Here is a 992,101-nt window from a genome sequence, read left to right as displayed (position 1 = left end):
GGCAGTCCTGGTGGGCCAAGCCTCGACCCAACCAGAGAGCTGGTCTACCATGACAAGTAAAAACCCGTGATGTCCGGACCGTGGGAGCTCGGCAAAATCAATCTGCCATGCCTGTCCAGGGTACGCTGCCCAGGGTCTACCTCCCATTGGCACAGGGGGTTTCCTTCGAGGGTTTACTTTCTGGCATGTGATGCACTTGGTAGCAATGCGCTGAGCTTCTACATATAGCCCTGGGGCTACTGCTTGGCGGATCACTAGATCACCCATGGCCAAACCTCCCATATGGGTTCTTGCATGGAGCTGTTGCAGCACCTCCTGAAGTAATGGCCTGGGTATCATGACTTTCCCTCCTGGTACTATCCACCACCCCTGGGAGTTCTTTTTTGCACAAGCTTTCTGTGCAAATTTATCTTCTTCAGGGGAATACTGTGGGACTAAATCCTGAACGTATGGCCATATGGCATGGGACATGGCCTGCTTGGATACCTCTTCTGCTTCTCCCCCAATAAATGCAGCTTCCTTTGCTGCTGCATCAGCCTTTGCATTTCCAAGCTTATGCTTTTTCTCAGCAGCCTTCCCATGGGCCCGCACATGAATGACTGCTACCTCTTTAGGCTGGTGGAGTGCCTCTAGTAGTTTGATAATCTGGGGGCCATTAGCAATCTTATTCCCAGAGGCAGTAATGAAACCCCTTTCTTTCCACAATAGTCCGTGCGCATGGACTGTAGAAAAAGCATAGCGAGAGTCAGTGTATATATTAACCCGTTGGTCTGTCCCCAGCTGTAATGCTCGGGTGAGCGCAGTGAGTTCCGCGGCCTGTGCCGACCATGAGCTCGGCAATGACTCCCTCCATACTACCTTATCCAAGGTTACCACTGCACATCCTGTTCGTCTTTTCCCATCGATGACAGAGCTGGAGCCGTCCACAAAGTATTCAACATCTGGGTCTTCAATTGGGTCCTCAGCAAGATCAGATCGCACCTGCGTGGTCTGATTCAGGACCTCAAGGCAGTCATGCGTCGGTTGCCCTGGCTCCGGCAGCAAGGTTGCAGGGTTTAAGGCTGTAGTATGTCTGAAAGTAAGTCCTGGATTAGAGAGCAAAAATATCTCATACCGTGATTGTCTGGAGGGGTTAAGAAATTTCCCTCCCTCAGTCCCTAGGATCTGGGGAACTCCATGAGGAGTGAGTATTTCCATATCTGCACCCATGACTATCTTCTGGGCCTCTTCAACAACCACTGCTGTGGCTGCCACAGCCCGAAGACAGGCTGGCCACCCGAGTGCAACTGGATCTAGAACCTTTGAATAATATCCCACGGGTCTCCAGGTCGGGCCCGATGGCTGTGTCAGCACCCCTGATGCAACCCCTCGATTCTCATGAACATACAGTCGATATGGCTTTTTACTGTTTGGGATGGCTAAGGCAGGGGGCTGGGTTAATGCTGCCTTCAGCAGATCAAAAGCATGCTGCATTTCTTCATTCCATTTCCATTTAGTGAGACTCTCCTTAGTCAGGGATTCGTACAGTGGTCTAGCCTTCCCACCGTAATCTGGTATCCATAGTCGACAGAACCCAGTTAGCCCTAGGAATGCCCGCAGCTCCTTGGGTGACTTAGGTGGGGTTAGACCTTGAATCGCCTGTATGCGATCTGCACTCAGGGCTCTGACTCCTTTTGAGAGCTTATATCCCAAAAATGTGACTTCAGGCTGACATATTTGGGCTTTCTCTCTAGAGACTTTATATCCTTTTTTCCCCAGAGTGTTTAGGAGTGACCTGGTGGCTTCCTCGCAGAGCTGCAAGTTTGGGCTTGCAACTAGCAGGTCATCCACATACTGGAGGAGAGTCACTGCGGGGTGTGATCCCTTCCACTCCTCCAAGTCCTTCTGAAGGGCAAGTCCGAAAATATGGGGGGCTGCTATAAATCCTTGTGGAAGAACTGTCCACATGAGTTGGGCTTTATGGAAAGTGTCTGGATCCTCCCATTCAAAAGCAAACAATTTTTGACTCTCTCGGTGAAGGGGAATAGAGAAGAAAGCATCTTTCAAATCTAGCACTGAAAATATTTTAGCTTCCCCCGGTACTTGTGTCAAAATCGTGTGAGGGTTCGGGACTACAGGATGATCTGAAAGGACCTTCTTATTTACAGCTCGTAGGTCTTGGACCAGTCTGTATGAGACCCCATCTGCCTTCGGCACTCCAAGGATGGGGGTGTTATAGGGTGAGGACCCTTCCACTAGCCATCCGTACCTCTTGTATTTCTCTATTAACGGCTTGAGTCCAGCTCTGGCCGCTCGGCTGAGTGGGTACTGCTTTACCCGAACGGGCCCCTCCCCATCCTTGAGTACGATCCTTACCGGGGAGACGAACTTAGCTCGCACAGGGGTTCCATCAGCCCATACCGAGGGGTCTACTCCAATCATGTGATCTTCTGGACTTACTGCAGGGCATCGGTCCTCCAGGAGAGCCATCTGATAGTTCGAGCTCTGCTTGACAGGTAGCTGGACCACCATCTGATCGTCTCTGAAAAAGATCTCAGCTTGCAATTTTGTGAGTAAGCCCCGCCCAAGGAGTGCAACCGGGCAACTTGGAGAATACACAAAGGAGTGCTCGAGCAAATGGTCCCCCACCTTGGTGAGGAGTGGTTTACAAACAGGGAGTCGGGTTTGCATTCCCTCAATCCCTTCCACAAGTACATGCTGTTCACTAGTTCCTGCACAGGGGGGTTTTTCTGGAATCATTGAAAATGTAGCCCCAGTATCCACCAAGGCTTCAAAGTTTTTGCCACCAACCCTAATGGTTACCATGGGATCTTCTCGGGCTCCAACCTGAAGGGTAGTGGTCTTAGATCCCTGTCCCCTTCATTCTGAATCCTCACCCTTGTCTTCTGCCCGCATGAGGTGACCTCTTGGTTCCCCCTCTCTCTTCTCCTTCAACTTCGGGCATTCCCTCTTCCAGTGTCCTTTCTCCTTGCAATAAGCACAAACATCTGCTTCCACTCTTTCTCCCTTCCTCTTCTGTATCCCAGCCTTTCCAGGGTTCCCTCCAGTTATAGCAGCTGCTAGTGCTGCCATCTGTCGCTGAGCCTTTTTATCCTCCTTGCGCTCCTGCACTTGCTCACGATTCCCATACACCTTATATGCAATTTCCACCAGCTCTGAAATCGGTTTCCCAGCACCTCCCTCAGTTTTCTGTAACTTCTTACGGATATCAGCAGCAGATTGACCAATAAACATAAGATTTACCATACGCTGGTTATCTGGGGCTTCTGGATCCAGATCCGAAAACCTGCGAAACGCCTCATACAGCCTCCCAAGGAAAGCTGAGGGATCCTCCTCTCTTCCTTGTCTCACCTCATACAATTTAGACAGATTGGTAACCTGAGGCACTGCCTTTTCCATTGCTTTCACTATAATTCCCAGATACCGTGCACTTAGCTCTCTGCCCTCTGCAGTATGATTATCCCATCTTGGCTCCTCTACAGGGCAGGTATCACGCAGAGTACGACTAGCAGCACCTTCTGACTCAACTCTAGCCACCGCAATACGTTCCGCTGTCCCCAACACTAATCTCCTCTCCTCCGGGGTTAGGAGGGTCTGGAGCATCATCTGGACATCAGCCCAAGTGGGTCGATGAGTCTGCCCAATAGATCGGAACAGGTCCCTCATCTTTTCAGGGTCTTCACGAAAAGAGGGGCTCTGATTCTTCCAGTTAAATAAATCTGAAGTGCTAAATGGGGTGTAGACAAAAGTTGCAGTGCCTCCTTCCCCAATAACCTCTCGCATCGGACAGTTCAACACCGGCTGTGACTCTACAGGCTTGCGCAAATAATAACCCTTATTTCCTGATTCAGATGAGGCACTTGGCTGAGGCTCACGCTCTAACTCATTAGGTATGCATTGGTACGTCGGTGGTGGTCTCTCTAAGGGAGGGGGCAGTGGTGCAGAAGGACTGGACCCCGAGGAGGCATCTGACTCATCTTCGCTACCCGACAGGGCAACCGGAGCGCAGGTCCGGTACTCAGCCAATTCAGAATCCCCCCCGTCATTAGACTCAGGAAGTACAGGCGCCCCCCCCCAAGTCTTTTTCTTAACAAGCATCACATGAGACTTTACTAAGTAATTCTTAATCCAAGGTGGCTGATTCTGAACCACCCACAACCAACAATCAATATAAGGAAACTGATTCCAATACCCATTCTGCATAACAATTTCATGGATAGCTATCACTTCTTTTAGCACAAAGGATCCTTTCGGGGTCCAGTGGACCCCAAATGTTGGCCACTCGAGTTGACAAAACTTAGTTAAATCACCTTTTTTCATTTTTATTCCATAATCGGCCGGCTTTGCAAATTTATTAAAATGACGTAATAAGACTTTTAGAGGGGTATCAATATTGTTTTCTACACGAGAGCTACTCGTACCCATTTGCCCACAAAAATGCGCCCAAGGCACACCAAATACCAAAAAGATCTCAACAACAGATGATTTACAATGAGAGCTGAGCCTAGAATTTCTCAGCAAACTTACACATCCTTTGTTTAGATCCGTACACCAGATTGGGCAAAGGGAATTCGTATACTCACTCAGATACCCCAGAGATCTCGATCCAAATTCCAAAGTGTGTCTGCCTCTCCAGAAACTCAGAATTTACATGGGATACTTCCTTTAACTTCCCGGATATTCGGACTTAAACCTCAAATTCCAGGGGCGAGTCCAAAGTCGGCTCGGTGCGCACAACCCCTGGTACCGGAGGCGCTCCGTCACTGAATTCCGGGGTAGTCCTCGAGAAGCCCCACGTTGGGCGCCAATTATTGATGTAAAAATCGCGGTTCGTTTCTCGGGAGGCGAAAAAAAACCTTCAGCTACAGACACACTCTATTAGCAACACAAAAGGTATATATTTGCAAATAGGGTCAGAGAGAGAGACAAAAGATCAAACACTCTGCTGCCCCCGAGGGAAACTGCCCAGCTGGCTTTATCCCCTCTCTCCTGACCACGTGTGCAGAAGGAGGAACTTTTACAACTCATTTCCGATTCATACAAACATGTATGTAAATACGTCAAATCATGCGTCGCATGTGTATTATAATTAACTACTTAAGTATGCGGGGCAGATAGGCTTAATATGTATTAGGTTATTGGGCATGGGCAGACAATATTTGAGGTTACAAGAGTCTGAATTTTCCTTGCTTCAAGGCTAGAACTGCAATCTACTCTTATCTGCATGAGAAAAGCTGAGGAGTATATGCTTTATTGTAACAAAGAGATAGTAACTTTGCAAAACAAAGAGGGAGTGATACCTTAATACAAAGAGCTCTTGGAGTTTTTCCTTCAGTTTCCAACCCCCCCCTTCCCTCTCTCATTAAGGAGACAAGGAGGGCTGGCAGCCGTGCTTATTCAGAGGAAAACACTATTGATGGGAGCTAACAGCTATTGATAATGCATTTTTAATAATATTTCTAACATTGTGGCGGAGGCAAGTTGGTCAGATCCAGGGCAGAACCACGATCTGCAACTTGCATGCTGCAGGCAGGGGTGCTCAGGCAGCAATGGAAGAGCAAGCAGGAGGGGACAACAGAGAAGGTGCTCTCATAGTTCCTGACAAATCAGGACAATCAACTAGTTACCTTAGGTGCTTGTACACTAATGCACGAAGCCTGAAAAACAAGCAGGAAGAGTTGGAAGTCCTTGCACAGTCACGGAGCTATGACATGATTGGAATAACTGAGACTTGGTGGGATAGCTCGCTCATGGATGGGTACAAATTGTTAAGGAAGGACAGGCAGGGGAGAAGAGGAGGAGGAGTTGCACTTTATGTAAAAGAACCATTTTCTTGCTCAGAGTTTCAGTATGAACCTAAGAATTGGCCTATTGAGAGTCTTTGGGTTAGGGTCAGAGGGGACAGCAACAAGGATTATGTCATGGTGGGGGTCTGCAATAGACCACCAGATCTGGAGGAGGTGGTGGCTAAGGTTTTCTTCAAACAGCTGACAGAAGTTTCCTGATTACAGGCCCCAGTTCACATGCAGGATTTCAATCACCCTGACATCTGCTGTGAGGGCAATACAGCAGTGCTCAGGCAATCCAGGAAGGTTTTGGAGAGTATTGGGGACAACTTCATGGTGCAAGTGCTGGAGCACCCAACTAGGGGTCATGCTCTTCTTGACCTGCTGCTCACAAACAAGGGAAGAATTGGTGGGGAATGTGGTACTGGATGGCAATTTGGACAGCAGTGACCACACAATGATTGAGTTCAGGATCCTGAGGAAAGGAAGGATGGAGAGCAGCAGAGTAAGGACCCTGAAGTTCAAAAAACCAGACTTCAAATCACTCTGGGAACTCATGGGCAGGACCCCTGGGAAGCCAGATTGAGGGGGAGAGGAGTCCAGGAGAGCTGCCTGTACTTCAAAGAAGTCTTTCTGAGAATGCAGAACAAACCATCCTCAAGTGCATGAAGACAAGCAAATATTGCAGAAAACCAGCTTAGCTTAGCAGGAAACTCTTCAGTAAACTCAATCACAAAAAGGAAACTTATAAGAAGTGTAAACTTGGACAATTAACTAAGAAAGAATATAAGAGAATTGCTCAGGCATGCACAGATGAAGTCAGGTAGGTCAAAGGAAATTTGGATTTGCAGCTGGCAAGGGATGTGAAGGGTAACAAGAAGGGTTTCTACAAGTATGTTGGTAACAAGGGGAGGATTAGGAAAACTGTGGGTCCCTTACTGAATGAGGAAGGCAACCTTGTGACAGAAAATAAAGAAAAGACTGAAGTGCTCAGTACCTCTTTTGCCTCCGTCTTCACAGGCAAGTTCTCCTCTCAGACTATTGCACCAGGCAGCACAGTGTGGGAAGGAGATGAGCAGCCCTCAGTGATGAAAGAACAGATTAGGGACTACTTAGAAAAGCTGGATGTGTACAAGTCCATGGGGGTGAATGGGATTCACCCAAGGGTTCTGAGGGAGTTGGCTGATGTGATTGCAGAGCCATTGGCCATCATCTTTGAAAACTCATAGTGATCAGGAGAGGTCCTGGATGATTGGAAAAGGGCAAACATAGTGCTCAAAAATTAAGAAAGGGAAAAGGGAGGACTGAGGGAACTACAGAGCAGTCAACCTCACCTCAGACCCTGGAAAAATCATGGAGGCAGATCCTCAAGGAATCCATTACTAAGCACTTAGAGAAGAAAAAGGTGATTAGGGACAGTCACCATGGATTCACTAGGGGCAACTCATGATGGACCAACCTGATTGCCTTCTATGATGAGGTGACTGGCTCTGTGGATGCAGGGAGACCAGTGGATGTGGTGTACCTTGATTTTAGCAAGGCTTCTGATACGGTCTCCCACAACATTCTTGGAGGCAAGCTAAGCAAGAATGGCCTGGATGAATGGATTGTAAAGTGGATAGAAAAACTGGCTAAAGCATTGCACTCAGAGATTAGTAATCAATGGCTCAATGTCTAGTTGGTGACCGGTATCAAGTGGAGTACTCCAGGGATCAGTCCTGGAGCCAGTTTTGTTCAATGTCTTCATCAACGTCCCCTGGAAGATGACTTAGAGTGCCCCCTCAGCAAGTTTGCAGATGACACCCAGCTGGGAGGAGTAGTAGATAGGCTGGAGTGTAGGGCTAGGATTCAGAATGACCTAGACAAATTGGAGGATTGGGCCAAAAGGAATCTCATGAGATTCAACAAGGACAAGTGCAAAGTCCTGCACTTAGGATGAAACAATAGCATACACCGCCAAAGCTTGGGGGCTGACTGGCTGGGTAGCAGCTCTGCAGAAAAGGACCTGGGGGTTACAGCTGACAATAAGCTGAATATAAGCCAGCAGTGTACCCTTGTTGCCAAGAAGGCTAACAGCATACTGGGCTGCACTGGTAGGTGTGTTGCCAGTAGGTCAAAGTGATTATTCCCCTCTATTCAGCACCGATGAGGCCACATCTGAAGTACTGTGTTCAGTTTTGGACCCCGCATTCCAGAAATGATATGGACAAATTGGAGGGAGTCCAGTGGAGAGCAACAAAAATGGTGAGGGGGCTGGGGGACATGACTTATGAGGAAAGATTGAGGGAACTGGGCTTATTTAGTCTAGAGAAGAGGAGACTGTGGGGACTTAATAGCAGCCTTCAACTACCTAAAGGGGGGTTCAAAAGAGGATGAGGCTAGACTGTTCTCAGTGATGGCAGATGACAGGAGCAACAGTCTCAAGTTGCAGCAAAGGAAGTTTAGGTTAGATATTAGGAAGAGTTTTCTTCCTAGGAGGGTAGTAAAACACTGGAACAGGTTGCACAGAGAGGTAGTGGAAGCTCTGTCCTTGGAGGTTTTCAAGACCCGGGTAAGCAAACTTTGGCTGGGATGATCTAGTTGGGGATGGTCCTGCTTTGAGCAAGGGGTTGGACTAGATGACCTCCTGAGATCTGTCACAATCCTAACTTTCAATGATTCTATGAACCAGTGTTAGAAGGGCTCCCTGCCAGGATGTGTAGGGAGCCTGAAGGTAGGTGAGTGGAAGGTGCACCAGTCACCAAAACAACCCATGCCTAAGAAGGGGGCTTCTCAGCACTGAGACACTGTTGTCCTGCCTGCCACCCAGTCTGATCTATGTAAGGTAGATTTCAATTTAATTGTAATTTTGGCCTGTATGGCATGGTGGCCACAATTTAAAGGCTCATGAACCATATATTCCCATCATGCTTATGCATCAGCCTACATCAATGATGTAATAATTTTTTCAGTGACCTTGGACCAGCACATGGCGGCATTGTGGAGGGTCCTTCAAAAGCTGCATGGTGTAGGTCTAACAGCCAACCCCATCAAATGCATGCTGGCCTAGCAGGAAACTCAGTACTTGGGGTTTCAGAGTGGGCAAAGCCAGATATGCATGCTGAAGGATAAGGTCAGGGCCCTGAGCTCCTATGAGCAGCCAAAGACAAAGAAGCAGGTCAATTTTTTTCTAGGACTCACCAATTATCATAGCAAGTTTATTCTGAAGACTTTTCTGAAATAATGGTCCTACTCATGGATCTGATTCAAAGCCACCAGCTGAACAAATTCAGTGGACTCCCACAATGCAAAGAGCATTCAAACAGGTCAAACTAGCATTATGTCAGAGCCCCATACTATACACAACCCAGACTTTAATTGACGGTTTGTTTGTTTTACAGACTGACACATCCAGAATGTGATTGGGGCAGTCTTAACTCAAGGGGAGGCACATGAAACACCACCAATAGCCACACTAGTCATAAGTTGCTCACACACAAGGACTGTTATTCCATTATCAGACGGGAATGTCTTATAACATCTAGTTATATGTTATGTGAGTAATGGGTGAGTAGTCCCATTGAAAACAAGAGGATTGAACAACTATTTGAGTAATTGCTTTCATGATTAATTGTTTGAAGGACTAGCACTCTTTAAAGAGTGAAGAAAGGAAGATACCAGCTCAAGTTCTAAACTTGTGCCATCATTGTTCAGGTCTTCTAGTGACTTTATAAAGGACTTCCAACAATGAGAAAGAAGCAACCCAGCCCAGAAGCATAACAAGCAGCCAATCTTGCAACCTTTCTAAAGTCAGTGGTAGGGGCCTCACTCACCCAATCCCCTAGTTACGCTCCTGAACCCAGTTGATGTTGCTTACGAAAAAAATAATCAAAATAATATACTTTAAAATTACTACAACAATTTTCCCCAATCCAACAACTCATACTAAACTAGTACTTATCTATCAAAAAGAAACAGTAAAGGGGAATTTTTATTTTTGGTTTTTGGTTCACTTCAAGCAGGAATATTCCATGATTTAATGCAGACATAGTTACATAGAGTTAAATTCTATGATAGAAAACCTCAAAAAAAGCAAGTGACTTTCAGTATTAAAGGATTTATTTATTTATTTGTATAACTTCCATTGCTTGCCAAATAAAAAATAAGATAAAATATATATTTGCATAAGTTAATATATTCATATTTTCAAATGCATTTATGATGAATAAATACATTTTGAAATGCATTTAATAGTGATATTTCATGTTACAAATGTGAAATATACCCATCTTTTTCTCAAAGCATACATTTTTCTCATTCTTTCTATTTAAATGGGTAAAACCTGTAAAGTGAACCAATACATCTTTATTTTTCTTACTGCAAAGAGAGTTTTTGGCTTCCAGAAAAAGCTCTTGAAAAAGATGAAAACTGAGAGATATCAAGGAAAAATAATTCAAGAGTGAATAATGTATGGTTGGAAGTATGGCAGCAGAGCATTTATATGATAAGTATGTCTACAACATGTCTCCAGTGCTTTCAAGGAGGAATGCTTCAAACCATGTCCTGCATATTTGTGCCAGACCCGGAGTTGCAGCAATTCAACCATTCTGTGGGTATCCTCAGCAGCCTTCCCTAAGAGCTGTGTGTAGACAATGTTTCCAGAGGCATGAGTTAGAGCCACGCTCCAGACTTGTGCCAAGGCCTCATCCAGTCAACTCAGCTATGCATGGGTACCTGGACACTGGAACTGGGAAATCAAAGGCAGCCAGATGTGATATTTGCCACGTCACTCTCTTATGTGCATTTGTCTGCAGAATCCTAAAGGCCTTAAATAACCTAGCACAATGGGTCAACTTGTCTTTGGATAACCTTTGACCATTTTGACTTCGGCTGAAGAAATTCTTTCCTAATGCTCAAGTGGCAACAGGCAAAAATTCTCTGGAAAGGAAAAAGAAATAGAAATCCAAATAAAATATACAATTAAATATTTTTAGATGTATAAGGTAACTGTGAAACGAATTCCTTTCATACATATAAACTTTCTATGGGTAAATTCACCCTAACTTTTACTTAACTTTTAATGCACTTTTACTTAGGTGTCTGAGCAAAACTAGGATTAATTTTGTATGCATAGCATGCAGCAGTGGAAATGTCTACTTCTTTAAACTATTTTATCAAAAGAAAAAAACCCCTACAACTAATGAAAGTAGTGAAGTTAATCACTCACAATTTAGTATACAACAAAATAAAAATTGCCAATACAACCTTAATTTGACCTCTTTGTATATATGGCCTATGGTACAGTCTTCAATTATATCATCAATTTCTTTCCTACAAGAGCTCTTCCTCCTTTAGTGCAGATGGACAGTGTTCACTGAACACAAAGCTTCAATACTTATTTTACTTATTTAATTCAACATATGACCTTCCCAATTCCTTACTTAAAAATATTCAACTGAAGACATAATTATTAATTTCATCCTGGTATCATAACAGTATCTTGAGCACTTCCAAATATTTATAACTTTATATTCACAACAACCCTCTAAAGTGCTGGTTCTATCCTCACTGTAGATATAGGGAACTGAGGCACACAGAAATTAAAGTTAAATATGTTTGTCAATTTTGGGTGTCTGATCTGAGATGGCTAAGGGTATGACAGTCAGGAGTCTATAGTGCGCTATTTTTATACGTGCAAAGAAGAACTTCCATTGACTTTAGATGCAACAGTAGATGCTTGGCACTTCTTTAAAGCAGACTCCAGAGTCTGTAGATGGGCACTCAGAAAAAAGAAAACTCACTGTAGCCACCCAAAGTTCAAATTGATTTGCCTAACTATCTACAGGAATTGCATGGCAGTGGCTGAAATAGAACCCATTTGGTTAGGGCAGCAGTCCATCAGTCTGTATCCCCACTGCTATCAATTTGTCCTCTTCTCCCACGGTTCCCAGCCATTGTCTCCTCCTTCTAATCTATCCCCTTTCATGCCTTAATGCTACGCATCCATTCTGCACTTTACTTAGGCTGCATTCATCTACAGTTTTAACTCCAGGGCTGCATCCCCATGAGCAGGGGCTTGCAGTTGCCACAGGGGAAAAAAGCAGTGGCACAAATTCACACACCTTAGCACCTAAGCTAGCCCCAGCAGCCTTACGTGAGCTCCTAGGGGCCTCCTAGGTCTCCAGTGGCAACAATCCAGGGGCACAGAACCTGGCCAGCAGCCAGGCTGGCCAGGCTCTGATTTTGGGAGGTGCATGATCCTGCCGTATGCACTGTCCTGCTCTTTTTCCACATACTTTTTTGATACTGAGGTTGCAGGTATCTGAATTTGGAGTCACAAGGCAAATATGCAGCACGGAGAACCAAATCATGTGCACAGGATGTGTTTTGAGGCACTGCAAAACACACGTGCATACTTGTGTGCACACAGACCAGCAGGGGAATCATTGGACTGGAACATGCTTAGTACAAACAACGTCTTTGGAGAATTTAGCTTCCAAACTCTCAAAAGTCATTACTGAGGAAGTGCAATCTGAATTTTTGGAAAGATTTATAACTTGGCCAAATGTGAGGATTTTTTTCTTGGGAACAGCAAAAACCCCAGTCCTGCCACCACAGCGACACCTGGGACAAATTATAAGTATCTGTCCCAAAGTATGGAAACACTGAAGCTTCTCAATTCAATAGTGATAAGAATTTTTTAACTTGTGGCAAAAAAGAAATAATGATAAATATATGATTATAGGGAGTATACAAACACACACACACAAAAAAATAAAATTATAGGGATAATTATATATAAAAATAGATGGGGAAAATATATAACAGAATGCCTGTTGCTTCCAAGAAAGAGATTAGGGGAAATACACAAACACACACATATATTTCCCCTTAATCTCTTTCTTGGAAGCAACAGAGGCATTTCTTATTTTTGAAATTTTCCAAATACTTTAAATTTTAAGTCAGACCACGATAATGGAAAGCTCCAGCCTAGACAGTTAAAGCAAATGTTGGGAAGTGTTGGGCCACCTGTACTGCTGATGGCAAAACCAATTCCAAAAATTCTGTAAATATTGCACCCTCAATTTCAAAAATAGGTTTATCAGCTTTTTAGGTCTAGTGCAATGCTGTCTCAAGGTGGACACCCATTAATGACAACACTAAAGAAATCAGTGGTTGCTTTTGAAACATTTGAGCAATCTACCATTGTGTGCCTGATGATGATCATGAGAAAGAAGCATTTTCTTACCTTGTTGCAATGTTTGAAACAGAGAACACATACATCCAAATTGTAGTGACTATAAACATTGCCAGCCAATAAATAAACCTGTATTTATAAACTGGTGGATGTCCACAAAGCTGATCTGCAGGGCTTAAAATGTGTGTGTGTGGTGAGGTATTCAGTGGGTGCAGCTACACAAGCCACCCACAGCACAGTCGTTACAGTACAGTCAGTTGCATAAATGTAAATGCATAAATGTAAATTTTATACTTACATAAATATATGCTGTCATGATCTTACAGCAGCATAATTGATTGTACTTAAAAGCACATGTAAAACACTGACTGGGGGCATACATTGTACCTGGTCAGCTCAGACAGCTGGGGGCCTGCTCAAATTGTTGTTGTCCTATGCACATGTGTAGATGCTGAACCCAGGAGCAGTTTACTCCAGCTCATACTGCTCCAGAGTTTATTGCTTCACATTAATTGCACTGGTAGATGCACCCAGTATCTGGATGTCATTGTTTCTGAGAAGGGTTTATGTCACAATGGTGGATGCATGTGAGCAATAACCAACCATACATACAGGTTAGTTGGGTAAGATGAAAAATGTGTGAAGTACAGGTATTATAAAGGCATAGAGCATGCATGGGGGGAAGTGAAGCAATATTGTGTTCTTTCTCCTACCTGAAACATATTTAAATTCTCAGATGCAGCATAGGTAAAGAATAATTCCATAAAATCGTTTGAGAAATTGTAAAGAGGAAGTTTAGACAGTGTGACAGGATTCTCATTGTGCAGAGATGGCAGATGGCTGGGGTTAATGGGGCTTAGCTCCCTCAAACTAATTTCGCAGCAGCCGGCAACAGCAGCAGCACCATGGTGCTGCCATCTTGCAGTGCCCGGCGCCACTCAGTGTGCAGCCAGACCTTGCCCTGCTTCTGCAGCACCATGCCCAGCGTTTCTGCCACGCGCTCCTCAGCCCCCTGCCAAATAATATGTTCTCCCACCGCCTATGATTGCGCTCTTGATCACTTTGCACTTCCCTTTATTTTAATCTACATAAGCATGCCGGCCATTTTTTTTTACCTAGAATATAAGCTCTATATTTATGGTTAAACCAGTTTCCTAGACAATAGTAACTTTCCATGAGGAAATTTTGTTCAACAAAATCAAGTTTAGTGGAACAAGGTCTTCACATTTGGGGTCAATAGACTCCGATTTGAGAAAATAAAAAGATAATGCCTTTGTATATCAATAATTTCTTCGCTCCTGCTACTTTTAGGCTGTCTTTAAGTCCTATAGATGTCACTCAGTTACACTACATGCATTTCTAATGTTTGCAGCTCCCCCCTCCCTCTCTAGGAAAGGGTATCAAAACTTCTCAGGCCCCAAGGGCGGGATGATTAGCACAGAGCTGGTCTACAGGCCAGACAACACTTGGAGACTGGCTCATGTGCTGAATCCAACATAAAGGGCAGAACACTCTCCAGGCTACCAAGGAGCCAGTGACCAGGGGCTGCAAACAGGTAAGTGGTTTGCAGGCAGTTGCTGGGGGGCAAGAGGAGGAAGGGAGAGAGAAGCCAGGCACCTGATCCTGCCCAGGGAGGGTAAGTGATCCAGCTGCCTGTGCCTTTGTTTTGCTGAGTGTTTGGTGGGCTGTGTGTGTTTGGGGTGTGTGCTCCTAGAAGCTGGGAGTGATTGCTAGTTGCTGAGTCATTGCTGCCTGGGCCTGACAGAAGCCCTAAAAAGGGGGCAGAGCCAGTCCAAGACCAGCAGGGTATAAAAGGAGAATCCCCAGGTGACCAGGAAGCCAGTGACCAGGGGCTGCTAACAGACTAAACAGTTTGAAGACAGTTTGCTGGCCAATTCCTAGGCCAGTTTGCCACACCCCAGCCTTTTTTGAGGGGCAAGCCCTTCAGCTAGGTGTAAGGAAGCAGGAAAAAAAGAAACTCTTTGGGGCCAAAGAGCAACAAACAGGCCAGCTTCTAGGCAAGTTTTCTAGGGCAGGTCTGCTTGGAAGAAGAGCAGTAACAGAGAGAAGGCAGATTAAAAGACCCAGGGAAATGGCTGGAGGACATCACAATGCCAGAGCTACTGCTTCTGCCTGCACCTGTGAGGTTTCTGTCCAAGCAGGACCTTTGAGGCTTCCACCCAGGTCCAGGTTTGGCACTGTGGGAACTGTAGCTTGCAGGTTTCTTCCAGTGATGGCCAGGTCAGAGGGTACCTCCTGGTGGTATCTCTCAGAGAACAAGCAAGAGAACTACAGGAGGAGGTGGCGAGGCCCACCATGAGGCATTCATCAATTCGATGCTGGAGGAGACCTCCCGGACTGTGGAGGAAGAAATGCCAGATGCAGCACTAGAGAAGAGAGAGGATATGGACATCCAAGAGGGTGGAATCTGGAAGCTTGTGACTTCTGGCAGCAAGCAGAGATCTTCACCTCCACCTGCAGTGGTTCATCTAGAGAACAGCTATGCAGCTCTACCAGCGGAGAGGGAGGAGCAGACTCCATTGGTGGAGGAAGGCAGGCCAGGCCTCACCAAGGTGGGAAGGATCAAGACGACCACCATCAAGAAGACGCGATTGGAGCTGGTGGTTGGAAACTCCCTTCTGCAGGGGATGGAAGGAGCCATCTGCCAACCTGACCTGTTGTCTCAGGAGATCTGCTGCTTGCCTGGACCCCAGACCCAAGATGTCATGGAGAGTCTATCGAGGCTCATCCAGCCCTCTGAATACTTCCCTATGATGCTCATCCATGTGGGCTCCAATGATACTGCCAAGGGAGACTCTGAGCATATCAAAAGGGCCTGCAGGGGCGAGAGGGTCTGGGGCTTAGGTTGTGTTTTCATTGATCCTTCCAGTCAAGGAAAAGGGCCCAGGCAGGAGCAGGTGCATCCTGCAAATCAACACCTGGCTGTGCAGGTGGTGTCACCAGCAGCTCTTTGGCTTCTTTGACCATGGGATGTTCTTCCAAGAAGAAGGATTGCTGGGAAGAGATGGGATCTACCTGATGAAGACAGGGAAGAGCATCTTTGCAGACAGGCAGGGGAGAAGAGGAGGAGGAATTGCACTTTATTTAAAAGAGGCATATGAAGTCTCAGAGCTCCAGTATGAAACTGGAAACAGGCCTGTTGAAAGTCTCTGGGTTAGGGTCAGAGGGGAGAGCAACAAGGATGATACCATGATGGGGGTCTGCAATAGACCACCAGACCAGGAGGAAGTGGTGGACGAGGCTTTATTCAAACAGCTACCGTAAGTTTCCTGACCACAGGCCTTGGTTCTCCCGGGGGACTTTAATCCCCTGACATCTGCTGGGAGGGCAATACAGCAGTGCTCAGGCAATCCAGGAAGGTTTTGGAGTATTGGGGACAACTTCCTAGTGCAAGTGCTGGAGTGGCCAACTAGGGTCCATGCTCTTCTTGACCTGCTGCACACAAGGGAAGAATTGGTGGGAAGGTAGTAGTGGATGGCAACTTGGGCAGTTGTGACTACGAGATGGCAAAGTTCAGGATCCTGAGCAGTGGTGTTCTGAGGGTCTCTGCTGCCACTTTCAAAGCAGCAGCAGTGAGCCACGGAGACACAGAACAGAGGCTGAATCCAGGTCGCAGCTGTGCCCACCCTCACCCATGCAAAGATCGGGGGCCACATGCTCTCCCCACCCTTGGCTGCCTGGTGCCATGCCTCTGTAGGAGCTGCTGGGCTCTGATTGTCCCACAACTCGGCTGGGCCAGGGCCCCTGCACAGTGAATGGGGCCCCAGCCGGGCCGGGTCACCAGACAATCCCCACAGTGCAGGAGGGAGTGGGCCAGCGGCAGGGGTGAATGATTCACCCTTCCCATACCCCACTCTCTCCTGCACTGTGGGGGTCTTGATCTGCCCGCCCCCCAAGCCCATGGAAATAAAAAAAAAACCAGATTAAAAGAAACTTACCTGCCTGCGGCTGGGCCAACTGCGATCCTGGCTGCGAGTGTGCAGGGTAGCTCAGTGTACCCACCCCTCTTCTCCTGCTCAGGACACTGCACTGCCTAAGGTAATGCCTGCTGCTGCCCTGTGTTTGGAGGGGCAGATCCCTGTTATCCCCGCCCCCATTCCACCACCTATAGATATTAAACACACAGACCCTCCCACACACACACACAAACAGCCATCCGCCCTCTCCCCCCACCCCCTGCAGACCAGTCTCACTCCTTCCTCTGCCCCCCCATTACACTTGTGTGCAGGGAGCTGCTGCTTGGCTGTCCTGAGCAGCCCTGTAGGTACAGAGAGCTGAGATGGCTGGGTTGGGCCCAGCGCGGAGCGCTGCCACCACGCCATGTCTCTGCGGGCAGATGCTAGTTCTAGGAAGGGTAGCTCAGCTGCGGGGGGAGGAGGGGGAACATGAATTTTGGGGGGCTGTAGGCCCCAAGGCCCTCCCAGTGCCATGGTCCACAAAGGCACAGCGTAGCACAGTGCTCCTGGCCTGGCCGGCGTTGCCCCAACCACCCCCCATGCCCCTCTTCCAGGTAGGGCGTGACTCTCCCAGCCTGGCTCAGCCCCCTTCCCCCAGATGCAGCGCTACCTGGCCCACAGGCACAGTGCAGCTCTTTAGGAGGACCACAGCCCTGTCCCCCTCCCCCAGCCCCATTGGTGGAGGAGGGGCCCTGCTTCCAGCTCCCAGGGAAGCAAATGTGAAAGCCACAGTTTTAAACTTGGCACCGAGAATGGGCACAGAGTTTGAATTGCAGTTTTCACTTCCCTGCTGGTGAGGATCCTGGGGGCCCGAAATTGGACAGGCCCCTGGGTATGTGTGTACAGTTTGCCTGTGCATTAATCCACCTGTGGCCCTGGCACCCAACAAGCTACTGATCCTGAGGAAAGGAATATTGGAGAGCAGCAGAGTAAGGACCCTGGACTTCAGAAAAGTAGACTTCAGCTCACTCAGGGAACTCACGGGTAGGATCCCCTGGGAAACCAGACTGTGGGGGAGGTGAGTCAGGGAGAGCTGGCTGTACCTTAAAGAAGCCTTACTGAGAGTGCAGGAACAAACCACCCCAGTGTGCAGGAATCTAGCAAGTATGGCAGAAGACCCACTTGGCTTAGCAGGGAAGTCTTTAGTAAACTCAATCACAAAAGGAAGCTTGTAAGAAGTGGAAACTTGGAAAAATAACTAGGGAAGAATATCAGAGCATTGCTCGGGCATGCAGGGATGAAGTCAAGAGGGCCAAAGCACAACTGGAGTTGCAGCTAGCAAGGGATGTGAAGGGTAACAAGAAGGGTTTCTATCAAAATAGCCATAGCAAGAGGAAGATCAGGGAAAGTGTGGGTCCCTTACTGAGTGGGGGAGGCAACCTTGTGACAGAGGATGCAGAAAAGACTGAAGTACTCAATGCCTGTTTTTGCCTCCATCTTTACAGGCAAGGTCAGCTCCCAGACTACTGCACCAGGTAGCACAGTTTGGGGAAGAGGTGAGCAGCCCTCAGTGGTGAAAGAACAGTTTAGGCACTACCTAGAAAAGCTAAACGTGTACAGTCCATGAGGCCAGATGGGATGTACACAAGGGTGATGAGGGAGTTGGCTGATGTGATTACAGAGCTAATGGCCATCATCTTTGAAAACTCATGGTGATCAAGGCTGGGGGCTGACTGCCTGGGCAGCAGCTCTGCAGAAAAGGACCTGGGGGTTACAGTGGGCAATAAGCTGAATATGAGCCAGCAGTGTGCCCTTGTTGCCAAGAAGGCTAACGGCATATGGGGCTGCATTGGTAGGTGTGTTGCCAGTAGGTCAAAGAGATTATTCCCCTCTGTTCAGCACTGATGAGGCCACATCTGGAGTACTGTGTTTAGTTTTGGGTCCCCCATTACAGAAAGGATGTGGATGAATTGGAGGGAGTCCAGCAGAGGGTAACAAAAATGGTGAGGGGGCTGCGGGGACATGACTTATGAGGAAAGACTGAGGGAGCTGGGCTTATTTAGTCTAAGAGAAGAGGAGACTGAGGGGACTTAAGCTTTCCACTACCTAAAGGGAGGTTCCAAAGAGGATGGAGCAAGACTGTTCTCAGTGGTGGCAGGTGACAGAACAAGCAAGCAACAGTCTCAAGCTGCAGGAAGGGAAGTTTAGGTTAGATATTAGGAAAATGTTTCTCACTAGGAGGGTAGTAAAACACTGGAACAGGTTATACAGAGAGGTGGTGAAAGCTCCATCCTGGGAGGTTTTCAAGACCCGGCTAGACAAAGCTTTGGCCGGAATGATCTGCTTTGAGCAGGGCTTTGGACTCCTGAGGTTACTTCCAACCCTAATTTTCTATGATTCTATAACATGTATGGGTGCAACATGCAGGGCCCACTTTAGATTAGCCCCCATGCCACAAGCAACACATACCCTGGACCAGCCCTGGCCATAGCCCCAGCCCCATATCCCAAGTACAACATGTGCCAGACCAGCCTCTTGCATCACATGCAGCACGCAGGCCCACTCCAAGACACATGGGCAACATAGCAGACCAGGTCACAGGACTTTGCAAGCTGCTGCTTTGGTACCCCTGCTATGGTGACTTGACACTCCAAGTATTCTTACAGGTGCCACAAGACATACTTTAGTATAGAGTTTCCTTAGGATTGTACTTAACCCTTTTCCCCAACTTTTCTTCTTGCACAGTATGTTTCTGTGTTCCTATTTATAACCTCCCAAATCAACTGTCCATCAAGACATGCAAAGAGACAATTTATTCTCGTCTCTGTTCATATGACACTACTTACCCTGGCATGACAGACAGGGCCATCCCTAGTGGGGGGAGAATCAGGGCGACTGCCCTGGGCCCCACACTTTGGGGGGCCCTGCGGAGCCAGGAGGTGTGGCCGTGGTGACTCTGCGCTGCCACCACCAGCTTCATGTCCGGGCGCTCGCTGCCCCCCACCCCACAGCCACCACCAATGGCAGCAGCATCTTTCTGACATCCAAGGTGTGTGGGGGCAGGGAGGGGACGGGGCCCTGCATAAGCTGATTTGCCCTGGGCCCTGCACCCTGCTTGGGTCAGTTCTGATGACAGAATACAATTTAGCCCAAATAATCAAACTTTCTCTGAGAAATATCACTAGTGGTTTTCAGCTTGGAGCTTTTACTGCATTATCCTTCGTATAGAATGGGTTGAAAGTCTAGCAAAGTATTTGTTAGCAACTGTGCAGGCCTCAGTTTGCAAAACTGTTTTCTGTTGTGCAATTTGGTGAGTCGATAATTCACCCAGAGCATCCTTAGCTGATCTCTGTCTTCTCATCCCAGTTTAAATTAAAAAGCGTATGTTGTACACATAGCATTAACAAATTCCATCCTCTTTATTTGAATTCAGTTCCAGCTATACCCTGATCACTTGTCCTCATTTTTATTTTTTGTGGAAAATTTAGGAAGTTCAACACGCTTCCTAATGTAATAAATCTGTTATATAAATATCATTCTGAAAGTAACAGGATTTGTCAGAAGGGATTTGTATTAATCCCTTGGCCCTCCTGATTCTCACCAGCAGTAAGCTATTCACTGGGCAATCCAAACTCTTGCTATCTAAGAGTTAATATCAGCATCTACAGGGAAGATGAGACAGTGGGGAGTACAGTAAACTTTTGTCAGAGCTGTGTCTTGTCAGAGTTGTCTGTGCATTTCACAAGTGATGATGAGAGTTCAAGTTACAAGAAGATGTCATGGAAACAGTCTCAATGAATATCTATCCTTTTCCATTCTGCGAAGTCATTAAAAAAACCTTAATTAATTCACTTTGGGCTACCTCTTTATCCAATTTGCTATTGTTATACATGCAAGTTTAAACCACTGTCAAAATGTGAAATATGCAAAGCAGCTAATAGATCATATTACAAGACACTACATTTCTGCCATTATATGCTATATTTTTCCAAGTCTTTTTCTGAAATACAAAGAAACATTTTTTAAAAATCCAGACAAACTTGATACATGCTTAGCAGAAAATGTCTATAGAAATATATTTCAATTTCAGAAGTAGTTTAATAATTATTCAGAAACTCTTAAAAATCTCAAAATAAAGTGTTATACAAAATTAATAAAAAATGCAATACCATTAAAATAAACATTCATGAATGTTATTTACATACAAATAACAGAGAAACATTTGCTAGTTGAAAAACAATGGCTTTTGTTTAGATGTAACAGAATAAATAAATCCAAGGACTCTTGCTCAATTAATTGTACTTTACCCAATATCCAAGGTCTCCTCTTGACCAGTTGGATTTTTCTGCAGCATCTTCCTTAAGTCATATGATTGGCAAGAAATACAAATCACTTTAAGCATTCCCAGATGTTGGGGTTGTGAGTTTTAGACAACAAAATTTCTAATTTCTGTGGAAAAATTAACATGTATCCACTATACAGGATCTTCATCACCTCAATCTTTCAATAGTAAGATTTGACAGATTTTAAATCCAGAAGAGACTGGGGTGATAAACTAATTTAGTTACTGTTCCTTGACAAAATAGAACTGGGTCTGAGGCTTTTTTTTTTGGATGCTAACTATACTTCTCCTTTTTTGGCTGCTTATCTTTGGACTTCATTCTGAAATGACACTTGTTTTAATGGGAATAGATCTGTGCTACCATTCAGCACCTTAATAAAGGCAGGTATTATTGCCCAAACTCTTACAGTGTGGCTTCCCCTCAAAAGTTGCCAGCTATTTCTCTCTTCCCCCTGCCTGCAAAGAAAGATCGTAGCTTCTACTTAAAATTACAGAGCAACATTTAATAACTCCTGAGGATCCATTTGTTTAATTTTTTTCTCCATATCAAAACAAATGAAACAAAAAATGGCATACAATTAATGTAATGTAAAATTAAGCATAAACTGCCTTTTCTGTTTTCTTCCTTTCAGAGCAAAAGTCACCCATGGATAGAGGACTTGCATGAAGCTAATTCATTGTTTGAGCCCTCAAAACAGAGCTTTAGGCTCTGTGTTGTACTTCTATAGACAATGAGCTAGAAGTCACACTCAATGTACACTTTACTGAATTGCATTTTGATTCTCTTCACTATAATATGCTAGGGGTGACACACTAATGGCCCACTGTTAACCTCCAATTACAGTTCCCGGGCAAATTACATTTTTTACTCCTGTGAAGTTCAAGCAATTGGTACGTCCTGTACCTCTCTGAGTCTCGAATCAACATGTAACTTGCTGGAATCATCTGACCCCAGCAGTCTTTTCTTTCCTGCCTATAAGCAGAGGGGCTGGACCTGATGAGGTCCCTTCCAGCCAGTAACTTCTATGAATCTATAAATCCTATGCTTCTCTCATAGATTGGGAGCACTGACAGATGTGCAGCTCCCCACTGTAACTCATGGTGCTCCACAATGTCCCCCCAACCCAGCAGATGTTTGCTGTTGGGTCCAGGGGGATGGGGGATTCAGCTGGAGTTTGGAGAGCTCTAGTTTGGAGCCCTAATCCCCCTCCCTCCCCCAGCTGTAGTGCTGTCTTCAGAATGGGGGTAGGGAGAGAGAGGGAAGAGAGCCTTGTCTGGGCTTTGCCCAACCCGCGCTGAAGGGTGGGGTGGACTGGAACCACCTCAGGGGGCTCCAATCCACCCACCCTACCCTCTAGTGCACACTGGGCAAACCCCATACAGAACTCCCTCCCCCCTTTTCCCTCCCATTCTGAAGACAGCACTGAGGCTGAGGCTGGGCTGCATCAACCCAGCCGTGCTCCCAGCACACACTGACACAAGTTAATGAAGGTGCTCTGGTTTGGAGTGCTCTGCTAATGAAGGTGCTCTGCTTTCCAATTGTCATGCAGTCGGGCACATTTAAAGTGCTCTGCAGCCATTAACTTCTGTAAGGGCATGGCTGTAGAGCACTTTCAAGGGGCCAGCTGTGCAACAAATGTAACTTCTGTCTGCCCCCTGGGATCTAGACTGCAGCATCCATGATGAACAGCTGTGTTTCCTCAGCAGGTAACATTGGATTTAAACCCTGAGAGGGACTTCATTTGGGGAGCTGTGGCAAGAAGGTAAATACAGCTACTCATCAATATTCACTTTTAAGAAACCAGTCATTTTTCTATAGGAATGTAGAAATTGGAGAACATTGTTAAAACAACAAAAAGGGGAAGGAACTTGGTCTGGGGACTATATGCATAAGCCTTGCTTGAACTTGGAATTGTCTTCTAAGTTTAGATGGGCCTTCACAATTTCTGATGCATTTGAAGTGTGCACAGCTGGTGACAAATTAGATAGATGCTATTAGTATGCAGTTAACCAGAATATAATTATGTTACATAGTAGACTGTGGGGCTGAAAGATGTTATGCCTTTATGCAGTTCATGCATTAAGCCAAAGGAGTTTGTTACAATGTAAACAACAGGGAAAAAGGGGGACTTGTATTGTGTTATGTGGCTATGTGAATTATTCACTTAACTAGTAGGCATATAAGCGGCACGGTTAAATGAAAATTCTGTCCTCTGGCTATTGCTGGTACATCCTTTGACTAACGTCTTATCTTGAAAGGAGTTCTGCATTCAGGCTTACTTGGGAGTGTTTCTCCCAGGACATGCAAGGGGGAGGTATAGGTGCACCTACAGTTCCCTCCATCCAATAAAGCATCAGAGCAGACCTACAGCTAGGCAAGACAGAAATAGGAAATCAGTTGGCATGTTTTAAGGGAACGGAAACTTTAAAATGAAGCTAAATGTCTAAGAAAAATGCGATGACTCCATAACCACCACCCCCAGCAACCCTCCCCCCATAATTTTCTAGGTTTTTAAATAAGGTTAGACAAAGTTCTTTTCGGAGGGGAGGGGAAGGAAGGGGGAATGTGAATGGCTAGGAAGGAGGAGCTCGTTAACATGCCCTGTGCTATGGCTCTGTGTCCTACAGCTCCAGACTTTTATAATTTAAAGCAGGACTGGAAGATCCCAGAAAAGTTTGGCAGAGAGGCTGCAAAACATTTTAAAACATTTACATCATTGTCTTATGTTTTAAAGGGAAATTACTCACAGTGCGATTCCCCTTCTCCTGCACTACAAATAAACTTTAGAGAGAGGGAGATTATCTGATAATAAAGCAAGAATGTCACCAATAATGACAGTGAAATAAAGAAAGTCTTAATTTAAACTCTAAGCGTAATATTCCTGCATTAATACCAAAACATAGTAATGTTTTTGGAATCTTCACAGGACTCAGAAAAGGAACTCTGAACTTGAAGTAGGGGCTCTGGAAAGACTGCAAGATATCTGCACTTTCATGAAGGCTGCATAACATAGTCTCCAAAAGGAATAATTATATACCTACAGAAGAAAGATGGACTCAAACAAAAGGAAACCTATGAAGATGCTGCTACTGTAGCAACCATACTTGAAAGCAGAGCCTCAAGCAAGAAGAGGATGTGAAGAATGTTGTCAAAAACATTTTTTTCTGTGTGATAGTCACTTCTTAACAAGTGAATATAAAAGAAACTGTATTGTTGATACTTTTATTTTAATGAAAGCAAGTTGTAGAAACCCCAGGGGAGAATGATGAATAAAACAAGTTCCCATAAGCCCTATCTATATTTGCAATGTGTTTCAACTATAGATCCACTATACCAGTTCACCTTCACTGGTGGAAGCAAAGATGGGAACCCTGTTCTGAGCAGGGTTATCACACTGAGGTGAAATTCTAGCTGCGCTGACATCAAACAAGAATTTATCTTTTGATTTGAATAGCAAGTCAGGGTTGTCCCCTTGGGGTGGAACTTTATTTCCATTTGTGTCCCTAAATAGCAGTTTTCCAGGCACATAAGTGGAATTTTTGGCATTTAGGCACAGATTGCAGTTCTGTCATCCCTGCAGCGCAGCCATGTAAGTGTGCACTTGTCGACTGAGCATGATTAGTTGGCTACTCACTGCTTGGTCTGAAAAAAATGCGTTGTACCATAACACAAATTGGTGCTTGAGATGAGGCTAGTTAATGTCTAACCCAGGGGTTTTCAATCTTTTTTGGTTGGGGTACTCCCAGCGGCTGGTCAAGAAGTGGGGAGTTCCCCGGCAGCCAGTTGACAAGTGGGGGCAGGCGGGTGGGGGTCCCCCTACATGGCGTGCGGCAGCAAAACTGAAAGTGCTGGCAGTGAAACCAGAAGTGCCCATGGCTTCTCTGTGCCGCTGCTGCGCACCTCCTGAGGCCTTTCAAAGCACCCCGGGGTACACATATCCCCAGTTGAAAACCCCTGGTCTAACCTAACTCACATGGTAGTTAGATCGCTGTGCTTCAGAAGGCAAAGAAATGCAGGTCCACATCCCCTATGGGTGACAGAAACCAAAAGCCTAGGTCTCCCAGTTTTTGAATGAGTGCCCTAACCACAGCCATTGTAGAGCACTGCCCTTTTCCTCCACTGGTATCTAACACCCGCCATGCATGAATGCTTGTCTGCCTATATTTTCATGACTTACACATCCACAGTGGGTGGATGTACGGTACCGTGTTCCCAGTCAGTGGGCGCATCTACATGAAATGTTTACTGCAAAGCTGACTAATTAGCTCTGCAGTAAACATCTCTGTTAGGGCACAGGAAATTAATAAACTCCGCAGCAGGGTAGGACTTGTACATGCAGAAGTATTTCTACCGTGCCCGCCTGCAGAGTGGTTTTGTGCACAGTAGTGCACCTGTAGTCACTGACCTGACTGGTTGGGGTATGACAGTGCTTCAGTGTAAGGGCTGACTGCCAGCTAGTCCCATGCTGAAGCACCTTAGTGATCCAGTCAGCCCCTCCGCAGCATATAAAGCCAGGGAAAGCAGTCCTGGGCTGGCAGGCTGACAGACAGGGCCCCCTGCCAGCCAGGGCTGCTCCGACCAGGCTCCATGTGCTGCTCATGAATAAACTCCAGAGCTGGCTGCTCCACAGTTAATAGCTCCTGGGTGTTAATTCAAATTGCATGTCCAGAAGGAAAAAAACTCCAGTGCTATAAGCCCCAGTTCATTCATACGCACTAATTACACATGTAGATATGTCCAGTGTATAGCAAACTACATCTGCTCACTCTATGTGTACATGCTCACACATTCAAAGTGCAGGTGTCAAAGAATCACAGTTTGTGCTCACATGCCAACACTGCTACTTATCCAGATAGAAAACTGTCAGTTAAGGGAACAAAGGGAAGCAGAATTCCACCTTACATTTTTTTAAAACAACAGGTCATCTCCACTAAAACTGCAGAGATACAGTGGAACAACTGTTATAAAATTTCTCCATTCAGAAGGAAACAGCTTCTCCCGACGTTCCAAAATTATAATTAATGAATTCCATGGACCCCAGTTCTACATCTACCTATTTCCTAGTAGAGCAATTCATTATGTATTTCTCAAACACCTCTGAACTCTCTGGCCCTGATCAGTTAACTTTGGCCATGTATAGACATTCACGTTCTCCTCATAGAATTGCTATTCTCTTAGGAGAATCCATAGAGGGTACAGAAGTTCAGGATTTTTCTCTCAGAACAAAATAGCTGCTCCAGGGAAAAATATAACCTGGGAAAAACCAGAGCTAAATCACTTCCAGGAAAGTTTCTTCTGGGAGAATAAACGTCTGTAAAACTTACCCTTCTGAGAGAAGCTGTGGCACAATTCTCTGGCATCCCAGGGAGCTTTGTGTCTCCCTCCTTGTACTCCCCCGACCCCAAAGACAGTGTGTTGCTTGGGCTTAACTCTACTACTGCAGCTGAGTAGGGAACAGAACAGGCTGGCTTTGGGCAGTATGGGTCAGCCGTTCAGACTGACCCTGTACACTGCTGCCATCTGTCACCAAGCAGACTGAGGGAGCCTGTAGAACATGCTGAGATGTGTGTGCAGGGTCCCCTTGGCTGCACTGCAAGCTGTTTTCTCTTCAAAGACTCAGCATTCAAATGTCTGTTCAAGAGTTTCCAGGTAAGTTTTTCTGCCAGGAAAATAAACCCAGGATAATTTTGCCAGGTCATTTGAACATGTGTACACAAATCTTTCACTTCAGCTCCAGGCCATGTAACTTTTCCCCAGGCTACAACCATGCTTCCTCCTTTCCTTATATTTTCCCTTTGTTTGCAGCTCCACATCTGATATTCCTGAAGCTCTGAAAACTCTTCATTCCTTGCTTCCTCTGTTGGGTCAACTTCAGGGGATCTTTGTCTCTCTTAGGTCTGCATAGCAGGGAAAGTGATGACAAGGCAGAATGTCATGAGCTATTGGACTTCTGCTTCTCTTTGTCCTCTTCCTCTCTACCCCAAATCCTTTTGACTGCCTCCTGCAGCAGCCCTGATTGACTGTCCTGCCTCCAGGAGTCATGGGATCAGGGAAGGCAGCCAGTTAGAGCTTTTGGCAGATTGGCAACTCAAATAATCCTGCAGGGAGTAAGAGTACATGCTTTTAACAAATGTACTCTGTATCTACTTGACTGTACTCGCTGGCACCACATAGAGGGTGTACACGGGTGCATGTGCACCCCCTGAGCATGGCGGGGCACTCCCTGCAAAAAGGTGCTGCCAACACTGCCAGTGGTGCCTGCAGTCAGTTGCTGCTCACCATCCTGCTCCCCTTGCCGCCAACACTGTCAGTGGTGTCTGCGGGCAGTCCACAATTGCCACTGGTCACCACTGCCAGTGGTGTCTGCGGGTGGTTGCTGACCACTGGTTGGTGCTCGCCACCCCTTCCCTCTGCAGCTGACGTGCGTGGTTGCCTGTGGTAGCTCCCCACTTGTCTCCACCCCACTTCCATCACCAACAGCGCTGCCACTGCCTGCAGGAGCTCACTGTGCCCCCCAGCCTCTGAGGGCACACGGCGTTCATGACTGCACTTGTAGTAGAACATGAAATTCTCTACAAGCTGCCCTGGATATCTGTCTAATGTCTTATACCACACACATAACACAATCTCAGCAGTCCAGAAATTTATAAACTGACTCAACAAGATTCCAATTCTCTTTGTGTTTCCCAAGCAAATGGGATTTTTGAGTATGTGGTGGCCATGGACTAACCAGCTTTAAGAAGCATCTTTTACATTTCATTTAGAAAGTAGTGAGGTTTGTGGACATTCTGATGATCTGAAACAGTTTGATAGAGACACTGAGCCAAACTGGCAGCTAATCTGATTTCCCCTTCCCTCCTCCTCCTCCTCCTCCCCATCCCCACACACATTAAAGGAAGCAAAGAGCTAAGCATTTCCTTTTGGAAAAGTTGGATAAGGACTCGTTATTCCCTACATACTTGCTGCCCTTCTTCTTCCTGGCCACTTGCCAAATCTCCTCCTGCCTACCCAACTGTACCTATGGCATTGGCAGCAGGGGAGAGGAAATATACTATTGCACTGTTTTTCTTGCCCTGCATGGGTGCCATGGGAAGCAGTGACAAGCCAGAAATGTCTATCAAGTTGTCTTCTCTTCAGTCATCAAAAGTATGTGTATGCAGGGGGAGGCAAAGGTCCAACAAAACAGACTTAAAGAGGAAAAGGCATAAGCAAAAGGGAAACGGATGAACTGGAAAAACCCCAGGGGAAGGCAATGAATTCCAAAGGGAGTTATCTTGAGAGAGCTGAAGGAGATGTGTTGAAGAGTGAGGAGAGAGGAAGAAATGAGTTCCAGAGGCAAGGGTATGTTGTGGTACCCAAAGTCAAGTTTCTAGTGAATGCTGTATACAAGTCTTGGATGAAGAGGGCATGACTGCTACATGAAAAGGTGATAAGGACAGGTGAGTGCATAGGGAGGCAGTGAGTGATCTACTGGCAGAATGTGAGGATTATAGCAGAAGTGGTGGAAGGTGGATAAAATTGGATTCATCTACATGTGCACTTAACTGAGGTGTTGACCAATTAGCTTGTGTTATATGTGTGCTGGTATTAGGGCACAATAAACTAATTAACACTTCCACAGGACAGTACTGTTGGGGACAGAACTATCTTATGGCAGAGAACTTTACTGCGCTGAAATGCATGTGTAGATGCTGACTGCGAGTGTATATTGCGCCTGCTCTGCCGGCCAGGTGGGGCCTGCTCTGCCCTGGCTCAAATTCTTGCTGTCTTAGGCACACATGTAGATGCTGTGCCCAGGAGCAGTTGACTTTGGCATGAATGGCTTCTGAGTTATTGCGCTGAATTAATTTCACATGTGGATGCTCCCACTGAAGAAGAGAATGTAGAAAACAGTGAAAAAAACTGGGGCAAGAACAAATGAGATGGAAAAAAATTAATTAATAAAGAGAAAGAGAAGATCTCATGACAGAGCATGAAGGAGAAGCCAAAGGGCCCAAAAAGAGACTGATGGAGAAAATACAACATGATTCTTGAGGTGAATAAAAGAATGACTGAAGAGGAGAGAAAATAAAAGGATGCAGAAACAAAGTGCTGAACTTTACAATAAGTGAAAACAAACTTTGTAACAAAAAAAATCTTCCAGATTGCACCTTGACTCCTTTCATCTTATGAACCTGTGTCTGTAGAACAGATACACAGCTTATTCTGGAAAATTTAAAAAGCAGCCTGGAGCATCAAAAGATCCTGCACTTGTACTTATGAGTCCAGTCCTTTATTTGTAGAGATCACATCACCCATTCACCTGCAGGTCAACTCTATTTTAAAATGAGTAAAGCAGGCATTCTTTAGACCTGACAGCAACAAAACCTGTAGTAGGAATAAGAACACAGGCCTGTACCTCCAATTACCCTAGCTGTTCTGCTTTCCAACCCTACACATTGCCCTCCAACTGGGCATCCCAAATGAATTGTCTACTGGGGCCTTATTCTTTAATCTGCCTCAAATTAGGTGTCACCCTGTGTACTACCTTTATCATTATATATTTCTAAGATAACACTGTTTATCAGTTCTAAAGAATTAGAATTAAACCTTGATCCAAAACAGGCAACGAACATTAGTTCTCCATGAATCTGATACAACTCCCTTTTGTGGACTCAAAACTATAATTGTCTTCAGTAACAGTGTTAAGTCTGTGAAAAAGGAAGGATTGGACCCCATACTGAATAATAAATTATGCATTAAGGCAAATCCTGTTTGGATATTTTTGTGTGGTTCTTTAAATTTTGTCTTTGGAGGCAAGAACTTGCCCAGCTGCCTAGACAACTGACTGAGAAATATGAATTAGTAAGGATAAAAAGGGTTTTTTTCCCCCAAGGAGCCCTGAATGAAAACAATGTAAATGGGGAAATTGCAGCACAAGAAATCATCCACAGACCAATTTGTGGTCTAAACTGACATGACAGATTCCTATCCCACTACCTCAATTAGCTTTTATAATACCTGTTGTTTAATACATTAACAGCCTATTCACCTTTGCCTTATCCAGAAGTGCCCCCTCCCTTTCCTCCCTGTTCCACAGTCTGTGTATTTAAATCACTGCTTTCCATTTAGAAGCTCTCCGTCTTGCAATCCCTTCATAGCATCTGGTAAAGTAAGCTGTTGCTTATTGCTTATGCTTCTCTGATTTAGTTAGTCTCTAAGATGCAACTGTACCCTGCCATCTGTCTGACTTCAGACTCACAGTTAACTATCTCTCTTTGTCTAAGGATATGATAGGATGTCACTGAGGGTACTAAGAACTCAAAATCATCCTTAAGTCTGGATTTCCCATGAGGCAGTAAAACATTCTTTCCAAATAGTCCTAAGCCAGAGATAAGTTGCCTGAACTTTTTCTGATTTGTACTATTTATTTGCTAGGCATGTGTTGCTGATTTGGAATACTTTCAGAACAAAGTCCACTTCAGTGGTGATTTCCTGATACATTATCATTTTTACTTGAAACTACTGATTAAAATAAACTTGAACTTTTTGTTTGCTAACATGTTGGCTTTGCAGAGCATTTAGTTATTATATTGTATCATTGCAGATGTAGACTCCAGGACAGTATTTTATGCTGACATTTTGATTACTAGATCATACTATTATAAAACCTCTTTCAGACAGGACAGATTTGTAAAACCTAATATTACATCATTTACAGAGCCTAACACCTATGTCTAATTGACTGATTATGTACTTGTGGGTCATTGATTTTTTGTGCAAGAAAGAAATTAGACCAAAACTTGTGTCTATTTCTTTATTCCAATTGATTATTCTTTTTTCCACATGAGAAATTTTAGTATATAAAGCAAAGCGTCAGTGACCCTGGAATCTGGTTATCATGAGCATTTAATTTTCAGTCAGAAATACAATTCTTGTTTCAGAGTTTGACAAAAGTACTTTTATCAAAAGCAACTACTCTACAAAAGGATGTTTCATTTCTTTTCATCCCATTTCAAACACTACATAGAAGATATGTTCTAAAATGTTTACTGTTTATATGAGAGGCCTAATTCATAGGTAACAACTTATTGAATATTTCCTATCTGGGAGCTGTTTGCAATAAATGGGCAATATCCAGCATCTTTTTCTTGTGCTGTTTAAGATAATGACTCAGTTATATATTTAGCAGTAGCAAAATGGGATAAGAGGAGTTGCAGGGAAGAAGAGACTGTGCCTTTAGTGTGTATTTCATCTACCCATTGTAATAACAGACGCCTTAGTAATTGAACAGATTTTTATAACTAGAGATCGAGGGAAGCATAGCTCTTTGTGACACAGAGGAGTTTTATACAGGGTGGTTGGATTATAACTGGGGGAAAAAGAGAAACAAGGGTATGGAAAGAGATCTCTTACATTTCTGCCACCATGGAAGAAAGAAGAATGGAGTTAGAATACTTTATTCTCATATATACAGTTCCTCTCGTACCAGATTCTCAAGAGGGACTTTCAAGACTTAAGCCTTACAACATTCCTGTGAAGCTTGTTAGGTTCATTTTACAAATAGATTGATATTTATTTTACAGATAAAGAAATTTCATTCCAGACTCTCCTATCTGATTTCTAAAGCCTGCAGTCTACTGAATCTGTTCCCAAAGGCTAGGGACAGACATTACACATAAACTCTTTTAAGGGATCAGAAACTGGTCTAAACCTGTAGCAGAACAGATGTTCAGTGCACATAAACCAGTTTGAGAATGGCTGAAACTGCTTTGAGATAAACCTGGTTGAATTTAGTATCAGACTTAACTCATTTGGATCAAACCAGTTTATGCAATGTCTGTCCCAGACCCCTTTCTGCTCCCCCCAACTCCAGTCAGAGCTCCAGGGACTGCGGGCTGCTTTGCCCTCCCCTCACCACTCCCTGCTAATTCCACCCTCCCCTCTGCCTTGCTGAGGAGGTGTCAATGTATTAGCTAGCAGACCACATGCTGGCTCTGGTCTGTGCTGAATCAACAGCCAGAATCAACAAATAGCTGGTAATGTCCCTCTGTTGTTTTCTTAATCGGTGATAAACATTGTTATCAAATCCCTGCTGGGCTAATCACAGCATGCTGCTGGAGCCTGGCCATGCCCCTTTCAGCTCCATGCTGTGGAAGGAAGGGAGGGCTGCTCTAGTGCCCCCCCCCATGGCTTCTAGCCTGAGCCACTCCAGGCATATGCCTGCATTTATGGGATGTCTGTCTGGTTACAAAACTGATTTAGCCCAGCCAAGTTAAACTAACCTGCAAAGACTGAATCAATTCAGACTCAGGCTTTTTGAATTTCTGACCCTGTTCTAAACAAAACTCCATCTTCTCCCTGATTTACCTGTCAACTGCCTATGACACCAACTGTGCTTTTCTTCTTGAAGTCAGTCCCTCCCTGGGACTTCCTAAGTGTGCTCTTCTGGTTTTCTTTCATCCTTTTACTTCCTCCTTTGGAGGATCCTTCTCACCTGCCATTTCCTGTGGGAGTGCTATAGGGCACAGACCTTGATCTCCTCCTATTTCTTATTTTTGGGAAATTCCATCTATGGACCAATTCAACCACTATCTCTAGGCTGGTGATGACTCTCAGATTTATTTTACTACTTGAAACCCATCTTCTTCCATCCCAGCTGAAATCCTTGCCTTTCTTCTTAGCATCTCATCAATGTTTGTGCCTTCAAACTCAAAAAGGTAACATCTTAATCTTCCCTACAAGTCCCTCTTGATACTTTCTTTCCTTAATCCCTGTGGGCCTCAGCACCATACTGCTTGTTACTCAGCCCTGTAAGTATTGCCATTATCAATCTGGACCTCTCTTGAGAGTCATCATGTCCAGGCTAGGTCTCAGTCGTACCAATTTTTTTTTCATATTTAACATTTAGCCTTCCTTAATCATCAACACAGTGCAAACTTTTCTCCAGGCTCTTACTTGAAATTTCAGTTACTGCAACATTCTCTTCTGTCACTGACAGATGCAGGCTCACTTTTCATATCTATTTGGAAAGATGATAGAAAAATGGACATGACACTTCTGTCCATGCATCACTTTGTTGGCTACCCTTTCTTTATCACATGAAATCTAAGCTAAGCATCTTCCCTGTTGAGCTTCTCTACAGGTTCACCTTTTCTATCACCTCTCCATTTTTGTTGACAGGTTGACTCTGATCAGTCTGTGATGCCATCCTATCTTGCTGTGCTTCACTAGGAAAGAATGTCCTGTAAACATCTGCAAAACTAGTGTATGATCCTCCTTCAAAGCCTGCTTCCTCCACCACCTTAAAATTCTTACAGAAGTCTGTAAGAACTTGTTACTGATTAGGCTCTTGTGCCAGCAACACTGACTATCATTTTGATCGGTAGTATTGTACTTATCTATCTAGCTATCTATCTGTCTAAGGTGAATTATTTTTCCCCCAAGCAGCATGTGGTTGGGGGTGGGGGGAGGGGGAAAGTGGTAAGTAGCCAGAGAAAGCACAGGGGAGACCATAGTGTTGTGGCAGGAACCTGCAACCTTCCCCCACCCCTTGTCCTCCAAGCCTGTCCCCACTTCCCTACCCCTTGCCTCCCTCACCCCTGCCCCCATTCCCCCAGCTGCCCCCTCCCTGCTTACCTTCTCTGTTCTGGTTCCAGTCCCTCTAGCCCCAACCCAGCCTAGCTGGGAGCTGTCTCTGCTTCTCCTTGGCTGGGCTGGGCTGCTGCTGACTCCACTGGAGCAGCAGAGCTGCAGCAGAAGGTAACAGGGGACAAGGAGTGACGGGGCAGGCTGTGGAAGTAGAGGGAAAGGATGGGAGAGAAAGCTGCAGGGGGGAATAGGGGGGAATAGGGGGGAAGGGGCAGGCACAGGAATGGAAATAAAGGGAGGGAGCACAGGCAGGCAGCAGGGGGCCCATGGAAGTGACCTACTAACTTGTCCACGTACCAATTTCTGAAGCAGCTTCAAAAATGCATGCATGGAGACAATTCTTACTTAATGAAAGCACAGTGGGGAGTCTAATACCAGCAGAGCCAAAGCCAAACATTTAAATGTGTCTCTTTAAATGTATAAGCCAGAAATGATGAAAAAAATGTAGGGCAGGGCCCATAAATAAGGGATAACAAAACAAAGATCAAGTATCATTTATAGTTAGAGAATTGTAGCTTCATACTGGGGGCATTTTAGAGTATAATAGTGTAGGAAGTAGCCAGATTTGATATGTACTAACCAGATTTCTCAGGAACCAGCAGGTAGAAATGATGTTTCCAAAGGAAGTTAAAAATAAAAAGGAAGGGCAAACTTACTTGTAATTTTTCAAACACAAATTAGTGCATGCTTTAAGGGAGAAGAGCAATCTGTGGATATGTCATAGGACTAAAATGAAAAAATAAAGGCAGAGAGCATGTAAAGCAATTATGTGACTATAATATGAGATCTTCTGAAATATAAATTGATCGGGGAGTAAAAAATGTTTTACTAAGGACATTGAATTGAAACAGCACTGCAACAAAAGAGATGATGTGTTGAATAATAAGTGAAGAACACAGAAGTGTTCCAAAAGAAATTACTATATCTGCCAGGTTAATTATAATGGAACAGAAAAGAGAACAGAAAGAATGGAGGTGAACAAATGAATTGAACTGTAGGCATCCAAATGAGATCTAAGAGACAAAACTAAGTTGCTCCACCAGGGGATGAAAAAATGAATGTGCACATGCAGAGTGACAGGGAATAACTGGCTGGGCAAGACAGCTCTGGGAGTTATAATGCATCACAAACTCAGCATGAGCCAGTTGTTGCAAGACAAGAAAATGCAATCAAAAGCGTTGTAGGCAATATACAGGTAGCACTGATTAGTCTTCTGCTGGAGTATTATGTCTGGTTCTGAGAACCATATTTTAAGAAAGATGTATAGCAGTGGTTTTTAACCTGTGGGCCCACCGACTATGTCTAAGGGGTCCCTGAAAGATAACCATGATCAATCAAAAGTATGTGAATATCCACCCTTACAATTCAAAGAGATCTGCACCTCCATTTGAAATTTTTTAGAGGTCCACAAATGAAAAAAGGTTGAAAATCACTGATGTAGAGAAACTGGAGAGAATGTAACAGTAAGCAAAAAAGATGATAAAGCAGTTGGGGTGCAATCATATGTGGAAAAGTTGAGTGAATGAAGTATGTACAGTCTGAAGAAAAAGGAGATTAATGAGGTAGTTTTCAAATACTTGAAATATTTGACAGCAGTTTGCAAATATTTGAAAGGTTGCCATAAAGAAGAAGGAAAACAACTGTTCTACCTTGTCTTGGAGAGCAGGACATGCTACATCTCTTTAAATATCTCATGAATGTTATATTCTAACATCTCTGTTCCCATGCTCTTGACCTCCACTGGTTCTTGCTAGAAGCCCAAACTGAGTTTTAAGTTTATGCCATTGTTTTCAAGGCCACATGCATCTTTTGTCTTGGTTTGCACTTCAGGCTTATCACCTCTCTCCTTCTTTCCAACTTACTGTCCTGACAGCAACAATCTTAATTCTCCTGATATCACTTCTGTGTTATTTTCCACATTCCTCAGTGTGCAAGGTTTTGAGAGCCAGGACTCATAAGTCCTCACCTTCCCTTATATTGTTATGTTTGAATGGACCTTGTGGAGCAGGTAAGCTAATAGAGGCTATGGTATTACTTTTGGGGACTGGAAAAGTTGAGAGATTTGCTTTGATGATGTGTATTTTATTGGCTGAGCTGGTTGGTTGATTGGTTCATTTTCTTTTGTCTTTAGTAGCTATGGGCTATATTTTAATCAGCGGTAGAGCTTGGAATAGATGTCATTTTTCTGTTAAATCAGCATTGCCAATTCTATAGTAAATCTCGCAATATTTGAAGTATTTGTTGCAACTGTGGATCTTAAGCCAGGTGACTACGTATTATTAAAATAAAGTAAGTTTCTAGACCTCACAAGTGCAAAGAAAAGTTGGAAAACCTGAACCCTGGGGCTTACATTCCAGAAGGCAAATAAAAAGAATGTATAAAGCATTATTTGAAAATTGCATGAATTTCTGGGGCCTGACTCAAGGTTCTTGAATGCGTTCTTTGGCAATCCTCAATCAGAAAAAAATAAACAAAATAGCATGACATGAAAACATTGTTTTCTGCACGTAGAAAAATCTGTCAGAAAGCACTACACGTTTCAGCTGTCAGCTCCATAATTATGAACTAACATAAAACCATTTCTGCATTCTAGTTGTGATTCAGTTAAGCAAATACTTAATTTTAAGAATGCATGCAAACATTCAGGGAGGTTACTAGGAAGTTAGATAGAGTTAAAAATGGCCACCCAATATAAAGTAAGTTGGGATGGGGAAGGTTAACAGGGGGAGCCTAAAGGGATTGGGGGGCAGGCAGGGTCCATGGGAGGGTCAAGGGGCAAGCAGGGTCTGTATAGTGATCAAGGGACTGGGGGAGAAGGCAGGGTCCGCAGGGAGGAATGGGGTGGGGTGGGCTCTTTCCCCCACCCCCAGAACCAGGTGCTACGAAGTCCCTTGGCTCCACCCCAGAAGAACAACTCCCCCATCTCACCCACCCCTCCCACCACCCTAACTTACTTGCTTGGCTTCCAGCACTGATGAATGCTGGAAAAAGCATAACTGGAAGTAGCTTGCAGGATGGGGGTTCTGGCAGGCTTGGGGGTAGGGGGAGCTAGCTACTCTGCGTGGGGTGAGGGGCTGTCTATCTGGGGTTGGAGGGCCCAGAGGGGGCTAAAAATAGCCTGGTGCCACAAAGTGGATAAGGAAGGAAACTGCAGCCCCAGGGCTGAGGCCAGTAGCTGGTCTTTCCCAGCCCTGGGGCTGTGGTAGGAACTCTACAGAGGTTCAGGACAGTTACATAGGTCTAAAAAATGGCCAATTTGATCTAATATGGGTATACCAGATTGGGTCAGCCATTTTTAGGCCAATCTAACTGTCCTATACTTCTGTATAGTTTGCACTTAGATGGGTCAAACTAATGTAGGGTCCACACCTAGCAAATTAAGTTGAATCAGGTGTCATTTTTAATGTGATCTAATCTTCCCCTAACCTCCCCTAACATCTGTACCTAGCCTAAGTAACTCCTATTGATTTAAATTGAAACTAAGCATGGGCTTACATGTTTTGCTGAACTGGAAAAGATTCAGAGAGCTGTGATGATTTGGACAGTCCCTGGTGGCTGCAGCAGGGAGCTGAAGCCAGACTCGGAGCTGGTAAGTAGGGGCGGGGGAGGGGGGGGCTGAAGGAAGACCCCTGCCGGGCCCCATGCCCTGCCTGCTCCCCCAGCTCCCCCTCATCCCTACCCATTCCCTCAGCCCCGCCATGGCTCTCTCACCTACCCCAGCTCCTGGGGCTTTAAAAAAAAGCCCCACTCACCAGGTGTTGCTGGGAAGGGGGGTGATACCTGCTTCCCCCACTGCCACATGCTGCGTGGGGGGCTCTGCATGAGCTCCCCCAACCCCTCAGCCCAACCCAAGGCTGCCCTGCCCACCATGGCTTTTTACAGGCCCTTTAAGAAGCAAAAAACCCCAAGAAAACCCCCAGGACTCACCACTCCAGCAGCAGCCTCGGGGCTTCAGGGGACTCATGGAAGAGCCCCCCACATGGCTCAGGGCAGTGGCAGGCAGCTGGGATCACCCCCCACCAGCAGGGACAGGTGAGTCTGGGGGTTTTATTTTTTCCTTAAAGGGCCGGAGACATGGGGGGGCAGCCATGGGGGAGCTGGGACAGTGGGGGGAGTCTGGGGGATCATGCAGAGCCCCCCAAACAGCATGGGGTAGTGGGGATTGCCTCCTGCCCAGCAGCACCTGCTGAGTCAGGGCTTTTTTCCCCCAAATTGCTGGGAGCTGTGGCAGGCGGGGCAGCCATTGCTGGGCTGGGAGAATGGGCAGGGGATGGGCCTGGGTGATTTGGAGTTTTGGAAATTCGGATATTCAGCAGTAGCCAAATCTCTGAATCAGATTTGGCTGAATCGATTCGGAACAGTGATTCGAATCACCAAATCAAATCACCGTCCGCCGAATTGGCTGAATCTGAATCCAAAGTGAATACTAGCTGCTTCAGACAGGCCTACTAGCAGGCCAGGTGCTGCTTTAGCTCAAGGTCAGGGAAGTGTTGGATCGGGCTGGGTGCTGCCTCCAAGCTGGGGCAGCACCTGGCTCACTAGTAGTCTGCCTGGATGCCCTGGGGAAGACTGCTATTGCAAAGGGAAGGACCAAGGGCCTCTGCAGCTCAGGGGCTACTCAGCCTGCCAGTAGCTCACCCTCCAGCCTCAGGAGAGGCAGGCAGACTCCACTGAAAAAAGCATTGGGCAGCTCACTACTTCTGCCTTCAGCAGACACCTACTAAAGGTAGAAGTAGTGAGGGACCCGATCCTTTTTTTCTTTGTTTTGGCAGAGCCTGCCTGCAACCAGGGGGTGAGCCACAGGCAGGCTGAGTGGCCGCTCAGCTGAGGGGAGTCCCAGTCCTTCCCTTCACAGCAACGGAGCCCCCCCAGGGCTGTCTTGGTAGGCTGCTAGTGAGCCGGGTGCTGCCCCAGTTCAGAGACAGCGCTTGGCTTGATCCAACTGCTCCCTGAGCCCACCTGCTGGAAGTCTGCTGGGCACTGCTTCCTGAGCAGGCTCAGGGAACAGTTGGATCGGGCCAGGTGCTGCCTCTGAGCCTGCCTGGGCAGCCCCAGGGGCACTGCCAGCACGGAGGGAAGGACTGCTCCACAGCTCAGGGGCCATTCGGCCGGCTGGTAGCTCACACCCCTGGGTCCACCAAAAAAAAAAAAAGAATCAGTCCCCTCATTGCTCCTGCCTGCAGAAGGTGCTTGATGAAGGCAGAAGTGGTGAGGGGCCTGTTGCTTTTGGGGTTAACATAGTTAGAATAAGTTCCAGTTCCTACGGCATCCTTTAATACAGGGGTTCCCAAATATGCAAGACATCTCTGGGGGAGGTATGTGGGAGAAATTGTGTAATGACAGATTTAATTTTCATGATAATAATAATTGGCATTTAAGGGATTAAAATACAAAATGTATGCTGGTAGGGGTTTGGGACCCTCTGCTGTAATAGGCTGGTAAGCACTTAAGAGTCTCATTCCAAGCTAAGTCCTTTAGTCAATTTAAGATGCATGCAATTTAAGTCCTCTAGAATAGATTAGCAGGCACAGAAACCTTGAAGAATGGGGACTTCAGGTCATCTCCCTCTTTCTCTCTCCATTAAGTCCCAATGCCAGGATAATTTTTCCAGCAGATTCTACCTTCATCATGCCCTGGGCTACTTTCTATCTTTGTTTCTTGGCCTAATTATTACCATTCCTTCCTGTGGAATGATCCCTCATTCTGGCATGCTTATCAGTCCCAATAATTATCCTTCTAGTTCAGAGGATGGTCCAATGTACCTCTCAGTAAACAACCTTTTGCTCACTCCTTACTCAGCTTCCGAGCTGTCTTCAGACTGCTTAGACCTTCCTTTCAATTTATGTTATAGGCTAAGTCAGCCTCCTGATTGCTTAGCCAGGAGATTTTATTTGGCACAGTGTCCTACTTTCCCCCATGCCTAATTAACTGTTTCCCTGCTGTGTGAGGTTTATCACAACTACTTAGTACTTGTAAAGCATCTGCCCTTAGGCAGTGAACTAAGATCTAAGGTATACCGACGCCTCAGTCTTGGCACCTGAGTGCCATCTTGAGTGATAAAATTAGATGGGAATCCTAACTTAGAAATTGAGCTTTGAAAATTGGACTCCTACAAATAATCTTCTCTTGAAAGTGGTCTGTAGACATTAAAAAAAATATTTTTGTTTCCTTCATAAATGTATTAAAAAGAACTGAAATATTGTCTTTTTTTCTTTATGTTTTGTATCTGGAAAATATCAGAATGTCAAGTCAGATTCTTCTTGGGTTCCTACTAATCTCAGAAGTCTTTTGGAATCTTTTTTATGCCTTCATTAAAATGATAAGATATAAAATTCTTAACGGTCTGCGACAGACTTTGCATAAACCGGTTTGAGCCAAATCAGTTAAGTCTGATGCTACACTCAACCAGGTTTATCTCAGACTGGTTTTGGCCATTTTGAAACTGGTTTAAGTGCATGGAATGTCTGTTCTGTTACAGGTTTAAACCAGTTTCTGATCACTTAAACTGGTTTATCTGGTTTGTCTGTCCCTAACCAATAAGATCCCTAACCAATAAGGTCAATTTCAAGAAGTTAAGCACCTAAATACTTTTGTGGAGCTGGGCTTTAAACACTTCTGCAAATATTATCTTTGACCTGAATTTCAAATGGAAACAAAGGATATTTTTGTTTTTATTAGAAAACCAGAAAAACTCTTTAAGGCATTTTTTTTTATAGATTAGAAACAACATTAAAAACATGCTTTATCTCTCTTCCTTTTTTCCCCTCAGTATTTTTGTTGTAGGCATCCTTTAGAGCCAAATGTTGTTATGGAAAATATGTTTCATTTCAAAAGACCAGTACAGCTAGATTCTACATTTTAAAGTTATGATAAATACATAGCAATAGTCATCCCTGTTCTGGTTTTATAGGCAGGTAACAGTCCAGGAGTCCATTAAATATTTTTTACGTGGCTCAACTGTTCTCCAGTAGGACTTGCTTAGTGGCGGTTGTAAAGATTTGTGTTATTTTCAGCACTATTTCAGACATGTACGAATCTCATACTTCAAAGGCTTGGTGTTATGTAGTAGTTATAACAAAGGTGAGACACTGGGATTTTGAGGTTCTGTTGCCACCTTTACAGTGAGTTATTTAGTGTGGCCTCTTGAGTTTCATTTTATCTCTGGACAAACTAATTATCAGAACAAAAATAAGTATATCCTTAACCAGAGTGCTGAGACAAAAATTAATGCTTGTGAAGTACTTGAGAGCTATGAAAAGTGCTCTTTATTTGTAGTAAGTATTTGCATAGCACCATCGTTTTACACCACACTTAACAATAGTGATGACTCTAGTTAAGTTTTGAGAATGCACCACTAAAATAAATGGCTTCATTGCACTAGCTATGCAGGGTAAAAAGTGTTGAAGACCTTGGGGGGATTTTTAAAATTAAACACTAATGTAAACCTAAAACTATTTTAACTAGAAAACCTAAAGTTGTCAAAACAATATTGCCACATTGCTTTGAGGCCAAACTATATGCAGACAGAAATAAATCCAGGTATTTCTTGAGTTGGCACTTGTGAAAGAAACTAAGAGCTAAATCCCCCAAGGCTAGAGACAGACATTCAAAAAGCCTGAGCCTGAATTAATTCAATCTTTGCAGGTTGGTCTAACCTGGCTAGGCTGAATCAGTTTGTAACTGGGCAGACATTCACTCTGGACGGAGGAAATTCAGGCACATGACTGCAGTGGCTCAGGCTAGAAGCCAGGGGTGGGGGATGGACACACACTAGAGTAGTCCTCCCTTCCCTTGCACAGTGCTGAGTGGTGGCTAGGGAGGTGTGGCTAGGCCCTGACAGGACATTCTGATTAGGGAGCTCTGCCTGCACCACCCCAGGCTTTTTTCCACTGGCTGCTCAAGGGGTGGGAGTGTTGCCAGCCCCCAGCCACCTGCTAGCACTCTGAAGCAAGGGAGGTGTGCAGTGTATGCATCTGTTGATGATACGGTGCTTTTCAATCTCCCACTCTGCTTCTGTATACTGTCTGCAGCAAACTGACAGGCAAGCAAGCCAGCAGGGAGTGATAACAGTGTTTATCACCCCATCAGCAAAACAGTAGCTTCTCTCCATTAGTTTAAAGTCTTCTTAAACAGCTTACCAGCTGACCTGTTGTTTAGCTCCAAAAAGCCCTAAGTAGTCACTGTACTGTCTGCCCCTCCCAGTGAAACTGGAGACACATACAGACATCTCTCAACATTAGCTAGCATACCACATGTGTAGGGTCCATAGGGCTGGGGTGTGTGTGTGGGAGATGGGAGGGAGAGATGGGAGGATCCCTGTTTGAGTAGCGAGCTGCAAGGGGGGGGGGGCAGGTAGGGCAGGGGGAAGCCAGGCAGACCTTTGTGTCCCTGTAGTCTCTACTGGAGCTCCAGCCAGGGAGCAGAGGGGAGGGCCCAACTTTGCTGTGGAGCAGAGAGTCCCGCCCAGCTGGGGAAACCTCCCCCTGGTACCATTTAAAGGGAGAAGATGTGTGGCAGGGCACTGTGGGTGCCTGCCACTTTAAGACCTAGGCCAAGCAGCTGGCAGGTGCCTGACTGCGGTGGCCATTTTAAAGCTCTGTACATTTATATAAACAGCTCAGGTCCCTGCTGGCTGGTTGGCAGGGCAGCAACATTCCCTAGCTGTCAGGCTCCATAACATCCTGGAGGTAAAGGAGAAGATGGTTAGGAGGCTCCTGGTCCTGAGCATGACCTAAAACTGAACCCTGCCAGGAGTGGGTGGTCTGGTGGGGCTCTCAGTGGCATGGGAGCCCCCAGGAAATGCCAGGCCAGTTATCACCCCAGTGAAAGGTGGGTAGGGGCGCCTTAACCCTAGCCCTCACCTTCAGGTGGGTTTAGGTAACACCAGAGGTAGTTGAGGACCAGGAATGGCTGAGGCCACCTGAGAGACCCTGAGGAGGGAGAGTGGGGCCAGGCACGCCTATGGCCACCTGAGCCCACTGGGGAGCGAAGCCCTGTGGCCCCAAGTGAATGGGGTGGTGTGGAGCCCCAAGTGAGGGGGAGAGAAATGAGGACCCCAGTGAGGGGATAGCCCCAAGTGAGAGGGCAGCGATGAGTAGCCCCGAGTGAAGGGAGTGGTGTGGAGCCCCACGTGGGGGGATAAGAATGTCCTGGTGAGGGGTGGTCCCAGAAAGGAGCAGAGCTGAAGAGCCCCAGTGTGGGGGGAAGGAAAACCAGAGGGCCGAGTTCCCAGCATGTTTATAGAGAGTGAGTTGCCCCCAGAAGGGGCCAGAGTAAGCTTAGGCCTGGTCAGGGAATTGGCTGGCCACTACCCCAGTGAGGGTCACAGGAGAGGCCCAAAAGATGGTATGTCTGCCATCCAAGGGATGGACTAGCTAAGCCTATGGCCTAAAGGGCCCGCTCCAAGAGGGAGCAAGGCAGAATAACTTGTCGATGGATGAAAGAGACCCTGTGAGAGAGGGTGGAATGTGTGATGCCCGAGTGAGAGGCGGGCGGTATGAGTGTGCATGAGACTGAGGCCTGACAGCGTGGCCTAAGCTTGCTCCGGCCGTAGGCCAGGAGCATATTGTCATCTGGATGCCATTTGGGAGACATGGACTGTGGTGTAGGGGAGGTATGGAGTGGTAGATATCGCCCCCTGGCATCAGGGCGGTAAATGGGCAGCCTTCTGCCTAATTACAATCAATTAATTAATAACAAGGCATGGAAGGTGAATCAGGTGGGGGGGCATACCCAAAGGCAAGTGGGGCAACTAGCACTGTGGCTAGTCGGGGAGTCCCACATTGCCAGAGCCTTGTTTAGCTTTCAGTTTTGAAATTTACATTTAAAATGCAATCCTCAGTGGTCTCACTTAGCTGTCACCTATACCTCAGCTGAATCTGTGGACATCTCAGTTTTCAGTGCTAGTATGTCTTTGGTGCCTGAAGTTCTGCTTCTTGACATGTCCAGAAGCTTTTCAGTTTTCCCAGTGCTGAGCAGCTCTGCACCTAGCTCATGCCAAAGACCCACTGGAATCTACAGCTAGGTATTCCTCTGCTTATGTTGCATGAGGGCTTCAGTCCAACAGGCATGCTTAAAACTAAATGAGGCTTCACAGAAAACAAACTGAGAGAATGTGGTATTGCCACATGCTCCAACCACTCATACAGGAAATAGTAGATACCGGTTCAATTCCCTCCTCAGAATGAGGGGATACAAACCAACCCTAGCACATACCCTAACCACCAGGATATATAGTACTTTGGGATGATGTTGGACTCAATACTTTCCTTTGAAGTCATTTCATTTTGTCTAAAAGACTTACAGCTTCATTATGCTAGCAAGTGCCTGGATCTCCAATCTAGTGGTAAGGTTACTCAGGTAGGCTTGAATCTTCCCAGGTAGAGCACAACAGTGAAGTCAGGTTTCCCACATCATATATGAGGGTTTTAACCACTAAACTATCATATGAAAAGTGGGGCCCCCTGGGGTATTTTAAAAGGAAGGTGTGACCCTTTCCTGGCTTTGGGAGAAAAAAAGAGGTGCCTGCCTTCAAGAGAGAGGTCCAACCTGGTGCACGCCGAGTGGAATGAGGTAAGGAATAAAACACCTAAGCTCCAGAAGGAGACTAGTTTTAAAGATACACTCTTGTCCTCAGTGTTTCCTGTTAGCTACTACACCAAACTCCCTAGCTGCTATGAATCAAGTAGTAAAGTATTTAACCAGAGGCACATTTAATAATTACAGCACCCTGCGTTGGGAGGGAGCCAAGCTGAGACCTCTGCAGCTGTGGTGGCAGTGAAAGCTCCTAGAACACAGGTCACTAGTGTAATGGTGCAGGTGCCCTACTGTTCTGCCATTCTTGCTCCCCCTCTCAATCGATACCTGGGGCTGCTCACTGATCCTTAGTTATGCTACTGCATTTAACTCCTTCAATGCACTGTATAAAGTAATTAAGTATCTAACTGAGCGTTGTGTATTCCTTTATGACAACCAGGTGCCTAAATATTGGATGTTATAATCCTCAGTAATGCTATTGGACTAGATGATCTCCTGAGGTCCCTTCCAACTTTAATTTTCTATTTCCAAGGCTTCTTGTGTATTTAATACTAGTAATGAACGAAAGACTTTGCCAGAGATTGTTGATGAAACCCAAACAAATCCTGAAACTGTGAATCCAGTCTTCTGACAAGGAAGTGGATAAATCCCTTGCAGGTATCCTCTACTATGGACAAGCATGCAGAATCCTGACAAACCATATTGGTAGTAGAAATTTAGAAAGCAATTACACCCCTATAGTCAAATAAACTGACTGGGCATGAAAGCTCTCTAGCCGAAAGGTACACAATCTGTCCTGTAGCCTAATGTCAAGAGTACTCTTTTCCATTAAGAAACATACACGTCTGTTTGCAAAGTTTGTAAGTACCTTCCTTGGAATATCAATTACTACTCGGATTGACTGAGCAGAAGCATTCCTGCTGGACTTGTGCAAATACATTTTCTACTTAATTCTGATTTCTAGATATGAACAAAAGCTGTAAACCTAAGGATATGAAGAAATACATGTTTTTGGTTGAAGTGATGATAAACAGAAGGAATAAGTAAAAACAGTTGAAGGTAATTGTGCTGTATTAAGGGGCTTAATTAATACAAACCTGAACTTGTTCATGCAGTGAAAAAATAGAAAGATAGAAGTTAAAAATAGAGGCACATTCAAACTAATTTGTTATTTTTCTTGTTTCTAAAGTTTTCTGGGTCTGATCCACATATTTTCATTGATTTGTGTTACCCTTATGTATTATCACACTGTAGAATTTAAGTTTCTATTTAAAAATGAATTTATGTTTCTAACAAATAAAAATCATGGCTATAAAGAAAACTGCAAAGACGAGAACCGGTAACTGATAGAGTATCTTTCAGAAACTACAGATAAAACAAACGATGCAAGAGATATAAATTTATCAGTACAGAAGACCCTCGCCATTCGCAGAGGATACAGTCTCGTGATCCCCAAGAATGGTGAAATCCACTAATAAGGCACTGCATTCATGAAGACCGTCTGCGGTTATGAACGCAGTGCTCCCTGGCAGCTGGGGGGGGCGGGGGCAGGGCTGCTCTGGCAATGGTGGGACCCCAGCGGCGGCAGTGAGAGCCCAGTGGCGGCAAGTATGGAGCTCCCAAGGAGCTCCTGTAAGTATATTTAAGATGCAGGTTTGGCATTCATGAATATTTGAAACCATAAATGCCATACCCATGAACAGTGAGGATTTCCTGTAAGTTATTAACTCTGAAACCTAAAGATGGCAACCTAAATATTGTTAAGAATTTAATTTCTGATCATTCTAGCAGAAACATACAGCTAATAAAAAAGGAGCTTAGTGACAAAATCAGATTGGCTGCACACACACAGTGCAGAAAAAAAATATCCTCTCCAAATTCACAGCATTCAATATTTCAGTACAGAATAAATGTTCAGAAAATTCTGTTAATTAGTTTGTGAGTTATATGCATTTTGAGATGGCTTTTTAAGATTATTTTTGTGAGTCTAATCTTTCTTCCAGATCCTCTACCAAAGAAACAATCTGAGAGTTAAAAATTGACTCATTCCAAAGTATTATTAATGTGCACTTTTTTATTTAGAAATATCAATCATAATGCATTTTGTCATATATTTTCTCATCTGAGTAATTTGTCAGAAAATAGTTTACATTAAATAGTGTCACATATTTTTGTACATAAATCAGTTTGGGCAGAATTATTTTTTTTCAGGAGAAGTCACCTATACTCATGTGAAAAGAGAAAATTTATGTCAGAAAAGCTCTCAAGCCAATTTTGTTATTCACTGCTTGTTTGGTTAGGTTATAAGCAAAGACCTTTTGCAAGAAATATCTTTTAGGCCTTAGTAACATCACAGAAGGGGATCTGGCCTCCTACAGCCAAAATGTACAGGAGAATGCCTTGTTTTAAAGATTCTTCTTCTGTTTTAAGGATTCTTCTGGCTTTCTTGCAAGCACTCACAAGACTCTTTAAACACTTACCTTCTTAATTCTAACACTATCCCCATTTTGCTCTCTGCCTCACCTTTAATGCTTTCTCTTTCTCACCAGTCTTCTACCTGTGAACTACATAAATAGACATTTGGTACATTTAAAATAGTGTTTGAAGACTTTTGCCAATCTAACAAGTAAAGAATGTCCATTGAAGCCTAACAGCCTCTTGACCGAGTGTGATTAAGGAAAAGGCAGTTTCTTAGCCAGTGGTACACAGGGGAGTGGTATGGTTAGCATCACATAGCTACCTTTGGGGACTTGTACATTTGATGGTTGTCATGATGTACATGTGACAAATGTCATTTGTGTGGCTTAATACATTTGTACATTTATAAAAAAAAAAAACACAACCAAAAAACTGGTTGTATAAACACTTCAGTGCCTATAGTTCACAAAAGAACTATAGGGAAGGCAGAGGCAAGGAGCAGTGGATGGGGAGGAAGGAAGAGCAAAGAGGCAGAAGATGCCTAGTTTGAGTTTAAGGAACAGGACAGCCAATGGGGAGGAACTGGTCGAGATGACCAGCACCAGATAAACTGAGAAGCCTGTTATATAATCATGTTGTTCAGACTGAACATTACATTCCAACAGATGATAGCTTCAGATAATACAAACCTCTAAGCCATCACTCAAAGTCTTCCAGGCTGCTAATGCTTCACACTACAGCTGGGGTTTTCAACGTTTTTTCACAAGTGGCAGCTTCTGGTGGCAGCAGCTAGATGTGGAGCAGGGGGTATGGCAGGCTTGCACATGGCAGCCACTACCACTGCCCACCAGCACCGCCACCATCCGTTGCCCTGTGCTGCTGTCCACCGCCGCTACGTGCCGTTTTTCTACAGCCGGTCACACATGCGGCTCCATGGGCTGCTGACAGGCCTTGTGCCTAGCCAGTCATGCACCACCTATCAGCAACCTGTGGAACCACAGATGCAACCAGCCATGGGAAAGCAGCATGCAGCAGCGGCATGGGGCAGTGGGTGGCAGCAGCAATGGCCACCATGTGCAACCCCCCCCCACCACATCCAGTTGGCTGGGTAGCACCTGTGCAGTCTGCAGGGGGGTGCCACTGCCTTTGTCCCCTGGCCCTGCTCCTGTGAGGTGGCAGCAGGGGGTGGGAGATGGCAGCCACCACGTGTGAACCCCTCCACCCTACATCTGTCCACAAAGAAGCAACTCCTCGCTGCTGGCTAAGGGCAGCGGTCCAGCAACCAATCAGAAGAAGGAGTTGGGGTGGAGGGTGGGGAGGTGCCGCAATGTGCCGGGTGGAGCCAGCAGTGCCCAGAACACCCCTCCCCCTCAGCCCTACAGACTGTGTCTGTAGTTCTATAGCTGATGAGGCTTGACATTGCTGCTTAACTGGGCATGGCTGGCAGGCTAGATCTAGTGATGAGGTTTCTTCTCCATGTGACTGTGGCTTTCTGGATGCAACATCCTTTGCTTGTTGCATTTTTTCAAATATCTCCATTCACGAAATCTTATGAAGTCAGCTTTCACACTTTGGCTTGATTTAAGCTGATAACAATATCATTTCCTTTCTACCCCCTCTGCATGTAAAGAGGTTCAGTTTTATCCTTTTACATGTTCCACAGTCCTGGCTCTCTTTATTCCTGGATCTCTCCGCAATTTCTGACCTCTGTTTTCTGAAATCAGCTGCCACCTCTCTTTTTGGACTGATTGTCCCCCAAAAAGAGAGGTGGGTTAAGGTTTACCAAAACTATTTTTAGGGTCTCATATAGCTTCTGAGCAGCATGTACAGCCTGATTGTTTTTAGTGCTAAAAGTAATTGTAAATATGTTTGGCATTAGCATGTTAGTCCTAAATACCATTTTAGTCATTAAACACATTACTGGACACATTACTTCGTTTGGCAGCAGGTATTGCAGTGTGCACTGTGAACTTCAGACAAAAAAAAATGTCAAGACATACCCAGTATGTCTACACATGCATTTATGCCAGCTTAAATTTACTTCACAGTAAATTATTGCTCAGTAAATGGGAATAGGCCGGCATCTACACATGTAGGCATTAAAGCTCATTAACATTGTGTGGACTGACTTTTGACTACAGTTATTCCCAAGTCAGTCCACAAACACACACAGTGTTACTGCACAGCAAGGCATCTACATGTGTGTTACTGCACAGTAACTAATTGGGCAGAAATTAGACACCTGCATGATGCAGGTGTCAAATTTACACTCAAGTCAGCATAAGTCACCATACTTACTGTGCAGTACAGGTGTGCATGTGCAGACACATGTCCATACTGTACAGTAATTTTAGTTATTGCACAGTACATGTAAACACACCCACTGAGAAGCAGTCAGGTATGAACAAGAGGTGGGATTTACATGGGCTGCCTAGGCTGTTAACGGGAAGGTATGCAGATTTCAATGTGCTGGACTATATGTGGAAGCTTGCAGTTAATTCTTGACACAATAGGCACTATTCTATGTAAAATTGTAGCATCCCTCCTGCTATGCACACTTAGACACTGAGGGTTACAAAAAATGTGTGTCAAACTGACTGCACTTGCTTTTTATTTTCCTGTGCCACTGCTTTTTAAGTCCTCTCTCTCTGCCTGAAATGCCAACTGGGACTGAAACAAGCAATGAAGCACAACAAAATTAAATAAGATAATCATTTAAGGGGAAAAAAACCCTAAGCCTAATACAGCTAGTGGCAGAGTCAATGATTAAAACACTCTGCTGGGACATGATTTCAACATCTACTCAAGGCAGAGGAGAGAACTGGACCAGGTTTATGATCTCTCAGGTGAGTGCTTTACCTGTTGAGCTATTGTGCCTACAGTCTTCCTCTGAATACGTCCATCACAACAAGCTCTACAGATGAGATACATATCTGTTTTGTGAATCATAATGAGAGCTATGCAGAAGCAAGGTGCCAAGCAGCTTAGTGATGCAAGGATTTTGGTGGATGTGTAGATGCACAACCACAGAAACATAACTGCTTACAGAAACTAGAAGGAATTTAAGTGAGGGCAGGGTAAGGAGGGGGCAGGAGGGTTGTAAAATTTGGACCAATGTATCAAAATGGGCATTTAGTTTGCCTTGTGAAACAAGGCCAATATGTTAAACGCCAAGAGCCCTTATGGGACCATATTAATAAGTGTCATATAAGTCTGGGAGCCTTTTTCAAAGTACAGGTAGTGGAAATACACATACTAGTTCAGAAAAACATTATATTTTATGGGTTTACCTTTCTGAAGCAGCATTTAGCTATGATAGTCTGAAGGCAGAGTAGAGATGTGTCTTATAGATTAACTGAATCACAGATGTGCAAGCTTTCATGAGCAAGAGCTCACTTTGTCAAATGCTCACAAAAGTTTGTGCATTTCTGAATCAGTCACTCTATATGGTGCATCTTTACCTTGTCTCCTGCCTTTTAGAAAGTACTAGTTGGTCTTTCTTCATATTCCAACTGTAATAACATCTCTTTTTTAATTAAATAGCTTTTAAAAAGTGGTATTATAATCAAAAAATGGATTTTCTAAGTAAAATTGAAAAAGAGAGTAGTGACTGTCACTTGTTCAGGATTCTTGTACTCTTATCAGAGGCCTGAGATTCTGTCACAGATGTGGCAATATGCTGTGCTGTGGTTCCAGGGATTATGCAGACAGAGGTGGTGCAAATTTTTACCCCATCTGTTTGTGCTATGTTTTCAGTTAGTGATTGATCCTTGTACTATTGTCTTATCTGCTTCTATCAACCCCATCACAGCAATAAATACTTAATCACTATCAATGAAGCCTGCTTGTTCAACCTCCAAACTTAAGAGTGTTTTCCACTGTCTGCCACTAGAAGCTATCACAAAAGTCCCCTTGAGGAAACCCTTCCTATATTTCTCCTCCAATTTTTGTTGCATGCCTCTCTCCATCATTATCATCATGGCATCTTTGGTACCAATATGAAAAGGGAAAAAGAAAAAGGGTTATTAAGCACTAAATGGCATCTCAGGAGTGAGCTGCTCTAGGATATGAAATAGCAAGAGCCATTCCTTTAACCTCACAGCATTCTCCTACCAACACAGCAATTGAGACCCAGGAAAATAACAGCACACATTTTTGAACTTGGGACATATAAGGGCTTATATCTACTGTAATTTTGTAGACCTGGACCTGGTGCCTGAAGCCATGTCAAAAAGCGAACTTGGTGTGCTAAGAAGCAGCCTCCTTAACATCTCATGCTACTCTTTGCAGGCTACCTCCTCAACTGAAAGCAGTTCAGCCAGGGTGGCAAGACACTGGATGAGCTATTTAGCACAGGGCTGGGATAATCTGCTCTGTTATTCTTCAGTGTCAATTAGTCCACTCCAAGTGTTGTGTGAACATGGCTTCATTGCTTCTGGTTCAGGAGGCAGCAAGCGCAGAGCAGCACACTGCATTTGCAGGCACTGCCACATGGCAAGGTAAATATGCCATGTAGACATACTCTGTGCCATTTGACAAAGGTCACTGCTGAAGTCAGGTCCTTTTCAGTTCACTGAGAATGTGATTTGCCATGGTCTATAATGACTGCTAAATTGTGATGAGCATTGTGTCATCTAATGTAATTCATAGAATAATAGGAGCTCAAGGACCAACTAGTCCAAACACCTAAACAAATTTGCTTTCCCTAAAATTGTTTTCAGCCATATTCCAACATTCTGTCGGGCTGAGCTTTGTCCTATGAATTTGAGCAATGGGTCAGAATCATATCAGTTGTGATATGTTGATTTACATATTCAAATATGTAAGCCTTAGGGAGCTCAAATCATGTCCAGAATAAGTGTGGTGATTGTGCCTTGTTAAGTATAGTCTTAAAGCTGAATTTTACACTTTAAAAAAGGCTTTTAGATTAATAGCCAAACCAAAGCCCTCTGCTTCTCTGTGGCATCATTGTAAGCATCCCCAGACTGACACAAAACACAGTGTAACTCTGTTTTTCTGGATGTGATCAACTTACATGGCTGAAAACCTCTATGCCAAGTCAAAACTCTGTTGAGACTGCCAACAACAGTGCAATTTGTGAAGACAGACTTAATAGCTGCTACATCTTTGCCTTCACAGTTGGAACAACAGTAGGAATACTAGGAAACCACTTACTTGGACATAGTTGTTCATAGCTGGTTTTAAACAACTGTGCTTCCTATTTATAAATAAAGATACAAGGCCTAGCTGCCTGTCTACACTACTATTTTATTAGCTTCTAATGGATTTTGCAATGAAAGACAAAGAAGGTACCAGGGGGTTAGATCCTATTTCACTTATTCACCCAAATGGCACTTATCCAGCCAGAAAAAATGCTATTTTTTGTACTTGTGCAGAGTTTGCAATTCTGTCCTTCTCACTGGTGAAATCAAATCACCCTTGGTGTTTACTCACATGCCTGCCAGAAACAAAGAGGATAAAGATGAGGGCAATCCTACTGTGTTTTTGCCCAATAGCCTAGCAATTAGGGCACTTATCCAGGAAGTGACAGACTAAGGTTCCAAGCCCCCCTTATTTTTAAATGCACCTCACATTTAACAGACATCAGCTAAAATAGATGGTGAAAGTTTCCGCCTCGCTAGGAGAAAGGGTCTAAGTTAGAACCCAAGCCCCACCCCTCCCTTTCACAGAAGCAGTGATTTCACTGAGCCACACACCTCTTCCCATTTTCTCCTAGCCCCACACATCTCTCAGCTGCCCAGAAGGCCCATCTCAAGGGGAGAACTAGAGAAGAGCTTAGAGGATGCATATCCTCTGGTTTGGCGGCTAGAATACTATGCTGGAATGAAGGGGGCCTGGAACTTGAGTACAGGCAGTCCTCGGACTTGCAACACAATTGGTTCCTGAAAACCGCGTCTAAATCAGAACCAATTTTCTCATAAGAAACAATGTTATAAATGGGGGATTGGTTCCTGAACCAAGGCCGATACCTTATTTTCACCAAAAATACCCCAGAATTTTGTACTTGATCAAGTATATTGTATGAGTATGAGTAATATAGCTATATTAATGTTATTATATTGTAAATAGAAATCATATTGATTTGGAAGAACTTCTTTGAGGTGACTTTGCTGGACTTGTTGAAAGGCTCTTGGTTGGACTTTTTGAAGGGTTCTTGGCTGGAGTCTTCTCAGGAGTCTTGGCTGCAGGTTTTTCTGGAGTCTTGTCTGCTCTCTTAAAGAAAGTGTCCAAGCAAGTTTGGACAGATGTCCTCCAGGGAGATGAGTGATGCAGCAAACTTGGTCGCTGGTGTGGCGTTGCATCGGATCAAGTGTTGTAAAGTAGAAACTGACATCATAAAGTTGAAACAAGGTGTCAATTTATAAACGTTGTAAGTGTGAAATGTTGTAACTCAAAACATTGCAAGTCAAGGGCTGCCTGTATTACACTTCGTCAAAGAGTGCCCTAACTATTGGGCTATTGAGTTAAAACATAGGAAGAGACCCAGCTAGTCAGTGGCTTTTAGCCAGCTATAATTTCCAGACTTACACGGGTACCCAAGTGAATATTCAGTTTGTGCCCAGAACAGGATCAAAAACTGTGCAAGTATCTCAAGTGGAACTTATATTCCTGGATAAGTGCCATTTGGGCATGTCAAAAGTGAAAAAGGAGCTAGCCCTAGAAGTTTCCCAAGCTATTTAAAAGATATTGTTTGCCTCCTTTACCATTTACTAATATATTCGGGTTAGTATCACTCCCTTGGCAGTGGAGCTTGTGATTTCACAAAATAGTAGATAACAAATGGAGGATATGAAACCTACAGCAAATTCTAAGCCAGACAATGTAATACATGCCTTTATATAGCTAGAGGCATCTCTCCAGGATGTAGAGAAAATTATTTTTGTTCCAGATTTTTTTAAGGATTTTTCTCTTCACACAAACAGCACAAATTAAGCCAAGTCTTTCAGACACTCATTTGCCTTGGATGGCACAACTGTCTCAAATACCGTGCGTATTGACTCTTATTAGTCAGTCTTTAAGAAGTGCTTCTCTGGCACTTTAGCTCAGGGGAACAATTTCATTTCTCATTTTTTAGGTTTCTTTCTCAATTCCCAAAGTTCATAAATAGATTTGTTCATTGTGAATGACAGTAGCAACTGAATGGGTCACTGCTCTTGCTATTATAGTGTGAGTGGAGACTGTCAACAGACAATTTCTGCTTTCCCCTGTGAGAATGGAATTTCTGGCCATGCTGGCTTACTTACCAGAATCTGTGTTCAGATGCTTGCTTAAGGAAAAACACACAGCATTTAGACAGCTCATTGTATATGTATATCCACAGAAAAAGTGCCATTTTATTTAAAAAAAAACTATTAAAAATTAAACATTTTAAAACAACCTTTTCAATGTAGTACTGGTGGTGATTTGCCTTTAGTGTAGCCAGAGGGCGGTTAATTGTATGGGAGGCAACCCTTAGAGCAGGAATGGGCAAAATACAGCCCACAGACCAAATCCAGCCCACCAAGCCATTCTATCTGGCCTGTGGGACCCCTAAAAAATGTAGAAAATATTTATCTGCTCCTGGCTGCCTGTCAAAGGCGACAGGAGCCAGGGGCAGTAGGACCCAGGAGGAGCTGGCAGTAGGAGACAGGATCCCAGCCCTGCCCACCTGCAGCCATTTCCCTGCTACCTGCCCCTACCCTGCTCCAGCACCATGTGGCTCCTGGATGCATGGCCAGACCAGGGAGCATGGGAACCCACCAGTCCATAGAGTGTGTGTGCCTGCACACATGGGACATAAAGTGAGTGTGTGTGTGTGTGTGTGTTTGTGTGTGTGTGTGTGTGTAGGCAGGGGCACTCTGTGTGTGTGTGTGTGTGTGTGTGTGTGTGTGAGTGGGGGTGTGTGCAGGCAGGGACAGAGTGTGTGCATGTGTGCAGGAAGGGGCAGAATATGTGTGTGTGAATTCATAGGGTGAGTCCCACATGCACACCCCACCATACACATGTACTCACACCCCCCATGCACACAAACCTACACACTTCAGCCACCCTCCCTTCACACACAGTCTCCCGCACAAACCCCCTACCCACCCACACCCCACATATCCACACATACCCACATGCTTCCACGCCCCTAAAAACCTATACCCCCCCACAATATGCAAGCTTAATATTTCATTTTAAGCTATTGTGCAATCACCTACACATACACTCTACAAAAGCATGCAAATCTGGGCAAAAATATTTTTTGAAATCAAATTAATAAATGTTTTAGATGTTCACTTTTTAGAATACAATTTTGTATTTTTCTGGTTTCAAGGTTGCAAAACCCTTTGCTGAAAGGACTCCATCTGGGGGCACAGGAGGGACTTCGAGTGGCAAAGGTCAGGGATTAGGGGGTGGGACTTATGGTCCCAAGATGGCAACCAGGGGGTGGGGCACTTGTCAAGGGGCAGGGCTACCCATGCAGCTCTCAACAGCTTGCCAAAACTTGGTAAGCAGACTTTCACTCAAAATAATTGCCCGCCCCTGCCTTAGAGGCAGTGGTTGCCATGTTTGCTGTTTGTCAAGATGAGGTATAAGATTTGCAGAAGCCATGGCTGTTATTGGGGCAGGTGGGGTGGGGGTGTGAGGTCACGATTCTGGGTTATAACAAAACTCAAACAACATGAATAAATCCTGGTTTGAATACGATCCTAGCAGTATTGTATCTACTACTCGGGAGACACCAGCATGAGATGGGTCTGTCCATCTAACAGTTTTTTAACAGCACTGTGATAGCTTACCATGACACCAGAATTTTCAACAGAGGATGTTCCTGTGTTTAAAGGATGAATGCTACAGAGTTAGGAAAGAGACTGCTGGTCAGGGAGCTTGTTTGTCAGACGCTGGATAGGGAGCTTGGAGTTGAGCCAGGGATAAACACTGGTGCAATAGGTCCTTGCTTCTCTCCCCACTCTTACCTCTCCATGAATGCTTAACAAGTTTGGCAGTAATTGAGAAGCATAGAGCATTCACTGGATCTAGGTTCCAACACCATATTATGTAGGACAGAGCTGCAGCAATGCAGACAGACTGGGAGCTAGTGCTCTCCTTCCACCAGAGAAAGACAAGGATTTTTGCTGCCCTAGGCAAAAAAATATTGCCAACCTCTCTTGTAGCATACCTAAGACCTGGCTAGGGTGGGCATCAGAGCCCTGGAGTGGTGGCTCAGCAGGGCCATAGCTACCTTGTTTGCTTCTTCATATGCTCAGACTCTCCAACTTATTTTTCTCAGGGCAGCAGGGGTGGTTATGATGGACTTTTGGAAAGTTTTACGCATTTCTGGTGAAAGCCCTTTTCTCTAGGGGGCCAAGGCTGTTGGGCCTCCACTTACTCAGCACCTCTGCCTGAGGCAGCCCCCAGTAAGCATGTACAAGGTATGTGCAGACCATTTTTGCTGTCCCTTTCAATTTGCTACACCCTCCTGTGCTGTCTGACTGGTTATGCTGGTCTTGCTCTTCTACCAATGCAGCCTCATAGCTTCTTGCTTGCTGTTACTAAGGAGATATTAAGCCACACAGCTCTTTTGATGAATCACATCCTTCATGAAGAAAGGGTCCTTCCTAGAAATACCATACTGTCATCTTCCCAAACTGATGAGCACCAAAAAAGTGTACTTCTGTCCTCTGACTCGTAGAAACAGTAATCAATTACGCAATTCCTTTAAATAATAAGGAACAGGAAGAGCTAATACCATCATCAGTGCATTTAGGCTGATTCAGAGACTTCATCCCCCTTTGTAGCTGGGCACAATTGTTAAGTCTTGTAATGGATATATTACTGTATCATGATGCAGTTATCTACTGGGATGCTCATCTTTTTTACCTTCAAATTTAGGTGGAGTATGCCAAACGTACAAATGAGAGTGAAGCATCACATGACTCTCCGTGGGAAACATGTTTTAACTGCCCTTGGAAAATTTCCATTTTAGTATTCAGAAAGAAGTGACATCGAAAATCAGCTTTTAGAAAAAAACCCAAACACAGAACGAGTACAGTATGGGCAACAACAGTACAAGTTTCTTCATGCCATTCTGCCAACATACCTGACCCCTAATTAGGGGTCTGAGTTCTTTAAAGTTTTGAAATTATCTCAGTCTCCAGGGATATGTCAGTCCACTGCTTTTCAATCAAAACTATTAAAAGCAGGGCCAATCATGAGGATTTTTATTTCTTGTTGCAGTGTGTACTTCTGTTTAGTGGAAGTTGGATTAAATAAAAAAAATGCATGATCCTAAAGGTTTTTTGTTTTGTTTTTTAAAATCAAGACATAGCTCAATGTTGAAAAAAATGATTTAAGTACTTAGTAAAATATAGGAACTTACTTATTATCGCCATAGCATTTGTTCTTAAAAGCTGTTTTAGCTGACAGATAATATTGTAGCCTTGAGAAAGAAAAAGGAAATAGCTTAGGGTTTATAGTTTAAAAATGATAATAGATTGATTACTTGTGCAAAGTTTCTCTTTATAGATGGCACTTAGAAACTACTTGCAATAACACTCTAATGTCTTTACCAGGGAGATTTTTCCTCCCTCCTGGAAATTACATCACTCATTTGAAAACAGAACCATGCTGACAAGAATTGAAAAAACAACCACCCCAAAACCAACCCGGCCCCCAACAGCCAGCAGCTTTTTCTCCTCCCCCAACCCTTGAAAACAGAAATACAGCTGTTCAGCAAAACAGTTCTTATCATTTACCCAAATGGAAACACTGATCTAATCACTTCAACCTAAGTATATTTTTGAGGGCTTGGATTGCAAAGAAAATTACTTTATGTTGCAATGCACTGAACCCTAATCTTAGTGTCTGTAGAGTCACATATACACAAAAGAGAGAGAAAAACAGCCACTGAAGTGGAAAAGCAGATCTGGTAGGTTGGGGCTAATTAAGAGTGCACAGACAACACTGAAAGTCACTCAACAAATTAAATGAAAACTGGATCTCCTGGTGTCAAAAGACCCCTCTGTGCTTAAAATTAGCAGTGCAGGGAATGCCTGCATGTACAGTGCATGCAGTATGCAGTGTGCAGCATCACAGACAGGTCTGCAGTGTCACAGATTGCACATGTGTGTTCCGATGGACATGCCCATTGATGTCAACACAACAAATGTCTCTCGCTGGTATTTCTAATGCCATACATGAATGCAATATCTGTCATCACATGGAGAACAATAATCACAAGGAATGGCCCAGTTAGGATATATAAATGTTCATTCTAACTGGATGGTGATCTAGTCATTATCATCCATGTTACCTGCAGGTTAGATTGCTGTAATTCATTCTTTTGAATGATGAAACAGAAGTTCGACTAGAACTACAGTTTAGCAGCTATCTTCTAAGCAAGTCTATCTTCTAAGCAAGGAAGCCCATCAGTGTACAGCATGTTGGTGTACACCATACTTCACCACTTTGTTCCCCTTTTTAACTTCAGATAACACTTCTAAGTTCTGTTTAGACTTCCAGTGTCTTTAAAAGGCTATCATACAGTTGCCTGAGAGACTCTCTCTATGACAACTGTGTGCTTGAAGAAAGTTATGGCTGACAAAGCACAGACTGAAATTTGGGAGACTGGGACACTGCATTTTTAGATGAAGCTGAATCAGAATGGAGCCAGCTGTAACCATTGTCAGGGTACAGTGCTAAATTTCCCTCTCTTGAAAACTTTTAATTCAGCAGTGAAGGCTGAGGAAAGATGAGCCATCAGTTCTGATAGAGGTGATGCTGCAGAAACGCCCCCTCTAAAATTCAGCAATTAGTCCTACAAGCAGTGTGAATTGTACGTAATTTAACTAGGATGCTTAAAATACCCAAATATTATATTATTAAAAAACATATATTATATATTTCACAAGGAGAGTGTGACAGGGTGGCTGAAGCACCCTGACACAGGAACACGACGAGGAATACAAAGAAAATAAACTTACCTGGAGATGCCGAAAAAACTGCACCAAGCTGAGGCAGGAAAGTTGCCATACCCCGGCTAACTAAGGGAACCAGCTGTGGCCGCGGCAGTTCAAAGGCTGCCGCAGCAAGCCCAACTGTGGGAACTTGAGCCTGGGACAGAGAGAACAGTGCAGCAGAATAAGAAAAAAGCCACACCGAAAACCTAAAAGAAAAACAGCTGAGTCAAGAAAACAGCAAATCAGATGCTGCCATGGGGGACACAGCCAGCATGAAAAGGAATTTAAAGGGATGCAAAGGGAACTTCTGGAGTCAGTCCAGAGAAGCGGAGAGTGAGGCAAAGACAGAGAAGACAGCAAGAGACAATGGGAGAAGGGACCAACCCCAAGGCTCGGAGGACAGCCCTGGTCACTTGACTTTCCTAGTGAGAGCCAGCAAAAAGATGGAGAAGACTGCTCTGTTGGTGAGTCCAGTCCCGAGGGGTTGAGAAAATCAATTTGGAATCCTAAAGGAGAAAAGAGACATGGACAAGATGATACCCCAAAGAGGGGTAAGTCTGTCCCAACACTAAAGGTAAGGGCAGGATTAGAACCAAGAGGTGGCTGTCTTGGGACCCGTGCAAGGAAGAACAGGGCAAGCAGCCAACTTAGAAGAGGACCCCTGACAAAGAGGGCATAAGATTAAGACCAGACCCTCAGTCCAGTAGGCAAGCAACAACAAGCCCAGAACATCTGGTGTAGTTAGAGCAAGGTATGGGGATGGCGGAGCCCAGTGAAGATAAGCTGACCTCCTGAGCCTTTAACCGATCCTTTTGTCTCCAAAAGTGTTTGGCACCTCTCTCTCTAACATCAAGGCATGGCAGATGAGTTTTCAAAGGACAGAATATTACTATACAGCAGAGAGACAACTTGGCTTCAGGCAGCACGCCACTGACCTCTTACAGAGAAAAAAATGTTTTAATAAAAAGCATTTTTCATATCTATTCACATTAAAGTATGAAATAATCACTTTCATTTTTAATATTTTTAAGAAGAGTAATATATACTAATTGAAAGGCCAAACAAAACAACATGACATTCAAGTGTCTTGCAGAAACTGTTTAATATAACCCCAATAGTTTATATTTTGTTAATATATAAAAACTAGCTATGAACTTTGGCTCTTGGTGTCTCTGGATTTCACTCAGAAAGGATAGAAATCTGTTCTTTTTGTGAGAATAAAGGAAGTATGCTCAAATATCATTCCTAAAGCTTCTGGATTTCATAAAATAATCCCTGATCCTTATGGCCTTATTTATAAAACATAAAAGGATCCTAAAATAAAAAGTCAGAGCCTGCAAAATATTACCTTGCGATAAAGCACAATCTTGCTTTGTTGGACAACTCTCAAAGTAATAAGGAAGCAAACAGATAAGAGTTTGAGAGGGGTGAACTTCAAAAAGTTTAAAAATTCAGTTCACTTCTGTCCTTGAATGTCTGAATGATTATTTAGGGCAGATTTCCTGCCCTGTACAAACTTCTACTTAAAACCTACCTTATTCTTTTTCTTTCACCAGGGCCTCCTCCTTTCTCTTTAGATCTTATGACCTTCTTCCTGCTTCTCAACAGGTCTCAAAAGATATACCTGAAGAATCAATACATTTTCCATGTCTCAAATTCTGTGAGATTTGAAGATAGCAGGCAGCTCATAAAGAATGCTAGATTACAAAGACCCTAAAATTGTTTTAGCAAAATTAGAAGGCAGGAAAAGGCAAATGTACAAAATCATTGGTATTGTTTGAATTTGAGTGAGAGCTTTTTTTAGCCAAACAGGTTCAGAGATCCCTATCTATATCTTTGGAAAGATTTAGGACTTGCTAAGTGGGGGTGTAGCACACAGTTCCTCAGGCTTTGGAAGTTGGGGATGAGGTGTGGCTGTAGTTGGTGGGAAACACTGAGGATTTGGGCTGGAAATAGGTACACAAAGGAGTAGGACTCACCCTCAGCTTACACTGCTGCTGTCCCCAGTTGACCTGGGGATGGGATAGGGGAGCAGAGCCAGCCAGGGTCTGTAGGGATTGGCTGTGTAAGGAGCTAGGCTTGGCTGGGGACAGTGGCAGCAGCATGCAGTTTTCTCCTTCCAGCCTCTGCTTCATGCCTGCTCAACCTCCCTGCCTTCCCTGCTGACTGGAAACAGGTGCTAGAAGGAGGAACCTGTACACCACTGCCACTGCCACTGCTCCTAGAGGAGCCCAACTCCCCACACAGCTGCTTCCTGTGTGGGGAAGGAATGGATTAGGAGCAGCTCTGGGGCTCCCCCTGTGCCTACATCACAGCAGCTGCGAAGTGTAGTTTCCTCTTTCCAGTGCCTGCTCCTTGCCAGAGGGAGGGATCCTCAGGGGAGGTGGAGGCAGGGAACCTAGATGCCATTAGCTGTGGAGTGTGGCTGTATGGGGTGCTGCAGCAGCAGAGTGAGGCAAGAAAGTCTCCCCCGTTCCTTAATCAGTTGGGGACAGTTGTGGCAGTGGCAGAAAGAGGGTGTGTAAACACTGTTGCAACCCTTTGCATCTGGCCCTGTCTGCATCAACTTAGAAGGCTCTTAAAACGCTAAAACTGGAGGGTGTCACAGGATGATGGCACAATATGGCCCCAAAGGGGAAAAGGGGAACCCCGGGACCCAAAATAAGGCGGGGGAGAGAAAGAAAGAAAAAAAGAAAACAATAAGTTCCTTACCCACAGCCGACGACACGGGAAAGCCGGAAGTGGTGGCAGGACCCACGCGGCTGATTAGCCGCGTCTTTTTCAGACTATGGCCAGCTGCAATCAATAATGATCGGAGCCAGTGCAGGGGCATAAAGAACACCCCGAGAGAAGAGGAGGGGGAGAAGAGCTGGAGACCAGCCAGGAGGGGAGATGATCCCGAGGCCTCACCCGGAGGCAAAGGAGAGGCTAACAGCCAGCCGTGAAGTTGGAACACATCCCCTGACAGAGGGAAGGATAACACCTGAGGAGAAGTGGCAGATGCCCGAGCGAGCAACAGCAGAGCCAGGCAAAAGGATCTGGGGACAGAACCTGGCACTTGGAGCCTCCCTGAAAAGAGGGGAACAAAGGAGGATCTGGCAGTCCAGGTGGGATCGGCACGGGTTTGGGGAGCATCCCAGAGTCCATCTCCAGCAGGGAACCTGAATACAAGCAGCAAGAGAGGCTGCAGAGTCCGGGATTCTGCCAGGCGGAATCACTTGGCAAGGGACTGAGTGAAGGGGGGAAAACCCGAGTGTCTGGGAGCATTCCCAAGTGCCCATTAGGGAACCGCTTCACCGAGTCATAGGGGAGCTGCAGAGAGCACTACAAAAGAAGAGAATTTTCTCCAGGACAAGGAGTCCAAATTTTGGTTTTAACCCAGGAGACTCACGGGTAGTATTTTCTTTTGTGTTAGAGGGTCGGGGAGGAACCTTAGAAGGATTCCTTAACCGGCTGGATTAAGAGTCAGGACAAGCCCCACGGGCTCGCCACCAGTTACATCTGGGCATCTCAAGCCAAGGGTCGTCCCCAGGAATCACCAGTAACTCGGCGTAGCTGGATATTAGGGCGAGGTGTAGGGGAGGGCAGAGCCTCGTAGAAGACTATCACCCCAAGAGTCCCAACACCGGATAAGCTAAAGTAGTTGGCCTCTCCACTGAAGGTTCCAGCAAAGTTGTGGCAGGCGAGATAGGGGCGGAGACTACCTTTAAGATCGAGCCGGAATAGACAATTCTAGGGACAAAGTGGCAAGCAAGCCCATACACCAGAGGCCAAGCAGCATGAGACCTAATGTTCGAGGCCTGCTGGTTGCAGGGGGATAGTCATGAAGTCAGTAATTCCTCATGGAGGCAGATGGAAAAGTATAATGAGCACAGTATTCAACACTGCATATGTAAAATAGCTGTGTCTTCTCCCGTGGTATAATACAGCAAGTTTGCAAGGCTGTACAAGTAAGATACAAAATAAGGAAAAGTTGTTTAACTTACCCAACAGAGAATTTGAAGACCCCAGAAGGGAGCTGTGACTGAAGTAACATTAACTGCACGCTGAATGCTGAGTGATGTTAGAAAGCAGGCACGAGAAGTCTATGACATGGAATGGGTAAGCAAAGGGGAAACAGCAATGTTTTCAGTCAGCTACATGCTGAATGTACAACCTCACCTTTGCTCTTTGAACCATTCAGCACAACTCCATTTTGGCAGATTAGAAATTTGTTCAAATTATAAGTAAAAGGAGATTCTTTAGCACTTCTAGCTCTGCATCCTCACCTTACAGTATGAAAACAAGCGTTATTCCTGCACATGCATCCACTAGCCCAACAAGAAGTACTAGAGATGTAGCTAAGGTGCAGTTGAGGTATCTGGGATGCTGTGTGAGCAGAACAGTGTCAGCTCAACTGTCAGAGCCAGGTCCAGCTTTAGCACCGACAGTTAGAGAAAACATCTTTTCTTACTTTTAAACTGAACAAACTTGATGTTGAAAGCCAGTAAGTAGGGAACTCCAGGATAAGTTTTTTACAGAGTACCTTTTCAGAGCAGAACTTTCAGTTCTTAACCTCAGGAGCTCAGGAGCTGGGACTCAGCCATACCCTCTATGTTTATATGGCAGTAAAAGGAGCAAGATTATCAGGCTTTAGTCAGCTAAAAATGTCTAGTCTGAAATGTTAGTCTTCTGTCAAAACCAACAATTGAATTCCCTTTAGGCTTCTAAACAATTTGATGACAACATAAAAATTAATTTTGAAAACACAGCTGCTTGCAATGATTCCCTGATCAGAATGAAAACTAGCGAAATAAATCTAGGAGAAAGAAATGGAACATCTGTTCAAGGAATTCAAATGTCCTCTTTTTCTTTGCTCCCCTTGCTAAGATCACTGGGTAATCTTAATTGATTAGTGGAACCAAAATCTGGAGGAGCACCAATTTTTTACCGTTACGGCCTGTCTTGTCTACCTTGCTTAGTCCTGCTGAATGACGTTTTTTCACAATCAGACATCACCCGGATTCCTTAAAAAAAGAATAGGAAAAAGTAATGCTTTGTAGAAATTCCACACCATTGACAGTAACTTGTGTATAGTGCTCTGTACACTTATCATGTGGACAGATATTTCTCTCTCTAACTAGCAATAAAAGCTATGCTTTGATGAATTAAGAAACCATTTATAACAAAGTAACCCTGGCTAAAATGCCCTTGAGAAGTGTTTTAAGTTGCTGAAGGGTAGCTGCCTTCCCCCCACTCTGCCCACCCAGCATGATGAGCAGCCACCAAGAGGGTGGAAGGTGGTTGGGAGCTGAACCTGGAGCCCCACACGCTGGGGCAGGAACCACCCAGCTGCAGGTTTCCACCAATCCAGCTGTGTGTGTGTGGTACCTGGCATATGTCCCCAAGGCTGATGCCCTTCCCCATGCTACCTGCTACCAGGAGCAGCACAGCAGGGGTAGGAGGAAGAAGAGGAGCTGCTGAAGGTTGGGGGAGCTGGGCAGCTGCAGTCACACTGGGAGCAGCCCCACCAGGAAGCTTTGTGTGCTGGCCAGTGGCCAAGGCCATCAGCAGGCACAAGAGCAGTGTGGGTTCAGCCCCACAGAGAGTACCACAGGGGCAGCCATGGGTCAGATGCGGTGGGGGGGGAACGAAACCTGCAGTACACAGGCAAAACAAGCTCTGCTGCATGCACCCCCTCCCCACATCCCTGTCCAGCTCCCCCTCCACGCATACCCTCCCCCACACACGATACACAGGAGTAAGACTTTATTTTGAGCTATTATGTAACTGCCTCTATATTACACTACTCAAAAACATAAATCAGGACAAAAATAATTTTTTAAAAGAAAATTAAAATATGTTATTACTAAATGTTTGAGTTTTAGTATATGATTTGTTTTTTATGTATAAGTTGTTAAAATTATATCTTCTGAAAGATTGCGTGTGTGCAGCCTTGTGTGATAGCTCACCAAAATTCACTAAGTGGTCTGCCAGCTAATATAATTGCCCACCCCTCTACTAGAGTAACAGTGCTTCTGTTGAGCCCCAGATAACTAGATGCTATGCTTTTTCATGAACAAATTCCTGGATCAATCCAACTCTATATAAAGCATTCTCCTGAATCCTGAAGACCTGAATATGAATCCAAAGCAGTCCAATATGAGTCAGACTCAGGCAACAGTGAAAAAAGCTATCACTTCTACAGACAGGATATTCTTGGCTCTTGTAACATCTTTGGTGTTTTGAAATATAATTTCTTCCCCAGATGCTGCAAAAGTCGAGATACATTGGTCCAACAGATTACAAAAAATAATAAAAATGTCATACTACAACAGTAATCACTCCTTTTTAAAAATAGCTTGGAGATTCTTAAAATCTTGCAATGTTTTATTTGCAATAATAATAAGGGCATACCAGCAAGTAAAACTTCCCCTTTCTCTTCCTTCTTCCACTGCCTCCAATGCACACGCACAGAATCACAAAAACGTAGAGCTGAGTAGTCCAGCCCCTACTCAGTTATCCTAGACAAATGTTTAGCTAACTCCTGCTTAAAATCTTCCAAGGATGGAGATCCCATGACCTCTCTAGGGAGCCTGTTTCAATGCTTAACCACATTCATAATAAGAAAGTTCTTCCTAATATGCAACCCAAATTTACCTGGCTGAAATGTGAACCCTTGCTTCTTGTCTTCTCCCCTGCAGTCACAGAGTGCAGTGTATCACCATGCTCCACATAGCCAGATACCTGAAGACTGCTATGAAATCCCTCCTCAGTCTTCTGTTCTCCAGACTAAATAATCCCACTTCTTTTATAAGCCTTTCCTTATAAATCGAGTTTCCTAGAATTCTTCTCATTTCCATTGCTCTTTGCTGGACTTTCTTTGGGTGCCCCGCTCTTCACTAATTTCTTACTCATTATGCCAGATGTAGAGAACTCACTCATGCTTTTCTTTTAAATAAAATAAAAATTCAGGAATGTTTATGGAAAAGACAACATATCCTAGCTGAGAGAGAGAGAGAGAGAGAGAGAAATCCAGTTTCAGATCTTTTCTATTTCCTGACCCTATAGGCTTTTTCCAATATTTTTTTAAGTAAATGAGCAAGACCCAGACTTTTCACAGATGAACATGAATCATCATTACTAATCCCATGCATTTCCAGTACATCAGGTTACCATGTAGCCAAGGTCTACTTTCACATTGCAGAAAGTGAGAGTAAGGGCAAGATCATTCCCTAGTTCCTCAAACAGTTCTGGAATACTGAACTGGTCCAACAAAAAAATTAAAATAATTATGAACATGTGGGTCAGACATGACCTGAGATCCAAGATCAGTGGCACTGCTGTTGGATGACTAATGCAATTAAATAAGGTTTTGGTTCCATAGTTCAGTAACAAATCAAATAATCCTAGATACTTTTGCCAAATGGATTGCTTAAACTTGGAAAACCCTCTTATTCACACATACTTAATCAGAATAAGATCTATTTAGGGAAAAAGGACATGATACTTTTGGGGGGATGTTTAGCCACTTGCGTTTAGAAAAGCAAAGGGAGAGAAATTCACATTCTCGCTCACAAACTGGTATTTTGCTTGCCACTGAGCACCTTTTATTTTATTAATTTTTTTTAAACAGACTACAGTTGAGTATATGTGATAGGATGCGTCTTACACAATATGAACTCGGGCCAGTAAGAACTGAAGTCTATGCGATACAGTTTCATAATTGCAAGATTGCCTCTCAGGATTTTGCTGACCTAGACTAACCCTTGGTCCTTATTAGACTGTAGTTGTCTCCAAAACAATTACTGGATATTTTTCATTTCATGTTATTTTTGCTTTTCTTTTCTACACTTTGTGCTTGATTCAACCCTGAATAATTAGATGCTATACTGATTTTTCAGTCTTTCTTTATAGTTTTGGACTAGAGGATGGTAGACTATGTTGTGTCTTTCAAGAGGCATAACCAGACCATGCAAAGAATGGGAAGACAAAGATGGTTTTATACCATGTTTGTGTGAACTTGTAACAGGTGCCTTCATCCTTTACTTAGAACATGTTGCCACCTCTCTCCTCAAGCACCTTGGGTGATTTCAAGAACTGCAGTATCATCATGGTGAAAGAGAGGCAGTTTCTGCAGCTACTTTGATTGTTCAAATGGATGAAGAATGTCAAAGGAGAACAGGAAAATAATATTCATAAAAGGGGATTAATTAAATGAGAGCTCATGTTAATGATACATGCTGGGGAACACAGCGCCCTGACTCATTAACTGGATGCTTGGCTCACTGCAGCATTACTCTGCATGCATACGCTTCCTTGTCTAATATAAGTTCTTCCATCCAACAGTTGCAAAGAGGAAGGCATTTATATAGTCTTCTAGCAGTATTTTGAAGGGATTAATAAAGTGACAGCAGTGCTCCTAGTGAGCATTAGAGAAAGAAATTAATTGCCTTTAAAAACATCTTTGGAAGAACAAAGATATTGTCTCGATGGCAATGTCCAGTTTCCTCGCATTACAATGAAATTCATCTGGCCTAGTGCATTATGATCCCCAAGGTTGTAGACATACATACATATAAATGCACATACACAAGGGCATACATAGCTTTCGTGAAGGAGAGATATTTTTTCATTACTCATTCTTTCAGCACTGGCCTCCTAGTTGGTACCATTAAGCTGAATAGCTTGTTACCTTACTGGTAGCAATTTGCATTTTAAGTATGTAAGCCTGTTGGTAATGTAAACCTGTTGGCAGTGGCTTCCAATAGTTCAATAACCCTTCAAAAGTAGCTAATAGGGAGCCAAACAAAAAAGAGACTTATATACATTCATAGGAAATAGAAGGGTCACCTACAGACATAGCTAAGATAGAGACAATAAATTCGAAGTGCCGAAAAACTGAGATATGACTGAACCTTAGACCTGTAACAGTAATCAGTCAGGGATGGAAAGCAAATGGTATGTATAAACATAGTGGGCCTTACACAGGTACAACTCTGTTCGTGTTCCACTGGGTGTATGAGTGGTGAATCTGACCTGGCTGTTTGATACATAACCTGTACACATGCAAGGGGACAGGATGTCAGGGAGAGAATGTACAAGTTTGAGGTAAAGAACACTAGTGAAGGAATAGGCTTTGCATTCCACTAAAAATGTTCCTGGATAAGTATTATAGGTCCTAAGTTTACCAACAGCTGTGATAATGGCTTGGTTAAACATTAGTTTCTTTTCTGACATGAGAAGATTGATGGAAGGAAGTTTCCCCCACGTATGATCTCAGTTCTGGGCTGCTCACTGGAGCACACAAAACATCATATGATATCCATATTTTGTCTGATGAAAGCAGCAGCATTTAAAGAAAAAAAAATTGCATGAGTTGGTGTGCCTGCTAATGCAAAGCTTATGAATGGAACATACACCAAAAAATTTTTAAGAAATGGCTTGCAAACCACTTCCTTCTCAGAGCAGATAACAACAGCTCCCCCCTACCTCTTGTAGCTTTGACATCTACAGGAATGGTGGCAAAGGAATTGTTCTCAGCACAATTCATTGCATAATAATATAATTTGACTTATGGTGAAAGAAAAAGTAATTCAAAAGAGTTTCTAGGGTTCCCTTCTTTATATATCAGCACTTCCAGCAGTATGAGTGGCAGTCATTATCCTTTCAGCAAAAAAGCAGAGTCAAGGCGATGACAACAATTTAGTTCCAATTAACTTGGCATGGCTTTACGAGCACTCACGGTGCTTGGGCCAGGTGCCAGATGACTGGAAGATAGCTAACGTGGTCCCCATCTTCAAAAAAGGGAAGAGAGAGGACCCGGGCAACTATAGGCCCATCAGTCTTACTTCTATCCTTGGGAAACTCTTTGAGAAGATCCTCAAGGAGCACATCTGTGATGGGCTGGCTTCAGGGATGATGCTCAAGGGCAACCAGCAGGGTTTCATTAGGGGCAGGTCATGTCAGACCAACCTGACTGCCTTTTATGATCAGGTCACAAAAGCATTGGATGTAGGTGTCACCGTGGAAGTAGTCTTTCTGGACTTCAGCAAGGCCTTTGACACCGTCTCCCACCCCATCCTCATTAAAAAACTAGGTGACTGTGGCACTGATGCCTACACGGTCAGATGGATTGCAGATTGGCTCAAGGGTTGTACTCAGAGGGAGGTGGTGGACGGGTCATATTCGACCTGGGGGCAAGTGGGCAGCGGAGTCCCCCAGGGCTCAGTCCTTGGGCCTGCGCTGTTCAATTTCTTCATCAGCGATTTAGATGACGGGGTGAAATGCAACCTGTTTAAATTCGCTGATGATACCAAAATTTGGGGTGAGGTGAGCACGCTACTAGGGAGGGAAAGATTGCAGCAAGATCTGGATAGGTTACAGGAGTGGGTTAACATAAACAGGATGCGTCTCAGTACTGACAAGTACAGGGTGCTGCACTTAGGCAGTAGAAACCAGCAGCACACTTATAAGATAAGAAACTCCCTTCTTGAGAGCATGGAGGCAGAAAGGGATCTTGGAGTCATTATTGACTCCAAGATGAACATGGGCCGACAATGCAAGGTCACGGTTGGCAGGGCTAACCGGACCTTGTCGTGCAACCACAGGTGCATCTCAAGTAGAGCCAGGGAGGTGATCCTCCCCCTCTATGCGATGCTGGTCAGGCCACAGCTGGAGTACTGCGTCCAGTTCTGTGTGCCCCATTTCAGGAGGGATGTGGACAACATTGAAGGGGTCCAGAGGAGGGCCACCCGCATGATCCGGGGACTACAGGGCAGACCCTACAATGAAAGACTGAGGGACCTAAACCTGTTCAGCCTTCACAAGAGAAGGCTGAGGGGGGACCTGGTGACTGTCTATAAACTCACTAGGGGGGACCAGAAGGGTTTGAGGGAGACACTGTTTCCCCTAGCGCCCCCTGGCATGACAGGGAACAATGGACACAGATTATTAGAGAGTAGGTTTAGATTAGACATCCACAAGAACTACTTCACAGTCAGGACGGCTAGGATCTGGAACCAGCTTCCTAGGGAAGTGGTGCTGGCTCCTACCCTGGGGGTCTTTAAGAAGAGGCTTGATGTCTACCTGGCTGGACTCATTTGAGTCCAGTTTTTCTCCCGCCCAGGCAGGGGGTCAGACTTGAAGATCTACAAGGTCCCTTCCGACCCGACTTCTATGATTCTGTGATTCTATGAACTTGTTGACTTGTGTGGGGGGAACAAAAATCCACATTTTGTGGGTCCCTACTGTAATACAGCACCAAGGTATTGTGCAAAATACTGTGAAGCCATAAGATAAGCCCCTACTTGACCCTAACATCACCAAACATGTTTTTAGCCTTTGAGGGCATGTCCACACATGCAAACACGTGCGCTTGCAGCAGCTCAAATAGAAGCAGTGCAAATCTGAGCCAGGGCTTTTTGCCTCAGTGCATGTGCTCAGACATGCACTTTGTTGTGGAGCAAATTGTGCCACTTGGGGCAAAATAACCCTGCCTGACTTGTTCCGGATCTGCAGCCAGGGGGAGCTAGAAGCTAGGGCCAGCACCTGTGCTGTCCTTAGCAGTATAAAAAGCTGCCCTGTCCTGGCTCTATCTGTACAAAAAGCTGCCCTGGCAAGCGGCTCAGGGCTACTTGCTCTCTGGAGCTTCTGGGGCTCGGCCACTTGGTACCTGGGGACTCTACCCATTGTGCCAGCTGGACTGCTGCAGCAGCATCCCAAATCCATTTTTAAAAATATCCCCAAATCCACATTTTTCTACAATTAACACAAAAGACCACTCTACACACACATACACATCTAGACACAGACAGAGAGAGCACTCACGCGTGCAATCATTTGGGCAACGCTTTATTGGTATATTTACAATGTTAAAGCAATGTAGATGTCTACCAGTGTCTCCATCATCATGATAAAATAAATTCTAAATACCTATGTGTTGATGTATACTTTTGGTTTTCTTCTCTTGTGATGGGGGGATGTGGTGTTTGCAGGAAGGTATGTATGTGTGTGTGTGTGGAGGGATGGTGGTTGGTGTATGGGTAGGTGTGGAGCGATTGCTGGGGGAACTGTGGGTGTGGGGGGACCTTGTGGGGGGCTGCTTAGGAGAGGTGGGTCCCTTGGACCCCACAGGGTGCAGCCCCCCCCACAGTACATGGAATGCCCCCCCTACAGGGCCCCAGCTCCCCACTGGAGGGCTACAGCCCCTATTCCCCACAGGGACCCAGACCCCCCCACCCAGGGTCCCAGCTCCCCCTGGAGGGCCCTAGCCCCGTCCCCCAGTGTCCCAGACACCCTTGGGAGCCCCAGCCCCGCCACCCAGGGCCCATAATGTACCTTTGGCAGCAGCAGCAGTGGGAGTGGGAGCACTCTGAGCCACGGCAGCAAGACCTGGCATGGCATGCGGGGACTGTGCGCTGGGCCCAGCCAGGTCCTGCTGGCCCTAGGGACCATCTGCTGCCCAGCCAGGCCAGGCCTTTGCTGGCAGGACCTGGTGCGGCACATGGGGACCGCATGCCGGGCACAGCCAGGTCCTGGGGTCTCTCTGCTGCCAGGCCAGGCCAGGCCCTTGGTGGCAGGACCTACCACCCTCGGGGCCCCTCTGCTGCCCAGCTGGGTTGGGCCCTTGGTGGCAGGGCACAGCGCAGTGCACAGGGACCATGTGCCAGGCCCAGCTGGGTCTTGCCATCCCTGGAATCCCTCTGCTGCCCAGCCAGGCTGGGCCCAAGCTGGCAGGACCTGGCACATGGTCCCCACATGCTGGATCTAGGTGGGCCCTGCCACCCTCGGGGCCCCTCTGCCGCCCGCCCAGGCCGGGCGCAGGGTGGCAGGACCTGATGTGGCTTGTCGGGACTGTGCACCATGCCCGCTGGGCCCTACTGGCCCTGGGGCTGCTCCTGCCACAGGAGCAGCCCTAGGGCTGGCAGGACCTGTCTGGGCACAGCATGTGGTCCCCACACACCACACCAGGTCCTGCCACCTTAGGCCTGGGGGGAGGGCCGGACAGGGATTGGGGGAGCTGGGGGAGCAGCCAGGGCTGGCAGGGGTCCCCTCCAAGGTCCCCTCCTCCAACCCCCCGACCCCTTACATACCATTACTGGAGCCCTGGTGCTGAACACGTGGCATAGCTGGCCACGTGTTTCAGCACCAGGGCAAGGGGCCAATCATGGAGATGCTCTGGCACCCAGAGCATGTCCCTGGAGGACCCAGCCTCTGGTTGCCTCAGGGCATGGTCCAGGACCACCCTTGGGGCCCCTCTGCCGCCCGGCTGGGCTGGGCTATGGGTGGCAGGGCACAGTGCGGACCCAGCACTCGGTCCCCACACGCACAGCCTGGACCATGCCCTGCCCCGCTTTTTTTGTTGTTTTTTTTTTATTTAAAGACGCCTGGATATCCAGGGGTCTAGTTTTCTCTCCGTGCTGCAAACTTGCAGTGCAGGGAACATTTTTTTGTTCCTGCGCATGCCTCTTGCCCTGCCTCAAAGGGGTTTAAGGCAGGGCAAGAGGTACTTGTGGCTTGTCTGGATGTGCCCTGAGAGGCTATTTGATGGAAATAAAAGTCTTTGTAGTAATATGCAAAATGTTCTCATTGGCTGTGTACAGATGTTTGTTCCCCATAATTCTCACTGACTGAAAAACAGCCCAGGAGCTGGAACATACGTGTGTTTGAGCCCCCTACCTGGAGGGCTTCACAGGCAGGCTCTCTGGCCAGGGGGCACTAGAGGGATGATCCCTGAGCAACCCATACCTCTAGGGGACCCTATTAAATGACTTCCTTCCCACTCCCCTGCCTGGAGAAGGGAGAGGTAGTCAACTGGCAGTTGGCATCAGCTGAAAAACATCAGCTGGCACAGAAAGCCAGGAAGGGTTACAGCCCAGGAAGAATGTCCTCCCACCCCAATCAACTTACTGGCTGGACTGGGGATGGGAGTGGGGGGCATTCTCCTTTGGTGGGAGCCCTCCTAATTCCTGCCACAGAATAGCCCCCACTCCTTGCACTCCTCCATGAGCCTTGCCCCCATGGCATAGCAACATGTCTTGCCCCACATAAACCAGTCATGATGGCCAGGCTCGAGGGCCTTGCACCCAGGACATAGCGGCCTGCCTCTCCAGGCTGACCCAGAGCAGTGGGGATGAGGTAAGGGTATTCTGCCACAGCAAGAACCCCTTCTGGGAAGGCTCCTGCTTCAGGAGAATACCTCTTCTTGTGCTGCCAATCAGCTGATTGGCAAGATAGGAAGGCAGCTAGTCTTTTCAGTGCAGGGTTCCCACAGGACTCCAACAGCTTGCTCCTGCCGCTAGAGAGGCTTGTAAGGATCGGGCTTTGCCACGAGTGTACACAACATGGGGGTTTACTTCACCCTAAACTGAAGCAGTGTTTTTAAAAAACCACCACTTCAGTCTAGGGAGAATTAAACCCCTGTCTCATCTACAAATGCCCTAAGAATAGAGCAGGGTCCCGTTAAGAATCAGACTTTTGTAGCCTAGAGATAAGCTGGATTTGGGCTCGGTGCTTCCCTCTGTGGCTGTGGTGCCCCCGAGACTGGCCGAGCTGAGTGCCTGTGGGCGGGTGCTGCCAGGTGGAAGGGGCGGTTGGGGGGGGTGCTACTGCCACAGCCCCCGACCCGCAGCCCAGGGACCGCTCTGCCCGCCAGCAGAATTAGAGTTGCTTTCTTCCAACACTGTACTGGGTGCGTCTATATGAGATGTTAGTGTCACAGTAGATTAATTGTACTGCACAAAAACCATGGCTGGCAAAAACCATGCTAATGCATTAATGCGCAGCAGACTTGATCTACTGTGCATTAGCATCACAGAAAAACAGTTTAGCTGTGCTACTACACAGTAGCACTGATTATGGCACATTAAGTTAGTACTTATAATTACAGGTGGATAATAAACATGTAGATGCACCCACGGTACATTTATTTTAGGAAAGAATATAGCATTATTTCTGGTATCTAGGATGTGCCCCATGAAAACTATCCAAACCAGAGTTTCATAGTTTCATAGTTTCATAGTAGCTAGAGTCGGAAGGGACCTAGGTAGATCATCTAGTCCGACCCCCTGCCTTAGCAGGAAAGAGCACCGAGGTCAGATGACCCCGGCAAGTGCTCATCTAACTTCCTTTTAAAAATCCCCAGGCTAGGAGCCTGCACCACTTCCCCTGGAAGCTGGTTCCAGGCCCTAGCCGCCCTGACTGTGAAGTAGCGCCTCCTAATATCTAATCTAAACTTACCCTCCGCCAGTTTGTGACCGTTATTCCTGGTCACTCCTGGCAGCGCACGGGGGAACAGGGACTCCCCCAATACCTGCTGATCCCCCCTGACCAGTTTGTAGCAGGCCACAAGGTCCCCCCTTAACCTTCTCTTGTGGAGGCTAAACAGGTTCAGGTCCCGTAGCCTCTCCTCATAAGGCCTGCCCTGCTGACCCCTGATCATACGAGTGGCCCTCCTCTGAACTCTTTCCATATTGTCCACGTCCCTCTTGAAGTGTGGCGCCCAGAACTGGATGCAGTACTCCAGCTGCGGCCTGACCAGTGCCGCATAGAGGGGGAGGATCACCTCCCTGGACCTGCTCGAGATGCATCTGTGGATGCATGACAGGGTACGGTTGGCCTTCTTGACTGCCTCCCCACACTGCCGGCCCATGTTCATCGTGGAGTCAATGACGACTCCAAGATCCTTTTCCGTCTCCGTGCTGGCAAGAGGGGAGTTCCCCAACCTGTAAGTGTGGTGCCGGTTCTTCCTCCCCATGTGCAACACCTTGCACTTATCAGTGTTAAACCCCATCCTATTCTCATCCGCCCACCGTTGCAACCTGTCAAGGTCAGCTTGTAGCCTATTGCACCCTTCTAGTGCACCCACATCCCCCCACATCTTAGTGTCATCAGCAAACTTGAACAGGGTGCTTTCTACCCCCTCATCCAAGTCACTGATGAAGATGTTGAACAGTGCGGGCCCGAGGACCGAGCCCTGCGGAACCCCACTGCCCACGTCCCTCCAGGTCGAGAAGAACCCATCCACTACCACCCTCTGGGTGTGGCCCTCCAACCAGTTGGCGACCCATTTGACCGTGTGGGCATCGACACCACAGTCTCCCAGCTTTTTGATGAGGACAGGGTGAGAGACAGTGTCGAAAGCCTTCCGGAAGTCCAAAAAGACTACATCCACAGCAACCCCTGCGTCTAATGATTTGGTGACCTGATCGTAAAAGGCCACCAGGTTGGTCTGACAAGACCTGCCACTGATGAACCCATGTTGGTTGCCCCTGAGCATGCATTCCCCCGCAAGGCCCTCCTGGATGTGTGCCAGGATAATTTTTTCAAAGAGCTTACCCGGGATTGAGGTCAGACTAACTGGCCTGTAATTTCCCGGGTCCTCTTTTTTTCCCTTTTTGAAGATAGGGACCACATTGGCCCTCTTCCAGTCCTCCGGCACCTCGCCAGAGCACCACGAGTGCTCATAGAGCCGCGCCAGGGGTCCCGCAATGACCTCGGCCAGTTCCTGTAGAACCCTAGGGTGAAGATCGTCCGGACCAGCGGACTTGAACACGTCCAGCCTCTCCAGAAGTACCCTAACTAACTCCTTGCTAACCCCTGGCCCAGGCGTGTCTCTCTCGGGGCCCAAGGGGGGCCCAGCAGGGAGGTGGCTGAACTGGTCCCTACTTAGGAAGACAGAGGCAAAGAAATCGTTAAATATGTTAGCTTTGTCATCTGGCGTGATGACTAAGTTGCCCATCGTGTCCTGCAGGGGCCCCACATTACCCGGGACCCTCTTTTTACCCCCTATGTATTTGAAGAAGGACTTCTTATTGTCCTTAATCCGGGAAGCTAGTCCTATCTCCAACTCTGCCTTGGCCCTCCTGACTGCCCCCCTACATCCTCGGGCGACTGTAACATAGTCCTTCTTGGTGATGACCCCATCTCTCCATTGGGTATATGCCTCCCTTTTAGCAAGGAGACATTCCCGGATGCTCTTAGTGAGCCATGGGGGTTTATGTGCCCTCCTGCTCCCCTTGACCCTTGTTGGGATTACCTCCCTTTGGGCATGGAGGATCGTCTCCTTAAGGAGCAACCACTCACCTTCGACATCTGATTCCCTTCCCCTCTGGGTCCTCAGCGCTTCCCCAACGATCCTCCTTAGCTTGTTGAAGTCAGCCCTCCTAAAGTCTAGGGCTGTTGCCTTGCTGCAGCCCTTTGCCACCTTACGCTGGATGGTGAATTCCAGCAAGCGATGATCACTGTCTCCCAGGTGGCCCATCACCCGCAGCCCCCTCACCAGGTCCAACAAGGCGTCTCCCCTGGTGGGACTGTGCACCTCCTGGGTTAGATGGAGGTCCTGCACTCTGGCTAAGAACCGACGTGAGCGATCAGACTTGGCTGACTGCTCCTCCCAGCAGATGTCTGGGAAGTTCAGGTCCCCCATGATGACCACATCCTTAGCCCTCACTGCCTCTGTGAGCTGACCTAAGAATTCCTGGTCGAGCTCTTCTCCCTGGTTGGGAGGTCTATAGTAGACTCCCACCGTTAAGTCTCTCTCCCCTGGACTGCCTTTTACTCTAACCCAGAGCACCTCAGAGTGCCCCCCCTCTACCCCCTTGCTAATTAACGAGGAAGTATATTCCTCCTTGATGTAGAGTGCTACTCCTCCACCTTTCCTTCCTATCCTGTCCTTCCTGTATAGCCTATAGCCCTTGACACTCACCACAGTTCTTTATATGCTCAGTAGAGACCTGTTAAAAATAGTCAGCTAAATAATCTGAATATTTTTTCAGAACTGAATCTGCACCAACTGCTAATATTATGGGCCACTCCCAAAGATCAACTGAGAATTTACCACCCAGGGGCTGATTATTAGGACTCTCCCTGAATTTGCTGCTTTTGGCTTCTGGGAGCTCTAAATATGGGAACTGAAACCAAGTCTCTCCTGTGCTCTTCATGCTCTCTCATTCAAGTCAACTCAATGAGGAGAAATTACCCTAAACAAAATGTTGAGGAGTACAGATAGATGAAGTAAATCAGAACAGCTACCCTAATGGTTGGCAATAAGGCCTTCTAGGCAAGAGGGCAGGACTGGCACTGAAACAGGCTTAATGGGCCTAGGCAGAAGTAATCAGGCAGGGGCAGAGAAGTCAATGATCACTAGAGCACACTGTCCTCTAGAACATGCAACAGACACAAGGCTCCCATGTTTCAATGTTCTTTAGCTATTGATCCATAAATGCGACACTTTTATCATCTGCATCTAGTCATCTGCATTGGTCCTGACAACTTACTATATCTATAAATTACTGCACTAGCTTGGTGATACAATATCTGGGGGGGTTTCAGTTTTCTCTTTTAAGAGCATAGGAAATTACATCCAAAAAAAGAATCAATGTTAAGTGTTACTAGGTTTCCAGGAAACAGGTCTATTCAGTCCACTTGTGGATGTTATGATACAGTTTGTAATAACATGACCATATTCTTTTCTACTGGATTTCATTCAGTGCACATAATGGATGGTGCTCAGTTAATGAGCAGCTGTTCAATATTTGTTTTCTCCTTTTTGCCCCTAGGCTTTATTTACTATAAACTATAAAAACCTTGCACTTCATGCAGCTGTATTAATTTCTACATAAACTTTTTATGGCACTTAACACTATATAGTATCTGAGTGTCTCCCAAATTTAAGATCTTTAACTTTACAATGCCCTGTGAAGCCTGGTGGTGATGGTGAAACACGGTATCAAACACTCATTTAGTCCAAACTTCTGATTAAGGCTGGATCACTTCAGCTTAAACAACTCCAGACAAATGCTTGTCTTACCTGAATTTTAAAATGTCAGAAATTCCTCAGTCTCTCTAGGTAATCTGTGTCAGCATTTAATCAACATCCATCACCTTGTTATAGATGGAAATCAAGTTGGTCAGATAAGGTTGCTTTTGGCAAATCCATGTTGATTGTCATCGGTCATCTTGTTATCCCCTAGGTCAGTGGTACTCAACCATTTTTGTTAGATTCAAGACACCATTTGGAAAATGCAAGCTCTTAACTTTCACTCATTTTTTTCACCACAGAAAAAATAGAGCAATTTTTCTGTTGCAAAGAGCTCAAAAAGACCACAACAGGTCAGAATGTTTTTGACACTATGGATTCCTACTTCTTTTGTTCTCTTTAAGGAACAACCTCAGTCCATACACGGTCCTAGTTTCAGTCTCCCCATAACCTCCCTGCCCTTTTTTGCCTTAGACTTGTCTTATTTAGCATTTTGATTACCAGTTCTGTGTTTGATAAAATCTACTTTTCTGAAGTCCAAAGCATTTTTCTCCTGTTCTTTCTTTCTTTCCACAGGATAATGAACTCTAGCATTTCCTGATCACCATCACCCAAGTTGCCTTCTACTTTCAGCTTCTCCTGAAATTCCTTAGTTTTAGTAAGAAACAAACTGAGATGAATTTGCATGTGTACTCTCTCTCTCTCCCCCTCCCCCTGTGTCTGTCTTGGTTTCTCACTGTCTTTATCAAAAAGTTACCTTTAACACAATCTAAAACTTGCTGGACTGTCCATTTATGGCTAACTTCCAAGCAAGTTAATAGTTAAAGATTCACTTAATCACAAGGTCTTGTCATTTGAATGCTTTGGTTAGTTTTTGTGATGCACCACCATTGTTTCCCCACCAATCATATCCTAGAAAAGGAGAAGACTTGCCCCCCTCCTCACCCAGGTGCCAGGTAGGGAAACTGGACCTGAGAGTAGACTCACCTCTCATGTTGCCCGATTGGTCCCGCCAGCCAGGGAGATAAAAGGTACAGTGCACCTGGCCCTTGAAAATAGTGATTGCTGAGGGATGAAGAAGAGGGGCCCTGAAGAGCTGGTGAGAGCTAACCAGCGGGGCCAGAACAGTTGCCCAAGAAGAGCCCTGAAACCGGTGGAGAGTCTGAGCTGGAGGCAAAGTTTGGCTCGGTGGCAGTGGCATGCATGGCGGATCCCCTGTTTGGATCAAACCCCCAAGCCACAGGCGGCAGTTCAGGCATCTGACACCCCAGAAGAAAAGCCAAGTCTTGGCATGCAGGTGGCGTGCAATGGGGATCAAATCCTAAGCTGCAGGTGGCGATTCAGGCATCTGACTCCCCCACCGCCCCCCCGCTCCCAGCAGGTAAGCCAAGAACTTGGGGGACCTGGAGCAGCGTGGGGTGGTCCTGGAGGCACAAAAGCCCTGAGTTCTTTCCGACTGCCCCTCTTTTCCTCCCTGCTGGCCTGAAGCCAGGCAGGTCGGTGTGCAGACAGCAGGCAGAGGATCTCAGAGGCACTAGAGCCTGGGGCTGCAGGCAGCAGCCCAGGTATTGATAGCTCAGTGGTATAGCTCTCACCTACCATGTGGGAGACCTGTTTGATTCCCAGCCAGGGAACCAGAGGGGTGAGTTGCCAATTCCCCACTGGGTAGAAGTGTTCTCCTTCCCTCCCCTCCCCCAGGGTGCCTGCACCTCAAATTTTGTGAATCTACGCCTTATATTTTGTGAAAGCTTGCTCCTCAAGCTTGTTGTTGATTTGCCTCTCCTAGATGTATATGTGCACCTTACCTTTACTTAATCCCCTCTTGTTCTCCTGCACCCATTGCCCCCCTTCCCCACACCTGTGTCATATCTCACCTGGTTCTTCTCCTATTAAACCCGTATATGGTTAAGTTCCGACTGGGCTCGGCTCTACTCTATAGGGGATAGGAGGGGAGCAGCTACCCCTCCCACAGTGTACTAGCACTCGCTAAATCCCTTCAGTTGGAGAGGGGGTACCTTGTGTGAGTACCAGCTAGGTTAAATTTTTTAAAAACAATTTCATTTATTGACAGATGAGCTTCAGAAGTTGTCACGTACATTGAATATCCAGCCTGATATGTTCTATTGTCTGATTTTTTCACACTTCAGCTTTTAAAGCAATTTATATGGTCAAAGCACAAATCCCAATGACTTCAGTTCAGCTCCAGGTCATCAGGTCAGGTACCTATAAAATGAGGAAACAGAAATAGCAACTACCCATGGGAAGTTTGCTTAAATCAGGGGTGTCAAAGATACGGCTTGTGGAGCTGTATCACCCAGCACATAGGGCTACTTGAGAGGCAGAGAATTCAGGGGTGGAGTGAGCAGGGACAGGGGTATCTGCTGCTGAATTCAGTGTAGGGAGCCCCGTTGGATATCTGTGTCACTGGTGGGGGGGTAAGTGATGGCTGGTTAATCCTTGTGGTTATCTGATAATGCCCACCCTGCTACCAGAGGCGGGGTGGTCCAGATCCAGCCCACAAAGATTCCTGTGGTCCAGATCCAGACTGTGAGGAGTCCCATGATCCAGTTTTGGACTGGGGGGAGGAGGGGAGTAGGAGAAGGGCAGAGAAGTTTAACACTCCTTATTTAAAGTGCCTGCTCTAATGCAACCTGTAATCCAATCCTTTAGGTAATTGCCTGAACTGCAAGACCATTCTTTTTCTACCTGTAGTTGTCTGCCTCATTCAGCATGCACTTTCAGATTTCTGCAACAAATTAAGAGAAGGCTTGCCTCTTTCATTACACAACCCTGCTTCCTCCCCAGAGCTGGTCATCCTCTGCACTGTGAGAGGCAGGTGTCCTATGGAAAACATGGGATCATGCCATTAGAAGTGTATTGTAGTAAAACAAAAGGGAGGCAAATTTAAAGTTACAGAAGCAACAACAATCTAGCAATTCCTAACTTTTGAGCAGTTGACTTTGCAAGCTAAGTGTTCTTTCCATTTTGAGGGATGTCTAATGATGTATATATTAATAGGTTTAAACGCCCAGGATCACTGTTTTTGTATAAACAGGGAAAAATGAGGAGGGGTAAGGCTTTGGGTGTTTAATTTTAATTTGCCTTTGACATAAATTCCATTCTTAGGAAGTCAGTCTCTGACTAATATATTATTTGATTGTCCAGAACATATTTTTATGACTGTCAGGAGACCACAGAGATCACACAAACATAGAACCCCATGGCTAAGAAATTTTCATACCTAAGTGACAGTGTTCCCGTAAGCTTAACTAATCATCCAGCTCTAAGTGCATATTATCACTTTGTTTTGCAGGCCAGAGTTCCTTTTAACTTGTAAAACTGATACATGTGTGGGCCGTCCCTTAGGAATGTATCAACCACTTCCTCTTATATAATAATAGTCCATGTCAGTACACACATACACAAAACGGAAAGAGGCAGTAGTAGTTTCAACAAGGCTGCACTTGGGTTTGCTAGATTTGGGTTGATTATGAAGAGGTACAGAGAGGTTGTAGAAAAAAACTGTACAGGCAACACAGTGTCCTAATAAAGTAATACTGATATCTATACATTGATGTTTTTTTCACTAATCTCCAGTAGATGGCAATCCTGTACTTGGCCAGTAAAACAGTTGATGTGAAGAAAACTGTCTTTATACGAGTCTATAGGGACTTTGGTTCTACACAGTAAGCACCGTTTAGGACTCAGAGGGCTTTCCAAATGGATCATTTTAATTATGTATTTTATTCTATTGTGCAAATATGCGGTTAGTCTGAAACAACTCCAGAACAGATAAGTATCGAGACAAGACTCATTTGCCTATGAGGCAGCATCTTTTGCATTTTAAAGATTTGTTTGTTTGAAAGGATGCTAATATTATTTATGACATTGCATTCTTAAATAAACTTATTTGACAATTCATTAAGTAAAATGGATTGAAATTACCATGTGTCTTTAATCAGTAATTTATTAGGCCTGAATCCTCATTGTCCTCTCAGTTACAAGGGGATGCAGCCAGCAAACTTGCATGTTCCTTATCCAGTGTTTTTCTTTCTGTGAAGTCTTTATTCTAGGTTGCAAGCATATGTTGGATCATAGCATATAATTTAACTATTACATTCAATATTAGTCAGTTTAAATATATTTTGTGAAAAACTTAAGATTTCAGATGAAAAGTGCTGTATAAATATAGCTATTGATGTTGTTTAGTGTATCTTTGACCATTTAGGCTGTTTATATTATACAACAGTTAGAAATGGTGGCAGACTGAAGAAAAATAGCACCATGTAATGTATTCCTCTTTACAACATTCAAACATTTTGCTTTTGCTGTTATTAAATGATCTATTCAGCCAATAAACAGGAGTGGCTAATTCTTACAGCATTATCCATTTAAGATCTTCAGGCTTTTGTGAAAATAACACAATCTTTTTATGTACTTTTTTCCAGATTGCAGTATATGTTAACTTATTTCCTAGGCTTTTGTTTTGAATGTAAATCAGCTGGGTTTTGTTCATTTGCTAGCACCTTAAGATTAAGACAGAAGCTATAGTGTGTATCGTAAAACTAGCACTCCAGCTGCTACTTACTGCAGTCAGAGGATACCGAGGCCTATTGCTGTTATGAGGGACATCATACTATGAACAGGCAGAAGGTAGGGCACAGTGGGACCTTAAGGAATAACCCGTTCACAGAGGCATGAACTTTCATAAGATGCAGTTTCATTCTTCAGATGTGAAGAATAGAGCGCTAGAAATAGAAAGAGTGGAGTAGGCTTTGAGGACTCAAGTTGGACAATTTTATATTACCTGTGGGAGATTTACATCTTGCAACAAACCCTGCTGGATGACTAGCTGCCACAGAGCTATCAGAGATATGAAAAGATTAATAAAATATTCCGCTCTTGGAGTTCATTAAAGGACCACAAGCTTGAGAACAGCAGAATTGCAGCCTGTAGGTCAGGTTATTCAAGAACTTGCTGTGAGGCTTTAATAAGCTCATCAGCTGTGGAAGTTAAGCCATAGAAGACACATTGAATATCAATGAACAAGAAGGACAAACTGCAAGCAAGACACTCAAAAAACAATCATAAAAGTTGGCAACTGAAAAACTAGGAGGCTATCAAGCTTACGCTCATGCCAAGCCTGATTTCTGGCCCAATTTCCAGTCGTACCGAGCATTCACAAACCTCACTGAAGTTAATGTAAACTGCAGGTGCTCAATGCCTTTGAAATATCAAGCCACTAATGCAAGAGCAGGTAAATTCTGGCCCATGAGCCAGATTGGGTTTGTAGCAGACTCCATTTCCCAGCAGCCCCTGCTCAGGTCACAGTGGCCAGTTTCCATGGAGACCCCAGCAGTGGCGGGGCCTGACAGCATAGGGCCAGGATTTGCATGGAGGCCGGTGCATGTGACTGGGTGGGGAGCGACAGCGTGGTCTGAAGCCAGGGCAGAACTGCGATCTGCTGCTTGCACACCCCAGGCAGGGGGATGTAGGTAGCAGATCACATCTCTGCCCCAGCTCTGCACCATGCTGTCACCACCACAAATGCCAACTGCAGCCCTGGAGCAGCTCCTCACCCAGCCATGCTCCCTGCCAGCCCTGCTTGGGTAGTCATAAAATGACTCACCAGTTACAAAGATGTGCCATTTAGTGTGGAAAGAAAAATAGTTAGCGGTGTTAGTCAGAGGTCAGGCTGAAGGCAGAGTAGATTTGCAACTTATAGACTAAATCAGAACTGTATAACTTAAGTTTTTGTAAGCATAGGGCTCACTTTATCATTTAATGTGGACCAGCTTTGTGGCTGGTGTGTATAGTGGCTCAGGCTAGTGAAGTTGCATGCTGACCTTTACTCAGGAGGATCAGAATATTAACATTTAATTTATATGAATACTTACAGAAGAACATTTCATTGGGCCTCACTGTATTCCTTCTGTATGACTTTACCAGAAAGAAGGAAAAAGCAAAAGTAGTTAATATACCAAAGTAGTCCCACAATTTTCTTCTCTGTACAGGCATACCTCGTTTTATTGTGCTTCGCTTTATTGCGCTTCGCAGATATTGCGTTTTTTTACAAATTGAAGGTTTGTGGCAACCCTGTGTCAAGCAAGTCTATCGGCGCCATTTTTCCATCGGCGCCATTTTTCCAACAGCATTTGCTCACTTCGTGTCTCTGTGTCACATTTTGGTAATTTCGCAATATTTCAAACTTTTTCATTATTATTATATTTTTATGGTGATCTGTGATCTTTTGAAAGAAGTTCTACTGTGGGTAAAATGCTATCAAACAGCATCACATGCTACAGAGAAAAGGAAGGAGGAGTCAATCGATGCAGCAAACTTCATTGTTATATTATTTTGAGAAATTGTTGCCACAGCCACCCCAACCTTCAGCAACAACCACCCTGATCAGTCAGCAGCTATCAACATCGAGGCAAGACCCTGCACCAGCAAAAAGATTACGACTCACTGAAGGCTCAGATGATGGTTAGCATTTTTTAGCAATAAAGTATTTTTTAATTAAGGTATGTACATTGTTTTTTTTAGACATAATGCTATTGCACACTTAATAGCCTATAGTATAGCGTAAACATAACTTTTATATGCACTGGGAAACCAAAAAATTCGTGTGACTCGCTTTATTGCGATATTCGCTTTATTGCAGTGGTCTGGAACCGAACCTGCAATATCTCCAAGGTATGCCTGTATTTGAAGAAGAAAAGTGTCAACTGTCACACTTCCACATAACTAAACCTCAAACCCAGCCTTCCAGGATATGTAATTAGGTTGGCCCATGGGGCAGTGGACAAGGAAACCCACTAAGGCAGCCAATGCTCCAGTGTAATGTCTTGCCTCCAGAGCCCAAGTTAAAAAAGGAAAAAAACCTTAAGCTAGGGTAGAGATGCATGTAATGAATCGAGAGATCTGTATGTCATTTAGCTAGATGACTGTTAGGCAGCCAAGTAAATTGGGGTTTATTTATACGTTTCAATACCTCAAAACCATTTTGGGGACTTTCAAAAACTTTCTGCTCCAAATCTAAGATGAAACCACACACATGTCTTTTGCTGTATAGCACCTATGATACAAAAAGCCTGGTGAAGTGAGGCAAATGGCACAAATAGGCCATGCTGTGCCAATCCCAAATGCCCACTTGGCTAAATGAGCTGGGAATATCACTCAGGCCAAAGTAAATGAAGCCTTAATGTGCCAAGAAATTGTGGCACATACAAACCAATGTTACAATCCACAGCTGAAAGAAGCCATTGCAAATCCTTATGAGATGTAACCTATGACTGTGGAACAAATCCAGGGCTTTCCATCCCTATCTAACCCCTCTCTAAGTAAAAAGCATATATGAGATATTTGACAGGACATAAACTTTATTACTTTCTATGGATAAAGGAAAGGTCTCATCAACAGGGGCTATTGGAATCACACTGATTTTTGTATCTATCTTGAATGAAATTGTACCCTGATACTAAAAATAACAAACTGCATTTCTCATTTGCTGCCACAGTCTTAAAGTCTCTGTGGACCTTTCCAACTAAGCACTTGACACTGTGAGACCAGAGAGGAGAATCATCCTCCAAACCATGAATTTTAAAGAGTGGGAAGAAATGAGTCAAAGAAGTTCACCTTAGTTTCATTCATCAACACCAATAGTTATCTAACTTCTCTCATTGCTGTAAAAGGAGAAACTCATCTTCTGTGGGATTTAGATAAACAAAAAGCAAATTTAAAACATGAATATGATACTGCTTGCCAGAGGAATCAGTTAATCTGGCTGCCCCAAATGACAAATAAAATAAAATAAAATATGATACCATGTAGCTGAGTTCTCAAGTGTGGGACAATCAGTGCTACTATTCCAGGGTCTGGAAAAAGACACATCAATAGCGTAGGCCTAGACACTGAAGTGCTTTGTGGAACAGCACCACCGTTTTGAGCTCATGGTGAATGGGCACCAGCACAGACTGATGTACTGTCTTTAACTTGGCTACATAGTAGCTGAGTTGTAACACAAAACAGCAGCTGCTGTGGATGATGAATAGGTCAACAGTAGCAGAAAAAAAGAAAGAAAGGGAAATAGAGGGAAGGTGTTTTGACCTGCCTGAGACAGGGATGGTTAGATGATCTAATGGCTTTTCAATGTCAAACATTCTCCATTCCATGCCTAGTAAACATACCCATAACTCCATTTTTTTCACTTGCAGTTTCTACAAAAAAGGCCAAGAACTCCTTGGAGACAGAGACTAAACTAACCTATTCCTTAGTCCTTTCTGATGATGCCTGTGACATGCTAGCATCATGACTGAGGAAAGATTGCCTTGAAACTGTTCATGCTATCCCAGAGCTTAATTCTCATGTGGCACTTTTTTTTTTTTTTTTACCAGCACAGACCTCATGAAAAGATAATAGCTTTCAGCCTTCCAGGAAGAGAGATGAAAATTTGCTAATTGGATACATCTTTGTCAGCGGTCTGAATCTTTTTAAGGCTGTCTAGCAGTGCCTTAGTAGACTATTAAAACAATCGGTTTAGTTGGTAGGTAGTTATGACATGAATTCTCTGTAGCCAAAGGACAGTAGACATGACAGAACTACTTTCTCTGCTCTGTCCACTTCAGGTCAGGATTGAGGCATATTGATAGGAATATTATTTAGGAAACTTGTTTTGCTGGCTTTCCTGTTATCTGTTTTCATGGTTAAATGGAAATCATTAGTGGTAATTTCAGATCAGGACACTTCACAAATGCGAATCAGCCAAATATGATGAAATCTGCACATTAGACTCCCACACACCCCCTTGACAGCTAGACTGGAACCTGCCTCATATTAAGGTCCAAACTTTCATTTTCCTGATCAGACCTTCAGGGATTGATAATAGATGGGGCCAGGTTAAGAGCCAGGTACAACCAAGGACCTAGGTGCCTAAAAAGACAGAACTGAGCTACATGGAAGTCCCAAATTGTGATTAACCCCAGCCCCTCCAAATAAAACCTGCCATTTAGCCATTAATTAACCCTGAAGGCACCTAAGTTCGCTAGCTAACTCTCTGTCCTAGCTTTCCCTAAGCACCTGAACTGGCCCAATCTGAGAAGCTTGGTGCCTATCCCCATCCTAAATATGCCATACTGGGAGTAGTAGTAAGTGCCTTAAAAATTGGAAGCCCATGGGCTCACTTAACCTTTAGAGAATGCATAGACAGAACAATTTCCTGAAATCCCTTACAGGATGATTTATTTCAGAAGAATTTATTACAGCTTCACTTCCACATCTATATATTTCCTGTTCAGTAGGGAGATGAGGAAGGGGGGCAAATCCCAAAACCCATCGTGAGTCACAACTCCTATAGACTTCAATGCCCCCAACACTAGCAGGATTTTTCAATACACCAGGAAACACAGCCAGACAAGATTTAAGCATAAATAATTTCTCCTATGAAGGTGTAGGAAAGCCTCCTCAAAAAACTCTGGTATGTGATCATAAAATTAAAGTCTGTGACACAGAAGAGCATAAACACAAAGGAGCAGAATTATGATCACAAGGATATTTGCTTTAACACTGGGTTGTCCACACTTAACTGTGCTATCGTAATGTTCATCTTATGGAGTTGCAACAGAATGTATAATGCTACGTTCAAACCACTTAAACCTTTGTAAGGCTTCGTGTATGATCCCCAGCATAGAGATGAAGTTTCCTTGTGTAGGAGAATTACCAGGAGAAATTTGAACAGCTGCTTTAATTTTTTTTGCCTTAAGGTTTTTTTCTTTCATCTGCCAAAGCTCTTGTCATATATTCAGGAATTGGGGGTAATTTTTTTCTGGTGGTTGCACACTGCTAAGCAAACAGCATTAGCAAAAAGCAATGCTCATAGGTTTTGTTTCAGTTGCTCTTCAAGTGATCACAGGCTGCAGCAGTCTTGCAAGCGAAGTGTCACACCTTCCAGCTGCAGGAATGACAGGCATGCTGGCTCTTTATGTTGTTCTGCATTTGTTTTGTTTTTATTTCTGTTTTGTTACTCCAGAGACGGGGCAGCTGAGGCAGTTTCCACCAGGGGGATATTCAAACTCTCCTCTCTAGTCAGCAGAGCAGCGACCTCTGGTGCATGTGCATGGCAGCAACCATTGGGTAACTGGTATAGGCTCTGAACTGAACTAGATAAACAGGGAGAAAGATAAAAGGATTGCATCTGACAAGTCAGTAAACACCACTGATCCTATGTGCTATCATTAGCAAGGCTGAATAGTTTTGACTAGAGGATTTGCTTAAGTGGAAATAGATGATGCAACTGTGTGGATCCAAGCCGTGTGCCTGCCTTAATTCACCTAACTTGAAATGCCAGCCAGCCAAGCTTTACTAACTCAGACATGGGCTGCCCTGAACGCATTTGGCTAGGTCCATGAAAGGACTATCTTTTAGCTGTCTTGCTACTTGGTGGAGTCCAGAGCTCTTTAGTGGGCACCAAGGGTCCTTGAATAATTTCTGGGAAATATTAATTGTATACAAATGGGATCCAAAAACACCAGTCTCCTGAAGAGGAAGCTGCCTGAGTCATAACAGATACTCAAGAGAGCCCCAGGCCCCATTCAAGAATCCAGTCATCTTATTTTGGGCTGCAGGGAGGTACCTACCTCTAAATGAGCCCACAGCCATAGTCAAGTGCCTATGCCAACGTAATGAATGGTTAAGTATGTTCTATTAAGGATTTGCCGGAGTTGGGGCTGGAACCCAAGTCTACCTTCTTCTAAAGTTAGTGCTTTATGAGGTTACAGCATCATGTCCAAGTACTCACTTGCCCTCTCACTCAATATTTAATTATTTTATATCAAATGGAACAGATTCAACAGAAGGCACTTTTGACAGGCACTTACTGAGAACTCCCTACAATACAGGAGCTAGACATGAATTTGGGAGAGGAGATTTGAAAGTTCAGATCCCCACAGACCAAAGAGGGCATTGAACCTGGCTCTTCCACGTGTTGGATGAAAGTTTAGAGCATCGAGCTGTTGGGCAAAAGTAAGGCACCACCTACCTTCTGTTGCGGCTGATTTAACAGATGTACTCAGAGAATCCCTACCAAGTTAGGCTTCTGTAGTTAGGCAAGGAAACACTGCCAGGACTTCGGTTTGAGCCAAGAGTCCACCATCAGGACTTAACAGTTCTAGGCATAATGTGAACTGATTAGACATTTTGGAGCCTAGGACACTTTACAGGTGGAAACTTAGGTGCAGAGAGAAACTGAGTAATATTTTAGGAAGTCTACACTTTGGGGTTAGAGTCATTCCTACATGAGCAGTAAGGTCCCACATGAGCACTAGCTGGACCTAGTCTGTTACCTTCCATTTATGCACTCCTTGATCAAGATATCAGTGACTGTTAATCTTGAATCATAATGTTTTTCAGGGAAGGGATTGTGGGCCCAGTAAAATGGGACCTGGGTTGGCCCGAGATCACTTTTATTCATCATAAAAAGTGGCTAATATGTGTTCGGGTTCTATAAAGCTAACAGGAATGGATAACAGAATAGAAAGACAAATGCTAATTTCATGCCATTGTGAAGTCCGTGTAGTTTTAATGGAAGCTTTAGTGAGTTGCGTGGTTTGAGTTCACACAAGAAATCATACTTTCAGGGAAGGCAGTGATAAAAGGCTTAAATGATACTCCAGAGTGACAGCTCTATTAACATGTACTGCATGACTGTTTCTGAGAAGGGTTTCTTAAACTGATAGAAATGAAATTTAGAATTACTTCAAATTGACCCAGATTGGACCCGACAATTGAACCTCCAAAAGGTTTTGTTCAAATTAACTTCTCCCTTAAAGAATATTTGGTTTTATTAGGAGGTTTGACCCCATTCTCATTTTATCCAATGGTTTCTATATATTGGAGTGTATTTTTCCTCTGTTTTCTTTCTTCCTTTTTTTTTGCTATTGGTGAAAAAAATGTGCTCATGACTTCTAACAGAAGAAAAATCATTACCAAGCTTTACATGAATGGAAAGGTCTTCCAAAGCTGTCAGATCCAGTCTGACCACTGACTCCTGTTGTACTCCAGGCAGCACAGGACTTCAGTCCCTTTTCTTTGGGACTGGGTTTTAATTACTCCAAGTGAAAACCAAAGCATTTTAGCATAAATCAGTTTCTCTCCCCTGATTTGCAAGGACCTACCTGATCCCTATGGGTAAAATTATCTCTGGAGTTGCTTGTCAACCACTTATATAAAGACCAGGGTGCTTGCAGGTACCTGACCACTCAGGTGGCCTCAAACCATAGAAGACATTGAATAGTTGAAGACCTCTAAATCAAACTCTCTGAAGGAGCTATCCTGCTCCACAAGAAGTTTGCCCATGTAGTTCCTATTATGAATCTGGTCCTTAGTCACCTAAAAAGTTGTCTAATTTTCAAGCATCATGAACATCTACAACACATACTGAAGCACGCAGCACCCATGAAAAATAGTCATATGAGGTACTCAACTATGAAAATCATGGCTGTATACTGTGGTGTAGCTGTCACAGTCCAACAAATATATGAAAAGGAAGGTTTGCTTGGTAACGTTTTTTATTGGCCCAGTTATATAGTTGGGAAAAATTAAGAGTTTTATGCCTGGCAGCTCATAATAATGACTCTTCTTCTTTTGAATGGTCTTGTGTGTAATTTGGTGAATCTATTTCAACTGCCCTTTACTAGATGCATAACTACTTCTGATAGCTTTTATTTGTTCACTAGGTATAGTGCCCTCTTCTTTTTCTTTAAATGACCATTTTCATTTACATTATTGCATTAAACTAGTTGTGTTCAACCTTCCAGGCCCACAGGCTGGGGGGGGCGGGGGGCAGCACTGGTCTGTGGGCTGGATCCCATGGGCAAGGTTGGTCTATCATGGGGTCAGTGTACTGGATCTGGCTGTGGCCCAAACCCATGCAATGACCTGACTCTGCATGTTGGATCCAGTCATGGCCCAACCCTATGTACTCACAACCCATCATCTGCCCCATGGGCCCAGAAATTTGGCAGCGGGGAAATGGTAACAGCATCAATTGCCACAGATTCCAGAGCCACAGCAATTAATGCTGCCATCGCTCCTCTGCTGCCAAATTTCTGGACCTATGGGGAGCCCTTTGGGCCAGATGATATGGTCCCATAGGCCAAATTCAACTTGCAGGCCAGAGGCTGAGCACTACTAAGTTAAAGAAAAGGAATTTACCTGGTATTCAGTTTAGGCTGTATCATCTATATTATTTGTATCATCAAACTATGAAACTATCTTCTGAGGGAGGGGAAGGGTATTTTGAACCTGAAACTTTGTCTAACCTCTCTCCTACCTAGACAGTTGGTCCAGTAAAATACATTAACCATCCAAGCCTGGCTTCTTTTGGGGAAAATAAATCATAGTAAGATTTTGCTTTACTCTTCTTTCAACTAGCAGCAACAGCTTTCTCCATTCTAGTCAACTTTTGAGATATAGCAGTTCAAAAAAAATAAAAGAGAGGAGACATATGAGACTGAGTAAATTTATTTACTTTTTGTCTATGAACAGTATGACATATAATTATAGACAAGTTTGATACACAGGAAAACCCTTTTGTCAACCATTTTGTTTGCTAAATGAAACAGCACAATAATCTTTACACATTCATAATTTGTTTTTTGTTGTTTTTTTTTCTTTACAATACACAGCTTTCTCGGGTTGAAGCAACTGCAAGGACATATTGAGTACTGGTATATTACAGCTACTTACATCATTTAAGAACAGCAAATGGAGAAAAATAAGTTATTTAAATATTGATTTCATATACAGAAAGTGCAACATTGTTAGTTGTTACAGAACTTGCTTGACAGTTTTGTTTACCCAGAGGATGTCAATTAAGGATAAAAGTATCTTGGACAAAAGTATTATTTATTCTAAAAATAATACAGTACAACTGCACAGCCATGACTTGGTGATTTGACTTCTATTGCTGCTCTTAGGGACGATGACCTGGCTGAATAACATAACACTTAATGCCTCTGATTATATGTCAGTGCTCCCATTTGCACCCAAAACCAGACTCATAAAAGAGCACAGCGTCTGGGACATTTAGAACTTTGTAGCTACTCCGATAGCGATCAAGGCATATTAATAGGAGGTTACAATAGTAATGTTGCTTGTTTATAAATTTGTGCTTGCTGCTTCCTTTACCGAATAGTCTTTCAAGTTAGAATTGTACACAGTGGATACATAACAGTCTTGAACAGAGCAGAGGAAGATTTTTATCAGCAGGCTTCTACTGTGCTTCCCGACAGCCAACAAACTAGCTTGTATTTTGAGTGCTCCACTTCAAGAAGAAATTATAAGGATTAGGTCACTGTTTCACTACACAATCCCTTACCTGTTCATTGAGGTCCCTGAAACCTCAATAGGAGAAGCTCACACTGAGAAATTTAAGGCCTTTATTAGATGAAAGTATATATTAAAATTTCAACTAAACAATGATCAAATAGCACAATCTGAAAACCAGATCAGAAAAGCAATATTAAAAACAACAACAACAAAAATCAAGCTATTCAAAGCCGGCTCAGATGGGTGTGATACAACTTCCCCATGCTATGCAATCATCCAAAAGGCATAGGCATTACAAAGATTATTTGGCACTTGGACAGGTTCAGAGATCTGAACTGTTTCTTTTTCTGTTGTAGCTATCTCCTTCTGATATTAGTCCGGTAACAAAAAGATATTAAAGTTGGGGATTTTTCTGCTGTTACTTTTCTTCCCCATAGTAAGTGGAAGTCTTCTTCCTTCCATATCAGACAACATTTCATATTCAAACTCTGCATTAAGCTGCCCGTTACACCTCACCCCTAACAAGTACACTCCAGTCTAACTTATTAGTGAGCTCTGTGGCATCCCTGGATATCTCAAGTTTCCTTCCAGATACTGCTTTCTATTGGCTTCCTTTCGAGTCTCAGAGAGGGATGACAGAACAGTCATCGTTGTAAAAAACTGAGGCCCATGATAATTTCTAAGGCTTCAGCCACCTGTGGAAAACATCCCATTACATCAAACATTGCCTGGTATTGCCACACTAAAGCTGACTTGTCATCCACTCTCTCAGAACAACACACTAACAACATTTTAAACAAAATCCAGAGGAGCTTTGGAGGCAGAACAATTTCAGGTTACTTTAGTAAACCAGTTATCTTGGATACATTGGTATGTTGTTCTGAGGAGAGAATTTAGTACTGAGATCACAGCAAAAATAGTCAGGGCTGGTGACATTGGAAGTTACGTAGGTAAAACTAACACCTAAGCATCACATTCAGAGTAAAAGTATTGACTTAGGTAAAATGCACAGCACCTCTGACTCAAAACAGGGTTGGCAATAATAAAGAATTGTACACTTAATGATCGTTTTCATTCACCTGTCTGAATGCATTTTGTCAAGGAGGGGAAGCTTCACTGGCCCCATTTCATGCGTGGGATAACTGAGGCACAGAGAGATGAAGTGACTGGCCCAAAGTCACATAGTAAGTTGGCAAAAGAGTTGGTAACACAAGCAAGTTCCTATGCCTGTGCTCGCTTCGCTATACTAGCTCCCTCACTTCACCTGCCAAAGTAAAGGCTGCTCTATCATGAAGAGCTGGCAATACTGTACGTTAAACGAACAGATGTAGAATATAGACACTAAGAACGATCTAGTTAAATACTATTCACGATGATCTGTATTTGGTATATAAAAATGTGTGTCCACATATAAAAATAAAATCTGTCAGTATCCACATATGGGAATGGAAGAGTTTACACTGTTTTAGGCAGAAAATAGAATCATCCTATTATGGACAAAAATGATTTGTCCAGCATTCCAGAACAATACTTTCTTCCAATTAGAAGAAATTTCAGCACTTAATAATGGGGGACATCAGTTTTTGTAAAACTACAAAGAAATGCATAAAAATATGAGAAGGAGGCTGTCCATGCAGTGAAATTACTTTCTATGGGACACAGCTTGTTTTTTCAGTGCATTTTTATTTCCCACGGGCAAACTTTCATTTAAAGTAAACAATGTTTGGGATTGATATGGTCAGGATACCAAGTCAAAGCTGCAGCGTAATGATTGACAATATAACACAGTACACAAAATATGATTAAAATGAAAAGCAGTTACATATATACAAGGCAAGATATCTTGAACATTTTAGTAACAACAACAAATGTAGACGGCAGCGAAAAAGTAGTTATCCCAACACCCAAAACCCAGCATAATCCTGCACTTGCAAAAGCACCTCTATAAGAAGACAGAAGATGTTACAATGAGACAATTTATGAAAGCAGCTTTAGCTGAAAATCACCCTAAGTGCTATGTAACAACAGCAGGATGAAGCAAGGTTTGGGAAACATGGACACAGGTAAGTGAGCACAAGGTAACTGCTTGCAAGCTTATTTTAAGGCAAATAAAAAAGCTGATTGCTAGAAAGCAGTTATAAAAATGATCTCCATTCTGTACAAAAAAAAGGAATTTTTTTTTTAGTTTGTCAGGTTAGTTGTGCAGGAGCAACAGAAATAGTCAAAATTTGTAAACTAATTCCAGTCCATTACTTTGGCCTAGCTGAAGGCTCTAAGCCTAGAGGAACCATACCAAGCAACAGAGAGGATGAGAAGGGTATGTATTTAAGCACTTGATTGCTAAAACAAACAAACAAATAAAACCCAACAAGATTTGCAAATCAGCTTCTACTGTGAGTTGCACTTCAACTTGTTCGTAACATTCAGAACTGACTCTAGGTACCTGGAGTCCAGCATTTTAGAAACCCCTCATTCATAGGGACCTCTCCACCGAATCAGGACTTAAAACTGGCACAGCTTCCAATAACTTGGGAAGAACCTGCCAGGGTACCCTTAGGCTTAGAGTCTCCCCCTGAGCCCCCACAGGGCCTGGGGCCAGCCCCCTGCACTTTAAGAACTGACAATATTCTGTTGCTGTGTCTTTTCTTTGGGGAGAGGGAGATATGAAGTACCACACCTCTGTTACCTGGTGCTTGTTTCGTTTCTCCTTTAGTTGCCAAAGGCAGAAATAGGAAAGTCTTAGATCTTCTGAAGAGAATATTTGCCTGTCCCTGGGATCTGTTTGCTTGATCCCTTTTGCTGTGTGGAGAAATTTGGGCAAAACTGGTGCAGTAAGAAGCAGCAGGGATCCCGACCAGACAGCACCACCTTCCAGAACATGTTAGATTGCCTCTGGATTGAGAGGTTTCAAGAGTCTTGCTGCTGCCAGGAGCTTGCTTATGTGCCTCTCCTGTGTGATGCCAGCTTCTTGAAGACAAGTTTGTGAGAGAGAAGGCACTTTGCTCAGTGTGTTGAAGCCCGCTTCAGTGAGTAGACTGGAATACATGGGTAGACCAATGGAAACCAGCCATTCAGATATAGAGGTGATATGTCCAGGGGATACAGGTTTTCGGCAGATTTCAGTAAGTCCTCCACTTGGAATCTGGACAAAGACAGAAAGCAACATGTAACCCTTTCTCACTTCCAGTTTGAACTTCCATTCCCCTCAAGCTGCAATACTTTGATAGAACAGGAAGGTTATAAATTGTTCTTCATGTTCACAGGAAATAGGACAAGAAGTAACAGGCTGAAATTATAATGACTGAGATTTAGGCTAGACATGACAAAAAGAACAACTTTCTAACTATAATGAACTAGTGGACTAGATTACCTAGGGAGGTTGTGTCACTAACAGTTTTCAAGAGCAGATTAGACACGTATCTGTCAGGAATGGTTTAGGTATAGCTGATCTTGTCTTGGAACATAACAGTGGGTTGGATGATCTTTTGATGTCCCTTCAAGCCCTATTTTCCGTGAGTCTATGAAAAGGGATATTTTGATAGCTATTTCTTTTGTACTATGTTAACCCAGGTTGGCCCATGAAGAGGCTGGATCCAGCCTGTGGCATCTTAGGAAATCAACAGCCTGGACCAGCTTGAGCAGCAGAGGAAGTATCCCCAGGGTCTTGCTGTCTGCCACATTCAGTGTAGTCTTGCTGCCACACCAGAAGCAGCATCTCCAGGGTTCAGTGCCTGCCTTTGTCTATCTGTTCCCAATGTGACATCTGCCAGTTGCCAAGAAGCTGCAGGGGTCTGGTCCATGGTACAGACTGGATAGCAAGCAGTGGCCTGCAGTGGCGAAAGGTTGCTTGTCCGTGTTAACCAGAGAGTAGTCTACCAGTCACCCATTTCCTTCTTTTTAATCAGTTCCCAAGGTACTGTTGTGATCTGCCCATCTGATCATAACTTGTATCCCTATAGTTGAAAGGATACAATTTAAACACTGGCACTGTTAGTAACTGTTGGTCTACACATCACTAAAAGGACTTCCCCAAATATCAGTAGAGGAATGTCACCATTTTAAGAAAATCTGACACTGACCTCAGGCTTTCAAAGTCCTATCCCATCATGCATGAGCACCAGCTTGAAGTCACTGCTAAGCTACAGGAAATCAACGCATACATTCCTCATTATTTCACAATGTCCAAATTTTGAGCAAAATCCAAACACAGCTTCCCTTCTAACTTCAGGTATCTACATGTCTAACTTATATCGGGAGATGCACAGACCAGCAAGAGTCCTCCATTTGCCATCAGTGTTTGGAGAACAACAAAATGTAACCAAAGGGACACTAGCTATTGCATGCTGATTCACAGTAATTGTTCTTTTCCACCATTGCCATGTTTGCTGTAATTAACTACACATATGTAGCCCATATGCCAGTTTTCCTTCATCTCAACATCTGCCTTTCAAAGAGGAATTTAACTGTGCTCTTGAGCGTAATTTGTCACTGCACAGAGCACTGGCTTCCCAATATGTTGACTTTTTAGTAGCAACATTTCTAGGCACATTTTTATTGCCACATGCTGTTGTCTTGCAACAGGCATGCTAAATGAAAGACTGTGGCAGGAGAAAAGCAGCTCATAAACTGCTAAACAGGGGGACAAAGAGGCTACAACATATTTTTCATAAGTATTTAAACTAGAAGTATCCTCTTTGTGAGTCTTTCCAGGTTGATGGGTATCTATCTCTAAATCTGCATTTGTCAGGTTCTTATACCAGCACTGTGGTAACAAGAGTATTCATTTTGTTCATTCATTTCTAACTCAGAGTAAATTCTCAAAAACAAAACCACAAAAGGATTTGAAATGGCTTTTGATAAGCCAAAACACTAGGCATGTAAAGGTAAGGAATAGGGCAGGAAAAGGTGGAGAGTAGGGGAACATCTCAGAAGAGGCAGCAGTGGACACTGAGATGCTTGCTAAAATCTTTCCTTTGCAGTAAAAGCTTACGAGAAATGGCTTTGAACTCACTTTAGTTCTTAGTAGATGGGTGTCTACAACCTAAACAAACACCATCCCATGGGCATCAACTGATAACTGGAGAAAGCACTATTCGTTTATCCTTTTTGTTATTAGTTGATACCAGCATGAGCAGTCTCATTAGCTGTACAAATTGAATAGGCAGAGAAACTCAATTCATCTCAGCCTGAAAATTAGTTCTCCTCCAGCACAATATCAGGGAGGGATGGATTGTATTGCCAGTGCAAATGCTGTGCGCTGTGTAAACACAGAAAGCACTTTAGTATCCAGGGTGACGAATCCATTACCTTTTGCCATCAGTTAGTTCATATTAAATGTGTGCTTATCAGCAACAAGCAGAGACACTCACAGCCATGCGGTGCTGTTTCCTCAGCTGCTTCACTCGGATTTGGTCCATGTTTGCAGCAACATCCTTCTCAGGCTGGTCTAGGTCTTCAGAGTATCTCTGCACCAAAGCTTCAGGGATTCCACAGCGGCCATGCTGGAAATTCCCATGCAGCCGTAAAGGAGAATGGAAGATGGAAAGAAAGGCAGATAGAAGCAGTACAGGTCAAAACACAGAACACGAAAAGGGTTGTGGAGAGCATTAGATTCTCCAGACAAGGTTCTTTGGGTAAATCTGGTATCTTTTATTAGACCAACTACAATTCTCCAGAGATTAAAAAAATGCAGTTTCATTTAGCTTTAGAAAGTTTCTATGCAGGGAGCGGGGAGTTGGGACAATTCTACAAGTAGCCTTCACCATTCAGCACGGTCAGCAAAGCTCCCACTGACTTCAGCAGGAGTTCAGTTAAAGTCTGTATCTGCCATTAATACTTCCAGCAAAATCTGCCTCTGGTCACTCAGGGCACCTATACACATGCAGTGAGGCTGCTCTGATGTGCAGCGCATTGAAGCAAACTCAATTAATAGGGTCTGCTGGAGTGTGGCAATTACCATGGCCCAGCAGACTCCAGTCTAATGTAGAGTGCCTGACATCTAAAAAACTTGAGAACCACTAGACTAACCCTAAAATTATCAAAATATCTAGTCAAATTTAAATGGGAAACTACATGTTTCCCTCTGAGGGTATTTAAAGCTCATTCAACAAGCTTTAGTGAAAGTGCCCCTGCTACCATTTTTCATCACGTCAGATATATGACATGCTCTGGATGCTTTCAGTGAGTGGCGCTCAGAGCATGCACTCCCAGAGCATGTGTGTATAAGTGCCCGCAGAGGGAAGCATGAATTTTCCCATTTAAACTTGACTAGATCTTTTGATCATTTTAGGGTTAGTCTAGCGGTTCTCAACTTTTTTAGACTCCAGGCACCCTGAGTTAGACTCAAGGAACCCCTCGGAAAATGCCAGCTCTTAGTTTTCACTCATTTTGGCTGCCTGAAAACGTTTAAAAAAAACAAAACCAAAAAAATGCCTTACTAGAAGAAGCAGCGTGTTATGTCAACCCAGCTCTGCAGTGTCTGTTTAGATTGGGTGCTTCAGCAGAGCTTTCCGGCTTTTTTATCTAAAGATGACTCAATTAGTTATTACATAAAAGTGCCCAAAAAGCCCCACTAAAGCACTCGATCTAAACAGACATTAGGTGAACTGGGTCCAAATAACATGATGCCTCTTCTGGGCATGTGCTGGGTTCAGTGTGGGAGCACGCAAACTTTGAAGTAAAGCACCATTTTGGGGAATTCTTAAAATGTCTGCAAGCAGCCTTTCTTACTACAGAAAAGTGAAAGAGCAATTCTTTGTGTTGCAAAGAGCTCAAAAAGACTGCAACAGGACAAAAGTTTTTGGACACGGTGGATTCCTATTTGAAATCTCTGGGCGCATCCAGACAAGTGCAGACGTTTGGTTCCCTGGGGACAAATAGCAGTGGCACACCTTGCGCCGTAGCTACTTGTCTGTGGAGAACACCTGTGCCACATGTGCTTTGGCGCACAGCAAGTTACCCCTGGGGCAGTAGGGGAGGCCCCAGCAGCCTTACCTAGAGTCTTGGGGGCCTCCCAGGGCTGCAGCCGTGGCAGTCCTGCAGCGCAGAGCCTGACTGGCAGCCACAACATGGCTCTGGGAGGTCCGGGTTCACTTTTCAGCAGTGGGCACTGCCTGAGTGTGCGCTGCTCTGGGGGTTTTTTTGTGTGGGTTTTTCAACTCCTGGATATCTAGGGATAAAAAAAACCACAGAAAAAATACCCGGATATCCAGGGGTCAAAAAAACCCATGGAAACCCCTGGAGCAGCGCACACATGGGCAGTGAGCCCCTGGAGTGCGGAGAACACTGGACTGTGCAGTATGTGGTGCTGCAGACATGTATGCAGTGCCACATGCCACACGGCTGGGCTCGTCTGGATGTGGCTTCTGGGCTGATCTTGTGAACCATGTTTGCACATCACGCAATGCTAACGTTGTGTGGCACCCTGCAGCACCCTTGAAAGGATCTCAAGGTACCTCAGGGTGCTGCAGCACCTCAGTTGGGAAATACTGAACAAGTCGGAAAAGTTTGGGGTTTCCTGGTTCTTTGTGCAATGTGAAAGGAAATCTAGGAATGCCCTGGTGATTGTATTCAAAATTATCAACCTAGCATTTCCTTTTAGTTCAGCTTCCTGCCTCCAACAGCGACCCAAAGAGGCAAGAGCATCCTAAGGATGCTCAGGAAGCCATCTCATCTTAATCTCCATTAACTGAAAGATTGTTTTTTGTTCTGCAGGGATCCCAGGCTCCCCCTACACTGACAGTAGGACACGATTAGGATCTGATCCCAGGCTCCCCCTACACTGACAATAGGGCACGATTGGGATCTGATCCCATAATCACACCTCTTGCCACATGTGTGGCAGGAGGCACCATTGCTGAGATCACAGATGAGATCTCATTGCACCTGTAACTGAGTGTCTGCCAGTGACGACTCTGTCAGCCCTCTTGTCAAATGCAGATGTGATTCCATTCCCTCTCCCATCCAGTTGCTGGAAAAAGAGACAGGCCTATCCTTGAAACTCCTCAGCTCAAGAAGAATGCAAAATTCAGGAAAAGCGAGGTACTAAATACCTGTTTGTTTTGAAAGGTTTTGCATGAAAGGCCTGATACACAAAGAGCAGACTAGCTGTAGGGTGCCTTTCTTAAAGTTTTATGAATAGAAAAATAGCCCAGTTACTGACAAATAAGGCAATAAGGGCAATAAAGGAAGAGCGAATTGTTGTAAATATCATAGTTAAACTGTTGAAGCAATGACCTCTCCATACCTTGTCTGAATATGGTTCCTCCGTGAGATCAATCTCTTCAGACTGCAACTTGTTGTCTATCAACATTTCCAGATCCATTCCTCTAGTGCAAGAGATTTTCCTTGCTGAAACAGGCCCTAGCTTTACCACATGCTGCTGAACACTAGCAGTCTCTGGAAGCTCAGATAGCCATGGTGGCAGTGGGCTTGGAGGAGTACCAGGGTCTGGCTCAGAAGATGGCCTACTGGCAGGTGCTCCACGACAATCAATGGGGATGGATGGTATGGTCTTTTTTACTGGCAAACTTGGTGCATCTGGACTTAGGGGCACGGACGAATGATATAATCCATTAGAAAGGCGTTCTCGGCTTTTTTTGGCAGGGACTGGTGGTGGCTGTGAAGGATTTTTTGGCTGCATTCTTGCCTCACTGGAGCCCTTTTGCTCAGCTCCTAGACCTTCCTTAAGAACTGGAGAGTAGTCAGCCCTTTCAAGCTCACGAATACCCTTACTATGAGTTTCCAGAGGTGTCCTTGTTACAGTGTGTGAAACTAAAGTAGGGTGAGCTTCACAGTTTTTAGGCAGGAACTGAGCAGTCTCTGTTACTGAGCAGACCAGTTCCTTAGCTTTACCCTTCTGAAAATCAGCAGCTCCTTTACTCTGCTTAGGTAGTAAGTTGCCTGCTATACTACAGCTCATGGGGTCCCGGGGTGGCAGGACAGAATCAGTTGTCTTTTTGGATGCATCTAGTGAATCCTGAGGAAAAGAGTTTACTTTCTTGCTAATGTCCTTAAGGTCAGTGCTGGATTCTCCTTGGAGGTCATCCAGGGAATGAGATCTTGGCCACATTTCAATATTTTGGGTGCCATCCAGAGTCTCACAGCTCCGGCAGACAGCAACTGGTAAACTTCTGCGATTCTTCTTCAGACCTGTAATACTTGAAGGTTTGACACTGCTCTTCAGAGCATGATGCATGCAGCTCAGTCGGGTTTCTTTCTCTCCTTGCTGAAGAGCTTCTATTGATTTAGTCAAAGGGAGTGTTGGATAATTTGCCAGTTGGTTTCTGTTGAAGCCCTTAAAGCTGTGCTCACTTGCTGATTGTGTGGGGAGAAGACAGGTCCTCCGAGTCTTGCCTAAACACAAATAAATTGCAATCCATTATTTTTTGTTGAAGAAATGTACAACAGAAGTACCTGTGGTTATCTACATCATGCTGAATGCCTCCAGAACACAAGGGTCCAGATACTCTCTGCTTTGCAACTTCATTACTGTTCCAAGGAGACTCAAATCTATTGGAAGGGTTTTGTTGTACTGAAATGGTTTAAACACAGGGATGATCTTGCCTGGAGCTGTAGACTAGACTAGATGACCTCTTTAGATCCATCCTAAACCTATTTTTGTAGGATTCTTTAAGATCTTCCAGCTTAATTAACAAAAATCACTTCACATTAATAAGCAGGGAGAGATATTGGAGAGAAATACTATTCTTTCATTGTATCTGAAAAGTCCAGCTGGCCATCTGTTAAATTTTGCTAACAGATTTGTCTCCCGTAGAGAAATAATTCATAGGAACAGGCAATTTTTGGCACTTTTATGGATCCTTTAGGACATAAGCAATCACATTTGTTTTCTTATGATGCTTAAATATTCACTCTTAGGGAAAAGGTGTTTATCCCTTAATATTGCATTTGAAAAATATACTAACATTGTAAAGCAAAATTATAACAAAACCTGCTACCAAGTTACTTTGTTTTAAATGAGGAATGCACTACTTGAAAATGAAAACTGTGAAACACTTTGAATGGTTTTGGAAAGACTGCATAATCCCTCTTCTTGAGTTACTTGTAAGAGCAGAAGAATTTTATCATAAAGGTATACAAATGTATACATCCAGATGTATTGTAGTTTACAAAAAGAAGAGGTGCTCCAAGTGGAACTTCAGGGCACAGCTAATCCTGGTGTGGCAGGGCACTAGGTGTGCTTTTCACTTTAAGGCCCTGGAGCTGGCAGCCTCCAGGTGCCTAATGAGGGCAGCTATTTTAGGCTCGGGGCTGCCTATATAAATGAGGCAGTTTGGCTGCTGGAGGAAAGCAACAATATTGCCTGGCCTGAAGGCTGCTGAGTTTCATCCGGAGGTAAGGGAAGAACTGTAGGGGATGGTAAGGAGGCTACTGGTCCTGGGTATGACCAGAAACTACACCTGCCGGGAGTGGGTGGCCTGGTGGGGCTCCCAGTGGTGCGGAAGCCCCCAGGAAATGCCAGGCCAGTGATCAGCCCAGTGAAAGGTGGGTACCTTTCACTGGGCTGATCACTGGCCTGGCATTTCCTGGGGGCTTCCGCACCACTGCGGGGTGCCTTAACCCCTAGCCCTCACCTTAAGGTGAGTTGCGGTACACCGGAGGTAGCTGTGGGGGTTTGAGACCCTGAGGAGGGGAGTTGGGGCCAGGCACGGCTACAGCTACCTGAGTCCACCTGTGGAGGGAAGCCCAGAAACCCTGAGTTGAGAGAGGGGCAGCATGTGGAGGCAGAGTTTCTCTATAACATATAATATAACATCTGAACCCCAGCTGAGAGGGGGCCAGTGCTGTGAAACCACAGCGAGAGGAGGCAGTGATCAGAAGCCCCAGAGAGAGGGTGATGTGGAGCCCTGTGAAGGGAGAGGGGGCTCAGCCAGAGAGCTGAGTCCTGACCCCAGTAAGTCCTCCAAGGTGGGGAGGCAGAGATTGGGTCGAATGTAACACCAGCAGTAGCACCACAACTGCTACCCGGGGGGGGACGGGGGGGAATGAGAGTCCCCTGTGAGACCCTGAGGCACTAGTCATGGTGTGAGGTACCCCAGCTCCCCATGTCCATAAAGGAGGACTCAGAGAGGGGGACCCCGGGAAAAGAGTATGGGTCATACAGCAAGGCCTGCCAGAGCTTCCCCTGACTGGCCCAGGCAGGGGCCAGGACCAGAAGGGTCAGAAGGCCAAGGAGGCCCACTGAGAGGGATGCCCAAGAGCCAGGAGCCTAGGGTCCCAACTGGCCTGGAGGTGGCCAGGGGCTAGTGTGAGCAGAAGGTCCTAGTGAGGAGACCACACCTGAAGGGGAACTGGTGGCGGGGAGATATGTGGCCCAGTATGATGGTGGCAGTGTCCACCTGAAGGGAGGAACTCAGGTGGGGGTCCTACAGCAGGATTCTGGGCCCCAATGTGGGGGACTGGCACATTTGAAAACATCATGATGTCATCAGCGAGGTTTGGGCTGCAGTGTGGGGGAGGAATGGAGCCACAGATAGCGCTCCCTAGCAGCGGGGCAATAAATGGGCAGCTGCCTGCCTAATTACATCTATTAATTAATTAAGACCAAGGCATGGCAGGTGAGGAGGCAGGTGGTTTGCCCAAGAACAGGTGGGTGGGCCATGCAGAGATCAGCCCCGGTAGGCCCCCTCTTACACCTAGCATTAGTCTCAAGGCAGTTTGTTATATAGTAATGGCAGGCCTCGGTAATGTTATGTTATAACAACCATTCAAAACAAGATCGCATGGACCCAGCTGAACCACAGGCTTTACACATCTTTTCATATTTTTATCAGCTCTACATTATTTTCAATATGGGTAAAGCCAATAAAATCTGTTTGATACAGAAGTTGTATAAAATGAACTGATCTTGATGTAGTATTCAGGGATGTGAAATACAAGGTCACATTCAAATACACTTAGGTTTTTTATTCATATGGTGAACTACCCTCAAAGCAAGAAATATCTCAGAGTGGCAGCACATACCATGTATTTCATTTTTTATGACACGGACACATTTTCTTTCAAGCTTAAACTGGATTTTCTAAGGTTAGAGTAGGTAGAAAAAGCAAGGTCTAGAAGTATTTTTAATGCAAAAAACTCAAGAAACAAAAATTATTTCAGCTAAATGGTAGCTAAAGTCAGTGGTATTAGCCAACTAATCACTGCCAAAAGGCCTGCAGCAGTCAGAGATCTGAGAATGTAGTTTCATTCAGATTTAAAGCAGAGTGTTTTGAAGTGATGGATGCTTCTTTTCAAAACAACTTGCCTTCTGAAGTTTATCTGGAAGACGCTAAGACTTGGCTTTTGAATAATGCACAGTGCTTGCTTTGGATTTGAATGTGAAAACACATCATGTGCCTGCTTCACTACAGGCCATAATGTCTCAAAACTCTAGATGTATAAAGAAAAAACTTGTTTCATCTAAAAGGGAGAACTATTTGTTTTATTTTTTTCTTTCCTGCAACTATCTCAAGCATCTTAAAAGTCATGGCATCAGAAAAGCCAGTAGAAAAGTGGAAACGGCTACATTTAAAGAGAAATGCAGGAAACATTACACCAAGGTTGTATTAATGTAACTTCACCTCATGCTAATACATGAGGGTGTCTTTTAGAAAATACACTAATTTCTTGGTGCCCTTACCTCCTCTGTAGCATGTTCTAGTTCCATTTGTAAGCTAGGAATGGAGAAATGAATGCATTTGCTGTTTATATATTTGTTTGTTTGTATATTTACAGCTCCTACTGTAATGGATGTTACCATTTAAGGCTTGATATGAAGTTTACACACCTAAAAACTTAAAATTCCTTTTAAGCCAGAGGTACTGTCTACTCTCTAAACTTTTTTAGAAGACCACACTGGTCCAAACACCTACATTCTGTCCTTCAAAGTAAAATGTGATGTGTTCAGAGCTATTGAACAATTTTAGCCATGAGGATGACACAAGGGCTATTTATTACTTTTGGCGCATGAGCAATTGGGAAGCATATACTTGGTGATCTAATGTACAAAAATGAGTTTGAGAATAGGGGAGGGGAAAGAAGAACAGGAGACAGAGAACATAAGCTTCAAGGATGTAACAGTACATCTTTAGTCAACTATGTCTATGATGCCATTGACAGTGCAGTGAGGCAGCCATGGGCAGCTATGCAGAATAACTTGCAGAAATTGGACTCAATGACTAGTGATAACTCCATCTGGAGAGAGAATTTAGTCCATGATAGGGGAAACCCAAACCTATTAATTAATAAGATATCAATCCATTTTGAAAGGTTCTAAAAGCTCGTGAGAATAGTCTACTTCTCAAAGAAGTCAGGCTCAGAGCCAGTGCTACAGTCTTGAACAGAAGGCAATGAGCCAGATCGTGGTCTCCATTACAATGATCCAAGACTGGAGTGACTTAAATGGAGCCATTACAGTCCTGCCTAATGTAACCAGTGTAAATCTAGCTTAATCATCTACAAATGAATTTTTTTAAGAGTTCAAACTACGTGGGGTAGACAATGGCTTTAAAATGCAATGTATTAACATATAAAAATGTATGCATATATTAAACATTAACAGGTAGCAGGAGGCTTGGTGCTCCTGCTGTTTTAAGAGAAGACAGACTGCAGATGGAGCAGTCAGCTGGTGCTTAAGATGGCAATCAGGAGCCATATGACCCAAAAGGGGCTGGCCTAACAGGATATAAGCCCAGAGCCTGAGCTGAGGTGATAATCTGATCCTGGCAGCTGAGATGTGAAAAACACCTGAACAGCAGGGTGGCAGCTAGGCTCCTGACAAACATCTAAGCTGGGGTAAGTAAACCAGTGGTTTGGGGAGTAAGACAAAGGGAGGAAAGGTGGTCTCAGCTGGCCTGGGAGTGGAGCCAGGGCTCAGAAGATAGGGGCCAAAACCAAAGAGCAGGACCTCAGCCAAATGGTGATGAGAACAAGGAGAGTCTGGGACTGCAAAGGGTGAGAGGCAGAGCCAAAAACTAGTAGCCCAGGAGGGCAAGCAGGTCCAGGGAGCCAGAAGGTCAAGGAGGGCCAAAAGCTGGGAAACTGCTGGGGCCAGGGAGGCCAGAGATCTCAGCTGGCCTAGGAGTGGGGTCAGGGTGTAGAAAGGAGGACTGAAGGCTGGGAGGACCGCCAGTGGAGACCAACAGGATTAGGGACCCACATACCAGAGAAGGGGAGAGCCAGAGGCACAATGCCTCAAGAAGGATGGGATTAGGGTGAGGGACCCAGGGCTTTATCCAGGAGTAGCTATGATGGGCAAAGTGCCCAAGTATAGGCAGAGAGAGACAGGTAGACATGCAAGGCATGGGCATGGTGTTAGAAGCCATGTACTAAGCCCTCAGGGCTCAGAAGATGGGGGCCAAGGTGCTGAGTAATGACACCTAACCGCAAGAGTGGATGAGATCTTGCTCAAGGATCCCAAAGGCAGCCTCCCTTTTCTAAGTATTTATTTCCATCATGGCATGACAGGCAAGCAGAAAGGGGAGAATGCTAAAGGGACTAAGGATATAATAGGAGCAGGGTGACTACCAGGGGGCATCAGGAGCCACCCTTGGGATCCTAGCCTGTTACATATTTTTTTTTTACTTATTTTTGGTATTAATTCATTCTTATGAATCCTGCATGTCATTAAACAGGCTGATGCTTTTCATAAATCTATCCACTGCAGTAACAGCTCTAAAAATATATTGTGCCTCTCTGAAAATTGAAGGAAAACAGGCAGTTCCTTTCTCCTACTATAAAGTCTGGAAACTTTATGTTTATTTTCATGTTAGGAGGCTAATCACTATTTCAAGTCCAGCTAAATGCTTACGTCATGTAAGCCAGTTTTCCCTTCTAGTATTGCCTTACTTCCTGTTTGGGACAGCAACATTCCATTTTTCCGTGTTATTTCTAGGAATTCAAATATAAAGAATGAATCTTATGACCCTGTATTGTCATCCCTCTCAGAATACAAAAATAGTCAGAAACTCATGTTTCTGAAGAACTTCATGGGACAACGTTTTTTTTTGGCTATAGCAGCAGATTTTTATCCACTCTAATCTTTATACTGTGAAGAAATCAGCCATACAGGGACACAAGAGAGTGAATTCAGGATGGCATGTCTGTTCTAACTCCAGATTTCCTTAACTTCATTTTGGCATTGTTTTCTGTGGTTACAATTCCTACTTTTTTACAGTGACAATGAAATAACAAAGACATGACTATAGGCATGATAGGGAGTCATGGTATTAATTTCTTTCATGAATGAAAATTTAAACTGGTATAAATAGAGAATATAAGGTGGGACAGCTGTATGCCTTGTGGTTTCTCCTTTTTTTTAGTTAGCATGAATGGTCTCTAGTGGTTAGAGTGCTATTCGGATACTTTGAGAGAGACATAAACCCACATATCCCATATCTCACATTTTTTTCCTGTGCAACCACCGGTAAGTCACTTAAACTGCTCATGCCAGAGTATCCCATTGGCAAAATGGAGTTCAACTTTTCTATTTCACAATGATACTGAAATACATTATATGTAGTCCTATTAGGTATCTCTGTATTTTTGTAATGAGGACCATATAAGTACCTAAGATAGGCAACTAATTCTATACCTGATAAAGGAGGTAGCAAACAGGATTTTGTACTCAAGTTGTAATAAGTTCTCTGAAAACTTGAAACTGATGTCAAATGAGTGATCTCATCCCACAAAAGTACATTGTTGTACTTGTCATTTAAAAAATGTTTAAACTAGCTCCCAGGAAGCCTGCTTCCAGAATTTGGTCCCTTTTTTGTGATCAGCCATTTGTTATTGTAGGGTTGTTTGAAATGTGTTTGTATGAACCCGCTGGTTATCCTTATTTTAAGGGAACAGAGCCAACAGACTGTATCTTGGAAACAAGACAGATACAAACAATTATGGTCCATGGACTTTGCAAAGAAGGTGGGACTCATTTCAGACCGACCAACCTTGACATAATTCCTTTACAAACTGAATGAGTCCAACAACAAACAAATATTCTTCCCATAATGGTTTTCAAAGGAAGTCTTCAATGCATTAGCATATAGAAATGGTGTGCAAACACAGCAAGCCAAAGCTGAACAGCAATATAAAGAATTAGTGAAAACCTGAATGGAAATATTAGTTTAAACATAAAAGTAAGCATTCCAAAAGCAGTCAGGCAATGACAATTGCTTTACAAAAATGTTATTATACTGTTAAAAAAACCTACAAAACCCTATACAAGCAGCAATTTAACTCTAATTGAAGATAAAAGGGAAAGAAGATTATCACCTGTGCTGTGTATCTAACTTTCATTATGCTCCTTAGCTAGAAACATATATAGAACAACATTAACTTGTCTCTTTCTTCAGCACAATATGCAGATCTCTGGAACAGTTGGAGCACAGTCATTAAATACTCCCTGTAAATTAACTAACTCAAAACATCAGACTGGTTTGTTCATGCAATAACAAACATGTACTGAAAGGGGCTACAGTTCAGGAGACCATTTTGATCCCTTTGTCTCCAAGGACTATGGAGGAGAGTGCACCATGAACTTAATGCACTTAGTTCAGAACAAATAGCTCCCTACAGGTATATCTTCAAGTAGTAGATTCACAATGAATGCACAGACTCTGGGGAAGGTGTTTTATCTTTACCCCTGGCTGGAAGAAAATTCAGTTGCCCACAGCTACCTCGAAGAGGGAACACTACTTTTGGTTTTTCATCCACATTGGCTATGGGGGTTGAAGCCACACAGAGGGCCACAGAACAAAAACTCAAATGATGCCACCAAAATAATGTGGCACCAAAATAATGAAAACAAAAGCCATTTTAAATTTTACAATATTACAACTCTGCTGGCAACTTTACACCTTTACTGAAATAAGCAATCCTCATTATACAATAATGTGACTCCTTCAAAACACAGAAAAGGAGCCATTACTACCTCCTGCCTTTCCAATCATACAATGTCTCTCACTTATCCAAGCCAACACACATATAGTAGGTAGTTTTGGCTTTCTGCTTTCGCTTGCTGGAGTTCATGCTAATGCTCAAACGTTGTGATAACAGGCTTCTTTGATAGCAAGAGGACGCAAAATGCATCTTAAGCAAACACACAAAACCACTGCTCAAAATGGAGAACAAGATTTTTTTGTTAAGGCTTAGTGAGAAGCCTTAATGAGAAGCACAGGGAACTTCCCACTGCCAACACTTCCCTTTCAATAGCTGTGTCTCAGTATGCCTGGTACCAGCCTGAGGAGGCAGTGGCTGCGCAAGACTACAGTGGGATAGGGAGCCTGAGGAAGATGGGGTCGAAAGGGCCTGCGGTCTTAAGATTCCAGTAGAAAGAAAATGATCTGGAGATTGCTGCTTTTATGAACTGGTAGATGATATTGAATACAATCTACCAATCATAACAAGAAGCAATGGGTCTGCTAAACTGGGTGAGGTGAAAGAGGGGAGATGGAAGCAGAGTGACCATGCAAAGCAGGAGTGAGAAAGACAAGCATGAAGTGGGTCCATCTTTTGACAAGGCACAGAGGCAAAAAAGGGTGCAGGATTGTGTGCACAAGGCAGCTGCGAGTGTCAGTGGCTGTCTTTGTTGTCATTACCGTTCTCAAGGTTCTCACTGCTTTCGTAGCAACCCGAATCCCGGGGGGAGCATCCACTTAGGCCCTGGCCTTCTATGAGAAGTTTTTCCTGAGATCCTGATTGGTCGCTGTTACCTGGAGGAGGTGAGAAAATAAAATGAAAGTGCCATTAAACAGGGCATATGGGGCAGTTCTTTGATGTTAATCTCCTGCTCCCAAAACAGCTATCCTTACACTGCTGCACTTACTACATCATGCTAGGCTTGCCAGGAGATAAAGTTATATGGAATATGGTCACAGTGGGAACAAGATACTATACAACAGCTTCATCTTAGTGCATGCAAACAGTAACCTGAATAGTGAAAGTGCAATAGAGACTTCTTAAGAGTAGAGTGACAAAGGCTTGAGAGGGGAGCTACAGCAAGAGTGGATCCAGCCAAAATACTAGTTATTTTCCCCAATGGCAGGGGAGAGCACTGGGATATTGGTAGTAAAAAATCCCCAGTGCGCAAAATATACTGAATCGGGCTTTGCTGTATTTAGTGCTTAGGGCTGGGTCAAATGTGGTGTTCTGTAGAGGAACTAAATTCAGGACTGTAAAAAATAGAACACCTGACTGCATGGGGCAGGGTTTTAGTTTACATTGCAATGACTTTCCTTCAACAAAGGCTAGGAATTGCTACTTTAATGCCTATTCTTAGAGCATGAAAAAGTAATTATGGAACAGAGTGTAGACCAGCTTCCCAGCTCCAGCTCTAGTTGTGTTCTCCCCACTGCTATCACCCTTTCACAGCAATGGATGCTATTCTCTGCAATCCCATTTCCAAATTCAAACTATAATTGAAGGTCACTAGAAAAATGACTACTGCTCAAAGCAAGTATCATGAATCTTGCAAACAATGAAGGAAAAGAGCACATTTGGCTTGCCCATTAGGTAACAAAAAGTATTCCAAAACAGAGGAAAAACTGAAAGATTCTCCTTTATTTTTCCTGGTGAAAGATATGGCTCCCCAGAAAATGTACATGTAAGGGAAAAGAGGTCAAAGGAAGGTGAAGAAATATTTTTCTGTTTGTGAAAATACAGACCATACAGCAAACGTAATTAGACCCACTCTCTGGGTTAGCAACACTTGTTTTCAGGATAAATTAATCCAAGTTATTTTTATGACTATAAATCTTGCTGCTCTGGTAACCCCTTAATAGCAGTGCTCAAGCTATCTTGCCCCATGGACTGGATCCCATGTGCAGGGCTGGTATGTGGGATAGCTTCATGGGTACAATCTGACTCCGCATGCTTCGATCTGGCTGTGTACCAGCACAATCTAATTCACAGGGCAAGTCATCTGGCTTGTGAGGCTTCCCATGGGGCTGGAAATTGGGCATCAGGGGAGAAGCAGTTAATTCTGCCACTGCTCCCACAGTGCCAGATTTCCAGACCCATGGGGAGACAGGAAGTCTTTAATAACTTGAAGTTTGCAGTCTGGTAGCTTGATTCATTGAAACAAAGTGGTTGCAGGTGCCTTGAAACACATGGACATATGGACTTTTGTGCTGCTTCAAACTGAGACTTTTAAAAGAATGGAAGACAGGGCAGAGATGTCACTAATAGACTAACTGAATCAGAGATGCATAAGCTCTCGTGAGCAAAAGCAATTCCTCAGATGCTAATAGGTTCACAGATGTTAGGGGCTGGAAGGGACCTTACAAGATCATCGGGTCCAGCCCCTCTGCACTTGGGTAGGAAAGACTGCTGGAGTCAGATGACCAAGCTGGATACCAAAATGCTTTTCATGAAAGCTTATGAGTCTCTGATTCAGTTAGTCTATAACAGGGGTGTCAAACTCATCTGGCTCGTGGTGAGTTTGCACCTGGAGGGTATATAAGTGGTGCAGCGGTGGTCTTAGGGCTGGACTGAACCCACAGACTCCCTCCTTCACCTGCCCTCCCCTTACATACCAGATCTAGCTCCCGTTCCAGCTGGTCTAGAACCCTTGCTGTATGTGGTGCAGATCCCAGAATGGGTGCTGCGCCATGTGTGGTGCAGTCTGAAGGGGGTGTGTGCATGTAGCTCTGATCCCAGACAGGCTGAAGGAAGCACCACACTACACAAGATGCCTGCTCCAGCCAGACTGCACCACATGTGGTATCTGCTTCTGCTTTTCCAAGACCTGCACTGTATGAGGCACTTGTAGTGCAGCTCGTATCCTGGCCTCTACCCATAGAGCTGATCTGGCCTGAACTGTGCCCCATGTAGGTCTGCTCAGACCCAGAAGCAGCACCAGGGGCTGGATGGCTGGGTTCCATGGGCCAGATCTGGTGTACAGGCCATGTGCTTGATGCTTCTGGTCTACAAAGTGCAATTCTAACCTGCCTTCTTCTTGCCTTCAGACCAACAAAGCTAACTACCTCTCTCTTCTTTTAAAAGAATGAAAATGTCATGTCACTCGGGGGCTGATGAGTGTCCTTGAATGTTATATATACAGTTCACAAGACAGCAGAGCATGTGTGAAAAGTCTGATACAATAAAAGACAAATGTTAATCTGTTAATCCAAACTTTAATCCAAATGTTAACTCCCTGAAAGCCTAGTTCTAGAATACCACAGAAATGCCTGGAAAAGATGGCTGCAGCTGAGTTTCTACACTAGATTTCTCTCCCAGAAGCAGTCTGGCCAGCAGAGAACTGGCAAAACCCCCAAATCTTACTGTCATATTCCTGTAAGAGTTCCACGGCTGTGAGGAGGACGGCTCTATGTTCAGGGTCTCGGATATTGAGCTCATCCAAGTCTTCCTCCTCTAGCAGCTTGAAGGTGTCCAGGTCTTCATAACCATTGAACAGAAAAGTGGGCATGTGCTCCTGTGGGAGGGAAACAGATGAGCTGCAGGGCAAGGCAAAAGCTCCACCAAAAGAGGAAAAAATAAAGTTCAGCCAATCCATGCTTCTCTAGGCAGTTTCTTCTTTAGTACTGCCTTCTAGGGGGGTTTTGTTTCCTACTAGGATTCTTATTTTGCTATTCTTGCAACTCCTGTTGCTGCTTTTGTTTTAACAGATTCCAGCCTCTTTTGGGTTTTACTAACAAAAGATAGAAAACAAGGGTATCAACAGGTTACTGATAAGCAAAATTTAGTTGCGATTTAGTTGGAAGTAGTATAATCCATATAGTACTTTCTTATTGAAGGAGAAGTCCATATTAAACTTTTATTAAAGCACACCGTCTACATGAACAACATGTTTATTCTCTTGAAACTTTAAATTTTGAGAGCCCACATTTTCATATCTGACTTAAACTTACTGAGTTAAGAGAAAATTCAAACATACACCCTCAAGTAATGCTTACACCTTGTTTTTGGAAGGCAAAATGAAGAGAAAAGGGAAATTTTCAAGGACTGAACAAATGTAACTGCTTTGTCCCACGAGAATTGCACATACTTGCAGGATTAATGGAGCAGATGCTTTCTTGCATGCTCCTAATGCAGCCACCACCAAATTTCATAGCTAGCACTGAAAACACTAGCAGCTGTAGCAGGAGGAAGCAACAACCCTTGGCTGTTCTTTTAATTGCCTAGCTGCTGGTCCTGGAAAATTCACTCCCCAGCAGCAGCAACAGCAGCAGCAGCAGCAGGGCCTGCCCTGGCAGCAGCTTGAGGATGTCCCTGTACTAAAGTGAAATGGAGGGAGAAAGGAAAAGCAACATTACATGTGCTGGACAGGAGGGTAGTGCAGTGAACACATGGAGTTCCCTAGCTGCTTGTTGCATCTCCAGAGCCAGGCTTAGGGGTGAATGAAGTGGGCAACTGTCCATGGCACCATGGTCAGGGGGGTGTCACACAAAAATGCACAGGAGTGCTCTATCCCCGCACCACCCCAGCCAATCAGCAACCCATTGCCTGCAGCCACTGGAGGTCCAGCCAGGGGTAGATCCACCCCTCCCACCCCGCTCTGGGCCCTAAGAGTGCAGCCTCCCACAGTACTGGGCCAGGAACAACTGGAAAAGCTTTTGCCTCCAGGGATCTGCAGCTCCACCTGCACTGTGGCCCAGGCATTTGGTCCACCCCAGAGCCATGCAACTCTGCCCAAAAGGGGACAAGGAAGCAGTGCAGGACACCAGAGCATGGCCCAAGCCAGTCAAGGCAATCTGTACCTGTCCCAGGAGGGTGTCTGGCACAGACCAGGAGCACTCTGAAGACCGGACAACCCTGTCTGGTATTCAGGTCCTCACTGGGCTCACTCTAAGCCTGCCTGAGCCTTGAGGCTTGCTGTAGGCATGTGCTGATTTAAGCGCAGCCCCTTGGCCCTGCTCCCTGCCCACTCTGAGCATGAAGCTCCCCCAGCCACTGCCTTGGCCCTCTTGGTAACCTGCTTCCGCCATCAGACTCCTCCCAGCCACACCAGATGCTGTAGCCCACAAAAGCAGCATGTGTCTTGTTCTTGACCTCTGGGAGCCCACATAAAGCAGCCTGTGTCCTCAAGAGCCATCTGTCAGGGTTGAAGACGCTCAGGCCAGACAAGGAGCTAGCCCCCATACCCTGGGTGCAGTAAAGTCCCCAGGTGGGGCTAGCCTAGGCTGAGCAGGTAGAGAGCTGTGTCAGGCTCCCACTGTGTCCCAAGATGCCCTTAGAATCAAGGCTGGCAGGGAATTAATGTTGCCTGCCCCCAGCTGCACTACTCTAGGCAGGGAGGAGCCAGGCAACTCGTGGGGCCCTGCCAGTACACAGCCCACTCTGTGCAGCCCAGCACACCCCAGTGCACGGGCCTGGCTCGTGATCTCCTGAGCTGAAGATCTCCCTCCCACCTGCACCTTTCCACAGAGCATGGGGATCGCAGCCTCTAAGCTCTGGGTCTGGCTGTGCACTGGGAAAGGGACAGCCTCAAGCCCTCTTAGGCAGCTGGCAGAGGGCAAGGGGGAAGGGAGCCAAGAGGGGGGTGGAATGCCAGGGAGAGGGTTGGGGGCACCAAAATACAAGTTTGCCCAGGGCATCATTTTCCCTAAGGCAAGCTCTGTGTGCTTCTTCACTCAAGGCACACATCCCCTTTTCCAGGAGATAATTTTCAGAAAAAAGGTGTGCGGTATGTGAGAAAATACGGTATTTGTTGTATGATGCAACTAGACACCTGATGCATTCTTCACAATGGCAAGGCACTGTCACAATTCTGTAATAACTTTCTGTTGGCAGTCTGGTAGCTTAATTCATTCACTGAAATAAAATGGTTGCACGTGCCTTGAAACAGATGGACATACGTACTTTTGTGCTGCTTTAAACTGAGACTTTTAAAAGAACAGAAGAGAGGGCTGCTTACAGACTAACTAAATCAGAGACACATAAGCTTTTGCAAGCATGCTTCATAAGATGTTTGTGAGAAGTAAGACAAGTGAGCTCTTTCTCACAAAAGCTTGTGTGTCTTTGATTCAGTTATCTATCCTGCCTTCTGCCTGACTTCAGACTAAAATGGCTAACTACCTCCCTCTTTCATTTTTTTAAAGAACCAAGTTAAACAAAACAATCCAATAAAAGGATAACATTTTGAAGCTGCCAACATCCATGTTAGGGTCCGTTACAAATATGAAGGAACAACGAGCTCTGAATTATTTTAAAAACAGCTAAAGGAAATTGTTAACATTCTGGTTAAATACTTACTGGTAAATAGATTAATAGCTGAACACAGGCAAGCCAACGTTATTCATATTATAGAGCAGGAGTGTCAAACTAAACTCATGGCCTGGGCTGGATCCAGCCTGGGGCAGGCACTGGCAGTGGTAGCTCTGGCACTGGGCATATCGTGGTGGAAATTCTGGCTTTGGCCACATGCCCCCATGCTGGAGCCAGAGCTGCGACTGCCGTCATCTGCCTTGTGCCACGGCACAGCTCCAGCTCTGGCATGGGGTACACAGCTCTGGCTCTAACCCAGAGCACATGCCAGTGGCAGTGGAAGCTCCTCCAGAATTCGTTGGAAGCAGGATCAGTGGAAGAAGAAGCATGCCCATGTCAGTGCAGATAGATGAAGTGGCCAGAAAGGAAACGGGGCTGTATCAGTCACCTCCTGCCACTAACCACTGTGTCCATCAGCACTCAAGGGCCCTGGATTCTGTGGTAGGACATCTCCCACTCCTGGGCCATGCCTCCCTGACTTTTGCTGGTCTGATGAGCTGGGTAGAGCAGCTCTGCAGGCCAAATATGGACTGTGGGCTGTGCTTGGCACCCCTGTTACAGAGCATATAAACATCATAACAACCAATAACACCTTTCTAAACCTTTAGTATGTTCTTAGATTTAGAATCCACTTTCCTAAAAGAGCTTGCTACGTAGATGTACAATGTCACATAGATGCACAACATGTCATCTCTTTAATAACCAAGCAGGAAGGATAAACTACCAGCAAAGCAGTTCATCTCCATCTTATTTGAGTTTGAGCATCCTGGAACATGGACTAGGAGCTTTCTTATTAAAGAAACAGTAACCTAATATATATACTATGGAATTTATTAGTGCATTATCTCATTGCCACACTGTGGAATTAATTATGATCCTTAAGTGTACATAACTGCACCCCACAGTAGTCTATTAGGCTGGTCTGTTATTATTATTATGCAAAAGAATAGCAGTAGTGAAAACTGAGGCCTGATTCTCCTCCCATTAAATGAATGGGGAAAATTCCTTTGGTTCAGGATTTGGTTTGGTGATGGATTCGTTTGGATTGACTGATTTCTATAGATCTAGGGCATAATATTGAGGCAGACCCTGCACTGATGGGACCACCTATAGGATGCATGTTGTAGGATATAGTCTTACGTAGCCTGAGCAAATGGTGGCCTGGAGCAATTGCCCCACCTTCCCGTCTACATCTGCACTCAAGATTTGGATTGCCCTTTGAAGTGTTGGAAGACTTTCTTGACCCAAGAGTGTGTACTCACTACCCACAAGATGAAAGATAGAGAGAATGGGAACTAACCTTTAAGTTGATCCGATCAAGGAGATCCTCAACAGATTTGGGCTGAGGTGGTCTCCCTTTTCGTCGTCTTCTTGTGGGCCTTTTTGGCTTCTCTTCCTCCTCATTTAATACATCCACATATATAAATTTGAAAGTGCCAACTTTGTTGTTCAACAGGCCCATCCAAGTGCCCATGGGAGGTTTGCTGATTATATCAATGATATCACCTTTCTGTAGGCCCAACAAACAAGGATGGGACAGTTAGACATATTTTCCTCTCAATTTTGTGGCAAAGTCTTCATTCTGACTGTTTTTCACTTATGAAGAATGTATCATCAAAACATGTCAGAAGGATTTGCAAACATCATCTCACCATCTCCTTTTGAGATGTGTATTTACAGGTGGGAAAAGAGGCAAAGAGTCCAAACTATTTGCCCGAATTGACCTAAGACCAGGTTCTAACCCTGGCTCTATGTCTGGAATAGATCCCAAAAGTACAGATGTTTGCAGGTTTTCACCAGTAGTTCTCCATTGTCTATGGATCATTGCTGGTCTGTAGAGAACTTGCTGACATTCCTTAGGCTGTGCTGATCTCCAGCTGTTATTCCAGCTTTATGAGACTATTAATGGCCAATGTAAATTAAAATAGATTTAAGTTGCTCTAACTAAGTGCATGTGGAGTAGAGCTCTGGCTCTTCAGGTGGGTTGACTTTGATACAGGGACTTCAGGACTGGGAACATGCAAAGGTGAATGTTATACTATTTTTGCACCTGCCCTCACCATACACTTGCCCTTGATGGACTAGAGCAGTGTTTTTTTTTCGTGGACCACTTGAAAATTGCTGAGGCTCTTGGTGGACCACCTAAACTTATTTTTGTTCTACAAATCAAAGCACACAACTCATATTTCAATATCAGTTGTCTTACAAGTACAGATATTCTTGATTGTTCTGCAACTTTTCTGTGGACCACCTGAATGGAGCTCATGGACCAGTGGAGGTCTGTGGACCACAGTTTGAGAACCTTTGGCCTAGAGTATATTTGGGCCCCCCAAACAGCTGACTCTAGTTGTCTTTAACAGGGATTAGCAACTCTTAGAATTTTTAAGATGCCATGGTGATGTGGGCCACATGAGAACACTGATAGATAGATTAGGTTAAATAAAAGAAACCTGTAAATCCAAATAAACTAAAGGGACTTATTCATGAAAAGTCATGATCTAGCTGGGTAATATGATATGATGTTAGGGGTTACAATAACTGAAATTACTTTCTAAAAGATGCTTTGAACAGATTCACCCTTTCCCACCTCCCAACAATTCTGAATAGTACTCCCATGCCCCTTCCTGAATCAGATGGGTTATTCTTCTTGCCTTTTGCATGGAATTATCTTTGAAAATTCATAAAATCATAGTAAAGCAGGGCAGGAAGAGACCTCTGGAGGTCATCTAGTCCAACCCCTGCTCAAGACAGGATCATCCCTGTCCATACCGTCCCACACTAGTCCATGTCTGACCCATTCCTAAAACTATACAAACAACCCAGCTGCACAGCTACAAGGCATGTTGCCCAGAGACACCAAAAACACCCTAATAGGCCACAAGCAAAGCAGCAGGCCATGATTGCTAATGTCCCACTGCTGAAAGGATTGTTAACATACACTCAAGAGAGCCAAAGAGGGCCATGGACTCTGCTGCAGAAGCCCATCTACCCACTCCAGCCTGTGCCAATCTGACCATGGGGTAAAATTCTTTCCTGACCCCAAATGTGGTGATTGAGCCAATCCTGAGTAAAAGGGCAAGACCCTCAGGAACACTGGCACACCCTAGTGTCATTTTTGATGATTTTTTTCCCAAATCTTTGCACAATGGAAATGAATGTACAGTGCATTATTGTCAGTTCTAGCTAGTAATTAAAACTCAACACCACCTCAGATTCCAACTCGCTCCTCTTCCTATTTCTTTCTCTGGTATTAATAATCTTTCTTAGGAAATATTATGCATTACATACCTATAGTTTATGGTATTTGTTATCACCTAAGCAATACCTAAGTGCATGTTGAGATTCCAGAACAAGAGAGGCAGGAGGGTCACTATGTGTACTTGCTAAGCTCAGTAAGCATGGTATGCTTCTGATATTGACTCTAGGTATGGACTGATGTTTGACTCAAGAAGGAAACTGGTACCTTGAGTTTCAGAGAGTCAGTATCATATGGGCTGGGTGTGAAATCTGTGTGAACTCTGGCACGTCCACAAAAAGGTCCCCTGTATGGAAGCTCTTCATCATCCCCATCTTCAGACTTGACGCTCTCTCTGTTGCTGGCCGAAGAATCTGTTGTACTCACAGTCTGACCACCTGTGTACATGGGGTGGAAGAGCAGTTTATAAAAAAGTACTATACTTGAGGGAAAAGCTTAATTGACAGCCAGAGCTGGGAAAAGCACCAGTTAGAGCCAGCCAGAGACCATGTCCCTTTTCTGCAAAAAATTTTGACAAAATGAAAACACACCAGAAAGGCACCAGAGACATGAAATTCAGGTACCTCATTGACCCAGGTACCCAATTCATCCTTTCTAGACTAGGGATCCTTGGCTGAACTGCATTTCTCAAGATGGACTCTGTGTCCTGTGACAGCGAGGGGAAGTGGCTGCATAATGGTGATTATCATATACCACTGGAGATGCATCTGACTGGGAAACTGAACTGTGACTCATAGAATAACAGGGCTGGAAGAGACCTTAAGAGGTTGTCTAGTCCAACCCTCTGCATGAATGCAGGATGTGTTATTCATATACAAACCCTGGAACATGCTTAATCAGCCTCTCCTTGAAAACCACCAGTGAAGGAGATACCACAATTACCTGGGGAATTTATTCTACTGCCTTACTATTTTTACTGCTTTTCAGAGAATCTGAGACTAAATCTGCTTTTCTGCAGTTTAAAGCCTTTGCTTTGTGCCCTCTGTAGCAAGGCAGAACAGTTGTTCCCCCCTCTTCTTTATGGCAATCTTCCTAATATTTGAAAACTACTATCATGCATGCCCTTTATCTTCCTTTCTCCCACTTCAATGTGTCTAACTCTCTCAACCTTTCACTGTATAACTTACATTCCAACACCTTTATCACCTTTACTTCTGCCTCTAAATTCTCTCCAATTTCCACCCATCCTTCTCAAAATTTGATGCTGAGAACTTCACACAATACTCCACCTGAGGCCTAACCTGCACTGAGCAGAATATTACATTCAATATTCCAATGAATGCAGCCCCACATTACATCTCCTTTTTCTACTGTAATCATATCACATTGCTGAATTATGTGGAGTCCACCACAACTCCTAGATCCTCCTCGGCATGGGTACAGTCAACCCAGTTATTTTCCACTCTGAATTGGTCACTTTGTTTTTCTTCCTAGGTGTAAAACTTTAATTGGACTTTGTTGGATTCCATTCTGTTGTCTAGGGCAGTGGTCTCCAAACATTTTCGATCGCGCAGCCCTATCAGTAAAAAATTTTTGAGCACGCGCTCCCAATATATGTGTATTTATTTATTTGACATACGGACTGAGTGAGGGCACTGGTGTCAATCCATATATTAAATATTAGTAAAGCTTAATTTCTTTCTTATTTTTTTAGATAAAAAATAAATATAAATAGACGTTCTAATATTTTTCTTCCCACACCCCAGTGGATCATCTTGCGCACCCCACTTTGGAGACCACTGGTTTAGGGCCCAGTTCTGCAAACCATCAAGATCCTTTTGAATTCTAATCCTATGCTCCAAAGTGTCTGCAAGCCCTCCCAGTTTTGTGTCATATGAGGGAATGTGGTGAGATTGTTTTTTAACGAAAAACCAATTTTCAGGTTGTAATTTGTTTACTCCAAAAACCTATTTCCATTAAAAATAATATGCATGGAAATGTTTCAACTAGACTTAAACATTTGTGCCTCCCATTAAGTGCTTCGGGATGCACAGGCCTTTTACTGTTAGCAAAATGCAACAGCTTCTAGTAAGACTGCCAAAAACTCCCACACAGGGATTATTACCACATCATCTCCAGCATTCTCTTGGCCTTTACTAGTTACTAGCTTCTGGTAGGTGAAATTCACTCTACTTGGAAGGCCAGCACTATATACAGGGCCTACTTACACCCTGTTTTTAAGTTAGAGACATTTGATGCAATCCTTTCTTGAAGGAAACCAAGGTCTCACAGGAGGAGGTTATCTATCTTTTGTCCCTCAGACAATGAAGAATGTTCTGGGGGAGAACCCAATGAAAAGATTTGATCATTCTCTGACATGCTTTGATCCCAAATGAACCAAGCAGTCATACCCTGGTTCTGGAAAAGCTACTGGTGAAACATTGTAGTTGTCATTGATATTATTTACTTTTGTTATAGTAGAGCCTGGGAGCCCAATTCATGGAAGCAGGATCCCCATTTTTCTAAACTCTATTTAAAACGCAGAACAAAAAAAGACGGTCCCTGCTTCAAAGAGCTTTGCAGCCGTTCTGAGAGAAAAGCTGCTGCTTATAAGTGCTTAATGATTTGCCCAGCAATACTTCTGCTTGTGACTCTTCTTGTTTGGCTATGCTCTATTTTATTTACTCTGGAAACCTCTATGCCCTGCAGCAACAAAACAAAATGATGCAATTACAATTGAACTTACTCATTGAGCTCTGACCACTTAAGGAGCTCCTTAAGCTTTCCACTGAACCACCAGCTTTCAGCTTGGGCTTATCCAGAGAATCAGTGTCTGGCTGTGGTGACAGTGGAGAACCTGGCAATACATCAGGGATGGAGTCCTGAAAGAGATTTGAACCATTTCAGATGGCAGATTCTCAAAGATGTTGCATACATCTGAGAGGTACTTATTTGAATTGGTACATATTCTACTGCATAGTATCAGGAAGGGAGAAAATTTTATATTTGTTATTTATGGGCTACATTATGATAGTCTCAGATGACATCATTGGTATCCCATCACGTAAGGGGCTATACAGACACAAAGCAGGAGACAGTCCTGTCTCACTGAACTTAAAGTCATAAGTAGAGAAGACAAAATAAACATAGCACACAGGAAACATTATTACTCCCAATTTACAGATGGGTATTGAGGACACAAGAGAGATTAAATAACTGTCCAGGATGTCTGGGACATAGCTGGGCACTGAACTTCCTGACTTCCAGTCTAGTGGCCTGGTATAAAACCTTCCTTCATTTATTTGTTTGTTTGCTCTCATAGACATACTAAGGCTTAGGCAACCATTTTACATACTTTTTAAAAAAAGAACTAGAAGTATCTTGTCTTATTCACCGGAAACACATTTGAAAAACCAGAAGGGAATATTTAATCTTTACACAAAGCTCCCAACTCAGAAACTGCAAAATAAAGATACTTAATTTTCACAGTGACCATGTTTACCAAACTGTTAACTGAATCAGGAATTTACATATGATTCATACAGATTAGTAGTACCATGTATAACGGACAGGATTGAAAATTAAGTTTCCTGCAACAAGGAACTAACTTTCTTTTTTGTTCTTATACCTAAAGAGAAAAACAAATAACTAGAAAATGAAACGTAGGCATAAAGAAAGTACAGAGAAAGCAAAAACATTTTACCATGTATAAAGTAAGAGAGAAAATTTAAGTTTTCATTCACTCAAGCAATATAGTGAATCTGAAAGTCTCTTTATCCAGGCTGGAGCTGTGACAGCCTTTCTGAAGAATGGCTAAAGCAATCTGGTAGCTATTTGCTGTCAGAGCAGGATTTGCTTGTTTTGAAACACAGGCTAGTGGTACAGAGGCACTTAGTTTGAGAAATGATGCCACAAAGATAGATAGTTCAGTATTCAGAACTGTCTGCACTAAGAAATTAAAACATAAAAACAACCAACCCCTTACTGATTTACAAGTCTAGTTAGCATTTTCCACAGATATGCGGTCACAAAACCATCTAAATGAAGCCTATTATTTTTATGCTGCAGAATCATCAGAAAATATCTTTCCAGCATGTGACTCCACAGGTCAAGGGGAACTCTGGAGCACAAGTCACGCACTGCTAATCTAATATACACACATTTTTTCCTCATTTTTCTTTATCTTTAGCATAGCCAAAGTGTCATTCTAAGGGTTTCTCGGCCTCAAATCATACATTTCAACTTCCATAATGCAGCAGGAAATGTTTTATTACTGCAGCTCAATATTATTTTTTTAATTGAAATGCTCATTTCTAAAATGAAAAAAAAAAAAACTCATTCATGAATAACATTGGCATCATGTATCTGTTGGAAGGGGACTCCCTCCATGCCCTTATATTGTGTATGATTGGGAAGAACATCATTTTGAATTCAATAAATGTAATATTTTTATTACTACTATCTTTTAACATTTCTACTGCGGTAGTCCCAAAAGGTTGGGCCATTTTGTGCTAAAGTAACACTATGTGATACGAGCTACCGGTCTGCACTCTATACAGGCACACAAAGAGTATGAGTTACTAGTCTTGTTTCTTCAGCTTAAGCTTTTATCTCTAGAGGTCTTCCACACAGTTCCCCTATACATTACTAAGTTGCCAACTGTCATACTAATGCATAAGATATCAGTCACTGCCATATAAGAAGTTGCAACCCAAAATACAAATGAGGTACTAGTAAGGCTGGGTCAAGATACAGAGAAGATCCATTCACAGGGATTGCCAAATAAGTGACTCTGCTTAGAGGTACTGTTTCTTCAGCTCCACTCTGAACCTCACACTGATTTTTTTTCTCTCTCTTTCTTGGTAAGTGTTGCGCCAAGTGTATGTGGACTGTTCTCAGGAACTTCAGAAAAAATGTAGTAACTTTGGGAAGCACCAGACTGAGTGACTCAAACAGGACAGAAAGCAACATGTTGTTTCCTTGCCCAAAGGACATAAGAAGAAAAGGAGGACAACAATTAAAAAACTCAGCTCTGCTCCTGTTTTGTACCAAGTTTTCAAAAAAGGATGCTACAAAACTGTTATAAAGGCATATTTGTTCCTTCTCTCCAAGTGTTTTCCTTTGTACCCTCAAGGCTAGGCTACTGCATTGTGCTCTACAGAAGGCTACCTTTGAAAATGATATGGAGGCTACTGCTGATGCATAATGCAGTGGCCTGCCTTCTGACGGGCTGCGTTACCAGAAGCATGTAACTCCATTTCTCCAGTGTTTGCATTGGCTCCCAGTAGTTTTCCAGGTGCAATTCAAGGTGTTGATTTTGACCTACGTGGCTCTAAATGGTCTGGGCCTTACATACCTAAGGGACCACCTTCTTCCTTGAGCTACAGGATGATCCCTAAGGTCAGTTAGAGAAATTTCTTGCAAGCGCAACCCGTTGAACTCCCTCCTTTTGAAGCCTGCCAGACTGTAAGCTTGGACATCTTTTGGAAATGCTGCCAAAACTTCCTGTTTGGGCAGGTATTTAGCAAACAAAGCTAGGCTGAGATGTTTAGTGGGTCTTTTTTACTTTGATATCCCAGATGTCCTTTTAAGTTGTCTTGTTATCTCACCCTCAGTCACCCTATGGCTTTGTTAGGATGGACAGCATATACACTGCATAAATAAAAACAAATAACTACATTTCTCTAGTCCTGCCAAAGATGTTTCATGGGCTGCTGATTATTAAATGAACACTAGAGGGAGATATTTGTTAGACTTTGGTTTCCCAGCAGCTTTGTAAACTATTACACATTTTAAGTGGAAACAGTGATTTTTTTTCTAGCTGTTCTGGATATTTTGACAATCCACCAAACCAAAGAATGCAAAGTCTGCCAAAAAGGACTTTCTTGAAAAAACATCAGATTTATTTTGGCCAGAGTAAATTCAAAAAGCACAGCTGTACAACTACATGTACTAATGAACTATAGAAAACTGTGGTGAAGAACGATAGTAGGATCTTCTACAACAGTGGTTCTCAACCTCAGGGTTGCAACCTATTTGGGGGCTGTAGCACTTCCAATTGGATTACAGGTCCCACAGACATTCAATTACCAAAGACGGGCTTGAACTGGAAGTAGAACAGTTGCTTGCCAGCCAAGAGTTTGATCATGAACCCAAAAATGAGGTCACAGTCCAAAACAGACTGGGAAGCTTTTCTATGGAAATAGCTATTCATGGCTACAGAGTGCATCAATTTGCTTAGGCTATGCTGGGAGGAGCGGGGGGACAGAAGTTAGATCTATAGAGGGGGCACATGCTGTGTATGTTGATTTTTGTAAGGAGGAAGGCAGGGTATATTCGCACCTTACAGACTAACCAAAGTAGATATATATCTACAAGCTTTTGTGATCTGAATCTCACTTCATCGGAAGCTATAAAAGAACATGTAGAAAGCAGATTATAAGAAGGAGAGAGAAGCTGAAATACAAAAGACAAAAGGGGGGAGAAAGGGAGGGGAAGAATTCAGTTTTATCAGGCGTTCAGGTTAGGAAGTAAACTGCAGTTTAATTTTAATTTAGTGCCAGGAGCCTGTGCTCTTTTTTCTGTAGAAATCCAAAGATATCATAATAATGATAAATAGAGAGAGGTACAAATACACATAGAATGAGTAAAACAATTAATCATATACCTTTACTGAATAGTTACTTACAAGGTACTTAGATCACACCTTTATGGTTAGATTTCTATATAAGACATTTTACATTCGGGTATTCTTTAAGAACATAGGAATTGCTATACCATGCTATACCCTGGGAAGAAATTTCTTCCTGACCACACCAGGCTTTCAGAGGATGCCTTGAAGCGTGAGGATCAATATTCCTTATAATTTTTTATCACCGTTAGTATAATTTGCTACAAATCTTGCCTACCTGCTCTGAGAGAGAACTGCTATATTTTTTTGACATCCTTTTCTTCATGGTTTCCTTTACAGACTTCACTTTTTTGCCAAGGGATATGCGGGAGGCAGAGGGCGATTTGATCACTTCTTTGTAAACAAAATCTCCTTCTTTGCCCTGCAAAATACAATATGAAGTTATGTCTATAATTTAAAAGAGCAAACTCTTTCCTGTCTTCTACTTCTCACTCCAGCCTTCATGGAAAGGTATCCAGGGGAGACCCTGAAAGACAGTATAGTGGTCAGTTCATTGCTGTAAGCTTCACCACGTAAACGTCCTCCACCCTAACCCTGATAATAAACAGAGAAAGATATGCTGGGGTAGTAGGCAGTATTTGGATACATTCTTCCCTTTGAATTTCTACTGAGCATTCAATCAGTTGGGGAAAGCTATTGCTGGATGTCAGATCCTTCTGATAAACCATACCACTGTAATCCTGTCTCCAAAGCCCTTTTTTCAACAGCAGGCACAGTAATCGCAGTCTGGGCCAACTAATTATCTGGCTAATTCTGTTCTGGCTGCCTGAATTTTATTTTCAGCTGGATGTGGTGCATTTAACTTCCCTCTCTAAACTGCTATGCAGTTTTAAAGTAAGTTGTTAAAGCAGCAGCTGCATCCACCCTACATATGAGGTGGCTGCACTGAAACAATAGACAAAATAAATCTTGCATAGACAATTTGTTTATAAACCAGATTATTTCTTTACATGGCTCTCAAAACTGTATTACAGAGGCATCAGTAGCAACTCCATTGCTAGGGCTGCCCTGAGACTTGCACTTGAAGCAGGACTAAAATTCATTTAATTCCATAATGATAAAATGTAATGTCTAATTAGATTCACTGACCCTTTGGAGCATAATTGAATTTATCTTAGAACTAAAAACACCACACATAGATAAAATACCAAACAAAGCTGGTCTAGAAAAAGCTACCTTTTTCTTCAAAACTGAGTCTATAAGGCCTACACTCCTTTGACCTTTATTTCCTTTTGTGAAAATTCTCTTTAAAATGTTGTGAAAGCTAATGGACAGTTAACAGCGCTACCTTTTTCCCTTATAGGGTAATTTATAAAGATAACCTCACTGCTGAATTTATTTCTTCTTTTGGCCAGTTTAAAAATCTTTTTTCTTTGCCTTCTGTGTCCTGAAAAAAACATTAAACTAATGCCATTAAGATTTTTCAGCAAATCCACTTGATCTGCATGCATTATTATGGTGTATTATGTCTCTCTCACTGTTGGTGGGAGAGGAAGCATAACATCCAGATTTCACAGTTTCCCAGAGCAAAGTACCATCTGTATGAAACATACAAAACCAGCTGAAAGATACACATAGTGTGTTTATAAATCAAGGGTAAAGAAGAAATAATTGCAGACATATTTGGCTAATCCTAAAGAATCTAATCCTTTTTATTTCACAAACATGGCTGTAACAAGTTGTTTTATGATTTAGACCTCATTAAAATTTTTAACAGACAAAGATCAAGGATGACTAAGGTTTTTCTGAAGAGAAATTACATCAGTAATTTCATACAGGACACTGAATCATTGTTTTTATACAACTGTTACTTCTTGGCTACAAACGTCGTAAGAAGAAGTTTGGGATCAAAGCAAGAAGCCTGACTGGACTAATTCTTGTAGTGGTTTTACTGTTCCTTATGGCTGGACCCTGATCCATGACTGAAGCTCCTAGACACTTTGATAATACAAATATTAAATAACACTAGCAGTTTTTATCTAAATTAAAATCAAAGCTCATCACAAGTGCTAACAAATGTAAGTTTTCTGCACCATTATGAGATGTAAGCAACTGTATCTGTTGTAGAGATGAAGCACACCTATCATGTGACTAGCTGGAAGTGACACTACGAGTGAACGGGAGGACTAGGAGCAGAGTACAGATCTGTCCCTTACTCCTATGCTTGAAGCCCTGATGCAGTAGCTAAACAAATGCATACATACATGGATATGGGTGGATATATTATTCATGGGACTGAGAAAGCTTCTGGTTAACGCAACTACAAAAATACTGTGCACTGTGGGCTTCTTGGCTCGTCAAACTGCTATTGTGGAGCTAAACTACTTTTAAAAGCAGCATAAATACCCACTATGCTTTATCTCTTCTACAAGAGGAGCTTTCTATTAGTTCAGGCCTGGCCCTTCCTGCCTCATACTCACCATATGGTCAGTATTGTTTCCAATATGCAGGGATCGATTTGTCAAGTCAAATCCTCCAAAGCTGCAGGTTCTCTGTGGAAAGGACAGGTTGGTATAGAAACAGTCTCAGGATAAACAATTAACTCACTCATGCATCTTCTCCCACTTGGAAAAACACTACTGAAAACACAAACATGTGCAAAAATGGAAACTTAAAAGGAAGGATGAGAAACCAAAAGTACACGCATTACTACCGTGGATCATGAGTAAAGAATCAGTTATCTTTGCACAGGCCTTTTGGGCCTCGGCCTGCTTCCTCTGAGTTGCCTAGTCTAGACTCTATTAAACAAAATTTTGGGCGTCAGAAAACTGCTCCTTTTTTACAGCTAGTGCTCCAATTTGCTAGCAACTTCACCCTTACATTCCAACAGCCCCTCAAAACCAGCCCAGAAAGATACTGGGAATCTGAGGGGAATCCAGTCCTCCTGACACAAGTTGTGAGTACCTTCTGGAGGTAGCTCAAACCCATTAACTTCTACCAGAATCAATGGAGAAACTAACCTACTGCAGACTCAAGCCCTTGGTAGGCTCTACCAACAAACCCTGCCTAGCAGTCAAAGAAGGATTATGCACCCCACCGGCATTATTCTTGGAAAGCACTGACTTCAGTTTAGACATCTCTCACCACCTCCTCAGTGGTACAAGGCAGCTTTGTTACTTCTGGGAGAGAAAGTAGGTTATATTTACAATGGCACAATCAACTCAAAGGGATGACTCACTCCCTCCTCCCCAGTCTTGGCCAAAATCGCTGGTGCATTTATCATAATCATCCTGTCTACAAATGGCAGCATTATGACACCACTACTCTCCCCACAAGACAAAGCAATGGACTGACCATGCAAACTAAGTCAAGTCACATTTCCACAGCAAGAATCAAAGGTCAGGTGGGTGCTCAGGTCTGGTGGGTGGGGCCTGCATCAGCTAGAAGCTAGAAGTTTGTGCTTTTAGATGCTCTTTGTTGACAGAAGCCTTATGAGACAATCCATGAAAACAAGCATGAGCTTGTACAGAGTTGGTACAGAGTACCAGTGTACACTCGGGACTAGTTAAAAGCCCTTATAATAAAGTAGCACTTACAATCACCAACATGACCCAGTGAGAGGCACAGAGACTGTACCGCCCAGAAACAAGAACCACATACTACCTGACCCAGTAAGCAATTAAGTTAATGGGTCTAATTAGAAAAAAACCTCAGCTTCATTTCTAATCAGCACATACAGTAATAATAGCTTTTTTCCCCCCTAAAATCATGCTTTGCTCCTTAATTTTTGCTCTATCTTGTGCGTATTCAGTGATTGTTTACATCTTTTTCTTCACTGTTCAGACTTCTACATGAAAGGAAGATGGTGGCAGTAGCCTATCCCATGGCTCTTTCAGAACCCAAAGGCAATGAATACTTTTCCTAGATCCCTGGAAACAGTGTTACTGAAAAACCTAAATACGCAATAAATGAGAGTTTTGTTTATTTTCAGGACCCTCACCCACTACAGAAAGATACCACAATGTGGAAGAGCTTCTTTGCAGATATTGCTAGCTGCATCTTGATGGCAGTGAGTAATGTATAACTTAAAAAACTAGTTGCTGAAAGCATCTTAAATCACTGTTTAGTCCAGAGTTTTTCCATCTGAAGGATATTGGGAATCCTAGACTTCTTCAGTGGAAGAATGACATAGCAGAACAACAAATATGGAGAACCCCTTAAAAAAAGGGTGGCAGACTGAGACATAAACCCAAAGGACCAAGCCTTTGCTCCTCTGGTCCCATGGCATTCAGTGTCAAGACCCAGCCCCACAGGACCACTAGCAAATGCTTTTTCCTTCAAGCCATACACTGCCTTCTGGTGAACTAGCAGAAAAGGAACAACAACAAAAATTTAAGGAAGAGGTTCCCAAACTTTTTCTTACTGCATACCTCACTGCAAATTTACCAGCTGCCTGCATATCCCTACCAGCATATGTTTTATATTTTAATCCAGCAGTTTCCAAACTCTGACAGATTGTGTACCACCAGTTTTAAATGATACAACCTTAAATATCACCAGCAAACTTTTGTCATATAAAGTAATTATAATAAATCTGTTAATGCATACCACTGACAGGCTGTCTACATACCACTGGTGGTACCCATACCACAGACTGGGAAACAGCTGTTAACCCCGTAAATGCCAAGTAGTATGATAATGAAAATTAAATCTGCTATTATGTAATTTCTCCTGTAAAAGTACCCCCTAGACATGTTTTGTGTAACCCCAGGAGTACACATTCCACAGTTTGGGAACTCCTGATCTAGGGTGCAAAGGAAATAAGGAGAATAGAAGACACATCAGGGAGACTCAGAGCAGAAGCCCAAACAAACTAAGACAACATTTTTTGCTCCTGAGGCACTCAGCTGCAAAAAGCAAAGGGGACTTCACCAGAAAAAAAGCTTAGAAACAGAAGATTGTCCCACTGGTAACAAAAATCAGCTCAGAACCTAAGTCATGAGAATGGCTTTCAAGCACTATGTATAAAAAGCAATGTCCCAGTCCTACTAGCACCAGTAAGATCTGTTTAAGAACAGCACATTTCACCATGTGTATGGGAACCTTCCATAATAAGGCCATTCAAACTAGTCCTACACTGCAATGGTAACCCAACACCAGCACATGAACAAAGGACAAGAATGACAAGACATGCTCTGAGCCAATGGTTTTTAAACAAGCCAGAAAATCTGATGTAGGAATCTTCCCTGAGAAAAAAACAGTCCTTTGGTTGCACAGTATTTGAGCAGTTGCATCACATTAAACATTGTGATTGTTCCAATATGAAAAAAAGACACATATCATTGTAAATCTGGAATAGTCAACTTGCACTTTCTGGTTTCTTTGATAACCTCTGATAAAGTGGACCAAATGAAAAAGTCTGTGGATGAAGAGAGGAATATTCAATGGAATGGCCATGCACTCAAAAAATATACCAGCATTTTGGGAGGAAAGAAAAACTGACATGATTTAAAATTTCCATGTGTGACCAGATCACTGAAACAAATGTAAATGATGAAAACAAACTGCAAGACAACACAGAGTGACCATTTCCACTGAATACAAAAGCATGGCAATTTCTCTGAGGTTGCAGCAAGTGTTATGTTGTTATTAAGAAGGAGAGAAAATGTGTGAAGAGAAAGAAAAGTTTCTTAGCATTCTTAAAAAATAGTTTCTTTAAAGCTAAGGTAAGCAGTCACTCCCTCCTTCCACAATTTTCCTCTTTTAAAGAACTCAGCAAAGTAGTTAATTGGTGACCTCTCCCTTTAAACTCAAAAGAGCTCTTTTTTTCCTTCTCTAACTGTATCTGTGTGAACAAGTTCAAGTCGGATAGTTCCCATAGAGCTTCCAGAGAGATTACCATAGGGAGACTACTCTCAAGTTGCTAAAATACTAAACAGCTGATCCAACAGAGGTAGTATCTGTATTTACCAGAATATACTTTGCATCAAAGGGTGTTTCTAATGAATGGCTTTGGTTCTTGTTTAGAAGGTAAGAGGAACCAGTGGATCTATCTTGCTTGTCTCCTGACACCCCTCAAAGATTCAATTCACAGGTGAATATCACCAATCAAAATGTCATTACAGAAAAGAATTTGAAAACAGTATTTCAGAGAATAACATTGAAAAAGTATCTGTTAGTTTACACAAAAGAACTAGTGGGATAAACAGGAGAAACTGTTACTTGTACCTGGCAGAAATAAAGTACTGCATCACTAAAGTGGGCATCAACCAGATGTAAGTATGGAATATCAATCCAGATCAACTCCTACTAATGACTAACAATTTGTCAGACACCAAGGACATGACTATGCAGTTCTTATACCAAAATAACTCATGCCTTAAAAATTTAATTTCATGAGAACTCTACCAAAATATTCTATAAAATCTAGAACTGGAGGGAATATGTTGCTTTAACGTACGAGCCTAGACGTTACCAGCCACCACTCCTTTCCTTCAGAACAAGAACATACAACTAGACTGTCAGGACAACGAGCTGGCTAAGGCTGAGACTATGGATGGTGCTGATAGAAAGTTTTTAGGGAATTTAAGACTGTCTACACTGAGTGAGAAGGGTTCACTCTGCTGAGATCCACCCATCTGTACATATTAACCTCAGAAATGAGGTGGTAAGGACATCTTTATGGGGATACCCAACACTGTATTCTAGACCCGGGCTTCTGGTGACCACAAGAAGTGACTTGGTGCATCCCCATGGTGTCCTGGGGATGCATGAAGCTTATTTCCTTGGCATCACAACCAAACATGTTTTTGTCTATACTGCTCATAGTTCACATATTCTAGGAGTTTTGCAGCCAAAAAGAGCAATGGCTGGTTTGGGGATTTGGAACACAGCTTAACTCACTTTACTTATTTCCTGTTGTACTTGGCTGACCAACCCTTCTCTTCTCCGTATCACTATGTTCCCTCCACGTCATGCTCAGGAAGTAGAAGCAGCAACCAGGCATGGTGCAGAAAGGACCCAGAGCACTATCAGGCTGAAAAGACAAGTTTGGATGGGGGGGAAGCAGCAGGCAGGGGTGGACTCCTGCCTCTCCGAGTGCTCTGCATGTAGGAGGTAAGCTACTGAGCTGAGTGAGCTGTGTTAGCAGCCGAGAAGAAAAACCAGGGGAGGGTAGGGAGAGCAGGAATGAGAGCAGTACAGAAAGCAGAAGGAAGCAGAGAGAAAGAAGCAGGGTACTAAGAGTTCTCCATGCCTCTAAAGGGTTTACTGGAGAGAATATGTTGCTTTAATGTATGAGCCTAGACGTTACCACAATCATCTGACCCCAGCATGCTTTCCTTGGCAGGGGGTCAGACTCGATGATCTGTTGAGGTCCCTTCTGACCCTAGCATCTCTGACTCTTGACAATATTTTCTTTAAAAGAATGCAGGACTAATTTTCAGGACAGTGGGGGAACACTGTTGTATTGCTTCTCTTTTCTCCTCCCCCAAAATTTCCATTTCTGAGTTTTAAGAAAAACTTTTTCTTGTCACATTTGCTATTTCTCATTGAGATGCTCCTGACAGATGGGAGCTCAAGGAGACTTTTACATTGGGGACTGAAATACCCTCCCCTCCTACCCCCTCCATGTCTCTCTCATGTTTAAAATCTTCTGCCGGTAAGTAAGAAGTGAAAGCATTGATCCAAAGGGCATAGACTAGGGTAGAAAGCAGCAATGTGGCTGACTGCAACCTCAAAGAAACTGGAAGGCCTCTGTCATGACAGCTCTTTGACTCACAGACTTTTGGTGGATTCTCAAGAGAACCCTTTTAGTACAGCGGTCCACTGTGGCAGCCCACTTCCTCTTGGCCTCCTCATCTTCTTCCAGCAGGCATCTCCTCAGGTCCTGTTTGTCAGCCTTGCTCAGGGTCCTATCAGTGACAGGGCGCACCAGCTGTGATAGGTTGAGGTGACTATATAGGCTTCTCTCCACCACATAGGTGATATTGAACTCGCTGACGGAAGTACGACCCCGTAGCCTTCTGTTTGGGAAGCCACAACCTCCTCCTCCTTTGGCTTTGTGCCGGAGCAGCTGGAGGTCACAAGTTGTGGGACATGCTCCTTTCCTAGCAGGACGCTGGCAAAGAAAAGCTCTGGAACAGGAATAGTTAGCATCCATTTTCTTCAGTCGGATCTGCTTCCTGACACTCTGAACCTCCTCCAAGGACACCAAGAGATGGTGCTTGTGCCTGTTGTCATAAAAGCAAACACTTTCAGTACTTACCCCATGGCTCAGGGAGCCAAGGCTCTTCTTCATTTCCCCATCTGTCAAGGAGCGACAAACTTTCTGGGTCTTTTCTTCTTCCGGGTAAGAGAAAAATGTCCCAAGTTTCTTGGGGGGCTTAATAAGGCCACGGCTGTCATTTTTGCTGAAGGTCTTCACCAGCTTCCGGTTAGCACCCCAGGTATCTAGACTGCTAGATGAAGGGGAAGTAGTGAGCGAGTCTGAATCATCCTCTGGCTGCTTCTCACAGGAGCCATCATAATAGAATTGCTTCTTGTGAACTCCAGAATAAAGTGCCGATCTGTCATCCAGTATAGGAGAGCTGTCGAGCGAGCGCTCTTCCACACCTAGAGGGGACAAAGGCAGCATAATGCATGTCATCTTTCACACTTATCTTCTAATTTACTCGTACATTAATGCCTCTTCCCCTGCAGCTTGACATAGGAACATTCATTTCCTTTAATTAAAACAACAATAGACATGCTTTTAAATTGAAAATAATCATTATAAGAATAAATTCTACCTGTCGGCTGTGATGCACAGGAGCCCCTACTGCATTTGCCGATAGAGTGTGTTGTAATCATTTCACCCTCCTCCTACTTGTTAAGCTAAAATTCTGGGATAACTTAATAAAAAATAGTGGTATGGACTATTTTCAAAAGGACCCAATTTAGGCCTTTTCAGCATTTAAAACACTGCTTTTCCTCCAAGTAGTGTCACTACTAAAACTCTTGAAAAGCTGAAACCAATATTCATTGCCTAGCACAAAATATTATCTCTCTAAATACCTACAAACATTGTTTATATATAAATAAGATACAATAATAGTGATAAAATACTTTAGCATTTACACAGTAGTTCTCATCCATCATTTTCACCATTCTCATGAAGCTACAGGAGGTATTTCCTCTATCTTAAAGATGTGGTAGATGAACAGAAATGTAATATTTCCTCAAAGTGCACAGCACATCAGTGGCAGGGCTGGGATCAGCACTTCAATCTCTAATATGCTCCCTGTTTGCCAGAACTTGTTGCCCCTATGCTGTCTTGTTCTTGCTTCTCCATCTACTATATTATTAGCAAGGGGCCAAAATATGCAATAGCCTAAGTGCAGGGGTGCTCAAACTTTTGGCTCCATGGGTCAGGACCAATCTGTGCTCCAGATCAGGCTCTGTGCACCAAAATTGGGCCCTGTGCCTAGCCCTGCACACCAGGATTGGGCCCCATGCAGCCCCAATTGTGGGTCCCCATGGGTCCAGAAATTGGGCAGCACGGCAACAGCAACTAGCTGTTAATATCCCGCTGCTACCTAACTTTCAGGTCATGGGAAGCTCCGTGGGCTGCATCTGGTCCAAAAGCCAGTGGTTGAACACCCATACCCTAGTGAATTCCTACAGATGTCTGTTCAGTTACAGATGGCAGATTTTGATAAATGTTTTTCTTTTTTTCTTTTCTTTTTTGAAAAGAAAACTGCAGCCCTGAAGCACAGAGTGTGGAGGAAGTCTCATCAAAAGTCATATTTACTTTCAAGATTAATAGAGTAGAACAGACTAGAGAAGAATAAAATAAAGTAGAACAGAATAGAGTAGAATAGAATAGAAAAGAAATGTTCCCCTGTTCACCCTTGCAAAGCACACTATAGGGGAGAAGTGCTCTCATACCAATTTGGTTGGTCCCTAGAGCTCAGATCCCATCGCTGCAATGGGAACACTAAAGACTACAACTGCATTCAGGAGTCTAAAAAAGCATAATACTCCACAACACATTTCAGATTTCCAGTACCCAGCACTACCACAAATACTAGTGTTAGTTCCTGCAAGGTATGCAGTTGAGGTCCAGGAGCAAATGGAAATGCTTGGGCTTCCTGGTGGAAACACTGAGTTCTATTTACATTGTGTTTACTTAAAAGCAGATGTAAGAAAAAAAGTAGGTCACAATGTGGGTGTAGCATCGCTTTTGTGTGCCTTTTATGATAGGACTGCATGTTTTTCAGCTGCTCTCCATCAGCTACATCGCAAGCAGTAAGAGAAAAGAGATGTTCTGAAACTGAAATATTACTTTACAGTAACGGCTTGAACAAGACATGGGACTGCTTTGGGGGTAAATGAAGGCAAGCAGAAACCTAAAGACCTTTTCCTATGTAAGGAACAGAGGAAACACTTTTCTAAGTTTTCCTTCCAAGCATCTTTTAAGCCAGATGTCAGATGCAGAGAAAAGGAAAATGTCAAAAAGGAGCATTCACACACTTTACAGGCCTCTCTGCTATACCGGTACACATGTACAAGAGAGAAAGAGAGATCCATCCTCTTCAAAAAACAGTTCCATCCATTCTTAGTGAGTGTGCAATCTCTTGCAAGCTGTAGCTTACACTGTCCTATACCCATCCCTAGTGCAACTTGATTAGCCTCCACAGTGTTCAGATAGGGTCTCACTTATTTTAATTACTATGTAGCTTCATCAGTAAACTATCCTATAAAATAATAAGGTATAAATCCTAAAATGATTGGAATAGCATAGGTTTAACCTGAAAATTCTGTGTTATCTTTAGTTCATTTTGTTGGCAAAAGACATTTGTTGTACACCAGTGGTAGGTAATCTTTTCCTGATGTGGGCTTGCATTAGAGGTAGGTGCATGAGCAGATGGTAGGACCTCCCGACAACTGGCACATGTCCCCACAGTGGCACAGGGAGAGCATCTTCAGCAGAAGCCCCCCACAATCAAATACCACCAAAGCTTCATGTCCACAGACCAGATTCAATGGCTCCATGGGCCAGAGGTCACCAATTCCTGTTGTAACAATACTAGTCAAAACCCCAGACTCTATTCTACCAACATATAGGCAGCTAAGGTGAGGAAGGGCAACAAACCCAGCACACTTCATTTTCTGGGATTTGTTGTTCTAATCCAGATTCTTAAGGACACTTTCACTGATCTGTTCTGTGGTTAAATTAATTTCTTTTCTAACGTAACAGAAAATAAAAGTTCTCACGGGAGCAACAAAATGTTGGCAAATTACACTAGTCTACAGAGCTAGCCATATGTTTTAAACAACTTGGAAAATATATAATGTGCTTCATATGCCTCAGCAAAGCCACCCCATACTGCAGAGCCATAATGACAATTATATAAATATAAATTCTTCAAAAATACTACTGAGAAAAGATAGCTGAGAACTAGTGGGTATCAATGATTTCACTGTGAAGAGAAAATTAAGATAAAATACCTGTAGATTCAGTCATCAACACACACACTAGTGACCACCCAAATTTAAACTGAATAGGATGAAAGAGTGCATGTTAGAAGCATAAGAAGCAGCATCTGGAATTGCACTGTGCTTTTCTTTAGAAAAACAGAAATGTGTTGGGAAAAATTGGCAAAATTATCTCCGACCTAGGCATGGAAAATTTCTCTGGGGAATTGTATTTCTTATTTTAAGTGAACATATGCTTCAACAAAGGTCATTAAATGTTAACTAATTTCTTAAATCTGATTTTGTTGTTACTGGACCAAATCTAAGAAGTTAGCCATCAAGAGATCTGTCATATAACTTAACATACTTATACTCTTTAAAAAAAATAGCAAATGTCTCACCTCATGAGCAAACATTATTCAATCAAATTTAAGGACTTGCTGACAAAGGTGTAAGCAGAGTAGCTCTGTGCCTGGGACAGCTGAGATGCATGGGACAGCATTGGCTGCCACGGTGCTGATGGCAGCAGCAGCTCTTTGTTGCTCTCATCAGACTACTGCTTCCTAAAAGAAGGACTGGTCTAACTGGTTAGGGCCAAAAGATCTTATTTCTATCCCCAGCTCTCACAACAGTATCTTTTTTGGTTTTGGTCTTGGACTAGTCACTTAACACTTTCCCTAGTGATCCCCCAGTGGTTCTCAACTGTTTTGACTTGAGGCACCCCTGGTTTGACTCAAGGCACTCCTACATAACCTTTGTGAATTGAGCAATACTCCATTTTAAAAAGTGATATATTTATGACAGTATTTGTCTCCTTGCAGAGGGGCTTGGCAATGGGGGTAGGGCAGCAGCCAGGCAGGTATAAACCTGAGCCTGCACTTGTCTCTTTACAGCTTGCAGACCCTTCAAAAGATCTCACGGCACCCTGACTGAGAATCACTGCCCCACACTGTAGGATGCTGCAGTGATCCTTGGACAGTGTTCATAAAGTGCTTTGCATTTTAAAATTTTATTCTGCCACAAAAGACTTGAGAAAGAAGGCAAAACTGTTTGAGGAAGCCACACACATTACAACCCTGAGTGAAGGAACAGCTTTTCAGCGCTTTTGGGTAGGGGCTATAGAATAAGGCAAATTTACTGTTTTATCAATCTTGTTTATTACAATAGTCCAAAGGACCAACCTTGAAAGACAGCCCATTATGCATTGTGCTGTACAAGTGCAAAGCAGCGAAGTGTCACTCTCCAGAACATTTTACAATCAAAATGGACAGGTAAGACAAATGTGGGGAGAGAAAAGTGGTGACAAAGAGAGAGCAAACAATATGACAATGGCAAACTTCATATGAATTCCAGGACTCTTGGGGAAGTGGGTTTAAATAGTAAGTCTACCTCCAGTTCCCTGGGAAAGAATCTTTTAGTGGCTCTGTGTACTTCAGCAAAAAGAGCCATGGGCCCAGAAGTCCTTGAGACACTTATAGGCGACTACAGCACCCATACAGAACTACAGTCCACAGTACCAGGAATATGGCTTTGCACTATAGCTGCTTGGACCCAGGCAAGTTTATCCAGAATGTGCAGACTGGAGTTGTGAGTTAAGCGTGCCTTCCCTGAAGAGTTAAGGATAAGCGACTTTGAGCTTTCTGCAGGCTTTCCCACTAGCAGCAGTATGGCCCACTGTGAAGCCACGTTGCAAACTCTTCCCCATGCATTCCCCACCAGGACTGCAGAAAGCACAGAAAAGGAGTTAACTACATGAAGCAGCAATTATCCCCCACACAAGAATCTCTGATAGAAATCCCGTAGCTTTGCTAAGGGATGATGCCATGTAGAGCAGCTGCTCCACCTCCACCAACCAGCGGCTCCCCTCTCAATTCCCCAGAGCCTCAACTGTGTAATGTTTGTACTGAGGCGTCTCCCAGGATTCAGAAGGAGGGAACAAAGCGCAGTGATTCTGTTCCCGTCTTTGTGATACGTTTGGGGCAGCAGAATGGGATTTCTTCTATCTTCATTTCTTCTACAATGTGCAACACAGGGGCTGAAAACACAAAGCCAAGTTCTAACCACCGGATAAGGGTCACTCCAGGCTCTTTCTGAGGATATTAGCAGACCTTCAGCTCCAGCAGTGACCACATCTGAGATGGCCACTTCCTTCACATTAGAGTCTTAATAGGGCTTGGATAATTCAGCCTTTAGGAAAAACAGCACCCAAATTCACAGAAATGCAGATCTGTGGTAACAAGCACAATACTTCTCATTATCCCTTACCCAGAGTTTCCCCCCCTTCCTCTCCTCCCCCTCTCTCTCACATTTTTCCACTCAATACAAAAAGTAAATTTACATACTCAGTTATAGTGTGAATAACTATATATACTTTGCTTTTACCTTCCATGCTGGGTTTTTTCATTTCTTCCACCCTAATTAGTTTCTTTCGGACTCTGCGAGTAGAATTTACCAGTTTGTGCAATCTCTTAAACTTCACCGACTCCTCTGTTTCATCATCCGATTGTTCTCTTGACTGGCAAAGAAACAAAGGGAATGTTAATAAAGTAATTGTTCCATGGCTTGCTTGTTGAAGTCAAGGTTACCCAGCTCAGCTGCTGCTCAGAGTCAAGGCAGCTCCTGTAACTGGGGTTATATTTTCATCCCGGGTCAGAGCTTAAATTATTGAGGGCTTTTAGAAAAGCATGACATACCATTTTGACTTCTAAATCTGTTCAACGTAAAGTCCTAGGCACCAAAATGCATTCCTGCCCTTGTCTTCCTTCCCATGCATTGTATAATAACTACTTCCACGTCCCCCTTCAGAACACTTCAGGCAGGGCTCTTTTCCCAGAGCTCTTCTTACCACACCAGTTATGCTTCTGTGGTTTGGGTCAGGCACTGGTCTGTCTGGCCTCTCAAAACGTGCTGTTTAAACCGGGTTATAAACAGCTTCTCCAAAATGAAACTCTATCATTGACTCTTTTTTCCAGTCCTTCCCAGAAAATCAAAAACAGCAGCACAAGGAAAGGGAAGGGAAGGAGGAGACCTCATCCTCTCCTCGTTCATTCGTTACACAATGCCACAGCTACAAAATACTCTTTTCCTCCTCCCCCCTCCCCACGCTCTTTCTGAAGGCTCTCAAGGCTAGGATTAAGATGGACACAGCATTCCTCTGACACTGACCAAGGGAAAACTCTGACCTTTTCAGATATACAGTACAGTCCATATTCCCCAACATCCCGTTTCATTTTGCATCTGATCCAGTATGTTCAGTTCCAGCTGTTTTCCCTCAAGTATCAAACATTACAGAGAAAAAAAAAAATTCCCTCTCTCTAGCAGCAGTGACACAACAAGCTGAAACAATCCATTCCTTGTGAACAAGATGAGTGCTTCAATTTTCGAGCCAGATCCAATGTTCAATATGCTACTTCCTCTGTTTTAATCTGTTTAGAATGTAAAAAAAAAAAGGGGGGGGGGAGAGGAGGAAAGACTCCAACTCGTACAGTACAGCACTGGCACTGTACACAGCGCATTCCAGAGAGCAGCGCTGACTCCAGCTGGAGTGCTGCACGGATTGTATACCTTACTTTGTCTGCATTCACAGCCCAGCCAATTCATCACGTTCTAAGGTCCTGCATAAAAATCTTAATGCAACTTCCTGTCAATGAACTTCACGGCATCTGAGCTCCCATGCCAGACAGCATCAATATTTGCTTCTCATATTTTAGATTTAAAGAAAACCAACTGACCTGCCTTCATTTAAACCAGAGCGTGTTTATAAAAGCTTACTGGCTTATGTATTAGAAAGAAGTAACAGAACATACGATGGGAAAGGATGTCAATGAGCAGCTATGTGTACACAAGTACATTTTCAAAGGCACAAAGGAGTTGCCTCAAAGGGATTCATTCTTTTTAAAACTCATGAGGAACGAGGCAGAGCTTTGACAAATCTACTTCATGGTGTCAAATTTTTCAGCTGGTGCAACAGATGACACTGCCTGCCAAAATTTATTGGGAAATATTTGTCATGTGTACCAAAAATGTAATTTTCCCAGGAGGTCCAGAGAAACCAGTGGAGCCATATGACCAGAGAATTTGCCCCACATTGTCTAATTTACTTATTTGCAATGAAATTCACACCACTGCCAAGCAAAAAGGAGGAGGGGGACCACAGGTCTGATCTTGCATGGCAATTCCAATGGTCCTAAAAACAAGGATTAAATTAGAACACAAGAATTATCATGGGTACAACTATGTCTGAATGATGACTGGTGCCTCCTGAGACCGAGGGGGCACCATGGCAGCGAGCAGGGATCGCCTGCAGCCACTGGCATCAGTGTTGTCAAGTGGCAACTGCCCACAGCCACCAGCATTGGTGGTGGGGGAGGGAGAGGGTGGTGAGCAGGGACCGCTGTACAGGGGAGGATGGGGGCTTGTGTGCAAGTGGCGACTGCCCACAGAAGCTGGTAGCAGCTTTGGCAGCAGCCAATCTCAGGGGGGGCATGTCCCCCCCCCACGCTTCCCCTACACATCACCTATTTCTGTACTAATTACCCCAAGCTGAAGTTTATTATTTTAACACAATAATGTAGCACAGCACCAAACTGGTTAAATCAGGATAAACTGTCCTATAAGATAAAACTTCAGGTCAAAAACTGGAGCTGGCAGGAGTTACTGAGGGTTGAACAAAACAAACATACCTTATCAAACATCTTTGGTTTGGAGGAAAAAAGGAGATTGGGGTTGAAGCAAGAGCAAAAGACAGGACCTTCTATTCTAAGAGGCACATCCTAGCATGTGACCACCACCAACCTTTCCATGAGTGATACATTTATTTTAGACAGACATTTAAATGCAATGAACTTTTAAAAAAAGTCATTGCCTTCATTATTATTTCAAATATTCATCAATTCTTTTCATATACTTTTGCTTTCATATACTTTTACTTAAAAAAAAAAAGTGATCTCAGAAAAACTCAGAGGCCCATTTACAACCATACTTTCTTGGGAAAAGATATGGAGGTCCAAAACAACAAACCTTACCAACGTCACTGTGTCAATTAAATAGCTGTCCTTTCATCATCTTAGGAAGCACAGATTTAATAGATAAGGATGACATTTCTCAAATGCCTGACAACTATATTAGTTATTGATGTTTCTAGTAATACTCAGAATGGTTGGCATGGCATAAATAGGTGTGATCCCTGGCACTGAGAGTTTACCCAATCAATTAAACAAGGGAGAAAAAAAACCCAAGTCCTCTATTGGACAGCATCTGCAGTCTCAGCATCATTCCATATTTCTTTCCTTCAAACCTAGGTTCTTTTATGGATAGTGAAGGAACACTTCCAAACCTTACTCAGCTGAAAGTTATCAGCTCATATAAACAACGGAAGCCACTGGATAATCCTTTGACTAAAAGTACAGCAAATTCTGAAATCAAGTAGAAGACCATGCAGCATGGAGATACCTACATACATATACACACACACACACACACACACACACACACACACACATTATATATATATGATATACTATATATAATACACACGCACGTGCATACACACGCACACACATCTATCCGCACGTTTATGTATCCATCTCCACGCTGCATGGTCTTCTGCTTGATTTCAGAGTTTGCTGCCACTTAGTCAAAGGATTATCCAGTGGCTTTGTATATCTATATCTATATATGTAGGGAAGAAAGATGGTAAAGAGAGCAGACAGGAGAACGATGGATTCCAGAATGTATGTCATTTATGCCACTAGTTAGGAAATGTCAATTTGCCGAAACAGAAACTACTAGTGAGGAGGAGTTGGTTGTGATGAATTTCCTATTAAAAAAATTGGAAAAAACCCAGAAAGTCAAAACATCACATTCTGGCATTTTAAAAACGGAAATTTCTAGTTTTGGTTCCAAGTGATTTTTTGTGGGTTTTAAAACCTAATATTAAAAAAAAAAAAGAAATTAAAATGGTGCATGTTGAAATTATCTAATCAAAACATTCTGAATAACTCCAAACCATTCTTTTTTGGAGGATTTTCAGTAAATAGACATTTCTGAGATTCAGACTTTTTGTGCCTATTTAGGTGGAAAAATATTTTTGAATTCTTAAAATGCCATCAATGTTCATATAGGCTGAAAAAACAGCCTCCTTCCAGCTCCAGTTGTAAGTTGTTTTGCAGAAGGTATCAATTGAGTTTGCTATTGAAGTCAAATATATCCTCTTAAGTCTTTCAGTGTAGTGTATGTAGCAATACAAAAGCACAGGTATAGCTTCTCTGGAGATGCAAGGAAGACCTTTTCAAAGGGTTGCCCTGAGTAGAATGACTGATAGGAAATGAAGCAAATCTGCATTAGGATAAATGGTTTCCTGCAGGGAAGGGTCCCACAGCAATCAGAAAGGAATGGCACTTTCTAGCATTCAGCATAGTAGGTGTCCCACTTAGGGGTCAGAGAGCACTTACAGTGTAGTGACTCCATAAATACTTTATTGCTACATGCATAAGGCTATCTTATTACACTACATTTCAGCATAGCTAACTCTCTCTGTATAGCAAATAGAGTCCAGTAATACGCAGAACACCCTGACTCTCAAGTAGCTGCATGAAGAGGCCTCTTTTAATATTCTTCAGGGAAAACAAATGGATTTACAGTACTGTAAATAGGAACAGCTTCATTTCCATCTTCTCTGATGCAAATTTTTTCCATCCGAAAGCCCATATGGCTCAACTTTTAATTATTTTGGCTAATGCTGTATGTAGTAATTCTGTGGTGAATGCTTAAGTGTTTCATTTCTAGTTTCCATGGCAACATTACATCAGATTGCAGACAGCTGGCTCCACAGTTTTAAACCATAACAAATTGACCAAGCCAATACACAAAATTATACTTGCTTTAAAGAGATAGCGCACCATTCAGCTGCCAGTGGAATATAGCAAAGCCTATGGGGCCTATTTGGCACAAAAGTTAGGGCGGAGCCTCCTTTCCCAGCTTCTTTTGGAACAAGTGCATCCTTGACACATCTGCAATGTTCTAATAGTGAAGAAATCAGGCCAGCTTGGAGAACTCTATTACACAGACGCACGAAGGACTATAGGGAAACGGGAACTAAATTAACAGCATCTGTAAATACTGAGGACTGCATACAAAGGACACATCGGAGGGTTGGAAAAAATACAAGCAGTCTCAACCTTGCTCAGCTCCTTCATCAATAACAAATGTGATCATGAAAGCATGGAAATGTTCTCAGAGCACTAACTGAGCCATCCCCCGCCTGTCCCCTGGTACCAGAAATATCCTCCTTTATTCCATACCTCACGCAACTCCCCACTCCAAAACACCACCCTCAAAACTCTCCCCCCCACAATCCCTCAACTAAAATCAGAACTGGAGGAAAAAAAGAGAAAGGAACCATGCAAACTCAAATCAAGGAACTAACAAGAGCTTATGGCACTCAAGCAGCCCTATAACTTACTATCCTGCACTCAGCTTGCCTCCCTTCCACTTCCTCTCCCTTCTCTTCCCAATTCCTTTATGCTTGTCCATTTAGAGCATAGGCTCTTCGCAGTAAAGAAATGTCCAACAATGCTATCTTCCCCATTTTAATCAACTCCTTAAAGTAAAGCGGGTATGGGAGGTATTTGGCATTTGTGGTAGGATGTAAAACAGAAGTAGCTAACATTTCACAGTGCTATGCTATACTTGGGATCATGTCAGAGCTTCAGCAGTGTTCTTTGTAAAACACAACGCGCAAACATGCAAATTTAAGTGTTTAAAAAAATAAATATTAAGACAGTGTCCACATCAAGTCAGTTTAATTGATTATTTTGCTTCAGCTCTGTACACAAACACATACACAATGTTTTATTCAAGCTGTATGAAGCCATTTGGAAAGCTGTCAAGCTTCTGAAATTAATTTCACGCCCCGGTAATAGTTTATTTCTGCACTGAACCAGGATACCTCTGAACATCTGATTGAGCCCCAAATTGCAATTGTGTTTGGACAGTCAGACAATTCTTGAGGAACAAAGTGGGGCAAATGCATAAGTTGATTAATGCACAGATTGCAACATTTCTTGTTTGCTTACACAGCTCTGAGCCCCACAGCATAGCAAAGAGATTTGCTGCTCCCTTTAGGAGATGTGGCTACACGTGTCCTTTTCTCCTTTTCCCTCTTTACTTCATCCATCAACACTTGGATGAATGGACTTTACATCTATCAAAACCCTCCAGCTATTCTACTTTAAAAAAACAAAAAAAAAATGCCTGGAAGACAGGAAAACAGAACCAAAATAATTCAAAATCCCAGAGAAAGGAAAAGAGGAGGCAAGAAAAGCTCATCATGCTGTACTTTGGCTAAGAATAGCCACAAAAGCCTTTTCTCTCTCTGTCTGAGATAGAAGTACATCCTCTGCACATCACACCACACACTCAATGACTTACCAGCTTCGGCATTTATAGGCCTAAAGCTCAGTTTCAAAAGATTCCCCAAGTGCTCAACTCCTGCTCCGTCAGCTTCGTAACTCTAAAATTCAGGTTTAGACACCTCTTCTTAACTATTATAGTTGATTCGTATCCTGTGCACACGATGCCTCTTCTCTGGAGTTACATTATCAGACACCAAACTAGCTCCAGTTCCACTACTTAATACGCAAGGAAGGAAAAAAGCACGATGCTGGACTCAATTAGCTGTTGTCTGCTCACTGATTGATTCTCCCAGTTACTTGCTAGCTGCATAACTTTCAAGAAAGGCATAAGTCATCAGCTCTAAGCAAATCTTCTATTCACCACAAGGAAAAAAGGGAGTGTTGTACATGGCAAACAATCCCTGTTTTCACTGACGGAGGCTTGCTGACCTCTTACTGGCCTCCAATTCCTTAATTACTGTCTACGGAATTTCAGTGAAAGAAAAAAAAATACAGAGAATCTGTGCAAAGCCAGGATGAGGACTGACCCTCAAACACTACCACTAGAGTGGAGGCGGTCTCTCTAGGAAATACAATTCAAAACCCTTTACCCAGCTTTTCATTTTAATATTTTTCAAAATCCTTTTAAGAATACAAATACACCCTTTTATAAAAAGCTAATTCTACTGCAAATTAAGCCTCATATAAATGTTGGGTTTTTTAAACATTGATTTTAAGCCTATGCATTTGTTGTTCTGCAGTACTGTTATTCATTGTGTCAAAATCATCATTTCTTAGGGATGCATATATCACTTCCTCACTAGCCACCACCTTACATTCCCTCTAAAATCCTATTAATTAAAAATTTCTGCTTGGCCTGGGCTACTGCTTTCCCTAGGCTCCTCTATGAGACACTCCGTTATAAACTTGTAAAGTGAGATCTTCCTCTAAAGTTTTGAACTCAAACCCCATGTCCAATTTCCACACTTCTTGGGATATGGAATCTGAGGTTCACTAAACTGGCTTTAATTTACAGTGAACTGCTCATCATCGAACAAGCTAAGCAGTTCCAGAAGCCAGGGACTACCAGGCTGTTGGGATAATTTAGCCAAATCCCATCCCCAATAGGAACTTTCCTGTGCCAATGGCTGTGTGGGGCAGGAAGAAAGTATGGAGGAATTACATTCACTCGGGGCTCTACCTTGCACAAAAATTTCCCCTCAGTGGCTAATTACAGTAGTTTAACACTATGTCAGCTACAACATAGCAGAAGGTCTAAAAATCTGGGGGGGGTTTCCTGGTGAATGGGGCTGTTTTTTTCATGGCCAATTTACTCACTTGAATACTTTTTTCAACTTCTCCATTGTACCAGAAAACAAGGGGGCAAAGCTGTACCTAAGCATGGCACTTTCCAGGATGGATTTGATTTAAATCAAATCGATTAAGTCATGATTTAAATCACTGGTCAGGAAACCTCAATTATCACTGTTTTCTACAAAAAGTGAACTCTTGTTGTTTGATATCCTCTATTCATTTAACTTATTGAAACTTTGCACTTGTAGAGAAACATAAGACTTGTTTCTGTACACAAACTTGACACAATAGGGCTGATGGGTGGGTAATCAGGTCTGTTGTCTCTCATCTCCATATACTGCTTTTAACAAGGAAGTTATCTCTGGAGACACAAATCCAGTTTGAGAACTGAAACTAAGTATCACAGAGATGCTTAATGGGATCTTCTAGACTGACCACTGAGTCCCATTGGGTAGAGTAGTTTTATTCAATCTTTACTACCCTATAGAGGAGCCTCTGGGAACCCCATAAGATTGGGTTCCTAATATAGTCCATGGCCTGTTATGACTTATTTATAAAACTTTTTGAAAAAGGCTACATGAATATATTGTCTCAAATAGCTTATAATTAGATGTTATAATCCCTATTCCATGATAATGTCTTTGAGCTTTAACAAATCTTATATTAAAACTATCTTTATATATGTTTATTTTTTAAAAGCATCTTGACAAAAAATACAATTAAATCAAAACAATCCTGACAAATAAAAAATATCAATTTTTTTAATTTAAAAAAATTGTTGATTTTTATCCACCCTGGCACTTTCCATTCCCTATAAATGATACGAACATTTTTTCATGTCTTTCTTCTGTTAGTTTTTACTCCTTCTCTCAATATTTGGCTTTTCATTGGAACCATAAAACTGTAAGGTAAAATGCCAATGAGACCTTGAGGATTTGGTAAACCACTACGTTTGCTATGGTTTCACTTGGACATGGGTCAGTTTTACTTGAAACACAGCAGAGACTTCTTTGAAATTTGTCCCATAGTCTTTAAAGGGTGCATGGACAACTTTAAGGGAGACCCAAGTTTTGGGCTACCAACTTGAGTGTTGCCTGGTTTCAGGTTTCATCTTCTCAAAGCTCTAATCACTGCAGGAGTTGTGTATGTAATAGTGGTTGCGTCTACAAGAGCCATTTACTGCAGATCTGCTTAATCCGCTCCACAGTAAATGACTTGGTGTCTATATATGCGGCCCTATTAGGCCACAGTAAATTAATAAACTCCACCACAGGTTAGTTCTTATAAATACTAGTACTATCCTGCAGTGGAGCTTTTTCATGTGCAGCAACGCACATGTAGATGCTGACGGGACTGGCTGGGGCAAGAGGGTGCTTCAGTGCGGGGGCTCCCTTCTGACTAGCTCTGCACTGGAGCACCCTTGTACCCCAGCCAGCCCCTCAACAGCACGTTGATCCAAGTCAGAGCAGCCCAGGCTGGCAGGCCCTGCCAGCTGAGGCTGCCTGCCAGCTGAGGCTGCTCTGACCCATTTCAAAATGCTGCGGTCCTGGGCGCACATTCAAATGCAGTGCCTGGGAGTAATATACTCCAGCACGATATGTGCCAGAGTTTATTGCTTCAAATTAATTTCACATGTAGATGCACCCAGTATAGAGTGTGTAGACATGAGAACATGGACAGTATAATGAGGTTAGAAGCAAATTGCCTCCAAAGCATTAAAGAACTGTAAGAGGTCAAAAATGCATCTACTACCTAAAAAAGTAACTGTGGCTAAATAAAACACATTGTACACAATATATCCCTGGTGTCATCCCTCTGAAGTAAACCAAAGAATGTGAATATATCAGAACTTCGATTCGACCAGTGCTGCTAATGAACAAATCCAAAGAGCCACGGCTAGTCTAGTAAAAGATATATTACACATTAGCTGGTGATAACATCGCCTACTGAAATTACTGGGAAATATTTGTCATATGGACCAAAACATTTAATTTTCCTGGGAGGTCTGTCTTAGTTTCAAGATGCTCACTATTTGCAGGTTTTCAGCTAAAATAATTTCACAGGACATGTCTCTAACTTCTACATATAGAAGCCAGACACACTTTCTTATGGGGAAGAATACTTCATTCTGTAATTAATCTAATTGGTTTTAATGGGATGACAACCACACTGATGTACCACTCAAATGGGACTTGAGCATCAAGCTCTACAGTGTGCAAGTTATTTCAAATCCGTTATAGTACAGTATCCTCTCAGTTTCCTTGCCCCATACTAATTCTGAAAACAGGGCTGCTAGCAAGGGTTTGTTCCATTTTGACAAAGCTGAGAGGGCCTGGGGACAACCCCTATTCTTTGAACTATACCAGGCTAAGAATGAATGGAGCGTAATATCATTGCCCATGGGAACTAAATTCCTGACGCATAATAAAAATCAAGGGTTAGAACAGTGAGCGATTAAATGTAGCTAAACTCATATCACAGAAAGTTTATAGTAACAGAGATCCCAGTAATGAGGGGTGGGGTAATTTAAATTCCATCACTGCAGTATTTTTCAAACAGTAAAACCAATAAAAGGCACCACCATAAGCTAAAAGGAAGGAAACACCAATCCCAGGGTGAGGCAAGTGGCAAACAACAGGAGTTCAATTAAAATTCCCTATTGTGCCACGGGAAAAGATTATCCAGCATGGGGCTGCCAAGTAGGGCAGTGAAACACACGGGTTTTGAGACTCTTGCTTTCTGAACTGAGCAAGGCTTTGTTCCAGAAGTAATGTGCTTGGTCTCTGAAGGGACCGGGGGGGGGGGGGCGGGCGGGAACCATATTATGATTACAGCAACTCCTGCTGGCTGATTCAAACAGGGAGAAAGGCATTTTCCATAGAAGAAACTGTTAACCATAATCTCCCAGATGAATATTAAGTAGGGGAAACAGACAGCTGCCAGATGGAGAAAGGTATAAATGAACAAAGTAATATGTTACCCATATAACCTCCAAACTAAATATTAATGAACTCCAGCTCCTCCACTCCCTCATCTCACGGCCTAATATCGTGTGGCAAATGCAGGTAACAAGGCCTTGTCTGCATGCGGACAGAACTGTGCTGGTTAGTATGCTCTTTAAATACAGTTGTTACTTCACATTTCTAATCTGTTTTCTTTGAGCTACGTGAGCAGAGATAATTTTTCTGAGTCTTATTACAACCTAACTGCTCACGGCAGAAGTAGGCAACCTTTTCCGGCTGCAGGCTGGAACAACCCACCTGCACTCAGAGGTGTGTGTGTGAACACAGATGCTACTGCCCCCTGCAGTCAGAGGCAGGAGTTAGGACACAGATGCTACTGCCACTTGTCTCCACCATGGCATGCAGAGAGCTCCCACAGCTGGTGCTCATCCCCACAGTAGGGTCACTGGGAGGATGCCTGCTGCCAAAGCTGCCTGCTGCTAACCCTGCTGAAGGGTTGGATCCATGGGCTGGATCCAATGGTTCCATTGGCTGGATCTAGCCTGTGGGCTGCTGACTGCTGACCTATGATATAGGGCCAAAACCAGCCCTTGCAGGTAGAAACTTCCAAGTCAACAGGAATTTTGGTGAGCCAAAGGGCTGAATTAGCTCGCACCCAATAATTCAACACAATATGGTTGTTCAGAAAACAAAACAAAACATTGCTTTAACCAGAGCCATCCCTAGGGTGTGCAGAGCCAGGGGGTTGGGATGGTGACCACCCACTGCAGAAGCCGGCGGCAGTGGCAGCAGCAGGGAGAGGGAGTGGTAAATGCCTACCTTTGGCAGCAGGAGCACAGCGGGGCCTGTTCAGCACTGTCTGCAGGGCCCCCCAAAGCACAGGGCCTGGGGTGGTTGCCCTGATTCAGCCCCCAACCCAGGGACGGCCCTGGCTTTAACTAATGACAAAGAAAACTGATGCAGAGTTCTGCTAGAAGCAATTACGTGTAAATGTACACCTAGGTGAAGCTGTTTCTGCGCACAGTATGGACAGGTCCTCCATGGTAATCCATAATGGCAATAAAACTAGTTTAGTTTTATTCTTAACTTTACCATCAAATGTTTTTCTTGAAAACTTTAAAAATGCTCTGAACAATTTCCCTGGATATGAAAAAAGAAAAGAAAAGAAAAAAGAAACCCAATGGGTTGTAAAGAGTTTCTGGAAACCAAGTACAAACACATTTTGGAATATCTGTTGTAATGTGTTATCATCTGTGCACAGCATCTCCAGCAAAACCAAGGAGGTGATTCTTCTGCTCTATTCAGCATTGGTGAGACTGCAGCTGGAGTACTTCGTCCAGTTCTGGGTGCCACACTTCAACAAGGACATGGACAAGCTTGGGAGAGTCCAAAGAAGAGCCACTCATATGATCACAGTCTTACGTGGCAAGCCACACGAGGAAAGGCTGAAGAATCTGGGACTCTTCAGCCTGAAGAAAAGAAGGCTCTGCCAGGACCTGGTACCAGCTTACCACTAGACTAGGAGAATACCTCAAGGGTTTGGTGAGCAACCATTCATCAGGGCACCTGAGGGGAAAACCAGGAGTAATGGCCAAACTCCTGGAAGACCAATTCAGGCTCAACATTAGGAAAAACTTCTTCACCATCAGGGTGTCCAGGCTGTGGAATAATCACCTACCCTGGAAATCTTTCAGAGGAGACTAGGCAGTCACCTGCTGGGGTCCCCTGACCCACAGTTATCTTTTCTGCTTGGTGCAGGGGGGCTGGACCCGATGATCTTCCAAGGTCCCTTCCAGCCTTAGAATGTATGAAGGAATCTATGAATCTACGGGGTTTACATTATGGTTTATGACGACTACCAAATAGCTCTCGTTTTCTTCACTTACGTTAAATGCTAATTCCAATATTCTTTAGTTCTTAATTTAATTCCCATTAGTTGAGCTAGCGATATTAAAATAATCTTAAAAGGGTTTCCCTAGTCACTGTAATGCAGATTCTTATATGATTAGCAATAAAATAATTTGCATAACTGGTTGAAGGTTTCAAAAATCCATCTATAATGAGACTAAAAATCAATAGAAGTTTTTTAAAATTGTACATTTGGAAAGCTTCAGCAGGCTAAACGACTACAGTTTTACAGAGCAGTATTGCATAATACAGTTACGCTTCTTGGATGTTCTGAGATAACTGGTTTTAAGGAAGTTTTTCTGTATTTTTTTCAAGCTCTTTGTACTTATGGGACAACATAAATGGCAGCTTTAGTTGCAAAAGTCAATTCAAATAGTAATCTTTGATCTGACCCAGCTTTGTACCAATAGCCTGATAAAGCTGGTTGTGGATACATGAATGATACCTTACTGATTTAATCATTAGAGCATCTTTATATAATAATGTAATTACACATAAGAAAAAGCTACACAGAAAAGGGCACACTTGTGGTCCACCCCATTCAGTACTCCCTCTCTAACAAGAGCCAGCACCAGATAAGTCAATACCAAAGGCAAAACCAATGCTTGATTTTTTTAAAATTTTAGTCGAATTAAACAATAAATTAAATTTTAAAAAGCACAAAATATTACAAAGAATGAAAACAACAAAATAGCTATTTTGCACTTATCCAAGTTATTTTCTGTGGGGACTTGATTTCTGGTCTCTCATTAAGATATGTGTCAACATGAGATGGAAAAGAGCAGAAGTGAAGCTGGAAGCTTTCCTACACAACATCCTTAAAGTAAATGATGATTCAAATTGCATAACTTGGGATTTACCCAGAATGGTTCTCATGCTTTACAAAGACGATTAAATGTGTGAATTAAGTTCTGGTGAACAATGCTGAGTTGATAGTCCTAGAGAATGAAGACTATCTTTTGCAAAAGGTAGGTACAGAGGCAGGGTTGGATCTTCATTTTTCTGCTAAGTTCTGCACCCCTAGGATTTCCTAGGATTTCCTGAGGGAATAAGAGGGTCATGTATTTTCCAGGCAAGCTTTCATTCCACTTGGGCCAAATAGGTTCCCGTAAGAACATGGTCAGGATAACTGATGATCTTTTCAAACTGAATCATATTATCCAATCTGAAGTCTGTGGTAGCAAGAGAGGTTTCTAGATGGCTGACAGTTACAAGGCCTATAGGCCAGTTAGTTTTACCTCGATCCTGGGTAAGCTTTTTGAGAGAATTATCCTGGTGCATGTCCGCAAGGGGCCATCAGGGGAGATTATGCTGAGGAGCAATGAACACGGGATCATTAGAGGCAGGTCCCATCAGACCAACCTGGTGGCCTTCTGTGACCAGGTCACAAAATCTTTGGATGCAGGGGAGCAGTGGACATAGTCTTCCTGGACTTTTAGAAAGCTTTCGACACTGTCTCTCACCCCGTTCTCATTAAAAAACTAGGGGACTGTGGCATCGACACCTACACAGACAAATGGGTCACCAACTGGCTGGAGGGACACACCCAGAGAGTCGTGGTGGATGGGTCTTATTTGACCTGGAGGGATGTGGGCAGTGGGGTCACCCAGGGCTCGGTCCTCAGGACTGCACTGTTCAACATCTTCATCAGCAATTTGGATGAGGGGGTAAAAAGCACCCTGTTCAAATTCACAGATGACACTAAGATGTGGGAAGAAGTGGGCACACTAGAAGGGAGGAATAGGCTGCAATGAGACCTGGACAGGTTACAGGGGTGGGCGGATGAGAACAGGATGGGTTTAAACACTGACAAGTGCAAGGTGATGCACTTGGGGGGGAAGAACCAGCACCATACCTATAGGCTGGGGAACTCCCTTCTCATCAGTGCAGAGGCAGAAAAGGATCTTGGAGTCATTATTGATGCCAAAATGAACATGGGCCCACATTGCCAGGACACGGTCAGGAAGCCCAACCGTACCTTGTCATGCATCCACAGATCTCAAGCAGGTCCAAGTTGGTGATCCTCCCCCTCTATGAGACACTGGTCAGACCACAGCTGGAGTACTGCTTCCAGTTCTGGGCACCGCACTTCAAGAGGGATGTGGAGAGGGTCCAGAGGAGGGCCACCCACATGATCGGGCATCAGCAGGGCAGGCCCTACACACAGAGTCTACGGGACCTGAACCTGTTCAGCCTCCACAAGAGAAGGCTGAGGGGGGATCTAGTGGCCTTTTACAAACTAGTCAGGGGGGCCAGCAGGGAAAGTCCCTGTTCCCCCCTGAGCACTACCAGGAGTAACAAGAAATAATGGTCACAAGCTGGCAGAGGGTAGATTCAGGCTAGACATCAAGGAGGCACTACTTCACTATCAGGGCGGCTAGGATCTGGAACCAACTTCCAAGCAGAGTGGTGCTGGCTCCTACCCTGGGGGTCTTTAAGAGGAAGCTAAATGAACAACTTGCTGGGGTTGTTTGTCCATGGCAGGGGGTCGGACTTGATGATCTGCTCAGGTCCCTTCTGACCCTACCAACTATGAAGCGATGAAACTTCCTGACCATGGATGAAACACACTGCAAAAAATATATAGCTCCGGCCAATAATAATTATGACTTAATTTAACTTATACCTAGGGAAAAGGTCAGAAGTTGGAGCTGCGACACTGCTAACCCTCAAGAATGCCATGGAGCTGAGGTCACCGTGCAAGGGGCCAGCAGAGACTCTTCTGACCCAATGCCACCCGCTCCAGCTGCCACAGCATCGTCTAGATTTAAGCCAGCTGTGTACTCAACCCTGCTTCAGGGCTGAGCCAGGCTCCAGTGCCATTGATGGGAGGGAGAAGGATGCAGTGCAGGTGGTGGAGTTCACTCCTCTGGGACTGAACCCCTGTTTCCCCCATGTTGAGCTGGGGAAGGCCAGGCCCAGCAGTGCAGAGAACCCTTCCAGGTCTGGGCTGTAGCAGCACCAGCGCAGTGTGAGATGCAGGGAGCCTGCTGTCCTGCCCAGGTCCTGTAGCTTCAGGGGGGTGGGCAGACCCACTGTGAGCTGAGAGTCTCACTGCTGTGGCAGAAAGGCTCTGGCTGACCCCTGTGGGGGGCCTGGCACCTCACTCTCTCTCATCCTCATGGTGGTGGGATCAGGATCTGGGAACATGAGGTCCACACCCCAGCCCCCTGCTTGTGGAAGTGAAGGGAAGCCATGGCTCCACAGCTGGGCAGCACTCTCTAGTGGCTTAGCTGTGCCCACCACCCCTGCCCACAGCTCATTCCCTGCCAGCAACCTGGGACTTATGTAGCCCTGGGAGCATAGTGAAGATGTAAGGGGCTGTGGCCATTCCTGCCAGAGGTCATGAACTATTGGTTAACTGTTTAACCAATATCATTGGAAGAGTTTAAACAGAGCAGTGTAGGGAGACTTGTCTTGCTACCATCACAGTTCTTTGGATTAGGAGGTTAGAGTCTCAAGTTATCCAATAAGCTGTTACCTTGAATACAGCATAACGATCACATCAGTTGGCATAAAAAGGAAAGTAATGTGATTGATTGTGAAACTCCCCTCTTTCCCCCTGGACTTTCCAACTCTGAAGAGAGGACAATCAAGCACTTATCTAAAATCTAGAAAGAGACTTCCTTGTAATCTGCACCTGCTTTACATCCCAGTGCTTGGCACGAGGCAATGAAAGCCTGTCTCAGTTTAATGCGAGCTTTGATTCCAGCAGAGAGGAAAAACAAACAAATATTAAAATAGATGTAAGTAAATGATTAGAAATGTTACACTCGAGATCCCCCCCCTCCTCTTCTGACTGAAAAGACAGCAAGCCTCCTTGGCTTTCGTTGCAAGTAAACAGCAATAAATAAACTCCCCACAGAACACACTGGACATATAGAAGTGAGACTGTAAACTAAACTGCATGAACCTGGCAGACAGCCAAGTAGCTACCGATTTGGCAAACCTTAAAAAAAAAAAAAAGGAAGAGATAGAACATATAATTAACAACATGGAAACAACTGACGGCAGCCTCCCTCCAGCCCCTGGAGAGATGACCCTTCTGTTCTTTGTTGATTTTCTTCAGGATATAACTCCACAGAGGTTTGAGTAAAAGCCTCCATTTGTTCTTAGACAATTTAAATGAGAAGTATTTTGGAAGAAGAGGACAAATTAAATCTTTAAAGCAAAATGAGTGTCAACACCTGCAGCTTATACAGGAGCGATACTCAAGCTGTGCAAGTATCAAGCTAATCATAGTCGTCTTCTTCAAAAAAACCCTCAGCTAATTTTGTTTTGGCACTCAAATATTGCTTCTAGACCTAGCCATCTAATTTTGTGCTTTGGAACAGAACAGACCTCAAACTCCAAAGTGCTTAAACTCCCAAAGGTCCCCTTTCCTCCTGTTCTTTCTCTCTAGACTCTCCCTATTGATCAGTATCTCTCCTTGGAAGTCTTCAAAAGGAGACTGGACAGACACCTTGATGGGATCATTTGATCTCAGCAGTATTCCTTCCCAGAGCAGGAGGATTGGACTTGATCTCTTGAGGTCCCTTCTAGCCCTTCATTTCTACGATTCTATGATTTTAACTTCCTGCAACCTTTTCCTGTCTCTATCTTAATCTCGAGATATGTTGTTGCCTTAGGCCCCCCCTCTACATGTTGCACTTAAGGCATGATTAACCAACAAATCACATCTTAACTTGTGACCCAGCTACATGGTCAACCAATGGATGGTGTGATGAAACAAGCAACAAGCCACAAAGTTATTCTACAAAAAATGTGTAACAACTTTGTAGCTTGCTCTAATCACACCATTAATTGAATGTGTAGTTAGGTGTTCCCCTGTAGCTGGGAGGCCCTTCAACTGAGGACTCAAAGCCACAGGGATGTACCACCTACTGCCAGCCCAGCAGTTGACAAGGCTTGCAGCGGCAGTAGTATCCCTGGTGCTGTCCTGCTGTAAGCCTTGTCAGCTGCAGGGCTGGCAGCAGGGAGAACGCTGCTCCCACTGTGAACCTTGTAAGGTTTGAGGCTTGCAGCAGGAGCAGCACTGGAAATGCTGCCACCTCCATGAGCCTCATCAACTGTGGGGCTCATAGTAGGGGTAGCATCACTGGCTGTGAGGCTCATAGTGGGAAGAATGCTGCCACCACTGCAAGCCTTGCCAGCTCTGGGGCTCGCAGAGGCAGCAGCATTCTTCCTGCTGTGAGCCCTACCATGGACAAGGCTCACAGCAGTCACAGCAGCTGACACTGCTGCCCGCAGTGTGTTGCCCTGCAGCTGACGAAGTTTGTAGCAGCAGCAGTGTTCCCAGCACTGACCCTACTGCAAGTCCCGCAGCTGACAGTGCTGGTCCGGCTGCAAGTCACTTAATGTATTAAGTGACATTTTGGTGCTGGAGAATCTTTAAGTGTGGTATAACGGCCTCACATGTACATGGCAGGAGGTGCAATTGTGGGATTGCACATTACATTTCCATCGTGCCTTATTTCTCGTGCAGGGGAAGCCCAGGACCATAATGATCCCAGGCTCCCCCTGCACCAGTTCTCATGGCTGCAAGGCCTTACGCTCATAGGAATTGTAGCACAGGCACTGCTAGGACTTCTGCCACAGCTGCAAGCCTCATCGACTGTGAGGCCTGGAGTGGGAGATTTCCATTTTAGGGTCATGTTGCCTCTGTGCCTCTGCTTGTGGGCTCTGTATAGTACAAGATGGTCACTCACGTGTGGGCCACAGAGAAGCCACTTCAGAACATCCCTACAAAGGCAACATTTTGTACACTGATGGAAAATGTAGGAGAGACTAGGAAGACAACACAAAAAACAGGCTTCTGTCTCTCACCTTTTGCTAAGCCTTTCCCACCATCAGATGATGACATGTAACATAGAGGGGAGGCAAGTTGCTTGATAACTTCCTACACTGACACTATGTATTCATGGAGTGCTGCTTTTCAGATCACAATGGCATTAGAAAGCAACAGGCTTCCCTGTACATAGGAAACACATATGCCTGGCTCAGAGAAATTCCCTTGTAATTCACTGGAAATTATTAGGATTTCTGTAGGTGAAGAGCACTCTGTGTGGATCCTGTCCACACACAGTGCTGGAAGACATTTTGGCTCCTGAGTTGGAGTGCCATGAGTTAGTGAACATCTGTTGGGTCATGGGGCACTCTGTTGGGTTGGGGTTGGGGGTGGGGAGGAGAAAATCGAGCTTGCCTGCAGGTGAGCATTGAACTGAGCAGCCACTCCTCTTCTAAGCCCCACCACCCACCTGCCCTGCTCCACGAGTGTCAGCAGAGAAGGAGGGAAGAGGGTGAAGCCAGTAGCAGTGAGCTGCCAGCTGGACTTTGCTTGGCCCGAGCAGGAAGTGCGGTGGAGATCAGAGCCACCTACCGTGTGTGTGTGTGTGTGTGTGTGTGTGTGTGTGTGTGTGTGTGTGTGTGTCCCCAAGCGTCCTTGGCTGGGGTACCGTGGGGAGCTGGGCCCACACAATGAGGGAGAATCTGATCCATCCCCCATCCTCCAGCTCAGGATAGGCAAAGCCTAGCTGGCAGAGCTCTGCTGCTGGCTTCCCTCCCTCTCCCTGCATCAGCCCAGCCCCAAACATGCAGTACATCCAGCCTAAGGATTACAAGTTTCCCAAGGCGCTCTAAAGCAGAGCATCTTCATCTGATACTACATTTTTCACATGATCAACCAGTTTAAAAGTGCTCTACAGACATGTACATGTGTCATGGCATGGCTGTAGACCACTTCAGGGGCCCGATTATACAAAAAACGTAACTTCTATCTGTGCCCAAAGAGTCTGCAAGTTGAAGCAACAGTAAGAATCGTGTTCTTTTTAATCTCTGGTCAAAGTGAAGATTTAAAAGGGACCCTGTTACCTTGAAAGTTGTCACTTTCACTAAACTCTTAAACTGCCTTATAAGAGCCCGAAATAGTTTCTCAATAGGTTGTCGTGTTTGCTCCTGAACTTACAGGTAGGGGGTACCTTGGGGACCCTGAACACTATGGCACCATCCATGATACCCTGGGGTTAGGTAAACAGTGCCTCCATCCCCAGGTTACAACTGTCACAGGAGCACCAAGGTGTCCTGTGCATTGGAAGCAAAAGGAACTGAGCTGCCAATCAATTGGGCAGCTCAGGTGCCGGTTGCCAGGGCAACCAGGTGGGTCAGGTGGCCAGAAGGGGGCAGGGGTGGGCCTTTATAAACAGCCCAGGCCGGAGCCTTACGAGCAGTTCCCTTCTGGCAGCCGTAGGAGCTTGAGCTCTGTGGCTGAGCTGAGTGGCCTGAATTGGTAGTGGCAGCATTGTGGTGCTGACTGGCTGTGATGATGCCGGGGAGGAGAGCACCTCGATGAGAGGTATGGTTGGAGGCCCTGGCGGGGGGGGTGCTCAGTGTTTATGTTATGAGCAGGAGGCTCTGTGTTTTATGTTGAAGCCAGATGGCTGGCGTCTTGGTTATAGTTATTCCGGAGGACCGGGTGAGGCTGTAGGGGAGTGAGGAGGCCTCACGGGAGCTCCCCAGCGCCTTGGGGGTTCCCAGTGCCCATTACGGGCACAGTGCCACAGCGGGCACAGCAAAAGAGTGCCAGAAGGGTGCTCGCTGAGTGAGGGTTGTAGCCCCAGCCGCGAGAGGCGCGGCACAGGCCCCAGAGTGGGGCGGCGGGCGCGAGAGGCGTGGCACAGGCCCCAGAGTGGGGCGGCGGGCGCGAGAGGCGCGGCACAGGCCCCAGAGTGGGGCGGGCTCTGATTGATAAAGACCCAGTAGGGTCGGGGAGGCCAGGTAAGGCTCCGGCCACCTGAGCCCAACCCGGTAGTTTTGGCAAAGACCCAAGAAAGGGTCAAGGGGGCCAGGCACGGCTACAGCCACCTGAGCCCCAAGAGCGAGAGGCACGGTATAGGCCCCAGAGGGGCGCCGGTAACGGGGCGGCGGCGACGAGCCAGGCCCAGGGGTGCCGGTAGGAGCCGGACAGGGGAGAGACAGGCCCGGGGCGCTGGTAACAGGCAGGTAGGTAGGAGCCTGGCCCAGGCGGGCGACGAGCCCAGGGTGCCAGGGAGAGAGCACCTGAGGGGCAGGGGACTGTACAACGTCCCACGGAACAGCTGCGAGGCTTGGGGCATGCTAAAGGGGAGGTCTGGAGGCACACATACCCCTTAAGGGAGGGGTGCACAGAGGCGCCCCATTTGGAGTAGGGGCAAGAACACACTTACCATTCACTAGGGGAACAAAGGCAGCCTCCCATTTAACCTATTAAACAGCAAAGTCGTGGCGGGCGAGATTCTGAGGGTGCTGAGTCCACCCTAACGTGACGGTAGGGGGCGCTAGGGAGTTCACGGCTACTCCTAGGCCCCACTCCCTCACAACAACCCAGATACTTTTTTGGCCTTATACTGGTTAAGGGCAGCTGTTTTCTGTGTACTAGTATTGGCTGTGCTCGTGTAGGGGTGTAAAGAGGTGCATACACATGAGCATCTTCAAAGCCATGCATGGGAGCAACATAGCGAAACGATCACTGCCAAGCACCAATGCCGGCTAGGTGCAAAGCTCTGACTGCAAAGCAAAGAGACAGAAAACAGGGAGAAAAATGATAGCCTTCTTTAATTTCGTTCCCCTTCACTAATTTCATGCTGCATATGTAGCAATAGTGCGTATCAAATGTTTGGATGGAAATGAGAACTTCAAGTTCATGATGTCCATTAAAAACTGCTTCGTAACACTTTGGCTATGACTAAAGCAAAAAGGGATTACAAAATCTTTAGAGCCACAGCCCAAAGAGTTTTAATGAAAACCAGGAATTCCAGTTTGAGTGACTCATATTAAAAATAATTTCCTGAGGTTTTATTCCTGTCATAAAAAGCTGGGAGAAAAGTGGGCTTTTATTTAAACAACAAGGTTCCTGTATTAGGAAATCCCCTTCCTTGATGGCATCCATGAAATGAGTTTGGTGGGTTTGGTTCAGTCCATCCACTTTAACTGCCATTTCATCAGGGTCCCAATCATAAACCTTATCAGCATGAACAGACATTGGATGCAAGTGGCCTGAACAGCCCAGAGCCTTATATCTGTCAAAAGGTGGCCAGCCTCTGGGCTATGTTGAAACAGCGGCCCATTAGTAAAGCAGTCACTGGTCTTGTCCATGCTTTCCCTGTAGACAGACTTGCCTGCAGATCTCAAACCAGACACTTTTAGCATGCTAGGCAACTTCTCTACCCAGACCTCTCTTTGAAGATATCAGGAGCAGGCTTTTGGGCCTGATCCCCACGGATAGGCACTTGGGGCAGTTTTCACTTTGGGGTTTCTCCACTTGGTTTAACTCACCTGAAGTCTCTTACACCCCTGCCTCTGATTACAACCCCTTCCTTTTGCCTCATTTTGTCCCAGGATCTTTTTAGCCCAGGAGCATGGTGGCCCAGCTCTTGTTTGGGGCTCTCCAACTTCTGAGCAGCTGGGAGCTGCAGGCCACATGGGCCCCTCGGGCAACACACAATGCAGAAGTCCCTCTTGTATTGCTACACACTGCATGAAGCCTCAAAGCCCCCCTAAGCAGTGTTGCCCCAATCCAGGGACAGGGCAGGAGCAGGGGTAGGAAGCAGAAGTTGGAAGAATAAGGGGGAGCTCAGAGACCCTAGCAGCAGCAACACCTGGAGCAATATGCAAGGCGGTGGGCATTTGTCATAGGCTGAGAGTCAGACAGCCCTACTCTAGGTGAAGCCCAATTAATGAGTCTCTTTTGTTTCTCACTTCAGGGTAAATAGATTGCCAGCAGAATCCATTTGAAATAAAATTATGAGAGGGGGGCAAAAATCTGGACAGCCACTTTGAAACTGGCTACAGGGGCCCCACAAATAATTTAGCAGGAAGATGGTTACTAGAAAAGCAGAGAGAAGCTACACCAGTCTGACCTCTGAATAGAGACATCCGGGGAAACCAAGTTTAAGGAAAAGGTGCTAGTTAATGAGGGAGTGGGGAGCAGGAGAGGGAAACACTGGCCCCAAACTCTATCCTCAAAGGTTTGCCCTTGAGTAGATTTGGCAAAGAGGAGTGGTGGGAGCAGCAACCCATACAACAGAAGTGTTTACATCTCTCCTCACAGCATCCCTGCCTTTCCCCTTCCACTCTTCAGGCAGACCATGTGGTGGGAACCTCTGGGGACTTTTTACAGTCCCCAGAGCAGGTAAGAATCCTCTTGTAGCAGCAGCAGTGTTCTCAGCACTGACCCTCAGTCAAGTCCCGCTCAGTTAAGTCCTGCCCCGCTCCTCCTTCCACACTCACAGCTGCCACTTGCCCTGCTGTCCTGGGGCAGCAGACACTTCACAACCACTCCTCCCTGCTCCTGCAGACGTCTCAGTTGCAGATACCATATCTGATAGTCACGCACCTCAGCAGGAAATAGCCCAGACTTTGTTACGAGAGCACTGTAATTGTAATTTGTTGGGTCATAAGCCTAAAAGGTGTGTTGTAGGAAGCTTATATTTTGAAACCTGTGGATAAGGGACCCAAAAGAGCCATTTAAACATATGGTCTTTCTTTCTTTGAGTACCACACTGTCCAGGGACAGGGAGGCAGCTAATCTAATTCATATTTACTATTATAAATGGTCACATCTGAGACTCTTTTGGGTGGCATAAAGCAAGGCTGACTGTTAATAACTCTTCTTTTGGAGCAGTGACTGAACAAAGTGGTGTAACTGGGTATAAAGAAGGAAAGGGAGGATGGAAATACACTTACAGCACACATACTCATTCTGCAAGCACAAAGGAGGGAAAGACAGCTGGATTAGAAAATGCCTTGGAAGAAAGGAAGGTCTACCAGCAAAACGGAGAAGTTTGTCCTCCAGCTAGATGTCAGGAGGAGCACCCGAAATTATCAGCCACTCTCAGTTCCCATTTACTTGAAGATGAGCAAATTCTATTTTCAAGAACGCTCAAAGGCTAATCTTTCCCTGCTACCAAATACTTTAAATCCCCAAGTAACATGACATAGCTTTTCTTTCTTCACTCAGCAATGAGAAGCTAACCTCCCACTGTGTTTAGTAAGAGATTCCATTTGTGGTAAAAAAATATAAATGGACTCGAGGGCCTATGATTTAATTATGCAGGCTACAAAGTGTCTGGGTCTGACAGCCAAATTTGTTTGGCTGTAAGATTTATCTATGAACTTTCAATTAGTAAAATGGAAGGGAATAAACAACTTAATAAAAATAAAAGATATTTGGAAGGAAAAATTAATTGACTCAGTCTCATGTGATACAAAGACTATCCAGCATCCATAAAAGCAAGGAAATGCATTAGAATCTGCAAAGCTCAGATGTAAAAAAAAACAAAAAAACCCCCAAAAAAACAGGGAAGAAAGCTCCTTGTTTATTGGTTTGGCATAAACTGCAAACTTTCTGGACTGATTGTTAGCAAATGGAGGGTTGGAACGGTTTGACTTGGGAGCAGCAGGCATTCAAGTCCTAGCCAGATCTTTAGTTAGTGGAAATGAGCAAGCTCTTCAGAACCTGCAGAGTCTTGCTGCTTTCTATCTGCTGAGGAGCTGGACTTGAGTCTGGCAAAGTGCTATGGTTGCTCCAAAATATTCAGAACATCTTTTCTATACATTTTTAGCAGTTGGGTATTTTATGTATTGAGTTATTCAGTAATGAAAAAAAAGGAGTATTGTATTCAAAGCTTGCTCAAAACAATGAACCCTGAGGATTTTCCATCACTGCTGCAGACTCCCTGAGGGCTAGGAAGTAGCAGCATTTGGGCTGCCATTGAGGAAAACATTTCAGTTAAAGATCAACAGAAACTCTGGCAGTATTAAATTGTCAGGAAGCTATATCCTAGAGAAAGGCACTTACATTGCAATTAGAAGACCCATCAAATGTTGGATAAGAACTGTCAGGCCAGTCTGCAGAATCTACAGTGCTTGATTGCCTGTGCTGGGCTTCATATTCCTTCAGCTGAAAAAAAAAAAAAAAAAAATGTTATCTGATATATGCTAAACTATGAGATCTCCATAAACCCACATATCAGCAGTCCATACAGCAAATATCTCCAGTTTCTGTTCACACAATCGAGAGCAAGAAAAAAAATTTCTGCAGTGCGTATCCTTCTATTTCCTCTTCTTGAGATTTAAAAACTTAGACTTAAAAATACTTCTGATGACAACACACAAAAATAACAAAAAGGAAACAATCTGAAAACACTTTGGTGAACTGAGACTCACACGTTGCAAATTATATATCCCCTTTTCAGAGGGATACTTTGCAAGAGAAATTGCAAAGAATACCTTGACTAAGAATATGTAGCGCAAAGAAAACAACCTTTAGATGGGAGGCTGAGGATCAGCTCTTTTATATTCAAAACCAAAGATTCTATTTTACATTTTTCAATTTTAATATATAGAAAGAAAATCAAGTCCTAGGGGGCCAAATTATCAAGGAGGACACAGAAGTGGATGACCAAAATTTTACTTCTGTTTACTGCACTGAGAATATATATATATTTAAACTGGGAAACTGCATTCTTCAATAAACATTTGTGTGATCAAGCAGGGGATTTGTAGATACAACAGAAATGCGTAACAATTTGGCAAGCCAGACCAAGGTCTAAAAAGGTAGATCTCTAACTGTTTTCAATTCCAAATTTAAAGCTTTGGATAAGGCCCAGATATCCATGAAAACACTGTCTTTAACTCTGATGGGATTAGGATCGAGTCTTATAGTTACTAAGGGTAACACATATCACTGAAATACATTTTGTTGGTGGTAATTTGTACCACTATAGGGAAACAGTACAACTACATGCATTTGAATTGTATAATGGAATTGTATTGTTAGCATAAAATTAAATAGTATTATTAAACATAATGGGTAAGATTTTAATTGCACAAAAGTTGAGAAACAGATTAAAGTTCCCACAGTAACCTTAAAACTAACCATGTGCTTTCATTATATGATTCAGTATAGCACTTTAGAGACTGAACTATCAGCAAAATACTTAATATAAAAACTGGAACTTTTGCTTTTATGACATTCTACTGTAAGAAACTGTATGTAGAGATACAGAATTTGAATGTCATTTTATCAGTAAATTCAGTGCTTTCCTATGATCTCAGCTTCTTATACTGTATATCGTGTGACCACTTGCATAAGACTGATGCAAAAAACCTTAAAACTGAACTTCTTGGCTCTTGCACAAGTAAAATTTCAGACTTATTGCTGCACTAACACACTATTATTCATTTAAATTACTTGGGGTTTCTTATCTTTTAAAAATTACACAGAAATACTCATGTCAGCCACTACGCTTTGTGAAGAAATGCAGCTGCCTGCACTTCTCCAAAAACTGCAAGTCTCCACAAGGAGTGAATAGATTTCCTTGAAATTTAAAGCAAAAACAGCATCTTACGGCTAAGAACAAGCAGGAAATACCAGCCTAACAGTGAATTGTTTTAGAACGTTTTAAACCGCTGAAAATTGAGGCTGGCAATCAAATTTCATCTCGGCCATAAACAGTATGAAAGCAGTAAAAAGGAAAAGCATTCTTGGAATAATAAACAGAAGCTGCAAAACCTGAAGTTAACCAAAACTCTGAAGGTGAGGAAATGTCACACAAATGGATTATTCTTTTATGAGCAACTGATCCTAGAAAGATATTAAAGCAGATAACTGCAGTGGTGGCCTAAATGGGCTTAATTTTACCTGGTGTTAATAAAGACAGGACTAACTCGGTATCTAGACAAGAGAACTAATTGGGAAAAGACAATGCAAAATTCTACACCAAAATATGTCGTACTGCTCTGTCACGGACAGAAAAAACTTTCTGAGTGATGCCAAGAATATAATTACTTCAGGATGCACTGACACATTTACTCATCTCCATTTCTATGTGATAAAACAATAAGCTATTATAATTGTATACAATGCTGAATAGGCTATATTATTATTCATACAAACCCACAATGTACACCTGCTTTTATACACAAATAAAAGACACTACATTGTTTCTCCAATCAAAGAGTGTGGATAGGTGTTCATTTCTAGTGTTGCAAATTCCTGGGAAATTTGCAGTGTCAGAAATCTTTCCAAGAGAGGGACTAAACAGGTGTTTCAGTCTGCAGCCACCTCGTGTCCCATGCTTCCTATGCCTTCTCTAGACTCGGATCACCACCAGTCTGGGTTAGGTATGAAAGGCAGCTGCTGCTTGAGCCCTCCCAGTCCTCAGGAGGAGTGGAACAAGAGAAATGCACCTTCCCTAAGGCAGCGTGACTCCAGTCCTGGGAACACACAAGGCAGCATAGTCCTGCTGTTTGACTCCTAGTCTACAGCAAGCATCAAACAGTGAGGAAGAGTATATGTATTCATTCTTGCATGAGAAACCCTTGAGCAGGAGAGACTTTCCTCATTGAAAGGGGAGACTTTTTCTTCCAGATATGACATGTTTCCTGTGGGAGAAACTGTGTCAATGCCTGTACACTCCCAGTTTCTATTGAGAGAGCAGCATTTCTCCAACTATGAATGTAATGCTTGTTCATACCTTAAGTTTGATACTACTCAATGAGTGGGTATAATGGAGGGTAAGACAAGAATGAGGACTCAATCATGTGATTTCTTTTACATTTTATAGCAAGGGGCTCATACCTTCTTCAGCTGTTACACAGGATTGTTTTGGAATGCCACAGCAAGACAGCCAAGTCTAAACGTAAACACGCAAACCTTTGAAGGTGTCAGACTGGTTCAGACAGTGATGCTCTTGCCTTGAACAGGGGATCTAGCTCATCTATTGAGGTCCCTTCCAGCCCCATTTTGTACCCATCATTTTATTTCATCTAATGTCCTAGTGCATTTTTTCTAAAGTCTGTGGACTTTGCTGCACTGCACATTCTTAGCATTACAACTGATGTTGCCAGGCCTAATACTCTTCCAAACCTGGCTAAGGCACCAATTCTCATTCAGGACTACATATTTGTCATGCTTGAAGGCATAAGAAATTTTGTACCCAAAGGAATACTTGTTTACTGGACAATGTAAAAGTGGGGTTTTGGTTGAAAATATAAAATCAGCCTTTACTACAGAGCCAGCACTGCCAGAACAAGAAGTCATTTGCATACTCCTATCACACTCAGAGATACCATGGACTACTGCTTTGCTCTTTGAGTAATAGTACAGTGATCTGAAAAGCCCCATTCCAGGTCAACGTACGATATACAGGCTACAGGACATACTCTTCAGAGTGAGGAGGTAATAAAAGATGGGTAACTATTTGCATTTCATACCCTAGCAAGGGCTTCCTCAATGGTGATCATCTTCTCTTTGACCATCATCATCAGCTGGATCCGTTCTTCATCACTCATCGTGATCTCACTGGCCACGTAACCAACATCCTCTCCTGGAGGACAAAAGGAAGAGATGAAAAGCATTAAAAAAAGGACACAGCACTGACAGGAAAGGGTATGGAAATGACACTCTCTCAATACTGCTTCAGCTCCAGAAGGTGGTTCCCGTGGGCCTATGTGCCACAGGTAGGTCTGGGAAGGGGAAAAAGGTTCTTGTCACAGCCTCTTGATGGTTACTGCATCAGGGCAAAGAGTCTAAATGCAGGTTCTCATTTTTTCTGCACAAGGGAAATATAACTATTTTCCCCAGCTATCAAAATTATGGCTTCCTGCCAACAACAGGCAACTGGATTTGGGCACTGAAAGCAAGAGGGCACAATACGTAGAAAGCAACTACAGCACATCCTTGGTCATCCAAATCCTTGATGATCCCAGGGCAACCTTACTTGAGTAACTCATAACTCCTGCTATTGTGTAACAAACTGCTCTCTTTTTAAGCTTTATTTAATACAGCACTGTATCTCTATTCTTAAGTTTCATATAGTGCTGTAACTTTCAACTGTTGGGATTATATATTGTTCTCCTTTAAGCTTTATTTAATACAGTACTGTATCGCTCTACTCTTAACAGTTTGATTCAGTATCTTGTAGCTCGTGGTACTGTATAACAAACCGATCTTTTAAGTTTACTGTATTTAGCATCTGTACCATTAAGTTTGGTACGGTTTTGCATTATGTTCTATATGTTGGCCTATATCACTCCTCATGAGATCCTGCTGTTTCATTTATCTGACAGTATTCAGCTCATCTGAATGGATTTTTGGCAGGTGCTTTCCAGAGGGGTCAGATAACTGTGCACAAACTGCACGATGTAAATTGCAACACAGTGGGCACATCTACACATATATTTACATCTCATTAAATTTACTGTTCAGTAAATGGAAATAGGCTGGCATCTACATTTGCAGGCATTAAGGTGCATTAATGCTGTGTGTGGACTGTGGACTGTGCAGTACGGACACGCGTCTACACGTGCATGCCTGTACTGCACAGTAACTATGGTGATTTACACCAACGCAGGTGTCAATTTGGTACCTGCATGATGCAGATATCAAATTTATGCCTGATTAGTTACTGAGCAGTAACGCATGTAACATTGTGTGGACTGACTTGGGACCTTTTATTGGTCTCCTGATTCGATTTGGATTCAGAGATTTGGCTGCTGAATTGGGCCAAATCTCCTCCAAACTGAATCAGCACCCGAAGCTTCGCACAGCCCTAATAGGTAGCTATGTGCAATGGTGGCAACAGTCTGAGCCTTTAATTGTGAACTGCAACATGAAGACTATACAGAACCACAGCCTAGCTTTAAAAAAAAAATCCTCACTCTCAAATGAGTTCTGACCCAGTAAAAAAGAATCAAATTGAATATATATGTCCATGTATATATGGAAAGGCATGTCTTTACCTATTCACCAGAGATTCACAATGGTTTTCAAAGCAACGTAGAGCAGTAGTTCTCAACCTTGTTTTTCTTCATGTGTGACCAAACTTTAAAATCAGAAATGGCCCAAGGGCTACAGAGAAAAAGAGCTTGGCATCTACACTCACCAGTTGTGTACACACAGGCTCTGGCCAGAGCCACTCTCTCTTCTCTTCTTTTCCCTACCACTGAACTCATTGCTCAAAACAGCTCAGTAGCAGTTGCTCAAAAAGAGCTCCAGCAGGAGCCATGCTGACATGTTGGTGAGGTTAGACAGGGACACTTTATTAGGTGACAGACCATTCACACCCGCTTTATGGTCTGCAGGTTGAACACCACTGGTGCAAAGAATCTGAACATGCATCATCCACTAATGGAGTTCCCTCATTTCCCATTGTCTTCAATGAGAATAGGTAGGTCTCCAGTATTGCAGTCTTAACAACTTATGAATCCTCATTCTGATACAATTTAAGTCACAAAGAATTAAATATGTCATCTGCTGCTTATCCAGTTGCTTAGATATATTTGCCATGCTACCAATATTCATTTTATTTTCATTTTGTTATACTTGTTTCTTAGATTTTACAGTTACGGAGACTCATTCACTGATAGGACACTGTCCCCTTAAAGGCTTTACCTTTTGAAGTCTGTCTCATTATTCCTTTCTGGTTCTTTCGGAAATTCTGCCAAAAATACTTATTTTTCTTCTTCCAGTCTGCTTTCCCTATATGGAACAGGACAAAAAGTACAGATAAGGAATGTTAACAAGAAAATTTAAATGTTTCCTTAAAAACTTCTTCAGCATACATTTACCAAGGAAAAAAAAATCCCCAAATTGGTTCTCTCTCTTATTTTCTCTTTAAGAAAATGAAATAACTATACTTAGCACTAACCAAAATAAACACACATGCTTTATAATGTGTTAATCACAGATGGCATGGCTGATTGAGATAAGCCAGTAAGAGGCATTTTTTGAATTATAAACATAGGAAGTTTTGCATGAATTTTGACATTTAATTGTTAACACCAAGCATTCCTATGCTTTTAGAGTGTTTTTTTTATTCCATTTTGATGAGCCACAATTATTTAGATTAAAATCCCAAGTCAGATGAGAACTATTAATTTCTTCATATTCTTTTTCCTAATCTGCATAAGAAATTCTATGAGTCCATCAACTATAACTATGTTCCCCACCATGAGTTCATTTGTTAGTTAACTCAGATGAAATTGGGGAGAAGGAAAGGAGAGAGGAAGGGTGACCCTAAACAGATCAAAAGCAAAAACAATGCCCTCACCCTCCAGAAGTCCCCCGGGGATTTTATTAAAATAGCTGAAGCTTATTATAGCAGGTAAAAGGCGTGAAAAGACACTGAAAATCATCTCTTTGACATATAAATATAGCCTCTCAAAATACCATAAACAGTTTAATAAAATAGGGAGAGAGCCTGGTAAGTGATGCCAAATGATTTGAAATATAGTAGTGAGTTATTCACCATGAGAGGTAGTTTTGAGGAAGCAATAGATAGAGAGCAACAATATTCTGCCATTCAGGCCTCTGCTGCACAAGTGGACAAAGCAGACACCTAGAGATGCATCACTTAATTTTAAAGGATGTAAAAGTCCCATCAATCCCACCCCCAACCCAGCTTTAGTGAGGCTGGGGATACTCATCCCTTCCAATACTTGTACCCTTGAAAAAACAAAACTTAACTATTTCATAAATTTCATAGACATTAGGGCTGGAAGGGACCTCGTAAGATCATCGGGTCCATCCCCCTTCCCAAGGGGGAGAAATTAAATATATTTTATCTGTGGATAAAACAGAAGTAGCAAATACAATGAAATATACTGACCTACAGAGCCATCTTCAGAACTTGATTTATGAATGGAGAGTCTAGAATGGAAAACAGAAAACAACTTACTGACTTTTCACATTGCATAAGAACTGTACAGTAAATTGGGGTTTCAAACAAATGCATCAGCAAATCTTTTTTCTTCCTTTTCTTGTCTTGTAAGCTCCAGACAGTAGATAAACCAGTCACAATAAACCAAGTTCCTCTCTGAAAGTTCTGAAAAAAACTTCTTATGACTGACCAGAGAACACGGACATTAAAAAGACTACATATTACCCCTTGCTTCCTACTTTGTCCGTCTAAAAAAGTAGCATTTGGTTTTAGAAACCATAACACAGACATGTATTTATTCAGTTATTTTGTTTAGCTGACAATAGAAAAATGTTTTGCACTTTTACAGCACCTTGTGTCCAGGGTGCAAAAAGAGGTTTGTAAATATTCATCAATCAAACCCTCGGGATCCTACTGTGAGAGAGACAGCAATTATTTCACTCTCTCCATAGAGAGGCAAACCAAGGCTTGGCCAAGGCTATGCAGAATGTCTGTGGAAAAGCAGAGCACATGAGCCTGTTCTTCTGATTCCCATCCACATGCTGTGATGCTTCCTTACTGCAAAGCTAACAGAACATGCTGTTATTAATAAAATAAAATAATAATATTTAAAAAAAAAAAATCAGCCATGTGTTAAATACCATATTTTCTCGCATATAAGAGGTCCCCAAATAGAACACACACCCTATTTTTGGAAGACCCCAAGAATGGGAAAAAAAGTCTTACTATAGAGTAAGGGTCCACAGGTTTGAAAAGTACCAGAGGTCTGGGGTCTCTGCAGCTGGGGACTGTGTGCCAGGGCCCAATCCACCATAGTGACTGTGGGACTGCAGGGCAGAGCCCAGTCCAACATGCTGGCACTGACACCATGTGGCAGGGCCGGATCTAGCGTGCTGAGTACTGGGGTTGTGTGCCAGCCCAGTCCTGAGATCTAAGTGGAGTCTGTGACCTCATACTGGCTCCAGAACCACGTGCCAGGTCAGACAGCTGGCCCAATTCAGCACACAGGGAGAGGGGCTCCCCATAGGACTGAAAATTTGGTGCTAGGGGAAGGGAAGGGAAAGAGCTGTGGCACATTAACTGCCTTGGTTCCTGGTGCCATTGCAATTAATGATGCCACCACTAGACCCCTCCTCCCACACTCCCAAATTCAGATCCGTTGGGAGCACTTTTTCTCACCTATCATGTGCACCCCAATTTTTCCCATCTGGTTTGGGGGGAAATGGTGTGGGTTATATGCAAGAAAATATGCTAAATCTTATTTGCTCAGTTTTTAAGCTCACTCATCTCCCCTGCAGTACAGGGCCTTACTCGTCATCGCTCATGGCTCACTGCACGAACTTGAGCAAGTCACCAGTTCCTATGTATTTGGGCTAATGGTAATCATGAAATTCTGTAACGTTCTCTGAAGTTCTCACAGAAAAATTTCTGTCTATCCAATATTTCTACTGGCTTCAGTCAACTTTAGCTCAGGGTCCAAATACGGGTCCTGATTACTATTATTGCTGTGTGCGTATTGCTCTATATTATGTGGTTGCACAAGGTTTATGTTGAACCTATATGAAATTAAAACAAGCACAGTTTAAACTACAACAGATTTCATAAAACAGATAAAACAGTCTTTAAATTTTGCACTGAACATGTAGCATAGGCTGATTATTTCATAAGAGTTTTTTTGTTTTCTTGCTAATATTCCCTAGGCTCTTCTGCATTTTCTTCAGCTCCCAGAAGAGGGCAATGAAGAATTTTTGATCCATTCAGAAAACCTTTAAAAGAAGAACTTTTTATTTTGGACCAGTTCACAGTGTAAAAGATGCAAGCAATTACTGGCCAACATTTTATAAGCATGAAAAACAAGCTCATCAATTTGCAAAGACATCATTAACCGGGAAATGAGACAGTGTGAAGTTTAGTTTTGATTTAGTAATTCATTCAGGCAAACAGAGGCTGGCACAGCAAAGCTGTGAAATGCCATCTCCTTTCTACTTCAGTCTGATCAGAAATTTAATACGGCACAAGCAGCAAATGAACTGATACAACCAAATTCCAGATTTGGACTGCACCAGGTGCAAGGAGGCATTTGCTAATCTCCTGGCTGATGAAGTTTACACTTGGAAAGGATGGCTTATAAGGAGAAAATTAATGACCTAGGTGGTTCACAGCCTTTGCTGCCAAACTCTTGGTTCTCATGAAGAAGCTGAGTAAGAAGCACGGGAGGAAAGTTCTCAGTTCTGACAGCTTTTGTGGTGAAGTCAGTGCCCAAACTCCTATAGACTTAAATAGGGCTAGGATTTCACCCTGCAGTTCTAAGATAATCAGAGCAGTAGCATTTCCTAAATGGGAGAAAGGAATGAATGACACCAGGTAAGAAGTACATGGACCTTTGTATGAAGATGTGAGGGAATGGGGCCTAGGAGCGGCTGTGTACTCCCTAGCGCCCCCTTCCGTCATGTAAGGTGGACTCAGCACCCTCGGATTCTCGCCCGCCACGACTTTGATGATAAATAGGTACAGATGGGAGGCTGCCTTTATCCCCCCGGTGAACAGTGTGGATGTCCCTGCCCCTACTCCGTATGGGGTACCTCTGTGCACCCCTTGCCTTAAGGGCTATGTGTGCCTCCAAACCTCCCCTTTAGCACGCCCCAAGCCTTGCAGTTGTTCCTGCACGTTTATTCTGTCCTTGTCCTCCGACCGGCCCCCGCTGGCACTCCTTGGGCTCGTCCCACCCTGGTGCCCCTCTCCGGCAACCCCGGGTTTGTCCACCCCCTGGCGCCCCTGGGGCTCACCACGCCCCGACGCCAGTCACCAAACTTCCCGAGGCTATCACGCTGCCTGGGCCGTCTTCCTAAACCCTTGCTAGTCACTCTACTGTCCGAATATTGGTGGATACCGGATTGGGCTCAGGCGGCCGGAGCCTTACCTGGCCTCTCCGACCCTACTGGGTAATGTCCGAATACTGGTGGATACTGGATTGGGCTCAGGCGGCCAGAGCCTTACCTGGCCTCTCCGACCCTACTGGGTAATGTCAGTTTCTGAGGTCCACTTAGGCTCAGGCGGCCAAAGCCTTACCTGGCCCTTTAGGCCCTTCGGGGTCCCCAATACTGAGGAACCCCTCAAGGGTCCTTTTTAGTCCCCATGTTACCGGGTTCCTAATAATCAGAACCTGCCCCACCCTGGGGCCTGTGCCGCACCTCTCGCGTCCGCTGCCCCACTCTGGGGCCTCTGCCGCGCCTCTCGCGCCCGCTGCCCCACTCTGGGGCCTCTGCCGCGCCTCTCGCGGCTGGGGCTACAACCCCCACTCAGCGAGCGCCTTTCTGGCACTCCTTGTGCTGTGCCCACTGTGCCCCTACTGGACACCGGGAACCCCCAAGCTGCTGGGGAGTCCCCGTGAGGCCTCCTCTCACCCCTACAGCCTCACCCAGTCCTCCAGGGTAACTACAACTGAAACCCGAGCCACCTGGCTACAACATAAACAATATAGAGCTTCTTTGCTCATAACGTAAACTCCAAGCCCCTCTAGGGCTTGCAACCCTACCTCCCTTTAGGGTGTCCTTGTCCCCAGCATCATCGCAGCCAGCCAGCACGGTAAGGCTGGAACCACCAACCCAGGCTGCTCAGCTCTGCCACAGAGCTCCTGCGGCCACCAGAAGGGAACTGCTATCTGGCTCAGGCCTGGGCAGTTTATAAAGGCCCGGCCCTGCCCCCTTCTGGTCACCTGACCAATCTGGTGGCTGCAGCAACCAGCACCTGAGCTGCCTCTGGTGATTGGCAGCTCCTTAACCCTCCATTAGTCACAGGACATCTCCTTGATCCTGTGACAGAAGACAATAATGTAACTTGGCTTTCGGCCCTCAAAAACTAAAGAATTAATTCTATTAACTTTATGCCCTCTTGCCCGGACTTTCCCTGAAAGCAAACGTGATTATTTTACCTATTTTAAGCTATTTTGGGTCTTATAAAGGGTGCCAAATTGAAAGCCCAGGAAAATGAAGCCTATTTATCATAGGAACACTACCTCACCAGTACACGTAGGCCTTGAACCTGTGCCTGAAAGCTTGTTCAACAACTCTCCCAATGATAAAATCAGTCCAATAGAAGATACCACCAAAAATTTCTTACTTTTTGAACTGGAGAGGCAGCTTCTTATAACAAGAGGCTTGTTCAGAGTTCAGTACCATTTTAGTCCTTTTCTTCTTGCCAGACTTGTCAACAGGGATGTAACAATATATTAGATGTGGTGGTAATGTCTGTGATGTGGAACTGGCCTCACATCCCTAAGAAATGGCCTCAGACCATCAACCCATTTATTTTTGCCTTCCACAGAGGAGCAGAAGCAACATTTGTAGGCTCCCGTGGTAGACATGGTGTTGGTGGAGGGGTTGTTCACAGGAAGCAGGCCACCAAATACTTTGTAACTCTGATTTACAAAGTAAATGAACTTTTTGCCACAGAATGCAAATTCCAATTGTCATTTCATGCATTCTCTAATTATGAAGTTTCACATTCCTGGCCTGACTTTGAAAATGCTAACAGCTGGTCTCAAAAGATAGAAAAGCTGACAAAAATCTAGCACGCAAGTTCTGATAAGACAAGGCACTTGCCTCCAAGGTCTTCCAGACAACTTTGATGTTTTAAAATCCATGGTGAAATCAGTCAAGTGTTTTACTTCTGAGATGTCTGGCAAAAGATTCCATGGTACCTCTGAGTTGCTTTATGTTCAATTTGCCCATTACCCTCCCTTACTGTGTGAAATCTGCAGCTCCTCTGTGAACGTGCACTGAAAGTGATTTGTGTTCTTCCATTCATAGACTGATAACTTGTACTGAAAGTTAATGATGCAGTGACACTTGGCAGAAATTTCAGCACTGCAGGTCTGAAAGGGAGCCAAATGCCATTACTCCACTGTAGAGGCTTTCATTTTTGTTGTAGTCTGATGTACAACTTCATTAGAAGGCTTCCACATGAAATGCACTCTGTCATAGCATAGAACTGAAGAAATCTAGGAATATAGGTTCAGAAGAGAAGGAAAAAAACCCATGATATATGGCCATGTATAGCACAGGAAGAGAAGTACTTTCCTATCCACTCAGCATAAGTAGGATGTGACTTTTAAAGTGTCCAAAACTTTATTACTGAACCTCACAGTTTCAATTACATGCCTAGGCTTGTGCTTGTAATTCTGAGACCTAGAAACAAGAACTAAAAACAAGAAGTAAAAACTGTGTCATGACAGATTTCTAAATATGAAGGTTACTTTAGGGATCCAAAGATCCTGTTTAGTATATGCCTGCTTTAGAAAGACAATGTGCTCCAATGCAGCTGCAAGCTTGGGTGCATTAGTTTTTATACAATATGATGGCAAAAACAGCTGTATCAAAGACTTCTGGGACTTAATTTTCCATGAATTTGCAGCAATTGGCAATGCCTGTGCTACATGACCTGTTTCTTACTCCCATAATTTCTTGCATGTCCAGGACACTCTGAGGCCAAAGATCACTACACATGTACTCAATACAGGCCAACAGAACAAAGCACACAGTTATAAAACAGGCTCTTAGCAAAAGCTGTATCAAACAAGTTAGACTAGACTAGCTTTCCCTATTAAGCATGTGATAATTCTGGTCTCAGCTAGGAAAGCACTGGGGCTCATCTTGCATATACAAGGTCTGATTTTATAAGACACAGAGTCCAATGTGCCCTGAGATACAAAAATAGCTCTGAGCTGATATATTACAGACTTGGAAAGGGAAACAAATGGCACCATGTGCTGCTTTTATGAATGTGCCTGTTGGCTTTAGAAAGCCTATCATTCTCAAAACAAAACATAAACACCAGAGCAGGGAATGAGGCCATTTCAATTGGCTTTTATTTTCCCGTTACGTATTATAAATGCAGATGTGCTTTAAAACATGGCCACATCTCAGTCGTAGGGTATAAAATCCACAGGTGTAAAGTGCAGTCCAAAAATGAAACCGCTACTGTTATGATCCTCAATAAACTGATACTGGCTCTCATTCCTTCTGAATGGCTAGTTACAACTTATTGGATGTGAATGGTGTGGAATGTCATTTTGATCCTACAAATATTATTTGCTTTTGGAGTGGTGAATAAACAAATACAAAAGCTTTTGCTGGCTCTTGGAAGGCCACTTGGTTATCTGTATACATTATATAAGGCCCAGTCACATAATTAGCGTGAAAACAGACAGACCTATAAATGTTACTGACTGAATACAAGATAATTTATCTACCAGGGGCTGGCAGAGTGGGGAAAATAGGCCTTTAGTATTCTTATCAAATTTGCATGAACCTGAAGGGGAACATGTCTGCAAGGTTCTGACCTTGCTGGCATCAGTGTGAGAAAGAGATGCAAGGCAAAGAGGTTCCATTCAATTATCTTCTCATTATGTTTCCATAGAGATGGCTCTTTAAGCAGGTCAAAACTTTCTCAGTGGAAACAAACACTGAACTGTTTCTTTTTTTTTCCACCACCGACAACGTGAAAGCGGCCGTGTTGGTTCCACTAGTGCAGTCCAAGCACGGCAACCCGCAAGGGATGCGCTATCAGCCTTTCATGTTCAGCAAGTGGCAAGAGCAAGCACAGAGGGATCCATGCAGAGGCCAGTAATCATCTGCTAAAATTCTTCTACAGCACAGAGCAGGGCCTTCTCCGATGAATGCACTATATTTACGAGGCACGCTGATCCTTATGTGCTGTGCTGACTGGCTGTCACAAGTTTGGCATTCTTTTGAAGAGTCCTTCATGCCTCCTAACACAAAATTACCAGGACCGAAATCTTCTTCCAGCTGCTCAAAAGCACACTGGTCTCTCTTGTCACGTGTCACAGGCAGTGTTTGGCTGGTCTTTCGCTCCTTTTGTGAGTGTTTTTGTGGGAGTTTCCTGCCCTACTTCTCCTAGAAAGGCTGTTTGCAGGCAGCATGAATAATTTGGATTCAACTGAATATGGGGCCTTATACACATTCACCAACTCTGTTTGTCTGTTTGCAGGCACAGCATATAAAGAAATTTATCTTAAATCCAGTGGAAATTTGGGAGATAAAGTTTCTGTTTGCTTTTCTTTTCTCTTTTTTTTGATGGTCCTTGCAATTTTTAACTTACTCGGGAGTGGCAATTTATTCTGTCCTTAATTAACTGCAGTCCTTGACATCCTTTTTCATCCACTACTCACTTTTCTGTTTTTTCCCTCTTCCTGCCTCATGTCCCCTATCAGTCCAGTTTTCCCGTTTCATCATGGATGAGCTCATAGTCATCTGCCACAGTTAATTTGGACACTGTGAAAAGCTGCCAGAATCAACTATGACAGAATCTAAGCCTCAGCAATAGTCATGTGCCCTTGAGCACTGATTTAAATAACCTTCTGTATTTGAAACCTGACCTGGTGTCTGGATGCTACAATGGCAAAGCATTAGGAGGTTCAGTGCTTAATATTATGGCCATTGACCTACAGGGGTCAGAGTTTAAGTCTTAAGTGTACATAAAGACAGCATTTTTAAAAAAGACTGCTACTTCAAGTAGGAAATCCTTTTGAACAAGAGAGCATTGAACTGTGAGTTTTCTCCCAGCATTGGGTTGTTTTGGAGGGTTAGAATCTAAAATAATTTTGACTTTATACGGTCGGGTGGCAGCTGGGTTTCAAACAACAAACCTTCATCTTTTCACAAAGGATTTAATCCACAGTTTGCCCCCAAAGGGAGAACAAAGTGTGCAGACATAACTATACAACAATCTCTTAAAATTCAACAGTCTACTGCAACAACAGCCTCAGCACTCGCAACTATGCAAGCTATATATTGTACTGTAGGTACAACATATCCCACTGGCCAGAGATCTCCCCTAGGATCTGAGATGGTGAGAAGTTCAGTTTAAGACAGGCATGGAGCACAACGAAGATTGTTATGCTTCTGAACAGCTGAAGCAGAGAGTTAGGCGCACAGCTGCTGAAGACACAGGGGCTCTTGCACATTGGAACGTAAAGCCCCTCAACAATGTCACAGCGTGCAGCACGCAGGGCACACGAATGCTCTGTGCATTCCAGGTCAGGTTGTTCTTTATCCAACTGCTCCCTCAGTCTGAACTGGGATTAAGGTCTAGAAGTTCAATGGGCAGAGAACACTTAAAATCTGTTGCCCTGTAACCAGACAGATACAGGCACAGGAATCATAACATTAGCATGCTACTGTATTTACTCAAATCCAAGATGAGGTTCTCTTTCACCCCCAATCAGTATGGAGGGGAAAAGCATCCTCCTGGATTCAAGTGCTGGTCTGAGGCAGGTAGCAGCTCAGTTTTGACTTTGGCTCAGGGATGGTTTATTTGGCAGGGGAGGGGGCTCATGGCTGGGGGAGTGTAGAGGAGACTGCAGGTCGTGGGGTTGAGCTTGTAGTCTATACCTGTTCCCCCACCCCCTGCCTTCCCTGCTCCCTTGCTGCTCCCCAATTACCTCCTACTCCAGCTCTGGTCCCTTCAGCTCCAACACGGCCCAGCCAGGAGCTGCTACCACTTTTCACCGGCTGGACTGGGCTGGGGCTGCCGCTGCTGCTGAAGAAGCAACAGAGCTCCAGCAGAAGGTAAGGTGGGGAGGTAGGCAGGGAGTGGGGGAAGCAGGCACTGGGGGGGGAAGGGTAGGAGGCAGGCTGCAGGGCAGGGGCAAAGGACAGCAGGGGATAGGAGAGACAGGCAAGCAGGGGCAGGCACAGACTTGGAAGGGCAAGCAGCAGGGGGGCTTGTGGTGAGCAGGGGGAAAAGGGGCAGCAGGTAAAGAGCTACTGCTTTCCCCATCACAGCAGTCTTGGGGGTGGCTGCAAATTTAAGATGACTTTCCACTAATTACATTCTATGCACAGAAAATCCCAACAAACTTATTATAATAAATTATTAGGGAGGGGTCATCTTAAATTTGAAGTTGTCTTGGATTTGGGCAAATACAATAGATCTTCATTTCCTTGGTTGGCAGAGGGTTTCAGAAGTACAGTTCAGGAACCACTGGTTGCCCCATTACATGATGTGATGATCCAAGGACTCACCGGGACAAACATGACAGCAATCCTTATGGGGTGCCAGATTCATCACAATTATAACCCCTACTTTTTTTTCCTTTCACATTACATATCATGCTGCCTGTGAGTGGTGCTCTTGAGCCTGTCATCTAGTTCCTACTCCTTCCTGGAGGCTCTCTAATACGATGCATCTCTTCTAAAAAAGCCAAAAGGCCAGTGCAGTGGACAGCGACAGCAAACACCTCTTCCCCCAGGGGGAAAACATAATTCCTCCATGAAACATCCCTGCTAATTCTGCTAATAACAGGATGAGAGACAGGATGCAGAAGCCTGAGTTTGAGGTGACTGGATTTGACCTGGATTTCCTATCAAATGTACAGCGTTCATCAGGCCATGATGCTGCCTTGACTCAAAAGAACGGGGAACTGGGACCTAGTTAGAAAGTTGGTTTCCGCTGTTTGAAACATTGTTTGCAATGATGTGAAATCCCCTTCTCAGTGTTGGCCCAAGTGAACATCCTTGGGGAGTTGCTATTTCAGAGTCATAATCACAGAGTGTATGCATTCTTGGTGCAGCACATTACGGGAACTAAGCAGCAACAGTAATCTCCAAGAATGTGTTTACTGGGCATCTCGGTTTCTATTGGTCATGCTTCTAGTCAAAACCAAAAGTCAACTGTATCTGCAGAACCAGATTTCCAGTTCTGGATACATTTATGCTCAAAAATGAAAAACACATCAGTGACTGATAAGGGCAAACACCACAATAAAGAAGGCAAACTCAAAGCTTCACAGTTTTACACTGACATTATATTTGGTCAGAAGGCTGTGGGTTAAAGGGGAAGAGGAAAACTTAACATAATAAAAAATCCCCTCTACTATTAACAGAGAAAAACCACAAACATACCATGAGTATTTCCACATTTTGAGTTAGCTTCAGAGTATTATATCTCTAGAAGAACTGCATAATGGATTCAATTTGTAGAAGCAACTTGTGTTTGAAAAAATTCAATTGATCACAAGCTTGCAAATTAGATTTAGAAACAACTGGAATTAGAACAAATGTGACTTTGTCTTTTATTATTTACTGAACACATTTCTGACCACTTTTACATCCTTCGCACTACTGTCTACACAAGCAATATAATTGTGTGTAAATCTCAGATGCCTGTCCACTCTTTATTTATTTTTGCCTACCATGAGGATTTTTCATGTTGTTAATATTAATATTTTTCCTGCAGTTTTTCCTCTGGGCCCAAGCCCTCTTTGTGATAGCCAATTTAGAGGAATGGGCATCTTCCATATTATGGCGTGGATATGTGTTTACAGATGCACATTTTAGCTCCCTTCTCTTTCTGAGCTATAATTGCATGGAGAGCAGCCGCCAAGCCTGATGTTGTTCCGCCCCCATTTTGCAGAGACTTCCACCTGAGGCAAGGAGGTAATTTGGAGGGGGGCAGGGGTGGTTGCCTTTTATAGAGATGCTGAGGAAGGTCGTTATACCAACTGTTACGGCTGATTATGTGGCAGACAGATATTTGTCCAACAGAAGTTGGATGAGACTACCAACCCATTTTACACAATTTTGAACAGATGGCGACAACGATGACCTGGGCAGAAATCTTAATATGGCTTCAGGTGAGACTGTACACAAACTGCATATTTGTACTACAAGCTGGTCTGTTTCCACAATGGAGCCAAAGACTGATATTTCTCTTTAAATTGGGTTCTGCAGGGTGGAAAAAAAATCAGGTTAAAATAAACACATCCCTCTCCAATCATCTCAGCATCTCACCTTGGCGAGATCCTGAGAGTCTGTCAAACTGAAGTGTCCAAGTATGTTATTTTATGACTTTAGACATTGGCAATATATGCCCCTGTCATTCTGAATAGCAGTTTTTCTGCTTATTGCTATTAACAGTAAGCTATTAGGACCTTATTACATCATTCTGAATGTTAGTTTCTATTCATACAAAGCCAGTCAGCATAATCAGAACTACTGTTACTTTCAGAAGCATCTTAGTTTCACAGTCTCGTAGATGTTAGGGGCTGGAAGGGACCTTACATATCATCAGGTCCAGCCCCTCTGCACATGGACAGGAAAGACTGCTGGGACCAAATGATCTCAGCAAGGTGGGCATCTCATTGATTCAAAGTACAGCAAAAGCTCTGTTATCTGGCACCCACGGGGAATGGGGAAGCGGGGGGTGCGGATAACTAAATATGCCAATTATCTGAGAAGCGCAAACAGGTGTCTTTGCCTGTTCGGGCCATTGCCCCTCCCGCTGTACCTGGTGTGCCACTTGGTGTCAGTGTCCTGGGGGACAGGGAAGGGGGCCTCCATGTAGGCTGCTTCACCACAGGCTGTGGTCCAAAGTCAGCCAAAGTGGGACTCGGCGAAACCGGAAGTGGGATTTCTGGTTTTGCTTTTGCCACGTCCATCAGCATGCCAGTTAATGGGGCATGCTGGTTAATAAAGTGCCCAATAACACAGCTTTTACGGTATCAGTCACTAAAACTTGCTCATCTTGAATTCATGGAATAATTTTGATTCATTTTAATGGCTGAAAATTGGATTTATCTTCTGGCAAATTTTACCTGGGCCTTGAAGAAATTGCCACAGTAGAATGTTTTTCAGTATAAAAGAATCTGAATATTTTGTCATCTGAGAGACTAAATGGCTCCAGTTGGAAGAAGGTTATTTTCCTTCCGAATTCTTTCTACTTCCACATAATCGTGCTACATGGAGGCAATGCCACTCGGAATGAAACTGGCACTGATAGATCAAATCAGTGACTTGGAAGAGGGGGCAAAAAGCACCCTGTTCAAATTTGCTGATGACACTAAGATGTGGGGGGGATGTGGGCACGCTAGAAGGACGGAACAGGCTACAATCAGACCTAGAAAGGTTACAGGGGTGGGTGGATGAGAATAGGATGGGATTCAACACTGACAAGTGCAAGGTGCTGCACCTGGGGAGGAAGAACTAGCACCATATCTACAGGCTAGGGAACTCCCTTCTCGTCAGTAGAGACAGAAAAGTATCTTGGAGTCATCATTGATGCCAAGATGAATATGGGCCGCCAGTGTGGGGATGCAGTCAGGAAGGCCAACCGTACCTTGTCATGCATCCACAGATGCATCTCCAGCAGGTCTAGGGAGGTGATCCTCCCCCTGTATGCAGCACTGGTCAGGCTACAGCTGGAGTACTGTGTCCAGTTCTGGGTGCTGCACTTCAGGAGGGATGTAGACAACATGGAGAGGGTCCAGAGGAGGGCCACTTGCATGATCGGGGGCAGCAGGGCAGGCCCTACGAGGACAGGCTATGGGACCTGAACCTGTTCAGCCTCCACAAGAGAAGGCTGAGGGGGGATCTAGTGGCCTGTTACAAGCTAGTTAGAGGGGACCAGCAGGAATTGGGGGAGTCCCTGTTCCCCCGAGCACTACCAGGAGTGACAAAAAATAACAGTCACAAGCTGGCAGAGGGTAGATTCAGATTAGACATCAGGAGGCGCTACTTCACGGTCAGGGCGGCTAGGATCTGGAACCAACTTCCAAGAGAAGTGGTGCTGGCTCCTACCCTGGGGGTCTTTAAGAGGAGGCTGGATGAACACCTTGCTGGGGTTGTTTGACCCCAGTACCTTTTCCTGCCATGGCAGGGGGTCAGGCTTGATGATCTGCTCAGCTCCCTTCCGACCCTACTAACTATGAAACTGAAACTGTCGCTGTAACAAGCATCTGCCTATATCGGGTCTGCTTTGACCATTTTCCACTGGTGTTTCCAATCTAGCATCAAAAGGTTATTGTCCGTTGCAATTTTCTATATCATGTCAAATAGATGAAATGTCTTTAGATGACACATGTTAACTGATTTGTGATCAGTTTCTTAACAAATAACTTTTTCTGATCCAGAATCGCATCTCTTTGGATGAAATCTGTTTTCTATTGTAATTCATACACATACGCTCAGCATGTACACTCTCATTCCTGAAATTCTGAAGACAAGGTTCTTTGGGTAAATGCAATATCTTTTATTACACCAACCCAATAGCTGGAAAGATTGTTCTTTGCAAGCTTTCGGGTTCAAAGACCCTTCTTCATGCACAGGGAGAGTTTTCTGAAAGAACTCATCTACACCATCCATCTAGACTGAGGACTGACATTATTCTGTCAGTAAAAGAAACAGGCACTCCAGGAACATAACTATCCAGAGTATCTATTCATATTTCTTAGTTCCTTTTTATTCTCAGGGTCTGCAGAACAGGACTCATGAGGAAAGGGGCTGTGGTCCAACTGCCCTGGGACTTGTAACACCTAGTTTCTATTCCCAGCTCTGCCACTGGCCTGCTGGGTCACCCTGGGCAAGTCACTTGATAGCTCTTTGCTCCCTTTATCATTTCTTAAAACATGGATGATGACATTTATATACTTTGTAATATGTTTTGAAATCCACAGGCAAAAAGTTCTATGTATGAACTAAGTACTATTAATAGTGTCTATCTTCTCAGCTTGTTCCTCGCTTTGCACTTAAGTTTTCAAACAAGTGCTATAATGATGATACGAAAAAACAGAGCTATATTGGAATGGAACTTTTTATATGCGAGAATAAGTTTTTTCACTGATTGACTACAGGGGATTGGGCATGCAGGATTTTGGCTGCTACCATTTTAAATCCTATGTCATCTAGCCCTGTTCTGAGAGCACGTGGAACAGAAACAGACATGGTGGCAGCTGTTTTTTCCCCTGTATATACTAGGGGCTCCTAATATCACTGGGATATTAACTATATTAACAAGAGCAGCAATTTGTTGAAAAAATATTCCTAATCGAAATAAGGTCCCAGGGTCCAATTTTTAAGTATGGGTCCCTTTAAGTTATTTAAAATCAGACATATTTGCTATTGAGGTCTGCATTTACTTTCTTAACTTGTCCAGCTGGCACAAGACTAAGAAGTGTAGGCACTGGAAATACTGGGCTAGATATTTTTGTGCACTGCTGCACGTTACCCCTAGCAGTAGAAATCCCAGATCCTGGGATAAAAGCAAGAAGCAAAGAAACAAGCATACACATTTCAGTAGGAAGTGACAGTAAACAGAAACCCTCTCAGTCTCCACACACAGAGAGGTTTTTATTAAGGACTACTAAAATTAACATTCCTTTTAACTTGTTTTTTTTTTAAAAATACTCCATTCTCTTGGCACCTTCTTCAAAAGCGCAACTGCAAAAGCATGAGTAAAAAGGAAGGAGAAACCAGTTTCAGCATGCAACTCCCCTCCCACCCTCATATTCTTTTTTTCTGGGCCAGTTTAAGTTTAGGATAGTTTTTCAAAAAGAGAGATGCAGTTCGTAAGGTGTGTGAAGTCAACTACATTCTGCACCATTGTCAAAGCACCTCTGTTTCTGTTGGACATACAGCTAGGGGACACACAGAGAGGAAAAAAGAAATATAAAAAGGTCAAAAAAGGGAGGGGTAGTAGGTGTCAAATTCTTTTCCTCAAGGGATTCATCTGGAACCATGCAAGATCAAATCCATTTAACATGAATTAGCTGCTTCATGCAAAAATTCCTGCACCGAACTCCACCCCGCCATGCCCAAACTTACTTCCTTTCAGTCTCTGGTGTTGACACAGCACTGCTGAGGCCAAGTGATTCCTATAAGAGAAGATACATTGCTGTGAGCACAGACACAACAGCAGGCTTTCCCCAACTGGTGCAGAATATCAAATTAAAAAAAAAAAAAAACCACAACCAAAACAAAAATAGATGATTAAAGTCACTGCGCTTACTTCAATCTGGGATCGCAGCTGGAGGGATGTGGGGCTGGCATCGGGTTTCTCCTAAAAGAGAACAGATGTCAGGTTAATGAAACATCCGAACGTGGCAGCATTCCCCACAAAACCAGCTAGGAAGGGGGAGAGGAAAGAAACAGGAGAGAGGAACAGATCATTGCCAAACTTCAAAACCTTTCAAAAGGGAACCATTAGGAACCACTCCCTGAAGAAACTTGGAGAGAGTCAAAGACAGGTAAATGACAAGATTAGCACAGAGCATAGCACAGTGGATGACCAAAAAAGAGGTAAGCTCAAATTTCAAGAAAAAGATCACAGGAATGGTCTTTGTGGAGTTATCAATATTTGTGACATTCTTACATGAGGACGGACAGCCTCATGAAACATTTTTCCATTTCAGATCTATGCCCCACTCATAAGAAAAATATGTTTCCTTCCTTCCTCTCATTCAGTCACTAGATGTCTGCGTGTCTCCAGATGGTCTGTGTTTTTGATCCCCGGTAAACAAGGGAGTCAAAGCTAGACCTCAAGTTGTACTGAGGTTTTCTTATGTCAATAAAGTAGTTTGCATTAATAAACACCTCCCATTTTAAGACAAACTGTGACTCTACATATTGTGAAAGTCCCCCTGTCTGCCCTCTGTGAACTGCACACAGGTTTAGGGATGGACCTCAAAGGGGTTATTGATTTAACCAGAGCCATAAAAAGAAATTAACAACAAATAATAGGCCGCAGACCAAACATTTGCAGGCTCACCTGTGGTTTGTACAGGTTTCAAAACATTGCAAAACATTAAAATGGCATGTCCTACGTGATATATAAAAATTGTGTTTTTAACTGAGTACTTTTCATCCAGTAAATCCGTAGTAAACAGATAGGCATTAGCAACATAATTTCACAGATGGGGAAGCCAGGCATTGTATTGAGTGGTTTGCCCACTGTCACAAAACGAGGAGCTGAGAACAGCCTCACAGAAGTCTGGATTCCCAGCCCATTACGCTAAGCTAATGCCTATGATCTCTATTAGCAATATGAGAATTTCTAAAAGAAAGCGTTTAAAAAAGTAACTGCTTACTAGAAATCCACTGTTTAAGTGAAGACCTTTTGATCTGTCATAACAACTTTTCTGAGTGCAGATCCTGGAATCCTAGATTTGGAAGCCCAGACTAACGCCGAAACAGCTTTTGTTTCTGCAAATCTCTAATGAAGGATGCTCTAAAACTTGCCTAGGCCACTTGTCCCACTGATCAACTGTTCAGAGAGTTAGTAAATTTTCTTTGGAGATTTAATTTCATAGAATCATAGAAGTTGGGTCGAAAGGGACCTTGTAGATCTTCAAGTCCGACCCCCCGCCTGGGTGGGAGAAAAGACTGGACTCAAATGAGTCCAGCCAGGTAGGCATCAAGCCTCTTCTTAAAGATCCCCAGGGTAGGAGCCAGCACCACTTCCCTAGGAAGTTGGTTCCAGCTCCTACCCACCCTAACTGTGATGCAGTTCTTGTGGATGTCTAATCTAAACCTACTCTCTAATAATTTGTGTCCATTGTTCCTTGTCATGCCAGGGGGTGCTAGGGGAAACAGTGTCTCCCCCATAACCTTTCTGGTCCCCCCTAGTGAGTTTATAGACAGTCACCAGGTCCCCCCTCAGCCTTCTCTTGTGAAGGCTGAACAGGTTCAGGTCCCGCAGTCTCTCATTGTAGGGTCTGCCCTGTTGTCCCTGGATCATGTGGGTGGCCCTCCTCTGGACCCTTTCAATGTTGTCCACATCCCTCCTGAAATGGGGCACACAGAACTGGACGCAGTACTCCAGCTGTGGCCTGACCAGCGTCGTATAGAGGGGGAGGATCGCCTTCCTGGCTGTACTTGAGATGCGCCTGTGGATGCACAACAAGGTCCGGTTAGCCCTGCCAACGTGACCTCGCACTGTCAGCCCATGTTCATCTTGGAGTCAATAATGACTCCAAGATCCCTTTCTGCCTCCGTGCTCTCAAGAAGGGAGTTTCCCATTCTATAAGTGTGCTGCTGGTTTCTACTGCCTAAGTGCAGCACCCGGCACTTACCAGTATTGAAATGCATCCTGTTTTTGTTAGCCCACCCCTGCAACCTATCTAGGTCTTGTTGCAGTCTTTCCCTCCCTACTAGCATCCTCACCTCACCCCAAATTTTGGTATCATCAGCAAATTTAAACAGGCTGCATTTCACGCCGTCGTCCAAATCACTGATGAAGAAATTGAACAGCGCAGGCCCAAGGACTGAGCCCTGAGGGACTCCGCTGCCCACTTCCCCCCAAGTCGAATATGACCCGTCCACCACCACCCTCTGAGTACGACCCTTGAGCCAATCTGCAATCCATCTGACTGTGTAGGCATCAATGCCACAGTCGCCTAGTTTTTTAATGAGGATGGGGTGGGAGACGGTGTCAAAGGCCTTGCTGAAGTCTAGAAAGACTACGTCGACAGCAACACCTGCATCCATTGCCTTTGTGACCTGATCATAAAAGGCAATCAGGTTGGTCTGACATGACCTGCCCCTAATGAAACCCTGCTGGTTGCCCTTGAGCATCATCCCTGAAGCCGGCCCATCACAGATGTGCTCCTTGAGGATCTTCTCAAAGAGTTTCCCAAGGATAGAGGTAAGACTGATGGCCTATAGTTGCCTGGGTCCTCTCTCTTCCCTTTTTTGAAGATGGGGACCACGTTAGCTATCTTCCAATCATCTGGCACCTGGCCTGAACACCACGAGCGCTTGTAAAGCTGTGCCAAGGGCCCTGCAATAACCCCAGCTAGCTCCCTCAACACCCAGGGGTGGAGAGCATCTGGACCCGCTGACTTGAACACGTCCAGCCCCTCCAGAAGCTCTCTAACCCGGTCCTCCCCAACCTGAGGTCTGGAGGCGAGTCCATCTGGCATCACAGCGAGGAAGTCCCAGTCCCTGCACAAGAAAACGGAGGTGAAGAATTGGTTAAAGAGTTCCGTTTTCTCCTCTGGTGCAACCACCAGATTGCCCAGCATACTTTGCAAGGGCCCCACATTACCCGGTGCCTTCTTCATCCTCCCTATGTATTTGAAAAAGGACTCTTTATTATCCTTGATCTTGGACGCTAGTCCTAGCTCTATGTCCACCTTAGTTTTCCTGACAGCCCTCCTACAGGCCCGAGCAGAGGAGGTATACTCCTCTTTGGAGATAGCACCCCCCTTCCACTGGGCCCTGAGTATCGTTTCCTTAAGGAACAACCACTCGTCCTGGACACTGAGTTCCCCTGCCCTCAAGGACCCCAGCGCCTCACCCACTAGTCTCCTCAACTTGTTGAAGTTGGCCCTCCTAAAGTCTAGGGCTACCGTCTTGCTGTAGGCCCTTGACACCCTGTGCTGGATGGTGAATTCCAGCAAGCGATGATCGCTATTGCCCAGGTGGTCAAGAACCTGGAGGCCCCTTACCAGGTCATTGCCTGTGGCCAGGACCAGGTCCAACAGGGCGTTTCCTCTAGTGGGACAGTGCACCTCCTGGATTAAGTGGAGGTCCTGTATCTCAGCTAGGAACCTCCTGGAACGGTCTGTCCTGGCTGACTGTCCAGATAATTAAAATCACCCATGACAACTACATCCCTTGCCTTAAGTGTCTCTGCAAGCTGGCCTGAAAATTCCCGGTCCGGCTCCTCCCCTTGATTGGGGGGGTCTGTAGTAGACCCCCACCATCAAATCGCTCTCCCCACGGTCCCCTTGAATCTTAACCCAGAGCACTTCAGCCTGCCCTTCCTCTGACCCCATCCTGCTGGCAGCGGATGTGTAGTGCTCCTTGACATAGAGCGCCACACCCCCACCCTTCCTTCCTTCTCTGTCCCACCTGTAAAGCCTATAGCCCCTAATGCTGACTGCCCAGTCATGGGACGAATCCCACGACGTTTCTGTTAGCCCTATGACATCTGAGGGCGAGTTCCTCCTGTTTATTCCCCATACTGTGAGCACTGGTATATAGGCATTTAAGGCCTTGCAAGACTGTGTGTGCCACCCCCCATTTAGGGAGACTGTCTGGACCCCTGTTTCTTGCCTTAGCACTTAATGTACTGTTGCCAACAATGGACTCAAATTTAAATTTGCCTTGCCACAGTCAAACCCTGCCTTCTATGGCAACAGAAAGTAGTTCGCTTGTTCCCTGTCTTATGGCAGCCCCCTTCACCTCCTTTTCTCCAAATGAAACATACCTTGCTCTCTCAACCTTCCTTGTATGGCTTGCACTTCACCCTCTTTATTACCACATTGCTCACCTCTAGATCCCATCCAGTTTTTCTCAATATCCTCCTTAAAATGTGGAGCCCAGAACTCAAAAGAATGATCCAACTAAAGCCTAACCAGTGCCAAAAAAAGCAGTACTATCACTGCCTATATCTTGCAACTAATACTGCTTTTTTGCAACTCCATCACATTGCTAAATCATGATGAATTTGTAATCCACCACAACCCCTTCTCAGTAGTGCCCACACAATTCTTTCTCAATGTGTATTTGTGCATTTGCTTTTTCTTTCCTGTGTATGTACGACATCTTACACTCACTTTTGTTGGAATTGTTGTCTACAGTTGTTGTCTACAATTTATTGAATTATTTTTATTCTAACCCTATCCTCCAAAATTTTGGCCCTCCTGGTAAAAGATGGAGATGTGTCAAACTAACTTGTTTGTTTCTGTTTTCATGTAAGATGCCTTTCAATTATTGCCACCAGATAGATGCATATTTTAAAAATCTCCCTTTGGCTGCATTTGGCAATCAACCTTTGCAATGCTGATATACTTGTATATTGTACAGATTTTACATATGATAACAAAAAATATTCAGGCTTTAAGAGATGAATTTGAGAAAATATAAGGCGAATTTCCCCAAAGTTACTAAAAACAAGAGTTCACAGGAAAATTCATATTTTTTCTCGACACATAAAAAAAGTCAAAGAAGCTTAAATGAAGTGAAGTCTTAAGCTGAGAATAACAGTGAACATTCTCCAACTAGACATTTCCAAATGTATCTAATCAAATCAGTAACAGTCCTTCCAATGATTTTAATGGGCAATTGATCAGACCCACTATGCCCAGCTGAAGATTTTAGACTAATAGTTTTAATGTACTGTTGTTAACAAAACACTTGGCTCTTGGGGGAGGTCCCTGAAGACTGGAAGAGAGCCAATGTTGTGCCAATCTTCAAGTAGGGGACGAGAGAGGACCCAGGCAACTATAATCACTAACTGCTATCCCAGGGAAAATCCTGGAAAAATTCATCAAGGAGTTTATGTGCGATACGCCTGCAGAAGGTAGGATTCTGAATGACAGCCAGCATGGTTTTATCACAGGCAGGTCTTATCTTACCAAACTCATCTCCTACTACAACCAGGTAATTTGCCACCTGGATAAGAGAGAAGAGGTAGACATTGTATATCTAGACTTCCAAAAGGCTTTTGATCCGGCACCCTGTGATATTCTCACAGGGAAATTGGACCCAGAGAGTTCTGATGAACAGATCTGCATTGTCCTGGCAAGAAGTGGCCAGTGGTGTCCCTTGGGGTCTGTGCTTGGTCCAGTGCTTTTCAACATCTTTATCAATGATTTGGATGTGGGGTGAAGCTCTCACTGGCCAAATTTGTGGATGACACCAAGTTACGCAGCAGCGTGCTCACGCTTGAAAATAGGCTGCAGATACTGGTGGACCTAGACAGGCTAGCAAGTTGGGCAGATCAGAACCAGATGAAGTTCAATGTTGAGAAGTGTCAAGTGCTCTATCTGGGGATGAACAATCCCCAACATACTTACAGGCTCTGTGGTGCCAAACTGACCAGCACCATGACTGAAAGGGACCTAGGGGTAATAACAGACCATAGTCTGAACTTGAGCCATCAGTGTGATGCTGTAACCAGCAGGGCAAACAATACTTTGGCATACATCAACCGATGCATCTCATGCAAAACCAAGGAAATGATTCTTCTTTACTCAGCATTAGTGAGACTGCAGCCATTCCTGGGCACTGCACTTCAACGAAGACATGGAAAAGCTTGAGAAAATCTAGAGAAGAGGCACCCATATGATCAGAGACTTGCAAGGCAAGCCATACAAGGAAAAGCTGAGGGATTTGGGTCTCTTCAGCCTAAAAAAGAGCAAGCTAAGAGGGGACTTGCTAGCAGCTTACTACTACATCAGGGGAATACATCAAAGGCTTGGTAAACAACTGTTCACCAGGGCACCCTTGGTGAAAACCGCGAGTAATCGCCACAAACTCCTGGAAGACCGTTTCACGCTTAACACTAGGAAAAGCTTCTTCACAGTCAGGGTGTCCAGACTGTGTAAAATAAGCTCTCTCTAGAGGTGATGCAAGCATCTACCCTGGAAATCTTCAAGAGGAGACTGGACGGTCAGCTCACTGGGGTCACCTGACCCCAGGTGTCTTTCCTACCTAGTGCAGGGGGCTAGACCAATGATCTTTCGAGGTCCCTTCTAACCCCTTACAATCTATGAATCTATCTATGAAATCATCAGGGTCTGAACAAGTCAATTAAACTACTGGTGTACGTACTAACACACATACAAGTTAGTACTAAATGGCAAAAAAAAGGTAAATAGGGTGTGACAGGAGTATCAATATCGGAGCCTTTCTGGGAGTGGCTCTGCCCTCCTATAATGGGCCAACCACCTGCTTACTCGCCTGCCATGCCTTGATCTTACTTGATTAGAAGATGGTTGTGATCAGCAGGAGGCTGCCCATTTTTCCTTGCCCCAGTGACAGGGGGCACTACCTGCGGCTCCTTTTCCTCTCCTACACAGATGGAGTTGACATGGTTTGACCTGGGCCTTGTTATGTTCTGGCTCTACCTGTGGCTCCAGTGAGGAGTCCCGGGGCTCCTCACTACCCCCTCTCTCGCTCTGGGGCTCCTTGCTGCTCCCTCTCTCTCTGGGGCTCCTTGCTGCCCCCTCTCTCCCTGGGGCTTCTCACTCGTGCGCCCTCCAGCAGTGACTGGGGGATGCTCTCACCACCAGAGTCCTCCCCTCTATCTGTCCGAGCTGAGTCCCTACTCCCATGGCTGCTGGAGAGGGACTGCCCTCCTGGCCTCCTACCTGGGCTTAAGAAGGGATAAGCCCTTCCCCTTCCTGTCAGCCGCTTTTACCAGTTGCCCCGGCAACCAGCACCTGTGCAACCCTAGTGACTGGCAGCTGAGCCTCCCCCTTTCTGCCACTAGGGGTCTCCCCAGAGCAGACTCCACTCTCAGGCACAGGGCACCTGAGTCCACTGCGACATAGGGATTTATTATTTACTCTCTCCCCCCCAGTACAAAATCTAGCGGACATAAAAGGAAACTAGTAGGCAGTAAAGTTTCAAACAAATGAAAGGAAGTTCTTTTTACCTAGTAGGTTAATAAAGTGTGGAACTCCCTGCCACCACCAGTTGTGGAAGCTGACAATTTAGCCAGATTCAAAAAGGGATTGGACAAATTCTTGGAGGAAGGGAGCATCAGCAGCTACTGAGCATGGGAGTTAAGATACAAGTTCTGAATTTCCTAGGACTTCCTAGAGCTTAAGTGCTGGATGCTGCAAATGGGAAAGGAACAGGGGGAAAAAACCCTGGTCATACCAGTTCACTATTCCTTTCAGCATTCACTGTCTGACACTGTGTAACACAGGATATCGGTCAAGATGGACCTATGATCCGACTCCATACATGGCAGTTCTTATGTTCTTACATTCTTATAGATTTGTTCATTAATAATGTTAGTGGGAGTCTCTTCATTACTTTAATAGGAGTTAAATTTGGTCCAGGATTCTCTGCAAATGTAACAAGGTCAGGAATGCAAAAATCAAAGACTTGGAATCAGGGAATCCTGATTCCTGGAATCCTGGAAAATCCTCTATGTCCTTATTCCCCATCACTGCTTCTTCATGACTCCCATTTTTCATGTACAGGAGTCTCTCTTCTATTAAACTGAAAGCTAAAAAGCTGTTCAGCTGACAATGCTACAGAAACACTACTGAAAACCCTCCTTGTGCACACCTTTCTCCTCCAGTCTTCTCTGGACCTGAAGGCCAAGGAGGGATGGAAGGAAGCAAGCCACCGAGCAGCAGTACACCTACTTAGAACACAGCTCATTCATGCCAAGTTCTTTTCTTCCAACTACCATCGCAGAGACAAAAACACAGGACATTTTACCAACCATGGCATCCTAAAGCAGCATGTGGCCAGAAAGTAGAACCCATTGTGTGGATATGGTACATTAGTTCCTCACTTCTCAGCAGGTGTTTCATTATTTACTTGCTTTCTGAAAAAAGCACCTGCTGAATACAGTGCTTATAAAGAGTATATTTTTTAAATCATCATTTACAATACCACATCCCAGTTCCTGACACTTGAAGGGAGATTCCTTCTGATTCAAGTTGACCGTAAAATGGTAAACTGCAATAGGCGGAAATGTTGTTTTATTTCCAATCTCCTAGGGAAATGGCCAGCTGCATCCTGTGCAAAGAAACTGGCAGTACATATTCTCCTTCTCTTCTCTTTTTTGCTTTGTCAGCTGACTTCCCTACCCAGCCTCTAAGGCTACACTTGTCCCTTGTAACATTTGAAAGCAAATAACTAGGATGGCTCTGTATCATCATAATCCAAGCACCCTCACATTTCTAATTAGAACAAAATGGTACCTTTGCTCCAGGCTGCTGAGAAGTAAAAGATTTTAGTGGCTATACCAGGCAGGGATAGTTTTTATTTATTTAGGCCATGGCCCTGTTATGGACCCTTGTATGTAGCTCCTGTTGCAGGATCATGGACTTACTTTGTAAAAACTAAAAAGTCCAAATTCTGTAAGGCTGGTTCTAGTTTTGATTAACCTCTAGTGCTGCAAATTACTTTACAAACATTGGTTTATGGAAAGTCACTTGTCCAAACTTCTTAAATTTGTACCAAATCTTTAAACATCCTATATAGCTCTGTTCAAGGAAATATGCTTTGAATAGTGGGTTCTACACTGACTTCCCTCCCTACTCTGGCCCCTTTACAACAGGTAAATGAAATGTGGCAGAGAAATGTAAAGAGTCCCAGTTCCAGAAGGGGAGGATTAATGCCATGTAGACATTTCAGAAGACACTCACAAGGCTGACCTCAGAGGATCTCTTCACAAACCCTGGTTTACTGCAAGTGCTGAGGTCAGAGTCGGATTCCACAATACTGCAGCAATTTTAGGGAGTAATGTGGCAGCCACTGTAGCAATTTAAATAAGGTCCAATTCTCAGAGCAGCCCAGGATAGGAAGGGCTGGCTTACACCCTTATCCCTTTCGTGCATAAGGTATGGCTAACCCCCTTAATTCCTTTGTAAATCTGGTGCATCATGGATGCTGACACACAGTTTTCAAAGCCAGAGGGGACCAATGTGATTATCTAGTCTGATATCCTGCCAGAAAATTTTACCCAGTGATTTCTGCACCAAGTGTGTACCTTCTGGTTGAACCAGAGCATGTCTTTTAGAAAGACTTTATTCTTCCTTTTTAAAAATTAGCACTCCTACAAGATGTAATCCCTCACCACTAAAGGCAAAGGAGGCTTTGGTTTTGACGTGGATGCTTGCAAAAGCAGCCCTCAAAAACACTGCCTGAAGTCAAGCTTGGGATGCAGGGAGGCTGTGCTGGTAGCTTAGCATACACTTCACTCCTGCCTTATATCACCTGTCCTTTCTGTACTCTGTTTTGAAAATGTCTTTCACTGCAATGCAAGAAGCAACAAATACTGAATTACACTGAAAAGGATTGTACCACACTGGGCATGGATTGTACCACACAGAATCCCTGTGTGCTAGTAACAGGAGTTCATTTGAAAGGCTTTTGTTATAGTTGAAACTGATTTGTAAATGTACCAACAGAAACTGGAAGCTCAAGCTTCAGGTTTCCAACTGTTCGTCTCAGGAAAAAGAGTCTTTTATCACACACACTGCACAACTGCCTAGGTAAGTTATGGGTTGGGGACTTTGAGTTCCCCACCCTAACTTCTTACTAAGTATCATGCCATTGCTGATGAGAGGACAGTAGACCTGATGGTACATGTAGCTGATCTGTTGTGGTATCTAAATCTCTAGCCCAAGCTCTAAGAACGTGAAGCAGGCAATGCTTATCTATTTACCTATCTTTCTTTTCCCAGTGGGCTCCAGTTCAATATAGAACATGCAGAGAAATTCTCTATTCCATGGGTGTCAAACTTGTTTGATTCTGCAGGTTGAACCTGGACCATACGGCATCTTGCAGACTGGATCCAAATGGCAGGACCCAGAAGCGACAGCGTTCACCCCTTCACCTGTGAGACTCACTGTTTCTACCTATCTTTAGAACGTAGAGAAGTTAATACCACTACTGCTCACTCCTCTTTTCTCCTGCCACTGATTTTAGTGACCCAAACCCTGATTTTGGTGGCAAGATTTGGTAGTGGGAGGGAGGCAGATGGAAGCGAGTGGTGTCAACTCCTTGGATTCTGGAGCAATGCTGAAGCAATGCTGCCGGGATTAACACTGCTGCTGGTAGGGGCCCTGGTAGCCGAGGCAATGAGCCCCCATGGGCCAGATGACTAGGGTGGCCATCACAGAGGACATTCCAGTTTTCTGCTACTCTGTCCTTTGTCAAGAGAAAAACAGGACATAAAGGCATCTGGTTTTGTATCAATAGAGGACAGAGGACAACTGGGCTGTCCTCTATGATGGCTACCCTACAGATGACCCATCTCTGTCAGATGAATCCAACCCACAGGACATAAGTTTGCATGCTCCTGTTCTGTCTGATTACGGACTTTATTATTTTAATAAGGAAGTATACACAGAAAGCAGCTATTCATAGAGCTGTGCCCATGAAGATCAATAATCTCTTGCGACAGTCCAGAGCCTCCTTCCCTTGCACAAGAGCACTCCTGAAATTGCACTCTTCTTTGCCAAAGAGGCATTCAGCTGGAAGGGCTCCTATAGTTAGACCTCTATATTGTCCTCAATCTGCTGCCAGAACACCGCAAAGCCAACCGCAGCATGTGAACAGCTATGCCCTTTTGGCAACTCCCTGCGACTCTCCTTAGCAGCTGTGCTGTCAAAGCGCATCCAGGGAAGCACCAGCTGTGGAAGGGACCATGGTAGTGGGCAGAAAGGCAGGAGTGTTTTAATTGTGCCTTTCACCGTGGGCTGGGTGGCAGCGGAAGCCTCACCCGACTCAAGAGAGATGGTGCAAATTTCCTGACAGAAAGGAGGGTTTTGTCCCTGCAGAGGAATTCAGGGTGTGGATGCACGCAAGGTTCTGCCAGCAGAACTGGAGTTCTACCAACAACATTTTATAGTGCAAATTAGGACTTAGGGGTTTTGGCCCTACGATTCAGACCATCAGCCTCCATAAAGTGCACACATTTTTATCACTATGTCCTCTAACCCTTAGTGACAGAAATAAGCTTGAGCCCCTTATGAGCCTTGGCTAACATACACCAGTAGAGATGTACTCTGTGGCAATTATAGGTCTTGCTGTAGATGAGACCCAAGAAGCTAAAGGTGACAAATATCCTAACCACAGCTAAGCAACATGAAACTGCTATTGTACAGAAAGAGACACAGGAAGCTACCGGGGACATAACCAGTATAAAGAGGGACTAAAGACACAGATGTACTTGGGTGATGCATAAATGATAATTCCACAGATGATCTCTCCAAGTCAGTGCCTAGGCCTAAAGCAGTTTCCACTATTCTACACCATTCTGTAGACGATCTAAAGCATTCGCTCTCTAATGCTCTTCATACTGCTTGATTTGAACATATGCTGACACTTCTAGCCTAGCTTCCAAATCATGTTCAAAAGACAACTGGTAAATCAGAACTCTTGACATCAACTATTCTGTTCAGATTCTTCTGCCTCAGGTTATGTTCCACCCTCTTCAGAGGCACCAGAGAAGGCTATAACAAACATTTCTCGCAGCGGCAGCATAGGTACCCAGGTGTTAAATAGGTAATGCCAACAAGTTGCTAACCATGGGTCACTGATCAAAATAAATAAATAAAAGAACTATCCCAGTGGTTAATGCACTCAGCAAAGTGTTTGTTTGAGGGAATTAACCAGTTCAGTGAGTTTCCAATGGCTCTGATAAGCAAAGGCTCCATTTTGAGTTTCAAATTGCATTCCCTAGCCCATCCTTTTAGCCATTACGGTAGCAGTAGAGACTTTCCGCCCCATTATTCTTGCATGTTACAGCCAGAGCTGACATGTAGTAAGTGATAACACTCTGCAGCAACAGTAAAATGCTGGAGTCTAGAAATGAGGCATGGAGGAGGACTGGTTAAAACCTGGAATCTTAAACATGCGAATACTTTTTCCAGCATGAAACAACAGCCCATTAGCTGGTACCTCCCTGGCACATGTATCAACACAGACACAGTTCAATGGCTGACCAAAAGTGCTTTCACAAGGAAGTGGAAATGAAACACACTGTTATAATACTCAAGTGTCTATTTATATATTAACAAAAATTCTCCCCTCTCGGTTTGGGGTAAACCCTCTCCAAATCTGAAATCTGTCAAACATAATGTTTCATATACAACAACAAAGCTGTATAACATTCTTTTCTATTTCCAAAACAAAACTATAGTAGTTTTTTCTGTTGCACATTGCTCCAAATATTTTATTTTGTTCAATGTAAGCACTGACATTTTTTGAACAGCAACACTGAAGAAAATGAATAATTATCGCAGCAACTGCTAGATCTTTAGAGCTCTATGATATTCCATTGTGTTTTATAAAGATTTAAAAAGATAAAGGTCCCTACACCTGCAAGCATTTAAGCTCATAAATGATAAGTGAGGACCTACTGGTATTTCTTTCTCTCTTTTTTTGTGTCACTCACACACATGGATGTGCATACGCACACAGAGAACATGAAGAAAAATATGTTCCTTTTACGGAAAGGAGAGATGAGGACCAAAATAAGAACATTATTTACAGTTACTTAAGTGAGAAAATCAAATAAATGATGGTCATTTTAAAAGAGAGATTAAAGGTAGGTAAAAAGGAAGGTTTTGTCTATACCTCAGAGGGTTTGCTGATATCACAGTTAAAGCTTCTTGTTGGGACACAGCAGCTCTACTGCTGGTAAGGTTTATACCAGGTGCTCAAATGAAATAGTCTTCAATCAGTAAAAGCATTTCTTGGTGACATAGCTGTACCTACCCTACAGCTTTTGTTGGCACAGCTATGTTAGTTTGGGGTGTGGTTTTTTCACATCCTAAAAACATATCGCTATCCAAGCAAGATTTTTTATGCATTCAAGAGGATGGAGACATCTTTGCTAAGGAAGGGTAATGATGGAAAACAAAGTGAAAGAAGCAGATTTTGAGTCTGACTGAAAAAAAAGACAGTCAGGTATTTATGACACTGGAAGAAGGACATGCCACTCAAGGCAGCGGGAAGCCAAATTTTAAAAGGGAAGAAAGAGAGAGGAGGAGAACACAGAGGGAGCAATACAGTGAGGTGGGTGAGGAGAGTAGGATGTGAGACATCTCGTGGGAAGAGCACTGGGCCAAATCTGAACAGTCGCAAAACTTCCTCATGTGCACAGATGAACTCTATCTGACTCAAGAAATCTATGGACCGATGAGAGGCAAAACGCTGCTCGACCTGGTACTGACAACAGGGAATGATCTAATTAGTGACCTAATGATTGAAGGGAAGCTGGGAAACAGTGACCATGAGCTGATCGCCTTCACTATTCACCATAAAGCTGGCAAGTTAGTCAGCAACTCAGAAGTCCTTGACTTCAGGAAAGCCGACTTTGACAAGCTCAGGAGACTTGTTGGCAAGGCCCTAAGGGACCATGACCTGAAGGGGAGGGGAGTTCAGGATGAGTGGTTGCTCCTCAAGGGATCAATCCTGAAAGCACAAGCAATGTCTATCCCATCTCGGAGGAAAGGCAGCAAAAGGGCGCAGCAGCCCCCTTGGCTCTGCAGGGAACTTGTGGCCCTCCTGCGTCTAAAAAGAAAGACCTATAAAGGATGGAAGGCTGGATCCACCTCAAAGCAGGAGTATTCTGCACTGGTCTGGACCTGTAGGGAGCGAATCAGGAAAGCCAAGGCTGTGACTGAACAACTGGCTACACAAATCAAAGACAATACAAAGTCCTTTTTTTGATAGGTGGGGAGCCAGTGGAAAAGCAAGGATAACACTGGACCCTTGCTAAACCATATGGGACAACTGACAACTGACACCCAGGAAAAAGCCAACTTGCTTAATGGGTATTTTGTGTCAGTTTTTCACCAGTCCCAAGGGACAGCCCTGCTCAATATGGGATGGGAGGGCCAGAGTGAGGGAGAATTGTTATCCTTCAATGTACAACATGTCAAGGACTCCCTTGAGAGGCTGGACACCTTCAAGTCAGCTGGCCCAGACAGTTTACACCCCAGGGTACTTAAGGAGTTGACAGGCATCATAGCTCAGCCACTGGCCTGGATCTTCAAGAACTTGTAGCGCTCTGGTGAAGTGCCTGAAGATTGGAAGAAAGCCACTGTGGTGCCTGTCTTCAAGAGAGGGAAGAAAGTAGATCCAGGGAACTACAGGCCTATCAGCCAGACCTCTATCCCAGGGAAGATCTTGGAAAAAATTATCAAAGAGACCATTCTTGACAAACTAGCTGATGGCAACATCCTGAGGGACAGCCAGCATAGGTTTGCTGCGGGTAGGTCTTGCCTGACCAATCTCATCTCCTTCTATGACCAGGTGACCTATCACCTCAACAAGGGAGAATAGACTGATGTCATATATCTTGATTTTTAAAAAGCCTTTTATCTGGTGTCCTGCGATCATCTCATGAAAAAAACTGGCCAACCATGGCCTCAGCTATTATCTCAGTCCAATGGCTGGGGAATTGGCTCCACGGTCAGACCCAGAGTGCGGTAGTCAACGGAAGTCAAACATCATGGTGCGCTGTGACCAGTGGGGTCCCCCAAGACTCTGTCCTTGGGCCCATACTCTTTAACATCTTCATTAATAATGTGGACACTGGTGTCAGAAGCGGACTGGCCAAGTTCGCCAATGACACCAAACTTCGGGCTAAAGTGTCCTCACCTAAGGACAGGATAGTGATTCAGGCCGACTTAGGCAGGCTCAGAAAATGGGCGGAAGAAAACCTGATGGTGTTCAACACCAAAAAATGCAAGGTACTCCACCCCAGAGGAAAAAAACCCCACAGCATGCTTATAAGGTTGACAATGCTACGCTTGCTAGCACCACGGCTGAAAAGGACTTGTGGGCCATGACTGACCACAAAATGAATATGAGCCACCAATGCGATGTCACATCTGGTAAAGTGAGCAAAACTCTGGCTTGCATCCATAGATACTTCTCAAGCAAATCCTAGGGTGTCATCCACCTGTTGTACTCGACCTCAGTGAAGCCGCAGCTGGAGTACTGCATCCAATGCTGGGCTCCACAATTTAAAAAGGATGTGGAGCAGCTTGAGAGAGTCCAGAGAAGAGCCACGGGCATGATCAGAGGGCAGGCGAACAGGCCTTATGAAAAGAGGCTGAGAGCCATGGGACTCTTCAGCTTGGAAAAGTGCAGGCTTGGGGGGGACCTGGTAGCTGCCTATAAGTATATAAGAGGTGTACGTCAGAATCTGGGGGAACGCCTGTTTACCAGAGCCCCCCAAGGGATGCCAAGGTCAAACGGTCACAAACTCCTGCAAGACCGTTTCAGGCTGGACATAAGGAAGAACTTCTTTACTGTCTGAGCCCCCAAGGCCTAGAACAGACTGCCTCCAGAGGTGGTGCAAACACCTACTCTGGACTCCTTTAAGAGACATTTGGATGTTTATCTTGTTGCGATCCTTTGATCCCAGCTGACTTCCTGCCCCTAGGGTGGGGGTTGGACTCGATAACCTTCCAAGGTCCCTTCCAACCCTAATGTTTATGAAATCGATGAGCAGAAAGGACATAAGGAGACCTAGAGAGTGAACAGATAAGACTGGTAGAGCCAGAGCTATGTGCAGAGCTATAAGAGTGAAAATGAACAGTCTAGGCTTTATTCTGAAATGGATGGAAGGGACTTGGGTGGAGGTGAGAGACATGGCAAGAAAACTAGGAAGGAAAGGTCTCTGTAGTTTGTATGGTATAGCTGCTGTAACTGCACTGAACACAAACAACTAGGCCAGGAAAGTGCACATTCTTCTGTACTACTCAGCTTATGAGACTCCAACTCAAACTGGAGAAATTATTTCAATTCTCTGTCCATTTCATAATCGGCCCCTCAGAAGAGATTGCCAAAGGTGGTCCAGATTAAAATTATGCAGGATGTGGACAATAGATGTCTAGGTATAGACAAAACCTTCCTTCTTACCTACCTTTAATCTCTCTTTAAAAACGACCATCCATTTTTTGATTTTCTCACTAAAGCAAATGTGAATAGATGCCTAGAAATAGGGCAGAGGTTGCCATGGCACTTCATACAAAGTGTGTCAGCCAACAGCTGGATAAAATATATCTTTATAAAGAGCTGGGAATGCAGTGCATCAGTGTAAACCTCCAACCCTTCTAATGGTTCATTTCACTTGCTGGGGCAAAAATTAAGAATCAAAAGCAAAAGAAGAAGAGAGTTACTGCCCCACTTCTAAATTTCTTAGTGGAAAATACCAAGCGTGTTATTGATGTTCGTTCATTCTACAAGTTAATTACATATACTTTTAAAAAATTATTCATTTGCACCTTTTTCTGTAAGTCTATAGTTTAGAACAAAACTTTCTTTGCTCTTTGAAATACGAAAACCACTAGACCAGCAGTTGGCAACCTTTTCAGACTGTGGGCCAAAATGACTCCATGTGGATCAGAAGCTGGGAGCGAGGAGGGGGATAGGACCCATCTGCTGCCACTCCTCCTCACCACAGCATGGGGAAGCTTCCCATCTTCCACTGCTTCTCCCCACTGTGAGATAGAAGAAGCGCTCACTGCTGAATGTTACCAAACTCCACATTTGTAGACTGGATCCAGTTGGCAGGCTGGAGATTGCCAACCACTGCACTAGACCAGGGGTTCTCAACCTCCAGCCGATGGGGCAAATGCAGCCTGCAGAGCAATATCATCTGGCCCACAGGGATCTCCATGGATCCAAAAATGTATCAATGGGGGAACAGTGGCCATCAATACAGCCACCCTCCCCCTGCCAATCCCCAAAACACATTCCCCATGTGGCTGGTAGTAGCAAAGCTTCCCTCCTACTTCTGGACTGGGGCTAGGCCATGTTCCCTTCCCTCCCAGGTTGGAGCCTGCAGGGCTGGGCCATGCTCTCTTGCCTCCCATTGGGGCTGCCACACTCCTCCCATGCAACTTGTTGCAGCCCAGCCATGTTTCCTTCCCTCCCATTGGAACTGATCACACCCCCTACCCTCCCCTGCAGGGCCAGGTTGGGGCATTCTCATGCCCACTTCCTTCCCAGGGCCTGGCCATGCCATGCCCTGTTGTCTCCCGTTGGGGCTGAACCACACCCCCTTCCCCTTGTGGTGCTGGGATGGGCCCTGACCATGACCCCTTTCCCTCCCAGGACCGAGGCATACCCCCTTTCCTCTCCATGGGGCTAGGTCAAGCTTTCTCCCATGGGGCTGTGTTGCAGCTGGACTGCTCCCTCCCCACACCCTTCACAGCCAGATGGTGCCCACCATGCCCTTGCTGGATTGGGAACACCGGCTGGATCTGGCCCATGGACAGACTGGGCACCGTCATTCTGGCCCACTGAGCAAAATGGTTGGGCACCACTGCACTAAATCATGTTATACACAAGTTATGTCCTCTAGCTACCATTTTCAGAACAAATCACTTTTATCTAACATGGGCACTGAATCTCCTATTCATCATTTTTCTAACTATACAACTTACAAAAAGTGATAAAAACCTTCTACTTCGATCAGTCTAGAAAGAGAGAAGCTCAGGCTAACTCCAATGCCAAATATTTGCTTCAAGCAGACTTCTAAATCTGTTATAAATCCTTCCAAACAGGGTAATGATGGAAACACTGGCAGACCCAGCTTCTCCATATGTTATATACTCCTATTGATGATGTGTTTTTGCTCTCACATGCCAATAACCATCTCTTCTTTGCATTAGGCTTCAGATGATGACCTACTCTGTAAATTACTAAAACCAAGTTTGCTAACTGAATGTAATCTGTAACACCCATTTAATATGCATGTTGAAATCCTGGGGATTTGTAAGCAGCCCATTTACTACTGCAACGATTATGCATTTCTCTAAGTAGCCTCCCTGTTGCACCACTGCTTACTCTGTTCTTTAGCAAATACCTTGGCAAACCACCTTGCTTCACGTGGTACAAAAAAGCAAACATCCAAGGTTTACTTGAAGGTAGCTGGAGCTCAAGACATACATAAAAGAAGTAGGTCATATTCTCTTTAAAGCTTCTGAACAACTAAGGTCCTGGATAAGTGAGTTCTGGAGTAGATGAAGTAGAAATGAGCAACATCCACTAAAAACTTAGTTTTCTTCCTATGGGTGTAAACAGGAATCAAGCCTGTAATTACAGCAAGAACAAAGCTTTGTGAACTGCTGTTCTAATGGTAACACCAGCTCCCACATTTATAAGTATGGGGAAATCTGTTACAGGTCATATTAACTACACCAGTGAAGAATGATATAATATGATATAAATATATTAATATTTTGAATGCAAATCAAATTTTGTGCCCATTATTTTAGTCTAAGTTCCTGAAAATAAGCTTCCTAAACTCAGGAAACTAAACCAAACTGAACCTTTCCATCACAATAGGTACTTTGTTGTAGTGGTAAAATTAAACGTTTTTCTGTATTTACTCTCTGGAGATTAGCATACCAGCGTAAGTCAAACGTGATAATAAATGCAAACCCCAATCCCACAATCCCGATATCAGGATTATCTTTATCTTTAAGAAAAAGTACAGAATTGTATTTGTGAGAAATCTGGACCCAAAGCTAGATGTATAAACACTTCATGCATCTTGGGCATCCTCCATTTTTAAAAAAAATGGAAATATTAGGTCATTCTGTATTTGCCTGCTCAAACCAGAGTTTAGGGCTTTTCATTTCTTCAGATGCAGTTGATGACCTCACTTTTATATAAGTGATATATCAGTTCCAACAAAACTCTTTGCAGACAGGTTTCTCAGGTCCAGCATAGATGTTTGGGTCAAAATAAGAGAGAGAGAGAATTTTTGGCCCTAGGGCCAGTCTCTTTCTCATGTCTAATGAGTGATGGATTATTTATGAAAATGAATTGGGTACAACAGGGGAGAGAGAAAAAGAATGGCTCAATAGCTGGGGGAGCTTGTCTTTTTGAAAAATTTCCAGCGGTCTAATTTGAAACCATGATCTGACACAGAACAAAAATAAATTTAAAACCTCAATTTTTTTCTTTTGTTTTGTGAAATTAAAGTCCTTGTTTCCATGTCAGAGGAACTTATAACATCACGAGCATGGGAAAACTTCTGCTTCTTGCTCTGTTTTATGAGCTTAAAACACCATCGGTTGTGACAAGCAAGCAAACAAACGAAGGCCAAGGGCCTACAGAGAAAGCCTGAACTCTACTCTTTGCTGGTAAAAGGCACAGCAGACCACATTGAAATTCATTTATTTGTAATTTTGCAGATTCAGTATGTACTTTCTCTTCAGCTGGAAGTACAGTTTAATTTTTTTTAAATCTACTTAAGTTTCTTGTTAGTGACTCCTGACTTCAGTCTTCCACGGAAATACACTATTTGGAAAGCTATGATATTATGAGGTATTTGTATATTTTATTATTCACTGATGTGCAGTATTAGATAAATATGTTGTTGGGCCCCTTTCCTATTTATATTGTTCTGGCAATGGAAAGAAGCCAGAGTGTAAATGAGAACCAGGACCAGCAGAGTTTTGAAAATTCTCATAATCATACAATCTTAAATCAGCAACCATGGAACTGGCTTAAAAAGAAAACGCTCTCTAACACTGCATATTATATTAAAACTAGGGAAAAAACCTCCATATTCCATATGAAAGGCAAACTAAGCAGGAAAGAAACATTTCCCAATTGTTTTTACTTGGTAAAGCAAACTTTCATTTTACTAACATCAAACATTTGAGCCGGGATTTAGCAATTTATAATAAGAATAACTGGAACTGTTTTAAATCAAGCTGGTTCTCTTTCCTCTACAGGCAAATGAAATCATATGTTTGAAACTGAAGATGGAGAATAGAGAATACCAATTCTTTTCCCAGAGTGTGACACTGAACTGGTTCATCTGTACCTGCAGGGATGGAAGAGGACGGGGGAGGGGAGAGTCTTTGCTGTTGGGATGCTAACTTCAAAGTCTTAAAAAAATAAGGGCAACTTCTCTAGCTGGAGTGCTGAAAACAAATTAACAAGATTAATGCAAGAGAGGATTAGTGCACAAATTGTTAGTCTGCATGCACTGCAGCAACCCTGCTAGGGAGAAGTCTCTTTGTTATTTACAAAGGGACTTTCAAATTAGCGCTTCTTTCTTTGCATTTTAATATGCAGCCTTCATTGATAAGAGATTTTGGGTCAAATCCTCAGTTAGTATCAACCAGTACAGCTCCACTATTAGCTGAGGAGCACATCAGTCCAGGGCACCTTAACTCTGATGCACAGTTTTGCTGCTTCTTGCTTTGGGGTTTTTTTGCCAATGGCTGGGGGCCTTGCTAGGCTGTTTTCCACAGGAGGAGGAATGAGTGCTATTTTCTTCATTTATATACACAGAATATACACAATGTCCTGTTTCCTGAACACAGTAGGAACAAACAGCAGACTTCCCCGCTCACACATTCAGGTCAGCCTTTCTTGCAAGTCCTGGACCCAGAAGATCTGGTTCTTGGGTTTCTTCCTGGGTCATGCTCACCATTCCTTTTCTTCCTCAGCCTGACAAAGGGTGTCTGTGCCTGAAAGCTTGCTAAGAAGAATTTTCCCAACAATTTGAGTTGGTCTAATAAAAGATATCGGATTCACCCAAAGAACATGGTCTGCCACTCCTCTGCCTTTCTTACTGCTTTCGGCCCTCTCATACATAGACCCATACACCTGCGACCATCCAGCACCCTAGCCCTTGTATTTGCAATTGATCTGCAACAAAATCCCTCTGCTCACATGGCTAACGTTCAGCTTCGGGTAATAACATCTACTGTTTCATTTATCACTATAAGAGGCATTTAATTTCATATGTAGCCTAACTCAAGGCGGGGGGTGGGGGGAGGCTCAACCTCTGGCCTGTAGTGCTGTATCATTTGACCTGTGGGGTTCCCCATGGGTTCAGAAATTTGGCAGCAGGAAAGTGGTGCCACTGCTCCCTTGCTGCCAAATTGCCAGACTTAAGGGAAGCCCTGGGCACTGCACACTGGATCCCGTGCCCAATCCCAGCACACAGGGCTGAGTGGGTGTGGTGCCATGCCCCACAACCCAGTCCCGGTGTGGGGAACTGGGAAGGGGTTGTGCTGGCTCCCTGGGACCTGTGCCAACACAACGGGTGCAGAAGGGGGTGATGGCATCCCCCCTGAAACATAATCCTGGTATAAGGAAGCAGGAGGGAGAGGTGGCAGCTCCCCAAAACCCATCTGGGGGCAAGAGGGGGTTGTGCCAGCCCCTAGGGACCCAATCCAAGTTGGGGGGAATGTAGGAGGTGACACTGTTGGTCCCCTGGGACCCAATCCTGGTGCACAAGGGGTGGGAAGGGTTGGTGTCAGCCCCCTGGGTCCAATCCTGGCACCTGGGGAAAGGGAAGGTGCAGTTCTGGGCCCCACAGCCCGATCTGGCCAGTAGAAAGGCTCCAGGCCACTCATCTGGTCCATGTGCCCAAGGTTGAGCACTACTAGCCTAAATGAAATTGTCTCAGTACATCCAGCAGCTTTAACTTGGTTTGTGATTTATGGTAGCCTTGAACACCTTCTGGTATAATAGCATACTAGCTTGGCAATAATTATATACCTTTTCAGGCCAGTAAATGGAGAACCCTGGTGTTGGAGAGGGGTGTGGAATGGAAAAGATGGAGTAGTAGATAGGTTGGAGGAAAGGACTAGGATTCAGAGTGACCTCAAACAACTGGAGGGTTGGACCAGAAGAAATCTCATGAAATTCAATAAGGACATGTGCAAAGATCTGCACTTAGAACGGATCAATCCCATGCACCGCTAGCCTGCTGGCTAAACAGCTGTTCTGTAGAAAAGGTCCTGGGGGTTAGAGTGGGCAATAAGCTGTGTATGAGCCAACAGCGTCCCCTTTAATGCAAAGACAGCTAACGGCATAATGGGCTGCATTAGTAGGAGCCTCGCCAGCAGCTCATGGGAAGTGATTATTCCCCTCTGCACCGCATGCCTTGGGGATCAAATGCTCAGACCTGCTCCTAACGCCTCAACTCTGATAATAAGTCAGTAGCAGCATACTAAATGGCTTTTCTATTCTCTAACCACCATGAAAAGTAGCAGCTACCACAAGGCAAGCACAGAGCCAACCATTTTCTACAGAGATTTTCACAGCTCTTTATTTGATATCTTTAAAAGTAATGATCTGCATATATTTTACCATAGCTCTCTCCAGCTATACCATAAGCAATAGTAACCTCCTGGATTTGCCTTCTGAATTCAAAAGCTAGTCAGAGAGGTTATGACCATGCATTCTTTAGCTACTTTTGTAACAAACACAGTAACCATCAGTAATAGTTCAAAATGCTGTGGTGTCAATTTTGAGCCATTCAGTGATGGATCATTAGTGATCCATCATTGTTCTTAGAAAGGTAGTGACATGACAATGCCATTTAGCATCTCCTAGATTATCAGCAAAGCTGCTGCTGACGAGATTAACAGAAGAGTTTCAGAACATGCAATTAACCGTTCTTACTGCTGGGCCTTCTTCCAGGCCAGCTGCAGTGCTTGGGCACGTTCCTTTGATGTTCAGCTCTTCCCCTGAAAATTCACAAAGAAGCTTCTGTGGTATATCTGGTGCATGAGGCAAAAGATCCTTTTTACCTGATACACCTGCCAAGCAAGGCAGCAGCAAGCTAATTAATATGGACTTCAGGGAGATTTCCAAAGGCTTAATAGGTAGCAAATAACAACACTGGGGATTCACAGCTATGCAGAGTCCAAATCTTCTCCCTTGCTCAAAGCACCAAGCAACAGGCATTGAGAAGGGACATTCTGTAGGAAGCTGGCTGGGAAGGAGGAATAATTACCAGAAGTTGTAGCATCCTCTATGGCGTGGTTTAGGCCTGTGCGATTTCTGCAGGCTGCCTCTTCTCCTTTCAAGCACAAGGGAATTATACAGATGCTACACTCTTTCGAAGCAGGTTTGAATAGAGAAATACAAGGTTTGAGTCTAAACTGAATTTTTTTTATACATAGTACAGTGTTTATTTCCTTACTGATTCTATTAGGATCTTTTAGAAACAACAAGGTACTTGCTGGGGAATGAATGGATGTCATCCTCCATTAAGAACACCTGAGAAATAACAAACTACATAACACTGGTGTACCAACTTTAATGGTCCTTGAACCTCATAAATAATTTAATTTAAAACCTAAGGAATCTGCAAAGAAGACAATCATTGCTGCGGCCCGAAAATAATCTGTGACTGCTTTTCACAACAGACTGGAGGATTATATTTATATGCGTATAGTATTTACCTATACAAGCAGTTTTTGTATGTTCTTAAAATACCTTTGCATCATTTGATTATTTTAGAGCATTTTACTCTGAAAAGCCAGACAGATAAGACAAGAAGTCTGCAAATACAAACCGTATTCGAAATCAGAAGGAGAAGGATGCAGTGGTTTGGACATGTAACAAGATGGACCAGCACCCTTACAAATACCATGTTGCAGAATGCTGTGGATGGCCAAAGAAGAAGAGGAAGACCTAGGATGAGCTGGACTACCAACATCGACAACTGGACGGGATTAAAACTGACTGATTGCACAAGGATTGCAAAAGACCAGGAAGAAGGGAAGAAAGTTATTGCTATAACAAAAAGTGCCCCAATGGCCAGCGTAGCCTTGGAACTGGCTTAACTTGACCTGACTTCCAAAAGTGCAGTTGCAATGTATTTTCTAGTTTCCATTTGCTTCATCAACCTGCCTTTCCATAATCATTAATGTAGTGTTTTGCTTTGAGGATGATGCACAAAAACAAAGCAAAATCCAAAAAATCAAAAACAAAGCAGAGACTCATATGCCCAGAATAAACCACATGTTTTAAATGGTCAGGAATTCTGTGTTACATCAAAGGCTCTCTATAGCTCAGGTTGCACAAGCTTAGTATTTGTCTGACTCACACTACTGTTTAGTCAGATCTGCTCAGGTGCTGGTGTTTAGAATTAATCAATAAAAAAAAATCTTATTTCTTAAAGGTACAATCTTCAACTATATATTCAGAGCAAGGGTAATGACATTATAGTGTTGTAATGGCCCACATGTCTCATGTAAAAAAATTACATAAATTCAATGCGCATAATTGGCAGTCGTACCCACAGAATGCACTTGGGATCAGAGCAATGACAACATTTTGTCAACTATCCTGCAAATGTGCCTTCACTTTTGGGTTGAGGGCCCACTTGTAGGCAAAGAAATACCTTATTTCCAGGCCCACCCTGGTCTCTCTGCTGAAATTTTGAACGAGGCTGCTGACACTGATCTTGGTGAGATTTTGTCTGTTTATAGTGGACCACTGCCTACTGGGAACCAGGCTGAAAGAACCAATTAGTCTCATGCAGCCCACCCAACAGCCACCAAATGCTAATGATTTACTCCTGATTTAAGCTAGGTTTAAATCACTGAAGTGAAAGGCTCTTTTCCTCCCATAACAAACACACCTGTCCCTCCACACTCAGGAGAATAGTTGCTTCGGGGTGAATTCAAGTGATTCTAAATTAGCACCAATGGAATTACCCTACAAGAAATACTGTATCAATAACAATGTCTAGGACTGATACAGAAGCAGCCTGACCCTTCACATATTGTGGCAGCATCCTAAACAAAAATGGATGGAACAAGTGAAGACATTAATATTAGAAGTATATACCTTTGCAAAAAATGGATATGCCTTTACAATTCTGAATAAATGTGAAGAAACAGAAACTTTGCTGTCTGTATCATACTGCACATATTTAAGCATCAGTATGAAGTCCATTTTACTGTATGACCTTGAAACTTGGAGACTTATTATGATCCTTCTCCCTAAACTCCAAATCTTCATAAATACCAATCTTAGACAAATCCTTAACGTTGGACAGCCAGAAAAAAGTCACAAGCAAAGCATTATGGAGAAGGATGAAATGCAAGCCAATGGAACTAGAAACAACAAATCAAAACCATGGCTGGGACACATGTGGTGGAAAGATACAAACATCACCACCAGGCAGGCATTCAACTGGATTTCTCAAAGTAAGAGGCACCAGGGCAGACAAAAGATGGAGATGTACAATGATTGAATTAAGAACCATCAAAATGGGTAGAAGAGAGTCTACTGCACAAGAGAGTTAAAGACAGAAGAGAGGGTAGTGAAGGCCTTACTTTCCAAGAGGAGAGAGATGTATGGCAAGTCAATCAGTTCTTCAGCAGCCAGCATCTACCTCATAAGAACAACAATTCAATATTATTATGAGAAATAATTTTCAATTCCAACCTAAAAGGAATGGCATTCAAAGCTTTAACAGTGAAAATACTCTGGAGTCAAATAGTTCCGGCACTAAGTTTGCAGCCAAACATTTTCAGTGTCTATTTTTTTTGTTGACAACATGTACTGAGGGAATATACCATAAACTGCACACTGTAGGAACTAAAGGAATAACTGTGGAAAGGAGGCTTGTTTGTCTTGTCCTTTATTTCCTCTCCAAATCAAGAAAGATTAAGTGTGCAAAACCCATAGAAGGAATTACAGTACTGAGCATTCTCTTGTTGCAAATGTCTTTTCTAAACGTCATGACTCAGTTTGCTGGTAGGCCCTCAAGTAAATGAATTTACCATGATGGGGGAAATCTAGATAAATAAAGTTTAAGGCTGTACAGACATCTACGACAGTTTTTATATACCAGGGTTTGCAACCAAGAACTGCTTGCACAGGGGAGTGTCCTCAATATGAATTCCTCTGTTCAACTGTATTCATATATGCACAGTAAATCTGGCTTCTGGAAAATGTGTCTGCTCTGATCATGACGACAGAGCTATAATACGTTTTGACTGAAGAAGCCTTCACTTTGCAAAGGAGGATCTTCTCAATACCTCATCTTTCATTTCTCTTTCAGTTAAAGTTCTTGATACGGTTGTGTCAGAGCAGCTGACAAACATCTTTGAGAAGACATTTGTTTCAGATCCAGGCACAGCATTCATTCTTCACAGTTTTGCTCCAAGGCTCTGTGTACAGACAATGTACAATTTCTCCTGGGAGACTTGCTGCTCTCCCAGGAGAAACCACAAGTGTACAGGTGTTCAGGCTTTTTGTCCCAGAGTACAAATGGCTGTTCTAGGAGAAAAATAACCTGGGAACAACCAAGGTTAAATCACTGCCTGGATAATTTCTCCTAGGAAACCAAATGTCTGTACATGCTCCACATTTTCATGATTGTAGAATTTGTCCCTACCATTACTATGAAACCAAGTATTTCATTAAAGAACAAGTAGTCCTTATGGTTATAGAGGAAGCCTTTCAAATGAACAAATGTAATCAACATGAAATTGCTTCTATTACAGTAGCTTAGAGAAGGATGCACTGGTCCTGTTAATTTCAACACGGTGCTGATCTTAATAATACAAAATTTAGTAGCAGCATTTCTCTAGTTCACTGATGATAATTTTCACAGAGGTTATGTGTTTATCCCATAAGGACAAATTTCTTCCCACAACTTTTCAAGCCCCAGAAGCCCCAATTATCTGACACCTCAGGGCACCTATACACATGCTGCTCCAATGTTCTGGAATCACAGCAGACTCAATTAATCAAGTCTGCTGGAGCACGGTAATTAGCGTCAAATAAGCTTTAGTTAAAGCACCCCCACAGCCATTTTTCAGCGTGGTGACACTGATACACATGACCCTCTGGGTATTTTAATTAGAGCGGTTCTAAGAGTGGCTCTAATTAAAGTGCCTACCTCACCCCCCTCCGCAAGCACATGTACCACCACTGCCCAAACTACCAACTTCCTTCTGATAATAGATATCTTCAGATCACAATCGTGCAGCACATGGAAAACTAAAGCCCAGGAGCCAGTACAGCAAATTTAACTGTAAATTACAAAATCCAGGGGATATGCTAGTGATCAGATTTACTTTAGTAAAATATGTTATCATGTTTAATTCAGTGAAATACTGCATTTGTAAATGTCTCCAAAGCTGCAAAACTATCTCCCATCTGGTACACAAGGTTTTCACAGACCCCAGGAGGTCTTGCTAAGCAATTTAGATCAAGCTTGTTCTTAAGTATGCAGGGTGTTATTTACAGCTAGAATGGAACCAAACAATTTTGACAACTATTCCATCAATTTTTAAACTGTTATGTGGCCCAGATTTTGATGACAATTTGGATAGCTCTTCCATCAATTCTTAAACTGCCATGCAGCCCAGGTGACCTGCTTTGAATATCTGCTATATCTTACTAGCCCACTAATAAGGGTTCAGTTCATATTTGGTTCAATTCCTATTTATTACAAAACAACTTTATTTTAATTTCTATCCTGTGAGGGGCCTAATACGGCACAGCATTTAACCATATGCTTAAATCCCAGTGAAGGAAATAATGCTTGCATATTTACAGTTAGGCATGTGCTCATGTGCTTTACTGAGCAAGGGCCTAAATCACCAAAGGTTTTGGGGTGATAAGAAGTACAGGACAATGAACAATGTACAATTGTTTCATCATTATTTTTATATAAATGAACCTACTTTGTTACAGGAAACCCCCCCTCAGAGATTTCATGGTTATGTAGTACTAGTCCCTACATGTGTAACTGAGCTGCTTGAGCATGGCCTGATCTTTTAAAACGTTTGGAAGGGATTAAGTGAATCATCATTCAAATCTAGTGACTGCACTTTCACCAGTATGTAAGAACATGTACAGACAGCAGAGTTGTTAAGAGGACACAGGGGTTGCAACCTTTTAGGGCTCAAAAGCAGCAGGAATGGCAGCAACGACTAGAAAACATGGGGGCGCAGTTTCATTACTCATCATTCCCTGTAGATCCATGGAAATTCGGAGAATGACAGAGCAATGTGGCTCGGTGTCAAAATTCCATGAGGATCTTGTGCCTGCTAAACTGAAAATCCACCTACAACAGCTTTTCTTAAAGTCAAAGGCCTGTAGGTCCCTGGCCCCTCCAAAAATGAACCCCAAGTACCAAAGAAATAGCAATGCTGCAACTGGCTCACTTCCTTCTGTAAAGTGATACCATTAGCCAAAAAATGGTTCAAAATAGATCAATTGTCTTTAATTACATTAGCAGTAGAGGTAAAACAACTTTCAAGGGTGACACAAATAACCATTTCTGTTATTTTTACCATGTCACTCAGCTTGGATAATGATAGTGGACTAGATCAATCATTTGCATTTAATTTCTATGTTGTCCAGTCCTATCACAATGCTCATTGCAATCTGACTTTAAGCAATACAAGGCAATGAACGCATCAAAGCAGAATTCCATGTTTAAACAACAGTAGGTTTTCTAAAACTGAAAAGAAACATCTCACCAATGGCAGGTAAAGCAGGATTCTGTATCCTTGCTCTTAACATTTAACAGTAATTAAAAATGTCTTTTCTGTTATCAGCTAGACTGGAGGGTTGTTAATAACAGCAATAGAATAGTGTAGGGGTTTAAATGAACAACGTTCACTTACTTACCATCCCTCAGATACTGCTGGATTGAGAAACATCTTCAACACAACATGATAGTGCATGTTTTATAACTATGTAGACAGATTCTTGCAATTCTTTTGGTGTTGGCCTCCCTGACAAAGCCTTGAAGTGCCTACACAGGGTTCAGAATGCTACCACTGCTGTTTGGGTACTAAAACATGTGAGATTATCTCAGTAGATCAACTCCCACTCTACAATCCCTTTGCTGGCAATGCAAGATACCAGCTATAAAACTGCTCTCCTAACATACCGTGGCCTTGCTTGTTTGTTAGTAATTGTATTTGCTTTCTTTGCACGTCCTTGGTTTCTCTAACACTGGCAAATGCTGGCCTTACCATCCCTTTCTATCATCTCAAGCCATCTAGTTAGAGTGCTGTAAGTCATTTTTCAAATCATTGAAAGAAGGAATGTCAAGTGGTGGGACTTTTAAAAGCATGAATTCTTTGTCTGAGCCAGTATTTTGGGAATCATTCTTACAGGAATTGTGTGCGCTTTAGTGTTTTGTTATACAAACTCAGGACTCTTGCACAACACTGCAAGTGATAATGGACCTTTAAAAAAAGGGTCTCTGGAATATTAGGGGCCTTGGTGCAAAATTTGTTTCAGAGTCTCTCTCACTGCATCTCTCTTTCCCCGCCTCCCCTGTACCCTGAGGTGTTTCTCTTGCTTTCAAAGTGTCTCACTTGATTCCATCTCCCTCAAGCAGGCAGCACAAAGAAACACAAGTGTAAAGCTGTGGACACCACCCACCTCTAGGATTTGAAATGTATATAGGTGAGACAGGAAATAATGTTCTTCTAAGGCCAGGGTGTCAAATTCATCTTTTGCCCTCGGCTAGATATGGACTGGGGGTTTCCTTGCAGGCCAGAGTCAGATGTGGTGGTGGCAGTAGCAGTGCCAGAGCTAGGGTAAGGGGCAGCAGAGGTGGCACAAGCAAACGTGGTCAGGTCAGTGATGGAGGCAATGAAGCAAGTGGCCATGGGCCAAATGAGAGCATATGGGCACAGCCCTTGCTGCCAGTGGCCATGCCCAATGGGGCCTCATAGCCCAGGATCCTACAGGCCCCACGCCAGATTCCCTGGTCTGCTAGTAGCCTGCAGGCTAGAAGGAATGGCTCCATGGTCTGACCCATGGCTGTAGTTTTGAAGGTCCTGTTCTTAGAGAAATACGAGGTAGATGCTCTTCTAGAAGGTTTCCTCTGTATTGAACCTGCCATTTCTTAGTGCCCGATTCATCCCAAAGGTAAACTTTTGCTTTTCAGAGATATTTCTTGCTATGTAAATTGTGCCAGCTTCTAAACAAACCTAAGGATTTTTTTCTATAGATGCAGAATGAGAGAAAACCCTCAGGAGGTCCTGTTCACTTACGGGATGACCATGCACATGTTATGGGCTAAGCATTCCTAGTACTTCCCATTCTGAATCTCAACCAGAAAGCAATACAGCTGCAAGATAAAGACTGTATGAACCATCTCAGTCATGAAAATAAAATTATCCCGATATGACACAAAGGTTCCAACCCATCATTTTGCTTTATACCTCTCCTCTCCTGGCTGCTGCAGCAGGAGCCCAGAGAAAATCACAGGAGCAAAGGAGAACACAAGGACTACTAGGAGGGTGGAACATGCTGGTTCCATGCCTCAGACTCTTTGGAGCTGATGAATAGGGGGGACACATTCAGCTGGACACTGCTCATTTGTTACATTTTAAAATATATTATTACATAGAAACTGTAATTTCAGATGGGAAATGCAACCTTTTCCCTGTCGAAACAGTTCTATACAACACTGCACAACTGAGATGTGTTATCTTTATCTAATGATGCCAAAAAACCCCACATGCTTTTTAATTATGTTAATGTGCTCTGGCAGTAGGATTCTGCTCATCTCTCTAGGAATTAGGAGCCTATAACAAATAGGAACTCAAGCGATCATAACCAAAAATAAGCAACGATGGTTTGCATCTGTTCTTCATGATGCATCAAAATGCTTGTGGCATGCCTAATGCTATATCCAATGTAAAAATGGAGAATTGCCTGTTGCAGTGACAACAAATACTTGTTTAAAAGAAAAAAAAAAATCACTAAAGGGTTCTCCCACTGAACCCATAAAAGACCTTGTGGGCTGGCTTTTAGACTGGGAACCTGGAAATAAAGACCCCACCAAGTTCCATCTCCAGCTCTGTTACTAAGCAGCTACATTTTCTTAAGCAAGTCACTAGAGCCCTCTGTATCTTGATTTATTTACTTGGATATAAAAGTTTGTGCCTCCTGGGTTTCAGAGGTATTGGCAGTTATTTTGCTCTAAAGAATTTTCATGATACCATGCCTTGTTTTAATCCCTTTCACTTCACTCCCTCTTCTTGGGTAGCACCCAATTTTAAGTCAGACCAATAAACAAGGCTAATTTCTCTGTACATGGTAAGCTTCTGCGTTAACTTCAGTCAACAACAGAAAACTTTTAAGAGCAACACTGAGATGGTCCCCCTCAAGAGAGTAAGCACAAAATCCCTCACTGGAGGGTTCTCAGGTAGCAAAGGCATGCAGATGTACAGAAGCATACAGATGTACAAAGGTATGCAGATGTGCAGAGAGGACCTTCCCTCCCAGCTACAGCAAGCCACAAACAGACTTTAGTTCTAGGAGTCAGTATTTGTTTGGCTCGTTCATAAGGCATGATACTCATATACTTGATTTATGAGTTGAAAGATAATTTGGCCCAATGAGTACAGTGGATACTAAACAAAAAATATTTTATACCCTGACAATTACTGTTGGTCTCCACTGGCTGATACCCCTAAGTAAACCCACATCAATTTTCTACATCTCTTGCATGGGAAAAAAATTCATTGATGCTTGTAAAACCTACTAAAAGTTCTTATGAATTAACTTATTTCAAGGTTTGGTATTAGTCTCCATGAAAGCCATGTCATGAATGTAAGGAATTTGTTTCTGACATCCACAACGGCGTTTGCCAAAATCTAGATGAATCCGCTGGTTACTAACCACAGCTCTGTACCTACCTGTAGCTTTAAAAGTGTGTGGGGGGGAAAATCTGTTCTTGCTCGCTCATAAAACAGAAGCATGAGTTCTAGCATGCTGTGCACTGCCGACAGATTTTAATGAGATTAATTTGTGGAGACATAATGCTAGGTAACTGTGGACTTCTAAGAGAATGGTGCGAGAGGCTGATGCAGACGGGAGCATTTGATTGTTTTCATGTTGACTATATTAAAAGAACAAAGTTAGCAAAGGCCACAGTAAACAGATGTAATTTAGTTTCCTCTCACGGAGCTGTTTATGTAGTCTAGCCAAGTCATATGTTTAGCATAACTCCATAGCTATAGTTAGCTCTCTAATTTTTGGAGTAGAAAAGTGCTTTGAAAATAAATATAAACATCCAAAACTCATAAGTGTGACATCCCCACTTAGTGCAAAACTTTGGAAGTGCAGTTCTACTCTCATGAATTGGAGCTTCAGGATTAAAACTATTCATCAAGCTGAAATTATGCTTCATAGCAATTATGCTTTGGTTTCACCTAGAGAAACATTGTTTCACCTCTGCCATCTGGGTACTTCTCAGGCCCTATTTTGGAGTACTAGCTGTAGCTCTAAGATTCAGATATTTGAGAGAATCAAGATTTTGTAATATTTGGGCCAACTGCTATAGCTGGGAGAGATATGAGGTGGAAGTGTTTAGAGGTCCACTTCACTCACTAGGCAAATATTCTTTTAGTTTATAAATCAGTCTTATGCCATAAAAGGCAAGCATAAATACTGTGTCCTGGACTTAAGGGCCCTGCCACACATTCAAATTAAAGCTGGATAGAAACCAGCTACAGAGTTGTTATTCATTTACAAGGTGGCGGGGCAATGATCCCTCATGGTCGAGGATGATCACTCCCACAAATCAAGTAAACAGTTGTAAATGAATCTACTGATGGCTAAGAAGGCTGATCCTAGAGCCCCAGATTTTCTGGCAACTGCCAAAGCTCCCTTTAACCATCGCCTGTGGCAAGTTGCCAGAGTCAAACCATGCATTTCCCAGTCTTGTTTCCTTTCCTTCCATTTCTAGTAAGATGTGCTTTCTCCCCCTAGGCATCACCATGTAGCCCTGTCCCAAGCTAGTTTTTCCCAATCCATGGTGTCAATGCCACGCTTCTTAAATGTTTGCCTTCAGTGCCCTTGAAGCATTTCCTCTGGCCCCTGTGTGTCCTTTGCCCTTGGCTGAGGTAGACCTGTGCACATAAAGCCCTGTCCACTGCAACTCATATTGAATAATCAATGCTTCCATACTGGTGGTGTTAGCATCAAAGAGGATGCTGACTTTGGGGAGACGATCCTCCCACTTCATGCTAAAGATTTTCTCGAGGTAGGGCTGGTGATGTCGTTCCAGATTTTTTAGGTGGGCCCTGGATATCACTCAAGCTTCACAGTGTTAGAAAAGAATTAGGATTACCATAGCCTTGCATAATAGGAGCTTTGTTCAAGTCCTGATGTCATGATCATGATGATTTGGCCTTTATTGACTTGACCAAAACCTTCGACTTGGTTAACTGTGAGGCTCTATGGAAGATCTTATGAAAGTTTGGCTGCCCAGGGAAATTTATCACCACCCTAAGATTCCTTCATGACCAGATGACTGCCTCCATCATATGTAATGGCTCAGCTACAGAGCCCTTAGCCATTCAAACTGGCATCAAGCAGGACTGCGTGACTGCACCAATCTTCTTTTCCTTCTTTCTTACAGTCATCAAGATGCTTATTCATGACTGCCTCCCATATGGCATCAGCAGTGAATACAGGATGGATGGGAACCTTTTCAATCTCTCCTGCCTCCATGCCAATACCAAAGTTACTTCAGCCTCTATTGTAGAACTTCAGTATGCCAACGATTGTGCTGTCATTGCACATACTGAAGAGGACCAACAAACAGCTCTTAACTGCTTCTCACAAGCATACCACTGCTTGGGATTGACCTTTAACATCAGAAAACAAAGATGCTTCACCAGCCTGTTCTGGGCCAGACCCCCTCCCTGGTAAAGATCCTCATTGACGGACAGGAGCTGGAGAACACTGAACACTTTGCATACCTCAGCAGCCATCTCTCAAAGAAGACCAACACTAATGAGGAGATCCAGTATAGGATCTGATAAGCCAGCATTTTTAGGTACTAACTTTGTCACTGGTTGGCTTCTTCTTTTTTTTTTTTTTTTTTTTGGGTATAGCTGGAGAGTCATTTCTATGGTGTGATAATTACTTTGCACTTGTGGCTGGTCTTACTTGGCATTTATGGCCAGTCTAAATTTATTGCACAATTAACCAGTTAATTGCGTAACGTATGTAACATGTAGCAAGGGCCTTTTTAGTTACCCTCTGCTAACTGGTCTTCCCTCTACAGGTGATAACTGCCCACTTCTCTTGCTAATATAACATAATGTCCAAGAACAACATGTCCAACATTTAATGTCCAACATAATGACATTAAAAGCAAGAGCAACTGTTCTATCCCTACTTAGCTTGCACTGTAACTCCTTCCTTTTAAAACCTAATGAAGCATGTTTGAAGACTAAAAACCTGTCTCTTACCTGTCCCAAATGTGCAAGTTGGTCCAACAAGCAACAATACTCCACCTCAAAAGTCTGGCTTCCAGAAATGTGTGAATCATCTCCCAGACTTCCTGCAAATAGGATCTTATACTACTCTTCCTAGCAAAAAAATCAATGGAAGTATCAAACTTAATTTCTCCTTTAACAGCCCCTATGTCTTGCGAAAACATTAACCAATTCTGCTGCTGAAACCATATTTGGGGGAGAAAGAACTGTCTATATTTAGTACCATGCCCCTAATTAAACCAAGATGTTTAAGTACTCCATAAATCCCATAATGTAATTGTTTCTTCATCCCAGTTCTCACAGTCTACACACATGTTTTCATATCACCAGAACTGCAATGTGGACAGCTGAGAGGAAGGTCCTCATCAACTAGTAACTGACATTCTGACCTTTGCTTTATAGACAAAATGTATTTAGGTCAGGAATAGGTACCATCCATGGGAAGGCTTGCATTATTCCAGAATTCTCTCTCTCTCATGAACATAAAAGTACCTTGGTATTTCTAGGGAATTTCAAAAAGAGCTAAAAAAAATAATAAAGGCTCTTCTTTCTCCTAAATAAACAAGCAATCTATTTGTTAACCTAGCATCTTTAAATATTGTGTCCTGACTTTTTTTTCTTTTAAACACAATCATGGTTTGAAAGATTTCATGCTCCTCACTTGCTTCATGCCGGTTGTGGTCATTCACAAAGCTCTGGGCAAATGCCTTGAGATTTGTACCAGCTGCCCAACATTGCTCCATCCAGATTTGGTGACTTCTGTTTACTTTCCTGTAATGTTGACCAAGTGAAAATCCAGAAATGGCGCACAGCCAAGCCTCAGGCACGTGCACGAGTTGGCTAGGGGAGAATACCTGGGCAGCAGCCACGGCAGCAGCCAGAACATAAGCAGGTCATAGGAGCCACCTTTAGTATCCAGCAATGCACTCAGAGCGGCACTGTTTTCTGCTAGTCATCAGGGTACAACCTATGCATAGATCTAGGATTTTGAAAAAGTCAGGGGATGAGGAAGGTATGGTGTGATGCCTTATCACATATAACAACACATTTTTCTCCAGTTATAAGCTTAAGTAATAAACTAGGAACCCAGGGTTACCTTATTCTCTTTAAAATTGAAGAAAAACAAATATAATTTAATTGGAGCATTATAATTGTTATATCACATATTATGTATAAACACACAACAAACTAGGCAAGCAATAATCAAACAATGTTATTTCATCAGTCCTGTAGTCATTACAATTAAATGTACACCCATTTTTCAGGTTTCTAAAACAAAATCTAGCCTTCTTGAGCATCTTGCCAATACATCCTATGCTTGCTTCACTGAAATTTATTTCTACATCAGAGTTAATGTTTCCACATGTGAGTTAATCTTTTTAGCTAGAGTTAAAATAGTTTGCAGGGCTGATATTTAAGAGACAATCTAGTATAAACATTAAAGGCATTATGACATGACAGTATGGCACCTTATAGACTAAATTGCTTAAAGAGATATGAGCTTTCTTAGGCTACAGCCTATTTTATCAGACGCTATGAGCATTTATATAAATATCCATAGCATCTGAAAAAGTAGGCTGTAGCCTATGAAAGTTCATGCCTTTCTGAACAAGTCAATCTAGAAGTCAAGTCATCCTCCTCTGCCTAACACAGCTAACTATCTCCCTCTAAAAGGAATATGCAATATAACTGCTCAATTTAAAAAACACACATCTCAGAATCTTGCCTTACTTCTGTCAACATTGGTATGAATACGTTCTTGACCTCTGTCACTAAATCAAATAAGAAAGGTGAAAGGAAACAATGTTGTCTAATGCCATTGTCAGTGAAGAAAGGCCTGAAAGTTAATGTTAATATTCATTACTTGTGCTGAGGCTAGGTTTCATACATGGATACGATTTAGAAAAATAAACATGCTGTTGTACTGACAATACTAGGGAAATGACTAAAAAAAATAGCTCAGTCCTTTTGGTCTAACATCTTTCATAAATGCGTGTGGGGGAAAACAACCTAGTATTATAACTTTACATAGTTGCAGAAGAAATTCCCACTAAATTCCTGATGTCTTCTAGCTGTATCCCACTAAGATTGTACTGAGAACAGGATCAGCAGAAAACAAGAAAGTGACTATGCAAACAAGCTTCAGTCTGTGGCAAATAAGGTTTTTGCTGCACTCTTTCTGTTGTTAGTATTCACCCACAAAAGCATGACATTCTATATCAGTTATTATTGGTTTACACGTAGCATCTAATATACAGCCACAAGAGCAAATGAAAAGAAATGAAAAATGAGCCATTAAACAATGCTCACTCTTAATTTCTTCATCCACAAGCATAGATTTCAACAACAGCACTTCTAGGTAACCCAAATCATACATCGCAACTTTGGCCGTGAACAAGTATTCATTTCTAATGGGAAATTTATTAGAATTTCTGCACCAGTTCTCTGCACCTTTCCTGGACCAACCCCGGTCATTCTTGCAAGAGAACTTCTCTTGCCAGGAAGATCTTCCAGGTATCAACCTCCTAGTTTCTACCAGGAGAGATGCAATTCTCCCAGTATAAGAAGCAGAGTGAAAACTATGAACATGAGGTACTGGGGTACCTTGGCTTCATGGTGAAGTCAAATCCAATATGTGGACAAGCAGAAGGTATGTATAATGAGACAACTGAGTTTGTCTTTTATTAAGCATTTGCATGTAGATCAATCTTAAATGATACACAATGTGTTTTTGTACTTGAACTACCAAGGTTTTAAATGTTTAAAAAGACTCAGTGAGCTCTCTTGCAAGAATGACTCCTTATGTAAGGATGAGTTGATAGGACTAGTAACATGACTTTTGTTACACATTTGTTACAGATGAGAAACTCATTTGAAAGCCCATGCACCAGACCTAAGGGTTGATAGTCAATTTATTTCTTGACTGTCATTTTTTATTAAAAGAGCTTTTTAACTGCATTCTGTCATTGCCAGTCCCCAGCACAGCAGTACCATCCACAAGAATTCCTTCACCCAAAATTCTATTTTCTGAAATAATGTTCAGAGAAATGCATTTCTGGATGGTTGAGAGACTGCATTATTTAAAATGTTCTTTCTGTGTCTCCTTTAGTGCTTCTGTTTGCTGATAAGCAAGAGATACCACTTCCCTCAGGTTAACAAGATGAGGTAAGATGTGACATATAGTTTCATAGTTAGTAGGGTCAGAAGGGACCTGAGCAGATCATCAAGTCTGACCCCCTGCCATGGCAGGAAAGAGTACTGGGGACAAACAACCCCAGCAAGGTGATTGTCAAGACTTGTCTTAAAGACCCCCAGGGTAGGAGCCAGCACCACTTCTCTTGGAAGTTGGTTCCAGATCCTAGCCACCCTGACAGTGAAGTACCGCCTCCTGATGTCTAATCTGAATTTACCTTCTGCCAGCTTGTGACCATTATTTCTAGTCACTCCTGGTAGTGCTTAGAGAAACAATATACTCCCCCAATGCCTGCTGGTCCCCTCTGACTAGTTTGTAACAGGCCACTAGATCCCCTCTCAGCCTTCTCTTGTGGAGGCTGAACAGGTTCAGGTCCTGTAGCCTCTCCTCGTAGGCCCTGCTCTGATCATGCGAGTGGCCCTCCTCTGGACCCTCTCCATGTTGTCTACATCTCTCTTGAAGTGCAGTTCCCAGAACTGGACATAGTACGCCAGCAGTGGCCTGACCAGTGTTGCATAGAGGGGGAGGATCACCTCCGTGGACCTGCTGGAGATGCATCTGTGGATGCATGACAAGGTGTGGTTGGCCTTCCTGACAACATCCCCACACTGCTGGCCCATATTCATCTTGGCATCAATGATGACTCCAAGATCCTTTTCTGCCTCTGCACTGACGAGAAGGGAGTTCCCCAACCTGTAGGTATGGTGCTGGTTCTTCCTCCCCAGGTGCAGCACCTTGCACTTGTCAGTGTTGAATGCCATCCTATTCTCGTCCACCCACCCCTGTAACCTGCCTAGGTCCAACTGTAGCCTATTCCTTCCTTCTAGCGTACCCACATCCCCCCACATCTTAGTGTCATCCGCAAATTTGAACAGGGTGCTTTTTACCCCCTCGTCCAAGTCACTGATGAAGATGTTGAACAGTGCGGGCCCGAGGACTGAGCCCTGCGGAACCCCACTGCCCACATCCCTCCAGGTCGAAAATGACCCGTCCACCACCACTCTCAGTTAGTGACCCATTTGACTGTGTAGGTGTTGACATCACAGTTCCCCAGTTTCTTAATGAGAATGGGGTGAGAGACAGTGTCAAAGGCCTTCCTGAAGTCCAGAAAGACTATGTCCACTACTACCCCTGCATCTAAGGATTTGGTGACCTGGTCGTAGAAGGCCACCAGGTTGGTCTGACATATCTCATGTCACTTCATTTAAGTGGTTTGTGCATGAGAGAGAATGTGTCAGGGAGCATGAATAATGTAAGCTTCTATGTGCTGTTGGGTCTGCATGTTTATGTTAAGAAGGCCATAAGCCAGCATCACACAAAGAATGGCCATGAGATACATATGGGATACATACATATCACTTATACATGGAATTGCATTGATTTAACATTGGAGTTTTAAGTCTTAGTCATTAGACTGGGCTTCTTCCCTTTAGAAAATGAAGCTGATAACTTTCAAGGTCCCTTGCATGATAACAGACTGACCATGGAGTAGAGAGAGACAAAGCAGACCCTGTCTTGAGTAAGATTAAAGCTAGATTTCTTAAGAAGAAAATTGCTAGGACTTAGGTACTTGCAAACTGCTGTGATCTCACAGATGATATAATATACTCTTACCTTGAAGTCTGCTGTCAGGTGAAAAAGGGCTACAGTAATGAAATGGAAAAGCGAAGTGGGTATGAAAATCTACAGATCATGAAAAAAATCTTCTATGGAAAAATGCTAACCATTTAAGAGAAGTTTGGTGTATGCATATGTAGACACACAAGAGTTTAAAAAAACCATAACTATCTCTAAAGCAGTCTTATATTAACAATAGGGCTTTCCAACAGCTGCCATTGGGAAAAGAGGAACATTACAAGAAATTCTCTAGCAAACATCAAGAAAGAATTTAGGGGTATATATAAGAAGAGCAAGGACAATCATAAACTACACTTCACTGTCAGCAATATGACATAAAATTTCAACAGACTGTCCTTAAAAAGAGCCATTAGTCTGAGATGAAGGGAACCACAGACAATTTGTCACAAGCCAAGATAGCTGGAGAGTTTATTGTAATCTTTTTTTTTAGCCATCTTTTTTGTACCGTGAATGAAAGAAAGAGAATAAATCAATATTTACTGGTAATAATTTTTGTCTCCTTGCCTTCAGAAGTAGTAGTAGTAGTAGTAGTAGTAGTAGTAGTAGTAGTAGAGTACAGGCTAGGTCTACAGTAACCAGACAACACAAACTACCAGTACGTCTGTACAATTTGGTGGATACATTTTTCTGGAGGTATGAAAGACCTGAAAGAAGATAGGAAGGTTGTTTCCTTCTAAACATATCCATATTTCCCTGGGGGGAGACAGACTTATAGCAAAAAGTTTATTTCCTGAGGGTTTACCAAGGATCCTAAATGTTAGGTATTTCATACTCTTTCCTTTTGATTTTGGACCCATAATTCAGATAGCCAACAGAAAAGGAAGATTTTTTTTTAAAGTATAAATTTAGTATGATAAGCACATAAAATACAAGGCAAATTATCTCTCTCAACTAAACCTTTTCCCCTTTTAAAAAAGCATATGAATAACAGTAAAATGAATCAAAATGGTACCATACTAACTGGCTTTTTACATGATTTCTGGCTGACTAATTACCCTTTAATTTTACAGTATTTTAAATTACTGGATGGTCTATGGGAATAAAATTAAATATTATCATGCAGCAAATGTTGCCATGTCCTTATAATCCATTTTCCCCTCAGTCTCCAGGAACACACTATTTTTTAAATCTCTCGCACCCAAGTTTTGCAGTACTTCTCCTCCTCCCTTCCCAGCACCCTCCAGGCAGCAAATGAATTAGTCTTGGTGACAGATAAATTCTCTTTTCTACAATTTGAATGGAAGGATTCTATGACAGGGTCCAGGCATTCATGACTGCTCCATACTCTCTCGCATTTCTCCTTTTGCTCTCATACCTCCAGGGGCGGAGGCCTTTCCTCTCAGCATTGCTCACCTCCCGTCATGCTTGAACACTCAAACAGCTGAAAAATTCTGGCAAAACTTCAACAGCAATCCACAAAAGAGAGATAAAAATGTGAGCAGGAAGCTCCAAAAAGCTCATCCACTTGGCAGCTAAAACAGTCATCTCCCCCTCTCTTTTTTTGTTACTGTTCTCTTGCAACAGAGTAGAGCTCAGGAATTACCCTGTTGAGCTTGGAGAAACCAAAGAATCTATAGGAATCATTCATCTTAACCAGCAAATCCATCATGTGCTGTGAAGCAAATATTCAATACAAGCTGGTTGTATGATATTGCTGTGTTCTTTGTCCTTTTATTAAGCAGTATCATCCCCACAAAGAAAAGTTCCCAGATCCCCATCATATTTTTCCAGTACTGAGGAACAGCTGCAGTGTTAATACAGAATTCAATGTTTCTTTGCTTTATTTATTTAAATGGATTTTAAACAATTCATACACAAACTTCATTAGCAAATTAGGATATTTTTTATAAACAAGCCACCCGTAGAGCCTTATATGTGAAGAAATGAATAGAGAATTAAATTTCCTAAGTACCACCTGCAAGTCAAAAGTCACAACCACTCGTAAACACCAAATGAAGCTCGGCTGCCTTTTCAGGCCAATGCTGGCATTTAAATCTTCCTGGCAGCAATGCAGAAGTTAAAGGAGGAAACACTCTGGCTAAGTACAGGGGATCAAAAAGTCTGAGGAGGAATCAGTTCAATCTTTGGAAGGTTTTTCTAAGCTGCATAGCTTGAACTGATAATAACAAACTAAACACTTGCATGGCCAAGACAAGCAAGAAGCCTGCATTGACTCAGGCCATGAGCCTGGGGACACTCACGGGCACCACTCCTCATGGCCAGCTGCCTAAGGTTTCTAAACCCAGCCCTGTGGCAGCCCAGGCCTTCTTGGATGCTGAAAACACACCACCCCTCCCCTGCTGTGAGCCACAGGGAGGGGAGAGGCAGCAGAAAATCTCTCCCCAGCCCCGTCCTCTCAGAGTGGGGTGGGAAGGAGGAATGCATCACCTGACTCAGACCCTCCAGCCCGGATTTGCTTGGCATGGGGAATGACCCCACTTTGGGACTTTTCACTCCTCTCCCCCCCCGCTGTTTGGCCTGTGAGAGGGGCTGGAGGGAAATGCATGTGCCCAGCCTGGCACCGGCTCCCCTAGCCACGGTCTGCCTGTTGAGGGGGAAAGACCTCACCAGGGCTTTATTGCTTCCCCACAGCCCAGGTCATGGGGCTCGGATCAGCTCAGGCATGGGCTCAGCCCTGCCCCTTTCCTGTAAGAGGTGGGGGCAGGGAGGGGAACACACTGGCCGAGCACCAGCTAGGGTCTGCTTGGCACAGGGTGGTGAGAGCCACCATCAGAGGGCTTTTTGTAACCCTGCATCCTGGCAAGCCATTTTACCCCCTCCCCCAGTTGATGCCAGCCTGGCAAACCAGGCTGCAGGGGAGCAAAAAGCCCCTGGTGGGGGCTTTCCCCCTGCATCAGGCAGACTCCAGCTGTCCCCTCCGCCCCCCACTTCCTCCTGCTCCCTGCTCCATCCCCCCTCTCACAAGCTGGGGAGGGGGTATGGCTGAGCTGATGCCATGCCAACCCCGCTGGGGCTTCCCTTCCCCTTGTCCTGTATAGACAGGGGGATTAGGACGGTCTCTGGGTCCATTCCTTTGCCCTCCCCCCATCCTGCTGGGCTGATAGCTACTGGCAGGGAGCAAAGGCTTTAGTGCCTTAGCTCTGTGATAGCTGGAGGAGGGGGCAGCCCTGCTCTGCTGGAGCAGACAGCACAGCCCAAGGCTGCAAAGCATTCTGGGATGCTGAGGGACTGTGAGTTAACTTGAATTGGGACAGGATCTGGGACAGAAGTTCCATAAACTGGTTTGACCTAAATCACTTAAGTCTGATAGTACATCCAATCAGGTTTATCTTAAACTAGTTCCAGCCATTTTGAAAGTGGTTTATGTACACTGAACTGAAGGCAGGGATGCTCCAGCCTAAGGCAGGGGATGGGACTAAATGATTTCTAGAGGTCCCTTCCAGCCCTACTTGTCTATGATTCTCTTAAATGACTCCAACTTCTAGTCCTACCCCTTCTTTCTTGTGGAGAGTAGCTATTCTATAATCAAATAGATATAAAGGGATAATTTTCCTGACATGTATGATATGTCTTCTCTACAAAGAAAAAGTTGCCAATATAAGCTTACTGGTTTTAAAATAGTAGTAACTTGTATTTTAAATCAGGCTAGCAGCTTGAGTTCAACCTCAGGCTCCCACGTAAGTTTGAATTCAAACTCCTAACCTGAGTTAAAATGCAAGTTACTTTGTCTTGAGTGCTGTCTTAATTCTAATGAGCTAATTTGGATTCAAAAACTTGTGTTAACACAACAACACTGCTGCTGTTTTGGGGTTTTTTTTGTAATATAGGAAGCCATTCTTTTTTTTTTTTAAATTTTGCTTGATAATTAGAGGTCTAGACAGATCACATGAAGCCAGCCGCCATGGTCAAGGGCTTATCTTGGCAGGCCCCCCCCCCATGCCTTTATTTGGCTGAGGGGCCCCAGTGGCTCTTCCCACCACCACTGATTGGTAGAGAGGGCTGTGTCACGAGGCTCCATCCTTTGCCACTGATTGGTGGAGAGGGGAGGGGCTGCATGAGAGGCAGCTCTCTCAGCTAATCAGTGGTAAGAGGCAGACATCTTGCCTGCTTGTGCCAGCAGCCCCTTTTGTGCCAGGTTGCATGGCCAGGAGGACTGCTGGCTCCCACTGAGCCACCAGCATTTTAGTAAGTTTTCTCCCCCCCACCACACATGGATTTCACAATTTCCAGGAAATCTGCACAACCGTGATTTGGGTAGGGCCCTATTGATAATAATATATACTCCAGCAGTCCCATCTCTCTTCTAACATGAATTAGAGAGGAGCTTCTAGCAGGATATAAAACAGAAAACAATCGCCTGCTTCTGTGGGGGGCAACCTTTTCGGCAGGTGTACAGCAAATTGGCTCTGCACCATCCCCTTACCCTGCCCAAGCCCAAGCTGCTGCTCTGCTTCCTGCTTATTACCTGATCTGCTGCTCTGCTTTCTGTTTGTTATCTACTGCTGTGCTGTCCGTCTCCTCCCTGGATTGTTGCATGCTACATGCAGAAGCTGCCCATGCCGCTTGTGACACACATACCACAGGGTGGCTACCCTTGTCCTACTTATTCAAAACAAATGCTGCGTTTCAAATCCACTAGAAGTTGTATCCAGCGATGCTGCTCACACACAAACAGAGGGTGAATTTGAGGGTTCCCACTTCCTCAATCAGTGTCCCTACCCAATAGACCACTGATTCTCAGTCAGGGTGTCATGAGATCATTTTAAGCGTCAGGAGTAAGCACCTGCTCATCCCACCTGGCCCTGTCAGTTCACAGGAGTTATGGCAGGGTGTGCCTGGGGTTTCAAAAAATTGAGAACCGTTGCCCTAGGCTATAGGACACTACTGCGATCCCTTCCATTGGAGCTGCTCCACTTGTATATAGGACTTAAAACAGTCATCAAAACAGATACAGGCAAAGACTGAAAAATGACTTGCTAGCCTGGGAGACGGGACACCTGGATTTTAAGCCTGCTTTGTGGAACACGTGATTATACTATGCGGGGCTGTGTCAACAAGAAAGACTAGGAGCATCCCGAAACCCTCAACAGTAGGTTACTTGGGGCACTTTCCTGAAAGGAAAAAGATGTGGGTTGAACTCTACTCAGGGATAGGATGGAACTGAACCTGCATCTCCAACTTCCTGACCAAGAGCTTTTCTCCCTGATCTCTTTGTAAAAGGGTAACAAATCCCGTGCTTTCAGCCTTTTTAATTTCTTTTGCTTTTCTTATAAGTGCCAGAAATGAAACATTTAGTCAATTAAATGATGTTTTTATCTCTATTTGTCCATTATGTTTTTGATTGCTGAGCTGAAAAAAAAATCAGTTATTTGTACAGCACCAGCCATCTTTTGGTGATAGATTCATAGAAAATTAGGGATGGAAGGGCCCTCAGGAGGTCATCTAGTGCAACCCCCTGTTCAGACCAGGACAAGTGCCAATTAGATCATCCCAGCCAAAGCTTTGTCTAGCCGGGTTTTAAAAACCTCCACGGATGGAGCTTTCACCACCTCCCTGGGTAACCTGTTCCAGTGTTTTACTACCCTCCTAGTGAGAAAATTCTTCCTAAACTTTGTTTGCTGCAACTTGAGACTGTTGCTCCTTGCTCTGTCTTCTGCCACCACTATTGCTATTAAATCCCTGCTCAGTCTTCTCTTCTCCAGCTAAATAAGCCCAGTTCCCTCAGCTTGACGTCACAAGCCATGGCCCCCAGCCCCCTCACCATTTCTGTTGCCCTCCACTGGACTGTCTCCAATTTGTCCATATCATTTCTGTAGTAGGGGGCCCAACAATGAACACAGTACCCAAATGTGGCCTCACCAGTGCTGAACAGAGGGGAATAATTACTTCCCTGGACACACTGGTGGTATGGCAACACATCGGTAGGTACTGGCAACACACCTACCAATGCAGACCCATATGCTGTTAGCCTTCTTGGCAACAAGGGCACCCTGCTGGCTTATATTTAGCTTATTGTCCACTGTAACTCCCAGGTCCTTTTCTGCACAGCTGCGGCTCAGCCAGTCAACAGAGCTAACAGGCCAGCAACCAAAAGCAATATGCTTACCCTGCTTCTTTGAAAAACATTTTTACAGTTATTTACTTAAAGCTATCCCAGTAAAAGCAAAGCTTGGCTGGATAATTTTGCCTTTATTCCACAATGAGGTAATGCAATTCTCTGGGTTGGCATTTCTGAAAGAATGCTATCACCTCTCTAAGGCAAAGAGTCATGTAGAGTAGAGTCATCAGTTATCAAATAATAGATGCATCTCATCTCTCATCTGTTTTACAGTATTCCAGTGTTATCTAACCTCTTTACCATAATCCAGACTTCAATACTCAGAAGGGAAAAAAAAAACCCTTTTTCTGCAACAGTTCAGGGATATTATTCCATTCTGTGACATGTTTAAATTAATTCTTCCTATCAACTACTTTCTCTTTTGGAGGGAGAAAGTCAGTACAATGTTGGACTTTACCTGGATACCAGTCTCTACTGACACACTTGCCTTGGACAAAATAATTCCTAATTCATTGCATTGTTTTCAGTCATACCAGTATGCAACTAAGTTGCTCTGAATTTGCAATGACTATTGCACTGTATTGCTGCAAAATGTGGCTTCACTAGGTAATTTGCACAGATGTGTCAGTGCCATCCATCATAGACAAGTCCTTCGTCCTCACTTATACCAACCTCAAAGGATACCACGTAAGTTAACGAATCTTCACAAAGTTGTTTTGATGTGGAAGCACACTATGCAAAGGTTAAATAAAATTATTTTGATGGTTTTCTTGTAGATTAACAACTCTATAGTCTGCCATAGTTTTGCTAATGATATTAAGCCATCTGCTTACCAAAGCTTACATCTTTGACTTAGTTGGTTCATTAGGTGCAAACAGACTGTCTTCTGCCTAAAGATATTAACCATACTAACAAAAAGCAATGTGGTTTTCTTATGTCTGAATTCTTTTTTTGCAACTCATTCACATAAGTCTGCAGGATCTCATTGCAGATTTAAGGGCCAATGCGAAGCAGGACCCAGACACTATGAATATGGGGGGCCTAAACAAATAGGGAGATGGACCAAGAGCTAGCTGACAGAAAGATTTCCACTCAAAACAAAAGTTCTTTCACTGATTGTCTTATCACCTTAGCTTTCTTATCACCTTTGTTTGTCTTGGACAACTTTCCTAATTTGATTATCTACTGTTTGACTTCTTGTTCCTTAGGTAATTCTTTGATTCAGATGCATACAGGCCTATATCAACTGGTTACAACTGCTGCCTCTTTGGGAAATTCAGTGACAAAACAGGAAAATGAGACACAAGTATTATTAACAAGTCTGTTAATGAGGGCCTCACATTTCAAACCTTATTGCTGCATGATTTACCATTAGAAACCATTTTATTTTAAATCAGTTTCTAATTCCTATTTTTACACCTTTCATACCCTGTATTACAGAAAGTTATTCATCTTTCCAAGAAAGTAAGTACTTCTTTACATATTAATTTTAGGTGGCTCCTGGAGGTCTTAACCCCTGGATTGTTCACACATTAAAAACCTAAAACTTGTTTCAAGCACACTTTAGGTGCCCTAAAAGTGTCACTCCAAGGTAGGTTTCTCTGATTCATGTTGCCCAGGTTGTATTCCATTAAGATGACCTGCCCAAGTTGCAGTCATCCAGCATCCCAGGGGCAGTGCTCCCTCCCTCCCTCCCTCACCCTCTTGTTCTGTGTGGATAAACTTTGCACTCCCTGAATTCCCTCTCCCCTCCCTGCCCCCCTCCAGGGGTGCCACTCTGTGCCAATAGCATGCACAGTACATGCAAGCAAGCCAGGTCACAGGGCACAGACAAGTCCTGGAGTGGGGTCTGGATGGGGAAAATGAAGTAGGGGGCTGGATTGCATCCCCATGAGCTGGGGCTTCCTTCCCAGGACAGGGGCAGTAGCTCCCCCAAAAGCACCTTCCCTTGACGACTCCCACCTTTTAGCCACCCTAGGAAGCACAACCAGCACCCCCACACCCAAATCCCATTTTAATAAAACATGAGACTTTTTTTAGTTTACTTAATCTTTATTCTTTTTAAAATTCTATTTTTAAAATTCACTTTATTTCTCCCATAATTTCAACACCCTTCCCCCACCCTCATTTCCTTTTTACCTCCCATTCCATTATTTACTCCCATCTCATTAACTCTCCACATCCTAGCTTCATCCCCTCCTTGTCCCCCCATCTCTCACATGCCCCCTACCTGAAGCAGAGACAGAAGCACGTCCTGGCTCACCAACCCTGTCCTGGCAACTCACAGCTGTAGGTCTCAGTCAGGCTCCTGCTCACAGCCCTGTAGTGACACGTCACAGTTGTACAAGTGGGGGACAGTCAGGAAAAGTTTTTAGCTTTAAAGGTGTGACTGCTTCAAACTCAAGCTAGCACTAACAGTGAACAATATTTGAGCTCAAAGTGCAATGTGCAACAAGGCCCTAACAAAATTCTGTCCTTCTGTACATTTTCACATAGGGTCTTGTTACACAGTAAATCCAGGAGCCACCCAAAATATCTGCACATTCAATACCTGAAACTGGTTTTACGCACTTCTTGTGTGGCTCGAAGTTAAGCCACTCCAGGGCAGGATTAGCTCTCATTTGTGTTACCCACCCTGTGTTGCATTAAGATATAGTCATTCTAGGACATTTCAGCCTCCAGGCCCCTGCTGGCCTAAACATGCAACTGCTCCAAATGTGAGCTAGCACTAGCATCCATCCATATTTGTGCAGCTCACAGTGTGAGGTGTAACAAGGCTCATATAGTTATATAGGACATAGTGCTGTTATTGCCCAACACTCAGTTTGCTTTAACACCCAGAGAAGATTCAGGATCAGGTAAATACTAACAACAGTAAGCTCACATTGCTTCGCTTCCTTTCATATGATACAGAAATCTATTAAAAAAGAGAAAAATTTACACGTGTTATCTTGAGGAAAACATATATTGAATGAATCCTTTGGGTATTGATCAATCTTTCCAAACTAGTTTCTATATCCCACCAAATCCAAAATCCATAGGCTACCTTTTGTGCCATAGAACATTTCCCTCTGCGCTTCAGGTGACAGTACTGAAAGAGAAAACTTATATAAAAGCTGAGAAAAGATAAAGCATGATGAGATCAAAGGAGTATAGCTGTGCAGCAACAGAACCTACATTATGGAGGAAGGGACAGACAGGAAAAAAGAAACCAATCTCTTTGAATTCACAGATGGAAGCCTGCCTTCCTCTGGGCATCTTTGGTGGGGGGAACATGTTTCTGCTCTGGAAAAACAGACTGAATAAAACACAACCAGATGTTCACAAATATTCATGATGTGTTTCTAATTCACTTTGGAACATGCTCTTGATTTATTCTTGATTAGGATGCATACGTTCCTCTAGTGACCCGCAAGGCTGACGTTGTTCTTATAGCTACAATTTTTGAATGCCTGAGTGATTCCTGAACATCTATTTCAAATAATGCCTTTATTATTCCTCAAGGATCACTGGCTTTGTTAATTTATTCAAAAGCCTTGAAAAAGCAGGAGTAAATGCGGTATTAGGCTGACATTTTGAATCTGTACTGTCATCAGTCAGCTTCAGCATATGCAGATGCATTGATTGAAGTGTGTGAGCAACAATTCCAAGGAGAGAAAATGGAATCTGCTTGGGGAGTTTAAACTTTAAAGAAAAAACACCATTATGCCAAAGAAGAGAAAAGTCTGGTGGTGAGGGACATTCCTCTGTTTGGTTTAGTGCCATTTTTCTGACAGGTCAGTTTATGATACTCCTACTCCAATTTAAAGACACCTTATGGTGTCAATAATTCCTATAGAGTCTGATGGGACCAATGAAGAAAAGTATCAGACCCATACAGTCCTGATATAGGGTTACCATGACTGCCAACCGTATACTACAACTACTAGTCATGATTGATACAAGACTACCAGGAAATATACATTTTAAATAAATACCGATGCGCTCCCTACTAGGTCTCTCCCCTCTGTGTATTGACTTCATAAATGTAACCTCTGTATCTAGCAAGTCATCAGGACTGACCCAGGGTTAGCTGCAGCTGGGGCCACCGACCCTCAAGTGGTAGCTGTTTGAAAAGCAAGGCTTGGTACATTGCAGAGCATTCAGAGATGCTGATGAATAACTCCACAGCATTCTGGAGCTACTCCCCCCACCTCTTCCTCTGTGGTCTGTCTGCTTGCATTGCGATCACTCTCAGATTAGTGTCAATCTGACTGGCATTTTGGAATTCTTCTAGTAATATGCAAATGAGAAATGAAGCCAGCTGCAAGTCACAAAAAGCTTGTTTGTTTTGGGGTTTGGATAGCCTTTCTAAAGATAACTTCTCAGTGGTCTGCTCTGCATTTGATTTTCATAAAGTAACTTTTCCCTCTATAATGAAATGTACCCAATATTTCACATTGTGTAACATGGATACTTCCTGTCTTTGTCATCATTATCTCATCACCTAAATCTAGAGGGGAGAGAGGGAAAAGAAACATACATTCACATGCACACGGAATTGAAGTTACCCAACCATTTTTTCCCTCTATAAAGTCCTCAGGCTCTGATGAGATTAAATCACACAGTTAATACAAATCTAGTTTGTCAGTTCCACCAGATATGCAGTGTTTCTAGGACCAAACAACAGCACAGTAAGAACAAATTCAACTGATCTTGGGTTCAAAGTAAAAGTCCAGTTGAATTTAAAAGACAAGAAAATCACTACAGATGGTGCTATAAGATAGAGAATAGCAGGGAAAATATGGGCTGCTCAGACAGTTACAGTACTAGGCGGGATTTTGTAATCTGCAATTGCTAACTAGTTTCTGCTAAATGTGTCTACTATTTTATACCACTGAATAAATATCACCCACTTACAAATAAATACACTAAGACTGAAAATGTAAGTCACTTAAGAGAAACTGCCCCTTTATCACTTTGTCAAAAAATGTAACTTCTAGAAAACCCAGACATGTTAAATCTAAGTTTCTTCTCCAACCCCCCCACCCTTCCCCACAAAAAAAAGCAGGCACGCCACAAAATGTATGTAAAAAATACAGTTCAGGTCATCTAACCACCATTACTCTGCAACTTAAGAGGGATGTAATGGTGCACCCATGCTGGGGTGATGACAAATTGGCTTTAGCAATGGTGCAGCTACAATGAATGCTGGTAGTAATAAAAAGAGCACCAGCTTAGAGAACATTTGACTGGTTTCTTGTTTTAGACCCTGGTGCAAGAGAGTACTTAAAGCAGATGCTTTACTGTGTTTGAGTGCTTAAAGTTAGGCTTGTGCCTAAATGCCTTGCTGACTTGGGGCCCAAGAGGAGACAGAAAGGCATTCAGTCTATAGTAGAATTTCTTTTATGGTTGCTGCTGACAACACTGCCTTAGAAAAGTTATTCTGAAATTACTAGTGTAGATAAACCCTAAGAAATTGCGAGTCCAAGGCTGCAGACAAATGACATCTACTTTCTATATATTACATATGCACATAAATCCACTTTATACACATCATATGCAAGCAAGCAAGCAAAAAAAAGAAAGAATCCTTGAATAGTGTTAGGGCAAAGCAATCCTCATAAGACCATATGCACTACACTACTTCTTCCTATGTGTGTCTAACTGGTAATGCTTGTAAACCCTTGAGATCTTATCCTTGTCTTCTGTAGGGACTTCATTTTCTGTTCTCTAGATTTCTTAAAAACAAACCTCACAACTATTTATATTTTGAGGACCCCCTTGCAGGCAACAAGTCAAAGCAATATTTGCCATCCAAATATTAAAGGCAAATTGGCAGAATAATGACACTAAGATGTACAGAGCAGAGGTATTCAGTTTTGTGGTAGAGAATAACTGAAACCTGTGGTAGACAGCAAAGTTAATAGATATTAAAAGCAAAGAATAACAGAAGGAGTGTGACGAGGGCCTTCTCTACCTTCTCGCCCCCATCTCTTGTCTCACTGCATATGAATAAATGCCAGATTCCCGGAGCATGAAAAAGACAGCAGAAGAAGGGGCTGTAAAAAGACTGGTCTCTGAGAGAAATGAGGGGAGTTCGGCACACCATTTCTTGCTCTGAGGATTTCTTATGTATTTTGCATTACAATCACTAGCCAAAATAAACAAAACAATCCTTGGAACGGGACCCAGAAACTAGGACCTTCTTCTGTCATGGGGGTGCCCACAAATCTTTACAGATGAATTCTTCTTCACAAATTGGAAAAAAATTAATAAAAGCAGTCATTAAAGAGTGTTATGTCTCTGTGTCTTGTTTATTGCTTGTTAATATCACCCATCTTTAAACTGTGTGATTTAAAAGTCAAATCATTTTTCTAACCCGCCAGTATCGCAACCACCCAATGCATCAATCTGAATCTCAAGCTGTGCTTTCTTTACCTTATACAAGCCATCAGTCAGAACAGAGATCCAGGAATCAGGATTCAGCTGATGATTGTCAGTGATGGATGAGACAACAGAATGCAGTTTGCTCTTTCGCAGTTATATCAGATCTGCAGTGCCCTGCTGACAGCACCGCTAACTTGTTTTTGTCAGTAAACTGAGCAGATATGGCTCCAAAGACACAGACACAAGCAGTAACAAGGTGTCATCCACAAAGAATCACTTTTCTGGCCATAACTGCATTTTAACAGATGTCCAGTTGAACATTACTGGAGACGCATCCATTATGAGCCTGAAAAAGCAACTCTCTATTCTGAATGCTGTTTTTTCAAGCCAAAAACACACATGGTGCACAGGAATAGGCCAACTGTTTGAAAATGTGGGCAACACCCCTGATGTTCACAAAACATTAATGCCATAAACCCCAGCATATTCTTCATTATAAAAACAAAGGCAAAAATCCAAATTAAAAAAAAATGTAAAAAAACCCCCTTGTAGTCAGGGAACAACTGAAAATCCTTGATGACTACTGTTTATGAGAGCACCATCTGCAGCTACCATTCTGTTGATGCCCTATATATTGCTCTCCAGAACAAATTTCATGAAGTATTTGCTGTTCAGGTCTGGAGCAGGCAATCCGGGCTAAAAGGGCTACAGTCCAGTGGGCAAGGTCGGGGAGCTGACTGCAGAGCAAATTATAAAACCCAGATATAAAAAATGTCTCCTACACTCATTCAAATTCTCACAATACAGGGCAGTTTCAGGACAGAGTTCATCCTCCATTCCAATGATTATTGTTCAAAGGACAATACCTTTCATTTAACCGAGTCAGCAGTATCTGCAACTGCATGGGAGACTGGTGCCACCTTAGTCAGAGGGGGCACATGCCCCCCCCAGCAACCAATCTGACCGACAGGGGAGGGGGGAGTCCCCCTAAGACCAATTGCAAAGTGGCCACAGTGCTCCCAGAAGTGTCCGTGGCTGTGGCCGCTTCCGAGAGCTCTGCAGCCACTTCCGGGAGCACCATGGTGCTCCCGCACCCCGGCCAGTGCTCCCCAACCAGCGCTCCCACCTGCCCCCCACCCATCACCTAAGCGGTGAGCGTGGCCTGTCAGGGGGTGCATGTGCACCCCATATACATTGCCACTGTGCCAGTCATGGCCATCTTCAGTTGTTTGGTTATACATCCACCTTCAGGCCACTCTAGTGTATTCCATGGTTTGTCTAGATGGCATCCCTAGAAGAATGTTCTTCAGCATGCCATGCCCATGCCAAGCCCAGAAGCGTGGTAGTGAAGCTCCTTCAGGCACACCCACTCTGGTTGCCTTCTACCAGGTAAAGCTCTTGAGTTTTGCAGGGAGTGCCACCAGGGAAGCTTTACCTCATCTCCAGCTTGTAGTGTTTGAATGGGAACGGGTGGATGGGGTCTGCATGAGAGAATCCCTCAGCAGAAATGTCAGGGAGTCAAAACTGCAATGGAAGGGACTGTCTCTTTACCCATGTTTAGGCAGTATCCAACACAAGGAAGTTCCCAACCTAGGACCTCTCTTGTAATGGATACCTCAGTTTGCCTCCGTGACAAAATTGTGAATAATTCCTTTTGCAGTACAGAATGGCAGGGCTAAATTTTCCTAAAAAACTGGCTCCACTCACCGATATGCAAATAATCTTTTTCTGAAAACATAATTAAAAAGAATTTCAGGAAAAACAAATTGGTCTCGACTTTTTTTCTGTTCCCCGAGTGGAAACTCCTGAGGCCACAAACAGGAATTCTTCAGTTTAAATCACCTTCTGTTTTTAAAACAGTGTTATAGATAATTACTATTTTGTCAAACTGACATATCCATCCCCTGCTCCTTGTGCATCTTCTAAGTCTGCATGCTTAACTGACACCAACAGAGTTTTTGCTTCTGTCAGCACTGCTGGAATAATAGCTCTAGAAGAGCGAGCTGGGATCTGTTCACCTTGTGCATTATCAATATAATGACTAGCAGTTATCCCAAAATTGGTATGATGATACTAGGAATGGGTGTAGCATAAAGAGAGAGAACACTTTAATTTGATTTTCAGTCATCAGGCCTTCCTCTCCTCTTCGTTAATAGGTATGGCAGTTAAAAAAACCCCCAAAAACAAACCAACAAATGATCTTTTAAACCTGTAAACAGAGGGGCCTTGATATGGAAGCCATTAAAAGAGAGACCCCCAAGAAGCCATTTTCACAAAACCACGTTTCTGACTGTAACTTCTCTTTGAAAAGAGCTAGAGGATCACTCAAGGTCTAACTTGCATTAGCTCACATCTCTTTAACCCACCACAAAGTTCTGCAACTTTGATGTGAGCTAATTAAGCTCACATGGCTTTCCCTAGGCCGCTCAGTTCTGGAATGAGGAGAGCCAAATTAGGCCCATCTGTCTAAGTGGAAGGGAGTTCTCTGCAGCCATAAAGCATGCTTCATTACCCAATACAGAAGCTGCCTTCCAAAATTTCTGAGTGCCAGGAAGGGGATTTCATTACTGCCAATACTTATCTGGCTTGGAGAAGAGCAATGGATCTCAGGATTACAATGAGCTACTACAGTGCTCCACTGACTTCAATGTTTATGTTGTGGAATGCTCCATGCAAAGTTCCCCCACTAGGGGTGCATGCAACAACCAGTATTTAGCATTCAAAACTACACCCTGAAAGCTCTCTCGTGTTTTTAATGGTTACCAAACTGTAACCCTGATAAATATATAAACCCGCACTGCATGAGGCAGGGCTCTTCGACTAAACTCTTTAGACAGAAAATGAGCTTGTGCCGTTCAGCTCATCAGGCACACTTACTGCAGCAGGTGGGGAAGGCGCTACTTAATACTAGAGTTACTTGCTACTGGGAATCAGAGAGCTGGGGTTGGAGAAGGGCAAGACAGGAGTATTCGAGTCCTCTGTGCTCGTCAAGAAAAACCTAGGAGGAAAAAAAGCCCTCTACGAAAGAAATGCGTTTCTGCTTCTCTGCATGTTACACTTCCAGGAAAGCAGGGCTAAGGAATGACCTTGCAGCAAGATTACCATGTTGAGAGTCGGGTGACTCGTGTCTGTTCTTGGCTATGTCACAAAACAGAATTGTGTATCATTAGGCGAGTCAACTGCCTTGTTTACATAGATTATGAGAGGATCAAAACATGCCACCCATCTCACTGATCCTTTACGGGACTGCGTTGTCTATAAAGTCTCCAGAGATCACTGGATAGCACATGCTAAAGATGTGTGAAGTATTAACGCCACCGTATGTATCCTTCTGGTTTTGATATGTACTGTATCGTTTCAGACCTTGTTACACAAGCTAAGGTAGTGACCAACTTTGCAACTTAAAATTTATTTACAAACTCTGTGGTCCTGCTAACAACTTTGGTTTATATCTGTCACATTATCACCCAAACAAAATCAAACACACCAGGGGACAAGATTCAGAAATACTCTTAAAATGAAATTTGAAGACCTGAACGTGGGTCTGTGTAGTACTAGGAAACTTCCTAAAAATCTGCAAGCTTAAAAAAATATCTTTAAAATCATTCAAATACCATAAGCAATAATAATTCATACTCTACCCCTCTTGAGTGCACTGATGATAACATGCATCCTACTTCTCTAGGGTGTTCAACAACTGTTTAAGAATGTTATAATAAAAAAGGCAGCAGCAATCAGCTAGAATGAAAGAATCTCACTTAGATTTTGTAATTAGTCTTTTGCTAAAGGGATTCAACTACCTGAAGAGGGGTTTGAAAGAGAATGGAGCTAGGCTGTTTTAAGTGGGGGCAAATGCCAGAACAAGGAGCAACGGTCTTAAGTTGCATAAAGGGAAATTAAAGTTAGATATTAGGAAGAATTTTCTCACTAGGAGGGTAGTTAAACACTGGAACAGGTTACCCAGAGAAGTGGTGGAAGCTCCATCCTTGGAGGTTTTCAAAACCTGGTTAGACAAGGCTCTGGCTAGGATGATCTAGTTGGGGCTGGTCCTGCTTTGTGCAGGGGGTTGGACTAGATGACCTCCTGAAGTCCCTTCCAAACCTAACTTTCTATAATTCTATGATTTCTTAAGTATTTAAAAAAAAAAAAATCACAATGCTTTTAGCAGGTTCCTGTCTCAGATTTAGCCCATGTGGAACTCCTGAACTGTTAAGATTCCACATGGCTTCATTAACGCATCATCTAAATCTTGTGGTCTGTACATGCGCAGCTTCCATTTGAGAGACCAGAATCAAAGCCTAAATATTCTTCAGGGGTCTAAACAGCAAAAGCTTGCAACTGCAAGTTGCAACTCTACCACTTACCATATCGAGATCTTGGGAAACCCTCCGTTTGCGCAGTTCTTCCATCCTCTCACATACATCAGCGAAACAGGTATTATAGTAATCTGCATACTGCTGTGCCAAGTCATCAATGTTTCCCAGTGAACCATCCTAGGGAGAAGTAAATAAGGAAACTGAAGTTTGCTCCAACTTAAAAATTTGGAATTGAAAAGAATCCTAACAACTCCAAAGGGAAGGATTTTTTAGACCTTCAGTGTAAAATAAACTGACATGGTGACTGCTCATGGCTATGGCTTGTTACTTTAGACTAAGGAGTTTTTTTTACTACACTGGTAGTGTTTGAACTCATGCATGCTGAAGTCAAGGCAACTAAGGATCTTGCATCCAGCATGCCTGACGCTCCCAGCAAAGATTTCCCCTTTTTTTTTTTAAATAAACAACACTTCCAGTTGGAGTCTCCTTGCAGGTCTTCCTCCTGCAACAGGGGCTGTTGTACGTCAATGCAAACATCTAAAATGACTTTTTCGCCCTACCTACAGGATGGCAATCAGGTGTCATTGTCAGACTTATAATTATTATTATTATGTATTTGGAAGTTAAATTCAACCCTGGTCCAATGGATAGCTGACTATAAAGTGATCAAAACAGAAGATAACTTAAAAATTTGGAAAGAGTGCTTGGGATAGAAGATTTTCATATTTGACTAATTTATCAATTCCAGATTACGTTTAATTTGTCTCTGTGTCATCCCTCATGTGTAGACTTGCTTGGAGGCACATGACTTTGCTTCTGAAGTCAAGTATGTAGCAAGAATGAACAAGATAATCTAAGGTGAAAATTGCATGGGATATTAAAGTATGAGGAGGTAAGGGAGAAAAGTATGGTGTTTACAGCAATAAAATCATATATTAAAGAAAGGAGCTCATTTACATGGGCATATTTTGAATGTTCTGTCATGTGCAGTACTTTTTTTTTGTTAACTGAAATAATTTTTATTTCCAATATAATATTTCTGTTTTTCCAATCTGGTGACACTAAGAGCAAACAGCAGGAACAGCTGGTGAAAGCAGTGGGTGTTCAGACAGTCTGAAGGTGAGGCCAAGTATGTACCCAGAGAGTGATGGTAGTGGTAGTGATTTACAGCAAGAAAACAAAATAAACTATCCACATTGTAGTCATTCTCCCCAGCACACATCCACATCCAGCTGGCTGTTCAAGGCACCCCACACTCATCCTATCACCAATTCTCAGCTATATCCAGTTGATCCAGGGGAGCACATTTCCCCCACTATGTAGACTAGTTTCTTTGACAATGGTAAACAACCACCCTGTAAGCATCACTCTTCATATGTGAGCAGAATGAGCAGCACTGAATATTATCCCAGCCTTGGGACTGTAATCATGCAAATTTCTGTCAGTCAATTCAACTGACATTGCATCAGACTACATATGTGAAAAGGGGACAAACAGAACCAAGCTACACACCCACATCCTTTAAAATGTTTGGATGTCTACTGTGAGAATCAATAAAGCTGGAAATATCAATCTAGTTTTAACTCACAAGAGATTTCAAACAGCAGTTCTGCTGCCTCATTCTCATGCAATTACATCAATGCCATCTCTCGGGTGAAGCAAAATCAAGACTAAATGCCTGAGACTGGAGCTTTTTGTCGACACAAAAACATCAAATTATTATGAAAATGATAATCACTGTTCTTCATAGTACAAAAACCACAACTGGAAAAATGGAAGATTGCAAAACATGGGAAAATTTCCCCACAGATGGGGGAAAGTAGAACATATAATATGGAACCTAATAGTGTATGAGAAGTAAATTTGTTAAGCATAGACAGCATTTTATTAATGACAATTCAGTTCAGAAAACCCTTGGCTCACCATTAATCTATAGCAGAAGGAAATTTAGGTTAGGAATTGTTTGCTGCTTGCAGACAGGAATATAAAGGTTTAATTCTACAGAAAGGAAAAATGACCGTTACCCTGATTTTACAAACAGGGAAGCTTGCTCGCAGAGTTGTCCAAAAGTTGAAGGTAAGGACCCTAATATACATTAGATCTCTCAAAGATTATCCACTGGACAAAGCTGCTGTCCCAATAATGTGATGTTATAATTGGTTGTTATTTGTTTATTAAAACTGATACAGAATTATAATAAGCTGTCTTAAAAGGATAGAGATGTGTGAACATTTATTAAAATATAGTTCTATATTTAACTAATATAATCCTATATTAAATTAAATATAGAAGTCATTTCACATTTGGGGTAAGGAAACATTATATCACATATGTAGAGGGGAAAAATATTCTTTTCCCCTCTACATATACTTAACATAAACTTACAAAGTAGTTTATCAGCTGAAATGGAGTGTTTTGTATTTGCCTAACAGAAACAATAAGTGTATCATTGCACAGAGTCCTAAAATTTCAACACAGATTTATGTCTTGTGCATATTATCTGTGCATGGGGGGGAGAAAGAGTGGGGCAGAATATTTTTCATGTTCTTAGTTGTCTGACTGTAAATCCTGCCCTTGTTATTTCATTGTAATTTTGCTGTCTCATTCCTGTTAAAAAGTCTTCATTGTGCTTTCCATATCTTAGCACTTAAAAAAGACTGTTTGGATAGATAGAAATGTCTATGCCTATTGTTTAGATAGAAATGTCTATGCTCTTCCTATTAAAATCTCTGCATTGCAAGTTAAGTACATATTTTTGACATAACAGTGTTTTAAATGTTAGAAGTGCCCAAAGCAATCACGAGCATTAAAAATAATGATGTCTAAAAGTTGCAATGCAGTCCTTTAATGAGCAAGAAAGTACAAAGGACCACATTCATTAATTTTATTTTATTATATGATGACTGAAACTTGAAAGGGCCTGTTTGGTCTTCTGTTTTTTTTTTCTTGACCATGATGGAGAAACAGTATCTTTTACTCAGATATTTCCAGATGGCCAAAGAAAACAGTCCAGTGGCAATCCAACTTATAAAGTAGCATACCTTGGCACTTGAAACACAGGGTGTACTTATTCCAGCACTTTTCAACATGCTACACTGATAACACCAGTCGCCTGAAAGGTTTGTAGCTTTCAAGTTACAATAAGCCTCCCCAAAATTTACACTTCTTCAAAATCTTCATGCTTAGCACATACCACAGAATGTCTTATGCATCATTTCTTGAAATGGCAGAGAGTAGCAGACTATGTCTCCAAAACTACCATCATTCCTCTAAATCTGCCAGAGTTCCAAGAGTAAGACTTTATGGCTAGATACAGACATTCAAAAAGGCCCAAGGCAAAAATCAATCCAAGTTAAGTGGTTTTCTGTAAGCAGCATAGGTTATACTAGTAGCAAACCCAACACACGTTTGCCCTTTGGTAGGGGAGAGGGCACAAATCCTAGACTGGGTTCTGCCATTTTAAAACCAGTCTGTGTGCGCCAAACTTCTGTTCTGTTGTGGGTATAGACTAGTTTTGTGCACCAAACTTCTGTTCTGGTTTCCAATCACTGATACTGGTAAAAGCGTAACATCTATACCTAGTCTATGTGATAAAGCCCCACACTGACTGACGTAAAAAACAGTATTTATGAAGGGTACTTAAAATGCCATACGTCTCATTCCTCTACTGTAAATACATTTCTCTAACCTCATGTTCCACACGCTTAAAAGTTTGACCAATAATTTTCAACAACATAAGTCAAGGGACACCAAATTTGTGCGGTGCATAAGCAACACTGGGATTAAGACGCACAGACTCATACCTACAGGAAAGTATGCTCGAGAGGATGCCAGCCATGGACATCCTTTTCCAAAGCGTTGGCCCTGATGTCTGACCAGCAGGCATGCTGCACAAGCATAACTCTGAAGTTTCTGCTTCCAGTTGTTCCACATGATTACTCACTCCAGAAAAAAAAGCTGCATAAGGAAACTTCAGCCTCCACCCACGCTTCAAGCTCAACACACCTGCTTGTGTAACCAGATATGCTTTTCAGCGTCACCACATCCCCAACTGATTCTACCTAAGTGATCCTACGCAAACAAAGGACTGCCTTTGTAGGTTTATCCATGAGGTGAGGTTGCCAGCTCCACCATGCAGGGGAGTAACTGGAAACTACACAAGATGCTGCAGGCAAACCCAGGATTTGTCTGTTTAGCTGTCACATGTGAACTGCTTTCTTCATGACAGAGCTGGTACTAGTTTCCAAGCGGTAAAGGGCAACCTGAAATCTGACAGTTAACCCTTCCATGGAAACAAATGGTTTTCACTTGCTTAAAAGCTCTGCTGTTCACTCCCAACTGTAATTCCTTGCCTTGCCCCACTGGTTTCTACCCATTTCTTTACAGGTTTGGAGGAATTAAAAGGAGGCAAGTTAGAAACAATAACGACAGATGAGCAAAAAAGAAAAATCTGCTGCTGTAAAACTGAACAGAATTGATAACTTGGTTTTGATATTCATTTTTCTAAATGACGGATAGCTCTAAACTACATGTAATAAGCAAACACAAAGTATATGTTATATAACAGAGACATGATTTCTTTAAAATATCAGAGTACTTACCCGAGCCTAAAATTGCCAAATGTACTCCAAATTTATTACTGTATTTTTTCACATGTAACACACACCCCTTTCCCCCCCAAATCACCTGCTGCAGATGGGGGTGCAAAATTTAAGTGCGGAAATATGGTAATAGCTGCTGCTGCTGAACAAGCCTTTGTTGAGGGCAAAAGAAAGTAATGTTGCATGTACTGCATAGGGGGTGGCATAGTAAGCACATGGGGGTCCTAGCAGCTTTGTCTTTTCCTCCAGCAGAGACATGCACTGCAGAAGCTGCTACTAACCCAAAACACTGACTATTTCAAAAGCAGAACAGAGCCCCAGGTGCTGGGGCAGAAGCTTCTGATGAGTCAGCTGGATCTGTCCACCCTGCTCATCTCAAGAAGAGAGGAAGGCCAAGTACTTTGTCTCAGCCAGCAGTACAGTATCCTGCAGCTAGTTAACAGAGCAGCCCCTCTGCATTAGAGGGGGAGCAAAACTGTTTTGCTCCCCCTCTAATGCACCTGCCTGTGTCTTCCCTGGGAATATATTGCACTTACCAGGATTTTTTAGGAAAGGGGTTTTTCTTCTTCATTTTGTCTTTCAAAAACAAACACCTCTTACTCAGGTGTGTACGGTACATGAGAAAATATGGAACCTAAACCTTCAGTATGAAAATAAAACTAGCTCCATTTCACACTAAATTACTACTAGGCAAATACTGTGTGACCATTACCATTCTAGCTATACATCTTTCTTGTAAAACGCCATGCAGGAAAATTACAATTGTTCATTATACATATTTCGCAACATACTGTTTTAGCTACCTTTTCTAAGGAAGTATGACCACATGGTTGACGTGAAGTGAGATAGCTGCTGAGCTGCAAACTTGGCAGTATGACTTTACTGAAGAGGTAATCAAAATTATCTGCACTCAAGTTAACCAGCTTTAAATGAGCATGGCTTGTTATTGCCTGCTGACACAGTGTGTTAACTCAAGGTTTTGCCCATATCTCTTGACAGACCAGAGAATTTCAGTTGCTATCAGAGCTGTAACAGAGCAGCTCTGTGCCCTGGACAGCAACAGCACATTGGGCAGTGGTGGCTGATGGCACCTGCAGCATGGTTAGCCAGCAGCTGTGTTAGCTGCTATTTTGGCATCCCTTTCCCCACGCCAGCTATGCTACTGATTACAATCAGCACTCTGTCCGAATGCAGGGTTTTTTTTAATCAGAGAATTGACTCATGTCAGGGGCAACACTCCTCTTAGTATTTAAGCTCACTTTGCAGTGAAGACAAGCTAGTAAGTAGAGGATATTAGAACATACAGAATATGTTCCTAAGGGAAGCACGATAGACTGCAAAGGCTTGGATAGGATTTGGGGGGGATTACATCACTGGAACAACTCCCAGGCTGTGTCCAGACAAGCATGGCTGTGCAATATGTGACACTGCAACCACATGGAGCAGCATGGAGGGGTTTTTGACCCCTGGATATCCAGGGGTCAAAAAAACCTGCGGGGAAAAAGCACACAGTGGCTGCATGCGCCAGCCAAAGCTGTTGCCTGGCCAGCTAGAACCATGTTCCACTGCCGGCCAGGCTACATATGGCAGGATCATCGCTGCTGCAGCCCCAGGAGGCCCCCAAGATCCCAAGTAAGGCTGCTGGGGCCAGTCCAGTGCTGGTCTCAGCCTCCTCTACCCCACCCAAGGGAACCTGCTGTGCGCCAAAGTGCACATGGCAGAGGTGTCCCCTGTGGACAACTAGTGGCAGCACAAGGTGCGCCATTGCTAGTTGTCTCTGAGGAGCCAAACATCCATGCATGTCTGGACAAGGCCCATGGGCTTACTAGACTTGAGGTTATTTGTCCTTTCACAAGACAAGCACACAATACTTTTGCAGCCATGAGGATAGAGCTCTGCTCTTGTAACATCCAGTTCAGCCATGATACCCTCCAAGTACAGGCAAATGCTTAAATTTCAGTTTCCAGGAAGTGAAAGAGGAAGGTGCTGATCAGATCATTATCTTTAAAGAGCAGGGAGTTTATTTTATGATTTTATGCGGGTGAGTATCTAGTGAGAGTTTGTCTGTTGCCAAAGACGAAACACAGCTGTACAAATCAAACCAAGCCAAAGACAGCAAACATTTCACACTCAACAGCACCCATTCATGTTACATATAATACAAATAGTGCCATCGTTCTGCAAAGGACTATGCATCTCTTTCATGCTCCTTCAAATTTTCTTTCAGTGGTTTAAGTTACCTCTTCTACATACCCAGATCTTTTAACTGCTATTAACAAACATGATGAAAGTGTTTCACTCCAAAAGCACTTTTACTAGGTACAGCATCCACTTTAGATATCATTAAACTACAGGCAGTTGATAACCAGAAGATAGTATTTTTTACCTCTTGTGTCTTGCCTGACTGTTCCTTAAATAAAGCCCACTATCTTCTCCAGCCAGTTCTTACCTACGTAATAGATTTCATAGACATTAGGGCTGGAAGGGACCTCGGGAGATCATCGAGTCCAGCCCCCTGCCCAAAGGGCAGGAAGTCAGCTGGGATCATAGGATCCCAGCAAGATAAGCATCCAATTTACTCTTGAAGGTGTTCAATGTAGGTGCTTGAACCACCTCCGCTGGCAGACTGTTCCAGACCTTGGGGGCTCCGACAGTAAAGAAATTCTTCCTTATGTCCAGCCTGAAACGGTCTTGCAGGAGTTTGTGACTGTTCGACCTCGTCATCCCTTGGGGTGCTCTGGTGAACAAACGTTCCCCCAGATCCTGGTGGTCACCCTTGATAAATTTATAGGTGGCCATCAGATCACCCCTGAGCCTGGGCTTTTCCAGGCTAAAGAGTCCCATGGCTCTCAGCCTGTCATCGTAAGATCTGTTTTCCTGACCTCTGATCATGCGTGTGGCTCTCCTCTGGACTCTCTCAAGCTTCTCCACATCCTTTTTGAATTGTGGAGCCCAAAACTGGACGCAGTACTCCAGCTGCGGCCTCACCAAGGCTGAGTACAAGGGGAGAATGACGTCCCGGGATTTGCTCGAGAAGCATCTATGGATGCAAGCCAGCGTTTTGGTCGCTTTACTAGCTGCAGCATCGCACTGCAGGCTCATGTTCATCTTGTGGTCAATGATGACCCCCAAGTCTCTTTCTTCTGTAGTGCTAACCAACGTAGCACTGCCGAGCCTATAAGGGTGCGGCAGGTTTTTCCTCCCAAGGTGGAGAACCTTGCATTTTTCGGTGTTAAACACCATCAGGTTCTCGTCTGCCCATTTGCTGAGCTTGTCCAGGTCAGCCTGGATCACCCACCTATCTTCTGGTGTGGATGCTCTGCCCCAAAGTTTGGTGTCATCGGCAAACTTGGCCAGTCCACTCCTAACTCCAATGTCCACATCGTTAATGAAGATGTTGAACAGTATGGGTCCCAGGACAGAGCCTTGAGGGACCCCACTGGTCACAGGGCACCACGATGAGTGACTGCCATCAATCACAACCCTCTGGGTCCGACCACGGAGCCAATTTCCCAGCCAGCGGATCGTGGTGGAGCCAAGGCCACAGCTGGCCAGTTTGGCCAAGAGGTGATCATGGGATACCAGATCAAAAGCTTTTTTGAAGTCAAGATATATGACATCAATCTCTTCTCCCTTGTCCAGGTGATAGGTCACCTGGTCATAGAAGGAAATGGGATTGGTCAAACAAGACCTACCCGCAACAAACCCATGCTGGCTATCCCTTAGGATGTTAGCCTGGGCCAGTCCCTCAAGGATGGCCTCTTTAATAAACTTTTCTAAGATCTTCCCCAGGATAGAAGTCAGGCTAATGGGCCTGTAGTTAGCCGGATCCACTCTCCTCCCCTTCTTGAAGATCGGCACCACATTGGCCTTCTTCCAGTCTTCGGGCACTACACCAGAGCGCCAGGAGTTTTCAAAGATCCGTGCCAGGGGCTGGGCTATGATGCTTGCCAGCTCCTTGAGTACCCTGGGGTGCAGATTGTCAGGGCCGGCTGACTTGAAGGTATCCAGCTTCTCAAGGTGTTCCTTCACCTTGATAATAATTATTATTGATTAATAATAACCAATGCTTTGCATTTCTATTGTCTTCCAGTTAAATACCTCAAAGCCCATCACAAATGTTAATACATCAAGTCTCAACACTCCAGCTCAGAGATAAATAATTTATCTTCGTCTAAGATACGAAGATATGGAGGAAATTGCTGAAGATAAGTTTTTTAAAAAACCTTAGTAACACTAAGGTTTATATACATATATAAAAATAAATTTTTTTTTTAAAGAACATATTTTTAAACAAGGATACTGTTTATATCTCATTATTATTTCCTGCAGCTGGACAGTGAAATTGCTCCAGACAGTTTGGCTTGGGATTAACATCGTATTTATATTCTGGCTTCCACATATCAGCGCAAGGCAAAGAGCGTATTGTTTACAACAATCCAGTGCAATGTTGAAAGGAAAAGGAAGAGAGAAAAGAAGGAGGAAAAGGAAAAAGGACCCTGAAAACATTTTTCCTGTTAAGTCACGTAACCTCTCATTTAAAAAATTATATACATTCCGTGACTCGCTTTTTCCTTTCACTACATATATATCTATCTATACATCTACATAAATATACATACATATGTACACACACACACATTTGAGTGAAAAGAGTGTTACAAAACATAGTTGCATACATACATACACACACACACATATATACATACACACATATAAATATTATATTTTATATATAGATTTTTACCACTTCCATAGTATTAGGAAGGTCTAAATAATTTCCAAAAATCCACTTTATTTTATGCACCAAACAACATGAATAAAATGTATTTACTATATATGGCAAATAGACTTTAGCTTATTAAAAATATATCTCTACAGTATTGTATTTGAGATATGTGATACTACTATCAAAATACTTAATGTGATCAGATGGAAAAGATACATTTTTAAAACTGCAATTTTTTTATATATTTTACATTAAGCAGACCGATGAAGTACACTTCCTTAAATCCTTCGGCCTAAATTACCGATAATCATTTGAAGAAGGAAAACAAAGCAAAAACCACGCTACCACTAAACTCCAAGATTTTTTCTGCCCCAAAGTTAATGGAGAAGAGACGCACCAGTGTTAAAAAGGAGTAGCGCACACTTTGCCATTATTGTTAAAGAATCGATCATGTTCAAACTATATACCACACATTTTTGCCAAGGAAAGAAGTTTGTAAGTGGTGTAACAACAGATATAATCCTACCTTGCCTAAAAGACTCAGCTCATTTTGCAGTGTTATAAAATGCATTTTGTAAAAAGTAACAAAATGTACTTCATAACATTATGCTCAAAGAGAGACTGTCACTGATTGTTTGAGAGCACATTTCACAGCCAAATGATGTTTCAAGAGAAAAAAAAAAAAGAGAATCCAGCAGTTTTGAGAGAAAATTTAAAAGAAATATTTAATTAATAAAATATTTATATGAAAATTGCAGTTTTTTAATCTTCTCATTCATTATTTGGCTGTCCAGAATGTACCAATATTTCCATCTTATACTGTGATTGTATCCTATTTCTGGATATATAATATATAGACAAAGTGATAAACTACTCTGGAAGTCCTAGAAAATTTATTCCAATAAGCATGTGAATCTAGCAGGGAATACCAAAGGGATCTAGTGGGATCCACAATAGTGGAGTGTCAATCAACAGGAGCTATAACAGTTTGACACTTATTTCAAAGCTAATGAGCGTCAGTCACCACACACTGGTTGCATTAACATGTTCGGAGCATCCTTCAAATTTTGGATATTTAAAAGAATAAAGAGCAATGTTTTGTCACATCCATCAGATGGCAGAAAAAATAAAAATTTAAACTTCATATAACTACAAGGAAAAAGTGGTCTGCTCCTAGTGGTGTAGCATGTAACTCATTTATAGAATTTGGGTTCAATCCTGCAAAGATACTCGAACAGGAAAATTTTTTAATTCGTTGGGCTCCTAGTACAATGTAACATCTACTTATATGGACTCCCGTGAGAAATCAGGGCCTTTTATATGTCTCTTGTATTGTTTCTGTTTATATTTCCCAATTCCAGTGGATCTCCTGTATATCAGGAAGGAGGTATGAGGTATACAATCCTGTTCATTAGCCTGTGGGTAAGGGTCATTCAAAAGTGAGCATAACAATTCAAACAGTGATAAATCTTAATAAAAAGTTTGAAGAGAGTGAAAGATGCATCTGGAGAGCCCAGGATGGGAATCAGACTTTGCACCGTGTAGCATTCGGACATTGTTGCCTTTACGTTTACTCTTGATGGGGCCACAAAATGTTCGAGCCAAAAGACAGAGAACAGAACAGGAACTGGGTGGAGAGGCACACCATTCCTTTGGTTCAATTAAAGACTAGAAAGGAAGGGGAGTTCCTCTTGTGAAATGCTTCACATTCATGCCCTGGCTACAGGCCTGCTCTGGACCTTTGTTGCTGAAGATGAGAAAAATCCACTTCAGTGCCTGAAACACAGAACTACTGTGTGCAAAAAGTCACTGTAAACATTAGCAGCTTATCCTTGGCACTCGGGTCTCAACAGAGACGCCTACCAAAAATGTATGGAACATGATCCTCCATCTCGCTAATACAACTGGTTTGCACACTGTAAAAAAGAGCATACATGAAGACTAGGACTCAGGCCATAGTAAATAGGTTTATTCCAGAGAAAAAAATATGGTGGAGCAGGAACTTCTGCAAGGCTAAAGCTGAAGGGAAGCATGTTTGTTTCTAACAGCGTGCAGCAGAAAAATTATTCAACAGCATTCATCCATACAAAAATACAGCAGATGAGATCCTTCCAGGGTCAGGGACAGATCAGCTTATCCAATGCATAATAAAAACTGATTTCAGGGATGTTCAGGGCTTCCCTGGGACAATTTTAAACTGCAACACCATCTTTTTTAGACATTTTTCTGATTGTGGATTCATAATTTTTTGAAACTTGTGCAAGCCTCTTCATGCTGCTATGCAAAAGCAAAATATTTTACTGCACAACAAAATATACCCGCAGATAAATACGGACTCTATAGCATTCAGAGAGACAATACACTGCAGCTTCCTATGCAATTGCTTTTTTTAAAGCAGATTTAAAACAGATGCAACTTCTTCCAAAACAAAGTAGTTAGTCTGTGCGTATGTCTGTATTTATACATTTGCTAAGATATATAACCACTACTTACTTGGCAGTTATTACATGTATCTGAAAAAAATTGCAGGCTGCATTACAGGGCCCCTCTACATGTGTAGATAAAGGCACAGTAGGATCTAATGCACAACCTACACAATCACACCTCATGCCACGTCACACATGCATGGCAGGAGATACAATTTGGGATTGTCCATTAGATCCCATCATGCCTTATTACTGGTGCAGAGAGAGCCTGATCCCAGACTCCCCCTGCACTGGTAAGAAGGAAGCTGCTGTGGCTGGGGGTTAGTTGAGGGGCTCCCAGCTGTGGGGATACCCCCCACAACTAGAAGACAATCTCCCAGCTGCAGGGGTACATGAAGCCCCTGGGACTGGCAGATCACAGTAGCTGTGATCGCCCAGTCTGGGGGATTGCATGAAACTCCCAGACCTGGGAGATCATGGCAGCCATGACCTTCCAGCCCTCGTGGTGCATGGAGCCCCCAAGGCTGGAAGACCACAGCAGATGCGATCTTCCAACTTCAGAGGCTCCAGTGGGAGAGACATGCTGCCACCACATAGCTTTTGCAGCTGCCATGACTGAGAGTTCCCTTAGTTGTTGGACTCCCAGCCCCAGCTGGGCACGATGCACCCTTGTGGCTGGGAACCCTGTCATCAGACGGGACACCCAGCCACAGGGGAGACCTTGCTACATGTGCAAATTAAAGCTGGGGAACAATCAGCTGTAAAGTTAGTACATATTTCTGAGGTGTAACTTTATAGCTGGTTGGAGCTTTATCGCATGAGAAGTATTTTGCACATGTAGCTGGTCGTAAAGTAACTGCACAATTAACCAGTTAATTGTGCAATACCTAGAAGATGTAGAGGGGGCGCTAGCTACAAGCTTTAACAAATCTCACGTGCACTCGGCCTAGGCATCGATATCCACCAGGACTATGACTGACTGATATTCCAAATTTCAGAGCGGGTTCAAAAGAGTTGCCATGAGGAGGGGAGGGAGGGAAGAAATCAAACTGCTAGAAAAATATTTCCTCTTTCCCTCAAGGCTCAGGGTGATCAATATACCATCCTACACCAGAGGTATCCTTACTATCTATAAAAAATATCAAATTTCAAAGTGTGCTATCTTATCAATCTGCAGCGTAAGTACTGTAAAAAGGACAAAAGCAGCATCTACCCCTTTGTCCTAAAATGGTCTGAGATACTGAACTTGGAAACCAAGATATTTTTATATTGATAATAGCTATTTTAGATGTTTAGGAGTTGTCATGGCTCCCCTTGACCCCTGTGTACAGTTGGATTCAGAGTAACAAGGAGCTATATTGATTTAATGGGAGCCTGTCCATTAATTTTACTGGCATTCGAATTGAGCCCTTAAGGCTTTAGAGAAAGGAGAGAGATAAAAAATAGCCCCAATAAAATGTTTTAGAGGTCTCTAAAATATTCCTAAAATAGTTTTCCTCTAACATGTACCATAAACAGAATGCATGGAAGAATGGTTTGGTATAAAGTTTTTAACATCCTTCATTTGAGGTGACTGACATAAATCATTTGTGGTTTTACCACTTGAATAACACAGCCATGATGATAAAAACTTTATATTGAATCAATTTACCTGGAACACTCTCTCTCCTCATATTTAATATAAAGATGCCTCATTAGATAGATATATTAAAAGCAATATTTCCCTTCAATGTTTTCCAAATATTTTTCCCCATCGAAAACTTTTTAGTTCTAATTCTTCATTGTATAACAGTTACACCTCTGCCAAGAACATAACGAGGCAACTTGAAGCACCTGGAAAATGTGGTTTGATTTTTTTTCTTTGTAGATTAAAAACATCTTGAAAGTACTCTGGGATCTTTTGCTCTGGCATGCATTGTTATAATGGAAAACTGATGTCCATCTAGGTCAAAACTAAGTCAACTGAAAAGCCCTACATAAACACGTGTATACTCTCAGCTTTAATTATCATAATTTTGGGATAATTCATTTTCTAACGAACTTAAAAAGTATATATTTATTACTATACCCAGATCTTTTATGTGCCCATTTATTTTAAAAATCAACACCATGTGCTAACATTTATTCATAAAAGTCAAATCATCACAAAGGTTATCTTCCACAAGCACCTCTGCCACTTCTTCCACCCTGTCTTCTATATGATGAACACCCTCGCTGAGTTAATCTGCAAGGCTATTACAATCTCCTCTTTCAAAACCCATTGAAAGACTCATGTCAGCTGTAATGCCTGCAAGAAATCAGCCTATCAGTAATGGCTAGGTTGTTCAGCAGCCAAGCATAGTTGATTATTAAGAAAGACAGGGCAAGAGAAAGAGAATCCAACCAGCAAAACTCAGTGATGCGGAGTCATCAAGTCCTGCAGTAGGTCCCTATATAACCATTCCCTGTTGCCTTCTTTGTGGATGCTCCTTTCCGTTTACTATATTTACTTACTGAGTCTTGCCTTTAGGTTAACCAAAAAATCTCTGGGGTATGAAGTGCATCTTTCCATGTGCTAGAACAGTGCCTGAAATAGAGGGTACCCTAACCTAAATGGGAGCTCTCAAATATACAGTTCCATGTATGGCTCGTCATGAAGGGAAACAGGTTTTGTGGCATAAGCTCAAGTCAACTTCTATTGAAACAGCTATGTAAGGAAATCTGAAGTAGACGATGGAATGAGAATCATCCAACAAGATAGGAAATATTTACAATGAAGTCAAAATATCAATTGACATGGTGATGGATTAAAAACAAACTTTTTCTTTGCATGAGTTTTATATCGATTATCCTGAATAGCTGAATGTGATATACTTAAGTGACATTCAAGTGCCCTACACGTATCTAGCTCTGAGGAATGATGGAGCAATTAAAATGATACTAATTGAATAAAATCAGAAGGAAGAAATATGAAAAATTAAAAAAGAAACTGAAAATTTAAAGGACAACAATAATGAGAGAGCCACTGAATCCCAAAGACATAGTTGACCTGGAAGTATCTACTATATAATACTTAATAGTATGTTGGAACTGAACCTAAAATTAGAAAATTTTCTTGATTACATCCAAGACTTATTACCAAAGGGCAGACCCTAAATCATGAGTTGCATTTAATATTCTGAATTGCAAGAGACATTTTCCTAGACCTGGACATCTTCATGAAATATAATAAAACAATAAAACTCAGTGAACTAAGTCCATGGACCAACTGCTGTTGGAATCCTGTTAAATATTCCTCCTGCTGTAGAAAATCTCACCTACATTTCCTATTTCATTAGAAAGAAGGCAGCAAATGGATGTAAATTAAGAATTTAATTACCAACACTGTATCCAAGAGATGCTAATCACATACACACACATGCTTTCTCTCTCTCTCTCTCTCAAGAATATGTTATTTTTATTTTTCCATGAGTTTTCAATTGACTAGCACATAACCTGGACTTCTAGGCTAATCCCAAGGCTGAAATGATTCAATCTTCACAGGTTACTCTATTCTGTGTAGATTGAACCAATATGCAAGTGAACAGACATTCACTTTTAATTCCAGAAATGCAGTCACAGGCCTGCAGTGGCTCAGGCTAGTAGCAGGAGGTGCTACAGCACACTTCCCTGCTTGGCTGGAGCAGAGACCTTGGACTAAGGCTAGCCCACCCATCCTGCAAGGGGGCAGGTTTGAGGGGGATGTGCAAAAGCATCCTGGGATGCGGAGAGGGGAGTGTGACTGTGAGTTAACTTGAACCTGGAGGGGATCTGGGACAGAAGTTCAATAAATCAATTTAACTTAATTCAGTTAAGTCTGATGCTACATCCATCCAGGTTTATCTTAAACTGGTTTCAGCCATTTTAAAATTTAAAAAATGGTTTATGTGCACTGAACTTCTAGGCTAGAGGCAGAAGTTACACTTAAACCAGTTCAAGCGATCATAAACTAGTTTAAGTCTGTAACAGGACAGAAGTTCAGTGAATTTAAACCACTTCCAAAATGGCCAAAACTGGTTCAAGATGAATCTGGCTGGCTGTAGTATCCGACTTAACTGATTTAAGTCAAATTGGTTTATGGAACCCCTCCTGGTTCAAGTTAACTCACAGTCATCCAGCATCCCAGGATGCTTTGCAGCCCTGGACTGTGCCGTCTGCTTCACCCCTCTGCTCCCTAGCTGGAGGCCTCTGGCCCAGCACCAGACCCCAGCCTCTGGGCTGGCTGAGGGAAAGGGGTGGGGAAAATCCTGCTCCAGGCCTTGGCTCTGCCTCCAGAGCTGGGAGTCAGGAGCTACATCCCGTTCTCAGCCTCCGGGCTGGATGGAGGTGGTGGGGGGAGGGGGAAGAGGTAGGGAGAAGCCCACACCAGGGCTTGGCTCTGGCCTCAGAGCTGGAAGTCAGGAGCCACACTGCTTACTCAGCCTCCCAGCTGGCTGGGAGGAAGGAGAAGCCTGCACCAGGGCTTGGCTCTGCCCCACCAAAGCCGACAGTGGGGCTGGAGTCCCCTAGACACGGCCCCTTCTCAGCCTCTAGACCAGCTGAGAGGGGGACATGATTCCCCGCTGTGGGGGGAGAAGCCAAGGCTGAGCTGCGGGCTTCTCCACCCCCCACTCCTCAGGTGGACTGGAGGCTAAGGGGCACTGCTCCCAGCTCTGGGGGGGACAACCAAGGTCCAGTGCAGGTTTCTGCCCTGCCCCACCCCCAGTCGGCTCAAAGGCTGAGTTCTTTGGGGGCAGAGCCAAGCCTCCCCTCCCACCACCCCTTCTCCACCCAGCCAAGGCTGATCGGGGGTGCAACTAGAGGACTCCAGCTCTACAGCAGCAGAACCTAGTCCCACTGCAGGCTTCCCCTCATCCAACCTGGAGGCTGAGGAGTGGGCGTGACTCCTGGCTTCTGGCTCTGGGGGTGGAGCGAAGCCCCAGTGAGGATTTCTTCCCCCACCCAGCTGGAGACAGAAAAGGAGGCATGTCTAGGGGACTCCAGCCCCGCTTCCAGCCGGGGGGGGGAGGGAGGGAGACAGGGGGGCAGAGTAAAGGCTCCAGTTCCAGCTTCCCTTTGCCCCTTCCCAGGCTGCTCCTAGCTGGGGATCCAATGCCAGGCAGGAAGGGTGGGTTTTTCCTCCTTCACCCCTTGCTCAGCCAGGAGGTGGCATGGCTTGGGGAAGCAGAGGACTGTGGCTCTCTGCAGTGGCCAGCAGGTTGGGATGCTTGCTCCAGCTATTAGTATAGGCCACTGCAGGGTCTGGCTGCCTTTTCTGTTTGAAAAGTGAACATCGGTTCAGTCGCTTATTGGTTCAATGTATGCAGTTAAAAAAGGAACAAAAAACTTTCAAAGATTGAAATAATTCAGCCTCAGGCTTTTTGACTGTCTGTACTTACACCTGTTATGTTACAGATTTGAACTGGTTTCTGATCACTTATACAAGCTTGGATGTAATGCCTGTCCCCAGCCCTAATGCATCAGTGTTCTTGATAGTACCAAGACAATCTACAGGCTGTTTATTCTGGTATGCAGGGATTCTGTCTGCTCTGTTTTTTTAAAAGGTGAAACACCTTATCATCATCATAAGCAGTAGTGAAACTACTAACTGAGTGTTATCTTGGTATTCAGATAATTCTTATTTACAGCATCTTGTGCTTTTGAAAGTTGAAGGCAATAAAACCTTTATAGCTCCCTATGCCATCATACATTTTATGGATCAAGCTTATAGTTCTGTAAATGAGAGAGAGATTCTGTACACAGAGATATTACATGTGTCTTATATACAAACACATATTTTATATCCAAAAGCATATGCATATACAAACAATGCTAAAGCAAAACTATTTTTGTACTAAGCTTGTGGTCCCCAATTTGTTATTTGAGCCCTAGGAAGCAATGTTGACTTTGAAGTCTAACAGCAGGTTCTTGTGATCCTAAATATCTAGTAGCATGTAATTTCTTTGGGGCAGGGACAGTCTTTTACTCTGTGTTTCTAATACAATGGGCTCCTCATCTATGACTAGGATGCATACAAACTGTAGTAGCACAAAACATAAATCACAGGCACAAATCTCCAGTCTGATCAGTGTGATGAGATCAGAACTATATAGAAAATAAACTATCCTTTCCCTCTCATCCTACTCTGTGACAAAACGCCTCTCTGAAGCAGCAAACGGTGAAGCTGTCCAGAACAAAGAAAACTATTCCATTTAAGTAGGCTTTCCCAAACTCCTCCCCCTCCAGAGACACTTCAGCTCCTGATTTCTAGGCACATTTATTACCCTACTCAGAAGCCAGGCAACCCCCCAGGAAGCTGCACAGCCTCAAGGCAGTTGTATATAACTGCTGACAGAAAGAGGAGCAACTTTCATTGGTAAAACTACACATCTTCCTTGTGTGTGTAGGCCTGTTCTGTAAGGGAAGCAGGGACTTTTATGCCTTTCCAGATCTCCGGTCTGCTGGAAGTGGCCAAGGCTACAACTGAATTCCTATTGTTGGAAAGATATCCTCCTCCCTCTGATTACAATCATTAGACAAAGGGTGATGAGATTAGCCTCTGGGATATATGGACTTTTGCCACATTCTTCTGGATAAGCTCCAGAACAACAAGGCAAAAGTCCAAGCCTCCCAAAGGATGCCATGGTCCCTTCAAAACTGTTCCACATTCCTCCATTCATTCATTCTCTCTAGGCTTATACTTGGATTGTGAGCTCTTTGGCACAGCGATGCTCTTTTTGTCCACTATTTTTATAGCACCCAACAAAAGGAGGTCCTGGTCCATAATGGAGAGGGACTTCTAGAAACTTCCATTAATACAAGTAATAAACAACTAGCACCCTGCTGTTATGATGCCATAGGACAAAGTGAGGACACAGCTCTTCAAGAGCATATCCTTTCTTTAGCATAGCATCTTCAGCCCCAGTTTCCATTAGAGGCACAGTCTCAAGTGGCTAAGTAAGAGCTACCTAGAGCAGCGTTTCTCAACCCGTGGGTCACAACCCAAAAGTGGGTCACAAGAATGTATGAAAGGGTCCCAAACAAATGTTAAAAATGGGATCAACAAATTTTAAAAAGGGGTTCTCCTATAAAGGAGAAAGATGTGGGAAACCATGGCTTTTCCCTTGCAGGCGAGGGGCTGCTTGGGGCTCCCTCTGCCCCACATACTGAGGGGCTGGGGCCTGGAGCTGGGGAACAGCAGGTCAGGAGTGAGGGGCACTGGGTTGGGACTGGCCACTGATATTTAGAAATGGGTCCTGGTACAAGAACTGTTGAGAACCACTGCTTTATAGAAATGTCTTTTTGGTCTAAACAGAAGTGATACCAGAGCATCTGTTACTGCCCCAAAGTCCTGTTTTACAAAGCATATCTAATAGCTTTCTGCACAGAAAGATGCAATTTGCAGTTTTGTGGATAGTTATGGAAATTTGTCGTCCTGGTTACAGTACCCTATGGTACAGTCTACTATGAACTCAGGAGACATTTCTGTTGATTTATGCACATAAATGCACACACGAAATTGCATGCATAACAGTTGGCTGTGGAAAATAAGGCGGCACATATTTAAATGGTTTCTTCTGAAGCTCTGCCACAGGTCCAACTGTTGCTGTTAAAAACTCGGTGCCTTGTAATCTGAAAGATACATCTAACACTTTGTGGACTCTGAGTTTAACCTCTCCTTCACTCCTACTGTTTCCTGATGCTCAGTGTTTTACCAGAAAAGGAAATAACTATAATTGAATGTGGCAGAAATCCACTTGTCCCCATGTAATCCTAGCAGCAGGAGAAATGTTTTCCTGCAACTCTTTTACCAAACCAAGACAGAATCCTTTTCCGTTCAGGAACTGAAGGGACGGACAAGAAGGTATATCAGAGCCCTGCTGGGCGCAGCCGCCTTTCTTCCACACGGGGTTCCTGAGGAAATCCATACCGCTACAGAAAGTGGGTGTCGCTGTCCAACAGATATAAACAAGTGCATTCTATTTTGTCCTTCAGCTCAGCAGGCTCGAGCTGGACCTTGGCTGAAACGATCTGGCACTGATGAAGCAAAACGGCAGTGTTTATATGTGCCGGAAGAGCTAAATGTGAAATGTTAAGCAAAGCGTAAAAAATAAAACCCAAAAAGACATAAGCCTGCAGGAATAATTTGTAGGCAGGGGGGATGCCTTAATGCCACCACCATTCTTTCTGAGCAACTCTCACTTAAGGATATTTGTAAAGAATGATTTCTAGCAGACCTTGTGGGATCTGCTCTTCTCCCTCCCCCTTGATGCTGTAATGGGGCAAGCTTTTTCAGAGTATGCAGGGTGAGGCAAGTGGTATTGTTTTCACTTCAATGTGGTCAAAGTGCTTTCTTTCAACAATTCTTAGGTACAAGGCAGACAAACAAAAGGTCAACTAGCTTGTATTCAGCGTTCAGGCAGCGAGCCAGTGGCAGAGATGGGAATCAAACTCACGAGTGATGATTCTCAGTTGAACCCAACTCATTATTTTTTGGATCTGGTGTCGCTCTGTTCCCATGCAAAAAATGGGAAGATATGCACATGTAGGGTCAGATACTCAAGCGTTAAGCACTTCTGGAGATCTAGTCTGTGCCTAAACGAGAGCTGCTTAATGTTGGTCTCTCCGGCAAACCTGGCACCCCTTCACTGTGGCACGTATTTCTGGGATGGTGACTTCTAAATTGCATATGCTAGTCTCAAAAACGCAGGGCCCACATTATTTTATAAAATTGAAAAACAGAACAAGAGTAGCTAGAGACAGGCACACTCAAAGTGATTTCAACACTGTAATAGTTATTATGACCCTATCTTAAGTATCAGGCAAAGTAGCTAAGTAAAAAGCTATTCAGGTACAAACTTCACAGCACCAGGCTAAGGATTTTTATTGTCTTAACTAAGTACCAGGAAAGCCTGTGTTTGAAGAACATTTTATTTAGGAGTAATAACGCACAGTTATCTGGGGGTTTCAGTTCATTTAATTGAGTACAAGTATACTCCAGTGGGTCTTAAAACTGCGGGAATCCATTTAAATATTATTTAGATGCATATCTTTTAAGTACCAGAGACTGTGCAGGGATTCGTGTTTATATCAATTAAGGATAGCAAGTTGGTAATAAAAGCTCTATTTCTTGTCAGTTTATAATCCTTTGCACTCTGGGATCTAGTACTTTTATTCACTTATTTCCCTTTATCTGCATAGAGTTGAAGATGTGGTTTTACATTCTTATATACCCAAATTGCTTCAGCATTGGCAAAATGCTTATTGATGATTAAACTAAATGGTCCCTTTCCCAAGTAAAAGAGAACCATCTCTGCTCACCAACAGAAGTAAATCCCACCTCATTTAGTCCTGAGTTACCTTAGAGCTGCTGTACCTAACAGAGGCTTCATGGTGGTTATTTTCTCATGAGGCAGTGCACAAAAGGTTGCAAATGTTTCCATCTAAAACAATGCACTATATCCCTGATCCAAGAAAGAACTCATGCTCTTGTCCCACTGACTTTTTCCAGTATATACTGGCTTTCAATGGGACATGGTTAAATGTTGCCCTAAATAAAAATGATTTCCTGAATCTGGCCTATGAGTGCAACTTTACAAAGAACCTAACAAACACACAACTAGGGTAGGATCAAGCATACAATTGATAATAAAATAGGGTGATGAAAAAGTCCAGAACCAATCAAAGACCCTGAAACATGACAGAAATGCTGGATTCTTTCACATGCATGCATTTGGATTTTGACTAACTGCAAATTAAGGCCATACTAATCTCAGTAACTTTTAGCCTCACTTCTTGGCCTTGGCATCCCAAGTAAACTTAGCCATATGTTGTGGAGCTTCTTACACAGGAGCAGGAAAACCAGTTTATGTTACTTTTTCCACAAATGATGCTTTAGAAAATAAATTAGTGGAGCAGTCCTTGACAGGCAGCTTAGCTCTTCTCCATCAAGCAGACCGTGATGTCATCTGTTGTTCTGTTAATCAAAGAATATCTTAACAGCAAAGGTAATCTACGAAACACTGGAATAGGAGAGGAGTGTTTCATTGCTTTTGCCCATAGGAATCTATTCCTACGTCTAAATGTCTAAAGCAGATGTCTAAAACAAAGGACTGTGCATTTTTCCAACCTGTAAGACAAGGGCACCATGTACACAAAGAAATCTTATGAGAAAGTAGTCAAAAGGGAACATTTTCCATTTATAAGGCTTCAGCTGACTTCTGCTAATGAGAATGCAGAGCTGTACAATCACATCCCTCTGCAAAGCTTCGAAGGCAAAGCCCTGAGTATAACATTTGGAATGAGGCACACGTGAAGGCAGAACCAGTATTTCAGATTATTCCAGCTGTCTGGCTAAACCTTGATGTTCTTCCACAACCTCAATGTACTTTAGCCAACTAACTTCACATCACAAACTGCCTAGGCAAATCCAGAGAGGGTGCAGTGTGGCTTTGTGGTCACACTCCCTCTGGCTGTAGGCCATATGCCCGGTTAGCTCAGAGCTCAACAGGCGCTCAGGCCAGAGTCCGTCCTTTCAAGCAGTGTTAGACTCTGTGGCAGAGTCTTGGGAGGTGGCAGGGGTGCTGAAGGACTGGGTGAGAGGGAGAGGAAGAGCAAAAGAGAAGCAGGCTCCAGAGCTGTTCGAAAGCAGGGACTACAGGCAGAGTCTGCGCTGGTGAGCTCATACAACTCTCAGCAATGGTGGGGCTGTGCTGACTGGCTGAGAAACTGAGAGCTTTCTAACATCCAGGATCATAATAAGGGGCTACAGCCACACTCATTTCACCTGTGTGGCACATGTGCAATAAATTCTCTTCATTGTGCACATGCAACATAGCCAAAGGGGTTGTCTCTGTCACTCCAATCATGGATCCACACATGCAAGCTGCCCACTCTAAGCATGTGCCAGTCATATGTTTGGAGGATTCTTGTTAGTTTTACTGTTTATAGCAGTTTCCAAACTATATATTTATCTTTAAAAGAAAAATAAAATAAGCATCCCTGCCTGCTATGTTAGGACTGCAGTGCTATTTCTGTTCTTCTTAACTTTGCTCCCAAGCCTAATAACATAAGAGGTCCCCTCTCTTACTCCGAATTATTTTCCTCCCATGTATTAATTGCCTGGACATGTCTATCAGCCGTCATCTCTGGTACTTTGCCAAATTCGGTTCTCGTGGTGGCCCTTCCTCTCCAAAATCTTTATTCAGGCCTGAATCATTTCCTGTCATGAACACAGCAATTCTGGTTTGTGATCTTCCTGAATTCCTGCTCCCTAATGTAGAGAGGCTACAACCCCTAGTTGGGTGCTCTTAGTGTTCTGGTCATGAAAGTCCTCAGTCCTCTAGATAATGATTCACTTTTTCCCTTCTGCATGTTACCTTATTCTTTTCCTGTATGAGAGGTATTTTTCTGACAGTAAGGCAAAAGGCTGTGGAATAATCATGAATCATTCAAAACTGAGAAAGATACTAGGAATCACAATGTAATGAACTACAACGGATATGCAGAATGAATTGAAGACCTAATGAATACTTTTCCATCTCAGATTTCTGTAGCCTTCAGTGTGTAAGTATCTACAGGCAGTCCTCGACTTACAAATGTTGTAAGTGTGAAACACTGTAACTTGAAACATTTGTAAATTGACACCCGGTTTCAACTTTCTGATGTCAATTTTGACTTTACAACACTTGATCCAATGTAATGCCAGACCAGCAAACAAGTTCACTGTGTCGCCCATCTCCTTGGAGAACATCTGTCCAAACTTCCGTGGACACTTTCTTTAAGAAAGCAGATAAGACTCCAGAAAAACCTGCAGCCAAGACTCCTGAGACTACTCCAGCCAAGAGCCCTTTAAAGAGTCTAGCAAAGTCACCTCAAAGAAGTCCTTCCAAATCAACATGATTGCTGGTTACAATATAAATACATTAACGTAGCTATATTAATCATCTATAATTTATTGAGTACAAAATTCTGAGTTATTTTTGGTGAAAATAAGGTATTGGGCCTTGGTTCAGGAACCAATGCCCGATTTATAACATTGTTCCCTTCGGGAAAATCAGTTCTGAGTTACGTTTTGACTTAGGACACAGTTTTCAGGAACCAATTGTGTTGTAAGTCTGAGGACTGCCTGCATAGTGTTTTGCAATGCTGCTAATGGAGGTCAGCACACAGAAATAAATGCTGTGTTCTCTATTAGTTTGATATCTTCCAAACAGGAGACATTACCACACCTTCAGCTCTCCTGTGAAACATGAATTTTAGTTTCTACCTAGGAGAACTTTTACAATTTCTGCTCTCTCCTATGCCTGATGAAGGGTGAGTGTGCCCAAAAGCTTGCATATACATACAATCATTTGTTTGCAAATATCTAGTTGGTCTAATAAAAGATATCACATCTTCCATAAGTTTTGATGCCTATTAGTTTGAGGATTACAAGTACTGAGTAAAATAGCAAAGATTTCTTGAAGAATGAGTACAAAATCCTAGCTGACTGAAAATACAACACTGAAATTTCCACATTTCCCATTTTCCTTAGCACTAGTAATTAAGGAAACAACCCTCCCCACCTCCAGCACCTATGAGTTGTTCACATGTGGATATTCAGAAACATCCTTTCATTTCTGTTTTGCAATAAGCATACCAATACACATGACAGAAACAGAGCTTCATTATTTGAGTTAGTATCTTGATTAGGTCTGACTTTAATGTTTTTCATTTAGTTCCCTGGATCCAGAGAGAAATCATGCCCAAGCTTGGGTTTGCAGAAGCGTACTCATATGAACACATACATTTTCTCAACAGGTAATAAAAATCAAGGGCTGGATCTGTGCTGAGAAAGGAAAATATGTGAGGCGAAGTGACATAGCTTGATCCCTCCCGACCCACCACAAATCAACATTCATTCCTATAAATGTATAAGGTGCCTTCATAAGGGCTATGATATAAGATGAGATATGACTTAGTCATCACAGACAGTTTAGAGAAAAAGGCAGTAATGAAAAAAAATGGGAGAGAGAGAAGCTAAGAAAACAAAAATAAAACAAAAAATACATGAAAATAACCTTTTCTGTAGAAAGAACTACATCTGTAAATCTCTACTGTTGAGGAAAAAATACATACCCATAATATATGAAAAAAATGGAGCACAGCATATTACAGAAAGAAAGAAAAAAAAAAGGAAAGGAAAAAAAAATCCATCTATTTGCATCCTTTGGTTTTGTTTTAGTGATACACAGCAGTGTAGATACAGACACGCACAAACAATCCTTGACTGGGCAATGTGAATAATTAAGAGTTCCTGGGAGTTGTTCTTTTCTTTCCTAGAAAGAATGTGACTGCTGAGAAGCTTCAGGGAAGAGTGGTATGCAGAAAAATGCAAAGACAATCCAAAGAATTTGCCATCTACAAGAATTCGGAGTTTGTCCATCTAACATGGGATCTTCACTTATTCAAACCTCTCTCTCAGTGAAAGAATTTAGAGGGAAGGGGAGAGGAAAGGGAATCTATTAATCTTGCTACTTAAAAAAAAAAAAAAAAAGTCAAATCGAACAATGAGGTCTACATGTGCAAGCCTCTTGCAGCATCAGGTTCTAAGTAACCTTTGCCATTGGAGTTAATAGCTTCCTATTGGACTAATCTATACAATTCCAAAGTGACTCCAATGAAAGCAGGATTAGGCACTTACAGCCACCATGGTGACAACTGAGAGGTCCCTTTAGGGATATAGGGCCTTATATTCAGTGCAAATAAAAGTGATCCAGGCAGTTTATGTAGCCCTACAAGAGGGCACCACCTTTTTGTGACAAGCAGGAGCGGACAAAGCTGATCCATAGAAGACTTATGCTCTTAGGGATGAACTCAAAATTCATGTAGCTCTTATACAATTATGTGCCTCTGCTTTTATTTAAGAGTTATTTAAGAGTATATGGGTACGCCTACGTCGCCATATGGCAACATTGCTTCCTTCTGCTTGTGGCGCATGGTTAGATTTCCTCGCCACGTCGCTGTAGTGGCATGCTAAAACAGGGAAATATACCACTACTGCAATGTAGCTGCCAATCACATGTAGATCCAGTAAGGCAATGTGTAGAAATGTCCTATGTGAAGCAGGTTATATATGAAGACTTATCTGCAACTCCACGTTGTGGACTCTTCATTTCCTGTTCCACTGCTTCCCAATTACTATGTTTCTCTATATTGCTGCTGTGCTAGCTGATCACTGGGCATGGGACAGCTTGCTTTGTCAAAGCCATCTTTAACTCATCAGTTTTACACTGTTGCTGGAGTGCAAAGATGCTTTGGATTTCTTGGTTCTGAATTACAATATCAGCTCTTCCTGTCATTCCTCTGATATAATGTTGTGTGATTGGAGTTAAGTAGTAAAAGTGGGAACCTTTGCCCCCTCTCTCCTGTATTGTTATCTACAATGACAGAGACTGGTCCTCTGAACAGTGGCCTTTTCGCCTGATGAATCAACACTACTAACTTATTTGCATCCATACAGAACCTAGCTTGACTGCAGTAGCAAATCTTGGAATCAAGCCATGGAGTTGCTCTTATCCTAACATAACACCATCAATTGCAGTCTCCCGCTGAGCTGTGTTGTCATTGATTTCTATGTTCATGTATAAGCATCTATTGTCCGGTATATCTAAATGTATGTATTATAAATATACAGTGTCCCTATCACATATTTTCCCCAAAATAACTTCTGCAACTAGATAAAAATATAGAACTTTTGATGTGTAAACATACAGACTCAATCATATTACTCTGAGTGTGCGAGATGCCACTTCCCAGCAGTAACAATGCAAGAATGAAAGCAACATGTCTTGTCCTAGCTTTGAAAAACAGATATTTCACTTCCACTTTTAGTTCCTAAGTATGAGTTTTAAATTACCAATGGATTAATACTCCCAGCTGAGTTTTTCTACCTGTGGAATTTGCTTCCATTTTTAATTCTTTGAGGTTGAAGAACTTGACCATAACATAAGATCTATCATTTATACTTTCAGATACACAAAGTTGAGAAGGAATCATGAAAAGCAAGACTGCCAACAAAAAATTAAATCCCTTTATTTTAGGGATATAAAGATCACAACATCCACAGCCGCAAAGGTCATTAAAAGAATATGTTATCCATGTAGTAGTGAAGGCATGTACTCTATGCCTATAGAATGCAATTCAAGCTGTGTCAAATATAACAAATAAAATAAAATATTAAAAATAAACAAGAAATAGGTCTAAAACCAAAAAGGGCAGACTGATGCATATCTACACTGAAGCTCCCTTACACAGTTTCAACAGTGTTATTTATGTCCACTGTAAGGTCATTTTGTAGTGCCAGAGGCTGCAATGTAAATGAGAATTATGTCCACCAAGCCAATATTTTATTTTGCTCTCATGGGGTGCATCTGGATTTACCAGCCTAAAAAGAGCTGAATTTGCCTTGGTGTCATGAGAACAAGTTTTGCTGGATGTTGGAATGTTAAGGACTACAAAGTTTAACTGCTTCATGTTTTTGATCATCATAGACAAAACTTGTGCAACATCACACAGTTAGAGAAATGCACTTAATGTTATGAAGAGATGACAAATGAGAAAAATCTTCTTGTTAAAGGCCTGTGGGGAAAATTCTCTGCTGGTGTAAATGAACTCAAGTCCACTGACTAATAGAGTGCAAATCTAACCTTTTATCTAGTGCTTTCCTCATCCTCTGTTTCTATGGTACCCGTTTTATTGAGCCAAGCATCTTCCATTGTAAGTGAGAGCATCAGGTATGTCCAGCCAATCAAGAAACTTGATTGACTTAATGTTTCTGCATACTCTGTAATGATAAAAATAAATAAGTGGCTGACTGGGAAGTCTGATGACAATCTACTGAGAGAGAGCTCCTGTGGCTACTGGTGCAGAACTCTTTAATGAATTACCTTTATTACATTGCATTGCTATTTTTCTGTTCTTTTGTTCCCTCTTTATGCACACCAAAGAATACACTATGGAGAGCTGCAGTGTGATACAAAGACTTAGTGCGTTTATCATATAATGTCATCTTAATGTGTAGCAGTGCTAAAGAGAAACTGAAGATGTTTTATATTTTCTATCATTAATCAAATGCATAAAGCAAGTATGCATAAAGCAAATGCCCCTTATTTTTCCTCCACTGTTTATCTTAAGCCCTGATCCAGAAAACCCACCTCCATAACCAGATCCTTATATTTACACAGTGTCCCAGTGAGGTCAAACAGCAAAAACTAATAATAACACAGCCAAACCTAAGGCAGATTGTTTTGATCCAGACTCCTAAATGGTAGGATCCAGTGCCTTGGTTCTTGGTCCATCTATGGTTTGTTAGCATGATGGTTATTCAAGAAATGGAGATCTAATTTAAAGTAAATTATAGTTTTACTAGTTATTATTTGTTTACAGTTTTTCTTTATCGTCAGAACAGCACATGAAACCAATTCTTCTGTCCTTTCCACCTTAAAAATATGCTTTCCAGGAGGCTGTTGTTTTTCTTTTCACATGGAAGTGCACTTCAAATTCAAATGTAACTTAAGCACCTTCTCCAGGCATGATCAAAATTTATTTATTATCAAAACAATTAGTATTTTCTTATACCATACCTCCATTTGCATTAAAATACTTGATTTTTCTGAACACAAATTCAGTCAAGAAAGACTTTTGCTGTTACCATAAATGAAACCAAGGAAAATAGTCTGCTCAAACCCTAAGAATATTAAACCAGACACAGTGAGTACACCTCTAGCTCCAACTTCACATGCTTCAGAAATGAAGCATATACTTTCCTTTTAGTTTTCCTAGAACAGCTGGCTTTTGATGATTTACATTTTTATTCAAAGCCGATTTATTAAGATGAGCCCTACCATAAACGTTTTCTACCACAGGATTATACTAGGGCCATGCAAAGCTTTGGATCATGATTCAGATTCGGATGATTTGGAGGCTGAATCTATGAATCTGAATCAAATTGCTGGAGGCTTTACACTTTCTGAATTGATTCAGAGCTTCTGAATCACTTCAGAAAAGATTCTATGGCCAGATCTCCGAGGAGGCTCAGAGTATAACAAGGAATCGATGAAATATCTATAACTTTGTTGCTTTTTTGTCTGATTTGGATGAAACTTGCAGGGGTAGTAGCCTCTGCTGAGAGACTGAAGCCTACCAAGTTTCAAGAAGATTGGTGCAGGGGTTCAGGGGGAATGGCACCCCAAATTCTTGAAAGCAAAACTCACATCACTTGTATGTGTTACACCACAGGGGGGTGAAAACTGGAGGGGTAGTAGCCCCTGGTGAGGCCACAAAGCCTGCCAAGTTTCAAGGAGATTGGTGCAGGGGTTGGGGGAGAACTTCCCCTCAAGCTGTGGACAAGCAAAACTCATGACATGGGTGATACTGCGTGTGTTAAGGTGCAGCAGGGTGAAAGCTGCAGGGGTTGTAGCCCCTGCTGCAGCCACAAAGCCTGCCAGCTGTCGAGGAGATAGATGCAGGGGTGGGGCCCTGCACCTCTGGCTGCTGACGGCAAAACTCATGACATGGGTGCTTGTGCAGCTGACTGTCTCTGTCTTGGGGCAGTTGGTTGTCTGTACTGATTATTTCCTCTCTTTAGTCTATATTTTTGTAGGTGTTAATTGCTGCTAATTAACTGGCTACATTAGCTAGCTACTGTGTATTGAGCTGGTCTCTGAGTGAATCATGATTGATTGGTAACTGGTAACACAGTAGCTTAGCAGCCAGGCCAGCAGTATTTCCCTCCCCCCTCCACCCCCCCCCCCCCCCCCGCCCTGCCCCAAGATAGTCAGTCAGTTGCACAAGCACCCATGTCATGAGTTTTGCCTGTCAGCAGCCAGAGGAGCAGGGCCCCAGGACCACCCTGCACTGATCTCCTCAACAGCTGGCAGGCTTCATGGCTGCAGCAGGGGCCACCATCCCTGTAGCTTTCACCCTACTGCACCTTAACACACACAGTGTTACCCATGTCACGAGTTTTGCTTGTCCACAGCTTGATGTGCAGCTCCCCTCAAACCCCTGCACTGATCTTCCTGAAACTTGGCAGGCTTTGTGGCCTCACCAGGGGCTACCACCCCTGCAGTTTTCACCCACCCTGTGGTGTAACATATACAAATGACGTGAGTTTTGATTTCATGGATTTGTGGTGCAGTTCCCCTGCACTGATCTTCTTCAAACTTGGTAGGCTTCAGTCTCTCAGCAGAGGCTACCACCCCTGGAAGTTTCATCCAAATCAGACAAAAAAACAACAAAGTTATAGATATTTCACTGATTCCCCGTTATACCCAATGGCCGGATCTCCGAGGCAGCTCCAAAGCTTTGGAGCCGCTTCAGCGGATCGAAGCAGAAACCTGACCTGGTCCAGAGCTGCAGAATGGATTGCTGGCATCCGAAGAGGACGGATCTGAAGCCAGATCGAATACCTGCCTACTCTCACAGGCCTAGATTATACTTCTGCCAATGTACCAAATATCTCAAGGTAACTGTAAATAAGATGGTACACCACCAAACTCTCACACACATCTCCAAAGGAGAATGCACCTTTATCACAAAAATCTTATTCTTAGACATATTAAAGACAAACAGAACAATTCCTTCTTTTCTTGTGTGTTCAGTCATGAAACCCTGAAGACTAGGAACCCAGATATCTATAAACAACACCTGCCTCCCATACCCCCACATCTACTGAAAGCAAAATGACAAAGGAAAAGGCTGGTCATTTACAGATTACTTCATACAATTGTAAGGAGGAAAAATATCTGCCTAATCTTACGTGAAAACAGCTATTATTAGAAACAAAGCCACAGGGTCAACACCTAATAATTATTACTAATCATGTATCATTTACTCTTATGCAAGTGTCATTTATATACACCAGCCCATGGGCAAAATTTCTCACTGGTCATTCACATATGACAACAGGATAGGTGGGGAGGAAGAGACATTTGCCTGCTGTATGAAGGGGAAAGGGTAACATGGGATGCAGCCAGCACTCTGGTCCCTGCCAAAGGAAGCACTAAAACCTATGCAATGCCTTGTATCCACTCAACCATGTGACTTTTGGAAAAGAAATAGCCAGGAGGAGCCAAGCCAGAGACTGGAGCCAGAACAGCAGCTGCAGAAGCAGCTTAAGTGGGACTGAAGAACACTGATATATTTTCCACACTTTCGCCTGGACTTTATCTGTCCAATGCTGACTGGCTGTTTACTCCTGGCTCTCTCTCCCCCTTCTCCATTTCTGCATCACTCCACACCTGCTTCTCAGATCCAGCCCACTTCTTCCTTCCTCTTTCCGTTAGCTGATCCCCTAACAAATCTACCTCCTAAAAGAAAATCTCGGAACCACAATGGAATTTGCTATCATTACACTGAAACATAGCTCTGGAAGGACTTCCAGGGTCATCTCGCTCAATTCCCTGCACAGATGCAGAAGTCACTGCTCCTAAACTAGTCTGGATAGTTGCATATAGTGTACAACCTCCAACACAAGGAGATGCCACAATTTCCCTGGACAGACTGTCCCATTGTCCTGCTGCTCTTACAGTCACAAAGATTTTCCTGATACTGGATCTAAATCGTTCTGTTCCTATGTTATGTTGTTTTCCCATAACCTTAGCTTATCTTATTTGTTTATAAGCTCTTCTGGGCAGGGACCCTCTTCCCACCCTACATTTGTACAGTTACTTGAACAATGATCATAGTAGTGCCTAAGAGCACATGTTATAAAAGAGAATTAATAATTATTTAACCATCAGAAAATATGACTTGCCCTGGACTCTCAAGCTAGTGTAGGGCATTCAAATAGAGGTGTCCAAAGCTGTGTTACTTAATGTTATCTTTTTACCTAAATCCATTTGGTGCAATAAAATAAAAATCCTTTATAAACTAGTTATTCTAAATGTGAAGAAGCCAATATTTGCAGGTATCCGAGGCTCTTTTAAATAGGATATAGACATAATTTAAATAAAAGCAAAATATGATAACTGATAAGTATACTATATTTCACAAATGTAAAGAAGCATCCTAAATGGGGGGAAAAAAGTGTCAGTTTATTTTTCCAGAGCACTCGGCATAATTCAGACTGAAATGAATGGGCTGGTTTTAAAATCCAGAGAAAAATGCATGAAATTAGACTATGGAGATAATTTTCCTAACAGAACCAACATTCACAGTCCTGGGTTAAAAACTGGAAAGTGGGAATTTGTAATGGAGACACTGTCCCACCTTAACTGAGTAGCTAGCTGCTCTGCAGAAAACAGCTCAGGCACACATAGCAAAATCCAGACACAGAATCCCTTATTTTTTTCTGCAATTCTAAAAGCCAGCAAAGGGCTTAATGTTCTTCTGAAGACAAATGAGAGACCCAGATCCTGCCACTTTTATCATACCCAAGACTAGTATCTCATGGATACTGTGATGCCTGATGGAGACATCTGCGTTATGTGACTTGACATGCAAGAAAAAGTCTAGGTCAAAGGTTATCTCTGTGAGCTGTCTTCTTCATAAAGGGATTAGTGCTGGTGGGTGTAACATTTTATAAGGCAGTGGAGAAAAGAGTGAATTGGTGGGGGCAAGGGGATGGCTAAGCAACAAGTCAGTTACTGAAAGAAAAAACATTCCGTTTCAAGAGTAATGTTTCTACATGACAGAAAAGCAACATATCCTACATGGAAATGTATAGGTCAAGCCTATTTTGTCCAGCCTTAGCTTTGTCACTGAGATTGGCTTAAAAAACCCACTCTGAAATAATAGTAGAAATAAAAACATTTTTAATCTGAAACCTCATAGTGCTGCACCAGGTAATTAGGTAGCAGTTTCACCTTGTTACAGATGGGAGAAACAGAAGAAGGATGGCAAGAGTCATTCAATTTCCAAAAGGATCCTTTACTTTTGGATTTGATCTTTTTTGGGTGTCACCGTCACAGTCTTTTCAGACATGCTAAATACCTGCCATTGCCCTTGTAGTCACTGGTTTTTGGCATCCAAAAATTGAGGCACCCCAGATTAGTAGAGTACTTTAGAAACAGGCATTGGAAAGTCACAATAAAAGTGGTGGCAGAGTCAGGAACACAATCCAAGGGATAGATATCTTAGGCTGGTGTGAATTAACACAGACCGACTGAGTGTTATGACAATTCACCAGCTGAAGATCTGAACGCCAGTGCCCTTGGCATGGAAGAAATAGATGCCCCTTGTCCACCATGCAGTAGTTCATAATTAGATCTAATGTGAGCTGAGGAGTTATTTGATGTGTTTCTCTTTTTTTTTTGCCTTTTTTTATTACTTTGATAAGAAATCAGGCCTAATTGTTGAAAACTGCACAGAGCGTTGTACTAAGTGATTAGATTATGCATGCAAATGGCAGAGCTCCAGACACAAATATAAGCAGACTTTATTCTCTTCAGTAGAGAGAAACTGTTCTTTTAGCTGGCAGCTGCCAATTGGACTGCACTGATTTTTCTTTTATCTGCTAAAATGCTCTTGATGGAATTTAAGTTTCTTTGCTCAATGCTTATCATTGATCCACCAGCCTTGAAACCAGGAACTTACTGGCACTTTGAAACAATCAACCTGAAACGTCATCTAGTTTCAATGTAACTCCTATAAGCACCTCTGTATCCTTTGGTAAGACCTTGTTTCTTCTGCAGAAAGAGTCTTCAGTGAGCCACATCCACTTCCCTGACTAAAATCCTTACTCCACCCAAGTAGTTTGCCACTGACTTCAATAGGGGAAGGATTTTATCCCATCTACCTGCAACAGCAACAGTACACTAACGAAAGAAACATACTTGTAATACAGAAGAGCCAGTAGGCCTGCTCTAAAAGTCTCCCTTAAAAAAGATCAAACCAATACACTTACTTTTGTAATATTTACTCTGACGTCTTATCAAAGGCCTTATACCAGCAGATACACTCAGATGCTCAGCTGGGTGACAAGTCAGTTACTGAATACAGTTTTCATTCAGTTTGCTCTTGCCACGTTAAATGTTTGATCCATATCTTGGAGCCATTTTATAAAATGGTGCTGCAGTCTAGGAGGATTTCTGTGATAAAGATATCACATTACTCACTGCAGTAATCCCACAATATACATCACATCATTTTTTTACTATGATTTGCCTAGGAACTATAATGAATTGATCCCCCTACCATCCCCCCAAATAATTTTTGCTAAAGATTAAGTACGAGGCTTTTAACTATAATTTTTATCTACACAGTTAAATGACTGTGAGGTACTTAATTCACAAGAGCTACTACACAGTATTTCATTATAGTAACTGTAATAAGGAAGAATTGCTTGTACTTCCACAAACCCCCAATACAGCTGGAAGCAGACTCTATATTTATCACCTATACAGAGAAAGTAATTATGTGCCCCAAAGCCTCAGAGGAGATGGTGCTTGTAGCCAAGGCTTGAAAAAATGTGCAAGCAGCTCTGTGCTTAGGAAAAACCTAAGTTTTTGCTAATTTTGCCTGTGAAGCAGACTCATACATGATTGAAATCCACTGAATCCATTCAATCCTTATTGAAATCCAGGCTGAAAATGAAATGTACTGGGCAATGTAGCAGACAGTTGCAGAATCCAGCTCTAAATAACTCAAAGGCTCCATCTTGTGCTGCCATGTCCCTCAAAGGGACATGTTCTGCCACTATTTCTTGGATAAAGGGGAACCTTCCTTCAGAGGAGTTCCAAGGAAGGCCCTGGGGAGTATAAGTAAAGTTGGCAGAACGGGTTTGCTTTCACCTTAGGTTTGCCATCTTCCCCCTCATCTAAAATAGATGCTAATGTTTCTCCTGGACTTACTTTCAAGTCTGCTCCAATTCTTTTTTGTAAGGAAGTCTGCTCCAATTATTTCTCCCTCAATATCTCCATCTTTCAATTCTATTCTTGTAACAGAACGCACCAGTCACTGGCTACTGGTCATGTACTCACCAACCTTCATACACAAAGAGCTTGAAAATCTGCCATGGCTACATCTGCTACACAAAAGATTAGGCACTCATTTCTAGAGGTAATGCACAGATGAGAAGTCAATCTACACCAACCTGCTGAAAAAATCATACTGTGTACATGAGCTCTCCAGGGCTAGGCCTTGCTCACAGTTCCTACTCTTCTACTGGCTTCCAAAAAGTAAACAGATCAGATAGGTTTAAAACTCTCCCAGCTTCTTTTGGCTACTGGAAAGGATGAGCCCTTTCTGTCTGTTCTGCTTCCTCCCTCCTGGCTGCCGCACAGATGTGCAAGACTGCCAGTCCAACATTTCCTCGGTCCCCAGTGTGCCATAAAGTCTTTGCTACTCTCTTTTCCAGTGAATTGTCCAGCCTCTACCTGCTGTAGCTCAAAGCTCTCCTCTAGCAGGACCAAGCACAACGCCAGGCAGTTTTCACTTGCTAAAACAAGGAGAAACAACACAGAAACTATTGCTGCTGAACCACATTATGTTCCGTTGCTGGGTTTTGCTCAGTTCACATTCAGGAGACTTGCTCTGCAACCGCACAAACTAGGAACTTACTGTATAAAGTAGAACCTTAACATCTGCAAGAGCATGCAGGGCCTTTTTCCAGGAAAACCGCTCTCTCACTGGGGCATGTTGGTTTTTGAGAACCAATGCATGAACATATTTTAATCCTGTTTGTTGTATTAAAGAATACCATAGGAAGAAAGTTTAATCAGGCATGGACTGCAACCTCTTGGTAACAAAATGTCTACTCCTGTAGCTTGGTCTGACACCTGGAGCTTTAGAGCTATTTTTATCAGAAAAAGAACAAAATGGTCCAGGAAGAAGCTAAAACGAGCAGCAAATACAAAACTCTACCCATAACTTGATGTTTACCCCAAATGATTACTGCCTGAGACAGAATTTTTCCCCTACTCAACTTCAGTTTGGTTTGGCCTCCTCAAACTTCCCCCACAATCCCTAAGGCATCCAATAATCCTTTGCTTTCACTAAATGCAGTATTGAAACATGCCAGAGAGAGCGAAAGAGACTGTTCATAAAGCACCAACTGTCTGCTCCCTACAAACTGGCAAAATTGACTCTGCTACCATTCTTGCATTAACGTCATTAATAGGGAAACAATGTAAGCAGTCAGGTGCTATTAAACTGGTTTGCCATATGGATGAGAATGTCTATGAGGACAGGAAATACAGGGCCAGATTTTTTTTTATTGGTACTTAAACTTTTAACAAGAGTCTGTTTTCTATTATTATTTCTAGAAAATTTAGACTAAGATCCTATTGGCTTTATCCCTATTAAATTCTATAGATTTCCAGGAATGATTTTATCCACTGAAGGTTGCTGGCTGAAAAATTAAAAAAAAAAATCCTTTGTGTGTTTTTTTATATATTTTTTTTTGGTAGCAAACTGCAGCACAGGGTGTAATTCACGTGGTTCCTCTATCAATAGAAATCTATAGGATAGAGGATGCAGATAATATTACTGCTTGATGTTTCCTGTGTAACAGTTGTTGTCTATGGTAATTATTACCTGGCATCTCATACAAATATTATTCTGATAACACAGCTAAGAATATTGAAAAAAGTTACAGAAAAGTTAAAGCCCTCCTTGCCCTACAACTGATACAGTAACAGTCATCAAAATAATTAAATATAAAGCAAGTACAGCTTATCCGTGGGTTTTTGATCTTCTGTAGATGTTGAATTATTAAGAACCTGGGGGAGGGAGGGTGGATAGGATCACCAAGGTAGAAAGAAATGTTTTACTTGCTGCATACTTGTAGCTGAACGTCTTATTTTAATAATTCATCAAGAAATGATGTTTCAAGTAAGCATCAAGGATGGGTGCAATCTGAGAAAGCGCAACTTTGTCTCAAGTTTTTGCAGTAGCGTGCTTGATGTGTTACTTATTCACTGGAGCTCCTGCTCCCTCGCTCCCACACACACACCACAAACCACACTAACAACACACACTCCCCAACTATGCCAAAGTCAAATCCAAAATTCATACGCCAAATTCCACACTGCAACTTTCAAATGCACACACAGCTAAACCAAGTTGATCACAGGGAGATCTGCATTTCTTACAGCTAATTTAAAAACTTCACTCGTCTTAACAAAGCTTAGAGTCATTTCAGCTCCAAACATGTTTGTGAGCAAAGTAAATCATTCGTCAATCAGCCTGATAAAGCATTATTTTTAGATGTACACACTTTTAAAATGCCTTATGGGCAATCTAAACAAACTGTCAGCCAAAGCAACCCATGTTCTTGAACTTAATATCTGTCCCAAATGCCAACTGATAAAAGCTCAGAGAGCTATATCAGAGTGAGCCATGCTGCTGAATTGCGAAGGGAAGGGGCATCCACATAATATGTTTCTCTCAACATGAAAATGTTTCAGGCACAGAAAAAAAACCAAACCAAAATCCCACCCACAAAGGTTCTTAAAGCAAACCTCAACGAAGACCTAGAAATCAGTGATGATTGCATAGTTTAACTTGACCGGCTAAACTTCATAGCAGGTGTTACAAAAATGAAGTGGAGCCATAAGGGTTTAATAGCTGCACACATGGTCCTGAAAATCCTGACTGACTTCCTTCCAGCAGCAAAAAAATGGTTATTCCTTTAAAAAAATATATTTGACCCCAAACCCCCTACCTTTCTAGAAGCCCCACACAAATTATGCTTAACTTGCAGAGTGGTTTGGTTTTGTTTTCAATCAACGAAACAACTCCTTTGAGTACACAGTCAAACAACTGGGTAGGGTACAAAAGGACCCAGAGTCTCATCATCTCCTCTGCAACCCTTCTCCCAGCAGGCCCCAGCAACTCACCAGTATACCCATTACATCCGTCCAGAGTTTGGAGAAAGCCTCAGACATGATGCTGTCCTCCTGGGGTTCTGGGCAGGCTGCTTGTTCCTCCTCCATGTCTGGATTCCCTGCCTCAGCAGAACTTAATACTGGCTCCCCAAAACAACAACCTTCTGTCAAGGGGTGATCCCTCCTCAATAACACACAGCTCACCAACAAGAAACACTTCCCCAGTCCTTCTGAACCGCTTCACCATGCCTTTCTCTTCTGATCACTGCTATCAGTCAAACCCCAGCTTCTCCAGAGGACACCCACAGAATGCTTCAAGGGGGAATGGAAACAAAACACAACTTTTCTCCAGGTCAGATGCCAGACCCTGCTCAGTCAAATGCAGCTTCCCCCTCGGGTCTCTCCTTTCTTGCCTTTTGATGGATCCAGGAGCTGCAGAGCTGACATTCCTTCAGAAACTTTTCTGGTAGAGCTGCAACAACAGGGTAGCAGAAGGCAAGCTGGAGCCACAGTTTCACCGTGGGGGCTCTTGTAAGCCTAGCAGCAAAGGATTCACTGTCATATCATTTATTCTAACAAAGAAAAAAGCATCGCCTGAAAAGCCAGTCCCTTAGAGAGGCAGCTTGTAAGGGCACCACTAGCAAAAGAGGTGCCTACGCTTTCTTTTCAACTTTTAGGTAACTCACTGGTACCCCTTTCTTCCAAATGAGCTCTCCCAGATTCACATGACTGCTCACTGTGTCTCTCTCGCTCAGCTAAAGAAAGCTTTTAGCAACAAAAGGTACTCTGATGTCAGGCTCTTTGCATGGAAATGAGCCACAGGCAGGAGAACAAATCGCCTGTTGAAAGAGCAGCCTCGCCGAAGACGTTGGCATGCACAAGTTTCCAGTCGCGAAAGCTATTCACTCAAAGCAGCCTCGGTCACAGGACCTTAAAGAAGTTAATCTTTAACGCAGCCTGCAGCCTCCCAAGGGATCCAGTGTGGCACAGTTCCCCATCTTTTCCAGGGAAGCCAGCCTACCTAGCCCCGCCTCTGCTAGGAAAGAAGTTTGCAAAAAACAAAAAAGTGCTGGGAACTTTGTTTAATTTGTGTGGCACTGATGATTTCTTTCTTTCCTTGGTGCTAATGATTTTTTTCACACGGTTTGGGAAGCAATCAGCATCTGACTAGGAAAGCTATGGGGAATATTGACTTTTATTTTCAAGTGTAAAACTTTTTTTTTTTTAATACCCCACTAAGCTGACACTACAAGGCAGGGGGTGTTTCTGCAGCAGGGCAAAATATTTCCTCCATTAAGATTTTTCATTTGCTGTTTGAGGCGCATCTTTTCTTTTGCAAAAAGGCAAATCTGTCCCTGATTAGTTTTTGTAAAACCAGCTCCCTCAGAGCAGGAATCTAGAAATATTTTGTTTCTTTTTTAATTTATTCCTCTCTCCCCCACACACATTGTGATGAGTTGCTGTAAGCACCAGTTACATCCAGCACAATGAACATTCCTTTTTGTGGGTAATGTCTGATTGTGTGAGTTTATTCAGTAACAAGATCAGGATAAATTAATCAGATTTCAAGGGTACATCTAACAAAACACTGCCCATGTGCTGGAGGGCTCCACTGGGATCAAAGTGAATGAGGGGGAGGGAATGGGGGACTTTTTCTAGGCCTACCAATCTCAGACCCCACTAACAAGCTTATACCAGCTGGCTATTTCTACTAAAATGATCAGCAATGAAACAGTTCAAATTTAAATTTCTGCAGTAGATGATTAGGCTTTAAAAATAATAAGCACCTTGTCAAAAGCTACTGCTGTAACCTATCATTTAATCTGAAGCACCTGTCCACATGGGGAAGAATGATAATGTATTTAGGAGATGTGCAGCTGTAACATTACAACCAGCTTTTGAGGTACAAATCTTCCATGCTGTGTCACTTCGCCTTGCACCCAAGCCGAATGTTGTCACTACAGACCTAAGCTGCTGCTTATGCTTTTCTGAAGCTACTGTCATAAAAATTTACCCCTATTGTCTGTTTTCACTGTGGCTTTTTGGAACCCTGTGGGCAGCTATGAAACTGACAAGAATTAGGTCAATTTCATGCTCCTGTGTAGGGGGGGCATTTAGAAGCAGGCTGACACAAATAGTTTGCTGGAGAGCAGGACTCAAAAATAGATATGGCAGGGGATAGATAAAGCAGCAAAAACAGGCCCTTGCCCAATAACAGAGTATGGACTTTCATATTTCCATAAAGCTAGGGGTCTTTTACAAAATCATGTAGCAGAGACTTCAAAACAGCTAAGCAGAGGCTGAGATCAGGGAAAGAATCCTGGCTGAAACCTCAGAAGTCCTTCAACAACACATTTGTGAGACATAAAGAAGCTGGCTTTTCTGGGCACCACCTCTGGATAATATCAGTACTTAGTTGATCTTTGCTGTTAAGTGTCTAAAAATCTTGCGGGAGCAAAGGAGATGAATGAGTACATGTGGGATGAGCAAGACAGACATAACAGAAGGGCAACATTTATAGGATAAGTAAAAAAAAGAGAGGGAGGAAAGAGAAAACATTGATGATGTGATGAAATGTAAAATTTGTACTGGCACTTTTGCGTGCAGTCCTCATAATTCAGTCATGACTTGTCCCATTCAAGCCCCAAATACATGGAGTTAAAATATTATTTGGTATTTTAACTTTTATGCAACGCTGTCGAGTATGGGATACATAAAGTAGGTCTATAGAGCATAGAAAGGTTACATTGACACTCCCTTGAGATGCCTTGCATAACTGGATTTCATTAGTCAGAGGTCATACAGCATGCCCAACCAAAATCCAAGTAGGAAAAACCTTCATAGTAGCATCATGTCAGTCCTATGCAATCAAAATGCTGATTCATACAAAATTAGTGTTGGAAGGGACCTCAGGCCCCAAAGTTTGAAAAATCATGATTCAAGCACCCACACTTCAGTCTCAGGATTTAAATACATTTGGGATTTTCTGCATTTGTCTTCTGATCAAGGATGCACTCAAGTCATATTCTCAGTCATGGGTGCTAAAATCTTAATTAAAAGGAAAAAAAGAGACACAAGAAAAGTTCATATTATGTACTCATTTGACTCCAAGACTAAGGGTTTTAACACCCCAAATATGATGTGGTTCATGATAAAAAGTTAAAGGTTAGTAACAACCGACTCAACACAGGCCTGCTAGATTCTTCTTTAAATTATGGTACGCATATTTAATCTCATGATGTCCTTACCTGAAGTAGGCACTTTTCAAGAGATGCCATAATAAAAATGATATATTGTCATTCCCCCTTCTTACACAGAACTCTCTCCCAATTATCCTTCAGTGGAAGACCCAGTGGAAATTTTCAAGGGGTAACAGAGACCTTTTCCATCAAGAGTATAGATATTCTAGGGCAACTGAAACCTAGTTCTGCTGCAGTGATGAAGCCTAGCTGCTTAAAGCATGGCTCATCCTAAGCCACAGTTTTTGGTGAATTTGTAACTAATTTGACTTGCAGAGTTGTGTTAATTAACCAGAAATAGAACACAACCAAAGCCTGTAATCTACACAATCCATCTGCCTCATGCACAATTAACCAATGGCTGCAAAACCCCAAGATTCAGTCATGTTATTATCTATGTCAGGGGTTGTCAACCAGGGGTGTGTCTACCCCCAGGGGTACTTTGGAGGATCTTAGGAAGTATGCATGGGCAGGTGGGGATGGGAGGGGGAGAGTGAGGGCAGTGGTACCCCTCTGCAGGCTGCGCAGGTGCTGCCCAGGTGGTCAGATGTGGCAGAGGGGGAAAGCTTGCACGCGGCAGCAGCTGCCACTTCCTACCACCTTGTGCTGCAGCTGCTCTATGTCCAGCCGCATGCCACACCCCCCCAGCTCTGTATCTGGGGGTACACTGCTCTGCATATGGTTGCCTGGGGGTACAATGGTCAAAAAAGATTGAAAACTCCCGATCTATGTGTTTGAGTGTGTGCATATGCAACGCCAACTAATTTCAATGGGAGTTGTCCCTCATACTCAGACTAGCCAGACAGGCTTGTCCAACTTCAGAAGCACTGACTGTTCATGATCCAATCAAAAAAAAGAATTACTCTTCCAATTCAGGCCTGACTGTAACTCGGGCTGGAGATTTGCTATTTATATAGTACTTTATTGTAAGGAACAGCTCATGTGACGGGATGTACGGTCATAAACACACACACACCCCTTGGTGCTCACAAACACCATATGCACAGAGCCTTGAGTCATGAGGCAGAAGGGTCAAAATCCTTTCAGCTTCAAGAGAGGGTCTGTAATCTGTCCATGGCCACACATCCTCATTTAGCATGACGAGAAGTACAATTAAACACTCTTAGCTTCACCACATACAAATCCTCTAAAAAATAAATAACTTATTTTTAATTATTCATCTTAAATGTTATTCACAAAATGTGAGATTGTAATTCTGGCTTTAGGATCCTTTAGCACTTTCTCTGTATCAACTGCTTCTGTCAATGGGCTTGATGATACTAATCTCTTGTACAAAGTACATTCTGCATCTGAGGGCAGGACTGAGTGAGTCATAGCCAAATGGACTGGATATCACATCATATCATAGCAATACAAGGCAGTACATTGGGACTCATTCTTCTCTTTTTACAATGATTTTAAAACTATTTGCTGCAGATTTACACAGATGCAAGAACCACCATACTAATACATTCCCACATCACAAAACAACATATTAAAACATACAGGGCTCTAAGTACTGCCAGCATTTGGAGCGTTACAACAAATCTTACCCATTTTATAAACTGGACCATTCAACAATACTGACCTAGTGTACTAAACCTAGACCACATAAACACTTGCACTGCTGTAGAGATCAGAAATCACTAATTATTTTAGAGGTTTAGCTGTCAGACCTCAGTATTATTGCTAGCCTCATGAAAACAGTGTTTCATATAATAACTAAAGCAATAACTTGTAATACAAATCAAATTGAGTTAGGAATGTATAATTCTATCAGTGAAAAGCAGTTATGGAAAATTAATTGTTTTCCTCTGATAAAAAAATCTGAAAGCTCCATGTGAAACCAGAGCCATCACTCTCTCACTTATCTGAATCTTGCTACATTAAAAAATAAAAAGGAGAGAAAGAAGCCTGCCCCTGAAAATTGCTCCATAAACCTTAACAGTTTGTATTAGTACAATACACCTACAGATTTGTAATACTGCCAAGGCTGGGTAGACCTCAATTGGGAGAGACAAAATATGGTGACTGTCACTTAGTATGATTCATCACAGAAGGAAAAGAAATCTAACCACAGCACACAGTAAATATTACTACCCTTCTGGAAGGATGCTTGCTGAGCCATAGTTGAAAGGAAAGGATCATATCCTCTGTCCCTGTACGTAGATGAGCTCAGCAGTAGTCTTTTGTATCCTGTCCATGCTTCCTCCCTCCCCCATTAGGGTAAGAAATTACACTTCACCATTTTAGTTCTACGGTAGGGTGTCTCCAAATGCCGTAGTGACTCAGAAATCTCCATATACTTTACTAGAGAGATACAAGATGATCTGATGCTCACCCTTTGGTCTCTCCATAGCATTAACTTCTGCCCTTTCCACCCAAATTCATGATCACACCTTTCCAGTCCCAAAGAATAATTAGCTTTGTCACACTGATTATGGGTTTGTCTAGATTTTTGTTACACAGCACTGCAGTAATTCAACTTGGTAAACAACAAACATTATTTTACTTTTCTGCAGCACCTTTTTCAAACATTTTGGGAACAGGAATTAACCCTCAGAGCTCCTTGTTCCTGCTTTGTGTGGATCAGTAAACCACCCCAACTGATTTTACAGAGAAGAGAGGGGCAAGAGTGAACTGCCTACAGTCACTCAACATGTGGGTAGCAAACCTTAGAACAGAGCCCCAGCAGCTCCTTTTCCAATCCTGGCCTCCAAGTACCAGGCTACAGTCCCCCTGGCTCTTATTCTGGTTGCTTAGTGGTGGCCTGGGTATCCCCAATAACCTTTCTTATTGTAATTCTTCTCTTCACTAGTGAAAAGGAATTTTGGTAATCTTATTCTGGTGTCATAAACTGCTATACAACTTGGCATAATTTGGCACAATCAGCTTTCCCTAGACTTTAGAGAAGTCCAGCACAGGAGCAAGGCTGCAATAGTAAGAAAGCTGGCAGATAAGAAGCTTTTGGGGAGATGTTTGAGGCAAATTTGCATAGTGATAAGTGACGACAAAACCAAATTTTAGCCTCCAGGTTTATTCTCTTCCACTACCAGCCCACAGATTTTTGGACTTCAGTGCTCCCGTCAGATATTTATTGAATTTCCTCTAAAGCCCTTCCCAAAAAACACAAAATCAAACCCCAGCCAGACAAAAAGATCCTTTCCAAGATGCAGATTTCACTCCACATTAAAACTTGTGTTAAATACATCTCATAAGTCACTTCTTTGAAAGTCAACCAACCAGTTTATTCCATCACAGGTCCATAATTGACACCCATTAGGAGACAAAAATTACTGAGCTACCTGTGGCAAAATATGACTGGTCAAAATGACAACTCACTCTTTTTTCATGGGGACACTTGTTAGAAAATATGTTTATTTTAAATGGGACAGAAGAAATGATCTCCCCTCAAAAAACCTCTCCCCCTACCTCTGTTACCTGTTAATAAAGGTTCACATCTCCCCTAAACGCTGTCCAAAGCAATTCAACACAGCTGAAACCCTGGAAAATAAAATGCAGTGAACTGCATTCAAACTGTTCACCTAAAACAAATGCAGTTACTCTGACCAAGCAGTGTGCAGAGGACCTGACTTCTAATTAAGAATGGATTTGAGGGAAGCCTGTAAACTGTGCTCCTACAAGACTCTTCTCCAACAGGAGAGAGGATACTGCAGAGTACCGTGGCTGTAGTACTCAAAGGTTGAGATTAACCACAGAACACAAATTTATATGTCACTATATGGTAAAAGCAGGTACTTGATCCATTTAACTAAGCACATACATGGGGGAGGGGACCAAATTCTACATCCACAAACCAGTGAATGTCCCAGTCTCAAACAAACTGAGGGCTTGATGGCTGACTGCAGACCACATGTCTGCCCCTAGCCAGTTTCTCCCACTTGCCACAATGGGAAATAAAAAAACCCAAACAAACCTAAAGTCCCATCCTCCCATCAGGGTCATTTCCCACCAGCGCAATTCTTTGTTAATCACCCTGGCTCCCCCCTCGTTCCACAAATCCAGGAAATAAGTCCAGACATACAAATTATCAAGCAAGGAGCCCACCCCACTGCCCCCTTCCCTTTAAACAAGGCTACATGCCTGGCCCACTTTTAAATAGCTTCCTTCCTATCCCTCTGGCTGTCAGGCCAGAACAGATGACAGGTTTGTTTCAGAGGTCAGTGGATCCTTAACTCAGCAAGCTCAGACTAGTAAGTCAAGTGAGAATTTATGGAAAAACAGTAGATAGCAACAGCTTTCCAGGAGAGTATGGTATATTATTATACTAACATCTGCGGATTGAAGGGACAGATTCTATTCTACCCATCAGGTGCATGAATTGACATAGTTACCCAAGTACAATTCTGCTCCAACCTCTGAAGTCTCTGAAAAGGTGGGTGGACCCTCATCTACCTTACTGGTTTTTTGTGACTCAGTCACAAGGGTCAGATGATGCGGTGTGACAAAAATAGGTGCCTAATAGGTGGAACAGAATTTGGCCCCACACAGGAGGGTGCGCGGGAGGGCCCAAGGCCCTGCCTGCAAGCCCCCTAGGGTAGACAGACTCAGGCCCAGCCCACCTACCAGCCACATGCCATGAATGGGCACTCACCACACCCCAAGGGTCCCCTCGGGGTCTGCGCCCCCCCCCCCGGCACCTCAGCGATGACCACCCAGGCGGAGCCCCTGGCTCTCGGCTGCAGTGGCTGCCTGTCCCTTTTTCAGGCTCTGGGGCACAGGAGCATGGCTACCTCCCCTTGTGGGGTCTGCTCCCTCTTGGGGTCTCTGGTGTGCCAGCTGCAGGAGCTCCAGGGCACAGTCCAGAGACTGCGTGCCATCAGGGACAGCAAGCAAGAGATTGACTCCTACTGCCAGGCCCTTCTTCCCCAGGAGCCGGAGGGTAGACCATGGTCTCCCTCCAGGACAAGGGAGGACTCTGGGACCTCCCACTCTGTCCAGTCAGGAGCATGGACCAAGGTGGTCAAGGGCCCTAAGGCCCACCGCACCAAGGCCCCTGCCCCGCCGGAGCTTAGCAACAGGTATGAACCTCTTGCAGCCCCAGCAGAGCCTGCTGAGTTGCCAGCTCCTGCAGGCAACACAGGCTCAACTGCAGCTACTGCCACCAAGACAAAATGTAAACTGTTTGTTGTGGGAGACTCCATCCTGAGGGGGTAACCTGCCACCCAACCCCTTAGCCTGGGAAGCCTGCTGCTTCCTGGGGGCCCGCATCTGAGATATCGTGGAGAAGATCCCTAAGATCCTCCAGCTCACAGACCACTATCCCATGCTCCTTATTCATGTAGGCACCAATGACATGGCTTGGAGCTCTCCCAGCTGGGTCATGAGGCGCTACAGGGATTTGGGAGTGGGGCTAAAGGGTCTGGGGGCACAGGTGGTGTTCTCGTCAATCCTCCCAGTCTCAGGGTATGGGCTGAGGAGGGAGAGGAGGATCCAGGTATTAAACCAAAGACTGTGGTGCTGGTGTCATTGGGAAGGCTTTGGCGTCCATGACCACAGCCCGCTCTTTGGTGAGAGAGGCAGCGAGCTGCTGGGAAGAGATGGCCTATACTTCTCTCCGCTGGGGAGGAGGCTCTTCTCAGCCAGACTCCACTGGGCTTTAAACTAAGCCCGCTGGGGGATAGGGGGACTACCATCACTGCTGGCCTGCTGAGCGACCCTTGCAAAGCCAGCAGGCCAAGGCACTTAAGGGATCCCAGCCCTGGTACAATCTGTGGGCAAGGCAAGAGCCCCCAAGGGGACGCTTGCCTGCCTGTACACAAATGCCAGGAGTTTGGGGAATAAGCAGGAGGAACTCTTCCTTTTGCTTAACACAAATTATTACAACATCACAGGGATAACAGAGACCTGGTGGGACTCCACCCATGACTGGACCATGGATATAGATGACTATACCCTGTACAGGAGGTATCGAGTGGACAAAAGGGGCAGGGGTGTAGCTCTCTATGTCAAGGAAAGATACGCGTCCCTGCAAGCTGATGTTAGTGACCGGGGTGAACGACTAGAGACCCTCTGGGTTAAAATCCGTGGGGAACATGGCACAGGGGACATAACAGTGGGAGTCTACTACAGACCTCCTACCCAAAGCCAGGAGTTCGCCTGGGAACTGGCTGAGGCCACATGCTCCAGGACCATGGTTGTCATGGGTGACTTCAACTACCCAGACATCTCGTGGAAGGATCACTCAGCAAAATCCGAGTGGTCACAAAGCTTCCTCTCGTGCATGGATGACCTCTACCTGACACAAGAAGTCTATGGGCCAACGACAGGTAAAGCGCTGCTTGACCTGGTACTGGCTACTGGGGATGACCTAAGTGGTGACCTAGTGATCGATGGGAAGCTGGGTGAGAGCCACCACAAGCTGATAACCTTCACCATCCACCGTAAGGCTGGCAAGTCAGTCAGCAACACTGAAGTCCTTGACTTCAGGAAAGCCAACTTTGACAAGTTCAGGAGGCTTGTCAGTGAGTCCCTAAGGGACCACGACCCCAGGGGGAGGGGAGTCCAGGAAGAGTGGTTGCTCCTCAAGGGAGCAATGCACAAGCTAAGTCTATTCCATCTCAGAGGAAAGGCAGCAAGAGGGCACAGCAGTCCCCCTGGCTCTCCAGGGATCTAATAGACTTCCTGAGGCTAAAAAGAAAGGCCTACAAAGAATGGAGGATGGGATTCACCTCCAAGAAGGAATATTCTGCACTGATCCGGTCCTGCAGGGAGCAAACCAGGAAAGCCAAGTCTGCAACTCAACTCCAACTAGCTTCAAGTATTAAGGACAATAAAAAATCCTTTTTCAGATATGTGGGGAGTCAGAGGAAAAGCAACGGCAACACTGGACCCCTGCTAAACCAGATGGGACAACTGACGCCCAGGAAAAATGCAACCTATTACATAGGTACTTTGTGTCGGTCTTTTATCAGTTCCATGGGACACCCATGCCCACTACGGGACAGGGAGGTCTGGGTGAGGGAGATCCCCTGCCCTTCATCAGTGCTGACCTCATGAAGGAACAGCTTGAGAGGCTGAATACCTTCAAGTCAGACGGCCCTGACAATCTATACCCCAGGGTACTCAAGGAGCTGGCGAGCATCATAGCCCAGCCTCTGGCACAGATCTTTGAGGATTCCTGGTGCTCTGGTGAAGGGCCCAAAGACTGGAAGGAGGCCAATGTGGTGCCTACCTTCAACAAATGGAGGAAAGTGGATCCGGCAAGGGAAGGTCTTAGAAAAGTTTATTAAAGAGGCCATCCTAAATGGACTAGCTGATGCCAACATCCTAAGGGATAGCTAGCACAGGTTTGTTGCGGGTAGGTCTTGCCTGACCCATCTCATTTCCTTCTATGACCAGGTGACCTATCACCTGGACGAGGGAGAAGAGATTGATGTCATATATCTTGACTTCAAAAAAACCCTTTGATCTGGTATCCCATGATCACCTCTTGGCCAAACTGGCCGGTTGTGGCCTTGGGTTCATCACGATCCGGTGACTGGGAAATCGGCTCTGTGGTAGGACCCAGAGGGTGGTAATTGACAGAAGTCAATCATCATGGTGCCCTGTCACCAGTGGGGTCCCCAGGGCTCTGTCCTTGGACCCATATTGTTCAACATCTTCATTAATGATGTGGACATTGGAGTCAGAAGCGGACTGGCCAAGTTCACCGATGACACCAAACTTTGGGGGAAAGCATCCACACATGAAGACAGGAGGGTGATCCAGGCTGACCTGGACAGGCTGGATGGACAAGAACCTGATGGTGTTTAACACCAAAAAATGCAAGGTTCTCCACCTTGGGAGGAAAAACCTGCAGTATCCTTATAGGCTCGGCAGTGCTACACTGGCTAGCACTATGGAAGAAAGAGACTTGGGGGTCATCATTGACCAGAAGATGAACATAAGCCTTCAGTGTGATGCTGCGGCTAGTAAAGCAACCAAAATGCTGGCTTGCATCTATAGATGCTTCTCAAGAAATCCTGGGATGTCATTCTCCCCTTGTACTCAGTCTTGGTGAGGCCGCAGCTGGAGTATTGTGTCCAATTTTGGGCCCCACAATTCAAAAAGGATGTGGAGAAGCTTGAGAGAGTCCATAGAAGAGCCACGCGCATTATCAGAGGTCAGAAAAACAGACCTTACGACAGCAGGCTGAGAGCTATGGGGCTCTTTAGCCTGGAAGAGCGCAGGCTCAGGGGTGATCTGATGGTCACCTATAAGTTTATCGGGGTGACCCCCAGTATCTGGGGGAACGTTTGTTCACCAGAGCACCCCAAGGGATTAGGAGGTTGAATGGTTATAAACTACTGCAAGACCATTTCAGGCTGGACATCAGGCTGATCTCGTACGGCGAGCTTTAAACTAGATTTGCCAGGAGAGGGGGCCACAGGAAGATGTGGAGACACCACCCGAGCAAGACTGGTGACAAATTCAAAGAGTGCCCAGGTAAAAAGGGTCCAGACAGTCTTCCAAATCGGGGGGTGGCACATGCAGGTAAGCAAGGCCTTCAATGCCTACATACCAATGCTCGTAGTATGGGGAACAAACAGGAGGAACTCGCCCTCATTCAAACCCAGACATAATAGGGCTTACAAAAACATGGTGGGATTCGTCCCACGACTGGGCAGTTAGCATTAGGGTCTATTGGCTTTACAGGTGGGATAGAGAAGGAAGGAAAGGTTGGGGTGTGGTGCTTTATGTCAAGGAGCACTACACATCCTCTGCCAACAGAATGGGCTCAGAGCAAGGGTAAGCTGAAGTGCTCTGGGTCAAGATACAAGGGGGCCGTGGGGAGAGGGATCTAACGGTGGGGGTCTACTACAGACCCCCCAACCAGGAATTTTCGGGCCAGCTTGCAGAGACCCTTAAGGCAAGGGATGTAGTTGTCATGGGTGATTTAAATTACCCGGACATCTGCTGGGAGGAACAGTCAGCCAGGTTGGACCATTCCAGGAGGTTCCTGGTTGAGACACAGAACCTCTACTTAATTCAGGAGGTGCACAGTCCCACCAGAGAAAATCTGGCCACAGGCAACAAACTGGTAAGGGGCCTCCAGGTTCTTGACCACCTGGGTGACAGCAATCATCGCTTGCTGGAATTCACCATCCAGCACAGGGTGTCAAGGGCCTGCAGCAAGGTGGTAGCCCTAGACTTCAAGAGGGCCAATTTCAATGAGTTGAGATTAGTGAGAGAAGTGCTGGAGTGCTTGAGGGCAGGGAAACTCAGTGCCCAAGATAAGTGGTCGTGCCTTAAGGAGACGATACTCAGGGCCCAAGGGGTGACCATCCCAACAAGAAGCAAGGGGGAAAAGAGTGCCCAAAAGCCCCCCCCCCCCGGCTCACCAAGGGCATCTGATTGCCAAAAAGGCGGTGTACACCCGGTGGAAGGGGAGTGCTATCTCCAAAGAGGAGTATACCTCCTCTGCTCGGGCCTGTAGGGGGGCTGTCAGGAAAGCTAAGGCAGACATAGAGCTAGGACTAGGGTCCAAGATCAAAGATAATGAAAAGTCCTTTTTCAAATATATAGGGAGGATGAAGGAGGCACCGGGTAATGTGGGGCCCTTGCAAAGTATGCTGGGCAATCTGGTGGTTGCGCCAGAGGAGAAAGCGGAACCCTTTAACCAATTCTTCACCTCCATTTTCTTGTGCAGGGACCGGGACTTCCCCACTGTGATGCAAGATGGACTCAAGGGAAACGCCTCCAGACCTCAGGCTTGGGAGGACCAGGTTTGAGAGCTTCTGGAGGGGCTGGCTGTGTTCAAATCAGCAGGTCCAGATGCTCTTCACCCCAGGATGTTGAGGGAGCTAGCAGGGTTATTGCAGCGCCCTTGGCATGGTTTTATGAGCACTTATGGCGCTCGGGAAAGGTGCCAGATGATTGGAAGATAGCCAACGTGGTCCTCAGCTTTAAAAAAGGGAGGACTCAGGCAACTATAGGCCCATCAGTCTTACCTCAGTTCTAGGGAAACTCTTTGAGAAGATCATCATGGAGCACATCTGTGATGGGCTGGCTTCAGAGATGATGCTCAAGGTCAACCAGCATGGTTTCATTAGGGGCAGATCATGTCAAACCAACCTGATTGCCTTTTATGATCAGGTCACAAAAGCATTGGATGCAGGTGTCACCGTGGACGTAGTCTTTCTGGACTTCAGCAAGGCCTTTGACACCGTCTCCCACCCCATCCTCATTAAAAAAAACTAGGTGACTGTGGCATTGATGCCTACACAGTCAGATGGATTGCAGATTGGCTCAAGGGTTGTACTCAGAGGGTGGTGGTGGACAGGTCATATACGACCTGGGGGGAAGTGGGTAGCAGAACCCCCAGGGCTTGGTCCTTGGGCCTGCGCTGTTCAATTTCTTTACCAGTGATTTGGACGACAAGGCAAAAAGCAACCTGTTTAAATTTGCTGATGATACCAAAATCTGGGGTGAGGTGAGCACACTAGTAGGGAAGGAAAGACTGCAGCAAGACCTGAATAGGTTACAGGGGCGGACTAACAAAAACAGGATGCGTTTCAATACTGACAAGTGCCGGGTGCTGCACTTGGGCAGTAGTAGCCAGCAGCACACCTATAAGATGGGAAACTCCCTTCTTGAGACCACAAAGATAGAAAGGGATCTTGGAGTCATTATTGACTCCAAGATGAACATGGGCCGACAATGCAAGGTCACGGTTGGCAGGGCTAACTGGACCTTGTCGTGCATCCACAGATTCAGCTCAAGTAGAGCCAAGGAGGTGATCCTCCCTCTCTATGCAACACTGGTCAGGCCACAGCTGGAGTACTGTGTCCAGTTCTGTGCGCCCCACTTCAGGAGGGATGCGGACAACATTGAGAGGGTCCAGAGGAGGACCACCTGCATGATCCGGGGACAACAGGGCAGACCCTACAATGAGAGACTGACTGCGGGACCTGAACCTATTCAGCCTTCACAAGAGAAGGCTGAGGGGGGACCTGGTGACCAACTATAAACTCAGTAGGGGGGACCAGAAGGGGTTGGGAGAGACCTTGTTTCCCCTAGCTCCCCCTGGCATAACAAGGAATAACGGCCACAAGTTGTTGGAGAGTAGGTTTAGATTAGACATCCACAAGAACTACTTCACAGTTAGGGTGGCTAGGATCTGGAACCAACTTCCAAGGGAAGTGATGCTGGCTCCTACCCTGGGGGTCTTTAAGAAGAGGCTTGATGCCTACCTGGCTGGAGTCATTTGAGCCCAGTTTTTCTCCTGCCCAGGCAGGGGGTCAGACTTGAAGATCTACAAGGTCCCTTCCGACCCAACTTCTATGATTCTGTGATAAGGAAGAATTTCATTACTGTCCGAGCCCCCAAGGTCTGGAATAGCCTGCCATCTGAGGTGGGTCAAGCACATACTTAACACTTTGAAGAAAAAATTGGATGCTTATCTTGCTGGGATCCTATGACCCCAGCTGACTTTCTGCCTTCAGGCGGGGGGCTGGACTTGATGATCTTCCGAGGTTCCTTCCAGCCCTAATCTCTATGAAATCTATGAAATCAAAGAAAAAAAAAAAAAAAGGAACCACAAATTTAAACTGATTAAACCATAGTGAGAGTATTAGAATAACAGATCTTTTCCTTCAACTTTCCAAGTTGTTTTCTGCTCTCAGGTCAGATTTTCAAGTTTGTTTTTAGAGCAATGAAGGCAGAAGTTATGTTTTATACAGTGCCTTGCCTCCTATATAGTTGTCCGTACCCATTTTGTAAAAGATGGTGGAAAGTTCTGCCAAATCAGAATTCTCTACTTACACTGCAGTAATATTTTAAACCCCATTTTACATTCATTGACAACACAAGGCAAACTAGTGGAGAAGCAGGCCCAGTATGTAAAGAGGTTTTGGGGGAAGGGTTATTTTTTAAACATACACACCATATCTAGTCAATGGATTACCAGATGCTTATCTCTATTTAAAGTTTCACATGGTAGCACCAGGAGTAACCAACCAATGTTTTTTTAACATACACTTGAAACACTGGCAAACAGTGCACTTTTTAAGCATAAATCTCATACGATTGCCCTAGACACGTATTTTTGTAACATATTTGAGGAAGAAAAGTGGAGAATGTAATTTAGAAGAGCAGCTGCTTCCAGTTAGGGCAATTCAGCTGGAAAGTACAGGTGCCTCTCAAAGAGTAATTAAAATGACGAGAAGCTTTCTATCATAAACTGTAGGGTCTGAGCACCAGCCAATCCCCTTTCAAAATTTAATAAAAAGATAAAACCTGAGAGCGAGTGAGCACAAGAGAGACAAGTGAAGACAGGCAGGAGCATCACTCAGAATGTGTCTCCAAGCTATTCTCTCAATTAATATTTTGGAAAGTTTGCTAACAAAAGGATTATTGTGATCTTGGTGATGTAACTGGAAGAATTTACTCTGCACAACCCATTCAACTGCATCAAGGATGTTATAGCCCTTGGGGGGCAGTGAGCTAGCTAGATATGCTAAGCTCAATTTTCTTAAGTTTTACAAGACAGTCCTTTTGCTTACGTGTTAGGTGTTATATACTCCTCTCTCTCTGTCCCTGAGAAAAATGATATCTCATTTGCAAAGACTGTTGTAATCAGGCAATTGAGTTTGATGATGGCCATATATGTTTCGGCACAGTTGTGTGTGCATTCTGCCGCAATCATATGCTTATTCAAAAGTAATTAGTTATTGTAATTTTTAAAGGTTATTACTACAAATGCTCTCAGCTTAGTCACAGATTCCTTCTGACTTAAGCAGGGAGATGCGACTTCTGAGGATAAATTACAGGAAATAAGTTCTGTAAGTATAGCTTGACTGAATGGGAAATAAGGGGTCTGAGAAGGATGTAGTGATCATCTACAAGTATGAAGGCCCAGAGAAAAGTACAGTGGTTTAGGATCGGTCAAGAGGGTAACTCAGAGCTTTGAGATGAGCAGGACAATAGTATATGTGCAAAAATGATGTTAGGTCTCTTTTAGTGGTTTCACAGCTTGTCCCTCACCTCAATGTGTGCATAGGTGAACTAACTTGTCTTTACAGTAAAGGATATGAAGACAGAAACCAATGACTTGGTTCAAATCATGATGTGAGCCACACCTAGAATCACATTTCACTGTTTGTCACCCCCAGCAACAAGTAGGAAAAAACTCTTGTATTTAAGGAGCTAAAATAGACCCTGTTCATGTGCAAAGAACACATGAGGGTGTGGTAAGAGGTAAATATTTTCTTGGTTCTCATTTAGATGACCTGCATTACTCATGAGCTTTAAATCATGTGAAAGAGCAAGCCAAACCTCACAGAGATAAAGTATGTATTGTGAGCTATTTGTATATGTCACGTGTACCTACAAACCAGGTGAAGCCTTCATTTAGTTATCTCAAACAGAGAACTCCCTACCATCCTTCTAGAAAGCATCCTTCTAATTTTGCAGTGTTTTTTTACTCCTAAACACCTGCCAGATAATGTTTTACTTAAAGACACAGACCTCTTCTGCCAGGAAACTAAATTTACTACTTCCTTGGGGAGTTGCTCAAAACAGCTTTCAATATATCAAAAGTGAGTTAGGCTGATGCTTTCATTGCCTAGACTTGCCCAGCTATTGCTCATGTTTGCCAGCAACTGGAAGGGAATGCAATCAAGGATGTCAAGACTTAATCAACAATTCTTCCCACTACATTCAGTGCCTTGATAACAACAAGGTCAATGTGTTTTAAGGTTTTGTCTGCAAATTATTTTACTATCAATTATTTTCACATAAAACTGTCCTGGGCTATAATGGAAACTTATTTTAAGAACTAGAGCTAAATTTTGTGTGGATGCATAAAAAAAAGTTAAAACAAACAGAACCTGAATATGATTTTTATCTTTCCATTCTTCTAATTTCTTAGGACCAGACTATAAACCCCTTGGCTAGGGACAGACATGCAAAAAGCCAGTACCTAAATTAATTCAATCTTTGCAGGTTAGTCTAACCTGCCTAGATTGAACCAACATGCAAGTGAATAGACATTCACTGTTAGCTCTGGAAATACAGGCACATGCCTGCAGTCACTCAGGCCAGAAGTGGGGGGGAGCTAGAGCATGCCTTTGACTGCAGGGAAGCTGTGCTAGGGAGCATGGCCAGGCCTGGGCAGTATCCTGGAGTGAACAGGCCAGGGAGAGGGTTTAATTCCCCCCTCCTTGTCCCACTGGCATGGACCCAAGCCAGGGTCTACCAGGCGCTCCCCCATTGCTGCGTCAGTGGTGGGGGTGGGGGCACAGCTAGATGTTGTACATTATGGCTCATGAGTCAGAGGGGGTGGGGGGGGTTATTCCCCCCTCCCTCCAGTGTCTGGTGGAGGGGGCAGGGAGGGGGCTTATCGTACCATTCACCCTGCACAGGGAGTGATCAGCAGTGGTGGTCAGGGCTGGCAGACCCTGCTGTGGTCCCCTGGGGCCAGAAGGGGGAATAACCCCCCTTGCTGCCTGCTCTGCCTCAGGGTGCCTCGCCAGCCAGAGTTTGGCTGCACCCCTGGCCCTGCCACTACAGCTCAGGTCTGTGCCAATGAGACAGGGAGAGGGGAATTAAACCTCCTCCCTGGCCAGTTCACTCCAGGCTACTATCAGGCTTGGCCACACCCCCCATTGCTGAAGCAGCCAGTGGAGAAATGCCTGACAGGTCCATGCTGGTGGGACAGGGGAGGTTGAGGGGAGGAATAAACTTCTTCCCTGCTGCCTTCCAGGGCCAGTGTCTGGCCAGGCCCCACTCCTGCCTGTCCCTGCTCCAGGACACTGGAGCAAAGAACACAGCCTGGCCCAGCCCTGAGAGCATGCTGGGATGCCGGGGGACATTGGTTTAACTTGAACCAGGAAGGGGTCTGGGATACAAGTTCCATAAACCAGTTTGGCCTCAATCACTTAAGTCTGATACTACATTCAACCAGGTTTACCTCAAATCAGTTTCAGCCATTTTGAAACTGGCTTATGTTTACTGAACTTATTTTTGGTTACTGGTTTAAACCAGTTTCTGAACACTTAACTGGTTTATGTGTAACTTCTGTCTCTAACCCTTATGTGCAGTTACTCAAATAAGTAGCATGCTCATAGATGTTAGTGGGACTGGACTATTCACTTTGCATAAAGTTAAATGCAAGTCTTTAAAGAATCAGGGCCAATAGATAAAAGGACAGAACCACAAAATGAGCTTAAATGCATGATGACTCTGAGCCCACTGAGAAAATGATAAATGCTTGAGACTGTACAGCTGATATAGTACTGTTATTTCGATAGGAACTTGGCAATATAAGGCAGAGTTTGCCACCATCTGGTCTGGATTTTGTATTGAGGGTATTTGTACAACATGTTTGTGCGAGTGTGGTAGGATGTAATTGATATGATTGTAGATGACAGTTGCCAGAGGGACAGCCTGCTGCATAAGGAAGCCAAGAATCTCATACTCAACATGCTGTATAAGGGGAGGATCTTAGAAACTACAGCTGCTCAGGGACAAAGGTTTGTAAGCTCAAATTTGCCCCAACTGAAGTGTAGGAAATGCTTGCTTAGGGGAATCTCAACCCTCTTTTGCTTGATAGATCCTCCTCAGAAAAAAACAAAATCATGGTATGGGACACTCATAAAAGCCAATGGGAAAACATGGACTTGGTATGATTTAAATGACAGAAGCACATTATATGGTTTTCTTGTTCAAAATCATCCCAACTAGAATGTGAATAGGAAGAGATAGCCATTAAAAGAAATTTACAAGAGACTAATGTACTGCATTTACTTTAAACCAAGATGACTTTAAGATGATCTCCCAATAATTAGATCCTATACATGAAATAATTATATATTTGCTAAAATTTTCCATGTATAGAATCTAATTATTGGAGGGTTGTCTTTAATTCATGTCTCCACCCCAAGGTTGCAGACAAGACAAGCAGAGGTAGGGGGCAGGAAGGGGAGTTAAGTGGCCTGCCACCTGCCTTATCCATTGTTTGCCCCACCCCAGTGCCCTCTCTGTCCTGGCATCTGCCTCCCCTGGCATGTGCCCCCCTCCCTCCTGCCCTCTCATGTCTGTACACCCTGTGTTTCCTGCACTCCCCCCCACTTACCCCCATGCCAACGGCTGATTCTATCCTCTCCACTGTCAGCTCCAGCACTAGCCCCGTTCTAGCCTGGCACATAGAGTATATGGTCACTTTGGACCTGGCCCCAGCCCAGCCACACAGGGGCTGTTGTGGTGGCAGCAGCTCTGGTCCTAGCTGTAGAGTTGGAGCTATGGCAGGCAGGGGCATGGGTGGGGCAGGGACAGGAGAGCAGCAACGGCACCTCCAAACCCAGGTTGGGGCTGGAGTCAGAGCTGGAGCCACAGCGACCACCAACTCCCCCTCCCCATGTCCTTGTATTAAAATCCTCATCTTGGATTACTCAACCCTCATCCTGGATTTGAGTACACTAGCATGTTGAAACTCCTGAAAGCAAATTTTCCCTTGTCTTTCACCTAAAATACACAAATATGCATATTTATTTATTGTTTAATTAGTTATATGACTTGTATGTCCATCTTCGCAGCAAATGTTTGAAATATCTCACAGTAAATGAACAGAAAAGCTTCTGCAAGTGACTGCAGGTTTGCAAAACTGATTGCCAGGTAACAAATAACCTCTGGGGTCTTTGCTGAGTGGGTGTGAAAATCAAATCTCAAGAAGACACCTCAAGCTGGGAACCTCAAAATTGAGTCCCACAAATTGCTTGGAAAATCTTAGATATGCTTACACAATATTTCATACATTCATTTATGTATGTATGCTTATACGCACACGGTGATGCAGTTACGTAGTCAGTCCTGTGTGAATATGTATGTGTATGCACATGTATAAACAAGCATGAATGCATAAAAGAATGCATGGAAGACAGGTGGCTAAGCAGTCCAAAAAATTATTAAAGTGGCACATTATGTTTTTGCATTACAAATTCATACAGGTTGCACAAGCCACTTAACAAGCCATTGGTCTGGCTTCTGATCCAGCAGCAAGCAAGTTAAAACCAGTACTGATGTAAAAAGAAGCAATCCAAGATTCCGTTGCCCACAGTTTCCGGAGTAGGATGCATGGAGAGTGCTACGTTAAAGCTCTGTCCATTAGATGCAATATGGAAATGACATCCCATCTGCTCTGCAAATGTCAAAATGTTCATGGCACCTGTTCAGGGGGAAAAAAAGCATGAGTTTTGCCACAGGTTTGGATAGTCCTATAAAACAAAGCACCACTTGTACTGTGCTTCCCACAGCAGCAACCCTTTGGAAAGTTTTGAAATATTTCTGCAGTGGTGTTTTGTGTCAGGGGGGAAAAATAGAAAACATTGAAATATTTTTCCACTGATCAGTGCCACATGAAAGGTCCTAGTCTATACCATGAAAGCAGAAGCAAGCTTTGCCACTGATTTAAAAACGTTCAGGATTATGCCCCAAATAATCAACATTTAAAAAAAAATACTTGTGTTAAAAGCAGATCTTCAAAGAGCACTGAGGCTGCCAATTTAAACTCACTCAAGTCCCCATTCCTTTGCCTCATACTCTCAGGGCTGAACCCAGCTTCTAGATATAGTGGTAAATCTACCATTGGCTCCTGTACTGGAATAGAACCCAGGTTTAAAAAAAAGAACAAGCAGATTTAGGAAGGCTCTGATTTTCCATCTAACCAGCATTCAGGTGAGGCTAGTATAATATATTAATTTATCCCTATTTTGTTTACAAAAACAAGGATCCATTTAACAAGCTAAAGCCATGTTCCTAGATCATACCCTATTTAGGTGCACAGCCTCAGGACTGAAAAAGGCTACACATTTATCTCACCGTAATATAATCAATCCTAATTAAATATGCAAAGTTGTCAAGACTATAATACTTGCAGCCCTGACACCAATTAGCTCTTCTCTGCTTCCAAGCTCCTAACAGTTTCAGAGCTATTCACTTAAACAGTTTATGCATTTGGCAGGCAAACAATAATTGCTATACAGTAATGGAAGCAATAAGCATAACATTGGGGCTGGCATTATGTTATGTAGTTAAGACTTATCTGTTACATAAATTTGCATTTATCTGGTATATGGATAAGTGAAATACACTTTACTATTTTGCTTGAGCTTTATTTAAAAGGTCATGTTCAGGCAATAGGTCTTATTTGTACAAAGAGAGGAAAGTAAAGTTGGGTCTAAATCTATTCTTAAACATGTCCAACCCTTTTGAAATAAACATTAAAAGTCTTTGTTCTTAAAACTGATCTGACTTCAAACCACTGTCCTATTACTGCTAATGATTACCTAGAGATGTGCATAAAGGGAAGCTCTCTTTACCTTGCAACTTACTCCTCCTGCCTGATATTTCGCTAATGCCAACACTCCCAGATATAATCCTTTCAATTATACCAAGCAGCGATGCCACACACAAATGAATGAAATTACATTGGTTCTTCAGAGATAAAAACTTTTTGAATAAAAAGAGTAGTTTTTACTTAAACAGGGTGTTCTTGGATATCTGAAAATGATTTTGATCAAATGCGGGAAAAAGTGTGGGGCGAATAACTAGTTGATATTAACTTTTCTTTCCTAACAGAAGTTTGCCAAAATTTATCTTTTTCTAAATGGTGTTCCATTGTCTGAACATTTTTGTCATTATTGTTTGTATTACAGCAAAATAGAGAGGTCCAATCCAAAGTCAAGGTTTCATTTCCTAAGCTCAGCATGACAATGGAAGAGAAGAACTTTCACTCCAAACAGACAAAAGACACAAAATTGGGAGAGGAAACAGATGCATAAGTGTGACGTGACTTACTCAAGGTTACACAGAAGTTCAGTGACAGAGCCAGGAGAGATTACAAATCTGAGTTTGAGCCCAGTGCAGCATCCATCAGACCATGCTTGTTCTTTGATGCCTGAATTATGAAGCACCAATCCATGCCATTTGTTATTTGCTTCAAGGTTCTAATGATCAAATATCTCTTATTTTCCCCTAAGAGATTCTAGTTTACAGCTTTGTTGCAAAAGTGACTTTTATCAAATTGCTCAGAATTAAAATAAACTTGTTTAAAACACTTCAGTAACAAGCAGAAAAATCATGCAGCTGTGAGCTGGCACCCGTTCTTGCAACTACAAGGGAAAAATTCTCTTCTTAGAGGCCAAACCATGTGATAAGATTGGAGTGTTTGCTGGAAAATGATACCTCAGCAATACAAAGCACAAGTGTGAAATGGAGAGTTTTACGGCATGTTTAACTGGAAAATTAGATACCTCAGAGGTTAAGTAAGGTCTCTCCTATAGAAAACTTCAGCTATTAAAACCAACATACCTGTAATTCAATTAATGTAATCTTTCTTTTGGTGTTTTTTAAAGCAGTATACACTGCAGCAAGCGATCTTCTTTAGAAAATTATTTTAATGTAATGTTGCATTAATAGTATTTCCCAAGGAAATCACCATCTGGCACAACTCTAAAGAAGTATGGCCCAGAATTCTCTTGCATTCATTGGGCAATAAATACATTTATCTGTATCTTACTGTAAGGCTCTTATTTCATTTCTTGCCTGATTCTACTCTAGTTTCTATTCTCTGTCAAGAACATTCAGCATGACTTACCCATTCCTATCAAAATCAGTGGAGTATTCTCAAACACAGTGTACTCACCCTCTCTTGACCTAATGAAATCTAAATTCCCAAACTCTACAAGTGAATCAGGTTGTGATAACTTATTTGATTACTGAAGAAGCAAAAGATACTATGACATTATCTATGGCTTGACTATGCCATGACTGCAGAAATCTGGTTTTTCTTCCACTGAAATACTGACATTAATTTTAGTAGGACCAGGATCATATGAGCAGTACCTAACAGCAGCAAGAATTATTTGTAATGCAATACTAATAGGAACCCACAATGTTATTTTCACAAATGCATTGCACTGGTTTACGTCAAATCAGTGTATTGAATTTCTGTCCTGGATCCCCTCCAGATTCACGTTAACTCATAGCCTGGTATGACCCAATAGTCAGTACACTGTGCAAAACAGAAGAGCAAAGTTTGAGAATGATGGAGAGGTGTATGCTCCCCTAACTCTACAGAACCGGCCTAGAATCTAGGGCCTAGATCCTCAAAGATATTTAAACCCCTAACATTCTTTGATGACATTATTGCTAGGGACACAAATTAAACGTAACCCAGTGTAAGTGATCAGAAACTGGTTGAAACCTGTAATACAACAGAAGTTCAGTGCACACAAATCACTTTCAAAATGGCCAAAACTGGTTTAAGATAAACCTGATAGATGCGGTATCAGTAGAGACTTAACAAATTCGTGGCAGGAGTGGGCTGTGTACCACCTCCCTTAACCTTGCAGGTTCTCCTGTGCTCCTCTCCCCCACTGCTTATTGGTTGATGGGCTCCGATGGCCCTGCTGCTTCCTGCTGACCAGCTGGGAGGCAAAAACACCACCATACTTTAAATGGTGGTTTTCGCCTCCCTGCTGATCAGGAGCAAGCAGCAGGGCCCCTCCATCAATTTGCAGGACAGGGGCTGCACAGGGGAACCTGGAAGATTAAAGGAGCTGCTATGCAGCCTACTCCCTCCGTGAATTTAGTAGGTCCCTAAGTATCAGACTTAACTGGTTTACATCAAATCAGCATATTGAATTTCTGTCCCGGATCCCCTCGAGATTCATGTTAACTCACAGTCCCCCAGCATCCCATGATGCTTTGCACCTCCCCTGCAAACACCCCCCCCCCTTTCACAGGGTGGGTAGACTAGCCTTGGCCTAAGCTGTCTGCTCCAGCTGAGCAGGGAGGCATGCTTTAGTGGCCCCTGGCTTCTGGTCTAGGCCACTGCAGGCATGTGGCTGCATTTCTGGAAACAAAGGTATGTCTGTTCACTTGCTTATCAGTTCATTCTATGCTAGACTAACCTGCAAAGATTGATTGTTTCAGCCTCAGGTTTTTTGACTGTCTGTACTTAGCCTATATGCCTAAATACCTCCAAGGATCTGAGTTTGTCTTTTCAATGAAATGCAACCATCTACAAGGAAACCAGCAATAGAATGAGGAAAGAGGTTTCAGGACTATTCTTAGGGGGGGAAAAGCTTTCTAGGAGCTCCTATACTCCATAGGTTTATATAGCCAGAATTTTCTTCAGACTGAGCAAAATATTACATCTTAATTACGCCCGATTTCCCTAATAACCTTTCCTTGCCCTCACTCTAAGTAACAATCTTGCAGGCTCTTCTTCACCCACTGCTTCTTGGATACTTCTGAGGGAGTAGCACCATTCTTTAAATGACTCCATAACTCCAGTCTCCCATTTGACAGACTGTGCTAAGTTCTGAGACCCACCGAGCTAAAACTCTCAATTACCCTTGATTCTCATAACAAACTCAGCTCCTCTCATTCATGGACCAAGTGTTGTGTCTTAGTGGCAGTGCCTAAACACTTATATGTTGTTACCTTCCATTTCTGACACCATTTGCTCACCAGTCACACTGGGATCTTTGAGCCCTTAGTTGAGCTCCAGGTGGTTTGGTGATTACTACATAACTACTTCAGGATGTGAAAGCAGCAAAACCAGTGCTGGCTACTACACTGTAAAAAACCCCCCAATATAAACAGCCGCTTAAGTTATTTTGCAGTACAGTGGGATTTAAACAAATTAACAAACAAACCAATCTCTAATACTAATTTTAGTCACATGGAATCAGCATGATTGGCTGCCAATGAAAGTGAACTTGTGAACTTCAAGGTGGAACATCTCTCAAGGCGGGCTTTTGTTTTTAAATATACAGCGTGTACCCAGAAACCAAATATATGAGGCAGAAATTTATTTCTGGAAATCAGAGATGAAAGAACTCTTTAGAAAGGGCTGGGTGGTACCAATTCCTTCTAGCACCTTGTGAAACTCCACACCAGGTTCACTTGCCAAAGTCACCAAAAAGATCCCTTTGTTGAATCCTTGACACATGGCACTGTCGTCTGACTGCCTAGCCTTCAGCTACTTTGTTTTCATAAGCTGGTTAAAGCAAGAGGAAGGTCACAAAAATAACCACTTTGTACACACTGCTTCCCCCTGCCCATTAAAGGAAGAAAAGAAAAAACACAGCCCAGCATCTGACCAGGAAGTTCTGCTCCCCGCTTCACAAACAAAGAGAATCATGTATTTAGGCTGCTAAGGAAATCAAATGCCTGTGAAGACACCTGGCCCCAACTCAGCACGTTGCTTAGTGGGTACATTAGACACACTGGGCTAAATCCAAAGATATGCTTTGGCACCTGCCCCCTGGAGTAGAATCCAGAACTCAGAGATAGGCACCCAAGCCCCTTCTGCTTGGGCAAAAAAAAAAAGTGTCTTGGAAGGCTAGCATGTAGGTTTTTTGGCTGAGAGGGAAGCCATCTACAGCAAGGCAGTCTATAGTGCTGGGCACAGGGGTACGTGTGAACACCCTACCCTCTCCAGAGCCCACATGCCTAACCACTGGCTACAAATAGGCACCTCCATTCACTTGGAATCCACATCCCTGAAAATACATCCAGCTGTTCTTTCAAAGAACTGGGCAGGGCTCCTTGTTTGCTCTTCAAATGTGGCTTGAAGAGGGGGGTAGTCATACAGCTGCTGCCCAGCATTTATCTAGTAGCTTATGGGCGCTGTTCCCTAAAGATGTAGACTTTAGGCTCCCTAGAGCCTGAGGAAGTTCAAACCCACATCCACCACTTTCTGAGACTGTTCCTTAACCACCAGATTAAGTTGGTTGTGACCCTCTCCCAACCAACTGAATCTGTACCAATTTCTAGGAAGGTATGCAAGGTTGACTGCTCCAGAAAGAAAGTATATAAAAAGGTGCCTGGCTCTATAGCCTAATGCCTAGGGCACTCATGTGAGAGGGAGGAAATCCTAGATTCTGAACCCTTCTCCTAGGATTCTCTCCACTTTTTATCCAAAGCTTAAATAGTCCTGGAAGAAGGAATCAGAACTGTCACTGAACAAGTTCCAAGAGAAAAACATGAAAATGTGTGCCCTAAAAGCTAAAAAAAAAAAAAAGGGTAAAAATAAGAGCATTGGATTCAGCTACTCCTGAGCACAGCATCTGTGTGTGCACCTGGGACTGCAGTATTTTGAGCTAGGGCAGAGCAGCCTTGAGCTGGCAGAGGGCTGGGGGGGTCAGCCCCAACCTCTGAGTGGAGGCATCAGGTGGCAGAGGAGCTGGTTGGGGCATCCTCTGCATTTTAGCACCCTCAGGCCTCAGCCAGCCCCTGTCACCACCTATGTATGCTTTTTCTGTGCATGTAGTTACTCCACCACAGGATAGTACTGTCTTTGACAGTACTATCTTACAGCAGAACTAGTTAATTTACTGTGCCCTAATACCAGTGCTCATGTAGACAGTGACACTTTACTGCAGAGCTAATTAGTCAACTCTGCAGTAAAGCACACATGTAGATGTACCCACTGGTATAATAAAATATATGAGTACTAAAACTGAAGGCTGGGAATAAAGACTCCAGCCCTTTTTTACATTTTATGAAGCAGCAAAATAGGCTACAAAGACTGGTTACTTTTTATCTTTATTGTTTTCCTTTAACATACATGGTCTGAACTGAAGCATGGCCCTCATTTCATGCCCATGATAAGGAAGGGAAGCCTTCATGGACTGTGTACACTGTACCTTTCTGTCGCATTAAAATCAAAGTGTAGAGCCACAGAAGAGTGTTCTCCTATTTTTTCCACATTTTATTTTCTCTATTTGAAAATTCTTCAACTACAGTGTCATAGGGCCATTCTTACGTTGATTAAAATTAAGAATTAAAGAAACAAATGCAAATTAACTGAGCACTGGACAGAGTCTGTGTACACATCCAGAGCAAGTACAAGGTATGTGCCCGTTCCCTCCATTTTAATTACAGCCAACTTAATAAAAAAAAATCATGGGACAGTTTTAACTTCTGAGTTATACTAACTGAAATCTGGCACAGAGCCACCACATCACAAAATACACCCAAGACAGGGCTGGGATAGTGCTAAGCAGTCAGAACACCCACTCTGCCAGACCAGAGATGGCTAGCACTGCCTCAAAGGTAGGTGGCACTGATTGGGGCCTAGCCAGGGTGATTTAGCTCATTCCTTAAGAAGGTTTAATTGGCAGGACTCCTACAGAGCCTTGGCTGCAAACTAAAGCTGCTTTCGTCCCAGTGGAGCTGCCAGCGTGGGAGGCAGCGCAGACGCCTGCCCTTATTGAAGGTAGAGTTCTTCTGAGGCCTTGTGACTCTCACTGGTGCAGTGCAAGATACAAGTATGCAATCTCTCAGTCAGCCAGAGCACACTGAATCACACATCTATTTACAAAATGGCCCAGAAGCATGCAACTAAAATGCAGGACTCAGTGCTGCCCAAACTTGGTGGACCAGTGGATCATGGTGAACCCTCAATCTCTCTTATGCATAATCCGCAGGTATCCTGGTTTTCTCCAATTTAAAAAAAAATCCCAATTTTCTGTTTAAAAAAGTAACCCCAAATCCACATTTTTCCATGATTTAACCGAAACACCCATTCACGACGAGTAGGGGGTACATGTGGGTGCATGGATACCACCTGAGACTGGTGGTGCATCCCGTGAGATGCGCTGCTGCTGCCAGTGGTACCTATGAGTAGTCGCCACTTGCCACCCCCCTTGCTGCCAACATTACTGGTGGCATCTGCAGGTGGTCTCCAATCGCCGGGTGGCACTCACCCCAGCACCCGGCTGCCATCACCACTGCAGCCGCCTGCAGGAGCTCCCCACTTGGCCCAGCCCTGCTGCCAATACTGCTGCAGCCATCTATGGAAACACCACTAATATACAGATCTACATACAGTGGTGTTTCATTTTAATCATGGAAAAACATGGATTTAGGGTTACTCTTTTTTTAACCAAAAATTGGAAGTTTTTTAAATCAGAGAAAATCAGGATCCCTGATAATCAGGCATCTTTATCAGCTGACTTAACTGAAGGAACAGGCCCAGTGAGATCCCCTGGCTATGCAGACCACCAGAGCTTGATGGACCAAAGCTTGGGAACTACTATCATTATGGATCAGTACATCTGAAAAGATTTTGATAGCACTTTTCGATTTTCACTCTTTGTGCAGCTTCCTTTTTTTGCATTATTCATCACTCAGTTGCTCATGATAAAATAGGCCAATCTCTTTTCTAATTTATTGCACTTCAAAATTCTCGGGTATTAGCACAAGGCTATGACATGTGGGATGTAAAGCATCGCAACCAATGGAGGCCTGTTTATTTGCCCACAACAACTTGCCTCTACTGGAATTTTTAAACAAGCCTAGTAAAAACAGTCCTATAATGGTGACTACTTAAACTTTAAACTTAATGCTACAAATCTGGAACTCAAGGGCAAATCTGGACCCTTGGTATTCTTCTAACACTGCCCCTGGTTTTCCAACAGGACTTAACCAAGTAGGTTGTGTGCTAAAGTGATAACTTTTAGGCAGTGATACAGAAAATTTAATGACAGTAACCTAAAGTAAACACCAATGAAGAAAAAGGTCTGGATCCAATCTACAAGCCTGGTTTTAAATGTTATATATACATTAAATTTATATGTAAATTATATATATATATATATATATAGATAGATAGATAGATATACAATTATATATATATATATATATATATATAGGTATATATGGAATGCGATGTATGGGGATGTTTGGATACATTGGGATGCAGGAATAACACTTTCTGTTTGACACCTAACTTTATGCCCAGGGAGTAAGGAGGGATCATTCTGCCTCATTATACTCTGGGCTTTTAAAGCTCAGCATGTTACTAACATCCATGCATCACTGGGAATGGGCCTTGTATGCCCTGAGCACTTTTTCTCACATCTCAACTGAATTCTCTTAGCTGAATTACTGTCACCCATTTGGCAGACAAAAGGCTCAAAGAGATCCTCTGACTCAAAGGCTTTATATTATAACAGAAAATCAACATGCTTGAGGTTTTATTTCTTGTGCCATCCCCACCAAGTACTAATATCTTAAATCACGGCACTCACCCTTCCTGAGTTTATTTCTTCCGCTGTGGATACTCTGAAAAAACAAAAACCTCAGAAATTAAATCTAGTCTAACTATACATGGGACAATATCCCAGCTGCTTATGCAGTTGCCTAAAAAAGACAGTACAAGATAGGCAGGTAAACAGGACTGGAAAGTTGTAGCAAGCCAAGAACACTGTGAACTTAGAGGGGTGCCCCTAACAGTATTTAAAGAAAAGTTGAAAAACCAAATCAACTACCCTGTCCCCACATCCTGCTTTTCCAGCTTTTTTCTTGTTGGTTTTTGGCTTAACACAGGTCACCATTATATTTATAAAAACTATTATTTTTCTTCCAAAAGAAAGTTATTTAAAATATTATTTTTCCCCCAAAAGGAAGTTATTTAAAGCAACATAACCCGACATTCAAATCTTACCTGTAATGATGTCCTATTTTTTTTTAATTCTCTCAATTCCCAATGGAACAAAAAAAAAGAGAGAGTAATGCGTAGCAAATTATCTGCAAACATTTTTACTAGGAATTACGTCTTACAAGTTTCAAGTTCAGAAATTGCCATTTAAAACCAACAGTTGTTTTCGCTCAAATGTGCTAAACAAATTCCTATTACCTTCAGCTGTAATTAACCCCATGGACCTTCATGCAATGCGTCAGTGCAATCCAAATTTAGTTACTTTCATGTTGTGAACAATAGAAAAAATAAGAGGATGGAGTGGTCTTTACGACTTACCATATGGCAGCAATGCAAGAGCAAGTTTCTCGAGTGAGGCCTCAAGTTAGTTAGTTACTCTATTCTCCAAATCATCTGTGCCACTGCATCAGCTTCAGGGATCAGCGCGACTTTGTGGGGAAAAAAAAATCACGTTGTCTCACCCCTGCTAAAGCGAGTCAGCTAGTTAAATGCAGTCCCACTCCTGAAAGAGAGGCTGTACATCCTAAAAATGCCATTTAGTCTCTTAATATAAAAAGGCCTGTAAAGGAATATAAAAAACTATTCAGCGTCCTTGCTGGCCATCCCAGCGTGAACTTTAAACAAAGGAAGAGGCTCCCAGCAGCAGTTGCCCAGCTTCTGGTCTTCCTTTCACAAACACATTTTTCCCTTTATGTTAGACATGTGTCATTTCCACTGCAGCTTACTAACTACCAAATTAACACTCAGCGCCAAAACGCCTCACACTGAATGGCAATACCCATAATGCAACGGTCAACTGACTTCCTACCACAATGCCCATCCCCCTGCCCCAATCATGCTACTACCCACCTCACAATAAAATCTCACGGGTTGAAGGCCTGGTCCAGTCCACTCCCCTTAGCAGCCTTCTTCCAGCTTCCTCAAACCTAGGCCACACACAGCTGATTAGGAGCACAGCTGATAAGCAAAACTTTACAGCTAACTTGCTACATCCTTGAAAGTCTTATCTGAAGCCTGCTCCTGGGCAAACTTTGTGACTTTACAGACGTGAATACTCCCACTGAATTTGCATGGATAAAATTGTGTGCGTGCACGCTGTTTGCAGAATCAAAGCCTACAAGAGATTTTAACCATTCCAGACAGTCCTAAAAATCTTAGCTTCTTAGTAATCCTTTTCAATTATTTTGCTTTGCCAGAGGAATAACTAATTACAAAAAAATATATATTAAAGAAGGGTCTTTTTTTGCTGGCTAAGCTATATCACTTCCCTTTGATTGAGGCAAGCATAGCTGCCTTAACATCTGGAGTTCTGTCATTATAGCTAAGTATTTTACAACCTGAATTTCATCTCCACCTCGCCCTTCAGGCCTTCATACTGTCAAGGATGCATGTGTAATAAAACTAGATGCTGCTATACAGCTCCAATAGGGCCCAAGCCTAGAGGGTCAAAGTGCAGGCATGGAAATACAGGACATAAATTCCTGGTCAGAGGAATTTGCAGGACAGAGAAAAAACCACAGGGAAGTATACCCAAGGCAGTAGCTATGGGAAAGGACAAGAGATGGTGAAGAAATGGGGGAGATTGGAGCTCAGGGGTAATGGGGAATAGCAACTGTCAGGCAATGCATGTGAAGAAAACAGGAAAATGCACAATTGCCAATTCTCCTAATTTTATTATTAGTCTCATATCACTTGGTATTTTTCTTAAAGCCCCAGTTCCTGGAGCCATGGTATTATATGAAGATAGCTTTTATTATCGAGGTCTGAGAAAACAGCTTGAACATGTGACCCCTCAAGGCTCAAACCCAGGAAAGTAAGTTAAAAGAATCAATGCTTTGATCACCAGAGAGGTTGACTTGCCATTTTTTAAGATATAGGTTTGCTTATGATGGAAATAAACCCCTGTAGCAGTGAAATGGGTGTAAGTAAAGCGCCTTCACACATACTTAATATGTGGCTTTTATATATACACTGAATTTTCAATCTGAAAAACCATATGGCAGAATACCAAAAGAATTAAATACATAATGTCTGAGTTACTGTGCATGTGTGTGTGAGAAGTTTTTGAATTTTGAAGTTGACAATACTGATTTTCTGGTTAAAAAACAAAAACAATAACAACCTCCCCCCAAACCTTACAACCTCTGTTAAACAGCTGTATTACCGAAAGGCTCAGGGTCAATAGTTGAATATTTTGAAAGGAATTAGCACACACAGAGAAATGTTTTAGACTGCTCCAGTGAAAATTGGTTTTGGTTCCACTACCCTACAACCCTTTGAAAATCTCATGCTGCATACGCACAGTATGTTTTCCATGGATTTGTTTTCACTCAGCTGTGAAGGGCACAGATAAAGAAGACTTCATCGCACATGCTGTCTTCGCTGTGCACTGACTAGTGTAATGCAGACAGGAAGGGTCAGGGGAGGAAGTTCTGCCACGGTAGCACAGAGCAGAGATCCTGTCCTTCAAGCAGCATGAAGAACTCCTAAAACCCATTAGAAATCAGTTCTTCCACCATGCAGTTCTCAAGGGAAGCACCTGCTTCATTCACTTCTTGCACTTCATCGTTGCAGCAGTTCTAGTGAATAGCACAATGAATAGCACAATGGTACAGTAAGCCCCGACTTGGGCTACCACATCTAGGTTCTTTCACACCTCTAGCTTCACCCTCCCACACACCAATCAATGCCACATCAAACATGTATCTGGGTGTCTCTTTTCCTGCAGCTGCCATTAACCTGTGGTTTGATCCATCAATGACTGGAGAGAGAGGTGATTAGCCATGTTAGTGTGAAGTCAGGCAGAAGGCAGGGCAAGGTGGTACCTTAGAGACTAACTCAGAGCCAATTAATCTATGAGGGTACTACATACATATGTTTGCGGGACCCAATCTATGATTACACAGCTTGCTTTGAGCTGCGTGATCATAGACCTGGTTGCACTGGTGCAGATGTTTGCCAGCACTGGAAGCCATGCCGGGAACCCAATCTAAGTAAGTTGAGATGGGGCAATGGGTAGGTGGGATGGGAGGGGAGCTGGCAGGTATGTGGGGGAGGGTGGTTAGCTAGTTGATGGGGGTTGGTGGAATTGCGGGGGGGGGAGAGCTGGTGGTGTTTGGGAGAGGCTTATTCATCTGGGGGCTAAAAGTAGCTTGGTTGGGGTGGGGTAGGAAAAATGCAACCCTGAGGCTTGGGCAAGCAGCTCTGAACATATACAGACTGCGCGCTTACCATGAACCTCCTCATTTGAGCTACATTAGATTGGGCCACCATTTTTCCTGCAATCTAACTTCCTAGAAAGTCTGTACAGACTGGCACTTAGATTGACCTAATCATAGTTAGGTTGATCTAAATGTAATGTCTCTACATACTTTAAGGTGCCACACTCCCCTACCATCTGCCTAACAACCACAGAGGTGATTGAAGCCCTCGCTGTGCTAAACACTAAAGAGATGGCAGAGCAACCATTTGGCATCCATCTCCCTCCTTTCATTTCCCCCCCGTCAGTAAGACTCTGTTCACTGCAGCTTAGAGCATTCCTCAAAATTTTTAAGTGACCAGATATGTTGATCAAAAGTTATCACATTGTAGATTGACAGTAAAGTCTTATAAGCATGCCCAGTTAAAAGTTTGTGGCTCTATGACACTTGCATATCCCCACCCTTCCACCCCAAAAAAACACACTCAAATGCAATGATGACTCAGACTGTGGATGATAGTCCAGTAAATTCTGTCTTTAATAGAAACAGTCAAATAAAATACCAAAAATGTAGTTGTTAAATATTTATTTTGTGGATAAGATTCTTTTTTCAGAGGTGGGCTGGGCTGGGTTTTTTTATTTGAATAATAATACAGTATATTCTAGGGACAATGGATTCATTGCTTGCCCATTGTTGTGATGTCCCAGTCTGGATGAAGCAAACCCAATGGGGTCATGAGGATTTCGAGCAAACTGTGTAATTATCTCCAGCATCCTAGCTACTAACATTCCCATCACACAAACTTTTGTGCTCCTGGTGCAAGAATTCCCTTCAGAATGGTCTAACCTCACTCAGTCAAGCAGTTGATATGGTTACAGCACTGAAAGCATGTGCACTACTTCAGGGCAGGAGAATTATGCATACCTGCATGTATAGCACTGCAATGTTATAATGCAGTAAGGCTGTCTCTACTTCATGTCCAGCTGCTGCTGGAATTAGTAGAGAAAGGCCATTTCCCAGAATTCAGTGCAACTTGCTTACACTACAGTGTCCACCTGTCCAACCAGAGAGGGTTAATAAGCAACAGAACACATCTTCCAACAGCAATAGTAAAACAAAAGCAAAAGGGCTATTATCCTGTAGATAATAAACTACTATTTTCATCTTCAACCTGTCATACTGGGACAGAACATTTAGAAAAACAACCAAATGGAAGTTTTGGTGTATGCAGTGAAAATATTGTGTGAGTTCTTCCTGTGGGGCGGACAGCAACAAGTCTCTAATACTATTCCTTGCAGAATGGCTTTCAGTCTAAATAATAGATACAGGTGATACAGATAGAACAGTGGTTTTCAACCTTTTTTATTTGCAGATCCCTACAAAATTCTGAATGGAGGAGCAGACCCCTTTCAATGGTAAGTGTGGGTATTCACATATTTTTGATTAATCGTAGTCAACTTTTGTGGGCCCCTGAGACATAGTCTGCGGATCCCACAGGGGGCTGCAGACCACAGGTTGAAAACCACTGTTATAGAGGAAAGTGTGTACGTTCATGGGCACAGGCATCAGCACATATAAATATTAATATGTATCTTGATTCAGGACACATTATCAGGAATGATGAAAAATTCTATTGTCTGTCAGTCTGGGATAATCACAAACTCAGTCTGGATTCTCTGTTGTACTTTTGCCCTGCACTTAAATTGACCTGCCTTGCAGACCTAGGTGAATTGACTGTACACGCCTGTCATACTTAAGGGTCAAACAATGCTAAAAATCCAACTGAGTTAAATGACCTGGTTACAAAATGGTTCCAATTTGCAGCACAAACAGGGCCTTAATAGTATTCCATAAGCAAGTGAAAGCCCCGGGCTGTGTAATTTGTATTATCCCTTGTTCTGCTTTCTGTTTCTTTTTAAATAAGGAACAATGGTAAGAGCTAGAACTCAAAATCCAAGTCATGCTGTCAGGAAGAACAATGGATCTATTCTATACAAAAATGCCTTTATTGTTGATTTGTTTACTTCAGTTGTCTCATAGCCATGCTGGTGTCAGAGCTCTGGGAACAAAGCAGTAGCTCTGGGTGTGCTCCTGGGTGCTGTCCATTCACTGGGTTCCTTTCTCTGTGCTGCTTATACTTTGGTACTGGTGAAACACCTATGTAGGGGACCAATGCTAAAGATAATGTCTGGGAGAAAAATCAGGGACATCCAGCGTTCACAATAAGTCCACTCTTTCTACGAAGGTCAAGTTTCCCTTTGTTACATAGGGACTTATGGGCAAAATGCCCATTAAGCAATGCATTAATGGGAATCAGGCATGTACAGTATGACTCTGTTCATCAATGAGGGTATAAACTTCTCAATGCTTCACCATTGGTAGCTCCAAAGGACTGTGCTCCATCTCATGTCATTGGCTCAGACAATGACTTAAATTCCAAAGCCTGGCCCATTGTTTTAACACCTCCAGGAGACCAATGGCTAACAGCATGTTTTCAATAGTCCCAAATAAAACAAATTACCCAACCAAAAATATTTTGTATTTTTATTGCTATAGCACCCATGAGCTGCTACAAACCTATTAAGTATAAGCAGAGGCAGAGTCCCTACCCCACAGGAAGCACAGACAGAATGAAAGAAAAATGAAAATAAAAGAGAGGCAGACAATGCAGGGTAGTGGTGGGCACAAACATTAATAATTGTACATTTGTTTTTTGTGGATCCCCTTTCCTTGCAAAAGTATTTTACATGCCTTTCCTAGTGCCCAGAGATAGCAAAATAAACCCCATGGACGTTTTCCAGGCAGAGATTTCCAAATTAATGTTTTGGGACCTGCTAGACAGTCATGTCCTAGCTAGCTCTTAAAATCCACAATGGAGAAAGGAGATTTCAAACTGCTCTCTGGAATAACTTAATCCTGCTAGGTTATTTTGATGGATTATACTTTACCAAGACTCATCAAAATAATTAAAATTTTGAATTTCTAAAAATACTGTCATAAGAAGCCCCCCTGACTTAAATAAAATATATGTGCATTTTTTCATACTGAATTCCCTTTTTTTTTGCCAAGGAAAAGTCTAACCTCCCATCCCCCAAACAAGCACAGATGAAATAACTGTACTAGTGCCATGTTTGTGAAACAATGTGTCACTAGATTTCTGATGCTCTCTGCCAGTGTAACACAGTGAATTTTCCTTGCCAAAACAAAGGCACTGAATCTTTTTTTGGTAAATACAATTTGGCAGAGCCAGCTTCACATGATGTTTTTCTAACAAAATGTTTTACAAAATTTCCGCTCATCTGAATTATTTTGAAGTGCCAGTGACATAACTAGTGTGAACATTTCATAAACTCATCTAGCATTCCTAGACTGTTTCTTGCCAGTTACTTTTACCGCAAATGCGGTCTGGTAAATAGCAGCTGCAGAGGAAGGAAAATGGTGCCAGGGTACACTGGGTAAACACTCTTTCTCAGTACCTCTCTATATGCTTGGCCAAGCAAGCTGAATATACTTCCATGGCCTTTTCAAAAGCTTTAATACAGAAAAGGGACTTCACTTCCATACTTGACACACATCTGAAGACGAGCAAAAGAAACTACATTTGAAATTTGTTGCAGATTTTGTGTATAGGTATCAGGGATTTGTAACTGCTGCTTTACCCAGTTCATACACGCTGCATGGATACATAATGATGCACATCATTGTGGCTTAAGAACACAGCCAGACTCTGCACGGTACATTGTTCTGTTGTTGTGCTATATGCATCCTGAGATTTTTTCAAGCACGCAGTGTGTGATTCCCACTGGAAAGCAATGAGTTGCTGGGGCCTGGGGGGGGGGGGGGGGGGGGGATAAATAATTCTCGATTCCTCCTGCTTCACTCTATCCTCTGTCTTGTTTTTGCAACCTGTACCTCTTTCCAAGTGTTGTGAATACAGACAAGTGCTGGGATTTCACAGAAAATAATATAAAAAGGCTGCTGCAATTTGCCAGGTTCAGAACCAGAGCAGTAATAGGCCCCTGAAGAGATGGCAGCCGCCACCAAGCACATGCTTCTCCTATATTTTTCCAGGAGCAGCCTCCCTCAGTAGAATGCCACTTTAGGGTTTGGACAACAAGCTTGTGGGACAGGTCCTGAGATGATCAGCGGTGGCAGCAGAACTTCAGAATGTCAAAAGCCACTTTTCATAGAAATCTGCACAGAGCTGCACCTTTGGGCTAAGTACAGTACCTGAGATTTCCATTCAGCACAGGAAAGCATGTGACAATCACTCTATGGAAGGCTGTATGGAATCACTGTATGGGAGGACAGTCACCCCCAAAACTCATTACACCATTCAGTATTACTCTAATTACTAATCAGATTGTTGTTGGGAAATCACACTTTGGCTATCCTGAAGGTGTGCAAGGAGGGTGCTTTCCCCAAGTCATAAGTGACAGAAACACAGGTATTAAGGTGTTTAAATCACCCCTCTCCTTTATGGTTTGAATATCATAAAAACATACTGGATGCTATTGCCTCCACTGGTTGAATGTAGCTTGCAATCCAATTATGTCATCTGGCTCTGATTTGGTCAGCTGCCGGGTTTCTGGGACTCTGCTTCTCTTTCAGTTCACCAGGGAGATGAGATCGAGGGTTTCATTATCACCATCCTTCTGGACTGTGTCCCGGTTGACATTGGCAGTGGTTTCATAAGCAGCGTCCACAAAATGCAATGACTCAGTACTAGGCTACTTTACAAATTTACTGACAAGCTCCAGTTAGAGTTGAGACCATGTGAGCTCTCCCAAAAATCCTGTTATTGTCCTTCATGCTCTTATCAGCCAGCTGGAGCCCCTTTCTTTAGTGCAATGCTGCTTTGGCTCTTACCTCCATCATTTGTTTGCCTGTTTGTGCAAGGCAGTGTCTACAGTTCCAAGGGACACTGTACAGTCCTCACACCAAATATTCACATAAGACCACACTGTTGCACTAGGCATGGACATCTGAGTTGTACAGCACCCAACTCTGCATCAGCATTTAAACAGCAAGTGAACAGGATGAATCCCATAGCAGAAGTAAACACAGGCCAGACAAGTAGGCAGCACAACAGTAATAGGGCTGGTGATGGGACTCAGCAGATATGCACTGGTTGTTCTACTATGGGGATGCACTCATAATTGCTCTGCTGGGAGTAAAAGCATTCTGCCTCAGTAAACTGCTATGCCAATATTTGTGAATGGCAAGTGGGACGATCTGGGTAATTACAAACCTGTCAGCCTGACACCAATCTGAGGCAAAATAATGGAATAGTTGACAGAAGGCTTGATTAAAGGAAGAAAACAAAGCAACAGACCTATCAACACAGCTTGAATGAAAAATAGGCTTTGGCAAACCAATCTGACAAGATTACAAGTCTGGTTAATCAAGGTAATAGTGTTGATTTAATAGACCAACCAACCATTCCTACTCTGCTGGAGTTTTCTCTGGTTTTAATACAACACCAGTCCCACTCATTTCCTGGTAAGCAAGCTCCTTGAATTATTTTTCTTCCCCTTCTGTACCATGAGCAAAAGGCTGGTTATCTCTTGCTCCTCCTCCGTCCCTTCAGCTGTTCTCTGTTCTGGGTCATGATTATAAATACAAAGAAAAAAGGAGCAGAGGTGGCATAATGGCAGGGAGGAGATAAACACTATTTTTTTCACCCAACAGCACAGCAGTCATATAATTTCCTCTTCTAATGCTGTCTTGACAGAAAGGAGAACGACACAAGTTTGGGAGCACAGTGAAACAGGAAGTTGGGGGCAGGCAGAGGGATAGGGGGATATAAAGAAGAGTAGAGGTCCATTGAGGAAATGAACAAGGCCCATTGTGGAAAGCAGTCCTCCATAAATTCCAAGGAAGAGACATGCCTGGGATGCCATCAAAAGAGGAAGAAAAGGAGAGGACTCTTATTCTGTCCTCAGCTGAATGACCCCCTAGCAAGTAAACTGCTCAGTACTCAGAGTGAGTAAGTTAAGCCCCTGGGAATCTAGGTGCAAAGAACCTGACGTTTAGACAGCTAAATCCCCCTCACTCTTTGCAGCAGTGACATCCTATACAGGTTTCTCTCACTTTATGCTGTACATGCATTCCTGGGAAATGGCACATAACTTGAATTTGCATAAAGGGAACCCAGTTTACAATGTAACAAATAGGGATCTGTTCCAGGACCTCAACTGTACTGACCCCCAGACCCATTTCTACCACTTTTACAAGACAATTTGGTACTCACCAACAGCAGACAGTACGCACAAGCACAGGGCACTATCATAATGGGAACGGCAACTACAGAAACACGTGTCACAGATAATGAGTGAGGAGCACAGATCCACACAGGAGACTACATTTTGGTGTGCATCACTCCTACAATGCACTGCATAAAGCAGCTGACTGCAGGCTTCTACCACACCAATCCCATAAGAGTGAATTTACCTCACATATAGAAAATTTTTGGTATAAAAAGGGTCATCGCATAAGAATGAATTTGCACATACAGAACCCGCATAAAGCAAGGGAAACCTGTATTAATTGCTATATAGCTTGAGAGTCATGATCTGGACACGTCAAAAGCCACGTACAGATGTTCATGTCTATTGGTGAACAAGCGGCCCAGGAGCTGGCGGGTACATGCATTCCAAACTCCTGGCTGGAGAGCTTCACAAGTGGACTCCAGACCCAAGGAACACTAAGGGCTTCTCCCTGGGCCATTCTGCCCTGAGGAGGACCTATTACTTGACAACTTGCCCCCTCCCGTGCCTGAGAAGGGGATAGGCTCTCATCCGGGAATGTCTCCTTGCTAAAAAGGAGGCTTATACCCAGTGGAAAGAAGGGGTCATCACCAGGGAGGACTATTCTGTAGTTGCTTGGGGATGTAGGGGGGCAGTTAGGAAAGCCAAGGCAGAGATGAAACTGGGACTAGCTTCCCAGATTAAGGACAATAAGAAGTCTTTTTTTAAATACGTAGGGGGTAAAAAGAAGGTCCCGGGTAATGTGGGGCCCTTGCAGGACGACATGGGTAACTTGGTCGTCACACCAGACAGCAAAGCTAACATGTTTAACGATTTCTTTGCCTCCGTCTTCCTAAGTAGGGACCAGAACAGCCACCTCCCTGCTGGGCCCCCCTCGGGCCCTGGGGGAGGCACACCTGGACCACGGGTTAGCGAGGATTTAGTTAGGGAGCTTCTGGAGGGGTTGGACGTATTCAAGTCAGCCGGCCTGGATGATCTCCACCCTAGAGTTCTAAAGGAACTGGCCGGGGTCATTGCAAGTCCCCTGGCACAACTTTATGAGCACTCATGGTGCTCTGGTGAGGTACCGGAGGACTGGAAGAGGGCCAACATGGTCCCCATCTTCAAAAAAGGCAGGAAGGAGGACCCAGGAAACTATAGGCCGGTTAGTCTCACCTTGATCCTAGGCAAGCTGTTCGAGAAAATTATGCTGGCACACATCCAGGAGGGGCCAGCAGGAGACTGCATGCTTAGGGGCAACCAACATGGGTTCATCAGTGGAAGGTCCTGTCAGACCAACCTGGTGGCCTTTTACGATCAGATCACCAGATCATTAGATGCAGGGGTACCAGTGGATATAGTCTTCCTGGACTTCCGGAAGGCTTTTGACACTGTCTCTCATCCTGTTCCCATTAAGAAACTGGGGGGGGCTGTGGTGTAGACACCCACACAGTCAAATGGGTCGCCAGCTGGCTGGAGGGCCGCACCCAGAGGGTGGTAGTGGATGGGTCCTTCTCAACCTGGAAGGACGTGGGCAGTGGGGTTCCGCAGGGCTCGGTCCTCGGGCCTGAACTGTTCAACATCTTCATCGGCGATTTGGATGAGGGGGTAAAAAGCACCCTGTTCAAATTTGCTGATGACACTAAGATGTGGGGGGATGTGGGTACATTGGAAGGATGCAACAGGCTACAATCAGACCTAGACAGGTTACAAGGGTGGGCGGACGAGAATAGGATGGGTTTCAACACAGACAAGTACAAGGTGATGCACCTCGGGAGGAACAACCGGCACCATACCTACAGGTTGGGGAACTCCCCTCTTATCAGCACGGAGGCGGAAAGGGATCTGGGGATCATCATTGACTCCAAGACGAACATGGGCCGGCAGTGTGGAGAGGCAGTCAGGAAGGCCAACCGCACCTTGGCATGTATCCACAGATGCATCTCAAGCAGGTCCAAGGAGGTGATCCTCCCCCTCTATGCAGCACTGGTCAGGCCACAGCTGGAGTACTGCATCCAGGTCTGGGCGCCGCACTTCAAGAGGGATGTCGACAGCATGGAGAGGGTCCAGAGGAGGGCCACTCGTATGATCAGGGAACAGGGCAGGCCCTACGAGGAGAGGCTGCGGGACCTGAACCTGTTCAGCCTCCAAAAGAGAAGGCTGAGGGGGGATCTAGTGGCCTGCTATAAACTAGTTAGGGGGGATCAGCAGGCATTGGGGGAGTCACTTTTTCCCCCAGCACCACCAGGAGTGACCAGGAATAACAGTCACAAGCTGGCAGAGGGTAGATTTAGGTTAGATATCAGGAGGCGCTACTTCACAGTCAGGGCGGCTAGGGTCTGGAACCAGCTTCCAAGAGAAGTGGTGCAGGCTCCTACCCTGGGGGTGTTTAAGAGGAGGTTAGATGAACATCTTGCTGGGGTCATTTGACCCCAGTATTCTTTCCTGCCATGGCAGGGGGTCGGACTAGATGATCTGCTCAGGTCCCTTCCGACCCTACAAACTATGAAACTATGAAACTGGCAATTGGTAACTGCTGAAAAGCAGCGGCTGCCACAGACAGCTAGGGAGGGTTTCCACCCAGGGGAAAATACCTGCACTCTCTCCAACTGATTGGCAGGATGGGGATGGACATTCTCCTGTGGTGGGAACCCTCCTGGCTCCTGCTATAAGAGGTTAGTACCTGCTCCTTGCACCCTGGGCTGACTCAGAGGAGTATAGCGAGAAGAGGGGGAATTCTGCCAAGATGGCAAGACTCAGAGAGCCTTGCTACCACGTCAGCCTGCCTTGTCGTGTACTGCTTCTGGCTGACCTGGAGCAGTGGGGATGAGGCAGAAGCCTTCTGACAGGGTGACCACATCTTCTGGGAGGTTTCTGCTGCAGGAGAATGTGCCCTCTGCCACCAGTCAGCTGAGATGATTGGTGGCAGAGGGAGCCATTTTCCCACTGGGAGAACCTGGTCCTGGAGAGTCCAGGTGACTGGTGGGAGTGGGGATTAATTTTTTAAGGCAGGGTCCCTACAGGGCTCCCTGGCAACTCACCTCTGGACAAGCTATCAGGAAGCCAGTGCTCCCTCTCACTCTGCCTTGGAGGAAGGGAGGGAGAACAGAGGATTGTGGGCTATCAGCTATTTTCCACACTTGAGAGGAATATGCAAGGATTCCAGTTAGATCATAAGGAGGAAAATCTTTCTCATAAGTATCTGATCTAACTTCTTGCACAAGAGCCCGTTCTGTTCCTCAAGAAATCTCTTGAGTACATGGCCAAAAATGACTTTGAGTATATTGTAGTGACCACCTTGCAATTCACTTGTCCGTAGATGGGGCCCTTGAATCTGAACTCCATTACAGATCACAGAGTAGGAAGGGGTGGTTCCTTCACAGATAAAGATATGCTAGTCTTACATATGTCCGTTTATGTTCTGTACTGTTCTGTTATGTCATGGACATGTATATGAGAAAGACCCTAAACATTCCTACTACTATTTCACAGGGCCCTGTAATGTCTAAATATGTTTAATGATGAGCAACAGTCCTTCACTAGTGCCTTCTAAGAACCTCACAGTGGTTTACAAAAAATCCCAAGAGTTAAAATATCAAAAAATCCTTATAGAGGAAAGACTTCTGCCTGCATATTCCAAAGTAATAAAGAACAATATTGATAAATATTGGGACGTCACAAAACTATGTGAAATAACATTGCTTCTATAATGCAAAACATTAGGCATTTATCTCACATTCTAGCTACATCACATATTTTAGATCTTGTCACTTACACAGCTGAGCCCACTAAAGACTATTTCTAGCACTTTCAGCTTGTCCAGTGGTCTATCAGCATTTATCACCTAAAAGTAAAAGTGCCAGCTGCATCAAACTAAAGAGAATACATAGGTCACAACAATTTAACAAAGGCAAGAAGGTGAGAGGGTAACAGTTCTGGGATGAAACTGCTACACTGCTAGATAAATAGGGATCCACATTCCTGGATGCACCCACATAACTCCTGTTTATGTGAATGGGAACCATACTCATGCACTGAAAGGAGAATAGCTCCCATAGATCAGCAGAATGGCTGCACTGAAGATAACACAAACCAGACTACAAGTGCAATGAATGTGAAAAGTATTTCACTGTCTGGGCTAGGTAATTTTTCACAGATGCTCCTTCTGGAGCAGGATGGACGTTGTCTCTTTCTTTTCCCTGACTTTTTTTCAACTTCAGCAAATTGCTTTCTGGCACTACAGAAGGATGGCACTACAGAAATATAGCTCACTCCTTCCTGCCAGTCTTCCAAGTGTTCAAACAGATATGTGTAACAACCCTCTGCCAGAAAAATCCTGCATAAATCCCATCTGATAGAATTCAGTCATATCACTTATTCTGGCTCCAGGAATGGAGCAGGTATATTGGATTAACTAACTTGTGTAATGTAGAGTTGTTTTAGTTCTGTACTTGTTTAGTTTTGTCAGTAATGAGGACTGCAAACAAATTAACATAAGGATTTACTGGCTGGAGACATTTGTCTTGGACTTAATCTGGTATCTCTAACTAGAAGGCCAGTTTGACTTGTTAAAATTCAGAGAATTTGTTAGAATTATAACATCAATACAGGAAGTGAAGTCCAGAAGCTTCCAGAGTGGATAAATAAAACAAACAACAGACTTCCTAACTTGTCTTCAACTGACTTGAAGAACTCCTGCATTTCATAGATTCATAGATTGTCAGGGGCTGAAAGGGATCTCACAGATCATCGGGTCCAGTCCCCCTGCACTAGGCAGGAAAAGACAACTGGGGTCAAGTGACCCTTGCAAGGTGACTGCTGAGTCTGCTTTTGAAGATTTCCAGGGTAGGTGACTGCACCACCACTGGAAGAACCTTATTCCACGGTCTGGACACCCTGACTGTGAAGGAGTTTTTCCTGCAATTGAGCCTGAAGCGGCCTTCCAGGAGTTTGTATCCATTGGTCCTGGTCTTCCCCAGGGGTGCCATGGTGAACATGCTGAGTCCTTGATGTACTTCCCCGAAGTTGTGGTAAGCCGCTACCAAACCCCCTCTCAGCCTTCTCTTCTGGAGGCTGAAAAGGCCCAAGTCCCTCAGCCTTTCCTCGTATGGCTTGTTTTGCAAGTCCTTGATCATATGGGTGGCTCTTCTCTAGACCCTCTCAAGTTTTTCCACGTCCTTATTGAAGTGCGGAGCCCTGAACTGGAAGGCCAGCTGTGGTCTCACTAGTGCAGATTACTTCCTTAGTTTTGCATGAAATGCAACAGTTAATGCACACTAGTGTGTTGTTTGCCCTGCTGGCCACAGCATTGCACTACCGGCTCACATTTATGTGATGGTCAATCACTACCCCTAGATCCCTTTTGGTTGCGGTACAAGTCAAATTGTTGTCACCGAGCCTGTAGGTATGTTGGGGACTGTTTGCCCTAAGACAGAGCACCTTACACTTCTAAGTGTTGAACTTCATTTGGTTCTGGTCTGCCCAGCTCTCCAGCATGCCTAAGTCCACCTGTATCAACAACCTATCTTCTGGCATGACCACGCTCCCCCATAATTTGGTGTCATCTGAAAACTTGCCCAGAGGGCATTTCACCCCCACATCCAAATCATTGATAAAGATGTTAAAAAGCACTGGTCCAGGCAAGGACTCCTAAGGGACACCACTGGCCACTTCTAACCAGGATGACACAGAACTGTTCATGAGAGCTCTCTGGGTCCTACCTTGTAGCCAGTTTTCCACCCAGTGAACTATTGAGCAGTTAAGCCCACAATCTTCCAATTTTTCCACAAGGATATCATGGAATACTAGATCAAAAGCCTTTTGCAAGTCTAGGTATATAATGTGGACCTTCTCTCCCATGTCCAGGTGGTGAGAGACCTGTTTGTAGGAGACGAGATTTGTAAGACAAGACCTACCCACGGCAAAGCCATGCTGGCTGTCATTCAGAATCTTTCCCTCAATGAGCGTATTGCACGTAGATTCTTTAATGAGTTTTTCCAAGATTTTCCCTGGGACGGATGTTTGGCTGACTGGCCCATAGTTGCCTAGCTCCTCCCTCTTCCCCTTCTTGAAGATGGGCACAATGTTGGCCTTCTTCCAATCCTCATGGATCTCCCCTGTGTGCCACGATTTCTGGAAGAGCTTTGCCAGGGGTTCCGCAATGACCTCAGCCAGCTCCTCCAGCACTCTTGGATTAAGTCCATCTGGTCCTGCTGACTTATAACTGTCTAGCTTTTCTAGTTGGTTTCGGACCAGCTCGGTATCCACAATGGGAAGGCTATCATTCCCACCATGCCCCCCTGTGATCCTTATCTTGCTTGTCTTTGCCCTTGGTCCGGTGAAATACTGAAGCAAAAAGGGCATTCAGGAGTTCAGTTTTTTCCTGAGTGTCCATTACCAGCTGTCCCAAGGTGTTAAGTGGGGGCCCCACACTTCCATTTATTTTAAAAAGGTGGAGGCATTTCTAATTTCAGTTTTAAAAGGTAGGCATTTCTAATTGCAATTAACATATAGGGTCATTTGATGTCTAAAGTTTATTATTGGGTTTTAATCCCTGTTCAGTTAGTGCATGGAAGAAAATGATTAACTAAACTGGATTCCAAATAGCTAAGGTTTTTTTTTCTTTCATTTTACTCCCTGAGTGCCACTGATGCACTCATTAAGAAAACAGATTTCACCCCATCAGTGTTACTGATTTTGGGTATGTGCAGATGTTCACTGCACCCAGTGTTTGATTGCACAGCTTGCTTTAAACTGCGTAACTATAGCTCAGGAGTGACATGTGCATGCACTTACTGGTCCTGGGAGCAATGCTGGGAACCTGGTGTAAGTAACATGAGGTTAAAAGGGCAGGGAGGATCAGGGTAGAGGGTAGCAGGTTTCTGGGGGGGCTTGGTGGTATTAGGGGGGCTGGCAGGTCTGTGGGGTAGGAAGAATAGTTGGTCTGCGGGAGGCGGGGAAGAGTGGGAGGGCTAAAAATAGCCTGGTTGGGGGTGGGGTGTAGGAAGAGCACAGACCTGGGACTGGGTCAAATGGCTGGGCTTTTCCAGACCTGGGGTTGCACTCTGAAAATCTGCAGAGGTTTGGTAGATAGGACTAACCTGTTTTTCATCTAAGTTAGTTCACTTCTTTAGGTGAACTAATTCAGATTGTGTCTATCATTTTTTGTCCAAGTTAATTCTTTGAATGACTACTCAGTTGGCACTTGGATCTACCTAACCCTAGTGAGGTTGATTAAAATATGCACATTACAAATCTAACCTTTTACTGCATGGCTTACAGTGGTCCATAGTTTTTTGTAAAAAAATATCTAGTAATATATTATTGAACAAGTCACCCTTTTGGAGTCATATACATCTAAGAGAAGTGAAGTTGGAGACACAAGTAACAAAGCATAGCAGAGAAATAATGTGCATTAAAATTGCTTTCTAGAATCTATGATATAGCCCATTCCTTGTGCACAGCACACTGCACTAAAACAGGCAGAATTAAGATTCTCAGAAGTCCTCACTCAAATGTTCAATGGGGCTATAATATAGACATTTGCTTTTACATTTGGTGTAGTGCAGTGCTTGACTGCACATACAAAAGCTGGATTTGTCCATATAACTCAGATATTTGTTTTTACTGACTGGGCTTGCAATCTAAAAACTTTCAAGCTCTTCTCAGAATCAAAAGGAATCACATTAAAACAGTTCTACCAGAAACTAAAGCCTCAGCAGGATTAAGCACAGTTCCATAAGCTCGATGGTAACACCATGTGGAAACAGACCACGTTACAACTGTCTTAGATTGAACACTGTTGTAAAATAGTCTTATGCCCCAAGGTAGCTGGTCCAGGGCACTGATATTTTTAATGGACTTAAAGAAAGAACAATTGCTGTTTTACAGTTAGACATGTTTTTCTCTTAAAAGAAACAGCATTTAATGCAACATTTCTAGGAAACAGTCTTGTCAGGCATGGTTAAATGATATTGCACAGTAACCATTATTCATTAAAAAGAAACATTAAAAAAAGCTTGATTAGCTATGATGATTCCCATTCCTATACTCCAGAGCAGTGGTTCTCAAACTTTTTAGACTCAAGGTACCCCTTGGAAAATGTTTTTTCTCCGTTTTCACTTGCTTTTTGGCTACACAAAAAGAACAGAGCAATTCTTATGTTGCAAAGAACTGCAGCAGGGCAGAATGTTTTAGCACTATGGATTCCTACTTGAAATCTCTGGGTTTATCTTGTGAATAATTTTTGTACACCTAACACTGTGTGGTACCTCAGGAAACCCTAGGAAAGGTTTGAAGACACCCCCAGGTGCTGTAGCACCCTACCTGAGAATCATTGCTCTAGAAAGACATCCCATGACTCTCCTTATTATGCTAAACAAGAGCCTATTTTCCCCCCAAATCCCAATAAGCTCAACTTTAAATAATTCTATTCTGATGTTATGCTGCACAAAGCTTTATCATTAACAAGTATCTATAGGCCTTGTTACACCTTATGCTGAAAGCCACACAAATGTTAATTGGCTTGGCCTTGTTTAGCTTAATGGAGCAGTCACACCTTAAAGCAAAAAACCACCTCTGACTGTCCTTCATCTGTACAGCTGTGACTCGCCACTAGAGGCTTAGTGAGCAGGGGCAGGAGAATCTCACTGCTCCCACTGGGCAGACTGCAGCTCCGGACTGCCTGGCAGCCATGGTGCCTTCTACTGCTGCTTAAACTGACTGCTCCTGCCAGGTAGAACAAGCCGGTCCGAGCAGTGGTGGGTAGCACTTGGACTGGCTTGCTCTGCCTGGCAGGAGCAAAGTCAATCTGAGCAGTGTTAGGAGGCACCATGGCTGCCACGCACTCCAGAGCTGCAGCACTTGCTCTGCCTGATGTACCTGGGGGCAAGGCACTGTCCCTGGTCCTGCTGCACCCCAGTGTCCCCACTCACCCTGACTCGGGACAGGTCACTGCATCCTGGGATGCTGGAGGACTTCAACTTGGGTGGAGTAGCTATGGAGAGTGGGCACACCTTAACAGAAGCAAAATCAAGGGGATTAGAGATAATCCTGCCTTGGAATGGCGTAACTTTAAGATGAATAATGGGTGCCTTAAGCCACTTAAAAGGTATTAATGTGCAGCTAATTCAGGAGTTAAGGGCTCAGAAACTGCCTAAGATTACCATGTAACAAGGTCCTATGTCTGTAGAGGTTAATTAAGAAATATTTGTACAACAGCCTTCACTTTTAAGTCTTTTCTCCTGCCAAGTACACTACCACTGGTTAAGAGAGATCCCACACAATCTGCCACAAGCTGGAAAGACAGTAACTGGTAAAGCAGTGGAGTGCTTTTTTTCTTCTACTGCAGCACAAACATCCCAAAGTACAATCAGCAGGGAGAAAAGATGATTGCTTGAGTTTCAGTGCAGTGGTGATTATGAAATATTTTAAATAGGGGAGGGGGAAAGGTAATTGTTTTAACCATTCAAGCCTTTTTCACACTTGGACTGAACCAACTGCTCTTACTGTCATACTGTTGGACATCTTTTAGCAAATTATCAGTCTTGAGAGAGGGAACCACTGACACCTTTGCAGATGGTACTGTTGATGTTATCAGACAAAAAAAAGGAGACACAAGACACAGGCAACCCACCCACCCAAACTTGCTGAAAGAAGGACTTGTCCGTGGACTTAATTACATCTACTATGAAATCCATAAAGCAGTAAAGGCTTTACCAGAACAAGTAAATAAATGGTGGTTCTTCTACCTCCACTGCGACTAACAGAAAACAGTTCAAGCCATTGCTGTGCACCACTGGGTCATTATTAAAACTCTAAATTTTTAGCCACGAAGCAAACACAAAAAATACAAAACAAGAAGAAGCCCATCACCTGTCAAGTGTCACCTGTTTTCTTATGTCATAATAAAATACCAGCTCAGGTCCCTATAAATCAGCATCACTCATAACCTAATCTTACCCTGGTATAACACCTTGCATCCCAAAAGAGCTCAAAACACTTTATCTACTGAAATTGATCTTAAATATGATAAAGAGCAATCACCTCACCCACCAATGAAATGCAGTCATCTCTGGGGTGGAATGTAACAGCTGTTCAACAGTACAGAGCTGCACCACACATCAGTTTCAGAAAGAATGTAAAAATTAATAGTGTCCAGCTAGGATTGCAGAGGGAATTTACTCTAGATAGGTAGAATGTAATGACCCTTGCAAGATTGTATTTAATACAGGTGGTCAGACCATAGTTTTACAGCTCTTCTGAAAGACAGCTCTTCCAGTGGCCTAACGTCCTCTACCAGCACAGTTACTTTGGTTCAGCAATGACTCAGGAGGATGAACAACACTGTCTGTAGCACAGAGCCCTCTGGAGTACTACCTCAGTACTGATTCAGAATTAACATTGCTATTTACTGAATGCCTTACTCCGTTACTGCATGTAACGCCCTTTGCTCATAACTGCATGGGGTCACCATCACTCTTCAAAGCACCCTGTTTATTTTCTGGAGGTGTCTAGGTCAAGAAATAAGTGACCTGGCTTTGCTCACATGCAATGTATTGTGTGGTTACGGTATAAACTCATCTAAGCTGCAGCACAAGGGATGATAACTACAGGCCAGGATGGAATGATAAACTCTGGATATCAAAATGCAGCGATGCAAACAGTTCCAAAAGTAAGGATTTTCAAAAAAATAATAATACAAAGGACTGCATATGTGCTTTAAGGTGTACAACACAACAAATGGACTGATGTTTTCCATAAAATTCTCAGTAACTGTGCTTAAATTAACCCATAATTTGTATGTAGGACTTTTATTTACAACCTTAAAAAAATTCTTTAAAAGGTCGTACCACCCTTGGACCAGCACAAAACAAAGGAATTAGGTTCTTTTCTTCTTGTTAACTTGCAGGTAGAGGTTTTAATTTTGTATTATACTCTAGGTAATTTTAGAAGTGTTTTTGTAGGACAGAGGATTCCTGCAACCTTCATTTCAACAAGACATTTTTAAAAACCCTCCCTAATTAATGATTTTACATGCTCTCAAATTTACATTTCTTTTAGATTTGACAGTCCTGAAAATGATGACATTATTTGGGAACCAGGTAACTTAGGTTTTTGGCATCCCAATATGTACAATTGAAAATAAACCTGATTTACTGCACTCAATGGCTGTATAGTACTGAAGTAATCTATTCTGTGCTGCTACTTCTTCTTAGTAATAACAACAACAACACATTAAAAATGTAGGTATGTAGCTAAGCAAATGTGGTTTCATAGCACATGAATTTTAAAACACTATAGCATGCAGTGGAGTGTACAGTTTATGTCTCCTTGATAACTTGACACTTGGATGCCTTCCACAGAGATCAAATTATAATTGAATAACTGGAAATAATTCTTGACAGCTGTAGTCAGCAGATTCTGAGTTAGTGTCTGTGTTTTGTAAAGCAACCTCTATAGCTGATTACTCAACAGTCACATGTTTCATTAAGATCCCACCCATTTCCCTTAGATGATGCCAATTTGAGTTCCAGAGAACAATTATAACCATATCAACACACAAAATTACAGCTCAACTACTCCCTGTCCCAGTGGAGACTTAATTGTGGCCCCAAATCTTCTCTGAAGTTCAAAATATAGCACAAAAAGAACCATGCTATAACCAGGGATGCTCTTATAACAGTACTTCCTGACATAATTTTAAATGTTGTTTAGATCAGTGGTATTCAACCTGTGGTCTGTGGACCACAGACTATGTCTAAGGGGTCTGCAAAAGATGACTATGATTAGTCAAAAGTATGTGAATACCTACACTTACAGGTCAAAGGGGTCCCACTTCTGTTCAAAATTTGAAAAGGGGTCTGTGTCTTCATTTGAAATGTTTTAGGGATCCACAGATAAAAAGGTTGAAAACCACTGGTCTAGATAGATCCAAAGTATATTTCTCAGCAACATTATAAAACCATGGGCCTGATTTTGCAAAGGGTTATGCACCTGGCCTTGGTCCAACAAAGCACCTAAACACATTCTTAAAGGTAAGCTTGTGAGTGGTTTCACCAAAATCAGTGCAACTATTAAATACTTAAAATTAAACCCATACTTAAATGCTAAACCCTGTACCTAGGAGGAACCCTAATATAATAAATTGTTCCATATACCACAGAGCAACTCTGTTTAAGAGAAAATTATGGTGCAGCCTCCATAAACTGCATGGCTTAGAACTGTGGCTTCACAATTAAATTCTGGATCTTCTGAAGCAAAGTGTGTGTGTGTGTGTGTGTGTGTGTGTGTGTGTGTGTGTGTGTGTGTGTGTGTGTGTGTGTGTGTGTGTGTGTGTGTGTGTGTGTGTGTGTGTAGACTAAAGGTAGCTGTCTAATACATAAGCACAAATTCTTTAAGCTTTGACATTTTTTCCACTAAAGTTTAATGACCTTGTCTCATTAGAAAAGAAATATTAATTAGTAACCTCTGAATAACCTTCAGATTAATTTACTAAACCCTAATTGCCTAGAGAATAACAAATGGCAATCCTAAATGGGAACTGGTGAATAGTGGACCTCTAGGATAAATGTATTAATATCTGTGGAAACTCTGAGGGTATATAAGTGTTCACAAATAGCAATCTTGTGAAGGGCAGAGAGGTAAATTCTAAACTGTTTATTTGCATATTTGTTCCTTTGTGATTTGGGAAGTCATAGTATAGGCATAACTCTAATGCTAGGTTTGGAATAACTTTATGACTCAGAGTGCAGAAGAATGTGTTAGAAAACTAAGGACCAGATTCTGAGTCTACCTAGTGGACATCTAAGTGAGCTTAGGTGCCTAAGTGAAATTCCATTGCACACTAAAAGTCTCAGAAAAATCCATCTACTTTTGTAAGACATCATCATCTTGTGATAAGACTGAATCACAAAGGAATGGCAAGGTTGAGGAGGACCCACCCACGTTGCTTATTAACTTTTGTTGCAGGGAGGAACAGGATTGTACTTAGGTGGTTAAGTTTACTTATGAGCCTAATAGGTGGAAAAGAATCTAGCCGTAACTGAGTTTTTGTGCTCATGAAATGGTGAGGAAGATTAATTTTTCTGTCTTGAAAATGTTCAGTTTATTTACATTAAAAAGAACTGCAATGCAAGTGATAGTCTACCCCATTCCTGTCCTGAACATAGCTCTATTACTTGACCCTCTGTTCTTATCTTCATAATTAGTTTGCCAACAATAGTGCCAATGCGGGAAATATGTCAATATCTGAGACCAGGAACTGGACTTCAAACCAAAGACAAATTTAGAGAAAGGGAAAAATATCTAGCAGAAGATTCCCATTTTTATTGATCTGAAATGGCTTGGACACACATTTCAGATGTGAAAGAATTATGCATTGATCCATTCCCTACTTGACTCAAAAATCATTATTATTATTTGCTCTGTCTAAACATTTGCTGATTTAATCAACAACTTTATGGATTATTCAATATTTAGCACATTCAAATAAATCCCTGTATCCAAAATAGTCTCAAAATGGCTGGGATTAAAGAGGCATTGTTCCATGGCACTCTTTGAAGTCATTTTTGGCATAGAGGAAAACCTTACATCATTTAAGCATTTTTGGTAGGTACTCAAGACAGAAAGGGTTCTTGGCTTCTCCAGAGAAAACATCAACTCCTGGTTAAGTTGCTGAATATATTGTCCCTTAAACTGAGGAAAGTTCATTGTCCCTTAAACTGAGGAAAGACGTAACTGGTCTTTACAGTGTTACAATAACTTGATTGATGGACTTAACACAGAATCCAAGTTGTAGGCCAACAGAACCACATAATATGAATTAAAATTAACATGACAGCTCTACAGTGCTGTTTCCCAAACTGCAGTGATATATAATAAATCAACCTTGCTTACTAGAATTCTGATAACCTACACATATTGGGCCAGATAGGAACTAAGATGAAAAGATGCAGGGCTTGGGCCTCAACTGGGAGTAAGAGGATTGATGAAGATCCAGCCCTTAGTTTGCATGGGATTTAAGAGGACATTTAGCCAAGCTCTTAATTTTACCTTGCCCACATTTCATAAATATTACCTGTTCTGTATACTCTCCAAAAACCTAGCTGGGGCAGGGCAAGGGGGAACCCATGCCTCCTTCCCACAAGAAATCTTCCATGGCAGGGCCAACCCTGGCCATAGGGAGCCAGGCAACTGTGGCCCCATACCTAGTTGAGTATTTGTGAGTGAAGAGGGTGACTAAGGTGAGTGGTATATGCACTTCCCTATCACACTTTGCTGTGGGAGACACAGCCCTATGCCCAGAAGCCTATGGGGCCAGGAGGTGGGGAGATAACATAGGAGCAAAGAGGGCAGCAGGAATGGTCCCATGAGGTCTGTGCCAGCTAAGGTGGTACACCAGAGTACAGCAAGCCCATCCCTCAGCTCTAGCAGCCAAACTGACACTACTAGAGGAGCTGGATCAGCTGCCACCCAAGTGCACAGACCAAGGGCAGGTAAAATTCTGTTGCCCATTCCCCTGCCTCTCCTCCTGTTCTCCTCCAATTGTCTGCATTATTCCTCTCCCTGGCACCCCTGCACCAGGTGCTGAAATATCTTGCTATGCCTCTGCTACATTATTCCAGCCTCACTTTCAAATAAACAGCTTGAGGTATAGGAAATGGAAGGTGCATCCTGTAGATCCTTGTCCCTCCAAGGAAAACCTTAATTGCTTATGACTCTATTAGGTCATGTGTGGAAATGTACTTAAACTTCCCATCTGACTCACTGCTAATGAATCTGCAATACTGATGTAATGCTTTTTAATGTGGATCTGTTTTCAATTCAAGACAGATGCAGGGCACTGCTACAGCCCCAGGGATTACTGACTTTATAACAATTCACTCTTAGGATGATAAGTAGGGATACAGTGACTGATTCATGAGGCCTACTTGGTATCCTGCCAAACTACTAATATACAATATCCATGAAAAAGGCATTATTAGGTTCATATACGCACCACATTCTAAGAGAAAAATCTTCTAATATATTACATGTCTCTCCTGAAGAAATGAAACATGCTTTTTAGCTTCCTATTTAGGTACCAGCCACGCGAGACATTTTAAACTTACTGGGTTACATGACTCAGCTACAGTAGTGTAGATGGAGGGCAACATTTTCAGAAGCAATTTAGACACTTTAAGAACCTAAGTCTCATGGAAAATCAACATAATTTAAGATGAATCCCTATGCTGCCTTTGAAAAATGAAACTTAGGTCCCTGAGTAATTGGAGTACTTTTTAAATTTTTACTGGGAGTCTGCAATTACTGTCTAGCTCGAATAAAAGAGAAGTCAGTTATTCCAAAAGTCTCAGCTAGAAATACCAAGAAGCTAGCACAATAGATACAGAAGCCCTATCATGAAGAACAGAAGAACTGCCATTTACTGGGTCAGACTATATAGGTCCATCTTGCCCAGTATCCTATGTTACATAGTGGCACAAAGCGGATGCTGGAAAGGAGAGTGAACAGGATATGACCAGGGTTTTTTTCCACTGTTTCCCTTTCGTTTGCAGCCTAAAGCATTTAGGCTAGGTACAGACAGTGAAAAAGGCCAAAGCTGAATCAATTCAGTCTTTGCAGGTTAGTCTAAACTGCACAGATTAAATTGAAACAGAAGTGAACAGACATTACCTTTGATTCAGGGAATGCAGCCACATGACTGCAGTGGCTCAGGCTAGAAGCCAGGGGGTGCTAGAACATGACTTCCTGGCTGTGTGTTCACTTCCTCTTCCAATAGCTGAGAGTGTGAACTATAAATCCTACAGGCACCTGGAAACAGGAAGAGGAAGTGATGCAGAGTCCTAGTGTAATATTGGACTGCAAATCCAAGAGACCTGGGGGGCAGCAGGAAGAGGAAGTACCCCCTGGAGACTGAGACACATCCCCAGTGGGCTTGCCCCCTCTCCCCCCAGCCCCTTGTCAGCCAGTCCTCACTGCTCCAATTACAATGTAGAGGAGTGAGGCTAGCCCTGTTCTCTGGAGCAGGCAGCACAGCCCAGCCCAGGGCTAGGAAGCATGCTGAAGAACAGTAGCTTAACTTGAACCAGAAAGGGGTCTGGGACAGAAGTTTCATAAACAGGTTTGACCCAAATCAGTTAAGTCTGATACTACATTCAACCAGGTTTATCTTAAACCAGTTTTGGCCATTTTGAAACTGGTTTACTTGCACTGAGCTTCTGTTGTGTTTAAACCAGTTTCTGATCAGTTAAACCAGTTTATGTGTAACTTCTGTCCCTAGCCTAAGGGTGCCAATACACATGACAATTTTTGCCATTTAAAGCTTTCTAAAGCTATCACTTAATCACATAGATGACTTCAGAATGTTTTTTTAAATGGTGGAAGTCATTTTAATTAAACCTCATTGTATGTGTTTTAAATGTAAGGGGAACGGGAGTAGTGCGTCGCAAGCCTACCTAGTTTTCCTTTATTGCATGTATATTTAACTGGGGCTTCCACATAACCTCAGGCTGCATTGTGCAGCTTCCTGCCTCCTACTCTACAGAACTGTAGCAAAGCAGGAAACTTGCACCAAGCTATGGAAAATCTATTAGGTTTTAAAGTGCTATACCTACATCTCTTTAAGTAAAACACAAAAGTTACAGCACATCAGAGCAGACCCAATTAAGTCTGTTGGAGCATGGTGATTGCTGTGCTCCGGCAGCCTCCTGAATCTCATGTATCAGCATTCCTGTGCTTAAAAATGGTGGCAAGGGTATCATTTTTAAGCACAGTGATGCTGATACACAAGACACGATAGTACTTTAATTAGAGCAGCTCTCAGAGCACAAGTAAAAGTGCTCCCTGGTACTAAATAAATACGCATTAGGCTGCCCTAATGTACAGTACTGAAAGTGTACATTAAATGATGCTTAATGTGGAGTAGCCTAGTTTACTGTGTATTAGCGTAATTGCACGTTTTAATTATGGTAAAATAGGCTATTGCATATTAAAGCGCATGTGTAGACAAGCCTACTGAAACTGATACCCCATTACTGACACCCTTTGAAATTGTTCTCATAAATATGTATTGTAGGAAAAGGACCTTTTTTTAGAAAAAAAAAGCTTATAAAGGATGGAAGAGGGGAAACGCCACTCAGGAGGAGTATTCAGCACTGGCCCTCACCTGTAGGGAGAGAACTAGGAAAACCAAGGCCGAAACTGAGCTCAAACTGGCCACACAAGTCAAGGACGTTAAAAAGTCCTTCTTCAGATATGTGGGAAGGCAGAAAAAAAGCAAGGGTAATATTGGACCCTTACTAAACCAAGTGGGAGAGCTGATAACTGTTACTCAGGAAACAGCCAATTTCCTTAATGACTATTTTATGCCGGTCTTTCATAAGCCCAAGGGACCCTGCCTGACAGGATGCAAGTTCACCAGGGGAAGGGTGAACATGCTTCCATCACTGGTGTTGATCTTGTGAGGGAACACCATGGGAGGCTGGACATCCACAAATCAGCTGGCCCAGATGGAATGCACCCAAGAGTGCTAAAGGAACTGGCTGGCATCATAGCACGACCAATGGCGAGGATATTCGAGAACATGTGGTGCTCAGGTGAGGTGCCTGATGATTGGAAGAGGGCCAATGTGGTATGCATCTTCAAGAAAGGGGGGAAGGAAGATCCAGGGAACTACAGGCCAATCAGTTTGACCTCAATTCCTGGAAAGATCTTGGAGAAAATCATCAAGGAAACCATTAACAATGGGTTAACAGAAGGTAGCATTCTGAGAGATAGCCAACACAGTTTTGTTGTGGGTGGGTCTTGTCTGACCAATCTCATATCTTTCTATGACCAGGTGACACATTACTTGGACAAAGGAGAAGAGGTGGATATCATATTTTTAGACTTCAAGAAAGTCTTTGACCTGGTGTCCCATAATGTCCTCATAAAAAAATTGGGGAATTGCATCCTGACAGTTTAACGGTCTGATGGCTAGGGAGCTGGCTCCATGGCTCCATGGACAGATCCAGGGAGTGATAGTTGATAGAACCAAAGTAACAAGGTGCATGGTGACCAAGGGCGTTCCCCCAGGCCTCCATTCTCGGACCTGTACTCTTCAGTGTGTTTTATAAATGACCTGGACTGTGGTGTCAGAAGCAGACTGGCTAAGTTTGCTGATGGCACTAAACTATGGGGAAGTGTGGTCACCCTAGAGGATAGCCTGGCAACCCAGGCCAACCTCGACAGGCTTACAAGGTATGTGAATCAAAACCTGATAGCATTCAACACTGAGAAATGCAAGGTGCTCCACCTTGGGAGGAAAAACCCACACCACACTTGTAGGCTCAGCAGCACTACACTCACAAGCACTACGACTGAAAGAGACCTGGGGGTCATGATTGATCACAACATGACCATGAGCCACCAGTGCAATGCCGCAGCTGGCAAAGCAAACAAAACTCTGGCTTGCATCTATCGATGCATCTCAAGCAAGATGCAAATAATCTTCCTCCCACTTTACTTGGCCTTGGTGAGACCACAACTGGAATACTATGTCCAGTTCTGGGCTCCGCAATTCAGATAGGATGTGGAGAAGCTTGATAGACTCCAGAGGAGAGCTACATACATGAGGCTAATGATTTATTAGAGGACAAGAGAGCAGGCTTTATGAGGACAGGCTGAGAGACATGGGACTCTTCAGCTTAGAAAAGCATAGGTTCAGGGGTGACTTGGTGGCAGCCTATAAGTACATGAGAGGTGTGCATCAGGAGCTGGGAGAGCGTTTGTTCACCAGGGAACCCCACGGGAAGAAAAGGTCCAACAGTCACAAGCTCTTGGAAGACCATTTTAGGCTGGCCATAAGGAAAACTTCTTTACTGTCTGAGTCCCCAGGGCTTGGAATAGATCCCCCCCAGAGGTGGTGCAAGCACCTGCTGTGGATACTTAAAAAAAATACTTGGATGCCTATTTTGCTGGGATTATTTGACCTGTACTGACTTCCTGCCCTTTGGGCAGGGGGCTGGACCTGATGATCTTGTGAGGTCCCTTCCAGCCCTAATGTCTATGAAATCTATGAAAATGGAAGGTTTTGTCAAAACCTCCATATTATTCAGATTTTGCATAAATCTTCTGTTATTATTTTTACTTTGGTAAACATATTTCAAAATTTAAAAAATAGAAAATTAAAATGGGCCTCTTTGTAGTCTCTGAATGTAAAGAACTTAGACATTTCAAAACATTGTGAAGAGTTTTTTACTATTTTTGACCAACAGTATTTCTGGATATAATTATACATACTTGTGTACAATCAATTTCTACATCATTAATATAACTACTATTGTTATATGGTGAAGGGGTTACCATGAAAACATGTTATGAACCACTGCACCAGAAATGATATCTTATGCACCATATAATTTTCTTTTGAGGAAAAGAAATATTTATAAACCTATAGATATACTAACATACTGCAAAACTTCTTTACATAAACTTCTGTACAATACCTCTTAAACCTTATCGACCTTAAATATATAAGGTCCGTGTATATCCATGTGTGTGTATGTATTGATGTATATGAATGTACATATGTATATACATACATACTTGTATGAGTACACACATACACACGAATGCATATGTATGAGTATGTATATATGTACATACATACATATATAAATACATACAAACAGATGCACACACTCATATACATGGACCTTATATATACACATACATACACAGACACATATATGGCCCTTGCCCGTGGGGATCATACTGAGGTCTGAATATCTAAATAGTAAATGCTTATTTCTATTAAAAACTTCTGTACAAAACTTCTTCAAGCTTTTGGGCCTTATATGTGTGTATACTACCCTACCCAAAGGCATAACAAAACAGCCAGACACAGCTGGGAGTGGGACGCATGGGGATAGTGACAGAATGAGGGAGGGGCAAATGGGGCAACCACTGAAGGCACTGACTTCCTAGGGGGAGAAGGCAAAAAAAAAAGCAGCTTCTGCTGGCAGCTGTAAGATCACAATTGCAATCTCAGTTGTAACCAGAATTCACTGCTGCCCCTGTGCTCCAGGTACCCAGCTGTGTCTGGAAGGGGAAGCTGTGACTTTTGCCTGCCATTGTGCTGCCAGTGCAATAGTGTGGCTGGGGTGCCAGCTATTATTTTTATACCTCTCCGCTCTAAATCAGTGCCCAGGTGACTGCACTGGTTGCCCCACCCTAGTTATGCTACTCCTACCATTGCTAAAGTGCACAGTAATGTAGACCTATTTTGATGGTACTCCCTGTAATGTACCTCAGAAATAAAAGCAGGACTGAATCCTCAGCGATAAAATAAGCTGTATTAGTGTAAGATCTTATATTATTGCTTTGCTTGTCATATTAATTTATGTTAATATTTGTTCCTCAAGGGCTGTACCTTGGCCTTGATAAACTTTCTGTCTCTAAACACAGGCACAGTCTACATCAGTGAAGGCCACACAGATAGAAATATTTCCAGCCCAGAAGCAACCATGTTTATACACTGCAGCACGAAAAATCCACACTTGAGCAAAGGAAGAGGAAGAAAGCATTAATTACTTTGCAGATAATTATATCAGTTATTCATTTGAGACTAAACAGTACAGCACAAGGCCACAACTGTATCTCAGTGCTCTCCTCTCTTTTCAGACATTAAACTACTGGATTTTGACTTCATTGCAATTTGCAGCTGGAAGCGAGGGACCACAAACTAGTCCATCAGGCTAACTTTGGCATAAAACAAAGACAGTAACATCTGCTGCCATCATGAACAGCTTGTTGGCCAAGATCAGTGACTGGGGAGCCAAGCAGCAGATCAGCCTTCTACCCTCCCCAGTAGGCACTGTTTAGTTCACTGGTGGGCCCCTTGTGAATTAACTTACTTAATAAAACTTGATATACTGAACACATGCTACTGCCTCTCATGAAGGCTGTACTGAACATCTAAGCCGTTATTTACTCAGATCAAGTTTCTCCAGAAAGTGAAGGTTTAGATGTCTGTCTCTGTCTCTCTTTCAAGATCACATTCTTTGGAACATGTCTGAGTTCTCTAGAGACTTCCAGTTGTCTTTCTGACTTTCTTCCACTGTTTGCTATTCCTTTAACTTTCAATTTTTAAAATCACAGATGTTCTGATTCCATGGCCCCAATCCTGATCTCTTTTATGAAAACAGAAAACTCCAAATGATTATTTAGAGGACCAGAATCTGGTTCTAAACTTGCATGCCATTTTACCAAAACAGCTTTCCAGACAGAGAAGATGAGTGATTTTGATTTATTCACAACTTAGAACTTAAACAATTTAAATAAATTCATAGACCTCAGTAGCTTCTAAACATGATCAGTATTGCCTTTTCTATATATGTATTTAAAAATAATACATTCAGTGAATCACAGAATTTGTTTTAGAAGGTTATGAGCTTTTCCATGGCTGACTCTGCCACTGACTCACTGTGCAGCCTTGGGAAAATAATTTCCCCTTTCTAATTTATGTCTCCTGTCTCTGCCATAGGAAAATAACTTCCATCTTCCACCTTCATACAGGCATTTTGAGGAGTCCATTAATTAATTCATGATTGTGTGGGGCTTTCGTTACATAAAGCCACCCAAAAATAAAAATTCTGGGCAGAGTATAGGTTTTATACTTTGTGCAGCTTATGAAGCATGAATATATATTTAAATATAGTTAACATTTAAATACTGATTTTTATGCATTAGAAAACTAAACAATATTATAAATTAATACTAGAGATACTAGTTATATTCATTCACTGGCACTGAAGATTATTTTTCCAGACTGTACCCAATACTTACCTTTCTATTATCACCTATATAAAGGAACACAGAAATTTGAGTACTTTGGGGTTTGTTTTTGTTGCACTTAGTATATGAGAGACCAATGCCGAATCCAAAATAAATTATTTCCTTAAAAATACTCTCTGAGGACATCAACTACAACATATAAAAAGGTTCTGTAGATGATAACACAAGATGGCAATTGGAAACCAATGCAATTCCTAATAGGGAACCATCCCCTGGGGAAAGAAGTATGCATTCTGAAAATATTCTCAGTTTCTTCTTTATGCTGATGTTATTAGCATGTACTAACATTTTATACATGAGATAGGGAGATAGCCACAAAACAGATTGTTCAGAATTATAGGACACATTAAGGGCTAATCCTGAAGACTTGCAGCATATGAATATATATTCCCCTGAGTAGTTCCATTGGCTTCAATGGGACTTCTCTTCATGACTTTCAGGATCAGGCCTGCAGTGTTTAAAGTTTCACAAGACAGCACAAATCTCTAGTGAAGACAATGGGCAGGGATGTGTGAGGTAAGTGCTGAACACTCAACTGTCATTGAGTCAAGAGAGTTAGGTGTACTCAACCTCTCAACCTGACTGATCTCAACAGCAGCAGTGTCATCTTGCTGAGTTTCAGGGTGGGATTTGAGACTGGGGAGAAGTCATCTTTCAGATGTTTCATTGTGCCAGCTGCCACTCAAAATTAAGTAAACTAGGTCACCATTCATGTTCCCCAACTTCTGCTTTTCTCTCTCTCCAGGCAGACATTGATTGGCATCGAACACAAACATGCATCTAACAATAACCTCAAAGTACATGCTGTCCATGTAAACTGTCAAGTATGAGTCTTCAGCCTTGGCAGAAATCCAAATACTAAAATACACATTTCTAAAACACAGACAGTTTTATTTTAATTAGATTTTTTTGCCATGACTGCTGTTTATCCACATTTTTCTTTGATGATGTATATTTGCAGTCCTACAGTCTTTGTACACACCAAACTCCCACAGATTTTAATGGTCATTGTGTGTCTATAGGGACTGCATGATTGACTGTTAGAGCTACAAATCTTCAAACACTTACAAACGTACTTAATGCTACTCCTGTGAGTAAAGTTAAGCACAAGCATGTTGACAAGTTCAAGACCTGCGCTTGTGTATCAACTGTAAACATTGAAACTCAATATTAACAAGACTTATTAAGGCTTGTCTACACTGAAAACTTAAGTGCAAATTTAAAGCAGAATAGCTATTTTGGAACAACTCAGTATGGTAACTGAATATGAATTCTTCCAGACTGAAGTAAAATGACTTGGTATAAGGCACTCTTTATTTTGTTGTGTTCACACAAGGATTCAATCATAAGTCCTTAACCAGGTATAGCTCTAACTCCCTGTGCAGATAAACTGTTAGAGGGCATTTAAGTATTGTGTGCCCTATTCACAAAACTCAAATAAAATGATCAAAGCATGACAGGCAATAGAACAAAAATAATAAGTGACCCAGTTTTGTCTCACAAGATATTAGAGGTCTAATTCACCTTCTTTTCAAGTCAATGGAAAAATGTCCACTGACTTCAGCTGGAATTGTTCAGATGGTAAAGACTACAAAGGTGTTCAATAACCAAATTCTGAACAAGCCTGGTGTCAGGCCAGAGAGGTCTAGCAGACTGAAGTCAACAACCCAAAATCCATCTTAAGGCTTTTCAGGTGTTTCCATCCTTTTCTCAGTTGGTTTTGTAAGAAGAGCATGACTTCTTCATGCATGCTATCATAGTTAAGCTAAAGTGAGCACTCAGATGAGCGTAAGAAAGCACTAGAATGAGTAGCATATACTTTAATAGCTGTGCAATTTTAAAGAAATCCGAGTCAGATATTTTTGTATTCAAGTTTCCGTTCAGAGCTGAGCAAACTTTTATGGCCAGGTTATTAACTCCTGAAAATAGAGGTTTATAATAGAAATGCTGACAGACGCTTCACTACAGCAGCGCTATCGGGCACTGCTATAGTCATCAGTTTTAATGAGAGCTGTTAATATCACCTCAATCAAAATGGTTGCCCTGGGCTGACTTCTCGGGCTGTGCACAGGTGCTCTCAGCCAAAAATGTAATGAAGGTTATTACATTATCAATGAGGCACAGATGTGCATTCTGTCTGGACTCAAGGTGGTGTTATTGCCAAGTGCATAACTCTTTCAGCAGGTCCCTGGTCTGTTTGTATCAATATGCTGTTCCGGCTCAATGAACCTGAGCACAGCCTTCTGCTTCCCCATGACACAGCCGGTTAGGATAGAAGCAAGTTTAAGAATGCAAGAAGGAAGGGCTCTGAATATGCATGTAAAACACAAAACAAAGCAGCCCAGAGTTGGTGCTTTTCAATTTTTCTTTTTAAGACTGAATTGATGCATTTAGATTTGGACTTGAAACGGCGAGGTTGCTTGTCCACAGATGTGCAAACATTTGGTTGACTGAAAATTCTCTCTTTCTCCCATTCTCATATTTTTCCCTCTTCATCTGTCTCCCTGACTTTTTTCACTTGAACTGGATGTTTTCCCATTAACTTCAACCCCCACCTCTTGCTCATTAATGATGACCTTTACCTCTCTTTTCCTCGCTATGCAAGTCACATACACAAATTATGTGATTTTTTTTTTAAACTTCCCTCCGGTGCTTCTATATGCATGTCATGTGCACATTTAATATGTATCCACAGCACTGAGATCTACTCAGATAGAATCAGATATGAGAAATGGGCTATACTTGAGCTGGAAATAACACCCAGACAGTCGGAAATTGATTTGCAATGAGTCACAAGGTCCAGAGTGGCCACCCTTTTTCCTCTTTTCTTCTAGATGTGATCATGGATTGGACAATGAAGTACTTCAGGAGCTGTGATGGAAATGAGAAATGGCATCTCATCAGAATGAAGGTTACATTCACGTTAGCAGAGGAGGACAACAGCTCACTGGTCTCACCTGGGAGAATGAGGTTACTCTGTTTTCCAGACCATACACATAGGGAGAGAGACTGACAAGCTGGGAAAGGAGCCTGGTTTCAACATTGACTCTAAATTCTAGTCCATCAAAGACAATCAGTGAATGAGCAGAGAGCTGAGCAGTGTGTATGTGTGTGTGTGTGTGTGCACGCATGAGAAAGAGAGAGAGAGTCCAAAAAAATCACCTTTACTTGGACATTCTGATTTTAATGCTTGATATGTTCTGATTGAAGAATGATGAATGTGCTGCCTCCCCTCCAGCTTTTCTATTCATCATTGTCTACTTAAATTCCTACTAACCATTGCAATGAAGATGCACAAATAAATAAAGTTTTTTCTAGTTTCATATGAAACTCTCCATAACTTTGGGAAGAAGGAAGGTTGAACCTCACCACCAGGCACATGATGAGCAGATGGCGCCTAGATACCAAAAGGACCGATCCAACAGGATAGATAGGATATTAGATAGGATAGACGAGTGTGATGGAGAAATTACTGGGTGAAATCCCATGGCTAGCTGTATATAGGATGATGGCAGTAGCTACTTTCGGTCTTAAAATCCATTCATTTACATCCAAGAACCACTCTGAAAGGGCTCCATGCTGGGATTTATGCAGCAGGGACTAAAGTATGGACTGTGATGCAGTGCTTTATAATCACTAGCTAGTTTGGGTGTGTAGGTTGGTGAGCAGGCAACCTGATCATCAGGATTGAGGTCCTGGCTACTGTACGTCCAAGAATTAGTGAAAAATGAGCTGAGATACCCCAATATCACCTCAAGAGAGATGGCCAGACAAACAAGCCTGCATACAGAGGGAAAAAAAACCAACTTAGTGAGTTTACTGGTGCAAACTGTAAAGGGGGAGGTGGAGTTTTAAACAGCAAAAGCTATTAGCTGTATTCATATATAAGATTCACCATCTAACAGCCAACATTTCATTTCAAATGACCAGTGCTGAAACAACAGGAACAACATGGAGGCTCTGACCTTTCCAGTTAAGGATGTGGAAAATACTAGGGAAGCACTGTTTTCTCAATCTCGGGACAAGATGAGTAGGAAAAAGTGGCTGCCCTGCTTTTAGACAGAAATGAGCTGAATGTTCTCTCTCTCCTTACCTTAATCCCTAGTAAACAAGTTTGACATTTGATGAGAAATCATACTCCTGTCTCACAGTTCTCCATGGTAAAGACAAAGCAATACTGTTTCAACTTATTTAGCTATTTAGCATATGTATCCTTGTTACTATCCCAATGAAAAGAAAACAGTCTGTTATCTTCTTGAATAATATAGTCCTGGTGCAGAAGACACTACCTCAGATTTCAATGGGCAATGTGTGTACATACACATACAGTGCTGTAAGCCCTGACTTTATTAATCAGGACACATGTGTACAAATGTACTGCTACCAATGGTTGCTTCAGGACATTTTGCTGTTCTTGGTTGATTTATGCATTTCAAGCAGGGCTTTCAAATGATAAATGAAAGATAGCTAAAACAACAGTAAGTGACCCAATTATGTCCTAGAGATGATTATGTACAACATTTTTTGAATCCAATTGCTGCAAACAAGGATGTTCAGCTATCATAGTCTAAGCAGTCTTGAGTTTGGGACTGAATGGTGTTGGCAGCTCATTTTTGCTTCTGGGGCTCTTCCAGTCTAACCACCTTTTCTATCCTCATCTTGAAAGATTGGCATAGATTCTTCCAAGACACTGTCACAAAAGATGACCAGGAATGTATGTTAGAGCACAGTCATCTGATCTTCCTCAGATTGATGCAGCCAGCAAATCTTCTGAATGAGATAGAAACCTTTTTTTTTTCTTCTCCTGGATTTTCAGATAGTGGAAAATATATCTAAAACAGGCACCTCATAACTTTATGTAGGCATGCAAAAAGCAAGCCTGATCTTTACAAACAATAAAAGAATAATTCAAACTGAAAGCTGATATGTTACCACAGAATGTAGCTGCAGCTTACTTAGTACCAATGACCATGGTACTGGTCAGAGGCAGATCCAAGGGGCATGCAGTGGTGCACTTGTACCCACTTTGACTCCTGATCCACCCAAAATGTAAAACCAACTGCTTGGCTATGGCAGCAGCATTTCTAGCAAGGCAGTACTGAGGGAATGAACTGATTTCATAGCTCATTATAATCTACCTGATCCCTTCTAAATACTTCATTTCACAGGGGAAAACAACCCTTTCTGCTTTTTAATGGTCTTGATGTTCCACTAATCAAGCTATCCTTTGTTCTGCAATTCTGGCCTCTGTTAGCTGCTCCTGGTAATAAATCTCCTATTTCACAGCCCTGTGGATTGTTTTTAACTCATTCCAATGAAGTTACATTTGTTTCTGCTTCAACCTTAAACTGTATAATACTGCCCTAGGCCCCTAGCATATTAAGAAAGCTTTTACTTTATTTTTAACTGGAGAAAAAATCTATTTGGTTTTATATATGATGATACACCTCACCATCTGCGCCCTCCTATTCAAAATTCTAGATCTGCCCATGATACTGAAATATTTCTTCCTTCTCCTTTTTCTTGAACACCAACATTCATGTAAGGAGACTACTGCCATGTATTACATAATGAATACTAGAAGAAATAAACAACACTGACATGTAATCACAAGGAGATATTTGCTTGGGGGGTGGTTCATTGAATTTACTAAAACTTTTGCATAGTTTTTTCTTTTTCTACTTTCACAGAGATGACTTCCTTTAACAGCTTCAAATAAAGGATGCAATCTGTATGCCAGTCAGACTGCATGAATAATTTTCTCTTATCTCAAACCAGACACAACTGTCCTTGGGTAGCTGACAAGAAGTTACAGGAACTGCTCCAATTCTCCCATTGGAGAAAAGCACTCATTTTACAAAGAGTTGTTAGCATTTCAATTGTACTGCAGTGCAACCCCTCATTCTCACTAGGGCATTGAAAAGAAGCAGTCCAAGTCATTAACACACTCACTTTGAGATGTATTGTCCGTAAGATCAATAGTTAAACATTTATCCATCTGTTAATATAAGACAAGGGATGCTGAGCTACTCAAGAGATATCCTGAAGCATTCAATACTGCCTCTATGGTAGACTTGGATTCTACTTATGAACCTGGCATCTTGTTTTAGCAAGGGCTAAAAAGACTGCATGAAGAAAAACTATATACAGGTGCATACAGGCATTCATTCAATTTCTCCCAGACAAAGCATACCTCCTCCAGGAGAAGGATCTTCCAGGTTGGCACCTGGAACATCTCCCTTACAAGAGAGTTTCTCTTGCAAGAATGAATGCCTATATGCTGCTTGATTCCTCCATGATTGGGAAGAATCAAGCAACAGCTTCCTTGGTGCCTTTCCCAGCCTGGGGAGCTCTCCAGTCTTGGGAATGGGGTGATGAAGAATGGAAGGAGGAATTTCCTGCCTGCTCCAATCCTCTCCTCGATCACACTGGGAGTAAAGAGGAGGGGAAGAGCAGCCACCCACAGCTCCCTGCCTGGTCCCCAGACTCAGGACTCCCCAGTGTCCCTGGTCTGGGGAATCATGTGAAATTGTTCCCTATCATTCTTCTTCCTGGTAGGAACACTCCTCCTGTGCCCCCATCAGACCCCATCCCCTGCCTGCTCCCCCAGCCTCCCCTGAGCACCCCCCATCCTCTCACCTGCTCTCCCAGTCCCATCAATGGCTGCCCTGCCTGGCCCCAGATTCCTGGCACTTTAAAAAAAAATGTCCCACACTCACCAACTGCAGCAGTAGCTCTTCAGGCCTCTAGGGGCTCATGGCAGAGCCCCCCCATGCAGCACAGGGCAGTGGAGCAGCAGAGATTGTGCCCCCCGCCCCACCTGGCAGGAGCCAGTGAGTGCAGGCCTTTTTTTTTCTTCTTTCTTTTAAAGAGCTGGGACACTGGGGCCAGATGGAGCAGCCATTGATGGGGCTGGGAGTGCGGGCAGGAGATCAGGCCTGTCTGATTCAGAGATTTGGCCAATTCGGCAGTGGCCAAATCTCTGAATCACCAAGTTGAATCACCGTCCCCAGAATCGGCCAAATCTGAATCCGAAGTGAATACTAGCACAGGCCTAGCGAGAACCTTGAACCAAGGATGTTCTTCAAGTCTTTGGAAAGTTCCTACCATGCTGCTGGCACTACTACAAATAAACTATGAATCATGCAGGGAATTTTAGAAACTGACTGACAATACAGGGAAAACTACAAAAGTAAGTCTATCCCAAATGCTGTCAAGCAAGCTGGGAAAAAAGGAAACAATATTTTTGCATGCTTTTAGTTGTAGAAACCGTGCATATTATTTGCAGTGGGAGGAAAATGCTGTTTAATTCATAATTATGAATTAGAAGGTGGAGAGCGTTCCTGTAAAATCTTTTATTTATCCACAAAAATCACATCATAGCTAACTGCACTGAATTTTTCCCCTTAACCTTCACTGTATTTGACTATCTTGTAAAGAAACAGAACCAAAGTCTGTTCTCATTTACTTTTTTGGTAAATCAAAACTAAAGTCACTTGCAGATAGTGGAAAAGTAATCCCTGGATTTACTGTTGATTCAAATAGGAAAGGAATTTCAATCAAAATGTACAGGGTTGAGGTGGTGTTTCCCAATGTGTGACCATTCAGTCTTCTGGCTCTTCTAGAAGACTCATGCAAAGCTGCCCATTACTGATAATAGTTTACTTTGTCCTGTGGACACATATTTTCTACATCTGTAACAAACTAACTTTACATTGGCTCCACAAAAATCATCACAGGGAGAACATTCAGTCATTGTGGACATTAAAGACTCCTTGGGCCCTACTGTTGTGTCAAAAGACTCTGGTTGGCACCCAGTGAGATATTTTCAAAGGCACTGATAAAGTTAGGCATTCTTGAAAGCCCAGTAGGGATGTACCTGTATCTTCAGGTACCTAAGACTCTTGGAAAATCTGGCTCTAATATTGCAGTGTAATTTACTGCTAGTAAATATTCTGAATCTCTGCTGATGAGTCTTTTGAATAGTCTAAGAAGTAATATAAATCAATGGCAAATTTGCCGCAAGTGCTTAACAAGAGTGTTAGGAATCTGCAACTTAATTACATGGCACAGTATGTGATAAGATCACTGCCTCAAAGCAAGCAAAGTACTGTATTACTTAGGGTGGTTCTTTAGGGACTGACTTTGGGATGAGAGATGTTAATGCTGTTTGTATTTCCAAAGAAGAGAAATTGCATCAGCCCTTTAGAATGAAAAGCCCAAGAGTTTTCAATATTTTCGCTTTTAAATATTATGCAGTTGTTTCTCTTGGGAAGGTTCCTGGAAGCCATGCAAGATGAATGTAGGATGATGGAATGAGGGTTTGATGAAATAGAATCTCTGGGCAAAATTTGCACATACAGACAATATTCCCAGGTCCCCATTTAACAACTTTGGAAGCCCTGCTAGCTGCTGAATTTAGCCCCTGCTCTTCCCCCATCATGATGGCAAAGTGGGAATATAGCTAATCCTTCTGTCAAGTGGAAGATCCTTTCAGCATCCAGCTCTTTCCAGAGGTTTGTGGAAGGAGGCCAGACTTGGCAAAAGCTCAGCATCCTCACATGCTCACTGACTACAAAAAAACCCACCCAATATTTGATTTGGAAGATGAGCAAAGTCTATTATTATTATCATTATCTTTATTATCATTGTCATCATCATCATTAGTATTTTCATTACCAAATTATATAGGCATACATATACACACATACAAATACATAATTTATATATGTATTTAGGGATATATTCCCCACACTGTCAAAAGCTCCATAACGTACATTCTCAAGTAGAGTAACATTTTATTTGAAATGGAGGCAGACTGGTTGAAAAGAGTAGGAAATTATTATACCTAGTGCAATCAGAATTCAAATGCTGTATTTTACTGTAGCAGAAAACCCACTTTCTGAACAGATAAAAGACAAACACATGCTGTGCAGGAATTATATGTAGCTATAGGCGATTTAGTGTCACCAGAAATTGTAGTAGAAAGAGGACATCTATTCCCATATGATTGATAATTAGAGTGTACCAAACAATTCTGTGATTCCTGTAAGCAACAGGGATAACTGCTACATAAATCTGACCTCAAAACTTGAAACTTGTGCTAGATGTTGGTTCTTCATGTCTAAAAACAGAAAATGTTACACCTTGCACAAAAAAGTACTGCATTAGCTGATGGAAGGAGTAACATTTCTTTTTCCTATATATGACTCATGTGTAGGTGGGTCATGTCACAGACGCATAGGACATGACATGTCTATACCATGTCAAACTTCGAAGCACCACCAGGAAAATATGCTACACCTAGTCACTCCAGCTTTGCATGTGTGACATGATGAAAAGGGGCACAGAGCTACCATTATGGAGTGGAGACCTAGATACCCTGATGAAAGAATCCCAGTACAAATCAGCAATTCACAATATTCAAACACTGACAATTCAATGCAGACTTTGTCTTATACAACAAAATATAATTTTAATCTGCACTAGACTCCTTCTAAATAAAATAAATAAATATATAGTACCAGGCAATGTGTATTAGAGATGTGATGCATTGCAGACAATACTTGGTTGTATATTTTGGTCAAGTCCCATCACCAATTCTTTTTGGAACTAAATTATAACTAGAGTTAGCATGGTTTGAACATAGCACTGATTCTTTTGACAGATATATGTATTCTTGGTTATATCTCCAAGTATTTCAAATGGAATCCTTCCCAAATTGCACTCATACAGAATGCCCTATTAGTAATACACAGAATTACATTGCTGCATCAGAAAAGTAGGACATCTCCAAAAGTCAAAATCTGGTACAATGAGATGGTGCAGCTGGCATCTATGGAGAGAGTTATGTTTAACAAGCTTAACTGGTTTGAAAAGTTTGGTGCAATTTGAAAAGAATTCTTGGAATACTTTGGTAGCTAGATTGTTGTTCACAGCATGCTTTTCTTTTCTGCTTCTATCCCTCCCTTTTCCCACCTACTTTTTTCCCCTTTCCTTGTTTATTGTTTGGACATAGCTTGGTTTTATATGCATATCTGATATATATGTTTTTCTTATTTTTGTACTGTATTTAAAAAAAATAACCGAAAAATAAAATAAATGGCAGTGGGTGTGATAGCCCAGTGCCCTGTCATGGATGCCCCTTAGATTGAGAGCCTGAGAATGATGCTAGGCATACTCTAGGATTGTGCTGAAAACAAATGCATGACATTTTTTTCAGGATACAGTGCGCGCACAGAGCAGGAGTGACTGGATGGCATGTTTTCATGGTAGTGCTCCACAGAATGGTTCAATGTGGCGCAGATATGCCCACACAAGAATGACTGTAACATTCAATACAAATATGAGGACCGTGGTTTTTTTAAAGCAAAAGGAAAGGATAACTGATGTTACTGGATGGTTTTGAATCAGCGATCCAGCCATAGAAACAGCTTTAAATGCTTTTTCTACATACCTTGAGATACCAGGCATGGCTCATGAATGCTGCAATGCTGGGGTGGATGGAGCATCCCACAGGAGTGGGCGCCCCACCCCCCATGTGCTCAGTGGCGAATCCAGAAATGGTCCTGGAAAGCACTTCCAGTCCATTTCCGAGTTCGCTACTGAGTGTGCTGGGTGCTGCCCCCCCCACACCCCCTTGGCTCAGCAATCGTTGGAGGAGCGCCCAGTCTGGGTGCCCCCCCAAACCCAGGAGGCACTAGTCGTTGAGCTGGGGGGAGGGGCATGAGGAGCCTCACCATGTGCTCCTCGGTGGATCCGGAACTGCTTCCAGTCCGCTTCCGGGTCTGCTGCTGAGCATACATGCATGGCTGCAGACATGACTACAGGATCAAGAATCAGATCCCAACTGAGCCCTGTTGCTGGTCCAGGAGTAGTTCAGGATCATGATCTCAGGCTCCCTCTGCATCAGCAAGCAGAAAGCCAGATCCCGCTGTGGCCATGGCTCAGAGCACCAGTCAGCTAGTCAGTGCTCCTAGCTGCAGGAGTGTACCAGGACAAAGGACTCTGATGTGCTCGGGTGGCTGGGAGTGCCAATTAGCAGAATGGCACTCACAGTCACAGAAGCACACCTGTTTCTTGAAGAGCTCTGGCATGCTACTGGGCCTGGGAGCCCCGATCAGCTACATGTTCAATTTAAGGTATGTTGGGAACCAGCCACAAAGTTATTACACAAAATACATAACAACTTTTGTGTAATAACTTTGTGGCTTATTCCCTGTTTCCTTGTATCATTAATTGCACGAATGTGTAGTTGGGTTACTACTTAAGATGTGATCAGCTGATTAATGGCATCTGAAATGTAACATCTGCCAGGCACCTAACAAAAATAATACACTGGTTAAATATCAGGCCCTACATAGCATTATAAAATGGCAAACATCATACATGATTACAGCCATAAGTAGTTGGAAGGACAAAAGCTGGAGATCCGAACTTTAGTCTGACATTCATTGGCTCATTTCCATCAGTACACAGATTTGAATTCTTAAATACCTTGCTGAATGAGAGTAAGTTTGCCAAAAGACAATAGGAAGTAACAGACAAGATAGGTTGTGACTTATCTCTGCAGTCTTCTAAAACCAAATGGTGAGATGGAGAATGCTCTGTCTCCTAACACCTTGCCAGAATACTGAGAATACCTCCCTTTGTCACAATTGACTTCACCTTCTTCAGTGCTCAAGCCAAGAAGAAATTACTGGGGCTCTCAAAAAAAGGCACTTGTTAGTCAATGAACAGTTCATCAGCATGATCTCTGCAATGACCTCAGACCCTGGGCCCAAAAGGAAGGACCCATAGGACAATTCAGCTCATTTTATCCCTATAGCTATAGGGTTGCTCCACTGGCAGGGTTATGAGCTAGGTAGAGTTTTAGGCTCAGAACGGCAACCAGAAATGAGGTTGCCACCAGAAACATTTGGTGGTGCAGAGCAGGAAGTCCAGAGCACCCACCTGAAGGGGTACAGAGCAGAAACCCCTAGGCCATGAACAACTTCTTATTTTTCTTACTCTTAATCAGTGCCTTGTGGCCCCATGGGCCAAGTGAATCATGCAGGGCCAGTCCATGGGCTGGACTGAGCCCCAGGTATCACGATTAATCCCCATGCTGCCTTACCAGGATTGGGCCCCAAACTGCCTACACCAGTCCCTGAACACCTGAATTGGGCCTCTTATGCCCTGATCAGTTCCCTGATGCTCTGCCCAGACCACCTTGCTGGGATTGGGCCATGCTGCCTCTGCTCAGCTTGGCATGCCAGCATTGGGCCCTGTGCTTCCTCCACCAGACCCTGCATGCCCAATAGCACACAGGACCAGTTTACCCAGCCCACAAGGCTCCCTAACAGGACAAGAAATTTGGCAGCATAGTAGTAGGGTTACCATATTTCCATTTCCAAAAAGAGGACACCTGTTGGGGAAGGGGGTATATGATTGTGGGGGGAGTTTCTAACTGTTACAGTAAACAACAAGTGTAATTGCCTCATAAATTAAATGTAAAACAAAAATAAAGCCACAGCCCCCACCCAGCTCTGCCAATATCCTTCCCTCCCAATCCACAGCCCTGTAACCCTGTTGGTGCCTTTCACTCTCAGCCCAGTCTCCTGCCCTTCCTGATCCTGCCAGGGCTCCTCACTCCCAACCTGCAGCCCCTATTCCTGCTGCTGCCCCTCAATCCTGACCCACAGCCCCCTGACCCTGTCGGTGCCCCTCACTCCCAACCCACAGCCCCCTGTTCTCCACCCCGCCAGGGTATGCTGATGCCCCTCACTCCCAACCTGCAGCCCCCATCCCTGCTGTTTCCCCTCGCTCCTGATCTGCAGCCTCCTGGCACTGCCAGTGCTCTACACTCCTGACCCACAGTCCCCCACCCCCTTTGGTGCCCCTCACTCCCAAGCCCTTCTGCTGCCCTTCACTCCTGACCTGCAGCCCCCTGCCCCCCCCAGTCCTGCCAGAAGGGGCCCCCAGCTGCCTCCATCCTGACCAGGCTAGGGCATGGTGGTTGGGGTGGCTCCAGCTCATGCACGTGGTGATGGAGTGAGTCCAGCCCTGGCATTGTCTGGAGGGAAGAGGAGGGAAGGCCTGTGGCACCCCCACCTCGGGCTGGAGGTCCCTCTCTATGCCACGTGGCCCGGTCAAGTTTCCCAGGTGCCCCGCCCTTGTGAGCACAGGCACTGACCCTGGTCCTGCTGGTATACTGCTTAGCTCCCTGCTGCCCCTGAAGGGCCCCCCCACCCCCTCCCCCTGCTGGAGGGGAAGGTGCCTCTCCCCCACACCCCTGCCCTGATGTGTGTGCGCATGTGTGTGTATACACGCATGCACACACATACCCTTGGACAGTCCCCAAGCGCTGGCCCTCCAACCCCTGGCTCCCATAGATTTACCTGCATCCAGCTTCTGCGCTGCTCCCACCACTCTGCCTGGCTGTATGCCAGCCACGTGCATGTAAGTGTGCACATGCACATGGAGAACCCTGCCTCCACTCACCCCAGGCAGCTCCTTCCAGACTGAAAGGCTGCCAGCCTGCAAGGAGAAACCTGTGCTTTCTTCTTTTAAAGAGGAAAATCTGTGTTTTTCCGCAGCAAAAAGAAAACCCAGATCCCTGGTAAACATGCACGGTGCTAGGGCAAGCCAGGAAATGCAGTTCTACTAGCAAAATCCTGGAAATTTGTTCATATTTCAAAATGAAATATTTACATTTCGGAGATCAGTTGATCCCAAAAGACGACATGTCCAGGAAAACCCAGATGTATGGTAACCCTATACAGAAGCAGAAATAGCTGCCATTTTTGCAACCCTGCTGCCAAATTTTCAGACCCACAGGGAACCCTGTCGACTAGATGACAAGAGTCTGAAAGCTAGATCTGACATGTGGGCTTGGCGTTGAGCATCCCTGATCTTAATAATAAATGTGCAGGTGATGTTGCTATGTTCATTCATAGATTGTTAGGGGCTGGAAGCAACCTTGCAAATCATTGGGTCCATCCCCACCACTCTAGGCAGGAAGACAACTGGGGTCAAGTGACCGTCTAGTCTCCTCTTGAAAACCTCCAGGGTAGGTGACTGCACCACCTGTGGAGGGAGTTTATTCCACAGTCTGGACACCCTGACTGTGAAGGAGTTTTTGCTGGTATTAAGCCTGAAGCGGCCTTCCAGGAGTTTATATCCATTGATCCTGGTCTTCCCCAGGGGTGCCCTAGTGAACAGTTGTTCACTGAGCTCCTGATGCACTCCTCTGATATAGCAGTTAACTGCTATCAAGTCCTCTCTTAGCCTTCTTTTCTTTAGGCTAAAGAGACCCAGGTCCCTCAGCCTTTCCTCATATGCCTTGCCTTCCACGTCCCTGATCGTATGGGTGGCTCTTTTCTGGACCCTCTCAAGTTTTTCCACGTCCTTATTGAAGTGCAGCACCCAGAACTGGTACTCCAACTGTGGTCTTACCAGTGCTGAGTACAGCAGGAGTATCACTTCCTTAGTTTTACATGAGATGCGTTGGTTGATGCATGCCAGCGTGTTGTTTGTCCTGCTGGCCACAGCACCGCACTAATTGCTCATGTTCATGTGATGCTTAATCATTACCCCTAGATCCCTTTCAGTTGTGGTGCAAGTCAGGCTGTCGTCTCCAAGCCTGTGTGTATGTTGAGGGTTATTTGCCAACAGATGGAGAACCTTTCACTTGGAAGTGTTACACTTCATCTGGTTCTGGTCTGCCCAGCTCTCCAGCCTGTCCAGGTCCGCTTGTATCTGCAACCTATCTTCAGGCATGGCCACACTCTTCCATAACTTGGTGTCATCCACAAACTTGGCCAGTGAACTTTTCACTCCCCCATCCAAATCATTGATAAAGATGTTGAAAAGCACCAGTCCAAGCACGGACCCCTGAGGGACACCACTGGCCACTTCGCGCCAGGACGACACAGTTCATGAGAACTCTCTGGGTCCTACTGTGTAGCCAGTTTCCCCCCCACTGAACTGTCGAGCAGCTGAGCCCACAATCTTCCAGTTTTTCCACAAGGATATTGTGGGACCCTCTCCAGTTTTCCCACAAGGATATTGTAGGATACTAAAACAAAAGCCTTTTGGAAGTCTAGGTATATAACGTCTACCTTGTCTCCAGTATCCAGGTGGTGAGAGCCTTGGTCATAAAAGGGGATGACATTGGTAAGACAAGACCTATCCACAATAAAGCCATGCTGGCAAACTAAGATAGGTTAATCACCTTTCTTAGTTTGTAAGCTGTTGTAGAGAACAATGGTATACGTATAATGTGTACACAGGCTTGTTTGGCTTGCACGTAAATGATAATATTCAGAGATTTTTTCATACTCTAATAAGCCTTTTTCTACTGATCTGGGCATACTGACAAAGCCTGCATCTAGTCCTGCCTCTATCTCTTCACTTAAGCAGGCAGAGATGCAAACCCAGTGTAACTGCATGCCTGAACTTGATCTGGGCTACGAAGCTGGTCAACAATGACTCGGATTACTATTTAACTTGTTTGAATGGGAACCGTCAAAGCCATTTTTGACTTAGCAGAAAGTAGGGAAAATGCTCACTGATTTAAATTCCTGCCTACCAGTTCTAGTCAGTATTCCTCACTGATTGTAATTGCTGGAAAATTGCATGTTTTTGCTTGTCCCTTTGGACAAGTGGGCTGAAATTAGTGGTTGCACAGCTCTGCAGATGACTCATTACAATATAAAACAGACGACTGTGGGGTTTTGGGGGGTTTTTTTGGACCTGTTATTATATGATGGAAATTGCTGAGTTGGTGCCTAGTCTGTCTGTATAAATCCAACAACAAATGCATATTTTTAAAATTACATGGTGCATAATCAATTTAACATGTGAGGGAGGAAGATACCCTTATTAGGGGAAATAATAATAATAAAACTCATCCTCTGGTATGTTATAGGTCACTAAGGACAGAGTCATGGGTCTTATGTTTACAATGACATATGTTTTTGGCTGGCCAGCTGCCCCTTTCAAAATCAGCCTGTGCTTCCACTGCTTGCATCCGGATGAACTGTAGCACTGAATATTTTCAGTGTAACAGGCAGAAAAGGGCTGTTACCTTAAAGGACTTTCTTCTCCCATTAGTCTAAGGGAAAAGCATGATTCCTATCACATAATACCAATGTGCAGATTGCCCCCTGTGGTTATGTACAGATCTGTGCTCATTTGTGCAAGTTGGGGAGAGCGGGAAATCACAGCCAGCTCTGCACCATCATCCTCAACTGCTGATGCCATGGAGTCCTTTCCATGTGTACCTAGAGAAGAAACAGTTAGGCTGGAGGAAAAATACATTGTCCACCTCCACTCCCTGGCAAATTCCCATAAAATACAATGCATCTCTAGGTACATTATGTGGAGGGGTATCTGAGGATAGGATAACTCAATGGAGGGGTTTTGAAAGTAGCCAGGGAGTATCCTGTAGATTATACAAAAGAACCAAGGAAGGGACCTATGGAGGGCAGCTGTAGTAGCATATTGGCCATGGAAAAATCTGTTAGATTTGGAGATGACCTTCACAAACCTTTTCTGTTGAGATGAAAGAAGAGAGGCAGATCCCTCACAGACTACTGTGGGTTGAGCTGTACAAGGTCAATCTTGTAGAGACTCTCTTGCAGGTTTACTGTCAGAGGGAATGATCTGAGCCAACAATAACCTGGCAGGTGTAAAGCACTTTTTCCAGCTATGGATCTCAAAGGTATATAAAGCTGAATAACAATTACTAACCCCATTTTATAGATAGGAAAGTTGTAGTTCACAGATAGGAAGGGTACTTCTGCAGATCTGCTTATGTGTTGATGGTACATGAACTGTACTTTGCCAAAAAAGAAATGAGTAAACTAAGTTGTTAATAAAACCATACACAAAAATAACAGGAGCAAGACCAGAGAAAGGAGGCTTTTTTGGGGTCACTGAATAAAGGGAAAGAAACTATTTGAAGCCTGGTGACTTTGAGAAAATGGAATCTTAGTTAACAAAAAAAAATTTTCCCTCCAAGAATGCAAATTAGAGGCAGAATGTACTAAATGGAAATAATAAAAAATTAAGACAGTGAAATGATTGCTCTGCAAAGGTTTTTGCAGAGCAAAAACAGTGCTGAGATCAATTTACAAATGGGGCACTAGCTGTTTCTCAAGTGTTTATTATTCATACATAAGGAAAAGATAGGGCCATATATGAGGCATCGTGGAGTTACCATCTCCTGGCTAAAACATGGACTAAAGGATCCTGAGAAGTCAATCCAGAAGGAGGTCTAAAATGATGTTGGTACACTGCCAGGAGTCTGCAGTCCCTCAAAGTAGAAACATGTTCAAAGTTTTTTGCTCATAAATGTTTGCAGAATAGGGGTCAACAACTTTACTGAAATACTGTATTCTATAGACTTTGGAGGAAAAAAGGGTAAGGTTTGGAGTCACTGACAGAAGGAAATGAAATGAGTGCCTAGGTTAAAAGCATTGTCACAGAAGACATAAGTATCTTTCTAACTTAGTTTAAAGTGTATTGGAAACTGAACTATCATTTTTTCCTGTACTTATGTTTACAATTGATTTCAACTGTAATAGGTGAAAATTCAAATACATGCAGACAGTCATTATCCTGTGGCTGGAAACAATAAGAGAAGGCATTAATGAAAAAAGCTATTGTAGACTCTTGTCTGCTATAAAATCCATTTCCCAATTGCTTCCATTTTATCACTTAAGCAAATAAAAGGTGATCCTTGGAATCAACTGCTCATCTCTGCCCCCAGCCCCCACCCCCCGGAGCTCTCTCCAGAAGGCATACATTACTTGCCTTAAAGAAGAGACAGAAAGGGGTTTCTGTCAAAAATGGAATTTACACAATGGGGACTCACTTGTAATCAGGGGTGTGTGTCTACATATAGGCATTTAATGAACATCAGCCCAATCTGAGGTGCATTAAGGGCGCGTGCCATCATATGTGCACCCCTAATGCATCTTAAAAATGGCAATTTTAGGCTAATTATGCCTAAATTTGAGGCCTGCAATAAACAAGTACCACATTTTGGCATGGTTAGTTAAAGATCGTTAAAGCATATGTAGACACATTAATGAGCATTAACTCAGGGCTTTCAGTGTTGAGCCTGCCCAGCCACTAGGGAGCTGGCCAGAGTCCCCAGGGTTCCTGGATGGCTGCCTCTCCTGCTCCAGGGCTGGGCTGCTCTCCGGCAGCCCCTAGCTGCAGGCTATAAAAGCCTCAAGCTATTTTGTGCCTTGGGGCACATACACTAGGAGCCTGGACAAGCCTGTTGCTGTGTACAGGAGCCCACCAGGCCCTGTGTGCCCCCCAAACAGGACCCAGGCAGCCTCTGCCTATCCTGTCCCCTAGCTGGAGCTGCTCCTTGGCCACAGGTGAGCGTTGCAAAGGGCTGCAGCTTGCTGCATCTCTTGCCCAGCCCTGAGAGTCCTCCCAGGGCTGCTGGCCCTACTCTCTATGGCAGCAGGGCCAGCACCTGCTCCCTGCTCCTGCTCACTCCCAGTTCTGTCTCTTTTCAGGCACTGTAGTGAAGCAGCTCTGCCTCATGGCTCACTGATTTCATATGGCTTATGTAGCTAGAAGGCTGTGCAGGAACTTGAAGATTTATCCCTAATAAGGTTTCTATAATTAATATAATACTAATGTGTAATAAAACTATTGTCTCCATATAAAAATTTTGCATTTGCACAGGACTTGCTCCTTGTTTTTTTCTTGCTCCACTTAGCACAACAGTTTTGAAAATCCAAACCCCTTTTCTGCATCATTTGTCATTATTAACAATAGTGATGTCACAATATACAAAGCAACCAACTTGATACTGGTGACAGGCATACTGGGAAAACTATGAAAAGACTGATAAGTCCTAAGAATCTGATGTTAACATATCTAACTTTTTTGATTGGTTTGATCATAAGTTTTTAATCAAGATTTCAGAAAGGTCGAATAAAGGCCAATACCTGTTGATTGGCATTTTCTGACTATATAACATTCCATAGAAATTCCTATGCATCTGTCATGTACCTGACAACCCAGTTGGAAGACAGACTTTCATTAAAACTGTTATTGAAATTACACTTGCCCAGAGCAACCCTTCAATTCCTAACCTCTCTGCAGGATATGACATGTATGTGCATTAGCTAGAAAGCAGCCAGTTCTTGCTCACCTGGGTGGGGAACGTTTTTCTCCAAGTTCAAAAAAACAGACTTAGGCAAACCACACCTGTTGCTCTACCTGCTTTTTGACTATTTTTATCTGAAGAGCATTGCACTAACCATAGGGATATGAAAGCATTAAGCATAATAAACATTAAGAACCATCTAAAACTGCAGGTTTTAACTTTCACGTGTTTCCATTTCAGGTAGACCTAGGGCTACAATAACATTTTAGTTTACATGGATGACAAAGCAGTTCACTATTCCCCATATAACCCCTGATGTTCTTTTCCATTCACCTGTCCAAAACCTTTAACTGTACGGGCTCAATATTCCAGATTTGGTCTCTCCAACAGATTAAAAACAAAGCTTGTGTAAGGGTTCCTCTGCCCTCAGGGGTTGGGAGGAATGACCTGTAGTAGAGTAAAGGCATCACCTAACATGGCGGGGGCTCAGGTAAGGCATTGGCTCTTGTGTATTTGAGGGTGGGTCTGTCTCATCCATCAGCACAGCATTTTAAGAGGAAGAGAATAAGCTCTGCTCAGTTCTTTGAAGGAAAGGGGCTTGGTTTGTGGATCACAAGCAGTCAAAGATGCCTCCCGAAAGCTCTGAATGAAGCACGGAAACACTAGGGAGAAGCAAGATTTAAGGCAAACATTGACTGTAGTATATAGCACAGCTACAGTGTTCTCAGGAACGCTGATTTAAAGTATGCCATGCCTACCACCACTCCTGTTTCCCATTCACCAATCCCAAAAATGAAGTGGCCTTGAGGGCATTGCCTGCTTCCTTCCTCCATACTTCTCTCAACCATGCAGAAAACAGAGATCTCAAGCATGGCAGTGGAATAACTCCAGGCCAGGCTTTCCTAAGTCATTTCCAGGTTTACTGTGTGTAAGAAAAGAAGAAAGAAGAAAAAGGCACATCTGAGGGCATATTCCTGGGAGGACCAGTATAGAGATAGTCAATATTTTGTATTAGTTGAGCATGTTGACAGGATGACTTAATCAGCTCCATGGTCAGCAGCCTATGCTAAAGCACCATGCGCCAAACACCATGTGATGTGATGTGATGTGATGTGATGTAGTAGTAAATACAATGAATTTAATTTTTGATTCTGGCCTCCTAATGGAACTAATTTGATATAAATACCAAATTCAGCCCATTAGGAAAGGTCTATTTAAACAGGCAGTGTTGGCATTACTCGTCTTCTCCTTCCTTATTTTTTCAGAACTGGAAGGGAGTTAGAAGCAGAACAGAACTGTCCTCTCCACTATCATTTTACATACAGTGGGCCATAAGTGTGGAGAGATATGCAGGCTACCAACACAAAGATTCACTTATACTAAGCTCCAAATATAATAGGGGAAGAAAGGAAACAGGGGTAGTCATTATCTTTTTTGCTTTGCTTGGTTGTAGTGGAAGAATACCTCAGGCTCTAACACAAAGCACATGCTTGCTAGGATACCTGGCTTTAGGCCCTGCTCTTGTAAAGACTCATGCAGGTGCTAAATTGCCATCTCTAAGATTACTCACGGCAAAATGAAATCCCTGCATAAGTCTTTCTGGAGTCACAGCCCTACTTTTACACTATTTACTATTAAATAGTGGCTTACACTAGTTAACAATAACCACAAAATGCTACATGAGCTATTACAAATTCTCCCCTCAGCTGTATCACAAATGCAAAACAATTGAATTATCCTAGATACTGATTTGTGGTAACCCTGAGAATGTTTACTAGCAAACATTCAGTGTAATGCAGAAATGAAAAATAACATACATTTTTAGTAATTGCTAAAAATTTAAAATACATTTCCCAACTGTATGACATTGTGCCATACATTCTCAACCGAGGAAAAAAAGGCAAAACATACTATACTTGTTTGAGTAGGCAAAACAATAGATTTGTCACGAGGGTAATCATCTATAAAAAAATCTACTATTATCAACTCCTTGAATATCTGAAAAGCGATTCATTTCTGCCTGGGCTAATAATGAACTTGTTTCTTCTATTCATCATCTTCAGTTACTTTCTCTCTTAAGAGTCATTTATCACTAACTACTGAACCCAAGAAATAAAAAATAGGCAACATTTCGTTTTGAAATAACGGCTTAGAAGACTATTAAATCAAGAGGAAAAAATGGATTTTTAAGATATATGTTGGAAATTCTCTGCAACAGCTGTAGGTTTTCCACAGGGGATCTGCACAAGCAATTTAGTTATGGTTTTGGTGAAAGTGAGTTCACTCTATGACAGCATCAAGTGGTGCACTGCAAATTGTTTTTTTTTCCCAGAGAAAACTCATAATAAAAAGAGTGAAATCACAGAGGCAATGAGACTAGTGACACCATAAAGAGCAATTCATATGGCATGAATTCTTCTGGGAATATGCTTAAGAACATCTTAAATCTACAGCCAACATTAACAAAAGATAAGTATCATGTATACGAGTATTGATGTGAGATGCTTTGGCCTTAGAAATTCTTATGCATATGCATAAGCTTAAACTTAAGTATGCTAAGGCCACTACTCAGGACCAGTGACTGCTCATTGTCACTTCATAACTTCAGAATGAGGAACTATGGGGTAAACATTCCCTGTGCTCCCAATTGTCCCTATCAACACAACTTGTAGAGGAGCTCCAGGATGACAGAAATCATTCCAGGGCCTATTCGTCTCCTTTAGATGCTGGCTACACATCAGGAAGTCCCTTTGCAAAGGAGGGAAGTGGTTCTCGCTGCCTTCCTATTGTTCCTCATTGCGCTCTAGAAGGAAGGTGAAAACAGATATTCCTATAGAAGAAAGGAAACAACAGTAATGGAGGAGGCAGCTATGAGGGGGATCTTCCCAATTTAAATAATGCTTTTTCTCCCTTCAGGTGCTGATGCAACTCTCTGGTGGGAAGGCTTTAAGCTCCCCCCCACCCAGGCTCCTCAGCTGTACACTAGCACCTTTCAGTTCAGGGTTTCTCTCTGATGAGTCCCCATTTTACCAGACCGGTCCAAACCCAGGTGAAGGCAAGCGTGGGAACTTTCCCTTTGCTTTTTTACCAGAGAATGGGAATAGAATGGAAAAATACTCCCAAGTTTTCTCTTTATCTTATCCTTTGGTTAGCATCTTGCTTGCTTAGCATTAAGCAGCAGCTTGATGAGCCAATGCCAGGTCACCAACTTTTCTCAGATTACTGCTTTAGCACCTGTAACAGGGATAGTTCAGGAAACATGCAAGAAGTAAGACTTCCTCAGGTTGGGCATTGGGCACTTGATGCCTGAATGCTTGTCCAAACACTCTCCCAAGTACACAGTTGACGCAGTAAAGGCAAGGGTGGGCAAAATATGGCCCATGGGCCAGATCCGGCCCACTAAATGATCTCATCTGGTTTGTAGCGGGTCCCTTGTCCCAGCCTGGGCCATGGCATGTAGCCAGTCCCACTGCTCCCTGGTGTGCAGGTGCTGCCTGGGGTGGCTCATGTTATCCCTGCACATGGCTCTTGAGCATGCTGACAGCTGTAGTCTGAGGGGCTGGGCAGTGGTGTGACATAGGGGCCTGGCTTCCCTGCAGCCACCACTTGGAGACAGGTGCCTCCCACCCCCCACGCCCTCCACCCACTGCTACCACCAGCACACCCAGCCCCACTGGCAGGGCACTCTGGGCCTATCTGACCCACACCCAGCAGTACTAAAATATATGCGCAGGTGGGGTCTTGCTGGCGACTGGCAGGGCGCACTGGACTGGGTGGATGGGATGGGGCCACAGGTGGATGGGGAGCAGCATCTAGGAGTGCAGTGGGTGGTTGGGGCCAAGGCTGAGACCATGGGGCAATGACAGCGTGGGGCTGGGGCCGAGGGCAGAGTCATGATCTGCTCCCAGCACATACCTGTGACAGGTAGCAGGTCCCTATGAAACTGCTGCCTGTTGCAACGTTTTGCAGGGAGTGGATCGCAGCTATGCCATAGGCCCCAGTCCCTAGCCCCACGCTGTCATCACCCTGCAGTCCCAGTCCCTGCCCGCCTGCTCCCGCCAGCTAAGATTACTTGGCATCTCCCTGGGCCACCGCCCCTGGCCTCCAGCCCTCAAGAGCTCAGAAAAACTCCTACAGTGGCCCTTCAGCCCAAATAATTGTCTTTTATGATAAAAGATATCATAAAAAAAAATTGTCTATTTTAGCACCTTCATATAGCTGGTTTGATGGCAATGCATATGTTTTTGCAAGGTTATTGCTTTGGTATCTGATCTCCAGTTTCTTCAGTCAATATCACTGGCAAATGCTTCACAATGGCTGAAGAGCTCTAGCTTGCCAGTCTTATTTCCAGGATCTGACCTCTGAGAGGCATTGCTCTGCACCTCTTGTTTGCTGGGAGTGATGTTCAGGTATGTGCTTGTATGACATTAGTGTTTCAGTATCTGTCTCATTGGGTGCAAAGTTATGTGCAGTGTCTTGCTCTAACTTGCTGGGCTGCAGCAAATGCATAAGCTTTGGGAGGTTACTCATTCAGTATTTCTAGTTTGTCAGGCTGATGTCAAGGCACAGACTTCTGTGAGTTGCCAGGCTAGACAGTTTTAGCATTCTGTGCTGCTAACTAAGAGACAGCCTGCTGTGCAAGTTACTGGCTTAATATCAGTATGTACTGGCCTCGGGGTGCTTTACTACTCCATCCAGGAAGAGCACAGACCATCTGCAGATGCCTCCTCAGCCTGTCGAAGGGTGTTTGTGCCCGAAAGCTTGCTAAGAAGAATTTTTCCAACTTTTTGAGCTGGTCTAATAAAAGATATTGGATTTACCCAAAGAATCTTGCCTACCTATGTCCTTAGACCAACACGGCTACAGCCTACGCCCCGGCTTAATATCACTAATTTGCTGGGTTCTAAATATGGATCTCTGTTTCATAGTTGGTAGGGTTGGAAGGAACCTGAGCAGATCATCAAGTCTGACAGACAGGAAAGAGTACTGGGGTCAGATGGTCATCTGACGGCTGGCAAGGTGTCTATCTAGCCTCCTCTTAAAGATCCCCAGGGTAGGAGCGAGCACCACTTCCCTTGGAAGTTGGTTCCAGATCCTAGCTGCCCTGACTGTGAAGTAGCGCCTCCTAATATCCAGCCTGAATCTGCTCCCTGCCAGCTTATGGCCGTTGTTCCTTGTCACTCTGGGTAGTGCTCAGGGGAACAGGGACTCCCATTGCCCGCTGGTCTCCCATGGCTAGTTTATAGACGACCACCAGATCCCCTCTCAGCCTTTTCTGGTGGAGGCTGAACAGATTCAGATCCCGTAGCCTCTCCTCGTAGGGCCTGCCCTGCTGCCCCCTGATCATGCGAGTGGCCCTCCTCTGGACCCTCTCGATGCTGTCCACACCCCTCCTGAAGTGTGGTGCCCAGAACTGGATGCAGTACTCCAGCTGGAGAACTTCTTTTACTAGTATCTCTTACTGAGTGGGCAGATGGAACCTAAGCACAGGTAGGAAGACAGCCAAGCAAGGGTTTAAGCCTACTTTTGAAGTCTGGAGGGGGGATTTTATTTGGTTGTTTAGATTCTTTTAAAATAACACCAAAACCAAACAAACAAAGCCTCCCCCCCCAAAAAAAACCACACTCCTCCCCCCCCCAACCCTCAGTCTTTACTGACAGCCCCTTAGGTATCCTGCCATAGTTAATTTCCTCTGTGTATGAAGTCCACTGGCTCATTGCTTTACCAAAAAAGGGAGTTTATAAGAGCAAATTCCCACCTCAGATCCCTACAAACTGAGAGCTGGACTGTGAGGGGGTGGAGGAGGTGAAAGGGAAACAGGAGCAGGAAGGGTCTTGATGTCTGACATTAATGGCTTCACATCAAGCCACCAGCTCAGATATCATTTTTGCTCACTGAGTAATTTACTGGCTTTTGATTGGTGAATGCAGTTCTGCACAAGAGCCAGGTTAGCCATCAGTGACAACCCAGAGGTAATCAGAGCTGTTCACAGAATTATGCTGAGATGGATAATGACATAGATCCTCTGCCTGATATGGCTGGCAGCTGGAAAGAACAAGGCAGGAAACAAGGGTCTGTGAGTTCCTCTCTTTTGGCTTGTGTGATCCTTTGTCACCTTGATGGAGTAGACTTGGCAGGCAAAAGCAGCTCAAAAACTTAGATTTATGTTACACAGAGCAATTTTTTTGTTGATGTCAGTTTTCTGCATTGATTTTTCTCCCATGCAGTTTCCAAGTTTAAACTGGGTAGAACTGCATTGATCAAACAAAGCTGATGTAATTGGTCTTTTCCGGTGAATCAGAGACAGGCGGAAAATGGTGCCTGTCACTACTATTTTTTTTTTTTTTTAAGAAATTCTCTTGGAGCAAATTCCCATCTGGGTTGGTATAAAGATATTTCCAGGAATCCCATTTACCTTCAAGGGGCACGGTGGAACTGATACTGAAGAGTGTCTCTACAAGTAACTCCCACTCTGGCTACCATGAGCTGACTAGCCACTCTCATAACTGGAAAGAACCAACTATATCCCATAGGTCTAATGCTGCTAACGGCTTTTTTGTTAGTAGCAGGGGCCAGGCTTTATAGTAGGTGAAACTTAATTATATTCTGATACCTACCTGTGCCTGGATTCAGCCCCTGCTGAAGTAATTTGCATCATAATTTACTGTGCAGAATAGTAACAACCAAACACTTATCTCTGGATGGCTATGGATTTGTTACTGTATTAATGGGAGCCATGTAAGCAGACAGTGTCCTTTCCCAAGAGGCACCCTAGTTGGGGGTTAGAAGGAGCATCTACATGTTCAAGTAATACGAAGCAATAAACTCTGGAGTTTATTGCTTTGGAGTTGATTGCTCCTGGGAGCGGTTTGAATGTGCACCCAGGACTGCAGCACACTGAGCTGTGTTGGAGCAGCGGCAGCTTGCAGGGGACCCTGGGGGTCAGACTGCCAGCCTGGGGCTGCTCCCCGCAGCTCAGTGTGCTGCAGAGGTGCTGGCTGGGGCACAAGGGTGCTTCAGTGTGGGGCTAGCTGGAAGGCAGCCCCTGCACTGAAGCACTCTTGTGCCCCAGCCAACCCCCCCCAGTGTCTACACATGCTGAGTAATAAAAAACTGCACAGCAAGATACTACTTGTATTTACAAGTACTATCCTGCTGCCAAGTTAATTAATTTGCTCCAGCCTAACTGCCCTGCATGTGTAGATGCAAGACATTTACTGCAGAGCCAGTTAATCAACTTTGCTGTAAATGTCTCTGTAGACATGCCCAGAATGTCTTGATTGCTTACTGCCATGTCAGGAATGATTCAAATTGGAACAGGGACATAGTAAGGCTAGCTAGGAAGAAAGGAGAATGGAAACCTCTCTTACGAGAGAACTAAATGAGTTTGGCTTGTTTAGCCTGGCAAAACAAAGGCTGAAAGGGGACACAGTTCTATCTTTAAGTACAGTGTTCTCCAAAGTGGGGAGCACGCACCCCAGGGGGTGCGCAAGATGATCCACTGGGGTGCGGGAAGAAAATATTAGAACTTCTATTTAGATGTATATTTATATAAATATACATATATTGGGGGTGCGTGCTCAAAATTTTTTTACTGATAGGGGTGCGAGATCAAAAAAGTTTGGAGATCACTGTTTAAGTACACAAGGGGAAGAAATACTAGGGAGGAAAAAATACCCTATCAGCTAAAGGACAATATTGGCCCCCAAACACTTATATATAAACTGATAAATTCAGGCTGGAAGAAATGTGTTAATCTGAACAGTGACATTCTACAACATACTTCCAGTAGGGCTTAGAGTGACAAAATGTTAATTACTTTTAAATATGGCTTGATCAGCTCATTGAAGTGATTATATTGCAGGCTACCTACAAAAGACTTGACCTGACGAACCAGGAAGTCTCTTTCAGTTCTGTGTTTCTTCTGCAATTGTGGACCTGACATGTGAAAAATTACCATTGACAGAGAAGTATATATAGCTATCCTTAAAAGACGTTAAAATGACAGAAAGGTAGTATACCTACACACTACATATGCAACCATCCAGTTTAATTTTAAAACATTCCAATGATAAGGTAATGTCTGAAACACATTCGCAGTAATGCCAAACAGTGTTGAAAAGGGGCCATCTCTTCCATAGTCACAGACATCTTTCAAAATGTTCCTGAGTAGGAAGAAATCCACTGGGTCTTATTTGCCAATGGAGCTTCATGAGAGACAAAGTGAGGAGTGCAGTAAACCTGCAATTCTTTTTGCTAATGAGCATAGTTAGATTATTGTGTGACAGGGAGTCTATGCACTGGGAATATCACCCCTAAACATTTCAGCCTCTCTGGAATTTGCTTCTGTGAGATAAGACCTAATGAATACAATGCTCCAATTGTCTAACCTATTGTGAAAGGGCAGGCGCATGAACAACTCAGTGTAAATACGAAAGAACAATGGCTCCAGAGACCTGCTGACAGGTGCAGAAATGACAGAGGTTGAAATGCCATTTCCAATCACAGCCCTGTAGTTAAAGGCCAGGTACGTAGACCAATTCTATAATATTGTGAAGTTGTTCTCTTGCTGCTGACAGGAGTGTGAGTGACATTGATGAATCACCTGTATTAAAACATGTGATTAAAAAAATGCAGCTATCCATAGGAATGGCCAACAGAGGACTGAGGAGAAACAAAAGGACCCCCTTTTGCTCCACACACAACTGACAGGAATTAGAAATTAGTGATACCAGTGGTTGGGAGATAAGAACATAATGTAACAGCATGTTTGATTGTGAGTTATAAAACTCTAAACTTTATGTATACCTTCAACATAGATGATGAAGTAAACTACATTTTAAACCTCCAACGCCTCATATTTCACTTCCCATTTATGCTGTTTCATATTTGGAGGATGAACCAAAACCTCCTTATTTTAAGAGTGTGGTGATTATGTCTTGTTTGATACTAAAAGTAGACTCTGTTTTTCATTCCTTTAGGAACACTAATGGGACTTCACCTTCCTGCAGTGGTCAGGCTGTGGATGGACAAAACAATTTTACCATTTTAAAGGGGGACTTGCTGCTTATGAACGTGCTTCAGTTGATCCAGGGTAACTGTTTCATCTGTCTGGCCCTATGCTTCTGTAAAACTAGAGATGCATACATTGCAACATAACAGCTGCTAAATTACTGCAGTTTATTGAAGAGAAGAGTGGGCAGTCGAGCAGATAGAATAAAACAGCTCAAACCCTGTCAGTCCCTATCAAACAACTGATACATTGTTTCATCTGTCCATGTCCTCAGGGTTTGTGGTGGAGGGATCAAGCAGAAAGCAGTCACCATAAGGAAGCTATCAAAGTTCATACATGTCTGTGCAGCTTCTGAAAGCTCCACTCCAGTAGCTGTGCTGGCAAGACACATAGCGCACCCTCAGCACCAGCCATTCACAGGACAGAGGTACCAAGCAGAAAGTGCAGGTATGTGTTCACATGCTCTGTCTTAGATACCAGGTAGTGGCAGAAGCCTCCTTTCACTCACAGAGTTTACATTACACTGCCAGGAGGATGAAGGGGAGCTGGGAGCGGAAAGTGTGCACACTCACTGAACTTGAGTTCTCCTGGCAAAACTAGAGTGTAGAACCAGACTGCAGGCTGCTTCATCATAGAAAATGAGGGTCAGAAGGGATCTCAGGAGGTCATTTATCCAACCCCCTGCTCAAAGCAGGACCATTCCCAACTAGATCATCCCAGCCAAGGCTTTGTCTAGCTGGGTCTTAAAAAACTCCAAGGATGGAGATTCCACATCCACCTCTCTGGGTAGCCTGTTCCAGTGTTTAATTACCCTCCTTGTGAGAAATATTTTCCTTATATCTAACCTAAACTTCCCTTGCTGCAACTTGAGACCATTGCTCCTTATTCTGCCATCTGCCACCACTGAGAACAGTCCAGCTCCATCCTCTTTGGAACCTCCTCAGAAGTCACATGCTCCATCCCCCTAAGCATTTCTGTTGCCCTCTGCTGGAGGCTCTCTAATTTGTCTACATCCTTCCTGTAGTGGTGGGGTCAAAACTGGACACGGTACTCCAGATGTGGCCTCACTATGCTGAATAGAGGGGAAGAATCATTTCCCTCCATCTGCTGGCAATGCTCCTATCATGGACACTCCGTATTTCAGCCAGTAATAAAGAACAGAGACTTACCCTCACCCAAACTTGAGACGAGCACCCTATATATTGAAAGAGAATGACTGACAGGATGTCAACTGGTAATTAGGATATTTGGAATACACCTGTGGACATCAGCTCTGTCATTCACCACCTACAGCTTAAGGAAATTCATTCTTGCCTCCTGCAGCAGCTGCTACTGTTTGGATTGTGAATAGTAATAAGCCATATGGTGCTGAACAGAAAAAAAAATTCAGTCTCACATGGACAAATATTATCATTGCAAAGCATAAACACATCAATATACATGTCTTTTTCTGAAGAAGTATACATCTTTCAACTGAACTTTAAGAAAATTTTCCTCTTCCAGATGAACAAATTGCCTATCAGGCTTGCAATGAAATATTCAGAAATTGAAAGAATTACTAGGGGCCAAATTAATGACTGACAGCCATGAACAGTACTGCTTTTGTCAGCTCTCAAGCCCCACTGTAGCAGGACAAAAAAACAGCGTAAAAATACAAAAGTAGTAAAAAGGCAGTAAACAGATGATAAAAGAAGGTTCTCTCTAATAGCAGTATGTGGACTCCCATTTAACAATCTCTGCCATAAAGCAACTTGGCTTACAGTCTCATTCACTGCCAAGATAGCAAGAGGAACTCCTGGAAATGGATCACACGTTTGTGTCTGTGCCTAAGTACACCAACAGGCCAATATCAACCAAAACGTAGGTAGCAACTGGGTTATGGGAAAAGGGCTTGCAATGAGAGGTCCTGAAGTCACACACCAGCAACTCTTCCAGAAAGCAATAGTGGCCATCACTTCCAGAAGTTCCTTAGCATTTACATTTAGCAGGATCAAGCCCAGAGAGTTATGGAGGAAGGGAACCGTTGTGTTTGCTTCATGAGTTCTCTGCGCAAAAAACCTTGCCTTTCCTCTTTAACTCTGGGGTACTGTGAGCTTCTCATCCTTGCAGTGCAATATTATTTTGACTTTGATCTATGAGTTCTGTAATACTTTACAGGACTCTATATTAACACCTATCAGCATTTTCATAATACTATCAGTAAGGCAGATCTTTTTTACTTTCCCACTTTAATTAAAAAGGGAGGGATGATCCTTTTCCATTGTTCATTATCCGTCTGAAGTCAACACTCATGAGTTATTTGATTTTTTTTTCAATGGGAGTTTTCTTGAACCATATCCCAGTACTGATGCCACAGTTAAAGAAAGAACAGACATCGACAGCAACTACCTGCCCATCCTACCATTGTCCAGCTTTTACTCCAGGGAACTCTTGGAGGAACAAAAATTGTTTTTATAAGAAGGAATCTCTCTTTTTTTTATACCGCTGATCCTGACTGGCAGCCCAACAGTTTTCCGAACTTACAAAAGTTTTATCAGTAGGATGTACTGGTAGCTGCTTTTGAAGTGAATGAAACACTTAAGCAAAAAAGAGTATAGGGCACTTTCTTGAGCCCAAAAGTTAGATCATTATCATCCAGTGAATAAAGATAGTGATGTTTTCATATGAATAAATGTTTCTTAGTGAATTATTGATTAGAGGCTACCATTAGTGGCATAAAAAAGCCGAGTTGGTACTTGGGGCAAACCTGGTGGGGAAGGAGGAGCTGGGGATGCAGTTGCGAGGAGGTAGTAGGAGAAAAGTGTGTGGCTTCTGAGGGTGGGGAGAGGGGCATAGGAGTCTTACCCATGCTGGGAACTCCTAAACAGTCCCTGGTTGAGGGCTGCTGCTGCTTCCACCACTGTACTCTCTCCTGACCTTGGTTGTTGCTCTTAAAGCAGCAGCAGCTGTGCTGGCGAAGACCTGGCACAATCACTGAGTGTGAGTTGGAGCTATGTAACAGACATAAAGTAGCAGGGGAGGGTCGCCAGACTGCTTAAACAGCCTGGTGTGACCTAAGTAATCAGGGAATTACATTTACATCTCAAAACCGAAGACTGGGATACCCGAGAAGAGACAGAATACTAAATCCATGGGAGTTGTGTGGGGCTGGGGCTACCCTTGCAGTCCATTACAGCCCACCAAAACTCATAAAGTGGTCCTCTAGCTGAGATAATTGTCCACCCCTGACTTACACACACACACACACACGTGCGCACGCACACGTACATGCACATGCACACACACCTTTTACTGGCTGAATTCCACAGAATACTTCCTAATGTGGTTTAAGCTATTTGACATTTAGATTCAGCCAGGTCAATCCATATAGAAGGCAAGAGTAGGAAAACTCAATGGGAAAATGTGCAGGAAGACATGCAAACACTGCAAATGCACTCTTCTTTCAGGTTTCCCCTTGTGCAGTACTTGCCTTAACTCTGTGTTAAACTCCTTTTGCCCCCACATATACATGAAAGGTTTACCCAGACCTCAAACCATGGATCTGGGGCTCATAAGCAGCCCAGAAACTTCACAACCACCACCCCAGCAAGCATTTGGAGAGGACAGAAAATGAGCAGAAACATAGCTTCCTCTTACCCCATGCCACACACACACTAGCTGCACTAGCAGGATTGCTACACGGTGGAAATTGATAGGCACCCTTTTCAAGGGCAGCAATAAGTTACTTCCTCCATTTCCCACTGTAAGATGAGTGCGCCCAGAGAGAGAGTGTGGGATTCAGAGTAAGGCCAGAACAAACCATTCAATCATTTAGTTTGAACTCCTGTGCAATACAGGCCACTGGAATTTAACCCACCAGTTTCCTCTATTTTGAGTCCAATAGTTTCAGTCTGACCACAGGACATTTTCCAGAAGGGCAGCCAAATTTTCATATGAAGACATTAAGAAATGGAGAATCCTCAACTTCTTTTGGCAATTTGTCCTAGTGGCTAATAACCCTTATTTTAACAAATTTAAGCTTCTGTCTGTAGCCTCTCCAATTTTTCAACAACCTTTCAAAAAATGTCGACATGAAAGCTGGACACCATATTCCACAACTGTCTGTATGTATTCCAGTATCCAATCATTTATGTGCTACTTCTTATTCAGGGCTGCAGCTAAATGCCAGCACCTCACTTTCAATATATATGAACCTAGATTAAATGTTTCAACATTCCTCCTCTAGTGTTCCTACCATTTAAAGAGCCAATTTAAATAGATTACAGCTCTTTGTTACATCTTTGGATTCCACCTGGCAGCAATCCCTATGCATGATATATGGTGCAACTTGCCAAAAGATCCCCGCCTAGGTCTCCATAGAAAGTTTCTACAGCAAGAACAGTGACATGTCTTCTTGTCCACATGACTGGGGACACAAATAAAGCAGCAGCAATTGAGGAATTGCTCGTAGGTACCTATAGGCATGGATGAGCTCAAACACTTTTATGAAAGGATGACTCTTGGAGAGCTGAAAATAAAGAAAGCCTGTAAATTATCTGGGCCTATCAAAAGGAATAAAACATTCACCTATGCATGCACCATTTGAAGTGAGGAGACTAGGGCATTTCCAAACAAGCAATTCTGAAGGCTTATATATATGTCTCTTAAAGGAGTTTTGTTACTTCCTGTCAACAGATTATTGTCTACATGTTGACCTGGTAAATGCCAAACAACGAATCATTGCTGAAAGTTATCTCAGTTGGAGATTGAGAGGCAGGCTTCTGCCATGCATTTACACAGTGGACAAATCAGTGCAATCTCTTTTCCCCAGAATTCCTCTACCTGTTTCTCTCCCTCTTCCACATAAATCATTTAAAGTTTGATGATATTAAGAAAATGATGGTATTAAATGTTTTAACTGGTTTAATGTTTAATTCTACAATAGCTTACCGGTTTAGAAAGTATCAGCCCTCAATAACACTGTCTTCAATTCATCTGCTTAAAAGATGCAGGACAAATAACACACACAAAAGCTACCTTGTTGGTCTCTGCCAGTATTTCTTTCTGCCTGTGGGAGACCAGCAGCTGATAGATGGTAGGCCTCTCTGCCAAGATTACAAGTGTCAGAATCAGTGTGACACATCCAGAAAGAATGCTGGTCAATCAAGCATCACATTTCACAAGGCCATCACATACCAACAACACAGTCACAAACTTAGGCTGGGCTTGGACCTAAAGAAGTATAAGCTCTGTTACTATTACAGTAATGTATGAACATCCATAAAACTGCTGTTTTCATATAAATATGCTTACTAATTCAAGTCAGCATGATTGGAGGGATACCAATTTCTTCATAGTAGTTTGGAAATTGAACTTGTAGTTGAACAAAACTTAAATCTCAGGAAATCTGGAAATTCTTAAATCAAGTTAAAATCAGTCCAATTTGCCCAATCACAGTTCTATAGCTGAGCTAGCCTGGGTGCTAGAAATGGCATAGCCACATTAGGCTGGCACTCTGCCTGGAGTAATAAAACTTGCTTCTCAGTTTTATTTCTCCAGGCAGGGCTAATAGCATGGACAGAGAACTGAGCTAACATGACTATCTTGCTTCCTGTTCTCAAAACTAGCTGGTTCAGAGCTCTGATACCTCTACACAGGACTGCACTGTGCTGTTTATACTTGCCTCATTGAAATAGGAACCACTTCTTTTTGTGTGGTAATGTGCTCATGTGCTACCCAGAACCATAGATTACCCCCTATAACTGGGTTTCTAAGAGCTAGTGATATGGGAATAATAATTTTACGTAAGTTTTACAACATCCTACACTACCTTTCAGGAAAGGGACATAAAATTACAGTATCACAGCATTTTTTGTACATTTGAGATGTGACCTGACCCTATTGGTTAACTTAGTAGGGTTGGGATGTCCTGAATTACTTTCTCAATACTAGCCAGAGTTCAAATTCCACACACACACTGAAAATCAGGTTTCTATTTCCAGCCTGATCAGTGGCCTGGAGCCCTACAACTGAGGGCGCAGACAGAGGTGACCATTTTTGTCTGATCTAACCACAGAAAGAAGTCTATAGATGTGACAAAACACAAGTTCACAGCTGCAAAAAGCTTTAAAAAAGGGCTGATCAGGTGAAAATTTAACCATCCATTGTATGAGGTATCAGATAAAGATGTTTCAAAATGTAGCATATTCAGTAACTTGCGTCTCCTGTCGCTGTTTTCAGAATGGGAGGGGGGAAAGGGAGTGGAGGGAGTGCAGTCTGGAGTTTTTTCAGCCCCACCGTCCAGGGTGGGGTGGGTGTTTAGGAGCTGTCTTGAGATGGGGGTGCTCCACTTCACCCACCCCACACTTCAGCACCAGCCTGGGAGCCCCAAGAATGACCTCCCTCCACTGCTTTTGCCCCTCCCATTCTGAAAATGAGCACTGGCCATTGCTATGGGAGCCTGGCTGCAGGCTCATAGCCTGCAGCTTGAATACCCTCCCCCTGGAACCAACAGTGAACTTCTGTTTGCTCTGGGGCAACGTTGTAACTCAGAACGCTTTGCAGAAATTGTTCTGAATTACAACTGGGAGCTGCACTTCTGTCTGCACCCTGTGGAACCTTACAGACTTACTTCAGAGTCTGCTATACCTAATGTATGCTGCGTTTAACAAAAATGGCACTATTATAATTCCTATTGACACCATGCTGACTTGTTCATCTCATGGCAACTATCTTGGTTCTCTGCTAGGTAATGACGGATAACCTATAACAAAGTGGATTCTGGAACACTGCAGAGGTGTAACTGGCCAGTCCCACACTCTGGGCAATGGCAGCACACACTGTAGGAGCAATGGCCTAAGGCTTGCTGCTGCAGGAAACATCACTTCTATTGTTTGGCACCAACATAAATTGAGCAGTCATTTAAACTGATTTCTGGAAGCAAAAAAAGGAGGTGACATCTCCCTCCCACAGCAGTGAATCTGCATCTGCTGCTCCTGCACTGTGCACTGCCACTGCTGGTCTGCCTTCCCTAGACCTACCCTCTCTTTTTCCTGAAAAGAAGGCGAAGCGTGGGGGTAGTGATAGGAAATGGAAGGGTGAAACAGCTCCTCAGCTCCATTCTACAACCCTCCACCCCCTTAAGCAGCATCTGGAGCCCATGTCCCACATTCATCTTTCCATCATTACAGTACTGGATCATAGTGAGATTTCTAGATTTCCTGAAGTGCAGGTGTTCTGTTTTCTTTCTGTGCCATTTCCTAATATTCATTTTTAAAAATAAAATTCCCCGCCTCTAAATTGCATGTTCTAAAAATGTACAGCTTCAACTACCTTTAAAAATGATCTTTATCTTAAAACGTCATTTCTTTCAAAGCAAATGATTACCAAGTTTATTCCATTCTTTTTGAGGCAGTATTTTAAAATAATAATTTCCTTTCAAGTGCAATTGTAGAAAAGATTGAAGAAACATTACATTGCTCCACATACTGACATTCTGTGAGCAGGAAATGATAGGTTTCTGAGGAGGACACAGAAGCTTGGCTTCTAAGGAGAGAAAACACCCCATGGGGTGAAAATTTTGACTACAGCTTCTCTGCAGCATTTAAGCCCAAGACTTGGTTCCACCGGTTCTCTTCTCTCCTAGCACAGCTTTTATAAAGCAAACTGTAAAGTTTACAAAATACCTAGAAATTGCTGACTTTTTAACATTGGTAGAAAAGCAACTAGGTCTACTTACTAGATTTCTGTAGTAATAACTAACAACTGTGTAAAACAAGGCCTTGCTTAGAAACAAGCTTGCACTGAAATAATAGCAAGTAGTTTACTGTGGTATTTCAGTGCAAGTAGGAGGATTTCTGAGCATGTGAGGAGCAAATGAGGAACTGTGATAATGGGTAGGTACATGGGTTCACCTATAAGAATTGTGCTACAGAATCAGGGCATGGTGGTACCACAGGTAGGCTGCTTCATTCATGAACCTACTGTTGTGAGATCGTGATCACCGTACAAATAATTTTGTACAAAATGAAAAATCTGATGTCGGAGGCTTGCTGAATACTTCTTGTTGGGCATTGATTTATAATCAACAACTCAGATTAACAAAATACCCCCATTTCTAACATGTAAGTTAGAGTCCAAAGCTGTTAATTTCTTTCTAATTAAAGAATATAATAAAAAAAAAATAATAAGAATAATAACAAAGCAAAATGTTTCTTCCGCTCATTTTGTGTTTGCATAGGCAGTTATATTTCAGTCTTCCTTTTGTCGTGAGGCTGCTCACAATCAAACTCAGCTCAAATGGCCAACAGGTATCATTAAAGAAAAGAACTCATCAGGCTATATTTAATAAAAATACCCTGCCATTTTATTCAAGGATATCAAGTAGTGATGGATTCTGAATCACAGCAGTCCTCTGAGGTACAGATAAAGTACATGTATATTACAGATAAGGAAGTTGAGGTTCAGTCAGCCATGATACCCTATTCCTTTAGTATGGGTAAAAAAGTACAGCAAAAGCTGGTCCAGTGTTATTTACCTAAGCTCACATAGTTGGTGGCAGATCTGAGACGAGAAGCCATATTTCTTGGTTGCAGGCCTCATGCTTTAACCTTCTGCCTCACTAAAACCACTGTCATTCTTAAACTACTGTGGAACCCTCCCCTTGTCAATATTTCATTTCATCGAGGCAAGTGAGCTGCTTCCAACGCTCTGGGGCGCTTACACAAGTGATCAGAAGGCACTTCTGATTGGGCTGTAACTTTTGCGCTTTACACAAAGCGCTTAAAGCTACAGCATGTTCAGACTTCACAGACGTTTGGTGATTGTGCTTGGACTTCCAGGCGTTGGCCAAGGCTAGGAGGCAGGGGGCACTGTCGCACACCTCCCAGCATAGTCTGCAAGCTCCCCAGGCTGCTGAAGAGTGCCAAGAAGGTGCTAGCTGCAGCCCCACTCCAGGGCTCCCAGCCCCGCCTCCTCCCTCTGGCCTGGGGGTGGAGCTGGCCTTGTGCTGGGGCAGGCAGAGGAGACAAGCTTTGCTTGCCCTGGGCTAGAGTGAAGCCCTGTGCAAAGGTGCATGGGATGCAAGCAGGATCGCCTGAAAGTTAGCCACCGCATTGAACCCCACTGGTTCGCTAAGGCACTCTGACCTAAAGCACCTTCATCTGACAGCTGATTTAATGAGGGTTAAATTTTCGCACAATCTGCCATTCTAAAAGCGCTCTGTAGCCATTAACACTTGTTATGTTACAGTGTATAGTGTTTTCAGTGGCCTCATTGCACGAAGAAGTAATTTTTGTAAGCACCCCTGAATTACCATCAGCAACCAGACAATGGACAAGTATGGCTTACATGCCCTGACCTGCAGGTATTGCATATTCATGTCTCTATTGATTAGTGCCTATAACTATTTCTGAACTTTATGGTCCATCTGTCACATACAAATTCTATACAATTAGATTTAAAAAATCTCCTTGGCTAAAGCAATAACACACTGACTGAGAAGCCATTTGTGTCTTAGTGGTGAAAAAAACACAAACAAATGGCAATTTTAGCTACTTCCAGTGTAGAAATAGCACTGTAGAAAGAATTTTAAGAGGTGGAATCATACTCCATCGTTTAACAAGCTTTCCTTCCATCCAAAAGAAAATTAGTTTTTTCCTCAAACACTGGAAATCAAATGAAAGCATTCAAATTTCTTAAAATTAAAGGTAACAAAACCAAAAAAGAATTTTGAAAATTCTAGCTTATTCTATTTAAAAAGCAGCCACATAGACAAAATACATCTGTTTCACTCACTGTGCATTCCATTTGCAGAGGAAGTCAATGTATTTAACAGTGCATCTGGTTATTGTCTCTCAACATCAAAAGAGAATTTACATTTGGTTTTCTCATGGAACAGCAGTAGCAAGAGTAGCTATTACTGACATTACTGAGTCCATTGTGCAGCCAATGCATTCTGGTTTTTTGTTTTAAGCTTGCAGTCTTAATGCCAACATCACTTTCAACAAATTTTCAAAAACTGTTGGCTAAAAAGTAAGGCAGAATAATCTTTCACCCACTGCTTTTGTACTCACCATTATGTTATCTCCAAACTCAGCTTCTTTTGCAAACTGCTCCATAGTGAACAGATATTTTAAATAGCCTTCCTCATTACCTTCCTAGTCAAAGGCATCATTCCAACCTCTTAAATCACTGAGCATAAAAAAGAAAATATTGTATTCGGAGCTGAGTACAGTCTCTTGTGTTCTTCTGCTTCAAGGAGACTGTAGCAAAGGAGTTGTTAGCAAGAGAGCTGGGTAGTGGTAGATTACTTATGATTCAAAAGTTAAGTATGTCCCAGTCAACTGAATGCTTGCACAATATATAATAATGGAACTCAAGAAATTATACGTGTTCTCTAACATTACCATTTATAAATCTTCAACTCAAGTTACCATGTATGACTCTGCCACACCTCAAAAAGTGGCGTGCCAAATACAACCTTCCAATGGGTGATGCATTCAGCCAAAAGAAAGCAAGTTTGAGCCAGAAGCTTGTCTTTATAAGTATCTGAAGTCTCTGAGGTGTATGAAATTATATAATATATAAAGAACATAAGTGTGGGCTTGTGTGTTATGCACAAAAATAAAAAAGTAATTTCAGTTCATTGTCTACATGTAAGAATCAATGACCTCTCTACCACACACTATCACAGTTGTGTCACAACAGAACAAAATAAGTTAGAAATCCATTTGTAAAACTCAGCGTGCCATATTGTCACTTATTACAATCTGTAATTATTAAAGCTGTGCTGTCTTTTTAAGAAAACTCAAGAAGAATTGCAAAGTATTTGAAGAACGTGGGCTATTGTGTTGTAAGTATGATTTAAAAGCAACATTTACCTCTTGACACATACGTGAAACTCCTGTTTGTGCCATGAAAGGACACTATATTCTGAAATGTTTACAGCAATTCACTGAAGCAGGATAAAATGGTAGAAAAATGTTGCAATCTAATGATCAGCTGTTAGCAAGGAGTCCCCAGTGCAATATTGGTAATTTGGTTCATGTGCCTCCATAACCTTTAAAGCTTTCTGTCAACTGACCTTACACTTAAAGCTAGGGAAGGTGCAAAAGCTTACAAGTCTGCAGACTAGAAATACCAGTCAAAGTCAATAAATACTCTTGCTGACTTTTCTCTGTATATTAAACCCTTCCTAGAGTAATCAGACAAGCCCTTTTGTTCTCACAAGCCTTCATTTCTAGTTGACATATTAGTCATTACATAGTATGCAAACTGTATCTCTTGTCATGTCAAGAGGACCTATATTTTGCATCACTTCATAATTTGGAAAATGGGAAATCAAATTTGTCCACTCAATCCAGAACTGGTTTTCTTTCAAGTTCAATTTTTACTGTTCTAGCATTTTGTTTGCTCTTGAGTGAAACTAACTTGGAAACATCAAGTTTCCTTGGCTCTGACACTCCTAAAATCTCGCTACCATTTCATCATTTGTGCTCCTATCTTTTCTGGCCAGAGGAAAATGCTTGGGCTAAGTGTCGCAAAGCACTTAGGTGCCCTGCTCCTTTGAAGAGTAGAAACTGTTAGGGAAAGAGCCTTAGCAGTGAGTGGGGAGCCCCAGCTGCTGGTTAGCAGGGCAACCAGAGCGAGCTTAGTGGCCCACACCTGCCGGCAGTCAGCTGACCAGAAGGGGCAAGGGTGGCCCACATTTAAACCTGCTGAGGCCAGGATGGCAGCTCCCTGCCAGCAGCCATGGGGGAAGGGGGAAGGAACTCTCCCAGAGCAAGCAAAAAGGGAGCAGCCTGACTGCAGGTATAGCCTCTGATACTGGTGAGGGACGGCACACCCCTGGTATGGCCTGAATGAGGTTATAGCTGGGCGGCTTGGATTTATGTGGTTTTGTTTGCTGTTTAAGACCCGTGGCTTGCATGAGGCTATTAGGGGATGGAGGAGGCCTCATAGGTGACCCACGGCAGTGTGGGGGCCCCAGTGCTAGAGAGGGTGCAGCATTTGTAGGGGCACCAACCCCGAGCGCCAGTGAGGCACAGAGTGAGACAGGGCTGCGGACAGCCCAGGGAGGACCAGGGGCCAAATTATAACAAGGCCCAGACCGAACAACATTAGTTCCATCTGCGAGGCTTGGGGCATGGTAAAGGGGTGGTTCGAGCCCCGCATGGCCCATAAGGCTAAGGTGCCCCAAAACTCCCATTGCAGAATGGGACCCACAAGGGGTCTAGGAGGCCATGAGGTCAGAGTACAGCAAAACCATGTCCAAGAAGACATAAAGGCAGCCTCCCTAATATATTTATGAACAAAGATGTGGCGGATGAGAATTGAGGGTGCCTTTTGGGCCAACTTGGCATGGGAAGGGGGCCTTGGGGAGATCACGGCCATCCTGCAAGACCCCGCCGTGACACTAAGCAACAGTGTGGAATGGAAAGATCCTCTCACAGAAGTGGACTAATTGCAGGGCATATCAGCTTTTCAAAATAAAGGCTTTAATGTGTCTATTTTGAAGAAACATACTTCATTGCTGCAGTTTCCCCAAAATTTTACAGCACCCTAGTAGGGTCCTAGCATCTCTAGTCACAGAGGGAAGTGCTCATTCAGCCATGATGAGGTAGCTCACTAGAGCAAGCATCTGGTATGCTCCTGGATCCCACTGCCCTGGAAGGGGTGGAGAACGTAGGCAAATGCTATTCCAAAGCATCCTGTATGGATTAGGAAGAAGTAGACCTATACCAGATTACTGACAAAACTGCTGATCAGTGCCTTCTGAAAGCCAGGTGAAAAGGCAGACTGAACCCTTGAGAGGAGACCATAGCATATTCCTTTGAAAAAATATTTAAAACAGTGATTCTCAACTTCCATTAGCCTCAAGGTACCCCTTGTACCTTGAGAATACAGATACTCCTTGGTAAATTCTTTGAAAAAATATTTAAAACAGTGATTCTCAACCTCCATTAGCCTCAAGGTACCCCTTGGTAAATTCTGGCTCTGAGTTCTTTGCAACAGAAGAAACTAAAAGACCATATCCAGTCAGAATGCTTTTGACACGATGGATTCTGATTTCAGATCTCTGATCTTATCTTATTACAACATGTACGTATTTGCAGTGCTGGTATTGAACCACACCCTATTATACCCTTAAAAGGATCTTATGGCACTTCAGGGTGTCACAGCACCCTGGTTGAGAAAAACCTGAAGCTGCCCTTTGCGTAGCAATTGTCCTCAGTGCGTGGCTGTGTTATTACACCTCTTGCTGAGAATTACTAGTCTAAAGGAAGGATTTTTCAAGGGAAAGGCGGGAGGGGCGGGGGGGAGGGAGTGAGAGGGGAAGGCAAAGAATACAGCATGGTGAAAGATAGCAATGAACCTACATTAGTGACAGCAAACAGTATGCTAGAAAAAGACATAACAGCACAAACGGAAGCCATGGTGGTCTTTTGTAATTTACTTTAATCACTTGGAATCAGAGACATCAACAGAATAGGGTGCCCATATGACTATTTTTTTTTTGCCAGGGCAGCCCTGTTTTCAATACCCATCCTGGGCACCTCGTCAGTTTTTTCAAATGAATACTTTTGTCCTGTTTTCAGTGGGGCATCCAGGACGGGTGTTAAAAACAGGACTTTCCTAGCAAAAATGGACATTCCCTTCCCCCTCCCCTTTCTCTACAACATGCTTAGCTGAGCCTGGAGCACAGAGACAGCTGAGTATGCCCGAGAATGGAGCATCCCATTTTGAAACCAGGGACAGGTGGTCACCCTACAACAGTATGTCACCACATCTCTGGGACTAGAGTTTGCAAATATCCTGGATGCCCTCTGCTGGCTCCCTGAGCCAAACATACAGCAGTTACATTACACATTACACCCTTTTTCAAGAATGGAAAAGTGAATTTGAATAACAATTAACACTAGTGATTAAAAGGGTATTCCCTCCTAGATTTCAACCTGAACGCTTAGATGGCTTTCTTTAGAAAAAAAGAAAAGAAAAGGTTTTATAATACCAGTCTCATCCTGTAAACAAAAAAAAGGACACCATTTAGCCAGAACAGTTGTGAAGATATTGAGGAATCCTCCAAATTTCTGTTCATCTAACTATGAGTTTCTATGAAGGAACATAGTAATCCACCATTTACTGTGAGCTACACATCCACATTTAGATCATCCTTAATTTACCTTCAGTCCTTGGGCCAAAAAGAGAAGGCTCAAAATTCCACATTTTCATGAGAGCTAGCAAGTCTTTGTTCTGAGATAGATACACAGCAGTGACAGCAATGACATATAGAAAAAAATAACAGTCTGACTTCAGAACTTTTGTGTGTGTCATACACAGCCTGATGTACCTAAGGCAGGGGTGGACAATTATTTTGGCTGGAGGGCCACTTAAAGAGTTTTGGTGAGCTGTCAAGGGACATACACATAAAACCTTTCAGAAGACATATAATTATATATATATATATATAATTTTAACAAAGTATAGATAAAGACAAATCATATCCTAAAAGTCAAATATCTACTATAACATATTCTAATAATGTTTGTCCTTATTTATGGTTTTTTGAGTAGTATGTATAAAGGTGATCGCATAATAGCTCAAAATAAAGCCTTATTTTTGTATATATGGGGGTGTGGTGGGTGTACGTGTGTGGAGTGGGTATGTGTGGTGGGGGCTAGGACCCAGAATCTCACCAGGGGTGGGAGGAGGGAAGGCCACTCTCCATGGGACTGAGCCCTGCCTGTACCTGCCAGCACAAGCCCAAGCCAGCATACACAACTCTTGGTGGGACTGCTCTCAGTGTGGCTGCAGCAGCCCAGATACTGCTTGGCTCCTCCCCCCTCCTCCTTTGCCCCTGCTGTGCCACTCCAGGAGGGGACAAAGCTGCAGCTGGGTGGCTTCTGCCCCAGTGCCCAGTACTCCAGCTCCCAGCTGCCTTCCACCCACTCGGCCACCCAGTACAATGAGCAGCGGCATCAGGAGCAGCCCTGCCACGAAGCTGTACACATTAGCTTGGGCTGTGCCCAGCGGGCACAGTTGGAAGTGTGGCATGGGCTGCCCCGGCTGGAGTGGGTGGGGCTTGGTCCCATGCAGAACATTATGGTGGCAGCCGTAGGCTGGATACAATCAACTGAAAGGTGCCTACCTGTGTGCCAGATCCTATCAGGCAGGCTGGATCAGGCCCTCAGGCCGTATTTTGCCCACCCCTGACCTAAGCTATCTGCCTTTTTATTTTAGCTGTGAAAAGAACAAACTTAGATGTGCCTTTAAGTACCTTATATTGATGTAACCATTTTGATATCCTGCTTTTAAAACATAACAGGATGCTGATCACAGAAATAAATAAATAGAAAGGATGTGGCTTAGCAAAAAATCTATAATTAGCACTTTTAAGGCTTACTTGATCAGTCTCCTCCTTATCAACCGTGCTCTTCCTGGTTTATATTCTGTGAATCCTACAACTTGGCAGCTGAACATAGCTCTCTTTGCATTTTGTAAACAGACATCTTTGTCTCTTTACAATGGTTTAGGGTAGACCAATTGTCTTTCCAGTTGCAGCCAGGATGTTTCCAGTTCTTTATCAGCTGTTTAGAAAGATGTATTTTTAATCCAAGAGGTTTGAAATGTGTCCTTTACCTCACCTCTCCTCTCAGATTTCTATTAGTGCCATTAGCTAGCTAAAAGAAAGATTCTTTTAACTTTACTGTATCTATATCCTTTAAATTGGGTTAGAGTACAAGGCAGTCGAGGGGAAAGGGACTTAACGGTGGGAGTCTACTACAGACCTCCCAACCAGGGAGAAGAGCTTGACCAGGAATTCTTGGGTCAGCTCACAGAGGTAGTGAAGGCTAGGGATGTGGTTGTCATGGGGGACCTGAATTTCCCGGACATCTGCTGGGAAGAGCAGTCAGCCAGGTCTGAACACTCCCGTAGGTTCTCGGCCAGAGTGCAGGACCTCCATCTAACCCAGGAGGTGCACAGCCCCACCAGGGGAGACGCCTTGTTGGACCTAGTGCTGGCCACGGGTGATGACCTGTTGAGGGGGCTGCGAGTGCTCGACTACCTGGGCGACAGCGATCATCGCCTGCTGGAATTCACCATCCAGCGCAAGGTGGCAAAGGCATGCAGTACGGCAGTGGCCCTAGATTTTAGGAGGGCAGACTTCAACGAGCTAAGGAGGATAGTTGGAGAAGCGCTGAGGTCCCGTGGGGGAGGGGAGCCAGGTGTCCAAGGAGAGTGGTCGCTCCTTAAGGAGACGATCCTCCAAGCCCAAAGGAAGGTAATCCCAATGAGGATCAAAGGGAGCAGGAGAGCACACAAGCCTCTGTGGCTCACCAAAAGAATCCGGGAATGTCTCCTTGCTAAAAAGGAGGCTTATACCCAATGGAAAGAAGGGGTCATCACCAGGGAGGACTATTCTGTAGTTGCTCAGACCTGGACCATGGGTTAGCGAGGATTTAGTTAGGGAGCTTCTGGAGGGGTTGGTCGTATTCAAGTCAGCCGGCCCGGATGATCTCCACCCTAGAGTTCTAAAGGAACTGGCCGAGGTCATTGCAAGTCCCCTGGCACAACTTCATGAGCACTTGTGGTGCTCTGGTGAGGTTCCGGAGGACTGGAAGAGGGCCAACGTGGTCCCCATCTTCAAAAAAGGCAGGAAGGAGGACCCGGGAAACTATAGGCCGGTTAGTCTCACCTCGATCCTAGGCAAGCTGTTCGAGAAAATTATGCTGACACATCCAGGAGGGGCCAACAGGAGACTGCATGCTTAGGGGCAACCAACATGGGTTCATCAGTGGAAGGTCCTGTCAGACCAACCTGGTGGCCTTTTACGATCAGATCACCAGATCATTAGACGCAGGGGTAGCAGTAGGCATCGTCTTCCTGGACTTCCGGAAGGCTTTTGACACTGTCTCTCACCCCGTTCTCATTAAGAAACTGGGGGGCTGTGGTGTAGACACCCACACAGTCAAATGGGTCGCCAACTGGCTGGAGGGCCGCACCCAGAGGGTGGTAGCGGATGGGTCCTTCTCAACCTGGAAGGACGTGGGCAGTGGGGTCCCGCAGGGCTCGGTCCTCGGGCCCGCACTGTTCAACATCTTCATCAGCGGTTTGGATGAGGGGGTAAAAAGCACCCTGTTCAAATTTGCTGATGACACTAAGATGTGGGGGGACGTGGGTACATTGGAAGGATGCAACAGGCTACAATCAGACCTCAACAGGTTACAAGGGTGGGCAGACGACAATAGGATGGGTTTCAACACAGACAAGTGCAAGGTGATGCACCTCGGGAGGAACAACCAGCACCATACCTACAGGTTGGGGAACTCCCCTCTTGTCAGCACGCAGGCGGAAAGGGATCTGGGGGTCATCATTGACTCCAAGATGAACATGGGCCGGCAGTGTGGAGAGGCAGTCAGGAAGGCCAACCGCACCTTGGCATGCATCCACAGATGCATCTCGAGCAGGTCCAAGGAGGTGATCCTCCCCCTCTATGCGGCACTGGTCAGGCCGCAGCTGGAGTACTGCGTCCAGTTCTGGGCGCCACACTTCAAGAGGGATGTGGACAGCATGGAGAGGGTCCAGAGGAGGGCCACTCGTATGATCAGGAGACAGCAGGGCAGGCCCCATGAGGACAGGCTGCGGTACCTGAACCTGTTCAGCCTCCAAAAGAGAAGGCTAAGGGGGGATCTTGTGGCCTGTTATAAACTAGTCAGGGGGGATCAGCAGGCATTGGGGGAGTCACTGTTTCCCCGAGCACTGCCAGGAGTGACCAGGAATAACGGTCACAAGCTGGCAGAGGGTAGGTTTAGGTTAGATATCAGAAGGCGCTACTTCACTGTCAGGGCGGCTAGGGTCTGGAACCAGCTTCCAAGAGAAGTGGTGCAGGCTCCTACCCTGGGGGTGTTTAAGAGGAGGTTAGATGAACATCTTGCTGGGGTCGTTTGACCCCAGTATTCTTTCCTGCCATGGCAGGGGGTCGGACTAGATGATCTGCTCAGGTCCCTTCCGACCCTACAAACTATGAAACTATGAAATTAAGCATAGATTTGCTGTCAGGGGAATTCTGACATCTCTGCTTATAAAACTAAATTTCCATGTAAAAATGCTTGTGCTTTGTTGAGACTAGTAATGCCAAGCCATGAGAAAAATGTTAGTAGAGACCTGGCCCAATGCATTAGAGTTAACCAGCTCTCCAGTCAACTGACTAATACAGACTCTTATATGGTAGGCAGCTGATGGCAACAGTAGGACTTACAAGCCTAGCATTTTGCATATTACTGGAGGTTGCAGACAGACAGAGAGTAAGTAAGGGAATAAAGTGGAGAGAAAGGCGTGCAAAAAAGACGCTACTCACAGGAAGTTTCTTTCTGTCACCCTCTGCCTTCTGTTTCTCTTACTACCCTGAGTTTTCTGGAGAGGCACCAGGATGTTCTATCAAGATCATAATAAACTTCTATTAAAGATCTGTCTCTGCTTCCTTTACAGGAGGCCAAATAACTCTGGGAACAGTATGGAGTTCAATTACATTTTTTTTGCAGTAAGCCAGAGAAAGGTGGAGAGTAAATCATCTTTATGCACCATTCCTGAAGTACTGTTATATTGATCCCCTCACAAAATGGGTTTGAACATTTTCACATGTCCATCATCTAACACAATGTTATTGCTCAGACCTAGCTCAAAAAAGCTGATTTTTACATAAATGCTTTTTGTAAAGGGCATAGCTACTTGCAAAAGACAGAGACCTTAAATAATTTTTCTCAAAACAGACTCCAGCATACATATTCTTTTGACTGGCAATGTATATTTCTTAAGAATGTATATTTCTGCACTGATTTTGGGTTCCTGTAATAATCACTGAAGTGCTTGTGTGTCATGACTCATTGTGAGGCAGTACCAAATTACAATTAAGTAACATGCAACTTCTGCTTTCTCAACTACAGAAACATAAAAGCTAATCCTTGCTAAGAGTTTTCTTAGGTTAACTATAACACATTGAAGATTTCCCTTTCTTTTACAGTTTTACAATTTATTCTACATGGATTCATAAAACTGAAGAACAAATTTCAGCTCTTTCTTGCCTTTCTTTTACACCATTATGAAGCTGTATATACAGAAATTATATTATTAATAATCAATATGGTAGCGTTTGGAGGCCACCATCATGTCAGAGCCCCACTATCCTGTACAAACATTTAATAAGTGGCAGTCCCAGTCCCAAGCAGCTCATGTACATTTTTTAATATCTTTATTGCTGGTGCACACAATGGGAAATATTTCATGTTTATTTTATAGAGGAAAGCTCTGAGCTTACAAAGAGATCCGTGCAGACTAATTTCCCTCAGAGAGGTCTAACCTGGGCATCAAAAGAAGCCTGATAAAATACTCATAAACAGAGAACACAGAGACACATAAGCCAAAAAGGCAATTAATCGTTTTGGCTTTCTAACAAGTATGATGGACTTGCCATGATGGGGGTGTGGCAGTGCCGAAAGGAGTTTATGCCTCTTTTTGCAGCTTTCACGCCATATCTATAAGAAAGATATTTTTGCTAACACTGTTTCTGCTCCAACAGTTTTAGGAAAATCAAGAGCACTAGAGCAGGCATCCATCTGCCTGCCACCGCTGATTTAACCACCATTTCATCTAACCATATTCAAATTAGGCCTAATCAACAGGGTATCTGAGATGCAGAAAACTGCTGCATTAGGACTCTTACTATTGCTAAGGACAGTAGAGCTGAATCAGTGATTAGCATGGATGACAGAGTCTCACAAATAATTTCTCTAGGGCAGGCAGGATCTGTGGAGAAGGTGGATGATACTTCCACCCAGTCTTGCTACTGGACTGGGAACTCCTGGCCCCACTGTAGTCAGTGAAAGTTTAACCATTGATTTCAATCTGCACATCCTCTGCTAAGATTGCTGATCTTACTGACTAAAGGAGACCCATAAAGGAGTTTATTTAGGGTAAGGTATGAGTGGTCAGGTTTGATTTTTTTTTTCAATGGCCTTCAGCTACTTGCAGGCTAAACAGCATAGCTTAGCTTACACAGAGTCTGATACTATCTGAATTAACAGCATCAGTAACCTGGCATATTCTTTCACATTATGCATGAACGAATGTTGTCAAGTCAAGCATTATCCCAGAAACATCAACAGGGCAGAATGCAGTCTCACTATGTGATGCAGATAAGAACGTGATACAAATGTTGATGTTACTTCATGCAGCTTTAAGACACTGTAAGAATGGCAACTTCCCCCCAAAAAGCCCAGATATAAAAATTGTATGAAATAGCTGCAACTGCTCTCATATTTTATGTGGTCACCGCTCCCATATGAATACAGAACACCAGGAAAAGGAATAGCACAACTGAAAGAGATTCATTCTAGTTCTGCAATAGCAATGTAATATACACGTACTTAAAAACATCCCCTCTTCACCTCTCTGGCATTCTGTGCCCGTAGTGCATCTTTAATCCGTTCTAAATAGGAATCTAGCCTTAACTTCATTAGGCTAACACAGGCGATATGGGCTGCAACTCAAAGCCTGTTGAAGTCCATGAACATGTATGGGCACCTATACACATACTCCATTGTGTTCTGATTATGCAATTAATCAAGTCTGCTGGAGTATTTTAATCAGAATGGTCAAGCGGCTGCAGGGTCTCGTGTATTCAGTGTTCCCGCATTTCAAAATGGTGACGGGGCACTTCAATTGAAGCTTATTGAATGAGCTTTACATCACCATTTTGAAATGCGGGAACACTGAATACATGAGACACTGTGGGCATTATAATTAGACCAGCCTCCAAGAGCCACTCTAAAATGTCTCCCCCGCCCACCCTGAAGCATGGGTAAAAATGCCCTAATGGGAATGGTTCTGAGATTGGAGGCCATAAAGTTTAAATAACACAGGGGCTACAAAGAGAGTGAGATACTAATCAGCACGAGTGAGGGTGGCACAAATCTGCCCCTTCAACCTGAGCAAGTCATCAGTTTTTTTAAGTAGTCTGAAATTACTGCACACTCACAATACACTGTAGAGCAAGAGCCCTTAAAAATTGTTTTGATTGTTTCTGGCAAGACTAAGTGATCCAACACACACCATTGTAAATCCATGCCATTATCTGTGATAACAATCACTTTCTGATATTTCAAAATACCCTTTGGGTCTGGAAATACTAACTGAGCTTTGATCAGAAAACCATACACTTCTGAACTCCAAATAAAATGTCTAACACTGGATTCAGTTTTACAATTCAGGATCACTGCATGAAATGGTAGCATTTTTGGCTGTGAAATCTGAAATGTGAGTGGAATTCTGCCTAGCAGATAGGTAACCAGCTGTTTAAAGCTGCATGAATAATTCTTACAATTCATTTTTTTTATTTTTTGAAGAGTTCAGGGGGTAAGGAAGTAATCAAACTATCTCAAGGCATGCCCTGAAAATGGAAGAAATATGGAGATTATATTAAATCATATTAAATCTGGACATACCTCAGCCATATCTCTTCTCATTCCTCCACAGTTATAATACTTAGGAGATCTGTCAGGGGCTAAGGCCAAACCCCTGTAGAAGTAGATTTATTAGTCCCTGATAAATATTTTCTAAAGCCACTGGAGACTGCCTAGTCTTTTTTGGCTTGTTTGGGATTCAGGAGCTCCGTACAGAGCCAGATTAATGCACTGGCAAACTAGGTACATGCCTAGGGCCCTAAGTGAAGGGGCCCAGTTGTGCTTATTTTACATATTTTAATTACTGAGTGAAAAAAAATAATATCAAAATTTCATCTTCAGCTGGGGTCCCACAAGTCTGTTTGCCTAGGACCCACTAAAGGGTTAATCCAGCCCTGGGTCCCTACTAAATTTGTGAACTTCAATAAGTCTGTTCAGGAGGTTGGAGGGCATAGTGAAGGTCAGGGAAGATTTTGGTGAGTGGAAGCAGGGAGCCAAATTTTCACTATCAGAGGCCCCTTATACAAACTAAGACGGTGGCAGAGGACTGTGTTGGTTGCAAACAGGGAATCATCATTTCTGCTGAATGCCTCCTTTAGAGGTTGGGAAGAAGAAGGAGGAGCAGACAGAGTCTAATTCTAGTTTTGTTCCAAAGATCCTGCCAATTACTCCCTTTCCCTTCCTAATGGCACTAGCCTCTGCTCTTCTGAGATTAGAGGGCTGACAGAAGTACTCCCACTTCTATCCACCTTGAACCTTCTGCACTATATGGGACCTGTTCTTGAGGCACTGCAAAGCTTTGTAGTAGGAAGACTGTTTGCAGAAATAATGACATTTCAGCATAAGGATCCCTTTATAAAAGATGGTGGATGCAGCCACTGGTTCATGGAAGACATTGCAGTTAGTAGATCACGAGACATTCTGTAGGATCAGACTTACATCTGTGGAATATGGGATTTTTCCCCATTAGGAGTTAACTTACCACAGAGTGTGCCTTCAGGTATGAATGTTCTATGTCCAGGTCATGAAATCAGACTGACAAGAAGAGTTAATGGCTGGATGGCAGTACACACTGTTCCCTAGCTGCAATGCATTCATTCTGAAGGGCACATTTCTGATGCTCTACAACCAAGTGGAAAATGGTACGGTAGTATCGCTGTAATGGCAGAATTTAGTAGTTAGGGTACTTTGCTTTAGAATTGCAACTTTTTCCCATAAATAATCTGAGGTCCTATTTGTGTGTGTGTGTGTGTGCATATAGATGCACACATACGTGTAACTCACATTCTTAGAAGACAATATATGCTTAAACCATTGATTGTCTATCACTTTAATTTGACATGACCTAAGTTTCCATTATGGGCAAAGCTATAATGTTTGCATATAGCGTACAGAATAATTCTGGCCTCTTCCCAATTCCACAGGCAATGAAAGACCTATTATATGTGAAGAACTCCTCATTGTATAATAAAGGAGGGAACAGAATTCCTGAATCACAGTTCAGAACTGTGATTGTATAGGCTTGTTCCACTCAAGTCCACATGGTTTTCTGGGCATTGGCTGGGTTCAGCTTGGTTACTGAAGTCCTTCTGAGAAAGGAGAGGAGAGGGGACTGAGATAAATCAGCTGAACCGGAGCACAGGAAAAGATAAAAATGATTATTCCTGAAAATTAACAGAACCAGTGAATACTCACATTACTTAAAAACAAGGCAAAACCCAAGAACACAGAACACTTTCATTTCCTTCATGCAAAGATGACCCACAGAAAGTAGCAGACCTCATCTGACTGTAAGTGAATATTCCAATGTTTCTATAAACTGCCTTGCCCATACTGTCAGCTTCTCATACAGCTCATGCCTTTCCTAGTAATTGATAGCAGGCTTCTACCAATTATCATAATTACTATTCCTGGGCTATGCCCTTTATTGATTTTAGAAGTTAAAGCAGTTTACAGGCAACATGAGAGGCACTATGACAGGAAGCATAAATAGGTTCATCTGCCCTTGTATGAAACTCTTGAATAAATTAGAGGCTTTTCTTTTTTTTTTTTAAACATTCCAGCAGAGATTTTAAAATACCATTCACTCAGGTTGTTATGGGAGAAAGTGTCTGCAAGAGCATTAACATGGCAATTGAGTACTATGGGAAAACATTTACAAACACAAGAGTGGTAGCAGGAGGGACTGATGTGATCTACCTGTCAAAATAAGCCGGAGTCATATAAATAATCAGCAAGATATTTATCAAATTCCTTGACAGTGCCATATGAAGGGTTAGCCAGGGTTTGCTAGTTTATAAGAAAAGTGGCTGAGGCTGGAGTTTAGCACAGTCCTGATCCAACTCACAGTGACAGGGTGGCTATAAAGAAGCAAATACCCAACATTCGTGGAGCAGGCAAGACAACATATTCAGCAATATGTTAGTCCATCTCCTCTGACACTACATTAAATATGTTATCTGACATCTTGAAAGAGGAATGAGGATAACTCTTGAAATAGTATTGTGAGGTTTATGATATCTGGCAAGGCTTTTCCCCACGAAAGTCTAGCTCCTAGAATCATATTATACAAGAAGTTTAGTTCTTATTATAAAATATTAATTTTTTAGCCTTTGTAATTGCTGGAAAATGTGATGATTGAAATGCTTGAATTCAAGGGGAAAAATACAACATTTAAAAAAAATCTTGTGATTTTTGAATGAGTGGGATTGGCGATAGTGAAATAATGGTCTTATAGGAGAATATGTATGTGGCATATGTACATCATCCATAAGCATTCTTGCGAACACTTGCAAGCATTCCCATTCTAAGGCTCAATGCAATGACCAAGAAAGAGATTTGTTTCAGCATTTAAACAGCAAATACTGTTTAAGGTCACTAGGCCAAGCACTGTGTGGTGACTGTACCCACTGATCAGTACTATCAACAGCAACAGACACATGCCAAACCTTGCCTCCCCTTATGTTCCATGCAACCACATTGATTTCAGCAGGCCAGTGTAGGTTCATAGCGGCTGATGGTGAAAAAATTCATTAGTAATAACTGTGTAATGTCAGAGTACTAGAAAGAGGCACAATATCAGTTGGAGTTAGGAAGGGTAATAATACCAGTCACGTTACAAGCTCTGACTAACTTGGATTAATAATATTGATATGAACGGGCTCGGCTAAAGTTTACAACATAACAAGCAGAATTATGGTTTTCAAGACAGGAAAAACTAATGTGGCACATCCCTCCATGCTGCATTAGATGAATTGTATGACTGCATGCAAAACAATTTGCCTTCATTTGGCATGATGGAATTGGCATTTTTTCCTTCATTATTTTTACGGACAGAAACCAGTTATTTCTCTGTTTTTGCAGAGATGTTCTACCTTCATAAGGCAAATCCAAATTGTGGTGCATTGCTTGGGATTCCTCATAATTTCTGATTAATTCTTTTTTTTATATTGGAAAGTACCCAAAGACCTCAATTGGAATGAGGGCCCATTTTACTGAACAAATGTATAGGAAGATTAGCAAGATTTTAATTTAATAAAACCTGCTACTTGGACAAATATTTTTTTTTTCTAAATAGTTAGCAGGCACAATTATGTTAAATCACCCAGAATTTTTAGACTTCAGAAAAAGGCAATTTCTTTCAAAACACCAAGGAAAAGTTTGTGGGTTTTTAAATCCTTATTATAGAAACAATACGAAGGACTGAGTGCATTAACATAATTTATACACAAATATCTAACCATACTTCAGAGTTTTATAATGATAAAGTGAAAATAAAGCAGACACAATTGATTTAGACTGACAACTTTTACGACCACATAGCTTTCATTAATGAGCTATTTTATTTAACTAATCACGTAGAATGAAAAGAGCATGCTCAGGAGACAAGAGAACAGGTGCTCAACATTGATTAGGAGGGATCATGTTTAATTCTTCTCTGTCCACTAGATGGCAGTAAATGTTTGATAAGTTTTTTTCAAATAAAAATAATCATAATAAATAAGAAGAAATAAAAATATGGAAAATGTACCTTTTGGCATGGAATTTTTAGTGGTAAAGGTTTGCTAATACTTTTTCCATATGTTTTTTCCAACCTACTTTCACACTTTTTTCCCAGGTTGTTTATATTTACTATCCTAAGAATGTAAAATTTAAGCTTTTTTGATCTATTAACTATTTTCATATATAACATATAGTTTAAATAGAAATTAATATGTAGCAACCTAATTGTTCTCAAAGAGAAGTAAGTTCTTCATCTGCAACAAAAGAAACACCTGGCTTTTTAAAATTTAGTTGATCAAGTTTTTAAAATATTCTCTTTTCAACATAGCTTTATTATTTTGACTTGAAGATTAACTTGAGCAGCTAAGATGACAGGTATGACATATTCTTTAAAAAGGGTGTAGCTCTAGTTTCTGATTAAAAAGGGGCATAAGTAGCAAGTGTAAAATGCAGATTAAAGGTAAGGTTAGATAACCTTGCAATTATACAAGTAAACCGTGCACACAAGGTAAACCACACAACAGATTTTTATATCAACATGTATGTGACTGCACATTCATTTCTCTCTCTCTCTCCCTCTCTCTCTCTCTCTCATTAAATAAAGTTTTTTGAGCTGAATTGTTTTCGGCCAGTGATGTGATTGCAAGATTACACCAAGAAAATAAAATCCCATCTAGCTTTCAATATTGCATTTGGGTCCTTTTTGGCTGTTCTTTATGACACAAAATTGAGGCTATATAAAGATTCTTGATTACCCTCATATATCCTACAGCTAACTCATGATCTGAAATGTTCTATTTCGACTGAAGTAAAAAAAGGTTGAATAACAGATTTATAAACATCTGTTTTTAACAACTGCATAACAGAATTCCTGTATCAGAGATGCACGGCTGAAACTGTAAAGAGATTGGCTTAAAACAACATAAGAGCAAGTTCATGAGCAAAGTAGCTATTCTGCAGCTGAGGAACACAATGCAAAAGCCATTTACCAAATAAGTAATTGCAGTCCAGACAGAGGCCAAGCATAGACAGCAATGTTTGAATGACTGGAAGATGATGATTGACCTAGCTTTAGCTCAGACACTGTGCAGACCATGGGAAACTAACATTATCAACTTATGTCATCAATTTTTTTAAACCTTGTTGTTGGCAAACAATGACAGTAATGGCAGAGCCTGTTCTGTAATGAACTGTGAAATCCTGTACACTGTAAAGCAAACCCTTTTAGGACATCTCAGTCTGATTAACGCTTGTCCTACTTCAGCAAACTCTTGAAAAAAAGGAACGAATGATCTGAGTCACACCACATGGTTTCTGGTTTAGAAAACCTTGTTCTGATTGAAAAAAATATGAATTAAAGAGGTTCATAACAATGCATTTTATTAGGATACTCCTTCAGCCAAAGGTAAAATAAAGGATATTTTGCTTTACAGAAGTGTAAAAGTTATATCTGGGTTGTAATATCAGAGAGGGGTAAAGTGGGAGCTGGACAGCCAGCACCTGTCTTCCAGGAAGCAGGATCTAGTGCGCATTACAATCTACTCTGAAAATATGTTATAATATATTTCAATGAACCAACATCCAATATGACCTGAGCGTTTCACACCTTTTTAAAGGATTTAACCTCAAATCCTTCCCGAGAGGTAAGAAGTGTTGGTTTCTCGGTCAGTACTATAACTGGGTTGAAGAGAGACATACCAGTTCCCGGTGCAGACTTTGAGGGGGCCATGGAATTGCTGTCACACCAGAAGCAGCCACATACCACCTGGCCATAGTAGCTGAGCTAGTGCAGCCCACAGCCACCCAGCTCTCAGAGGTGGGTGCCAGGGCAGGGCAGGAGCAAAGGAGGTCTCTGGGTCAGGTAAGACCATCGTTTCTCACCCTACTTCCCTTTCCCCTGATCTCTGGTGGGGCACCAAAATTCCACATTACACAGATGGAATATTGAGGCAAAAATACACCAAATGTCTTGTCCAAGGTCACACAGAGATGAAGCAAGTGGAATCCAAGTCTCCCAAGTTCAAGGACAGTGTCCTAACTACTGGTTCATCTTTTGGCATTCACCTTCCAGTATGAGGAAGAAGGCAGGAGGCCATTAAAAGGAAAATAATTAAAGCTGTCCTTGCTCCAAGGATGCATGGATTTATAGGCAGAAACGTATCCTATTTTAATACTGTAAGTGGGGGGAGGCATAAAAAACAACTTAGCTGTACCCTTAAAATCAGTGGCTGGTTTCAGAAAGTTTGGGAAGTTTTAGAAATGGATAAATTGTCCTTTTATGTCAGTGGTCTACAGGGGAGAAGACAAAAAGATGCTTACTTGGAGATCTGGTGGACTTTTTGGAATTTGCTAATAAAGAATCTTTTTCTTCATCCAAACCAGAAAGTTTGAAGAGATTTCTCTGAATACTGAAGTAAAAGTTCTATGAGGAATCACCTAATAATACGTTTAGAATACATTTAAAGATTAAAAGTAGAGATGAGAAGAAGATAATGAGATTTGTGTTGTTATTGTATAGAAATGAAAAAACGGGCTCGGCATCAGCAGAAATGGTGAGGAACTGTTGGAGACTTGGGGGAGGAGAAGAAAGGAAAGCAAGACTTCCGTGGCTATTGATTTGGGTTGCGGTAGCACTGTTGATAGAAGATTAATGTCTGTCCTGTATATTTTGGGGGATTGGATATGTTTTTGATTGTTAAATCTATGATACCATGGGTTGGATCCATTAATAAATAAAATTTAACTCCCCCCCCCTCGAGAACAACATGATAGGATGAGACTTTTTAAAGGCAAAGGGGGAAGATAGTACTTCCCTACATGATATTCATCAGTATAATTACATTGTACCACTACAGTCATGCTGACATGATACCCTGCATAGACACAACAATCCAACCCACATCCAGAGTGAAACAAACTGGAAAAAGGCATTCTTATTCTGGAAGGGAGGAAGTTACACTACAATAACCATAATGGTATAGCAATACTATTTTTTCCCCCTGTGGACAAATAATCCTAAAATAACTTACTACTTTCAGTTAGATTTGAGCCTTAGCTGTCCTTTGTGTCTTTGAAAGTTTCCTTGGTGAGTATCTATGATGGCATCAACTCTTGCAAGAGAAATGTATAATCCTCAATTTTTGACTTCATACTAGTTGAGAGTCCCTAAGGCTGTGTCTATTGGATCCCATACAGCGCTGAATGGATTGTCAGTGTTAAATAACACTGGTTAAATAATAACTTGCACCTATCTTGCTTATATTTCAATCTGTCTGTTGTTTTGTTATTTTTGCTGACTTTCAAGAGGCTTTATTTATTTACAAGAACTTTTCAGTTCAGTTTTAATATTGTTTAGAGTTCATTAACATTAAACTAAACAAATTGGAACAAAACTTGAGAGTGCAGACAAGCAACATAGACCCTAAGAAGCCTGAGGTTCTGACTTCTGTGATTCCAGTTTGGTGCTTGTGCAAAGCCAAGCACAATGGTAATACAGTATGGGCCAAGTGTGGCACTGTTGTATGCAGAGGTGTCAGGCTGCTGACCTTATGCCATTCCTACTTTTGCTATGCAAGCAAAAGATTGAATACTGCATCCATACACAGACCTTATGCATGACTATTCAGCATTCACCTTTAGGTGTCAGAGTCAGGCCAAATATATTTGAAACCTTGCTTTCACCTGTTCTTATGTCACTATGGTGACCTTAGCATTATCATAGAGACCATCAGCTTCTGGCAATTTCTACTACATTTTCCTCTTACTGGTGTTATGTTACAAAATGTTACTTTCCAAATATGCTGTGAAACTAAATGGGCCAAAGAGATCATTTGTTCTAATCCCATCGATTTTACAGTTGCCTAAGTACAGACAGTCAAAAAGCCCAAGGCTGAATTCAATCTTTGCAAGTTAGTCTAAGCTGCCTAGATTGAACCAATAAACAACTGAACAGACATTCACTTTTGATTCCAGAAATGCAGCCACATGCCTGCAGCATCTCAGGCCAGAAGTCAGGGGCACTAGAGCACACCTCCCTGCTCAGTCGGAGCAGACAGCTTGGGCCAAGGCTACCACGCCCACCCTGTGAGTGGGGGATTGTGGGGGAGATACAAAGCTTCCTTGGATGCTGGGGGTCTGTGAGTTAACTTGAATCTGGAGGGGATCTGGGACAGAAGTCCAATAAACTGATTTAACCTCAATTAGTTTTGTGTGATACTACATCCATCCAGGTTTATCTTAAACCAGTTTTGGCCATTTTCAAAGCAGTTTATGTATACTGAATTTCTGTTGTGTTACAGATTTGAACTGGTTTCCAATCACTTATACCAGTTTATGTGTAATGTCTGTCCCTACCCTTTGTGGTTAAGTTAACTTATGCATCAACAACCACTTGCAAATGGTTAATTCTACTTGGAGACATGGTATAAGCATCTAGATTTATATATAACACATTTAAATGTAAAAATATTTACTTGGAAACATACTAATGGTAGAGATGTAAAGTAGAGACTGGAGAAAGTTATATTATTCCAGCAAGTATTATAGATACAAATTTCGTTTCATGGAAAAAAAACAGTTCAGATTGACCATTTGAGTCAATAGATTGACAATCTAAAGACCAGAGTTTTCTAAACTTATTTCAGACTTACTGTGACAGTTTTTGTGATGCAAACACAACTGGCAAGATGTCTGAAAAATAATTAGGAGTTGCTGGCAGAAAGCTATAAAAAAAGCATTATGAGATGGCTTCCTATTACTGTGCCTTCATTTACAGGTGAAGAGAGAACCTGCCAGTGGTTACGGGCCCTTATGCCTAATGGAATAATAATAACAAAAACAGATTGGAAGCAAATCTGAATAGGACTGAACTGGAGAAACTGGCTGTTGTATCTGCACACAATGTGCTCCGTGCAAATAATGGATGTTTTTAAACGTAATCATCAAAAATTGCAGCTCTTTTTAAATTCTGGGCCAAATTGTGATCTCATTTACACTGAGGTAACACCGCTCATTTCATTCAGATTATACCAGTTCCAAAGAAATCTGACAACCTATTTTCGAGCAATATCTGCACCTGTAGGTAAGGTTAACCCCATGGTTGCTTTCATTTATACTGAAAGCCCCTCAGCTTAATTCCTGGCAGCAGTTTAGCCTGACCCTGAAAGATCTCTATCTACCTGCTTCTTGCATCAAAGCTGTCCACATTGCATTTCCTGTTTGTAGGTGAAGCCCTTCTAGGAATCTGTCTATAGACTCTTCTCTGTGTTTAGCTCTAATTACATACTGCAGAGATAGAGTGGTGCGCAGTGTCAGGGGCAGTAAGTTGCGAGACCTTCTATCCCTGTAGCTTAAGTGACTGTATAAATTATACTGCAGAAAAGGATGGTGTAGCATGACCGGGCCTGAGGCATAGCTGTGATGCCCCCTAACGGCTGCTCCTGGACTCATCCCATCTCCCTGGTTCTCCTTCCCCTGCCTGCCACACCGTGTTGTAATTAATTAAATTTGATGGAAGGGAGGCTGCCCTAAGATCATGGAATAAGCCCTTTCGCATACTTTTAACCAACAAGTCCCTTCTGAACTCTACAGGTTTCAAACTTGCCCCACAGGTGCTGGTGGGCCTATATGCTCTGTCAATAACTGTCTTAAAGGCTAATTACATGGCCTCTGACCTCCCCTACAGGGCATGCCATGCAGGTGTTACTCATCATCACTCAGGTGGGGTACTTTGTCCCCGGTCAATACCCAAGCAATACAGGTCTTTATCACCTTGTTGGGGCTTCAGCCTGCTCAGCCTTTGCCCCTTTTCTCTTGCTGGTCCCCTCAACCTAGACCCATAGTGCCAGACCTTGGTTCGGAGTTCCAGCTCCTGTCTTGCTACACTGGGCTCTGGTTTTGCTCTTCCCAGGCATTGGGAACCTGCCCTGGTACTCACCCCTCTTGGACTGTAATTTCACCCTTCTCAGGCTTTGGACCTTTGGCTCTGGCTCTCAGCCCTCTTGGGCTATGATTCTACTGGTCTAACTTAACCGTAAGCCCTCTGGCTACAACACAAATCTTCCCATCTGGGAAAACAAATCATACAAAGGAAAAACACATTACTGCTTTAAGAAGAAAATATCTTCCACCCACATGAGAGCTGGCCTCATTCTGGGTGCAGACTCTACCTTGGGATCTTGCTGCACCCTGCCAGTAGCTCTTCCCACAGCAGGTCAAACTGCCTTCCTGGCTCTGGGTTGATTGTAAGCCTCCTGCAGCTCTTCTGGTCAGGTGGCTCTCCAGCTACCTGCAGGGGTTTCTAATCAGAGCTTGGTGGATAGCTCCCGGAGTGCTGTTCTGGCTGCTTTGGCAGTGCCTTTGCAGTAGGGGTGTGCAAAATGGGCCATATTCAATTCAGATTCAGTCCGATTTGGGGACGGTGATTCGATTTGTTGATTCGGATCACTGTCCCTGATTCAATTTGGCCGAATCCAAATCTGAAGATGAGATACTGATTCAGAGACTCATTGATGCAGCCATAGACACAGCTTTAAATGTTTTTTCTACATACCTTGAGGTACCAGACACAACTCATGAACGCTGCAATGGTGGGGCAGATGGAGTGTCCGGCCTCCCTACATGCTTGGCAGCAAACCTGGAAGTGGATCAGAAGTGCACCTGCACCTCCTCCAGCCTGGCGATCGAGGAGATATCTACGGTCCGCGGGGGACCCAAGATGCCCCCCCCCCAGACCCAGTCGTTGAGCCAGGGGGGTGCAGGAGGGGCCCCCCAGTGCACTCCCTCATGGATCCAGAAGTGGACCGGAAGTGCTCCTGGTCCACTTCCAGGTTTGCTGCTGAGTGGTCTGGGGAGCCCATCTGTCCCAGCACTGCAGCATTCCCAAGCTGCCGGCTACCTTGAAGTATATAGAAAAAACATGTAAAGCTGTGTCTATATCCAAATCTCCAACTCTTTCTGAATCTCTCCAAATCAATTCAGAGGGTTCTGATTCAATTCAGAGAGATTAAAGGGTCTTCTGATTCAATTTGGATTCAGAGATTTGGGCACTGAATCAGGCCGAATCTCCACCAAATTGAATCAGGGACCAAAGCTTCGCACAGTCCTACTTTGCAGGGCTCTGCCCTACTTCCCTACTGTAAAGCAGGAAGCACTGCAATAGGCACTGATAGTCTCTGGCCCCATGGCTGCCTCTTCTCCGCAGATCAACAGGTGCAGTGTTTCCTTCCACACGAGGAGCATTCTGCTGCATGTTTTCCCTTAAAGTAACTGGGAGCCCCTAGTTCCCTGTTACAGATGGACTAAGAGACAGCTTCAGTCTCTGACAGGAATGTGTAGACACACTCTGAAACCTTACTGAAGTGAAAGCTTTCTTGCAGCAGGGGGATAAGGGTGATTGGAGTTTATTTTGGGTAGAAAGAAATGCAGTGCTGTAAGAATCAGCTTCTTCTGAGGGCAAGGCCTTTTTGGAAGTGAAAGATTCCTAATGATGGTCACACCAGAGGTTCATCTCATCTCTATAGTAAACTTGTTCCAAACTGGAACTTCTTGGCCTATTTTAGCACACTCATTCAGACTGAAATTTGGTCTTTTATAAAGCTGAGATATAGCTTGACCTGTTAACTGGTTTGAAGATTAATTATTTGAAGCTTGCGGGGTGGTGGGTGGCAGCAGCAGTCGCTGCGTGCAAGTTTCCTCTCCCCAAGCTTCCACCCCTGGTGTGAGGTGGTGTGTGGCGGCACTTTGTCTTGGCCTGCTCCATGTCATTACTGATGGGCAATTAGCTAGTATTTAAATAAAGTTGAAAGGAATGGTCCTTTGTGATTCCAGGCTGTCAGAGAGCACTGGACTACCCACCCAAAGCAAAGAGTTTCTTGAAAGAATCTTGCCTTTTTCATTTTCTTAATTATTTTGTAATGAATTTAGGCTTTAAACCTGGCATCAGAAGCTGATGGGGACCAAGTGGAGGTGTTCTCCACAGGACTGATATGCTCATAGTAGTCTTCAAAATGGAGAAGATGACAAGCTGGATTCTGTTCCAGCTGGAACATGTACATATCTTTACAATTAACTAGATGATGTAGTAAATTAGAATGCTCCAAACTAGAAGACACTAGTTCATGGATAACCATGTCTTCACCTGGAAGGAAAGAGTGAAGTTTACTAACAAGCTAGAGGTGAAAAGGGGCATTTTTAGATCTCAGCAATAACTACCATACTTATCCAAGCTTTAGAAGATTCAGAGAGAACCTTTGTGCTTTGATAAAGGTGCCTTGCATAAGACTTCAATGAAAGGTGAAGACATCTGTTCTAGTCGTTTATTTTTTTCTACTTTTTTTCAAGCAGTGTTACTCTTGTCTGGCTTATATTCAGTTTGTGCCAGCTGTTCTTCATCCAAGAACTGGTTTCTTATAGGCATTTGGACTGCAGCAGTAGAGTGTTGTATCAGTTGGGAATGAGATATACAGTTTAGTTCCATTGGCACCCTGCTGGCAGCTGACCCCATGTTATCTCACTATCTCTCTCAATAGATTCATGTATGCACTGAAGACCAGAAGAAGTAATTTGGGCCTGAATGTATGCTTTGTTTTTCACTTCAGAACTGGCATGCACAACTGAGACACTTTGTGCAATCTGACCCTGCACTTAGCTACTTGAACATGAACTTGTAAGCTTTGCTTGCAGTCAAAGTAGCTCAAAAATGTATAATTCCATTTACTGGGGCCCTTCACCATAAAAGATGAAACATACTTTCTTTCACATTTTATCACTTACGAATAGTGTCTATGATCTAAAACACAGGGGCTGAAATCCAGAATGTGCTGAAGCCAAATAAGAGTTTTACCATTATCTCCAGTGGGGCAACTTTTCACTCACTGAGGTCCACCTGTTCTGTGTACGCCTGTATAACCAGTAGCAGTCTATTGAAAGGGCATTGCATTCATATAGGACAGAGGTCAGCCACTTACAATTCATGGGCAGGATCCAGCCCACAGAGACATTTTATCCAGTTTGTGGAAGCGGGTGCGGAGAGCATGGGGAAGAGGGTGTTCTGTGGTGTTTCAACAGTGCGAGGCAGCATTTCACCAGGGGAGATTCACCCACGTGTCAGGGAGAAGCTGCAGGAGGACTGTGGGCAGCAACAGTGGTGGCAGCAGCAGCGTGGGTTCAGTGAAAGTGGCCTGTGCTTAGAGCTAAGCTCTGTTAAAGTAGCCTCCAGCTGGAAAACACTGCCAGCCACTGATACAAGAAACAAATTAAAATATGCTTACACTAGAAAGATTATTGTTGTTTTTCATTTTTTTTCCAATGGTTTTTTAATTTGACTTTTTCCATACTGTTTTATCATTATACTTACATGTTTTCAATGCCTTTTTAATCCATATATCAATTTAATGCTGGTGAAAAGGTTTCATATGCTGGACCTTCACTACCTATCCATTTACAATGCACATTTCCATTAGACCTACTGTCAGCCAATTCCTTTGGGGTGACACAAATATAAATTATAGGTATGACTTGATTGTAGGGGAGTGGATAGCTTTTATTTACAAAATACGCAATTGGGAGATTCTGTCTTGTTCCCTATATGCTGAGAACAGGCATGGAGATTATGCTCACAAAACTGAGAAATCAATAGCTCTAGCTATTGGAACAGACTGTTCAAACTCACTTTTCTATCCAGTTATACTAGCTAATCTTTAAACTCTTTCACCAGTTTTGCCAATCAACACTTGTCTTCCTTACAGATTTCCTTACATAACAGTAGTTTAGGAAATTTGCAGTATGGAAAAAAAATGAACTCAAACTACAGACTTCCAACCTATTCTGTTTGTCATTAAATTATCCTTAGACATTCCTAAAGATCCCAGTGGATATTCACTAAACCCTATGGGGTTCTATTCTCCTTCTCCATGCCACCGTATTCAAGATAATCTCCAACTCAGTGAAGAGAATTTCAGTAGCATATCTGGAAAGGTTTTCTACTTCATGTACTGTAAAGAGGGAATATTTTTTCACTGGTCAAGCAAAGCTTAAGCTTCAATTTTTTTTACATTAATTTTTCTCAGGGGAAATTTGAGGCCAAACAGTTAGAACTGGAGACTATTTTAGTTTTCCAAGTTCTTAAGAACACAGCTGTCACACTTCTTTCCCTAACTAACTTTTCTCCACACTGGAATTAACTTCTCCCTTTTTTTCAGATTCTCCCCTTGTTGCCATTTCTCTTATGATGTCATTTCTTAAGATGCAATTTCTCTTATGATTTCAAAGTTCCTCCACACACTGCCATTTCTTTTACTATATTTTTTGTATCTTTCAATAAGCATTTCAAAGCATTATGTCAACTCTGTTGTGGGTTTAATAGGCCTGAGAGCATATGCAGTAAGTAAAGTTACTGTCAGAATGTAAACAGTTCTAATGCATGGGTTATGAGTTAAGCTCAGTGGGCACATCCAGATAAGCATGGATGTTTAATTACCTATAATTTATATTTGAATCACCCCAAAGGAATTGGGTCAGTGAGTGCATCCAGATGAGCACGGACATTTAGCACCTTGTACCACTGCTACTTGGCCCTGAGGAACACCCATATCATACATGTTTTGGTGCACAGGAAGTTACCCCAGGAGTGGCACTATGCCTGGAGGCCTCCCAGGGCTGCAACCACAGGGATCCTGTTGGGCAGAGCCTGGCTAGCAGCTGCAACATGGCTCTGGGTGGCCCAGCTCCGCTGTTCAGCAGCTTGTGCTGCTACTGCCTTTTTTTTATTCCACAGGTGGGTTTTTTTACCTCTGAATACAGAATGGAGGGCAGGTCATGCCTCCAGCAGACCAAGCCAGGGAGTGGGCCAGGCAGACGTGGTGCAAGGGTGGCTGGCATGGGGCTGGACATGGAGCTGGGGTGGTGCAGGGCCAGATGTGGAGCAGAGGAGGGGGGATGGCACAGGGGTGCTCGCAGAGCAGCAGGCATGGACAGGGTGCCGGGGGGCATGGGGCCAGATGCAGGGCAGAGGGGGTGGCGTGGGGTCAGATGCGGAGCGGAGGTGGGGAGGGGGCGCAGACAGAAGCAGAGTGGGGGGGTGCAGCCGTACATGGAGTGGTGGCGGTGCGGGGTGGTAGCAGCGGTCGCCGTGTGCAAGTTTTCTCTCCCTAAGCTTCCTCCCCCGGTGTGAGGTGGTGTGTGGTGGCGCTTTGTCTTGGCCTGCTCCCCTGCTCCATGTCATTACTGATGGGTAATTAGCTAGTATTTAAATAAAGTTGAAAGGAATGGTCCCTTGTGATTCCAGGCTGCCAGAGAGCACTGGACTACCCACCCAAAGCAAAGAGTTTCTTGAAAGAATCTTGCCTTTTTCATTTTCTTAATTATTTTGTAATGAATTAATTCTTATCAATTTGGAGAACTTTTGTGATTGGCCATTAAACGCGTCATGCAAAGAAATATCATACTCTGGCTTCTTTGTAAAGAGTGTTTCCCCTGTGTAAACATTAAAAATTATTACCTATCATTCACCTATATATACAAGTTATAATTATTAAATCATAATGATTTATTAGAAGTCACACATGTGGTATAGTAATTTTGATGATAACATGTTCAGACACAGACACAAACAAACAATTCATCCTTATTTGTGATCTTCTGTATATATTACAACTTTAAAAAGAAAAAATTTCTGAAGAAAGAGGCACTAAATACAATGTTTCTATAAACCTGACGCACAGCCTGTCGAAGAGTGTATAGGTGGCTAACTAATGGATTTATGGAAAAGCAAAGAGAAAAATATATATACTGCTGACAGAAACAGCCTTTTTGTAAGCATTTACAAATCTAAATAGTTTCAAATGGCAGTAACTAATGCTACTCTACTGAAATTCAATTTAAAAAACTTGGAAGGTTATTTATATTCATGATTTACTGATGATTTATGGAAAACAATATTTTATTTCTATCTGAGAATACTTTAAAAGGATTATGGGGCTTTATGTTTTCTATTATGGCTGCTAATGTACTTATTCACTACCCGTTCAAACACTATTACAAATGATATTCCCATTTAGGAAGCCTATATGCATGCTACTAAGCTTGAACAGGAATTTGATACACTGCAGCAGTTTCCAATTGTTAGTTTATGAAAATATGATAATGTTTATTACCACTAAAAGAAAAATTTCCCTATACTAGGTATGATCCAATCATTATGAAGAGAGCAATGTCTTTTCTTCAATAGCTTTAGCAAGTAATAGTACAAACAAGTTGTTTATATTGTGCCATAAAGGTGTTAGGATGAGTATAAATACTCATAAGTCCCTGCCTCAAGAAGCTTACCATTATTATTCATTTTTAATATAAATTAAATGGCACACACAAATAGAAAACACAAAACAAAACAACACAGCCCCCCAGCAGATCAAGGTAGGCAAGGACTAGAAGAAGCAACCAGAAGATATATTTCTCACAGAAAAGAGATCAGATGCGTTTTATCCCTTATGTGCTGGTAATGAGCGATTACTTATGATTTTTTTTGTCAATACACATGTAACAGAATTTTTACCATTTATAGATGGATGTACAAGTTATATAGATACACTTCTATAAATATTATACATGTTATGGTACAGTTTATACTATAAAATATTTCAATTCAAGCTCCAGTACTTTTTCAGGGGCCTACTTCTATGCAGGATCTGGTCCTAAAGTAATTACCTCCATCAGTCCATGTACAGAAATACATACCACCAGTATATGACTAGCAATACCTAGCCAAAAACACTTCCATTTCAAACATCAAACACTGAATCCTCACAAACTGCTTGCAATACAGAAACAAAAACTAAAATCACAATTAAAACTGTTAGGTATTTTGGAACAATGAGTACATTTTCAGAATTTGCAATCTGTTTGTGGACATTGGGTGAGCAGATAAAGAGGCTACATTCATCAAGTAAATTATTCACTGAGCACTAATATTACAGCTGTGTTTTGCCTCTCAAGACTTTTGCCTTTATTCACCATTGTGTTGATTATGCATATGCAAAATATTTTCTCTGTCCTCTTTCTTTTGCCTTTGAACCCTACACTAATGCATAATGGTAAACATGGCATAGCACATGTGGAACTCATCTTAAAGGCAAATGGTCTTGGATCCTTGTAGAAACTTCAAAAAAATCTGCAAGTAGATGGAAACTGATATAAATCTTCTCAAACAGTATGAAAGCACAATATTTCACCACAAGGATGCTTTTATTTTAGAAAGCAGTTGTGGTATGTTGGTCGTGTTCAACACTGATTATTCTGAAGGCATTTCTGTCTCAGCGAACTGGCATTTCAATGTTAATTTGAGAGCCTTATGCAGGGTGACAGACGTTTGCATAAGGGTGACAGTAAGTTTAATCTCCTCTCCCCTTGACTTGCACTTATTTTCAAAGAAAGCATTTGTTTAGATCAGCCAGACTTGACTCAAAATAAAAGGCTTGGAATTATAATATTTCTGAGAAAGAAACATGTTTTGAACCTAAAGTCACTAAACAAAATTTAGTTGAAATAAGTAATATGTTATTTGCATACAGCACAGCCAGTGCCAGAAACCGTATTAAAATGTCACTGCTAATTAAACTGTAGCTGTGGTAGGATAATGGTTCTGAATATTAAGGAAAAGTTTTAAAAAAGCCCACCACTTCAAGTCATACCCTAAACATACACGTGTTGCCTGACAAATATTTGTTGAATATTTATCAGACTAAACTGCAGAGTAACAGTTATTTTCCTATTTGCTCTTACAAAAGGGCACAAAACCAAAAGCAGCTGTCAGATTAGGGGAACTGTTGTCCAGAAGCAATTATATCTCTATAGCCGACATCTCCACTCATGCACCTGCTTTTAAATAGAAGGGTGCAGTAGTTCCCCTTGCATGAGGAAAATAAAACAGGAGATAGAGAAACAATAATACTTCTGAAGGTCAGTCAGGGCAGCTTACTAGTGTGCATGTGTCTCCTACTCACTGATTGCCTCTGAATAGGAAATCAGTCCAAATCTATTGTTATGATCAGGGAAGGGGGAAAAAAAATCACATTAGTGTTGAATGTGTGGCATTTACTTCTTTTTGAAGGAAAATAATTATTCCATTTAACTGACTTCAGGACAAATACCTTTTCCCAGAGCTTATCAAGCTGAAGGATGACAGAGCTGGGGAACATGAGAGCGGGTTGCTTATCTTGATTCCAGTATGCTTCATAAGTATCCATTACTTTGTCATTTGTTCCTCCCCTTTCTTCTTGTAGCATCCTAGGCACAGATGCGCTCTTCAAATTCTACTTCTAAGTAATGAGAGTGCATAGGTACATGTCCATCTGCTTGCATAGTACCCTGACAGAGGTAGTCATTTTTAGTCTTCAGTCGGCGTGTGCCTGGAAAAATGAGTTTGGGTGCAGATTGAACCACCTAGAGTGTGAAACCTCTCGTTTTAATCTGGCTGAATAGCTTTCAAGGGAAATCTTTCCATAGGGCTCCACATTCGCAATAGTGTCACCATTTTAACAGAAGAGAGAACAGTTTATGCAGAGTTCAAAACATTTCAGTGAAACAGCTAATACTACTATTTCTCTGGGGTACTTCTAGCTACCACATCTAACCTGTCCAGGAGCAGAACTAGTTCCTGAAGTCCTAGAAAATATTCAGAATTTCATAATTCAATATTTCATGAAGTCTTAGAAAATATTCTTTAAAAATTATGGAATTTCTATTCTCTACTTATGTTCTTTGCATCATGCAATTTAATGCAAATTAACATGCTACAGTAATCAGACTAAATCATTTTCCATATTACAAGTGTACAGAAAAAAGCATAGTTAACTGGGTGGCACTGTATCCCGAGGCTAGGACAATGAACCAGGAATGAGATGATACTCACTCTATCACTGACCTGCTATGACCATGGACAATCCTTTTACCTCTCTGTACTTCATTTATCCCCTCTGTATAATAGGTAACAACTATTAATTTACGTCCCTTTGAAAAGTGCTTTAGGTGCTACTGAAGAAAAGATGATATCCAAAAAATGATTATCATCACTATTATAAGTTTATAATAATACTGATTCAGAGTACTAAATATTCTTTAGTTTACATATTGTATAAGAAAGGAAGAGAATTAAGAAGCGATGGGCATCTGAAATATATAGGGGCAATAAAAACAACGGTTAAATTCCAAAAGTCTTTTCTATCTTAGTGATTTTTAGACAGGAGATATTAATGAGATTCAATCACGGTATTTAGACTCAAGTAGACATTATCTTTATATTTCCTATTGGAAAGAGATAATATTTTGTGGCAGTTTCACCATGTTTTTTTGCAACATGAACCACTTGGACAGCTATATGCTTTCTTCTGGCAGTGTTAAAAGAATGTATTTAGCACCAGAAATGTCAAGTCTGTCCATGGCCTAAGTCTGTTTTGAAAAATATACCCGTTATCAATCTATAGTTAGAGCTATAACATGGAAGCTTAACAACAAAGATTATGGTCACTCTAATAAATTGCAAGTGTATGTACTGGCTTTCTTTAAACCTTAACCCACAGCACCAGTAATTTTAATAATGGCTCTCTCTCATAATGCATTTAAAAACTAACATGAGAGAGAAAGTTAGGCCATGTAAAGGCAACCTCTGAAGAGCTGAATAACTTACATAAGGATATTGTTGCAAATCCTTTTGCAAAAGGTATTTTGTTTGGTAGCAAAATAGTTTAAATAAATAAAAATGCACCTCAAACTAAAAAGAAAAAGTACAAGGAGCTTTTCAGCTTTTCATTATTTATTGAGCAAACTATAAAATTCTAATGTTTCTTTCTACAATGTCTCCTACTATCCCTGTCAGAAGAGGATCAATAACACTTATTCTGATGTTTATTCAATAATACTAATAAAAACTAACTATACTTGCAGAATTGCAAGGACACTTATTTAAAAATAGTTTCTGGTACAACCCAATGAAAGTTATGATACTAAAATCTTCATAGGGACAGGAAGAAACAGAAATATCAAAGAACACTTAGAAATATATTGATAGCAAAATGGTACTAAAAAAAAGCTAATGAATTTCCAAATATTTGCAATATAGAAATGCAACAACTGAGAGAAAATAATACTAATACCAATCAATCCACAATCGGATTGTCAAAATTGTGATTGCACCTTTCTAATGTTTGTTACATTCATAGAGCAGTTGGGCACTTCTCCAATGTCATGCTAATTGTCACCTGTGCAATAGCAATCTGACACTTCATTTTCAACCTACACAGTCTGGTGACAGCCAGCTCATCAAATATACTGCTAAAGAAAGGAAATATGGATGTATTCTTACAGATTTTTTTCAAGCCAAACATTGTAAAACTGTTTTTTCATTCAATTCAATGAACCTAGCATAGGTCATTCAAGGTACATACAGATCTTCAGGGGGGTTAAGGGGAGATTAGATTGCATTAAAAATGGCCACCCGATCTAACTTAGTTTGATTAAATGTCTAGCTAGGTGGATCAAAGTATGAACTGTACAGAGGTTCAGGAAGTTAAGATTGGTCTAAAAATGGATGATCTGATCTAAGTTCAGTACCTCTGAGGTAGTCTAACTTAGATTGGGCCCAGCAAGCCAATCTAACTGAATTCCCAGTGCAGCCCTGGGACTAAGGAAGCCAAGCCACCAGCCCCAACCCTGTGGCTGTGGTTTTCCTATCATGCCTCCACTCCCCCAAGAAGCAAGTTACTTTTAGCCCCCCACCCCCTGCCTGACCATCCCTTCAAGCCCTAATGCCTCTGAAATCCATGAAATGGATATCTGTCTCCCATTATGAGACATAACTTGAAGGAGAGTGAAAAACAAGATAGACTACAACTTAAATAGGAACCTAAAAGGGCAGGGCACATACACCAATTACTCATTAGTGAAACAAGGAGGATAACATCTTTACATTTTAATTTAGTCTACAATGCTTAATAGAGAGAGAGAGAGAGAAATGAAATTTGGTTTAACTGATAAAGGCAAGACTTCAAAGAATCTGACAAATTTAATAGATTAAATAAAAGTCCAAGTATTAAAAATGAAGTTTCCCAAATATGCAGACAACTAATAGTTGGTAGGGTAGGGTAGGAAGGGATCTGAGCAGATCATCTAGTCCGACTCCCTGCCACCGCAGAAAAGAGTACTGGGGTCAAATGACCTCAGCGAGGTGCTCATCCAACCTCCTCTTAAAGACCCCCATGTTGTCTACTTCCCTCCTGAAGTGTGGTGCCCAGAACTGGACGCAGTACTCCAACTGCGGCCTGACCAGTGCCAGATAGAGGGGGAGTATCACCTCCTTGGACCTGCTGGAGATGCAGCTGTGGATGCATGACAAGGTGCGGTTGGCCTTCCTGACCACGTCCCTACACTGTCGGTTCAGGTTCATTTTGGCATCAATAATGACTCCAGGATCCTCTTCTGCCTCTGCGCTGATGAGAAGGGAGTTCCCCAGCCTGTAGGTATGCTGCTGGTTTCTTGCTCCCCAGGTGTAGTACCTTGAACTTGTCAGTGTTCAAACCCATCCTGTTCTCATCTGCCCACCCCTGTAACCTGTCTAGGTCTGATTGCAGTCTATTCCTCCCTTCTAGTGTGTTTACTTCTCCCCACATCTTAGTGTCATCTGTGATTTTGAACAGGCTGCTTTTTATAGCCCTGTCCAAGTCACTGATGAAGATGTTGAACAGTGCGGGCCCGAGGACCGAGCCCTGCAGAACCCCGCTGCCCACATCCCTCCAAGTTGAAAATGACCTGTGCACCACCACTGTCAGGGTGCAACAACTAGTGACCCATTTGACTGTGTAGGTGTTGATGCCACAGTCCCCTAGTTTTTTTTAGTGAGAATGGGGTGAGAGACAGAGTCGAAGGCCTTCCTAAAGTCCAGAAAGAATACGTTCACTGCTATACTTGGGTCTAAGGATTTTGTGACATGGTCATAGAAGGCCACCAGTTTGGACTGACAGGACCTGCCTCTAATGAACCCATGTTGGTTGCCCCTAAGCATAAGCTCCCCTGCTGGCCCCTTGCAGACATGCACCACAAGAAGTCTTTTAAAAAGCTTACCAGGACCAAGGTAAGACTGACTGGCCTATAGTTTCCTGGGTCCTCCTTCCTCCCTTTTTTGAACATGGGAACCACTTTGGCCCTTTTCCAGTCCTCTGGCACCACGTCAGAGCACCATGAGTGCTTGTAAAGCCATGCCAGGGGTCCCGCAATGACCTCTGCTTATTCCCTCAGCACTCTGGGGTGGAGATTGTCAGGACCTGCTGATTTAAGTACATCCAGTCCCACCAGAATTTCCCTGACTAGGTCCTCACTGACCCTCAGCCTGGGTAAGCCTGCCCTGGGACCTATGAGGGTCCCAGTGTGGGGGGTGACCCAGTCCCTGCTCAGAAAAATGGAGGAAAAGAAATTGTTAAATAGGTTAGCTTTGCTGTCTGGTGCAATGACCAGATTTTCTAGAGTGTCCTGCAGAGGCCCCACATTACCTGGTACCTTCTTTTCACCCCCTATTCAGAAAAAGGACTTCTTGTTGTCCTTGATCTAAATTTGAAAGCCAAACTCCTTTGGCTTTCAAATTGCCATCCCACTCAGCAAACCCCTGCCCTTTTAGGTTCCTATTGGCTCAAATAGGCTTTATTTAGACACTCCAGATATGCTTCCTGGACATAATTAGTCTCATGTTTCTTCACCAAAGTGGGACTTCCTGGTCCAATTACCCAAGGTCTCAGGACCAGTAGTACTGACCCAGTGAGGGTACACCAGGGCCTGAACCACATGCTTACACTTGAGAAGCACAGATAGTTGGAGCATATGAGATTTGAAGGACCTATGATAGTTGAACCACATAATCTACAAGTTTTGTAACACAATCACTCTTTACTGAAGAGCAGAGGTGTAGCAGGGGAGCTCTGAACCTGAAGCAGCCACAATACATGGGGCGGCACTAGCTGCTGGGTTGTGGTCAGCTGCTGGGGCAATGCTAGTGGTGTGGTCAGCTGCCACTACTTCAATGGCTACTTTTATGACCCCCTTTCCCCCCAAAGGCAGGTGCAGAGTTGCTGCCTCAGTTGACCCCCCTCAGTTACACTACTGATATAGATAGCACAGGAAATATACAGATGTTGACAAACAAGCAAAATCCTTCTGCATAATTTCATGCTTTATCTTCCACACTACTCAGTCATTCTTTGGGATTTAGTCAGTCAGTAAAGGTTTGTTTTGCCCAAGATGGCAAGGGGACCTAGTGCCAAAGTGGGTCTGGGCATGTCCTGTCCACCTATTCCAGAGTTGGAAATTCACTCTGGGATCATCCCAGGACAAGCGTGAAGCAGCCTCATTGATGAACTACCAGCTCTGGAGCAGGTCATGGTACAGGTGTTTAGGATCCAACACATGACTTTTCCTTTAAATCATGCAATCCCAGTCTTTCTTTCTCCTACAGCAAGCTCTACTTTTCTACTTCTAGTTTTGCCTTCTTCTTTCCATTTTGGCCAATGAGAGAGTCTTTCTTTATAAACCCCAGTCTCCTTTGGCAAATGACTGCTCATCAGTTGATCCAAAGTCCTTTCCAGGTGATCCAGTCTCCAATTCCCAGACCATCTGGGCTGACTTTCTTTGTGACAGTAGCCAACTCTTTGTCCACAGATGCTTCCATACAAGTAAAAGACCATAAAGGTATAATATGTTGTTAGCCGTATGTCACCACCCCTTGGAAGTTTGGTCCAATGTGGGTTTTGTGTGTTTATAGGGCCTACAGCCCAACATAGACATACCTGAGCTAACTTTAAATTAGCTAGCTCAGAGGCTAGTAGTCACAGCAGCACAAGAGTTCAAAGCAGCCTACTTCCCAGGCAATTTTTGCCGCCTGTGCTGCCATGGCTAGACAGGTCCCAGGTCCATTTCCTAAGCTAGCTAATTTAAAGCTTTAAATTTGAATTCTGCCTATGATGCTTATCAGACTAACTGTACTATACTTTCTTGGTTAAAATGTTATAATAAATATCTGATTTTACTAGTATACAAAATAATAGTAAACAATAATCTTAACATTTGAAGCCTATCAACATGTTCTTATTTAACTTTAGTTTAAAGATGAGATGGTGAAGAATCTATGCTAAATGGGCAGATGAGAACCTGATGGTGTTTAACACCGAAAAATGCAAGGTTCTCCACCTTGGGAGGAAAAACCTGCAGCATCCTTATAGGCTCGGCAGTGCTACGTTGGATAGCACTACAGAAGAAAGAGACTTGGGGGTCATCATTGACCACAAGATGAACATGAGCCTCCAATGCAATGCTGTGGCTAGTAAAGCGACCAAAACGCTGGCTTGCATCCATAGATGCTTCTCGAGCAAATCCCGGGACGTCATTCTCCCTTTGTACTTGGCCTTGGTGAGGCCTCAGCTGGAGTACTGCGTCCAGTTTTGGGCTCCACAATTCAAAAAGGGTGTGGAGAAGCTTGAGAGAGTCCAGAGGAGAGCCATGCGCATGATCAGAGGTCAGGAAAACAGATCTTACGATGACAGGCTGAGAGCCATGGGACTCTTTAGCCTGGAAAAGCGTACGCTCAGGGGTGATCTGATGGCCACCTATAAGTTTATCAGGGGTGACCACCAGGATCTGGGGGAACGTCTGTTCACCAGAGCGCCCCAAGGGATGATGAGGTCGAACGGTCACAAACTCCTGCAAGACCGTTTTAGGCTGGACATAAGGAAGAATTTCTTTACTGTCCGAGCCCCCAAGGTCTGGAACAGTCTGCCAGCAGAGGTGGTTCAAGCACCTACATTTGAACACCTTCAAGAGTAAATTGGATGCTTATCTTGCTGGGATCCTATGACCCCAGCTGACTTCCTGCCCTTTGGGCAGGGGGCTGGACTCGATGATCTCCCAAGGTCCCTTCCAGCCCTAATGTCTATGAAATCTATGAAATCTATGAAATTTCCTCTGTTTCCATAAGCAGCAAAATGAATCAATGGTAGCAAAACCTAAGGATTTAAATGTCTTCTCCTTTTTTCTCTCTGGATTTCTCTCCTCCTGAATCTTTACATTGTTTTTGAATCTTTTGGCTGCAGCTCTATTATCTCTCGAAGTTACTTTAACACCTGCTTGATGTGCCAGCCACAATACCACCATCTGTTGCACAGCCTGTAAGGTCTATGAACCATAGTGCTTTTTGCATTGCTGAAAATATAATGAATACATCCCCACAATAACAGAACAGACACAGTAGACATGTTGGCCCTCTGCTGGTGGCCTGTTTTGTTTTTGCTTATGTACTGGGTTAGATGCAAAACCCAGCTTATTGAAGTTTTCTACCTGAGAGAATTCAGAACAAGCTTTGACACAGCATCCTTTGCAGAGCTGTGCCAGATTCATTTTTGGATCAGGGAGAATTATTATGCCAGTAGCCTTTAACAAACAGTTATTATTATAAGTAGCCTTTAACACACAAATGGTTCTTCTCTCTCCCACAGGTTTACCCTACCTTATATATTTAGAGAAAGAAATGTATCCCTCCCCAAACTTTGCTTTGTACTACTGAATTTCATCCTCATGCCCCTGCCTGAACTTACTCACAGAAGAACCATAGCTTTAGGCAGGAGGATGAGGCCTTCATATGCATGGCTCAAACCCCTAAAGTCTGGAACAGAGGGTCAATAGCCTGTGACAGCAGGGCACATTATACTACCTTCTATCCACATCCTAGTGGAGTGTGGGGCAACAAACTGTGGCAGAAGAGCACAGCTCACGTTTGGAGACTGCTCCAAACTTTGTTGAATCATCCTGCATCTCTTCTAATGTACATTTAATCATAAAAGAGCCCCAAAAGATTTAGAAAGGAAATCTAGGCATTTTGGATACTTAAATTTCTGCTGTAAATTTGGTCCCTGATTTGAATCCCAAAGTACTCCATTTAATCTGGATACAAATCGTTTATCTGAAACTCAGCTCTAGTTCTAGCACAGCAGGGATCCCTCCTCTGATGAAATGAACACAAAGGAGCAAAACTGTCAGAAATGATTCACGTTTTCAAGGAGTTTGGAGGCAAAATAATTGGATGAAAATAAACAACTACAGAGCAATTCCACCTGGAAAGCTGTCTTTTCTTTTGTATCATTCCTTTCTCATCTGAAGGTGCCAGATTTCTTATCTGAAGGTCCCAGAGGATATGATTTGGTGGAACAACTTTGGGGGTCTTCATGTTAGTAAGTATGGCTTTTTTCTGTTAGTTTCCTTAGAAAGCTAAGGGCCAGAGCCAAAAATTAGTTAATAAATTTGTAATTTAGGAAAACTGCTGAACTGTCCAGAGAATATGATTTGGTGGAACAACTTTGAGGGTTTTCATATGTTAACAAGCATGATTTTTTTTCTGTTAGTTTTCTTAGGAAACTAAGGGCCAGAGCCAAAAAATTAGTTAAATTCCTAACTACCTAAACTAGTGGGAGTTGAGGTGCATATGAATTAAACACCTAAATACCATTTTTGTATGTGTAGCTGCTTTTTAATTCTACTATGAGTTTGGTCCTTATGCTGTAGGAAGCTCCACACTGGTGAGTTATTTGATTGGGGACTTTTAAGTACTTTTCGTGCCTCGCTACTACATCTACATGATTTGTGATTAGTAAACAACAATCATTTTTAATGTTCTTTGCAAAATATTTTGGCTGCATTTCAAGCCTTTTATGTATTCGCATCGTGATCTTTTCTGTAATTAAGTTTAAGATAATTAACATTTTCCTTATAGTCTGTACTCAACATCTTTTTATCTTTGTTCCAGAACATTAAATTACAGTTAGCAATACCTTTATTGTGTCCTAGGAAATCACTGAATTACTGAAGGTCAAAGTCCTATTTTTCTTGTATGTAAATAATAAATGATCGTGCACACAGTAATGCAGTATTTAATACAAAATTTTCAACTGGCATTTGAATGGAAATTGGTTTTATATAGCTATTCAGTTCCTTTCATACCCAAGTAGTTCCTCAAGTACTTCACAAATATTGAAGGGGAAGTGACTCAGTGGATCAAAAGAACCGCTGCTGTATGGACAACTTTGTACATTTAAGAAGCAAGAAACTTCCAGAGGCAGGAAGAGAAGAATCCAGACTCATCCCAAAGAGATGATCCCATAAAGAAAACATTAAGTATGGTTTGGGGAAAATAATGATAGGTACTCCTGTTTGAAAATACTGGACTCAAGATTTTTTAACATGTTTTTAAGTAGCATTTTAGAGAAGGAAAAGGAGAAAGAAAGAAATGTAAGGGGTGGAGGGGGCACTGGAAGATTGTTGATTTCCTTGTTTTTTTCTCCCAAGAACTACCATGAATTGTCTTCATTGGGAAGAGGACAGACAAGGTGCAGGAAGGAGGGTTAACTTACAGACTGAGGAGGCCCTGTTTGAGTAGACCATCCCTGTCTGGCAAAGCAATGAAACACATGCCTGAATTCAAGGATGCACTTCATTCCCACTGAAATGAATAGGATTTAAACTTTTTGTTAAATAGGGCCAAGGAGCAATAACATTGCCTTAGTAAGTTTGCAGCTGAGAATGCACATACTGTCAAAACAGATTAAGTTTGCTTTAAAACAGGCATCACAAGAATTCTGTAATAATGTTACTAAGGATGTGCAAGCAAAATAGTTGTATAAACATCTGTCACCCACTCATAGTATTATACAGCACTGCTATCTGGAGAACCTGTTTTTTTATAGTTTGAAGTTTAAAAAATAAACTCACATCAAGCAGTTAACCTACAAATGAGTACAAAAAGCAACACAATACAAAAGAAACCCTAGAAAAGCATCTTTTTTCTAACTGGTTTTAGCTAGCACCAAAGGGCATTGGCATACAAACAAGCTTCATGAGAAAAGCTAGGGTATGAACTAACAGCAGGTCATCTACTCTAAGGTAACTGTCCATAATCATTCTCATACCCCAGGGAATACAATACAGTTTAACCCACTCTCAGTGAGGAGAAAACTGCCTTGCTTTCACAGCAGGGTAAGAGTGTACATATGCACAATTAACATGCAGTAGCTTACACACTGTGAATTCACATATGCCAGACAGCACTATTTACCAGTGATAAACTACTAGCCTATATATCTCACAACTCCCCTCAGCTAATACAGGGAAAGCTGAAAAATTCCTGACAGAGAGAAAGCTAGTTTCCTGATGTTGGGAGGGGCAGTGGGAATCAATGCTGCTGCCTCTCATTATGAAAGAGAATCTTAAGAAATTATTAAAATTCTTTTTAACATCCTTTCTGTCAGCTCATAGCTAGAATGCCACTAACACTTATATTATTAAAAATATACAAATAATTAAACAGATATGATCCACGGTAGCATCCCCTCTATTGGGCAGAATCTGCTGAAGAATGCCTTATGATTTTTTTTTCAGCTGGACAAAACAATGACTATTAAAATTACAGTTCCCATCAGTGAAACATTGAGCGCATCTACACATGCTGATTTAAGGTTCATTAGCCATTTTAAAGTCACATTAAGGGCACAGGCCTACACGTGCACACTCTTAATGTACCTTAAAAATTGAAATTTTAGGCAATTCACACCTAAATTTAATACTTGCAAATGCATGTACAGTTTATGCATGAACAGCTAAAGCACCTTAATGCACGTGTAGATGTGCTAAGGTACATTAATGTTGTGCATGTTGACATACGACTAACTTTAGTCCCAAGTCAGTCTGCATCCCGTGTTAATATGCTTTAGTGCATGCATGTGTAGACATGAGCCTAAATCACCTTAATGCGCATTAGACAAATATGCATTAAGTTTAGGCATGCGTAAAAGCACGTGTAGACAAGCCCACTCTGAGATAAGAAATACCTGAATAAACAAGAACATTTGTCTTAATATATGTCTAGCCACATACTGCTCTCCCAACTTCCATGAAGGTTATACACAGATATGGAATTCTGAAGACTCCAGAGAGCAAAACAAGACCTGCTGACTCTGAAGACAAGATAAATTGAGAAGGATGTACAAAGCACAGTCAACTGTCATTACCCTCCTCTATAAACCTTCCATGGTTAATGAATGAAATGTAGCCAGAGTACAGAACAGATCTGAAGAAACACTTGTTACAGAAGAAACCTGGGGCTAATTATTCCTTCCCGATATTTGCTGTTTTAACATGTATATTGTGTAATGTTAGTGGGCACATCTGCATTTACACTTTAATGTGCAGTAGCCTATTTTACTGCACATTGAAGTGGAGCATAAAAAGCTGTGCTATTACTAATGGGTGCAGTAAAATAGGCTACTGTGCATTAAGTGTCACTTAAAAAGCATGCACTTTTGCTACTGTGCATTAGTGCAGCCTAATGCAAATTAATTTAATGCCATAATTTGGAGACACTAAATTTAATGTGCATTAGGAAAAGCACATTAATGAACATGTAGACACACTCTATATGATGCTTTTGTATTCAGCTGGATGCAGCATTTAAGACTGCTGTAATTCATCAATGGATTAGTGATCACCTATTTCAAACCCTGTTTAATATATAGAAATATTTTGATGTTTTTTGCCATATGGTCTCTCCCTGACCCCAAAATTGTCATTAATATTCCACATTACTACCCAAAGGCCTCAATCAGGTTGACCCATTATATTCAGTGCAATAAAAAAATTATAGAAAATAAGCCTCAAAGATATTACAGTGCTAGTCATGATCCTGCAGACATACTGCCCAGAGTTTAACAAACATGAACCAAAAGCTAGACCCTTAATTCATACTTAGGCTCCTAAAAAATGTCATGATTTTCAAACCCATTGAACTCCCAGTAATTTCCATTTAGTGACAGTTCCACTGAAGTCTGTGAATGTCCAATACTTTAGAAAACCAGACCACCACTTATTATGAAGCTATCTTTGAAAGATTAGGATGGCTGATGTCCAGGAGAATTGATTTATCAGGGAAGAGGTTATCTAGGGATCAGGATCACATGCATGGGTCTGAGATTATGTGCTGAGGCTGGTCAGCAGGTCTCACAACAGAGAGGACTAGACAGTTATAGGTTTTTCTACTCTTAAGTCACTTTCACTGTCTTGGGATGAGTGGAGCTAGTGTAGGAGCCCAATAAGACAAAGAATTTTGCTTTCTTGAATACAGACAAACTCTGAAAGGAAGGGAGAGCTAGAAGGAAGGGAATTAGGTTCAAGCCATTGGTTGTTCACTAAACAAGCTGTACTCTCTTGGGTTTTTTTTCATTTAAGTTGTGAGAAAGGATGTTCAGAAGCTGTACCCCTAAGCCTAAGTTGGATGAGAGACCTGTCACATTCCATTTAAGAGTTAAACATTGTTCCAGAGGACCCACACCAATGTAGCTGTAGGACTGAACGCATTTAAGGCAGGAGTCAACAACCTACAGCTTGTAGGCCAGATCTGGTCTTTGAAGATACTGGATCAGAGCAGCAGCAACTCAAGGAATTGGCAGCATGCTAGTCTAGAGGAGGCAGCCCTGGGGTCTCACTGCCTGCCTTGCTCTGTTTATTCCCTCTGCTATAGCAGAGGCATAGGTGGTGAAAGGCTGGGGCTAATGGAGCTTAGCCCCCACAAACATGGGGCAGAAGTGGCAGCACAGAGGGCCACAGGGCAACCCAGGTGCGGGCTCCAGGCAGCTGCAGCAGGGGATGCATGCAGACATGCAGCCAGGATTGCAGCATGGCCAAGTGTGGAGCACTACCTACCACAGCAAGCAAGTTTGTGAAGGGAAAGGCATTTCGGGGGCGGGGGGGGGGGGGGCTACATACCGAGGCCCACACAGTGAGGGAGAAAGTGGAACAGGCAGGGGCAAGGGTGAATGGGGCCCTGGGGCAGGTTGTGGGATGGTCAGAGCCTGGGTGGCTCATCCAGGGGTGCAGAGGGGCTCCCATCACTGTGAAACCCTGGAGGAGGCATAGGGCACATGTCCCCTGGATTTGTGCACAGGGTGGAGGTGGGCTGCTGCTGAGGGCTGAGGCTCTGCGCCTCACTGCCTTTGTCCTGAGAGCCATATGGTGCCATGTGCCTGCCACCAGTGCCTGGGCAGGGGATGCTGCGCAGCCTGGCTGTGGCAGGCACATGGTATCCTGCAGCATCTGAGGCAGCAGCAGTGGGGTGCAGAGCCCCAGCTCACAGCGGCAGCCTGCCTCTGCCCTGTGCCCAAAACCAGGATCTGTGCAGTGGCAGGAGCCACTTGGGGCTCCGACTATCCCATGACCCGTCCTGGGGCACTATTCACCCCAGCCTCTGCCCCTGCCCCATTTCCTCCCTCACTGTGGGGGCCTCAATCTGCCCCCCCTTGCCCCTCTCCTCTTTACCTGCTGGATGAGAGGGTGTGTGTGTGTGTGTGTATTCAGCTCCCCCAAATAATATTTTCTCCCTCCATCTATGAGCAGAGGGCACATTGCTAGGGTCCTACCACCTGCCTTTTTACATCTATTTCTTTTGAAGCATCTACTGATCATTAGTGCAGAGATTTATGACCTGCAGAGGAGGTTGAGTCCACAACAAATACTCAGTGGTGGCAAAAGGTTGCAAACCCTTAGTCTCAGGAATAGCAGTCTGAGAGGTCAGGGACTAGGCAGCTGGACCACGGGTCCCAGGATCTGGTTCCCTGTGTGTGACCAGGGACCCCAAATCAGGTGTTTATGCAGTGCACAAACTCTATTCAGAATCCATGGTCTTAGTACACATCCCAATGACCCTAGTTCGACAAATATCTCCAGGGGGAGATCAACCAGATCTGCAATGTCTTCTGTGATATAAATTGTTTTCTAAGCAATTCCACTAAAAAAAAGTAATATGGCATATTTTTCAGCCACGTGAAGATTTAGTAGGCATTAGTGTATTTTTGCTTTTTTAATTTTGTTTTGTTAATAGAAACAGTCAGGGCAGTATCAGTGATCTAAGCCTTACAGCTGCCCAGCCCTCAGCAACTGCCTGTGTTCTAAAGACATCAGGAAAGAGCCGTCTCTTTCCAGTTGGACAGGGACTTCCTAGATTCCCTGCCTAGCGTGACTCCCCACTTTGTCGTAGATTCCCTGCCTATTGTGCTGGCTTCAGGAATTTGTCTATGTGCCACTTATGAAATGTAGTGGAGATCTTCCAAACACTAAAACCTCAAGCGCGGGTGTCACACGTTCCCCAAAGCAGGGGCAATAGAGGGACCGTGAAACTTGATAGCTCCCATTCAGGTAACAGCACCTTGGATGAGGGTATAGCTGAAGCCTAAGGAAACCAATTTAATTAAATTTGTTTGCAGTGATTGGTTTGTAGCAGTAAAATTTTCCCAGAAGCAGAATATAAATAGGTGTCAACACTGGATCTTAAGAACCACAGAAACTGAGATGTGCAGAGACTCAGCGACACAGGGAATCTGACCAGGCAGGAAAACAGTGACGGGATTTTTTTGTAGAAGAAAGGCTCAGTTTAATTGTGGACCACTGAAGGACGAAGAAAATAGTTTGGAAGAAACGCCACAAGCAGGAAGGGGGATCCCAGACTTCTCAGAGGTCTTGACTTAAACTTAAGATCCCTTGAAAGTGATGAGCAAGTAGAAGTGTGAAAAAATGCCTATACAGGTCTTTTTTATATAGGTGTAGATCTATGCATGTTTTGTGCTAGTGAATGTAAAAAGTGATTATTTTTATGTCTTTCTGGTACAAGTTCACAGGCCTGTGAAGAGGTGAACTGTAAACTCCCAATGGTTGGAGCTCTGGGAAAATGACTACCCTGCTCACGCTACTGGGGAATCTGGGGTCAGCACTAGTTGGGGAGGCCTAAGAAATGAAGATGGGAAGGCTGTGAGACTATTTTCAAAATGGGGTAATAAACAGAGGAATTTGTTCTCAAATGTTGAACGGTGTTAGTGTTAGCTTGAGTTTGGAGCAGTCACGTGTTCAGATGAGCAAAGGCTTTGAAGACTGAAAGGCAAGAATCCCCTTCCTCCCATCCCCTCCCCACCTCCAGGGCTTCCCTTGTTCCTCAGCATTCCCCCCTGCTCCCTCCATCTTTGGTGCTCTCCCCTGCCCTGCCATTTCTTCACAGCTTACCCATGCCCCCCATGTCTCCTGGCTTACTTAGGATCATAGAATCATAGAAAATGAGGGTCAGAAGAGACCTCAGGAGGTCATCTAGTCCAACCCCCTGCTCAAAGAAGGACCATCCCCAACTAGATCATCCAAGCCAAGGCTTTGTCTAGCCAGGTTTTAAAGACCTTCAAGGATGAAGCTTCCACCACCTCTCTGCATAACCTGTTCCTGTGTTTTACTACCCTCCAAGTGAGAAAGTTTTTCCTAATATCTAATCTCAACTTCCCTTGCTGCAACTTGAGACCATTGCCCTTGTTTTGCCATCTGCCACCATTGAGAACAGTCCAGCTCCATCCACTTTGCAACCCCCTTCAGGTAGTTAAAGGCTGCTGTTAAATCTCCTCTCAGTCTTCTTTCTCTGTGGCCTGTGGCTTCCAAACCCAGGGGGCAGCTGTGCCAGCTGGACAGGCAGGTTTCCCTTCCTTGGCTGCTCCTTTGGCACAGCCCCAGCAGCCACCAGTAAGGTGGGAGGTGCAAGGAGGCGGGGGGAGATCTGGGGTGCTAAGTGGGGATCTGGGGTGCTGGGGGATGGCAAACCCAACCCAGGGGGCAGAGGAGGCAGCAGGCTGACCCCCTCCTTTCCCTGGGGTTTCCTCCCCTGCTCCTCCCTGCCCCCAGTTTACTTGTGGCTGCTGGCACTGTCCCAGGGAAACAGGCAGTGAAGGGGAACTTGCCTTTATGGCCACTGCTGCTGCAACCACCACTGGGCTGAGCCCAGCCCAGAGAGCAGCAGTGATAGTGGCAGCAGCAGCAGCTGGGCAGACAGGTTACCCTTCCCTGTCTGCCCCCCAAAGATGGTTCTTGTAGCCACAAGTAAGCTAGGAGCTGTCGAGGCAGGGAGTGGTGAGCAGGGATCTTGGATGCTGGGGGCAGGGTATGGTGGGCCTGATCCAAGGGTGAGGGCAGGGGGGAGCAGTGGAACAATCTGCTGCTCCAGGCTGGTGGGGATAGTAGGCTTGACCTGGGCTGGCAGGAGCTGGTGGCCTGATGAGGGGGACCGGGGGGAGGCAGTGGGCTGGCAGTGTGTGGTGGGGTGTTATGCTAATATGTAGCCTTGAGTGGCAATGCATTAGTGTAACATGAGCTGTGTAACACAGATAACAGATAAACCTGCCCTGGAGTGGTATAATTTTAAGTAATCTAAAGGGTGCTTAAAACTAGTAAAATGTGTTAATGTGTGGACAATCCAGGGGCTGAGAGCTAAAGCTCTCTTTGTTTTTCATTCTTTGACATGTTACAGAATCTTTTTTTCTATCCAGCTTCATTTAAACATTTTTTTTCCTCTTGAGTAAATCCAATAAACATAGGAGCCATTTAGTTAAAAAACTCACAGGGTCAGACCCTTCAATTCCTGAAGGAACTCTTACAACCCTTATCATCATTTCTTCAACTCTGGTTTTCTAGATCATTGATTTTCTTCAGGGCAGTGTGAAACTGCTCCTCTGGTACTATTTGCATTATAATCCATTGTGTGAAGAGTATTTTCTAGGTTTGATAAAAACTATTCAATAATAGAATTTATCTCTGATAGTGCATTAGAAATTGTTCCTATTGTGGAAAGAACTGCATCAATTTTAATTCATTTTAACTCCCCTCTCCTACCCCATTTACACAAAGCCTAATGTTGAAATTCTCTAACATTTTCCAAATGGTTTGGAGAAAGAGAGATACTTTAGCTGCTACAGTCAACTGCAGTCAGGGAAATGTGGGAGTGAATATTGCATTTGAAAGATTTACACAAACATTTTCTGCCATTTCAATCTGTGTAGGTCCACATGGATGAGTACCAAATATAAAAACAAAAACCAAGGCTGTCAGAAAATGGTGCCAAACTAATATAGCACTGAAGGAGAAGAGGGGAAAGTCAGACTTTGATCTGTATTTATTAATATTAAGTTACACAATAGTATCCAGGAAACATGGGTTGCCACCTGTGCTGATATTTTTTACTCTGCAAACAAGAACACCTGTGCTAGGCCAAACAAGAAACTCAGAAATAGGGTCCTGTGTTCTGCCTCTGATGCAGCAAAATCAACAATAAGAAATAATGGTTACAAACAGTTGAGTCATGAGAGATTATCAACCGAGACAGACACAAGTGACTCCGAATCTGAGTGGGAAAGAGGAGAACTCAATTCACTGTTCTGACCAAGAAGGTTCAGAAACTCATAGCAGGCTGAGATGTGAGCCAAGATATAGTACAAGCAGAGTGAAAGGACTTGCAGCCCACTGCTAACCATGGTGCCACAGGTCTATGCACGGAGAGCACTTCAATGATTAACTGAACAGTGCTTCTTAGTTTAGTTAATAGAACAATTATAAGAATGTGAAGTTCTGAAGTATGTTAGTATCATGTGTTAATTGTTGTTACTGTTTCCCTGGGAAAATACAGGGAATTGAGCCTTTATTATGATCTGGCATTAACCAGTGGGGTTGGTTTCATGTCCCACAGAAGGTCATAACATGCAGTACTGATTAACTAGAATTCAAGCACTGAAAGAAGTAGACGTGTCAAGATTTCTCAGCCCTGCACAATTAATGAACACTACGACCAATAAAGAGAGCAACAGCAGATGCAATGAACGGCAGAGTTGTCTTTGCTTCATCATGCTATACCCGTGTCCTACCCATCTTCAGTTACCCCAAGCAGAGGTGCACTTGTTGCTGAGCCTGTGGGCTAGCTAAGCAGTGTGGGGCCTGCCTACGGGCTAGATCCAGCATGTGGATGTGATGTAGCATGTTGGCCTGGCCACATGTACTGGTGCGATCCGACACGTTGGACTTGGACGTGCACCAAACCGGCTGTGTACTGGCCTCACCCTGAATGCAGGGCCACGTTATCTGGTGCTCAGGGCTCCCCGCATAGGTCTAGAAATTTGGCAACAGGAGAGCTGCAATTAACGCTGCCACTGCTTTTCAAAAACCAAATTTTCAGATTTCTGGGAAGATCCACAGGCTGAATGGCATGGCCTCGTGGGCTGGAGGTTGAGCATGCTGTTTTAACTTGATATGAAAGCTTAACATTTTGAAATTCCTAATTCTGGATAATTTATAGACTTTCTCAATTCCCTCAAATTTACTAGAAGAGAAAGACAGTGCTTCATCTTCAATGAAGATACGTTATCTTCCCATCTGTGCAGCCATGTATAGATTTACTGTGAAGCATTAGGTTACTGAAATTACTGCCCGTTACTTTTCCCTATCTTTGGTATACCGCATTTAAATGAGAGAATGAGCTAACATCTGTATGTTCCACAAAGGAGAAGGCTGATAAATATTAATGAAATTTGCTCTTCGTGTATCTTATGAATTTTTATGTATTCTCTCATCTAGGGGCATCATCATGCAATTTTCACATAAATTATCACACAGCCCCTATTTCGAACTTGAATTCCCACCTCACACATATGCCCCCACTGAGGAAAAAGCAACAAAACATGTGCTTGGCTGAGGAGAACAGCCCTGACTACTCAGAGTGCTCTTGCCAACTCAGAAAAGGGATTTACTTTGGGAAGACATGCAAACTGAATTCTCTCTCCCAACTACTAACCTTTATCCCAGCAGTAGAGAGATTCCCCAGTATACTGTATTGCCTTTGCATACACACTAACTTCTTTCACCTGGCTAGGCAAATTGCCAACCTGAGGCTGTGCAATGGTTAAGCATCACTTAAGCTATATTTCATGGGCTTAAGTCAGATTTGAGTTATGAGTTGGTGAATTGGTTTTCTGCCCAGACATGGATTTCAAAAAACAAATGATTCTTCCCCTTGCCTCTCTCCTAAATGTTTCCCACTTCATATTAGAGAACTGAGAAATACCTCCATCTTTCCCAGACAATCCAGCTATAAAACTCATTGCTATTTAGGATACTAAGCAACTCAGTCTATTCTGAATATATTCTTTTTCACTGGGGAAGGTAAAGGCAGGATCTTGACTGCAAATTACTCATGGAAGGTCAGTGTAAAATGATAGATTTCCTCCTCAGTCCAGCAAAGATCCAATGCCGTGCCCAGGGCCATTTGGATTAAGGCAAATATTAGTAGTCAAACACCCATCAGAAAGCAGTTTCTTTGACCAACGTACAGATTGTAGTCCCAAAAGTCTTCTATTGCCTCTCTCAGTCCCTAGTAAGATGAATCCTTCCCTTAAATTCCCTGTTAGGTGACAAGCTGGTAGTTCTTAACCTTTTCCAGGCTTGTAGTATGTTACAATGTATTTGTCAAAGTCACAAAGGCTCCTGCCACACACACACACACCCCCTACTCTATTTTATACCAAAACATTAACTGTTTAAAAAAATCAATCAATCAATCAGTGCTAGGAATCTGGCACTCTTACAGACACAAAAGTATTTTTGATTAGATGTAAACCACATTAGCACCTCATAGCTTTCTGCCCCATTTCTGAGTGGACCACGTGTAGACAGTGCTATAACAAGGAAGTTTGGCGCCTGGGGCAAGCCCGCAGCAGCAGCCCACCCTCACCCCGTGCACAGATCTGAGCGACATACGGCCCCCTATGCTTGCTTGGGAATGCATGTGGTGGTGGCAGCTGCTCTCTACCCAACCTGGTGCCCCCCTAAATGAGTTGCTTGTGGCTCTATCCTGTGCCCCACCACAGCTGGGCAATGTCTTTTGGCACCATACTGCCTCAGCTGGGCAATGCCTGTTGGCGTCCCTTCCCCCCCAACCCCCCTTGCTAGGGCACTGGGTGCAGAAGCTTAGAACAAAGGTTGCAGGAGACTTTCAGTGGAACTTATGACTTCTCCAGTTGCAGAGACACTCATGTTTCTAGATGTAGAGGTCCTGGATTAGGTTCCCAAAGAGGACCCAGTGGTTAGGACCACTGATTGAGGAAGTAAATTTCAGTTCAATTCAGAATTTCAGTGAATTTTTAAGTTCTCAATAAAAACCATGAGAAAAAGCAATGTAATTTAATAAAGTGATGCAAATGTATTTGGATGGTTTGACACAGTCCTTGAAACTACTGTGTCAACCTTTAGGACTTTATGCATTAACAATATGCAGCTTATAAATAGCAATCCCAGGAAAATGTATATGCAACCTTTAACATTCATTTCACAGAACTGAATTTGCTCTTTCCACTGTTGCCCTGTTGTAGAGCTATCAAGATATCTGAATCCTCTTACCAGGGGATTAGGGATGTGATCCTGGGAGATCATGAACATTTCTATGATTCTGTGATTTTCTGCAATATTCTGTGTGTCCTTCACCTGCAGGAACACACACTGGATACTAAGTGTGTCACAGGATTAAGCCTTTAATGCATTGATGAACTAAACAGGTGTTCAGGGGAGAAGTCAAGTTTCTTGTTTATTTTCTTAGAGCTGCTTTGTATTTTTCCCTCTGAAACCTTGTTGCCTTTTGCTTAAAGAAATAAACACTTAATCTGAAATAATCACTTTAATGCTGATTCCTGAATCAATTGTAGATGCACTGCCCTGCACTGTGTCAGCAGAATTACAATCACAAGACTTGAAAAACAGCTCACATTACCACACGCCAACAAGCAGGATTATGTCAATAACATTAGGCCTTTATCTAATGAATCATTTCATTTTAGGTATATCAGGCCCTACTGGAAAAAGAGAGGTGCAGGGGAGGCAACATGGATTTTGTGGTAAGTGGATCTAAAACTACAATGGTGATGTGTAAATGTTATTTGTAAATAACATATTTGCTTGTAAATGCAACAGGTTTAATCCCCACGTTTTATGACCCCTAAATTGAAACAGTGGGCTTTTAAAAAAAAAGTTGGATTGGGCTGGGTGCTGTTTTTGAGGTGGGGCAGCATCCAACCCACTAGCAGCCCACCCAGGTGGCCACAGAGGGTGGCAAGGATCAGGGCCCCCGCAGCTCAGAGGTTGTGGGCAGGCTCCACCAGAAAAAGAAAGAAAAAAAAGGATCAGGCCCCTCACTGCTTTCAGCAGATGCCTGCTGAAGGCAGAACAAGCAAGGGGCCTGATCCTTTTTTTTTTTTTTTGGTGGAGTCTGCCTGACTCTCCTGCGGGCAGGGGGTAAACTGCTGGTGGGCCAAGCAGCCCCTGAGCTACAGGGGGCCCAGTCCTTCTGCCCATGGGAGCGGTGCCTTCTGGGACCACCTGGGTGGGCTGCTAGTAGACTGGGCTGCCCCAGGTCGCAGGCAGAGCCCAGCCTGACCGAACTGTTCTCTGAGCCTGCTAGGGCTCCCAGCACCCTGTGCACTGTCCCTGACACTTTCCTGATGCCTGAGACCACTTGGAAATGGGCTGGCTTGCCCCTGGGGCAGCACAGATGCACAGCTGGGTGTGCTGGAGGCCAGAGAAGGCAGTGGGGATGGTGCACAGGGCGCTGCATGCCCACCAAGCCCAAGCTCCCCAAGCCCGCTTGGGCTTCCAGTGCACTATCCCTGCCACCTTCCCCAGCTTCCAGAATACTCAGCTGCCCTCCTGCTGCCTCGCTGCAGTGCCCCAGGGACAGCCAGCCCATTCCCGGCCCGGCCCAGGTGGTGGAAAGGCAGTGGAGACAGTACAGCTCAGGGGCTACTCGTCCCACTGGCAGCTCATCCCCTGACTGAAAAAAAAAAAATAGAATCAAGTCCCTTACCACTTCTGCCTTCAACAGGTGCCTGCTGAAGACAGAAGTGGTGAGGGGCCTGATCCTTTTTTCCTGGGAAGCTTGCCCACCTTTCCTGCAGCCAGGGGGTGAGCTGACAGCTGCATCATTGCACTTTGCAACACGGCAAACTAAACTACATATAGATGTAGTTTCGTTTGCAACGATGCAAAGTCATTGAAACCCCCCCAAAAAGGTTCACATGTAATGTGTGACAATATTAAGGCACACAAATTACATTTTTGTCACTTGTGCACAATGATGACCGTCATATGTACAAGTGCCCAATGAGCCTAAAGAGAGACAGTCAAAGCTGAACATTTAAACTGGCAATAGCCATACTACAAAATTGTTATGCAATCATGGCCTTACAGCTGATTAAGTAATCACAATCTATGGCCAAATTCAATACTTGGCCTGTTGGATAATCACTTTCGTGACACAGAACTCAAATGCAAATGTTCAATTTGCTCAGGTTTCAAGCTCAGTTGTACTTTTTTGTAATCCTGAAATATTAGAAAATGAATACACCTAATTAAATGCCCTTTCTGCAGTAATTAATGGTAAATTAATAACTCATTAATTTGCATATTAAAAAATCACAACTTTGAAAATTGCATAGAAAGCCTGATAACATGTTGTATCTGCCAAGACATTTTATTCGTTCATTTTTCTTATGCAAGAAACATATTCCAGATAAAAAGGAAATACCTTGATCTGGCAGTGTCATGAACCTATAATACATTTCTCTACATCTCAAAGTCTCTTAATGAGGGGCAGCTATAATAAATATATAACAAACCAACTTTAGAAATTAGTTAATGCAATTCAAGCTTCTCTCTCAACTCAGGGGCTTTGGGATATCAATCATGTGCACTGATGTAAATGTTGAATCTTTAATATTTCACACCAAAAGGAATGCCTCAAGGTAACTTTTAGCACACTGTTGTAATCTTGGGTAATGAATTAAACATAATAATCCTTAATGCACAGTGTAAAGGTGGAAGTCATGGTGAATATTATATACCTATTCACCAAGCAATTTTGCCTGCTAAACCAGGTTCACAGCTTTGTTTTGAAGGCTCATAAAGCTTTTTCCTGTCTAATCTCTGTGGTGTAGCATCTGAAATTGGAAGGCACATACAGACAGACACAAAACCAAAGGAATATGCTTAGAGAACAGGTTGTACAACAAAGCATTTGGAGCAGATTAATTTTCTCAAAATTGAAAAACAAAAGAAAATACCCAAGTTACTTACCAGAGGAACACCTATAGCAACTCCCCAGTTTTAGAGCTTAATCACCATCATCTGTACTGTGCTTTCAAAGATAAACAATAAGCTACAAGAAACTATAATAGTGGTTTAAAAGGAGTTGTATTTATTATTTTAGCCAAGTAGTAACAGATACTTGTTATAGCTTCTCAGTCTCACAATCCAAAATATACACCCAAATACCACTCTTTCCAGATGAATTGTACTTGCTGGAGATGTTGCAGATACATTTTAAACAATGACAACATGTTATTTTAGGAAAGCAGAAAAGGTACAAATCACCTGTATTGCAACCCAGAATGTACATATTAGAACACAAAGAGACTGATAGTTTTCCAGGTCATCTGTAACAGAGAAGGGGATTATTTTTCCTCTGCCATTAACTTACATTCTGGGATGCCTCAAAATTGAAAAGTTACTGTTGAGGATTTATTGTCTTTTCCCTGTTTATTATGAATTCATGCTGCTGAAATGATCCTCTCAATAGTTTTAAGTTGCCATGGAAGCCAGAGAAGAGCAGTACTACCCCAATATGCTTCAGGGATCTGATAATGAAAGGTCATATTAGAATATTGCATTTCTTTCAGTGACTAGCAGTGATGAGAGTTAGGGCCTGGATGCACATTACCATGGTATTGGTTGCACTATATACATTGTTGTAGTGTGAAAAAAAACTGAAGTATCCACATGTTCACACTATTGGTTGTGCTGATCCATGACAAGAATGGTGGACTTGCAATAAAAATGTTGCTTTTTCCAACCGCAACTGTTTTTTGTATTGGGATTTTTCTGCAACAAATTTAAGATGCGTCAAGGTCTCTAACACCTAGCATCTCGGTGCTCCACTATTCCTCACCCTTCCAAGGTAAGGGAGAGGGAGGAGGGGTCGGGGTGTGTGTGTGTGTGGGGGGGAGCAACAGTTTGCTCCCTGATAGCCTACTCAGTTGGCATGCAGTCAGGGAGCCCTGAAGGCTGGTTGCATCAGCCCTTGCTGCTGATTGGGCACAGTGACCACTCAATCAGCCCTTGCTGCTCCAGGCAGTTTGCAGACACTTTCATTGCTGTAGCTGCAGTGGTGGTGGGGGTAAGACCACACAATCAGCCATTTCTGCTGTGGGTAGCAGGCAGCAGCAGCTGATCAGACAAGCTTGTCAGTGAGCCTGTCCCTCTCACTGACAAGCCACACTAGGGATTGGGGGAGATAAAGAACAGCCCCCTGGCTGGAGAGTAAACCTCTGTGGCAACTTTATCCTTGGTCCATATGAAATGCCATACTGGATGAGACCACAGGTCCATCTAGCTGACTGTCCTGTCAGTCAATGGTAGATTCATTCACAACAGAGCAATATTCTAGTATTATATGGCCTCAAAAACAAACAGGAAAAAAAAAAAATTTCATAACCCATCGCACCCCTAAGCTGGAAGTTCCTACTGAGCATTATGTAACTTTAGAGTTTTGTTACTGTTAAACTGGACAAAGCATTTCAGAGGTGAATTGGAGATATAGGAATTTTTCACATTTGAAAAATCCTAAAGTTGCTTTGCAACATTATTTTTAAGAAACAGGTTGGTCAAGAATTTTTCAACTGTTGTTGTACATTTCCATTGTTTAAATTAAAAGCACAACCACTTTAACATTTAGGAAACAACTGCTTCAATAAATGCCATGCTGCAAGAGGTTAAGAAGCATGTTGAGGAAGCCTTACTGAAGGTTACATGCTAGTAGCAGCAGAAGTGGCGGCACAGAACCTGGGCAAAGAAAGGCATCTTACAGTGCTTTCTGACTTTCACACGGCTTGACTTTAGTACTCACATGCCACAGTGATGGCCCATTTAAAAACAGCTATGTTAGATAGATTTCTGCTAGGAATGAAAAAACTCCCTTTATAGAATATATGGCCTGATTTTTTCCTCTTACCTTGTACATCAGAAGTATGTCCTGTAACATCAGCATAAAACCAGTATCAGAAAAGAATCAAACCCACAGCATCTAAACTGCTAAATGTTACAGTAAATTCTTAAATGCAATATAAAAGTAGAATAAGGTGTATTTTCACTACATTGTAATACGAGACTCAGAAGTAGTAAGAATGCCAAAGAAAAAAAAATGTACTCCAAAACTAAAGCTAATATTTTAACTTTTTAGCAAAAATGTGTATTTGACTATTACTTAAGGTAAATTATCTTTGAGATATAAATTTTATATTGAAGCCTAATTTCTGTCATTTTCAAATCTGTGGTTAGTCAGGCAAAAATTAATATTCCCATAGAGTGTCACTACGTTGTCTAATCCAGAATGACTACTAAGCTAGGAATTCCAGTAACTTAAATAATGGCAGCATTATAAAACCTATAATTTATATTCATTTGAACTTATGATACCCTTTTGATTAATTATTCTTGATATATTATACATCAATAATTAAATGTGTTCCAGCAATGCCAATGCTTATCAGAAAATTACCTAGTTAGGAACACATTACCCTTATCACTTACCTAATATTTATCTTTAATACCCAAATTTATTATCCAATTTCTTGCAAAGATTAGTAGTGAATTACATGTTTAAAACTTGGATAATACATCCGTATGAGTTCTCTAAAAGCTGATATCCAAGAGAAGACATACTGAATACTCTAGGTACCACCTTTGCTAGGTTTTAAAGGTTTATGAAGTCAATGGCTTATCAATAACCACCATTAAAAAAATGCATTAAATAATACTCAAGCAGCAAAAGTATTACTTACATTCCCTATAAGCACGTATTAATAGGTTGACAAAATTACTGTAGCTTTGAAACTTGAACATATGAAACTAAAGATAGGGAATGAATGTTTTTATCAGTTACAAATTAAATGTTTTTAGGCTTCTTTTTCCTTGGAGAATTGAGGACAAATCTCTATATTTATTTGAAGATGATTTTCTACTTATTTTGAGAAAGACTTAAAAAAAATCTAATTTCACAAGAGGATTCAGAAAAGGATTAGGCATTTGTATGAATAATATGAACATTTACAGTTACATTAGTCCGAACAGAAATCCTTCAAGGTATCCTGGGGTGTGGAAGGAACTTTATCTAAGAACTGATTATTCCATAATTGTCCGCTGTAGGGATTCTAGCACTTTTTTCTGAAGATTTGATACTAGCCACTGTTGGAGACAGGATACTGGACTAGATGTGTAATTGGTCTAATGAAATATGGAAATTCACTTTTTAAAAAGTGCTAAAGCCTTTCTTTGCTCGTGAAATTTTGCAAGACTTTCCCCATCTTGCTAACAGTGGCCCAGATCAAATGGTGTTAACACTGCTGGGAGTCTCTGTGTAAATGGCCTGCTGTCTGCTGCCATCATTTCAAGCACTGTATCATCTAACCCTGATCAGAGCAACTCTGCTCCACAGGGTGCTTAAAAAGCCAGCTGCAACTGGCAGCCTGTCTCTTCTGTTTATACCTAAAGCATATAAGGCTTGAGAATACTTTGGCCCTTAACTTGACCCCCCCCCAACAATTTTCATGTATTCAAGAGTGAGCAGGTATATGGGTATATGGAAAGATGTCATAATAGAAATTATGCACAAATAGTATACAACAATAACTTCAAATAGTGCTTGAAGTGAGAAGAGCAGAGACCATCAAGCCTTCCCTTAAGATATCAATCATGCATTATCATTTATATTTTAACTGGGTTTCAGCTGTCTGAGGCAGAACACTTGCAAGCCTTTTTTAAACAACAGATGCCTGAAGCAGACAAAGTATTTGTAGCACATTGCTTTTAGTTTTAAATACACAACTAACAGTTGTCTACTCAGAAGCAGTATTCTCCATAGTCCTCAGTTTATGCATCAAGGATTACAACAGGCCTTTTGGCTATAGCATCGCATTCTGGACTCAGCTGATTATCTGGCATAATTAAGACCTTTTCAGGATAACTGTTTCTTAATAAGAAACTTCTCCACCCTACTAGTATGACCCACATTGTTTGTTCTGAAAACTATACTTACATTTAATTGCAAACCTATTGGTTGCTTGCATCTGCTCGTAAATGGAGACACCACACACACACACACACACACACACACACACACACACACACACACGGGTTCACAAGATGTCTTATTAATGAGCTAAGCAACTTCAATTTTCATGTGGGGTATAACAGGAAAATCTTCTGATGGATACTGCCAGTACTACTTACATTAAAACTCATGAGTCAGGCTCCCAAAAGCCACCATATTGACCTAAAAAAGTAATACATGTTTGTTGATTTTTCTGTGCATTCTTTTGTCTGAGTCTTTAGGGTTCACATTTTCAAGCTCCTTTTAGCCAACCATAAGACGTAGGAACTTCTTTTAAAAACAAAAAGCTGTAATTCTCAAGTTGTTAGGAGCTGAGGTTTTATGGAATAAAAACCAAACCAAACAAAAAACAGCAAACACAGCTTGGAGCAACATACTCTGGTCCTCCCCAGTTGCTTTCTGGATTATTCTGGTTTACCCTAGCTGGTTCATGGTGCTATAACCTTCTCCAGATGGACTTTCAGGCATCTCCAGTGCCCTATTTATAAGTGAGTTAAGATGTCCATGGTTTTTATGCTCAGTCAGATAACTGGGGTTATCTTTAACTCTTCTGGGATTATCTTTTCTGTTCACAATTTTAAAAAATAGTCAAATGACCAAGATTATTCAGAGTCATCATAATAATGGAAAGGAATGATGCTGGGGAGGAAAAAATAATACAGAATAGAGAGAGGCATTTAGCTGTGTGTACAACAAAGCATCTTGGTACAACATATGGTGTTTCATTTGCTTGCTTTCTTCCCCTCTAAACAGTACTCATGGGTCATATATTTTAAAAGACCTCAGCTCATATTTAGTCTCTTAGATAAGGCTCTAATTTCCCAGCATGCTCAGTGACTTTCAACTCCCATTTTGACACCTTTGGCCAATTTTAAGGTGGGAGCAGGAGGGTAGTGGAACGGGGAAAGGATAAATTATTATCCAAAATCTTGAACTTCCTTCAAAATCTGGCCTTAAAACACATGAGCAGGAAAATGTGCAGAGAGAATACAAACAGGCTTCTATCACTGATCAAAATTTGTATCCAGATGAAACTGGCAAACTGAGGTTGACATGATGTCTTATTAAACCATCAAACTCCTCTGGAGAGGTATGCATGGCACAAAGAATGTATAACACCCTATGGGACTGAAATGCAATTATCTGAAATTAATGAGCAATATTTTGAACTTAGGAAATAAAATATTTAGTACCATACACTGACTATCGCATATTAGCATACTTGGATAACTTCAGTATAAAATGTTATATAGCATTCTGCTGGTATCAGCTCAAGAAGGCATTAAGATCTTTTCTCCTTATACTTTTATATACTTTGCAGCCCACAGTCTTAAGGTGCTCCAACTTTCTTCTTCTTGTAGAAAAGAAAGTCACCAACACTTTGATCTACCTGACATTTAATGCTCAGGATTTCCTACAGAAGTTTCTGTGTGAAGGAGGGGTTTCCTTTTTTTTTTTTTTTTTAACTTGTTTTCAGTTACACTGGAGCTGGCTGCTTCTCCTTTCAATTATAACGGAAACAAAGGCATAGGAACATGCAACTTTGTACAACTTGTTATTTGGCTAAAAGATAAGAAAAAGCCAGGAGCCAAATTCTAGCTGCTGACAGGCCTCAGTGCACCCACACATCCCTGGCCTTTCCTTTTAGTTTCTCTCTCTCCAGTTTTTCCTCTACCGAAATTATTTTGTATTTATTAACAAAAGGATTTTATAATGCTTTTCCTCTGCAGAGCAAAAGAATCATGTTCACTTCAACACTATTCCCTAGTTCCTATCTCTCTTTTTAATTAAGTGTCATTGACTGCCCTCCGGGTTATCATTAATTAAAAGAGGGGCTTTTTAATCCTTCAGGAATACCTAGAAAAGGAGCATTTCTCTTTATAAGCACAAATGTATTTTTTTAACTCTGTGATTAAATCCATGTATGAGATATCCTGTAGCTGCCTGTATGTAGATGTGAGACTTTCTTAGAGCAATACCTTCTCTTGATGTTTTATTAATACATCCTTCCTTCCCCCTCAGCCCAACAGTGTAGTGAAATTTCACTTGCTAGCTGGAAGCAAGGCTACAGCATACATACAAATAGCTACCAAAGGACAGCCCGAAAGAACAAGCATGTAAAAGTACTCGTGCTTCCAGTAAAATTTCTATCCCACGGTCTTCATCCAGACATGGGATAGAAACTTTACTGGAAGCACGAGTACTTTTACATCAAGGAAGCTTAAAACCGTTCAGAGATTAAAGCGGACTGGAAAGAGTTTTAGTTAATATATATTTTCAAATCATCAGACTGTTACTTATAAGATGTAATTGCTACTCTGACCACTAATGGATTTTTTCTCCCCAAGTCTAAGATAAAATGGATTAAATAAGAGACTTTAAAGGGACTAAAATGATTCGAAGACTGACCTAATGAAAAAGGATAAAATCTTCTACGCCCTTACAGAAAGCTATAAAGCCTCACAAAGTGAATGATTTTCAATTTATAAAATAGTGTTGGAATTGTAGCCCAGGCCTGCTGCAGACAGAGACAAAATCTTTCTACTATTTTTGCCACTCAGGTCACTATTAGAAACTGGTCCAAACTTTGTGTCATATGGAATTCACCGATTCTTGAATCAGAACATTTTGCAGTCGAATTTAAGGAAGATTTCACAATTGGCATTTATCAAAAATGTATTTAGGTCAAGTGAGGGATGTGTCCAGTAAATGTGTTCAATGTCTTTATGGGCAAAAGACACTGAATGCTCCTAGATCTTTTCTTAAATGAACATGGCAAAACAAGGTTGCCTTTTTGCCAGTTGTCTTACATTTCAACTTTGTATTAGGAGGGAACACAGATCATCAAGTAGCAATGTTATCAATAGAGCTGTAAACAAAATTTGCTGCAGCATAATTACTAAAGCTATAAATAGCACACAGGTTTTAGCAGCACCAATTATATTTAAGCAAATAAAAATTTTATTTCAAGCTGGTTAAATACTAAAAACCCATTTCAGCAGGAACTGAATGCACAAATTCCAGGTGGGGAAAATAACCCCCAAAGGTTACTTCATTTATGTTTTAAAATTTCCCACATGGCATTTTCATTCTTCCATTTTTATTTTAAACCATTAACTGATGAAAATGTGCAAACATAGTAAGGGACTAGGTCCTCCGGGGGCATAAACTGGTATTATTTCATTGGGATCAATGGAACCATTTCTGTTGGCTGAGGGTATTAAGGGTTAAGTTTTCAGCATTCTCTTTTTGTAAAAGCACACCAAAAGTATAGCTATACTGCCTTGAAGTTTTAATCCAGTCTGTTTCAGTTCAATTATTATTCAAGCACTGATAGCATTACCTTGGATGAAATGCAAAGCAAGTGAAAAACACATTCCACGTAACAAAGCTTGTGAGCTGAAAGAAAATGAAATCTGTCCTCAGCCTTTCAACTTCTCTAAAGTGATAGGCAATAACAGAGCTGCCAAATCAGAGTAAACCTGAAAAGAAACATTTTGTGGCCCATGATTGAAAGTGAACATAAAAGGATGTCAGGTAGATGGATGCTTTATTACTATTTTATATTTGAAACTAGCAAACAAGGCAGAGATGTGGCTGAAGAAGTGAAATTGCAAGTCTTCCATCTATTTCAAGAGACCTGGAAGGTGCAGCTAACCTTGTCTTCCGATCATGATCGCCCCCTCCTCCTTTACATGCACTGATCAGCTGTTTCACCTGATGGAGGCTTGTCAAGATCCACTCCGGAGATTTATATTCATATGCACACATTTTCTCCCTATTGTATTTTTATTGGTATGAGGCACCTTAGTAAATATAGCTGCACAGCAGGGGTGAGCTGATAACAGGTTCTTATCTTCAGAATGAAAGTCTTAGCCTTTTGCTTTGTTTCCAAAGTTCATATTATGAGAGATACGTCCTTCAGCATGTTCCAATTCACCACTAAGCCTTTTGCCAGCTTCCCTCAACTTTTAGTGTTTCTGCATCCCTTACACATGTGCCCCTATTAGGGTGCAGCAAATTAATTAACTCTGTTGTAGGATAGTACTGTCTGGGACAAGTATTATCCTATGACAGAGTTATTTAGTGCACCAAAACGCACATGTAGATGGTGACTGGTGCTGGCTGGGGCACAAAGGTGCTATGGTGCAGAGGCTGCCTGCCAGCTAGCCCCACAGTGGAGCACCACATGCCCCAGCCAGCCTCTCCACAGCACACTGAGCTGGGGTGGGGTGGCTCCGGGTTGGCAGGCTAACCCCACGTGACTCATGCCAGCCGCAGCTGCTTCGCCCTGGCTCAATGTGTTGCGGTCCTGGGCGCACATGTAAATGCTGTGCCTGGGACCAATAAACTCTGGTGTGAACCATGATGGAGTTTATTTTTATGTGGTAAATGCATGTGTAGATGCACCCTCTAGGACTGATTTGGCCTCCAATATCTAGAGGATTTTATGAAAAAAACCTGAGCTTTTAATGTTTTAAATAAAATTATGTATTTTTCCATGCAAAGTGACTATAACTAAAAGAAAGAAAAAAAACAACTCTATGAACCCTGCCTCCAGATCTTACCAAATGCAAAGGCAACAGGCATATTTCCAAAAGAACGAGCCAATTGAGTAACCTAAAAATTCTCATATGACGTAACAGCTTGTAATAAACTAGTCAAATGCACTGATAGTCTTCCACCTTGACTCCTTACTGCAGGATCACCAACAGTGGTGCCTCACCTTTTGACCTCATGGGCTGGATGAGTGGCAGCGGGGCTGGATCCAGTCCATGGTTCCCATTTGACACTTTGAGCTGGAGCCTGATCTGGAGCTCAGGGCCAATTTGGTATATGTCTTCAACTCCAGACTCTGGACTAGGTCCATGGCACTGAACACCCAATAGCACCTGCAGCCCCGACCCCATACACTGGATTGAGCTCCAGCCCTGTGTGCCATGGAGTGGTAGTCCTGGCCCCACACACCTAATTGTGCTTGTGGTCCTGGTGCTGTGCATAAGGCCACTTCATCTGACTCACAGAACTTGGAAATTGGCAGCAGTGGAGAAGTGGCAGCATTAATTAGCACAGCTCCCCCAGCACCAAATTTCTAGACCCATGGGGAGCCCCACAGGCTGGACAACACAGCTCCATGGGCTGGATCTGGCTGGTGGGCCACAGGTTAAGCACTACTGACCTAGAAAACTAGATCAGATCATTAGGTTCAGCAAGACACAAAACAAAAGGATCCATATTCACTCCTTTCAGACTCCTCTCAGTTTTTCAAAGTCCAGCTAAAACAGAATATATCTGTTTCTATGGAAAATTGTGTAACGTGTGGTTTGAAAGCAGTGCTTCAGAAACAGAATTCTAAATGTATTCACAAATGCTGCTATCTTTAGATCAAGTTGCTGACTATAACATATTGCAAAGCGATAGGTTCCTGAAATGCCATAGATCTATGTCTGGTCAGTGTCCTAGAATGAACTGAGATCATCATGCAAATTGTTTTCTACTGTAATGGCCTTTCAGATTTGCCAGTAACTTTCTGATTCAGATAAAAGCAGGCTCATCTTTAACTACAGATATCTGGTTTTGTTTCTCCCTTGCTCACTGATTACAGTCAGTATCAGTGAATGGTCTGTTCAGAGTGATAGAGCCTTGGGTTCTCAGTCTGGCCAGAGTTCTCTTCTCTAATTTGTGGCTATGCAGAACTGATTCCCTTTTAGACCAAGAAACCCTGAAAATCTAGACATGTAGATTTCCCAGACTAAGAGACTAGCATTTACTGTGTCTTTACCCTGTCCCTGAGCAAACTGAGTTTTTTGTACAATTTTCTGATATGAATTTGTATACATATCACAATATTATATATCGTATCTGATATGAATCACAATATTATTCGAAAAAGCGCAAAAGGCCATATTGCTCTTTGAAGCTGTACTTTGTCATTAGCTGGCTTTACTGGTGGTCCTGGTTTTTTAGTACCCAAAGGAGTTGTTTTTACTTTAGACACACTGCAGAGTTGAAATGAAGTAGGTAAATAAATACAAAGTCAGGATTTTCCCCAAAGGCAGGAGAGCAAGGAGAAAATTCCTGTATAAACAACTACAACAATCTACAAGGACAGAAGATGAAAGTATTTGCACAGACAGAAGATGAGTTCTTCCAATTGGATGTCTTTACGTTCCCTGTATTCTGATGGAATATCCATGAAGGTGCTTTTTTGCCGTAGTTTCTACTACCGCATTACTTTGTAAGCTAATTCTCATGCTGTGCGCATTTAAGAGATCCCATGAAGACTCTATAAAGCTGGGGGTGGGGGAGGAGGTGGGGGTGGGCTTCCACAAGGCTTAAACATATTGCAACCATAATAACCTTGTCAGAGATGGTGGAATTACAAACTGAGCATTTTGTCTTTTCTATTACAGGGACCAGCCATCTCCCAGGAAAAAACCATAACATAAAAACATAACCTAGCTTAGACTTTGCTCCATTTTCCCTTGGCTGCAGAGACATATAGCTACAACTGATTAGAAAATGAGAAAAATGATTTGTGAAACATTTTAAATATTTTTTTAGTTTTAGTTTAAAATATATCACCACTCTCACTTTCTATTCCACTTTTCCTATTAGTGGCGAAAAAAAAAGGAAGAAGAAGCAGGGAAAAAGTGAAAAGGGGGGAGAGCAAGAGAGAGAGAGGGAGAAAAGGAGGATGCATATAGACATACTAGGCGCTTAGGGGAAGTTAGATCGAGTTAAAAATGGCCACCCATTTAAGGTAAATTGGGATGGGGGGATTAGTGGAGGAGAGCTTAGGGGATCAGGGGGGAAAACAGGCCGGGGGGGGGGGGGATTGGGGGCAGGTGAGGTGCATGGGAGGATGAGGGACTGGCAGGGTCTGTGGGGGAGAGGTCAGGGGGCAGACAGGGCTCATGGAAGGGGCTCAGGGGGCAGTTGGGGTCTACAGAGGACATGGTGGGGTCCAGGAGGGTTTGGTGGGATTGGGAGATCCACAGGGTGGGTCTTGGAGGACACTCTCTCTGCCACCTCCGCCCCAAGGAAAAGGGGCTAATTTTAGCCTGACTCTCCCCCTACCCCCAGATGTAAAACCACCCTGGTGAGCCAACTACCCCCATCCTTCCCACCCCTCCCCCCACCCTGATATACTTCCTCAGCTGCAAGCATCAGCAAGTGCCTGTAAATCTGAGACTGGGAGTGGCTTGTGGCATGGGGGTATGCCAGGCTATGGGGGCGTTGTTGTCTGGGGGTAGGGGGAGGGGCCTGTGAGGGGTCAAAAATAGCCCATGTGTCAGGGAAGGGGTAGTAAAAGCTCAGCCCTGGGGCTGGGGCCAGAAGCTGTGCTTTCCCAGCCCCAGGGCTGCACTGAGAACTGTACAGAAGTTCAAGACAGATTGATCTAAAAATGGCTAACCTGATCTAAGTTAGACTGTCTCAGAGCTAGGGTTAACTTAGTTGGGTTAGCCATTTTTGGACCAATCTAACCATTCTGAACTTCTGTACAGTTCACATTTAAATCAGCCTATGTAGGGATCTAAGCGCACCTATGCACATGCTGGATGTCTGTTTTTATATGTGCTAATTAGTAGGGGTATGTGAAGCAGGCAATATTTAATTCGGATTCAGCCTGATTTGGGGGACAGCGATTCAATCTGCTGATTCACATCACTGTCCTGATTCAATCTGGCCAAATCTGAATCTGAAGATTCGATTCTGATTTGGAGAATCAGTGAGTTGGCCACAGACACAGTTTTATACATTTTTTCTACATACCTTGAAATACCAGGAGCAGCTAGTGAATGCTGAGATGGTGGGGGGGATGCAGAGTCCCAAGGGAGTCCCCCTGTGCACTTGGCGGCGGACTCAGAAGTGGCCCCCCCGCACCCTGCCAACTCATCAATTGGCCATGGGGGGAACCCCGGGTGCCTCCCCAGACCCAGTAGGCACCAGTTGCTGAGCTGGGGGGCAAGGGGATCCCCCCTGTGTTTCATCTGCCCTACCATCTCAGCATTCATGAGCTGCTCCTGGTACCTCGAGGTACATAGAAAAAACATAGAAAGCTGTGTCTATGGCCGAATCACTCCAAATCGAATCAGAGGCTTCCAATTCGATTCGGAGAGATTAGCGGGTCTTTTGATTCAATTCAGATTTGGAGATTCGGCCACTGGATCAGGTTGAATCGAATCAGCGACCAAAGCTTCACACAGCCCTACTAATTAGCATGCATCAGAGCGTGTTAATTAACATGCTCCAGCAGCCTCCACGTCAACCGAGCTTTAGTTCAAGCACCCCTACTGCCATTTTGTAGTGCAGGATGCTGAATACATGCGACACTGGGCATTTTAATTAGAGCGGCTTTTGGAATGTCCTCCCTTCCCCCACCCTGGACCACATGTATAGGTGCCTTAAGTGCATGGTCTGCACCTGGGCAAACTAGATTAGATCAGGTGGCCACTTTTACTGTGATCTAGTGATCTAACCTCCCTGAACATCTGTATTCACCCAAAGAGAGAAAAGCAGCAGCTGAGAAATTTTTTTTTTCAAAAACAAATTGGGAAGGGAGGGAAGAGTCACTGAAAAAAATTAAGAAAAATTAGTTTTCAATTAGAATATTAATTTTCAGAAAGGGACAAATACATTTCAACCAGATCTACATTAAGTCTGATTAATGGATGTCTTTTTCATTTATCTTAAAATATTTGGCTCAGGTAACCTTCCAGGAACAAAGGAAAAAAGCATGGCTGTAGGCTATTGCAGTCCTGTAAGGATAAGACACTTAAACCAGCAAGCAGTCAACTGTAGCAATGAGACTAGGTCTGGATTCCAAAGACTAAATTAATTGTTAGGTGTTTGGATATTAGGATAACACGTGATATAAATAGAAAGAATGCAGCTTAAATAGAACGTAAAATATACATCTTTGAGAGGTACCATAGAAAACTCTCTCTTTCTCCAAGCCAGCTCTCTTAAGTTATCCATCTGTTTTAGTTTTTATTTTAGCTAAATATACTGTGGTATATTTTAGTTGACTAAAATATACCACAGTTTTTGCATATAGCACACTCCTGTATATAACATGCAGCTTGATTTTGAAGCAGAGCCAGAAGGAAAAAAGAAGATCTTTAATTGAGGTAGTGACAACTAGGGAGCTGAGCCTGTTCTCACCCCTGTGCATTAGACGGGGCCTGTGGACCCAGGTCTAGGACCACATGCTGAGGCCAACCTCACATGCTGGCTCTGGAGCTATGCACTGAGTCCAGCCCAGCATGCTGAGTCCAAGATAACATACTGGGTCCAGTTCCACATAATGGGTCTGGGGCTGTGCTGACAGCTGTCCATAAATTTACAGGCAGTCCATAAAAAAAGACACTAAAAGTGCCTGTCCATGAAATCCAGAAAAAAAGAAGCCACCCATAACAATTCAGAAACAGTTCACTTGTTTGAACATCTGTGGTCTTATTATTGTTGAAATAAAACTGGAATGCAAGCACTGATGGACAGAGAGGGCAGGGTGTCTACGCAGGAGCACTGCTTGGAGTCCTGCCATGAACTGTTTGTCAGAACTTTCTGTCCCGCTAGAGCCTTGGTAGCTCTTTCTTCCCCCCTGCATTAAGGAGTGCTGCTCCTGGCCATTGCTTGCCTGCTCCGTGCTCACTGTGAAAGTATGAAGGGCTGAGCAGCCCCTGGCCAGGCAGAGCAGGGACAGAGTCATGGGGCTGGGTGAGAGGTAGGTGGGGCTTTGTGCTAAGACAGAGGGAGTGGTGCCAACAGAAGTGAGGCTGGAGACAGGCTGCAGGAGGCAGCATGGTGGGAGGTGTAGTTGGGAGTGTCATAGTGTTAGGGGACCCTTGGGGTGGGGGCAATATGATGCAAAACCACTGCCCCCATTGAGTAGTGTTGCCAATCCAAGATTTTTTTTTATGACAATAAAAACATGTGCCGGTAGAAAAGTTGGATTGCTGGTAAAAAGTTTAGTAAGTCTTGGGTTGGCAACCCTGCTCCAGAGGCACATGCTAGGCCCAACTCCACTCCAGGTCCACATGCTGGGTCTGGGACTGCATGCTGGTTCTGGCACGTCAGGTCTGACCTGGCATGTGGCTCCAGGGCCAGCACATGGCGTTGGACCTGGCATGTCAGATCCAGGGCTGTGTGCTGGGTCAGGCTTGGTACATCGAGTCCAGCCGTGGCCCAACCCTGCAAATCAGAATAATCCACAAGAGGGAGAGAGGGGAAAAGTGGCAATATTAATTGGCATGGCTCCCAGAGCTGCAGCAAATTAGTACTGCCATTGCTCTGCCCCTCCTCCACATCAAACTTCTAAAATCTGTGGGGATCCCTTTTCTTTGCATATAATGCACACCCCAAGTTTTTCCCAGTTGTTTTGAAAGAAAATATGGTAGCTAAAGATAGATGATCACTAGATTGAATATACAGTTGAACAGATAGGGTTTTAGGCATTAAAGCAGTGATTCTCAACCTGGCTGCCACACAATACAAGCACTGTTAGGTGTGCTAACATGATTCATAAGATAAACCCAGAGATTTCAAATAGGAATTCATAATGTTAAAACTATTCAGACCTGTTGTGGTCACTCTGAGTGCTCTGCAACAGAAGAATTGCTCTATTATTTTCTATAGTCAAAAAAGTGAAAACTAAGAACATCTTTCACAGGGTGCAACAAGGGATGTCGAGTCTAAAAAAGTTGAGAACCACTGTATTAAAGAAAAGGAAAAAAAAAAGGATGGAAAACCAAATGGCTAGCAATAGATTTACCATATTATATGGTGTACAGGTCAATGTGGTGTACAAGTTGACCCTATATTTCCAATCAAAAAAGTTAGGATTTTCATAGATCTGGTATATAATTCAACCCTGCCACTGCAGCTGGAACCTGTAAGCCAGAGCCACAGCTGGGCCAACAGCAGAGGAGCTCAGCATGGGGGACTATGTGTTGCTCCTGCCCAGCAAGCGCCACTTCCTGCTGCTACTCTGAGCTCTGGGGCTGTTGGCAGCGCGGTGGCTCCTGCACTGATGGGAAGTGGTTCTACCCTGCTGGCCAAGATCTACCCACGGGGCAGCCACTGGGCAAGCCAGACTCAACAGGTATGGGATTTAGGTGCCCAGCCTGGCTTTGGAGTGTTGGGCAGGGACACAGGCAGGAGCAGAGTTTGGCCCACTCAGTGCTGGGGAAGCCCACAGACACAAGCATGTCACTTCCCTGTTTGACAAGGCATGGGGTCCGGCTGAAGTACGGATACGGTGTATAAGTCAAGGTAGAAATTTAAGGATAAATATTCTGGCTTCAAACCTCCACTTATACACTGTGAAATATGGTACACCTTGCACATGAGATAATAATAACCTCCTTCTTAGGAAACTACCTTTTCTCACTCTGATCATACAAAAAGTGCCTTCAAACTCACCCTAATCCATTCCTCTCTCCAGCGAGTACACTCAAGACTTCGTTCTTTGCTAGGAATTCAGAAAATACCACCTGTTTGGTTAGACTGCACATCTGTACCAACACTTTACTGTTTCAGGGGAGCAAAAAATAATGGATATGTCTTCCTTAGATTACTCCCTGGCTCTAAACATTCAGTAAATTTTCTAGCCAAGCAATATATAATTTTTCTGTGGTTTACCATTTCATTGGCTAAATGCATTACTACCAGTTGCCTAACTTGTTATCTATTTTCAATATTTTTAATGGGGCTTTTCACCCCCACTGTAGTCCCAAATGTATCAAGTGACATGGCTTACATTCTGGGAGACATCCTAGAAAATGAGCTCCCTTTCAACTCTTCACATGAACAGCCTCAGCAACATCCTGCATCTACACATCTAGAAGTTTGCCAGTAATTAAAATTGGAATAAGATTTTATCAGTTAATGGAGATTTTGGGCACTAAATAACTCCGCACACTCAATAGCTACACAGGAAAATAAACTGCAGTATTTCATAGCTAGACACCATGAAAATGTTTAAAGGTCTTTCATATAACATGTTGCTAGTTGCCAGCTGTTTTTCTGATCTTTATGGCAAATCCTGCACTGAAAGATTGCTGCCTAGAAGGCAGGACCTGACAATAATTTGAATCTACTTGTCCTCTCTGTAGATCAGATGCCATTATTACCAGGAGAATCAGTAGTGCTGTCACACGCTCTTACCTGTCCCTCAAGGGAAATGATTTTCAAGAAACAATAGGGAAAATATATATTGTTAAACTATGGCACACACTCTGTGTTCACTAGGTTATGGCTGCTCCAGCCTAAATGTGCTTCACATAGAGTTTTCTGTTGGGCACGTGTGTATATGCATGCATGTATATATTCAGCCATGGATACACTAAAACCCTCACTTGTCACATAAACTCTGGAAGAGGACTACACCCTTGTACTTCACTGTGCTGTGCTGTGGTACAGCATCTTATATAATGGGACCCAGATTTCAGGTTGAGGCCTTTCAGGTAATATAATATATACAGTATATTATATTACCTATATATATATTATATATATATAATATAATATATAATATATATTATATATATTATATAAAATATATAATATATAATATATATTATATAAAATATATATTATATAATAATATATATTAATATAATATATATAATGTAATATATTCAGGTAATATAATATATACAGTAGTAAAAAAAAATCCTATGGCTCAAGGCACAGAACTAAGTTTGAACATGACTGTGTTAGTATCTTAGTAAAATCTCTGGTTTCTGAATAAGAATATTACAGAATTTTACCCATGTAAGAGAACGGCTTTTCCTCTGGAGCAGTGTAAGGATGAAAGCATTAAAGGATAACTACATTTTCAGAAAAAACTCCGAGCTAGGCCTGTCTATTTAGCATGAAACCTTTCTAGCTTGTAGAAAAGAAACAAAGGGCTCTAATTCACAAAGGACTCTAAGCTCAAACAAGCTTTAGATAAAGCGCTTGCACCACCATTTTGAAGTGCAGGAAAGCTGATACATGAGACCTGGGAGGATGCCGGAGTGTGGCAATTGCCATGCTCCAGCAGACTCAATGAATCAATTAACTGAGTCTGCTCCAATGTGCTGGAATTAATGTGCATTGGAGCAGCCCCCCTGCTCGTGTATAGACACCCCCCAAAAATGAAATATTTAAAAGTTATCCATAAGATGTCATTTCAAGCAATATGAACTGCACTCTGTGGTCACAGGAGCCCCTCCCACTCTTCTGTTCTTATGAGAGATTTCACTGTCCTGGCTTTAGAAGCTTCCTCAAGCATCTCCTTCAAAATAATACGCAGAATTTGCTATGCTGTAACCAGTACCATCCTAACCACCCAAAAGCACAAACTTACCCAGAAGGAGAAGTGAACCCTGATCCTGAGATGTGCTGGGTGCCTCTGCTATGACTATCTAGATAGGAAAACCTAGTTTCAGCTACTGGCAGTGATTCAGTAGAGAACTCAAGACTTTGAAAGTAACTTCTTATTGGATAGAAAAAACCCAAAGTTTCCTCACCTTTCAGGCAGGATGCAAAGGCCATTTATTTGCATAGGCCATTATGCAGTGACAGTGCTGAAGAAGCTTGAGGTCCTTACGAGTGGGGATGTCATTAATCTCTATGATTAGGTTCTGATCTGAACCCTTTAACCGACATTGAATTGATCATTGCTAGGTTATTTAATGAAAATACATTGTATTTTTATGCTTGAACTTAGAGATGAATGTCAAGCATACATTGTAAATAATTTTTATTTTTTTCCCCAAGGAAAGAAGGTGGAAAACAATCTGTAGCATCTTGGATTTAGGAAAGACGAAAAATAAAATGCAAATCAGTTCTGCTAAAACTAAATTATAAGGCCACAGAGCAGGGAAAGTAACCTCTTAAGAATGGGTCATTAGAGGCTGTTACGGTCCTTGTAAAAGATTAGCTACCCTTAGGCCTTCTCAAATGCCATATCTTCTAGAAATCATTTTCTTCTCCATTTTTTTTCAGTCAGCAAGACTGCAGCATAATAAATTTTGACATCATAACCTAAAATATAAAATCAAGCCAATTGTTATGCAAGCAGCGTTGCTCCACAAATGACTGTTAGGAGATGTAATTTCATCAAGTGTGGGAGAAAATGCACGCCACTTTCACTTTCTTCAGCCTATAGCTTTATCTGAAATAACATCTGTGAAGTAACATGTGATGCTCAGATCCTGTACAATGCATCTGACAGAAAAAGGGATTGTAATGAAGCTTACTGTTTAAAAGGAGGCAAGGCACAAAATCGGTTGCTATTTTGTACTGGAAGTGTCTTTAAAATTGGAAAAAAAGTGATTTTATTTCCAAAGAAAAAAGTGCTTAGCATTTTCTGTTAAGCTTTTCCAATTCTATCCTTTTCTCTCTGCTTACCCAATAACTCACCTACACACCTCTCATTTGGCAGTTACACCACAGCAAATGCAGTTCTTTAGATTAGCTGCTTTGCCCAATGCTTTGTCCATGCATTAAGCAAAATCCTATTTTCCACAATAGACAATCTCAGTGTAGCTCGAAACCAACTCTGAGTTACCTGAGTAAAGTGCAGGAGGAAATAAGGAGTTGGCTGAGTGTCTCTAGAAGGCGATTCTAATTCCTATAATGGGAGCATTTGTGAGCTTATAGGAGGTAAGGGAATTGTGCCTGCATTTTAGCTGGGCAACTCACAGTGAATCTCAAGCTGTATTTTGGTCATCCACCAAGTGAAACAGAATTCTGCCCCTTCTGTTTTAGTGCATCGGGGTTGAGTTTCTTGTCCATATCTGATGTTCTGCTTAGAACTTCAAAGCACTTCTCTTTTCTCTCTTACCACATCACCCTCTTTTCTTGTAAATATGCCAGATGGAGTGCCTTTTTTCATGCTTCACTTTTGCTCAATTCACCTCTTAGGACTGCTAGCTTCACCACAGCACCCCGGTTGAGAATTCATATTCTAGGGTGCTGACAAGTGACATTTTGTCAGGAGATCGGCTACTGTAAGCACTCTACAGCCGTGAACTTATGGAAGTGCATGAGTGCAGAGCACTTTAAAAAGGGCCTGTTTCTATAATCATTATATAAGAGTTCAGATGCAGGTGCTCCAAAGTGGAGTGCCTTCATTTAACATATTTCAGAGCATGCCAGGACCAGGACTGGGCTCATGCAGTCTAAATATAACATATGCTAGGTGTCCAATGTGACACGGCCCTCTCTTTCTACCGCTGGTGACAGCTCCCAAAACATTAGGTACTAACCCACTGAAGTAAACGCTGCTAGCTTGCTGAGGTCTGCAACATAGTCCCTGATTGTATACTGGGAGAATCACATAACAGCTACCCTCCCACTGCCAACCAAGTGAAAGCCTGTCATGTGTCAGAAGAGTGGAGTGGTTATCCCAAAAACCATGATTACTATTGGCTGTTATCACAGGGGTGATGGGAAGAGAGGTATTTAGCCATGTTAATCTGAAGTTAGGCAGAAGGCATGGTAGAGATGCACCTTAAATTCAGATGTTAGTTCAGGTGTGATGTAAGAAGGAATACATTAAGACAGGGGTCAGTGACTTACAGCCCACAAAGCCACTGGGTCTGGACTGGAGCCAGGGGCTTTGGAGGTGGAAGGCTTAGCCCACATTGCAGCTGGACATTTTGCTGGTGCTGTTGCTGGGGGACACAGAGATGTGGTGGTGGCATTGGCAGTGGCCAAGTCCCAGGACCAACCCACTTCGAAACCAAACCTGGGCCATTCTGACATGCTGGCAAAACCACTGCCAGTCGCTGCGTTAAGATATGGGGGCACTCTGATATTATGCTGACGTGGAGTATAAGTACCCTGAACATGGCGCAAAGAGAGAAACAGACCAGTTCATCAGTGGATTTTCTGAAGCTTGGTTAACCAATTTTAAACAACAGCATACATACAAAGGAAATATCCACCAACTTTGGCTGTGTTCTGATTTCTAACCTATTTCCCCTTAAATCAAGTACACCATTTTTTTAAAATATAAAACAAAAACCACACAAAAATATTTCCTCACTTCCCCATAGAAGTGGATTATCTTGAGACACCATATGAAAAATATCCTGTGTGCCAGTGATTAGTTCAGTGGGGGCCAACCTTTATGGCAGGCATGCCCTGCACCACTCCCATCCCCTTTCCCATCTAATCTGCTGCTTCTGTTTTCTGCTCCCTGCCCTATCTGCCACTGTGCTGCCTGTTTCCTCCCTAGTCCAATGTGTGCCACACACAGAGGCTGCTTGTGCCACTTGGGGCACATGTCCTACATATTTGCTACCCCAGTATCTTAACACTTGATAAAAGTGACTGGACACTTCTGACAAACAGAAAGTTCAGACTTTCCTTTAGTATACTCAGCATGTGGATCTTTTCCTGGAAAATCCTGAGATATTAGACCTTTAGGTGATGACAGTTTTAGGAGCACCATGCAGCTTAAAGTCTCATACCTATGGATTTTCAATGTATAAAGTGAATTCTCTCTCCTCGTTGGACCCTCAGCACTTGTATACCTGGCTTTACAGTAAATCATAGAATTATAGAAAATAAGGGTTGGAAGGGACCTTAGGAGGTCATCTAGTCTAACCCCCTGCTCAGTGCAGGACCATCCCCAACTAGATCATCTTAGCCAAAGCTTTGTCTAGCCAGGTTTTGAAAACCTCCACTGATAGAGCTTCCACCAACCTCTCTGCATAACCTGTTCCAGTGTTTTACTACCTTCCTAGTGAGAAAATTCTTCCTAATATCTAACCTAAACTTCCCTTGCTGCAACTTGAGACCGTTACTCCTTGTTCTGTTATCTGCTACCACTGAGAACAGTCCAGCTCCATCCCCTTTGGAACCGTCCTTCAGGTAGTTGAAGGCTGCTATTAAATCCCCCCTCAGTCTCCTCTTCTGCAGACTAAATAAGCCCAGATCCTTCAGCCTGTCCTCGTAAGTCTTGTGTCCCTGCCCCCTCACCATTTTTGCTGTCATCCGCTGGACTTTCTCTAATTTGTGAACATCCTTTCTGTAGGGGGGGCCCAAACCTGAACACAGTACTTCAGATGTGGCCTCACCAGTGTTGAATAGAGGGGAATAATCACAGATTTCTATCCACCTGACAGTCCATTCATTCAGCCCATACTTCCTTAGCTTGCCTGTGAGAATATTGTGGGAGACAGTATCAAAAGTCTTGCTAAAATCAAGGTACACCACATCTACTGGTCTCCCTGCATCCACAGAGCCAGTCACCTCATCATAGAAGGCAATCCGGCTGGTCAGGCATGATTTGCCCTGGGTGAATCCATGCTGACTGTTCCTAATCACATTTTTCCCCCTCCAAGTACTTAGAAATGGATTCCTTGAGGATCTACTCCAGGATTTTTCCAGGGACTGAGGTGAGGATGACTGGTCTGTAGCTCCCTGGATCTTCCCTTTTTACCTTTCTTAAATATGAGCACTATGTTTGCCCTTTTCCAGTCATCCAAGACCTCTCCTTATTGCCATGAGTTTTCAGAGATGATGGCCAGTCACTCTGCAATCATATCAGCCAACTCCCTCAGCACCTTAGGGTGCATCCCATCCAGCCCCATGGACTTGTATATGTCCAGCTGTTCTAAATGGTCCTTAATCTGTTCTTCTGCCACTGCTGGCTGCTCACCTCCTTCTCAACCTGTGCTGCTTGGTGCAGTAGTCTGGGAGCTGACCTTGCTGTGAAGACTGAGGTGAAATAGCCATTGAGCACTTAAGTAAAGCAGCTGAAGAAAAAACAAGTCCCTATTAAACTATTCTTCTAGAAATGTTGATTTAAAAAAATGTTTTAGTGATATTTCAGAATAGGAAGCTCTAGTTATTCACATGTACCCTAGAAATTAGAGATGGAAGAGACCTATTAAGTCATTTTGCCCTTCCTGCATCCATTGCCAGATTATTCCCTATTATACTATACCCTCAAGTTCTTTGTCCGGTGCAGTTTTAAAGGACTCAAGTGCTTGGACTTCTATCACTTCCCTTGGGAGACTTGTCTATTCCACAATCTAATAGATCTCACTGTCAGGAAATGGCCTAAATTTTCCTTTGCTCAATTTTATCCCATTACTCCTAGTTATAGTAGTTTCTTCCTGTTGTGCTCTAAAGCTTCCCTATAATGGCTTTCACTCCAGGACCAGTGTGGAAAACAGCCTTATATAGAAACGTCTCGCCTCCTTCTAGCCCCCACCATGCCTGGCAAACCATACTAAACTGGAAGAGGAGGCAGCAGTTGCAGCTCATAGGAAGTGGACTGCTGCCACTTGAGATCAGGCCACTGTACAAGGCTCAGCCATAATTATGGCACAATGGAGCAGGTAGGGAGTAATGAGGGATAAAAGCAGTGCCAGCAGCAGGGATGTTTCCTTTTAACTCAAGACAACCTTTGAGTTGCATGGTCAATTTTGTAAATAGTGCAATTTTGTAAATGGCCACTAATCATCTAAGTGTAACATCTCTTCTGTGCTGTGCTTTTGTCTTGCTCCCTCATTCGCCCCCTAGAAGGAACTGATGGTGACACTGTCACTTGTATGACCAACGGCTACTTCATTAGACGTCCGCTATACACTCAGAGGCTCTTGAGAGCTGCAATCCACATTCCAATACTGTTAACTTTTCAGCTTGGCCAAGGTTAAGATGTACAGTTAATGTAACTTCTCAGTTTATATGGCAGAGATGTATGGCTCATGTTAGTTAACGATCATACTTTGATTTAAAGGCATGAGCAGTTTGCTTTGGGCCCTTCTTGGTCTCTAACAGTAATAACAGCAATACTAAAGCAGAGACAATGACAGATGGTTATTTGCACATGGAAAGCTTCCCAAAATGGTAAAGGAAAGCTCAGAAACTTCACAAACTTAAGCAGGGAATGCTGAGCTACAACAGACCTACGCTTTTTATCATCAGATATGCTGGAGTTATGTCATTAAGGTGACACAGAAGTTACAGTATGAGCCTACACAAAATTTAACGGCCTGTCAGGGGACTTTTCCCCCAGAAGAATTGCAGGAGGTGAACTATGATGCAAGTGATTTTAGGTGCTGGGCTGAAAGTCAAGGAAGGCTCACAGACATCTCGATTCACTTTGGGATTCTTTGATTTAAGCCACCTTCAGTCACTTTTGTAGCAGATCTCTCTTTCATATTTTTTTAAATTCCTTTTCAGCTGCCTGCTGATGTACTGTTCACTTATTTTGGGGTTTTTGATTAATACTGACCATAGTCCAGTCTGGATTTTTCCAAAGTCTTCCCAGAAGTGCCTTTAGCAAATTCTCTGTCTGTTACAACCTAAAGACTGAGCGAGAAAAAGCAAACATACAGAAATTGGTGCTGAGCTGTCTGTAACATATTATTCCCTTTACAGAGACTCAAGTCTTTTATCAACAACTCAGGCTTTGCTATTTCATAGGAAAAAGCAGCCGCAGGGAGAAGAACTACTGAAAAATATTTCTACAAGTTATATTTCCGCCTTTAATAAACACTACTGAGGTAGTCAGGCAAGCGCACCCACAAAAACACACACAATGCACGTTCCCTCCAACTGTTCTATTTCTTAACCACTGGAAGGCACGCAACATCATTCAGTAGCAGGACAGGTGCCAAGTGATTAATTAGAAAAGACTGCTGAGTCTTTAGAGGAAAAAAAAGGTCTAACAAAAGCACTTAAAATGTGTAAAGAAATAAAACTGGGAATGGTCAAGGCCAACGTGCCTTTGCACTTCAAATGCTGTGAAGTCAGTGGAAAGAAATGCTCCCATACTGTTCCACACCCAAGTATTCTGTGTTATATTAGGAAACAATCTGAAGATAACTGCAATTTTTATTTCTGTTTCTGCTCTTTCTGGGTCCATTTGGAGGAAAACCTGGGGCCTGGATACTCGCCAGTTTTCAACACAAAAGTTAGTGTTCACATGGAAACGCTGACACAGAGCAGTTAAGGAGGGAAAAAAAAGGCTAAACATAAAATACTAAGGGCTAAGTAATTCAACATTAGTCTCTTCTTTCTTATACCATTCTAGGACAGTACATGTTGTAGGTGAGCATTCATAATTTCAAGATATGAAACACCATGTCCTAAAAAGGCTGACAGGTTGGCAGAAAACACTTAGTAATTCTACAGCTAAGGGGAAATCACACTGGCTAATCCTACCCTTTCCTTTGTCATTGGTCCTCTCCCTTGATTTCAATGGGTGCAAGATCAGGCTCAGTGATTTATAAGGTAGAATGACTGCTTATATATAAAGTATTGGCATGTTATGAACTTCAGGTCCTTAAGCTTATAACACAGATTTAATTGCCTGGGACATTAGGTTTCTCCACTTACTTCCATTCATTCATTGTCTCATGGTTTCAATATAGTGACCACATTATTTGTTATAGGCCATTCTCTGTTTCGCACACACATATATTATAAGGAACAAATATGATCCTTGCTATCAGTGTGTTTCTGACAGCTGAGAGCACATTAAATGCAACCCCCAAAGCACATGATGTGCACAAATGCACTTACTTGGATTTTCCTTGGTAATTAACACATGGAAATGTATTCTCCTTCCTTCTTTCATGCTCTAGCCCTGTTCCCCTAGTTAGAACTACAGAATATGGGGGAATCTGTAGTTGCACAGAGGCTATAATACACTCCAAGGTGAAGTGATTGCATTAGTGGCTAACCACCCCTCTGAGGATTTGATGACTTGATGTGTGAATTGTCTGTCATACCATTTACCTAGCCCTTGCAAATTGGCTGTCTCTTTTTGACAAGAAGGATTATGAATGCTGTCCAAACTGTTGTGAGAAACCAGATTCTTTCTTTACAAAACCTTTTTTTAATTTTGTGAGGGATTAAAATGCTGCAGTATTTATGATTAGTTCTGCTGAAAGATGCCATTTTGCAAGTGTTCAACTCTGTTTTTACTGGCCAGTCAAAAAGAAAGGAAAAAAGAAATCAAAATACCACTTTTCTTTTCAGCTTAACCATATTATGTAGTTTATCACCCAGTGGCTAGTATAATAAATGTTACAGAAAAGACTAATTTAGGATCTGAATTTATTTTAATTAGTCTCTATAATACTGCAGCAGATGTTAGTCTGTTTAAAGGCAAACCTGCACTTGCTAAGAATCTCAATGAGAAGGATCAAACATTTTATATTCTTAGACATGCCACTTTGGACTAGAACTGAAGAAAGGGTAGGAGAAAAAAACACTACTAAAGAAAGAGAAGGGGGTGATGGTGGGAGACATGGCGATTTGTTTTGTTATAGGCGTGTCCTGTTATCAGTCACAGTACTGTAAAGGTGAGGTTTCAGTACAGCATTAATAACTGACAGTTGTTGTTAACTACTGTGGAACACTAGATAACCTTACTGAGAATCTATACCCAGATCTTAGGCAGCAAAGTAATGAGTCCCAGTGGAATGAAAGCTCTGGCCTCCTTTGTTGTAGCTATTGATCTACTGATGTGATTTAGATAAGGGAGGAAGAGATAATGGCATTGATTATTCTATTTAGGAGCCAGACCGAGACTAAACTCAGGTACAATACATGATGAGGAAAAAAAAAAAACCACTCAATCATTCCTTGTCTTTTCTTTGCAGTTCAAGGCAACATGATGTGGTCACGGTAGCAGGGGCATACATCTTGATAAACATTCGGGCTTGGGTTTCAGCGACACTTTGATGTAAATAAACCCGTGACATTTCTGAATCTGCTTTATAATGAGTGGTATTGTTTCCATTCAACAAAGCACTGCAGGCATAGAGTATTTTTATGCCAGAGAGATTGGCATGAATCTGGGATGGAAATCTCACCCTGACAAATAAATATGCATAGCTAATTTCACTTTACATTTCCCTTTGCCATTGTAGATGCCAATGAACTTAAGTTAAGTAGTTTATAGGGCTGAATCTTAAATAGACTTAGAATGCATGCATCTGCCCACAGCAAGGTGTAATTACTGTGTCAGGATTTAACATCAGATCATGTAGAAAACAGGGGGTAAAACCCTAGACTTTAGCTCAGTGTGTTACAAAAAAGACTGTTAATTTTTAGAAATGGATATTAAGCAGATCCCATTGAACTTAGAAGCTCTAAAAAGACAGAACACCATTTGTATCACTGTCAAAGTGGTTCATATTAAACTGCCTCTGAATACTGTAATGGATTACAGCAACAGCAGTTCTAGCAAGGGAACTCTGAGAAGCAGGATGGACTGATGATGATATTCTGCTCCCTTGGGATACTGTCCCAGTGCTACAAAGCAGCATATAATTACAATGTCCCTTTTCCCATAAGCAGTCTTCTACTTCTAAGAGCTAAGCAGTCTCTTCAAGTGTAAGAAACTGTGAGTCTGCTGCTGTCCAAGGTGTAGGTTCAGCCTGAGTACAAAAGTAAAGGTATTATCATGCTAATGATACTCTTCTTGACTTCTGTGGTTGATCAATGTTTGTGTAAGAAGGAAAGAAAAATGCTCTGGTGGCTAACGCATAGGGCTGGGAGCCAGCCCCCCCTCCCTTCCCCCCCCCATTCAGTTACCTGACACAATGAACAGTTTCTGTGTGCAACTGTATTTCACTTCATCTGTGCATCTATGCAACTCAGCTTCTGATCATGATACAGAGGAAGCAATAATTCTTTGGAGAATTGGTGCACTTCATGAGCACCAAATAGAGTTGGTCTGAAATTCTGGTCAGATCAAACATGTTGGTCTGAAACAAAGCTTAATGGAACATGCCAGTCAGTTGAGCTCCAAATATTGTGGTTGAAATATCATAGCTCTAGCAAAGTTTTGCCAAATCCAAGACAGATTTCCAAGGGGAAATTCTGGCCCTGGGACAGTCTGTTGATTGGATGACCTCTGTCCAGCCAATCAGTGAAACTGAATTTCACTGTTCCTTTTAAGGCATGAGTGTCCACTTCCAGTCCAGTTTGGACAAAAAGCAAATTAAAAATGGAATCTCAAACTCACTGAGAGCCAAAAAGCCTACTTTTTGGCCAGCTCTCACATGAAATTTGTTGAGACTCTGAAATAGAACTGTAGGGTTAGAAGGGATGTCAAGGGTCATCCAGGCTTACCACCTACATGAATGCAGGATGGAAGGTGGTACAAAGGAGTAACAAATATCATTGTACAAAAAGGATAGGAAATTCTGCCATTACTGCATTATTATTTCTTCAGGATAAACTGCCTCTGGCTTTGGGGTGTTCACACCATTGCTGCATTGATCTGCAATTTCTACACATGGAGGAGCTGGCCAGCTCTTTGGAAAATTATTATAACTATGCATATGTGGATAGAAATCTTTAGAAGCTGGCAGAACCCCCCTCTCCACCTCAACCTCCCCTAGGATGACCCCCAGACCCACCTTGTTGCTGTAGCATACCATAGATAGATTACAACCCTAAACCCAGGTATCTCTACTACACGAACCACCAAATAATTTTACATTAATGAAAGAGAGATCAGAGTCACCCTCTATATATAGCCACTGAAAGAATGGTTAAACAATAGGTGCCTCAAACCACAAGGCAAGGGATTCAGTTTTGGGAGCCTGTAGGTGTTCTTGTTTCATGGGAAAAATCTTAACTTGCACACAATAAACTTTTAACTCAGGAGCCTAGGAAAGCATGGTGTTTCCCGTTTAATTAGAAAATGGATTGTGTTGTGTTGGAGAGAGAAATATAACTTGTTCACTTTGTACTGAGCTCTATTGACCTCTTTTTCTGGGTTATGATTTAAAATCAGAGGGGCATGGAAAACTCTAATGCCCGGGACTCAACCTCCAGCCCCTGTCTAGAGACCTACAGTGATGGAAATAGATGATTCAGAGCAAAAAAGCAAATTGACCTCTTGGAATTCATGAGAAAAGATGTATTTTGAAATTTCTTTGAAAAGCAGCAGGAGTAGCTGATGTCCACACAAAATCTTTGGGAAAGATCCTCATCTAGTATTGATTGCTATAGCTCCAGTTTGCACTCAGCGAAGGTCTGCAGAATTGGAACAGAAATCTCCATGGAGATGCATTCAAATGCTGTACCTGTGCTGCAAAACATTGTATTAGAATGTGCTTGAAATTTGGGGGCAGCTTGTATCTGGGTCTGATTCCAATATAACTTTATAGCTATAGACTGTTGATCCTTGGTTTCAAGTGGTTCCATACTTTGCAGCTCTGATCATCTTTAGGTTTTATACCTATCCTATCTCTGCCTGCCTGAATAACAGCAACTTGACATGGAAGTGTCACATTTATTTTCAGCTTTGCTTGTCTGCTGATAGATATTTCCAGCAGAGGTTCGTTTTTAAGTGATGGGTTTTAGCGCTTCTGGGGATTTTGGCTATGAATTTTGAAAGTCTTAAAATGAAGCTGAGAGCTGAGGCAGTTGATCAGTCTCTTCATGTCCAGATAGCTGCAGAGCAAAGCAAGACGCTAGACGAAACTGAAATCCTCACCACTGATAAATATCTTTAATTCCATTCAAATGTGTTCTTGCTCTGAGGCTATTTGTAATTGAGTGTTTCAATTCCATCATCAGTTGTTCATCTTTTTTCTTTTGCTGTTTGCCAGATCTTCCAAAATTACTATTTTTTTTCATTTCCTTAATAATTTATCTGAGCCTCTGTAATTATCACAGGGAAAAGAAAACAAAGTCCTTTAGTGTGATTGCTGTCTGTTTATAGACTGATTCTAGTGCTATGGCAATTGGCACAATGGTTCGATTGGTCAACAGACTCAGTCAATCAGCAGCATTGCTAGGAGTTGATTAGGACACCCCCAGTCCTCTACCATGCTCTCCATCAAGCATGCCAAGATTTTTATTTTTTTAACTGAAAAACTTAAACATTTCTTAGAGCTCTGCATTTAATTTATCCATAATTCCTTGATAATGATCTCAGCTATAATATTATTTCTAAAGACATTTTATAGCTTGCTGTTTCTTATTGTCCAGTATAAGAAACCTATTCCCTTTCTTCTCTCAGATTCAAGATGATATGATGACCATTATCCTTGCACTTCAGACAGCTACTTCTCATTTTGTTCCCCTATTTTTCGTGGAGAACATATTACTTCATCAGGTATTTCAGCTGCTGGACAGCTGGGTGGTAAATTCTTCCATTCAGTAAGATACCAATTTCCTTTCATGCCACCTTATTGGACGCCTCTGATAAGCTGGGGTATTACAGTGTTTCTTTGTGTACCATGTACTTCCTTAAATCTATTTTACTTAAATCTCATTCACAATTAAGTTCAGAAATTGGGAGATCAGCCTGCTTAGGATACCTCAGGGATTTTTTTTTTTTTTTACAAAATAGTTTCCAGTATTCTTAATAGCCACAGTAGGACAGTGAGTCCAAGGGTGATATGACAGCACTAGACAATACCATGGCATCTTCTGTGTTTTGCGGGACAATATATTGGCCTGATAGAATTTACTATTGTTCACATGCAGTTCAGCTACTTCAAATACTATAAGCCAAGAGCCGTTCCTTCTTTTCTCTCCCTGCTAAATCACACCATATCTATTTTGGATCCAAACTTCTTTAGAGAAGGAAATGTATTTTCATGTGTTTGCACATTACCTAGCACAATGGGATTGCAATCCTGATCAGGATCTTGGGGCAAGAACACATTGTAGCATCCAGTTCAAGTGTTCACTGCACCAATTAAACTGTAGATAATGTTCTCCCTAAATATTTGAACAGGTAAGTGTTTCTAACAAATTTCCTAGATCTCTTCATTACCAGACACTTACACTGACAGTTGTACTCCTTAAAATATCCCCCATCCTTCTTGAAAGCTGAATAGTTTAGTTTTCTTTGGCTTCTCAAATGTATGAAGTATGTTTGCAAAATACAAAAAAGTCAAACCAAAATAAAAAACCCAAGCCCAAAATTAACAGATATTGATTTTGCTTCTATTGCCTGGTACCTACTACTGCCAAGTACCCGGTTCTGTCCTTTTTTGAAGTATATTTCAACAGCTCTTTCATGCCACATACACAATGGAGTAAGTTGTGATATGTATTTTTCTTTCATTTTGGGTAAACTTGCAGAAGTATGGCTAAGCACAAATAAGCTGTCACAAAAATATTAGTCAAGACTAGCCATGACTGGGTATACATCAACTTCTATTATCTGCCTTTCCTTTGGCAGTTATACAAAGTGTTACTTATTCTCCCTCTTCGTGCTTTTAATGCCACTGAAATGATATGGAGAAATGGCAGTAAATTATTAATCAGGCCATGACTTTGGCCTGGTTACCAGGGACAAACTGGAAACAAGTTTGTTGCCACGTGAATGGGTGACAGGAGTTGCAAATGAGCTTCCTGTTCTGATATATCCGTATTTACTGTACTAATGCTCATTTTCAGTAGCATTGCTGGGTTACTGGGCACTAAATTTTCTACTCCTCATCCAGTCAACTGACCTACCTTTACCTACTGACAAGCTGTTACCTTGCACTGGTAAATGCCATTTAGTTTAATGACTTTTGTTTAATGTTCCACCTCTTTCCAGTTACTAGGCCTTCTGGATAAACTTGGTAAAGAAGTTTAGTGAATCAAAAAGTAATAGTATGCTTTCTGTTAAATGCCTTGAAGCTGATCTCAAGCCAAAGATTCCCTTTGACTTACACAAGATCTGGATGTGGCCCATATTCATTTGGGAAATGGCTCAGATTAAAATGCTATTAAGAGGAATAAAAAAAAATCTGTTTTGATTTATGGCCTATCTTCAGGGAAAAGACATTTATTTAGATTATAGTGAATCTGTTTTATTTAAACACCAGTGAAAATGAAAAGTATCCATTATGGGAAAAAAAACAAAAAATATTTGGGAATTTAACAGATTAAATTTAAGAAACCAAAAATTATGTTGAAAGCAGGCAGGGTGAGTAGGAAGGAAGAACAAGGTTTGTAAGAACAGAATATTGTTTAATATAAAGATTTTCTTTATACTTAGCAAAGCTCTTAACATTCAATTTTCAGGACAGGTTTGTGTTTCGTGCGGTATGTATTTGCATGAATGAATATAGGATGCAGATAACCAAGGAGCAGACGCCTGTGTCCCAGAGGGACCATATTTTTAGTTTATCATAAAACAACTATTGAATAATTGCAATGCTAACGTTTCTGCACATCTAAAGGCCATACAAATGACCAGCAACTCTACAGAGAATATTCCACATGGATTATGCATGCATGTGGGAAGGGGAGTTGCAGGGAAAGATCACAAGACACCATGTCTTAAGTTTAATAACCCATTTAATATTGCCTTTCAGTTCCATTTCATGCTCAGTAAAGCAAGAATAACTGAACCTTTCACTGGCATTGGCCTTAGATGAAAAGCTTTTGTTTTGAAAGCTTCAGTTACAAAGCCTTATCATTGTTGGCAATTAAGGTATACTACTAGGGTGCAAGCAGGATTTTCCAGTGATATATTCCATATTACAACAAAGCAATAATTCCTGTTCCTAAATAAGGATATTCATGTTATTTTCTTTTTCAAAACAGGTAAAAGGTGAAGCATGCACAACTTCACCCTTCCCCTATCACCTTCTTTCATCTTTCTTGTAATGACAAATAGTGGTTGCACATGAGCAAAGGGCAAAAGTGACACAGATGTGCTGAAGTAAGCAAAACCCAGTGTACTGTCCCATCAGAAAGGTTAACGGCAAAAAGAAGCAAGACATCTAAACTCATGACATGTTAAAATGCTGCTTTAAAAAAGGTTAATGGTTATAGCTCCCAGTGCTTGCTTAAAGAACAAACTGCATTGGGACTCAGCCAACCAAGTAGGAAGGATATAAAAGGAAAGAGCAATGACTTGAATCAAAGATTACAAATTCCACCCTTAACACAGCAGATAGCAAAGGTTTATAGCTTTGTTATGCATACAATACTACATACCATTATTTTATATTGCTTGTAAGGAAAATGATTTGATCAGTAGATTAGGGAAACTGTTCACATTTTTATTTCGGGCCCATTCTTGTGGCATAAACAAAATGAGAAGACACTAATTTGTAAAGGAATTTCATGGTGTCTGGATTAGTATTTGTAATATAAACTGTCTCTAGCCCTGCAACTCAGAAGAAAGGGTGGCAAGTAATTACCTGACAGTTACTGTTTTTGCTTTTTGCCTTGGCATTCCCTAACAGTGAGTACCTTCTTTCATTTTGAAAGAACCAATATGTTAACAGTAGTTAAAAATATGTAACATCATGCCAATATCTCATTAACTATCCATAGTATTTTTATTGTAACCATCATTAACAAGTTAACAAACAAGTTATAATGAAACATGCCACAGGAAGCTACTCAAGATCGTTTACCTTATAAAAACAGTGTCTAATTTCGGGTCAAGTCAAATTGTACTGAATACCTGTGGAATATACCAGAGTTGACTTAAAACAGAGGGGTAACCTATTGGAATTAGGTAGGGTGCTCTGTGTAAAGTACCTAATGCTCTTACACTTCTCATTCCATTTACTTCTTGCACAATTCAGGATTTGTGGCATCAGTCACGTCCACAGTACTAAAGATAAATGGTGAAAACTTTGGCAAGAAAAAAATGACCAATATCAACACAGAAAGATAAACATTGGCCCAGAATGCTGCGAGTTCCATAAGATTTATACTGGCTTTTGCATGAGGGCGAATGCTTCTCTGAGAGTGGAAAACAGCCAAGCACATCATTGCACAGAAGGCAGAGAGGATGGGGGTGGGCTATTACTTGGGGAACCGAAAGGACTAGATCACCCCACTCTGGGGGAAAAGGAAGCCAGGACACATGTTATCCTTAAAAAGGGCTTCATTATTTCTTTACATCCTCATAGGCCTATTTCATCATGAGTTCTCTTATCTCATCAGCAAGTCCAGAGACTTTTAGGGAGCTCTGCCCAAGCCTGCGCTCAACACCTTTTATTTCATGTGATTTTCACTTCTCTTTATCCCTTCTCTGGAAATAAAGCTTGCTCAAAATTTTCCCCCAACTATTTAAGTTGGTCTAATAAAAGATATCAGATACACCCAAAGAACATTGTCTATGTCCTTAGACCAACATGGCTACAACCTACACCCCTCAGCACTGCTAGCATTCCAAGGACTGCTGCTCTATTTTCTGATGCTCAGAGTAAGCTAATTCTGGCTACCTTTGGGATATATACACCAATCTTCTCCCATTCCCAGCAGTCTCTATGAGGATCGATGGTTAATTAGAGCCAGCTGATTACAGTTTTCCCCTGTGTGACAGCTTACTGTATTAGAAGGAGAATGTGTGGCAACCTTGCCAGTCCACTTGGATGACAAAGGATGGCCAAAGTTGCAAAACACAATCATCAGAAGATATTAATTTACTTTACAGTCTCATTTGAAAGGGAGGGTTGGGCTCGGAAATTAAGCTAACATTTCAAGAGAAATATAAATGCTTCTGAGGAAGGAAAAGGATGAGTAGTTAAATAACCTAGGTATTCTGCATCAACAAATTTTAAACTGTCAAGTTATTTTGATTTAAGATTTTTAGGTGTCCATTATACTTGATTTTGGAACAACAGTTGCTCAAAAATCATTATGTCAAATATGCCAATCAACTTAGCAATAAATAATTAACGGGAAAACATTCTGAAAAGGTACATATGGGACTTCATGTGTGAAAAGTTAAGTGCCTGAAAGTCTGTCCAAAACGGCATAACCAAGAAACTATAATGGTTACCTTTCCACTTCTGATTACTTTTGGTTTCCCTCCATTTCCCAACAAAGTCCTTAACTGTACAGCTAGTTATTTTTTGAACCAGTGCTATGCTTATTTGAAGACTGAAGACTGTATACTTTTGTGCAACCACATGTTAATTATCACTAGGTAATGAATTATTTGAATGGTGATTCTGTGTATAGATAAAGCCCCCAACTTTCAATATTACTCTGAATTTGTTGTATTCTATAAAGATGTTTATAATGCTCTTTTCTTTTGGCCTTTTTGAGTTTAGTTTTTGTTTTATTTTTGCTGCTGCCTGGGTCTCTCAAAGTTACCTTTGAGCTGTGTGTGAGTAACATGTTATTCTATGACATTGTGATTTGGTATAATGTATACACCAAGATCATGTGTGGAAAAAATAAAAACCTGATTGATATGTCTCTATAACAAGAGAAACCTCCTTTGTCTCTAATCGGTGCTTTGGAGAAGCAGTACTTAGAGAATTCCTATTTACTCAGAAGTAAAGCAATCTTCAGACTGATTTGTGGTGGTAAAAGGAAGATTATTAGAAGGGATTTCATTTACTGAGCTTATGGAGCCATTAATACTTTACACCCCCTCACAGTCATAGAGAAACTGTTTTGCAACCTCAACTATATCAGGTGTGACCAAGTGCCTACTATAATACCATGATTGTGCTTTGATAGATGGCTTAGAGACTTTTCAGAAATAAGGTGACCTTCCAATAGTCTATCCAAGTCTCTCTCCCCTCAAATTGCTGATAAAATCCCAAGCAAAAGATTTCCAACAGAACGACAATGTTCAAACTGTATCTATTTCCTTCTTCAATCACATCTGTATCTTCATCTTGCTAAATTTCTCTTTCAGTAATTATTTTGTCACAATGTTGCCCTTTAGCTTCTGTAAAGAGCTATTATTTCCATTCCAATGTGACTGTAAGGCTCCATGTCATTTTTCAGCGTTTTAAATAAAAAACCCTTACAGTGTATAACATGGCTACTTTTGAGGAAAACTTCTTATTTTGCTTCCTGAATTTAGCAGTTTACAAGTTTGGTATTATCTTATTTGCTGGAGATTTGGGTTTTGGACAAAACTGTCTAAATTTAGATTACAATCGCTAAACTTGCTTAACCAAAAAATAAAATAAAATAAAATAAAATAAAATAAAATAAAGCACATACATATACATATACCACGTGGTGGAGATGACATAGAAAAGAAATCAGAAGACAATCAGCTGAAAGAACACTCCTAAATCATGGCATAACTTGGAAAAATAGATGCCAATGTGAAATGCACTTATTTTCTTTGCTGTTCTGTCTGCAAAGTACGAACATTGAGAATAACCAAAACATTTGTAGGTGAACTGTTTGCTTTAATTAAACAGTTACCCTATTATAGATAGTTTCCCTATGAAATCAACCCAATATATTGCATGATGTGAGAGAGAACATTCTAACACACACCATAGGATTGCTGTCTTTTTTTCTTCCTCCTCCCCTCTCCCACAGCTTAATTTCTAAATGAAGCTCCTGTCTTTATTGAAGCGATCCTATGAGGAAAAGGTTTTGTGCCATCTAATTCTAGAATACGGCTTATATAGAAAATCAGTCCTTTTTCTTAGGGAACAGGTTAATGTCACTGATAGAAAACAGCGGACAAACCCTTTTGTGAACCAGTGAAACAGGTATTTGTTCTTGTTTCTGTGCTTCCTCGGAGACTTAAAAATTACATGACAGCTGGCACTGAAGATGCAAATATTCACAGTGTTTTTTTGTTAGTTATTTTTCAGCCTTTTTCATTTCAATATCACTCTGAAATAAAATAAGTTCTTGGGATCTTAAAGGGAAATGTTTGTATATTTATGCATAATCATATTGACTTTTGTGTTTGGACAGTATTAAAATGTATTAATACCCGAGATCTAATAATGTCTTAGATTTGTCTTGATCAATACCTCTTGTGCCAATAAATCTTGATATTGGTGACACAAATCAATATCTACTTTGGATTGTTTCAACACAACATGCTGATGTAAACGTGCAATGGCAATTTCTCTGATGACTCATCTTAGTATCCAATCTGGTTTGTTCAAAAAATCCAACTTCCTCCCATGACTTGTCAGGTAATACTTAACTAATATCCAGATTTTACATAGTGGGTCAAAAGGAGAGTAGGCCCACAAACAGCTTTTATTTAATCCTCCTTTTATTTAATAGGAAATATTCTTCCAGTTGATTGCAAACTATGCATAGGTTTGGTCAGAGGAAGGCAAATGTTTGTTCAGGTTTCCCTTGCCAACCAGAGTTTTGAGTATCCACACTTAATATTCTATATACCATTTTGGCTACCACAGTACACAGTTTTGAGTAACCATGGTTTTCTGTGGCTGTGCATCAGCCTGCCACCTGCCATTTTCCCCATAAGCCTTTTTTTGTCTTTCCAATCACGGTTTTGCCAACTGTGGGAACTTTCAGGAACCTAACCCCAGTGGTTGGCGAGGAAAACCTGTATCTGACCATTGTTGACTCCAATGTTACAAATAAATAAGCCCAATTTCTTTTCACAGTTCAAAATTACTCTTAAGCCTCCTTGTACTATAAAATACAGCTGTAATTGATCAAACCTTGCTTATTTAAAATCCTTTATCTTAAACAAAATATTTTTCCAATGCTTACTGCTTGTGTTTACATTTGGTAAAGATGCACCATACTTCCTAAATCCAGATGTACTCCTCCCTTTGAAATGAATATAAAGAAATGTACAACAAATTCCTTCTTTCAGCTACTTTGATTGATTGCTCCTCTCTTTCCCTCTGCCTTCTCTCTCTCTCCATAATTCTCTCCCCCGCCTTTTCTCCCCTTATCATCTGTCCTTGAAATCAAAACCTTCATTTACTGCTCTGACTTGTATATCCATGCATTACTTCCTTTAACCTGTTACATCCCAAAATCAGTGTTTTTGCCTTAATGTCGAATCTGAGCCCTCCCTGGCAGCATGAGCCCTTCCTAGGAAGCTCAACTATTGAAAAAAAAATAAAATTATACTAATTTCATTAAATATCACAAAGTATCAAAGTTGTCAAAACATTTAAAATATTCCAACACAGGTAATAATTTAATTCTATGCTTATTATTCTGTGCAATAATATACAGTGGAAGTTAATGCCTTGACAGATCATTCATGGAAAGCTGAAGTAATTACCATCATTCTAATATTCCTATTTAAATGCATGAAAACCTGATTAGCTGAAGGAAGCCCTACTTGCAGCAGGAATGGCATCTGCTTATTATTTATGCTAATGAAAAATACCGTTTACCCTAAAGGTTACAGGTGATGCATGTATTCAAGAAATGCAACTAACATAGAAAAAATATCCAAAGTGCCACTTTAACTTATAATTTGAATTTGGGGCCCTTTGTAGTTCTATATGAGAATGGGACACACACTTTTCTAGGGTAACTTCTCTAAAGTCAATTCCATTAACTTAATTACAGTACCAGAATGAACCATTTTATCCCAATCTGTAATGTTTTACTTCAATAAGTATTGGATCTTAATCTAGTAGAGATGTTTAATACACTCAGGACAAAGTGTGGTCCACTCTTTGCAAGGTAAAGAGGAGAGGCAGGCAGCCTCTCAATCATGGGCGTCAGTGCAAAGTTTCCCGAGCTTGGCAGTTAGCAGGTTCTGCAGAACTGTGATGCCTCCTCTATTCCTTTTCCCCTCACAGCTTAGCAAGAGAGAAGGGGATCCTTCACCCCAGCAACATGACCAGCAGCAAAACTATACCAAGAACCTGATGTGAAAGCTAAATAGACTGAGTTCCTTGAGTCTTTCATTATAAAGTTCAACATCCAATCCTTTCATCATACTCGTGTAGATGTAGACTTGTCTCAGTATATTCTTCTTACAAACCATGGAGAAGTAAAAAAAACTGCTACAGAACTTATGATTGGAAGAATGGTGAAGCTGTATTTTTCTAAAATTTGTCAAATAAAAAAAATTAAATTTGACAATATCTAAAACACAACATAAAGAAGACAATCCAAAAACCGAAGACAGCTCAAGATCCATACTTTCCCAAACCTTACAGGTGTCAAGGTTTGCAGTGTTAATATGGGACTGGTTTTTAATGCATACTACAAAAATATAGAAACATTATTAGGAATGGATCACTGGAGGTGCTACTTCACTGTCACGGCGGCTAGGAGCTGGAACCAACTTCCAAGTGAAGTGGTCCTGGCTCCTACCCTGGGGGGCTTTAAGACAAGGCTAGACAATCACCTTGCTGTGGTCGTTTGACACCAGTACTCTTTCCTGCCATGGCAGGGGGTCGGACTTGATGATCTGCTCAGGTCCCTTCCAACCCTACTAACTATGAAACTATGAAACTGCAAACAACTTAATAAAAAAGACTAAAAATAGTTTGCTGAATGCTGGAGGACAGAGCAAACGTATTTAGAGATGCAATTCTCTTAAACCAGTTCAAATACATGACCAAGAAAAGATCTAAAATATCCTACTCCCATCCCATTCCAGTTGTACATGATACATGAGTTCTTTGATGCAAAATAAGGTGTGGTTTCATTATTTTTTCCCTAAAGCAGTCAGGCATGAGTTCCTTAAAAGAAGCTGTTTTTCCCTTGGCAGCTTCCTACTTTAGAAAGGGGAAAAAAAATCTTTTAAATGCTGGATTCAATTTATGTACAGCTGTTTATAATGAAAAACAATGTATTTTATAGAACAGAGAGCAGCAAGCTGAGAACTAGAAACAGTGTTGGAGATACCATTACATTTTCTCCAATGGTCAACTGTTTGCTAAAATTGTAATGCCATATTTTTAAAATATCTCCTGCTCTTCCCAACGTAGGTTTCCTGAAATTGCAATATGAAGTTGGCCCAGCGTCCAACTTTTATGTAGCTTGTTAATCCCAGTTGTTGCTGCGCTAAGCTATATTCAATTAATCCGCCCATAGTGTTTATAAAACTCTATAATTTAGCTCTTTCTTTATAAATGATATTAAAAAACCCAATAAATATATCCAAAGAGAGAGAAAGAAGGAAGAAAAAAAATCATACTCATTCTGCAAGAAAGAATTCATTGTACAGCCAGAAGCAACAACTGATCATCTGGTTTGACCCCTTGTGCCAAAGGATTTTCTGAATTAACTCCTGTTTGAACTACAGCATCTCTTTTAGAAAAACATCCAATATTGATTTACACATTTATAGTGATGCACAAAACATCATCACCCTTAGTAAGATGCTCTGATGTACACGTTTTTTCCAAGTCCCAGTTTGCCAACTTCAGCCTCAGGCCTATGGATCTTGTTATACCTTTGTCTGCTAGCTTGAAGTGTCCTCTACCAACAACATTTTTCCTCGTATATTTCAAGTCATCCCTTAATTTCCTCTTCGTTAAGTTAAATCATTTGAGCTTGAATCTTTCACTGTAAGGTGAGTGATCCAGTCCTTTCATCAGTCTCATGACTATTCACTGACCCCGGTGCTCTTTCCTGCTAAGGCAGGGGGTCGGACTAGATGATCTACCTAGGTCCCTTCCGACTCTAGCTACTATGAAACTATGAAACTGAGCCTCTGCTTATTTCTCAACATCTTTTTTTTTGTGGACAACCTATTCCTACTGCAGTTGCACCACTGCCAAACACAGAGGTAACACAGCTTCCAAATTTCTGCTTATTATTCTTTCGTTTACATAGCCAAGAAATGTATCAGCCCTTTTGGCAGCAGCATTACAGCTCTAATTTAGCTGATCACTCACTATGGCCCCAAAATAGAGACATAGGCAGGCAACTCTGTGACCTATGCAGTTGGGCAACATGTGGGGTGGTGCTGGCTGCCACAGTGCTGATCACAGCAGCATGATCAGCCACTATGGTGGTCAAGGCAACTTTATTCTCCCCCATAGAGCAGCACCTGCTCTGGTCATGGCCCCTTAGTTATGCTACTGTGACTATGTCTACACTGGCTCTGTACCATTGTTTATGCTGCTGTAAAAAATAAGGCCTACCCATCTGCTACAACTACACACTTGAAACCCAATGAAGGTGTTCCAGGGAAGTCTCTCACTGTCCTCATGATGTCTGCCTCTTGACTATCTGTAGTGAGTTTATATCTGGCCATGTTAAAATGCATTGGGTTTGCTTGTGCTCCATCTTACTGAGTGAACCAGACTACTTTGCATCCATGCTTGGTCCTCTGTATCCTTCTGTCACCAGCAACGTTTTTCAAAGATGACTTTATATTTTCTCTAGTTGTTGATAAAAATGTTACTGGCACAAGGCCAAGACCTAATCCATCTGGGCCCCTAGAAACCATCCCACTTCTGAATGGTTTGGGAGTTTGTAAGTTGGCCAGTTTTTAATTCATGTAGTGTGGATCATGTTGATTTTTTATTATTTTAATTTCTTAATGAAACTGTTGTAAGCTACCAAGTCAAATATGATGCAGGAATCAAAATGTATTTTGTCAATACCTTCATAAACTAAACTTTCAATTTAATTAATAAATATAACTTTTCAAACTAATTTGATATACTTTCTATATAAGCACGTTGATTGGTTTTAAATAACTTTTCTTCAATAACGGATTTTATTACTTTTATTTAATAAAAGAATATTAATCGAGTCCTTTATTAGTCATTCTATTATTTTGCTTGGAATCAATATCAGGGTTAGAGACATGTAATTGCATAGGTTATCCCATTTATCCTTGTTAAAATACTGGCCCCACAGTATCTTTCTTCCAGTACTCTTGGATTAAATTAAAGCCTATTCTTTCAAAGTTGGTAGATTCAAGTTATTTGGACCTACCAATTCAAAGAAGTCTAGCTTTAGATACTGTTGAAATGAGACTGGAATTAATCATGTTCTGGCTTTTCCCCCCAAATATGGCACAGAAATTTTTATTGAAGACCTTTGCCTTTTCTGAATCTTTATTGGCAACAGTATCATTTTCATCTGCTAATAAACCAGCATCATTATTAAGGCCCTTTTTATTCATAATGTACTTTCAAAAAATCTCCTAATTGTCCTTGAAATTGTGCTAGTTATAGATTTTCCTTTCGGTCATATTGCTTCTCTTAGCAAATTTCTAGGTTTTTTTAGATTTTTATTTATATTAATTATCACTAACTTTGAATTTCTTCTGTGTTTTTGGTTTTGAAACCTATTTTTATTTTCCTCAACCATTTTCCCCTCATCCATTTGGCTTTCTTTCTTGATCGTGGCTTTTGGGATACCAATCATTATTATTCACATTTCGTGAGTTATGTGTGTGTGTTTAAATGTTTTTTTCCAGTTGGGCTCAATTATTTTCAGCTTTGGGAAACTGGCACCAATGGCTATGTTTATAGGACTTCTGTTGAGCTCCAGGGCACTTAAGAAGCATAGCCCTAGGCCTCCTGCTCCCTGCTCCATATACACTAACCCCCCCAAAAGATGAGGATATCTGTTGGTGTCCCCTGCCTCTCAAGCATTCTGGAAACAGAAATCAAAACAGTTTGGGTAGCAGAGGGTATGCAGGAGAGGGGAGGAAGGAGGGAGGTGACCCCAGGGTAGCTTTCCACCTCATGTCTAGGTTTTGCATCTGCAGAGTAGGAATAGGTGGGTGCCACTCTGCTTCTCAATGATGGTCTCAAGAACACTACAAATACAGACTATGTATACTATTCTAGTCATGTGTGTGTATGTGTGTCTGTGTAAATAAATGGTTTGAGCTTTATTCTGTCTGAATATAGCAAATGTGATCATGTCATGATCTGTGCTTCTTAATGATGGTCTCAAGAGCACTGCAGATACAGAATATGCATACTATTCTAGTGTGTGTGTGTGTGTGTGTGTGTGTACATATACATACACACACATATGGTCTAAGCTTTATTCTGTCTGAACACAGCAAATGTGATAATATCATGATCTGTAGCATTTGCTTAAATTTTCATTCAGTTCCTCTCTACTTGTTATGGTGATGTCTGGTAGAGAATTTCCCTGGTTTGGATACAATGGTTTGAGTTTGAGAATTACCTGTAATTTTTAGAAATAATATTTAATACTCTAGGACATAACAAGCCAATCACACTGCCTTCGAAGTGAAACTGTGACACTTACTGTGTGACAGCTCTAACAGGACTCAATATGCAGCATTGTAAAATATAAGCAGAATGGATTAATATTTTATTTCCTCATAGAGCAAAGAATTCATTCAGTAATGAGCATCTCTAGAATTGATTCCACTCACTGGGAAAGACCTTCACAGCTCACATGAGAGGCTCAATGTTCTTAAGTTATGAGAACTTATCTCACTTCTAAATCCCGTGTGTGCCCTTTAGGTAACCTCTGTATAATCCTTTCAGTCTGATGTTAGCAGGCGATAATCTTGTGGATTTAATACTGACATTATAAGTGGTAGGTCATGTCAATCATCATGCCCGTTGCACTGAAAATTGAAGAAAGCCTGTCACTTGCAAATCTAGGGCCGTGGTTCTTGGAGCTAATCCAATCTAATAAATATATTTTCATAAAACTTGTCCATCAACTTCTAAGGGAAGAGAGCCCATCAGCAGACATATTTTGCAAGGGGCAGGTTCATGAGGGGTTAATGAGAAGCTAGCATGGAGGTGAGGCAGAAGGATGTTGCTCTATGAACTGTAAAATCAGTCTTGAAAGAAACTTGGCAAAAGGTCTTAGGCCCTAGCTTAATTAAAGTTTAGCTTGTTGTGCAAATAAACGACACACAGTTGGGATTTGCTCTCTGCATAATTTATGCATCCTCTGATGGCTCTCAAAGCAGAACAGACTATAATTCTGAGACAATCCTGCCTGATTTCATTCAAGGATCATGTAATTGGAATAAAAAGAAAGAAAAAAAATCATAAAGCTATCCAAGTGATATGTCTGAAAAAGCTTAGCTCAAAGTATCTAAAGCCTTTGCACAGTTAACTACAATACATGCAAGAAATGACATTTTGTTTTATATTTTGTAGTGGAATATTCCAAGCATTGAAGGGTGCCCTCTAAGATATAAGGTAGTAATTTATGACATGCTTATTCAATTTAAGTAATAAATGTACTCAGCACAAGAATTGCTTACAGTGAAGTAAAAAGTCTAATATTGCAAGTACTGATTCTTAAATCATTATCACTGCAGGTGCACATAAAGCTACATATATACAACATACATAGGCATATGCATTTATACAACACATTACAACTGTATATCAATTGTATTCATACATCCTATGGCATCCTGGGATCCTATGACCCCAGCTGACTTCCTGCCCTTTGGGCAAGGGGCTGGACTCGATGATCTCCCGAGGTCCCTTCCAGCCCTGATGTCTATGAAAATCTATGAAATCTGTATCTCTCACCTTGTAGAGCTCATTTGTCATCTTAAGGCTGAAAACTTTTTGGGGCAAAGATGATGTTTCTGTGTGTTCCTGAGCCCAACTATCAGATTTGGAGTTTGATGTCCTTTGGCTTTTTACTCAGGAGGTGCATCTACATGAGACATTCACTGCAGAGCTGGCTAATTAGCTCTGCTATAAAGTGTCAGCCTCTATACATGCAGCGCTGTTAGGTCCAAGTAAACTAATTAACTCCACTGTAGGATAGTGCTGCCCAACACAAGAACTATCCTATGGCAGAGTTATTTACTCCTTTGCAATGCACATGTAGATGCTGACCAGGGTTGGCTGTGGCACGAGGGTGTGCCAGATAGCCCCACACTATAGCACCTTCATGCCATAGCCAGCCCATGTGCAGCACACTGAGCTGGGTCAGGGCAGCCCCAAGCTGGGCTGCCATGCCAGGCACATGTATAAACACTGCACCTAGGAGCAATTAACTCTGATGGGAACTGCACCAGAGTTTATTGCATTGAATTAATTTCATGTCTAGACACGCCCAGGTAATGAACAAAGACAAGAAGTTATGGGCTTAAACAGCATCCAGGGAAATTTAGGTTGAGCTTTACCACTATGAGGATGGTTAAGCACAGAGGCTATGAAATCTCCATCATAGGTAGGTTTTAAGCACAGGTTAGATAAACATTTGTCTGGGGTGGTTTAGACAGGGATGATCCTGCCTTGAGCACAGGGTTGGACTAGATGACTTCTGGAGGTTCCTTCCAGTCCTACTATTCTATGATTCTATGTCCTTCATAGCACTGAGCTTTGAAAACTGTCAACCCACAAAAATACTAGGGATAACACCAATGAAGGGACTTTGGCTGCATACAGGGGTTTTGTTTTTACTGAGAGAATTGCTGTTCTCCTAGGAGAAATTAGGAGCATACATGTGACCTAGATTCAGAGCAACCTAGACAAATTGGAGGACTGAGTCAAAAGAAATCTCACGAGGTTCAACAAGGACAAGTGAAAAGTCCTGCACTTAGGGTGGAAGAATCCCATGTGCTGCTTCAGGCTTGGGACCAACTGGCTAAGCAGCGGCTCTGCAGAAAAGGACCTGGATGTTACAGTGGACAATAAGCTCTATATGAGTCAAAAGTTAGCCAAGAAGGCTAACAGCATGCTGGGCTGCATTAGTAGAAGAGTTGCCAGCAGATGTAATAGAGGGGAAGTAATTCTTCCCCTCTATTCAGCACTGATGAGACCACATCTAGAGCAGAGAGTTCAGTTTTGGGTGCCCCACTAGAGGAAGGATGTGGACAAGTTTGAGAAAGTCCAGCAGAGGGCAACAGAAATGGTTATGGGGCTGGGGCACATGACTTCTGAGGAAAGGCCGAGGGAACTGGGCTTATTAAGTCTGCATAAGGGAAGACTGAGGAGGGATTTGATAGAAGCCTTCAACTACCTGAAGGGTGGGTCGAAACAGGACAGAGCTAGACTGTTCTTAGTGGTGACAGCTGACAGAACAAGGAGCAATGGTCTCAAGTTGCAACAAGGGAAGTTTAGGTTCAATATTAAGAAAAACTTTCTCACTGGGAGGGTGGTGAAGCACTGGAATGGGTTACCTAGAGAGGTGGTGGAATCTCCATCCTTGGAGGTATTAAGGCCCAACTTAACAAAGCCCTGGCTTGGATGATATAGCTGGGGATGATCCTGCTTTGATCAGGGGGTTGGGGAAATGACTTCCTGAGGTCTCTTCCAACCCTGATTTTCTATGATTCTATGGTAAGTGTTCAGTGAATTTCTCTTGGAGGAAAAATGCCCCTTCTAGGAGAAATCTTTCAGGTCTCAGCCTGAAGGATCTCCCTTGAGTGAGTTTCTCTGGCAAGAATGAATATGTGTATGCTCTGCTCCCAAGCTGGTCTGCTTCCTGCCTTTTCCTCAAATGGGGGACTGTCTGGTTTGGAGAAGAGACCAGGGGCTTTCCCCTGCTGTTTCTTGTCCTCTGGGACTGGTCAGGGTTAGAAACAGCAGCTGCTGCTCCCTGCCTCTCTCCCAAACCTGGCAATCCCTGGTTTGGGGAAGAGGTGGGAAGCTCTGCCAGCCCCCACTGGTTTCCCACTGCTGCCCCTGCCACCCAGCTACACAGCAAGGTCAGGAATTGAAAAGCCCCAGAAGCTGAGAACTGAGCTTGGCCCTCCCCAAGTCCAGGTCTGAGCCTCCTGGGCTTTATATGCCACACGTGCTGTTATACTGGGTGACACACAGAGCAATTTCAAGGCTAGGGAGCTGGGACCCCAGGTCAGAAAAGCTGTTCATGGCCCCGCTTCATCCATTTGGACTGCACACAAGGGGTTAAACTCTAGGGGTTGCCTACTGTCAAGTAATGGATTGAAGTGGCCCAGGAATCAGCCCTCTAGTGCTCCTTGCTGGAGAGCTCTTTAGCCAGGGGGCTATGAGGACCAGTCTTGACCACCAGACCAGAGGCAAGCAGCAGTGTAGCCCTCCATGAGACTGCTCTTTGTAGCTGAAGGTGGAGCAGTAGATAAGGAGACCTGTCTCCTGCTCCCCAGGAAAGGGCCTCCATTCATTGGCCCCTGATTGGTGAGGACTCCTGGATGGGGACTGGTCCCTCCCGACTATTTAAGGCCCATACAGGAACCAGGAAGTCATCTGAGTAACAAGGTTTTTGCAGTCTCCAGACTGCTTTACTGCTCCATGTATTCCTGCCTCCTTACCCCTGGCTTGATCTACTATTGCTAATTCAGTTCAGGCTCTGACTACCATCTTTGCCTCCTGCCTTCCTCTGTCTTACAATCAGCTTTCAGGTCTTGATCCAGGTTGCCTTCTGACCTCTACCGGTTGACCCAGCTCCATCTTAACTCCAACCTTCTGACTTCAACCCAGCTATTCCTCTAACCTCCAATCCCAGACTTGCACTAACCACTAGGCAGGCTCTTGATGCTTCAGTTTATGACAGACTGAAAGATAGGCGCTTTCTAGCTCTTGGCTATTTTTCTCCACAATTCTTACATCAGCAGATGCATGACAAATAGAACCAAGGAGGTGATACTTCCCCTCTATGCAGCATTGGTCAGACCGCAGTTGGAGTACTGCATCCAGTTCTGTGCACCGTGCTTTAAGAAGGATGTGGATAACCTTGAGAAGGTCCAGAGGAGGGCCACTCATATGGTTAAGGGTTTACAGGCCAAGCCCTCTGATGAGAGACTGAGGGACCTGGACTCTCAAGAGACGGCTGAGAGGTGATCTTGTGGCTGCATACAAATTTATTAGGTGGGTACAGCAAGGAACTGGAGATGCTCTATTCACCAGGGCGTCTCTTGGGGTCACAAGGACCAATGGTCACAACCTGATAGAGAGCATATTTAGGCTAGACATCAGGAAAAACTTCTTTATGGTGAGGATGACCAAATCTTGGAATGGGCTTCCAAGGGAGGTGGTGCTCTCCCCTACCTTGGGGGTCTTTAAGAGAAGGCTGGATAGGCATCTGACTGGGGTCATCTGACCCCTGCACTCTTTCCTGCCCAGGGCAGGGTGTCAGACTTGATGATCTGTTGAGGTCCCTTCCAACTCTAGCATCTATGAATCTATGAATAGAAATTAATGCCTGTGTGTGGCCTTTGTGTACTCAACTTGCCGGCAAGAAAGAACTATATTCAAGTGCCTGAGTTGTCAAAAACCCCCCCACAATATTATTAGAGAAGTGGCAGGTGGGGGGAAGGAAAGCTTATTTTTTTGCTTGTAAAATGCACAGATGTTTTAATGAAGGGAAAAAACCAAACGAGTCAAGTCTTCAATGTTATATATCAGTCATTTCTCAAACCAGAAGCGTACTTTAAACAATTGAAAGACCCTTCTCAAACTGGAATGGACAAATCAATATTCTTCTGCTCATAGAGGGCTAGATTTGTCATAAGCTCTTAGTAAGAAAAAAGAAATAGCTGCATTGGCCAAAGAGCTGACCAAGAACCAGAGAGTGACAGTAATCAGTGCTAGTCCTTTAGCTTCACTGGCCATCATGTTATAAAAATCCCCTCCCTCACCCTCTTTTGGTCAATGCTCAACATTCCCTACTTTCTTCTGGAATCCATAAAACTGGTCTTTCCCCAGCATTGTGACCTGTGTTATATGAAGCTCATGCTGGAAAGGTAAAAGGCAATCTATACTCTTTTCTCTTGTACGTAGGTGTGTGCACTGTGCCACAATATGACCCCAAATGAATGGGCATATTTTTGCCACGTTTCAGTGCTCCTACACTCTGGTACACAAGTAAAAAACAAACCTGGACCATCTACACCAATGTTTCTCAACCTTTTAAGTAGCAAGTACCCCCTACTTTTGAAAATTTTAATAAGTACCCCAACACTCAATTTTCCAGGGGATTTTATATTTACACACTAATGTGTGCCATATGTTGGAAGAAGGGCTGTGTATATAATGCCATGATATGACAGATGTCTGATCTGGTGTGGGTAGGGTTGCCACCTTTACATCAGAAGTGCACAACTCAAGTATGTACCTGGGCTAGAGATAATGTTGGCCAAAGCTAGGAGGGATGAACCCAAATTATTACCAGGGAATTTAAAGCACCGCACAGTGTGCAGCATGCCAAATTTTTTGCCATAATTTTGAGAAGAGGAAGTGGTGAGAGAGAGAGAGAGAGAGATAGAGAGAGACAAGGAGGCAGCAGCTGCCAGCCATGGAGCCCAGGCTGTTCTCAGCAGGTGGCTGGGAGGTCACATGCCCTGCTGCAAGCAGCCTGGGCTTGGTAGCTGGAAGCAGCTACCCAGAGCCTGGGCTGGCTGCAGCTGGGAGGCTGCAAAGACCTGCTCCAGGCTTCGGCATTGCACACCTCAGATCAGATGGTGGAGAGGGCCCTGAGGCAGCGCAGCTCAGAAAAGCCCAGTGCCACTGCTGGCCCCTGCCTGTAGCCAGCCTGGGCTCTGGGCAGATGCAGCAGGCAGCGGGCAGGCTGCAAACAGCTGCACTGGGCTCTACAGCACCAGCATCCACTCCATGCTAGTGGCAACTGCACACATACCTCAGAGCACAGAGAAGGGACAGGGCTTGAGGCAGGGCAACCCTCCCCCTCTCTCGGCTCTGAAGCGTGCATGCAGTCACCAGTGTGGAGTGGATGCCAGGGCTGTGGAGCCCAGTGCAGCTGTTTGCAGCCTGCCCGCTGCCTGCTGCAGCTGCCCATAGCTCAGGCTGGCTACAGGAGGGAGCTGGCAGAGGCACTGGGCTTTTCCCATTCAGCAGCAGTGCTGGGGGGCAGGTTGGGGAAGGCTACAGTGAGTTTTGGGGTGGCAGCAGCCCCCTCCCATCACAGCAGCTCACCCTGAGCACCAGGAAGAGCCCAGTGCTACCACCAGCCCCAGCCTGCAGTGGCAGCCTGCTGCCTCCTGAGTGCAGTGAACTGGGCCCTGGGTGCACCGGGTTGTGGGGCAATCCCCACAGTGAAGGAGAGAATGGGTCAGTGCCCTGCCCCTACCACACTCCCTCCTGCACTGTGTGGGTGCTGGTCTGCCCACTGCCTTCCCCAAGCCCAGGCAGGATAAAGAAAGAAACTTACCTGCCTGTGGCTGGGTCAGCGGGGAATGCATGGGTATCTGTGTGCCCATCCTCCCCCTCCTGCAGCAGTCTGTGGCCAGCTTGGGGGGGTGAGGAGGGGCAAGCAGCCGGACGCAAACCCAGCAGTGGCGGGGGGAGTGGTGGCGCTCCCTTGCTATGAGGGTTTTTGGTGCCTGCATAAGCCCTGCCTGTGTCTTCCATACCTCCAGGGGTATGCGTACCACAAGTTGAGAAACTACGATCTACACAGTACAGTGTGCTACTCTTTGAGTTGTTCAAATTACTTATGCCATGTAAGTTGTTAATCTGAGAGGGACACCATGACTGCATAATAACAATGACCAATATTTTATTGTAAGGCCCTATAAAGCCACTACAATACAAGACTGATTGATTTTTTAAAATAAGAACTATTTTCTTAACTTTCTGATGCTATAATGCATATTATGTGAAAATAAGTATAGAAGTAAAAACTGTATCAACTCAGATAAAGAACACAGCAGTAAAGCAACTTAACGTATAAAAGGAAGGCCATAAAAGGAAGATACCTTTGAGAAAAAATGAATTTTCTGTACTACATGCTGATCACAATCACATAATGAGTCACAACACAATTTTTGTAAATAGACTTTGTGCATTGGATTGTCCTAACAGGTCATGTTTTTATATGATTTCTGAATCCTTCTCTAGTAATGACAAAAACTTAATGTGTGGACCTTGAAATTACTACTCCATCATAAAACAAGGTGATTCCACTAGCCTAAAAATGAATTACTCTCAGAAAGTCATTCTGAAGGCATGAGTAGTGGCACTGGCTTTGATCCTACTCCTTATGTACTTTTTGCCCCCTTCTTTGTAAGTCGCTGCTCAGATGGAATTTGTTTGCATATAAATCGACTGAGGTTGCGGATATAAGCAATTTTCATAAAACACTGTCTGCATTTTTCACAAGTGACAAGGGGCCAGCTGGTAAATGGAAGTAATTCCAGTAGCGTATTAAGAGGGGAAAGTATTAGAAAATGTCCCACAATTGTTAAGAGCTCTCCACCAGTATCTCAGTGTTATGTTTTGGGGGATTTATTTTAATATTAGTATTTTTCAGAGGTCTGGTTATGGGTACTGCTCTCATATTTTGTTATGCATTCTGCTTTTGAAAATAGCATAACTTTCTATAGGCTAAATGCATGTAGTTAAAATTTATTTTAAATTGGTAATTTTTATCTCATTGGGACTCATAGTCTTCACATATTTTTTGCAGCTTTGTGGGGTTTTTTGGCTTTGACCATTCTTAAACCCAAAGAATGCTCAAAGTTCTAAACATGAACTTGTTCCAAAGCCGCTAGGAAAGACCAGTTACCTAGAGAAACTTCACTTGCATGTCAGACTGTCTCCACTAAGTCCAGTCACTTACAAGATTCATGCTTATCCTTGCCTGAAAATGGACAGAAATTACTTCTGACGTTTGTATCAGCAGGGGCCTTTTTCCATCTAGACTTTCATGGAAATAAACTGCTATGGAGGAGCATATTGGCTTTCTTAATTTTGTGATAACATTGCTAATACTCAGTGGGTGTATTTACATGTGCCCCTACAGCACCAAAAGGAAGTGTTAAATGATGGTGCAGTAATAGACTGTACTGTGCCATCCGTGCGGTGCACAGTTATTTTTAGCCACCACATACCATTGCCTTGTGCTATACCAAGGGAGCATGTCGCAATGGCAATGTAGCTGTGATGTCATGGTTTTTGCCTGCTAGTGCTACATTACCATAGTGCATTGCTACAGCAATGTAGCATCTTGTGTAGTTACATCCAGTGTATATTGAAAAAAGTAAATTTTGCTATTGTTACTTTAAGATGAATTTATGTTGATTACAACCCCACTTTGCTCCAGCCTTTCAATTCTCTTATGTTATGCAACCATTCCTACTAACACCTAACCTTAGATGTTAGTGATTTATGTTAGGGCTGTCCAACTGGCAAACAGGGCCCACAAAGGGTTAATCTGCTGCCCCGGGCTCTTGGTCTCAGTGCTGTTCCCCCATCATTCTCTTGCTACCCTGGAGTCTCCAGGCTCCCTCTCCCCTCTCTGGGTGGGGGGTAGGCAAGGAGCCCAATGGTGGGGTCCATAGGACCAAGGAAGTCTGTGGCCAGGAGGGTTTAAGAGGGGACTCAGGGACCCCACACAGCCTAGGTGCACCACAGCTACTCAGAAGTTGGACAGCTCTGATTCATACTATTGAAATTTGGCATTCCATATTTGTAGATCATTTATTCTAGCTGTACTACATTACCAGGCAGCTATTGCCAATATGAGTTTGTATGGCAGGAACAAGATATTTCAGAATGATAGAATTGTAAAGCCTCTTGAAACCAAAAGGATGATTCCCAACTTTCCAAAAAGGCATAAATGTTTAAGTGTGTGGAAGATACTGGATAGGTCCTTTACCCATCAAACCAGAACAGCTATTTTTTAGACTCATCCAAGACTTAAAATAGCAAACTACAGATTTCAAACCACTGTAGTTTTTTATTTTTTTTAATTTACTCCAGAAAAGACAGAACATTTGGTAATGTTTTAATGGATACTATAAGTACACAATCCAAACTACCCAACTCCTTAATCCTTAAGTATCAGTTTCTTTCAAATTCTACTGAGTTTGACAGCTTGTCCAGAATTGGTGCTATGCCAACAGCCTGGTAGAGAGGCACTTATGTCCCTTGCCGAAATCTTAATCACATTTTAAATTCATTGATCATTTATGATACATCCTCCCCATTACATCTCTTATGATAATGCAGCTTTAAAATCTCTCTAATCCTGCAGATACATAACCTTGTTTACCTTGCATACTGCTTTAATTTACAAGAAGCATCACTGAAATCAATACCCATGAAGTAACCTACAACTTAATCTGAGTGAGGGGGAAAGAAATCAGCTTGGTGCTTTCTCAAGTGAGTCTAATTTTGTTATTTCCTACTTGTAGCTATAGTTTCTCTGTCCTGTTTATTATTTATGTGTGCTCTCCCTGTGCATGCAGCTTATTTGAATTTAATGTTACCTGTAAGATTAATGAACATGTGTTAGGAACCAGGATGGGGGTGGTCAGGGAAGGCCACCTGATAGGCAGGCAAAGTCCACATGCTGGCTTCTCAGGAAGCCAGTAGTTCAAAGCAGGAGTCAGGGAAATCAGCAACTGGTGCTGGGGTGGCGGGAGGGAAAGGAGTGTGAATCAGGAGCTGGAGTCAAGGTTTACTGCCGGATCAGAGTATATGAAAAGTCAGAACTGGAATCAGGAGCCAGACCTAAGTCAGGGTGAGCCAAGAGTCAGGGCCAGAGATAGTTTTATAGTTGTTAGGGAGTGGAAGGGACCTTACAGATCATCTAGTCCAGCCACCCTGCATGTGGGCAGGAAAGACTGCTGGGATCAAATGCTCCCAACAAGATGGGCATCAAAACGTTTTTTGAAGATTGCCAGGGTGGATGACAATGCCTCTTCTGGGGGAAGCCTGTTCCAAACCCTCTGAGAAGTAAAGCAAGAAAGCACAGGAAGGTCAGGAGCAAGTACCTAAATATTTGCCCAAATAAAATATTCTTGGCTGGCCTTAGCTTTTAAGGGCTAGGGCCTCAGGGGATTGCTCCACTAGGACCAGCTGGGAGCAGGACACCTGTTTCTCTGCAGTCTCAGGAGATGACTTGCACTGATCATCTGGTTGGGACCTGTTGGGCCCCAGGCTTTGATCTGGCCTCAGTCTGCGCTCTATTCTGCTTTTTTTTTCAAATCATTTTTAATTATGTCCATGCAGGACACTAAGGTCGAGCACTGATTCTTTCAGTGCCCAAATGGATTTATCTTCCCAAGCTCAAGATATTGCTACTCATCATTCATTACATCTGGGGTATTCACATTCTGCCAATCTTCTATCCATGAAGAAGTATTCAGGTACATGTCAATTGGAAATACATTTTCAAGTCACATTTCATAACCCTGTATCAAATGATAATGTGCTAAGTCTTGATATTACAGCTGCTGCAGTATCTTTTTTCCCTGCCTCTAATTAGATCAAAAGAGTGATCAATTATGTCTGACAATTTACTTTCATAAGATGACATTCTTACTGTTCATGGCCCCATTCTCTTACTGGTGACTATACAGGCTTATTTCCCTTTAATTTATTACTAATATTTTACTATGGTCTAAATCTTACTGAAAGACAGTTACAAAGAATGAGCCAGAAATATCAACGAGGTATTTTGGAGTTTCCCCAAACCCCTGATTTTGTTGCCCAGAACTAAGATGTCATTATTACAGTGTACAAAAGCTACATTAAAAGAACGGTAAGACAGAAAAATGAAGCATGTTAGAGTTACAAAAATTTAACTTTGAGGCTGCCCGTACAACTTTTATTCTTCTCCTTGTACATTATGAAACAATCCTCCATTATGCAATTATATACTATTTCCCCACTACAGGATCACTGCCTCATTCACTGCACAATTTTAAAGACCTGCCTCCAAACAGTAAGAAACATTTTGCAGGATGGCAGAGCATTATATTTCCCCCCCTAACCTTGTTCTCAGAAACAACTGCATTTCTTTTGGTGAAACCTAAAAAAAAAAAAAGTAGTCAGCCTTAAGCAGAGAGCTAGCATGGAAAATTTTAATCCCCATCATTAATATCTGTCAGAGCCAAAAACAAAAATGTTAAGAAACATTAATGGTTTCACTGCCAGGTTTGCCTACAATTTATGTATCAGAAACAACCACAGGACATACCCTTAAGAAAACCCTTCTAAGATGAACAACTAGCTGTTTTCCAACACCCAACTCCTAGAAAGAGAGTAATTTAGGAGAAGGGCCTAATTTATTTACCTTTCATGTGCCAAAGTGGTCAATAGAAAGCCACCTAACTCCGGCTTTTGGCACTTAGGCACAATTTGGGACTATTTCCTGCTGTGAAGAAATAAGGTTGCCCTGGGCATGTACCTGCTGGTGAGGTCAGGTGGTAGAGGATGTTTTTAACACTATGAATTTCTATTTGAAATATCTGGGTTTACCTTATGAATCATGTTTCCAGTGGTGGCGTTAGGGTTGTTGGGGCCCTGGGCAACAGTCATTTGGGGCCTCTTAGAGACTTATTTTTGATGACTTATAAGTGAGTTGGACATTTTCGATTTCAATTGTACTTTGCCCTGTCCATAAAACTGAAATGAAAGTATTTTAATACAATATTGATAATACAAATATTCAGTGCAATTAATTTTTATTTTTATAAAGTGTGGGGCCCCAGGCAGTCGCCCGGTTTGCCCTCCTCTAAGGCTGCTACTGATGTTTCACATGTAACAATACTAATATTGTGCAGCACCTCAACAGTAGCCTTGAAATGATTTCAAGTGTTGAAGTAGATTTATCCAGGCCCTCTAACTTGACTATAAATTTATCCAGGCCTCTATCCGACTATAGATCAATCCAGGCCTCTAACTTAACTAAGGAAAAAGAGTGAAAAAAAATGGCCTTGCTTAGTATTTTAAAATGTTTTAAGATAAGAAAAACTCTTCTGCTTATTGTGACTCCATGCGCAGTTCTTTTGGAACAAATGTTCTTCCTTTCCTAAAAACAAAAAAGGTGATAACAGTTTTCAAAACAAAACGTGCTGCTGAGCAAGCAACTGTTATGATTTACCCTGACTTTCTTTTCAAGGATGCTTTGTTTAAACAATTTTAGGTATAAAAAGGTATGTTAACTTGTAGAGGGGAGGAGTTCTGCTAGATCTCCCTACGATCGTATGGTATAGTCGCCAATAAACTCAGACTGAGTCTGTGAATTCTAATACCAAACACAACGCGAAGTTTGATTTCTTCCACACAAGGCACCCAAAGGTGCCCCAGTACCTTAGTTTGGAATCACTGCCTTACAGACTACCTGTGAGGTTATTAGGGTTAACACCCTAATACCTGTCTTACAGACTATCTGTGATATCTCATCAGGGAAGAAACTTATTCTAATGCATTGAGTTCAAGATACTTAGAGGAAGTGCTATGGATATGTATTAATTTATATGGCTAGCTCCACAAACAATCCTGATTTGTGCCTCCTACAGTTCAATGTCCAAGCAACTGAATAGTTTAGAGCTGACACTGAGTTGGACCAATTTGCAGCTTGCATTATTAAATTTAAATTCTCTATATTCTACAGTTTTAATTAAAATCTAATATGCCTTGTGCTTATGATATATGAACATCTGCAATATTTAAAATATCTAGTTAACTTACAGCTTGCTTCTTAATAATCACTGTGATCCATCCCAGTCACATCAGTTCCTACCTTGCTCATGGTACTTTAAAGCTGTCTTTGAAATAACAAAAAAGCCATTTTCTAGTACTTGCTTCAAGGGCTCTACTAATAACATTTCTCACAGAGGACTCATCTTTTCTTAACCAAGATATTGTGAAGTTATTCTAAATCATTTAAAACTATATAACTACATTTTGCTGGAACTTTGCAGTCTACCTTTTTCATTTGATTTAATGACATATTTTAAAAAGTTACTTAAATCAGGGTTTTATTGAACCTTTGAGTAGAGCATGTTTCTAGTCCAGTCCAACCTGAAGAGCAGTGTTAACAAACTGCAGAACGGATCATAGTATCTTACAGGACCACTGGTGACTGTGGAGTGTAGATTAAGTTGCCAGCCTTTCATCTCTGGAGACCCAGTTTCAAACACATCTTCAGCCAGGACTGAAAATTAATTTGGTGGTCTCAAACTAGTCCCCGGTGAACATCTGTCCACATGGCAATTCACCAGGCACCTTGACATGATTGACAGTTACTGCCACAGGTTGGCAGCTACTGCCATGAAATAAGCTGGATGTGTACATTAGAAGTGAAAGATATTGGCAGAACAGTTCATGGGAACTTTTTCAATGTATGGTGCTTGCCTGGGATATTTTAGTTAAAAAATGGATAGTAGGCAAAATAAATCTTACTAAGAAGTGCAACACTTCATTTGTAAAAATGTCCTGTTAGCTTGTCATGAAAGATATGCATATATTATAATCACAGAGAGATTCACTTTGGAATTATGCCAGACTCTAGCTAGTGATAATGACTGCTCACTTTCATCAGCAAAAAATTTGACCCCGGTTTTTAAAATAGTAATGTTTTTAAAAAGCTGGAAGCCTGAAAACTAGCCATAGTTTTTTGCACTGATTAATTTAAGAAATGTTGCATCAAAACAGCAAGCAGGTCTCCAACTTTATTAGATTTTCTCTGCTAAAAGTAATCTTTTGGCAAACAGAAAATTACATTTTACAAAAACCCAGTAATTTATTTTAATTTTTACTACTGGGCACAGTAATAAGTTGCCTACAAGATATCAGACTATGCTCTAAAAAGATGAGATTGTTCAATCCCCAAAATAGGAACAGCATGGCCAAACCAGTCTGCTAAAGTGTCTCAACACAACCAGATAAAAACTCCTGTAGGTGTGAAAGGATCATTCAGTCTCTGTTTCTTTTTGATCTGGTTGCCATTGCCAAAAATCAGCAAAACCTGCAGGCACCTTAACCAGGAAGAGTCATCAGAACAATAAGACAGACCCTGTAAAAGACTATAGAGGCAAACATCACAATGGGTTGTATTAGCAGAGGTGTTTCTTGCAAATCAAGGGAATATATTCTTCCATTCTATGTGGTACTAGCAAGATCTCACCTGAAGTACTGTGTCTAGTTCTGGGTACCACACTGCAGAAAAGAAATGAGAAAGGTCAGAAGATTCAGAAAAGAGCAACAAGAGTGATTAGAGGTCTAGGAAATGTAATTTATACGAAGAGATTGGAAAAACTGGCCTTATTCAATCTGAAGAAAACAAAATTTGGCAGTGGAGTGGAGATGGACACAGCATTTGATAAATCTTCCAATACTTGGAGGGTAGTTATACAGAGGATGGTGATAAACTTCTCTGTGTCTCCAGGGGACAGAACAAGGAGCAACAGTCAAGCTGCTAGAATGGGAATTTAGGTTGGAGATTAGGAAGGTTTTCCAACTATGTGAGTGGTTAAGCACTGAAACAGATTACCTAGAGAGGCTGAGGAATCTTCATCCTTGGAAGTTTTAAAAAGCAGTTTAGATAAGCACTTATCTGGCATGGTTTAGACAGGGCTGATCCTGCCCTGACCAGCAGTATGGACTAGATGCACTTCTGAGGTCTCTTCCAGTCCTATTTTTCTCTGATTTTATATCAAGGTGAAAAGATGCACCACATATATCTATCTCCTATGCATTTACTATAATTATATTTATTATCACAAGTAGATTATTTTTTTCCTTCAAACAATTTAGTAGCAGAAAAATATTAAATGGCATTAGTGACGTGATTTCTTAGCTGAACATACTTTATTAACACCCTAATTTGCAAAGTAGTAAACAAAGATCATCAACTTGTCTCATAAACTTCACTATTCATAATAAAACATTCCAGGACCCAATCAAGTATTTGCTGTTTCTAGGAAGAGTAAATGAGCACATATAATATTTTTTTAGCTAGTTAATCTGCAAAAGTATGTGCAACAAAATAATTTGTCATCTCATGTAAAGCAAAAAGATTAGTTAGGGACCACAACACTTTCTTCACATCAGGACGCTGGGAAGGGACAGCCTCCACCTCTCTCTGCTGGGGAGACTCACTGACCTGCTCCACCAGGCTTTAAACTAAGCCTGCTGGGGGATGGGGGGACTACTGCCACTGCTGGCCCGCTGAGCAACCCTTGCAAAGCCAGCAGGCCAAGGCACTTAAGGGATCCCACCCCAGCCCCAGCCCTGGAACAAAATGTAGGCAAGGGCCCCCAAGGGGACACTTGTGTGCTTATACACAAATGCCAGGACCTTGGGGAATAATAAACAGCAGGAACTTGTTCTCCTGCTAAATGCAAAAAACTATGATGTCATAGGGATAACAGAGACCTGGTGGGACTTCACCCATGACTGGGCCACAGGTATAGATGGCTATACTCTGTACAGGAGGGATTGAGTGGACAAAAGGGGTGGGGGTGTAGCTCTCTATGTCAAGGAAAGCTACGTGCCCCTGCAAGCTGACACTGGCATCCACGGTGGACGACTTGAGACCCTCTGGGTTAAAATCTGTGGGAAACATGGCACAGGGGATACTATGGTTGGAGTCTGCTACAGACCCCCTACCAAGGGTCAAGACCTTGACCAGGAGTTCACCAGGGAATTGGCTGAGTCTGCACTTGCCCAGTGTATGGTTGTCATGGGAGACTTTAACTACCCAGACATCTCATGGGAGAAGCGCTCAGCCAAACCGGAGTGGTTGCAAAGCTTTCTCTTGTGCATGGATGACCTCTATCTGATGCAGGAAGTCTATGGGCTGACACGAAGTAAAGTGCTGCTCAACCTCATACTTGCAACCGGGGATGACCTAATCAGCAACCTAATGATTGAAGGGAAGCTGGGTGACAGTGACCATGAGCTGATCACCTTCACCATCTGCCATAAAGCTGGCAAGTCAGTAAGTAATACAGAAGTCCTTGACTTCAGGAAAGCTGACTTTGACAAGCTAAGGAGGCTTGTCAGAGAGGCCCTAAAAGGCCACAACCCAATGGAGGGGGCGGTTCAGGAAGCAACCTGGATGCACAAGCAAAGTCTATCCCATCTCGGAGGAAAGGCAGCAAAAGAGCACAGCAGCCCCCTTGGCTCTCCAGGGAACTGGTGGACCACCTGTGTCTTAAAAGGAAGACCTACAAAGGATGGAGGACTGGAACCGCCACCAAGGAGGAATACTTTGCTCTGGTCCGGACCTGCAGAAAGCAAACCAGGAAAGCCAAGGCTGCGATGGAACTCCAGTTAGCTACAAATATCAAGGAAAATAAAAAGTCCTTTTTTAGATATGTGGGGAGCTGGAGGAAAAGCAATGGCAACGTTGGACCGCTGCTAAACCAGATGGGGCAACGGACAACTGATGCCCAGGAAAAAGCGAACTGGCTAAATGGGTACTTTGCATCAGTTTTTCACCAGTCCCATGGGACAGCCCTGCCCACTGTGGGTCAGGGAGGCCCAGGTGAGGGAGATTCCTTGCCCTCCATCGAAGCTGACCTCGTGAAGGAACACCTTGACAGGCTAGATACCTTCAAATTAGCTGGCCCTGATGGGTTACACCCAAGGGTACTCAGGGAGCTGGCGAGCATCATAGCTTAGACCCCAGTATGGATCTTCGAGAGCTCTTGGAGCTGTGGTGAAGTGCCCGATGACTGGAAGAGGGCCAATGTCATGCCTATCTTCAAGAAAGGGAAAAAAGTAGATCCAGCAAACTACAGGCCCATCAGCCTGACCTCTATCCTGGGGAAAGTCTTGGAAAAGATTATTAAAGAGGCCATCCTTAACAGACTAGCTGAAGGCAATAACCAGCATGGGTTTGTTGTGGGTAGGTCTTGCTTGACCAATCTCATTTCCTTTTATGACCAGGTGACTTATCACCTGGACAAGGGGGAAGAGACCAACATTGTATATCTTGACTTTAAAAAAGCCTTTGATCTGGTATCCCATGATCACCTCTTGGCTAAACTGACTAACTGTGACCTTGACCTCACCATGATCTGCTGGCTGGGGAATTGGCTCCACAGTAGGACCCAGAAGGTGGTGGTCAATGGGAGCCAATCATCATGGTGTGCTGTGACCAGTGGGTCCCTCAAGGCTCTGTCCTAGGGCCTATACTATTTAACATCTTCATCAATGATGTGGACATTGGTGTCAGAACCGGACTGGCCAAGTTTGCCAACGACACCAAACTCTGGGGTAAATCATCCACACCTGAAGACAGGAGGGTGATCCAGACTGACCTGGACAGGCTCAGCAAATGGGCAGATGAGAACCTGATGGTATTCAACACTGAAAAATGCAAGGTTCTCCACTTGGGCAGGAAAAACCTGCAGCATGTTTATAGGCTCAGTAGTGATCTATGCTGGTTAGCACTACAGATGAAAGAGACTTGGGGGTCATGGTTGACCACGAGATGAACATAAGCCTTCAGTGTGAGCTGTGGCTAGTAAAGCGAGCAAAACACTGGCTTGCATCCATAGATGCTTCTCAGGCAAATCCCAGGATGTCATTCTCCCATTGTACTCGGCCTTGGTGAGGCTGCAGCTGGAGTACTGCATCCAGTTTTGGGCTCCACAATTCAAAAAGGATGTGGAGAAGCTTGAGGGGGTGCAGAGAAGAGCCACGTTCATGATCAGAGGCCAGGAAAACAGACCTTATGATGAGAGGCTGAGAGCCATGGGGCTCTTCAGTCTGGAAAAGCGCAGGCTCAGGGGTGATCTGGTGGACACCTATAAGTTTATCAGGGGTGCTCATCAGGATCTGATGAGTGCCCCAAGGGATGACAAGATCGAATGGTCACAAACTCCACCATGACCAATTCAGGCTGGACATAAGAAAGAACTTCTTTACTGTCTGAGCCCCCAAGGTTTGGAACAGATTGCCACCAGAGGCGGTTCAAGCATCTACTTTGAACACCTTCAAGACACATTTGGATGCTTATCTTGCTGGGATCCTATGACCCCAGCTGACTTCCTGCCCCTGGGGCAGCAGGCTGGACTCAGTGATCCTCCGGGGTCCCTTCCAGCCCAAATGTCTATGGAATCTATGTAGTCTATGGACAGCACATAGGGTGGTATGGACACTACCAGAAATGATCACCTGAAGTTTAAGGAAGTTTAAACCCTGAAATGGGACCCACACTTGACAGGCTTTATTCACAAAGAAAAAAACTGTAGTCACAGCTCTGTTCTTTCACCTCTTCTCAATACCACTTGAAGGCAAAAGGCATTTATAAACCATAATAAGGTACTATAAAGAATAAATTATTTCTTACCTCCCCAGTTACTGGAAAGATGCATATACTTTTCATATACTATTCAATTTCATAACTGTTATCTAGCCTGAAAACTAATGTGAAAGTTTCATACAGCTTATTGGGCTGAATATGTTTTCAGGAAATCACACGTACCTCCAAACCTGGGTTTTTTGAGACTTAGGTCTAGGATGGGATTTACTCTACTTAGCCAACCAAACTTGCATGATATTATTCCCCAAAATTTCACCCAGGCCCTGATTTATTGAAGCTCAAAGCCCCACTACCCACAGTGATTATTAATCCAAGAAAAGTAGCAAAGAACAGATTTCCAAATTTTGTGTGCTTGCAGGTAGATGCACCAGGCACAGCATTGGACCTATGGAAACAGAAATGATCCAAGAGTGTCTCCCTTAGTAATATTAAACACTGGTATGAACACATAGTGCGTGCACATATGTACACATCCCAACATATATATACTGGTCAACCCATCTACTTATGTCTACACAGATAGCATGAAAGAGGATACAAAATCATGGGTATTTTCTAGGATGGTCCCAATGCCTTTGGGATTTCCTTTCCTCATTTCAGAGTAGTTTGCATTTGTATAATTCAGAGGTGTCAAATTCATCCAGACCCATGTGCAAAATGAATGGAACAGAGCCAGTTGGCAGACTGGATGGGCCTACAGATTGGCCCTGTGCACTGGATCTTGTGAACGGGACCGGCAGGTATCCTGGACCAACTGCACACTGTGTGCAGTATGTGCCAAACTGGCCTGGCAAGTCACATGCAGTATGCAGGGCCAGTCTGTTCTGGACACTGCATGTGAAGGGCACTGTCGACTAGCCAAGCATACTGCATGCAGTGCACTCTGGGCCTGGCTGAACGTGATGCGTACAGCGCACTGGTCCAGTCAGAGACCTATAGGCATCAGCACAGGAAGACCTGAGCACAGGCATGGGCAAACCGGGTGGCCACTTGGGGCCTGGAATGAAAGGGGGGCCAAAAATGGGAATTTTTTTCCTGTTGGCCAATTACTATTATCATTATTTCTGGCAAAGGGGGGCCCAATACTAAAAGTTCATGTAGGGGTACCAGGAGTCTCGGTACAAAACTGAGATGCCCAGATGATAGGGCTCCACGGGCTGGATCTGGCCTGAGGTCTGTATCTTTGATACCTCTAATTTAATCCCTGGCTATGCTGAAACATCCATCTTTTCTCAAGGAGATAGGTAGAGTTGGGTACAGCACATTTGTAGGCAGGATCCTGGCAGAGATGTAAGTAGGTATTATATAGAAAGCATGGAACTATAAGTAGAGGCATACTTTTCTTGCAGGACAGGGTGCCTGAGCAGTTAAGACACTTCACTGCTGTTTAAGAAGTGTGAGTATGGGTCTGTTCCTGCATTCATGCCAAAGACTCCCCCAAATCACCCATCTGCAGCCAGGCCTGATGCTGGCCATACTGTTGTCTTTGCTATAGGAACTAGAACATCTTACCTATTGATTGGTAGGGTCAAGTGGACCTTTGAGCCTGACTCTTTTATGGTAGAACAGAAGATAATTCAAATAAAAGTAGAAGAGTAGTTTTCCTTTTATTTTGAAACCCATGGTTATGCAACCGAGTGTCCCATTTCTTCAATGGACTGTTTCTGACAAGTAGAAATTTCTATTTAGGGCTTTAAGCAGATTTCTGCTTGGTCCCACAAACAGCCAAGTTCCCAGTCCATGATGCAACCTTCTTTCAAATACAGCAGAGTAACAGTTGAACAGCTGCAAGGTTTTCTGCAGACAATTACTAGTGCTAAATGTGGCTCTGAGGGCTGATGTCACTTGTGTTAATTGCTCCTGCAATCAGTATTCTTTTATTTTTGTTTCCCCTTAGTAAATGGTAAGTTTTTATCCAAGAATCTATGAAGTGTTACTGTACAACTGTTGTTACTCTCTGACAAAAATAACTGTACAGGAATGTGAGATACAGCCTTTTCACTCTAGTTTTAAAAGTGATAGGTTTTGCAGCCCTGGTCCTTGAACTGAATGCAGAGGTGTGTTTTATATAAAAACAAAATTATGAGCACCGCAAGGTCAATACATAACTGGCTGGATCATTGTTCCATGAGCAGTCAACAATGGTTAGTCTCCCAATGGCTATTTGGGAGGCAGTATCAAGTGAGTCTGTCCTAGGTCCAGTATAGTTAAACATCCCCATTAATGATCTGGAGAATGGGACTGAGTGCGCAGAATCATAGAGTCATTGAATCATAGAGAAATAGACCTGGAAGGGACCTTTAGAAATAATCTAGTCTAAGTCACTGCCTGAGGCAGGATTATCCCTATCCAAACCATCCTACAGCAAATTTGCAGACACCCCAAATTTGCAACTCTAGAGGGTAAGGCCAGGATCCAGTACGATCTATTTAAACCAGAGAATCACCTGAAATAAAACACATGATATTCAAGAAGGACAAATGCAAAGTCCTGCACCTGGGGGAAAGAATTGAATGCACAAATATAGGCTGGGGAATGATTGGTTAGGCTGCAGTACTGCAGAGAAGGACCTTGGGGCTACAGTGGAACATAAGCTGAATATAAGCCAATAGTGCACTCTTGTTACCAAAAAAAGCCAGCAGCATACTGGGTCAAGGAAAGTGATTCTTCCATTCTATCTGGCCTCAGTGGAGTACTGTGTCCAGTTTTGGGCCCCACTCTTCAAGAAAAATGTGGACAGATTTAAGAGAATCCAGTGGAGGGTGACAAAAATGATTAGAGGCCTGGGAAGCATACTTATGAGGAAAGTGTGAAAGAACTAGAGATTTGATAGCAATCTAATTGCCCTGAAGGGCAATTACAGAAAAAACGGAGATGAGCTTTTCTCTGTGGCTGTAGGGGACAGAAATAGTAACAATGGCCCGAGGCCATTTTGGGGAAATTTAGGTAGGGATTAGGACTTTCTGACTATGAGAGTGGTCAAACATTGGAAAAAGCTACCTAGAGAAGTTGTGGCATTTCCATCCCTAAAAGCAGATTAGATGTGCACCTGACTTTGATGGCTTAATCAGGGTTGATCTTGTCTTGAGCAGGAGGCTGGACTAGGGCCACATAGAGATATTCAGTTGCTTGGGAAAGTCGCTGCTCTCCAGGAAAAACCATGAACATGCAGACATTTAGGATTCTTCTCCCAGAGTACAAATAATGTGGGGACAACCAGGGTTAAATCTCCCCCAGGAGAGTTCTGTATACATTTGCTTCTAACAGAAGCCACACCACAGTCCTCCACCATCTCAGGGTGCTTTGCTGCTGCTCTCTCCCAGGGAGACAGACCATCACAGACTGTCACTTGTGGACCCCTGATGCTGCAGCAGAGCAAGGAGCAGAACATGCTCCCTTCACAATCCCACATTGTGTTGCAGGGAGACCCAGGCTGACCCCAAGCCATCTGAGTCACTCAAGAAGGCTGCCATGTGGACTGCTGCAATTTTGTCCCTGGGCAGACTGAGGGAGTCTGTAGAGGATGCTGAGAGCACAGAGTCCCCTTTCAGTCTTGGACATTTTTGCTAGAAGACCAAAGTACTCAAAACAACCATCCTTGACCTTCAATATGCTGATGACTGCACCATTCTTTTGCATGCTGGTGATGAGCACACTGGATCTCTTTGGAGAAGTATGCCAAAATTTAGGCCTCTCTTTCAACATTAAGAATACTATAATGCTCTGTCAGCCTGCCCCAGGCCCTAAATGTGACCCTCGCCTCCTCAAATTACCATCAAGGGAAAAGATACCAATTACAATGCAGTTATCATCCCCATTCTTCTCTACAGATGTGAAATGTAGATGACCTTCTATTGCCACCTCAAGAACCTGGAGAGATATCACCAATGATACCTCCAGAAGGTCCTCAACATCAAATGAGAAGATTGCTAAATTAACATCAGCATCCTTGTTGAAGCCATCATTACCAGCATTGAGTTGATGATCCTCAAGCATCAACTTTGCTGAACTGGACATTGTGTGCAGATGCCTGACTTTTGACTCCCAAAACAAGTGCTTTACTCCAAGTTTAGCTGTGGCCTGAGCTCTCATGGTGGCCAGATAAAGTGTCTCAAGGACACACTGAAGGCATATCTGAAGCTCTGGATTCTTAAGTCACCTCAGGACCCAACAAAGAGTCACGGTGGAGATCATTCTTGAATCAAGGACCATCCTTGAATCAAAATTGCTGATGACTTTCCTATGAAAATTATTCTGTGTCATGGAAAATAATTATACAGGTAGAGTGTACCATTAAAGGAACACAAAATATTATCCTAGAGCATAAGGATGTGGAAGATGTTAAAGACTATACATAATAAAAAGTGTACAATGCATGATAGAATTAATGGTACTAGGACTAGTTTTTCTGAAGAAGTAGAGATTCAGATGTCAAAAGTTCTAGACCTGGCCTTGATCCTTAGGAATAAACTAATCTATGAACTCAACTATACATTTTTAGTTTGGAAGCACTGCCACTATACTGCTTTTTTTGGGGTGTTTTTCTGTGGGAGGAATTAGATGGAAAGCAGGTAATCAGAGAAAGGGCTGTTCAAGTAGTCAGAGATTTGAATTAATAGTGAGTCTTTCTCCAGTCCTTTCCCTTGAGGGTATGAAGCCTGAAGACAGAAAAAGTTGAGAGAATTAAGAGCTTAATATTTTTCCTGTTTGAACAGGCATTACTAACTTCATATTTGCATTTCTCGATTGTGCTTGGGATTATTTGAATCTGAACAACTGTGATACTGTCTGAAAACACTGCATCTTGTCTTGGTGTATATATTCCACTAAAATAAGGAACTTGACATCTGAAAAAGAAAGAATTACTTTTGTGTACACACACACAGACAAAATCATGACGCTTCAACCACTGTTTTATAAAGGTCTAATTTGCCACCCAGGGAACCAGGTTATTAAAATTTTCATAACGAGCTATTTGGTGAAATAGTAGGAGAAAGTTACACAAAGAGGGACGGGTCCTTATTTTACTTATTGCTAGCATACAGGAAACTGTTCATTTGTTTAATGAGAAAGCAACCCTGGCATTCCACTCTGGTTCAATTAACCAACACCACTTCGAGGCCTTGAGAGGTATGATTAAAGCAGTCTGAGACCTCTGATGCCTTAATAGCATGCAGCTAAGTGGGGCTGGGTGGGGGGAAAGGGTTGACGCCAAAATGGAGTACAGCCAAATCCAAGTGAAGAGACCAGAAAATTTCAAAATGTGCATCACTAATTTGGGGGCAGCTCAGTAACACAGTGTTCCCCCACCAAATACGACACATAGCTTTTCACCAGGATCACACTGCAGTGCATAGATAGCTTTGTGATTTTTTTTTATTTCTATATCATTTCAAAACAGTTTAAGTAACTCATCACACTATTAGTATTCTACTTCCACAGACATGCCCTCAATATTTCATTGAGTCTTGCTAGTTCTGGAAAGGGTTTCTATTAAATAATCATGGCTGTCTGGATTTCTCACAGGACCAATTACCAATAAACAAAAACCTTTTCTGTCAATGGATTTGGTAGTGGGGTTTTGATATCTGCTTGAAGCTATTTGTTTATGCAACAATGTATCCCCAGTCAATAGGGGTTGGAGGTGTTTTCCTTTCCACTTTAATAACATAAATTAACAATTTAAGATCAGGGGTTTTTTTTAAATGTAATGCATTTTAAGCAAGCTCAACATCATTTAAAAATTTCTTTCAAATATCCTGCAAGTGTACCACACTTTCTAGGAAATAAAACTTTATCTATTATCTGAAGTGAAAACTTGAGCTCTTTTATTATCATTTTCGAATCTCTTAAATATCTGTCAACCCTAAATATTCAAAAAGCCATAAGGCTAGCTTACAAATCATGAGGGTTTTAAAATAAATATGTTTGGGGTTTGCTTTATTTGTCTTCTGTTTTTCTGTGCTGGCTAACTTAAACGGGTCATGTTTTCAAGTAGGTCTTTGCATCCACTCAGAGATACCAATAGGAAGTCTCATTTAAATGAAAATTGTTTAAACATGTGAACTCTGGACCTGGGCTAGGAGACAAAATATCACATACTGAGAGACTTGCAACAAATTCCCATGAATTGACAATACTGTCTTTTCCAGTTTATATTTCATGATACTAAACATCCTGGTGCTCTCTTTTCTTCTTCTCTCACTTTTTTTTCCTCATAAAATCCACATTTTAAAATTCTTTGTTTCAGATATGCTTCTCTTTTTTCCTCATGTTGCTGTATTGAAAGAATTTTAAGATTTCAGGCTACCATTCAGGTACAGAACAGATCATTTTATAGATATTCTGATACATGCCCTGGAAAAAATTTCTGAATCTAAAATCTACAGTTCACTCATCAACTTGCTCCTTGTGCTTATCTTCATCTTTATGAAAATAAACTGAAGCACATATGCATGCTTGGTGTGAAACAAAATGAGTTCTGTTCTACTACTATCCTATCCTGTTTTCATAAGCAGTATTCACCATTGCCATCCATTTACTTGTTAGTCTCACTCCCATTTGGGAAAAAAATCTAGATTTTTTTTTAATCAAATGTTGACAGTCCTTGGTTAAGAGCACACTGGCATCGGTTTGTAAAACTAGTCACCAGTTTAAGAAGGACAACCACAGCTATTAACCGCCCCCTCCCACTTAACCTCTGGCTCTGGCCCCCCTCTTGCCTCGGACACAGAGCACTTGGTTGCTCTAGCCTGGCCCTGCAGAAGTAGTTGCCTCAAGTTAGAGTTAGTCTCAGCCTCTGCCTCTCCCACCACTTGCACTCAAATCCAAGATGGGGGTCTCCCACTCCCCACCACACCATGTTACACTGGGAAAAAAACTTTATCTTGGATTCAGATAAATACAGTATGTAGCAGTCAGTAGCAAATGATTTTGTCCCGTCATATAATACCGGATTGCCTTTACTTCAGTAAGGAAAATTAAACTCAAAGCAGTAATTAAAGCACTGTAATTACAATTCCGACAGGTTAACGTCCATAAATAAATAAGAACCCAATATTCAAATTTATTAGATGAATGTAAACATTAATTCATCTAAATTTTAACAGCATAATAAATCTATGGTTCTAGACTTCATCTTTTTTTCAAGAAGGCTACACCTTTCCCATTATAAGCCTCTGTTTTCACTTGGCTATAGCCTCACACAACTTTAACCCTTAGAGATGAACTTTTCCACGCATATCATCTTGCTCTGCCAGAACTTTTTTTTGGAAGAAGTCAGATAAAAACGAACAGCTGTTTCCAAAAACAAGGCTAGGAAAAGTGTGCTGCTTTGTTTAGGTAAAATTTCCTGACTACAGTTTCTCTGGAAAACTCTAGCAACACACCTCCTCTGTGAATTCCTCAAAGAATTCAGTTTGGGTACAGAATGGCTTCAGGTCAGGGATATGAGTTGGGTTTTTTGTCATCTTTGGAAAAAAAAACTCCAAATTGAGCAAAGCTAAAAAAAAGTCTTAAAAAAAATCTCCACGTTGCAGGTTTTGCAGGTTGAAAAGAGAGTGGATTCCAACAGGTTAGGAGAAGGTGTAGAGCAGAATACTAGAGCTAGCTTTAAATGAGATAGTTGGGGTGCCAGAAGCAGCCAAGAAGTAAGGTAAATCACTTTACATAAAATTCCCTGCTGCCAGGTTAGCCTGTTTCCAGTACCCAACCTAGCTTGCTTGTATATAACTCGGGGACCTACACCAGGCCAAATGCAGCCTGTAAGGAGTTAGTTTGTGGCCCTTGGGCTCTCCCCTAGCTGCTGCTCCCCTTCTGATCTGGCTGCATTAGAAGCAGCTGGCAGCTCTAGGCTTCCCTCTTGTCTGACTTCTGCTTCCTGCTCTGCCCTAGGGACAGGGCAGAACAGTGTGACATGGGCCATGGTTCTGGGGAAGATCAAGGCTTGGGGCACCAGCATGTTATGGTGCAGCACAAGAGCTCCCATCCAGGGAGCTTCAGGTAGAGCTGTGCTTGTGCATCTGGGGCAGCAGGTATGGGGAATGCCTATGCACCTGGTGCAGCAGGGGGGTAGGGAGCATGTGGGTGGCCTATGGCCCACACTGGGTGTGCACTGCCCCCCCCACTCCCAGGACAGGAGGCCCCACTGGTGCAGCCCATGAGGCATTTAGCCCCAGCCACTAAGAAGCTGGACATCTCTGGCCTACACTGTATTTCAGCCTGCAGACTAGACCTACCCTGAGATAGAATGAGGAGCCACAAGGAGTGACTGTGACAGACTAGGGAAGAAAAGGGGAGTAGAACGAAAGATGTGGGGAAAGGAGGGAGAAGGAAGAAATCTTTGGTGGAATAAGGGTGCAGAAAGAGAAAAGTGGGACTGCCTGGAAAGAGGGAATGGGACAAGAAGCTGGAGGGATATCTGAATACTGGACAAGAGCCCAAGGAGGATGACTGCAACTACAACCCAGCAGATGGGGTAAATGGGTCATGGCCGGTGATAAGTGAAGACTAACATGAGTGACAGACAGATGATAAGGAGACATAGGTGGGGAAATGGGATTGGCTGACCAAGGAGACCAGGACTGAGTTGGGGTAGGAGGTAAGGAATCAGGATACCATGGGACTGGGATGCAACTCTGGAGGGATAAGACGTCTCAGAGGAGAAGCCTGCAGATTGGAGTTGAGGGCTATGTGAATGGATCAGAATGAGGTGGTGAAGAAAAAGGACTGGGACAAAGAGACTGAAGTGGATAGGGCAGAAGTCACATTTAGGGAAGGATACTGGTAGGAAGGCCTATGTTCAGTAGAGAACACTCCCTTCCTAAGCTTGTAACAGAAACAAAGACCTAGTTTCATAGTTTCTAGGGTTGGAAGGGACCTGAGAAGATCATCTAGTCCGGCCCCCTGCCATGGTAGGAAAGAGTCCTGGGGTCAAATGACCCCAGCAAGGTGTTCATCTAGCCTCCTCTTAAACACCCCCAGGGTAGGAGCCTGCACCACTTCTCTTGGAAGTTGGTTCCAGATCCTAGCCACCCTGACCGTGAAGTAGTGCCTCCTGATATCCAGACTAAATCTACCCTCTGCCAGCTTGTGACCGTTATTCCTGGTCACTCCTGGTAGTGCTCAAGGGAACAGGGACTCCCCCAGTGCCTGCTGGTCCCCCCTGACTAGCTTAAAACAGGCCACTAGATCCCCCCTCAGCCTTCTCTTTTGGAGACTGAACAGGTTCAGGTCCCATAGCCTCTCCTCATATGGCCTGCCCTGCTGCCCCCGATCATGTGAGTGGCCCTCCTCTGGACCCTCTCCATGCTGTCGACATCCCTCTTGAAGTGCGGTGCCCAGAACTGGACGCAGTACTCCAGCTGTGGCCTGACCAGTGCCGCATAGAGGGGGAGTATCACTTCTTTGGACCTGCTCGAGATGCAGCTGTGGATGCATGACAAGGTACGGTTGGTCTTCCTGACAGCCTCCCCACACTGCCGGCCCATGTACATCTTGCAGTCAAGGATGGTATTTCACCTACTGTCATCTTACAAAAGATTATCCCATCCCCTTCAAGAGCAGTCTACACAGAGAATGACAATTTAATATTGCTATCAGTTTCCTTGTTAGCTTGAGTGGCAGAGGTCTACGCAGTGGATCTAAATGTTCCAACCATACTGTTATTTCCGTGGGTATAAAAATGATGCTACTTGATATTTTATGAGTGCGAACAGCATGGTGAATCTAAATGTGCCAAAAACAATCTCAAAAACATGAAGGCAGCAGAATGAGGTAGGATTCTGCTGACTTCCCATGTCACATTGGGCAAATCCCTTAATTCACAAATCCCCAGACATTCACAGGTGTTTACTAAGAGCATGTCTATCCCGGGCCTCATTTACAGAAGCAATTCAATGGGAGCTGTGATTTGAATAGATATAGTGCTACATCATCCCATGAACATTGAAAGTTAAATCCATGGGATCTTAGACTAAGCACCCAAATTTAATCTATAGCTTTGAACTTAATCAGCTGTTGATCCTTATTGTGACAAAGCCCTAAAGTATTTAATTTGTAAAACTGGGATAACAATACCTTCTCAATCAATGGGGGTCCTGTGTAAACACATTGTTAATATTCATGAAGAATCTGAGCTCTAAACTGTGATAAGCTCCATAGAAAAACCTAGAAAGAAGTGAATAATTCAGTCTTCCTGGCAAGGTTTCAATTGCATGCTGTAGAGAAAGCATGGGACCACATTAACTCAGGAAAGAAAACAAAATAAGTAGTCTTCTTCCATTCAATGCACTGGATGAGACTTGGATCCTGGGCAAAGATAAATATATATATTATCTTGCAATTCATGAATGAAATAATGAATTAACAAATTTGCATAAAGCAACTGCACAAAGGGGGGCAAACCAAGTTTACATAGAAAGCTTTTATTCTGGAATTTCCTAACCTCCATGTAAATTTAATAATCTTCTTTTAACATGGTTTTGTGTGTAATATGTAAATACCATATTTACACAACAATTTATAACACCCTATATATATGCTACTAGTAATATAACCACGGGTGGATAAGCAGGGCACAAGCTTCAGGTGCTGACTTAGAAGCGGGCACCAAACTGGTGGTCCCCTGAGGCCTGTGCTGTAACAGCAGCAGCAGTGGCTCTGCATTACCACCCCCCTCATCTGGCTCTTCATCACTTGGCACTTCCCATGTCCTCTAACAGGTTTTGCCTAGAATGCAAAACTTGCTAGTTCTACCTATGTTACAATATTATTTTATGTTTACATCCAGGAACATTTATCTTTTAGAGGCAAGATAAGTAGACACCATCCATTCTATGCAGTAGATGAAACTTGGATCTGGTGCAAAAATAAATATATATGTATACATAGGGAGGCAGTGAATGCCTCCCTACAGAGTGGATAGAGAACTGGTCTAAGACTGGAGGTCTGGGTTGTATACTCAGTTCTGCCGGTTATCTCGGGGAAAGTCATTGCATCTTCCCACAAATCTGGTCCCACTCCCACCTAGATAAAACTAGATTTAGAACTTTTCAGAGTAGGGACTTTCTCATCAGTGCCCGCAAACATGAATGTCCCAGCTTGATGGAGCTGGTAGGTGTTATGGTGATAAAAATAATCACCACCATTGTTTTATTTGTATTTCTTAATAGATGAAGGTCAGAGCTGTGGATGCGCTATATGCCAAAGCCCTAAGATAATATGAATATCAAATGAATGCCTTTTTATAATTACTATGGAAGAGAGGCTTTCTTATGTTTTCTGTTTTATTGATCACATCAAAGAACTTAGAGGAACAAGTTTTGCCTTAGGAAACCTGTGTCAAAAACATTTCACTTCAAATGAGGCAGCACAGACACAGCAGACAAGATAGAAGATTTAAGTAAAAATTAACACCATTTTTACTATGGAATTATGATTGGAAAAAAAAAAGCATTCTGTGAATCTCTGACTGAATGCTCCCCCACCCCATGGGTTCTGCCACTGCCAACAGGCATTGGATATTATAGATACTTTATGTTACAGTAGCCTGCTCAGTAGAAATTACCATTCCAGTAACTTCTACCAGTAGAAGTTACCCCCTCCCTCCATGCCTGAAACTGTAACCACAGTCAAGAGAAGCCAAGTTATTCAGAGTAACACACATACAATGCCAGAATTCTAACCTTGCACAAGATACTTTGTAGGCTGATCTATACTTCTTACTTCTGTAGAAGGAACGCTGCATCTATTAATATTGTCACACTGGGATGCTGGTGGCCAGGGCTGGGACCACTCAGGGATTGAGATGCTGACTAGGGTCAGCAGGGATGAGCAGAATCCAGGGACAAGCCAGGTCAGAAAGCCAGGAGGCCAATCCTTGAGCATGGCTTGGGAGTGAGCCAGGTTGAGAAGCAAAGAGGTCAAACAGAGAAGAGTTGGAAAGCAAGCCAGATCAAGCAGCCAGGAGATCCAGTGGAGAGTAAAGAGCAAGCTGAAGGAATTAGCAAAGCAATCATTGGTCAGTGTTGCCTAGACACTTTGTATTCCTGTACAGTAGTGAATTAGGGGGGTCAGCCACTCTGGTAACAGAGAACAAGCAGTGAGCTAGACCCTGCTGGAGGTTTCAGGCCATCCGTAGTCTTTCTGGGTGATCAGTCCTGAATGAGCGGCTGTGTTGGCCAGGCCAAGGCCCTAGGTTCAAAGTCACGGCCTAACCAACATACACTTACTGAACAACAGAAAAGCTTGGTCTTTCTCTACTAAAATAATAACTGTTAAGCAATACTAATTGTTAAAGGGTGCATATACTTGTTAATCCTACAATTACTTTTTCAGCTTGATCAATAAGGTGATACCCTGAACTTTGGTTGCAGTGTCTCAGTTCCATCACATTTGTTTAAAGGAGGAACCATGCTAAAGCAAAAAAAAAAAAATTGGTTTTGCTTTATTTTATATATATAATATATATATTTGCTTTATTATATTATTACAAACAAATAGCAGACAGAATCTGGGCTCAGCATATGTGCCAAGCGAAGACGTAGTATTGCGGTCTACTTTTGCCATGGAAAGCTAAAGATCACATAGTTTATGTGGTTTGTGACTTAAAACAGCAGCCTGGTGAGTGTCCAGCTATGGAGAAGCTTTAATAAAGCTCACTCACCTTCATACTTTTATGTTGCATTATAATGCCCCTGGGAGGAAGCAAGGACAACTCAGCACGAATAAGCACTCACCCCCAAGTTCCACACTAAATTCCAACAGGCTTACATCCTGTTTTCACTTAAGAATACTGACTATACTTACAATTCTTAACATTTTTTCCAGAAAGGAAAGGTATCATAATTTAATCAAACAAACAGGATGCAAGGATGCATGTCTTAATGGATCTTCCTGTATAATGAAGTGAATTTTGAAAGTAATGAGTCACGGATGTATTCCTTTCTAACTGCGTTTACAGATGTGGAATATTAGCTTTCAAAAGCATACAGAAAGGCTAGATATCTAAAGAGACAGTAATGCCAGATTCAGACCTGGTTATACCAGCATATATCCAGAGGCAACCCACTTGAATTCAGCAGTGGTTCTCTAGATTAACACATATATAACTAGGTTTCATTCTCATACCATGCAATACAGAGTAAATACATGCCTGCAGTTTAAATTTAGTTGTCTGCCAAAATAATTTGGACACTAATCAATGAATCAACTTAACTGCCTGAAGTCATTCTAGGCATAGCAGAAGCCCCAGAGATTGAGGATTATCTACAATTTAACATTCACTACTTAAGTTAACAACATCAATTTCGCCCCCCTTTACCCCCTCCCCCACACACACCATACATACAACCGATTTAAATCACAATGTTATGTGTGTTATGACCTTGGGAAACCAAAGTACTGTTTCTCTCATGAAACACATGATGAAGTGCCAAGGTGAACCTAATAGGAACTAAGAAATCTCTCCTCTGGGTATATGCGTGCAACGCATCTCCAGTTATTTTGTTAAGTGATCCAGTGATTTTACTTTCTTCTCCATTAGAAGAAAAGAAGGAAGTTCTTTGAATAATTTGGGGCACACAGAAGCAGATCACTAAATTTCAGCTGGCACAAATCCATAATTGTTTCAAAAGGACTTGTCCCTATGGAGTAATCATAAACGTCTAGACATACAGCTGTGACTTCTATTATAATGATGAAATCTACCAGGAACATACATAACCTTTCTACTTAGAAAATACTTGTTGACTGATAAAGGAAGTAAAGAATGAACCATCAGATCCTGATCATAAGCAATTGCTATTACAAAACCCAGTGTTAAGCTGTCTAATGTGTTAAATACTAATTCAGAGACCTACTTTTCCTCTTTAATGCTGCTTACTTCCTTAGAAAGGAAAAGCTTTAGCTTTCCAGCTCTGCTTTACGTAAGACATGTTATTTCTGTGGATTATTTCTAGTATTCTGTGTAAACAAATGAATGTTTCTACCCAGCCCTTTACAAAATGTTAAGCAATTTATTCCATGCATCACTGACATCCCTTTCAGTAGCAAGGTGAATGGACACCAGTCTGGGTGCAATTTCCTGCACTCTTGTTCTCCACTGCTCAAGAGCATCTCTGCCTAAAAAGCCAAAATTGCTAGTTATGCCTCTGTCCTTTATAATGCTGAAGGATGAGTTTTAAAGCCCACTATTGTCTGATTTAGCCTGAAAGTCATGAGTGATATTATCGCTCTTTATTAAAAAAAAAAAAGGCACACTACAGAAATGCCACAAACTACTGTGTCTTAAAATAGCCAGATTGTAGAATTTAGGAAATACTGCTGAACAATTTGGATTACATTTTCTCCTGGTTTTGGTTATTTTATGCCTGTCAGATAACACTAAATGGCCAAAACTTCCTTGCTGGAGGTGCTGCCAACTACCGAGTCATCTCCTTCATTAGCTTCCTCTGTTTACTGGCAAAGGACATGTCATATTGTCAGTGGGACCTGGTACAGTTACACTGACTATTCTCAAGTGGCTTCTGGAGGACCACACACATATATATACACTTACAATTAAAAATATTATAACATTATTATACTTATTAAACTATAACAAAAATAAACCCAGAGTCTCATTTTTCTATAAAAGTTTAGCCAAACTGGAATCAGGGAAAAAAATTCTGTTTTCTGTTATCCTCTTCCTCCCACCTCACAACCTCAATAATTGCACGGTGTTGAGCTTGAAGCATCTCTCACTGGTCGTGGCATCACTAGGTAAACTTATTCCAATATGGCCGTTCTCATGGCTCTCCACTGTAACTCCATATTGAAGCCCATAACCTCCAAGTTGAGGTGAGCAGGTTTTCCGATCTAGTATCTTAGTTGTACCCAAAAGTCCTGGTTCTGGTCTGTTTTTTTTTTCCCAACATAAAAACAAGCCTTTTGGGGGTGAATGGAGTTGCATCCATTTTAGTGATACTTGATTCAAACCTTAAGTTGCCTACAAAAAGACTGGCACTGCAGCCTCAAGAGAGAGACCCAAAATAGGCTCTTTTTTCTTGCTAAAAAGAAAAAAAAGTCAACTCTGCAACAAGACTAATTTGCTTAAATGCCCTGTATCTGGCCCACAGGGCTTCTCATGGGCTTCTGGGGAGGCCAGTGGGATTGTGGACCTGCGCATTAGATTAGGCATGCAGAGCAGCAACAGACTAGATCCCGGCACACAGGACCAGGCAGAGGGAGCATTGGGGCGCCAGAGCCCAATCAGCAAGCAAGTCCAGGCAAAGGTGGCACAGGGCCCCCAGGGCCAGACCCAGAGGGCATGGACATAACAGGGGCCCAGGGCCTGATTTTGGCTGGCAGCATCTGATCTGGCCCATGGAGTGGTCTCGCACCCCTCATCTTGCTGGCAGGGCAAAAGGTTTTGCAGTCATTGGTTTAACCCAATCTCTACTTTTTCAGGATTACAGAGAAACCTGTAATGTCAGGAATATATTATCACATCTGCTCAAGTGCTTGTATATTTTTCTACAGATCCTGATAACGGTCACTTTCACAGGCAGGATACTGGACTAGATGGATTGCAGGCCTGAGACAATGTTAATTCCTATATTTTCCTATGAACTCTGATGCATTAGAATGACTACTGTAAAGGAGTTAGTAGAGATGAATGGCTAACCAGGTATTTTGCTACCTTTCATATACATTTTAGACTCCTGTTTGAATCCATATACTTGCAAAATAAACACAACATAAAAAGGCTCAAAAATACTGGCTCCATAGAAAAAAGGCAACACGCTGTACAAGCAATGTATGTAAAGTTAAGTTATACAAGGTAGTAAAAAATAGCAAAGAAACAGCCCCAGTTAGACCTTTCAAAACACTTGTCATTAAAAGATGGTTTGTTGGAACTTCAGACAGGTTAAGTGTCTGCCCCATTTTGAGGGAAAGAATTACCTTTCTGGGGTTGCAATTACAACTGTACTTAGTTGTCACGGCAACCTGGTAACATATAGATGTTGTCAGATGAAGATGTCAAGGGACAGACAGCTTTTGAAATTGCCCCATGCCAAGTATCACCTCTCATGCACATGTTCAATTTAAAAAATAATAATCTATGAGTTAAAAAAAAGGAAAAAGGAAAATTAGCATTTAAAATGACATTTGAAGATCAGTAAGGCCATGGCACTAATGTCCCATATTATCTGGGTACATTAGGACTCTGATAAGCACCTGACATTTTTTACCTAGTGTGCAAAGCAAGATACAATGCATGGAGATAAAGGCAAAAATGTCAGCCCTAACTATGACATATCTCTTGCTTTTGTTATCACCTTATTTCTACGTTTTTCCTGTTTTAATTGTCCTGGTGCCTCGGGCTTTGATATTTTCAATCAGATGCCCCTGTTGACCTATCATCCAACACCTTTCAAGGGAGCAAAAGGCATAATACATCTTATAAGCTATTGATAACAAAAGCCAGTGCTGAGTGGGCCCTGCTGGTTTGAAGACTGCAAATACTCCAACTGTGATCCACTTGTAAAGGCCAAAGTAAAACTGATCAAACATCCAATATAAATATAACCTTCAACTCCACTTCAATATGGTAGATATAATGTGGTTGGCAAATTCCTTTCTCCCAGCACACAAAGATCTGGACTTTACTCTGTTTATTAACAGTTTTGTACCAGAAGTATAAAGTTCACAATTTCTTTGCGATTATGTGGGTATTCTTTTATTTCCCCCACAACCCATTAATATCCCCAAACTGTAAGGTGACAATTAAAGGCCAGTTTGTTTGTCCTACTAAAGTGCTGTTTGAAATCACGGCCCATACTGCCCAGGTACTTATTAGAGGGATACTGCCAATTTGAAATTTAATCTTTTTTTTTTTTTTTACTATGAAACAAGCACTCAAAAGGACTGGCTGAACCCTGACTTCTGCTAACGTGGAATAGTTTTAACAATCACCTTTTCTCTGTCTTTTCAAGTTTTCTGTCTTATAGGAAGAACCCCTATATACATCAAGGAAAGACACCACAGAAAGTTGTCAAATACCTGAAGTAAACAAATGGAAAGAAGAGAAAAATGTGTTTTCCTGCCATTTATAATCATTTCAGTTAAACAACAGCATGTCAGCTTAAATTGTTTCAGACAACTGAAAATTTCCTCTAAAACTAAAATGCTGATTATTATAGCGAGGAGCTGGCTTTTTGCCTCCAAACATTCACTTTATGTAATACTGAAAAATACCAGAGGAGTAAAATTGTACATGGGCTTAACTGTGTTTGCAAGATCAAATCTTGGAAATTTGGCTTCTCTTCATTACTTCAGTAAACATGTCAAGAAGGACTACAAACTACGCGTCCTTCTTTTGTTTAATTATATTTCTTCCCAAGCCTGGGCAAGCATTTGTGTGTGGGGCTGGGAGGGCAGGGGCAGCAGGGCTCCTGGGGGACATTTGTTCCATTTCCCGTTCAACACAACTGACATATTTCTTTAAATTAACATGCATGGAGGATTTTTAGCTCAACGAATCAAAAGCAAAAACCTGTCAACAGTTCTACGCTGCAAAGAAAACAAGATACCTGCTGGTTCAAACTGGCACATGCTGACAAAAAGTCATATAACTGTGTTTATTTTCTGAAACGGTATAAAAACCAGCCCCCCCTCTGTCTACTCTTTTTTAACCATTTGAAGTGACGTGTTCACATTTGAAGTGAAAGGTCTGACTTGTGAAGCATTGCCTTCTCTCTCTATTAGCAGTACACAGCCTGGGCAACAGCAGTTTCCCCAGACGACACTGTCAGTGCACCTTCGTTTCATTCTGTAGACATCACATCTAAGTGAACAGAAGGATGGTTCACCCTACAGGCCCGCTCAGGTTTTGGCTCTTTGTGCCAAGACTGCCAATGTAGGTGTCTATTGTGATAGGGATACCTGTCAGCTTAGAACGGGTCTGAGACAAGTAGCTCATTTTAAAAAAGCCTTGAATGCCTATCATCCTACAGCAGCTGGCCTGGAGTCCCAGCGGCAGGCTGCAGATGGTCAGCCATAGGGCTGGGGCCTTACACAGCATCACATTTCTCTGGCCGTTGAAATCTCATTCCCAGAACATAAAACCATTTGTGAGTTTGAATAATGTTTGTCAAAGCTCATTTGAGTTTCCAAGTAAAGATCAAGAGATGGTATGCCTCATCACTTATTTCTTTTGATTTATGGGGAAAACGGGCCTATCGATAGCCCCACATTTCTGAATGCCTTGTTGCTACCAACACATATTTTTGGATCTTCGATGGAGAAGAGTATTACCTAAAAAGCCTCTTCTTTTCCACCCAATCTGGTAATATAGCTGTATAAGGATCTAAATGAATGCACCTACAATCCTCAGGTGAACACAAGGGATATTACCCATATTTACAAGTTTATGTTGTGGTAAGCAGGAATTTTGCCAGCACAGTTTTAGCATTAGAAAGTGGTGTGAAAAATGGGAGTAGTGAAATAATTACCCATTTAATAATGGACATTATTTCAGTCCTAATATACTTCTTCATTTAAGGCATGGCCAGAGCTATGACCATTCTTAAATCAAAGGAGAAGACACCAAATACTGCAGTTTTGAATCTTCTTCTGACAGTCCGTGTTAGCAGCAGTACCAGCATCTGTGAAGTGCTGCAGAAGCTATCAGCCTGCTAAAACTTATTAAAGCTACACAGCTTCATGCTTTGTATTTTAATGACAGTGGGGGAGGGAAAGAGGGAGGGAAATTTTTCAAATTGCTGAACAGAAAATAAACTGACAAAACTCACAGACCAGCAAAGGAGATCAAAAAGATTTCAAATGACTCCCCTAGCATGGCAATCAGGACCAGGCCAGAAAAATGTGGCTCTTTATGTAAAAGGATAAAGTATCAAAGTTTGGCTTCAAACTCAGATTCATACTGAGGCTTCTGGGTTTCATTTATAGCTAGAGTTACCTGATGAAAGCCTGCCAATAAAAGCAAACAGCGTGTCAAATCTCAGTGGAAAAAATGTTTTAATAAATGTCAATTTGTCTTTCTTCATCAGAAGTTGCCAAAGCACTTTGCAAACTTTAAATAACCCTTTCTGTACCTTTGGGAAGTAGAAGAGTTCAAAAATCATGAAAGTTTGAGTCCATTATTCTGCAATCTAAATCCTTCCCTCCCCATTCACATTTCTAGCCCTTTCTCTTGCAAAGGCAGCTTGAAACAAAACTGCTATAAACTGATCGCTAGGTTTGAAAGGAACAAACAGGTCATCTCCACTTCTGCACAATATGTTAACCAATATTATAGATTCCTTCCCCTGGCCCTAAGTTGCATAAGATGGTCATGACTGATAAGACGCGTATGCTAACAAGCTTGAGTGGCTACAGTTAGAACAAATGAACAGCCTGCTATTACAATACAAAAGAAAAAGTCATTTCTGTTTTCCTAAATACATAAAAAAGGGAACTTGTGGGTTCAGCTTAAATTAAGGGACAACCAGAATACACGCATCTTGGGGTCACACTGAGCCAGGCAGCCACAGGAAACCGAAAGACTGTGCCTTGGCAACACTGCATAAAGCAAAAGAGGACACTGAAAGCTCTTCTTTTTTAAAAATAAGTTAGGATTTTAAGTCCTTCCTGATAAGCAGACTTGCTCCTCTCTCTTCAGCAAAAGAGTCCATTTCCTGGGAAACTGTTAGTCTTTAATTTGGGATTTTCCAGAAAAAAAGCAGGGCTATGCCACAGGGAATCAGAACTTAAAGGAACAGAGGAAACCACAATAGATATTAAAAAAACTGGAAAAACACTTACTAAAATGACTCTCTGCTGGAAGTAAAACTAGAACCAAGGAAAGGTTCAAAATATCTGTATTCTTAGAATTCAGATGGTGCTAATACTGAGACCCAAGATGTAGCTGCTGTCCATCATTGGTACTTCCAAGACTCTATCCGATGAGTGTTCCCATATAACTGAAGAAAAGTTATAGCACTTCTACTTGCAAAACCAAGAATGAGGAAGATGAGGACTGTTATTGATAACTTGAATATAAAATACAGATTCCCTGTCCATCATGCAATATTTATAAAACAATGACAGGGAACACATTCTGAAAATAGCACTTTGCAAGAGACAGCTCCCCCTTAGTCCAAGCAGTTGACCTCTCTCTCTCAAGGCCTCAATAGGCTATTGCCAGTAGGCAGAGAAACTGATACGATTTGGAAACAGCCCTTGGCGCAAGGGATACATGCAAAGCCCTGCATCCCAAACAAACTGGAGGAACCCTTGTTTATTAGCCTGGCTTTATTTATTAGGTTTATTAGCCAGTCCTGTGCCCCAAGAAGCTCCAGTCGCTGCTTCTCAAGGTCATGCTCTGCGACTGACTACAGGTTTTCTTGTGATATTTTTGTATTAACTGTTTTACTGTGATAGTTCTATATTAACAGAAGTGTCACTTGCAAATCAAGGGAAGTGATTCTTCCTCTCTATTCAGCAGCAGTGAGACCTCACTTGGAGTACTGTGTCCAGTTTTAGGATTCACACTTCAAGAAGGATGTGAACAGATTGTAGAGTCTAGCGCTTAGGAGGCAAGATTTAGGAGGGAAGTCTGAGAATTAGGCTTATTTACTCTGGAGAAGAGAAGACCAAACCAAGAGAGGGGTATTTGATACCAGTCTTCAAATACGTGAAGGGTGATTATAGAAAGATGTGCTTTTCTCTGTGGCAGTAGGGGACAGGACTAGGAGCTATGGCCTCAAGCTTCAGCAGGTAGGAGATTAGAAGCATCATTCCAACTCTAAGGGTGGTAAAGCATTGGAACAGGGTACCTAGAGAAGCTGTAGAACTCTCCATCCTTGGAAATTTCGAAGACCATGTTGGATAGGTACTTGACTTGGATGGTTTAAAGAGGGATGATTCTGCCTTGAGGATATGTGACATGCTTACACCTGCTCTTTTCTCAATTTCCTCACCTTCTTGTTTACAGGTACTTACACCCAGACTTGTAATCCATCAGTGCCCCAACACTTGCATCTGCAGAGCACTCATGGGAACACGTGTCCACATGGCTTAGCTCCTGATCTGTTTTGCAAGACACAACAGTTTCCTGAGAGGTGGCTTCTATTTTCTCCAGACATCTTTCTCTATAAAGGAGCACAGTTGCTTCTTCCACTTAGCCTGAATGAAGCAGTGGCTAGGCACACCAGTCAGCTTTAACAAGGTCTGTGATTACCCATTTATCAGAGGTGCCCTTGTTGATAGCCACTGACAGCTTCCAACATAATAATACCTTCTTTCTGGATCAGACTCTATCCCAGGCACATCAGCAATAATTTGAACATCTTAAAAACAGGCCCGTAACAAGGCACAGTAGAAACAGTTATAAAATTGCCAACAAAATGCCAGAACATCTTTTTAGAGAAAATCCTATCTTCAGGGACAAGTATTTAACTAAGTCCTCATTTCTAACAATCCTTAAAAGCCATTCAATTCAATTCTCCTGCATACAAAAAGTGGAATTAGCAGGTTTGTTTCCCCACTTCTGAAACATTTTTAATTTTAATTTCCCTATTAGCCTATCTCCCAATTATGAGCAAAAAATGGGTGAAATAACTGTCTATCTTACAACCATGGAGGAACTGCCTGACATTTGCTTTTTAGCAGGATAGGTATTCACTGAAAATGCCCCTGAGCATGCACCCGTTCCTTATCCAGGCAAGGGCACGAACGCCAATCCCTTCAGAGGGAAAGAGCTCTTCTTCGTCTCAACTGGTGAAAGAAGAAAACCCTCCCCACACAACCCTCTACATATCTATCATTACTAGTGCACTGGTTATGAATGCCTGGCCTGCTTATCCTTACATAACAAGGATTAAGGAGTGAGTGAAAATGCTGCTGAATATTTATCACCCTGCTCCACAAAGCTGATGTTAATGAGTTAGAGGAACATATGGCTTTGCTGATACTTAGATCACTTGGTAACATGGCATTTCTGTAACAGGCCACCTGTGTAATTCTATGACCCATAATGGACATCCTCATAATTTCTGCTTAGTTGCTGTAACTGTAAACACGACTACTATTCTCGCTGTCAGTCTTGGGCTGATTTGAATAGATGACCTTCATATATCTTTGTCATCTACCAGTTCTTGCTTATGTCAAAGCAATAAAAAGCAATCATTAAGTAGCTAGCAGACAAGTTAATAAGCACATTTTTTTTTCTGCTGCAACTGAGACCCTTGTGTAAAATATGCTGTATGCACAGCAAAGGGGGGTATTCACATGAAAAAATAGAGAAAAAGGAACTAGCTTCCTGACACTTTTCTACATTGTTTGTCTCTCTGGGACTTACAGCCACACTTTTACATGTAGAAAAACCTTTTTTACTTAAACAGTGTATATGACAATGCATTTCTTGGCAGTTCATCATGTGTAGGTGCTATGTGTACATGGACCTATAGTGTGACACAAGTGAGCTAAATCATTCTAACTTTGGCTCTGCCTGAAGCAGGAGTAAGGTTGGAGGAGTTTTACTGCACTTGTATTACTAAAGAATCATGCAGATGCAATGGTTGCATTGTAACAGCTTGTATCAGCATCTTTTGATAGTGATATAATTATTATGTTGGTATGTCCCCTCAGGGATTTTTAAAAATACATTACAACAAAATGGGCTTGATAAAAATGAAAAACACAGGTGAAAATAAGTATTAAGTCTGAGTGAGCACAAGTCCCAACCTGAACCTGCCTGGGGAGATGTTACAATTTTAAAATGAATGGATTTTAAGGTCAGAAGGGACTATTAGGTCATTTTGTCTGACCTTCTGTAAAACAGGCCATTAAATTTCACGCAGTCGTTCTTGTATAGAATCCAGTGTTTAACTAAATCCTATCTTCCAGAAAGAAAAAAGCTGGGAAAGGTCTTATTCGCTCACTGTAGGTTATATAACTTAAAAGTAGTCACTTACCAAGGTTAGTTAGCTTAAATATCAACTTACAGCACATTGCTGAAGAGCAGAAAGATGATTTTTAAGAGGCAAGGTCCTAGGGCCTCTGTATAAGATTTGGAGCTAGGAATTCTAGAGTACCAATTCCAGCTCTGATAATTACCTATTCATAGGTTTGAAGATGCCTCATTTTCCCCATCTGTGCTAGAGAGGTACTTGCTTGTCATAGTATGTAGAGCAGCCTTTTCGGGCTGCTGGTCGGAGTGACCCAGTTAGGGACACTAGGACTCAGGTCCCACCATTGCTTTCCCTGTTGCAAAATGGGAAGAGCACCCAGAGCCAGTGCTTCTCCTTGTGGCAGCAGGGATAAGCAAATGTTGCCAAAGCCACCTGAATGCTGCCAAAGCTTCATGTCCATGGCCCAGATCAAATGCCTCTGTAGGCCAGATGTGGCCATAGAGGCATTTCTCTGACCCTAGGTTGTCAACCCCTGAGGTAGAGGATTAATTTAAAACTTGTAAAATATTTTCAGGATGAAACCTGGAATCGAAGGCTTGGTATCTTCATGTTTAACTCTTTCCCTCCATCTTGATTTGAAACATGTTCTGCCAACTTTGGTTCTCAGCAAGCCAAACACACAGAATATACACTATTTTCTCTTTGAATAGGACTGGACTGATACGACAGGCATAGGTTATTTTGTTCTGAACACCCTGTAGGGCCTGAATACTAGCCCCGATCAGATGAGTAGGTCTAATTCTTAACTGATATCTGAACTTTTAATTTATAAGTGGAAGAAATGTTCCAGGATAGGACAAGTAGGAAGGGAGGAACACCAGCTTTCTTAAAGTCTAGAGTGAAGAATCAGCTGAGGGTAAGGGAAATCAAGACGGGGAGGGACTTGCATTTGAAGCCAGAACAGAAACGAAATGTATGAAGTAGGCTGGGGTTAGGGCCTAGCTGTTTCACATCAGGAAAGAAATGGCACAGGTGCCTGGATTTGTTTAAAGGAAGCACAGAAGAGGCAATGGAGAAGTAAATATTCTTTCAAAGTAGTACCCACAATATTAAATCTAAAATTTGTAGTGTGGCTTTAATAATACGTTTTGCTACCTTTCAGTCTCTCTTTCATTTTGTGTTGTTGCAGAAGGCAGAAGTATGTCTGTGTGATTTATAGAGATAGCTTGACCTGCAACATTACACATTTTCCATGCATGACACAGAGGTATTCACAAGAAGCAGAGGTACTTAGCAGGTGATCTTTCAATCCATTTATCAAAGCATCTGAAACACTCATTTGAAGCCAGGTGAACTAATAATAGTTACTGAGCAAAGTTCTCCAGAGAGTATTTTATTTAACTAACGGTATGCCTTCCTTTTCTCTTTCAGCCTCTTAAATATATGCCCCTATTAACTTTTTGGCTCTTATATAAACTGTGTATCCTGAATCATAATAAATTAGGTGTGGATGAAAGCTTGTGGGTAAAGGATAAATTGAGCATGAAAATCATGGGTTTTTACATCTTGTAATATACCTACTAAGAATTTTGAGACCTATAATTTTCATTGGTGTAACTCCAGGCTTAGGTTTTTTAAGCAGCATTTAATGCAAGCCATACATATTCTAGTTTACAGCACTGGTACCATTAGTGGATAATTTTAGATACAGATTTTCCATGTAGACACACTCTGCTGCCTTGTTTACAATGGTTTGTTTCATGAAATCCCCATCTGTTTCACCTCAGGGATGTGACATGTCTTATCTATTTAGTAACAGTGGGTGCATGAGCAAAGACCACCTGTGGGAATTTTAACTACCATACCACCTAACGTTGTTCTGAGCTGTACTTACTAAGACCTTTCTATATTCGTCTTTCTATTATTAGTGAATATATGGAGTGATGTTTGGGGCAGATTTACAGAAAAATCATATTATAATTAAAAGAGAGGATGTAAAGGAAAGTACAACAAGCCCATGACTTTCCTGTTTGAATCATCTCCTATCCAGCTGCCTTTATCTGCACCTGTTCTATTATAGCTTAGAGACGGGTTACATTGCACAGTGAGAAAAACACCTGAATATACTCTGCACTTTCCAGTGTTGCTATCATGAGTAGAGCTACACCACAAAATACCTGTTGGTCCATATTCTGGCAGATTACACATACCTATCAGTTTTGATTCTGTGCTCCCAAGCTCAGTAAAACTCCAATTGAGTTCAATGGAGGGCTTGGCCTGAACAAACCAGGATTAGCTTCATAAAGTACCCAAATCCCATTGTCCTCTCTGAGGATAAAATATATAACTACCTTTTCACTTGTGCACAATAAGGTTCATGGCCTCAACAAAAAGCTTCAGCAAGTTATCACAAAACAGCTGAATGAGTGCCACTTTGGGAAAATGTAGACTACCTGTTTTGCACCATATGAAACTATGAAGGCTTTAATGCTTGTCTGTGTGCTTCTGCTTTGAATGGACGCTGTTCAGAGGACTGGTGCTGAAGCAGATAATTTCACATGCATAAAGACACGTGAAATCCAATGTTTAAAGAAACAGCCCTTTTAAAAAAAGAATACCTTTTTCCCCAGGAAGCTGTATAAATAATTATGGTAAGTAAATCTGAAGCCCAATAAACAAACATAAGCCATGTCACAGATATAAACAAAACATTAAGCATAAGAATAAGCTTCCAGTATACCAAAAAGTTAAGTACAACAGAAGAAAGGATCTGCACTGTGCCTTTTTGTATTGCACCAAAATAAAATTTCAATAAAAGCACTATTTGTAAGATCAAAGCTGCTAAACATACCAAGTAAACACAATAAAATATATCCCTAGCTATGCACTGTAATAGTAGATCACCTTTTAATGGGCTGACTTTGGGACCTTGGCATATCAAGTAATGCTGTCATATTCTATCAGCACTTAATTAAGTACTGAATTAACACCTGTTAATCAAATACCATTTTGGTACCATAATTTAAACACATTTCTAATGTATACTCTCTGCCATGTGCACTGTAAATCAATGCCAATGCCAATGCCTATAAATTTAGTAGACTGCTAAATTCTTGCATGCTGCCCGAGCATAATGGAAGGTAGGAAGGGTCTCTAACCAACTACAGAATTACTCTGCTAACCACTGCAAATGATAAAGTCATAACAAATTCTTTAATCATGGAAGACAAGCTTATTCATCCTCATTGTTCTGTACTGAAGCACTGAAGAGAAGTATACTCATACTCATTACTGAATTCTTCCTTCCTACCACCAGTGGTAGCTCTACTTTCCTCTTTCACACCAACCTCTTCTTACCTTCTTAACCCTTCACCCTCAACAAAATTGAAACATGTTTGTAATCCAGCTGTGCTACATTACCCACCTTCTTCCCTGTGTTACCATGCTCATTTTTCTCTGCCACCATTTAAACCTTCTGATATGATAAGCCCTACCCATGTACACAGTCAGGAACTAGACAAAGATTCCAGTTTAGAAGAGTAGGCTCCAGTAGAGGAATCCAGGCAGAGGGACATTTGCTTAACTCCAGAGTTCCAGTTTAACCCTGTTTCCCTATAAGGTAAAACATCTCTTAAATGTTTCTAAAACACCTTGAAAGACAATTAGGTCCACAAGATCAGCCACCTTGAGGAAACAAATTCCCCAAGGATGGATATCAAAACCTTAGCAAGCAGACGGCTCTTTTTTAGTGTGCAAATATCAGTGCATTTCACAAATGCCTTTTCATTACATTATGGTCCCTATATTATGCATGGAGACAGATTCAATGGGGTAAAATAACTTGCTGAAGATGAAATGACAAATTAGTGGTAGGTCTGGGATCAAAACTTTACTCTGTATCCCAAATCATATGTTTGTTAAAAATACTATGAAACAAAGGGTGCAAACCTGTATGCAGATCTCTTCATACCAAGGATCCAAATCCACAGTTTTCATATGGGTCTCTTAATCCTGATCTTTTAATACATGGCAGGCAACAAGTTTCATCTGTAGTCCCTAGAAAGTCTACTACCTGCAGCCATAGCACTTTACAGCTCTTAATAAGATCCCCCTCAAACCTACCACTGGCATTTCACTGCTAGGAAAAAACCCAAATGGAATTAAATCAAGGTGGCCAGAAAACCTCAACTCTCTCAACTTCACTTGAATCTCAAATAACTCTAAAAGTCTGGGTTAGGTCTAAAATTCTTAGTAATACTGTACTGTTTATCTCATAACAATGCATTTTAGGTAAAGACCCAGAAAGAGAAGGATACAAATATACTGTCCAAACTTTGGGGAGGAGTGTCCACACTTGAGGATAGGCTTGGTTATTCAGGCTGTCCTGACAGACTTGCCAGGTGGGCGGATGAAAACCTGATGGCATTCAATATGGAGAAATGCAAGGTATTTCACCTAGGGAACAAACACCTGCATCACACTTACAGGCTTGGCAGTCCTACATTCACTAGCACCATGGCTGAAAGGGACTTGGGGGTCATGACTGACCACAAAATGAACATGAGCCACCAATGCGATGCCACAGCCATCAAAGCCAACAAAACTCTGGCTTGCATTAACTGATGCATCTCAAGCAAGACCCAGGATGTCGTCCTTCCATTGTACTTGGTCCTGATGAAGTCGCATCTGGATTACAGCCTCCAGTTCTGGGCTCCACAATTCAGAAAGGACATGGAGAAGCTTGAAAGTGTCCAGAGGTGAGCCACGCATATGATCAGAGGACTACAAAACAGGACTTATAAAGAGAGGCTGAGAGCCATGGGGCTCTTCAGCCTGGAAAATGCAGACTCAGGGGTGACTTTGTGGCAGTCTATAAGTACATAAGGGGTGTCCGTCGGGATCTGGGAGAACACCTGTTCACCAGAGCACCCCAGAGGATGACAAGGTCAAGCAGTCATAAACTCCTACAAGACCATTTTAGGCTGGACGTAAGGAAAAGTTTCTTTACTGTCCGAGCCCCACCCCAGCCTGGATAAGACTCCCCTAAGAGGTGGTGCAAGCACCTGCTCTGGCCACTTTCAAGGAATACTTGGATGTTTATCTTCCTAGGGTGATCTGATCCCAGCTGACTTTCTGCCCCTGGGCAAGGGGCTAGATCCAATAATCTTATAAGGTCCCCTCCAGCCCTAATGTCTATGAAATCTATGAAATCTCTCCAAATATGCTTGAGAATTATCTTTCAACAGAGAGATTTGATTCTGCTTCTGCTTTTATGTGGCTTGATTCTAAGTTACCATATTTGGTCTGCATGAAGGTTACGTGACTGTGGGTGCATCTACATGTGCAATTAGCCCACAGCAGTAAACTCTGGTGCAGTTCATGTCAGAGCTTACTGGTCCCAGGCACAGCATTTACATGTGTGCCTGGGACCACAGCATGTTGAGCCAGGACAGAGCAGCCTCAGCTGGCAGGGAGACCAGGGGCCAGCCTGCCAGCTTAGCGCTGCTCCCACCTGGCTCAACATGCTGCAGAGCAGTTGGCTGGGGCATTAGGGTGCTACGGTATGGGGCTAGCCAGCAGGCAGCCGCTGCATTGTAGCACCCTCGTGCCCCAGCTAGCCCCAGTTACCATCTACGCATACATTGTGGTAGAGTAAATAACTCTGCCATAGGATAGTACTTGTCATGGGCAGTACTATCCTACAGCAGAATTAATTAGTGTAGTGTACCCTATTTGTGGCGTACATGTATTCAGTGATTTTAATATGAAGCTAATTAGTCAACTTCACAGTAAAGTGCACATGTATGTAGATGTACTCTGTGATGATATAATTTAAGCTTCTGTCACACTGGCCCTGGATAATGTATAGGAACCTCTCCATTAATATCTTATCATCCTTAGTTTTATGTTTTAAACTCTACGAGTAGGATCTAAATCAGCCCCCAATTGCAGATACCTCTTAGCAGTCATGCCAAATGTTGGCTAAATCAACAGTGGTGATTTGGTGACACAGATGATTGTATGCTATAATGACTTAACTAAATGAAACATGTGAAAAGCAGCATCCAAGTACAAACTCAGTAACAGGAAAATATGTGGGAAAACAAACAGACAAAACCTGAAATGGATTCAAAGTGAAAAAGTTAATTTATTCTATCACTAATTCAGATGAAGTATAGAGAAAGACACCCTGATATATATATATATATATATTGTCTATAACTACCAAAGCGACCTCTGAAAAGAAAAAACATGTAGAGGGGAAAATGTCAAAAGCAGACTAACATGGCAGTAATACATAAATTAGACTCAAAAGTACAGCTGCAAGGTACACAGTAAAAGGGCAGTTGTCACAACCTAACATCAAAGTAAGAAAAGGAAACTAGAAACAATATGTTTAGAAATGCCACCACAATAATCTACATATCAAATGTACACAAGTCAAGCTACAGTACTAGGAAATAGAGCTGCATTCAATTACACAACTTGTTAGGACAACGTGCAGTGAACCAAGCTCCCTGTAACATTTAATTAGAAAACAAGTCTTAGGGATGAATATAAGCACACTGTCCTTACGTTTCAAGAACAGAATCTGCTTCTCTTTTATGCAGGATTTTCCTTTCCATTGTGCACAGGCCATGCAAAACTCAGGAAGCATTGCAGCCCTTGTGCTCTGGGATGTATAGAGATTGTCCTTCCTGTACACCCATTAGAGCACTTGCCCTGACAAGGGGAGAAGGCAGGGCTATTTTCAGCCTCCTGCAGGCAGAGCAGAACTAATAAAATAGGGTGAGTGTTGCATAGCTTTCTGTTTAGTCCTTTTGTGCCCTAGGTAATAAAATGAGTTCTTTAAATATCTGGCAGTGGTGCTAATTCTAAGGCTTGTTATAAGTATCACAATATATGTGATGTTCCTTTTAAAGCCCAGGCTCCCAGAACCATGGATATTCTGAAAATCTCAATTTTAATAGAAGAAAAAAAAATCTAGCCCTCATGATTAAGAAGAAACACTTGGAAAAATGAACTGCAACCAGAAAGCCAATTAAAAAAAACACATAGCTTAGTCTCATCAATTATTTAAATCTCAAGTTAATGATTTTCTGTTGGCTTGACATGCTTTTTGAACACTTGGTGTCAGCACTGTTGAGAATCATAGGAATGGGTTTTCAATGTCCAATGTAGAACAAGACTTCAATTAAACACAGTTTGGAATGCAGAAATCTTGAGGTCTCAGCTTGGTGGAGGGCTTAAGTCTTGCCCTCAGGCCTGCTGCAAGCCACTGAAAAAGGCCTGGTTGCTTTCTGCTAATTTACTCACAATAAGAGAAAGAAACATAATGATCTCATCATGCAATGTAATCAAACTTAGAGCCGCTCAAGGCCAAGAGAAGCAAAATGTAGCGAAGATGTGGTTAAATCCACTACTATTGTTAGCTATGAACTAAACTGCTCAATCACCAGAGAATTCGGTCAAGGGAAATCAAACATGCATTGAACCCTTCTTTTCCAGAAGAGAAGAGTCCTAGCAGCGATCTTGATTTATGTGTGTGAGGCTTCTTCAGCAGCAGATGTTGGGAAAGGCTGTGAACAGGGAGCATGCCCACTACAAGGCGTAGAGCCCAGCTTCAAGATTCTTGTGTAGTGCTGTGCCAGAGTTGTCTGGGAGTAAGGCAGTCCAGGGGACTAATAGCAGAGGATCTGCCCCCTCCTCCTCCAAGGAAAGTTTGTGTACGGGCCACAACTACTGTAGGAATCTCTGCAGAGCAACTCTATTACACTTGACAGCCTGAGGGGGATATTTTCATTGCCCTTCCAACAGAGGGTCTCTTCCTATGCTAGAACTGGAGGCTGTGAAGTGGGAGTCCACTGCTGAAAAAGCCAATTGGAGCAGAAGAGTATCATCCTTAAATAACTGGGGGGGGAGGAGGGGGAGGGTTTCTCTTGTCAGTAGATGACAGATGGAAAGCTGAAGAATTACATATTATTCTGTGACAGATGCACCAGGTCACAGTCTCATGTCACAGATAAACACATTAACATTAATAACTCAATCATTAGGGAGAGAGATGCACCGTTGTTGCTAGCCTGCCAGTGTCAACAGTTATTAAACATTTTTATTCACTGGCTACCCAGACACATCAAAGAAAGTGCCCTAAAACACAGCCTGTTTTTAAACATTCTTCTGCAGACCATTGCACCACTGAGCCAGGTCATTAAAACAAAAAAGGAAACTGACTATTAGGGAAGATAATTCATCATCAGTTTTCATTGCTCATATTTAATGCACAGAATGGCAAAGTGGAATGGATTTTTTGAAATTAAAATTTAATTGTAATATGTTTAAGAAGTTATAGATAATACATTGGCAATCAGTGAATTTCTCTTGAAATATATACACAGGAAATCTGGCAACAGCTGTTAAAGAACTCAAATTCTAATACTAAAGACTGCAGGCTCTTCATTGATGAGCTAATCTGTTGGACTATACAGTCACTGCACTGATAATATCCAATTAATTTTGATGCACTGAATACAAAGAGTACTATATAAACAAAATTCTATTCTATTTCATATGATCAGTCCCAAGAGATGAAACTACAGTCTTCAGAGATGTACAGATTGAAATGTTGTTAAAATGAATACTTAGGTTTAAAGGAAAAGTACCAACTTGATATGAAGCATAAAATTCACTAAACTTCTTTATGATTTTGTTTGATCCTCTACAAATATGTCTCTCTCTTTTCTTCTACTCAGTCACACATTATTAAATCTGGGAATATTTCAAGACAACTTTCTATAGTGTACTAATAACTTCTTTACATATTTACAATTATTTCTTACATTATACCACTGTATTATATTGTCACCATTTCTGACACATTTCATGATATATTCACAGTATGACTTCAGGCTTCACATTCAGAGCAGAGAAATATGCAAACCAATGATGTAAATTACACAGGTTTTAAGCATTACCTTTTGAAACTACAGGCTTTGTGATCTTTTACCTTAGAGTTCACAGCATTCTTTGTATTAGCAATCAATACTTCTACTCCTGCACACACTAGTCATTAGGAAAACAACACTTCAATCTATATTTTCTTATTTATATTTTGAACAAATCATGGTACTTTTTCTTTGAAAAGCATGTACTGTTTTCCTTGTGTAAAACTAACCTGAGTGACAATCATTAGATTTTTTTAGACTGTGCAGTTTTAATAGATATTAACTAAGTAAATAGCTAAAGGATAATAAAGCTTTCAAAATAGTGTTTGGGTGGGAGAAATATTAGTGCAGTATGTTTAATCCATTCTGCCTTTCTGTCCTAGTTAGTTTCTAAGGTGCCACCCTGACCTACCTTTTGCCTGAGAGTTCAAAATAATATGGTCCACTGCCTCTGTAATCATTTATGGGTAATACATTATATTTAAATTTTAAAAAATGTAAAATGTAAGTGACATGTACCAATTCTATTTTGGTTCACTGACAATAAATTCTAGCAATTGAGGGAAGGAACAGTGAAAGATGCCTTGAGGGAATACAGTAACATTGGAATACAAACTTAAGGGGAATATTTTCTCATGTCTCCCTTCCTTTTGCATAAAATAATTCAAGAGTATGGTAACTATTAGAACACAGATTTAATACAGCAACTATGACTGTTTGATCATTCTAATTGATTTACATAAGTGAGATTTTGCTTTTTAAAATATACCATTGACATGCGCTAATATTTTCCAGCCCAAATATAAAGATATCACAAAATAATCAAGCTGAGATTCGTCCATTCCTAATTGCAGTATCACACTGTATTCATATGTACTAAATTCATTTTAATCCCCTTCAAAAATAGTTTTCCCTAGAGATGACACAGAGCTGAAATGAAATACATTTTCTGGTATACTACTGCTGGCTTAAAAATTAAATTTGCCTTGGTACCACTAATTATCATATAGCTATATTTACCTTGTAGAAACAGAATAGAAACACACATGAGTAATCTTCAGATCTGAAACTGTAAGAAGTACGAATTGTTGGTGTAACTGACTAGGAACAAAAATTTAACGTGGGAATTGTCAATACAAAAACTACATTTTTTCAAAGGTGGAAAAATCTTGCTGAAGTGGCATCTTTTAAACCATTAAAAAGAATGGGAAAAGAAGTAAAGTAAATATAATTTAAAATCTGCTGGTGAAAGTTAGTACCAATGCCTTTTAGAAGCATTTAAGTAAGAAAAAAAATAGGTCCACTGCTATGTGCAAACAGATTATAGTGTAATTAATGAGGTAGAAAAGGCAGAACTAGTCAATACCTGTTTATATTCTGCATATGGAACGAAGCTGGAAGATATATCCATCTTATAAGATGACGCTGAAGTACTGCTTACTCTGGGTAATATAAATCCAAGAATCTTGAAGGAACTAACCAAGATAGTCTATGTCACTAATAATAATATTAAACAAGTGTTGAAAAACTGGGGAAATTTTAGAGGACTGGCAAACTACAAATGTGATACCAATATTTAAAAAGGGTAAAGTAGAAGACTAAGGGCCCTTACAGACTGGTTGCTTTCATGCTGATCCAATGTAAAACAACTGCATGTTTAATTTGCGATTCTATCAGCAAAGAATTAGAAGCTACAGATATGGCAGACAGCATGGCTTCATAGAAAATATGGCTTGTCAAAAAGAGACAATGTTTTTTGACAAGATTACTGTTGCTATAGTGCACCTAAGTTTCTTTAAAGCATTTCATTCAGTTTCACTTGACATTTTGATAAAAAAAACTGGCATTGAATAGAATTATAGTTCTATATTAGATGTAAGCTATATTACATGTTGTTACAGGGAGCCAGAGAACTTCTGTTACCTTAAGATGAAACAGCGGTAGGTTGAGCTGGCTCAGGGAGGCCTGGCAGCTAGTAAGTAGTCTGATGGCTAATGAACAGGCAGACTTGCAGCCATACAGCCACAGGCTGGCTCTGGGTGGGGGAAGTAACTCTCCCAGGAAATAGGGGCAGAGCAGTAAACTGTGCCAGGGTGGGCATCTAGGCAGCATAGAAGCAAAGGGCTGTAGGCAGCTGAGCTAAGCCCTAGCAGGAAACACAGACTCCTCATCAGGCCCAGAAGGGGAACACGTGTGTGGTCGCAGAGTCACCTGACCGGAAGGAGCAGTGCTTAGAAGGCACATAAAGTCCATGCTTAAGGCCAGACAGGCAGTCTGGTCCTGCGGGCAGCAGGAGGAATTGCTCCTGAGCAAGAGGGTTACAAGCAAGGGACTGACCAGCTGATGCTTAAGCTGCCCTGGGAACTTCAAATAAGGAGCTGATGGCTTGCAGGGAAATATGGCCTGGAATGGGGATAGTTTTAGTTGTACCCAGTGAGCTGATGTTTGTGTTTGGACCCAGTGTGGGGATAGTTTGATTTACAGCTGGGGGGCTTACAGCTTGTTGTATAATTCATGCCAGAGGACTGGGTGTAGATGTCGGCAGAGGACTGGAGGCCATGAAGGGTGCCTGAAGGCATAAAATGGGCACATGCAGCTTTGTGCTTTGCCAGAGCCTGGGCTCAGGAGGCAGACGGGTAGAAGCCTAAAGGGTTAAAGCCTGAGTCTGGAAAAGTGATTGATGTGGTCTGAAGCTGGGAAGGCCAGGGACCCTGTGCCTGAGAGGGGACAAAGACAGAGGCTGGAGCCAAGAAGCCAGGTCTAGCATAGCGGGCCAAGGTTAAGGGGGCCATCTAGAGAAAAGAGGTGGAGGTTGGGAAGGCCGAGTCCCCAGCAAGGGCAGAGAGGCCTAGGCAGGCCTGACCTGAGAGTGATTAACCATTAACATCAGTGAGGCATGGACATAGCTGAAGGGGTGGAAGGAGGCCATGAATAACACTTAAGGCAACAGATGAGCCACAAGGCCCCACTTGCCTGAGGGGCAGAGCTGAGACCAACAGCATCTGGGAGGGCCCTACTGGCCGTAAGGTAGACAAGGGTTTGATCTGTGACCTTATGGCAGCCTCTCTTTTTGTAATCTAATTATTCCATCCAAGGCATGGAGACAAGAGACAAGGAAGCATACCCAGGGAAGCAGAGCAGGGCAGAATCATGTGGCCACGGCAGATTCAAAATTGGTCTCTCGATAGAGCTCAGATTATAGTTCGTGGGAAATACTACTGGTATAGGGCCAGTTCGTTCTTGGTCTGTACTATTTGATAGTTCTATAATTGGGCAATGATGTACAATCTTGCTGGTGACAAATAACAAGAAGCTTAGATAACTATTGCATACTGATCTAAATCATTTGGTTAAATTGTTACAGTTCAATATGATGTGTGTTTTAATACATCTAAGAAAAAAAATTCAGACTATGGTTAAAGCCTGGAAACACTATTTTGGAATGCAGTGAAAAGATTTAGGTAGTCATTGTGCATAACCACCTCAACGTATGCACTGCAGTGGCTAGAAGGGCATGGGCAATGATCTTCGGATATATAAAATGGGGAAAACCTAAGAGAAGTAGGGAAGATGCCTTTGTATGTGGCTATGGTAAAATAACTACTAAAATACTGTTTCCAGTTCTAGTGTCCACATTTCAAGGTGACTGTGGAAAAAAAACAGAGCGAGTTCAAAGGAGAACTACAAAATGATCCAAGAGTTAGAAGACAATCCCCATGTTCTGAAGCTTAAGGATCTCAACCTATTCACTTTATCAAAAAGAAGATTGAGAGGAGAAGTAATAACTCTGTGCAATAATTACACATGAAAAAAATGTTTGACAGTGAGAAGCTTTTCCACCTTGCTAAAAAGGCACAAGAAGATACAGTGTTCAGAAACTGAAGCTAGAGAAATTCATGTCAAGACAGGAAAAGACATTCCAACAGTGATATTAATTAAATATAAGATTTAAGTGGTGGACTTACAATGACTTTAAGACTAAAAACAAGATTGGATATTTTTCTTCTATGCTGACCTCCTGTATATCTCAGGACATTAAAAATCATCCAGATTTCCTGAAATAAACCTGAAAACTTTCATTACAGAAGATAATCTCTCAGTTAGTCCTAAGTGAGTGAGAGTATGGGGCATATGAATTGAGAGTTGGTGTGGTATTGGCCATACCCCAAACAGGATCTCAAGTAGCACAAGTTAATGTTCTAAAATACCAACTCTTGGGTGCTTGTCTAGCATGTCCTGCTCAGAGGTTCAGGGATATACCAATAACCAAATGTAGGATTGGCAAGGATTTGGGGGTACTGGGGGGTAGAGGGGCAACTTTGTCTGCAGCAAAGGGTGTTCATATCTTAGGATCGTTACTGCATGTATCACCTAATCAGCTTGCTGCCACCGTGGTGCTCTGTGGTCTGTGTGAACTAGCTTGTATTTGCTTCGGATTCAGCCGATTTGGGAGACAGTGATTCGATTTGGTGATTTGAATCAGTGTCCCAAATTGATTTGGCTGAATCAGATTCAAAGATTCGGCTACCGCTGAATCAGCTGAATCTCCAAATCACACAGGCCCCATCCCCTGCCTGCTCTCAGTGGCTGCCCCACCCAGACCCAGCTCCCAGCTCTTTGAAAAAAAAAAAGCCTGCACTCACCAGCTGCTGCCAGGTGGGGGGGGGCGATCCCCACTACCCCCCACCATGTGGGGGGCTCTGTCATGAGCTCCCCAAATGCTCTCCAAACCCTCCCATGGCTGCCCTGCCTGCCCCAGTTCCTGGCCCTTTAAAAAAACCCAACAAAACTCCGGGCTGACCAACACCCTCCCAGTGGGGGCCAATCCCTGCTGCCCCCCACTGCCCTGTGCTGTGTGGGGGGCTCTGCCATGAGCTCCCAAAAGCCCCAAGGTCACTACAAAAGCTGATGAGTCCAAGGTGTTTTTTTGGGTTTTTTTTTAAAGGGCCGGGAGCTGGGGTGGGCAGGGGAGCCATGGAGGGGAGGCTGGAAGAGCGGGCAGGGGTTGGGGGGCTCATGGCAGAGCCCCCCACATGGCATGGGGCAGCAGGGATCACCCCCTCACCTGGCAGCACCTGGTAAGTGGAGCTTTTTTAAACAACCAGGAGCTGGAGTTGGGCTGGGCAGCCATGGAGGGTGGGGCTGGGAGAGCAGGCGGGGGTTAGGGGGCATTGGGGACAGTGCCTGGCAGGGGTCCCCCCATGGTCTCTTTCCCCCTCCCCCGCACCCTACTTACCGGCATGGAGTCCAGGTCCAGCTCCCTGCTGCTGCCAGCTGGGACTGCCTGAATCACCAAAGCTCTCTGAATCTTTTCCAAATTGATTCAGAGAGCTTTTAATTGGTTCCCTGATTCGATTTGGATTCAGAGATTCAGCCACCAAATAGGGCTGAATCTCCTCCGAATCAAATCAGCACCCAGAGCTTCGCACAGCCCTAGCGTTCTGGTCTCTTCCATTCTCCAGGCAAAATACTTATAGTAATTTTTTGAAGGCTCACATATATTTTCTGTAACTAAAGGTTTATTTCAGGAAATCCGGATGACACTTTTCTGAGATACATAGGAGATCAGCATAGAAATTGTAGTGCTCTCTTTTGGACTGAATTCCTATGAAATACGAAGAGACTGCAGTTAACACCCTTGGTTTTGATTCAGCACTGAGTTGTTATATTTTTGTGTCAACTGGAATCTGTGGAGTTACATTAGCACAAAACCAATGTGGTAGTGGATCAAGTACAACTAGGTCTGAAATGTGCAAGATCTGTAGACAGAAAATATATTTCTCTGTTAGCCTATTTACCTTTCTAACTTCTCCACTATGCTTGGAAATTTGAAATCCACCATGTAAGTGGTATCCCCATGACTCCAAGAATAGCCAGTCATTCCAGGGATTCTCTGCATGGTATGGCAAATTCCAGAGTTGTTGTTGAGACACTGTGAGTGCTAAAGCTGTATGGTATTCTAGTAAATACTTTGTTTTGGTAAACATATTGCATTTTTCTGTAACAGCCCTGCTCTTTTCAAGAGTATTCAGTAAAGGGAACACTATAGTCGCTGCAAATATCAATGTCAAACACCATCACAGCTGCCACATGATTTATATAAACATGTATCCATCACACTTAAACAAGATGTAATCCATGTGGTTGATAAATAAGTCACTCTACCCAAAAGCCTTGTTAATTTTTACAGCATGCTTACAAGGCAGCTTTTTAAATTTGCACCTGCATCCCTATTTTGAGAAATGCAAATAAATGGCTAACTGCTAGGAGAGGACTGAACCACGCACTGGTTCAGAATGAAGGGATAAAACATGCCAAGAGAGCTTCTTACTCCTAAGGCTTTACTCCCTCAACAATTATACTTTTCAGAGACTGAATGTGATTTAGCTTTCAGTGCTACACCCCTTCTGAGCAAATACTGCTAATAGAGCTAAACTTTGCTATCCATTTTATGTGTCAACATCTATTAGTACTGATAGCTAAAACAAACCCAAGATCTTTGAATCAGAAGAGGAAACAAAACTTTTTCAATATATTGCTTAATGGGCATGCATTTATACCTGCTTAAATTTACTGTGCAGTAAATTACTGTGCAGTAAGCAGGAATAGGCCGACATCTACATATGTAGGCATTACAGTGCATTAACGCTGTGTGTGGACTGACTTGGGACTAAAGTCAGTCCACACACATAGTGTTACTGTGCAGTAAGGTGTCTACATGTGCATTACTGTGCAGTAACTAATCAGGCGTAAATTTGATACCTGCATGATGTACGATTAAGTCAGCATAAGTTGCCATATTTACTGCACAGTACTGGTGTGCATGTGTAGTTACTGTGCAGTAAATAGGCACATGTAGAAGCACCCAGTGTGTATGTAATTCTGCAAAATGCTGCACTGTTTGTATATTTGACCTTCTCCAAATAAACTGGCTACAAGTAGGAAAAAAAGGCAAGACTTTGCTCACTTTAAAATGTGCAACATAAAATCAGGAAAAAAAAGTACGCTCATTTTTTTTCTTGCGCAATTGGCTTGAAAAGTTGCTAAAGATATTTATAAATTCTGCACAATGCAAATGAAGTAATCCCCATATTAAAAGGGGTTTTTTTTTGGGGGGGGGTATTTTTAAATTTAGACTCAATTTAATCTGGCCTTTGATTTTTTTCCTCTGATCCAAACACCCTCAAAAAAGAGAAACAGTCCTCTGTTTAAAGTAAAATTCACCCAGGTGCAACAGTCCACCATAAGGTATTGCCTATTTCTTTACTTGGTTCAGGGACATCTGCTGTGCTAACCTCTTGCATTAGGGTAAACTTCACTGTTTGCCAATAACATCTGTTTCCTTGTTTGTATTCTGCATAGGAAGTCCTTTTCAACAACCTTCCATAGCCAACCACTAATTAGCTTATCTGGCCTGCTGAGTAACTTATGGATATTAGAACCTAGAATTTGGTCTCCTTCAGATCTAATATTTCTATAAAGTGTAAAGAGTGGATTTATTTTTAAGTTACAATTTTTTCAACAGTCCTCAAACTATTTTAAAAGTGTCTTTTGCATAAAACTTTAGAAATATGGTCTTTCACTTCACAGTTCCCACTGACAGCATCAGTGTTATGTCTCATCCCAAACTATTGAAATTTAAATGAAAAAGAACCTTTAGAAATATTTTAACTTGTCAGACTAGTAAAGATCTATGGCAAGAAATGTGATAGAAGGGAAAGGAAATCATTTTCAAGAGATATCGAACTTTAAGTAAACTTCTGTGACCAGCAAAAAATGAGTTCACTGGGTTAGACCACACAGTTACGCCATAAATCCCTTCACAGGAATCTTTTCTGGACTGAAAATCTGGGATTCAATCAATTCAGTCAACAAACTGTCAGCAATATTTCAAATGAGATTTACACCAAATAGGACAGAAACCTACTGCATAAGATTTCTGCCTTGAAATCCAAAACATAGTAAAACGCTTACTCAAAGTAAAGCTATGAAAAATATTTTACTATCCTTTTTACATGAAACATGAGTATTTTTCAGTTCCACTGTTATGCAAATGTATATAAATCTTAGTCTCCTCTGTGAGAGGAATACGTATTACTTTACAATAAATTTTCAATTTTAGCTCTCAGCAAGGAAGGGTAGTATGAAACATACTCAAATCACTTAGATTTCTTTTAATAATTATCAAGTTTTATCACATGCAGAATTATACTGCTGTGTGTAAAAGTACTGACACATTTTCCAGATTATACGTAGATAGTACCAAGACTGTTAATTAGATGGTAATGTACTAAATGAAGACAAAGCTTTGAAACTAGAGTGTCATTCAGCAGCATTAAAACTGCTCCTATTTAAAGACAAAATAATAAAACTTTTTCAGATTAAGAGGTGTGTTCCTAAATGTGTTATTTTTTCCACACAAAATAATCTTTTCTTTTTTATCAATACCTAACTCACAAAAATCAGCTATCTAAATGCATCTGTTGAGTTTTTCGGTGGAAACTTGGTACAGAATTAGTGCACTACACCAGCTTTTCCCACAGACACCAGTCCTATGAAGCCTGAGCAAAGAAGAAAACAGAGAGACAATAAACTTCTACTACGAGCTGGAAAATAAAGAAGAATTTGAAATTCTTACACACGTACTTGACAGCTGTTACCCCACCTGCAATATATGCACAGTGTATTAATGAGGCAAAAGAATTATCCAAAACACATGCGGTAAGACAAAGATTTAGAAGCATGTTAATAAAAAATCTTTGTAAAGAAAACTCTCGACCTCCTGCCTCCCCACTCAATCCTGAGTAACTCTCTGCAACTGTAAATTTTGTACGGAAAGATGCAGCCCAATTTGCCCAACTCTTGACTCAGAAAGAAAGTGAAAAGAGGATAGGATAGAGAGATTCCATTATTCATTATATTTATTTTTGCTATTAATCTCGTCTTTATAGTAAACTATAAATGTGGACCTGTATGTGTTCTATTCATTTACTTTTTCTGGGCATGTCTACACACTTGCTTTAATGAGCATTAAAGCATTACAAAAAAAGGTTCTATTTAGTGAATGTGCATTAAAATAGGTTAATGTGCATTAAGCGTCACTTAAAAACTATGGGCACCTACATACAAGTGCCAACAGTGATGGAATTCCAGTGCATAAGAGGAGACTCAATTGAGTCTGCTGGAGCATGGCAATTGCAGCCTCCTGCATCTTGTATATCAGCATCTCCACGCTTAAAAATGATGGTGGGGGTGCTTGACCAAGCATCCCTGCTGCCATTTTCAAGCACAGGGGCAATAATATAGGAGACATAGTGGTGCTTAAATTAGAGTTGCTCCCAAAGCCTATCTAATTAAAGCACCCCCAACCCCTGGAGCAAGGGTAGAAGTACTCCATGGTTGCCTATACACGAGCCGGAAGGCTGCTTTGACATGTTGTAATTACAGCACATCAGTGCATCAATTTATTGAGTCTGCTGGAGCGTGGTAATTACTGCACTCCAGCCAGCCTCTGCATCTAGTATACTGGTTTCCCTGTGCTTCAATTGGTGGCAGGGCCATTTTAACTAAAACTCATTTGATGAGCTTTTGAAGGGCAGGGACATGGATACATGAGATGCTCCAGGGATTTTAATTAGAGTGGCCTTTAGAGCCACTCTAATTAAAGCACTCCCACCACTCCCACAGCACATGTAAAAATGCCCTGTGCTCTTTAGTTAATACACATTAAGTCAGGCTAATACATATTTTCCTAGTATCTAACAATGTAGGTACTAGATTTAATGAGCTTTAACTAAAGTACATTAATGCACATGTAGATGTGCCCTCTGGCTCCACGTGTAAGTATTTCCAATGTTATGCATGGTTATCATGACTTTTGTTTCATGATTTTTGAATTTTGTTTCATGATTAACAGCAGATGTTCTGTAGGTCAAAGAATTCCATTTTGAAGTAGCTTGACCTAGAATAGCTGTTCAAATCCATGAAAGTTAGGTAGCTAGACATCTTTTAGAACCTGTGCTTAGTACCAATCAGGGTTGCAACTGTTCATACGTTTACAGACAGTCCATAAAAAAGGCTAAAAATGTCTACCTGTAAAGTCCACAAAAAGAAGTGTCCATAAAAAACTAAGAGTGAGCTTGACTGAGGCCGAATGCAAGTCTTGATAGACAGAGCCGAACAGTGCTACCTTGAGTTTGAGCAGGAGCATGGCTCAGTGTTTTCAGGAGCTGTCAGAGCTTTGTAGGAGCCTCAGTAGCCATTGCTGCATCTGCTCACCTGCCTGTAAAAGGCTAAACATAGTAAAACCTGAGCACCTAATAATAATAACCCATCTAGAGATACCTGCTCACCTCTGCTCTACTTGTCCATCACAGACAAAAAGCTGCCTCAGGTATACCCAGTTTCATTTAAGCAAAGAGCAGCTTCATATTTCCCTTTTCATTTACACATTGCTTGAGTTTGATGAAAGAGAAAATACTAGACTTCATAAGGAGCTATAAGAACTACACTGAGATGGTCTCATTTTCCTGGGAACAGCACGAGAAATTGCAAGGTGCCTCTGTTGCTCAGCCTAATATTATTATGAAATCAAATTCTTTGTTTGCTCTATTGGAATGTTACTTAGTAATGTAAATTAAAGGCCACAAAACAGGGAAAAAAAGCTATAGAGAAAGCCTACAAAAAATATCTTTGCTTTTTGTTTTTCAATAAGGTTGAGCTGTAGGTACAGTGCTGTTTGAAAGTAAACAAGTTGACAGAGAAAAGGTCACATCACTAAAGAATAAACCTTATGAGACTATTCACTATCATTGAGATTCAGCCAAGAGCCCTGTACTGTGGGGATATGAGAGAACATAATTATTAGATAGAAGACCAAGCAGTCAAGGAGGGGAAGAGTGGGAGGCCATTTCTGATTCTGACTATTGCTAAAAAAAACCCCAGCAATGTATTCTTGCACAGCAGCCAAAACAAACTTAACATTTACTTCTGCCACACTTCAGTCAGCAGAGATTAGGCAGTGGTTTGAGAGACATTATTTCATGTTACCTTGGTTTAATGCGCAATAATTTTATTGTGGGCATTTATTCAGACTTCTGCCACACTTCAGAAAAACTGTTAAGCCAAAATGGTCAGAACAACATGGGGACAAAGATAAGAAAGCTTTCTAATTTTAAGACCAAAACAATTGTAGGGAAAAAATGTACTTCTTTTGACACAGACCTCCATTTTCCATTTTGGCTTCTATTCTGCCTAGGAAAGCACACAAACACCAACATACCTATGCCTGAAGAAGGGCGCCTGTGCTCAAAAGCTTGCAAAGAACATTTGTTCCAGTGATTTAATTAGTCAAATAAAAGATATCACATCTACTCAAAGAACCTTGTCTGCCTAAGTCCTTAGACCAACACAGCTACAACCAACAATTCTAGATACACTGTTATATCCCTTGGCAAATCAGCAGTGTTAAATCATTTCTTCACAGATGAGTCACAAGCCACAGATGATCACAGGTTAAAGCAGGCGTAGTCAATCTGTGGTATGTGTGTTACAACTGCCACCGGGAGCTTCTGTGTGTGGCATACAGCAGATCAGGGAACAGACAGGGAGCAGAGCAGCAGATCAGGCAGGAAAGCAGAAAGCAGAGCTGCAGATCAGATAAGGTTATTTGGGTAAATCCAATTTCATTTATTAAATCAAGTAAAATAGTTGGAAAAATACTTCTTTGCAAACTTTTGGGTACAAACACCCTTCTTCATGCTGAAGAAGTATCTGCAGTTGCTCTGTGTTCTTCCTGGATATAATAGCCAGAGGCCAGTATATGAGAAAGCCAGTCAGTGAAAATATATATTGAGGCACCAATGAGTGAGAAACAGGTGGGGGGGGAGGGGAATACAGGCCTGGTGATGGGCTGTAATGGTAAAAAGTGGAGAGGTCACCTGGGGTATTGGATCTTAGGGAGGTTCTAATGTACCATAGATGCAATGTCTATATTTAGTCCATGATTTTTTGTATTCAGTAGGTTGATAAAGTGAAGTTTGTAGGCTCATCTGAGAAAGGTGTTTTGTAAATTCTCTTTGAAGATTAGAACTGAGAGATGGGAGAGAGACTGGTTTTCTTGTGAGAAGCGTGCCCACACAATAATTGAGTATTCTTGTCTTTGATAGAGTTTCAGTATGCATTCATTCTGATACACAGTTGTTGTTTGGTTGCTCCTACGTATTTTCCATCAGGGTATTTGGTGCACTGGATAAGATATATTACATTTCTGGAGGTGCAGCTATAAGATCCAGGAATGCTGATGGTTCTGTTGTGGGGTGTAGTAATTGTGGGGGCAGTAGAGAGGTGTTGGCAGGTTTTACATTTCTTGCCATGGCATGGTCTGAGTCCATTTGGTGTACTTTGGGGCTGTAGGAAGTTTACTTCTGGTGATGAGGTTCAGTGCTTGTTTAAAGGTTAGGATGGGTAGTTCTGGGAAGATCTTGTTTAAAGGATCAGGCAGGGGAACTTTACCATGAGGGTGTGATGGGTGCTATGGTGTACTAATTTCCCCGTTTCTCCTGGAGCACACACCTTGCTGGCAATTCTGTTTTGCTGCAGATCAGGCAGGGGAAGGGGACTGAATTGGTACTTGGGGAGGGTGAAGGGCTAATTTGTGGCATGCTGCCAAAAGGACTGGCCCCTCTGGGCTAAAGTATCCTGAGGTAAGCTCCCCAAGCCATCGGAAATACACACTCTTCACTCTAGCAAATACATACATTCATGTTCTCACTGTCGTACTCTCCAGCCTGTGCTAAAGTACTCAAAATCAGGAAGCAACCCTCCCCTTTACCTCCCTTTGAAAAAACCCTACAGACAAACAAACAAAAAAGAAAAACAAATACCAGTGACAACTTGAACTTTATTGAAAAAGATTAAAACCAAAAACAGAAAACAAAGCTGGACATACCACAGAAAACACCAGCCAGGGAGGCACTTTTTTAATATAAATGTAACAAGGGTTTCCTAAGGGAAATGACTACTTTACTTGGCACAAACTCTGATTACAGGAACAAATAGCTTAATGAAGGAAATCTGATGCCCAATTTGCTTCCTGTTACTTCATGACTGAAAAGCCAAGTTATAACATAAGCACCAAAAATTTGTCAGGTGAGTTGCTGAATGCCTGAAACAACGCTAAAGTTTGGTTACAATTAATTTTCATGTTTGTTTATCCAGTATATAATGAGAAGCTTTTACATTTTCTTAGAGAAAGAAAGCATGGGAGCGTTGAGCCATTAAACATAATGTAAGTACATAGACATAAACATAGGAAGTTAATAACGTGCATCCTTCCTATTTTACTTAAGCTTAGAGGCCCCAGACAACCAGATCCAGCTGCTCGGAAAGCCAGAGGTTAATCCTCAATAGATTTCACTGCCTCACAGTGAAGAAGAGAGCAAATAATTCAGATGCATTTTAGAGATGGGTCATGACAATGGAATGGTACCCCCTCCCCCCCGCCCAAAGCAAGAAAAGGCAACAGAAATTGCTTAGTTAAAATATGCCCCTTGATTGGTCATTATGAATGAATAAAAAAAAGAGACTCATCTCATATTATCTATTTTATATATATACAGCACACTGAATGCCCAGTGCAGATTTACCAGTGTGCAAGGAGCATAAATCACCAAAACACAAACTATTATTAATGTAATCTCACACTATAGGTCAAGGGTGTCCAACTGGCAGCCTGAGGCCATTTATGACGCACGAGAAACTGAATGTAGCACTGAAAGAAAACAGGTATTCGCTTTTGAACTGAAAATATGTTCTTGGAGACATCCTGCTATATTAAAACTGGAGTATCTGAATCAGTGTCAACACTACAGGTGAAGTAGCAGGATGCAGGATGGAGACCTCCTCACCCTTACTCCATCTCTCCTCAAAAGCAGAGTCAATGTGGTCTGAGAGCACTCTGAGCAAACTGTAGACCTTTTTCTGCTGCAGCGTATAAGCAGCTCCCTTACTGACCATCTTACAGAGGAGGGAACTTACCAGGTCTAGTTATTGAGGGGTCTGCTTCCCTGCTGGTGGCCATAAAGAGAGCAAAACAGGAGCACAACTGGCTATGATGGAGCCCAAAGCATCATCTAGCAAAGTATGCACAACACTCCTGCCAACACATACATGCACCAGGTAGTTGAGAAGACAGAAAAAGGACAAGATACCAAGAATCAGGCATCACTTACATTTCCTTGGATATCTGATCCAGCTCAGGTAACAGCAAAGTATCAGCAGGAGTGCAAGGAAGGCATAGAATATGCTGACTCATGTTAGGTCTAGAGATCTTCTCCTGTGTTGAGGGAATCCCTTGAGAAGACGGTTCATTTGGTGATAGTTTCCATTTCTTTGGGCAAAATGGAGAAGAATGAGCCAAAGGATCAGTCCTAAAGTGCTGCCTGGAGCCATTTCACCTTTTAGAAAACATGGTTTTGCCATTAGGCAGTAGTGGATCCGGACACAGGGCAAAGGTATGCAGCCTTCTTTCCCCCCTCCACTTTGCATACCCAGCGAGCTCTGAGCTCACTGCCCAGTCAGCACAGGCCACTGCCAGAGCTCCATAAGAGCAGTGAGCTCTGAGCTCACCAGCTGATTGGGGTGGGATCTGACATGTGCCACTGCCTTTGCACGACTCTGGAATAAGCAGGTAAATGCTGATGCTATTCACCCATCTCCTCTTCCTCTCCTTTCTGCTAAATTCAGCAGCAAGGGAAGGGGATAAACAGTGGCAGTAGGACTCACCCTCCGGGCACCTACACTGAGAGCTCACATGCACCACTGCCAAAGAAAGGATACAATTGCATCATTGAGGCCTCTCAGTAACTGCCCCTACCCTTGAGCTAGCAAGGTGGTTGCTTATGTTGCTGTAAACTGAAGACAGTTCTGTGCCTTGAGTTGGTTACACGTAACAGTGAGGAATGACAAAGCTTAGAGGTCTGCATAACAGTGAAGAATGGAAAAGGATCACAAGCATGAGAAGGAAAGGACAAGTGTTACACTGAATGAAGATGACGTAAGTTTCTTTTAGTTCTAAATCTGCTTCTTATCAGCATGAGAATAGAAACAGACAGATGATTGGTGACTGAAGACTAACCAAAAGTAGTAAGTTAGGAGGGTGAAGAGTCGTCAAAGTGTGCTGGACTACAACAGGCCACAGACCCAAGAAATAAACATTTTAAAGAAAAGGCCAGGTCTCTGGCTCCGAGGAAGACATATTTTTAATACCACCTGGGGACACCCTTTCAGACTGGCTATTTTCCCAACCTGTCTACCTCCTGGGAAAGAGCAGCTAGTCAGAGATATTGAAGGAAGCAGGCAGAGCTTATTCTCACAAAATGAGCATGGAGAGTAGAAAGAGTCCAGCAGCTCACAGCAATCCTCACTTCCTCCGGCTCCACTTTCTCTTGTCAGTAATGGTGTGACTTCTCCTTGCCTCTTCTCTCTACTACTTTCTTCCTGCTACATGGGAATGGGGAGATGGGATCCTGCAGTAGAGGGGGAAAGGCCAGAGTCCCGTGTGTCCCTCATTGCCCCATTCTCCCTTACCTGGACCTTGTAGCTGATCTTGGCGCTGATTGCCATGGTCATGATGGCTCCCTGACCCCCTCCCCCCCAGCTGCCATGTCTGCCACAACAGGCCCAGCTAGCACTGAGTCAGAGACGGCCAAGGAGAGCTACCCAGCTGCTCACAGTCCCCACGCCCCAATGAGTAGCTTAAGCCTTTCTGCCTTGAGGCATGAATCAAAGGTGGACATGACTGCACCACTGCACCCTCTCCTACCCCTGGCTGCCAGAGCAGAGACAATGCTGGGAAGGTACAACAAACATGTGGTGGAATGGATGGAAAGCTGGGGGAGACGGGAGGATGTAGGAGGCAGGATAAACCTCCCCACTTTTTCAGACCACTTGGAGTACTTGAGGCGAAATGATCTATTACAGCTTCCGCAGTCATTATTTTGGGAATTTGAAGGGGGTGGACAGAGGTCATACAGACTTGAATCACAGTCCTGTCATTTGAATCACTGCTGTGCTTAATCACCAGAATTTCTCATCTTAAAAAAAAAAAAAGGTAGATAAGGCAGCTGGGTAATGATCCTACATCATTACTCACAATGATGAGTAATAAGAATTATGTGTAATTAGTTCTCTGTCAAAGGTATTGTAGATCATTCATAACAATTTGTTTGAAGACTGATATCATGGGGCTGGTGATGTTTCCTCTATCTGAGGTGTTTCGCTAATTGGTCATTTCCAGCAATTAGCTTAGAAACATTCTATCTTTCAATTAAACAAGTGTCACGTGAACTTTCCTCAAGACAACAGGATACCCTGCTTCCTGTTGGCTTTAAATGGTACGAAGTTAACCTTATTTATCCTATTTAAAATATTCCACACACACATTCAAACATGTTGTCAGTTCTTCTCCAGAAGAAATATGTCAGAGGCTAGAGAAGAGGAGACTGCAATCTACAGTCTTACATTAAATTTAATTTCCTGTTGTATTTGAGAAATTGTTTGGGGACTTTGGTATCAAGTGTCCAGATTTTCAATCACAAACAATGCCCTTCCTTTTATGCCTTTATTTCTAGATTTTAAATGAAACTGCTATCTTCGACAAAGCAAAATGTGTATACTGCTTGAGTGATATTTTCAAACCCCAGTGACCTTTACATTATTATGAATGCCCTTCTAACTAGAATATGGTTCCTAAAGCCAGTTCTAACTTAGCTAGGCATGAACCACACTGGCCAAATAAATTACCTCATTTTCTTCAATAAATTACCTCATTTTCTTACAACAATCCTTTAGAATATGATACATACCTTGTTTGGAAAGGCAGAATGAAAATATTTTTCCCCAGAATTATGGTTGTATACAGGAGGAACGGCAACTTATCTTCAGCTGACTTATTGCTTAAATAAATGGAAACCCTAGCTGCTGTTCAAGACTGGTCTCCATGGGTATATCTATGATTTTGAAAAGAGCTAAAGAGTCTCCATAGCTGTGAAACAGGAGGAGAAAGAGCAGCAAAACCAAAAAAGGACAGTTAGTTTGAGAAGTGGAACCAAGACCATTAAAAAGGAGAGATGATTGTTAACTCCTGTGAAGTGAAAAACAATGAGCTATCAAGCTAAGGAAGTATGGATTAGAAGAATGACTGTAAGGTAGACAGAAAACTAGCTGAATCATCAGGCTCAAAGAATAGCAGTCAACGGCTTGAAGTCTGGTTGGCAGGTGGTATGAAGTGGAGTGTCCCAGGGATCAGTCCTGGGTCCAGTTTTGTTCAAGATCCTCATCAGTGACCTGGAAGATGGGATGCAGTGCACCCTTACAGAACACTGACAGATGATACCAAGCTGGGAGGAGTAGTAGATGTGCTGGAGGATAGGGCTAAGATTCAGAGAGATCTCAAAAAATTGGAGGACTGGATCAAAAGAAATCTCATGAGGTTCAGTAAGGACAAGTGCAAAGCCCTGTGCTTAGGATGGAGCAGTCCCATGCACCAGTACAGGCTGGGGGCTGACTGGCTGGGCGGCAGCACTGCAGAAAAGGACCTGGGGATTATAGTGGACAATAAGATGCATACGAGCCAACGGTGTGGCCTTGTTGGGAAGAAGGCTAGTGACATACTGGGCTGCTTTTTAGTAGGAGTGTTGCCAGCACATTGAAGGAAATGATTATTCCCCTCTATTTGGCACTGGTGAGGTACATCTGTACTGTGTCTAATTTGCACCCCCTCCCCACCCCCACTACAGAAAGGAAAGCAACACAAATTGTTTGGGGGCTGGGGCACATGACTGAGAGGCTGAGGGAACTAGGCTTATTTCATCTGCAGAAGAGAAAACAGAGGGGATTTCAAAGGAGCCTTCAACTCCATGAAGGTGGGTTCCAAAGAGGATGGAGCGAGACTGTTCTCAGTGGTGGCAGGTGAGAGAACAAGGAGCAACAGTCTCAAGCTGCAGCAAGGGAAGTTTAGGTTAGATATTAGAAAAAACTCTCTCATGAGGAAGGCATTAAAGCATTGGAACAGGATACCCAGAAAGTCTGTGTAATCTCTATCCTTAGAGGTTTTTAAGACCCAGCTAGACAAAGTCTTGGCTGGGATGATCTAATTGGGGATGGTGTTGCTTTGAGCAGGCTGTTGGACTAGATGACCCCCTGACGTCCCTTCCAACCCAATTTTTTTATGATTCTATGATTAAGTCCATTGATTCTTTCTGTTGCACTAATAGTAATGCGACAGCTGCTGCACTGCGGAGCAGAAATCAAAGCAGTGTGCTTTACCCTAGGCAGAAAATCTGCTTTCCCACTTGGTACATTCACACCCCAATTTTGGGGCACTGATTTTTGGGGAAAACGTGCATGTTATGTGACAGAAAATATTATATGGTCTTCTACTATAAAAGCTTCAGTTTAAATAAGTTTAAGTCTAAAATCCAGTTTAAATAAGTCTAACTACTCTTTGAAGGCCAATACAGATCTAACCTGAGGATCACCATTTTTGCCTCTTTTGCAAAATGACTACCACAGCTACAACCATCATGGCAGGACCGTCACAGCTACAAAATAACTCCTATGCTATTTGAAATAGGAACTTGTTTCTCCTCTTTACTTACTGTAAATCAACAGCATCTCTATTGAAATAACTGGAGTTACACTAGTGAAGAGAGAGGCATAATAACTACATTTACTTTGTGGATGTGAGAACTCAGGAATAGATCAAACAGACACTAATATTGGAAGTATTTGTAGATTACTTTTATTAAAAGAAATACCCTTTTACATAAACCTTCCTTCAATTCATTGTGATACCATGAAGCTAGAACAAAAGAAATTGAAGCTTGACAGAAAATGTTTGTGATACTAGATTTAATTTTTGCTCATATTTTGCATGAAGCAAAATGAAACACTTATCAAGTGCTCTTCTTTTTGAAGCAGAAAATTAGAAAGGACCATATGGGTCATCAAGTCCAGTCCCCTGCTATCACAGGTAACTACATCATATTTATAACATTTTTCACCCATCATCACCTACAAAAATGGAAAAAAATTCTGTTTAGCTTTTCAAGATTAAGCTTTCAAGCTTAAACACTCTTTAGTTTTGCAGTAGTTTCTCCAGACATTTTTCAAAATTTTATCTTTCTGCTGATGGAAAAGCACACTTATATCAGAAAAAAAACCCCTACAAATTCAAATTGGGCATGTCTATACATGCAATTAATGTGACTGAATAAACTCCAGTGCAATCTGAGCTGAAGTAAACTAATACTGATGTCACTATCTACATGTGTTTAAGTGCAGTAATTTACTCTGCTATCAGATATTATTTGTGTCTGATGGGATTGTCTGGTGGTGCAGTTATTTAGTCTACACCAGCCTCATTGACACGCTCATATAAATGGTAATGCTTTTTTACACAACAAATTAATCTACACAGTAAAGCGCACATGTAGATGCGTCCATCAGGTATAAGAAAAGCCACACAAATTTCACCTCTTTAGGAACCTCATTCTGAGCCACTAGAATCAATAACTAAAAAAAAAGTATTTTGTATATTTGGAATATAAAATATATCCTGTATTGAGCATCCCAGCCTCTGGCTCCTTTACTATTCCTTCTGTCCAGGAAGAGCACACACCAACCGCAGATGCTTCCTCAGCCCGAGAAAGGGTTTTTAAACTTGAAAGCTTGCGAAGAACATTTTTTTCCAACTGTTTAGTTGGTCTAATAAAAGATGGCACATTTACCCAAAGAACCTTGTCTGCCTATGTCCTTAGACCAACATGGCTACAACCTACATGCACCCCTTAACACACACACTTGTCACGAGTTTTGCTTTGAATAGTTTGAGGTGCAGTTTCACAGAAACCGCTGCACTTATCTCCTTGAAACCTGGCAGGCCTCATGGGCTCAGAAGAGGCTACCATCTCTGTTATTTTCATCCAAATCAGCCAAAAATGACAAAGAAATAGGAATTTTAGTGATTCCCCATTATGGTCTACGGCCAAATCTCCGAATCAGTGTTGAAATTCCAAAACAGATTTGGCCAAATCAGGACACTGATCCGAAACACCAAATTGAATTACTGTCCCTCTGACATGGCTGAATCTGAATCCAAATCAGAACAGAGCTGTTTTGCACAGCCCTAGGTAACTTCTGTGGGCTGAACTGATTTTCTACACAAGTTAGAATGCCCCAAGGCTCATATGCTGTCTTCCTTACGTAGACTTCTCACATAGAATTCCACTAAAACAAATGGATTTGCACATGCTATTTTTAAGGTAGTTTAAGTGGGACTGAGGAAGAGATTTTATATTGTTTCCATTGCATCAGGGGAAGTATAGATCCTGTCTTTAAATATATCTCTTTCTCTTCTTTTTCCTTTTTAACAAACTCATAAAATTATTTTTATCACAGGTAAAACAAAAACACACAATGTCATCTATAGCTGTCTTGTTCCTTAACGTTACACATGGGGAACCCTTAAGCCTTGACTTTTAAGCTGCTGAAACTCCAACATCTCTATCAGCCTCGAGTCCAGGGCAGCTTATAATGCTGATTACTCTCAATCTGCATCTCCTGTTGCAGCTGAGCAAAGAAGAGTCAGACCAAATTAGGTTTTAGCATGTGCTCCAAATCTGAGTGAAGCCAACATTTCTAAATTATCTACAAAATAGAATTAGCATTCCTCCCGTAGGCTTTTTTAATAACTCAAGTATTCTTTATTATTCAGTTATTTTCTATAACTGTATCAGTCTTTACAGGGAAATTTAAGTTTACAGGTTGCTCATCCCAGATATTCTAGTCTGGATGAGTACCATCATCAGTGACGGACTCAAAAGACAGTTGGCTCCAAGTCCAAGTGACAAGGACATGGTGAATAGCTCAGACAGCAAGCACAGAAGATTTGGGATCCAGGAGTCACAAGGGACAGTAGGAACCATCCACATTAAAATCCCATGGCAACAAAACTCTTTTTTGTTGAACAGAAAGTTGTAAAACAAGGAGGCTTCCTAATTCCTGAATCCTTGTTTTAACTGCATGCTACTGCACAGCTGTGTTTTGGAGGTAAGGCCATTGGATTTGTCAACCATTCCATCCCAAATAGCAAGACAAAGAGCTGTAAAGAATACTCAAAAAGGATTGTGGAGACTGGATAAGAGCCAATGACTAACTCCTGTTATGGAGGAATAGGGTACCTATACAAATATAGCTCCTACATGCTGTAATTACAGATTAATTGAGTCTGCTGGAGTGTAGTAATTACAGTGCTCCAGAGGACTCCAGTGTCATGTGTATCAGTATCCTGGCACTGAAAAAATGGTGGTGGGGGTGCTATAACTAAAGCTTGTTCAACAAATCTTAGTTAAAGTGCCCCCAATGCCATTTTTCAGTGCAAGGACACTGATACATATGACGGTCTGGGCACTTAATTAGAGCGGCTTTCTAATTAAGTGGCTTGAGCCACTGCAGGCATGTGGCTGCATTTCCTGATTTAACAGAAAACATCTGTCCAGTTATTAATCAATTTAAGCTGCACAGCTTAGACTAACCTGCAAAGAGTCAATCAATTCAGGCTCAGGCTTTTTGAACGTCTGTCGCTAGCCCCCAACTGGTGCTAGGCTCCTGCTCTCCTTCCTCTCCTAATAACGTTGCTTTTACTCTGTCAGAGCTGCTGCTCCAGTTTCTACAGCCCATTCCATCTGCTGTCTTTAAGGGCCTTGCCCCGTGTCCTAAGCATGCATGTGTCATTTGAGAGTGAAAGCTGAAGAATGACATACTATTACTATGCCAGATCTATGAATTTAGTTGGTTTCTACCATTAAGCAAATTCCTGGATTAAGAGAAAATGGGCATTGCTAGATCTATGTGGAGGGAAACTGATTTAAATACCCCAAAGATGCACATTATGACAGAGTATAGGGATAAATAGGGAGCTAGTTAAAGTAAAATGATAAATCAAAATTATTTTTTAGTGGATTACAGGGAAATTTGGTAACTATTAAATAAAACATTGTACCACTGGGTAACATAACACGATTTGCATATTTTAATAGTTGTAGGGACTTGGGGAAATAGTACTGTAAACAACAGTTGAATGTGTGAGATAAGGGAAAATAGACTTTACCGTGCCCAATAGTCCATTAAATTATAATATTTTAGTAGAGATTTCTTTGTATTTAAATACATTCTAAAGTAAACATTAGAAAAATAATTGTTGATTTCACCTCAGCTATCAATCATAACAATATTATTCTACACGTATTCATAAGTACCCCTGTCCATCCATTTCCAAAAGAAAAAAGAAAACTTAGTTGTAAGCATACATCTGTAAGAATGAGGCAGAAATCCTCAAGGCTGATAGAGTAGACAACAATAGCAATTGTTACTAATCATCTTAAATGTTTTTTTAATATTTTCCTGGGAGGCAAGCAATGAGAAAAATAGATTTCTCACTGAATTAAAAAAACCACTCATTCAAATATGTTTTGGTGCTCTTACTTGCAAGATATAACATTTTATTCAGATTATTTTATTAATAGTTTCATAAATAATATAAACCGTTTTCTGTTTTAGTGGATTTTTTTATTAAATAAGTTTAACTTTGCTTCAGTTAATTCTTACTTTTGTGTAAGCAACACGCATAGCACAACATGGCTGCGTTCCATGGAATGATTAATTCTTTAAAATATCCTTTTATATCCCTAAGTAAATTAAAGCAGCAAAAGTAGGCATTCTGTTTCATGAAATAAATATCATGCTGCTTCTATAGCCTCAATTCTGACACACAATACACAATAAATTTACTTTCAATTTTATCTAAGACCATTGATGGAAATATGTAATAGCTTTATGATATTTTCAACACAATAACATGTTTTAAAGGTGGCTAACAAATGTAAACTTGCAAATGCATCATTTCAAGGTATTGTTATGGGGCTCTGATTAGTATAAATTAGCTGAAGTAAGTACTAAACTAAGTGTTCTCAGTATAATCGCAATCAAATCTAAGAGCTGTGATTTAACTAGACAACGTGTCATCTCTAACTTACCGTAAGCTGATTTTATACAAGGGACATTAAGCAAGCTAAGTAAAACAAGGCAATCTGAAATTGTATTGCACTGTAGTTCAATAATATTGCTGTCCATATTGGTTCTAGTCAGTGTAGCATGAAGCTACAAATCCTACTTTTGAGACACTGTACATCTTCCAAAACTATACTGGCCATTTCTTTATAAATTTACCCACAGCTCCCCAAATTAAGACTATAAAGAAGCAAGAGGCATATTTTTATTATTAAACCTTTTTAATTAAATTTACAGGACTAAAGACTACACAGATAAACATTTGACCTCAATCCCTCCGGATATGACTTCATGAATGAACATAACTAATGTGCTTTTTGCTTTATGGAATGTGATTCAGACTAATCCCACCAAAAATGTGGTCAGGTAAATGTGAGGTCATGGACTACAAAGAAAGATGCAAAGTAATACAAAACAAAAATGTGTCAAATCCAAAAAGAAATTCAATACTGGCCAAACAACAAAATGTTAAATAGGATCAGGTTAATTTAATCTTGTATATGGTTTATATATTAAATAGGCATGGAAGTTTACATCAATTTGGATACATAAGTATACACACCCACCCAACACATAAGCATTTATATATTTTCAAATTTTTAGAAATAGCTGAACAATTCTCTCAGTGTCCCGCTTCAGTAAAAGGTGTTTGGTGCTTTTGAGAAGTTAGCTTTTAACTAATTACTCATGCCAGCTTTTCATTGTGAAAAATAATAGGATACAGGGATGGTATCAGCATTCGGACAGGCAGAAAAGTATGCCTGTCTTTTTTTAAGGTAGAAGTTAGAGTCATCCTCCTCACCCAATAACATTGTAATTACAAAATAAAAAAGGTTTTACCCCAGGTTTTTTTAAAATAAAAAGAACTTATTTACCCTGTTAACCCTGCTTTGCCACCTGTTTCTGACCTTAGAAACTAACAGAATAGACTAACTATAAGTTTGCAACTCTACCCTGCCTTCTGCCTGACTTCAGACTAGTACAGCTAAGTACCTCTATCTGTAAGAGACGTAGATTAGTCTGTCAAAGTAGGTGCCATTCATTAGATTATTCCTTTTTCAAGGCATATTTTAAATTGTAGTAATTTTCTCCACTTTGTCAATAAGTTCAAGAAGGCGCCTTTATACATATAAGCAGAAAAGGCTTTAAAAAAGATGCAAGGATTATACTTAAAATTTTTACTCCCTAGCAGATTTGAAAAAGACAATATTTATAAATCAAACCTGGATTAAAAAATGAATAAAACTGAACAATCCAAATAAGTCAGCAATTCAGGATAATTTCTAAGAGAAAAGAAAACACGTTTGTCATAAAGGGCATCCTACATCTGCCTATTTCCCCATACATAAGCATACATAACATGCCTCAAAACACTGAAGTGGACAGACCTTCAGTTGGGCCCAAGAAACAGAAGTCTCTGGACATGATTCTCCTGACTCTTCCAGAAAATTTCACCAAAAATGGCAAAACATTAATTGAAATACATGTGAATAGAAGAGGCTTTTATTTAAAAAAATGCTTAGAATGCCTAGCACAAGTTTTAATCGTTGTCATTTTGCCATCATGAGTCCTCCTCCAGCAACAGAAGTGGCAGCTGCTACTTTCAGTATTTTGGCTTTATTAAATGTCTACAGCATTTGAATTAGCCAGTTGCTGAAAATGAAACAACGTAATAGATTTATTCTTTTAAAAATATATATTTAGTTTCTGAAATTAAATCTTAGTTGATCAGGATGAAATTAATCAGTGATCAAATTAAACAACCCCCCATACTTTTGAAGATTAGAAATGTTTACAACAAAATGTATTGATGATCAAAAATACCTGCAGGCAGAGTAAACAGAACTATTAGCAGTGCTCAAAATGCCACTCTGATGATAAAAAGCTGTCATTTAGACACTCATAGGAAAACAGAATTCTACCCTTCAATAACAATGTTCTTCACCTCAGTGCATTTTCTGAAGCATGCTTATTCAACCCATGGATACAATTTAAAAGATTAGAAAGATTAGACAATTTTAAAAAATATGGAATGGGCTTTTAGTGTTAATATAATACATTCAAATTAGATGATTCTTTTTTCAGATTGATGAAAGAGAACTCTTAAAAGGAAGCTGGGGGTGCCAATGTACATATATGGCTCATTACATAAACACATTCAATCCTGGAAATAACTGTTCTTTATCGAGCTCATGCTTTTCCATACCAATTAGTCTCCAAGGTACCGTCCTACCCTACCTTCTGCCTGACTTCAGACTAACATGACTAACCATCTCTGACAGACTGATTAGTTGTCTAACTATACAACCAATCCTGAGCCAAAGCAACAGTGATGGTAACTTTTTCAGATAAACTTAGTCAAACCTGGCACGAGAGATTCTTGCATTTGGACATTCCCTGCCTCTCAGCCCATTGATAGACAGTCATTAAAAGGTGCAACGGGACTTGCATAACAGGAGGCATGAATGGGGATCAGATCCCAATTGCACCCTAATGCTGGTATAAATTAGCATGTAAATATAAAAAATGATCCCAGGCTTCCCCTGTAGTGGCAAGTACCAAGCTGGGCGTGCCAGTCTTTGAAGTGCACCAAAATCTGAAAGGCCAGTTAGTGCAGGCCTCACATTTGATTTAAGGTAATGGGAACCAGCCACAAAGTTCTTACACATATTTTGTGTAAGAACTTTGTGGTTATTCCCTGTTTTATTGTGCCATTAATTGCATTAATGTGTGGCCATGTTACTATTTAATTGGTTCAGGGGCCTGAGAGATTTCAACATGGTTCTTTAAATCAGCAGGCAATGATTCCTTAGCACTGGGTTGGGTAAAAGAGACCTAGAAAACCTACAGAAATTTCAGATTTTGTCCTTTGGTGACCAATGTTTCAGTGATTTTATCATTAGATTTGTTCTTTCTGGGCTCTAGAAATAAAAGCGTAGTCTTAACTTTAGTGACCTGAGTGTCACTTAGATTTTATGACAAGGGACAGAAATTACACAAACTGGTACAAGTGATCAGAAGCTGATTCATATCTCTAACACAACAGAAGTTCAGTGCAAATATGTAGTATCAGACTTACTGACTTAGATGAAAGCAGTTTATTGAATTATGTCCCAGATCCCCTCCAGATTCAAGTTAACTCAGTCCCCCAGCATCCCAGGATGCTTTCCACCTTCCCTGCAATCTCCTGCTTTGCAGGGTGGGCAGGCCTTGGCCCAAGCTATCTGCTCCAGCCAAGCTGGGAGGCGTGATCTAGCTCTTCTGCCTTCTGGCCTGGGTCACTTTAGGCATGTAGCTACATTTCCAGAATTAAACGTGAATGTCTGTTCACTTGCTTATTGGTTCAATATGTGAAGCTTAGACTAGCATGCAGAGATTGAATCCATTCAGTCTCAGGCTTTTTGACTGCCTGCACTTAGTGAAAGAAATCTTAAGTCTTGTATACTCTATGGGCATTTCTACACCACAGACTTATGCACTGCAGCAACACTGCACTGCTCCATAGGGACCATCTCCCCTACTAGAAGCAATGCAGTTGCATGCAGATAGGCAACAGCATGGAATCACTGATATAATTTTTCCACATCCACTTCCATTTGAGTACAGTGTGTATGAGGGTGCTGGTGCTGGGCACAATAAGATTGCAATGCCTTACTTCTTTTCCCATAAGTGTAGTTATATCTGTGAAGCTAGACTGCTCCAAACCATTAGCATAGCCAGCCTCCACCCAAACACCATCCGGTAGTGTAAATGCCCCCTTCTGGAAAGCCTGAAGACACTGCATACGTCTTCTCAAACATCTTTACTATAAACAATTCTGGTTTTAATCCAACATATAAATAAACATTGGGTATAAAAGTCACAGTAAAACAAGGCTGCAAAATCAAGCAACCAAAAATTAGCGACTGCCAGAAATAATTCAATCTCATTACGGATATGTATTAGCAAAGTCTCACCAATAAGTTTATGCTACAAACTAAACTGACAAGAAAACACAGACACATAACAACCTGGAACAGCACACTGCCTGAATACTGCTGGTAGTCTAGTGCTTTCCATACAAGAGCAGATTCTTACTATTCTGCAACCCTCTGCTTCATTCACTGTTCATCTTAAGCAAAAATCTTGGAGAATCAGCTCACGAATCAACTCGGCCTAAATGGCTGTTTCTGCCTCATAACTTGAAGAAAAAATACTACACCTCAGGAACACCATGCACACTTCAGTGAGCATAAAACAAATTCCAAAATACATTTGTATTTTAAGTCAAGAACTCCTCACTAAGTGCTTCTTTTTCTCCCCTTTCTTACATCACATTTAATATATATGTATAGTAAGCCATGGTTATTAAGTAGACACAGCAAAAACAAATCGGAGCTTCTCATGAATAGAATGTTCTCCTAGAAAATAACATACAAGAATATTCATTGAATGTAAGAGTATGACATTTATATTAAATGTATATTATAATTGAATAGGTAAGATTTCGGGAGGATAAATACTCCATGACCTTGAAACATGGGCAAAATCCACAGCTAAGCAGCATCACTAATATGAAACCAAGCAGAACACAATATTAGCCAAAACCAAACCACAGGTCCTTACGTTGTAAATACAATTGATCCCAACAACTGTGCAGGGTTCCACATGCAGAGAACTACCTGTTAAGAGGTTTTCTCCGATATAATGAAAGAGCTTTATGGAGGGCCAATTTGCCTCTATGCTCAAATGACCTTAAAAGTGAAACGATGAGACGGTGCCCATGTGCAGAGTTCCAAGAAAATAACTCTAAGAAGTAATTGTAAATGTAATGTGAACAAGTACGCTCAGTCTTCAATATTAAGGGGGGAAAAGTTTCACAAGCAGCTTGTTTGGATTCCCCAGAAATGACTTATTTAAAAACTGTAGGTCCATATAATCACTCTATGAAAAGCACTTACCACAATGATCAAACACTCCCACTAGCACTGAAGAGAAAGCTTCCACTTACCTGGAAAAGAAAACAAAAGAATTAATGAATGTTGCTCTTCAGCAACTGACATTTCAACACACAGACATAATTGGATCTGGAGTTAGGAGGCAAACTGTGTTGTTGCTGCTGTTTTCTGTGTGTCCTATTTTAACTTCAGAAGTTCAGAAATATTTTGCAATGTGAGATTAGACAGCACAGCTTGCATGAGTTGTAATGCTAACATTGCAATGTGAAACTGCCCTCACAGTTGGATATGACCTCAATCTACAGTGGTTTAGAAGTTGCAAGTCTGGGCAGGAGAAGTAAAATTCGTGACGGGAGAGAGGAAAATACTATTTCAAAACCATATTTGGACTAATCTAGTCCCTTGAGAAGGCTGGCCTCTTTTCCCTTAAAACTAATCCAAGACTACTTACAAGCTAGTGCAAAGAGTAATTATCAAGGGCTAATTGTGTCTACTGTGGCTAGGTAGAGACATTCAAAAAGCCTGAGGTGGAATAAATCTAAGTTATATGGTTTTTGGTAAGCTGCGTAGTTTAGATCAGATTTCAGGATTTCCTCATTTCATTGCAAATTCAAATGGCATTCTGTTAGTGGTTATTCAGTTGTTCCTATAGCTAATCTATTGAAATAGTTTTATACGTAATAAATATAGGTCCATTAGAAAGTACAAGTGAAAGTTTAAAAAAATTACTGGACCATGAACAGAAGTCTCAGAATGTCACACATTCAGTCTATTGTGAAAATGCATTTCAGCTGCTTAAATCATTTCCTAGTGTTACGAGAGTAGAGTTTAGACCTAAAATACTACAAAACTATTCTATCACTTTGCTGGAGTGCAAGGACATAAGAAACCCAGGACCTCAAACCTTATTTACAATTGACATCATCTCTGAGGAACTGTATTGCTTTGTGTCTAACTTTACCATCACAGGAAATGTTTGAAGCATATATTAAGGAAAAATATGTCTGCATTTAAATAAGGATCTTTGAAAGCCTGTTGAACAGAAACAAAAAGATTCCATACAGAATATTAATAGTATACTATACAATAAACCTCCATTTAAACGTCCATTTCCCAGAAGCATTTTAAATAGTATGCATTCAGATCTGCCCTTCTGGCATATACTTTCTAAAGCGTATTGAATCATTAAAAAAAAAAGTAAAAAATATTCTCATTCTTTTGAGACATAAAAGATGTATACAGCCAGAAGCTACAATGATGCATCTCACGTGGTAAAGCACAAGACTTCCTTTCATTATAAAAGCTACAGAGACAAATGAATTAAAATGTCTTCCCACGCTCCCAGATGATTGGAGCTTCCACTAGGTAGTCTCTTAGAGGACTGGGGTTACTAGTACAGAACATCCACAGTAACTGCTCTTCCACAGGGAACTTTTAGGCATGACATTTACAGATCAATGCAGACGCATTGTAGATGTTTTGTACTCAGACCAAATGTTCGGCAGGTTTCAGCTGTTTTTCTTCCCCACTCGTTATCCCCAAACATGAGAAGAGTTTTGACAAGCTATATAAAGCCTTTTTGTTAGCTCTCAATATTTCTGAAGTCCAGTACCACCTCTTACTGAGCTGAGGAAAGCCAATTTATGCAGCTACTTGCCTTCAACCTTTCACTTAATATGTCCCCCCATAATTCATACTAAAGAACTAAAACTTTTTTTCTTCCTTGCTCCTATCTTTTTAACATTTGTGAAGCAGCTTGATTGTATCTACTATACAAAAGGCAACCTAAAATAGTCCCCAAACTGCTTATGCTCTAAGAGATTGGCAAGAAAAATTCAGACACAAGATGAACAAGGACTGGAAAGGAGGTCAGATATTGGTTTTGTTTCATTTGCTATAGAGATGCTTTACATTGAAAGTGTATTTTAATTTCTCATCAGCTCACTAACATATTTATAGTGTGGGCAAGAGCTGTTAAAATACAAATATAAATATATATCAAAGTTGACCAGGTTTCTGTATAATGAGAAAATGCTACAACTGTCCAAATGTTTAGGACTGAATTGCCCCTTGGTTGCATCACACTGTGAAGACAAGCTGTTTATTATTTGGGTATTAGCCACATAAATAACTGGAACATATACATAACTAATATAAAGGCAGGCCAAAGGGCCTGGTACAGATTCTTGGTATCATACATTCTTTTTTATCTCTACACTCATCCTACCTATGCAGAATGGATGGAAAAAGGAAATGTATGTCCACACCACTTCTACAGAGCTCTCAGCAAGCATCACTCTTGAACATGCCTCACCCATGCACACCTGTTCCCACTCACATCACCAAACCTGGGAATACTGGGAATGCCTCTGAGGACATCCCAGGAGGTTGATATCAAGCATGATGGAGGCATAGGTCTCAAGGGCAGCTGTAGGTGTATGCCTCCAGAATGGCTTCACTTGTGTATTTCATGCACATGAGCTTTTGGGTACATCAGACACAGAAGCTGCCCTCACCAAAAGCTCTGCTCAAGCAGCACAGTCATATAAAACATCATAAATTAAATACATAAACAAAAAAGATGTATGAGTTTTGAACTTATTGAAGTACTGATCTCGCCAAGAGTTCCCAGCCCACTTAACTATGCGTACTGACTGCTATGATGGTTAAGTCATCCTTCAATTAATACGAATTATTATTCAGCTTACAGCTCTACTTTTATTCATGGATAATTATTTGACCAGCTACACATCCCCCATGCAGCTCACCCTAAACGTTACATTTCCTAGGTCACCCAATATGCAATTCCTAAGGAAAGGGTGAATGCATGTGTTTTAATCTTAATTTTAAAAGATTTGCCTCCCTACTCCATTTTTCACATATCTACTGTCTGCACATTTTAATTACAATTAATTTAAATTCATTCCTCATTATGAAGCTAACAAAAATCTCCTTGACCCAGCCATACCATGATGCAGCAACACTCAGAGTTGGATACCTGCCAGACTTGCTTGCTTTATAAATCTGCCTGGACAATTCTTTTCTTTCGTAAAAACAAGAAGTGGAAGCTGGAGGTTTCTTTCAGCACAACAGCAGGGCTGACCGTAAATACTCATCTCTTGCTGTTAATGTTTCAGAAACCAGCACCTGCAAGTTTCCAACTCAAAAGAACAAAGAAACCTTTTTAATAAGGTTTAATAATCTTACCCTTAAGAAAGAAATGTCTCTGTTTCTTTTGCTGGACAAAAGTTTATGCTAGAGTTTATCTTAGGGGTATGGTAAAAACCTCTTTTTGGACCCACTATCCCTGGGGATTACTTTTATGCTAATGCAATTCAAGCCATCATTCTTTTCGCAGGTCTTTACCTGAAATAAAAATCTAGCCCCATAACATCATACAGCACCTAGAATGATGGAGCTTCAATCCTGACCAGGTTTGGAGGCTAATATAAAGCAAATTTAAGATGATCCAACAGCTAAAATTAAGCACTAACAACAATGTAGTCCAAATGAGTAATCTACTTGGAACCAGAGGAACTTAACCAAAAATAAAACCCTCCTCACATTTTCTGTTAAGATTAATTGAATAGTTGATAGGACTTTCTTCAGCTTGGTACGGGAGGACCAAATTTGATGACACTTACTCAGCTGAGGAACACTAGGAGAATTGAGGGAGGGCAACTGCAGCAGCAGCCTTGGGTGCTGCCTTTGGGGATGTGCATGCAAAAATAGCTGCTGCAGCCGGTGGCTAGTTGCTAGCAACAAAGCGGCCAGTGCTGCTGCATTTGCTGCAGCTGCCCAGGAGGCAGAACTGCCCTGTTCTGCTGAATACCATAATAACTTACTCCATAAATCTGTTTTGTTTGGACTAATATGGGCGAACCATACTAGTTAGCAGGGGTAAGAGTGAAACAATCTAGGCTACAGAGCTTTACTGATCAATCACAGATCATTGGGTGCCATGATTCCCTGCTTTGCCTGTGGCTGGTTAGGGTGTTAGGTCTATGTTGTGTCAGGATCGGTAGTCTTATTAGGGGTGGTATGGGATAGTTTGGATAGGGCTGATCCTGCCTCAGGCAGGGGGTTAGATTAGACGATCTCTGCAGGTCCCTTCCCATCCTAGTTCTCTATGACTCTGTGACAGAGCAAACAGGGTGACTAAAAACTGCCACCCTACTTGAAGCTAATTAAGCTCCTTGCAGAGTAAGGGATACCATGGGTGAGTTAGTTTATATTTTGTTCCCATGCTGGTCATTCAATAGATTGTGCTCAGTTTACAAATGGAGAGTGTGCAAAGGGTGTCCTTTCCATTTGTAGCAGTGTTTGCCCATGTTGCAATATCCAGGTTAGTAATTCTAGCTCAATTAATGAAGAACATTTGTCTATACTTTTCTTTATGAGGTACCAGTAGTTGCTGATATGTGTGGCTTGTGTTAAGGAGAAGAGCAGTGACCTGTAAAAGGCTGATAGTAATGTAATAATCTTTAAACGGTACAGAAAAAATTAATAATTTAATAGTAAAAATATTTTTAGATTCAGCATGTTACCACTGTTTTATGGTAGCATGAGCAATGGTTTTCTCACAAGGCAATACTGATTACAGCTTGTAGTATATGTCTTCATTTTATCCAGTAAACTCAATTCATTTTATACTTGCTCTCTGTGCCCCTTTTACCTACATGTAAACAAAAAGTAAGAACTCCTCGCTTGTACACCATTTGCCTGTCATATCTACATATATTGTAAACTCTTCAGACAAGTATTAGCTTTCACTGTGTTGTTTTGCTGATGACATATGAACTGAGGCAGTGGTATAAATAACAAAGAGGACGACAGGTCACTGATACAGACTCACCTGGACTGCTAGTAAACCATAAAAGCACGCAAATAGATTTCTATGCAAGGAAATGTAAAGACATATATCCCAATCAGGAATGTGAGTCACATTTTCAGGTTGGAGAATAGCTCTTGAAGGATAAAGACTTGAGGAGCGTAAACAAAAAGAAGGTAAAGGAACAATTATTACTCCTTCTTCAAGGTAGATAAAGGTGTAACAAGGTCAGATAGCTGGACAACTGGTGCTTAAGGAATCATCATCCCTTATCACAAAGAACAGATTGGCAGCAGTAATGCTCTTTTTCTACTACCGCTCAGGATATTTTTGTGACCAACTTAAACAAGGATTCATTTTACACCCATTATACTGGATAATATTATATAATGCCTCCACACTGACATCATGCCAAAAATGCTATTTGAAAAAAATTAGGTGCTCATTGCCCAGGTACTGATGAAGTGACCATGAACTTTACTAGCCCTAGCACAGGCACTGCTGTATCAAAAATTGAGGGATATTGGTTCAAAGTGAGATTTCAGCATGTGTATTTTTGCACCAAATTTCCAGACATCAGTCTCAAAAAGACAGATTTCCTAAGGTCCCAATTCAGCCCAGCACATAGGGACAAGCTTAATTTTTTCCTATGTTTCAGATCAGCTTATTTTCATGCTGAAATGCCTTAGCGAATAGAGGCCTTAGACAAAGAGCAGAGTACTGGGGTATGCTACAAAGGCTATTTTTCTAAGCGGAAAAAATTTCTTTTTTTCCATGTGAAAAAAAATTCAAATTTAAAATCAGCAGAAGTTGTCAATTTTTCTGGTATCTGCAAATACAGATGGTCTCAGTTCATAAAATATCTGAACTCAAACTGCAAGATGTGAATGAGACAAGATAAAGCTGTCCTAGTGTTGCTGTGTTCTCCAGCCTGTAACAAAGCCAAGCATGACAGCATCTTCACATGCTCTGTGAATAACAGGTTAATAAGGAGGGTCATTGAAAGAAAAGGGATATTTATTCTAATTTTATTTTTAATAAAACCTTTGAGAGCCAACAGTCAAACTTCATCCCCCCAAATCTAACTGAGTATTCCAGGGATCAGTATACAGGGTTGATGCTAATAAACAGCATACCAAAAAAAGAAAAAAGAAAACCCAAGCCATTAAACAGATGAAATACACTTCTTTTTTTTCCCAGCTAGGGCATTCAAGAATGTCCATAAGCCATCAGTTCACACTGTAGTCATCGTATTTTCTTCCCCCTCATTAGATCCAGTTTAAGGTCGTTTCTAAACAAACCCTGGTGGAAACCACAAAACGCCTTCAAGATGGAGACAGATGATGACCACAGTTGCTGCTCTATTAGTTTGTTTGCATGTTGTATGTTTTTCTGATTATAGTTACTCCACGATTTAACAGTGGGAGGCTAATGGAAATGTTATTCGCGGCAGTGACAGACTAAATCAGTTGGGGAAAGGAAAAGAAATGTGTTTACACTTGAAGATGTCACATAAAACAGCTGGAGGCTCCCAACCCCCTGACACCAGGACTGGCACACTCTTTCAAGAACTCGTCTACATTATTGCATGCTCCTTCGCACTTAGAAATCTATTAATTTACAATTAGTTGTATTGATTTTATAGCAGATTTGTAATTTCTATAATAATTTACAGACTGCTGAAGAAATTTACTATGCCCCTTAGAAAGATAAGCATTACTAAGAAATAGATTTTGGCACGAGTTATTGAACACATCATTGACTGTCTGGATTTTCTGCTTTAAATTCTACATTAATTACAGCAGAACTGATTGGTGGATTCTTTCTCCCCATGCCAAGAGAGTCTCCTTCCTACCCTCACCATGATCTTCCAGTATGAAATCTAATTAGGCCATAGAGATAATACCAGTTAAACTTCTCATGTGTTGTTAAGATAGGGGATTTAAAATAAATGCATGCCAGGCTATTAACATATAATTTATTTTCCAAAAATTCATACAGTCCAGAAGTGATACTGTATAGAATGCTTGTACCTAGGTATATGATAATATTATAAGTGCTCTGCATAGCCTAAGGCTTGTTAAAAAAATGGCCCACAAACACACTGGGCTTGTCTACACATACAATTCATGTGACTGAACATACTTCCGCTCATTTTGTACCACAGTAAACTAATCCCAACATCACCATCTATACATGCGTTTTAGTGTAGTCATATACTGTAGCATAGGATAGTACCTGTGTCCAACAGGACCATCCTATGCCAGAGTAAATTAATCTACTGAGCACTAATTGTGGTGTATGTGTAGACGGTGATGCTTTGCTGTTCATGAAATTAATCTAATGTGCAGTAAAGCATACATATAGACATGCCCACTGAGAGGTAAAACAGAAATAGAAGGCACACTGCATAATCCACTAGAACAGGATTTTTCAACCTTTTTTAGTTTAAGTACTGCCGGCAATCGAATGGTGAGTGGAGGGGGAGGAGGGGTAGCACACAGGTGAATGCCGGTGGGGAGTGGGGGGATAGTGCACGGCTGGACATGGAGCAGCAAGGCAGAAGTGCAACCACCTCCCAGGAACAGGCCCAGGATGCAGCAGGGAAGTTGACCAGGCTGGGGTGAGGTCAGTGCCATCTCTCTGCAGGGCAGGGAAGTTCACCAGGCTGGTGTGTGGAGGTGGCAGCCACTGCATGTGACCTTCCTCACCTCGCAGAGGGGCACTGCTGTCTTTGCCCCGCCCCAGCCCTGCTCCTGGGAGGTGGCAGTGCTCCATTCCTGCCCGCCCGTGTATACCGCCCAGGACCATTCCAAGTACCCCTAGGGATATGCGTACCCCTAGTTAACAACCCCTGCACTAGAATATTGCATCTCCTAGGCAAATCACATTTCCCTAATCTGTGCAATAGCAAAAGTATTTATTTGCTTACAGTGGCAGAGAATAGTTTAAATCTTGTATATTTTTAGCTTTCTCCTATGCTAAAAACATAGCCTTCACTTCAAATAGTGGGACACAGAGATCAAATATCTTGCCTTTTTCAGTCCTTCTGCCATGTTCCATCACAACTGGCTGTACATTTCAGTGCTGAAGGAGGTGAAGGGATTCTTGTCAGCATAAAATTTGTCATGATGTAAAAGCCTTAGACAAATGTAAGAATATTTTATGCAACATACAGTAAAGCAATAAGATAAATATACCGGTAGTATATAGGTGATAATAACTACAGGTGTTTAGTAAATGTGGCCTCTATTTCAGAAACATCTTTGGTTTAACATACATTTTAAAAAGGAAAAATATATTTCTTCCCAAGAATTTAGTACAAAATTATTTATTAAGTTATTCAATATTTTCTTGAATTGGCTGAATCAGGTGTTTGGGTATCTTGACTTTTAACTACTATGGCAATTGGCATTTTGTATATGCTAACAAGTGTTATAGGCTGACAAATACAGTACAAGACAGAGGGAACTGGTACACACACATACATTGGTATGAACATATTTTTCTATATAAGTTCATGGTCTTCTACAGTGCTCACTTAGCAAGGCAGTATTTCTTTTTACTACTAACATGTAAAAAAACCCAAACCTCTGCCTAAACCATTTCCTGATTACAGATTTATTATTGTTAGGAAACTCACCCAATATTATATAAAAGAAGCCTGGGCAGATCTGGGGAGGTGCTGTGGTGCGCTAACAACCCTCCCTGCTCCTTAGATTGCTGGGCCACCCAAAGTTTAAAGCCAACTGTCTGGCTTTGGCAGCAGCATTTCCAGTCCAGCAGTATTGAGGGGGTCAAATGACTTCACAGTTCATTATAATGCACCTGCTCCCTTCTAAACTCTTCATTCCACAGGTGTTAATGATCCTCTGCTTTTTTAATGGTTTTGATGTTCCACCAATCAAGCTATCCTTTGATCCGCAATTCTGCTATCTGTTAGCTGCCCCGGGTAATGAAGCTCTTACTTCATAGCCCCACAGATTGTTTTTAACTCATTCCAATGAAGTTATATTTGTTCCTACTTGTTTCTTAAACTGAATAATACAGCCCTAGGCCCCTAGCACATTAGGAAAGCCTCTAGTTTCTTTTTAACTGGAGAAATATAATCACTGCTTTATATATCATGATGCACCTCACCATCTGCACCTCCCTTTTCAAAATTCTAGATCCGAATGAAAAGCAGCCTAAGTAGGACTCTAATCCAGAACTTTGAAGTACTATTCTTATACCATAAATTTACAACACAGTCTCTCATACATCCTTGTACATCTTTTCTAGAAACAAGGTAGAGCAGGGCATGTGGGTAGGCAAAATACAGCCTGTGGGCCAGATCTGACCCACCAGCTGATTGGATCCAGCCCGCAGGCAGGCACCCATCAATTAACTGTATCTGGCCCTGCTGGCGGCTGCACCTGGGGCTGAGTCTTGCCTGCTCCCACTTGGGGCAGCATGTGCTGCTCTCCTAGCCTCCTCCACCAGAGGGCCCCAGCCCCAGCCAGTGGGCAAAGCTTCTGGGAGGGCTGCAGCTGCCACTGCTGCTCCTGCAGCCACCCAGGGGACTGCTGAGCTCCCTCAGCCTCCAGTGACTCCTCCTCCTGTCCCTGCTACAGCGCTCTGGGCATCAGTTAGGGATTGGAAGCTGTAGCACTGGGGTGGGCATTGGGTTGGGGGTGGGCTCTGTCTGCAGCTCACTCTGGTCCTGCTTGTGCATGGCTGGGCAGGGGAGCATGTGGATGGAGGGGGTTGTGAAGGAACTCAGGTGCTCACGATCCCCGTTGGGTAGGCATGAGGAAAGGTAGCAGCAGGTGGTAGCAGCAGCAGCATTAGCAGAAGCCAGTGCAAGCTCAGCTGCAGCCCTTCTGGGCAGATCTGGGACAGAGACGAAGAGAGCCTGCAGTGCCAGGCTTGGCTTCCCCCACATGTGCACACCTTATGCACCCACACCCTAACCACACACCCCACACCTGCACCCACATGCCCTCACATACCCCACCCCCTGCCTTACCCACACACACCCAACACTGTCCCATACATCCCACACCCCAACCACACATCCCACACCCCCCTGCACACATACACCACATGCATGTACACCCTCCATATCCACATGCACACATACACCACATGCATGTACACCCTCCATACACCCCCCACCATATCCACACATACACACATCCAACGGTGTCCTATACATCGTACAACTCAAACACACATCCCATATCCCCCATACACATCCATCCATACACATCCACACATACACCCCACAAATACATCCCTTTACATACATCCCCCCCACCATACCCATCCACACATCCCACACCTAAACCACACTGACACACACACCAACACATACATCCCAGACATGTCCATATATACACACCCACCCACACCCCCCATCCCCCCAACCATATACACCCCTGACCCACTCCCTCCATACCCTCCTACATACATACACTCCCCAATCCCCACTACACAATATATAAGCAACGCCCCCCTCTCTAAAGGAGTACTTCCTGGGCAAGGGGAAAGACTTCTAGTGGCAAAGGTCAGGGGTTAGGGGGCAGGATGATTAGGGTGTGGGCTATCTTTGCAGCCCTTGACACTTCACCAGAACTTATTAAGCAGCCCTCTAGCCGAATTTATTGCCACCCCAGAGATAGAGTGATTACTATTGGGTGAGGTACAGTAGTAAGGTTGGAAGAAAGCAACAACTATTGTTTGATGGCCATGCTGATCTTGCAAGCTAGGACAGCAAAACAAACAAAACAAGCATAACAACCATCACAAAGAGACTGCAAAAAGCAGAGTTCAAAAGAGAAATGTCTGGGAAAAACAAGATGCTTCACAGTAATAGTGGCAAGCTAGCACAGCTGATGACAGCTTAAATTGGGCAACAAATACTAATGTAATCTGATAACACAGCCAAGTTTTAACTTGGACTTTCTTTAAGAGCTGGGGTGGATGAGTGTACACATACAAATTCAGTAAATGCCTTTTGTCCATAGTATTCATGAAAATGATTATTTAAAAGATTTATTTAACAGTGCATACGCAGGGCCTGGTATCAAACCCATCATTCCAAATGCTGTCAATACTGGAGGTACTTGCTATACACCAGCTTTGTAAAATCACTACTATATTTCATGTCTGAAAATTTGTGAAGTGTAACAGTATTTGACTGTCTCATTTCTTAGCTGCATGCAGCCTGCTTTCCTCCATCATCACTGGTTGCCATACTCTCACCAATCAATAACAAATGAGCCCTCAATTTATAACGGGCATTTACTCTGATCAAAATTCATAGCTACTGCTAACTGCTGCAGTTCTGCAATCATCTGCAAGTGTACAACAGGCTGTGGTTTGATCAATGATTACTGTGCTATACTTTGTTACTGGTAAAGTTCCTCATTGCCAACTGCTATTGGAGGTCACAGTTCATTTGCATCAGGTTGTTCTGGGTGCAAAGACAATGGTAAGGAGAATGTCATCAGCCGTTATTATATGTTTGTTGAGAATTAAAGGGGACAGCATCAACGTAGCTAGATAAGAAACAAAGCAGTAATTTAAACGATCAGTGTACCATAATCTTGGAACTGAATAGCCTAGTTGGCATAGGATTGAAGTAGCCCTCCTAAATGGGAAACCACTTGTGGGAATTTTACAGGGAAAATAAGGATATTGAGAGTCTGTAGGGCCCACAAGACAGAAAGAAGTATTTTTTATGGAACCAGAAAAGGCAAAAGAAAAAGGGATGGAAAAATGCTGTGAGTCCAATGTGGGGCTCAGGGGCTGAAGAAGAGTCTGAATCAGAGGAGTGTGATCAATTTGCAGGATATATTGGAAAAAAAAATACAAGGTTATACGGTTTGAAAGGAAATGTATGCCTGGAGGCAAGTGAGAAAACTGGGGACAAATGGATGAGGTTTAAAGGGTTAGAGGGTACGTGTGAACAGGAGACAGAACAGCTGACATCAGGAACAAGCTGGAGGGGTGTTCAGTAAATAGCAGTTTTCACACACAGAGACACAAAGAGCCTATTTTCAAACACCACTCGCTAAATACATCTGACTGTGATGTTATCTGGGAAAGGCAGATAGGCAGGAGAGAAGTGACCAGTACTACAAATGCCTGCTCAGTTCCGTGTGGGCCCAGAAGCAACAATTTTGACCAGACGGAACAGACCAATTTATGGAACTAATGTTTGATGTGCACCTAAAGACTGGTAGGAGTTCCCTTAGAGTATTGCAGAGCAATATTGAACTCCACTGTAAATACTGCAAAGATCTTTAATCTGCTTCTAGAGATGTGACTAGCATAAAGATTGCCAGTTGAAAGGAAGGAAAAGCTGACTTTGACAGCCAAAAAGAAAACCTTAAGGTCATCAAGTTGCTGAGTACCCTGAAAAAATTAATCGCTTTCAGCAGCTATAACAAATATTCACTCTTTGCCAGACCCAGACCTGTCATGCTGCATAAAAATATGGGCCAGAATACTAACTCTCTCAGTTCTACTCCTGAGAAGCCTAAATATCACCTGTAAGCACTCTGCAATATTTCGAGGGGTGGGGTGGGGAGGAAGATGCTGTTTTGCTCTTCCATGCATCTAATTCCTATGGCATACTAATGGATATCAAAGCTATTTAAACATAGTTGTGCCCAGAATACAGCCTGCATGAAGTACAGCTGCATTTCCCTCTCCACAAGATGAAGTCAAAACTGCTCAAATGAAAATTTCAGTACTACTCCCCCCCTCCCAGACTATATCTTTTTCAAAGATTTCATAGAGAAGTAAGGCTGGAAGGGACCTCAGGTGATGATCTAGTCCAAACAGGGATCGTGGCTCAAACCTGAGACCTTGGTGTTATTAGCACTACAGTCTAACCAACTACGCTAAACTACCCTATCAAAGATCCAACTGTAAACAAACATTTACCAAGCAGATTATTATGCAAACAAGCAGCAGATTCTTTTGCCACTTTGACTTCTGCCATGTCCTCAGTAGCTGAACACTCCCAGCTCAACAAATGTTCCCTTAGTTTTGTCATGATTTCATAGAAGTAGGGTCAGAAGAGATCTTGTAGATCTTCTAGTCCGACCCCCTGCCCTGGGTAGGAGAGAAAACCGGGCTCAAATGACCCAAGCCAGGTAGACTTCAAACCTCCTCTTAAAGACCCCCAGGGTAGGAGCCAGCATCACTTCCCTTGGAAGTTGGTTCCAGATCCTAGCTGCCCTGGCAGTGAAGTAGTGCCTTCAGATGTCTTATCTAAACCTACTCTCTGTCAGCCTGTGACAATTGTTCCTTGTTACCCCGGGGGGTGCTCAGGGGAACAAGGTCTCTCCCAAAGCCTGCTGGTCCCCTCTAGTGAGTTTATAGACGGCCACCAGGTCCCCCCTCAGCCTTCTCTTGTGAAGGCTGAATAGGTTAAGGTCCCGAAGCCTCTCTTTGTAGGGTCTGCCTTGCTGTCCCTGGATCATGCGGGTGGCCCCGCTCTGGATCCTCTCAATGCTGTCCACATCCCTCCCTGAAGTGCAGGGCCCAGAACTGGACGCAGTCCTCCAGCTGCGGCCTGACCAGTGTCGCATAGAGGGGGAGGATTACCTCCTTGGCCCTACTTGTGATCCACCCGTGGATGCACGACAAAGTCCGGTTAGCCCTGCCAACCATGACCTCACATTGTTGGCCCATGTTCATCTTGGAGTCAATAACGACTCCAAAATCTCTTTCTGCCACCGTGCTCGGAGAAGGGAGTTTTCCAGCTTATAACTGTGCTGCTGGTTTCTACTGCCCAAGTGCAGCACCCTGCACTTGTCTGTATTGAAACCCATCCTATTTTCATTAGCCCACCCCTGTAATCTGTTGAGGTCCTGCTGTAATCTGTCCTTCCCTACTAGCATGCGCACCTCACCCCAAATCTTGGTGTTATCAGCGAATTTGAACAGGCTGCTTTTGACCCTGTCGTCCAAATCACCAATAAAGAAATTGAACAGTGCAGGCCCAAGGACCGAGCCATGCGGGACTCCACGGCCCGCTTCCCTCCAGGTCGAAAAAGACCCATCCACCACTACCCTCTGAATACAACCCCTCAGCCAATCTGTGTAGGCACCAGTGCCACAGTAGCCTAGTTTTTATACATTGTAGGGTCAAGATGGTACTTGTTAGGGAAAACAATATTCTGGATTTACAGTTATAAAAAAAAATAATAGAATGATTTTTATCTAGAAACGCCCCCCCCCAACCAAAAAAGACCCGCTCTACCAAACTTTCATTGTATTGTAATGCAAGAGGGATTTCTTTTATAACCTTTTGAGATAAAAAATAATAAAACTATATGAGTATTATATATTAAAATACAGCACACTTTAGGAAATAATAAAAAATCCTATTCTTAAACATTTTTACAGGTTTTTTTAAATAGGAAGTGAAGAGTATTCTATACAACTGAGAACATAGAGGGGATGTAAGTAGGGACAATGTGATCAATGTAATATAATGATTGGGTTAAAAAAAATTTTCTGTAAGTCTAGAATCAAGTTACTTGTTGAAAAATACACTTGCAAGAGTCCTGTACATTTCTTCCAGTTTCTTCCAATTTTCGCTCTTCTTTGTGGCATGCCTTTGAGTATTTGAAGACTACTGGTGTGTCCCCTCTTAAGCACCTTTTCTGCAAACTGAACTAGTTTCTTTAACCTTTTCTTGTATGACTTGCCTTCCAAGGCCTTTATCATTTTTGTCACCCACCTCTGGACTCTTTCCAACCTCTCCATGTGTTTTTAAAATGTGGATCCCCAAACTGCACACAATACTCTAGATGATGCCTAAGCAGTACTGAGTAGAGAGGCATTATCATTTCCTGTGTCTTGCACCTAATGCTTCACCGTTTGTGCAGCTGCATCGCACTGCAGATTCATATTGAGTCTGTGATCAACCAAGGCTCCCAGATCCTTTTCCATAGTGCTGCCACCCAGCCAGGTGTCACCCAAGCTGTATTTATATTTTTTATTATTCTTCCCAAAGTGTAGCACCTTGCACTTGACAGCATTAACTTAAATTGTTAGCTCCAGGCCAGCTTTCCAATCTGTTGAGATCTTTCTGAATTGGAATACCATCCTCGAATGTGCTCTCAATCCTTCAGAAATTTGCTCAAGGCTGTGACATACATGGAGAAAGACTAGGAGCAGCTAGAAGACAGCAAAACTGTCCTGAGAAACTTTAGTTTGATTAGTGAAACATCAAGACTATTAAAAGGAGAGATGATCATTAATACCTCTGAAGTGAAGGACAATGAGTTATTGACTCAGCTGCCTGAATAGTAATGCTATTGCTGCACTGTGAAACAGGAATCAAATTAATGTGCCTCTCTCCTGGGCAGAAAATTAGCTTCTCTTCTTAATGCATAACCCAATTTTGAGGGGAAAATGTGTGTTGTTTGCAAGAAAAAAGACTCCCAAAGAGAATGAAAAGGAGGTGAGAAGCTGATAAGTGCTCAGAAATCACCGCAACGCAGTTTCAAACAGCATCCTTGAAAAAGTCTTCATGCGTTGTTGTGTGTTTATCACTTTTTGTCTGTTTCTATACAGTTAGAGACGATTCAGTAGTTGCAAAGATAGGGGGTGGGAAAGACGAGCAGACAGGCAAAGAAATAGGATTGATTAAAGGAAAGGAAATGTGAAAAAGGTTGGGATCAGAACTGAAGTCAATATTGGTTTGGCAGAGGATAAGGTGCACAAAATTTACCCAGCAATATGAACCATGTTGATTGCATTGCTGGTGTCTGAATGTTCATTTTAGGGTAGCATCAGCATTTTATTTTGCTATACTTAGAGAGCGCCTACACACGTGGTGGACTGTACAGTTGTTACAGCATAGTGCGCAGTCCCATTGCCACACAGTTATTTTTAGTTACTGCTATGCAGTAGCATTGATGTCACAATTCATGCCCGGGGATGCTCCGTCACCATAGCAATGAGCTATGGCACAGTAGCTTGTTGCTATGGTGATATATAGTGTCTTGTATAGATACACCCTTAGAGCAACAGGTCTGTGAGGGTGTATCATTCTGGCTTTTAAGATTTTTTTCAATAAAAAAGATCAGTGCATCACTGCACAATACCGCCTGTAAATTAATATTGAATCACTTCTTTGCTTAAATCCTGATGTAATTTAGAAAGTAACAAAGGACAGCAATGTGTATTTTTAGAGCCTTTCAGACCCTTAATCCCCAGTACCTGCACATGAGACCATAAGCGTTTTTCCACTTTGCATGAAGCTTTGCTATTGATATACTGAAATATTCAGCAGTGGTTTACAATGTGAGTTAGACCTTAGCTGCAAATTAGTTCTCTAATTCTTCTGGGCAGCACTTGATCATCCCCACTATGTTTCCCTCAATATCTACTTTTTTTTAATCTACAATATTCACAATTGCTGCGTTTATAAATTACTCAACACATTTCTTCTAACATCCCTGCCAGCAAACTACTTTATCTGTTTCCAAGTTAATACACTAGGCTGAAAGCTGCAGTGGGTCTCAGTGAAAGTCTTGATCATCTACAGAAGATTGCTTTTAAGGAACCTACTTGCCTGAAAGTTTTTGGTGTAGGTTTTCTGCTACAATTGGGCAGAATTAGTTGAGGATAAATCCTAATTTGTCCATTTAAGAAGTTAGTCTTGTAGAGTGCAGTGTCCCCATGATTCTTAGCTTGTTAGTCAGCCGACATACATGACAAGGAGAATGCATAATCTTCTGCTGTTAGGTTTGTAGTGTTTATATATATTCTGAAAGAGGGAAGGAAGTGAGAGCAAGCTGTAAGGATTTAATTTACAGGATACTCTCCAGGTCTAGAAGTGTATTTTGCTCTTTATGTGTTTGTTTTCCTATAGTCAATGAAAAGTGTAATTGATTCCTAAGTATTAATTATAGTTATTCCACGTTTATAGCTCTGATGATATCAAGTGATGAGTTTCTTATGTAGGTGACCATGTTTTGACAGCAGCCAAACTGTCAAATGTACTAGCCAAACATGACAACCCCCCACTTAGCCTAATTCACTTGTGCCATTAGGCTCACTTTAATGTTTGTAAAGCACCCGCAAGAAACCCTAGCAAAGAACTAAAAGAAGGATTTTTCTTTATGAAACCACAAATCAACTTTTATATGTCTAACCTACTTAGAAATTGATTTTTTTAGCCACAGCTCTTAGGGCTCTTCACAGGGACAAGTAGCACAATCCATTTCACAGCTAGAGAAACTGAGACATAGACTGTGCAGTTTCTGTTTCTTTTGTACAATAAGGTGCTGTAAGCACATGACATCTGACTGACTTTCCAAAGCATTTTTCCATAAGGATATAAATACTAGAATTATTCTGCAAGTGGGTGATGCTTCTGAGTCTGTTCACTGTCCAACCTTCTAGAAGCATTAGCAAAAATTGCTAAGAATCTTTCAGCTGTGATCATTTCCTCAAAATATACCTTTCTGCAATGTCTAAGCTGTGAAAGAAAAAAAAAGATCAAAGCTTTAACTTCTCTGTTATTGCAGTCCTTTGTAATGGGTTAAAGCAATCTTTTGGTCCACAGGTCTGGAAAAAAATGTGATATGGGGGGGTTGGTTTTCATACTGAAGATATATTACTTTTCTAAATGCTGATTTAATTCTCATGTCATAAAGGGAATTCTCACAAGAACCCAATTCGGGATATTTTCATGCTACAGTTAAATCTTCAGTGTGCAAAATACTATGTCCCTATTTGCAGATGGGGAATTTAGGTCAAGGAGAAGGTAAATAACTTGCACAAGATTACACTGTCAGAAGCAGAGCTGAGAACTGAACTCTCCAGCTCCTAAATCCCCAGTGTCTAGATAAACCTCCAGAAAGCTAATGCTACACTGAAGCCCATCAGCAGAGGAGTCAGAATTAGTAACAGGACTGACAATAAACACAGATAAGTGGAATCTGCCAATATTTGCAAGAGAGCTAACCCCCAACAACCACTGATATTTTGCAACTGAAATGCATTTTTGCTACTGCTGACACACTGAACATGAAAACAAAAAATCAGTCTGCTTTGCATATTCTATGTATGCTTTTGCACCCTGGCTTTTTACACTATTATACATTGTAATTACACAATTCATGCAAATTATGCTAATAGGCATAATTACACTAATTATGTAAATATGTCATACTCCGCTGTATTAATTTTCTTGGGATTTTTACACAATCTACATTAAGACATGTTGAAGCAACAAGACAAAGTCACTATTGTATGTTCACAGCAATTACATGTTGAAAAAATTCTGTGTGCAACAGAAACAGCTCTACCCTCCTTAGCAGTACTGAAATTCTCCTCATAGGTTATTTACAGCCAAGAGCTTTAAAACAAACTGCCATATCATTATCGCATCTGAAACCCTATCATAGTCCATGCCTTCTGTGACATCTCACAAAGTTACTGTATAAAAATGGCTGTTAAGTTCTAGAGGAGTATGACTTTAGGTCAAGAATAGGAATTAGTGATAAATGAAATCTGAAGCAGCAAAGCTTCCAAAAAAGTGCTGTTCATAGTAAGAAAAACACAGGGATAAAAACTTGTGATTTTTAATCAGGATTATGTAAAATGTTCCTCAAAGCTCTTCACAGGGCACAGCAGTTCTAAGAATTAAACCTTTAATGTCTAGCTCTACAGGACCATTTTCCAATTGCCAGGTGCCCACTGTGGTCTGAAATAGCGGCTTAATTCTTAACTTGCTTTTAGAAGTTTCTCATTATTGTGCCTTTTAAAAAATAAATAGAAGGAAACACAATAGGAGGCTTTGTAGCAGGGAAAAAAATGCAACTGCCCAAACTTTTCACGTACATAAAAACCAAACAGGCACATTTTTACCAAGCCTCGTTGGGGTCCCTTTCTTCCCCTTAAATTCATTACAACGTTATGAGAATTTCAGCTTATGGAAAACCAAGGCTTGAATTCAAAAGCAACATTTATTAAAGCAGAATAAGTAATATTCTAGAGAGATGATATTAAAACTGATAAAACTGCCGAGTTCCACACTAGAAAACGTGTCTTCTACAAAATCCAGTGTAGCGGGAATTATGAGAAAGGAGTCAATCCTTAGCTCAGGTTCCAGCAGCTCTGCTCTACTGTGGTAATACAAAACAGCTACAAAGAAGCAGAAGAATATAGGCTACTTCAAGTTTTGCCAGGGTTCCTAGGGGCTTCAGGATATTGTGTTTAAAGTCACTTCCCACACCCACTCAACCCTCAGGTCCTAGGTTCTTTCCAAATAATATTTTTTACAGATCTTGTGGCACATACTTTCAAGGATGTAGCTTTTGTGATGCTGGAGTAGTGCCCAAATAGCAGACTACTTCAAAGTAGAGGGCAATAGCCATTTTCCTTTCTAAGTTAAACTGTAACACTTGAGAGCCTAAAGGTGTTTGTAGTGTCTTCCCCTGCACCCCTGCTGCCAGCCCCTGGCATCCTCTGCCCCTTTCCCACTCCACTTCCCATAGCCTCTGACCCTTCTCCTCCCCATCCCCTCCACCCTCGGAGAGTAAGGGGACTCTCTGCCTCTGCCCTCTCTGCTGTAGCAGTGGAGAGACATTTTAGACAACCCTCTGATAACTACAATCTATACATAGAAAATTATAACAAGTGTACATATTTTTCATAGATAGAATGTAATTATTGGGGAATTGTTGAAAATTCTGTCGTCTTGTGTTCAGCTAAATACTGTATACTTTCTCTCCTCCTAAGAATCCTGAACAATGAAAGAATAGAAGCAAAAGGTGGAGGGGGAAGGGGATGAAAAACATAACAGGTCCTTCCTTATTTGTCCTACATAATAATTTATCACTGTGACAAATCCTTTTTGGTTTTTTACTAACACATATATTGCTAGCCTGACTTTAGAGTATAGACAGTTTTTGCTTTACTCTGTCCTAGCAAGGATGATTTCCTGTTCTCCAAAGGGAATTTTCCATTCTTTCATTATTTTTTTTAAAATTTATTCTTTCCCAGAGATTTCAGTAGGCGTTAGATAGCTTCATACATTTTAAGATCTTAGAAACTAAACATTTGCTTTGCAACACATTTCACAAGAGACTACAAGGCTCTGGGTGAAAGGATGAAGGAGGCAGGGGCTCAAGTGGTATCCTCCTCAATCCTTCCAGTCAAAGGGAAAGACCTAGCAGGAGTGGGCACATCCTGCAAATCAATGCATGGCTGCACATATGGTGTCGCTAGCAGGGGTTTGGCTTCTTTCCCATGGGATGTTGTTCCAAGAAGAAGGTTTGCTAGAAAGAGATGGGAACCACTTGGTGAAGAGAGGGAAGAGCATCTTTGCAAATAGGCTTCCTAACCGAGCAAGAACAGCTTTGAACTAGGTTCACCAGGGGATGGAGACCAAAGCTTTGGGGTAAGTGGGTGAACTAGAGGATCTTCCACATACTGCATTGATGGTACTTCTCCAGCAACTTCAAATGTCTCCTGTACGTTGTAAGGTGGGGATCACATCACAATTACTTGATAAAGCATGAGGATTGATTCTAGATCTGATGTTGTGATCTTTGAACACCTGTTTCTTCAGGTGTCCAAAGGCTGCACCTGTACATTTGCGGTGATGTTGGATTTCTTCATCAATGTCAGTCTTCTGCAGGAAAAGGCTTCCGAGGTATGGAAAATACTAAAACATTCTCCATAGTTTCACCATGGATCTGGATTACTGGAGCTGGGTACTGCTCATCAAGAGCTTGTTAGTGGAGGAGCCTAGTCTTCCAAATGTTAAGCGTCAATCCCATTTTCTGGTATGGCTCGGTAAAGATTTTGATGATTGCCTTAAGGTCTGCTTCTGAGTAAGCACACACTACAAGATCATCAGTGTACTGGAGCTCAATGATTGTGGTCATGGTGGGCTTGCTTTTGGCTCAGAGTCATGTGAGGTTAAACAGGTTACCGTCCATTCAGTAGTTTAGCTGGACTCTGACTAGAAGCTTGTTGGTAGTCAGATGTAACATCCTGGCAAGGCATATTGAGAAGAGTGTTGGAGTGATGTTGCAGCCTTGCTTAACTCCTGTTTTAACCTCAAAGGGTTCTATGATAGATCCATTACTGAGAACCACCACTCACATACCATCATGGAGCAGGCAGAGAATGGTGACAAATTTCCATACTTCAGAAGGATCCTCCACAACACTTCTTCGCTGACAGTGTTGAAAGCTTTTGTGAGGTCAAAGAAGGCCATGTAGAAAGGCTTATGTTGTACTGGGGGGCAGACCTTACTTTGAAATAAGCAGGGGTAACTCTGATGAATAAGCAGTTGCAGACCAAGCAGTGGAGGCACCACCAGAATGTGGTGAGGACAGCAGATGGTAATGGTTTCCCTCCTGGAAACCCACATATATCCTTTGATAGTGTTGTGACATAGTGAGTACAGCTGCCACTATAATAAGCCTGCCCAGGCCCCCAGCCATGGGGCTACAAGTCCTCAATGGTGGAGCAAGCAGAAGATGTTAGTTTCAACAACTGCAAAGGTGGATGAAGGCTACAGCAGAACGAGATCCCCTTGAATGGGTATAAACTGTTCAGGAAAGACAGGCAGGGGAGAAGAGGAGGAGGAGTTGTACTTTATGTGAAAGAGCCATATTATTGCTCAGAGTTTCAGTATGAAACTGGAGATAGGCCTGTTGAAAATATCTGGGTTAGGGTCGAAGGGGAGAGCAACAAGGGTGATGTGGTGGGTGTCTGCTATAGATCACCAGACAAGAAAGATGAGGCTTTCTTCAAAAAGCTAATGTAAATTTCAAGATCACAGGTCCTGGTTCTCATGTGGGGACTTAAATTGCCCTGACATCTGCTGGGAGGGAAATACAGCAACGCACCAGCAACCCTGGAAGTTTTTGGAAAGCGATGGGGACAACTTCCTGGTGCAAGTGTTGGAGAGGCCAAATAGGGGCTGTGCTCTTCTTGTTGCTCACAAACGGAAGATTTGGTGGGGAATCACAGAAAATGAGGGCTGGAAGAGACCTCAGGAGGTGATGTGGTCCAACCCCCTGCTCACAGCAGGACCATCACCAGCTAGATCATCCCAGCCAAAGCTTTATCTAGCCAGGTCTTGAAAACCTCTCTGGGGTAACCTGTTCCAGTGTTTCACTGTCTTCCTAGTGAGAGGAGTATATTCTTCCTAATAGCTAACCTAAACTTCCTTTGCAGCAACTTGTGACCGCTGCTCCTTGTTCTGTCAATGTGTATGACAGAGCAGAATGTAGAAGTGGACAGCAACTTGGGCAGCAGAGACCATGAGATAATTGAGTTCAGGATTCTGAGGAATGAAAGAATGAGTACAAAGTTATCTTACACACAACTTAGATGATTAAAAACTCAAAGTTCCTCAGTCTGACATCTGTCCTGAGATATGTGTCCTAAGCTCTTGAGTCAGTGAATTTCACACACATATTTGGAAGCAGAATTTAGTTCTAAACATCTAATTCAGTTTTCGTTGTGTATGTCAGTTGTTTCTATTTTCCAGTTCACTAAGGCAGTGAACATAGGCTGGTTAATTTTACATTTACCTAGATGTTTTTTCATTATTCGCAGAGTTTCAGGTCAAAGATCATCCTGTTTGACCACAGACCATTAAATTTCAGCAACTACTATACTGAGTTCAATAATCTGTGTTGCTCAAAGCACTGTATATCCTTAGCTTAAGCATACCTACCAGAAAGGTATTCTATCTTGATCTGAAAATCCAAGAGAGAATAAATCCATCATTTCCCTTCATAGTTAATCAAACTTTGCATTAAAAATGTGTGCTTTATTTCCACTTGGAATGCATCTGACTTCAGCTTCCAGCCATTGGTTTTTATAATGATCTCCGTTAAACTGAAGAGCTCACTAGTACCCAGTATTTTTTCCTACTGAAAGTATTTGCACACTGCAATTAAATCACCTTTCAACATTTCTGATAAACTAATCATATTGAGCACTTTAAGACAGTCACTGTAAGAAATTTTAACAAATCTGTTGCAGCGTTCTCTTTACCCTCTCCATTTTTCCATTTTCTAAAATGTGGACAACCAGAAGGGCATGCATGTATACAGTACAGGGGTGTAGATTTCCAACTATTTAGTTGGTCTAATAGAAGATATTGGATTTACCCAAAAAACCTTGTCTGTATACAGTACTGGTTCTCATCAATGGTGGATACAAATTAAAGTTAACCACATGCCTTTCTTGACTCCTCCACTATTCACATAGACAAGGATCCTATTATTTCTTTTTGTCTACTGCATCATACTGGAAGGTCATATTAATATGCTTGTCTGATATCACAATATTTTTAAAGTTACTGCTGTTTAGAATACAGTCCCCATTCTGTAAGTATGGCCTGCACTCCTTGTTCCTGGAGTAGAGAAAGGTAAGAAGACAAGTTAGTGTAAAGTCAGACAGAAGGCAGCATTAGCAATATGTAGGGGGCACACACGAGTCTAATTTTTTTTGAAGAAATTACTAATTTAGTTGATTATAGCTACACACCAGCCCATAGCAAGTGAATGGAAAATTTGATACAGGATTAATTTAATAAAGGTTGCTTTGAGAGTAACATATTTACTTACACTACTAAAATATACTCTATTTACACTATGAGAGGTGCACCGATAGAGATTTTCATAGACATTAGGGCTGGAAGGGACCTCAGAAGATCATCGAGTCCAGCCCCCTGCTCCAGGGGCAAGAAGTCAGCTGGGGTCATAGGATCCCAGCAAGATAAAGATCCAAATTTCTCTTGAAGGTGTTCAAAGTAGGTTCTTGAACTACCTCCGATGGCAGGTTATTCCAGACCTTGGGGGCTCGGACAGTAAAGAAATTCTTCCTTACGTCCAGCCTGAAACAGTCTTGCAGGAGTTTATAACTGTTAGACCTTGTCATGCTTTGAGGTGCTCTGGTGAACAAACGTTCCCCCAGATCCTGGTGAACACCCCTGATAAACTTATAGGTGGCCATTGGATTGCCCCTGAGCCTGTGCTTTTCCAGGCTGAAGAGTCCCATAGCTCTCAGCCTCTCATCATTTTCCTGACCTCTGATCATGCGCGTGGCTCTCCTCTGGACTCTCTCAAGCTTCTCCACATCCTTTTTGAATTGTGGAGCCCAAAACTGAACACAGTACTCCAGCTGTGGCCTCACCAAGGCCGAGTGCAAGGGGAGAATGACCTCTTGGGATTTGCTTGAGAAGTATCTATGGATGCAAGCCAGTGTTTTGCTTGCTTTACTAGCCGCAGCATCACATTGAAGGCTCATGTTCATCTTGTGGTAAATCATGACCCCCAGGTCCCTTTCATCCATGGTGCTGAGCCTATAAGGATACTGCAGGTTTTTCTTCCCAAGGTGGAGAACCTTGCATTTTTAGGTGTTAAACACCATCAGGTTCTCGTCAACCCATTTTCTGAGCCTGTCAAGGTCAGCCTCCTGTCCTCAGGTGTGGATGCTTTATCCCAGAGTCTGGTATCGTCGGTGAACTTGGCCAGTTTGCTTCTGACTCCAGTGTCCACATCATTAATAAAGATGTTGAACAATATAGGTCCAAGGACAGAGCTTTGAGGGACCCCATTGGTCACAGGGCACCATGACCATTGACTTCTGTCCACTACCACCCTCTGGGTCCAACCACAGAGCCAATTTTCCCAATCATGGTGGACCCGAGGCCACAGTTGGCCAGTTTTGCCAAGAGGTAATCGCGGGATACCAGATTGAAGACTTTCTTGAAGTCAAGATATACAACATCAATCTCCTCTCCCTTGTCCAGGTGATGGGTCACCTGGTCGTAAAAAGAAATAAGATTGGTCAAGCAACAAACCCATGCTGGCTATCCCTCAGGATGTTGCCATCAGCCAGTCTGTTAAGAATGGCCTCTTTGATAATCTTTTCTAAGACCTTTCCCAGGACAGAGGTCAGGCTGATGGGCCTGTAGTTTGCCAGATCCACTTTCCTCCCTTTCTTGGAGATAGGCAGACCACATTGGCCTTCTTCCAGTCTTTGGGCCCTTCACCAGGAGTTCTCAAAAATCCATGCCTGGGGCTGGGCTATGATGACAGCCAGTTCCTTGAGTACCCTGGGGTACAGATTGTCAGGGCCATCTGACTTGAAGGTGTCCAGCCTCTCAAGGTGTTCCTTCACGAGGTCAGCTTTGATGGAGGGTAAGGAAACTCCCTCACCCAGATCTCCCTGTCCCACAGTGGGCAGGGGTGTCCTGTGGGACTGATGAAAAACTGACACAAAATACCCATTTAGAAGGTTGGCTTTTTCCTGGGTGTCGGTTGTCAGTTGTCCCATCTGGTTTAGCAGGGGTCCTGCTTTTCCTTCAGCTCCCCACATATCTAAAAAAGGACTTTTTATTATCCTTGATACTTGTAGCTAGTTGGAGTTCAGTCTCAGCCTTGGTTTTCCTGGTTTGCTCCCTGCAGCGTGGAATATTCCTCCTTGGAGGTGGATCCCATCCTCCATCCTTTGTAGGTGTTTCTTTTTAGCTGCAGGAGGTCCGCTGGTTCCCTGGAGAGCCAAGAGGGCTGCTGTGCCCTTTTGCTGCCTTTCCTCTGAGACGGAATAGCATTAGCTTGTGCATCAAGGATCGTTCCCTTGATGAGCAACTACTCTTCCTGAACTCCCCTCCCCTTTGGGTTGTGGCTCTTTAGGGCCGCTCTGACAAGCCTCCTGAGCTTGACTAAGTCAGCTTTCCTGGAGTCGAGGACTGACTAACTGACTTGCCAGCTTTACAGCAGATGGTGAAGGTGATCAGCTTGTGGTCGCTGTCACCCAGCTTCCCATCGATTGTTAGGTCACTGATTAGGTTTCCCCTGGTTGCCAGTGCCAAGTCAAGCAGCGCTTTACCTCTCATTGGCCCGTAGACTTCTTGTGTCAGATAGAGGTCATCCACACATGAGAGGAAGCTTTGCGACTGCTCAGAGTTAGCTGAGCGCTCTTCCCACAAGATGTCTCAGTAGTTGAAGATTTTTTGGGCCGATACTAATAGCTGATTTTTAAGGAGGCATATTGTCCAATACTGATCTGATTTCTGATATGTTCTGGTGGAAGGGGAGGGGGAAGGGAAGGGGCATAGGAGGGCAGATTAAGGTCCCTGTGGTGAGGGAGTGAGGGGGGGCTGGGGTTGGGGAAGGGGCTTGAATGCTGCACAGTCAGGGCGGGGCATGATACAGGGCCACGGCTCATCCAGGAGGCACAGGGCAGGGGGGCAGCTCTCACTGCTGCATGCACCATGAGAGGGCATGGCGGGGGCATGTGTCCCCAGATCTGCATGCAGGGTGAAGGCGGGGTGCCACTGCAGGCTGGAGCCAGGGCTGCTCCAGGCTTTTCCTGGTGGGGGCTGGGCTGCACTCAGGGCATGTAGCACTGGGCAGGGTCTACAGGGGTAGCACCAGCCCGCAGCAACAGCCCGCACCACCCTGTGCAGATCTGGGGGGTGCATGCCCCCCATGCCCTCCCAGGGTGCACACAGAAGCAGGAACTGCACCCCACTTGTTGTGCTCCCCAGATGAGCTGCGGCTCCACCTCACTCCCCACCCCATCCTGGCTGTGCAACACCTGCCACTGCCCCAGAGCCAGCCCCGCTCCCTCCCTCACCACAACGTGAGGGCCTTGATCTGCCTCCCCCATGACCCCCTCCTTCTCTCTTCCCTTCCACCACAACAGACTTACCAGCTGCCGAGTGCACAGGGGAGTCCCCCATGATTAGCTTGGCAATCGGCTGGAGGGGGATCCCAGGTGACCCCCCAGACCCAGGACACTAGTCAGCGAGCTGAGGGAGTGTGGGGGGCCCCGTGTGCTCCCCAGTGGACCAGTCCACTTCCAGGTCTGCTGCCAAGCACGCTGGGGAACCCCACACATTCCTGTGGGACACTCCATCCGCCCCACCCTCTCAGCATTCACTAGCCGCCTGGTACCTTGAGGAATGTAGAAAAAACATTTAAAGCTGCGTCTATGTTTGAATCATTTAATCTTTCCAAATCTCTCTGAATTGATTCAGAGGGTTCTGATTCAATTCAGAGAAATTAAAGGGTCTCCTGATTCGATTCAGAGTCAGAGATTCAGCCACAAAATCTCTGCCGAATCGAATTAGTGACCGAAGCTTCACACAGCCCTAATACATATTATATTGCATGGGACTGTCTTCTGTTAATATGTTGAATATAAATCAGGTCACGATAACTGGTCCCCAGGCAACCCTCAGCCACCAGTTCAGCAATTCAATTATTTTTTACTGTCATAATGCAGTCCAAAAAAAATCTTCTTTCTGAGTAACTGGGGCAATACACTGTTTGCATTTGCATCAGAATTATTTTCAGAAATTCTAATGATCCTTTACTGCTGTCTGCATGATGCCCCCTGGGAATATTGGTTCCCCATGGAAGCCCCCTGTAACAGGGAGCCAGAGGCTCCCAATTACTTAAAGCGAGGAACAGCAACAGGGATATCTCCAGGTGGGAAAGGCTACCCATTCTGGGTGGCAGGAGAACAAGCCAACAGGGATTTATAGCCTGTGAGTACCTGTGGCAGAGGTAACTGCTCTGCAATAATACTGTAGGGCAGATACTGCCCCAGCAATAGGGTGCGTACTGCAGTGCTAGCTATAAGGTGAGTTCTGAAGGGGCATCAGGGGCACTGCTACAGCTGCTAAATTAGCAGGCATAGGTTGCCTTGGAGGTCCACCAGCAAGCCCAATTAGAAACACCTGAGGGTGGCTTGGGATCCATTGGACAAGAAGGGACAGGGCTTGAGAGGTATATAAGCCCAGGGGTGAAGAAAGGCAGTCAGTCTGGCCCTACAGGTGGAAGGGGAAAGAGCTCCTGCAGAGGGGTGCCTGGCTGGTAGCTGAGATACCCTGGGAAGGTGCTGATGGCTTGCTGAGGAGTAGAACCTAGAGTAGGGGGAGTTTGTTGTACAGCTAGTAAGGGGACAAGATCAGAGCTCAATAGGGGCAAGTCCAGGGCAAGGACCCAAGGTTGTGAAGGATGAGATGAGGGCTGGAGCCTAGAAGCCAGGTCCAGCACAGTGAGCCTAAGTTAGAAGGCCTAGTGAGAGCAAAATGGGTGGAGGCTGGGCAGATCGAGGCCCCAACAAAGGAAGTGCCTGAGCAGTAATACCTGTGAGACATGGGTGTGGCTACAGAGGAGGTCAGAGGCCTGGCAGGAAAGAGAAAAGCGGGGTACTCCAAGGGTCAGAGCAACGCACTAGCTGCACAGCCAACAGAGGGAGTCACAGCCACTCCTGAGACTCAAACTGGCTACACCCCCTATATTACTGCAAATTTAATTTCTACATGTTATTTAAAAGGTATATGAGGAGTAACCTTATTCTGCTCTCTAGTTTGATATTGTGATCTGTAATATATTCTAACTAGTATATTCTTCTGAGATTCCTTATTTAGCACGTTCATCTGTATTGAAATCTACTGCATTATCAATAGCTCAAAAGAAATGATGATGCCTAAAGTAGAAGAGATGATGTCAAATGTAGTCCACTTTTCCACTGTGTCCCTCCAGCCCCATATCATAGTTTTCATGTCCAAGAACAATATTATTATACTTTGATTATGAAGAACCACAAGAAAATGCTCATATTAAAAAAGAAGTAAACAGGTTTTTTTTAAACTTACAACTAAAATTATTTCTATTCATATTAGGTTTCCGTGCTCCTTCCTTTCTTATTTTTTATAGCACACAGGTATAGGACCTAAAATTAGTTGTAGACATCTCTTCAAATATTTCTAATACATATTTCAATGATGTTATTATTGCCCTCTAAATAAATCTAAGTTCATATTTTCAGATGCTGCTTTAGTTTATTTGTTTCTTAACTGTCCACATGGATCAGCTAGGATATACTGTGACATTGTAATGGCCTTATATTCTACTTGATTTTCTAATGTGTCCAAGGTCAAATCAATCACAACCTTTTCTCCAGTTCCTCAGTCCTCTGTCTTCAGGTCATCACTTTTTCCTCCCTTTTTATTTTTTTATCAGTGATTGGCAGTCAAACCTGGGGAGCGTAACAAAATCATTCCTTTTTATTATTTACATTTGCACAGCCTTATAGCGTTGGCGTATTCATAGGTATAAGCTAGAAGCAGCAGAAGCCTTACACAATATTGTATCATGATCTACCCACTTTTTGCTTATTGCTAGGAATGTCTCTGTGCTTTTAGCAAACATGTACCAGAACTAGATTCTATTTTCATTCTTATTCTCATAGTTCACTCTGTGGAACCGGTATATGACTAGCCCTGGCAAGAATACATTTATAAGGAACTAAGCAACAAGAAGCCCTGAATATCTTTTAGCTGAAGGTCCTCCAGGAAAGTGAAAAAAACAGTTTTTAACTCGCTTCTGAGCACTTTAACCTGAGTACTTTCTTGGAAGAGAAAAAAATATCAGGTTTTCCTGTCCCATTTTCATATTATACCTGCTAAATGCTTCCCTACCTCTAAATGAAGATACATAAACTATAGAAGTACAATATCTAGAAAACAAGACTTTCTTAGTAGGTAGCTGTAGTTGGCACTAAACAGAATCAATTATAATCTCTGACACTGTCCTACTGTGTTGTTTGCTACAATTAAGTCTGCCAAAAAACAGTCTTTCCTAAAAGCACTTTTTAAACCCTGCAGCCATTCCCCCATCTATGGAATCTTCTCCCTAGAATAGGAATAAGGCACAAGTACAGGCTCTTCAGTTTAGATTCTCCTTCCCTTGACTCCTCTAGGCTCCCTTTTGATTTATTAGAATGCAACTACCAAAGTGAACCCTATGACACCGGCAGTGAATGAAAACATTAGACAACTAAAAATATAATCATATATAACAATATACATACATGCACACACACACACATTCACTCATAAGGATGTAGTCCCTATGTCTGAAGCTCACAATAAACATACAAGTAGATACGGTTCAAAGAGGAGCATGCAAGGGTAAGGTATCCCTTAAATATTTTCAAATCATCAGAAAAGACCCAAACAAATCTGTATCTTTTGAATCGCAGACCTATTATATACTGCAGTAGATCACTGTTCAAACAGTACTCAAATTTATGGAGACATATTTCTCTAGTTTCGAATAAAGAATATAAAATAAATTTTTATTTTATATAATATCATCAAGTCAAAAGCACAGATGCGAGTAAGAAGAGAAAATTCAACTACTATACTAGTGACGATTAACAAAGGTACTGCGGCAGCCTGGGGTGCTATGAGACCCTTTTGAGGATGTTGTGGGATGCCAGCACTTACGTGATTCATATTATAAGTGCAGCTATTTCTGACAGGAATTCACGGAGTTAAGACTATGCTGACCTGTTGTGGTCTTCCTGAGTTTTTTTGCAATAGAAGAATTGATCTATTATTTTTTCCATAGTCAACTAAAAAATGAAAGCTAAGAGATGGCATTTTCTGAGGGGTAGTTAGAGTCTAACAAGAAGTGTAGTTGTGTTTTGAGACCAAGAATGTTGAGAACCTCTGAGTTACACAAATGTATTTACCACAATTCAATATTCTTTTGGAGTTAGGCATTTTCACATGCCAGACTCCCTCCCTGCTCTCCCCCTCCACTTTCAGGAGCATCTTCGGGTTTACTGAGTACCACGAAAATCATATTTGTACTGTTTTGACTCAAATATTCTTGTTTATTGAAAAAAAATCCAACAAATTATCTGCATCTTTCTTCTACCACAGTTAGTTTAATAAGGTTTTTAAAGGTGGTTAATTCGCAGTTGTATCCATACTTATCCTGCAACAGCTGTGGAAAAATAAGGAACCACAGGTGCTAAAACATTAGTACTGTGAGACTTAATTCTTCCCAGAGGCAAGAGCATCAGGGGTGCAGGGACTACTCCAGTAGCACAGCCCTGAAGAATGACACAGGTAGGCCATCCAAACCTATTACTACATCATTTTTCTGTTTCTTTCTCCTCTTCTTACCTCAAGTATTCTCCATGTTTCATAGAATGGAACATAGCATGAGTGGAAGAGAAAGTTTCTCTTATTTTATAGCAATAATTTGGAGACACAGAACAAAGAGCTTCCTCTGCCTCAGTGGGAGACTCAGAGGCCATCACACCTGTCAACTGGAAAAGCGTAGGCTCAGGGGTGATCTGATGGCCACCTATAAGTTTATCAGGGGTGACCACCAGGATCTGGGGGAACGTTTGTTCACCAGAGCACCCCAAGGGATGACGAGGTCGAACGGTTATAAACTCCTGCAAGACCATTTCTGGCTGGACATAAGGAAGAATTTCTGTACTGTCCGAGCCCCCAAGGTCTGGAATAAGGCTGTGAAAAGGTGGTTCAAGCACCTACATTGAACACCTTCAAGAGCAAATTGGATGCTTATCTTGCTGGGATCCTACGACCCCAGATGACTTCCTGCCCTTTAGGCAGAGGGCTGGACTCGATGATCTTCTGAGGTCCCTTCCAGCCCTAATGTCTATGAAGTCTATATGAACTTGTCTGTACATGTTTCCATTTAAAGTCCCTAAACAGTGTTCTTTTCCTTAAAAATGGTTCCAAGTCCCAAAACATCTGTGATGATGGAGGGGTTTCATTTTGACCACACAGTCAAAATGTCTACAAGAGATGGAACAGCAGACGCCAAGTTATATGATTTGCCCCAGTAGCATCAATGAGATCAACAGTACCTGTGGTATCCAAGAAAGAAAGAAACCCCGCCTATAAAAGTTATACCCACAAGTGATAAAGAGATCAAGATAAGTCCCTGTTGCCCACTACTGAGATGTTACTGATTGCTCTGCAATTTTTTTTTTATCATCACAGGACACAAGTTTCACATAAAGGACAGTCAGTTTCCAGGATGCTCAAATATCAGCAGCAGTACAGAGGTTGGAGCTGAGTCATATTTACTCTCACAGGTGTACATTCCCTTATCTGTGGACACACCTGGGTAGTAAATTAAGAATATCTGAAGTATCTGCAGCTCACAAACCACTGCAGAATTAATTTGGGAGAAGACTGGAAAGACTTGATGCACAATATATACATCTGTATCCAGCCTCTAGTGGCAAAAAAACAGGAGTTTGAGGATCTTATCCTTCAGAACATTTAGGAATGAATTTCAAATGCATCCTTCCTTGCCTTGAGCATGTGTGGCCAACCTGTGGCACAGGTGATACAAGTGGCACAGTCGATACAAGTGGCACAGTCAGCCTCTGTGTGTGGCATGTGACAGATCAAGGAAGGGGCAGGCAGTACAATGGCAGATAGGGCAGAAAGCAGAGCAGCAGAGCAGACAAGAAGCACAGGGCAGTTGATAGAAAGCAGAACAACAAATTGGACAGGGGAAAGGGATCAGAGTGGCTCTCAAGGAGGGTGCAGGGCTAATTTGTGGAATGGCTGCCGAAAAGACTGGCTCCATTGCTATTAAGCATGAGTACAAAAGTGCTTTTGGCCCTTGTACTTTACACAGACTTCACATCAAGGAGACAGGCTCCGAAAGCACAGATCTTTGGATTCATACAGGAGAATGGAGAAACTCAGCATGCATATGTACTGCTCATGGTGGTGCTGCAGATGTTTCTAATGTCCTGGCACTGCTTTTTTCACCCCCTCCTCAGGAGCTGGAGCTGTTACACACTTGTGGGTAATAATACAAGAAGAACACTGAGTTTTCACATGCCAAGTTAAGAAAAAAAAAATCAATTTCAATGCCCCAAAAAGGAAACTACTGATGCAGAAGGCTAAACACTGAGATATCAGTGGGGCCAAAGTCTTGAGGGAGTCAAAAGTTATATTTAGAATAAGCTCTTGCCATTGAAATCATGGTCTGCAATGAGGCAGAATGCACACAAAAGAAATGAAAAAATACACAAGGAATAAGATTTTTATCTTGAATCTTTCATACAGGTTTATTTAGGATAAAGATGAAAAAGGAACATGCTTGCAATAAGATCACATATATACCTACCATAATGTGCATGCTGTTCAGAAGCAATTAAGCAATGGTAGTTAGATGCCTATAAAATTTGAAATATCTATTTAGGTACCCTAATACATCTTAAAGCACTTTAAAAAAGCCTAGCTTGATGTAGCCAACTAAGTTTAAAAAAATGAAAATTGTGTTCTTATTGGAGAGAGAATATTTTCTTTAGTCATTCCAGATGGGTTAATGAAAGGTAAACTTTAAGTGTTCAGGTGAAAACTGTCAAATAAAGATGTGTATCTCAATGTTATTCACGTTAACCGATATTCATTGGTCTGGAAAAAGGACCTTGAATCCAAAACCTATACAAAGAGAATATTTTGGAAGGTTTGGATCAGGATGTTTCTCCCTTTGTTACCCCAAATTCCTAACAATAGCAAAGAAACTTTCCATTTAATAATACCATGGTTTGCCTTTCCAAATGTTGGTTTTACCACAAAAGTATTACCTTTTATTTTCCACCTAAATTATGATACTGAAGATGACAAATCCCTTATAAATATATTCATATATTTTTACTATTTTTACTATTTAAGACAAACATTAAAAAGACAAAGAGATTCCTGTCTCTAACTATCAATACTCTCTGTGAAAATTAAAACTACAAGAATGATTTACAATGCTCCAATTTTAAATGATGTTCAGCCCACTGTGTCACTCACTTTACACACAACTTGTGTGGGGCCCCATCGTGGACTAATCAAATGCACTGAAGTACACTGCGATAGTCATCTTGTTTATTGGGGACTGGACAGGTCTGGGCCTGTTTTGCTGACCAAAGATTTTAAGAAGTCATTATTCTCTATCTCTATCACATATGGAAGTAACTGTTGTGCTGTTCAGTCTTGAGTAAAGGTGTTACATGCTGAGCAAATATTAGATGGTGGTAAAAATGGGATCACAGTGGAACAACTGAAAATGAATTCAGCATCATTTCCATGCGATTAATGTTAACCCCCCACCCCAATATATATACTGTTGCTGTCATGTTCCTGGCTACCAAATTCTAGCTCCAAAACTATTTGTTTTTATGAATGATGATGACTCGATCAAGTGAAATATGAGAGTTAAACTTTTTAGGGAAGCATCAGGGATGAGATGAGAAACAAGCAGTACACTCATGGATGGGGCAAAGAATTGTTGACTGCACCATAGAAACTATATGATCCTATACCTATTCTTTTGAGCTGACAAAGCAGATAAAGTGTTTGTGGAGCAAGGACTAAATCCATGTCTCACCTATTTGTAGCAAAAATACTTCTCATCTTCCTGATGTGTCTCTAATTTATAAGGTAATGTTGTATATACTGCTGTCCTGTATGGGATGGAATTCAGATCTGTGAAGGGATTAGCATCTTGCTCTTCAGCAGAGTGGAGAGAAGAAGGAATAAACCTTGGTAACTTCTGGCTAACTGTGGCATCTGTCCTCATGTGGTCACTGAATTATTATACATTTTTCTCAATCAAATTTTGGCAATATTTATTAATTTATGCAAAATCCATAGATATTCAATCCACTCTCCTCTTATTTGCAAAAGTGATATTCCATGATGTTTATCAGTGTAACAGACAGTAATTTTATTCAGCACATACCAAGTGGAGTTCAACATATTGAAGCCTTAAACACTGAGAAGACTGACACAATAAATGAGGCTACTTGTACCTACTAGACTGCCAGAAGTCATTTAATAGGGAGATAGGAGTAAGGATTCTTATTCTGTTTAGATAAGCCACTTTCATTTCCTCCTTCTTTTTTTTTTCCCATAATCTCACCATATGCACCTTCCTTGACTTCCTTTTTTTCCAAAATGTCCAATGAAATTTAATATAAATTGCTATATTATTGTAAAATCACCATTGAGAGTTTAGCAGTACAAAGGTCAGGAAATCAGAAGATGTACTTCCAACAGTAACAGTGTTCAACTTATCTTATCACATAATTCTGACATGTTTATCAGAAAAAATCTCAATACATTGTACTTATAACACATGTCAAGGAAAAGCTATAGTTAATTACGGGAACCTTAATTTTTAATTTATTGACCAGTGTGCATTTAAATTCTGAAACATCTCAATTTTTTTCCATTTAAAATTAGTAAAATACTTTAAGTAAAATATGTGTATTCACAGAACTAAGAAGGTTAAAAAGATTTAGGAAATAAATGTACATGTGCTGGGTTGAGAAAAGCATAATTTCATTCATGCTAGCACAAGTCATATTGCGCCAGTTAATGATTTTGGTTTTTCCGCTCCCTAAATAAGACATCTAATTCTACACCTGGGCTCATCTGGCCTCTGAAAGTCACTACAGGTCATCTCAAGTTGGACACTAGAAAACTAAGCCCCCCCAAGTTTGTCGCTTTTGAAAATACAGACGCAACACAGAATATTAACTGTCAAATCCTAGCAAAAATAAGAGTATTCATTTTACCTGTTTGAGAAGTAAGGAACCAAGGGAGCTACTATTGCTGGTGAAATGTATGAACTCTGTAAAACAACATAAATGTAACAGAGAAATTTAGGAGTTGCAACAGATTTATTACTAAGCCAAGGAAGACAGGCCCAGCCAAGGAAGCACAGTTCTAATACAATATTAGAAATGGCACATTAACTCCCAGGACCTAAGGGGGTTATATTATTGTTTTATTTAAGTAGCATTTATATTATAATATAATGACCCTTTTGTTAAAGTCCTATATAAATTAAGTGGAAATTAGGTGTATAAATGAGTGTTCAATAAACCTCCACAGGAAACCTTCATTCTTGTGTAGATTAAAACTCTGCAGAGAAGCAGAAGAACCCAGCCAAGTAAAAACATTTACGCTTTACTCTGAAAGCAATCTTTACTTCCACAGTAAAAAAACAGTGCCCTTTAAAACTTGACTAATGCTACAATTTTCTGGTAAAACATAGAAAAAAGACAGAAACTCAAGTGGGACTATTATAAGCAATTTGACTGACGCTTAACACATTTACCTGTCAGCAGCATCAAACAATACAGGTGCCAATTATTAATCTAGAAAATTTCAAGGGCTGGCCATTTTTTAATGTTTCAGAGAAAAGTTCTCATAGTTTTCATAAAAGGGCATAGTGTAAATCATATATATTATGAGGGAATATTATTAGTGCACTGTAATGTCTTTGTCATCATGTAGATATGGGAAAACACAGAGGTCCCAAACCTGTGGTTGGGGCTTCACGATTAACTAGCCACGTGTCACATTTCTCCTTCCTTGTTTACTCTCTCCAAAACCACGGATTCCCTAAAGATGGAAATTTGTCTTAAATGTGATGCAGATGAGCAACATTTTCCGAGTTTTGACCTATCATTAAAAATATTATCAATGTTTTGAATTTGAGCAACAGAAGGGATGAGTTTTTTGTGAAGCATTTTCCCACTTGGGTGACCAGCACAGCCCAGACTGCATAATGGCTGTTTAAGCAAGATAACAGCCCCCAGTCCTTTTGTCTAGGAAGCAGATGCAAGGAATATCAACCCGCATTTGAAATCTAAACCACGAATGCTTAAACAATGAAAAACAGGTGGTCTAATGTCTACTGTTATTTAAAATATTTGAACAGGGGAAAAGGTTGCTACCCAAACCTTATATGACTTAAAGATGGTATTTTCACTTTTACCATTGGGAGGCAATTAAGATGTCCCTAGTTCCGAACCATTTCTCCCCAGCACCTACAATATCTTTCACGTTTATGGTTATAACACCTGTCCAAATGTTTCAAAAATACTGCAGGATAAGCTGTCTTTACTTCCCAATTTTATTTATTTCAAAGTATGAATTATATAATTTTCACTGTCAACATGTGCTTGAGAGTGTTAAAAAATGAAGTCCTCATGTCACTATTAGATAAAAACCTCTAACTACAAACCAAACAGAAAACTGCTATTTACAACTTCATTTCTATTCTGCAACCAAGACCATGCTAATTGCATAGTAAATGTAAATGTGTTTTGCTTGTCACCTTTAAAAATCTATTTTCTCACTAAACAGTTTGTTAGCTACTGCCTCTGCTGCTAAGAAATAAATCCCATGAGGAATTGAAAATCTACGTTTTAGAACAGATTTTGGAAGGCTTCATTAGGAATGGGACTTTTACTGTGTGACACAAGTTCGTCTATCCATCAATCACTCCATTTCTAGCTTCAAAATGATCAGCAGGGACTAACCTGAGGTCACAAGACTGCTCAGTTATATAATTACTTCAGGGAAACTATTTCATGGACAGGACAAATTTTGAGAAAAACTCTGGAAAGAAGCAAATGAAAACTGACTGTTCTTTTAAGTTTTTGTCTGTAAAAGGCACATTAAAGACCCACCATTACCCAGTCAACAACAATCGCAAGAAACAGGTATGCCAAAATATACGATGCCACTAGATAATTATTTGGTTTTATATGCTACTTTGCATTCTTGAGGTATCAATAACACATCATATATTCAGTACTATCGATACAGGGATGGTATAGGAAAAATACTGTTTCTATGAATCACTTACCAATGGTCACACAGCTCTGGATGTTAGAAACTAATGCTTGGATACTCCCAAATTAGATTTACTCCCATGGTGCTTAGTCTCTATTTGTAGCTATTGTATAGTTGGGTTCAGTTTTCTCATTTTCATATCTGTATATATTATAGAATTCAATATAAATGTACTTTCATATTTCATAATGTAACTGGAAGATAATTGAGTTATTTAGCACATACCCAAGGCATTGTCTGTCTGTAATAAGGAAATCAATTGCTCTATAGAAAAGGCACCTGAGAAAATGGCTCTCCCACCAGAGGAATTCCAGTACCTCAAGGTAGATCAATCAGGGCTTGTGGTAGAGGGTTGTGCCTTTAAAGGGCTCGTGCCTTTTCCTCTTTGCTTATTGTAGACCAATATGGCTACAACCTGGGTGCCTTAAGGCAGTGCAGAAATTTATGAAGGATTCTGGAGACTTATGAGCAATTAGAATAATGCTGATGGGGGGAGGGCTTGGAGGCTTTTTAGAGTTCAGCTATGATAGAACGGCAGTCTTGTAGATCCCAGGCTTTGGGAGTTCAGTGGCCCCAGCAACCAGGACCAACAGAATCAGCAGGACACCTGAATTCGGGAAATACTTCGAGGACTCTGAAGAGAGCTAGGGTGCAGCCAGAAGAGAGGGTGAGAAGCTGTTCTTGTCTTTATTTCTGTCCTCCAAGCTATGGTCACTTCTGCTTGTATCATTCATTTTTCCTACATAATAGCAGAAATGTAATTTTGTCTCCTGACTGATTGCTTATGGAAAGAATGATCTCTGGGCAAGGGACAGTCCAGGTTAAGGGCACCTAAAATGTATTTCACAACCCAAAAGGGAGGCTATCTGGAGCTGGCAGAGATTCCCTTGCTGCAGCTGTGGGGTTTGGTTTAAGGGCAGTGAAGCTACAGTTTTCAGGGATCAGAAATTATTTCTGCAGAAACCTTGGTTTGTTCCTTGGGACAAGAGGCAGTGCAGCAGGGAGAAACTCCCAGTCCTGGGGTTCCCTGTGGATGGATTTGTCACAACTGTATTTAAAATATTTTAATTTACAAGATAAACTTTAGAACTGAAAAATGTACTTGACTATCTTTGATGCAATACAAGAACCAGTGCCAGGAAATATGTCTAGGTCCAAACTGATATGCAATGGTCTACTTGTTTTCAAAAAGTAATTTCCTTTTTCAGTCTCAAATTCATTTTACACTGTTGAAACCCAATTATCTGAGTCTTGCACAACAAAATGAAGGAGTCTGATGTTTATGTACATTATCTGGTTCTGGGGAGATAATGCTTCTTTTACTGTAATATAAATAACTAGCACAAAAATTCTCCTACTCTTTCACTAAAGTTACAACCCTCTGGAAGTTTGAGACGGTGACATTCCTAATAAAAATTAAATAACCAGCAAAGGAATTGTCCTGTTTGATTCCTGAGAAGCTTGTCTGAGAATACTCAATAGCGTGACTAGGTGCAGGCAAGTGGACCTCAGAGCCAGGCACAGATTTAAATCCATAGAGCCTGCACAGCAGGGAAAACAGGAACAAGCACCAGAATGCAGGGAGCCCAGTCAATAGCAGCAGTAGTGGTAATAAAAGACAGTGTCTTTTCAGTCCTTGTTTAAAGTCCCCCAACCTGTTCAGCATCCTCCCACTCACTCTTTAGTTCTCAGGGCAGCCCCCTTTTACGCACCCCCCCCACGCACCAAAATTCCCAGTTGTACCTCTGAGAATTGTGAACCGCCGCCAGCTGCCAGTTTCTGCACACAAGAGCAAAAGAAGAATCTCTGTCTGCATTGTATCAGTTGCAAGATGGCAGCATGGGTTAGAACAAATCATAGAAGAGAGCATTATATGATGGAGATAAATGGTGAATTGAATTCATTGGCACTAACCCACATAATAAACAGCTTTTTTGTGTGTGCACCTTTATTGTCTCACTTGCACTCTGCTCACTTTCTGCCTAAGCATTAACTTTTAAGCTGCACTGAACAGCTATTCAAAACAAATATCAGTCACAAGCATCTCCTCATTTCCCCCCAAAATATGGGACTTCTCTGTAAAAATGACAACTGAAAAATTGGTTTAGTATGGAGGCAATAAAAATATATCTATTGTATGCTCAAACTATCTACAGAGTTACTGAATAACAGCTACATTCACATTGGTTTTAGTTACACAGGTGCACTCTGTATGGTTACATCACACAATTGTACACGACTGACTGTGCCAACACAGAAGAATGTAACGATTTTTTGAGATTAACCACACAGACTTTTTCTCTTAAAGCTAGACTGTATTAATTTAGTACTTTTACAAAGCTTACGATACTCAAAATTATGATATGCATAACTTAGTTTTTGGGGGGAACTTTTACTCAACCACTTACCTCATGCGAAGCTTATTTTTTTAAGAGTTATTCCATCAAATCTATACTACCACGAAACAATGTATTAACATATTATGCAGAAGGTAAATTCAGGCAAAGAATATAAAGTTAAGAAATTGCTGCTAATTAAATACGATATGGAACCAAATTTTCCCATGTGTAAGTTACATTGGGGCTGAGAACCATATTAAATCAAACTAAGCACTTAGGAGCCTAAGTACCAATGGTTTTCCTCTTGAAAATTGGTCTTAGGCACCTAAGCCACCATTTGCCACCACTGGAACTTCAGTGCACTCCTTTTCCCTGAAAGGGGCAGATTAACTTGATCCTGATGTGTTAAACTGAGTTAAAATATGTTAACTGGCAGCTACAATCAGCAGGGAAAATATGCTGTAGGTAGGCTGGGTTAGTTATGAGCCTTAACCTATGTTCTAGTGACGTAGAAAGGCAGCGGAGCACTGGAGTATTGCAGTCAGACACTGGGCAATATGCATGCAATGCTAAAGGAGCTTGTCAGGATTTTTTGGCAGTCAGCCCTTCAACAAGCTGTGCTATGTTAATTACAGACAGGCAATTACAATTTTTCAGTAACTTAAAATACTGCCAAATTTAAATGTGGGGTTTTTGAGTCTGCAAACAACAACCCCCAAATTCAGGTCTCACTTCCAAATTTCAAAATCCTGGAACAAACCACAGTTACAAGAACTTTTCAGAAAGCAAGACTGCAAGAATTTTTAGGCTGCTTACTATAGCAAGTCGCCCAATATATATTTTAGAAACATATTCAACACTGTTGATTACCAACAAAAAGTTAATGGAAACTAGCCAGACTTAATTGTTATAGGTGATTCTCTTCAAACAAATTACTTCAACTCAGTTCTTGCTAACAACCTCATTTTCTTGTCCTAACGCAAGTTTTCAATCAATACTTGGAATCAATACCTGAAGACAAGACCATGAGTCACTTCCATTCATAGAAATATAAATATACTATCATTGGGTATTGGGATTTAATACTTAATGAAACTACTTTATTATGTTTATCAGCAGACAAGGTTCTTTGGGCGAATCTGATATCTATGTTATCTGTGTTATTATACATAGATATCTATGATATCTACCTGTCATTATGCACATAGCACATTTATTAACAGATACAATATTGGAATAGTTTTAAAAAAACATGTCTGAAGACATGTATGAACCCTGGACATAATGGGAATTTTTTTTCTAATAGCACAAAATAATATAACAGACATAAAATAGAAAGGGGGCTGTGACAGCCAGAACCAGAGGGATTAATAAGCAGTACACATGTGCTTCTTGGAGGCATTTGGTATTTTGCCTAACAGGTAATATTAGCTAATATAAAGCTTATAAATTTGTAATGTGCAAAGGTAACTTATCTGTCATAAGTTTAACCAGAATGATAAAACTAACTGTTTCTGTTAATCGTGGAACTGACTAGGCCCCAAAGGCGAAGCTGTAGCTGCAAGATTAGCTGACCTAATGGTTTTTGCCCAGGGTTCAGCCTTGACAATAAAAACTGGATCCAACCGCCTGGCACACCCAACATATTCCAGGAAAGCACATCCCAAGAAAGCATATTCAGAGAAACCTAAAAGGGTTGGATTTAGGCAGAGTGACGTCAATTTCAGACCTAAAGGTGCTGCATTGTAATTTGCTTATTGGATTAACCCAAGTCTGGGTAGTAACCTTTTATGAAAATTTTTAACACTTTTCAATCCCATAGGGTAACATCTATAAGGCAAGATTGTGAGTGGCTCTAAAGCCAACAGATTAGCATAAGACTAGGTATAAAAAGCACGTGTGTCACGTGACCAGCAGGAAAGAGGGAACAGACCGGTCATTGCTGTTCCAGCCCGGACTCTGGACTCCCAGTGTGAGTGAGGATCAGTTCCTGATCAAGGGACCTTCCCTGGTAATCCCTCCAACAGCATCAATTGGGGATGCCTGACTTTGCCGGAATCACTTGGTGCATACCTGGCATCAAGGGACTATCGATAAGTTGCCAACCCATGTCTGTCTATCTGTTGTTTTGAACAGCCCAGTGGCTCATACCCTCACAGTGCCCAGTTGGCTTGCAACAGAATTGATCCATCTATCTGTTGTTATTATCTGTTGTTATTATTTACTATTAGCTCTCTAATACTGCATTACCTGCTTATCGCATTTATCTTTTTGTTAACTGTTGTGTGTGTAAGCTATAATAAATTTGCCTTTGCTTCACTCCCAACTTTGCCTCCTCGATCTGAAACTGAACTGAACAGCCCAGTGGCTGATACCCTTGCAGCGCCCAGTTGGCCTGTGATAGAATTGATACACTCACACTGCCCAGCTGGTCTGTGATATGGGCATTGCTCATAAACACCATGGCCAGATTACTGGCCTTACAAAATCTGTTTTGTACTACTCCAATCTTTCTAAGCAAATAGTAATAGTAGGCACATGTTGATCCTTCTGGAACATGGTGTATGTGTGAGAGGTCACCCAGACCTTCAATATATACACCTAGGGAGGAGTATGGAGGAATGGAGGCTGCCCATTCCCCCCTTTAGATCATAGAAACAGAACCTAAAGGCCAGACTGCATCCAGATGTTTGCTGTCTCAATAGCTGTAGATAAGTGCATGTCAAGGAACTGAACCCAGCTGACTTTCAGGACAGATATAGATTCTATATATGTTGCCCAAATGGCCAGCTGAGGATTTCCTATGCAGCTCACAGCATAAGGGGCATACCAAAGACAAGACAGAAAAGTTGCTGCACTCTGGCAATACCCAGCTGCTGAATCTCAATTGCAGCTAAGCAGCAGCACTGGTCACCCTTAGGATTCAGAGAAGGCAGCGTGCAACCGTAGATGTATAATAGGCTGTATTTACCCAGTTCAATCCAACACCAAAAAATAGCCTGGGTTGGCCCAGAGATCTTGCTTACAATCTTTACTGGATGACATGAAAAATGGCAACTAAAACCCTGTATTTGAGATACATGCATGCAGTATTGTGACTCTGAAAAGCATGCCCAGTCTTAGAAACCATTTTTATATACAAGTCAGTTGTCTTCCGTCAGCAAACCCCACTGAAACAGTCCTATTTTTAATTGAGAAAATGAGATGTCTTGCTTCTTTTGCTTTGTTTCTTACATCTAGATCAGGAGTGGGCAATTATTTTGGCTGGAGGACTGCTTAATGCATTTTGGTGAGCTGTCGAGGGGTCAAGGATAGCTCCACCCCTTGACAGGTGCCCCATGGTTGCCACCTTGGGACTGGAAGTCACACCCCTAACCCCTGACCTTTGCAACCGGATGTCCCTCCCCTTGCCCTGGAAGTACTTTTTTTGGGAGGGGCAGATGCCATCTTGAAACCAGAAAATAAACAAATCATATACTAAAATTTTTAAACATCTACTATAACTTATTTTAATTTTATTTTTAAAAATATTTTATCCTGATTTATATGTGTTTTTGCATAGTCTATCTCAAGGCAATTGCACAGTAGCTCAAAATGCAGCTTTACTCTTGTACATGGTGTGTGGGGGTAAGGAGGTGTCTGTAGGGGTGTGGAAAGTGGGTATGGGTATGTGTGATGGCTGTGTGGGGGAGTGTGTGATGTGGGTATGGTGGGTGGGGTATGTAGGGAAAGATGGGTGTGAAGGGATGTGGGTGTTGGGTATGTGGTTGGGGTGGGAGGGTTTAGGTGCGTGTTGGGGGTATGGCAGGGGTGGAGTGGTCCTCGGAGTCCCTGGAGTGTGCAAATCCCTGGAGCTGCACATGAAGGCAATAAGTGGGACCAGCCCCATAACACGTAGTTCCCGCACTCCTGCCCGAGACCCTGGCTGCACATTGTGACAGCATGTGGGACCAGACCAATCCAGCCTCACAGCACACAGCTTCTGCACTCCTGCAGCATGTGGGGCCATCCCAGCTTGTTCCCACAGTGCATGGCTCTCTGCACTCTTGGCCCCATTTTCCCCAATGGGAGTCCCTGGCCCCAGCCCGGTGGGGTGCTTACCTGAATTTCCAGGCTTGCAGGCAGGGAGACTGGGAACAGCCATGGGGTGATGAAGCACAAGCTCTGCCAGGCAGACTTTGCCCGCCCCTGATCTAGATGCATTAAAAGTTAAGTTAACTCTTGAGCCCATTAAAATTTTACTTTCTAGTTCCCAGGTACTAAAACATTTTGTTTGCATTTCCAAGGAAGGCCTAAAATACACTGGAAAAACTTTACAAAATCAAAATTTTTGGAAGAATGTAACTGATAATGTCCCTTTGTCACATTTTTGTAACCCAAGCTGTAGCTTCTAAAATAACAAAAGCTACGTAATTCACATACCGTGGCTATAATAAGTATGTCAATATGGATATCCAAAAGGGGAGATTTGATGATGAATAGGTGGGATTTGACTGTGATTTAATCAGAATCTACAGCTAAAATACAAAACTAAGATACTAGTAGACAAATGTTATTTCTAGCTTAATATTTGGGTTGCAAAAGCCAAACATCTACTCACAGTAGACAAAGGCCATGTACAAGTATTATTTTGCTACAGGGAGAATCCCCACTTTCCTGGTAGAAACTAGAAGCATACAAGTTTTCATTCAATTTCTCCACAGGAGAACATGCCCTTTTTTGGAGAAAGTCTTCCAGGTGTCAACTTGCAAAATCTCCCTTATGAGAGAAACTCTCTCAGCAAGAATGAATGTTTCTATGGAACCCTTCCAGATCAACCCTCCCACCTGGGACTGGAGCAATAAGCCAAATCCCCCTGCCTGTTCCCCTCACCGGGATTCCCCATTCTGGGAGGTGAGTGTTGCAGCTTCTCCTTGTTCCCCAGCCCCAGACTAGGGGGGCTTTTCCCACTGCTCTATTTTTCTGCTCCCGTGACTAGGAGCAAAGAGGAAGAACAGGAGTTCCTTGACCTCTACCTACTCCCCAGTCCAAGAGTGGTCTGGAGAATTCTCTGAAGCTCCCCAGACTAGGGCTCCTGGGAAGGGGTTTTGCCCTGCTTCTACAGTCCCCTCCTGGACCAGTCTGGGAGCAGACTGGAGCAGCTACTGCTCCCCAAACCTTCTCTAGACCAGGATCACCCCAGTCTGGGGAAAGCCTGGAAAGCAGGGTGAGGCATCTAAACGTCTGCTCTGCTCCCTCTCCCAGAAAGATTTCTAGTGGTGGAAATTTTTGTTTGAGGCTTAAGACACAAAAGAAAGCAAATCTCTCAGATAAAGAAAAACAGGCTCTTTACTGGGTTCTTCAAGCACTGGCAGCAATTCCTGCAGAGACAGTTCTGCCATGGCCATCACAGCCAGCAGAGCTAGCTGCGGTGACTGCACCGGTGATGAGCACAGCAGGCAGTGGGAGGCAGGGGGATGGGCTCCAGTTAGGGCCAGGGTTCCTGCCACTGTTGCAAGAGGAGTGCCATCTCTGCAGGTGACGAGAAGCTGTCCCCCCTGGAAGTGGAGGGACCCAAGGTAGAGCCTCCTTTGCTCCCTGGCTGGAGAGATCACTTTTGAGGCAACTTTGTAGCTCTCCAGCCAGGCAGCTTGAATGCCTGAATGCTTCCATAGCACTATATTTTTGTAGTACTACAAAATGCTAAGGCACTACAGGTGTCCATGAGCAGACTAGAAAGGCCTATCCATGCCCAGAGTCTGTCATGGAAACTATGCCACTTGGCAGCTGAAGGAACACTAATTGAATGGCACTTAGAGAAGGGAATGCATGGGACTTAGGAAAACAGAGCCTTATCTGTGCCCTAAGAGAGGTCAAGAAGGAATGAGGTGTAGAAAGCAAGTTTCAAGGTAGTTCAACATGAAAAATAACCATCACCATGGGGGTGGAAAGGAGAGGGAAGAGGGGGGAAGGAGATACAGGCACTGAAAGAAATCAAACTCTGGAAGAGTGAATCTGTTAATTCTTTAAAATATCACAAAGAACTGTAGCTGGGGGGAGAGAGGCTGTTTTACTCAACAGCTGATGGGGTACTGATGCAATGCCCAACATAATACAGCCATTGCCCAGTACAGACCCTATCTTCATAGGCAAACTTTTATTTAGCATAATCACTTGTCCATCCTTCTTTATGGTCAGAATTTAGACACAAAGGCTCTTCTTTGCAGCTGACTTACTAAGCAACAGCAAACGATTGAAAGACTGAAGAAGTCTGTGCCAAATAAGAAACAAAACCAAAAAACCTTGGATCAAGCAACCAGCTGTCTGTAAAACGGGCTGTGCAGAGCAAACAAACTGAAGAGCATCATTCTCTGCAAAACAACATGCTTTTCAGTCCCAGCACAAAAGCTTCACTTTAATGCGTTGTAAAACTAGGCTCACAATAAATACAAGAAAAGGTCATTTTAGATTGAACACACCATTCTGATAATAGGAATTATCTGAGGCAATACATGGACATGTTCATCTTTTTCCCTGGAGACATTTCGAATCAATGATGGGGTGGAGAAATGTTTCCAAGGTCTAACATATAGTGGCTTGAGTCTGTGAATCAGAGTAATAGTACTACTATTAATTTTACTTTAGAAATAAGTAAATTGGTAATAAGCTGTACTAAGGTAAAAAAGGAAAAGCAAAAAGACCCTAAATTAAACTTCTTTCACTTTCTTTAAAGACAGTTTTTTTTTAAGTAATGTTAAAGTAGGTGAATCAGTGTAATTTTTGGTCACTTTTTTGACCAATCTATGTCAAAGCCTTGACTGATGAGAAGTCAAGCCAAAAGGTTTCCATTTTAAATCTGCTATAAACACTAGTTTTTCTGCCATGTCCTTAATCATATACATTATGTAATGCATTTTAACAGTGCTTTTTTCCCCTCCTCATGGATTTAGACTTTGTTTTAGCATTCCTAAAACAACAAAAGATAATATATTATACGATTACTCACATTCACCCAAAGAGGCCTGTAAGGCATAAAAGGAAATGATTTGAATCATGGAAAATGCAGCAAATTGTTAAATAATACCATATCATTCAGATAAAAATATTTTGATAACAGAAAGAGATACCTTTTAAAATGATTAGCTAGGAAAGCTGTAAAAGAAGCTCATGATTTTACCAGAGGAACTACTTCCTAATTGTATTTGATGTTACAGTCTGTAGCACCAGTTCACTATAAAGTTTGCTATATGAATTATAGCTCTTATTTGCAAGATGCCTAACCTACTTTGTGAGAGTAATTATTTAAAATCAGACTTTCTTATAATCTTGCTCAAAGATTTAAAATATTATTTGTCCATGTGTGTTTCATGCTGTAGTCATTTTGGGCAGCTCTTCCCCCAACTTACTTTTGATACAGTGGGCTTGGGGAAAGAAGCAATATATGTAGATAACAACACAACACAGACAACAAACATGAAGGAGTCTCAGTATTCAAGAAGCACTGTTAATCTGTAGTATATTGTTTTTATCCCATTTTTAATCTTGCCTTTATTTTTTGTATATCAGGGCCGTTATGATTTGAGAAGATACATCCCGTAGTCTTAGGGAGTACTTCAAAAATGACTTTACTTTTAAAATGCTTCTGTAAGAAAACCAACAGCATTTTAAAATAAAGCTTCTAAAATTTCAAACATTGCTGAGCAAATGCAATATATAGAGAATTTAAAAAAAACACAATACACAATAAGTGAGCCAGAACCCCTCATATTCATACACAGAAGGAAGTCAGACGACTAGACTTTTCCCACTCATGTTATGGTAAAAAATTTTACAGTCTCTCTTTTCTCTTTGACACTCAGAAGTAAATGAAATTAAAGTAAAGTTTTACTGGAGATTGAGAAAACAACATTAAGAGAGGGTGAATTAAGCACTTTTTGAAGATAGCCATAACTAAGAAACAGTATTGAAACTAATGCAACATTAGCACTTGATACCATCCACAATGTACAGCATCAGGACAAACAGAAAACAAAGGGAGGCCTTTTCATACCCCTCTGCCTGCTAAATGAGGTGGGTGGGTAGATGAGTTTGTGCATGTATGTGCACATATAAGGGAGAAGAAATCACAGTTCAGGTAGTAGTAACAGCTGCTAATTTCCTTTCTCTGCTTATTACAAGAATGGACAGCGTCACATTTCTGCTCACACAAGCATAGCATGCATAATGTGCAGTTCTCTTCCATATCTCTTTTTCTCCACATCCCCTCTTCATTAGGCTAATGATCTTTAAGAAATTACTGCCATCTTACTTAATGAAGAGGAGTTATTTACAGTACATGAAATATGATGATCATCACACATGTAGGAGGACCCAGCTTAGACTTAATATAGTACTTATTTCTTAAGTTGCATCTTAATTACAAAGCTTACACTCCCTGAAGGACCTTGGTTTTTCTTATAAGTGTAACAAAGCTTTTAATAAGGATGATTTATGCAGAGCAAGTACATCAATGCTTCCCTGAATACCATTTTTAACACTGGACTTTGCCTCAGCTTTTTGAAGCCTCAAAGAGAAGCAGTAGCCATCTTGGGAGCCATGAGCAACAGCATCTGCTTGCTTTATTCCAGCAAAAGAAAAATCAGCCTCTTGCCATAACACATGCACCCCAGTTTTAGAGGTTTTATTTTGGGTGGAAAGGTGCATGTGTACCTATGAAAATATAGACTACTGGAATTAAACAGCTGCTGAACAGCAGCAGTTCAGATATTACCTGGTCAGATACTTTTAATAACCACATACAGATTTTGTGCAATATACAAGCCCCAGGGTAGTTTGATCTGCTTTTGGTAGTTTGTACAGTCCTATTCACATGAAGCTATTCAGCTGAATCTTTTTCAGCTCATCCAGTATTTCAGTAAATAAACCTGGCTGGAATTCAAATAAGGAAGTAGTTTCCTTTGGTCCTTCTGGACATGGATCTGCTTCAATTACATTAGCCAATGGTATGAATGTAATTAACGCTGCCCCATAGGATACAAAAAGTCCTCATCAAGAGAATGTTCTGCTTTGCAGACCAGGACAAAACCTGGATTTATGAAGTGCTCTACCACCAGGAAAAGTTATATCAATCATTTCTTATTCCTATTGTAAGGAAGGATTTTCACTGAACAAGCTGTGACATCCAGTAGAAAGTTTGGTAACTATGCAGAGAAACATAATGAAAAAACATACTAAATGAGTCACCCCGAGATAGTATATAGCTTTTGAAAAAACACTAATTTTAGTGCATGTTTCAGTCTATTGTTTATCAGAAATTTTAAATTTAGCAGCTGTTATCACTTTTGCACTAGAAAAGTGTATTTGAGGTGTGTGGTATTTTATTTTTCCTTAGATCCAACTGATGTCTTCCACATATATGGGATGGATGTGTACTTACTTGCCCAGCAATTCAGAAAATTAGATGAATGCAAAATATTTTTAAAATATTTGAGAATTTACCATTATTTGTAATTCCAGTTACATAGAAGATAACCTACCTGAAAATACAAAGCAATATTTTGAAAACAATTACTTTTTCATACTCAAAATAAAATAATCAAATGTAAGTGTTTGCCCAGTGGCAAAAACCTGCTCTGAAAAATTACATTCACAGAAAACACAGGTTGGCTTGCTGACTTTAAAGTAACAATCCTGGGAAATTTGTCATGGATATAAGCAGGGGGCCACTCCCTAGAACAGTGGTTCCCAACCTTTTTTTGCTGTGACTCTAAATTGGTCACTAACAGGACCTCCCGACCCGGCACCACGGGGGCAGCTGGGAGTGGAGTGCGGCGGCAGCAGTGGCTTGGGGGCAGGAGCCGCCATTGCCCCCTTTGTGTGCAGCAGCCCTGCCCTGCCCAGCCGCCTGCCATTTCCGGGCTGCGTGCATGAGTGCGCGTGTGGGCCCTTCACGACCCTACTGAGGACCTCCCCACGATCCTGATTTGGGTGGCGCCCCAAGGTTGGAAACCAATGCCCTAGAAGTTGAGCAGTTTCCTTTACCTCATGAGGGCTGAACTTGACCCCCCACCATTACATTTAGATAAATAATATCCCCAGCTAAGAACACAGAGCCTCCCAAAAAGAAAAAGTGAAATGGAATAATGCATTAGAAGCTGATATAATGCTGTAACTCATTCTGAAGAGGGAGGAGGGGAGTGGCAGGGTTAGGGGACTGTAGCTGCAGACTCTTAGCCACTCCAAATTGCAGATGGATCCCCCAAACCCAGGGACCGTCTGTTGGGTCCAGGACATTGCTCTAACTCATGGTGCTTCCCACAAAGCACCATGAGGTATGATAGAGAGCTGCACTTCTGTCTGCACCCTCAGTGCATGTGTTAGGCTGCATTCTTTTACATTGCTAAGAAGAGATGTTTCAGGAAATGTAATTTGTGTCAGCCAGTTGTACCTTATGTACCGGGCAAGTACTCTGAGGCTAAGTATAGACAATCAGAAAGCTTGAGGCTGAATCGATTCAATCTTCACAAATTAGTCTAAGCTGCATAGATTGAACTGATAAGCATGTGAACAGACGTTCACTTTTGATACTGGAAATGCAGCCACATGCCTGTGGCCCAGGCAAGAAGCTGGGGTTGGCTGGAGCAGACAGCTTGGGCCAAGGCTAGCCCACCCACACTGCAAGTGGGGGCCTGGGAAGGAGGCGTAAAGCATCCTGGGATGCTGGGGGGACTATGAGTTAACTTGAATATGGAAGGGATCTGGGACAGAAATTTAAAAGCTAATTTAACCTAAATCAGTTAAGTTTGATACTACATCCATCCAGGTTTATCTCAAACCAGTTTTGGCCATTTTAAAAGCAGTTTATATGCACTAAATATAATATGCACATATATGCACTTAATATAGTATGCACTTGAAACTGGTCTATATGCACTTCTGTTGTATTATAGATTTGAACCAGTTTCTGATCACTTATACCAATTTATGTGTAATTTCTATCCCTAGCCTTAAAGTTAGCAAATTCAGAATGAGCCATTAACAACCAACATGTTTTTACAATGTCTTGGCCATTTCATTGTCTTTGCTTTTCTTTTGGCCATAGGGCATTGCTTTTGTAAACTGGATGCTTATATGGTTATTTTTCTGTAGCAAAATATATTCTCATTTTATCAGTTCAAAGAAGGAAAATGGAATGGAACTTGAAAGAAAGATAAGAGTTTGCAATTCTGCTTTGATGTTTCATAACATTTTATTTATAGAAACATTTTGAACATAGATTAACTTTCATTTGCTAACATCTATTGTTGTTCCACTTAGGTTAACATGGGCATTGCAATGCTTTGCTAAACAAATTGAAAGGCTGTCAAGGAAGCTCACTGCAGCTCCTGTTAAGCACCCCTGAAACTCTCACTAAGATGCTAGCTTGTCTTGGTATAACTTTCTGTAGCTCATGTAAGAAAATGCATCAGTGGACATCAAAACAACCTGACTCTGGATGATGGGTTCTGTGAAACAGCTCATTGCTTTCTCCTTGTGAAAAACATCTATGCAGAATGGCAGGATGACAGAAACCACTAAGCCATAAGACATTCTCTTTCTGCCGACAAGGAATAGACAATATGAAGCTTTAACACAGACCACCTATCTGCTTCAGCTGAACTAGATCAATAATTCTACTCCGTGTCTACAATACTTTCGATAACTATATATTTTGCTAAGATCCCATATTTCACTTTTTTGTGCCTATTGCATCTGTGTGTTTTATTTTGTTACACTTCTTTGTATGTACTTGAGTTTTGAATGCTCAGATGTACCTTCTGACAGACTGGTGCTCTCTTGTTTTGTTTGAGGGTCTCTCTCAATTAAAATACAATAATTTATAACTTTCTACAGATGGCAAATACACATATGAACAGCAGCAACTGGACCAAAGCCACATCCTTCTCTTCCAGTAAGGAATGGAATCAAGAAGCTCTGTTAAGTAAGAAAAGTCGTTTTCCTGGTTACTCCTACATTTGAAGAGGAGACAGAATATAAACAGGGCACTGTAAGAGAGTTGTTTTACCCTACTAGCTTCTTAAGGAGAGTTTGCCCCCTTGGGTAATACTTCAAAGCAAAGTCAAGTCTTTAAGAAAAGAAAAACAACAAAACAAAATCCCCCCTGTCCTCTTCTGTGCACTAAGTGAAAAACCTCTTTCTATTTGGTCCCAGTATAGCAAGTCTGGCTTCTTTCAGCAAACCATTCCCTTCATAACTTGCTTCCTTCTCTCCCTTGCTTTCTCTTCTAGGAACTTTTAAAGCTCTCAGTGGGACACTCCCTTATTACCTGAATACCCTACAGCTGGACTTCCTAAAAAGGGCTGACTATTTCTTCTTAAAGGGACATACCACACTGTTACAGGCAGTATCTACTTGATTTCTTCTCTTATTAGGAGATACCTACCAAACATCTTCCACTGTTACTACCCCTTTTACACTTTATTGTCAGCTATTTTCCCCAGTTTCCCCCTTAATATTACATAAGTGAACATTCAATGAATTAGGGCAGACCCAGCCCCTAACACACAGTACATCTATTGTGCAATTGCACAATAAATGGAGATATGCTGCAATATGTGCAAAGTATCTCACAATAGAAGTGTCCAATGAATTATAAAAATGGCCAAGAAGTGCAAAGTGTTGCTTGAAAAATGTAGTACACTTCTCGAGCCAATTTATATCAGGCTTGAATTTGAACACGTGGCAGGTCACACAGGGTGATCTTGTTTGGCTAGGTCTTTCAGCATCTCAGGGTAGACTGCTCTTTCTGCAAAATGATCCTCTATGACTCATATTTAACTCTGCTGCCCCAGGGTACAGTACCAGGAGATGTCATGACTCACTGCCCCACACGTGGCATGTCACACACAGGGTGACAGTCTTTGGCTAGGTCCCCCAGCATTTTCAGGTAAATTGTTCTCTCTCCCCCTACAAACTCTTCCTGCAAGGGGAACCTCTAAGACTGCTAGGATGCAATAGCAGGACATGCCATGACTCACTGGCCCTCCTTCCTTTCTTCAACCAGCCTAATGTCTGCTTCTTTAAAAAACCATTAGCACCTTTGTGAAAGCCAGAGTATAAACAAACAATCAACCAATATGCTGTACCTGTCTGACACAGAGGGACATGGGGGAGGGAATTTGTTCAGAAACCTGGGAGCAGGATAAGGATATACATAAGAGAACCTTAAAAGGTCCCTGGAGAGTTTGAGCCCTGTTGCTCCTACCCCTGCTCTTCCTTCCCATGGGTCTCTCTAGATCTGCACAAGGGTTGGGGAAACAGCTCCTTGACCCAAAGGGAGACCAGCTAACTTCTCATTCATTTCAGCATAGCTGAAAAGAAGGATTACTGTCCCTGCCAGCAACTCTCTAACTCCCCTTACTGGTGAGCACTGGCAGAGCCACTTCCCAAGATGCTATTTTCCCCACCTCTGGATAGCTTTCCCTTTGAACATGCAGCAAGTCAAATGGAATGAAAATTGCCATTGAGTGGTATCACCTATTGCTTGATGGACATAATGTATGCCATGGCCTTCAGATACTTTGTAGGGGAGTATTACAAGCCTAACTCTGAAAATTACCCCTCTTACCCTAACCATGTAGAGTGTATACAAGTTCACAGATGCCTTAGTTTTACCAATAAAATTATTTAGATCTAGTGAGATGTGTCCCAAACCACTATCATCTTGCCCAGACTCCATAAGCATAGACACCTAACCCAAGGTCATGAAATCAACTCTGGGACCTATACGTCAAGCATGATGATGGTGAGTGCTGCCAAAGGAATGTCCCTTTGTGGATTTGGTTCTAGATGTAGAAACCTAGTTCAGAGCTTGCGACCATGTCTGCATTGGCTGTTCTGCTCAAAGATTTATCCATTTTGAAGGTTCCCAAGGGAGGTATCATAGAGAAAGAAGCATTGGTAATTGATGTTATCCCTTAAAATCCAGATTCATTTCAACATAATTCAAAAGACAACAAAATGGTTGAGGAAATATATATTTTCCTCTTCTCCAAAATTTAAGTGGGCATATTCTTTATACAATAATATACCATCACTATCTGTTCTACACACTAATTAAGGCCCACTCCACACATGCCACAACCCTCCCCAGCCACCCTTCCCCCTACACACTCACAGCCCTCCACAAACCCTGTACCCACCCATACCCCATATCCACTCATGCACATGCTCCCTCACCCCACACCCACAACCCCTCACCTATCCACCCCACAACTCTCCCACACACATCCTCCCCCACACACCTATATCCATCCCCCATACCTCTCCCCACAATATACAACAGTAAGACTTCACTTTAATCTATTGTGCAATCACCTCTATGTACACATGTAAATTAGGACAAAAATATGTTTTGAAATCGAATGAATGTTGTAGATGTGCGATTTTTAGAATATAATTTGGTATTTTTCTGGTTGGCAAAAGCCGAGATGGCAAAACCCCTTGCTGAAAAGAGTACTTCTGGGAGTAAGGGAAAGGACTTTTGGTGGCAAAGGTCAGGGGGTGGGACTTCTGGTCCCAAGATGTTGACCAGAGGGTGGGGCACCTGTCAAAGGCAGGGCTACCCATGCAACCCTCAACAGTTTGCCAGAATTCGGTAAGCAGCCCTCCAGCTCAAATAATTGCCTGCCCCTGGACTAGATATATAGTGAATATTTAATAAGACCCTTTGATATATTCACCTTCCTTGAATTTTCTTTAAAAAATAATGTTCATCATCTATGTATTCATGAGGATCTTTCACCTCCATAATTCTACAAAACATTTTGGGAAGTCCTGTTAGCTACTTTTTTTTTTTTTTTTTTTTTTTTTTTTTTACTATTTTATGTTTTATGTAGGACAGCGTGCTTTCTCTCCTTCACAGCTGATCCTTACCCTTTCCAATCCTCTGGATTTGAACTCTATTTTTAGCCATTCTATGAATATCCAATTTAATGCATTTAAAGAGCCCACAGCAGATGTCTAAAACCTTGAAGGTAATTAATTAAGTCCCACTATTTCCAGACTACACAAAAACAATTTGTCATTGCATGTAAAATGGTATAATTGAGTGTTATAAATGTTTTCAGGCCAAGTCTTGCTATGAATTATTTAGTTCATCTGTCCTAATTAAAGACCTATTGGAGGATTAATGTCTCGTAACCTGACAAACTACTTTACTAAGTAACAAATTATCCATATAATGACCTCAAACTTAATTTATATAACCCAACTAGTGATTTGTATGGGTATACACAACACAGCGAAAGAGAGAGTTTTCCTTGTTTATATTCATGTTTAACACAAAAGATTTTCAATTTGTATTCAAGAAAATAAAATTGTTATGATCAAATATGAACCTGTAGGGTAAAATCCCTTCTATTAGTACTCATCGTCTTTGTCAGCACTTTATGTAAAAATAAGCTCATAAGGTCTGAACCTATGAAAATTGCAATGAGTTAAGCATAAGAGAATTCATTTATATTCTTATATAGAAGCAGAGCTGTACTCTTGGAAATGCAGCTCAATTTATATGGTAAATTATGCAACAAATGCTTTTATTGGTGATGAACTATGCATTATAAATTGTCAGTCATTATAGAGACAGGAAAAGAAATACACATACTTTCAAAATAAAATATTGGTAGGAGTCCAAAAATATGACTAGAGCTGAAATACAGTTCCACAGCAACTTTAGAACTGTCCTGCTATACGTGAAGAAGAAAGTTTGATAAAAGACATTTCTTTCACAAGCAGAAGCTTAAGAACTATTATTGTTAGAATACTAAATAAATAGTAAAGTAATGGAATACTGTAAAAGCAAATGCTAAAGCCTAACACTCTTACAGGGTGTTTCAACTTCAAATGTATTACAAATATCTGTGCATGTGGCAAGGAAAAAATAGCTTAGGAAGTTGTCCAGGTCCCAGACTGTCAATGTCTAAGCCTTACTAAGACAGGATATATTTGCACCTTATAAACTAAATCAGTGACACATAAGTATTCATCTGATAAAGTAACTCGCTGCTTATGAAAGTTTATGCATCCTTAATTTTGTTAGTCCATAAAGTGCAAGTAAGAAGAAAAGGTAAAAAAAAAGTCAGACTGATGATAATCAACTGCTTTAAGAATACTTAGATTAAAAACTTCTAAGTCTCCACAGTTCAGATCTTGCAAAAATGTTTATCCCCTTCAATGTTAATGTCCTCAAATGTTTAAAATGTATGACTAATTTCCAATTTAAATTTGTCAGCCTTAACAGCCAACCATGTGTTCTTGTTATGATTTTCTACCCCAGATTAAAGAGCGTTTTGGTACCTCCTATTTTCTGTCTAGGAAGTTACTAATTCAGTGTAATCAAGGCACCTCTCAACCTTTTGGGGGTTTTTTGTGAATATACTAACCAGATTGAACTGAGTTTCTCATGCAAAGGAATTTTGTCAGGCCCTTTTCTACTCCCTCTGCTCCTTCCTCAATATCCTTTTTAAGAACTGGACATCAAAACTGCATTCATTATTTAGTCTCGCCAATGGCCTAACTAATGTCACAAATAGAGATAAGATTACCTCGCCTATTTCTGCCTTTTGTTCTCCTTTTGGATCTTCTGTGATCTGGGGCTCCTTTTTTTTCCCTTTTGCACATTACTTCTTGGGGGGTTCATGTTCATTTGCTTGTTCAGTACCATGCCAAAATCCTTGTAAAAAAGTTGCTGCTTTTCAAAGTCTTGTAAAGCTTTAAAGTTCTTTGCTCCATAAGCATTTCCTAGGCACCTAACTTTCCATTTGGCTATACTAAAATGAATTTTGTATGAATAGGCCCATCTTACCATGTCATTCAGATTACTATTTCTGACAGTCCTTTGCTCCTCATTTATGCCATCAACACAGGTTATCAGTGATGCTTTTATATTTATTGCAAGAATAAATTTTATAAACAAGTTCCCTTTAAATCAGCCAAGCTTGTGACTTCAAGAATGAAATCATGTTTGGCTGATAGGACCTATGCTTGACAAAATCACGTTGGCTAGTATAAAAAAATTTAGTTCCATCCTGTAATTCTTTATTAATTGCATCTTTCATAACTTTTACATTACTTCGACTGAAATTAACGTAAGAGGAACCAATTCAAAGCAACTCAGGTCATCCCACTTGACCTCCAGCCATCCCGCTGATGTGATATTGAGGCTTTTTCAGTCCCCTGGAAATTTACCCATTTTCAAACTACCCTATTTTCCCAAATACAAGATTACTATGAATTTAAGATGACTCCCTAATAATTAGATTTTATACATGGAAAATGTATACATTTATTATAATTCCCCCTATATAGAACCTAATATTTGAAGGGCCATCTTAAATTCATTCCGCCATACCCCTCATCACTGCAGTGGGTCCAGCAGCAGCAGCAGGCTAGGCAGTGCAGAAGCAGGCAGCAGGAGAGTCAAGTGGTCTGACTCTTGCCTCCTGTCCTCCTCCCACCACTTGCCTCTCCATACTGCATGTATCGCTTGGCTCCTAGCTCCTCTTGCCACTTTCCTCCTGCCACCTGATCTCCATCAGCCTGCCTCCCTTGTCCCTCTTTCCAGCTGACTTTGCTACTTCTTCACTGAAAAACCATTTCTTAATGGGATCATTGATTTGGCACAAGTCAATACTAGGCTCTCCAGTGGGTTTATTGTAATTTCACTTTCCAGCAGACAAGGGAGTGGTCTATGTCACAGTATGTACTTTAAAAGGACAGTGTATGCGGGATGTCTTTCAAATGTGTATGTCTTGTCAGTGCCAAGTCCAGGTGACACCAGTGCTTGGACCTTATGTGTCTCCATGATGTTTTTCTTGTGATGTTACCAGCAAAGAAGGTGTTGGTCACTAATAAGCCTTGACTGGAACAGAGCTCAAGAATGACCATTGTTGTTCATATGTCCAATGCTATGCCTACCCAGAATCCCAGGCCAGATCTCCCCTGGATGGAAGGATGCAGCTTCCATCCTTTGGGTGCATGTTGAGCTGCATCCAGTGCCAGATGTTCCCTCCAGATCAGACAGGATTCTCCATTGTCCACCCAGCTTTCTATATTGATGTTGAATGACTTCATATAATTTTTGCCCATGTCATGGTACCACCATATAGGGTGACCCCACTTTCTAGAGTCATTTTGAATCTTGCTATACAAAGCCTTTCTCCCATTCTCCTTTCTCCCAGGGACAACAGAAAACTATTAGCAAAGCAAAGGTTTATTACTGGAAGATCAAGCTCTATCAAAAGGTTTGGTTTTGTTATAAGACATATCAAACAATCTTGAATTGTTATAAGGTATTCAAGAGACAAGGATGTTTGTGGGTGATATCTTTTATTGGACTAACTGAATGGTGGGGATAGATTTACACAAGCTTGTAGATGTAATGCATCAAACCTGAAGAAGAATGCATTGAATGCAAAATCTTATCTAAGTCTATCCCCACCTTGCAGTTGGCCTAATAAAAGATATCATCTACAAACATCCTTGCCTCCTGTACATTTCCTGAACCATCACAGCTACAGCACCCCTCCAACACATAAGGCATTCAACAAGTCATTTAACATAGAAAGTGTTCTTGGAGGAATTGTTCAAAAAATGAAAGGGCAATGCATGTCTTTGCCATTTGAAGGTAGTAGCTACCAAAAGAGGATCTTCAACCATCTTGAGAAGGAAAGCCATCATCATTCCATATTAAGTTCAGTGGCTAGAGAATTCAACAAAGGGTGCAAAGGACAAAAGAAACCCAGCTGATTAGCTGGGAGGATAGCATAGGATGTACTTGCAAGATGAAGAGGAATTCTGGCATCATTTTGCACATTTTCACTAGTTATGCTGAACATTAGAGCAAGTGACTGAACATCATTTGAAACTGTACAAAATATTTAAGACTCTGGGGATCTTAAATATAGGAGAGACCAAGAGCTAAATCCTTTCCCTTTATGTACCTACATGGCACACATGCAGCTACATAACTACAGCTTTGGGCATTTACGCACAGCTTGCAAATTAGCTCTGGGCATGCAAGCCTGCAGACACCCACTGAGCATACTCTGTAGGGCCATGATCCACTCAGACAGCTGCACAGTGAAATGGGATCATCCAGGTATGCATGTAAGGCTTTACAAATCCTGGTATTTTAGGCACAGGAAAAACCAGGACTATCAGATGTTAAGATGCTAGTGGAAAAGGAGGCCCTCTCACCTTTTTAGCCCAGTAGCCTAGTGGTAAGGGCACTTGCACACAAAGCTAGAGACCTAGAATCTAGTCCCCCTGCACCAAGAGGAGGTTTAAACCTCCAACTTCTGCTTCCCAGCAAAGTACTCTAGAACCACCGAGCTACAGATGGGCATCACATAGGCTCCTCCACTCTACATTAGGCTTTACTCTTGTAGAATTGTGAGGGTCAGTCAGAAAATTATGCCTCCTAATATTTTTGTTCTTGGGAAGGGAAAGTCTTCTTGTTGACCTTTTGCTTGTATAAAGGCCCTCAAAAAAACCAAAACACTGCAAGCAAAGAATGTACCCCAAGGTGCTGCTTCTACATGATAATGTTTGCCCACTTATCAGCTTGCACACCACAGAGGTTATCTCATCATTTGGATGGTCACGCTGCTCCATCATCCATTCATCCTAGACCTGGCATCCTACAATTACTACAGTTCTTGTGCCTTGAAAGATGGACCAAAAGGCAACATTTTCAAGATGACAGCAAAGTAATGGAAGCTGTATGACAGTAAATGTGCAACATCTTAAGTTGTAACCCAGTCACAGGTTAAAGAAATAATAGTGTCATAAAACAAGGAATAATCCATGAAGTTATTTCATAAAAGAAAGTCTAATAACTTTATGGCTGGTTCCTATGATGCCATTAATTGAACATGTGGCTAGGAATCCCATCAGCTGATCCAGGCTCCCAGCCCCAGGACCACACTGTAGACTCCATAGCTGGGAGCCCTGTCAGCGGTGGGCTTTGAGTTGCAGGAATACATGGTATGCCCTTACACGTGGGAGCCTGGATCAGCTGATGGGAGTCCAAGCTGCAGGAGCAAATGGTGTCCCCCCCATGGCTGGAAGCCTCATCAACTGAGGTGGCTCCCAGGTGCAGGAGGAGCTCAGGATCTGTTGCTCAATCCCAGTCATACTTCCTGCCATGCATATGTAGCATGGCAGAAAGAGTGATTGTGTGGACCGCGCATCAGGTCATATTCTGCCTTTACCTGCCAATCTGGCAGGGGCCAAGGACTTCAGCGTTGGGATGCATTTTCTTGTTTACTAGTGGAAAAAGAGCATTGAGAGAGGAGACTGATGAAAAAAAGCTGTATGTTAAGCAATTATATGTAAACTTTCAGTGCAAGTTTAGTATTTTTTTTCATAATACTCTCAGAAAAAAAAAAGAGATATTACTTTCTGACTGACCCTGGTATTAGTAATTTAGATGTGCAAGATCTTGAATATGTATGGATCAATGTGCTAACTTGCAAAGCCCAGTTAGATACACTGTTGATCTATTGCACACTACAGAATTAAGCCAAAGAACAGGATGAGTTCATGAATTACTTCATAAGCACCTGTCTGTAATATGTAAAGAAAAAATTGGTATTGTGGGGGGAGTTGAGGTATGGGCCCATATATGCTAGCTGTCTCATGCAGTAAAACATTATTAGAGTTTCTGAAAATTTATAGTTGATAATTTTCTAACAGGGAAAGGAAATCAACCCACACCAGATAACTCTCTATTTTGAACCTCATTATGACAGATAAAGAAGAACTAATCAATGGACTGGAAGTCAGTGGTTGCCTAGGGACCAGTGATCATGACCTAATTACATTCAAACTGTATGAAGAGAAGACAGTGTTAGCTAGTAATATATGTACTTAGGGCTTCAGAAGTGCTAATTTCCCAAAGCTGAGGAAAATTTTGAACAAAATTAAATGAGAGGAAAAGAATTAGACAAAAAATTTTAATTGCCAATTGGAGCTCTTGAAGAAGATTTTTTTAAATGGCAAAAAAAGCCACAATTCTATAAGCAAGAGAGAAAAAGTCTGCTTTTGACTTAAAGCCCATTCTGATTCAGTTGGAAAGTAAAGGCAGCAATTAGAAATAAAGCAAGATATGCTAGATAGGTGAATAAACCATTTCCACTTGTGTTGCAGGCTTAAAAATATTTCTGTCCAATAGCTGGGAAGAAGCAGGGTGGTGTGTGCTTGTAGCTTATAAAGTAATAACTTACATTTCTGTAGTGGCCAAGAAAGATCTTGAACAACAACTATGAAACTATGAAGTCATTTAAGGCCCATTACGTCACCAAATTTCCTACAGTGGCTGGAATTAACGTGCAATATGCCACCGAGACGTGCAAACACCGATACCATTAAAGCAGTGCAAAAGCAGCAGCTCAGGAAAGCGGGATCCACCCAAGGAAAGTGGTGAGCTCCCCTCCTCTCCTTCCAGATCTTTCCCCTGCAGGAGCCTGCCTGCCTGCCTGCCTGCCTGAGCTGTGCGGGGGCCTGGTGCTTCCCTCTGTGGCTGCAAGCCCCCTGGAACCTCCTGAGCTGGGTGCCTGCAGGCGGGTACCACTGGGGGAGGGGCATGCTGCTGCCATGGAGGGAAGCACCAGCCCCCATCCCGCAGCCCAGGGACCGCTCTGCCCGCTGGCAGTTCACACTCTCCTCCCTGCTGTGTTTTTTAAACCCACGGCTTCAGTTTAGGGTCCCTGTTTCATCTACACGTGCCTTTGGTTCTTACTTTCCATCTCTCCTTTTGTCATTCCTTTCCCTTGTGGCACCTGCTATAAGTATTTCCCAATTTAGTTACTCAAGATTACTTTATTTCAGAAATGCTGAATAGTATTGACATTTATATTTTTAGATCACGCATTATCTCCTGTATTACATCCATTGGCAGTGCTCTTTGCTTAATCATAAGTTTGCCTGGGAACCAATTTATTTTACAGATACATTATTTCCACCCACTTCCTGACAAGGAGAGATTAAACACAGAATCTGATCAATGATCCAAGGACTCAAACTACACACTCTTCAGACAGATCGTTCTCACCAAAATACCAGCCACAAAACCTACCAGGAGACTGCCACAGGTTACAATTCATCAAATCCCTTTACCACCAAGCACAGAATCAGCAGCAGTGCACTCTTGACATGTATCACTTATCACCCCTGTTTGACTATTTAGGATGCCTACAGTTGCTAATGGCAGTAGTAGGAGTTCCCAAACTTGTTCCATTCATTTCTATTAAGGTGGTTCAGTGATGTTCTTGGACAACTGCTCGTCTAACCCTAAGGCGTTGTTTGCTGGCATCCTACACAGGTCAATTTTATCTTCCCTGTTGTTCAACATGAATGGACCTAAGATTATGAAGTGCCTTACAAAAAGAAACAGACTGTGCATATTCAAAAGCCAAAGATATCCAACTTGTACTTCTTTCACATCAGTACCAGCTAGTCCAGGGGGGTGACTAAGCATTCTGAAATTGGCAAGAAGATGAAAAGGCAGCTTAAATCCAGAAGACAATACTGGTGCATTTGTGAGGGTGACTCCAGTGAGAGGACTGCACCTAGCATTTGTTACTCAGGCTTTTTTTCTTGGATATTAATTGTTATACCCAGAACTTCTCCTAGAATTTTAGACAGCACTGGTAATGTGACCAGAATGGCATAGCTTTTTCTTTGGACAAAACGTATCCAAAAAATATCTGACAGCAAAAAAGGACTGACAGAGCATGTTTACTTCTTTCAAAATGTGAGCTTTTCCCTGACAAACACATTTCCCCTTTTCGCTTTTGGACTAGGAGGGAAAAGGGAAGCTGGAAGTAAAACAAAGAAATCCGTTTGCTGAAGAACAAACATTTTTGTGAGAAGTTTTGAAAGACAAAATCCTCCAGCTGAAAGACAGTTGTAGCATTGTAAATAATCTTTTATCACCATAGGCATGCCCTGGTAGACTGCTGTACCTTGATTGCTCCTAAGACACAGCTGAGGACTGTGCAGAGGGCAAATTTCTGTTTGTTGAATGATGCACCACGAGGAAACCTGTATCTGAGAAATGCCCTGGTGAATCTATGAAGCCCTAAATGGTAAAGCCTGGCAGCCACCTGCCCCTACTGGTCCCCTCCCCCTGTTCTCCCAGAGGGAGTTGTCAGGCAATCACTGGGAGGGCTGGCAGGTGAATGGGCAGCCATAGGGCCTGGCAGGGGCGCACAGACTGGATCGGGCAATGCCGGCTGCAGGCAGGGAGGGGAACCCTTGCTCTGGGCTGATGGGGTGGGAGAGGCAATTTGGGAGACAGAATGGGGATCGGGGGATGATCCGGGTGGCAGTGGGACAATCAATCAAAGGGCATGATCTGAATGGCACGGAGGTGATCAGAAGTGATCCAAGTAGCAAGGGGGCCCTCACCCCTGTCCCCTTTGGCCTATACTGCAGCTAAAGATCTGGCAAGCCAGGCAGGCATGAAGCAGACTCAGACTTGGCAGCTCCTAGTCACACCACAGCTTGTCAGCCCTCTAGCAGCAGGTCAGAGCCGTTTCTGTTAGAGAGGGTATTAACTCTTAAAAGGGCAAATGCTTCACACCATGTGCTACCTTCAACAGTGACTATCATGTCTTGAATTAGCATATACCAACTGTAATGTGCAACTACCCCTTACTTGATGCCAGCCTGCTGCTGTTATGCTTTGCAGTTATGTTCAGATAAATGCTTCCTAGATATAAAAAGGGAGAGAGCAGCTGGTAGGATGCCCAGGCCTTGTCCTCTCTGTGGGCTACTAGACACTTGATTTGTTGCCTCCTGGGCACGCTGCAGTGCCTGTTAGTTGGGAATTCAGAGAATTTGGATGTAGGGGATGAAACCCATAATTGGGCAAGTAAGTGTTAATTTAGGGGACATTTTACATTACATTAATATACGACTCAGTATATTAGTCATATATATGGGTTTTATGACAGCATCTTTTAAACTGGATATTAGTAACTGGAATCACACTACATTGAACTCTGATAACAATGCATTTTTGACATGTTTTTCCAAGATCTATTTCTTTATATGTTAAAGAATGGGTCAAATAATTAAAAGGTACCAAGAGGGGAAAATGACAAGATAACCCATAGGATTTTCAGGTGGGAATTGCAAGGTCAATGCTGATTTAATTGAAATCGTGAGGAGCAGGGGAAGCTTTGCACAGAGATATACAACAGAAAGATGCTAAAAGGAGGCTTCTTCTCATAAAAATTTCAATTCAATCAATATGACAGCTACACATTTTGGATCAGAAATAGCAGGGAATCCTCAAGGACTTTTCTTACAACGGGCTCACGTAATCTTAAGGCTGCCTTTGATAGTTTGAGAGGGATCATTTTCTGACTTTGAAAATGTTGAAACATCTGCAAAAATCAATGTTGCTTGCTTTACTTTTAACTTCTCGTAATCTCAGTCAGTGACATTTGTAACTATTTTCATTGCCTCTGCACTAATCCCTTCCCTCACCAGCATGGATCCACCTTAAAATGCTACAAGTCCTCTAACTCCCTAACAATACTACTGGTAGAAAAAGGACAGTGTTTTAGGAAATACCATATTTTAGACTAAGAGAAGGACCCTGATTAATAATATTAACTAGACAAACATATATTATTCCTATATATCAACTGGCTACATTACTTTTTTATACTTTGCATTATATTCTTAGTGGAAATTCTGAACAATTTCTGCCCTTGAAAGGCTAAAATAGAATAGCACAAGAAAGCTATTGAGACATTTTACATTAATTAGAGATCCCATTACAGCTTTTTAGGTATTCTATGCATCACATTGCTTCAGACAGACATATATGTACACACGAGCTTGCATTAATTCCAGATTTTTGTCTCTCTCTATCCCATATTATTAGCCTAAATCAAAGAAGAACGCGTACTAGACTATTGCAATGCTATATAGAGGGATTTTTATTGAGAGCTGATTTATACATTTTGGAATGCTCTCTCAGCTATGCAGTTAAGATGAATATACAAATGGTGCATAAAGCATTTACATTTAAAGATTTATATCCTTAAAGATATAAAAAAAAGAAAAGGAGGAGCTTATAATAATGGGGCAACACAGAAACTGTTCTAAATTCATGCATAGTAACATTAAATATATTTTACTTATTTCCTGAAGCACTTTCGGATTACTTATTTAATTTTCTGTACATCTTCCTGGATATTTTGCAGTGATTTTTTTAATGGAAATGCATTCAAAATCAGGAACTCCTAACTGAATGATTTAGAACTAATAGACTATCAGGGGGTGTTTATAATAAAATGAACATTAAAAAAATTCTAAGCTTATTTATGCATTCTTATCCCATGTGTTGAATAAACTGGTGTGCAATTTAATTCCGTTTTATATATACACATATCTGGGGAAAAATCCTCAACGGATTTCCTGGGTAATTAGGAAATAAAACCTAAACAAATCATTTACTGACAAAATTAGAGTTGTCAACTGTTTTACATGTAAACAAAACCAACTGCTGCTCCCCAAATCGGGCTACCAGCCCAGAGAGGAGACAGAATAAGACCCACACCCACCTGTCTTCCCCTCTATTATATCAAAGCAATAAAAGGAAAATATTTTTTCAGTGCTTCTCAACTGCTTTCATGCTTCTCAAATATGAGATATCAAAGCTTTTTAAGAAAGAAGATCTCTCCTCCTTGAAGACACATCTGGAAAACGGTCAAAAATAACTTTTGTCCAGACTGTAGGGAACATGAGTTACTCAGCACATCATGCTGTTTGGTTAAAGTAGACTGATACCAAACAGTGGTTGTCAAATATTTTTGGCTCACATGCATATATCTACATGTGATTCTATCCCCCTTCCTCAATTCCTAAAAAAAACCTGTTAAAGCAAGAAGTGGGTGGGTCTTTCTCCTTGCTGCTTTTAACAACTCAGTCTTAAGGATCAGATAATGGTGTGTTACAGAAGTAAACAAATTTACAGATTTTCAAGGAAGACATGAAGGGTGGGGGGGGGGAAGGGAAAAACAGAATTTATTTAGATGCCTAAATCCACTTAAATTCCCAATAGGTGGAATTCAATCTGGCCACGTATGGCTTGAGACAAAAATTACACATAAATTGATATAAGCGATCGGAAACGGCTTTAAATCCGTAACACACCAGAAGTTCAGTGCACATAAACTGATTTCAAAATGGCGAGAACCAATTTTAGACAAACCTGGATGGATGTAGCATCAGATTTAACTGATTTAGGTGAAATTGGTATTGAACTTCTGTCCCAGATCACTCCCAGATTCAAGTTAACTCACAGTTCCCCACCATCCCAGAATGCTTTGCACCCCACTTTGCAACTGCCCACTTGCAGGGTGGGCAGGGTAGCCTTGGCCAAAGCTGTCTGCTCCAGCTGAGCAGAGAGGTGTGCTTTAGCACTCCTTGGCTTCTGGCCTGAGCCACTGCAGGCATGTGGCTGCATTTCCAGAATCAAAAGTGAATGTCTGTTCACTTGTTTATTGGTTCAGTCTTTGGAGTTTAGACTAACCTGCAAAGGTTGAATCGATTCAGCCTCAGGCTTTTTGACTGTCTGTACTTAGCCCCATCACTACAAACTCACTGTAAACTCTCCAACAACTTATGTCCCATTTCCTTTCTACTACCCCATTCATTACTTTTGCATATTCTCTAAAAGAGTGGTTCTCAGCTAGGGTACTGTAGCATGTAAGGGTCCTGAGAGATTCTATTAAGGGTGATTCTGATGTCATGTAATATTACCCTTATTAGGTGTGCAAATACACATGTGATTGAAAAGATAAGCCAAGAGATTTCAAAGAGAAATACAAGTAGCAAAAAGATTATGACTTGTCATCTGAGTTCTCTGAAACATAATAATTGTTCTATTATTTTTCTGAACTGGAAAACTGTGTAAAACGAGTTGTTGAAATGGGATGCAGCTAAATTCTGAAAATGTATGGAGGGGTATCTTAAGTCTAACGAGATTGGGAACCACTTCCCTAGAAGTTTGCTTCAACCCCTAAATTTGAGAAACACTGATGTCAAATAATAAAATACACATGTTTGAAATTTCCATCACTGATCATTTGCTTTCATCTGAAATTTTTACAGCATGATATTCAAATCAGGGTACTAGGACATGTTTACAGCGGAAGAAAAGACTAAATTTAATGGAGTCAAGATAATATAACTCTCATGTCATGAGGTAAAATGACAGGGGGAAGAAGTCAAGAGGAAACTAGATTTAGATATTGATTATTTTGATTTCCAAGTTCTTCAAGACTCTTCAGTGTATACATTATACTTAGGAGCCTACTTAATCTATGGTTTCATGGATTGTCTGTGAAATCTGCAAAAACTGTGAAATCAACATTAAAAAGTCTTAATGAAAATAAAATACCAGCTCCCCGGTGGGAGCCAGTGGTCCTAACTGCTAGGAGGGAAAGGCAGCAGTTGGTGGGACACAAAAAAGGGGAAAAGGCAAGATGGCGGCTGCCCCCTTGTCCCTCCTCCACAAGCCGGGGCCTTTCCAACAATCAGTGCCAAGGGGCAGGGCCACCTCAAGGGCAGCCAGCAGTCAAGATGGTGACTATGCCCTCATCCCTTCTTCACTCCAGGGTCTCTCCACCAATCAGTGATGAGGGGCAGGGCCTCCACAAAATGACTGCAGAATTAGAGTTGTAGGCTGCAGTCAACCTATACAAATTGATTAGTCCCCTCACGATTTAGGTAGACCCCTAATTGTACTTCATCTGCCATGGGCTCACAGTTCAATTTCAGAGGTGATTAGGTAGGCACATAACTCATACATCAGGGATGATGTTATGAGAGAGACCAACCTGGTGAAATTTGCATACTGTCTGCAGGGAAAGGTTTGGACCCATAAAATCTAGATTATTAGTAAAATAAATACACACATACATCTTCAGCATTAAATGCTGGACAATGTTCCAAAGTCACTACCTAGCAGCAGTTAGGTACATAAGGGCTGTCCAACTTCTAAGTGGTTGGGAGCCATACTAATGTAAACCATGGGCCCATGGCTGTACCACCTCCAACCACTGCACCATGCACACAGGAAGCTGCATGGTGGAGGGCCACAGCACCGGATCTGGGTAGCCCTCACAGGTTCTTCTAGTGCTATGAGCTGGGGTGGGAGCAGGAAGCAAAAGCTGAAGAGGTGAGGGGGAGCATAAGGGGAGCATCCAGATCCTGGCTGCAGTAGCAGCCGATGCAATAAGAGGACCTGCGGCTAAGTTGGAAACCAGGGACTGCACATTAACTCCTCACGAGCTACCAGCTGGGCAGCCCTGAAGTACATCATCAAAAATAAACATGAGGACAGACAGCTGAACTGTTTGAACAATGTGAAATCTAAATTCAGTATAGCACACAGGTCTTGAAACACTAAGGAACATTTTTGTCCGTATGGCAAGAGACATAATATCGCAAGACATAGGAGATAAAATAGCTAGAAGCTGAAATGCCACTTAAAAGGGAAATGTGCCTTTTAGTTTAATAGTATGCAGTAGTTCCTTACTTTCAGAGCCACATGTAAAATTATAATCATCAGTAGGTGACCTAAGTTTTGTTTTAACTTTCTATAGAACCTTTTAATGGCCCCAGAGGCTAGGCTTGAACTTTCACACAACCTGGACTCACTGTATCTCAAATGCTTTTTAAAAAGAAATTATCATGGAAAAAAATACAGTGCCAACAGAACAGACTATCATGGAAACCTTTTCCTTCCCTTAGCACAAAAATAAAAATTGCTATTTTGCTTCACAAAGGCTTGAAAAGATCAATTTTTGGAATAAATCAGGCAAATCCATGTCTACATTATCTATTGCCTGGGGTATAGACCCAATGATCTACTCAGCTTTTTTCAGTCTGAACTAGTTTGAACAGCCTAGATTGTGTCATGGGGCTGGCATGCAGCCATAGCATTTCTAGAGAAGCACTAGAAATGAATAGCCTATAAAAAGCAAATCTCTTCCCCTTTCCAATCCAGAAAGTTGGACCATGCATGTCCTTCTGCTGTCCTGGCCCTAGTCTATAAGCTAGGACTGAGGCTCTGCCTCTGCCCTGCTTACCATGTCATTCCAGGCAATTGTCTGACCTATGAGGCACATAGGTGGAAAGAGGTAAAGGGGAAAAAAGTTGTTTTGGGGTATACTGATCTATACATGCCTAGATCACGATCTACTTTCAAATACATGGATGGGAAGGCCTGGAGGAGGTCTTTACATCAAGATGTCCTGAGGAAAATCATATTTTCACATTATATAAATAGCTGTATATTAAATACAGAATTTTTAGAATCAATGAATACATTTGGAAGGAATATTTTTAATTTCTTTTGAAAATTTTCAGGGAAATGATTTTTTTTTAATCAGCCTTCCAAGAAAGCTTAATAGCAAGACCTTGATAGTTATTGAGGTCTGTTGTAAGAGTTTGTTTTCTTCCTAATAAATCAGGAGATACAAAACCAAGAATATTTTTTTCAATAAATTATTTTATAATGTATATCATAAGACTATGGACCTCTGTAACAACAAAAGCAGTATATCTTCAAGACAGAGAGGATTTAAAGGCATATGGTGTTTTCCAAGTTTTGAGAAAACATTAGACAAAGCAAAATATTAATAGACAAACAAAATAACTTTTTATCAGTATATATGTCAACTTACCTGCAAAATCATATTTTTCTTAAGTGAGGTAAGTTGGGAAGAAAAGATACCAGTGAAATTCTGGGTTCATTTAAGTCAATGTAGTTTGGCACTTGATACCTATTGACTTACATTAGTGTAAATCCTTACCTGACAAGTAATTCATATTGCTTTTGCTCATTATTTAAATAGGTTTTATGAAGTTACAATAAAATAAATGAATCCCAAACCTATCAATCACTGATATTCTAATTAGTTGCAATTTTACAAATTTAGCTCACTTTGCAAACAACAAAAAAGTTTACAATTTTCTGCAATTACCTATTCCAAAAATGTATCTCTTTTGGGGGTTAACATTGACATATTGTTATATAAATGTTCTGTATTTGAAAAATAACTTTAACACTTGTGAAGTGTCAATTAATTTCTAAGATCAATGTTTGCATCAAAAAATGTAACATCAATATTTCAATTTGATTGCCGCCAATTTGTGACTACTTGAGAAGCTAATTAAAATTGTAAATGTTTGTCAATAAAAAACATGTGTTGTTCTTATGCAGTCAAGATAAAGAAATGAAATGACAGACTCCTCAAAACAAAGTCAGTGTGCAAAGAATATTTAACACAGAACACATCCTCCACTTCCTCTTCAGAAATATCTGAAGTCTTTGTATAGTCATTAATATCATAAAAATGACTGATATTTGGTTTTCATTTTCCCACCCCCCAAATAATATTAAAAAGGGTGATTAAGCTAGAAGACCATCTTACCCAGTTTTAATGAGCCAACAAAAATAATATATACAGTCTTGAATGACTACACCCATGGTTCCCAAACTTTTTATAACTCAGGGTACCCCTCATTAGACTGAAGGCACCCCTTGGAAAATGCTAGCTCACTTTTCATTATTTAGGAAAAAAGCAGAGCAATTTATCTGGTGCAAAGCACTTGGAAAGATCATAACAGGTCAGAATAATGGATTCCTATTTGGAATCTCTGGGTTTATCTAGTGAATCCTGTTTGCACATCTAAAAGTGCTAATATTACATGGGCACTCCGTGGCACTTTTGAAAGCATTTCAAAGCACCCTGGTGGAGAATCACTGAACTAAACTAGGAATTCAGAAGAAACCTACTGACTGATTTTGATATAGACTTTTACAAAAGAAATCTAATTAGTTACCACTGTTCTAGACCTCAGCAGTATATCTTCAAGATGGAAAGGATTTAAAGCAGTGTTGGCCTTAGAAGAGGTAAGCAGCAGAGTTTAAGGACACATTCTCCTGACTGCTAACTTCACTTTGAACTGCTTAAGCTGTACAGAGTCAACTTGTGCTGACTGAAGATTCCAGCTAAAATATTTTCTTTTGTAAACCTGATGCCACCACCTCTTTCCTCTGTGTGCACCATCTTCTATGCACACCAACAGAATTGTGCCACTCAGTTTATGGGCTAAAAGGCTAAAGACAGGGCAGGTGGCACAGCCAGGTTCTGCATGCCTTAGTTGTTTTGCTCATGTACCAAACAGCATGAGTTAAAGCTACTCCCTTGAAATTTTTTTTTACATACACAGGCACCAAACTCAAAAGAATAAAAAGGCCATGACTGACTCAATGCAGTATTGAGCATTTGCAACTTACACATGAATTTTTTCAGTCCACCATTAGCCCAAATAGTCTTTTTCATTTATTGTGAAAGGTGAATTAACTAAAAGGAATAAATAAAGCACAGAACCCGCTCCCCCGCCCAAAGAACAAAACCCCTCAAAAACAAGTGGTACAAAAATGCTGATAGGTCATCCCCTTGATTTCACCCTTCTACTTCAACCCTTTCCTTTCCTCTGAAAATAATGTAAAGTCATGGGGAATATTCTATAAATGTCACTTCATAAAAACAGAATCCCTCCACAAGCTTAAATGGCAAGAACCCCAGGCAGCTGACAATTGATCTCTCCCAGAAACAACTCATCTAGCCACAGAGTCAGGATTACTGGCGCTAACTGTCATGAAGCTCTTTGCACTCCCAAAGTGCATCTCTGTTAGCTGAGGGTATTGGCCCAAGTTGACCTTCTGTATTCTGCTTGAGGCAAGCACATCAAACTCCCTTTCTGATGATCCAAAAAGTGAATCGCACTCAGCTAATGATTTGATGCCAGGCTTCAAGATTCATGACAGCTCCATCCAAAGAAATTATAGATCCCATATCTTCTGCCTGCAATTAATGAAATCCTTTCAGTCCAAAGACCCTTAGCTTTAATGCTAATTCCAAGGATATCGAAGTAATTGAGAGTCTGCATGAATAAATCTGTGTACCTTAAAATACTTAACCTTCAGAAACACCACCAATTTATAATCACCATGTCTTAAAACAGTAAAATCACTAATCAGAAGAAAACCCTAATATTTCCTCCTAAAAATTTTTTCCTAGTTTAAGTTAACAAAAGAAAAAAGAGTTGATTTCCTTAATTGCCCCAACGTTATATAAGAAATTCAAGCAGCAAATAATTATACATTGTCAAAAGTTATCCCCTGACCTCTAGAGAGAGGATTCCTGTTCAGCACCAATTCCACAGCCAGCATTTCCAATGCTTCTCCTGATTAAAAAGATCCAAACTAATTAACATGTACAAATCAACACAGCCAACATATGCTAAGACTTAAATACTCCTAATTTATAAAATGTTATTCATTAAAAATTAACATTTTTCTTGCTCTGGAGCAGTTAACAATTTTTTAAAAAGATAATGAATATTTATAAAGTTATACTTAAAACTTGCTTAGACTCTCTGATACCAACTTCTCACATTTAATTGTAGTCAACATGCCCGTAGCAACCAGACTATATTCTTTGGGCAAATGTTGCCCTTTACTGCACTGGTTCACACTTTGAACTAAGAAAAGTAGGATAAGTGCTTCCCTGCTCCTTCATGTAACAAAGGGTACAGGGTCTCCCTCTTAATGGCACCCAATTAATCTGGGATACAGGGTCAGTCCAACTTTTCTTTTCATAGAAGTCCAGGGGGGTTACAATCACAATGACAGAGGAACAGTTCAGCTTTCCAACTGCCTAGCATACTTGATAAAGTCTATGGCAATTGCTGGCCAGGAATTAAAATGGCTTCTGGCTGGAAAAACAGCAAGATATGCACTGCGCTGTACACTGTTCCATTCATTTTGGCCAACGAAATCTCTCTGAGAAATGGTAATGAACTGGTTAGCATCTCTGTTCTCTTTTATAGATTTATCCTTTCTCAGGTACATTTTTAAAAAGCTGCTGTTGTGCACATTTCAATTCATTCTTGTCGCTGTTAGGAATCGGTCTACTTACTTCCCAGTCCTGATAGCCTAGATGGGACTGGCTGGAGCAGCACTGCCAACTCAAGACCATTTTTTTCACTGATAATTTCCAAATTTTTACTGAAGAGCATTTTTTTTTTTACTGACATGTTTTCCATAATGTAAGTGTAACCTTTAAGTTAAGTCTTGGACAACAGGAGTTTCAAAGTTAGGGTTCAACACCAAGTGTAGTAAAACACTTGGTTTTCAATAAAAAGTTTGAAGAATACCAGTAAAAAAAAAATGTCTCGAGTTGGAAACACTGCTTGGCTACAGCAGTATTTTTGTCACCACCCCAGGACTTCATTGGGTACTTGTGCTGTGCCCCCAACCCATCCCCCTGCTTTATTTTTGCTAGCTCTGCCCCTCAGTCCCAGCAGGGACCCCCAACCAAGGACTACCATCCATCTACCTGAAGCAGTGTTACAGGCAGGGATACAGCAGCTTGTGGGAAGGGATAATAGGCTTGTGGCAGGAGTACTACTATTGGAGCCTCTCCGGGTGTGGCTCCGCCCTCCTGTAATGGGCCAACCACCTGCTTACTCACCTGCCACACCTTGATCTTATTCGATTAATAGATTGTTGTAATCAGCGGGAGACTGCCCATTTCTACGCACCCTGATGACAGGGGGCGCTACCTGCGGCTCCTTTTCTTCCCCTACACCACAGCCCAAGCCTTGAAGATGGTGCTGATGTAATCTGACCAGGGCCCTGTTATGTCTTGGCCCTCCCCCCTCACTCTCGGGGCTCCTTGCTGTCCCCCTCTCGCTCTCGGGGCTCCTCACCGCCCCCTTCACTCTAGGGCTGGGGCCAATGCACCCCAAAGATGCTGTGTCCTTTCAGGCACCAGGACCCCACGCTACCCTGGAGTCCCTATGAGGCCTCCTCCAACCCCTAATAGCCTCACCGGGTCCTCCGGTAAACAATAAACACAAAGCCCCTGGGCTATAACATAAAGCTAAACTGTCCAGTCAAACAACATTTGATCCCTACCAGGAAAATACTCCAGCCCATGGCAGCAACCAGTGGATACTCATGCAGTCACTCCTTGCCCTTCTCCCCATACTGGCTGAGCTCCCCACTCCTTGGCTGCCAGAGGGGAACTGCCACCCTGGCCTCCTGCCTGGATTTAAGAAGGGCTAAGCCCTGCACCTTCCCATCAGCAGGTTTTGCTGGTTGCCCCAGTAACCAGCACCTGTGCTGCCCTGGTGACTGGTAGCTGCACCTCCCCCTTCTCACCGCTAGGGGCCTTTCTTGAGCCATTCCTGTTTTCAGGCACAGGGCACCTAAGTGCTCTACGACAAGGCTACAAAGCCATGAGAAAATGGGAGGGTGGGGAGGAAATGCAGCATACTGCACTTACACTCAGATGCTGGGTGACACTGTTCTGCTCTGCCTGTCCTTCAATGTTTGCCTCTGACAAGGGATTTTTAGTTCAACTCCAGTCGCTTAGTATTTTTATGGATGGCTCATTTTTTTATGGAATTTACAGGCAGGTATTTTTCCATAAATTTACAAACAGTTGGCAACCCTAGGCTGCAGACTGCCCGAGTGTCCTCAGCTGGTTCTCACTGAAGTGCTTGGTGTGTGCACATGTTGCACACATTAGCTGCCCTTCAGTACTCTGTGGCTTTGCAGCAAGACAGGTTCTTCTCTGTTTAGCGGCAGTGCTCATGGCTTGTTCCATGATCCTTGGCTTCCTGCTTTCTCTACCTAACTCCTGCCTGAACCTTTGCCTAGCCTGCCTCCTCTGCCTTGTTCCTACCTGAATCTTAGCCTGCCTCCTCTGCTTTGCTCCTCTCTGTCTTCACAGCCTGGACCCCTGGGCTCCAGACACAGTTTGTCACCTTCAGCCCTGGACTTCTGGTTGTGACCATCGTAACACTATACCCCCAAACCACCAACTTTTGAGTTGCCTCTATGACATTTGGAGCCATTAGCAGCTTCTCCTATTGTTTTCCTTACCTCTGGATATTTAACTCCTATCAGCTTATACATACTGGGCTCTCAACATTTATTTTTTCTGGGTTTTTTTTAGGATGCTTCAGAGGTTTGGAAATGGCAGACAGGCTCCAAATACCTACTCAAATCCAAATGAGTAAGAATGGCAAAATATTACTACTACTATGAATGCCTATTCAGTGTTGTACAGGAAAGTGAAGCAGCTGTTCCAATCGCTAGTGAAGAGTAGGATAGTGTACAAATGCTATCTATCTCAATTTATACTGAGTAGCACTTAAGCATGTTCAAGCTTCTATACAACCCCATCAAAGCTCTGTAAAGACAACATAGTCAGGCATGGAAACTGGGGCAGCCATTTCCTGAGATGTAGTTACTCCCTACTGATACAGCTCCAGTTCAACAAAGCACTTAATCGCAGATCTAATCTGAACCATGTGCATCAGTCAGCAAGACTTAAGTATATGTTTAAAATACTTTCTTGAAAAACAATGACCATATATGCAGGTTCTGGTGTATTGAGACTGTGGTGAGTTTTCACCACAGTGAAAACAACAGTTTTCATTTGTTTCAATTTTGCATTTTTCACAAACACTGGAAATTATTTACATTTATTTAAAAGAATCTCCAGGCTTGCTCTATTTCCCATTAATCACTTCTTTGTTTTAATTAGCACAATTACTAAGACTAACAAAATAAAAAATAAACATTGCTTTCTTTTTATTTCAAATTTTAAAATGCAGCCCAATCACTTACAGAATATCACTATGCACTGTTGAGTAGAAGACTTATTTTGGAAATCACAGAATCATAGAATCAATGAGTCGGAAGGGACCTAGACAGATTGAGTCCAACCCCCTGGCATGGGCAGGAATGAATACTGGGGGTGGCAGGGGTCATAAGACCCCAGCCAGGTGCCTATCCAGTCTCCTCTTAAAGATTTCCAGGGAAGGTGAGAGCACCACCTCTCTGGGAAGCCTATTCCAGGCTCTGGCCACCCTTACCATGAAGTAGTTCTTTGTAATATCTAACCTAAACCTATCCTCCCTCAGCTTGTGACCATTGTTCCTGGTGACTCCAAGGGGGGCCCTGGTGAACAGACTTTCCCCGAGTCCCTGCTGCTGGTCTCTGATAAGGTTGTCGGCAGCCACAAGATCCCCCCTCAGTCTCCTCTTGCGGAGACTGAAGAGATTCAGGTCCCTCAGCCTTTTTTCATAGGGCTGGCCATGGAGGCCCTCAACCATATGAGTGGCCCTCCTCTGGACCCTCTCCAGGTTCTCCACATCCCTCTTGAAGTGTGGCACCCAGAACTGGACACAGTACTCCAGCTGCGGCCTGACCAGCACTGTGTAGAGGGGGGAGCAAGACCTCTCTGGACTGTAACTATTTTATATTATTTAGCATATATTTTATATTATTTTCCCTTTTCTGTATAACTGCCGCGCGGCACTCTCACATTTATGTAACCTTGAAGTCTTGACTGTTAATCAAAATGAACGCTTTGTACTTTTCTCCGCTGGCATTAAGCTACACATGCGCATTCTGTAAATTTAATTTCTTATCTAGAAGTGTCATTTCTGCAGAAATTAAACTTACATAGAAAATCTGCCTAGCAATTGTTATGTAAAAGAAAATTATCCTATCTCTGTATATTATAGTTAGTGTCATAGAGGCAGTTCAACGAACATCTATAAAAGAGGCAAAAAAGCAGGAAGCAGCAGAGACGACAACTGGAAAACTCTGTGGGCCCAATCACCCCACAGACCGGTTCTCAGCCTCCCTGTCTGGGCGTATCCCAGCGAAGACAAAGGCCTCAGAAATCCGACAACTGACAACGATTCACCGTGTTACAGTATTGCATTGTATTTCCCATTCATGAGCCGTTGACCAGTTCTGGGACTTAAGGAGCCGGCAGCCGCACCTAGCTTTGGACTAGCTCCACCGTTGGAACGCAAGGGCTGGCTCTGGAACCTCGTGAACCAACGGACACCCTATAGAATATCCCATTCATGAGCTGTTGACCAGTTCTGGGACTACGGAGCCGGCAGCTGCTGGCTCTGGAACCCCGTGAACCAACAGACCCCTTTAGTATCCTGCATACTGTAACTGAAGAAACATCGGAGACTCCACTTCTTGACTGCCTCTCATCGTAGCTTAGACAGCATACCTACGCTCGCTATACTTGTATTTACTGCAGTTTTGTTCCAACCGGCCTCCCCTCTTACTCGTAAGAGGGTGAGGCCAGGTGAGTGAATAAAATCTTTTTATTTTACTCTATATCTACTCTGTAATAACTTTTATTACTAATATTCCATCTCAATGAGCTGTTGACCAGTTCTGGGACTTAAGGAGCCAGCAGCCGCACCTAGCTTTGGACTAGCTCCACTGTTGGAACGCAAGGGCTGGCTCTGGAACCTCGTGAACCAATGGACACCCTATAGATTAAGAGACACTAACTACTTACTCTAAGTCGTCTACTTGTGCCAAGTCAGCGAACCTCGAGGGTGGCTAAAAAGCTACCTCAATTCCGCCCCACAAGCTGCGCGCTCGCACAACTCCACAAAGCCTGCGGCTCCCCTAAGCGGTGCCGGAACCGCTAGCCCAGCATTTCGCCACATGGACCTGTTAGTGATGGCACTGTTGATGCATGACAGGGTGCAGTTGGCTCTGCCTATTGCTTCATCGCACTGGCAACTCACATTCATCCTGGAGTCAATCATGACTCCAAGATCTCTCTCTGCCTCTGTGCTGCTGAGAGGGTCAGCCCCTAACCTATAACCATAATGCTGGTTCCCAATGGCTTTAGTCATCTGGGACTAAGAGCATGTGTGAGTGAATATCCTCAGCTTCTACCTAAAGAGTTGTATTTTTAATTGCATTTTCACAAACCTTTTCATGACAAATATAACAACTAACTTACACAAGAGAGATATGACGGAACATCTGATAATATTAGGATCGCTCCAGAAAATAGGTAACCACAAAGAGCTATTTGGTTTTGTTACTGCTTGAGTGATGGAAAAATGCATTTGGATATATAGTATCTCATGATAAATATCAAGGCAAAAGGTAAAAATAAATTTAGCAAAACAAATTTCTGCTCAAGCTAAGAACGCTAATGTGAAAGAAAAAAGGAGAGCAAATGAGAAAGGCGGAATGACAGGAATACCAGTGGTGTGGTATAGTCAAAATTCAGATTAATGGATTAATGGCAATGTTATGAAGGGACATTTTTGACACATTTGCTAAAGTTCAATTTCAAGTGCAAGTCTATACTGCCTTCTCGAAACAAACAAAAATGTTTTAAAATGTTTATAAATAATTTTTCTTACTGTATTTGGTGCCCAGTGTAAAGAAATCTTGTAGTCTTACCTCCACTTTGTGCCTTAACAGAGTGATTCAAAGGGGCAGATATGTGCAAAATTACTTTCTGTCCCTTTTCTTGGACTGCATGGTAAGTCAAAACATTCATTTCCCTGAAAGGATCTGCCAACTCAACTAATTTATGGGAAACTGGAACTTTTGGTGTTATCATACTGAGAACTTGAAATCTTATTAAGTTCCTCTTCAAAGAAGTGCTTTTCTCTTTCAAAGGAAGGCTTATAAAATGGCCATGGAAACAGAATCTGCTGATCACTGATGCAGCCATAATGCCCTTCTAGCTATAGTCTTTGCAGAAATGGTTTTGACAGTGAAGGAAACATAGTTATAAGCTTTGTTTGCCAGAAATATGGGTGCTATGTATAGGAATAGTTTTTAAGCTCCTGTCTCTGGGAACTAGTCTTTAAAAAAAATCATTACAGTTCTGGAAATGAAGCCAAAATTATTCCTTTCAAATCAGCTGAATTGATATCAACCTTCCTTCAAACACTAGCTTCATATCACATTATACAGGGCTTTAGTAAATCGTTATTGTTGCTGAACTACAACGAGGGGGGAATTACTGTAAGGGGGGAACAAAAAAATTGGCCTTACAGGAAGCTAATTTCAAAGGCAATTCAAATTTTCTTTTATTTCCTTTACTAATCAAATTTTGGATGTATTGGCAATATAAACACTTTGCTTATAAAGCCCTGATGGTAGGTATGATGAATGTAGACATATTAGTACCTTGCTTCAGGTCTACTAAGAGATATAGTGATTGCTACACTTATCTGTAGTTTCTAGTGGACTTCCATAGGTTTGACCTGTTAGAGGATATTGCTTCCCAATGGAACTGCAGAAGACATTAGGAGTACCTATACATGTGCTGGATGTCTGCTCTGATGTGTGCTAATTAGTATGTGATTTGGAGCAGATTCAGTTAATGAAGTCTGCTGCAGCATGCTGATTAGCATGTTCTAGCAGCCTCTGCATCACATGTATTTAGAGTCCCTGCACTACAAAATGGTGGCAACGGTGGTTTAACTAAAGCACATTGAACGAGCTTTAGTTAAAGCACCCCCCACCATTTTGAAGTGTGGGAAATTGAATACATGTGACGGTATGGGTGCTTTAATTGGAGTGGCCTCCCCCCACCGACCCTTCGGGAGCACATGTAAAAATGCCCTAGGAGATCTTCAAAAGGAGACTGGATGCACAAGTTGCTGGAGTTATATGACCCCAGTAGTCATTCCTTCCCAGAGCAGGGGGGCTGGACCCGATGATCTCACAAGGTTCCTTCCAGCCCTACATTTCTGTGAATCTACTCCTGGCAAATTTGGGGGGTTTTAATGTTTGTTTGTTTTGTTTGTTTCTTTTTCATTTCTATTTTTCCTTAGAACCAAATAAAATGAATAAACAAGAAAAGGAGGCAGCAGTATTTTTTTATTTACCTTTGGACAGAGGAGATGTGACAGACTTATGAGCATTAGGAAAAGATCCATTTTGGAAGGCCTCCTCTTTAAAGAATTAGGAAACTCTTATGTACTTTAAGGTGGCCAAGCTGTCATCTTTGATGGATAATGTGTCAGTTTAAAAGACTTGCCTCTGGGAAGGACAAGGTTTCTCTCTTTAGCCTCCAAAATTGTAAAGGGGAAGGGAAAGGAAATGAAACCTCTCAAGACTTAAAGATGCAGGTGCTTGATTTAACAAAATAGATCCACATATCAGGACCAAATACTAGCAGTCACTACCTGCTCTTGCTGCTGACCTGGTTGGTGAGGGAGGACAGGTGAGGAAGAATAAAGGGGCTCTGTGATAGGAATCCTGCCTCTCTGAGTAGAGATGGCCTGTGCATGTGCTACTCCAAGTGTAAAAGTGGCTATGACTTTAGGAGCTCAGCCTAAGGATGAATTTAGGTTGTTGAATTTATTTAATCTGATCCTGCCACAAACAAAGTACAAAGTTACCACAAATCACTTTGTCTCTATTGCCAAGTTTTGGGGGTCATTCTCTTTATCTGAGATATCAACTGGAGGCTTAAGACAGGGCTGCAGGGAGCTGACAAAGCACACAGAGCTGCCACTATCAGGGAGCTCATAAGGAGCAAGCAGTCTCACATGTTCATTTGAACTGTTCAAAAGGATGCTGCACAAGCAAATGGAGATCTGTACCTTCTGCTTTTCTACTCAATTCCATTCATTTCATTGTTCCACCATCCTCCTGACTCACCCTGTTAGTCTGTTTTGTTCTCCGGTCCAACACTTAGATGGTAAAGGGACTCCCTCTCTTTTTCTCATTTATCTGTAAGGCAGCTAGCACAAAGAACACCAATTGGAAACCCTAGGACTTTGCTTATAAATGTGAATAAGCAACAATTATTCAAAAAATAAATTAGGACCAGAGTAAACTTCAGAGACCCAGATAATAAAGGGAAAATTTGTTTAGTACTCCTCTTCTGATGTCTCAGAATATAAGTCTGTTTGTGCAGAATTAGGCAACCATAGAAGAGGAAGTTTTGTTTTTGTTTGTTTTTTACTGGTACTACCGTAGCAAGGGGGCAGTGGCTAGCAGGGTGACTGCCCTGGGCACCAAAGCAAAGGGGTGCCAACTGGCTCTACCCAGCTGGGGTGGGGAACAGGACAGAGCCAGGAGTGGTTCATTTGGTGGGGCGGGGGGGAAGCGGCTCCTGTGACTATGTGCATTCCCAGGCAAGCATGGAGGGGCGTGTGCCCCCTGGATCTGTGCACGGAGTGAGGGTGGGCTGCTGCTGCTGCAGGCTTTGCCCTGGGCGCTACTCAGAGCACTTACACTTTTAGGCATTCTCTCTCACCACTTACCAGGCTACAGAAAAAAGAGGTAAACTCTCAGAAACCTGAGTTCTTGGTAATAGCTTTCTTTTCTATTTAGTGTCCTTATAGGAAGCATCCTGAGAAAGGAGTCACTCTCCAAAATTTCAAGTGTGTTGCACCAAGCCTCCTCCCCATTACCATCTATGCAGTTACACATTTCAATAATCTGACAAATAATGGAAAATCTTTCCATTTTCGCTTATTACATTATTGATATCTCCCTTCACACTTTCCTTCTGCCATTGGTCACTTTCAGAGGCCAGCTGTTGAACACAATAAGGCTATTCTGATGATGTTGCTACTAACTGATAGGCAGTCCCCTTGTTCGCAATGCAACCTGGGCCCCTACCAGACACTATTTCAACACCTCCATGGTATTTTGAACACAATGAAAACACGGTGCTACGTGCACAGCTTTACATACAAAAGGCAGGCTGTCCAGAGGGAGAAAAAGTGGCATGCCAACTTGTGCTGCCACTACTGACTTTCCTCATCACTTTCCTCTTTGGGTATTATTGATGCATGGTCAATGTTGACATTACAGGCTCTGTGGTGCCAGCAAGTCAAGCCAAAATATCCCAACTCCAATCTCACCTTAAAGAACAACCATAGGCTTTGTTTGGTGGCAAAGGCTGTATATACCTGTGGCAAGGCACAACACTGTGTAGGCTCCCAAAGGCCAATACAACTTTCCATAATTTCTAATTCTCCTTTAATGCAGTGGTCAAAACATATTTACATTCCACCAGTATTTTGAATATCTTAAGCTGTTCTGTACCATGGGTTTATTCCACATCCTGATCTGGGTGTTCTTGTTCCAGCCTATCATCCAGCTACTGGACTATTCTATACCTTGTACAGCCCTCTGCCCCCAACCCCGCCCACCATTAGGAATATACATGTGGCCCACATGCCAAGTTCAGCTTAAGTGAGGAGTTCATCCATCTGCCATGTTCACTTTCAGGTGGACTGATCAGGCCTATTCTGGACAAAGCTTTCTATGAGCAGTACATATATGGATTAATGCTCCAGCGAGGCCTACATTAACCAGCTGGGGGAGATCTGCTGAGAAACATCCCCTACCTCCTACCCCACTAGGGAAGGTCTGTGTGTGGAGGGGGGGGCATGGAAAACCCACCCCACAGAAGAAGGCATGAGGGAAATCTTTGTCCCGTACAGAGAAAAGGGCCATGACCTAAAGTGGGGAGAACCCAACCCTTACCCAGTTCATGAAGGTATCTCCCCCATTTGTCTTGCTCTGATCCAACAAATAATTCCTTGCTCACCATGTTTGTGTCAGGAATTTCCCCCGCACCTGCTTCTTAGGGGAGGCATCCTCCCCTTCCCCACTGTCCAGGTAGGGAAAGAGAATCCTAAACATGTCATGTTTTATGGGGTGAGAGATTTCCTATGCATGCTTAGCTCTGTAGGGGAGATATTCCCTGTTCATCTGGCTTTCCATAGATGAATTGCCCGGTTTTCCCTTGCCCAGTATGGAGAGAAGGAATCCCCATTGCCTTGCTCCATGCCCAGAAGGATTTCCTCACTTTGACCAGTGTTTGGGAAAAGAGATACTGAGGGCTGAATTTGAGAGCCTAGGGCTGCATTCAGTCTCAGTTGTTTTTCCTGATAGCTGGCCAGTGAGGTGGAAAAGGTAGCATTGAACCTTGAGATGCTGGAGGAGCTAGCAAAGACCTATAATTCAGTGTGTGACATGCCACATATTCAAATTAAAGCTTGATAGAAGCCAGGTACAAATATTCTACACCTTTCAAACGATATTTCTGTGCCTATTTGTCAAATTTTGTGGCTGGTTGGCCATTTTTATGTTGCAGTAATTACTTTGCATGTATAACATGTCTCAATTTATTGTGCAATTAACCATTTAATTGCATAATAAATCTAACTTGTGGCAGGGGCCCTAGTTACACAAATTTACTGCATTTTCAGATGATGTTCCAGCAGTTAGACATATCCCCAGGAGTCTGACATATTAGGTTTATTGAACATACCAGTTCTTACTGAAGTTTTGGGGAAAAGATTTTATCTTGCCCAGGTGTATTATTATTTCCTATACATGAGAAAAGTCTCAACATGCATTCATTACTGAACACAAAAATGTCAATCAACTGCCCCTATTGACCAATATGGCATCTAGGTAGGACTGGAAAATAGGGATGGGATGTCAAGACATGCCCTGCAACCCAGCTACATCCTATTCAGTTATAGGTATGGTGTAGAAATCAGTACACCACTATAGCACTGAAAATTACACCCCTGGTATGGGTATGCTTTTGTCTATAGCTCCAATTTGTGCTTAGCAGATGGCATAAAACACCTTGGGCATGTGAGGTCACATTCTCCAATATCACTCTCCTGTAATAAGAAACACCTCTGGAAAGGTGCCTGTACATGTAATGGATTTATAATAAGCAGAATATATTTTAAAGAGTACTGATTGTCCAGCATGCTTATTAAGCCTCTGCCCATGTTTTGATCCATGCTTCATAGATTTCATAGACATTAGGGCTGGGAGGGACCCCGGAAGACCATCTAGTCCACCCCCTGCCCCAAGGGCAGGAAGTCAGCTGGGGTCATAGGATCCCAGCAAGATAAGCATCCAATTTACTCTTGAAGGTATTCAATGTAGGTGCTTGAACCACCTCTGATGGCAGGCTGTTTCCAGATCTTGGGGGCTAGGACAGTAAAAAAATTCTTCTTATGTCCAGCCTGAAATGGTCTTGCAGTAGTTTATAACCGTTTGACCTCATCATCCTTTGGGGCACTCTGGTGGTCACCCCTGATAAACTTATAGGTGGCCATCAGATCACCCCTGAGCTTTTCCAGGTTAAAGAGATTCATGGATCTCAGCCTGTTGTCATAAAGTCTGTTTTCCTGACCTCTGATAATGCACGTGGCTCTTCTCTGGACTCTCTCAAGCTTCTCCACATCCTTTTGAATTGTGGAGCCCAAAACTGGATGCAGTACTCCAGCTGTGGTCTCACCAAGGCCAAGTACAAGGGGAGAATGACATCCTGGGATTTCCTTGAGAAGCATCTATGGATGCCAGCCAGTGTTTTGCTTGTTTTACTAGCCGCAGCATTGCATTGCAGGATCATGTTCATCTTGGGGTCAATGATGATCCCCATGTCTCTTTCTTCCGTAGTGCTAGCCAGCGTAGCACTGCCGAGCCTATAAGGATGCTGCAGATTTTTTCCTCCCAAGGCGAAGACCCTTGCATTTTTCAATGTTGAACACCATCAAGTTCTTCTCCGTCCATTTGCTGAGCTTGTCCAGGTCAGCCTGGATCACCCTCCTGTCTTCAGGTATGGATGCTTTGCCCCAAAGTTTGGTGTCATCGGTGAACTTGGCCAGTCCGCTTCTGACTCCAATGTCCACCATCATTAATGTAGATGTTGAACAATATGGGTCCAAGGACCCTTGGGGGACCCCATTGGTCACAGGACACAATGATGATTGACTTCTGTCAATTACCACTTCAACGATTGACTTCTACCAATTACCTCTGGGTCCAACCATGGAGCCAATTTCCCAGCCAGCGGATCATGGTGGACCCAAGGCGACAATTGCCTAGTTTTACCAAGAGGTGATCATGGGATACCAGATCAAAGGCTTTTTTGAAGTCAAGATATATGACATCAATCTCTTCTCCCTTGTCCAGGTGATAGGTCACCTGGTCATAGAAGGAAATGAGATGGGTCCAGCAAGATCTACCCACAATAAAACCTATGCTGGCTATCCCTCAGGATGTTGGTGTCAGCCAGTCCATTAAGGATGCTCTCTTTGATAAACTTTTCTAAGATCTTCCCTGGGACAGAAGTCAGGCTGATGGGCCTGTAGTTTGCCGGATCCACTTTCCTCCCTTTCTCGAAGACAGGCACCACACTGGCCTTCTTCCAGTCTTTGGGCACTTCACCAGAGCACCAGGAATCCTCAAAGATATGTGCCAGAGGCTGAGCTATGATGCTCACCAGCTCCTTGAGTACCCTGGGATGTAGATTGTCAGGGCCGTCTGACTTGAAGGTATCCAGCCTCTCAAGGCATTCCTTTACGAGGCTAGCATTGATGGAGGGCAGGAGATCTCCCTCATCTGGACCTCCCTGTCCCATAGCGGGCATGGGCGTCCCATGGGACTGATGAAAGACTGACGCAAAGCACCCATTTAATAGGTTGGCTTTTTCCTGGGCGTCAGTTGTCAGTTGTCCCATCTGGTTCAGCAGGGGTCCAATATTGCCCTTGCTTTTCCTATGACTCCCCACATATCTGAAAAAGGACTTTTTATTGTCCTTGATGCTTGAAGCTAGTTGGAATTTAGTTGCAGCTTTGGCTTTCCTGGTCTGCTCCCTGCAGGAGCAGACCAATGCAGAATATTCCTCCTTGGAGGTGAATCCCATCCTCCATCCTTTGTAGGCCTTTCTTTTTAGCCTCAGAAGGTCTGCTAGGTCCCTGGAGAGCCAAGGGGGCTGCTGTGCCCTCTTGCTGCCTTTCCTTCGAGATGGAATTGAATTAGCTTGTGCACTGAGGATTGCTCCCTTGAGGAGCAACCACTCTTCCTGGACTCCCCTCCCCCTGGGGTTGTGGTCCCTTAGGGCCTCACTGACAAGCCTCCTGATCTTGTCAAAGTCGGCTTTCCTGAAGTCAAGGACATCAGCGTTGCTGACGGACTTGCCAGCTTTACAGTGGATGGTGAAGGTGATTAGCTCATGGGCACTGTCACCCAGCTTCCCATCGATCTCTAGGTCACCGATTAGGTCATCCCCAGTAGCCAGTACCAGGTCGAGCAGTGCTTTACCTCTCGGCCCGTAGACTTCTTGAGTCAGGTATAGGTCATCCATGCACGAGAGGAAGCTTTGCGACTGCTTAGATTTTGCTGAGCGATCCTCCCACGAGATGTCTGGGTAATTGAAGTCACCCATGATAACCATGGTCCTGGAGCATGCAGCCTCAGCCAGTTCCCAGGTGAACTCCTAGTCAAGTTCCCCACAGATTTTAACCCAGGGGGTCTCCAGTCATCCACCCTGGTCCCCAACATCAGCTTGCAAGGACGGGTAGCTTTCCTTAACATAGAGAGCTATACCCCCACCCCTTTTATCTACACGATCCCTCCTGTACAGGGTATAGCCATCTATACCTGTGGTCCAGTCATGGGTAGAGTCCCACCAAGTCTCCATTATCCCTATGATGTCATAATTATTTGCGTTAAGCAGGAGGACGAGTTCCTTCTGCTTATTCTCCAAGCTCCTGGCATTTGTGTACAGGCAGGCAAGTGTCCCCTTGGGGGCTCTTGCCTTGCCCACAGATTGCACGATGGCTGGGGCAGGGGTGGGATCCCTTAAGTGCATTGGCCTGCTGGCTTTGTAAGAGTTGCTCAGCAGGCCAGCAGTGGTGGTAGTCCCCGCATCCCCCAGCAGGCTTAGTTTAAAGCCCGGTGGAGCAGGTCAGCCAGTCTGGCTGAGAAGAGCCTCCTCTCCAGGGGAGAGAGGCGGAGGCCATCTCTTCCCAGCAGCTTGCTGCCTCTCTTGCCAAAAAGCAAGCTGTGCCGCTTTCATTCCTCCAAATCTGTTCACATATTTCATTTGTCCTCAATAGCCCTATTGTGTAAAGTAATGTTGAGGTGATGTTATTTCCGTGTAAGGATTCCTATTGTATAATGATTCCTTAATGTTTGTCCTTAAAATTTGCCCTTTCAGTTGATTTCTAATAATGCAGACTGCCCATATCTGATCTACAGAAATGTTTTACTTCTGAGAAGAAATGATGAAAGAAGGCACACTGAAAAGGAGGCTGACCATTCTACTGTCTCTCACCTCTGTTGTGCTCTTGCTTAACATATGTAATATTCCATAGCAAATTGAGTAAGGCTTTAACTTTTAATTCAATAGATTTTATCAGTCTGCATCATATTATTGCTTGAACAGAGTTATGTGACCAATAGTAATAAGCAATGAAATATTAAATATAGGAAGCAGAGACAAACATATTTTATAGCACTTGAACTAAAAAAAGAGGGGATGTGGACAAAGGGCAACCATTTTTCATGCACTGAGCTTCTGTAGTTGCTATAAAAGGTTTGGTCTACATCTGTAGTGACTTACGTAGTTATAGACCTTTCATACACTCATGCCTGCTTTGAACCATACAATCTACACTACTCATTTGGGCAATTAATCTTAAAGCAGTACAGATCAGCAAAAATCTTATGCCGACATTAAATCACAGTAAAACAAAATCAAGTTTAATAACTTCCATTAAGCACTTCAGGCTCTAATGTAACACAGTACTAATAGCACTAATACATGGCCTTTGGCATCACATTTAAATAAATCAAAACTCAAGTCCTTAATGTTCTTTTCAATAAGAAAAGGTGTTTAAAGGTTTCCTTTTTGTTTAAAGCCCTGAGGAAATCAACATGAAAGGAGGGAGCAGGTGAGAGAAGAGTTTTAGCACACACAACACATATGCATTTAAGCAGTAGATGAACGTAGAAAAAAATCATCAGTGTGTTTAGATGTAAATTGTCACTGATGTGACTGAATCACTGCAACAAAGTCAATTCTGAGACTGATGCTACTTCAAAATTAATCCACAAGAACTTGAATTTCTCCTCTGACAGTGGTATGATACTCCCTAAGAGTCAAAGTTTACAGAAATACTCTTCGTGGGCTTGATCTTGCAAGGTGTTAGACATACCAGTGAACAACTGAACAGCCTCAATTCCCCTGAGAGTGGGATTGAGTTCTGGTACTCCCCACGGCTTTAGCAAAGGTTGAAGAAACCTTGTAATTAAGAGGAGAGTTCAGCAATTGGCAGCATAAAACCATTTAATTTTCAATATTCAAAAAGAAACTAGCACGGGCAATATTTGCCACTGGGGAGATACCCATACTCAATATTTTAGTTCAGGGTCAAAATGCAAGTCAAAGGATTTTGCTACAAAGAGGGTGAATGGGAAGAAGAGGAAGTCTTTTTTGGTGCCAAAATCAAAAGTAAAATTCATTAGATGGGAAGTTTCCAAACAGCACAAACCAAATTTTTGACACTTAGCTTATACATATTCAGAACACAAAGAAACAGAACAGTATCACTGCCTGGTTTGAGAAAAGTTGCCTTATCTTACCTTCTAGAAATATTCTAGCTCAGCATTCCCCCAATGTTGATTCAACCCAAGGGATTTCCTATCTGATTAGAATGACCCATTTTCTTTACTAATTCCCCCTGGAAGCATACTAAATAAATTGCTGTCTAGTATGTGTCAAGGGTACCTACCATAAGATATAAACATTTGGCTAGAGTTATCACTACCGCACTTAATTTTACTGCAGATAAATAAAGAATCCCTAGGCATGCCTCTCATTTTACACGATAAAGAACAGGTTATTTTGACAGCAGCCAGCATAAGGGTTCCTGGGTAATTATTAGCATAAACCAATAGACAGTGGAAGTATTGATTATACCTTCACTGATAATTTTCTGGCACCATATCTCAACATTTGTGATATGTCCATTCCCTCATTTATTTGTATGGAGAAGCCTGAAAAGAAATGCAAAATCTCAAAAATTGAAAAAGAAAAAAAAAATCAGTTTACAACAGTGTTTCACTCCAACATCAGCTTTCTAAAAGGATCCCTGAACTAATGTGGTACCTCTTTCAATTAGCATGAGAATGACTTAAACAAAGGGACTTTTCAACAAAGCAAGAGAAATGTGATGGTCGGGGTGTCCCAGTTGCACTTTTCACCGGTGAAATGAATAAAAATTAAATGTAGTCCCACACTTTAACGGGTTCTGGTTGGATTGATGTGGCACAGTGAAGGAAGTATTTGCAAAGCAATATTACACATTTCTAAATAAGAAGGCCCTAGCCTAAGAGTGACATAGAACTATACATTCGAGCTTGAATACAATGAGCGTGGGGACATAGTGCAGAGACTGTGAGTCAAGTGAAAGGGAATGGATCAGAGTTTCATGCAAGGGAAAATGAGTCAGTTTATGAATGAAGCTGTGGATGAATTGCTGGCATTGTTAGCTGTAGGAGGGAAAAAGACAGATATCACGGACATAAACTTCCAGAAAGGAAAAGTTCTTTAAGTGAAAGGCTATTACTGGCATAACAAATGTATATAAAGTGGCCACAAATAAATTTAAACTAGAAATTAGGTTTCCAGCCATCAAAAGAGTGAGGTTATAGTTTACTGGTAAAAATAGGTTATGCAACAGTTACAAAAGGGAACTTGATAAATTTAACTGTTTCTAATACAGTCAGCTGCAATAGAAGGGAGTGGAACTTGGCAACCAAGGAAGTCCCTCCCAGTTCCATGCCCTAAGTTCAGATGAAGTGTGAACAGGACAAGGATTAATGAGTACTGCTTCCTTCCATCATGCCTTTAAGTTCTCTAATTTCTTATTTGGAAAGGGTTTGTGTTGTTTTCTTTCTAGCACCTCACTGAAGCCATACTAAGGCATTTGCCTGTGATGCTCCTGCAGCCACAACTCAGATTTTCATTTAAAAATGATATTATGAATATACAACTTGCATCTCCACCAACAATTTTGGGCACTAATCACCAGTATCCTTGTAGCAGGGACCTGGCTGAGCCCTGCACTTACCAGAGTGCTCTGCAGGCAGCATAATCCAAGTTGGCTCTGAAAGAACAGCGGTGAGCCCATAGGCTAACTACATGCTCCTCCACATCCCCACTCCCTAGGTGAGGTGAGCAGTCAGTGGGCAGCACGGTCTCTATGGGCCCATTCCTCAGGCCGGAGTGAGAGCCAGAAGCGGGGCTCCATACAGGCCCAGGGCCCAGCCTAGGAAGAGGGCAAGCAGCCAGTGCCATTTAGGATCTGGAAGTTGCGGGCGAAGGAGCTGAGCCCCTCTGAGGCTTGCAATACCTGGCAGTGGCCACAAGACACCTGGGGGCAGGCAGGGGTCTGGGTTGGCCCAGGCCAGCCCAGAACTTCCTACATAAGGCAGGATCAGCTGCGAAAGGGGGGAACACTGGCATAGGCACTAGCTCACACCGCTTCCCTCCACCAGAATCAAGGACCTGTGATTGAAGACAAGCTTAACACCAGGTCTCTCCACAGAACCCTGACCATCCCACAGCTGCCGGAGGTCAGGTACCTTTAAGCCAAAGGGCTTGGCCCGAGACAGGCCAGCCCACTCAGATTGGGCTCAAAACAGGGGCCAAACCCTGAAGAGCTCTGACTGCCTGAAGAAAGGTGGCTGTGTTATGCTGCTGGGCCAAGACACAGCCTGAAGCAGACAACGACACTATTATTTAAGTAATATTGGTTTATTCATTTTCTTTCACTGCCATTGACTGCAGACCGTTAACATGACCCCTGGGCTCCATCAACTTACGCTGACCCTAGGCCACTTGATTTTCTTCCTTCACAGACCTGTCTACCTAGCATATGAAGCCAGGCACCTAGGAAGACCAGGTACCTACTCCAATCATCCACAGAAGACTTTTGGACATTGTGACCTGCACAGGTCTCAGTGAACCCTATACAATCAGGTACCACCTCCTGATGTCCTTTATAGTTGCACCAAGTTGTACCAGGTGAGATACAAAAATAAGGGAATAAGATACCCATTGAGAGTGCAGCACCAGGGCCCCATTCTATGTGGCCGCTCAGCCTGGGTCCCGCTACAATCCTCTTTCATGCTTTTTACCCAGTGGAGTGGGTAGGGCTTATCCCAGTTCCTGCAGCTGCAAAAGCAACAGCAGTTTGCATACATGTATACATGGAACCAGTGGCCTAGATCCAGTCATCACTGCAGAACCCTAGTGCGCCTGTAGAGTTGCCAACCCATAATCTTATTGCAAGTCCGATATTACTGTATTTAAAACACATTATGAGCTTCTGGAATCAGTAGTTACCCAAGGAAAAAAAGAGGAATTCTCTGAGTTTCATGGTCAGAAAGAAAAGATTGAAAACATGAGTCCTAACAAGCTTCAAAAAACCCCCAATTGGCAATTTTTCAAATTACGTATATTTTAAAGAAATAATTTCCAAATCATCCTCATTGTCATCTCAGAGGGCTCAGGATTTTTTTCCCCCAACAGTTAGGACCAATAGTTCTGAATCTACATACAAAACTCACTGCAATCAGTGACATGTCATGTTCCACACTGTTAGGACCACCCTGCTTCAACTGTATGCACATTCACTTTGAGATTTATCATTTTCTTTGCAACCCTCTGGCTACAATAGTGTTACTTGTGGTGCATCCTGGGGTACAGACATTTTTACAGCTGTGCTATCCATGCATTTTATGAGCAGCATCTCTCTGGTAGGTGACAAGTGCTATGTTCCAGTACTATCATCCTAGGAGGATATACTTTATGACTGTTTCTAAAAAGAGAACTGAACCATAGCTAACTGAACCAACAGAATATCCTGCAGCTACTACTATGCACTTTGCTTAGTGGTAACAGGTTTGGGGAATTTTGTAGGTCTGTTTCCCATAAGAGGGCAAGTCAGCAACCTAGAGTAAGTGTGTTCACTTATTTTTAATTAAAAAAATGAATATGAGCTCTGATTCCTAAAAAAGGGAAACATTACACCTGAATCATAGTGCAAACATGCTTCTGCTGAACTACAGCTTTACTTCGGCACTGTTTTCTGATATTGAGCAGACTGATCAATCGAGCTTATTTTAGAGAGAGAAGTACACTCACTGTTATTTATCAAAGAATTTTCATATTTGTCACCACGCTGATCTCCATGGAGAACAACATGCTTCCAATGTCAGTCATCCCAGACTGAAAAAATCACCAAAGTGCAGATTCTCAGATCTGTGCTCAACACAAAACACAAGTCAAGCCCCCTTTTAAAATCAGATATAGTATTACCAGAGAAGTAGTTAGCTGTACTAGTTTTCAATCAGGCAGGAGGGTCTGATGAAGTAGGCAGTAGTGTAACGTGGGGTTTGCAAGTAGGGTACCCACCCCATGTACCTATTAGGGGAGAGGGACTAGAATGGAGGCTCTGCAGGAAGTCCCTGGTGCTGCAGCAGCAGTACCCTGCACTGTGGCTATAGCAGCAGCAGTCCAATGAGGCAACTCCACTCTGCTACAGCAGCAGCAACAACATCTGGGGCCAGGTAAACAGCTCCATGCCACCAGCACCTGAGAATATGAGCCCCTGGGGAGAGCAAAACTGATACCCCCTGACACCTCCTCCCCTTCAGGGTTTAGCTTTCCTCCCCTCCCAGGGGTTTGCCTAGGGCACAAAACCTTCTAGTTATGCCTGTGGGCTTTCACCTACAAAAGTCCATGCCTCTCTAAACCAGTTAGTCTCTAAGGACACCTATACACATGCCCAATGCCTGTTCCAATGAGTGCTAATTAGCATGCATTGGACCAGACTTGATTAATTGAGTGTGCTGCAGCATACTAATTAGCACACCCAACAGCCCAACAACCCAATGCATCATGTGTATTTAGCATCCCCATGCTTCAAAATGGTTGTGGGAGCGCTTTAACAAAAGCTCATTTGACAAGCTTTAGTTAAAGCACACCCACTGCCATTGTGAAGCATGCTGAATACATGAGACACTGTAGACATTTTAATTAGAGTTGTTCCTAGGAGCCGCTCTAATTAAAGTGCCTCTAGAGGAATCCTGGGGAAACTCGAGGCACTGACCCTTGGAAAGAATGATGTTCTGCTTATTCTACTACCTTCTGGTAGTGTTCTGGCAGCAATGCAATCCCTAAAAGATGAGAAACCTTAGCAGCATACATGTGGACACTTCTGTCCAGTGACAATTGTGAACTGATTCCCAATTAAAGGAATGGTTTGTGTATTATGTCTGTCCACACCTTAAGATATTCACCCTTCCACCTTCTGCCTGTGCCAACCACAGAAGCTGATCAAGTTCAACTAAAAACAGAATATTGATGCTCCATCTATATTTCAGTTATTCCTAAAAAGTTATTTTATACTTGCATGCCTTCTTGAAGTACTTTGGCAGGTGGTATGCCAAGTGCAAAAAATCTTGTCCAATTTTTCTCTCCCCCAAATTGAGATTAATCTATGCTGAAGAACTGGGTGGATGTTCTGCTGTAAAATGTACACCTTTTTCCATATTGTACTTCTTTTAAAAGCAGGAAAAAAAATACAAAATACGAGTTCTGTTATTGATTCTTTTGATTAATTTGTAAATCTGATGTTTTTATGGTAGTGGTTGTAAGTAATGCCTTCTAATGTATAGAAAAGAAAATATTAAAAAAAATAAAATGGTAGCCATAAAACAGAGCTGAGTGATGAAGCCTAAGAATGATAGTATATACAAATTATTCTAGGTGACAGTTCACTTCGGTATTCTGCTTTGGGGTTTTCTGAATTTTGGATCAAGAGTTTCTGCCCAATTACAATAAATACAAGTAGCTATCTTTTTGGATATGGAAAGACATCATTTTTGTAAAACTTGATTTTGAGTCACTTCACTTTAAAACTACTTTTGACAGTATAACCAATAGATGAGGGTCCCAAGAGTGAAAAGTCTGTCCAGAGAAGGACTGCAGAAACTTTAGCTCTCTAGAAGTAGCTGGATGGAGGGTAATGCAGTGGATGCAATACTTCCAGAGTAGCTCATTAGCACAATGACAGTGGAGAGGCCCCTGGAGAGGCTGTACTGCTTACACTTCTTGGCCTGAAATTCATCAATTACTTGTTAACCTGAGGACGTTAATAACCTTGTTGCTAATTTTTCCAGGCTAGGAAATATGCTTTACCCTGAGACTAGACTACAATTTAGAAGAAGATGTTAAGTGATAACTGCGTAGTGTAAACTAGGCCATCTACATTTCAATACATGCTTTGTCTATCACCACCTGTTAAGGAACGAACACCTTTCAAGGTCTAGGTAAGGTTTATAGCTCAGTTTTTACAAATGTGTTAGCTGGCTCAGGTTAACTGGCACTTAATTAACACCAGGCAAAAAAGTCTGCTGTGGATATATACTTTAATGTTTTATTCCTCTGGCAAAACCTCTACGAGAGCATCAGCAGAATAATCAATAACTGGGACAATATCCGCTTGCAGCTGCACTAGGGCATGCCCTGAGACAGTGGGGATGACTCAACCCTGGTACTCTCTTTTCCAAAAGTGCCTATAATTTACAAATCCCCTTCCTTAACATGAAACTTATCTGAACAAAAGTAAAAAGGACTGGTGTACTCATATATAAATTGCCCAAGAAAAAGCATGCTTTGTTTTTATTTAAAATATGTGGCATTATTTTCTTTAATTGGGTTCTAGCAGAAGGAGGGAAAACATTTTAATGACTAAACGGACCACTACTTTTTATTTTTAGTTTTGAAATAAAAACACCTATTTTAGATATTCTGATAATTAAAGTTTTAAAGTAAATTAAATTTAGCCTTGGCAGTATTAAAATCCTTGCCCCAATATTTCTGCCAAACTCACACAGCCTACCTTATGAGGTCCATTTCTGAAATACTTCAACAAAATAAAGGTTCTCTGTAAGAATGGGATACCTAACAGTAGGTAAAAATCAGCCCCCACATTTTCTGAATTCTTCTTTTGGAATTACAAAGATGATACTGGATGCATCTACATGAGGCACTTTACTGCGTCGTAGATTAAGCTGTGGTGCAGTAAAGTGTCATTATGTAATTGTGCGTAGCAGTTACTGCAAATTCAAATAGGCTAATGCGTGGTTTTCTACTACCTCTATATACAAGTAGTAAAGTTACTATGCATTAGCTAGTGCACAGTAGCATATGGGTACATAGCTGACCAGGAGCAAATTACTCCTGGTCAACCCAGGCAGCAGGAGGCAGGAGAACCATTCCCTCTCCCAGGTAGCTGCCTGCTTCCCATCCCCCACTCCAATCAGCCAATTGGACCTGGGGCTGGGACACTATCCCCTGCCCCAGAAACTGCCTGCTACTGAGTCCCAGCTCCAGTCTTGAAGCTGCTGGCCCCAGCTCTGAGCTCCAGACACTGACCCCTGTTACCTCTCCTGGGACAGGGATGCAAGGTGGGAAGCAGCTGCCCCAGAGGTGGGACAGCTCCTTCCATCCCCCATACAGCAGCCAGCCCAGGGCTGGGACCTGAGGTAGCTGAGCAGGGCAGGAGTAGCCCTGACCTGAACTGCTCTCATTGGGTGTGTCCAGACAAGCCTGCTTGTGCTTTCTGCTGCATCTAAAACCGGTTTGAGATGTGACAAGAGGCATGCTGGGAACAAAAAAACATTCCCCATGCTGCATATTTGCAGCACGGGCTCAACATTTCATACCTGGATATCTAGGTATCAAAAAAAAAAAAAACCTCAGAAAAAAAGCAGAGCAGGGCACGGTCCAGGACTGTACCTGGAGGCAACTGGAGGCTCGGGTCCTCCATAAAGAAGCTCTGGTAGCCAGTCAGGGTGTCTTTGTGCTTACCCCTTGCCTTGATGCTGTAGCACTCTGCCTCCATGTGTGGGGCAAAAAGCGATGCAGGCTGTAGTGATCTGGACCCAGGCTCCATTCAAAGTAAGTAGGGGGGCGCTGTGAGCATTCAGGGGACCATGGGGGGGAAGCTCAAGAGGCGAGGGTCCCCTGCCCACCCCCCCACAGAGCCCACATGCGCGCCCCACATGTTTCCAGCCCTCCCCATACGGCACACAGCTCACAGGCAGCAGAAGCAGTCACTGGTGTGCTCAGGACCTCCTGGAACAATCCCCCTGCACTGCGTGGGACAACACAGCACAGCTCAGTCCTGGCTTCTTGGCACCCAGCACTGCCTGTGTCATATTGCATAGGCCGCACCCAGCTCGGTATGGTGCCGTGCGGTCCCCTTAAGTGCTGTGGGGCCCTGGGTGACAGCCTGGAGCTGCCCAAAACTGCATGGTGCCATGCTGAGCTGGGCGGGGCCCACGCTATGTGGCAGAGGCAGTGCTGGGTGCCAGGCAGCTGGGGCTCAGCCGTGATGCCCTGTGCTGCACAGTGAAGCTGTGCCAGGAGGCCCTAAGTGCCCCAGTGCTTGCTGCTGCTGCTCATGAGCTGTGGGCCATGTCGGGGGGATCATGTGGGTCCTGTGGGGGGGCAGCTATGGGCCATGGGGGGGCACTCCATGTGCTATGTGGGGGGCTATGCCCTGTGGGGGAATAGGGAATACACCCCTCCTGAGAAGCCCTCCCCAAACAGTCTCCCCCACACACATACCCACACACCCTATGCCCCTCCACTTTCCTTCCAACCCCCTCCTACAAAGCCCACATCCCCCCATCATGTACCAATCATGCCCAGCTGCCAGACAGGATGAGACCTGCTGGCAGGAGTTGTGGCTGCAGGGGCAGCTGTCCCCATATCCTATTTAGTGTAGGGGTCAGGGGGAGCTCTAACTGTTCTATGATAAAAAACCAAAAGCAAACAGCAAAACATATAGATATTTAGAATTTATTTTATTATGATGATAAGAGACACTGGTAGGCTACCAAACTGCTTTGACATTGTAAATATATTAATAAAAAATTGCCCAACTGATCTCTCTCTCTCCCTCCCTCTCCATATATATCTAGAGGAAGAACATGGATTTTGGAGTGTTTTAGAGTGAATTTGGGATTTTTTAATCAAAGATTTTGCAGTTTTTAAATAGGGAACACCAGGATTCCTGCTATTGAGGCAAGTGGCAGGACCCAGACAGAGGAGCCTGCTTAGGGCTGGCACCCGGGACTCAGCTGGAGGTGGCTGACCTCCTGGCAACTTGGGGCTTTGACAGTTCAAGCACAGATGTGCTTCGACAGTTCAAAGCAGGCCACCACACTACGAACATCTTCCAAGCCATAGCTGCCCAGATGGTAGGGCACACATGGCAGTAGTGCTGAAAAAAGACCAACTCTGCTTCAGCCATACAGTCCCCATCTGGGTCTGGCATGCGTGCTACTTGCCAGGGCAGGCTCTAGCTCCTGTGGCTACAGATCTTGGAGGAGCTGGACAGGGTTATTTTGCCACAAGTGGCACAACTTGCCCCACACCAAAGTGCATGTCTGGGCATGTGGGCTGAGACAAAAGTCCCTGGCTCAGATTTGTGCTCCTCCTATTTGAGCTGCTGCAAGTGCACATGCCTGCATGTGTGGACGCACCCACCATCAGGGGCAAATTTGCTCCCAATTGGCACATGTGTAGATACGTTCCAAGGGAAAGCTTACTACACAGTATTTTACTGTGCAGTAAGCTTTCAGTGCATTAATTGCACATGTAGATGTGCCCACTATGACCTGAAACTCTTGGGCACAATTTGTCTCAGAGATGCTCTGTGAAATGACTTAGTTGTTGCAACCACAAAATAATACAACATTTTTATGTGATCTACTCCACTGCCAGCATCTTGTTTCTTTCTTTCTTTTTTTTTTTGGTACAGAATATCTCATTTATATTGACATGTTTTGGGATTTTTTTTCCTCTTCTTTTTGGAAGGCACACCCTCCCACCTCCCTTTATCTCATATAAGGTCAAAATATACAATGGAAACCATGGATCTTACTTGAAGGAAAGAATCTAGTCCAATTTTTAGTTAGATGTGCCAAACTGGCTAAATTCCCATCTTGTCAACCAGGGATGGATCTGGGGGTAGGGGGAGTGCTAAACTGGTGAACATGAACCCTGCTTTGATTCCTGTTTCACCCAAAGTTTAAAACCAACTTCCTGGCAGTGGTAGCAGCATTTCTAGTCAGATAGTACTGAGGGAGTCAATTGACTTCATGGCCCATTGCAATCTACCTGATTTCTTCTAAACTTTTCATTCCACTGGTGTTACAACCCTCTTTTCTATTTAATGGTCTTCATGTTCTACCAATCAAGCTATCCTTTGTTCTGAAATTTGACTCCCAGAAGCTCCTATTTCAAAGCTCTGCAGACTACATTTAGCTTTTCCCAATTAAGTTATATTTGTTTTCCTTCAATATAGCTCAAGCTCCCTAGCATATTAGTAAAGCTTCTAATTTATTTTTAACTGGAGAAAAATGTCTTGTTTCATATGTGATTATGCACCTCACCATCTGCATCCCCCTTTTCAAAATACTAGATCTGCCCATGGTATTACTCAACTTATTCACCTAAATCCATCAATTTCAGTGGATGAAATGAGGACTGACTTCACTTCTAGTATTTAATGCTGCTGAATGATATATAGTTAGCACAACTGAACTTTTTCATACAATATTTTTCTTGTTGTTTCTTTTTCTGAAAATACTTTAAAAATGTTCCCAATAGAAAGTAAATATTTAAAATGCCATTTATTATTAGACACCAACATGATATAGAAAACATTGTCATGAGGATAAACAGCTCCTGACCTACAGATCTTACAAACTGCCGTTAAGTAGGTTTCCTGAAATCCTGATCGTAGACACCACATACTAATGATCAACCTAAAAGTACTTCCTGAAAAGCATCACACTGATTATCTATTCTGTACTTTGCAAAATTAAATTAAATTAAATTATAGAAAATAAAATAATTATTTCTTAATACAGTGGTTATAGAGCATGCTGAAAAATGGGAATAGACTAAAATTAAAGAGACAAACTCAATTTTCACACTAGCAGTTGTTTCCATTCAATTCTGACATGATCAAAGTTTTCCAGCTGATTCTCACTTCCAACTACCCATTATATCCTGTAACCATTGATTAATCTCTATTAATAACTTCCCACAGTATAGTCTCTCACCATATACCATACCTTCTGTTACATCCTTACCACAGTCTAATTATATTTTATAAACAACTGTTGTGTCTTTGGTTATAGATCATGCTAACAATAAAGTCTAATGGCCCTCCCAAGCGAGACCCTAAATAGGGAACATCAATTTTAGTGTAAAATTTGCATTCGCTAAGTAGTAGGAAACTAGCACCGAAATATCTCATTTAGCAGTATGTTGGCATCATTTCCATTCCCACTACGGAGTTATTGTGAGATTTTCCCTTTGTCAAAAATGTAAATACACATTTTATTAAGATAACAGTCTGTGGTGAGGTAATAAGGGGGTGGGGGGAAGCTTAACCAGGTCATAAATGTTAAAATGTAAAAGGAGGAAAATGCCTGTTATTCATCTTCCATGCAGTATTCAGACATTCATGAAATTGAAAGTTAATGTACCAGGGACTTTCATTATCTGACCCATTCTATCCTATCTATTAGAATCCCATAGTACTGGAGACAGAGGACCAATATGTCACAAACACAAGATGGAAAAGGTCACAAAAACTAAGCATCAATAAGGCATTACTTCTCTATTAAATTCCACACTGCTCAGCAGAAAATACAGTTGCTGAAACCAGAATATTTTATTATGTAATTCAGCTAAACCAAGAGAAATATATGTTTACCAAGGCCAAGGGATAATGATTAGTTGTCGAGTTAAAATAATGGCTTCTTTCTCCAGTTCCTCTATTAAAGACATTTTGTTTGTTGAAAAGAAAAACATGTATACAGGCATTTCTTGTTTGTTTTCCAGAGCTATTCCTTACAAAATAAGTACATACTGTTCCTCTGACATCAGAGTTCTACTTTCATGCTCTTAATTTTTGTCAGTTTGTCGCAAGTCAAAATAAATGTAGTCTCTTGTCTCTGTTTAGTGGCATGTTATAATAAAAAACATCAGTTATGATAAAAAACATCAGGATATTTACAGTAAATCTCACTAGACTGCTAACCTACTTTTAATAATAAAAAGATAAAATATGATGCAATGGTGCTTTGATATTCAATCCTCATTTTCCTATTTTCTGTAACATCCCCAAATCCTTACTATGTATTATTTGTACCCGTTGTAATTTATCTTGCTCAGACAAAAAAAAAAAATCATAAAATGGCTAGGAAAATGATAAATAAAGCAATCAAGGGTATATTATGAAACATATTATGCAACTTTTAAAATGCCCTACACCTTTTCCACTGGCCACTATGGAGAATATGCATATATCTTCCAATACGAAAAATATATAAATATTCAAGACATTTTGTGCCTTGAATTCCTATCTAGTCTTCATTTCAAGAAGGCACTGTATGTAGGCCAAAACCTTGGTAGAGGCCTGGGACTCACTTGCCAGGACACTTGTGGTTAAACTGAATCACTCACCAAAATGCAAAAGTCAGGGCACCTAATAGGTTATTCATTGTGAGGATTGGGGGCTACGTTACTTGCTCCCTACTTAGTCCAAGAAAGCCAGAAATTGCAAAATCTCTGGCCAAAAATGATCTGTTTGACAGTTTTTATAGAGGGCCAAGGATAATGATGGAGCAAAATGGAAGGGATTTTTTTCAGTACCCCAGCTGGCTAAATTCCTATTGAAATGAACTCATTGAAATTCAGACTTGCTGAATTTTAATTACTGAGATTTTATTGCTTTGGAAAAGCATTTTTATTTAAAGCTAAAGTAGTAGTCTTCTTTTAATAAGTGACCCTAATAAGTGTCTAGCTTAATTCATCAAAATTACCATTACAATTATTTGAAAGGATGAAAACGGACAGAGTAGGGTAATTTGGGTGGTCCAGAGAGATACTAAGGCAAGGAACAAAATGAAATTATGGAAATAACACTTAGGTAAAATATCAGGAAAATATTTCAGGAAGTATAGCATGTTTTCCTGACAGAGACAGTAGAAACTCCATCACTTGGGATTTCTAAAACTAAAAGTTGAACAAAAGAGTACAAAGTTATACCACAGGGAACAATTCTGCATTACCAGGGTGATGGCCTGGATGACCTAATCTATACTTAAATGGTCTTTTCCATCCTCATTTAGCTGTTATGATTGATATTTCTGATTGGATTGTCATTGAAATCTGAAAAGGGGTTGAAGGCAGCCTTGAAAATTACCTTAGACAATTTAATGTACTAAACCTAGATACGATAGATATGATTGGGGATATTAATCGTCAGGTATATATAAAGCCTTTTTTCTTTTTTTTAAAAAGGGATCCTACTGTTTGGGGAGATGGAAAGGTATATTTGGCATGATTTTTACCCCATTTGGGTAAGTGCTTTGCAATGAATCATGATGCAATCTTTATTTATTCTATTATTGACTTTTCTTCTTCGCTCTGCCTGCAAGAATGAATCAATAGTTACACAAACAATGCTGGTAGTTAGTGGCTAACATCTGCTCCTGTTAGGAGGTCCCTCAGGCACAACATAGCACTTCTGCTAGGAATAAACTTAAACTTAAACACCATAAACAAATTCCCAGTACTTGACATGCCCTGCTATACCATTTCCCAGTCAATATGCTTTGTTTACAAATGCACCCGTGCTGTTGAATGAGGTTTGTTTTTTGGTCATGGATTGGATAAATGAGTCTTTTGCCAACCTTAAATGTCTATTGTTTTACCAGTACAGTAACATATAGCTCAAAGCTAAAAGACTTGAAACTAATACTGATTTTTGTTAAAGTCAACACCAGTGCTCAGGGATAAAAGATTCTGCCAACAGTGATTTGAAGAAAGAGTCTTCAATAGTTCCTTCAGCTATCCAGGGTCCCCGTGTGCTACTTAAAAACCTGGGGAAATATGTCCCTTCTATGATTACTTCTCATGTGTACAATTACTGCTAGCGAAGATATGCATGTTTGTACCCATCACATGTTCCAATACTAGAAAAAAATAAGTATCAAATTGGTTGAACTAACCTCTTTCCCTACCTTCAACAACCTGTCATGGCTAAGTCAGCACACTTGAATTCTTGAACTGTAAAGTACTGTAGCTTCACTGGGACATCAGTACAGGACACAAAAACAAATGATCTGTTTTACCTTTAATGCTTTTGTAGTCCAGTAAATAGTTAAAGGTTACACAAAAAGTCTCGTAAAAGAACCTTTCAGCATACAACATGTAAAAAGCCTCAAAGCAGTACAATATTAAAGTCTGAGCAGACAAATAAAAAAAAATGAAATACTGTCTGGCAAAATGGCTATTTATTTATTTAACATGTTTCCTTTTATTATTGTTCCCAGTGATTGCTATTACAGTTTTAATTAGATCTTCTTGCCAAAACTCATTATCCAAAACCTGGTACAGTAGAAAAAAAATAATACACTCAGCCCATTTATAAGTTGTTTTAATTATTTTGCTCTTAAAGAACAGGGACGCTATTTTCTAACTTCAATCTGACCTAAAACAAAGCGATAAGAATAATGGGGAAAAAATCCTTCAACATTATATAATCACTATTTAATGAAGTTCACATAATCTTCTATAGTAGATTCATTTAATAGGGCCATGTAATATGTCTAATAAAATATTCCCTCATTGGATACTATTTTCCCAAAAGAACAGTAACGCAATTGCCAGTCAGATACCATAGGCTAAAACCATGCATGAAAGTGATTGTGAACTGGTAAGGAGGTAGATGTATTCTTCTATAAAGCTATTCTGGTCTAGGTAGACTGCTACCAGATACCAGCAACTGCTTATGTGAACTCTACTTAGCAGCCTCAAACAATTTCAAGTGTTCAAAAGACAAAAGCCACCATTACACTTGGCTAAGAAAGTTGCTCAGCAAAGCAATAAAAGACTGATTTAGGATTGATTCAGGAAAGCACTCTTAAATTTTAAGCATGAGCCTAAGTTCCCTGCTTAAGTGCTCTCTGGAGTCAGGGTCCAAGGAATCCTCTTCCCTTTCCTCACCTGAACTTTGAGGTACATCTAAAATGACTAAATTTTGGGTACCAACACCTGCCTATGGGAGAGGGAAGGGATAGTCCTGGACACTGCATTTCTTAACAATGAGGGACCACCCAGGATGGACGTTGTCCACATTTGCAACAGAGCAGTCATTTCAGGGACGCTTTGGGACAACCCCAAAATTAAGGACTTGTCTGGAAAAAAATCAGATGGTGTGCTGCCTTAGGTATATCAAGCAAGGCTATATGAAACAGAACTGTCTATGCTGCTGCCAGCGCTACACCCATTCTAAAGATTAACATTTACTTCACTCTCCTGGAGTTATCTATTCAGCACCCTGCATCACCACAAATAAATTTCACAGTTGAGCTACTAGATCACTGAATTTTATGGTGAAACGCAGTTAGTCTGAAATCAGGTAAAATAAAAAAGGAAGATGGCAAAACTAATCCAATAGCAACATGTAACAGATTCCACACTCATGCAGCTCCAAGATGGTATGGTTTATCAGCAATAAGAGCAATGTTAGACTCTCTGTGTTCAGAGTCTTTCCATTACATATTTGAGAATGATTTATGTAAAAGAAAAGTAAAAAACACAGAGAAAATGAAGTGAAAGAACAGTGGCACAGAAGTTTCAAAATCAAATTATATTAATTTTTTCAATTCCTACACTTCCTTCTGTAGTGCTACCATCCTTCACTGTCAAATGTACTACTAATAACATTAAATAGTTAGCAAGGATACTTTTGTAATTCAGCATATGGAAAACATCTAAATTTCCATTTCTTTTTGTTTGTTCAAATAAAAAGACACTGCTCTATAGTCTAGCTCAATTTTTGAAGTGGCATTACTAAGGACAGTCTCAAATGCCTTTCAAGCTTCATAGAAAAAGTTTGTCTGGTCCTATAAGTAACTTTCCCATTTTGAAGCACATACAAATTCTTTGATAGCTTTTGGGGGAGGAACCAAAAACCAAAATTAGATGCACTTACAGACAGGGCTGTGCGAGGCTTTGGGTGCTGATTTGATTTGGAGGAGATTCGGCCCAATTCAGCGGCTGAATCTCCAAATGCAAATTGAATCAGAAGCCCAATACAAAGGTCTGAATAGATTCAGAAAAGATTTGGAGAGCTTCTGAGATTTGGGCAGTCCCTGCTCGCTGTCACAGGGAGCTGGACCCAGACTCCATGCTGGTACGTAGCGGATGGGGAAGGGAGAGCTGGAGGAGAGGGGAGGGGACCATAGGAGGGCCCTGCCAGGCCCCATCCCCTACATGCTCCCCCAGCCCCCCTAAGCACTCCTGAGGCCTGTCCAATTCAGAGATTTGGCTGATTTGGCAGTAGCTGAATCTCCAAATCAGATTCAGCTGAATTGATTCAGGACACTGATTCGAATCACCGAATCAAATCACTGTTCCCCGAATTGGCTGAATTTGAATCTGAAGTGAATACCAGCTGCTTCACACAGGCCTACCTGCAGACTCATTTGTACACAAACTGTGAAGCAGATGCACTTGCTGCATAATTGGGGATAATCATTAGAAATGGCAACACTAAAAAATTTGGGGTTACCTGCTACTTAGTGGTACAAACTAGTCCTTAGACCAGTGGTGTTAAAGATATGGGCCACAGAGCCCTCTCATCTGGCTCAAGGTGCTGCCCATGGGCCTCAGAGTTATCCACAGGCACCATGTAAGGCACTTATGATGCCTGTTTCAGCTACTCTATGACTGTGCTGCGCGTGGTGCCTGCTACAGTAGGCATCCCAGAGCAGCGGAGTGGCTATCATGTGCAGCACAATCCTGGAGTTTCAGGGGCTGCACTGCATGTGGTGGCCACTCTGGGGCTGAGCTGCACAGCCCCAGCGTAACAGAGCAGCTGCCATGTGTAGCACAGCTCAGTAGCAGCCAGAGCAGAATTGCACTGTATATAGCACCCACTTCAGCTGCTCCAGGAAATATGCTGGATCTGGCATGCAAGGCTGGCATGCAGATCTGATCAGGCCTGCAGACTAGGCCCACACTACAGGCTTGGATGAGTTTGATGCTCTTGCCCTGGATTAAAGGGGACTTTGGTGGGGACATGCATCAGTAGAAGGGTCGATTTACCTGGCTTGGATCATATGGGCTAGGGACAGACATTCATAGATTCGTAGACTGTAAGGGGCTGGAAGGGACCTTGCATGATCATCAGATCCAGCCCCCCTGCACCAGGCAAGAAAGACAACAGGGGTCAATTCATGATCCTACCTTTTGGGGTGCGCAATTCTTCTGCCTCTTTTCAGAAACTGATTAATAACCTGGTACAAGTGAACTGTGAACAGTTTGCAGTGGCCTACATCAATGACATCACCATCTTCAGTCAGGATTTTGAAACACCTGATTCATCTAACCACTGTGTTAGGTAAGATCAGGCAGGCTGGACTTGCAGTGAAAGCCAAGAAATGTCACTTGGCATTACCTTAAGTGGTGTATTTATGACACCATGTGGCTGGTGGCAAAAATGCTCCCATGTGGGATAAGATCAAGGCCATTATAAATTGGCCACATTCAAAAAGCCTGAACCTGAGTTGATTCAATCTTTGCAAGTTAATCTAACCTGGCTAGATTGAATCAGTTTGTAACTGCACAGATATCCCAACAATGCAGGCACATTCCTGTGGTGGCTCAGGCTAGAAGCTGGGAGGTGCTAGAGCAGCCCTCCCTTACCTTCCAAAGTGCTGAGCTGAGGGAAGGCATGGCCAGGCCACAGCAGAGCAGGGAGGGGTCCCCCTCCTTCTGATCAGACCAGCAGGGAATTGATAACTCAGTGTTTATCACCACATTAAGGAAACAGAGGGACATTATCAGCTACATGTTGATTCTGCCTTTGTCCCATCTGCCACAGCATTTACTGTAGCCAGCATGTGGTCTGCTAGCAAATGCTGAGAAGTGTCTATGTACAGCAGAGGAGACTGGGGAATCCCTGCTTAGCAGGGAGTGGGGAGGGCAGGGTAGAAACAGGAGGAAGCCAGGCAGATGCCTGCCAGCCAGCGAGCAGAGGAGAGGGGTCAGCTCTGATGTGGAGCAGAGAGCCCCACCCAGCCCAGAGAGTATGCCAGGATCCTGGGGGAGTCTGATATAACTTAAACCAGCAAGGGGTCTGGGGCAGACATTCCATAAACTGGTTTGACTCAAATTAGTCTGATACTACATTCAAGCAGGTTTATCTCAAACTAGTTTCAGCCATTTTCAAACTGGTTTATGTGAACTAAATGTCTGTTCTGCTACAGGTTTAAACCAGTTTCTGATCACTTAAACCAGTTTATGTGTAATGTCTGTCCCTAGCCTAGGAGAATTTTGGGAGCTGATTAAGAACTCTTCTGCAGACTAGCTGGCTTATGGTGAAACTACGTTTGTTAAATGAAGAGCATGCTCTTTGACTCAAAAACACATTTAAAAACCCATTCATGAAACAGCTTAGTGCACAAATTTTCAAATGCTGCTGGCTTTATTAAATCAAAACCAATTTGCTCCTGACTGGGGTTAAGGGCTACTAGCAGATTTCATATCACAGCTAATTTGACTCCAGTTCTGTTTTAAAATAAATAAATAAAACAACAATTTTTCTATGCTGGATAAAATCCTGCCACTCCCATTCAATAACAAGAATTAAATGGAAATGTTACTTCTACCAGAGAGCTGAGGCCAGTAAGCAAGGGGAAAAGACCAGAGAGACCAAGCAGACAAGCAAAGGTAGACCAAAAGGAAAGTAAAACAATGCAGCTGCAGCTAGGGCTTTGAGAAGGCTGACATGGGGGGAATGAAGAAGTAGCACTACATTTTCCACATACAAGGAGGAGAAGGCATGGATTATCATAGCCTCTGAACCTCTATTCCCCTCTTCCCCTCCTTCCCTGAGACAAAAAAGGGGCAATAACTGGAGGCGGAGCTGCTCTTTCCTAAAAAATATCAAGAAGCAAAAGTTTTAGAAAGACCTTATGGGCCTGGGAACCATCAAGCAAGGCACAGTGTCAAAAATAGCAGAGGAGACCAAAAAGAGAGTGGAAGTCTTCAGTAACTAATTTGATTTGGTTGGGGCATCAGCACTAAGGGCACTTTTACACGTGCTCTGATGCCTTCTGATTAAAATGAATAGTAGCAGACTTGCACCTTCTAGGCAGAACGCTCCAGCGTGCTGCAGCATCTTGAATATTCAGTGTCCCGTGTTTCAAAATGGCAGTGGGGGCACTTTAACTAAAGCTCATCGAACGAGCTTTAGTTAAAGCATTTCCACCACCATTTTGAAATGTGGGACAGTGAATACATGAGACACTGGGGCCATTCTAATTAGAGAGGCTCCTGAGAGCCACTCTTGTTAAAATGTACCCTAAGTGACCTACTTGGTTGGGCAGAATTGGATTATTTTGAATAGAGAATGGATTCATTCCAGAAAAATACAGAGTTGTCACTAAAAGTGAAGTGTTTGGGGAAGATGCAACATGAGTCTCTCTCATTATCCCAGTAACTTCAGTAAGAAGTTTGTTGGAATAGTTCCACACTCCAAAAGCAGCAATGTTTAAAGTATACTTACATTTAACCATTCAATGCCAGCCATCGCACATTTCCAATTTAAACAGTTAAGAAAATAAAGTTCACATCTTCCTGATTTCTGACATTGTACAATTGTTGCACAAATGTACACATGTACCAACATACACCAGTCAAATAATTGTTTCCATAACCACTCTATTTAGGTGAGAAAGTGCTTACTGAAAACTTGTACATGTAATTTCAGAGGCAGCACTAAGCCTTTCTGAAATAATGGCTCACCAAAAAAAATGGTCAAATTGCTTAGTTTTTCATGTGCACGATGACAGTGGATATAGTCAAGTGTTTGAATTTTTCAAATGTGAATTTTTTCAATGCATGGGTAAACAAACAGATCAAAGCTATCTTGAATGAAGTGGTCCAAACATCAACAGGGAATGAGTTTTTCTTCCTTCTTCATAGTCTTAAAACAAGATTAAAAATGTGAAACAATAGAACAATTTATCTATAGAATAGCTTTGATTATTATTTTCAAATAAACAGATTGATTCCACTCATCTCTTCACTACAGCTAATATCTGAACCCTAATCAAGTGAAATCAAATTTTCTGGCCTTCTTAGAAAGCAAACTGTAGAAGGAATGATAGACGCCAAACTAGATTGTAGCAGAGTATACTAAATTAGTTCATTAATTTGTTGTTCACTAAATTTTTCAGTTGCATCAAGTCATGTTTATCCAACCCAGCTCTAGTTTCTAAAACCTCTTTGTTCTAAAACAGGTTTAAATGTAAGAAATTTCCACGATATTAATTGCAGCTCTGGCAGGGTAGAGAAAAATAATAATAATAATAATAATAAAAACAGTTGTACCAGCTCATATACTTACCGTCACCTCAAGCCTTGTGTTTCTGAGCACTGACTCGGTTCAGTGAGACAAAAATCAATCTCTATTTTCACTCAAAGCTAATTTGTCACAAATGCATTCAGAAAATGCACTTACTTGTCCTAATTCTTTTAGCTTGTCTCATTTTCCCTTCAATTCCTTTCCCTGGCCAAGGAAGATGATCTGATTAAGTCTCCTGTTAAAAGTAGCACTGAGTTGGCTGAAGACTTCTTTTGTACCCTTGCCAACTAAAAATGATTGACATTAATAATAACCCATATTGTAGCTAGTCTCCACACTGATAGCAGTAGCAGTAGCTGATGCAGAGCCAACACCAATGTTTTGAAACATGCAGGGAAACAAAATGTGCCCACATACCTGGCAGCAATAAGAGCACACTCACTGATGGATGGGAATAAATATAAAGGCTGATAGCGCTGTAATAAAACAATAATGATAACCTAAAATTATTTATTGCAGAGAAAAAACACCAATGCCTGCACAAGCTAAGCTATAAATGGAAGTTGACATCAATGGCTGACTTGATGAGAAAAAACATGGACTATGTTAATTTGGGAGATGCCAACTCTTTACCCGCCATCTCCTCCCCAAGGTGGAAGCTATTTAAGAAGTGACAGTGATCTACAGAGGATAAAAAGAAACAATGGAAGGTCATACATAACCTTTTAGTCCAGTATTTTTGCTATAACCAATGGCCTTCCTTTAAATCATGAAAATCAAAAAATTGCGTCAGAAAAGTCCGAAGTTGTAAAACAATCAGAAACTTCTTCCCCAGGATCTGAGGTCTGTTTCTATCTGCTATATTTACAAAAGAAAGGCAGTAAGAGGAACTATCATACTTCCTTTCAAGAGAATGTGCTTAAATGATATTATTCAAAGAATGGCAGCCATTGAAAACTAGTGCATCACATGAAGAGGGCTGGAAGGCCTAAGAATAGGTACTACCATAAACTCAAAGTCTGATATGCAATAACAAGTGAGCACACTCTATTACCACTACCATCTAGCTAACATATACAGCCAGGCTAAACCTATACTGGCACACTTATGTGAGAGGCCTTGTGGCATGTTCTGGACATGGTCTGTGGTCTGAAATGCAGTGTTGCCATAGAAACACCTGTGCAATGAAGCAGGTATATTGTTGCAAAGGATTTTGGGGAAACCAATACAGGTTCCCATGGTAACATTTCTGAGGAACCAAATCAAAAATATTCCAGGGCCTTTCTGAGCAAGAGGTAAAAGAAGAAAATAATGCAATATTTTATTATGTGGAACTTACAATCTTATAGTGACAAAAAATGGCGGTAGGGTCATTAGAATTCAAAATCAAAATGTGAAGGGCAGCACCAGAAGATGTTATGACCATAACTAATATTTTGGTCAAATAGTTGTATAAGACCACAAAAATAGTGTATGCAGAGATCCAGAGATAAAGAAAAACAGCGCGTACGGTAACAACAGCATTTCAGCAAGTAGCATGAAGGTAAGATGGGAGTTTTAGGCCTCCAATTTTCTCCCAAATACTTGTAAACTTATACATACAACCAATGTAACAGCAGACTCTACAAGTGCATGGCATGTTATCTGCAATATTTGTGTTCTGTGTAAGAAAAGGAGATGGATCTTGCCAATGAGAATGATGGGCAGCGTGAGAAAATGGACATATGAAATGGATGCAGTGTGAAATGGACCCACGCTGCCTCCAGCTCTTGTCTCCTTGTTGATCTTTTAGCTCTTCACTTATGCTCTCACCTAGGGTAACTTCATGACAGCAAAGTCACTAACATGAGATGCCTCTATCCAGGATCCTAGACAGAAACTACAGTGGTAGGGAACTTTGATCCTTCAGTACCTCTCCTATGGGCTTGCCCACACCACACAAGCCACTACAGAGATGGGACTAAGACTGTAGAGATTTGCTTTTTAGGAGGCATGTCTGAAATTACCTGTAGAATGGAAATCCTGATAAAAGAACAAGGCTTATTAAAGTCACAGGAATCATCCTTAAAAAATGGATTCCCTAACAGCAGTAGATTTGCACTTAAACTGAATTAAATGAGGCATTTGCTTGGGTTAATTGCAGACAAACTAGACTAGTAAATAGCTTCCATCTCTTCAAAGTAATCCCTTTCCTGGTCAGAGTAATAGCTTTTCTGGTTGTCCCAATAGCAACATTTCTCTGCTCTCCCTGGATCTATCTATTAGCTCCAGTCTTCAGATTACTGAAGACTAACAGGCGCAATAGGAGCTGGGATCTCTACAAGGTATTCCACTGAGGAAGTAAAGAGCTTTAACATTGGTTAATGGCCATCTTTCAAACATTTAACAACCTAGCTCATATAAATAGCTTTCACAGTTCACTTGCCTGGCTTCACCTGGTGTCAGTCAGGCCTCTTACTGAATGCCCCTAAGCAGTCATGAAGTATGATTTATGGACAGAGGCCCAGACCTCTCTGTAAATGTAAGCAGCCTAAGTCGGAAGGAGCTGTGCTCAGAGCTGCTGTTAATGGGAACTGCACGTGGTCAGCCTCTATAAAATCTGGCCATTTTAGGACACTATTTTAAACTGGAACTTAAGGGGGAAAAGCATTTCATTTTACAAACATATAAAGAATGTGCTCTTAAGAATGGCAAAATGCAGAAGAGGAAAATACTAATTCTAGAGTGACTTTCTAACCCTAGACAAGCAATTTATTTAAATATCTAATTAATTACTGAAGAGACAGATCTAGTAATCTTTAGTTGGGTACACCTTACCATTCACTGAAACCTTAGCAAAGGGTTACTGTTATCAGTCAGCTTCTAACTTTAGGGAGAGTGCTACCAAGTGTTCCACTTTGGTACAAATTATATATTTTAGGACACCAAACAGCTGTACTGTAGTTGACAACAACAACAACAGTAACAACAACAATAACACAAATAAAAACAAAGACACGCAATAATTTAATGGAGAACTTGGTATCCTCAAATCCTCAACCCCTACCTATTTTAATGTATTTCATAGGCTCAAGCTACACATAATATACTGGACTTCTGCTTCTCAGAAATACCACGTAGTTCACCTCCCCCCAAACCTTCCACATACACACACACACACACGCTTCCCCTCAAACCCCAAAATCTCCTAAGCGCTTTGGTTCCTGGGAAGTTGAAATTCGTATCACCAAAACACTGAACAAATCTGAAGTGAAATAGTCTCACCCTCCCTGTTCTACTATGCAGGTTTTCTAGTGGGACCCTGAACCACTTTATTTAAAGTCAGCCATTCAATAGCTGCCTAATGAATTTCCCTAAGTATTTAACAAATCACTCTGTAAGTGTCCCTATTAAGTGGGAATGAACTCACAATGCCAACTGCTGAAGAACTGCTTTTTCTTACACTGAAGTGCTCCACAATCTATGGAAAAAATAGCATAATTTCACACATCTCAATGATGCAAAAACCACATGCATTTTAAAGCACTGGATACAGGACTACCCTGAGGACCACAGAGAGCCATCAAGAAAAACTGCTTGAATAGCCAAAAACCGGCCTGATTGAGCAAGCCTTTTAAGAAAGAGAGAGACCTTTTATGAGCACTTAGTAACTCTGACTGCATTTGTGTCAAAATTGCAGATAGAGACCCTTTACATCCAGGTACATCACAGAGTATTGTAGGCAAGCTCTTTCTTACCAGACCAGTGCCTGTAATTGCTGGAGATCTCATGAGATCATATTTGTCTTTTTTACAGTCACATCTCATAGGTAGCTCGTAGGCATTCTGTGATTGTCTTATACCTCTATTGTTTCCAAATAACGAACCCCCAATTTGTAGAGGAACTTGTTTTCAGTCCTTGTGCATTTTCATTAAATTTCACTCTATTTCTGCTATTCTAGGCCTGAACATCATCCAGTTCTTCCTGTGCAATACAGTATAGTTCATCCTTGGTTTTGACTACACCTCCCAATTTTGTATCAGTAGCAAATTTCACAAGGACTCTCCTTTATTATCTGCCGCAGTTACTAAATGAAATATTTAGTCAGTTCTTTCTCTTAAAGTATACCTTTTCACACAACCCACTGTTTCAGGCTCATAGGCTAGGGGCAGACATTACACATATACCAGTTTAAGTAATTAGAAACTGGTTTAAACCTGTAACAAAGCAGATGTTCAGTGCATATAAACCAGTTTGAAAATGGCTGAAACCAGTTTGAGATAAACCTGGTTGAATGTAGTATCAGGCTTAACTTATTTGGGTCAAACCAGTTTATGCAATGTCTGTCCCAGACCCCTTCCTGGTTTAAGTTAAACCAGACTTCCCCAGTATCCTAGCATGCTCTCTGGGATGGGATATCTGCTTTAGACAGCAGAGCTGGCCCCACCCCACTCCTCCCTGGCCAGAGCTCCGGCAGAGATTGCAGGTACAGCAGGGTCTGCTTGGCTTCCTCCTGCTCCACACCCCTTGCTGCTCAAGCAGGGATCCCTCCCTCCCATTTCCCACAGCACAAACCCCAGCCCCACAGATCCTAGGCATGTGGTGTGCCAGCTAATGCTGAGAGGTGTGTATGTGTGTATGCCTCCAACTTCACTGGGACAGGCGAACAGAGCAGTGCCCACTTAGGAGTTTTAGAGCCAATCAACAGGTCAGCTGGTAATTCCTTCCTTGGAACCAGCTGTTTAAGAAGAGCTTGAACTGATTGAGAGAAGCTGTTGTTTTGCTGATGGGGTGATAAACACTAGTATCAGCCCCCTGCTGGCTTGCTTGCATGTTAGTTTACTGAAGACAGTTTGAAGAAGCTGGGAGGGAGATTGAGAAACTCCACATCATCAACAGATGCAGGCACTGCACCCTCCCCACCTTGCCTCAGAGTGCTAGCCCAGGGCTGGGGGCTAGCAACACTCCCACCCTTGAGCAGCCAGCAGCAAAAAGTCTGGGATAGTGCTGGCAGACCTCCCTAATCAGATGTCCTGCACGAGCCTGGCCATACCCACCCCCTCAGCTCAGCACTGAAGGGAGGGCTTCTAACCTGAGCCACTGCAGGCATGTGCCTGAATTTCCTCAGTCCAAAGAGAACGTCTGTGCAGTTACAAACCAGTTTAGCCTAGCCAGGTTAGACTAACTTGCAAAAGTTGAATCAGTTCAGGCTCAGGCTTTTTGAATGTCTGTCCCTAGCCATAAGGAGCATGTATGAGGAAGGGGAAGGCTACAGTCGGGTGTGAGGACTCCTGCTTGAAGCCCCATTTTGATACAGAAATATTCTGCAAATATGAGTGCCTTGCTGATGTGGTTTTACAACTTAGCAGCAAAATGGTGCACTCTCCTCTTTCAAGGCTAACATTTTTGTGCAGGATCACAGCCATATAGGTTGGAGCTGAGATCAATGGAGTGAGTAACTAGATGGTTTCAACAAAGTCGCTCAGAGAAAAGCCATTGCCAAGCTAAGTAAAATTGTAGGTTAAGTTACAGAGCACCTAAAGGGCAACTTGAAGGAGAAAAGGTTAACTTCCACTCTGTTACACCGGGTCTTGTGGATTGCCATTGCATTTCTCTTCCAGGTGGGTAAATATAAGAGACAAAAACAAGGATCTCTGGCCTGCAGCTTCCTGTATAAGATCCTGTGGCTGAATTTATTTTTTTACATGAGTACTTAAAGGCTTTCTTGCCATTTTATTAGCACAAACTCAGCCCTTGCTACCATATTTCTACCTGTCACATCGCTGAATAGTAAAGGAGGCTGCACATTATTCTTCAGCCTAGCTATGTGCAAAATCCCTGTGGAAGTTATCCACCCTATTTCTCCTCAATTTACTTATGTGCTCTTTTCTTTTCTTCCCAAAGTTCTCAAGGGAGCACCAAAAGAGGAAAAGCAAAACAAATGATAAAAAGTGTTGTTGCTTGGAGATTGAGGGGAGCCCAAGAGGAAATTCTTGGCTAGCTACAGACAGTCAAAAAGCCTCAGGCTGAATCAATTCAGTCTTTTCAGGTTAGTCTAAGACGCACAGATTAAATTGAAACAGAAGTGAACAGACACTTACCTTTGATTCAGGAAATGTGGCCACATGCCTGCAGTGGCTCAGGCCAGAACCTGGGGGTGGCTAGAAAAAGGCTCTCTGGCTGTGCGTTCACTTCCTCTTCCTGCTCCACCCAAGGACTCTGGGATTTGCAGTCCAGAATTACAGCAGCAGGACTCTGTAGGGTTGTTCATCACTTCTCCCCCTTTCCTCACCACCCACCCTGTAGAGTGGGCTGCATCCCTAGCTGGACTTGTTCCCCCCACTCCTTTGTCAGCCAGCCCTTACTGTTTCAGCTAGGAAGCGGAGGGGCAAGACCAGCTCTGCTCTCTGGAGCAAACAGCCCAGCACAGTCCAGGGCTGGGAAGCATGCTGGGGGACTGTGATTTAACTTAAACCAGGAAGGGGTGTGAGACAGAAGTTTCATAAACCAGTTTGACCCAAATCAGTTAAGTCTGATGCTACATTCAATCAGGTTTATCTTAAACCAGTTTCAGCTATTTTGAAACTGGTTTATGTGCACTGGGCTTCTGTTCTGTTACAGGTTTAAACCAATTTCTGATCACTTAAACCAGTTTATGTGCAACTCCTGTCTCAGCCCTTCAAATACCTGAGGTACACCAGGAAGAAATTAATCCACTAAAGAGCTCCGCATGCTGGTATTTATCTATCCCAACAACAGACTACAATAATCATATGTTCTATTAGGCTACATAAAGTACAGGACTCTTAGGAAACCTAATTATTAGCTAATCCACCTGCTCTCTTATAAACAATACTTTCCATCAAAATACACCATGAAACAGGGTTGTCCAAATGGCAGCCTGTAAGCCTCACGTAGCCCCTGACTGGTTAGCATGCAGCACACCAGCTCCTGCCTAGCCACCACTCCCACCCCACACCTCTTCCATCCTCCTGAAGCTTCTACTTCCTGGGCATGTGGCAAGGGCAGGCTGAGGTACCCATGCTGGACTGCAGGTGTGGCCAGGAGGGACAGAGTTAGAGTGGAAAGAGGGAAAAGAACCAGAGGGCCTCTGCTACAGGTGGGGGTTTGAGGGAGAAGGATAATACCAAGCTGCCTACACAGAGTGTGGGGGTGAAGGGGAAACTGTACAGCAGAGGAAGTATCCGTACAGCAAGCAGCCCCTGAGACTGAAGCTGAACATCTCTATGCCAACTTATTTCCAGACAGGAAATCAAGGTGTTGGTTCTGACCATGTGGTAAGGGATATAGCTACCACACAAGAAGCTTCTTAAGTAAAACCACAGCAATTACAATCAGTGTGAATACCTACGATATCAGCAAGGCTACTTATTGTCAGATCCAAAGACTACCAAACTGAGCAAGAGGCTCTATGGCTGGGACCACCACTCCATACCTTGTGTCACCATGTTTGCCTGTGTAACCAGTTACCAAAACTTTATGTAAACTGGTAAAATGCAGCCTCTCAGATGCCCTATAAAACCACCTTGCTAAGTTATACAAGTCTTTCACCTGTACACAGCTGCTGGCAAAATGCCAGCATGGATGCTCTCCAGCAATACAGCAATGTCTAAAACTGTGAATGGATAAAAGTCCTGGTGGCAAAGCTTTTCGTGCAGATACTGCCCCTCTCATGAAGGGGTTAGGAGCAGGAGTATGGAGTATATTAATTTGGGAAGCTTAATGAATGGTTGGCCAATTTAGATTTTGTGAGTTGGACTCCATCTCAATAGATTAGCCAGACTTTGATTTTTAAATACAAGTTTTCCTCACTTTATGTGGGTTTTGTATGTGCGAATTTGCTTTTATGCAATGACCCTTTTTATACCAAAAATGCGTTGTATGTGAGGTAAATTCACTCTTACGAAATCAGTGTGGTAGAAGCCCGCAGTCAACTGCTTTGTGCGGTGCATCGTGGGAGTGACATGCACCAAAATATAGTCTCCTGTGTGGATCTGTGCTCCTCATTCATTATCTGTGCCACACGTTTCTGTAGTTGCCATCCTCATTATGATAGTGCCCTGTGCTTGTGTGTACTGTCTGCTGTTGGATGCTAACAACACACTAACAGCACTTTATACTTAATGACTTAAAATAAGTACTTACTCTGGGCAAGTGCATAGGCTTTCCTGTGTCCCCGGGGGGGGGTTTCCCCTCAAAAGGATTACATTGTAGTGACTAGTGTGCTGAGAATTGTTTCATTATTTAGATAGAGTTTAAGCCTACAGTCCTGGCACAGTGAATGTTAGGTTTAAACATTCTCTGCATGAGTAAGATTATACCAAAATGATGGTATCAAGTCCCTGTATTGGGATCTGATAGGTTAAGTAGCATCTCACAATACTATCACTATGAAAAACAGAACTTTAGTAAGGTCCTAGCCAGCTTTGCTTTAACACTATAAAATACATAGGCGAAGCAATAAAAAAAAAGAACAATATTTTATGCCCACTACAGGTCTTGTACAAGTTTCTGCAAGGTCAAAGCTGGAAAACTTTGTTTATATAGAAACACCATAAGAATTGAATTCAAAGGGTTCTACGTGCTTTTAGAATAAAGCCCAAGAGTACCATCTATAGCTCAGCAGCTCACAACACAGCACACATCATGACAGGAGTTCAAGAATGGCTTTTGCTCTCCTCTAGTCCTGCATTAACTGCAAAATATTCTGGCCCCCAAATTCTACCTGCGGTATAGCAACATAGCAAATACAGCCAGGACAGCAAACAAGGAACCAAGATGTAGTAGAAAAAATCTCAACCACAATCTGAAAACCTGAGGCAGGAATTAAAACTGTGTAATGTCTGCTGCACCAGAGGCTCTGTCTACACCACAGTGATCACGTGTCTGGCTATAACAGCCTTTGGAGTAAAAAACAGTGAGCACCAGCTACTAGTTTTTCCTTGAGTTTTTCCTCCAACAAGATTAAAGAAATGAAATGCTAAATGCTTTCAAACAAAACAATGTTTTAATTTTATATGATGAGAGCTCTGTTTTAGGAGAGAGCTGTTTTACATCAAACTCATTCACACTGATCCACTGCAGGCAAAGTACCTTAAACATGTCATTTTGCAAAATTGTCTTTTTTGTGTCTCTTATTTTAACAGCTACTTAAATGATATGACAAGTGCACAATCTGTTAAGTTCATTTAAAAAATTTTTTAGCACATCTAAGAAGAAAAAAAGTTAACGAGACACCCAAAGTTTCGGTAAGTAAAATTGACTTGAAATTCCTTTTTGTTTTTTTAAAGTAAATTAGCTAATTGACACCTATGCTTCATTTTATTTTAATAAAGCAGCACAATGTTAGCTAGCATTTTATGGACCTCTTACTTCAACTGAATGGTGTAATAAGTAATGTCATACAATCTTCTTCAGAATCTTTCAACGAGTAAGGATTAAACTAGACTTTGTTACAAGAGCACACAGGTCAGATGTCTGAAAAGCTGCACAAATATTATTCCCAAGAATGCAGACTATGTAACTCACTGTGATTACATTGGGTATGTAAAAACGCTACGTTTAGATCAACCTAACCAAGATTAGGTCAATCTAAATGCCTGGTCATACAGGTGTTTGTAAAGTTTAAAATCATCCAAAAAATAGTGAAACTAATCTAGGAGCTTTGGCACAAGTTACTTGAAAAACATCATAAAGGCATTTAAAACAGGAGCATTAAAGGGTGTTAAACCACCATAAGTGCCCTCCAAATGTTTTAAAGATAAATCACTCAGAAGAATGTTTACCTTGGAAATGTTTCACCCACGCCATTCCAAAGTATTGTTTGAATGGTCAGGGGAGGTAAAACACTTTACTTTCATTCCTCTAACATCCCAGGATGCACAGTTCCCAGCTGCTTTACCCCTCTGTACCCTAGAAAATCTTAGAGTCCCCTGTGGTTCAGTGGTAGAATCCTTCTTTATCACACAGGAGACCTAGGTTCAATTCCCAGACACTTATACAAATACAGCCATGGAGGTACCAAACGTCTGGACTCAGTCTGGTCTTTAGATTCTGTCTCAGTACCCTAAAGGGAGGATGGAAGGTCTGGGCAGCCTGCACTCCTCCAAAAAATTCATACTCAGGCACATGCATCAAATTCATATCCAGGCATATGCATCAAAGGTCTGGGTGGCCCTCATGCATACACTGTGCAGGTCCAGGAGGATTGTTGGTTACCACCCTACAAAACATTAGTGGTTCCTTCTGCCCTTCCCACTGAGAACAACTGCTCTGAGCTTAATTGCACAACAACTATGGAGCCTAGGAAACCTGCTTCCTCCAACCATATGGCCTGGCTGCAGGCAGTCTGAGCACACAGTCCTGGGGAATCTGGTTCTAGCCAGTGCTGAATGGCTACTTCCCTAGTGCTCTGTGCCCAGACTGAAACTTAATGCAGCTGCTGGGTGCTGAAAGTGTTTAACAGCTGTGAGACAGGACCCTGAAGCCAGGGAAACCATGCTCTCGCATGCCACGCAGGCCAGGACAGGTTTCTCTCCCCAGCCAGCACAACCCCTGCTGCCCCTAACCTCCCTCCAACCCAATCCAAATTCACTGAGAAACATTCCAGATTTTAGTCCTCTAATTTTTTTAATAATTTTCCCACTCTTTTCTCTTTATTTCCCCCTGATGGCTAGAAAATGATATGTAGAGGTCTGCTTTTGGGAACTGGTTTGTAGTTAAAGTAGATATTGCATTAGAATAATGGTCCAGGAGAAATGGCAAGAGTTAATTGGTTTCAAAAATCCTGTTTGTGACAAAGTTTCCTTCTAAGCCCACTATGTCTGAAGTCAGCAGGCCACAGGCTGGGAAATTGAAGGCATGTACCACACTGTTCCATAACATGAACAGTGTACCGAAAGAGAGATAAGAGACTCTGCAGCATTGGCACCAGGTCACAGTGCTCAACTGCAGAGCCCCTGGGATTTCCAGTTTTGGTGAACAGACCAAGTTAGGAGACCAGTAGATAACCAAATTAAGATTTGTGCATGTAACGGGCTTGTTGCAACAAAGGAATGTGCTGAAAGGACAGAACATGGACAGTATGATGACTACAGGGAAACCAATCAACAGTGCCTGGGAATGAAGAGATGAAGACTCATCAGAGGAGGAAAAAAGGAGGCATTTCAGAGCAGCAAAGGGTCCCAGAGAGGAGAACCTGAGACCACCATGGACAGAGTGCACACCACCAGCCAGTCTCACCCACCCCACTGGCGGGGGTGGGTCTTGGCCCTCAACCTCCAAGCTGCTGACATCTGACATGCAAGAGAGAACCTCAGGGTGAAGCCTGCATACTGGCCAGGTATACCATCCCTTTGTGACAGGATTGGTAGATATAGAATTGTTTGCCTTCCCTGCATTCTTCTTATCTGTTATCACTGTATATCAATAAAATTTGCCTATTATGGAGAAATCATGGTTGGTCGGAGGGTTTGGTCTGCCTGGAACATGGTATTTAGGTCATAAATCCAGTAGCCACACCCCCCCCCAACCTCACTGCAAACAGGTTTTAAAGATTTCTCCCTTCTCACCCTCTCTTCTGGCTGCAGTCCTGCTGTAGGTGGAGGGAGGGAAGCCCCCAGGCTGATTTCTTTACTTCTCAGCTACATGTAACCCTCCCATCTCCTTTCCTACCACAGGTGAGAAATAAGCCCTGGCTCCTGTCCACTCCCCTGCTCAACAGCCCTCTAGCAGCAATTCAGTCATGCAGGTCTGAAATGCCACAAAGCTTTCACCTGACACTGCTCTAAAAATACCATCATATTATGAGATCACAAGAGTCCACAGCTTTCTGACATTATACAACTAATCTGTCCCAAAGCCCTAAGTTAGGACTTTCAGGAGGTAAACTAACTTGATATCAATAAAGGGTTAACATAACCCACAAAGGGTTAACGCAATTTAGTGAATGCCTTCATGCATTCACAGCACAGCCCCAGGGTTGAGAAAGCCCAGCCACTTGCCCCAGTCTTGGGGCTATGCTATTCCTACCTCCCCTGGACCCTGACCAGGCTATTTTTAGCCATCTGATTATCCCCCTCTACCCACCCAAGCTAGGCAACCCCCTTCCCACAGTCCCACCAACCCTCCTCTGGATCTTCCAGTCCCCCCTGGACCATCCAGTCCTATCGCTGCCCCGTGGTCTGGCCCCTGTGACACTGCCAACTCCCTACTCTGAGTTATTTATCTCAGGTTGCCTATGCTGCTCCTGGCAGTGGTGAATGCCTGCATATGCTGATCCTGGTTTAGGTCATAGTGGCTTACAGCAAGTTGCCTGAACCTAACCTAGGTGTGGCAAACTCTTGCACATACACACAGATATTTGTTCTGCACAACATAGCTTCCTTCTGCTCCAAGGTAAAACAGGCTCTTAACAGTAGGACTTTCCTTACAGAGTTAATCAATTACGCATTTCAAATTTACAAAATTTCCACTCATTACCATTCCTTTTTTTGGCACAAAGGAGAAATATTTGCACTAGATAAATGTAATCATTAAAGCCAGGAAATGAAATCGAACCATGTGTGAAAGACCTATTTTTTTTAACAGGTTAAAAAGTCTATTCAGTGTGGATTAAAGTTAATTACATCAGGATACAGCACATATACAAAGGAATAAAGGTTACTTTCTTATTTGAGATGTCATAAAGGGAAATTACTGCTTTTCCCCAACATTAAATTATTTTTGTTGAACTGCATTAGTAATAGTAGCAAATCCAATTATTAAATGCCACAAAATTGTATAGTAGTACTACACAACCTCTACCGAGTCTGATTGCTAAGAGAGGGGTTTTAATTTAGTGTGGAACAAAGCAGGTAAAGTGTTTTACATAAATTTGGACAGGGAGCAGAATTTATGTTATTCATTTGACACTTAATTCCCTACCTACTCTGCCCACATCATTAAAGAAGTTTATGGCAACTTCTTAACAAGAGCTGCTTCAGAAGAAAGGAAAAAGGTGAGAAAGATACAGTGAACTGTAAACTATTTTAAATTAAAATATTATTATTAATACTACTACTACTACGCTAATTATGAAACGGTCAGAATTGAGCCACTTTCAAAAGAAACTACATTTATGAGCTATAAAGATTTCCAGACATGATGCCACCTCTGATTTCCATGTTCTCAAAAAAAGATGTCAAACATTAACAAAAGGGTAGGAAGCAGCATAATTTAAATGAAGGCCAAATTGCCTGTTGCAAATATAAACACTGTATATACACACACAAATAAGGATCTTTCTGTTCTCCTCCTGCCTGTCCCCCCTCCCTCCGAAAAAAACAAAAAACCAAAAAACAATGAAAACCGATTTTTCATTACCTAGGTGTCTATATATTACTGCATAATGCTGGTAAGAAAGGTCATTTATAATGTGCAGATGGACCAACAAAACTGTGGTAAAAAGCAGTAAGGCATCAACCACTCTTTATTAAAACATACTGTACCATCTACCAGTTAATTACATGTCTATTATCTACCTTGGGAAACTGGGACCCCACAGATTGTTGCTAGCAACAATCTCACCTAACAAGGTAAAGTATTCCACTTTCCAGATGACCTTCATTTTTCCTCAATCTACAACAGGATTACATAGTTTACCAAAAACATGAGGAGAGTTAGAAAAATACTAAATGCCAAATAGAAACTTCCGTTGTCCTCCAACCACCTACTTTCCTCCCTAACTAAAAAACCCAGTAGGCCTGGAAGCAGTGGGAACATAAGTGTGGACTTCTTTCTTTGGGTTTGGGGGGAGAAAAGAGGTAAACTTGGAGTGCAATTAATTTCCCTTTCCCTTCTGTTCAGGGGAGTAGGGGAAACTGGGCATCTAAAATGCCTGACTCTCAAGTCTACCCAACCTCCTCCTGGTGCCATTATGCCACTGGAGTAGTGTCAGATGGACTGCTTAACTCCCACTTACACAGACAAGTGGGAGGAAGGGAGAGATCTGCTGCTCTCTGCTGGCTGATAGCCATTTTCTACTTTGTGCAACCACACATTGTAGCTTCCTGTGCATCAGTTTCTAACTTTTCTCTTTCCAAAACACCAGACACAACTAGGATGTCTGCTAGTTGTCGTTACATTATGGCAAGAACTGTGAACATTAACTTTGACTTAGCTAGTAGCTAAGAAAAGCAGTGAAAATGCAGCTGCATGGACTTAAGTATGGTCTAGCAATCTGATTATATAATTAGGGTCCTCTGTGGGTTTGTATGCCCCATACCACAGCATCTTCTCTACCACCATTACTCATACAAGCTAAATAAATGCTAGCACTGTTATGCCTACCTACAAAACAGACCTCTAGGATGCAGTACAGACATACCCAAAGTTTTTCTGCGAAGTGCAGAGAACTGTGAGACTACCACAGCAAATGCAGGAAGCAGGTGGACACGCACCTAAAGGAAACAAGGGTGAGTGACTGTTCCACACAATATTGAGTTAGCCTTCAAATTGCTCCTGCAGTATCCTTCCAACTACTGGAGTTTGATTTCAAACGACAGTTTACTTTCACAAAGCCATTCCAATGGGGTACTCTATCTCCTATGCAGCTTCTGAAAAAGTTTAGTGCACCATTAGAATGGGCGATATTGAGAGAATCTGGGCTATGGAGATGATCTTGATGGGCTTTCTTTTTCTAGGGAGATCAGACACAGGCTTGGTTCAGGAGCTTGAGAGGCTCCAGCTACTGGGAGAGAGGGGAAGGGAGAAATCAAGAGGCCCCAATGGCCTATTAGTATACCTGTGCATTGAATTAGAACTGAAAGCAGAGAGATTTTCCCTGTAATGGATGCCAAGAAGCTACATCTTAAATAGCGATAGGCCTTTGTCAGTCATCTAAATTTTGCTCCTGGTCATGCCTTTAATGCATGGATGGCAGCAGCTGCCATGGCAATACTAAGCTTCCCTGCTATATTAGGGTGATCAGGGAGAATGAGAGAGATGAACTATCAGTCTGGCATATAGTCTTGTCAGCATATAACACAGCATTCCTTCAATGTTAAAAGTAGTTGTCAGCACCAGGTTCATTCAAATACAGCAGGTGGTTTGAGTTTTGGAGTGTATTCATGGGAAGAACCATTTGTCTTCCCATGTGTCTAGCAGTGGCTAGAGGAATGGCACATGCAGAAGAATGATTTAGGCATAGCAAATATGGTTAGTCTGATTATGAGGATAAGGAGAGATGTTAAGGCCTTGTTACACGTTATGCTGTAAGCTGCAGAATGTTAATAGGCTTAGTGGAGCTGTCACACCTTAAGGCGACAAACCATCTCTGACTGTTCTTCACCCACACAGCTGTGACTTGCCACTAAAGCATTGGTGAGCAGAGGCAGGACTAGGATCTAGAGGAAGGACTAGCTCGCTGGACAGAGTGAGTGTTGCAGCTGCTAGAGTGCCCAGAGTGCCCAGCCGCTGCAGTGCCTCCCACCACCACCTGGACTAATGCTTGCTCTGCCCAGAGGGAGCAGCAAGGCACTGCAGCCATTGGGTGGTCTGGGACTGCAGCTCTTGCTCTGCCTGGTGGAAGCAGCAAAGTACTCTAGGCGGCTGAAAGCACTGCCCAGGGCTGTGGTGAGCAGCGGGGAAGAGGTGCTGTGCCCACTCCCACTGTGCTCTTGTGTTCCCACTTGCTCTGACTCAGTAGAGGCCACTACATCCTGGGATACTGGAAGACTTCAATTTGGGCAGAACAGCTGTGTGGAGTGGCCATGACTCAGTAGAACAGAAGCAAGGTTATGTGGATTAGACATAATCCTGCCCTGGAGTGGCATAACTTTAAAATGAATAATAAGTGCTTTAAGCCACTTAAAGGTGTTAACATGCAGCCAATCCAGCCACCTAAAATTACTGTTCAACAAGGCCCTCAGTCAGTTCTTGTCCCCAGGGTTATCTTAGTCTGTGATACTTCTCTGCACGTCTGGTGACGAGCTGCCAGACAGGCAAAGATCAACTAGGCTCATAGGAAAGTAAATGGAGAAATCTGTGACCTTATTACCACAATAGGGGTTGTGGCAATTTCCTGACTGAGAAGGAATACATTTCCGTACAAGCGTTTAGAAAGGATGGAATACTTCCATCCGACTGACTTTTCCTGAAGGGATTAAGACAAGAGTCAAGTTAATTTCCAGCAGCCCTGCAGGATGGGGAGGGTTCTAAGCAAGCTGTTTCCTGTCATATTTTGTGGCAGCTTGAAGCTCAATGGGCAAGCTAAGAATGGATCTAATGCAATGACTCTATAATGCAGCAGGCTGACTGAGCACATTCTCCTAGCACAATTTCACATGATAGGAAGGGAGGTTGTCTTGCAGAGTGTTCAGCTCTCCCTTATCTCACCTCTCCTACCTACAAATTGCACGAGGGAAGTTGACTAGGATGTCAGCTTCTTGATGAGGTTCTGGGGCGAGCCTGAGAATATAAAAAGGATGCTGTTCTCATGACCAGTCTTGCATTTATACAGCCTTTGTTGCTCAGTTAAATTTCACACTGGAATTTAAATTCTGCCTGCTGGGTGGTTTGGGGAGAGGTTCCTTATTAAGCATTAGCTCAATAAGGAAGCAGCTTCCATATTTAGCCATAAAGTGGCATTTCTCTCATTGTTGCAGCACCTACATTCAATTACTCAGAAAACCTTTTTCAGTCCAAACAGTACTGTTCTTAGTACATTTCTCAGTTTGATGCTGTATTTATAATACTGTCACTTACAGTTCAAGTTATTATGTAAAGCATTCAAACATCTTGGGCAGTGAGAAACAAACAGGCACTAAAAAATTAGCTCCAGTAACCCTTGCTGCGTGGAAATTGAATGATAACACTCTCCGTAGGGGTCCAGAGATTTACAAGTAATCACGTCTGTGCCTACCAGCCATTCGGTTCCTGGACATCATGTAAATACCAAGCTCCCTGTAGTGCATCTAATAATTTGTCTATGCTCAGTTTTAGCTGATAATTGTTTCCTACCCCATAACAAATATAGAAGTATTTGAGTTTGTGCTTGGTACAGATCAGGTTTGAAGCTTGTACAAGTACAAGACTGAGTTTAGCAAAACACATAGCATGAATAAATAAAAGGATTACCTGGACATCTCTCCTTATTCAGTATCCTCACATGCAACAGTACATGGTACCAAAAAATAATGCTCACTAATACATTTGTTTGCCATTCAGTAATACTGGAGGCATAACACTAGGCTGTCCTCCTTACTAATTTTATCATAAGCATAGATTTGGCAGCAGGAAGTTTGAGAGGACTGGAGGCTTTATTTGAGAGATGACACCTACATTATGACATGTATCATAAATATACAGTGAACAAAGCGTGATTATAGAGGTGGGGTGTTTACCCTCTAATTGCCTCTATGACTAAGCACAGACAGTCAAAAAGCCCCAAGTTGCATTGATTTAATCTTTGCAGGTTTCTCTAAACTGAATAGATTGACCCAAAAAGCAAGTGAACAGACATTCACTTTTGAAACCGAAAAGGCATCCAGACCCCTGCAATGGACCATACCAGTAGCTTGTGGGGGGGGGCAACAGAGCATACTTCCTAGCCTGCTGGCCACCGCTGAAGGCAGCTGAATGCAGGCAAGCAGGGCTCATCTTTGATTGGCTGGCCAGCACCCCCCCCCCCCAATCCTTGTGGTACCCCCTAGGGGGGAAACAGTCCCCACTCCAGCTAGGGTCCCCCTGGCAGAGTCCCCCAAGCCCTGACCCCAGTTGCCAGACTTAATATTAGACTTTACACTTCAGGGTAGAGGAGGAACCTCTCCCCCTCAGTCCAGGACCAGACCCCCAGCCGGGTGCTGTCTGGTACAGAGGGTGGGGGGAAGCCCACAGCAGGACTGGACCAGAGCCTGAGGAGGAGGTGTGGCTGGGGGACTTTAGTCCTGGTTTCTGGGGAGAGGGGTGGAGCCAAGCCCCTGCTTCAGGCTTCCACCCCCACCCCAACCAACCCAGAGGCTTAGGAAGGGGCATGGCTGGGGGGGAGTCCACCCAGCTGCTGGGTTCCAGCTCCAGGGGTGAAGTCAAGGCCCCACTATGGGCTTCCCACCCCTCTCCCTCACCATGCTGGCAGCACCTGACTGAGGGTCCAATGCCAGGCCAGAGGGGTGGGTTTTTCGCTGCAACCACTCCTCAGCCAGCTGGAGGAGTGATAGTACTCTGGCTAGGGAGCAGAGGGGTAGGGCAGACCCTGCTCTGCTGGAGCAGCCAGCACAGCCCAGGGCTGCAAAGCATCCTGGGATGCTAGGGGACTGTGAGTTAAGTTGAATCAGGAGGGGATCTGAAACAGAAACCAGTTTTACCTAAATCAGGTAAATTTGATATTATATCCAACCAGGTTTATCTTAAACCACTTCTGTTCATTTTGAAAGCAGTTTGAGTGCACTGAACTTCTGTTCTGTTTATGGTTTCTACTGGTTTCTGATCATTTAAACTGGTTTATGTGTAACTTCTGCTCCTAGCCTATTTGGCTCTAACTTTAATTTTAACACAGTTGGGACTCCTTTCACTTTTCACATATGGGACTACTTGATAAAGTAACTCCACCAAGACTAATTCAGGGCTTGATTTTGATGCAAATTAAAATCAATAAATAAAATACTTTACCAATATTACTTCAGTCTCTGCATACTACTCCTAATTTCTTTTAACATTACTTTACTGAGATTCATCTTACTCTGGCTGAAATCTTAACTCCAGATGACTTCTTGATACTTTATTTCTTTTTATACTGGATGTCTTTTCTAGTCCATATACTCCAACACTCCTTCATACAGTCATTGCTACTCAACACATGGTCACACTAGGAGTTCCGGTTCAAGAAGTAACTGTTCTCACCATTATGAGAGAAATTGTTATACAAAAAGAAATAAACTCATCAGTATCTAGTGGTTCAATATCCATTTATAGCCAAAACACTTTTCCCCCCCCCCTTTTTAAAAGAAAAGTGCATTGAGGTTCATACTCTCTTTGTTGCTGACTCTCAGCTTCCAAGGAAGACACATGTAATGCCATGCCTCCATTTAGTAAGAGAACTTTTGTAAAAGCTTTTCTTTTGTTAAAGTATTCTCACATTTCACTGGTGGGGTAAACATAAAGCTTTTGTTGGAAACATTAAGGCATTTTTCCTTGCCAACTCCATTTCCCTTCTGCCTACTCAATACTAAACACAATCAGTTTCAGGGTAAGTTTTTTGAGAAAGTGGAAATAAAGTAAATCTGCATGTTGGTGGGGCATATATCACTTTTACTATGCAAATGATTGTTTTGAGAAGAATAAAAGGCTGTAAATATTTTGAAAAGTGGGCCCACAGTGCCTCTTAAGTATTTCAAACTGCACTGTGTGCTTCGTAATTATGTAATATATAGAATACCAGCTGGTTTGAATTGTGCTCAGGGGGTTTGGATGATATCGAAATGCTCTGCTCCCCCAGTGAGAGCCATAATCAAGCAAGTAATACCGTAAAGCCAGACCAAATTGACATTGAGTTGTTGGCTTTGACGCACTTTAAAACAGATGTTAATGCCATGCATTGTTGCGATTGTAAAGGATTTTTTAAAAACTAAAAGCATTATTTCTATGATAAAGGCATATTTCAGTATCTAGAGCTTCTGTCTCTGAAGTTCAGTGTTTGTTTTCTACTGCTATAGTAAAGAAGAGAATGGTTGCCATTCTGCTGTCATAAAGTGGTTTGAGGGGCTGTTGGGATGGGAACAAATATATATTTTGATGTATGTAGAGTGTTTACTAATTCAAGCATGGCCCTAGGAGGACATTTGTGAAGTGTCATAAGAGAGCTGGTTAAAAAGCAATGAAATCACTGTCAGCATTTGGAAAAACTTCAACCATCTTTTTTTAAAGAATTTTGTAGAGGATTTTCCAACAAGGGAACAATAAGTTGGGAATATTCCCAAGAACTCAGCTCCATGGCTTGCACAGTTTTACTAAAATAATATACTAAATAAATCACAGGAGGAGACTTAGTAAAATAGCAGCACTTTTGCACGAGGCAAAACGCTGGCTTTAACAGCAGATTCTTGTGTGATTTCACAGAGAACACTTTTTTCAGCTTGTAACTTAAACATTCATTATAGCCAGGCTGAAGCACATTTTAGGTTTTCTGACAGCTGAAAGTCCTCCCCCTTTTTGTGGTACAACTTCAAGGTACCACTTGGGTCAGGTCAAAAGCACTGTGAACAAAAGAGTGAGTCACACTTCCTACAACCACAATTACTAAAAATAGGCACAATGGCAGGTTGCTCTTGCCTCGGTCTCTCCTAGCAAGTAGCCCTTGCCATGCCTTAGGTGCTCTTGGAAGTAGCATTAGATTTGTCCTAGCAAAACAAAGGACTTGGCAGCATAGATGCATGGACTAAAGCTAATGCTTCAACTGTCAACCCTGCTGCCTCAACAGTCAATCTTTTGGCACAATTAAAAGCTACTAGGGCTTCACACAATGCCAAGAGTTTTATTAACAAAAGTATGTGCACCTCTATATCCTTCTCATAGAGTTAGCTCAAAAGCTGCCAAGTCTCAAGAATCTGAGGGGTAAAAATTGGTTGCCATGCAGAACACATGTTCACATGGCCAATCCATATTTTTTCCCCCACGGCCTTAGCAATCCTCTACTATGAGCCTCTGACAGCCATTCTGCCTGATCAGAGATGTGGGAAACAAAGAGGGCTAGGAGATTACTGGAGCTGTTAAAAACCAGCGGCTGCAAAGGAACTGGGCAGCAGATTGAAAATAAGATATATATACAGTCATATTCTAATTGTTCACTGTTTAACAATTCCAAAGGGTCCATTGCAAATAACATTTCCTGCTGTAGAGTCTAATGTGGGATGGTTTTGTAAGTGGATGCAGTAGTTGCACACCTAAAACCATGGTAATGCTCCCTTTATCCTCTTGAGTAAACACTGAAAAATGTTGAACATGTTATCAATAGCCTTCCTCTAGATACCTCTGTTAAACAGCAAGCAGACAACCCCTTAGGTAAAAGGAATAAAGAAGCAATTATGTTATCAATTATTCAACTGGATAACTACTTTAAAGAACAGAACACAGCTACATTAATAGTTAATAACATTTAGCATCTTAACAGCCCGTGATATCACTAGAGTATTCTTGAAAAGACAATATTACTGGCCTGTTGGGTAAATGATTTGTTGCAATACAACTGACTGAAGAAAATACAGGAATGAAATACCCTGGTATTCACAAAACTTCAAAGGTTATAAAGCCATGATTTATTAAGCATTTGAGATTAGATTGCCTTTCCTGCATGCTAAAAGAATGGACTCTTAAAAGAGAGGATTAGTAATATTGTATTTAAGTGGTTCAACATTTTTGCTTATTTCTTTTTTTAGGGTTTGTTAATCTCTTTTGGAGATAAGTGAACAAAACAACATTTTCGATCAATCTGGTTATTTTCCATTTACTAAATATGGATTCTGCCCTCCCCTCATCCCCCTCCAACCGGAGTTTGTAAATAGCTCAAATCAAAATGGAAATCTGCAAGCCATGTCTTTCTCTAAGAGCTATTTGATAAAAAGGTCTAAGAAGTCAAATTAGTTCTAACACATATAATACATATAAGCAGACAGTGCCACTCAAGGAGACTACTATACAGATGCTTCTGTGTATTTAGGGGTTTTTGGTGTCTAGAATATTGTTACTGGTTCAGTGGCTTTACAGGTTTGCTGTATTGGGGAAGGCAGAGGAAGCACAGAACGTTACTAGGATACTATTTAAACAACCACCAACATTTTCTTGAGCACCTAATTTTAGACTCCTAAATCCATATTTTGCAATAAACAAGTGGCCTGGTATTCAGGAGTAAAGAACAACCTACAGTCCTTTTGAAGTGCATGGAAGCTGCAGGTGATCACTCAAAATATTTGGAAATAAATCTAGTTCTATTTAGGTGCCTACAAATAAATTTAAGAACTTCACTTTAGGCATCAACTCTTAAAAATATCGACCAATGTGTATTAACAGAAGTCTCATGAGACAGACAAATTTAAGTGACCCCCCCACCCCTAGAAAAAACAAAACTTAATTCCCCAGAAGAATCCATTTGAACTTCATTAGAGTTAAAATATTAACATCAGAATAGGTAACAGTATCCCTTTAAGGCCCAAATCTGGCAGCTGACTCCATACAGCTGACCTGAGGCCTGTTGCGGAACCACTGCCCAAGTTTTGAAAGCTGTAGTTCTACTGATTGAATTCGTTCTTCTAAAACACAGATGCTTGAAGTGAGAGTTTTCCTCAGATTTCTTTCCTAGCACGATCATCTGCAACTGTGCTTCGCTGATTGCTTATGTTTCAAGGACTTGGCTTTGCAGGAAATTCATCATATCAGGCAAGGTATGTTTAAAAAACCACAGGGTCTGTGGCAATACGTCTGCAGATGAGCTATAGCAGCACCTATTGTACAGTTTTTGAGAAATTACCCAACTTCTGGCTGAAGTAAAAACAGTGATTTTTTTATTCACAACACAACCCAGCATCTGGTCCACATAAAGGAATCCTTTCCACTGAGTATACAGAAATTAAGAAAACCCCTTTTCAGATGGAACCAATATGATTAGATTACATCTCTAGGTAATAAAAGCTGATTTCAGAATATCATAATCTGGGTTGCTGCAACCCAAGACCTTTCAACAGTGCTGCCAAACAATGCAGAGATAAATTTCAAGTTATGTTCATTTACAGTAAAACTCAGATAAAGAAATAATGTTATAGCCATGATCATCATTATCCCACTTGAAACAATAAAAATCCCACAAGCTAAAGAGTGAAAACTAGGTCTTTACTATGGTAAACCTAAAGTCAAATTTAAACCCACCTCTCCAGGCTCTACTTCGGATGACCTATTCAGGGACTACTTTGGGATAGATCACAATTCAGCAAGCAATATTTTTCACCAGCACTTCATTTTAGGCCAGGTCTATAAACAGAAACTTTTGCTAGTAGAGAGCCATGTCAGTAAGGGTTGGGGAAGGACAGGGAAAAATAGGTAGCAATCAATATAAATGACAAGTTATGAAGTGCAGAAAGCTGGTAATGGATGCTAAAGGCATCAGGAAAAATCCATAGCTGGCAAAGGCTAAGCATAGTACTAGGAAGTTTTAAGTAAAGTAAAAGAAAATTTAGCACTGGTAAATGTGCATTAGTAGGCGGAGATAGTAAAACTCTTAATAATGAGCAGAAGCACAGACATGCTCAACATGTATTTCTCTTCTTTATTTGAAAAGAAACAGGATGAAATAATATCATATGGAGATGAAGAGGTGCTTTCCCACTCCATTAGGAACTAAGGAGGATATTAAACAGCAACAACTAGTAATACCTGTTTCTAAATCAGCAAGCCTGGGTAAAAACAAGCCCTTCGAGTTCTGAAGAGATAGCTGAGGATATAGGTAGCACACTGATGCCAATACAGGCATGACTTCACTGCCTAGTAAATGTAAGTATTTGGCACTTGGGTCTGAGTACTAAATTAGGATTTTTCACTGGAACAGTCTCTCTCACTATTATGTCCTCTCTAACCTGCATTTGTATGTGTGTGTGCGTGCACAAGAGAGACAGAGAATGTTTGGGGTGGGGGAAGAACAAGGCTTGCAGAGGTACTTGTCAGAGCAGAACTGTTAGAGAGGCGGAAGGCAAGGTCGCAGTGACCACATAGATTAGGGGTGTCAATCTCATCTGGTCCCATGGACTGGATGAAGGCACAGGGCCAGTCTGCAGGCCAGATCTGACCTATGCACCAGCCCCATGCACCAGATCAAGCAAACAGGACTACTTCAACATGAGCACCTCGTGAAGCATGCACACTAGACCAGCCCTGCACCCTACATCCAGCACATGCTGGCCCTTGTCCAGGGCCAGCATAGGACATGGATGGTATGCAGCACCTGGCTAGATTGGCCCAATGTGCTGGCTCTAGTGCACAGAGGCAATCTGTGTAGCCAATCCTGTCAGGCCCTGGAGTTAGCATGCAGGACCAGTCTGGCATGGGTGTTGCGTGCAGTGCAGGCCTAGACCAGCTCCCGCTGCCACAGGTAGTGCCTACAATGCTGGGGTCATCCTATGAGCCACATTCAACACATGTAACCAGGGCTAGGGCCAGCATGTGCTGAATGTGATGTGCAGGGTCAGTCCGAGATTTGTGCTATATATCTGGCACTCCTGATATAGGATAACTGAATGAGACATACAGAAGACTAAAGTTGGCTAGCTAGCTCTGCTCCTGTAGGAAAGGTACTGGGTAATAGTATTAGTACTTGTGTGATTTTTTTTCTTCATCCTTACTAAAAAGAGGACATGTTCCAGTTCATATGGAAACAGCTCCTTGCTTCCAATAATGTAAGATGACCTGGCTTAGAACAGGTTCATTCATATCAGAAGTTTTTCTCCATGAATGGCAGGGGGTGATTTGATTAAATAGGACTGTGAAGACACCCAGCAAGGGCAATTAAGTGCTCAAACAGATGGGAAAGGGATGTCATGCATTTTCCATCTCTTGACATCTTCAGAACAAGACTGGATGATTTGCTGAAAGGTACCTTTTGGTGATTGGGCTTAGGCTTCCTACTGAACTAATGGGGTAATATGCCACGGCCTTTAGAATACAAAAGGTTGCCTCTAGCCTTAAACTCTATGGATCCCTAGTGTAGCTGCAGGCCGACTAGAAAAATGTTTTTGCTAGAATAGCTTACACCTTCTTCCATAAGGGAAGCTAGTATCAGTTTTAACAGCAAAAGCATTGTTTTGCTAGCATAAACTCAATTGTTATACTACAGTAGAGGGGTTTTCCAGTACACTTATATTGGCAGATGCTTTGCAGGGTTGACTACACCTCCCAAAGCTCTGTTTTTATGACTGCAAAGATAACATTCAAAAGATAAAACAAGCATCTTGGGGGCTGTCATCCCTTTAAAGTGGAGCCTGCTCAAGTCTGAAAACAGCCTGAAGAGAGCTCTTAGGGTTTCCCGTAGGGGGTTTACTGTGGAGCCTCTTGACGATAGTTAAAATGTCAGCGCTGATTACTATTTAATTGCTGATAAGCATGAAAGGAGAAAGAGGGAAGAACCATATTTTGAACATCCTCCAATGAATTTCAGTGCCATCAGTGCAGAAAGCTGGGGAGATTGCCACAAACGCATCCCTCGAACTATCCAGCATTACCATTTCATGAATCCATTTCAGATTAGAAGAAAGAGCTGCTCTCTGATTCACCTCAGCTAAGCAGCCAGGTAAGGACTTTACACAGGTGAAATCAGGTCAAAACTAGTGATTTTGCAGCTGTTATTTCAAGTGTTATTCTGAGGGCAGAGAAAAGGCACTCTCCTTTGGGAACAGAGGAAATTCCATAAGCCAGGGGGGAGGGACAGGGATATTCTCATAACTGACCTGGGACAGTCCTTAGAAACATATACTGACCTTCCACTGCCATCACTGTAACAAGTCTGCAGCTGTCTCTTTATTTCACAGCAAGATGTGCAGATCTATTACGACCCCTACATTTTTATGAGGTTCCATTGCAGAAAAATGTATTTATACAACTCTCCTTAAATATGCACGAACAATTTAATATAAGAGATGCTTAATGGAGTACTACAAACATTTCTTCTCTCTGAATTTGGCCCACAGTTTGTAAAAAATGCTTACAGAGATGTTACAGAAATGAAAGGAATTCCTAGGATTTACACATTACAAAACCTCTCTTCAATGAGAACTAATGCATTTGCAAACATCTTAAAGAACAGACTTGTAGCTATCTATTTCAAATTAAACAATATATACACACACACAAAAGAAAAAAGCCTTCTACAGCCAGTTAATTGAAGAGCCTGCAAGTGACTAACTGCCTCTGACGTTTCACACTTCCTACTCAAAGGTATACAACACTATGTCAATGAAAAAAATATATAAATGCAGATGGATTGGTGATGAACAGACTGTGGCTATTGAGAAACTGAATGAGATTCCTGGGCTCCCATCCTTTTAAAGTGCCTCTTACACTTTAATCTATTATTCCATTTGCACACAGAGTGTCTTTTGAGAGGCTGGGGAGAACTGAGAGAAGTGAGTACAATATTCATTTACCTCAGATACCTGCCTATGATAACCCTTTTCCCCACCCCAGCTCAGGGATCATATTGCTCAAGGAGGAGGATTTTAAGAGGTTATGACAGATGATATTTTAGATGCTGGGCACATAATATCTGCTGAGCAACTAGCAGAGAAGTTTAATCCCTCAGCCAATCATTTTTATGTCTACCTGTCCTACAGATTCAACATTCTGGTTGTGCACTGTTGGGAACTAATGTCAGGAGTCTATCTTTCTTTCCTTCCTCAGCAATTTTGGTTGAAAAGGTCTTATTTATGCTCACCAGAATTACTTGACACCAAGTTATGAATGAGGCTAGTCAGAGTCCAGAGAGATCATTTTGGGGCAAGCAGAGGTACAAAAGTTGTGAAGCTTGAAATGACATAACACCTAATTCTGCAAAAATTAAGAATTGGGTAATTTTTATGAGCTCTAAAGAACAGAATGAACAGAAAAGGTTGATTCTAAATCAATGTCTAGATTTTCTTGAGACTTCAGAACTCAATAGCTTCAATTCTCCTCAAACACAGTATGAGAACTACAGTGGAAAATGAGAAGATACTGTACCAGTGCTGGATTATGACATGTTGAGGTCCTTAACTACGTCCAGTTTAAGGCCCCTTCTGATAAAAATAATCCACAAAATCCACAAAAATGGATTTTCATGAAATTTTAATATTAATTATGGTTATTTCTGCACAAATGTATTAAATCGTTGTGAATAATAACTGTGGAGCCATATATGTATATTTTTGTCATATTAGAACAAAAATGTCATTTTTTTCTTATTTAGCGGCCCTTCATATTGTGAGGTCTTAAACTGTATCTTAAGTAGCTTAAGCTTAAAACGAGCACTGTATTGTCCCCATTTTCAGCGTGGAGGTGAAAGCATTGTTTTCAATATCCAAAAGTTTGGCTGGCCTCAAGTGAGGAGAGAAAGGTAGTTCGCCATGTTGGTCTGAAGTCAGGCAGAAGATAAGGTAGAGATGGATCTTACAGAATAACAAAAACCAGAGAGTATAGTAACCCTGCTGCTTATGAAAACTGATGATAGACATATTTGATTTAGCTACTCTAAGGTGAACATTCACCCTGCCTTCTGCCTAAGGGAGGGAGAAGGATAGAGTTAGAGGGAAACATGAAGAGCGCAAGAGATTTTGAAAAGATGGTTTCAGAGAAGAGCTTGAAGGTGGGAGATGGGTGGTCCCTACCCAAGGGAAGGGAGCATTCATGGACATTGTCTTGGCAACAAAGAAAACCTCAGAGAGAAGGTTAGGAGGAGACAGGTAAAGGTAGGATGGTGGAGGTGCAAACTGGGGACATTTGCAACATAGAAGCAAAGATCAGGGGATGTAGAGAAGAGACGCAGGGTAGAGGACCTTGCAAGAAAGAGGAGGACATTTCTTAGGAGACAGGAATATTGGTTAGAGGCAAGGCTACATATCTGGGAATGGAGGACAGGATGATAGAAGTGACAACAGGGGACTTCCAAGGAATGGAGAAGGAGAAAGCCAGTTTAAGGAACAGGATGGGGGGATTAGGTTCCCAGCTGAATGAGGAAAGGACAGAGAATTAAAGTCAAAGGTAAAAGGAGGTGGCAAGAAAAGAAAGAAAGAAGAAAAAAACAGACTATTTGGAGTAGAAATTGAAGGAAACATGAGGAGATAAATTCCATCCCCAGGAATCTGTATTACTTTGGGCATCATGGAGACATGTTATAATTTAGGGATGGGATTTTCCTGCCGCAAAGTGGTAGACTGGACAGCTAATCTTCTCAGCTAATAAGAGCTCTGCAAAGTATTACAATCAGGTGAAGAGTCTGAATATAATGCAGAATATCAGACACTAAAACACAGATTCACGAAACTGGAGATGAGAGAAATGAGAGTTGGCAACAGGAAAGGTGACTATCTATATATGAGATAACATGTTATCATAAAGTCTAACATTTTTAAATATGTATCATATTGTATCGTATAGTAAACTTGACTAACCAGTCAAGATATGTAAAAGAAATCCTTACATGTTAACTAAAAATATGTTATTCAAAATACAAAGTTTTTCTGGTTTAGCTATTGTGGATACCATATCCTTTGATACATTTAACATTTCCACTTGCTCAGTGGTGTAGAACATGCATTTATATCTGTCTCTAGAAACGTATCTTAAATTGATTAAGTGATCATGGAGTTAGCAACTATATAGATTACAATTTAAACAGTAGGAGGGGCTTAAAAAACAATCCTAGGATGTTATGTGATAATCAGAGATGGCCACAGCAAAAAGCTTTTGCAATTAAACAGTGCCATTATCATTATTTTGAGTATTGCCAGTCATGAGGCAAGTTACAATGTTCACAACCCTACTGTACACATGACAAAGTCTGTTACTTATTCCTATCTAAATAATAAGAATGGACTTGACAAAATAAGGCAAGGAGAGATGATACTATTACTGCCCAGGCCACGTATTCTTCACACTGTCACATCAAGTTGTGTTCCGAAGAAAAAGGAGATTTGCAAATCAACTACTTAAACTCATGAAATTGTTTTGGAAACCAAGGGTATCTTTTTCATCTACTTAACAAAATAGTCATAAAATACATTTACCAATAACATTTTAGCAGAGATTTCAAAAGATTCCTGAAAACTTCCAAGCAACTGAGAATCTGGCTGGGGAGATGTGCCAGAGAAGTAATGGATCTGCTGGTATTCCTACCATCATGGTGCTGCTATATGCAGATCAAGGGATCCACAAATCATGACAGTCTCTTTTGGTATATTTTTTATACTTAGAACTCTTCCACTTTTTGCTTTGCTTTGCTGCTGTACCTTTGGCTGTTAAGGAATACTCCTCCTTTCTTTCACCTTCACCTTACTCTCTACTTCTGCTTCAGTCTCAGTGTTTAAGGTTCTCTTCTCACAGGCCAATTCTTATCAGCTGCATTGACATTTACAAAATCATCACATAGTAAAGGTGAAATACTGACCAGATTTTTGTAAGTATTGCTCTGTAGCTGCCTGACAAGGCTACGAGCAACAGAAGAGGCATTAAAGCAGTCTGCCAGCAGTCTGATGAAAACAAAAATACTTTTATCATATTAGCACATTATTACCAAATTACAAAAATATCTGGATATTGTCTTAAAATATTTTTTAAAATACAAATTTTGGGTCATTTTATCTATCTTAACACTATAGCGTTGGGCCTTCATATTTTCAAACTTTCTCACATAAATGCGAAGACAAAAATTTAGCTTTTCAGGAGACTGCTTGAGTGTCACAGTCAATTATGTGCTTCCGAGGACCTGCAGTTTTAAAAAATGCAGTGGATGTGGCAAAACATGCAATAAGATTGTGATGGATGACAGTTTGAGGACTGGTGCTATCTGGTGGAGGCAGGTAGCATAGACAGGTTCAAAAAAAGGACCAGATAAATTCATGGATGATAGATTTATTAATGGCTATTGAACAGAACGGTTGGGGATGTTTCCTTTAGCATCTCTAAACTGATAATGGTAGCCGCCATAGAGGATACTGAAGAGGGGATAAATCACTCTAGAGCTATTGGTAGGGTGCACTCCTATAGCATCCATTTCTGCCACTGTCAGAAACAGAAGACTGGGCTAGATGGATCATTGGTTTGGCCCAGTATGACACTTCTTATGTTTCTTATGAAGCTTACTTTTGAAAATGAAACATGCTTAAAAAATTAATGGCATAACTTTTCTCTTCCTTCACATCACGTTTTTTAAAATAGCCATAAATGAGTGAGCAACTGAATATTTTCTAAGTAATTTCTGTAACATTACTGAAAAATTAAGAAAAAAGTACTCAACACACAGTCATGATTATGGAGTGCAAGTGAAGCATTTGTAAGAGGTGCTATATACTCTATGGGTGTGTCTACACGTGATGCTACATCACCGTAGTGACACACTAGTGATGTAGCATCCACAAGTATCTACACATGACCGGCAGCTATTTTGCCGTAGTGGTGCACTCCCCCCATTATAGCACACTGTTATGGCGAAGTAGCTGTTAAAAATAACTGTGCACCGTGCATACAGCGCAGTAGGGGTAGTTACTGCACTGTGCTTTAGTACGTTCAAAAGGAAGTAGTAAAGCATGATGCAGTAACAGTGTCACCACAGGGCAACACGTAGATGTGCCCTGTTAGTGCTACAGTCTATCAAACAACTTTACGTGCTATTTTATTATACCTTGGAATTCTTAAATGCAAAAAGAAAAAAGTTCTCTCTCTAGTATTTACAGGTTATTTTACATCTCTCTAATTTTATAACTTTATCATTAAAACCCAGACACTAATTTGTATGCATTTCCTGCCAGTATGAATTTCCTTCATCACAAGTACATGCAACTGTAACACCACAAATCTTAAACAACATCCTCCTGAAGCTTTCTTGTTTAAATTTAATTGGACTTGAAGGATTCCTATTGTCTCCAGATTTCAGTATAATTAAGGCTGCATTTCATTATAATTGAAAATAGCTAAATCTTCAATAGAGAAGCTGCTCTGTTGTGAACTTTTATCATCCTAAAGATCTCAAACAAAAGATTGCAATGGATTTAACATGAGTTGTATACCTCTGGGGCAGACATCTGTCATTCAGTTAAATGTCTCTCAATAAAACCATCCAAGCAATTCACTTTTCATGTCTGACCAGCCACTGAAGCTATTCAAAGTTGTTTTTGAGAAACACGCGTTAAATTATTTGCAGTTCACATAAAACCCAGGTATTAGTCATAACCAACTACTAGCTACAAAGGCTGGCACAGGGCTGAGATACCTATAGTGCAAGAAACAATTGTTTTCACAATCCATCAGGAAAGGGGAACTGTGACTGGAGTATTATTGTAAATGCTCAAATGATCTCTAATATCTTGTAAATTGTCTGTATTTACACAATTTCATTTTGTCTGAACTGAAAAAAATGTTGTCTCTAATAAAGACACAATAAATGGCATGCAACTGAAACACCAACACATTTTCCTTCAATCTCATTTCAAGGAGGGATCTCTGTGCTTCACCAAGCAAAGAAAGATGTTTTTTCTCCTTGCATCAGACAGAAGCAAGTAGAAGCTTTCGTATATTTGTCTCATGACAACATTTCATCTTAATACAATCTGGTCGCAGCAGCTACTGCAGAAAATTGCTCGCAGTTTGCTGGCACCATGGGAGACCATCATTACTGACAAGATTGAGAAACCCATCAATGACAATTCAGGACTCAATCTAACTGTGGCATCAAAGTGCTATGCCTTTTTTGTTTTTTATTAGGGCTATTTTCTTGCATCTCTTTAATTCTTATTCATGTCCATTGGTTCTTGACTCACACTGAAATTCACTGCAATAAAGACTTCAGCTCAACTGAATTCAATTTCAGTAATCATCAAAAAGTCAGATTTATACAGTACTTTTTAGGAATCCTTACAACCACCACCTATTCAAATGAGGAGATGCATTTTGTATGCTTGCTTCTATAGTATTTCAGATGATCTCCTCCTGCACCAGGGAATCATGCAGATCAACCTGTTTTGTATCCTGTTAAGGAGACTTAAGTCATTTTTTCTATGGACATTAGGCAGAAAGATGTTAGGACAGGGGTTAGCCAATTTGCTCAACAAGCCCATGTGTCTGGTTGGAGCCTAAATATCAAATGATATCAAGTACTTATTCACAGAAAAATAAACTCATCTGTATTGTCTATGTTCACACCAGACTTAAGAAAGACTAACTGCTATATAAAAATCAACTGATACCATTTAGTACTAAGATGTGACCAGACTCAAACTTTGGGGACTGAAAAGCCCACAGTCATGGCCCAACCCCAGTTCAGGGACCTCATAAATTTAACATAAAGGAAAGAGACCAATTGTTTGCTTTTCTGTGACTTAGGGAACTTAAGGTAAGTCTTGGGTACTGTAAACAGCTATGGAGATACCCAGTAGTAGGGTTACCATACATCTGGTTTTGCCCGGACATGTCCTCTTTTTGGGTCTTCGCATCTCTGTCTGGGAAGTTTTTTTAAAGTATCAGCAAATGTCCAGGATTTCCTCTGCCTCTACTTTCCCAGTACTTCCTAGCTTGCCTTAGAAAGAAGCTGCTTGGGGATTGGGGGAGAGGCAGGGCCTGTGTATTAGAGGCAGGGCCATCATGTGGTTTGTGTGCAGGTAAGAATGTGTGGGTGTGTGTGTACACACATGCGCACACATGTGTGTGCCTGGCTGCCAGTGCTGGGGCTGCAGCAGGGCGGGGAGGCAGGGGAAGGTGATGGGAGGGCGGGGGGGTGGTTTTTGGGGGAAGCAGAAGTGAGGGGTAGGGGTTCCACCCAAGCAGAGTCATCATGGGCTGACATGTTACACTATGATCACAGCTATATAATCAGCGTCACTTCAATCAATGAGAAAAATTGGTTCCTTTCTGTGTTTCATCGCTGCATTACTTTGCAAAGAATAATTAGAGAGAGAGGGCAGATCCCAGTGTGAAGCCAATATTAGCAAACACACTGGCAGCACACCAAGGATAAATCAAACTTCTGTCATCCAGGAAAAGTAAGAGAGTACAAATAGGAAAAATAAAACCAAAAATACTTAAATGCTATGGTATGTAAACACTTTCTGAATCATCCGTTCATTCTGATCTAAAAAAAAGAAAGGAATAAAGTGGAGGATGGGGGGACGCAGGGACAAGCAACTAGATTTGCACTTGTCTGTGAGCAAAAAATAGATTTAAAAGTAACTTCCTAACGATAGTTAATCAATAGCGTCAGCTAAAGTATATTTAATATAGATGGCCACTTTTGGCTCATATTAATCTGCATGTCGTATCTACATTATATGTCTTTTGTATCATTAAATATGGGGAACACTCCAATGCTTTCCTAACAAACATTTGTAAAACCATTTTGGTAAAGTATGTGTGTTGAAGAGAGTTAACTTTATTATTTAAAGAACAAATCACTGCTTCAACTTGTATCTAGTGACATACCTCGGAATATATTTTCGAAGCCACCATTTTCCACATTAGGGTAGTCCTGAATGTGTATTTAGGATTACCCTAAAGGGATATTGTTACCAGACAGCAGGTCACATTTATGATGTAGGTAATAATAAACCTTTAACTTGATCTTTTAGAAATGGTGCTCCTGGGATCTGTCCCTTTTCTCAGCTTCTTTAGATCAAGCCTCCCCAAAGCTGTCTGAGGAAGTTGTAGAATTGCCTTCAAGAAAAGGCTGAAGAGACATCCCTCTGGGATGCTTTGGGAATAGAAAATCCTGTATTAGTGCAGAGGTTTGGACTAGATTTTCCTTGATGTCCTTTCAACTCTACACAAAGGTAATTGTACCAGACTACTGAACTCTGGTGTTATGAAAAACACAGCTCACAGACATTGTACTTTGATCAAAGTGTAGCAGTAATCAACAATCTGGACCTCAGTGTGGGTAGTTACAGAAAATGACTAGTTTTTAAATACTTTTGGAAATGGTTCTCTGGTGAGCAAGAAGCATCATCAGTTTGGGCTGTGTTGCAACATCAGTCGCTTTAGACAGCAAATGTACCAGTATTACACATGAAGGGAAAACACAACGACGCTACATTCTAGGGTAATGTCTGCTATGTTTATAAACTGACTGCACAGCTTGTGAAAAGTCCGTATGTAAAAATCTGTCAGTCTTTGCCCTAATACAGAAATTAGCATGCCCCTTCCTTAACAGCCTGTAATACACATATATGCACAAGGCACAGAAGTATGCTATAGCCAATTTTTCCTCGACATAGACATTTTTTCCTCGATTGAGGCCCCCATAAGGAGGGAGGGAGTTGGGCAGGGCTTGGGCTAATGCCCAGCTGTGTGGTACTTGGGGCTTGGGACCTAGACCCGCAATGCACATTTGCAGGGCCCAGGCGGGGAGCGGGATGGGGCCAAGGGCAGCTTTTCCAGTGGGGTGGGAGCAGTTCCCTGATGTTGCGTGCACTCCTGTGGGTGGGGACAGGGGCACATGACCCCCAGATTTGTGCACAGGGCAGGGACAGAGGGGCTGCCTACTGAAAGCTCAGACTCTCTGCCCTGCTGCCCTCCTCTGGGGCCTCTGCAGCCCAGCGGGCCATACCCAGTGGGGCAGGGCAGAGCCGAGCTGGGTTGGGAAGCTTCTTCCCACTGCGAGCTCTGCATGACCCTGGAGAAGTACCCCCCGCCTGCCCCGCAGCAGCAGGGGCAGCAGTGTGGGGTTGTGCCCCTTGGTGCTCTGGGACAAGTAGGGAATGCCTCACCAGGGTGGTGTGGAGCTCGCTTCCCTGCCCAACCCCACTCTGCCCTGCCGCACCAGGTCCCACTCTCTGGACCGCAGAGGCCCCAGGGGAGGGCAGCGAGGTGGGCTCTGCTCTGGCTGTGCTGCCCACGGGGCTGGGGGAGCTGGGGTCTGTGCACTGCTCTGCAACAGCCACCGCCTCCCGCTGGCAGCAGCCAGGGCTCAGGCCCCATAGCCCTGGCAACTGGAGAGGGGGAAGTGAAGGGCATCAGCAGGGCTGAGGGCTTGGGAGTGAAGGGCCTGGACCTGCATCCTAGTGAGCTAAGGGGGCAGGGAGAGCTCTGATTTTCCATGATAAAAAACCCCAAATCAAATACCAAAATGTATAGGTATTTAGAATTTATTTTATTACAGTGATTGTGGCACTGGTAGGCTTCCAAACTGCTTTAAAACTATAAACATATCGATAAAACATTGTGTTCAACTGATGCCAATATGTACATAGTGGTCTTTAATTTTAATCATGGATTCTGGGGTTTTAATCAGAGATTTTTTTATCAGGAAAAACTAGGATCCCTATTAATGACTTACCCTTCCACAGAGTAAAATATAAGTAGCTTTCTTTTGGGCAGGTGTTTTTGTTATAAACAGATCACCTCATTCCTTGCAGTTCAAAAGTAAAATGCCTAAAGCAATAAATGAACATCTACTGAAAACCACCCTAGCCATGCAAGGATGAATTAGCTAAAATGGAAGCCATAAATTACCACTGATTTATAGGGAAGTGATGACATCTGAGTTCATTCCGTGTTCAGGTGTAACAGGGGTCAGTAGCTTATGCTCATCAATTGCCTGTAGAATCAGAATCATAGGAATATCACCCCTTTCTGTCTGAAGCTAAATTTGGGGGAGGGGTTTGCAGGCCAGGTAAACATCATGAACAATCACGTTACAGCTATAAAACTAAGGGGCTTTCAACAGCATTCAATTTATTTCTAGTTGCTCAACCAGGAAAAATTGTCTGTCTTAAAGTCAAATGTAATTAAAATCAGCTTAAACATTCTGGCTCCACAATATGCTATGACAGTGACAAACAGGTATGTTTAAAATACCATGACTTAAGTCTAAGAAAAGAACGCAAAAGAATTCTGAAAAGTATGAAGCATACACCAACCTGAACATAATTCTTTCTTTAGAAGAGTGCTTTCTGTGAGATCTGGGTCTGTAAGTTATTTTAAAAAAATGTAATGTAGGTTCCTACATCACTTAGGCACATATCAAGATTTTATCTCAAATCTATACACTGTATATTCTAGCTAGGGTCCAGATTCTGTAAAACTACTTCCACATACAAGCAGTATATGTGATTTCAGTACAACTAGTGTGATACTGGATTGTTCATTTAAGTGACTTCGCTTTCTGAACATGGGAAATCTGAGGAAGGAATATGGCAGAACCACAAATTCTCTTCAGTAAAAGCAATTAAAATTGTATCACCAAATACAGGGAATTGTTTCAAGCACCTTGGGCTTGGTGTGATTCCTGGACATCACATAACACTAGCAATAAAAATATATTAAAATAGTCTGAGAATAAAAGCTAAAACTCTCTACACATATGGAAGACCACTTGAAGAGATTGTAGCAGCACTTCCAAGCAATAGTGGTCAGTGAGAAGGAAAACAATCAGAAGGCAGCCTTATTTTTCACAGTAGCAGATTCTGATGCAGTCAATGTATTTAATGATGTTCAGTTAAATCAGGCAGAGAAGGATAACTATGGAACTCTATGGCTAGAGACAGAAATTACATTTAAACCAATATAAGTGATCAGAAGCCAGTTCAAATCTGTAACATAACAGAAGATCAGTGCACATAAACCACTTTCAAAATTACCGGAACTGGATTAAGATAAACCTGAATGGATACAGTATCAAATTTAACTATTTAGGTTAAATTAATTTATTGAACTTCTGGCCCAGATCCTCTCCAGATTCAAGTTAACTCTCGGTCCCCCAGCATCCCAGGATGCTTTGCATCTCCCCCCCTTACCTCCCCGCATTGCAGGGTGGACAGGCTAGCCTCAGTCCAAGCTGTTTGCTCCAGCCAAGCAGGAAAGCATGCTACAGAGCCCCCCCCAGCTTCTGGCTCAAGTCACTGCAGGCACGCAGCTGCATTTGCAGAATCAAAAGTGAATGTCTATTCACTTGCTTATCAGTTCAATCTATGCAGTTTAGACTAACCTGTGAAGAGTAAATCGATTCAGCCTTGGGCTTTTTGACTTGTGTACTTGGCTATTTACAAAAATTTCAGAGGTACTGCACACCACAAAAAAAGAAAAGAAAAGAAAGCAACATATGACAATAAAATGCAGAAGTGATTTTAAAGAAGAGTTTGTGACTTATCTAAGGCTGAACAGACTATTTTGCAATTTAGGGGAGGAAACCAGGCTCCTAAAAGATTAACATGTGACCACAATCCTGAGTATAAAACTCAGAAAGAGTACTATTGAGGGAACCCAGCATTAATCCACAATAAGCCATTCGAATTTGCCAGGCAACACAAGTCCTTCAATGCCAACTGAATCTTATGGATGGCAGACAGAGACAGTGCTCTGACACTGTAGACACAACTGAGAAGTCAAAAATAGTACAAGAATGGAGACCAGAGGCTAAAAGACGTGGAGTTCAAAGTGAGAGTCAAGCAAGAATAGCATCTACAGCTGTGCACACTAAATAACTAGCACAAACCAGGGCAATGCTTAGCATAGAGGGACAAGTGCAAAAAAATGAAGTGGATTCCATCCTCTTATATAAATGCACATGCTGAGCTCATGGCAGAGTAAGATACTAACTTAGAGCAATTCTTCATAGGAGCAGTGGATGCCATTACAGAAGATGAATGGACAGCTTTAAAACAAATGGGTCATATCTTAATTTTATATTGGACCTTGGTGCATATGCTAGGGGTTCCAAAAAATGTTACTAGCATCAAAGAGGGGTTAATTAGCTGTGTTAGTCTGAAGTTATGCAGAAGGCAGCAATTTACCAATCTATAGTGAAAGCGAAAAGAAACGACTAAATCAGACCTACATAGCACAAATGTTCATGAGCCTGAGCTCACTTCATCAGATGCTGTGAAAGGACATGCACAGAGCAGTGTAGCAATAAAGAAAGTGATGTGAGAAGGAAGGAAGAAAGGGAAGGAAGAGGGAGCCAGTGCTGGGAGAGGCAAAAAAGCGATAAACCCACAGGGACAAAGGGCTCACAAAAGCCAATCCAGGTAATAGGTAAGAATCTGTACCCCCTGTTTATACCATACATAACACAATCCAGTCAGATTTCTTGTTCTGCAATTTTGTGTTCATTAAAAAGTGTTATTGTCTAAAAACAGCTATCCTGAGGTCATAAATGGAACATTAAACTGTTCTGCCACAGGCTGGGTGTCTTTCTGGACCTGATGTCAGATCAGTTCATTCATTCTTATATATAGGGGTCATCCTGTCTGTCCAGTGTACAGAGCAGAGAGTCACTGCAAGTAGATGATGACATATATGATGTTGGGAGAGATGCAGATGTACAAACCTTGAATATTATAATCCATGCTATTTGGTCTGGTGGTGATGTGGTCTATATTGATGAGGGGGCACAGCTGGCATCTGGGTCTGTTGCAAGGGCTGGTACCTCAATGGGAAAATGGGAGATAGGTAGCCTGTTGCTTGAGAGGCGTCATTTGAGGTTAGGGAGCTCTGTATGCTGGAACAGGTTTATCCCCCATGGCTACCTTGAGACAGTTATGCTTTTCCAGGTGAGGCTGGAGGTTATTAATGATGTGTCCAGGGTAGTCAAGCTGGAGGCTGTAGGTGACAGCCAAAGGGATGCTGTTGTCCTCATCTTGGGGTTGGTATTTTAGTAAGCTGGAGTGAGCTCTGAGATGCATACACCTGTGGCAGAACACTTTCACCTCACTGGATATTTGATCACTGACCTCAAAGTAGCTGTTCTTCAAGAGCAAAAATTAAAGCCAACTTGAACGTGAAATTGTACAACAAGAAATCATCCACAAACTGGATTGTGTTAGGTAAACAGGGAGTACAGATTCTTAACCCATTCTCTGGATTGGCTTTTCTGACCTCTATGGGTTTATCACTTTTTTGCATCTCCCAGCACTGTACCCTCTCCCTTCCCATCTTTTATATTCAAATCACTTTCTCTATTCATACACTGCTCTGAGCGTGCCCTTTCACAGCATATATAATTTTGGGTTTACAAAACCTTACTGAGGGCCTTGCTACACATTAATTTTAGGTGGCTCCTGGAGCTGTTAACCCCTGGACTGTCCACACATTAACACTGAAACTAGGTTTAATCACACTCTAGGCAGCTTAAAGAAAAGCTACTCCAGGGCAGGTTTTTCTCTGACCCATGTTACCCAGATAATGTTCCACTTATCTGAGGCCACCCCACAGATGAGCCACTGAAATTGCAGTCCTCCAGCATCCCAGGATACAGTGTCCCCTCTCCAACCCTCCTGTTTTGTGTGGAAAAACTTTCTGCTCCTTGAAATCTACTGACCCAGTTGGCAGTTCAAGTATTATGCCAACTTCCATTCCTGCTCCCAGGGTGTGACCCCATGCAAACAGCTTGCAAAGCACATTGGCTAGCCAGGTCACAGGGCACGGATGCAGCCAGGACCGAGGCTGAGGGTAGGAGGGGCAAGAATAAGGTATGGGTCTGAATCAGGTCCCCATGAGCTACGGCTTCCTTCCTTGGGCAGGGGCAGTAGCTGGCCTAAAAGTGCTCCCATCTCCTAGCCACCCTGGGATGCACGACCAGCACCTCCCTCACCCTGATCCGAAATCCCAGTTTATTAAAACATGCGTCCTTCTGTACTTCCTCTTTATTTCTTTTTAAGTTCTTTTCTTATTGTTTCTTTTTATTCTTCAGTGGCTGACTTCCTTCATTTCACCACCCTTCTTCCACCTCGATTTCCTCTGCACCTCCCGTTTCATTAACTGCCCCCATTCTATTGACTCTCTACCTCCCAGCTTCACCCTAAGAAATCTTTGCCGCTTGCATAAATTTACTAAATATTTTACTGGGGTAGATTCATCTTGATTTATCATATTGTTCACCCACATCCAGAGATCTCCTAGGGCAGAGGCAGACAATTATTTCGGGCAGAGGGCCGCTTACTGAGTTTTGGTAAGCCATTGAGGGCCACATGATAGGCAGCCAGGGGCAGACATATATTAATTTTCTAGGGAATAGGAAAGCTCTCAAGAGAGTACATAATAGAGTTGAAAGCGCCTAACTGTCCCACAGTTTACACATTCAGGAATGAGCCCCTTCCCTTGGCTGTATTTGGAACTGTACATTATACAATACATGATAAATTGTATATTACATAAATGCAACTAGTTAAATATTATTAGTACGGTTTGGCTGGGAAAAGATGTGATATTGCCAATTGTACCTTTAAGGGTATGTCTACAACAGTATTTCTCAGCAAGTGGGGTGCCATGAGATCCTTTCAAGAGTGCCGGGACTGCACAGTATTAGCACAATTAAGAATGCAAACACCTACACATGATTCACAAAATAAGCCCAGAGATTTTAAATAAGAATTCACAGTGCCAAAGATATTCTGACTTTTTGTAGTCTTTCTGAGTTCTTTGCAACAGAACAGCAGTTCTATTATTTTTCCGCAGTCAAAAATGAGTGAAAGCAAGAGCAGGCATTTTCCAAGGGATGCCTTGAGTCTAAAAAATTTGAGAGCAGCTGGTTTACAGCCTGGGCTAATTAGCCATGTTGAGATGGCTCCCTTAGAGTTAGCTCTGGTGTCTATATAATACTGCATTGTGATGTGTAGACATACATTAAGGCAGTGTTATTCGCAGATTTGGCCCCATGGGCCAGATGAATGATGTGGGGATGGTCTACAGGACAGTTCAAGCCCTGTGCCACATCTGCCCACTTGGGATTAGGCTCTGGGAGGCCTGCACTGCTCCTGCCTGCAGCGCTGTGCACTCAATCTAGCACGCCGGTCCATGGCTCCCAGGCCTTCTGACAGGATCCATGAGAAACCCCACGGGCTACGTTATATTGTGTTAGGGGCTGGATCTGGCCTGCTGTTAAGCACCCCTACCTTAAGAGGTTTGGTTTCCAAAACACAGAAAGGCTGAGTAAGGGCAGGGCAAATAATACATAGATACAAATAATACACAGAAAGAGCACAATTTTTTCACTGAGAAATGTGTCAAAACAAATTTTAAAAATCATATTTCTGTCAAGAAAACTACAAAAATGTAGGGGTTTTTTTGTAGAATTGCTAAAATCTTTGACTGGTCAAAAAATATGCAGTCCATTGACTGGGCAATTGACAATATTTGACCAATCAATTGACTGGTTTACCAACCCTATTCTGAATACAGAACACCTCTTCTTTAAGCAGCTTAGCCCCAGAGTGACTGCAGATCATCTGAACTACCTGGCATAGGAAAGAGCAACAGAACCAGTCCTTTTATTTAAACATACTTTTTACTTTATTTCTAGCTTAATACAGAAATGAAACACCTAGGCTGAGATTCACATAATATGCATTCCTAAATGCTAACTGACTAAAAGATCTTAGTCTGTTTTTACAAAATATCTGGGAGAACAAAGCGATGTTGCATTCTTTGCCAGTTTAGCCTTCATCAGGAAATGACCATATGCTGAATCAGAAAGTATTCTAAAAGCTTCTCCATAAAGCATTTCTAATACTGGATTACTTCCAGTCCACATTTTTTGTCCCCCTGTTGAATTACGGGGCATGGCTTTTTCAAACAAAGACCTTGGTGCCTGCCATTAATCCTTTAGGGTAAGCAAATCTGCAATCCTTTTAATCATCAGGATTGATACAACCACTCCTAGTAAAGCATCAGCAGCCATCTGCCAATTTCACAACTATCAGATCCATGACTAAATGGAAGTACAAGATAAACAGCATAGTACAGAATGCCATAGCTGAATTAAAAATTAGAGCCATCACAGGGGAAATGGATTACTACTTTATTATACTATAATCCATAGTATAGTTAAATCTGGACATACCATTCCTATTATGGTATCCTTCATTTCAAACTGCAGGTCTAAGCATAAACACACCTCTGTCTATTACGAGTATAGAATAAATACACAGTCACACACCTTTAAAATACAAAAATGCTGTACATTCCTACAGCCTGCCTTTTTCTTTCAAGTGTCAAACATACCATATCTTCTCAGCAAACTCATCTTTAAAAAGAGGCAAAAGCCTCTATGATTTTGTTAAATACAGAGACAGATATGAACAAACTGGATGCATTAGAGGCAAGTATTACAATGGATCAATCATGAAAACCTGACAAGGCTGACTTCTAATCTCAGGCGAAGTCCAAAGGGATACTTTTTCTCCCAACTCAAACCCCTTCCGTGATTTCTGGCATTCCTCTCCCCAGTTTTGTTGTTTCAAAGTCCTCCTTCAAAGTACAGTGTGGGAAAATAACTCATAGTCCAACATACTACACATGGTAGATGCTATCAGGAATGTTATCTTGAAATCTAAATGCAATGAGAAAATCAACATGAGTAACCAATAGTCATAACTCAGAAGAAGCAACAACCGCTCTATTCAAATGGAAAAAACACGGCGAGGGGAAACCGATTTTGAAGCACAGATCTAAAGCATCTGAAAATAATTCTCTGTAACTGTTCTTGAGCCTCTCTCAACCTAATTATAGATAAAAATGTACTTTGACTTTTCCTAGTATAAACTCAATGGCCAGTTTCTACAGAGTGCGATCCAGCTACTAAATAATAGCAACAAAAGTGTCTAAGGGTAACAATTAAAAGAAACAGTAAGTAGTTTAACATTGTAAGTTCCACTTTCAAAAGTAAGAGAGACACTTGGGCTCAATTCCATAAAGAGCTTGGATACTGCAGAGCTCTATTTTTAGCTACACAGAGTGGAAAATAGAACTTCATGTAATGCACAAAGCCTATCTATACACTGTGTGCACAAAGTCTGGTATCTCAGAATGGGATGCTACACAGCCATTACACTAAACAGGACGTCTTCTATAGCCAGTGGTTGGCAAATGTTGAGACTGTCTGAAATCAAACCCATCATTAGGACTTAGATGACTCATTGAGAACTGAGGGAAGCACCCCTACCTACTAGAAGCCCACCATCCCGAATACCCTCTAGGGGAACATGGCTACAATCATTCTTTCCAAGAACTGTATGAGTCTCTCTCTTCTAAAATATTGCTCTAGGAAAAGATGCCCAGTTTTTCTAATCTCCTGTGAGGTGAGACATAAGGTGTTTTGGCCCCTCAGGTTCTGGACTTATGGGTCTCCCATCTCCTGGACAAGTGTGTTAAATATATTTAATGTATTAGCTAGATAGGAGGAGTACACGTATTCTGTATTCTGTATTACGTAGCTAGCACATAAAATGTGACCAAGAACTCCTGCAGCAGACACAGTCAACTTTGCTTTTAAGGAATATTTCCTCAGTGTAATTGCTGTTTATTACATACATTCTGATAACAGTATGATAGCTGTGATATCAGGTATGCACCAGAGCTATGGACAGAAGTACACATATACATATATTAAGTGATCAGAAACCAGTTTATATCAGTAACGGAATAGAAGTTCAGTGCACTTAAACTTCTTTTAAAATGACCAATACCAGTTAAAGAGAAACATGGTTGGATGTAGTATCAGATTTAACTGATTTAGGTCAAACTGGTTTATGGAACTTCTGTCCCAGATCCCCTCCCGGTTCAAGTTAACTCACAGTGCCCCAGCATCCCAGGATGCTTTGCAGTGATGGGCAGTGCTGTCTGCTCCAATGAGCAGGGTCTGCCCTCTGCTCCTAGCTGGAGCATTTTATCACTCTGGGTGGCTGAGAAGGGGGTGGGAAACTCACCCCTCTGGCCCAGCACCAGACCTCCAGCTGAGTGCTGTGGTTGGAGTGGCAGAAGGAGATGAGGGAATCAGACCCCCAGCCAGGTGCTGGCAGCCTGGGGAAGGCAGGTGGAGTCTGCAGCAGGGGGCTTGACTCTGTCCCCCTGAGCCAGGAGCTGTGAGCCATGCCCCCTTCTCAGCCTCTGGGCTGGCTGGGAGGTGAGGAGAACCCTCCACTGGGGCTTGGCCCTGCCCCCAGAGCCTGGTGCCAGAAGCCATGCCCCCTTCTCGGCCTCTGGGCTGGGTAAGGGTAGGGGGTGGAGAAAAGTCTGCACCAGGGCTTGGCTTTATGCCAAGAGCTGGAAATTAGACCCATTCTCAGCCTTGGGGCTGACTGAGTAAACAGGAGATAGGGGGAAGGAGGGAGAAGAGAAGCCTGGCTCTGGCTTTGCCCACCAGAGCCAGGAACAGGGCTGGAGTCCTCTGCTACATCCCCTTCTCAGGCTCTTGGCTGGCTAAGGGCAGAGTGAGGGCAGAAACCCACAGCAGGGCTTGGCTCTGCCCCCCAGAGCTGGGAGCCATGCCCCCCTCTCAGCTGGCTCAGACACTGAGAAGGGGACATGGCAGGGGACTCCAGCCCTGCTCCCTGTTCTTGGGGGCAAAGCCAAGCCCCAGTACAGGCTTCTCCCTTTTCGCAGCCAAATGGGAGTCTGGGAGGGGGGAGGTATGGCTCCTGGTGAGGCTTCTCCTCTCCCTCCTTCTCTTTGCCCTCTTCACAGTCAGCAGGAGGCTGAGAAGTGGTTGCTCCTAGCCCTGCTCCTAGCTCTGGAGGCACAGAGCCAAGCCCTGCTGTGGGCTTTTCCCCCATCCAGCTTAGAGGCTGAGCCATAGACGTGACTCCTGGCTCCCAACTGTGGGGGCAGAGTCAAGCCCCTGCTGCAGGCTTCGCTTCCCCATTCCCCTCAGCCAGCCCCAAACTGAGGAGGGGGTATGACTCCTATGTCCCTGCACTGGGGGCAGAGCCAAGCCCTGCTGCAGACTTCCCTCCCCCACTGCCTTTCCTGGCTGGAGGTTGAGAAGGGGGCATGGCTAGGGGATTCCAGCCCTGCTCCTAGCTGGGGGGCAGGAGCAGAGTAAAGTCCCCAGTTTCAGCCTCCCCTCCCCCCGGGCTGTTACTGCCTGGGGATCCGGTGCTGGGCTGCAGAGGCGGGATTTTTCTCCCCACCCCTTGCTCAGACCGCAGAGGGGCTGAGGAAGGGGCATGGCTTGGGGAATCGGAGGGCTGTGGCTCTCTGGAAAAAAAGTCCTGGACTTCCCATTCTCATACTACCAGCTTACACAGTAGCAAAACAATACTGCAGGAGGATTAATTTAAACTAGTATTAGTATAGTTTGGTTAGGCCATGACAGAAAATTTCTTTTCTCCTTTATAAAGTGCCACTAATTCCTGAAGATCGTAATCATGCCACTATATATGGGGCTGGCCAGTAGATTTCAGAGTGGTTTTGTGATATCCCTCTTTAAGAGATGTATACAGAAGGAAAAAGTGTTTGGTTTTTTTAATTAAAAATCCTGAAATTTCCCTCCCTAAAAATCTAGTTCCTCTAAATTTCTGGGTCACTGTTTCCAGCACAGTCTTTTATTTTACATGAAAGAACCAATGGATAAAATACATAAAGGGTCCTGCCAGGAGCAATTGCAACCCAATTCTGCTCTCTCCTACAACGGTGCAGCCAGTAGGACACAGAGGCAAGCTCCCTCTTGCTTGCTCTGCTGTGGTTCTATGAGTCTTGCATCCTTTCTACCCTGTGGCCCAGCTTTAAGAGGAGCTGGGGGGTGGCGACTGGCTCTGACCCAGCCTGTTTTATAATCTTACATGGGGGAGGTAAAAGCATTGATTGTAAATTGTGTCCTGTAACCTATTACTCCCATTATGTAGCTAAGTGCTATAGTCAGAGGGCCTTCTAGCCTTCCCATCCTCACCATGTATTTTAATAACAGTGGCTGAGTGCTGAAGCAGGAGTATTGTCAACTGGTTTTAGGTACGTTCAGAGCCTGTCTACCAGGTCAGACACCTTGAGGGATATAGGCACATCGACTCTTACTGTGTGAATCCTACATGGCCTGAGGGATGCTGAGAAACTCAGCTCAGCTCAGCTCAGATGGCAACTCCTGTAGGCATGTTCAGCAGCTGAACTTCAGATGCCTAATGATTTCTTGTGAAAACTTGGTTGCTTAGGGGCCCTCAGACACCTACAGAGATTTGTACAGGTGATGTATCTATGAATAATTCTTTTGCATTTTAGCACCTGGGCCCCATTTTAGTCTCCAATTTCTTTTGTGAATTTGGACCTATGTTCCTTAAGGCCAGATCCACAAAGGTATTTAGGTTTCTCACTATTATTGATTTGAACCTTACATGATATCTATGCCTTTGTTCTACAGCTGTACAATAGGGCTAGTAGTACAGCAGAACCCTGATACGTTGCAGGGTTAGGCTTAAACTGATTTTACAGTGGAGGTAAGGAAGGTAACCCTGTAAAGTATCCTGGTTATACTGTGTAGCTGTAAATAAGCCAGGGTTGATATACTGCCACCACAAACAGCTGCATGAGACCACTGAGATACTCCAACTGCTTAGGGTGGATTTAATTTCAAGAGATGCCACTTCTCTGATCACTTGCACAGGACCACTGATGAGCCTCAGCTGAGCAGAGAAGCGGTGCCCTTTGAAGTAAAAGCTGCAGCCAGCATCTGCATGGCTTGTCATTAGTTCAGTCAGGTTGCATTGAAATACAAAACGTCCAGGTTTGGCTGTACTTCTTTCATCTAAAAGGTATTGTGAGATTAAATACATTAAAGATTATGAGACTTCAAGTACTATAGTATAGTGGCCACAGAAGTACTGCACTAAATAAGTGGACAAGGGTCGTAGTGGGAGATATCAAAGAACAAATGTGACATGAAAAAATATGAAACTGGCAGAAGACATAATTGCATAGGGAAGAGAGAAACTGGGGGAAAATTTGAGGGTATGCTGAGCAAGGTGTTATAAAAGCAGATTAGAAATATTTCTAGAAGTTCTAATGGTGTTGTCTCAATTTTTTTGTATATTTACTTGTCAAGAAATAAGGTTCATACAGGACGTAAAAATTAAAAACAAAACCTGGCTCCCAGTTATCTTCAAGTTTCAATAACTGACACCAACATTTACTCCACATAGCAGCCCCCTGCTTCCATGGATGTGCCTGGGGCCTTTGCCCAACCATGCACTAATTTAGTACATTTTGTACTTCCCCAAGGGGCTCAAAACTGCAGTTATTTTTCTACTAGAAGTCTGTAACTCTGACTAAATATGCCAGATGAAATGATCAGTGCAGTCTCTAGGAGGACCCAGAACAACCAGCATCTTTCAAAGGCTTTTGGAAGGAATCACAATAGTCAACAATTGTAAGTTCCAAAAAAAATCATTGTCCTAAAAGAAGTGAAACAGCTCATTTAAAAATCTGATAAAAGTTGGCAGTAAAAATAATAATAGCCACAACAAAGGCGTTTCCTATTCCACTAATATCCAAGATATACTCTGCTTTCCCAATGGATCATTAATTCCTAGGTAATGGTCTGTCTCTCAATGGTTATTCTTCAAGTAAAAAGAATAAATAGCATAAACCAAGCAAGTACTACACCATACCTAAATTAAGTCCAGTTCCATTTACAGTTTAGACATATGGGACACATTGAAAGTCAGTATTAATTACCTCAGACCTAATTGATTTTTTTCACTGTGCTGATGGAAGCTGCTATCAGATTGGTGTCCTCAAAATCAGGCACTTGTTAGAAATGAAAGCGTAGCCCTATGTGCTGACACATAGATATTCATTGCGTTTTAACCCATATAGGAGTACTGAGCAGATGGATTTTTTTTTATATCAACTTCAAATAAGCTGTGAACATAGTTACTATTACAGGGACCATATGTCACCCCGTGGTTGTTCTGTTTTACATTGCATTCATCTATGTATAGAATATAAACTCCTTGAGACAGAGATCTGTTCATTTTTTACACTCTCTAGCCCTCCTCCTAAAGCTGGACCACTCAACCTTGCATTCAATAATCAATGAATAAACAGCAATGATATAGTTTATGTCGTGTTTTCCAGCAGGAACCCAGGCCAGAACCCTTCCAGAGTAGCATCGATATGACCAAACTATAGCACCTTCTGGCTTGCTCTTCTCCTTCTGATCCTCTTGTGGCTTCCTAGTACACCAACTACCAAAAGAAGGCCCAATCTATGATGCAGTGGTTACAACACTTTCCTGGGAAGCAGAAGATGGAAATTCAAACCCTCTTTGGGCAAAGAGGGCCCTAGAATCAAGTGCTTGTACATATTATGGGTTGTTTACACACACATTATAAAACAATACAAATATTGCCATTTTGTTAGGTTAATTGTGTAACCAAGTACACGTGCTCTATTTTTTTTTCATGTTAGATTTTGATTTATCGTGTCAAGTTAGACCACCTCCAACATGTTTTAGTTTTACCATGGCCAACTCTTCTAGGAAGCTTTGTTGTCCTTCACCTTGGGCAAGTGCTATAACTTATTGGGCTAAAAAGTGGTTGTCCTAAAAACAGCTAACAGATAGCCCCCAGCTTCTAACTAGGCCCCCAGCCTCTAACTACTAACAGGTAGCCCCCAGTCTTTTGATTTTTCTGCAACTTAAGTTTCAGGACATATATAAGTATTACGACTATGAAACTATGATTCTTCTATCATTCTGCAGAGCCCAGTGATTGTCAGAAGGGAAGTGCAGGACAACGTAGCTATGCTGAACCTCAAACTGCACATACATGCCAAAAGCTGCAGTTACAAAGCTGTATGAGTGCCACTTCCAGGACTCCATCCAGCTGTGCAGAAGGGGGAAAGGGGAAGCCCAACACTAGTCCAGGGCCATGGGTTGGGTGGCCGGGGGGGCGGGGCGTAGGGAGGTGTGAGAGGGGCATACCTGGTCCAGAATCAGCCATACAGGGGGAAGGGTTGTGGCCCAGCTCCAACTTGGCCAGGCAGAAGGAAGAGGGTATGGATTGGCATCACAGAGAGGGGGAAGGGGCCACAACCCAGGCCCAATCTGACCACATGAAGGGAAGGGGACATGGCCTGGTTCCAATCTGGCCATGTGGGGAATGGTCATGACCCAGCTGCAGCTTGCCGTGCAGGGCTTGGAAATTTGGCAGCGGGGAAGGTGGCAGTATGAACTACCATTGCTCCCTCGCCGCCATATTTCCCAACCTATGGGGAGCCCTGCAGGCTGAAGTCCTAGTCTCCACGAGCTGCATTTGGCTCATGGGCTACCTTTGGCTAATAGGCTGAAGGCTGAGCACTCCTGGTCTAGCTCAGTCCCACTCTCTGAGCAGGCCTTCATCTGTTGTGAAGGAACCCAACTGTTGGATCCAATATGCTTGAAAGATCCCAGTCCCTCATTCACTGTTTCTAACCCTGGATCCTCTAGGCACATTCCCTAGTATGATATTTTTCTTTAGTGGGGCCTGGAAGTGCAGAAGCCTTTGACTCAAATCAATATCCCTTCATTTTCCAAATGCTCAGGTGCTTATAGTCATGTTAAGAGTGCTGCTGTAGCCATGATGGTCCAGACCTTATGCAAGAGACAAAGATTGCTTAGGGTGATAGCTTTTATTGGACTAACAGAGCAGTTGGAATAAAGTTCAACAAGCTTTTGAATGAAAGACATTTTCCGTCAAGTCTCATAAAGAAGAGACCTGACAAAGAATCTCTTGCATTCAAAAGCTTGTCTAACTTTATCCCAACTACATAGTTAGTCTGATAAAAGATATCATCCTAAGTAATCCTTACCAGGTGCTTATACATGTGTCCAACCTTGCTGGGGAAGCTCTAAACCAGCATAGCATAGACGTAAGGCATGTAACATAACTGCACCCTGGAGTTACAGATCTTTTCAAAATAACTAGCAGTCCAGAACAGATGTAGCAGTCCTTTTACTCTAGTTTTTTTCTCTGTGGCAACAGCCAGCCTAATGTTTATAAAAACACCCTATTTTTTCTCTACTTCCGATTGTGGAAATTCCAGGCTTTTGCTATTCCTCTTTCCTCTTTTCCGACTTGCACAGAAGCATTCAAAGTTAATGGACACGTAGGCCCAGAACCTATTTCCCCTATTAGGCAGCTAACTAGCTGCCTAAGTATGATTTTATTGCACCCTGCTCAAGTCTCTGAAACATTTTAACACAAAAGATGGATGGGTCTTCCTCCTTGGTGCATTTTCTGATGTAGTCTTCAGACTAAAATGCCAGCATATTACAAGAAGATACAAATTCACTGGTTTTCAGGGACACAAGAATGGCAGAACAGGATTGTACTTTAGGTGCTTAAGTCTACACATCAGTAGAAGAGGATCTGATCCTTACTATTTCATCCTTACTTTCAACAAGGATGGTCCTTGATTACCTCAGTCATAGTTTCTTGTAGGGGTATTCTACAAGGTGCCAAGCCCCTGTTACAAAGCAGGTGTTCCAATCCAGAAAGGAGGCGGCAACACCATATGAAGGGAACACTCCAAAAAAAAAAAAAAAAAAGGTTGCTTTACAAGGTTCATCAAGCAAAAAAAGCTTACAACTTGACACAATAATCCTGTTCTATATAGCATTCCAGCTGTAACAGCCTCTAATTGCTGCCTGTCTCTTGACATGTTATCATAGAATCAAAGGACTGGAAGGGACATGCCAAATCATGAAGTCTAGTCCCCTGCCATAGGCAGGAAGTTATTGGGCTCACACAAGCTCAACAAGGTGCTTGTCCAGACTCATCTTGAACGCCTCTAAGGATGGCGATTGCACCATCTCTGCTGGGAGCATGTTCCAGATTCTGGTGACCCTAAAATCCAGGGGCAGAATCTTACATTCTTATATTCTTACAGTCAAATACTTTTGCATTATTATTATTTTTTATTTTATTTTGTACACTAATTAATATGTATGGATGCCTCAAATTGTGCTCTATGGATTATGGGTACTCACAGAATCCTGTTCCTTCTCCTTGTTCCATTAATAAAAAGATCCTGTAAAAACAGCTGGCAGCAAGAAGAATCTACTCCCTGGCTGTCTTTCATAGGAGGCGCTATGCAGTAGCAAGTCAGTAGCCTGAGACAGGCTGTAGCCAAGGAAAGGCATCTGAATCCATTTAAAATTCTCTTCCAGTTACTTCTTCACCCTCTTGCCTTTATAATTACAAATAAACTTCTCAAATCAGTTCAGTATGCTCACCTCTTAGAAATTACACAAATCCACAACCAGCAAGGTAAAAGGAAGAACTTTTCAGAGTATTGTAAACTTCTTGTCAGATGTAGCTCTAATTTGAAAGCATATCCAAATGCTAAATGAGAATTAGCATGCATCTGCCACAACATAAACTTTAAATAACTTTTTAAAAAATTAAATGGAAAATTAGGTAGCTACACAAGGGATCATTTTCAATATACCTTGAGCTAAAAAATGCTTCATGTTATTGTGAACTGCAAATTTCCCAAGCAGAGAATTTCATCCAGCCTCTCCTTCATTTAAAATAAACATAAATTTGAGTTGCAAATGCTTATGAATGGGAACAAGCTTGCAGACTGCATTCCTATTTTGCTCTGCCACAGGTCAGACTTATCACTGCAGCAATTTGCAGTCTAGACTGGCAATGTAAATGCTATACCAGGACAAATTCTTCATACTAATTCACACATTTCCAAACCAAAGAAACCTCCTTCATAGTTAGAGTATGGATTTCAATGCCAAATTTTCTGTGTCTCTTTACATGCACAGAACAAGCAAATTTAAATGAGGAAACTTGACAGTTACTGTTTGTCCTCAGGCAAATGGCCCTAAGGATACATGGGTTGTAGAAGTGAAGCTCAAACAGTCTGTGCAAAGTAAATAACTGTAAAATGAAGGATAGAGCCAAACCACTAAGCATCTTAATAACAGAAGATAAAAATCCAACCTCCACGTGAAAAACAATCATTGGAAGACAGAGCTTACATAGTTGTACTGTTTGTGTATAACCATGTTCACATAAAGAAGAAGAAACTGATGATGTCTGTGCCCTTGACGTAACACAGTTCTGTACTCTCTGAAGGGCAGTTCAGAATGTATTTCTTAATAGTTAGAATATAGGAATATGCCATTAGCTGGGGACAAGAGAGGAGAAAGTGCCATTTTCAATAATTTATTTGGACTGGTTACTACACTACAAGGCATAATGACTTCTATAAATTATGGAAACTTTACCCATGTAGTAATGATTCGGTAATAAGTCCAAATGCATTCGGGCATGATATAACATCAAAACATTTTACTGAGTGTTAAATGTTATCATCTGGTCCAGAAATTATTACAGTAAATAACATCTGGTGCAAACAATTAACAACCTGCATTTCAGCTGTAAAATGACAAGTCATTTTCAAGCAGATTAGATGCAGCTTGTACAACACTTGTATATTACCCTAAACCAAAGACAGTTCTAGAGTCGGAGTGGAAGCTTTTTGACATTTAGCAAGTGGGTGTTAGGGGAAGAGAAGCCGCACAGGTCTGGTTTGGGTGCAAGTCAGTTTAACAGTCTTACTATGCATCACTCTCTGCTCCACAATTCATACCTTTAGCAACAAACGAAAGATAAATATCCTAATATAAGTCTCATCCACTCTGCTTCAACTCAAGCCCTGTGACCTAGTGCCATATCTTTCAGCTGGTCACTAGAAATCTGCACTCATTTGTCCTGCCATTCCAGCTAGATGGGATTGCCACTATTGCTGTCTTCTTTGATATTTTGCATTCCCTTCTTCTTGCTTCCTTTCCCTTTAAAATACAAAATGCTTTCTGTGCACCTTAGGCATGATCCAGCAAAGGACTAAATAGTATTCAAAGAGAAGAATTAGTCACACAATGTCAATTGCAAAAGCTTTGACAGCCAATGGATCTGACCAAATTAGTATCATCCTTTTAAGATTTTTTTTTTAAAGCATATGATAAAATCTTGGAATGCAACCCATAAATGCAAGCACATAAATTCAAGATCACTACACAGTCTTGCATACAAAGTAGCTGGATATCACATGGCCTTATAAAAATTATTATCCATATCTTATATGGATATATTTATACAAAAGAAGATACCATCAGGAGAAATATGCACTGCCTGGCAATTTAAATGAGTTACTGTACACACTATATAATTCATTAGTAAAAAAGAAAGTCAACTTTTATGTGAATTACCATGTCTCCTTAAGTTAGTGCAAAATCTTCTCCCTTTACCTGCTAGAAATCGTATTTGTATCAGCTTAACCTAAAGAGACATATTGTATAAATCTGCTAACTTTAATTTATAGACTTGATTTCAAAGCTGGCATTGTGAAATGAAAATTATTTTCTTGGTTACTCCTGTTTACGCAATTTGTATCTTGATCAGACTGATTGTTTGGGAGCACAGCATGGGAAGCCTCATAACAGGGAGTTAGAGGGTAGACTTTTCAATCAGAGATTGTGAGTATAGTTAGTGGTGCCATCAATAAACTAGTGGAACTCCTGCTAGGAAGGCAGTTTTGTTGGGGGGCAGGTAGCAAAGTAAGAGCTCCACATTTGTATTTAAAGGTGCCTTGCTAAAAACATTGTGTGATCCTGCTGAGCTGTTTTTAGTCATATAATTGCCCCAAAAAGCTTGGTATAAGGAAGAGCTGTAAGTAGTTCATTCTTTCATATGAAGGGAAAGATAATAGATACGTAGATTAAGAATGGACATAGTACAGGTTTTGTGTTAATGAAAGGCATATATTTATTGAGCCTTTAACCCTTTGACAGTTTCCCTATTGCTATATCTGTATTACTGTACATGTCAGGTTATACAGAATCAAAACTAGCTTTCATATACACCAATATAATCTCAAAGTAACACCAGGTGAGAGTTTATTGTTAGGAAGAACTATGATTATATACTTTAGGTACTGTAGTAGGACCCAGGAAACTTGCTGGTCTTCTACAGCAGCGTTTCTCAATCATCTAAGTAGCAGGTACCCCCTTAACTTCTGAAAATTTTAATAAGTACCTCAACACTCAATTTTCTAGTGGATTTTATATTTACAGACTAATGTGTGCCATATGTTGGAAGAAGGGCTGTGTATATAAGGCCGTGTCTGATCTGGTATGAGTAGGGTTGCCACCTTTTACACCAGGGGTGCACAACTTAAGTATGTACCTGGGCTAGAGGTGATGTTGGCCAAAGCTAGGAAGGCTGAACCCAGTGCCACACAAAGCACGGCACACCAAATTTTTTGCCATAGTTTTGAGAGGAAAAGAGGGGTGTGAGAGAGAGTGTTGGGGTACCCGTGTACCCCCTGCCTGTCTCTCGCATACTCCCAGGGGTACTCGTACCACAGGTTGAGAAACTATTTTTTATAGATTTCCAGTGCGATTTTAGGCAAGTGACTTATTTCTCTGCTTCCACTTCACATGGATAAAAAAAGAAGAGAACGTTCCCTAATTCCCAAGATTTGAAAATCCTTAGCACAGGGATTGCCTTTTTCTCAGTGTAAAGCATAGAATTTGCACAATACGGTCTCAATTTGAACTCATCACACAGGTAAGTGTTAGATTCATATATACCCCCAGAAGACAGGTAAGTTTTGTTTTTTAGTCATGGTTGTCCCAGAACCTTTGCAAACATGGCTTGGGTTTATTATAAGAATACCATAATAGACTGAACTATATTGACACAGACAAATAAAATGGTGCCCAAGGACATACTGGATCCAGAATGTAGTACTAAGTATCCAGCCCATGCCATGCAGCTGTGAAGTTGCTTTTCCTTCATTAGAACATAGTGCCATTATGATTTATGACTGCAAAAGAGCCTTTAAATTATGATTTGTTTGATTGTCTGTTTCTATTAAGACTATGATAATAACTTTCCCTTTTCCTAACAAATACACTACACAGAAGAGCATCCCACAGCCATGAACAGGACCTGACAGTGATTAATTTCTGTTGCTGAATTCTTTATTTCCAATAACTAATTTAAGATAGCCACCACTTTCTAATCATTTAAGGATATAAATTCTGCAGGGTATTTTTGCTTAGGTAATTGATAAAACATCTTCATATTAATGACTGTAAATTATGGCTCTGTTATATAAATCTGTCACCTCGCAAGCCCCATGTAGAACACAGTAGGATAGGCAAGTGCTGTGCACCAGTGCATAAAATTTACACTATTAAAAAGAAAGCCATCACTTCAAAGCCAGAAGTTGTCAGAATAAATATCAATAAAAATCACTTTTTGGATTGAATTTTATCAGGGTGATAAAGTCCTGGGGACAACATAGATATATATGAAATAAGGATACTAATTTTGAAACCTTGTACAGCATTAGTCTCCCAAAGGAAGCAGCAAAAGTATCACTGTTAAAAGTAGACTAGACAAAGATTAGACTTGCCCATAGGGAATTATCCTGCCCTGGGAGGGATAAGGATAAATAGAACTTTCCCTTCCTAATGCCTGTGCACCTTTCAACCTCTAGCCCTTCCTCAGGCAACCTCCCATTGCAGGTAAGAGGATAAGCCCCCAAGAAGGAACTGCAAGAATAAAGTGAGCAGACTAGACTCATATGGAGAACCACAAGGCCTCCTCCCAGCTCTTGTATGTTCTTAGTATAGAGTCAAGACCTAGACTACAGTATTATTGCCACCTGTTACAGTTTTACAAGTGAAAGGACATTAAAGAAATTTAAAGAAAGTGTCCTCGCATAGCTACATGACTTTAAATTCATCTCAACACCTCCCCACCCCTGGAGCATTTCACAGACTCTACCATACATTCCCCACATATTTACTTGACCGCATGATATATTATACAAATTTACTGAAAACTTTTAGTATTATAGTTCTATCCGAATGTAAAGTATGCTTGGAAAAGCTTCATACAGCAGTGTTAGGCAACTCTGCAACCCACAGATCAACAGTGCAAATCAATAACCAGTTTGCTTAGAAGAAGACTACACTACAGACTGTGTCATTTCACTAGTTTCCCCATTTGTAAGCCACTGGATTTTCCTAGAACTTTGACAGCAATTATAATATGTTCATGCTTTTTTCCAGTACATTCAGGACTAGAGTTTATTGAGTTTTATGTCACTAAAACCCAAAACAAATACACCAAAACTTAAAAACCCTAATGAAAATGTGTCTGGAGGAAAAGGTAGCCAAACAGAGACCCTCTACTGTGAAATAACTTCTGGGTACCTGGCAATACAGCAGTATTTGCTAAAGAAACTTTGGGCATCTAACCTAATGGGGAGAGGGGAAGCTGGTTATAAATATAGAGCTCTACAATTTCTTGTATATTTTATTGGAATACAAAGAGAAGGACATTAGAGCAAGGTGTATAACTGCAAGCATTTTATTTTTATAGATTGAAGGCAGCGTCATCATTTATTCGTACTATGCTCTCCTCAGTTATATTGCCACTATCCTTTATGTTACGACTGCCCTGAAACAGCAGCAGCTGTGGAGGATACAAGGAGGCTGACACGAACACTACATCATTTCAGATTTGGGTACTTGTGTTATTTTTATGATTAAAAGCTCTGGAGTCTTCCACCATACCTCAAATACCTCTGCTCATTGAAGGAGGATGGGAGGGGAGTCCAAGCACACCCCTCATTTATGTCTTGGGGTTCAGTTAGCCAGAAGCATTCTCCACAACTTTTGACCAACACAAGCACCGCAGCTCTCCTAGGCTACACTGCAACAGAAACAACTCATTGATCTGGTCATGTCCTCTCCTCCGGGCCTGCCACTGAACTGATTGAGCCCTACTAGGGGTGACAGAAAAAAGGCTGGGAGGGAGCAGCCTCTTCTAATGACCTCAGAGACATGCAAGTGCTTCTTTGACATCTCCCCGCTGGACTTTTATTGAATTAATGAAATTTAGCAACAGAAAAGAAAATTTCTTTTGACTCTGTGATTGTCTTAAGCAAGACAAATTACATTTAAAAGCATGTTATTCTCTTAACAATAACTTTGGTTGTATTCTATGCCCATCAGTCATCTTTCAGGGCCTAAAGTCTTCCTTAAACTGACAGAGCCATTGTGTTCCATTATGTTTGTACTGTAAGCAATTTACCAGGCATGGTGCACTGAAGGAAAAAGTAAATGATAGTAATTCTCAAATTGCTCAAGTCGAACATGCTCTTTCTTTAAGTATACCCTGTGTATTAGTGTAAGGAGAAGCCTGAATTCCACATAAATCTTGACATGCCTCAATCTGTGACTTTGTTTTTGTTATTCCTGAAGTATGCCGTGTTGAAGTTTTCCACAGGCATCATGGCTTGTGGGGGTCAATTTGTCTTACCTCAACAGGGATATTGTGTGGTTAAACTTTAGCCTTTGGGCTGCTGCAACCATAAATATCACCATATTTCTGTAAGCTGTAATATAATTAGGAACTATTAGAAAACTACCTTCCGTATACCATAATTTGCATGTGTTCAATAAGAATGCATGAACTGTCATTTTTCAAATACCATAATCATTGCTTGTGTCATTCAAGTAAAGCTGTGGCAAAACCCCCCTTACAAGCTGTCCTAGAAAGCAAATTCTGGAAAAGAGATCATTGCAACACTGCAAGCACTTGTAAAAGAATTAAAAAAAACAATGCGCTTGTTCTACATATCCCCTTCTGTGCTTAGGAGTTTTACAAAAGGAATGTACTGAGGGCATGTCACATAAGAGGCCTTCATGTTTATAACCCAAAGTCCAAAGTATCCTGCAAAGGATGAGAGCTGATGTTACAGCAACAAGAGAGATACATCTGCCAGTACTGGGTTGGTTTATAAAAAAACTGTATCCTCTGGACTGATACATGATAGTGGTTTTAAGAACTAGGGAAAGTTTTCATACATATACCTATCTTAAACCCATGATGCTTTCAGATGTTCGTTTCACTTTTTTTATTAACTTCTTTGCAAAATAGGTTGTTACCTTAACAGCCTCTTCTCCTCCATCCAAAACTGAAGTCATAAGGCTACATTTATGACACCACAGTCAATTCCATACAAAATACTAAACTGCAATAAATCACCAGGACTGGATGGCATTTATCCATGATTACCAAAGGACTTAAAATAGTGGGACTGCTAAAAAAGTGAAAAACACTAATAACAAAAATATACAGCTTTCAGGTCGGAAAGCAATTATAACACTGGAGATTAGCCAATCATGAATCCCCTTGTTAATAAAGATTAGCAGGTGATCCTGGGGATTATACTCAGTAGACAGAATGGCGAATCCTTTCTTATTAGTACCAGGCTTGGGTTGCAGGGTGGGGAGGGGGGGCATGGGTGGACGAGGAGGGAAATCAAGATAAGAAGGGACCTAGAGCTTAAAATTATAATTGGGATACTAGAAGACTAGGAAGAAATAAGAGAGGTTTAGAACATAGTAAAGAGTATATATAGACCATTTGGGCTTACACATTTTTTAAAAAGGCAAAACATTTAACCTAGAAAAAAATAATCGCATTTTCTTTATACTTTGCATAATTATTAGTGGAACTCACTATTACAAGATAGGTTTGAAGTAAATAACTCCAAAAAACATTTGGAAAACTTAGCATTTTTGAAGAGCAGCACTTATGTTTACCTCAATTAAGAAAGAATAGAAATGGATATCAGTCTTCATATCTTTTACAAGACAAACCTGTGGAACACTGGCAAAAATGTCATCTCCTTTTCCCTTCCGCACCTTCCAAACTGTACCCAGTCAGTTCAGTGCATGAGGGCTAGGAACAGAAGTTTCACATAAACTGGCTTAAGTAAGCAGAAAATGGTTTAAACCTGTAACAGAACATGCATGCAGTGCATGTAAACCAGTTCAAAAATGGCCAAAACCGGTCTGAGATAAACCTGGTTGAATGTAGTATCAGACTTAACTGATTAAGGTAAAACTGGTTTATGGAACTTCTGTCCCTTCCTGATTTAAATTAAACCAGAGTCCCCCAGCATCCCCTGCAGCCCTCCCGCAGAGCAGGGATGGACCTGCCCCTCTGCTCCCTAGCCAGAGCAGGGGCAGGGGTTTGCCCCCACCCCAAGGTGAAGGGGGCAGGGAAGAGGTTTATTCCCCCCTCCCTCTCCTGTCCCACCAATACAGACCCCAGCCAGGGTCTGCCAAGCTCAGCTGCAGCAGCCTGTGTCAGGCGCCTCCCCTTGCTGCAGGGGTAGGAGCACAACCAGGCGCTGACTGGCATGGCCCCCTCAGACACAGGAAGGAGGGAGGACTCTTATTCCGCCGCTCACCCAATACAAGGAGAGATTGGCAGAGGCAGTGGTCAGGGCTAGCAGACCCCAGCTGTGGTCCCCTGAGGGCACAGGGGGGAAATAAACCCTGCGCCCTTTGCTTCAGGCAGCCATGTCAGCCAGCATCTGGCCATGTCCCCACCCCTGCTGCTGTAGCAGTGAGGTGTTGCAGCAGGCAGACCCCAGCAAAGGTCCATGCCAGTGGGACAGGAGAGGGAAATTAAACCCCCTCTCTGGCCAGTTCACTCGTGGCTACTGCTGGGGCTAGCCAGGCCCCTGCCACTCCAGCGGTGATGGTGGGGAGAAGGGGTAAATGGCTGACCAGACTGCTCTGCCTCAGCCAGGCAGACCCTGGCTTGGGTCCTGGAGGGGAGATAAACCCCCTCCCTGGCCCCTTCGCCTTAGGGCCATGCCAGCCAGCACCTGGCCATACCCCTGCCCCTGCAGCAGCAAGGTGGGGGAGCCTGACACAGGTACCAGCGTCCCAGCCAGGCAGACCTCACCTGGGATCCATACCACCGGGACAGGGGCTGAAGGGGGGAATTAAACGCCCTCTCTGTTTGCTTCATGCTGCTGAGGGGGTGGAGCTATAAGGGCAGGGGTGGGAAATGCCTGGCACAGGGTGCTTCCCTGTTTCTCCTCCAGGCACACTAGGGTCTCTGCAGGTCAGATTCAGGTTTAAAATCACTCCCCCATCATACTTAGGCCTGGCTGGGTCGGGCCTGGCCATACTTCCCCAGCTCTAGCATGTCCCAGCTTCTGCCCCAAGCCTATGCAGGCACGTGCCTGCATTTCCTGAGTCAAAGCTAAATGTCTATTCATCTGCAAACTGGTTCAATCTATACAGGTTAGACTAACCTACAAAGATTGAATCAATTCAGGCTCTGACTTTTTGAATGCCTGTCCCTAGTCTAAGGGATAATTTCCCCTTTCCTTTAATGATCTAATTCTGGTAAGACATGCAGTACCAGACTAAATGAGCCTAGTTCTGTTTGTTCTACTTAAAAGTAAAACTGTGAAAAAACTACAACATATATGAAAATCAGACCACAAGCAAGCAGTCTTAAAGAAACAAAAGAATTAGATAAAACTAAATTCCTCTTACAGGAAACATTTTTTTGTTACTTCCCCACTATCAATCACGGCCTATTAGCGGAAGACAAGGCCTTCCAAAAGTCTAGAGGTATTTGAGTAAATGGAAAATGTATCCTTCTCAAATACAGATCTGTAAGGAGCACTGAAAACCATTTAACAGCTTTATAATATTTTAGAGCCAAAGCTTCACCTCTTCTTGTTTATGGTAATGCAGTAAGTATGATGATATTTGTTTTAGTTTGTCTCACTAGAAGTTTCCAATGGGGGCAGGAGAATCAGTGTCTCTGCTGTTATGGACTGTTGCATTTCTAATACTAGCTAGAAAACAGCAACATAATGGCTGGCCTGAGCCACCAAAACAAATGTGGCGTTTTCTCACCCAGGACTAAGGTAAATTTGAGGTTAAGTCTTAAATATACTGTACTCCCCTAGCATGAATCCATAATACCTCCCAGATTCATGCACAAGGGTTTTCTCTCTGACACATTCCACCACCTCCACACACCTTGTCCACACACATCTTGCTTTCATTTCTCTTCCTGACATCCTTTAAGTTAAGGTTGTCCAACTGGTGGCCCAGAAGCAGCCAGGAAACAGCCCACAGGCTGCTCACAGCCCTCAAGCCCTTAATATGTAGCCTGTAGGTCCCAGCAGCTGCCTCTCCTACTGGCCTCAGCCCCCAGCCACATCGAAGTTGGACAGTCTTGCTTTAAATTGTATATGCTAAATTTCATCCCTCAGCCTGCTTATTGTCAAACAAGGTTGCCCAAGAACAATGCAGTTGGACATAAGATGATTTAATATTAGAAGTTAACAACGTCCAATACCATTATTTATTAGCTAATGCCATTATTCATTAATAACTTATTAACTCCATAGTTTAACACAGGGCTGCCCAACTTCTAAGTAGCCAGAGACCACATACCCATATACACACTGAGGTGGCCCTGAGCTACACCAGGGGTGCACCACTCTGATACCCCTCCATCACATGGGCCCCCACACCACTGCACTGCAGGAGACCCACACAGAATGAGATTACTCCCCAAGTCTCCCAGCCATGGGCTGGCTTAGCCCTGAGGACCATGCTGCACTGCCCCTAGGGATGGGGCAGGAAGTGGAAGCTGGAGAAGAGAGGAGCCCGAAAACTCCAGTAGTAGCATCAGAAAAACATGGGGGGAGTAGGGCTGGACTGGGAGCCTAGGGGCAACAGGTTAGGCCCTCAGGGGCAATGTGCAGCCCACAGGCTGCCAGTGGGCAGCTCTAGTTCAAACAGACTTTGCTTTCTTGTAAGGAAAGAAAAAAATATCAAAAGGAAACTGTTTGTTTGTTTGTTTTAACCAGTGCTCTACACTTCCATGAATTTGTCATAATTTTAGGATTTAAAGGGAGAATTAAGCAGAAACTGAAAACTTTCATAGAACAAGACTTTTAGTAGCAGGTATACATCTCCTCATTGCATAAAATAGAGAAAACATATGCTTCTGTTGCTAAATGTCTAGCATACATGTAAAAATAAACACTTTCCAATGTAATAAATGGCCTTCAGATTTGTACAAGTATAAGCTTATTTATAGGCTAGAGTATCTGTTTCATTTTGTATCTCTCCTTTTTTTTTTTTAACAGGTGACTGTAAATTACTTTGTTTCACACATTTTCAGCCAACCCAAATATTTGACTAGGGAGAAAGTCCATATTACCAGCTTCAATGCTTTTGCAAATAAGTCTTTACATTCAAAAATAAGGAGCCAGAAGTGGAATCTTCTCTCATAATGAATTTATGTTCTTATCTCTGAATAATTTTTAAATCAAAAGAAACTACACACTGAATATAATATTGCACAGGAATAGCCTCACGAATATTTCCTTCCAAGTTACATGTCAGATGAAAATTATTATTGCATCAGGTGTCTAGAAATGATCTCAAGACTTTGATACAAAATTCAGATGATCTAGGGACTTCTCTGATATAGTTTCTATGGCAAATAAGCATTATCATTATAAAGGGATAGGTATTTATGAAAGCAATATGAATGGTTGGACAAAAAATAATCCCTGCCCAGATGATCACCTGTGATGAAATTCATGTGTATAATTGATCTATTATTGACTATATAACCACACTTCATCCTAAATATAACTATGCAACACAAGCTTTGTTATTTATTGTATGCAATCATCCATTTTAATAGGTCTCCTTAACATCAAAGTGACAGCAGTGCCCTGAAAACTTTCCAAATACAGAAAAGCAAACACATCAGAGTGGATGCTTATGTAAAAGTAGGGTCTTCAGGGAAAAGTAGGAAAAAAGATACCTCTAGATCTTCATATGCTAGCAAGGAAAATCAGATCTCCCTTTCTCAAGTTACTGGAGGAAAAGACTACTTAATGCTATGGCAATGGCAGTACTTTGAGATGTACTGTCCACACAGATTCCATCCTTGGTACACATGAATGAAAAGCAGTATCCATTGTGGTCGTGTCTGTACCTCTCACACTGTCCATGCTACCAGAGCTAAGAACACAGGCGATGCATAGTGGGGTACAGGGTGGGAGGTGGGGGCACGTGCTCCCTCTGAGATTGGCCGCCACCAGCTTCTGCGAGCAGTCTCTGCTTATCACCCTCCCCCCCTGCCCACTGCCAACACCGCTGCTCATGTGCGCAGGCAGTCCCTGCTTGCCACTCCCCGCCTCCACCAACACTGCCGTTGGCTTCTGTGGGCAGTTCCTGCTCACCGCCAATGCTGCTCCCTATAAATGGTGCCCCCCTGTCTCAGGAGGAACCAGTCTTTCATGGCTGAGGATATAAGGTGCAGAGAAGCCATGGCTCATCATTCAGTTTTTTTTACAAATTGGATTCCCAGAGTTAGGATGGAAGGCAAGTCACAGAAATTGTGTGGATAATACAGCTTGAAGAATCATGTAGATAAAATAACTGTTCTTTCTTCTTCAACTAATAATCTGCAGCAATCCCACTCTTGGTGACTAGCAAGGAACTTTCAGTCACATAAGTGGCAGGAGAGAAGCCTCACTTAAAATATGACTGTAATGGGAATCTACCAAAGCTGGCATAATATCTAGAAGCCAACACCAATTTGCAGTGAATCTGTGAACAGAACAGTAGAAAGCAACTCCACAAATCTAGGAAATGGGAACATCTGCAAGGGAAGCTCCTAAATGCATGCAAGTCCTGACTAATACATGCTGATATGGTCTAGAACAGTGTTCCCCAAACTTTTCCTCAGCATGACTCCATTTATCACCCCATTTCTTCAACATGGCCCCTCACTCCCAACTTGCAACCCCCTACCACCCCCTGCAGCTGTCCCTCACTTCTGACTCTCAGCTCCCTGGACCTGATAGTGCTCCGGACTCCCAATCCGCACCCCCCACACTTTCCCCAGGTGTCCCAAGGCCAGGGTCCACAGCTCCCTCCTTGCTACCCCAGCAGCATCTGAGCTCTGGCTACCGTCTGCAGGAAGCAGCAGCTGCTGAGCAGAGGATGGCTCCTGCCCCTCGGCCCCTTGTCCCTTCCCCTGCAAGTAGCACAGCCAAAGTAGAGTCCATGGGATGGAGGAGGATGTGGGCTGCCCGCTGAGAGCTTGGGGCTCTCTGCTCTGATGCCCCTCCCTGGGCTTCTGCAGCCCAACAGGCGAGACCTGGCACAGGAGAGAGTGCTGTAACCACATCCACTGATATTGTGACCCTATTTGGGGTTGCAACCCAATTTGGGAACCACTGGCCTAGAAGGTCACTGTTTGCTACATGTCCTAATGTAGCCTAAAACTCACTTAGATAATCTCTGAGATGTAGACTTTCCTCTGACTCTTTGTCAAAAGCTACACAGCTTGTGATACTTTATATGCAGCAATCTAAAAAAAAGGTGACTCTCTATAACACACCATTTCACTGGACTAGAGTGAGGCTTGTGGGAACAAAAGGTCTTTCCTGGCTTACTGAAGGTGGAAGCCGTGGGCTTCATGGACCTCACCAACATGAAGCTCTTTAGCTGTCCCTCCTGGTTCATGAAGGTCCTTCTGGAGAATGAGCATGACACTGACTATGACCCTTGAATGTGCCCAGCCGGTTCAACGTCCAGAGTACTTGCATAATAGAATCAAAGGTTGGGCAGTTCTGGAATGCAGCAGGCTTGATGTCTACCACAATACCAACAGGAGTGACGTATCCCGCTCATCCCCATTGAGTGAGGTAGAGTAGTAGACAGTGACAGGTTCTTTTCTTTGCCCTTTCTCCTCTTTTCCCCTCCCAAGAGGAAATAAATAAATAAAATATGAACTGAAACATTAACTAACTAAACATAAAGGCAAAGAGTACCCAAGAGTCCCACAGAAAGGTAAACCACTGACACTGGCAGTACAGGATTTTCTCATACGCGAGACAGTAAGAAGGAACTGCGATTCAGTATTTGCTACGTCTTCAGCAATGGCAACTGACAGAGAACACAAGGAGAGAAGACAGTAAAGACGGTCATTCAAAAAGAATCTGATCTTTCATGGACAGAACACATTTGTCCACCAAAAGCAGAATCTGCATGGACAAAGAAACAGCAATATAAGCACCAAATTGTCTAGATAATTAAAAAAAAAAATCAAAACCAACGGTCACAAGTTCTGAAAGCTGAATGTGATGCAATATTCCTTCACATGCTTTGAGAGTATTTTGAAAGACAGAGAGGAATAACAAACAGGCACTAAGGAAAAATAGAACTTTCCTTGCAACAACAAATAAAACTGAGAGAGAGCACAAAAAAATCAAACGCTTGATTAAGGAAAAACTGAGGGGAAAGTTAATTCGGAATTACTGAATGATCTCTATAGTGCTGACAAACTCACAAGAACCTATACAAGATCATGCTATATGTTCTGACTTAAACATGGACGTTATTATTAAGTACAAACCTGGCACTGTCAAGATTAAGAAAAAAAAATACTTGTCAAAATTTCTTAATTTTGGCTTTTCCTTGCCTTTTTCATATATCTTTCCTGGTTCCCTTTTGGATATACAATGTGTAAATGCCTCCCAATCCCATGTCCATTTATTGGGGCAAGCATGTTAGGAGGGAAGAAATTATTTGTATAATATGAACCAGTGCAACACCAAATTACACAGAATATCAGAGCTATATAGGATATCCCTAACCATAAGAAATGTGTTGCAATGGAGAAAATGATAATGTCCGTGGAAATGTCTGTTTCTTGTAAAAAAAATTCCACTTCTGATCGGAAGGGGAAAAAATGTTTAGAGCAAGAACTTATTTTTTCATGTTTGACCAGTTCTGAAATTATGTTACAGAGATAATTCTGTGCATTGCCTCACAGCAGGGAAGACTGCATCTCTAAAGACTGAAAATAGTGCTCTGCACTGAGGCTGTTCTCCTGGTGACCAACTGCTTGGAAACAGCAGTCACAAAGTGATAGGTGAATCTTCATCTCTCCTAGAGACATCTCCAGAATTATTATTTAGGTAAATCGAATAATGCTATGACCAAAAACACATAATTGCTTTTTTTGCGTTCCCATACAGCTACAGATTTTAGGGTTGTTGCTGTTTCCTAGGTAGGTTATGGGGACCAGGTAATGGAATAATCTTGCTAGACAGAGTAGCTGCTTTTTATTTTGAAAGCCTGTAATATCAACCTTCTCCCTATTCACTAGCCAAACAACACTCTTACAGAGGAAAATTCTGTTGTAAGAAATGTCAATACATCTCATTACAGCCACGATGCAATAGCATGGCTATGAAATTAATAAATTCACAACTTCAATAAACAGCACACAAATTACCTCTTGAAGGGAGCTGCATAATAATACCTGAAGCGTAAAGAGAGGAAATAGAGTTTAATTAAGTGCTGCCCAGCTAAATCGTACTGAGGTGGGAAGAATACAGAAGAGTTTAGGTTTGCAATGAAATGGAAAGACTGAATGGTTAGGTAAAAGGCTGTGTCTGAAAATGTACTGAAGCTAGAGTGGGTCACACATCAGCAGTTTTCTGATGAGCAAAAGCATTTAGTTTCACTCTCACCCACCTTCACATAAAGGCCCTTCCCTTTTCAGCACTGGCTGTCATTGAAATGAAGCCCCTTTCTTATATAGAAAGGGAAAAAACAATACCATAATGCAAAGGGAAAAAATGAGTATGACTGAGTGGAATCTTTCCTAATTCATGTTAAATGTGTGAAGAATACAAAGCAGTAGTGCAACGTGACTTCAGCAGCATAGGAGTGAAGCCCTGACAAGAAAAGACGACGCATAAAGCAGATGCATCCACTACACAGACAGAGCTGCCAGGACTTCGACTGGGGACTGTTATGTGGTGTTATTCAAGCTTTGAGAGTGACTGGGTGTTTCCAGTGAAATGAACTGATGTGTCTAACAAAGCTAGCACATACATGTTTAGCATTAGACATCAGAGTGAACATTCCAATGGGAGCTCAAATCTCATTATCCTATCATGAGCGCTATTATCTCATGCTGTCCGTCTGCAGACTAGGGACCAAAGATTTCAAAAGGGGCTTGTGTGTGTTAGACACTCTAATTGGGATTTCTGTGCCTCCCCTATTAAAGTGCAATTCAATAAAGTTCCACCTACATTTTCCAATAACTGTATTTCCAGAGTTTATGCCAAAGTGTTAGAATGCATAGATCTGCATTGAAATGTCTAGGCAAGAAAGAACTTAGGTATTGGAAATATAGCTACTAGAAAACATAGCTATAGCCCATGCACAGTGCATCTACAGTATTTTGAGATGTGCATGGTAGCATCTGAATCCCACTTCAGACTGTTTGGGAATCGATAACTCATCATCTCTGTGCCTAAATCCCCAGAGGGGCTCAATCCATTAGGCACATGTAGAGGAATAGGAAGGCAAAGCCACCTTTTGTCTAAGACCTAGTCGGTAGGTCATTTATTCAGGAAATGGGAGAAGTCCATTTGTCCATGAAAGAGAGAGAAGTCCAGAGACTTTCTACTGGCTTTCCCAGACATCCAGATGCATGATTGCTGGCTGCTGTAAATCCTGACCAAAGTGCATTTAGAGGCCTCCATTCCTGCTATAGACCCAACATGTATTCCCCCTACTTTCTGAATTCTACCTATGAGTGTACACACCTACATCTGAAGTGCACCAATGCAAAACATCATCATAACTAGGAGTCTAAATAAATCAGGGACCAGGTCTGAGAGCAAAGTATCCTTATTACATCTGGAAAGATTTATTGTATGCAAATAGGCTTTCAAATAAAGTAAAGTTTAAAATTCTGTAATAGCTGGGTTTACTGGGCAGACTGAAAGTGTGCTGATACAGGTTTTAATACACTGAACAGTATTTATCTACCAATGATCCTTGACTCGAGCCATTAAACCTTGCATTAATGTTCAGTCTTAAATAATTGAGCTCTCACAAGCAGACAATAGATTAACATTGTGTTTTAAATTTAGCAGCATTGTTTATTAATGTTACTCATCCTGGCAACATTTTCAGTGATAGGAGAAAGAGATCTTGGAGTCATTATTGACTCCAAGATGAACGTGGGCCAGCAATGTGAAGTCACAGTCGGTAGGGCTAACCGTACCTTGTTGTGAATCCACAGATGTATCTCAAGCAGGTCCAAGGAGGTGATCCTCCCCCTCTATGCGGCACTAGCCAAGCCGCAGTTGAAATACTGCATCCAGTTCTGGGCAGCACACTTCAGGAGGGATGTGGACAGCATTGAGAGGGTCCAGAGGAGGGCCATTAGCATGATCGGGGGCAGCAGGGCAGACCCTATGAAGAGAGGCTACGGGATCTTAACCTGTTCTGCCTTTACAAGAGAAGGCTGAGGGGGGACCTGGTGGCCATCTATAAACTCACTAGGGGGGACCAGCAGGGTGTGTTACCACCTGGGGTAACAAGGAATAATGGCCACAAGCTGTTAGAGAGTAGGTTTAGACTAGACATCCAAAGGCACTACTTCACAGTCAGGGTGGCTAGGATCTGGAACCAACTTCCAAGGAAAGTGGTGATGGCCCCTACCCTGGGGGTCTTTAAGAGGAGAATTGACGTCTACCTGGCTGGGGTCATTTGAGCCCGTTTTTCTCTGTTGCCCAGGGCAGGGGGTCGGACCTGATGATCTATGAATGATGTAATTCCCCAGGTTTTTATTAATGTTAGATAACAGAAGCAATAATCCCACTTCTTGTTTTGTCCTCACTCTAATCTCTAAATGGAAAGGTATTTGAGTACAGGATCAGACTGTGTGCTTAGGATGGTTACTATCTGAAGCTTTACTGTGGTTAACTGATGAAAATTATAAAATATGGTCACTTCCACACTTTAATGTATCATTTACAATACACACTTATTCCCAACAGTGTCAACAGCAGCTTTGTAGTGACTTCAGCAGGAGCAGTAACAGGGTTTTTTGGACAAGTCCAGGCAGGTGCTGCAACCTTCCCAATGATTTTGCTTTCAGTGTACTAATGCGGGGACACATATAGCATATAATGCATATATGCAAACAAAGCCCACAGAAATATAAACACATTTAGACTGAGTTCTGAAAATAAATTCGTATCTCCTGAGGATACGGTTGTTCAAAAACTAATCAAAAAGCTTCAAAAAGACAATCATTATATGCCTTGTGCATTCATAATGAGTCACTAATAACTAGAGGCAAAGTAGAGAGAACAAAAAGGTGTTCATCAGCATACAGTCTATGCTAATAATAGACAAGCTATCATCTACTAATTAACACACCAATAATTGAATATTGATCAGAGTTTGTCAACTTTAAAATAATTGAATCCATCTTTCTTCAAAACACCAAGGGACTGCTAAAGATTCTTCCTAAACAATGGGTTCTTATTTCAGGAATGCTTACCCAGCTTTTCTATTGTGTATTCATCTCTACACTGATAAATGTGTTTCAAATAATTTTCTACCTTTGATAGTGATCAATTTCTGTAGTGAAAAAGCTGTGGTTACCTTAGACACAAAAAAGCCGTATATGCTATTTTGGCATACTGATACTCAACATCAGTGGATTTGCAGGAACCAAATCTGACTTATTATAAACTTGCCCAGGGGGAGAGAATATGTAAACTGGATAGTGATCCAAGGTCTTAAACAGGCTAAACGTGTATCCAGCACTTGGAAAATACCAGGATAGCATAAGGGGTTGCAGCCTGGAAAAGTCTGTTCACAAGAAGCCTACTTGAAATGAGCAGTTTGAATACTGTCAGGTATCCAGGTTGTAGCCATATTGGTCCTCTAGAAAAAAGCAATTTTTCTAGAGGAAAAAGCAATTAAAGAATTTTTTTCTGCAAAAATCTATTTGGTTTAATAAAAGAAATCACCTCTACCACGAGCCCTGACTGCTCAATAAGAATACTGGATGCTGGTTGGGATGTAAACATGAGTGTACATATTTCTAGGGCACAGAGAGGTCATTAATCTTCTAATAATTTCTTATTGTATTGGGGAAGAAAATGAAGATGGAAAGAAAACCCAAAAGAGATGAGGAAAAGGAGACTGACTGGAATCCAATTAGGATTCTCTTGTGCCTATCTTTCCAGTCAACCACCTCTTTTTCCCTTATCCCTGCAGCCCATTGTCAGTCTTCAAGTAATTTTTCTTTTTACAACAAATTCTATTTGACAGCATTTTTGTTCAGCATGTGCCCCTCTGCCAGCCCTGTTCATCCTTTATACCTTGTTTTTCCCTTCTCCAAAATGAAACCTGGACAGGATGAAGAGGCCTCCCTGTATCATACAGGGCTTGGGAAAGTAGGGTGCCATATACACAGGGAAACCTTTCCCCTCAGACTTCCTCTTTAACACAGAAAGGACAGTTTACTCCCAGAGTCTCCTTTGTGCATGGATTTGTATGGAGAGGGGTATGTTCTGGCTCAAGAATTCCATTGTTTATAGAAACCATTGCAGCTTGTCTTTAAATTGGTGCCTAAAACGGCTCCTTCATCATGACCTTTCATGCCAAATTTCAGCATGCAGCAATTTTTTACAGCAAATTCTGTACCTCCTGCAAACCATGGCTCAAAATGGAAGCTATGACACAACATTAACTATGGCAATGCTAAGATAAGAGAGAAGAGAATACAATAATTGTTACAGTTTTCAAAGTTCCACCTGGAGGACTTGGTAGCTAAATGGATTACTCACTGACTTTTCACCTCTGGGACTCCAGCCCTGACTGGAGTGACTGAAAATCATTCTGATCAGTCAAGTGAAAAAAGACCAAAGTGAAATTATACTGGTGGTTTCAGCTCAGTTCCTTCAGTGCTGTAGTTCCAAATCACAAAACCACAGCACGTTGAGCATTAGTAGCAGGGGAGAGAGCGAGAGACTTGGAGGCTTAATGAGCATGAATCCAGCTGCCTTCCAGCCCACAAACACCTTAACATGAACTGTTATGTACCCACACAGACATGCACAGACCCCTGTGGATTACCATGCAAATTATTTAAAGCAATCCCTTGTGCTGAAATGTCAGCATTATACACCACAATAAAACTACAGATTACTGGACTAGTTTTGAACAGCTGAATATCTGAAGAGGAGGCCAAACCATAAGTTTAGTATTTTCAAAATGATACACAAACAAACCATTAATAATCTTCACACCTCCTTTGAGCTACATGAGTAAATCCCATGCCAGTTCACAAAAGAGGCTGAGGCACTGAGAGGTAAGTGCTTTATTCATATATTTTCAAGGCAATCAGATACCATTCTGATCTTCTGGTCTCACCTCCTACATTACACATGCCACAGGGTTTATGCAAACCTGCATAGTGACTAAGGAGAGATTAGAATCTAGGAATTCCTGATTTCTAGCCTCAAGATCAGTTCATTGTTAATTTACAAAACCAGACATGGAAAAATTGCCATAAGGCTAGATATGCTCTAGTGCAAATGAAACAACATTAACCTGTGCCTCTTTCTTTAAGCTGTAGCTCAACCAGCAGACAGACAAAAATCCTTTTTTTTCAAGTGATACAATTCAGGGTAAAAAAGAAAAAAGAGTGCCCATATATTAAATGTTTAAACAAAATACCCTATTACAGTACTGCTCAGAACCAGAAAACAGAGATGCCTCTAATATTTTTAACAATTCAGATTTTCCATATATTAAAAGATTTTAAAAGACTGAACCTGGATGGCCACATCTACAGAAATTATTCTTTTCTTATGAGAGCAAAAGGAAGGAAGAAAATGAATTGTGTACTTATATAGGTTGGAGTTACGATACCTGAAACAGAAGTCTAGTAAAAATCTTTCCTGAAAATAAACGTTTTTTATTAGAAAAGGTTTGGATGCATCGAACATATTGTCCTTCTCCCCATTAAATGAAAAATCAATTGGGGAAAAAAAAAAGGCCTGCGTCTCTCTCAAGGGATTGGGCATTGTTCCCAACTCAAAAGCTAGTTTCTTAGAGCATTTTTAATTCTTATATAAAGAGCTCTGTACATTCTTATAGACCAGTAACAGCAAATGAACTGCTGCTTTATTACTACCATACAAACCACTCATCTCCTTTGCTCCCCTTAATGAGATTAAAGAATATTAGCAAATGGGAAGCACTGTGCTGTTGTGGAAGCATGTGAGAAAATTTTAGAACCTGGCTGAAACATTCTGCACACATGGCGAGTTTTCAAATATTATTAGTTGGATATGATTACAATCACTAAACTCTTCTGTAGGGTCATGTAAGTTTTTAGATGCCCAGAAATTTCAGTTACAAAGTAAAACAGGCTACCTCTACTATGAATCTTCTTCTCAAATCAAATAAAGTTTTCCGGGGATGGGCTGGATCTAGACATGCTGGAATTTCAGTGCATCGGAGCAGACTCAAGCATGGCGATTACCACACTCCAGCAGCCTCCTGCATCTTGTGTATCAGCATCTCCATGCTTCAAAAAGGCGGCGGAGTGTTTTATCTAAAGCTCATTCAATGTCTTTAGATAAAGTGTCCCCATGGCCATTTTGAAGCATGGGGATGCTGATACATGAGAGGCTGCAACGCTTGAGTTGGTGCTGCTCTAATTAAATCATTCCTGCCCTGCTTCTGGAGCATGTGTATAAATGCCCCTTATCTTAACACACTTCTAGGGAGAACTTTGTCCACACATTGAACTAAGACTTTCACAGCTGGTATCACACGCTGAATAAGGTTACTATTTGAAAATGCCACAATATTTTTCCCTGACAGTTTGTGCTGAAGAAAGGTTGCCTAAAGAACAGAATAGACTCATCAGGCAGAGTTAAGGGTGAAATACAGGGGGGAAATAAATAAAAGCATCATCCTGACCATATTTGTTCAATGCCTTCAGAAGTCAATGAGAGAGGGGCATTCAAAACCTATGTAACTAAAGATGAAGTGGTTACAAATACATTTCAGACCCAACAAAGTTCTAGTGGACTTTTTTAATTGAGTTGCCTTGCCTTTTCCTAACAGTGGGAGTTTCTTATTGATTTCAATAGCACAAAAGGCTGCATGAATTTAAGCCGAAAGGTATGGCATGTTATATTACCAGTAGAACATGTCATGTTTGTGATTACAAATAAGAGTGTCTAAATACGAAATCAGTATATACTTCTCTCTTCAGGTCATTTTCTAGCCTGGTAACCACTAAAACATAATTTTCTCTTAAAAATATAGGTAAACTATGTACAAATAGAGCTCTTTTAATTTTGTTTTATCCATACCAAAATTGTACATGCCTGCATTATCATAAAAAATGTTGTACACATAAACATCCTTACAAAAATGCCTTACCACTTAAGAAAACAATTTTTCATTTCCTGTGAGACATCACCAAAAATTGAAAATGGCTTTTCCAAGACCATATTGGAGAACCAACACTTTTTTTTTACTATTTTCTCACACACGGTTCCCAACATGGATTTTTTTTTATTGATTTTGGAGTCGTCATGCACTTTGGTTCAAAGCTTCATGCTATACTCACAAATAAGATGTTGTTACATGCTTCTGTATGTGACTTTGCTTTACGTTGTACAAAAACTAATCCCTCAAGGTGCAAATTTGCATTATCGTGTTTTAGGAAATGAGGTACAAACTTTTATAAAAAGCTTTATTTTAAGCTTTCAAGTATCTCTTATGCAAAAGTAAAATAAATCTTAAAAGAAAATGAATGAACTGTAGAAATCTATAGAGTTTTCTGTTAAAATCTATACTTAAAAGTAATTTCAATAAAATCTTTTTTATGAAAGGTATTTCTAAATGTCTTTGCAAAATATTACTATCCTAGAACAGAGATAGAAAATACATGGTGCTAAAGGAGTCTCGTGACTTCCTAGCACCCTACCTCTGCACCTAATACTCCTGACACAGTTCACTGCCACTTCAAAAATTACAAACCTGGCAATCAACTGCCAGTGATAAGAGAAAGACTGGAGAAATGTCTGGAAGGAGAAGAGAGGTGGAACTGAGATCAGGATAGCTTCAGGCATCATATCTCTCTCTGCTTATTTCCACGAAAAGCAACCTTAAAAAGAGATAAAGTTATCTTCACTCCCATTAGCAAAAGGAGAGCATGTTTTCAGGGACCACTGCCAGTACTTTGCGTTTGTGAAGTAGTTGGAAGTGGGCCAATTTGCCCAGCCACATCAAAATAACATTCGCTGTCATTCCCTAAAATACATTTTACTGGGTGTACAAAGACATACAGTGACCTATTTTGCATGTGCATGAAGCTGAATGGGGAAGTAATTACTTTGTGAATTAATGACATTTAGATTTCCCAACAAAATCCACAAAGGACAAGGGTCACTTGCCCCAGGATTCAGGACAGCTTCCCAGAATTTGAGCTGGTTGACAGATCTAACAATAGTTCTTCCAAGATCTCAAACTGAGAAAAAGTCATAGAAGAGACATAAATCAACATTTAAAACTGTTAATGACTGGAAGCCACCTCACCTCTAAATGTAATATAAAAGGAGGAAGCAGAGCTTCAGAAGATGCGTGTTTACTGGGAGGAAGTCTGTCTGGAATAAGGGAAACATGCTACCAACTGTGGTACGTGATTAGTTCAGGGAACATAAATGTCTGGGACAGAAGTTCATAAACTGGTTTGACCTAAATTATTTAAGTCTAAGTCTGATGCTACATTCAACCAGGTTTATTTTCAACCAGTCTGATACTACATTCAACCAAGTTGATTCCAGCCTACATCCGACCTACAGACCAGTACCCCATGTTTGCCATCCATGTGAGAACAAATGACGTGGCCAGGGCAACCCTGACTGCATTATGAAGGATTTCAAGGTTCTGGGGGACAACCTTAAGGAGACGGGGGCACAGGTGGTATTCTCCTCTCTTCATCCAGTGAGTAGGCAGGGACAGCAACACAAGGCCTGCATTGGCAAAGTCAACCATCGCTTACGTGTTCCTAGATAATGACCCATGCTTTCAGGCAGGGGACTTGCTGGGGTGGGATGGGCTTCACCTCTCTCCTAAAGGCAAGCGTGTCTTCTCTTCCAGGTTGACTGATCTCGTACGGTGAGCTTTAAACTAGCCTCACTGGGGGAGGGAGCCACAGGAAGACGAGATGACACCACCCAAGCAAGACAGGTGACAAATGCAAGGAGTGCCCAGGTACGAAACAGGGGTCCAGACAGTCTCCCAAATCAGGGGGAGGCACACGCAGCTAGGCAAGGCCTTAAATTCCTATATACCAATGCTCGTAGTATGGAGAACAAACAGGAGGAACTCGCCCGCAGAATAGGCAGTTCAGACCCAGACATAATAGGGCTTACAGAAACGTGGTGGGATTCGTCCCGTGACTTGGCAGTTAGCATTAGGGGCTATAGGCTTTACAGGCGGGATAGAGAAGGAAGGAAAGGTGGGGGTGTGGCGCTCTATGTCAAAGAGCACTACACATCCTCTGCCAGCAGAATGGGCTCAGAGGAGGGGCAAGCTGAAGTGCTCTGTGCCAAGATACAAGGGGGCCGTAGGGAGACGAATCTAATGGTGGGGGTCTACTACAACCAAGGGGAGGAGCTGAACCAGGAATTCTCAGGCCAGCTTGCAGAGGCACTTAAGGCAAGGGATGTAGTTGTCATGGAAGATTTAAATTACCCGGACATCTGCTGGGAGGAACAGTCATTCAGGTCGGACCATTCCAGGACGTTCCTGGCCGAGATACAGGACCTCCACTTAATTCAGGAGGTGCACAGTCCCACCAGAGGAAACGCCCTGTTGGACCTGGTCCTGTCCACAGGCGACGACCTGGTAAGGGACCTCCAGGTTCTTGACCACCTGGGTGACAGCAATCATCGCTTGCTGGAATTCACCATCCAGCGCAGGGTGTCAAGGGCCTGCAGCAAGGCGTTAGCCCAAGACTTCAAAAGGGCCAACTTCCATGAGTTGAGATTAGTGGGAGAGGTGCTGGGGTCCTTGAGAGAAGGGGAAATTAGTGCCCAAGATGAGTGGTCTTTCTTTAAGGAGATGATACTCAGGGCACAAGGGGTGACCATACCAACAAGAAGCAAGGGGAGCAAGAGTCCCCGAAAGCCCCTCTGGCTCACCAAGGGTATGCAGGAATACCTGATTTCCATAAAGGCAGTGTACACCCAGTGGAAGTGTGGTACTATCTCCAAAGAGGAGTATACCTCCTCTGCTTGGGCCTGTAGGGGGGCTGTTAGGAAAGCTAAGGCGGACATAGAGCTAGGACTAGAGTCCAAGATCAAAGATAATAAAAAGTCCTTTTTGAAATATATAGGGAGGATGAAGAAAGCACCGGGAAATGTGGGGTCCCTGGCAAGATTCTCTGGGCAATGTGGTGGTTGCGCCAGAGGAGAAAGCAGATCTCTTTAACCAATTCTTCACCTCTGTTTTCTTGGGCAGGGACTGGAACTTCCACACCGTGATGCAAGACGGACTTGAGGGGAATGCCTCCAGACCTCAGGTTGGGGTGGACCAGGTTAGAGAGCTTCTGGACAGCAAAGTACGCTGGGCAATCTGGTGGTTGCGCCAGAGGAGAAAGCGGAACTCTTTAACCAATTCTTCACTTCTGTTTTCTTGTGCAGGGACCGAGACTTCCCCACTGTGATGCCAGACGGACTCGAGGGGAACGCCTCCAGACCTCAGGTTGGGGAGGACCGGGTTAGAGAGCTTCTGGAGGGGCTGGATGTGTTCAAGTCAGCGTGTCCAGATGCTCTCCACCCCACGGTGTTGAGGGAGCTAGCTGGGGTTATCGCAGGGCCCTTGGCGCGGCTTTACAAGCGCTCGTGGTGCTCGGGCCAGGTGCCAGATGACTGGAAGATATCTAACGTGGTCCCCATCTTCAAAAAAGGGAAGAGAGGGACCCGGGCAACTATAGGCCCATCAGTCTTACCTCTATCCTTGAGAAACTCTTTGAGAAGATCCTCAAGGAGCACATCTGTGATGGGCTGGCTTCAGGGATGATGCTCAAGGGCAACCAGCAGGGTTTCATTAGGGGCAGGTCATGTCAGACCAACCTGATTGCCTTTTATGATCAGGTCACAAAGGCAATAGATGCAGGTGTTGCCATGGACGTAGTCTTTCTAGACTTCAGCAAGGCCTTTGACACCATCTCCCACCCCATCCTCATTAAAAAACTAGGCGACTGTGGCATTGATGCCTACACAGTCAGATGGACTGCAGATTGGCTCAAGGGTCATACTCAGAGGGTGGTGGTGGATGGGTCATATTTGACCTGGGGGGAAGTGGGCAGCGGAGTCCCCCAGGGCTCGGTCCTTGTGCCTGCACTGTTCAATTTCTTCATCAACGATTTGGATGATGGGGTGAAATGCAACCTGTTTAAATTTGCTGATGATACCAAAATTTGGGGTGAGGCGAGCACGCTAGTAGGAAGGGAAAGATTGCAGCAAGATCTGGATAGGATACAGGGGGTGGGCTAACAAAAACAGGATGCGTTTCAATACTGACAAGTGCAGGGTGCTACACTTATAAGACAGGAAACTCCCTTCTTGAGAGCACAGAGGCAGAAAGGGATCTTGGAGTCATTATTGACTGCAAGATGAACATGGGCCAACAATGTGAGGTCACGGTTGTCAGGGCTAACCGGACCTTGTTGTGCATCCACAGGTGCATCTGAAGTAGGGCCAAGGAGGTGATTCTCCCCCTCTATGTGACACTGGTCAGGCCACAGCTGGAGTACTGTGTCCAGTTCTGTGCGCCCCATTTCAGGAGGGATGTGGACAACATTGAGAGGGTCCAGAGGAGGGCCACCCACATGATCTGGGGACTACAGGGCAGACCCTACAATGAGAGGCTGTGGGACCTGAACCTGTTCAGCCTTCACAAGAGAAGGTTGAGGGGGGACCTGGTGACCATCTATAAACTCACTAGGGGGGACCAGAAGGGTTTGGGAGAGACCTTGTTTCCCCTAGTGCCCCCTGGCATAACAAGGAATAACGATCACAAGTTGTTGGAGAGTAGGTTTAGATTAGACATCCATAAGAAGTACTTCACAGTTAGGGTGGCTAGGATCTGGAACCAACTTCCAAGGGAAGTGGTGCTGGCTCCTACCCCAGGGGTCTTTAAGAAGAGGCTTGATGCCTACCTGGCTGGAGTCATTTGAGCCCAGTTTTTCTCCTGCCCAGGCAGGGGGTCGGACTTGAAGATCTACAAGGTCCCTTCCGACCCTGATTCTATGATCAGCCATTTTGAAACTTGTTTATGTGCACTGAACTTCTATTCTGTTACAGGATTAAACCAGTTTCTGATCACTTAAACCGGTTTATATGTAACTTCTGTCCCTAGCCAAAGAGCATTTTATACCCATGTATACGGCTTAAATTGGAAAGATGTTTTGGGACAGTATGATAGTGAATGAGTGGAAAAGTGGAGAAGACAAAGTAAAACTGAGAAAGAGAAGAAGCTGAATGCTAGTAAAAGCTTAGTGAGTAGGGGTGTGCAAAGTGGGTCATATTCGATTCAGATTCAGCCTGATTTGGGGACAGTGATTTGATTCTCTGATTCGGATCACTGTCCCGATTCAATTCAGCCAATGCGAATCTGAAGATTCAACTCTGATTCAGAGAATCAGTGATTCGGCCAGAGACACAGCTTTATGTTTTTTGTACATACCTCAAGGTACCAGGTGTGGCTCATAAATACTGAGATGGTGGGGTGGATGAAGCATCCCACAGGAGTGGGGGGAGCTCCCCGTGTGCTTGGCAGACACCCCCCTTAACTTCCCTGGCTTGGCAATCAGCTGCTGGGGGTCCCTGGGTGCCCACCCAGACTCAAAAGGCACCAGTCACCGAGTGGCGGGTGGGATCCCCCATGTGCTCCACAGTGGACCTGGAAACACACCAGAAGTGCTTCTGGTCCACTTCTGTGTCTGCCGCTGAACGTGCTGGGTACCCCCCTGCACTCCTGTGGGGCACTCCATCCACCCTGCCGTCTCAGTTTTACAAGCTGCCTGGTACCTTGAGGTATGTAGAAAAAAACATTTAAAGCTGTGTCTATGTCTGAATCGTCGAATCTCTCCAAATCGAATCGGAGGCTTCCGATTCAATTTGGAGAGATTAATGGGTCTCCTGATTTGATTTGGATTCAGATATTTGGCTGCCGAATCTCTTCCAAATCGAATCAGCACCCAAAGCGTTGCACAGCTGTATTAGTCAGTAGGAACATCAATCTTTTTTTCTGTTTTGGTTATTTACATCTCATTTTAATCTAGGACAACACTACATCCTAATGCACGAGGCCAACTATACTAGTCACCACTGTACCAAAATGCTGCAAGATATACACAGGAGACACTCTGGTATGAATTCCAAAGTTTTGTATCTCTATACTTGGAATTTGTAAAGTTGCTGAAATACGGTGGTCAGCTCTGTGTCAAACAGTTCAAACAGAAGGTTGATATACTGGTTGATAAACTGGTGATGGTTCAGAATGATTAAAAATTAAAAAACAGGCCTGGTGCTGAGAGGTTCAAGAAGCTCAATCTGTTAGTGTAACAAAGAGAAGGTTAAGGTACAATTTGATCCCAGCCTGTATGTATGTACAATGTGAAGTAAAACTTTCATAATAAAGGTTTCTTCAATGTACTGTACTACAAAAAAAAAAAAAAAAAGGGAAAACAAGATGCCGTGCCTGGAAATTGAAGCTAGACTGAATTCACACTAAAAATAGGGTACAAATTTTTGAAAAAATGACCTTAGAGTATGGCTGATATTTTATCTCTTGACTTTTTTTTTTAACAGGATGGGGTATATTTATAATAAAAGATTTGCCCTACTTCACTGACTCCTAAACAGAGGTCTTGCAAGTCTGCAGTAAACCTTCTGCAGGTTGCACATATTTGGGTTAAAAAATGTTAAAACACAATATAATTTGGGTACTAATCTAATTGGTATCCTGGCACAAGGCACTGCCAAAACACACAAAAATATGCATTTTAGTAATGATTGTAATTCTGTGCTCCTACTGCAGTGCTAGCCCTCACTCCTGCCTTTCCCCCAGCCTTTGCTGGCTTGGCTAAAAGATCTCCAAGTGCAAGCACAGATGATATTCCCTAAATCTCTCACAAAAAATAATAACAAATATTCTCAGTAAAGGTGGATATATAAGCCTCATCACTCTGTAGTGCCTCTTTCACTGGATCTATGAGGCCCTCTTTCACAGAAAACAATAAACCAAATTTAATATGCCAGAAGTGGAGCATGTCCATAACAGCTATTCCCTATTAGAAAGGCCCTTGAGCACCCTTGAGTTCATTTATGCTGCTGATATTACCAAGGCTTTGTTTTGCTCTTACCAGAGATTGTTGCTATTTTAAGGGAAATTATATTTGAAATGAAAGCACCTGTAATCACTGACACCTCACAAACTGCCCTTTAGGCAGAAAAGCCACTGAACAATAGATGCATTGCCATACATTTACATATATCATAGGTGATTTCTATTCCGAGGAAATATTATTAGACATATTACTGTGGCCCTGAACATTCATTTAAAAATAAGTTCCAAAACTCCACCTATTAAATTAATGCTAACTAGGCCTTATATCCGAACCAAATCTCTCATACCGTTGTATTAACTGAAAAAAAAATAATTAAAATAACCCTGAGCAATTTACTTTGGGTGCATATAGAAATATGAAGAATTGCATAAGCAATTTTTTTTTCTCGATTTTAAATGAATTCTTTTTCACTGCAAAAGCTAAAAATGTGAACATGTGGACAAGCCAGACAATAGCAACAGCATCCTACATTTATCTGAGTAAAGAGCATAAATTTTCAGCACAGTGCTTATTTAGCTCTCTGATCCCATCAGCATTAATAATGGTGGATGTATATTCGACTACCCCAAACACCTCTCTAACAATTAAACATAGAATGTCCATTAAGAGACTAATCCTAATTTAAAATCCATATTACAAATTATTACTATAGGCATGAAGCCCATACAGTCTGCAAAACACTAGCCACACATTGGTTCTCCCAAAATGCTGGACAGCCTGATCTATTACATTTATTTTATCTAGAAAATCAAGTTAGTTTGGCTATCGGGTCACCTGGCACAATTTACCTTTGATAAACACAAATATATAAAATTTCCCTAGGACCAGAACAGTATGGGGCTAAAGCCTATGCTGAAGATCATGTTTTCAAGAATCTTTCAATACAGAACCATCCTCTGTACATGTTTTTATGTAAATAGTAAATATATGACCTGCTTAGCACTTCACAATACGTACCCTTGTGCTGCTGCATGCTGACAGGTAAGTCATTCTTTGACCTAGCAATCTGACACTGTATGTTTGAATTGCCATACAATTCAAATTATACTATATTAAAACATAAAGAGCCTTAATATAAAGCTGCTCTTTTTAGTCATGTTATTTTAAGCAAGTTTTAATAACAGCCAGAAGCACACAGGTATTTCGATTTAAAAATTCTTGCTTTAATTAAAGGTATTATTCTCCTTAAAGTCAAAAGGTATTAAAGGTCATGTCTGTCAACTCCTTCTATCCTATTACTGTCAAGACAGCATATCATTTTCCCTTTCTTTTAGTAGCTGAATACCTGGATTTATTGGAATTTATTTTTTAATAAAATATTCTGTTTCAGAATAAATTCCAGATCATTTAATGTTTCCAGAGGATCTCAAATCTGGCATCTCTCTAACAGAAGGACTGGAAGGGTAAGATACAGCCCCCATTACAAAAGAATAAAATGGTATAGACTAGTGGCGTCAAAGAGGTGGATACAACCTGTTGAGCTGTTCCATCCAGTCAGGAAGCTTATAGGCAGATTACTGGAACTGGAGGACAGATCTAGGGGCTGGGGTTCTGCCTGCTGTGGGATCTGGGCCCCCAGTACCCAGATGGAGATGGACATTGGCAGCTGGGGGTGTGAGCAAGGGGTATGCAAATACAGCCCATTCACCCTACAGCAACTAGACCCCACCATTTTTCCAGGGCCCCCCCCATTGCAGCTGGTCCTGAGCCACCACTGCAGCCCCTGCTGGCCCCACAGATCCAGCTCAGGAGGGGCCCTGAAGTCTAGATCCAGCCCATCCCCACAAAATATTGTGCAGCTAGATACCTTCACTGCATTATTTCCATACCCTCTTGAAAGCTCCAAAGGCATAACGGAAGGATAGGATGTAGTTGGCCTCTGAAGGACCAAATATAGGGATAAGATAAGGAAGAGCCATTCTACAAAGTAGTTTCCCCTCTCTCAATCTTCACTCAGCTATTCATTCATTTCCTAACATGCCTAAGTTTGTTACCAAAAACAATTTAAATTCAGCATTTACACTCTGACCCCTCAGAAAGAAGTATTTCACATAAATGTAGGAAGCCTAGAGACAGGCAACACAGCTGTCAAGGGGGTTCCATCCTGATTCTCCAAAAAGATTAATATTGCATCTGATAACCCCAAATATTTCTATAAGAAAATAACAATCTGAAAGAAACTCCAAAGTAAATCTTGGGATCTTCTCATCACATGCTTCTAACTGAAGCAGCAGCTTGACACAAAATATGCTGATACTCTCAAGCATACCTATACAATTCCATAAGCAGAGATAATTCCATGTTAGTCTGAAGTCAGGCAGAAGTCAAGGTAGACATGCACCGTATAGACTAAGTGAATCAGAGATGCATAAAACTTTGGTGAGCAAGAGCTCACTCCATCAATGCCTATGTAATAAAGTGAGATCTTGCTCACCAAAGCTTATGGCTCTCCAATTCAGCACAATTAAAGCAGCCCATTTTTTTCTTGGCAATTAAAGGAAAGTACGTCCACAAAGAAAAGTACCTTGACTTTCATTCTATTCCCTGTGAAACAGAAAGTTCAGGTCAGAGAAAAATCCTGTTTTTTCTGGATTGTATCCAGAATGAAGAAATTCCTAAAATAAAAAAATAAAAAACAAACTGGTAAGTGATAAACGTGCCCATTCTAGCCTCTGGACTGACCCCACATGTGACCTGATCCTATGTACTGGCCCAATCCCTCATACTGGGTTTGGCCACAGAATGACCCCAAGAGCTGACTCCATTGCAGATTTGTGATATAGCACACGGTGCTGTGTCATCCATCTTACAGGGCTCCCTGTGGGTCTGGAAATTTGGCAGGAGGGGTGGCAGCGATTAACACTGCCATCACACCCCAGCACTAAAGTTCCAGACCCCTAGGCAGTCCCAGGGGCTGGATGACATGGCACCACAGGCCAGATCTTGTCCATCGGCCAGAGGCTGAGCACCAACGATTTAAACTAGAGCCACCGAGGGAACACTGTTTTAAACAACAGGCTCCTTTGCCCAAAGATCGAACCAAAGACTTAGCACTCCCTCTGCTTAGTTGGGTGTTAATCTAAGTATTTGTCATTATCACAATGTCTCCTTTGTGGCTCACTGTATTTTAGCTACTGTTCTCAACCAGCTGAGGACGGTCACCCAAGAGGTGACCAAAATTTCATTGTAATGTGAGCTTTTCTCACAAATGACTTTTTGCCTTATTGCCCTCCTCTAGCATCACCAGAAAGCTTTTCACCACAAAATTACCTTTTACCATTTGTAGTTTCTTCTCATTATAATTAATAACCCAGGATATGTATTCAATAAGGCATTTCAGGCAACGCAATAATAGTTTATTAAACCCAGCATGTTTAAAGGCAAAGTGCCCCATGTGTTCAAATACTGTACAATGTACATTGGCAAATTTTGATTTAATTCATGGTTTAGTTTGACATGGATTTTCTACTTAGCAATGAATAATAATTATTAAGATGGAATATGAGGAGAGTCAGAATACGCACACACAGATACACACTTTTTGTATTTATATTTTAATTCCATGATTTAAAGAGAATTAAAAAAATCAAGTATACAAAACATAAATGGTAAAGAAATCTTGTTCAATTCCAAATTCAAGAACCAGTGAATTGCCTCAACTTTTACTCTGTTCTCTCGGTGATATATTGCATTCTGCTTTGGTGGCCCTATTCCAGAAGCAAAATTAGAATATCCTGTTGTGCTAATCTGATAGAAGCAGCAGCTGACACACAATATTTTGATACTCTTAAATAACAAAATTATCTAAACAGATAACTCAGAAAAGAACAGTTTGAAAAGGATATTACCTAAACTGTACACTGACTTGATATGATTTATTTAATATATATTTCTTAATATTTTGGAGTTGTTGAACATCACTAAATGTAATTGCAGAGAAAAATACAAGCATTTCCTCTAGGAAATTCATCAAATGCCTGCACAACTAAAAGGCCTGATTAATCATTTGTTTCTTTTTGGCAGGAACCCATGAGGAAGCCTCAGGCATACAGATAATCATCCAATGTCTTCAAATCAGTGGAATTAGACAAACAAACAAAACCCCATTAATGAAGTACTAATAAATATGTGGGGTACAATTTTCAAAAGTATCAAATGACTTCACTTCCTAATTTCCATTTTCAAAAGTGACTTATGCTAGTTTCCTAAAAATGTTTACATGCCTAAAACTAAACACCTAATGTACACATGTACGTTGTTCAAATGTGAAAATGAGACTTTGACGGTTTTGAAAATTTTACCATTAGTGTTTTAATCCATTGTTGAAGTGTATTGTACTCTATTTTTATCAGATCTTGAATGTAGAGAAATTGAAGAAATACAGATGCATTACTAAGGGGAAAAAATAGGATTTTGAGGATTTTGCTTAAAGAATATATTTATAAAATAAAAGTTGAAGTTGGTTAATGTTTGGGCTTTTTAAATAAAAAGTCCTTTCATAGCTACAAATGACAGTATCAAGGCTTATTTGGCAAACTTTTTAAGACTGCAACCAGTTTCCATTATAAAACCCTATTTTAACTTCCTTCCCTTGAAAATTTGGCTTTAAAAACTGAATTGAGATTATTGTGGAAGTAAAATGCTACTCATTCTGACTAAGGATGGGCAAATTGGGCTCTGAAGTACTTAAGGGAAGTGCTCATAAAGTCAGAACTGGGCCTCTAACACAGAAAGTATTTCAGGCTCCGAGTAACCTAAAACTCCAGTCTGGAGTACTCCCTTGATTTCTGTGGGATCACTATATTATACACGTGCTTAAGTCTCTTGCTGGACAAAGGCTGAACAGGATGGTAGAAGCAGTCACAGTTGCGCCTACTTTGACTCCTACTCCACTCAAAAGTTTAAAACCAATTGCCTAACAGCAGCAGTTTCAGTCCACACTCCCAATTTACTAAACTGCTCATAATTAGCCTGATTCCTGCTAACTGCTCTTCACTCCATGGGTGTTAACAACACTCTCTCTCCTTTTCAATGGTTTTGACGTTCCACTAATCAAGCCATTTTTTTCCTCAGCAAGTTTGCTGTCTGTTAGCTATTCATGCTCTCATTCCTCCTATCTCACAGCCTTTTTAACACTGTTATTAGCTCTTTTTGAAAGTCTAGATCTTCCCAGGCAGTCCAGTAGCAGCTACAGTTTCAGGTTCTGGTTGTGCAATTACAGCTGACAATTCAGCTGTAAAAGTGTTAACACTGTAGCTTTTGCCTGAGTTGGATAGGGAGGGTAAGCTGAACATTACCTTCTGTCTCTTCTCTATGTAGCCATAACGCCAAAAAAAAACAACAAAACTCTCTCTTTCTTCATTTTGTTTTCCCAAAAACAAGGTGCGAATTTTATTTGGGGGTGTGCAGTATGCAAGGAATATATTATACATGAATATGCATCCTGGTATGTGCACATGTATGTATTACTGTCACTGCCTACATAGCAAAGCTTAACTGATTTATTTCCTATCTTTCTATATAGATACTTCTTTTTGTGACTTTTTCCATTCCCTTGAAAGCCCATGTGGATTCTGGATAAAATATGAATGCTTATTTTGGGATACATTTTGTAATTATAAACATATTAAAGAAAATGTTTAGTTCTGTCAAAAAAATGCCAGAGCTTTGACAGGGGCAAGTGCCCTGAATACATGAAGATAGAGCACAGCACAATAGCTGAAAAGGCACTTCTGAAATCTATCTTTCCCAATAGGATAATATCGTATATTCCTCACTTTTGTCCCTAATCCACCTTACTCTAGCACTAAAACCAATTCTAACATGCATGTAAAGCATTACTAAAGAGCATATAATTAAACTTAAATCAATAGCTGGACAGCTGGGCTGTGCAGTGGCAAAACTCAAGCAATTCCACTGCCATACTCCCCTAAGGAATATCCCCTTTGTTGTGTGAGGTTTTAGCTTTTACTTTTTGTATTCTGACTGATTAAGTCAAAATGTGTCTTGGCATTTCTTGCTGCTTGTAATGCAAAGGGTTTGTAACATTCAGCAAGACATACTTGAGTTCCCCTAAATATTTCTCACAAGAACATGGCCTTAATATTTCTGAAAGATAAAGCAGATTTCAATGAGGTATTTTTAATGTTAATGTTTTAGTATGAAAAAGGCCAGCTATTTGGTCTTTTTAAATGAGAATTAAATGTCTGTTTATTTCATTTAATAAATCCATCAAGGGATCTCTTTGTGCTATTAATCCCTTGCAAAGGAGTGTCAAGACATGTATAGCATATAAACCTGGAGATATTCCCAGGAGATATTCTAATGCTGTCATTCACAGTAAGAAATGCATTCTAGTTCTAAAGGGACAGCTATATTCATTACAGGTGAAATTTGTTCCTCCCTTCACATAGAGGCAAGAAAGAAAACAGGCTGCCCAGAGGGAATTATGTGGAACTGGAAAAGACAAAATCCTGTTCTGAAACAGAGGTATAATTCTGTGGCCCTCCTTAATGTCACAACAGTCTATGGCAGTGATTCTGTACTAGGTTGATGCCAAATCCTTTGAAGGGTACTGTGAGGTATGAGAAGATAAGTGAAGTGTAAAGAGATAAGCAGATAACCCCAGCAGATAAACCAGGCTTGGGCTTGTCCTTCCCTGAATGATCCATACCCCAATTGCCCAGCTGCTGTGTAAGTAGATAAGCACTGTAACATATAAATTAGTTTTTGAAATTGTGTTCCACTTATTTCACAACAGTTATGGAAATGTGCCTGGGGTCCAGAAAGGTTGAAAGCCCCTGGTCTACAGTATGCTTCCGTTTCAACACTCCATATATGAGGGTTTCCAAGAAACCAATGGTACGTCAGAAGGGAGTATCGTGGGGATTCCTTGGGAAAGAGGCCTTATATAGGGCTCCCATTTATGGATAATTTCCACACACATTGTGTGTATACATCTGTGCAGATGAATAGGCACAACTCTTTTCTTTGCACATATACGTAGAATCTCTATGTCCAAACTTGTGTGCTTAATGTAAGGCGTGTGTAGAAAAGCAGCCTTACTTTCAGAGGTGCTGAGTCCTGACTTCAGCACGAGTTTCAGGTGAAAATCAGCACCTCTGAAAAGCAACCCAAATGTATTTTAGCTACTTAAATATCACCTTAGCTGCCGAACTTGGATATAAGAGCTGTGGATCTAAATTCCTAGGTGGATAATAGGGAGCTAGTGGCACAGCACTTCAGGTGTCTTGCTGTGGCTCTAGAGGCATGAGTTCAAGCCCCACACCAGACTCATGATAAAGGCTATTCTCAAGTGCAGCCAGCAGTAAACAGTGACTGGTTGTGCAGGGAGGGAGATTCATGGAGGTCATTGGAAAGGTGAGGCAGCGGGGTATGATAGGAGCTACCTCATTCCTTTGTATGCTGTTAGATATCAAACCTGGTGTGCCTTTATCATACTGGCCCTATAAACCCTCAGACTTGTGCAGATGTTGCTTTTTTAAAGAAATCCATATAATGTAATTAAGCATTGTCTGTATAAATCTGCATGCACAAGCTAGGCAACAAAATAACTAAACATTCTGCAAAGTCCAAAGAAAATTATTTCATTCAAAGGCAGAAGCACTGCGCTGTCCCAGATGTTCTGTCATGCCTGGGGGATTTCACTGGGATAGACTGGCATCTTTTTAAAACAGACTCACCCTTCTTTCACCCCATTCCCTCATTCTGCACAATCATTCTTCATAATATCCTTCTTGCTTCCACTTAAAGACTCATCAGTGCCTTAAGCCACACTTAAGAATAACAAAAATAAAAAAACTCCAGCAACTCAATGCTGGAGACTACTGCAATGCTGACCAGGATCCATTTAACTGATGTGCCCCCTCAGCAAACGGGGTGAAGTGATTCAATAAGGTCATCTTGATTCTACAGTCAGTCTTTCCCTGGAGAGGGACACAATAGTTTCAGCAGAAGCAGTACTTGCTTCTTTTCCTAACCCACTTCACCATGAGAAGGAAAGTTGAGCCACTTATTTCTTCAGTGTTACTGGAAGAACCCTGTCACTTCAATCACAGAGGGGAGGCACATGTTTTATTTCTCTTGCCCTCCACCTCCCTACACTCAGTATGAAAAGCCAGAGGGCTGGTGCTGAAGGCAGCTGAGTCTTTCAGTGCTTATTAATACCAAGTTGAAAGGGTGTTTTGTTATTTTTGTCAAACACAATGATTGCCTCCACTAACAACACTTTTTCACACTTTAGCCATAAGATTGCTTATGCACTGATTTAACTACAGGAAACTGAAAGCTCTTTTGGGATTACTACTGGAGCTGAACTAAGTTTGCTGCATGAATATTTATGTTGAAGGTTTAGCTGGCAGAAAAACTATGAATATCAATTACAAAATGGCAAACACCATTTTGATCATACATCCCACCCAGAAGTAGAATTTAGGTAAAATCTGCCTGAAGTGGAAATCTAAGGGATTTATTAGTCACCAGTTAAAGATGGTGGAGCAGACTGGGCATTCAATAATGGCTGGTGAAAATCCAAAATACATTAATTGTAGTGGAGCTACTCTGTAGTTATATTTGACATGAATGATAGCAGAATGTAACCTTTTATCCTGTTCTAAAGGGTATGTATAAACAGGTTGGTGGACTCTAACACTAGTCCATGAGTGGGCTTGGATGCCTGCAATCTTGCTGTCTGGCTTTGCTCCCTTGGGAGCCCATAAAGTCAGTGTTCATAATATAAATCAATAATTCTAGGTCCAAACAAACAAATAAATGAGTAAAGCAAACCTTTAGCCTTTTCCCAGGGGGCAGAAGAGAGCCCTTTAGCTCTGGGTTTCGGTCTGCTTCTGGACAGCAAACTATTCCTTCCCAGCTCAAGTTGCTTGTTTTCTCCCCATGGGCTTTTAACTGCCTAATAATCACCTTCAGCTAGGGTGACCACCTGTCCCTAATTGGGTGGGGCAGTCCCATAACGGGAACATCAAGGCTGCATGACTCCAGGACAGCCTTTGTCCCAGATCTGCAGTACTGTACAGGGATCTGGGTTTCCCCTTGCAGGTTGGCAGAGTTCCAGCCTGTAAGGGGCTGCCTGGAGCTACTGGGAGCAGGATGCAGGGGGCACCACATGCAGCCAGGGTGGTGCATGGGGCTGGGGCGTGGAGCAGGATGAAGCCACAGGCGGGGGCTGTGGGCTGCCCACCGCAGGCTCATGGCTCCCTGCCCTGCTGCCCTCCCCCAGGGAGCCCTGTGCCAGCTGCACTGCCATGGTAAGGCAAACCCTGCCTACCCAGCAATAGTGGGACGGCGGTGGCAGTGTGGAGTTGTGCCCCTGATACTGCTGGGCAGGCAGGGGGGACACAGCTAGCATGGGACTCCCAAGGGAAGGGTAGCAGGGCAGGGATCCCCAAACCTGCAGCAGGCAGCCCACATCTGTCCCTGCTCTGCTCAGCTCTGGCCACGGCAGGGAGTGGGAGGGGGGAAAGAGGAGGGCATGTGTGCCACCTTTCCATTTTGAAAGGCTGGTCAACCCTACAGTTGGGATCCTACCCCAGAGTTGTCAGCCCCCTTACAGGGCCAAAGCACCCTGTTATATATGTCCTCCCACAAAGAGTGGAGTCAAAGACTTACTCTTTCACATTCAGCATTCCCCCTACCCCACAAGAAAATGTTTGCATTGACATGTGCCACTCCAAAGTGATGATGGATGTCAGATGAATAGGGCTGCAATGCCAAGTACCATGTGGACCAGGAGTCGGCTTCCTCCATCATGCACTGCCATGTCTGGGGGAGGTGATTAGCATATAGGGGGCCCCAAGGAGATAGTCACATAAAAACTAACCAGTTTCACTATAATCACCAAGCCATAGCCTCCTCTCAGCTAAGTATCCAGTACTGCACAAACAGCAGAAGAGAATTAAACTATAGATTAGAAAGCTTCCTCCCATTTTGATCAGTCACTGACTGAATAGGCTACAATCTAATAATGGCTTGCCATTATATCATGGTTATGCAACATTCTACAATGCTCCCTTGGAAAAACAAAAGGCAAAAGAAAGTTGAAAGAAACAAATTTCAGTGAGTAAAAGCATTGCAGTTGCTTTGTGTATTGGACTATGTAAAGATTCCCTTTCCACTAGCTAAAAACAATTCTACACAAACACATTAACAAGCCACTTGCTTCTATCCTGATTTATCTTCCTCATCAGTTAGATAACTTTTATTTATGCCTTAAGGCTGAGCTGTGCTGGAGCTTGCTGTGGACTGTTCTCCCAATGAATTTATTAGCCAGAGAAGTAATTTAATCAGCAATTTCAATTTACCACCAGAAAATCACATTTACCATCATCGTTTCCAATAATATTGCTCTTAAAAGATGTGGTGTTTCACCATACCTCACTGTTAAATACTACCTTAACAAGTACCAACCTGGTAATGTGGAGCTTTGCCCTACAGAAAAATGTGCCATCTCCTCTAAGAATCCATTTCCTATTACCTTAGAGCCTGCCATGCATATCAGGGATATCACAAAAGCATCACAGTCGCCTGGTGTCAGCCCTCTTCCATCCTCTTCTGCCCTGTCCTCTGTCTCCCCCTCTCTGATCCAAAGAAAGGCATGCAAAACATTCACGATGAAAAGAAATTGCTTCACATGGAAATTAAACATTAAGCTGTAATTTTAGCTCACCACCATAGTTCCATTTTTCTTTTTGAGATGAGTTCAATGCTCCCATCCACTAAAATTGGCAGAACTGAGCCATTTGGTCCACTACATCTGTGGAATGAGGACTAAGGGAAAGCAAGCCTGCCCCCACCACTTTACGTATTATGTGTATTGTGGAATTAACTGGCTAATTGTGCAATTACTTTGAGACCAGCTACATGTGCAAAGTAACTATCACACCATAAAACCCTCCAATCAGCTATGAAATTAGACCTCAGCTGTTGCTATCTAGCTTGAATTTTCACATGTAGCAGGACACCTCCTGTAGCTGGGAGCCCCATCAGCCGGCAGGCTCCCAGCCACAGGAGTGCATCATGCCCAGCTGGGGCTGGGAGCCCCACAACTGAGCAGCTGCTGACTCTGGAACCTGACAGCACCTCACAGCTGCAGATGGGTCCCAGCAGCCACAGGCCTCTGGGCTGCATAAAACCCTAAGGACTGGGGGATCACAGCAACTGAGGTCTCCCAGCTGTGGGGGTGCATGGGGCAACCTCATGACTGGGAGCCCCCTCAGCTGAGAGGGCTCCCAGGCATAGGAACTTGCTTCTTGCAGGTGCGGGAGGAGCCTGGATCTGGCTCCCCCTGCGCCAGCAATAAGGTATGTTGGGATATCATGTGAGATCCCACAATTACGTCTCCAGTCATGCACATGTGGCATGGCATGAAATGTGATTGTGTGAATCATACATTAGATTCCACAGTGCCTTTTCCTGCATGTGTAGAGGGGCCCCAAGCCACATAAAGAGGCACAGCAGCTTGGAAACGTTTTTTCTCCCCCCCATACTTCCCTTTTCTTGAGCTCCCTTTTATAACTCCTGAGTGTTAACACACTACATAGCAATAGGAGGAGCATCCAAAGCAGAAGGCGAAATAGTCATGGGGCATCTACGTTACTCTATGTACTCCTTTTCCCACAGGCTCTCCAAGTAAACTGTGCTGCAGAGTCTATCATACCTGCATGTGTAGAGGGGCCCCAAGACACAGAAAGAAGCACAGCAGCTTGGAAACTTTTCTTCTCCCCCCATACCTCCCCTGTACTTAATAGACATGGCAGGTTGCTGCCCTACCAGTGGGAATGCAGCTTGAGAGCACTGTTGGCTGTATGCTACCTGTAACTACTACTACCCCTACTAACGATCATGCACATTTTTCACAAACCTGCTGTGTTTCCTATATTTCCCTCCTTTTTGCTTTTGCTTGCTCCCAGTGCATATTTTGGTGGCATTATAAAACAGTACATCTTACTACTGTTCCAAAATTGTAAACAAGAAATAAATTAGTTTATATGCTAAGTGTTCCTTAAAATGCTGGGCTTCTACAGTGTATGTGTGTGTGAGTGTGACTGAGTGGATGCAAGGTAGGTGGTGGCAGGAGGGAGAAGAGTACAGGTGGCACATGCTTAAAGCTGGCTCTGCAAATAGTAAATGGGAGTGTCCATTGCAGAAGGTCAAGCCCCTTCCCAGATGCATTAATCTATAAACAGTTCCCATGTTGGCCCATAAAATGGGAGGCTTGTGTTTATGCCCCTTCTTCAGCCCCCAAGTGCCAAAGGGAATCTTGGGATTAAACACTTAAACAAATCTCTAATTGTTCCTTGGACACTCGGTTTCTTTGTTGCCATTTTTCCACAAGATAGTAAAAAATAACTCATGACAGTAAAAATTATGGCAATTTTCATTAAACAGGGCTGGCCAATTGGCAGCCTGCGGGCCACATGCAGCACCTGGACTCCTACCTGGCCACTGCTCACCCTTGCTCCAGCTGTAGCAGCAGCCAGGATCTTGGGTCTCCCCCACATTCCCTCACCTTCTGCTGCCTGATCCAGCTCCCCAGGGAGCAGGGGCAGGGGTAGGGGCAGGGCATCACAGCCTGTGATGCTGAATGACCTAGCAGCCTGGAGCATCTACATGGCATGGGGACATGAGAGAGCCTGCAGGGAGCTGAAGGTGAGATGGGGCACTGTGTTGCACAGGGGCAGTGGGGCTTCCTACCCTGACATGCACAATGCAGCAGAATGGCATTCCTGTGTGTGTATGATGCAGCAGGGTGGGGAGAGGTGTCTGCCCATGTGCATTTACGGAGTGCAGCTTGGGAGGGCCCATGACTCCTGCTAGCGTAGCTCTGAAAGTGTGTAGTTCCCGCTAATATGGCCCATAGGTGTGGCCCCCAGGCACTTAGAAGCTGGACAGCCCTGTTATAACCCTCCCCCGACATTATTGTCTGTACACACTGACAATAATGTGTTATTTAGAAAACATTTTCTAAATGTTATTTAGAAAATTATACTTTCCTCTTCCTTTAGCCTTTATTAAATGGAGAGATGTACAACGCATTATTAGTTCCATGGACTTGGATATGTATACCAGGTTTTCAACTCACATGGCAAATACTGTACTGTTACTAAATAGTGTTTTATATTTACTGATCACCTTTGTATAAAGGCAAATGATAATATAGATTTTATTATGTTTTGCTGCAGGGAATAGCAATTAACAGTTCTCCCACTTACAAGTATTAGTACTATAAAACTATTTTCTGATATAGATGGCAGGCATCAAAACCTCACTGAGCAATACTCTCTAAAGAATAATGTTTTTCACACCTAAATATTTAATGTTTAAAGATCAGGACAATTAATTACGTGATTGAACCTGGTGAAAAATCATTTGCATAAGTAACAGAGTCTTTATTACTTTCACAATTTAGCTCTTTGCTTATATGATTATAATTAGCCAGAGTGCGAAAAAAAAGGAAGTTAAAAAAAAACAAAACAATCTTAAAGCACCATTAAACTGAAATACCTACACACCTGCTCTGGGCTGTGGGGGGAAGGGTGATGTCTTGTGTGTTTAGCATCCCACATTTCAAAATGGCAGTGGGGGCACTTTAACTAAAGCTTGTTTGATGAGCTCTAGTTTAAGCACCCCAGTGCAATTTTGAAAAGTGGGACAGTGAATACAGAAGATGCTGCAGCATGCTGGAGCATTCTAATTAGAATGATTCAGCAAACTTAATTAACTGAGTCTGCTTCATCCAGTTCCTTGCATCCAGACCAGGCCCCACACCTGTTGTGCCATGTGTAGTGCTGAGACCAGCCTGCATGCAGTGAGCAGCGCATGTCCTATGTCCTATACTGGCCTTATATGCTGTGTGCATAGGCAGTACCACACCTAGACTCCTGGCGGTCCCAGGCAAACTTCTAGTATTGGGTCCTTCTTTGCCAAAGATAATGGTAATAATAATAGGATAACAGAAACCCGCCCCCCACACACATTTTTGGGCCCCCTTTCTGTCCAGGCCCCGGGCGGCTGCCCAGTTTGCCCATACCTGTGTCTGGGTCTGTGCACAGGGCCAATGCCTGCTATGTGTGGCTCAGGAGCCCGAACTAACCACATGACCTGAACACAGCAGAGGGGTTCAGCATGGATCAGCTGCCAGACTGGCCCTATGTGGAAAGATAGCAGAAGGACTGGGAAGCCCTCTTGGCTTAACATGATCCTCTTGAAAAAGAATAAAGAGGAATACAAACAATGGAAGCTGGAGACAGGCCCCAAGAAGGACTATACAACAACGGCTTGCACTTGCAGGGAGCAGATTAGAAAGGCCAAGGCGGCAAATGAATTTAAACCAGCAACAAAAATCAAGGACAAGAAGTCGTCCTTCTTTACGTATGGAGGGAACAGGAGGGAAACAAATGGAAGCACAGGGCCACTGTTTAACAACTTGGGAGACCTGGTTACTGACACGCAGGAGAAAACTGAACTCCTGAATTTGCTTTGGTATTTCACTGGACTAAGGGCAAAATCATATTAGATAAGGTTCTGAAAGGGCATGGTGGAAATGACCACTTTACTACTGTTGATGTTGAGCTGGTGCTTGATCACTTAGAAAAATTAGACATGAACTTCATCCGAGAGTGATGAAGGAGCTGGCTGATGTAATTGTGGGACCTCTGGCAAGACTCTGCCAAAACTTGTGGCACTCAGGAGAGGTCCCTGAAGACTGGAAGAGGGCCAATGTTGTTCCCATCTTCAAGAAGGGGAGGAGAGAGGACCCAGGCAACTATAAGCCAGTTAGCCTAACTTCTATTCCAAGGAAAATCCTGGAAAAATTCATCAAGGAGTCTATGTGCAGTTCACTTCCAGAAATAGGATTCTGAATGACAACCAGCATAGTTTCATAGTTTCAAAGTTTGTAGGGTCAGAAGGGACCTGAGCAGATCATCAAGTCCAACCCCCTGCCATGGCAGGAAAGAGTACTGGGGTCAAACGACCCCAGCAAGGTGATTGTCTAGCCTTGTCTTAAAGACCCCCGGGGTAGGAGCCAGCACCACTTTGCTTGGAAGTTGGTTCCAGCTCCTAGCTGCCCTGACAGTGAAGTAGCGCCTCCTGATGTCTAATCTAAATTTACCCTCTGCGAGCTTGTGGCCCTTATTTCTAGTCACTCCTGGTAGTGCTCAGGGGAACAGGGACTCCCCCAATGCCTGCTGGTCCCCTCTGACTAGTTTATAACAGGCCACTAGATCCCCCCATAGCCTTCTCTTATGGAGGCTGAACAAGTTCAGGTCCCATAGCCTCTCCTCGTAGGGCCTGCCCTGCTGCCCCCTGATCATGTGAGTGGCCTCCTCTGGACCCTCTCCATGTTGTCCACATCCCTCTTGAAGTGCAGTGCCCAGAACTGGACGCAGGACTCCAGCTGTGGCCTGATCAGTATTGCACAGAGGAGGAGAATCATCTCCTTGGACCTGCTCGAGATGTATCTGTGGATGCATGACAAGGTGTGGTTGGCCTTCCTGACTGCATCCCCATACTGCCAGCCCATGTTCATCTTGGCATCAATGATGACTCCAAGATCCTTTTCTGCCTCTGCACTGATGAGAAGGGAGTTCCCCAGCCTGTAGGTATGGTGCTGGTTCTTCCTCCCCAGGTGCAGCACCTTGCACTTGTCTGTGTTGAATCCCATCCTGTTCTCATCCACCCACCCCTGTAACCTGTCTAGGTTTGATTGCAGCCTATTCCTCCCTTCTAGCATGCCCATGTCCCCCCACATCTTAGTGTCATCAGCAAATTTGAACAGAGTGCTTTTTACCCCCTTGTCCAAGTCACTCATGAAGATGTTATACAGTGCGGGCCCGAGGACCGAGCCCTGCGGAACCCCACTGCCCACATCCTTCCAGGCCGAAAATGACCCAGCTACCACCATTCCCTGGGTGCAGCCCTCCAGCCAGTTGGCGACCGATTTAACTGTGTAGGTGTCGACCTGCAGGTGGTTGCTGACCCCCGGTTGGCGCTTGCCACCTCCACCCCCCCAGGTGACAACAGTGCTGGAGGCATCTACGGAAGCTCCCCACTCACCGCCGCTATCAGTGCAGCTGTGTCCCTGCAGCCACCAAGGGCACGTGCCATTCATAGCTGAGAGGGGACTTGGTAGCAACGTACAGCTATATCAGGGGAATACATCAAGGGCTTGGTGAACAACTGTTCACAGGGCACCCTTGGGGAAAACCAGGAGTAATGGCCACAAACTCCTTAAAGACCATTTCAGGCTTAACACTAGGAAAAACTTCTTCACAGTTAGGGTGTCCAGATTCTGGAATAAACCCCTTCCAGAGGTGTTGCAATCACCTATCATGCAAATCTTCAAGAAGAGACTGGATGGTCACCTCGCTAGGTTCACCTGACCCCAGTTGTCTTTCCTGCCTAGTGCAGGGGAGCTGGACTGATGATCTTGTGAGGTCCCTTCCAGTCCCTTAAAACCTATGAATCTATGTGCTGGCTCTGCCACTAACTATGTCCAGCCCATATGCCACATGCAATACTGGACTGTGGTTGGCATGTGGGGTTTGTCTAGTGACCCACAGGCTGGATCGTACATCTCCACAGACCAGATTCAGCCTATAGGATTTAGAAGGCCATAGTTTTAATAACCCCTGCAATGAATTAGTCAATGTCAGGATACTGGGAGATCTTAGGCAGGTTTCATAGGGTGCATCAACACAAGATGTTTACTGCAAATTAACTAATTAACTGCACTGTTAATGTCTCAGTGTCTACATGTGCACCCCGAGTAGAATGCATGAAACTAATAAACTCCCCAGCAGGGTAGAACTTGATTTAAATCAAGTCCTACCTTTCTGCAGAGTATTTTCATGTGCACCAGCAAATGTGTAGACACTGAGCTGGCCGGCTAGAGCATGAGGGTGCTTCAGTACCAGGGCTGTTTGCCAGCTAGCCCTACACTGAAGCGCCCTCATGCACCGGCCAGCTCCTCTGCAAAACACTGGGCCCGGTCAGATAATCCCTAGATTAGCAGACTGACCCCCTCAGGTTCCCTGCCAGCCAGAGCTGCTGCAACCCAGCTCAATGTGCTGCAGCCCAGGCGTACGTGTAAACTGTGCACCCTGGAGCTTCCCAGGACCAATAAACTGAGGATCGATAAGCTCAGACAGCAATAAGCTTCACAATTTATTGCTTCATGTTAATGGCACATGTAGATGTGCCCATTGGGGTCTGTTTTTGTTAGGAAGCTGTTTAACATGTTTAAAAATGACCTGGATGCAGAAAGAGAGAGCTTTTTAGTGAGACATTCAAATAACACAAAATTGGGAAGGGTTTCAAACACATAGGATGATAGGATTAGAATTCAGAAGGTGTGAACTGGTCTACAGACAACAAAATGAAATTTAAAAAAGATAAATCCAAGATGCAAAACCTAGGAAAGAAAATCCACAACCACAAATACAAAATGGGAAATAACTGTCAGACAGTAACACTGCAAAGAACAATCTGGAGGTTACAGTTGATCACAGATGCACCATGAGTCACCCATATGATGCTGTCACAAAAAAAATCTCATGCAAAATTTGGTCTGCATTAGCAGGCATTGTAATGTATGCTGGGAGGCAACAGTTCCACTCTACTCAGTGCTGGTGAGGCCTGAAATGTTGTGTCCGGTCCTGGTAAAAAGAATGTAAAGGGTCCAAAGTTGAGAAACAAAAATAATAAACAGATTAGAAAGCAGTCACATCAGGAAAGAAAGAACTAGATATGACTGATCTGGAGAAAAGATGATTTATGTGGTACATGACAGCAGTTTACAAATGTCTGAAAGTCTGCCATTAAGGTGGAGAGCAATGGCTCCCACTTGCTACAGAGGGAAGGATATGAAACAATGGGTTTAAACTGCAGCAAAGCAATTTGTTTAAATATCAGAAACAAAACTTTCTTACTGTCAGAATATTACATTAATAGAACATATTGCACAGGGAAGTTATGCAATTCCCTTCATCAAAGGTTTTTAAGAGGAGGCTGGTAAAGTACTTTAGAAATAATTCATTCTGCCTCTCTCCACTGGGGTGGTCTAGATTAGGGTTGTCAATCAGAGGTACACATACCCCTGGGGGTACTTGGGAAGGCCCCATGGGGTACATGGTGGCAGCGCAGAGAAGTGGGGTACTTGGGAAGTGCCCGCACCATCACCTCTGCCGCTTCACATTTGGCCACCGGGTGACCCCCACTGCTCGGCAACCAGCCACTGGGGGACCCCTCTGCTCCATGTCTGGAAAGGGGTACCCATAAGGAGGTGTACCCACCAGAATGGACACTCTTCTTAAAAAGGGTTGAAAGCCCCTGGTCTAGATGACTCTTGAAATCCCTATTAGCTCCATGATTTTCTACCCATTACAGGATTCCCATGCTTTGTAGCTGGTATTCAACAGCTTTACAAAATCCATCTTTTTGACCCAGACTGTGCTAGATCTGATACTGGCCTAGATTCTCAGTTGAAAACCAATGCCCTTCTGGCAGGGTAAAGACAGAATTCCCTTGCAATATATCAATGCACTTTCAGTCTTCACCAACCTCCTAAGAAAAGGTCATATCCTGAGAGGCACTTGCAACATCACCATGTAGACTATTATAGAAAATAAACCTAATAAAGCCATCTGTATCTCATTAAGTATAATTGTGCTAATGATAATTCTGCTAATGTCAAATTTTGCTCTTAGTTACAGTCATAAAGCATCATAGCAGGCATCCTAGATGAAACTAAAGGCAACAGGGATGCAATGACGAAAGCAGAATCAGAATTCAGTCTTTAGATTCAGACACAGCACAGCTTTGTTAAACAGGGCAAACCAAAGCTTGGATTGTCAAAGGGCAGAAGCTGCACTCTTTAAGGTACCCTGACCCCCGGGATTACTTTAAACTCGTGATGAAAACTATGGCCAAGAATTCTGTTATTTTCAGCACAGTGAAACAGTAAAGTTAGTCTGTGCAGGGGGGACAATTTCTTTGGAGGCTGGTCCCAGACTGTGGTATGAACTACAGAAAGTAAGGACCATCAGGAACTACAGGAAGTAAGGACCATCACAGAATTTATAGATTCAGCCCATTTCTTCAACCCTGCTTTTTCTACTGCAAACCCACAGTAGTAGGTATATTTAAAAAAAATCCTCCATAGCAAAACCCTATCAAAACCAAAAGTCCACCATATGCCCAATTCACACCTCGGGGGATGATGAAATAGAGCAAGCCATGCATGACAGATGTCAATTACACCGTTTAACATACTTAGCGCTCAAATGGCACATTTTCTTGCAAACAGCATGTCCTGGAATAAAATATGAACCTTGCTTTTGAAAGGAAAAAAGACAACAATTTTTTCCCCTTGTAGTAAGTTACTAAGTGGCAGCAGCTAGGGAGCCAAGAGTTTTCATTATTCTGCTTCTTGTCAGTTGCATGCAGATTTTACTTCTGCTCCATAAGACGGAAACTGCTTGTACCGTATTTCCTACTTATAATGTGCACTGCTGTCTACAGAAGCTATTTGGTGGGGAAGGAGGAAGGTATGTGGGGTATGCCAGAAGATAAGGTACTTTGGTGTTAAGGGTACTATGCTATACAACAGAGAACAGAAAGTAAACAAAAAGAGACATCAGAAAAGTGGAAAACACTGGTTCAAAGATGGATGGCAAGTAGAACATTAAGCTGCTGATGGAAGAAGCACTACAGCAAAACCAAAGTTAATTATCAAGCAAATAACATAAAATCAAACAATGCATTGATATTGTTTCCAATAATTCGAACCATAAAATGTCAGGAGAATTGAGATACTATGTTCTCAGTTTGCAGAGCCAAGTCCTGAGAGAGACTCTGCCTCTCTGAGGTTTTGGCCCCCAGCAATGCTGTTGAATGAATACAGGATAACAGTGACAGCTTCTACACTAGGGTACTGGGAATTTCAACATAATTGACAACATGAAAGAGCTGCAACAGATTTCTACAAGCTCAGTAATAAAGCATTGTGCAGGCGCTCTCTTGGTATCTTGTGTGTTTAAATTGTTTACTCTTCTCTAAACAGAACAGGTTATGCATCTTTGGCCTTCAACTTCTCCCTTAAGTCATGCAAGTTGTTCTAACTCAGTTGAAGCTATCTTCAATCACAGAAGGTTTCATTTTTGCCCTCAGTTACACCTCCATTTCACTGAGTCTTTCATAACTTAAGACAGAATTTAGCTTATGCTCTTTTGCTTACACACAGGAGTTTTATGAGAATGTTTATAGAGTGCTAAGAATATTTAAATTACTGTGTCATGAATGGTTGAGTGATAACACACTCATGCCTGGCTTACTAGAGACTCCTAGTAACAAACTTTAATCATGTCACACAAACTATTCAAGGCAATTAAGCTTCCTTCTCTATTTACACATTAAAGCATTGATCTTTAATATAATCACACATGACTACATTTTCCTGAACTAAAGTTGGAACTACATATATTCTAAAATCGTATGTAAGATTCAAAATCATGCTAGAAATGCTCTGGATCCCCAAACGGGACCGTTACCCTAGCAAGGAGCAAATTCAGAATTCCAAGGTCAAACCCCACATAATGTCCCCTGAACCGTGTTCAGTACAAGCAGGAGACACTGATTTGGTATAAATTAATTGAGAGACTCATGCTGATCTAATTGTAAGTAGCATAAAAACGATTTAGGTAGAACTTTCCTCCTTCCCTATTGCACTTAAAATTACTTCCAGAGAGATGGATTGTATTTTTAGATCAGCAAGCCTAATTTTTTTCTCCTACAAGAAAGATATCATACAGGCCCTTTTGGGCTAGGGACAGACATTAAACATAAACCAATTTAAGTGATCAGAAACTCATTTAAACTTGTAACAGAACAGATGTTCAGTGCACATAAACCAATTTGAAAATGGCTGAAACCAGTCTGAGATAAACCTGGCTGAATGTAGTATCAGACTTAACTGATCTGGCTCAAACCAATTTATGCAATGTCTGTCCTAGACTCCTTCCTGCTTTATGCTAAATCAGACTCCCCCAGCATCCTGGCATGCTCTCTGGGCTGGAAGGGGCTCTCTGCTCCACAGCAGGGCTGGCCCCTCCCCTCTGCTCCCTGGCTGCAATTCTGGCAAGACATCAGGCTGCTCCCCCCTGCCCTCACCACCCCCTGCTAAGCAGGAATTCCCCCTCCCCCACCCCCACTTTGCAGCCAGGTGTCTGTGTATTAGCTAAAAAGATCACATGCTAGCTATGATCTGTGCTGAATCAACAGGTAGAACTAGAGGCAGAATCAACAGGTAGCTGGTAATGTCCCTCTGTTGTTTTCTTAATGGGGTGATAAGCACTGAGTTAGGGGTGATAAACACTTTTATAAATTCCCTGCTGGGATAATCAGAGCTACCTGCCAGGGCCTGGCCATGTCCCCCCCATCCAGCTCAGTGCTGGAAAAGGAAGGGAGGGATGCTCTAGTGCCCCCTGACTTCTACCTGAGCCACTGCAGGCATGTGCCTGCATTTCTGGAATTTCTGTTCAGTTACAACATTGATTTAGCCTAGCCAGGTTAGACTAACATGTAAAGATTGAATCAATTCAGGCTCAGGCTTTTTGAATGTCTGTCCCTAGCTTGGGTGGGGCTGACTAATATATTAGCAAAGATAAGATAGCATGGATTAAGCAAAATTCTCTATTTTAATGTGTAGCAAATGAATGTGGACAAGTAATAAGTAATTATTATTATTATAAACAACAACAACAAAGTTAAAAGTTAAATGATTAACTTTAAAGATAAAGGACATGGTATGTTTTTTGAACTAGGACTTGTGAAGAAATCCCCTCCCCCTCTCTGTGCCCCTCACTTGGGTCAGCCCAGGTGACACCTCTCTCTCCTTGCTTTCTTCTTGGTTCATGCTGGTCAGTCAGGTGACCTGGCCAGATAAAATTCCTGGAGGGGACAGAGCCAACTCTTCCTTGCAGCAGGCATTTTGAACACTACAAGCAAGCCCCCAGGCATCTTCCTGGTGATTTCTGCAAGTAGAAACCTGGAAACCTGCCAGAAATTAGGAATTATGTGTAGGCCAGTCGCATCTTAAAAGGTTCACCATATCCAATCTCTGTAAAGACTCATGTTGATTTTGTTTGCTCAAAGTGTATTCTGACTTCCTCATTCTGCCTCCACCCCCCATCCCTGATCAATAAAGGTGTCAGGTTACAACCTGTATTGTTGGGCACTGAGAGACAGAGGCCTTCCACTCTCTGCTTAGCTAGTGAAAGTTGTCTTTTTTCTTTCCCTCAGTTACCTGATGCTATTTTGGGATGCTTTGAGCTGAAAAAAGCACCCAGAAATATTCCTGTGGGCAAAGCACCCCCAAGGTTTGCAGGGTCTGTGTGCCTGGGGCTGCACAGAGCCCTGCCAATGACCAGTGCCTGGGTGGTGGCAGCATTACCCCAGGCTTGCAGGTGTTCTCCAGGAAGTGGAACAGCCAGCCATAGGCTCCCCAAGGGAGACTCCCAAAGCAAGGCCTGGCACAGTGAGGCGGGTGGCTCTGCATAGTAGCTCCCTCTGCTGTGCTGCCATAGGGATATTGGCTAATTACTCAGTAATGGTATTCTGGAGGGGAACGACACTCTACCATTTGGGCTGCTGAAGGGTGAGATTTGCAGACTAAGCCATAGAAGTTTTTACTCGTTGTATAAGAGTCATCATTTAGACAGTCCAGGTGTGCATCTCATGGTTCATGGTCCATATCAACCTCATTATTCTCAATAAGATCAGGATGCCTTTATATAAGTTTCATTTTCTATAATAGTCTAAATTGGTAATGCTGAAAAAGCTTTTCAGGCATATGACCTTTCCAAAGGTAACTGCAAATAATTTCTTGTTTACAAAGGCTAGTGTGTGCTATCCTCTTAGTGTTACCTATGTTATGTATACAATAAAGTTTTATAGAAGGTGTCATCTTTGGACTTCAGCTTTTTTCTGATGAAAAATCTCTTTATAGGATGCCACAAAAATGTCTTCAAACCAAAGAGAGAAGTGTTTCCTTATTAGTCATATTATTATGATTCAGTCGATGATAACAGTACATTTTACAAACATTAGTTAATTAGGCCTTTCAACGTGCTATTACTTCCATTCTACCAAGAGGTTAAATGACTTAGCTAGTGTCACAGAGGGAAATTAGTTCCACAGGCAGGAGTCCTGACTTCTAATTTCCTGTTTTAACTAGTGGCCAACATCCCTCCTCATTTAAAAAAAAAAGTCATAAAACTTTGCATGAGTAGTATATGGTAGGCATTTATGCAGAATATCAGTAATAACAAGCAATACAAATAAGATGTCTCAAAGTATTTAGAATCTATGAATCCATCACTATTTTGTTATAAACATCTTTAATAAAGCTGAAAAGGGGACTCATCAGAAAAAGGGATCACAGGTTAATTGTTATCACATTAAACTCCTAAAACGCAATCCCATTTAACACTCCATGACAGATGCCACAAAAGCAGACAGAAACTGTCACAAGTGAACAAAAGACTCTAATTTGCAGGGAAGTCAACTATATTCTACAGTAATAAAGTCAGTTCTTGTTGTTTCTTAATAATGAGCTGTCAGATGGCAGGATTATAGAGTTTGCTTTGACATCAAACTTCTTCATAGTGAAAGGCATGTAATAGACATGAAATTCATTCCCTTGACTTCCACTGGGATGTTTTGATTCCATTGCTTATAAACCAGAACCCAATTTTGTATGTAGTACAAGACAACTTTGAAACCTTTAAAAATAATTCTGTGGGGGCAAAAGGGTGGAGAAAAGCCACTTTGTAGACAAACAAAATCACATCACTCCTTCAGCATAACTAAATTATTATTTATCAAGACTAGATTTCCAACCCTGTCTGGTACCCTCTCTCTTTTTTTTCCCTTGCCCCAGGGCATAACACAGTGCTGTGCAGCATATTGCCTTATGAATCTTCTTCAAGTACCCAATTATCCTGGTGCACCAGACTTGTCATTACCATGACAGCTGAGTGCAGCATGCAGTACATACTGTCAGAGGTGAAAGATTGTACATGGGCATCCTGCATTTCCATTACAATGTGAAGAGTGAAAGGGGTAGGGGGGAGTCAGGCAAACAGACACAGGCACGTGCACATGCACACATGGAGAACTTTGTTAGAGATGCTGATTAAAAGCAGAATCTGAGGCAATTTCTTTTCAAGTGACATTGCAATCCTGACAGGTTCTGATGCTGTCACAGATTGTAACAGGATTCTTTCTCTGTAGTTTTTGTAAGTATAATCAAGGAGATGGTGTAGTACATTTCAAGTGATTTTAATAAAGATGAATTAAAGCAACACATCCACTTCATATTCCAGCAAGAATAAAATGAATCTTTGGTTATTTGCTTTTTCCTGTTAGGCTTACTTGCTTTTTCCTGATAATTTTTCTTAAAAAAAATAATAAACAATAAAAGTTTTATAAAATAAACCAAAAGCTACAGCTGATGTAATTGAGTTGTGGCTCAAGATATGAAATGATAAAATGAGGTGAAGAAGTGAGCTAGGTTTTTTGCCCTGCAGAAAAATGCTAGGAGCTGAAAGCAGTGATCTGACCCGGAGCATGTCCTGATAACTGCATTATGATTAATCAAAACTGGCATCTGCTTTAAAGAAAGCAGCTGGTTCTACCATCCTCTCTGAGCACATGATCCTAAAAGAGACAAGCATATCACTAATGTCAGGGTAAGCTGGGGGCATCCAGCCCATATAAAATATGTTCAGCATCTTACAGGACCAAGCTGATCAAGTTCTTAATGCTAACAGCCAGTACAGCTAAATAATCACAGTTCACATAAAGTTCATTGCAGATGTTGTAAATATACATCATGCTTAATGTTTATTAAGGGTAAACAACCTCCTTGATTTTGCATTATCACTGCTGGACCGCTATCAATTCTTTATGAGAACGCACATCTCAATACATGAAGAAAAAGATTCTCACGCCCTAGCTACCCAGCATCATTTAAGAAACAGGAAAAAAAAACCCTGCTTAACAATAGACAAGTTGAAACTTTCTCTTTCCTTCGTCAAAATAGATTTTACATTTTAAAACACTGAACAGTAAATGTATGAAAAAACAATGGCATAGGTGAGATTGGTAATGATCCTTTCAAAAAGAAAAAACTGGATGGAAATGGGTATTAGTGACAGAAATCATTTGTCATTCAGAATTACAAATTCCAGGCTCAAACCTATACCATCAACAGGGACAAATTGAAAACTTGTGCAGGGAATACTAACACATATCCTAATAAGTGTATCTTTGTTATCTGAGACAGAGGAAAAAAGCAATGCTACAAAGAGAAGGAAGGAAGAAAAGCAAGGAATCTCCTTCTCCTTTGTGAAGTAGTAATGGGCCTTCAAAATTAGAAACTTGCTACTCATAAAAGAAAAAGATCCTGAACAATATTTAGAAATAGTACCCTGGTAAAAAAACAAAAAACAAAAAAATCAGTGCAATCTTTTGGCCCAATAGCTGACAGGAGTGTGTCCGTCCATTTCCTCACTTAGATGACTGCTAGTGAAAATGGTTTTAAGGGAGGAATGAAAATTACAACAAAGTGCTCTATTTTGAAAGTTGTTAAGGTTTCTACTTAGGTTTCATCTGCTGTTATCTGGAGGGTCTGACTGCCTTGAAATTAAAAGACTGATATAAATATTTATATTAAGTTTTTACCAACTTTTTTTTTTTTTTTTTTTTTTTTTTTTAGCAAAGCTTTAATTTGGGACCCCAGTTACTTCCCCATTTTAAAAAGTCCAAATGCTTTATCCTGTCAGAGTAATACACCAAACATCCCATGAAGATTACCTTATTTCACAACGTATAGGTCAACCTTGGTTTAAAAATTAGGAAAGTTGGGATTTTCATAGGCAAGGTGCATAAGTCAGGGTCAGGCTCAGTCCTCAGCTGGTGCAGCCCCATCCCCTGCGAGCAGTGCTGCAAGGGCCAGCCGAGCACCAAGCCTGGCCCCGTCCAGTTAGTGGTGCTGCTGAGTGCCAAGTCCAGTCCCATCCTCTGCAAGCAACATCAGGCTAGGCACTCAGCAGTGCCATTTGCAGCACAGGGTCAGGCTCAGTGCTCGACTGGAGCAACCCCATCCCCTGTGAGTCCAGCGCTGCTGGCAGGGTATGGCGGCATGCCAGCCGAGCCCCAAGCCCCACCCTATCCCCTGCGAGAAGCACTGGGTTTGGCGGTCAGCGAGTGGCACTGCCTAGTCCACACCCACAGGGCACACAGCCCAGTGCCACTCACAGGGGAAGGTGGTATGGTGTATAACTTGAGTTTGCATTTTCAGAGGCCAAAATTGGGCTTCAAAACCCAACTTATACAGGGCTTTCTAATTAGAATGGTTTGGGGAGAGCTGCTCTTATTAAAAAACCACCTTGTGTCACATGTATTCAGCATCCCACATTTAAAAATGGTCACGTGGGTGCTTTAACTAAAGCTTGCTCTATCTTTAGCTTTAAAAGTATGCATTCTACATATGAGAACATTGAGGGGAAACATTATTTTCCCTTGCTGGTTTTTAAGCTGGTTCATCTCTAAAATCTAAGCAACCAAACAACGCATAGCTTACAAAAGAGCAAACAATGTGCAACTTTTACTTCATAGCTAGTCACATTTACGACACATAAAACATTTTTAAAAAGAATCTGGGCAGCAAAGAATATTAGACGCATTATAAAAAAAATAAGGCCTTGGAGCATTTCATTCTTTTACTCTTCAGTACCTTTGCTCCAGTTAACACCAGGACAAGTGACACCATTATATCACCTTTTAATGGTACACTCACACCAATTTCTACAAGCCAAGCTTCAGCCTGCTGTTTGAAACAGACCTTTCATAATGGAAAAGGGGGTAGGGAAGGAATCGCAGCAACTGAAAGGAAGAATGTATGGGAAGAAGGGAAAGAACAACAAAACCATAATAAAGCTTTGTATCCAGTAGGAAGCCAAACCAGCAGTCAATCGTCCAACCAAAAGAGATATATCCCTATTACTAGACATGAAACATTGAAGTGTTTTAAAGGAAGGACTTTCTAACTTCCATATATTTTACATTATTATTAAGTTTTTAAATAATACATGATGAGGACTTTTTAATACTACAATAATATAAATTATATGGAAGTTGATGGCTATCATGAGTGAGCTTTTTAAATGAAAAGCAGTAGAATTTCCATAGAAAAGAAAATTCAATCACTGAAAAGATTAAAACGATAATTTAAATTTGCTCTCCTTTGTAAATTCTACTGCTTTTCATTTAGAAAGCTCACTTACTTGATAGTGTTTTTAATAAAAATGAATATGCATACCCATATACACACACATACAGTTTAATGCCCATCTTAAAAGTAAAATCAAACCATCCTCTCTTGGAAACATAAGCTCTACCACAAAATGGAAACAAAAGACACTTCCGTGGTAAGAAACAAACATAAATGTTGCTTTCAGATTTATTACAGATTTTTTAAATTTTAATTTAGTGAATCAGTGAATTCTCTGTGTGCTTTTTTCTTTTTCCTTTCTTGTTTGTTGTTGTTGGTGCTGCTATAGCTTTACAAATAGAGCACTTGAGGACATGACAGCTTTTCTAACTAGGTGAATTTCCATCAAAATATTTGTAAAGGGTTGATGTGAAAGTTCAGCGAAACCTGACCGAGGTAGGGTCCTTCTCTCCCAATTCCCAAGGGCATTTTAAAGTTCAGTTAAATTTTACTGTTGTTTAATTCTACAAGAAGGCACTTGCGTTTCAGTATTTGCTTGTATCTAGTCTTTTACTCTTATGTTTCTTATAGTCCTCCTCTACCATACATAATACCACTGATACAAATGCACATTCTCTTCAGTTTGCAAGAACATGTCAGAGCAGTAATACTGCCCCAAACTCTGTGTACCTAAGGTATCTAAAAATATATTCCTGTTTAAAATGCATACAAGGGACAGTGTGGATGTGCTGTATTTGTATCTTGTTTATTTTTTTATTGCTGTTATTGTTATTAAAAGTAAAAAACCCAAACTAATACACTTTGCAGGTTGGCAAAAGATGACAAAAAAATCATAGCTATTACATTTCACTTCAGTTCAAATGATATCAAATACAAGAGAAACAGCCGTTAGAGGCTTTTAAGTTCCTATATTAGAACAAGTAATACCAGATCTTGAATTATGCTTCTACCAACTGTTGAAGTTGATTACATAATTTAAGAACATGACATTGGGCTGGCTTTAATCTCCTTTCCTTTTCATGATGTGTTCTACTTTATTTCAATTGCATGTCCCATCTGCCCCTGAGTCACTGAATTATGCTTAGGGGGAAGGGAAGAGTCTCTGTAGGTATGGAGGTACTTATGGATTCTGGTTGTTGTATGAAATTGCTGTTGCCACCAAATACCTTAGTATATGTTGTTAGCCTAAAATAAAGGCCTCTCGACATAATAAAGGCCCTTTGACATAAGCAGCTTGACTCTCAACAACGGGATTTGTTTATGTAAAATGCAGCTTTGCAAAGTCAGGGTGAATTAAAAATACCAAGAAACTGGTCAAGTATTGATACACAGATGTAACAATGTGGAATCCACAATTTCTTGCCAGGGTAGCATCTCTTCTTGCCTGCACCAGGAATAATGGAAGTTAAACTTTGATGATATTTCCTTTAAATGAGCACTCTTGGATAAAGAAACACACACTAGGTTCAGACTAGTTTTTCAAGTCTGAACCATAGAGGTGCAGTAACTAAGCAGCAGATAACCTATTTGTGGACTCTGTCACCTGAAAAAGCTGATCCTAGTAATTATAACTAGAGATGATAAGCAAAAGCATCTCTCTCACCAGCCATTTGAAAGAGAGACAAAAGAAGAAACCAAGAGTAGAAACAGAAGAATAAGTGTAAAAGACATCATGTGAGATGGAGAGTACTTCACAGAAGCCATGAGCTGCAGAAAGAAAACTCAAAAAGACTGCTCCAAATATTGCTCAAGTGTGTCCCATTTCTGTGAAAGAGTGACAGACAGATTATCTAATCACATATAGCATGCCAGAGAGGGCAAACAAAGAGACTAAAGCCTACATGGATCAAGAGAAATTCAAGTGCATAATGTGGTAGGGTTCAGTCACATATACCTGGGGATTATCCAGGTGGAGGATCTCTGGCAGGACTGTGACAGTATGTATGTCCATTACAGAACATCTATTCAGTGACTAAGGAATTGATTTGGGATTTTCAAAGAAGCCTAATGGAGTTAGGTGCCTACCATAATTGCCACTAACTTAACTGCCAGACTTAAGGAGTTTGGGTTCCTGTCATCCTCATGTTCCTTTGAAAATGCCAATCTCTGTTTTTTTATTATACAGACCTTATGCACCCCTTTTAAAACAAAGCAAATCCTTTGTGTTTACAAAAAAGAATTCAATGTGAAAATAAATAAAACTAGGTTCTTGCAAGAGAATTTCAATTTAGTTCCATCCCTTTGTGAAACAGATCCATAATGAAAAATGAAAACAACTTGGGAAAATATAAATGCTGATGTTTACATTGATAATTTGGATACCCTTCTGCAGTCAGATATTATAGCTATAGTGTGACTTTAAGTTACAGACAGCACTGAGGCATGCATATGCATGTGGACGTGTATATGCACGAAATCTGCATACAAAATCTGCATAGTAGCAGCAGCTCCAGGTGAAACTGTGACTGAGGAAGATAAAATGAGCCAGATCTTATTCCAGACTGTATATCCTTAAATCCCTGGATGTACTGTGCCTCTACATAGACTCTGATGCCTAAATATGATTCTGTTCCATTCTTTTCAAGTCCCTGAAAATCCATTAACGCATCTACCTCTGTAACATACCACCATATGACTGAACCACAAAAAAAAGTAGCAAGGAGAAGGAGGACCCGGGGCACTAATTGTATTAATAGTTTTTCAGGGACCTGTGCAGGGTGGGATAGAATACTTAGGTGCCTAAATCCATTTATGTGCCTAAGGGTAAAGTTACATGCTACACTTAGACCATAATAAATCTGTGAAATGTTAAGTGACATTTAAGTTAGAAGTGAGGAGTTACACATTAAGGATTAACACTGCTTCTTGACTGCACAGCTCTGAGTTACCACTAGAGGGCTAGCAAGCAGAGGAGTGGTTAAGAGACAGGTTATCCTGGCTCTGGGTGACAGGGGCTAGAAGCAATGCATTCTGGGATGTTGGAGGACTGCAAACTACATGTTTTATCTCTGTGGAGTAGACTGAAGTTATCCTAACATGAGCTAAGTAGCACTGCTAGTGATAGCACTCACCTGAAGGTGTTAACTTTGAGATGCTCAAGGGGGCACTTAGCACAAGTAATAAGCTTTAATGTGTGGCTGCTTGAGGTTTAAGAGACCTTAACATGGTCTAAGTGTAACATGTAACTTCACCCTTATAAGGGATGAAGCAGAATTGGGCCCATAGGCACGAAGGTATGCACAGAGCAGTGGCATCCGCTACTGCTCACTACAAGGTGCAGATGGAAACACAGGAAATAGCTCTCGTCTTACTCTTACCCAATCCTTCAAAAGTATTTCAAATACATTTTCAGATTTCTATACTTATCTTCATTTTCTTTTTGGAGAAGATTTATAAATGATGTTGTCAGACATCATTTATTAGGAAGGCAGCTTACCATGGAGAAGTGTGTCCAACTGTTAGTGTGAAACAAATAGCCAAATGACACTTGGCCCCAACCCGTGACTGAAAAGCAATTGGGCAATGCAAACTACATGTCACAATTTGTTTTGCCATTTGTTGGATATAATTCATCTAATAGAGAGAAACTGTCTTCCTGCTACCCCTCCCCCACTTCCCCTGCACTGACTTTTGGGGCTTTATTTTAAAAGGAAATAAAACTAAAATCCAAACTAGTTCCTCAGATAGTCCTAGCACACTTTTTAAATGCTAGAGAGATTTCTCTTGCTATCTTGCAAATGAGGTAGGAAAAAAAATCTTAAAAAGAAAGTCTTGCCTTGTCTTAGTTTGTGTCACTCATCTCAATAATACATTTGGTATAATGCATTCTGAATGTCACAGATCATCTATGCTTTTACTACATATTGGTTGGCAAAAGTCATGGTAGATATTTTCTCAACAGTTTTCCTCTTGAATGTCAGGCTGTAAGTTTTTAATTGTACACAGCAAACAGAAGGCCTCTGTTATAGTAGAGACTTTTACAAAGCAGTATGTAGAGAGAAATTAGCCTTAGAACAAATTCTGATGCACTGTATTTTTCTCTGTCTCAAATTAGGTCATTTCATAGACATTTCATAGACATTAGGGCTGGAAGGGACCTCGGGAGATCATCGAGTCCAGCCCCCTGCCCAAAGGGCAGGAAGTCAGCTGGGGTCATAGGATCGTAGCAAGATAAGCATCCAATTTACTCTTGAAGGTGTTCAATGTAGGTGCTTGAACTACCTCCGCTGGCAGACTGTTCCAGACCTTGGGGGCTCGGACAGTAAAGAAATTCTTCCTTATGTCCAGCCTGAAACGGTCTTGCAGGAGTGACCGTTCGACCTCGTCATCCCAGACGTTCCCCCAGATCCTGGTGTTCACCCCTGATAAACTTATAGGTGGCCATCAGATCACCCCTGAGCCTAAGCTTTTCCAGGCTAAAGAATCCCGTGGCTCTCAGCGTGTCATCGTAAGATCTGTTTTCCTGACCTCTGATCATGCGCGTAGCTCTCCTCTGGACTCTCTCAAGCTTCTCCACATCCTTTTTGAATTGTGGAGCCCAAAACTGGACACAGTACTCCAGCTGCGGCCTCACCAAGGCCAAGTACAAGGGGAGAATGACGTCCCGGGATTTGCTCGAGAAGCATCTATGGATGCACGCCAGCGTTTTCGTCGCTTTATTAGCCGCAGCATCGCATTGCAGGCTCATATTCATCTTGTGGTCAATGATGACCCCCAAGTCTCTTTCTTCTGTAGTGCTATCCAACGTAGCACTGCCGAGCCTATAAGGTCCTGCAGGTTTTTCCTCCCAAGGTGGAGAACCTTGCATTTATCGGTGTTAAACACCATCAGGTTCTCGTCTGCCCATTTGCTGAGCTTGTCCAGGTCAGCCTGGATCACCCGCCTATCTTCTGGCGTGGATGCTTTGCCCCAAAGTTTGGTGTCATCGGCGAACTTGGCCAGTCCACTCCTGACTTCAATGTCCACATCGTTAATGAAGATGTTGAACAGGATGGGTCCCACGACAGAGCCTTGAGGGACCCCACTGGTCACAGGGCACCACGATGAGTGACTGCCATCAATCACAACCTTCTGGGTCCGACCACGGAGCCAATTTCCCAGCCAGCGGATCGTGGTGGAGCCAAGGCCACAACTTGCCAGTTTGGCCAAGAGGTGATCACGGGATACCAGATCAAAAGCTTTTTTGAAGTCAAGATATATGACATCAACCTCTTCTCCCTTGTCCAGGTGATAGGTCACCTGGTCATAGAAGGAAATGAGATTGGTCAAACAAGACCTACCCACAACAAACCCGTGCTGGCTATCCCTTAGAATGTTAACCTGGGCCAGTCCCTCAAGGATGGCCTCCTTAATAAACTTTTCTAAGATCTTCCCCAGGATAGAAGTCAGGCTAATGGGCCTGTAGTTAGCCAGATCCACTCTCCTCCCTTTCTTGAAGATCGGCACCACATTGGCCTTCTTCCAGTCTTCGGGCACTACACCAGAGCGCCAGGAGTTTTCAAAGATCCGTGCCAGGGGCTGGGCTATGACGCTCGCCAGCTCCTTGAGTACCCTGGGGTGCAGATTGTCAGGGCCAGCTGACTTGAAGGTATCCAGCTTCTCGAGGTGTTCCTTCACGAGGTCAGCATTGATGGAGGGTAGGGGATCCCCCTCACCCAGATTTCCCTGTCCCATAGCAGGCATGGGCATCCCGTGTGACTGATGAAAGACTGACGCAAAGTACCTATTTAATAGGTTGGCTTTTTCCTGGGCGTCAGTTGTCAGTTGCCCCATCTGGTTTAGCAGGGGTCCAACATTGCCCTTGCTTTTCCTCCAGCTCCCCACATATCTGAAAAAGGACTTTTTGTTGTCCTTGATGCCTGAAGCTAGTTGGAGTTCAGTTGCAGCCTTGGCTTTCCTGGTTTGCTCCCTGCAGGACCGGACCAGCGCGGAGTAATCCTCCTTAGAGGTGAATCCCGTCCTCCATCCTTTGTAGGCTTTCCTTTTTAGCCACAGTAGGTCCGCTAGGTCTCTGGAGAGCCAGGGGGGCTGCTGTGCCCTCTTGCTGCCTTTCCTTCAAGATGGAATAGACTCAGCTTGTGCATTGAGGATCGCTCCCTTGAGAAGCAACCACTCTTCTTGAACTCCCCTCTCCCTGGGGTCATGGTCCCTGAGGGACTCACTGACAAGCCTCCTGACCTTGTCAAAGTCGGCTTTCCTAAAGTCAAGGACTTCAGTGTTGCTGACTGACTTGCCAGCTTTACGGCGGATGGTGAAGGTGATCAGCTCGTGGTCGCTGTCACCCAGCTTCCCATCAATCACTAGGTCGCCGATTAGGTCGTCCCCCGTAGCCAGTACCAGGTCAAGCAGCGCTTTGCCTCTCGTTGGCCCATAGACTTCTTGAGTCAGGTAGAGGTCATCCACGCACGAGAGAAAGCTTTGCGACCGCTCAGATTTAGCTGAGTGATCTTCCTACGAGATGTCCGGGTAACTGAAGTCACCCATGACAACCAAGGTCCTGGAGCAAGCGGCCTCAGTCAGTTCCCGGGCGAACTCCTGGTCAAGCTCGGGACTTTGAGTGGGAGGTCTGTAGTAGACTCCCACCGTTGTGTCCCCTCTGCCGAATTCCCCACGAATTTTTACCCAGAGGGTCTCTAGCTGTCCATGCCGGTCGCCAACATCAGCTTGCAGGGACATGTAGCTTTCCTTCACATAGAGAGCTACACCCCCGCCCCTTTTGCCAACACGATCGCTCTTGTATAGGGTATAGCCCTCTGTACCCGTGGTCCAGTCATGGGTGGAGTCCCACCAGGTCTCCGTTATCCCAATGACATCATATTTCTTTGCACTGAGCAGGAGGATGAGCTCATCCTGCTTGTTGCCCAGGCTCCTGGCATTAGTGTACAGGCAGGCAAGTGTGCCCTTGGGGGCTCTTGCCTTGCCCACAGATTGTGCCAGGGCTGGGGCAGGGGTGGGCTCCCTTAAGTGCCCCCTTAAGTGCCTTGGTCCGCTGGCTTTGCAAGGGCCGTTCAGCGGGCCAGCAGGGGCAGTAGTCCCCCCATCCCCCAGCGGGCTTAGTTTAAAGCCCGGTGGAGCAGGTCAGCCAGCCTGGCTGAGAAGAGCCTCCTCCCCAGGGGAGAGAGGTGGAGGCCATCTCTTCCCAGCAGCTCGCTGCCTCTCTCTCCAAAGAGTGGGCTGTGGTCATGGAAGCCAAAACCTTCCCGATAACACCAGCGCTGCAGTCTTTGGTTCACCGCGTGGATCCTCCTCTCCCTCCTCAGCCCATAGCCCGAGACTGGGAGGATCAACGAAAACAACACCTGAGCTCCCAGACCCCTAAGCCCCACTCCCAACTCCCTGTAGCGCCTCATGACCTGGCTGGGGGTGCTCCGAGCCATGTCATTGGTGCCCACATGAATAAGGAGCATGGGGTAGTGGTCTGTGGGCCGGAGGAGCTGCGGGATCCTCTCCACAATGTCTCGGATGCGGGCCCCCGGGAAGCAGCAGACTTCCTGGGCTAAGGGGTTGGGGCGGCAGATTGCCCCCTCAGTGCCCCGCAGGATGGAGTCTCCCACAACAAACACTTTACGCTCTGTCTTGGGGAGAGCGGGGCCAGTAGCTGCGGTCGAGCCTGGGTTGCCTGCGGGAGCTGGCAACTGCGTGGGATCTGCTGGGGCTGCAAGAGGTGCGAACCTGTTGCTAAGCTCCGGCGGGGCAGGGGCCTTGGTGCGGTGGGCCTTGAGGCCCTTGACCACCTTGGTCCATGCCCCTGACTGGGCAGAGCGGGAGGTCCCAGAGTCCTCCTTAGTCGCGGAGGGAGACGGAGCTCTCCCCTGTGGCTCCCGGGGGAGAAGGGCCTGGCAGTAGGAGTCTATGTCCTGCTCACAGTCCCTGATGGCACGCAGTCTCTGGACTGTGGCCTGGAGCTCCTCCAGCTGGCGCGCCAGAGACCCCAGTAGGGAGCAGACCCCGCAAGGGGAGGTGGCCATGCTCCCGGGCCCCAGAGCCTGAAAAAGGGACAGGCAGCCCCCGCAGCCAAGAGCCAGGGGCTCCGTCTGCGTGGAGCCCGGAACCATGGGCTCCGTCTGGGTGGCCGTCTCTGAGGTGCCCAGTGGAGGGGCCGTAGAGCCTGAGGGGACCCTCGGGGTGCGGCGCGTGCCCATCCGTGTCATGCCTCTGGTAGGCTGGCTACGGCTGGGGCTGACTATGGCTGGGGGGGGTCGCAGGCAGGGTCTCGTGCCCTCCCACACCCTCCCCCGTGCAAACTCTGCGCTAACTCGAGCGCCTGTTTACGCAGCCTGGTCGCGTGGCTCCCTGGGGGGCTGGGCCAAGTAGGGGCCTGGGCGGGGGCTTGACCCGGCCCGGCACCAGGCAGCAGGTCAGCTATCTTTGGGGGAAAATACTTCCCCCTTTCCACAGCCCTAGGAAATTCCAGATTCCCCAGGATCAAAATGGTTCTGCTGTACTAGGGGAATAAATGGATATTGGACAGCTCAAACTGGGGTCTAGGCCATTTCTATAAAGAGCTGCAGTGTTCTTCAAGTCTCCCTACTCATCCTGATGAAGCAAGTTTTGAGAGGCAGATCAAGGATGGGAATAGATAGCAGACCAGGAAGCTGGATTTGTTGCTACTTGGTTTCACCAGCTAATTTGCATCTCCCCATGTACTTCCTACAGCAAGGGCACCAAGGGGGTGAGAGGCATTGCTGCTCCATGGCATGGAGGCAGAAAGGTACCTTTTCTTTCAGCTCTTTCACTGTTAGGTGCCTCAGCTAATAAATGCTTTTGTCCTGTAACAGTATAAATACAATTTTTAATGATTAGAAAGCAAACAAGAGAGAACAGAGGAAAAGAAAATGAAATGGCAATGATTTGTCCATAAATTAAGGCAATTTTCAAGAGGACTTGCTTAGCTTGAATGTATCCCACAAGTAAGTATATTTACTCTGAATTCCTTTCCTCTGAAAATTCAAAGTAATTGCTGGTAATCTGAACATTAGGATCCTATGATGCAAAAGTAAGAATGGTTACATTGCCTGATTTGTTGTCAGTAATAGTAGCAATGTTTCCTGTGGTTTTTCTCTAATAAATATTTAACTGGTTTTGTCTAAGGATTTGATCCTTGGTTAAGGTATCTTCATAGTTGCAGTTGTTTTCACAATGGGTAGAAAGGGTTTCATTTGTGTGAAACTACAGGCCTACAGGCTACTCCACTCTAATTTTATCTAATCCAGAACATAACAGAAAACAATTCTGAAAAGTCACTTGCTCAGTGAAGGGTCCCTGCAGCAACTCTTAAATAATACACGCTACTGAACTTTATCATCTATATTTGTAACTTTATATTTGTAATCAGGAAAGGAACTGCTTAGTCTGGAGACACTCACTAAAAGCAGTGTGTGCTGTTTTGCAGGCATTGTGCTATTTAATTAATTTAGGTTCTGATTGATTTACTTGGTTCATTCCATGTTCATCCAAGGATAAATGTTCTCTATTTTAATTTTTTCAAAGTATGTATTTACCTTTGCACAGCTGATATGTTTAAATGGCTGCCATAAAGGAGGAGGGTAAAGACACAACCCATTACTACAGAGCACAGAACTATCAAAAATTTGCATAAAGTGTAGAGAAGCAATAAGTGCATCAAACTATGTTTGTACATTCAGCCACTTAAATTTTATTTGCAAGTGCCATAAAGTCACTACAGTGGAAAATAAAGCAAAAACATTCTTTCAGGATAATATCTTCATAATGAGAAGGCGGGTTCAGACTGGCAGGACACTGTGGATACACAAGTTGGGTGAATGTGACCAAGGCTGAGTGAACCCCATCTCCGCTTGAGTGGAACAAACTGTGCACAATAAGGAAAATGCCAGTGATATTTTCAAAGGCTGTTGGATTCCATACACTGAACTGAATAAAATCACCAGTATGGAGAGAGACAATCACACAGTGTATAATTCTGCCCAGCTACCAGATGCGTTATTTGTTTTTACTTGCTTATGGTATAAAGGAACTTTTGTTCTTCAGGAGAAAAGAAAACTGGCAACATTCCACCGAACTCTTTTACGTGCTTCACCTCAGGGGTCTACAACAACTTTGTTTTGTTGTTGTTGTCTTTTAAATCTGGGTGTACATATGCTTTATCAGCATATCCATATGCCTTTTCTTTCTGCCTCTGAATGAAGAATTTGGCGGAGGTTTTTTTTTCTTTTATTTAAAATGACAACAAGTTTTCACTAATATTTTTTTCTCCACAGGAATGGGAAAAACGAAGAAAATTCAAAACAACCCCAGTGTGTTTTTCAAGACCCTATGGATGGCTTATTTTTTGTCAGGCTCCTCAATATTGAGGGTCACATTTTGGCGCTTTGGGCACAGCAGTTGGGGAATCTGTGATAGAAGTCTTCTCTTCTAAGTTAATTGTCTCCTGGAAACCAGTAAAGAAACTGTTCAAAGAATGGAGCCAAGTTTTGGGATAGGGACTAAATGTCAGAAGCAGGATCTACAGTTTTGTGTCCCCACCTATCCTTCAGGGGCCTCTGAGGCCAATATAACTAAATCAGGGGGTTTTAACCTTTTTTTAAACAAGTGTACCCCTTCTGTCTCAGTTCTAGCTCATGTACCCCTTGATATTTTTTCTTGTTTTTGATGTTACCAATTATGTTCCTAGCCACCACTGCCCGCCCCAAGTGCAGCCCCGGCCCAACCCCTTGCCAGGAAGAGCCCAGCGCTGCCTCAGCCCCAGCCCACAGCGGCAGCCCACCCTCGCCCCACATGGAGATCTGGGGGCACGAGCCCCCCATGGCCTTGTGGGGTGCATGCAGCAGTGGGAGCGCCCCCCCGCCCCCCACTCTCTGGACAAGCCACTTGCAGCTCCATCCCATGCCCTGCCCCTGTGCAGCACCTGCCCCTGCCCCTGCCCCAGCCCCACTCCCTTGCTGTCAGGGCCTTGATCTGGCCCATCCCCCCACAACAGATTTATCAGCCAGACCCAGCTGCAGTCCAGGGTGCTGGCCTGTGCGCTGCACTCCGGCTGCACGCATGCACAGGGCATTTATCCGCCACATCATTGGCCACATCAGCCAAAAAAAGCCGATTGCTGATACTTGTACATTCATTCTGCATATTACTTTAAGTACCCCTAAGGGTACGCGTACCACCACTAAACTAAATAGGAATTAGAAATAAATAAATGAATAAGGGTCACATCTCTGAAGTTATCAAGATCCTGACTTATGTCTTTAAGAAGTCTGCCCAAATATGTTCTTTTTAGTTGCATGCTATTCATTTATCAGAATTGACAAATAATTGGAAACTTAGAATTTTTGGGAAAACTGTGTGGATGGTTAGGAGAACAGCCACTCTCTCTTGAAAGCACCAAGTTTTCATGGTATAATGTGCTTTTCTTCCTCACAGCTCTAAAGAACCTTCTTCAGTTATGCTTTATCTGCTATACCTTTCTGATTCCTAGGAATGCTATATTTATCCATCTTATCATCCTATGTCCATTGTATATGCAGTCTCCAGAAGACCCAGATAAAAAGATATCCTAACCAATACCTAACGATCAGAAAGTCTTAGCTTGGAGATAAGGGCACTGACAGAAGTGGCATTTGTCATGTGATTGGCCCCTTGAACGTGCACTACAGCCGTGCTGTGACAGAAGTGCACGGCTGCAGAGTGCTTTAAAAGTGCTCAGCACTCTCATGTAATGAGGGTTCAGATGAAGGCACTCCAAAGCGGAGTACAGAATCACAGAAGTTGAGGGGCTGGAAGGGACCTTGTGACTTTTGTGTGTCCTTGTGAATGACCAGGGCTGGGCTGATGCAGCCTAGCCCTGCCCCTGGTGGTATCTACAGGGAGGTAGGAAAGGGAAAAGGGAAGGGAAGGAGCTGCAGGTAGGGGTTTGCCAACCTCAGTTGGAGGTGGGTGGATTGGGTTCCAAAATGGTGGCTGATCCTCCCTTCTCCTGCCCCTGATTGAACAACTGTTGGGTTGGAAGGGTTGCTCTAACTCACGGGGTTTGCTGTGAAGCACCATGAGTGAGAGCGGGGTGCTGCACATCTGTCCATACCCTAAGTGTTACCACTCAGTGTTAATGGTAACAAAGAAATGAAATGATCAAAGTTTTTTTTTTGCAGAAATACAATAAAAATTGACCAGTGAGTGATGCTACAAGGGTGGCTGCACCCCCTCTCCCAGTTTCCTGCCCTCGCCAAGGTGGGCAGGTCAGGCTGCAGGAGCAACACTTTTGCATCCCTGAATCACTTAGGGATCCTATGCTGCCACACCGCTCTTGACACCTCTACCTTTCCTTCCCTGCTTAGCAGCATGTCTCCTCCCATCCCATTCTCTCCTTCTCCTGCTACTTCTGTTGTTCCTGGATGACCTGGGGGAGCTACAAAGCTGTTACTCCAGCCAGGCTGTGTAGGGAGCCAGCTTCACCTGGGGGAGCAGCAGTGGTGGCAGGCACTCTTCCTGTGCCTGCTTCTGAGCTGGCAGGGGAACACTGAGGGGGGTTGAAAGAGGGAGCGGGGGATGGGAAACCAGGCAGGCAGGGAGAACCCACCTGGCACTGTTGTCACTCTCAGTGGCACAGGCACGGTCCCCAAGCAGCCTGGTTGGAATGGGGCAGGAGCAGCCTTGGAACTCCCCCCACCCCCAAGTCAACCAGGGGCAGCAAGGACAGCAACTGCAGTAGGGAAGGATGCAGGAATGGGAGACATGCTGAGCATAGGAAGAAAGTGGGGGGGCAACTCTTACCTGCTTCTGAGACTTAAAAAATCCCTGCCTGCTGCTCCTACAGTCTGGTCCAAAAGTGTGTACTAACTCCCTTTGAAAGAGCCCACATACAGACTGCCACTCTTCTGGTTTGTCAGCATTATCAAATTGTTCTTATGCTCACTTATTTTAAGATTAATAACTTGAATGTAAAAATCTCTGTCCAGGTAAACATTTATACGAGAATACTCTGATGCAGTATGATAGGCAGTTATATACAGAGAGAAATGCACATAATTACACATAGTCATGTAAACACAAATATACGTCACTATGCACTCGTCCTACCCACATAGACATTTCCAAAACAAGGGGCAAGCGAGGCTTTCAGAAAAATTATTATGGAGAGGCAAAAGGCATGTCTTTGTAAAATGAATTGCTGCTGCACTTCTTTCCCTCCCAGCAAAGAGAACAGGCAGCAGTCGTAGCCCACTAGGCCCACTTCGTTTGTTTTCATTCAAAATTGAAATCAAAAAGAAAAAAATGGCTTCAAAACTGAGACTCAAATAGCATGAAAATCTGTATTTACAATTTTTTCTTTTTGGGAAGTGGGGCAGAATTAGAAATTATTAAGTGATAGGTGGGGGAATATGTTTATTACAAAACATTATTATGTAGCGAGAACAGTGTTTAAATAGCATGGCTGCTTCAGGCTATAGTCTCTACAAGGAGGGTAAAGTGATGCCCCCCACCCTGTTCATGATGGAGAAAGTCAATAGAGAAGTTCCTCTTTGCAATGGTAATTGTGAATAAAGGTTTCAACTGAGAGTTACAGGCTCCAAAATGTTTCACCAACTTTCTAGTGAGTTGGTTGTCAGTCACTCCAACAATTTCTCTGTTCTGCTAAAGCTGCTCAAAGGCTTAAAGAGAACGGTGCTGGGACCTGTTAAACACTCACACTTTGTGAGGGAACCATTGCTGGCATAGAGTTGATGCCCCCTATTGCATAAGGGGTGTGTTGCAGACAACAAAGGGCAAGAAAGACATTTGGCTGGAGCTCCAGCTAATTTCTGTTTTGTATAACTCACAGGAGTCTAACTGGCAGCTTCCCTGAGGCTGTGATTACTGGTAACAGCCCCACTAAGCTCCCAAATTGCTCCAGAATATGAGTTAAAGATGGATTTTAGCTGCCTTTGCTCCTGGGATAAACTGACTGAGAATTTGAGGCCATTACCATCAGAGGAAGGTATAAAGCTGATGAAATACCATTGCAATGGAAACTCTGAAAGAAAAGAACAAGCAGCCCAAGTGAGTTACTGACACTTTAAAATCTTCTATTAAACATGCTTCTGAGCAAGGAAACTGCCAATGTGGGCAAACACCTAGACAACCAAATTGCCCTTGCTGCCAAAATTCCCTGAAGGGGGGTAATCATCTGTATAAATACTGAGAGCTGCATTGTCGCTTTGCTGCAGTTGGTGGAAGCTTTGCCAATTACCTCCCACCTTATCAAAGCAAAAATGTAATTAAACAAATTTGTACCAGCTGTGAGTCAATACAGTTCCATGCCCAATAATTTTATATTATTTGTGGTCACTGCCAGTGACCTGGTTGGTATTCTGACAAGAGTAATGCCATGTTTCTCTCTTTCTACTCATTTGTATGTTACATTATAGAACAGCCAGCATTTAACTAGCCAGTTCTCAAGCATGGGGGTAGTAAAGTAGGCATACAGTGATATTTAGGGTTGAACTTGAAGTTATCCTCAACTGAACTAAGTCATATAAACCACTCTTCCCCTGTCTATATTGTGTCTTGCAGCCTGCACCAAAATAATTCCTAGTATACTTCTCATGTCTTCAGTATGTCACTGAAACATAGTGCAGGTTTCTTAGGCCAAATGAAGCAAAGCCCATTTAAGGTTTGGTCTCCAGATTCTATATCTATAGAAGGGCAGTAAGGAGGAGAGGTGGCATGCAGTAGGGCCAGAACACAGGAACAGAAGATTACCCCTAACAGACTTGCAACATGTCAGCTAGCTCAGCCCAGGGTGCAGCAGGAGACAAGCTGTGAGTTAAGTGGGGACAATGTCAACTTGACCCCTTCACTGGGCTGTGCTGTCTACTCTAGCAGCGAAGGGTTGAGGGGTGGGGAGACAGGGACACCCTGCCCCCCACCCCAGGCAAACCCCTGCTGGGGTCTGGGGCCAGGGAGGGGAGGTTAAACCCTGCTTCCTCTAGCTAAACCTCCCTTCCCCTGAGTACAGATCTGCCCTTCTCTGCTAAACATAATGAAAGGCACCTCAAAGCAGGAAGAAGAAGTGATGAACAACCCTGCAGAGTCCTGCAGCTGTGATTCTAGACTCCAAATCCCAGAGACCTTGGGGGGCAGCAGGAAGAAAAAGTGAATACACAACCTATGCTGGCTAGGTACCAGAGAGCCATGTTCTAGCATCGCCCCCCAGCTTCTGGCCTGAGTTACTGCAGACATGTGGCTGCATTTCCTGAATCAAAACTGAATATGTGTCTAGTTGTTTCTCAATTTAATCTCTGCAGTTTAGACTAACCTGCAAAGACTTAATTGATTCAGTCTCAGGCTTTTTTGACCATCTGTACTTAGCCCAACAATTCATCATAATTTCTAGGCACAGGGTAGACTGCCAACAGGACACAGCAGATCTGGACTCAAGGATTATCTAAAGCAGGGCTATACAGCTGGTGATCTGCAGGCTACACAGTCCCCAAAGGGTTAATTTTCAGTCCCTAAGCTCCTAGACCAGGTGCCACTCCCCCCTCATTGCCCTTGGGGCTGGAATCGTGTGGGGGGGGGTACCCGTGGATGCCTATGTGGTGCAATGAGGGAGAGGAACCCATACAGCCCAGGAGTACTTGTGCAATGCAGTATATGGCCCTTGCAACATACAGCCTGAGGTGTAAGGAGAGAAGCGGGGGGGAGTGTAGTCCTTATAGTCTGTGGCTGGGGAACCTGCAGCCCCTGGCCACTCAGAAGCTGTACGGCTTTGTTTTAAGGTCAACTCTATCAGTGTAGGCTGTAAGCCACTAGGGATATGCTAAATAAATTTCATGTAAAGCCAATGCCTTCTACCACTGCAAACAGGTGCAATATGAAATACAAAGCTATATGTCACTTCATATCTTTAAAGGAAAGTGCCATTATTTTAACTAAGAGGCTTCCCTGCTTTTTTCATTACTATAGCTTAAGGCTTATTCCTCTAAAGTAATGTGACCTTTTCTAATTCTTAAAACAACAACCCATATACGCCTGACAGCTTCAGAGAATTACGACATGTTTTGCTGAGAGAGCTATGACAAGAGAAACTCTAAAATAACAGGGGGAATTAAAATCAGGATTGAAGCACACCATATAGTAGTAGATCAGATTTCACTTTGTCCTGACATTCAACTGCACTTTGTTCAAACATGATAATATAAAAATAAAATTTAAAAATGCATTTCAGGAAGCTTAAAGCTAAGAAAAGGGAAAAGAAATTAATTATTACTAGCATTCAGATTCTCCGTGATAAATACAAAAATGGGTAGCTTGTTGCGCTGCTTCTTTATAGAGTAGTAGGACCTGGCTAACTGACTCTGAGCTAAGTTTATTCTGGGTTGGCAACCAGTTTACAGTATGCTCATGTGCCACTGACATGTAACTGTAAGTTTATGGTTCATTATTGAACCTTTTAAATGGAACATTTTAAATAAAATACACATCTATGACCTACAGTCATAATACCTGGGGCAGAGACATTATATATTACAAACTTAAGCTACCCTGAAAAACACCTGGTAAGACCTCCTAGTAAAATGCAAGAAAACCTTTGTTGAAATTTCACATGTACTTTTGGGATCAGCATTGGAAGAACTGTTCCTCTAATACCTGGGCAAGAGGTGATCCTGTTGGTACCTTTTAAATGACTGGAGGTTTAAAGCCAACAAATTGTGGTCATTAAATTCCATGAGTCTTTGGTCTCCAGAGTAAGATTTTTAACTTAGTTTCAAAACAGTATTTCTACCTAAGTTTCTCCAGTGGTTTTCCATACTTATCAGTATTCTTTCATTCCTTTCTTTTCACTACTGCATAGTGTGGCTTTGAGCTGTTGACAATCTGCAGATAGCATGGAAAATGACTCTTCAATATGTGGTGTAGGTTCCTAAGTTGGGTTAAAAGGCTTTACATAGTTAAATGACTTAATTAACTATAATTAATAAAGTACACAAATATCACTTCATACAGCCACAACCATGCACCTAGGCTAAGGACAGAAGTTGCACATAAACTGGTTTAAGTGATCAGAAACTGGTTTAAACCTGCAACAGAACAGACATTCAGTGCACATAAACCAGTTTCAAAATGGCTAAAACAGGTTTAAGATAAACCTGGTTGAATGTAGTATCAGACTTAACCGATTTGGGTCAAACTGGTTTACGAAACTTCTGTCCCAGACAGACCCCTTCCTGGTTTAAGTTAAATCAGGGCCTCCTAGCATCCCAGAATGTTTTTCAGCCCTAGGCTTGTCTGGGCTGTGCTGTCTTCTGCAGAGAGCAGAGCTGGCCCCACCACTCTGCTCCCTAGCCAAAGCAGGGGTGTGGCCAGATGCTGGCTGGCATGACTCCCTAAGGTGAAGGGGCAGGGAGGAGGTTTATTCCCCCTCCTTCCCCTCTCCCCCCAGGGGACTGCAACTGGAGTCTGTCTGCCTGGGGTGGAGCAGCCACTATTAGGATTCCCAGCCTGCTCCCCCTACCCCATTCCAGTGGCAGAGGCAGGGCTATGGTGAGACTTCAGCCAGCATGACTCTGCCATCCACTGGCCTCACCCAGGACTGAGGCTGAGGCTGGGGCTGGGGCTATGCAGCTGAGCGGGGCCAGCCTGGGCTGGTCTATGGGAGTAGGACCCTTCCCAGATGGCTGCAGCTTGGGCTAGGGCCACAGGAGCTGTGCGCCTGGATTGCTCCCAGCTCCCCACGCCTGGGTGTGTCATGGAGCCACAGCTGGCTGGAAAGGGTCCTGCCACCGTGGCCCGGGCTGGCCCCTCTACACCCACCCTCAGCAGCACCCACAGTCAACCCTACTCAGCCCTAGGCTAGGCAGGCAGATAGCAGGGTAAGCCTGGGATGGGCCACAAGTGCAGGGCCCTTCCCTGACAGATGCAGCTCTGTCACTGCCCAGCCCAACCCAGCGTGCATGAGTGGTGGCTGGCCAGGCAGCAGTGCGAAGGTGACACCGCTGCAGCTGCGCATGGGTACCTTGGTAGCCAGACTGGCTGTGCAAGACAAGTCCTTCATGCCCGTGGTTGCCCAAGCCAGCTTGGAGGCACCAGGAGGCCCAGATCCTGGAAGCCATCTGCCACAGGGGCTCATGTGCCTGCAACCATCACCGCTACTGCTGTGCCCCCTGCATGGTGCCAGGGACAAGCAAGTATGATGGGGGTGGTGGCTGCAGGCACACGAGCCCCAGTGGTGGGCAGGTGCTGCAACCCAGACCTGCCAGTGCCTCTGAGCTGGCCTGGGCAGCTGCAGGCACAAAAGACTCATCCCATGCAATCAGTTTAGTTGCCAAGGCATCCACCCACTGCACCGCTGCCTGGCCAGCCACCACCCATGCATGCCAGGCTGGGCTGTCAAGAAGCTACACACAGCTGGGAAGGACCCTGCCCCCATGGCTCAGCCTGGGGAGGCCCCACTAACTGCCCACGTCACCTGGGGATGAGCAGGATCAGCCGCAAGCACAGTGCCCTTCCCAGCCAGCTGCAGCTCCATCACAGGCCAGCCCAACCTGGGCGCAGGGAACAACAGCTCCCTAGGCCCCACCCTGAGCTGCAGCTAGCTGAGAAGGGCCCTGCCCCCATGGCCCAAGTCAGGCTGGCCCCTCCATGCCTGCCTTCAGCAGTACTCATGGTCCAGCCTGGCTCAACCCCGCAGCCCTGGCTGGCTGGCTTTGGCAATGCCCCCCACCACACAAGCGGCCAGTGGGGCAAAAAGCTGGGCAGACCCTGTCTCTGAGATGGGAGACAGACCCCGTCTCCGAGATGGGAGACAGGGGAGTTTAATCCCCTTCTGTGCCCCACCTTTACCTGAGGCTGCTGCCTGGCCCAGCTCTGGCCACACCCCCTGCCATGCAAGCAGCCAGCAGGGAGGATAGCCAGGAAGACCCTGGATGGAGTCCCTGTGCCAGTGGCACAGAGACAGGAGAGTTTAATCCCCCTCCCTGCCCACTTTCACCTGAGACACTCCCTGGGCCAATGTCTGGCCACACTCCTCCCTCCAGGACAAGCCTGACAATGGCTGTATCCCATAGGTTGAGGGAGATAATATTATTTGGGGGGGGTGCTGAGTAAAACAAACTTAAAAGATACTTCTACTGTGCTAATACATAGACTTCACCCAGCACATAAGTATATAGGGGGAAAGGACTGGGGGGGGAGATAGAGGCCCCCATGGTGAAGGAGAGTGTGGGGCAGAGGCAGGGGAGGGGGCCTTGGGGAGGGTCATAGGATGGTCAGAACCTCAGGCGGCTCATGCAGGGGCATGGGGGGTCATGTTCCCCTCAGAACTGTACGTGGGGTGGGGTGGCGTGCAGGCTGCCACTGCAGGCTGGGGCTCTATGCCCTGCTGCCATTGCCTGGGAGCTGCACACTGGCTGCACCACATCCCCTGCTCACCCGGCACCAGGAGGCACATGGAGTCATGCAGCTGTTGAGCCAATGGCAGCGGGCTACAGAGCTCCAGCCTGCAGCGGCAGCCTACCTCCACTCTGCCCCATGCATAAATCCTGGAGGCACATAGCCCCCCCATGCCTCCCCTGGGGTGTGTGCAGTGGCAAGAGCCCCCCCCGTGCTCCTGGATGAGCCGCCCAGGGCTCTGACCATCCCGAAATCTGCCCTGGGGCCCCATTCACCCCAGCCTCTACTCCACTTCCTCCTTCACTGTGGAGGCCTTGATCTTCCGCCCATGCCCCTTTCCTCCCCCATGCTCCTACCCCTTCACAGACTTACCTGCTGGGTGCTGCTCCACATACCACTGGGCCACATTCCTGGCTGCGTGTCTGTGTGTGTCCACAGACCAGCCTATGCTGCTTCCCCCTCTCCCCCTTCAAAAACACCCTGGCTGGAGTCCCTGCAGATCAGGGTGGGGGTTTAAATCCCTCCCCAATCATACTTAGTGGCCTGCCCAAATTCTATTTCTGCTTCTTTCTTAACATCTAAATCCACTGTTATTGCTCTTATGGAAAAAATCTCTTGTTGGGATCCTTATTAGTTCCCACCTTGATTACTTCAACATCCTGCTTTTTGACCTGTCAAACATCTACTTTGCCACTACTTTGTCCACACAAACAAAAAGTTCCTGCTGCCATACTCAAACAGTCTCCTGAGATACTCTGTGTTCCCAAGTGGAACTTATTCTTTGTTACATTGTTAGCTATGACTCCAAAAATCTTGGTTTCTACATTCTGCCTTCCAAAAACAAGGTGCAATATTTTATTTGGGGGCATAGTTTTTGGTACTGTATATAAGAGCATAGAGTACTTGCTTTTTCTTCTACCATGTTATGTTAATTCTAGTCATACCAATTCAAATGTACTAACCACATTCTCAGCTGGTACTGAGTATACTGAACAGGAGCAAGAACCTTTCCAAAGGACAGCATCCTGAATCCTATTGCTGTTTCTTCACTGATTTAACTTTCACAATTCCTGCACCTGACTGCTGCAAGGAAATGGAAAAAAAATCTTTACAAATGAAAATTTGGATATATATCTGTATTTTCAATCTTAAATGCTAATGCTCATATCTATGAGTTTCTACACACTGAAAATGTTTCATATCTACTTTCAATATTTTCTTTAGTCCTTATGTGTGGTTCCACTTTTTTTATGTTAAGTAGATTGAGCCAGCTCTGCAGTGAAGCTGTGACAGTCCAACATCTTCCAAAGGTACCAGTTATTAATATGAGTGACTCCAAGCTATGTCATATATATGCTGTATTTTAAACTGCCCTCCCCCTTGCTCAGCACAAACGTCAATAGTTAAATGCAAATGTAGAGATGCAGTCTTTTGAGAATTCCACCAAATGTCACTAGAAGCCCCTGCAGGCCTCTAGACTGTTCCATAACCTCTTATTATTTTCAGGCTGCAACAACAAAACCACCTTTTCCACTACTTTTTCTACTCTGTTATTTTTTTAAATATTTCAAATTTTCATTCACAGTGAAATTAGACTGTAACATTTCTAGCAGCAAACACAAAGTACAAATATGCTATACTCACGTAAATACTTCAGGAGTTTTAGAAAATTTCCAAAGTGAAAACTTCCAATTAAACCCATTAATATCTTTTTATTAAAAATAAAAACTAATTTTCACAACCCTGACACAAGTTATCATAGAGTTACACCAATATATTTGACTGACAGCACAAAGCACTTTAGAAATAACGGAGGGCCTGACAGTGATGAAAACGCAAACTTCTTTTGCGTGCAGCCACTTTCATTTTGTAAGACCTATGGGTACCTAAGACAAAGACATAAATTTTATAATTGTCTTTCAAGTAGACAGTTTTTAGATATGAAAAACATTATATATGTATATAACATATAATCTAGGCAGACAAAAAGACAGACAGACTACCGTAATGTAACAGTGTGTGGGCCCATACCTGCAAATGTATTCCCATTCTTTGTATGCCCTTAGCAATTTTAACAAAAGAAGAATTTTCTTTCTACCCTAGATAAAGGAATTGAAACTATCAAGTTCCTTTCAGAAACCAGAAATTAATTCTGACATCAGATACATAGGAGTTTACCCAACTCAAGGAGGTGGCTGGACAATTTCACAGGCTTATTGTAGTGAGCCTCTGATTGGCTGAGGGGCCCTGCCACTGATTGATGGAGAGGGCTGTCTGTCATGCAGCCATGCGACTCACCGCTGATGGGTTAAGAGAGCTGTCTGTCATGCAGCCCCACCCCTTGCCACTAATTAGTGGCGAGGGGCAAAGCAAGGGCTTTGCCACCTTGCTTGCTCACCTTTGTGCCAGCAGCCCCCCTTGTGCCAGGCTGTGCAACTAGGAGGCCTGCTGACTCCCATGGGGGGGGTGGGGAGGGGAGCATTTTATTTTTAGTAAGGTTTTTTATTTTTAGTAAATTTTTTTTTTTATGGGTTTGTTGTCTTTTTTTGGCCATAAATTTTGTAGAGATTGCCCGATTTCATGAGTTCCATGAAATCACGATTTAAATAGGTCCCTACCAATAAAATACACTTGCATTTAGACTTAACATAAGAAGGAATGTTTTAACAATGGTCAAGAATAAGTAAAGATTGGAAACTACTAAAAAAATACATATACAGAGCCAAAATCCAAAACATGCAGAATTTCTGGGCACTTTTACACCTGCTCTGACATGTTCTGACTAGAATGCATCAGAGCAGACTCGATCAATTACGTCTGCTGGGGTGTTCTAATCGGAACGTTCCAGTGTGCTGCAATGTCTCATGTATGCAGTGTCCCTCATTTCAAAATGGCAGCCTGGGAGCTTTAAATAAAGCTCATTGAACACGCTTTAGTTAAAGAGTCCTCACCGCCATTTTTAAATACAGGACGTTGAATATATGGCAGGCATTTATATTAGAGCAGCTCCCAAAAGCTGCTCTAATTAACCCCCTACCTCAGAGCACGGGTATAGGCACCCCAATTTCAAGATTAGTGGGAGTTTAATGGTAGGAAAGGACACAGACAGGGCTTGATGGTACAATTGTCCCAATCCCTTTCAGCACAATCATTAGTGTGTTTTAAATGGACTGACTGCTTGGTCACACATACTTGTAAGCCACCTGGGTCTGCTCACTGTTTCTATTTCCTGACTGTCTATGGCACTCCCAGGAGCAGATCTCTTATCTGAACCCTCCTTGGATCATGGCAGTTCCAGGGTCCAATAACCCCAAATCTTAGGACCAGTGCCTCAATTCTTCGGTAGCTGCTTTATACACATTCATCCTCAGTTTCATCTAGCTGTGGACTTAGGCTTTGAGTTTACCACCTCTGTGGACAGCATAGAAGGAAAGTAAGAACAAGGGTTTAGCAAAAGAGGCTGTACACAAGAGTCACTTTAATCTCTGAGTATTTGAGATTTACAGGTCTCTGTAAAATAAAATAAGCCTTGAAATCTTCCCTCTTTGGTTTTGTCAGCAAACTTCCTCCTGCTTTCTCTCTCTCCTTGCTTGTAACTATGACTAAGTGCCCAATGAGAGAAGCAATCCCTCCTAAGCACTCCTTTTGTCATGTGCCCAGGCTGAGACATGACAGATCCACCCACCATGCTATCACCCCTATATAGAAAAGCCATTGTTCCACGAGGCTGGGCCAGCAGATGAAATACAATCCAAGATGAAGGCTCCGAATCATTCTGTGATACCTTCTCAGTAATAGTCATGTAATGAGCTGTCAGACACTTTTCCTGGGCTGGATACTGTCTGGGAAACTTCATAACAGCCTTATCTTGGGTGAGATTAGACATGTGTTCAGCACATAATGCAAAAACAAAGGTGCTAATGAAAAATGGAAGTTACAGTTTGACACAGACATGCCTTACTTCATCATACTCAGAACCTGGCAAATTCAGGCCATAATTTATGGCCAGACAGTTACAGCATTGCTGTCCAACTGAATAAGAAATCTACTATGTCTGAATCTTAAATCTGTGTGAGCTACCTAGACCCTGGCACAGAAGTAACCTTGACTGCTTGCTGCCTAATTTCATTCCCAGAACAGGTAAGCAGGGGATAGGGATGGTTCTTCAGCCATTGGTATTGAGCTAGCGCTGATAAGGGAATCATCTGCTGTCTGGATAAAATCATACAAAAAGTAGGGCTGAAACGGACCTCAGGAGATCCTCTATTCCAGCCCCCTGCTCAAGGCAAAGTCATCCCTATCTAAGCCATTTTATAGAAGTGTTTGTCTAAACTATTTTTAAAGTTGTATGCACAACCCCTACCCCTACAATAGACTGGCAGTGTTTATTATTACCTGGGACCAATAGTAAACAAAACATTAAAATAGACTGTATTTCAGTTGTTTAATGTTTTTTAAGTCCTCTCCCCTCTCCTCCCCTGCTCCCATAGAGTCAAGATCACCATAAACACTTTAAAGCAGTTTCCTGGTACAAAATACTATGCCTACTAGAGTTGCATTCACTTTGGAAAAATCAAGACTGCCAGTGCCATGGATTTAATTTTTTATGCTTACCTGGGAAAAAGGTAACTTTGACTTTTTGATCTCTGGTTTCAAAACCAACAAAAATACAATGGGGCAACTTTGATAACAGATCATTCAATGATATTAACAATAAATGCTATGCGTCTCTTAGGTATCCAGGTAGCCATATTGGTTGAGAGGAAAAGGCAATCAGGACTCACAGTACAGATGATATCTTTTATTAGACAAGCAAGATTTTTGCAAAAAAAAATTTCAAAATTTTTTGCAAAAATCTTGTTGGTCTAATAAAAGAGATCATCTCTACTATGAGTCCTGACATGTCTTTTAAACATCCTTAAAGTACCACTTGTTCCAATAGTCTAATAAATCCTTCAGAAAGCTATTGTTAACATTTATTTTGATCACCTCTGCAGCTTCCCATTGCTAGAACATGAGAACTAATTAATTTGATGTATACCATGGAGGTGTTTGTTAACCTTCTGTTTATCTGACATGGCAACTGGAGGGAATAGGAGCAGCAGAACTGCAATTAACAAATTATATAAAGGTTGTGGTGGTGATAATTAGACACTACAAAGGCTGATTTAATACCACAACAATTTCCACTGGATATCATCTCTTCAAGCACCTGTTAAGGATTTTTTATGTTGGTCCATCAAATAAAAAGGTACTGCTCTATTTTCTTTTTGAAGCATTATAATGCACCTGAAAGGGGGTCTTATATAGAATAACAGGATTGTTAAAATTCCACTCTAAATCACTAATTGGCAAGCCTAGGAGTCAGCCTGCATTTCACTGGTTTGTTTTACCAGTGTGTAACTTGTCCCAATACAGCATTGTTAATGGTAAGGCAATCCAATATATTTGACTACTAAAAGAAGCACCACACTGTTCGGGCTTTCTTCTGCTTTATTTCTTGAAGGTGGCTAATGTAAATAAAATACATTTTAGGAGGAAAAAATGCTATCTAGTCCTTACTGGAGGACAGCAGGAGGCAGAGCTAGGAAAGACAGACAGATTTCTGTGGAAGAATACAATTGTCGGGCTTGTAGACCTAATGTGCCAAGCATGCAAGGTATGTCATGTCCCCAAATCACTGCACTTGTAGCTGGCATTTTAGAATGAATTAAGCGGGTGGATGGCTAAATGACAACAAGTACTGTATATCTTAAAAGCCCTGAAGGAAGAGAGTTCTTCAGATCCCCTACATGTCTTCCTTTTTTTTTTTTCTTTTAGGTAATACATTTTTCCAGGAAAAGGTCAGACCAGTGTGACAGAAAATCATTCTGATTTGAAGTCTGTTAGGAGTCATGAAAGGAACACATCCTGGTATGCTCGACCTGGCTGCTTGTGTGCAGAAGCCCACATTAAAAAACAAACACGAGGAAAAAAAACCCCCAGAAAATGAAAGCCAAATCTTTGCACGTAAATCACATCCACAATATAACCAAGAAGGAGAGTGAACTTACACTTACAGTAGCAATTTCTTCTCCAGATTGAAATTGTTATTTATTTGTAGGACATTGCCACAATTTATCTAAATCACACGTTTGGATGAGCATTAACATTCACCCAAAGTATCAAGGTAGTAGTCCCTTGCACATCCTCTGTACAGTGTACTTGCATTGCTGAACTGTATGGTAGAGATTGAACACCACTGCAGTGGTACTTCTCTCTCTCCCACCAAGCTGGGGAGGGAGTGGGAAGAGCCCTATAACTTTAGACATGCCAGCCAACATGCTGGTGAAGGGGAATGTAAGCAGTGCCAAGTTCAAGGCCAGAACAGGTTTTCTTCTCTAGCCCCCAGCCTGGTTCTGGGGCAACAGAACTACATGTTGTGTCTTACAGAGGGCTTATGGTAAGGTAACATGATGATCAAGTGCCCAGCCACTTATTTTACCATATGTCTTACTAAAGAAGAAAACCTAGTATGATTTGCAAGGAAGTGGAAAATGTGAACAAAAATGAACTGGTTACAAACCATTCAACCTTAGATTATATTACTCTGAACTGTTAATTAAACTCCTTTTTATAAGTCTCTCCTGAATCTGCCTGGGGCCATACCTTTAAATTGTCTGTTACTGGGAAATTGATGTGAACAGCATGCAGCCATGAGACTAGGCAAACGTGTCCCCATTCTTAGGATGTATTCTGTATAGCAGTTGACATGAGGACTTCATGAAGAATTGTTACCTCTGCTCTTGGCTGCATGAATGAAGAGCTAACCAATTAACCAGCTGTCAGGAAACACACAAAACACTAACATTAAGATAGAAAATGAGCTCTGCACACAGATCTGAGAAATGAATATAGAGTATGTGGGACACAGATGAAAACATGTGAACAAAGGGAAATAATCACAGAAAATACTTCAATGCATATTCAGCTTGCTCCACAAACACAGTAGCTCATATTTATCAATTGATTCATTGTAGCTACCCAAAGGGTGAATTTTGTGCCATGTGTTTAAAAGAATAACACACACAATATCATGACACATCTCAGAATATTTTCAAGTCTTGATATCAAGTGATCTATATGTAAAAGATTAACCGCTTGTAATACATGACAGAGGAAGAGAATCAATGAGATTGCTCAGGTGGAGACGTTCCATCAAGAAAAAGAGAGAGAAAGTAAGAACAACAGAGACTCCTTTACTTAATAGTATTAAAGTCCTGAAGTAGAAATTAAAGTCAGACATGAAATAACAGGTCTGAAGCTTTTTTGTTTCTCATTACTATGGCTGCCTTTTTACCAATAAAAATTAATCTGTCATGGGCATTGGCTTTAGCACTTTATAGCTGGTCTACAATGGGCCATGTCACATGTGACACTTAGCATGTTTTAAATAAACTTAAAACACAAACAAGCACACATTCAACCAGCAAGACACATGCTAAGTGCACTTGTATTACACCAGAGTTACAACTTTTCGCACAAGAAGTACCTCCAGATAATATTAAGTAACAGGTGTTCAAATATCACTGGACTGCTGCAAAGAAATAATCATAGAATCATAGAAAATGAGGGTTGGAAGGGACCTCAGGATGTCATCTAGTCCAACTCCTTGCTCAAAGACATGCTGTACCCACCTATCATCCCAGCCAAGGCTCCGTCTAGTTGGGTCTTAAAAACCCCCAGGATGGAGATTCCATCACCTCTCTGGATAACCTGTTCCAGTGTTTTACTGCCCTCTAAGTGAGAAGGTTTTTCCTAATATCTAACCTAAACTTCCCTTGCTGCAACTTGAGACTATTGCTCCTTGTTCTGTCATCTGCCACAACTGAAAACAGTTTAGTTTGACAATTATTTCAGCTGGAGAGCTGCTTAATGGGTTTTGGTGAGGTGTCAAGGGCCACAAAGATAGCTCTCACCCTTGATAGGTGCCCACCCCCTGATTGTCCCACCCCCTAACTCCTGACCTTTGTCACTGGAAGTCTTTCCCCTTGCCCAGGATGTGTGGGGTATATGTGTTGGTGTGATTAAGGTGTGGGGTGTGTGGGACTGTGTTGGGTGTGTGTGTGGGTATAGTGGGTGGGTGATATATCTTGACTTCAAAAAAGCTTTTGATCTGGTATCCCATGATAACCTCTTGGCCAAACTGCCCAGTTGTGGCCTTGGCTCCACCACGATCCGCTGGCTGGGAAATTGGCTCTGTGGTCGGACCCAGAGGGTTGTGATTGATGGCAGTCACTCATCATGGTGCCCTGGGACCAGTGGGGTCCCTCAAGGCTCTGTCCTGGGACCCATCCTGTTCAACATCTTCATTAACGATGTGGACATTGGAGTCAGGAGTGGACTGGCCAAGTTCGCCGATGACACCAAACTTTGGGGCAAAGCATCCACGCCAGAAGACAGGTGGGTGATCCAGGCTGACCTGGACAAGCTCAGCAAATGGGCAGACGAGAACCTGATGGTGTTTAACACCGATAAATGCAAGGTTCTCCACCTTGGGAGGAAAAACCTGCAGCACCCTTATAGGCTCGGCAGTGCTACGTTGGTTAGCACTACAGAAGAAAGAGACTTGGGAGTCATCATTGACCACAAGATGAACATGAGCCTGCAATGCGATGCTGCAGCTAGGAAAGCGACCAAAACGCTGGCGTGCATCCATAGATGCTTCTCGAGCAAATCCCGGGTCGTCATTCTCCCCTTGTACTTGGCCTTGGTGAGGCTGCAGCTGGAGTACTGCGTCCAGTTTTGGGCTCCACAATTCAAAAAGGATGTGGAGAAGCTTGAGAGAGTCCAGAGGAGAGCCATGCGCATGATCAGAGGTCAGGAAAACAGATCTTACGACGACAGGCTGAGAGCCACGGGACTCTTTAGCCTGGAAAAGCACAGGCTCAGGGGTGATCTGATGGCCGGCTATAAGTTTATCAGGGGGTGAACACCAGGATCTGGGGGAACGTCTGTTCACCAGAGCGCCCCAAGGGATGACGAGGTCGAACGGTCACAAACTCCTGCAAGACCGTTTTAGGCTGGACATAAGGAAGAATTTCTTTACTGTCCGAGCCCCTAAGGTCTGGAACAGTCTGCCAGCGGAGGTGGTTCAAGCACCTACATTGAACACCTTCAAGAGTAAATTGGATGCTTATCTTGCTGGGATCCTATGACCCCAGCTGACTTCCTGCCCTTTGGGCAGAGGGCTGGACTCGATGATCTCTCGAGGTCCCTTCCAGCCCTGATGTCTATGAAATCAATGCTGCCTGCCTGGCTCCCAGCACACTGCAAAGGGATGGAAAAAGAGCTGCCACTGGTGGGCAGCAACAGAAGCCCTTGTGGGGGGGGGCAGGGAGCCAAGCCTGGCACTCCTGGCTCTCTTGGTCTCTGTCCCATACCTGCCCAATAGGGCTGTGCAAAACAGCACCTTTTTGTTTCGACTTCCGTTTCACCATTTCAAAGGTACAGTGTTTCATTTCACTGTTTCGAAGCACTATTCCATTTCATTTCATCGAAAGTGTTTTCGCTGTTTTGATGCATTTTGATGTTTCACCCATAGGCTCTAATGGGGAATCAGAAAATACCTATAACTTTGTCATTGTCTTGCCTGATTCAGATGAAAATTGCAAGGATGGTAGGAGCTGGGGATTTAGGTGCAGGGGATTTTGTGAAACTGCACCTCAAACTGTTCAAAGCAAAACTAGTAACACTTGCCAGAAGCAGCAGCATGCTGTCATCCTGCACACAGATCTGGGGACCCGCTCCCCCTTGGAGGAGTCTAGCACAGCCCCACAGCCCTTCCAGGAGGTATGGGCCCCCAGACGCGTGTGTGGGGTGATATCCTCATGCTCCGCTGCCAGTGAGGGCAGAGCTTTAAAAAAAAAAAAAAGAAAGAAAAAAAAGTCCCACCTTCACCGGCTCTGGAAGCGGTGACTGGGGTCTCTGGGTGCGCTGGGCAGTAAGGCTCGCCCCCAGCCTGACACCCATACGGCAGCTGCACCATGGTGCAGGCTCGGCAAGGCACTGCGCACTGTCTGGAAACTGGGGTGGATCCACCTGTCAGCCGGAGCTCCTGGTTCAATTTGGAATGATCAGAGAGCAATCAGAGAGCTGGGGAATCAAAATGGCAGCTAGATGTCAATATCAGAGCAGTCCTTCCCACCTCTTCTCCCTCCCTCTTCTTAGTTTCTGTTTAGTTGCAAGCAAGCCCAGCTTTGAAACTTGAAATGTTTTGAAACTTTCTAAAAGTTTCAAGTACCCTCATTTCGAAACAGCTTCAAAATGAAACACCCATTGAAATTTCGCACAGCCCTACTGCCCAGAAAGACTGCAGCTGAGACCATGCTGGCTTCTGCTGCTGCTTCCACCCAACCTGCCTGTCCCCAGACCCACCCAGCAGGGCTTTGTGAACAGCTCCTTCACGCCCCACCTCCATCTATGCCCCCCCGTCCAGCCATGCACAAGCAGGACCAAAGTGAGCTGCAGGCAGAGGCCCACCCCCGCCCTGCTCCCCTCAATGCTGCAGCTTCCCCTCCCTACCTGCCGCCTAGAGCACTGCAGCAGGGACAGCAGTTGTTGTTGCTGGAGGTTTGGGGAGTCCAGCAGTTCCCTGGGTCACTGCAGCAGTGGCAGTGGCAACAACAGCCCTGCCCAGACTCTGTGCCCACTGGCTGGGGCTGTGGCCCTTTGGTGGGGGAGGCTGAGTGCAGCATGCACTGCCCCACATGGGAGTGGGCAGGACTTGGCCCTACATAGAGCACAGCAGGGGCAGCTGCTAGCGGGGCCAGATACAATTAGTTGGTAGGTACCCACCTGCATGCTGGATCCAATCAGCTAGCAGGCCGGATCTTGCCTGAAGGCTGTATTTTGCCCACCCCGGTCTAGCTCTATCCTCTTTGGAACCACCCTTCAGTTAGTTGAAGGCTGTTATTAAAATTAAATTCCCCCTCAGTGTTCTCTTCTCCAGACAAAATAAGCCCAGTTGCCACAGCCTCTCCTCAGAAGTCATGTGCCTTAGCCCCCTCACCATTTACACTGCCCTCTGCTGGACTCCCTCCAATTTCTCCACATCAGTTTTGTAGTGGGGGGCCTAAAACTGGGCACAGTACTCCAGATGTGGCCTCACCAATCCCAAAGAGAGGGGAATAATCACTTCCTCAATCTGCTGGCAACATTCCTGCTAATCCTAGTATGCCATTAGCCCTCTTGGCAACAAGGGCACATTGTTGGCTCATATTCAGCTTATTACATATCCACTGTTACCCCCAAGTCTTTTTCTGTAGAGCTGCTGCTTAGCCATTCAGTCCACAACCTATATCAGTCCATGGGATTGTTCCATCCTAAGTGCACGACTTTGCACTTATCCTTATTGAACCTCATGTGATTTCTTGTGGTCCAATCCTCCAATTTGTAGAGAGCTCTATAAATCCTAGGCCTACTCCCCAGGGTATCTATGACTCCCCGCAGCTTGGTGCCACCTGAAAACTTCTTGAGGGTACACTCCATCCCATCTTCCAGGTCACTGATAAAGATATCGAACAAGACAAACCCCTGAGGCACTCCACTTGATACTGGCTGCCAACTACACACTGAGCTACTGATTACTACTTTTTGATCCTGATTATCCAGCCAGCTTTCTGTCCACCAAACAGTCCAGTCATCCAACTGTACTTCCTTAGCTTGTGAGAAAATGTTGGGAAACGATATTAAAAGCCAGGGTATATGATGTCCACAGCCCTTCCCACATCCACAGAGCCAGCCATCTCATCATAGAAGGCAATCAGGTTGGTCAGGCATGACTTGCCTCTGGTGAATCCATGCTGACTGTTGCTAATCACCTTCTTGTCCTCCAAGTGCTTATAAATGGATTCTTTGAGGACCTGCTCCATGATTTTTCTAGAGACTGAGGTGAGGATGACCAATCTGTAGTTCCCTGCATCCCCTTTCTCCCTTCTCTTAAAGATGGTTCATATATTTGCCCTCATCTGGTTCTCTCCTGACTGCCATGAGTTTTTAAAGACAATATGAGTAATTTACGATCTTTACCTGGTTATTACATCAGGCAGGGACCCTTCTGCTGTACCAAGCCTCCAGGTGAGACAAGGAAAGCCACTTGTTATAAGATATTCCAACAATCACCATAAATTGGTTATAGATGCTTACATTTAGTACAAAACTGTACTAAATGTTTTTTATATCTTCGGTGTAGATGTCTCAGATTCTGTGTGGGTTACCCAGACCTGAACTCTGAGAACAAAGAGGTGCTCAACAATACTAACACAAGGATTGTGGACCTTTCACTTGTCAGATTTCCCAGGATCAAGATGAAAGCCAGGTGCTCACAGCCCTGGCAGGTTTGAGGGCTGGGACAACAATGAACTGAAAAAAAATGAAAAACTTTAGCGTAAACAATACCAAACTTTGAAAACACGCATTCAGTTCCACACAACATCTCCTAGCACCATTAGCTGACAAACTAATCATTTTTCTTCTGAATAAAATAAAAACAAAATGATGATTTTTTCAATTTTACCATACAGATTTTTCCCCTTTATTAATGACCTTTGTAAAAATTTGAAGCAAAAGTTATAAATGGTGAAAATTCATTGGGGTCACAAATCCAATTATCTGATGTAGATGGAAGTATTTATTATTCTAGTTACACAGAGCAGCATTATGATGTGTGCCTGTTGTAAGTTATTTCTAAAATCATCATATATTTATTATAGAAGCTCCCATTTAGTACAGAAAGGGCTGGCTTGAAATCTTAGGTTTAGATGTCTCAGGTTCTGAGTCTATAATGGGAGGCAAAAGAGCAGTAAGAACTTGCTTCATAATTCTGATTGGGTCACCCCGGACCCTGGCTCTGAGAACTTAGGAGGTGCTAAAAAATGCCAAGACAAAAAATAATTTGGCATTACATGCCTAAGCTCTTACCCCCTTTCCTTTACTCCTTTACTCTTTAGCAGAGTTGAAATGGGAGACAGTAATTTACTACTGTAATAGGTGATCAGTTAATTGCTAAGGCCCAGATCAAAGAGAAGAGAAGAAGGAAACTTCTTATGGGCTATATTCCTCTGCCACAATGTAGCCTAAGGAAAAAAAACCCACCACTTAGTTTGTAGTAGTAATTTAAATGCTAATGACCGACAAATTCCTTTGTATTCTCTCACCAGAAAGTGGTGTTATAATGACATTCAAGTGGGCTTTTGATAAATATTCATTTCCACGTCTTGTTTCAGGGTGATGACCTTTCTAAGTTTACAAACTTCCAGATGAGATGAGGTTGACCCATACCTATCTCTACTAACCTAAGACTTTAAGTAGTTTCAGAAAAAAAGTTGATAATCAGTGTTCTTTGCATTCTAAGCAAAAGGCTAGAACTCACACAATAAAAAGTAAAACACCAAGGTCCCTTGCAAGAAAGGATTCTTTTTAGGAAGGTCATTTACCAGTCAACAGCAGTGGCAACAACAAAGAAGAATCTCAACTGCTAAGGTTTCAGCTTACCTAGTAATTTTGAATTGGATGAATGGAACATTTTACTGCACAAAATCTACAATGCACAGCTGGAAACAAAAGAGTAAGTGCACAGCATTTAACTTCCAAATGGTTAAAAGCATATGGAGACATTAAATAGGATGTAAACATATCTTGTTGGTTTCTACAAGAGGGAATCTACAAAAACACCCTTTTTTCTAGAGAGGCAACCAAACTGGATTCTATCTCTTAAAGAACCTACAGAATAATAAAAAGCCTGGTGGAACGCTACTACTGAAGAATTAACAATAGAAATACAAACTCCTCCTGCTAGCTACCCAGAGGCTTTATAGAAGGCAAATGCTTTTGCTAGTGGCAATGCTGGTAAAGTAACTTTTAATAAGCAATCAGTTATAATTGTAACAAGTTACTGGCATGTTTTTGTACCCAGTTACAGTTCCAAATTACTTAAAAATGTAATCAAGTAGTAGTAGTTAATTACTTTTAGTTTTTCTTACACTATGTGTTGTGTAAAAATTTGAAGAAAACAACAGTGAGAGAACACATGGGTTCTCTCCCCTCAGGAAGACTACAAGATTAAAGAATATAGGAAGAGGTGTAGGACACTGCTGATAGCTGTAATTTACTTGAAAAGGCTATCACTGTTGTATCCCATACAACATGTTATTCTCAGATGACAGATTCCATATAAATGGAATGATTTCTCAACTTATATTTTATAACTGATACCTTTAGTGCATCTGAATAGAACATGGAAAATAAACATTTTTATAACTAAAAATCTGCTTTCAACTGAATGACAATATCTACAGGCTTTTGCAATGAATTTGCAACTCAGATCTTAGAATCACAGAAAATTAGGATTGGAAGGGACATCAGGAGGTCATCTAGTTCAACCCCCCCCGCTCAAAGCAGGACCATCCTCAGCTAGACCGCCCCAGCCGAGGCTCTGTCTAACCAGGTCTTAAAAACCTCTAAAGATGGAGATTCAGCAACCTCTCTGGGTAACCTGCTCCAGTGTTTCACTACCTTCCTAGTGAGAAAATTCTTCCTAATATCTAACTTAAACTTCCCTTGCTGCAACTTGAGCCCGTTGCAAAATGTCACTTTCTGTACAGGATTATAACAATCAGCTCCCCCTCCGTCCTGAACAGGAAACTGACATTATACTCTCATTTTATATTTTCCAATAGTCTGTAAGCATTTATTATTGTTGTGTACACCACATTCAGTACAATAAATATCTAATATCAAATAAAAAAGAATAACAGAGTGAAATAGAGGGGGGAAAAGCTGGTAGCATTTACCATAAGAACTACAAGGATAGAACATTTATCAGACTTCTGTGTAGAGCCGTTACACACACCTGACACACACCATCTTTCTAGGATTGTATAATACAAGCCTTGGAATCACAGAGAAATAGGGCTGGAACGGATCTCCAAAAGTCATCTTGTCCAACCCCCTGCCAGAAGCAGGATCATCCCTATCCAAACCATCCTATACAAAGTCGTTGTCTAAACTGTTAGAAAAAGGACTCAGTCAAACCTGACACAACCGGTGTATAAAATCCTAATCTGACGCAGGTAAAGCAGGGGGTCATGGTGCCTGAAATCTTCCTGCTACAAAGTTGGCTAAAACATGTTTGAGAGATCCAAGGAAGAGTGCCCAGTCGCATCATATTTTATCTAGTTGCCCCAAGCCAGTCCTTGAACCATACAGTTTACCTCATCTTAATTTCAGTGGCAGCTATACATACTTTGAGAGAAGAAACTAACTTTCAGTTATCTAGATTTGTTCCTGAATTTCACAAGTAACATTTTAAATACCTTGTGAGAATCATTTTAGTCTGCCTTTGTTTTTAACAGCCATTGTATCAGTATCATGCAGTCTGCATTCAAACTGTCACAAGCCCTGATATAGAAGATACTTTTTTCAAGCTCATCATTTGAAACTGCTGTAGACAGAGAGATCTAGTGAAATTGTTTTCTCTCTGTAAACATCCTCTTCAAGTCTGAAATATTATCGGTATTGGGAAAAAGTGTTATCACCTATGATGTTTTTAAAATTCAAATACTGCAGTCAGGGCACTGCAGAATTGTTAATATGCTGTATATATACTAGCATGCAAAAGTATATGCTCATCATAGACAGCAACTGTCAAACTAGTAATTGGCTACCATGTGTCACAAAGAAAATATTATAATGGATGATCTCATTCACATTTGCAACTGATCAATACTATATCATTTTTTGTTGTATAGGACAATCCTTCAGCTAAGCTGCTCCTATCATGACATAGTTGTGTGCCTGTGTGATAGCTTTTAGAGGTGTGCAAAATGGGCTGTATTCAATTTGGATTCAGCCCGATTTGGCCGAATCCAAATCTGAAGATTCAATGCTGATTTAAATAATCAGTGATTCAGCCACAGACATAGCTTTAAGTGTTTTTTCCACATACCTCAAGGTACCAGGCATGGCTCATGAATGCCATGGTGGTGGGGCACATGAAGCATCCCACAGGAGCACTGGGGGAGCCCCCCCCATGCTTGGCAATTGGCTGCGGGGGGACCCTTGGTGCCCCGCCCAGCCCCAGAAGGTACCAGTCACTGAGCTGGGGAATGGGGGAGGGTTCCCCGGCAGACCCGGAAGTGGACTGGAAGTGCTTCTGGTCCACTTCTGGGTCTGCCGCTGAGCATGCTGGGGACCCCCCTGCCCTCCTGTGGGATGCTCCATCTGCCCCAGCATCTCAGCATACAAGAGCTGCCTGGTACCTTGAGGTATGTAGAAAAAACATTTAAAGCTGTGTCTGTGTCTGATTCATTGAATCTCTCCAAATCAATTTTGGAGTGTTCTGATTCGATTTGGAGAGATTAAAGGGTCTTCTGATTCAGTTCGGATTCAGAGATTTGGCTGCTCAATCAGGTCGAATCTCTGCCAAATCGAATCAGCAACTGAAGCTTCGCACAGCCCTAATAGCTTTCCTATGCTTGAAACATATGGACTAGACAAGAAGGGGATACTTGTTACTTGAGGGGAGAGCGCTATATGGAAGTCTGAAGTACTCTCTTGATTAACACACAACTTTGTATTTTGCCTGAGAGCTTTCACACAGCAGAGTGACCTCAATATATTATTTTAACTGCATGATACATTAGTGTAACTGCAAAACTCTCTGAAATCCCAACTTCCTAATGTCTTTTAAAATGATTAAAACTGGAAGATCTTATAGAAAGTTTGACTCTGAGGCCTTCTGCCCTGGACCTTGACACAGTTAAATACAAATTAGTGTCACAGAAGGACTCTTAAGACCTTATGTAAAATAACATTCCTTTAAAACTTCTATTTCTTTGTATATTTTCAATACTTTTAAACACTAGTGAAACAAAAGTCCCCTTAAAATGAATAAAAGTATTTGATAGATTTCCCATGCATTCAAAGATAAAGGCAGAGCTAAAACCTACTTTCCAAATCAAACGGGTACAGAAAACCGTAAACCTTGTAAAAAGAGCCATAAAGAGGTCGTATTTTAAATCTGTCACATTTCACAAGGTCTTATTATATAAAAATTCATGTAATGAAATAAACCAACAGGCAAGATACTGGATGCAAGCGATACCCCCTTTACACTGCGGGAGTGGTAGCAACAAGACAGTGGGGGATTCCCATCAGTGATGGGACCTGACAAGGTTAGAAAGGAAGGGAACAGAGCAGAGACAGCAAGAGAGCCAGAACATACTGTGCTCCAGTGCTCAATTGCCAGGAAAGCAATCCACTGGGGCTCTACTCTAGCAAGCCTTGGCCGTTCTACATTATACTGGGGAAGCAGAGGAGTGGAGAAGTAGTTGATTTTACTAGTAAACATTAAAAATAGAAAATTAAATTGCTTTTGTAAAGTCAGTTGTGCTAAACTGTACCCCTTTCCCTCTCCCTGTCTTCATGTAAACAGATACAAGAACTAGCTGTCTTTCAGCATGAAAGCCACATGTCAAGAATCAAAAAGGCCTGATATCAAAAAATTCAAATAGTTTCTCAGATAATTTTGTCATGCTCACAGTTAGCCAGTTCAACCTGCTCTAAAGTGTAATAACAGACTCAACTCTTAAAATTGCCAGACTACCCATAATCTCCTTCTTTCTTTAAAAGAGCAATTAGTATGTGCAAAGGTTTTAGATATATTCACAAGGGAGTAGTTTTTCTCTCAGCTTCATAGACACAAATTCCCATTACACAAGTAACAGGAGTCGAACAGAGATGGAAAAGATAGTCTCTTTCTATGATATTCTGCCACCCAAGTCATTCTGAGATAGTCTGAATTATAAAAGTAACTCTGCGGTCAACTTAATTCCCTTTCAGGTGACAGCAATAATACATTTTTTCTGTAAGGAGAGGAATTGATGTTTTCAGAAAGTTGCGGAGGTGAGGATTTACTGAATGTTTAATGGTTAGCACTCACCAGAGCAACTTTCTTCTTTTACCTTCTACATAGGTTTTACTTTCATGCACCACAAAAAGTGTATATGCTTATATTACAAATAACACAAATCCAGCCCGAGGTTTTGCCTTTGTGTTCCAAGCCATTTTCCTGCTATCTGAAAACCCCTTGAGAGGATAACATACTTTCACTGGGATTACCTTAAGATTATCCTATGCAAAGATCAATTACAGTTCAAATTCTGGGATGAACTGAAATTTTGCTCTAATTTATACAAGCATTTGATTGGACAAACACCTGGCTGAAGTCATCTGACCCCAGCACTCTTTCCTGCCCAGGGCAGGGGGTCAGACTCGATGATCTAATAGGTCCCTTCCGACCCTAAATTCTATGAAATCTCTATGCTGGCCAACACATCATAGTCTGAAGCAGGGATCACTAGTACTAAAAGAAGTGAGCTCCATAGCTTGGGCTATGATAGACTCACATCTCTGGTGGATCACAAATTTATAAAAGGTAAGTAACTTTCTGTTACATTAAGACAGATTCTACGTGGATTGCTTCCCATCAGTGCCCTCCTACAAAGAAAAAAGGCCCAACTGTGTTCACGTTGCTCTTGTGTTATCTGCTCTTCATTTTGTTCTCCAATCATCCTAGTTCCATTATCTTTTTTATAACATAGTATTTCTGAGAGAGCTAAAGGGCAGAGTATGGGAAATATGAAAAATGAACAATCCTGAAGTGGCCTGCTCAATGTCATGAGGATGCTGAAAACAATAAGCTAGAAACTTCTCTGGATTTCTCAGGAAGCACAGTATAGAAGCCATAATATGTGGGGAACAAAGGGGAAAAGGAGGATTTTAAGCCACACTTTGTATCTTCTAGATCTTCATGTCCAACTAGCGGCCCATGCAGCCCACAGACTCTTACCCAACCACCACTCTTGTAGTGGCCAGGGTCTCCAGGCTACCCCTCACTTTTCTGACTTCTGACCTGCACCCGCTCCTGAGAGTGGAGTGACACAGTGGGAGGGGGCCAGACTTCGACTGCTGTGTGCTGTAAGAATACTGCTATCTAGGCTAGGAAGGGGGGTGGGGGGTGGGAAGAGGGGTGCTGCATGCGTGGTGGGGGGGAAAGCTGGGCTGTGCATACTGGGGGAGAGATCAGGAGGGAGGCACCCATGGCGAGCAGCCCACAGCTGCCCAGAAGTTGGGCAGCCCTCTTCTAGATGCTCCAGGCTACTTTGAAAGTCAGCACAACTCTCAGAATGAGGCAGAGTATCTTCAAGGGGATTCTCTAACTTCCACCTGTTCCCCGCAGCTATTAGTGGGTAGCCCAGAACAGCGAGAGGAGCCTTCCCTTTTCGTCCTAGACAATTCCCCAACACAACCCCTGTACTGCACCAGACAGCCATGTAACCTTTCTTCACTGGCTCTGTTTTAAGAGAGTCTTGTGGAGTGTTGCTGAGGTCTATTTTGGACTAACTGAATGTCCTTTTATGTCTCAGGAGGAAGGCCTGAACAGATACAGAACAACTTGATGATGGTTGGACTCAATGATCTACTGAGGTCCCTTCCGACCCTAAACATCTATGAAATCTATGAACTCCTAACATTTTTAAGTTTAAAATTGTTGTAGACCTATCTGCTTTGGCTGTATCCCTTTAAAAGACAGTTATAGCTATTGTTGTTTTCATAGAAAATGATATAATTGAGTTCCATGAACCATTTTCTGCACAGAACTTCAGAATGCTTGTCGTCTTGGAAGCAACTCATAAATATGCATTATCAGTTTATAAATATGTATTGTATTATAATGAAAAAACAATTGAATAGAAAACCCTATAATTGGAAGATCCTTTATATAAAAATAAAAAAATATTATATAATCCCACAGAGGTTTTTCTAAGATTATAAAATACTTTTCATAGTATTATACGAAACATATAATGCAACAAGGCAGTTGCAAAATATTTTATTCTCCTATAATGTGTGAAAAGCTCCTGTTCAGATTCATTGTGCTGGTCTCCCCTCTTTGCTCCAGGCTAGTCTTTTTCTGTCCAAACTAAAAACTTTGCCCATCTCCCTGACATCTGCTTGTGGATGCCTTGCCATTATCTTAAGTTCAACATGAGCTCTAACAGGGTTCTAAATTGTCCATCTCACTGTCTCCTTTCTCAGTCACCCTGGAATCTTACACCATAGCTCATAGCCTCAGAATTATCCTGGACTTTACCCCTAGATCCTCAGAACCACGTTTTCTCTGTATCTTGGTCTTTTTTTTCTGCATACCATCTCTAATAGGCTCTCTCCTATCCTCTTATCCTTGCTCTAATTACTTTACATCTTGATTACTGCAATGTCCTTCCTTTTGTGCTTGATCAAGACAATACAGAGATTATTTTCCTACCTTTTTGCTTTAACCAGCTTCACCTCTCTTTGCATCTTTCCTCTGACTTCCTCATCAAATATATTTGCCTTTACTTTCAAAGCTGTTTAAGCCCTGTTCTTTCCAATTATCATCATTCACTATTCCAACTGTTGATCAGCCTGCAATGCCAACTACCATCACTCACTTGTTAGATTTTCAAACAAACACATTTGTGCTTTTCTCTATGCACCTCATATTTGGGAAGAGCTCTCCACAAACTAACTCATTTGCTTCTTTCAAATTCCTCCTCAGAATTTACCATTGCCATGATACCTACAAAACATCGAGAATAGTTAGGTTGCTGCTGTACTGAAATCAACGGAGGTTACGTTAACCAGTACTGTCCCAGTGTTTCACTTTCCATCTGTAACTTACCTATTGTCTCTTCTTGTCTTGTATCATATCTAGTTTGTGAACTTTTTAGGTCACATTTTATTTGTGCTTGCATAACATCTGACATACCTGGACCTGGACTGTCACTGAAGATACTAAAGTTCTACACAACAACCATATACTACTAATATGTTGTTACTGTTGTTAGACTGCAAAATTTTTAGGGATGGAACATTTCTATATTGTATTTTTCTATAATGCTATAAATGCCTAAGATTAAAAGGTCATATCCCTAGGTGCAACCACAATACAAATATCAAACAATATTAGACAATCAACTCAGTTAAACATGCCAAGTCCTCATGTCCCTATCTATCCAAAACTGCAATAGACTTCCACTGCTGTATTATGCAATATGTGCAGGATATGGCCTTTTTGGGGCATAACAGATTTTAATATTCAATTCTGCTTTATCGGAATGGCTGCTAAAGTTCAGGGTTTTCATGCCAAACAGTTACTTAAAAGGCCTCATCCCAATCCCACATCTCCTATTTTCTGGATGTTAGTCTAAATCTGTTTAACAGAATTGATTACTCTAATGTTCCTATTCTTGAATGACCTGAGTCATGAATGATAAAAGCAGACTTTTTTTGTGTAAGGATCAATAAGGAAGAAAGATATAAATATGAAATTTAACATTATGCTAGTCCTTCCTATTAAACAGGCCTACTACCACATAAAGGGTAATGATATATCTCTGGAAGTTCACAAGCACTGAAGGGAAAATAGATTATCATTTGTTTTATTTTATTCACTACTTGGAAAATTGTATTCTCCTATTATAACACAATCCTGATTTCAGATAACATTTACATAATCCTTCAAGGTGATCAGTGCCTCACAGGATTGGGTCCCAATATACAGCTGTCAGAAAAGGCCTGAACACATCAGTTAGTTTATATTTTGCTGAATCTTTGATGTTTCATGAAAACACCAGGAGTCTGCATTTCAAAGCATACACTAGAGAGGAAGAGGAAGTCAGCAGCCAAAGGCTGGAATTATAAACACTGGCACAAGCATTTAACAATTGAAGTTACAACTGAAAATTGATTACAGCCCATCCATTCCCTTACTCAGGCTCCTGGTAGCAACTGTAGACTTTTGAGCCATCACAGCTGAGAGAAATAATGTATTTTCTCAAATATAAGATGACCCTGATAATAAGACAACCTCCTCAATAATCAGATTCTATATACGGAAAATGTATAAATTTATCATTTTCCAGGGAAGGAATCCAATTATTTGGATGGAAAACAAATCGGGGGGAGTGGGAGGGAGGTCAGGTAGTCCTCTTGCCCTCTACCCCACTCCCTTCTTCTCCCCTGCAGGTCCCTTCCCCACTCCTGTCAGGTCTTGCTTTCCCCAAGCACGTGGAAGTTAGGGGCAAAGTTGAAAGCACCGGCTTTGAAATAAACATAATTTACTATATAGACAAATTACTATAAGTACCCATAGATTTAGTTCATCCAGAATTAATACATTTTACCTTTTTTGAAACTGCCGCAAGTTTTAGCATAAGTACTCCACGAACACACTTTTAAGCAGCACTTTTGAACCTACTTATACATATTACAAACTACGCATTATGTTAGCTCAAAGCCAAAAGGGGCTGCCTCTAGCACATATAGTGTTGTGGTACCCCTGAGTCCCGTGCCAGCTCTCTGTGAGGGTGTGAAACACCCACCCATTTCTTTTAAGAGCCATGCAAAAAAAAGGGGGATTCCCATCAGTATATTTACCCCATATGGGCTACATGTTTTATAGTCACACTCAGTCTTGGCTACATTTAAATCAACTTCATAGTTGGTTTCCATTACTGAGCACATGCGGCTTTTGGCAGCAGCTTAAAGATAGACAATGTGTTTTTGGGAGGTTTCTTTGTATGCAAATGTAAAATGAATGGCTTTTCCACCTCAATCAGCATTGATGGGGAAATCTTGTCTTGAATTCAAATAAATACAGTATGTTAAAGACAGCCTTTTCCCAAATATCTACCTCTTGAGCTTTTAGCGACATGGGATAAGACGGACAGAAAGCTGAGAGCTGTAGGAGGTTGAGAGGGTTGAGAGGTCAAGAACAACATGAATAGGGCTTTGTTGAAACTAATATCACAAACTAGTGAATAGCCCATCAAGAATGACAGATGAATTTCAAAAAAACAAAAACAAACAGATAGATTTTACTTCTTACATTTATTAAATACATTAAATATTTATAAAACTTAAATAAAATAGGCTAAACATTTGAAGATACCAATTCCTTCCTGCACTTGCTGTCATCTAGCAGGCTGGAGGTGTACCCACCCATGCTGCTGCCTGGCCACTGCCTGCATGCCTCTTTGTGGGCAAGGGCAAGGGCAGGTGAGTTCCATGCCTCACAACAGCCACCCATGCCCTAGGGCCTCCTCCGTGCCATCCCCAAGCACCTCCTTCCCAGCTCAGGACACAGCCGTCGCTACTTGTCCACTGCTTTATGCCTCTGCCTGGCTCCCGCTTTTCCTCAGCTGCCCCCTCCCTTTACCTTCCCCTCCATGCCAGGCTCCTGGTGCCCTCCTAGGAGGAGCTCAGTAGAAACAGCCCTGGCCTCCGACTTTTTTCCCCAATTTTGGAAGTTGGGATCATCCTGACATGGTCGCTAAGATTGCTAAGGCTTATACACTGGTAACGCATCTTCATTTTTGCAAAATGAGAATTAAACAATGATAATATTAGGGCAGGGGTAGGCAACCCCTGGCACGGGTGCCAAACATGAAATACAAGGCATTTTGCTTGGCATGCACACCTTGGGGCATATGGCAGGGAAGGGGCCAGGCCTGTGCCACCACAAGGATCGGCCCCGTGAAGCTCCCCTGCCATCTGCCCCTGGCACCCCAATATCTTACAAATCGAGGTTGTGGATTTTTTGGCACTCTGCCCAAAAACTTTGCCACTTCCTGTGTTAGGCCATATGCATCAATCACTCTAAAAAAAAACTTCTTGTGGACAATGAAGGAGGTATCTACATTATTTCATATGGCATGACCCTGGACAGAACCAGGCCAGTTACTGCTTTCACCTGGGGCTTTGGGCACTACAGACAAAAGCTTCATGTCCCCGGGCAGGGCCAGGTATGCCTCCATGTGTCCCATGCGCTGTCAGCGTAGGGAACATTTTTTCTTCTTAGTGTACCTCTTGTGGTATCTCAAACTGCTTTGAGGTGCTGCAACAGGCACGTGGACGTTCATCTGGATGCACCCCTTGAGGCTATTCTAGCTGACCAAAGGGAGATGGACTATTTGGGTCCATTGGGTAAGAAGTAAGAAATGGAAAAATGACAAAGAGGAGTTGTCTGTAGGGCAGTGGCTCTTCACCTTTTTAGACGTGAAATAGACGCCCGTCCCTCCCCATAACTTATGTGAATTAAGCAGCATCCCATTTTTAAAAAAAAAGTATTTATTGTAGGGCTTATGTGCTTGAAGAGGAACTGGGAAGGAAAGTCAGGGGAGGAGTTGAAGCTGGAAGGGAAGAACCTACACTTATGTCCTCATGCTTATCTTGTTATCTTCTCCTTCCCTGTGGCACCCTTCAAAGTCATCTCAGGGTGCCATGGCACCCTCATTGAGAATCACTGCTTTAGGAAATTTGCCATAGCCTTGTTAAAGAAACAGAAAGTTAGCTAGGTAGTGAATTATCCCCACTGCCTTGTTACGAGAAGGGAACAGGCTATTTTTCACAGGGCAATGACTAAGACTGACATGCTCATAATGACGTAGGTGCTGAGCATAGAACTTCAGTGAAACTGCCTAAGTCCAATAGTGCAGTCCTCAAAATCCCCTTAATCTTATAAGTGCCTAGGTTAACATGCTTCAGCAGCCTCTGTGTCTCATCTACTCAGCGTCCTGACACTTCAAAATGGTGGCAGGGGCGCTTTAACTAAAGCCCATTTAAGAAGCTTTCAATGCCCCTGCTGCCATTTTGAAATGTGAGATGCTGAATACACATGATGCTGTGGGCACCTTATTTAGAGCAGCTCTCACTTTAATTAAAGCACCCCCACCTCCACCTCGGAGCATGGGTACAGACACCTCTCCCACATACCTACTATTTAATCTTCTGCTAAAGTGCAGTTTAAATTTTAAAAAGATGCTTTACAATTCAGTGATGTCTAGGTCCTGAATTAATTAAAAAGGAGAGATCAAATGGGAATATAAAAGAAACTTCTTAGTACTAATCTGCCTACAGATAAGGTTCACGAGAAATAATTACCAAATATCTGATTTTATCCCACTTTGTTTTCTTTCAGTAAGGGCTAGCAATATAGTGCCATTTCCAGACAACTCACTAATCCATATCTTTATTGAAACAAAGCATTTTATTACAAAATCTAAAGGATAATTTATTGAAAGTTTATGAGAAAGAAATGATTGCACTCTTTCTTGCTTCCCTCCCCCCCAAATACCATAAACCAACCACACTGTTCTCACAGAAGCACATCTCTGGTTGAATATAAAGATGGTAATTACAGCAGCATTTCAAGGCTGTAGTTAATCATATGTAAAACTTAAAAACTAGGGGACCACAACACTTTGAAACATCCCTCACGCATCTGTAATATTACGGAGCAAATCTAACAGTCTATTGTACATTAGGTCAGAATTTTCCACAACATGTGGTATTTAGATGATGAAGTCAATAACAGAGAAAAACAACAGACTGGGGAATAGGAAGAAAAAAGTCTCAGGAAGTCTGGCTATGAGCAATGAGGGTGTGCATCATTATAAGAATCTTATGATTGCAAACCCATTTAGACACACAGGCTTGCAATCACAGCCACAGATTTTACATCTCAAGTGCTTAATGAACCTCACACATAGGGAACTGGGGGAGAGGGAATAAACAGGTTTCAAAGTTTGTTTGACACACCATTCACATTATTAACTTGTACGTAGGGCAGAAATGATGGAAGCATCGCCCCCTGTTCTCAGAGGATGAGTCTACAAGTGCAATTAATGTGCATGAATAAACTCCAGAGTTTATTGCACCAGAGCTTATTGCTCCCGGGTGCACAGTTTCAACATTCGCCCAGAAGCAATTAACTCTGAAGCAATAGGCCCTGGAGTTTATTCATGTGCAGCGCATGAAGCCCAGGTGGAGCATCCCCAGCTACCAGGAGGCCTGGGGGGTCAGGCTGCCAGTCTGGGGCTCCTTCCCCCACACTCAATATGCTGCAAAGAGGCTCACTGGGGTACAAGGGTGCTTCAGTGCAAGGCCAGCCAGCAGGCAGCCCCTGCACTGATGCATTCTCATGTCCCAGCCAGCTGGGCCAGCATTTACACACGTGCTGCTGTGGAGTTTTTTTACTTACTTTACTTTTAGTTAGTTTAGTTTTAGTTAGTTACTTTGGCCTAATGCTGGCCCAGATTCAGTAGTGCCTTACACCTTGACACGTTAGAAGGCTACAACTGTCTCAATGACAAACAGCCAGGCTTTACGTTTAGTTCATGCAAACTGTTTGTTTCTACACTATGAATATTGTACTCATTGAGAGTAAGGACACCAGCACTCAACCAGCTTTCAAGTACCTGAAGCAGGGTTTGAAAGAGGACGGAGCAAGACTGTTTTCGGTGGTGGCACACAGCAGAACAAGGAAATGGTTTCAAGTTGCAGCAAGGGAAGTTTAGGTTAGATATTAGGAAAAGTTTCTTCACTAGGAGGGTATTAAAGCACTGGAAGAGGTTACCCAAAGAGGTGGTGGAATCACCAGCCTTGGAGGTTTTTAAGACCTGGGTAGGTAAAACCTTGGATGGGATGATAGAGTTAGTGCTGGTCCTGCTTTGAGTAGAGGGCTGAACTAGATGACATCCTGAGATCCCTTCCAACCCTAGTTTTTCGATTATTCAATTATTCTAATTAGGCCCTAATTTATTCCTTCCAGAATTGTCTGTGCCTGATCTTATTTATACCTGTCTTCTTGGCTGCAAGTTCTTTGGAGACTATCTTATCTTTGTGTCTTGTACAGCATCAAACAAATTGCCAGTCCCAAATAAATGAAAAAAGCAAAATGGAACAAAAATACCAAAGACTATTTATCATTTTTTAAGTATGAAATTGCAAGGAAAAAGTTTAAACAAAATAACAAATTAAGCTTTTGGCACTCAAAAAAGGAAAAGCTCTAGAATCTGACATTAGTATTGAAAACAGACTTGAAAAATGTACATCTACTTATTACTCAGGTGGAAAAGATGTTTCCTCTGCCAAGGAAAACTAAACATTCATTCAGAAGTTCTTCAGGATTTTTCCTATGATTATAACTAATGAAATACAGTGGGGAGTCACAGCATCAGAGCAGCCAATGAAAAACAGAATGATAAGACAGCAGGCAAGCCAGCTTAAAGATTTAAGTACGAAGAATAACATTACTTTGTTTTGACATATCTGGGTGGGAAAAATGTTAAAACTCAACTTTGTATTTTTTTTTTCCTCTTTGTAAAATGTTTGCACCTCCTCTACACAGAATGCTGTGCATATATACTATATATATTAAAAAGTGAAATAACAGTGATTGACAGAGAGAGGGATTAGGATCCCCAAGGTATATTAGCCTAAAGGCAGCCATGACAACCCGCTGCCAGTTGCCCATAGCCTACACAGTTACTCAAGCACACAATCCTCAAAATAGTCATATGTGGCTAAGGGCAATCCCTGCTGTGCAGAACTGAATTTCAAACCAGGCTCAGGAGAAGGGAAAACATCAACACAATCACACACCAGTCACTCACATCCCACATTCATTATCAGGTTTTTCAAAGGAATCCCCAAGGTGGCTGCATTTCACAGAATGAAGGGTTTTTTTTTAAATTGTAGTTATACTATGTTAATGCACACACAATAAAATTGGAGAAGTGGATTTTATAGCAAAAAAATCTATTTACCAACATTTTCTACATTTTATTTTGTAAGTGAAAAGTGATTCTAACATAGGAGGTAACTGGAACAATACTGCTAGCAGACAAATGGAATAAGTTATAACATGTCATCCAATATTTTTCCTCTTACCAGAATGCAATTTAGTTCCAAGAATCTTTTTTTTTTTTTCCAGTACAGTCTGTAAAATGATTTTCCCTTTGGTACATATTAGACTTTTTCAAGATCTTCTTGCATAAAATGGCAACTTGTCTTTCCATGTCCTCTGAAAATGCTATACATTACTGAGGCTAAATATAATTTAATGTGTTAGCAAGTCTCTGTAGGATGTGCTATGGTAACATGGTCTAATTTTCATTACTACAGCGGAACTGATCTGTGAAAAAAATTAAAGTTCTTGCATTAGAAGGATTAATAGAGTCTGGTGATGTATTATATATATAATTACAAAGATCTGTTTAAATTAAAAAAAGTGAACTTGCAGGGAGAGAAGTTTTGGGTGGTATGAGCACATATACCAGGGAAACTGAATTTTGTGACCTCCTGGATACCAAGTTGAAACTTTCCTTTATAGCAATTGCCCTACAAGGAAAGGAATGGCAAAAGAGAAGTAAGATTTCAAAAGGATTTATCTCCATTGCATTGATGGAGGATAATGTACTCTGTGAAAATATTTAGCAGCTACCCAGGTCAATATTCACTTGAAGTTGTGGGGGCTTGTAAGCGATACAACTATACATCCATACGTGAATGATATATTACATGAGGAGCCAGGTGTCCAAGGTTAATTTTGGTTTGGGGTTATTTACTGCAAAATACTATAGTCGGAATCTGTTAGCACAACTTTATTGCTCAAATTCTAATCCACATTCAGACTTTGTCTACAATGTTCTTTTTCTCTACCTTATGTGGAAGTATTTCAGAAATAAAAAAGGAAGGTAAACAGGCCATGAAATTAGTATTATTGACCACTGAAAATGAGCAATTGCCAGAACCCAGTTTTTAAGATTTCACTTCAGAGAACCTGGATAAATGTGTTAACTAGCACAGATGGGAAAGCATCTTTCCTCTGCTAAATGACCCATTAACTAACACATTTTACTTGTGCCAATCCAAAAGCAAAATTCAGCACCCCTCTCAACAGCATACCTGTTGTGGTGGAGATCACAACTAATACTGAAACCGAGTCCTTCTACTACTGAAACAAATGCACTGTAAGTCAGCCTTGAGGATTTTTCCACTGCAATAATTAAGGCCATTGTATAAATCACAATCCCACACACAGTTAAGTTTTAACCACACTATGAAAATATTTCATCCAGTGTACTTTCATGGGCAACAAACAAAGAAAATAATCTCTTGCTTTTAATGTTTTGTCAGCACAAATAACCTATAAAGACACTTCTGGATTTACAACATTTAGATTAGATGAACTGCTATTTTCATACAGCTTTCCTCTATTTTCAGTGTGTTATTTTGAGATCATCTGAGTTATTCTTACGTTTGTTGGAAAAGAAAGTTACAAATAATAAAATCAGGGATTTTATTTCTGTTTTGTACTTTATTTTATCAGCATGCGAAATGCAGCCACAGGAGTAGAAGTTAACCAAATCTGTTATAGTGAGAGAGCCAAATTTTTCTATATATTCAAGAGATAAAAATCAAGGTCAACTCCCTGGATATCATCTTCCCAGAATTACTTCACCTTTACACAGGCATAACTGGATGCAGAATTTGGCCCCTAGCACATGCCATATGTTTGAAACAGGGTCCTAACTAAATAATTTACACAATTTTACTTGGTTAAAATAAGCTTAATGTAGTCAAAGTATTTGACTGGCTTGTTCACCTTGATAGTTTATTCAAACAGTCACAAGATTAATTACCAAGTTTAAAAATTAATGCTGAAGGTTTCCTCAGCATCAGGGGTCCCTGTATAGTAAAATATATAGTAGGTAAGGGGCAAAGACCTTCTGTGGTAATCATGGATAGTATACCAGTGCAAATCAGAGCTATACAAACCTCAGGAATAAAGAGAAGCATTTGTAGCAGAGCATGCCAACAAGCCATCCAATTATAACTGTTGGCAGCCCATCAATAGCACAGGGCCTCATTCTGTCTGACCCTTGTGTGCTGGAATAGGACATAAAAAGCCTTTGTGCAGCCACAAGGGCCAGGCTGAATACTGGTCCCGACAGAGTGCATGGAGTGCCCCATGACAAATCATCCAGCCATATCCAGAAGACAGACTGAGGCCCTTCCCGTCCCTCCCTACAGTCACTGACCACCACAGATAATGCCCATAGCAAAGGTGCAGAGGTCATAGGGAAGGGTGAGCAGACGGAAGCTGCATCCTGACACACAACAACTCATAGTGCTCTCCTTGAGATGTTGTTTTTGCATACCAGTATGGGAGTGGGTGCTGCAGTGGTAGATCACAGCAAGAAGTGCAGTAACCTGCTTTCCATGTAGTATTTTTTCCAATACTGTACTTTTCACCCACACCAGGTGGATACTAGAAGTTTTCACTTGTAAAATAAAATGTAGAAAATGCTGTAGAAAAGTGACTCATGGACCATGCTCACCTAATCTACTGTAAGTGCCGGAAGTACATCTCCAGTGTTTCACAGAAATTATTGCATACGCTTCTTTTGTTTGTTTTTCAGGGTAAGGCTTCAGTTTTAAAGATTTGCATGACTGTTAAAAACCATTCAGCACAATACAAACAAAACCCAGGCTATTAAATGCAATTTGGTCACTGCCACCTTATTTCAAAAGGCTTTTTTCCCCTGGCTTCAATCATAGTCCTGCCATTATATTTTCAGATGTCACACATGGTTAGTCAACACAATGTTGTCAGGGCTATAATGGGCAAAATATTTTTTTTCCACAATGCCTTTTGCTTGCATGAAGCTCTGTGCCAGGGATCCGCTAAGTTATATCATTTCCTTCAGTGAAAGTAGTTTACTAGGAAATGAATCATGAGAAAGGCAAAGAAGATATCCAGTGTTCTGTATCTACCCTATTCCTTCCTGTATCTGTTTGTAGGGGGGGGAGTGGAAATTAAAGCAACGAAAGCACAAGAGGCTAACTTCATATCTGGTGTAATTCTGTTATGTCAATGACAGCATGAATGAATTTGGCATAGTATTTTAGCAATACCCAGTTATATATGAGCAGATAAAAATCCACAAAAGTAACTTGGTAATGTGCCGATATAACTTTTATCTCAAAACATGTTATCTCAGATCAACTCCTAAAATAGCAAGTTGCAGGTGCTTACTGCGACAGAAAAGTGCAGGTAAACAACAGTTACACTCGATATTAAAAGCTAACCTAATGCTTTTGTAACACAACGGAGTAATTGATATAACGAATTGCATTAAAGACTAACAGTGACAGCAGCATTGCAGTGCCACAGCTAAACAAAATGCAATCTCATCTACTACCTTCACTGGTGCGTGCATACATAGATTATAGCATCACAAGAACAACACTATAGTTATGGTTGAGAAAACATTTCTATTAGAAGACCCTATTTTAGGCACTTATAAACTTTCTGGAAAAAATATCCCTTTGGCCAGAAATTTCTCATGCTTGTTTTCTTCTCGAAAACTCTTGGGTTTTTTTTAATGGAGGAAAATTATTTAGTAGAAATGTATTTGGTTGTTTTTAACTTAGGTTAGCATGGAAAAAAATCCTGTGATTTGTCATCAACTTAATCTTAAACAGTGAAGGGACAACAGATTCCATGCCAAAATCTAATAAATGTTCCTTAGAATTATTTGCTTTTGACATGTCTAGTAAAACTAAAGCATGTTGTGGGATCAGAGTGACAGATTCATCCCAGGATCTGGACAGCTTCTTAGAAGACCCAAAATTAGAGGGGGAAGCTGGGGCTGATGTAGGAAAACATGAGACATTCGGTTAAAAGAAGATTCTGTCAGTGCACAGGAATTACAGCAAGCACATTATAGAGAAGAGTGCTGGTATTTTGTTTTTATATACATAAGGAGAGTGGCAATCATAAAGAGGAGGATTTCAGCACAATCGTATCCTTGCTACATTATTTTTCTGAGGTACTGAAGTAAAATTCCCCCCCCCCCGTAGAGACTTAAACAGCTTTAGTTAAAGGTGATGTCACAGCAATTGCATTTCAGATTCCTGTATCATTGAATTATGCTTCGTGAGTAATGGTCACTGGGGAATTACACCTCTCTTTTTTGTGACTGACAGTAGCTGTGGGTTTGCCACTCCTGTTGGAGAGTCATAAAATCAAAATGCATAGGATCTTGTCATCTCGCTATTAAAAACACATTTATATTCTTATTGTTCAATGTTGAAATTATAAGAAGAAAGTGAACTGAAAGAGAAAGCAATATACATCCATGTAGTGTTATTAAATTTAAAAGTTTTTAAATTTAAGTGGACAGGCCAGAGAATTAGAAAAGGTCGGGTACAATTTAAAAGATGTGGAAGTGTGGAATATTCAGGGGGAATAATAGCCATACAAGGGAAATCAGTGTTAGTGTTAACATGTTACCCTAAAACTGACATCAGAGGTAAAATTCGTTCCTAATATTCTAATGACAAACACCCTATTGGCCTCTTCTGTTGATTTTACTGACTGTGAAGCAAAACATAAATATTTTAGACTTATAGGCAGAATCCTATTTCATTTTACACAACTCAGTGATACTTACCAGCTGCAAAGCTGCTGCTTTTGGCACTTATGCAATTCTATTTCACCTGCATTGTGGATGGGCAAATATCCAAATGGCTACTAAGCCATGAAATGTTAGCTGAGGAAAATCTGATTGGTGTTGGATGGAGGAGGAGCCACCTACCCCTTACCCAGTGCAGGTTTGAACCTACGTTTCCTCTGCTTCCCAGCACAATGTACTAATGACTAGGCAACTTTGGCATTATCTATGTCCCCTCAGCAAAGCCACTGTACATTGAGTATCACTGTTATTGGACAAAAAACACTGGGGAAGTGTCTGCTATATATGGAACGAGGATCCAAGCTAGAACTCAGGGTCTTTCCTTCAAGAGCACAAGCTATCTCGCTAAACCACACACTCTCTATTTTACTTTCTCCTACCCTCCCATATCACTCTCTCTGGGTGTCTCAGGAGGACAGTTCAAAGGGGAGGCCTGGAAAGAAGAGACTAAACAACACCTACCATGTAGCTTGTTGGTTAGATCATCATGGAATTATAGAAAACTAGGGTTGGAAGAGACCTTAGGAGGCCATCTAGTCCAACCCCCAATCACAGTGTTGGGAAGCAGGACATGTGTATGTTCAAACTGCATCTGGGTGAGGGAGACCTAGAACTTGGGTCTCTTGATTGCTGGGCAAGTGCCTTAACCATGAGATTATTGGACTAAAAGGTACAGTCTTCCTAAATCTAACATCTGCTAGCCATGGGTTCTTGCCCAGCTACCATTCTGACATTCATGCTCACCCAGCTATACACATATGGACCCATACCCTGCCCAGCCAGAAACCCAGTCTAACAAACCAGTTCAGTAGCCATGTGAATGCTTGTGCAGCCACATGGCAGCTGTGTAATCCAGCAGGGGGCAGGGGAAAGAAAGGGGAGATTGGGCAGCAGCTCCAGGTACCAGCTTTGTGTGAGGGCACAAAAACAGCTGCTACAGCAATAGCAGCTGACTACATATCATTGGCACTGTGGAAGCTGATGCTGCCCTATACATCAAAGCTGCAAGTGTTGAGCCATTTGGTAACTGTCATTCGGAGTGTATGGGCATATAAAGTGAAACAGAATTCACCCCATATGTACAGCCATTTCTCACTCCTAACGTGGGCAGATGATGGACACTGGTAAACTCAGCAGTTGACGAACACTGGACTCAGAAGAACACTGTCATGGCTTAGCAGTGACCTTGACATGTTACTTTGCTTTTGTCTCAGTTTCCCCACATGTGAGAACAATGAGACTGGCTTCCTTTGTCAAGCGCTTTGAGATATGGTGATGAAGAGTGCTTGACAATACCATCAATCTATTAATGAAGAGTAATATCGGAGATGGTATTATTATTAGCATCAGGTTTCATGCTTGACATTTATTCTTTAACAGACAAATCTATCGCTGTGCAGACCCAATGCACCATTCAAGTCTCATTTAAATGCTTGGTATGGAGATGAACTGCATCTTCAATTAATCAACTTCATGGATTTGCATTACTCACAGTGTGTAGGATGTTCTGCCTCATGAATAGCTTAGGAACAAAACTGTGACTCCAGACTCACAATCTGTCACCTGGTTTCCCTAGTTCTTCAAGGCTGTAAGCTGTACTTGAATCTAGATTCTATATTCCTATTTGCAGCTATGCTGGCTGTTGCTGGGGATGGAACAAGGGGATGGAATCAAAGCTGTGCCCAGTCTACATCTCTGTCTTCCCCATCTCATCCACCTTGATAAAACGGGGATGTAGCTCACCATACAACCAGCTTCTCTTACTCTGCTACCAGTGATACATGCAGCTGCTTATCTGGGCAACTTGTATCTTTACGCCAAACCACAATTTGGCAAACTCACATTAATATAAGATATCAACAGTGACTTTAATAAGAACTTGGATGTGGAATAAATGCAGAACTCATCCTACAGTCCATCATTTTACATATACCAAATTAATTTGTGACCTGAACCCTAACTAGTTACTTAATCCAAGGACCCAAAGAGAGCAAATATAGGACAGTTTCATCAGAAAAAAAATGAAAGGCAACAAAACAGTTTAGAAAATTAAGAAATAGACACAGAATAAATTCAAGAATAACTATGCCTCCAGTTATCTTCCAGGTGCTGACATAAAGTGAAGAAAAATGTTCACCGAGGTGGTGAACTTCATGTGGCAAATTAAAGTATTACACATTGCCAGTTAAACAAAGCTACTGAAGTAGTTAAAAAATGCAGAACTTTTGCTCATTTTCTCTTTCCACTAGAGTAATGGGCTTGAGTTACAACCGCATTGTTCCAAAGTATAGCACTGTGTGTATTCAGGAACAGGTAACTAATGAGATGTACAGATGTGGAGAAAGACAGACAACCTTTTCTGAGGAAAGACGTAATGATTTTTAAAATGTTTCTACATATACACATCAAAGTAAGACCTTTACTTGAAAAGAAATCTTACTTTAAGGAACAGCAATAGAGTGATTCCAAAACAAACATCTGCAGCTAAAAAACAAATAAAAATAAATAATACAAGTTCTACTTGTTTTGCTCTCACACAGTATTTATGTGTGTGAAACAGATACGATAAAGAATCTGGAAGTTCTATTGAAAATACAATACTTTGTTTTCTCCACCTTAATAATCTACAGTATCGCCTTAATTCACTTGGTAGATATCTTGGCAGCAATACAACACATGAGATGCAACTGAAATTCTTTCCTTAGAGAGCAAATCAGTCTTTAAAGCTTAAGAAAAGAGAAATCCCAAAGCAGCTTACCATGTATTAAACTATTTGTTCTTTGATAGAAAATAGGAGCAAATTATTTTTCATCCTAAGGCCCTGAGCACCCCAGGCTATTAATGAAATTGTTTAGAGGCAAACATTTCATTAAAATATTTTCCTAAATATTATGTAACAATGAGTTTTTGCTACACTGTATGTCTGTAGCAATTTTATTTGAATGAAATAAAGTGTGTACATATGCACTCTGGTGTTTATGTTGCATACATCTTACATGCATTCTGAAATAGGTCCAAATTCCTTGCCTATTTTCTTTCTATGGTACTGTACACAGAACCATAAATTACCTATCAAATTTATTTAAGGTATTTGCCTCCAAATCCTAACATCATTCTTAATATTTTTAATATTTATGTGAAAATATTATACTTAGGATACTAAAATTATGTTACATAGAAAAGGTAATATACTAGGCAGATAGCTTATGCATACAGTAGACATAAAACCTCTAGTAAAATATATTATCTTCATTCTTTGGGATAAACAATCAGAGTGGTGATTTAGCCATATACTCATTAACTTTAATCATGGCCCTGCTGCTAAATCCCTCCACAGTGGACTGAAAATATATCTTTTAGTCTGCCAACACTTACATCTTGATTGCTGTGTGACCAGTTCCTGCAATCTGTGGACTCGATACTGAAGACTTATTCGTGCATACAGCTATAAGTATGCGGGTAGTCGCACTGACTTAAATAGGACTCACATGAAAAATAAGAATATTAAAAAATCCATAGCTGTAAATATCACAGATCATCATATACAGGGAACATTACAGGTAGTGCTGATGGTGAAAACCAGAATAATAGACCTCTGTTTTTGTAATATTGGTATTGTAGATGCTACACAATTCCAAGAGGACCCTCTTTCCTCTTGACCTCTTTTGTGGGGCAGAAGAAACTATATGATAAACTAAAACAAGAAACTGTGGCAGCAATGCTTGGCTCTTGTTCAAGGATCAAATTATTTTACCTTTTCTTTCTATTTCACCTAGACAGGGAGCAAGGAGGTGGTTATCATAAAAAAATAGTTAGTTCAAACAAACTATTGTTCCTTTTTACCTAAATGACCACCCAGCTTTTCTATAGTCGAAGCAGGCAACACCAGACTCCTCATTGTAGCTTCCTTAAGACTGCAAAAACTTGTCACTCTGCAATACATTTATCACCCTCAACCATCACTATTGCGTAAACTGAGAACAGAGTACAATGGGTCCAATGCATACAAAAGGACAGAGAACAAGAAATATTATGATACTGCAAGCAGTGAAAAAAAGTCCTGATTCAGTCCCTACATCATCATGATATTGGCTTTAGAATCATTATATTTGTATAGTAATGCCTCTGGGGGTCTTTTATTTTCCTTCTGCTTTCTGAGCCATCTATATTAATATTTTCAGGCTCCACCAAGGCTAGGAAATTCATTTTAAAAAATGGAAACAGATTGATGAGCTGGAAACAGATGATCACCTCACTCTAAGAACTAGGGTTTTTAAGAAAAATAAATATCTCCAGACTCACCATAAAGCTGAAGACCAATATATAGACACAGTTGGGTTTCTGTGAATAGGACACTACACTGGGATTTAGGACAAATAAGTTGTAATCATGGTTTTACCACTGGTTTGCTAAGAAATCTTTAATACACTACAGTGCTCTGTGCTTCAGTGTTCCCCATCTGAAAAATGAATAAGGATACTGATCTTCTTTATACAGTGTTACAGAAAAAGATGAAGAGTGAAGTGAAGATGAGGAATGAAGTGAAGATGAAGACTGGAATCACTAAACTATTTTCCTGAGATGAAGAGGCTAGATTTTACTGAGATGGTAGAATAAAGCATAAACAGAAGTAATATATGCATACACGCTAAGGCGGGGGGGGAGGATATGAATTTTGCTCGTTAACATAACACATTAGATGAACTGTTCCACATTCCATTTTATCTATCAGACCCAGCAGTTAAATTCTATTATGACTAACTGTGCCCAGAGCTTCTTAGTTATGAAAAATTTAGTTTACATCAGTCCCCTGGTCCCATTACCTGATCTAATGGGAACAGAGACTACCCCATAAACTGCAGAATTAGCTACTCACTAGCAGCTGTCATGTGCACCAATCTGCACCTACTTTTGACCCAAAGATGGGATTTCTGGTGAATTTTATTTCTATATGCTCCATCCACTTCACCCACAGTCTAAATAGAAACTTTATACAGCTAGATTTAATGTCACTTATACTATACAGCAATATCAATACTGTCTCCTTGTTATCACTGCTATGGGTAAAATTCATCACTATTCAGAATAGCTGCATAAGAGCCACCTACCTTTCAAGACCTACTTCTGCACCCTAGATTCTGCATGTTGCCACAGTAGGCAGCCATCTTATCCCTGTTCACAGGGGCGAAGCTCCCCTCACTTCCTATAGCTTATGTAGGAAGGCTTCCCTCATCCAAGTCCCCATTCTCAGTACAGTGCCCAAGAGACCCATGCCCAGGTAAGAGCATTCTTTCCCACTGCCTCCAGCCAACAAACTGGGGCCTCCAGCTCAAGCTGTGATGCTGCTCTGAAGGTTCTGCTTTCAAGCCGAACCAAGAGAACATAATGGGAAGTGTTACAGTTGCATACAACATAAATGTGTTACTGCTTTAAAAAATGCATTTAAAAACAATCTTCTGGTTTCACATGGAAGCACCAAACATTTAAAAAACACTCAAATTAAGGCTGCCTGTGGAAGTTTCATTTGGCTCTCTTATGCTTATGTATTAGGATACAGTTTGTAATTTCATGGTACTATGTCATTTTTGCCAAGGGAAAAATAGTATTACGTTGGGATTCAAAGGAAGTAGTTACATACCTTTTTAGCAATTGAAGGTGGTATTCTGCTTCCTTCTCCTGCGACCTTGACACCCTAAACACTAACACAACTTCAAACCACTGTTTCCTTACTGAAAACAATTACTTCTTTTTCCTAGAGACCCTTCTTGTCCACTCAAAGATCCAGCCTACAGCAAATAATCTTTACGGAGATAAAAGGCTGTTGTCTCACAGCCTCACTCGGGTGTTCTAAGCCAGTTGTGTCATACCCACTTACATCATACTCCTGTGACCTGCCTATATCCTGCCGGTTCCTGATTCAAACCAGGTCAGCAAATAGCAGCAGTGGAAAGGATGATATCAAAAGGAAATTCAGGAACCAGGGTGACCAGGGCCAGAGCAGGACTGAATTCTATTCCACAACCCACTGACCAGAAACCTGGCCCAACTTGGCGGGTTAGGGACAGACATTATACATAAACCAGTTTAAGTGATCAGAAGCTGATTTAAACCTGTAACAGAACGGATGTTCAGTGCACATAAGCCGGTTTGAAAATGGTTGAAACTAGTTTGAGATAAATCTCACTGAATGTAATATTAGACTTAACTGATTCAGGTCAAACCAGTTTATGCAATGTCTGTCCCAGACCCTTTTCTGGTTTAAGTTAAATCAGAATCCTTCAGCGTCCCAGATGCTTTGGTGGGTGGGGATCTGCTCTCTGGTATAGCCCAGAAGGGCTGGCCCCACCCCTCTGCACCTTGGATGCAGCTCTAGCAAGAGACTGCAGGTACAGGGTATCTGCCTGGCTTCCTCCTGCTCCCCCGCCCCCCCAACTCCTCACCACTTCCTGCTCAAGCAGGGATTCCCCCCTCCCCTCTGCCTTACACAGATACTTCTCAGCATTAGCGAGCATACCACATACTGGCTACATCTGTGCTGTGGGGGACAGGACAAAGGCAGACAGCACAATGGCTTAGGGCTCTTTGGAGCTAATCAACAGGCAGCTGGTTCCCTCTGTTCCTTCCTTAGAAAAGGTTGTTTAAGAAGAGCTTGAACTAATGAGAGATCATTTTGTTTTGCTGATGGGGTAATAAATGCTATGTAAATCCCTGCTAGCTCCTTCACTGACCAGTGAGGTGGGGCCTGGCTACACACCTCCTCCCCACCCAGCTCATCACTGTGGAAGAGAAGGAAGGGCTGCTCTAGTGCTCCCTGACTTCTAGCCTGAGCCACTGCAAGCATGTGCCTACATTTTTTCAGTCCAGAGGGGATGTCTGTACAGTTACAAACTTATTCATTTTTTTACTGGACAAGAATACTGTTTCCCAATAATACAAAAGAGGCAGCCCTTTTAGTTCTAGCAGGCAGCCTTAGAACATTTTTTTACCAATGAGATAAAATTTAATTTTTTCCTCTTCCAAAATCATCACTGAAATTAGCTATGAGTGAAGATTGTATCATATCTTAGTCCAGTTTCCCATTTTAGCCAGGTTTGCTGCAGCACAGTCCACAGTTTATTATAAAGCTGTTGTTAAAAGTATATATTCTACTTTTCTATAACTCAGAAACAGCTGAAAAGGCTTTCCTCAAACTATCCAGAAATAAATCATCTTTCAGGGTAACTTCTATTAAAAAATATATGCTAGAAAATGTATTGAGATACAGCCAAAGAAGGGTTAACAAACTGGTGTACAACTTCTGTGGGTTCAAATACCACGTGCAGTAATATATGCCATCGCTCAGATAAAAATATGTACAAACTTATACATGTGCAATTTCAAGAAATCTGTGTGGCACAGGGGACAAACACAGCCATTTTTTCTTCCGAACCCTAGCACAAATCCATCTTCACAAAAATGTGCAAGTAAAAAAAATATCATCCCAGCTGGAGAAGGTCAAATAGGATTAGATTTTTATGAGGATTGGAAAGAATATACAAGGGGAGATGTCAATGACTCCACTGCCAACCCTCAGTTTATCCCTAATTTGGTAATATCCTAGGCATTGGGTAATCCCTAAATTTGATTTCAATAATTGCACTGAATTAAAGTTCAAGTGCAGCAAGAATTTAGTCTTCAATAAATGATTGCTTTTATATTGTATACTCATATTCATGAGGATCCTCAGTCAAGAGTTTTGCCCATTTTTCTGAAGTAGAAAGCGTTACAGTGGCCCATATATCCAACCTATTTTGTTTTGTTTGATTTTATTTTACTTGATCTTGGGCAGTTGAGCAGGGTACATAATAGACTACCATCTTTGCAAAACTAACCTATTATATGCTATCCACTATGATACAGCAGATACTGTTGCTAAAAAAATGTAAGGCTGGCATTGGTACAAGTAATGTATTTATAAGCACTGCTCATGTGGTTACTCCAAACTATGTCATCAACAGTGTTTTTTTAAAACCAAAACAGCATAAGAATGTCTCACAAATTTTCACTACAGATTTTAATATGAAAAATCTAGGTTAGTACAATGTTAAGTTTAGAGTCAAGTAGGAAATACTTTTCCTGTTCTATGAACATTTTTAAGATTTCCAATTATTTTTCCAAAACCTGGATGAAAAAAGAAAAAATGAGATTTTGATTTTAAGCCAAGAATCCAAAAAAAAAAAAAAAAAAAAGTCGCATCAGTTCAATCGTGGTCTATGCATAATTTCAAAATATTTGATTTCAATTTTTCCTAAAGTTTCTCTTACTAAAAATTAAATGTTAAAATGAAAAGCATAACTTTCCCATTTAGAAAAAATAAAAAAGAGATATCAAACAAGTACAGAACCTTTTTTCAATTTTTGTTAAAATCTTTGAAAATAAGCCCGTCAACAATAGTTTATTTTTTTATGAACTGATGGTCTCTAACAGAAAAAACCCCCATTTAATTAAAAAAACCCTCACCTGTTTTTAAATAAGGCTGAGATTTTAAAAAACCTTATTGAAACCAATAAAATTCTGGTTCAGGCTCTTTATTAACATGGTCTTTTTGTCTGCATAAATTACAATAACAATTTTCATTACATTGCAAAAAGGGACAGCATTCAGCAAATATTGGTTTTCGGAATGTGTGTCAGCTATATATAGCTACATTTCATAAGTACATTTATATTAACTAACTCTAACTGTGTCCATAGAGATGTTACACTTTACTTATTCATATAAAGCCTCTCTGGACTCAGTTAGAAATTAATTAGAAAATAGTTACTGTATATGCACCTGGGAAATGTACCTACATATTTTTTGTAAAAAAAAATCTGTCAGAGGAAAAAAAAACAGAAGGAGGAAGAAAGAGAAGACTTGCACCTATCCCCTTAATATAATCATTGTATCTTACTCTTAGAATTCACTTTTTTTCAGACTGTAGTAGAAGACGATTAACTGAAAAACCAAAGTGCTTCTGTAATATAGTTTCTATGGCAGATCTGCACTACCCATTCAGCATGTAAATTCATATAGTAGTAACCTGGATCTGAAACTGAGCATAGAAGGTATTATGTTTCCCTGGATTTCCACATTTCATTCTCCAGATACAGTATAGTTTGTGCCAGGTTTTATTGCTAAGTCTTCAGACTTAGAAGATTTAAAACTGGTCATTATGTTTTAGAGCAAGTTATCTGAAACAGTAGAAACATGAATTGATTTAGAAGCTTGTTTCAAATACCAGTGTGGATCTTCTGTCACCACATCACATATATACATACTTAAGATATGCAAAACTGCTTTTAAACTATATTAAAATTTTAAAAAACAGCAGACCCAGGACTTTTTGCTATATTTGTAAACACATTCACACCTTCACTGTATTGCAGACTAACTGTACTACCACTAAAAACTGCTTTGATACATTAAGGCTTCAAATCACTTTGATAAGGTAGAGCTAATTATCATTCTATTGCTTTAATTTAGACTCCCATTAATTTAGCCTCCAACTATCTTGCCTGGATTCTTTTGTAGAGATGAGACATAAGGGAGGGCCATGTTGTTCCATTTGCTGATAGGTGGCTGGTTGGTTTTCTTAACGAATTCTGAGACAGCTTAGAAATGTGATTAAATGAAAGGCAGAGGAAAACATTCCTTTGTAAAAGAAGGGGATTCAAATACTGAAATGCATATAAAATATATGATTGTGTTATTGCTTTATTTTTAAAAAGCTTATATTTCTCTGTATGCTTCAAGAAGGTATTTCCTTTCTAATTGGCCACTGGTTCCAATTTTCAACTATGGTAAAATCAGGAGATTCTGGTGCAATATTTAGTCCTAGTCTACAAGAGCTACCCACAATCTCCTTTGGAGCACTGAGTAAGAGAGATGCAATAAGAGAAAAGGGAAAAGGAAAAGGAAACACTGACTTTCCCTAGTAAAACAGGTAAGACAGGAACTGAGTGGGGTGATGTGTGTGTGGGATCTCTATACCCTGGATAACAATCCTTTGACCCCTGTGCATTGAGATGCACAGTATCCAGTGCACTATGCAGAAGTTGTGTAGGCAGAAAACAGGAAAAGCAGAAGAAGGGGGTCTTCTGGAATCCCATTCCCCACTGCTGGAGTAAGGTAGCACTTATGCTAGTAACCTTGCAGACGTCAGTTAGCCTTTTTTATTAAGACAGGGTTTACAATCCAAAACACATGCCTAATCTTAATTCACTAAGGCGTGTCAAACATATGTAGGCTTTTTATCACTACATTTTAGCAACTTTTATCGCTAAACATAGATACACATCAATTTCAATTCACACTCACAGACCAATGGAAAAATATTCCCATTGGTAATAATAAAAAATTTATACAAAGGGGACATAAGAAAAAAATTCCAGGACGGGTGTAAGGAAATATGAGATGAGGAGCGAGGCATGTGCATTCGCGTGTATAGACACATACACACACACATACAGAATGGAGGAGGCCATGGCTGCACCACCCACACTGCTCTTCTGGCAATGGCTCAGGCAGACACTGGAGGAACTGGAGGCTGTGCTGGGAGAGGGGCTGGTTGGATGCTGGCTGCTGATGACAGAGCCTGGAGGAAGGAAGCTGCTGCAGGGTCCCACCACCAAGGGGCAGTGCTGTTGGCAGCCGGGAGCCCAGTGTTGCTGACCACTCACTCTGTTCAGGTCCCAGCTGGGGATTGGGCACCAAACTCCAAACCCAGCCTGGCCCCTGCATGCTTGGGGAAGGGCACCAAACTCCTGCTGAACCTGGCCATGCCCCTGCCCCCATGCTCCATTCCATGCAAGTGAAGGCTCCAACCTGGTATAAGTATGCTACCAAATGAACAGAGTGATTTCAAGCAGATACGCTTTATTGATTTATGGATATTTACTTTTTATATTTTGACATGTGATTTTACAAAGCTTCTTGACGGTATACTGTCATTACTAAATTGTATGTCCTCATACCCCTAAATGCATACAATCCTGAAAATTTTAATTGATAAAAATCAAAATCAATGCCTAAAAATAAAAATTGATTTTAGCCATCCAAATTTTTAAAAAATTGAATTCTACCAAGCCTAAACATACAGCCTGTAGCGCCATTTGACCCAGCACGTGGGGATCCCAGAGAGGACAAAATTTAGTGGTGGCGCAAAAGGGCATAGACTGCTTCTAAACAGCCCCATATGGAGCCCCAGTGGACATGAATGTCAACAGCAGGGTGGTGGCAGCAAGCAACACCCTCATTAACTCTGTACAACACAAACACGGATCTTACTATCCTCTACTCATTTCTACTTTTTAAATTTTAGATTGGTTTTAAATGCATTCTTAAATGTGAGCTCATAGAACTTGAACTTTAATGTTCAAAAAAGTTTCTCAGATTTTATGATATGAAAGCAGGAGAATATATATATTATAAATTCCAAAATTTTCCACCAGATTTCCAAGTAAGCATCTTCTTGCCTTCTACCCTGTAGAAAACTGACTTAATAGGACAACTTTTCCACTACTAAAGCTTCCCAAACATTTTTAGACCAATCTTTGATTTTAGAGGTGTCACTTTTCAGGTTTTTACAGTTGTAACTCTTGCAGCTGTTAGAGATGAATGATCAATTCCCTATAATGCTTAAACGTTGCAGAGTTCTCAGGAAGGTTCAGTAGAAATACTATGGGGTTAGCAGATAATTGGCATGCATTTATTTTTATCATCATGTCTCCAGCCTTCTTTCAAAACAGTTTAATGACAGGCCCTGATACAGTTGAACAGGGTCAGGCCCCAGACAGGTAACTCCCACATGGCTGGATTGAGCACTAGCCACGCTTGGCTGCACTGGATTTGGTTGGGCTGTTTCCACATGCCTGGATGGGGCCCCAGCTGGTCCATCACTGCACACCATATCAGGCCCAGAGACCAGATCCTACCTGAGCATGGACTTGGCACCACTCATGTAACAAGTGGGCTGAAAAGGTTGGGCACTACTGTCCTAGGCCAACCTCTGCCTGACATGATTCCAACCCTATTAGAGCCCAGACTACCCTCACCTCCTGTTGGCATTGTTCTGCTTTGAATTAAATAATTAAACATTAATTGGGACAGAGAGAAGACGTAAAAGTGAACCTGAATTTCTAACCTGGCAATTAGAGTGCTCACCTGGCCAAATTCTGCTTCAAAGGCTTTTAAAACATTTTACACCAATCAGCCACTGGTTAAAATTCATAAACAGGCTCTGGAGTAGGTCCAGAAACCAGATCTCCTCCTCTACCAAGTGAGTGACCAAACCGTAGCGAGGGGGACAGGCTTATTTTGCATACTTCTGACCCAATTTATTCTCTTATCTTCTGCATTCTTTTCTGCACTGTGACATAGCTTCAAGAAGAGAAGGGGATGTGCACCATCTCAGAGTAGCCAATAGTTTGTTAGCGAAGGCACTTTTCTGGGCAAACAGGTATGAACATGGATCTCTTACTTTTCTGGATGACTCTCCTAAAGAGGTGGGGCATGGGGCAACAACACCATCACTTGTTTTTCTACCCCAATTTTTAAATAAAAGCAACAGCCCCTGCTGTGGTTGTTTTATGGAATCCAATCTTTAGGCCCCTAAGAAGCTTTACAGTATAAGAATATAATTTTATATTGAATTTATATCTAACTACATAGCTTTAAGCAGTTAATTCTTTTGGTAGACCCATGCCTTACTACTAAGTACTACTGGAATGTACTTATTTAAAATGGACTCCCAAAATGAGATAAGTAAAAGCAGAGAGGCAGAAGGTAGCATATTCAGTTTAAAGTTCACACTAGATATAAAAACAAAAGACAAGATGCTGACAAATGTCTCAGGAGAATGGATTTCTGTGGTGTTTTCTATTACAGCATGCCCTAAAGAAGAATTCTGTTGTCATTATATAATTCACCACATCTGCATTATTTGAATGTCTCCCAAAAACAAATGCTTTCATCTGCCTATCACTGAGGTTAAGATGTATTAACATCCTCATTTTACAGATAGGACATATGGAAATCACCTGAGTGGTTTAAAGACACACACAGATGCCAGAACTAAAAACTGAATCAACCAGTAACGAAGGATAGGCCACCAGGGCATCAGCACAGGACACTCAGTAAAAGGGCACCAAAAGGAGGTTGGGGCAGGGGGAGGGAAAGGAGGTTGCTGGAATGGGAACAGGGTGGCTCAAAACTCTGACTGCAAGCAGCGGTCAGGCCTTTACCCCATTTTTTTTTTTATGGGAGACACTACTGCTGCAAGGGAAGGTGTCAGATGTTGCCAACAAGAGCCAGCCTCAAGCTCCTCTGCCTCCATTGCAGCCCCCCAGGTCCAAACCCTATCAGTTACGAGTCTCCCATCCAATGTGAAAATCCTGTCAGTTATGCCTCTGGAACCAGCATTTCATTTCCTGAGTCCCATGTAGTTTCCTAAACCTTTTAGTGAAATCACAGAAGTCACACTGTCTTCATTCCTGAAGGAGTCACAGAATGATTACAAACACAAGTAGATTAATAGACATTTAATAGAACAAGGGCAAGTTGCAACCTTGTGAAAAACAGCATGTTTTAGAAGAAACAGAACATGCTTGAACTTTAAGCTGACAGGTCTGTGACATTTGATCTCAGCCTATCCTACACATTTTACAGTACAACTAAATGTAACATGAGAAGCACAGACTGTTATTTGAAGATGTTATTTTGCAAGAATTTACTGGTGCTGTTTTGACTTGTCCAGATATGCTTCTTAGGATAGTGGTCTCAAGGTATTAGTAATTATATTAATTTCAGTCCTATCTAATTTTACGGCACTATAAAAGAAGCAGTAGTGCTATAGTTTTGCCATAATAAAATGCATCTCCAGGGCTTTTACAAAGAAGGTAATGTAACAAATGCCATTATTCTCCTCAGGGACAATTCCGTTACAGAAAAGCCCTTATCCCTGGAGCTGACATACCAAGCATACTACTGCTGCCTCAGCTCTTGTTTTGGGGGGCTTTTCCCCGTACCTGTCTGACAGTAAGATAAAGTAGGCAGTTTAAAATACTGAACATCAATTTCAGCTGAAATGTTGGTTCATGTAAATTACCTACCCCCGTATGGCATGTTTACTATCCAATCAAAATATTTCCTCAGACAAAAGCACTGCAATAAATATAAATGAAAGCAGGGGCAACTCCAACACAAGACACATAATAGGAGACTTGTGCTCAGCATAGAAACTATCTCATAAGAAATTTAGGTTTCTACTTTAAAGTGCACAATTTTCAGCATTAGATGGTATATTATCATTTTCTACAGTACTGTACAGATATTTCCAAGCAACTTCAGAAAAAAAATTGCAAGTGACCTCCTGAGGTCCCTCCCAACCCTAATTTTCTATGATTCTAAGTGATCTCTGTTACTGGACTCACTGAAAAAACTAACCTAGTCAATACATTTGAAAAACCACATACACTTCATCAGACCAAATATTTTACAAAGCTCTTTACTATAGGGAATACTGACTGCAGTATATATGATATCTTTTCAAGACAAGTAAGTCAAATTATTTCTGGGCTCCATCATCTAACCAAGCTAATTTAACAGTCCTTAAAGAGATTGGTGTTGAAGAGTCTGACTAGCATGTTTACAAAGTCTATTTCCTGGGATCTGTCAAAACATCCATTCTTAACAGCTGAGAGAGGGCATGGCTAAGCCAGTAATATATGGGGAAAATATGCCCCTGGAATTTCATTTGTATGTGCTACATCTCAGCACAGAAACTATAATGTTGGATCCCTTGCTAATTTCAGTAACTTCTTGTTTTGTCCTTTTATAAAACTTAGTTCTAACACGTCAGAGGTAACTGCTAAGTTATGTATCTCTTGCTGAATCTATTAAAGTATCTAAGCATTGATAATTTTGGAAGACTTCAACATTGTTTTCCCTCATTGCTTTCACACTGGGCTTGATTTTGTTTATTTTATTAAACAGAACCCGGTCCCGACGTCTTCACTTTGTCTTAGGTAAAATCACCTCTATCTTCAATTGGAAATTCTGGGTAAAGACAATGGGCTTTAGTGCCATTATGAGACCAGTCACCATGGTTATAAGCCTAAATTCCCCTCTATCTGGTATCTTAGAGTACATACCCATACTTTTCAGGCCTAGCAGTTTTAGCTGTCCAGAGTTACAATTCTGCAATTCTCCCACTCTTAGACCAGGCCTTGGACTGCAGAACACCATCTAGTAACCATCCTTACCCAGCAGGTCCAACCAGACCTGCAGCACTTCCATTTAGAAATGTATGGCCAGCAATATAGATTGATCCAACAAAGTTCTTAAAACTGAAGTATTGTTTGTTTTAAACACTGGAATAAAGCACTTAGTGCCAAAAAATTTTAAATATACATGTATGAGTCTTACCTAAAAAAAAATTACCATCCCATTTTCTTTAAAGCATTCCTTTTTAAATCCTCCACAGTTTGTTTGATTTCCAGTGCACTCAGGCCTTTTTCTCTTTACTCTGCCCTGCAACATCTCCTGAGTATTTGTGAAAAGCATCTCATCTTGAATTGTTTTTTATTCCTGCCTGTTGTTCCCAAACAAGGGCTCTAGACAAATGAATTAGTATTTTCTAACAGTAAATTCCTAGGTTACACAGGCTTACACAGGCACTAGCACAAATGCTATACTCATGTCCACATGCTTCAGTTGCTTAATATATGTTTGAACAACAGACATGGGAAAAAGTATGGTTTGGGGGACATCATGAGAATACATCATGTATTTTGAAACTTAAAAGACAAGAATTTGAAACAGCAATATCTGTGTCTTAAAAAAAGAAAAATATCATCAACCTTTATATAGCATGCTTAACCTAACTGCTGAACTCAGTATATCATAAAACATCATTCCACTATTAGCTATTTAAATTAAAATGAGTCTCCCAGGCTCTGGATCTGGCCCATAAGGAGTAGTGTTTGGTGCTCTTGGTATGACTGAATACAGTTAAAAACAAAATGATAGACTCACCCCACATTTCATTCAAACCTGTTGAACCCCAAGTCCTCAATGTGGCAGCAAACACATGCTTAAGAGCCTTTTTTGGAGCCATTTACAGCCTGATGCCAAGTGGTCAGACACAGCTAACCACCTTCCTGCCCCCTCCTAGGTTTTCCAGCTCATGAATGATCAGTTAGTGCACCCTGCAGGTGGCTCTGAACATCTCTTGGCCTACCATGAAAAATGGATAACTGTTTGATAAACATGCCTTGGTATTACCCACATGAGTATCAGCTAACCTACTGCTGAAGTAAAAGGTTTTTTGACCAACATATTCTGCGTTATATGAATGAAAAGCAGGTCTTTAGCTTCTCTATATTACATTTCCCCATCTCTAATATTTGCAAATAACTTCACTTTCATATTTCAAAGGAGTATTATGAGGATATGCCTTGAAGCTTGAGATGTACATTTGTATGGCAATACGGTCCATATAAATACCTGAGAGAGAAGAATAGCAAACTTTTTTAACTTTCTTGCCATTTATTAATTTGCTCCTTATAAAAATAAATCAATCAACATCTTCTAGTTTTCACATCAATGCCTGCTTTCATCCTCCCAACTTCCAGAATATTTTATGGTTTTACGCAGCTTAAATACAGCTCAAAAACTTTAGTATATTTATCCTCAAGCACCTTCTTTACCTTTGAGAGAAAATATTGCTATTACCCTACCTGGAGAGAAGGATGCATGTAAGCCCCCTATTAAATCCATGATACAGAAGATGAGGTCACTCTTGTGAACTCCCTCATTATAATTCACAAATTCCCTGTAACTGTTTAATTAAGCCAGGATGTCTGATAGTTAAAAACTTCTTCCAATGAACATGAGCAAAAGATCTTTTGCAACCTGTTAGAAGATGTGCCAAGACTACTTCCTTTCCTGCGTAACTGGGTCCCCACAGGAATAAAGCTTCTGGATCGAAGTCCAGTTCTTTAGCACTGCCAAATGCTGACAAGCCCTATTTTCCCTTTTGAAAACAGCTTTGTAATCACACCAGACTTTGATAGAATAACTATCTCCTGGACTTCAACTGAACCTCATTGTATTAAAATTAGGTTAAACAACATGACAGTTACCGCATATGGCATTACTTCATACGTTTATATTAAAAGTGTGTGGAAATTCTTTTGTGACTCACTGTCATAGTTAGCTTTTGTTCAGACATTTTTCCTGTAAGAGTCTTATGAAGTCTGAAGCATAATATCCAAACAACATTAGGCAGCTAATTCTACCCTAGTATCTAGATTTCAATCTGAAATAAACTACACTGGATTTAATAGAGAATTCTGAGTCTACACCATTGTAACTGAAAGGAGATTTCCACACTAAAGGCCTGATTCCCATCTGTAGTAAGGGCTCCTTTCTATCTAAATTAGTCTAATCTAAAAGTGTACCTAAATTACATATGTACCCAATTTACCACCCACTTACAATACAAACATCAATGTAAAGGGGACTTATGGCAAATTGGAATGAGCTTTCAGGTCTTGTTTAGACAAGAGAAAGGTGATTTGATATTGGCAATTCACATTTAACCTAGGCCACTGTGGAAAACATTTAAAAATGGATGTGTAAGTAGAAAGGAAGCAGAGCTGTCCATAAACTAGCACAACGAGTTTACAACACAACAAGGGGAAGATGAGGGCGGAGGAAACATCAGACTGCCAGACCAAACAGCACCCACAACTACAGCCCAGCCCAGCCCAACGAGCGAAGCGAATAAACAGGTAAGAGATAGGGACCAGGGTAACGCTGGGACTAGGGGGTCAGTACACACAACAACAGGAGGCCTCAAATGCCTCTACACAAACACTCACAGTATGGGCAACAAGCAGGAGGAACTCACCCTCCTGCTGGCTGACACCAGCCCGGACATAGTGGGGATTACGGAAACGTGGTGGGATGAAACACATGATTGGGCAGTGAATGTCAAGGGCTATAGGCTGTACAGGAGGGACAGGATAGGAAAGAGAGGTGGGGGCGTGGCACTCTATATTAAGGAGGAATACACATCCTCATCAATTAGCAAGGAGTCAGGGGAGGGGCACTCTGAAGTGCTTTGGGTTAGAGTACAAGGCAGTCGAGGGGAAAGAGACTTAATGGTGGGAGTCTACTACAGACCTCCCAACCAGGGAGAAGAGCTTGACCAGGAATTCTTCGGTCAGCTCACAGAGGTAGTGAAGGTTAAGGATGTGGTAGTCATGGGGGACCTGAACTTCCCGGACATCTGCTGGGAGGAACAGTCAGCCAGGTCTGACCGCTCACATAGGTTCTTGGCTGGAGTGCAGGACCTCCATCTAACCCAGGAGGTGCACAGCCCCACCAGGGGAGACACCTTGTTGGACCTAGTGCTGGCCACGGGTGATGACCTGCTGAGGGGGCTGCGGGTGCTCGACCACCTGGGCGACAGCGATCATCGCCTGCTGGAATTCACCATCCAGCGCAAGGTGGCAAAGGCATGCAGTAAGGCAGCGGCCCTAGATTTTAGGAGGGCAAACTTCAACGAGCTAAAGAGGATAGATGGAGAAGTGCTGAGGTCCTGGAGGGGAGGGGAGCCAGGTGTCCAAGGAGAGTGGTCGCTCCTTAAGGAGACGATCCTCCAAGCACAAAGGAAGGTAATCCCAACGAGGATCAAAGGGAGCAGGAGAGCACACAAGCCTCCACGGTTCACCAGAAGCATCCGGGAATGTCACCTTACTAAAAAGGAGGCTTACACCCAATGGAAAGAAGGGGTCGTCACCAGGGAGGACTATTCTGTAGTTGCTCGGGGATGTAGAGGGGCAGTTAGGAAGGCCAAGGCAGAGATGGAACTGGGACTAGCTTCCCAGATTAAGGAAAATAAGAAGTCCTTTTTTAAATACATAGGGGGTAAAAAGAAGGTCCTGGGTAATGTTGGGCCCTTGCAGGACGCGTTGGGAAACTTGGGTGTCACACCAGACGGCAAAGCTAACATGTTTAACGATTTCTTTGCCTCCATCTTCCTAAGTAGGGACCAGAACAGCCACCACCCTGCTGGGCCCCCCTCGGGCCCCGGGGGAGGCACACCTGGGCCACGGGTTAGCGAGGATTTAGTTAGGGAGCTTCTGGAGGGGTTGGACGTATTCAAGTCAGCCGGCCTGGATGATCTCCACCCTAGAGTTCTAAAGGAACTGGCCGGGGTCATTGCAAGTCCCCTGGCACGGCTTTATGAGCACTCGTGGTGCTCTGGTGAGGTACCGGAGGACTGGAAGAGGGCCAACATGGTTCCCATCTTCAAAAAAGGCAGGAAGGAGGACCTGGGAAACTATAGGCCGGTTAGTCTTACCTCGATCCTAGGCAAGCTGTTTGAGAAAATTATGCTGGCACACATCCAGGAGGGGCCAGCAGGGGACTGCATGCAACCAACACGGGTTCATCAGTGGCAGGTCCTGTCAGACCAACCTGGTGGCCTTTTACGATCAGATCACCAGATCGTTAGACACAGGGGTAGCAGTGGATAGTCTTCTTGGACTTCCGGAAGACTTTTGACACTGTCTCTCACCCCGTTCTCATTAAGAAACTGGGGGGCTGTGGTGTAGACACCCACACAGTCAAATGGGTCACCAGCTGGCTGGAGGGCCGCACCCAGAGGGTGGTAGTGGATGGGTCCTTCTCAACCTGGAAGGATGTGGGCAGTGGGGTTCCACAGAGGTCAGTCCTCGGGCCCGCACTGTTCAACATCTTCATCAGTGATTTGGATAAGGGGGTAAAAAGCACCCTGTTCAGATCTGGTGATGACACTAAGATGTGGGGGGACATGGGCACACTGGAAGGATGCAACAGGCTACAATCAGACCTAGACAGGTTACAAGGGTGGGCGGACGAGAATAGGATGGGATTCAACACAGACAAGTGCAAGGTAGTGCACCTCGGGAGGAACAACCGGCACCATACCTACAGGTTAGGGAACTCCCCTGTTGTCAGCACAGAGGCGGAAAAGGATCTGGGGGTCATCACTGACTCCAAGACAAACGTGGGCCAGCAGTGTGGAGAGGCAGTCAGGAAGGCCAACCGCACCTTGGCATGCATCCACAGCTGCATCTCGAGCAGGTCCAAGGAGGTGATCCTCCCCCTCTATGCGGCACTGGTCAGGCCGCAGCTGGAGTACTGCGTCCAGTTCTGGGCACCACACTTCAAGAGGGATGTCGACAGCATGGAGAGGGTCCAGAGGAGGGCCACTTGCATGATCAGGGGACAGCAGGGCAGGCCCTATGAGGAGAGGCTACAGGACCTGAACCTGTTCAGCCTCCAAAAGAGAAGGCTGAGGGGGATCTAGTGGCCTGCTATAAACTAGTCAGGGGGGATCAGCAGGCACTGGGGGAGTCACTGTTCCCCCGAGCACCGCCAGGAGTGACCAGGAATAACGGTCACAAGCTGGCAGAGGGTAGGTTTAGGTTAGATATCAGGAGGCGCTACTTCACGGTCAGGGCAGCTAGGGTCTGGGCACCAAGAGAAGTGGTGCAGGCTCCTACCCTGGGGGTCTTTAAGAGGAGGTTAGATGCACATCTTGCTGGGGTCATTTGACCCCAGTATTCTTTCCTGCCATGGCAGGGGGTCGGACTCGATAATCTGCTCAGGTCCCTTCTGACCCTAGAAACTATGAAACTTTGATTCTCACCAAAAAATGCCATGGACACATGCCATTTCAGTCAGCCAACTTCCTGGAAAGGCACAACCTTCAGATCTTCTGAGCTAATTTCATGACACGAAGCCCCTTAAAAAACATAACCCTTCTATCAGCTATTCTTGCGCAAATTAAGAAAAGCAGTTTACCAAGGGGGGGGGGGAAACCTATCCTTCAGATGCTATTTAACTAGATTGATAATATGCCTAGATACATTAGTACTGATACTGCACGGTAGTAGGAGACAAGACTCCTGGATTTTATTCATATTTCTGCCACTGATTCACTTCATGACCACTGATAATTAATTTCAAACTTCTCTGGCACTTTAGCTATCTACAGTACAAGAATGAGTAAGGGATGTGAAGCTTAATTAACAACTATATACACTTTAACATAGTCTTGATGAAAGACGCTACAAAGGTGCTAACTCTAGAATCATTAGAATTACTGAGATTTTCCATACACAGAAAGGGAAATATACTGTATGTCTCATGTTTAATTTCAGAAGCATTTATTGAATAATACTGTAATAGCTTCCAGAAAAGGGATGCAAACTGAAGACTCATCTTTATCAGGCTTATGCAACAGGAATTGAATATGATGTTCTCTAGGGAAATGGGCAGCACGTACATAACCTCTGTAGGGAGCTAGGTCTAATCCGCATCATGACTTATGCCAGGACTCAAAATGAAAAGCCGGAAGAGAGCCCCTCAATTCTCAGAACACCCTTTTCACCTGAGGGGGGAAAAAAAAGTCTTCCTGTTTCTTAGTTTGAATCCAGTCAGTATTAAATGCTTTGGCCAATAGCCTAATTCCATTTTCTATGGATATATTTCTTACTCTAAAAACCACAATGACCTCTTCAGAGCCATGCCAGTCAACTGTGACGTTTCATAAATGTAAAATGCACTGCATAGTTAAACAACTTATTAAAGAATGTAAGAAAAGTTAGGGAACTCAGTTCAAGGACCGTGAGGGGGAAACTTCAATTACATCACAATTCAGTAAAAATAAATCTGTCCAGAATTCATGCCAAAAAACTCTATGGAAAATGCAACACCCAGGCACATGCACAAAATTAACTTCCCTTAAGTTTTGATATTTTCAGATAATATAAGTTATAGAAGCATAAACATGTCATCCATACTCGATAGCAACTACATATAATTTCACAGTTTTTTTAAACCTGTCTGAAGAGAGATCTTTCTTCTACCATCTCTCTCTACTTTGCATTTATCCAGAATAATTTCCTACCTAATTGTGAATACTTTTAAAATTTACTATAATAATAATTGCCCTACTTAAAATTTAAGGCAGTTTTTATTATAAGCTCAACTTTCAGTGTTGTCTGGCTTTGTGTTAGGAAGAGCTCAATAGCATACATTTTCATATGTACAGAACATCCTCAGGTGTCCAAAACCTCAGTTATCCACACAGCAACTTTGCTTAACTAGACTGTAACTGCTACTACTGTGTAACAAACTGTTCTCTTTTCAAACACTTTGCTCTCAAGTTTGATTCAGTAATGTGTAGCTGCTGGAATTGTATAACCAACTGTTTTCTTTTAAGGCTAAGTACAGACATTTACAGAGTTTAAGGGATGGTTACATTGCATTAAAAATGGCCACAGGATCTAATTTAGATCGCCCCGGTGCAGACCTTATGCTTAAACCCGGTCTCCGTGACTGAAAATCAATCTAAGCCTGTAACTGTACAGACTTTCTGCACGCACAGAGCAGTCTAAACATGGCAGAACCCTGTCTAAGATAGACCTGGATTGATGTACATTCAAACTTATTTGATCTAGTTTAGACCAGTGCATCAAGCTTCTGTACAATTTCCTGCATAGCTGTGGCCCTTCATCCCTCCCCACCACAGACAAGCCAGTTTCACCCCGCACAAAGCCCCCATCCCGCAGGCCATTCCAGATGCCATCAATTTTATCAGTGTTCACCACTATTGGTAACCAAGGAAGTAAGTCCCGGTGGGGGGACATGGTAGAAGCAAAGGGGAGACTAAAAATAGCCTGTGAGCCTCCCTAATCCCGCCAGACCCTCCCGGACCCCAGAACCCACTCCCCTCCCAGATCCTGCCTGCCCCACTGATACCACTACAGATGCACCTACCCCGCCAATCCTCTTGCAGATGGCACCTGACCCTCATCACTCCCACAGATAACACCTGCCCCCTTGTACCCAAGTCTTGTACTCCTGGTAAATACATGATAGGTGAACAAATGCATGATAGAACATACATATGGAGGGAATTATTTTTTAAATTGGATCTAGATTGACACCTCTTTTTTTCATAGCTGGATGTGTCAACTCCCATGCCTTCTGTTGAGTGGTCACTACCAAAGCTGTGCCTTCAGAGCCTGTGGTATAGATGTCAGCAGAAGTGACGGTGGTGAGGGGCAGGGTATGGGAGAGCGTTCTGCCAGTGTAGCTACACAACCCTCCTCTAACAATAGAAGTTAGCTAACAGAAGCCACCAGCAGTGCTATGTCCAGACAAGGGTGGTTGCTGGCATGGTTATGTTGGCCAAGGGTCTGGTTTCTCTCATACTCTTCACTAACATAAGCTATGCCAACAAAACTTTTTGTTATACGCTATGGACCTATCTGGACCTTGGCAAAACACAGACAGGCTGCAAAAAGAGATTTGCACTTCTAGTTGCACTGCCAAGATCCAGTTTATGGTTGACCTGACTGCTCTTTAAGCCTTCTCTCTTTAGCATAATTGAGTGCTAATTCAGCTGAAAAAGGCAAAGTACCAAATTCTTGTCTTCATAAAATTATTTCTCTCTCACACACACTCATACACACACACACAACTTACATACACTCTGGCAGTGTTTTTTGCTAGAAAACTCTTCAGTGCATAATCATGCCAGGAATGGAGAAAAGCTGATCCTTGTGCCAATATTGCTTCATAGCCAACATGTAGGAAATATTTACATCCCTTAGTACTATTTAAGAAAATGCAAATTATCTTATATTATTGCCAAAGTGAGGGAAGTTGCAGTCAAAACAAACACTTGTATGATAAGCAGTGTTTGTTTACATGATGATTGCACGTCTCAAAAAACTATTTAGGCTATTTTGGCTTGTTTACATCTCCAAGTGTTTTACAAGATGCATTTATTTAGAATTCATAAAAGGAATCACCTGCTACAGTGAATAAGAAATAAGGTAGAAGAGTCCAATTTATCTCCGGCAGGAAACAAAACCTGAACTACAGGAATCTCATCCACTTTCCCACATATTCCCCCTTCATCCAAGCAGTAAGTATTATTTTAATCTTATGATTAATATAATTCTACTTTGCATTGCAACCCTTTCCTTAAACCGCCAACAAGAGCATACCATTCTCTAGCACTGGGATACCAAAGAGTTTTGCACTAAAAAGCACAGCAAGGAAAATGCTACCATGTAGAATTCTGCTGTCTGCATTTTTGTTTTATTGCTTAGATAATACTTTATAATATGCTCATAAAATATACGAAAATGTGGGATTCTTTTTTTTAAATGTTTGTACCAAATATTTAATCCCAAATACCCTCCGCTTTATTATATTTTAACATTAATCTGCAGCAGATACAGATTACATATTTAAGCAAAATTAGGTTTTCAGATTTCAGCTGCACTACTCTCCTTTTCTTGTATAAGAGAGGGACAGAAATAAATTCAAGGATTGAAAACAATCAGAAGCGGAGCCTGCTGAGAAGATTGAAGAGGAAATGTTTGTGCTTTATCTTGTATTCTGTACTTCTCAAACCTGACTGAGGGATGATGTGCCAGTCACACAGCTAAGATTTTAACTCCAGCTCTAACTGATATTAGGTAGCAGGAATATTGTGATGTCCCTTTCCCCAGATACACATATTAAAGTTCTAGACATATACAGATTATACTGTTAGCACATTTAAGGCCTATATAGTGAAACTGTTTTAAATGTTTATTTTCTCTGTAATTTTTTATCATTAAAGTCAAATCTCTGGAAATACTTTCACTGAGAAAACAACCTTACTTGTGAAACAGATTATCAATAATGTCAAGTTCTGTTCCTTAAAATTTTTGTCTAATCCCTGAAATATCACCTGTTTTTGCTCATCAAACAAAAAAATTAATGATTGAATAGAAACAACATTCATATATGCCTAATTATAAAGATGTGAATGATCCCACTATGTTAAAATCAAACATGGTTACCTTCCTTTTTCAGGGCCTGAAATATTGTCAGTATTCCTAACATCTGACTTCCATGTCATTTAGGTGATATACTGACAAATCACGAACAGGAAATTTGACTAGCTTATCCATCTCATCTGACTACAGGAATATAAAGCACTTTGTCTCAGTCCGAACTACACTGAAATTGTACTTAAAAAGAGCACCATTTTGCTGTGTTCAGCTTTTTATTTCATACTGGTTACCCAATAACATAACATATTGGATTAAACTATGAAGAGTGGGGAATAGCAGTTTATTTCCTAGTGTGATTTTGATATTTTTAATTTCAATTTGGACAAGGATTGAAATTTGCTCCAACACTGATGCTTCATGAGTGCCTCTTCAATCTATTCCATTGCCATTTGCCTAAGTGGAGTCTGCTGCAATCCAATCTTGACATGTACCCATCTCATTTATGCTTTTTTAATCATCAAGAATGACATGCCTGTCAAGCTCTTGATAAATTGTGTCACAGCACATATCATTCAATACACAAAAGTAGCATTCTCATATAGCACATTTGAGTATAAATAGCTTTATTTATGGAAACCTGAAATTAAAAAGCAAGAGAAACCAAGAGAAAAAGTGAGAGAAAATGAGAGAAAGGAACTAATGAAAGAAAACATACAGGAACATTTTGCATGGCCCTGGTGGAAAGCCAGCCTCCTCTTTCAATGTTGGTTCTTTCTGGCTACTGAACTAAAGGGGAATAGGAGCATTTAAGAGAAAGTGGCCTACTTTTTGCTAACATATGCAACGATGCAGTAATTCCACTGACTTCAATTTCTAGCCCCCTTCCGCCCCTCTTCTGACTACACAATAACTGCAATCATACATTTTACCAAATTCGTGTGGCTTTTCACTGGAATAATGCACTGAATATTTCTGATATACGAGCTATCCCCTCTGAAATTTCAAGTCTCTGCTCCAATATATGAAGCTACAAAATATGTAATACTGTTGTCCACATTTTTAAATAAATAATGTATTTTCCCCTAGCCATATACCCAGAAACTGGTAAGCCATTTCATTTAGGGTCTTCACTAAAAAATGTTGTGCAGCCTTAATAAACAGCACCCACCCCACCCTGGCCAGTCTAGGCTATCACCATGTAAACCATTAGAGAACGGTTTCAAGCTAAACAACAGAAATTTGCTCTTCCTCTCTATTTACCTCATGAAGATGAAAACATTGAAGCACCATTTAAAGCCCTTAGCTTATAAACTTATCCATATTGGCAGATCCTTGCACACATTTCAAGTCCCTTTGAAATTAATGGGACTTCACAGGGGTAGGAGGATCCATTTGTGCAGATCAGCTTTTAAGATAAAGACCTCAAAGTTAACATAAGTAAATATAGGCAATACCTTTGAAGACCTCAGGCCCTTTTATTAAAAAAAAGCTAAGTGTAAAAGCTTGTGTTAACTATACACCTTTATCACACAGAGGTAGATTGCTGTGCTAATCTCAAACCCAGCAGAAAAAGGGCAAGGTGACACCTGAAGGTGAAGTTACACGTTACATTCAGACCATATTAAATCTGTGGACTGTTAAGAAGTGTTAACGTTAAGATGTGCTCTGAGCAGTCACACATTAACAGTTACTATTTTTTGCCTGCACGGCGACTGGGAGCCAAGACCGTGGGCTCTATCACTGCTCCAGGTGGTGGGGCACTGGGAATGGTGCATCTTGGGATTCTGGAGGACTGAAGATAGCTCATTTTATCTTTGTGGAGCAAACTGAAGTCACCCTTAGAGAGACTAACCAGTTCAGAAAGGCATGAACTGTTGTAGGCAAGAACCTACAGCAGATGCTAGGAATGGGCTGGCAGAAAGAAAAAAAATCTATATAGAAGGGAAATGGGTGAGGATTCTTCTAAGAGAAGTAATATGCGAGTTGATTAAATCTGATTAAATCGATGAAAATAAACAAGCAGTCACTTGCTTTGTTCAGCTTGTTTCACGAGTTAAATCTGTAGCTTGATATATTACTGTTCTTGTCCAAAATTAAATTACAAATATATACCAAACAGACTATTGCTGCTGAAACCATAATTTGACTGATCTCATTACAAAGCATTAGCATTTATCTGCATCTTAATATTGATTCTGCATAACTTCTATAACACCCAGGGTAAGGCAAGATAGTACACAAAAACAATTAAAGAAAACACAGAATATTGTTTAATTCCATTTCCACATCATGTACCTTTCGATTTATAACCAAATCACAATTTTAAGATATATTTATATGACTTGAATTTACATTTTTGCTTTCCTTCAGAAATCCATGTTACCCCCCCAAAAAGTCCACTGCTTTTCTTTAGAACACAGAATTATACCAATGCTCAAATGTCACTGGACTTGAAGGTAGACATAGACATAATTTGCCTACTCTGCTAGCATTCTAAGGAACAAACTTACTGTGAAAGATCACCAGTAGTCAAAAGGTAGTTTTAATCTAGTTATTTCCTAAGTTCTATGGTCAGGTATAATATGAGGTTTAGTACATCTTCCTTCCTTCTCTATTATCTAAAAAAATAAATGACTGATACATGTGCAAGTCAGTTATCTTTGGATAAAGTATAGTACAACCTCAATAAGGACCTTGTTACACGTTGCACTTTGGACTCCTCAATTATTGATCAGGTCATCATATAGGAATTGCCCACCATTAGTGAAAGACTGCATGCTAAACATGAAAAAAATTCTGATGAAGTTTATTGGAACTGTGTGTTGAATCTTTCTCTCCTGTGTTTAATTTGAATACTCTTCATAGAGGACACTCCAGGCTTTCATTTTTAAAGTGTCCTAAGAGAGTTAGATATTGGAATTTCCCATCAATATCAACGGGCATTAAGTCCCCCAGTCCCCACAGAAAATCAAAGCCTTCTTAAAAGTCTACTGGGTATATTAGAGTATAATGGATGCTATACATAAAAAAATAATAATATTCCTGTGTTAAGTGCCAAATTCCTGAAGGTATTTAGGTGCCTAAATGCCTGATGATATTCTTGAAAATGGATGCCTAACCCCACAGCTTGTGGACAAGATTCAGCCCATGGAGCTGTGCCCTTGGGGCTCCCAAAGAATACAGAGATTTAGCAGCGGGGAAGCAGTAGAAGTGTTTGTTGCCAAATTTCCAGACTGCAGGGATACCACAGGCCAGATAACATGGCCCTCCATGTCACATCATGCTGGAGCATGGGCAGATCCAGTAGGCAGGAGGCAGGCAGCCTGAGGACAGATCTCATAGGTAGGCTGTGTGTGGCTGGATTGAGGCAACATGGAATTGGGCCCATAGACTGACACCACATGGGATCCAGCCCACTGACCTACCCTGAACTAGAAGGTTGGACACCACTGCTTTCCCTGAGCAGGCCTCACAAACTGAATTACGTTTTGAAAAGGAGTTTGTCTGGAACAGTTTTCTATCTTTCAACTAAAGCTCTTTTAAGGCTTAGCTCAACATGGCTATGGAAATCTAAGGACACTTTACATAAATATGATCAGTTAGCTTTTAAGGAGAAAAATTATGATGCTCAGATAAAAGAAGTCTCAGTATTTATAGAAAAAGCATAATGTTCAAACTACCTAGTCCATAAATGTCTTTCATTACTAAGTATGAGGTAAGCTTCCCCACCAGCTGGCTGTATACTATATCAAACAAGGGCTTTGATGGGATGACCCCATTTGAGTGAGACCTCTACATATCTGCTCTGAAAATCTGTTTAGCATAATGCAGCTCTCTGCTTTCAAAGAGGTGCGGTTATTCATGCATCACAAATACATTCCACTTGCCATTTTCTTAGTTGGTGTCACCCTCCCTGGTTGCTCTCAAGTAATGTAAGAATTTTACCAAGGACTACCAATTATTTTCCTAAGAGAAAAGAATCACAAATGCCTGAAGGAGTTTAGAAGGGAAAATAAAGATTGCCATGCTTTGAATCAATCTTTTTTTCAGATATGCTTTCAATCTACATTTATATAATGTTATCAAAGTTAGCCTAACTGGGAACTAGAAAAACCACACTGTGTGGCTTTGAGTACTGTAAAAGGTAGTAAGTATTTTTATTAGATGGAAAAATAATAAAGCACAGCTCTTCAAAACACTGTGTTGAAAGCTATAGAAGACATTGGTATCAAATTCTGGAGAAAAAGTTCTCCCTTATAAAGAATATTTCCCAAATATCTTCTTTCTAATAACAATATAGTAAGAAGAAGAGATATAAAAACAACAAAGTCTGCAATAAAATTATTACCATATTTACTTGAATATAAAATGAGGTTGTCCCCATCAAATCAGCATGGGGGGAATTGTACTATATAGTCATATGAAGCTGAACAGGGAGGAGAAGGCTGCTACAAGTCTGACTCTGGCCCTGAGCTGGGTACTGCTTTCCTTCCTATATAGAATCTAATTATTGGGAGGTCATCTTATGCTCAGAGTCACCTTATATTTGAGTAAATACAGTATTATACCTGTTTTACAACTATAATTAACAGCTGGCATATAAAGAGAAGTCCAGATCTTTTGTTTAAGAAAAGGGGATACCTTTAAAGGCATAATAGGTTATTAAGATGCCCCTCACTAGAAAAAAAAACACTAGAATTTTATCTGACTCTCATCTATGTCTTTAAAACCCCTGCCCTACACTCCTCCTTCACATAGTACTTTAGTTCTGAATCCTGAGGTAGCACAAAGGAGAAATCTGACAGCAAGGGCTCTCAAAAACTGTTATATTGGGTATCATGCTTCTTCTATCCTTCCATTCTCAGTTGCACAGGTGACTTGGCCTCTCCATCCCTTTAACAACTCCATGGGTTATTTAAATGGAAGAGCAATACTTGCACTGTCTTTTGACTATTGCATTTTAGCAGCCCAAAGCAAGGACTAGAGTCAAAGCCATGTGATTAGCCAGCTCTCTAAGGACCACAAACAAATACTGAACAGACAACCAATGGTCACTGGACCAAAGCTTGACAACCTCTACAATATAGTGTACAGCTGAGAATAAATTAGGGAAGAAACAGGAATAAGTTTCCCTGTCATTTGTCAAGTTTGCTCATTTCATAGGCCGGTTGATTATTGCAGTTCTATTTAGCAATATTTTCTCAAAATCCAACAACCTGAGAGTTGAAATAATAGCTGACAATTATGTAGAATGCTAAAGCTACCTAATGAGATTAAGGTAGTCAGGATAAGTAAACAAACAGTATGAGACAAGCTGTTCTCTGTGCCATGAGCCGATTCACTGTGATTCTAATGATTCTTCAGTCTAAGAAAACATTCAAGGGAGAAGGCTGAGGAGGTCTCTAGAAACATTTCCATTTGTTTCAAGGGCAATTAATGATTTCTAGCAAATAATTGGCATCAATTTAGTGTGCTGCACACAAGAATAACTTATTTTTATTAACAAATATATTATTAAAAGTACCAAGAGTTTTTATAAAAAACTGGAAGATGTGCCTATTAGGAAAAACAGAATGTGAGTGTATATATGAATGAAGTGAAAATGGTGGTTGTATTTCAGTGAATGGATAGATCAGATTTTGTTTTCTAAATAGTGAAGAAAAAACTATAGCAATGGCAATCCTTACAGTGTCTAAAGATGAAGAAGAAAAATTAAACTTCTGGCCTTGAAATGGATAAAACTGGGTCTTCTATTTTCTTCCTTTAATAGATGTTAGGATTTATTCTTTCAGTTGCTCAGCTTTCTTTTCCTACTCCACTTAGTCTTCTTTGCTCGATTACCCACAGTCACACGACTATTGATAACAGCTGTAATGTGACTATAGCTTTCTGCACCATAGGAAGCTGCCAGTACAAAGTACTTAGCAGCCATTTATGCCCAATCTATAACATAGGGCAGGGTTATTCCATAACATTTTTCGTAGTGTTCACTCAGGAGAAATTAAACTTGCTGGTCAAGGTAATCATAACATTTCCTGTAATAGCCACAATAACACTAATTTATAAAGATAAGGTGTATCTTGAGTATTAGCATGTTCATTTAGCCATGGTCTCTCACACTGCAAAGTAGTAACAGAAGTTTTCTGCACAAATTTTATGTAAGTAAGCCAAACCCAGTCTTTCTGTCACTTGAATAAAACTACCACATAACTACCTCTTCAAATGACACATACTCCTTGGCAAAATGAAAGTGCATGAGCACCTTGGTTCCTTCCCATAGTGCGTTCTTACGGCTTTTCATCCTGAGGACATAACCAGCCATGTCAGTCCAGCATGTATGTGCTTGGGCCACAGCAATATCAGCATCTGTGAGCCAACAAAAGTTCTGTTGCCCTCCTGGTCATCAACAACCTAGAAACAGCAACTGATTGGGATTAAATTCTAGAATTTAAAATAAGATCAGCAACCATTTCCTATTAGCTTATATTTCGCCTCTTTAAATTCCATTCTTACTTTTTAAACTACAAGGGATTTTTAGGAGGAGATGATGAGGGAAGAAACAGGTCTTTGCCACCACAGGAGCAAACAATAATGTGCTGATTAAACATGAGGCTACATTCTAGCATGTTGAAAAATAATTAGAACTGACTAGGTGAACTATCAATTTAACTCCAATAGGACAGAGAGAAAATGCTCACTGATATCATTACTTTTAGATAACTAATTCTTTCTAGACTTTAAATTAATTTGGAAGGTAAATTAAAACAATATTCTAAATGCCTGGGTGTGATATTTAATTCTGAAAATCCTCACCTTTCATAAGAGATTACAAATGAAAACCTGGTAATACAGACAACCAGGGCTTCTCCTACCGACATTCCATCATGAATCTACAAACAGCTCATGTCAAAGTAACTTATAAAACAGCTGTCTTTTAAAGACAGATATAATCGATGGCCAAATAGCAGATACTGTTATTAAATAAACTATATCAATCAAACCTAACCTAAGTCTGACAGGAAGTCTTTACCACACTTGACCAAGATGAGGCATGCTTCTATTTCCCACCATGACCTGGTGAGGGGACTGTGGGTGCTCAACCGCCTGGGTGATAGCAACCATCACCTACTGGAATTCACCATCCAGTGCAGGGTGTCAAAGGCCTGCAGCAAGGCATCAGAACTGGACTTCAGGAGGGCAGATTTCAATGAGGAAAGGCGACTAGTCAGGGAGGCACTGAGGTCCTGCAGGGGAGGGGATTTGGGAGTCCAAGAAGAGTGGTTGTTCCTTAAGGAGACGATCCTCCAAGCCCAAAGGGTGACAATCCCCACGCGGATCGAAGGGGACAAGCATGCTCAAAAGCCCGCATGGCTCACCAAAAGCATCCAGGAATGTCTCAAAGCCAAAAAGGAGGCGTACATCCAATGGAAGGGAGGGGCCATCACCAGGGAGGATTATATCTCCATTGCTTGAGATTGTAGGGGGGCTGTTAGGAAGACCAAGGTGGAGATGGAACTGGGACTAGTGACCTGGATCAAAGATAACAAGAACCCCTTTTTTAAATACACAGGGGTAAAAAGAAGGTACCAAGTAACGTGGGGCCTCTGTAGGACATGCCTGGAAATCTGGTGGTTGCACTAGACAAAGCTAACTAGACAACAAAGCTAACCTATTTAACAATTCCTTTGCTTCCATTTTTCTGAGCAGGAACAGGGACATCCCTCCCACTGGGATCCCGGACGGACCCAGGGGAGGCGCAGCCCATGCCCACGGTTAGTGAGGACCTAGTCAGAGAACTTCTGATGGGACTAGACATGTTCAAATCAGTAGGTCCCGACACTGTCTCTCACCCCATTCTCATTAAAAAATTAGGCGACTGTGGTGTCAATGTCTACATAGTCAGATGTGTCCCAAATTGACTGGAGGGCTGAACCCAGAGAGTGATGGTGGACAGGCAAAAAGACCCAATCCTGGGTAAGCTTTTTGAGAGAATTATCCTTCAACATGTCCATGAGGGGCCAGTGAGGGAGGTTGTGCTTAGGGGCAACTAACGGGTTCATTAGAGGCAGGTCCTGTCAAACCAACCTGGTGGCCTTCTATGACCAGGTCACAAAATCCTTAGATGCAGGGGTACCAGTGGATGTACTCTTTCTGGACTTTAGGAAAGCTTTCAACACTGTCTCTCATCCCATTCTCATTAAAAAACTAGGGGACTGTGGTGTCAACACTTACACAGTCAAATGGGTCACTAACTGGCTGGAGGACCGCACCCAGAGAGTGGTGGTGGACGGGTCATTTTCGACCTGGAGGTATGTGGGCAATGGGGTTCCACAGGGCTCGGCCCTCCGTCCTGCACTGTTCAACATCTTCATCAGCGTCTTGGACGAGGGGGTAAAAAGACAGGTTACAGGGGTGAGCAGATGAGAACAGGATGGCTTTCAACACCGACAAGTGCAAGGTGATGCACCTGGGGAGGAACAATCAGCAGCATACCTACAGATTGGGGAACTCCCTTCTCATCAGTGCAGAGGCAGAAAAGGATCTTGGAGTCATCACTGATGCCAAGATGAACATGGGCCGGCAGTGTGGGGATGCAGTCAGGAAGGCCAACCACACCTTGTCATGCATCCACAGATGCATCTCAAGCAGGTCCAAGGAGGTGATACTCCCCCTCTATGCAACACTGGTCAGGCTGCAGTTGGAGCACTGCATCCAGTTCTGGGTGCTGCACTTCAGGAGGGATATGGATAGCATCAAGAGGGTCCAGAGGAGGGCCACTTGCATGATCAGGGGGCAGCAGTGTAGGCCCTACAAGGACAGGCTATGGGACCCGAACCCGTTCAGCCTTCACAAGAGAAGGCTGAGGGGGGATCTGATGGCCGTCTATAAACTGGCCAAGGGGGACCAGCAGGCAATGGGAGAGTCCCTGTTCCCCCGAGCACTACCAGGAGCAACGAGGAGTAAATTGACTGCATTCAGGCTAGACATCAGGAGGCACTACTTTACAGTCATGGCAGCTAGGAGCTGGAACCAACTTCCAAGGCAAATGGTGCTTGCTCCTACCCTGGGGGTCTTTAAGAGGAGGCTAGATAATCACCTAGCCAGGGTCTTTTGACCCCAGCATTCTTTCCTGCCCATGGCAGGGGGTTGGACTTGATGATCTGCTTAGGTCCCTTCCAACCCTATCAACTATGAAACTGTGACACTATGAAATAAAATAAAGGAGGTAGTATTTTCTGCTTTCAGAGAGGTGCATTGCCTTCTCTCAATCACTGAAAAGGGCAAAGCTTTAACCTCTGGTTGAGAACAAGTTTATAGTTCAACACCTGCTGTCCTGCCTATGTTAACAACTTACTGACACAAGTAGCTCTTAGAAATTGGAATAATTTAAGTCATTACTTTTTTATGTTAGCACTTTGCAAGTATGTCTTTTAGGTAGGTGAAAAGGAGCACACTCAAATAACTCCTCTACAGATTTTATCATTCATTAGCTATTCACAAGCTTGTCAGGTGTTTGAAAGGAAAAGGTAACCCACAATAATGAAATAGATTTTTGCTCACAGGAAAGATACAACTCTTGTTCTTTAATAAATCTAGCCCTTTCTTACTGTAAGGTTAAACTAATGGAAGACACTTATCATGGTTTGAAAAAGCCAACAACTAATACTGCTGCTCAAGGGACAGTATCTCAGCAGACATCTGGAGAATCTACTGATTAATTAATAGATTCATTAATTAGACAGCTGTACTGTTAGAAGAGAATTTAATTGTTTCGATTAATAACCCTACTAATTAATCCTAAAGAAAATCACCATCAACCTTATAGTTGAGAAAATGCTGACTTCCTAAATGCCCATCTGTGTGATTAACATCATTCTAAGACACAATAGCTAACTACAGATTGACTTGCAGTACCATATGCGCCATGGGAACATTGTTACAGAACATTTCTAAAATAGGTCATGTTTCTAGTCTCCAGTGCATGTAAGCACACACTGCCCAAAACGTGCGTTATTAAAATTACAATTATTCAGCTATTCCTTAACTTTACCAAGGTAGCACTGATAAGGGATCTGAGAAAAAACAATCATCGAAATCAACATTCATGAAAATATATAGTCATGGAATGATCCATGATGCTCAGCAAAAGGAAACCTTTTATTTCCTATGAAAGCCTTTCGATTGGAGCCAAAATGTTCATGTACAACTTTATTTAATAGCCTTGATGGATCAAGCATGTAGTAAGATGCAATTGTGACAAAAATAAGTTACCTTATTTTACAGTGGCTTTTATTGAGGGGACATAATCCATTGACCCACTACTGGCATACAGATGACTGAAGGTCACCTAAACTAAGGACAGCCAGATCTTTTGGTGTAGTATAACTGCTCCTTAACATCAAACCTAAAACCTCATTACAAAATCTTCCTGACATTATAGAGGTGCCTGTGCTCATAGCTAAGGTTGCCTAATATCACCTAGCATCAGCCATTATAAGACCCTTTCTTAGGTGCTTTTAAGACCCAGGTCAGATTACAAGTCAAGGAGACAAAAGAGTAAGAGATAAACTGGGGTGGGGGTGGAGAGCCAGGAAGAAAAACAGGGACACGGACAAGTTGGAGTGAAACAAATACATGGGGTTAGAATGGTGGGGGAGTAGAAGGATCTATGCCACCACCATCACATTTCCTTCCTGGAATGGGACCTAAGATTCACAAGTCTCACTATTCCTCTGGCATCTTCAAATATCCTTGAAAGTCCTTAACAAATAGGGAAACCATATTACTTCTAAGGAAAAACTGGACATTGTTCCCCTCCCTGCACACCATGCAGCTCCACCAAGCAGCACCAGCAAGGGGGGGCCAGGCAGGGACTGCCTGTAGGGAAGTGGGGCGAGTGAAGCCAGGAAAGCAGGTGGCTGGGGCTCTTCTGGGCAAGAGATCAGGAGGAAGAGGAAGAGAAAGAGGGCACAACGTGCACATGCACACTTGCTGGTAGTGGGGACAGTGCTTAACTGAGTTCTGCACTCCAGCCGCCAGGCCTAGGCAGCACAGACCTGCCCAGAGCTGCAGTCCCAGGGCAGAGTCTGGAACCCAGAGCTGCACCCCTAAATAAATGGCAGATGGATGGGTGAGAAGGCGAGGAAAGACCCCCACTTCCCTCAGGGCAGCAGTCCAAGCTGCTCCACCCCCACCTGCCCCAGTGACCGCTCCCTAGTCCCAAACCTGCTGGCCTGCAGATATATGTTTGAGTTGCCTGCACTCCTTCCTTAGCTGATCCCTGCCCCAGGCAAGAGAAGCAGTGCCCAGCCCAGCCTACCCCCTCACCCCTGCTCAGGAGGAGACAGGACAGGCAGTGTGGGTGGGGTGGCACCTATTTTGTTTGAATTTTCACTAACCAGCTGGGACACCAGGACAGCCTACAAAATCCAGGAGTGTTCCAAACTGGGACATACAGTCACCCTACTCACAAAGTGTGAATCTCATCTCCTAGTAAGGCAGGTCCCTACAAAGAATGACAACCTGCTGTTTGCTAATATACATTCCAGAGCCGATTCCTGCTCTAAACCCAGTTTAGCAGTCCTTGGACCAAGGATCAGAACCCAGGGGTTGTCCTTCTTGTGTATGCCCTTATCTTTGGGCTACACAATCATGCTCACCTTGGTTGCTCTCTCACAAATCCCATGAATTTTGCACAGTGGGAGAGATTTAAGAGGAGGGGTGGAAATTGGCCCCAACTAGGCCACATGTCTAGCCTCATAGTTAAGCCAGTCCCCAAGAAGGGAGGAGATACAGGTATGAAGCCAGGTGTCTCATTTCTCAGGCAACTGCTGTTTCCACCAGGCCATTATTGAAAGCATATGGACTGGAAATAAGCATAGCTACTGCATTTTGTGCTGACCTCAAGCCTGTCACGGTATTTTAGGCATGTTCTGTAAACACAAGGGCCCTGAGGGCAGAGTTTTAGTTCATCTAATGGTTGACCAAAAAGCAGCTTGAGACTAGCGCTGAGTTACAAAGTAAAGTACAAAAGTGATTCTACTACCTCCCACACAAGTTATTCCATTACAGAATGGCAGAGATGTCCATCTTCAGAGGGCAGCCTTACCCACAGAGAGTCGGTAAAAGAACTGCTCCTACACTTTAGTCAGGTGATACAGTTAGTCTCAAACTGTGTTATGGTCATCCACAGGATGAAATAGGATTTTGTCCTTAGTTTATCAATCGCAAATGAGCTTAAACATAATATAGATACCAAGCTGCGCAGACTTGCCAAAACGGTGGCAGATCTGGCCCCACACAGAAGGATTTTAGGAATGCAGGGACATTTACTGTCAAGAACATACTTACCTATCAGTTGCCTAAAACGTTTAACAGGGATTTTGTGGATCACAGCCTTGAAATTGGACACTTAAATAGTATTGAAGTCCTCCCATAGGCACCTAAGGGCATGGCCACGCAAAGTTAGTACAAGGGAAGCTAAGGTGGGACCTTACAACACATTGCCTACTCCATGGATACTGTTCCTCTCATTAAACGGTATAGCAAGTAGTTTGTATCCCTGATGAAGTCCAGTAAATTACATAACATTTATCATACAGAAGGAGCATGCATATAGACGTATATTGTGGAGTAGCTAGCACACTACAAATGCACAACTTAATTTGCCTTGCAGTAACCTACTCCTGTAGTCAAATTCTGTAGGGAATTCATAAAAACATTCCTAAGACTCAGTGCTTTGCCCCCATTCCCAAACTCTTACTGCTAATAGCAAAGCAGTCAAAACCTCATTCACACCTTATATTAATTAGATTTTTAAGCTTTTATGGCCAACAACTGTCTCTATTTATATCTGTCAAAATTTAGTACAACTGGCCCCTAATTCTGAATGGGTGCTCAAAATGATACAGTATCAGAATTTATTATTTTTATCAACCAATGAAATCACATGAGGCATACTAGCTACTTAAAATAAAACTCCCATTTTTCTTACCTACTAATTCATTCATGACATACATGTTCACGACTGCCTATCAGCCAGGTGTTCCAAAAGCACACAAACATACACATACAATTGACATTTTTCTTAATGCTTTTGGAAAGGATGGCAGCTGCACTATACCCCCAGTTTGTTCTTTTATTTTATGATACGTACACAGGAAATATTAATATAAAAAAGACACTGTGGTTCATTTGTGCATATGTGTTACGATGGAACTTAAACAATGGAAAGGTTTGTCTTCAGAGAGAAGAGGCTTTAAACATGTTTTGATTCTGCTTCATTTACAAAGAGCAGTAAATGTTCCCCATCATGGCGGAAATAACAGTAAAATAGTGATTGGTGTGAAACAATATCTAACATGAAAGAACTAAATGGATACAAAATGCACTGAAATATGTTATGGTATAGGTTACTACCTTCAAATTGTCTGCAAATATTCCAGAATAAAATAAAAAACAAACCTACTGATCTAAATTAAAAAAAAATATGATACAAGTGTTATTTCAAGGATATATCCCACAAATTCCTATTATATGAAATAAGAGAAAGACAGATACCCACTTAGATCGTTGCAAGTGCAGTCAATAACTGTATTTTATCACTACTGTTGCCAAAACAAATACTCTCTACAGAAATGCGTTTGACAAGCATAAAAAGAATTAAAAGAAATGGAATGACTTATTGCCTCTTTAAATTCACAACTGAAGTGTATGAGGAAAGATAGATCAAGTGGGATGGACTAGTTAATAATAAATCATTGACACTACATTTTTATAACAACATTAACCCATAACTTATGCTGTTTGACTTTTCTTATATTCCCTTACCTTCTACATCTAACATGATCTCTTCTCGCCTATTTAAGAAAGTAACTTGTACTCTCAACCATTCTGTTACCTTTCATTGAAAACTAGCAATTTAAAAGCTACAAAATTGATCTTAAATATGAACGCCATATTAAAAAAACGAAATTAAATTTCCAATGATGGTAAAACTCATTTCAAATATGGAAGTTTATCTTGTAAAGTTACATAAAGCGAACAAGCGTGCAATGAAGTCAGTGGTTAGGTTTAGCTTAAAGGACCAGGATCAGGGCTGTTGATGTTAATCTTTACTCTCCTTTTACCAAATTTGATCTAGCATTACTGGTGACTTAAGAATGTGAAATATCTTTATTAACCTTTAATTCTTGATTTTTTATTCCATTCTCCCTGGCTCTCCGTGTTTAATGTAATTTTAAAACAATATACCATTCAAGATAAGTGATTATAAAAGTCGTGGAAACTTAAAGGGATTTTCAGACTGCATTTTCTTTAATCTTTTAATCTGATGTGTTTGTTAAAGTATGGGGGAAAAGCACAAACAGTAAGCAGGTTAATATGAAATGCAATAAATCTTCAGTAATTGGTCAGTATCAGCAGATGACAACTGGTCTGTCAGCCAAAAGCTTAAGGCAAAGCCAAGCACCCTAGAGGCAGCATCAAACAAGTTAATTACCGTAATAATGACATATTTAGGGAATGTTGCTAACCTTATAATGGGGATCTTTGGGAGGTCCATTATTCCAGTAGGTGTGAAGTCAATACAATATTAAATGTTATTTATAATTCATTCTATTCTTAAAGTGTTTGATTATACATAATATACACAATTGTACATAATACATACTATATACTGTATTATACCCAAGAACATAATTACAGTACCATTAAAAACAACAAGAATAACTATTGAATCTCAAAAAGAACTACATGTGTAAGAGTACAATACACATCTATGATGGAGAAGATTTTAGGAACAGTAGTTACATAAAACAAAAACAAAAATAAAACAAGACTGAAGAAAAAAGCTTGAGGGGGCATGATGATATTTTAAGAAATGAGGAGACTTAAATCTGAGAGGGAAGTCAGAAGAGAAATTTTCATGCCCACAGCAAAAGTTGCTGAACCAAAATACAAAAGTGTGATCTTTATTCACTTTCATGTTCAGATACCCGTCAGGGCAGTTTCGGAGAGTTTGCTGTTGAGTTTGGGGGTGGCTGTTTTTCAAATGTAGTCATTGACCAACCTCTCTGTGGTTTAAAAAAACCAAACTGTTGTCGAAGTAGAGTAAATCTAATGAGGAATTCTTTACGTGTGGCACACGTAAAGAATATCTGGTAAGTGTAACAGCATTGCCAATGTGAACAATTTTCTCAGAGGTCTTCTGATAAATGGGTTTTGATGATGTTTTGTTTTGTGCGTGTTGTTTCAAAATGTGACACGTATAATCTTAAATGTTAAAATGCAGAAGATAAACAAAAACCAGAGCAAGAAACTTGAAAACACTTGGCCATATACAGCCTGGGATGGAAGATTCCTTTTGGCTCAAATTACACAGCCCCATGATTCTGGCTGTGTTGAGCACTAAATTTGGCTCATAAGAAAAAGTAATTACACATTCAACATTTTCAACATCCCACATGCACTGTACACCATTTTCAACATCCCACATGCACTGTACAATCAGCTCCTTTAAACTACAGGTAAGGTAAACTAAAGAACTTTTCTACAACGCAGTGATTTCCTAAGTTCCATTTCTTTTCCAAGTATTTCAATGGAACAAAAATAATCATCTGTCTCTTAAATGATCCCCATTCTACAGAATAATTTGAGCAGGCCAGCTTATTTTAACAGCTGTTGCATAAAACTGAATGCCACCAACACTTTTACCTTCAAATTATAAAGGAAAGATATAACAATGTATCATAAAAAGTAACATTTATGGCATTTTATGTGTACACATATATATGTTTTGTGTGGCATACATCGGCTTTCAAGTGAAAATGTAACTTTGGTGCAGCATGACCAGATTCTTTCTTATAAAGCTTGCTCCTGCTCCCTGTTCTGCGCCTGATCAGCAGTTGGTATAGATGAGTGTTACTTAACTTAAACAGAACTATGTCATACAACCATAAGATTGTGAGGGACCCTTAAAGTCTAATTTAGTCTAACCCTCTATAGAGACAGAGGATTTGCTGTTCCTGAACTACCTGGCCATCTATGAGACTTAAACCAGGGATGTCAAAGTCACCTGGGGCCCCAACCAGGACCCAGGCCTCAGGTCTCCTTGCAGGCCAGGTCTAACCCAGGGCATAAGGGCTGTCACAATGGCCACTATGGTAGTGGCACAGGGTCTGTGCAGGGTCCAGCAGCAGTGGTGCAGGGTCCAAGGGTGACAGGAGCATAAGACCCAGTGCTGGCAAGCCAAGTTTGCCACTTGTGGTCATGCCCAGCAGGGCCCAGTGGGCCAAGTTGAGAAGCTGCATGTGTCAAATCCAGTCCATGAGCAATACGTTTGCCACCCCTGGGTTAAATCAAAAGTTAGCCTTTGAAGGACAAATTATATTCAAATAAGGGCCATAATTATCCAGTATTTAATTGCCTATGTTCCTAGTTAACAATCTTAGCTAAATTTATACTTTGGTTCTTGATAGTGATAATTGAAGGAAATAAAATAGCATTACAAGGCAGAAGTCTGCTTGCACTTATACTGATATAATTCTGGAGTAACAATTCAATGTAAATGAAGTTGCACTGTATTTATTTCAGTGTTACTGGGAACAGAGTTAAAGCTACTGCATTTAGCTACTACCTGCCACAATTTCAGCCTGGATATCTGCAAGTCAGCCAGCTGATTCAAGTAACAAGTAATGAGATTTATCATAGGTGGGGGAAGGAAGTGAGGGAGAAGAAAATAATTCTCCATATCAAGTGCTGCTGAAAAAGACAGCCAAAAAGGACCCCTGGGGAACATCTTTCTGAGAAACTTTCTAATGAGCCAAGTTTGTGTAGCTACTTAAGCAATGGCAGAACTTTTGTTACCATATACTAGTTGAACGATTTTGCCCATGCAACACATGCAACAGATACATGTGTCATCAGATCAGAAGTCATACTTACAGCTTTGTTTTCCATGACTCTTTCTTTAACCTTCTATTTCATTTTTTAACTTCTCTTTTTAACTTTTAACGTTTTAGAATGTATACCTAGATCAGGAATTATCGTTTCAGTAGTTTGTGTTTTTCTTTTATTTTTCCTCTGTTATTTTATCTTTTCCTTCTTTCCCATCAACATTCCTTCTCTCTCTTGAACTAAGAATATAACATTTATTCAATGCAACTCAATCTACAGAAGGGAAAACTGACTGACTCATGAAAATATTTCTGTACTAGAATCACACAACTATTAAACCATTTACTTCTGTAGGAATGTCTTAGCAACAAGTTTCTCATGAAAAGACTACAGTTAACAAAAGGAGAGAGTATAATGATATGCAAGAGTATGACCACTTTTTATTTTTGGAAGCAGAATACTTCTATGACTGCTAGGAGGAAAATAGTTAAATGAAAAACTCCAGGCTCCCAAATGGAGGGTCTACAAGAAACACTCTTCTTCCAGATTTCACACACAGTCCACCAGATCTCCACTACAATGGTATGCAATATTCGCTAGGGTACATATATTTGCATTTATAGACTGCAATCAGCTGTGAAGTATCATGTAACAGTTTTCTGTGAATTACAGAATGCAAAAATGAAGCATCTTAAAGACGCTTTCACATCAGTTGTTCCACTGATCTCAAGACTTCAAGCAAGATCCAAACGCATAAGAATGCATTTTCTGTTGAATTTGCATTGTCAATAAGATCCACTTATATAATTTTGAAGCCAGGATACTGCTATTCAGGTGCACTCACACTCATTTCTGTCACCTGTTACAAACTAAAGGGGGTCATATGTCACTAACACTAGGTGAGAGAGTTCTGCAGCTGGGTGTCCAAAGGATGCTGTCATAGTACTAGGCCAACTCCTAATTTACCATGCATCACAAATAAACAAATGCCAATCCATACAAATTCTTCAGAGATGCCTATGAAATGGAAAGGATCTTGTACTTTCTTCAGGAACTTTAAGAGTGCTTATATATTTCTGGTCAGAAATCTTAAAGGAGCAATTTTATGCACAGAGTAGGGTTAGTGTGCTAAGGGAGGGGACACTGTTCATGTATGGGTGATGAACAGTATCCCACCCAACATCCAGGCCTCAGCACTTCAGCTGCCCTAGCAGTTGCTGCACCCTCATGAAACAGGAACATAGTCATATATACAAGATTTTGCACGTGGATTTTGCAGCTGTATATCTGCAGACCTTGGTCTTAACCATGCCCTTCTATATCCATACCCACCTCCTTTTCCTTACCATTATCCTCCTCTGCAGAAGTGCTTCAATGCGCATTATGTGGGACAGAGAATATGATCTAAAGGTTATGTTTATTTTTACTAAGACAAACTATTTTCACAGAGAAATGTCTTACATAGGGTGTCACCACAGCACCATGTAGTGCTTTGTAAATACCCAAGGGTGCAGACAGAAGTGCAGCTCCCCACTGTAACTGAGAATGCTTTGCAGGAAGCGTTCTGAGTTACAAAGATCCCCTGGAAAAAACAAAAGTTCACTGTTGGTTTCAGGGCAGAGGGAAATCTAGCTGCTGGCTGTGACCATGCCCCCGGTTTCCATTAGCAATAGCCCCTCCTCCCTGTGAAGCTGCAAATTTTCAGAATGGGGCGGGAGGAAGGGAGCAGAGGGAACTCATTCTAGGGGTTCCAGCCAGTACTGGAGAATGGGGTGGGTGAAGTGGAGCTCCCCTACCTTGGGGTGGGGCATCTCCAATACACCTGACCCACCCTCCAGTGGGGGCTGAAAACCCCCCCAGGCTGAATTCCCTCTTCTCCCTTTCCCCTCTTCCATTCTGAAAACAGCGACAGGCTGGCAGGCAGAAGTCACAGAAGACATTCTTTTTTGAATTGTCTTCATCTGACCCCTCATGCAATAAGGGGTCAGATTTTCACCCAATCAGCCATTTATAAAGCTGTCTGCAGCCATGCACTTGTGTTTGGTCACAGCTATAAATCACTTTCTGTGGCCAGATTGTGCAAAAATTGTCATTTCTCTCTATGCCCTAGGATAAATTGGAATGATCTTCCCCAGGTACCAGAAGCAGTGGCACTCTACCCAGACTTATGAATAAGTATAGTATTATCCAGAGCAGAAACCCATGCTAACATGACTATGTTGTTTTTGGTATCTGAAGCAGCTTGCAACATTTAGACATTAGCTATTCTCCTTTCTTAGTCTTGAGGTTTCAGTACGTGTGTAATGCTTTTGTGATGAATACAAACTGTCTTTCATTGTAAGGAAATTACATCAAAGGAAAAAAGAAACTGACAGCAAACAACAACAAAAAAGGGCCACTTTATGTCTCAAAGAAAAAATGCAATTTTCTCCAATAGCACCTACATGCATAAAAACCAGTGCCCAACTACTGAGCAGTATGAAGTGAAGGGCCATTCTTTCCTCATTTTAATAGGGTTTTGGATTGTCATAGAGAAACTGCTACCAGTCACAGAAACTGCTGTAGCTCACATCTATCCTCCTCCCATGACAAGTTTGAAGCTAAGTACAGACAGTCAAAAAGCCCAAGGCTGAATCAATTCCTGCGTAAATTGAACTGATAAACAAGTGAACAGACATTCACTTTTAATTCCAAATATGTAGCCACAGCTAGAAGCCAGGGGCACTAGAGCATGCCTCCTTGCTTGGCCAAAGCAGACAGCTTGGGCCAAGGTTAGCCTGCCCACCCTGTGAGGGGGAGTTTTTAGGGGCAGTACAAAGCATCCTGGGGTGCTGGGGGGACTCTGAGTTAACTTGAGAGACTTTTGTTAGGATTGTAACTTCCCAACTACACAGATAGGACAACTAGACAATCTGTAGGCATGATAAAAGTAAAAACCAGGGTGGAAAAGGAAATCCATGGTGAAGGTATTTCTATCACAGACCAGCCTATCATATTACCTACAGTCAAAACACTCACAGACACGCCAGATGACTCTTAATACAATCACAGCTCCTGGGATATGAACCCCCTCTTTGACTCTCTATGCCTGAAGAAGAGTGCATGTGCTCAAAATTTGCAAAGAACTTTTTTCCAACTCCTCAGTTGGTCTGATAAAAGATACCACATATACCTAAAGAAGCTTGGCTGTCTTTGACTCTTGATATTCTTGGGATCTATAAGACTGTGGGATGGACTAGTTGGTGCTGTTCTTTCAAAATAAAAATATATTTTTTAAAAGAATATATTTGGTGTAAAATAATTTATTCTCTGTAATGTTAAAAACAGCTTGAGGTCTAAATAGCCTTGTGACTATTGTAGCCAATAAGTGTTTAATATTTGACACATGCTCTTTCTAACAGTAAGCTAGCATTTTCATTGAATGGGTTCAAGGTTCTGGCACAGCACATTTATTATATTATTATATGAACAGCAGCACTTATAGAAAAATACCTCAACGCTCCTTATTTTCTGTCTCAACAATACACAGCACAAGATTCATATTTTCTCTTGTCTCTGGGAATAACCAATATCTGTTTTTATTTATAAAGTGTGTAATTTTAATTTACATTGTGTTTCTAAAAATACTTAAGGATTACAGGTTGCTTGGTCTCCCTTCCAGCTGATTTGTGATATGGAAAATGGGCAGCTTGCCCAAAATCAAAGCTACGTGCCACTGTGTCAAGTGCCGCCAACAGCGACTGTGAAAGTGTGCTGGCTGCAATCATATGATCTCTATGTAAACACCCAAGGCATGTGCCCTCTCTCAACAGAGTTGGCTTGTAACCATGATTGACAGCTTGCTGCCTTTAATTAATGGCAACATGGTATGCCTCCTGACTCTACAAATATAGGCAGGTTCAGATCTGAGTGAGTGCACCCACTGCTTCTCTTACCCTCACCCTCTCCAACACCCTACACGCTCCATACAACAGCCAGTTCTGGGTAATTAAAAAGGCAAAGGCTGGTCTGGCAAATAGAAGATTTCATTTTATTTCTAAGAGGTGCTTTTCTTCACTTCCCTGCTAGTTTTACACAGTTCAGATAGACTGTTCCACAAAGAATCAAAGCAGCAGGGCTCAGCCAGGCTTTTCTCCCACTGGGTAGTTTCCAGTTTTCCCAGTTGGAAAGTGCGTGCATGCACGCTTGTGCCTCTATATTTGTATGCACATTTCTGTGCGTTTCTCTGTGTGTGCCTGAGTGTGTTCCTGTTTATATGTGTGCATGCACACATATGTTTGTGTGTGTATCTCTATGTGTGCACGTGTGTGTTTCTGTTTGTGTATGCATGTTTCTGTACATTTGTGGGTGTTTCTGTGCCTACGTGTGCACATACATTACTTTTTGTGAAGCCAGACAACCTTCCCCCACAGAGCCAGCACATATAACCGGATGCATACCTCATGACAGAAGTGTCATGGCTATACTTATGCTGACCCAGGCCTGCTGGAATCAACCATTCATATTGTGGGCACACAACATATTAGTATAATGTAGAAGATTTCAGTTTTAACCACTAAGGGTGTTTACACCAGTGATTGGAAGGCACTTCCAATCTCACCGTAACTTTTGCACTTTACACAAAGCACTTAAAGTTTGTGCACGATTGAATTTCACAGACATTCAGTATTCAATGGTGGGAGCTCGGAGCCTCCATTCACTAGGCAAGGCCAGGAGGTGCACAATTTTGGTGGCTACTTACCAGCTGTGCCTGGTGGTTTCTCCCCAACTAAAAGCATTCTCTCCCGCGAGAGATTTCCCCATGGGGGTGGGGGCTCTCTCTGGGTGGGGGGGTACCCACCAGGCAGAGTGAGCAGGCAGCCAGCTAAATCATCCTGTGGCGGATGGGGTAGTGGACAATTTTGCCAGTCCATGCATCTTGTGGGTGGGGGCCAGCCCAGCCCCACAAAGGCAGATGGGATGTAGGCAAAATCACCTGAAATTAACCCTTGCAGCCAACCTATACACAATTTCCGCACCTTCATATAATAGCTTATTTAACAAGAGTTAACTCTTTGGGCAATTGACCATTTAAAAGTGCTCTGCAGCTGGGCAAATTTGTTATGTTATAGCTATACAGCACTTTCAGGGGCCTTGTCCTGTGAAAAATGTAACTTCTGTAAATGCCTGACATTTTTTAGTCATATCATGGATATTAGAACTAAGGAAGCTTACATGATAAAACAAGAATAGGAATGAACCTGAGTAAGACAACCCCAAGCAGGACAGAGGCAACTGTAATTCTTCCTGGCTGAGAAGTAAATTAGTCTCTATTCATGGCCAACATAATTCAGCAACTGACACTGATGAATTGTGTGGCAGGAAATTCTATATTCTGTGCCCCATTCCACCTTTTCGTTGACATTTTTTCCACTTTCATCATCTCTTCATATTTCTCTCCCTTGGACTCACCCATCATCCTTCCTACCCCTCAGGCTGCAGAAGCCCACCTAGGTTTCACCCAGAATAGAACAACTATCTCCAAAGCCTCTGACAAAATCTACTTCTCCAGCAAGGTAAAGGTGTTGTCGCTGATGCTCAAATAAAGATGGAACTCATTGCTCTCTAGGTGGCTGCAGAACCAAACTATCATGTTTAAGTTTTAGTTAGCTAGGCTTTAAGACCACATACCTCTTGTAGAATTTTTCTCCTTCAATAGTTATCTAATGGTGCTATTGAATTGAACAACTATTCCCCCCAGAGCCGTGATGTGACATCTGTTGAAGCAGCTGTTCCATTTCCTATTCTATAGTACATCCATGAATGAAATACTTTTGTTGAAAAAGAGAAAGAAAAAAGAAAAGTGTACATGATTAATCAAAGTATATAGCATTTTTAAAAGGTTTAAAATTCATTTTCATTTTGTGTAACAGTCATGTGCTTAATAGAGATGCTGGTAAACCCAAATCCCAATATGCTCAGCAGATCTCTGTTTTCTAGCAGCTCCAAAAAATAAAAACTTAGTTGCACAGTACAACAGGATGAAAATATCCTCAGTGTTAGTTTATATGAGAACAATTCTGACAAACCAAGCAGTATCAAGGGTAATTGAACACTATTTATGTCATCCTATAAACTTGTTTTTTTTCTTCTCTTGTCCTTGTGCATTTTAGATATGCACAGATAAGAATTCAGAAGTCTTCCTAGACATACAGCTTTCTGTAGAGTTTCAACACCCGACACTAGACCAAATGAATTATTCTGTTTGTTGCATAATTTTAATTTAAAGGGGCATGTCTGATTTCTCCTATTATGTAAGATTTTAAAACAGGCATACCAATAAGAAAATATTTCTTTAGTGAAACTGTTTGAACAAGACTTCCTTTAGTTTTTCCAACAAGATATCTTTTCCCCATATCCTTTTTCAGTATAAGAATTGGAGGCAAGCTTAGCAACTACAGAAAATATATAATTTGTCAGTATTAAAAGTGAATGCAGTAATGCTGAATTCAAAGTTGGCAGGGGCCTGGGATGTGATCTACTTATCAACAAATCAAACAGAACACAAGAACAAAGATTATCATATCTCCACAATAACCCTTCATAATCTTCCTTCCTGGTCTAGACAGACCATATTATTTCCAGTGATGTAAGGTCTAAACTGAGACCACATTCCCATTTCATCAAAACACAACTCCTGCAGTAATGACTTGCATAAAGCACTGACATGGACCATAGCTGAACTGGTGACCTTGAGACCCAAAGCTCCATATCTCATCATAGCCAAATTACATTTCATCATGAGTACAAATCAAGTGAGCAAAGAGCAGCAGGATAATTCTCTGAAGTTAAAGAAACAAGCTAAGAACAGCATTTATTACTTTTTTAAAGCAACATTTCTTCTTTGAAATAACTTTTAAGCTTGGAGCCAAAAAACAGGAGCTAGTCAACATGGGAACTAGAGGGAGAGAGACTATCAAAGTACAGTACTTCAGAGATAATCTCAAGATATGGGCCAGCTTCTAGTCCACATATTGGGCATTTCTATTCCATCCCATTTAAGTAATTGAAAATCCATGGATACATTTACTTTTGTAGTAAACCATCATATGACCCTTAACAATGAGTCACAAAAACAAGGAGGAAGAGGACCTAACCACTTTTTACATTAAAGGTTTTTCAGAGGTTTGAGAAAAGTAGAATAGATTCCAACTTATGCACCTAATCTACTTTTACATCCAATAGGTGGAATAGAATCTGCCCATAAGCATATTATAGTATTGAAGGGAAGTGAGTTTACCAACATGTTAAATGTGATTTAACATTTTTGTTATTTGCTTCAATCACCATTTAGGCATTCCCACACTTTTGTCCCATAATTCTCTTTCTGCTTATACCACTGCTAACCCTTTCCTTTCCAAAAATGTTATTCTTTATGTTGTAATAGAGATAGAAGGTAGTATAGTTCAATGTCTTATAAGGTGGACAATTTTCCAGTAAGATGAAGAACACTACCTCTCTACAATTTGTGGTCTCTGCCCTCAAGGAATGCACAGCAGTATGGTTTGCTCAATAACTTCAGCTTTTAAAACAACCAAGAATGTTATTCCATGAAGCCAAAAACCTAACTCTTCTCCTACTCATACCAGAGTCAATTTTGACAAACTCAGCAGAACCAAGATAAGATCAGCAGCAGAAATGTACTGCTAAATGTAGAACATTGCCCTTCCCTTTTTCCCCTGAGAAATATACATATGTGTATTTCTGTTCCCAAATTAACCCAGGAAGCTAATTCTGAGGCATCATACTCTGAAAAAGGAACACTTTCCACTGAACACAGATTAGTTTTCTTTAAAATGACAAAGCTAAATAAAAAATAGGGAAGGCCAGTTTTGTTAAACTTTAATATAGACAAAACGAGACAAAACTGTCAACCCACCTGAACTGCACCTCAGTTTTACCATGTCTGCCCTTACGAAAATGAAGCAAGAGTTGGCAGCTGGTTTGTTCCCAAGTGACTGCTGACCTCAATCAAATCAAGGGATTACCACACTAATCAGTTAACACAGCTTTTCATCTCCTTAATTAACATTCTTTATCGTCTTCCAAGAAACAAACTTAATGTTGTATTTAAAAAAAGAAAGTCCAAAATGATCTATTTAACAACATAATGTGTAAACCATCATAATGCAACATGAACTGAAATGTAATACTAATTAGTTTGTAAGCCTCTCTATTCATTAGTGTCAACAAAAAACTTAAATGAACTTGGCAAATTTCAGAAATCTTAAACGAAGCCAAATGCAAAGCAACACAGTTTGACAGGTAGTAAACTAAGAGCTGAACATTTTATAGCTATTTCTTTAAATACTTTGATGAATAAAACACTATATAAACTGCTGTGTAAATAACTATTTCAAAATGCTCTGCATAATAAAGAGCTGTCAAAAGCACAGAGTCTCTCCTGAAATACCATCCATTTAATAGATCTATTAGTTTGATGGATTTGCCTTATGTAATAATTTATTTAATGCTAGTGTATAGGTCTCATGAGTCTCTCTATTCTGGGCTATTTGTAGAGGTTAAAACAATTTTGTATTCAATTACATTACATTCCATTTTAAATACAAATTTTAAATATATGTATGCAGGTTAGATTCCCCCTTTACTACAGCTTGACAACTCATCAAATTACTTTTCTTTGAAATAAAATAACCTTTTACATCAAAGTTGTGGCTCTGAATTTTTAGTACAGAGTACATTTCAGAAAAGCAGCAAAATACAGCTCTCAAAGAGTTAATGTGATTGTTCAACTATACTATTTTAGCTAGAAATATTTTTATGCGCAACTACAAAATGCAAGACTAAAGCACCTCAGACATTTGTACATACTTTTAGCTTTTTCAGAACAAAATAGCCATCCAAAACATTTGGTATCATGCTCCAAATAACTGCAAGCATCATGTCCAGTTGCACCTTGTTTCTGGGATGGTTTGAAATCCAGTGTTTTTTGGTTTCACTTCCTATATATTTAAAAGCAAGTAAATTCCACTGTATGTGAAAAAGTAAACACATGCACATGGAATTAGTTCTCAGCAGTATAATGGTAGGAAAAAGAATTGCTGAAATATTCCTGAATCTGTCTTCATACAAGGATTCTATCAGCTTTCTGAAGCATTTAGCTAAATGGGTATAACACAGCAGTTCTGTGCCCTGGACAACAGTGGTAGTTGAGCTGCTGGAGACTATGGTGGTCAAGTGCTGGAGAGGCAGCTACTCCCCATTGAGCTGCTGCCTCAATCAACCTCTCTCCTTTCTCCCAACCCTCCCCCCTTAGCTATGCTGTTGGTTATATAATTAATACCCTAATTATACAAACAAGTTTTGCCCCTAATGTAATCTGAAAAGAAAAATAAATCAATAAAACGTTTCATTGCTTTTTAAAAAAATAAAATATAACAACAGCTATGCATGTAAAGATGTATAATCTTTGAATGTTTTTGGTTTTATAGGTATTAAAGCTCAGACTGCTTTCTTTGACATATAATATATTCAAGAAATGCAAATCAACATATTGCCCCACCATTTTTTTAAATTTTGGAATATTAAATTATCATGTAATTTGAACATCTCTACCACTACTAACCATAACACAGAAAAGTGCCCTAAATGAGGGGCTATTTTCCACTTAGAAGGTATAAAACAGCCTAATCACAATAAATTCACATTACCGCTGATTTAAAATAGTCTTTACTGTATGGTGCTATTTTAGGTCCATCAGGGTATGATTTAGAGGCAAAACTTGAGTTTCAGCTAGCTAGTAAAGGATGTACTAAATATGGCTAATATGTCACAAACACAATTGCTACAGGTTATTTAACATAACATTAACCATCCAGTAGTAATGCTGTTCAGGATGGGCACAATGGGTACAAAGATTCAAATTTAGCATAATCAATCACACTGTAATTCACACATTCCAGATGCATCACCCAACTTAGTAAAAATTCATATGCAAAATCCACTGTGTTAAGCTTCAGACATCTCTAATTTAATTCTGGTCTCTGGGGTAAAGAGTATAAATTTTTATGATCTTTCATGGAGGGCTTTATTTCTTTTTTGAGGAAAGGATTATTTTCCATTTACTATATTTTTGAAACTGGAAGAGACTGAAGGTTTTATTTCTAGGATATTTTATTAAATAAGTCATGTCCATTAATTAAACTAGGCACAACAATAAACCCTGATATTCTTCAGCATAAAATTAAAGGTAAGGACTTTGCTCCTTTCTTTGGTATAAGTCTCTCTCTTGATATTTAATTCAAGTCCTTTGGGTTTGCAGAAATTATTTTGCTAATGTATTTCCTCTCCTCCCTGAGATTCCTTAGCTTTAACTCTCCATTTTTACACATCCTCAGCTCTTCTCCACTTGTCCTCTACTCTGTCCTTAAGCAAGATCACAGCAAGTAGCATAAAACTGATGCTTAGTCACACTTTCACTTCTCTTCATTTTCTTCCACAGGTCCAGTAGCTTTAAGATAATGAAAATAATTAGGATCTTCTAGCCAGTTTCAGCCTTCTAATCTGTTTCACTTTCTGTGGAGCTCTCTACTAAGGAAACATGTCTGCAAAATAAGTCTTTGCAGGATTGTCACATTCCTAAATTAAAATATAGGTTACAAAGAGGTATAGATGGGAGTCTAGAGTAGAAATTTTGGATAGGTTCAGCCCTGTGAAAATTTAAACTCTTTTTAAAATAAAATATTAGAAAGTGCATACAAACTGCAAGGTATTAAAAATAATGAAGACATCAGAATGAAGGCAAGCAATCTTGGTATGACTTTACAGTGTTGTTTCAGTTTTACTTTTTTCCTTCTACACAGCAGGGTGAATTAGGAATAGAATGCAGCACGTCATAATTAACACTTCCCAACTTCGTGATGTATCACAGGTATGCTAAGGAAACAATTTTATTACCAATTCCCCATTTTTAGGCTTTTACAATTGTCTGGGAAAAATACCATTTGTGTTGAAATCTTTCATATTACTCCTGGTTCAGAGATGATTTTTCTTTTGTTAGTTCAGTACAATTCATTGAGGTTGTTTCAAATGGTAAAACTGTGGGAAATCGGTGTTTTTCACATTTCACTTTTTCCAGATCCTTTCCCCACCCGGTACACACACACACACACACACACACACACATACACACAATTTTAAAAACAGACTTATTTTTAAAAGCTTGGCCTTCTAGTGACTTAGACCTCAGTCTTCTAAACTTGACTTTCATGTGACTTCTTACATGTATAAAATTAAGCATTAAAGAGAACAATGCCTGTAGCATTGTTATGCAAGAGAATTACAAGGGTTTGAATATTATGTACTGTGAATGATTTCTACTATTTTTCGTCTATCTGAAAACATTTTTGATTCACTTCAACATTTAAATAAATGTACATGGTGATTTTACTTCAACTCGCATATTTGAGTAACTACAAGAGCTAAAGCTTTTTCTCATCCCTCTTTTTCCTTAGAAAGAAATAGCAGAATTTCAACGCAAAAACCAATGTTAAAGCAAGCTAAAGCTTAGAACTACACAAACAAAAGTTATGGTCCCCATGTTAACCATAAATCAGTCGTATTGCACATATATATTAAGGAATAAATTTAACAGCATACAGAATAATGCACAAATACTGTGGGTCACACTGATTGCCTTGTCTAGACCAGGATTTAAAGGTTAGAGTCTGTTAGCTAATGCTTTAAGTCTCATATAAAGCACATAGCGTTTAGCATGCATTCAGTTTGTTGGGTCAAAGCCTAGGCGGTTTATCTTGACCAACCAACACATTTTAAAACCAGAGCTTGTTTTGAGAACATTAGGATTTTAATATGCTGGTCAACAGATGTTAAACACACACTGCTTTGTCTAACGAAGACAAGGCCTCCTAGGGTGCAACAGACTTAGCTGGAGCTGGAATGTAACTCCACATCAGCTCTGCTGAATCTGGCCCTCTGTGTTTACAATGCTGATCTCTAGTGGATGGTCCAGGGAATGCATAAGGGAAGTAATGCTGCTTCAGCTGAAGAAATGATCTTTATATCATGTCTATGGATTAAGTTTGGGGAGCTGAATGCCCAATACGCCAATCCCTACTGCCTCACATGTGTGATTCATATAGCAGTTGAGCCCACTGTTTGCAACACAGATTCTTTTCCTAAGATAGAGAGGGTAAAATTACTGCCACCACAGGACTGATTCCTCACTGTGCAGGAATTTAAGCTTTCAGCCATAGCATTGTGTGCATATAGCAAAAAGCAATGTCTATGTGTGAAACAATTGCAACTGTGCTGTCTAGACTGTACAAAGCGTCAGCTGCCCAGCGTATTACTCTGAGAGCAAGATTCCAATAGCCTTATTCCTGTCTATTACTAACATACACCACTGGAAGATACATGAAAGTCGCAAGTCCCTATGGAGTATGATGCCATTCAGGAAGAGTAATGGTACCTCTACAAGGATCCAAGAAAGGTAGAAATTGCATTTTTAATCATTCCAGTAAAACACGTGCATGCAAACCTGCCTCTGAAGTATATGCAAACTATTACTTTAAATAATAATGTGTTTACCTGAATCTACGATGAAAAGAATTTAAGATGACCCCCCAAAAATTAAATTCTATACATGCAAATGTATACATTTATTATTTTCCATATACAGAATCTAATTATTGAAGGTTTGTCTTAAATTCATCCCCCCTAAGGCTACAATGGGAAAAGCAGCAGCAGGGGGACAGGCAATGCGAAAGCTGGTGGGGTGAGGCAAGTTTGAACCCAGCATGTGTCCCTCTGACCCACAGCCCCCTGTACAATGCCTGTGCACTCTGGCACTGCCCCCTGGTACCTGGTACCCCTTATGCCTGCCCCCTGGTACCTGCTCTCTCCTGCGGTGCCCACACCTCCTTATGCTTGCCCTATCTTGCAGCCTCTGCCTCCCCATCAAACCCCCACAGCCTCTGCCCCTCCAACTACTTACTGTCAGTAATGGATCCAGCCTCACTTCAGCCCAGGGCACGGAGCACATGGTAGCTAGCCCCATCCAGCCCAGCACCAGTGGCTGCAGTGGTGGCATTGCTAGTCAGACACCTAAGCTGCTACCACTGCCACCAATAGCGTGTAGCTGGGGTGGGGCCGGAGCTACCATGTGCTCCATGCTGGAAAGCCATGACTCATGGTGTGGAAAGGGGAGGGGACAAATGCTACAGGGGGGCAAGCAGCAGAGCAGATAACTGCTATGGCTCTGACTGGCCCCAACCTAGGCTTGGGGCTGGAAACTGGAGATGCAGAAGCACCTGCCACTCCCCCCACCTTGTAAATGAATCCAAAACAAGAGGCTTTCTCCCCTTCCCCACCTCATGTTGAATCAGGCAAAAAAGCTCATCTTGGATTTGAGAAAATACAGAAGGGTTACCCTCTTTGTCCCATTTTTCTCAGAAGAAACTTACACCTAGAGAATGCTCTCATGTAACAACTTGTATCACCGCACAAGTCCTCAATTTATTTTTTAGGGCTTGGGCAAACTTCTGATATTAGAGGAGGATTTTACTAATTAAATCATTCATCTATGAACTGGTTACCAGAAATACTGAAAACTTTAATGCCAATGAAAGAAATACAGAGAACAATGAAATTTGTGACATTTGGACCTAGCAATGTACTATTTCATCCTGTACATACTTTAAAGAACATTTCATTTATGAAATAAATGGTGCCATTTTTACAAAAGCCATGATACAAAATACATCCATAAAAGATTTTTCCGGTCTTAAATTATGTTTAAAAGTTTGTTTCCTTCCTAATGTTCCAGTGGAATGGCTTTTGGCAGAACTAGCTGGAAAGTAAAAACCAGATCTAAATGAAGACTTTAACCCATTTGTTTCCAACATTAACAAATAAAGATAAAAATCTCCCAAAAGAAGCAAATTTATAGGGCACACTTTTTGGTTTGTTTTATCCACAAAGAAATTCAGCAGACCGAAAATAGAAACTGAAAGAGAGGCTCAATTTTCTTCCATTTCTCTGTGGTTTTCTCTCTCTCACTATGGCTCCTTTTATAACTTGTTCCCATTACCTCACATTCCTTCGAAAATTACTACTGGTCTGATCCTGCAGTGTTTTTTTCATGCCAGTGTCCACTGAGATTAGACAGTATATTATCCCAAGAGAACTACACATATTTACATCCAATTTTTTAACTTCAATACATCTATTTGTTTAGATGACCAAAGAGTAAGTCTGCTTTAGATTAAAGGGAAAGATCTGATTTCACTCCTGCTGCCCAGTGTGATATGATGCTTCAGAAAACAGGTACCAGAGAATAAAAAAAGTTACCAATAAAACAAATAAAAAACTATTAACCCAAGACATGTTTACAGGAAGGAAGGAAATAATAGCAAGATGATTTTAAGTGTTGAAGATGCACTTCCTTCTCCCCCTCCCTCACCCCCATCCCCAATGAGGTAAAATTGTACAAAAATTTTCTAACATTAATTTGATTGAATTTCGGTCATTTTTTATTACGATGATTTCAATTATTATTGTTAAATAGCTTTGGTGCCGCTTTAAGTACATAACTCCCTTCGGGCAGGGGAACAGGAATATATGACCCATCCACCAGAAAATTCAGCATACAGCAGGTTATGTATACCTAAAAAGTCACATTAAAAAAAAGTCTCCAAACTGTTCTTTCCAAAATGTTGAGGTTTATCTATCATTATAATAAAAATATTTGTATACAATTTACTACATGTAATCTCTTCAAAGCTCTTTACAACTGTGTGAATGTCAGAGTGTTATTATAGCATCAATTAGTTCTAATCATGAACCAGGGCTCCATTATTGCTTTGCTTTCTGTGTACCTGCAACAGCACTTTATATAATAAAATATTGTAAATAATAACATTCCAAACTTTGGATAGATGATCTAAACTAAGATGCAAAGTCAGAATTCTTCTTTGAAGGCAACTTCAACATTTAGGCCAGGAACAGATCTACACTTTTACCAGTATAAGTGTTTAGAAATCAGTCTATACATGTAACAGAACAGAAGTTCATCACACACAGACTGGTTTAAAAATGGCAGAACCTGGTCTAAGATAGAGCTGGATCAATGTGCACTCAAACTTAATTGATTTAGGTTAGACTGGTAAATCAAATTGCTGTACCAGAAACCCTACTGATTCATATTAGGTTACTATCTGCCAGCATCCCAGGCTCCTTTGCAACTCCCCACTAACCCCTTTTGCAAAAAGGCATGCTACCAGTTGGCCCACACTCAGTTGCTCTGGCCAAGTGCCCAGTGGGCCCCATCCCCAAGCTCTCTCAGAGCCGAGTCAGCACCCTTTCCACAGCTCCGCCTACTGCATCCGGCCAAATGTCAGTTGCAGGAATGCAGCCTGGGAGTGAAGAGAGGCATGTGTTTCTGCATGAGCCCCATCACAAAGCACCCCATGATGTACACAGACCTGACACTAAGCCCAAGAAAACCCCCATGAGTAGGCACAGCATCACAGAGCCCAACCAGGCTGCTTGGCCTGGCCAAGGATTCCCTGCTCCCACTGCCACATCAACTTTCAGCCTCAGGCATCTGTCAGCTGTAGGTAGACAGTACAGGGGAAGGAACCCCATGCCTGGCACCCCAGTCAGTCTCCATGGTGCTGTGCCTACTTGCAGGAGTTCTCCTAGGCTCAGGGTCAGGTCTGTGTGTACATCTTGGGGTGCTTTGTGACAAGGTTCATGAAGGGACACAGACACCTCCCTTTCCCCTCCCTCCCCACAGCTGACAGATGCCTGTGGCTAACAAATGAGGTGGCAGGGGAGGAAGGGCATGCTTGCTCATCTCCAGCCGCCAGTCAGGGTTGGCCTGGGTGCTCAGCTGTGCTCAGTAGTCTTTGGCAGCCTGGGGAGCCTGTAGGGCATGCTGGGAGTGCCTCCAACCTCCCTGCTGACTCCCCAACCTGCTGGCTTCGGCCAGCACAGGCAGCCTGCATGCCCCCCCACCAAAGGGCGAATATGTGTTCTGTTCACTACCAATCTAACCTATGCCACTTACAGAAAATGACATAACTTAGATCAACTCTTCCATGGGCTTTAAGGGCACAAGATAACACTGATAACCCCATTTGCAATGGAAAAATCACCTGTTAGAAATTGCATCCCTTCACCAGATGTGTAATCTCCTGTTCTGTAAATCCTACATAGGCAAACATATGACAATATTATTAAAACCTCAATAGACCCAAGAATAGAATTTTTATAAAAGAGATGGTACAGTAAAATAACCTGTGTAGTACACCTATCAATGTCATGGTTACAGCTTAGGTAATAATCTTGATGATCTGACTTGTAATTAAACACCACTATAAATCCTCTGCACTATATAGAGTTAAAATTAAGATGAATAAAATTATGTGTACATTAAAGATAGCAACATGTAAATAAAAAAATTCAGTCACAAGTAAATTGTCCTCTGGTGTTCTGCATTGCTTCTAATAATACAAAAATCTTCTAGCAGCCATATACAGTGACATAATCGACGCATTCCTTTCATGAGGTTGTCCCTAACCATCACTTTATAAACTCATAATCAGCATTAATCCTTTTAATTTCTGTTATTTTGGGCCGTGACTTTTCTGGAGTCTGCAGTTTCCATTTCATATCAATGGAGAATAGCTTCTTTCACCCTTAAGGTTATATTTTGTTCTTGTAATTTTATACACCTCTGCCTCCAATCCTTCATGGGCATCCTTTATAGCTTGTGACAAGTTCCAAATCATACCCCAACCCAAGATCTATTTATTTTATTAATAATGAAAATTATTTGTGACTTTTTAAAAGAACATTAACTACTTCTATTCAAATTAATCTTATGTTACAAAACAGTAAAGCATGAAAAATGCAAACACAAAATTTAGTATTATGAAAAGCATGTAAAATTCACATAGGGCTCTAGTACACGTGATGAGGTCATGATGACAAAAATTTCCCTTTGTGTGGCTTAATACCATCACACATTACATGTACGCAAGTTGTTGGGGGTTTAAATGAGTTTGCATTGTTGCAAACTAAACTATATCCTAATGTAGTTTAGTTTGCAACATGGCAACTTAGAACATTGCAGCCATTAGTCAGCTTGTCAGCCTTAGGAGAGGTAGGAAGGCATCATAGAAAAAAAGGTTGGGCTCCTTGCTACTTCTGCCTTCAGCAGGCTCCTGCAGCCAGCAGAATGCCTGGGGCTGCATGGGAATGGGTTGGCTTGCCCCTGGGGCAGTGCAGGGAGGTGGCAGGAGGGCAGGTGGATGTGCTGGAAGCCAGAGAAGACGATGGGGATGGTGCACAGGGTGCATGGCTGCCCGGGTGGGCTGCTAGCTTCCCCGACCCCACCTGGGCTTCCAGTGTTCCATCCCCACCCCCTTCTCTGGTCACCAGGACGCCCACTCTCCTTCCTGCCACCTCCCCATGCTGCCCCAGGGTCAAGCCAGCCTGTTCCCAAGTGACCCCAAGCATCCTGCCAGCTGCAGGAACCTGAAGGCAGAAGCAGTGAGGAGCCCAATCCTGTTTTTCTGTGGAGCTTGCTTACCTCTTCTGCAGCTGTGGGACAAAATGACAGATTGATAGCACAGATAACTGGCCCCCCCAGCCATGGGAGAGGCAGACAGGCTCTGCCAAAAAAAAAAAAAAGGATTGGGCCCTTTGCCGCTTCTGCCTTCAGCAGGGATCTGCCGCCCCCAGGACAATAACGGATATACAGTAACAGAAAAATAAAACCCACTGCTTCAATTAAAAACTCACTGCTTCAGTTTAGGGGGCATAGAATGCAACCCTAAGAACTAAAGCCCTGTCATATGTACAAGTGCCCAATGTTAAAATATTCTGGGGAAACACTGAGCACATATTTGAGAAAGTGTATATAAACTACGATGCCATATTTATTTGTGACACTATAATTAACAGTGGTGAATTCTGGAATGTTTGGAATGTTACATAATCACTTTATGTCAAATCAATTCTTTTTTGTTAATATTTTTTTGACCAATCATTAGGGACTTTTTTATTAATAAATACCATATCACATTATGAATGCCTGAAAAGGATTAAGAGGATTTCTTGAAACACAGATGCCCAGAGGATTTCATCTGCTATGTGGGAAGTCAGTGCTAGTTTTGGTCTTCTCAGGTTTATATTACATTCATTATCTTCAAGCACTGTTAGGTGTTGACAGTTTTAACTCCCTTCATTGGAACTAGAATCCCTGAAAAACTGAATGCAGGCAGGAGTTTACAATTTACTGCCCATCTGTCAAGGCTGAAAGTCAACCCTTAAGAAATGTCTGTCACAGTACATCTCCCCTGACACTTCTAGATGAGACAGAAGGTGAAAGGGGGATGGGGGCAGGGGATGAGCACAAACATAAAACACTGGCCACCCCCTATGATTTTTTAAGTAAATTAACTCTGATACCACATCTCTGCAAGAGTTTGCAAAAACTTCCTTCACACCCCTGAAGAAGATCTTAATAAGAAGGTTAACTTCAGCTTTACAAAGAACTCTGCCTTGCCTTTCTATACCGTGGCACATCCTAAAAAGAACAATTAGTAAGGAATTTTCAGAAACAAAGTAGCAATCCACAAGAAGTCACTGGTTTTAGCCAAGAGGTGAGTGAAATTGTACATCTCATGTTATATAAATGAAGCCAGATGATCATAGGATTATAGAAAAGTAGGGCTGAAGGGACTTACAAGGTCATCTAGTCCAGCCTCCTGATCATGGCTGGGTCATCCCTGTTTTGGAATGGAGAGTCCATGAGTTCTCCAGGTAGCCTATTCCAACATTTAATCACCCTCCTAGCTTGAAAGTGTTTCCTGATCTCCAGCCTTGAGAAAATTTCCTCTGGAAATTTAGGTCTTGTGATCCTTTCTTCTTATGCGCTTTTCTGACCTTAACAACTATAAACAATTCTCATTACTCTGACCACTAAAAATCACCCAAAACTTATTCTGAAGTTTTGTGCACTTTGGAATTTTATCTCAAGTGAACAAGCATTTGTTTTCAGAGCAAAACTATTCAACCTATACCCAGACACAAAGGAAATGCATTTCTCCTATCAAATGTTTTCATTATACAGTACTACATTTAGTATAACAGTCAAGGAGAATAAAAAGTCAAACTAAAATAATTGCCTGGTGTCAATATTTTAACTAATAGTTATTATTAACTGACCTGGTATTCTGCCTGTGTACGACACAGGTAATTTATTCATCCATATCTTTTAGAAAAATTCTATATTAAAGTATGCAACTATAAAGTAAATATGAAGTACAAATTAAAGAGAAAAAAACAAATGTCATCAATACAGAGTAAGCTTTCCCTGAGCTAGTCCATATAGAGCTTTTAGAGGCCTGGTAGAATCTGCCAATAAGTATTACTGTTTCTCACACCTGCCCACAGATAAGTGCACCAAATCTTTCCTCTCACAGGAGCCCTCATAAGTATGGCTGATCCATCCATTTCTAGCAAATAGAAAAGAATATACTTAGCCAAGCCCTGCTCCACCCAGCTTTACTGTTATAAGCAGTAGTTGACATCAATGAGATCAGCATAGCTACACATCTTATCAAATGTTTGTTGGAGTTGGGCCTAAGTTTCTTCAGGAAATATATTAATAACTTTGCTTTCAGAAGCTGGCAACACTCTGACAAGCATTTATATAAAATTTTATTGTATTTATTTTAAACATAAGTGATAAATTTCATTCATATAACAGAGTCACTCCACCTCCGTCATAATTATATTCATATACTCTGAATCATAAAGTTAAGATCTTTGCCATGTGGCTGGAGGAAGGAGAGATTTGTCTCTATTTGAGTTTGAAAATTACACTAACATTATAGATAATTGAGCATATTAATGATACTTCTAATATATAATAAAATATAACCTTGGAAATAATTATATTAACCTTGAAGATAATTAGGATATTTAATAACTGAAAAGAGCCATGCACATGAAAAGTGCTCTATGTGGTAATTTACCATTCTAACAAACAGCTAGTTTTTCTTTACAATTTTATTTTTAAAATCTTGTCCCTGTAAGTAGCATGACTCAGAGATGGGAGGGAGCTCAAGGGTCATCTAGTTCAACCCCCTGCATGAATACAGGATGCCATCTCAGGCAAGTTTTTATCCGACCACCGTGTGGGTTCTATCTGCTGGTTACGGGCAAATCACTTCACCCCTCTGGGGTCAGTTTCTCTATTTGTAAAATTATACTTCTTTCCTATGTGGCACACTTTGAGATCTACTGGTTGAACAGTGCTATACAAGAGCAAGAGGTTGTTATTACTGGGTTCACAGTTTGGTTCCCTGTCTCTGTACCTTCTCCATAAAATGGGATAAAACTTACTTACACACCATGTTAAGGAGAATTTTAGCAGCCTTTAGGGCATAACTTCCAAACTTATTATTGTTGTTATTAAAAAAAACAAAAACCCCTTGGTAATAATCAAATTCTGACCTCTGTAAAAAAGTTTTTAAAGAGTACAATTTATTTCTAGATCACCTACAATTCAGTTGAACAGGAAAATAAAGCTCTTTTTTCTTTCAGCCAAAGAAAATATTAATTTGGACTATTTGGGTATATCCTTCTACTTCAGAAGCATGGCTGTGCTGGCTTAAAAAGCCAAGAAACTAATTAACTCTGGCCTGGCCCTTTTCTCAAATCCCATGAAACCCACTGCTTGGAACATTAAATACTAACTTGAAACCATTGTTTCAGAGCACTAGAGTAGTTATAATACCAACAGTGTTTTTTAGAAATAAACGCCAAAAGCGCAGACAAGAATTCAAGCAGAGCCGTTTATAATTACATTGTACAGCATTACTATCTTTCTTTCTCTGGGGAGATATTGCTAAACCTCTGCCTACCTTAAAACATACATAAATGAGCATAATTAACATAAATGCTATTACGGTTACGTTTGTGTTACTCCATAACCAGAAACATTTTAAACAATATACAAAATCAAAGTAAACATAAAAAGAAGACAACTGGCATTGGTGATGAAAAAACAAGAACTTTCTGCTACATTAAAAGACTAACTTGGAAGGGCAAACACTACCCAGTTTATCAGGAAATTATTTAGTCTTGTGCAGAATAGGGCAGAAAAAATATTTCTTCTCATAGGTTTCATTAGGGCCCAAGCAAGATAAAAAATGTGCATCTTGGTAGAAGACAAGCCTCTGAAGATCCCAAATGCTGTCTATGCATCATAACAACCTCTCCTTGGGGACATCATGGCAACCTCTCCTTGCTTTCCCCAAAGCAAGGAAAAGTCCAAAAGAGAAATGCAGTGCTTTGAGGAGGCAGAGTGAGTTCAAGTGGGAGAGGGATTAACTGCTCATAAAACAGCTCTTTCAGGCAATGTGGTCTAGTAGATAAGACATTAGACTAAAAGACAGGATGCCTGGGTTCTATTCCCACTTCATCTACCCAGAAATCTTGGCCACTTCACCTCTGAGCCTTCCATTTTTCACTCTCACACTTTACCTGTGTTTCTACTTAGATTGTAAGCATATGGCCTGTCTCTTATAATGCACTTATAAGAACATAATAAGTGCCATACCGGGTCAGACCAATTGTCCATCTCAGCAATGTAAAAATGCATTCAGATGCCTGGGGCGACTGCCATGCACAGAGGCAACAGAGACTTTTGCTAATGCTGTCACAATCACACTTTTCCTTCTCTCCTCCCCCCCAAATCCCATCAGCATCCGAGGAGGTTGCTCCTGTTGCCCTGCCCTAGTTATACCACTAATCCATCTATGCCATATCCTGTCTCCAACAGTGGCAGGAATGGGTCCTTTAGAGGGAAAACATTGCTTGCACGTCTCTAGAGCAGGGGTGGGCAAAATGTGGCCTGTGGGCCAGATGCAGCCCGCCAGGCCATTCTATCCGGCCCATGGGGCCCCTAAAAATTTAGGAAATTAATATTTATCTGCCCCTGGCTGCTCGTCATGTGGCCCTCAATGGCTTGCCAAAATCAGTGATGAGCCCTCCGCCTGAAATAATTGCCCACCCCTGTTCTAGAGTGATCTACCCTCTCTTTATAACCCTCCCTAACATAAACCATGGTTGGTTTAGAGATGCCAGAGGAAACATCTCCAGCACTTCCTGTTCAACAGCTATTAACAGATCTATCATCCATGGATGTGTCTAGTTCCTTTTTTGAACCTGGCTATGCTATCTGCCTCTACAACCTCCTATGGCAAAAAAATCCGTAAGTTAAACTAAATGTTGCATAAAAAGTACACTTAAACCTATCTCCTACTAATTCCCATGAGTGCCCCCTAGTTCTAGTATCCTGGAATTTGATGAATAACAGTTTCCTATTCACTTTGTCCTTCATGATTTTTAGAGCGCTATCATTTTTCCCTTCAGCCTTCTTTCTAGACAAAAGAATCCTAGTCTTTTTAGGCTCTGTTGTTATAGTAACTGCTTCATAGCCCTGATCACTTTGGTTGCCCTTTCCTGTACTTTTTCCCTATTACATCCTTTTTGAGATGCGGAGACCAGAACTATTCAAGATTTGTACCATGGATTTGTATAATGCCATGATGAACTTTTTCTTTGCAGTTCCCTTTTTTGATGATGCCAACATTTAATTGTCATTTTTAATACCTCTGTACACTAAGCTGACAGTTTTAGAGAACCATCTACAAGGATGCCAAAAGGTTTCTTTGCTGAGTCATAATACCTACCTCAAAAATAAGGGCTGCTAGGTCACATTATACAAGTATTATCCTAGTCAACAAATGCCACTATTTCCTTCACAGGATCCTCAGGTTGTACTGCCCAATAGACAAAACAATAACTTTAAGAGGACAGCATATGCAATTGGATCAACCCATGATAAAGTGACCCCCGCCCTCCTTCTTGATACACCTCCATAACATTTATCCCTGACATCCTTTGAAAATTAAGCGTAAGACTGGAGATTTCCTATCTACAATAACATGTTTAACTGAAACAATTAGGCTTTAAAACTTAGCGCCTGTTGTTTCCACATGTATAATAATTAAAAAAGCCCATCAAATAGTGGGTTAACTCATAACTAGAATTAAGTACATGTTTCTCTCCAAGGCTTTTATAGCCAGGAGTGTAACAGCACTTATAGTACCAGCACCAGGCCAGGTCAGACAGGTAAGACTTTCCTTCCCCTCATCCAGGCCACTGCCCCTTTCTGCTCCATCTACATGGTGGTTAGCATGCCCTCCATGCCCCCCTTACCTCCCCACCACATAGCTTCCTGTGCCACTGTCCACAGCCTCCCCAATGCCTGCCCCAGGGTCTTCCTTTTATCCTCCTTCGTAGTTTTAATCCAAGGCAAGATGGGTTTATAAGGGCTGCTACAGCCAAGCAGAGAGTGGCTGGTCACAATCTGGGAACCCCAGATTTATGCAAAGTCCAGCATATACCTTATGCACAGTTAAAGGTATACTGAGTCCTACAGCATAACTGAGGACTTAAAAGCTAAGTACAGACATTCAAAAAGTATGAGGCAAAATCAATCCACAAATTCACAGAAGTTTAGGGCTCAAGTTTAGGGTCAAATAACCCCAGCAAGGTGTACGTCCAGTCTCCTTTTGAAGATCTCCAGGATAGTTACCTGTACACCCACACTGGGAGTCTATTCCAGAGTTTGATTTCTTTAAATTGCATAGACTGGATCAGGAGTGAAGGGAAATCACGTCTGACCTTTGGTGGAGAGGCAGGCAGTACCGGCTGAGGCCAGAAAGCAGAGGGTGCTCCCACATGCCTCCCAGCATGCTAGAGATAACCAAGGGTAGCTGAACTCAGCCGAGCGAGGGCTATTTCCGATTGCCTGCCAGCACACCCCCCCCCAACCCCTGCTGTCAGCTGCAGCGGGGGAGGAGCTAGCACAGAAACTCTCCCTTACCCCCAACCCACCAGTGGTCAGGTGTCAGCAGCCGCAGAGAAGGGAAGGGGGAAAAGCGAGGCCCCTGACACACATAGACCTGACTTCCCCAGCCAAAACAGCTCCCCCTACAACTGGCTGCCTGACAGCTGTAGCCAGGAACCATGGCTTAGAGCCATGAGGCTGTCTGCAATGCCAGGAACTGGGGGCAGTGGTGGGAACAGAGCGTGGACCCAGCCCGGCTCCCCCAGCAAGCTGGAGGGGGCTGCATGCTGGGGGGGCTCTGGTCCTTCTTTCTCCCTGCCCCCAATTCCTGGCATGATAGATGGCTGTGCAGCTCCAAGACGCAGTTCCTGGCCGGCTGCAGCTGTCAAGCAATTGTGTTGGATGGGGGAACGGAGCCCTCTACTGAGCACCAGCACGCCACCTGTGCTGGCTGGGGGGCAGTGTGGGGGTCTCCACCTCCCCCCAACTGATACCTAGCAGGGGGATAAGGGCTGTGCAAAGATGCCACACTGGCCAGGCAGCAGTGGAGAAGGGGAAAGCCACCACTGCACAGTCCCCCCTGCTATGTGCGCTGGGTGTGGGGGGAATACCCCTATCCTGGCCCAACTAACAGGATGCAGGTCTGGAGAGCAGAGGCTTTGTTACCTCAGCTCTGTGACAGCCCAGAGACAGAGCAGGCCTGGAGCTCAGAGCAGATGCAGGGAAGGAGGCCTAGCCATGGCTCACATTCAAGGGGTGGGGGTTAGTGGAAGAGCTGCAAAGGCTCCTGGGATGCCAGGGGACTGCAGCCTAACTTCAGTTAGGAACGGATACAGTATAGAATCAGGATAGACAACTCTAACCTAAACTGATTAAATTTGATACTACATCCATTCAGGTGTACCTTAGACCAGGTTCCACCATTTTTAAACCAGTCTACGTGTGCTGAACTTCTGTTCTGTTACAGATTTAGACTGGTTTCTGACCGCCTAAACCAGAAAAAGTGTAATATCTGCACCTGGCCAAAGGGATTTCTCAGTCTTGAACTAGAAATTTCATTTTGGTAGGCACAGCATTTCATATATTATTGCTCAAAGAGCACTTGGAGGTACTAAAATTTGGTTAAAAAATTATTTAACTGAAAACTTAATGGGTGTTTATAACTCTAATATTCTTGCCATCTCCCCAGCATCCCAGGATCTTCATCATTTTCTTTTTCTACTCAGTTAACTGATCTGTAGTACTGCTGATGCTTAACATCTATAATAAAATTTAAATTATCATTCATCAAAGTAATGAGACAGTAAAACAAACAGTGATGTCCATGTTTGACATTATCAGTTTTATTTAAACCCTTTATGCACTCTGAACTCTTCCCTTTTATACAAATATGGGTTTAAGTAGGTCTACAACTGAGAACCTTTTATTTTTTAGTACAGAATTTAAACGGAAGGCATTTATCATGGTTGTCCTTCCACCATCTGTAGAATATATTGCGTCTTGGATTCTTCATCAAGAGATGACTCGTTTCATATGTTAGCTCTTTACACTACTGTACATGCATTCTCCTAACTGGTACTTGACCATTAGGAAGGAAAGCTTCTGATTTCAGGGCATGGGGAGACTAATGATGGAAACCTCAGCAGGATGCTATATCTATTTGACACCAGTGAGAGATTACACTTCCTGTCTTACGTTACAGCATGAAAACACTGGCCGGGCAGTTTAGCAAAGCTCCAACTAGCCAAGAAAGAAAAAGCAAAACATAGCTGGGTACTGGAGACCAGGGCTGCAAGTAAAAGGATGATTATACAGAGCAGGAAGGAGGTACGAGTTATTTATTAATTTTTGTACATGTCTAATGTTTAAGTAGAAACGAACGAGCATGGAAGATAGACTGGACCTTTAAGAAATGATAAGGGAGTTGTTTTGCCTGCGATTAGGATGTACATGTAGATGTGTATAACGATAAATAGAAAATGTTAATTGGTCTTACTAGCCACAATCTCTGTTCTCCCTCTTTTCCTTGCTGTCTTAAAAGGTTATGTAGATGCAACAGTGGTTATCATCTCTAAGTGAGCCAGTCTACATAACCAGAGTAAAAGCTTAAAGGGCTAGACACACACACACACACACACACACACACACACACACACACACACACACACACACACACACACACACACACACACACACACACACACACACACACACACACACACACACACACACAGAGTCTGGGTATCCAGAGGTGTTTTGGGTGAAGTGAAACATTAGTGTCTCCACTGGTAACTTTCTGATTTCGAAGGGTTCTCTCTGAGTTCGGCAAAGGCATATTTAGCAGGATAGGGCAGGACTGGAATTTCTGTTTTAAAGGAAAACCCATGACTTAGATGAGGGATTGACAACCTGTGGCCCATGGGCCAGATCCAGGCCATGAGTAGACTGGATCTGGCCTGTGGCAGCTCAGGGAATTGTCAGCACACTCCAGCCACAACAACAGAGTGGTCTGTTGTTTATTTTTTGTGCTAGAGCAGAAGAGGAAACCCAGGGTCCTAGCATCTGCCTCCCATGAGATAATAATCTTTAAAAAAAAAATAATTCTAGGACAATCAAGACTTTTTGGATCAATAAAAAGGACATGTTTCCATTTTCCACTTTTATTCTGAAAGGTCAATTTAAAACAAAAATCTGAAAAAAAAATCTTGTCAAAAATACTGAAATGCAATTCTGCAATTTTATCCAGACCTTTTTCTTCAGAAACAAAATTTAATCAAAATGAACATATTTTTCTAAAAATTCTGATGTAAATAAGAAACACACCAAAACCATTTAACTGAAAAGTCTAACTATCCTTATTATTCTGTTAATACACCACAACAATTTTTCAGATCATTTACTCCTGGTATTGGTCTTCATTCAAGTTGAAGAGTATAACAAAGAGCTTAGGGCTCTCTGTTCCTTTAAAGGAAGAAGCCGCCTAGCCAGGGAGCCCTGCAGGCTAGGCAGGGCACCACAGGTGGAGGTCAACAGGGTAACAAGCTAATGGAGCAATTAGCAGGTACTGCTGGAGGTCTGCTGACCAGATGTAGGCAGGGCCCTTGGAGCTCATAAGCCCAAGGCCAAGGCTGGCTGGGGGATTCTCTCCCTGACAACAGCAGGGGATGGAGCTCCTGCTCAGGAGAACCACCCAGGGATGTTGGACTGACTGCTTCACTGCCTACAGGAACAGTGGAGCCCAGAATGCTGTAATCCTGAGCAAAGGCCTACACTCTTAAAGGGGCAGGGAGCAATTTCCAATGTTATTTATGTTATAGCCCAGGGGCTTATGTTTATGTTGTGTTTATAGGTTTGGGAGGAGGCTGTAAGGAGAGGTTAGGAAGCCTCATAAGTGCCCAGAGCAATGCAACTGGACAAGGGCCAGAGGGCCCAGCACCAGAGGGGTGCAGCCATATAGGGCCAGAGGGCCTGGTGCCAGAGGAGTACAGCCACACAGGGGCATGGGGCCCAGCAGATAGGGGACAGGGGCCTGGTGACAGAAGGGAAAAATGAGAGCTAGCGTCCTCAGAGTCATGTCCAACTCAGTGGGCCCAGGCTAGAAGGCCTAGCTATATTAAAGGAGTGGAGGCTGAGGAGGCCAAAGCCCCAGAGGGAGCAACATCCTTGTAACACCTGCAAGGCATGGGGTGTGGTCGAGGGGGGATTTGGAGCCACACAATTTGCCCTTAAGGTGTTGGGTGTCTGGTCAGGCACAGTTGACTATAGTGGCCCCGCCAAGGGCCTGGGCCTGCAGAGGCCTAGCCAGGGGCCTGGGGACCAGTGAGCATCACTAGGGTACTGGGTTCAGTGGAACCAGGGCCACGCAGAGGTCCATGGGCAGCCTCCCTATTTATTATTATTCCATCAAGGCATGGCAAGAAAGACAGGAAGGCGCCCTAAGGGGCAAAGCAGGGCATGATCATGGAACCACTAAGGGGCATCACGGACACCCCTAAGACCCTGATGTGTTAGAAAAAGTTACACAAAGTTACTAGACAAATAGTATCAAGAAAACAAAGAGAAGTTCAGGCCCCCAAAATAGATGTCGAATAGCCATCTATGAGCCAGCAAAATTTCTAGGCACGAAAAATATAAAACAATCCATGCTACTGAGCTAGAGAACAATCACCAGCCTCTTTGAAGCAGAAAAAAAAAATTAATTTGTACTAATATTATCTGCCTGTGAACAATTTGTTTATCCTTGATATTTGGTCTTCTTTCTTCACTCAGTTTTATATATGTATCTTCATTCATGGTATGTTCTTAGCAATTAATGATTTACTGCACCTGTTCCACAAACCAAAGGAATGAACTGATTGTAATAAATGCACTCCAGCTTCCAATGTTTTTCCTCCCTCTGTACAGCTGTTAGTCTACACCCATTTGCAAGCCTACACCATTTCTCCAACAGAAGTAATGCTGGTAAATTATCTCTCCAATCATTTACAAATGGCAAACTAATAATAAACGTACAATGCAGCCTTTAATAGTACATCTTCAGTGTGTCCTAGAACTGACCAACTGCAAGGCTGTTTTGACTAAAGCACTTGCTTACATGACTTTCAAAATTTGCAGAAATCTTTTTTCTTTATAGGCCAATGGTTGAAATACCACACCCATTACTATGCCTCGAAGACAAATTACATTTTTGTTCTTGGTCCAATCAAATACACCTCATATTAATAATGCAGGCATTTATTTTTTAGATACAATTGCAAGGCAATTCCAATTTCATACTTAAATTATGTAAGTATGTGCCAGCTGCTACCATTTCACACATGTAATTTTTATTGCTGGATTTTCTCTGTTTTAATACATTTTGAGAACTTGTTTTTAAGTGGGAAAAATAATAGTTCATTACAGCTACCTAGACCCCGATGATCATATGATTTTTCATATGTGTATTGTACACACATACACTTATATTAGAAGTATACAAATTAAGGTTTTGCTTATGTAATACACCTATAAGCAATAGTAACTTACAGCAATATTTTTTTAAATATACATATTACCAAAAAACTCTTTTGAATGCAACAGTGTATCCAGTAAGTTGACAGAAATAGCTGAGGTAAGGCAGCCTCATTCTTGCATGCAATTATCCTTCTATACACATGGTATCTTTTGGACCATTTCTGATGCATAAAAACATATGGAAAAACTGATGTTGGTTAGAGAATTAATTCTGGGGCAGAGAAATGGAATTTCTGAATAGACAGAAAACAGAAGAGGGGATAGACAGAACTCAAATCATTTCACTGTAACTTGACAGACAGTAATTAAGGAACCAGTCAAAATGCAAATAATATGTTGCTTCAATTTTATTATTGGCATTTGCAATTCTGTCTTGTGACATCTCCAGTTACAAAAAGTACTATATGTTACCATGTATGATTTATTATATGTTCTATGATTGATGCATATAGACCAGATAGAATTCCAATACATTCCTACTCCCTTTACACCTTTCACTACCTTGCAGAGTAACCAAAAAAAATAAATAATTTTAAAAGTGCTTGCACTGAAACAAGGAGAGATAAAATGGGCCATATTCAATCCTCAAGTAACGCCACTGAAGTTAATAGTTACATCAGAGATTAATTTTTAGAATTTAAATGGCCAGATTATCAAATGATGCAAAAAATGTAGATGGGCAGAATTTCAGAAAACATGTGAGCCCTTCTAAAAGATAGCTCCACTGCAAAACATGCTTTTAGTCCCTTGTAAAATCTATGGTGTTACTGAAAAATTATGGTGTTATGCAGGCTACAGATGGAGAGCAAAAAGCCAACCATGATGGCATAGCCTATGTGTAGAATTCCAATACATCCCTACTGCCTTACAGGGAACCATGCTGAAAGAAAGCAGAAATTAAATATTTTTCCCCCACAACATACCTTAGGACAGGCAGAACTGCTGCAGATAATGTAGTAAATTACATGCCCACCGAGGAACATAGCAGTGGTCCTTCTAGGATTGTGGCTCTCCGCATCATTCCATACTACCAGCTACAATTAGATTAGTCTAGATTTTTACTAGTAGGTGGGCCCCAATTCCACAAACACTTACATTGGAGAAGTTACTCACATGAGAAGACCAGATAAACCCAGGAGAGTTAAAAGACCTGCTCTATATGTACAAACACAACCCATCATGAGGAGCACATTCGAAACCAAATATTACTTTTTAAGAATAATAACAAAAATTCTAATACAGAAGATGTGAGAATCTGTCCATGTCTATACAGGTATGACCCAGACACTTCTAGTATTGCACTATCAGTTCACGGGCCTCCCAAAGTACTACTTAGCACTACCTTAATGAATAGGCTAATACATGAAAAAGCAAGGTGGTTTCCAAAAAACACTCATCATAAATGACCAATGTCATATAGACCAATGAAGGAGAAACTAACCAGCTTGTAGACAAAGGGAAGATAACATTTTTGTACACTGAAAACTCATCAGCATTCAGCAGATCAGAAGCATGTAGTGCATACTCAGACTACAGAACAGAAGCAGTAGTTCTACGCACACATTTGACATGGGTCTAGCTCAGGGGTTTTATGCAGGTTCTCTGCTAGCCTATCAAGTCTGCTCTACACCCTGTGTCACACGAACTTTGCTACTAATGTCATCTGAATTAGCAAGCTGAAAAGTAATTAAGATATGTCCACATGTACTGCAGTCCAACATGCTGATTATATATAGTTTGCATCTCATTTTATAGGCCATAGTTGTTTTACTTCATTTACCTTCATACAACTGATGATCATCATGGAAACATTACAATGTGATACAGTCATGGGTTTTGTGTTTTCATTCTCTCATTTGGTACTTGCATGCTATAAATATTTTTATGTTAAACAAAAAGGGGATAGTATTTATGCCTCTGAGCATCTCACTGTAATCATTAACTATGAAAATTCTATTAACTTCAAAAGCCAGAGTTACAGAACATTATTTTTACAACCAAGTTGAATAATACGCAGTTTACATTGTTTTACATTTGGATAACCATTCCTATATTCAAAAACATGTGTAATTTGTATGAAAGTGTCCACTAAGGATACAATTTGGACACAGCAAAAATGTAGGCAAAAATCAACACTCAGACAGAGTAAGTTTAGGCAGAAGAAATTGTACAAAAAAAGAATGCCTAGAAAGCTAAAATTTCATGAAAGTATAGGCAAAATAAAATTCTACTCTTTACTGAGTTCCAATAATTATTGGAGAGATAAAAGACTAACAATTATTAAAATCGAAGACTTGATTGTTGAATAACTGTAGATTTACAGCTAACTACTGATACTGTAAGGCTAATCTAGAAAGTATAAACAGGATAAATTATTATGATTAAATAAAACAAACAATGCTGAAAGGAAAATTTATTTGGCCTTCCCTTGTTTTATTGTCAGAAAAAATATTTCTACCTCTGTTTTCTTACATGAAGCTACAGTGGCAGGTGACAAACTAATTAAGGAAAGGATGTGTATGATCAACTGCCTTTGCCCTGCTACTAAATGCTGTCACCAACTAGTTTGTGACTCCAGTAGGTGTTGCTCCTGTATAAACCACTGGGAACTTCACAGGCTCACTTGTCTGTCCTGTACCACACATTACACAGATAGTCTGAGCAGAGAAACCCTGGCAACACTAGCAAGAAGTATTGAAACGTACAACACAAATCAAGTTAACAGAAACTCTATATACTAAATAAACTTCTGCATTTCCATAGCGTGCTTGCAAACATTTAAATGACCCATGGGAGTTTAGCAGTTTAGTCTGAGTTGTTGGGAACCCTACTAGTAGAGCACTGTACAAGCATTATAGGAACTGGCTGGGTACTCTGCAGATAGACAGCACCCAGCCAGGGAGTGTTGGACTATGCGTCCCAGCATGCTTTACAGGATTCTTGGTCTGTCTGGAAACAGCAGCTGAAGGCACAGGTTAGGGCTGATGGGTTGGCCACAGGGGACTGTGCCATCTGCTGCTGCACAACACCTGCACCCCCCACCCCAGGAACATGTCTACTGTCTTTTCTAGACCATAAATTTCCCCTCTAGCAGCATGCAGTGGATCCTCACTTCTCTGGCCCCAGCCAGCGGACCCAGTTCTAGCACAGGTGGACACCCAGCACAGAGAGGTGTTGGCAACTTCCACTGCTGCACACACCCTGGGAGGTATGGAGGGTGTGTGCCCCTCGGTTTATGTGGGGCAGGGCAGGCTGCAGCTGTGGGCTGAGGCAGGGACCAGGCCAGGCTCTTCTTTGCAGGGGGGAACTGGGCTGGGCTGTGCTGAGGGTGGGCAGCACTTGGAGTGGGAACTATGGCAAACTTTGTAGCACCCCCCCCCCCATACATCCACTCCCAGCACTGCCACTGTGCACTCCGAGTGCAGCTTGGCCCACCTCTCCCCCTCCAGGAAGAGCCCAGTGCCACACCAGACCCAGCCCACAACAAGTGGCAGCCCACCACACCCCACACAGACCTAGGGCACACGTCCCCATGCCTTCCAGGGTGCGTGTAGCAGCAGAAGCCGCACCCCCCCAAATGAGCCGCTCACAGCTCAGTTCTGCACCCCTCCAGCTGTGCAGCACCTGCCCCACCCCACTTCCTCCCCACCCCTGCTGCAGCTGCCAGAAGCTCACGACCAGGCTGCCTTACAGCCCTACTGCTGCCCCATTTTGTGGGGGCTAAGCCCTGTTAGTTTCACAGTTTATAGGGTCAGAAGGGATCTGAGGAGATCTTCAAGTCTGACCCCCTGCCTTGGCAGGAAAAAGTACTGGGGTCAAATGACCCCAGCAAGGTGATTGTCTAGCCTCCTCTTAAAGACCCCCAGGGTAGGAGGTAGCACCACTTTGCTTGGAAGTTGGTTCCAGATCCTAGCTGCCCTGACCATGAAGTAGCGCCTCCTGATGTCTAGTCTGAATTTACCCTCTGCCAGCTTGTGACCGCTATTTCTAGTCACTCCTGGTAGTAGCTCGGGGGAACAAGGTCTCCCCTAATGCCTGCTGGTCCCCTTTGACTAGTTTGTAACAGGCCACTAGATCCCCCCTCAGCCTTCTCTTGTGGAGGCTGAACAGGTTCAGGTCCCATAGCCTCTCCTTGTAGGGCCTGCCCTGCTGCCCCCTGATCATGCAAGTGGCCCTCCTCTGGACCCTCTCTTAGCACCCACCTTGCGCTGTCTATGGGGGTTGTTGCTGGTGCGCTAGAGTCCAGTGCTGCACCATGAGGATGTGAAGAGAGGGTGGACTTTTCTATACCTGAAGCTGATGGGGAGGGGTTTGTTCTATATTCAGCTGGAGCAGCGGAGTCCAGATGAGTCATAGACCATACCCGGATGGAGTGGGGGCTAGACAGAGCAATGAATGGGATGCTGGAGAACAGTGTAGATCCTTCTATCAGAGAGATAAGTGTACAAGCATTCATTTCTCCAGTAGGCGACTTCTATCTAAAAAAAATGGACTTAAAAACAGCAGGGCAGAGCAGAGTCCTGGACCATGCCATGAGGCAATTGGAGGCTGGGTACTCCACAGAGATGGTCTGGCTGCCAGAGCGTCTCCATGGTTGGGGCAGTGTGGGGGCCCCGATCCCTTTCCTGCCCAGTCCCTTCCCCCATCTACCCCCCAGATCCCCACCCTGCCCAGTCCCACCCCCTGCCTGCCCCCCAGAACCCCTCAATCCCTGCCCTGCCTGGCCCCATCCCCCCCACCCCAGCATCCTCACAGTAAAAAAAACAAAATACAACCCTCCCCTGGCACTTACGTTCAGCTGTCATCTGTGCCACTGGGGCCCTGCCTGCACAGCACAGGGCAGCAGGATGGCCCCGATGGCCCCAGCCTAGGCCCTCCTGCTCCCCAGGGGGGCTCAGCCAGGAGGCCCTAGAGCCCCCACAGCCCGTTTCTAGGGTAAGTAGAGGCTTTTTTGTGTTTTTGGGGGGGTGTTTCTTTTTTTTTCTTTTTTTTTTTTTTTTTTAAAGAGACAGTGCCTGGGGTGGTAGTAGCAGCCATGTGGGCCTGGGGGTACAAGTGGGGGATGGGGCCAAGTGGGGCAACCATTGGGGGGGCTGGGAGAGCAGGGGGTGGGGCTGGGTGGGGCAGCCATTGGAGGGCTGCAGCAGCTTGGCAGGGGATGGGGCCAGGTAGGGCAGCAATTGGGCTGGGGTGGGGCATGTGGGCCTTGCAGGGGGAGTGGTAGCCCCTGCGGGGGCCATTTGGCCCCTGTTGGGGGTGCTGTAACCCCTGTGTGGGGCCATATCTCCTGTTGGGGGGCCATAACTCCTGTTGGCAGGTCATAACCCTTGTTGGCAGGCAGCAAAATATATATTCATGTATTCATGAAACATGTATTTAGAGTTCACTGTAGTACTATGACAGAGACACTGGTAGGCTTCCACACTGCTTTAACACTGTAGATATATCAATAAAACATTGCCCAACTGGTCTTGGTCTCCATCTCTCTCTATATATATAGTGGTCTTTTGTTTTAATTGTGGAGGAACATGGATTTTGGGGTATTTTACACTGTGACTTTGGGATTTTTTTTAATCAGGGATTTTTCAGTTTTCCAATAGGGAACACCAGAATTCTTGCTAGGGAGGCCAGTGGCAGGACCCTACCTGCTCAGAGATGGCACATTGGACCCACCTGGCTGTGGCTGACCTCCTGGCCAAATGGGGCCAGCAGGACATGCTTTGACAGTTCAAAGCAGGCCACTACACCCAGAACATCTTCAGGGTGATAGCTACCCAGATTGCCAAGCAGGGACACACATGGCACTAGTGCCACACAGAGGCCAACTCTGCAGCCACAGCCCACTGGCAGCTGGCCCAGAGAGGCAGATACCTCTACTGGCTGTGCAGTCCCCATGCAGGTCTGGCAGGTGCGTAGCAGGTCACAGCCAGGCAGCAGCCCCCACTGCTGCAGTGGGTAAGGGTGCAGGGAACTCTCAGCTGCTTCAGCAGTCCAGCTGGCACAAGGGGTAGTGTCCCTAGGTACCAATTGGCCAGGACCCAGAAGCTCCTGAGAGCAAGTAGCCAGAGCTACTTGACAGGGCAGCTTTTTATACTGCTGGGGAAAGCACAGGTGCTGGTCTTGGGCTCTAAGTCCCCCTGGCTGCAGATCCAGGAGGAGCCAGGCAGGGTTATTTTGCCCCAAGTGGCACAATTTGCTCCACAATAAAGTGCATGTCCAAGCACATGCACTGAGCCAAAAGGCCGCAGCTCAAATTTGCACTGCTTCTATTTGAGCTGCTGCAAGTGCATGTAGCTGAATGTGTTGACATGTCCCTGGGGGTTACAATGGACCATAGTCTGAATACGAGCCAATAGTATTCTCTTGTTGCCAAACAAAAAAAAAAGGTCAACTGCATCCTGGGTTGTATTAAGAATGTCACTTGCAAATCAAAGGAAATGATTCTTCCACTCTATTCAGCACTGGCGAGGCCTCATCTGGAGTACTGTGTCCAGTTTTGAGCCCTACACTTCAAGAAGAAGGTGGACAATGTGGAAAGAGTCCAGCATAGAGCAATCAAAATGAATGAGGACTTCTGAGGAAAGACTAGCATTATTTAGCCTGGAGAAGAAAAGACTGAGAGAGGATTTGATAAGTCAAAATAAATGAAGGGTGATTATAGAGAGAATGGAGATGGGCTTTTCTCTGTGGCTGTAGGAGACAGGACTAACAGCAATAGCCTCAAGCTGCAGCAGAAGAAATTTAGGTTGGCGATTAGGAGGAACTTTCTGACTCTAAGGGTAGCCAAGCTACCTAGAGAAACTGGAATCTCCATCTCTGGAAGTTTTCAAGAGCAGGTAAAACAAGAACTTGTGGGGGGTCATTTAGTCAGGTAATGCTCCTGCCTTGAGTTTCTGAGGTCCCTTCCGACCCTACTTTCCCATGATCTGAACACGTCTGGCTACTTAACTGTAAATACAAATATTAATTCACCCTACACTGCTGGAGCTTCATGTATTATTCTGTGTTTGAGCCTTCCTATAGAATTAATAAATGTTCTATTTCTCAAAACCACTGAGCTCTCTTTAAGCTGAATATTCTCTTCTAGATTTTCTTCTGATAAGATAGAATGGTTCCAAAAGTAGCACCCTGCACACCAGACACATTTTCAAACTGATTTAGGGACAGAAGTACCAGTAAAAGTCAATGGGATTTGTGCTCCTAAATCACTTGGAAATTCTTGAAAATTCTGGCCTGTCTACTAATCCTGGGACAGCAAATAAGTAAAGAAGATTCAGAATATGAAAATATCCTAATTCACACTCAGATTCAGGCTATGGAAATACCAATAGAGAAATAAATGTCAAAGTTTTATATTTAGTAGTTATGAGGCTTTTAGGACTAAATCCAGAAAGAAGGAGATTTATTTGGGGGTTGGATAGAAAGGAAGATCGCATTATTTGGGTTAGGAGATAACAGGTATAAATGTGATTCAATCTGACACAAAAATGTTATCTTCAAAGTATTCTACACAGCAATAAGAAGACAATAGGTCTAAAACTGGGTCTAAGGATTGAATTTAATGTTCCTTTATGCTGTTCAGAGGCCATTTCACCAAGTGGTAGAGATTTGGGAGGGCTGGAAAGAAGTGTTATTTTCCTTCCTCTTCCTCCTTCGCCAAATTTTCAGGGCTAGAAATCATTATTCCAGCTCATTAACTTGAGTAGCATAGAAGCTGCAACTCAATGGCATCTAGAGTGAGAGGACCATATTCTAGCACAAAATCCAATTTTGTTGACTGTGGGTAAGTTGAGTGAATTTCACCTACAAATGGAGAGCTACAGATATGTAGTCTGTATTTATAAAGGAATGAGTTTCTTGATTGAGTCAATCTTTTCCATCAACCATCACTGTGTTTTGAGCACAGTGAATCAGCATTCCTTCTTTACTACAGCAGAAGAGGTTTTGAGGCCTCAATCCCCAGTGCCTTGCCTCTTATCATGTCACCCTTTGGCAAAATAAGAGTTAAAATGTTACAGTTATAATTAGCCAATGTTTGTACTCTGCTTAGTGTTGCTGTTAACTGACTGAACAAGAAACATATCTGTGAAGATGCAGGAATTTGTGAGCGTGCAAGATTTCTAAAAGTATTTCAGTAAAAATGTGACCATGTCTGGTGTGTTATTCTACTTTCTGTCTTCTCCGCTGTAGAAGCCGCATACAAAGAACTCCAAAAAAGGAAGCACCTAAGATTCAATAAATGTTCAATGTTCAATAAATGTTCACAGTAAGATAAGTCTTGTCCCATTGCGGCAGTTGTATATGTTATACCTATGGATTGTGAAAAAAATGAAATACAAGTAAAAAGAAAGTTTTGTACATGTTGTTTTGATGTTAATGGCTAAAATATAAATAACATGCCTCATATGAGAATCATGCAGAAACAAAGTTCCTGTCATTCAACAATTCAAGTCTCTCCCATTATAGTACTCTTTTGGTCAGCAAGTCCAATAAATAGCTAATCAGTTATTTTTACCCACCATGTTTTACTTCATGACTTGTTAAAGTTGCATATCATTAATTGTGAGTGGGTGTTCCTAAAACCAATTAATAAAAAGGAAAACTTCAACTCAGAGCTTCCCGCACGCGTTTTTCTCACTTGCTATGACTTCATGGGAGATCATTCAAAATACGACACATGGATAGCTCGTTGTTCTTAATTACAGTCAAAGTCCATTTTCTTATACTTTTATTTCTCTACGTACCTCTTTCTCTAGGTGCTCACTTACACTCTGAGAGCAAGACCCAGGCTGATGAATAGACAACACAAGCCTTCAAGGTACCATGCCCTTAACGGAAAAAGCCACAAAAACCCACCACATAGGACTAATCACTAATAAGTCTATTTGCAATGTGGGGTTTTCAGGTTTCTGCCCCTCACTCTCAGTGCCACGGAACACGTGAGGCTATTTACAATCTGGCCAGCTGGCCAGAAGCTCATTCGAAAAAAAAAAGTCTCTAAATAAAGTCAGTCTACCTGGTCCCAGGTGTAGATGAACTTATCTCTGATAGTAGTTCTCCTCAGCCACTTCTCATTACTTGCCTCCAGGAGGGACATCACTCCCCGGTTGCTCTTGTGCCTCCGCAAGAATCCAGCTCTGTTGCTCTCCTTTGTTGGGCCTTGGATCTCTCTATTCCCCTGAGCCTGCCTACCTGCCTAAGCTGCATGGGGGCCCAGTGCTTCCCTCCATAGTTGCAGTGTCCCCTGGGACTGTCTAAGCCGGATGCCCGTGGGAGGGTGCCGGGTGGGAGGGGCTGCTACTGCTGCTGCAAAGGAAAGCACCAGCCCGCCCCCCCATCCCTCCCCCAAAGCCCAGGGACTGCTTCTGGCAGCTTACCCTCCCCTCCCTGCCGCAAGAAGGGCAGATAAGTCAGTGGGGTGTGCACACAAGCCCGGGGTTTAACTGACCCTAAACTGAAGCAGTGGGTGTTTTTAAAAAAACACCACTTCAATTTAAGGCCCCCGTTTCATCTATACACACCCTGTGGCACCAGATTCAGCTTGTGGAACTACCTACAGCACAAGTCCCAAAGTGGAGCCAGTGTGTGCTGGCCCTGGCACACGGTGCTCTTCCAGATTGGCCCTGTGTGCTGGCTCTGGCACTGCCTGATCTGGTCCACAGACCAGCCCAGAGACCCTCATCCCAGCAGGGTCAGATGAGTTTAATACCCTTGCTTAAAATTAATTTACTGTGTATGGCTTGTTAATTTATTGTGTATGGCTTTTAAGTATATCTGATAAAGGCATATTAGCTCAACTGTTAAGAGCTAATTTAAGAGCTAGCCATATATATTTTTAGGAGGGAGCAAAAAAACTTAATTTATTCAACAAATTATGGAGTCAGTGGTGAATCTTAAGATTTGTAGCCAGTAGTAGATACATCAAGGGACAAGTGATATCTACTGTGTGAGTTGTTATAACACAACCACTGCATTTTAATCAAACAACAAAAAGAGAAACAAAGGGCTACATATGTATTTTTAGTGTACAACGTTATAATTAATATAGCATCTGTTTCAAATTTACTGTTATCATCTATTAAAGAATAAATAATTTTACAGCTTTCTAATGTGTAGCTCTTAAGCTTTAAATCACTGACCATAACTAATAAGCAGTGTAATAGCAAGAGTATCCTAACTGCAACCACAGATTGCAATTTTCTTGATTGTAAATCATCATCATTTTTAATGCCAAAGCAACAGCAAATCTCTGTAATTACTGGGTGCATTTGAATCACTTTTATGATTACTGCTCTAGACCCATTAAAAATCCAAAATGCTGAACTGCACAGGGTATAAAACTGGAATTATGATACACTACAAGCTATAATTGAAATTCATAAATTTCCTTACTAGTATTCAAAATTATTTTCTTGCCAAGAATTGCAGCCCTACAGAACTGACTTAAAAAACATTTACTTTATCTGGCAGAGTGGCTGTGGCAGCAGTAACAGCCCTTTGTTTTGGGATATAGAAAAGCCAACTCCAGGAACAGCCCTGGCACTACTGCTTGTTTACATAACGTTTGTGGCTTCTCAAATTACAATTTATAAAATCTGATATTAACGTTAAAAATATTAATAGTCCAGTAGCAATCACAGGTGACACGTTGGGGGTGCATGCAGGTGCATGTTCACCCCCTACAAAAAGGTGCCGCCAACACTGCTAGGTATCCAGTTTTATAGAAACTTTCTCCCTGTTTTCATAGGAATGTAAAATTCTCAGAAGAGATGTGGAAATCTTAATACCATTGGACAAGATGCTGGTCAGAACTCATCTGAAATATCATGTGCAATTCTGGTCTCCTATAATCATGATGATGACTTTAAATTGAAACAGGTCAGAGAAGGACCAGTGAAATGATCTAGGAAATGGAGAGAGCCCCTCTCACAAGGGGAGACTAAAAGAATTTGGCTTTCTCCGTCTCGCAAAACAAAAGCTAAAGGAGAAGCCTAAAAATACTCTGGGAAAGCCCTTCCAGCCCCTAACAACTATGAAACTATGAAAGCAGGGAGGGAGAAGGACAAAGGGGAGAAAATTGGCCATGAATACATTTAGGCTGGAAGGCAAGAGATTTCAAACTGTCATGAGTGAGGTACTGGAAATGTCTCCCAATAGGAACAGGGGGGGCAAAAGCCTTACCATCTTTTAGGGTGATGCTTATGTGAAGGATCATCTGGCATGATTGCTCTTGACCCAGCTGACCCAGAAGCTGCCTTTAATTCATATGTAATTTTCTGTTTTATCTCCTTTAAATTTATTTGTCATTTTACAGAAGCCTATTATTTATTCTACCAATGTTTTCATAGGCATACCTTACAACAGATACTGCTTGGTAAGTAAGCTGCAATTTGCAGGTTTATTCTGAAGGCCCCTGGAGACAGAATATGAACATAGTTATGTAAAAGCATGCTTTGCCTATTATTTTTAATATAAAATAGAAATTCCACATGAATGAGTATTACAGTATGGCTGTCTTACAGTCATGCTAGCAATGCTGCTGTTATGGGTATTTGGTGTTTTTATTCTAAGCCTGTTTCCAGTAGTTTATAACTCTCCTAAATTACTTTTAAGGTAGACATCTTTCATAATTTCTTTCAGCCTAGAACTTCTGGAAAGTTTGGAAACCATCGATCCATGCAGTTTTAAGTTTAGTGTGTTTAAAGGAAAAGACTGTCAGTGCTGTTTATTTCAGATGCTTATAAACATCATACTTTAGGCCCCTCTGAGCATGTGCTCCGCTAATTATGAATGGTTTCAAATATGCTGTGCATATGCCCTTATGTTAGGAAGGCATATTTGAATTAGAGATACTAAATATGTGAGACAAATGTCACAGATCACATACAAAAGGACATGGAGGACTTCTCCCCTCCCGTATCAAATGGTACAGGTTGCTAATCAAATCAGGAAGGATGCACCATAGTGTCAGGGAGGATGGAAGGATGGGGGAAGGCCAGGCTATACGCATGATGGGCAAGAGCTAGGTCCACATCATGTTTGGGGAGCTCACTTCTCTTTGGTTGAGTGATTGTGGAACAGCATGAACTGATTAGCTCTTCTACTCCCTCACTTCCCACTCTCAAAACTCTTCCTGGCTTTTTAAAAGCCTCTTACTTTCTAAAGCTTTCCTGTCTTCCCTTGCCTGGCAGGAAGAGTTTAGTGTGTTAAAAAAGTAAACGTATTAAATGGACTCTCAAGGACTTGAATGCATGAAACAGAGTAGGTACCTAAATCCACTTAGGCATCTAATAAGCTTGAATACAATGTGGCCCTTAGTGCTTGCAAAATTCTTTGGGAACTAGGCATAAAGGTGACTGTGGAAGTAAAAACTATTCTTATTTAGTGAGGTATTTTACTGTCTGCAGGCAGCTGTCCCATCTAGTTACGTATCCAGTGGGAAAGCAGAACAAAAAAAAAAATGTAAATATTATAAGGACATAGGAAAAAAAACAGATTTAAAAAGTGCATTACAACTATCCCCAATGACCCTCAGGTGGGTCACTATGTCTGTAGGGAGATTCAGTATGGACACATTTATTTTTACATGACATGCCTAGCAGGGGGAATTTTTTTCAAACAGTTTACACTCCTGAGTCTGACTAATATCAAATAAGGCTATGTCTGAAGGTTGAGAGATTTAATCATGGTTTGTCTGTGACCCAGGAGTATTCTTTTTTGTTTGTTTTCTTCAGCTCCAACTGTGCTACGAATCCTAGAACAGATGCTTTGCAGCCTATGACATTCAGTAGTACATTCACTGGACCAAATTCTTGTAAACAGTCAAAATGCTCGCTAGCCACAGCAGAAATGGTGTGTGCAAACAGCTCCAAGTCTCATGCTGTACTGCCTTGCTTCTGTTTCAGTGCAAGCTGCACATGCTGTTCCCTGTACTATCTAACAGGCCTGTGCGAATAGGAACTATTCGATTTGGATTTTGAATCAGCCAATTCGGAGGGCAGTGATTTGATTTACAGATTCGGATAGCTGACCCGAATCCATTTCGTGGAATTGGCTTCGGAAAATTTGGCGCTAATTAGGAGAGATTTGGACAGGTCAGGGAAAGGCAGGCACAGCCGGGCAGCTACTCTGGCTGTTCCTGTTTCTCCCTGGGCAAGGGGAGCCACAAGAGAAGCCCCCATGGCTGTCCTGCCTGATCCCATCCCCTGCCCGACCCTAGCCTAGTCCCAGCACTTCAAAAACAAATGAAAAAAAAAACCCAAACCCACACTCACCGGCTGCAGCCTCTGAATCAGGGCCGTTGGGAACTCATAGCAGAGCCCTCCCATGCAGCACAGGGCAGCAGAGATTGCACTCTCCCCCCCCCCCCGGCAACCGCATGGCAGCTGCCCCATGGCACAGGTGCAGCGCGGCTCTGCAGGGTGCTGTGCACTGTCTGGGAGCTGGAGCTGCTGGGGCTGAGCGGTGCCAGGCTCCAGCTGACTGCTGGAGCCGCCCCAGCTCCCAGACAGCATGTGACGTCCTGTCAAGCTGTGCTGCACCCATGCCATGGAGCAGATGCCATGCGGGTGCCAAGCAGGGGGGGAGCGATCCCCACTATCCCACGTAGTGCAGGGGACCTCTACCATGGGTGTCTAGGTGCCCCAACTGCAGCCAGTGAGTGTGGGGTTTTTGGTGGGGGATGTTTTTTTGCTTGATTTTTTTTTTTTTTTTTTTTTTTTTTAAGCGGTTCAGCAGGGCGCCACACGCTGTCTGGGAGCTGGGGCGGTTCTAGCAGTCAGCCAGAGCCTGGCACCACTCAGCCTCAGCAGTATGGTACAAAATAGTCACATCACATCTGAGGAAGTGGCCCATTGTGCATGGATCACATATATTACTCACATTCAGCGCTGATGTTCATAATGGTGTTATGAACAGTGTTTCATAATAGTGAAAATCAGCAATTACCAATAACATAAAGTCAGCTCAGTAGAGGCATGAAACTCATCACGGAGTTGAATAACTTGAATTTGTCAGGGTAAGAGTCCTGTTATGTTGGAAAGAACATATTCCTTCCTCCTATACAAAAATGTTTTGATTTCATGAATCTTCAGCATCATAGGTGGGATGTGCTGCTTTTTTACATTAAGAGGGTGGGTGGTTCTGGGGCATGGCAGTTTTTCAAGGCAGTGTTTCAAAATTCAACTAAGGTTTAAGATGAAGATGAATTAAATTTACTATTACCTCATAGCTACTTCATGACCCCAGTCCATTTGGACAGATATCCCTTTAGACCAAAATAATGAAATAATTAACACAAATCAGCATTTTGTTGGCTGCTGTAGCAAAGTAAAACCCATCTCCCAGCATTTAGTGTCATATAAATAAAATTATTTTCAAAATTTAGAAGAGGATCCCTGCTTGCCCAGAAGTTTAGATTTACTGTAAGTTTCACAGGTTTTTCCTGTTCTAGGTAATGGATGAATTGATATAGCAACACCAGTGAGTTATTTGTACAATTGAAAGGGAGGCTGCATAAAACTGCAGGAGTCCTTTTCTGAGAATGTCCTTCAGCTGCAAGCTGTCTAAACAACATCCAGATCTATGATTTAAATTGCATACCTAAGAAAAAGAAATGTGAAGCTCCTCCTCAGTTTTTTCTACCATTTAAAAACTACTGCAAGAATCTGGAAACAAAGGCCTGATTCGCATACTAGATTCACCTTATACTGTTCTGAGAATGTAAAAGAGATTCAGTAAACATAAACATTATCTGCACCCTTTTTAAGGCCTTTTCCCCCCACTTCTACATGATGTAAGATGGCCTCAGTGTATACAGAAATAAGACCACATGGTTTATTTGGTTTTGGTTTGCATCAACCCTGTCAGAAAAAAACTCTGAAGAAAAAAAGGATTTATTGGCATGAGGTCATTTAACTCCTATGATCATACTAAAAAAAAGGAAAATAAATGTTTTCATCCTGATGTCTGCCAGATTTCCCCATTTGGGATAGATAGGATGTATGAACAGGCCAGTGCTACTCATCTACAAATTCCACCACTGTTCTATGGAGACAAAAAGTCACCTGTTTTCCCCTTCTTGGGGTATATAATCTCCTAGCTTCAACCTTCCCCTCAACCTTGGCAAGTCTCTTGGTTTTTTAAAAATATATATATATATATATTTCAGTCTAAGTCTTCTCTCCAAGTTTGGCATCCCCTTATCTTCCTTTCCTCAGGACCTATGTATCCCACACCAACTCCTTCTAGCAAAGGAAAATTCACAATATTGTCCAAGAGAGACATTCCTACTGCCACAGCAGACACATATAGGCTTCTAACACTTGGGAGATAAGAAGGAAGGCTTGCTTTTTGGTAGTGAGCAACTAGGGCACAGCTACCAGATTTTCACCTTTAAAGTTTTGCTCTCAACTACTGTATATGCCCCATTTCTCATACGTAATTTATGCCCTCCCTGTGAGCTCTCTCCAGCAATCCTTACAAGCAAAAGTACAAAAGCTACTACAGCCACAGTGCATTGTATCAATTTTGTGAAGTGATCTCTTTCTAAAGAAAAAAGAAGGGCGGCAAGGCCCAGTTTAATCTTGCAATGCAGAGAAGTCATTGTTACCAGCAGAGAAGTCAGTGCTACCAGCAGAGACAGCTACATCTCCACAGTCAGCCGTATATCCTTTCTTCTAGCCCCCTGAAGAGAACTGATTTTTAATAAAAACTTTTCACAAGATTCAAGTCCTCTAACAGATATAAATTCAGGTAACCAAGAACTAACAACTCTCATACATCAAAATAATGCAAAGCCTCCTGCAATCAGGGCAGGGCAAAAGCATCCCTACACAGAGGTGCCACCTTCAGACAACAATGAGCAAATCTGTTAATCTATTTAATGCCTTAATAAAGGTAACTATTGCTGTGCAAGGGCTTGTCTATTCTCAGAATGGCAAAACTTATTTAGACTTCAGTGGCACAGGCTCAGACCTTTAAAAGCTTGAAAAGTGGTTCTCCTGCTTTTGAAAACCCTACCGCAGGAGGGAGGCAAGATTAACAGGCAGCACTTAGTTCTCAAACCCTAGAAGCTTTCTGTGGTGCATGTTCAGGTGTTTAAAACACAGTCTGGCCTAATAGCATTTCTGTCCATCATAGTCTAAGAGAATCACTGTTTAGCTAATTGAGAACAAGTTATTAAAAATGTCTACTTTGAAGTCAATTTTATGCTCTGTTTATGAAATATATTTAGAAGGGTTAAACAAACAAAAAAAAAAGAATTACTTCCCACAGCAACTATCAATACATATTTTTGTAGAAGAGTCTATTTCTATCTAAAGCCTGCCATAACCTCTAACAGCAGTAATTAATGAAGAACACAGATCTATCAGTGATTAAGCATATGGAAATCATCATATAAATGGAAATCTGGATAACAAAAGAAGCTTTTTAGGAGACGAGGATCTCTGGGGTACAGCTGTGGTTTGCACAGGGTTCCTTATTTCATCAATGTGGCCCAGTTTGTATAAGGCAGAACCAAAATTCTGGTGAATCACTGTTAACTCTCAGTTTAAATTTTAATGTTGAGGAATGAACAACAGCATTCCAAAACATCTTTTACTAACAATACAGCTTTAAAATCTGTTAACATAAAAATATAAATCTATTATAGTTACTCTTACAGACTACTGTATGCTATTTGCAAGTCATATAGTTATTAAAAACAGAACACTGGAGTTTCAGATAAAGTTTAATTACAATTCTTTGCAAGACATGACGGGCAACCTTTGGCCCATGGGCCAGATCCAGTCAGCTGTGGACTCCATTTCCCAGCCAGCCCTGACCTTATGGCTTGGGCTGGTCTCCATGGAGACCCCAGCTGCACCTGTACCGAAAGTTCAGGCTGTAGTTGCCATGGAGACCAGCCTGAGCCACGCTGGCAGCGCAGGGGGCTGCTCTGGAGCCACTGGGAACTCGGGATGGGAGCAGCTCACTCCAGAGCCAGGGCAGAGCTGCAATCTGTAGCCTGCATGCTCTGGGCAGGGGATCGCAGCTCAGCCCCAACTCCAGACCAGGCAGTCACTGCTGTAAGGAGCCGGGGCAGAGCCATGATCCCCTGTCTGCACACCCCTGTTCAGACCGTGCAGGCTACAGATCACAGCTCTGCCCTGGCTCCAAAGCAAGCTGCCCCATCCTAAGTTTCCAGCAGCTCCAGAGCAACCCCCTGTGCTGCTCTGCCACTGCACTGCCTGTGTAGCTCAGTCTGGTCTGCACAGCAACCCCAGGCTGAGCTTTCCTGTGCAGGTGCAGCTGGGGTCTCCATGGAGACTGGCCCAAGCCATGAAGGCACAGGCTGCTGGGAAATGGAGTCTGGCTGCTGGCCAGATGGACCATTTTGCCGACTCCTGCTGTAATAAGTTAAAAAGTTTAGATGATAGCGGTGCTCTTCCCTACTTCTTTCAGTGTAACCAGCAGACTAGCAAATGTTCTAATAAGCCAAGCTGCGTATCATAAAAGGTCAAGACAACTAATCAGGTTTATTCAGCATTTTACAAAATTTGCTTCTTTATGCAAACCTTTTGAAAGACATCCTTAAGATATTCTCTCTAACAATATGTTAACAGTATCAAATTATATAGTGAATATCTGAAGTTACAGTATAAACACAGAGATTGGTGTATTTGAATGCAAGGATTTCATAACAAATGAAACAATAAAAAGCACAAACAGTAATGGCATAGAAATTGCAACTCAGAGATAACGCAATTAAATTACTAGATATTGGTATTTATGCATGTACCAAGATTTAGATAACAGTTTCTGAGTTCATATTTTTTAAAAAACAGCACAATTTTATCTTTCCCTTCATTAGAGCAGCAGAAGTAACCTGCCTTTTTCATGAGAGACATGCATTTTAAAGATTTTTTTATAAAATACATTTAGGATTAATTTAACAGCCCTGGAGACTGAAAACTTGAGAGAAGAAAAATAGGAAGTCACACTGACAACATCCTCTCAGAAACCTGAATACCGCCTTAACCTTGATAGCAAAGACTGATTCCTAGGTGAGTTTATTTCCATTCCCTTCCCTAGCTTGTGAACTGCAGTTATCAATAGAAGTGCCCATGTTAGTGATGGACTTGGTAATGCAGATACACACGCACGGCATCAGCAGCATTAAAAGTGTGTTAGCTGATCCAGTTATAATCACAGTATAATCCAGACCTTAAAACACAAATACAATTTTCTTAAACTCAAGTTTTCCTGAGGTTGACTGAAATTTTCCTACACCAGGCTGACCCCATTTCCCCTGGTGTCCTCTGGCCAGGTGGACTGCAGCAGGTGGTGGAGCGGGGTGAGGGACAGGAAGAAGTTTTCCTTCAAGAGCTCCACAGTCCAGTCCCAGGTGGGGAGAGTGATGGGGTGGGCCTTGGAGGGACTTGCTTCCCCAGGCTTCATGCTGTCACTGCAGATAACCCCCAGTGACTCAGCTCCCAGAACAGAGCCACCACATGTCAGCATCATGGAGTGCTGGGAAGTATGCTTCCCTGGGCACCAGACTCAGCATTAGGCACTCCTTTCCCCATTCCCACCCCCAAAAATGTGGGATGCTGGGGAGGGAGGCCACACTCCACTCACCTCTGCACAAAATCATCTTGGCTAGGCAGGGAGCCACCCAGGTGTAGGGCAAAGGCTCAACCCTCTGAGAGGAGGGATGCCTATCTGGCCCCCAGCCAAGGGGCCCAGATTGCATCTGCTGGGGTCCTGGAGCAGGAATATGGAGTCATGTGGGCTGGGGTCCTACCCACTTTGGGTGGGTGGAGGTGCTGGCTGGGGGCTAGTACCACCTCCTGGACAGTGGAACTTGGGAGGGTGGACAGTTTCTCATAGACAGAGGGGCTGGGAGCAGTGCATCATGGGATTCTGGATGACTGCACATTGGTTGCTTTATCTCCATGAAGCAGACTAGGTAAAACAGCTCAAATGTAACTATCACGTCAAGTAGTGTAACTCTAAGACTCTAAGGCCGTGTGTAGACAAAACGAGGGGCATGTGCACATAACACTTTAAAGCAGGTTAAATGCTTTTGCACCACTTTAATGGTGTGAGTGTTTGCATGGCTCGGCAGCATATTGCATGGTAATTCCAGCTGCTATAGCACATTCCGCGGCGTAATGCACCTTAAATGACTTGGGGAACAGCAAACTAAAACTCCTCCAAGGCTCCAAGGAGTTTTAGTTTGCTGCCCTACAGCTGTGGGGCAGAGCACCAGGCCCCATGCACCTCAGGGGCTTTGCAGGAAGCCTGTGCAGGTAGGCTCTGCCCAAGGAAAAAAAAATAAAAGCTGTGACATTGATCTTTTTTTTCCCTCCACCACTAGAGCCTGCCTGCCTGTCTGCTTGAGCTGTGCAGGGGTCCAGTGCTTCCCTCTGTGGCTGTGGTGCCCCCTGGGATCACCCAGGCGAGGTACCTGCAGGCGGGTGCCGCTGGAGGGAGGGGGGCCACCACCGCCGGAGGAAAGCACCTGCCCCACACCGCAGGCCAAGGACCATTCTACCCACTGACAGCTCGCCTTTCCCTCCCCACTGCTGGAGAGGCAGGTAAATTCAGGTGTATGCATGACACAGGGGTTTAAAGGGCCCTAAATTGAAGCAGTGTTTTTAAAAACCCACCACTTCAATTTAGGGCCCGTTTCATCTACATATGCCCTAAGTGTGCATCCAGATGAGCACGGACATTCAGTATGTGGCACCGCAGACCTGTCTGTGGTGCTGCACACTGTACAGGCTTCACATGTAGGTGTTCCCTGTGCTACTAATTTGCAGCATGGGGAGGGGTGGGGCTGACACAGGGAGTTCCTGGTATAAAAAAAACCCCTGCCTTAAAAAATGTGGGGTTGCATGTGACAGCAGCATATGCCACTAGAAACCAGAGCCTGGCCAGTCAGGTCCATGCTGCCAGATTGAAATGGCTGCAGCCCCTGGAAGCCCTCAGGACCCCAGTTAAGGCTGCTGGGGCCAACCCAGGTGCTGACCCCAGCCTCCCCTACCCCACTTGGGGCAACATGCCGCACGTCAGAGTGTGCATGCGTGGACATTTGCCAGGACCCTGAGGACCCCATGTAAGGCTGCTGGGGCCAGCCCAGCTGCTCGCCCCAGCCTCCCCTACCCCACTTAGGAAAATGAAGAAGTTATTAAATCAGTTAGCTTTGTCGTCTCGTGTGACGACCAGATTTCCTAGCGTGTCTTGCAGGGGCCCCACATTACCCGGTACCTTCTTTTTGCTCCCTATGTATTTTAAAAAGGACTTCTTGTTGTCCTTGACCCAGTTCCATCTCTGCCTTGGCCTTCCTGAATGCTCCCCTGCATCCCTGAGCAACCGCAGTATAGTCCTTCCTGGTGATGGCCCTTCCCTTCCATTGGGTATACGCCTCCCTTTTAGCTAGGAGACATTCCTGGATGCTTTTGGTGAGCTATGGGGGCTTTTGCGCCCTCCTCCTCCCTTTGATCTGTGTTGGGATTACCTCCCTTTGGGCTTGGAGGATTGTCTCCTTAAAGAGCAACCACTCTTCTTGGATACCTGGCTCGCCTCCCCTCCAAGACCTCAGTGCTTCCCCGACTATTCTCCTTAGCTCACTGAAGTCCACCCTCCTGAAGTCTAGGGCTGATGCCTTGCTGGAGGCCTTTGCCACCTTGCACTGGATGGTGAATTCCAGCAGGCGATGATCACTGTCGCCCAGGTGGTCAAGCACCCACAGCCTCCTCACCAGGTCGTCACCTGTGGCCAGCACCAGGTCCAACAAGGTGTCTCCCCTGGTGGGGCTGTGCACCTCCTGGGTTAGATGAAGGTCCTGTCCTGCATTTAGGCAGGAACCTACGTGAGCAGTTAGACCTGGCTGACTGCTCTTCCCAGCAGATGTCTGGAAAGGTCTGGTCCCCTATGATGACCATGTCCTTTGACCTAACTACCTCCGTGAGCTGACTTAAGAATTTCTGGTCTAGCTCTTCCCCTTGGTTGGGTGGTCTGTAGTAGACCCCCACTGTTAAGCCTCTTTCCCCTTGACTGCCTTGTATTCCAGCCCAAAGCACTTCGGTGTGCCCCTCCTCTGACTCTGTTCTCCCTGGTGAGGATGTGTATTCCTCCTTAATGTAGAGCGCCACACCCCCGCCTGTCCTCCCCGTGCTGTCCCTCCTGTACAGTTTATAGCCCTTGATATTCACCATCCAGTCATGTGTTGGGTCCCACCACATTTCAGTGAGCCCCACTATGTCCAGGTTTGTGTCAGCTAGCAGGAGGGTAAGTTCCTCCTGATTGTTTCCCATACTATGAGCGTTTGTGTAGAGGCATTTGAGGCCTTCTGAGGATGTGGGCACTGGCCCCCTAATCTCAGCATTGCCCTGGCCCCTGTTGCTTACCTGGGTCTATGTTCCACTCGTTGGTCTAGTCTGGGCTGTACTTGTGGGTGCTGCTTGGTTTAGTGGTCCAAGGTTTCCTCCTCCCTCATCTTCCCCTTCCCCCGACGAGCCTAGTTTAAAGCCCACTGTACTAAACACATTTTAACATCCTTTAATGCATAGATGCTCATTTGAAGTGTCCTTAGAATCATTTCAATGTAACCTGTAACGCCACGCTCAGTTATCAGATTAGTTTCACCTCTAAAGCCTCTTGGCCTCATCAAACCCATTCCCAACCAGGATCTCGGGCTTCTTCCTGTCACCTGAACTTTAGTGTACTATTGGCTTATATTCAGCCTATTAGTATTCATAACATGATACATAGGAGCTTCACTTCTCTCACAATTGCAGCAATCATAAGGGACGTGCAACAAACAACTTTACACATACATTCATTTATTAATACCTTTGCTGACAGCCTCAGCAGAAACACCAGCAACTGAAAGGGCATGAAGAAAAAACTACATTTGAACACTTAGTACTTTACCTACAGGTCATATATATGCCTCTCTCAACTTATACCTTCTATTCATGTGTGCAGGTGGATGAAGTAGAAAAATTTGCACTACTGCTATTTATTCTATATCTATTTATGAGTAGATTACTTTGGTCTCTAAAAATCAGTAGGATGGCATCTTCCATTAGCACTAAAAGAGCAATAATCTAACATGAAAGGGAAAAATATATTTGTGTTATCACACATCATTATGTACAGCTGGGAAATATATCTAAATACACAAATAAATAAAATACATATTCATGTGATTGCATACTTGTACAAAATAAATAAAACAATATAGAGGAAAGAGTGTATGACTGCCTTAACAGGTACTGCTAATTTATAAAGTTTAGCTGTTTCACTCCAACCTTGTGGCATATTTCAAATTAATGAGAATATTCTCCTATCAGCAAATTAAAAGAGGGAAAAGCAACTTTAAAAGAAAATCTTGTTTTAATAAACTAGACATTAATCTATACATAACACTGACTTTGGGAGAAAGCCTGGTCCCTGACAATTCTCTAGAGCTCGCTAAGTCTCACAGTTGGATGAGAAAAATGACAAAAACCCTGATTTTATTTTAATATGCACAGGTAAGATGCAGTCACTGTAATATACTTTTTTATGTACTGCTACAAACATCAAGAGCCAACTTTTCAATGAGAAACCTGGACAACCAAAGTTACATGATTCAAAACAGCATTAACACAGGTATTGCATTCAATGAAAGTGAAAACCTACCAAACTTATTAGGACATAAAGTGCCACTGATACTTAGAGAGAAAACATGGGGCTCAACTCATTTCAGGTATAAAGAGTGAGGTCCCACTGATTTCTACAGAATTTCAACCTTTCATGTTAACAGTAAAAACTTAATCCATTTCTTTTTACTGTGCAGCACTTACAAGGCTATGTTTTAAAAATAAAAATCTGTTCCTAGGGAGTGATCAGAAGAGAACATAAGATATCTCTAAGAAGTTAAATCATTCCCTTTAATGCTGCTTCAGTTCCCTGGGTTTTGGGGAAAACAATTGTTTATGAGGATTTCACTGTCCTCTCTACAAGACGTGTTAGAGCTAGCTATCACCAGCTAAAAGGGAAAAAACAGAGGATGAGATGTAGGCAGTCTGTCTGTCTCTGTCTTGTCCTTCTGGTCTATGTAAAGGTCTTCCTTTATTGGAAAGATCCCACTCACTTTTTATAACTTCTTGTCACTGGCTGCTTGAAGCAGTTTTACTGTGTATATTTTTAGAACTGGAAAGAAAATATTTAACTGTATCCTTTTCAACTTCCTCCTGTTCCACGGTAATCCCTTAGGTATAGATCATTCTTTTCACTACTGTATAAATATATTGTACACAAACACACAAACTTCATTTGAAAATAGCATTTCTTCCTAGTTCCCCTTTGAGAGTCTCAAGAATTCTTTCTAAAAAAATAAAGACAAACTAGACAAGATCAAACTGTCTTTAATAGGCCATGTGCGGGCGTTCATTTTTAGCAGTGGAACAGTACTGTGTATTCAAGGAACACACAGTACTGCTCTTCATGCCTTCCCAAGATCGAGGTGATCCTGGTCTGGGGAAAGCCTGGGGAGCAGGAGCTGCTCCAATCCCCACAGTAGCTGAGCAGAGTAAGCAGCACCTTCCCACCTGCTCCTTAGACTGGAGGCTCCCGTCTGAGGAACAGGTGAGGAGCAAGGAACAGTTTCTCCTCTGCTTAGTTTCCAGTGGCCAGAAGCTTGGTGGAGAAGCAGCCCAGCAAACCCTGTCCCCCAGAAAATCAACTGCCCCAGAGAACTCCGGTTCAGGAAGTGGGTACGGAGCACTGGGAGGCTGCTTCTCTGCTTGGCTCCTGGCACCACCTGCAGGATATACTTGCTGCCCTCAGGTGGGCAGCAGGGGCACCAAGAAGAAGACAGAGGGAGATGGCAAAGCCTCCCCCCTGCAGTTCCACAAACAACAGTAGCTGCTGATCCCCTCCCTTAAGACTGGGAGGGGGGTATACAAGTGTTTACTCTTGGAAGAGTAAATTCTCTCACAATGGAGGTCTTTCACATTACCTAGAAGATTGTACCACTCCTAAATCTCTAGTGTCTCTTCTAAAAGAAGCTGATGAACTGTATTTGAAGGCCCCCAACAGAACTTCTCTAGAACATTTTGGGATCCTATGACCCCAGCTGACTTCCTGCCCTTTGGGCAGGGGGCTGGACTCGATGATCTCCCGAGGTCCCTTCCAGCCCTAATGTATATGAAATCTATGAAAAACATGTACTCTCATATTCTGTTCTGAAGCTATAGAAGAGTCCTTAGTGAATTACTTACTGCCTCTATTCCTGGAACTGGTTAACTGGCAGACTTATTTTTACCCTGTAGCATCTCCAAAGTGTCAGAGGTGAATTTCCATTCAATTTCAAGCAGTTTTTTTTTCCATTTGAATCTTTGATGACAAGTCTTTGAATTCCCATGTAAAAAATAGAACATTTCCATGAAAACTTCTTTTATGTTTCTACCAGTTCTGCTTAGTATAGTCTAATCAGGTGGTGTTGCAGCTGAGCACTCACTGTGATTTAGCACAGCTTTTCTCAATGACACTAAGCCTTCCTAAGGACTCTCAAGAATGCTTCCTCCCCTGAAAGAAGCTCTCCATTTTCTAGCAGCTAGTGAACAAGATGACAGGAATCCAATTTAAAATCCAACCAGAATAAACTTCAAAACAGAAATATTCACAGGCTTGGAGATTTATAGGTTGGGGGGGGGATTATTATGATCTTAATCTGACTTCCTCCAAAATATAGGCCATTGAATTTCATCCAGTCATTCCTCTACTGCAGTGTTTTTCAACCCATAGCACATGTACCCCTTGAGGTATGCAAGACACAGGCGGGGGGTATGCAGGTGCTGCATTTTGGTCTTTGCCTGCTCGGGCCACAAGTTCCAGCCGCCACCCCTTCCACCGTGTCCAGTGCTTTCACTCCCCAGCGCCATTGTGCCGGGGGAAAGGGAGGGAGGATGTGCAGGCTGCTTTGCCCCGGGCCATGGTGGACAAAGTGGGACTTGGCTCACAGCATTGAAACCAGAAGTGCCACAGTGGGACTTCTGGTTTCACTTTTGCAGAGAATCACTGCTCTACTGAGCCCATAATTTCTGTTCAAGCGAGATTTCCAGTCTTGATTTTAAAAATTTAAGGGACAGTTTCCTAGATAAATTTATCAAGTGCTTAGTTATACTCCCTGTTGAAAATACTCCTCTTATCTCTATTTCACATTCTCTAGTTTCAGCTTCCAGCTACGGGATTTTGCAATATCTTTATCTGCTGCACTAAACAGCCTGCTCCTATCAGAACTCTTCACTCTAGATTCATGTGGGGCATGACCAAATCACCTCTCAACCTTCTCTTAGAATGGTATTTTAGCAGGTTTTCTTCATAATCAAGACAAATTTTCAAAACAACTTCTTGTCCCTTCTGCTCTTTTCTGAACTATTTCCAGTATCACAACGTGCTTCTTGAAGTGTGGATAGCATAACTGGACATAGTATCCCAGTCACGGGCTCTATAAATCTAGATAGAGTGGTACTATCACCTTCTTTACTTCACATTGTGAATCAATATGAACAAAACCAAACCTATTTCTATTACTAAGGGGAAGTACTTGAAAGACTGTACAATTTAAACTGGCACACAGCTCCTGGATTCTATAAAATTTTCCACTGCTCATAGATTTTCAGATAGCAAGGCTCAGAGCACCTTCCCACTGTCAACAGCCAGCTATGAGACTGCAGCCAATACAATTCAATGAAAATTTTGCAGAAAGTTATTCATGTGTTTATAGTAAATACATACAAAAGTTGTATTCAGGAATCTGTACGACTGGTGAAAATGCACCTTGAGGCTGACAAAGAGGTGGTAAAGAGGTCTGATGCGCTAAAACCCTTTTTCTCTCTTTATTTTTTCCACTCCTGTTATTGTCATACCACTTTTCACCAATAACCCATCACAATAGTTGCAATTGGTTGGGATGTGCTTGTTATCCAATATGAGTTTGAACATGCCAGGCCACCAAACCCTTTTCCCAAAGAAATCAATGGCAAAACTCTTATTACAGACTTCAAAAGGATTGAGACCTAGAAGCACAACTTGATTGAGAGCTTCCCCCTCATCTTTGCAACTCTCACTTCATTAACAGCTTGTTACAGCTGAGGATCTAGTGTCCTTCAGAGCAAGTCACGTGATAGTTAAAATTTGTTTTGCCTTTCTTTAGTTAAACATAAAATAAACCTAAACTTCAGTAATTTTAACTATCATCTCTTCTGACCTGTACTTACAGAATACATTAACTATTTGGCCTTGAATGACTAACAGTCTTTACTATGCCTAATTCCCACCAAAGCAGATGACAATTGAGGTATAGCAGGTAGGACAGCAATGCAGAAGAGAATCATAATATAAGCCATTTAATGTTTGAAAGTCATATTATTAAAGAGACTATACTTAGCAGCACAACATTATTAAACTAGCCTCGCTGGGGGAGGGGGCCGCAGGAAGACAAGGAGACGCCATCCGAGTAAGACAGGTGACAAAGGCAAGGAGTGCTAAGGTAAGGAATGGGCATCCAGACAGTATCCCTAATTGGGGGGTGGCACACACAGTCTTGCAAGGCCTTAAATGCCTATATACCAATGCTCACAGTATGGGGAATAAACAGGAGAAACTCACCCTCAGAATAGCTAGTTCAAACACAGATATCATAGGGCTAACAGAAATGTGGTGGGATTCGTCCCACAACTGGACAGTCAGCATTAGGGGCTATAGGCTTTACAGGCGGGATACAAAAGGAAGGAAAGGTGGGGGTGTGGCACTCTATGTCAAGGAGCACTACACATCCTCTGCCAGCAGGATGGGGTCAGAGGAAGGGCAGGCTGAAGTGCTCTGGGTCAAGATTCAAGGGGGCCATGGGAAGAGCAATGTGACAGTGGGGGTCTACTACAGATCCCCCAACCAAGGGGAGAAGCTGGATCGGGAATTTTCGGGCCAGCTTGCAGAGGCACTTAAGGCAAGGGATGTAGTTGTCATAGGTGATTTTAATTACCCGGACATCTGCTGGGAGGAACAGTCAGCCAGAATGGACCGTTCCAGGAGGTTCCTGGCTGAGCTACAGGACCTCCACTTAATCCAGGAGGTGCACTGTCCCACCAGAGGAAACGCCCTGTTGGACCTGGTCCTGGCTACAGGCAATGACCTGGTAAGATTCCTCCAGTTCTTGACCACCTGGGCAATAGCGATCATCGCTTGCTGAAAATCACCATCCAGCGCAGGGTGTCAAGGGCCTGCAGCAAGACGGTAGCCCTAGACTTTAGGAGGGCCAACTTCAACAAGCTGAGGAGACTAGTGGGAGAGGCGCTGGGGTCCTTGAGGGCAGGGGAACTCAGTGTCCAGGACGAGTGGTCTTTCCTTAAGGAAACGATACTCAGGGCCCAAGGGGTGACCATCCCAACAAGAAGCAAGGGGGAAAAGAGTGCCCAAATGCCCCGCTGGCTCACCAAGGGCATCCAGGAATGCCTGATTGCCAAAAAGGCGATGTACACCCAATGGAAGGGGGGTGCCATCTCCAAAGAGGAGTATACCTCCTCTGCTCGGGCCTGTAGGGGGGCTGTCAGGAAAGCTAAGGCAGACATAGAGCTAGGACTATCCAAGATCAAGGATAATAAAAAGTCCTTTTTCAAACATATAGGGAGGATGAAAAAGGCACTGGGTAATGTGGGGCCCCTGCAAAGTATGCTGGGCAATCTAGTGGTTGTGCCAGAGGAGAAAGCGGAACTCTTTACTAATTTTTCACCTCCGTTTTCTTGTGCAGGAACTGGGACTGTGATGCCAGACGGACTCGAGGGGAATGCCTCCAGGCCTCAGGTTGGGGAGGACCGAGTTAGAGGCTTCTGGGGTGGCTGGTCATGTTCGAGTCAGCAGGTCCAGATGTTCTCCACCCCCGGGTGTTGAGGGAGCTAGCTGGGGTTATTGCAGGGCCCTTGGGACAGCTTTATGAGCGCTTGTGGTGTTCAGGCCAGGTGCCAGATGATTGGAAGATAGCTAACGTGGTCCCCATCTTCAAAAAAGGGAAGAGAGAGGACCCAGGCAACTATAGGTCCATCAGTCTTACCTCAATCCTAGGGAAACTCTTTGAGAAGATCCTCAAGGAGCACATCTGTGATGGGCTGGCGTCAAGGATGATGCTCAAGGGCAACCAGCAGGGTTTCATTAGGGGCAGGTCATGTCAGACCAACCTGATTGCCTTTTATGATCAGGTCACAAAGGCAATGGATGCAGGTGTCGTCGTGGACGTAGTCTTTCTGGACTTCAGCAAGGCCTTTGACACTGTCTCCCACCCCATCCTCATTAAAAAACTAGGCGACTGTGGCATTGATGCCTACACAGTGAGATGGATTGCAGATTGGCTCAAGGGTTGTACTCAGAGGGAGGTGGTGGACGGGTCATATTTGACCTGGGGGGAAGTGAGCAGCGGAGTCCCTCAGGGCTCAGTCCTTGGGCCTGCGCTGTTCAATTTCTTCATCAGCGACTTGGACGACGGGGTGAAAAGCAACCTGTTTAAATTCGCTGATGATACCAAAATTTGGGGTGAGGTGAGCACGCTAGTAGGGAGGGAAAGATTGCAGCAAGATCTGGATAGGTTACAGGAGTGGGTTAACATAAACAGGATGCGTTTCAATACTGACAAGTGCAGGGTGCTGCACTTAGGCAGTAGAAACCAGCAGCACACTTATAGAATGGGAAACTCCTTTCTTGAAAGCACGGAGGCAGAAAGATATCTTGGAGTCATAATTGACTCCAAGATGAACATGGGCTGACAATGCGAGGTCACGGTTGGCAGGGCTAACCGGACCTTGTCATGCATCCACAGGTGCATCTCAAGTAGAGCCAGGGAGGTGATCCTCCCCCTCTATGTGATGCTGGTCAGGCCACAGCTGGAGTACTGCGTCCAGTTCTGTGTGCCCCATTTCAGGAGGGATATGGACAACACTGAAAGGGTCCAGAGGAGGGCCACCTGCATGATCCGGGGACAACAGGGCAGACCCTACAATGAAAGACTGTGGGACCGAAAGCTGTTCAGCCTTCGCAAGAGAAGGCTGAGGGGGGACCCGGTGACTGTCTATAAACTCACTAGGAGGGACCAGAAAGGTTTGGGGGAGACACTGTTTCCCCTAGCGCCCCCTGGCATGACAAGAAATAATGGACACAAATTATTGGAGAGTAGGTTTAGATTAGACATGCGCAAGAACTACTTCACAGTTAGGGCGGCTAGGAGCTGGAACCAACTTCCAAGGGAAGTGGTGCTGGCCCCTACCCTGGGGATCTTTAAGAAGAGGCTTGATGCCTACCTGGCTGGACTCATTTGAGTCCAGTTTTTCTCCTGCTCAGGCGGGGGGTCGGACTTGAAGATCTACAAGGTCCCTTCCAACCCAACTTCTATGATTCTATGATATTCAGGTTAATTCAGCTTCCACACCAGCAGCTTAGCAGTACTGGGGAAGGTTTACACAGTGCACCACTTCCTGTTGTTGAGTGGCACTTCAAATAACATGGCAATGTTAACATGGTGCTGCTGCCAAACAATTTTTAATAAATGAAAATTCCTCGAGAGCATACAATCCTCCACATTTGTTAAGACAAGTATATCAATATGAGATGTTGCATGAGCCTAGACAAAGAGATTGACCTAGATAACTACGTCAAAAACAGACTGTGGGTCTAATTTAAACTGACAAAGTAAGAAATTTCAAAGTTAAATCTATCAACCTATTCTTAACTCACTCTATTCTCCTCATTGTTGCGGGGTTCTCAAAACAGGAAGTCATCTTATGTAAGAAATATTAGGGATTCAGTTCTAACCTGTGATAAATGACACTCCTATCTCCTCAAAAATCCCCTAATGTCATTTCAAGAAATACACTGATGTATGCAGATTGTAACTGTTTTCAGACTGTAACTGATCCTCTAAGTCCCTTTAGTGAACAGATGTATCAATAAGTATTGGTAGCCATATATCCAAATTGCTTTACTTTCCTTGACTAGCCTTGTTTGCCTTCCTAATGTTTATTTGAAAAGAAGGATGATTCTACTGCTGATGTACTACACTGGGTTTTACTGCCGCATCTGCCGCAGATTATCTGCAACCATGGATAAGACTTTCAGTTTCTCATTTGTAAGAGACAATTGCGTCAACAATATACTAAAAACGCTTCAGTACTAGGCTGAGGTGAACCATTTATGAATATAGGTAAACAGATTGTCAGTTTGCTTTGCTGAATATAAAATGATCTCTTCTTGGCTGTCTGGTATGTGAAACTAGTAATAATGCCAGTTAAAATTCGGATATGTTTTGAGTGGAGGAAAAAAATAGTTAGATTAAGAACCAGAAAAAAACAACTCATGATTATATGAAAATTGCCTTTCTTGCAATAAGGTCCTCATATTTGTTTTGACAGACACTCTGCCTGCTGGCAGATTGGGAGAAGCATGAAACCTATGAGGTTCTGGTAACATGGGAATGACCCACTACCAACTTAAGTCTCCAGATGGCAATTTCTATTCATTAACTTCTGGAGTGGGCTGAATCTGTAGACCTCATCACTCAGAGGAAAGAAAGTTTTCAGGTTATAAACTTCCCTATTCATCTTTCTGCCCATATCCACATATTGTTGTCAACAGGATCTTCATAGCAACTTGGTTCCCAAGCAGGAAATAGGGTCACCTTCAAACTTAAACATCCAAAATAAGGTAGATTTTTTTAATATCTCTTTATGGCATAAGGCTGGTAGAATGTGCTATCAAAAAGAAAGCCAATGGCTTGAGCTAAGGTTGGATAACCCACAAGCTGAATTTGTGAACATATAGGCTAGGGACAGAAATTACACATAAACCTATATAAGTGATCAGGAACCGGTTCAAATCTGTAACCCAACAGAATTTCAGCACACATAAACCACTTTCAAAATGGCTGAAACTGCTTTAAGATAAGCCTGGATGGATGCAATATCACACTTAACTGATTTAGGTTAAACTGATTTATTGAACTTCTATCCCAGATTCCCTCCAAATTCATATTAACTCATAGTCCCCCTGCATCCCAGGATGCTTTGCATTTCCCCCTCAAGCCCCACCCCCTGCAGGGTGGGTGGGCTAGCTTTGGCCCAAGCTGTCTGCTTCAGCTGAGCAGGGAGGCATACTCTAAAGCCCTCCAGCTTCTGGCCTGGGCCACTGCAAGCATGCAGCTGCATATCCAGAATCAGACATGAATGTCAGTTCACTTGCTTATCAGTTCAATCTACGCAGCTTCTCTAACCTGAGAAGATTGAACTGGTTCAGCTTTGGGCTTTCTGACTGTCTGTACTTAGCAATGTAGTAAGGACCACATGGCTCTATAACAGATGACAATACTGGAGAAATGATTATGCCTAAAGACTACCAGTGCTCCCAAGGATCAACTCTGATGTTTAGCCTTAAGAAGAATATTTACTGAATTTACTTAAGAAGTTAACATTGTGACAAATGTAAAACTATGCATCTACAATAAAAGCACAATTCTGAATCTCATTACAGAAAAGTCCCAATGTAAAACAAAACAAAACACATTCATCTGAATAGAGTAGCCACTCCTAAGAACTGCTGTCTCCAATGGATTAGAAACATAATTGCATGTTCTACTGGAGCTCAGGCTGGGTTGTGCTGTAAAAAGCAGAATGAGGTCCCACACCCAAGCTGTAGACAAGGGCTTGCAACCTACAGCCTGTGGGCTGGATCAGGCTGATGGAGCTGGAGAGTTTCGGCGGTGTTCTGGTGGTCAGAGGCTTTCTTCGTACCATAGCCAGGAGAAGCGCGGGTGATGGCAGCAGTGCCAGAAGTGGTCAGGTTCTAGAGTCAGTTTGCCTCGGATGTGAGCTGGATCATTCAGTCTGCTGCTAAAAAAAAAAGTCGCCAACCACCGCTGTAGGACTATACAAGTTTAAATAAGGATGATGCCTAAGGGAAGCATTTAATGTTGGGGTTTGGACAAAGCCTCCTCTTCTTAAATGTACTGAGAGAACTATAAAACTGACACTTGACCTTTCTATTACAATGCACATATGCATCCATGCTAAAGCCCCCTGGAGGAACTTGAAGCTCTGACACTGGCTCAACATGGTAGTTAAACTGTGAGCTTTGTACCAACCAGTACAGTAAATTATATTTGTCAGCTAATCCTCTAGAGTCTAGGATCACCATAAACATTTCATCCAGCCATTTTGTTTTAAATCTCTTAAGCAGTCCATCCAGCCATTTTTGTTTCAGTAGGATCCCCTGGTCCTAAAAGGGTTTGGTTTTGGAACAGCACATCTTTGTGAGATGGAAACATACAGAGCCATCAATACATTAGCGGGCCTGGAAGCCAAAGACTCTGCAGCCAGAAAGGCATAAAATGCTATTTGTTTATTCTTATTTTTGTACTGCCCTGGGGACCACTAGGAAGACACATGCTCAGCTTTGAGAAAGCTCCTTTGTCTCTAAAGGAATGCTTACAGGACAACTTATTTACTGTCTCCAATTGCAATGCCCACCAATAAGCAATGACTTACAATCAGCAATGTTTTTATGAAGGTAGGAATCACTCTGATAATTTGACTTCTGCCATGTAAGTCTTAAAAGTTCATCTCCTCTACTGTTGGCATGCAGATAAAGACAGAAAACTTAACATTTAGAACTGTCCCCAGAAAGTCTCTGTAACAGAACAGTCTGATTGACCCATTGTTGGGGCAGGGGAAAAAAACCCCAGAGGGAACTACAGAAAACCAAATGTTCTTCTCTTACTGATGAATGATAAGTCTGGCTCTGCCAGATTCAAGCAGTCCTATGTATCCATTGTAAAAACAGATCTGAAGAACTTACCATTAGAACAAAACAGAATTTCAGTTTGCAAAAATCCCTTTCAATTATTTGGACACATGACCTCACCCCTTTCCTTTGGGGAACAGGCAGAAGATTTATAGATACCTCAGTGGAGATATCCTGAAATTTGCACAGAACTTTGAATACACTGGCAAGATCATGAGCCAACAGTAGTCGATGACATAAATACCCATACCTCCATCCCTGAGCAAAGTAGCTTCAGGATTTGATGCTTACGCTAGGGAGAGAAGTTACACAGAAACCAGTTTAAGTGATCAGAAACCAGTTTAAACCTGTAACAACGGAAATTCACTGCACATAAACTGCTTTCAAAATGGCCGAAACTGATTTAAGATAAACCTTGTTGAATGTAGTATCAGACTTACTTTACTGAAGTCAAACCAGTTTACAGAACTGCTGTCCCAAACCCCTTCCTGGCAATTTAAGTTAACTCACAGTCCCCCAGCATCCCAGCATGATTTGCAGCCCTGGGCTGGGCTGGGCCGGGCTGGGCTGGGGGAGATGGGCTGGCCCTACCCCTCTCCACCCTAGCTGGAACACTATCACTGCTCTGGCTGGCTGAGAAGGGGGTGGGGATGGGATGAGCAGTGTGGGGGGGTAAGGTATGGCCAAACACCAGCCCCAGACTTGAGGTGAAGGGGCGAGAGGAAGCAGCCAAGCCAGTGCTGTTACAGGCAGAAGCACAGAGGCTGTAGGCAGGGGGAGAGATGCCCCTGGAGGGTTCCTGGCACTGCTACCCTCTATTACACAACAATAAAGAGAAGGTGGGGCATTCAGAAGTGGGTGCCAGACACCTGCCAAGTGGCTTCTCCTCCTGCTGGGACCAAGCCCAGGCCTGGTACAGGGCAGGTGTCCCCAGGGGAGGGAAAGTTGGTGGCACCTATCAGGAGACAACCCCCTCCCCCACCGCCGACTGTTCCCAAGTCACTTTCACCCAGCTCCAGGGAGCTGCAGCAACTGCTGGGGAGGTTGCTGGTGCTCACCCGCAGAGTTAACAGGCGCTGCAGCTACCTGATTGCAGTCTTCTCTTTCAGACCCCCCAGCAGTTGGGCCAGCCTCTGTGGCTTGGCATAGTCAAGCAGTGGCAGGGCTCAGCATGGCCAGGAGCAGCAGCAGCAACAGGTCCCCCAGGAGGGGCCAGCCTAAATCTGGCCATCTGGCAGCTCCACTACTGCTGTGGGGCTACCCCAGCCAAGCAGCATGCTCAAGTACAGCGCCTGGAACATGCAGGATCCAGGGGCAGCAGCCACGGCATTGCAAGCAGAGAAGCTGCGCCCAAGCACGATGCTCAGCAGTGGCAGCTCTGCAACAGCAGTGAAACTGCTGGGCAGCCAGGTGCGGGCTGGCTCAGGTGCCATGGGCTGGCTCCTTCCAGGATACCTACCACTGCTGCTGCTCCTGGCCATGCCAAGCCCTGCCACTGCTCACAGCAGCTGGCCCAGCTGCCAGGTGGCCTGAAAAAGGAGGCTGCGATCAGGCAGTTGCAGTCTGAGGGCAAGCACTGGCAACTTCCCGAGCGGAGGTTGCGGCTTCCCAGGGGTGGGTGAGAGTGACTCAGGCAGAACTGGTACTCCACCCTCATCCCATGAGCCACTGGGGACCTCAGCTGGTGGCTCTTCCATAGAGCCACTGCCACAGGCATGTATGTGATAAGCTTCACAGATACCCCTGTCTCTTGCCCCTTCTGTGGGCAGAGGAAGACCCTGGTGCACATGACCCTTGAGTGTGCCAGGCTGCAGCCCCACCACCTCCAGAACCTCCTCCTGAGGTTCTGGTTGAATTTCACCTCCCGCCTTTTTGTTTTTGGTCACCCCATCTGTGGCCCCACCAAACCCTGGGACCTCCTGGTCAACCTCTTACTGGCCCTGGCCAAGTGGGCCATGTACTTGACCAGGAAGGAGGCTCTGGCTGGGACTGTGCAGAGCTGCTTTCCTCTCACTTGTCCATGCACATTTCTGAGCTGAGTACCACCGGGCATCGTCCACTAGCTGCTTGGATGCCTTTGAGGACTGGCAGGTATGGCCTAGGGGGCTCAAGCATACTTATTTTCACCTTTTGACCGTCTGGCCCACATGATACTCCTGTCCTGGTTTTTTCATTAGTTGTCCCAAGAATTTAGTTGTTCCATTCGTCCATTAGCCCGCATAAAAAAGAGCTACTAGTTAGCTAGGTGGGCCTTGCCCATGGTAATCGGATGGACAAATAGACAGGCAGAGTTGGCAGCAGGGGCTGGGGAAGAGGGATCCCTGCTCATCTCCTGATAGGTGCCACTGCTTCCCCCATCCCCTGGGACACCCACCCTGCTCCAGGCACGGGTCCAGGCATGGCCCTGTTGGGACGAGAAGCTGCTCAGATGGTGCTCCTGGGTCTGGTGCCCGCTTCTGAATGCCCAGCGTTCAACCAGTCACAGAGATCAGGCAGTCACTGCCACTGCGCCAGGCAACCTCAAAAAGACTGCAAGGAGTCCCTGCCTCTTCCCTGCACGTCCAGGGTGTGGGTCAGACCCCTCTCGCTCCCTCCAGCCCCTTGGCATACATAGGTGGGGCCTGAGAAGGAAGGGCACCGACCCCTGCTTATGGCTGCGGGAAGCCCACAGGGAAGGAAAGGCAGAGAGCAGGGACTGTGCAGCACCAGGCCCTGCCTCACTTCATGGGGGGGGGGTGAGACCCTATGCTTCACACAGCCCCTCGTGCATGTCCCAGTGCAGAGGTGATTGTCCCAGCAGGGAAATAGGCCCTGGGCCTTTCCTCCACTTCTTTCTGCAGTAGAATAGGGGCCTGAAATGCTCCATTCTTGCAGAAGCCACGCAGGGCGTTCCTTTCCGGATAAGGTCACAGAATCCTAGAGGAGTGGGGCTGGGAGGGACCTTCAGGGGTCACATCTACCCAGCCCCTGCCTGAAGCAACAGCATCCCTGTCCAGACCATTCTGTACACACCCATGCTGTAAACTCCATGTAAGATGACTGGCAGCCCTGACAAAAGCTCTCCCGCCTCGGCTGCTCGAGGGGTCAGCAGAGCAGGGAAAAGCCAGGCAGATCCCACAGGCCAGGGTGGGGGTTTAAACCCCTCCCCAATCATACTCAGCCTGCCAGGGCCTGGACACACCTTCCCCACAGCTGCCAGCCTTGTGGCCAGTGCAGAAGAGAAGGGAGAGCTTGCTCTAGCGCCCCCTGGCTTCTGGCTTGAACCACTGCAGGCATGTGGCTGCATTTCTGGAATCAAAAGTGAATGTTTATTCACTTGTTTCTTGGTTCAATCTACGCAGATTAGACTAACCTGCAAAGACTGAATCAATTCAAGTTTGGACTTTTTGAATGAATGTCTGTACTTAACCCCATGTGCCTCCAACTTGCTTTCACATCTTCCACTCTAGCCTGCTGATGAGATTACAATTTTTTTTTCCCTATTTAACCTGGTAGATCCCAGTGATGAATTTTAGTAGGGATGATGCCTTAGTGCAAGGATGTCAAACACATAGCCCATGAGATAGATCCTGTCCCTGGAGGTGAGTCATCCAGCCTGCATGACTTCTCACTACAGTAGAACATGTAGGACAGGGAGTTCTCTCTGGGACCTCTATCCAAGCACAGCCAGTTCCCAGACATGGAGTTCTCAAGAACTCAAATCTGTTCCCTGCCAGGGAGTTAACACCACCAAGGGCAAAAACAGGGGGTACAGCAATAGTTATACCCCCCCTTTACTTGTGTGGCACATGTGCAAAGAGCTCATGCCAATCAGATGGTGAGCTCAGAGAGCTCACTGCACATGCACCATAAAGCCAAAGGGTATGTAGCTGCACCTTTCTCACCATGATCCTAAATCCACCCATGAACAACAACATTGCTGACCACCACCACCTACTTGAATCCACCACCATTGCTGACCACCACCACCCACTTTTCTCCCCACTGAATGCATTGTTTTTCATTGCCACTGGTGACAAAAAAGAAAGAAAGAAAGAAAAAAAAAAATCAGTGGCTGTCAGCAATGGGGGCACATGGTGTCAGCATTAACCCTCTGGCTACTGGCAGGGAATACAGCCCAACATGTGATTTGAGTGTGGCACCCTGCCTTACAGCATGAGTTTCTTCTATGGCTCCTGTCCCTCCTGCTTCACAGAGCCCAGTTCCTGTGCTACAGGCCTTCCATAGAACTGAAGTAAAGAAGGGAGTATGCCACAAAATAACTGCTTACATTCTTTAATGATGTTATCCTTGCTGCACGCAGGTCCTTGCCTGGGAAGCAGAGGGAATAATCAGTCTCAGTAAGATTTATGTTAAACCTCTCTGAAGGAGACTGGAGGTCTCATTATGCTGGTCAATGTATTAAGAAACAAATTCAAGTCCAGCATAATACCACATACTCAAAGGCTGCATTTTTTTACCCTAATGCTTTAATAGACAGGAGGCTTCTCCCCCTCCCCCATCCCAGTATGTTTATAAATTATGGTGAAGCCAGTACAAAAAAGTGTGAGAGGCGCTACATTTGACATACCATAACAGAAAGCGAGGGCGAACAAGAAGTCAAGGGGAATTTCAGTGTCTTCTTATATTAAGTACCTTTTCCCTTCATAAACATTACCTACAGCTTTGCTAGTTTACTGCCATGAAAAATATCGTTACTGTTTAATGCACTGCAATTTTTGTCAATGGGCAGTTTCCCCAAGACATATTTGAGAACTACTCAGAGCTGATGCAGTCATTCCAAAGCAGCCAGATCTTTAGGGGAAGGTTCATGTTTAATTCCCTCAAAGGTGAACATTGCCATTTCTACACTGCAGGATAATTGCATTTATTCCTATTACACACACACATGCGCACTGCAAATCTAAACTACGCCGCTTACAGAAAATCACGTAACTTCGATCAATTTCACCTTGGGTTGTTTGAATGTCTGTACCTAGCCCTAAATATCTGTTTCTGGCCCCAAATTTAAATTGACTCAATTTACTTCAAAGCAGAAAGGTTAGTATCTTCATGTAAAAAGACTTTATCTGTGTAAAACATTCATTAATCTATAATGTCAAAGAGTCTGTTATGTGCCACAGGGGCTTACTCTGAACTTAATTCTATGGCTGCACTATCAACGTAGATGTTAGATGTCTAAGGGAAATACCGTAGATATCTGAACAGATACTCATTTGACTCTGGTTTCTAACTTCCATACATCCACTTGTAATCCTAGTGTTATGATGTTAAAAGTAATGTTATTTTCATGTAATGTTAGTTTCATGTATTTTCCAAGAACGTTGATAAATCAGTATTCATGAACAATACTCCCAATGAAGAAAAGTTCTATGCCTATGTCACAGTATATAGTTTTATTAGAACTTTAATACATTTTGAAATCTACATAGGCATAATTTTACAGAGTCAAAATCATCTTAATTGGGGTTGAACTTTTTAATGTATGTGTGTTTTAGGAAATTTATTTTTATGTATTGGCAATTTTCTGCAAAAGAAAAATTGAATGAAGCTCCTCAAGGATAGGTCAGGTCATTTATTTCAATTAGAAGTAGTAATGAAATTCCACTAAACTATTAGATGTCACTTAATCTATATATAAGACAAATAGAATACTTAATTCTTCTCGACATGCTCCATGGTTCTATTGCTTCTTGTCTTTAAATTGACAAGAGTGGTGATTCCCCACTCCCATGCCACAAATAATGTTTTAGTAGCCATTAGAACTGGGGTTGTTCACAAACCTTTGGAGAATAGACTGTTCTAATACCAAGCCTCTTAAAACACAATAATGAAATAGTTTGCTTTGTGCCAAGCTTACCAGAAAACTAAGTGCTTACTTAATGAAGTAAAGGTCCTGCCTTCCCTATCTAATCTGATTTGGTTGTTGCTGCCCCCCTTCTACCCCCCAGACACTGATCCCTCTGTCATCCTGACAGTCCCCAAAATGAAAGTCATATCTGTTCATTTATTCCAGGGGGGTGTGGGAGACAATACTTTGTATTTATCCTTCACTTCAGAGACTGTCTTGGTACCTTGGGTATTGTGAAGTGACTAAGTTAGATAAGTAATGAGTTTCCTTTTCATTAATGTAAAAAGATTCCAAGGCTTTATTTCATTTTTGTTCCTTTTTTATAATCACATCCACCTCTTAGTATTACTCTTTTGAATCCACAGTGTTAGTACTATCTATACACACAACCCGTAATTCATTTTTCCCTGATAAATGAGGGAATTAAAAACTGCAGGATTCAAATTCTCCAAGGAAAAGATATTTCTCAGATTATTACGTTTTTTAATAAAACTAGCTGCATGTTTTCACGAAAAACCAAGAACACTACTCTGCAGCCACTCTACCTACAGAGCTCCCACAGATCTCGGTGGGGCTCTCGTGTATGCAGCAGCTGCAGGACGGAGTTGCAAACGTAAACTATAAATCCATCACCTCTTTAAGAAGCCCATGGATCGCTGTGACGTCAGCATGTGATCAATCAGATACAAGAGACTTGAAAGTAAAACAGAAGGCTTTTAACTTTCAGGTGTATTATTGGTAAGGGTCAACATTTTGCTTTATGTAGCTTTCTTATTTAGTTTAGCTTTGAAAAGTAAAGAATGAATTACAACACGTGGCCTTGCTCTAAGTCCCAAGTTAATGAACAAAACATCCATCAATAGCACTGCATGTCTGAAATCATTCTAGTCAGATGGTTTGAATTCAAAGTTCACCTCTCTTAAGTAAGTCGTTACCCTGGAATTAATACTTCTAATTGGGCGTTAATTTAGTTTGCTCAAAATCAAAAGGTCTATCATCCAGATGCTGTTTTATCTGTTTCTTTTGCAGATTTGTACTTCACCTGAAAAGGTAATGACAGCAGAAAAAGGTATCAAACCAGGGTCTTAGATTCCCTTATCTCTACATTGCCTGCTAAGATATTAAATCTGTGCCTTCCAGCAAGATCTACAGCTAAGGGATGTGAACTAGAGTTGGCAGTGGCCTTTCCAGTTCTCAGGGACATTTTAAAAATAGAACTCTATAAAACAGACAATGTGCTTTGATGTTTGAGATCTGTATAAAGAACTTCTCAACAGAAACTCTGGTACTGATTGAGAAGTGGGCAAAAATCCAAAACTGAAGAAACCCCTATATTGCACTTTTAATTAACAGGTGTCAAAGCACTTTATTTAAAAAGACTAAATATATTGCAGCCCCAGTTGCAACTCCTTTTCCAAAGGAGAAGTGACCCAGGTGACAAGACTCAGCCAGGATCGTACAGCAGATCAATGGCAGAGCTATTAACAGACACCAAATTGCCGTATGTCCAGGGATGTGTTTGTCCACCCAGGCTTATTCTCAGTGGCACATCTGTTGGTGAGTTCAGCAGCAAATGCAAAAAATAAGCAGGCCAAGGTTTATTTGATGACTTAACCAGCCAAATGCTTGCTCAGGTTAGAAGCTGACTCTTCTAGGTTCTTTTGAAATGCAAAGAAATGCATCTAGTACCCTCTACATAGAAGTAGCACAAATTTTGTGAAAGGTGCATCAAGAGATTTTTCTTCTGAAGTAGCAGACTTAACAAAAAATTACTGCTGTGATAATGGAGCCATTTTCCAACCTACAGAGCATGCAGCATTTCATTTTTTGATACCATGAACGGTATCTAATACCTAATGGCATGATCTTTTCCTACTCCATATTTCAAAGATAGACTGTGACACAGCAGTATGTCGAACAACACAACTCTGTAGTTGCTGCTAATATATGTCGATTTATGAAGAGAATTTGTAAGATGAACTTGTTTTCTATTACTGCACTGAACTGAATTAAAACATAAAAATGTCATCACCACAAAATAAACAAGTTGGTAAGGCAAGCTCCTTTATTCCTCAGCATATTGCATTTAAGTAGCCCTACTGCAAAACAATCACTGACTTTTTAAAAGCAAGCAGTCTGCCCCAGTTAGTACCCTGCCCTGTTCTCAGACCCTTTGGAAAATAAAAGAAATAACAGATGCAAATTGATGCTGTGATTTGGCAAACTAACACTATGAAAGTTTAACAGCAGAAGAATTAGAAGATTCATTTAATAAGAAAAAGGCCATCTGACTCTGAAGACGCAGCTTCTTGTCAGTGCCCTCAGCTGGTAAGTAACAAGCAAAACATAATCAGGCAGGTAGATACTGAAGGGGTTGGGGGGTGGGGAGGCTTTGATAACAGTTCAGAAAACAAGGAGTCAAGAAAAATATGAAAAGAGAAAATTCACTGTCAGCCTTTAAGACAGCCAATGAGTTTCAAGACAAGCTGGTATTTATCCCACATAATACAACAGTTCATACAGGCTTTGCCACAGAAGGTCCAGTCCACCCTCATCAAATCTGGTATGCTGTCCCTGGCATACTTGATGTCTCAGAAGAAGGTGAGGGGGAAAAATGTTTTTATGGAGATCCAACCAAGCATGCGATATGACACTGGGGGACTGAGGAGAGGCTGGACTTTTTAACTCCTGCAAATGATTTAAGTCCTGCCACCTAAAAGCTCACTAGCCTTATCATGTACAGCTTAACAGTTACTAAACTATCTTTTATACAGTACTTTAGAGTAGAAAGTTTGTTTGTTAGCTTTTTAAAGAGAAATTCCTCCTGCTTGGCTAGTTTAGATATCTCATATGTAAAGCATGACACACACCTGACAGGCTACGCTGCCCATAGCTAGAGCCTTTTACTTTCAGCTAAATCCTTTTTAAACTGACCAAGTCTAGACACATGACTACACATGCCCATATAGCACTCTGATATGATGGCATTATGGTATTTTCTACATCTTTCTAAATGCACCCAGACAAACCTCTTCTCCTTTTTAAAATAACTTTGGCTGCATATCTTTACTGAGCCATCCTTCAGTTGTCCTTGATGAAGCAGAAAAACTGTGATTCCACCTCCTCTCCCTATCACAAAATCCTGTAAAATCAGATTAAATCAGCCCATATGGGAAGCTGCAGACTAATTTTTGACAGTGTGTGTTAGCCTACACTTACCAAAACTGAATTTCATCTCTCACCCTCACATCTACTACTCTGGTTGAAGTTTCATTCGTTACAATCTAGTTTTGCCTAAGCTAGTTTAGCCTGATCATTGGATTTTATATAGTCCCCCTGCTGCCCACCTTATACTGAGCACCCACAGCTCTAATTGAAGTCCATGAGAATCACCAGTGCTTGGCCTTTTAGAAAAGTCAGGCCTCAAATCATTAAACAAAATATCAATGACCGGTAGTTATCCAAACATCCCCCGGGGCACCCACTTATTCTTAACTGGAAATCCGTGCCCACACACTACAACGCCACTCTCTTTTCACTGAACCAGTTTTTAGTCTATACTGAGACCTTTCTTGCTTAACTCTGCTGTTAATATGGTCTTCTTTTCTTGTTTCCGGAGAGAACGGATCAGAAGGTTTAAGCTAATCCAAGTCCAGTATATACCCCAGGCCACCTTCATTTCACGTTCCCATGCCAAGAAACCTGCCTGGGTCACAAGCACAGCTGTCTTACAAGCGTTTCACTGAACTTGAACGCCCCCTTCCAGCAGCCTGTACTCTTCTGTCCTTTTTTCAGCAGGCAGCATCTGCCTAAACTCCCAGGGTCTGGCTGCTGAATGATCATGCCACTTGCCACTGAGCAAAGGAACAGAGGCAACAATTCTTCTCCAGCCTCCTGACAGGTTGGGAAGGGCCCCGTTCCACTAAGACCAGTACAGTCAAACAGAAGCAGGGCTGGAAGGAACCTCCAGAGGTCACCTAGTCCAGTAGGTCTCAACCTTTTTGCACCAGGACCCATCTGTCAACATCAACGGTTAGTCCCGACGCAGCACCCCCGCCCCCAGCATGTCAGACTGGAGGGGCCCAAGCAGCCCTTCACAGGCCCAAACTCTGCCAGCCTGCAAGGGAAAAGCCCCAGCTTCCCACATTTTTTTTCCTTGAAAGGAGAATCCAATTCTGAAGTCTGTTGATCTCTTTGCAACCTTTCCCTATATTCTTGCAACCGGGGGTGGACAAACAGTGCTCTCTCACCCAACGCCCTGCCCCAGGCAGGACCCTCTCTACACAAGTCATCCCAATACACCCACCACCTCAACTCTGCCGGAGCTGCTTCGCCCCCAACCAGGGAGAGCTCTAAAGTCCCGGAGCCAAGAGGAAGAAAAAGTTACAGAGCTGGGGCGACAAGAGCCAGGCGCTGTCCCCAAGCCCACAGGCTGGCGGGCCTGGCGCAAGAGGGCCCCAGAGAAGCGGGGCTTGACTGGGGGGGGCTCCCCGCACCCAGCCCTTACCTTGTTGGAGTAGGGCGGCTTGCTGAGGTCGATGCCATCCCGGAGCAGCTTGTCCCTGACCATGATCTTGAGCTTGAGCTTGGGGTACGCGGCGCGGGGGCGGGCCTGAGCCTCGTAGTGCTCCACCAGGCGGCTGGTGTAGAGCTGGGCGGGCGGCGGCGGCGGCTCCAGGGTGAAGTACAGCCCCGCGGCGCTGGCGTCCTGCTCCCGCAGCCGGCGCACGGCGGCCCGGATGCGGCGCCGGTGCGGGGGCAGCGCCACGCCGATGGCGTCCAGGTCGGGCTCGCCGATCTGCTTGCACACCTCCAGGTCGTCGTAGCCGTTGTCCACGAAGGACTCGGCGTACTGGGGCAGCTGCAGCGCCCGCAGCCACTCGTACACCACGTTGCTGCACATGCTGCTCTGCTCCGCGCCGCGCCGCGTCCCGCCGCCCAACTTCCCGCGCCCGCCCCGCCCCGGGCCGACGGGGACAGGGACGGGGACGGGCCGGGGTCGCGGCTGGTCCCGCGCACGGACGGAGCGCGGGAGAGCGGCGGGAGCCTGGCACCGCTTCTCCTCCTCCTCCGGGGCCGGAGCTGCAGCCGCTCCGCTCCCTCCTCCGCCGCCGCCTCCTCCGCCGCCGCCTGCTGCCGCGGCTCGCCTGCGCCTCCCCGCCCCGGCCCGGCTGTGCGGCCGCTGCCCGGCCCAGCCCGCCTGTGTGTGTGTGAGCGTGTATGTGAGTGAGCGGGAGTGTGAGCGGGAGGCCGTGACTGTGTAAATGTGCGGGGGGGGGGGGTGAGAGAGAGTATGTGTGTAAGTGTGCGCGTGAGACGGTGTGTGTGCAAATGTCTGTGAGAGACTGTTCGTGTGAAACTTGGTGTGCGTGTGACCGTGAGTGTAAGTGAGACTGTGTGCGTGTGCGTGGGTCCCCCCCGCGCACAGCGCCCGGCCGGGGGACGAGGTCGCCCCCCGTCTCCGGGCTGTTTGCACGAGGGCTGCGCCCGGCCCGGCTCGCCTCGCTCTCGGCCTCCGGCTCCTTCGCAAGGGAGGGAGCGAGGGTGCGTGCCCGCCCCGCCCGGCCGCTCCGCGCGGGGGTGCCGCAGGTCCGCGGCCCCGCTCCCCGGCAGCCGCCAACTCTGGGCTCGCGGCGCCCTCTCCAGCCCCGCGCTGGCAGCGCAGCCGCCGCCGCCGAGCCGCTGCCCGCCGCCGGGCCCCGGGGAGAGCTGAGGCTGGAGTCATCGCTGCTGGGTCATCGCAGCCTCGTGCCGGTTCCTCACCAGACAAGAGCACCTGGCAGGGACCTCAGGGGACCACCTGGTCGCAAAGCAGGACTGTCCCCAACCAGGTCATCGCAGCCTCAGCTTTGCTGAGCTGCAACTTAAAAACGTCCGGGGATGGAGCTGCCACCACAGGCTGCCTGTTGCACTCCTTGATTACCCTCCTCCTGATCAAGTTTTTCCTAATATCCAACCTCAACCTCTCTTGCTGCAACTTGACACTATTGCTCCCATTGAAAACAGTCCAGCTCCATCCCCTTTTGAGCCCCTCTTCAGGTAGTTGAAGGCACCTATTAAATCCCACCCCAGTCCTCTATTCTCCAGACTAAATTAGTTTCATAGTCAGTAGGGGTGGAAAGAACCTGAGCAGATCATCAAGTCCAACTCCCTGCCCTGAGCAGGACTGAATGCTGGGGTCAAACAAGCCCGGCTAGGTGATCATCTAGCCTCCTTTTGAAGACCCCCAGGAAGTTGGTTCCAGCTCCTAGCCTCCTGGTGTCTAGCCTGAACCTGCTTTCAGTCAGCTTATGGCTGTTATTCCTTGCAACTCCCAGTAGTGCTCAGAGGAACAGGGACTCTCCCATTGCCTCCTGGCCCCCCTTGGCAAGTTTGTAGGTGGCCAACAGACCCCCTCTCAGCCTTCTCTTGTGGAGGCTGAACAGGTTCAGGTCGTGTAGCCTTTCCTTGTAGGGCCTGCCCTGACCATGTGAGTGGCCCTTCCCTGGACCCTCTCCATGCTGTCCACATCCCCCCTGAAGTGCAACACCCAGAACTGGATGCAGTACTCCAGCTGTGGCCTGACCAGTGTCACAGAAGGGGAGGATAACCTCCTTGCATCTGCTCATGAGGCATCTGTGGATGCATGACAAGGTGTGGTTAGCCTTCCTGACTAATAAGCTCCACCTTAGGAGGAAAGCCTGGTGGGGGTGCCTATTGAAGTCAAAACAAACTCAAACCTTAGTTAGGAATAACCCCTTTACAAGCACCCAGAGGCCCATATCCACCTTGGAACGAACTCATTTGAAATTTCCCAGGTACTAGGCTCAGTGCATAGCCTTGCTTTGTCATCATGACTTGCACGCAGCTAGCTAGCCCAAGGTTTCCCAGGCTTCTGACACCAGAAGCACCTTTTTTTCCTGGATTAAAATTGGTCACTTACATCTGAAAAGCATGGAACAAGGTTTGAATTATGGGGGAGCTCAGCTGGGCTGAGCCACCCATAAGAAATAAGAGCCCTCTAAGATTTGAAAATCATAACCAGGGGGCCTCCAATTTTATTAGGGCATTATAATGGGCAGCCCAGGTTTTTTTGCAGAACCCCCCCCAAGAGACAAATCGTAATTCAAACCCTGGCATGGAGGGAAAGCAAGGTGGGGTGGGACTGGGGCTATGTAGGGGGGTGAAATGCAATGCACATGCTGCCCAACCTTTTGGCCCCATCAGCCCATGAGCAGTGCTGTTGGTCCACAGGCCAAATACAGTCCATGGGCCCAAACCCAGCATGTGGAGCCCATGTGTCCAGGCCCCAATCCCACCATAAGGAACTTGGAAATCTGGCAGCAGGGCAGCACCACCATTCCCCGCATCCACATTTCTGTGCATTGGGACGAGCCCCATAGCCAAGATGACATGGCGCCTCAAGCCATATATTACACTGATAAGGTGTTTTTCATGGTACACTAGTGTGCCTCAGCACACCCATAGGGAATCACTAAGAGAGTCAAACACAATGAGCAGCCCACAGCCAGAGCTCCTGGCCAATCTGTTACCCCAGCATGCTCAACCTGTTACCTCTGTACTCTCTCCCAAAGCAGGCATCCAGGATCAGCTGCAGGCACTAAGGGAAATCTTCCTTATTTCATTTTTTTACCATTTGCAAAAAGAACTCTTCTGAGGTTAAGTGTAGCAGTCAGTCTCTCCCAGGGCTCCCCTTGTGTCTTCTCAGCACTTCCCCATCCGTTTCCAATAGTCTAACAACCAGTCAACCCATCCCAGCAGTATTCACAATATAATCACCAACAGGAAAAACTAAGGAGGAGAGACCTACTTCTATATTAATAAAGGGCTGATGAAACACTACTACCCTGACAAAATTAAAATGTCTATGCTGCAGCAAATACAGTATGCACTCTTCAAGGATGAGCTGGGTTACAGTTCCTTCTTTGGAAATTGTCATGGTTTCAATATTTCCAGTTAAGCAAACCCCAGGGTACTTCTCCCAAGCTCCCCTCTCTTGCTACTTTGCCCAGGATTTAAACACAGCTTGTGAAATGATGCTCAGCATGGTTTCTGCTTGGATGCACCTGGAGAAAAAAATCTGCTTAGTGCTAGATCAGCAACAGGCACTTTCCTTGGTGTCAAAAATTGACTAACTAGCATAAAAAATCCCAACACTTTAAGGGTTCATTTGGAATTTGCAAGTGTGAGGACTCTGGAATTGCATAAAGCATGCATTTAGCAATGATGATTATTTTTAAAGATATACTTTAAGAAATAAACAGAGAAATGGGAGTAATCATCAAAGAAAGAGCGGGTCCCTGTGCTGTACTATGCCATAATAGGAGGGGCTTTTTATTATTATTATTGGGGATAAGCAAGGGGCAGTAGGTGACCAGTTTCAGTTCCAGCGTGGAAAAGACTCAGCTTTAGTTTCTAAATCACAAGTCAGAACTTGGTTTAATAGAACTTATTTTTCAAGGAAACAAAGCCATTTTTCTTAGAAGTGCAACACGGTTTTCTACAATACCTTATTATAGAAGGTGATGAATTGATGACAGAGCACGTACATACCCAAGGCTCGGTTTGGTCTCCCAGCCTTTATAGTGGTCACTATGAAACTTTTTTCATATAGGAAGCATTACATCTCAACACATTTTGTAGAGGTCAACTGTACAAGTGACTGCAAAACCTGCTAACTGGATGCAACACAAAGCAGTAGATCACAGATTTATGTGCTGCAAAAAATCGCTGGAAGGGAGAGGGTAAGATGAAGATCACTAGCATTTCATTCCCTCCCACTCCCTCGCATTTCTTTCACAGCACTTCTTATTTCCTTCCTGCCTCCTTATCTTATTTTGCCCTTACCTTCTACAAGCAGGGGGAAGGGGAGCACACAGGACATTCTGAACCCTCCTCCCCAACCAGGGAAGGGGATGGCAGTAGCCAGATCTCTTTTCAGATCTGGCAAGGAAATGGAAAGGGCCAGAGATGTGGGAAAAGTGGCAAAGGAAATACTGCTTCCCAGCCACTTTTGAGCTTAGACAAGCACTGCAGGCTTGTTCAGGAGCAGGAAGAGCAGTAGCCATAGGCTAAGAGACCATGCTGTCCAATAGTTTATTTAGCCATTCAGATGGGCTGTCCTTCGTCACCAATGTGTTCACTGCTGTATTAATGGCCCCACTCTCCACACACCCTCACCAAAAAAAGTAAAAGCAAGGAACTGGAGAGCTGCTAAGAAGGAGGGGAAGTTTCTTAAAAGTGCAACAGGATTTTCAGCGATACCTGCTATAGAAAGGGATGAATTGATGACAGAGCAGATACATACCCAAGGCCTGATTTGGTCTCTTTTGGACCTTACAGTGGTTTGCTATGAGACTATTTAGTTTCCCACTGCTAGGAAGTAATATGCCACAGAGGTGGAAGAGGTAGAAAAAAGTGAGAGAGAAAGACCTCACACACATCCTACCCAGTCCATCGTTTCCTGTTCTCCCCTTACTCTGAGAGCCCTATTAGGTTAAAACAGTCATAAGAACAATAATCTTATAATTTAAATTAATTAACATATTGTGGTCCATAAACTTCAAGTTACCTAGGGATATAACAGATGCCAAAGAAGCAGGCAATCATGAGAGGTCCTGGAGAAAAGGGTATTAAAACAGGAGCGGGCGATTATTTGGGCTGGAGGGTCACTTAGCAAGGGTTTTGGTGAGCTGTTGCAGGCTGGGTCAGCATACCCTCCCCACTGCACCAGAGCAAGTCTGCACCCTCCACACCCACTTGCAACAGCTCACCAAACTCTTTAAGTGGTTGATTACTGGACCTGGGAGCAGATTGTGGCTCTGCCCTGGACCCCAGCCACACACCATCACTGCCCTGCAATCCCAGCCCTGACCCCAGGATCTCCATGGAGACTGGCCCAGGACCACCATAGATTCATAGATGCTAGGGTCGGAAGGGACCTCAATAGATCATCGAGTCCGACCCCCTGCATAAGCAGGAAAAAGTGCTGGGCCTACATTACCCCAGCTAGATACACATCTAGCCTTCGCTTGAAGACCCCCAGGGTAGGGGAGAGCACCACCTCCCTTGGGAGCCCGTTCCAGACCTTGGCCACTCGAACTGTGAAGAAGTTCCTCCTAATATCCAATCTAAATCTGCTCTCTTCTAGCTTGTGGCCATTATTTCTTGTAACCCCCGGGGGGGCCTTGGTGAATAAATACTCACCAATTCCCTTCTGTGCCCCCCTGACGAACTTATAGGCAGCCACCAGGTCGCCTCTCAACCTTCTCTTGCGGAGGCTGAAAAGGTCCAGTTTCTCTAGTCTCTCCTCGCAGGGCTTGGCCTGCAGGCCCTTAACCATATGAGTGGCCCTTCTCTGGACCCTCTCCAGATTATCCGCATCCTTCGTGAAGTGTGGCGCCCAGAATTGCACGCAGTACTCCAGCTGCGGTCTGACCAGCGCCCGATAGAGGGGAAGTATCACCTCCTTGGACCTATTTGTCATGCATCTGCTGATGCACGATAAAGTGCCATTGGCTTTTCTGATGGTTTCGTCACACTGCCGACTCATGTTCATCTTGGAGTCCACTAGGACTCCAAGATCCCTTTCCACTTCCGTGCCACCCAGCAGGTCATTTCCTAGGCTGTAGGTGTGCTGGACATTTTTCCTCCCTAGATGCAGCACTTTGCATTTCTCCTTGTTGAACTGCATTCTGTTGTTTTCTGCCCACTTGTCTAACCTGTCCAGGTCTGCTTGCAGCTGCTCCCTGCCCTCCGGCGTGTCCACTTCACCCCATAGCTTAGTGTCATCTGCAAATTTGGACAGAGTACATTTCACTCCCTCATCCAAGTCGCTGATGAAGACATTAAAGAGTATCGGTTCAAGGACCGAGCCCTGCAGGACCCCACTGCCCACACCCCTCCAGGTCAAAACCGACCCATCCACCACGACTCTCTGGGTGCGACCCTCCAGCCAATTCTCCACCCACCGGACTGTGCAGTCATCCAAGTCACAGCCCCTTAACTTGTTCACCAGTATGGGGTGGGATACCGTATCAAAGGCCTTCCTGAAGTCCAAGTATACGACATCCACCCCTCCTCCTGCATCGAGGCATTTTGTAACCTGGTCATAAAAAGAGACTAGATTGGTCAGGCACGATCTGCCTGCCACGAACCCATGCTGGTTTCCCCTCAGCATAACTTGCCCTGCCGGGCTCTCACAAATGTGAGCCTTGATAATTTTTTCAAAGACTTTGCCAAGGATGGAGGTGAGACTAATTGGCCTGTAGTTGCCCGGGTCCTCCTTCCTCCCCTTCTTGAAAATGGGAACCACATTGGCCCTTTTCCAGTCCTCCGGGACTTGACCCGTGCGCCACGAGCGTTCAAATATTCCCGCCAGTGGCTCTGCAATGATGTCGGCCAGTGCCTTCAGTACCCTCGGATGGAGCTCATCCGGGCCTGCCGACTTAAAGGCGTCCAGTTCTTCCAAGTGACCCTGCACCACCTCAGGGTCCACGCATGGAAGTCTGGTGCCTTGCTGCTGCCTCCCTACACTCCCAGTGAGAGACCTGTCATGCCTCTCGCTTAGGAACACTGAGGCGAAGAACTCGTTGAGGAGTTCAGCCTTGTCCCCTCTGTCCGTCACCAATTGTTTCTGCCCATTTAGCAGAGGTCCTGTTCCTCCCTGGGCCTTCCTTTTACTCCCTATATATCTAAAAAACAATTTCTTATTGTCTTTTACTTGGGTTGCCATCCTCAGCTCCATGGTAGCTTTGGCCTGTCTAACTGCCTCCCGACAAGCACGAGCAGAAGAGGTATATTCCTCTTTGGTGATCTCTCCCTGTTTCCACTTTTTATGTGCTCCCCTTTTGGCCCTTAGTCTGCCCTGGATTTCTCTGGTCAGCCAGGGAAGCCTCCTGGCCCCTTTCCCTCTTTTACCTCTCACGGGGATCGTCTCGCTTTGTGCTCGAAGGATAGTTTCCTTAAGGCACAGCCACCCTTCTTGGGCTCCCATCATTTCAAAACTACTACTCTGTAGTGCGTCCTTCACTAATCGCCTGAGTTCACTGAGATCAGCTTTCCTAAAGTCCAGCACGTTCACCCTACTAGTTACCTTACCCACTTGACGCCTTATGTTGAATTGTATTTTTAGGTGATCACTGTCCCCCAGATGGCTACCGATCTGTAGGTCCCCTACTATGTCATCCCCCGTTGCCAATACCAGATCCAGTAAGGCATTCCCCCTAGTGGGACCATGTACCTCCATGGGCCAGTCATGCTCAGCCAAGCAGATGGGATGGGGCTGGCGGCAAGCGGGGAGTGGTGTCCAGGAGCAGGATGGGTAGGCCCGGCTGGAACCAGGATCACCAGGAGGTGACGGTGGAGCTGGGGTCCAGGGCAGAACTGCGATACACTCCGTGTATGCTGTTGCCCGTGGAACTGGCACTCATCACAAGGACGTGTAGGCAGAGGATCATGGCTCTGCCCTGGGGCCCAGCCCCATGCTGTCACCACCCTGTGATCCCACACACCCATCCTAAGAGGCTTTGATTCTGCAAACACTTGAGCTGTCCCAGAGAGATTAATGGGACAATGCACAGAGCAAAATTAAACATGTGAATAAGTGTGCACAGGATCCGTGCATTAATATCATACTCAAGGCATGTTTAATACCTTTTTCACGTTAAGTAACTAAAATACCATACAGCAGCTACAGACAATGTTGACTGAGTGCTTTGCTGAAGCCTTGATCTTGCAAAGCACCTCAGTTGATCGGCAATATTTCAACTTTATTCCATACATTTTCATCAGAAAGTGATGATGGGAAAAAAAATTGGAAATAGTGCTGGAAATCAAGTAATCTTTCAAAAGATAAAACCATTCTCCAAATAGTAAATGCTTTTGCTGCTGCATGCTGCAGAGGCCAAATACCGGTTTACACTGTCAAATCAATAACTGAATTTTCACTTGCAAACAAATTGGTAACAAACTATAGCGATCAAATTTTCCACTGCAGGATACACATGGGTCTCAGAAAAGCAAGTGGATGTTGTTAATATACAGTGACAGGAGAACCAGGCCTCAAAAACAGAGGAAGTAGAAGGAAAATAAAATTAAAACTAAGTTCTGTGGTGAAGCATTATCGTTTCTGTGTTTTTCTGTAAGCTACATTTTTTTCTTCCTCTCCCCAGACCTGAGGCCATTCTTGGATTTGTGGCAGGCTTCACCATGTCAGACAGCATTGCTTATATAATAGACTACAATATGATTGACATTGTCAGAAAGAATTCATTGCAGCAATGACAAGTTGACTTAGGAAATGTAAAGGATATTTTAACCGAAGCATTTATTTATATAACCTTTTATCAGAAGACTACTGTCCATTTACACAGGGTATGAATAAATGGACATGGGTTCATCCCCATGGGGAAAGGACAGTCAATACTATATCAGTCCATTTGTTTCTGTTAAAGCACACTACTTAAGGTTTTTGGGGGGTTTTTTTAATCCGGGAGTTTGTTAAGATACCATTAGAAGCATATTCCTTGTTAACACATTTTTAAATATTTTTTTTGATGTGTAGATTTTTCTTTTAGTCTCAATTTCTGTGTTATGTTCTGAATGCAGTTACCCCTTATGCACATGAATGCACTATATACAACTTGCACTTCTATTTTTAAATCATAAGAATATTATATAACATTCATCTCAATATCCAATGTGCCATATTGCATGCCTGGGAATATCCTGTTCCACATTGTGGGAAATTTGTAACTAGTTTTTTATTGGTTTGCAATGGTGAAAAACACTGCTGAGATGTGAAAGGTTCAAATTATTCCTAACAGCAGCGTATATTTAAGAGTCATTAATATTAGACTGCTGTTTTGTCACTTAAGTCTACACCTATTTGCTACTGACACAGTAATATTAATGGTAAAATGAGAGGCCTCTAGGGTTGCTCTGGGTCCATTACTACTTATCGTTTGTGTTGTCATCTTGGAATATGCATTCATCTAATTAGTGACTGAAACAAAGCTGGATAGGAACAGAAATATCCAGAAGCCATCCACCAAAATGTAGCATGATCTCGATGAAATGGAGGAAAAACAAGTAAACAAAAAACAAATAAAATGATTTTTAGTAAGAATAAATGTGAACAAACAAGTGGTTTACATAAGGAAAATAATCAAATCCACATGGATAAAGCAGGCGTTTGTAACACAGAGGAAAGTTATGGAATTACTACTAGATAATATATTGAATACCAGTCAACAAAACAGTACCACTGTCATCTAGACAAATTCTATATTGGGACCCGCTTCTGAAAACTAGTTCAACAAGACATTGTTTCCAGCAGGTGGAAAAAGGAGGCACCTCATGACATCAAAAATATACTCTGTAATAAGTGTTTTCAGTATCAAGCCATCAGATTATATGAATAGGATTACTCTGTGTATAATCTTGCAAGGGACAAAACCAGATTAATTTGAAGTGAGTATACAAAATGGCAACAGTAATTGCAGAAACCTTGCAATTACAGTAAGTGGACCACGCACCCTTCTTCCTCAAAACCCAATTAGTTTATTTCACATATCTCACATAAAACCTTAATCCTAAAGAACGTGACCAGGAAACACCATCTCAAAAAGATAAAAGTTACTTGGGTAACTTTAAGACTGGACCATCCATGGACATAATATGCAGTTTCACATAAAGTTTTAAGTATTCTATCAAGTAATATTTAATGTTTAATATACATTAAACCTAATCAGTCACATCTACTGAGAAATATTCTGGCACATCTTATGAATCTGATGGCTCTAGTAGTGCAGCATTTTTATCAAAAAAGACTAAAGTTGTTCAGAAAACAAAAAATTAACAGCCATTAAAAAGGTATTCTTAGCATGCAAATACTAGATAATACTATTACTATAAATCTACTGCAGAGTAGGATTTTTAATAAAAGAATTAATAAACTTGAGATGTATTATTCCTTCCCATCATAAGGCTAACTCTTTAGCCAGTAGGCTACAAAGGCCCAGTTTGCAAGATATGAAGATTTAGTTAAATTAAGGCTGTAATACACTAATCCAAATGCAAGGAAAAGGACTCTGACAAGACTACTATAATAACAAACGGAATACAAGAGATATAAAATGCAAAATAAAGGTATTCTTTACCAAAGTATAACCATATAAAGCAATGGGCAAGTGCTAAATATGTGTAAAGCACAGCTGAAACATGAAAATATGCAGAAATATCACACTCGCCAAAAATAAAACAATATTCCTATACACCTTATTCACAAGTGCAGTAACTGTAATAATTTGCATTTAATGGGACTACTTGAGATGAAAGGACCTGATCTGGTTGATGAAGTTTGCCCTTCCTCTAATAAATATAACCCTCCACTGGATTCAAACCTGCATACATTTGCAACACAGAGCAGCAACTTTACTTAACTATGCCGCAGAACACAGCCTTCTTCCCTATATGAATTTACAGGTGTTAATTCACAGGTATGATGTTTCTGATATTATCTTCCAAAGGCAACAGAAACAGAATCATACAAGGAAGTGAATTAATAAAATACGAGTACAGCTATAAAGCAGAACCCATTTTCTTATTCATACCAAATACAGAATTTAGTCTAATAATTTAAAATTCTGATTTTTTTCCTCACAAAAGAAATGAAAAGAGCTGAGAGAGATTTTTTTCCCCCTGACATTGTAGCTATACAACTTTTCATAAGTAGGTCAACTACTGGCATTCTGTTTCAGACCTCCCCTTCAGTGACAGATTAAAGCCAGATGCTAGAATTCAAGCAACATGGGTCTACAACTAGGAAGGTGTCAGAAGTGCCGGATTTAGGGTGTTTATATTTTCCTGGTAAAAAAACTGTGGTGCATTTGTGACAACATTTTAAAGTTCAAAGTGTTCAAGTAAACCACATAAGAACACTTTTTTTTTTTTTTTACCATATGTATAGCTGATGGTGCCAGCTTCTGACTCAACCGCAATATATGCATATTTCTCACAGTGAGGGTTTTTTTCCTAGCTTGTGTTCTGAATGAGTTTATTATGAATTACAGAACAAATGGCATTAACATTCACTTTGATCTTAGAGAGCTTCTGACATACTACTGAAAGAATCAGTTTACTGAGTGGCTAACTTCTGCCAGGGTGAAGATTCAGAATGAGACTTCCCTGCCACATTATGGAAGCTGGGGTTTAGCCCCACAATTTTTAGGGCAAGCGGCAGAACCTAGCTAAAGAGAGACTACATCCAGTTTTACCAGGACAGACCCTTCTTCCAATTAAGGTCTTGGTGTCCTGGAAAGTATTTCTTTCAGGGTACCTCACCTGACATGTCTAGGTCAAAATATGTTCATTCTCTCTGTATATATTTAAAGAAAGAAAGTGTTCACTCTTATCAAGTAGGAAGAAGGTGTTCTAAAGTCAGTTCCTCTTGGGGAAAAACCTGAAAGCTGATTAAAGATTGTTGTTCAATAGGTTTGGCAGTAAGTGAGCTTGATGAAGTAGTACTTTTTGATGAAGAGACCTGTGTGAAGAAGCTTGTAGAGGAAAAGATAATTGAGTAGAAGGTTAAATGTATGAGTGAACACTATGCTTAACTATTTAACCACTACAATTCTGAAGATGATTTCTTGTGGAAATACTAACCCACAAGCTCTCTGAAGACTTGTTTAATTTTTATCTATCAGGTGCCTAGCAGAAACAGGACCCAGATCCTCATCTATGACTTGATGGCTACCCCAAAAGAAATAACAACAGCAGTGCTTATGCTAATGTAAAATTTGCATTCAATGTGGCAAACAATGTTTGACATAGAAAAGAAATTGGAAAGAACATATGCACTATTGACACTGGCAAAGTATTTTACAAGTTCAAAGGGCAGAATTCTGTTCTCAGTGAAGTCAGTAGAGTAACTCCCCCATTGCTTTCAACAGAATCAGGATTTCACAGTGCTTTTGGAGTTTTCTTACCCATTAATTTTATAATAGAAAGGAAGTGCTTTTCCATCAGCCCAGCTTCAGCTATTGCTCACTTTTCCTTCACCTCAACAGATGATGGCATATAGATCAAGGGCCATGTTTTCAGACATATTTAGCTACATACAGATAGATGGTTGCCTAGTTCTGTTTTTCAAAGTGTTTAAGTGCCTGATTTCATGAGGCTTGGGCATGTATCTTTAGGTAGCTGCAGTTACTGCCAGAGAATGCTTTCTTGTTCCCCCTGGATATCCTTTACTGTTATTATCCATCCCTCCCTACTTCACCGTCCCACCCCTCCTTCCCTCCCATATGCCTCTCCTGCAGTCCAGTAGGATTTGCCTCACTGACTGTCCCACCAACCACTTCTCTTTGGCTGCTTTTTCCCAGCCCTCTTGCTTCACTATTTGTTTACTGCTCATCCTTACTTACTATTCTGTGACATCTTCTGAACCTTACACCCTGGCATTTACCACTGATTTTCCATTTTCCTCCATCCCTGCTTGTTTCTGGATTTCCCATACACCAGCAAATTTAGTAATAAAGAGGTTGAGCACTACATGCCAACTTGCCCTCTTTTTCTTGACTTCTCTGCTATACGTTGTTTCCTGTCCATTATCAAAGAGACAGGAAAGGAGAGCAAGAGTTATGCAGAAGGTCAGAAGGTTGATATATCTTCTGTTTCTTTATTGCTTCTTTACTAAGTTTTGTTTGTTTGTTTGACATCTGTCACAAAATACGTACCTCTGCTGCAGGGCATGAATTGAGAATACTTTTCCAGAAAGGTATCAGATGGAACATCTCTCAGCCTGTCTGCACTGAAAGTCTGCTGATCAATGTGCTCCCTCTTGTTTCTTGGGCTGAGGCCTCTGCATCTGCAGGGCTGTTGGCTACAGGTGCAAAGAGATAATGAGGATAATCAGCAGCTGTTGTGAAAGGTCACAACATCACTGGAGCAGGTGGACCTGGTACCCTTTACACCAGCTGAAGCTTTAATTCCTGGCCTCGCACTTGGGGTCTTCCCTAAATACAATTTGAAAGCAACCTTCATGCCAGCTCTAAACAAAAGCATTTTAAAGTGCAGTGGGCTTATGTAAAAGCTCGTTTCCAAATAATCAACATTTTAGAGAAACAAATATTTCCCAATTTCCCAGAAGTACCCATTTCAACAAAGGAGTGAGAAATTAATCATCCTGTCAGAATAAATACTACAAGACGTTAATTTCATTTGCTCCCCTTTACCAGCTCTACAATAGTTGGTTGTCAGACATCCAACTAGATCTCCCAAAAGACAAGGTTGCATCTCAGCTCTTGTCTTTCATGAGATTTTTTTCCAGTTGGAACACATTCCAGAAGATTTTGGCATATCAGTCTTCAATCATATAGGACACAGGCCTTTTCCATCATTTGTTTAAACAAAATTAAAACAAAATATAATATATAATGATAGAGAAAATGGATAAAATGAAGCAATATACAATAGAAGACTAAAAGAAAAAAAGAAATAAAAAAATAAAACAGGAGACATCTATTTCTTTTTTTTTCCCCTTGTACTTTGTGCAAGTAATGCAAATACACCCAGGGAGTATAGGACAGTTTGTACATTGTTGGAGAGAAGCCAAATAGCCGTTTTTTCTCCATTACCCCAGTATTTAAAAGTTTCCACTAATAGAGATCCATTTTCCTCTTATTTCTTCAAAAAGTGATTAAGACCACAAATAGTGATTTAGGTCATCTATCTCATTCTTCCCACAAGAACAGATCCTGTCTATATATATATATGTCTATATATATATATATATATATATATATAGGGTCCGACACCACCTGCCTATAACAATCACAAATCTCACTCTCATGGGAAATACAAGACTACAAAAGGTATTACACAGAAAATATTTTAATATTATAAAATCCAGACACTTGCAAATTAAGTTCTTCAAAAGAATAGTATTGCATTCGCATTGTTAAATTATGTACAACAGTCTGATTAGAAATCAGAAATGCTATCTATAACTGTCTTCCCTCCTTCCAGTACTCACAAAGGATAGTGTCTCAAAAGTGTGGGTCATTCTCCCAGATGCATACTCAGGGCTTATTTGAGGAGAACATACCATATTTTATATTTCATGTAAGTTACACTTCAATGTCTTCCACTCCTTTCAACAAGCAAAGGTACGTTCTAATAGCTCACCTAAACATTTTTATGTTTGCATTACTTCTTTGTTTCTCCCCCTTATGTAGATAGTCACCATTTGTTTATAGGCTCCTCAGCTTTGGTGGAGCCTCATTTATCCTCCATTCGCCTCCATCTGAAAACTCAGAGTGACACATTCTAGCGCTTAGCTGTCACTGTAGTCTTCTATGATTCTACGACTGTGTGGTTATGTAGAGTCACTTGCAAGATCCAGACTCAGGTCTAAAATCCCAATCCATGCTTTTTTACTTAAATCCATATGATTAAATTAAACAGATGGTGATAAATCATTTCCATTTTAAGGCAGTTCAATATTAAGGCCATGTGTATTTTGTTCAAGCCCTACCTCACAGTTCATTCAGGATCCAAACAGAAGATCAAGACATCATCACCTCAGATGCTTTCAGGCTTTTCATCATCCCTGACCAATACTTGATCTTTGTGGGATTCAGAGTTTTTCTGCACAGGCCAATTTCAGTGATTTTTTTTTCAAGGTAAGTATATGTTGTTCAGTTGGTCTCATTAAAAACACCTCCCCCTCTCACACATCTTTTTTAAAAGTAATTTCAAACTACACCCTTATTTCCTGGATGTACTGAGACAAGATGACAGGGAATTTACGTGTGCCTCTGTGGCTCACTTTTTAATCACCCGGTGCAGCCAATATATCAGTAATTCTTTCACTCTGTAAACATACTTACTTTGGCCAGTTACAAACTTCACCCTGCCTAGGTTAACAGAAGTGCAGAACAACCACATGAGTAACAATACCGACACCCGTGCTAAAATGTTCACCCCTTGGTGCAAGGTTCTACCCCTTTGATTCATAAGCCCTCACCAAAGCACTACAGTGATTTTATTTTGAAAAAAAAGCAAAGCTTTGTAAATTTGCAATGGCAATTTCTCCCAGCCCTCCATACACTATATATAAACCTATTTGATACATGGGAGGACTCCCTTGGATGTGGTATTTTGTAAAGTTTAACATGTGGGTTTTTCTGGGATTGAGGCCCAAGTACTTTACAAACTTAGTGAGCAAGGTAAAGGATATAAATTATATTAAAAACAACAGAGGCTCCCAGAGTGGCCAATGAACCGATCTTTTAGGTTCTCATTCTGCCAGAATTGATGGGCACAGAAGTGACAATTTTCCCCTGATCTGGCCACAGAAAGTAGTTTATACCTGTGACCGAATACCAGTGCATGGCCTCAGACTGCTTCAAAGTGGCATCACCATCAGGTGAAAATCTGACCCCTTGTTGCATGAGGGGCTCAGATTAAGATGTTTCAAAAGAGAGCATCTTCTTTAACGTCCATCTGTACTGCCTGCCAGCCTGCTACTGTTTTCAGAATGGGAGGAGGGGAAAGGGAGCAGAGGAAATTCAGTTGTGGGGGGTTCAGACCCTGCTGAATGGTGGGGCAGGTGTATAAGAAACCCCAAGGTGAAAGGCCACAATTTACCCAGCTCTTCCTCTAGTGCCAGCTGGGGAACCCCTAGAACAAGCTCCTTCTCTTCCCTTTCCCACCTCCCATTCTGAAAACAGCTTGGTCTGGCAGGGAGCTTGCAGGGAGGAGGGGTTGTTACTGGGGGGAAACTGGCCGTAGGCTGGCAGCCAGCACCTAGATTCCCTTCCCTGCCCCACAACCAACAGTGAACTTCTGTTTGTTCTGGGGGATTGTTGCAACTCAGAACACTTCTTGCAAAGCTTTTTCTGTTACAGTGGGGAGCTGCACTTCTGTCTGCGCCTTGTATGCCTAACCACGATAAGCCTGTGGTTCTCAGCCTCACTGGACTTGGGCACCCCTTTATAACTTTTTTGAATTGAGTAGCATCCTGTTTCAAAAACTAATTTATAGATTACAATCCTTACTTCTTTGCAAAAGGGCTGGGCAGTGGGAGTGGGGGTGGGGGGAAGAGATCGCCCTTATCTGCTCATCTCCTCACACCTTGCTTATCTTGTGGTACCCTTCAAAGGATCCAGTGGCACCTGGCTGACAATGACTGTTACAAGAGAATGTACTTAGGTGCCTAACTGTTAAGATGTGCATAAATCTTTGCAGTAGTAAAGAATGTCAGTTCCTGCTTATATTAAAGTTGGATGCCAACCTTAAACTCTTCTTTATTTTGGTGTGCAGAAATGGATACTTTTTATAGATGTAACCTCTAGGAAAGAAAAGGCTTTTAAGGTCCCCCAGCACTAACAGTTGAATGCCATCCTCCTGTTAACTCTGCCTAAAGAACAAATAAAAAATACCTCTTTCTTCACTGCTAAGCAAAGACACTTAATGCTCCTTTTTCAAGATCACTTCAAGTGACCGATGCTCCATTGCTGCCTTGCATTTTCCACTAGGTGGCAATGCACTTAAAGCACCACAGCAGAGCAGAAAAGTGCCAGAGAGAGAAGCTAGATAAATCCTGTCTTTATTTGGAACAGCACTAAGCAGCATTACACCAGTCACCCTATTCAAGAGTCAATATTATATTTACAGTAATGGTTGGTGGCTGTCCCTTAAAAATAGGTTAACAGATAAAACAGGTTTGACTGCTTAAAAACTGCAGTTCATTGAACATCTCCCTGGGAGCCATGGCTTTTGGTTCTATATTCTTTTTTCATTTCCCCCCACCCATATCCAGTAATATCTTGACTTCCCCCCTGCCTCAAGGTAAGTGGTGTTCTAAAGCTAGAATAGTTTCCTGTCTTTTGACACGTCTCTGAAACCTTGCGGTATGGACTACAAGTCTATTTTAGTTTGCTGTAACTGTCCTTTAACTAATGATATTCTGAGAGTCAGGTTATTACTGAACAGAATGGTTTAAGATATATAGCTATATATAAATATATCTATATTTAAATTGTGTGGTTTAACTCAACTTTGGTACCTTTCACATTACTTGGGGAGTTGGGGGGGAAGGAGGACTTATTACACCTTGTGCTTCACTGTGGCTTCAGGTTTCTCAAACTGGTAAAAGGTACTGAAATGTGATAGGACTTTTTACAATCAATCCTAACAGATACAGACTCTAAGACCTCAGTTCATAGAAGACTGCAAGACTGATATTGTTCTTGTACTTTTCATTAAAAGCCCTATAAATACATCAGCTTTTTTTTTTTTTTTTTTTTTTAAATATTTAGCTATGCTAATGGCCAAAGCAATTTCTTGAGAACTGCAGCATCCTGGAATGAATTGATTTAAGCATTATAAATTGGATTCTGTTTTGCTTCCATTAATTTTCTTTCCTCTATCAGAACTTTATTTTTCCAGTTTTTAAAGGGGGCTTTAACCTACTAGCTATTTTATTCTCCTTGGTATGCTGCAGAACTTGGTTTTGCAAATTAACCCACCAAGTTGGATACTGTTAGCCAAACACCACAAGCATGCTTTAAGCAAATCTGCAGTTTTCAGCACAGGTCTCCTCTGAAAAAAATGTGACTTATGCAAATCAGTCTGCAGGAGGTGGATCCATTTAGGATTTTGCTGATTAACAGTTATTTAAATGCCTCTTGCATTTTATTGCAGCACATGAGAGGCAAAATTTGGAATGGAAATAAATTGCTTTAGTGTGTGGTACTACCCGATTCTTTTAGTGGGGAAAACATAGGGAAGCACCTTGCAAGTATTTTTATTCACTTTCACAAGAACTCACTCACTAACTTTAAAAAGATATTTGCTGCGACAACAATACTGATTTCAACATATTTTCATAAAATGCAAAGCTTTCTAAAGCACCTGGCCCTCTTTAACCATTCTCCATAGCTTAATGTATGCACAATTGCTTATGAACAGTTTCCAGGCTTTTCTCTGCAGCCACGAAGGCTTGAAACATACTAGTTTGATAGGGGTTTTTTTATTTAAAGGAAGAGGGGGGTGTTATATAATCACTAGTCTTCTAGAGCAGAGCTGGAGCTTCAGGCAAAATACAGGGAGAGTTAGGTCATGTGGTAGTTTTACAGCCACACATTGTTAAATCAAGCCATATCTACATGCAAGGCTTCTTGCACGTAGATAGTATCATCTCACCATAACAAATGAAGGAAATAACACACATTGGTGACCCAATATTTAAAGGTGTTCAGCACCCACATAAAACAAGATTTTCAGAATTGCTCAGTTCCCGATTATACACCAGAAGAAACGGCTAGACTTTCAAATGAGCTCAGCAGGGTAGGTGCTGTGCTCCTTTGAAATGTGACAATACACACCGCACTGGGAGCTGGGAGGGGAGGGTGCTTGGTGTCCTCTGCAACTTCTAGTCCAATGCTGCAAGTCTGCAGGGAGCTCAACACCGTGAAGCGGTTTTGCATGTGTGGTCCTTTGTAGATCTAGGTTTAATTTTTTTCCCCTCACACCACACACACTGGTAAGTACTACACGGAAGTGGAGAGGCCTTGTCACTCCCTCACACTTGAGTCCAGGAGCAGTGAAATGGAAATCCTGACTGCTATTAACCAGCCTTTTTTACATTCACATTAGGTTCTAACAGACGTTTCGTCTGTTTATTTGAGTTAACATTGTAAGATAGGGTGTAACCTGTAGTCTAACTAATTAAATGCTCTTTGATTTGACTGAAGTGTTTTCCTACAGTTTAGACAACAGAGCCTAATTAGTGCTGGATATTTAATGGAACTAAAGACCCATGAAAGCAAAAGGTGTTGAAACGGAAAGTCAGTGAGAAAGATGCATAGGACAAGCAAAAACAGAACCAGGAAAATAGTATAACCCTTTGCTGTGCTAGAAAGAAAAATCGCTCAGAATACTTTCCTGTTAATTATGAAAAAACTGATAAACCCATGTCACCCTCAACATCCAAGTGTCTAGGGTAATATAATGGTAAACAGTCTAAAATGTATTATGCTGGCAAGCAACAGATTAAAGTATTTCACACTGTCTCAGTGCATTTCATTATTTCCAGGCAACCTCCATGCCCCTGTATTTTTACAATGGAATAAAAACTCCACTCAAATTACATTGTGCATTATGATTCATAGAATCTCAGCAGGGAATAGAGTGTTTGCCGTAACAGCACCTTTCCCTGTCAGTAAATGCAGCCAATTTATGGTTTTCCTTGGCTGGGAAAACATACAACTATCCCCTAAAATGATTTTGAAGTCCATATAGTAGGTTGCTTTTCAAAAAGTCTTTTAAACAATTGGTTCTACATTTTAGCTTAAAGTGAGTTAAACTTTGATTCAATTTATGCATCATTTCTATGGAAGGGATTGAGTGGAGATGGCTAGGACTGGGAATCTGTTCCAGCTCTGCCACTCACTTAGTGCATCAATAGGAGTTATGAGTGTCCAATACTTCTGAAAAAAGCAATCTAAAAGCAAGGAAATCAGAATCAGTGACCAGTTCAGCTTCAGTACCCCCATGTGGAAAATGGATATAAAACTGACACCCCTTTTTTGTCAAGCAATGACAAATGTTAGGACCTTGCAAATTGGTTTGCCACTGAAGAGAAATCAGTGACATGGAGCCTAGACATTTACTTAGTAAAGCAGGGAAGGAGGAGAGATGAGTTTTTCCTCATATCCAAGCTAACCTTCCCTTGCTGCAACTTGAGGCCCTTGCTCCTTGTTCTGTCATCTTCCACCACCGAGAACAGTCTAGCAGCATGCACAGCACAGCACAGCACAGCAATCTGTTTTCCTGCCTTATCAATATGTGGAGTTCTTTACCCATCACGACTGAAGTGAGTCAAGTAGAGATCTGGAGGAAAGTAAGATAACAGTTTTGTAGATTTGGGGGGGAGGGGAATAATTCTCCAGGTAGAATGTGGTTAAATCATAAGAGACCTTAAATAATAGGACAAGAAACTTTTTATTTGATGCAATGGAAAAAGAGAAACTAGTGAAGACAGTCAAAGAAGAGGGCAAGATTAGAAAGACTCTTTCAGCAATAGCATGAATAGCTTTTTAGCATTACCAAAATACAAATAGTAGTAATTATGTAATAATTCAAGATCCTTTAGCTTTTAATCTTGATTTATATCATTACAAATAATGTAATTAAGTGCTAAGGAGCACTGAAGATCACACAATCAGTTTAGAACCAGGCTGTCCAACTTTTGATTGGCTGGAAGCTACAGCCTCCCATCACATGCTGCACCAGTCACATGACCCCTGGGCTGCATGGGCCCCCCTCTGCCATGCAGCAGATACCCTCTCACTGCGCCACACTAATGCACCTGCACGGTGCTGTACAACCCTTCTTCCCTTCACCATACCATGGATGTCCCAGTTCTCCCTGAGCCTCCCAGCTGCTGTGCCACCCTGCCCTGACCCACAGAGGCAGTGGCTGGCAGCAGAACCCAGAGACTCTGGCAGCAGCAGTAGCTGGAGGAGTGGGGAAATGGCACCTGGACCGGGAGGCCAAGGCTTCGTGCAGCCTACAGGCAGTCAGTGGGAGAGCCCTAATTTAGAAGGATTAGGGCTTTTTGGCCTCATTTACAAGCTTATGTGCTATTTTAGATAATGATGGAAAATAGTTCCCATGTATAATTTTCTCACTTCAAGTGGCAAACATTGGCAAGCTATATTTGCTAATTTAAAGAATGCCAACCTGGTGACCTAGTGACAACATTGTGCACTGCCAAATGTGGTAGGAAGGTATAAGTTAAGGTCTCAGTCTAGCAAAGTTTGTGTTAGACCCTGACTCCACGCCCAATGACTAGGAAGATAAAGGTCCAATTGCTTGTGGATCCTGGTACTCATTAGGCAGAGCAGACACGGAGCAATCACTGGCACACATTGCTCACAACAGCTTTATTCAGAATGGAGACAGCTTTGGACTAGCTCCCAAAAACAATAAATCAGGGAGTCACCCTGAACAATAATTCTTTCCAACATTTATACACCTTGGTTCATACATATTAACATTTATCCTGCCCTTGTCCCACCTTTGCTTCCACCCATTTCTCCTCCTATCTCAAGCTCCGCCTCTGTTTACTGTTTGCTTCCTTAGCATGGTATTGCCTATACATTTCATTCATTTACATGCCTCTCTGCTAAGAGCACATGCCTAAGTCTTTGACCCCTTCTCTCAGCCGCCTGTCGTTTCCCACTGGTTCTCTTGCTGACTTCCCCATCTCCAAGCCTGTATTTATGCTTTTGTCTCTGGACACTAGTTGGTGGGCTATCCCATTTTTAACACATCATGCACTTTGCACCCTAACCCCATGTTAAGAATCCACTTACTTAAGCATTAACTAAGTTAGTTGCTTTGAATATATCAGCTAGCCATGTAACCAGCAGCTTTTGCTGAGACACAGGAAAAAGCTTTCATTCAGCTGCACACTCTGCACCCCCAGATCCATATCTCTACCCCAACATCCAAAATCCATATCGTTACCCTAACACTCCCTCACAGAATTAGTATAGGCAGCAAAAGAGAAACCCAACTGACTCTCCAGAAGCTACCACTCTCCCCGCACAATACACCTCTTGGGCCTGGCAAGGTAGATGGTGCTTTTATGTCATTTGGAAAGAAGAATGACTTTTGCCTCTTGTTGATGACAAGTAAGAAGGAGTGTTTAGGGTACTTTTCAGCCGAAGGTGGAGCCAGGAACCGGGAGGATGGTAACATAGGGATATTCTCCCCTTTCCAAATTCTAGCCATCCTTACCATGAAGAAGTTTTCCTGATATTTAGCCTAAATCTGCTCTCTGTCAGTTTGTGACCATTGTTCCTTCTTACCCCAAGAAGTGCTGTGGTGAACAGAGCATCTCCAATCCCTTGCTGTGTTCCCCTAATGAATTTGTAGGCGGACACAGGATCAACTCACAGCCTTCTCTTGTGGAGCACTGAAGAGGTCCAGGTGCCTCAGTCTCTTCTCATAGGGCTTGTCCTGTAAGCCCCTAACCATACAAGCGGCCTTCCTCTGGACCCTCTCGAATCTATCAACATCCTTATTGAAGTAGGACTCCCAAAACTGGATGCAGTACTTCAACTGTGGTCTGACCAATGCTGCATAGAGGGGAAATATCACTTCCCTGGATCTATTGCTCACGCATCTGTCGATGCATGATAAAGTGCAGTTAGCTTTGCTGCTGCTTTCGTCACACTGACGATTCATGTTCATCTTGGAGTCCACTATGACTCTGAGATCCTTTTCCACTTCTGTGCTGCTGAGAGGGTCACTTCCCAGCCAGTAGGTGTGCTGGATATTTTTGCTCCCTAGGTGCAGCACTCTGTACTTGTCCTTGTTGTACCGCATCCTATCATGTACTGCCCACTTTTCTAACCTGTCCAGGTCTGCCTGCAGTCATTCCTTACCCTCTGAAGTGTGTACTTCACCCCACACAATTTAGTACCGTCCACAGACTTGGACAGAGTACGGCTCCCAAGCCAATTACCACCCACTGGACTCTGTAAACATCTGTCACAGCCTCTTAATTTATTTATGAGAATAGGATGAGAGATCATATTGAAGGCCTTGCTAAAATCCAAGAAAACGGCATCCACCCTGTGGACTCTTGTGTCTAAGCATTTTGTGACCCTGTCATAAAACGAAACCAGATTGATCAGGCATGATCTACCTGCTACAAATCCATGCTGGTTTCCCTGCTGCATTATTTTTGCCACTGGACTCCCACAAATACGATCCTTCATAAACTTTTCAAAGACCTTTCCAAGGATGGAGGTGAGACTGACTGGCCTATAATTACTGGATCCTCCTTTCTCCCCTTCTTGAAAATAGGGACCACATTGGCTCTTTTCCACTCCTCCGGGACCTCACCCGAGTGCCACGAGCGCTCAGACAGCCATGCTAGTGGTCCTGCTATGACACCGGCCAATTCCTTCAGTATCCTCAGATGCAGCTCATCTGGGCCTGCTGACTTGAACACATCCAGTCCATCCAAGTGACTCTGCACTAAGTCAGTGTCGACAGTTGGTGGGCTGGTGTCCATCTGATGCCCATCTAAGAAAGCATTAGGAGACTTATCTTGAGCCCTGTTCAGGAACAGTGAGGCAAAAAACTCATTGAATAGCTCAGCCTTGTCCCCCCTCTCTGTCACTAATTGCTTCTCCTTGTTCAGTATGGGTCCTATGCTGCACTGTGCCTTCCTTTTACTCCCTACATACCTAAAAAATACTTTTTGTTGTCTTTAATTTGTGTTGTCAGCCTCAGCTCTATAGTTGCTTTGGCCTTTCTAACTGCCTCCTTGCAAGTGTGGGCCAAGTAGGTATACTTTTTGGTATACTTAAGGGTCATGGTGTTATTGCAAAGCAAATGAGACCCGCATTGCATTTCTCAGTGGTTAGTACTGTCAAATACAGTGTGACAGCTGTTAATATCAGACTTGTTATTTGGGATTACCTGACACTGTCCTGAACTTACCATTACCCATTTCTCTCCAGGTATCCAGCTGATATCCCGTTGCTCGGTTGGGGGCTTCCATCCTGATTCAGTATCAGTGGTATTGGCTTGCCAGGTGATTTGTTGTTCCCACCGCACAGTGGCCAACTACACCAAGATGTTAGACTCCAGCTCCATGCGGCACCCAATGACTGTCCAATTGCTTATGGGCAAGGGTGAAAGTACTGTGGTCAGGATTCAAAATTGTTCCTTAGACATTACAATGCCAAGTGTTAGTCTCCTTGTTTAAAATGACAGATCAATTCAACCACAAGCGCTATACACTGAATGGAGAGGCAATCTACAGTCATACATGTTTAGACACATATAGACACTTTATACAGAAAATGGAGGAAGGTAGGTTCTGAAAAAGGGCGATTCAGAAGCCTGGAGGAATTTCTTTGAACTCCTGCCACTCTCAGGAACTCAGTTGCCCGACCCATTCTAGGCACTAGACACCTCTGTTCACATACGATTAATGTCTACACCAACTTCTTAGGGTAACCACCTAACTGGATGGTGGTCAAACTCACCTTTTGTCCTGGTGGTTAGAAGCAGGAGACTTGGATTTCCAGCCTTGCTCTGCCACATCTCCACTTCTCAGGAGCCCTAACCAGCAGGCTTCTAAATAATGTTAGGGGAGAATAGTTTCCCCCTTTATTGTTGAAGTTGGCCCATTGGGAAGCCAAGAATGCAAGAATCACTGGAATAGAAGGAGAATAAGCCAAGGGCATGTGCCTCTATGACTCGAGGAGGAAGGCCTTCCTCTAGAAAGTAACATCCTAAGCTTTAGTCTCTGCTACCAACGTTATACCAGTCACTGTTTCATGTAAAATCCGTAAGTATCACTGAGGACATGAGCCCAAATTCCCCCCTTTCATGAGCATCATAACCAGGGATTGGGGTTTTTCATTCCCTGTGGAAAAAATGGAAAAAACATGGATTTTCCCTTTTACCTGAGAAAAATGTGGATTTTCCACTTTAAACGGAGAAACATGTGGATTTTCCACTTTTGCAAAGAGCTCTCTGCAGGCTGGCAGAGTTCCAGCCTGCAGGAGCCTGGGGGGGACGGGAGGAGGGCTGTCAGGCAAAGGGCGACATGTCCACGTACATCAGGGTGGACAATTATTTTGGGCGGAGGGCTGCTTACCGAGTTTTGGGGAGCTGTCGAGGGCCACATGGGTAGCCCAGTCTCTTGACAGCTGACCTGCCCCTGTCCTCAACTCCTGACCTTTGCCACTGGAAGTCCCTCCCCTTGCCCTGGAAGTACTCCTTTTGGGAGGAAGGGTGCTGCAATCTTGAAACCAGAAACCCCCCCAATTGACATACAAAGACATAAAACATCTACTATAATTTATTTTAATTGAGTGTAAAAATACTTTTGTATTGATTTGTGTTTACAAAGTGCGTCTAGAGACGACTGCATAATAGGCCAAAATGTAGTCCTACTGTATGTGGTGTGGTTGCAGAGTGGGTGTGTGTATGATGGCTGGGTATGAAGGGGTGTGGGGTATGTGGTTGGGGTGGGGACTGTGGGATTATGGTGGGGGCTGACATCCTGCTGCTGTGTGCACTCCTGGTGGTGGGGGAAGCAGGCAGGGCATGTGCCTGCCAGACTTGTGTGTGGGGTAGGGATGGGAGCATGCTGTAGGCTTGGGCTCCCCACCCTGCTTCCCTCCCCCTGGGGCCTCTGCAGCCCAGTGAGTGGGACCCAGTGTGGCTGGGCAGAGTGGGGCCAGGTGGGGAAGCTCCTTGCAGGAGAAGCTCTGATTTCCATGATAAAAAACCCAAAATCATTTGTCAAAACCTGTAGGTATTTAGAATTTATTAGAATGATTGAGGCACTGGTAGGCTTCTAAATTGTTTTAAAATTGCAAATATATCAATAAAACATTGTGTTTAATTGATACTTATTAGAGGTACATTGATATATCAGTGACATATTGGATCGGTACCGATAAAAGGAAAATTAACATTATTGGCTATTGGCATTTTTGGCTGGTGTAACTGATAATGTACTAATAAATATGCTTTCTGCCCAGAGCCCCTGGATGCCAAGTGCATGCAAACAGCTTCAGCATGCACATGGCCTGGAGCACAGCTGGGCAGTATGGAGAGCAGCACCCTGCAGGTAAATCCGGAGGGGAAGGGTGTGTTGGGGGCAGATTGAGGTTCCCATGGTGAGGGAGGGAGGGAGAGGGTGGGGCAGGAGTTCTGTCCAGCCAAGGGCTGGGAGCAGGACAGAGCTATGGGCAGCTCATCCAGGGGGCATGGAGAGGGTGTGGGGGGGAACTCCCCATTGCTGTGTGTACCCCTGGGGAAGTCATGGGGGGGCATGTGCCCCCCTCCAGATTTGTGCATGGGGTGGAGGCAGGCTATACATATATACTGGTGTTGTATTTTAATCATGGATTTGGGGAGGTTGATCAGAGAATTTGTGATTTTTTTATCAGAGAAAATCAGGATCCTTGGTCATAACTATAAGGCTATAGTTAGAGTCCCTCTTGCTTGGGAAGTGAGAGTCACATCAGAATGCGAAGAGCCCAGAACCCAGGTCTTCCATTTCCTGGATTAGTGCTCTACCTACTGGGCTATTAAGCAAAGGATGCATACAGCTGCTGCTATTACCTTCGCTTCTTTATCCTTCTCCATGCAAGTTGGACACAGCATCTGTGAGTCTACTGATGAAGGCTCTCTGGCGAGTCTTAGGTAGTGTTTAGTGCTTCCTGGCAACAATCTGAATCACAAAAGAGATTAGGTAGGAGTTAATTGCCATGGGGTACGCAAATCGCTTCTGACCATGTTCACTAGGTGTTAGTATAGACACCTAGGAAATTCTGTAGTCCAGAATGAAGGTACATAATGAGTTTGGAAGCTGCTGATGCAGGGCCAATTTCAGTCACTTTGGAATTATGCATCTAAACACTGCCTAAATCCCCTGTGTTGCACCTTATGTTGTAAGATGCATCAATGTTAATTGGCTTAATGTTGTTTAACTTAGTGGAGCAGTTGCACCTTAAGGCAAAAAACCATCTCAGACTGTCCTTCACCTGAACATCTGTGACTTGCCACCAGAGGCTTGTTGAGTAGAGACAGGACTAGGAGCCTATCTAAAATGTTTCTTATGTGGCTCATGGCTGACTGGCAGCCCAGATGTGGATGGTGGACTCCAGAGGGAAAAAAAAATGTATCCAGCCCCTCAGAGCTCAGGTGGCACTTGGCCAGCCAGTAGCAGTGTGTGCGTGCCCTGGAGAAAGAAAGGATGGGGCATGAGCTCTGAGATGCCTAAACCTTTTTTTCTTTTGAGCTTGCCCCCTTCACACCACTGCTGGCAGGAATAGTGAGCCAGTCCAGGCAGCAGCAGGAGGCACCATGGCTGCCAGGTGCTCCAGGGCTATGGCACTTGCTCTGCCCAAGTGTTCAGGAGGTGAGGCACCATGCCTGGCCTTGCTGCACATTGGTGTCCCCACTCACCCTGATGGGGGTGGGGGGCACTGCATCCTAAGGTGCTGGAGGACTTCAGCTTGGGCAGAACAGCTGTAGGGAGTGGCCACAGCCTAATGGAACAGGAGCAAAAGTAAATGGATCAGAGATAATTCTGCCCTGGAGTGGCATAACTTTAAAGCGAAGAACAAGTACTTTAAGCTGAATAATGAGTACTTTAAAGGTGATAACATGCAGCTAATTCAGAGGTTAAGAGCTCCAGAAGCCACTTCAACTTACTGTGTAGCAAGGCCCAATTTATTTAAATTTTGGCTTCATAGGCAAAAGCTGGGAAAATCCCAACCCAGAGAATGACAAGTGTAAGATCCACACCCTGCTCCATGCATATGATTTAAAAGAAGCAGGACTGTATTAAGTCCACCTTTGATTGAAGGATCTCCAGGGCAAGCGTTCTTTAATATTTTCATAGTATGGACCAGCAGTTAACAGAGGAATTGTGTCAAGGACAACACCACTCCCAGACAAGATCTGTCAGACCAGTTACAACTGATATTGCAAAAGCAGCATTAGGGTATTGATTATATTCAGGGTGCTTCTTAATGCAACTTAGCAGCTTCCTTCTTTTCAGGTCCCAGCATTGTCTATACAGAAGGAAAATGTAAGCACTTCTTCTGGGACAAAGGAAATACCCGTCGCTGGAGTACATGGTCTTTCTATCATGTATTCTTTATTTCCTGAGGTGGACTAACAGCTTTTCAGAATGGATGACAACTCTTAATGAAACATCCTTCTTTGTTTTTGCTTCAGGGGATATACTGTAAGAGTATTTCATCTTTAGGAGATGACAAATTTTTGAAAAGTAAGAAACCTTATACCAGACCTGGTTTCTAACAAGTAGGCAACTGTCAGTCCTCTGGATCATGGTGTACATGTAAGAAGTCTAAGTCAGATGCCTGATGAATCCATGTGTGGCTGATAAGCCCAATTTGAGACCAACACAGCTCGTTATAAGTTTCACAGATTCATATGTTGTCTAAGTTAGAGTCCAAATTACAGCATGCTGCTTTCTTTTTTCTTACTTTGCTTCCATCCTCTGGATCAAAGCTGCATCATGTTGAGCTGCACCCAGTGCCAGATGTTCCCTCGAGATTGGATGGGATTCTGCATGCTCCTCCCAGGTTTTTACATTGATGTTGAATGACTTGAAATCATTTTTGCACACGTCGTGGTACTGCCATAGAGGGTGATCCCACTTTCTAGAGACATCTTGAATCTCACTATACAAAATATTCTTGGGGATACAACCTTCTCCCATTTTCCTGACATGGATGAATCATTGCAACCTCCTTGTAGCAATAAGTCAGCTGGCTAGCAGGCTACCTGCCTCAGGGGCCACAGCTGGTGCAGTCAATTAGCAAATGAGGGGAAGTTGACCGGCTGACCTGGAAATAAAATGGGACAGGAGAGGAAGCAAGAGAGGGGACCTGGAGGTTCATTGTAGGCTGTTTATATTTTCTGTTGCCCTCTGTGGTGCAGTTAACCCAGGGCTTGAAGCTTTTGTTGGTTTGTTTATATTTTGTACTGAGCTCTGTGGTACAGAAGAACCCAGGGCATTATTGCCTATGTTGTGAAGCCCAGAAAGGACTGTGACTGGGACCAGAGTACGGGAGATGGTTCAGGGACTGATTTGAACCTGGTGGTGCCAGGTTAGTCAGTGACCCACAACACTACTCTTTTTGATGGTGGTTTCTAAGTGTGTCAGTCCTGCATGCTCCAGTACCTCTATGTTTGGTATTCTGTCTTCATAGATTTCTAGAGTCGGAAGGGACCTGGTAGATCATCGGGTCCAACCCCCTGCTCCAGGCAGGAAAGAGCAGTGGGGTTAGGTAACCCCAGGCAGATGCCTGTCTAATCTCTTCTTGAAGACCTCCAGGGTAGGGGAAAGCACCACCTTCCTTGGAAACCCATTCCATATTTTGGCAACCCTCACCATAAAGAATTTCTTCCTTATGTCCAATCTAAATCTGTTCTCTTTTAGTTTGTGGCCATTATTCCTGGTAACCCCAAGGGGTGCCCTGGTGAACAGTGTCCCCTACTCCCTGATGGCCCCCCCAGTGAGTTTGTAGGCAGCCACAAGATCGCCTCTCAGCCTTCTCTTGTGGAGGCTGAAGAGATTCAGATCCTTCAATCTGTCTTCATAGGGTCTTACCTGCAGGCCCTCAACCATATGAGTAGCCCTTCTCTGAACCCTCTCAAGGTTATCCACATCCCTCTTGAAGTGCAGTGTCCAAAACCGGATGCAATACTCTATCTGCGGCCTCATCAGTGCTGCACAAGAGTGGAATTATTACTTCCCTAGACTTGCTTGTGATACTTCTGCTGATGCAAGAAAGAGTGCGGTTAGGCTTGCTTATTACCCCATCACACTGGCAATTCATGTTCATTTTTGCATCAACCAGGACTCCAAGATCTCTTTCCACTGTTGTGGTGCTCAGACTGGTACACCCCAGTCTATACATGTGTTGGAGATTCTCTCTCCCCAGGTGCAGCACCTTGCATTTATCCTTGTTAAATTGCATCCTATTCTGATCTGTCCACTTCACCAGTCCAAATCTGCCTGAATTCGCTCCCTGCCCTCCAGTGTGTTTACTGTGCCCCATAGTTTAGTGTCATCTGTGAATTTGGACAAAGTGCTTTCAACACCTCCATCCAAATCGCTGATGAAGATATTAAACAGAATTGGTCCAAAAACAGAGCCTTGGGGGACACCACTGCCCACATCCCTCCAGGGAAAAACCAACCCATCCACCACCACTCCCTGAGTGCGTCCCATAAGCCAGTTTTTCACCCACCTGACTTTGAAAACTTTATTTTCAGGATCTTACACAGATATCTCATGTAGAAGCTGTTCAGTCTCTTGATATGCCTAGCGTATGTAGTCCAGGTTTCTGAACCATAAAGCAGGATTGACAGCCCACAAGTCTTGTAGATTCACGTCTTCACCTTAGCTGATAGTAAGCTGTTATTCCATGCACATTTCTGGAATAGCCCAAAATTCTTACCTGCTTTTCTGATTCTGTTGGTCAGTTCAGTCTGAAGGTCAAGATTCCTGCTGATTGTAGAACCCAAGTAGCAAAAACTGTCAACACTAACATGAGACTTATCCTTCAGGGTGATGTTAGGTATTGTTTTTTTCATGATACAGGATGATTTGTCTTCTTGAGACTACCATCCGGAATTTCTTGCATGACTCAGAAAATCTACCCAAGAGATTTGCAGGAAAGATTCACTATGGGCAACCAAGGCCCCACAATCCGTAAAAGCAAACTTCTCAGATCTGGTTCTTTCCCTTTGGTTTTCACTGTTACCAGGTTAGCGGAGCGCCACCCGTTCCTCTGGTTCTTGTCTGCCACGACTTGGATCTTATGAAGGGAAGAAAGGAATTAATGAGACGTTAGTTGGCACCCACGGAATGACCAGTCCCAACCCGTTACATTGATCAAATGCACTTTATTATTTTTCTTATCTTTTCCCTTATAGGGGCCCGAGTTGGAGGCAGCAACCAGCTTGAGTTTCTCACCAGATCATGCTGGGACTCACAAAGAGACCTGCAGCTGCTGGAGCTTTCAGGTAAGTGTCGGCAGGTAGTTCCACGATGTTAATTGCCCAGTTAGTAGTTTAGGCATCGGACAGCTTTGACTCCGCACTGCCGGATCACTGGGGAATTCTCTGGCTTCCTTCCTCCACACAGTGTATTCAAAATGCAATCCCCACTTGGGTGCTCATAAGTCTTTAAAGAAAGATGAGGAGTCTCCCTGTCCAAGTTTTTATGCCACCACTAATTGCCTCATTAGCGGTGGGCACCCTCCACATTTCTCGCTCTACTTGGGGGCACGAACCTGGGGGGGATCCTGGGGTTACCTCACCTGAGGATCTGCTTTTAGTGTCCCCAGATACCCCAGTTCCACTGGGTTCCAGCCCAGGGATGCCCTCTCCCTCACCAGGAGACTGATTGGCAACGTTCATTTGCTGCAGCAGATCCACCGCCTAATGCCTCCGCCTTCCCTGTGCTCCTCAGGACTGCGGGGTTTGCCGGCAAGGGGGCATTCTTCAGCCGTTGCCTGCCGCTGTCTTCAGGGGTCCCCCACCTTCTGCCTCCACTCTGCCTACCTCCCCGGTACTGTGAAATTTACCGGATAACTGATTTTGCCGGATAACTGATTTTGCTTCTCTCGGGGATCCGCTGCTCAGAGTCTCAATTTTGCATGCACTGGATACCTCCCAGCTTTGCCACTTCCAGGGGCTGTCTGAGTCTCTGATCAGTCCCCTTCTCTTCTTCCACATTCCGTCATCCATCTGCTTCACCTGGTGCCCGAAGGCCTTTTCTTCGGGGCTTTTCCATTCTTTTATCCTTAAAGCTTGTCATTGGTTGTCTGTGTGGGGGTGGGGAGTCTTCCCCCAGCTGTTGGGGATTTTCCCTCAAGTAACAGGGTTCTAACAGGGACCCTGTTACATTCATGCTAAACATTGAGATATTGAACAAGTCTCCATCTAGTCTGGTTCAAAGATTAAATGTCATCATTGCTGCCCTTCAATGCATTAAGGGCAGGAATGAGAAGTAAGTGTAAAAAGCTGGAGGGCTAAAATGCACCCCTATTGTACTCTGTTGTTGATGTCGTCAAAGGCATTTGGTTCTTTGTTTTCATACACAGTTGCCTTCATACCTAGATGTAATGAGGATGCACTTGCCCGGCACATGAGTCTGGCCATGGAGTGTGTCCTCCCTGTGCTTAGTCCAGGAAGTGAAAGCTGCCTTGCCCATTGCTGCCCTTGCCTATCTAGAGGGTGGTCCTTGCCTGCATGAGGGTGGCCTCTGGCCCCCCCTCCCTTTATCCCTCAGCTTGGTGGAGATGCTGGTAGGGCCCATGCCTTGGTTGGTCCTGCAGCTCTCCCCACCTCACCATCTTGGCAGGCTGGAGGACATGCACCCAGTCCAATTTTCCACAGCTCACTGCAGCCAGCTGTACATGCTCATACACTGCACAATCCATCATACCACCTTTGTGTCCTGCCCAGACACAAAGTGGCGAGACACTCTTAGCAAGGGCGAGGTCAACAGAGCCTGGTGGCCAAGCCTGTATTTGACCTTAATCCTACATGCCACAGGGCATGTATCTGACACAGTTTCTACCAGTCCCTGACATGTGTCTATTCTGTGGGCAGAGGGAGAGCCTAGTGCACATGTTCCTGGAGTGTACCAGGTTGCAGCCCCTGCACCTTCTCCCCCAGAACCTCTTATTGAGGTTCTGGCTGCACCTTTCCCCTCACTTGTTTATTTTTGCACTCCCCATCTGTGGCCCCACCAAAGCTCGGGACCTCCTGGTCAACGTCCTCCTGGCTCTGGCCAAGTTGGGTATCTGCATTACCAGGAAGGAGGCTCTGGCCAGGAGAGTCCTTGGGGACTGTGGGGCTATTTTCCTGGGTTGTCTATGGTCCTGTCTCTGGGCAGAGCTCTCCTGATCAGTAGTCACCGGCTCTCTGACTGCATTTGAGAATCATTGGGTGCTGTCTGGGGTGCTCTGCTTTGTGTTCCCTGAGGGTGCACTAATTTTGACCCTCTGACCCACACGTTCTGTTTTGTCATTTTTAATCCCCTGTAATCAGTTGGATGCCTATGTTTCTCTTGCCGCCTATGGATAATGGCCCTCAGTAATCTAGTCTGCTAGTGCACGTGAACTAGGGTCCAAATAGGCCTAGATGTCACGAGCAAATTATGTTAATCAGTTTGGGGGAACAACCCACCTTCAAAACAATAAAAAGGCCCTATCCGTTGATTGTTCTGAAGGCCTTCATCAGATTGATGAAGGCTATGTACAATGGTATTAGTTTTTCCCTACACTTCTCTTGCAGATACTTGACCAAAAATATCACCAATGGTAGAGTGTCCTGAGCAAAACCTGCATTGACTGTCAGGATGGATTCCGCCCTCCCTAGATATTACAACCTAGAAAGCATGATGCGAGTAACAATTTTTATGACAATGTCCAACAGGAAGATACCTCTATATATGTCACAGTTGGCACATTTATAGATTTGATCAGGTGAGCAGATGTTGCCAGATGCCTTAGTCCGAGGAATCAATTTAATGGCTTTCTGCAAATCTAATGTAGGCTCGCTCATTGTCTAAATCTATCATAACGTAGAAATGTGGTTATCCTCTGAGCTCCTTCGAGCTCTGTGTCTGATTTCAGTCTCACTGGAGTATATAATTCCAATATTTCTTATAGTTGGTTAGTGTTGTCCTTTTGTTCTAAAACTATGGTAGAAAAGTTTCAGAGTGGTTTCTAGTATAGATGAAATGAAAATGATAGGATGGATTAATTCTGGAGTACCAAGTCAGGTTCAAGCTGCCATCTGCTATTCAAATGAAGTTTTATTGGACAGCAGGAACATTTGAAGAAATTAAATAGATGAAGCCCAGAAATGGATATTTACCACGAAACTTTGTCTTCTTTAATTTCGTAAAGGTCTTCAAGTCTGACACAAGAGTGCCTGAGGCTTACTATGTACTTAGATAGATAGAACTACCTGGTAAAAAATGTGGGCAGGGTTTGAAAGTTATCAGTCCCCTGTCTAGATTTATTGTGAAATCCTTAGTTTTTGAACCAAGTAATCATTTACATCATTTGCATCTTCAGTAGCAAGTTTTATTTCTCTTGCTACTCTAATGCAACATCATGGAAATTAAATCTTAAGTCATAGGAAAAAAAGAGGTTGTAGGCTGCTTAGCTTTGACTTCAACAGGCAGCCTGGGTAACACCAGCCACACTCAGAGCTTCATTTCAGAAGTTAGTTCCAGCTGCCTTAGAGCGCAGGAGGTGTCCTTTATGCCATTCTCCAAAATAAAGGGATTAGCAACTCCTTCAGGTGATCAAACATCAGACTTATTACTCCCTTGCTCTGTCTTTATGCTATGTATCAGAGCAAATGAAAGGTTTAATCCATCATCTTCAAAGCCCTCTATGCAACTGGCTCAAATTACCTAAGAGACAATCTCCTCTTGGTTGATCACAACTTCTGATTTCACCCATTTTCCTGGGGAACTATAGAAAGACTAGTCTTTAGAATGAAACTAATGGTTGTTGCTTTCCTGGCACGCAGGAATCTGGAGCTCAGTCCTGGAATGCCAGTGCTCTTTGACTCCTGGCCAGATTAAGGAGAAAGGTTAACATCTGTGTGTACACTTCATAATTTGGGGAGATGTTCAGGTGACAAAGTGATAAGCACTTTTATGAGCACCTTGATCAATAAATCATAAGGCCCAACCAAAAAAACTGTACATAAATCTCTGCTGAAGCTGCACTCAAGGTAATCTTACAACATAAATAACAAAAGCAATTTTACGGCTTAGTGGCTGAAAGGACATGGCTATAATGAACAATCATCACGGTGGACAAAAGCAGATTTTCCCTGAGGCAATTGGCTTAGCCCTGTGAGCAGAATTGTAGGGAGGTGAGGAATGGGAGAAGGGAAGGAGTTCTTTGTATTATTCAACATAAAGCCCTCCAGTTGATAGAGGATTGCTGCTGTTCTAAGTGAGCCTTGTTCACTTCTTTTAATGTCCTCATACCTGGAGTGGGAAATACTTGGTTGGCAGTGAGGTGGAAATCATGTTCTAAATCATGTGTTTAATTCAGCAAGTACTTATCTAGGTTAGTTTGATTACAGGGGAAAATATCGTCTTTCATCTTTCTGGAGCTGTAATGAGACTCTCTCATAGAATCATGGTGGTTTGTGGTTAGCAGGGAAAGCACATGGTGTGGGGAGTACCGGGGGAACCTGGGTGTAGCAAATCCAAGAGTACAGAAAGGGAGCTAGTGAGCAACAGGTTGGAAGGCAGATAGAGGAGTAGTAAAGGGTAGTGACTAGGGAGGGTAAGTGGGACGAAAGCTGATGATGAGTGATGACAGAAGAGCCTGGGGGGTAGGAAACCTAATGGTAACAAGTGTCATGGGGTTGGAGGACTGAGGTAGGAGTGAATAGAAAGAAGGCATGTGAAGTGTTAGGGTGGTCATGGGAATTAGGGTTAGGGAATTTATACAACTGAACCTCATGGGAATGTCTCCTCATGACATCTTTGCAGTCAGAATTACTCCTTTGCCTTAGTCCTTCAGCATACACACAAAGCCAAAACAAGCCAGCACCTGGCTTTTAATTTAACTGAAATAGAAATTTAAATGACAGAAAAGGAAAATGTACACCCCCCCCCCCCCGATTCTGTTCTCTCCCATCCATTATGGGTCTGCTTGTTTGGTTTTTTTGGGTGGTGGTTTGAGTCGCTTCCAATTTTATAAGAACAAATTCAACTTTCCCTTGTAGCTGTTAGTTTCCTGTTCTCCATGTCTGAAAGAATAACCATCACTGTGTTCTGTTCTCAGCCATCCCAAAGGATCTGCTTTAGAGTGATCCACAGTGACCTAAACAGGTCTAGGGCATAAAGAGGATTTATTCCCTCTATGCCACTGTTAGCAGCTGCCAACGTTCTGGAGGAGGAGATTAAGGAACTAAACAGATCTGGGTTGTAGATTGGCAGCCAGATGAATGTGTTACGCATCAAGTTTTACATGATGTCAGGTGGCTGCAACTTATATCAAAGGTTCTGAGCCTAACACAACTTAATATTTTAGCCACAAAGCCTGGGATGCACCTGCAGAGTAAAGAAGAAAAAAACACCTCCCTCTTCTCAGATACGGATAAGACTTTTTGTGTCAAAAAGACTATTTGTGCTAGATCCTCGGTATCCATGATTTATATTCAGAAACAGACTATTTGTCTGTGTCCTGCTAATTAAGGTATGCCAGCAATCAGAAGAATTTACACAAAACTATGAGAGAATGTCCCAGCCAAGAGTAGTACCAAATCACATTGATTCATTTTTGTTTTATACCAGTCCCCAGCATCTCCCAACCAAAACTGAGGTCTCACTGTGTGAGGGAGGACCTGTCTATGCACATTACAGGAAATAATCCCTATCTTTCAGATCTTACAGTCTAAATAGGTAAATAAGACAGGGGAAATGGAAGCAAAGAGGGATAAAGTTACTTACCCAATATCACACAGTAAAGCAGTGGCAAAGCTGGGACTCAAATCCAGGTCTCCTGTCAATTCAAAGACTGATTCACTTGTGATTAGTCCCTTCTCCATAGACCTTAATCCAGTATAAGCTTTGTTGCACATTAGTACCATGAGTCAGGGGAGGAAGGCATAAAAAAGTACAACTAATGCCTGGGTGGGACATTTCAACTAAAACAACTAGAATACAATTGAGTCGGATGAAGAAAATGTCAGAATACCATATACGGGCATGGCACTGGGGCTAGCTGGGGCATAAGGGTGCTAAAGTGTGGGACTAGCCAGCAGGCAGCCCCCACACTATAGCACCATTATGCCCCAGCCAGCCCTCGTCATGATCTACGCATGCATTGAGGTAGTGTAAATTACTCTGTCATAGGATAGCACTATCCTATAACAGAGTTAATTAATTTAATGCGCCCTAATAAGTGATGCTTTACTATGGTGATGCTTTACTGTGGAGCTAATTAGTCAAATCCACAGTAAAGCACATATGTAGATGCACTCATTCTTAACAATAAATGAGAAGTGCATATCCTTGCTACAAATTTTGTGGGTGGAATAATCCATCTTCATATTTTATCTAGAACTGCAGAAGAATTATTGTGTTGTTCATTCAAGGTGACAAAAATGGTTTGTGCATTATTTACGTGGACAAAGATACATTAGAAAAGGCTAAATATCTGCTCCTGTATGGTCGAGAAATTATCAGTACCAAAGTGGCTGACTAAGAATCTTGATAAAAATTCAAGATCTCTCTGGAAGCATCATTGGATCGAAAGGTCTCATTTTTAGAGCTCTGAGCTAGAAAAAATAAGCGATAACAATGCCCATTTAGGGAAGCCTGCATGAGCGATAAAGGGGTTACTGGTTTCAGTTGGCCAACGGATCTGGGACAAGCCAATTTGTACAATGTTATTCATCCCATGTTTTTAGCTGAAAAATTTAGTTTTGTTTCTGCACGCAGCTGGCTAATGGGGTCACGATAACACAGGAAAAATTACCGTCAGGAACAGGGTAAATTGTTTTCTCCCTGCTTTATTGTTACTATTACTATTTTGAGTTGTATATCTAACAAAGTTACCTAAATTGCCTGCGAGAAGCTCATTGCAACATGATGGATTCCTACAATTTGGCTGACAGAACAGATTGCTTTGTAGTTCTAACAAACTGCTGTGCTTCTCTTCCCCACTCTGTTCAACAGCCATTCTATATTAGTTTCTGATTAAAAGTTACAATTGCACTACTTCACCTTCACTGCAGGACTGGGATTGGAAGCTGAATTCTTCAGGCAGATTTGAGAGGATTTTCTTTCCAGGAGTGTAGTTATGTAGGTTTTATTGTTTATTACAAATTAAGCTATAGGGAACAGAGACCTCTCTCAAGCGGATGGCCATGCATTAATTAAGCGAAAGGATCGGAAGGAGATAAAAAATGGGATTGGGCCTTGCAGCACAACTTAAAGTACGTTTCTACTCTGAAATATGATCATGTAAAAATAACCTGTACTCGCCAACAGAACAGAGACCCGGGTCCAGAGACATACTTACTTCCAGTCACATAAATAGGTTTATACCATAAATAGGTAGTGTTTTTTACCTTTAGACACACAGTTACATATGGAACTCCTCAATGCTTTTTCCAAAAGTCTTTTTACAGTATTATTTTGTATTGAAAAGCTAAAACAAAGCTAGAAAGGCCCACTGCAATATAAGGTAAAGAAGTATTTTTTTTCAGATGACAATGATTGGATATGGATTAGGTTAAGGGCAAAGATTCTGACTTAAATTTGAATATACTGGCTTTACCAGAGATTTAACAGTCTTACCCTTGCTGTAAACAAACAAAAAAGCCAGAGCATCTATGCATTAAAGGGGGTTAAACCAGGGGCGGGCAATTATTTTGGGTGGAGGGCCACTTACTGAGTTTTGGCTAGCTATCAAGGGCCACATGACAGGCAGCCAGGGACAGATGTATACTAATTTTCTAAATTTTTAGGGGCCCCACGGGCCAGGTAGAATAGCCTGGCGGGCCACATCTGGCCTCCAGGCTGCATTTTGCCCACCCCTGGGTTAAATTCTGCTCAGTACCTGCTAAGGCCATATTCACGTGAGTGGGAACATGCGGTTTGTAGGGTGTCAAAGCCTTTGGAGGAGCTCAGTGTGGCATGTGGATTCATTTGCAACAGGGCAGCAAAATTAGAAACTGGAAGATCCTGGTATCTAAAACAACCACATGGAAAAAACCTTGTGTTTTACCAGAAGAGGAGCTGCGTCAGTTTGACCCAGTCCTGCAATGTCTGTATAGATCATGGGCAATCTGTAAAGCTGGAATTACCTATTAGGTAAAAGTGCCAAAAAGCCCTGCTGAAGTGCAATCTATACAGATGGTGGGAAGGCAGGTCAAACTGACATCATTCCTCTTCTGGGCATGTGCTGCACTTGGTGAAGGGGTGAAAGTCAAGTGCCTTTTTCCCCCCTGACATCTATCAGTGGTCTTAGTGTCTGACAGTTAGAATTCAAAACAAAAATAAAGTATGAAGGATAAGACAGTTAATTAACTATAAATTTATTTAGGAAGTTAACTGTCCAAGCAATATTCAAGATTTGTCTGAAATAAGAGACATAACAGAAATGAAATATTTTGGTAAGCAGTAGCACTCCACGGAATATTTGCCAACCCAGAAATATTTCCAAGAATATGTTTGGAAAATGAGGACTCAAAGGAACATACAACAGTTTGGGAATGTAGGATTCCCTTGCAAACCCTTGCAAAGCCAGCAGGCCAAGGCACTTAAGGGAGCTCACCTTTGCTCCAGCCCTGGTACAATCTGTGGGCAAGGCAAGACCCCCCCAAGGGGACCCTTGCCTGCCTGTACACAAATGCCAAGAGCTTGGGGAACAAGCAGGAGGATCTTGTCCTCCTGTTCAGTGCAAAGAATTATGATGTCATCGGGATAACAGAGACCTGGTGGGACTCCACCCATGACTGGACCATGGGTATAGAGGGCTATACCCTGTACAGGAGGGATCATGTAGAGAAAAGGGGTGGGGTGTAGCTCTCTATGTGAAGGAAAGCTACATGTCCCTGCAAGCTGATGTTGGTGACCAGGGTGGACAGCTAGAGACCCTCTGGGTTAAAATTCATGGGGAACACAACGGTAGGAGTCTACTACAGACCTCCCACCCAAAGTCCTGAGCTTGACCAGGAGTTCTCCCAGGAGCTGGCTGAGGCCACATGCTCCAGGACCTTGGTTGTCATGGGCAACTTCAATTACCCGGACATCTCGTGGGAGGATCACTCAGCAAAATCCGAGCAGTCGCAAAGCTTCCTCTCATGCGTGGATGGCCTCTACCTGACTCAAGAAGTCTATGGGCCAACGAGAGGCAAAGCGCTGCTTGACCTGGTACTGGCTACAGGGGACGACCTAATCGGTGACCTAGTGATTGATGGGAAGCTGGGTGACAGCGACCACGAGCTGATCACCTTCACCATCCGCCATAAAGCTGGCAAGTCAGTCAGCAACACTGAAGTCCTTGACTTTAGGAAAGCCGACTTTGACAAGGCCAGGAGGCTTGTCAGTGAGTCCCTCAGGGACCATGACCCCAGGGAGAGGGGAGTTCAAGAAGAGTGGTTGCTTCTCAAGGGAGTGATCCTCAATGCACAAGCTGAGTCTATTCCATCTCAAAGGAAAGGCAGCAAGAGAGCACAGCAGCCCCCCTGGCTCTCCAGGGACCTAGCAGACCTCCTAAGGCTAAAAAGAAAAGCCTACAAAGGATGGAGGGCAGGATTAATCTCCTAGGAGGATTATTCTGCACTGGTCCGGTCGTGCAGGGAGCAAACCAGGAAAGCCAAGGCTGCAACTGAACTCCAACTAGCTTCAAGCATTAAGGACAATAAAAAAAGTCCTTTTTCAGATATGTGGGGAGTTAGAGGAAAAGCAAGGGCAACATTGGACGCCTGCTGAACCCAGAGTGTTGTAATTGATGGCAGTCACTCATCATGGTGTCCTGGGACCAGTGGGGTCCCCCAAGGCTCTGTCCTTGGACCCATATTGTTCAACATCTTCATTAATGATGTGGACATTGGAGTCAGGAGTGGACTGGCCAAGTTCGCCTATGACACCAAACTTGGGGGCAAAGCATCCACACCAGAAGATAGGCGGGTGATCCAGGCTGACCTGGACAGGCTCAGCAAATGGGCGGACGAGAACCTGATGGTGTTTAACACTGAAAAATGCAAGGTTCTCCACCTGGGGAGGAAAAACCTGCAGCATCCTTATAGGCTCGGCAGTGCTACGCTGGCTAGCACTACGGAAGAAAGAGACTCGGGGGTCATCATTGACCACAAGAGGAATGCGAGCCTGCAATGTGATGCTGCGGCTACTAAAGCAACCAAAATGCTGGCTTGCATCCATAGATGCTTCTCAAGCAAATCCTGGGACGTCATTCTCCCCTTGTACTCGGCCTTGGTGAGGCCTCAGCTGGAGTACTGCGTCCAGTTTTGGGCTCCACAATTCAAAAAGGATGTGGAGAAGCTTGAGAGAGTCCAGAGAAGAGCCACGCGCATGATTAGAGGTCAGGAAAACAGACCTTACAATGACAGGCTGAGAGCCATGGGGCTCTTTAGCCTGGAAAAGTGCAGGCTCAGGGGCGATCTGATGGCCACCTACAAGTTTATCAGGGGTCTGGGGGAACGTCTGTTCACCAGAGCGCCCCAAGGGATGACGAGGTCGAACAGTCATAATCTACTGCAAGACCGTTTCAGGCTGGACATAAGGAAGAATTTCTTTACTGTCCGAGCCCCCGAGGTCTGGAACAGTCTGCCAGCGGAGGTGGTTCAAGCACCTACATTGAACACCTTCAAGAGTAAATTGGATGCTTATCTTGCTGGGATCCTAGGACCCCAGCTGACTTCCTGCCCTTTGGGCAGGGGGCTGGACTCGATGATCTTCCGAGGTCCCTTCCAGCCCTGATGTCTATGAAATCTATGATTAAACACCACCTCCATTGTCTGCTTGTATTTCCTTAAGGTTTTAAATCAGGTTTCACGTAACAGAAGCGAGAATGTGTCTTGTTAGAATAATTACATCTGAATGGAAATGAACTAAACATATATTGTTTCACTTATTTTATCAAATTAATTGTTTGATTTGTTTCTTATCTTCCAGCACCTAGTGGAATTGTGATGATTGTGTGAGTGGGGATAATAAGGATAAAATTAGCCTTTTTCAGTTGAATTAATCATATCTGTTTACTCTGCTTCCTGTCCAGGTTTTAGCTATTATTTATGTTCTCGCAAAAAGATTGCATCTTTTCTGCAAAACCACTGTCTTCAGCAAAACCACTGTCAGGAATAAATGCAGCTTTTCAAACTGAAATAATGCATTGTTTCTCATTTTAGTTGGATGTGCCACCCATACTTAAGTGTTTGCTTGGACAGGAAGTCATTATATTCAGATAATAGTTTTTCTATCCAAAGTTATACACTCATGGAAAAGATTGAGTGTTAAGCTCTGATAAAAATATTGCAATCTATGCACAGTGGATTTTTATTATTTAAGCCAATAGTAAGAAAAGAGGGGTTTTTGGGGTATTTTTAAAAAGTTTCTTGTAACACTTTTGAGAAGTCACAATTTAGTAGTCTGAACTCAGGACTAGAATCCAAAAAAAATAAATAAAAAAAAATCTAGCCCTGTTTCCAACGATTCATCCAAACCTTGTTTTTGGCTCTTCCAGCCAGGTCATCATCTACTCTTTACAACATAAACATTGTTTGGATTAGAGACGTATAAATACCCATGTATTAGTCAATACTTACCAAATGATTGGGTATTCACAGAAATCCAACAACTAGTAAAGAAACTCTGCTACCTGGGTTCTGAATTGTTATTCAGATTGGCCCCCTTCCTCATGTCTGTTCATTCAGAGAATCCCACACTTAAGGCATAGAGCACAAATAATAAGTTGCTTGGGAACTCTATAGAGGTTTCACCAAAGCTAGATCTTTCAGAAACGAATGTTAGAGGTGAAATATACCTACTTATACTCCCACCCTGTACAATTATACCATGTAGTTTTTCCAATAGCTTGATTCAATCAAATCTTAAATGATGGCACTGTCATTCCTTTTCTTGATAGAAAATTCCATAATTTGTAATTTATGATGATTAGAAGCAGTCAGCATGGATTCACCAAGGACAAGTCATGGCTGAATAACCTGATTGCCTTCTATGATGAGATGACTGGCTCTGTGGATGTGGGGAGACCACAGGACATAATATACCTTGACTTTAGCCAGGCTTTTGATATAGTCTCCCAAAGCATTCTTGCAAGCAAGCTGAGGAAATACGAGTTGGATGAATGGACTGTAAGGTGGATAGAAAGCTGGCTGGATTGTTGGGCTCAATGGGCAGTAATAAATTGCTCAGTGTCTAGCTGGCACCCAGTATCAAATGGAGTGTCTCAGGGGTCGGTCCTGGGGCCAGTTTTGTTCAATATCTTCATGAATGATGTGAAGATGGAATGGATATTGCACTCTCTGCAAGTTCATGGATGATAGCAAGCTGAGCAAAACCAGCCCCAGGACTGACCCCTGAGGCACTCCACTTGACACTGACTGCCAGCTAGGAGGGTGGGGAAGCCCTGGAACACTAGAGAGGTAGTGAAATCTCCATCCTTGCAAGTTTTTAAGACATGGCTAGACAAAGCCTTGGCTGGGATGATGTTGGCTGGTCCTGCTTTCAGCAGGGGGTTGGACTAGATGACCTCCTGAGGTCCCTTCCAACCCTCATTTTCTATGATTCTATGATTAGCAGAAGGAAAAAGACTGGGACTCTTCATGGGGTGATTCCTCTATTACATTCAGTCAGTTAGAGCAGGACTGTCCAACTAGTGGAATGTGGACCAGGGGCCTGGAGTGCCTATATGGTGTGGTGCTGTAGGGGAACCTGGGGCTGGGCAACCAGCGGTGGCAGTAGTGGGAGGAATGCCCACACATAGTGCAGTGTGTGTGGGGGGAAGGGGGATAGCATATATGGGTCAGCAAGCTACGGGAGCTGTGACTCCTGGCGTGTGTGGCTGGTGCAACCCATGGAGTGTGCATCTTCCAGCCACTCAGAAGTTGGACAACCTTGAATTAGAGAATAACATGGTAGATTTTAAACTGGGACATCAGTAACGTAAGTATTCATACTGCTCTTTAAAGTTCCTCACTAGTCTATACTGACTGACAACATAGCACTTTAGGGCTCTAGCTAAGAAATATTGATTTTTTAAATCAGTCAGAAAATAGTATTTATTCCTTTAATCATATAGTTTTTACCAAACTGGAAATTGTATTTGGTCGTGACTTAAACAAGAAGCCTGTTTTGACAGGCAGAACCAGTCATATAGCAGACAAAACTCATTAAGAGGAGACTGTTTGAAATAAACATTCATTGTGTTTTAGCTGAAGCATTGATCAAGAAAGCCAGTTCACATCATGAAAACCAGAACACAGATGCGTAAAACAGCAAAGATTAGGATAAAAGTTTCCGTTTGCTTACTCAGCATTTTGGGTTGAGCGCATGGACCACTTGAACAACAGAACTGAATAGGACAAAACCGTCTCATGAGATTTTTTTTTTAGTAGGCTGTGAACTAGTTGGTTTTATAGTGTGGGAGTTTGTTCCTGTGCACTGTATTTAATTTTTCAGTGAGTTAAAGGATAAGACTGCCTAGATTAGACAAAAAACACAAGCTGCAAATGGTTTCAAGCATACATAGTACATTTTATTGGGGATGGAGTGGAAAGAAGAGAACAGGCTTTCACTTCAACCACTCAGAAATCTCCCTAATGACCTATGATTAGACAAGTGTAGGTTTTTAATTTTGTTCAATAATTTAAAAACTGTAGTACCTGGGGAAATGTTCTAATCTACAAGCTAGGCATGCTAGTGAAAAGAGCAGTGTGATCTATAATACTTCATTTATCACTTTTCAGGCTATTCTATTGCTCTTCCTTTTCTAAATATCCAGGTGGTGTCCAAGAACTTGTAGACAGATCGCTTCAAGTGTGAAATCCACTACCAGGAACATGTCCAAAGAATGGAAGGTTCCTTTCCTTCTAAAGAAACCCAGCCAAACTTAACCTTTCTTAGACAATCCTCCTAGAAAAACTGTTTCTGAAAGATGTCGAAGGCATCAGCCTGAAACTTAGAAATTCAAAGCCAAGCAGAATTATGATTAGAACATCTCAGAAACAAAGAAACCATGTAAAATCATACAGGAGGAAGGGACCTCAATGGTCAACTACTCCAGCTCCTGCACGGATACACAATCTACACAAAAACAATATTAAAGCACCTGATTTTAAATGCATACAAATACAGTCTCTCATATGTAGAGACAAATTTAAACATGGAAGAAAAACCTATTTGACAATATGTACAATCACATCATGACTCTGTGGCCTTTATTAATACCTGCTGCTTCATTTGTAGTACGTTAAAAAGACATACCCCTGGAAAGAAAACCCTCCCAAGTCTGCCTGATTGTAATTGCTTCTTCATATAAAAAAAGGCTACAGCTGCAAAATGGAAAAATGTGGGCATATGCCCACCCTGTGACTGACACCAGTTGCATTATGGGCTTGATACACTGGCTGCTTATTAGGCCCGTGTGAAGTGGCTAGTACAGTAAAAGCTATCCAACCAACAAAATATGCCAGTTAATTGAGCGGCCCCAGCCACCGCTTCTCCTACCGTGTCTGGTGCATCCTGTTATGCCCCCAGGCCGTGGGGGCTTGGCAGTGCAGGCTGCTTTGCCCCGGGCCATGGGGGCTCACAGAAACCAGAAGTGCAGCGGTGGGCACTTCTGGTTTCACTTTATTTTACAAGCTGGCATGCTGGTTAGCAGAGCATGCCTGCTTGTAAGATGCCAGATAGCACAGCTTTTACTATATTCGCTTTGGATTTGGCCAATTCAGGGACAATGATTCAATTTGGTTATTTGAATCGCTGTCCCATATCGATTCGGCCGAATCTCTCCCCCGCCCACTCTCCCAGCTCCGACAATGGCTCCTTGCCTGGCCCAGCTCCTGGCACTTCGGAAAAAAAAGCTCCGACTCACCAGGTGCTGCTGGGTGGGGTGAGCGATCCCTGCTGTGCCCCACTGCCCCACACTGCATGGGGTGAGGGGGCTCTTCCATGAGCCCTCTGACCCCCAACTGTTCCCTCAGCCCCTCCCTGTGGCTGCCCCACCCACTCCAGCTCTGGCCCTTTTAGGAACCCCCGCCCCCCACAAACCCCAGACTTACCAGTTCCTGCCTGGAGGCGAGCAATCCCCACTGCCCTCAAAGCTTTGAGACTGTTGCAGGAGCTGGTGAGTCCCGGGGGTTTTTTTTCATTTTTTTTCCCTTAGAGGGCTGGAGCTGGGGCAGGCAGGGCAGCCATGGGGGGAACTGAGGGGGGTCAAGGGGCTCATGCAGAGGACCCCACACAGCATGGGGCAGTGGAGATCACCCCCCCCTGCCTAACAGCAGCACCTAGTGAGTGTGGGCTTTTTTAAAAATCACCAGGGTGGGAGTCGGGGGGGCTGGCAGGGGTCTCCCCATGGTCCCCTCCCCAACCCCTTACTTACCAGCATGAGTCTGGCTCCAGCTCCCTGCTGCAGCAGGCAGGGACTGCCCGAATCATCAAAGCTCTCCAAGTTTTTTGCCTACAGCCCCTGGGCCATGCTGGTGCCACCCCTCACTCTCAACTTACAGGCTCCTGGCACTTTTGGTGCCTCATTCCCAACCCACTGTCTCCTGCCCCTCTGGGACATGCAGGTGCCCCTCACTCCCAAGCCACAGCCCTGCTGATGCCCCTCACTCCTGACCCACAGCCACCTGCCCCCATCCCACCAAGGCCAGAGTGTGGCAGCTACAGAGCAAGTCCAAACCCACTACAGGCTAGAGAGAGGAGGAGGAGGAGGGAATGCCTGTGACACTCCTTGGCCTGGGCTGGGGCTCCCATGCCACACCAAATAACATAGTATCTTCCTGCCCACCCAAACAGCATCTTCCCTGTGAGCATCTCCCCTGCAAGCATTGGCACCAGCCCTGGTGTTATTGGCCAGGCCATGCAGCTCCCCACTGCCCCCAAAGGGCAGCCCCCGCTCCTCTTCCCCTGCTGGAGGGTGAGGTGTCTCCCCCACCTTCCCAGCCCTGCCGCAGCCTCAGCACCCAGCACCTTCCCCCACTCACACACCCATGCCACACACACAGGCAAACACCCACCCCTAGACAGTCCCCAAGTTGTGGCCCTCCTACCCCCTTCCCCCCATAGAGTCATCTGCATCCAGCTGCTGGGGCTGCTCCCATCACCTTGCCTGGCAGTATGACAACCATGTGCACATGTGGCAACCCCTGTCTCCCATCACCCTCCCCCCACACCTAAGTATGGGGGTGAGCAATAACTTCAGGTACAGGGCTGCTTACCCAGTTTTGGCAATCTGTCAAGTGCTGCATGGGTAGCCCTGCCCCTTGGTCACCATCTTGCAACTAATGTCCCAATGTTTCAGGGGCACAGGCTGGCAGGGGTCTGTGGAGCCAGGCTGGGCTGCACCAGCAGGGAGAGAGGGGAGCTGGCCTGGCTCCATAGAGCCCTTGCCAGCTGGGACCCTGTACTCCTGCTGTCCTGCTCTGGGCCACACCAGCGCTGGCCCTGGGACACTGGTGTGGGCCCCATGCTCCCACTCACTCCCAGTGCCTCCCCAACCCCGCAGCACAAGCAGCATGCAGCCCCGACCCCCAGATCCCTGGCAGGTAACAAGCTGGTGCTAAGTGTGGGGAAAAGTGGCCCGTTGCCCGCTGTGTGGCCCATGCTCCCTGCTGTAGCTGCTTGCAGCCCGTGCGGGGCTGTCCTCAGAAGGCACTGGTAGCCCCAGGCAAGGTGCGAGTGATGCAGTGCAGGGTGCTGGCCATGGGATAGGTAAGGGGCTGCTTGCCATACTGGGTAGTGCTTGCCACTGCCGCCTCTGGGCTGCCCAGTGCACAAGCTCCAGGTGAGCAGCAGCAGCAAACACTGCCTGGCACAGCAAGTGGGGTGGCCACAGCTGCTGCCATGGCAGCATAGCCCCAGTGGGCAAGCCCAGAGCCAGTGCAGGGCCCAGGCTGGCAGCAGGAGGGGGTGCTGAGCACGGGAAAAGTGGCCCCTTGCTAGCCACATGCTGCAGCTGCTTGCAGCCTGTGTCTGCTCAGGACAGCCTCACGTGAGCTGCAGCAGGGAGTGTGGGTCACAGGGCAGGGGAGGGGCCACTGTTCCCCAGTTTCAACTTTTTCCCTGTCCACTTTTCCCCCAGCTCCTTCCCTGCCTGGGGTCCCCCCCTTACCTGAGTTTCTGGCGTGTTGCAGCCATGTGGTCCCATGCCAGAAGCTCCTGCTGGGGCTTCCAGCTGGTGGGGCAGGGCCTGCAGGCCCTGCTGTTGCAGGAGCCTGCCAGGCTTCCCCTGGGTCCTACTGCCCCTGGTTCCTGTCATTTTTTACAGGAACCAAGGACAGATCAATATTAATTTTCTAAATTTTTTAGGGGCCCCACACGCCGGATAGAATGGCCTTGCAGGCCATTCCGGCCTGCAGGCTGTATTTTGCCCAACCCTGCCCAAGTAGCTCCTTGCAGGCTAGAAGGCTGCCAGCTTGGAAGAGGAAACCCACAGTTTCCTGTGGTTTTTCTCCTTTAAAGGGAAAAAAGGGAAATCAGCATTTTTCTCCTTCAGATGAGAAAAATCCACATTTTTTCCACAGCAAACACAAACGATCCCCGCTTCTGACTTATTAGCATGCATCAATGAAATGGTGAAACGTGTCAACCCGTACCCTGCACTAAGTTGTGGAAAAAACAACTGCTAAATTACGATGGTTTTCCTTCCATTTACAACGGAATAGTAGATATATGTACCTAGTTACAGTGGGTTGCTAAACTGGCACAGTTGTTTTGCTTGTTGGATCTCCAGTCAGGACCCCAGTTAAAAGCTTTTTATTTGACCCCAATTAAAGGTTTTTTACACAAAAAAGATGCCTCTTCAAAATCTTAGGTTGTTTAATTTACACCTTGTTTGCTAGGTTGAATATAGAAAGTAGGGTTTGATTTCTGTCAGTATTCTAAAAAAAAAAAAAGGCAGGAAATCAGCTGTTTCATAGTTGGTAGGGTCAAAAGGGACCTGAGCAGATCATCAAGCCCAACACCCTGCCATGGCAGGAAAGAATACTAAGTTCAAACGACCCTAGCAAAGTGATTGTCAAGCCTCCTCTTAAAGACCCCCAGGGTAGGAGCCAGCACCGCTTCGTTTGGAAGTTGGTTCCAGATCCTAGCCGCCCTGACTGTGAAGTAGCGCCTCCTGATGTCAAATCTGAATCTACTGTCTGCCAGTTTGTGACCGTTATTTCTAGTCACTCCTGGTAGTGCTCAGGGGAACAGGGACTCCCCCAATGCCTGCTGGTCCCCCCTGACTAGTTTGTAAGAGGTCACTAGGTCCCCCCTCAGCCTTCTCTTGTGGAGGCTGAACAGGTTCAGGTTCCGTAGCCTCTCCTCATAGGGCCTGCCCTGCTGCCCCGATCATGTGAGTGGCCCTCCTCTGGACCCTCTCCATGTTGTCCACATCCCTCTTGAAGTGCGGTGCCCAGAACTGGACGCAGGACTCCAGCCGTGGCCTGACCAGTGTCACATAAAGGGGGAGGATCACCTCCCTGGACCTGCTGGAGATGCATCTGTGGATGCATGACAAGATGCAGTTGGCTTTCCTGACTACATCCCCACACTGCTGGCCCATGTTCATCTTGGCATCAATGATGACTCCAAGATCCGTTTTTCCCTCTGCACTGACGAGAAGGGAGTTCCCCAGCCTGTAGGTATGGTGCTGGTTCTTCCTCCCCAGGTGCAGCACCTTGCACTTGTCAGTGTTGAATCCCATCCTATTCTCATCTGCCCACTCCTGTAACCTGTCTAGGTCCGATTGCAGCCTATTCCTTCCTTCTAGCGTGCCCACATCCCCCCACTTCTCAGTGTCATCAGCAAATTTGAACAGGGTGCTATTTACCCCCTTGTCTAAGTCACTGATGAAGATGTTGAACAGTGCGGGCCCAAGGACCAAGCCCTGCGGAACCCCACTGCCCACATCCCTCCAGGTCAAAAATGACCCATCCACCACCACTCTCTGGGTGCGCCCCTCTAGCCAGTTGGTGACCCATTTGACTGTGTGGGTGTTGACACAGTCCCCCCAGTTTCTTAATGAGAATCAGATGAGAGACAGTGTCGAAGGCCTTCCGAAAGTCCAGAAAGACTATGTCCACTGCTACCCCTGCATCTAAGGATTTGGTGACCTGGTTGTAGAAAGCCACCAGGTTGGTCTGACAGGACCTGCCTCTAATGAACCCATGTTGGTTGCCCCTAAGCATAATCTCCCCCGCTGGCCCCTTGTGGACATGTGGCAGAATAATTCTCTCAAAAAGCTTGCCCAGGATTGAGGTAAGACGAACTGGCCTATAGTTCCCTGGGTCCTCCTTCCTCCCTTTTTTGAAGATGGGAACCACATTGGCCCTCTTCCAGTCCTCTGGCATCACACAAGAGCACCACGAGTGCTTGTAAAGCCATGCCAGGGGTCCTGCAAAGACCTCAGCTAATTCTCTCATCACTCTGGGGTGGAGATTGTCCAGACCAGCTGATTTAAATGCATCCAGTCCCTCCAGAGGTTCCCCGATTAGATCCTCACTGACCCTTGGTCTAGGTGCGTCTCCCCTGGGGCCTGAGACGGGCCCAGTGGCGGGGCTGATCAGGTCCCTGCTCAGGAAAATGGAGGCAAAGAAGTCATTAAATAGGTTAGCTCTGTTGTCTAGTGTGATGACCAGATTTCATAGCATGTCTTGCAGGGGCCCCACATTACCCGGTACCTTCTTTTTGCTCCCTATGTATTTTAAAAAGGACTTGTGTCCTTGATCTGGGAAGCTAGTCCCAGTTCCATCTCTGCCTTGGCCTTCCTGAATGCCCCCCTCCATCCCTGAGCAACTGCAGTATAGTCCTTCCTGGTGATGGCCCCTCCCTTTCATTGGGTGTGAGCCTCCTTTTTAGCTAGGAGACATTCCCAGATGCTTCTGGTGAGCTATGAGGGCCTTTGCGCCCTCCTGCTCCCTTTCATCCATGTTTGGATTACCTCCCTTCAGGCTTGGAGGATCGTCTTCTTAAGGAGCAACCACTGTTCTTGGACACCTGGCTCCCTTCCCCTCCGGGACCTCAGCGCTTCCCCGAATGTTCTCCTTAGCTCATTGAAGTCCACCCTCCTGAAATCTAGGGCTGCTGCCTTGCTGGAGGCCTTTGCCACCTTGCACTAGATGGTAAAGTCCAGCAGGCGATGATCACTGTCGCCCAGGTGGTGAAGCACCTGCAGCCCCCTCACCAGGTCATCACCTGTGGCCAGCACCAGGTCCAACAAGGCGTCTCCCCTGGTGGGGCCGTCCACCTCCTGGGTTAGATGAAGGTCCTGCATTTAGGCAGGAACCTACGTGAGCAGTTAGACCTGGCAGTTAAACCTAGGTATGCTCTTCCCAGCAGATGTCTGGAAAGTTCAGGTCCCCCATGATGACCACGTCCTTTGACTTAACTACCTCTGTGATCTGACTTAAGAATTCCTGGTCTAGCTCTTCCCCTTCGTTGGGTGGTCTGCAGTAGACCCCCCCGTTAAGTCTCTTTCCCTGCGACTGCCTTGTATTCCAGCCTAGAGCACTTCAGTGTGCCCTTCCTCTGACTCTGTCCCACTGGGGGGATCTGGTGAGACTGGAGCCTGCTCCCCTAGGCTAGTCCCGGGGGCACTCCCTGGCTTGGGGGACAACCCCCTAGCCCTCACCTGTTTGCGCGCTCTGTTCGCGCGGCTCCCTACCGGCTCAGCTAAGAGGGACCCGGGGGGCTTCCCCTCCGGAGCCGGCTCAGCTGCGCCGGCCCCTCAGTCCCTCAGCCCCACTTACCTTAGGGGGATCAGCTGCTGCTGCCCCCTCAGCTGCTCTGCTCGCCGCCAGGGAAGAACCGGCACCACACTTACAGGTTGGGGAACTCCCCTCTTGCCAGCACGGAGACGGAAAAGGATCTTGGAGTCGTCATTGACTCCACGATGAACATGGGCCGGCAGTGTGGGGAGGCAGTCAAGAAGGCCAATCGTACCCTGTCGTGCATCCACAGATGCATCTCGAGCAGGTCCAGGGAGGTGATCCTCCCCCTCTATGCGGCACTGGTCAGGCCGCAGCTGGAGTACTGCGTCCAGTTCTGGGCGCCACACTTCAAGAGGGACGTGGACAATATGGAAAGAGTTCAGAGGAGGGCCACTCGTATGATCAGGGGTCAGCAGGGCAGGCCTTATGAGGAGAGGCTACGGGACCTGAACCTGTTTAGCCTCCACAAGAGAAGGTTAAGGGGGGACCTTGTGGCCTGCTACAAACTGGTCAGGGGGGATCAGCAGGTATTGGGGGAGTCCCTGTTCCCCCGTGCGCTGCCAGGAGTGACCAGGAATAACGGTCACAAACTGGCGGAGGGTAAGTTTAGATTAGATATTAGGAGGCGCTACTTCACAGTCAGGGCGGCTAGGGCCTGGAACCAGCTTCCAGGGGAAGTGGTGCAGGCTCCTAGCCTGGGGATTTTTAAAAGGAAGTTAGATGAGCACCTTGCCGGGGTCATCTGACCCCGGTGCTCTTTCCTGCTAAGGCAGGGGGTCGGACTAGATGATCTACCTAGGTCCCTTCCGACTCTAGCTACTATGAAACTATGAAACTATGTGTATTCCTCCTTAATGTAGAGCACCACACCCCCGCCTTTCCTTCCTGTCCTGTCCCTCCTGTACAACCTATAGCCCTTGATATTCACTATCCAGTCATGTGTTGGGTCCCACCACGTTTCAGTGAGCATCTTACCCTCTCTTTGCTCCTGGTAGGCAGTAGACCTCGCGTATTGAGGGGTCCTGGCGACAGATGGGGCCCTCAGTACCTCTCAGGATGGAGCCGCCTATGATGATCACTCAATGTTTTCTCCTCCAGGACTGCTTAGCTCCTTCAGCCTGTTCAGAGCGTGGAGAGTGTGGAGTTGCCTCCTCTCCTTCCTTCTCCAGTGTTGCCAGCGCCTTGTACGTGTTCTCCAGCCACACTGGAGGAACTGGTACTGCTGTGTTATGAGTAGCCCTGGTTCTGGAGGTGACCGTCTGCCACTCTGGAGTGGAGGGCACTTCCCGAGGTGCTTCTTCCTTGGGTGTGTGGCCCTGCAGGAAAGGAAATCGCAGTCAATTTCTTCCTCCACCTCCCTGATTCTCCTCAGCCTGCTAATCTCCTCCTGGAGCTCCCTCACCTGGGCCTCCAGGGCCCTAAGGCGGGCACCTGCAGGACAGGTGTGGGGGTCCCCAATCTCTGTCCCCCCCCAGGCCTTGCTGGGCAATTCCCACAGGCCAGGGGGTGGGGGAATGCCAGCTCCCCCATGGGCTCTGTCTGGGTGGAGGCCTCAGACAAGCCCTGGGTAGGCTGCAGCCCCCCGGGCAGTGGCTCTGGCAGCACTCCACATCAACATCATCATAGGAGTTGCTGCTTGTTTTTAGCTTAGTGCAGTGCCTTCACCCTGCCCTAGTAGGAGTCTCCCTCCTGGACCTTTCTGCTCTCCCACTGGCACGCTTTTACAGAGTGCGCCTGTAGTGCGCACTGTTCATGCAGTGCAGTTCCCTACCGGCTCAGCTGCGTCCGGTCCCTCTGCCCACTTACCTTAGGGGGATCAGCTGCTGCTGCCCCTGCTGCTGACTCCGCTGCTGCTGCATCCGCCTCCACTTCCACCTCAGGTCTGGTAAGGGGACACATGTCTGGATCCCTCCTCTCCCCACTGCTCCTGGCTCCCGTTAGCCATGCATTTTTCTTTGCACCTCTCATATACTTGCTGCAAAGCCACAGGGAACTGAAATCACCTAAAGCAAGGGACTGATCTAGCCCACCAGGTTACCAGGCCAAGGGATGTGGGGGCACATCTGGGAGAGAGCAGGGGCTGCTGCAGAATCCCAAGCCCAGGGGCCCCATTGAACATGGCTGTAGGTGACAGTTGGTTGTGCTTGTATAGCACAACACTGCCAAGTCCTGCCCTGCCACCAGCACTGATTGTGCTGCCTCCACTGTGGCATGTCACTGTTTGCCACACTGCTCCTACTACCAGCTCAACTAGCCCAGCCCTCCTGCCCCACCCCATTTGCTGTATGGTCCAGCTGCAGGTTGGGACATGATGAGTTTGACACTTCTGACCTAAACTTGTGCCTCTAATTGGAGGAGATGCTCTTCTATGCCTTCCTAGACTGTCCCCAGCTGTTTGCTGCCTTCAGTTTCCTCTGTTGCACACTGGACTTGGACTTCTCTAAGACTGTGTACTTCTTTTTTATCCTGTACCAAGCAACCAAGGAGAGCATCATAAGCCTGTCTAATTTCTTTGCTTGCCCAGGCCAAGATGGCAACTCTCGCAAAGCTGCAGAAAACATCTCACAGGAGCCAGGTCCAACAATGATCTCCAACTGTTCTGGAAAACAGACAGCTGGCCCTATGGGTAACCCCATAAAGGATCTTGCAGGGGAGGGGGGGGATTCAATCTCTGATAATATGGCATTTTTGTTGCCGATGAGTTTCATGTTTAGCTTGTGGGAGGGCTACACATTTTTGTACTTTTAACTTTTGATCTTTAATATATTTATGACAAAGTTTTAAAAGTTTCAAAATGTAGCAACCAACAACCCTAGTGCACCTCTAGGTATGACTTTTTTTTCACACATGTTCACTGTCTCAGAAATGAAGGGCTGTTTTCTAGATGCAACAGAAGTGTCAGTGAAAGGAAAGCGTACAGCAGTATTACACGGAAAGGCAGCAGACACTGTACCTCTGTGACTCTTAACACGATTCTTTAAAGCCAGGTTCACCTCAAGATGGATATTTCAGCATTTCATCAAGTAATTTCTTACGACCAACTCTCATCAACTTTTTCCAGTGACCACAGTCATTGAGTTTTGAATGCTCGACTGAACTGCTCCTGGGTCTTGTTACGAGCTTTGGTGTTTTTGGTCACAGATGTAACAAAGAAAGGAAATTTTACATATCCAATTGTGGATGGTCCATTCAATTGGGTTCCTGAACAGGAGACAATATCAGATACTACCATTTGTTTCTTGGACACTCTTGACTTGCACATTCATTTTTCAATAAACAATCGTCAAATAAAATACAGTAACAGAGTAGGGATCAGAACCTAGCAACTAGGCAAATGCCCTAACCACGAGGTAGGAAGTCATGCTCCTTTTACTCTGTCTTTAGCCCAGTGCAACCTGATGTATCTGTTTGGTTTTGTGTGGTGGCATGACTTCAACAAGTGTAGAGGAAAGGGTTGCTACACCCACAATGGTGGTTAGTGTAGTGTACTCTCTTAGGAAATGGGAGACATTGATTTAAACTTCTCCAGGCTAAGAGGGGAGCTTAAGCCAGGCCTTTCACTTCATGGGTTACAGCAAATTTGTCAAAAGTGTCTAAGTAATTTGGAAACCTAAATGCTATTTTCAAAAAGGCCTTAGGTATTTGTGTCATTCCCCCCCCACCCCCAAAATAAAAAAAAGGGCTTTAATGATGCAGATATTTGATTTGTTAGGATTTTTTCCAAGTGCCTAAACAGGTAAGTACCTAATTACTACCGAAATAAGCAACTTTCAGAAGTAAGGCATTTGTAGCAAATTCCAGTAGGTGCCTCTGTATCTGATATCAAGAAATGTACCGCTATCTAGGACATTCTAAACTGTAATACTCTTATAAGGCACAATGATAATATTTAAGCTTGTTCACTGACATTTTTAAGCTCACCTGCATACACTGGAGCTTGGAACTAAACATGCTGCTGCTGTATTTAAAAGGACTGACTGAGAGAATGAGAATTGCAGGGCTTCCAAGCATCACATTTAAAATAGTTTTAAAATCCATTAAATTAAATACAAACAATAAAATATTGTTCATTTGTTTTTTTAATAAGTCTCTCTAGTGGGCATAGTGATACAGACAGAATAATTAGCTCTATGTTGTGCTGTGCTAGCATGGGACTGCAGAGGATTGCAAGTGATAAAATACATACTAAAAACAAACAGAGTTTCACTTTCTGAATAAGTGAATGCATATTTTATTTTGAAATATATATACACGTGGCTTTTTCCCCCATTATCAGAGTATATCTAAGACCCCAATCATGAACTGGGACCCTATTGTGCGAGGAGCTGTAGGAATGTAAAAAAGCACCCACTCATTGATGGTAAGTGTTAACTAGTACACTTTGAGAAGCTTTTAAAAAAAATTGTGCGCCTGATGCAGTATTCATTTCCCTCACACTTGAAAAAAAAAAAAAAAAGATTTTTCTTATTTCAGTGACACGGGCAGATGTGAAATTGAGTGTTTCACCTTACTGTTTACATCATAGGTATCAAATTCATCAGGCTGCATGGGCTGGAAGAGGGGCACAGGACTGGTCTGTGGGGTTATATCGGATATATTAGTAATAGACTATGTACTGCATGCAACCAGTCACCTGCAGCCCTCTGTAGAGTAGATTAAAGAAACATAGTGTGATCCTTATATAAGGGTAGAGCTTAAGAGTTTATATGCATGTAAGTGCTAAAACTCTACTAGTATCATTTTATTTATTTAAAGAATGGATAGCATATCTATATATACACAGAGATATAGATGTTAGTTTTCTTTTCTGATTTCACAGTGGCCTTAAACTGTACCAAAATGTAAGAATAATAGAAGTTATTCTGGTGAGATGATGCCTCATGCAGAGCACATCTGTTGTTTTGCAAGGCATGTGCCTATAAAGTTTAGAATAATCATTTGAGATTTGGAACATTATTTAGTGGTCAAAACAAAACAGATTTATCTGAGAAGACTGATTTGCTTTTCCAATAATTTTGCAACTGTATAGTTCTTGCCACTGGCCAATGCAGACTTGCTGGTTAGGGCTGCCCTCATGTGGCAAAAGAATGAACATGTTGTTCATGAAACCAAAACACCAAATAGTATTACGCGAGCCCCCCGACACCAGCTCCTGGTGCTTTAAAAAGAAGCCTGGACTCACCAGGTGCTGCTGGGCAGGAGGGGTGATCCCCACTGCACCCCACTGCCCCACGCTGCATGGAGGGCTCTGTCATGAGCCCCCCGACCCCCCTCACCCTCCCAGCCCTGGGTCTTTAAGGAAAAAAAAAAAAAAAAAAGAGGAAAATCCTGGGACTCTCTGCTCCTGCAGCAGCCTCGGGGCTTCGTGCAGAGCCCCCCATGCAGCGCAGGGCGGCAGGGATTGCCCCCTGCCAGCAGGAATGGGCGAGTCCAGGGGTTTTTCTATTTGTTTTTTCCTTAAAAGGCTGGAGCTGGGGCAGGCTGGACAGCCATGGGGAGAGGGGTTGAGGGGCTCATGCAGAGTCCCCCCATGCACTGTTGGGCAGTGGTGACCACCCCCTGGCCCGGCAGCACCCGGTGAGTTGGAGTTTTTTTTTTTCCAAAGTGCCAGGAGCTGTGGCAGGCAGGGCCACACCTGGCTGGGAGAGCAGGCAGGGGGCGGGCCTGGGTGATTCAGCCAAATTGGTTTGGGACAGTGATACAAATCACCGAATTGAATCACTGTCCCCCAAATCAGCCAAATTCGAAGCAAATACTACCCACTTCACACAGGTCTATTACATACTGGGAATGGGAAGGTGGATGAGCAGAACGACCAAGTCACTGCCCGATTAAACGAACATTCCTTAAGTTTTGAAGTCATATATTTAACAGTTAGAAATTGTTATCTTGCACATCTATTGCTGTGTGGAAAAAATGTGATGATATAAGTGAGACATAATACAGGAAGTTTGCAAAGCCAGCCTTAATTCTTGTATTTCTTAACTATTGGGTGCCTGACTGCAACCTTAAAAGCTTTTTTTTTTTTTTTTTTTAAAGTTTTAAAGATTTTTTCAATGGCAAAGAGTAAAACATTTTTAATATGCAATTATCAGTTCCTGAGACATGAGCAGAATTCACACCGTGCATCTTCAGCAAAGACTTCTATCGAGGCAACTAACAGACTGGATCTTTTATTCTTTCCTTTGTAGGTAGATAGAAAGTGGATATAGACTGCAAGGTGGATAGGAGGCTGGCTGGTTTGTTGGGCTCAATGAGTAGTGATCAATGACTCGATGTTTAGCTGGCAGCTGGTATCAAGTGGAGTGTGCCAGGGGTCAGTCCTGGGGCTAGTTTTGTCCAATATCTTCATTAATGATCTGGAAGATGGGATAGAGTGCACCTTTAGCAAGTTTAGGGATGACACCAAGCTGGGGCAAGTAATAGATATGCTGGAGAGTAGCACTAGGATTCAGAGTGACCCAGACAAATTGGAGGATTGGGCCTTAGATTCAAAGACAAGTACAAAGTCCTGCACTTAGGACAGAAGAATCCCATGCGCTGGTATAGGCTGGGGGCTGACTGGCTGGGCAGCAGCTTTGCAGAAAAGGACCTGGGGATTACAGTGGACAATAAGCTGAATATAAGCCAGCAGGGTGCTCTTGTTGCCAAGAAGACTAATGACATACTGGGCTGCATTAGTAGAATTGTTGCCAGCAAATTGAGGTAAGTAAATATTCCCTTTTGTTCTGCATTGGTGAGGCCACATCCAGAGCACTGTTCAGTTTTGGGCCCCCCCAGTACAGAAAGGATGGGGACAAATTGGAGAAAGTCCAGTAGAGGGCAATTAAAATGGCTAGGGGGCTGGAGCACATGGCTTCTGAAGAGAGGCTGAGGAAAATGGGCTTCTTTTGACTGTAGAAGGGGAGACAGAGGATTTGACAGCAGCCTTCAACCACCCGAAGGGTGTTCTGAAGGGGATGGAGCCAGACTGTTCTCAGTGGTAGCAGATGACAGAACAAGGAGTAATGGTCTCAAGTTGCAGCAAAGGGAGGTTTGGTTGGATATTAGGAAAAACTCTCTCACTCAGAGGGTAGTAAAGCACTGGAACAGGTTACTTAGAGAGGTGGTGGAATCCCCATCTGCAGAGGTTTTTAAGGCCTGACTTGACAAAGCCCTGGCTGGAATCATCTACTTGGGGATGGTCTTCCTTTGAGCATGGGGGTGGACTAGATCAGTGGTCTCCAAATTTTTGATCGTGCACCCCTATCAGTAAAAAATGTTTGAGCATGCACCCCCAATATATGTAATTTATATAAGTTCTAATATTTTCTTCCCGCACCCCAATGGATCGTCTTGCGCACCCCTTGGGGTGCACACACCCCACTTTGGAGACCACTGGACTAGATGACCTCCTAAGGTCCCTTCCAACTCCAATTTTCTATGATTCTATCACTTGAGGCACAGAATTAATTACGCTAGCTGGCAGCACCAGAAAGCTGGTATCCTAGAGAGGGACTGCACGGCTAGGTGTTGAGTACTGTCAGTCTGCCAGATGGGATAGGGTGAAGGGGACTCTAATATGGACTTGTCTGGCTCTTACTCTCCCTTAACCCAGCTGTAGAAGTTCTTGATCTATGTGGTACAGCTGAGGTCAAGGTGGACAAAACAAAGTCACTGGCATCAGGAAATACTTGGAGAGAGACCAGTTCTCATCCTACCTTGCAAGTTGGCTCCCAAGAGCACCATGAGCCTTGTACTAGGTCCAGGCAACTAATGCACCAGATCTTTAATTCCTTTCTTCTAATTCTCCAAATAGCTAGCCAGGTTGTTCCCAATAGTAACTTCTGCTACAGCTGACTTTTTTTCAGTCTTATTATTTTGGCACAGGGCCAACACTTCCCCAAGAAACGGGCCAGGGAGGAGTTTTATGGAAAAAAAATGGAATTTTAGATGGCAGCATAACTTGTACATAGATGGGCTTGAAATTTAAGTTCTGCTAACAGCTCACCCTTAGCAAGCTATCAATACTGCTGCCCCATTTCAGCAACACACTGGAGATTCTACGAGGCAGCTACACATTTGAGATGCTAAATTGTTTAGTGAAAATGTAAAGAATTGATGACTAGATAAGATTTTAATCTAAAAAACAAAGAGCTTTTTGTTTTCATATTGCTCAGCAAAAATAAAATTTTCATAAAGGCTGCAAATATAAAGCTGGAAGATTGGGAACTGTCATAGGCTGCCTCCAGGGAGTGCTTGCTTATGATCACTGGGCTGTGTCTGGTTTCTGAGCATCCAGCCCAGGTATGGCTTCTAGAGCAGTGGGGCACACAAGGCTCTTTCCCACTTCTGTGACCTTGGTCTTTACATCTCTCACCTTCCCTGGCTCTACATGGGCCTACCTGACAAATCTAGCTGCTGCCAGAAGAGTCCCCCTTTCCTTTGTTATGCTCATCTCATTCAGCTCCCCCACCCCAGCCTCCTGGGTACAGATCACCTCACCTTTGTTATGCCAGCCATGTTATTCAAGACTGTGGATGCCACAGGTCCATCCTGGCTTGTCCCCACAAATAGGCAACGTTAGGCATTTTGTAGGGACCTTATTAAACCTTCTTTCTCTGTGGGTTAGCACTACAGGTAAATTGAGTTGCATAGCATTACAACAACAGGAACACCAGTTTATCACAGAAATATAATAAAACCCATAGCCTATTACAGGAACTATGGTTCATCATAGTCCATCACTGACAGCTTCTGGCTCCTAGGCAAAGATGAAAAACAGTATGTACTTGTAGTATCAGCATGTTGGTTGGATATGAAAACAACCAATAGGACGAAACAGTAAATACTGAGATCAACGGTGACATCAAGATTTAAAAATATGCTACTGGAACACTTCATATATCTCAAAGTTAGTATTTCAGGTTGCCTCTGGGCTCAGGGAAAACATCACTGCACTAAGTCTATAATAGGCCCATATTTGGAAAAAAAACTTATGAAATGATATCTGGATATCACAATTATAAAATGAGAGGTAGAGGTGAATCAGTGACAAAATTCAGCCACCACTACTGAATATACAGAGCATACAGCAGTTTCAGTTCTGCTCTGGCTGCTGTACCTGCTTGCAGAGCTTACCAAAGGGTACTCAGCACAAACCTAAAGTGAAATGAAATGTACTCAAACTCCTGTCAAATGTACCATGTAAAGGAACTGAAAAAAATAACAGATCGTATGCACAACATGTTCAGTAGGGAATACATTTTAACAGATGGGGAATGACCTTTAGAGTACCACAACAGTTAAAACAAATGAACAAAACCAAAAAAATGAAATAGGAGGAAAGAAAAAAAAAAGAACAAAGCTAGGTTACAGCTGTTTCAGGAGAGATTTGAATAGTTTATTTTGCCCAATCAGAGCCCTTCAGCATAATGACACATTCATATACACATATGAATATTTTTTCTGAAACATTAATGTATTAATACATTTTTTTTCATTTAAAATACCAGTTGCACAGGTATTTCTTATTTACAAAAATATTCCATACTTAATTTTTAACCTTTGTTATGATGACATAGTTCAAGTACATGTAAGTAAAATAACTCTATGCAGTCTAACATAGTTGTGTTTGTAACAGTACAATTTGCAGATCATATGAAACTATATTTGTAGACAGATGGATTGGCAGTCCTACCTAAAATGCATATTCCAGCAATCACCCTCAGAAGAGTTAGTGGGGCTCAGCAAGACTTAACTGAAGAATAACTGCTGAAAGGAACAAAAGGAAGAAAGAAAAAAAAAATCTACAGATGTACAGACTAAGATACAAGCTAGAACCTCTACATCAAGCATGCTTACCCAACAAATGGGCAATGTTAGAAAAATTTAC

The 992,101-nt window shown here is 42.7% G+C and overlaps 1 protein-coding gene across 11 annotated transcripts; it reads right to left on the bottom strand.

The window, feature by feature from the left end:
- Positions 1-90,991: 90,991 nt before the first annotated feature.
- Positions 90,992-931,278, bottom strand: SASH1 (SAM and SH3 domain containing 1). Of its 11 annotated transcripts, none has more exons than XM_090041059.1 (20): positions 930,674-931,278; positions 240,477-240,605; positions 184,405-184,455; positions 184,221-184,270; positions 169,552-169,592; positions 168,336-168,422; positions 166,157-166,269; positions 162,738-162,839; positions 138,709-138,841; positions 133,136-133,482; positions 127,350-127,421; positions 125,147-125,290; positions 120,985-121,120; positions 118,506-118,675; positions 116,343-116,552; positions 112,100-112,250; positions 109,417-109,530; positions 100,062-101,170; positions 97,186-97,317; positions 90,992-94,958 (listed from the first exon to the last, which is right to left on the bottom strand). In XM_090041059.1, the coding sequence occupies exons 1-20, from the start codon at positions 931,067-931,069 to the stop codon at positions 94,698-94,700; spliced, it is 3,948 nt and encodes a 1,315-aa protein (XP_089897185.1). In that variant the 5' UTR covers positions 931,070-931,278; the 3' UTR covers positions 90,992-94,697. The 11 variants fall into 11 exon arrangements, with proteins under 11 accessions (XP_089897185.1, XP_089897213.1, XP_089897206.1 ...); XM_090041087.1 differs by lacking the exon at positions 930,674-931,278 and adding an exon at positions 308,008-308,325; XM_090041080.1 differs by lacking the exon at positions 930,674-931,278 and adding an exon at positions 278,005-278,979.
- Positions 931,279-992,101: the final 60,823 nt, after the last annotated feature.

The sequence above is a fragment of the Crocodylus siamensis genome, chromosome 1 (assembly GCF_052110815.1).
Source record: "Crocodylus siamensis isolate JL-2025a chromosome 1, ASM5211081v1, whole genome shotgun sequence".
Taxonomy (NCBI): domain Eukaryota; kingdom Metazoa; phylum Chordata; order Crocodylia; family Crocodylidae; genus Crocodylus; species Crocodylus siamensis.
The sequence above is the reverse complement of the archived record's forward strand: the minus strand, read 5'-3'. Positions and strand labels throughout refer to the sequence as shown.

What these genes read in the sequence shown, in the direction of transcription:
- SASH1 (XM_090041059.1), bottom strand. Translation starts at nt 931,069, where the DNA reads ATGTGCAGCAACGTGGTGTACGAGTGGCTGCGGGCGCTGCAGCTGCCC. An exon ending in TTTCCCAAGATCTCGATATG is followed by an intron (nt 184,456 to 240,476) that starts GTAAGTGGTAGA and finishes GTTCTCTTTTAG; the next exon opens with GAGAAACCCGATGCCAGCCC. An exon ending in ACTCTTACAGGAATATGACA is followed by an intron (nt 109,531 to 112,099) that starts GTAAGATTTGGG and finishes CACCTCCTCCAG; the next exon opens with GTAACAGCGACCAATCAGGA.